The sequence below is a fragment of the Hippocampus zosterae genome, chromosome 2 (assembly GCF_025434085.1).
Source record: "Hippocampus zosterae strain Florida chromosome 2, ASM2543408v3, whole genome shotgun sequence".
NCBI lineage: Eukaryota > Metazoa > Chordata > Actinopteri > Syngnathiformes > Syngnathidae > Hippocampus > Hippocampus zosterae.
The window spans coordinates 15457368-16539428 of NC_067452.1; the positions used below are offsets into that span (position 1 = coordinate 15457368).

Below are 1082061 nucleotides of genomic sequence, written 5' to 3' on the forward strand. Positions count from 1 at the left end.
TACAAACCACTGCTCCCACAGAACATACAGGTAGAGATTCCCAACCAAACTGCTGTGCTTCACTGGTTTTCAGTGAGAGAGCATGTGTGCCGCAGAAGATTTCCGTAAGTCATTTTCAAATACCGGTACTACAAATAATGTATTTTTGTTCTACTGTGCGCCAGTAATGAGAGGCATCCAATGCGGCATTGCGTATCCAATTTCTGTGTGACTTTTTTCCGTTTTATTATTTTTTTAAGTAACGTATGTGTCTTTACTCAAAAACGTTTTGTAAACACAACTACTTGGATTCCATGTTGTTTTATTTTCGTAAAAGCAAAAAAACCGCAGTTAGTTAGTTAGTTTTTTTGTTTGTTTGTTTGTTTGTTTTTTCACGTCGCTGACAAAAAAATGTCGCGGTCAACGCCGATAACTGTGGCGTCATAATCAAACGCTCACCTCCCCCCTCAAGCAACCAGTAAGATGCTGGCATAGTAGCTTGCATATCTCCCAGCCGGCCAATCAAATACATCAATAGTGAAGCACACTGTTCGGCCATGTTGTGGTTTTGAATGAGGAAGAAGCGGGAGATAGTCGTCTTCAACGAGTTTTTTCACCAACTAACGTATCGTTGAGGATATTAAACGGCGTAGTATGAGACACTACACCATAACGGGCATTCCGAATGCAGTGGTTGCCACCTCTCGCCTTGCTGTCGTCATTTAGAAATAGTTTTGGAAATTAGCCGCGTTGCTAACAACGTTTTGGCTAGCAAGCGCGTTAGCATTGCTATCAGGTAGGCTAGCAAAATATCCGTTAGCTAACTACCGGTTCGTGGAAACTCTTGGAATTCGCCCTGTTTCATGCGTCTCGCTCGAATGATTCGCACGAGGTTTATTTGTGTTGGCTCCAAAGGCCGCTAGACGCCTCTCACTTGAAGCCATTTACTAATAAACCAGCGGCGTAATTGAGCAAACTTCAAACCATGCTGAATAAATTGTACGAATGGGTAGAGTCAAGCTTTGGCAATATTCGGAATGGCCTTCCAGCTGTGGAACAGTCTCCTTCAGACCGGTCACCCGGTGATGATGACATTAGGTTGAGACGGAAAAGACGAATTGAATGGTAAGTGCTTAAACAGGTTTTCATAGCAAAACTTTATCCCACGTTAACATAACTTCGTCCATCGCTCATTTTCTATTCTAAGTACCTGCATCACTCTCTTTTAAGCTTGAAGGAGGGGCATGGAGGAGACCAAAATGAACTTCCAGTGAAGAAATCTCGAATGGGTAAATTTAAAGATTACCACATTAGCCATTATCAGAATTAATTTGTATTTTCTTTTCTTAACACTTCTCACAATATTGTTTTTCTTTAGGAGACCTTATTGACACGGTCAAGATCGCAGCTGAAGGACTAAAGAATCGGAGCTCGAGTGTGGCGACATGGATGAAGAACAGCGTTAGTCCTACCCTGAGAAACATCCTGCCTGCTTCCTCTCCTCAGTCTCTTGAGCTTCACACACTGCCATCAGCATCAGCAGCAAGATGGACAACACTTCCAGTAAGTCAAGATTTTAAGGTTCATACATGTAAAGAAATTGTGTTAACTTGTTGAGATGACTAAAGTAGTAGTTCAAGGAGAATTCCCTCGGTCATGGATCTCTTCCACTCACAGCATGGCTGTAATCGGGGTGGCGCTTGTTTACGATTTAAGCACAGACAGTATGACCTAATTTGGAACATTGCCACTGTATTGAGTACGCTTGAGCAACATGGAATTTTTGCGACCGGTAAAGAAACTCGTATGGGCCGTATTTCCGATGGGTTATTTAGATAAAAACGTGTCAAAAGAAATTTTCAATTGTCATTTGTCCTCAAAATTTTCCCCAAATTTCTTATTGTGCCGTATGTTCCTTCAGTAATGGACTATATTCACACACCACTTCTGCATTCAGGGGACGGAGGTGTGCTAACCTCTCTTCAAGCACATAGCAATTTTGTCAAACTCTTTAAAATGTACCCCCAAATCTGCTTAAATGATGTCAAGTTACCATAAATGACGAATTACCTTCTTAATTGTTCCATTTATCCAAGTGTCGGCGAAGCAATCGACGCATTGTATCTCTATTCATGAGCCATTTTCTTGATCACAGTCCATGCACGCCTGCGCCAACAGATTTACACGGCTTATTTTTACACGTTCAGTCCAACATGGTTTAAAGGGCTCAAAAACTAAATTACGAGGCATCCATACTTCACTCTGGTGGCTGGCATGTCAAACTTTAAATATTCAATGAGATTAGGGTTATAAAATATAAAAGGAAAGTAGCTGTTTGAAGTGCTCAGAAAATGTTTTTCAGAAATTTCCACAAAAAAATTCACCACTTGTCATGTTGCTATTAATAGATCATGTTTACGTACAAGTTTTGACAAAAGGACCCCCCCCCCCCCCCCCCCCAGAGGAAATACTTATTTTTACTTCGTCCACCCATGCATTTTCCTCCACTTATTGGGGGTCAGGTTGCGGGGGCGGCAGCTTTCGCAGGGCAGCCCAGGCATGCCTTTTCCCAGCCACTTGGTCTCGCTCTTACGGGTAAATCCCGAGGAGTTCCCGGGCCAGCCGGGAGACAGTCTCTCTAGCGTGTCCTGGGTCGTCGTCCACCGGGGCCTCCTCCCGGTGTGACCGTCTCGGAGGAACACAAGATGCCTGAGTCACCTCATCTGTCTCTCCTCTGAGCCCCTACCGGATGACCGAGCTTCTCGCCCTGTTTTCACATGATCTTTACAGGAAAATATTGATTTGAATTATTTCTGTGGAAGTTGATGCAAATGTATGCCTGTCTTATTTTCTTAAGAACTCAGAAGTAAACTTGCTGGATCAGACGTTTGCTGCTCCCGCTTCCAGTTTGGAGTGGAAAATGCCCAAATCCGGTGAGTTTATTTCTGATAGTGTTATATTTGGTTGCACTTTTCAAGATCCATTTGGAAAGAAAATTACTGGTCATGTTACACAGTATGTATCAACTCTACTAAACCCTAGAATGGTTGTGTAATGACACGTCTCTTTGGGAATGTATAGTATGCAGGCGACATGTGAACATGAGTCCTGCTCATCAGGAAGTTCCAAAAATAAATGGGCACCCATGCAGCTTGCCCCCCCAAATCATGCAGAAATTGCCTCCCTCTGCATGGCTCAGCAGGCCCATAAACCTCAGAAAATATGGCACACCAAGGTACTGAAAATATTTGCCTTAGTTGATCGTATGCATTGTCTCACACAGTGTTGTTGGCTTGGTCATGTGGGATGACATGAATGTCTTCTTTTTGTTGAGTGTGCCAAGTGGAGGGTCCACAACAAGCAGCTCCTCTACCAGCATGTATGACAAGACGTTTCCAATCAAAGTACCGCAGAGGACGTCACGCAGAACTTCAGCGTGCCACATACCTCAGGCCAGAACCCGTTGCACAGCACAGGAGGTGAGCCATTACATCATCATTTGTGGCGGTTGTGTTTTTCAAGCTGTTGGCTCATCACGTTTTGTCCAGTCTGTTCATTTAGAGGAGAAGGAGGCATACAGGCAGCTTCTGACCATTGTCTCAGGCGGCCAGTCGTGTCTCGTCAACGGCCACTCCTCCTCCATCGCGAGGTCGCAGAGAGATTTGTAAGTATGCAGGCTCCCATGCTTTATATCACCCAACCTTTCAAACCCAGAACTGGAGTGTGATTTAGTTTGAACTGAACTAAAAAGACACACTTTTGCATACCTTTGTGGTCATCAAGGGATGGAGTGCTTGCACTTAAAATAATTGCTTGACATGGATGTGTTGCTTACAATTAGTCTGTATGGCTCACCAGTTCTGGAGTTGGTCAATGTTTTGAGTCAAAATGTCCTCCTCTTTGCATTCTCATCAGCACCAGCTTCCTGAGCCCCAGCCGCAGACTGCTACACTTGTCTTCATTCGCCGGTTCAGTGGCAGGGGATATTCCTGAGGAAGCCGGCAGCCCTCTCAGCACCAGGGACGCGTCGAGCCGGAGCTCCAGCAACCTTCCCAGCCCAGTGGCCGCCTCTTGCAAGCCAGGGAACTACGAGACGGGGTCTGTTGATGCGGACTTCAGCTGCAGTCAACCCTCCCTGTCCTCTGTGCTGGACACTTGCTCTCAGGATACTGAGTCATCAGGTCAATTCTCAATCAATTCTCTTGTTTTTACCTTCAGTTTAATTGTTTCATCGAGTTCCTGTGTAATTATTCTTAATTTGTTGGTCTCTCTCTGTCTTGCAGCACATGATGGCGACTCTGTTATTATTGTAAATGAGCAAAAGAGTAAAAAGCAAGACGCCACAAGGTTCGGATTTCTTTTCTCAAATGAAGCAATACAAGCAAGATGTCTTCATATCATTGCAAAAGCTATTGATTTTTTTCCTCCGCTTGTATTTTTATTTTTTTTTATAAAGAATGTAATAAGTGAAAAAAACAATGAATTTGTCTAACTTTAGACTTAACATCCAGTTCAATGTACAGTATTTTACTGGCAATTACAACATTGTCATTTTTATCTTCCCAGCATGCCATGTTTTCAAGCTGAGTTATGGATCAAAGAATTGTAAGTCAAGAAGTTAATGTTTTATTAGTGGTTCTGTTTAATTTACGTCCTTTAAAATTTGTGTATTGGATTCTCTGATTTTAGAACAAGCATTTATGACTCTCGGGCAAGAGAAAGGCGAAGACAGATTGAGGAGCAGGAGGCCTTGGCTGCCCAGCTGCTGCGCCAGGTGACTGCTGTTCTCTCAGGTTGTTCGTCTGTCATTTTGTATGTGACTTACCTGTGTTGCCGTTGGTTTTTAGCGGCTGTCTGAAGGAGGCCAACGCAGCACAAATGTGGAGGTTCATGTTCGAGTTCCTTTGGAGAAGGAGATTCCGTTGACTCTGGTTATAGAAGAGTCCTCGTTTTTGGACGACAAGCCAGAATTCCCACAACTCACAGAGGTATGATTACCTGCACGGTGTACTGAGTGTGCGTATACATGTACAGAATCAACACTTTGAAAATAGAAACACTAATCTGCAAAGGCTCAAAATGCCTATCGCTGTAAACTTACGGATGCAAATGTTCTGCTTGATCTATTTTGTCAGGAAATGGAGGCACAAGTGGACAAGGTGTTAAGACGCGGGAGTCCTGATGAAGTGTTCAGTGAGGGTTTCGGTCTCAGTCTGACACGCAAAGATCTGCAGACGCTCAGTGGGCTGAGCTGGCTAAATGATGAGGTGAGCTCTGACTGAACAACCTGCCAAGGCTTTTTTTTCTGTAGAATTTCTGCATCACATTTTTTTGCACCGGAGTCCTAGGCCCTTGATTTTGACGATCTGACCGTGCAGACTCGCAATCTGATACCGCGCAATGCATTCAAGGAGAACACTAAACCCAAGATGTCAAAACTTTGTTTTATTTCAAATGTGTCTTCTTTGTCAGCCATTGTTTAGTTGCATGTACAACATATTTACTGTTAAAAAAAAACATGTTTTGAGCATTGCCTCTGTTATTGTGTACTGGCGTACGGAGGCTGCTACTTGATGTCTTTTCACTCTCATGAAAACGGAATCAGGAGAATGTGACGTGTTTTCCACTTACTTCCCATTTTATCAAATAAGAAATCCAGTTAGTACTTATTCGAGAAGGACAAGCTGAGTATTCCATGTCATCACTTGTACAAAGGTTACATTGTCATAAAGGTCCTCATCTTCATGTAAATGGTAAATGGCCTGTGACTTGCATAGCGCTTTTCTACCTGGGTACTCAAAGCGCTTCAGTGTTACCTCATTCACCTGCTGATGATGCAACTGGGGGTTCAGTATCTTGCGTAAGGACACTTTTCACATGGTGGCAATGGCCAGGGATCGAACATGTACTTAACTAGTTGTGAGCCCATCTGAATTTCTTTTTGCGCGTCTTTTACATGAAGAGGTTGATGTACAACACCTTGACGCTTAGCTCCCCTCCCTCTGATTTCCGCTGCATGTTTCCATCTCCACCATGGTGTACACAGGATGTAGTATGTAAATCCCTTGCTCTCTTGAATTTGTTAGTCAATGCAGTTTTTTTTCGTTTTTTTTCATCCATCATGCCACCTCCCTCATGTTGATGCATTTTTAGTCATGAGCACATCGGTAATCAACTGGCATGTCATAGTACGGTAATTATCATGACATTGTGCAAAGTTGGCGATTTAAAACAGCTCACGATACTGTACAAAAACTCACAATATTGTTAAAGACGAAAAAAAACTAATTTAAAAAAAGTAAAAGCATAATATTGTGTTTCTGTATGTTACAGTAGTGACAAAGAAATAAATAGGATTGGCCAGACATTATATCGTCAAGTACCAGTACTCTCTTTGGCTCAGTGGCTGAAGTATCATGGTCTCTACTGTTCACAATTCTGTGTTTGGCTGGTCACACTAATAACACTTAAGTTTGAGGCACTTCCTAAGTTTGAGATTCGTGGGGGAACTCAAACGTGTTACGTTCCCCTTCATCTGGCAATTGGCGTGAGTCTTAAATATAGGTGGCAAAAGCAAGCCTAATTCAAATTAAACTGCACTAATAAACCAACAAAGGGTGCTGGAACTGCACGAATTGAAAATAACCTGACCGATTTAACAGATATGCTACCTTTAATGTCATATCAAATAATATGACAGATGAAGATGATGATCACAATGTTGTGGCAGTTGTAATATTGCGATAATGCTGATTTTGTTGCATGCCTAGTAATCAGAGTACCGTGTTTTGACTGGTTCTAGCACACACGATGTATTGTAGCTTTAGTTTTCCTTTCAGAAGAAGGAAAGAGAACACATATAACTTATCTAAGATGGCTTGTATTACACATAAATAAATATAATATATTATTATTTTTAACTCGAATGAAGGTGTCCTAACATGTTAACCTTTTAAGTTACTAAAGTGGAAAAATAATGCGAACATATTACTCCATACATCCAGAACTGAATTGATGTCTTAGCTCAACAGTGTCACTTTGAATAAAAAGAAGACATGCCATAATATAAAATTATATGTTCCATGTGGACTTGAGCGATTCTTCAATATTGGATTGGTCCGGTAAATTCAAATTGCTTGTCTTTCCCTTTTTAAGGTGATAAATTTTTACATGAATCTGCTGGTGGAGCGGAGCAAAGGGCCCAAGCTGCCTTCCGTCAACACATTCAGCACCTTCTTCTATCCCAAACTACGCAGCAGCGGCTACTCCGCTGTCCGCCGCTGGACCAAAAAGATGGACATCTTTTCCAAAGACATCCTGTTGGTTCCCGTCCACCTGAGTATGCACTGGTGCCTCTCTGTAAGTGTTGCTGCCGACTCAAACCACCCCACGCCCAGGGTTTGTTGGACACGTTGAGAGCATTGAAGCTTTTTTGATCATCCTCTTCTCAGGTGGTGGATTTTCGCAAAAAGGCTGTCACCTACTTTGACTCCATGGGAGGAAACAATGATGACGCATGCAAACTGTTGTTGTAAGTTTGGCAAGTAAACTTAAAAGGGAGACACTTTTTCCTCGCCGTGCTGACCTTTTTCGAGCTGTCGAGTGTCAAGACTAATGCAGTGTATTTGTCCCCAGTGATTACCTGCAACAAGAAAGCAAGGACAAAAAGGGCAAAGAACTGGATACCACAGGCTGGACTTTACACAGCAAAAAGCGCAATGTAAGTTCTGCATGGAGTCAGGCTGAGAATGTTAAGTTTCCTTCCCAGTGAAAGCAGTCGATATTGCGTCAAAACTATAGCACGATATTTCAGGGAAATTTTCAGTGATGACTTTCTGATGATATGGGGTGAGGGGGATAAATGAAATGTTTGTGATTGGTGCTTTTGTGCATCGTTTTTATTGCGCACGGTATTGAAGCCACTCTTTTCCAGTTATAATGCAAACCAAGTGAAAATTTAGTGCAACTGGTTGAGTGACACAGCTTGAAATGGAAACAATCACTGGCCAGACAGTCTTTTCCTTGTGAGGTCTCAATGTAACGTAACTGTTTCCCACTTAAACAGTGAATAAATAAAGAAACCGACATTTGAGAAAACCAAAGAAAATACCAGCCTTCAAAAGGCATTGGCCCCGTCATGTTGTCACTCCTGCCTCTTTTTGCTCTTGCAGAATCCATTGCAGTCAAGAAAGTCACTTTAAACCACTCGCAATATTTTCTTTTGTGTAATCCTTGGGAAATTAGTTTTCAAGCTTCGTGGTTGCTGCCTATGTAGCGAACCGCCAGGCTGATAAAGGGAGCTGAGGTTTGGCTCAACAGTGTTGATCGTAGAGGCAAAGGGAAAAAACCCGCCACAGATGCCATGGTGGTCGCCAGTATGTGACGGCATGGTTTTCCCATCTCAGTCAAATGTGCTGTAGAAAAATATTTTCTCCCAAGGATTGTTTATCTTGGCCAAGCAATACTGCTACGGTATTATCCTACCACAGTTTGCTTTTTTTAGGTCGTAAGGAATGCATCTAATGAGTGCTTGAGCAATGCTTGATTAAAACATTTGTTCACTCCGAACCACTCAACCTGTTTTCATGTCATCGTGTTTCTTCTAGGCTGCTCATATTTCAGCCGTGTGTTTAAGATCTAGGCCGCCAAAACGTATTTGGTGTTGCCTCTTAAGTTTAGCAGTAACTGTTTCCTTATGTAGTTTGAAATGATTGTATTTTGCAGGATATCTGTCCTCTTGAAGCCAACCCCCGTCCACACGACAGTGGTAGCGCTCAATGTGGGCACAAAAATCCTCATTTTAGCACGAAATTGAAGTTGCAGTGCTGCTTATGCTCTCCACCCTCCGTTGTTATGCAGTAGGGAATTACACAAATGGACGCGATGACGTATGATGTTTGAGAGTACGTCATCACGTTCCAAATTTTTCTTCACACTCAGAGGAGTCCCTTTCTGCAGGTTTCCCAAGTGAATTCAACCATACTTTTATTTTGTCCCCGAGGTGTCACTGTAGGCCAACTTGTCTCTTTCTTCCCAGTCGAGAAAGGTCAATGCTCTTGGAGTCAGTAAGGCACCTCTACTGCTTTGTCAGTGGTCAACATGCACCGAGAGGAACGCAAACACAGTTGCTTCACATCCAGTGTTACCACAATGGCCGCGTTTGTTTTATTTACTCCCCTCTTAATGGTGCAAATCATTGGGAGAGGAAATCAATGCGAAGTGCCGTCTACAAGGTTAAATAACAGCATTTAACCTTGTAGACATAAGACACTTTATCCATTGGCACGACCAGACTAGTCCTGCCACATTATGAGGTCATCCGATGTGTTTGTGAACCAATGGCATGCTTTTGCGCTGTTGACAAAAATTTTCTAAAAAATTCAAAATGGCTGATTTTCCATTCATGCTACCTGTTTGAGCTACACTAGTGAAGGATGTATTTTTTATTTAGAAGTTCAACATTAATGTAGATAACAGAACAGTCGTACCCCCCCCCCCCCCCAGCTCATCCAAATTAGTGGACAATTTCAAGCAAGTTTGCATAAGCAAGAGTTAATCTTGATTGGTGACCTGCATCTCCGTTACGTATTAGCATTTGTGTTTGTCCTGAACAGGAAATCCCACAGCAGATGAACGGCAGTGACTGCGGAATGTTCACATGCAAATATGCAGATTACATTACCAAAGACAAGCCCATCACATTCACACAGGTAGGTGGTCAACCAAATGGGATGGTTGTGCGTAGCCATCATGACAATGAGCTGTGCTGTCCTTTTTGCAGAAGCAGATGCCATATTTTAGGAGGAGGATGGTTTGGGAGATAGTCAACCAGAAGCTGTTATGAATGTGGTTTTGGAGGGCACATTTAGTTTTCTTGCAACACCAGCTCATCAGATCAGGGACCGACGCTGCCACTCTCTCACCTTGGTCCACAGGGTGCTGCTGGAGCACCAAGCACTGCCTCCCAGGCCCCTACCCGGGGTTGGAGTTACGTTTCGGCCTCCTTGCGTGCGTGCGCGCACACACACGCACGCACGCACACACACAAAGACACACACTAAAATAAAAACAAAAGTGAGTCTTACAACCACGATAGCCATGATCCTGGAACTCATGTTTGAGTTCCATGAAACTCGAACATTACTCGGTCAGGATTACAAAGTGTCACTGCAGGCAGGGATCTTCACACAATGCAATTTTACATGTCTTATGAGCATTGAATGCATTTGTCGCAAGTAAATTCAATATTGAGTTGTGATGTGGATAAAAGATTCACACCAAATTGACTGACTTTATGAGAGCTCAGGTGCATAACTCAAATTCTGACTGCCCCACTTTTGGGTTTTATTGTGACTGTTGGCTCATGCATGGAGCATCCTTTTAGTCTAACCGCTGCAGGTTTTGTCAGCAAAGTCATTGTCGCTCACCAGTCAGTTACAGTGTTGGGCTTGAAGCAGAGATGTGTCTTGGTGGCAGACAAGTGTGTATTTTATCATAGCAACATAATGTACTTCTGTACAGGAAAATTAAATAAGCCAACAAAACAAAACTCCATGGAGCCTTACTATTGGGCCATGCAGGTTGTACTTTAGTTTCCTGTAATATGCACATTTCCATTACAAAATAGAACTATTTTTGTAATTTGATTAGCACGTTATTGGAATGCTGTTTTGCTTTGCTGTTGACCAGCAGGTGAACCCAAGTTCAGTATCGATTGTGGTCTTAGTCCCCTGAAAAGGAAGGCTGAAAACAAAACTTCATTTCCTCACTGATGAGTCTTTATCATAGATTGTAAATTAAGGTTCAAATTCTATTTTATGGATGTGAGTCAACATTTTTTGATATATTCAGAATATTTTAAACTTTGTATATATTTTAAACTTCAAGTTTTTTTTGTACTTCCTATTTTTCTGAAGTAAGTCTCTTAATAAATTCTCATGTTTTAATTGTCAATCGACTCACTCTACAAAAAAATCATATGCATGAAAATCCATTGTCATGTGTCCTGGCAGAGCTGCAGCACAAACAAATCCAAATGTGGTGACACCTCTGCAGTGGCCCATATAGACTGGACTTTAAAAAAAGACTAGAAGAAACGCTTGATGTCATTTATTTCTGATAACTATCCTGTCAGAAGCATCTTCAAACCTAGCTTTTTTGTTATTTAACATAAACAAATTGACACACATGGCTGAAAACGTATGCCTCCTTGGTGGAGGTCAAAATTGATTTTATTATTTTTTAAAAAGGACAGTTTATGAAGGTCAATAGCTGTTTGGGTTCTCCTGATAGGTGGATGTAACGAGCGGCATCATGACACAGACACACAAAGATGTGAACTGATCCCAACCTTTGATGTGGCCAAACATTCCTAAAAGTGGAGCCCTCCCAAATTAGCAGCAATCATTCATTAGTCCCAGTGAGCCACCTCAACATGTTGAAAACCACACTCACACACACAAAATGGAATGACTGTGTACACGAAGCCGCAATCAAATGCTCTAAATGTGATATTGCTTTCCAAATGTATGCTCCAAGTGGTTCAACGTAACAACAACATGACAGTTAGAAGTCAGCCAGTCAATTCCATCGTCCCTGTGGATCTAAGGCATTGCTGTGATGTGGAATCGGGCCCTGAAAGTGAGCGGGAGCAGCTTCATGGTTCACGGAAATGACTTCAATTGTCCATTTGCCGTGATCGGCCAGCCTGTGTGTCCGGGATGTAGCTACGCAAACGGTCAGCTACGGGGGTCAGAAAAAAAACGACATGAGTGACCTCAGCAAAATCGGGTGGATGGTCAGAGCCTGGACGTCATCAAGTTCGTAGTGTTTCAACAACAACCCAATCAAAACCAAAGTTTCTTGTATTATGCAGTCTCCATTTGCCACAGCACTTAAAAGTGCCCACTGTGAGGTCATATTTTTGGGAAGTGTACTATTGCCTTTGTAAGGGTTATAAATTAATTGCATAGATCATCAGACCTTGGACTTGATTGGCGCAGCTTGGAAGGAGGACATACAGGAGATTGACACAGTACCAGCTGTGAACAGCCTACTAAAACTGCTTATTGCCTATAAGCCCTTTCACAAAACTGAACCTATGAAGGTGAGGTAAGTTTGTTTGTAGCATCTAAACCTCAACGCCACCTCGACACAACGTTCCCAGCAGCCGCGGCAACATGGACACCAAGGGACGGCCGTGAGACAACATGGGGGGAACGGGAGGGAAAACGTGACAGGCTGTGGATGCCACGCGAGATGTAGAAATCGTCACATTTCGTCCCCGTGCTGAGGAGAAAACTAGTTTGCCGAAGGGAGATGGGGGGGGGGGGGGGGTCTGGACGCAATAAAATGTGAGAGTACATAATAGCATGTAACGATTAGTAGGCGGTGCAAAGTGGACGGGAGCACGGTAACGCAATTTAATATGCTCACAGGCTGTTTTGCATGGTACAAAAAGATGGACTAATGAATTTGTCGTTGACTGAAAACATCCTACAATCTTATCAAAGGTTGTATGGATGGTGCGCACTCTGGAGCTTCATCTGACTGCTGGGACAATAAACGCTCTAAAGATGCCAGGTGTCAGCCTTTGATCTGCAGAAATCATTCACACAGTGTGCTATGTATGAAGGATCCAAAAACGTCCGGTAAACTCAAACATAGTGCGGCACCACAACAGACTGAGATTGTAACACGGAGGAAAAATATAGTATGTCGAAAACCCTGTCGTGCAGGACGTTTCGGGCAAACGGGGACTGCCGTGGCTGCGGGGAAAGTAAAGTAAACGTAGCCTCAACAACGAAGAATCGATTCCAGATCAAGAATGATGCTCATGAAGTTTGGGACAGACGCAACAGAAATAGCTGGAAAAGCAAAACAAAAATACCCATTAAAGCCTCGATGACATTGAACGACACACAGAACGTCAAATAAAACGTTTAAACATACCAAAAATATGGAAACACCGCTGATGCACACAACACACTATCAAAAATAAAAATCAGGGTTTCTTTGAAAAATAGGATGAATCTGAAAAACATCATACATGAAATGAAACCGAAAACATTTAAATAATACAAAAATAGCACACCCAAAAACATAAGGCAGTCACAACAAAAAGGCCAGTATGAAAGCATACCATTGGCCAAAAGAAGGCAGAGCTATGCTTCTTACACTTCTTGCTGTCCATATTTTATCATATGGATGTAGACAGTTTGGTAGAAGTACAATGGGACGATTGGGGGACGTCATCCCTTTTGCAGAAAAGGAGAAAATCCACTCGTGATGTGCAGGCCAACTTGTTTGAATATTCCAAGAAGTCAGGTGTGACTGTAGTACAGAAAGCAACATGATAAACACTTCTTTTAAGCACAAGCAAAGATATTCACTGGAATGATTCAATCAATGTTGCTCTTCCTTCTCTAATCAAGCACCGGGATTACAGGAATTGTCTGATTGTCGAAAGCGTCGTCAAGACGCTTGCATCCGGAAATGACTTGAGCACAACACTCCCTTCTCTCTTCTAGTTAGCTTTCAGAACAGATTCCATTGCCAGTATATCATTCACGCACCCCCCTCCGCCCTCCATCATCCACCCAAATTTAAAGAATTACCCTGTCAAATTGGGAGTGAATGTCTCCTAAACCAGGGGTCCCCAACCGCCGGTCCCCGGACCAGTAACAGTCCGCAGCACATTTGGTACCGGGCCGCAAAGAAAGAACTTGGCTTAATTCAGTTTTATTTATTTCGGACCAAGACAGATGTTTTATTTTGGAAAAATTACCGGATTCTCCGTTACATCCGTCTGTGTCACGCTTGACACACGTCAAGCCACGCTTCTCCGTCACGTGACCGATTACGCTAAAAACAAAACGCCGGAGCTCGCAAAAAAAAACTGCTGGAGATTGCAAATGACGGCGGCCTTAAAAGTACGTTCGAGACAACTCTATTAAAGTTATGGCTGAATACTCTGAGATCGCCACAATAGCACTGTTGCTATTTCCGACATCCTACCTGTGTGAGGCGCGGGTTTTCTGCAGCAATGGCGACTAAAACAAAATTACGGAGTAGACTGGACATAAAACACACACTTGAGGTGTCATTGTCTCCTATTACCCCGAGAAGGGACCGTCTTCTTGCAGAAAATCAAGCTCGGGGCTGTGGTGAGTCGTCATTTTCATACACTTTGAATTTGCGTTGTATCGTATTTTGAAGGCATTAAACATTACCATAGCGATCAGAGTGTTGCGGCCAGATTAGACGCTCCTTGTGTTTATTATTATATTTCCAAAACACAACAGTTTTTATGCCGCTCATACCATATTATTTTGTTGTATTATTTCCGCCGCACCTTAAATGCCGGTCCCTGAAAATATTGTCTGACATAAACCGGTCCGTGGGGCAAAAAAGGTTGGGGACCCCTGTCCTAAACGGACTCAAGTTGCTTTGTCTTTTAACAAACATTGGGGGCACAGGAAGCAAGAATCACACCAACAAACACAAGCATATATACAACAAAAAGAAGCGGGGAAAAACTCCCCACAGAACAAACCAAAGCAAAACATGTTGGCTTGAAATGTGTGTTCATCGAAATAGAGTCGCCTACTTCAGTCCATCCAAACGCCTTTTCGCCTGACTTTCACCATCTTTGTCAGACTGGAGTAGCTCCAAAAGAAAAAAAACCCAACAACAACAACCCACCAACCAACCCCCCAAAAAACCCCAAAACAAAACTACAAAATGTCCTCTCTGTGTAACAGTCCATGGAGAGAGATCTGACAACACAAAGGTTAATTTTAGAATAATTCAATCAATAAAAGGTAACGTATGCATGCACGCATTGATTCCAACTCACTGTTGCCTTCACTTGTCATGCTGGTAGGAGTAGCTTGTGTGTTCAGAGCGTGTCTCGATTGCAACAGGCTGTTGAACGGCACTTTCCTGACATGGAGGACGGGAATGTGAGCCTCATGAGGCATTGGAGGAGCCATTTTTGTACACAGCTTGGGTGTGTGCTTACCTCGACTGAGATGTTGGCGGGAGGCACTTGGGTGTACTGGGGGATGTATGTCCCTTGCATAGATGTGTTTGCAGGCATGTACTGAAAAATAATTGCAATGTAAGACAGGACAGTGTCCCCCTAAAGTCCAAATACTGTACACTGAAAGTCAGTGCTTTCAGTGGAAAAATGTATTTGACTGTCGCCAGTTAGATTTGTGCTGGAGTCTATCGCAGCTGTCCAGGGGCAGTAGGTGGCGGATACCCTGAACCTGTTGCCAGCCAAACGCAAGGCACACATAGACAAACAACCATCAGAGCTCACACTCACAGCTAGGAACAATTTAGAGCAGTGGTTATTAACCTTGTTAGAGGTACAGAACCCAACCAGTTCATATGCACGTTCACCAAACCCTTCATTAGTGAAAAAAAAAAATATACTGTATATATTTTACAAATTCAAGACATAAAAAAACACATTGATGAAAAACAGAAAAAAAGGACATACAATTACATGGCCTAAGTATATACTGTATATATTTTAATTGTATGACGTACTATCACGACAGTCACACGTTGACTACTGAGCGAACTAAATTTCCCACTGCACTGATTGGACAAGCAATGTCACGTGCTCATCTGCAGGCAGCGATGGACAAGCGGGCGCGTCAAAACTGATTGACATGTTAGGTCGGGTGTGTCTTAACCTTCATTGCAGAGGCTCTGTTGAACCCCTGAGACCGATTAACCGAACCCCTGGGGTTCGATCGAACCCAGGTTAAGAACCACTGACTTAGAGTGTGCCATTAACTTGTAATGCATGTTTTTGGAGTGGGAGAGGAAACCGGAATACCCGGAGAAAACCCACACAGGCATGGGGAGAACATGCAAACTCCACACAGGAAGCCGAAATCGAACCCTGCACCTCTGCACCATGAGGCCGACGTGCTACCCGGTCGATGACTGTGCCGCTATGTTGAGTCTTTTTTTTTCAACTTAATTTGTCATCTATGATTGACTGAACCCATCCATCCGGTTTAAAACCTGCCGCTTTGCCCACCCGCTGCACGGCGCAGCCAGTTGGCTGCTGACTGGTTGACCCAATTGTGACTCAATCAATGCATTTAACAATGTGCGGTTTACTGACAGTGCCGCTGCTGCCCATCGAGAGGTGGCTGAGCTGCTGTGCCAGGGGCCCCATCATGGACGTGGGCTGGATGGACATGGTGTGCTCCATCCCCGGCGTCAGGACAGCTCCCTTTATGAGAACAACACAATTGTGACCAAAACAAAACAATAACAAAAAATTACATTAAATTTTAAAAATAGAAAGAAAGAATGAACGAAATTGCACAAGAGGCAATGGGATGGGAGTGACTGACCGTGGGCGGCATGATGTACGACTGGTGGTGAAGCCAAGAAGGGTTATGCACCTGGCAAGCAAGCAAATGTGAGAATTTTGTCACATTTGTCACCCCTTGTGTTGACCTTTTGAATGAGAACAAATTCCCACGAGCACTTGCGTGTACCTGGTAGGCAGACACAGGCGAATGCATGTAAGGAGAAAGCGAGGCGGGCCCGATCATCCGGTTGGGAGCCATGCTGTAGGGAGAGGAGTAGAACCTGGACAGATGGTAGCGCTTTTTAGTCAGCACAGCACAAAGTCTTCCCGTCCTTCCTCCATGCACACTGGTGTATACTGACCCGTTTGCTAAGGCGGTGCTGGGGTCATATGTAAGAGTCATTCCACCCTGGAGGGAAAATGACATTAGACACTGGGCATAGAGTTCTTTTTTTCATTTAATTTTTCAAATGAGTCTCTCCATTTCCTCATACGATATGAACTTGGGAAAGCCTACATCAAAATGGTTAGCTTGAACCTGGAACGAGAATTTTTGTTCAAAACTCATTTCACAACCAATGGAGATTTCTGCTTATGTGTTTCTTATTCTTCGTATGTTTTATTGAGTTCACATGCAAGCATGTAGCCACCCACAAACATATTCCCTTTTGCAAACGTAATCTTTATAGTGCACATTACACAAAATGCACCCATGCACGGTTCATGCACAGATTATTGTGATTTCTCATGAACACTTAGGCCCACTAAACTACTGCGGTACATCGTGGTCATGATGGCTCAGTATTTTTTGTAGCTGGTACTTGCAGTAAAATGTTTGAGGACATCAAATCTGATTTGTGCTCAAGAAAAATGAACTCACAGTCTCTCCCTCTCTGGTCCAGCTCCGTCCGTTTTGCAGATATTTTCCTTGATTCTGGCGCTTCTTCTGGCCTCCATCAGCAAATTTACACAATAAAGGCTCTGGTGGGACTAGACCAGGACATTGAAGGATATTTTAATTGAAGAAATACAGAACCTAGTGTAAACTGTAGAGCATTCTCCTTTTTTGATCGTTGTTCTCTTTTTTCACTTGGGTTTTTCAGAGAAAATATTTTCATACAAATACAAAATATTAGCTGTAATTATGACATGACTTCTGAATTGTTTAGAATGAGGACGGGGTGGGGGGAGTGGCTGACTCGATTAAGTCGACACAGACATTTGTGCCTTGAAACTAAAATGAATAAAGATGAAACCATATTTGTGCCATGTGGAATAAAAGTTGGGCCCCTTTTTCATGTTTCCGCATGGACATTTGTTGCTGAAGGACCTAGCCCGACTTCCTTCCTTCCAATGGAGACATTCTCAAACATTTAAATGGTTGCCTAAAACTTCGGGCTCACCCTTAGACGAAGAAGGTCAAAAAGTTTCATGAAATTACTGCAAAGTGAAGCTGACGAAACTTGGAGATGGCAACAGAGAAAGACGCATGCGTGACGACGAAGGGGGGAACACGTGCTGCAAGAGGTAAATAACAACTCGGCTTTGCTGTTAAATTACCACGAAGCAAGTTTAAGACTGCTCACGGTACATCCCATCACTGGTTGATGGGAGCCAAGGGTCTTTCGTCCTTTCATTTGCCACGGTGTATGTTAAAGCTTCTCCAGCTAACTTAGCTCAGCATGGCTCCCCGCCTGTGTCTGATCAACACATCGCTCAGGAAGCAGTGTAACGTGACATGAATATTGTGGGAAATGTGGACAAAAACTAAATACAGAGCAGGTGAGTATGACAGCCATGGTCAGAGCTTTCATTGTTTAGTCCTCACGTTCTCTGCGGGCTGAGCAGAGAACGAAAGGGCCAAAAAAGGCACCAGGCGCCAGACCCTGGCTTATATGAACTTTCGTATAAAAAGATTTTTACTTTAAGCTAAGCACTAATGCTAAAAATACATCAAGTTTGGCAAACTTAAGTGTTATTTGTATCGATCAGTGGTTCTTAACCTGGGTTCGATCGAACCCTATGGGTTCGGTGAATCGGTCTCAGGGGTTCGACAGAGCCTCTACCATACAATTTAAAAAAAACTTAGACTTATGTCTTAAATTTGTAATGACTTTTTGGCTGTTTTTTTTATAAATACATTTTTTTAATGTCGTGAATTTTTATTTTTCACTAAAGACGGGTTTGGTGAATGTGCATATGAACTGGTTGGGTTTGGTACTTCTAACAAGGTTAATTAAGAACCACTGGTATAGATTCTTGCTCCTCAGACATTTTACCAGGAAAGAAATTGTCAGCTGGACTGAATACTCGATAGGATCATCATTTCTAAAAAAAAGTCGCAGTAGTTGTTTTGGCACTTGCGTCAACATTCGAATGTGTCAATGCCTGTTTATGTTGGAGCGTTATTTGACTTGTACCCCAGAGAGTGGAACATTTCCTTTTGAAAACCAAACAAAACAAACTGTTCCCTCAACAAATAACACAAATGAGTCACCTGAAACTCCGGGTGGAGTCTTGATATATTTCCCATTGAAATGCTGGATGATGGCTTCACATTTCTCTGTTGACTCCATCCTGTAAAATAAATTCATACAATGATGAATAAACTTTGGTACTGTGCGGTGCCTACTCAAGGAAAAAACAAGCCTGCAAATAGCCATCCATCCATCCATCCATCCATCCATTTTCTGATTGGCTTATCCTCACAAAAGTCGCTGGGCATGCTGGATGGAGCCTATCTCAGCTGTCTTTGGGCAGTCGGCGGTGGACACCCTGAGCTGGGCGCACATAGACGAACACTTTAAATTGTCCCTAGGCGTGAGACTAAAAGAGCCGGAAATTTAAAGTGTTCCGTTAACCTGCCATGCAATTTTTGGAATGTGGGAGGAACCCAAATACCCCGAGAAAACCCACTCAGACACAGAGTGAACATGCAAACTCCACACAGCCGGAATCGAACCCTGCACCTCTGCACCGTGAGGCCGGCGCGCTAACCAGCCACCCTCTCTTAAGCCATTAAACAAAATTTTCACAGAAAGAAATCTCACAGCACAGCACCCCAAAGAAAGACCCAAAATTGCAAATCGAGGTTGTTCGTTGTTGAGGCTGTCACACTGTGCCGCTGGCATAGACCGAGCAACTCAGAGTTTTGCTGTCAATAATGTTTGTAGTAATAAGTAAATAATGTTCTATTTAATGATATTTGGCTCAGATTGGAGCCCTTTCAGGCAAAGTTTGTCACCAAACTCCAGAATTCACCCAAAGTGGCGGCTTCAAAGCCAAATAATTGAGTTGAGGTTTAAATGAAGGCATAGGTCCTTGAAACGTCTTTCAATGTTTGCTGTTCAAATGATGACCAAGGAAGCTTTTTTTTTAAAAAATTCTTGTTGTTGTTGGTGTTGGGGTTTTTTGGGGTTGATTTTACACTGACATGATGAAATAGCCAGCGTTTGTACCTGGCAAAGCCCACTCCTCGGCTGATTCCATTGGCGTCCCGCAGGATGCGTGTCGAAATAGCCTGGCTAAAGGGCTTAAGCATGTTCTCCAGCTCCAGCTCGTCCATGGAAAGCGGCAGGTTGGAAATATACAAATTGGTGGGGTCCTGCTCCTGTTGCTGAAAGCAGAGAGGCCAGAAGAGAGTGAGAAAGGGTTACAAAGTCATGGGCTTGAGAGAAAGATGTACTCGATGAAAGTTGTCAGGGAAGTTGCAAACCTAACGCTCTGAATTTTCTCTTTTCAACAGGAACGACCATCTCACAACTTGGGACATGTCCAAGTTTGCGTGGGACAAACCAGAAAAAAAGAGAACCCAGATATACAGTGTTCACGCACTTCGGTTATTGTGGATTCATGCGATCACGGATTTGTGACTATAACTTCATCTATTGCCGTTTTACCTCGCTATTTTGCCGATTTTACAAAAATCAAGATGGCTGGTCGCCCCTAAAATCACCGCCCCCTCATCGTGGATGCGTTCAGAAATGTGCATGCTGCTTCACTCAGACTGTATAGAAACTCACAAAATCAAACATATTCTCTTAATTAAATAAGACAATGGAAGGGAAATATCTGGCTTCTCAAAATCAGTTCCATCACTGTCTTTAATGCTCGCTGGTTCATGTTCAGTTGAGATGACCTCAAGCACAGTCAAACACCAAGCAGTAGATAACTTCATTTTCTTGCGGCAATCACACACTGGTGCTGCAACCAAACTTGAACAAATGACAGAATGAAGCTCCCATCTGTTGTGTTCTCTCATCAAAGTAGCGTGCAGCCATGTCCCCACAATGCACATGACCTCGGAGTGTAGATTGGATTCAAAGTTGTCAACGCACTTTGAATGAATTTCCATTCCATTAGCAATGCGTGCGTGACAGCTTTGACCTGCGATGAAGATGAGACGCCGCCCCACCTCCTCCCTTTAACACCACGACAGCAAACGCAGGAGGGGGTCAGACGCGGCTTCCAATGAGTCCCAGGGTAATCTGACGCAAACATAAGCCTGCTTGTAAAGCCACCGTGAAGCGGTGAGTGAAAATCAAGTTATTATTTTGTGAGCAGGAAGAAGCCGCATGAATGTCAGTGATCCAGCGTAACGGCGTATCGGCTTTCCCTTACTGTGTGTATGTGAGAGAGTGTTCGAATGTGTTTGGGGCAAGGCCATTCCAACGTCTGTGTGCTTCTCTACCTCTCTCCCTGTGCGTGGTGCGTATGTGTGTGTACTGACATGGCGGCCGGCTGGGCAATGGGCCCTGCTGCCTGGGGAGCTGCTCAGACACTGAGTCAGATGCCACCAGGGAGAACAGGCAGTGCCTTTGTACAGGGAAACCTTCCCCATAGTAATGAATCACACACACACACACACACACACACACACACACACACACACACACACAAATGCACACACACAAAAAACTATACCTATGTGTATTCAAGGAGTGATGTTTGTGCACCCACGTATTCTACTGTGCATTAATCCCCATAAATACATGGGTTGAAGCATACAGCCATGCATGTCACTGCCAACACACACATACACAAAACACACACACACACACACACACACACACACACACAAGTGGTGGCTTAATTGGTTTTTCGTTGTGCAGCAGGGCTCATACTGTATGTGATAAAGAGAAAACGGAAAGGAGCCCGATGAAGCATGGGAAAACACTGTGGTTGTGCACAAAAGTTATAGGTCACTTCTACTTCACATATAGGCCATCAAGGCCATCAGGGATGGGGACCAAACACCCCAACAGCAAAAACAATGTTTATAATTGCATATGTGAATCATTTCAACCCATAAACAAGCCATTACACATTTTGATCAGTCATTATAGTCATCCCAAAAGATTACCCTTAAAAATAAACCGGCTTCCAGATCTCTTTTGTTCTGAGTTTGTGGAAGCAATAGCTACTAATATAGATAACAAAGAATATACAGTTTGGATTTTTCTAGATCTAAAAAAAAGCCTTTGATACTACAGATCATAGTATATTATTGAATAAATTAGAGGGCTATGGCATGAGAGGCGTAGCATATAAATGGATTGAAAGTTATTTAGATAACAGATATCAGTACGTGTAGTTCAACAATAAAAAATTTAATCAACTGAAGATCACTAATGGAGTTCCTCAGGGGTCTGTACTTGGTCCAAAACTATTCATCTTATATATAAATGATATCTGCAGTGTCTCAAAACAATTCAAATGTGTCCTATTTGCTGATGACACAACTTTCTACTGCTCTGGAGAAAAACTGAAACAGCTCCTGAAAACTGTGGAAAAGGAATTGAATAAATTAAAAAACTGGTTCAACAGGAATAAATTGTCACTTAACTTGAAAAAAATCAAAGTTAATTGTTTTTGGCATGAGACCAATCAAACACCAAGTTAAAATTATGGTAAACTCAATTTAAATAGAAAGACCTTATGGAAATACGTTTTTTGGAGTAGTAAAAGATGCAAAACTATGTTGGAAGCCACATATAGATCATGTCAAAAGAAAAATATCCAAAACCATATGAATCCTCCTCAAAACCAAGGATGTGTTGAATAAGAGATCTTTGTACACATGATACTCTTTATTATTACTATCATATATGACCTCCTGTGTGGAAATATGTATGTATATATGTATGTACTGTATATGTGGAAAAAAAACCAAACAAACACACTCCCTGTTTTAAAACTATTTTTAAAAAGCTATCAGAGTTATCAATGGATCTAAATTTACGCAACCCACGAATCCACTATTTATCAAATTAAACACAATGAAATTTTATGACCTGGTTGACTTCAAAATCACCCAATTAATGTACAAAGCACACAGTAACCTCCTTTTCCAAAACATCTAGAAGCTTTTTGAAATTTGAGAAAGTTGCTGTAATTTAAGGGGTACCAACCTATGCAAAAAATCCAAAACAAGAACAAACATCAAGCAAAGGAGTATATCTATAATCGTGTTACTCGGTGGAATAAGTTTGAAACTGACCTGAAAATGAGTGACTCGTCTGCAGAATTCAAAAACAAATTCCAGAGAATAGTACCAAAAAAATCCATACCTAAATCAGAATTAAGCTGGTCAATTTATTAATTTATATTAAATTGATTAAATATAGTTATACATCAGAATTACATTGATAAACGTATTAAACACAGTTGTGAAATGGTATTGCCATTATGAATATGAGAAAATCAACATATAAATGTGCTAGAATGTGTACGTACTGTATATACAAACCAAAAGCTATAGTTATAGTAAAAGGTTATAGATAGCACACATAAGGGTAAAAGCTTATGTTGATATGCAGACTTTTTCCTTTTCTTTTCTGATTGAAAAATGATCAATTTATATATTATTACATAACAAGGGGTAGGACTAGATAAGTTTTTTACTTCGTCCTACTCCTTTGAACATGTAATTGTGCTGTATGATGGCTGTTTTCCTTACTTACCATTTTACTGACCTTCACTTTCTGTCAATTAATTACTGTATTGTATATTTTGTATATTCAATAAACAATAAACAAACAAGCAAACAAAAATAAATATGCACCGGAAGTACATGCAACAATGAATCTCTGACACCTCCATAACCCAGGCTAAATTTCGTTCCTCCTTAACATGTCCAGATTGTCTAGAAATATCAGTTCAGCTTCTTTGACACATACATTCGGGTTTATTTATATTTAAAAGCCCAAGGGAGGAGGGGGCGTTATCTGTGTCCCAGTGCACAAAGCATGGTTCACAAAGACACCTTTGGATGAGTCTAGTGTGGAAGACCTTGACCTTAAGATGATCTCAACCACATCAAACGCTCTCTACACTAATAGTGTCTCCACTTTTGCTAACATTTCAGATGAGTGATGAACATTTCTATAGTTCTATTCAAGAGACGGCGGGTGATAATGAGCATGATTGATGTAGCGCTCGTACCTTGGCCATCTGAGCCTGCACGCCCACCGTCTTCAGTGCTGTCACTGCCTTCTGAGCCGAGGCTGGACTGTCAAAGTCCACAAAGCCATAGCCTGCAAAAACACAAGATGAAAGACCTTCAGGGACCATCCATTCCACACGTGAAGCGGGAGTGCGACTATCCAGTGGGTGACAAACTCCATAAACACTCGGGATGGACAGTCACTAATTTAACATGAAAGATTTTGTGAAAAATCTCAAAGACTTTACAAAGCATGCAATAGATGTAAGAAACATATTTTGGAGTGCTCCATTTTCACCTTTGCACTTGTTGGTTGTCTTGTCCAGTATAGCCTTTGTGGACACGATTTTCCCATAGCTGGAGAAACAAGAAACAGGAATTATTTAATTCAATCCAATATTGTCCTGGTAAAAGAGCCTCCATGTGCATGCAGTGTAATGGGATATGCCTCTCCTGGGCTGTCCTGCGCAATGCTGGCGCTCAGCCACATTCTCATTCCGCTCAGCAGCCTCACTCCAGGCAGCGTCATAGCCTTCACGGCTATCCATCCACACTGCACGACTGTCACATTTCATTCATAAGGTTTACGAAACAGAACTGGGATGTCATGCTTCCTCTGTTGGATTGTGGCAACTTGGATCGGAGGTGGGGTTTTTCAGGACAGGCTAAATAAGGACATGTCATCAAATGTCCATTTCAAATTGCAGCATATGGACATGTCAGTGAGAAATTCATCGCTATCGTCCACCCGTTGCCTAAGTGGCCATCTGTATTATTGATGGGAGCTCCTGCCAGGCCTGACTCTTTCACGGTCTACTCTGTTTCCAACTGCACGCCGTACCCATCGACTGCAAAACAACGCTGCCATCTTACATCTGGATAGAGCCGTGCAAATGCTTTGATTGCGTACTTCCGATTCAGAATAGGATGATTGGTAGTGGAGAAGAGGCGCAGGAAGGATGGAGAGGATCCAGAGACGAGCCCGATGTCTATCCAGGGTCAACGAGCAGCCGTGGACCAGAGCCACAAAGCAGCACCCGGCGGATACAACTGGAGGCCAACCCCCGTCCGTCCACTGCTCTCATCTGCCTACGCAGTGCAAGTGGGGGAGGGGAGCTATCCTTTACTTGTAGCCTCAAACTTGAGCAAAGTCAGTCACGATCCATCGTTGACACGACCGCCTGCTGTTCTACACAGGCAGCTATGGTAATAATCATGAATCTGTTCCTTCCAGTAAAGGTTGTTGGAAACCTAATCCTCTCTTTGAGCTTGGTCAATGGAAGGGAGTCGTACTGGCCCCTAATGTGCTGCGCTAAAAGGCAAATTTCATGCTGTGATTTTATCAGGCTGCGTAAAAGCAGAAATATGAGAACCACCCCCGCAGAACAGAGCGCCACCTGACCCACAATGTGAACCCAACTCACTCCAAGCCTCTCTGATTCTCTCCATCCACATCCAGCCCCCAGCCCCCGTTCATGCCATTGCCATGTTTGTCTTTCCCTTTCCCCCTGGGCTCGCCGTTTCCTGTTGGGTTGGGCAGCCTCATGTGAGCCATATCTTCCAGACAGCTGTAAAAGAGCAGGCCTCCCCCTCCCTTCCTGCCTCCCTGACTTGCTCACACTCCCTCCTTTTCTCTCACTCTTTTCCTCGGTCACATTTTCTGTGCTCCGTTGCTTCTCATCACCGGGCTCCATTCCTCAATTACGCTCGCATGGATCATTCCTCTCCGCCGTGCTTGTTTCAACGGCTTACGCGGGAGCTCCAACAAACATGCCCGATTGATTGGCGTATAGTGCTGTTTGATGTCACAGCGTTCTTTTCAAAACTCCCAAAATCTCATGAGGCATTTGAAAGAACTTAGAAGAAGCGCAGCCCTGGAGAGCTAAAGTCATACAAGTCGTACGAGCTGAAATGTAATGAGAACTCATTACATGGACCGAGGCGCAAGTTGTTGGAAAGTTTGTGCACAGCTGCAACAAACTCTGTGGCCTTTTTTTCCGCACACAACATGACTGGAATCAACCTTTCCATGCCAGAGACGTCTACACTGAAAAAAAAGGATCCTTTGGATTGACTGAACATGTACATCGGTTGCACGTGATTAAAATGTGCACAGGGTTTCCTGGGTTTTCTTTAAAAAAAAAAAAAAAAAATATATATATATATATATATATATATATATATATATATATACGCACACCAAAGTGTTAGGTTCAGACATTTTAATCTAATCATGTGCAACTAATAATCGACCACTTTTTCTTTCACTTTGCAACAGTGAGTTTCATCATTCATACTTATTTCATCTTGGATTTTTTTCCCATCTAAACACATTGAGACAGTCATCCATCAGCTATGCCTTTAGCCGTCACTCTGGTCTCTGTTCCTAACATCCTCTTGATCCTCTCAGCTGCCTCATGAGAGAAGATGTATAGCTTGTACATTTACATTTTGGATCAGTAGCTTGCTGGGTGACTTACGGCTGACAGAGTTTGACCAGATCCTGGTCTGTGGTTCCGGGGTGGAGGCCACGGATGTACAGGTTGGTTTTGCTTAGCTGCTCGACGCCATTATTGCTGATGTTGCTGATGGTGCTGGTATTGCCGCTATTGCTGCTGGGGCTCGGAGGAGCCATCTGATGATTGGAGGGAGGCGCATATGTCTGCTGGAAAAGACAGTTAGGCATTTAGGAGGTGCCCTTGGATTTATGGCCCTTAGCTCATGTACTACGATGCTCCCCATTCTGTACAACAAACGGTGGCTGGGAAACGCAGGGGGACTTGATAAGTCTTTCAATTTGGACTTAAACTCTGAATAAAACACCCACATTCTATTCTTAACATGTTTTGTGGAAGAAGAATTGCACTCAGCAGTCTGGTAATGTATTAAAACACATCCAGTAGTAATAACATCCACATAAAGAGAAATAGAAATAGAAAGTGTGAGCCAAAAACAGAAAAAAATAGATGATTAAATATGTATCTGATGGGGATACATCAAAGCTGGACTAGAACAAAGTACTTGCTTTTCTGTCCTGCCTCTAAGTGTTGAACTGAATTTCAAATGCTTCCCTTTACCTAACCAAGCACTGAATGGTCAGGTATGTTGAAGTTCCTGTGAAGTGGTAAAAAAAACATGTCTTGTAAATCTACGAGACCACAGACAATATTGTTGTTTATAACAACCCTGACCAATTTCAATGATTCAATTATCACAAGTATAAATGAGGCTTCAAAATGGTGAAAACTCACGCAGTGTCTCTGCTCTCGAACGTGCCGTGTATGTCGAATGTCCTGAAAGCACTTCATGTAGCGTTTTTCTGAAGCCGACACATCTCCAAATGGTCATATACGATCAAAATGACTGTAACTTGACTGCCCTGCCTCCAATATGCTGCAGCGACGCTCTCTACCCGAACTAGTCTCTGGTTGGGTGCTCTCACCCACAATTTGAGGCTTTGTAATTGGTTGCCCCTGTATGAGCTCACTTTTGATAAGCTGACAGTAAGCAAAGACAAGAAAACTTCTCGGCATCGCACACTTTTTCTTGACTTCAGTGACTGTGTTGAATTCCCTCATTTTGTTGGTAAGTGTGTGCGTGCGTGTGTGTGTGTGTGTGTGTGTGTGTGTGTGTGTGCGTGTGTGTGTGTGTGTTTGTGCATACATGTGTGTGTGTGTTTTAACTTGGATTTACTGTGAGAAGGTAGCGGTCTATACCAGTAATATATACAAGCTACTTGGTTATACTCGGTTTTATAATTAGAGCTGGTGTAACCACCATACTTCTGCACGGTCTTTTTAAAAACCCAAAACAGCTTCGCTCAAAAGGGGGCCTGTTATCTCTTATGACAGTGAAGATAGATGGACTTGAGCCCTTCTTCGATTGGGAACCTTCCATGGCACTTGTAAAAGCTTCAAAACAAAAAAGCAACACCTCAGCAGGCAAACCACGATGAACATGTGAAACAGTGTATTTGTTGAAAGAATATCTTCCTTGTGCTGACACTTGTCTTTTTTTATTTCCATGTATTTATATTGTGTTCAGCTGTTTGATAGCTGCTGTTCCATACATAAAGTGTGGAATATATTGCCCGAAAAGTGAAATGATGTATTTTCTGCCTGAAAGTAAGGAATTCTCTATTTTTCAGTGTTCGTATTATTTCAAGGGCCAATTTCAGGTTTGATACTTTCATTAAGAAAGTCTCTTTTCTGCACACAGTTGTATATGTCTCTAAATTCACTATTATGTTGACAGGGCGGTGCTCAGTAACCCTTGGTCGGGCGCTTTGAGCACGAAAGCAATCTGTATCGTTACTTTTTTGATGAAGGGACTGATTGCAATTACAATTTGAACAATGCACAGAACAAGGCAAAAACTAAATACTGTAGCCCTTAGTCACAAAAAAGACACATGGCCCACAGCTGACAAATATTTACTCTTCATCCTGTCATGTCTTGGTCCTGTTCTTTGGAGCCCAGAGTTGTGAATTAACTGAACAGCAGTGCGGTGCTTGGCCTCGGTTCCATCCCAGTGTGTCAGTGCCGGATGAGGAGGAGGAACTGTTTGATTAGTCAGGGTCAGCAGGGCTGGCCTGAGAACAATGGCGTGGCTTGTTGGATAGCACACGCACCAGCATCTTGTCAAGCTCATTCCGACCCTCCCATTTGTCACTGCTACACAATTGAAGAAATCAGTCCTTTTTATTCTCATTTCAAACTCACCAAATCAAGGTGATCTTCCACTTTTGGGGGACAGTTTAGAGCATGTAACTAATCCAGCATGTGTTTGGATTGTGGGAGGAAACCGGAGTACCCGGAGAAAACCCATGCAGCCACATGCAAACGCCGCACAGGTAAGTCTGGAATCAAACCCTGCACCTCTACACTTCTCTTTATAAGTGTGGAGTGTGTTCTCTGACCTGCTCCATCTGAAAAAGTGCCCCGAGAGCACTTCCGTTGTGATTTGGCACTCTATCTCAATGCAATCAAATCGAACTGAATAAAACAGAAAAAAACGTATCATACCGACGGTAATAGATGGACATGCTAACTGTAAAATACCCAGTATGAACTGTTAAATGCATTGTATGCATGCATGTGAACACAGTACAGGTGGGGAGTCATGAATGCACCCAATGTCTCATTTCCCAGCATTCACCCCTTTATACTTGATAGTTCAGATATGAGAGGCAACATCTGCTTTTTATATCTCCACTACTAAAATGGATTTGTGAGACCCAAAGTGTTTTGCAATTTGGCCTTTTTCCATCTGACCAGCCTGTGAAAATCCCACAGCCCATTCATCGCCGTGGTCCCGTCTAATCCCCCTCCCGCTTCTTTCGCCTCAATGGCATGCTGTTAGTTTGAGCGCAATCACAGCTCTTTCCTGTGCTTTTGCTCGCCTTCACAGCGATTATCAGGAGGGATACACCTGCAGGCCCGTGGAGATCCAATCTCATGCCTGGCAAGAGAGGCCTGTCCAAGAGGGATCGCAGCTTGTTTGTGCTGAAGTGCTAATCCCTCTCATGTGCTCTCCAGTCAGAAGGTAGTGTCTCATTAAAAGTGCACTGCCGGGCTCCTTGAGAGAAAAGGACTACAGTGAGTCGCAACCAAACCGACTGCCCATCTGCCTCAGCGGTCAGTCCTGAGCTCTGCTGCAAGGTGTTTTCCACCCATGTAGGGTTGAACACAAAGTGTTCCTGTGCCGAGTGCAAGTTGAGTGAGTCAAAGGGCCATAGACTGGCAAGTCTTCATTTTTATACCAGGGCAAGTCTAGTTTAGTGTGTTTTGGCAGAGCACACTTTCCCAGGTTGAGCGTCCCAGCAGACTGAAGGCGTGGTCTGTTACATGAGCTGACAATTTGGTGACATAAAATAGACAAGACTAAAGACCAACTTGGCGCAGGCGGTGTAACACAATGTTGTTGGTGGACTTGATCGAGGCGCAGGCTGACAGATTCTGCGCTGTACGGACGCGTATTTTCTGAGTCATTGTAAAAATTGTAAATTCATGCATGAATGCATTTTCATTATTATTATTCATTCTAAAAGCATGAGCATACCACGACACAACCGTTGGCTGTGTACGTGTATGTGTATGTGTCTTGTGACACACAGCTGCAGCATCGGGGGTTGCCCACTTTATAGCAGTTAACTTGACATCATTCGCATGTATTTCCAAATACTTCTTGCAGTTTCTTATAAACATACTTTGCGTGCGCCAATCTCCTGCACCGACTCCAGCAATTCCGTTCGGCCATGTTGACTGCGCATATCACTGCCCGCAATTCAAAGGGGATGAGGGAGGATGGAGGGGAGCTGCATCGATTGCCCGGGAATCAAGTCGGCTGTGCTCAGTCCCACAACGGCGGCAACGCCCATTTCTGACTGTGGGCATTGACGAAAATGCCAAAGGAAAGAAAACTCCACCCATACACACAGACAGATAGCACTTTGCGCTGGGTACCAAAATGAGCCGACTATTTCCTTTTAGAGTCACCCCCCCCCCCTGTCCCTCCCAATCCCATAGTACCTTCTGAGATGCTGCTCTTGACCTGTATCACATTGTCATTGCAAAGCATTCCTTTCATTCCGGTGGACAAATGTTTGTTTGTGTTCCTGTGCTGCTGAGAGCTTTTGGGGGTGAGCGTGTTGGCTTTAAGATTAGGGCTCAAGATGTCAATCGTAAATTCCTGCAGGCGTTTTCAGCAAGTACAAGAGACCTTTCTGTGCACACACGACACACATTCGCATACAGCTGCTGTTTGAAGTGATTAAGGGCCAACTTGGCATTCCCACAGCAATAAGGCTTTATCCGGGTGATAGTTGCAAGGGGACAAAGCAGCACCTTCAAACATATATCCGACATCGTAAATGGTCCCCAGAGGGAAGTGATGTGCATCCAATGACTCAAAAGGCAATTAGAATCGCTTGGTGTGGAAGGGGCTACACGCAATTTGACACGATTCTTCTGGGTATGTAAACATTTGAGCACAAGCCCAAATATCACCAATCACCACTAGTTGTCAGATATACGGACGGTTGTGCTCATACGTTTACATCGCCCGAGGGGGATGTAAACATGAACACAACTGTACATGTGATGCGGTCAATTCCAATCTGCCTTTTACATGCGTCAGTGCCTTCTTCAGATCACACTCCTATTCGTGCAAATGTTTGAGAAAGACAAGTTGCAAGTACCTTAGAACAAGTTCTCCAATCACAGACGAGCTCTGGTCAGATGCTGCCCATTTTCAAGTGAGTGAATGGTGACATCACGCCGCATTAAGTCAAGACAGAGCATGTGCAGACCGGATGCATCATTTACATGGCGACTGTGTGGACTGGCAAGAGGAATATACTGGACTGTACCACCCTGTGAATGCCAATCAAATTTCACTCACATTCAGCCTTGTCACTCCAGTGGATGCGTTTCATTTGGTCATTCGGTTTCGTTCTCTTAAAGGCTCCATGAAAACCAGACTAATCGGTTGCATACAAGTGACCAAATCCCGAATCATAAATGTCCATGGCCACGTCCATCAAAAATAAACACACTGATACACCTCAGAACTCAGCATTGTTTTCATTGTCGGGGCAGATTTATTGACACTACTCTCTACTCTCTCTATATGTTTTCCAATACTGTCGCAAAAGAGAAACATGTGAATATCTTAACGGTTTTGCAAAGATAATCTGAACAGGCAGAGTGGAGAAGATAAGAGCACCAAGTGATATTATCTTGTGATATGCCCTTTTTGGAAGGAGTGGGGGGGGGGGGGGCAACAATGAAGATCCCTGGTGTTCTGTCTTTAAATTCTATTGAAAAACTAAACGGCAGGAAGGTGAACGTATGCTCTCAAAGTTACTTCGACACAATCTTCTAACACCTTATAAGGATAGTTCCAAAAATCTTCGAGAAAGGATCACATCCTCTTCATGTGAACTAGAGTACAGACGAAGTTAAGGTATGGGAGCGGCGGGAAGAGCGAGGGGAAATGTGTGGAAGTTCATAGAAAGCAGAGGAAGAGGGGGGGGGGTGAATCTTTTAATCCTTTTCTGGTCTCCGCCCTCTCCTCTGAGTCAAAGACACAAAGCAGGAGTTAGCGCTTGAAGCTGGAATTTACAAGGACTGCCTCTGTGCCACTCTGGCATTCTGACAATGTAAAATGTGTCCAAATCAAGTGGTGTATGTCTTCTTTGAAAGAAGATGTTTACAGAACCTCTCTCAAAGTAATCATACTGTCTGAATCCAGGATTCCAGAAATTCCAGCTGCTAAATGTGTGCAATCTGAATCTCAGCCAGCCGCGAGGCGGGATGGGAATAACACTGGGAACAGAGGGAGGTGTTCAATTTCAGCATTGTTCAAGCCTCGGGATAGACCGTGACGAATATTTCCACATCTTCAATCTTCGTTTTGAACATGAAGCTTAATTTCTAGACGTGACATGTTCGTCCCATTGCCTATGCAACCATAGTTAGTTAGATTATACATCCCATATAGTATACATGAGTGGTGTTAAATCCATGCGGGCATCTGCACTTCCATAAATAACAATGCAAAGGGATCTCGTCCTACAGTTTGTACATACGGCATCTTTAAAAATAGATTCCAATGTCAACTCGTGAATTATTCATTTGCGCAATCCAGTCGCTCATTGTTGGAGTTGATGTTGGTCCATCTCTGATCGTATTGCAGTGCAATCGATCTTGTCCATGTAGTCCAATGTAAGGTGACTTTTGTTGAAAACTTTTTTTTTTCTTTCACGCAGCCTGCGTGCCCCTCTCGGTTGTTATCACTAAGGGACTTGAAGGGGTGGGGCACGTCGACGGGCGTAAAAGAGCCAAGAACAAAACTTTGCCAACTTGTGATGAATGCAAAGACGTCATCCAAGCCCGGCGACATAAAAATGTATGAATGAAAATTGGATTTGAAACCAAAAGACCTGGCCCAATTGATATTGTCGGAATGATCACAGTTGGGGATTCTCGTGCGCAGCAATGCGAGGAAAGGGCGAGCAAGAGAGAACAGAAACCAAAGCAGCGACCGAAACCATCTCCGACGTGAGTTCACCACCACGCCATCTATCACTAAATCATTGAGTCTAAATGTTGCTCGCAGCCAGGCGTGTGGTGGAGAGTCGGGTCGCCTGCGGTTCACTTGGCTCAAGGACACTGCAGCTTCACGCGGCCCCGAACCGGCGCCGAGCTGCGAACGAGGTGTCGCACTAGCAGACAAAGCGAGCGACGACGAGCAAAGTTTACCTTCTTGATGCTTTTGCCCGGGTAGCCGTTGTACGCGTTCACTCCTCCGGTCCTGGGCGGCACGGAGAGCAGCATTTTGACGCGGTGGAGCGGACAGCCGAGAGCAGCCAGGCAGCTGACGTCAGCCGGGGAAAGTGAGCCAGGAGCCAGATCGACGAGCCACGAGCCACGAGCCACGAGCGGCGCTGCTGATTGGAGTCGCTCGCCGCACTCCACCTGCACGCTTGCCGCTTGGGTTGGGATCGCTCTCACAATGGTGCTTGCGCAGGACGCCCCCCTCCCCTCCCTGACCCCCCCCCCCCCCCCAGTCCCCCCCAAAACATCCAATACGCACAGTACTGTACTGTATATGGGTCATTCCGTAGTTGGAGGACATTTCTGTCCTCTTCCCATAACATTTCAAAAAAAGCCATTTTCAAAATACAGAAACATGCTGTGTCAATTATAGTGACCCTGACTCGAAATGCAATTGCAGCGGTGTGGTGTTGGATTTGACTGAAGCCGCGCCGTTTCTTATCATGCATGCTATTTATTGAAGAGGGATTATGCAGTGTTTTTAGAATGTAGCCTCATTTGACTGACACTCTCCAAGCAAAGCCACAAGTGCATGAGTGTGTGTCTCCAACATTGCCATGCCATTACCAAAGTGCGTAGTCACAGTCACAGAGAATGCACGTCCAGATGGAGTCCACACTAAATGTTATCAGTTTAAAGTTGTATTTTTTTGTAATGTAAAATCAATTAAACAACATAAACTCACCTGTGGAGCAGATATATTGCTAATTCTGCTTAGCTCTGAATCTTTTTCATCTAGAACTGCTTCAAACATGGCCCTTTTTTTTTGACAATTCCACCATCGTTTCAGGCAAGCTCTTGAAGCCGAAGGTAAAAGGTCGGCGCAAGGCCCGAGGGTTGTGCCCGCTATGGGCATGGTCAACTTAACCCAACGAATGACTAATTTCCATGTCCTCTGGAGGTGGTATTGAAAATGTAAGTGAACAGATCAAACCACACTGCTGCAAAAATGTTTCTATGAGCATAAGTTGCTTGGCAACTAGATCCCCTGACCCTTTTGCCTTGTCTTGCGTACCATGACTGATACGCCCTCCAGTGAGTAAACTTATGCAACTGTTCATTCAGCCATCCACTGTGTTCTTTTGAGTCCGACATTTGCATAAAGTCTCTAGTGCTGTGAAGCTCAGCTGCCCAGAGAAGTAGAGGACAATCCTGCGTGTGCGCGTGGCAATCGACATGCACGGGGGATTTCAACTAGATTTCATCATGACGGCCCATAGACACAAAAATGGGTGAGGCTCAGCACAATTGATAATCTCTCTCTCGCTCTTTCTCTGTCCCGCTCTCTCTCTCTCCGCTCTGTTATCCTCTCTCCCTGTGTCTCCCACTTACATGCATCCTCAATGTCAAAACTTCAATGGATCAATACTATTAGCGGCAGATGAGTATTGACGCGATTTCTACAGGAGCGTTTGCCCGTTACAATGAGGTCATTCAAACTGTTTCAATCTTTGCTATGTTTTGATATGAGCAATTGCCAGATGGGCTTTGAGCCCCGCAAGAGCTCAAGGACAGTTTGGGGAGGGGTTCACAATCTGCAGAATCCCTGAGCCAGCCAACCCCCAAACACACACACACACACACACACACAGAATAGCACAGGCGGTACTGGGCTCAGATTCATGTACAGTTCAAAACTGTACAAATTTCTTCGCCCACCAGAACTTTGTTTTTGAATTTCACTGCATGCTAAAAGTACAGACATGTACAATGCGTGACAAACAAATGTCCATATGAGCCTTCTTGTGATGGATGAGCAACTGCAATTCAAACTGGATGTAAAACAACTTCAACTTAATGAAAACTGTCCTCGGTTATGTCTTTTCCCATCGTATTTTTACAGAGAGGCTGGCTGAGATGCTAATACTGTCATTGCAGCATTGCTAAATCGGCAAAAAGGCAGCCACATACTGTACCGTAGAGCTGTAGAAACCCTTTAAAGTGAAAATAAATGCCTTCTAAATTTGACATACTCAGAGAAGAACGTTGTTAACAACTCTATCATATTGAATGATTTTTTTTTTCTAATCAGCAAGTAAATCAAATAAGTATGTATGTTTGATACCACTTAGTTTTCAGTCCGATAACAGGACAAGTATTCACTCTGAGTAAACACGAATACTGAGTACCGATACCTTTGGTTCACGCGTGGCCAACTCAAGGCCTGCTACATGCGGCCCACGAAAGCACATCAAACACGTCAACTTCTATGATGCTTGCTACAACCTGTCCCAAATTTTCATACGTAAAAAATAAGAGCAATATTGTCTGCATTTTCTTGTGACCAAACCCCTCATTAGAGTAACTATAGATGAATAAACCATTATTCTTGACTTCTTTAAATGGTTTCACAGCCATAACGGAAACCGAAACCACAATGTGGCCCGAAGCAAAAAAAAATTTGTTTGACATCCCTGCTCTCGTTTTAATGCTGTGGGCGTGTCTGCTGAATGTGCTGAAAATGCGCTGAAACCTGCTCACCTGTCATCTGTCACTCAGATACCAGGCGCAAAATCTGCATGTTGAAATTGATGACATTTGACCAACAGCATTCCTATGCTGACACTACACATAACGACATGTTTGTGCCACAAAAATATATCCACTTGAAACCTCCACTGGATGGAATATATCCCACGTGATGTTGCAGGCCTTTTGCATTCCATGCCTTTGAGGCGTTCTGAAGCAGCCATGCCAGCGTGGCTGCTTTTTTTCCACCCTCACTGTTCTGCCTTGTCATGTGTGTACATTCACAGCTGACAACGAGGCACTCGAAAGTGGTCATGCGAATGTCATTTTCGGTCTGTAGGCATAGCTAGCTAGCTAACTGCACATGTCAATCACGCTGGACAACCACGGATGTGAATGAAGGTCTCAAGTTGTGGGAGTGGGGCAATTCCTGACGGATGCCAAAGCGCATCACTCGGCCCTGTTTTAGCCAAACCCCCAAAAATCAGTAAAACTGAAATGTGGAGGAACAGTTTAATGCTAGATCTCCTCAAGGGAGTACTACATTGTTCTCTCAGTCTTGCAAATTTTGTCAGCAGTTGTCTTCCAACATGTCAAACATATTTAGAAGCAAATCTCTGAATCTACTTTACAGAGTCTTTCAGAATTAAACAGCCAATCCAAACTTGAGTTGATCAAGATGTTTGAAAAAGAGCAATCCGTTGTGTGTGTTGTTCTGGTCAAGCAGCTTCAGTAGCACACAACACCTGCTGGTATCTACCAATCCGGACTGCTGAAAATGTCAAGCTGATCTTTGCCAGTGGATGGGGAATGCTTGCCAGGGACTTGTGTATGGGGGAGGTATGCAGAGGTGGGATGGGAGGGGGATGGTGGGGGTCGGGGTGGCGGTTGGGAGAAGGCGGGCTGCCGGTACATGCTTGGCATTCCTCAGGTGTTGTCAAAATAGCTCGCTCGGTAATTGCCTCACTCTGAAAACACGCACCGGGCCACATTTCACTAGCAACCCCAACCTTGTGAGTGGGACACATGGTGGGCACTTGTCAATATACTGTATAATTAGATATAGGCATAATGTGAAGCATATAGATTCTTTTGATCAAAGGTGGCGCATTCCAGAGTGGCATCTGTTGAGTAATAACACAAATAACTGCATGTGTTGCATCTCCAGATGCCGATTGTGGTTGACAGTCAGTAGCTTGATCCCTCTGTCTATTTTCACCGCTTATACTGAAGGGATCGCGGGGAGTTGCTGGAGCCTATCCCGGCTGACTTCAGCCGGAAGGGAGACGACACCCTCGACTGTTTGCCAGCCAGTCGCAGACCACATTCACAAGGGACGTGGGGACCCCAAGTTGCCCACACATAAGTCAGGCGAGTGTACTACGACACCATCAGTGACTATCGGGAGTTTGATGTATGCTGCAATCCATCCAAAGATTGAGGAGCTCGACTAACGAGTGGATTCAAGGAGCAGACCCCGTGTGGTGCTCAGACATGTCCTTCATAGAATTTGTCATCTACATCACAAAGATCTCTGGTGATTTGCCTCCTCATGGACTGGGCCAGATGTCGGCACCTTCATCCTTGACACCACAATCACAGAAAAAGCAGGTTCTTCCAGTCTGGGAACGCTTCTTTTCCCTTTCCTCCCCCCTCCTCAGCTGGCTAACTAAAAGCTTGGGGATTGTGTGCAGATGTGGCTGGAGAGAAGCCAGCCCTTCTGCCCTGAGAGAACATGTGGTCTGGGAGTGTTTATGCTGGCGCGCTTTCAGGCCGTCTCCCACAAAGCATGCTGGCGTCGGCCTCCATATGACAAAGAGGGTGCTCTCAGGTTGCGCTGACACTGGCAATTGTTGATTCACTGTGTTGACATGGCGGAGTGACAACAACGACAACAATAGCTGCGGTGGCCTGCGATGACCCTTAAAAGTGGCCTACAAAACAGGTACCGGCCAGTTCCTTAAAATACCCTATTGCCACAACTATCCCTATCCTGTTTTTGTGTGGACCAAGTATTCAGGGATTCTTCAAATATCACCCACTTGGGGCTCCCAACCCCCGCCCCCCACAGATTCCCCACATACTTAACATTCTCCTGTGTGATTTAGGTAAACAGAGGTGAAAAGAAAAGAGTCGAAAGGGCATGTTCGTTCTAGTGACACTAAACCTCCTATCAGTTTGCCTTAAACACTCACCTGTTGTTTTGGCGGCCACTATTAAATGCGAGTGAGAACCAGGGGGCACATTCTGAACCAAAAAAGTCATCATTTGTGAACATCTCCTTATTTGCAAAAGTCCTCTCACACTTTCCTTGAAAAAATATAAATCATTCATCGCTCCTCTCTTGAATTTCATACAAGAGAAAGCGGTTGGATGGATGTAATCCACACTCACCCACACACACACACACACACACACACATGCACACACACGCGCACACGCAAACACGAATATCGACTGGTTATTGTTTAAAACGAGTACTCTCGAACTAACGTCACTTACACACGTATTCAGCGTCCCCTGCAGGTTGAGATTATTCAACATAGAAAACTGCTCAACAAAGAACTGTGATAGTCTTTCAGTATTCCCTTTTGATATTATGAGGGAATAAAACCACATTGATTTCAGTTGGCTTTCCAAATATATTTCAATACATACAAATTTGCAGATTTTGCGACCTCCTGTCAATATTTGTAAATATCAATAACAATATTTATACTTTATATTTGTATATAAGAATCTGCACGATCGTTGAACGGGGGCAGCCTTACAATCAACTAAATAAGATTACATGGCTTATTGCAGATGATGACCATTTAAAAGGAGAATGTTAGGATGTCGTTGAGTGTAATATATTTCATGGCCTTCTCTTAAGTGTCGCTGATTTATATATTTCGCAACATAAAATAAATTGACAAAAATGCCGTTAAACTCCAGTGTCTTTATGTGATCCATGAAAACAAAAAAAGCTGTGTTCAATGAAGTCGTTCTCCCTTTTTTTTTACCCATTCCAAACGTAAAGCAATCCATCCCAAAACCTACGAACCCCTCAACTTACACAATCATTAAACCTTCTGGTACTACCAGCTTTAGGTACTTAGAATTTGAAATACAGCGCCGCTGATAAAATTGAAATGAAAAAAAATCTACAACTCAACAACCGTGTTTTTCTAAAGCACCAAATTTACTCTGCTCGTTTGAATATTATATTTTCAAATTCTCAAGAAAACAGCGATCGAACAAACTTCAAAAATTCCCCAGTCTTCTCTCTTTACTGGCCAGTCTTTTGCCAAATTCTTCACCACCAGGGGACGCTGTTTATCATAAAAAGCAGAGCTGCAGTCAGCGGGCTACACTCGACGACTTGGTCTTGTCGTTTACGAAATAACTGTAGTGTGCCAATAAGCGGTGAAACAAAACATGAATGAAAACACGTTGACATTTTTTTCAATGGTCATTTTCCTCTTTTGGGCATTTTTACAAATAATATTGTACAAAATTTATCCAACTATTGAAATTTGTCAAGTATGATCCAGTTTAATCGGAAAGCAATGAATGCAGTCTACGTAGACGTGTAAGGGTGAGGCCCATACAGTACAAAGGTCTTAAATTGAGCCCCACTCCCCAACCCCACGCCTGCCCCCCTTGACAGTGGGGTAAAAAGGCGCATGAAATAGTAGGGAAAGGGAGGTGTGCTGACGCATGCGCAGACGCCCTACGCCGTTCACCTCCCGTTTTTTCGTGTGGAATCAAGCTGGTTACGTCACAGGCTCGTCAACGGTCCTCGGAGCTGGATACTTAGCATCCACTCATTCGATTGCACGTTTGAGGAGACACTTTATGCGCTCCTGAGGCGAAAGCGCCTTTTATTTGGGCATTTTGTGTTTGCCCGTGATTTTATTTGCGGAATCCCGTGAGGGAAGCCGGTGTGCTCGCGTCTGCGTCTCTGTGTGTGCGCGTGCTAGTGTGAGTGAGTGAGTGCGAGCTCGTAACAGTGGTGGCGTGGTGTTGAGTGTGCGCTGCCTGAGAGGAGCCACACCGTGCATCATGTTTGAAAGCTGAGCGCCCTTTCCAATACTTTATACATGACAGTGCTGCTGCAACGCCTCGTCTAACGTGAGCGGCGTCTCCATTCGTTCCACCCTCGAAGAAGAAAAAGAGGAGGCGTGCTGAACTGAGGCTGCAGCTCGACGAACGCACGATCCCAGTCGGATCATCGGAGCTGGGGCTCGGATGAGGTGCTCGATCGGGCTACTTTGGGTTTGGAGATCCAGTCAAGTCCCCCGGACAGCCTCCACTGCTCATTTGCCAATAGCAGCACCGTCGGGGCATCGCTCAGGAGATGGCGATGGGCTGGCTCTATTTTGGATTTCTACTCAGCCTGGGGGTCATCTCTCCTAACGGTGCTGCCGAACGTAAGTCGCCTGCTGGTTGCTCGTGCACTGTCATACTCAAAAGAAACGTGACCACTTGATTTTGGGTATCCAAAACACAGGCCCGAGCAGTGCACACGCACACACAAAGCGACGCCGACAACACAGCGGCAGACAACCTCCTTCGAATGCCACGATCGATTCATTCATCAGTGAAAGTGGCGCACACAAAAACAAGCAATTGGCCGAGATCTGATCTGGGTTCAAGGGCCTACTTTTCAAAGCAAAGACGACCACGAGGTCGTTCCCAAAATGAGCAGGTAGAAGAACCCGTCTGAGAGCACGAGATACCACAATCAGACATATTCTCCTTGTGTACCCCCCTCACCACAATTCCCCTTTTAATGTAGCTACACTATGTGTTCATTATGAACGATTGGTCGTGTTACTCGTGATTGTGTTTCCCTCTGAGGGATCACTGACAGCACAGCGTGGCATCAAATAATGACATTGCAGGTCCTTGACTTGACTAACGAGATTTGAACAGCCTGGACCTGTTGAGGTGGCCAACTTGCAGGCATGCATTGGGTCACATTGTCATGTCACTATGATTTGTCCTCCACACTGTGTTACTTAGCACACACAAATTGCATGTGCAATAGTTTGGACCGCAAAGGAAGAATGAGCTTCATTTAGAGGAGTCAGTGTGGACTGTATGCATACTTTTCTTGGAATTAGATATTGTAAAAGGTAACTGATGTACCAACTGAAGTTTCTTTTTTTCCCAGCGAATGCCATAGCTAGGGTTACAAAAGTCACAAAACTCCTCCCATCCGTAGTGTGTAACATCTGGGCACAGGGAGACCATTAATCCAATTTAGATGGGGCTGCTGAGGGGGGGGTTGAAAAGTGAAATAAACCTCTGCTGGAAGCATTTGTTGTAACGGACCTGTGCTTCCATCACACGAGGAGTAGGGGCCTGCAAATCATATGCAAGATCTACATTTGTTCTTCAGGGTCAACTTAACCCTTGGGTCCTTCAAATGAAAAAAAACCCCAAGTTACGCATTTTACAATTTTTGTAATGATGTATTTTGTGTTATACAAACATTATTTTTTTCAAACACTCAAAATGTTCAGAGGCATCTGTGCTATCCATACATATATAGTTTTTATTAGTTCTTTGGGATTTTTTATTCTTTATTTATTGCAAAAGGAAAAAAAAATTGTGTCTGGAGGTCCCAACCAAGCCCTACTAACAATCCCGACCGGACATGTTCATGTAAAATGCATTGGTTTGAAGCCTCCTGCAAAAAGGCAAACTCATTTGCGATCGTCTGGCGCCACCAAAAAGTTGCACAATTGGAATGACCTCAACCCAACAATGTGGCATGCATACGTCTGTTCAAGTGAAAACAAAGCGATTGACGTAAAAATCGCGTGAAATGCCTGTTTACACATTAGGTTTACGATGCATTCAAAAATATGAATTATAATGGGTCTCTATGGTGCAAAATATGTAAATTGTGAAGATTACGGAATCAAAACCTTTTTTATTATTGCTGCAATGCCTGAGAATTATCAGCCGGTGACGTCATGAAATTTAGGCCATTTTAGAACCCCCCCATACGTTTCAGCTCTCTCGTGTTTTTCCGAATGCCTTTGCCTTTGATTCAAAGACATAATTTTACATTTATCGCAAGCGGTGGACTACGAGGGTTAAGCGGCGCCTGTTTGATCTGAATTTGAGTTTGACATCGTCCAAAGACCAGAATGAACTCCTCCAGAGTCCAAATGATAGACCGCGGGGGTTGGGGGGGCGGGGCGGGCACAGCTGTATTTTATGAATGAGAGGAGATTAGCAAGAGGAAGGTCAAAAAGTCAAAACAGTTCACTGCTGAACAGACGACTTTTACTTGTGGCGGTACTGTGGCGCTTGTAAAAGTGCTGCCTTTATAGTGTTCTGGCCAGAAAAGGTGCTGCGTCAAGTCGAGCGCAGGACCGACTTGAATGAACTGCCTCAAAGTAAGAGCTGCTGTCTTAACCACACTGTCGTCTGTAGACTTTAGCTGTTAAAATAGTCAGTTCAAATGCTCACCTCATTTCACCGCATTTGATTTAAATGGGATCATGACGACAAACAGGCTGCGGAATGAGTGGATGAGAGTTGACAAAGTTCAGGGATTTTCAAAATGGGAATTGACCTGAATAAACTGGCAAATTACAAATGCTCTTGTCATTGTTGAAAGCAACATAATGGTGCTTAGAGAAACCACATTTCATTGAAATTATTGTTTTTTTCTTGGTCAGCAAATAATTTTATTTACAATTTCGTCCGTTCTTTTTTGTTTTTTTTAATGTAAAAAGTGGGATACACAATGGCCCTCCAAAAACATGCACATAACATACAGTATAAACACACAGCAACACCACATTTACTTGTCACTGAAATTCACTTGACTTTCTACCCAGCAATACACCATCACTTTCAATTTGCTCGGAAATTGAATATTTCCCAAACTTCTGGGCATCAATAGTATAAAGCCGCGGTGTCAAACTCATTTTTTTATCACAGTCCACATTGTAGTTGCGGTTTCCCTCGGAGGGCCATTCTGACTGGGAAACCATATCAATGTAACTCCTCAAATGATGACACACTGTGCACAGTACGTAACAAATTGATGGATAAAGAACTCATTATGAAATCAGAAGTCAAGAAAAATGAAATGCTATGGTGGGCCAGATCTGCCCCCCGCACCTTGAGTTTGACACAGGTGATATACAGTAATTGTATAATAATAATAATAATTGTCCATTGGATGTCCTAAAAATCAACTTCATGGGAAGGAGCCGTAGATGATACTGGACATCCTGCTGCTGCCATTGGAAGGGTTCCTGATCACGATCACCCTGCTGGCATATTAATGAGTCAACTCGCATAATTGACCTCAGCAGCATTTCGGAGCGGCACGCTGACTGTAGTGAAAAGTGCGAATGTGGCTCGGGGGCCAGACTTTAAATTCTTCAGCAGCCTACACTCGTTTTGCCGAAACCTTTTAATTGCACCTGGCCTCACCTTTCTTGTCCAACTGGCACGGCAAACATCTGACTCTAGACCTTAGAGTTACCTGAAATTGTAACTGCGATTGGTGGCCATTTTGGTGTTTCCCTTTCTGTGAGATGATAAATACTCAGTCCAAAGGTGCTGAAAGTAGCCTGCTTCCACCCCTTCACTTCCCTCAACCGTGACCAAACATCAGAGGTGCATCAACGTCGCACACATACTGTAAGTGTGAGAGTCCGCAGATGAAAGAGCGTTTGTTGATTCCCAAAAGCCGGGGTGTGGTGCAATTGCTGTTTTCTGCTTACCACATGAGTGTTTATCCGCATCCCTAAAAGGGAAAGATTGTGAGTGTTTCACAGGCATTGGTTCTTCTCTTGATAATGTCCCATTCTTCTCTTCCTTTCACAAAGTGACCAACTCTCACACTGGACTATGAGTGCGTATGTGAAGCGATGTGCCTTTACAGACGTGACAATAACGTCACTCTTATTGAATGGCGCACAGTAGCACCCAGTCTTGTTGAAATGTGACAGGAGGCTGTGATGTTTTCCCAACACCTGCAGCGGCTGTGAGTGCTGCTTGGCAGCCGAACATCACCAATAGTCAACTCCTTCCACGAGGGCCGCAGCTGACCACCCAAAATTTTGTTTAGCGTTTGTAAAGTGTTCAATTGCGGGGGGGTCGTATTAATTTGAACACTCGCTCTGCAGAGGTAAAATGTCAAGGCTTAATTTTCTTCGAAGTCACAGGGCATCGTGCACAGGTGGACAGAGTGTGACATGGGCTACAAACCAGGGATCATTGGAATCACCTTGATTCACGATGGGGGAAATTAACGGTCTATCAATGAAACAATTAATCAGTTAGCTTTAGATAAGAAACCAAATGTTCCGAACTCCTGCTTCCACAAGTTGATGCTCAACTTCCCATAGCTGAGTTCATGTTGTTCTTTTGACTGCAAACTAGTTTGCTATTTATCAATCGGTTGGTCCGTCAGTCCGTCCGTTGGTCAGTCCGTCTGTCGGTTTGGCCATTTCTTTGCTGAGTCCTCAACAGGCAGCAGTTTGTCTGATTGTGAACAACTCTTCGAAAAACAGGTGTCAAACTGTTTTTTTTTTTCAATTCCCACTACAGCTTTTCTGCCAACCTAAACATAAACCAAAGAAAACTGCACATTGTATATTAAACGCAGCCACATAACTTTGCCTTAAAGTTCACTAGCTTGTATGTAATCATGTAATATGAAACACCATAGACGGGTTAACGAAACGCCCCTGTGTTGCAGGGTTATAATCCTTTAAACAACACTAATGGTGTAGCAGCACATGAAGATGCGTAATATAACAATATTCACAGGCATGCATTAGGCTAATGAGAGCCGTTTTTATGACATGCAACATCACGGGTGAAGAAAACACGATGACAATATTGAAGCATGTTTTTATTGAAGTTCTTGGCTCATGCTCGGCTCATGCTCAACTTCAATAAAGTTTAGGTAATTGCCGCTGTCTGAAAGGAATTGTCAATGCCTCTGTCTACAGTTGGAATGGTGAATACTTTGCAGCGTTGGTCTTCATACCCTTTTCAGCTGCTATGCATACTTGGTTAACTTGACTTTCTCATTCCATAATACATCCCAAAGGCCTTGACTGTGCTCCATCTGAATTATTAATGCGGCACAAAAATGCAGGAATAACAACTTCCATCTGCCCTCTTTCTCCTCATGTTGTTCCTCATAATGCAAATAGTCTTGCTTTGGGATCCGGCTCAAGTGTGTGAGGCTGCACCGCTTTTACATTTGACCTTGGGTGGGGTGGGGTGGTGGGGGTCTAATTACATGATGTCGCTGCTTGGAAGAATTCATTTCCTCAAAAGAGGAAAAGAACAAGACGCTTTGTGTGCCCTACTTTTGCGATAGTCCTATGAAGCAAATTCATCGAGACACCGATTTATTCCTTTCCTCAAGGCTGTCATCTTTTAGCCGCATTATCAGTAACTTTTAACAGCGGTCCAACAAACACAGCTCCATCATATGGCTGAGCTCCTAACTTGATTTGGGGCAATACGTTGAACCAACATGACGCTTGTTTTGAGAGAAGTAACTTTAGGTTTCACCAAAATTCACTCAGGATGCATTCAGCCACCGTACTGCGCATGGAAGACCTGTGTTTTGGAAGTGCCCCAAGCCAGAGAAGTAAGTAATTGACATGCATAAAAAAAGAAGAAAATCTCATCAAACATCAGCGAAATATCAATTACTACATAGCGGTCTTGATTAAAACAAAACAAAACAAAAACAGAAAACATCTCTCACCCACCAGCCAACAGACATGAAGCTTGTGAGCTGTGGATTATGTACAAGGTGTCTCAAAAATGTCTTTACTCTTGGACTGGCCATTATTCCTAGTCTAATGAGTCAATTGAGAAGGATTTAACGTTGGCTGTATGACATTTGCCTTGGACTAAAATTAGCATTTAAGTGATGTGTCGTACTTCAAGACCACTAACTATTTCTGAGAAAAGTGGGAGGACCTGCACATTTTTTGCCTGTTTTTCAGCCTGGAAGTGAACCTTTCATTGTAATCCAACTGTAAAGCTGTTCGCCTGTACAGTCATGCCTTGCCTTTTTTTTGTTTCACACATGACATCAATTAGAAGGTGCCAGAATGTCCCTGCATTGAATTAGTTTTGAAGTGATGGCCATATTGAGAGAGACATATTGGGCGGGGGGAGAGATTGGTCATTGTTGTGTCCCAGCTGGTGATGGTGACCGGAGGCCTGCGCGGCTTGGATCAACACCTCATCCTGCTCCGTCCGACAGGCTTTCTTTCAGCCTTCACGATTGTTAGGACATTTTTTTTCGGCGCACATTGAAATCATCCAAATCACTTCCTGATTTTACTTCCCTAATATGAAGACACGGGTTCCAAACTATTTCCTTTGTCTCCTAAAGTCTCCCTGTAGTGATGTAACTGTCAGAGTGGGACTTGGTGTACGTTTGTGCATTTGCTCACTCGCTCATGTTGAATGCTTTTCGCCATGAACAGTGCTTTCGGGCACTTCAGTGTGCACTGTTTGGACAGCGCGGCGCTCTGCTGGCCCTGCATGAGGAAATCCAATGTGCACGCCGTACAGCCGGCAGTTTACTCAGAATCCAACCAAATCCGCCAGCCTGAGCCAGAACCACATACCAGGAAGGTTGTGTGTGGTTGACGCAAATTAATCACTCAGCATGATCACACAGTACAATATACAAATGTGCGCATGTGCCCAATAGGGTCAAATGCATCTGAGGAGGTTGGAAATTGTTTTCTTTTCTCTGCTTGTATATTGCCTGCATACCTCTGAAACCGGAGGTGTAACATCATGGTGATTGGCCCTGGTGCAAATTTCTTTCTTTTTTTTTTTGTGCAGAGACTCCAGCCAAAGTCCGAGCGCGCACATGCATGCACGCACTTGGATGCACATGCACAGCCACTCGAGAGAAGCTGTACCTGCACATTAGCTCATCTCATGGGAATTGGGCGGAGCAAAGTCGTTTTCGACCCCATCTTTGTTGGATGTCTAATTTCCTAACTGTTTGCATGTCAAACCATTTAAATAAAGGAACTGTGTCGTTCCTTTGCCAAAGGTTTCATTTAAAATTTAGTACATTGCTTGTTTTTACTGACTACTGTTGAGTAATGACCTTTTCATCCCCTTGTCTTGGTAAGAACCTTCTAATTTTATTAATCTTCTTAGTTTAATCCTTATTTGTTGGCTGCCATAACCCGGGTTTCCTTTCATTTCCTTTTGTTGGACTTGAATAGTTCAACATGTCAGCCTCTTTCAAAAGTCGCTCGCTTGTTGTCGCATTTGACTTTGGAATACAAGGGAATTGCTGGCCGAATCCACAAATCGCATCTCTGTGTGAAATATTTTCATGGGCTTTGGAGGAGCTCTGGTGAGGCTGCAAGTCCCCCCCGCACTGTTTTATTTACAGTTTGACGCCCACACTTGAGGAACTCGGGGCCCGGTCCAGTCACTTTGTAACGAAGATTGCGAGAGCACGCCATCACCCAAGAAGTCTCGCAACGGCTTCGATGCTTTTACTCATTTGACAAGCTCAGGAGTCAGTCAATTGGACTGAGACCATGGCTAGCAAACTCCCTTCTCATTCCTCCCTGGAGTGTCTGTATTCACTCACGTCCTCGAAACACATTCAATCAACACTCCGCACCCGTTGTTTGATCACCGTCTCACTGTTATCTCTTAGGGCACCATGTATCGATCCGTCGGTGTTCATTGCGTGACATTATTACACCACAAAACATTTTTAAATGCAGTTTTGGTTTTTGTGTGAGCAAGGCACTCTTGAGTTACAGTTTTTGATGTAGACATGCTTACTTGTCCCTTCAAAGTAAGACCCCTAAACCGCTTCAGTGGGGCAGCCAAAAAGGGACCTGACTGCAATGATACACGAGTTTGATGCGTTCCTGTGATTTAATTGCCATCCCGTTTGGCGCCTACCCTCCAACAGCTGTCTGCCTGCCAAGCACGTAGGAGAGGCGAGTCATCCAGGGCTAGAGAGTCCTTCGTGCCTGCTGAGAATCACAATGAGACCTTTGCTACTGTCCTTCCCAGAGCGTTGCTGCAGTACAGATGCACAAAACGAAGAGAACCATTTTCATTCTTCCCATTCGAACTGATGTGGAACTGGGCAAAGCGGCGTGGCTGTGTGGCAGAATGGTTGTCTCCCAACCCAGAGTTTGGGGGTTCAATCCCCAGCCATTGTCCTTGAGCACGATACTGAGCCCCCAGTTGCTTATGAAGTTGTGTCATCAGTAGGTCAATAAGTATAAAGTGCTTTGAGTACCAAAGGTAGAAAAGAGCATTTACCATTTCCAAATCGCTGGGCTGACAGTTGAAGGTTGAATGAAATTGATGAAGGAAACAAACGCCGGCCGGCTCAGTCGCGATATTTCCCTGCGTCATTCCGCCAACCTATGGCTGGCGCTTGACTATGAAATAGAATTGGGCCAGTATACCTGCATGGGGGAGGAACCAAGCAATCATCTGCACTCGGTGTGTCTCTTGCCATCAGAAGTGCTGTGGTGCCCTGGACCCGTGGCCTTTCCAAGTCCAGAGAATCTTGTTTTGCTCATTGAAATCGATTTCAGTTGGTGCGCCGTGTTTATGTTAGGTACATATATGAACTCATTCACTGCCGGATGTTTTTAAAGCAGTGTTTCCCCTGTCCTGGAGGTGGGGCTCGTTGGCAGGCGCCTGGTGGCCGGGCCTACACCCATGGGGCCCGGCCGGGCACAGCCCGAAAAGGCAACATGGGTCCCCCTTCCCATGGGCTCACCACCCATGAGAGGGGCCAAAGGGGTCGGGTGCAATGTGAGCTGGGCGACAGCCAAAGGCGGGGACCCTGGCGGTCCGATCCTCGGCTGCAGAATGTTGGGACATGGAATGTCACCTCTCTGGCAGGGAAGGAGCCTGAGCTGGTGTGTGAGGCAGAGAATTTCCGACTGGATATAGTCGGACTTGCCTCCACACACAGCCTGGGTTCTGGTACCAGTTCTCTCGAGAGGGGTTGGACTCTCTTCCACTCTAGAATTGCTCACGGTGAGAGACGCAGAGCAGGTGTGGGCATACTCATTGCCCCCCGGCTCAGTGCCTGTACATTGTGGTTCACACCAGTAGACGAGAGGGTTGCCTCCCTCCGCCTTCGGGTGGGTGGACAGGTCCTGACTGTTGTTTATGCATATGCACCAAACAGCAGCTCAGCATACCCACCCTTTTTGGAGTCCTTGGAAGGTGTGCTGGAGAGTACTCCTGCTGGGGACTCCCTTGTTCTGCTGGGGGACTTCAATGCTCACGTGGGCAATGGCAGTGATACCTGGAGGGGCGTGATTGGGAGGAACGGCCCCCCCGATCAGAACCTGAGTGGTGTTTTATTATTGGACTTCTGTGCTCGTCACGGATTGTCCATAACGAACACCTTGTTCAAGCATAAGGGTGTCCATATGTGCACTTGGCACCAGGACACCCTAGGCCGCAGTTCGATGATCGACTTTGTAGTTGTATCATCGGATTTGCGGCCGCATGTTCTGGACACTCAGGTGAAGAGAGGGGCGGAGCTGTCAACTGATCACCACCTGGTGGTGAGTAGGCTCCGATGGTGGGGGAAGATGCCGGTCCGTCCTGGCAGACCCAAACGAATAGTGAGGGTTTGTTGGGACCGTCTGGCGGAATCCCCTGTCAGAAGGAGTTTCAACTCCCACCTCCGACAGAGCTTTTCCCATGTTCCGGGGGAGGCGGGGGACATTGAGCCCGAGTGGACCATGTTCCGTGCCTCTATTGTTGAGGCGGCCAATCTGAGTTGTGGCCGTAAGGTGGTTGGTGCCTGTCGTGGCGGCAACCCGCGTACTCGCTGGTGGACACCAGCAGTAAGGGATGCCGTCAAGCTGAAGAAGGAGTCCTATCGAGCCTTTATGGCCTGTGGGACCCCAGAGGCAGCTGACGGGTATCGACTGGCCAAGCAGTGCACAACTAACACCACTGTGTAGAGTGGGGATGGGGCACTGCTGACTTCGACTCGGGACGTTGTGAACCGGTGGGCAGAGTACTTCGAAGACCTCCTCAACTCCACCAACACGCCTTCTTTGGAGGAAGCAGAGCCTGGGGACTCTGAGGTGGGCTCTCCTATCTCTGTGGTTGAAGTCACCGATGTGGTTAAAAAGCTCCTCGGTGGCAAGGCCCCAGGCGTGGATGAGTTCCGCCCGGAGTTCCTCAGGGCTCTGGATGTTGTGGGGCTGTCCTGGTTGACACGCCTCTGCAACATCGCCTGGTCAACAGGGAGAGTGCCTCTGGATTGGCAGACCGGGGTGGTAGTCCCTCGTTTTAAAAAGGGGGACCGGAGGGTGTGTTCCAACTACAGAGGGATCACACTCCTCAGCCTCCCTGGTAAGGTCTATTCAGGGGTGCTGGAGAGGAGGGTCCATCAGGAAGTCGAGTCTCAGATTGAGGAGGAGCTGTGTGGTTTTCGTCCCGGTCGTGGAACAGTGGACCAGCTCTACACCCTTAGCAGGGTCCATGAGGGTATGTGGGAATTCGCCCAACCAGTCTACATGTGTTTTGTGGACTTGGAGAAGGCGTTTGACCGTGTCCCTCGGGGAGTTCTGTGGGGGGTGCTTCGTGGGTATGGGGTACCGAAGCCCCTGATACGGGCTGTTCGGTCACTATACCACAGATGTCAGAGTTTGGTTCGCATTGCCGGCAGTAAGTCGGAATCGTTTCCATTGGGGGTAGGACTCCGCCAAGGCTGCCCTTTGTCGCCGATTTCTCGGCGCAGCCGAAGCGTTGAGGGGGTTCGTTTTGGTGGCCTCAGTATTGCATCCCTGCTTTTTGCAGATGATGTGGTGCTGCTGGCTCCTTCAAACGGGGCTCTCCAACTCTCACTGGAGCGTTTCGCAGCCGAGTGTGAAGCGGTTGGGATGAAAATCAGCACCTCCAAATCTGAAACCATGGTCCTCAGTCGGAAAAGGGTGGAGTGCCCCCTCCGGGTCGGGGAGGAGATCTTGCCCCAAGTGGAGGAGTTCAAGTATCTTGGGGTCTTGTTCACGAGTGAGGGCAGGAGGGAGCGAGAGATCGACAGGCGGATCGGTGCAGCGTCTGCTGTGATGCGGACGTTGTATCGGTCTGACGTGGTGAAGAAGGAGCTGAGCCAAAGGGCGAAGCTCTCAATTTACCGGTCGATCTACGTCCCAACCCTCATCTATGGTCACGAGCTATGGGTCGTGACCGAAAGAACGAGATCCCGGATACAAGCGGCTGAAATGAGTTTTCTCCGCAGGGTGTCCGGGCTCTCCCTTAGAGATAAGGTGAGAAGCTCAGTCATCCGGGAGGGCCTCAGAGTCGAGCCGCTTCTCCTCCACATCGAGAGGAGCCAGATGAGGTGGCTTGGGCATCTGATTCGGATGCCTCCTGAGCGCCTCCCCGGTGAGGTGTTCCGGTCATGTCCCACCGGGAGGAGACCCCGAGGAAGACCCAGGACACGCTGGAGAGACTATGTCACCCAGCTTGCCTGGGAACGACTCGGGATCCCCTGGGGAGAGCTGGAAGAAGTAGCTAGGGAGAGGGAAGTCTGGGCTTCCCTGCTAAAGCTGTTGCCCCCGCGACCCGGCCCCGGATAAGCGGTAGATGATGGATGGATGGATGGATGGATGGATGGATGTTTCCCCTGTGTCCAACCGTTTTTGATCATTTGGATTGATCTTTCAAGACCCCCACAAAAATTGTCCTGTGATTGTTTTGTGTCCTGTGTCAACAAAAGGACCGAATCAACCAAAAGAAAGAGTGGATGGACTGTTTCTCCAGGAAAATAAATGTGCTTTGTGTGTTCTTTAGTCATTATGAGTTCAGCATTGGTTGTTGTGACCCAAAACACCTGTTTCTAACCTAAATCTGGCAAAAATGAGATTCTTGTGAAAAGGACATGACATGCACAGCAGTGAATTTAATATTAATATGTATATATATTAGCATATATTAATATATTAATAATAATATATTATTATTATGGCGGCCCGGTAGCCCAGTGGTTAGCACGTCGGCTTCACAGTGCAGAGGTGCCGGGTTCGATTCCAGCTCCGGCCTCCCTGTGTGGAGTTTGCATGTTCTCCCCGGGCCTGCGTGGGTTTTCTCCGGGTGCTCCGGTTTCCTCCCACATTCCAAAAACATGCTTGGCAGGCTGATTGAACACTCTAAATTGTCCCTAGGTGTGAGTGTGAGTGCGAATGGTTGTTTGTTTCTGTGTGCCCTGCGATTGGCTGGCAACCGATTCAGGGTGTCCCCCGCCTTCTGCCCGAAGACAGCCGGGATAGGCTCCAGCACCCCCCCGCGACCCTAGTGAGGATCAAGCGGCTCGGAAGATGAATGAATGAATGAATGAATGAATATTATATATATATATACTAGCTGGTTCGCCGCCCTCCGGGCGGCTCATCAGCTAGTTCCTGCGGAAGGCTGGTAAGGTGGTGGTTCGCCGCCCTCCGGGCGGCTCATCAGCTAGTTCCTGCGGAAGGCTGGTAAGGTGGTGGTTCGCCGCCCTCCGGGCGGCTCATCAGCTAGTTCCTGCGGGAGACTGGTAAGGTGGGCCTTCGGCCCACAAAAGTGTTGTTGCTTGGTTCAACTTTTTGTTCATCTTCATTGCTTATCGCGAAAATAAAGAGATGTTTAGCTCTACTAAATAACTAACAATTTCATTGCAATGCTTGTGGGTAGACAACATTTTTTCCCTAAGATGCCCTCGCGATCGTAGTGAGCCACTGCCTGAGCGGCGCAGTGGCGGCGCGCAGCGGCGCGGTGAAGTAGGTACGTTTTGAAAAGGGACAGACGGAAGGACAGACCGCGTGCGGGACGACGCGCAATATATATATATATATATATATATATATATATATATATATATATAATATATAATATGTGTGTGTGTGTGTATATATATACTGTATATACAGTATATATATATTTTTTTGATTTGGTGACACCTCAAACTATATTACAATGAAAACACGACTGTGAAATGGCTAGAGGTGACCGTCAGTGTTTTTGTTTGACTTGGGGCTCCTCATGCACTCGAACTGCCTCACTAGTTGTCTCAATTGCAACACATACTTTCTACTGCGACACCTGTTTTTGGACCATACAAATACTGTACATTCTCTGTTTGAGTGTGAGGTGTCGAAACTTGTTCGGACTTCAACGTGTTCTATCCCTCTTAATAAATGTGACGAGCCAAGATTTGCCCCCCAATCGTTATCTTCTCCTTAAAAGCTGAGCTGATCTGAAACCCAAAACAGTCGCTGCCATCTGCTAGGATCTTTTAGTCATCATAGTGGTTTACAAACCCGCATTTTATAGACCAGCTGAAAGAAACTCTCTCCTGCGCCGTTCCGGTCGTAGAAAAGCATACTTGATTGGTTGGATTCCAGTTGATGAATATAAACGTTGACATCAGTGAATTCACTCGTTTGTGAAAAGTTTTCTCTAATGGCGTTGGGAAATGGGTCGAAGCAGCTCTTGTTGGTTGAGTCTGAAGGGAAGGACAAGCAGTTTGGTCCAGTGCACAGGATCTTTCTGCATTGAACTCGCATCCCCAACTCATGAGAATGTTTCACAAGGCAGCGGGCTTGCCTGCCTCGTTGCTCTTTTTACTGTGCACAAAACAGCAAAGTACCAAGAGAGTGCAATCCAAAGACCCACCTTCCTGTGCTTTGTTGCTGCTGACTAATGTAGGGAGCCCTTTTCCAAGCTGCCTTTAAAGCAGGTCAGCAATGTCAAACTGCTGATGGATCACGAGCGTTGCCATGGTGCCGCTTCTCAGCAGTACACCGCAACAATCCCTCACTGACTCCAAGGCCCCACCCGTATCGTTTACCCTCAGGTCGGGCTCGATAAGAGTGTGATGTGATTCTGCATTGTGACATTCCGAAGCTCATCTGTGAGACAAGTTGAATAACTTTTTAAAGGAGTCAAAACTGTGAAAGAAACGACTACAGTACTTACACCAAGAGAACCCCAACACTACAAGGCACCACTGTTGTTTGAAAACGTGCTGAAGGTTTTTGCAGAAGTGACTGTGTCTTTGGGTCACCCCCCGCACCCTCCCAAAAAAACATTGTAAAATGACTCTGTAATGCCATCAAAGCGTTATGAATCTGGAAATGTGAAATGTGAGTGAGAAAAAGCAACAAAAAAAACACACACTCAGCTCAGCCGCCTAGTGCATTCCAATTCCCACTGTCTTTTTGTTGATACCTTGTTTGAGAAGTGAGTTACATTTTGAAACAATTTTCATCCACTGGCAGCCCAACACATTTTTTTTTTTCGTGACAAGTCATTTGTTTTTCTCCTCAGCTCCCAAAGCCGACGACCAAACCAGGACCTGCAGTCCGAAGCAGTTTGTGTGTAAGGACCAGACGACCTGCATTTCCAAAGGCTGGCGCTGTGACGGGGAGAAGGACTGTCCAGATGGCTCAGACGAGTCCCCGGACATCTGTAAGTCCACAAAAGTATTTTTTTAAATTTATTTTTTAATGACTGCACATCATAAGGCTTAACCATGCATTGGACATTTAAGCAGCATTTAAGTATTTCCACCTGAAAAGATCAGAGCTACACCCTCTCTTGTATGGTCAAGTGTGACTAAACTGACTTAATTGATGGTTAATGATTAATTAATGTCATGTTTGATATGACCTTCACTCAACACAGTGTCCCTTACAATACTTTATCTTTTACTTTTGAGCGGCTGATGTAATCTCAGCGTATAGGTCGTTTCACCACTAAATGGCTTAAGGGGACTCAAGTCTTGTTCATTGTTTAGGTATTGTGAATTTGGTGCCCGAATAAGGGCCGTGTTTTGCCCTTTCCAGGCAGGACATGGGCTCCCAGTTGTGGGCTCTCCTGAATTATAGCTGTAATTATGCAGCCTTGTTTTGTCAAAGTGTTCAGGGATGTGTCTGCTCTTGTCTGGACTGTTGCAGGATCAGAGTGCTCTCTCTGTGATTCTGGTTACGAACGTCTCGCATCTGTTGCTGCCTCTGTGGAGTCTGCTGGGCGTAGCATTCTTTTTGTTTATATGTGGGCTTTCATTGCAAGTTTACTGTCAACCTGTGACGCACCTTACAACTGTCACGCCACCAGGACTTTCCCAATACTCTGACATGTAGGGACAACAACAACAACAACAACAACAACAACAGTATTTTTAGAGCACTTTCAAACAGCCATCGCTGCATACAAAGTGCTGTACATGGAGCGATTTAACATACACAATAAACAGTAAGACGAATCGGTAATAAAGGCGGTGGAAAGCACCAAGCCGTAAAATCATGCTGAGTCGAACGCCAAAGAATACAAGTGAGTTTTGAGGAGGGCTTTAAAGATGGGCAGCGAGGAGGCTTGCCGAATGTTCAGTGGGAGGTCATTCCAGAGAGAGGGACCAGCAACAGAAAAGGCTCGATCCCCTCTGAGCCTCAGTTTATTTCTTGGTACTTCGAACAAAGACTGGTCCACAGACCTGAGGCGCCGGGCAGGTGTGTAGGGGCGGATGAGCTCAGAGAGGCAGACAGGCAGATGACACCCAGCTTTAAGGGTCTTGTTATGGTGGCCGATGACTCCTTTCAAAGCTTTTCTTTGCACTGAGGGAACTTGCATTTTTCTCTATGTTAGGGATGATCCAATCACGTGAGCATAAAACCAGGCCGGTCATGTGATTTTTATTGTGGATTGGGGCAAAAAGTTGATTCTTTTCAATATTATAGGCCACCAAGTGACCAAATAATCCAAATCTTGAGCAGTAAAAGAAAAAAAATGTTTTTATGTATGTAGTTTTTATGTAAACACAATGTAACGTTTTGTTTTTTGGTGGGAGGATGGGTCAGTAGTTAGAGTGACAGTAAGACGTTGAGCGACGTTTTGTGAGTGCTTGCACGTCATGAAGAGAGGCGGGAAGAGCAAGGCAGGAAAAAATAAAATAGCCACAAGTCTGACATGACAGCATTTTAGGACAGCGGTTTCCTACTGGCGTGGACGCAAAACAGCGTTGAAAAGCCCTGCAACGCCTTCGTGGGATGTACTCCATCCACCAGAGGCTTGAAGTGGACATGATGTTAAGTGTGGACATAAAAAAAATGCTGGACAAAATTGCAAACATTTCTCTAGGTTGGTGGTATTTGACAGTTGATCGAGACCTGGTTTCAGCAGATTTGGTGGACAAGAAAGTCTTGATTTTTGGGTAATGATTTTGAAGTCTCATTTTATAAACGTGCTAATTGGGTAGGATCGTTTAGAGCACCCTTCTCTGGGCTATGTCAAATTTAGGACACATTATTTGAACTTTACAGGGACTTTCAATGTTCAACCGCATTGTAACGTCATTGAAAGAACTGGTGATTTAAAGTACGGTGTTGCTGTGGCGTGACACACTCAAAACATGAACATCTCAAAAAATTACGTTGATGAAAAAAGCTTGGACCATTAATTACGTCTCTCTTTCTGCTCAGCAAATCATCTGAATGCTAATATAAAGTGGTGACAGACCACAGTAAGTGTTCTTCATCTTCTGCGTGATGAGCTGCCGAGCTGCGTTTGACCGCACCATCAATAGACGTTCTGCTCAATTTGTCTCTTTCCATGCGCTGGATTCTGCCTGGGCCTTTGCGTTTAGTTAGCGTGCTTCTCTAGTCATGAAGCAGCTTGAATAATTGCATTCATCTTTGTGAAATGAATGCACTTTTTCTTTTCCACGAGCAAGTTTGGGTGTCTCCTCAACACGGTTGTGACTTCAGACAATCTGTCCAACGGGAAAGAAAAGCAATGTACCGGTAGTTGAATAGTGTGTGACAGCGTCGATGGTGACGAGGCTTTGGTGGAGAAGGTTATTTAAAGTCCTGCTGGGACTCAGAGCAACGGAAAGTTAGCCGTCTTTTCATCCGGGATTGGCCATTTACAGTCTGAAACTGTTTGCACTTGATTCCTTCCCTCTTTACCGGAAAGCATCAGGATAGGCAATCTGAAGTCTGTTGCCAGCTCACCTCTTATTGAGGCAGTAAAGATTGTCATTATCTCAATGGGTCAGGACCGATTTCCACTACGATACGATGGAGGATCATCTGGAGACTTTTAGTTTGAAAAGAATACGGAGTCCTCTAATTATTGCCCCCCAAATCTTTTACTTGATGAAAAAAAAGAGTCCCAAAACAAACATTTCATTGAAACGTGACCTCCAAGTTTGTTACCGTTCACAGGCTGTAATACTGTGACGACAATTGCGAGATTATCTCCTGGTCAAAGTTCATTCCTAACTCCAGGCGTACAGGTTTCACAAAGGAAGGCCAAAGATATTATGAAGCAAAGATTTAGCTTCCTCTTCCTTTTCTCACTGTCCTCTTATTTTTAGGGTTTTGTCTTGTATGAATTGAATCTTTGTGTTGTTATTCCTTTTTGTAAATAGTTTAGAAGCATGTCTGGTTGAGAGAGACATTTTTATCTTTTAGTTTAAAAAAAATGCGACTACAAATGATTTCCAGTTTAATGACCCTATATAGGGCGAACTGTACTTTGGCAACCCGTACTTTACATTTACCGTGATTAAAAAGCAAAAAGACAGAACTTCCAATATCAGCCCTTTTTTTTTGGCTGCCCGCCAAATGCCACCTGTTTTGTTTATGATGCCAACAGTGTGCGAAAATTGCCTGAACATGCGTGTGCTTTTGTCTGCTGAGACTCTTCAGATGCGCACCTCTTGGTACCTGCGCTGCAAGCGAGTGCACATGAAGCATCATACTGTCTGAATGTGTAATTGCCTGTCATTTCCAAATCCTTTATGTGTGCTGTAATTACCTCTCGGGTTCGGAAAAACACTGTCGCGGGGTTTTAACATGACATCACCAAGGCGTCAAGGAAGCTGACCGAGAGCTCACCGATGGACATTCCGAAATGCACTGTATTGGCCGGGCTCGGGCTGCATGTGGTCAGCTGTATAGCGTCACATTGACATCAGTCTGAGGGAAATGATAAGCGCTTCGCTCTTCCGGGTCGCCGTCGACAGCTGGGAAGGCGTCGTCCTCTTCCAGAGGCTTCTCTCATGCTCCCTCGCAGCTTGCCTTCAATTGGTCTCACTTGCAGTCGGCCTAGGGCTGCGGGAAGTGGCTGCCAAGTATGCCCGGGGCGCTGCTTTATGCACTCTACTTGACTGTGAACCTGCTCCGTACTGGATCGACACTTTTGAAGTATCCGTGGCTGCTCGTGTTCACTTTGTGTTTTCTCCTGCAGAGAGAAAGTGAAAGAGAAGGGATTCTTGTCACACACGTGCGGATAATTTAAGGCTTCTTTTGAAATGATGTGGGTGTTTTTGTGAGGTGTGAGTTTATTACTCAACACTCAAAACAAGCACATGGACTGTAAATATGGCACTGGATTAAATTTGTGCTCGTTTTTATTTCTTTATGTATTCTACAAAGGCCTAGCCCTGTTGTCAAGTCTATTCCTATTTTTTGAATGGTGTTAAAAGTAAGAATGCTGCTTCGGAAATCTAATTTCAATTGTTTTTCTGCTTAACTCCTTTGGAGTCCTTTCAGTTAAAACAAACAAAAAAACGACAGCAAGAAAAAAACCCCACTGTCTCCATCTCTTCATCCCAAGTCTGCATGCAATTATGATTCTTGCATGGACCGCATTCATTGTGGTGGAGCCAGCGACTGGGAACAGATGTTTAAAGTAAGCCTTAGCATGTAAGCACTTTCCCCATCAGGGAGAAGTGCTTGCCGTAAAGGAATCCCTTTCAACATCAAAAACCTTATGCAACAGTTGTCTTCCTCACTCTGTTAGATGTTTAGTTTCCGGTTTAGGATCAAAATGACCTTATATTTGAGGAGTCCTTTTGTTTCAATGATGTAAATTTGCTGGGGTTAGCAGTTATCTGTGCTTCTCTGTTATCTGTGCCAGGCAGGAGGAGATGACCACAGAAGGACCTGGGCCGGGAAGGAGCCATGTGGAGAGGAGATGATTTGACAGAAAAGGGCTCTGAATAGGAGAAAATGAGCAGATTAGCGTGTAGGCCGAGAGGGAGAATAGAGATGGTTTTTATGTGGGTTTAAAGCTCTTTCTGTAGTGGGCAGCCTTTTGAGCTTCATTAGGTGGGGGAATCCTTTTTATAACCTGTAATCCCAGTCATGTAACTGCACTTGCAAGGGGCGTGCATTCATATGTGGGACAGGGTCGCCAGTGACATGCGGCCTCCACAGAGGAAGGAGCAAAGCCTTGTAAATCCGGCCCAGTCTGCCGCCCGGAGCTCTACTCATCTTCGCCGACCTATCAACACAAAGGGAGGGAGAGAGCGTGCGGGACTTTCTCACGCCACTCAGGCACCACTTCCCCTTTGCCGCTGTCTTCTTCGCACCGTCTCCTTTTCTTTTTTCCTTCTTTTTGAAGTGGCCCTCTTCAGTGTTCTTCTTAGCCTGTCAAAACAGGCGTAGAAGCTCGGCTCCTGGCTCCTCGTATCTCCTTCCCAGTCTTTCCTCTTGCTCAATCAGCTTCCCCCCGGGCACTGATGAAGTCCTGCTTGGCTGGGCTGCCAGCTTCCTCTTTTTGACTTTCTCTGGAGAGATGCTTTGTGGTGCATCGGTCCTCTCTTAGGACTCATATATTTCATCGGTGAATCGCACAACATGCTGGGCATCTGTTTAGTTCAAAGAATGACCATGCTGAATACAACGTCCCTGTGTTTCTGTGCATTGCAATCACTTTAAGCCTAAGTCCAATGTCCTTAGATCAAGATAAGTGGAAACGCATGTTCAAAGCCCCTTACGTACAGTATGCCTATCCACTGACATTGGAATTCCATAGCTGAATTGCTAAGACTTAACAGTTCACAATGTCATGTGGTTTTAGCAGACCTGGTCTCGTGAATACAACCGTTCCTCTCGCAACACAAACATGTATGCTAGATGAGCTGGAAAACTTCAGTGTATCTAACTGGACAACTATCTTGAACTCCTTATGTGTGGTCACAAAAAAAAGGTTAGTCATGAATAAGTCAAATGCTGCAACGGCACCAGCTTGGAAAGAATAGATCACCAAAGCAATGGTTTGGAGATGGTCGCCTTTAGACTGGAAATATAATTAGCAGAATGGCTATGTCTAAACACACTTCAGAAAGGTGTTCCTTTTTTTTCTTGACTTTGGGGAGTGATTTACTCTACGTCTTACATCTAGTGAAGTCATTCTTAAGGCAAAGTTGTTGTTGTAAACACACATGTATTTCTTTTTGTTTTATTATTACTTTGACAAGAAGCTTAAATTGAGAATACATACAGTATATAGCTGGGGCGCAAGCAGTCAACTACGATTTGGCGGGAGTTCCATGTATTCATGTCAAGCCTGGGCATGCATTTTCTTTTTGAAGTGGCCCTCTTCAATGGTCACATCTATTCATTAACCATTTAACCACCCAATCCCTAATTCATCCAAATGGTTTATTAAAGTGTCCAAAAGTCCAATTTTTAAACCCAAAGGTTTTAAACCCATCTGTGTTCTGTTGGACCAGCTACCTAGTGCAGAGCTAAGCGAAGTCTCTCTCCAGTCCTGCCTCCAAGTTTGCAAACTCCCTTCATGCTAGCATGGTATGAGAGACAAACGCTGAAGTAATGACAAAGGCGTTGAGACACTTCCTAGATGGGCTTTATTGACTCGTCGCTTAACAGGTGGCCCATTAGCCATCTTAACATTCCTATACATGCGCAAACACTTCTGAGTGTAGGATCTGGAAAACAAATGGTGCGTTGCCATTCGAACCTTCCTGTGACACTTAAGTGCAGTGATTCATTCTCACTCAAAACCCAAAATTCAAATTCGGCATCCATTTTTAACAGCCACTTCGAATCTCACTTCATGTCACCGCCGTTTGGGGCACTTCCATTGCATTTTGTTTTTGTATTGATGCAGGCGATAAAAGTGTTGGTTTCGAGCTTTTTACAGCTAACATTCAATCCTTCAGGATAAAATACATGTTGTTTGGATTATTACATTACTTTCTTGTTCTTATGACTTGTTCTTATTACATACTTTCTTGTGTTCTCTCTGCTCCCTCGAGTTTCTAAAGGACGGTGCAATGACGTAAGCCACATAATTTGCTTATATAGCAGTTGGAACATGTTTAATTACAACGTGGTTGTTGTCTTCAATGCTGGCTGTCTGTTGGAAGGAGCATTCCATTGTGTGCCCTGTTGCAAAGTGGAACCCTATGTAGAGAAAACGCTGAAGTGGCTTCAAGTGTGTTTGAGGTCCCATTTCAATGACAGTCGCCTTCTTTTATGAAGGCATGGGCGACGGACTTTTGGAAGCTCTGGGATCCCTTTGAATGCAATTCGGGTGAACTTGTTTCCATGCTGCTCACGTTATTGTCACCATAAGTCCACTGTTGTGGGAGCAAAAATCCGGTCCGGGTTTCAAATCATTTTCAAATCAAACATCCTAACCACTCTTCTAGTAAGCGGCTGCTTTTTTTTTTTCCTTCCACAGACCATTTTACGAATGGACTCCTCTCAGATTTAAACTGACACTTTTCACGAATATGATCGGTGTGTAACATAGAGAGATCTCTACCATGGGCTGGTTTATGATTTGAAGTGCCATAGACAGATGAATTGCAGAGCAGGGTGTTTCGTATACACTGTTGTTCTGCATGCAGAAAGTATACAGTAACTGTTTCTGTATGTAACAACAATTAGGCTCAGTCACCATTGTAAAAAAAAAGCCAACCAATTGAATTTCAAAGTGCCATTGTCATATATCTGACGCTTTGAACAAATGGCACGCGTTTGACACATAATATCAGGTCATGTCAACACTTTGTCACTTAGCGCCGTTCAAAGCTGGATGTGCTCCTCTTGGATCAGGTCATTTTGCTGCCTGTTTGATTGCGAAGTGTAGTGGTAGCTCATACGGATTCATTAAGCCTTTCCAGACTCAGCAGAAGCCACCCAAGGGCCTTTGCAGGGGGTTCAGTTCCAAAGTGCAAGTGTATTCCTTGTAGTGAGGTTCATGTGAAGCTGGCCATTTATTGAATGGAAATCAGGCTGGCTTAGAGGCTGAGGCTGCTAATATATGAGCATTCCCCCAGACGGGAGAGCTGCTCTTTTGCTGTCTAAGACGGATGTACAAAAACAACTCTTGTAATGTGTCACTTTTTCTGCTCAGCTTCCCGTACCACGGAAACTCCATTTGCGGTGGTGGGGGAGGTGGTGTGTGGTTGGTGGACTTTTTTTTTCAATGACTTATTGCCGCAGGTAATAAAGGCATTCTGCCAACAACATTGGGCACCAACTGCACCATCAACAGTTGTAGAATAGTTTATTCTTTGGAGAGCAAGTGAATGAGAAACAGCTCTGTTGAGAGGGCTCTTCGGCATTGCTATACTTTGGCTGTATGAGACGCCAAAGGTGGCATTTAAAAGACAGGTGCTCTTCAAACTTCAGCATCAGCAGCTGCTGCTTAACCCACACTGACTCGTACCATTTCCTCTGAAGGAATGAAGTGCACCTTCGCTGCTCCAGCGTTTTGGTAAAATGGGTCAGCAGATGTAGGAAACAGAGAGATGAGGGAGGAGCAGGCGGAGGAAGAAGTAAAACGGCCAAAGCAAACTGTTTGCTCTGCAGTGTGGGCTGAGAAATGGAGTGCGGGAGACGCTGAGGCAAGGAGACGGCAATCTACTGTATATTCCAAACGGCCACTGCTTGAAAAAAAGAAAGAACCAAAAATCAATATAGGCTGAAACCAGTACCTATTTTGTGCACTTTTGTACATTTTTGAGTTTTGTGTTTAGCCCCATTCCGCTCCTTGATGCTTTTGGAATTTGAATTTGGCCGACTTTTACTCCACCATGTCGCACTAAGATACATACTATTTGGCATAATTGAGTCTGGAATTATGGTCGATGATGTGATGCTGTTGGCTTAATCAAAGCGCGATCTTCAACTCTCAGTGGAGCGGTGGGCAGCCAAGTGCAAAGGGGTGGGGATGAAAATCAGCCCCTCCAAATCTGAGACCATGGTCCTCAGCTGGAAAAGGTGGATTGTTGATGAGAGTCTGCCCCATAGTGAGGAGATCAAGAATCTTGGGAGGACAGGTGGAACGGTGCAGCAGTATGGGTCTGTTGTGCTGAAGAAGGAAGTGAGCCCAAAGATGAATCTATGTTCCTACCCTCACCCAACGTCACGAGCTGTGTACCATGACCGAAAAAACAAGATCCCGGCTAGAATTGGCAGAAATGAGCTTCCTCCGCAGGTGGTCCGGAGTCTCCCTGAGTGCTCGTCCACATGGAGCGGGGCCGGATGAGGCGGCTCGGGCATCTCATTAGTATGCCTTCTGGACGCCTCCCTGGTGAGGTATTCTGGGCACATCCTGCTGGGAGTAGGCCCAGAGGATGACTAAGCACACGTTGGAGCGACCATGTGTGCTGGCTGATCTGGGAACGCCTTGGGATTCCCCTGGCAGAGCTGGAAGAATTGGTTGGGGAGAGTAGTCTGGGCTTCCCTGCTAAAGCTGCTGCCTTTGTGACTCATTGATCGATCATGTGTGAAAACCAATCAAACACTCTTTTAAAACACCGTTTATTTGATCTGAATGAGGAGTGAGGAGCGAGTCCTGTTCTTTGCTCATATGTAACATTGCATTTGTTTTCCAGGCTTGCATAACCGGGTGAACAAGTGTCCCGTCAATGAACATGGCTGCTTGGACATCGACGTTTGTCTCCCCATGAGCAAACTATGTGACGGAGTCCCTGACTGCTCTGATGGCTGGGACGAGGGCCCTCACTGCAGAGGTAATATAAATATGCTCGGGAAAACTTTTTTTGTTTAAAAGAAAAAAAACAATGCTCAGAACAGAAAACTGGGAAACTGGGAACTGTTTTGAATTCAACTAAGTCATACAATTTGACAGTGTTTAATAAGATTCATGGATGCCGTGAGGGAAGACATGCAGGTAGTTGGAGTCAGAGTAGAGGATGCAGAGAACAGGGAAAGATGGAAATTCATGACTCGCTGTGGCAACCCCTGGAAAGGGACAAGCCGAAAGAAGAAGAAGAATTTGATAAACAATGGATTTGTTGGTTCTATTTCATTTGCACCTTTAATAATTTGTATTGCTCTTTTTTGTAGCTTAAAGATTGACAGTTTTTTTGTGTATTAGCCCATAGCTGCACACAGTATCTCATATATGGCAGCATAATGATGCAATATAATGTACGGCATCTGAAGATGCCGAATTTAGGAGATCCTTGATTTTAAACAGGATACCTGTTTGCTTTTTTTCCCGATCTGTGATTTCCAACATTACTCTTGCTCTTTCAATTGAATTGACGATAATCACTTACTACATTTAAGGGGGTGGGTATCAATCACTTTTTTTCTCCATTCTTTTCTGTAAAACAGAGGAAGAACCGTTTTTTTTGCAATGGGTGATGTCTGATTCAAGTTAGCTTGATGATTGGAAAATTGAAAATCCTCAATGTCTTGCACAGTACTGGAGATCACTCAGAGATTCCGTCAGCCAATCATAGCTGGCATGCCTCCCGCTGTGAGTACACAAGTCCTCAGTAAAGCAGTGGTCAACACAACCTAGTAGTGCATGCATGCACCCCCATGTGCACCCAAACATGCACTTACACGCTCACATTCTTGCAAATACACACCCGAGCACACCCATACCCCCCCCCCCCCCCCACACACACACACACCAGCAGTGTGTCCAGAACCCATTTCGGGGAAAGTTCTGGTCCTCAACAACCATCCCAGTGTTTGCTTGTACAAACTGGCTGCTTGTGCTAGCATATGCTCACGCTGATGACTGAAAGCACACTTTGTCACTCACTATGTCCACGTAATTCTGCCCAAGTTGTTGACACGACTGGTCAGAAAGGGAACTTTATCTCAGTCCCAAAACGTGTTTTGGGTTACCATTGGGATACCGTTGCATTGTCATAATATTTGGAAATCATTCACAATAAAGACAGACACTCAGAACACTGTTTCAGGGTCAGATTTGGTCAACGTGGCTCCAACTGACGTCGTTGGAGAAGAACCGAAAAGTATATTTTATCATTTTACAAAATGGTGTCTCTTATCTTTTTGAAAACACATTTCAAAGTGTGTCCTCAGCTACTGAAGCTGTATTAGCAGAGCTGGAGATATGCTTGTAAAGACCGTGGTGGAATGCTCCCCGAGATCTTTTATGTTTTGTACCTTTGCCTCAAATTCTGTCTGTCACCCCATTTCCCGGCCCACGCCATCAAATTACCGGCACCTTGCGTTTTTGCTGGACTCATTCATTATTCTAAGAACATGTATTAGGCTGGTTAACCTCGCCATTGATGCAAAGATTAGCTTCATTAGTAAATATCTCAGTTGCATTCCCGTTGAATTTGATTTCATATCCACCAAATTGTATTTGTTGTCCACAATGCTGCCCCCCCCCCCCCAAAAAAATGTCGTCTTCTTATAGAGGCAGGGTGCTGTGGCACACGAGTGTCCAGTGAGAGATCCATAAGGATCCTGGGAAAAATGATCCACTTAATATGTGTGAAAATGATTTCGGATTCATTTGCAAATGCCTATATCGGTGGTCATCGACATACCGTTTGCCACCTCCATATGGCAACAGGCCGAACAAGCAACTGTTCCCCCTTCAGATGACAGAAGGTATAATAAACCCGTTTATGCACCTGTTGACATTTACAGAATAAGTAATGGCTTTCACATTTCTCACAAAGTCAGTAAATTTGTAAATAAATTGAGAGGAGGTCTTTATTTTCAGATTTATACTTATATGTGACCTTTTTGGTTGCTGTTTAGATGAAAATGAAAAAAAAATGCATTCTCATGGTTTTTGGCAGGGTTTTTTTTGTTTGGGTCACAAGGCTCATATTGGCCTTTATGCAATGATTTGCAGGCCTCTTTTGTGCCTTCACTGTTATTTTGACGGTGATGGGGCCTCTGTAGTGGGCAAAGGTCTTTTTCCTCAGAAGTGACTGATTTATGGCAAAGTAGAAAATGGGGTCATGGCAGCAGTCCTGAGAGCTTACCCCTCTGTGCTCCCTCAGAGGGAGCCCTTTCTCGTGTAATTGTTTATGCATGCAGTGGGTTGTCTTTGTCCTTCACGTCTCAGTAAGTGTGCAATGAAAGCCGGTCATCGGCGACTTGACGTGGCCACATTTTCATCTTTATTCATGAGCGGGTCTTGACCTGAATGGTTTAATGGGCTGCAGTTAGGCTTGTCTTGCATGACAAGACATGTTACGTCTTCAGCCAGGCTTTGGCCATCACTGCGTGCGCGCGTGTGTGTGTTTGTGTGTGTGGGTGTGTGTGTGTGTGTGTGCGTGTGTGCGTGCGTGCGCGCGTGTGTGTGTGTTAGGGCAGGAAATGGGGAGCGGGGTGTGAATTCGATGCGTTCAGGAGTGGATCTCCGTAAAATGTGTGCTGCCTCTCTGAGGCGTTTCTCTTTAAAGTCTAAAAACGGATGTCTGGGCACGCATGTTGCCACTATTTGCCATTACGATTACGACATTGTTTGCTCATTATCCGAGCTACTGTTCTGTCTGTGTTTGTCATCCATGCCTCTGACCGCTTTTGACTCACCAGCTGCAAAGTCCAGCAAATCCACGCTTCACGGAATCAGCCTCCCATGTCTACGACACGTACACACCATTTAGACAAAACTATATAAATCTAAAAATGCATCTCGTTTCCAGTGTGTGTAGAGTATATACTGTCTTGTCTTGTGTGTAATTGTCCTAATTATGTAGTGTTGTGTATTTGTATGGGCCTGTCCTCCGAGACAAATTTCTCCTACGGGAGACCTAATAAAAAGTCAAATCAAATCAAATCAAATATGAACTAACACGAACCACGAACCAATCATCTTCTTTCTCTTCTTCTTTTGCCAAGTAGTGTTTCATAGGCTTGAGGTCAGGTTCCCACAAAACCTGAACCTACAATAGTCTAGAATGTTTGGAAATTGGAAAAGACGACTTATTTCAATACCTTTGTCCATTTTTTGTACCAGAAAATACATATTGTTATTATGATGATGTTGATGATGATTATTATTGTCTTTGATTGTTATTATTATTATTATTATTATTATTATAATACAGTAGTCCACAATATTTTCTACTTTTTGCCTAGGTTTCTGTATCCCAGACATAGAATGAAAATCCATACTTGCCTATGGAGTCTTGATACTTTTTCAGACATTTTTTTCTTTTGTCGTATATGGAATCACAGGGAAAACGTCATGATTTGTGGGCATACTTGAAATTGTTTGTTGAGTTACATGTCACACGATAGGAAAGCTGCAGCATGTCGAGTCCATGGGAGGACCTGTGCAAACTTGTTTCCAGACAGTGAAGGTATAAAGGTAGGAATGTCCTGGGAATAAGCATCCTGCCAATGTCACACGCTGCAGTAGCCGTTTTACACCATGAGTTCACTTCCAACTGCTGGATAAGAGTGGAAACTTGAAAACTTGTTTTGTTATTGTTTAGATTTTTTGCCCATGATTTGAGCATGTTTGTGATATGAAATTTACAAGACCTATTCATTTTCACTTTGCAGGGACTTTAGTCCTAATCAGTCTCGCCCGGTTTTCCTTGAAGCAAAGCCATGCCAGTTTTATTTACATTGTGGCAAATTCATTCACAAAAATGTTTTCTCGAGGCCTCTTAGATTGAGCACATCAATCAACGCCCTCCTCATACATAAAAGAAAACCAAGTGAAGCCCTCGTGAGTGAGCGTGTGGCGATGGACTTCTGAATCCCCATTAGAAGACATCCTAATCTGCATGTCGACATCATCTGTTTGCAGCCCTCAAGTGGGAAGGACACCTCACAAACATGTCCTGTACTTGTCCGACATCTCTGATCGTTATGCTTTCACTCTGGCCGCAGCCTCTTCTTATGTTATCCCCCTCATGTCGAGGAGATAACCCAGGGAACACTGGAAAGGAGTTTACACAAACTTGGCAAAAGTGATTTGTTTGCCAAAAAGTCAAGGCCACTGTGACCTCACTCTTAGTGCTAGCCTCTCGGACACATCTCCAGAATGCCCGAAAGCAATTTCTCTTTCCAATATAGCTCCTCCAAAAACAACTTTTCCGTTTTGAAGGCTGGATTTACACAGCGTGGAGAAATGCACAAGTGTAATGGAATGCCTAGCCCGTTAGTTGGTGTATTTCCACATATCTTCAAGTAAAACAGTGTTGACAGAACGCACGAAAGCAAACGACCAAGTGCACGAGTGTCAATTTCTGCCAGCAAGAACACAGCAAGACAAAAAATTACTCCGGTGTCCGCCGTCTGAAAAAATAAAAATCCTTTTTGATGGTCTGTGCCATATTGACGCCATATGGAATATTTTTGCCGTAGATTTACAGCACGTTTTTGTTTTCATTTGTCACTTTGTTTTGTTTTCTTATTCAATCCCACTGGCGAAAAAAAACAAAAACGTTTAACCCACATTTGGAAGTGTCAATCATAAGGATCAATGGCATTGGCACGCTTCTTGAGGATTGAAGGCCTCCTCTGTGTCTGTGTAGTTTTGTTAGCTTTGTTCTTTAACCTCTGGTCAAACGTTAGCTGCTGCTGTTTGCCTTGAGGTCCTCGCACATCTCATCTTGAAGAGACATACAATGTAAGCCTTTGAGGAGTGCATCTCTTCCCTTAACCAAAATAGATTTTTTTCCCATTTTGTGCAAATAATCAACAAACTAAAGTACTGTACAATCGAAGAAGTCTTCGTATCTATTTCGTCTTCGTATCCTCGGTTTTCAAACGTCTCTGTTCTCGACCAAAACTTTTGAGTTTTTTTATGCCTCGGATTACGACAGAAAATTGGTTCTCGACCAAACTGAGCGCAGTTCAATGCACCACTTGAGTCCTCTCGCCTTCCTTACACGAGGAAGTGACGCTTCCTTGGGTAAAATGATTTTTTTTTTAAAAAGCGGGGTTTCGGTTTTCGAGCAAATCGGTTTTCGAACAGCCTTCTGGACCGGATTATGGTCGAAAACCGAGGTATGACTGTCTTGGAATCACCTCGAGTGAATATTAGTAGTGTAAACAGGTGTTGAACGCAGGTGAAAAATGGATCTTGGCAACCTTTTTGGGGGATCTTTTAGCCTTCTAATTGCCAGCGGGGCTTTCATACCATGCGACTTGGTGAATGGATTCATCACATTTTGCTGGGGGGACTCTTCCTTTCAGTGGGGTCACAACAAAAGGGCCATTGTCACCCGCTGTGCTACCTGCTTTCCATAACGAAAGAGCCTTTAATCAACCTAATCCTTCTCAACTGCAGCACTACGGCGACGGGCTGGATTCACACGGAGTAACAAACTTCCCACTATTGTATTATTGTGGAAATGAATGCTTCGTCATGCATTCATTCATTCATTCATTTACTCATTGTCGTGTTTCATTCCAAGAAAAAATAAAGACAAATGACATTGAGACAGACAGTTTCCTCACATCCGGTTCTGTGCGTTGTGCCACAAAGCTCAGAATGAACAAACCTTGAGTGCGTCCTGGACAATCTTATGCTTGTGCCTTCCTGAACTTAGAACTTTATACACTACTCACAGAAAGTTAGGGATATTTCAGTTCCAGGTGAAATTTATGGATCATGTAAAAAGTTCACGCCACAGTGATATCATATCATGAAAGTCGGACATTTAAGTAGAAGGATGCACTGGTGAGTTCCTCATCTCAAACAATTCATTGAAACAAACGTTAACGACAACGGGTTGGTACACCACAACAACAAATTTCAACATCTCAATAACTCGTCACGTGCCCTTGAGCGTCAATTACAGCTTGACGACATCGTCTCATGCCGTTCTCAAGTCGATTTATTCTCTGTTGAGGGATGGCATCCCACTCTTCTTCAAGGGCAGCCGTCTGGTCTTTGAGGTTCTGGGGTACAGAGTTTCGAACCTCTACACGCCGACTCAGCTCATCCCACAGGTTTTCAATTGCATTCGGGTCTGGAGAGTGTGCAGGTCATTCCCAAGGTTTTGAGTTCATGTGCACATTCAAATCCCGACCCGTGCAAGATGTGCTTGTGCACTAGCCCTGGATAGAGTGTCCCAAACCGGCTCACGCTGTGGATTAAAGCATTTAAAACACAATGACCTAAAACCCTTCAATTTGCCTCCTTTTGTCAATGAGAATATTGTGGCCTTAAATCTCAGTTTTTGACGTTGTGTCTCTGTTCATCTTTTAGAGAGTGCACCGGCCTGCGCCTCCCATGGGTGCCAGTTTCACTGCGCTGTGACTCACGATGGGCCCAAGTGCTACTGCGCCAATGGCTATGAGGTGGCTGCAGATGGAAAGTCATGTAAAGGTTCGTGGCCGTTTTTGGTACTGCTCCTGTCCTTCCTTTATCAATTGACCCATTGAATGCTGTTGACCATCCATGCACACCTTCCGGGTTGAAAGTAAATGGCCAAGAATATGAAATTATGGATTGCAGAGCTTTTGAAAATGGTTTCGTAGTCTGTCTGTAGTTGCAAAAGGAATGATTCATCCTTAATCAAAAGGCAAAATGTATTTTCCGTTTTAGAAGACTTTTTTTTGTGACATTGTTTCCTTACTGTATTTAATATGCATGTTCATTCTTTGCATGTCTCTGCAGTGAGCTATGCAATTGCGTTGGTGGACTGTTTCACGCTCTCTTGAAAACTTACCATTGTCCAATCAAAGCCATGCACAAACAGAATAGGCATGGCATTTACAGTGACTTCATTACCACCATTTTCCTTCATTTAGCACACGTTTATAAATCCAATATGCATTATTCCTGAACTGGACCAATGTGACTTGGAACAGCCTCGGCGCACCCTAATTTTGTAGTATCTATCCAACAGAATAACCTTTCAAATAACATATTTTCGTGTTTGTGTATTTTGGAGCGCTGGAGCAAATACTGTATCAAGAATGGCATTTCGGGTATTTCTCTTGCTGTCAAATGTCAACGGCGGTCAAACTTGAAACCAACCGTGCGTACCATTCAGCACGGTCCGTTTGTGTTCGTGTAATGACCATCACGTCCCTCTCCTGGTAGATTTCAATGAGTGCAATGTGTATGGAACATGCAGTCAGACATGTAAAAACACAGCGGGCTCCTACCTGTGCAGCTGTGTGGAGGGCTACCTGCTGCAGCCGGACAACCGCTCCTGCAAAGCCAAAAATGGTGAGACTTGCTGTTTATTTTCAGCCCTCGATTCGTTTTCCGACGGCCGCCGCTTTCTCCTCGCCATCCCCAGAGCCGGTCGATCGTCTTCCCGTGCTGTTGATTGCGAATCTGCATGACATCCGCTGCACTTCGCTGAGCGGCTCCGCGTCTCCACGGTTGCCCTCCATTGCCACCAAGCAGGCCATGGCGATGGACTTTGTTTATGCCGAGGAGACCGTCTGCTGGATCGATGTGGAGGAAACGCCGGCAGCCACGCAGCTGAAATGCGCCAGCATCTCCGACCTCAAAACCGTCACCAACGTCCGCACCATAAACATTTCCATCACCCTGCACCGTGAGTCATGCTGTTGAGCCGACAAGGCAAACACTTGTTTTACTGCTCCAGATGATTTGATTCTTGGAGAGAGGCTTTAATGCTTTTGTCTTGTGTCCTGCCAAGCGTTTTTTTAATTACTCAAAGTCAGAGATTGACGAAAATATCCTCTAAAATATTTCTGCTGGAAATAGAGATGATCTTGCCTCAATTTTGTCCCGTATAACTTTTTCTTTTATATGAATGTCAGCAGAGCAGTTAATTATTCATAGATGATTGAAGAGAAATGCATTAGTTGTCATCAATAAAGAGTAATTTTTGGACTAATGAAAGGATATTGGATAATTTCTCACGGCACACCTAATGAACCCTTAAAAAGTCTCCAAATAGATGAGATTATCCTTGTGCAAAAATAATTTAAAGGGCATGTAAAATATAATTTGTACTTGTTTACAGACATAAACCTTTGGAATTTTTCGCTTGTTTTTTGTGTTGTGTGTGTGGGGGGGGGACGACTAAAAATACTGCGGTTTGGACTTGCTAAACCTCAAAGTTGGCTACAACCCGAGTGATCAATTCTGATTGGAATATGAAACGCTACGTTTTGTCAGGAAAGCCAAGAGAATCAATGAAAGGTTAAAAAAAAAATGCCAGTGAGCTCCCAAGCAGGTAATCGGTTTTGATTTATTAGCCCTGTGTGTGTTTAGGAGATGATCAATTTGTCTTTTTTTCCCCTCAAAAATCTCAGATGCAGAAAAATGTGCTGAGTACGTCTTTCTGTTTCTGACAGTTTGTCTTTGAAGAGCAAGGATGCACTGGCACATCTCTAAATCATCGAGCCAGTCGCTTTGTTCATCGCTTTGTAGCTGACCTCTGGTTCTTTGATATTGCTAACTGCATGTCGTCAAGCATCCATTTTTCAAATGACCTCAACCCCGTGTCGTGATTTGAGGTGCTTTGACCCATCTCCACCTTTGCGCTCTCATGCGTTGTTTTTAAGAGAAATGTTTTGAGGGGGCACATCATCTGATCTAATCTCAAGGGAGTCCCACAGAGGGCCACAAGCAATTGCTGCAATTGATGAAATCAGACATTCTGCCATTGGCAAATGGGGGGCTGAACAAGCTTTGCATTCCTCAAGCTGTGACTTTGGTCCTGTCCAGTCAGGCCATACTCTCACGCAGCTACTAACCCAAATACCTTTGCGTCATTTGGCGTTAGCGTCGTGTGCAAGTCTAAAAAGGCGACTTGTGACAGAAGCAGACATCTTGTGTGATGTGATCACAAATACGCAAAATCAGATCAATCCCACAGCGCTGGAAGAAAACTTGATGCGCTAATCTGATCTCACTATGCTGCTCCATTGGACCCACACCGCATGTGCTTCATGAACACGCCCCGAGTACAAGATCGAAGGCCTGATCCATAGCGTCGAGTGGAGCAGCTATAAAAGCAGCCTGTGAATTCTTCACCAGACAGTCAAAAATGATAATCGAGTGACTTTTCTTCCCTGTAGATACATCTTGCGTCATCGTTGGAAACAATCGGTCCATTTGATATATTTTTGACATTTCAAAGAACACACCCAAATTGAGTGTGGAAACATCATTCCCATGTACTGTACGCACACAAGACCTTTGCATCTGGCTTAACACATTGAATCACATGAATCCAACCTGAAATGAAACTTCTAATTGCGGGAGTGAGACTGTGGCTGCCCCGTGGCCTGCTTCAGGATAAGCACTGTACAACGCGCATTGGCGGTATGGATATCACATCAGAATTGCTCAGAACTGTATGTGGATTGAATCCTCGCCTTCATTATGAACAAAAATGCAAATGTACTGCCATGTGGAATCGAACCAATTCCATGTCACTTTGCGATCGGTCCAGACATGTCATGCCACGGTTGCACTCGAAAACGTATGGTCGGCGAAGCCGGCGGATGGCTTCAGAGGGATGTGGTTAAGTCGAGCCTCTGGAGCTTGGCAGTTTGGAGCAGAGTTCACACACTTGGTGATTTATCGCTCGGAGCCTCGCAGAGCCTGACGGATGACTCGACTGATGGTTCCAGATGTGGCATGCTCTGTCTGCATTGTCTGGGAAGATAAAAGAGGCGCAAAGGCTGCCCATCCCATCCTCCCCACCCTGTCAGCACAGCTCCACAGCAGGCCCCATCACTTCACCCTGGGTCCTGCTATATATCATTTAGTCATTAGCCCTCCTTTGTTTTAAAGCTATGGTGCAAAGCTTCATTCTTTCACTGTTGGCATGCTTGAGTTCTGTTCTGCTAAACGACTGTTTGGACATGGAAAATAGTCGGAAATCCGCTCAATCGATTGGAGCGGCGCTCTTGAGCCTCTGCCATGCCGCATGATGATTTTAAAGGGTCAACACCCTGGTTTCGGACACGGGCAGGCGTTCAGGACAGGAAGTGCAGCATGGCTGCATGTGGAGACAGGGCAGAGTTTCCCACCAAACTATCCACTTTGCAAAAGATGAATCAATCAAGAGGTCAAAAGATTACATTTTGAAATGGCATTCCGGAATTGTCGGTTGTTTTTCAACCCAGTGGTTAGAGGGTTATGCAACAGCCTCCGCGTAAGAGTCTAATCCGTGCCTGCCGCGGGGGCGCTCTTAGTGGGATATTGGCTGAGAACTGATACCGTTGGAAGTATCATGATCCTGCTTAATGACACACCTCTTCTGTCAAAACTTGTTGTTTTAGTGTTTCAAAAACATCTTGTCGTGATTTGTTCTTGTTCCCATTGCTATTTGGATTTGTTTTATTGGCTAGCATGTTTTCACTCCTTTTTGACTGAAAGGCTCTGCCTCTGTATACAGTCATGAATTACTTTTGGCTTGGAGATGGGCCAACATTCCCAATGTCATCTTCATAAATTCAGTGTGGCTTGTTACATCAAGGATTTCTACTCGCCTCTTGTCGCCCGTGTAGTAACCAAAACATGCCGAAGGTCCCCATTGGGACTGGCCACTTGAATCTGTGCATGACTGGTTGTGTGGGCCCGGGGTGAAATATGTCGATTCGGCCCAGATGCTGTACGCTTGCTCTGCTGCGAGCATGCAAGTGCTGCTACATAATTCACCTTTGACACGCTGACTACAGCAGTCCTGCTGATGCTAATCAAAGGAGGGATGTCAAAATTGTTCCGTGGTGGTAAGTCTGTGTGATGTTTAGTGCTCTGAAAGCAAGAGGTGGCAGCGGCTATAAAAACGCAAACATAATGTTTCTCGCCGAGATTTCCTGTTGGGACAATTCTCGCCGAAAGTCAGGCTTTTAGCACAATTTTAGCTGAGGCAAAGGTTTGCAAGCAAGGTTCCTCTTTCTTGCGAGATTTGGTCAGCTTTTTGAGCAGCATGGCCGCTAAAGTTCCGTTTTGAAAGAGGTTGCCGTTACTTTAGGTCACTTGATTTTCTTAGTCATCCCCGTCCTGCATGTCGGATGCTCTGTCAACCATAGGAATGAGGAACTTGTGTGAGCTGATTTTCAATCATTCATCACAATTTTTGAGTGGGTTAGCTGATATGTCATCTAACTCAAAACATGGGAACACAACAGGTCCTGGGTCGGTTTTGCATTGGAAATTGTCCAAATAAAACACTGCAGGTGCAGTGCTGCGCGCATTACATCGTTTTTACATTTGGATGTTTGAAGGAAATTCTACTCCTAATATATCATGAGCTGGAAAACCTGGAGACACCGCATTCTAGTGTAGTGCTCATGAGAGAATTTTTGTAATCTATCCTCTGAGAGAAACAACTTTTTGTTTGTGCTGCAAGAATGACATGGCAATAATCCAAATTCCCAGCACATTCCTACACGCCAACTAGCTCAGGATTATGGGTAAAAATAGGAAATGCTTTCAAGACTTCAGTCATGATCTTTGATTCATTGAAAGTGTTTTTTGTTGTTGTTGTTTAAATAGCAGAGGGAATCTATTGCCTTCAGCAACATTGATTTGTGCTAAAACTGAGAGAATGCTCTTGTTTTTCTCTCTTTGTGAATGTAACTTGCTTGTTTTATATGAACAAAAATGTCTTCCATTGATGGACTCAAAGCAGTCATAGAAAGCGATTACACTTGCAGAGCCAAAATTCGCAAAATGACAAGTTTATGGGATGTTTATGACTTTAATTTGAGTTCTTAGTGATTGTGTGTGTCTTTCTTTTTCTTCTCTGTCATCGTATACGCCCTTCAGACGTGGAACAGATGGCTATCGATTGGCTGACCGGAAACTTCTACTTTGTGGATGATGTGGACGACTGGGTGTTTGTCTGCAACAAGAATGGCCAGACATGCGTGACGCTGCTGGACCAAGAGCTGTACAACCCAAAGGGTATCGCCTTGGACCCGGCGATGGGGTGTGTGCCTCTGTCCTCAACGACCTGATATTACCCCTCAATGACCATTTTAGCAGCACTAGAGAAGAACATGCTGTTGTATGATGAGCAACGTGCTGATCCAACATTTTTGGGGAGCGAATGATGCCCTGCATTCCTTTTTTCAAAGTCGCGCTTCCTAATTTTGATTCACTTCCTTTTTGACTGAAATCCTCTTTTCTTGTCTTGCGCCGCAGAAAAGTTTTCTTCACAGATTATGGCTCTACACCGAGGGTGGAACGTTGCGACATGGACGGTCAGAACCGCACAAAGCTGGTGGACAGTAAGATAGTCTTCCCCCACGGCATCACTCTGGACCTGGTCAACCGGCTGGTGTACTGGGCTGATGCCTACCTGGACTACATTGAAGTGGTGGACTATGAGGGCAAGAACAGACACACGATCATTCAGGGCCTTCTGGTGAGATTTCAGTGGAGATCCCACAGTACGAAAAATCTTCACTCACCGTACACTGTTGAACCAACAAGCACAAATGGCAGGGCTCGAGAGCTTGGGCGCCCACATTTCGCGACGGTGTGCCGAAAAGTTTACATCCGTTTGAGAGCCTTAAGAGGCTTTGGGGAGGGAGTCTCCACAACTCTGAAAGCCTGGTTCAACTGCAATGCACATTAGGCACATCTTGGTCTGGAGCAATTAGAGAAAGTGAAGCGCGTGGCCGCCCTCTGATTGGCCATGGCCCAGGAATTTGCATGTGTGCGTTTGAAGATGTGCTGCAGCCAGGGCTAAAACCAGAAATTCCAATGAGGAGAGAGGAGACTGACAGAGGAGCGAGGCAGGAGAAGCTAGAAATGTTTGGGGGAAACAAAAGCACCCCATACATAATAAACCTACATATTGTCTAGGTTGCGAGGTTGACACATGTCACAAATACACCATCTGCGTGGCTACAGTCAATTTTCTACAGTATATTTTACTCTTAAAGCACTCTATTTGGTCCCAGTCTAAACAGAGTAAAATTTGAGAGGATCATATTCAGAGTAGATTTCATACAGACAAAAAATTGGAGCAAAAATTATTTGAAAAAAAACAAGTGAAGTAAATTTTACAAGGTGAGTTTTTGCGAAAAAAAAAGACTTGTACAGTATTACTTTATTAAAAAAGAAAAAAAGTCACTCAAGGGTTGAGGAACGAACCCACAACCTTCATGTTGGGAGATGGCCACGCTAACTCCTGAGTCATGCCGCTCCTACTGTGAGTTAGTAAATCGCTGGTGTCAGGCGGAATGCTTGTACCTCCAAGAGAAGGCCCAAGTATTTGGGAGTCGCCTTTTGGTGACCCCGGCGATTTACTAACTCACAGTAGGAGTGTATTGACAGTCATGGCAACTTGGTTTCGGTTTCCACAAGAATTTGTTCAGCACGGCATTGTACCTTTGGCTACGATGCATTCCGGGATTGTGGTTATCCATCAATTCAATACCCGAACCACTTATCCTTCATGAGGGTGGCGGGCGTGCTGGAGACTATCCCAGCTGTTTTCAGGCAGTAGGCGAGGTACACCCTCAAGTGGTTGCCAGCCACGTGCAGGGATTCTGGTTAAGATAAGCCCAACTTAAAAAAAAAAATCTTTTGGGTTTATTAGGAGTTAAAACAGCGGCAGACAACCACTCGTGTGCTCTCACTGCACTTAACATTTCAATAGACTGGCAAATAAATGTATGTGAAATGTATGTATGTATGCTTTAACAGCCCCCTAAAAATGTTTTTGTACTCATAAAACATGATTTAACCTCATCATCTTTTGAGATCGACAATTCTGCTTTTGTCTCTTGTGTAGTTCGTAAAAAAGGCTCTACCCTCGTGGAGAAGTCCATTTTATTGCTTTGATTGATACAACTTGAGATTGTGTGATTTTCCTGGCTAATGCCTCTCTAAACATATTAGTCCGCCTCTAGTGAAGCTTGCTCCAGCTCCGGCCTCCCTGTGTGGAGTTTGCATGTTCTCCCCCGGCCTGCGTGGGTTTTCTCCGGGTGCTCCGGTTTCCTCCCACATTCCCCAAAACATGCGTGGCAGGCTGAGTGAACACTCTAAATTGTCCCTAGTTGTGAGTGTGAGCGTGGATGGTTGTTCGTCTCTGTGTGCCCTGCGATTGGCTGGCAACCGATTCAGGGTGTCCCCCGCCTACTGCCCGGAGACAGCTGGGATAGGCTCCAGCACCCCCCGCGACCCTAGTGAGGATCAAGCGGTTCGGAAGATGAATGAATGAATGAATAGTGAAGCTTGGTTCAAACCCGTAATGGTCTTAATGAAATCAGGGCTGAAGTGGATGGAGAGAGGAAAGGAGGTAATGTGCACGTGTGAGATCTGCATTGCAGTAAATTCAAACAACACTCGCTAGACGGTAGACTTCTGCCAAAGCCCAAAAGTTCTCACTTGAATCAATCGCCATTTGCACATCCCGTTTTGCAGTCTTAACAATGTAGGCTTGTGTAATCGTCAACTGCAACGTAACAGTCTTTCCCCAGATTTACAACACCCGCGCTTCGCAGAAAATGAACTATTATGCTCATAAGCATGTGTTGTATTGTATTGTGTCAGTGTTTCCTCTCGCTTAGCGCTTGTGTCATCGCATTTCAGATTGAGCACCTGTATGGGCTGACTGTCTTTGAAAATTACCTGTACGCCACGAACTCGGATGAAGGCAACCTCAACCCCAAGACCAGCGTGATCCGAGTGAACCGCTTCAACAGTTCTGACTTCCAGGTGGTGACGCGGGTCGACCGTGGCACGGCACTGCACGTATACCACCAAAGACGCCAACCTCGAGGTATCCATGTCTAGATTCCATCTTCATCTTTTATTCCCATCTCAGTGTGTCATCTACGGTCCAGTTTGTGTAGCTGCTGTGGTACACGCACTCTTTTCACAGTGCGTAGCCATGCTTGTGCCTTGGATCAGTTTGGAAAGGCTGGTGGATGTTCCGACATCTGTCTGCTTGGCAACAGCCACAAGACACGCACCTGCCGCTGCCGTTTCGGCTTCAGCCTGGGAAATGACGGCAAGTCTTGCAAAAGTGAGTGACAGCGTTTTGTTGAGGCGCATCCCTTCTTTTTTCCATTTCTGTGAGGGGGGGGTGGTTGCAAATGTTCTTTCTTCTCCAGAACCGGACCACGAGTTGTTCCTGGTGTATGGTAAGGGTCGCCCCGGGATCATCAGGGGCATGGATATGAATGCAAAGGTGCCGGATGAGTACATGATCCCCATCGAGCACCTCATGAACCCCCGAGCGTTGGATTTTCATGCCGCCAGCGAATTCATCTACTTTGCTGACGCTACCAGCTACATTATTGGTCGACAGAAGATAGATGGGACAGAGAGAGACACCGTACTGAAAGATGGTAAGACTTTTGGGGACAAAAGCATGCCGACACAACTCCCTTGGAGTATTTGAAGCTGGTCATGAATTCGGAAATGTCCGAGTAGGCGCTTATGGGGAGTCGGGTTACGAGAGCAACAAAAGCCATGGCTGACGACCATGGTAAGCTCGTAGATGCTGGACTGGTGGACCGGTCTTTTGACTATCAGCATTCCTGAATGCAGATCGAATCATTTTATCAGCTTTGAGCCTTTGTTTAAATATTAATGTACAACTTCATAGCTACAGCATACAGCAGTTCTTGTTCAGAACTGATAGGCTGTGTATGGCGTCATCAGCAAATTCAGCTCATTTATATTCACATTGGGTTTAGTAATTGTGTCGCCGAACTTTGCTCGCCCGCGCTGTGCCCTCACCTGGAGCAGCACGAAATGGAGCTCTACTTTGAGTTTGCAAAGCTATTTTCTCTCGTATCTCAGGTATCCACACAGTGGAGGGTCTGGCAGTAGACTGGATGGGAGGTAATCTCTACTGGACAGATGACGGGCCTAAGAAAACGATCAGCGTTGCCAGACTGGAAAAGGCTTCTCAGACTCGCAAGACCCTGATCGAGGGCAAGATGAGCCACCCTCGTGCCATTGTGGTGGACCCCGTGAATGGGTGAGCAACTTGTTTTCAAAGCTCTGTCAAGGAAATTCTCACCGTCATTCAAATCTGGCAGGGTTGTTCACAACACTCTTCTCTGTGGTGTATCAAATTTGGAACACGTTTATTTTCACTCTACAGGGACTTTAGTGGAACTTGCAGACTGTGGTGATTGTGGAGTTTGTGATTTCAACCACTTGCAACACTGCCGTCACATGGGGAACATTGATTTTTCCTCAAATGGCAACAGTGTGATATGTGACGTTTGAACGTCATTTTGGCTCACCATTTTCCAGGTGGATGTATTGGACCGACTGGGAGGAGGATCCCACTGAGAGTAATCGAGGAAAGATCAAGAAAGCTTGGATGGACGGATCCAATCATCAAGTTTTCCTAACGAGCAAGACGGTGTTGTGGCCCAACGGTTTGAGTCTGGACATCCCGCAGGGTATTTTGTATTGGGTTGACGCTTATTACGACCGCATTGAGATGGTTTACCTCAACACGACCGAACGGAAGGTTGGTTTTACTTGAGAATATGATATCCTTTTTGTTTTTTTTGGTTTGTTTTTCCAACTTCCAACATGGTATGTGCGATGCTCCCCCCTTTCCTGGTTTAACAGGTGGTGTACGAGGGTCAGGAGCTGAATCACGCCTTTGGTTTGTGTCACTATAAACAATTCCTCTTTTGGAATGAGTATCGCGGAGGTAGCATCTACAAACTGGACCAAGTCACCAAGACAGTCACGCTACTGCGGAATGAGAGGCCACCCATCTTTGAGATTAGGGTGTATGACGCTCACCAGCAGCAAGGTCCCTCAACATTCCTCACAGGACACAGTAGTCATTTCACAGCCAGCGATGGTACTCAAGTTCTTTTCTTTTCTTGCAAAGGCACTAATTTATGTCGAACTATGAACGGGGGATGTAGCAGTCTATGCCTTGCCATCCCCAATGGCCGGTCCTGCGGCTGTGCTGACGATCAAATCCTGGATGAAGATAACGTCACCTGCAAAGGTGAGACAGCACAGAAGGTTAGCGGTTAGCGTGTTTGTGTCACATGGACAGGGTCCCAGGTTGAATGACATGTTAATGAGAGCAGGGCTTCTCTCTTCGTCACGTCTTTGTCAAAAATAACTTTGCATTGTATTTGCGTGTCATCTTTTGACATATAAAGATTTGTCATATTATGTCAAAATTGCATAGAACAAAAGTGACACATGCACTACCGAATACCCACTGGTTACCCTCTGAGTGCAAAAATAAACATTTGTGTCATCTTGCATCTGACAGACAGCACAAACCTGCAGTGAAGACAGTGGACTAGACTGCTGAGCATTTCTGCTTATCATTTTAAGAGCTAAGAAGATAAATGCAGATCAGTCCTGTGCGTGTATACGCCAACTCAGGCGAGATAGCTCACACTCTCAACTCAGGTTAAGTTGTACAGAAAAGGAATGCTTTGTTGGAGTTTTTCATGAAAGCTCAACATGGACTGGAAAATTGATCACCCAGCCGGGGTCTGACAAAGTGCTCTTGACTTTGCTTTCCGTACTCAAACGAAATTACACAATCTAATTTTACAGAATAGCTTGCCAGATCTGTGGGAAGGAAATCTTCAAATGTTATTGCGATTTTAAGATGAACAAACTGCGACCTATCCACCAGTAAGCCATTGTGTGGGACTCTGGTCTCAATGGCCCATCTGTTTGTGCATCCTTCAGCCAACCCCTCCTACGTGCCCCCGCCGCAGTGCCAACCTGGGGAGTTTGCCTGCAAGAACAACCGTTGCATCCAAGAGCGCTGGAAGTGTGACGGGGACAACGATTGTCTGGACAACAGTGATGAGGCCCCTGAGCTTTGCCGTAAGTGTTCCATGCCTCTGTCATGGTCACTCGGCAACGCCGAAATAAACACCGTGTTGTTTGAGACACTTTGCTAATGCAACGAAAACAAATACTAGGTGGAGATTCCAAGATTGTCTCCTTCAAGCAGCTTGATGGTGCTGGCAACTTTTCATGTCATCCCGCAGTGAGAAAAAAAAAAAGACATGCGGCGGGTAGAAATCCTTCATTCGTCTAATCATTTTTGAAATGCCAGAAACCAAAATTAATATTGCGCACTGCAATTCTGGCACTTTTGAATGATCAAAGGGCTTACTTTGGAGCCAGTCACAAGAAGGAGTCATGTCATGTCATTTCGTTGAAGACAAAACTCTTTTCGACTTTTTGCATTTCTTGTGTCTAGGTCATTTCACTGCATGGTGACAACTGGCAGCAGCGTCTCCCTGAATTTGGGGGAGAGGGGTTGGGGAGGGGGCGTTGTCTCATGTTTTAAATGCAATATTACTCAGGATAGGCATGTGCATCCAATTTTTTGTTCACTCACGACAAATAAATCGAGCAAACCATGGCTTTGATATGGTTGCTAGCTTCCTCCAAACTGTTGGAGGTATAGACAGTTTTTTTTCTCTCACTCCCCATAACCCTTACAATTTCATCATTTCAAACTTCATCTTGCACTTGCGATACTCTACCCAATTTTCCAGAGTGAAAACCGTCATCACTACCTAGACTGCACAACCTTTTTATAGACTGCATTCGCTTAGGCACTTTTATGCCTGTTGCCAGCAGTGCGCATAATCCCAGTGAGTCAACATGCAATTGAGTTCCCACACTTTGGGATCTAAAAGAGGCTCACAATGGCTAAAATGTGAACAGCATGATGAAAAGGACCGTTTGAATATCAATAGTATTTCAACCAGAATTGTACCATTCGATTCATGGATGTAACACCTGTTTTTGCCATCTACCTTCTTGTTCAAGTTGGGCAAAAATGATTGAAACCTTGTGCATTCAGAAATTGTCAGAACGTCAAATTGAGTTCACCTGTGCAGGCTGTGGTGCATTTTAGATTCATCCTGAAATTTCACCTGAAAGCCAAAAAATCCCCGAACGTTTTAATGTGTAGTACAGCTGTAAGCAGTTAGTATGATTGCTGGAAAACATGTGTGGTGTTACTCACGGTGCCCTTGACGTGTCCCATAAGACCAGCACACCTGTCCGGCGGACCGATTTAAATGCCAGAATAACCGCTGCATCCCTCTGCGCTGGCTGTGTGACGGCGACAATGACTGCGGCAACGATGAGGATGAATCAAACAGCACATGTTCTGGTATCCTTTTTTTATTTTGTTTTATTTGATTTTTTTTCCAGCGGCTATTCGAGTTGAAGTTTACTTCGAAAAACGGATACAGGGATGGAGTAGATTCATAGAACAGTATAATAATGGAAATCCACAACATTGTAGCCCATGGCTAATTTCCACTTGAGTCCCTTGACGATTGGATTAACATCCTTGAACTTAAAAAAGTAAAACACAATAGAATCACAACAAATGGTCAGAATTAAAGTGCATTGTGACATGTCAAGAGATAAGGACATTTTCGGCAGGGCTTATGGTTAAAGCTTTGACCATTCACAAACCAGTTCTTCAGATGTTCCAAGAATGAGCTGAACTCAGTTGTAGCACATTCCAGGAATGAAGTTATTGCCCGGGGACTTGAATGCTGTGTATTCTGGAACAGGATAGCAGGGGTTTCCACACCAGCTCTGTGTAGAACTTGCATTTGCCAATTTTTTAAATGTAGAGTATTAGTGCAGTGGTTTTCAAACATGTGGGCTTAAGGGATAACAATTGTTTCAAAGTTCAACCTCATAAGCTTAACGGCACCTAAAGACAACAACCATGTGTACCCCTAAGTGGTATCGCAATTTAAAAGTCACTTAATTTCAAGAAAAATACTTTGTTACGTTACGTTAACATTGAGAAATGTTTGAGAAACGCTTTGCTTGTCATGAGACACAGATTGTGAAACACGTTTTTAAACTTTGTTCCCTGGCAGCACGCACATGCCCTCCAAATCAATACCCTTGTGCCAGCGGTCGTTGCATCCCCATCTCCTGGACGTGTGACCTGGATGATGACTGTGGAGACCGCTCAGACGAACCAGACTCATGTGGTGCGTGAGGATTGCGTCACGCCGTTGTGGCGTTAGCTTCGCTCACGCAGCGACGAGTCATTCATCTCACAGCGCCCCTCTTCTTACCTTGCTTGCCTCCAGCCTATCCCACATGCTTCCCGCTAACGCAGTTCACTTGCGCCAATGGTCGCTGCATCAACATCAACTGGCGCTGTGACAATGGTAAGCGACCACACATGTCAGACCGCCTTCTTGAAGATATATATGCATTGCATAACGGATAGCTGTGTTTTGCGCGTGCACTTCTCTCCAGACAATGACTGTGGGGATAACAGCGATGAAGCCGGCTGCAGTCATTCCTGCTCCAGCGTGCAGTTTAAATGCAACAGTGGTCGCTGTATCCCAGAATACTGGACTTGTGATGGTGATAATGACTGTGGAGACTACAGTGATGAAACACACGCCAATTGCACCAATCAAGGTGACCAACATGCATATACTGTATGCCGGTTGCTTTTTTTGCCATTTGTCAAAATGCTCCTGTTGGAATTGTGCTCATTTGTGACGCCATGACGTCGACCCACCTCACTAGACCTCGTTTCAGCCAGCATCCAAGGATGAACTTTGAGCCGCGTGTTTGTCTAATGGAAGAGAAGAATAACTAGCGAAAGTTGCCATGGTGTAAGTGGTCTCGTGTTCAAAGCAGAGAAAAAAAAACATTTGGTTTTGAGTGTTTTGTGGATGGCATTGCTGAAGTGTTATTTTGGTGGGATGACTTTTTTTTCCCAACTGGCATTTTTTTGTGAATGCTTTTACATCCATCCATTCATTTTCTGAGCCGCTTTATTTTCACGAAGGTCGCGCGGGGTGCTGGTGCCCATCTCGGCTGTCTTCGGGCAGTAGGCGGGGACACCTTGAACTGGTTGCCAGCCAATTGCAAGGCACACAGAGACAAATAACCATCTCACACTCACACTTAGCAACAATTTAGAGTGTTCACTCAGCCTGCCACGCATGTTTTTGGAATGCGGTAGGAAACCGGAGTACCCGGAGAAAACCCACGCAGCCCCGGGGAGAACATGCAAACACCACACGGGAAAGCCGGAGCTGAAATCGAACCCGGAATATCTGCACTGTGAGGTCGATGCGCAGGAAACGGGTGAAGCCCTGCTTGTACTTGACGAATAATACATCGTATTTGAAACATTGTACGTACGTTTAATAACGTTTGTGCAATGGTGAGAGTTTTGACTGCGGATCATAGCGGAAAGCAGGGGTGGGCAATTATTTTCGCGGGGGGGGGGGTGCAAATGAGGAGCAGAAAATATTGTGGAGGGCCGGGGCAAAAGTTAGAAATAGAAAATAAAGAAGATAGCACAATGTCTTTGTATGCCAGTAATAATGTAACATTCTCCTCCATCATCACACTCAGCACCGGTTCTCCTCAAGAATGTGTCCTGAGCCCCCTGTTGTTCACGCTCTACACATTTGACTGCTCTCCGACTCTTATTAGCGGTCCAGTTTGCGGAAAGTTTTTAACATGATAACAATCAAACCATTCTAGGAAATGGACATTTACTCGAGGCACAAGCAATTCACTCTGAGCATGGAAATTGACAGAATCGGACTGAGTAAGAATCGCTTCCTTTTTTTTCAAAGTCTCGAAGATTTGAGTCTTTCCGACTCCAGGCGTCTCCTGAATGTTTCGTACTTTGTTACCCGCTTCGTTTAATCGGATACATATCACGTTCCCTTCAAAGGTCATTACTCTCTCCCTCTTTCGTCGTCTTCCCCTCCATCCCTGTGCTCTGCAACTTGAAGTAACTGCGCCACCTGGTGTTGAAATACCTGTCATTACAAGTCCAAACGAAATGAATGCAATCAAAAACTTAATTGTGCACCAATCTTTGGCGGGCCGGATTAAAAAGACCAACGGGCCGGATCCGGCCCACAGGCCATAGGTTCACCCCCCTCCCCACGGCGTAAGGTTACAATTATGTTACGTTATATTTGTTTGCCTTGTTATAAAATTGACCAAATCAAAGTTCACTCAGTGCCACAGAATAGATTGAGGACCAACTTGGTGGAATTTGTGAGCTTTTGCCAGTGCCTGGCAGGCTGTCACATTTTTGAGACTCCTCTTTCTAATTGGCCTCGAGCTTCGGTTTATCATTTTCGGCAGATCCTTGTGGTGTCTCAGTTGAGGATGCGGTTCTGCTCTGGGGTGGCTAATAGTTAGACCGTTTTGTGGTGCACAAATGACATAGATGTTGACCATTTTCCAGTCCCCGTTGACCATCTTTGGAAGATGGGCTCGCTCCGGTTTACCACCGCGTCAGCATTCTAGAAGAGCGTGCACCGCTGTGCACCGTGTGTGTTCTGGTGTTTAATGTACAGCTTGATCCATGCAGAATCCCAGCCAAGTGCTGTCAAATCCCAGCAGGCAGTAAACAAGGCTCAGCTTGACCTGTTGGCTTAATGAGCAATCTGCGCTGTAGATGTTTGGAGCCGGCCCCTTGACGTCATTACCAGAATTGAAAAAGCAAAGAGCCCCGAAGTCTGCCATACCGGTCTTCTCCTCTGAAAGGCCCAAGATGGCCCGTTGTATCTGTGCCAAATGCTGAGCCCTGTCATGAGGGACAGTCATTATGTCGCCACCCCAGAGGTGCCCCCTTATCCTCTCGTGACATCTATCAGAGAACTGTGTGCTATTGTTGTTTGACTTGGCACAGCATCGGGTCATTGAACGTGTCATATAAACACAACAATTAATGGCTCGAAAAGGCCTGTTGTCTTTGCCAAGTGCATCCGGTCTGTGGGTCTGTCTTTTACTGGCCTGTCTGACTCTCGTTTTCTTCAGCGTTATCATTGTGTGTTTGCCGTTGAGTGAGATTACACCAAAACGACAAAACGGCTTTCTATGAAAGTTTGTGGGGAAGTGACACACAAAACGATGCAGATAAACTTTGCAGATAAAGGAATGTAGTTTGTCTCCCAAGTTGCAATGGAACGGTTCCGCCTATGGTGCCGCTCAGTGAAATATAACTTGGGGTCCCACAATTTCCATGTAACAAACCGATAGTCGTTTCTATGCAGCCAGCCTAATATCAAACCGTTTCTTCACCTGCGTTAAAATGCGGACTTCAGAGTGGCACTGCATTTTCAGCTTCTGTGGTAGAGTACCAGGTGGTTTGTTGTTGCTGTTGTTTGTTTGGTGTCGACAATCGAGTGGAAAAGCTTTCGAAAAGTGTCGTTTATCTTGTCTTTGCCTCTATCTGACATGATGACCCCATTTTCTATAGTCGTGATTTTTTTCTGGGGTTGGGGCAACTCTCATAACTTCCGACCTCCTCACCGTGTTGATACATAAAACGAAAGGAAGTAGGGGCCCGGTCAATGCAGATGCACTGAATGAATTCCAACTGACTGACGTACGCAAGGTGGTGAGAATAATATCACCTGCTGCGGACGTTTGGATCAGATGGTGAGTTTGCGAATACACTTGGCTGGCTTGCGCGCATGAGGAAGAACATTTCTCAGCATTTATAAGTGAGTGAGGCCCATCATTGATTGCATAATCTGCTCGCCGCAGTGTGGTCTTACAATTACAAACATACCACTCCTTTAATTATTTGACGGTTGTCAAGAGTTGAATGATGAGGGGGGCGGGCTTGCTTCCTTGATACGAATTGAAGTCAACTCCCTCTCACTTGTCTCTGCAGCGACTCGCCCCCCAGGTGGCTGCCATGTGGATGAGTTCCAGTGTCGCATGGACGGTTTGTGCATCCCCATGCGGTGGCGCTGTGACGGTGACACAGACTGCATGGACCTAAGTGATGAGAACAACTGCGAAGGTGTCACTCACATGTGCGACCCGACTGTCAAGTTCAGTTGCAAGGATTCGGGTGAGAGAGCTCTCAACTTCTGCCACGCTTCAAACGATTTTTTTTAGTTGCGGAGAGAAGCTGAAGGTTTTCCATGTTGTGATCTCATCAGCTCGCTGCATCAGTAAGGCCTGGGTGTGCGATGGCGATAGCGACTGTGAGGACAACTCGGACGAGGTCAACTGTGACGCGCTGGTGTGCAAGTTGTCTCACCATGTGTGTGCCACCAACGACTCCATCTGTCTTCCTGCCGAGAAGCTGTGCGACGGCACCGACGACTGTCCAGATGGCTCAGATGAGAAGCTTTGTGGTATGCCATTCCTTTCGCATAGAAAGGGAAAGACGAGCATTTCGTCTTGACTTAATTATTTCACCTCGCAATTGAAGTGGGAATCGAATAACTTTTGCAATGATGTCGTAATCGTGATTAAAAAGCAAGAGTGAATGTGCAATAATCGATATATCGGAAGGAAATCAGCTAGCTGACATGACTGAAAAAAAAAGATTCATGACATTGTAATGAACAAATAAAACATTTGGGCGTAGATTTAGTCAGAAGACAAATGCATTTCTCTATTCTCGGTCATTGGTTACTTTTAAAAGTTCTGAAGCTTGCATAGAGGAGGTCATATCTCTCGGGGCCCTATTGCAACATGAATGTCATGTCCCATGATCCACCATCTGCATTCTGATCCATGTCCTTGCTGTTTGTGCCATGCAGACTTGTGCTCGCTAGACAACGGCGGTTGTAGTCACAACTGTAGCATCATTCCGGGCGAAGGCTTCATGTGTTCCTGTCCCCTGGGCATGGAGCTTGGAGCAGACAACAAAACCTGCCAGATCCAGAGCTTCTGTGCCAAACACCTCAAATGTAGTCAAAAATGCGAGCAGGAAAAATCCAGCGTCAAGTGCTCCTGCTATGCGGGCTGGGAGCTGGAGTCTGACATGGAGAGCTGCAAAAGCACCGGTGGGGATGACAAATGGCCTCAAATAAAGCTTCAAGAAAAAGAAAAAAGAAAAAAAATGTCAAACCTTTGTACACTTTCACTGTCGCCAGATCCGTTCAAGCCTTTTATCATATTTTCCAACCGCCACGAGATCAGAAGAATTGAGCTTCACAAGGGGGAGTTCAGTGTCCTGGTCCCTGGTCTGAGGAACACAATCGCATTGGACTTTCACCTGAACCAAAGCACATTATACTGGACGGATGTCGTCGAGGACAAGATCTACCGCGGGAAACTCTCCGAAAATGGAGGTGAGTTAGCAAGCAAAGTCAAAACAGAGTGGTTTCATGACAGTTTGTGCATTACAGTATGACGAAAGACTTAAAAGGGCACTCTTAATGACACTTCAAAAAGGAAGGCTGTAAAAGTGCAAGCATAACTGTATACAGTAGATGCGCTATAGCGACGACGAGGTCTGTCAATGATCTTGTTAGGTTTCCCAATCAATGACATGCTTTGCTACATCAACACAAATTCCAAACTGCAATGAAAAAGAGGAACTACACTGACGGATAATGGCCTCTGTGAGTGGTTAAGAAAAAAAAATGTGAGTGGGAACACTAGATGTGCACAAATAAAGATGGAAAATGGTTTTACACAGTTTTTATGCTGAATGCCCCTCCTCATGCAACCTACCCTTTTTTTCCCCCAAACTCCCTCTCCACCCCTTGTAATTGACTCTGAACTTGTTTATGCCATCAGATGGCCTAAGCAGATGCATAATAATTCTATTGTGAGTTTTACATTCATAACAAAGATTGGAGGAGGAAAGAATTCTTCCCTTGAACTGAAATTGAAACTTTCCAGTTTCCTGGAAAGTGGATTTATTCCTCTTTGCCTTTGGCTCCTTACATCTATACAGCAATGAAAACCTTTACAAAGGAAAGAAAGCTAGACTGGTGGTTTCTAGACCAAAACAAACAAATAAATAAATAAAAATCTGAATACTGTGTCAGCAGAGGTGGTCTGTGACCCCGAACAAATATCCAAAGTCATGGCTGGCCTCGCCTCCTCCCGAAGTCCAGGTCTCGTTGCCGATCAAGGTTACGTTCCCAGCACAGTACTCGGGTAGGAGGGGGAGGGGGGCGGGGGGTTGTCACACGGAAGGCTTTGTCTCTTCCCATTTTCCTCAGCGCTCGCTGTGCGTGACTGCAGCCTGCAGCACGGATCAAGCGTAGGAGGCACAACTCTGAGCTCTTCCAGGTCCCGGTCTGCGGCGTTACTGAAGCTATTTATTCATCTTTACAGTTGTCAGCCTGCACTGGTGCTAGATGAAGGTACAAACACGTACCGAACAGAAGAACGACAGCCACTGCGGCGTTTTGTTCAACAGACCCCCTTGGGTTGAAATTGCAGCGCCACTTGATGAACTCGCCTAATCGTCCTCAGCGAGAGATGATTATACATTTTGGCTTGGAACTTAGTTGGCATGAGCTCCAGTCGTTTCTGGGAAATAATGAAAAAAATGGCAGTCTGCCATTGAAGGCTGGTTTTCTTAAAAGTTTGGCACGTTGGCGGGGAATCTATTGTGTTGGGCAAAGCTACACTCACAAACACAGCAGCGGCTTTGCTGATGGAGTCCATAAGCGTTAGCAATTCAGAATTTTTCCAAAATGAAACATACGATATGTTCTGCCATACAGAATCAAGGTCGTACTTCTTCTGTACAGGAGAAACAGTAGAATCATCGCTCTTTAAAATGGTTCACGAAACGCAAAGTTGTCATTGTGTGTCGTGTAGCTCTGACCAGTTTTGAAGTCGTGATCCAGTATGGGCTGGCCACTCCCGAGGGCCTGGCGGTGGACTGGATTGCAGGAAATATCTACTGGGTGGAGAGCAATCTGGACCAGATTGAGGTGGCCAAACTGGACGGGACCATGAGAACGACGCTGCTGGCTGGGGAGGTGGAGCACCCCCGAGCCATCGCCCTGGACCCACGTGATGGGTAAAGATGGCCTGTTGCGATGAAGATTCGTCCCCGTTGCCGTACTTCAAAAGACTCACGTGCGTCTCGTTTGTTGTCAGGATTCTCTTTTGGACAGACTGGGATGCTAGCCTGCCCAGGATTGAGGCGGCGTCCATGAGCGGCGAGGGCAGACGCACCATCCACAGGGAGACGGGCAGCGGCGGCTGGCCCAACGGACTCACCGTTGATTACATGGAGAGGCGCATTGTTTGGATCGATGCCAGGTAGGCTTCGGCGCTCTCTAGCACTCATGATCACGCTCTAACACGAATCAGAGGCTCAGTTCCCAGACCTCATAATGCCACTTGAATGTCAAAGGAGGAGTTTGTCGGGCACGATTTTGACTGACACAAAACTTCAATAATTCCTCACTCATGTGAGCCAGCGTCCACGCTCCAAACAAGCCAACATTAGCCACAGCTGCTGCCCCCGTCGCACGACTTGTCATAATGGAGTGTTCCCATCATCACCTGCTGCTGTCCAAATACTTTTGTCCAGAATGCCAATCAATACGCATTTGCTTCATTGCTCTTATAGATCAGATGCTATCTACTCTGCCATGTATGACGGCTCGGGGCTGATCGAGGTGTTGCGGGGTCACGAGTACTTGTCCCACCCATTTGCTGTCACCATGTATGGAGGGGACGTTTACTGGACTGACTGGAGGACCAACACTCTTGCCAAAGCCAACAAATGGACAGGGCACAACGTCACCGTAGTCCAACGCACCAACACGCAGCCTTTTGACTTGCAGGTCTATCACCCGTCGAGACAACCCCAGGGTAGGTTTTTCACTGGACATTCCCACATTGGCTGTGTTTTGTTTCCTCCGTGCAAACAAAATCTGTTGGCAGTGGAACAGAATAAACAAAAGGGATGTTACGATACAGATAACGAGATGGACAAGTTCGGGAGAGGAGATGCCCAATTTTGGTCCATTGGCAATGATACGCATGTGACGGCAGGCCAAGTCGATTGACGGAGATGTCCCTTTTGATACACAAGTCTTTTTCCCACAGCTCCCAACCCATGTGCCGCCATTGATGGCAAAGGCCCTTGCTCCCACCTTTGTCTCATCAACTTCAACCAAACGTTTTCCTGTGCCTGTCCTCACCTCATGAAGCTACAAGCTGACAAACGCACTTGTAAAGGTAAATGCAGCAATGTGTACTCTGCAACATGTGTATAAGCCGCTGCATGTTTTCCAGGGACATAAAAGACAAGCGACTCTCATTTCTTCGGAATGCACAGTCTGATGCATTTTTTGGGTTGCCATTTTGCATCTTACTACAGCTTCAATGAAGATATTTTTAAATGAATCAGCAAGACCATTTAAAGCAGTTACCACCAACCGTTTTGAAACCGAGGGCTGCTTTTTGTATACTGATTAATACAAAGAGTTTCCACTTTGATACGCACTTTTGAAATGACCAGTTTGTTCCAAATACCTTCATTTTGTTATTATTCAGAATTCATGCTATTCGTCGGTCTGAAGACATTGGCCATATGAATAATTTCTCACCGTAATTGTGAACGGTTTAACGAGCCGTGCAACGTGTCTGAGTTGTAGCGTTGTTCTCTCCAAACACTGTCTCCGGTGTTCTTAGTTCTTGACAGATGTGCAATGTCCATCAAAATGTAATCGAGTAGACATTAAAATGTCTTCATCACTTCTTTGTTGATCTTTACGTTGCAGAGTCGCGCAAGTTCCTACTTTATGCTCGTCAGATCGAGATCCGGGGCGTGGACATCGACAACCCGTACTACAACTACATAATCTCCTTCACCGTGCCCGACATCGACAATGTGACAGCCGTGGACTACGATGCGGTAGAGCATCGTATCTACTGGTCGGATGTCCGAACGCAGTCCATCAAAAGAGCATTCATCAATGGCACTGGCGTGGAAACGGTTGTCTCTGCTGGTAAGATATCTTGTGGGATTTTCTGCGATTGTAGGTTGATTTATTCCGTTTGCAATGTGTCTCTGTGAATGCACGTACTGTGGCAATTTGGTTTGAATGTGCCATTCTTTAGACCTTCCCAATGCTCATGGGCTAGCAGTCGACTGGGTGTCCAGGAACCTTTTCTGGACCAGCTACGATGCCAATAAGAAGCAGATCAATGTGGCCAGACTGGATGGCTCTTTTAAGAATGCCGTCATCCAGGGTTTAGACAAGCCGCATTGTCTGGTGCTCCATCCTCAACTAGGGTAAGTTGCTTTTTTGCTTTTTCTGCTTGGTCTCCTCATTTGCATCTAGCTTTGAAAAGTGACTTACATTTTTAGCAGTTGTTATCATTCACTAATTATTTTCTTTTAGCCAATCCTTCTTTGTTTGTTAGTTCGGAACATTATCAAAACTACGACGACTACATGTTTTGATAGCGTAAAGGTCCAAGCCACTAGTAGCTAGCTGTGAAAGAACAGCATGAGACATGTAACCTGATTTTTTTTTTAATTTAAATTATCATTCTCCGTACAAGCTCTCCTCAAGTTGCTGAAATAAGGAAACTATTTTGTGCGCACGCACGTTTTTTTCAAACCATTACATATAATTGGCAGTTAAAATTTGTTTTCACTTTTGTATGTCGCATGTCTGTGCTTTTTGTACTTTTTCCTTATACAGTGATCCCTTGCTACTTCGCGGTTCGCGAGTTCAGTGCATCGCAGATTTTTTTCAAACATTTAAAAATAAACAAACAAACAAACAAATAAAAAAATGCGTACATACATAAAAATTAAATATACATGGAGTTGTAGCAACCACAAATGCCCTCTGAGAACTCTGACATTTGAATTTCGCGCCGCGAGACTGATCAGCCAATCGGCGGCCCCCGCTGCTGCTCGCTACCAACCAATCACAGCCCCCGGGTGGGCTGGACGTTTGTTTACACTAACGTCCGCTTTGCTGGTATATAAATGATCGTACGTGTGCTGAATAAAAACAGTGTACCACCGCTCTTCGAGTACTTCACTTCGCCGGGCCGTCGCTCCTTACAACTGGTGACCCTTCGCCGTTCTCAACACGCAACCTTTGAGACTCAAGATGTCGACAACTCCACCCCCGCAGACGCCGTCCGACAACAACCTCGCAATCCACGCCGTCTCGGTGAAACTGCCGCCTTTCAGCACTCAGGAACCCGTTTCCTGGTTTCGCCGGGCCGAAGTACAATTCCGCCTCCGGAAAGTCACAGATCCGAGAACAAAAGCGGACTACGTCTTAGAAGCCGTCCCCGACGGCGTTTTCCAGCACGTTTCGGCATGGTTGGACCATCAAGACGACGAAATCACGTACGACTCGTTGAAAGATCTCCTGCTGAAAGAGTATACTCTTACCGTCAGCGCCCGCGCCAAACGACTGCTCGCCATGCCCAGTCAGGATCTAGGCGACCGCACAGCTCTCAGTTTGTGGAACGAGATGCAGTCACTCGCCCGACTACCCGGCGCCGATCCGTCTACTGGCCAGCCTCGCAAAGTCGACCTCATGCGCGAGCTATGGCTACAGTCCATCCCGTCCTCAGTTCGCGCCGCCCTCCACGACGCCAATACACTGTCAATGTCCGCGCTAGTCGCCAAAGCCGATGACCTGATTAATATAAATGATCGTACGTGTGCTGAATAAAAACAGTGTACCACCGCTCTTCGAGTACTTCACTTCACTTCGCCGGGCCGTCGCTCCTTACAACTGGAACCATGCCGAGTCAAACTCGTGGCCGCCAATGGTACGCCCATCGCCACGTATGGATGCCGCCGCATCCACATCAAGATCGCCAACCGCCGATACGCCTGGGACTTCATTATCGCTGACGTGAGGACACCACTGCTCGGAGCCGATTTCCTCGGGCACCATAACCTACTGGTCGATGTCGGCAACCGAAGAATGCTGAATCTCCAATCGTTCCAGTCCACCGACCTCGTCGCCCGGGTCCAAGAAAACGTCAACGCCTGTGCATTCACAACCAATGACCCATACGAGCACCTACTAACCGAGTACGCCGACGTCTTCAAACCCGAACTTCACCAGACGCCGGGGAAAGCAGCGAAACACGGAATCTTCCACCATATCGAGACAAAAGGACCACCCGTCTATTCCAAGTTCCGACGCCTCTCGCCCGACAAACTCAAGGCCGCCAAACAAGCTTTCGCCGAAATGGAAAGGATGGGACTCTGCAAGAAAGCATCCAGTCCATGGGCATCACCGCTGCACATGGTAAAAAAGACTGACGGTTCATGGCGGCCGTGTGGAGACTACCGCCTGCTGAATGTGAAGACGGAACCGGATCACTATCCCCTACCCAACATCGCGGACATCACCAACGAGTTGGACGGCGCCAGATACTTCACGAAACTGGACCTCTTGAAAGGTTATTTTCAAGTTCCCGTCCACGAGCCCGACGTCCCCAAAACAGCGATCATCACGCCGTTCGGCTCCTACGTCTTCTACTACTCAACGTTCGGTCTTCGCAACTCCGGCGCCACCTTTCAACGCCTCATGGACAGCATCCTCGGCGAACTGTCGTACTGTGTATGTTACGTCGACGACATCCTCATCCATTCGAAGACGAAGGCAGAACATCACGACCACGTCCGAAACGTCCTCCAACTGCTCCGCGACAACGGCTTGGTAGTACGACGAGACAAGTGCGTTTTCGGCGCGTCGAAAGTAGAGTTCCTCGGTTACGAGATCGACGTTTCCGGAGTCCGCCCCCTGCCCGCTAAAGTCAACGCCATCCACAAGTTCCCTACGCTGAAAACGATCAAGACTCTCCAAGAGTTCACTGGGATGGTGAACTATTACCATCGTTTCCTGCCTCGCCTCGCCCACGTCATGGCCCCGCTATACGATGCGCTCAGCGGCAACCCGAAACACCTGGAATGGACCCCCGCCCAGAGCAAATCGTTCGAAGCTACGAAAGCCGCCCTCGCCAAGGCCGCGACATTGACATTCCCGAAGCCGGCGGCTCCGCTTCAACTGACGACCGACGCAAGTAACGTTGCTGTAGGAGGTGTGGTGGAGCAGGTCATCAACGGTATCCCGCAGCCTCTGGGATTCTTCAGTCAGAAGTTACGCCAACCTGAAACCCGATACAGTACGTTCGACCGCGAACTTCTCGCCGTATACCTGGCTGTGCGACATTTCCGCCACCTGCTGGAAGGAACGCCGTTCAAGATCCGTACCGACCACCGCCCCCTCGTACACGCCTTCACCAAAGCTGGGGACCCGTGGTCCGCCCGTCAGCAGCGTCATCTCTCCGCCATCGCAGAATTCGGATGCGAGATAGAGTACGTCCCTGGTGAAAAGAATCCAGTAGCCGACGCCCTGTCACGAGTGGAAATCAACGCCGTCCATCTTGGCGTCGACTACGGAGCCATCGCCGACGCCCAAGTGGCTGATCAGAAGGGCACCGCTGACTATCGTCAGTCCGTCACAGGCCTGAGATGGGAAGACGTACCGTTTGGCGACGACGGACGCACCTTACTCTGCGATGTGAGCAGGCAACGCCCTCGGCCACTCATCCCGAAAACGCTCCGACGTCAAATGTTCGATATTATCCATGGTTTATCACACCCGTCTGGAAGATCAACCGCCAAACTGATGACCGAGAAGTTTGTATGGCATGGAATCAACAAAGACGTACGAGCCTGGGCTCGCAACTGCCTCCAATGCCAAGCCAGTAAGATCGGCCAACATACAGAATCCGGTATCGGCCAGTTTCCACAACCCCGACGTCGCTTCGGCCATCTTCACGTCGACATAGTTGGACCGCTGCCACCTTCAGACGGCTACCAGTATCTCTTCACGTCCACCGAGCGGTCGACTCGATGGCCTGAGGCGATCCCAATGAAAGGAGCCACTGCACAAGACTGCGCCGCCGCCCTTCTCCAAGGGTGGGTCAGCAGATTCGGAGTCCCTGACGATATCACCTCCGACCGAGGTTCTTCATTCACGTCACAGCTCTGGACCGCCCTTGGTCAGCTCATGGGAACGACTGTGCATCATACGACTGCTTTCAACCCCGCCGCCAACGGAATGGCCGAGCGCACTCACCGCACGTTGAAGGCAGCGCTCATGGCCCGCTGCACCGGACCAGACTGGAGTGCCCAATTGCCCTGGGTACTTCTCGGAATGCGGACGACTCCGAAAGAAGGTCTCGGTGTCTCCTCAGCCGAGATGGTATTCGGTGAAACCATCGCCGTTCCCGGGGAGTTCTTCCCGTCCAGCCAAGACGCCGCCGACTCCACGGCCTATCTCGCCGATCTCCGACGCACCGTCGGAAAGTACCGACCCGTACTCCAGACCTACCAAGACCAGCGCAGCAGACGAGTACCGAAGTCGCTGTTAACCTGTACTCACGTTTTCGTAAGGAACGACGCCCACCGCCCGCCTCTAACTCGACCATACCGCGGCCCGTACGCCGTGGAGCAACGTAACGACAAGGCCTACCGCCTCAACATCCATGGTCGACAGGATTGGGTCTCAATCGACCGCCTGAAACCGGCCTACCACGACGACGACGAACCCGCGCCGCTGACCATCACTCGAGCCGGACGCGCCGTCCGCCCGCCCGACCGCCTGCACGCCCAACCATGAACTTTCATCACTATCCTAATTCGGACTCAGCCTGCCAAGGACTTTCTAACAGGGGAGTATTTGTAGCAACCACAAATGCCCTCTGAGAACTCTGACATTTGAATTTCGCGCCGCGAGACTGATCAGCCAATCGGCGGCCCCCGCTGCTGCTTGCTACCAACCAATCACAGCCCCCGGGTGGGCTGGACGTTTGTTTACACTAACGTCCGCTTTGCTGGTATATAAATGATCGTACGTGTGCTGAATAAAAACAGTGTACCACCGCTCTTCGAGTACTTCACTTCACTTCGCCGGGCCGTCGCTCCTTACAGAGTACAGTCCTGTATGTGTTGCACTATGTGACTCGCTGCTGTTTTGCAGCTTCTCGCGGACCGTTTGCGGAAAAAAAAGTTCTTTTTTACTTGTTTAAGTTAAATGGTTGCCACTTCGCGGATTTTCGTTTATCGCGTGTGTTTTTGGTCCCCATTTACCGCGATAAACGAGGGATCACTGTATACACGAGTACTTCTATAATACTAGAGTATTCTTTTGTCCGTACTTGTGAGTGCTCAACCCCTGCCCCCCCCACCCCCACCCCCTCTGACCACAGGAAGTTGTACTGGACCGATGGTGACAATATAAGCATGTCCAACATGGATGGCACCAACCGCACTTCACTCTTCGTCAACCAGAAGGGACCAGTTGGTGAGCAGCTGTACAACACAAGACCTGCATTTCACCCTGAAACAAATGCATGGATTGATTAGACAGAGCGCATACGTGTGTACATTAGTGTCTCATTCATAATTCCACTCAGGCCTGTCCATCGACTATGATAAGGAGCAGCTGTACTGGATCAGCTCAGGAAACGGCACCATTAATCGCTGTCATCTGGATGGATCTCTCCTGGAAGTCTTGGATGGCGTCAAAGGCAAACTCAACAAGGCCACAGCATTGGCTATAATGGGTACGTTTATAGTGCAAATGTTTTTTGTCCCTTTCTCGACCGCATATGGGCATCAATGATCTGCCTGTGTGTAGGAGACAAGCTGTGGTGGGCGGACCAGGCGACTGATCAGATTGGAACGTGCGACAAGAAGGACGGCGGCAATTGGAAGGTTTTACGGAATAACACTTCTCCGATGATGCATATGACCATCTATGATGAAGACGTACAGAAAGGTGAGACGGCAAACCAGTGGCATTTCTTCCATTTCAGGTTGTGGATTCCCATTATAAAGTGCAATTGTACGGAACCCAGGAGATGACTTGACTGTGGATTGCTTTGTTTATGCCTCACCCGGCAGTTGTACGCACTCGTCACATACTGGAAGTCGCTTACTTTGCGTACGTCCTGAACGCAACTTAGTAGGTGTGTTTGCGCCAAACAAAATTCAATCTTCGTTTCATCAGACCATAACATATTTTTTCCAAACATATTTCAGAGGTTTTAAGTGTGTTTTTGCAAAATGTAGCCTGCCTTGGATGTCTTTTGTCAGATAAGACTTCCATTTTGCTTCCCTACCTTACTGCCCAGACATGTGAAGAAGATGAGAGATTGTTGTCCCCTTTTCTTTTATTGTTGCCCTGACCAACTTTCTTCATCAGCATAAGGGGATGTCCATATTTCTCCACTTGATGAGGACTGTCTTTGCTGTGTTCCGTGTTCTTTAATGCTTTGCAATGCTTTTGTACCCCTTCTCCTGACTGATGCATTTAAACGATGAGATCAATGACAATGGCTTGTGCTGTAAGACATGACCACAAAAATGTCAGGAAAAGCCGACTAGAATGGCTGAACTTCATTTGGGGTTAATCAGAAACACTTTAAATAGTGACACATGTGCGGTTGAATCGAAACACAACCACACTCCTACCTATAAGCAGGTATGCAAGACTTATGCAACCATATCTCTGCATGTTACAGTATCTTATACTTTCACCCTTGAAAAGGTTTGTTTTGACTTGAGCTATTCAGGTTGTAGGTCACATTGATGTTGGAAAAAGGTTTTGAATTATTTATCTCGATCTTATTTGTATTACAAAAATCTGGCATTTTAATTGGGATGTGTAGACTTTTTATATCCACTCTATCTTGCAGCATGTGTGCTTTAATGAACCATGCCTCCTAATCTATCTGTTTGACTCACACTGAGATGATCAGTTGATCATTTTTGATTGCTTTATTGAACCTATAAACACAACATGAAAGACTTAAAAGGAATAACAAAATCAAAGGAAAAGTGTCAATACATATTCGGGTTCAGTACAGTTGATATGCTCAAAGTGAGTCGGAGGAAGTAGCAAAACTTACTTTGAAAATCGCCTTTCATGAATTCACACTTTTTTGTTGTCGTTTTTCTTTTTGCTTTGGAGCTTCTCCTCAGCTATAAATATTTTTAGCAGGGAAGCCAGCTTCTGTGTGGGTTTTTTTGTGAATCTGTGGCAGGGCTCGATGCCTATCCACCACAAATGATTGGGGTTCGTGTATGTTTTACGGCTCGGAAAAATTAGTACAACATAGTTTGACCTCTGTGATATTTATCTTCTCCCCAGCGAGTGTCAATCTGTGTAGTAACAACAATGGAGATTGTTCCCAGTTGTGTCTGCCCACATCAGCAACCAGCAGGGCCTGCATGTGCACTGCCGGTTACAGCCTCAAGACAGGGCAGCAGTCATGTGAAGGTAACACAGCTAGCTAGCTGCCTTTTGTCATCAAGGGCTTTTCGGCAGGGGCCACAATATGTCGCTCTCTTTCTGAGCAGGTATGGGCTCTTTCCTGCTTTATTCGGTCCATGAGGGAATCAGAGGAATTCCGCTGGACCCAGCCGACAAATCTGACGCCTTGGTGCCAGTGTCTGGCACCTCTCTGGCTGTCGGCATCGACTTCCACGCTGGTGAGTGACACTCGAGAGAGACAGAGTTACTAATAATAATAATACATTTCATTTATAAGCGCCTTTCAAAACACTCAAGGACACTTTACAATCAAAACAAGAACAATAAAACCACAAATAAAATGTTAAATAATAAAAGGAAAGGTGGTCTCTTTGGAATGAAACTAGCTCCTTCACTCTCCCATTGCAGCATTAACCGGTAACCTATTGGTCCTTTTCAGAGAACGACACCATCTACTGGGTAGACATGGGCCTGAGCACCATCAGCAGGGCCAAGCGAGATCAAACGTGGAGAGAAGACGTGGTCACCAATGGCATCGGCAGGGTGGAGGGCATTACCGTCGATTGGATTGCAGGTCTGCTTGTGGTGAAACCTCTTGGACATATGGCATCATTTTGCATACGGCGATCAGGTCTACTTTGCCTCCCACCAATGTGCTCATCACCAGCTGTCTAAGTGGAAAACGCAACAAGAGCAAAAGAGAAAGATTTCAAATCATCAAACAGCTGACATCTTTGATTTTCTCATTTAAAAATCCATGTTTGGTTTCACTCATGGGCGCTGTGTCTTTTCACACTAAAGCAAGTGTTGTTGTTTTTTTTTTCTCTAACATTATTTGGATAAAAATATCTCTATTGACCAACTGCTCTCCAGGAAACATTTACTGGACCGACCAGGGCTTCGACGTCATTGAGGTGGCCAGGCTGAACGGCTCCTTCCGCTACGTGGTGATTTCCCAGGGCCTGGATAAGCCCCGAGCCATCACTGTCCACCCTGTCAAAGGGTAAGGCTGCTTGCTTGAAGCAAATTGCTCCAGACGCGTGACTGTTTAATGTCCTCCGCGTCATGTTCTGTGAAGGTACCTGTTCTGGACAGAATGGGGTCAGTACCCTCGTATCGAGCGCTCTCGTCTGGATGGCTCTGAGCGGCTGGTCCTGGTCAACGCCAGCATCAGTTGGCCCAATGGAATCTCCATTGACTACACGGTAGGCGGGGTAGCTGACTTCTGCCTTTGGGCTTTCGTCATTATTTGCGTGTCTTGCTCGTCCGCCTTGACGCGAGCCGTTGTACGGGGTCTGCATGCGTAGGAGGGGCTGTTGTATTGGTGTGATGCCAGGACAGACAAGATTGAGCGCATCAACCTGGAGACTGGAGAGAATAGAGAACTGGTGCTGGCCAACAACAACATGGATATGTTTGCAGTTTCTGTTTTTGAGGAGTTCATCTACTGGAGTGACAGGTCAGTCTTTAGAATTGAGTGATTTCTGACGAGAAATATTGTAAGAATAATGTTTGATACTACTGTATGTCAGTCCATCATGCTTGATTATTGAGGGTATCATTGTGTTTTGCACAGGACTCACGCAAATGGCTCCATCAAGCGAGGCAGCAAAGACAACGCCACTGATGCAGTCCAACTCAGGACTGGGATCGGTGTCCAACTAAAAGATATCAAAGTGTTTAACAGGGCCAGGCAACACGGTAGGAAAACTTTATGTTGAGCATATAACATTCGCTACTCATCCAAAATAACCAGACATATTCAGCTTTCGGTTGATATATCCAAGTGAAAATTCACATCAGGTATTTGATCGGTGAATCGACCAATACACTTCCAAGGATGCGTTCTTTGCCTTTCTGTGACTCTTCCAGTCTATCTGAATGACCCGTTTCAACTGCACCTTTGATACATTTCGGGTGTTGTCAAAATCTGACCAACATGATGGAAAGGACTTTTTACTTTTCCACAGGCACCAACATCTGCAAACATAACAACGGCAACTGTGAGCAACTTTGTCTTTACCGTGGCAACGGGCAGCACACCTGCGCCTGTGCCCACGGCATGCTGGCCGAGGACAACCGCAGCTGCCGCGATTACGACGGCTACCTCCTCTACTCAGAGCGCACCATCCTGAAGAGCATCCACCTGTCCGACGAGACCAACTTGAATGCTCCCATAAAGCCTTTCGAAGACCCAGACCACATGAAGAATGTCATCGCCCTAAGCTTTGACTACCATGGAGGCGGCGGAAAGGGAGCCAACCATATCTTCTTCAGCGACATTCACTTTGGCAATATCCAGCAGATCAACGACGACGGCACAGACCGCAAGATTGTGGTGGATAGTAAGTAGGAAGTCATTTGGCAAAAAACAAAAACAAAAATCGTAAGGAGCGTTGCTCACTGGCCGATACTCAAGACACCCTCTTGCAATATAAAGTGACTTAATACAAAAGCTAAACTGTCAGTATCAGTAAAAAGAAATAAATAATCAAAGAATAATAATAGTAATTGCACACCAAAAACAATCTTCATAGATGGTTACAAAATGGAGGATGAAAAATAGAAAAATAAAACAACAAATATTCAAGAAATATTGAATTTACTTCCACGAATATCCAAATCCGCGGGTGCCGAACTTCAAGTATGCGTGGCTCCACTGCGTTGTTATTGTGAAAACATACGGCGTAAGATCACGGTGGAACGCACCCAACGTTGTCTGGGTGGACCTGCGCTCGCTCTCACTGTGATCTCCTTCATCGTACACCTAGCATGCATGAGAACAGCACTGCATTTACTTCAGGCGTTTGTATTTTTTCCCTATCGTCGAGCGATACTGTATACTCGAAACAAGTAAATAAAAATCAATGTCATAGAGTACAATTCGATGCCGCGCGCAAAACATAACAGCATTTCTCAGCTAATTGAGACATTTAGGACTGTCAAATGAAAGGGACAAACATAAAGGGACGTTTATGACTCGTAACATTTTATTTTATTTTTTTCACTACGGATTGCCTGAGGACTCACTTTGACACAAGCAGCGCGGTCTGTTCCAAAACGGCGAGCAAAAAGAGAACGCGTTAACATATTTCGGAATGTTTTGTCAGGATCACATGACATGATGAAAAACAGAGCCAGTTCTTTGAAGGGTCGGCATCTGTCATTTCCTTGGAAAGCAGAATTGAACCCATTTAATTATGTTATTGAACGGCGCAGAAAGGTTTCAACTTTTAACCCTATTCAGTCCATTCGAAAAAGCTCATTTCTATTCCTCCATTCACCCATTTTCTGTCCCGCCAGTTGCCTTTGGGTGTGAGGTCACGACACAAATAATCGAGGAGTCAGCATTCACTCTTTCATTCACACAGTTGAGAGTCTTCAGTTAAGCCAGCGTGCATGTTTTTGAAATGTGAGAGGAAGCTGGAGTAGCAGGAATAACCCCGCCACGCAAGTACACGCAGGAGAGCCACAGCAGGGATTCAAAGCCCAAACCTCAAATTTCTGTACATCTCTTGTATTGTGCAGTGATTTCTTTGTACGTCGCATTCCAAATTATTCTGCAAGTGATCTTTTTTTTTTTTTTTTTAATTCTCTGTACATGTATTTTCAAATCATTAACTTTCCGAGTATAATCTGAATGTTTTTGAGCAACTCAAAACACGTTACAGGTTGTAATGAAATTAAGATTTGTTGAAGTTGCAGAATTATTGACTGAAATCAAACGCGATTTCCATCCAAAACATTTTACCCGTTGAAATTGCGTGTTAAAATCGGATCCCTTATCTGAGAGCGGCTTCACAATTCTTAGACCCATGGAATATGGAATATCATACACGCTTGGAATAGCTTTGTCACAATAGCCTCCTACGGCTTTCATTTGCATGAACCATTTTCACAACTCGGAGACGAATAACATTTGCGTCCGTTTTAGGTTTCAGAGCTTGCGTCCAACTCAAAGGTTCGCACCATGTCCCCGCCCATCATCATATGAGGACAACCATTCAGGGAGTTTTTGCAAACGGTCCATCGCTCTCTCCCCAGCTCTAACAACTCTCTTCGGAACTTCTGAGACATGAATCCATACAGCAGGGGGTTAACCACCGCCACTGACGATGCCAGCAATCTGGCCAAAATGGCAATCGTGTTGTAACCCTTTGAGCCCTGAATGCTTCCCCCGATGAAGGAGAACATGAGCGCGTAGGAGGGTAGCCAGAGCAGAGTGAAGACCAGGACCAAGAGAGCTGACGTGTGAGTGACCTGGCTCTGGTAGCGCTCCAGACGAGGGGCATTTCCAAACAATCGCGCGTGTCGAAGAAAGCAGTAGATCTTTGCGTACATCAGCACGATGATTCCCAGTGGTAGGGCAAAGCCAAAGACGAAGAGGCTGATGCTGTAGATGAGCTGGCTGAAGTCGGACAGAAAGGCGAAGCAGTACACCGCCCTGGATGTCGTCACTGTGCGGAAGGCAAACTGAGGCGCCGCCAAGGCCGAGGCGGGAAGCCACAGAAGTACCACCGTCACCTTGAGCCGCCGGTGCATCCTGGAGCGGTACGCCCAGGTGGGGTGCACCACTGTGAGGTAGCGAGTCACAGCCAGTGCAGCCAAAGTAAAGACGGAAGCCGAAGAACAGGCCACGCCCAGGAAGCTGACCCATTTGCACAGGAAGCTTCCGAAAGGCCAGCATCCCAACGTGATGGCCGACGTGTGGAAGGGCAGGCAAAGCAACAGGAGCAAGTCAGCCGCGCTCAGGGCCAGCAGCAGGGTGTCGGTACCGTGTGGCGGGTGGCGGTCTTTCCGCCTCCGCCCTGTTAGGGTGCTGATGACCAGGATTTGTCCTACCAGGCCAGTCACCAGGATTAGACCATCCAGAATGGGCACCAGAACCTTAATCACAGCCTCCTCTTGCCTGTTGCTTTGTCCGAGTTCGCTGCGGTTTACGTCCTGTCCTGTCATCTCCGTGCCTTCCCAATTAAAGTCAATGAGCTCATTAATCTGAGAGCCTGTTAATGTTAAGAAGGGGGGGGGGGGGCGTTCACATAGCGTCAGGGGAATCGCAACGACGGCCTGCTCTCCCCTCTCGTAATGATAGAAATGAGTAAAGCACATCTACTGCTCACTCCTTCATTCAAGAGGTCTCATCATTGATAACAAATGTGCAAAAGCACTCAAGCTTGCCATTTTACAAACATTTTCCAGAGCACATCGAAAGTTGCCCAAATGCCCAGTTTTGTCAGAAAACATGAAAACAAGACCTGGAAGGCCAGTCCCTGTGCGCCAACATCAACATGTTCTTCTTCATCCCTTGGAGCACTTTGTGTCAAGCACAGGAGAGATTTCACACGCAGTCGTACTCCATGTCTGGATTGATTTCTTGGCACCGGGCAACATTGGTCAAATTCATTCCTGAGATTTGCCGCTCAGTGTCCTCTTGCTTTAAAGGCAGTCAAGCCATTCCACTTGATGCTCGCCGCAGCAGGTGACGACTTGTCCGCTTTGAAGCTCCTCACAGGCGTGTAGCATGTGTAGCATGTAGACTCCGCTGGAACAAGAACTGCGCTTCAACGAGGCATTCATGATAAATAATCAACGTGAATGTAAAAAGCCTGTTCATTCCCCATGCCTGCTCAGAGTGGGAATGGTCTTCCAGCAGGTCTCTCCCACTGTTTGCGCAGTATCCTTGAGACAAGCTTAGCAACGGGAGAGTTGCTGTAATAGGCCCCAACCACCCTTACATAATACTGTCACGCACCTATTTGATGTATTCCCTTCTCGTGACTGGAGACAATGGTTAGTGTCAAGGCTGGAAGGATAAAAAGAGCAACTATCTGTGTGGGTTTAGTTTGTCAACCTGCCATGAAGGTGCATTCAGTCAAGTTGGTGTTCAACAGTGGATTTGTCCTCCATTTAGATCATCTATGCATGGCTCTTGGTCATTCATCCAAAACGTCTCAAAAGGTTCTATTGACTTTCTTCAGAGAGCAAACATCTGCTTGGAGTGTTCGTGCTTTTATGGCCGTGTTGAATGGTGATAAAGGTCGTTCATCGTAGGACTGTGAACAAATAGATGGCACGCTTTGGAGCCGGTAAGACGGCGGAGTGGAGTGGAGTTCCATGTTTTGCGGAAGGTTGGCACCGTGTTTTAGAAATGGCGTCTTCAGGAAGACTTGAACAGCTGCAGTGTCAGGGCCTCCCCCAGGGCTCACTTGTCAAGCTGGGGTAGTACCTGCTTTATGCATCTTTTCAAGGGAGGTAGAGCAGCTTGGAAAAGGAAAGGCTCAAATATTCCATATTATCCCTTTTCAGCTGTGTTTCCAAAAAAAACGGATTGATTTTCATCTCCTACAAAGTGCGAGAACAACATGGGTTGCATTCTAAGGCTCACTGACCTGTATGTTAAAAATGCCTTCCATAGATTATGAGAAAGAAAGGGGAAAAAAAGTACAAGAGTAAAGGCTCCTTCTCTTCCACAGATGTCGGTTCAGTGGAGGGCCTGGCGTACCACCGCGGTTGGGATACGCTCTACTGGACCAGTTACACAACCTCCACCATCACTCGCCACACCGTGGACCAGAGCCGCTCTGTGGCCTATAACCGCAACACCGTGGTCACCATGTCTGGAGAGGACCACCCCAGAGCCTTTGTGCTGGATGAGTGTCAGGAGTGAGTCATTAAGATCCAAACATGGCTGGGCAGGGCCCAGCTCCAGCCGTTTTTCTTGCTCTGCTTTCTTCCCACCAACCCATTTGTTTCGTGCAACTCAGCCGTTGCTTTAATTCCACGGCGTGTTTTGGCTGCCGATAATATTATATCGGCCCTGTGTTTATTTATGTTTTTTTTTTCTTTTCGTTTTGTTTGTTTCTAACCACAGTCTCATGTTCTGGACCAACTGGAATGAGCAGACCCCCAGCATCATGAGGGCTTCCCTAAATGGCGCCAATGTGCTGGCCATCATCGGGAGTGATATTAAAACTCCCAACGGCCTTGCTATCGATCACCGAGCAGAGAAGCTCTACTTCTCTGATGCCACTTTGGACAAGATCGAGCGCTGCGAGTATGACGGGAGCAGCCGATATGTAAGGAGGCTTTCTTGCGGCGGTAATGTAGAGACGAGTTATTTGGAAGGGAGTCCTCAACTGTTTGCCTTTCTAGGTTTTGTTGAAGAATGAGCCCGTGCATCCGTTTGGCCTGGCCGTATACGGAGACTTCATCTTCTGGACGGATTGGGTGAGGAGGGCGGTCCTGAGAGCTGACAAGTACACGGGTGGCGACATGAAAGTGTTGCGGGCAGACATCCCCCAGCAGCCGATGGGAATCGTGGCGGTGGCCAATGACACCAACAGCTGTGAGTTGCGTCGACTGCTGTTCGTTTCCCATAATTCACCGCCGCTCGGTTGTATTTCCCCTAGTTGCAGCGATGATAGAATTCTCACTCTAACATAATTCCACCCTCTTGGGCCGCACACCATTCAGGTGAGTTTTCTCCTTGCCGCACAAATAACGGAGGCTGCCAAGACCTGTGCCTGCCCACGTCTGATGGGAGGGTCAACTGCAGTTGCCGTGGAGACAGACAACTACTGGAAGACAACACCTGCTCTTGTGAGAATTCCGCAGAAAAGAAAGCTGTTCAACATCGAACGCAAATGCGGTTTCAGTGATAAACATGACTGTACACCTCACCAGCGCTGAATATGTCTTGCGGGAGTGTGGACGACTTTGAGTGCGGAAACGGCGATTGCATCAACTACAGCCTGACCTGTGATGGCATGGCCCACTGCAAGGACAAGTCCGATGAGAAGCAGTCCTACTGCGGTGAGGATTTGTGCAACCGATTGAGCTCATAAACTGTTTGTTCTGGCCATTCGTGGCTTAAAAAAAGTCTCAAAAACATCACAGCGGCTTCCTGGTTCAGAATTCACCCAATAATTCAAAAGAGCCGATTCTTCCTACTCAGGAAACTGAGGTCTTTTGGGGTTCAGGGGTCACTCCTTAAGACGTTCTATAACTCGGTGGTGGCCTCGGCCATCCATGATGGCATTGTCTGCTGCTCAGGCAGCATCTCAGCCCGGGACAGAAAGAGACTGGAGCGACTGGTCAGGAAGGCCAGTTCTGTCCTGGGTTGCTCCCTTGACACTCTGGAAGAGGTGGGCAACAGAAGGATGCTAACTAAGCTAAAAGCTATGATGGCCAGTCCCTCCCACCCCCTCCAGCCCGCCCTGACAGCACTTGGTAGCACCGACGCTCGTTCCTACCGACTGCTGTCAGGCTGATGAATGAAAAATAACAATCATAATAATAATAATAATTAAATGATGTGAAGGAAAATTGTAAATAGTACTGCGATTTATCCATTTTGTGTTCATATTGTATTTAATTGAAAGATGTTTGCTGTTTTTTTTCTCTTTCTTCTTTCTACATACATTCTTGCTGCTGGAGGCTGTAAATTTCCCCAGTGTGGGACGAATAAAGGATATCTTATCTTAATAAACTCGTGTGGGGATATTTACAACTTTTTAATGTGTAAGGTATCATAAAAAAAAAACATATTAGCCTAGTTTTATCTTGTTTGTGCATATTGATAAGGTAGCCATTATTTTCACGACACACCAAATCTTTGACTGTATAAGCTTTTCCTTCCAATTTACTGTTTTGTTTTGTTTTGTTTTGCTAGCCAATCGAATTTGCAAGAAAGGCTACAGGCGTTGCATGAACGGTCGCTGTATTGGTCACAAATTCTGGTGTGACGGCACAGACGACTGTGGCGACCACTCTGATGAAATGCCTTGTAACAGTAAGTCATCAGCATCCATTCCATTGGAACGTTAAAAAAAAATATATATATATATATATATTTTAAATATATGTAGATATATATTTTTTAATTGTACTATGCTATTGTAATTGTGTGATCCAGTGAGAGTTGCTCGCATGTCTAATGGGCTCATTTAAACACACCAACTTGACTTGAAAAGATCGAGACTGGTTAGCTGACATGTTTTGATCAATTCAGGAATTGCTTTCCGGCTGCTTCAAGTAAGAGGTAGTTGACATTATGTTCACTCGTCTGGTTTTATCTTTGTAGTGACCCTGTGCAAAGTTGGAGAGTTCCAGTGCAAAGATGGCAGCTGTATCTCCAACTTCAGCCGCTGCGACCAGGTGGTGAACTGCGAGGATGCCAGCGACGAAATGAACTGCCGTAAGGCCGCTTGAAAGGATGCCGGAGATCAAACAAGGGTCGTGAAAATGTCTTTTGTTCATGGCCAGAACCCACCGACTGCTCGCGTTTCTTCCGCCTGGGAGTGAAAGGCGCTTCCTTCCAGAGCTGCGAGAAAACCACTCTGTGTTATCTGTCATCGTGGCTGTGTGACGGCAACAACGACTGCGGCGACTTCTCCGATGAGAGGAACTGCCCGGGTGCGCAGCTCCGCCTGCTTTTCCTGCCTGCAGTCTGTTTGGACCCATTCAAGCCTACTTGTGATTTCTTTGTCTGGTCTTGCAGATAAACGCAAGCTGAAATGTCCAGTCAACTTCTTTGCTTGCTCCAGTGACGCCTGCATTCCAATGAGCTGGACTTGCGATAAGGACAATGACTGCGAGAACGGAGCTGACGAGACACACTGCGGTCAGTCTAATGTTGATTCAAAGTAGTTTCTTCCTCGCACTCAGTGGCAAGTGTATGTAAACCGTCGGCATCATATTCTGTATTCGGAACACTCAATGAAAGGGTGCACTTGTACTGATCATTGCAGCAGAAAGAACAGTCTTGCATTATAGTCAACCGAGTTTAATTATTCTCTTCTGTTTTTTGTTTTTTTTTCTGAAATCTTTCTACGGCTCCAATTGCAGACAAATTTTGTACATCCGCCCAGTTTGAGTGTGGAAACCACCGCTGCATTTCCAGCCATTGGGTGTGCGACGGTTCTGATGATTGCGGCGATGGATCGGACGAGGATGACAAATGCAGTGAGCCACGCATTGAACTGCGAGCAGCCCTTGAGCCCTTTCCCCTAATTATGTACCACGTGTCATATTCAAGCACAATCCTCAATTGTTTTCTTTTGTCATATGCACACATCCATGCAAAATAATAGAATGAATGGATGAAAGACATTTTTATTACTGTGTCACGCATACAATAGTATGCCTAGGCCTCATGGGCTTGTCACGGAGCCAAGCAATAACCAGGACCAGAGTACTCCAAAAACAGTCTCTCTTGTCTTCTTTGTCAAAATTCCTGAATGCAATATGCAACTATAAAAACCATCGAAATCACAAATTCATTAAATAATTTCCTCATCTGGCCACCAGATAATATCGTTGTTACAGTTTAAAGAGAATCACATTTCAATGGATTTATTGCTTGGTAGAAGTTTTGAACATTTTTGGAACAATTCATTCTTTCATTGAGCAACAAAAACATGTTCAGTTCAATATTACTCAGCCCACCTTGCCCAAGCCTTCCCAAAAGTGTTCATTCATCAAATTAATGGAGAGCATTTGTCAGGTGGTTTATGCTGGCCAGAGGATATTCCAAAAGCTCTTTCACTACACATGGGATGGCAGCACCAGGGGTTAGACTGCGCCAGCAAAACACCTAACAAAAGTTATCTGGCCACAAAATCAAATTGATTCTTCTCAAATCCCCCCCCCCGAGTTCCCTTTTAACCGTCGATTAAATTCCTATTCATTTCCATTGAGAGTTTCTGACGTTGACAGTTGCTGGAATTCTGCAAACCCGGTCATTTTACGATACCCTTCCCGTTTTCCATGAACCCAGAATCCAAAACCTGCAGTCCCGAGGCCTTCCAGTGTCCCGGCTCGCACGTGTGTGTGCCCCAGCGCTGGAAGTGTGATGGAGACAATGACTGTCCGGATGGAGCCGACGAGAGTGTCAAGGCCGGATGCCGTGAGTTGGACATGTGCACTATCAGCACAGCAGCCCGTTCGGCGAAATTATCCTGCATTGATTTCTGCCAAGCCTTCCACAAATGTATCCCTTTCCACTTGCAGTGCACACCAACAGCACGTGTGACGACAGTGAATTCATGTGCCAGAATAGGCAGTGCATACCCAAGCACTTTGTGTGCGATCATGACATTGACTGTCCTGATGGCTCCGATGAGTCTCCTGAATGTGGTGAGCGTGTGCCGTCTATGGTGAGAAAACATCGCCCGCCGTGGTCGGGGAATAATCGAATCACTTTGTTGCCTTTTGCAGAATATCCAACGTGCGGTCCTGAAGAGTTCCGCTGCGCCAATGGCCGCTGCCTCAATCAAAAGAAATGGGAGTGTGATGGCGAGTTTGACTGTCAAGATCACTCTGATGAAGCGCCTACGAATCCACGGTGCACTGACTCAGGTGGGAATTGTCCTCAGTCCACGACTAGTCGACTGTACTCCAGGAATTGAAAATTCACGGTCCCGTGGAACCTTAAGTTACGAACATCATGTTTACAAACAGTTAGGCAGAAAATTTCCCGAGAGTAGGTAGTAAAGTAGGTCCATGTCCTTGTCCACATATTGAAAGCCAACATTACTAGAAAAATCAACAACGTGCTAACCTGTCAGAACGGCTCCTAAGAAAAGGCAAAGTACCTGTTCAAAATGGACAGGCCAGCGCTGTGCTTTGCGCCTGTTTTGCTCTTCAGCAGAGTGACAAATAGAAAGCACTTGCTAGCGTGAGCGAGGCGACCAACACATTGTAAAACTTAACAAGAGATGTGTAGTGAATTTATGTTATCGTATATTTTTCAAGTGCTTTATTTCTTTTACAATACTGTGTTTTCATTTAGAATGTTAACTTTTCAACCACACATGGGTAAAAATAAAAAAGTTACTGTAAGTATAACTTTGTTTTGGGGCTGGAACGGGTGACTTGCATATCCATTTTTGTCAATGGGAAACATTACCTTGATGTTTGAGCGTTTTGCGTTCGAAATGGGCTCACCGAACCAAGTTTGCAACTTGAGGTTCCATCCGACTGAACAGTAGCTTTTTCTTCAAGCGCGGTGCGGTTTGCATTATTCGCATCTGTCGTTGGTTTTCTTCTGCTGGTTGCAATTCTCCATTGATCTTCACACACCTTAATACCAGTGAATATTTTCCAAACGGTGTTTTGCATCTTCGGGATGGTTTCTCCAAAGCCGCGTTTCTAACAAGCAGCGCAGTTTGCTACATACTGTACATTTGGTGCACCTCCACAAGCAGTATTATAAATCGGAACGATAACCCTTCAATCTTGCATGCATTTCTCATTTCGCTGGGCTGGGCTGACAGAGTATCGCCTTTTTTTGTGTGCGCGTTCCGGCTCGTGCGGCACTTAACACACCATGTTTGCGTGGTTTCAGTGAGGACTTGTAACGAATCGGCCTTCATGTGCCGCAATGGAAATTGCGTGAACGAGACTCTGCTGTGTGACCGGAATGATGACTGCGGCGACGGCTCCGATGAACTCAACTGCTTCATCAACGAGTGTCTCAACAGTAAACTGAGCGGCTGCTCACAACTCTGTGATGACCTCAAGATCGGTTACAAGGTAACCAAACCATCTCAGTGTGGATTTATTTATTTTTTTTGTGTGTATCCAGCACTTGTCTCGTAACTCCAAGCAAACACTGACTGGCCAAGTCTATATGAACGGTGAGCGTATCAATTACTGTATACAGAGGCATCCGAAGAGACCCACCGGTATTTAATGGATGCGCTTCCCCAACAAGCGGGGCGAAAAAGTTGGGAACTGACTTTAGGCATGTGCTTGCGTAAGACCCTAACTTGTTTTGGCTCTGCCTCCTGAAAGTAGGAGGTGCGTAAAGAACAGCTTGAACTGAGCATGAACTTTCATGTTTGTCGTAGCGAGGCTGCGGTCTGAGCTTCTTTTGAAAATCATTAAGCGTGTGTGCCTGCATCCTACTTATGGAGCAGAATGAATCATCGTGTAAATTCTTGTCATGTGAATGCTTGTAATGTGATGCTTGTCATGTGAACTGCGTGGCGTTTGTTTTCTGGTTTTTAATATTTACTCGGCGGCCAAAGTGGCAGTGCTGAGTTGCAAACTCTATTTACGTGTGCCTGCATTGACACAATGCGAGTCTTTTGCCACGCTCTTACATTCACCAAATAGAAATGGACTTTCTTACAATGTGGCCATTGTGTGAATAATTTGGGGTGTAACTGTACGGTATGTATACGGGTGCTTTTTAAGGGTGTTGGAAATGTTGAGACACCACTTCTTTCACTAGCCTACACCCGGTACCGCACCTCTCTGGTACTCTCACTTTCGGACAGGGAATGTCACGCTTGCCTGGCATTTGTGAGGCAGAATTAATGGAGTGCAATCATTTCTGCTCCAAACACCAATTAAACTTTGCCATATGGCAATCATGCCCCTTTTGGATGTTTGAATGACAAAATAGGAGCTGCCTATCTAGATGGAGTGCTACTTCAACTTACGAATGACCTGACACGCTTCGCCAATTTGAAATCAACAATGTGTCGTACATCGATAGCTATTATATTGCCCCCTCGGTGGCCGAGGCACACACGGCAAAAGGAGCAGCGCAACGGCCCATTATATGATCATGCCGCACAAACTGTTTCGTTCTTGATCCGTCCATAATTCGAAACGCTTACCCCCACGAGCGTTGAGGACGTGCCGGAGCCTCTTGGTATTCTATTTAGTTCCAGTATGTTATTTCATTTTCCATTCATTTCATTGGGCAAGGATGATTTGAGATGTGGGTTTTGAGTTGCAAGCGTGATCACGGAATGAATTTGACTCGTGAGTCAGAAATATCAATCTTTTTTTTCCACAAAGGGGAGGGCGGTAACTGGGCAAACTCCGGTAGAGCCTCAACAGTGCAATTGAGGCGTCATAGTGCTTGTCTTTTAGAAGCTGACCTCTCTTGCGGGCTTGACGCATTCAGTGCAGGTGCCATCCCGGTTTCCAGCTGAAGCGAGACGGGAAGACCTGTGTGGATGTGGACGAGTGCACTAGCGTCTACCCTTGCACTCAGCGCTGTATCAACACACACGGCAGCTTCCACTGTCTCTGCGTGGATGGATTTGAAGTCAGCCCCAATGATCCCACCATCTGTAAATCCACATCAGGTATGGCACCGAATTGGATGTTGATAGCTCTAATACTAATAATTCCAGAAAATGTTCAATCTTGTGTGTGCAGAGGAGGAAGCCTTTTTGATCTTTGCTAACCGATACTACCTGAGAAAGCTCAACTTGGATGGTTCCAACTACACTCTTATCAAACAGGTAGAAAGCAAAAAGGAGAGGTTGTTATTGTTTCCTTTCAATGCCCCTGCGAATTCCTACTTGCCTTTAAAAAATCAAAAACAATTTTAGGGTCTGAATAATGCCGTGGCACTGGACTTCCACTATGCAGAGCAGATGATCTACTGGACCGACGTCACCACTCAGGGCAGCATGATCCGACGTATGCGTATGAACGGCAGCGACATGGAGGTCAGTCACGTGGGGGCGGGGGGGAGGAAAGGCGACCGTTGGGCCCATGCAGTGAACATTTGCATCTTCGATATGCAGGTGTTGCACCGGACCTCTCTGAGTAACCCAGACGGTGTGGCTGTGGATTGGGTAGGGGGCAACTTGTACTGGTGTGACAAAGGCCGGGACACCATTGAAGTGTCCAAACTGAACGGAGCCTACCGAACGGTGCTGGTCAACAGCGGGCTGAGGGAACCTCGCGCTGTGGCCGTGGATGTGCGCTACGGGTGAGGCCCCATGAGCGATTGTTGTCATTCGAAGGACGTAGTGTATCTTTAGGATGCATAATACACATGGACAATATCAATAACTCACTCACCAAAGACTTTACCTCCTGCCTGGACAGTTTTGGTTTTCAACAGTATGTCAACTTTCCCACACACAGTAAAGGACATATTCTGGACTTGATCTGCTGTATTGGATTATCACCAACAAACTGTAAAACCGATCTCCTCCCATACACAGATCATCTATTGCTTTCATTCAATGTTAACCTGTCATTTTTCAAATCCAACCCACAACGCATTATACATTTCCGTAAAATCAAGGACATTAACCCGGACAATTTAGAATCACTTATCAACAACCTCCCCAGTACTGATTGTCTTTCTACAACAGATGAGTTTTTGACACACTACAATACAAATCTCCATAACATTCTCAATATCCTGGCCCCACTCAAAACCCGAACTGTCTCCTTCAACCAAACAGCACCCTGGTTTACCCCTACCCTCAGACAACTTAAATCAAAAGGCCGTCAACTTGAAAGATTATATAGAAAAACTGGACTCGCCATTCATAAAGAAATGTACACTACCCACTTTCTCCATTACAAGGACTCAATATCCAAAGCCAAATCAACCTTCTACTCTGGATTAATCAGTTCCAATGAAGGCAACCCCAGATCACTCTTTTCACTCATTTCTAAACTCACTAAACCTGCTGACACTCTTCCCTCACATCTCTATTCCACTGATTTTTGTAATACTCTGGCCTCATTTTTTACATCCAAAATCCAACTTATCCACCAGCAACTCACCCCTTCAGCTGCTCCTAACCCTCCTTCTCCATTCTCCCCGGTTCCTACCCACCTACTCTCTGCATTTACATCCCCATCTGTCCACCAAGTCTCCATCTTAATCCAGAAGTCCAAATCCTCTACTTGTCAACTTGACCCTCTCCCTACTGTTTTAGTCAAAGCTTCTATCCCGGCCCTCTCCCCTCTCATCACTAACATTATTCAAACTTCCCTCTCTACTGGCATTGTACCATCTCATCTCAAAACTGCTGCTGTCACTCCCATACTGAAGAAACCTGGCTCTGATCCCTGCGACTTGAACAACTTTCGTCCCATATCAAACCTTCCGTTCATCTCCAAACTTCTAGAGAAAAGAGTAGCTGCTCAACTTCACACCCATCTTTCCTCCAATAAGCTCTACGAACAATTTCAATCTGGCTTCCGTCCCCTCCATAGTACCGAAACTGCCCTCCTCAAAATATGCAATGACCTTCTTCTCTCTGCTGACTCCGGTTCACTCGCCATCCTCCTCCTGCTTGACCTCAGTGCAGCCTTTGACACCATCTCTCACTCCATCCTCCTCGACAGACTCTCCTCCATTGGCATCACCAGCATCCCCCTCTCCTGGTTCCGCTCCTATCTTTCTGACCGCACCCAGTTTATCCAGCTCAAACGTTTTAGATCTCACCCCTTTCCCCTCACTTCAGGTGTTCCTCAGGGTTCTGTCCTTGGCCCATTGCTATTTCTAATCTATCTTCTTCCCCTTGGTAATATCTTCAGGAAACACCACATTCATTTTCATTGCTACGCGGATGACACCCAGCTCTACATCTCTACCAAACCTAATACCATACTTCCACCATCCTCCCTAACCAACTGCCTGCAGGAATTAAAATCTTGGTTCACCTCAAATTTCCTCAAACTGAATAGCAATAAAACTGAATTCCTCCTTATAGGCACTAAATCCAATCTAAACAAAATAAACAACTTCTCCATTCCCTTCGAAAGCTCTTCCATCTCCCCCTCCCCTCAGGTCAAGAGTCTGGGTGTCATCCTTGATAGCACCCTCTCCTTCACCTCACATATCAACCACAACACTCGTTCTGCATATTATCATCTTCGAAACATCCACCGGCTCCGCTCTTCTCTCACTCCTCAGTCCACTGCTATACTTGTACACACCCTCGTCACCTCGCGACTCGATTACTGTAATTCCCTTCTGTTTGGTCTCCCTCAAAAACCCTCCATAAGCTTCAGCTGGTCCAAAATTCAGCCGCCCGCATTATCACACTCACGCCATACATAAACCATATTACACCTGTCCTTCAACATCTCCACTGGCTCCCCATTTTACACCGCATTCAATATAAAATCCTGCTCCTCACATTCAAATCCATTCATGACCTAGCCCCTCCATACCTATCTGACCTCATCCATATTCCTACGCCTGTCCGCTCTCTTCGTTCCTCCTCCTCTGTCCTCCTCTCTGTCCCCCCTGCTCGCCTCGTCACCATGGGAAATAGAGCCTTCAGTCGCTCTGCTCCCCAGCTATGGAACTCACTCCCCGCTGACCTTCGTAATACAGCCTCATTAACACATTTCAAATCCCGCCTCAAAACACATCTGTTTCGACAAGCCTATTCACTCAGACCATAAAGCCATTATTTTTATTTATTTATTTTTGTTGTATTTTTTCTTATCTTATTTGATGTAGTTTTTAACATTGTACTCGTGATTTTAACTGCTTGTTGTAAGGTGTCCTTGAGTTTCTAGAAAGGCGCCCACAAATAAAATGTATTATTATTATTATAATACCATTCATTTTTATGTCTAGGTACTTGTACTGGTCTGACTGGGGTGACAACCCGCACATTGGAAGAATTGGCATGGATGGCACCAACAGGAGTGTGCTCATAGAGGACAAGATCACGTGGCCCAATGGCCTGACCTTGGACTTTATCAATGACCGCATATACTGGGCAGACGCCCGGGAGGATTACATTGAGTTTGCCAGTCTGGATGGCACCAGAAGACACACAGGTCATTTATCTTTGTGTACTTTGGCTGCACTTAGAGCATTTTGGAACATTCACGGGGTAGGGAAGAAGCCAAAATGGGATGTCTTAATAAGTCGAATATGTCGCAAAGTCACATATGGCCAAATTCGACATCACTTGAAATGCCAGACATTCTATTTACCGGTAGAAATGTAACGTGTATTGCTCACAAGTATCTCTTCTTAAGGAGGAACATTTTCTGATGTCACAGGGCCTTTAAGAAGATAATGAGCGTTCCCTTTGGATTGTGATGGGAACATGCTGAAGGCCACCTCATGCAATCCCAGTCCAAATTGCGAAACAATTCTCAGAACCGGGTGAATTTTTTTCGGATGATCTATTAGCTAGACTTGGGGGTTGCACATCGATAAAGGTGGTGCATATGGCTTTTTACCGTATTTTATAACCAAACTGAATTGTGTGCTGACGCATTTGCGCCAAACGCAGAAAGCAAACGCATGCTATGCCAAGTCTATCGGAGCAGAAAGAGCACTTTGAGTGTATAAAACCTAATCGGGCATATCGAACATTGCGCGTAGCACTTTAGATATGGCGTTGGCCGTTTTGCCGCGCACCCACTCGGCTTCTGTGTATTATTGACGGTGCCTCGAAATCTGCTCGCCCACATTGCTTGCTGCAACAGTGGACTGTCAAATACCTGGAATTATTTATCGTTGACAGTTTAAGTCCTTAATGAATTTCTCCCCCCCTTGCATTGTTCAAACATGCACTCTGGCCACATCGTTAAGTACCCTATCAACAATCCGGGCAACATTCTAGTGGTAAGACACTTGCAAATGGTTAAAAAAAATGTTGTGTGTGTGCTGTCCTTTGGCAGTTCTTAGCCAAGACATCCCACACATCTTTGCCATGACACTGTTTGAGGAATATATCTACTGGACCGACTGGGAGACCAAGTCCATCAACAGAGCTCACAAGACTCTGGGGACCAACAAGACCACCCTTATCAGCACCCTGCATCGGCCCATGGATGTCCACATTTATCACCCCTACCGCCAACCCCAGGGTAACACTCTCAATGTAGAAGCAATAACCCAAAGCCCTATTTTGTTGCTCTTTTTAAACCATTATGGTGGAACAGGAATTCCTATGAAGGATATTTCGCATGATCTGCGATTGTGCGGCGATCTGAAATGTAATGTAACTTTGACGTAAATACAGTACCTTTTCGTAGTTATGTACACACACACACACACACACACACGGCTTTGCATAGATGAAAGGGCATCAAAGTTGGTAGACGTGGAGGCACGTCCCAGGAAAATCGTCTGTGCCATTGGGCCTTTGTTGCAATGTTTTGTCTTTGCCAGTGAGCAACCACCCATGCCAGACGGACAACGGCGGCTGCAGTAACCTGTGCCTCCTCTCCCCTGGAGGGGGTTACAAATGCGCTTGCCCCACCAACTTCTACCTTGCCAACGACCAGCGCACATGCATGTCCAACTGCACGGCCAGCCAGGTGACGGCAACTGCACAAACATCCTCCTCGTCGCCTCAACAATGTGCCTTTTATGCATCTCCACTTTTTGTCTCGTAGTTTGTCTGCAAAAATGATAAGTGCATTCCGTTCTGGTGGAAATGTGACACGGAGGATGATTGTGGCGATCGCTCAGATGAGCCGGCTGACTGTTGTGAGTGTCCATTTTCAGACATGCGGCGAGCGTACTGTGCTGAAATCGACAAGTTCAAGAGCACTAATTCGCTTTTGTTTTCGTGACAGCCGAGTTCAAGTGCAGACCTGGCCAGTTCCAGTGTGGCACAGGCATCTGTACCAACCCCGCATACATATGTGACGGAGACAACGACTGCCAGGACAATTCCGACGAGGCCAACTGCGGTACAGCTCACATTCTGACATCGGATGCTTATTTTGCAGCGTCCATTGTTCCGTCGAAATTTCACAATGGGTCTTTTGTGTAACGACGCTGCAGATATTCATGTTTGCCTGCCCAGCCAGTTCAAATGTTCCCACCCAAGTCGCTGCATCCCAGGAATCTTCCGCTGTAACGGCCAAGACAACTGCGGCGAGGGAGAGGACGAGAAAGACTGCCGTGAGTGTTTCTCACTTTCATCCCACTCGGGTTGTTGGTTTCTCGCCACGGAAAAAACATTTGCTCACTTCTCTCTGTAGCTGAGGTCACGTGCGCACCCACCCAGTTCCAGTGTGCCATCACCAAGCGCTGTATTCCCCGCGTCTGGGTGTGCGACCGCGACAACGACTGTGTGGACGGGTCTGATGAACCTGCCAACTGCAGTAAGCGGAAGAATTATTTGCTTCCCGCAGTTTTGTTTTTCTCCTGCAGCGCTTAGATTTCTTTTCAAAACTGAAAACTCCCCCTTCTCTTATCAACACATCTTTCTCATCGGTTTGCTTTCAAATGCCTGGACAGGCCACTTGGCTTGTTCCATAGGATGCAGTTACGTATATATAGCGGTGTTTCCCAACCAGGGTTATGCACACATTTCAGGTGGCACGTGGACATATTGAATCATTCATTTTTTTAGATGATAAGTAAATACTCTGTCATTTCGTAAGCCATCAATAAAATGGCGTATGTGCGTCACAACTTGTTTCCCCGGGGACACGGTTATCTGTGGCACAGTTGCACCAAAATCACAAGACCTGTGCGCCAGGTTCATTTTTATGTTTGAGTTAAAAAGAAGACAAATGGCTGAGAATTTATTCGGAGATGAGATAAAATGACTTTCTGGGCCTTCAGTGGGGACTTGCTTGACTTAATCCGGCACGATGATTTCACAAGTACAGAGACCAGCAACATGGGACAAAAACAGAATCTAGCAGCAGCTGTACATTTATTTAGCTCAACATTTCTTTAAAACGATCAATAAAGAAATACATAGATCATACTCACCAGGGATGCTGATTATCGAATGTATCCAAGTGCGCATACCACATCAGATGTCTTCTGCCTTGCTGATCAACGAATGGAAACGTTTCAGTCCCATTGCCAATATAATTCAAGTGACATTGGCCAGCACAACTGATTGTGAACTGGCCATATTAGATTGCCATGGCAACAGATAAAGGCTGACATCTGACCGGCCCAATAAATAAATAAATAAATAAATAAATACATTCATTCTCACAGGAAGCGCGTGCAGGAAACAGTGTGCAGCGAGAGAAAGAAGACATTTGATTTCATTTAGTAAATGTTAAAACGGAGGTTGTCGTCATAGAAACATGACTTACTTTGCGGTTCATCTCCACAACTCGTAAATATCTGGAGGATGTCCAGCTGGGTCAACGATGGCTCTCTACCGCCACGCATTTGATTGGATTAGTAAAAGCAGCCGCAAATTGTTCTCATCCGTAGCCCAGATGACATGCGGCGTGGACGAGTTCCGTTGCAAAGACTCCGGACGCTGCATCCCGGCTCGCTGGAAGTGCGACGGCGAAGATGACTGCGGCGATGCCTCCGACGAGCCCAAGGAGGAGTGCGGTGAGCATGTTCGCCTCCGCTCGCCTTGCTTTGTCTTTGTGCTCACATTTGGCCGGGGGTGTCCCAATTCTTTCCTTCGAGGGTCACGAAAAGACAATGGAAGAATGCGAGGGCCACTTTGAAGTTCTTCATCTTCACGTTAATCATTATGGATAGATGGATGGACAGTTCATTCGCACCCTTCTTTATGTTAAATAGAGTTGGAATTCGTGTCAAATATTACTTTCAACATTTGCCGCAGTTAACTGAATGTTTAGAATGGTTAGCAGACCTCAAGTAGCAACGCGGCCCCAAGTCCATGAGGTGATGTGTCGGTGGTCTTTGATTGGTTGTCATCGCAATGCTTGTTGTGCGCAGCTGAGAGGACGTGTGAGCCGTACCAGTTCCGATGTAAAAACAACCGCTGCGTCCCGGGCCGCTGGCAGTGTGACTACGACAACGACTGCGGCGATAACTCGGATGAAGATAAATGCGGTTGGTGTCACGTCTTCACTCGGCCCTTTTGTCCGTTCTCACTAACCTTCAACTCCCTTCGTGCTAACATGTTGACTGTGTGTCAAAAACATCCAGTCACTGTCATGGCAAGGACATTTCATCTCATCTGTTGTCTGTTTCATTTCATACTGTCCCGTTGGCACGAGCTAGAGGTAAGTCCCTTCCACGTTCAAAAGTCAAACATTTTCAGTCAGTTGCCTGTCATGCTCTTGTCCATCCACGAGCCCTGTTGCGAGAGTCTGCAAGGAGACTTGGAATTAGTCGTTCCGTGTTGTCCACTGTCCATCTGCCACTGCACAAACGCGTCCTTGAAAGCTTTTTATAAAGGAGACCTTGTCGGCTGGCTACACTTGCATCATCAAAAACGATTTCAATTCTCCATCGATCAAGATGACAATGCTCAGTTTTGATTGACACTGTGAAAGAGGTCTTGATTGTGAAACCTGTTTGTTTGTGTGCTTGCAGTCACCAACACTGACAGCTGATTCTAATGTCCTTGTTGTCCTTGTAACGTCCAGATTAGAGCCGATGTAGCTAATTTTGCAAAGCTCCTTTCATTGTCTTCCCTGACCACCTGCTGTCCCGCCGTGATGCATTTTCGCGCAGTGCCTCGGCAGTGTTCCGAAAGTGAGTTTGCTTGCACGAACGGCCGCTGCATCGCTGGGCGGTGGAAGTGCGACGGGGACCGCGACTGCGCCGATGGATCAGATGAGGTGCCCGGAACGCTTGACTCTTCAGTCTTCACAAGAACAGAGTTGAACACTTGCATTCTTTATTTACTTTTGGGCCTGTGTTCTCCAGGATGGCTGTGATCTCAAGTGTGACAATGACCAATTCCAGTGCAAAAATGGACACTGTATTCCTATTCGCTGGCGATGTGACGCTGACCCAGACTGCATGGATGGCAGTGATGAGGAGGACTGCCACACTGCTGGTGAGTGCGGAATTCTTTTTTTTTTCTTCTGCTCTTTCCTTATTCTCCGGCTCTGATTCTGCACGTGAGATTGAGTAGTATCAGTTTTGACCCAGATACACTCTGAATCACTTGATGTTCTTTCAGCTGGCCGCCTCTGTCCTTTGGATGAATTCCAATGCAACAATACTCTGTGCAAACCACTTGCCTGGAAGTGTGATGGAGAGGATGACTGTGGAGACAACTCAGATGAGAGTCCGGAAGATTGCCGTGAGTGCCTGCACGTGAATGCCACTCATGCAGTGTTTTGTTTTGTTGAAGAAAAAAAACAACAACCACAACACAGAAAAAAAAAAGCTAAATTGTTGACTCGGACTGCTCTTTCTTTCTGTCTGATGTCCATTTTTATTTTTTTACTCCTAAATCAAGCACAGACAACAGAATCGCTTCAGGAGTCGTCATAAAGCCTACTTGAATTTTCATGATCAAGTCGGCAGAAAAGCAGAGATTGATACAATTGTTTGGATTCGTGTGCGCAGTTCGTAGGGCCCAACTAAATCTGCCATTTCAGCCAGTGTTTCCCAAACTTTATTGAGCTATAACACACACTTAACTTCCACACCACGCCGCCAAATAGAAATGTTGATTTCGAATGATGATGCGTTACTCACAAATTGAATTAATGTGAAACTTCTGCAACATTAGTCACTCAAAAAACGAAGCTGTCACTGTATTGTATGAATAGTAACAGGTTGATGCCCAGTTTCTTGTGCCCTCTGCTATCTAGTGGGAGGCATTTCATTGTTCTGCCTGTCACTTTCTAGCTGGCACAAACAGCTGAAAAAAGATACTGTACGTTATTTGTCTTCAATAAATCATTTTTAGACCGACTGAGGGAAATGAAATTCATTCTTCTGGCTTGATGATATTTCACCGCTGTAAAGAGACAAAAAAACCCCCAACAACAACCAAAAAAACCCCCACTAAGGATTATGACGGACAGTTCATTTGCCAAGTGATTCCCTGTCACACTTTATATTAAATACCAAATGTATTTGGGAAAGAAAAAAGTGAAGTGACTGCTGGACAACTGCTGTCGTAGATACGCCTTAGTTGATTTTTGCCTTCCTCTTTTACTCGGCTTCTCAGCTCTGCCCTCTTTTGTCCAACCATTTTGATGCACAGGGAAGTTCCAGTGTCCTCCCAACAGAGCTTTCCGCTGCCAAAATGACCGCGTCTGTCTTCAGATGTCAAAGAGATGTGACGGTATCAATCACTGTGGCGACAAATCGGATGAGCTGAATTGTGGCAAGTGGCTCCGTACCTTTGAAACCAACCAAGCCACTTCCACTCCATTACTGCCATTTTTAGGGAGTTGCTGACTTGTGTGTGTGTGTGTGTGTTAACATTCCCACAGAAGTGCATCCAGCTGTTCCCGCTTGCGAAAAAGACGAGTTCTTATGTGCAAACGGAAAATGCATCAGCTCCACTTTGCGATGCAACATCTTTAATGACTGCGAGGACTATGGCTCGGATGAGATCAACTGCAAATCAGGTTCATTTTTAAGCCATGTGAACAGAATTATCCATATACAGCCCGATAGTCCCTGAAAAAGAAAAACTGATTTAACGCTGTCCCTTCACAATTTGGTACGACATAGTGGTCAGTTTCCCTCACGTTTTTTTCAGCAATCATTTCAGCGAGAGAGGAATTTGGTCCCCTGCACATTCATTTTTTTCCTTCCAGTACATTTTGGGCAATTGTTTGCCTGTAACTTTTTGGGAACAGTTTGGAATGGTGTTGGGCTGCTTGGATGAGTTTGCTTTGGTAGAAGTTGCTCAAGCATCTTTGCTGACAAGTCAGCGTGTGTGTTCACAGAAGGCAAGCTCAATGACTGCCGGAGTAACAGGACTCAGTGTGGCGATGGGGACGAGGCCCACTGCGTCACCAACGGCACCGATGCCTTCTGCTCCTGTAAACCGGGCTTCCGAAAAATAGGATACCGCACGTGTGGAGGTAATTGTTCACAAACGCCATCAAGACAAAGATTTTTATAAGCGTATATTATTTCATGAGTGGGATTCTTTGCTCTTTTTCAGACAAGAATGAGTGTCTTCAGTTCGGGGCATGTTCCCACATTTGCAACAACACAAAGGGCTCCTACAAATGTAGCTGCCACAAGTACTTCACAAGGATCAACGACAAATGCAAAGCTGACAGTGAGCCCCAACATTCATTTGATTTAAAGTTTTTATTTTTTTTCAGCTGTTTAGTCCAAATGTGTTTGCTGAGGTATCCTGAATTTGTGCATATTGGGGGCATTTGCTGTGTGAATAACATCATACCAGTGAAGCACCTTAACATACAGTAATCCCCCAGCGGTTTGTGATTACCTTGTTGCTATTCACATTTTTGGCGGCAACCTCTATTTGCTGAAAGTTTAGAAACAAGGGTGCCAAACTCATTTTTGTCGTGGGCCACTGTCCCTTGGAGAGCCATTGTCACTGTGAAACCAAAAAAGAATAACAGTTTACTCAACTATTATTTAAGTTACGGTAATGAGGGGTTTGGTAAAAAGAAAATGCTTACAATACATCTCTTACTTATGACAGAGGAGAGTTTGAAATTTTCATACAGATTTTAGCAAGAATCATAGAGGTTGATGTTCAATTTGCTTTGGCGGGCCAGATCTGGCCCTCGGGCCTTGAGTTGGACACCCGTTTCTTTTTTAAACAATGAGCTGACTAAGCAGTGTAATGGGCGGAAATGACGCACAAACTTAGCTTAGTGGTTGACGTGCGTACTTTTGCACCACAGCATTACAGTGATCCATTTTTATAACTTGCCAGTACTCAAATCTATCTAACCTGTTTGCCCTTGCTAATGCATAAAACAAACACATCCAGCAACCTACTTTAGTTTGGCTGTTGTGTCTTGTGAGTTGCCTTGTGTATGGAATGCGCCCCATAAAAAGCTACCTTGACTCCGCTCTCTTGCAGACATGAACAGCAGTCAGCAGGTTCTCTACATAGCCGACGACAATGAGATACGCAGCCTAGATCCTGGTTTGCCCAACTGGCGCTATGAGCAAACCTTTCAAGGGGACGCCAGTGTACGGATTGATGCCATGGACCTGCACGTCAAGACCAATCGCATCTTCTGGACCAATTGGCACACAGGTCGCATCTCCTGCTACGAACTTCCCGGACAGTCCACTTTGTCGTCCAACTCACACCGTAACAGACGACAGAGTGCAGGCAGGATCACCAACCTAGAGGTATAACTCTTCATAAGTACAATAGTGCCTTGAGATATGAGTTTCGTTTGTGCCACGGCTGTGCTCAGAACTCAGAAAAGTGCTCGGTGAAATCATCTTGACACATTGAAATGAATGGAAATGCAACAAATCCATTCCAGGCTCTCCAAAACACAAGAAAAAAATTGTTTATTGATGAGAGAAATCCAAAATTGATTGGTATATTTTACTATACAAAACATGAAGTAATAACCAAATTAAATAGAATGTCAACATTTTAACTGTGTGCCAATTGACTAACTTATGAATATCCGAGTTAGAGCTTCACTATTACTGTAAGTAACTCTGCAGTAATATTACCCCTTTTTCACAGCAGGTTAAATAAAATATTCCTGTGAGTATCGTTACATTGTCTGTCTACGTGTGATGCTGCACTGCATTGCTTAAATGGTTACGACACCCCCAAAGACACTGTGTTAGTCCGACAATGGCATTTACCACGATGCTGTTAGCTTGAACACACCTATGTGTTTGTAATTTTGTTTATTTTATGTTTAGTTTGACATTTAGGTTCGACTTGGAGTGTTATTAAACATTTTATAACCTCTTTTTGAAGCAATGTTTACCACACACATTGCTGTTAGTTGTGAAGCAATTAGTGTTGATATTACAACTGCCATAGAGCAGTCCTTTCTTATAATTTTACTGGAAAAAAAGTCATCAGCTGAACGACTGCTTGTATCTTGAAAAAAATGCCAAGTCAGGTCACTCATATCTCAAGGCTCCACTGTACGAAGAAAGGTAAAGTTTGACAGGGCAACCTAGGAAACCTCTCTCATCTCACCCAGATTAAAGAACTGAAGATGCCTCGAGGAATAGCCGTGGACTGGGTGGCCGGTAACCTGTACTGGACCGACTCTGGTCGAGATGTTATTGAGGTGGCTCAGATGTCAGGCCAGCACTGTAAGACTCTCATCTCTGGCATGATCGACGAACCGTATGCCATCGTAGTGGATCCACAGAGAGGGTACAAAATCAACGTGATGACAGTCAACATGTTTCGGTTGACAATTATGTTCAGATTTTCATTTGAAATCTGCATTCATGTTTCAGCACCATGTACTGGGCAGACTGGGGGAACCACCCAAAAATTGAGACAGCTTCCATGGATGGAACACTGAGACAGACTCTTGTTCATGAGAACATCCAGTGGCCAACAGGTCCAATTTATTGACGTGAACCATGTTAACGCATTGCTTTGTGTAACTGCCAGCTCCAAATAAGCAGTATGCTGCATGCTACACTGTCTTTTCACTTCCCAGGATTGGCAGTGGACTACTTCAACGAGCGTCTTTACTGGGCAGATGCAAAGCTCTCAGTCATTGGAAGTGTTCGTCTGGATGGCTCAGATCCCGTCACGGCTGTCTCTGGCATCAAAAACAGTTGAGTTATTACGTTTGAAGAAAAGCAGTCATTTGTGACAGAAAAAGAACAACTCTGCGTCAATCAAAGGTTTGCCGATGTGAAAATGTTTTGCCCTTTCTTCACTTCCAGACCTGGCCCATCCATTTAGCATTGATGTCTTTGAGGACTACATATACGGAGTCACGTTAATCAATAACTTTGTTTTCCGGGTCAACAAGTTTGGAAAAGGCCCAATGGAGACTCTCACCACAGGCATCAACCACGCTGCTGACATCGTCTTGTACCACCGATACAAGCAGCCAGAGGGTGAGTGTCATCACCGATGTCATTGCTAGATCACGAAAATTGTGACGTTACAGTAGATTGCCGATTTTTACACAATTGCTTAAATCTCAACTGATTTCGATCCATGTAATCATATCGCTGTTAAATGTAATATAATCTTTGTACATGTCTATCGAAACAGAGAGAGGGAGACAGAGGGAGAATTTCTTAATTGACCTCTAACCTCTAAAAAAAATGTACATTTTGGATCACATCGTAAACCTCACCAGAGTGTGAGGGGAAAACCAAAATCTGTCGATGTCCATTCAGGACATATCCTGAATCCCACATATTAATCTCACATTGTATATTTGTGAAGATTCTCACAAGGTTTATTTGTGCTTGTGTCTCTTTGCGTTAGTCACTAACCCCTGTGACAGAAAGAAGTGCGAGTGGCTTTGTCTGCTCAGCCCCAGTGGACCGGTGTGTACCTGCCCCAACAACTACATTGCCAACAACGGCACGTGTGTGGAGAGGACTGGCCCGACCCAGTCGCCATTTTGTAAGTCTGCATTCCCACGCCCACACTTGCTTTTATGGATCTCTTTGAGAAGAAATAGAAGATAACCTTCTTGTTGCATCGACCTGCCGGCCACAGATGCTGGTTGAACTGCTCACATGGCCTCGCAATACTCGGTGTCCTTTTATACCTCCACAGCGCCCCCCTCAGGCCCATGTGACATTCAGTGTCAGAACGGCGGCAGCTGCTTCCTCAATGCCCGACAGATGGCCAAGTGTCGCTGCCAGCCCAGCTACATCGGAGAGAGATGCGAGATCAACCAGTGCAGGGACTACTGCAAGAATGGCGGCTCCTGCACAGCATCTCATACAGGTGAACAGACGTAGATGGCCACAGTCAAGACCTGAGGGAAGTTTTTCACTTATCTGCCAAGGATTCGGCTTTCAAACGGGTCGCAACTTTCACCTTCACGTTATTTCTGCAGGTTTATGATACCCTTAGCAATGTAGACAAGCTGGGGTTAGCTGCTGCTGCTACGCTGATAGCATGACTTATTCGGAATGGAGTGTTACAATAACAGAAAATGTTACCCGTTTTATTTTTTTAGGAATGTACGGTCAATTAAAAATCCAAAAGAGGACTCAAACATAGCTGCTGAGCAGAAATACTGCTAATGCCGCGTCGCTTCTGAATCCTCTCAATTGCTTGACGTCCCCTCACTCTGCTTCTGTTCGCTAATCTTATTCCCGGTTGTTAGCAAATGTGTGATTTTTCCTTTCTAGAAGTGGATGTCCCAAAATAGCAAAGCCCCTGCAACCTCAGCCAGCAGGTCAGCGTGAGGCTCCTGGGCTACGGGTGTGAAATGATTGACACCTCGTACGTCACTCCTCTCTGATAGGTCGTGCTTCCTTGGGCACAGTGATTTCTTAAAACAAACACTGCAACTCTTCGTTTAAGACAGTCAAGATGTCAACAAAGACGGTACCATTACTGGGGTTCTCTTGTTAATTGTTGCATGCGGTATGTTTGTGATAGGTGCTCCAACATGCAGATGTCCAAAAGGCTTCACGGGCCCCACCTGTAACCGTCACACTTGTCAGAATTATTGCCAAAACGGAGGCAACTGCTCGGTCAACTCGGGCAATCAACCGACCTGCAGCTGCCCGTCAGAGTACCACGGAGATCAGTGCCAGTACAGTAAGTTGATATACTCACATCCTCACGGTATTATGCTCTGACATAATACGACTATAGGGCGTTCAAGTTGCTTTTTGGCAAAATCCTTTCAAGTCTTACGCCATCGCCTTCTCACAGGTAAATGCGAAGGCTATTGTGAGAACGGTGGAGCATGTTTGCAAACCTCAAATGGCACCAAAATGTGTCAGTGCTCCAGCCAGTACATCGGACACCAGTGTGAGCTGGACAAATGTGTCTTCTGTGGCACGGGCCGCTGTTTGACATCCCCCTCGGGAGAAGTCTCCTGCAGGTAAACACACACCGCCGCTTACGCATATTAAATGGAATTTGGATGTGTAAATATTGGTTAAAAGTCTCCATCCATCTGGCTGTCCGGCGCCACGCAGGCAACATTTTAAATGTTCAACCCAATCCACTTATTTATTTATATAGCACAGTTCCAAAGTGATGCACGGAGTAACTGGTTTTGCAATATCAAAAACACACTTATTAAAAATTGAAAAAAAGTAAATACAATTAGTATAAGTAGAAAGTATACGTTTTTTAATTGTGCGCAAAATGAACCAGCCAGTGATGGTCGAGCGAGGATGTCATAACTAATTGACATGTTGAGTTGGGTATGTCTTGAAATCCATGTCAGAGCCTCCGTCGAACCCCTGAGACTGATTCACCAAACTCCTGGGGTTCGATCGAACCCAGGTTAAGAACCGCTGATCTGGTGGATGCATAACGCAACCGCTGCCACTATTGTGGCTTGTATTCTGCGCCTTATCATGCGATGCGCCAAATACTGTACATGAAAACCGATTTAAAATAAGTCATTCATTGTACTCCGAAGTGCCTGATAGTGCGAGGTCATTTCACCTTCATAAGTTACTGACCCCCCGAGTGCAGCCAACGATGTCGTTTACAATACAAACATGTATATTTTACTACATATGTTATGTATGTAAGTTTCAAACTTATTACCACAACCACAGCAATACACATTGTTAACTCTGATCAGAATCAAGCATTATCTTTGTAATAATGACTAAGAGTGTGTGTGTGTGCGCGTGTGTGTTCACAGCTGCCCCAATGGTCAGACCCAACCCAGCTGCTATACCTGCTTAGACTACTGCTTCAATGGCCAATGTACAGTTGACAGTCGCACACTATTGCCCCAGTGCAAGTAAGATGAGACACACTCTCCTCACACGTCATTCTTTCTGTCTAGTACCAAGCGACAAAAGAAAACACACGCACACGCACACACACACACACACACACACACACACACACCATCATCGTAACTGTGTCTCACTGTGTGTCCAGGTGTCCCGCAGCATGGAGAGGTTACCGGTGTGAAATTGCTGCTTCTGTGGATTCCTCCGCATCCAGTGGAAGTCAGTCACACGCTTCATAGCAGTGTGTCCTGCTGATTAAAAAAAAAATAATAATAATAAAAATCATTTCTTCTTTTGGCTGCATTTGCTCATCTTATTTTCTGTCTGCCAGGTACAGCCTCAGTGGTGGTCCCCGTGCTTCTCCTGCTCTTGCTGGCACTGCTGGTGGTTGGCGCCATCGTGTGGTACAAGCGGAGAATGCGAGGGTAAGCTTTGTTGAGCTTGCTGCCCCGTTGCAGTTGTTGTTTTAATCGTTCTCCTTGCCATCTCCACCAACCATCTATTTCCTGTCCCCCAGGTCTCAATGGCTGGGCAAATCTCGCTCTCAGTACTTGCGGTAACTTGACAGGGTTACATCATTCACTGGTTCAGGCTGTGTTAACGCCGCTCCCTCCCTCATATCAAGATGGCCCCTGCTGTATATGTTCCTTGAACCATTCTGTTATAAACACCTCTCTATTCCTGCCTGCATTTTGTTCCCCAAGAAATCTAAAGACGCATTTCAACCATAGCAGCATTACCTTGGAACTAGGAACTTGAATGTTTAGATCACTAAAGAGGCCCATGGAAATCTCAAAGGTGGGGTCTGGCTGGCTGAAGATTTGTTTTGTAAAATATATACAGGTATATATACTGTATATATACCTGTATACAGGTATATATACTGTATATATAGTATATATACCTGTATATATACTGTATATTTTTTTACTGTCAATGAAATTAAATCTGGGCAGCACGGTGGTCGACTGGTTAGCACGTCTGCCTCAAAACGCAGAGATCATGGGTCTGATTCCCCGACCACATTCTTCCCACATTCCAAAAACATTCCAACATCGCAAAAACATGCACGTTAGGTTCATTGAACACTCTAAATTGTCTGTAGGTGTGTTTGTGAGTATGGAAGGTTGGTTGTCTATGTGTGCCCTGGGATTAGCTGGCAACCATTTCAGGGTTTACCCCGCCCACTGCCCAAAGCCTGCTTGGGATATTCTCCATCATGCCCGCGACCCTCGTGAGGAGAACAGGATTAGAAAATGGATGAATGGATGTACTGAAATCTGCCTGGCTGCTTTTACATTATCGTTTTTTCTACTGCCACCTACCCCACTGCAGTGGTAGTGCAGCCACTTGTGCCATCTCGTCATCCTTAGCTCCCGAAATGTTTCTCGTCATTGGTCTGTTGCACCAATAGTAGAGCCAATGGCAAACAACAAAAAGTGCCTGGAATTTTAGGTTGAAATGTGTCATAAGAGTCTGTTGAATCTGATTTGGATTTTTGTTTTTTTTAATGCTTCACCATCCCGTTCCCTGTCGTACACGTCTATGCTGTGTGACTGCTTGGTCAAATATTATTTTAATGTCTATCAATTAACAATAATGGCATGTAGTCTGCCCAGCACAGCATTCTTTTCAATGCTGCAGAGTTTTCTCCAGGTTTAATCACATGGACATTTTGACCCCAAAAAAATGCTCATTTGATCAACTTTGTGTCTCAGTTGTGTGGGTTCTGTGTTACTCCTCTTGTTGGTGTTCTTTCCCCCCACTAATGTGTTGCTTACTCATTTTATCATCGGTTATGTTTGTTGCAGTGCCAATGGCTTCCAGCACCACAGAATGACCAATGGCGCCATGAATGTCGAGATTGGCAATCCCGCATACAAAATCTACGAGGGAGACCCGGACGATGACGCTGGGGAGCTCCTAGATTCAGACTTTGCTTTGGACCCAGAGAAAGTAAGAAGAAGGCAATACATCCAATTCATCAAACGACTTGGCCAATCTACAAAAGAGAGGGAAAACAGGATGCAAGGGTTTGAGCAACCAGGGGAGGGTTGACCAAACAATGGGCACAACAGCAGCCATTTCTCCAGCATTTGTAGTCCCACCACGGCAGCAGCCTACACCACCGTCCGTCTGTACTGCAAAAACAACAGTCGCGTGTAACAACAAATAAAATCACTTGGACATATAAAAGGACGAGTACATTCAAAGGTATATAAAACAGTATTGAATAAAATTAACTATAAATATCAATCAAATACAGTACATAAACCATGACTGGATCAGGATGACAAAAATGGTTGAAAAAACAAATATCAAGGTGAAAATGAAGTGCTAAAGCTTTCGAGGGGAAAAAATATATACAGATAAATGAACTCTGCGATTGGCTGGCAACCGATTCAGGGTGTCCCCCGCCTACTGCCCGAAGACAGCTGGGATAGGCTCCAGCACCCCCCGCGACCCTAGTGAGGATCAAGCGGCTCGGAAGATGAATGAATGAATGAAAGATAAATGAACTTAATCCAAACATGTATTTTTTAGTTGCTCTGTTCTTCCTCAATGCTACTGTAAAAAAAGAATCAATAAATTGACGTCAAGCGCTGTTGACTGTTGCTCTTGGGGAGACCCCACGTGCTTTCAAGGGCGAGGCAGGAGCTTAGTCCTCTTTTGTCTTGTCTTATCTCATGCCGACCTTTATACATAGAGTGGGTATAAAAAGTCCCCCCCCCTTTTTTTTTATGGACCGAAATACTTTAAATGATTCCAACTCAACTGATTTTTATTTTTTTTAAAAAGGAACTTTCTCAAGGGAAAATAAAAATAAACAATTGAAATCCTGTGGTTGTGCAGGTTTTGGTCTGAACAGGGATGTGTAGACCTTTTCTATGCACAGTAAAATTCACTTTTCTGCCCAGTGCACTAAAAGGTCTTGTCTGTGCTCTGCAGCCCACCAACTTCACCAACCCCGTTTACGCCAGCCTCTACATGGGCGCCCACAACAGCAACAACTCCCTAGCCAGCACCGACGAAAAGAAGGAGCTCCTTTCCCAGGGCGACGAGAGCATGAGCGACCCGCTGGCGTAGAGCCTCGCATCCCCCCTGAACTGTGCCAGCAATCGCCCAGCCCAGCCAATGCTGAGCCCCCAGGCCCCCTCATCTTATGCCTTTCCCACCTGAAAAGAAAAACAATGTAAAAAGAAAAACAACAAAATCGGGAACACTGTATAAAATGTATAAAATGAAGGACTACTTTTTTAAGTGATTGCAGTATTATATGTTGTCCTTTGACAACAAATCATCTGGTGACGAAAAAGGACCCATTTTATCGACATTTACTCCTTTATTTTACATTGTTGATCACTTCCCCGCAGCTCTCCCTTCATGCATATCGCCGCTACCTCTGTGCAAAAGAGAGAGACAAATTGCAGTGGAGCATCTTTTTAGTATTATTTTTGTATGACTTGCACAGTGGGCAAAGAGAGAATATTGTTCCATCGTAGAAAACCTTTCAAACCAATTAAGTCCTTGTCGTGTTGTGGGTGAAAGGGCATCCATGCCTCTCTTTAGGTCCAAAAATGGCATATTTTGTTTTTCCAGCTGAACTCGACATGACCCTATGGAGGTCTTGCGTCATTCAAGTGATTGTCTTGTACGTACTTGCACAGAGAAAAATGTTATATGTATTTGTGCTTATACATATGTGTAATGACATTATATATAATGTGCAAACCTATTAACAAAGTGTCTTGAAAGTATACCCAGGAACATCAGTAACAATTAGCAGTCTGTACTTTATAACAAGTCATTTACAGTGAATATGCATGTGAGTGACTGCCAGATGATGATGATGATTGTAATCATTCCAGAATGAGAGATGTCTGGGATGGACACTGTGGCCTTGGCTAACTGTCGGAGGCAAATTTTGTTGAAGAACGTGACAGCAAACCTATCGTATGTATGTTAACTCCCACCCAAACAAAAGTGACAAATAATTTGCTGCGTTGAATTTAGCGTTTATTCCTTCTCTGTTGACCGGAACTGTACTTTGAGGAAAGGCCAGGGTGATCATTAGATGGTACGTATGTTTATGGGAGACAATTAATTTTTCTCATTATTCTGTGTAATGACATGGTCAGGTGATTTAGGTTAATTCTCACAGTTAAGTGCATTCCCAAGACGGAGAATGATGAGCTTCCTGATAAGCATTCCTTTGCTAAAGCCTTTGCCGCGCTGCTAATGCCAACCATCTGTCTCAAGAATGTTCTTCTCGCTGTGTCCCACTGTTAGCCGTCGTGTTGCTTTAACGGAGCTTGTGGGCCCCAACCTGCCATATAGCTGCATGGTGCTCACACACATACACACACACGCGCGCGCACACACATTCAGACCGTACATTCAGTGGAAAGAGAATTTACCCCTTCATGTTTAACTGTGTCCTTTTTTTCCCTTTTTTTAAAAAACGTTTGACCACATAAATTAGAGCAATCATCATTCAGTTGGACAAAAGTATTTGTTGGCAAAGACCCACATCGATTTGTGTGGTTCTGATTGTTTTGATGATTCTGTTTCTTTTTGATATAAGAAATTAAATGGATTTTTATAGTAGCGATGTCCTGTGGCTCATGTCTGTCATTTGGGGTCCGGGATGGCGCTGCCGGGGCTAGCGCCTGCTCCAGCTCTGTCAGAAATTTGTGTATCCTCATTTCAGCCCCCCTAGAGTTTTATTTGATATTCTACAAAACGTGTAGAAATAATTTTCTCAGCCCCCCACGACCCCCATGCCAACCACGCCTTTTAGCCCAGGGAGAGAAGAAAATACTGTAGCCATGCCTGGAAGAGATGGAGGTAGTCTTAGTAGGGCATTCAATGATTCTGGGAGAGATGTCATGTGGGAACTCTCCACTGTTACTCAACACTCCTAATTTTTTGCCTTTGCTCATCTATCAATCACAGTGACATGCAAGAAAAATAAATGCTCTTCCGCTAGATGAGAGAAAGTACAATAAACATGTTACCATTCATACAAATAAATCTTGGCATTTAAGAAGCTCGTTGTGGGGAAAATGAAGTTTCAATTTTGCTTCATGATCCAGTTATTGCATTCTTTTGACTCCTCAAGATGGCATTTTTTGTTCAACATTGGCCTGAAAACACACTGCTTTGACATTCCTTGAACCCCTTTATTTAAACCAGCAGCGCTTATTCTCCCACCATTACCAGATGCCGAGCTAAAAAAATAAAACAAAAACGAACATAGCTTTTACATAATTCTTCTTTATTACACTGAAAATAATTCATTTTTCAAGTAAATATCTTGATTTGATTGTACACTAATAGGAACTCAATTTCATGTATTGTCACAAGAATTAGTGTAGAAAATGGTCACTCCATCTCCAATGAGCTGAGGCATTAGAAAAAAAGATCAATCCTTTGTCCCAGCATGTTGGCTAACAGCAGTCCGCCAGTAATCTTCTTCATACACTTCTCAAGCGTCGCTTTGTGTGGCAGAAAGTGTTGTCAAGTTCAGACAAGGCACATGTGACTCGCAAAGCAAGAGTCACTATTTTCATATCCCTCTACGTTCTAAAACAACTGCCCTTTTTGCATAGTGATTCCGTATCATAAGGCTACTGGCAATAGTACAAGACAATAGAAAAGCATTCTTATAAGGGGTAAAATATGACACAAATATTAAGGCGTAACACTGTTTCCAACAAAGGCACATGTAAAGCAAAACGTGAGACTGCTTTTTTTTTGTGTGTTTGTTTGTTTTACATCGCAGAATTGTCCAGATAAATGCATATAACTGCCAATAATAAGCACACATACGAAATGGCCTCTGGTGAGGGTTCCTCGAGTGTCTCATACAATATCATTGGAATTATTCTTACAAGTCTTTGCGAAAAAATATCCCAAAAGCTGCATCAACTCCATGTCCATGTGGCGTTCCAAAGATGCGCGTGCATCAGCTCACTGCTGCTGCATTCCACATCCTCTCACTGGCCTACTCAACCAGAGCGGAGGAGGAAAGTCTAGAAGTGAACGTTCCACTTCTTTTAAAATGGCTGTAAAAAGGCCTTCATAAATAAATAAATTAGCCAGCTAAAACAAGGCCTCTGTTCTGAACCCCCCCCCCCCCCCACCACCTTTATTTTCAGTCTTTGTGATGTGCGGTCCCAGGGTCGGCAACACGGCCAGGATGGTTAGGGCAAAGGGAGGGGGAAGTATAAGTGATCAATAAGTGGTTTAGGGTCTCTTCCAACCGTTCCGGATCAAGGCATCAGCTCGCAGGTAAGGCTGGTTTCTCAGATCTGTGAGTAGGCATGAAGAGAGGGAGGGAGGGGCGGGTGCACAAATGTTAGATGAGACACACGTCGAAACTCGATGAGTATGTGTCGGACATTTTCAAAGCATTGCTCATTTGCTGCACAAGTTAATCACAATAAAATTCCCAAAGCCTTGGATGTCGACAGACTGTGTGTGATGTCAGTGGAAATTCAAAGCTTTTAGGAATGAAACAAAAGCAAAAAGTCACATATGAGAGGTAATAACAGTGAGAATCATGATTGCACTTCCAGGTCAACAGGCTCTTGATTAGGCACAACGCAATTTCGGCATTACTTTCTGTCGGGAGATTATTTCCTCATGTTCTTTATGGACGCCCACTGGTACCAACATGATGATCACTAATCAGATCCAACGCTACATTAAAGCATTACATGGCTTGACAAATACGCCTTTATTTTGGTAATTGAACACAATTCTTTTTCTTTTTTTTCTTCTTAATATTAGAAACACCTCGAAATCTGATGACACCAAGGCAATTCCCATGCTCATTCCTCCCATGGTGGAGTGTTATTTTTGTTTAAGTCGAATACAGCACTCCGGTATTGAGGCTCATGAGAACATGCAGGTGTGTTGAACGTTGTGTCCAATGGAAGTATTTGCGTCTTTGTGGCTGTTTGTTGTGCTCGTCGAGCCTGCTGACCAGACAGCACGCCGCGCGGGCAACCATTAACGCGGGACAAAACATGGTTTGATGGCAGAGTTGGATGAACACTGACTCGACAACATGCAACATCAAGGAGTGCGTGAGGAGGAGGAAGATGATGAAGGTGGTGGTGGCGAAAGGCATGGGGGTGCACTGGTTCTGAAAACCCTTTTGATGGATGCCCCGTACCCCCTTTTTCTGTGTGTGTGTGTGTCATCAAACTAATGATGACATGACATGATGACATGATGTCTAATAATCCGTCGGGTTGGTTTTGCATTGCATAATATGAGGTAGCTTGAGTTTGCGCAAGGCTGAAGCAGTTGACACCACTGGAGCAGCACACACGAGCGAGACAGCGCTCAGCCCTGCTACCTTCCTTACCCTCCTTTAGGAAATACTGTCCAAAATCTTCATATTGGCTGCAAGGCGAGATGACAGACAATGGGTGGTTGAGGAAAGAAGAGTCACATGTTAGCGCGAAAACCGGCACCAAACAAGTTAGTCTCATGGAACGAAGCATTGTGGGTCAAACCAATGACTTAGCCAAACCTCTTCATGATGGCGTTCATGGGGCGGGGATGGGGTTGGCTGGGGAGCGGGGGGCTAAACTAACGCACAGCCATTTATGTTGCATGCGGCAAGCTTCCGCTTAGTACTTCCCGAGTGGAAGTGTTATCTTTGCTTGTATTTGGAGCGTATCAGTATATTTTGTACATGTTGACACGTTGTTCTCCCTGCAAAGAGGTTTGGCTGACTCTTATCACCAGATACGAGTCTTTTCACGTCAAACACAAACAAAATGACGGCCCATGTTAGTGTGCGCTGGCTGTGGAATGGAGTGACGAGGACCATGCTGCATGCAAAGTGGACATGTGGGAGGGTGAGGGGGACGCATATGAAAGACACCTGGACAACCTTGGCGTTAAAGGGGGAGGGGCTAGCAGTTGGCATCGTCGCAGAGGTTGGCCTCACAGAAGAACCGTGAGCCGCGTTTAGCCGTGCGGGCTGTGAATGGCACGCTCTTCAGTACTGGGGGAGGGGGCAGGGGGGAGGAGGAAAGGGGGTAGGGGGGAGAACACGTCTTTATCAGCAAGGAGGGCCAAACACTGGAACACATTCACACGCCGTTAAGGAGACACTCATGACAGCTGTGCATCATCAACTGGATGGAGTCTGCAAAACTTTTCCTTCAGTGAAAAGTTGCGCCTGGCAGGGAAACATTTGTTCGCAATGCCAGCTTCACTTACTTTGAATTCAAGCATTGATCAATGACTGTCTTCACTGTGTTCCATTCATGCACGGCACTACGCTAAGGGCTAGCTAGCTAGAACCCCGTCGGAACTCTGTCTGGCTCAGTAATTCACATCATACATTTATGTACTTATTTAAGTGGGTGGGAAAAAAAACATTAAAAATAAGTTTGCAAAAAGTAGCCATACAATTGCTGTTTTTGTGTTTGTGCTTCAGCTGTCTCCCGTATAGCTTAGTGAGGGCAAGGAGGCTGAGTCTTTCAGTTGCTGGCGGATAACGTGCACCGGTTCACTGAGACCGTTCGGAAACTTAAAGCGTTACTCAAATTGGCACAAGGCGCTCCGACTAGGGACACGGTGCACCAACCCAGGCTGTATTCGGAACTGAATAGAACGGAGCGGCAGGAGCGCACGCTTCCTCCCCGAACGCACCCAATCTCAGAGTGGCACACAGGCCTCCGAGAGCATTTCTGAATGCGCCTTAGGTTCCAGTTAGCTTGCAGTCCATCTCAGCAATGGATCGCTTTGGAAAAATGAAATACATCTTCACCCCCGATGGTGCTCGCTGAATCCACCAAAGTATCAGAACCACATCTCCAATCAGAATTGGGATTTTCAATTGTTGAATGCGACATTCTACTCGAGCTTGAGAGTAAATTCAGAGGAAAAAAAAGTATTAGCATTCTCTGTTTTTTGGGCAAAGCGAAGCGGTGACCTCTCCCACTTGGCTTGACTCACAGTTGAGGGTCGACCACATTGGGTGCACATTGGAGAACTTTGGCAGACGACACGTCACGGAATAACCGCTACGTGCTGGATTCCAGATGTGACGGCGTGCGCACCACATAGCACAAAGTGCATTTCAAAGGAGCCGAACAGTGAATGACCACGGTGGTCCTTGGCCCGCGACGGGACCTCCGAGAGGTGCAGTCTGGCCCACCTGTGATGATGTCCTCAATGGTGCCGTCCTTGCCCTCGTACACGGGCCGGTGGTCTTTGGCCTGCCGCTTGCGCAGCTCTGCAATCAGCTCCTGCTGCTGGTGCCTCTTCTTTTGGGACTGCACCTGAAACCCAATCGGCAGAATGCACTTGGAGTGTTTCGCCGTGCCTTGCGGACACACCGCAATGCTTCATTCGGCGCGGCTGAGAGGCGTGCACTCGGGTCACACCTTCGGGCCATGCTGTTTAGCCTCTTGAGCCAGTAACTTTTCTCTCATGGCTTCCTCCTGCTTTTTCCTTTGTTCGTTGTCCTCCACGGCATCCTGAAGAGATGAGGAAAAGATCAGCTGTCAGCGACAAGAAAGTCAAAGAAAAGTCAATGCGGTTGCGGGGCAACAGGAAATAACCAGAGGGCCACTCGGGAAAGTCAAATCTGCGAACCTTTATACCACCTTCCCTTAACCTTTGTGGAAAATGTCATCGAGTTAAGGCGAGGTGTAAAGGTGCTTCCAGACAAATGAATGCAACTCCACTTTTCCGAACCGCCGTCACCGCGGGACGACGAGTAACTGTACTGGTGATGTATGTCTCAGGCGTGCTTTTTTTCTTTGTATGTCTGATTTAGGTCTCACTCAAACCTCTTAAGAGTTTAAAATAGTGTGTGTTGACAGCTGTTTTGTTTTTCTGTTCGGATAGTAACGTTAGTCAACTGTTTAGAAGCAAGTTGTTGTGTTCACATAGCTATTGTTCTGTCAGGCTGTATTCTTGATATATATTGACATATGCTGACCTATATTGTTTTGTTACTGACTTTTTCTTTTCTTTTTATTTATGTTTCGAGCATGAAACTCTTGCATAGAGTCGGTCAACGTGGGTGGCCATAAGGTTTATTTTGCAAAAAGGCTGGTGGGGCAGGGTTGGAATAGTTTGAGATTTTACTTCTTGAATCTCTCTCTTTTTTTAATGTACTTAGTTGTAGTAAACTTTCAGAGCAGGTTATATTTATTTTTTCGAAAATGCTACGTTTTAGTTTATTTTCTTCTTCCTTCTTCCATATGTTGGATGCACAGTAGTTTGGAAATAAAAACATTCAAACTCAACCTGGAACGTTCATGCATAAAATGAATTGACAGAGGGCAAGGACATTTTCGCTAGAAATAGTTTTGTTGTAGTCAGTGCGGTTTGAGTTTGTTGTCATTTTTTAAGCACTCTCATTTTAATTTGATTTCATTAACCAAAATGTTTTTTCAATTTTAGTTTGAGTTATTTTGTTCAGGAGGTTGGTCAGGAGGGACGGTCAAAGGTGGTTTGACGATGACATCGCGACATAGAGCAAAATCCAGAATCCGAAGAGGCTCAAAGGCAAAGGCTCTCCCCTCTTAACTTACGACAAGGAAACACTGTGTGACTATTGCTTTATCAGACTGAAATACACAGAAGTCCTTGTGCTGCACACATTTCCGTAAGCAGATGCCATAAATCTGCAGTGAGAACAATCTCAGGAAGTGTGTTGTGTGGCGGGGGCAGCGCGACGCCGTGGACGACTGGAGAGGACGAGAGGGAAGAAGCGGTCGAAACGCCGCAGCTGCAGTTCAACCGTCAGACCCAGCTGGCCTTTCCTGTTATTTGGCCCCAGACCGCGCGCCACGTCCTGTGGCACCGGGGTGGCCAAAAATCTGCCCTGTCTGTCCAGGGAACTTCCTGAAATCTGCATTGTGTGAGTGCAGGGCTTAAGACAGACATCGAAGATGCTACTTGTGTATGTCGTCACCTTGTAGGCCTTGATAAAGCGCACAAACACGGGGAAGAACACAGACGGTGGAGTGGTCTTGGCGCTCTCTCCAAAGTAGTTCACCACATGATTGAAGGCTTCCTGGAATTGGAATGAGAACCGTTCCAACGATGGACCAATGAGAGTCATGAATAGTTGTGTGTAAGGCGGGATTCACACTGCATGGCTGACACGATTTCAGTTGCTCGGCTCCCAAGCGGCACCGGTGGGATGCATAATGGCAGCGGAAAGAGAGTAAACAATGCATGAAATGGCCTCATCTTTTCAGCGGATATCTCGCAATATGACTGCAGAATAAGTGGACATTTTGGATGTGGAGCAGGACGTCACACGTCATACGGCAAGGAAAAGAACTCCTTTTTAACTGTCATCGGTTGCCACCTGATGATGATTTATTTTTATTGTTTTGGAGCAGTGTGAATCCAGCCTAAGGGGTTGCTGAGCAGCATCTGGCACAGATGTTTGCTTCCTGTCTATTTTTGTGTGCCCCTGCTCGGGCAGCGTCTCCTACCTCTGCTGTCTTGGCATCCCTCTGCAGCTTATCCAGCTGGGCGTCACTCGCCTGGACAAAGCCCTTAAGGACCGAGTGGTCATGGAGACTACATTCTCTCCGGATCAGCTCCATGCCTTTTCCCAGCTCCCGCACATCCAGCAGAACATTTTCCAGTGACACTTTGGGCAAAGTCAAAGGAATGAGACACGTTTCAAGCATTTTAACTGCCACGACCGTACAATATTGCAATACGTGTACCCTATTAGAAAGCTTTAGATTGGGTGTTGTTGTTGGTGAGTTTTTGACCCCCTCCCACCCCCTCCAAAAAAAAAATCGCTGTCTTTCTCATCCCAACACAACAGTTTCAATGAAGAGAATACACACTCACCTGCTGCAGCTTTATCCACAAAGTGCAGTTCATTGTAGAAATTGGCCAGCTCCAGATATTTCTCCTTCACAATGAGAGCTATGTAGTGGAGCAGCGTCATTTTCCTGTCTGTGGACTTGGTGTCCAGCAGCTGCGCCACAAGACAAATGAATCAAAGCTACGGCATACAGTCTGGTCTGCAACCGGAAACTGTGCAGGAAGAGGAGAAATGAGCACAAGTGGCCACAAATGTTTGCTGCGTTACTTACCAGATCAAGACTTTGCAATTTGAAGCCATAGACACACCCTCGCTTGCTGCTATTCATATAGTTGCCCAAGGCGAGAATAATCTGCAAATCCATAAGAGGAGTTAATGCACACTCACATTTGAAACTACTCCAAAAGAATAATCGACAAACCTCGAGCATTCTTTTTAACTTTAGCGAGGACTTGACCGAACCGGAAGCGGCGATGATTGCGTTGAGCTGCGGCGTGAGCATGTTGACGTTGTCGGCAAAGTTCCCGACGAAGGTGATGATGTTCATCCTCTGCGTGAGCCTCTCAATCTTGCTGAACAGGAGCATGAAGCGGTCCTCATCGGCCAGCTGGTCCAGTGGACGCCGCTCCCGTTCGTACTGACGTAGGACCTTGACCTCTGCTTCCGTGGGTAGGAAGCGCATCAGGCACTCCACAAAGTCCACCGGTAAGGCCTTCAGGTCAAATCTAGGCAGGTATTAGAAAAATGTGGTCGGTGTCATGGTGACAAAAATCTGGACATTTTGGTTGCACTGCAGCATATCTTTGGTGATCATCCATTCCATCCATCCGTCCATTTTCCACCGCTTATCCGGTCTTTGGTGATCATTTTGGTGAAAATAATTCTCGTCATAAAAATCTGAATTCACACATTGTTGTTCGTTTATTTTAACCCATTACAACACAGTAAACATGTCTTTTAAATGAAATTGATTTCACTGTACGGCAGGGGTGTCAAAGTCATTTTGTGTCGCGGGCCACATTATATTTACCGTTTCCCTTGGAGGGCCGTGATGACTGAAACTATACAAAGAAGTCAAGAATAATGTTTTATTCAACTATTGTTTCAGTAACTGTGATGAGGGCTTTGTTAACAAGAAAATGCTTGCAAAACGTCACTGATTTATTACATGTGAAAATTTGAAATTTTGGTACACATTTCAGCAAGTATTATGGACATTGTCATTGTTTTTCTTTCGCGGGCCACTTAAATGATATGGTGGGCCACATCTGGCCCACGGGCCTTGGTTTGACACCCATGCTGTACGGTCTTTTTGTCATTTTACAATCTGCTTTTATTTATTGACTTCTATTTTAAACTTTGTTTGTCTTCTGCTCATGCGTTTAAATGTACGTTCTTTTCGTAATTTTTGGGAAGCTACTTTTGTTTCCTCTGCTTTGCAAACATCGGCGCTCGAGTTCTTCTGTTGTGATATTGCGGCCCAAGTGCATCACTGGGCCCACGTTTTTAGCAATGCCCAAAAGATTAGGGAAACTGAAGTGATGAAAAATGCTGCATAATGCCTAATGCTGTATTTACACAATCGATGACCTAGTTTTCCGACCTGTGCACATTTTCAGCAGTTCTCTGCAACCATGTGTTATGCATTTGGAAACAAAGTCACATTACAAAGTGAGTCCGGTCCTCGAAAGCCCATGTTCAGCTGCTTTCAGATGTTTCCCTCTTCCAAAACACCCAAATCAGATGATCAGGATGGTTATCGAGCTCATCGGACCTCGCTGATCATTTGAAACAGGTGTGTTGCAGGAGGGAAACGCCGAAAACAGGCTGCTCTTAGGCACCCCTGCTTTCAAAGAATATTGAAAAATAAGTGTTGAATACTTCTCAATGGCTTTGCAGATCTCCTCTGTGGTCTTGTTTGCCTTCCTCAGCGTGATGGCTAAGTTCTTGGAGCGGTTGGCGTCCAGTAGCGTCACTTTGTTGACCGTCTTCTGAGCAACTTTGCTCTTTGTGCACGTCAGATCCACAATCGGACCTTGCGCACGTGTTTTAAACAGCTCCTCAAACCTCTCCAAATCCAGTTCCTGCACAGAGGTCATCATTTTCAAACCGATCGCCGCCCTCTAAATTAAAAGACCTAATCGGCGAACGTGAATAAGGGAGCTCGGCCGCTTGACATACTTCGAGCACCCGTTCATCATCAATTTCATTAAAAACGGTGCCGTTGATCTGATTGGGCTTTAAGGCGGTCCAGTTAAACACTGGAAGGCGGAACTTAGTCTTGATGGGCTTCTTGATTCGAATGGCTGCAAGAGAGGATAAAAGTGTTGAGTTTGGCTCCACTCGGTGCAGTAAAGAGGAGTAACAAGTGTTCTTACCCGAGAGACCCACACTCAGGATGACCGAAGGAGAAGCTTCGGGCAGAGGAGGAGCGAGAGGAGGCGGAGGGGGTGGTGGTGGTGCATTGAGGCGGCCTGTCGAAAGTGAAGTTGTTTTTTTCAAATGAAAATCAGTCTACAAAAGAGATCTGCTGCTTTGGTACCAAAGTCAATACATTTCCACTCAAATAAAAAGGCAACTCGAAGAAGACTCCAAATTGCCAATGGGTGTGAATGTGAGTCTTCACGGTTGTTTGTGTGCATTTGCCACCCGTAACCCAGAGTAGAGACAAAGATGACAGTAATGATAAATGTCGGTATTTGCCTTTATTGGTAAAGACACTGACTGGCCACACAGACCACCTGAAAATAGAAACGTAGCCTCCCCGGAAATGCCGCAGCTGGGTGTCGCGAGACTCACCTGTGGCAGAAGGAAGCGGAGGAGGAGGCGGAGGTGGTGGAGGTGGCGGGGGTGGAGCTTCACTGGCCGGGGGCAAACTGGGATCCAGTACCCCTGCTTCCGATACGGCTGAGACCGAAGCCAAAGGGAGCTTCCCAATATCGGCTAGGGGGATGGCAAGGTCGCCGCCGCCGCTGCCAGCGCCCGCCACTGCGGCCGTGCCGCCCACGCCGAGCGGCACGATGGTGATGTCTCCATCGGGCTTCTTGTGCAGGCGGATGGTGCCTTGCTGCTCCAGCTCCAGAAGCCGCTTCTCAATGTTGAAGTGCCTCTGGAAGGCGGCGTCCTTCTCCTTCAGCACCCTCCTGAGGGTGTTGACCTGCGTGTTGGTCGACTCGTACGTCTCCTGAGCAGGCACAGGGGGGCAATGTGGAGCACACGAGCCTGACTTCACAAGCTGAAAAAACATCCTGCTTCCTGCCGACCTCATTCGCCATCACGCGGTTTTAGTTAAATGAAAACGATACATGCTACTTGAGCTTCTTAACCTCCCAGTATTAATCTCGCGTCCACATGTGAGCTCAAGCTTACCCGTATTGCTTGAAGATCTTTATCTTTCTGGAGGAGCACCTTCTCCAAGTCAGCCACCTTCATCATCGTTTCATTCTCAACCTCCAGAAGCTTTTCTGTCACCTGGGAAAAGTGCAATCAGAGGAGGTGAATTCCACATTCACAGCAGCAGCAGCAGCGGCAGCGGAATCTGCAGCATCATCCCCACGCTCCCGTTTATGAGGAGCATCATCAAGCAGAAATATGAGACGGCCGGCAGCATGATGCAGCAAACGTGTGACGTAGCTTTTTTGGGGGGGAATATGAAAAGAGTGCACATGTTGCAGCAAATGTGTGACGTAGCTTTTTTTTTTTTTAAATATGAAAAGAGTGCACATGTTGCGCTGGAATTCAGCCTCATCCTCCCTCATCATTCCTGACCCCTGAGAGCAGAGTTTGTTATGAGATTCCTCAAATGATGTCATAGCTGCCCGCGACCTTTTCCATGTGTAGACGCTCTTTTACAAGGCAGCGTGGGATGCAAAGATGGAAGGAGCCGGCATGAATACAATATCGGAATTGTTACGTGCGTGCACCACATTTTGCAAACTTCCCCACCCCGTGATTATTCCAAAGCATTTATAAAAGCAAAACACTGTCTGTTATAATCATAGCGTTGGAGCAGTTGTGTTGCCTACTGTAATTGCACACACAGTCTAAATGATTCTCAGTGGGCCCGGTGAGCCGCGTCGGTGGTCGAGAGTGGCGGGTGCACTTACATGAGACAGGTGCTCCTCCAGTTCCTCCACCTTTTCCAGTGCTGCATTTTTGGTCTCGGCATCTTCCAGCAGACCACCCACGTCGAACACGTTGTCCAGGTAGGCCTGGATCTGCACCGACAGCTTGTCACTCTCGGTGTGCTTACATTTCTGAGGACGGCAAATCATTAATGACACTGGACAGAGCACATCGTCTCCATGTTATCTCCTCTGAGAGTTTCACCTCCAGATAGTCATCCAGTCCGAGCTTGGTGAATTCGAACTGCAGGTGGACTCTGAAGTTCATGTCCTCCACTGAGTGGACCACGATGTTGATGAACTGCATGCAAGCAACCTGGATCCCAGACAAACACACGTTGCATCCTGGCCACAGCAACATACAAGAATGCAGAGCTTCTCTTTACCATAAAGTCGATGTTTCCCTCCTCACTGCGGAAGAAATCCATCAGGCGCTCGAAACGATGCTTCTCCTTACAGACCTAAAAAAGCCACCGTTCAACGGTGTGTATTCTATGTAGCAAGAGACGCATACACCGCACTGTATACAACCTTTTATTTTTTGCTTGACAGTTCACCACACATTTTTTTTCTCCTCAACACCATTCACCTTTATGTTGAGATTTAGCTAAGGTCACTCCTGGTGAAAGCAATTTTAACTTTGAATGTCGACTCCTCATCATCAATCAATGCATGAAAAACATTCCGACATCAGTTATCCATCTGAGAAGCCATTCTATGTTTGGTAGCAATTTATTCTTATCCTCAGCGGTCAAAGAGAGGCAAGTCAAGAGAAAAAAAATATGGGGTACAAATCTATAAACCCAAACTACCCAGACAAAGGTAAAAACAAACAATGGCATGTTTTCCCAGCAAACTCTTTGGCTTTTTTTTTCTTCATAAAATACAAATGAACGGCTGTCGTAAGCTACTAATGGATGGCTTCTTGTAAGTGCACAGAAAAATGCAGACATTTCCAAAACACGACAATAAAATCAAAAAAGAATCCCATCTTGTTCTAATGAGAGAGCTCTTTTTCTCTCTGTTTTGGTATGGCGGGCAGGAAGATGCCCGGTAAAAGTTTGCAGTCCTCTGCCTGCCATCGGGAATTGCTCTCTTTTTATTGCTGCGAGTTGCCTCACATGTGGCATCCTAATGAGACATATGACCTCTGGCAGGTCACCACAGAGCTTCGCTTGCACCCTCTGTGGAAGTGACAATTCCCAGAGCTCCTCAACTTTTATCCCCGCATGCTGGCCCTGCAGGCCTCCATGCATCCCAGGAATGTGGGGCCATTAATTTTTTAATTTTTGCATTATCTACAGTTATGGGTGACAAGAGATTACTAAATAATACAACGAAAGGATCTGTATCTCCATTAGGCAGCACGGTCATGTGAAATATCAGAATATTGTTTCACTTCTTTAACAGCTTTGACTCAACTGAGACTACGTGGATGAAATTGTTGGCTGAAGTCTATTCCCTTTGCATTTCAACAACGGGACTACCCTGGTGAACTTGAGGACCAAAAGGAATAATAAGATAAGTCATATTGAATTGAGTTTGCCTTTGGGCACCTCTTTGAAGTTGTCAAACGCTGACAGGATGATCTCGTGACCTCCTCGAACGAGGCAGACGGCAGCCAGCAGCTCAAGAACCAAGGCCTTTGTCCTGAAATTGTGGGAGGCACCCATTAGGACAGCACAGACATTTCAAAAGCAAGGACTGAAGCTCAAATTCAAGTTTAGAAAGCAGCAAAGCTGATTCTAGAATGCAGGAATAAATGCGTGTCAATGTCAAAAGTTCGTGTAGGACTGTCCGCAAAACAAAAGCAAGTCCTGCTCTTAATGGCTTGAAGGTATTGCTTCCATTTAGCCTTCGTGAAGAAGTGACCAAGCACTGACTCGAGTTGAAGCACTAATCACCTTTCAAAAAACATTCGACTAACTGTCTGCATGGACGCCTCTCCTTCCAAACTTCAAAGAACAAGCATATCATATGAACAGGTCGCAGGCTCTTCCCCCAGGAACAAATCCAGGAGCCGAACTTGTAAAAGCATACATGCATCAACAAGGCGCTTTCTGTTAATTGATGTTTGACATCATTAGTGGAACAACCAAAACATTTTTCAACTGACATTTCACTCACCGAGTTCAACTTTGACACTGAAATGCTTTGCCAAATACCTCTTGTCCCTCGAAGTAGAGGTAAGATCGGGCCTAAAAAATCCAGCCCGACCCGACCTGGCCCGCGGGTATTAAATCCTGACCCGGCCCGAGCCCGACCAATTACCTTGATTTGCAGGCCCGAGGCAAACACGAAATCTCATATTTTATTTGTGAGGACTCGGGAGGAGTGATTTATGATAACAAATTAAAGCCTGTCTTTTGGGGTGCATTAACTGACAATTTTCCATTATTGACAGATTTTTTTTTTAAGAGTTGACGGGCAATATTTAAGGCCATCCGTCATTTGACAGGTTGAAAATTGGGCCTTAAACCACAGCAGCAGTACGTCCTTAAGAATCTAGCGCGGCACTATAAGTCTTAAAGTGTCTGAGTCTGCGGCTCCTGTTTAGTAGCAATTACATTTCAGAAAATGATAATGTCCTTTTGCTTTCACCGACTGTAAGCGGCATCCAAGGTGATGGCGGGACATCGGTTCTTACCGTGAGCTCTTATTGTTCAGACTGAGAGCAATTTCATTGACTGCATGTGCATGAGACATGACCATATTGAAGCCATACTGCATGAAGAGGAGACAGACAGACAACAGGATGTGGTGAGACCAAAACGGGGTACAAATGCAGCACATCACAGTGCAGGAAGCATGTACATGTCATGCCTGACAAATATACAGCCACCACGTATTCATGAGCCGCTTCGCGACACCGTCGGATACCTGGTAGTTCATAATGGCTCTCAAGCACATGATGCACACATGCACGTCATCCTTCTGGCTGACAAGTCGGGAGTTCTTGATGGTTTTACTGCTGGTGACTGAGCCATAGCTGCAACACATGGTGAAAGTTGTTGTCACTCGGCCACCGTGCAGCACTTCAAATATGCAGCTTGTCTGATTTATTCCTCCACGTGTATTTGCCATTCACGTGACTCTTGTGCGTGTCACGTGCTGAGAGGCGTGAGGGAGAATAAGGTCTGGCGGAATTAAAAGACAGCGTTGGTTTTGAGGTTACCAATGCATGATGGGAGATGCCTGGTTTCCTCGCCACTGTCAACATAGAGTCAGGCAATTATGTAACTGTCTCAAACAGTCAGCACGTGCACACATTTGCAAATTTGCGCACTTTACGGCCGTATTTGGTTTCAGTACGCATTTCGGAATACTGCGACTGGTAGCATTTTTGGGGAAATAGTGATTAATAATGACGAGTTTGTTCTTATTCGATAATTCTTTCCCCAAGTAGTCGCACTGATTATTTGTCTTCTTTCACCACATTATTTATTATTTTTTTATTAGCTGTTTTAGTTCACCGCGCAGCGTAAATGTGTCCCCTAAAAATAAATGAATAAATAAATGTTCATCATCATATCACCCAACTCTACCTGTGAATGTATTCATTCATTGCAATGTACAATATATTTGATCTTGTATTAAATTGTCTTTTCTGTCTTTTGTATTTCCTAACCTTTTGCATCCAAACCAAAACCAGACCTTAACATTGAATTGATTTTTAAAAATTATACATCAGTGATGCAAGACGCATAAAGTACTGACCACACAGACAGCACCAGGACAACAGACGAGCATGCTGATGCATGTTCACTGCGCACATTAGGTTAGAAGGGCAAGTCATGAACAGGTCAGAGCAGACAGAAGCTGGCTCAGCGATACATACCGCATGACAGACTGGCGTGCCGATCGCACCAATGTGTTGCAGAAGGGCTGAGTGCTCATAGGATGCAAATCCTCTATGGACCTGCTCCAAGATTTTGCCTTCTCCATGAAGCCATCCTCCCCATTCTCCAGCCCCTCAAAATCCAACCTGGGCCACACGCACACAGGGCAGACACGGAGGCGAAGCAGGGGTACAGACCAGATGCAGGGAAGGAGGCAGTTTAGGTGAGCGAGGCGGAAAGGGTGTTATCACGAGACCGTCATACACCTGCACAATCAAGCTCAGCAAAGAAATTGTCTCTCATTCAGGGAAATCTTAAACAATACGCATAACACTACTGGGCCAAAATCGTGGGACACACGGCTTAACCAATTTGTTTATCAGTTGGGGTGTTGACATGACAATCTTGGGGCCTCTTTGTACTCTGGCTTTTGCTTCGGAACTTTCCTGTATTTTTCAATCTGGACCAGATGACGCAGAAGCACTCCGAAGAAAGGTTGTTTGAAATCGAAAAATGCTTTGATGCAACATTCAGCCTACCTAAGGCATTGGTTACTCATGACCAACCTTTATAAAGAAGGTTACTTTTAATTTTTTTATGACAGCAATATTTATAACAACAGGTGGTAAAATGATAGGGGGGCACTGTAACAGGGACTGCGTCCAATCAATTTCCCAGAGTAGAAGGAAGGAACAATTTTTCTGTTGGTGTAATGACCAAGTGTCCCAAAACTTTTGTCCACATAATGTACTATAGCGTGTGCCCACATTCAGCTTGCCGAGTATGCAACAAGGTAAACAAAGACATCCAAAGAATGCACATTTTTGATGCACAAGCAGCTCATTAGGCCCTGCAGGACGTAACGTGCTTACTAAGCGGCTGCAGCCCAACCCTATTCCTTTTAGGACGTTTAAGGCAAAAATCAGCAGGCGGGGCTGTGTGTAAAAATACTCACATGACAGCACACTGGGCAAAGGAGAGGTACTCCACCAAGACATCAAGGCCTCTGTTCTCATCGTTGAGGAACTCCCTCACCCACCTATCACATGGGGGGCACAGAGAGGGCACAGAAATCAAGAGGACACACTCGTGTGTGTGTGTGTGTGTGTGTGTGTGTGTGTGTGTGTGTGTGTGTGTGTGGTCATACACAGTGACAGCAATTAACCTTTGTGGTTCTCACTCGTAACATATTAATTATCCTTTGAGTTAGCTGGAAGATCTTGGCAAAGATGGAACGGAAAGCAAACTAGGACACAGCCTCTGATTTCCACACAATTGAACTCACATTTGTATGGAAACTCAAAACATAAAGAAAAAGAAGGTGAAGGAAATATGGTTGGAGTATCTGAGTTCAGTTACGGGTTTTCTTCTTCAAACAAAACACAAGGTTGTTTTCGGGTAACAGAAAAAAAAAGTCCTTCAATAGACAGAGATCTTTCTTATTTCAATGATTGCTTGAGATCGACAGGAAAGCAAGCAGGAGTGTCGGGCGAGCAAAAGGGAAAGGGAGGTGAGCGATGGAACAGAGGAAACAAACAAAGCAGTTGAGGTGAAGGGGAAAGAGGAGGGGTGCTTGTGAGGAGGCAGGCATGATCACTGGTTTCCTGTCTAGAAAGTCCCCCCCACCCCTTTGCCTCTGACCCCTCCTTCGCACAGCGGCCGGCCGCGCCAAGCTCACATTTGCTTGGCCATGTCAGGAATGAGACTCAGACACAGTAATGGAGCATCCAAGCGCTCCGTCCACACGCTCTCCATTCTCCTGAAAAGCAGCCCATCTTATTCCTCCTCTGGGAAATGCATTGAAAGCATTTTTTTTTTCTCTTTTGGTCACACAAACGCACTGGAAAACTTGAAGCCATCTTTCTGCTACTGAAACACCAGCAGCAACTCTACATTTACAGTAAAGGCGTTAATGTGCCACCGGATGGGACTGTTTTTCCGAAATGCAAAGCATTTATCTAAATACAGAGCAGTCTCACAATCCTTACATTTTGGTGCCTTGGAATTTGTGACTGAAAACACTTGATCTCAAATTATCCGGCCTCATCGAAATGCCATAAATCTATTCCAAAAGTATAATGTAATAATGTATGTAAAAATCACATCGCAATAATATAATTGAATAGAATGTAAAGCATTTAACAGTTTGTGCATCACAATTATTTCATTGCGGCTGCTTCTGATACATGCAACTTGGCCCCTGGGGCTGTCTACCAAATCAAAGAAGACTTTTACCAACACTGTGAGTGATCCAGCAAGTTACACCCCAGTAGTAGTTGTTCTTCTAAGAGGGTAGATTACACTGATCAGGAGAAATTTTAAATCAGGGATGCTTTTATGTGTCCCGAAGCGTATTTTTTACGCTGATTTCAAAATTGTCTTTACTCATTTTTTGCCGCAATGGGTTTTTGAGATATTTTCACTGTTTGGTTTTCAAGGTTGATCGATAAAAGTGAGTCTGGTCAGAGATTATTGTCGGTCGACACGTGCTGCTTCACAAGTCACGTTTATGTAGCCATTGCTTAAAGTGTCAAAACACAGGATGTACAGCCTGTGTCTGTCTGGCTTCCTTGGTGACGGCTCTCTGAATGATTTTATAGCCAATCATACAATTTTTCCGTTAGCCCCTGAGGCATTCAGGACTGCGCTCAATGAATTCAGCATTGCAACAAGTGCACTGTGCAATCAGTGTGTTTCTGTTATTTCTGCTTCTCTCGAGGACGTACGATTTTGACGTCACTTGTGAAGTTTTATATTGAATTACAGATGGCTTTTGATGTCTCTGCTGGAAACTCCATCGAAGCCAGAGAGAGTAGACGGATTACGGCTATAATAGTACGTAAAGGTTTGGCCGTTTTTCACAAGTAGCAAGTTACTGCAGCGCATGGTTTTATGAAGGTAAAAATCGAGCCGAAATGCTTGAAGAGTTGTCTTTAAGTATGTCATTAATGTACACCACAATAGTTTACTGTAATAGGTGTAAAATGTGTAAACTTCCAAGCATTCTCGTGTGTGTTTTTCTTTTTTCAAAGGTTGGCTGGCCAGTCTTCCTGTCCTTCTGGCACACACAACAAAGCTTCCTGTTCAGCACTTGATGGGGGAGTGGACCCGGCAACACAATGGCTACCATCTGGGTAATGGAAGGCTCGGCCCTATGAAGTGGAGCTGCGGAGCTTGGCGACTTCAGACAATGGGAGAGAGATCCGGGCACCACAGAGAGCAAAGACAGGTCTACCCTTCACGAGGGAAAACAATACCAGGCTTTCCTTTCGCGTTACCCGGTAAGAAACAGATGTAGAGCATGAAAATGGACACTTACCCAATGTGGTTTGTCCTCAAAGATATCTCCAGTTCCCTCAAGACTTTGGTGGACTCTTGTACCCTCCTGCGGAACTTCTGGGAGACACAAAGAAAGCCGAGTGCCAATTTATGCACACGTTTTGGGAAGCTGCGATTGGATGCTTTGTTGTGAAAACAGTTCCCAACCTTTCTGGTGACACCGGGGTCTAAGTAGCCTCGTATTTTCTGGATGTAAGTGTGAGGTGGATTCTTCACTTGAAACCTTTCCTGCGGGCCAAACGAGATAAATGCGCGTGGTTTTATTTCTTCATTAAGTTGAGTAAGATAAGATAAGATAAGATATCCTTTATTTGTCCCACAATGGGGAAATTTACAAGTAGACTGAAGACGTGCAGATGCGTCAAGTTGAACGTACCTGGTCACAAATGAGGTCCCACTTCTTCTCATTGTCATATTGCCTGAGGAGCCGGGCTTTGTCTGGAGGCAGGTTCATAGAGTTCTGAAAAAAGAAACAGTGTACAGACCTCAAAGTTAGCACCTTAGAGAGTTGGCGCAACATCTGGCACAATGAAACCGGTTGCCTTCACTAGGTGACAAAGATCTCCAAACACACTCAAAAACATCCAAATGGAGAGATTTACTCAAACAATAACTGGAAGATGAACAGTTGTAATTTGGATGATGAGGAGACCGTGTAGTTCATTTATTTTGAGTTCTGACTGAGAAAATCGGGTTCTACTCCCATTATTAACTTTAGCTTATAGTACCAAATTTACCGTACATAATAGCTATTTGATATAACTGGTTAAATTGTTGGGTTTGAAAATGAAAGGCTGTTGTGTCATGAAAGTGATGGAACCTTTCTTGTCTGCTCAGCATGTTCAGGTAATGTAAATACATTTGGCAGTCGCTGTTAAATCCAACCCCAAAGTTGGCAGTGAAGTCAACTATGGGTGTTAATTTTACAATTTGCAACAGCTCAGTGAGTGCCAGAAACTTTACAGGCCTGCGCTACCAACGTCACAGCACAGTTTAAATTTGGGAGATTTTCATGATGATCTCACTTCCTTTGTTGGCATTCGGCACCCTACCACAGGAGATGGTCCTCAGTCTCAGGAGTGAGGCCAAGCTTGCCCTTTAACCACCACAACCACAATCAGAACCCAGAGTGTCATCTAAATCTGCAGTTGAGGGGGAAAAAAACGCCACATGGCCCAAAGCTGCAAGTTTACTTTTGCTGAAATTAAACTCAAACTGCTCGTATTTCATTTGAAGACATAACATGTTTTAGGTCCTCATAATGACAGTTTGGAAGTGGATTATCGCTTGGACTTGTTTTAATGTTTGACTGGTTCTCTGACTTATACTCAGGTGCAATTTGTATATATTGAAATCCTACCTCGGACTGGTACCTGAAATCCCTGTTCCCTAATCGTGTTAACGGCAGCAAACGAGTTCTGATTGGATTCTTCTTCTGCTTCTAATTACACAATGTTTCTTTTTCATTTTAGTTTAAAATGGCTGAGCTTAAAGGTGAAGATGACAACTGCCAAAACAAAGTCAGAAGAAATGCAAGAGGAACAATAAGAAGTCATGGCGTCAGAGTGTGTTATGTATGCAGCGAGCTCTCTAGTTTAGCATGCGGCAGCCAAAGATTTATTATTGACAGCAGCAAAAGGCACAATAACCGACCAGAATTCTACTTTGGCCACAACGCGATGCGGGATTCCAGTTAAGATATGCCATTTTTAAAAAGAAATAAAATTCCGTAGTTTGACAGTGGAAATTTCGAACACAAATGGAATTCGTTCACTAATGTTAACACATTTAGGGAACAGTGAGTTTGGGAGCCAGTCTGAGCTTTATTGTTCTAGCTTTCGGTTTTTATAAAATAAATCTCCCGCCAAAGTCCGACTTAAAGTCCAGTGCGACTTAAACATACTTTTTTCTTCTTCGTGATGTACTTATTGACTGGTGCAATTTTTACTCCAGAGCAAATAATTGCCTGTAAAAAATGCTAATTGAACTTGTAAACAGGATGTAAAGTGATTTCCTTTTAGGAAATTTGAGAATTTGTTTGCAGCGGCATCCCTCATTTATAACAATATCAACAATGCCCCTCATGAGCAAAACCACCAATGACCTGCCAACTTAACTCTTGAACACCGCCTCTGGTCAAAAGCTCAACACACTGATGTGTGAACCCACAATGTCCACAGAGCTGGTCAAAATATGTGTTCATGTGAACACAAAAAGCTCTCATGACACTTACGGGAATCTCACATGACAGCATTTTCAGCTGATTTTTCAACGCTGGAACCACATTGCCTGCTCATGAATCACGTTGTCTGCACCGAACTAAAAACACGCGAGTGCATCGCGGTTGTGTCCACGTACACTCACAGGTCACTCCAATTGGTGCATCATACTGAATGATGTTTCAAATATGTGTAAGCTTTATAAAGCTCCAGAAGAGTGTCAAACAAAAACAGCATTATCGTTGCAAAAACACTGGTCATCATGAATAAGATAACATTTCATCTTCGAGATCACTGTCAACAGATAGTAAAAGTAATAGTAAAACAGCTCTAAATTACATTCTTGCATAAAAATAAACAGTCCTAGGTTGCAAAAAAAATGTCCGGAAGCAACCAATGAAGCAAATGCAGATGTTGATAAATTGATTTGAACAAAAGACACCCAGGAGAGAAAAAGAGAAGCAACATGCATACCAGATGTCCAGAATTACAACAGGAATGTGTGGTGTTTATGGAAGTACTTCTGATCACAACTCGTTTCTCTAGTCTGACCCAAAGCGTACTCCTCCTTTTTTTTTAATCCTTCTGGGAAACATCCATCAAGCATCCAAACTCCCGGCATCTTCCACATTTACCTTTATTACACTCTATGAGCATCATGAACACAAGACAGATTTGATGGATGGTAAAAAACAAATTCTTCATTTTATTTTGTTGTACGAGAAAAACAAGTACAGTAAAGGACAATTACCGATCGCACTAAGTGGTTTTGTCCCAATGCCACCCTGATTATGTAACACAAGTGTCATGATTCGGTTTGGGACCAACAGGTGGCACTGTAGGGCTCCCCCTGCAGTTGCACACCTATTGGTCATTAAGTAATTAGGGCTTTAAAAGGACTCCCAGCCTGACCACTCATTGTCGAGTCATTGTTTGCTCTTGCTACTGTCATGTTCGGTTGTTTGCTGTTCCTTTACTGCTGTCAGGTTTGTTTCGGTCATGTTTTGGTCACTGTTCTGTTTTAGCTTCACTTGTTATTTTTATTTGCTACTTTGGACTGTTTGTTTTTGGATTTAGTTTTCTCTGTGTTTTATCAATACACTTCTTCAAGTTCACCCTGCTCCTTCCTCCTGCCTGCTTTTTTTGGGGTCTACCACCACCTCGCAATCGTGACAACAAGGCTGATCAACAAAAAAAACAACTCTATTAAATCCAGATATCAGGCCCGGCATCTGTGCAGGCCTGGGGCCGAGCTGTTTTTTTTTCCTCAGCCAGTCATGCATACTGATGCACAAGCAATGAACCAGGGGTCTTTTTTTCTTACTTAATTGGGACTATATGAAAGGAAATACAGCAGACACATATATGGATTTCATTTAGAAAAGTAACATCTAATGTACTCTTACTGGGTTTGAAATAAGGAACAAATCAATTTGGTTTGGTGTCTGTGGAGGATATACGGTCTACGAGTTATAAAACAGTCTGATGGCCTTTCATTCATTTCAGTCAGTTGAAGCCTGAGGCACAGATATGTGTCAGCCTAAATAGCCAGAAAGGGGTGAAAAATCACAATAACAAATGTAAGAAGCTCGAATGAAGCAGTCGAAAAGCACAGAGGATATTTCCTTGATTACCTCAACCGAGTAACTACATTTAGCTAACTTCATTTTGCTTTCTCCAGCAGAGATCCAATTCAGCACTTCCTGTGTTTATAAGAAGCTAAAAACAAAGCAAGGGAGCGAGCAGCTATGCTTTATTTACTGCTCGGACCATTTTAGGGGGTAAAATACTACAGAAATGTGAAAAATGTTTGGCGCTTGTTATGTACTACCCACATATTCTCCTCCAACGAGGCCCTTCTGCTCTGACCTGACTCCATTCAATGTGAAGCTTTGTTTTCGATTTTGGTGCCATGCCTTTTCCATCCTTTGACATTTGAGACGTTTTTTTCTCCTTATAGAAAATGGCTAACAATAGCTGGTGGGCTGGGTCACGGTTTGCCCCCTGGTGGATTTCAGAGTAAAATCCAGCTCAAACGCAGCACTAGTACAATATGCAACCTGATGAACTGGTTTGATAACCGTCAATATCTTCTTCCATCATTGGGGTGGGGCCACTGTTGTAAGCTGCCGGCGGAGCTATTGGGAGACAACTCCAGATGTCCCTGTATATAAATCTAGTCTAATATTTCTTTCTGGGGGGTTGATGTGAGTGTGCAACGCTGTATGATAGTAATACAACTTCAACACACAATGTTAAGGGAACTCAAGCAACCTGGCATGTTATGGGGGGTATTTTTTCCTGAAAATGTGTAATTTTGACAGTAGTTAATGTGACCTCATTTCACACGCCCTCTCTCATTTGTCATTTGTTACAGTACATTATTATGTTGTACAGAATACCATGTCCTAACAGCGATTGGGCATGGCAATGTTAACCATTATCTAGTTCAGAGTCAACCCGTGTATGACGTTTTGCATTGTTTGTTAGCATTAAGCTAAGCAAGGTTTCCTTCGAAAAAGCTACGTTGTTTGAAACACAGCCGGTGCACTTCCCTTCGTTTTATGTTTAGCTTGAATATTAAACTTCAACTGGAAGTGACAATAAAGAGCTTGCAGCGCCCTTTTTGAAAAAAAAATTCACTATATGCCAAACTGCTGCTTGTTTACAAGTGAGCTCAGACCATTACCATTATATGGCAATCGTATCAATTTTTTTTCTGGCAAGTCAAAATGAAAAAAATAAAATAAACGGTCAAATGACAGGTTGCATGTAAGAAAACATTTCAGTCGAGTTTACGTATCTCAAAGCACCACCATAGTAGAATGGCGTAAAAATGAACTGTTGGCTGGACTTCTTTCCTGGAGGTGGCACAGCCCACTGAGAGTGTGAGAGAATGCTGAGAGATGCTGCTGCGGAGCTGAATAGCCGATTAAGGCTTGTTATTGTTGGCACTTGCATCACGCACAGTAAGGGCGACCTGAGCAGTAAAATGATGACATCTGACAACTCCGACTGATTAAATGTGATTTTGCACACCAAAAGTAGTCTCAATGGGATAGGGTGACGACAAGCCATCTCACGAAATGCTCACTTGAGCCAAATGGAAAACAGGCAGACAAAGGAAAGGGTTCGGCTTAAAAGGTAAAGCATTTAAGGGGTTCATAAGTTGTTGGTCCGGGTGTAGATTTCGGTCTGCAATCCTGCTCAGACCCCCCACAAATAAAGGGGAAGGTGAGGAAGGCGGGGGTGCTGCAGCACAACTGGCCATTGGATTGGGCAAGCCGAACTGCCCTGAACTGGCGGGCTTCCTAACCCGTGCTGATTTACGACCTTGCCTGGGCTGGCTTTATGACCTTCAATTCCCACTGGGCGATCCCAGAGAGATGACTGGAAAAGAGGCAGAAATGTTTTCCGACATGATCTCTCTCAGCTTTATACTTGGATAGGGGAGAACTGCAGCATGTGCCAAACTAAACCCAGCTCTCTTTTACAGTCCATCCTACAGAAGGCTTAGGTGCCAGCTGATATCATACAGATAGATGCTTGTAATAAAATCCATAATTTATTTTAAGCTTTGCTTTTACATGAATAAAAATAGTCAGCTGAGCAACTGCTTAAGGTTTTTTTTCTTCGAACCTCCAGTTTCTTTTCCATTCCTGTCCAGCCCTAAAGTATCAAATTAAACAACCAAATAAATCTTTTGTTCTCTGCCTTTTACTGAAAATGTGGATGGTTATAAATTAGTCACTTGTGAATCCACCTCATGAGCGCAATTTATTTGCGGTTTGGAAATGGAGGTGCAAATACCCCCTGCCCTGGAAGAGTCTTCAGTAACACAGCAGATTTGTTGCATAAAATAAAACAATAATCTACATTAATTCCCTACATCCATGATCTGAACCGTTTTATCCTCTGAAGTGTCATGCTGGAGCCTAATCCGGCTGGCTTTGGGCAGTACGCAGGGTACGCCCTCAACTAGTTGTCAGCACTCACAATTGTCAAACTTCAAGGGAATGATTGTAGACCATTGGTCGGCTGTGTTCACCCCCACAATGGTGCCCACGTACACTTCTAACTGTATCGTCTATGAGAACACCAAAAAAAAAAAATAGAAATAGAAAATTCCACCCATGGACATAGTTAGACTGCGCTTTGTGCTAGACTTGCGCTGGGCAACAGAAATACTAATAATAAATAAAATAATAATCGTCACATGAGAGATACAGTGAGTCGGCGGTTGCCTGGTTGCCCAACCCCCCCCACCCCCCACCCCCCAGTCACCGTGGTAATACAATCCATACTATACATTGCCTCGAGACAGACAAAACCTCGACAAAACAAAGTAACATTAAAGAGAGGTCAACGAATGGATAATGAGAGGACTGTAACTATTGGTGCATTTTGACAGAAGATTGTCAGAGACATTTTATCAGGACACCTTGGAACTGTTTTAAATTGTATAATTCCTCCTTGAACTCATCTTTTGACCTTTGGCCTTCAGCAAAAAAAATATAATTCTTCATTCATTTATTTCCATGGCCATACTGGCTGTGAATATATTTTTACAGTGTGCTGATGGTCCATTATCACAGCTGGCACTGCAAAGTGTGTTTCCTTTTCTTCACAGACTAGACGTGGCTGTCATCAGCTTCGAGGGAAAAGAGTGGGCGGCTACACGGTTCACAACAGAGCGGACGCAGACGCCCAGCTTCACCCAAAACAAGTCCCAGCGTCGGCCCATCAGGGTGGGGTCCCGGAAACACGGGCTCGTCTGGAAGATGGATCAAGGACCCCGGCTGAAGACGACCAGGCGTCAGAATACATCATTAAATAACGGACACATTTTGGGAAGAGTATCGGCAATGTCTTTGATTGATTTATTGATTTTACATCTTGTGGAAATGTACTTCTACTTGGCTGTATCCTAAATTTGAAATCCATCCACGATCTGTTGCACTCTACTCATAATGGCTGGAGTCTATCGCTACTAACTTGTTGGGTGACTTGTTGCCGGTCAATAACAGAACACATATTGACAAACAACCATTCATGCTCACATTCCACACATTTTACTCTTCAATATCCCTCTATAGACCACGCTTCATAAACTTTGTGTTGGAAGGGATCATTGAGAAGATTGATGCATATTTTCATCACTTGACATTTTCACCAATAATTTGACCTTGAAATTGACCTTGCAGCCCACGTTACATGATCAATATTTTGATCATGTAACGATTGATTTTGAACTTTAATCCCTCACATGTTTTCTATAACATATACTGTACAAGTTTGAGACAGTTATTTTTCGTGTAGCAGCAATGGGGACTCAAAGTAGCCACCCTCTCAAATTTACAAAGAATATTCAATGAATACGCCATGAATGGCAAATAACCCTAACCTTTGGAAAGCTTGTCGACTGTGGAAAGAAAACAAAAGAGTGATTGGGTTGGAGGGCGCCGGGGGAAACGAAAGTGAGAAAAATGAAAGAGACATAAATAGCAGCATACGCCTACAGAAAGACACCGACGCAACCCCCCAGGATGACACAGCGCACATTTCTGGAAACAACGGGTGACCTGAGCAAGGACGTTAACTGTTCAGGTGAACCATCAGAATGACGTCACACGTATGACATCAGTGTGAAGCGGCCCAACATCTCCCGGTGTACATACCGGTACATACCCTGCATCAAGCTGGCTTTTTCTTCATGAGACACCAAGACATTGTTTGACTTTCCCCTTATCCTGGCCACAGAAACACAATGAGAGGAGATGGAGCAAGTCCCGCGGCCGTTGTCGTCACTGCGCTACTTGGGCTTCCTGTACAGGTCAGGAAATTAAAAAAAAAAAGACCAACTTGACTAATGTCAAGGTTGTTCTCAAGCTATGCCCTGCAATACGACCACGTGTGTCTTCGCACATTGAGCAGAACAATGCGCAAAGGAATTGTGGGTGGTTTTTTTCCAGCACAAATGTAAGAGCTGAGATTGTGAGAAAACGCCGGCACCCTTTCTCTGAGCAGACATCTGATCAGGCTCTTTGGACTGGTAATCTGAACTCGGTGGTCACACCAAAGTAGGAATCTTACACAAAGATGCTAGAATACTGTAACCAAACAAAAGCAAAGCTCCCTAGAGTTTCTTAATTCATGTTTGCAAGCATCCATCCATTTTCTGATCTGCTTATCCTCACAGTAGTCCCGAACTGGGCACACGTAGACGAACAAGCATTTGCGTGCTCACACTCACGCCTATGGACAATTTAGACTGTTCAATCAGCCTGCCCATGCATGTTTTTGGATTGTGGTAGGAGACCGGAGTACCCAGAGAAAACCCACGCAGGCACGGGGAGAACATGCAAATTCTACACAGGAAGGCCAGAGACGGAATCGAACCCGGTACTTCTGCACTGTGAGGTTGACACGCTTATCACTCGGTCACCGGGCTGCCTCTTTGCAAACAAAACACCGGAATACTCACTCACAACCATATTTGGCAATCCATCAACACGTCACTTATCTGCAAATCTATCATCACTATTTCGACTTGTTGACTCCACAATGACGTTTTGAGCATAATGTCAACTGGTTGCGAATCACTTAGAGGAGAAGACACAGCGGAGCCACTCGCAACATCGGATGGGAGCGCTGAAGGAAATGAGTCGCTCATCTGAATTGATTGAAATGGTGGCGCTTCCGTCGAGCGAGGGAGAACGAGTCAAGGAGAAGTCAAGCAGGATTTTGAACACCTATTCGGGCACCACCAACCAAAGAATTGAGAGGTCCCCGATTATTTGCATGATCCACTGATTTTCCATGCTGATTATTATTATTATTATTATTATTATTATTATTAGCGTAGCGAAGCGGTTGGGATGAAAATCAGCACCTCCAAATCTGAAACCATGGTCCTCAGTCGGAAAAGGGTGGAGTGCCCCCTCCGGGTCGGGGAGGAGATCTTGCCCCAAGTGGAGGAGTTCAAGTATCTTGGGGTCTTGCTCACGAGTGGGGGTAGGAGGGAGCGGGAGATCGACAGGCGGATCGGTGCAGCGTCTGCTGTGATGCGGACGTTGTATCGGTCTGTCGTGGTGAAGAAGGAGCTGAGCGAAAGGGCGAAGCTCTCAATTTACCGGTCGATCTACGTCCCAACCCTCATCTATGGTCACGAGCTATGGGTCGTGACCGAAAGAACAAGATCCCGGATACAAGCGGCTGAAATGAGTTTTCTCCGCAGGGTGTCCGGGCTCTCCCTTAGAGATAAGGTGAGAAGCTCGGTCATCCGGGAGGGGCTCAGAGTCGAGCCGCTTCTCCTCCACATCGAGAGGAGCCAGATGAGGTGGCTTGGGCATCTGATTCGGATGCCTCCTGAGCGCCTCCCTGGTGAGGTGTTCCGGTCATGTCCCACCGGGAGGAGACCCCGAGGAAGACCCAGGACACGCTGGAGAGACTATGTCACCCAGCTTGCCTGGGAACGACTCGGGATCCCCCGGGGAGAGCTGGAAGAAGTAGCTAGGGAGAGGGAAGTCTGGGCTTCCCTGCTAAAGCTGTTGCCCCCGCGACCCGGCCCCGGATAAGCGGTAGATGATGGATGGATGGATGGATGGATGGATGGCGTAGCTGTAAATTCTCATTCTATTCCTCAACAGTCCATGTTGTGAGTAAATTCTGTCTATAAACACTCAAGTGTCGCTGAAGATACATTATTGTAAAGCAGACACTCCCATCTGCCATTTTTTTTAAATGGTTGTACTCACACTGATGAAATGTGAATGACGTCAACATTGACTCACCTTTCATCGCATCAGTCTTGACTCAAAAAATCTGAATTTGTGCAACCTCTGGTCAGAATATATTGACTTAATGTGTCATAGACAGACAGCTTTCTTAACAACAACATGAAAACTGAAGCACAAAGCCAAACATTGATCATAAATATAAACTGATGGCTAATCTCGTGAAACAGCTTTCTGTTCTGAAACATGTAATACGAACAACTTGAATGACTGCCATTTGTTGGAAAAAGGTTTGTAATGGAAACGCTATCATAAAAGTATTTTTGTGTTACAAGCTGAAAACACCAAGGGGTGAACTCAATACATTGTCTTTGAACACAGAGGATATAAACTTGTGTTAAGTGTCGCTCTGACTTTTTGAGATTCCAGGAAAGTGTGAAAAAAACAGTGAGACGCCAGTCCAATTCCTACTTGCAAACTCTTATAATAGAAATACTAGTGCGGTAACATTCGATTGATAATGAGCTTCTAATGACCAATTCCAAGAAGTATCTTCTGTTTGATTGAATGATAAACTATTCAGTCAGTCAACTAACACCCAGGAGTGAACAACTGGCTCAAATACACTGGCAACATCTCTTCTTAATAAGCGTTACAAGTCCAGTTAGGAAGTGTGAAATCGCCCCCTGTATCGTCAATCAAAGACAATGCCCTTTACACCTTAAGGGTCTCTCGTCTCACTTTCTCCTCCCTCATCAGGCTCCTCAATTTGAGGACTTGTCTCACTTTCACCTCCAATATCAATTTCCAAAATCTGATGAGAGGGTAAACTTTTCCTCCCCATTGCTTTTTTATTTTATTTATTTAATTTTTTTCCACCAAACGGAACATCCACTTGTTGGCCTCTCAAGGCCACATGAAGTGAGTTGAAGGCTGGAGACTATGATCATCACCAGGCTTTTTGAAGGCCACGTGATCACAAATCAAATATAGTGAGTTGACCGTCCTGATGGAGTCGCATGTTCATGAAGCTCGTAATGTATTGTAAGCAAACTTGCGAGGCAGTTGAGGGTGTTAAGCCTGTAATCAACTGGCACCCAAAACCTAGGAAAATCGAGGAAACGTGAACAGAAGCATGAGGGAATGAGTTCAAAATAACTGCGGGGGATTGCTCAAGAATCAGAGAAAGGAAGTACCGGTATTCCTTCACTGCTGAGGCCAACATCCTGTTTGTTCCTGTCTGTGTGTCCATGCGGGGCAGAGGGAAGCCCCCATCGACGGACGATAATCACAAGGAATGACAGGAATGCAGGTACACGAACGCCTCAATTACTCATGCCGGCCACGCTCATTGACACGCTGGCCAGTTCAAAAAAATGAAAGAGAAAAGGTCACTCAGAGAGAAGGAGGAACAAATGCAATGCCATACTGTGTTGGGATAGAAGTACAGCACATGAAGCAGAAAAAAAAGCACAGGAAAGATTTGACAAGACTTCCTTTGGTTGGACAACTTTCTCAAACTGTGAGAAAGAACACAAACTGATAAACAGAGCAGAAGCGGTCCATAAATCTGATATCTAGCGGGTATTTCAATTGGCGTATGATAATTCCACATGAAACAAAGTGCACAGAAGCACAAACGGCATCAGGGGATAACGAATAAGGAATAAGCCCCTCTCCGATACACCGACTGACCGTCCCCCCCATTGTACTGAGGGGGAAAGCATTTCTCTGGCCTACTGCCTTGAAGATTGCACATGCATTCGAGCAGCTTGACTCCCTCCACAAATTGTATGTATACACACACACACACACACACTGGCACAGGCATGTGTCAATTAGAGACTTGAATCATGTCAAAGCTCTGTGTGTGAGACTGAGCTTGCACACAAAGCCACACATGCTGTATGATAATTGCAGACATGTTGGATGTTAACAGTCGTGTACCTTAACTTGACCTCTCCTTTCCAAATAACGGCACGGAGGACAGAATTACAGAAGCACTAAAAATTGCCCATAAAATGTGGCCCACTTGGGGGATCGTAGCCCGAGGGCGCGCATAGCCAGGTGACAGCTAAAAGCCAGACTTTACTGCTTTCACCCAACTCCCATAATCCCCCTCTTCCTCCGAGGACACGGCGGTGGGTGCCTGAGCCAGATGTACACACATCGGGCAGAAAAGACGAGCACAAGTCATGTGAGAGAGAGTGTGTGTGTGTGTTTGTGTGTGTGCGTGTGTGTGTGAAGGGGAACAAAAGTTGGGCACATAAATGAAGGGCAATAAATAACACTAATCTAGGTTTATGCTCACTAAACACTTCTAGCATCTTGACTTCATTAGTTCCACTTATCAGACACCGCAGCTTTCTTCTGATTTGAAGAGGCAGCGAGTGAGTCACCCAATCAGCATGGAACGTCTGGAGAGGACTGCGCCTGGATGTCAGTGGTTGAGCCGCCACTGCAGCAATGTGACCAATCAGTTAGGGTGCTCTCGACCGCGGTCACAAAGTTAAAATTGTGCCCGCGGAGCTCCTTTGGCAAACAATTGAACATGTGTGTGTTCTGCTGCTTAAGAAAAAGAGCAAATGTTGGTAAAGTCATTACCGCGGAGAACAGTTGCAGGCAGCCATGCTCTTCAAAGGGAATTTTCCCTCTGCGAGCGCTCCTGCAACTTGAATCCCGACTCGACCGCAGGAATCCAGCGGTGGACGGCACGGTGAAAGAGGATCCGGTGCCAGACGCACACCTTTCAAAGTGCCACCCCCACTCCTCTCACGTCATTTTCATAAGCGCCGACTCATATGGACAAGCTTATTTTGGAGCCACGGTGGGATCTGGGAATGTGGGAGTTCGGAAACACTGACTGGCTGAACGGGCTAGAGATTGTGTTTCATTTGAGGAAGTGAGTAAGAGCTACCAGCATATTGGAAAAACTACAAATACAGCTGAGCAAATGCCACAACTAGGGATGGGCATACAAACTGATTCATTGGTTGTTTGTTGCGTTTTGAAACAACTGAGGCGGAGGGGAGGGAAGTGGAGACTCATTTTCTTTGTGGTCAAAGTTGAAAAAAAACGGTTGTACTAGCAGACTGAAGTCCTCAAGGCTTTACAGTCAGCTGGAGAGGAGATTTCAAGATTATTCTACTGGTCTATAAACCATTGAATGGTTTGGGTCCTGAATTGAAGAAATGCTTGTGGAATGCAAACCAAGTGGGGCTGTGAGGTCTGCGGACTTGGGTCAATTCGTGGAGCCCAGAGTTCAAAGCAAGAATCGAACGTCTTCATGGTGACGCACCATGAAGACGTTCTGCTTGCAGGCAAATAGAATAAGCTCCCAGCAGTAATGAACAATTTTGATCGGCATAATAGTATATTGATGAGCTGTGTCAAAAAAGGTCCCAGCCTGGTGCCCCAAAAGATATATTTCACATCCAAATCAAAGGTTTTCCCCTTGGAATTCATCTCCCTCCAGCACGCTGATGTTTTTCTCAGCCAGGAAGTGTTGTATGCTCAAGAAATTGTGAGCAGTCTGGCCCGCCGCTGCTCTTGCCTCTTCTTGTGCACTTTGCCAAGCAAACAGCGCAGGATTTCTTCTTAGACGTGTTGCTCGATCATCCAGCTCACAACTGAAGTGGAAAACTTTAGTTTATCATTTTAAAAATAGCTTTAGAGAGTCCTGAAATTTTTATGACCTCCTCTGGGGGAGGATCCACTTCAACCCATAGCTGACATCGTTCTGGTCTTCTTTCAGCAGCAAACTTACTGGAAGTGAATCAACAGTGCCTCTTCTGGTGGCGGCCAAGTCCCGCTCTCCACTTTTGTCGACAATCGATTCCACACAATCATCACAAAACGCTTCCATTTATCGTTTTTCTGCTCATCCTTTGCATCTACGCAGGTGTGCAATTTGATGCTGACCCAAATGTGGATTGTTGTTAGTTGACTTGAATTGGATTGTGCAGATACACCTAATTAAGTGGCCAGTGCGCAAAGAGGGAAGAAGACTCAACATCTCGCAGCAAAGGACGGAAAATGCTAAGCAGCTGTTTCCAGACACAGAAGACAGAAACGAGAGGTGTAAAAGAAGAGCGGAGACAAAGTATTGCGAGCTCGGCTTGCGTTTCATCTGCAGGAATCCAACTCCTCCTGGGCCGTCTACCGTGGAGGGGTCCTGGGCGAGTCATTAGGGCAGCCAGACGACTACAATGAGCCAAGGCTGTTGCGCGCATGACATCATTGTGGGCTGCTGTCATCCCCCTGGGGGCTCCGTGTGCTTTTGTCCAGGAGCATGCACAGTCACACATGTCCAGTTTCTCCCGCTCACATCAGAATAGCATCATGCAACAGGCAGTGGTCCCGCCGAGGGGAGAAACAGACCATGTTAAAATACCCTTTTATGAACTTCTTGCAGCTGCTTTGATGCCAGCAACAAAAACATGCAGCAGGAAGTAATCGGCTTAATTTAGAATATTTTGGTTAAAGTAGAAAAAAACCCGCCCCAAACTCATTGCCAGACTTATATTCCTGAAAACGCACAAGAAAGGCCTCAAGTGATCTACCTTTATCTCTCCGGCAAAAAGCGATCAGGCCACCATTGTTTGATAAGACCACTAAAATATACAAGCTTGTTGTGCTTTCCCACAAAGTGAAGGAAACGTGTCGCTAAAAGAGGTTGCAGGGCGGAGAACTTGTGACAGAAACAACATAAATGTTGAGTCTACTGCCCTCTTGCCAAGAAATCTTCTCTGTGTGGCTTCACATAATAACAGTGAGCAACTTGCAGTTGCGAGTGTATGTGCAATTTGGAGATTACATATGTGGATTTCAAGATTTGTTTGAAGACAACACCATGACTACAGACGTACAGTACGTGAAACTGTCACAGGCAAAACAAAAATACAGTCATGGAAATGACTCAAGGAGTGGGTGTTGCTTTGTTGTAATGTTTCTGACTGTCATCTTAGCTTGAGAAAAAACTTGGACAACCAGGTGCTGAGTAGATTCTTGTAAAGCAAATCTAATTTAGAAATGGCTCTCTTATTTTAGTGTCATTGTGCAATGGTTTATGCAAACATACCTGTAGAGTCCCATTTATTCCAGCCTCTGATTAGGCCATATGGAATTCAATAGAATGAACAGAAAGGGTCTTCTATTCCTAACAATATTAAGGGCTTCTTCACTTAAAAAGTTCAATAAAGTGAACGCTTGAGTTTATGAGGACATTCATCCGACTTGACAAATAAAGAGGCCATTATATATATATATATATATATATATATATATATATATATATATATATATATATATAAATAAATAAATAAATAAATAAATAAATAAATAGATCGGTTGTTACTCTCTTGTTACAATAGAGTGTGGGGAAACACAATGCAAATGTCTTCAATTTGTTTTGAACTAGAGAACACCCTGGGGAAACCAAAAGTGGGGGAGAAGAAGAACCAAAAGTGTCATCTGTTCTTTTGGGAAAGGCCCGAAAACTTCACACTGGTGACAGTGTCACTTGAGAGTAGAAGTGGCTGTTGACTGAGAGCTCATCATTACATGAGGTCAACTTCATTCAAGTGAGTGTGTGTGTGCTCACACAGAATGCAGTGATGTACTCGTCATATGCCATGTCATGTACCATCTACAGTATACTTATATATATACATACTGTATATAAAACACCCACGCGCGCACACACACACACACGCGCGCGCGCGAGCCTATCACACGGCACACCTCTCTTCCCCCCATCCGCGCCGTGCTGGGTTCACAATTCCAGCCAAATGCTGAGTTGTCTGACTTTTGGGGGAGACAAAAGAACCACAGGAAAGGAGGGGGGTAACCCAGGCGGTTTTAGGGGCGGGCCAATACAGGTCACGTTTCAAATACATCAAAAATCATTGAGTTTAATTCGCCAATGTTTTACATTTCTTCCATTTGCAATTAAAGACAAGTGAGAGAAGACACGTGGGTTTTGCGACAAAGTGTTTCCACAGTTAGCGTAATGGGTGCCTTTGCTTTCAGTAGCTCCACAACTCACCAAAACGATGGCGAACTTCTCCTCCAGCTCGGTGGGGTCCGGCATGGGCACCTTCAGGGGCAGAATGTGATGCTTCATCTCTGACTGGCCGTCCACACTTTCAATATTACCCATTTTGCTTTTCACAGCCTTGTCGTATCCTCTTTCTTACACTTACACTTTGTAAAAACTATTTAAAGTTAATCCAAGACAAAAGAATAAAAACCTCTCGACTATTCCAGTGATGCGATCAACGTAAAAATCCAAAGGTTCCAATTCTCCCATGTAAAAACCGACAGTGCAGTAGTCTCGTTGTGCTCAATCCAAATGCCATTTATTCATGCGTTTCCAGTCCGCTCTTCTTCGGTACTGCTTTCCGCCACGGGCCCAAGTTTCCGCTTTTCTAAATCGCGAGCAGCACTTGAGAAGTCGCTGCTTGACTTTCTTACTTGGCTACGATGTGTTTCCATTCATTATTGTTGTGTGATCCTGATTAGGCTCCACACAGTGGGCGTGGCTTTTCGTGTCGGACACACCCCTTCACAGCGAAGCACGGTAAGACTATTGGTCCAACCATATGTCAATCACGCCTTCGCCGTTGGCCTGTCTTGCACATCTGCAGCGACACTCACTGAAGCAGCTGGACACAAGTTGCACATTGACGCCACTTGCTGGGATTAAAAATTTATTGCACTTTGACCTTGCTCGAGAACTCGTTGAATAATGCCGCCCTCACTACTTCTTTCTACCCCCCAAATTTGCTGCTATTTCCCCAGTGTGGGACAAATAAAGGATATCTGAACTTAAATGAACTCTTTTCATAGAAATTTCCTCAACCCATCTTCCACACCGGCATAATTAGTCTTTCGTTAGAGGGGGAGTGCAAGGCCAACATATATTCAGCAGATTTGAAATGTTAAGGTTTATCATCAACTGCAGAGTTTTATTTAATTTGACAAAATGATCCGTTTTGCTGAGCTAGGTGAAGTCCTTAAAGTCTTGCCTGAGGATTCCTTACTGCTAGGCAATCATCTCCATGCCTTCTTTACAAGAACTTTCATCAACACTCCAAAGCGTTCAAAGAGACCACTTTGCTTTAATATCTTAATGGTGGAAAAGGTCGCCCGTGTCCCTCTCCATTTGATTTGTAAATTACCGGTATGCAGATTGTGTGTCACCATGAAAAAGGTCCATACCGTCATTTTGCTGAAAAACTTTAACTCTTGTCATTAACGTTCTACTGGGAAAACCAGCCTTCACTATCCTCACAATGGGCCAACAAGTTTATTTTGCGGGCCGCTTCCTGAATAATTTCAGCACATGCTCAGTAAGAAGATGGAATAGATGCGGACAGTATTTATTTGTATATACGGACCACTCAAAACAATCGTGAAGGATTAAAGGTTCTCATGTGTTTTAAGTGGTAGCACGAAAACAATTATGATTACTTTAAAGGAAACTTTATTCAAATTTCCACAAAAATTCAAACCGCGATGGAATTGCTTGACTTTGCTAAATATTAAGTCTTCCACTGATCTAACCATTATCATGAACAATAAATGGCTCAACATGATTTTTTAAGCACCAGAAGTGAAGGGATGCTCTCTCGTACTGCATCATGTCAGCAATTCAACCCCTAAAAGTCCCTGTCTTCTAACAACCCAGATTAAATTTAGCTCTTCCATACCATACAAAGAATTACAGTACATCAGATGAGTTGTATCACTTCAGCATTCTTCCTTGACACGTTACTACTTCACTTTACTTTGGTGTCATCTTGGGGCGTGAGAGATGGATCCCCAAAACACAATGAGATTCCATCAATAGTTGAGACAATAGCTTGAGTGACATATTGACAAGAGTCTGCCGATTCTACGACCTTTCAGTGGGACGTTTGGCATTCATTTGGACTAAAGTTAAGGTGAAAAGACAGACAAACCAATCGTGTGAATGCAAACTTTATTCAACAACTTCAAAGCTGATATTATTATATATTATGGATATTACATTTTTAAAAAAAAGGGTGGCGGGAGCAGTTTTCCATGTCACCATTAATCCAGTTCTCTTGACCAAATGCATGTGAGGGTCAAGAGGTCTTGGTGATCAAATGACAGCCGTGCAACACAAAGTGCCATGACTACTTCTTTGCATGTGTTGACTTTTTTGTTCTGAAACAGCTGCTCTGTGAGACAAACTAGGCTAACAGCATTCGAGTGCTGCATCGAGCATGACAAATGCAAGAAAGCAAGCATGCCGTGAATTCTGAGTGCTGTCAAAGTTTTGTCTTCATAAAAGCACAGTGATTGAGACTGCTTACAGTTTCTCAGCTCAACACAAGGGTCTCATTTTGTAATATTTGCATTTATAAAAAGCAATATTCCTCGCAAAGCATATAAAACTTCATTTGGAACATACCGGTAATTGTGTAACACTGATGAACCTTTAAAAGTTGTGTAATACTTAAGGCAACAATACAAACACACAAACAAAGCAATATCGGGATTTGTATTAAGATTTGTAAAAAAAGAAAAAAAACTCTAATCCCCTTCAGTCATCTTGGAGGCTATAAATTTGTACATCATAGCCGTACCTTCGGATATTAAGCCGCTGTGAGAATACCATTGCAAAAGGACTTTTACAGGCTTATATATTTTCATTGTATGTAACATACAAACTGGTCATTTGTGCAACATAGTTGCATTCATAAATATCTACTCAGCCAAATGTTCTACTGAAGAATGTGCCTAAGACAGCAAGGATGCAGCACTGCTAAAACGTTCTCAATGACTTTAGCTTCCTCTCATAAATACTGATGGTGGCGGTTTTATGGAGCAGATGTGTTGTCTTTTTTTTCCTTCTTCAGCAAAGATGCCATTAAAGCTGAATATACATGCACAATTCACAGAGCACACAAGCAACACGAAACGTGAAACAGGAGCGAAGAGCAGCAATGCATTCTCCTAGGTTGATTCCGGTACCAAATTGTACCTGCAAAGATGAAAGACTTGTTGACTGCTTGGCATACGTGAGCAATCCGCATTGCTTCAAGCAAATGAGATCTTTACCACTGTGTGACGCCGGTCTTCATGTCGATCTGGTCCAGGTCCAGCTGCAGCTGCAAGCATTGAGGAACTTGGTGAGAATCCCTTTCAAACACCGCAATTTCATGTGACGTGCTGTATGCTACAATGTATTTTCTAAAGTCACAAGGAATGCGAGGTGATAGATCCCCACCGTGCTTTTTCTGACTGGATGTAGAACACGTCACGCTTAAACAAGTGGGCGACTACGACATCATCAAAGAGCTATCGGGACTGTTACTGTTTTGTTCAACAACTTTTACAGGACAAACTTTGGACATATTCTCACTGTCAACCCCGTATGCCCAAATATAGTCAATTCTTTTTGAGAAAAAAACTAAACAACGAAAAAATATTGGTCTTTTCCTATTTTGACAACTTAAAGTGTTGTAACTGTCTGAGGAGTTTTGTATTACCACTGCTTCCTCATCCTGCGGTAGCATTGCAGCATGATGTTGTCTGAAGATTCCGGATGTTTGTTTAGTTTTTTTTCATTTGTTTTTTAGACCCTCCATCCAGGCACTTTTCAAACTGCTTATTCTCACCTTGTTCAAACTCAATAGTTGTAATGCTTCATTGCAGAAAACGGCGCATCAGCCATAAAGCTTGTATGACGATTAACATCGGTGATTACACTGCTTATTCACTTCATCCTTTGATTTCTTGTATTACAGTATTTTCACGACTATAAGGCGCCATTAAAAGTCTTAAATTTTCTCCAAAATGGACAGGGCGCCTTATGGTGCGGAGCGTCCTTTATATGCGCTGAGTTCCAAAATCTGACTGACAGCCGACACGCTGTTTATATAGAGAAAAGGCGGAAGTGACTGTGGCCAGGCATGCAGCAAAGATGTCGGCCAATCAGGGAAGGGTGGGCGTGTATATATACATATATGGAGAGGGAGAGAGAGAGAGAAAAGGCAGACGTGAGAGAGGAAAGGCATGCGGGGGAACAGTCCGCCAATGGGTGGAAGGGTGGGCGTGTAAGTGGACGCTAAAGGGTCGCCCCAAGCAGGTACCAACACCTGTATAGAGTGAAACAACTTTGGTTTTGGTTTCTAAGAACCCCCGAAAATAAATTCTACAAAGAGACACCCCTACGAAGCTCAGTTCAAACTTCAAGCCACTGGTTATGCTTTTGGCATGCGTGCCCATCTCACAGCAGCGGTGAAAAAAACAAGTCAAGCAAATGAACTCTGAGCTTGCCGTTATTCCCGGAGGCTTGACTAAAGAACTCCAACCGCTGGACATTGGCATCAACCGGGCGTTCAAAGTAAAGTTGCGAACGGCATGGGAACAATGGATGATCGATGGCAAACACAACTTTACAATGAGTGAGAGGCAGCGCGGGGCGAGTTACGCCACAATTTGCGAATGGATTGTGGCTGCTTGGACGAACGTGTCTGCTTGCACTGTTGTTCGAGTTTTTGGCAAAGCCGGCACATTTCTGTGGAGCCAGATGGCAATGAGAGTGACTCTGACAACGAGAGGGAACACGGCGTTTTTGATGGATTACTGGTACTTGCACAATTGTTCGATTTTGATACAGAGGATGAGGACTTTGGGTGATGATTGATCGAAAAACGTGAGTTCATTGTACGATGGCTAAATAGAATACAACGGAACTCACTTTTGCTTCCGTTGCCTTTTTAAAAACGTGTTTTTAGCTTGTATCTTTATGTCTTGGCATGCTACAAGCTAACGTGTTTTTAGCGTGCGCGCATGCATGCCGTATGTTTATAAGCTGGCGTATGTTTTACCACTTTAAAACTGCGGCCAATAATACAGTGCGTTTTGTCTATGTGTAAAATACAGAAATAGCACCCATTAATGAGACTGCGCTCAACCATACGGTGCGGCGAATGGTCGTGAAAATACGGTACTCATGACTGTCAGAAACCTCTGAAAAGACTTTGCGGAGAAGACTTTTTATGTTGTTGAGCGAGTCGTGGTGAGCGCAGACTTTGGCTGGTGGCATCGACATGTCAGCGGAATAAATTAGCCATTTTGTTGGCAAATTTAAATTAGCCATTGGGCACGATTTGGGGGTGCAACAATGTGCTCCAGCTCCTGATTTGACACTCAGTTCATAGTGCGACAGCTATGGCAAGAGAGAGTACGATGTCTTACTGCAGGATGCGGTTCATCATGATAGTACAGTAATGCTTACTTTGCCAATCAGCTCCCTCTCTCTGCTCATGAAGGAGACACTGTTCTTGACAGAGAGATCCAGCTTCCTCTGTGCTGACTCCTCCAATGAGAGGTCAAAGTCAAACCTACAGAATAGGGCATGGCAGAATCAAGGCATCGCTGAAAGGTAGCATCACGGCAAAAATAAATGCATTTGAATGGCTTTTCATACAAGTACCGGTAGTTTAGTCTGTGGAGTGCCAGCCAAAACCATCAAGTGTGAAATGACACAAGCAAGTCAATCTTTTGTTGGGTGCATAATTCCAAATATGTCTTAGACCCTACGCATTTAATATATGCATAAAATGTCTCACTTCTCGTTAAATTCTGGGTTAAGGTCCCTCTTCTTGGTGGCGGTTCTCCTCTTTGTGGTTGCTTTCTTGTCAGGCAGCAGCATGAAAGTAACATAAGGGTCAGCTCCGTCTTTGGAGCAGGCTATCAGGGCTCTGTGAGTACGTACAGTACATGGAGTCGTTAGCGAGTGGAAAATATGAATGTGATATGACATGTGGCAGTACAAAGGGAGACCTGCATGCATGGACAGTGATGAAAAGCCTGTTCTCCTCTGTGGAGTATCCAATGGTGAGCTTCACCTGGCTTGAAAAGGTTGTGGCATCATTGCTCCTGAAGCCCAAAATTAGCATCATGTTTATCCTTTGTAGAATGCATTTATCACATTAATATCCTACCAGCGGTAGCAGGAGTATTGATTGCTGGTGAGTATGTTTCCCAATGGAGTGATGGTTACTCACACGGTGAATCCGGTTCGGTGTCTGAGGTCCAGATGGGACGGATCCCATCTGGGAATGACGGTGACGCCATCACTATCCCCCGGGGCCCTGCGGCATACCGCCAACTGTGTGTCCAAGATCTACAAGACATTCGGTGCGATTGCAGACCACACAACAACTTGTTACATCTGAAACAACTCTGGACTACAGAAAGTTAAAAAGAATGGACTGGTTTTGCTCAGTTGTACATCAAGAAAAAAATACTGAGATTAAATATGCAGGCAGCACTGGCAGCACCTTGAGGGTCACCCTCAGTAGGATCTGGCTCTCGGGCAGAGCTCCATCCAAGGCAAGCCAGCGGTCCAGCACCAAGTTGGGCTCAGCCATCACCTCCTTGAGAGCCAGAGTCAAGGACCCGAGAGCTTGGCCCCAGCTGTGAGACAGCTAACGAGAAACACACACACATTCACCGGCTGCTGCTTCATCTCTTCAAAAGTGAGAACAAGTCGATGACTCTCACCTTCACGGTGAGCATCTCATCCCTGGGATCTCGAACCAAGAAGTGAAATGCTTCATCCCAGCGAGGCGATGTGGACCTCTCATAGACCTTAGCAAAAATCAGTTGACAGACCTCAGGACGTGGAGGGCTCACCTCACACACAAAAAAGGCATTGCCTTACCTTAGTACGGTGGGACACATTCTTTAGAACAACCTCGGCTCCAACTTTTGGCTCTTTTCCACTTTTCTTCAACTGAAAAATAATAGTTGTGTAGATATAGCAGGTATATTTGATATACTCATTTACGTTCCCATATATGGTTATGGTATGCATAATAAATCCAGACTGCAAAGGTACTTGCATACTGCAGTGTTCTAAAAACATGCTGATACTCAGCCAGTGCGCCATGAGATCAATGTGATGATGTGATCTTACTGGCAGGCCATGAGCACGCTCCACATACACAAAGAGCACGGCTGCCGACGGCACGACTTTGTTCTGGAATATCTGCTGCGACTGATACTGCAGAATCTTTGCGGGGAGGTGTGGAGGGGAAAGAGAGATTCATTCAGAGTGATTATCAAAAAGGAGGATGAGAAACAATAGAGTCCAGATTGTCCACAATATCCCTGCCCCCATTCCCTGACATTACGGTGTCCATACAAATAGAATACTGCGTATTGCTGAATATGGGAGTCCACAGATTCCCTTTCACCGGTATTTGATTTTATTTTCAGCCAAACCTGCTCCAGTCTGGGAAGCTCGGACACCCTGGGCAGCCATTCGAGCAGCAGGTGAACTCGACCGGACTTGACGTCGTTCAAAGTGTACCACTGTGACAAGAACATTGCCATCGATCAACCACTTCCGAGACATACGCTTCACATCAACTCTAACATGCCACGCACCGTGTCGATGAACTGTCCACTGATGATATCACGTAAATTCAGTTTGAACCTGCAAAGAGGTTACTCAGATGGCTGCTGTAGAAGAGAGCGTTTTGCTTTGTAAAGCGAGGACTCACCTTCCCAGGAAGTCATCCTGATCAATGTCCTTATCAAATAATTCAAATTGGACCTCTTGGCCGGGCAGCTGAGTCAGAATCACCTGCAAATCCCACAAACATTGTATGACGTGATGGGAGCCACGCCAGCAGGCACAAAATGAGAGGCAGAGCAAACCTCATAGAGTTCATTCCAGATCGGATTGAGATTCTCTTTGATGGTGTGGCTGCGGAAGGTCAAACCAGCCACACGGATCTTGACATATGGGTCACTCTTGCCTTTCACCATGCCCCCCATGAAGTTGTCCTTTGCGATCAGGTTTTGGGCTTCCAGCAGATGGATTCGAAGCACTCCCTATGGACAAAGCCGGCCTTGCCTTAGTGGCGCGCGTGAACCGCACTTTGCTTATGCTTACATACTTGCCACTTTTATTTAAACGCGACTGTCTCGCCATTTGGATCAGGTTTCATTTTCTGCAACTAAATGCTCGAAATGACAATGTTTGCATTTGGAGTTAGGGAGCTATGTTGCCAGTGGTTTAAAGAATGACTTGAAAGAACGAAACCTACATTTTTATCATATGTAGTACCTGTAAATAGATTTGTTCCAAAGCTGAAACCTTTGGTTTTTTAATTACCTCAGTCGCAAACTCTGGGTCAGGCGTGGTGTGCTGCGGGCGTGAAGGTGGCGGTTTGGCTAAGCCGCCAGGCCCCATCGGGTTTAGTTCTGCTGTGATCCCCCCGTGACCAGGACCTGAACCAGGAGCTAATGGGTGGGGCGACGGTGTGGTGGGTGTTGCATCATCGCTTAGCCACAAAACCTGGAGACATACAAGAGATTGTCAGCGGCAAAAGTTGCCATGAAGTCACTCACTCACCTTTGTCAGATAAACACTGCACAGCTTTAAGCGTCACGGTGCAAAAAAAGTGACCGTGACTTTAAGATGTGAGCGATATTCATGGACAACAATAGCCCTTTTTAACGATTTTGCCATTTTGAAAAATTGCTTATCCTGCTTGACAACCTGAGGAATAGTTTGCACCATTGCATTCAAAGCAACTATGAATTTAGAGCACTGGGATGCAAAATTGGATGAAAAAAAAGCATGAAGAAGTTGTGGTGGTGAATCTGTGTCGTTTTCAACAGAGCAGTGTTTGAATTTGTGCCATTATATAATTACTGTACTGGCACATGTCCAACAAAAAACAAGCAACGAACCACACTGTGCATTATGAGCTGGTGTCTAAATAACCAACCCGAAGAACAATTTTGATGTAAATGCGGCTGGCTGAGCCCGAATTCTCCAACTGGAACCACTGGTCCATGGTGAGTTCAGGGGAGTCCATGAGACGAGCCAGAGGGATGGTCAGACTGCCCAGGGAGAAAGCTCTGTCGTCGTCCTTCACCTGATTTGACATACACGGCGGGAACAGCGGGACACGCGATGATAACGCATCCATGTTGATGAGTGACAAGAACCAGAGAGAAGAGAAAAAAAATCAATCCAGGTGGAGTGGAGAAAGTCAATCATCAAATCACTTACTTGAATGTCGATATCTTGTGTGTGAGGATTATGAATGAAGAAGGTAAACGCATCCTCCCACACGGGGTTGCTGCAGCCATAGCAAGTCTGGCGGCAAGGCAAGACGGCACATTTCATACACGCGGTAACTCACAGTGCTTCACATAGTTGCAAAGCAACATTTGAAGGCAAAAGAAGTTAAGACACTTAAAATACAAAGAATGCACAGCATTTAAAAGCAAAGCAGAGAAACAAAAAGCATTTGGTCAAAATTGCTATTCAAGAACGTATGACACAAAAAAAAATATTTAGGAAAAATCAATTTTACAAAAATGTTCTAAATGACCTTCATCAGACATGTGGGCAAAGAGCAAAGTTTTTTTTAACCCTGATTATAATTCGGACTGACTTCACTTTTGTGGGCATTTTATTCCATTTGTGTCCAGCAGAACAGATAAATGCTGATGCACCGTGTTTGCTTGGAACTCCACTAATTGACTCGAGTCTCAGCGCACTACAGTGTTTATGTTCCATGAGTTTTTCTTTCATGTAATCAGGACCTAAACCATTCAGCGATTTATAGTCCAGTAGCAAAATTTTAAAATCTTTTCGACAGCTAGTGTGAAGTCTTTAACTGGCGTCCTATGTTCTGATCTTATTGTCCTGGTCAAAAATGGTTCTGAATGAGTTGCAGTTGTTTACTGATCTTCTGTCAAGAAAAGGGGTAACGTTTTATTTTGCTAGCAGGTTGATGGTCTGCTACAAAAAGCACAGTCCTACCTTACCTTGCTCTCTCGAGTTGTATCTTGAATGGAAATTTGCACCATTGGGCTTGGGTCCTTATTGCCCTTTCTCATCTGAAACACGATAAAAGCATTTTGATAGTGTGCAAATGCAAAAACAAAAAAAACAAGACTGTTTGAAAGAGACAACGATATTACAGGTAGCTCGTGAGCCTGATCGAGATAGATGGCCAAGATGGCAGCAGATGGTGGGTCTGTGGTTTTGCTGGTCAGGTTCTGGTTTCTCTGAATCACCTGGAGGACAAATCAAAAAGAAGAAGTGATGAGAGAGAATTTCTATTAATTACAACAACTAGCCCCACTTCTTAAACGTGCATTGTCAGCCCCCGGGCAAGTTATACTATCAGCGGGTAGTCTGCATCAGTGGTCCCAGAACCACAGAGTTGCGGACCGATACCTGTATGTGGGATGTTTGAGAATGAACAAAAGATATTGGTCATCAGAGTCTGAAACAGGTTTTATTTGGAAAAATAAGATGCACCCACGTGTGCCTCTGTTCAAACGTCAAACCGCTAATCTCGGTCACATATACAGTCGTAAAAAAGTAAGCCCACATGCGAAGAAAAATGCGCAAAAAGGAACATAATTCATCAGTCTTAAAAAGAAAATGGAAAATGAAAAATAATGAGCCGGAAAAAGAAGAACCAGCAAATTCCAAGATAAGAAAGCTGCATTGAAGAGACAATAACTGCTCTACTTAAATCATTATTGCTACAGATGATTCTCACGTATCGAGTCTACTTTGGTGAGTAGTGAAAGGCTCGCAAATGATGCAATGAATACTATGAGAGTGCCAAAAAGCACTGAATAAAATTTTTGTGAGGATGGATTTTCTGCAATGAGGGCAATCAAAACACAAAATGACGGAGGAGACTGGAGATCAGTCATGCACTTAGAGTGCGCACATAAAATGTAGGCGAGGAGGGGACAAGGTGATGCTTTTAAATGACTACAACAATTTGTACCACTAACAACGTAATATTTCTCACTTAAATTGTTTACAGCGTGAATTACCTTTGAGCATTTGAAGCATGTACTGTCCGTATTTGGTATGAACAGAACAAACAAATATTAAATTAAAATACTTAAATGTTATTGTTGTATATGAATACGCCGGTCGCTCCATGGACATCTGCAAGTTTAAAAATAAATAAATAAATAAAAAACATTGCCCGTAAAATGGCAAACGTATGGGTGGTATGTGATTAATTACTTTAATAGTAAATATTTCAATTCTTTAATTTGAATTCATAAATTGATACTTTGTAACTTGATCATTTCACCGTGGAGCACTTTAACGCACACTATAAATACAATATGTGGCATTTTTCAACACTCGTGTTCAGCAACGATAGCCCTGGGTCATTTTGATCCATTATCCAAAAGTGTCAGAAACAGAAAAATTTTTTATCCTTACAATAAGTCCGTTTGATGCGTCACAAATGTTTAATCGCACATCAGTCTTTACTGCTACCGTGACTATCTAGGGGTTTCAGTGATACTTCTTTCCCAATAAATATACTGTATTCTCTTTGGAAGAAAGTAATCCTGTGCATTATAATAATGACGTGTGGTGATTTTGCTTCACACATTGTGCATTCTCACCTCAGTCAATCTGTCAGCAGAAGACAGCAGAGAGAGCCACTCCAGCCGGAGGTGAACGCTGCCGGATGGGACGTCCTTCAGATTGAACCACTGTACACAAAAACATCCGACTCACATTAACACAAGACATTTTTTTGTCCTTTTTAATCGCAGACTTCAATTCAAAAGCGGGTGCCAGAGTGAGGCTCACAAGAATTTTCATGTGATCCATGTGTGATGTCACATGCTAGCAGAATTACAAAAATCTTGTTCAGGCATTTTTCGAGTTGAATCACTTGAGCAAGAGTGAGACAAAAACAACAATGTTGAACGCTGAAGCCATTAGAAACAACTTACATCATCCACAACTCTGGCTTGTTTCACAATATCAAGATCCACCTTGACTCTGAAAGAGACATCAAAAGCCGGTTGAAATGTACAAGGCCCTCCAAACGCATCGCCAGACAGATTCAACACCAAGCAAGCGACATGATGTGAGACGAACAAATGACATCATCAGAAGAAGTAAGCTACCTTCCCAGGAAGTCATCCTGGTCTGGGTCTTTGTCAAAGACTTCCACTTCCAACTCCTGACCAGGTACTTCATGGACAATCACCTGACACACGCACATTCACAAAAATAGACAACACACACACACACACAGAAAACACAGGGCCAGCCACACACACGCCACAATAACACAACACCATTATAATGGCAAAAAAAAAGACTTTTGAACTCAGTTGACTCCATTAGAGCAGAGAGTCTGAAATGGGGCTACACGTATCACTGCGGGTACGTGAGAATATAAAATCTATTTCAAAAGTAGCATTCATGCAAAAAAAAAAGCTTGATCACAGTCGTTGGCGGCCTGTCATTGAGAACAACAAAGATCCTCAGTGAGGCACAAGCCCAAATGTCTCACTGGCGCTCTATAAAAAAAGATGTACTGTATTGGTTCATTCTCAGTGATATATTTTATTTTAATTTCCATATAGTTCAAGCGATAGCACTACAAATGGAGTTCTGGGTTGTTTTTTTTAATCAGACACTGATGGCACAGTATTCACTTTTAAGTACCCCCCCCCCCACATCGAAAATTGCTTTGAGCTGGTTTGGGGAATTTGCCTGAAAATAAATATTTCACAAGGGGCACATCATTGAATAAAGGTTCAGAAGCACTTATTTCGAGTAAGTTTTGGTTGAACTTTTTAGAGCGTCACAAATGTTCCTCCCCAGTCAAAGGAGAAAACAAGCATGCCCATGAGAGAAACGTTTCCGCAAATACTTTCTTATCACAGAAGTTGTGATTTCCTGCTGGCAGTGAAGATAAATCTTCACTACACTGACAAAACTGTTTGTCTATGAAAATGGGTGATGCGTACAAAAACAAAAACCAACTGAATTATTCATGAAAGGAAGTAAAAGCAGCGCCACATAACCTATGACTCCAACGTTTGATGAAGTACAGCGCTCACTTAGCCTGGCAACACTACTTATCTCATGTTGTGGGCATAGTTTTAGTTTGATTCCTTCCTAACATTTTCAGCCTGTCTAAAGTGAAATTAAACATGTTTTGTAAATGTGGCACGCCACGGAGAAATTATGTGAGTGAACAGCCCAAAAATGAGACTTCAAATGGTAATAAATCTGTTCTCTGGACTTTCTGCGGAATATGCTCAAACCCCACACCGCTCAACTGTCAGCTGTCAATCAAATACCATTACTGTACTACGACCGTGAAAATACTTTGTGTAGCATCTGTCCTACGTCACATAACTGCATGTTAGAGCTGTGAGAATATATCCAGCTGGAAGATATTATGACGAGTTGTCGCGGGGCATTTCCGCACTGCGACAACGAAGCAGTTATGCCAGCCAAAGTCGTAGCCCACACTCTTACGCCTTCTCTCTAAGACGCGCACAACACTCACAGCCAATGAGGCACTCTAAAGCGGCACATGAGCAGACGAGCCAAAATGGAACATGCTTTTTGTGTGTAGGGCATCGCTAGCTAATAAGTTCATGTTGCAAATTGCCAAAGAAGGTGTTAAAATTCTTCTGGAATGTAAGAGCACGCGTCATGTGACTCACAACTGTTGGTATACAACTTACATTGTTTCTGCTTTTTTTTTCTTGCATTAAAACACACCAGCCTCACCTCATACATCTCCCTCCACTGCGGGTTCAGGTTGCTGTCCACATGGTGTGAGGTGAAGATCTGGGTTCCCACGCGAAGCACAGCATAGGGGTCTGACTTGCCGTCAATCAGGCCCTTGATGACAGTGTCCTTAGCGGTTAGATCCTCGGCCTCCAGCAGGTGGATACGCACAACTCCCTGGCATTTGCAGACACGTGCAGAAAGACGTCATTTGCAGCCTGCTGCGGGGCAGTCATGTTATGTGTTTGCCGGCAACATGGATTGCAACTACCGGTAGTTCCCCGGGCCACCATGTAGTACAGAGGCAGTTACCCTTGGGAGAGGAGAGCGGAGCTGCGCAATCTGCAGGTCGGCCACCAGGGGAATGGTGAGACGGTTGGGAAGGACCAGTTGGGAGGCAATTGCATCCATTATCATAGTGTCCGACATGGCACTGCAATGAATGCAAGGATGATGTTGGGGACACGCGGGGAAAGGACACTGACAAAACAGAAAGCGGCGACAACGTTGGGCACGGCGGCAGCATTCAATAACAAAGCTCGCTGGCTGTGCAGTGAGAATACAATTTTGAAACTGACATGTTATGCACAGTCATAACAGCGCCTGAATCGGATTTTCACTCAATTTCAATTGTGAAAAAAAATGAGCTTTTTTGAGTCCCATTTTTTTTTAAGAATCACATTTAGGTTTCTACTATTCTATTGTAAAAACAATGACACGTGGGTCTTCAAATGAATGAAGTCTTAAAACAAGGTGGGCAATAAAGACAAAAACATGAATGGAACCAAAGGCTGCAACATGCAAGGCTGGCATCGACCCAAAATCTGCAATGATTCAGATGCCAAAATACACTGAATAACAGATTCACTTGAATATGTCTGAACAACTGCAACATCAATCCTGGCTTTTGACTAACGCCATCAGCATTATTATTGTGATCATTATTACTGTTGTGTAGTAGTGCACTTCATCAGACTGAGGAATATTTCTCATATTGTGGTTACCTCAAAGGGTAAGGGGGCAATATTAAAAACGCTTGATGCATCTCTCATATGGAGCATTTGGACAACTTTGCTGTGCGGGGTAAAAAGGAAATTGGTCAACTCACTTCAGTCCGGGGATATCCAAGAGGTTGGTCAGACCAGTCCAGTTGATTTCCAGTTTCTATCACACAATCAGAATTGAGATGCAGTCTGCAAATGAGAAACGCTTGACCATTTGCTATGACACGCCCCCAAAGCTCAGACAGGCCATTCAGCAGCGCGGAGCAGCACGCCGACACTTTGCAAACTTGACACTTTGGATTTAGTTTTGCTCTTTTTCATGGTTAAAGGTTGTGCTTGGGGCACCTGCAAAAGTCAGACACCTTATCCAGACAAAATTAAAGTCATCTTGTTGGTGGTGTTGGGTTTCGAAAACCTAAAACTAACCCACTCAATGTTTGGGATAATGCTCTATAATTGTCCACAGCGTCGGATAAAGCCATAGAAAAACAACTATGCACCACACAAACACACACACACACACACACACACACACGCACACGCGCACACGCGCACACGCACACACGCACACACGCACACTCGCACACACACACACACACACACACACACACACACACACACACACACACACACACACAAGCAATCTGGGAAATAATGCTGAGTGAAAGTTAGTCGAAGTTAAAACTTACAGGTCGGCGGATGAAGAACATTGTGATGGCTCCCACCAGTGGAATGTCTCCAATCAGAGGCTCGAGGATCACACGCAGCTTGCCGTGGAGCTAGAGAGAGAAGCACAGTGGTTAAGTCATTGCACCAGAACCTCGGCATGCATGACAATTTATAGTCCACGATGGTGCCTTGAGATACCAGTGACAAGACTCGCTTTTTTTTTTTAATTACTTGTTATCTTTCGGACATTTTTTCTTGCCTTGACTTGCAAGCAAAGACCTGACATTGACAGTAAGGCAAATACAGTAGTGAGCAATTCTTCAATTAAAAAAAGGCCTCACGCTCTTTATGGCCACCACCAGTTCAAGTGTACTGTCAAACTAAACCTAAAACAAGTAGAACTACATGGCGTGCACTAAAAACAACCACATAGCTATGTCATTAAATTTGCTCATTTAAATGCCAACACAAAACGGGAAATGCCACAGATGGATGAATGATTAGCATCAACGTGGCCGTGTTATAAAGCTTTAAGGAACGGATATTTGAACGTGCAGCAACACCTGTACACAAACAATATAACAACACTCACAGGCATACATTTTTTAGTCTCTGTGAAAAACATTGATTACAGCAGGCTCCTTCCATCCAATCATCTGCCGGGACTTGTGCTTACAGTATTTGAGTCAAACACTTTATCGTTGGTCTTCATAACCATATTCTACTGACCCAGGTGGCCAAATGACACTCAGTAGAAAAAACTGCAATGAATTGCTCATGATGCACAAACTGTGTATATCTTATTCAAGTCGGATTAGTCTACCGAGGTGTTCGTAAGAGCACCCGCACAGTGGCATTATAGGCCACAGACAGCCCATGCATATTTGCTCTTGCATAATGAGTCCAGAGGTGGCCTGTAGTCTATACAGAAGTGCACAGTATGATTTGAACAGAGTCAAGTTTACTTTGGATATCATCAATACATGAGCCAAACCTGCGCATCAGTGTCTTACCATACAACATTCGGCATTGCCTATAAATATCATCAGCAGCAGCGGCATTTCCCCTCATTTCGATGAGGAAAGATGATCTGACATCTGAGTGTTTTGCGAGCGTGTGTATGTATGATGGTATCTCAAGGCACCGCTGTAAATCCACACCTGAATTCCTTTGACCCCAGCTTTGCAGAAGTACTTTTTGATTTCTACGTTGATCTCGGCGTCGCCAGCGTAGCTGCAGGAAGACGCGTGTTTGACAAAGGAAAGCAGCTGACGCGAGGAGATTATGAGACTGTTTTGTCTTAAATAAACATACAAGGACAAACACCTTGAACTGAAGGACCATCTCAAGGTCTGACTAGATCGACTGGTTTCTAACACCAAATAATTACCTGAGGTACAAATCCAACATGACTTGTCTCCTATCGTGTTCTGTGTGAGCCTTCACACCAACCACTTTTAAGGCCTGTCAACACAACAGCTGCAATTACCAAAGCCACTCGTGATAGTGGGAAGTGAAGAAGCTACTAAACCAAATGTATCACTCTAAATCATTTTACTGGTCAACAACAGGTGAGCAAATAAATAAAAGCAAAAATAAATGGTATTACCCAGAACACTGTGAGGGATGCCTGATCTGATACCTTGTCTCCGAGGTTGACTTTGGTGAAGCTCAGGGTTTGCAGATGAATGCTGGAGGCTCGGATGGTTGGAGCGATGGTCTCCAGAAGTAACTTTTCCAGAAACTGGCCTATGAAGGGCCAGGCTTGCTGCAGGATCTAAACAAAGAAAGTTGATCCACTAAAAGATAAATATGCAAGGCTACTGTTTTTTCAACACTTTGTAATGTTAGGCCTCTCCTTACTCAAGAGCATTTTGGAACAGTAATTCCTTCGTCACATCTCGGCTGGATTACTATAATCCGTTTTACTTTGGAGTCAGCCAATCCTCCATGAAGCATCTCCAGTCGCTCCTAAATGCCGCTCCTTGCCTCTTGACTGGTACTTGTAAGAGGGAGCACATAACTCCTACTTTGGCATTCCTTCACTGGCTACCCATACATTAAAGAGTTCTTCTTAAGATCCTATTATTTGTTTTCAAAATTTTAAATGGTCTCGCTCCACTTTACCTCTGTGAGGTCCTCCGCCACCCACCTCAGCTTTGCGGACCACACACTATTCTAGGTACCGAGTAGGAAGTGGAGTTCGAGCCTTTTTCGTAGCTGGTCCCTTTCTTTCCCCATCCGCTGATAGCCAAGCCCTCTCGCTGCCCATCTTTAAAATTTGTCTTAAACGAATTTTAATTCTTTGGCTTTTGACTCAGCGTGAGACTTCAATTTTAATTTGACTGTTTTCGTACTTTCTACTGTCTTTGTAATTAATTTATTGTTTGTTTGTTGTTGTATGAATTATTTTTGCTCCACGTACAGCACTTTGTATACAGTGGTGGTTCTTCTAAAGTACTCTACAAATACAATTAATTTCAGTTGAGTTTTTAACATAATTTTGTAACACAAAATCTTTTTAAGAACACAGAAATCTGATAAACTGAGAAAAATATCAAAAAACTGGAGCGTATGTAGCTCGCGGTGACATTTTTCAGACTTTTTCAAAAATTATTTTCCTTTTTTTTATTAGCGCATCAGGTTTTTGAGATTAACTTTTTTTTGTTTTCAAGTGTGACACATATAATGTAGCGTAATGCGGATTTCACCATGCGTTTGATTTATAGCTAAGTTTCAGTAAAAAAAAAAATCCACCAGCTGCTAATTTTAACCATTCATAAATATGACTAAACATATTACTATATTACATACAATTTTATTATTATTAAAACCTGATAGGCTTGAGGAAAAAAACAAGGGTAGATTTGGAATGAGTATAAAAAAGTATATTTGGAGCTCTGATGAAAAAAAAAACTGGTAAGATTTGCTAAACAGTTATTTTTAACTGTACTGTTGATTCGGGTGCACAGAAGTTTCCCAAAATGTTGCTGCCATGGAAACAAGACAGCAAAACAACACTGTTTTCCTTTTAAATCCCTTTCATCTCAACAAGTATTTCCTGATTACAGAAAAGTAAGTGGACTAAAATTGGGAAATTATAATGCTGCATCTGCGTAAGAGCAAAGCGACTATCCACCGACACATGACAGCAAAGGGCAAAAGGGTAGTACACAAGCTGGTGATATCCGTTGCAGCTGCAAAAAAAAAAAAAAGTCACAGAGAAAACAACCTGAGTGCTGCTCTCAATCACCACCACTTCATTTTTGTAATTTAGCAAATGTGCTCTCCACTTCATACGTTTTAGACACTGTCACTTAACCAAAAAAAACGTGCAGACTTTCAGGTTTCCATCATCAAATCAGTGACAGCGACAACCCCAGAACAATGTTGATTTTCTAAAAAGCTCCCTGCCGGCTGCACCACGCTGGTGTTGACGGTGTCAGCATTTGGGTGTGAAGTGTAGCGTGAGGCCACTGTCGAGCTTTGCGCTCCACTGACTTCCACCCCCAAACTCTTCATAAGCTTGCCTGCCGATGCTTTCGGGCTCCAGCGTGTCACACGGGCACCAAAAATCATGAGACACTAAAGGTCATGCAGCAGCCATCACGGCGAAGGGGCGGAGTCGATTTTGTATTAACTACAAGAGAGGCAGTTTTTGGGGGGTTTGCAGACGAGGACAAATCTCCACAGTTGAAAGACGAATTGGACCAATTACTCTCAAACAATGCAGGCCTCTGACATTAGAGTTCATCATATTTGCTCCTGCGCAAGGACACTTTGCAGTATTAGTATTCACATGCACATTTTGCCTTTGTTGATGTGAGGTTTCTGCACAGACAGACAAGCTGAGAGATCCTTCCGGCCACTCTCCCTGCGGCTTCATCACACCAATGCGTACCGGCAGTCTGCATGCGGCATTGATGGAGAGGCTGCAAAGGGAGCAGGGTCACCTCAAGCGTTCTTTACGCTGTGTTTGCTTGTCAATTTTCCTGTTGTTCCAAGCAAATTATGGGACATCTTGTCAAGTTGTGTGATGTGCTTAAAAATAGCAGCATTCCCTCCATCTATTATGGACCATATGTCCAGTACATCTCAGCTGACTATGAGCGTGAGGCCGGCCGGGTCTGCCCCCAGTCACAGGGCACATGCAGCCAGACAACAGTCACGGATGCAGAATTTGTTCAAATGTAACAATAACAACCAACACTTAAACAAGGAAATACGACGGACCTTATTCAGCCACTCTGCTTTTTCCACGTCTGGAAAGTTGACCTGTGAAGAATAAACAAAAGTCAGGCATGGACTCAAATATGACAGGGGAGCTAAAATAACTGGGGAGACTCTCGCGCAGCTTTAGTCTTTAGCATAATTGCTTTGAATAGTGAAAAAGCCAAAGTCCAATCCAACCATCATCTTGGGGAACAAAGAGCATTTTGTTGGAGACCACATGTGTTTTGCTATTTCTTTGGCTGTTTATGAATTTTTTTGGGGCGTGTCAGTGAGGGTAAAGAGGCAAGAGTTGATGATGAAGCTTATAAGTGGAAAGTGAATTGAGTCGCAGGCTTATTGGGCCCAACAGCCCAGTACATTTACATAAGGCTGAAGTAACATCATGAATCAAAGAAGACCTGAACCTAGAGTGAAGGATGAGCACATCATTTGCACTTGGCTTATTGATTTAAGCTAGTACGACAATATAAATGTTACAAAGCATGACTCACCATAGGCAATCCCCTCTGCTCACTTCTTGTGGTTTAGTTTCATTTATTGTTATTACACAGTGGTTAAAGTCCTTTTTACACATGTATGAAATTGTTAGAAGGTGACTTAAAGAAAACACTGTCTGTCCGCTGAATAAAAGTTTTATGAGCGTGATGGTCAATTTTCATCATTTGCTAGAGAAATCCAAACTCGATGAACTCTTAAGACACAGATGTCAAACTCAAGGCGCAGGAGCCAGATCCGGCCCGCCAGGACATTTTATGTGGCCCGCGAAACCAAATCATGTGTGTCAACTTGCTAAAATCAGTACCAAAATGTCAAATTGTCATGTTTAATAAATAACGTTGAGATTTTGCAATAATTCTGATTACACTCACTTGGACAATAATAATTGAACAAACTATTATAATTGACTTAACTGATTTCAAAGCTAACAATCTATTAATTGATTGTGTACAAGTGATAATTTTGTGGTTTCACTGTCATAAGAGCACTTCGAGGTAAGACGTAACTCCAAATTGGCCTGCGACTAAAATGAATTTGACACCTCTGTCTTAAGAGCATCAAACAACTGCAGCACATTCAGAAGGGTACAGCTCAGGTTCTGACAACAACAAAGAGATCAGAACATATTTCTCCAGTCCAAAATGTTTTACACTGGCTCACACTTAGCCATAGGATAGATTTGGGAATTCTGCTACTGGTCGATAAATCACTGAATGCTTTGGGTCCTGAAAAGATTAAATAAATGCTCATGGAACATAAACCCAGTAGGGCTCTGTGATCTGCAGACTCTGGTCAATTAGTGGAGCCCAGCGTTCTAAGTAAACAAGGTGAAGCTTCATTTGGATGTTACGCTGCACACAAATGGAATAAGCTGCCAACAGAATTAAAGTCAACCGAATGTTTTAAATCCAGGTTTTTCCCATACCTTTGATGAAGTCATTTTTAAGTGATTTGTTTTTCTTCTAGCTATTTTAGAAACCTCATTTTATTTCTTTACATTTAAATGTTTTTTTAAAAGTGTCATTGTATGCGCAGGTAATTTTTGTGAGCTACTTTTTCATCTCTGCTTTGCTTTGCAGTATTGTTAACTTGTAGCTGTTTTGTCTTTGCTAGTACACACATTGATAAGCACATTGTGTATGAAACGTGCGAGATATTGTAAATGAAGATGCCTTGGCTTGCTTGAAACTTCTCTTCTGAGCATCGCCCCTCTAAATCCCTCACTGAACACTGATAGGGTGAATGTTAATTCTGATGCAATTTGTCAAGTAGTAATGGCATGAGATGTCAGAGAAACACAAGAATTGGAGCCAAAAACACACTCCGAAAGTAATAGATCACAGTGAAGGCGACAATGCATTTTGTACCCTTGACACGTGATGTTTTACACCTCGGGAACCCTTTCGGGCCCTGGAAAAGCTCCAAGCAGCTACTTCACATTTCAATAATTAGCCCTCCTGGGTGTGTTAGTGGAAATTGCCCCTTACTGAGCTCAGACTGTCATCCTATTATTTCTCACATCGTGTCTGAGACCATTCAATGGAGATTTGGAGAGTCTTTTTCACTCTAACACACGCACACGCACACGCACACGCAGTTTATCCTCCCTCTCTCACTCTCTATCCAGATATGGTGGTCCACGGCTCATGAGTTCTGGAGCTGCTCCATGCGTATTTTTCTTCACGTGTTAACTTGCAAATCGTTCCCTCTTTTCCCACTGCAAAGCTGACACGTGAAGTCCTGCTCTGTTCAGACTGATTTGCCGGTTATTGCATACTTGGGATGTGCCGGTCACAGGAACTGGGTGTAAATGATAACTAACTTCTGCCGTAGGTATTTCAAAGCACCCAAAGCAATCGCCAATACACGTGACTGCAGGCTGCCTCGGACACGCGAACCTGCGGAGATCGACCACGGCGGTGTAAGAGTGAGTTCACATCGTCCTTACCCAAGGAGGCAGATCCCGTTTGAATCGGAAGATCTTTTCTGTGGTGAGTTCCACCTCGTTTTCCAGGAGGTACATGGCCGCGTTGAGCCTCCTCGCCTTATCTTGCCGACCGTGCTTCCAGCCCATGTAGACCACGAGCCCGACCAGGACTAGGGTGATGCTGAAGCCATAATATCCAGCCAAGTAGACGGGCAGCAGCGCGCCCAGGCATTTGGCGAAGGACCAGAGGGCGCCCACCGCGCGCTCCCCCACGGGGGCTTGGCCCGGCGGCGGGTTCCGTGCCGCCCCAGCTGTGCCTGCGCTCCCGGCCGCCTGTATCTCCTCCTCCGCGAATGGCATCGCACGCACGACCCGTTGGACTTGTCCGCTTTTGGCTTCAGCTCGCTCCCCACCCTCCTCGCCTTCTTCTTGTGTTTTCGCTACCTGCGCAAGGCTTAGCTCACGCAAGCATGTACAGATAGCCGCTGTGGTGACGACGAGCTTGGTTTAAATCATGATGAGATTCCACTCTTCCCTCTCTCCTCGGTTCCGCAGAGTACCCAAAAGCACCGATGGGCGTTTGGTGGACGTGTCTTCTGCATGCAGCAGTGAGCTTTAAGGGCGGGCTCTGTGCTGCCAGCCCTCCTTCTCGTCAAAGCCGGCAGATGGACTCGAAATCCCACAATTAACTCACACGTACGCCCCCGCCACTCACGCGCAGGGCTATCGAACAGACGAAATACGGTGTGCATACATCAAAATCGTAGTGCGCGCACAGCACACGGTCCGCAGCATCTGGCCGTGCACCGGCAGCCCGTTAGCTTTACATAACCGCCACGGGAGCTGCATGCTGCCTGCATGCGCAAGTGATCATCGACTGCGGCAGCCGGCCGAGGACGACAACAGGTTTATTATTTCGAATGGAGCGGACAATTGCGCGATCTGCCCCCAACAAACGCGTGACTGGCACACCTTCACACGCGATCCAAGGCCAGCAAAACCCTCTTACCAAGAAAAAGACCGTGCATTTTAATATTCATTCATTCATTCATTCATCTTCCTAACCGCTTGATCCTCACTAGGGTCGCGGGGGGTGCTGGAGCCCATCCCAGCCGTCTCCGGGCAGTAGGCGGGGGACACCCTGAATCGGTTGCCAGCCAATCGCAGGGCACACAGAGACGAACAACCATTCGCACTCACACTCACACCTAGGGACAATTTAGAGTGTTCAATCAGCCTGCCATGCATGTTTTTGGAATGTGGGAGGAAACCGGAGCACCCGGAGAAAACCCACGCAGGCCCGGGGAGAACATGCAAACTCCACACAGGGAGGCCGGAGCTGGGATCGAACCCGGTACCTCTGCACTGTGAAGCCGACGTGCTAACCACTGGACTACCGGGCCGCCCCGCATTTTAATATTGTTCAGCTAAATTGTACCGCATTCTGGGAAGATCCTACTCTCGGTCCCATGCCATCAAAATCCATTTGCGCCCACTCTTTTATGCAAAGCCTAGGTCAAATTGAGTCTGTGACATGGTTTACGTTGGACATCTATGTGCTTTTTTGTATGCAATGGCATTTGAAAGGCGAAAGCCTGCAAAACGGATTTGAAATCGGCGTCATGATGTCTCAACACTCATTACTCAATGATGGCTGCTACATGCCGACTGAACTCATAAAAAATTAGTTCAACTTGACAGCCACTGTGTGGATCATAGATTCACGTTAGCGTGGTCGCTAGAGCGGCTGTCATGGGAAAGTCCTGCGACAACCCATTGAGATGTATTCCAGCCACCCGAGGCTTTAACTGTATTTTTTGCATCTCAAACATATAGGTATGTGTGGGCTTATGAAAGATGGCAGAGAGGGGAGCATCCATTTTTTCCTGACCATTGTACAGGCATTTGACTGACATCTGACAGTTGAGCAGAAAAAGGTTTCAGCACTTTCAGTGGACACGCCCACAGTGCCTGCAGGAGCTGCAATATAGCGAGTTTACGAGACATACAAGACAGTTTACAAAACAATTTTTGCAAGCCCCACATTTCGTTTCCAAAAAAAAGTATAAAATATTGTTTGCATTTTGTTCCACTTCAGGACTGTGTCCCACTTGGTGTTGATTCTTCACAGAAAAAAAATCCAATTTGATATCTCTTTCTTGAAGCCCAAAATGTGGCATAAGGTCAAAAAGGGGCTGAATACTTTCGCAAGCCACTTTGCATGACATTTTCAAGTAACCCTAGAAATAATACTTGTAGATAGTCAACACAAGACTAAAATTGTGGACTGTCACCGGCAGGCAGGTATTAAATAGAACACAAATGAGAGCATATTCAATATGCTATTATTTGGGTTGTAGTACACAAACAGCCACACAGAGCTGCACTGCAACATGAGACACTATTTTGGTTACCTCAATGAGTTACATGATAGGAAATACAATATTAGCCACAGTTGCTATTATGATGGAATCCAGTGCTACACCACAGTCATTGAATATAGAGGTGTGTCAAGTGGTGTATCGCTGTGGTGGCAGTTCAGTCACTGTACTAAACGTGTTGGTTAGGAACCCGTAATAAGCCAGCAGATCACATCATGGCTTGCTGATGCATAGCAACAGTTGTATGATGTTGGACAGACTACCTTCACTTGACGCTGGGAAGCCTTGAGTCTCTTAACGGTTGCCTGGATGCAGCTAATTAGTCGTATTTGCTCAGAGGGTGTAAAGTTTGATGAGTTCCCGTGCAAACACCAGCACGGTGATAACCTGTTCAAGAGACAGCGCACAAACTTTGTTTTGGAGAAACAAATACAAAGTAAGTTGAGCAAAAATAAACCATGCACTCCAACACTAGAGGGAAAAAGGTCCGCCTCCTGCAAATGCGTACAATTCCATCTCTGCACATGGATTAAAACACACTACATTAAGATGATACTAAAATAACATTAAAACATGTGACATTAGTGTTATATGTTGAGGGCATGCAACATAGCGGTTAGCTATCCAGTCAAGCCCAATTAGAAATCATTCACTCCCAAATTGGAATTAACTTGTGTTGTGACAAGGGACCTCAATTAAATAAGTGTGTTTATAAAGTAGAGCAGAGGTGTCAAAATCCTTTTTTGTTGTGGGCCACTTCGGAGTTACGGCTTCCTTCGGAGGGCTGGTGGAAAATCTCATTATTTATTACCCGTAACACTTTGACATTTCGGTGCAGATTTCAGCAAGAATCATGATAGATGACAGACATGATTTGCTCCCGCGGGCCACATAAAATGATGTAGAGGGCTAGATCTGGCCCCCGGGCCTCGACTTTGACAATTGTGAAGTACTGTAGAGCAAGCTTACACTGGAAGACGTTTTTTGCTATGTCAATCAAATGTGATGTCCGCTTGTGAAAGTTGGACGAACACAACTACTCACATGGTTAAGTCATACTTCCTGTCAGCTGAGAAACAACTGAGCACACACATGAAGCAGAAGCTGCACGCGGATTTTGATCACTCTTTAGTTCTGATAGATAATTTGCATCATTTTACAAAGGGCAGCAAGGTGGTATCATGGCCAGCATGCCTCTTTTAAGTTCAAAAGGCAGCTTGGGCCTTCCTGTGAAGAGCTTTTTCCGTTTAATTTTACAGTACATCGGTATTTCAAACGTTTGTGCGTGTGTGAGAGAGAGAGAGATGCTTGCGAGTCCACGCGCCATGTGATTGGCTTAAAACCAGTTCATGGACACATCCATGGTGTATTGCCCAAAGCCAGCTGGGAAAGGATGGCGGGGGGGGGTGTCATGAAAGACAAACGCATTCATTGCAAGTCGACTCTGGACAAAAGGTTGCGACATTCCCACTGGCATGCAAGTCATAGGATGTAGATCACATGAATGTTTTTTGCTCTGAATATTAGAAAGTGACCATTGGCCTCATTGTATAAAGCTGCACAGCATCACACGGTTTGAGAAAGGTCTCAATTCTCAGTCTGATATACATTACTGTCAGAGGCTGCGTTTAGTCTTTTAATGCCTCTAAAAAATGCCTCACTGGATGTTGTTTAACAGGTGGACATCGCATGAGAAAAACCTCTCAGAGATGGTGGAACCAGCGCTCTTAAATTTAGCTCATTGGTGGTAGCTCAAGAAAAACATTTGTTTTTTTGTTTTTAAATCGATACACTCACCACCGCATCTAGTTTTAGTATCTTCAATGACAACCACTCATCAGTCACGTATGTAAAGTGGAGCAAAACACTTAACACCGTAAAGATTAATGCTGCAAAGATTCAATATTCAAATTGTTGTGAACTTACCTGGCTTTTTAGAGCCATTCGGAGATTTAAGCATCAAAGTGCATTTTGTCAAATTCTGAGGGAAAAATGTGCTACCAAATGTTTTATTTTTAATGTCGGAATGCTTAGTTTAACACAATACAATACATGCTGATTTATATAGCGCTTTCACACTGGTCAGAGGCTGCATCAGACTACTTTGAATCCGGATTTAAATTCTTAAAAACATCTGTGGAACGAGGTGAAAGTCTGACGGAAATCAGCAGTGATTGCCTCGAATTGTTCAAAAATTGTGTTGGCTACAACCAATTTTCCCCCTTCAAATACATTTGTTGAATCATAAAAATAATGCCCAATTTCCAAAACATCGTTGTCAGTGTGCCCACCCTATTTCCATTGTTGGTCTTTAACAGAAACGCTGTTTTGTTCGGGTGTATGTGTACGTACTGTATGTAGTTCACACTCCAAGACATTTTCTAAGTACCACTGCAAATACTGTACTACCAAAATATAGTACAAACACATGCTAATGATTTTATACCCAAACCTTTAATCAACATAGAAAAGTTTGAACAATTAATCAAAATCGAGAGACTAAACACTAGTCCAGGAAACTCCATAGGAAAAGTCCAAGTTGTAGGCGCCACAACAGTTCAACCACCGAGGACATGCTGATTGGTGTCAAGACTCCCACAACAGGGACTCCTGCTGCAATCTCCATCCACCCGTCCGCCAGGAAACCGGCAACCCAAATGTGCACACTGCATTCCACGGGACAGCTTACTTGGACCTCTGCCTCATCTTTCTCCTTTTGCGCTTCAGTCTAATAGGTAATATCAAGGATTAATTATGGGGCGACCTGAGGAAAACTGATGACGAACCATACCTGACTGCAATTGCTCACCTGCGCATGCGCTTCTTTCTCCACTGTGCAAGAAGAAAACATTTGTAAACGTAAAGTTAGCCCATATATTACAGTCAAGAGGGATTCCTATTAAATCGCAATGAAATGGAACAATAACCGGTCTAGAATTCTCGCGATATATTCCGTTGTACACTCATTTTGATAACTAGCTAGCTAACAAGAGTTAGCGCCACAGCGAAAGTGTTTCTTTTTATAGGATGTGGAGAAAAAACGCATACCTTGGCTCGCATAGCGAATGAGTCCGGCTGAAAAGAGTCGGATACAAGTAAATGATTAGTTAAATTATATTCAGATAAAACAGATGACCTCGGATTCTGGCGGTAACATTTGACAGTACATACCAACCACGGAAAGGCTGTCTCGGGACTGACGTCATAAACACGCGTCATGAGGAAGCGAACGTCAGTGAGGAGAGGTGCAACCTGGGAAAATTAGTCCATTTCTCATAACGTCGGTTTTATTAATTATATTATAACGCAACAGAGACGAATATTGTACACGGATTGCAATGTGTATGACATGAACTAATGTTTACCATCAATTTAGCGCTATTAATTACAGTATAATATAAATGTTAGGTTTAGGTTGCAATGCAAAAACATTTAAAGTGCTATATTACAATTTTCATAACAATGAAAAAAAATTAAAAAGAAATCTACATCAGATCCAGATTAAGAATTTAACTGCAGTGTAAATTACAATCTGGGTCTCTCGTGTGCAGCAGTTTAAATTGTCCCCCACTGCATCCAGAAAAAAGTAACCATTAAGACTGTAACAATCAGAGACGGGAGGCTCCAGTCACACGACTTCGTCTCCAGTTGATTTAAAACATGCTAGTTTTATGACTTGCCACCCATCCATCCAGTCACACGACTTCGACTCCAGTTGATTTAAAAAAATGCTAGTTTTATGACTGGCCACCCATCCATCCGTCAATTTTCTAAACCGCTTATCTTCACAAGGGTCGTGGGCGTGCTGGAGCCTATCCCAGCTGTCTTCGGGCAGTAGGAGGGATACACTCTGAACTGGTTGTCAGCCAATCGCAGGGCACACAGACGAACAACCATTGATGCTCACAACCATTCACGCTCGTAACCACACCTTGGGATAGAGTGTTCAATTAACCTGCCATGCATGTTTATGGGGAGGAAACCGTAGTAGTTAAAAAAAAAAAGCAACATGCAAATTCCACTCAGGAAGGCCAGAGCTACAATAAAACCCTGAACCTCTGCACTGGGAGGCAGACGTGCTTTCCAGTTGACCAGCATGCCGCCCAATTTTCCTACCTGCTTGGCAAAATCTTCTGAAAACCCAACTTAAATTGCCACCCACGAGACTTGACTAACTCCATATTACCGTAATTCTATGACTTGATAGATCATTGTTTACATTTCAAAAATCAATCCATATTTTGATATATTGTTTTTGAAAGAAATGTTAATGTAGTTACTTCTCACACCTTATTAGACTGAAAGCAACCAGCAGTGATAAACAATTGGGTTTGTGAAGGTAAACCCCCCAATCCCCCTTTTTCTTTTTAAACTTTTTTTTGTGCCATGCATGCCACAAATCTGGTGGATGGACACAGACAAGGGCTGAGGACTGACTTGTTGAGCAAGTATAATCAAAATTGAATACACAGATTATCATTTCTAGGAACCCGGCAAAAAGACACAAACAGCATGCACGATTTGAGACTCAAAGTTAACATCTCCGACATTCACTTTGACTATTGTATGTTTACCTGTCTTGAGTTTTGGCTGGACACTGTTGTCACTGCGTGTTTTATACCAGGATCACTGAATGGAGTAATGAGAGCCTTACAAAGGCTGCATCGGCCATTCAGGCTGTATTATCCCAGTAGCGTAAATTGTGATTTAGAGTGGTTAGGTTTTGATGGGGTTTTTTTTTCCTGGAAAATCAAGAATCCAAGTCATGCTCCCTTGAGTTGTGTCGTGGTCATGAGTTAGCAATCAGTTCACTCGATTAAAGAGAGGGCGAATGACTCCAGAAAGGTTGTAGCAGGAATCTGGGTACTACTGTCTGAAACCTTTCCCTTATTCTTCAGCTCTTTCAAAATAGTTGTTAAGCTCTCCATCTTCTTCCTCAGACGTCGCGTTTTCTGATGAGAAACCTTTAGTTTTTTTCGCAGGCTTTTGATCGTTTCCCCCGCGATGTCAAGCTTCTGCTTGACCTTTTGTGGGTTGGGGTCAAGGCAGTAGTTGTGATCTGTTGCACCCGGGTTTATTGGGGACTCTGATGCAAATGTGGAGGCTGGATGAGATGATTTGTGTCTGTCGGTCGCTGGTTTCCGTTCCTTCAGTTTCTGTTCAAAAAAAGTGACAACTTATATGCAGATTGAAATGTCATATGAACTTCTATGAGAAAACGAATGCCTCTCAAAACTCTCAGGTGAATTCAATAAGCCTGGAAAAATGGCTTTGTGGAACTTCTGTTGATTAGCCTTCAAATACATTCAAGGGCATGTTGAATGTGTGTCAAAATGCCACTTGAGTGACCCTAAGGGCTGTGCAAAATTCAAAATTCAATTCAGTGGATGGATTTAAATTTGAATAGACTCCACCATAAAAGCTGTTAAATTGAATTAGAATTCAGGAAGTGGAATTGAATGCGATGGAATTCAGAGAAACTCACTTATCACCAATCAGGGGGAATGAGACTTTTAATAGATTTCTCTTTCAAACGCAAGTAAAGTTAAAAAATAGTTCTACTGAATGCAGTAGAACTATTCTTAATGTTGGAAAGTTGTGGAATATATTTGAAGTAATAAATTGAATCAATGCGTATTTCGTAATCCTTTACTAAAGTACTTTCCAGGGCGAAGTTGTTGCATGTTGCTTGTCGTTTTGTAATTGAGGCAGCATCATCATGGTCGGAATATCTTGCCTGCAACACTAAATATTTTCTCTACGGGTGCAGAGGAAGTTGGTATGTCCAGATAATTTAGATGCAAATACAACTAGGTTCCCGAATTATTTTCAGTTCATAAGGTGATCAATGAATTGAGCAGTGGAGCTCAGGAAGAACATCTTTAAAGGACAAGTCAGCCCAACATTTTCTTTAAAATAATCTGTTTTGTGCTGTGACACTAGTCTAAACATGGCATTGTGATTGATCTCAAGTTTGTGGAATATGAATTAAGCAGTAAAATCACCTGTTTTTGTCCATCTCAGGGCGCACACATTTTGCCACTTGATGAAAACGACATAATAGTTGCCCATGTAATGACCAATCACAGATCAGCTCGTGAATGTCACATGACCAAACTCAGAAAACAAAAGCTATGTTGTTCAATACAGGTGTGATTATGAGTGTGAATGTTTGTTTGTCTGCCCTGCGAGTGGCTGGAAACCAGTTGAGGGTGTAGCCGCTTACTGCCCAAAGTCTGCTTGTGATAGGCGACCCTTGTGAAGATAAGACGGTTCAGGTAATGGATGGAATATACCGGTATTTGAATTTCAATTCTACTTCCTGCAATTTGAATTCCAATTGTCATTCTGCTTCCTGTTTGCCACTTCAATGCAAATTTAAGTTGAAGAGTTGAATTGAAATTTAGGGGTCATTCTGAATTTCCACAGTCCAGCCTGGGTTGCCGAAGTAAGTCTATTAAACACATGCCGACTAAGGAGTCAGTTTTTAAAATGGCTTATTTTTATTCATCTAAATTATGACCCAGTAGAATGAACAAGCTTGAATCAACCGAAAATGACAAAACCGATTATGATTATTTTTCTTGGAGAAACGGACTTCCTTTGCAAACAACGCCATCATTCCTGCTTGCAAAATGACCCCAATACACACACAATGTTTTTTTGACCTGTAAGTACTGGATAAATCGTGTACACCGACCTTTTGGAGACATGGAGGAAATTTAAAGACACTAGGTATGACACCTTGCTTGAGTCTAGTCGTCTGGCCACTACGGTCAAAGTCGACTTCCAGGAAATGGTCACTACAGATTAATGTGACACCGGGCGTGGCTGTGAAATTCTTCCTCCTCAGTGCCTGGACCCATTCTCTGCACAGGGTTTCATCTTTAGGGAATCTGTTCAGAAAAACTCCAAACTTAAGACGGACCCTTGAACAGACCATGTAGACATGCAAAGCATTGTTCCTCATCTTCTTTGTTGTGTTTGATAAACGGCGGCTGACAAACTTGAAATAGTGCATCACTCCCACCTAATGCTCTATATCAATGATTACTGCCTTGGCTTACATACTTTTAACTAAACAAAACACCCCTTTATATTTTTAAACATCAAGTTAGATCTTTTCATCACTACTTGCGATACTGAAATGATTATTTAACAGCTGTCAGTGATTACTTCGTATAATTATTTATAGATACAATATTCAAAGTAACTTTAAATTTCCTGTTCCATTTGATTGCATGATTGAGTTTCTGCTTCTGTTTCAATATCCCCGTTCCTCTTTTTCTCTCGTATTTGTTCCCAAGTTATTCCTTTGACCTTGCGATATTTTGGAGCATTTTTTTTACAACAATCGCTATTCTTTTTATTCTGATCCGCATTTAACCTGTTGGCTGCAATTTTCCTTCATTTTGGCTTTTGTATCATTAGTCTTTTTTTCCTTACTTCACACTCTGCTTGCCAGCCGTTTGTTAAATTGCATTCCTGTCCGTTCTTGTGGTTCAAGCATGAACGCACGGAATAGTTCTTGTTAACCCTTGGGTCCTTCAAATGGAAAAAAAAACCCCAAGTTACGCATTTTACAATTTTTGTAATGATGTATTTTGTGTTATACAAACATTCTTTTTTTTTTCAAACACTCAAAATGTTCAGAGGCATCTATCCATGCATATATAGTTTTTATTAGTTCTTTGGGATTTTTTATTCTTTATTTTTTGCAAAAGGAAAAAAAAATTGTGTCTGGAGGTCCCAACCAAGCCCTACTAACAATCCCGACCGGACGTGTTCATGTAAAATGCATTGGTTTGAAGCCTCCTGCAAAAAGGCAAACTCAGTTGCGATCCTCTGGCGCCACCTAAAAGTTGCACAATTGGAATGACCTCAACCCAACAATGTGGCATGCAAACGTCTGTCCAAAGGAAAACAAAGCGATTGACGTAAAAATCGCCTGAAATGCATGTTTACACGATAGGTTTACGATGCATTCAAAAATATGAATTATAATGGGTCTCTATGGTGCAAAATATGTAAATTGTGAAGATTACGGAATCAAAACATTTTTTATTATTGCTGCAATGCCTGAGAATTATCAGCCGGTGACGTCATGAAATTTAGGCCATTTTAGAACCCCGCCCCCCCCCGCCCCCCATACGTTTCAGCTCTCTCATGTTTTTCCGAATGCCTTTGCCTTTGATTCAAATACATAATTTTACATTTATCGCAAGCGGTGGACTACGAGGGTTAAGATTGCAAAACTAAGGATGCATTACAGTATTTTGAGACTTGTTTAAGTTTGGCTACGGATGTATCCCAAGATGCAATTCGGGTGGGTGGTTAAACACAGATGTTCCCACTTGTAGATGTTTAAAAAACTGTGTGGTACATGTTCAATAAAATATAAAAAGGAAAAAAATGACGAATCATACATAGATACACAGGAAGAATATTCTCGCACACGTTCTTAGGAATACTGTACTAATTGGCGAGTTTACGGGACCGTACTCGGCGTTCCCGTCTTGAGAGCGACGGCTATTGTGATTATTCCCTCCACTGTTCGCATTTTGCTCTTCCTATGCACAATCACCGTACTTATAGTCACACACGCCTGTCTTCCCTTACAGTAAGATACCATGTGACCATATCTGAATTAAACTAAAATCGAAAAAGAAGTATTCATAATCGCATTCTCACCGATGAAATGTGCATGTAGCGCCTCTTCCCGACTTATTGTTACAATCGTACGCCACACACTGCGGCATTTTCGTTGTGGAGACAGAAAAAAACGTGAAAAGGCAGTGCATAAATCAGTCGTAATCGAATTTTTCAGGGACACTTTAGCTAGTGGCAACGCATGATGGCCGCCAGCGCATTTCCGGTCACATGTCTGGCTGTGTTGACACTATTTGGGAGTACGGTACTACTGCCTCTTCAGAAATTATGTTTCAATTACACCTCAAAGGACTTCAGTGATCGCAACTGTGGGTAAGCAGCATACGCGTCCGGGTTATTTTTAGACGTTCGTATCCTTGGTTGTTATTCAGCAATTTAGTGACATTAATCACAATATGTGTTACATTTGGGTAACGATCAACGCCTGTGATCATAAACATATTTTAAGTGCTAAAATGAAATTTACATAAATAACTGTGCCAAATTGTTACATAACTTCTAAATAGGAAAATGGGTTGCACCAGGGGCTGCCCAGTGGTCGACAAGTTAGGGTGTCAGCCTCACAGTGCAGAGGTGCAGGTTTTGATTCCGCTGCCGACCTTCCTGTATGGACTTTGCATGTTCTGAACCCGTTCTCTGGGTACGCTGGTTTCCAACCACATCCAAAAACATGCATGGCAGGTTAATGGAACACTCAATTCTCCCTACACGTGTGAGTGCGAATGGATGTTTGTCTATGTGTGCCCCGCATATTGGCTGGCAACCAACTTCCATGTGCACAACTGTTGAAACAGTTTTCAAAATTGTAATGTATGAGTTTGTGCCCCATTGCATGCAGAATAGCCCAAAAATGGAACCCCCTCTCTACCCAAAAAACAACCTGATATATTCCTGTACATATTAATACTATAATAGCAATGCAGACGTGTATTTAAAATTAACATCAGTTATGACCAAACTTTATATTTTTAAAATGCCCGTGCTCTTGTGATTTATGCCGTTAAAAAGTCCAAAACAAATGATGTCAGATGGCTTTTTAATGATTCCAAAAATAGTCTCTGAGATAGTGGTTTGTTTTTACAAAAGCATCCATATCTGGACTTCTTATGTAAACACAGACTGTCAGACCTGATGGAGGCACAAGACTGAAGGCATAACCTGTAACAGGTTTGAACATGCAATTAACAAAAAAAATATTTTTCCTCATCTGTTCAATTGATCCTCCTTGTTATGCTTGAGATTGATATTGCCCACCAAGTATTCTTGATGCCTTGAAGAGTATAAATAGCAGCGCAATATTAGGCTTATTATTGTTGGTGTCAGAACTATAACTCGGGTGATAGTAGCTGCATCAGGATTTAGGATTCCAACAATATTATGACCACACAAATTGAAGTTCCGTTTCTTAGACACGCTTCAGGTCATTGAGGTTAGCATTCTTCATCAACTTGGCATCTGAAACTCATTTTATGTGATGACATCTTATGTGGCAGAGGGGGGATGAGACTTGAGGTCAAATGGCTAAATATTCCTGTGACAATTTGCTCTGGATGAGTTTCGCCCACTGTTGCAGACACAAATTGTCTCTCAAGGACAGTAAGATTTACTCAGGATTTGTCAAGACAGCATGTGGTCAAATTAAGAAATTTAAGAGCAGCCTCATCCCAGATTGACATCTGTTGGATTTCAGAGGTGTCACCTTGCCACAAGGGCCTCTGACAGCTGGGGCAGAAGCGAATATGACGTCTGTTCTTTGGTTGCGTCACAAATTGCTCAATAGACAGATTTATTCTGCAGCTTCCGTCTCCGTCGACTGTCCTGTCACATTCTCCACAGTCTTTGAGGCCTTAATGAAAGGGCAGGTTAATGCACTTAGATCAAAATGAGAGGCGCACCAATCAAATGCAACAAAATACCTAAATGGGAAAACTCACCTTCTTTTTCTTTTTCTTCTGCGTCTTACGACTGGTTGAGCTTTGAAGCAAAGTCTAATTAAAAAAAAGATTAAAATGACTTTGATAACCTCACAAGTGTTCAGACAAGGTACAACAACAGTTAATGGCTTTGAAAATAAATGCAAAGTCAGATGTGAGAGGGTGCATTCATCTCACTTTATTTTCTCTGTCAGAAGATGTGGCGTCTCATTACTCAAACACTTTTCTCACCTTCAACTCTGCATCCTCCACCTCATTCACCGACTTGTACATTTCGGGTTCATAGAGGCTGTTTGTGATTCGCAGTGGTCCGTTGGCCATGAGCAGCACAGTGAACTTGAACTGAGCTACAAATTCACCTGCACACAAGACACTTTAGCTCAACTGCGCACGGCACACTTGGGCAAGGAAGACGGCGGCTCACCCTCCTTCTCCTGGAGAACGTTGAATGGTTGCAGCAACTCATGCTTGATGCACTCTACCACACCCAGCCTGGCTTTACCCTCGTCCTCAAACGCCCTGAGGCAGTAAAGGGGAGCGAAAAATCAGAGGGTACAAAATCAATGGGCTATAGGATGCAGATGGGCGGACATGCAGCAAAAAAATAATTAATATAAAAGTTTAAAAACACGTTTTGAGACAAGTTTGAATAAAATGGACAGTGAGGGTGCTTGTTTAACATTTAATGGTGAGTCTTTCCAGAGGGAGGGACGGGCAACGGAAAATAAAAGCTCAAAGATGCAAGATGGCTGGGGCGAGACCAATTTAAGATTTTAAAACAAATACAAGTATATTAAAATGAACCGGCAATGTACCATTACACATATTGTTTATCACCTGCCAAATCGAGAATGAGGCGGTTTTTGTTCCTTTGGGTCTGCATGACTGTATTATGCTGCCACCTGGTGGCCCACTCGCACAGTGTGGGCGTGATCCATTTCCATCTATGATTTTCTTCTGCATGCTCCTCTCCGACTCTAACTGCCCTCCATCAACCTTCGACTTGATCTTCCTCGAGCTCTTGTCTGCCAGGCGCCATCTTCATCATCCTCCTACCAACACACTCACTATCCCTCCTCCTGATGTCTCAAAGGCATTGGAGCCTGCTCTAACTTTGTCCTCAAAACATCAAACTTGACTATTAAAGCACAATAACAGAGTAATATTACAATTTTGTTGGTGCTGCTGTTGGGTCTTTAGGTAGACTGGAACGGATTAGAAGCATTTCTATTGATTTCAGTGGCTAAAGATGATTTGAGATGCAATTGTTTTGAGTTACAAACATGTTCAAAAAATTTATAAAATAGATCAGTGGTTCTTAACCTTCTTAGAAGTACTGAACCCAACCAGTTAATATCCATATTCAACGAACCCTTCATAAGTGAAAAATAAAAAAAATATATTATCACAAATTCAAGATATTTAAAAAACTAATTTATTAAAAACAGTAAAAAGTACATAACATTTCAAGAGATAAGTATACTTTTTTTTTACACTGTTACTGACGAATTGTGCCCTACCTTCTTTGCCAGATCACCCTTGAGTCTTTGTCTCTATGTGTATTTATTTCCTAATTCAATAAAGGTTTTGATTAATTGACTTAAAACAGCCTGTACGGGTAACATGTTTCAAAATGGTTATGAATTCAGTCAGGAATACATTTGATGGAAATTGACCCCTGTGGTTAAATTGAAGTTGAAAGAAGTCAAACTGCCACACCATGGGCAACTCTGTACACCTTATTGGACAGAAAATGTAAATAAAAATACCTCAGAGTGAAAGCCATTTTATCGAACCGTCTCTCCATTTCACTGAAGAACGTGCGAGAGGTTTTCATCTTTAATCCGTACACCTTGTCGGGGTCTCGTTTGTAAACGGTGGTCCTCAGGCCACCATCTTTTGCCTGATTTGCAACACAAAGCATTTTATCGTTTTGTTTTATTCACACACATAATGTCTTAAAAACTGCCGGTTAAAAAAAAAAAAACCCTGAGAAACACTTCAACATTTTGGTTGTCTCACCTTCCCCTCTCCAGTGCTGATGAGCACATCCACTGCATACACTTCATGCACCTCAAACTCAGCCTTTTCATGGTCCTTCCTACAAGTACACACAAAGTCATCCACTGGTGGAATGCGCGCAGGGGAAGGGCAGGGGGGGCACGCTCACACCCGTTTTCATAAAGCAGAGAGGTTCAGTCCATTGTCAAAATTTGGGTTTGCCATCAAAATAACTTACAACAATACACTTTTGAGCACGAAAAGAGCTGTTCTCTTTTTGCACAAAACACCAAAAATGTACCAAACTGTCGCCCAAAAACCCAAGCACGGGCCTTGACATGCCTTCTCACCCCTACTATTTGTGTAGTAAGGAGATATACTGTATATACAGCAAAACAACAAGTAAATCCTGGTCAAAACCATACTCTGGCGAGTATTGCTTGGTGGAAACACGGCATAACTTCAAGTTCAGTGAACGCACCTTTGCTGGTCCGTTGGGTTCTGGATGATAGTTTTCTCTCCATCTATGACGTGTTGTTTCAACTGATGGGACAGCAGGCCTATGAACAACAATGTCAAATTAGGTGCACCAAATGCACGTACGCTTCAGAGCGCAGACAAGTCACTCACCTTCGATTGGCGAGCACTTGAATGACTTTGCAATCTTGTTCCATGCCTCTGTGACCTGTGTGTTCTGAGAGGGAGGCATGAGAGTGATTAGACCAAAGAATACGCCACGTGACCGTCGATCATATCAGATGTGATGGTATAACAATATCACCTGGTTTCCGGGCTTGACAAGACGCAGTGCAGCCTCAGCGCACAGATGAGCTGCCATCATCACATCAGCCTTGCGGCCTGTGAGGGGCTTTTCCTGCAGAGACACAGTAAAAGTGAACGTAAGCAAATCAAACAGTGTAAGTGGAAGCAAATGAACTTTTTTTTCTTTTGTTTTTACCTTGGTCACACCAACAACAAAGCTGTGGGCCACGTTTGAGATAAAGCCATCCACGTGCACGCCAAGATCACTAAACAGGTATACAAAACAGGAAAGAATGAGCAAAATCTTATTTTGAATTCTAACATCCCTGTAGCACGTTGTTTCGACCCTTCAGCAGCTTACACTTTGACGAGATCCCCGTCCTTAAGTACAACATCTGGGTCACTCTTAAGTGGCGAGTGATGGCACACGCAGTTATTAACCGACACACATGTCGGAAAGGCGATACCTGGGAGAAGGGGTGAAATGTTTGAATTTGATGACAACTCAATACAAGTACATCCCGAAAAACAGAAAAGCCTACCTTTCTTCATCTCTTTCTCCTTCTTGAAGATTTTCCCACTTTCTTTCATGATAAAGTCATCTCCCTTTTCACACAGGCTGAGCACCGAAACGCCAGCCAGAGCTGCCTCAACCACCATCTTGAGGGCCTCTGCAAGATTGACAAAAAGGTTTGACAATTAATTGGAATGGCTAGTTGGACAGTAGAAAACAGTTAAATGTGAACAAACCCATTTTGACATTTGAATGGTGTCTTAAGTGCTTTGGGATATGCCCTTCTCCGCTCAACACGGTTATTATTATGACAAACAATTGTGCTCTGATGAGAATAAATATTCTAATTTTAAAACATTTCATAAAGACTGGCAATTCTCTGTATAGATATTCTTCTCCGAATTCCTGTGTCATTAGAACCAAAACATAATTTACTAATCATAACATCGTGTTCATAATAGCATATCCCTTTTCAGATGAGAGTTGAAACTGTAATGGGATAGCTACACTATTATAAGTTGTAATTGTACCTGTGCATTTGGAGTGCAAATCCAACAGACGTCTGTTTAGATGCATTATGTTTGTCTATTCAATTTCAGGGCTAAGCATAGTATTAAACCAGACGGCGACTTAACGGCAACTCCATTAACACATCTATTCCAATTAAAGCAGGGGTGGGCAATTATTTTCCCGGGGGGCCAAATGAGAAGCAGAAAATATTGTGGAGGGCCGGGCCAAAAGTTAGAAATAGAAAATAAAGAAGATAGCACAATGTCTTTGTATGCCAGTAATAATGTAACATTCTCCCCAACATCACACTCAGCACCGGTTCTCCTCAAGGATTTGTACTGAGCGCCCTGTTGTTCACGCTCTACACATTTGACTGCTTTCCGACTCTTATTAGCGGTCCAGTTTGCGGAAAGTTTTTAACATGATAACAATCAAACCATTCTAGGATATGTTCATTTACTCGAGCCACAACCAATTCACTCTGAGCATGGAAATTGCCAGAATCGGACTGAGTAAGAATCGCTTCCTTGTTTTTCAAAGTCTCGTAGATTTGAGTCTTTCCAACTCCAGGCGTCTCCTGAATGTTTCTTACTTTGTTACCAGCTTCGTTTAATCGGATACATATCACTTTCCCTTCCATGGTCATTACTCTGTCCCTCTTTCTTCGTCTTCCCCTCCCTCCCTGTGCTCTGCAACTTGAAGTAACTGCGCCGCCTGGTGTTGAAATACCTGTCATTACAAGTCCAAACGAAATAAATGCAATCAAACCTTAATTGTGCACCAGTCTTCGGCGGGCCGGATTAAAAAGACCAACGGGCCGGATCCGACCCGCGGGCCGCAGTTTGCCCACCAATTAAAGGCATTGTGTCTGAGCTACACACATTTAATGAGAAAGTATCCTATCAGGTTTCTTTTTTTTCCTGAGTTTGCGCAATGTAGGACCTGATTTGACATACCAATTAGCTCAAATGAATGGTCATTGCCTCGTCACTCATCACCAGTCTTATAAACAGGCCTTTACGATGTTAGCAATAAACAACATGTTATAAAGGGTCTCTTTTGAAGATTACAAATGCACGTATTTGGTTATACGGTCAACGTTAACGGTTAGCACCACTTAGCTTGCATTACTCAGCCGTTTAGCTTGCGAGCTAGCTATTGCTAACGATACAGCTGTATGGCGACAAACGACTCGTCACGTTACAAGAAAAGCTCTGGCGAAATCAACCAAACTTGCTCCGGTTCGGGGTGCTTGGAGCTTGGCGCATTTGTTGCGGCTCATGAAAGGCACAGTAGCAGCTGCCACACAGAGGTGGTGACTAGCTAGCTGCATGCATCGGAGAGCTAACATTCGGCAGCTGCTGTCACATTCAACTATCCAAACGACTCACGGTTAGCGATTTCGGCTCCCATCTTATACTTGGTCACCACCAAGTCATCGGCGACCGTCTGGTCGGGTTTTTCTTCATCCCCAGACATGTTGGCAGGATGTCCAAGAAGTCAGAGCCACTTTTTGCTACCCAAACAATTCTGCCGGCAAGCGTCAACGAGTAGCACGATGGCCCACGCACGCTGCGAAGCCACGACGATGAGATCCCTCCCACCCCTTCCCAAAGAGGCGTTCTACTCAAGGCAAGATAGTGAAAGTCATTACGCTGATGTTTAGTTTCCATACACTCAACGATCATCTCGCCGCGAGCTTCATGTGTCACGTTGGAGAGCATCTTCCTCTAAATACAGTCGTATCCATCAACCTGGACTTTTTTGAAGATAGATGTGTTGTACACACTGTTTCCCAAGTAGGTATCCATGTATTACATTACTTTATTTCAGGAAAGGAGGAATAGGAAGGCAAGAAGGGAGGAAGGAAAAAGGAGATGGAGAGAAGGAAGGACGGAGGGACGAAGAGCGAGTGAGGGTGAGAAGAAGGAAGGAAGAAAACTGTTATTCAGAAATTTACTTCAGACAGAAGGAAGGAAAAGCGGGGGGAAGTCAGGATAGGAGTATGGAAGTATTGTACAGAGAAAGGGCAGGGAGGGACAACAGAATGAAGGTAGGTAGATAGGTAGGTAGGGAAGAAAGAAGGAAGACACTGAAAGTTGGCATGTAAGTAAGGATTGATGAAGGCAGGTCGGAAGGAATGGAAATAGGATTTATGGTGATATGATGGAAATAAGAAAGCAAGGAAGAAATGAAAGTGGAAAGGAAAGAAACAAGGATGTCACAAGGAATGAAGAAATCAAGGAAGAGTGGATGGAAGAAACAATGTCACGCAGGATAGAAGGAAGGTAGGATGGGTACACGGAAGGAAATGAAATAATTAATCATGCCCCGGTCTTCCACTTTTGTATAAAAATACATGATTGATATCTCCTATTAACATCTATTTAGATGTACAGTACAGTACAGTAGTACTGCATGCAGAAGACACAGGTGCTGTATAACAACTCGGGTTCATTTATTTAGCAATTAGCATTTTGGAAAGAACTCAAAGGGCCGATTCTTTTCTGGAAGCCAATATCTGAGTTTTATTTAACAAATACATGGGAAAAGAGTGTAAAAAAAGCCCTAAACGAAACAAGACAGTCATTGACATCCTGCTGTGTACAGCATTAGTGAAACAATCTGTGACTTCCAAAATGACAGCCATGATTCATTCATTCGCTGGAAGGCACAAAAATGGCAATGAACAGAAATGCTGTTAGTACATCTCTGTAAAAGCACTCGTCTGTCGGTGCCTGCTCGATGTCATCACACAGAGAAATGAGACTTGACTTTTGGTGCATTTCCTGATGCTGGAACAAAGAAATCTTCGCAAAGCACACACTGCAGAACAAAACGCTCGACTGCATCCACATCCTTACGTACGTACGGCATCTGGCTTGAGGAAAAGTCTGCTGTGCCAGTAGTCGGGGTTGTCAAACGATGAGCTGCTGCCAGGCTCACCCATGCCTGCGCACACCCTGATGTATGCCCCGATCCCCGCGCACCTGCCGCTGCCCACCTCCCCCTTTGCTGGCAGCTTCTGCTCCCACCCACTGGCTACGCCTTCAAACGGAGCCATCTCCTCATACTGGCTCTTTTCCTCTTCGGCGACCACATCTGGCTGCTGCAAGCTACTGACATTCCCCGGAAGAGTTTGTTGATTATCTGTGTGCTGTGCATCTCCTAATTGAACATCCTCTTGCTCGCATGAATCAGATGTCCCATACCTCCGCTGCGCCGGCGCCTCTTCCTCGGTAGAGTCAGAGCGTCTAATGTCCATATATTCGTACCTGCCTTTCCCCTGAAGTGCCTCCACACGGCCCTCCACAGCTTGGATCTGCTTCTGCCGACTCAACTCAAGTTTCTCTGCGGAGTCTGCTAAATGGTCCCCGCAGTTGTCGTTTACCCGCTGATTCTCTGTGGCTAGAACCGGCGTCAAGGTGTCCTCAGGGGCTGGTAATAGAGTGACAGCAGTTGGAGACGGTGGCGTTTCATGAACCAACGATGAGAAGTTGTCGTCGGCCGAGTCAAGAGCAGCATCAAATTTGTGGCTCATCACTTCATACTCCAGAGCCAAATTTTTCACCTTGTCCAATTGTCGGGTGACTTTTGCAGCTATGAGGCACAGCACAAGCAAAGGGTGTAGGGCTCATTTATATCAGTCAAATCACATGCGTCCTTCAGATTTTGTATTTTACCTCGTTCTGGAGTGCAATGGGATCCAGGAAGGACGTAACCATAGTGGTCTGCGTCCGCCGCCTCCTCCTCTTTGTCAATTTCTTTCTCGCCGGATGTCCACACCTTGTATGAAGATGGGCTGGATGCCGTGGAGAGCTTTCTGTGCCTTCCGCTACATACATGAGGGGCAGCCCTTTCAGAGCCAAGCCGTGTCCTGTGAGGAGCGCCTGTCCTGAAGCTTTCATCACGCCACTGTGCCTCCCTGCCGCACCCTTTGACCTCTGACCTTTCAGGCAGCGTTCGGACCGAGCTTCGGCGGAACCTTTGGAAGCGCAACTTGAAACGAAAGAAGAGGTCAATGCACATCTTGAAGGGAAAATGGAAGTACCCACACATTCCCAGCAAACTGGAGTAGAAAAAAAAGTTGAGGTCTACTTTCACGCGATTACGAACTGTTAAAGAAAATCCTTCATAATGAATAGTTTTGGAGCCACTATCCGGTTTAGCACCAAATGATCATGGGTTCTTTCTCAGATGGAAACTCATTGGCTGGTCTCAAGGGAAAATGTTTAACATTTAGTAAATGTACCGGTAAGTCAGTCATTACGTAAGTATGAAATAGTAACGATTAAATAAATAAAATTATCTGGATCCAGATACATTTTGTAAGAATATTAATTTGTCTAATTAAATAATGTATCTAGATACAGATGATTGTGTTTCATGCAACCACTTGATGGAAAATAAATGGACTGACCTGAAGAAAAACTGAGTGGAAGTACCGGTAAATGAATAAAATTAATTTAAAAATTAGAATAAAAGAAATAAAGACATGTCTGTCTATAGGCACAAATGAAGAGGCAATCGTCTGCCTCATGCAGCTGTCGACCCCCCCACCCCCATCACAGACATCTCGCTTTGTCTTCCAACAAATATCAGTGAGTGGAACAGGAAGAAGGCCCCCATTCTTATATTTGCACTCAAGAAAAAAAAAAAAAAGACCAGATATTATACATATAAGTGCAAAGGTATCATATTTTTCCGACAGGTTGTTTGTTAACATGACTCAACATCAATTAAATGGTTACCAAATTCTTGTGTGTGTGTGTGCATACACCCAACCTGACGGACGCTTTCTGCAGGACTTGGAGTCATCGGTAGGTATCCAACAGGTCCGACGTGAGAGGTGCCGCTCTACAATTTAATGAGGAACATGCTTGGTTAATTTGTGGTTACATAAACCACAATTAAATGTTTTCAATGACCTTGTACGAGTTCATCCTTGAGCGAGAGAGACTCCATGAAGGCGAATGTTGCAGAGGAGGGGTGGCAAAACCTTCCTCCAGGGTGTCCTCATCATCATCCACCAAATCTGAGTGAAGCAGCCCTCGTTCAGAATCGCTCCGATGGGCATCCCGCGAGCTATTGTCCTCTCCGTCCAGCTGCAGAAAAAAAAAGACGGAATTTGAGGCTTTCAAAGTGTGCGGCAGTCCAATGATGCGTGTCTCACCTTGATCACAAGGTATCTGGGTGGGTCTCTTGCCATGCGTGTAAAGTCACTTGCCAGCTCTTTGAAGGTGGGCCTTATATTTTCATCGATCATCCAACCTGAACAGGGAACGGCTCGCTTTCACCATCCGTACGCAGGATTTTATGCGCTTTTGTGGCACTCACATTTGACCATGACCATGTAGACGTCGATGGTGCAGATGTGAGGTTGCGACAGACGTTCACCCTTCTCCAGCAGACACGGCACTTCCTGGGCTTGTGCCGACCCATAAGGTTCCGCCCCAAAAGACATCATCTCCCATACTGTCACTCCTGTGCGAGAGAGGGAGAAAGAGAGAAAGAGATCCATTTGTTTTTTTCAGAAAGTGACACAGGGTGGTGAGCAAAATGAAACTACATCTAATCTAATGTGAAAATAAATATGCCATCTGATAACAAATATATCTTATAAATTTGACACAACACAGCGAAAAGTGTTGTGAAGAGCACTGACAAATTTGAATGATGAATGCACGCATGACTCACTCACAGTTGACAACAAGCCGCTCTCAAGGAGCCATGAGAGCAAAGATACATGAGCTGCCCGCTAACTAACTGTATGTTGCAGTTGCACCCGATAACTGAACAAATGTTTTACAAATAAAGGCATTCAATTTCTTCGCTAGAGAGTGAGGGACCTCGATTTAGCCACACCCCCAAATCAGGACAACTGAAATTGTGGAAAAGACGCTTAATGCTGTATCCACAAACGGGTACCACGTAGTTCTCACTCTTTGCACGTTTCCACGTTATCGTCCTCAACAATGTATCATGTATTTTGAAAAAATTCTCAAAATGAACTTTTTGATAGGGTGTCAATACTGAAAAGTCCAAAATCGACTGATCAAGCATCTCACCAAAACTCCACACGTCACTTTGATGAGTGTATCTTCGAAACAAGATGCTTTCAAGAGCCATCCATTTGATCGGAGTCTGCACAAGGACACACACAAATTGCAGACAGTGGGATGCTGTTAGCAGTCAACAAAATGATATCGATAAGAAACGCTTAACCACCTTGGTGTTTGTGTAGATGAATTTCTTGTCATCAGGGGAAAGGAGATCTGCTATGGCGTAGTCCGAGATCTGCACCTGGTAGTTGTTCTTCAGTAGGATGTTGCGTGCCGCCAGGTTTCTGTGTACCACACGGTGCTCCTCCAGGTAGTACATACCCTGACGCGAAAACACGTCACCACTGTGCGCTCAGGCCGGCTCCGGTAAGCAGACTTAATGTGAGCTTACTTTGGCTATTTGCACACACCAGTTGAGCAAGCGCTGGGGGCCTAGGCTGTTCTTGTGCTGCCTGATGTGCTCCAGTAAGGAGCCCAATGAACTGAGCTGGGTGACCAGATGCAGACTGGAGCCCGGACAGATGCCCAAAAGTCTCACGATGTAGGGGTGGTCCAGGCTGCCCATGGACAGCATGTGCTGCGGAGGGCAGGGAGAAACCACCCGTTGGACTCCCGCGGTCAATTCTAAATTTGCCAGCGATGCCAAAAGCATTGCTGACATGGGATTCTTACATCTGTTATCTCCGTGAAGGTCTGGCGGCCTGAGCTGTCCTGGATCGTCTTGATGGCCACCGGGATCTTCACCGTCTCTCCATCTGGAGTCCAAACCCCCTTGAAAATGCAAACATGCAGCTGTATACCTATAGTCTGCATTCTTCAGCTATTTCTCCGAACGACAAGAAATTGGTACCCTGTGTACTGTGCCAAAGACACCAGAACCGAGGACTTTGAGCTTTTTTAGCTCCGATGACTTCAGGATGTGGGTGTGAACCTTGGTTCCTTTCTCCCCGGGACCCAGTGGCTCAAAACTCTGCCAAGTCACAAGAATAATTCTCGTGTGAGTGTGTCTACTTGGCAATGCAAAGGCACCTGTTGGCCACTCATGGGACCGACTCACCTCTCCGCTCTCAAGGTACCTCCTCATGGCTCTCTTGCGGCGGATGGCCAGCCCTCGGTGGTACAGCACGCCCAAGAAAAACAACACCAGGCAGAATATTGAGCCAGCTGGCACACCTAAGGCGATGCTTGTGATCTGGCCACTTCAGAGCGAAAGGAGAGGGTGAGACGATAGGGTGGAGACATGAGGCAAAAGGGTCAGAAATAGCGCAAAGGAAATTTGGATAGTGATGTCATGATTGGGTTCACGTGGCAGTAGCAACAAAGAGGCCAGATATGATCAAACGCATGTTCTTGCGGGTATCGCGCAGCTGCAGACTAGTAACACACAACTCCAAGAGCAGCTCACATTACTGAACGCATCTACACTGAAAATTTTTTTTTGAATTTACTCGGTTTCAGTTCATCAAGTGCTTCCACACAATACACAAATAGATGAGAGGTCTACTTGAATTAATGACATTACTTACAAAGATTGTCAACTTAAAAAAACCTAAGTAGACGATGCACCCAATTTAAAATGTATCTGCATCCGCATGATTTTATTTTGGTGCAACCACTTGACGAATTAAAATTGAGTGAATTCAATGCAACAATGCTTATCAGTTTATTTTGACATCATCAAGTTCAACATTTTGGTTACCTCATTTGAGTAGAGCCAAAATATTAGACACAAGTCTCACTATGGTCTACCTGCCATTAAAGACAAAATGTCTTGACTCTTGACACAATGTCAGTTTTGAGACTTTATTCAAAGTCACTACCTATCATTTTACAATGAAAAGGAAGTGTAAAATGGCTCCATATACAATATGTACCTCCTGTAGCAGGAGAAACTGACCTGCTAGCAGTCAGCCTCACCGTCTCCAAACAATCACTGAGTCCTGGGCCTGTGCACCTGCAAGATACATGCATACCTTTAGTTTTGGCAGGTGGTTTTGATGGAAAAAAATCAGTGCGTCCAGTCTCACCCTTGGGTGCAATTTTGGTGACATGGTTCACAGTGACCTTCCTTGTTGGGATACTTGAAGATGAGCCCTCGCTGGCCATCGTTCACCCCAGCAGGGCAAGACGACATGCAGTATGGACCATCTCGAAGGTTGGCGCACGCGGCACATTCATATGCGCCCTGAAAGAGAGGGAGGAAAGGGGACAAAAGCGAGATGGATATCCAGTGCACTGAGGTATGAGTAATGTGCGGGGAAATTTTCAGAGGAGTGGTTTGAAAACAATGATTTAAAAAAAAAATCATGTTTGATAACTAGAAATAATCCATCATCGTGCTTGAACTCCACTAATGTTCTAATTACCGGTATTTATTTAGTGCTTTGCCTTTTTGTGAGGTGTTAGGAGGTTAAATATGACAAGTACCATGATAACCAAGGAACCAGAAATGGAACTTGCGAAGACATTTGAGGGAAGGTTGTCGTCGTTCGAATATCAATGAATTAATTCCACACAAATTCATTTTTTTACTGACTGAGAATGTGCTAGTATAAACCCACAGTACTTGACACAAGACTGTGGGTCACAAGAATTTGATCAAGCCCAATGAAATGCCTCTCGGTAACCATACCGCTTCCAAGAACATGTCTCAGGCCCCTTTTCCTTCTGTCTGTAAAATCTCCTAAAAGGATACCTCATTTGAGGTGACTTTTGCTGTGTTAGTAGATATATTTTTTTACATTACTATAACAGTTGTTCATTCACTCATTCGTTCATTTTCCGAATCGCTTGATCCTCACTAGGGTCGCAGGGGGTGCTGGAGCCTATCCCAGCTGTCTCCGGGCAGTAGGCGAGGGACACCCTGAATCGGTTGCCAGTCTATCACAGGGCACACAGAGACTAACAACCATCCACGCTCACATTCACACCTAGGGACAATTTAGAGTGTTCAATCAGCCTGCCATGCATGTTTTTGGAATGTGGGAGGAAACCGGAGCACCTGGAGAAAACCCACGCAGACCCGGGGCGAACATGCAAACTCCACACAGGGAGGCCGGAGCTGGAATCGAACCCGGTACCTCTGCACTGTGAAGCCAACGTGCTCACCACTGGTCTACCGGGCCGCCCACTATAACAGTTAATGACATTTAAAACACAGGCTGCACATTTTATGAAGACTAGTTTGAAACAATGGTTTTTTATCTTGAAATTTAAAAAATGAGAACAAGGTGGAAGTCAGCCACTGTCACCGAACAGAGGAGAGGTTCTTTTGCATGGACTCTAGTTTTTCAGTTGAATATTTGCTGCATTGATGGCTATCCAGCAGAAGTACCTACCGGCCCTGTGCAGCTGGCCTTCCCATGCAGATGTTTACACTCCGAGTGACAGAAAACGCATTCTCCGTCAGCCCTCGCAAATTCTCTTGAGGATCTGAGACCACAAAAGTGAGAGTTAGACAGGTATGGTGAGGTTCAACAACAATATTACCTATCATACACTATTCCCAAAAATTAGTTATAGTTTGGCCAGAAATTTCAGGCTCAGCCTAAAATGCATTTGAACTTTTACAGGTACACTGAAAGAAATAGTGTGTTGAATTTACTCAATTAGATCTTGTCAAGTGACTGCACTCATAAAACATTTTTGAAGTAAACTGTATATCTTCTTTCAAATCAATCTGGATCCAGATCATTTTATTTTGCGTACGCACTTGACGAAATAAAATTAAGTCAACTCAACTGTAACTTTAGTTCAGTCTGAACTTAATATGCACATGTCCAATTGTTCACTGTTTCAATACTTTTTGCACCACAAGCATTTTCTCTAACTAGGAGTGGAAGGACGAAATTCACAAGAGGCGCAAAATCTACCGGGTACTTAAACCTTTAAGAAGTGGAAATGTGCATTGAAATGTTTAGAGAAGGTCACATTAGATGCACATTAAAAGGTTATTGCGCGTTTTACGTTAACGTTGAAATTTCATCCCAAAGCAAATATCCCAAACGCTTTGGGAGTACGGAAATGTATACTGTATATGATGTACTGACCCAGTATCAAAATGACAGCTGTCCACACATGTGCCATTTCGGCTGTAGTTCCGGCAGGAGAGACACTGGTCGGGTCCCGGGCCCCAGCAACCGGAGCTTGAACACAGCGGGTCGCACACATGACCCTCCGCAACTGTAACAATTCCGTCAAAAGAATCAGAACAAACGCACAAACATTTTGTTCCCAAATGAATCAAGCGAGTTGGAAGAAGACCCACGCAGCCAACCTCACCACATTCCGCCAGTGGTCTGTTGCTGTTGATGCTGTTGACTCGTAGACGTCGCCCTCTGAACAGCTTGGCCCAGTTCACAGTGTGGTGGTAGCACAGCTTGGCGTTCTGACTGATGTACACGCTGCCGTCGCTGATCTCTCGGAGAGAGCGCAGACCAAGCGAGGTGAGCGTGGAAATTCGCATCACCATCAGGGAAAAACGCCTGTGATTGACAGGTTGGAGGAAACATTTTGAAGATACCCAATGCTGTTTGACTGTTTTGTGAACACTCATACGTAGAAGAATTTAGTAGTGTATGCTGACAAAAATCTGAGGCAGATTTTGTATGAAGAAGACTGTTCTCTATTTTGACAAACATACAAAGGCGTGGTGCGTCTGCGTATTGTGATGATCTTTAGGATCATTTCAACACGGTGCGGGCAACAGTTATTTGTTGAACTCCATTTGTGTGCAATATGTCAATTTAGAGGCATTCCTCCTTTCACCCTTTTGCAATGATTTTCGAAGTGTTCTATTATTCATTGTAGTAAATCATGCAAAATGTTCGCAGTACACGGTTCTGATATCACTGGCAGTCCGAGCTATAAAAGCAACAGGACTTACTTGTGAAGTGACCTTCCTTGAATGGTGGTGAGACTTGAAAAAACGGATAAATCACTGAGCTCGTTTGGCCACGACTGGATGTTGAGGATATCTGCTCATTCAACACAGATGCCAGTTGTGGCCACATCAGAGATGGTTTTTGTTGACACAGTATTGGGCATATTTCTCTGAACATGATGGAAAGCACTCGCTCAAAGCAGTGCATGTAAGAGACAGTGCACCTGTTATCTCTCGAACAGTGCGGAACACTTCCAGCTTCTTAGCATCCAGAGGTGGGATCTTCTTAAAGTCGTCTCTGAAGAAGCCAAACAGAAACACTAACTCCTTTGCAACTGATACAGCATCGTGATTCAATTTTGATCCTTGCCGCGCTGTTTTCAGAGTTATTTCCTTAAAACTGACGAGCTATTCTGGTGGAAAATGAGATCGCAAACTCGTTGCCGGTCTTCTGTCTCATACTTGCATCCGTAACACAGACTCTTCAAAAATGCCATTCCCGCAGTGCAACACTCCAAGGTGTGTCAGAGAAGTTCCAGGACTGGAGTACAAAAGCTCAACTTCAAAGTCAAACTGCATACAAAGAGTTTTCCCTTTCAAGGTGGGCCAAAGAGATCGTGTGGCGCTTGCTTGCTTCAGTGTGGAAGAGGAGGTGCGAGTTGTGGAAGGACAGATCGCGCCGACCCACAATACCTGAGCATCCAACTTTTGGCCGAGAAGATCATTGCTATGCTGCAGAAAACACACCGGGGTGATTTCTTCAAAGGCGGAAACTTGCATTCTGTACTTTGGAGTTGAAAATTATGCCGTATCTTTCGTGACAGCAGTCCTGGCTCTTTTCAAACACAGCTCATATTAAGTCTTCCCCATCACCTACGAAGCCTTTCATGTCCTGGCTCGCCCTTACTGAACTGAACACCGCCACTACCACACTCCCCCTCAGAACAAAACATTCCCGATATCAACATTCTTGACGTATTGGCACTGTGTCCAGGAAACGCATTGGGACATACCCGAGAATGCCTGTGACCAGGAAATGAAGACTTCCTTGGATTTTGGTGCAATTGATGAAGCTGTCAATGTTACTGGAGTCCACAGTCTGCCTGTGTTCCGCACCTGTGCCTTCACATACTGTCAAGAGACGGGAAAACACCATCACAAGATGACAATGGTTTTTGCCCACCGAGCAAGTGGAGTATTTATCTGAGTTGAACCTTTCGGGCAGAGTCCAATGCAGGGCTCACAACGTCTGTGTCCCTCTCTCTCCACCTCCATCTTGTCTGGAGGACAGACGCTCACGCAGGAGCTCCCGTCCACCACAAAATGAGCTGCAAGCAGCAGTCATTCACGTGAAAAGGGCACAACCAAATTCGATTTGTGTCAAGAGTCAATAAATAAAATTGGTTTGGTGTTAGGTGACTACACCAGAGAGCACTCACTGGGGCACTGAGAGACACAAATGGATCCATATTGATATTTGGCATCTGGGTTAGTCTCCATCTGAAAAGTTTGCTTGTTATAGATGAGAGCTTGTGGGCACTGAGGCACGCAGGCTCCGGAGTCGTTGAAATGGCGACATGCCTATGCACACACAAATGGACCATGTACACTCACTGGACACTTCATTTCCTGTACAATCTAATGGTTGAATTCTTAGGCCTGCTTGTCTTTGACATGAGAATTGTATTTTTTGTTTGTTTTTTTTATCCTGTCAAATCTACCAGACACATTTATTTTTACTTTACAGGAGGGGTGTCAAACTCAATTTTGTCCCTTGGAGGGCCGTTATGACTGTTAAAGAAGCCAAGAATAATGTTCATCTCCAGTTTAAGTTACTGTAATGAGGGGTTTGGTAACTAGAAAATGCTGGCAATATTTCTCTTATTTGTGACATATGAGAATTTGAAAATTTGTTCTGGTTTTAGTTGGCATCATAGGAGTTGCCATGTTTGATTTCCTTTTGTGGGCCACATAAAATGATGTGACGGGCCAGATCTGGCTTCCGTCCTTGAGTTTGACACCAGTGCTTTTCAGGGACTTTAAGTTTCACAGAGTCCTCAAAATGATCATTAAACTTTAATGCTCCACCCACATAGTCGATTGGATAGAAACATTTTCTCGTACAAAGTAAAAACACTTTGAGTCAAATTTACTGAGAATATTTTACTCTCTTCCAAATGTAAAATGACCTGGACTATTTAGAGTAAATTGTACTCTATTAAATTTACTGTGTCTGATTCCCAGGTAGTGACTCCAAAACTTACAAAACAGTCCACATCCAGAGGGCCTGTGCATCCCGCTGCACACTCAATGTGACAGCAGTCCCTGGGGCTCGTCCCAAAACAACGACCGTTACACTGTGGAGCGCACACCGTCTTGGTCACTGAAACACACAGGGGGAGCCAAGTCTTGACGTGAGGTCAGGAGCATTCGTGTGTTCCGCTTTTTTGTATGAATGCTACGGCTTTCTTACGAGCTGAAGAATGCAGTGGAAATGGAAGGAAACACGAAAGGTCACCGACACGGCTAAAAAGAGAATGGGGGTGATTGTGCACTCACAGATCTGACACTGCTTCTCATTTGGCCCCCAGCAATAATTCCCACAAGATTTGTGGCACAGCCCTGAGACAACGAAAAGGACACAAGGACGACTGCTAAGCACACAATGCGCATCAGTAAAACTAGGTCATTCCATTTGTTAAAAAGAGCAGTCCAAACCTCTCTGGCCATTGTAGTAGATATCAACAGGAGCATTGCCATCCCTGATTATATCTTGCCAGTAGACCCACGGACTATAACTCAAGTATTTATTGTTAATTATTTGAACTCCTCCCTCCAAAATCTCTGCAAGACAAGAGCAGGCATTTTTCAAGGTATGAGCCATCATTGGCCATTTCTTTTGCTTAGACTTGCAAGCACAAACTTGAGACATGAGCACCGTGTGTTAGGAATTATCCCCAATTCAACTCACTTCACAATTAGCATCTGTTAGGCATGTAGTGATATATTCATTAAGACAGATGCTTCAAAATGAGAATTATACATTGAACAACGCTGCCTTGAGAATGGCCCATTAGCTTTATGCTAAATTTATAATGGAAAACGCCATTGGCTTGCTAACAGTTAGCTTCAATAGTTGAATTTGTGAACCCTTTAAACAATGGATATTTACAATACATACAATACAATACATTTGAACACAAACACTGGAGCAATACATGTAGACAGATAATACAACAATACTCACGTTAATATTTCTCATTAAATCACTCACATAGTTTGCAGAGCGAAAAGCACAAGCATTGCTTTGTACTGAGATTGAAATTTTGTAACATGCCACTCACTGCTTTACAGTCACTTTTGAAATGATCAACGCACTCCTTGCAAAACTATGCACAATTATGCCTTTTATTCACACCATTCTGATGACTAATATGATGGCTTGTGTTTGTTGTTTGATTAAAAAAATATATCATTTTTACAAATGAAATTAGTGATCGAATGAATTGACCGTATTTAAAAATAACTTTCTTATGTCTGGAAAGTGTTCTACCATTTCTGTTGTCACCTGTTAGATTAGCGAGGCCGAGCTGCCGCAGGCCATTGGATCCGTCCTTGGGATAGTTGAAGAAAACAGAAAGGGCAAAGCGCCTTTCATAAAGACTGCTTCCTCTGATGACCCGCAGTTGCTCAAGGGGAATTTCCTGAAAGTGATTCATGGCGATGAGCACGTAGCCAGTCACTTCACGGATTGTCTGCAAAGAGGTAGAAGAGTTTCGTGAAACAAAACAGCTAAAACAGGACAGCTTGATTTACGGCCGGTCCTTCTGTCTTCTGGACATGGTCAGCAGAAGGAAAGACAAACCGTGTCAACCAAAAGAAGAGTGGGCGCTAATATTCTATTTCCCTTTGCAAGCAATTGATGTTGTTTTCTTACCTTAAGGAAAGAGAAGTCCCAGTTGCTCTCAATCTGTGTGACTTCCAGGTTTCCCATGATGATTTCACAGTTGTCGTAGCGTTCCTTGATCAGATTGTATTGATTCTCCTGAGAGCCTGTGGAGCTCAGTCCATTCTGGGTACCAAGACACACCACTAACACACGTATACACAATAGACAAAGACACACATGTATTACAGCGTCAAAACAACAATCGAAGCCAACAGCACCGCAGACCAGAGCAGTTTGGGAGAGGTAGTTATTTGTAAAGCCTTGCCCACGGGCACTGAGAAGATCTCAGTCAGTCCCAAGTCCAATATTTTCTCCATCTTCCAACATCTGGTCTTTAAACCACATTTTTATTGACTGAGATACTGCTACCTCGACTTGTCTTCAACCATCCACTGTTCTACTGTTTACCCTGTTCAGATCATGCCTAATTCTGTAGTGTTGATTGGGCAATGTGTGAGCATTCATGAAAATCGGCTGCTGAACCACTTCACTATAGCAATGACAACAATGTATAGTATGACAATATAAACTGTATTTAAAAACACAGTGAGTATAAACACTACACTTTCATAAAATATGCACACACACACACACACACACACACACACACACACACACACACACACACACACACACACACACACTGTTTGGTGTCTCACAAGGTTAGATTTTCGGTCCCCCTGACTTCAAACACAGAATTGTGTAGAAAGTGTGGGGCCCATTTAGGCGTTGGCCAAATGAGTGTCTGGATGCTATTTCCCTGCTGTACAGTATTTTCTTGTGAGTGCCGCTGCTGGTTTTACAATAGACTGAAAAGTAAAACTGTTTCTTGTCCATGACTCGGACACACTGACTAGTCCAGGCCTCAAGCTGATGGAAGTGAGGACTCTGGGTCAAATAGAAAGGGCTTTTCTCATACAAAGTTCTTATTGTGATGAAGCTATAAATGTGAACAGTGTCTCCCTCTGTCTCTCTCTGTGCAGCGACAGTACTTCAGTGTATGTGCACAGGGCTCTATACAGTATATGTGTGCCTGATATGAGGGGCTGTGCTGCTGAGATCATAGCAAAGACAATGGCTCGTGTGTGAGTCGTCTCTTTTGGCAGCGGGGAGGGAAATATCATGAACGGAAGAGGACGCATGAAAACAATCTCTGAGCGACCAGCCATAATCCTTTCTGCACAAACAGGCATCAGTTAACAAAAGCAACATCTCCGGTCATCACGGAAGGGATCGGTTTGAAAATCCATGCTGTACTACCTGCTGTGGGGGTGCTTCTCAACAGACAGCATATGAATTGCTTTATTGTCATGTAATCTATATCATCATTGATAAAAGAATTATTTATTTATACACTATCTAGATAGATGTCCTGGGGGACTTGGCTAAAAAACCTGCAGTAAGAACAGAATGACTCATTACCGCAACACTGCCTTAAATGTACTTTGGTTAGACTTTTCCAATCTGTACATAAAGTCATTATTTACTTTTAATAAGCAACTGATTCATGATAACGTCTAGCAGTCACCACTTTGTGTAAAATAAAGAAATAGTCATTCTTCTATTTCATGTTGTCCGGTTAAAAGGACGAGTGGCCCTCAGAAATTCTGCACAAGGGAAGTTATGTTACTTCTATTCATCACTAGCAGTTTATAAAGAGTGTTATCGTCTTACAGTATGAATTAATGCCCTAGATTCAAAACAATAACAGCACAAAGAAGCTTGTAAGGTGAGCACAAAAAGTGCTAAGTCATCTAAAGTAAAGAATATGACACGAATAGCATTTGCTCACTTACCATCATATGTTTCAGTAAACGTTGCTTGTAGACTCCACAGCAATGTCACCGATATTGAAATGACGAGCCACTGGTTCATGTTGATTGACCAAAGTATCACATACCACATCAGTGTAAGTAAACCTAATGCTTACTTGACTTTAAAATCTTGACTTCATCCAGCTCTCCTTCCCTCTGTCTCCTCTGGGGAAGTTCTTCTAGTTAACGGTCGAATGTGTAAAAACACCAGATAAAGGCGCCAATTGAATTGATGAAAACAGCCAACAAGTGGGATTTTATTTTGAGCCACAACTTCCCTCCCAGAAAGGGCTGATGTGGTTGGCCAGGAGATGGACTTTTCCACCAATCAGAGGTTGATCCGTCTTTTTGATGTTTTTTCATTTATCAACTCCAATGACATCAGTGTCACCAACTAAGTAGCATGTGTGAGATGAATAAATACAAAATAATTGTCCTTAATAACTGTCTATTTACCGTGGGCAAAATGTCAAGCACAGACACAATGAAGTGGATATGTCGCTCTTTAAGACACCTTTTCCTGATGAGCAATGTACGTGTAAAACAAATATCCTGCAAAGTAAAACCTTTGTGTTTGTATGAACGTAAGCACTATGAAACCCTTTGCATCTCTTTAAAGCACAGATGTGTCTCATACGCACTTGTCCAAGGACTACGGCAGTGCACCAAGTGACTACTCTGTTCCCTGTGTAAAAAGCAGTATTGTCCTCGTTGCAGCCTGCAACTTAATCACCTCTTTGATGCGCATGGAGCAGCCGGCCACAATGCCCGCATTGTCACATGGTCAAGCAACTACTCAGCCCCTTAACAGGCTTCATTTGTGAACGGAGTCTCAAATTAGTCAAGATTCCTCAACTTGACTGCACGCTGAATGAAACAACGAGTTGAACCTGAGTAACTTTTATTGACAAATCATCCTGAGCTCATCCTCATTTTTGCCGGTCTAGAGTTTCTGAAAATGAAAGTGAAAATAAATGTCTTCTAAATTTGACACACCACGGAATATAGTGTTGCTATTATTCCCGCTAACTTTAAGTGACTACAAAAATTGGCCAGTATAACAAAGGAGGCTTTAAAGAAAAGAAACACTCGCCTCCAGCTAGCTCGTGAGTTAAAAAGTTGTCATGTTGTTCATTGGCCTGATCTCTCTGCTTTTCATTTTTCTTACTGAAGAAAAAAGTGAAGACCTACAAAAAAGCAACAGGTGAACATGACTGCAATGAAGGCCCAGCAAAGCATGTTTCTCCACAATTTGGACGAATGTCAAATAAATGATGAGTTCATGCAACAGCAGACAGTTTTTGTGTGTTGTGTGTTTTTAGGCTCCATGCCATCAGGGATGGCGCTACAGCAGAGCTAGGGAGTACTATGTGCAGTAGCTTTGTTACAAGTTTGTGTAGACCCAGTTAAGCCTCTCCATATGTTTATTTGTTATTCTAAAATCCATTTATCTATTGTCAGAGACGTTCATCCTCACGAGGGACGTGGGTATCACGCTTCTGTGTCATAGTAGGCGGGATCGATCCTTCCTTCCTGGGCAATCAGCCCCCATCAGGGACTTGGCCCCCTCCCGGGTCCCACACCCGATACGACTCTCGCTGGTGCCCCGCGAGGTTCACTATCAGTGCGGGCCCCGGAAGGGCCCTCACCTGATTTTTGTTTAAGGAGGGTTGTGGGGCGGCTACTCCCACTTCCCTCCGTTCCAGCGGGGCGAGCCCTGGGCCCACACCTTCCGGTGAGCCCCCGCCTCCTTCCCTGCCGGCTGGTTGGCATTTAGCCGCAACTGGGGCCCAAGAGCCCCGGCATTCCCGCCTCGCGCCACTTGGAGGCATCCCACCACGCGAGGTCTGATCATCATCATCATCATCATCATCATCGTCATCATCATCATACTCTTCATCATCATCATCTGCCTTTAAAAAGACTACAATGCTGACAGCCCGCTTCATAGTCATCTAGCCAATTCTTTGTATTTTTGTTTTGAGCATGGCAGTCTGAATATTTTAGTCCCTCGTTAGGCTAGCTTCATTTGTTGCTCAATGAATATTCATCTGTCAGTGTCAGTCAGTGAGTATTTCTGTCGTGTTATTATTGTTCTCCTTGTAAAAGAATTCAAAGTCCCCATTGTCCAGCAGGAGGAGACAGAGTCTGAAGATCTTCAGGATAAAGTTGAAACCGCATCAGTTGCTACAACTCTCTGACAGCCACATTAAAAATGATAGCAGCCAAAATGTATGCAAGGCAGAAAGCAACACAACTTGATGAGATGGTGAAAATCTCGTAAAAACAAACAAACAAAAAAAGAAACAATACATTGTGACCAACAGAATGCAACATTTGTCTTCTCCTTCAAAATAGCTGTACACTTGGTTGTTGTCTGGTTGACTCTGGCATCCTTGATGATTCGGTGCACTTTGAGGTGTCATGGTGTCAGCCTGTCTCCCCGGTGGCCCCTTCCAAGGCGAGCTGCGGGGGTGACTGCTGTGGCCTTTTGCAGTTATGTCTCCCTTCAAAGATTGATGGATTGATTGTGGGGCTGTTGCCAGTGTGTCTGTGCCCTGGGCGAAGGCGTCCCGGTTACGGGTGGGAATCCCAGCTATAGTATCTGTCCTGGGGCGACTATTGTAGTTATCCTGCAGGGGGCCGCAGAGCTGGTGGCCCCGAGAGCAGCTCTGACTCACATACTGCTGTCACACCCCTGGAGACAAACAGTGGTCCTCTTCCATACACCGGCCTCTCATCAGACTCTCTGGAGTGGAGCTACAGTATGTTGTGCCAAACTCCACTGAAATGAAAAGCTCCATGTTCACCTCTCTGTTTTGACATATCCAATTTTGGGTCAATATTGGGTCTCGTTTAATGTTCATGCACTTCAGACTGTGCAATCTAGTGCTTTTCTTATTCGCGGACTATTTGGCAGTTCCCACAGTATGGACAAAAGTATGTGGGCAGTGTGACACACGTTCCATGGTTTCCAACTTTGTGGGAAGAGTTTGGAGAAGGTCTTTGGCATGTTGGTGCAAGAGCTTGGCTTGAAAGCCCTGACCTAACCCCATCAAACACCTTTTGGATAAACAAGATCAGGGCTAGTCTCCCTGGTCCATCAACAGTCTTTACATTTTTGTAGTCTGTCGTATATCTGATGCAGGGAAAATATGAAACAACATATTTTCTTCAACATAAATATCACAATTACTTGTTACTATGTACTATTTATATGTGTAATTTGTTTATTGTTTGATTGTTATTTATTTACTAATTTAGACCGTGGCCAAAATATATTGAGACGTTTTCCCACCATTTTGCTCACCTTCAAATTGAAACATCTTATGAAGTCTGCTGCAGACCAATGTGTAAAAGGTGAAGCCATTGGCCGCCATCTTTCATTGCCACCCACGAACATCACCAAACTTGAACACAGATTTTTCCCGCATAGATACCTAGATATTTTTTTTTCACATTATGTTGTTTCTTTGGTGAAAATAACACAAATGTGTGCGATACGGTTGTAGCAATAAGCGTACAAGAAGCTCTAAAAGCACATTTCAACTCTAAGAATGAAATTATACATTTTCTCTGATAATGTATAAAACTGCCTTCAACCACAAGAGCCGATTGATAGTCCAGGTTATAATTTTACTTCTGTGGATCCTCCTTCACGAAAACAGCTCCTAGGTTGCTATGGACACTGATATCTCATCATGAGTGTCTACTACTTAATGCTAAACCATCCAAATGAACAACAGTCAAAGATAACAAGTGAAGCAAAGAAATGTTCATTCTCTTTATTGATCAGGTGACTTATTATGATGACTGAAACTGTAGTCTCTGCTGTCATTCTTTCAATTCCAAAATGTTTTTGCTTATGTCATCAGGGTAAAATCCGCCCATCTTGACGAAATGCGTTTTTGAAAGAAAGGGGACATTTAGTTGCACAAACTTGCTTGTGAAATTGAACTCAACCAGTGGCAATGTAAGGCCAGATAAACCAAGCTTGCACGAAAAACAATGAAGTAGAGAGCACCTTGCACACAACACACACACTTAGTCAGTACTGATGCTGGTACAAAATGTTTTGATTTGAGTACAAATCACCTGATGTACTTTTCAGAAATAATGATATACAAAGACACGCCATTGCATATTAGAAGGTAGTTGGGTCTTGTACTGTATTAAATGCCTCCTCGTGCTCCTACCACTGATTTGATGTAAAGCTGTGAACAAATTAAGCACAAAACGAAACCAAATAGTTCATCAATCGGAAAAGAGTAATTTATACATACATGTTTATTGTAACAGTGTGGCTGGTTTTATTGCAAGATGGTACCACAAGTGCCACAAAAGAAACACATTGTCGACTGTTCGGCCAAATTGAATGGAAGTGAGGACAGATGCTTCGAGAGATATAATGCAGCTGCTTTCACACTGAAGCTGAAAAGTAAACATTCAATCAATGTCCGTGGGTGGCTCTGCCAGCCAGTAGCAGCATGTTGTCTGATATGCCCGGCGCTGACTGCACCTCCTGCATCAGTATAGTGACAACACCTCACTGAGCATCGTACACATGAAGAGGACCCTTATTGAGCACAGCAAGAGGGCCAAGCATGGTTTTTTTTTCATGGTGAGTAGGCAGCGAGTCACGGCTCCCATCAGCCCACTAGCCTGATTTGTCTGTCTTGACGTACAGCATGGGAAGCTGTGACACACATTTGTTTGACGTCTTCTTTCTTCACTGCTGCCATTAGCAATGTAGTGATATACTGTTTTATATAACTGCATTTCAAATCTGCTTCCGAATAAATACACTCTCATAAAAGGTTATCACTATAAAACGATCAGCTGTGTTATGAGGTGAATAAAAACATATGTATCGCCCCCAAAAAATAATAAAAATAAAAATATATATTTTAAACTAACAAAAGTAAAATATTTATTTTACTCTGATGCACTGCATTGTTCGGACAATGAATGACAAAACAGTGGTTTTAACAATTTGCTCGTCCCACAATGTAACTCATTTACATACGCAGTGATCCCTCCTTATTTCGCGGTTCGTTTATCGCGGCTTCAGTGCATCGCGGATTTTTTCATACATACAACATATTCATAATAAAAAAAACAATTCATATACATGTAGTACAGTACTGTATATGTTGCTCTATGTGACTCGTTGTTGTTTTGCTGACTTTCGCAGCTTCTCGCGGACCGTTTGCGGACTTAAAAAAAAATGTTTACTGCAGATTGTTGTTCATAAACTAACCTAACTTATACATGTTTAAATCTATTAGTGTACAGCATTAAGTCATGTTACTTCAAAATGTACTTGTACATGCATGTATACCATTAAATTTGACCTTATAAATATTATGTGCATGTACCTATATGGAGGGTGGGGGTCGCTACTTTGCAGAGTTTCATTTATTGCGGGTGGTTTTGGTCCCCATTAACCGCGACAAACGTATCGTACAATTGGGTAACATTACGCCACCAGCACAAGTTAAGAACATGATAAAATCATCGAGACGACAAAGGAGAGAATATAGATGTGCCAGTTCAGTAGCATTAGACATAACATGATTCACTTTGTACATCCCAAGTTATCCAGTGTCTAGAAAGCAAAAACACTTGGGTGTCATTGGTTCGCACATGATTCAACACTCTCAACAGCAGCTCCAAACAAATCAATAAATCTAGTTAATAACGAAAAGAACAAGATAGAAGTTTGTTTTTTTGGGGGGGGGAAATGCCATTGAGTCACCTGGAAGGGGATTGTCAGCACTGCTTCTCCATGTGAACTCAATGCATCGAAAGGGAGTACGACCTGGAGCTGGCACTTCCCCATTTGCTCTTCACTTTTTGTTCTTCAGCTGATTAGCCAGCCAGTCCAGGCCCTCATACAGGCCGTCGCCGCTGGTGGCACAGGTGGCCTGAATGTACCAGTTGCGGTGGCGCAGGGAGTGCAGGCCCAGCTTGTCCGTGATCTCCGCCGCATTCATGGCATTGGGCAGGTCCTGTAAAAAAACAAAGGGGTCATTTCATTCAGCGACGTGCCGTGCCATCGAGTGCCAATAAACAGGCACAAGCAAGTCTATACCTGCTTGTTGGCAAAGACCAGGAGAACGGCATCCCGCAGCTCGTCCTCGGCCAGCATCCTCATGAGTTCCTCTCGAGCTTCATTCACACGCTCGCGGTCGTTGCTGTCCACCACAAAGATCAAACCTGCACAGACGAAACGAGAGCGCGATCTCATTGAGCAATAATATGGAACGGTGGAATGTCGAGCACAATGCATTCCAAGATCTGAGATGACCAGGTGGGATATATTACGCCATCAGAAGCTTCTATCAGATATATTTTTACGGCTCAAGCATGGAGAGATGTGCGGGCATAGGAAAGTCGCTGGATGACATAGCATCCATTTTCCAGTGAGCCGGGGTTTCACATAATTAGCGGATAGACTAATTGTCATGGTTTTGCTCTGTCTGTGCTTGTTGTTTTCAGCACCAGCTGGAGTCGAGGGCAGGCCTCTTCAGCAGGTGCACCTGTGCCTTGTTAACAATCAAGCCTGTCATGTGTGACTGCCAAACTGCCTAGTCACTGTCGGATTATTGACCTTGCTCACTGTTTATGCTCAAGTGATTTTTTATTTTTCCGGACCTCTTGCACAAGTTCATCATCGCTCTTGTTTCGCTAGATTTTTGTTCAGTAAGTATTTTGGTTTTCATGTCATTTTGGACTACAAAGACACGCTGCCGCTACAGCAGATGGAAGTGTCGTGTGTTGCCACTTGCCACTTCGTTTTGAGTACTTTGGGTTGTCAAATTTACCTTGTAGTTTCCAAGCATATTCTTTTCAGATCTGGTTTTCCTGGCTTGTTGCAGACAGCGATTTCTGTTTATACTTTGTTGGTACTTTGTCTTTCTCTAAAGATTTTTTGTAACACTCCACCGTGTTCGTGTTCACACCATGTCATTAATAGTCTCAACTGTATTTCTAGAGCACTTTAAAACAACCATCACTTTATACAAAGTGCTGTACATGGAGCGGAAATAATCCATACAATCCATACAACAATAATGAAGACAGTAGAATGTACAAGGTAGTTGCCATTGCTGAATTGCATTTATTGTCAATTGTGTTGAATAATATATTCAACACAATGGGTTGCACAGCTCCAGTATTTTTTTTCTCTCCTGGTGCGAAAGCGGGGTTTGGCCGATAGGTACGGGGGCTGAGAAAATATTAGCTAAGTTTACTTTAGAATATCAAATTAACTGCTAGGGGGGCTTAACTGGGGCCACAAAGATTTTTGATGGGGCTCTAACTCACCCCTGGGCCCGGTATAGCGCCATTTGGCTCCGTTCAGTTTTAATGACCTAATCTAAAACATGAGTGTACACACAGCAGCATTGGAGAACCATCATGGCCACTTACCCTGAGTGTTTTGGAAGTAGTGCCTCCACAAGGGACGAATCTTGTCCTGACCGCCCACATCCCACACGGTGAAGCTGATGTTCTTATACTCCACAGTCTCAACGTTAAAGCCTGAGCAAAAGGAAATGACAGAGTCATGCAAGCTGAACTCAGCATTCACTGTTTTTTCTGTGGTTCTCGCCTCACACACCAATTGTGGGAATTGTGGTGACAATCTCGCCCAGCTTCAGCTTGTAAAGGATGGTGGTTTTCCCAGCAGCATCCAGCCCCACCATGAGAATCCGCATCTCCTTTTTCCCTATCAGGCTCTTCAACAGGTTTCCAAATATATTGCCCATGACGACCAGCGGACCGCTCCTCAGCAGCAACAGAACTATGACAAAAGAAACTCTTACAAGACCACTTGCAGCAAGCACGGTGGAAACACAAAACAAAACAAACTGTCAACCACACATTGAGAATGTCTAGACCGCACAAGAAAACATGTGGTGGGGACACTGTGGCTCTTAAAAAAACAGCTCTGTTACACGACGGAACCACCTCAGAAGAAAGCCAGTAAAAGTGCTTCACACCTTGGAAGGCGGAGGACCTCTGAGGTGCTTTGCACATGAGCGGCTTGATGGAGACATCAGTCACAATGCAAATTTTTTTTTTACGTGGAGTTGTGCCAAATGGCCACTTTTAAAGCTCCTGGCTTTCACAAATGCAGTGAAGATCACTCTGATCAAAGACACTCTGCCTGCACAGCAGATGGAAGATTTGAAGTGGTCTCATTTGAAGTCCTGACGCCAGTATTAAATCAACATTAACTTTATCAACAAATGCAGCATCCATTTTATATTCACCCTTTACTTCATTTGTCACTGGGCCTGCAGTGCACATGGTGCTGCTCATTTTCGTGTCTGAGACAGATGGATACTGTACTGGAGACTCAGCTCCTTTCTCAGCTTCTCAGAATGTGTGGTAACATTAGTCATTCTTCACAGAGGATAAATCATGTATGCTTGTGAGTAATGTGTTACAAGGCCTGTCACAATAATTACTACATACATTTATTGCTGGATGAGGAAAAAAATGGGCTCAATTGTTTATTTTCAGACTTGATAAACGCTCATTTCCATGCATGTTTGTTTACATACGTCATCAACATTCAGTTGTGCTGCTTTGTTGCCTCTTATGTCAGTCATACTGCTTGCCGCTCCGTGAGTTGGCTCCCGTTCAAATAGTTTGGTTCGCATGTGTCCCATCGGTTCAACGACACGCAACTCTTTTTCTCATTTGTTAATGAGCCACAGCAGTGTATCATAGTCCTGATAATAGAATTTTAGCATTAATGCTCGCTGGCACAACAATGCACATCAGCTCACTTGCTGTTTATGCTCTATTATGCAAACATTGGTGATGCCCATCAGGAACTTAAAGAGATTGACAACCAGCATCAAATATCCATTTCGGTGCACCAGAATTGACAGCGAGACCGGCGTAATGAGTCTGGATTTCTCCAATGCTGGTGCATCGCAGGAGCTTTCAGCTCACTGGAAATCACAATGCTTTTATACAAACCCGTCAGTCTGTGTGCATTGTATAAGATTTATTTATTTGGGCTTTTATTTATGTGGGAATTGATCTCGGTGAGAAAACAAACTTTGCTGAGGGAAGGTACTTGTTTTTCATTATTAAAATCTCATGGGTAACCAGCAAATAAAAACAAAGTATGAAATCTGTTCTGAAATGATCTTGTCTACTGTCAATTTAGTCACTATTGTTCTTAAACAAGTGGCCCTTGTACATCCCATCCTGTAGACTTGGGCGCCCTGTCTCCTTATCTTAAGTCAACAGTCTCAAACTTGGGCCTTAAACTGGACAGTGATTTCAAACTTGACCGGCAAATTGGTGCCGTTGTTAAATCCAGCTTCTTTCACCTTAGACAGCTGGCCAAAGTAAAACCTCTCCTCTCTCATGAACACTTTGAGACAGTAATTCATGCCTTTGTCACATCTCGGCTCGATTACTGCAATGCCCTTTACTTTGGAGTCAGCCAGTCCTCCATTAAACGCCTTCAGCTGGTCCAGGATGCCGCTGCCCGCCTCTTGACTGGTACTCATAAGAGGGAGCACATCACTCCTACTCTGGCATCCCTTCACTGGCTCCCCATACATTTTAGAGTTATTTTCAAGATCCTCTTATTTGTTTTCAAATCTCTAGATGACCACGCACCACCTTACCTCTCTGAGCTCATCCGCCCCTACACACCTGCCCGGCGCCTCAGGTCTGCGGACCAGTCTTTGTTAGAGGTACCAAGAGCTAAACTGAGGCTCAGAGGGGATCGAGCCTTTTCTGTTGCTGGTCCCTCTGCAACATTCGGCAAGCCTCCTCGCTGCCCATCTACAAAACTCACTTGTATTCTTTGGCATTCAAGTCAGCATGACTTAGATTTGTTCTTGGTTTTACTGCTCGGTGCTTTCTACCGTCTTTATTACCGATTTGTTTTACTGTTTATTGTATATGTTAAATTGCTCCATGTACAGCACTTTGTATGCAGCGATGGCGGTTTGAAAGTGCTCGATACATACAGTTGAGTTAAATGAACTTCAAATGGATGTTCTCCAATCATTTTTCCTCTCACATCACCATATCAGTGAAAAACAACAACGATAGTATCATTTATCGGGTGAAAGGATATTGTCTTTATTGCGACAGACCTAATTGTTATACAGTATTATGCCATGATTCCATTTCGATTAGTCTCCAACAAGTGGCAGAGCAGGACCGGTTTGTCCAGCTGCGCACCTGTACTCATGATCAACGGAATATTTAAGGACAGCCAACAACTGGCTGTTGAGTAATTCACCTTGCTCAAACGATTGTTCGAAGTGCAATTTTCTAGACATTCCAAGATTTTGTTCTGTTTTCTTCTTCGCTTGGCTTTTGTGCTTGTTTTTTGAAAGTACTGGTTTTGTTTTGTGCTTTTTTTTTCATGGTTTGTATCATGTGTGTTTTGGTGCTCTTGAGACAAGCTATTTCTGTTTATATTCTCCTTGCATTTTGTGAGCGCTTTTTGTTCTCATTTAACCTTGTTTGTTGACCAGCGTCATTATTTGTACTTTGTCTGCCTCATGCCATTTTTCTGTAAACCAAATATTTTTTGGTGTCTATCTTTACCCGAGTCTACGTTTGTTGAATCCAATTCTGCACGGACCCTTCTGGCCATACTGACATATCAGTCTACATGTGTTGCTGCGCCGTTTATGTTCAGATATCTGTAGCTTAAGGAGTAAGAACACCGCAACACAGACTCTAATTGTTAGGTCATGTGTCTGTGGGCTTTCCTGTTGTTGGCTTGAAGGTAGCTATGTGGTTGTTTTAAATACACAATGTGTCATTTTATTTGTTTGATGTTTAGTTTAACAGTAACCTTTAGCTGAGAGTTCCAATTAATCACTTGATTGTATTTCATGTTTTCTTCGTTGTTTTGTTTTCTATTTTGTATACAGCATCGACAATAGGATGTCAGAACTTTTTGGTTGTTTGGACTGCTTTGGAATTCTTCATTCACATCTTGACTCTGACAAAAGGTGTACAGGGGGAGAGTGCGAAAAGTGGGGGTGTTGAAAAAGTGGGTGGCGGCGACACCCACCTCCACATGGATGTGACATCCCTAACAACTACCATGACTGCGACTACTAATAGTAACAATGTTGGGGGTACTAGACCAATTCTAGATGTATGGAAACTACAATGAAATCTCTCTTCATAAGGCCTTGTGAAAAAACGACTTTCACAAGCAAAAATTGGTTTCCTTCACTTTTTTGTCTGGGTGTGAAGGTCTAATTTGTGAACATATGTTAATGATTCTCATATAAATTCTGCTTTAAAGATTGGCCGCTGACTACAGCTCGCTCTCATTCTGGTTCTGAATGTGGAGATGTGATTTGGGGAGGATCTATTTACCTTCGAAAGAAAGCTGCAACGTCATTGCATATCATAAACATACTAAGTGGATTACTAAATATGCTGGGAATGACAAAACGACTTACATCGTACTAGTGTACCTAATGGAGGTGATTAAATGCTTGAGATGAACATATTGCGGTCTCAACCAATAAAAAGTACCTTTAAAAACAAAACGTGACTTATGATGTTATGATGCTTAGTGCGCTGGGGTTTAATTGCCGGACTGCTACGTTGTGCTGCTGTCGCTAAAGAGCCGTGTGTACCTAATCAATTGACTCGCGAGGGCTCAAGATCTAAGTGATGAGGCAGGGGCCGTATTCGAATGGCACACATTAAAAGCTCATGTTTCTTCGTTAAATGATAGTGTTATTATATACCCCCTAATGTGCAGTGCGTGTGTGTGTGCGTGTACGTGTGCGTGTGCGTGTGCGTGTGCTGCAATCGCCGCATTGAGTCACGACTAAAGCAGACCGGTCGGTTTCATTTCGTCGATTAAGGAACGTTAGTTCCATTATATTGATGAGGAACAATGAAGACAGAATTGTCACATGTACTCGTCTAAATGGTGGCACATTTTGACGCTGGTATTTCATTTCCACTTACCCGTCTCCGAGAGGCTGTCAGCCAGCTGGATGGAGGCGAGAGTCAGGCTCGTCACAAGTATCGCGATGGAACACCCACATAGTCTCGCGGTATTTGGATAATCACGCGCTCACACACAGTGATGCAACAGTAATTCGAACATTCAGTGACGAATTTAATGTCTCTTCATAAACCAAATAACACATATTACTATTTCTTTTCCCATTGAATTTTGCACAGGCACACATTTCCCAAGGACTGATCATCAAACGAATACAACTGCTGTTACAGCAGTTAACCAAACCCATTGCGCTCCAAAGAATCCAAAGGCAAACTTGCTTGAATAATTAACACTGGGATCGTCTTAATAAATAAATAAGGTGTCATAGGATGCTTGTGACTCCTCCTCCAGATACAACGAAATTGGTGAATAAATGTTCCTCATGACAACTGATTTTAATTTGTTTAAATACCAGGGAAGAACCAAATGTGTAGTTTTCATTTTGAGCTACAGCTTTGCATTGGGTGTGAATGGTGATGGCATGTCAAAATCCATTTACATACTCCAACCGTCATTTGCAACAAAACAGACACAGCTCGAGTCAATCTTGAATGCGCTCAAACAGATAGCAAACAGGAGGATGAAATTGGAGCCTGCTTGCAGCCACGCTATGTGTTTATCAATGCGGCGGCTGAAGGCGCAAGAATAACGTGCGGAGCAGATGTTTGCAGCTGCACGCCAGATTACGGGGTGGAGCGGATAGCAGGGGCTCACGGCGGGTTTTGTGTGAGCCGAGAGTTTTGGTGAGGGTTGCAGGAGGGTTACGACGGGCTGGGGCAGCGGTGGCAGAGGAGGTGGGGCGGCTAGTTATGACTTAAAGGAAGCTCTCCTCTGAAGTGTTTGCCAGCATGAACCCCAGCAAACACAATCACAAGTCTGGTGGCTTCTGCTAGCTGAACTAATGAGGGCCTGCATGTTGAGGGCAGGGGCTTTGATGTTCTGGGTAGCTGCCTCCTTGTGTTTTCTCTGCCGCTCTCCTTCCCGGCCGTGTCCCACATCAAAAATGAAAGGGGAATTGAGAAGCAGATGTTGTGGGGCTTGTATTTATACAGTGTGCACGTTATTCATCCCTTCTCTGTAGCCCCCATTTGTCCTTTAACTCCTGCGCTGCAGCACAAATCCGCACAATCTTCTATCTTTGTATCCAGCTAAACACACGCAATCGCCTCACTTCGTACATATAATCACAATGTCAATCATTGCGGGTCACTTTTATCTCTCCCAACTTCCTCTCTGCTCGCCTCCCTTTAATTTCAGCCCAGTCTGGTTGTCATTAGTCGGCCGCTGTCAATGTATTTCTTTGCATGAGTCTCACTCTGCAGCAATGACAGAGAGATCGGGAAAAGGAGAAAGCAATTCCAGTCCATCCACCAACTCTGTCTGACACATGGCGGAAATGGTGACAGGAAATTTCGTGTTTCAGGAGCTCTGGGGTGAAAGTATGAATCCATGCAAACCAGAAATCCGGACCTTTATCATTCCATAGCACTTGCTGTCTCTTTCCCCCCGCACTAAAAAACAAACAGAGTAGCCGATTCAGCCACTGGCGCAGCCATTCCTCGGGAGTAAAAGCTATTTACCTAACTCTGTACCAAAAGTACATCTGCAATAAATCCAGGTTTTCCGTGCAGACATTGGAGATATTACAAATGGTGCAGCAGCCAGTTGCTGGCATGAACATTTTGCTGAAAGTGCATGAGAGAGAAACGCAGGTCATCAAGAGTACTGGATATTGCCATCTTATTACCAATAAAATCAGCAACTTATATTTTCAAAATGGAGTTAGAATGGCATAATACAATCAAAAGCAATTCATCCAATGACTTCTAACTTGATGATACAGCTCCAAGGCACATGTGCACAAGGCATCCTCACAAATTGCTTCACTTTGCCGCATCCAAACTGGTTGCACCGTCGACATACTCTCGGTGGGGTCTCTAAGTATGTACTGTAGATGTTGTCGATGGCAATACTTTCCAAGGTTGTCAAAAATAGTGCCATTCAAGACTGTTTAATGGGAGCAGCAGTGCTGCACGAATAGAGTACAATAATTTCATGTACCCCCCTCAAGGTTGATATCTGGGGACTGGGGTCTTGCCCCAAGACTGACTGGCAACCATTCCAGTCTGTATCCTGTTATTGACCTAAAATCATCTGGGATGGGCTCCAGATGAATTGTGATCCTACTTAGATTGAGCGGAATAGAAAATGGACAGATGAACATTGCCCCTACTTTGGCAACCATGTTACAGCATCTCAACAGCACATTGGAGTAAATGTATCAATTCCGGATAGATTATCCTCCTCTGGTGCAGCAAAGACTGCTTTCTGCTTTCCTGGTACTTCTCTCCACTAATTTTAAAAATCATATTTAAGTCAACAATGTACTGCAGCCACTAAATGCCTCTCTCATGGAATTTTGTGGGTATAACTAAGCCTCCAAGATGAGCGTTGCATTGAGCTTTCCGTCTTTCATGCATACAATGGCTGTCCTATAATGCAATGGTTTTACTTCAGTGGGACCAACTCACAAGTGCAGAGTATCAAGTAACAAGAGCAGAGCTCAATCAGGATTTCTAAGCAAATAGTCACACACTTGACACCAGTCAGCACTGTTGTCATGAGTAACATCTGCCATGAAGCAATGACTCTCTTACGGAATTTATTTGAAATACTTCAGCTTTCCAATCTCCATTTGAGAGAATACCAGGTGTGCCTCTATATCCGTGAGAAATCAAACTGATCCATCAACTAAATCTAACTTGTATTTGGAAAAAAAACATAACACAAAAAAAAATAAAAATAAACAAGTTTTTGTTGTGCGTCCAAAACCACAGGCGCAAGATATACAAACTCTGTAGCAAAATTAAAGAGCATTAGAAGAGACTAATTACAACCGGGCTGTTCTGGCCACGAGCCCTCAGCCAATGACAACACAGTAATAATATTAATAAAAATAGATTTACAAATATACATGTCGAGTTAAAAGTCGAGTTGGCCATACCTAAACTCCCGGACGTCACTTCCGGAGTGAACGCTGGCGAATTTTGGACGCCGCTACTCCCCGTGATTTTTTGATTTTTAAGTCCATTTCATGTCAATTTTTTATCTTTTATAGCCGACATATTTTATGTCGACCTGCTTTTATGGTCACCGAGTGAACAATGATCAATCCACACTCGATCGGCCGAACTGTCATTACCTGTCATCGAGTATTGAGTTGTCGTTGAGTTGCGGCTAGCGGCTAGCTTACCCACTAACTGTTGCCGCTTCCCGACTTCATTACTCCGGTCCGGCTATGTCAATCAGCTGTGAGTGGCTTGCTTTCTGCTGGTTCGCTCTGTGTGTTTTCCACCACTCATTGGAAGCGCTTCACCAATATGCAGCCACTGAGCTCAAACTCAACTTTAATCAACACGGTCCACCACCGCCTGCTCTGCTCCAACACCCGGACATCCTTTACGTGCCCCGGCGAAGGTGCACTCACCGGGGCTCACGCCGAAACTATCAATACGACAACTCCAGCTCCATCAGGTCGTTCTGGTCCACCGCTCGCCGCCCACGGAAGAACACCGGACGCCGTGCGGATGCCTCTGTGTTGACACGCGTCCCGAGGTCGGATAGCATCGCGGTCGCTCGCAGCTGCACTCCTGTCAACGTTGGCCTACTGAACATCCGCTCCCTTACGAGCAAGGGCCAGTTCATCCACGACCTCCTGACAGACCGTGAGTTTGACATTCTGTGTCTGACTGAGACCTGGCAGCAGCCAGATGATTATGGTACTCTTAATGAAGCTACTCCACCGGGCTTTGTTTATCACGCTGTGCCGCGCACGACTGGGAGGGGAGGCGGCCTCGCGATGATTCTGCGCGAGGATTGGAAATTTGCACCTGTAAATGTGCCTGCTTTTTTATCTTTTGAAGCGACTGTTATACAGCTCTCTGGATCAACTCCCACACTGATTGCCACTATTTACCGTCCACCAAAATCAAACAAGAATTTTATCACTGACATTACTACACTCCTCACTCATCTGTATACACTATCACCAAATGTGATTCTCTTAGGAGATTTTAATATACACATGGACAATATCAATGACTCACTTACCAAAGACTTTACCTCCTGTCTGGACAGTTTTGGTTTTCAACAGTATGTCAACTTTCCCACACACAGTAAAGGACATATTCTGGACTTGATCTGCTGTATTGGATTATCACCAACAAACTGTAAAACCGATCTCCTCCCATACACAGATCATCTATTGCTTTCATTCAATGTTAACCTGTCATTTTTCAAATCCAACCCACAACGCATTATACATTTCCGTAAAATCAAGGACATTAACCCGGACAATTTAGAATCACTTATCAACAACCTCCCCAGTACTGATTGTCTTTCTACAACAGATGAGTTTTTGACACACTACAATACAAATCTCCATAACATTCTCAATATCCTGGCCCCACTCAAAACCCGAACTGTCTCCTTCAACCAAACAGCACCCTGGTTTACCCCTACCCTCAGACAACTTAAATCAAAAGGCCGTCAACTTGAAAGATTATATAGAAAAACTGGACTCGCCATTCATAAAGAAATGTACACTACCCACTTTCTCCATTACAAGGACTCAATATCCAAAGCCAAATCAATCTTCTACTCTGGATTAATCAGTTCCAATGAAGGCAACCCCAGATCACTCTTTTCACTCATTTCTAAACTCACTAAACCTGCTGACACTCTTCCCTCACATCTCTATTCCACTGATTTTTGTAATACTCTGGCCTCATTTTTTACATCCAAAATCCAACTTATCCACCAGCAACTCACCCCTTCAGCTGCTCCTAACCCTCCTTCTCCATTCTCCCCGGTTCCTACCCACCTATTCTCTGCATTCACATCCCCATCTGTCCACCAAATCTCCATCTTAATCCAGAAGTCCAAATCCTCTACTTGTCAGCTTGACCCTCTCCCTACTGTTTTAGTCAAAGCTTCTATCCCGGCCCTCTCCCCTCTCATCACTAACATTATTCAAACTTCCCTCTCTACTGGCATTGTACCATCTCATCTCAAAACTGCTGCTGTCACTCCCATACTGAAGAAACCTGGCTCTGATCCCTGCGACTTGAACAACTTTCGTCCCATATCAAACCTTCCGTTCATCTCCAAACTTCTAGAGAAAACAGTAGCTGCTCAACTTCACACCCATCTTTCCTCCAATAAGCTATACGAACAATTTCAATCTGGCTTCCGTCCCCTCCATAGTACTGAAACTGCCCTCCTCAAAATATGCAATGACCTTCTTCTCTCTGCTGACTCCGGTTCACTCGCCATCCTCCTCCTGCTTGACCTCAGTGCAGCCTTTGACACCATCTCTCACTCCATCCTCCTCGACAGACTCTCCTCCATTGGCATCACCAGCATCCCCCTCTCCTGGTTCCGCTCCTATCTTTCTGACCGCACCCAGTTTATCCAGCTCAAACGTTTTAGATCTCACCCCTTTCCCCTCACTTCAGGTGTTCCTCAGGGTTCTGTCCTTGGCCCATTGCTATTTCTAATCTATCTTCTTCCCGTGGGTAATATCTTCAGGAAACATCACATTCATTTTCATTGCTACGCGGATGACACCCAGCTCTACATCTCTACCAAACCTAATACCGTACTTCCACCATCCTCCCTAACCAACTGCCTGCAGGAATTAAAATCTTGGTTCACCTCAAATTTCCTCAAACTGAATAGCAATAAAACTGAATTCCTCCTTATAGGCACTAAATCCAATCTAAACAAAATAAACAACTTCTCCATTCCCTTCGAAAGCTCTTCCATCTCCCCCTCCCCTCAGGTCAAGAGTCTGGGTGTCATCCTTGATAGCACCCTCTCCTTCACCTCACATATCAACCACATCACTCGTTCTGCATATTATCATCTTCGAAACATCCACCGGCTCCGCTCTTCTCTCACTCCTCAGTCCACTGCTATACTTGTACACACCCTCGTCACCTCGCGACTCGATTACTGTAATTCCCTTCTGTTTGGTCTCCCTCAAAAAACCCTCCATAAGCTTCAGCTGGTCCAAAATTCAGCCGCCCGCATTATCACACTCACGCCATACATAAACCATATTACACCTGTCCTCCAACATCTCCACTGGCTTCCCATTTTACACCGCATTCAATATAAAATCCTGCTACTCACATTCAAATCCATTCATGACCTAGCCCCTCCATACCTATCTGACCTCATCCATATTCCTACGCCTGTCCGCTCTCTTCGTTCCTCCTCCTCTGTCCTCCTCTCTGTCCCCCCTGCTCGCCTCGTCACCATGGGAAATAGAGCCTTCAGTCGCTCTGCTCCCCAGCTATGGAACTCACTCCCCGCTGACCTTCGTAATACAGCCTCATTAACACATTTCAAATCCCGCCTCAAAACACATCTGTTTCGACAAGCCTATTCACTCAGACCATAAAGCCATTGTTTTATTTATTTATTTTGTTGTATTTTTTCTTATCTTATTTGATGTAGTTTTTTTAACATTGTACTCGTGATTTTAACTGCTTGTTGTAAGGTGTCCTTGAGTTTCTAGAAAGGCGCCCACAAATAAAATGTATTATTATTATTATTATTATTATAAAACACATCAATTAGATGTGGCAGCAGGACTGAAAGGAATGCATCCAAACACACCATGACTTGGCCTTGTAACAATACCGGCAGATACAAATGGTAAACTCACACCGGATGATGGGGAGCTCCAAAAGATGTCCGGTTTAGTGTCACATAAGGAACAAAAAAACAAACCAAAAACAAACAAAACAACAATCTCATGGACAACAGCAGAGTAAAAAGGACTTTCCGTGGCTAGTGCCCTGTACCGCCTGAACGTTATGGCCTTCGGGACTGGACGGCTCGGGGCTCTACTTGCACACGCTGACCCAATCTGTCACACGGCACTCCTCACACAGAACATAGCAGCACCAGTGAAACCTGCAGTTGCAGCGCTGGCTGCGGGTCTGCTTCAGTATGTTGTGTCCTCGGCCGCAGCACAGCGAGCCGCAGCTGTCTGTGCCGTGGCTCATTTTGTTGCACACGCGGCCGTGGGTGCCCAAAGAGTCTGTGGCCGTGTCACGCTCACAAAAGTCGGGGGACTTCTCAAAGTACACCAACTCTCTGGATAAGCTGTGACCACGGCCTGTGTTCAGGCTCCCCGCCCTTCTTCGGCCAAGGCTCCCAATTCGACGGTTGAAAACTCCATTGTTCTTGTTCTGGGAGTTGATCAAGATGGCTGAGAGGAATTTTTCCTTCAGTATTGAACCCACGAGCCGGAACTCTGGTGATACATGCCAACAGGTCTTGAACTGGCAGCTCCCTGACAGGCCGTGACACTTGCACCTCCTCTTCATGTTGTCAGCTACGATCTGTGTGTGGAAAGATGAATTATGGTAGCAGATCAGATACGCATGGCTATGGATAAGCTGTGAAACACCCCGACACAGTGTTGCAGGCCGATCGCATCTGATAGTGACACCGGCTCCCATTGTCTGTTAGCTAGCGAATCCAAATCCAAATCAGGCGAATTCACTGCAAATAAAATGACATTATTTAGTAAATGAAACTCAGCACAATGTTATTTTTGACAAAGTACTTACATTTCATCCTGCTTGTATTATGAGTTTGTTGAGCAAAGTTCTGCATATGTATGACAAACTTGTCAGGCAAGGAGCAGGTTGTGAGCATCATAGGTGTGCAGGTACCTACACTGCATGCGTGTGTACACATGCACGTGTGCGCAGGTGCGCGCGCGAGAGCCGGTCTAGGTCAAACTGTCAGCTTTTTCTTGCAATGCCAACCTGCATATAGAGTCGAGTGTCCAGAAAAATGCGTGGAAAACGATATGATGCCATGTAGCTAGTCTGCTTGGCTAACCTCTACACCCAGCTTTGACTAATTAATGGAGAGAGGTGGGCATTCAATCAGTACAGACAGTAGGTCCGACGGAACCTTGGAAACACTGAGCAACTAAGCACCAACGGAAGCTGTTTTTCATCTATCATCAGACTCGTCAGTACCCGGACCAGTACAGACGGACCTTCTCAGTGCGTCAGTGATGGGCTCATGTTTAGCTGAATGACGGAGACATGCATTCCTTGCGTGTTTGCTTGCGAGGGGTGACGACACCAGGGTTGTTCAAAGCGGAGAAGGGGCTCCTCATCCTCCGACAGAAAAATAAAAGGTTGAACATCACCCGTCAATCTGAAGATTTGTGCTTGTGTTGGCTGCTACATTTTGGTTGCCATAATCCAAGAGTGATACTTTTTTCACGTCATCCCAGCAAGCTGTGTTGTGTAATCTTTGGTGCCACAGACCGCAATCACATTGTCCCATATTGAGAAAGTATGAGTGAAATAATAATGACGGAATGAGGGAGTGATAATGACAGACATGCTGGCTGGCTGTTTGTGAATCATGAATGACAGACTGGTGACATTGACCCTATGTGCCCACCGCTGCAGTTACCCTTGTAAACACTTTTTTACTGACCGTCTCAAAGTTGTGACAAATGGTATTTTAGCAATGAAGGAAGTGCAGTTAAATTAACGATGACGGACAGATGACCCAAGTGATGATTGATGAATGAAGCACTGGGAGAAAATTACTGACACGCCCACCACCGTTAATGAACTCATCAATATGTGAGTCCGTTAGACTTTTGCACCTGAGGACCAGAGTTACATGAAGAAGTCTGCCTGCTCACCTGGCGTCCCACTCGGTTGTTGTGTATCCTCATACGAGCGTGGATGTCTCTCGGGGATCCCAGGGAGTCCAGCCACTCCCTGGAGAAACGCTCCCCAAAACGCAGGTCATGGTTGCAACCCCTCCACTCCCAAGTCTCTTGCGAGGAGCTGAGCTCATCAGGTAAGGGCTTGAAGCGCGCAGTGTGCTGCGAGGCGCGAAGGTGGGTGGGCAGGCCGCTTTTCTGCAGTGTCTGGAGCTGCAGCTGCATGAGCTTCAACCGGAGCTTGTCATGGTTCCGCCGACGCTTGCTTTCGCAGCCGCAACCTCCCAGTTTGCCCAGGCTGCAGGCCGAGGCCACGGAGTGTGCCACGCCCGCTGCTAACAAGGCGAGCGAAAAGGCACTCTCACGAAAACCTTGTGGGAACAGATGCAGTACACAACGTAAGCCCTAACTTACAGAATTGCACCTTGTCTATTTAAGACAACCACATAACTTTTCTTTGAAGTCTGCTAGCTAAATGCTAACACATAATGAGAAACGTCATAGCCTCTATCGTGGCTATGTTTTAACATTTTAAGCCAGGGGTGGGCAATTCCAGTCGTGGAGTGCCTTTATCCTGCATGTTTTCCACCTCTTATCTCTCATCAGCAAGTTCTGCGGAAGCTGTTCATTTGAATCAGGAGCGCTACAACAGGGAAAGATTGAAAACATGCAGGATAGCGGCCCTTCAGGACTGGAATTGCCCACCCCTGCTTTAAGCACTGGAAATTTAGAAACAAATGGTGCAGCAACACATGCATACAGTCAATACGACATCACTCACATAAGGAATTTTATTGCAGCATTTATCTGCGCGAAAAGTAACTTATATTACTGTAGCTTGCTTAGTCACTAAAGTAGCTGTGAACCCCGTCTTTGTGCCCTCTGTGGCCAAGTTGAGCACATCAGAAGGAGTCACAATGAATTCTAACAATGATGCACGATCTGTTTAAATCTCTGCATTCTGTGTGTGTGTGTGTCTCTCTCTCTCTGTCTTTTTCTTTCTTTGTACTGTGTATTCAGGTGTGTGTGCGTGTGTGTGTGTGTGTGTGTGTGTGTGTGTATGTGTGTGTATGTGTCTGTGTGTGTATAAGACTGACTGGAATGGATTAAACATACTTTTGGGATTAAAAATCTGTTGTCTGTCTCTTATCTGAATGTTTACATCATCTTAAACAAAGTTGTTACTGGTGTAACCTGTTTTTTGACTATTTTGTGTGGATTTTTACAGTGCGGGTCAAAATGACCCACAACATAATCAATGTGATTTTTTTTCAACATAATATGAGGGTTAATGTCATTTCCATTCATATGATTTCAAATATAAGTATTGAGTTACAACTGCACCACAGAAATGAAGTCGTGTCTCAATGCACGATGGTATAAACATGACTAAAACAACCCTTAGTCTCATTCTTTGTGTCGGGCTTCCATGGAAGAGGGGCTAAGAATGCAGCCTGTGTCCTCTGTACTAATGTGCTACTGAATGCGTCGACTTGCACTGCCCATTACTGTGATGGATTAAAAACAGATTGTGTCCTCTAACAGAGATGTTAACGATTCTTACTCTGGGTACTCAAGTAAAACTAGAGGTACCTTTGCAAAAATAAATAAATACATACATCCATCCATCCATTTTCTAATCAATTTATCCTCACAAGGATTGTGACGATGTGGGAAGCTATCCCAGTTGTCTTCAGGCCATAGGACACCCTGAACTGGTTGCCAGCCAATGGCAGGGGACACAGACGAACAACCATTCTTGGTCACAATCACACCTTGGGACAATTTAGTGTTACATTAACCTGCCATGCGTGTTTTTGGAACGTGGAATAAAACTGGAGTACCCAGAGAAAACAGCGAGAAAACAAAGGCTCGGGGAGAACCTGCAAACTCCACACAGCAAGGCCGCAGCCGGAATCGAATCCTGCACCGCTGTACTGTGAGGTGGACATGCTAACCAATTGACCACTGCACCACCCAAAGAAATAACACAAATAATAATAAGTGACCCTGTTAAAGGTAGGAGTATGGATTCCACACCTTCGCTAAAGAGACACTACAAACTCTGAAATGTAAAAGTACGAAAGGTAAAAAGTATCACCACTGTACTCATTTTGAACATTTGGAACAACAATAAAAAACTTTCCTGCACACAAAATACTTTTATCAACTTTCATAGTGCTTATGGGAACGGGGAAAAAAAACATTTTTTTTTATGTCATCGAAAACATGCCTGTCAAAGGTACAGTATATGCACTGATCTAACTCACAGCCACGGCAATAAGTAGGGTAACTGTATTTTCTAGTAATGTACTGTATACTTAGAATTTTGATGACTTTTTGACTGTTTTCAAGTACAAACAATATACATGATACATGGATGATTATGATACATGGGTCATTATGTTCCACCTGCCATCTAGTGGAAGAGCATTAATTGTTTTGCCCGTCACGCCATGGCTTAGACAGATAAATAATACTGTAAATGATTTTAGGACCAATTCAGTCAAATCGGATCATTTCATACAGCACAGCCGGTTGTGAATCACAGGTTTAAAGTGGATCGATTCTGGATTCCGATCAAAAGGAGATCAACTTATTCTTCTGAAGCTGCAAATACAAAAAAAAATATGCGAAATATTCTCATCCATCCACAGTTTTAGTTTTTTGGTTTTTTTTGGTAAGCTACGTCACATTATGCGTCTCTCACCTCTGTTGAGGATGTTGCTGTGGTGCAACAGCTTGCCAAGGGCCTCCAGGGACGAGCAGTTCCACCGCTGGTCCCGCAGCTGGTGCTGACACTCGTGGATGGCCACCTGTATGCCTTGCAGAGCCGAGGCCGTCACGTCGGGTCGACGCATGCACATCCTCATCTGACGCTTACTCAGGCCAGCCAGGCGCAGACACACCGAGTTGGAGGTTAGGACCGGATCTCCTGCCACCTTCAGGCTGAGGATGTCATTACACAGCACACTGCGGCCACACCAGCACATATACTCAACTTGTACCCCATGTGCAAATCCGCCGAGGTGATGATAATGCAATGAGTGAGGATGCGTTCAGAAATGTTTCAACTCATTCAACACGAAGCGCTTTCAACTGACTTCACACAGTACAATCTGATGTAGACCTTTTGCATAAATAGATAGATAGATAGATAGATAGATAGATAGATAGATAGATAGATAGATAGATAGATAGATAGATAGATAGATAGATAGATAGATAGATAGACAGACAGACAGACAGACAGACAGACAGACAGACAGACAGATAGATAGATAGATAGATAGATAGATAGATAGATAGATAGATAGATAGATAGATAGATAGATAGATAGATAGATAGATAGATAGATAGATAGATAGATAGATAGATAGATAGAAACAATTACATAATAAATAAAAAGCTTGATTAACAGTAAATGAAATTCAAACTTAAATACAAAGATCAATCAATGCACACGTGTTGTGTTTGTGTTTGGTTTGTCACAAATTTGTGTGACATCTTTGTTTTTTAAAAAATGAAATCGAAAGAATTACTTGAAAGACTTTTGAAACGTCAACTTCCATCAATAAATGTGTTTTAACGCCGACAGTTTCCGGATAATTTTGAATAGTTCTCAAGCGCACTTACGTCAAGGCAGGTAGTAATAACAATGCTGCCGCCAAAATCGGGCACCGGTGCAAGCGAAGTTTGTTTGGTAGTTCCATTTTCTGTCGCGCCGTGACATTAAATCACTGGTGAAGTTTTCCCGTTTGTATATAGACAATTGATTGTTTTTGGAGAAGAGGATTTAATGTCAATGCAGCGGCGCTAAACGACAGGAGAGTGAAGACGAGAAGCGAGGAGCCGATGCGCACTGGAGCAGCCAGGAGGAGTCGGTGGGGTGGGGGTGTGATGGTGGTGTGCTGGGATGGGGGGGGGGGGGGTTGTAGAGGGCCGGCTGTTTGCAAAATATTGCCCACTATTGAAGTTGGACTGCCCAATTATTATGCCAAAACATGCTCTGCAAAATAACATTTTAGAGATAACAAACAGGGTGGCCTTCCTGTATGTTCTCCCCGTGCCTGCGTGGATTTTCTCCAGTTTCCAAATACTTGCATGGGCGGTTAACTGAACACTCTCAACTGTCCGTAGGTGTGATTGTCAGTGTGAATGATTGTTCGTCCATATATGCCCTGCGATTGGCTGGCAACCAGTTTAGGGCGCTGGAAGACATCGGGGACATGCTCCAGCACGCCTGCGACGCTCGTGAAGATAAGTGGATCAGATAAGGATGGATGGAGGGGAGATGAAACAATAAGAAAAAACAACAGATTCAAATGAGAAACCGCACACTTGTGTTGCAAAACCCAACCCAACGATTTAAGACAACGCAACTTTGGGGATAATAATAATAATAATAATAATTATAATAATCATAATAATAATATTCGAGTGTGGTGAGTGTTTCCTTTCCAAAACGTTGCGTATAATAATAATAATAATAAACCACCAGCTTCACCAAATAGAAGTGACAGAAACGGTCTGTATCTCAACCTTTATAATCCAGACATGACTTTTTTGGATAGGATTTAGAATTTTAGTGTCATGTTTTTCTCCGCATTTTACTCATTTTGCTTCATAGTTGCATTTCCACACAAATCTTTGATAAGGTATATCATTTATGATTTACATACAGTATCAGCAAAATAAATAACTCCATGAATGTGGTTTGACTTCTTCCGTCTGAGCCTAAACGTTTCTCTTCACTTTTACGCACAAGTGCAGTTGCTCCCCTCCGTATCATTAAAATCTAGGACAATAAAACGCCCTGCACGAATGGATGTGGATATACTTTGTCCACGAAACACTGAGGGAGAGTCATTGATGGATGTGGCTTGTGGGATGAAGGGGAGGGAGGGGCGAGCTGGTGCACGGGAGAAGTTGCCACTGTACGCGGGAGGCGGCAGCGGCGGCAGCAGGCAGGCGGCTCCTCGCAGACAATGCACCCCTAAGCCGCACACCCACAACCACCTCCGTCACAGCGACAACTTCACTTTGTCATCCCAAAGTCTTTATTTCACATGCAGAATGCATTCGTTCGGGCAGGGGTAGCGAACTCCCGTTACCCGAGAGCCATATCCTGCCTGTCTTTGGTCCTTCCCTACTCCAACACACCTGATGCAATTGTTCAGGCCTCGACACCGCTTGCTGATGAGCTGATCGTTTGAATCAGGTGCGTTGGAGGAGGGAGGGACATAGAAACAGGCAGGATATGGCTCTCGAGGAACCGCAGTTCCCTACCCCTGCGTTCGGGGAATCGTGTAGTTTTGTGAGATTCGCGATTCGTTCACACGTGCCTGCTGCATCACAGCAGGATGCTGCTTTGGATACCCAACAGGTGGGTAATGAGGAATTAAAGTCAGCAAACTCTTCAACTCACAATACACGTGTGAAAGTTAGAAGCGAGTTTGAGCAAAACGAAAGCAGAGCAGAAGAGACGCTGCCAATGCACAACGTTCCTCTCAGTTAAGCCCCCCCTTCCGAGCACGACTTGCATTGACTAGTGACACCAATTCATCTAATCTCCTTCCATTCCCTAAACTGCAGCAATGAAAAGTGCATTAGCATTCTGCTTTGGCGTGTATATGTAAGTGGCTTAAAAAGTGATTTGAAGTTGATTTGTATATAAAAGGATCCCCCTTGATCCGGATTGCAGCTAATCTGCTCGGTGTCGCATGACTGCTCCAGGAAGCCCCGTTCGGGCACCTTCATATATCGGAGCGCACTAGAAATGTCGTTAAAGCCTCTTAACAAAGGCCCACTTCCTTTTGACTGTCATCACAGAGATTATTCTACCCCTGAAACGCTAATATGGAAGTATGCAAATTAGCAGATAAGTGTCACACACTCGCGCGCACAAACTCGCACGCATCCACGTATGAAGAAATGCGGGGGCACTGACATTGACAGGACTGAAGAAATGCATGCGCTCACACGTGCACCCAGGGAGGTCTGCAGGCCAGATGGTGAAATGACTTATTCACATCAAACATTGCATTTGAAGGGAAGAAAAAAAAGTTCTTCCACTCGAGCGTGGCGCATGTGCCACTTGTTGACTTGCCGTGCGCGAAAAATCATTGCCGTCCTAATCACACACAATCGAGGCTTTCCACTAAAGCCGGCCCAAAACGAGAACGAGGGAGAGTGCGAGAGTGTATAAAACGTTCAAAGAGGAGGAGATGCGGTCAGGGAGTTGCTTGGCGAAGCCAACCACTCGGGTTAAAAAGGGCATTCCCCCCCCTCGGAAAGCTCATATTGCGCCGAATGACTGCTGCGCGCACCGTGACACCAGCTCGGGAGCACCGGACGTCACCTTTGCTGCAAGCCTGCGTGGAACAACACAGGAGAAAGTATTCCAGCGTGGATTGGGTGCAGGAGTTTCGACAAATGCGCAACGCTACGGATTGCCCTGCCCCCCCCCCCGCCCCCTTCACCCCGATGCCCCCACCCCCGCCGTCTTTTCTGCACAGTTGTGTTTCCTTATTCATTGTGCACCCTATGAAGAGCATTAAGTATCCCTCCCTCCAATCCTATTGAAAAGGCTCCGAGGAAGAGAGAGAAAAAAACACAGAGATGTGAGCAGCAAATCCCTTTTTTATTCCTCCTCGTAGCACTCAATAAGAGAAGAATGCGTTGCCTATCTGCTGTCACCGCCGAGGGGATCAAGTCGGCGGGACTGTCCCACGCGCTCCATGCACCGCGCAGAGCATCACTCGTTGGGACACAGTGAGGAGCAGTGCAGCATCCTCGCATGCGTGCACTCGTCGGCATCACCCTGCAACCTGTCTCACATCGACAGCTCACATTTGGCTCAATTAACTTATCGTCGGACTGGTGAGTTTATACACCTTAGGGAAAGATGCATATTTGCAAGTTACATCATGACTTAAGGAATGCGCTGAAGTGACGAAATCATGGGGTGTGGGATGTCATTTTGCAAGGTGGGCGACAGCGCGATGAGGAGCTTGGCACTTCTGCTCGGAGTAAAAGCCGCGTGCATCCTGCTGGTGTCGTCGCTCTCCGGCACCGGGACAGTCAACAACAGTGGCCGCTGGTGGTAAGTGCGTGCCCACTTGAGTTGGCTCTGTGTGCGCAGAGGAAGAGAGGAAGAAAAAAAAGGCAACTAATTTGCCGGTGCAGCGTGCCACATCATTTTGTCACAGGCTCCAAAACGTGAATGTATACACGAGCTTGTCTGTTTCCAGACATCTGCAGGTGTTCTCTAAGTTCATTTATTCATAATGTGTTGGCATTATATTGCATTTCCATAATGTCATTTTCCCCTGCCCGCTCACATTTTGGCATAAAAAAATTAAATTCACAGTTGGTGTCAAAGTTTGATCAAATATGAATTTATTTCACCGCCAACTAGGATCCTCCACAAGAAGACTTTGTTATCCAGGCTCATCAAATAAATACAGAGTAACAAACATCAATGCTTTAAATTTATGTCACACTGACAGCGGAGTGGAAAATGTGCAATTCTGCAGACAGTCTGTAGATCTAAGTACTGTAGTGCATTAAGTCTGATCTGAACAAAAGTTTTTGGACTCCACACCATGAGACCTATCAGCAAATGAATAGCTGCTCTTGCCCGTGCTGTCTTAATGGTTTTCACTCAGGGAAGGAAAGGACTTTCCACAAGAGGTTAATATTCCATTCCAAATGTGCCTAATTGCCGTGTTATTCCACAAAGTAGAAAAACAAAGTAAAGTTGGTATGCAATGGGACACATCATTCAGTGTGGTCTTCCCCAACCTGTTTCAACAAAGATAAAATTACCACAAATGTCTTGAGAAGAAGATAAAGATGACGTTTGGAGTCCAACTGTCATTGAATTGTCCCCAGATTTCTGTTTATAACGCTACTAAAAAGAGTTCGGGAAACAGTTTTTGGCTTTCAGGGGAAATTTTGGGATGAACCTAAAAGACACTATGATTTTTACAGGTGAAAGAAATTTGAGCATCTCTACAATTTGCAGAGTCCAATTATTGAGTGTTACAGCACTTTAGCACAAGGGTTCCCAGTTGTTGTAGTGGTGGCAAAGAGGTGGATCCAAATGCAGAGAAGCAGGGAGGCAGGGCAAGTCGTAAGCAAAGAAGGTACCGGTACTTGGATTCTTCAAAAATACTAAAACACTCAAAGTCCAAAATGACAACGTTCAAGGTGGCAAAATGTTCAGTAAGAAAAAAAAGACTTGACTCGGGCACAGTCCGCTAACACAAACCGTGAAGTGAGAAGGCCAGAAAGAAACCAGGAAAGTGAAATCAAAGCAAGATAACGAGAAACATGTAGACAAGACACAAGCAGCCGAGGGAGCTTGTTGGTAAACACAAAGGACCGGGCTGACCAGCACAGGTAGACACAACAACAGACCAAGACAGACACGTACGATGGGGGGGAAGTAAAATCGAATCCAAAATCAACCCAAACCCATCTCACGCCAGAACGGCAGCATTCACAATAGATGGTCTTGCATGAATGGAGCCAAAACTATTAATTCAAACTGGTGTTTAAGGAGTCCTCTTCAAGCTGTTCCCTTTTTGACATCATGAGAGCAGGACGACAGCTAAGGACTAAACAACAGCATCCCACCATTTGAAACCTTTCAAACAGGAAGTGGCCACTGAGCTTTGAGTGTCATCAGCAGATTGCACCAGAGATACTGAGAGACTGGAACATCTCTTGCTTCAAGAACATTAAGTTGTGAGAAAAATGTGTTGAAATACAAAATGGTTCCAACATTGTTGGTTGTGTGTAAATGTTATCATGTATTTTAGATTTGTCCTCAAATTTCACCACGAAAGCAGGATATCCCGACGCTTTTGTGAGTGGTGTACTGTATAGTTATTTTGTTGTGAAGAGAGACTACGTTGACGCATCCCATGTACCATCACTGTGACTCTTGATTTGACCTGTCTTTTTGCTTGGGCCAGGGGCATTGTCAACGTGGCCTCCTCGTCCAACCTTCTCACCAACTCCAAGAATGTGCAGTTGGTCCTGGACCCGAGCCTGGCCCTACTGAGTCGCCGGCAGCGTCGACTGATTCGGCAGAATCCTGGCATCTTACACGCCATCACGGCTGGACTGCAGACAGCCATTAAAGAATGCAAGTGGCAGTTCCGTAACCGCCGCTGGAACTGCCCGACCACCCACAGCCCAGAGATATTTGGCAAAATTGTCAACCGTGGTAAGCCTCTCTTGTCTTTCCCTCCAGGCGATCTTTGAAAGACTTTGGGGAGGATGAAATGGAATCCCTTGTCCATATTAAAATGGCCTTTTCACGACATATTTCACTGATGAAAGGGATTTGGACGGGAGCAAAGTGAGCCCACGGTTGGCACTGTTGGCTCGCAGTGAGAGTTCTGGAATTGAATCTCGGCTCAATCCTTTCTGTGTGGAGTTAGCATGTTCTCTATTTTTTCTATTTAGGTTCTTGATCCAGTAGTTGTGAATGATCTGTCCAGTTTTAGTCTGCGCCTAAGTCAACTGGACCGGCTAAGAATGCATCAACCCTGGTCTTGCTTTTGTTTCTTAGGTTGCCGAGAGACAGCCTTTGTGTTTGCTATCACCAGCGCGGGGGTGACCCACGCGGTGGCTCGATCATGTTCAGAAGGGGCTATTGAATCGTGCACGTGCGATTACCGGCGCAGGGGTCCCGGGGGGCCAGACTGGCACTGGGGGGGCTGCAGTGACAACGTTGACTTCGGCAGGATGTTCAGTCGGGAATTTGTGGACTCCAGTGAGAGAGGGCGAGATCTGCGCTACCTCACCAACCTGCACAATAACGAGGCCGGAAGAATGGTGCGGACCGAGGGAGAAATGGGCAAACGGTGTCTTGTGGAGGTGCCCAGCCAGTCGTGACTTTGGGTTTTCTCATTGCAGACAGTGTCCTCAGAGATGCGCCAGGAGTGCAAGTGTCACGGTATGTCGGGCTCTTGCACCGTTCGGACCTGTTGGATGCGCCTCCCAAGCTTCCGGGCCGTGGGAGATTTCCTGAAGGACCGTTTTGATGGGGCCTCCCGAGTCGTTTACGCCAACAAGGGCAGCAATCGCGCGTCCCACAGGGCAGACCCTCGCCACCTGAAACCGGAAAACTCGGCTCACAAACCCCCTTCCGCAATGGACCTGGTCTATTTTGAGAAATCACCAAACTTCTGCTCCTACAATGGCAAGAGTGGCACTTTGGGAACTTCGGGTAGAACTTGCAACAGCACTTCTCCAGGTCTGGATGGATGTGAGCTGCTGTGCTGCGGGCGTGGTTTTAAGACACGGGCCGAGAGTGTCATGGAGCGGTGTAACTGCACGTTCCACTGGTGCTGTCACGTCAGCTGCCTGAACTGCACCAGTACTCGAACATTACACCAGTGTCTATGATAATGGAGCAGGCGGAGGTGTTTAGTTAGCCCTGTAAGAAGCAGAACTTGTTAGAAATGAAGTAGCTGGCAGAGAAAGTCACAAATACTGTAAACAGATGGTTGCTTGGGGTAAACTGACAGGGAATCTTATCAACCCAAAAAGTCCATCAGTGGACAAAAGCACAAACGTATGAACAGGGTATAGAAGACTAGAAATGCTTATTTCTTACACTTAATGTTGAAAAGTATTCTGAAAAGCGAATGGGAGTGGAGGGTGAATATCGTAAGTCAGGTAAAAACTTGACAGTCGTGTTTGTTCCTATGTACTTGGGGGTTGTTCCTTCTTTTCCCAATGTTTCATTTCTTTTCCTGAAATCGCTTGGTCGCAGCCCACTTGAACAAATTCATATGGAGCAGCACCTCCAGTTTAGTCCGGATCTGATCGCTGCAACACGGACCAAATGTTAAATGACTGGGACAGGTGAGCACCAAGGAAAACAGGAACTGAGTAAATGGGAACAAACTGAAGCGTTGTGTGTAAATGTGACCCCCTGCACACTCACAATGTGTTTAAAATGAGCCCCGAATCGACACTCTAGCGAACCAGACCAGTTCCAAATGGGCAAAAATGGAGAATACTGGGTGCTTTCTTTATTTTGAATAATTAATTCGACATCACATACTGTGCATCAGCTAAGAGAACCAAAATGTTGTAAATATCGAAATTTATGAATATATTTATACTGAAGTCATTACTGAATGATGTCGGCACCTTTTCAATGCTGGAGAAAATGTCTCTACTTTCACTGTCACTGTTTTGTATTCTGATCATTTCTGGAGTGACGTAACTGTCACAGAAATTTTACAAAGAAGAGTCAGTCACAGTGTCGCTTATTGTGTTTTGCCATGCACTGAATACATGCCTGTTTTTATCAGTGTAAAAATGCAAATATTTATTTCTAAGGGGTTTATACTGCGATAGTAAGATTCGAATAGGGAATACAAGTGATGTAGCTGGCAGTTGTTTTTACATTGAATGAGAGAACAATAAAGTCTATATTTTTCAATTATGTCCTAAATGTGTCCACATTCCATGTTTGGTGTCTTGTTTTGTTTTTCATGCTCAACCAAATGAGCAGATAGATCTGTCCCTGCGTGTCCTGAGCTGAATCCGATGATCATCAGTAATGCTCACAAAACATGTTTGCATCTGAGCTCGCTGCTGAAAAAAGGCCCAGCTACATCTTCCTTAACCTTCCACAGCATCGACTTTCACGGCACTGAACTGAACGTTTTGTAATAATAATGTTGCAAAGCAAGAGTTCCCTTCAACCCTTGGCAATGTGATTAACCACATGAGTCTGAAAAGCACAGGACTTTCTCCTTCACAGCAAGGAGCAGTCACAGGGTCATCTTGCAGAGCTGAGGCAACGACATCAGGAGAGCATCTGTGCAGCTGCACCTCAGAGCACCGACTGATTGCTTTGCGAAGATTTGATTGGATATAGCGCCGCAGGTCGGAGCATCACATCAATATTTTCTTCTTTTTTTCAGGGCTTAGTTGGTTCAGAATGTAATATTCCTACTCGCTCAAATATTTGATGGTGAAGATAAAAACAAAGATGGGGGAAAAAAATGTCATAAAGAAGAGAGAAGGTGAGTTCAAATGGTAGGCATGAAAGTGTGATGGGAGAGTTGGAGGCTGAGAGAGTGGAGGATCGCTGGGGCGATGCCTGTGGGAGTCCTGAAGAGTCAGTGATAATTAGCTCAATTAGTGACAAAGGCAGTGTAATAAATACCGACTTAGTGTCTGGGTCCCTGCTGGCCTCTCCGTGCGCGGCCTGCGATGTGGCCCTGGCCTGATGGATAATTCATTAAAGTGACAAAATGTCCCACCGTCCAGGCGTGACGCAGCAAGTTAGCACCCTACTGGCCCGGCTCATTGTTCTAATTGTCTGGGTTGGAGTCACTTTGTGACCGCCTCCTACTTCACCCACCCCGCCTTCACACTCCAGCCTTCAGAAAAGCAATGGAGTTAATGCCACTACCTTACTGTGTGAGTAGGTGATCGGCAGGTTTAGGGAAGAAAAAAAAACAGTGAGAGTTCCTCTGGGTGGGGGCGGCGGCGGGATTAGCGAATGGAGGTTGCCCGGGAGTGCTGGGAGCAGCTCCGATCGGAATGTAGGAGAGATGAGTCCAGAAGCTCGGATGCGGGACAAAGCGAGAGTTAATAAGGAAAGATTGAAGGCGCTGGCGACAATGGGCCGCCACCCGAGTCGAGATGAAATTGCTTCCGAGGATTATTGGGAGATGGTGTGAGCCTTGTCGCCTTTGTGTGTGTGTGTGTGTGTGTGTGTGTGTATGCGTGCGTGCGCGCGCGTGCGTGTTTGGTTGGGCATTTGTGTGTTTGTGCTGCAGTGTGTGCACAGAGGCAGGGGGAAAGCTGGATTGATGGCTGCCCCTCTGGTTGGGGAGCAGGGGACCAGCGGAGGCTAACCGGCTGTTCCCACAGTCTGTTCTACTGCAGCCACCTTTGACACACGTCCCTGCCAGGCGGCGAGCAGGCAGTCGTGGGGAGAAGGCCGCCATCCAAAACAACAACACTCTCACTGGACGACCAGAGGGTAAAGGCAGGCGGGAGATCAGAGTATGAGGAGGCCAAACAAATGAAGAAATGTCCCCCAAAATGGCTACTTATGGTTTGAATTAAGCCAAGAAAAGAGGTGGGACTGTATGACAAGGAGGTGACAGAGTCCCATTCACCGAGAGTAACATTTTTGATATATCTCAAGGTGTTTATGACTCTTGCTTGAACAGTTATATCACAGCTGATGATACAGTACAGCAGCTTCATATTAAAATTCCTCTCTGAATCATGGAAGCCTGTTTGCCTGTTGAGTGGAGTGGGCTCCAATTTAAAGGCGGCCTGAATTGAGAGAATGCCAAATTTGGTTTCGGTCGGTGCACTGAACAGCGGGCTGCTCGCAGCTCATCGTGGATGGGAAGGACAGAGTGGGCAGAACGGACATGAACTGAAAACGTAGCTTTGGGCATTGGGTTGATAGGACGGAAATATCTAACACCCAAGTATTCATGGATGGATGGATAGATGGATGGACAGGACGTTTGGTGGTAGGTGGGTGGACGGATGGCTCGAAGGATATATGATGCATTGATGTTTGGTAAATGGTAAACAGGCTTTCACTTTTCCACCTACAAGGAACTTCAACACTGACACCTCATCCACTCACTGATGTTGCAGCATCAGGAGCAATTGAGGTTAATTATCTTACTCAAGGCCACTTTGACCTGGGCACAAGGGATTGAACCCACTATCAATGGGTTGGGAGATGATCATGCTGTTCATATATTGGATGGATGGACAGATGGGAAGATGAGATCTCTCCATCCATTTTCCGAACCGCTCGATCCTCACTAGGGTCGCGGGAGCTGGTGGAGCCTATTCCAGCCGTCTTCGGACAGTAGGCCGGGGACACCCTGAATCAGTTGCCAGCCAATCGCATGGCACACAGAGACGAAGAACCATCCACGCCCACACTCACACCTAGGGACAATTTAGAGCGTCCATTCAGCCTGCCATGCATGTTTTGGGAATGTGGGAGGAAACCGGAGCACCCGGAGAAAACCCACGCAGGCCCGGGGAGAACATGCAAACTCCACACAGGGACGCCGGAGCTGGAATCGAACTCGGTACCACTGCACTGTGAAGCCGACATGCTAACCACTGGACTACCGGAAGATGAGATTGATACATAAAAAGAGATACAGCCATAAAATGAGTGTGATCAATTTTTTGGAATTGAATTTGTTTACATGACAAACTTGGTGTTTGCACACATACTCAGTTTGTGTGTGTGTGTGTGTGTGTGTGTGTGTGTGTGTGTGTGTTTGTGTGTGTGTGTGTGTGTGTGTGGAGGCAGCAGCTGCAAGGCAGACTCTGAGCAAATGACCTTTTGGGCAGATGGCAGTTCCAGAGTGAGAGCCACGCAGCATCACAATGGCCGTGGCCTCTTATCACCTCCATCATTTCATCATCCGTCGACCTGCCGTAAGAGACCTCACAGGAGAGGTAGCCTCGCCACTCTGGGGCCATCGGGCTCCAGCTTCAAGGACAGCATTTTTCAGTTTGGCTTCGAGCGCTCCAAGTGTGGCGGGCCAAGCGAGAAGGACGAAGAGCGTTGGGTGAGCAGGGACCCAGCCCACTCCTGCAAACTTCCAGATACAACTTTGCCATTGTGGGTGCACACAGAGTGAATCAGACTGGGAATGCAAACGCAGCGCTCAAGCACACTGAGCAATCCGTACGACGTCTGTGGTCAGCCTCGGTGACCCCGCGGCGTTGATTTTGAAAACAAGATGTGCAGTGTAGGTGATAGCCAGTTGACATGCATGCTCATGTGTGTCATGTCTGCAGAAATGTTCTCCATCATCATGTAGCTGGCCCATGTCATTGAGAAGGGAAGGACCGCAACATGCCTTCTTCGAGTCGTCCCTCAGCACCAAGCCATGGTCTCCAAACTACTCAGCAGTGCGGGAAACAAAAGGTTGGTTTGGTTTTGATTAGGAGCTGTGTTTTACAGGAGTGGGCGAAGGCTATGCACTGACACAGCAGAGGAAGAATGTTTATTTGCAGCCCAGTGGCTTACAGGAACTATGACACAGTCTTGTGTCACTGGTTCTTCGGCTCACACACACACGCGCGCACACACACCACTACACAAAAGAGGTGCAAGAGGTTCCCAAGGAACGCACCTATTCCGTAAATTTGCACCTCTACAATTCAGAGGCTAGCCCAAAATGGGCTCTTTCAAGGCGACTCATTGAAACGTCATAACCCTTGTGTGCCAGACATCAATCATATGGAATGCTACATCAGGGATGACTGAATGAGTGAAAAGATGAATGAGTGCGGACAGACAGACAGATGGATAGATTGTTGATAGCTAGATAGCTGGCGAGATAAATGGTGAATGACGGAATTGGTGGATGCTTTAATGAGAGGATGGACAGATGCACAGGATAGATTGACGAGCGATAAGGTGGAACCTCGGCTTTTGTATGCCCTAGTTTGTGTATGATGAAAGCATGAAAATGGCTCCCTGTCCCCCGCCCTTCTCTCGTCACCATCAAGAGTCATCAATAAAGGTAAACGTGATGTTACATGTTCATTTAGCAGCGTGTTAAATGCAGCAACATTACTATCGTAACTCGCGTGTACCGTTTTAAAACGCTTCTGGCGCTCCAGATTCCCAATCTTTGATAGTGTCATCCGGGAATTGCAAACGAAACAAACTTAAAATGAGAAAAAAAAGCTCTGCAGACTGCTGGATGCTAAGAACTTTCAGTGATGTAGGTCACGCGCCGCCGTAGGTTAAAGGTGACCTGCATTGGCACCAAGGCCTAATATCAACATGTTGTATCCACCAAATATACCATAACCACATATTGGTTTACCCCTAGTCTTTAATGGAAAGCTATAATTATCCTCCGTTTGTTGTTAACACGTTTAGGAGTCTGCAATGGATTCACAATATTTCCTACGGAAAATGATGCTTTACATTTCATATGATTCGGTATAAGTCAGGCAATTTGTAATGGATCAATTACAAAAACCCAGGTCGCACTGTAGAACTAGATTATGGATGACTAGATGGATAGATAAATGGGTGGATGGTTTGGTGAACAGGTGCTTGGAAAGGTGAATGGATGGATGGGATGGACAGATGGATCGATTGATTGACGATTATTTTAGAACTATGTAGTTAGATTGCTATCTGATATTTAGCTAGCTAGCGAGCTAGATAGGTGACAGAAAAGCAAAATGTACTCACTAAAGGCGACCTGGTGTGACATCACTTTCTGTGTGTGACACAGTGTGTGTGCAGCATGTCCCACAGTAACAGCATGGGCATCCTTGACCCCAAATGGCCAAATTGTGTATGTTTGTGTGCACTTGCATGTGGCAGCACGCACACTTTGTGCAGCAGTGGGTACCATCCATTATCCACGCCATCTGGTAGCCAAAGTCAGTAAAGAAGACATTTCTCCTGGCAAGGCCTCTTTTAGACCAATGCAGTGACAGGGGGACAGGCAACCACAGGAGCCACACAACTTCCCAAGGGCACCCGTGCCGGGAACGGCTTTCATCACACAACTTCAGCATTCTCCCATACGCTAAAACATGCATATTTTCCTGGTGTCGCATTGTCAAACGTACACCGCTTGCTCCCACCCGCCTTTGTCTGTGTGCAATAGACATACACAGGATTTGATCACTAATGGATTCCAGAGGCACAGAGATGTGAAAAGCTCTGCCAGCTGTGTTTTTCGTACATAGTCGTACAATCTAAAAAATAAAATGAAAAAAAAAGTTCACTCTCGTCCAAGCCACGAATTTTCATCTTGTTTTCAATACGTATTGCTGAGGCCACAAATGTTTGAATGGGTACATTTTGGCCATTTAAACGCACACTACAGTGAAAACTTGAGCATGGCTAATTAGGGGGCACTACTTGGACTTGCAAAACAATTTGATTCAATGAATTTTCTTGACATTAAAAGGAAGAAATAATTTGGTAGAATGATACGGCCTTGATGCAACCAAACATCTGTCAAGCATTATTCTCATGCGTCATTATTTTAAAGAAATACCAAAAAGAGGACCAGATATATCATGCAATTTGAAGGTAAGTAATAGAACTGTAGACTGCTTTTCAAACACACATGCTATATACATGACTTGGACTATAAACAATAAATGCATTTTCGTGTTGGAATCTGTGCTAATGTGGTGAAAACACACTGCCAAAACTAATCATTGGCTGGGACCAAGTTAAAAAGTAAGATTCATGGTACCATTACTTTATTTTTCTTTGTGAGTTACTCCTCATTGGAATATGATTTTTAGCTTTACAGCAGATGCCATGACTTGGGAAAACTGATAATTGAATGAGATCTAACAGCGGAGTTGAATCAACAAATAATCATGTTCTAGATTCAGTGGCGGGAAATAAGAAAGCATGATGTTATTACTGTACTTAAGGAGGGATTTTTCAGTTTAAAAAAATATAATTTATATCTATTAGTTATACTAATATTGTGCTTGTACAAGATTTTGCCGTTTTGCACCATACTGCGTGAGAAGTGGGGTTGAAAAGTTCAGTCATCTTAATTGCCAAAATGCAATTTACAAAACGTTAGTCGTACTAGTGTCGTTATGTTAGTCAGTATGTTTATTAAGTACAGTTCGTTGTACGCCACTGAAAATGAATCTCTGGAGAAAACCACAGTTCTCAATTGTGGGGGGAGCCGTTCAATGAGCTGCGTAAACTGGGTTTGAGTGCCATCTAGTGGTCAGTATCAGGTAGTACCCATTTTAAAGTTGAGACAGCAGCTTTGCCGAGCGTGCCTGGGATACAGCCATCCATCCATTTTCCGATCCGCCTTATCCTCACCAGGGTCGCGGGGGGGGGGGGGGGTGCCGGAGCCTATCCCAGCTGCCTTCGGGAAGTATGCAGGGGACACCCTGAACTGGTTGCCAGCCAATCGCAGGGGACACAGAGACAAACAACCGTACGTGAAAAACAATCACTTTTGAGTGTTCCATTGACCTGCCATGTGGGAGGAAACCGGAGTACCTGGAGAAAACCCACGCAGGAAGGCCAGAGCCCTGTATCTCTGCACTGTGAGGCGGCCGTGCTCACCAGTCGACGACCGTGACGTCGGGTAAACGCATCTACAGGGAAATTTCATTTCTCACCATTCTTGCACTTGCTTCAGTAGTAACAATTCAAGTTATGTAAAATCTTTAGCACAGTATGTATTGAATGCCTTTTAACAATAAATCGAACTTTATTAACAGTACAAAGTTTGCAGAATAGCGAGGGCATTTGTCACTGCAGAAACATATTGGAAAGCAACAGGACTTTTTGAAGTGATGAGGCAGTTAATCATGTTGAACTTTGAGGTAAATTGTTTTTGTCTTGTAATATCACTCACAAAATAGCGCCAAACCACAACAAAGTCCACACAGGGAGACACAAACCCATGCCTCGTTTTTCACTGAACTTCACATGATTAAAAAAAAAAACAGTTCACAGGTGAAAGCAAGGTGGTGACAAGCACACATGCTGTCTTCCAGTCACGCACATTTCTTCATTTTAGCTCCTTTTTTTTTGTTTCCTCATCTTGTTACATTCTGCATGTAAAAAAAGACATTGAACTATTAAAGCAGCAAACCCACAATAACAATTCGAGAATACTGAGTTTGGTCTCATTTGTGTTCCCGAAATCATCATGAACAGAAAAGTCACTGTACTGTAGCAATGAGGTAATATCTCTTGTCCGCTTGAGGAATACGCTGGAGAAGATTTGGAATATAGCTGATTAAATACAACCAAGGCTGAAACAAGCAACACTACCGGTAATAAAGAGACACCTGCGAGTCAAACTCAACATAACCCAAGTTTTACTTGCTAAACAATGACTTTGATTCAAATGAAGATCTCCATACTGTCAGCCTCAAGTGCCAGAAGAGTTTTAGCGTAAATGATAGTCGATTCTCAACCATCCACCGCAGCAAAGTTGACTGTAATAGCTTGTGCAACATGAGGGGAATCTGAGAAAGGCAAATTACATGAGCGTCATTGTGAGGATTCAGCAGTTATCTCACCGAGCACAACAAAGTATAGCCATCAAGTGCTTGGGTAGAGACTTGTCATATTCAAGCAGCGAGTCGACAGGGGCAGTCCTGTAGATTTCGAAGCACCCCGAGCTATGTTGGTCAGAATCTTCCTTGCCAACCTCATGACTCGTGGTCTGATTTTAAGATCCAAAATCCTGCGCTACCTATTGTACCTTCACGCTCAGACCTAGTTTCTGACTGTAAACAAGTTTGAGTTAAGGCAGTCCTTTTTAGCTTTTACCTTTTGACAAAAGCTCCCCCTAATCCCAGAGGCACAGCGCAAATGAGGCTCACACACCTCACAAACTAAACACCGTCCCGTACAACCAAACTCAACTCCTAAAGCGGCACGCCAAACACAATTCTTTAAATGTAAACAATGTGCCTTCGGTTCTGCTTGTGCACACAACCTTTTCATAGAGGAATTTGAATCAAGGAGACGATGGCTCGTTGTGATTTCCCAGCACCTGTTCCCTTCATTTTTTTTTTTTTAGTTTGGAGGGAATCCCCCAAAAGGCACTTTTAAAGCAAAATCACATTTTGCCAGATGATTCAATAAGCGAGTGCAATCAATCATATTACATAATTTGCCACAATAAACTTGTAAATGCTGCTCTTAGATGATGCTTTACACGCTTCTGCTTCGCTTGTCAGACCCGAATGGATTTGAATTTGGATTCACAGGGGTTGTACAGTCATGCATGCTGTTCAATCGGAACAGCCAGGCTGCGCATGCTCTGTCGTGACTTAAATGTGACGTCGTCCACACACTTGATAATCTGGCGGCTTCCAACCAAAGCTGGTCTGCGGCAGGAGAGCTTGTTTTCAACTCTTGTAAGTGCTTTTTATCAAGCTGTTGCTTTCATCAAAGCATAAAGACTGTCACAACTGCTGCGCTAAATCGACAATCAACCTCCACCTTCATAAATAATGTGGTATTTAAATGAATCTGCGCGTCACACGTCCGTTTTCAGTAAATGTAGTGGCAAACGTTAACGCCAGATCGGAATAGATCACGTCACATGTAAACGGTTGACCAGAGAATGACAAAAAAGTCTGCATGTAAACCCAGCAAAGGTAAGAAGAATAGGACACATCCTTAATTTTCACACTAGAGGTTGAAAGCATGGTCGGGTGCAGATCCAACATGACCCCACAACGCCTCGAGTGGCTCCTCTCAATGCTCACCCCTTCCGGCTCTCCTTAGGCCAGTTGGTGCTCTCCTCGACTCATGTGTGAGGAAAACTCATAGCGGTCCTGGCTGCTGTGGCCACAGATGTTGCACTCAAAGGGCTGGTGGAAGCCATGGCAGCCCATGTGGATGGTGAACATAACATGATCCAGGAAGAGGATGCGGCAGTGGCGGCAGTGGAAATAGCGCATGGGCTGACCGTCCCTGTCCAATACCTGCACTTTCTCCCTGGAAGGGAGCGGTGAGCCAGTGCACCTCTTCACTGGGGTGGGAGGTGAAGGACACACTCTGTTGTCCCACTCTGAGTCCATCTCTTTAGCCTGGCCGAGTCTGGAGGTGGAAAGGCTGTAGGGCAGTGCTAGGGTTTGGTAGTGGAGGTGCTGGTTGTTGTTGGAGGTACGTGTGTGGACTGCAGCCCTTGTGCTGAGGTCTTCTGCTGTGCTCTCGGTATCCGTAGAGTCGGGACATCCGTTGGGTGAGGTTGTGTGGCTACGAACCAAAGGGTGACCGTTGCACCCTTCGGCTGCTGCTTGACCAGACAGGCCAAGAGGCACCATTGAGAGTCGACCCGGGGCTCCTTGAGGAGGCACGCTGTTGTCAGTGGAGCCCATGACTACGTGCGGCTCAGATGGGAAGGCAGGATGAGGCACACCGCTCCTTCGTTTGGTTCTGGAGTCTTGCAGAGGTATCCTACTCAAACCAGTGGAGTCTTCAACTGGCTGAGGGTTCAGATGCTCCCCTTCCCTCTCCGAACCAGAAGACAAGTCACAAGGAACTTCTCGCAGGTCTCGATGGATGTGCTCGTCAGCTGGGAACACCAAATACCAGCGAAAGTCAAAGGACCGTATTTTTACGCAATGGGCTCTACATTCGGTGACAGTGCTGCAGCACTCAAGCATGCAAAGGTAAACGAAGCATAATGCCTTCTGGGACCTTACTATTCGGCCGCAAGGTAGTGTTAGATGATTTGGGAGAACTTGAGCAAGGTGCAGGCAGCCAGATTCAAAGCTCTCTGAGCATGTATGGCGCGAGTCATCATAGTTTATTCAGCAACATGACAACAGCGGGCAATTCACTGAACGCATTATTAATATTATCTGCGATTGTTGGCCTCATTACAGAAGGGGACGATCGGGAGTACAGGGGACTGACAAAGGACTTTGTGGACTGGTGCCAGCAGAATCTCCTCCAGATCAACCCTAGGAAAACTAAGGAGTTGGTTGTGGATTTCTGCAGGAAAAAGTCCTCACCAGCACCGATGAACATCCAGGGTATGGACATAGAGAGGGTGACCTCCTATAAGTAACTTGGTGTTCTTCTCAACCACAAACTGGACTGGTCTACAAACACGGACACCCTGATTAGGAAAGGACAGAGCCGACTCTTCCTACTCAGGAAACTGAGGTCTTTTGGGGTTCAGGGGTCACTCCTTAAGACGTTCTATAACTCGGTGGTGGCCTCGGCCATCCATGATGGCATTGTCTGCTGGTCAGGCAGCATATCAGCCCGGCACAGAAAGAGACTGGAGCGACTGGTCAGGAAGGCCAGTTCTGTCGTGGGTTGCTCCCTTGACACTCTGGAGGAGGTGGGCAACAGAAGGATGCTAACTAAGCTAAAAGCTATGATGGCCAGTCCCTCCCACCCCCTCCAGCCCGCCCTGACAGCACTTGGTAGCTCCTTCAGCCAGAGACTGTTACACCCGCGCTGCAAGAAGGAGAGATACCGACGCTCGTTCCTACCGACTGCTGTTGATGAATAAAAAATAACAATCATAATTATAATTAAATGATGTGAAGGAAAATTGTAAATAGTACTGCGATTTATCCATTTTGTGTTCATATTGTATTTAATTGAAAGATGTTTGTTGGTTTTTTTCTCTTTCTCCTTTCTTCTTTCTACATACATTCTTGCTGCTGGAGGCTGTAAATTTCCCCATTGTGGGACGAATAAAGGATATCTTATCTTATCTTATCTTTATCATGTAATTTCCAAATCATCCCAAGTGACTGGCAACGGCACAGCTAAATAGAGAGCGGCGGGTGGGGAGGCTCACACAAAGACACATACGATCAGTGTCGAAGGCGTCCACTTCACAGATCTGTGATCTCCCTAGCCAACTTCATAGCTTCACCCGTGGAGGTCTGCTCGCAGTTTCTTATCAACGTACTAATGAGCTTCGATCTGCCCGAAGACACGAGTAAATTAGTCTATTCTTCCGCCATGTCAAGGACTCTCAGCTCGTCTAAAAGGGAGTGAAAGTAGTTGCTTCGATTGGCAGCGAATCAAGTTGGCTGTGTTCACATCCACAATCAGGCAAAATGCCCCTTTTAAACGTGCCATGCTACGAGAAGCTTGCACGGCTCTGTGACCACACCAAAACTTAGTCCAGCCTGCACTTGCGCAGATTTAGACCCCGGCAGCGTTGGATTTGCACTGGGCAGGAGAATAGAGCCCAATTGCATAATAGAAGTAACATATTTCATACGGCACTGTGGAATCAGCAGAGATAACATACCCAGAAACTTCTGTGGTGTTGACCTCTTGCGCTTGGTGATGCTAACAGCTAATCTATCCGCAATCTGTGGTTTCTCATTGGACATGTCCAGCATGGTTTTAGCCATTGTCTCCATATTTAGAGACGGATCATCTGCCAATGAAATCCACAATGACTTTCTTTGCACAAACATCCGTGACTAATTGAATGTCCTTAGATTAACTGTTGCACGGGCGCGATTAAGTTGTTGGTGCTGTGTCTTACGCTGCTGCGATGTCTTGGAGTTGACTGCTGCCTTCTGCTCCTGGCTCTTGAGAAAACTGTGGCAACGGTCAAAATGATCCTCCAGTGTGCTCTGCTGTTTGTAGCTCCGACTACAGTAGACACACTTAAAAGGCTTTCCTTCCAGTGGCGAAGAAACTGCAATTATAAAATCCCAAACGAAGTTTGAAATGACCTGTAACCTGGATGATGGGGAATACAATTAAGTAACGTATGTCATTCTGAACCCTGATGCTCGTTTTGGGAAAATGGTTCGTCAAGTTCTCAGCGTCACGTTAAAATTATTTCAGTGATAGCCCTACAATAAAATCAAATGTAATAAAATGAAATGCAAATTATTTGTCTGTCATACTTTAAAATGTATATAAACGAATTGATCTATTTACAACCAGTGTTTAACCTGGCATCGCAATGCCCCATTAGAGTGAAATACCAAAAAGTGACATTAATTACCCAAATCCAGTTTTTAAGATGCTTTCCTCGGAAAAGAAAACATTGAAAAGACCTTTTAAGTGTTGATAATCTCCAAGCAAGATTTCTTCTGTACACAAATGGCTAAATGTCACTTTTTGTAATAAAGCAATCCCTCAAGACTTTGTGGGTTTTTCTAAAATACTGTAGTGATTTTAAAAAGTTCATCAAAATATATAAAAATAGTCATATCGGCAGCCACGTTGTGGAAAGACGCATTGTTTCATATTGATGCAGAAGAGAGGTTTCCCTGCATGTTGAACAAAGAGCTGACGTGACTCAGGGGCTCACTCAAACAAGTGATTGGTTTCCGGCCCAACATTGACCAATGAGAGCACGAGTGGAGTTATTCCGTGAGCCGATTGGCTGCGCATCATCTCAGCCGAACCCAGCATTATCCCTTGTGTGTCGCTCGTCTCGTCCACGCTGTTGACTGTCTCGCGTACTGTATCTTATGTTGTGTTTGTCATAACCAGACTTGGACACGGGGTTCCACGTAAAAAGATCATTTTGAGGATCAGCGACTGACAACACAAAAGGATATCTTAACAAAATGGTGAAGAAGCTATGTAAACAAGGCAAGTACTGGTTAGATCTGTGGCGAGAGGCTGGAGTGGACACATAAGGACGAAGCACACTGGCACAGGACAAAGGGAGACAAGGACAATTTAAACACAAGGGGAAACAGGTGGAAGCATTCAGGGCAGAGCTGACAATCACACTGGCAGAGGAGGAAGGGAAAGTGATCTGAAATGAGAGGAGAGTCATTCTTTCAAAATAATACAGGAAGTGACCAGAAATAAACAACCCTCATCACATTGCAACAGTGTTCACAATATTTTTTTTTCGTTGAAGCAAAACCTTTTTTGATTTGTTAAGCTGCGCTCCAATCTCTTGCCGCCACGTTACACATACGTACAGCACATTTGACAATAAAGTTGTATTCAATTAAATTCAATTGAAGCAATGTGTCCCAGGTGTGCGGGAGCATGGAATCCAGCTCGTCCCTCCACAGCACCATCACCTGTGACAACATTCGTTCAACGGCAGCAGCGGGGGGCTGGTTCGCAGCCTTGACTGAGTTCGGCAGCCGTATTTTGAAGATTTCCCAACCCCATCAGCTGTTTTTAGTCACGTCACAAGGAAGCGGTGACAGCTCAGCTGAAGGCTGAAGTGACAGCCAAAACTGTCAGCTCGGTAAGTTTTTTTTTTCTTCACTAAAAAAAAAAGACCATTGTCTGATATAAAAGAAACTTTAAACCTATTTTCAACTAATAAGAAGACAAGATGAATGTCATAGCTCTACCATCATTTTTCCCCAATTTAAAAACCTCGGCTCCCCCGTCAGCATCTCCAGCAGAAGGGTCTTCGAGTGAACCTAAAGCCTGTCAAGTCAAGTGAGAGCCCCCAACACAAGCCTCTTCGCCTCGCTCAGAAGCCAATGTTGATGAATGTTAATTACTGTTTTATAATTCAATATTTAACGAAATATGTGTCTGTTGTAATCTTTGTCTCAAATATTCATCCATCCATCCATCCATTTTCTAATCTGCTTATCCTCACGAGGGTCGTGGGCATGCTGGAGCGTATCCTAGTTGTCTACGGGCAGAAGGCGGGATACACCCTGAACTGGTTGCCAGCCAATCATAGGGTAAACATAGACAAACAGCCATGGGTGCTCACACTCACACCCCGAGTCAATTCAGAGTGTTCATTCAGCCTGTATATTTTTTTTTTAGTTGAAGCAATAACTTTTTTGATTTGTTAAGGTGCGCTCCAACACTTTGCCGCCATTGAAGCAATGTGTCCCAGGTGTGTCCCTCCACGGCACCATGACAACATTGGTTCAAATGCGGCAGCGGGGGGCTGGTTCGCAGCCTTGACTGGGCGCGCGTGTGTGTGTGTGTTTTTATATATATATATATATATATATATATATATATATATATATATATATATATATATATATATATATATAAACACACACATATATATATATATTTTATATATATATAAAAACACACACGCGCGCCCTTGGTGAAGCGCAGACGAAATGGTAAAATGTTGTAATGTTGTTTCTATTATGTTATTAAAAGAAGAAAAAAGCAAAAATTCTGCTTTTATAAAAGTTAATAATGTCCAATTTGTGAACAATCAGTAAAATACTCAGTGAAATTTGAAATTGTAGTTTCTCCACATCATGTTGTAAACTATGTCTCATATTTTAATTACGGTACCTCATGTAGCTAACCATCTTACAAATTAGAGATCTTAAATATTAGAACTCAAGCTATCAAAAGCAGATCTCAATGCAATACACGTAGTAGGACACTATTGCAAACTACTATCCCAACAATAAACATATTGTCAAATCAATATTCATCTTACAGTGTCTTTCAAAGGTGAACCTTTGACTTTCTTTTTGTGCAGCACTTGTATTTGTCTCTCACCTGCATGGGTCCGTAGATGTCCGGTTAGGGCGTCCCTCCTCCGGCAAGCGTAGTTGCAAATGGGGCATTTGAAAGGTTTTTCCCCAGAATGCAACTTGACGTGTCGTAACAAATTGCCCTTTTGGGTGAAGGAAGCTCCACACTGATTACATTGGAAAGGCCTCTCACCTAACAACCAAGCAACACACAGGCATGAAAACCACCATGCCCTTTTGAGTCCTCGGCCCTCACTGTTCGCTCAGCTCTCGTCACCTGTATGGCTTCGCTTGTGCACCATCAGCACGTTGGGTCCGATGCAGATGATCCCGCACACATCACATTGGAGCTTTCCACTCGGAAGTCTGATGGGTCCAGGCGAAGAAGCATTTTTTGATGTGCCCAACTCACTGTAAAAGTTCCCTTGGCCGAGCCCAGCTTGCTCTGCGCTCCCTTCCTCCATCAGCTCCATTCTGTCAATCTCTCCGTTGTTTGATTGTGATGATTTCTCTTCACTGCACAGCTCTGCCTTGATGGTGTTTTCTGGGAAGGGAAGAATCAAATGTACCTTTCCAATATACATTGACAGATAATATCAAAAGGCCAGTGTTAAAGGTTGAAAACAAACCTGCAAAGGAACACTGAGTCAAGGACTGTTGACTGTTTGAACTGTAAAAGTCCTGCTCTGTCGCCGACTCTTGGCCACTGCCTGAAAGAGACGGCAAAGTCAAATTCTGGTGTCTGCACGCACAAATGGACTGTGTGTTTACATCCTCATGCATCGTTACCTGATGCATGAGAGCATCCGTTGCAGTCATCAGCATTCATTGTTTCACCAGATGCCTGCATCTGCACAACGAAAGAAGAAAGGTTTCCAATTTGAATACTACATTAGCTTTCAGGCAACCAGAATGTGAAGCTCTCTGTTGGAAATGTTCATATTAGGGTCAGGCATGGCCCGCACAATTGCAGGCAGATTCATCTGCACTGTGGCTTGCAAATGAATGACAGAGTCATCACTTAAGCACACATTCCCATAGGCAAACAAATGGGGTAAAAAAGTATGATGACACACAAGGACGAAATGGTTGATTCCCCTCTGTTCATGAAAGAATACATGAACGATTAATCAGAATAACAATAAAAGAAAAAGAATAATTATTAAATGAATATTACTATTATTTAATAAAAATGTAATGAAAATGAAACCGTTTGTTTGATATTTAGTTTGACACCGAACTTCAACTGGGACTGGCAATAAGCTCATCAGTTATCTGTACTTTCACACTTCGCTCAGTGGAGTGCCTGTATGACTGTATGTGAAAATTTTGCTGGCAAGACAAACTGAAAAAATGGTCAAGTAATGACAAAAACTCAAATGAATAAATTATGATGACATCACACATCAGCACAGCACATAGCAGCTGAGGTTTCACCTGGTCTTAAGTCTAGCCTCCTTTTAGAGACCAAATTGCCTGGTGCAACAGGGGCGTGTTGAAGAAAACACAATAAGTCCGTCGGAACGCCCTGCATGGCCGTAGCCCAGTCCCCCCAAAAAGGTTTGGTAGACTGAACCCGGCACGGAAATCAAGATGTGGCAGCTTTTATGCCAAGCGCATATGCACTGTCTACGAAAATTGGCCCCTTGTGTTTTGTCTTTTCACCATTTTGTTTTATCTTTTCTTTTTTTTTTTCCTTGGAATTTTATCTTGATTTTCACCTTTGTTTTTGTAACCGTTATTGCTTTGCTTCTGTGGATTTGCCTACTCTACTCCTAAAGGCTTTATGCTGACTCTCAGTCAGCTATAGATAAGACAACGTTCTGTCCTGGTCTATCACTGAATGGTTTAGGTCCTGAATACAATAAAGAAATGCTAATGAAATATAAAACAAGTAGAACTCTGAGGTCTGCAGACTTGGCTCAATTAGTGGAGCGCAGACTTCAATGCAAACATGGTGAAGCCGCATTTTGTTAGGTTGATTCTGATTGTGACCAACAGGTGGCACTGTAGAGTTCCCCTTGCAGTGGCACACCTGTTGGTCATTGTTTCATTCGTGTGTGGTTAAAAGTGTCCGAACAGTCGGTCAGTGTCGGATCATTGCGTGTCTCTGTGCACATGTATTGTTTTGTTTTCAGTCTTAGGTTTTGTTTGCTACTTTGCTTCCTGTGATTTCTGAGTGAGTTTTTTTCGAGTCAGTTTCTTCGGTTTATTCCTGTTTGCAATTTTGTTAAATACATCTTGGTCATTCCACCCTGCTCCTCCCTGCCTCCCTGCTTTTTGGGGTCCTACAACATCCACCATCATGCAAAACGTGACACATTTAGCTGTTGTGCTGCACGCAAATGGATAAGGCTCCAAACGGAAACAAAGTAAAATCAGCCTCAAGTGTGAATGCTTTTCAAAACTATGCTCTTTTCCCAAATATATTATTAAGGTCTTTCAAAACATTTCAAAAATAAATGTGTCCAAAAAATTGCTCTTGCACAGTAGATCCTTTGAGCACTTTTAGTCTGCTCCTTGTAATTTATTTACTTTGCTTTTGAATGATTTAACTCTTTTGTTTATATGTTGTACCTTTAACTATTTGACATACTTTTGCATTATTTTGTTCAGGAAATGTGCAATATAAATAAAACGGCCGTGCCTTTCCTTATGTTCGACTGATGTTATGCAATTAAATTTGCATTGACTTACTGAGCAGTTCCATATCAGAAGAGTGATCAACTTGGACTTCCACTGTGATGATTATGACTGTGTTCCCTTTATTATGTTTGTTGTGTATGTCCAATTTGACCTAATTTGACAGAAATCGTTTGCTGGATCAGAATCTGACATGCATGAGCCAAATTTAACCAACGTTGACCAAACATGGGAAATTCCATTCAACTCATTTCTATGCGTGTTTTCAACCTCGGTGAAGGTTTCCTTTTCTCATGTCACGGTAGTATTATCATCTGGTAGCCTACGGCGACGGAAAACGCCGCACCTTGTGCACAAACAAGTGTGGGGCTGCGGTGGTGAGAGGAGGAGGCTAAAAAGCGAACGTGAATGAATATGCTGCCTCTGGCCGCTGAGAGAGCAACAGGCGCGGATGCAGACGCGCCAGTCACACCAGGGCACGGCTCGGGGGAGTCAGGGTGGTGGGCGTATGGGGCGGGGGAGGGGAGGGGGGCACTCTAGCGCCGAATCTTGACTGATAATCGTTCATCTCGGCGGGAGGGCGACCACGCGGTTTATATTTGCAAATAACTACCTGGCCTGCACAGATATATTTGGCCACTTATTAGAGCTACGTACTCTTTGCTGGAAGGATAAAAACGGCGGCTGACATGATTCATAATGAGTGCCCCATGCACACATGCGGCTGTCATCCAGCGTCGAGCATTTAACGCATTCAACTGTCGGCGCTGCCATGCAATGCTTCTTCAATGTTTCTAGCACGCCGTTGCTATGGCAGCAGAGCACAAGACGAATGGCATTCACCCGCCTTCAACTCCCGCGGAAAAAAAGAAGCTTGCAAATGGTACTCGATGGAAGACTCTTTTAGTGTTAGCGAGCGCCGGGCGGAGTCCATAAAGCGTCTCCTTACCTGGTCACGGCTCGTTCTTGCCGTCCTTAGAATTGTCTGGATTGCGGTTTGTTTTCAAAGCGACCGCAGCGTCGCTCGGATTTTTTTTTTTTTTTTTTTTTACCTGGGAACCCCAAACAACTTCCGGGCTGCGGATTATCGAATGCATCGATATGCATAATATGTGGATGCAAATGGATTAGTAGGCCCTAAAATCAAGGCAAAAATTATCGGAGGGTCTGATCATTTGACTGCTGACTGGCTTTTTGTTTATGTGGTTTATTTTATTAGTAGTACTACATCATTAAATTATACATTAAATAACATTGATCTGAACATCGGAAAAATACAAAGCCCTGTAACAACATATGACAAACAAGACAAGGTAGTATACAGCAATGTATCCACATTTCAGTGCTGCACATTGGTGAAATAAAATAATTCAAGGGTGGATACAGCGCCACAAGAGGGAAGCAAAGTACCGGTTTCTCAATAGACCTGCACGGGACTGGGAGTCACTGTTTTTAAGTCAGTACTTTGCCGGCTGTAGTATGGAATTTGATGTTCATATTTATTAATTTGTACCTGGTTGCTTTTAATATGCTTGGTATCTTTTTGGGCTATGTATGGCCCTCAACTGTGAAAATAAAGCTGGTTGAAATGATTAGTACATTTTGTTCCTAATGACAGCTTAAGTTAACCAAATCAATTCAGACTGTGATGTAAAATAGTTTGACAAGTACCGGTAAAAGGTTGTCACGTAAGATGGGAAGTTGACAATTTTTCCCCCGCTGATCATGAAAATTACAGTAGGGTATGCCTGTGCCAACTCATTCTCGGGAACTATGTGAAGCGCCTGGGCCTGTGACGCCGTAGAAGAACCTCATAGGCCTCATGGATCTTGACAAACATGGCCTCAGAATCCTTGCTGGGGTTGTGGTCTGGGTGCCATGTCTTGGCAAGCTCCCTATACCCACGAGTTATCTCTTCAAGAGAGGCCTGACCTCCCAGCGATAAAACCTGCAATATACAGTTCGGTACATACAGTAAATATATAACTTCTAAAATAATACCGGTACTTTGAAGCAATAAAACCTGCAATAATAAATGCAGCATATGAAAATAAAGTTCAAAATAAAGCTTTGAAGTGAGAACATCCAGGAAGAAACCCGTGTCTTGAAAAGGAAGGTGCTCAACATTAGTGGTTCCATTGTAAAATGACAAAATACAATCTGGAATATACTTCAGTATACGTTTGAATATAAATCGCCCTACAAAAGGACTACAGTATAAACGTTGCAAAATCAAAGCATGTGGTCACCTTCAGTGCCTCTTTTTCCTGCTCATTGTAGTCTTTCAGTAGTATTTCCAGCATCTTTGTCCAGGCTTCTTCATAATAGCCGCCTCCAGTCAAGACACACATGAAGCGATATGGCATTAAAAGAATGTACTCCAGTACACTTCGAAGCCAAGGGAGGAACCAAAACATATCCAACAGTGCTGCCACACAGTCAGACAGGTAATACAATGTGGCGGTGGTATTATGGAAAACACAGTACGCCAATGGAGCAGAAAAGGCCAGCCAAGCCAGACTCAGCCTGCAAAGCCGTGGGCCTAAAAGTGCCAAATAAACAATTAGTGATGGTAACAACTTCAAGTGAGTGAAGCATTTTGGTCTTACCGAGTTCTCGTGTGCTCCCTGCTGCTGGTGGCTTCTTGTACTTGCGATGCTGTGTAGCAGTGACACTGGCTGCCAGGCTAATGGGCAGAGGGGATAAAGTGCTGCCATAGAATATTGGGGATGTTATAAGACTAGCTATGATCGTTTTGGGAAGATGAGAGGTCTGTTGGCCAACAGTGGACACCAGGTGCACCCCGGCAGCCACACATAAAGGCAGAACGATCAAGTCGAAGAACCTGAGGAAGCTCAGGCCAATCAGTGCCACAGTGCCAAAGTAGACCCCAACACATACCTGGCCAGCAAATCGAACTGGGTTCACTGGTGGATGGAGCATGTTGGAGGCTTTTCTCTTCATCGTCTCTGCATTGGCTTCAGTGACATATGTTGGAATACATATCAAGTCTCTGATCCAGCCTATTCCGAACCCTCCCAGGGTGAGGATCCATAACAGAGTCTGGCTGTCCCTTCCTAAATAGAAATGGTGAAGGCCGAAAAGACCACCCACTGCCCACAGGGCGTAGGCGACCATGACACTTTTGACCATCTTGCGATGATGATCACCGCTACGGGTGACAATTTGACATGCTCATTGAGTATCTGTGGGAGGAGACACATGACCTTCATTTTCAGGTTGAAACCTGATGAATTTGAGGGAAAAAAAATGCTGCCTTTTGTTCATTGTAAGGGATCATATAAAAATAAAAAACAGAACTCATAAGTCAGGTCACTCGAATCTCAAGGCATCACTATACAATTTTTAAAAAGGAGGTTAGTCGCATAATGTTGGATTTTCAGTCATAATATAATTCAGTGCTGTATGCACAGCAAGCAGCACGACATCACAACAAGACAGAAAAACATTTTGATGATGTCACTGTGCTGTTTAACTAATGTTAACCAAATGGTTTATATACTTACCAATTACCGTATGTTTTGCTTTTTCTTCTTTTCACTTACTGAGTGCAAATCTTGAAACCCTTGAGAACATCAATCCATTTCGGTCCTTCTTCTGTTAAAGTAGCTGCATGTTGTTGCAACAGATTGGACTTTGGATCATGACAATGAAAGTCAGCACGTGATACACATCAACTTTTAGGGCCTTTGATGGACCTCAGCCTACTTTACTCTAGATGTTATATCGTTCCTAAATGCAGTGCAAAGCTCTAAAAGTAGTGCAATTACAGTGACGGGAACTAGTTGTTGTCGCATCACATACAGAAATGCGAGATGTATTCATATATGATTAATTATTACTAATTACAAGTTAATTATAACTATTGTACCAATCTTAGCAAGAAATTAAAATGCATTTCTGCCTATAGAGTTTTTACTGAACACTTATATTAAAATAGTGCACGATGCCATCCACATCCATTCACTTCACCTCTCCTATTGATGTGCTTTTTTAAAGCGGTGTAGTGTCGCCATGCACGGAGTTTGCAAAAAGTGGTGAGTCTATTTTGAAGAAGAAATGACATACACCTGATTTTAAATGTACTTAATTGAATCAGGTGTGAGTATGAGCATGGATGGTTGTTCGTCACTGTGTGTCCTGCGATTGGCTGGCATCCGGTTCAGGGTGTCCCCCTGCCTACTGCCCGAAGACAGCTGGGATAGGCTCCAGCACCACCCGCACGACCCTTGTGAGGATTAAACGGTTAAAAAAATGGATGGATACCTATGTATCTCTCTCTCTCTCTCTCTCTCTCTCTCTCTCTCTCTCTCTCTCTCTCTCTCTCTCTCTCTCTCTCTATATATATATATATATATATATATATATATATATATATGTATATATATATATATATATATATATATATATACTTCACCTCTTTCTCTCTCTCTCTCTCTCTCTCTCTCTCTCTCTCTCTCTCTCTCTCTCTCTCTCTCTCTATATATATATATATATATATATATATATATATATATATATATATATATATATATATATATATATATATATAGAAAGGTACCGCTCAAGGTAAAGTATAGCTACCTCAAAAACTACAGTACTTGGGTTCACCAACGATTTTGTCCTCTGTAACTTCCAACTACTGCCAATAGATGTCAGTCTAGCCAAGCGAGCACTATCGACAGCAAAAGTGAACTAAGTGTGACATCGTGAGAGTGCGCGTGTGTGTGTGTGTGCGTGTGTGTGTGTGTGTATGTGTGTGTGTGTGTGTGTGTGTACGAACCAACTTTCAAGGTGAGATTGCCTTCTCTAGCATATTTAGTATGAAGTCAAAACTTAACTATTCTGTATTGATTGATTGATTGATTGACTGATTTATGTGATGATGCGACGTTTTATGACGAGGACAGCTTTTATGAGAGGCACTGCCCTCTCATTAGCCCCGCCCTTCAGCCCCGCCCCCTGTCTTCTTAACTGAGTTGCGTAGCATGCTGCTAATGGTCGGTCACTCATCCCGGACTTCTCTGCCTTTATTGCGACAAGATGCTCCATCTGTAAATGTTCTGGCGACGAGTCCAACTGATCAGCCTCTGAACACGACATTTTCTTTGTTATGGTGTCGGAGGATGGAAACGTACGACGTGTCGGTGAGGGAGCAACTTTTCCACAACCGTGTCAGGGAGACCATCGTAAGTGCTGCCTGCGTTCTCGGAAAATTAGCTATTTCGTTTTGAAGCCAACAAACAATGCAGTCTGAAACATGAAGTTACGACGTTGTACTTGAAGCCCTGTTTTGGAATTGCTAACTCAAAGTTGAATTGCAACTCTGTGTGTGTGTGTGTGTATAATGTATATATATATATATATATATATATATATATATATATATATATATATATATATATATATATATATATATATATATATATATATATATATATATATATATATATATATATATATATATATGTGTGTGTGTGCATGTATATATATGTGTGTGTGTGTGTGCATGTATATGTATATATATATATATGTGTGTGTGTGTGTGCATGTATATGTATATGTGTGTGCGCACAACGGATGCGTCTGGTAGGGAGGAAGTGGCCCCATCACCACTTGTATTTGACAATACTGGACTTCTTTTTCTCTCTTCATTTCCATTTGTCCTCTGCTGTGTATGTTTTCACTTGTATCACATGCTGAGAATTTGATCCAGGTTTACATACATATCCGAAACGGCACGCCTACATTCTATGTGTATACTGTACTACAGGGATTCCCAACCACCTTCACTTACATTATTTCTCATAAAAATAAATAAATAGCTTTGATCAACTCTCTATGCTTTCAGCATAGAAAGACCCAAAGCATCAGCAACAGTGTCATCCTTGACTACGTAGGAAGGCATTATACTACGCAAGCCCAATTGTACGTGAAGATGACCAGAAACTGTGGTAATGGCTCACAAAAAGAGTGCCTCTGAGTTTGATAAAAAAATTTGTGATTGTTAAAAAAGTGATTGACCTACATCTGGGTGAACACTCACAGTCACTGTGTTATGACTTCACCACGGAGACAACCTCTAGTTGATTGTTTTATAATTTACTGTACTTAATCTTAATTTACAACATACTGTATACATATTGTTGCCTGTGGTGAAAACGCATGCTTCTTTCCTTGTAATTAAACAAATAGGAAAAATAATTTAACACATTTGTAGATACAAAACCAACAATGTTGTACTTTAATCAACTTGTCATCACTTGGTTGAAGCAACTGTAGTGATGTAAACAATAGTTCTAGTGGTCAGAGCTTTTTGCGTTTAGACATTACTGTTAATAAATTACATTAATCATCATCAGACTCTCAACAACAAGTTCTGAAGCTGAACCTGCCAGCTGGCTGGCTTTTCAATGTCGAGTTTGCATATTTTCCACATTCCTGACTGAGATTCCATTGCCCGTTTTGCCTCCCTTCCTTGCACCAGAAAAACAAACAAACCGTTTTTAATGCTTTTCATTACTGTATTCATAATTTGCAACCATCTTCCCAAATATGAACACACACTAAAGCCAACTCTTGTAGCAGGGATATTTGTTGATCATTAATTCATAATTCAATCTAATTTATGTAAGAGCCTGCGTTTCACATTGAGCCCACCTAGTCCGTTGGTGCTTGAATATAGCATGGACTACTCAAACGAGTCAAAAATAATTCCGGATTTCAGGTGTCCAGCATGATTCACAATCCCTGTTGTGAAGTTAATAGTTCATAGTTAATGAAAAACACGTCTTTTTTTTGGGTGGGGGGGGGGGCATTGCATATTGTTACTGACCTACAAACAGAAATAACACAACCAAGAATTCAGCCTCTTTGGTCAGTGGAACATTATAATGTTAAGTAGATCCTGGAGACACGCGCAGCCCACACCCTGCACCTTGATAGAGATCAAGAAGGATGTGGGATGAGTTAATTCACAATAAGATCTGGCAGCTGACATACTGTTTCTGTCCCACAACCGCAGATTTAAAATGCTCCGGCGTTGGGCGCAATTCTTGTTGCTCCAAAATCATCACTTTACATGAGACCCCAAAAATGTCATGTGGTTTCAACCATCAACATGGCATCATTAAAAAGAACACAAGCCGTTTTCAGCACTTAAGATTGGCCAATAAGATACAAAAAAGAAAAAAATAGAACATTCACACATGTGCAGTGGCCAGTAGTGTCGATTTGTAAAAAAGAGAGAGAAATTTATAATGTTGTGATTTTGAAGTTTTCAGATCAACGCCTACGATTATCAATGAAGATGTCACACGCAAGAAGTGTATTTTGGTTTCTGAACTTTTTCAACATGACACTCCGCTACGATATTAATAGCTAACTTCGGTTTAGAACATTAAAAGAGGCTTGTGTGTTAAGTGTAGCGGCAAGCCTGCCGGTAAAGTGTACACGATTTTTAACCCGCAGGAGGGTGGAAATGTGGGATCGAGCTTTAGGTAAGACCCTGTTCAGATGACCACCGTCAGACATTCACTCAAAGGTGGAATGAGTACCTGAGGTCTCGAGTGACAAGGAAGGATAGCGCTTTCTTGTGGCAAATCCTACTGCTTTTGTGCGTGTCTTTATTCACTTAAATGTGGTGAGTCACCACATTGCCTTTTATTCTACCACCTCTGTCTTATGTTTGTGAATCTGTTATTATGATGATTATATTTTGAAAACATGCCGTGTAAAGAAAGCAATAATAGTTCAAGTAATCCTTGGGTGGAGACAAATTGCTTGCTTGCTTTTTTTTTTTCCATTCGGCTGATGAAATTCCATCTTGATGCCATCCTTGCATGTTTTTTAAATCAATAAAACATGTTCATTTTGTGGTGTAAATGGCTACTTGGGCAAGGACAGACGTGATCACGCAAAGAACTGTTGTCACTGTTGTGTGAAACCGGAGCTGCCATTGCGCGTATCATCAATCATGACATATCCGCGGAAACTTGGTGTTGAGTGTTGTGACATGCTCGCAGTCTGCTGCAGCATTAACACTCCCACAGGCATGAATTGTGATGCATCTCCAAACTGGATCTTAGCCTTGTTGACTGTGAGCTCACTTCCTTTTTATTCAGTCAGAATGACACCGCTGAGAGACAAATTTGGAAATCCAGTTGAGCGTGTTTAAACACCGTTCAGGTTCTCTGCTTTCGGTTCTCCCTTAGGCCATCATGAAGATGTGTTGCGAGATGCCTTCTTTCTTTTGGCCTGCCGATTCAAGCAATACAACAGTTTACGTCATTCTGGGGCAAAATGTTGAGATTCATCAGCCAGCAGAGCATGAATAATATATTTGACCTACATATTTGACAGCCTTATGTCAAAAACAATGATATCTGCAGGCAGCCCATCATTACTTGCTATGCCAGACCACATTTCCCTCTTGATCTCGCTCTTCTTTACAACACTGTCACCCATTTAGAATTATTTGTTTTAATGAGGTGATAATCTTCTGGCCCCATCTGTCTGTCCGTGCCTTTGCGAGCATACTTGATCTGTTTTGCTCTTAATCGGATGCATTTTTATATTTTATCTGAATATGCACACATTAAAATATTCTACAATAACAGAGCCTGTTTGTTTTTGTCTTTTGTTTGTTTGTGGCTCTTGTGGATAATGTTGGCATCAGAGTCTCAAATGCATTGACTGCATTAGGCTTGAGATGCGGAAAAATCAGTTGTACAGTATATGAAAGTCCACAACAGGGCATTTGGAACGTTTTCCCTTCCTATGTTGAATGTCTCTCAAATGTTATATCTTTCTGTGTCTTGTGCAGATCTGTGTACTCCTGTTTACATGCCTTTACATCGTGTCCTACCTCATCCTTGCACGCTTCAAGAAGACTGCAGAATTTGTCACCGGTGAGTAAAACTTTTATTTGTTTGCTTTTGGATTAAGTGGAGATAATACACGGCCAACAGACTGCCCTTCATTACATGGACCCATCAGGAAGTGTTTTATAAAGCCTTCGACTTGTGTATAAACGTTGGAGTTCGGCCAGTCTGCGAAGCATTCCCCATCTGTGGGGGAGGGGATCCAATGCTAAAAGGAAACCTCTCCTCTCCCCTTACAGTAAAGCCTTACCGTTGGAACACGGACCAGAGAGTTCATGTGTTGGCTTGTTTTTTTTTTTGTTTTTGTTTTTTTTTGTCGTTGGTCTTGTTGTCCGATCTCTTTAAAAAAAAAAAAAATGTAAAAAAAAAATATATATACACACCACTGATCACTTTAGCTCTGCTTGATACTTTGCATATTGTCTCACAGTTGTCACCATGTGGTATCACCGCACTACGGTTCACTTACATTACGAAATGTCCTTCCATACCTATTTGTCATGTCCTTGTTTACGATGATACTTATGCAGCGTGTTATACGGGAGACAAATTCCTTGTGTGTTCTACATACTTGGCCAATAAAGATGATTCTGATTCTGATTTGGTCTTATGACGATCACTTCTCTGTATTTGAACCGAAAATATGACCCTTCAGCTATTTTAATGTTGAATTTTTGGATTGGGAAAGGAAATCAGTATAAACGATGGACCATAGAGCTAAACTTGAACGTAATATAAAGGAACAAGTTATTTTTTTGCTCTTCACATGCAGGTGGCGGGACTGGCTCACCTGCCTATCCTGACTGCATGGACCCGAGTGTGGGTCATTTATTAGAACACAATCTGGGTGTTTAACAGCCTAAATGAGTCCTTTTGACATGACCAGTTTCCAACTACATGGAGTTCTCTTGGAACATCTTCCTTAATTATGTATCATCAAATACATTAGAGCAATTAATCAGCTACTTCATTGTATCGCCGATTAAAAATATTCTTCTAATAGCCTTGTTAGAACTCGACCAATTTTGACAGCTCAGGCATGGCTTTCCACTTTTTACCTTTTCACACAGCCACTGTTGCACATCTAAAGCAGGGGAAATTTGAGCTTTACTTTTAGTCCTCTGTTCTGCGTGGTTTCGATTCGCAGGGTCCATCGACAGGGGAAAAAGATGTTTTTAAAAGCTATTTTTACGGGCAATGTAAAGGTGATATGCGCATTCATGAAGTTGAGAAGTGCAAGAGTAAAATGATGGTTGGACAAAAAAGTTGGTGTGACTTTTTATGCTAAATCTGAAGGTCGGTCTTGTCAAGCAAGCACAGTTGTTCACTAGCTTCAATATAACACTTCAAACATTCATCAGGCACAGAACATTTTCAAAGAATAAAAAAACCCAACAACCATACCCATTATTCTTTTCCTATACAGTGTTAAATGATGACTTGTAGGAATTTGCAAAGATTGCAACCCATGTATACTCAGTGTCATGGCTGAAAGTGTGGACAGAACACTGAAGGTTCAGAAGGAATGTTTGGTGTTATGCAGCTTTGACTCCAGGCAATATCCCAGTGGATCAAGACATGGAAGGGGGGGTGAAGAATGTTGTTGACTTATAACTTTGGGGTCGTCTTACACTGACCAAAGCATACTCGACAACTTTTCAACAACCAAAACACAAAGGTGAAGACTTTTGTCCAGCGTCCGTCAGTGATTAAGTGTCATGATAGCTAGAAATGATGAACTAAAGCTTTGGCTCTGTGCTGTATTGTTTAGCAATCTTACCAGTCTAACTTTGCAAAGTTTCTACTTTGAATTTTAGTTCGTTATTGGTTTGATTGAATTCTGATTGTATATTATCTGATTGAAATATTAAGTTTGATGAGGGAGCGCAGCGCACTAAAGGGCGTCTTCTCTCGTGTGCTTAAAAGTCGGAAAAGGCGCGATGCCGCTGCACATTTTGTGGGCTGTGCGAGTTATCCCATCGACTTAAGAGTGTCACTCAGACACCTTCATAAAATGTACGCACTCTTGAAATGAGGGAATTCCCTCTAAAATTCTCAACAGTGCTGTCATTGTAATGGTAGCCATTGGAATCATTCGTTTTTATTTCATCGATGGATGTGCCTCTTGTGTAATCCATAGAGGTTGCTAAGCAACGCTTTTCTACTGATGCAGATAAGCAAGCCATAATGAACATACAGTAGAACTCTGATTAAATGACTATCGTTGTATTTCTCAAATACAGAATGCAATTAGAAATGCTTGTTACTGTTTGATGAGCCGCACGCACATCTCTGGTGACGATCAGTCTTACTTCCAAATCGACTGGGCAAGTTAATTGAATGTTTTAAGTGTGACATTTTTTGCGGGGAATCTGTCAGGAAATCTCCACCATTTGGGACTTGATTGGCTCGTCAGAATTCACATGGTGAAGCCTCTTTGGTGGTGGCTCGCGGCTTCCCAAGTTCAGCATGGTGGGTGTGTAGGAAGCCTTGACGGGAGAATTGCTGCATCTTGATAGGCGCGTAAGGAATGAACTGAAGGGCAAATGGGAATATATGTCCCAGAGTGAAGATGTAGTTTGCTTTGTTAGCATCTCATGCTAGTTCATAAACTCGTCACTTGTGAACAAACTGTAGCGTGTTTGTGCCTTTTAACGTTTTACATTAGAGTGAAACATTAGAAGGGAAACAGGTGGACAACCTGTTCTGTTTAATTCAGTATTTTTGCAGGGACATTTTCTCACGTGTGCAATTGTTTCAAGGAATGTTGCTGATTGGCTAGAATGTGCACTATGCTAGCATGTTAGTTTTGGTTGTCAAAAGTGCAAATATCCTGACCCAATCTCTATGGCTTTCCGGGCCTGGTGGTTACATAATGATTTCGATAACTTGCCTTCATTGAAAGCAGATGAGGATTGTCACCAGGCCAAGTTGTCTTTGGTTTGCTGTGGCTGGCTGGACTTCATTACACGCCGTGGGTAACTGTCTGCATGCAAGAACAGTATAGGCCTGCAGTTAAGTAGCACTTGAGCAATTCCACAAACAATTTGAGCTCTCAGCTCAAATTGTTTGTGGAATTGAGGAGCAAATAACTTGTTTTTGGGTCTGCAGTCGTATTTACTTAAATGGTCATACAACACACATGATGTGAAAATGAAGGGTTTTCAGTATAATTTTCTGAACAGTTGGCATTCTCAGCCAGTCATTCTTTGCAGTTTTTTTTTGGGGGGGGGGGGTGTCATGATAAATCCTTTTTTTTTTAAACCGGAGTCTCACATTAGGGGTGTTCACACGGCACACATTTGCATCGGTGCTGCACCGACGTATTTTGTTACAATATATCTTACACCAGAGTATTTTGTGGAGCGTTCACACGTAAAAAGCTGCTTACTAAAGAGAAGCTTGTTAACCCCGGTGCAGCCCCACTTGCGTTCACACGGCATTTTCTGCGGCCGTGCAATAATACGATAGTAATAATACGGAAATAAAAGATGCGGTGCTGCCTCGCAAACTAGCATTTACTCCAGAGTAAATTTTTAAACCACCTCCTAAGCAGGGTTAAATTTGCTCCAGTTTAAGGTGTTTTCAGGGACTACACGGGTATAACTTTGTACCCGTGAACGCTCTACAGGGGCAGTCTCGGTGCTACACCGGAGTAAAAGTTGCCATGTGAACGCCCCTAATGTTTCAGAACACCTCCCTCATGCCCGTTGAGGCCAGTGACAATTTTTTACGCCACACCCCACAAACGCACACACACACATCATTCCTCTATGAACGCTGCTACTACACTGTGCCTCTGCTTGGCACACATGAGGTTGGAGTTCACACTCCTTCAGAGTTTGCATTTGTCATGACAATAGAGACAAGCGTGTTTTGCTTTGTTTTTATTAACATAATGTAATTACGATAGTAAACTAGTTACACGCCCGCCTCACAGTGGAGAGGTGCACAGTTCGAATTCGGCTCCGGCCTTCCTGTGTGGAGTTTGCATGTTCTCCCAGTGCCTGCATGAGTTTTCACTGATACTCCGGTTTCATCCCACATTATTAAAACATGCTTGACAGGTTACTGGAACATTCTAAATTGTCTCTAGGTGCGAGTGTGAGCGCGAATAGCTGTTCGTCTGTGTGCCCTGCGATTAGCTGGCAACCGGTTCAGGGTGTCCCCAGCCTACTGCGCAAAGACGGCTGGGATAGGCTCCAGTATGCCCGCGACCCTTGTGAGGATATTCGGATTAGAAAATGGATGGTTGGATAATGTAATTCCATTCAAAATGACCTCTTTAAACTCAGAAACATGTCGTTCTCAATGGAAAAACAATGAAAGGTATTGCTTTGCTCTCTTTCAGATGATCTTGAGGACGCTACAGTCAACAGAATTGCGTAAGTGAAAAGCTCATAATGATTAACTGACTTGGGGCAATCTGTTTTCCCTCCCTCACGTTGATTGGCGTTATGCAGTGTGAATGAACAGAGATGCACGCAGTGCGCTGAGCTCCAACTTTATTGCCTTGTCGAGTGTGTGGCTGCTGATTGTGATAGGAACAGTCCAGTATCCCTTTGCCCTTTGTCCCTACACGCTGGCACTGTCGTCTTACCTCCGGCGGATCACCTTGGACTTTTACCAAAGCTGTCGTCCCAGACCAGTGTTAAAAACAAACAAAAATGTGACTTTCGTTTGAGTATGACTTTTGTCAAACAGTCCCTCTGGTCTCCTCCTCCAGGCTGTGGCTGTGTACATTCACGCTCTCCGTTGCTGTGTGTGCCGTGCTGCTTCTACCCATCTCGATTTTGTCCAATGAGGTCCTGCTCACCTTCCCACACAGCTACTACATGCAATGGCTCAATGGCTCTCTGATCCATGGTACATTTTTGTATTTGTATCTTAACTTTCCACCGCATCAGAAACTGTCACTAAGTGACTTTTTAAGGGACTACCTCAAGTGATTCATGTCTGAGATTGTTTTAACATGGTCTACCTTGCACTGTACCCCAAAATGTTTCTCTTCCTTTTTGTAAGCATGACGCATGCTTGACGAATTACAAGGAGTAGAAAAATGCTGCCGCTCAGTGGTGTACTGTGGAACTGCAATGAAAGCCTCAACAAACATTTCTTGTCTTTTGTCAGGGTTGTGGAACCTCGTTTTTCTTTTCTCTAATTTGTCCCTGGTCTTCCTCATGCCGTTTGCGTACTTCTTCACTGAGTCTGAGGGATTTGTCGGATCCAAAAAGGTAATCATGAACATTTTGAGTAAAGTGTGCTCTTTGAGGTCTGTGCTTGAATACGCGTTGTGTTTGTGTGTTCAGGGAGTGATGGCACGAGTATATGAAGCAGTTGTCCTGTTGTTGCTGTTAGCCCTCCTGGTGTTGGGCATTGTGTGGGTGGCATCAGCCCTGCTGCACGACAACCTGGCCAGGAAGAGCCTCTACGGTTGGTCACCTGTATATTTATACACTTCAGAACTTCTTGACACAAACGTCTGCATGTGTGTGCTTGTCAATTGCAGATCTGTGGGAGTATTACCTTCCCTACTTATACTCTGGCATCTCTCTCTTTGGAGTGCTGCTGCTCCTGCGTAGGTCTCCCTCATTGTGCATACGAGACCGTTGGACATTATCATATTGTCTGTGAATTTGTTCTCCTCAGTGTGCACACCTTTTGGGTTGTCTCGCATGTTCAGTGTAACAGGCCGCCTGTTGGTCAAACCACAGGTGAGTGACATACTTGATATTCAGTGAGGCACCACATTGCTTGTATTTGTTGTTGCGTTTTGCAGTTTAGGGTCACAGTACAAATGTCTATTCTCAGGATTTCTAACTATTTTTGCTTTATTTAATATGATGTGCACTCGGAACCATACCGCCCAATGACCCTTAAAAAAACGTCATAATTGGAATATTTGGGACAGTCCTGCAATATCATATGAATTCTTCACTGGTTCATCCAGCTCATGCATTAGTTTGACCTGTGTGCTTACCAAACATGTATTGTGGTACTGGTCGCCAGGATCAGGGATGGCAACGCAAAGATCAGATCAGTGTGGACGGTGCATTTTTTTTTTTAAATTGATGTTTGTCTGCTCTCACTCAGCTGTTTGAAGATGTCGACGATGGCCTCAGCTGCACCACACTGGAGGAGGACTCGCTTTACAGGAAATTGAAGTGTGAGTAGCCTGTGAACTGTCTTGGTTTTTGTTTAAGTTTGAAGGTGATGTTTTGTCTTGGTCAAGGTGGCAGTTCTCAGTCCTGCTGGGTCAAGCTGAACATTGAAGCAATGAAGAAAGAACATCAAGCTGTCCGAACAAAACGTATCGCCTTGGGTGCGTTTCACTTCTCTAGCGGTGTTCACAAGGTACAGTCATTGTTTTCTTAACCGGTTTCTTCTTTCGGTCTTGACAGAGAAGCGAAGGAAAGCATCGCCCTGGCAGAGAAACTTGGGCTATCCGCTGGCTATGCTTATGCTCCTCGCCCTCACCGTAATTATTCACAATGTTCTCCCAGGCTGATTGAAGTCAGTCCTTCAGGCAGCCAATGAGACCTTTGGAAATATTTGTGTGTCTTCAGGTGTTGTGTGTTCTGATGGTGTGTTTCAATGTGCTGGAGCTTCTCCTTGACGAGACGGCAATGCCCAGAGGAATGGAAGTAAGGATTTTGGTAGAGGTTTTTGCAGCAAATGCTGAGGGTCTCTTCATGTCCAACTGCTTATTTATTTATTGTCCATTTAGGACCCTCACCTTGGGATGGCCTCCTTCTCAATGTTTGGTTCACTGGGTGCAGCAGTTCAAGTTGTCCTTATACTGTATCCTTTCAGTGCAATGGCACTGTGACTGGCCAGCAGGCTATTTTGTGTTTAGTGACGTATGTGTGGGGCTATCACCCTCAAAAAAACTTACTGAAACAATTCTGTATTGTCCTTCATAATGACTGACAGCTATTTAATGGTTTCATCAGTTGTAGGATTCTATAGCTCTCCCCTCTTCACCAGCTTGGTACCTCGTGCACAAGACACTAACCTCACACAGGTATCTCCACAATCCACTCTCAAGTCAAGTCAACAGTATTTATAGAGCACTTTCAAACAGCCATCGCTGCATACAAAGTGCTGTACATGGAGCGATTTACCATGCACAATAAACAGTAAGACGAATCGGTAATAAAGGCGGTGGAAAGCACCAAACAGTAAAATCAAGGACAAATCATGCTGAGTCGAACGCCAAAGAATACAAGTGAGTTTTGAGGAGGGCTTTAAAGATGGGCAGCGAGGAGGCTTGCCGAATGTTCAGTGGGAGGTCACTCTGCCAAAATACATGCAAAAACTGCACTTGTGTCAATTAATAGATTTCTTTCAAAATATGATACCTGTTTGAAAATACTTGCTGAAAACATGCAAAGACTGAGAACTATGTAGCAGTCAATTGTAGAGATGCAGCGTTAAGCTTTTTTGTTTCCTGGTTTCTTTTATTTGTTTTGATTTTTGCATGTGAGTAAAATTAGGCGCAGTTGGATGCCGGCATGAGTCTCCCAATCCCCAATTTTTCAGAACGTGTACTCCACATCAGCGATTATCCCGTGCGCATGACCTGCAGTTAGTTAGCTAGCTTCAGAGCGACTCATTGTCACAGCAAACCATGAGATGACTTATATCCTAGATAGAGGCTTTAAGTGGATATGTTTTCATAGCCCAAACAAGTAGGAATAAGAAGGATGATAAATTAGCATCAATTTTCCCAGGTTGCAGTCGAGTTACTTGGTGGAAGTTGATTTCAGCACTTTCAGTGGACACGCCCACAGCTTTTGAGGGGGGGGGGGGTAGGGGCATGATTTCAAGCTTCAGTTCGCATACTTCATTTTTTAATCATTCCAATTTACTAGGTGTTATCAACACTCTTCTCCGTGGTGTGATGAATTTAAATGCCATATTTATTTTCACTTCATGGGGACTTTGAAGAAGACGAATATTGCATCAACGGTCTCAAACTTGGGCCTTAGACTGGACAGTGATTTCAAACTCGATCGGCAAATTGGTGCCGTTGTTAAATCCAGCTTCTTTCACCTTAGACAGCTGGCCAAAATAAAACATCTCCTCTCACATGAACACTTGGAGACAGTAATTCATGCCTTTGTCACATCCCGGCTCGATTACTGCAATGTCCTTTACTTTGGAGTCAGCCAGTCCTCCATTAAACGCCTTCAGCTGGTCCAGGATGCCGCTGCTCGCCTCTTGACTGGTACTCATAAGGGGGAGCATATAACGCCTACTCTGGCATCCCTTCACTGGCTCCCCATTCATTTTAGAGTTATTTTCAAGATGCTCCTCTTTGTTTTCAAATCTCTAAATAATCTCGTGCCACCTTACCTCTCTGAGCTCATCCGCCCCTACACACCTGCCCGGCGCCTCAGGTCTGCGGACCAGACATTATTACAAGCACCAAGAACTAAACTGAGGCTCAGAGGGGATCGAGCCTTTTCTGTTGCTGGTCCCTCTCTCTGGAATGACCTCCCACTGAACATTCGGCAGCCTCCTCGCTGCCCATCTTTAAAGCCCTCCTCAAAACTCACTTGTATTCTTTGGCGTTTGACTCAGCATGACTTAGATTTGCTCTTGATTTTACTGCTTGGTGCTTTCTACCGCCTTTATTACCATTTCGTCTTACTGTTTATTGTGTATGTTAAATCGCTCCATGTACAGCACTTTGTATGCAGCGATGGCTGTTTGAAAGTGCTCTATAAATACTGTTTACTTGACTTGACTTGACTTGACACTGATCAACCTGGCAGTTACTTTCTATAGGTACAACTGCTGCCCTCGCAAATTTCAGTGGTCTGTGCATTCTCCAGAGTTTTGTCTATGCAGTTTGGGTCTGCACACGTTTGTGTATGTTGTAGATCGTGAACAAACAATAGGAATTTCCACTTGAACCAAGTTGTGTAAATCCAGCCCTGTTGCCCATGATTGGACTTATTTTCATCTTCTGACTGTACTACGTTAACAGCTCATGGGCATGTAAAACATGAAAACAATTTTATTTTTCTGTTCCCTTTAAGATGATTGCCAACTGTGTTTCTCTTCTCATCCTGAGCTCAGCACTTCCAGTCTTTTCACGGACACTTGGTAAGGATTAAGGATGGAAGGAAACGGTCAGCAATTTGCAGTTGTAGTTGAATAACGGCCACAAGAGGGCGTTTGCAGCCTTTGCTACCTGTGGAGGCAAACTTGAGTGTTGGCGTCGTTCACTTGTATTACTGTCTTGTGGTCTTAGGGATCACGCGCTTTGACCTGTTGGGAGACTTTGGTCGCTACAACTGGCTTGGGAACTTCTACGTTGTATTCCTGTACAACATGCTGTTTGCTGGCCTCACCTCTGCCTCTCTGATCAAGACGGTCACGTGGGCTGTGCAGAGGGAACTCATCCGTGCATTTGGTCGGTATTCTTTTATTTGTGTGGCTTTGCAAGTCAAAATGACAGCATATCTGAATAGCGTGAGCACTTTGAGCTGAAATTGACTGCGCTTGGATAGGCGTCAAGAGTTTCCCAGCATGGGCCCCATTTCCCTGTGGGCTGGCCGCTTTTCCTCAGATAGAAAGAATACAATTCATACAGGAAAGTGTCAAAGGACAGGAGGAGAGTCGGATCCCCTTGGGGGACCTGCAGGCCCACCGCCTTAGACCCCCTCGCAGCATACACAGCCACAAACCCTGCGCCCAACACAAACAAGCTCTCAAAGCAAGCAAGCGCACATACACACACACACACACACACACACACACACGGAGTCCCCCTTCCTTACAGTTTAGATAGCATCTCGATGCTAAGGCCACCTCACTTATTCTTTCCCATTGCCTCCCAGCTCACTTTTGTTCCATGATTAATTGACTCTGGCTTCACCTTAACCACTATTTTCCCTGGTTTTAGCACTCCACCCTGCAATTGTGCTCAATTTAATTTCATTGTCTCCCTTTGCAGGTCTCCACCGACTGCCCTTAACTGTCTCACGCTCCACTGTCCCGTTCAGACTTCTTCTGGCAAGCGGACTGTCCAAAATCCAGTGACCTCTCCCTTGTCATCGTGTTTTGTTTTTTTAATGGGTTGAGTGACAAACGCACCCGTGGAGTGCATTGTCGTCGTCATTGGCAACAAAGCTTGTACGGCGCAAAGGGCCAAGGGAGATGCGGCCACTTGACTGTGTGCCATGGGTGGTCTGCGCAGATGTTGGATGACCAAAATCTCAAGGCATGTGTGTTCACATGCGCATAATGCCAGCCCCAACAGGTTTAACCAGAGACGTGTTTATGGCTCAGGGGGCGGGGGCCCAATGTGAATCAAAGCCATCTTTCATGGGCAGTGAAGCCCCAAAAGAGGAGCCGAGATGATGGCTTCTGAAACACGTAAAAGTCAGCAAAGCTATTTTCAAGTGTTATGCTGTAGCTGTGAGAGACCATTTCCTCTTCCTGCTCCAGATTGATGGATTGCTCGCTCTCATCTTCTCGGAAACTTCCCGATACTCACTTCTCGAAGGATGTTCCGGTATTTTAAGAGTTGAAATCGGACTAACATGTCATGTAGCTTGGACTGCTGTACAGTTGGTCGGTGAGTGGGAAGTTGCGCAGGGGAAATGGGATGATGGAGTATCTTGTGTAGTCTGAGGGCTAAAAAATAGCTGCTTTACATTTTGTCTTTGGAATTTTCGGAGGGGCGGGGTGTGGGGGGCCTAAGTTTACAAAGTCAAACTCTGACTTAGAAAAATGCACAAAAGGAATGCTTTACACTTGTGTCTTACGTATTGAAAGCCAAGTGAAACCCCGTCAGGGGATCATGTGACTTCGACCGACCATACTGTGAATTATTCTGTTATTTTGTTGGGGAAGTGCAATATGTTAAAGCACACGTAACTTGGAAAAGTGATTTTTTTTAGATTGTTTATCTCGACTGCCTCTCGTAGGTGTGAATGTGTTTTAGTTTGTGTGGTTGTTTTTCATGAAGTCAGTTTCAACGTTTCGACAACTTCCGTTACATCTTGATCAGCTGTTAATGCACAAACGATGATCCTCTCGTCATATGTGGCATTTCTCCGCTGTATCATCAAGTTATGAGACGTTGGACTGATCAGCAGGGGGCAGTGCATGTCAAGTTCTTCCGACTGTGCGGTCTTAGCAGCGCTTTTTGATTGATTGACCACAGACTAGTAAATCGTTTAGGTGGATCGCTGAGGGCTCACGCTCCTTTTCTCTTGGGAAGATAAGTAGGAACACAACATTGTTGAATCTGATTCAAATCATTTGTCAGGGCATTGGAGGAGCTTCACATCACAGGATCGCAGGAGTCTTAACCCCACATTTCAGTTGTGAAACTTGGTTGTGATACAGCCGGAACACCACATCTTTAGAGTTCTTCTCAAAGATTGCCAAATAGTGCTCAATGTTTACTTTGAAACACTGTTGTCGTTTTAACAGCAAAACCCAATAAAAAATTGTCTTGTTTTTAAAATGTTTTTGGTTGACTTTTTTTTTTAATTGTGTACATTGTAACAAAAGATTAATCTGATTAATCTGTGGTGGATACTTTTCACTTCCACCCTTCTGGTTAGACTTCTTTTAATCAGCTAAAGAAGAAAGCCTTATTTTGGACTGTCTGTCGGGGGCACCCATCCACCGCGCCACTCTCGATGGGGCCCATGCGTTCCCTTCTTCGATGCAAGTGTCAGATAAAAATACAACTCGAACTTGCAGGACTGACTTTCTCTCCTCACGTCTACACTATCCTGCCCGCCGCCTCTCTTCCTTGCCCATTGTCCATTTCCTCATCCGATTTTTTTTTTTTCCCTCTCCCGTCCTCTGAAGTCAGTTCAAGAAAAGGCTGCCCCTTGATTAATTTGTCTGGCTAGATTTGGGTTTGAATTTCTTGTTTTGTTTCGTTGGATGTCTTAATCAAGCGTATTTTTGTTCGGGTTTGTTTTGCATTGTTTCCTTTACAAAAAAAAGGAAATGAACGCAAATGATGTTGCATTTGTGCACATCTGGTGGCTGGTTGAACTCTGAGGAAGTTCCACATGTAAGGTGTGTTGAAAGACAAGCTAATGCACTTTTACTCAGTACACTTTTCATATGCGTTTCAACAAATTCACCTAAATAGTTTGGGACTACTGCGACTGGCAGGCAACCGATTCGCCCGAAGGGCAGCTGGAATGGGCTCCAGCATGCCCGCGACCTATGTGAGGATAAGTGGATTAGAAAATGGATGGATGGATAGATAGTTTGGCAGTAGCGGGAACACTAAATTAACAAATAGCCAAATAGCCACGGACAATTGCAGTTGATAATAAAAAAAAATTGTGTACCAGGTCATCTCGTCAAAAATGTACCCCCTGCCAAAAAATTAAGGAACCCCCAGTCAGAGGATTTTCATTCAGTATAAATTTGTGAGGCAGAAAAAAAGCTGATCCAGACGTCACACAAAACTACCGATAGTCATTTCAAGTTGCCACTTCAGGGTTTGAAAAAACACTAAAATAAATCAAGAAAATAATGTAATCTGTAACATTTTTACACCAAACAGAGGGAAAGCGTATGCAATTACTAACCTCTGAGGGGGCGAAAAAAGTATGTAATCACTGTAAATTTCTATTGCCAAAATTAACCAATGCATCATGCAGTCTACAGTAGATCTGCTTGTTAGTCTGCAGTTAAACAGGCCTGCTCGTGCCATGTTGAGCTATCGCACCAAGTGGACTGACATGAATCGTGGTTTCAACATGAGAGATGTCAACACAACCAAAAGACGGGATGATCCCATTCTTCAAGAAGGTAAATCAGCAGCCACGCAATGCTGCAACAGATGTTGGCTGTTCGCAGTGAGCGGCGTCTAAAATCTTGACCAATTCCAAACAACATGGGAATGTTCGAAGCAAGCATATTGGTGGGAGACCAACGAAGACATCAAAGCATCAAGACAGAAAACTTTGAAAACAGAAAATGCACAGCCACAGAAATGGGAGGAAACTAGCGTCAGCGTCTGTGCCAGAGCTGTAAGTAAGCGCCTCGTGAAAATTGGGTTTGCATACAAAATAAAGCTTAACGAAAGCCAGCATGAACACTTACGAACGAAAACGGTCCGAGGAAAAAGCAACTGTGGACTCTGGATGAATGGCCACTCTGTATTGGGTAAGGTGACGATATTGCAACTTTTGTTTGGCGCCGTTCCAATGAGAGTGATGAAGATGACTGACTGCCTGAAGAAAAGCTGCAAATTTCCACAGCCAGTGATGAGATGGAGCTGCATTTCGGTTAAAGGCACAGTGAGATTGCTGTCATGACATCTGCAATAAATGCACAAGTTTGACGCTGACGTTTGGGACGCTGTCTTTCTCTCCTCGAATGAAAGGATGTTTGGGCACAGTGAAATCATTTACCAAGATAACACATCTTGCCATAGCACCAAAGCTGTGAAAATATTTCATGAAGGATGACATCTAAGGTCAAACCTTGGATCCCAATCTAATTGAAAATCTTTGGAAGTTGAAAAACTGTTCCATGACCTGCAAAGCTGATCTGGCAAAGGAAATCCAAAAAAGTTAGAGGTAGATTGTTGAAGAGTAGGCTACTCTATAAGACTCACGAAGTCCATTCCTCTGTTAGACAAGCCAGAGGTTGGTGCAACAAAGGACAAGTAGTTTGTTGAATTGTTCTATTTTTTTTCCACCACAATTCCAGAAACTTTATTTTTCCCTCAAAGTGAGTGATTCAATTTTTTTCCCCGCCCTCTGGTTAGTACAAATAAGTAACTGTTACTGACTACCACATGATTTTGTTTGTTTTTGTTTCAAAGCCACAATGTTTTTTTTCTACAAAATTAAACAACTGAATGTTTATCCCTGTTAATCTATATTTTGCGCAAGGGGTATTATCACAGTAAATGTGGGTTTCGCATCAGTCTTGATTTAGTTCGACTTTGGGAGTGCGCCTCCCGCTGCAGCAAGAATATGAACTCTCCGTGGTGGTGCAATCAAAAGGTTACAGCAGTCCCATTGGGTGACACACACCATCAGACTGGTTGTCAGGCATATCTTGGACAAGGCAGCAGACAGGCTGCTCGTAACGGGATGAGATAGGCTATCTTTATTGTCAAAACATAAGAATGAAGGGATGAGGGAGGGGGGTGGCAGATTAGCTTTCCTGACAGTGCGCCATTTGAACTGTATGCCAAAACGAATTAGACGCCGTTGCACCCTCATTTGTGTGCTCGTAAATGACCGAAGCACTCACAGGAAAAAGGCGAGACTTGCTGGCTAATCAACTGATAATGGCACTCGCACTCTCTGGCCAGCATCCTGCGTGCACACTCACGGCACACTTGCTTCACACGGGCAGGCCTGTGTGATTTTTTTTTCTCCCCAATTATTATTATGTTGTTGTTGTTGTTTTGGCCAGGTGAATGATTCTGAAAGAGTATAATACACAGTGAGCAGATGCTAAACATAAAAAGAAATAAAAATAGTTGTTGGGGCAGGTTCATAAAACAAGGTAGAGCATCATATCTATCCATTGACCTCCTTGTCACGGGTCAGGAAGTTCCACCCTTTTCAATCTATTGTTTGCGCCCCCCCCCCCCCCCCCCTCTTCCCAAGCCCCACAGTACAAGATCTCAACCTCACCGTCTCTCCTTCAAATATAAGCTCACGTGTTGGTGTGCATACGTAACTTTGTGCATAGTTGACAAATATTACCAATAAAACGCTGAGCCAAAGTTGGATGCAACACCGTTGTGGGCGTGCAAGCGCATCCGAATACCCCACCCTGCTTCTTCCTGCGCTGATAACAAAGTGAGAGATGCCGCTTGGCAGTAAGAAAGAAAGGATGGGTGTTGGAACATTGTCAGAACCTTGACTTTTCTTTCCCCCCGACCCCTCGGGCAGGCCTCCATCTGAGGAAGTGGAACCCTCACAGCGTCTGTTCGGCTCCGAGAGGCAAGACAAATGCTTGAGATGTCAAACCCAGCATTGTTCCAACGCATACATTTGATTTGACAACAGGTCCGTGCAGTCGAGTGTCTACTATGACGGAAAACGAAAACGGCGGGTCACTTACATATGACGTGCCAGGAAAACTCAGGTGGACCTGGTGTCTATACGTTGTTCCAAAACTGTTATGCTGTAGCCATATAATGGTTACTGGGAAAGAAAGCCACATCAACTCAAGGACACTTTGAAACAAACAAAATTGAAACTCAACTCAATGTCACACAAACTGCTTAGGCAACAAACAAACTTTGGTAATTACAAAAAAAACAACAATAACAAAAATCATTTATTTAGCTGTATAGCTGGACGATTTTTTTTTTTGTCCCTAGTCGTGGCAATCCTTTGCTAAATTGCTAGGCAGAGTTTGTAGAGCCGCGTGGAGGTACAGTCAAGAAAATTACGACACTGTTTATGTAGATTTTCATGTTGTAAGTGAATCACTATATTGTGTCTCAATTTAAAACAGTGCCTAAATGTGTGCCCTATGCTTGGTTGGCATCCATCAGGGTGTACCCCGTCTACTACCTTAAACACCTGTGATGGGTTCCAGTATGCCCGTGACCCTCGTGAGGATAAAGCGGTTCGAATAATGGATGGACAAACTTTTATTTTGGTTTGTTTTTTCGCTCTGTGTTGCAAGTCAAAATTTGTGTTATGAGCAATTTTTACCCAAGTGAAGTGAAAAAAAATTGAGAAAATTAGGACACTGTAATGTAAAATTCCCAAGACTAACTACCCATGGAAACTAGGTGATATTTTCTACACCTAACTAAATATACTGTTCACAAGGGGACTTGAACCATAACCCTGAGGTTCCAAAGTCAATGTCCTTACAGATGATCTTCTGCCAACCCAATTGTATGGGCCTGCAAAGTTGCCACTGAATTGGCCCAAAATAGTTTTAAGATAATAAAACCCGCCCGAAATCCATAATATTGACTCTCTTCCCGCATTCAAAACTCATCTCAAAACCCACCTATTTAAAATTGCATACTCAGTTTAAACTCATCGCTTTTTTATTATTTATAATTTTATCTGTGGTTTTATTGCTCTTGTTTGATTGTAAGGTGTCCTTGAGTGTTTTGAAAGGCGCTTATAAATAAAATGTATTGTATTTATTATTATTATTATTATTATTATTATTACAACCAAGGTGCCATCTGGAGCTAACCAGTGGATGTCATTTACATTTGTGCGGCTGTGCAGGAAGCTCAAACACTCACCCGGCCATGTACTTACTCCCATCCTGAAATGGGGGAGTAAAAAGTTCACAAGAGGCAGAAGGCGGCAACAAGGGGGAGGCAGAAGTGTGAGGCACCAAAATAAGAAGGGGAAGAAAAAGAAATAACCACAACTTTATTTCCATCTCCATCCCACAGATGCTTGCTTCCTTCCTTTTCTCCCTTTCATGTTGCATTCTGAAATTGCTTTGATGAAACATGTCGACATGGCAAAGAATCAAATGTTACTTTTTATCTTTTTGTCTGAGTAAGGCCATGGATTTGTCATGGAGGCCAACATCTCTCATCTGTGCTGCCCGTGCCAGACTTGTGCTTGGCCTTGTTTATTCATTAGAACAGGAAAATGCAGTTTCACCACCGCTGCCACCCCTCCCTATAACATCCCGGGTTCTTCTGGAACCTTCCCCAGCAAAGATGCTTGTATGAAACCTTTGCAAGAGCATTGCAGTTAATGCAAATTTATTTTAGACGCGCACACAAGAAATGAAACCATTGCGTCCGCAGACAGCTAGGTAGCTAGGTAGCTAAATAGATCGAAAGAGAGGGAGTGAAAGAGAGACAGACAGACAGCAAAGAGGGCCACTTAGCTGGTCCACAATCATGTCAGCATTTTGCCATTCTCTGATTGGTTGTTCAAAGCAAGCCGAGTTTGAAAAATACACCTGTCGCGATTTCCAAGCACTGAAAATGATCATAATCAGCATCTCTGGTGATATTAAAGTGTTGTTTTTGTCGTGATTGTGAAGTACTCCAGAGAATGTGTACAGGGCACAGTTGCGTGCTGTTATATTGCATTTTTCTAGAGTATTGACCCATTTTTCAACCCTGAACTCGCAGGGCACACATAGACAAACAACAACCATCCACACCCACGGACAGTTAAGAGTCGGAGGAAGTAAACATCTGAAACTTGCAGGATAGGGATCCTCGACGACCAGACTTGGCTGCCCTATAGTATTGATGTTTTGTATAGTTTGCATTAAGAGGTGGATTAAGTGGGTAAGGGCCCCGTTGAAGGCCCCAGCTACCAAAAGCACATACCAATGAGTAGCATCAGTGTGTAAATGATGTTAAACCCTTCAAACAACTGACATTTAAACACAAGTAATCGAGCAACACATTTAGACAGATAACAATAGATCCAGACATATTTTCCTCATCCTCTGCAAAGAAAGACTAATATTAATGCTGGTTACTGCGGAGCTGTGGCTGTCTTCGTGGACAGCCGTATTGTACTTCTCCCTAGTGGCCAAGGTGTGCATAACAGAAGAAGCAGCACAATGTCCATAAAACTGAAGAAAAAAAATGTGGGGAAAACGTCTCTCTTAACAGTTTCTTTAATTATGTCATGACTGTTTCTGTTACTGTTGTTGTTGTTGTTGTTGTTTTAATAAAGTACAAGATAGTGCTCATCTTCATATTAAAAAACACTACACATTTTTGGTTGTTTTCTTGTGCGGGTTGGCTGGAACAGATTAATGACATGTCTATTCATTTGAATAGGGCAAGATGATTTGATGTAGGGATTATGAGTGTGGTGATGGTTTAATTCGTTATTAAACTCAGATGTCAAGGTCCCAATGGAAAGTGTCTGCAGATGTAAGCTGAGACTTGGGACTGCAAATGATTGCACTCTCCTCTTTTTAATACTGTATTCCACAGACCCAGGCACTTTAAAGCGCTCAAAGAACTTTCTGTTTAATTCCCCACCTAAAATTGTACTCCATTACTGCTGCCGGTCACTTAAAAAAATGATGCATCGATTATCCGCACCAACTGCACAACCGTCATAGTATTGTATTGCACCACTGATCACGTTGTCTCTGCTCGATGACTTTATACATTGTTGCACAGCTGTCATTGGGCGGTTCTACAGCACGGTGGTACCCATACATTCCGGAAAGTCTTTTGATACTTAGATGTCATGTCTGTGTTAACCGTAGTTGCTCGTTATTGCCAGACTAGTGTTACCAATTACCTGAATATCGCCAGGGTTACGATGACGATCATGGGTGTATCAAGTTGGGACAAGCAGTGGGCACAGTTCAGCGACTACCCTCCTTCATGTGCATGTCACACCCTTACTGGTCTGATTCTCACATGCTGCATATGTTCCCGCGTGTTTTGATCTAGTGTGGCTCTTAAGGTGACAGTGCTATATTTCTTAAACAAGGAAGCCTTCACTACAAGTGTCGAAGTAAGGCTCACCTGGTTAAACTAGTGTAGCTTATACGACCAGTGACAAATTCCTTGTGTGTTCTACATCCTTGGGCAATAAAGATGATTCTGATTCTGATTTATAGCATGATGTTCCGACACATTTGAATGTTCTCCTGGCTATTGTTCTGAGATGGATAAAAACAAAGGTGTTGTTTTCGAGTGTTTTCGTCTCAAAGGTCTTGGGGGCACCAACTCGGTTCCTCAAACACGGGAAGTAAGGGAGACTATTGGGGGTGTCGAGGCTGGAAACTTGTTTTCTCTGCATGACCTTCACTTCTTCACTTTCAAGTTCAGCTATTAATAACACGCACTTGATTCGCATTCCCCCAAACATTTGACCTGTTTTTCCTGGTTATTGATTGATGAGCCAAAAGTGCATTTGAACTGTTGCACCTCATTTGTCTTGACAGCTGGAAGCAAGCAAAGTGGCCCAAGCGTCCCGATCTGATACGTCCGAAATGTTGTGAGTAGGAAAGGATGACGGGGGTGGAGTGGTGTCATTGTGTTAACACAAGTGGACTAATCAAGTCCTTTCAAAGGTTGAATTGGAGGCGTGTGCTGTCCCGGCGCAGTGGGAGCGCGCAGAGAGGAAGGGAGGGCAATCTGCTGCCGAGTCTAATAAGACCCGATGGCTGCTGCAAGGTGGCCAGGAGCGCAGCAACGCTGCAGGGCCCAAGAGAAGGAAGACAAAAGAGGATGACTTCATGACTCGGACTTTGCGGCGCATGCCGTGGCGCACGAGGAGGATTTGCGTGGGGACTGCAGAGGGGCGCCACTTGTATAAGAGCTGTGTTGACATGACAGGTACAAGATGAAGCTGACTTCAAGTGCTCAGGTGGCTTTAAATCAGCTCCTAATCATGAGCACAACCGGAGCAGAGAGCCTTCACAAAAGGCGTTGTAGATTTTAGAAGCTCATCAACTCGCGCTTTACAGTTCCGACTCCTGTTCCATCTCAAGCGTAAAGGATGTCCTAACACCAACTGAGTTTTTATGCTCAAACTACCAGTGTTTTGGAATGGACCAAGCTGTGACCCCAGCCTACATGTCTCCCACCTGAAGCATCAAGCCTCCCCAATGAAGCAGCCCCGCTGGGCCCGCAGCACCTGGCTGGGCCTGCTCGCCCTGTGGACCTGTCTGTGCGTGGCCGAGGGATGCGGGCCGGGCCCGGGCTACGGCGTCCGCTCCAGGCCCAGGAAGCTCACGCCCATGCACTACAAGCAGTTTTTCCCCAACTTTTCCGAGAACAACCTGGGGGCCAGCGGCAGGGCAGAGGGTAAGATCACGAGAAACTCGGAACGTTTCAACGAGCTGGTGTGCAACTACAACCCAGACATTGTTTTCAAAGATGAGGAGAACACCAATGCGGACCGCTTCATGACTAAGGTAGGACTTACTGTGCTTTACTCTTCCATTCCAATGAGAGATGTTCACACTCCTATTACTGTGCGCCACTCAAAAAACATCACATCACCTTCATTCATTCGTCGACCTTGCCCAGCTCCGAGCACCAACAAACATATTTCTCCTCCCTTTTCTTAAGATAAAAAAAATCAATAAAACGTCCACACTCCCCCTTAAAAGGCTAAATTCCCCATTCAGGTACGTGCAGCTCCTTTTAATCTTGAACCAGACACCTTATTACTGGCCATTCTGCTATGAAAAAAGCTGTGTTAAATAATAATAATCATAATAATGCATTTTATTTAAAAGCGCCTTTCATGCCACCCAAGGACACTGTACAAACAATAAGAAAATACAATGTAAAAAAAATATACATCATTTCATTTTTTGTCATTTATCTAATAACTCACTATTTTTGTCCCAGCAGTTTGAAGCGTGTATGAGTGGTTGGACCTGCAACTTTCTGCAAGGTCGACTTCCGAGCCCTAACTTGATTTCTCACGCTTCCGCACATGCGGTGGGAAAGCGATGCTTTGCACTCCGGCGATGCTGTGCCTTGCTTTGCTTGTTTAGGCTATGAATCTCTGTGATGAATATCAGTGCTTGTGATGTGTGCCCTTCTCATGCCCACTTTTGAGTGTGCGCGCCCCTCTTTTGCCCAAATGTGAAAGACGCTCATTGTGCGTCACACTTGGAGAGGTCGCCTATACGAAATTCCCGCATGCTGAAGTAATGGCACCGTTGGAAAAGCCACTATTGTAGTTGTGACAATGAAATGCCTCTCTTCAATGGCATTGGGAGGGAAATGTATCGAGTTTGCTTTCTGTCCCTTTCTTTCTCACCCTTTGCTGTCACATTCCAGCGTGCATGCCAATACATTTTCCCATCTGCCTTGTGCATAGTGGCGCTGGCTCCCATGCTCTAACCGGCTGCTCACACAGCTTCTTTCCTTCCACGGCTCTTACCTTAGCATCGACACAAATGCTGTTCAGTCAACTGAAGGCCGCAAGACTCGCAACATCCCGACGGATGAGTGCATGACTTTCTGGATCAACACCGTCGTCCTGCCAGAGTGCGACTATGCCAAAAGAAGGAGGCCGAGGAGTCACAATTCTGATCAAATGTCTCAGGGGTGAAACTCTTGCTTGGCCACCGTCGCAGCTAGTACAGGAGAGAACGGCCTTGATTATTCTGTCACCCTGTCAAAAAAGGCAAAAGAATGCGGCCAAGTCGCTACTGTAGCAATGTTCTCATATCCTGGTTATTTAAGGAGGGAAAGCAGACATTTCTGTGCCAGCAGACAAGCAATCAAAGCATGGGAGAGAAAGTGTTGAAATGGTGAAACGGAGTCAAATTCTAATTCCACGCTCACACTTCAACGCTCTGTTAATAAATGAAAACAAGTGTAGGGCATTTGTCCTTGTGTGGGCTGCAAACAGGCGCGTACAAGTGCACCAAGCACAGAATATCAGAATCAGTCTATATTCGTATTTGTCGTATTTAGTTGAAACAAATGACATACAATTGCTCAAAGGTCAGCAATCTATGCTCTAAGCGTGCCAAACTCAAGCTCTGGCCACATATCTGGCCCATTACCACGTTTTTATAACTAATTTTAAAACTAATCATGTGTGTCAGACTGCCATTATTCTTGCCAAGATCTGTGTCGACATTTCAAATTTTCACATGTAATAAAACATTAACAGAGCATTTCTAATAATATAATGAGACGATTAATTAATCAATTAAACATTGAGCTCACGACAAAAATGAGTTTGACATACTGTACCCCTACGCACGCACGCACAGACACACACACACACAGACAAACACGCACACACACGCGCGCACATTTTACGGCGATCAAAGTTAACGCATAACCTTTGGAAAGGCTTTGCAAAGCCAAATTAAAAAATATGAGTTGTATATCTTTGACGTATCATCTCAGAGGATAATATTCTGCTCAAGTTATATGGACCTTGACGGGACCTCACAAATCAACACTGCTGCAGTGTGGTGTTTGAGGCCGGAACTAAAGCTCAAAGGGAATAGTTTTGAAAATTGTTTCTCTGAGAATATTGATTGAAAGATGAACGTCAAGTTGAGTCACTTTTGATCATGTTGTGTGTGCGTGTGTAGGAGTGCGACAACTATTCAATTCAATATATTTACACTTTTATTGGTTTTTAGCATTATAAAATCAACACATACTGAAACGAATAACTATTACACAATTCATTTTTACCTAGGTTTTTTTGTAACTAAATGGAAATATACAATAAAGAGTGTTAGCTTTGTTGTACCCGACCAGTTTCAATACACGAACAAGCAACCATCAGCACCAGCACAGTTCAATCCTGCTGGTGTAAATTTAACAGTAGCTTCAGTCACCGTCAAGAAGCATCTTAGCGCTCTCTAGTGGACAAAAAGAAGAATACACATATTTAGGGGCCGCTCGTATCCTCGATACAATTCACTCTTTGCGGTGTTTTCCAACCTTTTTTTGGCCAAGGCACCCATTTTCATGTAATATCTTGTGGCCACAGCAAACCGAGAGTCACAAAACGAATGAGTACTCAACTATTGATGATCTCGTCCCAAATCGCCCATAAATGCAGGCCACTTTCAAATTGTGAAATGTGGGCCTGTTTATTTGACATATTCTGCAGGCCGAAGGGCAACAGGTGAATAGAGTTTTATGATAGCTTCTGCTATCTCCTTGCGAGTGTTGTGGGCGTGCTGGACCATTAAATTTTTCTCTTCGACACTCAACGTTCCAAGCAAGGACAGAGGAACCCATATGAATTTATAATTAACAAATCATATTTTGGGGGCAAATTTAGTGAAATTTCGGAGTCATTGCAAACTTTTATGCGCGAGGCTCACATTTAAACATTCAAAACAGACAACTGGGCCAGGAATTTTTCAAAGACAAAAAAAGAAATGTAAAATCATTAATTTCAACAATACAGTTCTCATTTTTATATGTATATTATCATCCATCCATTATTAACTGAACCGCTTCTCCTTGCAAGTGTTGTGGAGCCTATCCCACCTCAACTGGTTGCCATTTGCCAATCGCAGGTCACACATAGACAAACAACCATTCACACTCACAATCACTCAGGAACAATTTAGACCGCTCAGTCAACATGTTTTTAAAATGTGGGAGGAAACCGGGGCACCGGGAGAAAACCCATGCAGACATGGGGGCCAGAATCGAACCACTAACTGCTGCACTGATAAGCGGATGTGCTAACCACTCGCTCACTATGCCGCCATATGTTATCATTTAATTCAAAAGTGATTAACTAAGTGTGTATACACACACACACACACACAAAATACATTTCATGTGTTTTATTTTATGATGTGCTTGATTCTTGTTCTAGCGCTGCAAGGAATGTTTGAACAGGCTGGCGATTGCAGTTATGAACCAGTGGCCAGGGGTGCACCTCCGGGTGACAGAGGCCTGGGACGAGGATGGTCACCACCCTGCTGGATCTCTGCACTATGAAGGTCGGGCTGCGGACATCACGACTGACGACAGAGACACAGACAAATACGGACTGCTCGCCCAGCTGGCTGTAGAGGCAGGCTTTGACTGGGTCCACTATGAGTCCAAATATCACATCCATTGCTCTGTCAAAGCTGGTAAGATCACTTCTAAAACACACTTAAAGAAATTGTAAGACATGTAACAAAGCACTTTACCAGACATTTAATATAAAATAACAACAATTCAACTGTTTCGAAAGACAATACATGTTTGAAGGTAATCATTACATAGACTAGAGAAGTATGTACTTCTCATTTGTGTAGCTTCAAGCGCTAAACCATTTTTCACCATTGCAGTTTTCCTGATTTTTTTTTTTATGTGGCCAAAACGGGGCCCAGTACCACACTATTTAAGAACTGAACAACTTTGTTCCATTAGTAGCTATGTAGCAACTAAGTTACTTAGTTGCAATTATATTTCAACCAGGACAGCATGCAATTAGCAAGCTAGCAGTGCTTAGGTCTCGAAAATGCATTCTTACCTGGATGCTATAATTTACAAACACCTTGGCAGTTTTATTTAATTCCCAGGTGTTACACATCTTGTGTTATTCAGGCTACTGTAATATTGTTGGAAGACAACTAGCAGGAAGTATCTGTTCCAATGTCTGTAATATAATGTAAGCCACAGCTCGAATGAATAACCTGTATCGCAGCTTTTCATAAAGGCTGGACTTTGTCTGTTTGTGTGGACACACAACAACACAACATTTTGCAAGGCGCTTAAAGCGTCGACAAGCCTGTTCAGCCCGCTGCCTGTCCGTCGGTCAAGAAATGTTCCAGTTAGGTTGCAAGCTTGCTGTGCGCTAGCACTTGTTGTCGTGGTGTGAAAAACAATGCAATGACCCGGTGGGATGCAGTCCAGCTACTGGAGGCTTTACGCGCATATTTTTTTCATGGCTCAAACACATATGCATGACGTAGGCATAAGAAAGTTGCTAAAAGAAGCAGCATACATTTTTCAGTTGGGTATGGTTTAATCTATCCAACGAACACAGCTTGATTTTTTTCAACATTTTTAAGTTTCATTTTATAGTTTTATGTTTGCCCCCCACTGCTATCACAAACCAGAAGTTTTGTTTGACGTTTGAGTCTCTCCCTCCAGAAAATTTTGATTCGATTCACCTGATGGGGTTGTGTTTCTCTCTGCAGATCACTCAGTTGCGGTGGAAAAAGGAGGCTGTTTCCCAGGCTGGGCCCGGGTGACTCTTGCTGGAGGGAGGCAGAAGAGCATGTCATTACTAAATCCCGGGGACAGAGTGATGGCCATGTCTAGCACAGGTCAAATAGTATTTAGCTTGGTCCTGTTCTTTCTACACCGGGATCAAGAAGCTTGGGTCACTGTTCTGTCTCTGGAGACAGAAGATGGCCATAGATTGGCCGTCACACCACAGCATCTGGTGTTCTTGGACTCCGACTGCACTCTTGACAACAGCAAGTACCAAGCACGATTTGCCAGCAGAGCCAGAGCCCGCCACTGCATTTTGATCCACAGAGCAGACGGTCAGATACGTCCGTCTCGAATCAGTTCCATTTCGGTGCAAAGGACAACTGGAGTGTATGCACCTTTGACAGAAGATGGAACTTTGTTTGTGGATGGGGTGCTGGTGTCCAGCTATGCACTCGTAGAAGGTCACATGCTGGCACACTGGGCCTTCGGACCTCTGCGACTCATTTCCTCATTCCAGCACCGACTTTGGGGGGAAAGCACAATGCAAGAGCAGACAACTTTCATTAATACAACAGCATTTCATCATAACACACATTTCTATGCGAGTAAGAGTTCTTCGATCACATATCAGGATGTGGATGGAGCTCGGAGAATGAAAGTGAAAGAGGGACTCAACTGTCAGACATCCAATGTGCACTGGTATGCTCGAGTTTTGTACAGTGTGGGTTCTATTATTTTGGATTCAAACTCTTTTCATCCTTAAAAGTATCGGGTTTTTTAAATGTGTTTTCATGGTAACTAATTCCTTTGCTTGTCTGTGCACTCGGTTGTGTGTAATTCTTCTTTTGAATATGGAGATTTTTTCACACGCATTAGAATTTTTGTCAAATCAATAGATTTTGTTTATTTTTCTACCATCTGAAATGTCATGTATGTTTCGTATTTTGATTATTGCACCATACGTATTGTATGTCTTCACCTTTTGTCATCAAACATTAAAATGTAATTTAATGAGGGAATCATATTTTCTCTAGTTATTTTTAACTTCAAAGGCAAGGAGGCCAGTTGATTTGCATAGTCCACATCATGTACAAGACAATTCAAAGTGCTTTACAGAAAGCATTACAGAGGGAGAAAGAAAATATGACGATATTTAAAAAATTACATCTAAAAAATCATCCCAAAAAATGATTAAAAGATTGCATGCAAATGGGGACTAAAACAAGACATTAAAGGATAGATTCCTAAGATTGCTGCAGTAAACATCATGTTTTCAGCCTTGAGTGAAATGAACTGACAATTTGAGCTGACTCCAGGTATTCAGTGAGTTTGTTCCGCAGGCGAAGAGCAAAAGAATGACGTGGTGCGTCGCTTTGTTTCCTTCTGTTTCTGAGAACAAACACGAGACCTGTCGCAGACAACCTGAGCAGTCTGGATGCTTCAGAGGGTATTATTACTGTCTGTCTTGCAGGCATTTTGGTCCAAGGCCATTTAGAGATCTGTAAACCAGATGCAAGATTTTAAAATATATTCCTTGACTCAGCAAGTGTAGTGATTTGAAGACAGGTGTGATCTGGTCCAGTTTTCTGATAGATGTAAGGACTCCAGTGGCAGCATTTCAGATCATCTGCAACACCTGAGTGATTTTCTTATTAAGACACTGTAAAAACCCCTGGGCCGTGGTTTGGACATCTTGGTCGAGGGCACCTCGTATGTTTCTCTCCTGCAACTACCACTCTTCCAACACTGAGCTCATCCTAAGATCAAGTAATTCATGTGTAACGTGAAGCAGCACTTTACATTGATTGTAGCCTTTTATTTATTGTGGAAAAAAATACTTTTGAGGATAGTCAAGTCAAGTCAACAGTATTTATAGAGCACTTTCAAACAGCCATCGCTGCATACAAAGTCCTGTACATGGAGCAATTTACCATGCACAATAAACAGTAAGACAAATCGGTAATAAAGGCGGTAGAAAGCACCAAACAGTAAAACCAAGAACAAATCTAAGTCATGCTGAGTCGAATGCCAAAGAATACAAGTGAGTTTTGAGGAGGGCTTTAAAGATGGGCAGCGAGGAGGCTGCCGAATGTTCAGTGGGAGGTCATTCCAGAGAGAGAGACCAGCAACAGAAAAGGCTCGATCCCCCCTGAGCCTCAGTTTAGTTCTTGGTGCTTGTAATAATGTCTTGTCCGCAGACCAGAGGCGCCAGGCAGGTGTGTAGGGGCGGATGAGCTCAGAGAGGTCAGGTGGCGCGAGATTATTCAGAGATTTGAAAACAAAGAGGAGGATCTTGAAAATAACTCTAAAATGAATGGGGAGCCAGTGAAGGGATGCCAGAGTAGGAGTTACATGCTCCCTCTTACGAGTACCAATCAAGCGGCATTCTGGACCAGCTGAAGGCGCTTAATGGATGACTGCCTGACTCCAAAGTAAAGGGGATTGCAGTAATCGAGCCGGGATGTGACAAAGGCATGAATTACTGTCTCAAAGTGTTCATGTGAGAGGAGATGTTTTATTTTGGCCAGCTGTCTAAGGTGAAAGAAGCTGGATTTAACAACGGCACCAATTTGCCGATCGAGTTTGAAATCACTGTCCAGTTTAAGGCCCAGGTTTGAGACTGTTGACTTACGATAAGGAGACAGAGCGCCCAAGTCTACAGGATGGAATGTACAAGGGCCACTGGGACCAAACAATTATATCACCTCTGTCTACTTTTCGTTGAATTTCAAGAAATTTTGTGCCATCCAGGTTTTGATTTCTTCCAGACAGGATAGGAGTGGCCTTAATGAGAAGGCGTCTTTCTTGCTCAGTGGGACATAGATAGATAGTGGGATAAGAAAAACATCAGAAAAATCTGAGGTTATATTATACGAACAAATTAGTCAACTTTCAACTGGAGCATTACTACACTAAAAATAACCAATAGAGTAAGCAAGCGAAAACACACCTAACCTACAAAATAGAACGTGGAAGACACAAATTGTGTTCACGTCCTCCTAGTTCATGCTCTGTTGTAAACATCTGTGGAGGTATTCAAAGGGATTATCCTTGAGATGCAGAAGGCAGATGGGAAGGGAATCACTCTGCTGGCTGACGAATGGGAGGAATCGAGTGCCCTTAATACCAGCCTCTATTTACAGCCATTGGCCAATCAGCCTGTCCTCCAATCAGTCTCGCCCCCCTAAAAAAAAATCTAATCCAATCTTGCTAAAGCTGAATGGGGAGTTAACTAATCCTGTGCAGAGGCCTAGTAACAACCTACTGTATTTTCAAAATGAAAACCTGCACACGTCATGTACTAATGTATGCAAAGGCATGGCAGTACCACTACGTGGTGACCTTCTCCAGCCATCTTAACACTTTTGTTTCTGAATGTATTATTAGCTAATGAATTTGGATGACTTCAGGTGATCAATGGTCATCATTTTCAGGTTGTGTGGATTAAAGATGTCAAATTCCATTTGAAATGACATGAATTAGGGTCACATGGAGGTCTCTGCACATGTGCAACAGTGCAAAGTGGCAGGGTCAAACTGCAAATCAATCATCGCTGAAGCAGGTGCTGGTGACTGGTCAATGCACGTAGAGTACACAATGCAGGCACCCTTAATCCTTATACAGTATTGCCTTTTACAGCATTATCACTTTTCAGGTAGTCTGCAGTCCAGATCGAATCGTGTAACACAAGTCGACATGAATATACAGTAACATTAGGTTTGGCTGTTTGTGGAAGGTGATGCAGTCTTCTACTAAACATAGGCTTGAAGTTGGGGAGCAGGCATTTGATTGTCAAGCAAGAGTGTAGATACACTTGTCGTTACTACATAATTATAATTTGATGTGTTATTTATGAGTCCAGCCAAACGCGCCCTGCATCCAACCGAGCAGAGTTGGGATCAGTTTAGATAAATCACGCTTGTGGCAAATTAATACTTCTTTAGTTTAATTTGACGGGTAAAAAAAGAGAGCCACTGGGTTAGTCATTCATGACAACAGATATTGCGCCAAGATAGTCCTACTGATGCAATTTATAACAAGCTAATGAAAATGGCTTCCGCGCTTTGGAAAATGTAATGATTCTCCAGTACTATCGAGTGTTAATATCCTCCATCATGTTTCCGCGTTGTGCCTGCCAACAATGTGCAGCGCTGTGCAGGAAAAGATAAACAAAGCACAACAGCAGTTTAATTTTAGACGCCCTAATGTTGACACGTTGAATGCTCGTTTCGCACGATTTGCTGATTTTAGAGCGCTGGTAAATGTTTTGCTTTTGGCGCAGTTTGGCCAAGTGTGTAATGTATTGGGGGGTTCATGCAAAGTGTCAAGTACAATATGTTGCCGGACAAAGTCGACACCAAATGAGTGTTTATTTTGCACTATTCCGCACAAAGCTGCGAGCTCGCGAGAAGGATTCCACAACACATCATGCAGTGGCTCGTTGTTAGCATTCTAGCTACATTCACAAGCCCGGTCGTACGGTCGTGTGTTAGCTGAAAGAAAACATCGAATGGGAAGGCAGCGGTACTCTGGGGCGTATCGGAGCCTCTTGACGCCCGTGTTGAATATACGTCTGGGGCGAGCATGATGAAGCGGCGGTTGGCTCGCAAAGCCAGCGGTCTCTCGGCGTAGTTGTATCGGGGTGCACAGTACTAGAGGAAGACAAGTGCGCACTGAGCGAGCTCGGTCGGCAGCCTTCCGCCTGCAAGCACTTCCCCCACTCTCTCTCTCTCTCTTCCTGACGCTCTCTCTCCCTCTCTTTCGCTTCAGCCGGCTAGCCGCAGCTACAGTCCGGTACAAAAAATGAAGCGACCAGAAGCAATACGGGAAGCTGTTGTGGGGCTCTTTGGATTTTGCTGATGTGTGAGGAGACGCTTTTGCTTTCGTAAGGTCAGTATAGTCACTTGTGACTTTTGTCATCGTGCCGTGCCAAGTGTAAATAGAGACACACTAACCCTGACCTTAGACCGGGCAATCTTGGCTCCACTCTCGGTAGCATTTAGCTGTTAGCTTGTAGCAGATGACGCTGTCTACTTGCTGGAGTACTAGCCGTGTTACCTGGGCGCTAACTTCGGCTTGATTCCTGTTCCGCGGTGACGCTGCCCAGGGTGTTTTAGTCCAAGCTAACCGTTGTCATTTCCAGAAGTGAATGCCGCTATCCATGCCACAAAGCGTAGTTTTCGCAGTTTTGAATATTCGGGACACCTAGCTGCTACGTCACCATCGCCAGATGCCAGTTTTTCCGTTTCGGTCCGTCGCTAGGGATATGGACTTGGCTATTTGCTGGACTACTGCGAATCCCTCAAATCGGTGTTTACATTGAGTAACGACTGGTTTGTCTGTTCTCATCGAGCTGTATTACGTTTTCTCTGGAACGACATCAACATGCAGATGTTGTTTGACATTATCACCACAGTAGAAGCATATACGATCACTGTGAAAGTTAATTTGTTATTACTTTCTGTGTCAACCCAGCTAACGCTATTTTGCCTTCTCTCGGCGCTTTCGCGAGACACTCTCGAATGCATTTTAGAAAAAAAGCCTACTGAGCTCATTAATTGACTAGCTATTATGACTTGCTGATTATGTGGTGTCGTTATCTTGGAGTTTTTTTGACTTGTCACGTTTATTTCGAAAACGTCTTCCGCCAAATGCACTGAATTGTTCACTTTTTCTTTTTGACCAAATAATGTTGATTAAAATTGAGCTCAATGTGTTTTTGTTTTCCGTCTGTTTTTAAAAAATGTACACGATGGTGTTGTATATACGTGTTATTCTTCTCCAATAGTGTTAAGCGCTTATATCTTCTATGCATGACAAACACGTGAAAGGCATTCATTCGTTCGTCCAAGACTAGTTTTCCTCCAACTGCCGAATAATTTTGTGTGTGTGTGTGTGTGTGTGTGTGTGAACACGATTAATTTTGACTTCGAAACGGGTGGAATGTTTCGTTCTGTAATTGTGCGCCGATTGCATCTAAGGTGCAGACCATATTGTATTATTGCGGCTGCTCGGTGCACATTCATTTGGTTCATTTTCTGACATTGAGAGAGTATAATCAATCACACGAGCATACTGTAGACTCTGCCATGTTATCATTCAGCTGAAACGGAGCTGCGTGCAAAAAGTCTCTTTCCATCGACATTGACGCTACTCAATATGTCAGCTCGCCGACCACACACGACCCACGCCACGACTCGGTGGTATTTGTTGTGTGCAGAAACAATGGCGGGGCCGTCGTTTGATTGACTATACTGTACTGTACTTCATCCACGGCGTGAAACTTCGAGCGGAACACAAGTGTGAGCGAGTTTGGTTCCGCCCGACAACAAGAGCGTTGCAACAGGAAGTTTGCCACGCGGAAGTTGTCTATTCTTTGTGTATTTTGAAAACAAGAAAAACTATTTATATGAAACTCCACAATTACTGGTTAAAACATATAACCTTTTTGTGTTGCGATATAACCGGTTTGGGAAATGCACTGCTGGGTGAATAAGCAAATTATTATGATAACTCCTGTGTTCAATTTACAAGCATACGTGATTGCAGTATTGCTCATGTGAGTCAATGGCGGACTCCAAGTCACTTTACCTTTGGACAAAACCGAATGCACCAGTATAAAGTGATTAAGTATTATTTATTTGTGGCGTTGAAAATGCTTATTTAACATGACGTAGAGCGGTTTCCCCGAAGATGCTGCTGTATTCCATCGTTTCACGGCTTGGAATCCCGCTCTGAATCCATCCATAATATGAACTTTATACCCTCACAAGGGTCGTGGGTGTGCTGGAGCCTATCACAGCAGTCTTGGGTTAGTAGGCGGGGAACACCCGGAACTGGTTGCCACACAATCGCCTCGGAGACAAATCATTCGCGCACAGAACCACACTTAAGGACAAATTAGAGGGTCCATCAACCAACCAACCATGCATGTTTTTGGAATGTGCGAGGAAAACTGAGGACCCAGAGAAAACCCACACAGGCATGGGTAAGGGCCCAGAATCAACCCTTGACCTCTTCACTTTGAGGCAGACATGCAAACCAGTTTATGTATTCATTTTTTGTGTTTATAATTTCTTGCAGCCAATTGGGAGTTGTAAATGAGCCATTTAGTTTCATATATTTTTTGAGGAATTGAGCAGTTATGCATTTGAACAATTTCAATGGTCGCTTATGAAATAAGCAAATGATTTGAGGCGAAGAAAAATATGAAGTTATGGTTAGCGAAAGGATAAGTAGGAGATGTTTAATAAATAGAGGTTAAATTGATCTAAGAAATGAATCTGAATTAGAATTAAGATAAGTCCAAGCGTTTAACCTTGATTTAAACCTATAAAAAAAGAAGTTATGATTAGGAAACACTTTACTGGACTGACATTGCCCTAACGGCCACACCTGGATTCAGTTAATGTGGAAGCCAGGAGAAACGTAACACAGCAGCCTATATATCACACTAAAATAACCTATTCACGGCCAACCTACAGTAATCACAATAAAATAGTCGATTCACGACAGGCCCAGAATTTCTCACTCCGACAATTGACCAATCAGAGTTTTCACAGCAAAGTCATGCTAGCAGGAGAGTTGCCGGTCACAGCAAAATGCCCGCTGCCATGTAATCAACATTGACATTTTCATATGGAAGTATCTGCATGTCCTTGATTGTTGTATGGTAAGCCATCTGTTTTGTTTAATTTGTATCGTCTCGTTATGTAGTTGTCACCTTAGTCACTAATAACATTAGAGTTGTTGTTTTGGTCATATTTAAATCATTTTAGGTTGTTAGCATACTTGACAATAGTGGTATTGCATTACTGTAAGGTGTTTGTTTTCTGACGCGGCAGATCTCTGTCAAGGAGGTCAAAGTCAGTTTGGGCGGGATGGACGATCAGAAATCAAACTGCGACGAAAGCGACTCTGAGCCAACTGGTAATCACTGAACATTTTCTGCATCCCAAATTTATGTTTGCATATGTGTGTGGAGTATGCACTGTGAACTACGTTGTCACTACACCCTACTTTGTGCCATTTAAAAATAATTTTGGGGTTTTATCAAGTCAATTGCTCTTAAAAGAATTAACTGAAATGATTATCTGTAATATATCTGTGTCATAAAAAAATAATACTATGCTCTTGTGCTAGTTTCTTGGAAATACCGCCCTAAAAATTATTGTGATAACCCTATTGAGCACAGTTCTCCTGTATTTTATTGATTTGTTCTTTTTTCAGCTGATGACAATGCTCCTGCTAGACAACTAGGAGAGTCCCAGGCTCTCCCTGCTGCTGAGGATGTGTCCAGTCCTACTGTCGCCTCTTCAAGTACACCTATGTATGTTTCTTGTCCACTATTCTCGTCCAAGGTGCTTACTGTTGTCAATATTAAGCACAGAGTGTTTGTATGTGTTTGAAATAGAGAGAGCATAAGGGCTTGTGCTCTTTGCAACTGTGTGGAGCGCAGCCTTCATGGACAACGGGAACTCAGACACTTTGGGTCGACTTCAGAACTGCCAACTCTGCAGCCGACTGCTTCTCAGCTGCCACAGCCTGGAAATGATGAATTGTCTTCCATTGGATTTGCGGACACCATCTGCCTATCATCGCTATTTGATGACTCAGGTTAATTTCTAGACAACAGTTACTACTTTGAATCTGGGGATGATGTGAATCCAAGTTTGACTGGGGACTTGAAGAACTAATGATGCCGTTTGGAATGCAGGGGGTTGTTGGGTTCATCACTGGTGTGCGATGTGGTCAGAAGGAGTGCAACAAAAGGATGATGACGGGTTGGAGAACGTGGATAAGGCTGTTATCTCAGGGACACAGCGGGTACGTGCGCTGTCTCTAATGTGGATTCAGTGTCATGAGATGAGAATTTTTGGAATAACAAAAGTTTTCTTCATGAAGTATCACACTTAATGATATTTGGCGCTGGTTTGTTCCAGCTATGTGCATACTGCAAACGGCTGGGTGCAACCATTCGATGCCATGCTGAGGGCTGTTCAACCTTTTACCACTTCCCCTGTGCAGCAGCGAGTGGATCCTTCCAATCCATGAAGCAGTTGGCCCTTCTCTGTCCACAGCACATAGACAAAGCAGAAGAGTTAGGTATGATCAAATGCATCTTCACACGATTGCTAACACAGTTACGTCACGCACGCCTGTACAAATCATTACAAAATGTTTTCAACAGTCGAACAAGTTCCTCATCTCATCTCATCGGTTATTTTTGATCATAATTGGATTCTGGGTTGTGCTTTCCAGTGAAACTCCTCCTAGTATTGCAAATACTTTACTTAAAATATGATTAGGGAAAAAAAGGCTAAAAAGCCTAAGTCTGAAAATATGTCTCACCAAAGTGAGATGATTATGATTTAAGTATGTATTACCTCACTTTCCTGTGAATAAATACACACTTCCCCAAACAAGTTTGGATATTAGAGAATCAGAAATTAGGGGTTCAGTTCAATGAATGTTGTAGTTTGCACACCACTGCAGTTTTAGCTTCCAGCATTAGCCCCGTGTTGCTTTAAGATATTGAACAGATGATCTGATTCTATATTTTGACTTCCGCAGCAGGGGAAGAGTCTTGGTGCGCAGTGTGTGATTCAGCAGGGGAACTCACAGACTTGCTGTTCTGTACGGGTTGTGGCCTACATTATCACGCGGGCTGTTTAGAAATTGGGGCCACGCCCATCCAGCGGGCAGGATGGCAATGCCCGGAGTGTAAAGTGTGCCAGACCTGCAGGCGAGTCAACATTGTCAATACATTTGCATGTAGTCTAGTTTTGGTGTAATATGCCATTTGTTGTGATGTAACTAATTTCTCATGTCATCATTCTCCAGGCAACCAGGTGAAGACTCCAAAATGTTAGTTTGTGATGCCTGTGATAAGGGTTACCACACCTTCTGTCTGCAGCCGGCCATGGATTCTCTCCCCACAGATCCATGGAAATGCAGAGTAAGTCACATTCGTCATCTTTTCAAGGTGGACACTTCCCTTAAAAAAAAAAAAAAAAAAATGAACGTCACTTTCTTGAGAGAAGGGTTTTCCAGTTAAATTCACGGTCTACTCTGATCAAGTGTTTTTTCCGCCCTTATGTGAATCTTGTCAGAGGTGTCGTGTATGTATGGAGTGTGGCATTCGTGGGCTGGTTTTGCCTGGCTCAGCGCAGTGGTTTGACAACTACGCAGTGTGTGAGGCCTGCCAGCATCAGCGCACCACCGTGTGTGGCGTCTGCGGCAAAGCTGCGCACCCATCTGTGGCTCTTCAGTGCTGTACCCTGTGCCACAGGTTTCTTCAGTGATCACGCACATACTTATCATTTGTGGGTTTCAGTCACAAGTGGGCTCGCTGTAAAGTATTCTGTGATCTTTTATCCTCTCAGGTGGGTGCACAGAGAGTGTGAGATACCAGAAGTAAAAAGCATTTGCCTGCTTTGTATGGAGGATCGACATCAGCAGGAGCATCTCCCCGAAGCGCACACGGCACAGACTCAAATGTCAGAGGTGGTGGACGAGACCGATGGACAGATCCATTTGGTGGAGATGACAATCCAAACAGAGGCTGACATGATGACAGAAAAGCCAGTAGCTGTGATACAAGGCCAAGGAGGCACATCAAAGATGGGGTTGGCAGCCGCTACTGCAGAAGAAGCGACACCCATGGACCTAGGTTAGTTCGTACCCATCCCAACGAGTGTATACCAATACCAAAATTCTGACTTTGATACTACACTTGTGTAACGTACCTTGGTAGCAATCCCAAAACAGTGCAATGACAAAGAGCTACGATATCAGTAAAAGCAGCGGAGTAATAGAGGGCTAAACAGGGAGCCTCAAGTCTTCTGTGTATTTATTTAAAATATTAGTCAGTGGAGGATATGAAAAATCCTTCCAGCAAGCACTTCGCTTATTTCTCTGCAAGCAATGCACAGTTTTTAGCCATTTCTTGTCTTTGTATGTTATTTCACCATCTGATGCCTACTTTGTAGTCACGGCAATCGACTTTTTTTGTAAGGCAGGCATTAAAAAAAACACGGTGCCCTCCAATTTTTTGCATTTGGATACAGACCAGTCCTGGATTTACCCAGCCATTCACTCAAAAGTCAGCTGGTATAGGCTTCGGCCCACCCGAGAACTTAGTGAGGATAAGTGGAATTGATGATGGATGGGTCTTTTTGTTTTTGACAATGGGGTACCACGGTATTTTACAGGTACACCACGCAACCTTCATCACAGCAGCAACACAATTTACAGAGTGAGGATTCACACAATGCAAGTGGTGTTGGAAAATTAAAAAAATGTTTCTTTTGTGTGTGGGAACATGTAAGTTAGGCTTGGTAAACACCTACAAATAATGAGGCTGATTTTGCCCCTCTCAACAAAGGCTACGGTAAATTATTGTAAGTTTTAAGATGATTCCATACGTTTTTTTTCCTAGCTCTTTTTTTGTCACCTTTGATTGCACAAGAGTTCTCGATTCTAGATCCTTCTGAAACAGAATCTTTGTCTTGAGGTTATTGGAGCACACCTTATTAAAAAACAACAACAACAACAAAAAACACATCTCTGTGTAACAGACCGTAACCAGTTCTCTCCTTCTAGGTGCGGAGGATATTGTTTATGGGACAGCAGATGTACGTGACAAATTGTCAAAGGAGGAGCTGAAGATTGACAAGGACAACTGCATTTCAGAGAGGTCTGCGGCGACATTTGAGTCTCCAGGTAGTAATCTCAAGCAACTGTCGATCTAAATGTTACATGGACAAAAGTCTGATGCAGCCAATGAAAGAGTTGAAAGTGATTTAAGTAATAACATACATTCCTTCATCCTAGCTGAGGAGTATTCAACCAAGCAGAGCAGCCCTCATCAACCTATTGCTGAAAGGCGAGCAGAAGAGGCAGTCAGACAAGTGATCCAAGCTGACTCGAGACTCAAAATAGAGTCTCAAAATCCTGAAGTAGAAGAAACACTGGAGGGCCCTGAAAATATGGAGGTGGAGAATCAGGAGTCTTTTTTGTCTGTGGATGGGCCTCGATCCGCAGAATTAATAAAGGCCGGTTCTGGTGGCTTCCAAAGTGTTGAATCATTCTGTGAGACGCTGTCGGAGTTGCCACCCTCTCCAGCATCTGTAGAGAAAGTGGAGAACGTACACCGGTCTGATGAGCGGCACACAAGTCCATGCCAAGCGCGCCCATCATCTTCTCATCTTTTACCATCGGACACACAAGACGAACTCTCTACCGTCAACATGGAGGAGAGGCTACTCCCTCACTCTGAAGAAGAGGAGGAGGATGAAGAAGATGACGATGAGCAAATGAGAAGGCAAGGAGACGATGTGGACATAAAAGAGGAACCACAGGAGGATGAGGTGAAGCCAGAATTGCTTTTGGATGAAATGTCCAACATGAGCCATGGAGATGAAAGTAGCAGCGGTTTCCTGGGCTCTCCCGGAGAAGCGGATCCTCACCTTTCTATGGAGCTCGGCCGCTCTGAAACCGATGACTCGCTTCCCTTTGAACCCCTTGGAAGTAACGCAGAAAAAGTGAAGCGTAGGGGATCCCCCGGCCGCTCAAGGGTCAAACAGGTCAGTGGACATTGTTAAACACATTTTGTTTATGTTGACCACATGAGACAAAGCTGACTTGGTGTACTTTTGTCAGGGTCGAAGCAATAGTTTCCCTGGAAAGCGTCGACCACGAGGAGGTGGTGCAGGGAGAGGGCGGGGTGGGCGGTCTCGCCTCAAAGCCATGGCCTCTTGCATTGATGCCTTTTTGGTGAGCCAAGTTTTGCATTAGCTTTATGGAAGGAACAAAAGAATGAAAGAATACTGTTCATTATTTCGACTTTTCGATTTTTCTTCACTTGTCCACAGCTAAGCATGACTACAGACTCTGGAATAAGTAAGGAGGAAGATGATGAGGAAGATGACACCATGCAGAACACAGTGGTTCTTTTTTCGAACACGGACAAATTTGTGTTGCTCCAAGTACAGCACCTTCCTTTTAAATGCATTAATTTGTATTTTGGCTTATTTGTTACTCTTCAATGAATTTTTTCCCTTCTCTTCTTTCCGTGGTGTGTTTCAGGATATGTGCGTTGTATGCGGCAGCTTTGGAAAGGGCGCGGAGGGGCAGTTGTTGGCTTGTGCGCAATGTGCTCAATGTTACCATCCTTACTGTGTGAACAGCAAAGTAAATGCAACCCTTCCAATATGTCTTTATTTCACCTGCTATAAACCCAGGTCCTTTGTAAGCCAAGATATATTCAATGCGCTATCTTCTCTAGATCACAAAGACAATGTTGCGCAAGGGCTGGCGCTGTTTGGAATGTATTGTGTGCGAAGTATGTGGCAAGGCTTCGGACCCTTCCCGTCTGCTACTGTGCGATGACTGCGATGTCAGCTATCACACCTACTGCTTGGACCCGCCGCTGCACACAGTGCCCAAGGGAGGTTGGAAATGCAAATGGTAAAGAAGGAAAAAAATCTTTAAAAGCTCTGTTCAACCTTGTAACTTTGAATGGGGTCAAATGGAAATACATTCCTGGAATTTTGCATACTAAGTAAAACATTCATCTGACATTGCATTAACTATTCAAGGACTCTCAATTTACTGGCTTGTGTAGCAAAAGACAAATTGTTGCATACTCACATTGGCATATGTGGTCTTTTTGAAAGGGGATGGATTAATTGGTACTGTGTGATTCTCTACTTTGCAGGTGCGTGTGCTGTGTACAATGCGGTTCCAACTCTCCAGGTTTCCACTGCGAGTGGCAAAATAACTACACACACTGTGGCCCCTGTGCCAGCCTCGTCACCTGTCCAGTATGCAGAGAGAACTTCATGGAGGAGGAGCTGCTCCTGCAGTGTCAGCATTGCGACCGGTGGGTAGTGGTCATTAAAATGAACTAGGTGAATCAAATCAAATGAAATATTTGTTCGACAGCCACCAATGCTGTCTTTCAGGGACTATATACTATATGTTATCTATTATGAATTAGTTAATGCGGTGTGATTTATTCTGAATGTCACACGGCGCTCTTGACTTTGTGCCTTTTGAAGATGGGTGCATGCGGTCTGTGAGAGTTTATATACCGAGGATGAAGTGGAACAAGCATCCGATGAGGGATTTGCATGTACATCATGCAGCCCATATGTTCCCAAACCTGTTGGTGAGTCGGAACAAAACAAATGATAAAATATTCATGAATTGCTGCTGTATGAAATTAATAGATAAATTTCACCTGTTTTTTCCACTATAGTTGAGTCGGCCATTATGGCTTCAATAAGGATCAAAGAGCCAGGTTTGTGAAATTTTGTGGCCAAGTATTTTTGTGCATTCTGTGCTCGTTATCTTTTTCACCTTTACATTGGGAACTTTACAGAGCCACAGTTCTACCGGTTAGAGGGTGTTTGGCTGACAGAATCAGGAATGTCCCTGCTGCGGACCATCTCCATGTCTCCCTTGCTCAAGAGACGCCAACGTCGCTCTCGCCTTGGCACTTTGTGCTGTGAAGGAGGTCCTGATGGAATGGATGTGAGAGAGGAAGGAGAAGGGGAAGAGGGAAAAGGTTGGAAGTTTTTTCTTCTTATCTATTTTAACCAGCCACATTTTTTAAATGCACTGCTGTTTTCAAACTCAATTTTATTTGATCTAGTCTGTGGAGAGTCTATGGATTGTGACGCTAAGATGGAGAACCCTGGAAGCCCCGACAGAGAAGGTGCTGCTGATGGAGTCACGGATGGCCTGGCTGAGTGTGACGTTCTCAAAGGTGGAGTCGACGATACGGAAGACGGTAAAAAAAGAAAACGGAAGCCCTACAGGCCTGGTAAGCTCACATTATTTTAAAAGATATATTTAGCACAAAAAATGTTTGGATAATATACAAATTCATTGCATCAGGAATTGGTGGCTTCATGGTTCGACAAAGGAAGTGTCACACACGCATGAAGAAAGAGTTTTTTGCCCAGCTGGCTGGAGAGACTACTTTAGATGGACAACCAATAGAGAGAACTATTGAAGAGGGTCAGTAACAAAATGGATGACCATTTTTCCTGTAAAAGACACACATGATGCTTTTGTCCACAAATTAATTATCGGTACTTCGTTTTGTAATAATATATCTGTGACATGCTCTCTTCAAAGTATGTGAAAGATTTAGCCTCCCTCCCCCCTTTCTTTAATGCCCTCAAGTCTTAGCAGATTTTGAGAGGGCCGTCCTGTCTCATAACCTTTAAGCCAATGCTAGCCTTGCCCGCTTTACCACGGAACCAGTGCAAAGTAAGGCTTTTGTTACCACGGCGACCAGGGGGCACTCGGCATTTGAACAAAGCATGTGAGTTCGAAATGCGGAAGTGGAATTTGGTGTAGGTGAAAAAAGTGAATGCTCGCAAAGACAAAAACAGCATTTTTATTTGGAGAGTTTACTACTTGATATACTGCACTTGTCAATTAGTGTATTCCTCGGTGCATGTGGCACATTCAGTGGTCACATCATCGACCAGAAACACTCATCCCCCACTAATTAAGCCAAACTGTTGACAGTTTGGGGAAATGAAGAACTGCTTACTTACAGAAATCGCCAAATTACAAAAGATTTACTTGGTTGTTTACTTTCACACTTGGTGCACAGACCCACACCAAAGACCCAAGTATTTGTTTGCAAAATAAATGTTTCATGTTCCCGTAAATATTTCACTTTGTGTTTAATTGATGGGTGGAATCAATAATAAATTAGCTACTTCTATTAATAATCATAGGACACTACAGTCCATCGTGTACTACTTATGAGCTTTTCAGACTAAAGTTATCCACAAAAGCCCTGGTTTAGGTAAAGGAATGTAAAGACACAACACTACGGCATGTCAATTAGTTTTAAAAGTTTGTGTATCTGAGCATCTACCATTGTGAACATTTTCCATTTTAAAAAATGTTTTAATTGTTGGTGTGTGTAGGGCCCCATCCTGACACAGATAACATCATGGACCCTAAACCATTGGAGGGCGAGGAGCAGGCTAAGAAACGTCGGGGACGAAAGAAGAGCAAACTTGAAGACATGTTTCCAGCCTATCTCCAGGTTTGTTGGTCTGTCTTCGTGTGGTCCCGGAATGAAAAGCAATGGGACGGTTTCTCCGTATAATATCACCTCATGCAATACTGTGTTTCGGGTGCAGGAGGCTTTCTTTGGAAAGACACTTATAGACTTGAGTAAGAAAGCTGTAATGACAACCCCTGGACAGAGGCCAGCTGCATGCATTCTTCAACCTTCATTACCAAAACCATGGGCATTCAAAACGACTTCCACAGATGGTAAGAAAAATGACTTGAACGTTGACACACAATGTCGGTACAAAGCAGTGAACTATTTGTAACTTGTTACCTTGTAGCTGAGGCCAAGGATCATATGGTGCATAATCTCAAGCAAGAGGGGGGTGAGGCCCCCCATGCTCAGGGAGAAGGTGCAGGTTAGTAACTGGGTCACTTCCTCAAGTCTTGCTTTGCTTTGAATGTAATTGTGTTGACAACATCCATATGTTTCAGGAGTCTCTGTGCCATCCTCAATACTGAAGGACCTAGGGTCAACTGATCCTCATGACTTTGAGGCAGAAAAACGTGAAGGTACTCATAGATGATTCTTTGGACTTAACGGTGCACAAAAGCAAATGTTTCAGAGGTTTTGAACTTTTTGCTTCTTTGGTGTTGTCCTTCCATGTCAGCTCTTCCACAAGGAGTAGAGAATCAGGATTCTGAGCAGTTTTTCAGGAAAGTTCTCGGAGTGTCAGAAGGCTCCACCCTGGAGGGTATGAAGCCCATCTCAGAGGGCGATAAGGGAGAACTCAATTGTAGGGCCCTGCCACAAAGACCTCTTCTCTCAGGTGCGTCGAATAGGAGGCCTACGGTTAAGCTTATTGTCATCTTATTGGCATTGGAACAGTGATTAAATGAAGTTCGATATGGGGTTGCTCTTGAAATAAACCTATTTTCTAGGGTCGTTGCCCTCAGCTGCAGTGATGGATGCTTTCCCTGCCCTTTCTCAGTCACCATTCTTTGACATGCGGTAAGGAAGGGCTACATTTACTATTCAGCATTGCATGGCTTAGCTCAATTCTGCTATGGGCAATACATGTATGTTAATGTTTTATGTTTCATTATTTTCCAACGAAGCTGAATTGCTTCAGATGATGTATCATGTAAGCCTTCATCCTCTTAAATTGTGTTCAGAGAAAAAGGAGGGATGTTCAGTCCAAACGGTGGTGAGGAGAGTCCTTTGGCCACCCCGTCCACCCCGGCGACTCCTTCCTCGCCGCCAACCCCCACTGAGGCAGAAGGCGATGGACTGTCCTATAACCAGCGCAGTCTCCAGCGATGGGAGAAAGACGAGGAGCTGGGAGAACTCTCAACCATTTCCCCTGTTCTTTATGCCAACAGCAATTTTCCCACTCTTAAACAGGACTACCCAGGTGTGTGTGGAAGGCGATTATCATTTGATAAATATTGTTTCAATTTAGCTCTGTTACATATTATACTTTGTACATTTGTTGCATTTCTTTGCCCTTTCCCAGACTGGGCAAGTCGCTGTAAGCAAATTATGAAGATCTGGCGAAAAGTGTCGGCAGCTGACAAGGTTCCTTATCTGGTAGGGTCTCTTGTTATATTGTGTTTATTATTTTACTTTATGTTAACTGTTTTGTTAAGCGCTTTGTTACAGCTGCCGCTGTTGTGAAAGCGCTATATAAATCAGCATGCATGCATGCATGCATGCAGCATGCATGCATGCATATTACATTTTGCATTAATTATTGCGGCCGAAACAACTGGAGCAAAAGATATTCCTTTTGGCTCGACCAACGAGTGGATAACAAGAAAAGACACATATTTCTACCAGACAATAAATTGTATCGAATTTGATTGAACATGTTGATATTTCAACAGCAAAAGGCCAAAGACAACCGAGCAGCTCAAAGGATCAACAAGGCACAGAAGGTGAGTTCAAACTTCTTATAGTCACGGCAAGTGAAAGTTACAAAAAATGCTTTCTCATTTCTGCTTTACTGATCTCATAGCAGGCAGAGAGTCAGGTGTGCAGGCCTGTCAAGGCCGAGCCAGTGCGTATGAAAGGGGAAAGACCAAGTTTACACCTCCAGATACCGCCACCTTCTGGATCTACGTCCATCTCGTCTCAGCCAAGCTCGGCAGAAAGCCCATTTCCTTTCCCCCCAGATTCAGGATCCTCCTCTGTCTTTTTCTCAGACGGTATTGCGAAGACCCCAGGATCAGCTGAAATCCATGCAGATCCTTTTGCCAAGCTCCCCCCTCAGTCGCCACGTTCTCACTCCCACCCACCAACTCCTTTATCCTATGCTGGGGCCAGTCCCATACAGGCCTCCTCCTCAGGTTATTCCGCTTGCGGCCCACAGGGTCCTCCTCAGGGACGGCCAGCTAGTCTTGGCCCCTTTGACATGCAACCAATGACTTCAGGAGCCACCAGACGGGCTCAGCAGGTTGACCCCTATTTCAGATCACAGTTACAGCATCAACAGGGTCATTTGTCACAAGGCTCTCAAGAGTCCCTTACACCCCTACAAAGCCCTCATTCAAGAACTGCTGGGATTGGGATTGAGTCCCCCATTTTCTCGCCACCTCATAACGCACATTATGGAGACCCTCAAAGAACTTTGCAGACAGATTACGGTTCATCCCCCATACCCTCAGTTGCATCCTCACCTGCCAGCCAGTATCGAGCTGATATGAGTGCACCTTCTCCTCGCAGCACTCCTGTCGGAAGACCCGACCTTTCCACTGGGTCCCCTGCTGGGATGCTAGAGTCTGGGGATGGACTATTTAAGGCACCTTTGACACCACGAATGCACCAAGGGGACGGTGTAGCGCTTCCTTCTGGAGCCTCCCCAAGCCACCCCTCCGAAGGTTACAGGCAGTCTCCCTCTCACCCTTTCTCTGACCATCACATTCAGTCTCCACTGGCTCCCAAGTTGCAGTCAGGTGACGGTTGCACTCTTGGACCGCAGAGACATCCGGTAACGCAACAAGAAATGTGCTCAAGAGTTTCTTCCAGCCCACAATCCCAGGGCAGTTGTCAGTCTCCCCACACTCCTGGGGGGCTCTCCAACGATGCTTATTCTGCACAGTCTCCTGTAACCCCACGTTTCCAGTCTCCAGATCACTGTTCTCAGCCACCTTCAAGGCCACAATCTAGAGACCCTTTCATGACTATCCACAAACCACCTCGCCCCACTTCTGCTGCACCAGATGGTAGTACAAGTTTCAAAAGCTCACCTAATTCAAATCAGTCACCTCAATTGCATTCCAGCGGTAGTCCCATCGGAGATCTTCTTTCTTGCAAATCCTCAGCACCCCCTCCTCCATTTGGCCCTAGCACAGGAAGCATCCAGATATCCCAACAGCAGGCACAATGTCAGTCACACCCACAGCAAAGCCAGCCGCAAACAAATCAAACTACTATTACAGACAGCTGCAGTTCGACAATGATGCTTCCTTCTGGATCTCAAGATGCACCTCATCAGCCATCCTTGCCAGCTGCTCAAGAAATGGCTGATGTGTCAGCAGTGCAAGACCCTGCACTTGTGGGCCTGAGTCCCTCTGAGCTGGAGAAGCACAGACAGGTATGAAAAGTGTTGGCCTAAAAATGTATGTTGTTATGCCCTAAATGTTTGTTTTTTAAATTTGTGTGTGTCTGCGTGCTTTTAGCGTCAGAAATTGAGGGAATTTCTAATTAGACAACAAATGCAACGGAACACAATGAGACAAGAAAAGGAGGCAGCTGCAGCTGCTGCAGGCAACGCCTCTCCTGGATGGCCAGGAGGAGAGATGGGTGCATTTCAACAAGATAAGACCCACAGAGCACCACCACCTTATCCACAGGTACAGTGAAATCCCTGCTCATCACCCCTGAAAGGAACCAAGCCCTGTGGCAAAAATTCCCCCTCTAAATGTTTATAATTGACCTTAGATGCCACAAGATGGTAGCAAAGCAATACTTTTATTGCTTTGGCATGAATGTTATGCCTCATGGACCTATTATACAAATGTGCAAAGAGCAAACCGTGAATACGTTCACTGTACACATATGCAGTCATAGATCATAAGCCTCAACATCTTTGTCAACTACAAGGCACTATGGTAGCTGTCTCTCCATGTTGAAGAAAAGAGAAAACATTTTTGTTAATAAGAGTTAGGTCATTCTTGTACCTGGAATGGAATGAAATCCTGGTTGTGTATGTCCAGTAATTCTACAATCCAATGTGCTGCCACCTACTATGATGCGTTTCATAGTAGGTGTATGTATGTATGTTTCATTTTCTGCTTCAGTCCAGGACAAGCAAGAATAAAAAATATGCTCATATGAGTAGGGCGGGTATTTAATGATACAACTTCTCTTAGCAAGACTGCTTATCGATCTCATGTTATAACTATATTTCTTCCTTAAGACAAATCCGTATAATAATCTTTCCATACACAAATAGTAGAATTAGAACTACTTTTTAAATATTATTTTTTAAGTAAATTAACTTGTTCAGGCCAATTCAAATAAAATTTATGTATATAGCCCTTAATCACAAAAGTGTCTCAAAGGTCTTCACAAGCCCATAGTTGGTAATTATTAAAGTCATCCTCTGATCTTAACCCAACAGGAGGGCAAGGAAAAACATCAGGGGAAAAAAAGACTTTCAACTATAACAACATTATTGCATAATAAATACATAAAAACAAATCTACATGAAATTAAATTGCTTGACCAAATCACTATTACACTGCCAAAAGAAAAATTGGTGTTGAGCAGAAAGGTGCATGCGCCAGTCACCATGTGACGGCAGAAAAAAAGTACTATTATTGGCAAAAGGAAAGATGACATCATCCTTTTGCCCACATCCACACATGATCACTCAAACCAAGAATAACTGAATTTCTACATTAGTGAAACGGTTGCCTTGAGTGAAAATCGAGTAGCCATGCCCAGAGAGTGAATGCTTGGATGCTACGGAGGGTAGCAACAGCACTTACCCCAAGGTAAAGGACACCATCTTACGTTGCATGAGTGACTATAGAATAGGATAGGATACGACTTTATTGTCAAATGGACCATGTACGTCCATAAACATCATTCATCGAACCCTTAATTGTTTTCTGACTAAAACTCGATTGACAATAATTAGAATGGACTGGAATGGTTTGTCACCGTCGTTAGAACAGTATTTACTTCTTCTTTTGTTATAAAGCACTCGTTCCACTTGCATAAAAAGAAATACCCTGCAGTAGAATAGAGCCTTTGTCATTCTATGATGGAGATACACGGACTTTGGGGTGGAACCTAAATTTTGTGTTTGAAGAATAAAAATAATAATAATAAATCAAAAATAGCAGCCAGTAAGCCAGGCATTATATGTATATGAGCAGTGCAGCCGCACTATGGGATAAATTGGTGATATAAATTCAGTGCAGTGATTGTTTGTGGGAAGAAGCTGTCTCTTAGTCGGTTTGTTCTGGTCCTGATGGACTGGTAGCTCATCCCAAAGCAGGTAGTGGGCATGGAAGGTATTGTCACATGTGACAAGCAGTCTGACAATGGCGAATTTAAACACGGTGTTGTTTCCGTTGGCTTCTTTAATTAGGATCGTGTTGCCGTTAATCCTGCTGGTGCTCAGGCATCTCCTATTGGAAAGCTCTCTGTGAATGCCAGCGGCATGGCTGAGAAGCTCATTTGCCCATCATCCACAGGAACACCTGCTATCATGGATCCTAGCACACTCAGGTATGCCTGCCAGCTGTCATTTAGTCATCTTTCACAAATGATCAGAAATATAGAGCACAGTGTATATTGGTCGCCTTTCTAACAGCTGTAGGCCCAGTTAGTTTGTAATTCACGAAAGGAAGATAAGATTTGACATTAAATCTCTGTTTTTGCGATATCTCATGTGTATCAGTAACTTAACACTATTGCATTGGCACTGTGTCCATTTTTTGTGGGTAACACTTTCCACTGAAGTATTTTTCTGTTTCCTATCTTTTCTTCATGTCTGTCGTTCAGGCCATCAGGGGCCACCAAGCCTCAGGGCATGTTTCCTCGTCCACCGTTCCCACCTCAGTGGCATGCTGCAGGACCGAGGAGATTCCCCCACCCTGGCATGGAAGCTATGTCCATAAGGCACAATCTCACTTCTGCTGTCAGCATCCAGGGTATGGAAGGCATGGGTCACCCTCACACTATCATACCAGGGCACGGTGGAGAGAATATGCAAGCAATTGGACAAGGACCCCCGCCACAGTTTATTGAATTAAGACACAATTCACAGAGGCTACCACTTAGACCCCAGTTTATGCCTCGTGGACCTCAGCCCAGACAGCGGCTCTTTGTCCCACAAGAGATGCCAGCACCTTATGTTCAGCAGCATCCCATAGCACATGCCTGTGCTATTCCGTCTGAGGGGGGTATTGACTCCCAATTGAAATTACAGCAGCAGAGTGAACTATCAGCTTTATTACCTCAGCAGTCTGCAGTCCCAGGAACACAACAGCCCATGGCAGGAGCTCCTGGCGTCGGACATCGGCAGCTGTCACAGCCAAGTCTAGTCACAGAACAAACCCAAGCTGTTGTGTCAGAACACAACGAGACACTGCCAGAGCCTGATCTTGACGGCCTTGGAGATGCCCCCGGAGATGGAGGCGTGGAGGATGAAGAGGATTTAGGTCTTGATTTGGACCCAGACAAAGGAGATGATGAATTGGGAAACCTGGACAACCTGGAAACTAATGATCCACATCTTGATGACTTGCTTAATAGTGATGAATTTGACCTGCTGGCTTACACTGACCCCGAACTCGACCAAGGAGACCCCAAGGATGGCTTCTCGGATCAGCTTCGTTTAGTAGAAGCAGAAAGTGAAACTCCGTCAACGGCCTCAGGATCTGCACTTGTGCGAGTGGAAGAAAAAGCCAAGTTGGAATCGGGGCAGGAATCCCTGTCAAAGACAACATCCTCGCCAGGCAGATCAACTACCCAAATGTCATCCTCTCCTAACACAGCTGCCAACTCAAAAGTCAAAGTAGAATCTCTCCCCCCTCAGCTCTTGTCAGGACAGAACGTTGTAAAAGATGAAATGGTAGAGGCTGTCTCTTTGCTTCTGGGTGGGAACACAACAACGGCCATGCCAGCACAGCAAGATCACCAGTCGGCTTCCCTCAGTTCTGTTCGTTTAGGGGGACTTCCATACCCGCTACAAGGCCAGGATGGACCCTTGCCTTTTCCTACTGGTGCTGCGCATACAGATATTGGCGACGATACACTTGACCTGCCCGATGTTGGAGGACAACCCTCTGCTGCTGTAGATTTGGCAAAGGTAGAAAGCTCATTGGATGGGGAGCTGCCTCTCCTGATACAAGATCTTCTGGAACATGAGAAGAAAGAGCAGCAGAAGCAGCAACAGCTGAGCTCTCTTCACCAGGGAGTCATGGCGCCACATTTTTCTTGCGTTCCAAGTCAACAGTCAAATCCCCAGGCACCCGTACCATTAATGCTGCCGCAACACCACCGTCTGCCATCTCAAGCCGTGATGACCCAGCCCGGCATGGTACCTCGTGCTCCACACATGCAGCAGCATCAACAAAGGCTTTTGGGAACAGCAATGGCACAGTCACCTCACATGGTCATGAGCCAGCAGCAAGCCATGGTGAGAATGGGCCAGCCAGGAATGCATGCAGGTCTCAGTTACCCACCTCAGCAACCTGTGGTGAAGCAGTCACCTCTGGCCAACAGTTTCTTCCCAGACAAAGGTTAACTGCTATGGCTATTATCTGTAATTATTTTCCAACACAATTTTTTTCCTCCGTACCTCAACAGATTGCTTTGGTGGTGTTTTGCAGATTTAGACAAGTTTGCCACTGATGACATCATGGATCCCATTGCCAAGGCAAAGATGGTGGCTCTTAAGGGCATCAAAAGAGTGTTAGCACAGGACCCCATGGTTGTGCCATCTGGCATTAACAGGTACTTAAAAAAACATCCCTTTTTATACATACGTTGAATGTCTTGTGTTCTGTCTTCACTTTTTTATATATATAATATATAAATATTAAATTATGCATCGAATTCGATGCGTCGAATTAAAAGTCTTAAATTTTCTCCAACATGGACAGGACGCCTTATGGTGCGGAGCGTCCTTTATATGCGCTGAGTTCCAAAATCTGACTGACAGCCGACACGCTGTTTGTATAGAGAAAAGGCGGAAGTGACTGTGGCCAGGCATGCGGGAGAGAAGTCGGCCAATCAGGGAAGGGTGGGCGTGTATATATACATATATGGAGAGAGAGAGAGGGAGAGAGAGAGGACAGGCAAGCTAGTCCGCCAATGGTGAAGGGTGGGCGTGTAAGTGGACGCCTCAAGCCAGTACCAACACTTTGTATAGAGTGTGGCAATGTGCATTGTTGCAAAACAATGGATGATCGGTGGCAAACACAACTTCACAAAGAGTGAGAGGCAGCGCTTGGCGAGTTACGCCACAATACGCAACAACGAGAGGGAACGCGGCGTTTTTGATGGATTACGGTACTTGCACAATTGTTCAATTCTTTCTACACACACACGCGCTGCCACCATGTTTCGCTCTGTTCTTTACTTTCAAATGTGGGAAAGCTTCACACGAGAGAAATGTTGACTTTGCTGTTGCTACTCCTTCTTTCCGCTCGGCAATGCGTAGCAACTCACACTAGCATGTGATGCATTCAATGACAACTGAGATGTGCAGTCCTCTGCTTCTGATACAGAGGATGAGGACTTTGATGGATTTCTGGGTGATGATTGATCGAAAAACGTGAGAACATTGTACGATGGCTAAATAAAATACACCCGAACTCAGTTCTGCTTTCGTTGCCTTTTTAAAAACGTGTTTTTATCGTATCTGTATGTCTTGGCATGCTACCGTATGCTTCAAGCTAACGTGTTAGAGTGCGCGCATGCATGCCGTATGTTTAAGCTGGCGTATGTTTTACCACTGTAAAACTGCGGCCATTCGTACGATGCGTCGAATAGTCGTGAAAATACGGTATATATATATTTTTCACAGCAATAGAAACCTGAATCAAACACAATTTCAAATAGTAACTCTGTGTTTATGTGTTGATGTCATTGTAGCAATGTTGCCATGTCTGTATGTTTTGCTTTCTTCTCAGGCAACAGGTTTCTCTACTTGCTCAAAGGCTGTCATCTGCCTCAGGTGCAGATCCTGGTCAAATTTCATCAGTGCCTCCAAAAGTAAGCTGTTACTTTTGGCAAAGGGAAACATTAAATATATACTTTGACACGTGCAATAGAATTTATTTTTGTGTGTTTAGGAGGGAGAAACCAGTGATCCCACCCAGTCGAGAGCAAACCCTCCTCAATTTGTTCAAGGAGTTATCAGTATGTACTGCACTGACAATAACAAATGCATTAGTTCACAAGTAAAGGTCTTACATTGTTGTTGGTATCTTGCTAATGTACCTTGCATATAGATGACTAATATAATTTTCGGGTTACAGATAATTCTGAACAGCATCAGTATGAGGAATGGCTTGTTCACACTCAGCAATTACTGCAAATGCAGTTGAAATTTTTGGAAGAGCAAATTGGAGTCCATCGAAAATCACGTAAGGCGCTTTGCGCTAAACAACGCACTGCGAAGAAAGCTGGCAGAGAGTTTGCTGAGTCAGATGCTGAGAAACTCAAGTTGGTCACAGAAGAGCAGAGTAAAATTCAGAAACAACTTGACCAGGTAAGTAGAGTAAAAAAATGTCACCCATGTATTCATTAAATCATTCATTATTATGCTAATCAGGATATAATCATGGTCCTGGTTGCAAATAAAACAATGTATTTCAACTCATGAAAATTTATCTTGTCTTAATTATTTTTATTGTTGTTGGGTTTTTTTTCTTTTTTTCCACTCTGTTTTGCTCCAGGTGCGGAAGCAACAGAAGGAGCATACCAATCTCATTGCTGAGTATAGAAGCAAGCAGCAGCAACAAGGCCCAGGTCTTCTATCTCCTGGACATTCTGCACAGGCAACCCCACCTCACATGTTTCCCAAATTACCTGGGCAGATGATGATGGGTCAACAGGGAGGTCCAGTCATTAGCCAGCACCCTGGTATGATTCCCCAAGGTGGAATGCCCATCCGGATGCCCCAAGGTCAGCCTTTCATCGCAAGAGCCCAACCTCAGCTTCCGGTACCTCTTGGAACCAACGGTGCTAGGCCCACATGTCCCCCCGGTGCTCCAACCGGATTCTTCTCACAGGGGCCACCTGGACTGCAGGGTGCTGACTCCAGGCTTCTCCAAGAAAGACAGCTTCAGCATAGGATGCACATGGCAAAGCTCCAGCAGCAACAGCAAGCGATGATGGGCCAGCAGCAACACCGAAATCAACAGTCGGCCTTAATAACTCAGCCACAGCCTGCTTTGATGGGGAACCCACTTGGATCCCAGCAGCAAGCAAATCTTCAACAGGAGATGTTAGCCAGTCAGGTGAATCAGCAGAACCTAGCTCAGGTTTCACAAGTAATGGGTGCAGCCCCAACTGTGGCTCCACCACCTCAGAACTTTAGTGCTGGCCAACCCAATAACCAGCCTCAAGCCATGGTGGCTTCTCAACCTGGGTTGACTGGAAACCATCCAGTTACACAACAAGAGCAGCAGAGGGCTCCAATGATGGGTCAGCAGGGAATTATTGTTTCTCCAGGTCATCTTGTCCTCAAGGGTCCCCAGGCTCAGATGGCTCAACAACAACAACAGAACATTCTGGCACAAAGGGTGCTTTCTTCTCAACAGCAGCAGCAGAATGTCGCAAAATCCTTTGCGCAACTTCAGCAGCAATCCATGACACAACAAAGGCAACAAACACCATTGATGATTCAATCAAGCCAAGAGCAAGGAAGGCTTTCCCAACCCTCTACGCCACAAATGGGCTCATCCCCCTCAACAGGCCGCACCACACCTCAGCCATTAGGAGGTGCAGATAGTCAAGTGGGGGTAAATAAAGAGGGTGACATTCTCAGCCCGGATATCCAAACCCCATCACAGCAGAGTGGATCCTCCACCCCCAATCACACGACCCAAGTAGGCCCCGCAAATGATCAGCAAGCCGATTTGGGCCCACAATCACTTCATCAGCAGCACCAAGACCAGGCATATGTGGTGCAGCAGCAAACACCACTTCCTGATCAACCAACCAGTTTGGTTTTGAATCAACAGGCAAGTGTGGTTCAGCAACAGCCACAGAGGCAAGATCTGGGTACCACAGACAAGCCCGCAGTGATGGTGGCTAAAGAAGAAGGGAAATCTGTCGGTTTCTTAGCCCAGCAGCAACAACAACGGCTACAAACTGCTCAGAATGTCATGCAGCAATCTCAAAATCCCAACATCCAGCAACAGATTATTGGCCAGCCACAGTCGGTTTTAATGAATCATCCTCAACAGCAAAGCCTCATTGCACAGCAGCAGAAACAACAGGCCATGATGGGCATGATCAGAGCTCAGCAGCAAGGCATGGTGGCACAGAGGGCTGCAGTTCCACCTGCAGCTGTACGCCCCCCTATCAACCTCCAGGTACAGGCTATCATTGCTCAAAATCCACAGCTGCGTAATCTACCCCCAAATCAACAGTTACAACATATTCAAGCTCTGATTGCACAGAGACAGCTCCACCAAGCACAACAAAGTCAATTGAGACATCACGCGTTACCGGGACAGGCGCCACATACTGGAAAGCAAATGCCAAGAATGGAAGGGCAACATATACCGTATGGCGCCACGGGGAAGCCAGGAGGTATGTGCGCTCAGCAACAGAGTGGTTCTCCTCAGTTCAAACAGGGAATGATGGTCCCAGGACAACCACAGCCGCAAATAGGAGAGCCAATCCAACATCCAGTTATGAGAGGACAGTTACCGGTGCCACGGTCGCCGATGGACCACAGCCGTATGATCAGGCCCACATCACCTTGTCAGTCACTACCCACGCACCCAGGTGATCTCAGACATCCGCTGAACCAAATCGTAGGGATGCGCCCACCGACGCCTAACCAGCACCAGCAGCAGCAGCAGGCGCTAGGAGCATCTGCAGGAGCCCGCATGCAGGGATCCCCTGCCCGTGCATATTCTCCAAGAGGTTCTTTTGGCATGAGCCCCTCACACCCATCCCATGTCACGACACCCTCGGCAGCCGACAGTAGAGCTGGAAGGGGAAGTCCATACAGTCAAGTCAAATCGTCTCCACTCAGGTCACCAGGAGCCAAGACTCCACTTGACTGTGCAGGGCTGAAAATCGAATCGCAGACGTCCGTTAGTGAAACACCCCCTACAACTACGCTGATTCCAAATGGTCCTCAGACAGGATCAAATGTTCAGCAACAGTCACCACAAGTTGCAGAAAGCCTTGCTCCTCGCCCACTGCCTGGCTCTACAGAAGGGGATCTATGCAAGCTGACGCTGCAAAACATTAAACAGGAGCCAAGGGAGGTACACTGTGATGGTGCAGGAGAAGCCCACTCTGGTGCTATAAAGCGAGAAGCGACAGCTGACATGGTTTCTTCTGGGGGCAACTCTGCATTCATTAATGCAGATGACACCAGATCTGAAACTGGACAACAATTGCTCCAGAAACTCTTGAGAACAAAGAACCTTCAGCTTGCTGCCCAGAGGCCCTCTGATGGCATCCACAATGAGATCAATGGCCACATCAACAGCAAGTTGGCAATGCTGGAACAAAAACTTCAAGGGACGCCACGAAATATGGAGGTACGTTTTCTTTTAGTTGAGAATCTATATTTTACCCCCCAGGGTTCTTCAATGGTGATGTGCTATTTTCTTGTCACTCAGGATTTGCAGTCTATAAGCAAAAGGGCTCCACCACAAAAGCCAAAGCGCACCAATAAAGCACCTGGAGACCGTGGTCCTAATGCACGGAAGAAGAATAAGAAGGAAGAAGTTGGAAAGAGTGCTGAAGCACTTATAAAGCAACTAAAACAGGTAAATGGGTGACAACATGCACATGCATGCATCAAATGATTGATTCCTCAATGGGTGCTAATTTGGGTTAATTTTACAGGGTCTGTCTCTGCTGCCCTTGATGGAACCTTCTATCACAGCAAGCCTGGATCTCTTTGCTCCATTTGGGAGCAGCCCACTCAATCGAAAAGCCCAACTCAAAGGATCCTTTGGAAATGCAATGCTGGACAATATCCCGGACTACTATTCCCAGTTACTCACAAAGGTAAAGCCAAGCTCAGGTCTGTGTCCACGGTCATCCTATTTTAGGAAGTTCCTCAAGGGCAATTGTCTGCTTCACAGAGCAACCTCAGCAACCCACCAACACCTCCATCTTCGCTACCCCCGACACCGCCTCCTTCTGTACAGCACAAGCTGCTCAATGGAGTGACTCCTGGGGAGGAATTCTCTCAGGGTCAGAAAAATGCAGATTCCAAAAGCAAACCGATAGGTAAAAAAAAAAAAACAGCCGCATCAAATGAGCATTTTTATTGGCTTGTTGTTCAAAAGCTCGGCTTCTAAATGTTCTCTGAATTGTCTGTACAGAAGCGGTTACAGAGGAGACAAAGAGTGTAGACATTCTTGCGGCGCTTCCCACACCACCCCATAACCAGAATGAGGACATCAGGTGCAGCAGGGCTTCATTGCTGATGTCTCATGCATTCATTTGCTCTGAAGTGAGACAAAATCGGATTTGTTTTTGACAGGTTGGAAAGTGACGATGAGGATGCTCCTGAAAGCATCATTCCGGCATCCTCCCCGGAGAGTAATGTTGGAGAGGAAACTCCACGATACCCAAACCTGCGGGAGCCAAAGGAGGAGGAGACGGAGAGAGCAATATCGCCTGTGATTCCCCTCATTCCTCGCACGGCTATACCAGGTAAAAACAGCCAATATTAGGCTCCAAAAATGTTTTAAATATGTGAACATATAATGGAGAACCTTTCAGTGTGTTTGTTACTGCAAGATCATAATGATTTCTGAAAGGTGAAATAAAACGTCATGTGTTCTTCACATTGTTAGCGTTCTCGGAGAGCAAACCTTTTGAGGCAGATGACGGAAGAGCGCTTTCCATATCCAACCACTGGGATAAGGCCAAAAGTAATGAGGTGGCTGTTACCTTCACGTTGTCCTCCATGGCAGCCAAGGTATGACGCTGCAAGATGATTGCATGCTCTTCTAACTCTGTTGTTCCTCCATGCATAGTTGACTGAAAACTAATCCATGTCTTTCCCAGAAACTGAACCATGTGATGATGGCAATGGCCCAGCTGCTCAAGATAAGGATGCCAGGTTCATATGAGGTGACCTTCCCTTCCCAGAACCTTGATATGTCCGGAGTGGATGATCCTGGCAAAGGGCCTTTACAGTCAGGTACTGGGCGAAATATCTTTGTCGTCATTGAAATTGAGATATGAACATTCAAGATATTAACATTGAAATGAGGACGATATCAGTCACGTGACCTTACCACGCTTGTGTTACATGTAAATCTCAGTTAAACCAACCGAATTCCCCTTTTCAAGTCTGCACTTGATCGACAGTTCAAACCAGCAGATAAGAATCACCTTGCGGCGGGCGATAAAGAGGAAGGACATACGCAGCCGCTGCTGCCTAGGCAGCACACGTGCATGAAAACCCCTTCCGTGTTCGCTGTCAAATGTGTACGGACGGTACACATACATTGTCTATTAGAGCATCACGCGACTATATTTATCAGTTCAAAATTACGTGGCAGTAGATAAAGTACAAGAGCTTGTAAAAATGTATGAGCCGCTTGCGGCTCGATGGTCCAATGGGAGTGAGCCTCCCTTTTCAATATACGTCCACATCCTATTTGTCTTCGATGACTGCCACCATCTGTTTGCGGATTAATAAAAAGGGAGACAATGCAACATATTGTATGGGGAGCATCAAAACAGTTCATATCGCTAGGAGTCCACGTCACGTCTCCGTTTATTGCATGAATGCCTACAGAGCCATCGTCGTCTGCGGCGGTGAGTGGTTGGTTAACATTTTCTTTTTTTTTGTCTCTCCAAGCCACACAACATATCCATCCACATCCAAAACTGTGTATCCTTGCTACGGTTGTTGATGCAATTGACACAGAAGCACTTCTATTGTCGCATAATGTGATTATTTGTCATTCAAACACAGTTGCAATAGAATGTGGTTTTCATTTTTAACCCTCGTAGTCCACCGCTTGCGATAAATGTAAAATTATATCTTTGAATCAAAGGCAAAGGCATTCGGAAAAACACAAGAGCTGAAACGTATCGGGGGGGTTCTAAAATGGCCTAAATTTCATGACGTCACCGGCTGATAATTCTCAGGCATTGCAGCAATAATAAAAAAGGTTTTGATTCCATAATTTTCACAATTTACATATTTTGCACCATAGATACCCATTATAATTCATATTTTTGAATGCATCGTCAACCTAATGTGTAAACATGCATTTCACGCGATTTTTACGTCAATCGCTTTGTTTTCGCTTGGACAGATGTATGCATGCCACATTGTTGGGTTGTGGTCATTCCAATTGTGCAACTTTTAGGTGGCGCCTGAGTTGAAACCTATTAAAATGATTTCTTAAAAAAAAAACAAACAAGTCAAGTCACATTTATTTATCTGGCCCTCAATCACAAAAGAGTCTCACTGGGTTTCGCAAGTCCACAGTTGACAAATATTCACGACATCCGCTAAGCATAACCCCACAGGAAGGCAAGAAAGAATTAAAAGACAAACCCCATCTCTGAAAAATAAGATGAGCAGGCTGCAACGGATGCCAAGTGGGCAACATTTTACACGTCATGTGGTGCCCATTTATAGTCGGGCAACGCATTGGTTATTATCCTGACAGACAGAAGGGATGAAGTCAGGCGAACCTGTTAATGATTTACAACCGACCGTGTCTTGCAGGTGCTGTGTGTCTAAAGGACAGTGCCTCATCCAGTCAGGATGAGTGGTTGAGGCAATTTGACGTGTCTCTGCCCGGCTGCACATTAAAGAAACAGGTGGACATTCTGGCACTGATTAAACAGGTCAGTTGAAGAGTTTTTGCCTCTGCTCAGTTGCTGCGTGTTTTATTTCTTCAGCAATATGTGTGTGCATTTGCTTTCAGGAATTCCCAGATCATGAAGACAAGAGAGTCCAGCACTGTTATACCACCAATGTAAATGACTTGGATGTGCGCCACCTTCCGATTATACCAGTGGAGGAATCCCCGCCTCCGTCGCCATCACCTCCTCCTCCTTCCTCCCCAGCTCCACTTCCACCCCATGAGGTCGAATCCTCTAAAAAGTCAGCCTTCTCATCCCTCTTGCCTGCCACTCTGACCGCTGCCCAGATCAAGACGGAACCTGAGCACGATGGTGCTGGTCCTCTTGTAGAACACATTGACGTGACGATGTCAACGGTTGCGGCTCCAGAGATGGCCTCTGATCCAACGTCAAACCCCGCAGGTCCTGATCCCACTGCTCCCCCAGAAGATCCTCTAAGTTTGGCAGCCAAGGAGGAGGAATCGGTCAGCGATGCTCTCATGGCAGATTGTCCCAGCCCGCTGGAGTCCTCGCTCAAGGCCATAAAGCAACGCAGGCCTCTCTCTCCTGATGAGGACGTCTTACTCCCCAATGTAAAAAAATGGAAAGGGATTCGCTGGAAGCGGCTGCAGATTGTCATCTCCATCCGCAAGGGTGGCTCCAAAAAAGAGAGCAGCCGCGAGGTGTCTGAGCTGATGGAGCGCCTCCGCATTACTCTGCGACCCGAGAGGTTGCCACGGGATAAACGCAAATGCTGTTTCTGCCACGAAGAGGGTGACGGTGCCACGGACGGACCTGCCCGCTTGCTGAACATCGATGTGGACCTATGGGTGCACCTCAACTGTGCCCTTTGGTCTACCGAGGTCTACGAGACGCAAGGCGGTGCGCTTATCAATGTAGAGGTGGCGCTGCGTCGCGGATTGCGCACTCTGTGCGCGTGCTGCCAGAAAACGGGTGCCACCAACAGCTGCAACCGACTGCGTTGCCCAAATGTCTACCACTTTGCCTGCGCCATTCGGGCCCGCTGCATGTTCTTCAAAGACAAAACCATGTTGTGCACCCAGCACAAGCTGAAGGGCCCCAGCGAAGACGAGCTCCTCTCGTTCGCCGTTTTACGACGGGTCTACATCGAGCGAGATGAGGTCAAGCAGATAGCCAGCATCTTGCAGCGAGGGGACCGCGTCCACCTTTTCCGCGTCGGCGGTCTCATCTTTCACGTCGTCGGTCAGCTGCTTCCCTCTCAAATGGCCATCTTCCACTCGCCCACGGCCATCTTCCCCGTCGGCTATGAGGCCACTCGCATCTACTGGAGCACGCGTGTGCCCAACAAGCGCTGTCGCTACCGTTGTCGCATCAGCGAGGATGATGGCCGCCCCTTGTTTGAGGTGCGTGTTCTGGAACATGGCATGGAGGATTTGCAGTACCGTGACAAGACCCCGCAAGGTAAGATGTTGATATGTCGACTCTCTTTGTCTTTATGGTGTCTCTCATCGCCTCGTCTTCTTTCCCTTTCAAATGAACTGAGCAGAGACTGAATGTTTGATGCCGTTTGTTGATAGGAATCTGGGAACAGGTCGTTCATAAGGTTGCCAAACTCCGAGATGATTCGTCCATGCTGAAACTCTTCACTGAACACGTCAAAGGAGAAGAGATGTTTGGCCTTACGATTCATGCTGTCATGCGCATCACTGAATCGGTGAGGAAGCGTTACATTTGGAAGACATTTGGAGCCACTTTTGCGAATTTGACTTCATTGGTAATTTTAGTGGCCAGCATTTTGCAACCGCCCATTGTTTAGCATGGCTGCCCATTATGTCGACCGGTAGATGGCGGACTGGTCCCAAGTCGATCGCGATTGCAGCTTGTGATTAGCGCTAAATCTTTTATAGTTATCATTGATCTCTTTCAGAGTTTGTTTCGTGTACAATTCACCGAGGGCACGGGCAAAGAATAGGAATCTAGAGGGCCGCGGGAAGCACTTTAAAACAGTACGTGTGAGCTCTGATAGTTAACTGGCTGCAAAAGTGCGTCACATGCCTCACTGTCAGGCTGTTGCTCATCACGGCGTGCGTGTATATGTGCGCACGTGCGCAGTAACGGGTCGATCGAGGGAGGTTGGTTGTTTGAAAAGTCGATCTTCGGTCCAAAAACTCTGGGCACCCCTGGTTTAGCACATCTTCCTCACAGTTGCGACGTCCTGGGTTTAAATCTCAGTGCCAACCTTCTTGTGTGGTATTTGTTTATTCTCCCCCTGTGCTTGTGTGGATTTTCTTTTGGTACTTTGTGTTCATTCAAGACTGGTAAATTGTCAATAGGTGTGAATGTGTGTGTGAGAGGTTGTCTGTCTATATTTGCCCGTCAACTGGGTGGCGAGCAGTTGAGTTTTACCCCGTCTCTCGTCCAAAATCAGATGGGAGACACTCCAGTTTGCCCGTCACCCTCATAAGGATGAGTGGGGTAGAGAAAATGGGTAGATGATTAAAGGACATTGAACACAATTTTTCTCACATTTCTTGTATTTTAGCTGCCTGGAGTGGAGAACTGCCACAACTACCAGTTTCGATATGGCCGTCACCCACTGATGGAACTGCCTCTCATGATTAACCCCACCGGTTGTGCTCGCTCAGAGCCCAAAGTCCCCACGCAGTGCAAGAGGTAAGGCTGAAAATTTGGGGCTATTTGATCTCTGTTTTGAAGCGGTTTCTTGAAGCCTAATTGATTTTGGCTCAATTAACTTGCTCCACAGCAGCACGCCGGGGTCGTGTTTAGTTGGCCTCACAGATGGGCAAAGGCGGGTTTGAATCTTGGCTCCCCGTTGTGGAGTTTGCATGTTCTCTCTACCTATATGGATTCTATCCCAGTACTCTGACTTCCTCACACATTCCCAAAAATGGCGTCAGGCAGTACACATGAAACAGCTGCTGATTGGCTTAGATAAGGTCATAGGCTGGGTTCGAAAGTGGATGAGAGGGGAACGCGCTGTGCCTCTCTGAACACATGCACTCTTGCGGGCGTGTTGGCGTCAAGACTGCATTTCCGAACGCACCCCAAGTTTCCGACTGAGCTCAGAGTGCCACTTTAAATTAACTATCCACACTGATGTTGTCGAGAGGCTACAAATGCTTTGTGTTGCATACACTGATTGACAAGCCTTTTTTCCAAGCTAAATCGATTGGTGGCATGGAGCACACTTGTAAAAGCCCCTCAATTAACCATGTCACCTTTCAAGCGGCAATGTTCAGAGCCTTGGAAAAAAGTAGATGCTTGTAGTCCGGAAATTACAGCTCTAATACTGATGAATAAATCATCATTATTATTCTGTCCTCAAATGGCCATCCCCTTTTTTGCGAGGGACCGGCTGTGACAGTCTTGCTTTTCCATCTGTCCTCAGGCCTCACACCTTGAACAGCACCAGCGTGTCCAAAGCGTACCAGAGCACCTTCACCTGTGAGATGAACACGCCATACAGCAAGCAGTTTGTTCACTCCAAGTCCTCGCAGTATCGGCGCCTGAAGACAGAGTGGAAGAACAACGTGTACCTGGCTCGCTCCCGCATTCAGGGCCTGGGTCTGTACGCCGCGAAAGATCTGGAGAAGCACACCATGGTCATCGAGTACATCGGCACAGTCATCCGCAATGAGGTGGCCAACCGCCGGGAGAAGGTCTACGAGTTGCAGGTGTGTACGCCATATAGTGTCAGTCCGTGTAATGACAAAAAATCCCTTTGACTCTCCCACCTCAGACTCTTTCATTGTCTTTGTCCTAGAACCGTGGTATCTACATGTTCCGCATCAACAACGAGCAGGTGATTGACGCCACTCTGACTGGTGGCCCAGCTCGGTAAGCAATCCTGAGTACTGGTTGGCTGAACAAAATAATAATGAGGGAGTAATTCCCCCGATTTATCCCCTCATACACTCGAAACAGATACACTTTTTTAAACACAAGTATTACTTGGCGCCTGTTGTCACTCACATTTGTACAATTCTCCAAACTACAGGCTTGCTTCAAGCTGTTTGTCACTCCCAGTTGAAGTTCATTGCAAGTGACACAAAACAAAAGAAATATGGACCTCGATTTACTAGTGTCCCCACATACAATTTCTTCGAGTCAAAAACTGTTGCTGAGCTAATTTCTTTTGCATTGTCATGTGTCAAGTCAAGTCAACTGTTTTTATAGAGCACTTTCAAACAGCCATCGCTGCATACAAAGTGCTGTACATGGAGCAATTTAACATATGCAATAAACAGTAAAACAAATCGATAATAAAGACGGTAGAAGGCGCCAAAATAAAACCTCTCCTCTCTCAGGAACACTTTGAGACAGTAATTCATGCCTTTGTCACATCCCGGCTCGATTACTGCAATGCCCTTTACTTTGGAGTCAGCCAGTCCTCCATTAAGCGCATTCAGCTGGTCCAGAATGCCGCTGCTCGCCTCTTGACTGGTTCTCGTAAGAGGGAGCACATCACTCCTACCCTGGCATCCCTTCACTGGCTCCCCATACATGTTAGTTATTTTCAAGATGCTCTTATTTGTTTTCAAATCTCTAAATAATCTCGCGCCACCTGACCTCTCTGAGCTCATCCGCCCCTACTCACCTGCCCGGCGCCTCAGGTCTGCGGAGCTGTATGAGTTTTGTCGTTAAACCAAGGCTCGGGTTTGGGTTTTGTGAGTAAAAACTCAAGTACTAATTGCGCTTCAGTGACAGTGGCTTGTGAAAGTTCAGGTAACTAGTGCTTTTGAGCCATTTTCAGTTGAAGTTGATTGTAAAACTAGTGCTGTCAAGAGATTAAAAAAAAAAGTGAGATTCATGAACTATGATCTGTAATGAATTGATCTAATTAATCTATAGGTATATTTTAATCTCATCTAAAATTTGCTGAGAACCCCTATTTTCATTTTAAATGTGTTACATTTGTAGCCGGGTCTTTAGAAAGACTGGACTGGACACAAAATCATTTTTAGGTGGGCTTTATTCCCGACTGAACAATGAAAAATTGTTCAGCATTAAGATGAAAGACTGAGATGTTAACTGAATTTTAAAAGAGTTGGAAAAGGGATCTAGGAGATCAAAGAAAATTATCTAACAGATTAAGGAACATTTCACCATAATAAACAACAGCAGTAGCTTGTCGACACTTTCCGGCATGTTGGGTGTATACAAAACACGTGGAAAAACACAAATGATCTCCCCTGCTATACAGCTGTTCACACGACTCACGAGCGGCAGATTTCAAACTCCAAACCACAATATTTTGCTCTGAATATCGCCAGGGTTACAACGACGATCATGGGTGTATCAAGTTGGGACAAGCAGTGGGCACAGTTCAACGACTACCCTCCTTCACATGCATGTTACCCTTACTTCGCTTCCTGGTCTGATTCCCACACGCTCTATATGTTCCCGCGTGTTTTCATCTAGTGTGTCTCTTAAAGTGACAGTGCTACATTTGTTAAACAAGGCAGCCTTCACTACAAAAGTCTAAGTATGCTTCACCTGGTGACACATTATTGAGGCAGATCAAAAGATAGACACCACAAAAAAATGGCATCTTAAAGTCTTTCATTGTTTTGGAACAGACTTGAACAGATGCAGTCCGAGCAATTTCCTTTCTGCTGTATTTGAAACGAGTCCCAAGTCCTACCTGCAACCTTTAGTTTTGACGAGTAGGGGGAATATCACTGTTTTGTTTTTGTAAATCTCCAAATAATGAAAAAATAAAATTCAAATAGAACATCGGGCCCATAAAAAGTGCTTAGGTTAACATATCAAAAACCGTAAGAACACTTTCTGAGCAATACAAATACTGAACTTGCTTAAGATAAAAAAGTAAATAAACTAGGCCCTTAAATCACACTGCTCTAAGGTATCACTTCAGAAATAACACTGTTCATCATTCCAAGGGGACGGCGAGGGCGATAGATAAATAGCAATCCTCGCTGCCCATCTTTAAAACCCGCCTCAAAACTCACTTGTATCCTTTGGCATTTGACTCAGGATGACCCAAATTATGCTCTTAGTTATACTGTTTGGTGCTCTCTCCCATCTTTGTTACTGATTTGTTGCTTTGGGTTACTGTTGTATATGTTAGTTGCTCCACGTACAGCACTTTGTGTGCAGTGATGGCTGTTTGAAAGTGCTCTATAAATACATTTGAGTTGAGTTGAGCATTGCCATGAATATCATTGAGGAAAGATGAGTGATTTGAGTGACGAATGTTTGATGATGAACCAAACCAAACCAATTTCGTCTAACGAAAGTGCTATCTTAATGCTAACCTGTAATTCGAAAATGCCAAATGCCAAAGATGACCTCACGGAGCAGCAACACATTCTAAGGTCACACAACAACACTGAGAGGCGTACTGGACACACCCCCTCTCCGGGCCTCATGTGTGTAGTTACCTAACACATCCAACAGATGGCGCCGGGGAGAACAAAGCTGATCAAATCCTTTGCAGCGGTGTATCCATTGCAAAATTGTGTCATCATTTTGCTACTGTGAATGACCTTCCCGCAGGTTGTTTGATATTCACCTTGTCCTGTCCACTGCAGCTATGTCAACCACTCGTGCGCGCCCAACTGTGTCGCTGAGGTTGTGACGTTCGACAAAGAGGACAAGATCATCATCATTTCCAGTCGCCGAATCCCCAAAGGAGAGGAGGTATGCTGCATGTGTCATTTCAATCAACTGCTACCTCAGGACCAATTGCAAAACCAGACAGCTCCCCCAAAATCATTTTGTTCAAAGGACAAGTCCCCAATTTCTACCCAACTATGAACCAGTCGACACAGTTGAGTGTTGTACAACTCCAATCTCTTGAAATAGCTCTCAACCTTGACTTGCATGAGCCCTTAAACAATCCATTTATCTTCTTGTTGCTGCTTTCCTGCCGACCAAATTGAGGCCATTATTTTCGTCACTTTCAAGCACAGCTGAAGCTTTGCTCACAGCAACTTCACAACAAACAAAAGTATTGGAGTTGATGGGGGAGCATTTTGAGAACGAAAATATGCAGCATGGGCTGTGGGCTCGCTTGACAATGAAGGCTTTTTGTCTCGGGTGTGAGCGTGCGCGTTTGTCCATTGCAGCTCACCTACGACTACCAGTTTGACTTTGAGGATGACCAGCATAAGATCCCGTGCCACTGCGGAGCCTGGAACTGCCGAAAATGGATGAACTGAGATGAAGGAAGGAAGGAAGGTGGTTTGCCTCCTTTCTGCGCCAAAGCCTTTTTTAATTTGTTTTTAAACTTGACTTTGCCAGTGCATAAGCTGCTCTCCCCCAAGTGGAGGAAAGCTGACCTCCATCTTGGGACGACCCCAAGTGACAGTTGAGCGTGTAGCCAAAGGTTTGACGAGCATTAATCAACATACCACCACCACCTCCTCCACAACACCAGGGCAGTCCCTTTTTTTTTCTTTTCTTTGCCCGTACATGTTTTTTTGGTTGGCTAAAACCCTCTTGGAAAAAAAATGAGAACAATCATGTCAACAAGCACCATGCATCAACAGCAGCGACAAAAATCAAGACACAAAGAAGCCATTTTAAAATACTACTAATGAATTTTCTTGTTTTAAGTTGGACCTAAAGTACTTCCTCTCTCATCTGCAATCACACCGCCCAGCCGTGACCCCCCCCCCCCCCAAATCCCCTCCCAAATCATCAATGAAGACAACGTGGACGTTGGCTAGCGAGACAATCTTGGTTGGGAAAAAGGCTTGTTGGACCCGGTCTACCTCATTGATTGGAGCGGTAAGTGACTGCTTTGTATAGAAACAAGAAAAAAAGAAAAAAAAAGACTTAACTGTTAACTGCTACTGTGGAATGAAAGGGGATCTGGAGGGACTGTTCTTGGACAAGCAGGGAATCTTAAGCAGCACGTTTGCGCTGTCTAGTCTATGCTGATGATCATTTACTCTACGGAGCCACCTTGATGATGATGATGATGATTCATCATGACTTATTTATACAGAGGAACTCTATGAGCATTTTGGATAAGCATTCAAACAAAAAGGCAATCAGAAGCTCAGCGTCACATCCTGTCTGCCACCAAATTATCCGCTTCTTCTTCTTCTTCTTTGCTGTCAGTGGACGCATGACTACTAAAATGACCTTTTTCAATGACGCTCTCGTCCTCTGTCGGATTTAGCGGATAGAACATTTTACTGTAGTAGGTCTTCCTTTCGCCTGAGTGCAGCCTGCAGTGTTTCTACTTTCCAGGTGCGTGCGTGCGTGTGTATGTGCTTTTCTAGGGCTGGTACTCTCCTCCAGGCTGAACTGATGGCAGGGAAAGACTAATTGGATAAAAGGGCATTTGTTTCCTTGTCTACCTGAGAGTTATAAGGAAAATATAAAACACGTCTTTAAAGGGAGCTTTAAATTTCCCACACTGCTATATTCCTCCTCTGGAAAACAAACACACACAAAAAAAACCCTACCACCTCACAGGATGAAAAGAAAAATGCAAACTTGTATAAATGTATATAACGGTATATGCATTTGGGGCTTCTGTACCCAGCAAGTCCCTTTGTAATCAATAAAGTGCAGAGAAATCAAATGGAAGGAGAAAAAAAAAATCAACCACTGGATATCATTTTAACAAAGCTGTACATACGTATAAATATATGTAAAATGGTAAACTAATATCTTTATGTATATGAACCAGAGCGTTTTTTGCATTAACCTGTTTTTCTATGAGTGTTTTTGCTATTAACTCTCAGAGGCGAGTTTGTTGACATAAAACAAAAGCGGTGAGAGAAGACGAGGTGACGGCAAAAAGGATCTGTGTGTTGAATGCACATCAGACAGCAGTGCATAGCATTTGTATTTATGGAATATGTTGGGTTGTTGTTTTTTTTTCTTTTGTATTTATGCTTACCAAATCATGACCCTTCTTTGCCTCCACTTGGATGAATATACCCATGAATGGAAAGAAGCTTTTCTTCTGTGTCGTTTTGCTTCTTTTTGTCTCTTTTTCCCTCTAGAAGTGAATGTTTTGTGAAAGGGTTACTTGGCAGACCCAACTTATCCCCAGACTTCACCTGCTCATGAATTGCACTCTCCTAAATCTCAAAATCTTGCCATCCATATATATATATATATATATATATATATATATATATATATATATAAAATGTAATCATGGAGACATTTGCTCAAGTGGTCGATATTGATTAAGTATCCCAAGCAGTGATTTTACTTGTGCTTTTGCTATGTTTCAAGGGAAGACCATAATGAGACCTAACGCCTCTCACTGGATTTTTAAGCCTGAAACATGTTCAGCCTTTTTGAAATCTTAATTTAAGTTTTCTTATCTTATAATTTAATAAATATTTGCTCAAATTGATTTTTTTTTTAAACCTCACCTACTTTTTAAAAAAATGTTGCATCTGTACAGCAGATATACTTTTAGGGATGACAAATAAATATATTGATTTTTATTGTAAGTGGCATGTTTTGTATGAAAATTCTTTTCAATTGTACATATTTTTTTCAGGAAGCCAGAGGTTTCTTTATATACAGCTTCCCACTCTTTCCCTGATGCCCTGTCATATTTGTCTGCTTTTGTTTCTTGTAAACTGAAATAAAAATGCATTTTAAATATATGCACTTTTTTAAATTCGTCCAATAGTTTTGGGAACATACTCACCTTTGACTGGTACTGTACATTAATATACCCATGCACCATATTTAGTATTCCAGCTGTTTATAGTTTATATACAGCACACAAAAAAAGTGAAGCATTACGGTTCATGAAGCCAGTGACTTAAGAAAAAAAAAAGGAATTTATTGTATATCATCTATATACAGTAATCCTGAAAACATTTGCACAACATGGATTTTTCTATCATGAAATATTACACAAGGACAGGTTGTCTAATAGCCGCCCGCGTATGCATGGCAACGTAAAACACGGACAGGGCCGTATGTGTCTCCCATAAACTCCCCGGCTGCATGCACGACGGACATGAACAAACGTGGACACAAACAAATATGGACACACAGATTTCCTGATCAACGCCTCGGCGTGGCCAAGGCCAACAAAATGAATGAAAATCATGCAGCTTCACTTTGGCGACCATTCCAGGAACTACTTATGACATCATGCTTCTGCTTTGCAATCAAACAGGGTACCGAATTCTCGGCCGCTCCCAAAAATTTTCCAGTGTCAGTTAGGGGAGCTGCTTGCAATCACATCCGTGTTGCGCAGTCCTGAAAATGACTTGCCTGGCAATCCCTAACATGAACAGGAAGGAAATCAGCTGCAACAAATGTGGGATCAGTAGTACCAACAGATCAGGAGTCTGTGTGGAGGGAGGGCGAGGGGGGGACAGAAGAAAATGCAGCTGACTCATTTAGTGTCGTTTAAAAAAAAAGTTAAAGTACCATCACTGTTCACATTGGTGCTTACGGACAGGGGAGTGTTGTTTAGTTTAAAAAGAAAAAAAAAGGTACCCATTATCAGTAGTGTCAGAAGTCACAAAAGAAAACACAATTCATGGCAGAAACACACAATATATCGAGATATTAAAAAAAAGAAATCAAAACATTTGATACGCCTCTCAGCCCGATGTCATCAAGCCGTTTGGACGACGGCGCTCGGTGCCGGACGTCTCACAGTGTTTATCCACATCAAGTCAAGAGTCACAAATAAATTAAAAACATTTTTCCCTGCCAGTCCAGTGATTGCCTGTAGGTTGCACAGAGGAGGCTACACATGATGACATTTTTCTATATACAGCATATATTTTTTAATCTCCAGTTAGTGATGGTCACGGCGAGAGGATGTGTGTTTATTAGTCCTTCCACATGGGATTACAAACATGGCCTCTATCTTACTCAAACATTCACAGGTTGTCAGGCTTCCATGGTTGGGACGATTTTGGAGTGAATTAAAAAAAACAACAAAGCTAAATTCATGAAAACTGTACAATAGTAGTTCCTGCCATCTGGAAGCTGAAAATAACAGTGAGATGATATTAACAGCGGTAGTGCTGCGGCCCATGACGACGGGAAAGGGTTTGGGGGCTTCGGGGGCGGGGAGACACAAGGACATGGGACAGGGTCGGTGGGTCTCAGTAGTTTTGGCTAAAAAGGTGAGGTAGGCCTTGGCTTGAAAACTGGCAGGGCTTCTTTCACATCTTGATGTCCTCCTCCACGCTGAGCTGCGACAGGGTCTTCTTGATGCGCAGCGCCGTCAGACGTGCCGCACCGTTGGCGTACCAGCACTCACGCATGATCTTGCCCATCACGCGCAGTGACTTCACAGCGCGCACACAGGGGACACATGATGTGTTACCATGAGCATTAAGCTAGCGGAAAATATGCTGGTTGTTTTTCATTATTCTTCTGTAAATATTCTCTTTGTTTGATGTTTAGTTTGACAGCAACCTTCAACAGCTTGAAGCCTCTTTTTGAAGAATTGGTAACTATTGGCAAATATGGAGCTGAACGCTCGGTTAATGGACCACTCGAAATTGTCCTTTAAGTGTGCCTTGCGATTGGGTGGCAACCCGTTCAGGGTGTCCCCCGCCTCCTACCCGAAGACAGCTGGGATGGGCTTTAGCACGTCCGTGACCCTTGTGAGGATTAGTGGATCAGAAAATGAATGGATGAAAGGATATTTAGGTCTTCGGGGTAGTTTAAAAACTCAATGAGTATTTCCCATTTGACATCCCCAGCTAGTAGAATGGAAGATGGGCCTCTAGTGATTTGATTAAGTACTGTGACGTTGTAATTCGGCCATTTCATCACGCTTCCTTCTTGATATATATGGTAGCTTGATAGAAAGCTGTTCAGATATGTGTAGTTATTCAATACTCTCCTGGGGAAAAAAAAAAAATCTCTACAACTAAGTCAATTGGTTACCTCGTAGCTCTGCCACCAGTTGGGCACGTTGGGCCGCAGCTTCTGGTCACACACCACCTTCCTCATCTCCTCTATTGAGGGGTCAGAGGGCACCAGGTCATAGTAGGGCAGCTGGTACTCCTCGTGGATACCTGCCATATAAGCGCAATGGAAACGATCGGGTGCGTCCTGGAGGCTCTGCTGCGCAGAGGTGTGTGTGTGTCTTCGTGTGCGCGCACGCGTCTCACCTCCGGCATTGCAGCGGCGCGCGATCTCCCAGTAGACCAGGCCCAGAGCGTAGATGTCGGCGCACTTGAAGGAGTCAAAGTGCTTCATGTTGATGCTCTCGTCCAACACTTCTGGAGCCATGTACCTGGGAGGTTGCACAGCATGACGTCAGGTTGCAGAAAAACAATTAGACAGCCAGACCATAAGCCCACTTTATTCATCGATTCAAGTTTGTCGGGACAATTTATGATTGATTTGAATCAAATTGTTGGAGCTTCCGTAGTCTAAAGCGTATCCCTGTCGAACTTGCACTGTTGACATGGACGAGAGAAAGAGAGAGAGAAAGAGCGATCGTTTCTAAAAGCAGAGACCGCGTTGCCGCTCTTTTTAGCGACTCATCCCACCCGAGCAACTTTCTCTGAAAAAAAGCTTGAGCGGAATCATTTTCACATTGCTTTTCGTATGACAAATGGAGCCGAGCGCTAAGCAATCATTTGGTCAATCACACTCGACCTTGCCAGAGATGTGCAGGCCGTTTATTCACTGAAGAAGTGCACAGATTGACAGCCGATCGACTATCAAAGGAAACGATAAATATTTTTGATAAATTGACTCATCATTTGAAGGCCTTGTTTCATTTTCAGTTGTCCAAAGCCTGTCATAAGTCGATCTTCTCTGATTTGTGTTGTGCTCCATGAAATCATACCGATTTCGCTTTTACTTTGCAATTAAGAATAATCAACATTTTTGCCATTTTTCAAACACGTCACGGACAAAAGCAGGAACGGATTGATGATTCATGTACATTTGTGCATTTTCTGCACCGTCGATTTGGCATAATATCCTGTTGTAGAATCAAGGGATGGAAATTAAAACGGGCTTTTCAGAAATCGGATTCGCTGTCGGCAAGTGTTCTTTAAGAGCTTTGCTTTCTTTCCCCTTTTGTTTTATCACATGGTGTTTGTTGTTACGTGATAGGGACCCGATGTGGATGGTTTTCAGTGTTTTTTTGGCCACAACGTTGGTCAAAGTAGAAGAATCTGTGCTCGGTGGTTGCGCCTTCTCCGCAGCACGCGTGTACCAGCGCTGATTCTCGTCGGAATGAATGTCGGTGCTATTTGACTGTCGCCGCTTGACAACCTGGTGGCGCTTGTGTTTTATTTTGTTCAGCGGAGATGGTGGCGCAGTTGGACAGTCTGGGCTAGTGCAGTTGGATGGATGGCTCGTGGGAGCCGAGGATGAGACGAGAGGAGCGTTGGCGCAGAGTGCGGATGCACATTTGGAACTGGGAGTCGGCGCTTGGAAGCGAAGCGGATTTACATGGCAGGGAGAAGTGAAGCAACCTCGTTTTGAGTCAATGGACGCTACAGCTTCTTGCTTACTTTCAAACTTGGCTCGTAGCCGGCGTGCGCACATTTTAAGCATGACGTCTCTGATCCACTTTGATCCTCTCTTTCATCGAGAACTGCTTCAAACAACAAAGCGTATTAGGGGAAAAGTGGCTAAGATTGCATGACTGTCCGTGTTTGATGATGTTGTGTTATATTATATTGTTATTTTATGCGTGTCGTTTCTTAAAGCCCGAGATGAATTGAGATGTATTGTACGAAATAATCCAGATTCCCGGAATGCTGAAAACAATTGTCAGCTGCAGCCCAAACTCGTATGAAAGACACGTTGGAAAGAAAGTCACAATGCAAAGAACCCACTCGGACTACAAAATGCAAGCAAACGCGGAGGCTGCACGGATGCGGCTCACTTACCTTTTGGTGCCCACGCGCTGGTTGGGGGCAATATCAATGGTGTCCGTAATGGATTCGTGGCGGACGGCCAGGCCCAAGTCGGCGATGGCGCACATGCCGTTTTTTTTCACCAGGATGTTCTTGGACTTGAGGTCACGGTGCGCGATGCCGGGCTTACCTACGGGGGAGGCGTCTGGAATTAACTGGGACGGGGCGAATTCAGTGACGTGAAGGCGCCGAGCGAGCTCCCCTCACCCTGAGTGCCGAGGATCTCCATGTGCAGATGTGCCAAACCGCTGGCGGCCGACAGCGCCAGCTTGATCATGCCCTCGATGGTGACCGAGTAGCGATTTAGGTAGTCGAAAAGGGAGCCGTGCTCGTGATAGTCGGACACCAGCCACAGCTGCGTCCACGTGCCGTTGTCTGGAGGAGAACACGCACGCACGCACGCAATTGCTTTGGTGAAGAAATAAAAAGTGCATGTGATTGAATTTGTGTTTTTCATCGACACTAAAATTGCATTCGGAAACAAACAGACGTCTGTGGGGAAACGCAATTACAGGATCCACAAGTGGGGAAACCTTGGCCTATTTTGCGGTTGGCTCCTTGCATGTCTGCTTTGGAAATTGTTTTCGGCTCTTTGTTTTCGTTGTCGGCCCAATTTTTTTGTAAGAACGCGCCATTATTTTTCCGTGTTGTAAGATGAGTTTTTGATAGTTCCAACTATTAACGTCAGCAAGGCCAACTAAGCCCCGGCAAAAGCGGGGGTTGAATGTATGCGCTCATCTCGAAGATGCCAGTCTGTGCCTAAGTCACGAAGCCGCTTCTTGTTTTGACAAACATTTAGAGGCCACGTCACTTCAAATGCTCTGATTGCACTTTTCCCCAATCATATGATCAGTGCGCATAGCGACGCTTGGTTTGTTGATTTAAATCAGCTCGACGCGCGTCCGTCAGCATCCGTCGCCCTTTTCTTCTCCTTGCCTCACCTTTATTGTCTGCCGCGATGAAGCCCAGGATGTTTTCATGGCGCAACATGATTGTCTGGTAGATCTCGGCTTCTCTAAACCAGGAGCGCTCCTCCCTGGATGAGAAGATTTTCACCGCCACGTCCCCGCCGCGCCACTTCCCTCGCCAGACTTCGCCGAAGCGGCCCTTCCCGATGATTTCCTGCAGTACGATGGTCCTGGCCACGGTCCGCTGCACAAATAGGGGCAGGCCTGCAGGGGCCAGTAAACAAAATATTGAGCTGGTTGGTGACGGTGAGGAAGCGCCAATAGCAAAAGAAAGGCAAACGTGTTTCAAAGCGCGCAGTCTGACCTCACGGGCACAGGAGTGCGTGTTCCCATCATCGACATGTTTGCACACATTCCGAGCGGATTACGCTCGCAACCGCAAGGTATTTTCACGACTATCCACTGGACCGCAGATAAAATAATTGCTGCCATGCAATTTTTCCAGTCTTGTAAAAATCCCACAAATCTTTCTCAAGTGTTAATAGAATGGTGCGATAAGACTTGGCTGAGCCGCGGCTCCGAAAAGTTGCGGGAGGTCATCGCGGCCTACAGTTCAAATCGGCACCTCTTTGGGGATTAAAAAAAAAAACTGCAAGTAGCCACTCAAAAGCGCATTAGCTGAAATTTAACATGAGGTAAAACAGCGATTGATCCCCAACACCAAACTGGGGCGAGATGTTTATTGATGTATTTCATGATTTGCATCAGAAACATGCAGCGCTTTGGAGGCAGACCTGCACCGTAAAGACGATTTATTTGGGCAAATACAGATGCAGTTTATAGGCTGACAAAATCCACTTTTCTGCAAAACACGACATCTGCAAAGGCATTTGTTGCATCGTGTTCAGCGAGCAGTGAAAATGATTTTACTGTGGAGCTAAAGAAGAAAGACTCTGCATGTGGATGTTCTTATTCCTGCTTGGAGATTATTGGATAACTGAAGCAAGTAGAACGGTAAGACGTCATTTGCAGGCGGTAGATCATAGAAAACACTTGGATGAACATACTTGGGAAAACTACGGGAGGCAATTTCGAGTGCATTCTGTGATCGCGCTACGAAATCAAATCACTCGTCTCTCAAATGATCTTTCGTCATTGAAATGGACGCAGATGCTTCTGGTCAGTTGCGGCCCACGCGTTTCTCGTATGGCGTTGTGTAAAAATGTTTTTAACATTTCGCAATGCGGGCTTTCACTCCCCAAAAATCTGGGCTTCAAAATGCAAGAGCCAAAAAAAGCGGAGTTTTTCCGCGTTGTTGTTCCGCCATGGTTTTATTTCAAAGGCCTGACCTTCGACAGGATGCGTTACGCCAATTTGCTGGAATCTTGTTGCCGGTCAAACTCAGAGGCTGCTTAAAAATTAAAATAAATTAAATTTTAAAAAAAACATCCACTTTTTTTAATTGCATTTCACGGTGTTATGCGATATTTTGGGGTGATTCAACTGAGGATTGGCTCAAAAAACAGGAGGGTTCAAAGATGAGTAGAACTCAAATCAGCTCTAGGATTGTCAGCACGCATGCCATTACCAGAGCCTGATCCGGAGGTAGACATGTCATAGATGAGGTCTTGCAGGGTCTTGTCCTTGGCCAAGTACAGATGGTCACATGACGGGTCCTCCACTTCCAACCTCTGCCTGTGACTGTAGGCCCTCTGGTGATACTGGAAGAGGAAAACGCCCACCATGAGCAGCACACAGAGCAGAAAGACGGGCCCCGCGATGACCGCCGCCAGCTCCACGGGACCCCAGGAGCCGGCCGAGCCCGAAATGTCCTCCTTGGTGGGCACTGAGAGCACAGAGGGGATCGAGCAGAGAGGTCAATACTCGCGTGTGCGGTCTCGCGGCGGGAAGGGGTCGCCGTGCCGATGCGACCGAGCCTTACCGGGGACTTTCAGGTCAATACTGTTGCAGTAGTCCACATAGCAGCAGTGAGTGTTGAGCAGACCCTCGGCGCTCAGGCAGTAGAAGGGTTGCCCGGGCGGAACCAGGTTGTCCCTGTTGATGCAGATGCGTACGTGCTGCTCCTTCCCCTGGATGGTGTACGTGGAGGCCATGCAGGCGCCGTCCGTCTCACACTCATAGCCCGTCTTCTCGCAGGTCGTGCAGTTGCAACGAAGAGCTGGAGGGGGTCAGCCAATCGAGGCGTTACCGTGGAATGCAGAGAAATGTCGCCGTGTGCAATCAATATTTGCACATTTTGCTCAGATGTAGACTGGAAACACAAGTATTCTCTGTTATGGGATGTCTCCGACTGGATGGCATCGTGCACTCCATCATAGGAGCAGGGTTGGAACGATATCTGAGGCAAAGCTCACAGTACTGAGGGGCTGGCTCCCGGTACAGGTGGGGCGGTAAGGAGCGCGAGAGAGAACCAAAAAGAGCTTACTGGCCCCCTTCCATTCAATGGTTACGTTTGTAAAACCTCTTGCTTGCTGCAGCTATGTTCACAATAACAGAAGCCCCCCTCCCCCCCAATCCCCCCCCCCCAACTTGTTTTTCCACTGTCCTAGTGTATATCATACAGTCCCTCGTTTTGCTGGAATCTCTTGCCAGAGTGAATCATACAAAGGAGTAAAGATTCAAAATACACCAATCAAAAGCGTGAATGCTTTTCAATCGACATGAGAAATGATGTTTATTATTTATTTTTTTAAATCACATCTCCCGCCCCACCCAAAAATTCTTGACTTTGCTTTGAAATCTCTAACTCTGTTTTTAACTGCTTTTAAATCTCCAAGTTTGAGATGTTTCCCTTCTCCAACACACCTGATTCAGGCGATCAGCACAAGCCTGTTGAATATCCGGCATTCAAATTAGGTGCGTCGGCGCGGGCAAAAACAACACCTAAAACAGGCCGGATAGGGGCTCTCGAGGACGACAGTCGATAAGTGCCGTGATCTTCGGCAGTATCATGACATCATTGTTTGTTTTTAAACCATGACTTTGCATTAGGTTTGTGGGGGAAGTCCCAAAAGAGTTTGATTTGGAATGAATAGTGATTGGCGCTGGCAATTGGGAGCCAAGTTATTCACAGGTACTGATGTCGCGACCCATGATTAAAATGCTGTTTTGCGTGTATGCATGCAGTCCGAGTTTTGCCAGGTGGCTCGCATCTGATAATTGCGCTGCAGGGGGAAAGCTAAACCCACAGAAACACGCAGATGGAAAGAGTTCAATTCAGGCGGGACACACTTTTGGTGTGACCAGACAGAGCAGGACCGAAGTCGCGGCACCCAGACGGCCATGAAATCAGAGCCTTCACGGCGGATGAACCCAAAGAGGCTGGGTGACGCCCAACCTGCCTGCAGGGGAGACAACCCGATACTAAACAAGGACAGAGGGCTTCATTCCTTGCCCTTCTTTAGACCTCACTGACACAGAGGTACAACATTGTTTCGATACGTAATCATTATGATATTAAAAAAAATGTAAATGTGTCCAACCCCATTTCATTTCCTTTTGCAATACACTGCACCTTTCTTACACCGCAGTTTATAGCTGGCCATTTGAGTCACAAGTGGACCCGTGCCGGGCACAAATGACTGGTTGTGAGCCAACCAGTCGTGGTGGTGGCCAAGTCGCCGGAACTCAAGAAAGCGATTCATTTTGGAGCCAAATGGGACTTGGAGTCCAAGCGCACATTTTCATTCCCCCCCCGGCTTCAACTGAAGTTTGGGAGCATATCAGGACCCGAGTGGGCGTGGAGACTTGTTCCCGACGGGACCTCAATCAAAATCCTTGCAATCACTGGGTCGTCTCGCAGTAACGTGTCACAGATCGACAGCCCCATCCAGATGAAGAGTGGACCCCTCAAGACTTCGACTGTGGACCGCAAAGCAATAATAAGCCAAGATGAGAGAAATTCTTATCTTTATTCTTTTCCATAGAAGCGTGACAGTCAGTTCAAGCTCTAACAATGTCTGGCACAGAGAGAGAAAAGATTTAAGCGTGGTGAGTTTCCAACTAATCTTCTGTCTTATCCGGAGGGGTCTCTTTGACCACAGATGCTTTCACAATTTCAAGTGTGGCTGAGCAGATTTTTCACAACAGTTTTCCACCCACGCTGGGACTACCTTGCGACATACAGTATACCAAATTGCGGTTGCATCAATCAGTACGCAGGATGCCGCTTTGCACAACTAACTGCAACGTCACAAAAGCGCTTTAATCCTAACCGCGGCCTCATCCTCCGTGGGGAGAGGATTGTTGTTCTTATTTTTCAACACTACGTGACTGTTTACCGGAAAGGAGGAGCACTCCGAGCAGGAACATTTCGAATGCACTTTGCAATACAGAGGGCGACCGGGAAGAGACATGCAAAAGGAATTTCAGGCCCAAGGTGAAGCAAATTTGAACAAATCACGTTGAGGGAAAAGGCCGGGTGACAGTTCAGCATTGAGGCATCGTTTTACACAGGGTGACGACTACAAAGCCATCAAATGGTGTCCCTTTGCCATTTGTAGTCCCTCTGCGTGAAGGGGGTTGAGGTGGCAAGCGCTAAGAGGAGCAAACATGGCGGAAAGCCAACATTATTGCCTCAAGTCCTTAGCTCATGCTTTGTTTTGTAGAAGGCTGCACTCGAAGCATGGACCAGCGTGGAGCAAATACAGACATTGGTGCTACGAGAGAACCCACGAACCCAAAATGGCTAAGCACCAACACCACGGCTACAGAGTAGATTTCAAGCCGCTCCACATGACAGAGCCAAGTCGAGGCCTGATGTGCGCGACCGGCATTTTTGGGTGAACTCTGCTCTTGTATGCACATTGCTGTTGGTCTTTACACTGGTGCTTTGTGTGCAGATTAAGACGACATGAGGAGGGATTGGATCGAAGCGGCCCTGCATGAACAAAGAGCTGCCGGGCAGGCGGGGGGTGGAGAGGGCGGGGGGGCGGGGGTCGCTGTGGGTTCGCTTGCCACAGTGAACGGCAAAAACCCCAACATTTGAACGCCAGACGGGGGGCTGGGCTGGATAATAAAAAAAAAAACGGGGGCGGGAGTAATGAGCCAGACTTACAGGGCCTCCAGCTGCGATCGCGGTCCGCCCAAGGGACCAGCTGTGAGTGTCATTAAAACCCAGTCTAGACTTTGACTTACCGGAGGGTGGGGCCAAGCAACAGAACAGTGAAGTTACAAAGGGGAGAACACATCGGGCCGTGTGTTTGTCAAGTTCCGATCATTCCGTGCATGCTGAGGCAGGAAATGACAAAATGTAGTCAGGAAGGGATTAAGAAAACTTGGTTGCCCAAACTAGTTTTGCCACAACTTGGACCAGATAGCAAGCCACAGCGCCGTTGCCTTCATCTCAACAATGCACCCCGTTGACTCCATTGTACGTATAAGGGGTGTTCACACTGCAAGATTTGGTCCGGAGCTGCGCCGGGGCTGCCCCAGTAGAGCGTTCACACGTGCAAATTAGCTCCGGCGTAAGCAGAAAACAGCTCACACTGGACCAAATTTGATCCACCTCAGGGAGGTGGTTTAAAAATTTGCTCCGGAGCAAATGCTCGTTTGCGAAGCAGCACCGATGTAAATTTGCACGTGTAAACGCAACTGGGTTAAATTTGCTCCAGAGCAAATGCTTGTGAATGTGAAGAGTATGGCGAGAATGCGTTGCTTTCGTGCTCTTTCGGACTTCTGTCATGTGTTTGTTTAATAACGACACAAGACTTGGCTGGTAACATCTTTCCTTTTGTAGGAGACTGTCTCGGAGTTGTTTGTTCCTTTGTTGTTTGTTCACCACCCCCCGCCCCAATAGAATTTATTTTGTGATTTCCACTCTTGATTTTCTGTTTGGCGCATTACGTGTTTGCTTTTCTGAGTGTCATTGAAGTCATCGTTGATTTACGGGGGCGGTCACTCTCGAGCAGAAGGCACGGAAACCGAGAAGGATGTGCCTGTCCAGTAGTCGTTTGAGTCGTGTATACGTTTTAAAAAGAAGCAACACAACAGCTCATTTGTTTTCTGTCGTTTTGCTCCGCTGCAGAAACTGCCGCGTGAACGCAAGTGGGGCAGCCCCGAGACTGTACCGGGGCTGCCCCGCTCAGCGGCTTTGTACGTGTGAACGCTCCACACAATTTGCTGCGGTGCAAAATATATCGCAACAAAATACATCGGTGCAGCGCCGGCGCAAATATGTGCCGTGTGAACACCCCTATCTATATTGGCGCGACTGCATTCAGGTGTTGCGTCAAAAGCGAGACCCACAAAAGTACAGAAAACACGGAGCGCGCGACGAGCACAGCAGCACCATTACCCAAATGTACTGGCTGAAATTTGATCGCTACAAATACCAGACAGAGTTGATCAAGACGAACAGCCGCCACCAGACAGTGCAACACACAACACACTCACACGAACAAGCGCATCTGAATCAATGCTCCGGGAAAGAGGAAAGTCATTACCTTTGTCTGCATCTGGGACTCGAATTACTGATCTGATTCTCAAGTCAGGTCCCGGGACTGCAGCAACCTCCAACACGACGACTACCATCGCTACTACTTCATCATTGGGGTCAACACAGTAGTTTGCAGCTGTTTGTTGTCTTGAATCACTCTATCATGGTACAATGTCAGCACGCCAATATCAAAATTCTCACTGTCTGACATATAAAAACGTCCCGAGTCTAAAACAAAAACCCACAAAACAAAAATGTAATAGACTTCCGATACTTTGTGCTCAGAGCGGACGATCTTTTGTTTCAAACACACGAGTGGCTAATTAAAAAAATGATACAATATAAATTTGTGTCTGAACGCTTCCCAGGCTGGTGACAAAAAAAAAAGCTTTTGGACCTGAACTGCAGGTTTTCCCTTTTGACCCAATGATCAAAAAAAAAGGAAAAAAAAGAATCAATGGCGTTGTGGTGGCAAGACACCAAAGTCCTGAGCGTCCAACACAACATCGCCACGCCGGGGCAACCACCCCACTCACACGACTTGGCTCACTTTTTCCTCGACACCGAATTCGAGAGTGTCTTCATGGGGCTCGTTTTGAAGAAGACGTGGATGACAAAATAGCTGTGACAAGAGAACTCTGGATGATCCCAAGTGTGTGTGTGTGTGGGGGGGGGGGGGTTATTTCCCAGGGGGAAACTGTGGTTTGGATCTCAAATACCTGTATATCTCGTGTGACGGTAGTCCTGGAACTTTTATGATAAACTCGACCTACGGGTTGCAGTGTGGTTGACACATGAGGGTCAAAACCATGCCTGTCCATTTTTATATATATATATATATATATATATATATTTTTTTTTTAAACATGTTCATAGGAAAAAGGCAACTAGCTGGTTGTAGGCTTCTTTCACTATCAAGTGCCTCACTGGGTTGGTTATCTTCTGAATTAGCTTAAATTATTTATTTGTTCGGCGAATCGGGTCAATCGCTGCTCAACAACATTCAGGATGATCAAGCGGTGTTTTACGCCGTGTCATCACTGAAACACTGAAATCAAGGCTTCCAGAGTACCAACAACACTTTCTTTCAATTTGTGAAAGCAACGCTGCTCAAAGGAATGAACTTTATGGCATGTTGCTCACCAGCATTCCGTTCCCACTAATTTTCCATGCGTCTGAGCATACCTTTGCCCCGGGCATCGACAGGACTAGCTACGGCCCTGCACTCATTCGCTCTCGTGCATTGTTGACACGAGGCAGCGCTGAGCTCCATGAAGCCAGTGAACTGCAGCACACATTGGCCAGGGACACTTCATGAGTGCGTCGCTACAATATGCTTCAATTGGGCTGCGGTAATTCTCTCAAGCATCGGTGTTCTTTTCCCCGTTCGGCTATGAGAGGAGGAGATGAGGAGTACGCTGAACAACTCTGCGTCTCCAAGTGATGTGTTGGCAAACACACTGCAACAGTCTTTTTTTTTCCAACCGCTTCAAGCAATTGACTCCATGTTTTGTTTTTTTTTTAATCCTGAGCAAAAGGTGTAATGTTCACATATACTACACCAGTCACCATGGATGTAAACGAGACACAACTCAATGGTAAGACTTAACAATTGACCAAACCCTCCGCAGGAGGAATGTTATATTATTCAAGAACTTCAACATTAATACCACTGTAAAGATGCCGCGTGTATGAGCTGGAACTAGGTCAAAAGAACCAAGTGGGCATCTTCGAGCAAGGTCCACGTGACAAAGATTACACGACACTGTTGCGCATTTCAGTTCCAAATGCACTTTCATCGTTCTCTTTCTTCTTTGACTCATTTTTCTTTTCCGCTCCGTCAATCACTTCAGCCGAATGAACTTTTCAATTTCTTTCGATGAGGTGAATATGCAAATGCAAAAAGCCAATCGAGCTCAGGCTTCAACATTTTTAGCGATGCGCTGTACACGTTTGCGTGCCCAGAGGGGGTGACGAGAGTGCGCGACTGTGCAGCTCAGAGGGAACACTGCCGTGCTCTCCAAAAGTTGAACATTTGAAAGGAAGATGCTGAAAGATGTCACACCTCCGCCCACCATGAGGGCCCCTCACCCAAGAGAAAGGCAGCATCGCTGTACATGCAAATGTGCTTTTGAGCTTTCGAAAAAGCCGTTTGATGAAGGTGGATATTCCACATCAGCCTGTAAAATTATATATAGTCTGTCACATCTGCATTCCAACAGCAGCTAAAAAAAAAAAAAGAGAATTGCCGGGCTCCAGACATGATCTCCCATTGCTACTGAATCTATTTGGTCAAAGTTCTACATTTGAATTAATGGCATGGAGCAAGGCTGCTTCCGAGTGAAATTGTGGCTCCTGCGCTGATAGTATCCCTTGTGGTGCAGCATCGGTAATTGCGGCGCCGGGTCAGTCACAGTGCACGCTGTCTGCTGCTCCAATTAAGGCCCAGAAGCCTCCGGGCCCAACGGAGGTCATTATGGACACTAGACCACCCTCACACTTGACCTCAATCTGCGGAGCTCTTTACCAATGTCAAAAACCGATGGTCAATAACGACGGGGAAAAGAAGATGAATTAACATCACGCAGACATGTCGTAAACATGGGAATGCAAATTGGAAGCACCATTTGTAGCCGGTCAGGAAGCTTCCAGTTTTCCTCAACTTTTCCCTTCGTTGTAATCAAACGGGCAGCCGCTCCGATCGAAACCCACCAACGTGACCCCCACATCAAATTGGAAAAATCAACACAATCAGCACAGGCGAGCAATCATAATGTAACAGTTAAAGATGGAAGGAGCAACGAATTGGCTGAACCATTTGAGGAAACGACTGAATGGAATCTTCAACTCACGCTTCAGTGCAATATTCACAATGCTCAGTGTACATGGAAACATTTACAAACATGACAGAAAATTGCAGCACACCATCAAAACCTTGAAAGCGATTACTCTAATAACGCATGGGTATTATACAGATTATGCCTTCCGGGCTATGCGAGTAAGGCAGGCGTTTTAAAATGGTTGACAATATGTCAATTCTTTTTTAACCCAAAAAGTGTCATGAAAAATAGGAACCCTGGAATGACTGATTCCAAGCAAAATCACAGACTTCCTGGTCAGTCTCGTGAATGAAGCGAGTCTGTTCTGATAGACAACACAACCAAATTTCATTTTGATCAGTAAATCTGCTGTTGGGGGGACTCATTTTGCAGCTTCGGGGACCATCCTTGAAATTGGAAAAGGAGCGGTGCAGACCTGTCCTGCGGATAATAACAGTTCAAAAGACACCGATAAACCTGCACACCCACAAATTAAGATTCCATTATAGCCTTGCAGTTGCCAGTACAGTTGAAAGAAGTGATGTCATATGCTCAACCAATCAAATGCAATAATGGCATTAAGTCTTCCTCAGTGTGGAAAAAACACACCTGACTACAAAAATAGAAGGGGCTGCCAGCTGTACTTGGGTCGACTACAGTCACCCATCTTGCTTGCTTCCCCGCCTGGGAGAAATGCTAGGCTCTCGGCTAAGTTGCTCCGCACCAGCTACCAATCGCAGCTGGCTGGCTAAATACTCCCCCCGCTCCATGTTAGCTCGGCCAAGTGACTATAAAACGCATACATATAATCCGAGGTTTAATTTTATGTCACGATATATCGTTTCGCTATTCAATATATAATACGATATGATTTTTAGACCTTTCTACGGTATATTGCCCAGCTATCATCATATCTTTCTTGAATCAAAGTTCTTACAATTTTTTTAAGACAACTGCGTGTCCACTACACAGAAAATAAATTTTTCCTAATTGCCTATGACACAGCGCACTTTTCCTTTAGTTTGCAAATTTATGTGGCTAGACAAACATACAAACAAGTCAAACAAACTCTCGCCTTGTGCTTTGACAGTTAACGAGCGCAATAGAAAATTACACCCATCAACACAAATTTTATTCAATGAAATTAATTTTTGCCCCCCCCCCCCCGAACATATTTTCGATGCCGATTTAAAAAAAATGTCTTTCCTTTTGTTCCGGCACGTCAGATTTCACATATTTGCATTTTTTGTTTTTGAGCTTGACCTCTGAAAGCTTGCTTTACCATCCATTCTAATTTAGGGCCATGACATATGAGAAAAAAGCTCCACCTGCAGCCGAATTTAACCCGTAGTTCATAAATATTACAAAATCTATTATTTTATGATGGTGAAAACCTGATGCGCGGGAGAGAATAAAATGAGGCCAGATTCAGAATCATTTTGAAAAGTTGACTTGCATCTCTGATTTTAAAAACCAAGTAAGGTGCGCTCATGTCAGGAAGTCATTACCACGTGTGACCATAGGAAAATCATTTCCAAAAAGAAGTGCAACTACGGGAAAGCACTCTTGCCACTGATACGGAAGTGAGCCACTCCCCACCTCCGGGCAGTGTGGCTGCCAGTGCCGAGATCACATTGCAAGTGTGTTGAGTGCACACAAGACGGACTGCATCACGCAAGCATGCAACAAGCATAACTCGCTCCTAATCTAAATGAAGTCAACAACACGCGACTCGCCAAAGCAATCAGTGAAAAAACATTGCCAAAAAATAAAAAAAACACACACAGCCGCAGAATCTGTTTGGACTGAGTGACTTTCAGGTTGGTCTGGTTTCGGGCTTTATATTGCATTATCCTTCGGTTGGTGCTCTAACCACACCTACTTGCGGGCCCCCTTTCGCTAACGACCCTGCCAGCTGGACAAATCAATCACCCATCACCCTCCTTCCCCCAAGCGGACACACACACACTTTTGTCTTTGTAGGCCACACATCCACCCCCACACGTCGCTGTCAACGCTGGAGCGCCCACGTTGAATAAACACACAACGGCTATGACATCATTCCTGCATAATGTAAACCAACTGAGCAGGCAGGTTGAAGTGCACCCTTGGGCGGGGCCCTGGTGCGTTGGTCAACTTGCTTCGATCAGCTGTTTCCAAATTTTAGGTGACTATCAAAAACAGGTTCCACGAGGAGCACAGTGCTTGACTGGTTCGCCTCACAGCGCAGAAGTGCGGGGTTCGATTTCTACCTGTGGAGTTTGCATGCTCTCCCCGTGCCTGCGTGGGTTTTCTCCGGGTACCTCCTACATTCCAAAAACAAGCATGGTCGGTTGACTGAACTCTCTAGATTGTCCCTAGGTGTGATTGTGAATGGTTGTTTTTCTATGTGTGCCCTGCGCTTGGCTTTCAAGCAGTTCAGGATGTACCACCGCCTACTGCCTGAAGAGGGCTCGGATTGGCTTCAGCACAAGCGTGACCCTCGTGAGGACAAGCAGTTCGGATAATGGACGTATGACATTTTCTTGACAAAATAGGTGTTTGTATGGCTTTGTCGTTTTAATCAGAGGAGTTACTGGAGAGACACAAACGGGGACGAGTAGTAGTACCCCTGCAAGTAGCAGCGGCATAACTAACTAAATTGTAATTATTTAAATAAAAGGAATAAAATAAATAAAAACAATCCTCCACAACAAATACATTCGGGGGGGGGGGGGGGGGGGGTCAACGGCACATACTGCTGTCACAAATCATGCCCGGTTTGCACTACAGTAAGTATTCCCATCTACGGACTTCTTTCAAACGGAAATTCTCAGACCCGGAATAAAAACCTATGCATTTAAAATTTCGACTACGATATTACATTAAAGATCGATTGATAAAAACTGAAGTTCCGGTACTCGGAAGCAATACAGAAGCCCGCAGTGGCGCAAACAAGAGTAAGCCCGCTCGATACTACGTGATAAAGCTGTCCGCGCCGCTATTTACTCTCATTGGATCCACAACGGCGACATGTAAGTGACTCCATTAGCATGAGTTTTACTGGAATAGTGAACGATTTTTTAATTTCGTTCACAGCTTCAAGTTTCCTGAACGCAACATATTTATAGCTGCTCTGCCATTGGCTACTACCGATCATCATCCTGGCCTCCCATTGGCGAAGAGGGACCTCAATATCTGTGTGTGTAGATAGCTAGATCTGTGGAAGAGAGTGGAATGCATCCGATTAGCTGCTCGGAGTAAATTACTTGTGGCTCGACAGATAGTCGAGTAAACGAACGTTTCCTGGAATTCTTTACCTGTTATCGTGCTAAAAAACCTTACGCTCACTGGAGCGCTAGTTAGAGAGAAAGCGAGTTCCATCACACTAACTATGGGCATCGATAACTTCGAAGTGTCCCGTGGCTGGCTTTAAAAGTTCATTGCACGACATAAGCTGAGCAACGCCGTCTTGGGTGGCGATCGAGGGGAGGTCGAGTTAGAGGCAGTGAGTGAGTGGAAAAGAAAGCCACCAGGTCTGTTGCTAGTCTCATTTTGTAGCAAATCGTCCTAAATTTGTTACCCTGTATTTTGTTCAGTATACTGCACTGTAGCTTTTGTCTTATAAACAGTGTTAGGAGCATATATTTTTGCATTTCATTGCTTGTGTTGTTACACATGGATATATGGAAATTTTGTCATAAGGAAAGATTGGACAGCGCAAATACAATTCCTTACTAGAGAATACTTACTGTACTTCGGGTTTCCCTTGCTAAGCCTGGTGGTAGAGAAGCTGAACGGTTTCACAATAGATATTATAATATAATCGATGCACACCCTAAACGGGAGCTCCATAGAGCCCTGACAAGACACTTTATTTTTGCTTGATGACTCTGCATCATTTGCGTAAGCTGCATTAAGCTGTCATTGTTTGGTATGACAGCACTAATTATACATTATATGGAGACTCTTTTCCATGTTACGTTCTAAATGTTCATTTTCTTATCGTTGCGTGTCATGGTAATACTAGTCTGGCCCAAACTACGAATTCCTTGTGTGTTTTTACATACTTGAACAAAAAATATGACAGGATATCAAGATTCTGATGACAAAGACTTCATATTACAATCATACAGTCTTATCTTGGACTATTTAACGGTTCAAGTTTGTGACTTTTTTTACTTAGGGTCTAAGCATCAACTGCTTGGACGGCATACCGAATGCAACAACCCCAGACCTAGAAAATGTCTCTGGAGCCCTACTCTAAACTCAACAGGAAGTCGGACAGTTTCAATTCTCTTTCAAATTTTGCCTCATTTTTGGCCTTGTGTAGCGGTCGTACTTGATAAATTAGCTTCTAATCTGATCTACCTCATTAAATAAATAAGTACATCCATACAAACATAAAATCCAAATCTAACGTGCCATTCTTCCAATGTGGCCAGTGCTGCGAGGGCCCTTTATAGCTGCTTGCAGCTCCACTTTTGCTTTTGTAATCCACATTGGTAATGTTCTGATGCGGATCATGTTGAACTTTATATTTAGAATGTACAACAGGCACTAAAAATGAACTGTGGACTGCAATGCTCCTCCCACTAAGGCATATTTCAACAAAATGCAAGATTCCCAACATGCTCATTTCATGATAGTACCATCTTAAAAATGTGCATAAAAGCATAAAAGAGGACATGAGAAAAGACAATATGAAAGACAAGAGGATTTGGTTTCAAAGTGGAGAAGATGACACTGAAGTGAAGCTAAAAACACCAGCGCATGGGGTTTAAACACTACCTTGATCAATTTAGTGGCAAGTTGTAACAAGGGAAGACAGCTTGTACAGATTAAACTAAGCATGGCATTGCACAACCAACGTGTTGTGAAAACTTTGACTCTATTCTGGCTTGTTTGCAGTAGTTGGAATCGACTATGCTTTGGATTTTTCAGGTCTTTATTTTTCAGATGTCTCTTTCTACTCCCCTACTTTCAGAAACAGCTCTGTACGTTCTACTCCTTACAATTGTCTAAATAGGCTGATTAATTTTGTCCATCTTTGTCGATGACGACGAGAGAAAAAAGATTCAGGGCAAGTTGTTGTCTCTGGCATAAATGATGCCTCGAAAGCAAGCTATTTCTCCATCCATTGTGTCATTTTAGGAGATTTTTTTGTCAGCAAGAAAGATCGGCGTTGAGTGCAAAATCTCATTAGTCTTGTCTCTTTAAATGTTTTTTGAATGAATCGAGATTCAATCAGAGATTTCGAATGCTTTGTTCGTCCAATGAAGTTGAGGCCTTGCGTTGAATAAAAGCAGAATGCAATGATGTTCAAACTATATGTAAGTGAATTCACAACAAAGACAAGACAATTAATTCATTCATTCATTCATTCATCTTCCGAGCCGCTTGATCCTCACTAGGGTCGCGGGGGGTGCTGGAGCCTATCCCAGCTGTCCTCGGGCAGCAGGCGGGGGACACCCTGAATCGGTTGCCAGCCAATCACAGGGCACACAGAGACGAACAACCATTCATGCTCACACTCACACCTAGGGACAATTTAGAGTGTTCAATCAGCCTGCCACGCATGTTTTTGGAATGTGGGAGGAAACCGGAGCACCCGGAGAAAACCCACGCAGGCCCGGGGAGAACATGCAAACTCCACACAGGGAGGCCGGAGCTGGAATCGAACCCGGTACCTCTGCACTGTGAAGCCGACGTGCTAACCACTGGACTACCGGGCCGCCCAAGACAATTAATGTTCAAACTAATTAACTTTTTTTTTCACAAATAATCATTAACTTAGAATTTTACGGCTGCATTACGTCCCAAGAGAGCTAGGAAATGGTCATGTTTGCCACTATTACATCCCCTTTTCTTTTATCAACATTCACAAAGTGTTGTGAACTGACCAATTGTTGAAGCTTTGTGAATGGAATTCTTTCCCATTCTTGCTTGATGTACAGCTTCAGCTGTTCAAACAGTACGGGGTCGCCGCTGTTGTATTTTACGCTTCATGAGATTTTCAATGGGAGGCAGGTCTGGACTGCTGGCATGCCACCTTTGTACCCGCACCCATGTACTACAAAGACGTGCAGAATGTTGTTTGGCATTGTCTTGCTCATTTAAGCAGCGGTGTCCATGAAAAAAAATGTTGCTTGGATGGCAGCATACGTTTCTCCAAAACCTATACTGTATGTACATTTCAGCATTGATAGTGCCGTCACAGAAGTGCAAGTCCCATACGAGTATAGATGCTGGCCTTTTCGCTTTGCGTCCATAACGCTCCAGAGCAGGGGTGGGCAAACTTTTGGCTCGGGAGCCGCATTGACTTTCAAAATTTGACAGAAGGGCCAGGTCAGCACGAGCTATGGTACATTTAAACAAAAATAAATAAATAATGCATTTGTTGACAGTCCATATCAAACATCAACAGAACAAAAGCATGAAAGTACTGTATTAATATACAACAGTGTTGTTAATGACCTATTTTAGCCTGTGCATTACTGCAGAGGCTAAAATAGGGGTTTCTACTGGTCTGACCAGTAGAAGTAGAGCGATACAGAGGTCCTAGGTGGTCGAAAAGACCGCCCCCCCCCCCTGTTCTTCAACTTCAAGTCAATGCGCCACCTGGCTGTGAAATGCCTGACATTACAGGTCCAATTCAAATGAATGCAATCAGTCACATCGAACCTCAATTATGGACCAACCTTCGGCGGGCCGGATTAAAAAGACCAACGAGACGGATTCGGCCCGCGGGCCGTAGTTTGCCCACCTCTGCTCCACAGGGTTCTTTTCCTTTTTAGCCCAAAGGACGCAAGGTCCACAATGTCCAAAACCAATTTGAAATGTGGACTCGACCGACCACAGAACATTTTTCCACTTTGTATCAATCCATCGGCGTTTCTGGCTGCTGCTGATAAATGGCTTTTGCTTTGCATAGTAGAGTTTGAAGTTGCACTTCAAGATGTAGCGCCCAACTGTATTTACTGACATTGTTTTTCTGAAGTGTTCCTGAGCCCATGTGGCGATATCCTTTGCACATTGTCGGTTTTGATGCAGTCATCTCGACCAATGCCGAAGATTTCCACTTACCAAACAATAATTTTCACCATTCATTTGTGTGAGTGAATGTGTAGAGCCCTGTTGTACAGTTTGTACTCGTCGATTTTTATTTGAGCGAAGGAGACGAATCAATACTTTGCTACAGTATTTTTACCAGGCTACAGGCTTCTCTTCTTAATGCACACTACTTAAGTAAATAAAGAGTGTGAGCCCTTTAACAATCTCCGCTTGTTCACGAGGGGCCGCTGTTATCATCTGGAAGCAGCGACGGCAGCAGACGGCCAGACCAGACCAAACCGGAGAAGCGCCCCTAAAGACCCCCACTTGCCACATTTCCATCACAATACAGCCAGACTTGAACTGTGACTCCTGTCTGGGGTTCGTGAATACACGGCGGTCGTCAGCCTATGCCAGCTTTCTCCCGGCGGTAGAGCACCCTTTTCACTGCTTTACAAATAGACACTAATGCAATAGCTGCCAGTGTTTACTCCCAAACAACACATTTCAGGCACTTAAGTAGGTTAGGCCTTCATTCTGAGAGCCCTTTAAAAGCACGCTCAACGAGGGAGCCGTGTCGTTAGCAAGCCCAACACACACCAACTGTGAGACTGTTTCATACATGAGCCACAAATGGGAGCTCAACAACAGCTTGTTCCGTCCACTTCCTAAGTCACACGTTCATGGATAAATAAGTAGACTGTTCTCTTGTTGACTAGCAGACGCTCCGGCGTAAACATGCAGCAGGTACCATGTTGTTGTGCTTTAGCTGCTCGCTCCACTTAAAGTACCCGGGAAGGTGTCGGCAAACTAGAAAAATATTTTCAGTCATTGTGGACAGCAACCTTTTAAATGTATTTTTACTTTATTTCATAGGTCAGCGATAGCTCGCGGTGGTTAGCCAAATCCCCTCCAGTGCGCAGCGGCGGGGCCATGGCGAGGAGCGAACGAACACACAATGCAAACGAGACAAAAGGCGAAAATGTGGCTGAGCTCGGCTCAAACTTACCGTTCCCGACAGCCAGCAGCCCGAGCAGGGCCAGCAAAGCTCGGCCGGTGTGCTTCACAGCCATTTCTTGCACATTGCCATCGTTCGCAAGTGAAACACGAGAAGAGCAGGCCGGCTACAATGCAACACAAACAACGCAACGGAGCCACAGTCCGACCGCGCTCGCCACACACTCCGCACACGCACGCGCCCACACACGACCATCTAACGCACGCGCGCGCGCACACACAGGCACCCGTTGAGCCAGGCGCATGACGTAGTTAAGGGGCAGTGCCAGTTTAAAGGGGAGGTCCGTGTGTCCTCCCCGGAGGTCACCAGCGGCACATTTACGACCCCTGCTCACATAACATGCTGGAAACAAAGACGCTGTTTATTTATTTGAAGTTTGACTCTTTTTATTTCAAAACAAACAAGAAGAGCTTGCGTTCATGCATTTGTGGCTAAGTTCATGTGTGCGAGTTTGGGATTGCATAAAAGCTGCTGAACTCATTTTCCCTTCGAGGATGGCGAGGGGGAGGGCAATGGCCGGAAAGGAACCCTCGAAATAAAGCTTGTGCCGACGTAGATAAAGGTGCGATCATTTTCCTGGGAATATTTATGCAGGAATTCCAGGACCACAAACACATTTCCCATAGAGAAAATATCAATGACACAAATTCCAGATTTTAAATACGCCAACATGGTGGAATAGTCGTTAGCAGGTCACAGTTCTAAAATTGGGTGTTTAAACTCCTCCTATGAGGAGTTGTTGCATGTTCTCGCCCTTGCATTTGCTTACAGTGCATGCGTTTTGTTTGAAAACGGTAGAAACTGCCCAATGGGGTGAATGTGATTTTATCTGTATGTACCCTGCAACAACTACAGGATGCACTAAGTAGACTACCAGGTATGTCTAGCTCCGGTCCTCAAGGGCAGCTGTCCCGCCTGCCTGTTCGCCATTTCTCTTTGCTGCAACACACCAGATTCAAATGGTCAGGATCGTTATCAAGCTTCTTCGGAGTTTGTTGTTAAACTGACCATTTCAATGAGTTCTGATGCAGCAGGGGGCGATTGAAAACAGGAAGGACAGCGGCCCTGTGGACCGAGTTTGGACACCAAAATCCGCTGAGATAGATTACAGCTCACCTGTCACCCTATCCGGTATGGCGCCACACCGTGGCTCGGAGAGCTCTAGCACCGTCAGAAATCTGTGGAGCCCCGCTAGCGTTTTACTGGTTTCTAAAACATATTTGTGAATTATTTTCTCATGTCTGGCTGTTTGATTCAACACCAATCGCCTAAAAATCAAATAGGGAGCCAAGATGTAATGATAATGTTTCATATTTGGAAATATTACTTTATCCTTCGAGAACTTAATGAAGTTATGGTATTTTTTGTGTTTGTTTTTGGCAGAGTAAAACATCTTTGTATCAGGTAATACACTGAGAAAAAGAAAGCAAGTAGTGAAACAAACCCGGGCAATGTAAACCCACTTATTTAGATATCATATAGTATTTCTTTAGAAATCCATTCCTTTCATACATTATTCAGTGGTTCATAATTTTTCCCTGACTAAGCCACAGGAGCATGTTTGATTTGGAAAAACAAAATAAATGTATATGTTTTTGCCTCTAATTGTTCAACAGAATTTATTGTTTGAAGGCAGCACCGGGAGACCCTAACTGGCTGAGGCCTCTGATGCGGCCTCTTTACTTGAGGTCTTAAGACGTCAGTTTATGTTCATTCAACCTCTGTGACTGATCATCAATTCTGAAGCTTTGGACCAATACACAAAATGTGTAATCTGTCTTCCATCAGCCGCCCCCTGATCCAATTCCTAATTTGGGCGCATAAAAAAATATTGACCGAAAGAACGAGATCCCGGATACAAGCGGCCGAAATGAGTTTTCTCCGCAGGGTGTCCGGGGTCTCCCTTAGAGATAAGGTGAGAAGCTCGGTCATCCGGGAGGGGCTCGGAGTCGAGCCGCTTCTCCTCCACATCGAGAGGAGCCAGATGAGGTGGCTTGGGCATCTGATTCGGATGCCTCCTGAACGCCTCCCTGGTGAGGTGTTCCGGGCATGTCCCACCGGGAGGAGACCCCGAGGAAGACCCAGGACACGCTGGAGAGACTATGTCACCCAGCTGGCCTGGGAACGCCTCGGGATCCCCCGGGGAGAGCTGGAAGAAGTAGCTAGGGAGAGGGAAGTCTGGGCTTCCCTGCTAAAGCTGTTGCCCCCGCGATCCGGCCCCGGATAAGCGGTAGAAGATGGATGGATGGATGGAAAAAAATATTTATATTGCATTTGCTTGTTAAACTTTAACAAACTGATATTAAAACACAAATGATGCAGCAAGGCATGTAGACAGGGACCATAACAACGCTCGCAGGGATATCCTGAGTCACGGGCACTGGTTGAATGAAACTTTCCTTAATTCATCTGCATGACTATATTCTACTGACGCCCAGTAGAGCCAAATCACTCACACCAGCAGAACCTGAAATTAATGTATCAAACTGTTTATTTCCTGATGCTCTATTTTTTAATGTGATTAGTATATGTTGTTATATAGCAGAATGTTATCAAGTGCTATTTTCCTTGTTATAAAAAAACATGACATTTTTTGTTGTTGTTTTTGGGCTGAGGCTGGAACAGATAAACAGTAATTCCGTTCATTTCAAAGCGGATGGTTGATTTGAGATATGAGTGTTTTGAGTTACAAGTGGTCACGGGATGAATTAAACTCACAGATCAAGGATCGTTTGAAGGCAGCTCCGTGAGAGCCTGACTGGCTGAGGCCTCTGATGGGGCCTCCTTGCCTCAGGTCTTTCGATGTCAGTTTGTGTTCATTCAACCTCTGTGACTGATCATCAATTCTGCATCTTTGGACCACTAAACCAGACGTGTAATCTGGCTTCCATCAGCAGTCCCCTGATCCAATTCCCAGAGGACCAATTTGGACGCATAAAAAAAAGTTGCATCTGCTTGCAGCATCAAAGCTGAAAATAACAAAGTGAATTGGCTGCTGGTGTGGCCATTGGGTACACTAACACATAAATACAGTATAGCTTAGGTGAGACAAAACATTGCAATTGGGATGTTTTCTGTCTAGCATGAGTGAGTGTGTGGTCAAGCATAAGTGTGTCCGAGTTGTCTCGTCTTGAGATTTTCTGTCACTGTCCCGTATGGCTTGTTGTCAACAAATCTCTTCACACTTCTGCAGGAAAAGCAATGCACATGACAGTGAAAGAGAGGCAGTATTGAACTCACAGACGGCTAATCAGGCCCCATACTCCGACAACCCTCCCGTAGTGTTAAAAATAACCAGCTCTTCATCTGACTGACCAGACAGCCCGGGGATTTGAGGGACTATTGTCTCTCTGAACCCAGTTCAAAAGCTACACACGCACATTCATAAATATGCAGACAACGCCATGAAAACTGTTTGTGCTAACCAGAGGGTACATTTTATTGCAGTTTAATTTCAGCTGGCTCTTTATTACCCTTCCGATTTGCGTCACGTTAATTCACTGCTTTGTGCGTCAATGTTTGCCATGTTTGCTCTTCAAACTGGTTGGTTCAAATGGAAGAGAGAGGAAATAAGGAAATCTCTAAGGACAAAACAAAATGCTCAACATTTGAGTGTTCTCGTGCGTAAAAAACAAACACACAAACAGAGACATGGCTTGCTTGAAACGGTGATCATTTTATTAATTCTTTAGGGGATACTGATGCATTTTCAACAGAATCTACGAATCAACCCCCAAGTTTAATTGTGTAGCATTTTAAATGTGACTTTCACATTCGTTTTGTACGGAAGAGGATTAGGGCCAATGAAGAAAGAAAAAATAAGGTTGGCAAGATTCTGAATTTAATCTCAGAATTCTGACTTTAAATTGAGAATTCTGACTTTAATCTCAGAATTCTGACTTTAAACTCAGAATTCTGACTTTGTGACGTTCGTGGAGCTATGAATTGTGGGGGGACCGTCAGCGTGTAGCGTGACTTGAAAGAACGGACATCATGTCGTCACCCAGCGACTTTTTGCGTGGCCGAGGAGTGTCGGAGGACATCCTTTCACTTTTGGGGGAGCAGAGGGTGAGTAAACAGTGCGTCGTGTTTGTTTCATTTGGAGTTAACGTGCTCCATGAAGCTTGTAGCTCCGTTGCTAGTCCGAATGTCATGAATGGATGCACCCAGTTTACATTCGTGAATAAGTAGAACGGAACCAATTTAAATGGGTACGTTCCTGTGACGCCACACAACGTTGTTAAAAAACAACACCACTCTCGACATCGAACCCCTTTGTTTGGATGGCAGTGGCCGTCTGGAGCATCGTTGCAGCCTCATTGCCGTGAACTGAACACACCTGTGGTCGTGTCGTAGCAAGTACTGTAGTGACGTGCCGCAATTCCGCTACATCATTTGAAGTATGTGCACATGCACGCATAAATGAAGTCAACAGTTGATGAATTGCTGTCTGAATAGGGACTTTATTATCATAGTTGCATATTCTAATACAAATAGGTTATAGAGTAATTTTCAAGCATAAATGTATCTTTGTACATTCTTAACGGTTTTCAACATTGAAGAGTTGCAACATGTTTGCCTGTGTATTTGGTTTACAATTGTAGAGATTAGTATTACATTTGTGCTTCATACTTTAAAATTAAGCGATTATGTGTTACGGTGATTGAGTGTATATTTTTTCTATTTGTCTTGTTGTGCAGATTGACAGTGATGTCATAGCACTGATGGACGATGCCACCCTTGCCAATTATGTCCCGTGCTATGGAGACCGTATAGCACTCTTCAATTTTTGCAAGACTCAACAGCTCCCATCCAAAAGAAAAAATGGACTTTTGGAAAAATTACGTGAAAAAATGAAAATCAGGAAAGAAAGCGGGAAAGAAGACACTTCCTCAAAGACACAACAAGCAAGACAGACGAAGAGGCGGAAAACAACGAGAAATGTTGCAATTGGATGGATACACAATGATGGAAAAATAACCAAACGGGTGAGGGAGAAGCAGGGAGGGGGTACCAGAAAATTTCAAATGTCCACAGAAGCTGGGTTGAAAGAAATTCTCAAGGAAGGAAAGAAACTATTTTTCCCCGATGGAATTTCTCCTAAAGGATCTGAATTGGACTTTCAGTTTGAGGTGTGGGATTTCAAACAAAACCTCCTAACTGATGAAACCTGCCAATCCATCGGCAATATGTATGAGGCTGCAAAGCTCACGTTGTTGCGCTTTTACATTGCAACAAGGCCAAAGGACGACCACCATGATGGCATCACAGCGCCCAAAGAAGTATTGGTTGTGTCACACGCTGCCAGTGACTACAACTCTGAAATTGAAGAGGTCTCTGTCGATTCAAATGAAATCTACACGGCATTCGACGTTTCTGTTGATTCAGAAATTACTTTTGGCCCCACATACAACACGGAGGGAGATGCAGACATCACACTTATCTATGATGGTCCACCTGATCCACAAGATGTGATGACAATAACTGTCCACTACACTGACACATTGAATGATATGATCATAGCATTCTCTGAAAATGCAATCTTAAACAAATCACTCAATGTGAAACGCATACACCCATACAGAAGAAGCAGGTGTTGGATCTGGAGTACTGCGGGATGTTCTCAGCTGCTTCTGGCAGGAATTCTATGACCGATGCACCCTTGGTACATCAATTAAAGTACCATTCATTCGCCATGATTTTCCTGCAGAAAAGTGGAAAGCAGTTGGCAGAATTCTTTTAAAATGGATACCAAGATTGTTGCTACTTCCCAAACAAACTTGCATTTCCTTTCCTCGAGCAGGTGCTTTTCAACTGTGTCTATAGTGATCTAAAAACCCATTTTCTGCAGTTTGTGAGCAGCCAAGAACGTGAAGTTTTGATGGAAGCAATGAAGGACTTTTCAGAAGTGGACCTAGATGATCTTGTGGAAGTTGTTGACAGCTACGGGTGTAGAAAAAGAATCTCTGCTGAAACCTTTCCCACAATACTGCAGGAAATAGCACACAAAGAGCTTATCCAAAAGCCCATGTTTGTGATTGACTGCTGGAGGGAGGTTACTCTTCACCGTGTTTCCATCAGTCTTGAAGCACTGAACAAGTTGTGCTCGGACTTGCAACCTACCTCAAAAAAAGTCTGCCAACTGCTGAAATTTGCAACTGATTTAACCCCAAAGCAGAAGGAAGTGATAAACCATCTGAAAAGGTTCATCAGAGAGTTGGATGAATTCAAGCTTCAGAAGTTTCTCCGGTTTTGCACTGGATCTGATCTTGTTGTAACCAACGCCACTCTTGTGGAGTTCCAGGAAATGACTGAGTTTAGTAGAAGGCCGGGGGGTCACACATGTGGAAAGGTTCTGCATATTGCTGACAGCTATGAAAATTTTCCAGATTTCCGATCGGAATTCAATGCTGTTCTTGAAAGTAATGTCTGGGCGATGGACATTGTTTAGCTTTTTCTTACCCGTAACTATGTTAATAAGCCATCGTAGGTTGCATCAGCACTACATGGCTTGGGTACATTATTGTGTTCACTCTTTACAATAAGTTTGTAGAAACAAACGTTGCATTGTTTGCCGTTTTTATAGTTACTGTATATAGAAATAACTTGCATTTGGTGTTATATTACAGTAATATACAGTTCTGGGGTTTTATATACAAAAAGGCCAAAGAAGTTATACATAACCATTGAATGGTTGTTTCAACAGCTATACTGTATTATTTAGGTCCATGTTTCTATCATTAAAAGTAAGAATTTATTGTGTTCAGTAAACTTACTCTTCATTCACTATGTTTTTCTGTATACACATGAATGTTGACGGTTAATACACTTGTGTGCAACGGTGAATGGTTTAATAACATTTTACAGGTATTTCCTAATGGCTGTGAGGCACGTCGGCCTCACAGTGCACAGGTGCACGATTCGAATCCGGTTCCGGCCTTTCTGTGTGGAGTCTCCGGCTTCTCCGCATCCTCCCACATTCCAAAAACATGCAGGGCAGGTTAATGGAAAACTCCAAATAATGGTCCGTGATTGTGAGGGCAGATGGTTGTTCGTCTGTGTGCACTGCGATTTGCTGGCAACCGGTTAAGGGTGTCCCCCCCCCCTAGTGCCCAACAACTGCTGGGACAGGCTGCGCAGCATATCTCGTGACCCTTGTGAGGATAAAGCGGATCAGAAAAAGTGTGGAGATGTTTTCTAGCAATATTAATAAGACATTCATCCACTTTTGACCCACATATCCTCCAGGGTCATGGGACATGCTGGAGCCACGGCACTGTTGTTTAAAATAAAGGTTTCAGAAAGGGCAAGTCCGTGTACTTCCAGCCCACTACTGAAAAGAGTGCAATCTAGAGAAGTCAAAAAACAACTAGTTTATGGAGCAAATTTGAAGCTTCCTTTTCCCCAAATTGCATCAGTACATACTGTATGTCTAATAGACTTCAGTAATTCCTCTCTCAACTTAACATACAAGTCACTTGCATCCAATGGATCTGATGGCGCGTGCCATTTATTTTCCTCCATAAGCAAACAACACAGTTCAAATACAGTTTAATGACAAGGAAAATTGCCTTTTGTAGTGCACTCTTCCATACATGCATTGACCTCTTCCGTTCCAACAGGTTTTAATTGATCCTCGGCACTGTGCATCGCAGGGAATGAATACATGACGACTGGTCGACCTGAAGCTGTATCATGGTGCAATCTTGGTCTTATTTTGTGTGCGTTCCACGTGTTCACAACTTCATCCAGCTCATCCTGAACACAAAGCAGCATAGTTAAGTCTTATATTTTCATTCGTCCAAAAACAATTTGTCCAGAAAAATTATTCTACCTGCACAACATTAAGAAAGCAGAACCGGATAAGACTTATCCAGAAAATCTCCTGAAAAGTGGCCATCATCTTGTAGAGTTTGAAATAAATTAATCCAAAACTGTGCACTCTGTTTGCGACGCTGATTGGCTGTACTTCTTCCGTAATGGAAACATTTCTCCGCAGCAAAATTGTCTGAGTGGTTTCTACGCAAAAACATCTGCATCTGTTCGACACAAACATTTTCTGTGCCCCTGTCTGCACGGATCCTCTCTGGACACCCACCAATGCGTGAATCTGTTATTATAAAATAACTTGCAAGCACCTTAGGGTCACTGTTTGTGGTATAGGCTTCCGCCCATAACACATACCGGCTAAAGCCATCAATACAGCCATTGATGCCAATCCCGTAGGGCTTTAATTTGTCATAGCCATCCATGTGCCAAAGAGCATTTGGCCCCCGACAGTTGTATTGGCGCCTTCTTAGGCGTCTTGCTCTTCTTATTCCCACACCTACAGGGTCAACAAATTGTATAATTTGACTTATTGTATCTTGTGACACAACAAATCCTTTTTGAATGGCACGCAGATGAAGCCAACGATAACCTTGCATCTGTCCACTAGTCATGATCTCGTGCTGGACAAAAGCCAACACGTCTCCCAGGTCTGACTGGTTCTTTCTTCGAAAAAGACCAAGTCTTTTGCATATCCTTTTCAGAGTCCGAATACTTAAAATAGTTTCAGCATTATGTGCTAAAATTGCAAGTATTTCCTTATTGCTGAATCCAAGTCTAAAACATAGCTTGATCATGTCATCCAAATCTGTATTTCCAGCCACTGTTTTGAGTTGCACCCTCCATCAGTCACTTTATCTGCATAAGAAAAGAGACAACAATTACAATCTGACAAAAAACAACGGTGGACATTTTTAAAACATGACTACACGACCGTATGCTTGTTAAAGTTTTTTAATAATGTTCTCGCTCATGGTACTGTGTTAGTTCAAACTCAAGTATACTCATATTCAGTAAATAGTCTAAAAGTAAATAGTGGTGGGTGTGCACATACTTCCCACGACACGACCGCGTGATCAGTGTGTTCAGTTCACGGCAATTAGGCTGCAACGATGCTTCCAGACGGCCACTGCCATCCAAACAAAGGGGTTCGATGTCGAGAGTGGTGTTGTTTTTAACAACGTTGTGTGGCGTCACAGGAACGTACCCATTTAAATTGGTTACGTTCTACTTATTCACGAATGTAAACTGGGTGCATCCATTCATGACATTCGGACTAGCAACGGAGCTACAAGCTTCATGGAGCACGTTAACTCCAAATGAAACAAACACGACGCACTGTTTACTCACCCTCTGCTCCTCCAAAAGTGAAAGGATGTCCTCCGACACTCCTCGGCCACGCAAAAAGTCGCTGGGTGACGACATGATGTCCGTTCTTTCAAGTCACGCTACACGCTGACGGTCCCCCCACAATTCATAGCTCCACGAACGTCACAAAGTCAGAATTCTGAGATTAAAGTCAGAATTCTGAGATTAGAGTCAGAATTCTCAATTTAAAGTCAGAATTCTGAGATTAAAGTCAGAATCTTGCCAACCTTATTTTTTCTTTCTTCATTGGCCCTAATCCTCTTCCGGAGTTTTGAAATGTAACATGTATGGGAGAAAATATAAGTATTGACGCGACATGTCTCTCCAGTGATTGTCATCGGTTGTATCGCGAAGAGCCTCGCGCGAATCTGCAAATTGAAATCTCTTTTGTCACCATTATAGTTTGGTGACCTCTTGTGGTGAATAGGAGAATCACGTTACATTAAAGCCTAGAAATCAAGAGCTCAAACAGTTGCAAAAAGACAGTTTATTTCGAAATACATAGTGAAAGAGGTGTAAATGGTATCTTGGGGGGGGCAATCTACACCAATATTTTATAACAAATTGTGTTCTCGATACAGTACATCCACAACTACATACTCAATGTGTCTGTGCAGCTAAAAAGCTAAAAGTGCTTTTTATAGAACGAGCATTGTGCTATCGTAGGCATAGTAACTCTTATTTGTCGCAAAAGTCTTTCTCTGTGTCTGTTCTTACGATTTTCTGGAATTTTGATCAGGGGGGAGACAAATTGCCTTTGGTGCAAAAGAGTCTAGACACCACTGCCGAAAATGATATTGTTTTAATAAAATGCAGTCAGTGCGTGAGTCATGAACTGAAATTATGCAGATGATATTCACCACCTTGCTCGGGGGAATGGGGCACAAAATTCCCTCAAGCTTCCTGAGTCTGCATCTTGCTGACTACGTTCTAGATGTCCTGCTTGAGTTTCTTGACGCTGAAGTCACTGTCGTGGTCCAGTTTGGAGAGGGTCTTCTTCACACGCAGTGCTGTGAGACGGGCCGGTGCATTCTGGAACCAACACTCCTTCATGATCTTCACTATGGATGACATTATCTGGACACACGCACACAGACACATACGAACGTATGGATGACGACCATTACCGTGATTAAGGCAGTCTGTCTTTCTGTTTGCATATTGTCCATTACACCTGGCCTAGAAAATCTGGGAATGTTCTCTTCCCTTTTCCAAGGTGTGAACAGCACTGACACGGAATACAATTGGTGCATTAGAAATGTAATAGTAGAGTCTGCATTTATTGCCTGCGTCTTTGTCGTCAGCTGCAACTACATTCGTACCATGAGATATGAGTGACCCAAGTTAGGACTTTTCGAGTTCCACACTGTCGTTCTGCCTCTTTTGAGTTTATGATCAAAAATCAGAGATAGGAGTGCTGTGTGAACTCATCTCAGCTAACTTTTCAAAAAGCAGCAGTTTGGCATAGCGAAGAAATCTTCAGAGGTTTTAAATTGGTGAATGCCACTCGTAGTTAGAGTTTTCAGTCAAACTACACATAAAACTAACAAAATGACATGTATTTAAAACAGCCACATAACTTTGCTTTAAACTCAGCTCACGCTTAATTGGGAACATAATAGACAGACTAACAAACAACACCTTTGTGGCAGTGTTAAACTTTAACAAACCGATATTTAAAAGCAAATGATGCAGCAAGGTATGTAGACAGGAGCGAATGAATTAAACTCACACCTGATGGCAACACTGTACCTTCAACAGAGGAGGACAGAATGAGTGTGAGGGGGTTAAACTTTCCACCTTGGCTTGGCGCTATGTATTTCTCCTTACACAGTTGTTGTCCTGCATCTTTTATGCAATCTCAGACATCATCAAACGTATTGGTCACACAAAAAAATCAACATATGACAAAAGCTGAACCTTCCTGGCATTAATAGCTAGTGTGAAATGGGCTTGTGGCAGGAGAGCTTCTCTGTGAAAGGGAACGGTTGCTGTCTGACAAGTATCCCTCCATACAAAGAGCGTATATGAAGTACTTCTATCTGTAGCTGTGCTAAAACAATGCAAGCAAAGAGGGCAATTTTAGAGGCAATGTGTAATGCGTTTTCATGGCCTACTGGGTGGGAGTGCAGTCGGTTGTGCAAGATGGGCCTCTGCTGGTCCACACAGACCACTTTCTTCATCTCTTCAAAGCTGGGATCGGATGGCACCAGGTCAAAGAAGGGAGGGCGGTACTCCTCCACAATCCCTGAAAAAAATAAAATAAAATACAATTTTCAACTGCACAACCTCTCCCCCGAGAAATATTGCAACACATTCCTTGGGGCTGAGTGGGAAAACGGGCTAAGTGGAATGCGCCAAGACTCATTATTGGCCTTATGAGAAGACAACGTGTGAACCTTCTATATCCATCTTTTTTTAATCTCTGCATGCATTTGGAAAACATGGATTTCTCTGGAATAGCATCATGGTGGGAGCACATTTGATTACACAAGAATACAGGAAAAGATAGAAACTCCCAAGAGACTATGCTGGGATGAGAAAATGACACACACATAGGGTATGGATGTATCTCGGAATCTTCCACTGTGTGTGTGTGTGTGTGTGTGTGTGTGTCTGTGTGTGTGCGCGTGCATGTGCATGCGTATGTGTGTGTGTGTGTGTGTGTGTGCGTGTGTGTGTGTGTGCATGCGTGTAACTATGTGCATGTATCCATCTGCATGCTGGCACTCTGGCGGCTGGTGTATGTCCAAGCGAGTGCTGACACCAGATAAGACTGTTTATAATTACAGTAGAGCTAATCATGGGAGAGGATAGTCGAGACTGACACAGACAAGGGAAACAGCTGAGTGCTGAGAGACATGCGACGAACTGCCTCTAATGTACAGTACAATCAAGCAGCCAGACATGTCTGACAAAACACAACACACACAGTAGACCCTGTCTTGTTTTCATTCTCTCCAAAAAGTCAGACACAGGACACCATTTGAATACAGATTGTTTTGTCTCCAGAATAAATTGTTCCCACTCACTCATACTGTACAAGCGATACTCAAGTCATGTTTTGATATTCAGTCATGTCAGAGACTAAGTCAGGACAGAGACTTATTCCTCAAGCATCTTGTCCGACTGGAAGCTGCTATGCCGCCAGTTGTTTGCCAAATACTTTTAGTAGATCACCAACGTGGGACGGAATTTGTACATTGAGTCTCTTGTTTTTCTGTAACACTTCAATTCAGACACTGACACTCAAAGTCCCTGTACTTGACAAAAAAAACCACCGTGTCTTAGAAATTGGACATACAATGGAGGAAGGTATTGCTGATATCTCTGCTTAATTGGATTGATTTTAAAAATTGCTACAGGTGTAAAACAACACATCAACGTTGTGAAAAATCCATCCGTTCTCTTTCAAGCAATGAAGTGAATGCGTTGAATCCAGGCTCCACTCAACTGTCAATTTTCAATCAAATACTGCTACTATGACCTGGAAAAATGGATGCTACTTCATCTGTCATCTTTCTTATGCCCATACATAACCAGATGTTTGCGTCACAAAAATATATCCACTTAAAGCCTCTGGTGGCTGGAAAATATTCCACCGAGTTGTCGTGGTGCTTTTCCATGCTTTGACAATAGGGTGCTCTAAAGCAGCCCCGCCACTGCAAAGCCCCTGACCACATGCTGGTAGTCATGTTTGACTTTCTTCATTCTCTCCATGACAGGTGCACACTCATAGCCGACAACGAGGTGCACTGAAGTGGACCGTCAGTGTAAAACAGTTTTCCTTTATATCACCATAATCGAGTACTGCATCATTCTCAATCTTTGGTAGAATTTTGAATGATTTCGACTGTCAAACCGTTTGACTTATACAGTGGTTGGCAACACACGGCTCCAGAGCCGCATGCGGCTCTTTAGCAACATCTAGTGGCTCCCTGGAGCTTTATAAAAAATGTTGGAAAATGGAAAAATATTTTGAAAGTAGGTTAATATAGCTCACATAGATTAAGATATCCTTTATTTGTGGGACAAATAAATAAATAAACAAATAAAGGATATCTTCATCTTAGATATAAGGGGTGTTCACACGGCACACATTTGCTCCGGCGCTGCACCGCTGTATTTTATTGCAATATATTTCGCACCGCAGCAAATTGTGTGGCACCGGACCAAATCTTGCCATGTGAACACCCCTATAGATATATGTTGCAGCTCCGAAAAAGGAGAGCTTTGGTGTTGGTTTTTTAAAACGTACACTTTTATACTTTTAACAGTCTCTATAAACACAGACACGTTTGCGTCTGACTCCGTGCCTTCTCTCTTCTCGTTCAACTCGAGAGGCGTTCAAAGACAGCCTCAGAAAAACTGAAATTCATGATCACTTCACTGACACTAAGAAAAGCGAAAATAATGAACCAAAACAAAAAAATCAAGCGAGGAAATCACAAAATAAATTCTATGGGGGCGTTCGTGAACACACAACAAAGGAATGAATAATAAACAATTCTGGGACAGTCCAGTCTCCTACATACATACAGCATGTGTTTCCTTCATTGTAAGTTTTATAGAAGGCTTTTACTTTTTTTGCATATTTGTTTTTGGGTTTTTTTTGTCCTACATGGCTCTTTCAACATTTTGGGTTGCCGACCCCTGGACTAATGCCATTACAGCGTAGTTACCGTTGACGATTGTTCTGCGTGAAATTTCCCAGAAGACCAAGCCCAGGGCCCAGATGTCCGTTTGCTTGTAGGACTCAAAGACATCAATTCGTATGCTCTCATCGAGCACCTCAGGTGCCATGTAGCGTTTAGTCCCGACACGAGGGTTGTGGCCCACATCCAAGTAGTCGTTGGACTGCGAGTGGATCACGGCCAGACCTGGCAGCGGAGTAAAGCAGGGCGTCATCCTTTATAAGTCATGTTGATAAACTGCTGTAAGGAGCTGTGATGCTTCTGCTGGATTCTCACCCAGGTCGGCGATGCAGCACTGCCCGTTCCTCTTCACCAGGATGTTTCTGCTCTTCAAATCTCGGTGGGCGATGGCTGGTTTTCCCTGGGAGCTGACGATCTCGGTGTGGAGGTGGACCAGGCCACACGCCACGGACAGGCACATCTTCAGGCAGGTCTCGGGCTCTAAGCTGCTGTACTGCAGGAAGTCGTAGAGTGAACCCAATTCGTGGAAGTGAGTGACGAGCCACAGCTGGGTGCTGGAATTCTTGGAAGTCATATCAGAGGCTATGAAACCTGAAGTGGGAATAGAACACACCTGTTTTTAGAGTTGGCCTTTCGACTGATGCATCACATCTGCTGGTATAAAATCGAGCGCAGCACCCAGTATGTTGTCGTGCCTCAGCTGCACGGTATTGTAGATCTCGGTCTCTCTGAACCAAGACTGCTCGTCTCTGGAGGAGAAGATCTTGACTGCTACACTCTCCCCCATCCAAGTTCCCCGCCAGACTTCTCCATACCTGCCTTTACCTGGGATGTCAATAATGAGAGATTTGTTAAGTACAAAAATGGTAGAAAGCACCAGCAGCAGTGATGATAATTTCGACTGACCAACACATTCCACAAGTGAAATCTGCCTGGCCATAGTCCTTTGAACCAGATAGGGAAGGCCAGTCCCACTCCCTGATGTGCAGAACTCATCATATATACCCTGGAAAAACACACGCAGTCTATCTTGAAACTCTGGAACGCTGCTTAACGCCGAACCACGTTCGAGATCAAATCCCTTACGCCATAAGTAGGGTCTTCTCCATTCGGGACCTTGAGCATGGTGGAGTCATGGTCATCTGCATTTTTGAGGCGGAAGTGCACGCGTCGGAAGCGCAGGAAGATCAGTAGGCCGCACAAACTGGCACCCGTGAAAAGGAGCAGAAGAGCCACGGTGATCCACAGCTCCGGACGGGGCTGCTGCGGCGGTATTGTGGTCGTCTCGCCATCTGCGTGCACGGTTTCATGACATGGATGCAGTTGTCACTTTGTGCTCCTTTTGAGTGGGGGGTTTTGGGGAGGGGCCAACAGAGCCCCTGGAGCACTGATTCTGGACCCCCCTGTGGCCCCTCCTCTCCAAACGTGGACTATACAACAGCGCCTAGTCGCCGATGACAAAGGTGGAACTAAAGTGCCCGGCTTAACATTCTAGTCGGGCCATTTAGTGCTCTGCACCACTGAAAAAAGACGAGCACGAAGAGGAAAAGCAGTCCCAAGATTACCACGGCGACAAGTGTTGTTATTGTCTAGGTATGACCGCAACACAAAACCAAGCAAGCCCGCAACAGTAAGGTTGCTGAAGTGTAATTCTAATTCCTCTTCACTGTTAAAAAATTTAAGTTAAAAATGAAGAGACCGCTGAAGGTCCTGAGAATGAGGAAACTGAGACTGTGCGTGTGTGTGTATGCGTGCGTGCGTGTGTATGTTTTGGACAATGATGTGTGTGAGTGCCTAAACAGTGCAAGTGTACCAGGTTAGTGTATATGCTGTGTCCATGCAAAAATTATGTTTACATCTATTCAGTTTGTCTTTCTCCACAGACATCAGCAAATGTAAAGAAGATCCGCTAATGCAGAACGGAGTTTTTCCACATTAAATCTTGGGAAAACATACCTCACGTCCACAATGAATGATGATAGATTAAGTAATCTCGGTGTACTTTGCATTGAATCTCGGGAAGTCAAGAGCACTGAATCTGGAATCACTTAGGACTGTGCCAGAAATCACCAAAACCGCAGAATACAGTTGCTGTAATAGTAGGAGCAGCTTAAGACTTTCACAAGATTGGCACCTATATGAATCTTTTTTCAGCATTTAATCAGTGCTACTGTGATTATTATACTGTTTTTCATTGTTACTGCAATGTTATGTCTGCAAAGGTTTGATGAAAATAAAAAGTCAAATAAGATTTCGAATCTTTGTCTTTTTTGCCCTGGGTTGAATGTGCCCCTCTATCAAAACCCCTGGCCCCAGCCAGGCTCCCTCAGTGAAATTGAGCTAGAACCACCGCTGCTCCTTTTTCATTGTCGGTCAACTGGAGCTGATGAAATGTCAACTTTAAGGCATAATAAGAAGGGTTGAACAAAACGATTTGGGCGCACCAGAGGTTGCTGCTTGCTGCTGATTTATATGATGTATTTTGTTCAAAGCGGAGTGGTTGTGTGAACACAAGAGCACGCTGACGTCAGGGTTTCAAAGTGTGAATTTTCATAGGTAGAGTGATGTAATGTGGGCACTTACTGATGTTTGGAGGCGGCGTTGCAAAGGCATTGCATCGGTTCTCTCTGCAGCAGTTTACGTGGAAGCGGGGAAAGGAAGTGTGGCACTGCTCCCTGTAGTTCCCGTTGGAGAAGCAACCCTTCTCCTCATGACCGTCCACCCATGTGTAGAAGCAGATGTCGCCCCTGCATGTGTCATTCACACATGTGCCTTTGTCATTCTGGCATGCGCACAGCAGCTTCCCGTCATTCTTGGAATCTGCAAAAGATGAAGATGTTTGTCAGGGCCGTATGCATCCATGACCGACTTCTGGAGAATTCTTGTTATTTCTCATTCAGATATACAGTACTTTGAGATTACCATGAAACAACACGCATTTACCCCTTTTGTATGAATTGATTTGCATTTTCTGCCCACCAGGAGGCAGAGGAGCAGTTTCGCACGAGCACAAAATGCAGAGCTAAAAGAGTTCTGGACTCGAATTTTTGTCGGTTTGTGTCTTTCTGTGTGTGGAGTGCTTGTGTTTTCCCTTTGCTCGCCTTTCTTTGACAAAAACATGCCCTGTATGTCTCTATTTGTCCTTCGCGTGACGTGTCTGTTGGATGAAATTTAATCTGTGCTGTATGTTGCACATACTGCACATTTGACAAAGTTATACTTGACTTGACAGGTTCATGGAGGCTCAAATGGACTGACAAATGGATTGAAGATATGTATCACGTAATCAGGAAAAATCATTAGCCAAAGAACTTAAATGACTATTTGACCTTCCTGTATCTGTAACTGTACAGATCGTGGATACTTGTCGAACCAATCACAGAATTGATTTGATGATGACATGACTTGTTATCCCTGCGGAATGTCATTTTCATGCTGCCGTTTACTGTGTGCATTGCTTTACATCACACAAAAGAACCAGGGATATTATGTTGTGGATTTTTTTTTTAATCAGAGATTTTAACTGACTGCTGTAGTCAAGTTAAGGGGATTTTTTAAAGACTATTTGAGATCAAACCAAACTTGTTGCTGATTAACCTAATCGTTTGAAATGTAACCAGATCAGCATGTGTGTAAACGACAGGCCTCATCTCCAAACCAACATTTTGGTTACATACACTCACGGAAGAACCACATTGCGTAAGGCCGCTGCAATGCCCAGCTTCATCCCTCACCCACCTGCGAAGTGAGCAGACATCAACAGCAGCAGTTCAACTAGTACCACTGTGAAGCCTTCCATTCTGTGGAGCAGACAGAGAGTCAATGCACACAACTGATATAGTCAAAGATAGGCACAAATGCGATTTGCTTGACATTTCAGTTGCCCTGTAAATGAAATCTAAAGTGGTGTCCAAAGCCACAGAGGAAACACCCAGGTCCAAAACAACAGTCAGTGGGCCCAGCCTGTCTGCCTGTGTTCTAATTACTCGAGATGGGGAGAAAACAGGACTTGGTGGGGGAAGGAGGCTGGAACAGCACTCCAGAGTGTTTGTACAAGTGGGCTGAGACTGCGTGTGGCGCTGTGCTAGTCAGGCTCCAGGCTCAGCTGCCCTGCTTGCAGAGTAAATATTGATGGCGATGCTTCCTGCCATTGAGTGGCCCCACCCGGCTGGCCGGCGAGACTCTGGCTGCTCATTGTTGAGGGCCTCACTGCCGGGGGTCACGCAAGCAGCACAGCCTTCATACAATGCGGAAGCATTGTGTCGTTAGGTGAGTATTTGCATGCTATAAGCATCAATAGGCTACCGGTGCCTTCGTGATGTCACCGTTTCACCCTCTAAAAAAAATTGAGCTTCTCAATCGAAGTGCATGTTCATTGTTCACAGTAAAAATGGTGTGTTGAATGTACTCAATTTACTGCACAGACACACATTAAAACATTTGGATTAGATATACAGTACATTTTTAAGAAGATGTATTTTCTACTTAAAAAAAAATCTTGATCCAGATCATTTTATTTTGGACAACCACTTGACCAAGTAAAATTGAGCAAATTCAACACACCATTTTTTTCAGTGTGTCAAGTAGGTAATATGATGTTAGAACCACTGTAATTGTTCCCTCACTTGAAAAAAAAACCCTCCAAGCAGACAATGCACATGCAAACAGAAAATAATGTGTGTGCTTGCTGACAGGGTGGGCATTTTTTTGCTCATCTGAGCATTTTAGAACTCATCTTAGCATTTGATGTCTGCTGATGAACTCAGCGAGTTCATCAGCAGACATTTGGGGGATTTATTACTGAGCAAAACAAGAGCTGGAAGTGTCACATTCAGTATGAAAGGGCCAAAAATTCATGCCCAGTGGGAATTTTAGGAAGAGTCAACCACATCAAGTTACAAATCACTCGATATGTTATATTGCCATCTTGCACTTCCATATTTGACTTACTGTGTTGAAGTAAATACATATAAAAGTACCGTACCCTTCAAATGATGTACACCATGCAAAAAAAAAGAGCCATAGGAATCATGCATAATGTGGGCTATTATGAACACACCGATGCATTGTTTTTTAAAATCTGGGACAATGAAGTTTAAACATCTGGCGCAATATAGAATAGCTGAAAATGACGTATTCAACGAGGCATAACTTGTTTCCAAGAAATATTCAAAAGAAAGATGTTTGAGGCTAGACAGAGCAAATATAATTTAAGGCTGAAAGAAAATTTTGAACAACTACGATTTTGTACTATGTTGAAGAGCAGGTGCATATCAGTTTATGGAGTGAAATTATGAGCTCATTTATTCGCAGACATGAAACAAAGTAAAAGTGTTGAATGTTTAAAAAGAAAATCCTCCAAAAAAAAAAATATTTGAAGAGTATGGATCGTTATAAGTCTTAGGTTGTTTTTGTTTTTTGTCTGACAAATGTACAGAATATACAAAATTGAGCTGAAACTGATGCTTTTGGATTCATGTGTTTGGATATGACTGAAATTGGGCGTATGATTGTGTAGGCAAATGTGTATTTAGCACGTTTGAGTGCAAATACCTTCTATTATTCATGTAATTATTCGACTTAATTGGAGAGAATGATAATAAGGTGCGGCAATTAGAAGCAATGCTTCAGCCGTAACCATTTTAAATTAAACTATTAGCTCCTTTTGTTTTCGACGGCTTGCATTTAGATGTATGCTGTTTGAAATCAAATAAACCGAAACAGAAAAAAACAATAAAATACATTCACACAAAAGGACAATTTTAGAACATTCAATAACTGACGAAGCAACATTCCGGAACGTAAGGGGAAGCCGAAATGCCAAAAGAAGACCCATCCAAGCATGTGGAGAATGCTCAAACTCCACACAGGAAGGCCGCAGAGCAGAGTCCAACTCCTGACCTCAGATCTTTGATGCTAAATATTCATTCACAAAACACCTATTTAGTGTAATCACCTTGAGCCTATTTTTACCTGAAGCTTAGTAGTGATGCTGAATTTAGTGATTCCCTGCTTAAAGGGGAAGGCAAATTTTTGTTACAGTAATTTGTTCCATTCCACTGGTCCAACGGGTGGATTTTACCGCTTAACATATATTCCACAAACACCATTTTCATTAGAATGTAGATTTTAGACATATTCTTGTGAAGCAAAATTGGGGTTTAAGTTTCCCCTTTATTCGAGTATTGCTGATGCCCATGACTGAGCCAAATCAAATGTGAGATGCTTGCGTACGCCATTTCCACTTGACATGAAAATCTGATGAAGAGCAACAAACTTTCTTTGGACTTGCAACCCCATCCGCAACCAGGCACCACCCCCTCCAAATCCGGTTAAGAGCTTCATGCATTTACATGGCACTTCCTTCATTGTGCAGCCTGCTAGACAGTGCTTGTAAATCTGTAAGTCTAGCATAAACACAACTCCACCCACTCATAATATCAGTGGAGGGGCACAGCTGGGTTTCATTTATCAGGCGATCACTTTTTCGTAATCGTATCCTTCCATCGTAGGCTGGTCTGACATTCGACTCTAGCATGCTTCCTCTCTGAGCTCTCTCCTGTTTGTCTCCTTTCTGTCCAAAGCTAAACCCCTGTGACCCAAGGGGAAGAGATGCATTGTCATCTCTTCCTCCCATCGACAGTTTAGACTCAGTGAAGGAGATCTTTCATTCCATCTGGATGACTGTGTGGTTCGTGTGGCGGATGGTGGGGGCATGCAACAGCACAGCAGCCTCTATGAGCTCTTGAACAGGGCCTCGCTGCACGAAAGAAAAACCTCTCAGGAATATAAACCGACGCCATTTTAAGGTAATATGTGTATCAATATATGGACACTATTCCATTAGACCATTCATTGTCACATGTGCACAATGTGTTAATGTGTTCGTTGTTGATGCTGTTGATGCCCCAAACTGTGTTTTGTGAGGTGGATATGCGAGCCACTAATCCATGGTGCATCCCGATTAGATAATCGGTTTCAAAATGTTTCGATAGTGTCAGCCTAATCCCAAGTCTTTCTCCACCTATGCTGTACCAGTAATCATCCCACTGCCACTGGGATCATGCTGATATCAAGACAAGAATGCACGAAGGGTTCCACCCAGTGTCCAGCATCCTGGGGCTGTATACAAAGGGTAAAGAGTGGCACCGTGGACTCGTCAGGCGTAGACCAACTGACAAATTGAGGCTGGACTGAAAGACAGCACGGAGCACAAACCATGGCGGCACAAGAACTCACAAGATCAATATCGGCCACGGTCTACCTTATCCGACAGGATACCAGGTGTAGGCTGTGCAAATAAGACCCAGAGACGGTACATTCTATTTTTAGCAAGGTATGAATTGCTTATGGTAAGGCATACATGGAGTGAGTGGCATTAACAGGTAACAGGAATAGTCTGTAAATTGTAAATGGGCTATCAATTGTACAGCACTATAGCATTTCTGTGTGCTATCGTGGATAACCCATCCAGGGCTCCAATCCGAGCTGTGACCTTGCCATGTGGAGTCTCATGGGTTTTCGCTAGCTATTCTATGCTCTACATGATCAGGATTTTGGGGCCAATCACAGATCAGAGAGTAAAATAAAAAAAGATAACCGATCTGATCATATGGTGGACCAATCTATCCAAACAATTGTTGGGGAATTGGGACCAGCCTGGCCCACAAATCACCCAAATGTGCATATCATCAATGGCTATTGAAATTTATCATGAAAGAATAATTACAGTCAAACCCTAAAAACCCTCCTAAAATCACACAGACAATGGGGGGGGGGGCACCCCCAATCACCCTCCCAGTTATTTAAAAATATTAGGGGAAAAAAATAAAGCCTGAAAACCTTAGATTATTAACCATGATGAAATGCAAAATATTTGCCGATTCAATTCAGCTGACCAGATCTTTGTCAAGTCTACAGGAGATCCCACCTGAATTCCACAAACCGGCATGCTAACTTTGAAGTCTACACATTGTTAATATGTGTGAATGTGAGAAGGAGTGCTTGCATGTGCCTGTAATTGGCTCACGACCAGTACAGGGTGTTTCCCACCACCCGCCCAAAATACGATGGGACACACGCACGACTCCGTAGGTGCATAAGATGAATGGATGGCCTGATAGTGTATTTATTGTACTTCAGTTCTCCAAGCTTAGCTCCATGCGAGGGGAAAAACATCTTCCCTTACGCAGTACACGTTGATGCCATTGCATGCGCCAACTGCAATAATAACAAATGTTACAATATGTGTCAATCAAAGCTGAGGATCATAATCATTGTAAAGTCAGGATTTTTCATCTCCCTTCTTACGAGTGTACCAAATACAGTGTCTATTGAGTGTATATACAATATAGTACAGAGTAGCATATTATGATCATATATTTACTATAGCATATGCGTGTATCACATTTTCTTATTAAACATCGGTAAATTATTGACGTTTGAGAAACTTTCAGTCACACCATGTCCAGTACAGTAGACATTTGGGCATTCAAAAACTTTGGATCATCATATTCCCAAACAAAAACCGCTAATATGTGATTGAGAATACCAGTAGAAAAATATAATACTGGGGCAAATCGGAATATTATAATGAAGACTGTGTCTTATTTACAATCGAATGTATAATAAATGTTCAAATACTTAGTTAGGAAATTAATTGAATGAGGGGGCGAGTTCAAACTCATACTATTGCACAGCCGTCTTTTCGTCAGGCATTCTGATTTCCACTTCAATTTGAATATAACATGTTGAAATATCTTTCTTTGCATGAAATGTCTTAAATTTACGATATCCTGGAGGTAAAATATTGCGTGGCCACTTTGTCAAAACAGTCCATCTCAAGTTGACCATTTGATGACACCTGTTGGTTCTCGGGGAAAACATGTAATCAGCACCACTTGGTGTCCAAAAATAAACAGGTCAACAAAATACATATTTGGCGCAATTACCTCGTTGTCGGCGCTCCTCTTAACGTGATGAGTGTGACCACCGCACGTCTTCCATGTGTACTTCGTGTACCCCTTGTTTAAAACCCCAACGTGTCCATTACTTGAGCGACTTTCTTTCCTCCGCGAATAGCTCGATTGAAGAGTTTAGATCCCAAAGACAACTCGCATGCTTGCTTCGCGTTTGTAGATGACGCTGACCTTCCAAATCTGCTGTTTTTGAGAATAGTCCTTAAGTGCGACAGAAGTGAAAATAACGGAAGACTCAGCCACAGCGGTGTGAGATTATCTCATCTCGGATCTCGTTCCAAATCTACAATGACACACAAACGAGCAGTCCGGAGCCAGACTGCTCGCACCCAGTGAGGGTTGCTCGAACAAGTTGGCCCACGAAGGGAGGCCTTTTGTTGATGTCTTTGACCGTGATCAAAAGGCAAGATTACATTTTTTTCCCTGCAAAGTACAGTTTTGTCCCACCCCTCATTGTCCCGCGCAGCTCAACTCCGCTCTGCCTGGAATGTTCTCATAGCGGTTTTCCTGTTGCTAAACTTCTCATTTTCCCTTTCCCCCGTGGACCGAATCTGCACTGCACACTGGCCGGAATGTGGTTCAAAGACCCCTCGATGATACAATAAGTGTGTGGGGAAAAAACGCTCATGCAGTTTGTTTTGTTTATTTCAAACAGGCAGTCACATTTTTCACTTTGAGAGGAAAAAAAAGTTCTAACGACGCATTCTGGTGGAAAATCTGACACTTACATTTCATAGCATTTATGATGATTAGTCATAGTTTTCAAGATGTTGGACACAATCAAAGTGAAATGAAAAAAGAAATACGGGTAAGTAACACACACACACACACACACGCATGCGAGCGCATGTGCAGACAGAACATTCTGTACAGTCTAATGCAGTGGTTCTTAGGGTTCGATCGAACCCCAGGGGTTCGACGGAGCCTCTGCCATGGAGAGTAAGACATACCCGACTCAACATGTCAATTAGTTATGACACGCCTGCTTGGCCATCACTGGCTGGTTCATTTTGTGCACAATTAAAAAATATATATACTTATGTCTTGAAAATCTATTTAAATTATTTTCAGATTTTAATAAATGCGTTTTTAATGTCTTGAATTTGTAAAAAAAAAAAATCTTATTTATCATTAATGAAGGGTTCAGTGAATGTGCATATGAACTGGTTGGGTTCGGTAACTCTAACAAGGTTAAGAACTACTGGTCTAATGCATTACGATGCAGGGAAAGTCAAGTAAAACATTTTGTACTTAATAGCTTTTTATTGCTATCTAATATAAAATGCATTGCTGGATTGACTTCAGTTTCTAATTTTTAATTATTTTTTTACATATGATCACATGTCACTTAGCTAACCGAGTTGAAGAAAAAAATGGACATATACGTGCACTTCATACCCCCACCACTAAATGGCGATAGCAAATTTGACAACATCCCACCACCATCAATTCAGAAAAAGGACAATGTAGTATCCCTTGGTGGCAGTAATACACACTTGAGCTGGTTTGCTAGCTGCCCAACGACCCCACAAAAGACGAACAAAGAAGGACAATACATTAGGTACATATTTGTGCTCACATTTTCCATTTTTCGAGTTACTGTGTGTTTTTATTCAGTACATTTCTACTGAGTGCAACTTTTCATCAAATTTTTGGTGTGTTTTCTTGGTGGCCGGAAAACACACACACACCATTCTGTTCCACACATCATCGTTTTTCATTAGTTATTCTCTTTTTAATATCGAGACGATCCAAAATGAAAGTAACAATGGAATTAAAATTAATGATCACTTACTTATCCACGGGAGGGCTCAGTCGCTGTCCTCCACAAGTAGCAGGGGAACTTTGTAGGAGCCTCGTGCTTAAGCCACTTGTAAACAAATGCAGTGCAGGCTAGTTATATACTTGCAACTTTGCGAGAATTGGGTCCCAGGGCGCCAACACGAGAGAACCGCAGTCCCAGGGTACAAATGGAGCACAAAAGTGTTGATTGAGAAGTCTCTTTGGATAAGGAGAACTTTAAATGCAGCCTTGTTAGATTGTCACGGAAGAAGGCACTGATTTGATTTCATGTTGTTGCACGCTTCTGTTTGGTCTTGTAATTAGAAAATAAGGTGCTTGATTGCTTCAGTTGTGTAATTAATTTATGGCAGCAACAGAGGGTGTTTGTAGTTATGGAAGTGCCGCCAACTGTCATCTCTCTGCTTTGGGCCGTCGACGTGACTGGAGGCTCTCACTTGAGTTGCCTTGTAAATAAGAGCACGTTGCTCGTTGGATTTTACACAGACATTCACTTGCCTTCACTTTATCTCAGGAAAATAGTCTTTATTAGTTTAATCTGAGAGTATAACTTTAGCTGTACAGTTGTCACTTTAAGTCACATTCCATCCATCCATCCATCCATCCATCCATCCATCCATCCATCCATCCATCCATCCATCATCTACCGCTTATCCGGGGCCGGGTTGCGGGGGCAACAGCTTTAGCAGGGAAGCCCAGACTCCCCTCTCCCTAGCTACTTCTTCCAGCTCTCCCCGGGGGATCCCGAGTTGTTCCCAGGCAAGCTGGGTGACATAGTCTCTCCAGCGTGTCCTGGGTCTTCTTCGGGGTCTCCCCCCGGTGGGACATGACCGGAACACCCCACCGGGGAGGCGCTCAGGAGGCATCCGAATCAGATGCCCAAGCCACCTCATCTGGCTCCTCTCGATGTGGAGGAGAAGCGGCTCGACTCTGAGCCCCTCCCGGATGACCGAGCTTCTCACCTTATCTCTAAGGGAGAGCCCGGACACCCTGTGGAGAAAACTCATTTCAGCCGCTTGTATCCGGGATCTCGTTCTTTCGGTCACGACCCATAGCTCGTGACCATAGATGAGGGTTGGAACATAGATCCACCGGTAAATTGAGAGCTTGGCCCTTTGGCTCAGCTCCTTCTTCACCACGACAGACCGATACAACGTCCGCATCACAGCAGACGCTGCACCGATCCGCCTGTCGATCTCCCGCTCCCTCCTGCCCCCACTCGTGAACAAGACCCCAAGATACTTGAACTCCTCCACTTGGGGCAAGATCTCCTCCCTGACCCGGAGGGGGCACTCCACCCTTTTTCGACTGAGGACCATGGTTTCAGATTTGGAGGTGCTGATCTTCATCCCAAACGCTTCACACTCGGCTGCGAAACGCTTTAAGTCACATTGATTAAGTTATTGTCACTGGTTTAATTACGTACTACTTGGCCCAGGTCACGCCTTACTTACTGATCTTATGTGCTCCTTCAGAGCACTCTGGGGATTTATTCATTGCAGCGCTGACCTAAAGCCAGCAAGTTCCCTCTGGTGAAGAGGAAATGACACATTATACTAATAATAATCTAATGTGATGCAACAATCCAAAAATGATGACATCAACAACACCAATGTCTTTGGTTTTTAACTTTTGTTGCACATTGAGAAGAACACATAAGTAGCCACTCAATGTAATGATCCCAACGCATGGGCCATACATGATGGGTTTAGTCACCAGAATCAATACACTCTTGCGATCTCGCAAGAGAAACAATCTCGGTGACGTTTGGAACGACGGACTTGTCTGTGTTTAATAAGCGCAACACATAGAATCAAGAATATTTGTGCCTTGATTTTTCTCCCACACCACGCTCATATGAGCATGCCTATTGTAAACCTTACTTTGTTTTCTGGGAACGGAAAATGGCCTTTCCCCAAACTGTTTAATGGTAAGATAGAACTGTCCAAAACATCTTGGTAAAATTCAGTGAGAACTAATTGTGTGTGAGAGAGAGAGATTCCTGAGGTGTTTAAGAAATGTGATAAAAATCCTCTCATGAGGACATAAAAGGCATCTGGTAGATGCTCCAGTATAGGTTGTACACAGAGCAAAAGCTACAGCAGCTCCTGTCTTTTTCTTTCACCAAAATATCCAGCATACTACATGTTCAATATGGCTTCCATTATCATTTCAGATTAAAAATGCTCAAACACGGCCACATTGTTAGGTGTCAATGTGGTGATTTCATTCATAATTCTGAGGAACCTTTTCTGAGCACATCATACCTGTTTGTAGATAATTACTGCTGATGTGAAAGACTGAAAACTATGGCTAGCATGACCTCCAAATCCGTGCTTGGATATCCAACATGATATGCCCTCCCCCGTTGTAGTAAAACTTGAAGCTCAATGACATAGTTGGGCGATGAGCCAGCCGCCCCTCAGGCAACCAAGAGGAGCCTGGAAGCCTGTTAGCTTATAAGTTAGCTGGTGTCTGGCAACGCTCATCATGGCGGGCAAAGCGCCGCCGTGACCTGGTGGGCTTCATTCCAGCAAGCGGAGCCTTTCATCACAGATGCCCACAGTATTTGACAGTGGTGACAAAGGCATTTTTCATGATTTTGAAGCCTCATTTTACTCTATGGACATGGCAATTTTGTTAATCATTCATATTGAGCAGAATTGTTCACAACAATCCTTTCCCTGTAGTGTTTCAAATTTAGAAGGCGTATTTATTTTCAGTGTACAGGGACAGGGTAAAAGAATGCCAGCACAGTCGTAGGTAACACTCTGACCACCCAGCTCGACTACTCATTTATGTTTTAATTCATGAATAAGAAATAGCTCAAACCTAATTGAATGGAAGACTGGGCATGTTTTGTGAATCCACTCAATATTGCATATATTAACTGCGGCAGCGGATACAAATTTTGTCCAAATAGTCTTCAAAGGAATCAACAATCATCTGTGGAAACTTCCAATTTGAGTCATGTTTTGTTTTCGTTTTTGGACGCCTTGGATATTCTCTCTTGCTCTCTTTGTATTTCCTTGTTCTTTTCCCTCTTTTTCTCCTCCTTGGCCTCCTTGTACTTCCACACAGGAGGCTCCAAGTAGCCCTTCTGCCTTTTCTTCTTCTTCTCTTTCTTTGGGGTGGGTTCGCCAGATTTCGTCACTTCAATTTTGGGGACACAGCCCGTGGGGAAGATGCTATTCCTGTGCGCCACGCTGCGGGCAATGAAGCCTCTCATGCTCCCGACTGGCGCGCTGTCCCTGCGCTCTGCCTCCTGGCAGCAGGAGGTCAGGTATACCGAGGCGACTGATGCAGTGCTGGGAAAAGAGGCAGTGAGAGAGGCGTTGCTATGAGACACCGTGCATTCCTCCAGCTCCTTGCTGCTGTGCTTTTCAAGTAGCTCGGGAACGGCAAAGCGCCGCTTCCCGATTTCTGGGGGGCTGCTGGGACACAGTGGATGGCAAGCCGTGGCTATGAGGGGGCTGTGGATGCTTGTGGTCATGCGCACCATGTGGTCCATGACCCCGTTGGCTTGGGGGTCCAGAGGGAAGCTGAAGGTGAAGCTGTCCTTTAAGCGCTGCCGCAGTCTCTGGCTTGTGGTCTTGGTGGCAGTGGCCACCAGCTGTTTGAGCTGCGGCCACTCAGGTGTGTAGCGCTCACAAAACTGCTCAGCCACAGGATGAGCCTGTAGATAGCGGATTCTATTCATCGTCTCAAATCTTCCCGTCTTCAAGACCCAATCCTTCAAACCAAGAGCTTGAACATGGTCCATTGCATTCATTTCGGCACCTGTGCGTGACAAAAAAAAGTCAAATATTAGCGCTCACATGTTTACTAATGTCAAGACATATGGCGTGATTAATTGCTGATTCTCGCCCAAAGTCAGCTGGGATAGGCTTGAGCACACCAGCGACCCAGTTAAAAATTAACCGTCGAGAAAAATGAATAGATGGCTTTACATGCAGTCCAATAACGCTACCATGTGGACACTTTTGGAACTCACCCATTCAAACATTTAGACCAGTGGTTATGCATTCACCGAACTCTTCATTAGTGAAAAACAAAAATATGACTTTTTACAACTTCAAGACAAAAAACAAAAAACGCATTTATTAGAAACAAAAAAAAAAGAAATTAAAATTTCCAGACACAAGTATAATTAAAAAAAATTACCACGTACTATTACGACATTCACACGTTGGCTGCTGAGCGAACTAAATTTCCCGCCACACAGATTGGACAAGCAATGTAATGTGATCATCTGCTGCCAGTGATGTCATAACTAATTGACATGTTGAGTCTGGTATGTCTTAACCTCCATGGCAGAGGCTCCGTCGAACTCCTGAGACCGATTCACCAAACCCTTAGGGTTCGATCGAATCCAGGTTAAGAACCGCTGATTTAGACTATACAGCACTGGTCACCAAACTACGGCCCGCGGGACCGAATCCGGCCCGCCTCCACATTTGGTCCGGCCCCCGTGAACAATACCAGAGAGTCTTTTGATTTATTTTTCATTTCATTTTTCATTTAATTTCTATTTTATCATCAAATTTGGCTTTTGCAATAAAATATTCCTTAGTTATGAACTATTTTCATGATTAACTGTTAGCTAGTAACAATTTCATAAACACATATAACGTGACATTTGTTCCATCCTTCTGCGGTCTGTGCCGTTATCTGGCAACCACAGAAAAAAAATCCTAAACCCGTCCATCTCAAAGAGAAAAGGTGAGGAAAGAGAAGAAAAATAATTCGGAATACAGGGAATTTAACACAAAATTGAGATTTTTTTTTCAATGCAAAGAAAAGATTGTCTGTCTGATCTGTCGGTGGCGGTATTCAAAGAATACAATCTGCGGAGACACTATGAATCCCGTCAGGACAACAAGTATGATTTTTTGCATGGGCAAATGAGAGCAGACAAACTGTCAACACTAAAAAGAGGAACGTTAGCTCAGCAAAATACATTTGTACGCCAAGCTCAGCTGAACCAGCCATCTGTTCCGGCTAGCTTTCGGTTTGCTCAACTGATAGCAAGCAGCGGTAAGGAGAGTTTGTCCCCAGAAGAAATACGTCTTTAATACCGCGAGTTATTTGATTTTGTGTGGGTTTCTGGGAAACAATACATTTTTACGTCTAGGTAGTCTTGCAGTCACACTTTTGCTGTTACAAACTGCCCCCCCATCTGAGAAGCGAAAAGTTATGTGGCCCTCACAGGAAAAGGTTTGGGGACCACTGCTATACAGGAAGACCTTTTTTCATTGAACACCATCCTGGGCAAAGTATGGGCCCGGGTGCCACATCTAGTGTATGACTGGCCCTCATAGTGATCATGAAGTCAAAGCAGAAATAACGCAAAGCATGCACATAATCTATGTGCATGCGTGTGGACGTTAAGCAAGTACTTGTGTCAAATATGTCATATTGAGCAACTTTTCACACCCCACGAGTGACTGTTTTGCCATGAAAGAGATGAGCAAAAATGACAACAGTGGTCCTAATACCAGCAACATTTTAATTTCCTGCACATGAGATGGAAGAGGACCAAGATAATTTGGCCTGATGATATTGTGTGCAAATCTACAGTTTTATACACGGTACAAATTGGGTCTCTTATAAATCATCACCGTATCATTAAACATCACTCTCAATAATATACATCCCACTTATCTATATACAGTATTTGGCAGTTGTGATGTGAGTTTGCGGTTGATGCACAAATTGATTCATAATTTCGCGTGGATTGTCAAGATGTAATTTTGATGGCCGCTTATGATTTTGTTTCACCACACTTAATCCAACTACACACAAAATAATACAGATCAGGTTGAGGTTGCCACCTTGGCAAGTGTTTCGGGTTGTTTTGTCGTTCCTTTGCAGAAGTAATTGCCCATCACAGGTCTAACAGCTGAACTGGAAATGTGTTGTAGATATTGGTACATCAGTCTTGTCCAGATTGAACTACAATCTTCCTGTAAAAAGTTGTCATTTCAGATATCTGCAAGGTCATATTTGCCAAGCAAAATTAATCTCACTTGCCATTTATGTATAAGGGGCTTCTTGTGACAGAAATCTGCAATTCAGGTACTATTCGGTGTTGTCTTAGGCAGATGCAGAAGCTTTAATTGTCCCCTGATGCATGCACGTAAGGCAAAGGCCATGTTTGAACTAACCGTGCATGAGCAGGGCCGACACACAGTCCTCTCTGCCCTGCATGCCTGCCTTGATGAGGGCGGTAAAGCCACGAGGATCCCTGACCTCAGTGTCCACACCAGAGTAGTAGTTGAGGATGTAGTTGACAATAGTGGTGAAGCCTGCAGGAGACATGAAGACAACATTGAAATGAATGGAGGCGTGCGTGTGTGGTGTCTCAATTGAGTTGCAACATACCGGCCTGGGCTGCAATCATGAGGGCAGAGTTGCCATCATTGTCTTGGTGGTTTATGTCTATTAGTGGGCATACATGCAGCGTAGTGACGATGTCCACAAATCCTTTGCTCACAGCCACCATTAGTCCAGTCTGATGGGCAAATATGTAGACAAGCTACGTATAAACGGTTTGACACCCCCCCCCCCCCAAAAAAGAAATGGACTCACGCTTTTCGTGGACCTTATTTATATTGTGTAAAGTATATGATTTTTATTCAGGTGTTTTTTCACATTGACACAAGTCTAATGAAACATATATAAGACAATAACATTTCATTTAAGATAATTTCATGGCATAAAAAAATAATAATCAAAATGGGCCAATAAATGGCCCAATTTATCAAAAATGTGCCATTTGGTTCACCAGGAAATGTATAAATGTACAATAAACTACTGAGTAGTGTCCTGCACATTGATCCAATTCCATGCAATGACAGGCGGGGTGCATGACCCCTGGTAGCATGCTTTTCAAGTTATTTATTGTTGAACGTTGATCTATATATCATTCTTTGATATATACAGTATATCTATATCTATATCTATATATCTATATCTATATCTATATCTATCTATCTATCTATCTATCTATCTATCTATCTATCTATCTATCTATCTATCTATCTATCTATCTATCTATCTATCTATCTATCTATCTATCTATCTATCTATATATCTCTATATATATATATATATATATATATATATATCTATCTATCTATCTATCTATCTATCTATCTATCTATCTATCTATATATATATATATATATATATATATATATATATATATATATATATATATATATATATATATATATATATATATATATATATATATATATTTTTTTTAATACACAATGTTATGCAGTTGCGTTGGAGCTAAATGATATTATTTGTAGTCACGGCAGAGTGCTGGGTGGAGCACCAAATGTTTTCTTCTTTCTGGGTCGGGTGAGAAGCACTCATCAAATTTTTTATTTATAGGAGTGTCTGTTTAAAATATATATTCAGTCTATCTTGAAAAGTGGAAAATTGCATTTGTCTCTGCTTTCTAGAACTAGACTTTGTCATATGGAACAATTTCTAAATCATCCTTTTTTTTGGTACACATTTGTGTCACTCCATGACCCAACTACACACAAATATAATCAAATACAATAAAATAACGACATCAAAACGTTTGCCTGAGATGGCGGAATACATATTTTGAGTAGCTTAACATGTGTATTACTAGATTTAGAGTTGAAAAAAGACACATTTTCAGTTGATTTCTGACAAAGTTCCAACAAGCAAATGGCACATATTTGATAGGGCCACACATGATTTGATAGGCCACACATGAGAAAGGAGCAGTCAAAGAGTTTGTACATTACCACGCACACTTCCTTTGGGACACAGTGAGGTCCAATATAAAAGCTGTTTGAAATACCGAGTGACTTACATGGTATTGATTAGGTTGAGCGCTATTATGTTTGTAATAACATCTATTGCATTGGAGTGTATTGCAATGTTTCTCACCCTGCCGTTAATGTCCAACTCCATGGCCTCTTCCTTGGTCACGCCTCTCTCCAGAATCCTTCGCAGGGAGATGGGATCGTTGCGAAGACATGCCTCATAGATTGTTTTAGGAGACTCTGCATACGTGTCGTCTCTTTCAAAGTTAGGAAGCACTGAGTCGTCAGTGAGGACACTTGCAGAGTCTGAATCATCCAGGTTCATCTCAGAATCCTCACACGGGCCAGTGCCGAAGTGGGGGTCGTCACGTGTCGAGGCCATGAGCACCCTGCCGCCCAGACCCCTCTGCCGGGATCACAGCTCAGCGTCTTGTCTTCTGTGTGCCATTCTCACCTGGAAAGAAAAGATGTTGAGAAGGACACAAAGAGAAGTTCCCTGTCCGGCTTTTGGACAAACCGCCACAGGCCACAGGCGCCTTCCTTCAAAAGCAACCAAAGAGAGCACATCTCCTTTCACAAAGGTGCACATATTCCAAAGGAGCACATTTTTCACCATAGCAGTGTATTTCATCAACTTGAAATAAACTCCAGTTTGGCTTCAGTGATAACTATAGAGTGGAGCATCTTTGTGGTGAACGAACGTGTTCCAGGTGAACTGAGAGGGCTTGTCCGAGGCCTAAAGAGGATGAATTGCTTCACCTCACTTCAACCCCACTTATCTGTAAGTTCAATTGACTTGATGCATAAGCTGCCTGTACAGCGCGCCTTTTGCCAGCGTTGTTAAACTCGGCCAGACCGTTTTCAGGCAAGAGGCAATGCAAGGCAGCTTTGTTGGTCCCGCACAACAGCTATCTGCCACTTCAAAATGTTCACTTTGAACTCTCGGATCCACTAATTAGCCCGAATCTGCAGATCTCAGAGCCCTACTGGGTTTATATTCAATCAGCGTTTCTTTAATGTTTTCAGGATCCAACCATTCAGTGATATGAAGTCCAGTAGCAGAATTTTCAAATCGATTCTACTACCAGGAGACAGCGTAAAGCCTTTAGGACTGAAATCATATGTCATGATCTCTTTGTTGTGGTTAGAACCCGAGCTACATCATTCTGGATGAGCTGCAGCTGTTTGATGCTCTTTTGAGGGAGACGAGCGTTACAATAATCTAGTCCACTGGAGAGAAAAGAATGGATAACTTTCTCCTGGTCTGTTTGACGCTTTCAACCCTTCAGCCCGGATGCTTTTTTTCAGCTGCTAAAAGTCTGTCTTAGTGAGTGATTTGATAGGATTGCTCAGAGGCTTCAGACTTCGGACTTGAAGTGAGAGGAGCACGAGTGGATACCGGCAGAAATTTTGACTTAGACCATCAACTGTAAAAGTGGACTGATGGTCTGGTGGGAGACATCACCGTTGATGTATTTGGGCCATTCTACCAAAGTAGTTCCTCTTCCATATTGTTATGCTCTCAAAATAAACTACTGTCTTTCTACAACACTGAATCTGATAATAATGAACTTCTCAAAATATGAATTAGCCCATCTCAGGCAAATATTTTTTATGCTATCAGATTTCATTTTTGAAGTTCATCTTATTGTGCATTTATCCTCGGCACTGATTAGGTGACATGGCGCGTTTAACAAACAACATTTTGAAGTTTGTTTTTCAAGATTTTTGTCTCTTCTCATTTCAAAGTGGGGAATTGTGAGTCAGATCGTCCAGCCCTGGGCCATGCTGCTAAGTGACATGTGGCAGGTCTGCTGGTGACGCCTCTTGGCAGCCTTATGACAGAAAGGGGTGAGTCAGGGTTCTAGATCACATGCTGATGGGCTCTGATATTTCATGGAGGCTTAAATCTTTACCTGCAGCCCTCGGACAAGCTTCAGTCAGTGGTTGTCCTTCAAGGACATGTGGTTTGGGTGGAGGAGCTAATAATGGAGATGGCTTACTTTGAGTGAAGCATATAACATGTACTTAACATGTTGAATATGTATGAAGTCAGTGAAAATGTAATTTATCTAAAAAAACAACAACCCCCCCCCCCCCAAAAAAACGGTTTACTTCCACTGTATGTGGACCTGACTGAAATAATATTTTTCAAAGAGAGGAAGCAAAAACTAGTAAAGCTCTTTTACGTGGGTCTTTTAATGGGCATCTAGCTGTTTTGACGTTTGATGTCACACTAGTTCACTAATATGAAAATTGAACAAGTCTTCATAAGAACAAGAGATGGGCTATGCAGCATGAGTTATTCGAGTGCAGTCATGACAACTTTTCTGTCATTCAAGCAAAACTTTACATTTGTATACCATATATTTTTTCTTGAAGTTGAACTTGCGTTGTGGCTCCAACTTCCTGCCAAACGGTACCTTCTGTCTCATCTCTCTATTGCTTAAGCTTCCTTAAACTTGCAGACATAAGCCTCGCCTTCTTGACTCCAATGCACAAATTAAAATGATCTTCCCCGACATCAAATATAGCATCTTTTAGGTGCGAGCAAAAATTCTCACCCTGAAAGAATCCATCCATTGAGAGTCCCCTTCTTTTTGATGGCTGAAAGCATCTTGTCACTTCCCTCCCTTTGAAAAAAACGGCTTCGTCTGAAGTTCCCCAAAGTGTCTGTTGCTCTCGTCTGCCCCCTCCCTCCGTCTCTTGTAATGGGCACCTAGGGTGTCTGTCCTCCTTGCAGGTCCCGATACAGACTGTGCAGTCTTAAATCAGGCAGCATGCTCTCCCCCTCTCATCCCGATTAGAGAAGATTTAGCGATTAAGCAAACCAAACGCACAGCGGCAACCCTTGTTCCCCTCGCCGTCTGCTGAGCTAGTCTGGTGACCCCACCCTCAATGATCCCATCTTTCTCGCGCTTGCTCATTTTTCTCACTTGTCTCCACAGCTCTCTCAGTCCCTCCGCAGCCACCTCGGCCCGTCTGTTGTGTCATCAGACCGAACCTCTCACAAGCCAAATCAACTCTGTGACTGAATCGCAGGCACTTCCCAGCTCTGCAAATTGTCTTGGGAGGCACTCTTGTATTTTTTCTGTTTTTTCATATGCAAATCCATTTGCTGGGACAAACAAATCCAACCCTGGTATTGCGCTAAGCCCGGGGACCCTGGGTGGTAATTGTTCCCTTGACACAGATGACACGCATGGGAACCCACGGACATGCTGTGGCACACGCACACGCACACCCACAAACCAGCCGGATAGAGTCAGGGAGGGCATCTGCCTTTCCTTTAAAGTTGTAGGCCAAGACTTCATTTAAAAAAAAGAAGAAAAAAAGGAATTTATTCTGTTTTGGGAATGAGGATGTAGCATTGTGAAAAGAGTGAAGCGCTGGGGCTTGAAGCATGATAAATGGCATTTCCCTTGAATTTCAACGAGGAAAGATGATTTGAGAAACTTGTGATTTGACTTACAAGCACGGTCACGGGACAAGTGAAACCCTTATCTCAAGACGCCAAAGTTCCTCTTTTCATTTGGCCTTCAACATAGCTGAAGTTGGTTTAGCAGGTTTAAAAATAGACACTGGCTGTCACACCCTCAGCAGTCTTGTATCTTGCATTGAAAACTGCTGTTTTCTGTGTCGTCCAAGGCTGCCACCAGCAGTTTAGCACACTTAGTGAATATGGCGATTTGTCATTCTGTCAGGAAACCACCTCAAGATTGATCCATTTTGTTTCAACTTGTGGTTCCGTCAATTTTGTGGCCAGTTTCTGCTTCGGAGCTGCTGTCTGAATGTGGACAGGAACGTCACATGAACAAGCATCAGGGCCTCGCTCACATGCTGTCAAAGATGTCGCTTGTCAACAGATTAACCCCCGTTGCGTTATCTGGCAACCTTGCTGCTGCGCTCCTGCGGTTGTGCAATACTTCCGCTCAATTGGAGATCAAGCCTGCCTCCCTGAGATCAAACATTGAAATGCCCCACTTGTCAGTGATTCATGCTTATCTGCTGTGCTTCAATAAATGTTTAGACTTACATAGCGTACCTTCGGCAGAGGTGGCAAAAGTACTCATACCTTGTACTTAAATACAAATACACATAGGTGGATAAAAAAGACTACTGTAGTAAAAGCAGAAGTATTAATTGGTGTTCTGTATGTAAAAGATGAAAGAGTACAGCTTCTGGAATGTAGGGAGAGCGGGACTTGATGTCACACATTTTACCCTTTGAGATATTTCTCGGAATCAATACATCATATAAAAACAAAATGTGTCGCAAATGAAAGATCAAAGTCTCAGGTACGCGTTCATGTCATTGCAGAGTTACAAGCAATCAAACAGAGTGTGAACATATGGCATGTTGCACAAGTTGTCATGATGTATGGTGTAAGATAGTTGATTGAAGATGCATTTTGCAACTCATTAAAAAAAAGGACAACATTATTGCCAACAATGTAACTTTTAACAGAAAAAATAATTTGTCACATGCACAGGATTAAAGTCCTTCGGACCTGATGGCACATTGGCCGTGGCGCTAAGCCTCAAATGTCTCCCTCAAACTCACAATTCAAGATGAAAGTGAGTTCCAAAACTGAAAGCATCAGTTCATCTTCAAACTTGAACCGGTCCTGGAATGTGGACATAGTTCCAACACCAACTGGAAGATCCAGTTGTAAACTCTCTTCAGCACTAATCAGAATCAGCATTCAAGGCGTTCGTACGTAAACTGATTTGCTAGCAGTGTATTTTTCATTGGCCCAATCTTTGGATGTCATGTGATGTAATTCTAGGTGAAAGTTCGTATAAAAGAGAACAATGACTGAGCTATGAAAAGATACCTCATTCTTTCCTCTAACAAGTCCACGTGTAACACTGCTAGGATTTTTATTGCTTCATAATATAGTATTTTATACATTTATTTATTTACTTTACTTTGGGTCATGAAGAATGGGTCATTGTCTCTCGTCTCAACTCACAATGTGCTCTTGTCTTTTCAGAACCGACATGACTCCTGACCATAAAAAGGAAGAACATCAGTACATTATTTCGTGTTTTAGTTGCCCTCTCTGGCAGGGACCTCCCTCATAAACCTCTGCATCACATTTGAGACAAAATAAACAAAACAAAACAAATAAATGACTGAAAACAACTTTGCTCCAAGCTCATTTCTGAAAAGCGAATGCACTGGCAGCAGTTCATGCATGAGGACCTTGATACCTTTTAGCAGGTTTGGATATGCTCCAATAATTATTTAATTTGCTCATGATAACCAACTCAAAATATTCACAATTTGCAATTGAGTGGAGAAAATATATGCAATATCACTTTTGAACACAAGGGAGTAGTAGCCTGACACAAACATTTACATACATTAACATACACACACACACTTACACGCACATGCACACACACGGGCACCCTTTATTAATGAACTTTTAACGTGACACTTGTTCTAGTATATTTGGCCCCCTCCCTTGGACTCTGGTTTCTGAAGTTAACCCCCCCCCCCCTCCCAGCCCCCACCAGGCATGAATCCACCCAGCAGAGGTCAGTGTGAGAGAAGAAGACGTTGACGACGAGAGGCTTGGGAAACACAGCACTAAGTTTAGCCTGCTCGGTGAGTGATTCTGTGTACGGCCATGTGCTCCGCTAATATTAGACTGTTGGCACTTTGTCCAAGGCAGCTACCAGCACTAAAACTCAGACTTTTCCATGTAAAAGAATCCCAGTCTGCTATTGGAATCAATGGGATGGGGGTTAGTCAGCAAGGGCAAAGAACCGACTGTATTCATTGAGAGAAAGTTATTAGTCTGTGAAGTCGATGTTTGCGCTTGGCTCAAGGACACATTATTATACCACTTGGAAGAAAGCAGCAATTTTGGGCCTGTGCAGCAACTTGATCTGTTCTAGTGCGGATCACATTGTTTTACGTCAACAGCCTAAAGAGTGAAAGATGTGCTTAAGTTATTTGACTCCATTTGAGACTGACACTTTGGGAGATGTTACCATTTGTCATGGTTCATCTGTGGGATGTCCCAGAGGCTCGGATGGGACAAGAATAACTTGACCTGTGACAGACGAGGGAACATTTCTAAAAAATGCAGAACAATGGCTACAGGACAGCAGAACAAGCTCTGGTTTAAAAAAAAAAAAAACAAAAGTTGACTCTTTCAGTAACTCTTTTTGTTGACCGAAAAAACACCCACTTCAACATGCCGTCCAAGCTCCATCGAGAAATAATACTATCTTAAAAACAGGAGAAAAAAGAATGATAATTTAACTGCATATCATAAGGTCTATGTGGTTCAATGCAACATGTTTGTGGAGAGCTTTGTGGCTGGAATTAACTATTAACTATGAGTAAAAAAATCCCAATGCACAATTTCTCGCAGGATTTTCAAGAACTTAAATATTTTTATTTAATAACTCAATTTTAATTAGTGGTTGCAAAAATAAAATCATCTGGATCCAGGTACATTTTTGGAGATGTACTGTATATGCTACTTAAAAGATGTATACACACACACACACACACACACACACACACACACACACACACACACACACACACACACATAGATCGATAGATAGATAGATAGACAGACAGTATCCCCCCCCCCCCCAAGAAAATATTTCTATTCAGAAATATGACTCATTCTTTCATTTCTCTATTCAGCAGAAGTATGGGACTCATCATTTCCAAAGGATTTATTGTGTGATGTACAGCCTTCTTTGGAAAGAACACTTTATTGGTAACAGTAGTGAGACTTGAGTAACTTTGTTCTTCATGGACTCTCATTGTTGGAACAATGACCGTGTCTTCACTCAACTTTTGCTTGTTTTTGAAAAAAAATCAGTTGCATCAATAAATTATGAGTTGATCGTCAACACTTAACGAGTGAGCATTTCAAGTTGACTTGAGTAGCAGATCTTGGTACAATTGATGCTAGTATCATAAATAGATGGGCTTCAGGGGCTGTGTGTGGATACCTTATTTGGGGCTGCCCCGGCCGCTTAAGGCTTTACACACTTTGTGTCACTGGCTGAAACTTTTGTGGAGAGGGACAGAAGAAATGGAGGTACTCTCCAAAGAAAGGCAAGAAGACATGCCGCACAAATAGCGAGGAATCCACCTCATGCACACAAGCAAGGGAAAAAAAATAATGGAAGATGAAGGGAGGAGAGTTAGGGGGGAGTTAGGAGTGGTGATCGTGTGCAGCCAATGAAGAACTAGCCAGAAAGATTCCAGGGAGGGTGATGAGTCTCCGCTCACCAGTTGGACTATAAGAGAAGAACAGGACGGGACGGCAAACTTGATAAGAGGCTACACACGCAAATGAAGAGAGGGCAAGGAGGCCCAAATAAATCTCGTATGCGTATTTGCTCAGGTGCTTTTCAGGAGAAGGTGTGTTTGGGCTCGCATCGCACATATGCATGGTGGATCGACAAGGAGCTTCTGCGCAAGTGCACGTCGCCTGATCCTCAGCCAGAACCAATCATTCGCATGAAGTCTGGTGCACACAGGCTCCAGTCATCTAAAAAAACAACCAAAAAATAAATACAGAAGCTGCAGGACAAACAGCACACCAGAATGAAGCCGCTTCAGAAGAATCAGGGACGCACTGACCAGATGTTGGGAGCCATAGCTGACATGCTCACTTCAGTGGCACTGCCCAATCAACAGTGGGTGAGTCGCAAACTTGTGCTGGAGCGTGCGGTTGACATCTTAATGTTCCTGCTGGCACTTTAGCTTCTCCACAAACATGTGTTTCAATTGACAGGTGATCAGTGGATATGTTCCTGCCCCATTTGTGTGTTTGACTGATTTGTCTCCGGGATGCTTAAACGGAATAAAATACCTGGAACGATCTCATTTTATTATCGTGACCTTTCTCTAGTAATAAGGGGTTTATGGCATGAAACGGCATTTGTACATCCATTTTCTATGGCGTTTGATCTTATCTGGGCCACAAGGAAGCTGGAGCCATCCTTGGCCAACTTTAGGTGAAAGGAAAGGTAGATGCACCCTGAACCGGTAGCCAGCCAGTCAAAGGGGACACATCGACAAGCAAGCATCCACAGTCGCATTCACACCGATATCGGCGAAAGCAGGGGTGTCAAAGTCCGTCCTCAAAGGCCTTGCTGCAACACACCTGATCCAACTGATCAGCTCATCAGCAAGCTCTATGGGAGAGCTGATAATGATCCCGATCTTTTGAATCAGGTGTGTTGAAGCAGGGAGACAAGGAAAACAGGCAGGACACTGGCCCTCGAGGACCAGAGGTTGACACCTGTGATCTAGCGGAGAGGTGCCCATTCAAGTCCAATTCTCCACACCCCAACTCCTGCCAGTTTTTGATGTCTCCCTCCTCCAACACACCTGATTCAAAGCATCTGGCATTATGTTACTACAGACTGTCTGCTGTTAAATTTCCCTCAAACAATATACAGTCTATATTTTTTCATGGAACAATGGTTATTTTAGTATTGTATTGAAACCCGATCTGACAGGAACCATCAATACACACCACTGAGTTCTGCGCCTGCTAAGTTATCAAGATTGAAACCTTGGCTGGATGACTCTGGCAAAGGGCGGCCCTTAACAATTTCCACTGAATTGTTGCTCACGGACAAACGGAGGAAAGGAGGAAAGCCATCCAGGACATTATGGAAAAATACAAGCGCAAGTGTTAGATTTTTGTGGTTATGTGACCATAATCACTCGGCACTCTTGGCAAGACTTTCTCCAGGAGAGCAGGACACGGTCTGACAAAGGCCTCTGTGTGTGCAGCTCGTGGAGGACGTTGAGGCGGACCTCCCATCAAGCCAAGAGGAAAGGGGGCCAGTCCAAGGCCATTGGAGGACCCAGGGACTGGACTGGGAGCGGCCCAGAGAAGGAACAGGTAGGACCTGAAAGCTCCCCTGACCATGACCGAAGCCTCTCAAGTCACAATACACGTTCAAACATTGGCCCTCACCTAACCAGTCACAGCTATCAAAACCTTTGAGCTCAGCTTTAAGTCTTTATGTGACATGTCAAGGCTGTGAAACGCCTGGTGCACCCACTCAATCACTCGAGCTCGGCCGAAACATTATTTTGCTCAGGTTTCGGCTGTGTCAGGGAAGCTTGATTTCGTCATTTTTGAATTTTGGATCTAACTCAGCAAATTTATCGTTTGGGGTTTTTCATTATACTCTAGTTAGTTTTTATATTGTTTTGATTTTAATAAAGCAATTCGATTTAATTAGTTTTTCGAACAGTTTATATTCTATTTATTTATATTTTAAATGCGTCATTTTAGTTAAATTCTTATTAGTTTTAAAATTGGTTTTAGTATTAGTTCAATTGGTTTTATTTTTTTAATGTAGGCAATATTTTTCTCGTGCATGATTTGAAAAAAGGTCATGAAGTCTTGCATAATAAAGTAAATTAAATTACGATTCACAAGCAACAAACTTCTCCTTCTTAGGTAGCTAAGCATGTACAGTAATACCAAATTAAATACTTTTAAAATGAACCCTGAAAGCCCACGTATGATAGGAATTGACAAAAATGAAAACAAAGGACATTTATACTTGTAATTGAAGTTAATTTTAGTTTTATAAATGCAAGATTTGTAGTTTCAATTAGTTGTCATTTTTATTTTGTGTTGGTAACAAAAATGTTTTGTTCTTAATTTTAATTTTTAGTTATTTAATTAGTTTTCCATTTGCTATAATTACCTTGATGTAAACCAGGGGTGCCCAAACTTTTGACCGAAGATCTACTTTTCGATCAACCACCCTCCCGGCATCAACCCATTACCACATACGCACGCACGCACGCACGTACACACACATGCTATGATGAGCAACAGCCTGATGCTGAGGTATGCGATGCACTTTTGCAGCCTGTTAACGATCTCGTAGCTCATGCGTACCGTTTTAAAATGCTTCTCTCGGTCTTCCAGATTCCCATTCTTTGCCCTTTCCCCTCAGTGAATTATACAAACCAAACTCTGAATGGGAATAATGATAACGATAAAAGATATAGTGCAGCAACTCTGATCACATGCTACAATTGCAGACTGCTGAGCGCTAACAACTTCTGGTGACGCAGTCACACGGCACCGTAGGTTAAAGATGACCCGCTTTATTTTAGTTTATATTTAGTTTTAGTATATTTAGTTTAGTTTATAGTATTTTTTGTGGAAATGAGACTAAGGTGCAGTGTGCATCAACACAAAAATATATTACTAACATGCACAGAGACACTTTATTTTTTTCTTCTACACCCCTCGGATCGATTTGGGACCAGTCCCTGATCTACTGGTCGATCACGATCGACATAATGGGCACCCCTGATCTAGACAAACCTGAGTTGCACTTGAGAATTTCTGATGGTGCAGTGAAATGCTGATGATCCGACAGTGTCTTGTGTCCACTTTGGACAAACGTGGTGGCATTGAAAATCATCACTGGCTGTAACATCATGGGCTGCTTTCTACAGATGAGTCATTCCAATCACCGAAACACCGCCGATTGGTCGTTATGTCACTCAGTGTGTGTACAATTACTTGTGTGAATCATACTTATAATGGGGACTGATCAAAGTGGTGCTGGCAAGTGATTGTTATCTTCATTGTAGTTTTCTTGGTTTTTACTTTGTGTTTTCTTTCATGGGCCCACATATTAAATAGAAGGAATTAGACTACAGCTACACATTGAGAGCTGTTGTTGGGTTCGTTTAAGTCAACTTACGTTGTCTTGCAAGGATAGAAATTGATATATGAGCACTGTATGGTGACAGTAAACTCAACTCATCTCACTCCACGACAAGCAGCAGTTTGGAAGAGAGGAAACAATGGATCAAAAGACAGGCTTCATGTTGGTTGAATCCACTCACAGCTTTATTGTCAAACTAAACATAAAACTAAGAGAATTACGTGTTGTGAACATGACACGGCCGCTTAGCTTAATGCTAACAAAATAAGCTCCACGGTCAGGCTCATGAATAACACCGTGTTGCAGTGTTGTACACTTTCAGCAATCAATATTTGGAGTTAAACAGTGGACAGACAATACCACAAGATTTAAAAAAAAATCCTCTGCAAGCTTAATGGGCTTTGTTGTGAATGTCTCATTGTAGTGTATCTCAGCTAGTCTGCATTGTACTGCCCACAGGTGGCCAAGGCGCACACGCTAGAAGGAGCCGCTCACGATCAACGATTTACTGAGTGTTATTTCCCTTGTTAAGAACACTTTGCAACCACGTATTTTCTTGAAAAAAGTAAGGTGAAACTGCCAATAAGCATTTTCCACGCAAAACGATGCTTGCTCCCCTTAAAAAAAAATATTATAAGTATTGAAACTGCTAAAAGAATTATGTTTGGGAACTAACACTACTCATTTTGCACTTGCATTAAGAATTTCACAAAAACAATTACAATTACATCACTGCACTGAAAGTCTGCATGCTTATTGGCACCAGCTCTGTTAGTGGTAATTTGACATGCCCACAAAACCAGTTGCATGTCTAAGTTGTCCTTGGCCAGTTGGTTGCAGTTATTCATGCACGTCATGTGCGTGCCATTCCTTTTTCCTTGAGTGCAGTGAAACAAAAGCAGCTTTGTCGCTGGATCTGAGTTTGGATTGGATGGTGTGTGTATATGCAATTTTGTGAGCTGTGGTGGTGAGGACCAAACGAGTGGGCCGCTAAATGTTACGGAAATAAGTGCTTGGTGTAGCAGAGGTGCAAGAGAGGCAGCGCTTAAGGCTGTCAGTGATGCTTATCTCGAACGATGGCCTGACTTGGATGGGGTTGTGCTTATAAAACCGTCTGAGAAAAAAAAACGACAAAAAAAGAAATTTAAAATCACATACACAATGCCACATAGAATTAAGGTGACCAAAAAGGAAAACGTTTTTTTCCCACTTCCGGACCTCTGCCTCTGCTTGAGTGTTTATGCATATCAGCCGAATTTCCTCTGGACAGGAAATTGGATGGAAAATGAGTGAAGGACAAGGCAGGAAGACGTCCAGACCACAACAACAGGAGGTAGACTTTGAGTAGCTCAGAGCTGTTCGCTTGACAGTTTCCAGTGTCATGCATTATTACAAGAATTAAGGGTGAAATTGTCCAAAAAATGTTTCAGCCAATATAAACCAGCCTGCAACACACTTCACAAGCATACCTTCTGAAAAAATAGTGCATAAACCTGTTACAATATTTATACAATACAATACATGCTGATTTATATATTTATGACAACAAAGGTTTTCTTCCAATTCCAGTGTATTGCTTTTCCCATGAAATCCTCCAAATTCCATCCATTCATCTATTTTCTAGCACTTATCCGGGGTCGGGTCGCGGGGCAACAGCTTTAGCAGGGAAGCCCAGACTTCCCTCTCCCGAGCCACTTCTAGCTCTTCCTGGGGGATCCTGAGGCGTTCCCAGAGACATAGTCTCTCCAGCGTGTCCTGGGTCTCCTGCCGTTGGGACATGCCCTGAAGACCTCACCAGGGAGGCGTTCAGGAAGTATCCTAATCAGATGCCCGAGCCACCTCATCTGGCTCCTCTCGATTTGGAGGATAAGCGGCTCGACTCTAAGCCCCTCCCGGATGATCGAGCTTCTCATCTTATCTCTAAGGGAGAGCCCGGACAAAACTAATTTCGGCCGCTTGTATCCTCCAAATTGTCGGGGCCAAAGGCTGCCTACAGAGGAAAGTTAGTTCTAAAATACAGTGGTGCCATCATAATCAAGTAACTTGATTTTTTGTTTTTCAAGAGACGAGCCATCACTCAGCTGATTTTATGTATTTATTTACTGTACACACTACTTCTGTCAGCAGCAAAAATAATTCACATGTTCTTTTCCCCATGAAATGTGGATTTCCTTTGAGCTTGGTCGCAAGTCCATGGGTTACTTAGTGTGCTCATGTATTGTAAAGCCATCAAACTTCAATGGAGACACTGTGGACGTGTGATTGCACTCTGATGTGCTTTGTCACGCTGAGGTCAGCGTGTTGGTTCCATTCTGCTCTCACTTTTCCCTTTTGCCTTTCTCTCCCAAATAACATGAATCCCTACTTTTATTTTAAATAGATAGATAGATAGATCTATCTATTCATTCATTCATTCATCTTCCGAGCCGCTTGATCCTCACTAGGGTCACGGGGGGGTGCTGGAGCCTATCCCAGCTGTCTTCGGGCAGTAGGCGGGGGACACCCTGAATCGGTTGCCAGCCAATCGCAGGGCACACAGAAACGAACAACCATTCGCACTCACACCCACACCTAGGGACAATTTAGAGTGTTCAAACAGCCTGCCACGCATGTTTCTGGAATGTGGGAGGAAACCGGAGCACCCGGAGAAAACCCACGCAGGCCCAGGGAGTATCTATCTATCTATCTATCTATCTATCTATCTATCTATCTATCTATCTATCTATCTATCTATCTATCTATCTATCTATCTATCTATCTATCTATCTATCTATCTATCTATCTATCTATCTATCTATCTATCTATCTATCTATCTATCTATCTATCTATCTATCTATCTATCTATCTATCTATCTATCTATCTATCTATCTATCTATCTATCTATCTATCTATCTATCTATCTATCTATCTATCTATCTATCTATCTATCTATCTATCTATCTATCTATCTATCTATCTATCTAATTAGTGGGGTACAGAATACAAAATAATTTGCTAGCACCGACTGACGTGACATCACTCACGAGAAAAAAAATATGCTATCAAATATGCCCCCCACTGATACGAATATCAGGGTTCACCGGCATCAGTGCCGCTGCGCAAATGGCGCTGTCTACAAAAATGGAGCTCAGGGCATTCAGGTTGGCACAAGGCATATTAAGGACTGCCATCAAAATGGGACATTTCAGTCAGATGGAAAGACACCAGCACTGACTTACTTCAACACCAGCCAGCATTAGCTCAAAAGTCGTTTATGGGTGTTTTCTGCAGCAATACACTGGTGCAGTGTCGCTGCATGACTTGTGATTGAAAGTCCTAATGGAAAAAAAAATATCTGTCAAATCAAGATTTTAATAGCAGCGCATTGAGAGGAATTGTCCTCGTCTTACTTAGTGTGGCTGCTTTCAGCATCTGTCAGCATCCATCCAACATGATCTTTCAAGTCAGTCAAATAAATGTGATGTTATGTGAGCAGAATTAGCATGAAATCCTTCATATCAAGTTTTGCTCGAGGGTGGGAGTGTACTGATCCCAGAGGCCCCTGAGATTGCACTGTGCATGTGACCTTACATGGGCAGAGATCAACCTGAAGACACATCGCATTGCATTGCATTGGAAGGGACCGAGGTCAAACCATTTTGGCTCATGCACTTGTATGTATGTGCTCATGATGAATTGAAAACGCAAACTGTTGCTACGTGCTACCGACTTTAACGGCACAGCGGCACCTTGAAAGAACGTTCACTTGCTGAAACCATCCTGACTGGCGCTGTCTTCAAAACAGCAGAGGTGCAAGTGGAGGAGCTTGACCAAAACCGTCAAAAAGAGGGCAACTTTCAATGTTTTATACTGTATCGTCAAACTGTGTTGTGGGAGCATTAAAAACATACACTTGCACAAATGCGACCAGATGATGATGATGGATATATGATGGATATGGACATTATACACAGGTACAGGGGGGGAGAGAGAAAAAAATGCTTTCCTGGGCTCGTATTATTCATGGAATTTTTTATAGTTTTATTTTCCAGACTCTGATGTTTTGAGGCCCAGAACTCTGCAGGTGGTTCATGTCTGTGAAGTGCAGATGTGCCCCTGTGTGGCAGCGTTGAAGTAATGACGTGCAGCACACCCAACTCACTTCTTGCTGCACGCCTCCATCTGCGGCTGCTGTAATTGGACAGAAAGTGCAAGCCGCACAGACCTTCAGGACCGCAGAGATTGAAACATGACAGTGGCTCCTGCTTGCGGATGGGATGTCGGCCAAAAGCCTAAAACCTCGCCCACATGTCGGCATGTCCAGGATTCCGGTTCTCCTTAATTGGCTCTCAGCTTAGTGATGAAGGAAGAGAAATAAGGGAGGTGAAGTAGAAATGGGGACGGGAGTAGGAGACGGGGGGGGGGGGGGGGGAAATCAAAGTGCTCATATTTTGGCAGGATTTCAGCTGGCTGATGGACAGAGGCGAGGCTAATGTCAGCGAAGAGGGGGATGGGGGCGGGTTGGAGAACGACGACGCTATGGACAACCGACCTGACTCTGTGCACATTTGGGTTTATTCAATCAAGCAGCATTTCGTACAAGACGGTGGAAACAAGTGCACAAAATGTGATGAAGTCCCGTGCATTGAGATGATTTTCATTCTTTTAAGTCCCTGTGAAGTGAAAATAAATCTCTTGTCAGTTTAACACGGCATCACAATTACACAGGATAGCAACTGGATGTAAAAGAAGGCACTCCGTTCTTAAATAGTGGGGAAGGTAGGGGAGCAGGGGGTTGGACTCACATCAAACGCCCGTCACAGTTTGGGCCCCATTTTTGCCACCCACCCTCTCAAAGAAAATGAGCTGGAACAATTAAGGCTCTTGAGCCACAATTGTGTGGTACCTACTGTATTTCTCAGTGCATTGTCAGCAGTTTTCTTTTACGTGTCTAATGTACTTCGAAACTCATTTGTGAATTGACCGTAGAGGGTCTTTAAATCACATTCCTGAGTCCGCCTCTTGCATGCGATTTACTGTCCCCTGAGCCAATAAACGTTACGTAACCTGATGGAAAGGGTAACATTTAAAGCCACTTTGAATGGGAATGTGGAGGTTCAAAAGAGACAACCGGCACACGAATAAGCTTGCGCCGTAGCCTGATTTGTGTGTCGTGTAGTGGGCTTGAGTGTTGTGCGCCTGCGTCTGTGCTGTGCTGTGGGGTGTGCAGAAGGAGAAGATGTGGGGGAGTCAGGGAGAAAGATAAAAGCAGAGAGTCGAAAAGGCTGGCAATGCCCACTTCTCCTCTTCTCTCCTCCCCCTGACGTTGGGGGAAGATCGTGAACATTTTTTTTCCATATTTCTGCAAGCTTTTTTTTTTTTGCTTGTATCCCCATTGCCATCGCTGATGATTGATCATGCTTCATCACTGATAAGGCTGTTCAATTCATAACAAACAAGTTAGTTCCTTGTCAAAAGTGTTTTGAATGTGTGGCATGACTTCTACATGGGCAAACAGAGCACTTGCAGCACTGATGATCACGTAACCCTACACCATCCAGACAGTATTGATGTCTTTTACGCAACAGGTACTAACGCCCCCTACTGAGTGTCTTTGTACTATTACGCGTTGCCAGTTTTTTTTTTCACCCAACCATTCAAAAAAATATTGAATGTGTCTCAGAAAAACAACGGCGCAATCTCTGTGCTGCAGAGTTTGCATTGACTTGAGGATATGCACCACTTTCACCTCCAGTGGTTGTCTGGCTGTCTGTGCTTCATCTTGCTTCTTTTGGAAAACTCTTCGTCTCTGTGATTGAGTCAGTTGTCTGTCAACGTGCGCTGTTATGCTACTCGCACGGAAGCCATATCAGCATCAGACAAGTGGTGACGTTCTGCCGCACTGTTCAGTCTTTCTTCCCTCTGGCAAATTACAAATTAAGAAATATGGAGACGGGAGCAAGCAGGAAGGAAGGGCAGGTATTGCTATCTGTTTGTTGAGGTAACCCGGTGTGGTTCCCCGACTTCAGAAGTGATCTACTGCGGTCCGGTTTGCTTCTTCTTCATTGCATGATTTCTCAAAATTCCATTTCGAATAAATGGTTATTTGATTCATGAGCTTTGGACTTAATCATTTCCATCAGAATCCGAATCTCCTTTTTTGGCCGATTGTGTGAAAACACACTGGGCAGTTAGTCTCCAGTGCGTTGAGTCACACATGCAAGACAAGGCAGCTTTATTTATACAGCACATTTATACAACTCAATGTGCTTCACTCAAGGAAAGACACAACACCAAGACGCATTGACAAACACAACAGTTGTGTCGTGGAAAACGGTCCTGTTTCACCTCATTGGTCAGAAAATGATGTGTTTGCTAAAAATCATCGTTATTCATCTCTCAGAACAATTAAACTTTCTTCCTCTGGATGGCAGAAGGTACGGAATTAACCTGAGCAGGACCTCTTTTTGTAACCTTTTTGGCAATGTGTGGTGAATAATTTTTATTGTGTTTTCGGGTTAGTAAAGATCGGGAAATGCGGCATTTGTGTAGTTATGCTTTTGTTGTCGTTTGGAGAAGACTCGGTGTGTTTCCGCCACTGGCCAATACTCGATTCAGTTGAGTTTTTTTTTTTCATCAACATTAGGAAGATCCCATGATGCATTTCACAATTGTGTCACTTGAACCATGTGTAGAGTATATTCAGCTTTAGGTGCTCACCGAGCTCAAGCCTCATGAGGGATGCAAAGTTATCTCGTGACATCATGGCTGTTAAAATCAGAAATATTGTGCAACTTAAGAATCCTCTATTTCATAAATGATTGTTGGATGTGCAAATTGTACAACCTCGGTGCCCTTCAACGCATCCACCAAAGTGTACCTACTGCTGCGCTTTTGTTGCATCCATTTTGTCTCTGAAGATCTCTTCTCAATCCCGCCATTGTTAGTTTACTGTATGTTGTACTAGTGTGTTGGGAACTTGCATAATGGTGCCCAAAAGTGATGATCAGTCATTTTGCCAACTCTTCACAACCTTTGAAGATGAAACAACTTTGCAACTTTTGGTCATTTGTTGTTTTTATGGAAGACAAGGAATGAACATAAAACATAACTTTGCAGTGAACTCCAGAGTAAGGGAACCTCTCGCATCGACGCATCAAGCCAGCACACCTCAATGGTGTGCGATGCCTTTTTGTAAAAAGAAGAAAAAAAAAAGCTTCTCAGCCAGATGATGCTCAAACAGAAATAGACGTTGAGCGGCTTTGCTGCCAAAGCTATCAGGCAAAGTTGCCTGATTGCAGCCTGTCGGCAGGATGCGAAAATGAGATCACACTCTGAGTCACATCATATGAAATGTTTAGTTTTTTCCTTTCGCATGAAGCAAACCATTATGAAGCGAACCATTGATTGTGTCTCTAAGCACATGCTGTGTCATTAGCAGCCTTGCTATCATTTTGTGGATTATATAGTCAAGCCAGCTGTATCACTGTTTGCAATTCAATGAGCTGACCTCATTTACAAAGTTTGATGAGTCACAATCAAGTGCACGCATCTAAAAATGGAAACCCTCAGCTTCGTTTTGCTCAATCATCACAAAGCGGCGGAATGACATAACTGCCTGCAGACGGCCAGGCACAACACCTCCAGTTCTTGGTCAATGGCGTCGAGTGCAGCACTGCATGATTAGACCTTAACCCGAACCCTTCCGGGAAACGGGTAGATTCGGAACACCGCTTGCGACATTTGGGGAATTGTTGAAATGTTCGAGAGGACTTTTACTGTGGGCAGCCAAAGGCAATATAATCATACTGCGATACGGCACACATATCGGCAACGGAAAAGTGCTCACGAACATATTTATGAACATTATTTGAGACAAAATGGGTATTTTGTGTGCATAAAAAAAATGTTGGAGCTTTTTAACTTAAGCCCATGATAAAAATGGGAGCAAACACAAAACTGTTGCAGGGCAATCTTGTACATTGCGTGTCATCATCACATACTGCACCTTGAAAGCAGATCAGAAGTGGCTTGCTTCTTTCTTCTGGATTATCATCTGGGTTTGTATGTGTGTCGTAACGCATTACAGAGTCACCAAATTTGAAGATGAATTGTCGGGTCAAATGTGAGACACACACACACACACAAAAGGCCAACATCGTGAAATTCGAGACCACAGTGCTCGCTCGCCGGATTTACAAAGAGAAAACAAAAGCTGGCCGTGTTGAACTCTTGGCCTTGTACGAACGCAAACGTAGCCCAGAAAGACAGGCACACCTCCAGTAGAGCCAAAGCATTCTTGCATGTCACTTCAAAGGCAACTGCAGTATATTACACCTACAACCGAACATGGCTTTGCTCTGTTCACAATAGTGCGTGTCAGTGGGGCTGTCGCCGTTCTGCAGGATCAACTCGTGACGAGGCACTTTTCACTGCATTTGGAAAGAGAAGAAGCCCTGGACACGAGAGCAGACGGAGGAGGCATAAAAGTGAGGCGCTGAGAGGGAAAGAGGAGGTGGAGGCAGTGTTTGCGGTTTGTTGGTGGGGGTCGCACAGGAAGAGTGAAAACTAGGGGAGTGGGAACCTTATCCTGGAATAGCCAGTGAGGAGAGCTTGCAGACTCCACCCTCCATCCTCAACCCTCCCCTTACTCTGTCTTTCCCCCTTCTGTCTCTCTCGCTCTCTGGCTTTCTCCTCTGTCTCTCTCCGCTGAAGCAATCTGTCATTTGACCAGGCAGTTCACAGAGGCGAGCGCACTACATGAAATAAAAAGATTAAGCGAGACGGTCTGCTCAGCGGAATCTTTGCATGGCCGTTAATCTCCGACTCGCCGGATTCCTTTGTGGCTTCTTTTGTGGACTGTGGACGTGAACCGTCTGTGGTAAACTAAGGAGGAGGCCACACGGACCTGCTTTTTGTTTTTGGTGGGATTTGAACTTTGAGGGGGGGTGTGTCAACCTCCAAAGGGCGCGAGGGAGAGGAGCGCAAGCGGCGGACCATGCCCACCTCTGCTCATGGTCCAACAGCATGAAAGGGGGCCACCATCGCCATCGCCACCACCGAGGCTGCTGTGGCTGCCAACACTTGTTTCGCAAAGTCCTGACGAAGTGTGGCTGCTGCTATGTCCGTGTCAGAGGTCAGTGTCTCACACACACACACGCGCGCACGCACACACGCAGAAAGGCCTTCTCTTGAACTTGGGTCTTCTCTCCTCCAGTTTCTTATCGCTCCTTCCCATCCATCTTCTGATTTAATAAGTGAACGCTTCACTGCCCCCGCTCCTCCCACGAAAGCAACAGGTGTGACACGCACATTCCTCGGAGTGAGTGAAAAATGAGATCTCCCTCACATAAACCAGGCAGAGAAGCAACAGGAAAGGAGGATGCGCATTCCATTAAAAACCAAGCGGGATAAGTGTGTGTATGTGAGGCCGAGTTGCAAAGCGTTTTCCTGCTGTAGAGCGCGACGAGCGGGAATGTGCGGCACGTGGCTGGATGAAACAGAAGGGGGGAAGCATTCCACTGTACCCAACACACTGACCCATAACGTGCCGTATGTCGTAACGAAGCTCAGCAGGAATGGCAACAGTCAGTCCATTAGGTCACAGTGCAGCTCAAGTCAAAGCAGCGGGTGGCGCCGAGTCAGTGCTCTCATTGGACACCGCGTGTCCATGTCGTACTTTTCCACCGGAGGACACCTTTCGTCTATTTTCAGTGATCGCATCACAAAGAATAGAACGACAATGTCTCCTGGCAACATGTTCCAGCAGACATTGTCTTAGTTGTGTGTCTGTGCCATTTTACAAGCCTATCGGGAAGGCAGAAACGACCAAGCGGTGAGACCGTGCACAAATGGGGGTCTCGGTCGGGTGTCTCATAAAAAAAGTCATTAATATTACTGCCTGGCGTTCTTGGATAAATTCCATGGATTCCTTGAGTTTAATCTCTTATGTAATGGATACTTTTCCATAGCCTGCGGCTCCCCATTGCACCTTTTGCATGCTACCATAGCAAATGCTTCGATCATGATATAATAATAATAATAATGCATTTTATTCAAAAGCGCCTTTCATGCCACCCAAGGACACTGTACAAACAATAAGAAAATACAATGTAAAAATTTGTAAACGAGATGTTATATAAAAACAGGACATAAAATCATAAAAACATAGGAAATGGAAGAGCTATGTGTTGTAGGCAATCCTGAACAGGTGTGTTTTTAGTCGGGACTTGAAAGTGGAAAGAGGTGTGCAGTTTTGGAGGTCCGGAGGTAGGTTGTTCCAGAGCTTTGGAGCAGCGCGACTGAAGGCTCTGGCTCCCATGGTGATCAGTCGGGCAGGGGGCACTGACAGGCGGAGGGAGGACGAGGATCTGAGGGAGCGAGAGGGGATATGCATCTGGAGAAGGTCAGATAGGTAAGGAGGGGCCAGGTTGTGGATGGCCATATATGTATATAGAAGCAGTTTGTAGTTGATTCGATGTTGAACAGGGAGACAGTGGAGCTGTTGGAGAACGGGGGTGATGTGCTGGTGGGAAGATGTTTTTGTGATGATACGAGCAGAGGCGTTCTGAACCAGCTGGATTTTATAATGGGACTTTTGAGGTAGACCGAAGAGGAGAGCGTTGCAGTAATCAAGGCGGGATGTGACAAGACTGTGGACAAGGATAGCAGTGGTGCGGGGGGTGAGGGAAGGGCGAAGTCTGGTAATATTGCGGAGGTGGGAATAAGCAGTGCGGGTGATGGTGTTGATATGTGAATGGAAGGTGAGCATACTATCCAGGATGACACCCAGACTCTTAACCTGGGGGGAGGGGGACACGAGGGAACTGTCAATGTTGAAGGAAAAACTGTTTACTTTGGATAAAGTGGATTTGGAAGCACATGGAGGATATCAGACTGAAGAGAAGTTACTGCCATGAAAAAAATAAAATAAAAGGTAATATTTGGATGCCTTAACCCTCTTGATGTTGTTTTACAGTCCGAGATTGAACCTGGATACTGCCTCCATTGGAAATGCGCAGAAGCCTCTTTGCTTAACGAAATATGTGAAGCTGCTGGAGTTAGCCTGCTCATTTAGCGTGTAAAGTACATTTTGATGTACGGTTGCTACCAGTGGCTTCGTCATAGGCATGGTGTGGAGATCGCATCCAGTTTCTACAGTAAAGCAGCATCTATAATTAGAACAGAACATTACGGTTATTGTCGTAGGACAATTAAAGGCTGTTTAGAAGCTCTCAGTTTAGCAATTTAGGATAGGGACATAGATCCATTTCAGTGGCACCATCTGAAACCTGCTGTGCAGAGCATAAACTATTGCACTTGCAATGTAAACTGCAAAGAATAAATACAGGGGTAGTGTGGCACTCAGTGGCATATATGGAGGGAGCATATTATTATGATGTGGGAAACTCTGTGGCTGTCTTCATGCAGCATGTCATGATGCAAGTGACCCACTGGGGACTGGTGTGAGCCGACTCAACGTTTGTCATTTTATAGGACACTTATTTTATTTTTTACGGCTGCAATAAAAATCTGGAGGATTTCCAGTAAATTGTGCTGATTTATATCACAGTGATCACTTCTTCGGGCCACTTACAGAAATTTTCCTCAGACTTTAGTTTATTCCAAACTTACTTCAAATTTGTGAGTATTTCATTTTTAAAAAATGACATTCACTTACTGTATGCTCGCATGCAGCTGCACTGGCACCCAAGCTAAAGCACTAACTTACTGTTCGAGTCTTCTTTTAATGTGTGAACGTCACGTGCTAGGATCATTTTTGCGGGCAGTGAAGCTTGGTCTATTGGGCGCCGCCATGTTGCCAGATGGCCCAGTTGCTCCACTCACAAATCAGAAACAAGTGCTCCCTCTGTTGAGTTGAAACACTTTTTGATGTTATTCTGTTGTTTGAACACGAATAGCTGACTATAGAGGTTCACCGGACCTTCTGCCATCTCATGGAAATGATTTTAATTGTTCTGCCTGTCACCATATGTTGCTAGCATAGGTAGATGAACAAAGATACGTTGTACATTTGTAGTAAATAAATCATCGGGTTTTTTTGAACCAACATGGTGAAATTGGATAACTGTCCGCAATGTCTCTGATGTGCTCGCATGGCACAGTTTTTTTTTTAAAATATAATTTTTAAGCGTGATTTAATGGTTGGCTTATGTAATTTGTTTTTATTGTTGTTAACTTTCCCCGCTTGTGGCTATTGGTTTTCATTGTTTTATTGTTTTTTTTCATCATATTGTCTTGTGATTTATGTTCAATTTGTATTTATGCACAGCACTTTGTTTCAGCGATGGGTGTTGTCAAAGAGCTCTATAAATAAAAAGTGAGTTTGGTTGAGTGATGAGCCACAGCACAGTGGTAGGGAATCCTTGGTGTAGTTGTTTGGCCCCACTTCTCCTTTTACTGTTTGACTGCCACCACAGAGACAGAGGCTCTTCTTAGCAGCGGCTGCGTTTGTGTTGAAGTCGCTCATCTGCTTTGAGTTTGACCGTGTTGCGTTGGGCAACATCTCTGCTCTCACGACTTGCGATCGGGCCTTCGTGTTGTCTCTGCTGTCGGCCTGCACCATTCTGCCATTTCTTCTTCCACGCCGACCATAAACGCTCTCCTCCCGGGCAGTCTTGCAATCTTTTTGTCTTGCATTTTTTAAAACGCTCGATAATCTATCAAGTTGGTGATGTGCATGCAAATCCCTGTGGATCAGCTGTTCCTCCAAGCATCACGGCAGGTCACTGTCACCACCAAGCAGGCAAGGGAATGGGGGGGTGGGGGGCGGATTTTTTTTCATGATGGAAAAGCCAATTTTCCTGAAAGATTTGTTGGAGTCTCAGCTTGATTGACAAATTTATAAACTGCTTATTTTGGTGTTTTAATTAATCTGTATTACTCATACCCCCTCAGCCATGTTGCTTTCATGTAATTGGCTGTTAAATAATCTGTATCCAAATTGCAACGAGGTCATCATTATTTGTGTTGCCTTTAATAACGGTAAACAAAAGATCTCATCTTTTTTTCATTCGTCTCATTTTAGAGGTGGCGTACAGTGCATCAATCCCATTCATTTCTTTGAACAACAGAAGAAAAAGCCATTGATGCGAACAAAATTACAGTGCCCAGCATGTGTCATACCCTACTTCAGTATAATAACATGTACTTGCATGGCGGATGACACACACGCGCCACTATGCCACGATATGGAGCCTGTCATTCACACAATTGTGTTCTCAACTTCTCAGCACTCCATCGGGCACCTCAACTCTCATATTTTTGCGCACAACTTCTGGTCTAGGTTCAAGTAAGATCATGTTCAAACGGAGAGAGATGGCCGTGCTTGAGAGGAACAAGCAAATCAATACACTGATTCTCTGTAGCCCTGCTCTTCTTTGTTCCCCAATGTACAGAGACTGTGCAACGCAGGAAGCAAAAATGAAAATAAAATAAAAACCCAAACAAACAAACAAGAAAAGGAAAGTTGGCAAAAGAAAAAGATGCTATGAAATGATACGTTACTTTTTTTTTTTTAATGGACGGCAGTGGCAGCGTGCAGGAAAATTTAGTCAATCATCAATTTAGTCATCTGAACTCGACTCAATGGGATGGAAAGATGGTCAAGATGAACCGGTGGAGGGATGAGTCGAAGAGAAAATCAAAACAAAATGAGATTTGCACCGTTCTGCATAGCACACTGTAAAGTGAAGTCAGAAAGAAATGCATCTTTCCCAGATGCCACGATTCAAAGAACAGCTCTGCGTCATTATTTATTTACATTCCCCGACTATGATATATTTGGTGTCATTCTGGCTCCCGTAATATGTTGGTTGGCGTGCAAAGCATTAATAAGAGTCGCCAGAGTCAGTCTGTGGATTGAGCAAATCTAATCAGATTCAAATGCTCAGATTCGGAGGAGATGCTTTTCGTACTGCATATGCGCGTAAAGCTCAGACTAATGCAGGCAGCGAGCGAGCGAGCGTGCTCCAGCACCCCCCGCAAACCTTGTGAGGATAAAGCGGTTCAGAAGATGGATGTTGACTGTTCTTTTGATGGTGGCGTGGGCACCCGCAGCGGCTCCCCTTGTTGTCTTGTTGTCTGGTTGAGAGATGTTGCACATACAGTGCATTTGACAATAAAGTTATACTTGACACACACACACGCAAACAAACAAACAAACAAACGTCTTCTCTCTTCCAGCATCTTATCGCTCCCTCCCACTGTTTTTGGGCTCCAAATAATGATAACAACACAGTTCATCTAAAATTGCAGTGTTAGCCATCAAGCTTGAAAATCTGTTCTTGTGCAATCCTGCATGGACACATACGGACACAAACGGACACATACGGACACATGGACACAAAAAAAAACTTTGCGAGATCTCACAATTTTTTTTTTTCCTTCCATGTCCCCTTAGGGGCTCCGTAGACACACGACCTCCCTGCCAGAGGTAATAATTCACTAGAGCTAAGGCAAATGTAAATTAAGAGAAAAAACATGTTGTGTTGCAGGATGATTACATCCATCACGTATTCATCACATTGATCATCACATTTTACTACGAGTTCACTTAAGTGTTTAGCTTCTTTTTTTAAATAATTTTGTAGTTTCGTGGCACTTTAAAATCAAATATAGCCACTTTGTCAACGTCCCTGCGCAGAGTTTCTCAGCATCAAAGCTTCAAGACACTATTTCTTAATGACAAATCGATTGTGCTTTGACAGAAACCAGCTTTGTTGGCAAAAGCGGAGGAAAATTGTCCCGACAAAAACAGCGTGCCTTTTTATGTCTCCGCTGGAGAACCTGTTTTTCCCATCAGCTTATAAGGCAGACTCGAGACATTATGGAAAAAGCAACCAAAATAGCTGAATTGAAGGTATGCTGCCACATGCCGTGGCCCAAACTCATGTTCGGAGATATTTTTAATCTTTGCCCCTGAGCCCAAAGTGTACCTCGCTGTGCAGCCATTTTTTTTCATCGCCTCATGCATGAAGACAGAGGACAGAAGGAAAGGACGATGTCACAAGCCGGGGTTGCAGTCATGAATTTCGGGCTGGGTGTTGCATGATTTGTCAGTTTGGGAATTTGAACAGCAAGTGGAGCATCAGGATCTTTGCATTAGCTTTTTCGTTTGGCCTCCTCCTCCTCTTCTTCCAGACTGTCCGGCAGAGAGCCAATCCGCCGGTTATTAATGATGTCCTTCCCCCTTTTCACAATGTTCACTGTCACGCTCTTTTTTACTGTGTTTGTCCTGACTTATTTCCACAGCTCCCATGCAACTCTCCTGCAAGCTCCTTTCCTCTTCCTTAAGGCTTTATTTGTAAATGGGAAAAGGAGGCGAATGAGGGAACAAATTATGAAACACAGGAGTGCATTCCATACCTTGTTTAGAAAGAATTCTCCCATGCAGAGCCCAAGCCAGCAGAGCAGCCACTTCTTTCAATTATGACCCCACTTTGGCTCGCTGGATGATAAAATAAGTCGTACACATCCAGCGAAGGCTCGCTCGATGCATACGACTTTTATCTTTTTTTACTTTGCATCAACCTTTTCAACTAAATCTTTTCCCCTTTTCAAACTTTTAATCCATTTTTTGTGTACAATGTTGGAATATGATTTCCAACGGACTGAAAGCTGCAGCAGTAACTTGAGTGGTGAATCTCCTGCTCCTCTCCACACTTTTTCTACGAAAGAAATGCAAACTTTAAGAAAAAAAAACAGGCACATTCGATAAAAGTAAAGTAAAACATTTTTTTTTCTTGGAGAATTCTTTTTCTTTTTCTTTTTTCCAAGAACTAAGTGTGTTTGCTCTCTATCGTGAAAGGCAGCCAGAGACACAGGCCTGGAATATTTTTGATTGGGTGCCATGGCGCAAAGGACATTAGACATAGACGTAAAGGAAAATAAATGCAAGAAAATAGTCTTAAGTTATGAGAATGTAATCATACAGCGGGGGTCGGCAACACGCGGCTCCAGAGCCGTGTGCGGCCCTTTAGCGACATCTAGTGGATCCCTGGTGCTTTATAAAAAATGTTTGAAAATGGAAAAAGATTTGGATATTCGGCTAATATAGCTCAAATAGATATAGATACATGTTGCAGTTCCAAAAAAGGATAGCTGTGGTGTTGCTTTTTTAAAACGTACACTTTATTTATGCTTTTATCAGTCTCGAGAAACACAGACACGTCTGCGTCCGACTCTGTGCCTTCTCTCTTCACTCGAGAGGTGTTCAAAGACAAAGCCTCCGAAAAACGGAACGTAATGATCGCTTCACTAACACTAAGAAAAGCGAAAATAATGCACCAAAACAAAAAATAAATTCTATGGGGGCGTTCACAGACAACAAAGGGGTGAATAACAAACAATTCTGAGACAGTCCAGTCTCCTACATGCATACAGCACGTGTTACCTTCATTGTAAGTTTTATAGAAGGCTTTTATTTTTTTGCGGCTCACATATTTTTTATTTTTTGTCCTATAGGGCTCTTTCAACATTTTGGGTTGCCGACCCCTGTCTTACAGGAATAAACATTGTAATAAGATTGAGTCAATGTCAACCCTACCATAGGGGAACAGTCTGAAAACAAATTACTTGGACTAATCAGGTCATATCATGAAGTAACTCGAGAATACACCCCCCCAAAGATTTTTTTGTCCTTTAACATAACAACTCTAAAGACAAGATTACTTTTTGTTTTGTGGGTTCCTAATATTGATTGCCTTTCATGTGTGCATAGTTGCCACAAAAACTTTTTGCTTCCAACAATCACATTTCACATCGGAGCATCCTTCTTCGATTTCATTCGTTGTGTTTTCAAGTTACCGTATCTTGAACCCATTTCAGACCATTTTATCTGCAAATACCTCAGCGAGTGCACCGTATCAATAGGAATTCAAGATTCCAAATAAAAGTCCAAAGAGACAATATCAGGTTGCATTCAATTAGCCTCACGGTGTGTGAAGCTCAGCCATGTCATCTTTCAGTGTTGTGTGTTGAGTGGCTCCTCCTACTCAAGGATTTTAAGTTGTCGTATGACATCCTCCTCAAGGCCAAAAGCAAACGCGCTTTGCTCTGCTTCATGTGGAGTGGAACAGTCAAAGGCTGTGACAGGTGCAGAGTATTTCGAACGTGAAAGAAATCCCCCCTTTGTGCTCTCACTATTGTTTTACAAATAACAACAAACACGGCTGTTTCCGTACAAACGTTGATCACAAATCGCTGCTAATTATGACACATAAAAGTGCCAAGTCCTGTGTTTGTGTGCCCACGACTGCGCAGGGAGTCCACAAAGTCACTATTAGATATTTCACTATTTATTCCACAGAGTTCACCTGAATTTAGCAAAGCACATCAAATTATGCATGGAAAATTATGGAAATCGTGTTGAAAACATTGTTTGTCAACGTTCCAATGGAATACCAATACAAGTATGTTTTTTTTTTTTTGGCCATGTATCCCGGCTTGTCGAACGCCAATTTTTTTTTTCCGCGGCTGTCCCTCACGTTCTCCTTTTGGGTTTTGTTGCTATGGCGATGAACTGGGAGGGAAATGGAGAGCCATGGGAAGGAATGACAATATTTGTCTGGAAAGCCCATCATGTCTGACTGAGAACCGCACTCGTGGCGCAGCAGGGGCCCATCTGCGGGTTGATGTTCCAAGTGCACGTCTTCTCTGATGGCCTTCTCTTCTCATGCTGAGCTCACTTCTACCGCACGCGGCATCAAAAATGTGCTCAGAATGTTGACACCAGAGAGTCCCCTTCCGCCTCAGCGGTGCGCCGCCCGAACAATTAGACCCTGAAGTTGACAGCCAAATCCTCCACAAATTCCATCACAGAAGGTTACAGGTGAAGGCGTACTTGCATCTAAAGTAGTCAAGTCGACAATACGAATAATAAAAGAAGTAAAAAAAAATTTTTTTTCATACTAGAGACAACAGCCGTGTCAAAATGAGCCCCCTTGGCACACATGTGCAAACATTATTCAAATGGGTGTCAAATGAAGAAAAGTGATTACAGCGATTTGGGCATCTCTGGACAGTTTATTTGCTCTCCACTCTTTTTGAATTTTTTGGTTTGTTTTTCTGAATTGACATCTTCCATATTGATATGACCGCTAAAAATATTAGACGGTTGCATAAAACTGTGTTGCCGTGAGATACAAGGTTAATTTGTCTTGTGGCCATGCTTGAAGAGAGACACCGTTAGTCTGATGGAGCTTTCTCAAAAAGCCAACTAAATGTTTTGAAGTTGTAAATTATTGAACATGACAAAAACCGAATGTAACATAACATACAAAATGTCAAGAATGAAATGTTTTTTGTTCTAATTCAATGGACATTGTGTGGCTCATTCTCATGTGTGCACCTTGGTCACCCAGGGTTAGAACGATACAAACGTGCGCGAAGACAGCCACAACTCCTCAGGAAGCTGCAGTGATACGTGTTTTTCACACAACTGTTAATTTTATCAGCCATTTTAAAATGTTGCCTCACTTTCGGTCCCGTTTCAATTGTCCTTTTATCTCACTTATTCAACCTCATACCATTTTTATTTGCTCAAATTTTAGTCAACTAATTGTCATGCATTTTAGACCGAGAAAACATTGTATTTTTCTAGCTTTAGTCAACAAAAACTGTTCACATTTCAGTCAAGATAATCATTTGACACTTTTCCCTTTTTTTTTTTGGTCAGCGGATAATATTGAACATTTTCATGTTCATAACACACATTTCATGTTTGAAAATGCAGGTTGAAGTTATTTTGAATGAATATTCAATGTTATCATATTCATTCTTTTAGTTCAAATTAGTTTTTAAGTTGGCATCCATATGTAGGTAGCTGCCCAGGTGATTTTTGTAAACTAGTCTAGCTCACTTGCAGCTCCTAGATTAGCTCATGCTACTCTGATTGCTTTAATTAAATTAAACCAGAGTGCCCCAACCAGTATCGCGTATCTCAGCACAAATTCAACCCCGCACACAATTCTATCAAGTCGTGACTTTCACCACAAGCTAGTAAGTTAGGCAACATTAGTTTGCGGCCGGTGTAACGTAATTGTTGAAGCATTATAGCCATTCCTTTAAACCACCACCGAATTTTTGTTAACTGTTTGCGACCCGTTTCTTCAGGCTTGATGTTTTTTTTCCTGCTACCTTGTGCCCATATGCACTGCCTTCGATTAAAAGCAAGCACCAATATTTTTTTCTCCACTTCAATGTCGCACCCGACATACTTTACTTCTATGCAGTGGTTATTTTGCCGTGACTGACACCTCACCACCAAGCATTTTTTGCCGTGAATGAACTCGGTCGAGAGAGCGTTAATCGACGACAAGAAATCACATGCAATCAGAGCTTTTCTTTTGCTGCTTTGTTGGTCTCACAACAACATGAAAGGGTCCAACGACACACGTTGCAGTCTGCAAATACAAAACTTTTTTTGCATCCGACGGTACTACACTGGCCAAGCGCACTCAGACGACCGTGTGCGCTGCAGCCACTTTGGCGTGTCCTCTGGACCGTGTGCTCCTGGAAGCGTGGAAGTGTGTGGACTCCAAAAGTGGGTCACTAGGAGGACAGGAAATCTCTGCTCCCCCGTCTGTCTCTGTGCACACACAGACAGACACTCTTTTGTATCTGCAGAGGAAAAGTTTATCCAAAGTTTATTATTGCATCAACAACCATAAGGCCATGATTGAGATAAGTAGATTTGAAAAACACCCACTCTTCTTTTTTGCAGACTGAACCGCAAGCCCCACAGAAGGTTTTCACTTCAGCCATACCGACACGGAACCGTAGCCAATCCATTTCTTTTCTTTCTTCTTTTTTTAAAGTTTCCAGTAAACATGAGCTCCTTTCAAAAATGCGCGTGTCCACACAAAAACACTGTCATAGGACTAACAATAAACAGAATAAGAAGCCTACGCAACGTAAGCATACCTACCATACCACAACTAGGTATGTCAAAGGGTGCAAAAGGAAAGCGTGAAAGGACAAAGAAGTAGAACTTGTGCTCTGAAGGGCAGCCTCTTCAGATGGAGTCACTCCACGACCCGATTTAAAAAATGTCACGTTCTGTCCGAAGCGATAGCTATCGCTTCGTGCAGAACAAATGAAATAAAGGTTGGATCCCCGGAGAACAGACAACGAAAAAATCTTGTCAACGAAAAAGTGTCTTTAATGACAAAAAGAACAGAAAGAGCCCGACAGGGAAAAAACGGTAACACAAAACGCTGGTCAAATAAGGACCAGGAAATAACAAGAAGGGTACTCTAACAGAAAACGCTCGCGGAAAAACAACACGACGCGAGGAGGACCTGAATTTGGCGGAGATAAGAGCAATACAACAACTAGGAGCAAAACGCGAATAACGGCCGTAAGGCAAAAAGGCAACGGGTCAATTGACAATAGCGAGATCGAGCGCGGGTGCAATATGGCACGGCATGGAATTCTCCGGCAGTGAGATGACTGCCGGAGTCGCTTGATAAAGGCAGGTGATCAGCCCGAAATTCACAACAGGTGCGCAGTCGGGGAAAAGAAAGCCCGCCCCCTGCAGGCAGGCACGGAACGTGACAGTACCCCCCCCTCAACGGACGCCTCCCGGCGGACCTCCCGGTTTGGAAGGGTGAGCGGTGTGGAAGTCGCGCAGAAGGGACGGGTCAAGGATCCAGGAGCGAGGCACCCACTGCCGCTCCTCAGGCCCGTAGCCCTCCCAATCGACCAGGTATTGGAAGCCCTTGCCCCTGCGCCGAGAGTCCAGGATGGCACGAACCGTGTACACCGGGTCACCGTCGACGACCCGCGGAGGGGGCGGCGGCGTGGGAGGAGGAGCCAAGTCACTGGAAGAGACGGGTTTGAGAAGGGAGACGTGGAAGACGGGGTGGACCTTCATGGTAGGAGGTAGACGGAGCCTGACAGCAGCCGGGTTGATGACGGCCTCAACCTCGAAGGGACCAGTGAATCGAGGACCCAGTTTCGCCGAGGAGCCGGCCAGGCGAAGGTCCCGAGTAGCCAGCCATACCTTCTGCCCCACCAGATAGGAGGGGGCCGGGCGCCGACGACGATCCGCGATTTGACGATTCCGGGACGCCGTGCGGGACAATGCCGCCCGGGCCTCCCTCCACACACGATGGGCCCGCTTGAGATGATGCTGGACGGAAGGGACCTCCACCTGCCCCTCCTGTGACGGGAACAGCGGCGGCTGGTAGCCGTAGGCAGACATGAACGGTGACCGGCCGGTTGCGGAGGAGACGAGGGTGTTGTGCGCATACTCCACCCATGGCAAGTGGTCGACCCATGATGCGGGACGGTGGAGACACACACAGCGGAGGGCCGCCCCCAGATCCTGGTTGGCGCGCTCCGCCTGTCCGTTAGACTGGGGGTGGTAGCCGGAGGTCAGGCTGGCAGTGGCTCCGAGGGACCGGCAGAACCGCTTCCAGACGCGAGACACGAACTGGGGCACCCGATCAGACACAATGTCCGTCGGAATGCCGTGGAGGCGGAAAACGTGTTCGACCAGGAGGTCGGCGGTCTCCAGCGCCGACGGTAACCTGGACAAGGGCACAAAATGAGCCGCCTTGGAGAAGCGGTCCACGATCGTGAGCACGACCGTACGGCCCCGGGAGGGGGGAAGGCCCGTGACGAAGTCCAGAGCGATGTGGGACCAGGGGCGTGGCGGAACGGGCAACGGTTGGAGCAATCCCGCCGGAGGTTGACGGGAAGACTTGCCGCATGCGCAGGAGGTGCAGGCCCTGACGAACTCCGTCACGTCGCTCCGGAGCTCCGGCCACCAGAAACGCTGGGAGACGAGTTGCACCGTCCGGCTCACCCCCGGATGGCATGCCACCTTGGATCCATGCCCCCACTGCAGGACCTCCGAGCGCAGGGACGGAGGCACGAACAGTCTCCCCGCCGGACACCCCGCCGGCACCTGAACCCCCTCCAGGGCAGTCTGGATCCGCTGCTCAACCTCCCACTGGACGACCCCCACGATGCACTGAGCTGGGAGGATGGTTTCCGGGGGCCGGTCCCCTCCCGTGGGGTCGTGGAGACGGGAGAGGGCGTCGGGCTTGGTGTTCTTCGACCCGGGGGAGTAGGTGAGAATAAAGTCGAACCTGGTGAGAAACAAGGCCCACCGGGCCTGACGGGGGTTTAGTCTTTTGGCGGTACGGAGGTAAGCAAGGTTCTTGTGGTCGGTGTAAACGGTAAAAGGTTCCTTTGCCCCCTCGAGCCAGTGCCGCCACTCCTGCAAGGCGGAGACAACAGCTAACAGTTCGCGGTTGCCCACGTCGTAGTTGGATTCGGCCGCTGTGAGTCGGCGAGAGAAGAAGGCGCAGGGGTGCAGCTTCTGGTCGATGGGCGAGCGTTGAGACAGCACCGCCCCCACCCCTGAATCCGAGGCGTCCACCTCTACAATAAAGGGAAGATCAGGGTCAGGATGTTGGAGAACAGGGGGACTGGTAAACGCCGCCTTTAAGTCTGTGAACGCAGCGTCCGCGGTGGAATCCCACTTGAACGGGGTCTTAATAGACGTCAGGCGGGTCAAGGGGAGCGCCTTCTGGCTATAGGCCCGGATAAACCGTCTATAGAAATTGGCAAACCCCAGGAAACGCTGCAGTTCTTTACGATTAGTGGGAACCGGCCAGTTCGTGACTGCCTGTGTCTTGATGGGGTCTGCTCGTAACCTACCCCGCTCAATGATAAACCCCAGAAAGGAGATTACGGGAACATGGAATTCACACTTCTCTGCCTTGACGAAGAGCCGGTTTTCTAATAGGCGCTGTAGCACCCGCCTAACATGTTGCTTGTGCTCCTGTAACGACCGGGAGAAAATCAATATATCGTCCAAGTAGACAAAGCAGAAGATGTTGATCATGTCTCTTAGCACGTCATTTATGAGGTTTTGGAAGACGGCAGGAGCGTTAGTGAGACCGAAAGGCATCACTAAGTACTCAAAATGGCCTAGAGGGGTCTTGAAAGCGGTCTTCCATTCATCTCCCTCTCTGATACGGACCAAGTGATAAGCGCTGCGCAAATCTAACTTGGAGAAAATGGTGGCGGATTGCAATGGGGCGAAGGCGGAATCTAACAAAGGTAGTGGGTATTTATTCTTTATGGTTATCTCGTTTAACCCACGATAGTCGACGCAGGGTCGCAGGGACTTGTCCTTCTTTCCCACGAAAAAAAACCCCGCCCCTAACGGTGAACGCGAAGGTCTAATGAGACCTGCGGCGAGCGAGCTGTTAATGTACTCCGTCAACGCCTCGCGTTCAGGCCGAGACACCTGATACAGCCTCGAGGTCGGCAACGGAGCGCCCGCCTGCAGGTCTATTGCGCAATCATAGGGGCGGTGTGGAGGTAAGGAGCGCGCGCGGTCCTCGCTAAAAGCCCCCTTGAGGTCCCGATAGCAATCCGGCACTCCGTCAAGGCAGATATCCTCGGGGGGTGTGACGCGTTTATACCCCCCGACGGCTGACTGTAAACAGTGCTGATAACAGTACGGACTCCAACTATCTATTGCTGGGCGCGCCCAGGAAATTACGGGGTTGTGTACCCTAAGCCAGGGTAACCCAAGGATAATAGGAGCGTTGCGGGACCGCATTACCAGAAAACGCCGATGCTCGACATGGTTACCCGAAAGTTGCAGTTTCAATGGCTCCGTTCTGTGCGTAACGACCGCCAGGAGACGCCCATCGAGATCGCGAACCCGCTTTCTATCAATCAGCTCCTCCAAGAAACAACCCAACTCGGAGGCGAGCTCGGTGTCCATCAGACAATCGTCTGCTCCTGAGTCTACCAGGGCCCGAACCCGCCTCGACCGGGAGTCACCAAATATCTCCCCCTCAAGTTCCAGTCTGTTGGGGTGTCCCGATCGCGCGTCGGCTTGTCTAGGCTCGGGGGTTAACGCGCGGGATCGTGACTCACAGTACTCGGGATAGACGTGAAAAGATGATCCCGGAAGGCTGGTTGTGGCGTGAGGAGAGGTTTGGGTGTTGTCTCTGGTCGTACGACGGCTGGCACGGCGACTTCCTTCCTCTCCGCCAACGTCCTTGCCACCCAGCTGCATAGGTTCCGCCGCGGGTGCCGTCTCCCGGAATACTCCCCGATGTTCCTCACGATGTGGAGAGTGTCGATACGGGAAACGATTTCCCCCACGCTCCCGGCCCCGCTCCCTCAAGCGATTGTCCATGAGGAGAGCGAGGTCAATCAGCTCCTCCAGGTCGGTGCTGTGGTCGCGGGTCGCCAGCTCGTCCTTGAGCTGAGAGTTCAGGCCGCGTCGAAACAGTCCACACAATGCTCGATCACCGTATCCGCTCTGTGCTGCCAGAATCCGGAACTCGATCGAGTAGTCGGCGACCGATCGTCTTCCCTGGTGGAGGGCAAGTAGCCGACCCTCTGCCTCTCGGCCCCGCACGGGATGGTGGAACACCCGGCGAAAGGCTGTCACGAATTCAGGGAACGATGATCGGAGACTCGGCTTGGATTCGCTGGTCGCAATCGCCCATGACGCCGCCGGACCTGTTAACAAACTCATGATATAGGCCACTTTGGCAGCATCATTAGCGTAGGCAAACGGCTGTTGGTCGAATACGAGTGAGCACTGGTGAAGGAAGTGACCACACTGCCCATGCTCACCCCCATAGCGAGGGGGGTGTGGAAGCGAGGGTTCCCTCGACATAATGGTATGAGAGGGGAACGCTTCCGGGGTGGCTGGATGGCCCCCGGAGGAATGGGGTCTCCGTTCCTCCACCCGTATTAGACGAGGCTCGTAATCGTCGAGCCGATGAGCCAGCATGGAGACCGCGCCTCGGAGTTCCGAAATGGCTTGGCCCTGCTGACTCATCTGTTGCTCTTGTCGTGCAAGAGCGGACAATATTTTTTCGACATCTGCGGGATCCATGGTGGCCGGAGAATTCTGTCACGTTCTGTCCGAAGCGATAGCTATCGCTTCGTGCAGAACAAATGAAATAAAGGTTGGATCCCCGGAGAACAGACAACGAAAAAATCTTGTCAACGAAAAAGTGTCTTTAATGACAAAAAGAACAGAAAGAGCCCGACAGGGAAAAAACGGTAACACAAAACGCTGGTCAAATAAGGACCAGGAAATAACAAGAAGGGTACTCTAACAGAAAACGCTCGCGGAAAAACAACACGACGCGAGGAGGACCTGAATTTGGCGGAGATAAGAGCAATACAACAACTAGGAGCAAAACGCGAATAACGGCCGTAAGGCAAAAAGGCAACGGGTCAATTGACAATAGCGAGATCGAGCGCGGGTGCAATATGGCACGGCATGGAATTCTCCGGCAGTGAGATGACTGCCGGAGTCGCTTGATAAAGGCAGGTGATCAGCCCGAAATTCACAACAGGTGCGCAGTCGGGGAAAAGAAAGCCCGCCCCCTGCAGGCAGGCACGGAACGTGACAAAAAATGAGCGTATGCGCCAAATGCCGGCCTCGTGTGCACGGAACAATGAAAATATTTGTGCCGATGCACTTAATTTAGTTTGAATAAGAATGTTTTCCCTTTTTGAGTTTCTTCACCTTCAACTTCATCGTGGATTTCATTTCCACGTTGACACTCGCGACTGAAGACGTGTCGTCCCGAGCTTTCATTTCAGAAGAAGACTTCTCTGAAAGTCTGAAGGAAGCGTCCGCTTGATGTGCCAAGTTGTGCTTTTGCCTGCATGTGCTGCTCTCAGCATCCCAGGGGCACGACCCAGCCAATACTGCAGTGCAAAACACATGTGGTGGCGGGGTTAAACGGATTTATAGGGGGGCGGGGCTGGGCAAGATGAAGCGGGAGGAAAGAGGAAGGGTGGGAGACAGTCCAGTGAAGTCAACTGCCGGGATGCATGAATCATTGGTCTACAGGAATCAAATGTAATACCGTACACGCGTACACTATCTGAACAAAAGTATTTGGTCGCCCAGTCCTGATGGATAAAGGAATCTTTTGGAGCGTGGCGGTGGGAATTTTCTTCCATTTATCCAGAAGAAGATTTTTTTTTTGTGAAGAAAGGTCACCGATACCGACCATGAAAGAGGGCCTGCTGTCTCATATTGTGTGTTCTTGTTCATTCCAAATGCATTTGATGTGTCCAAACTCGCAAGTCATTCCACACCAAATTGAAACTCTCCATACTTGCTTCCAGTTTGGGCAGGACCCATAAGATGCTGGTAGGACTCAATTCAAAAGTGCATCAAGTTCCAGAAAATTGACATGAGGTGAATGAAGTCATCAGCAAATGCCAAAGCTCCCCCAAAACGATGATGACGTCTTTAATGAGATACTGTAATATGGCACTATCTCCAGAATCCATTATTCTATCCATTATTGCTCTGATTAATCTAATAATCGGATTTAAATTTTTCCTTAATGTGAATGACAAAAATATTCTTCCCAGTTACTGTTTATTAACCAATTATAGTTGTTTATATCATGATAAATCAGCAACTAAACAACAATGAAGCGTCATCACCTGAGAGTGTTCGACGTTGTAAACACTAAGATCTTTGAAACCGATTCACGTACTGGTTCGCTCATTGTTTTACAAAGTACAAGCAGACGTTTGTAAATGTCTTATTTTGATAAACCACAAAAGGTCATCAGCCTGCCTTCATGAAGCTCTACAGAAATTAGAGAAGGCTGAAATGACAAGATTCAGAAATGTTCACCGTGGCTCTAAGAGATTATTCGAGATTGTTAAAATAGGGTGCGAGATGGGTGATTAATTCGCCCCTCTCGAAATTTAGACAATCGTGGTCCAAACGCACAATTTTTTCCTCCTGATATTTCTTGTCTAAATCAGTGTCTTTCAACCCGTGTGCCGTGAGATATTGTCAGGTGTGCCGCGGGAGAATATCCAATTTGTATGCCTGTGCGGTCTTTCGCCCAGAAAGTAATCATGAAGTACCCTCCCATACCGCTGTGGAGCAGCAACAGCTCGCCAATTGCCTTGTGTTTCGACAAGAGACAAGCGAATTTGTGCCGCATGAATACAGGACGATGGTGAAACATGAAAGACGATAAAATACTGTTTTCTTTGTGTTCATTTGATTCCAATTCAAGGTGTTATAACGTCATTCTTCAATGCTCAAAACGGCTAGAGTAACAATATAACACGTTAATTGTTAAAAAAAAAGCCGGGGGTGGGGGGGCTCACATTTTCAGCTAATCGTGTGCAGCGAGATTTTTTTCAATGAAAGAAGTGTACCTTGGCTGAAAAACACTGGTCTAAATGACATCCTTCCGTCGGAATACCAATCGTGTAATTACGCCTGCATGGGCCAGTGTGACTGAAGGTAGTGGAACATGGTGGAGCGCTCGAAGGATTGCAAAGCTCCTTTTCCTTGGTGTCCATCACAACACCAAGGAATGGTCGTATGGACGGCTTTCCCGTCCATACGACGGTGATACTAAGTGCCTCTCGTTGTCTCCTTTACAGTCTGCGCATCCTCCTTTGCTGAGTGTCCATTTCCACTGAGTGGTTGAAATGCAACCACTCAGCAGAGAATGAAGTCGGCAGGGTGAGGCAGGACCGTCGGAAGCGTGATGTTATGTTGTGGGTGAGCCTGCCGTATTGCTGCAACCTCACAGTGTGATGTGGTGGGCTTGGCATTGGCATTGGCACTGGCTCAGCTGGATGTTTACAGGTGGATGTTTGGGGGAGCATTTGCTCACAGCCGCTGTGCGCGACGCTGCCTTTGAGACGAAAGAGACCCCCGTAGTGGAGTTGCTGTCAAGAAGTTATGTTCCATTACCGCCGACGCTTTTAGCCCCATTTGTCCGCTCAGCGAATCACTCAGACCAAGCGATCAATAATAAAGGAAAGTTGGATCAAACAAAGCAGGGGCGACGCTTGCGGCCCGTCCATCTCCATCCACTCAGTCGAAGCTGCTTTGCTAAGTGTGATTTGATGTTTGCTTGCCCACCATTTTTATTTATTCGCGGCAGAGCTTCGTGGGCCTCCGGAGAATATTCCGCCGGATATTTTGTCCCTCTTACATGACTGGGCAAGTCACTTGTTGATGAAATTGAGCCCAATAAGGGGTTCTCTCACACCAGCATCATCTTGGAAAAACGTTTTGCTTCGGGTTTCTGCAAACGAGGCACAGCATGTTGCCTGCTCGCACGAACCCACAAAAACACTTGAGAATGCATGTCATGTTTTGTACATGCCTGAACCGTGAATCTTGTTTGCCTTATTTCAAATCAATCCTTTTTTAAGTTGCCGTGCCTTGATTCCCTGCGCTTGTTTCCTCCACTTTTGTCACAATTCCGCCATGCCAAAGGCACGTCTCTGAAACGTATCTATTATAAGTACAAACAAACCACTGGTTGAGCATTCTTGTTTTGGCTGTGGTGCACATGCTTGCAGTGACCACAATGAGATGACTAGTTTCAACTTTTTAACACAGAAACTTTAAGAGCATCTCAAAAACTCCACTCTTGTGTAATAGGAGTCGTAAAATGATGTTGTGTGATTAATTAAAATGAGGGACGGGGACCAGTTTAGGCATGGCCTCATAAATCAAATAATTACTCAATTCGTTGTGGATGAATCGTGTCATGAAGCATCCGAGGCAAATTTGAGTGCTTTGAGGGACCGGTTCTTTCGTCTCACCTTTCAGTGTCTAAAGAAGGACAACATGAAGTCGCCCTTGAGTTGATTAGCTACAATAACTCCATGGAAAAACTCTTCAGAGCGGCATAATTGTACTCATTATGACGCTAGCATTAGAACATGCAACGGCACATGAATTTTTCCTTTTGCCGATCAAAGACATGGGCTCAAATGGTCGTGCCATGGCTAAACATTTGCCTCTTGAAGGTTACTCTCTCACTTCTTCAGGGAGTAAGTGAGTGAGTGAGTAAGTGGGCCACAGCGACGGTCTTGCTCTGAAAATGAGACAAATGAGCCCAGTTTAATGTCGCCCCTCTGCTTGATCACTGTCACAAGAGCTACACTTCCGCTGCATTAACTAAATCACTGTGGGTAAGCTTTGCTTTGAAGCTCCATAATCACAATGAATAGCGCTCGGCACTGCAGGCAGTATCAGCAGCACACGGCAGGGTTGAGGGAGAGTGGGAAGCCCCCAATCACCCCCCGGCCTCCAATGTGGGTGTAGAGTGTAAAATAACTGATGTAGCTTTGTTGTCGGAGGAACATGTTGCTTTGAGGGGGAGCTTGTCATTTCCCTTTGTGCTTTCCTTTCGCTGTGACTAAAAGATCCCACGGACCTCATCGGGGTGCCTCAATGAAGGTTTCATAACCATATCGAGATTGAGCTTTGTCGGGTCAGCCCGGAAACCACTGTTGCCGTGGTGACCGATGTCGCCTTGTTATTTTGCGCTTTCTTCCTGCTGAAAAGCGTCACATGTTCACTCCGCTCCGTGTCAATGGCTCGTTGAACAAGCGTCGGCCTCTCTTCGCCTCGTCTGCTCTTTGGAAAAGCTCTCTGCGCTGATAGCCACAGCTGTTTAGGAACACTATCACCGGCTCCGTCTGTGTACCGCGACCCTTTCACCTCAGACTGGATGAAGCCATCCAGAGAACTCCGGGAAATGCAAACCTTGGGGCCTGGCTCTTGTTGGAGGTGAGAGAAGCCGGTCACCGATGGTGGGCTGCTGCGAGGGTTAACATATCGTTTCTTTTGCATATTTTCTGGGGACCCGCGCAGACGGCGCATGTTTTGCCACGTGCGGTCTTTCAACAACACGAATGCTGTGACTGTCATGTGCGTTTGTCGTATCCAACTATAACAGTTGACAACATGCAGAGTTTCGAGCCGGACTTTCTTTCCAGGTCTACGCGCGCCGCTCCTTCCAGTGGCGATTGTTCCAAGTTTGTGTCCATGCTCTGCTGGACACACATCGCTCAGGTTGTAGAAACAATGTGTTTATCTTAAACTGTGTACACGTTTGGATCATTGCATTTGGCCAAATGTTTCATAGATACATCTGGTTAATCATCATAGAGTGGGAAGGTTGTTATTTTTACTTGAAGGGACGAATGCATGTATCTTTCTCCGTAGTGCTTACGGGAATGTAGTACTCGACATGTTTTTTTTTTTTTTTTGTTAACTCCGACTTGGCTTGGACTCCTTTGCATTCAACTCAAACTTGTCTCAGACTCAACTGCTGGACTCACAAAATATTTTTATCATTTCGACCAATTCCAACCAATTTTTTATTCCTGAAAATGAATGTCCCCCTTGAAAAGAAACTATAAATAAAGTTGTTCTGATTGGTTAATCTGACCGCCAGCGCAGAAGAAGGCCGTCTGCTCACTGTTGAGTGTGACAAATGCATCGAAAATTCCATCCATCCATTTTCTGTACCACTTCTCTTAGGGTTGCAGGTGAGCCGGAGAAATCATTCATGCTCATGTCCACTCTGTGTCTGAGTGGGAAATGAAGCCCGGCTGCCTATACAGTACTAAAGTTCGTAAATCTGCATGAGGGGATGTCCTTGGTACTTTCTCTCAGTTGCAACAACCATTTGATCCAAAGGTTTACTTGGATTACTATACGGGGAATTTGATTCATGGCCGTGTGGGCAAGGTGGTCACCTTGGATTTATGCGTCGCTTGATCAAGCTCATTTTCTTGAGCAACACACATGCAACGACGAAGGTGATGTTCTTGCACTTTCAAAAGGAGACGTTTTTCTGGGTTCCAACTGAGAAGTTACTCGCCAAAGGTTTTATTTGTTTTCAAAAAAAAAATCTCCTTCAGAAACAGCTGGAGAGTGTTTCCAGGGTCAAAACTCAGGGCAGGGCCAATAAGATGGATGTGTGGCATGGCTGAACACGCAGACAAGGAGGAGGAGCGGGGAGGAGCGAGGAGCCTGCTCTACTCAGGCAGATGAGTTTGGAGGGGACCGGGCAGGATGGACATGGGGGACAAGACAAAAAAAAAAAACTTCCTTTCTCCCCCACTGTATGTCTCCTGGGTTGGACCCAGCAGAACATTTTGCTACCTTTGATCTGATCATGTGATTGGGATTCGAGCTGACAATGGTCTGCTTCCTGTAAACAAAGCGTCAGCTCGCAGGAGCACAGCTGTGTCTTTGGGGGCAGGCTATTTTTATATATCCACCCTTTGTTTTTATTTCTCCCTCACATCCAGTCCTCCAGCCACCTCCGAGCAACCTGCACCGCTGCCCTCCTTTTTGCTTCAGTGGGCACTCACAAAAAGCTCATACCCGATGTTGTTTTTGCTCCACGATTGATTTACCGATTCACGCGCAGTGAACATGAAGAGTAAGTTCGGCTTCGTTTAACTCTCTGAGGCCCGGTGTAATTAACTCCTGCTCTCTTTGCTCTTTCCTGCAGACTCGTACTCGGCAGCTGGCAGCGAGGGTAGCATCTCTACCTCTGTGGCATCTCTGCCTCCGCTGGCTTCAAGCGGCTCGGCTCCCGGCTCTCCCGGCTCCAAGCGTTCTGTTAGCACCCTGAAGGAATGGCTGACGAACCCCGTTCGCAAGCTCAGTGCCAAAGGGGAGCATCAGATTCACAAACTGGAGGGAAAGCCTCCTCCTCTTCCGTCCCACAGTCAGAGCCAGGATCTCGGCAGCTCCCTGAGGCCTGATGAGTCGCTCACTATCCTGCCTGTCACGCATACACACCTGGTGAGCAGTGAAAATTGTTTTGTTTTTTTTGTTTTTTGTTTGCTGACCATGTGGGCAAACACACAGCACTATGCCTGCTTTCGTTCGACGTAGACTTGAGCATGCTGTCTTAAAAGGAGGGCGAGGGGGTGGTGGAAGACGTAGTCCAGGGGTGCCCAAACTTTTTAGACCGAAGATCTACTTTTTAATCAACTAAACTCCCGGGGTCTACCCTTACAGGCACGCACGCGCACACAAACGCACACGCGCACACAAACGCACACATGCACGCCATGATGAGTCATGCGATGCACTTTTGCAGCCTGTTAACTATCGTAGTTCACATGTACAGTTTTAAAGTGCTTCCCTGGGCCCTATTCTTTGCCCGTGCCCTTGCCCTACACAAAGCAAACTCTGAATGAGGATAATGGCGATAAATGATAGAGCGCAACAGCTCTGATTACAAGCTGCAATTGCAGACTGCTGAGCGCAAACAACTTCCGGTGACGTAATCACGCGCCATCGTAAATTCAAGATTTACCCGCTTTATTTTATTTATTTATTTATTGTGAAAATGAGACTGATAGGATGATTAGGGTGCAGCGTACATTAATACAAAAAATATATATTACTAACATGTACAAAGACACACAAATGGTTGGGGGTTTTTTTTCTTCTCCTCGACACTCCTCAGATCTACTTGGGACCTGTCTTAGATCTACCGGTAGATCAGGATCTACCTAATGGGCACCCTTGTTATAGTCTATTGGAACTAAATACCAGAAATGCATTTTGAAATTTCTTGTGATGCCATATGGGGCTAATGGCAATGGATAAATGGCTCTTTTAGACATTGTAGTTCTCATGAATATTGAGTTTAACATTCAGCAGATGAACATAACGCATCAAGTATATTCTTCAGATGAGGAAAGAAGAGATATCAGGCGTTAGAGTTGCAGAAAGCAGGGTTGTGTACTCACAAAACCCTATTTTTGTAATCACAAAACACATTCTTGTATGTACAACGCACTTCTGCATTTCTGTATTTACAAATCTAAGGCTGGACAACGACGGAAGGAGAGCAGTGTCCACATTCATGTTTTTTTTGTTGTTGTTGTTGTTGTTGTTTTTTGCTGTATGCTGACTAAAGTTCAATGAATTTGTTGTCCTAAAGTGGATATCAAGAAGCTGAACTTTGCTCCCAAACTCTGTGGTGAATATAATGTGATTAATTATGCAGTACTTGGCGAGACAAAAAAAAAAAGCCTGTCTCACTGTGAAATATTTTGATGCTGATTGCTGTGCTTCGCGAAAGGTCAATTGATGTGATATTTACTGTGCAAACTAGCAAAGGAGCTCAACGGTACATCTGAACAAATACATTTCCAACAATGTTATTAAACATACTGCCTACATTAAGGTTATAGCAGAAATGCTATGAAAATGAGCTGTTTTCGGTGCCTGCTAAGAAGCCGTGACACTGTTTGTATGACCCGTGGACGTGTTTGTTTGTGTGCAGCAGGAGTGGAAAGACGGCCTGGCTAGCCCTGAGGATCTGTCGCCAGGGACACTCCAGTCTCCCGGTTACATGACCGATTCGATGATTGGCTGCACGTCTCTGCCTCACACGCAGGTCTGTCACGGTAAACTAGCCCACGTTGTAACATCTTGTTGTCAAATCAAAGCAGCAAATGTGCAAGTGTCTTCTTTGTTGATGACGTCGGCAACGAGTAAGGAGCATGACTTTGATTGTATTTCAGCAAACAGCTGTAGACAGCATTTGAAAGGCGGACTATTCTGAGCGAGGCACCAGACGTGCCCTTTTTCTCCGTAGGCCTCGAGTAAAACGTGCAGTGACTAACGCTATTGCGGGTGGCAGAGCTCATCTGCGAAGCAAAAACAACCGCATGTCAGTGCAGCGCAAAGGAGAATGAAGGAGCAATGCACAAGTGCACCAACCACATTGGGGAGTTTGAGTCGATGAATACAAAGCTCCCGCCACCTTGACATGCCGGTTGAATTGATGACAATGTTGTGACTCTGATTCCATTATTGATCGGATTACCTCGATTCTCACTCTGTGAGAGAATGAAACAATGCAAATGGGGTTCTTTACTTAACTCTTCAAAATCTTCAACTTCGAACAGTGAATTCAGCATGTCCAGCATGCACTCCTGATCTGAGACCAAAAAACTTCAGATATTAGGCTGCCTTTGGGAATTATCCACCTCCACACTTTCGGGTCTAGAGAAAATGAAGTCTTTGAGTTTTTCAGAGCAACAACTTGAAACAGAGAACATTCAAAGAAGAGATTCTAAGTTTCATTATTTCCGCCTTGAGCTCAGATCCCTTTCAATCCATTGGGTAAACATGTTTTTCATTGATACATTTCCAACCTTTGGGAATATTTACACAACAAATTGAAAAAGAAAACAAACAAACAAACAAACAAATAACTAAATAAATCAATAAATAAACAAGGTGGAGAATGATCTGCTTTCAGCGGTCATGCCATGCTGCCAAAATTAAAGCATTTTTTTCCCCAAGGCAATCGATAAAAGGAACTGCCCGTCAAGCATAATAAACAATTTCAAGTCATCGAATTACCGGGAACCGATTCTCAGAAGTAACCCTGCAGTTTTTGATTCCCTGTGCCAGCGGACCACAGGGAGCAATGTTGGCGGGTGTGACTCATGACTCAAATTCAGAACCTTACAAAAAGGTTATGCTTGTAGATCAATAAGAATCAGCACAAAACGGCTGATGTGCAGCAGGATGGCTCCACGAAGGATGCCAAATGTGTAGCAAGGATGCTTTCATGTCTCCATCAAACATGGCAGCAGCTCTGTTTTGGACAACAGATGCCAGTTAAAAAAAAAAGAAAGAAAAAAAGATCTGAGCCCCTGAGGCAGAAAATATTGTAAATTGTGTCTCAGCAAAACATCAAAAGGCCCTAATGAGATTACTTTAGGAGGGTGAGGTCAGGGCTTTAGCACGATCTTTAAAGATCGAGAGAAAATGACGGAGGCAGGAGTCGATTCAATTACGTACAGGATCTGTCATTTTAGAGCTGCGTTCTTCTGGCTCTTTTACTCTCCTCCACTGAGTGTGCATGCAGTATGGTTGCACTGTTGCTTTTCCTCTTTTCAGCACACAATTGTCTCTCATCTAATCCCTGCACCTCCCCTCATGCGCACACACGAGCACACACTCACACACACACACACACACACACACACGCACACACGTACACACTCACACACTCCTCGTTGTGTAGCACGCATTGTTTCTCAGTCAATGGAACATTTTGCTATTGCGCTGGTAAGCAGCTGAACAACAAAAACCCAGAAAGAGGAAGTTGGCTCAACAGACGACACATTTTGCATGGTTTTCCTGAGGAATAGGCTGTACAGTCATCTTGACCCACATTAGTCCAAGTCAACAATAGAATGTTTTATCCAGAAGAAATAAGCGGCGCTGTTATCTGGAGATATCGTCAGGTCGTCTTTCGCTGGCAGGGGATGTTGACAATAAAGAGGATCAGATACATTTTTCCGGACTCTGACATGATGAGAGCACGTAAAAGAAACGGTTCCTTTGCAGGATCGTCTTCCAAGCCCAATTTTTGGTGCTACCACCAACCACCACTGACAGAGATATTTGAATGACTTCATCGTTATTTGGACCGCATGCCTGATAAATGCTTTCAAAACAGAGAGTGTTCAAAACAAAGACCACATACGGTATGAGCACGGCCAGCTAGCCATAACAGTGATGATTGCAGTCTTTAGTAGTACAACTTGAGGGGACAATCTGGGTGAAGGTTAAACATTTATACACAGTTATGGAAAAGGAAACGTAAAGGTTTGTCTCACAGGGTAGTAGAGACTTAGCGTTCCTGGCTGAAAAACAAAACATGCACCCAGGGGGGGCTGGCGGTTATTGTTCCTGTGGGCTTCGCCACAGCACATCTGGATGTGATCAGGGAGCCAGGACGACCTGTCAGCCGGGCTGAAGCGCTCCTCGCGGGGTAAAGCCAGCCGGGGGACTCGCAGTCTCCGTGGAGCCTCCCTGTCTCCTGCTGTGCGGCTCTCTTCTTTGCTCTCTCTCGCGCACGCACACTTCACACACTCTTCAGAAGAAGCCCGTGTGTGGCATAAAGCGAAATGAAAAAAACAATGCGCTGCCCTTATTTTCTTCTTAAAACACACATTTTTGTATTTCTAAGGGATTAGTCGTATTTTTGTCGCGGGGAGGGCTGTGCACAAGTTTCTGTGTGTGTGTGTGTGTGTGTGTGTGAACCATGGTTCACATGCATTTGGGCGTCTAAAAAGAATAGAGGAATCATTTTGTAATAGGATCATTTCTGTCACAGAGAAATATGTTCTAAAATCTGGCAGTGTGGCGTATTGAGTCAACACACCGATTTGCATACGGTACTCCTTGATTCCATATTATGCTACAGGAAATTGTCAACTCCGGGAAAAGAGAAGGCCCCAATATAATGCTGAGGGCAGTCGATGAGTCCAGAGCGACCTTGGTTCTGCTCCTCAGGCGTTGGCAGCCAGAGCGTTGTTCTAAATGCTGCATCACAAATCCAAACATACAGTCCTCGTGATGCATGGCTTATGGACTGGAATTGTCAGATGGTAAACAAGGAAATCGCATTTATGAGGTCATAAATCAGCGCTGTACCGCTGTGCTGTGATTGTTTGGCTCATTCTTTCAAGTCAAAACTCAATCAAGTCCCTTCACGGCTTCATTTACCAGCTGCCCCACGAACTTTTTGCGCTTATCGCCTCATCTTCTTCCTGATGATTTCTCTCTAACCGTGACTATCTGCCTGAGATGTGTCGCCGCTGCCTCTTGTCACCTTAGCAACCGGCGTCATTATCGTGCAGCGCCTGTTCTTTATCGCCGCTCCCGCACATGGAACATGGTGCCACAATAATGGTGTGCCGCCTTTGATTTACACTTCTTCTGATTGTCTTCCTGTGGCTGCGTCCTCAGGACACCCTGGACACTCAGTCTACCTCTGTTGTACCAGATGACAGCGGCTCCATCCTGATGGACGACACCTCCAGTCAATGGTCTTCAGCAGCTGAAACCGAAGACGAACGGAGGAGCGCCCTAGAGAAAAGCTTGTAGGTCTCCTATTCGAGTTTTTCTCACAACTCAGTAGACGCGGGATGTTGGAGGTAACCCACATTATGACGTGTGCCACAGGTTTTGGGTCACGGCGGTTCAGTTTGTGTTTAGTGCATAAGGCGAACAATGTTTTCCTCTCGCCAAATGATCACCTTATTTTGCTCGTCAGCAAAAGCTACATTTTACAGTGTAGCGGATAAGATGACTTCTTTCAATATTTAAAGACGGCTAGTTTGAAAGGGCTTTTTACTTCTTGACTAATTATCTATACATGACAATCAAGTTGTATAAAATATTGATGTCACACTAAAACATGTGAAATTGAATGACAGAACAACGCTAATATAAGTTTTGGATTTGATGGGGACCGACTCAATCAACCTATGCCTAATCCATAGGCTACACTTAGGTTGGGACTCAAAACGTCACTGAAATATGTCCAGTGGGGGCGTGAGATTTTATTAAGTGAGCGAACCACACATCTGGGACCACAGATGCATCCCATGCAAATTAGTCGTATTTTTGTCGCGGGGAGGGCTGTGCACAAGTTTCTTATCTCACTATGTCAGTGAGATAAGAAAGCTTTTTATAGTTTGAAGTGAAGCTAATCTTTTGGGATAATTGAAGTGACCCTCGAATGATATTTTGGAGAAGTACATTTTATCTGCAATGACACTTAAGTTCCTCCTGAAGCAATTCATTGGAGGCATTTTCCTGTCGGCCAAGCAGTTCATTGTGACAGACCGTGTTGAATGCAGTACTGGGATTCAATAAAATGAAACCAGAGAGGAGTCTCTGTGCAACGATGTGGTCAAGTCCTGACCGGAAAAACTCACTAATATCATGCCAAGGATGTGTTTAGCTGTGTCATTGCCACAGTTTACTTGTAACGGCTGATTGGTGGTCTGTCATTAGTCTGTTTGAGGTACGACTCATGTTTGAGATTTCAAGAGTGCGCAAACAAACAAGCACAGCATTCTCTGAAGACTCGATGTTGATCGTTTGCAGAGGTGAAGATACATTAAAAAGATGCAGGCTGAATATCAAGGAGGGAAAAACATTGATGTTTGAATCGGCGGCAGGCAGTATCATGTTATCATACATGTTAATTAGTTCATTGCTTTTTAAAAATTTTATTTTATTATTATTATTTTTTTAAAGAGTCTCGGCTGGTAGTCGAGTGGTTAACACGTCAACTTCACAATGCAGAGGTACCGGGTTCAATTCCAGCTCCGGCGTCCCTGTGTGGAGTTTGCATGTTCTCCCCGTGCCTTTGTGGGTTTTCTCCGGGTACTCCGGTTTCCTCCCACATTCCAAAAACATGCATGGCAGGCTGATTGAACACTCCAAATTGTCCCTTGGTGTGAGTGTGAGCGCGAATCATTATTCGTTTCTGTGTGCCCTGCGATTGGCTGGCAACTGGTTCAGGGTGTCCCCCGAAGACAACTGGGATAGGCTCCAGCACCCCGCGCGACCCTAGTGAGGATAAAGCGGTTCGGAAAAATGAATGAATGAGTCTCTGCTTCCATTTTGAAACAAAATGTGTTTATTGGAATCCATATAGACAACATTTTATGCTCTTCTTCAATTCTTCTCAGTTCCCGCAGTGGGACACAATCATATCTGCGTCCATCCGCAACAATCTCTGCACATGCGGGATTTTCAGTAGCTCTAAAAAAAGAACATTCTGCTTTCCAGGAAACATGCTGTTGCTGAAGTCGCATTTTTAGTTTGGAGCGACCTGTTTGGAGCAATTTGAGGTTTTAGCACTGTGAAAAATGAACTCTGACTCACATTCTTATGTTTCACCATTTATCTCTTTTCAGGTACGTACTGAGGGAGCTTATTGAAACGGAGAAGCATTATGTAGCAGACCTGGGCCTTATAGTGGAGGTAAAAATGAAAGAACTGCAAATCCTTATCATCACAATTCGGGCATTTTTCTCCAGATGGTGCTATCTCCAATTTGAAACGCATTTGATGAATTATGAGCTTCAAGGCGATTCCTCTTGTGGTGCCTAGCTTCAAATACTTTGGTTCATACCGAGGTTGGCGTCGTCGTAAAATTTCTTGTTGGGGAAAATATGCTGCTGTATTATTCAACCCCCCACCCCCCAACCCCCATGTTCACGTACACAAGACTTTAGAATCACAAAATGCACTCTTGACTTTTAGAGTGACAAATTATTTAGTTTCATTTTCATGTACACTTCATTGGGGTTGGGCTTGAGCGATGAGGGTTAGGGTTAAGATTTGGAGGTTACACTTTTGGTGTTATGCTTACTATAGCCAATGCCCCGCCTTGAATGACGCTTGCTAGAGCAGCACAGTATCAAGGGTGCAGGACCCTGAGGTTATTGCACACAGGCTTTTTTTTGCAGGTTCAATAGACTAGAAAATGGTAAAGTTAACTCCTTGGATTTGGTGGTCGCTAGTTAAGAAGTACTGTCACGGGGATGCGAGCTGGACACGTAATGTGCACTTTCCCCGCATAATTAATGTGAAAAGCACTGCAAATGACACCATGTGTGAGCATCTGTGCGTGCTTCTGTCATTCTCTTGCAGGGCTACATGGCCACAATGACCTCTAAAGGTGTACCGGAGGACATGAGGGGAAAAGACAAGATTGTTTTTGGGAACATTCACCAAATATTTGACTGGCATAAAGAGTAAGCCCTCGATTTGGTTTGCCACTGCATTGTGTTAAGCGGATGACAAATGCAAAATGGCTCAGCGATGATTGCATGCATGCGTGTATGTGTTTCCTTTCTAGCTACTTCCTGGGAGAGCTGGAGAAGTGTGTGGCAGAGCCAGAACGACTGGGTCAGCTTTTCATTAAACACGTGAGTTCTGCTGCAGTCTCCACACACATGCACACACGCGCGCACACACACACACACACACACATGCACAGTTGGTCCATAAAGCTAAGCATGCATTCACGTAGGCTGTTGATATTACAGTGGTACCTTTGAGTGCCAGCCGTCATCATATCAAAGGAGCCGTCTGCGCACCTCAATAGTCCGCATTTCAACCAGCCAGCATCAGTGGATTAACTCTCCTTGTGTGCTTGACTTTGCGAGCCATTTTTGAGTGAAATGCAATTAAGTAAGGGAAGAAGGAGAATATCCACCAAAGGTCATGTTGAACTTTGCAAATTACTAAGCTGAAGGGTTGCTTTGCTCAGCAAGGTTTAGCACTTTTACTTTGATTTGGGCTGCTTTGTGCTTCCTGTTTTTGTTCCATTGGCTTTGATTTGAAAGGACTCTCGAGCTTCATGAATAATGGAGTGACTTGGAGTCCTCCCTCTGTGCTTATGCCATCCTTCCATCCATTCATCCATCCATCCTATGAGCCCGATCGCCTTGCACCTTTACCTGGCTTTACGCCTTCTTCAACTCCATTTCCAGTTTGATATGAGGCATTCAAAAAAGACGTTCGCCTCCACTAACTGAATTATTCATAAATAGAAACGTGATAACATATGCAAAGTAAAGGGGCCCCAAAAATCAGCAACAAAACGCATTCCCTGACTGTTGCCGTAAGTGCAAAATATATTTTGTGTTGTTGAATAGAAGAGTTTGGACTCCAATGGAGTCAGAGCTTCCCAAATTAGATTTGCTTGTATTGGTTAAGTGGTAACACATGTCAACCGACGAATTCGGCTGTCTGATGTTCGATGAAGTCACTCCTTGTCACACTTGAAACGAGCCGTGAGGTTCAGTAGGTGAGAAAATTGTCTTGCGGTGGGGTAAAGAAACGTGTAACTAAATCTGAGCCTGGTATCACATTGTCAACACAAGCAGAGAGGAACTAATCAAAAGCAGAGGAATCCAGACTGCTTTAAGCACGAGCTACATGGCCAAAATGCAGCATGTACGCCTGCACAAACCCATAGCGTAGCAAACTCCCAAATGTAATAACAATGCAGGCCACTCAGTGTTGCAAAATGTACATATTCAGGTGGAACAGCTCAGCGGTTTCTCGGTAACCAAGCTTGTTGCTAGGTACAGCCCGGTGTTGTCGATGGGCTCGAAAAAAGGCTCCGGTTACACACACGCTAACCTGAGTAAATTATACATAACCTACACGCTCCATTAGGACTCTTAGGGCAGCTCCACCTCCAACAGTCAATTAGTCACAGTAACATGGCTCCTAAATTTTCTCAGAAACAAATCATCATCACAAAGAGTCCTTTCATCCAGACACGAGTGTGTCCAGCACTTTGACGTACTGTTTTGTTTCGTCTCAGTAGTTACACTGCAGTTGAATAATTTGCCCCTTATCGGAATGGAGCATCGGGAATCATCTTAGTTTTAACTTTTAGACACATTTTGAATCCAGTTTGAGCCAACAATCCGTTTACTTGCCCTGCAGGAGAGGCGTCTGCATATGTACGTGGTGTACTGTCAGAACAAACCGAGGTCAGAGCACATTGTCTCCGAGTACATCGAAACCTACTTTGAGGTGAGGATCTCATGCTCTTGTAAGACATTTCTTTGCCATTAAGGTAGGGTTACCTTCTACAATGTCCCAATCAACATGGCTTCACACAGATTTGTTGGAAATTTGAAAAAAAAAAATCCCATGGGTAATAGCGGAAATGAATATCGCTTTGTCACCATTGTAAAACCTCGATTGAACTTTACAGGCACTTGTCGATATTCTAAATTGCTATGCGGGTGTAAAAATACATTATTAGTCAAACGAGAATAAAACGCAGCATCAGCTATAATAAAGAAGGCGTAACCCAAAGACGATCTGTCACACTCCTGACGTCTCACTTTTTCATTTGTCACACAAGTGTAAAAACAAGTTAAGCACTGTAATACGTCACAATTAAACATTCTACCTTAAGTAGCACGTGCCTGCCAATGCTACAATTGTCTGAATTTGAGTCTGCTTACTTCACCTCAACATGAATGAATCTGCCCCAACAGTCATATTCGAAAACCTTGAAGTTTGTTTTGGAACCAGTTTTACTCATCTAGCGTACTATAGGACAAATAATTGCCACAAATTACTTGTCAATGTGAACACACATCACTGTATTTTTTTTCCTGACAAATTCATTGCATGTCACACAATCATGAAATTCAGGCAAAGTGACACTTTGGATTAAAAATGTGAATAAATCAAATAAAAATCACAAGCATGTAACCACAGCTGAGCCTAATCATCAACAAAATTCAGAAAATGATTTTTGTTTTTGCGAAATGGATATAAATCTCCTCTTTCGGGGTAGATTTACTCATTTGTTCTGAGCCTTGTAGAAAAGACACAAAATGCTTCCCCTCACCATAAAGAATTAAAAAAAAAGCTGAATACCCATAATTAAAAGCTGGATGATGGCTAAGATAGAGATAATTTGTAAAACGTTGTCATGACAAGTGTTCAAGTAGCACTGAAAGCTGAATGAGCAGGAAAAAATGTTTTCATATAAGCATCTGGATCAGACCATTTCACATCATGGATAACATCAATGCTCCATTCGTTATAATTTGTACATTGCACTGATGCTTCCGTGTCACACAAGAACAACATTGAACAAAATCGGAACTCAATGATAATGAGCACTTGCTTCTTTGTTTACGTGTCACGTTCAAGGGGAGTCACTATTGTTGTGTCCACCTTTTTTATTTTTTGCTTCTAGGAGTTACGTCATCAGCTGGGTCACAGGCTGCAGCTCAATGACCTGCTCATCAAACCCGTGCAGAGAATCATGAAGTACCAGCTGCTGCTCAAGGTGAATATAATTCCATTTTAATCCGAGAGCTGTATCCATTATGTCAGAGATGTCTCCTTTTCCAGCTCTTGTACAGTACCTAAGGCTTCTTAACTCATTCAGTACCAGCCAATTCTGGACCAAGTCTGAAAAGACGTTTCAAAACGTCTTTGAGAGTGAATGAGTTAATAGACTCCTCGTGGGTGTGCACATCTCAACCCCATCGCCAGTTAGTGAACTACCTTTTAGTTAGGATTTGAAGTCTTTTGGTAAAAGCTTGCAATTCTAAAACAAATGAAAGGTTCGTTGAGCACACATGAAAGCTGGAGCAGATCTGCGCATCTCGGAGTCGCAAAGCTAAACTGTTCATACTGTGTTGATTTGAGCAGGACTTCCTGAAGTATTACACCAAAGCTGGGATGGACACTGAGGAATTAGAGGTGGGAGTTTTGCCGGATATAGTTTTGAGATAGTGTTTTATTTTTGCTTTCAGCTGACTTATTTTCCTTTTCTTTTTTTGATGCGGGGGTGGGGGCTATTTCATTTAGAAAGCAGTTGAAGTGATGTGCTTTGTGCCAAAACGTTGCAACGACATGATGAATGTGGGCCGACTCCAAGGCTTTGAGGTAAGTCCCAAGGATTGGGATGGCAAGTCGAACTTGGCTAACTATAGCACACCCACATCCTCTTTTTGTTGTCTTCCTTACGCGTACAAGGGGAAGATCACAGCTCAGGGGAAGCTGCTCCAGCAGGACACCTTCACCGTTACTGAGCAGGACAGTGGCTTCCTGTCCCGAGCCAAGGAAAGAAGGGTCTTCCTGTTTGAGCAGCTGGTCATCTTCAGTGAGCCGATCGACAGGAAGAAGGGCTTTTCGCTCCCTGGGTACATCTTTAAAAGCAGTATCAAGGTGAGAGCTTGCGTAAGAAACAACTCTTCATATATAGAGTAGATTCAATCAGATCATACGGCGCTTCATCACACAATCGTCTCTAAGGGCTTCAAAGGGGCACTGTTCACAAAAGTCAATGCCATCTGCCGGTCTAAACGTTCCATCTGGGCAAAAGCAAACTAAGTAAACCCATTGGTACACATTTGTGAGACAAGTCAGATACACTGCCAGTGGACATTTATAATTTATTTGTCCAAACCACGCAAAGCCGCAACACGAAAGAGCCGCAGATTCTCAACCCCTGCCCTCGGCCCCTCTCTGTGAAGGCTGGTTAGGGAGGCGGCAGTAAAACAGGCCAAAGCTCATATGTAAGTAGCTGAGGCTGGGTGTGAGACTAGTTCTGTACTAGGTTTGGTTTGGCCACTTGTGAGAGTGGAGAAACAAGTCTCAAATCGAGAGTTCATTTCTACAGATGATTCCCTACCACTCACTGGTAGGGAATCCCATAATAGAGAGGATGCTCTCGAATGTGCGAACTTCTTTTGAAAACTCAGAGTAACCCCCCAAAAATACAGCATGTTGTGAGCAGAAGGCTTGGGATGGAGCAAAAGGTACCCTGAAATCAGAAGCCGAGTAATGTTTTATGGTCAAGTAACGAAACTTTAAAATCACGCCTGAGGTGGACCAAGAACCAGTACAAGTTGATTGTATACCAGTCAACAGGATGGAGTTCTCACATGGCCTGTGTTCCAGGTGAGCTGCTTGGGGGTGGAGCCCGCCGTTGAAGGTGATGACGCACGTTTTGTGTTGACATCACGTAATCCTGATGGGAGCGTGCTGCGCTTCCAGTTGCTAGCCTCCTCCCCGGAGACCTGCAGAGCCTGGGTCAACGACGTGATTCAGATCTTGGAGACGCAACGCAACTTCCTTAACGGTCAGCCACAATTGCCTGCCGCCAGTACTTATGGTTCAGCTCTGGTGTAATCGACTTACCGTGAGCATCAATGCATCACAAGAGGAGGGAAATCCTGTCAAAAAGGCATCAATCAAATGGAATGTCTCAGCACAATCTTGAACTTTTATTGCCTTCTTTATCCAATTTCTGATTCAAGTAAGCCAGATTACGTTTTTTGATGATTTTATCAAAAACAAGAGAAAATGTGTTGACTTCCTCCCATATTCCAATATCCTGCATCAAAGACAATTCCAAAACGTTACAGGTGTGAATGCTGCTGTCTCTGTGTGCCTTGCGATTGGCTGGTGACCAGTGACAGGCAGTGAGCTTCATGACACATGAGGCACTGTCTTCTCTTGAGTTGAATCTAAACATAGAAACAGTTTTCGCTGTACCTGAATTGAGTGCGCTTCTTCCACGCGCCCATGAGCCAGCAGTCCAAGAGGCACGGTACTTTCCGGGCTCCATCGGTGCATTTTCATTCTCATTTATGGCTTATTCGAAAAAAGACATAATATATCACACACATTCATGAAATGCATCGGAGTGAGGGTTGAACGTCAGCATGTGCAGTAGCCTACATGTGTCATAAAACATGTAGAACAGAATGTTTAATTAATTGTTACTGTTTGTTTCAGCCTTACAGTCACCTATTGAATACCAGCGGCGAGAAAGCAAGTCCAATAGTTTGGGTCGCTGCATGAGACCCCCCATGTCCACTGCCAGTGCCCTGAGACCCCACTCCTCAGCGTCCATTGACCGCCACAGGCTGCCCTCCCTTCATTCTCATAACATGTCCCTGCCTGCCCTTCATCTGCCCAGTCAGGGTCTGGCTCGAGGACCCAGTGAGACCTGCTTACTGCAAGATGTAGGTCGCCCCAGCGGTGTTGAGCCTGCACTCACATGGTTCGCCTCTACTAATGGGCCATTTGAACACAAGATTTTGCATTTGCAGCCTGTCCTGGTGCGGCCGTGCCCTGCTGACTCCATTTCCCCATCGCACGTTCAGCTGAGCTTGTCTGATTCGCCCAGCTGTCCCGCCGTTTCAAATGGGCTCTACACACCATCCACACAAACGACACAGGTTTGCTCCTCGTTTTTTTTTACCGACAAATATTGAAGAGCTTCAGTAAGAGATGAATGGCACTTTGCCTCAAAGCCAGTTAAACCCGTTCAATTAGTGGAACGAATACAGGCACAAAGGCAGATAGTGATTTTGGTTGAACCAATATCATGCATCATGGCCAATTCCAAAACTCTTAACCTCAGCGTTGCCATTGATATCATTGATCATACCATAGATGGCCTTGAAACATTTATCTGTGCTAAAGGCTAAGCTGGTCTAGGGAGGACACACAATGTAACCACTGAGTATCCTACATGGGACAGCATATCAAAATGGCAGCTAGTTGTTCGAGAGATGGTTGCCCGCCTCCTGAGAAAGGCACCTTCCCTACCTCCCAGTCTAAAGTGGTGCAGCACTGTTTGCACGTTGCCCCTTTCACGCCGACATCTCTCCTTGCATGCTCGCATACGTGTAGTTTGGTTCCATGTGACACACAACTAAAGCAGAGTGTGACTTGAATTTCTTCTCCGGGGATGATAATCAGTATAATGTCTTAACAGTGGGATGGGTGTGTTTATGCATATAAACAAAACGAAAATGAAAAAAAAGTTTTAATTTACTCCATTTGCCTTGGCCAAGTGGTTGCATGGAATAAAAACATCTGGATCCAGGTATGTCAATGTTTTTAGCTGGATTATACATCGAGCAAAAAAAAAAAAACATTTGGATCCAGATGATTATATTTTGTGTAACCACCTGATGAAATCAAATGGAGTAAATTCAACACTGCATTTTTAATTGTAGATATTCATATTTCTTGCACTGCAGGTTCACGGTTATTTATACAGCACTTCTGGAAGTGACTGCACAGGATTTCTGAAAGCCCTTTTCAAACCACAGAGCCATTCTCCATATTATGAAAGCCTATATAAACAGAGCCACCTCGGCAGAAAGAAAGATTGAACTGAGCTAAGGCGTGGATACACAGAAGGGAAAATGGGCTTGAGAGAGCAATGCACATAAACACTTTGGTAATAGTGATTGACAGAAATGCAAAAGTCAAGAGACTGAAAAAGTGAGTGGCACACAAACAACATATTTCAGTACTCGAGCAATAGAATTCTGGAGCAGCTGGTGAGTTTTTTTTTGCAGCAGCCTGACCATATCCTGAATACAAATTTTTAATCATGTTACACACACAAAATAGGGAAATATTTTTCTCCAAATAACAGGTAGGCGCGACGCATCCCGTGGGGCTCTGGCGTAACAAGGCAGTAAAATGGCTTCGTACATAACAAACAGGAAGCAGGCTGAGCCAGACCAGGAAGTGAGTTAGCGATGCCTATCAAAAGTAGATAATTGTTTCCCATATGTGGCCTTGGCTGAACTTCAGACTGAGGTTTCAAACATTGCATTGCTTTTGTTCACATGTTGACATAAATATTAGCGTTTTGACGAGCAGCACATGTGCTGAAAAGTGAATGGCAACTTGAATAAAACTGAAAAGCTTTCTGTTGTGTTCCCTACTGCCTGCAGAGAGCAGGCGACGGCTGCCGCAGTAGTCAAGCGACGGATTGTGGAAGCCAGGCTCCATTTTCGGGTCCCTCGGCTGGACGAAGGCCAAGCAACTTGGCCCAGCTGGCTGAAGATGACCTTTGAACTCTTAGAGGCTTTCTGTTGCGTGAGCCTGAGGGACAGCAGGAAGATGACAGAACACATTCATGTCTGTTTCTCCAGAACTGACACATCTTGAAGGAACCTTTGAAGGAATTTTAAGCAGCACCTGTAAATGACGCTTCGCTTTTTAAAGATCCAAAGCTTGGATGAGTTGTAGCCGCTTTGTGTGCACCTGAACACAAATCAGCCTGCAGGATGTTGCCGGGCACTCGAAGGAAGGTCAATCAGCGTTGTGACAATGACTACTTTTGACTTTTTTGAGGGTTTGTAGAAGGGGTTTGATGATCACACGTTCATTCCTAATTGGGGAGGTCACTGGATTGTCCCTTTCAGTCCATATGCACCAACACTGAAATTAGTTTTTTGTTTTGTTTTGGGTTGAATTTACTCCATTTAATTTCTTCAAGATGATCACATGAAATAAAGTAATCTGGATCCAGATACATTTTTAAGTCATCCAGATGATTTTATTTTGTGCAGGCACTTGACAAAAAAAAAATCTGTGAATGTATTGCCTTTTTGTTTTTTTGTTTTTTGTTTTTTTGTCCGTGCATGAGAGTGTAAAAGGATGTGTATGGGCTCTCGCTGTACTCTCCAGTAATACGACACATGTACAGTTTTACATCTGGCGCTTGCTCTATGGGAAACACTTTTATTGTGAACGTTACACTAAATTCAGGAGTATGTGAGAAAAGGACTTTGCTCTATGCTTTATGCTTACAGCTCTCGCCGGGGGCACGTGCCTATTTTGCTTTTCCGATATTTTTAAGTACAAACAAAAGGGGGGGGGGGGGGCTAAGAAAAAATAGACAAGATTCCGCAGCAGAAGGCCAACTATGAACTGTGACGAGCACGGAGCATCTGCACGTGGTTTTCAATGTGCTTTTGCAGGACCGAAAGAAACCTCTGGAGGGCGCCAAGCTTCGGACATTGTTGCAGAAACAAGGATGTGTGTCCATTTGTTCGCCATAAAATTCTCTGGTTGTATCTTTATATTTTACGGTGTTGTTTTTGTTGTTTATTGTTGTTGTTTTTTAAATAATTGTTTTAAACTTCCTTCCAACGCAGAGAAGTGACTTTTCATTTCAGAGGACAGATACATGACTGTGATGTCCAAGAATTAAAAACCTGTAATCAGTGAATTTGTTCTCTTGTTTTTACCGACCAATTGGCTGACCAGTAGTCGGAATCTTAAGTAGATTTTACAGGAACTTTATTTGTATTTCGAGATTTTTATTCTCACAACCTCTCCCTGCATCTTTAAGCCTTATTTGGTTAAAACAATTTAGTTCTTTAAACATTCACTAATAACAACATGATGGCGCAAATAAATCAGAGACGTCAATCAGAATCAGAATCATCTTTATTGGCCAAGTATGTAGAACACACAAGGAATTTGTCTCCGGTATAACACGCTGCATTAGTATCATCATAAACAAGGACATGACAAATAGGTATGGAAGGACATTTCGTAATGTAAGTGAACCGTAGTGCGCTGGTACCCAGTGACAACTGTGAGACAATGTGCAAAGTATCAACCAGAGCTAAAGTGATCAATAGTACAATACAATACTATGACAGTTTGTACAGTTCATTTATTCATTCATTCATCTTCCGAGCAGCTTGATCCTCACTAGGGTCGCGGAGTTTGTACAGTTGATGCAGAAAATCATTGATGTCAACAGTGATTGAGATCTTTATTGACTGACTGCGGTGTTGTGGCCTTATAAAGTAGAAACAAATAGATAAGAGCAAAGCAGCAGAACGTGAATCAGAGAGCACAATGACAACGACAGCAGATTGGGAGAATGAAGACTTTCCCCATCTATGGACGAAAGTCGCTTTTTTTGTGGAATACAAGAATGAGTCATATTGAATACTGTTGCAAGCTAAGTACCTCCAGCTTCTATTGCTGAATACTTTCTCTGTTCTCTCACAAAGAAAGAAAAAAATTGAACTTGCATTTTTTAAACTTAGCATTAACTAATGTAGCCTTCTTGTTCTAAATACATTTTCGTCTGTATTTTTTACTTTTCTTGGGAACATTTGAATTATTGCTCCTCTACTTTTGCCAACTCGGCCAGGAACAACCCATTCAGTCCACATTTGCTGAGGCTTGGAGTTGAGCCGGCTGCAGCTGCTCAATGCAACAACAAAAAGGCCAACAGAGCCCCCTAGAGATGAACGGAAGAAACAAGCAGTTCATGAAGATGTCGCTTCATCAAGATGCATTCTTCTTTGTGACCACTCGAGGACGACAGAGCACCTCCTCTTTAATAGCAGATCTATCTATCTATCTATCTATCTATCTATCTATCTATCTATCTATCTATCTATCTATCTATCTATCTATCTATCTATCTATCTATCTATCTATCTATCTATCTATCTATCTATCTATCTATCTATCTATCTATCTATCTATCTATCTATCTATCTATCTATCTATCTATCTATCTATCTATCTATCTATCTATCTATCTATCTATCTATCTATCATCCATCACTGGTTGACAGTAAGTTTAAACAACAGATAATCATTCATCCATTCACCCATCCATCCAATATCAGAGCCGCTATCCGCACAAGAGTCGTGGGCATGTTGGAGCATATTTTATTTTGTCAGGTGGTTGCACAAAATAAAGTAATGTGGCACCAGATAAACTTTTTCAGAAGATGTAAAATGTACTTTAAAAATAATCTATTTCGATCCAGATAATTTCAATTCATGCAACCAATTGACGAAATAAGAATTAGTACAGTGGACAAAAACGTTTTTTCTGTGACGTTGACGTACAGGCCAGGGTTCGTGTTTATGTTTTGGGCCCCCAGAGCGCGAAGGGCTTTCTTACAAATGTGAGCTGAATATAAATGTGCTCACTGACTTTGCGGTTCAGTGTCCTGACCTGTGTACATTCGCGTGGTTTCACTTGAGTGGGAATGATTATCTTTTTCTACATGCACCCGGCGACAGAGCAGTGACCAGTCCTGGGTGAAGTTGGCCTTTTTCCAGACTTGGCTTCTGAACAGGAAACAGCACAAGGTGGGGAAGCTCAGTTTTCCTCGTGTGCTCGGACGTCACTGCATACTGAAACCGGCATGTTACATGCTCCTGAAACACATTTTTGTTGCTCCAAAGGAAAACTAAATTGAGACATTTTTTTGAGTAGACTGTATCCATTTTCTCACCCACTTATCCTCACAAAGGTCACGGATGTGCTGGAGACTATCCTGGCCGACTTTGGCCAGTCGGCGGGAGACACCCTGAACTGGTTGCTAGCCAATTGCAGGGCACAGATGATACATCTCCATTAAAAAAAAAGTATCTGTATACAGATGATTTTGTCTCGTGCAACCATTCGTCAAAATCAAATTGAGTATATTCGACACAGCATTTTTTTTCCAGATTACTCGTATTCGGCATTTAAAACAGCCGAAGAACAAGGGTGGTCTCGTAATTTTTCTCATGGCTGCATAGTCAATGTAATTTTTTATGCGCGGGCTTTTCTTCCATCATCTGATTTACTACAAGCTTACTGTATTGCAACACCTGCTTTGAGAGCATTTTTAGTCTTGAGGATGAACCACTATACATGGATGTGTGCCACGTTGTAGACCCCCTTTCTAAGAATGAAGGCAAGGCTATTGTCGTCCCCCTTGAAGATGCTTCAAACGGACGTAACAACAAAGAGAAGGAACTACTGGATGAGCAGACATCTGGTTGGCCGCTCTCCGAATAAAGGCCCATTCTGGGCCGTAAAGCAGAGCCTATCGTAACCTGCCTGTGATCGACGGCTGCGGCTTGCGGGGGGAGTGCGTAGTGGGGGATATTAACTTTCACAAGGGTTCAAAATCAAAGGGAGTTTCTGTCACTGGCGAGGGGGTCTCAGCAACAGGAGTCCCATTCACAGGGAATTCCTGGCCAGTGCCCTCCGTGGCATCTGTTGACCCAATCTTCTCCATGGAGAGCAAAAAAAAACAGCCATTAAAAGGCCACATGACTGTGAACTTGATTGCAGAAGGCGCGGCATGCAGCCCATCAATGGGATGAGTATTTACTCGGAGGTGTGAGGGTCTTTGAACAGCCCACCATCTTGGTCTGCCTTCACGCCGGCAGCACAATGGGGCGGCTTTGTCATGCGGCAGGGGATCAAATCGTCATTTACATGTACATCAAATGTTAGCCCGACAGGAAATTTACACATTTATTGAATGGAAAAAAAACAAAGGGAAAAAAGTTAAACGCATTTTCATAATTTGCAATTACTTGTCAAGGTTTGAAAAAAATCACATGAAGGAAGCGTGCATTGCTTCAACACCGAGATTGTTTATTAAAATCCACATGCAGCCATTGACCCTATAACAGTTAGCATTTATACATCATTTACAGGGAATTTGGAATGCTGCCGATACAACTTCTGAATCGGAAAAGTAAAGGTTTAGAATTTGAAAGTGAGGCAAACAAATCAGGGGCAAGAATTAAAACCTCGAATAACTAATCAACATCTTGGAATTCTTATGAACTCATTTTTTGTATGACTTACCCGGTATTGCATAATTAAGGGAATGGCCATTGTGCTCATTTGAATATAGAACAAAGACATTTGTTTTTTTTTTCTCTTTTCAAAAACAATCAATTTTTGAACCAACGTATCATCATTTTTCTCATATTTTGCTCGCCTGCTGACAGGGAGCATGCCGCTTGCCTCAGTGCGCTGAAAATAGTTTTGGTTGAATTGACTCCATTTTATTGGAATTTGTCATTTGGTTGTTTGCGATAAACTCATCCGGATCCAAGTAAGACTAAACATCTATTGAAAAAAATGCATCGGTATCCAGATGATTTTATTTCATGCAGCCACTTGCTAAAATAAAATGGGGGTAAAGTCAACACAGCCTTTTTTTTTCCTCCAGTGTGTGCAAAGCTACTGCATCAAGTGAGAATCCCACAGTTTGCATTTGGAATTCGGGAAAGCTGGACGGCAGACGCTACTCTCTCTTGATGTTGGCGAGCAGAGGGTCCGAGCCCTGCGCCGGCTGCCCGGGCCTGCCCTTCCTGCTCTGGTGGGTCTTGACGTGTTTGGAGAGGTGGTCACTCCTCATGAACCTCTTGCCGCACTGCTGGCAGCCGAAACGTTTCTCGCCGGTGTGGGTGCGCAGGTGCCTCTGCAACTCGTCGGAGCGCGTGAAGCTTTTGCCGCAGAAGAGCCAGTTACAGATGAAGGGTCGCTCGCCGGCATGCCAGCGCAGGTGCGCCTTGAGGTGCGACGTCTTCTTGTACACTTTGCCGCACTCGGGAATGTGGCAGATGTGCAGTCTCTTCTTTCCAAACTCCAAGCCGCCGCCGCCACCGCCACCGCCGGCTTGGCAGTTGGGGCACTTGCACCGCCGGCAGCGGCGCGTGGAGCTGAGCAGACCCTTGGAGGTCCCCTGGAGGAGAGCGGCGATCTGCGGCTGGTGGCCCAACACGAGCTGTCTGCCCAGGGCAAAGGGATGGTTGGAGGCTGTGCCGTTGCTTTGGGGAAGGCTCCACCACTGTTGCCCTTCCTCACCGTGGCCTCCCGGCAGCTGATGCCTGGCTGAGGAGCTCTGGAGAAAGCCGGGGAAGTTTTGTCCCACGCCGCCGTGTTGCGGGTAGTAGGAGCCGTTGGCCTGCGGCTGCGAGGACAACACTTTGACGGGGGAGAGTTCGAACGAGTACGACGAGGCGGGCTCGGCCGGAGGAGTGAGAGGAAGCTCGTGGTGAGGACGATGATGATGATGGTGGTGGTGATGGTGGTGGTGGTGGCCCAGGCCGGACTGCACATGGGCAGGAAACTGCACCTTGGGCACGGTGAAGGTCATTTGGTGCGTGCTGAGGGCTGTCCCGGGCGTCACGTCGTTGCTCCACAGCTGGAACATTCCGGCAGCGGAACTGACGCTGCCCTCGTAGGGGAACTGGGCGCCCTCGGAGCTGCCACAGCTGCCCGCCTGCCAGGCTTGGCTGCAGGTGGTGGCCAGGAAGGACAGGGCGTTGGGGGGGCCCTCTGGAGAGGAGCTGGGCGTGCGGTCCTGTTTGGGGCGGTCAAAACACACACGTACAGAATGTACACTCAGTAGCTATCAACACAAAATGCATCGCGTTGTCATTAATAGATGCGCGCTTTGATGAAGCTGCAATACAATGGTCCACAAAAATTAAATGATCAAAGAGTAATTTCATAAATAAGTAACATACTGTATAAAACACTTGTGTGCTCCCGGAAAGGAGAGACGTTTCAAAGTGGTGCAGAATGTATTCATTTCGCCTCGTGAGCAAAATGAATCATTCCTTTGCGCAAGTCACTTGAAAGACAAGACATTATTTTTCCCTTTCAACAATCTTTCTTCTGTTTAGTTTTTTCATTTTTATTTTAAAATGCGAAAGGCACACTCACCACAAATCACCAAATATTTGGTCACTTCAACACAAGCAGCCCAAGTTAGTGCAGTCGCGTTAACGTTAAATTCAACGCAATCTAGTGATTCGCAGCGGTGTCAATTCATCGTGGAGTTAGTCAGATAGAAGTTCATCGAAATACGACTGCGCACGTATGTTTGCGCGAACAGACTTGCATCGATATGCAAAATAGGAGGTCAAATGAGTCAAACGCGTCTCTGCTAAAAAATAACTAAATAAAAAATTAAGCGCGCGTACTGCGCGCATATCCTCCCTTCGATATGGAATCAGGTCTGACAATCAAAGTAGAAAGGGCACAGCCACTTTGCGACCACGCTGTACATTTGCGGAGCAAAACAAACCTGTAAAAAGGTGTGCAAAAAGTTGTCAGTCCTTTGTATGGTGAGCGCAGCCATGTGTCCTCGCGTCGCTTTCTTCTCCAGGCAAGTGCAACGCAAACGTCCGCGCGTGAGTGGAAAGTAGAGCAAAGTGACGCTCTCGCTCGCCTCCTGCGAGGTCAGTCCAGGCGACGATCCCGCCGCATTAAAAACAAAGTCCACGCGGGCGTCGGTGTCTCGAAAGGTTGGTCGCGGTGGTCCAGAAGGTGGGAAGATGCGGACTCGGAATCAACTCCCGAGCAGTCTGAGCTGCTGCTCGTCTTTATACAGCCAAAAGATCGGCTCAACGGGGTCTCCGGGATGATGCGGGTGAGCAGAGGAGGAGGGTGCCCGTCGTCAGATGAAGGGGTGGGCCACTCGTAATTTCAACCAAAAGATGACCCCGGCAACGGACTCCTCCCCTCTATTGATGGGAGCACAAATATACTGAGGGGGGAGTAGACTGTGCTTTTTCCCATCATTGTAAGCCTTTTCCACCTACAGTATATACGTCACTTTATTGATAATCAGTTATTTGCAGTGTTGGACAAGAAGCTTCCAAAATGTAACATCCTCAAAAGTGGTTGTGCATTTGTGATCTGAAGACAGTCTGCACTCTTTCAAACGAAGTTTACGACGTACACTGTACTAGGGTACTTCAATCAGTCAATAGGAAATACGAATTTTTCAAAAATTTCATAATAATTGCACTCGAAATAATGTTCACAAGAAGCAGTTCTTAAATATTAAATGCAAATGGGCTGTACAACAACGGAGCTGTATGTAGCAAATGTATTTTCGTGTACAGTCCATGAAAAGTTAAAAAAAGCGGTTTCAACTCAATTCAACATATTTCATTTTTCATCTTTCAGTTTGTGTGCGTGCGCGCGGACTCAAAGTGCAGTTCGCAGTTCGACACGGACACAACACACACACATCTTTCCTGAAACAATGACGCGGTTGTCTCAGTTTTCGTGTGTTCGCGCGTGAACACAGCCAACAAGAACAACAGCGATTGCGGATCGGCATGTCAGATGTTCTTCACATCGTCGGCGATCTGAAAGGAAGGTCTGCTTGCTTATCAGTCAATAAAAATGTTTGCTTTCTTGATGACGATTGTTTTTCTATGCTTTTGGTGAATTCCTGCGGCATCGTTCAGCGCAGCTTCAGGCCTGGCACATACTGTAATATGAAGTTTAATTAGTTAATATTAAATTCCAAAGAGTTGATCGAACTGGTAGCCCTTTGCACACCCAAGATGTACAAAAGGGGTGATGAACTCTGATCTAAATAAACATCTTTTATTTTAGAGTAGAATTAAATGTCAGTGGCTAGGAAGAGAACACCCCCCCCCCCCCAACACACACACATACATTTCTTGTGATAAGCATTGTCCTGGTTATCTTTGAAACCTTTTTAGTAATAATCTCAATCTGTGGCCTCATATCATCTAAAAACAAACAAAACAATTACAAATATCACAGCATATCAACACGTCTGTTATAACTGACGTCTAAAACTCGATCTACTAAGAAACAAATAAGTAACAGCGAGAGGAGTGAGTAATAAATGCTGACTGAGCGAATGGACGATTTTAAATTTCCAGTGGGACACTTTTTAAAGGTCAATGAAAATGCATCTTGTTTATTTTTATTGGTAATGCCTTACTTTCCTCTGTTATAACCAAAACGAGTAGTAGTCACCGGAACTGTGTTACTTCTGTGACTTTTGACTCTCCAAACAGTGCTTGTTGGACCAAGCTCACATAGCATATGAGAGTGAAGTAACTTTTAGCAACTCTACACTGAGGACCAAAAATCTGCTTAGTCTGTTAAATAGAAACATCTAACATACATAATGGCAGCTCAGTCAAAAATTATTTTTATCCGGAGAACTCACCATGGGATTTTGAATAATCAGAGATTTATTCGGAACACAACAGCGTCTGACGCACTTTTTGAAATAGCAAAGTGTGAGGTTAGGTTTGCAGCCCGCAAATTAAATGTCAACATGATCCACAACTGACTCCATCTTTTTGCTTTGTAAATGAACACAGCCACTTTTTTTCCTGACATGACAGACAGGGGAGCATCGGCACATCAAGACCGTTTGCTTTCTGGGCATGAAATGAAACACACACCATGTTTATTGCCCATATCTGCATGTTGAATTCTAAACTTTAACACGGGATGGAGGAATGTGTACTTACACACACACACACACACACACACACACACACACTTCCCCTCACCAGCTAATTGATATAACTCAATCAAAGAGCGTACTCACCAGTAGGTGACACATCAAATAGGCCGCCCTGTGTGACATTCTCACATTGGAGAGTTCAAGTGGAGGCCGCTTCAGATGTGCTCCATTAAATGCAGATTGAGGCTTAATCTCATTCTGTAAATCTGCTCACCATTACAATGTGAAGAGTTTCAACCCAGGCTGGGAACCCGCTTCTCATGTAAATCCGGAGCTCGCCACTTATCTGCTGCTCCTTGTTCCGCCGACTGCAATCCCTAAATAAACACACCTCAAGGAGAAGGCGGCTAAAGTCGTATTACAATAACATTAAAAGAGAGGATAACACATTTTGGTGATTTTGTAGATCTCATTTAGCACATACGGCATTAGAATAATCGAGATTAACATTGTGCTAGGATGCCTCAAAGTAGTTCTGAAAAAAAAATCCTTTCTGCTTTGCTGTATGTCTCGTTTCACCTGAATTACATGACGAGATGTTTGGATTTTTTTTACTTTCGGAATGTTTTGGTGCAGAGAGCCGAACAATTGATGTCCTTGAGTGTTTCATCTCATGAGCTCTTTGGACTTGATAAGAAGGAATCTAAAGTAACAAACTTTCTTCTTTATCTACAATATGTTACACAGTATGCAAATCTGAATCACACCGATTTTTATGAATGCATGCACCACAATTTACATATTTGTCTCGGTGTATCGGCAGTTTGAATCATGGCAAGCACATTTTTCCACAAGATAAATATTCTTGCGATGGCAAAATGTGTTGTGTTGTGTTGTGATATGATGCAAGCTTGTAATTCTGGATTTTCTTTTTCAACTTGAGTAAAAGTGAGGGGCCTAATTCAGAAAGATGAAAGAGCACACAGTGTGGACGAGGAAGGATGACATGAGGCAGAGGTACAGTATGCTCCGTCTCGGCTTTATTACGGGGCAGAAGTTGTTAATTACCCCGACTCTTATTTCCTGTCCCCTCTCATCCGCCCCCTCCTCCTTCCCAAATATCCCCGCCACCCTCCGACGAACCCCTCCACCCGCACCCCCAGCGCGCTGCCTCCCAGATGAGTGGCTTTGAAGTGCAAAGTACTCTCTCCTCACTTTGAACTGTGAAAACAATGCTCATGTGGCTCTGCTTACCTTCCCCATGTTAGCTCATTTAAATAGACCTGGATACGGCTTGCACCGTTTTCAAGGCAACACTCATTTCCAGAGAAAGAGCTCCCTGTGTTCATGAAAAAGCTGCTAGGATGGCCGCTAATCAGGCCCGCACCGTTACACATTTGGTGTCTGCTCTGACTGACTGCAGGGTGATCGCCGCAAGCTCACTCGTCGACAGGAAGACACCATGATATTCAGGCTTTCAAATCATCAAGTTCCAGTGGCGGGGCTTTTGTGCATTTGGTACCTGAACCTGCGGGAGGGACTCACCTGATTTAATATCAACACTATCATCCAACCATCCATTTTCTAATCCGCTGATCGTCACAAAGGGCGTCCTGGAGCCTATCCCAGTCATCGTCGGGCAGTAGGGCGGGGGACGCGATGAACTGGTTGCCAACCAATCGCAGGGCACATGGAGACAAACAACCATTCGTGCTCACACTCACTCCTCGGGACAATTTAGACTGTTCAGTTAAACTGTCATGCATGTTTTGGGAATGTGGGAGGAAACGAGAGGGGCCGGAGAAAACCCACGCAGGCACGGGGAGAACATGCAAACTTCACACAGGAAGGCCGAAGCTGGAATGGAACCCTGCACCTTTGAACGGTGAGACAGGCGTGCTAACCAGTCGACCACCGGGCCGCCCCAACGCTATCATGTGCTTACAGAAACCATCAAAAGTAATCTGCAAAAAGATTTCGTTCAATGTATTCAATTTTAAGTAGATGTATCGTCTACTTAAAAAAAAAAGATATGGATCCGCAGAGGTCAAAATAGCATGCGGCTTCTTGCCATCTTTACATTTCATTGTGTTGTGTCAAAGCTGTGTGACACCACTAATGTGATGATAGTGATCTCAAACACAACACACAGTCCTTGTTGTCACTCCAGCAGGCAAGTGGGACAGGGATGACAACAGAGGTTGGTTCCAAATCAAACGTTTGAGACAGCGGACAGCTCTGTTGTTTGTTTTTGTTTTTTTGAACCAGTGAAATAGTCTGTATCAAATACTTTCGAATAAATTCTATCGACGTCACCATCAAGATTTTGTTTCAGGATAAAGTCCTCAAGCTCGGAAGAGAGCATTGCATATTCGAGTGGCGAGTCAAGCTGTTTTTTTATCATGCCTGGAGGCAGTTTGAAGTTTTAAAAGCCTCATCACTAAATTGTCCCAGCTGTCTTGACCATCTGCACGAGAAAAGGACGTGATGCACACAGGAGAGCGGCCTTTGTGCTGGTGGCCATGTCAAAGAGGCCATTTTACAGCACGCCACTGACTCAACGGCCCTCAAGTGACAAATGTGGCCTAATGGATGAGACAGACAGCATGCCGCTTTGCTAAGCCCAGCGCTTCGCCCTCAACCGTTGAGCTCCGTGACAGGACAAGCTGGGCCCTAATAATTAGCATGGCAATCAGGAACAACATCAGCAGCTGGACTTTACAGTGCAGACCTCACTCAGGAGTCTCTTTGCTGATTCCTAGTTGGATGTGAGTATGTGTGTGTGTGTGTGTGTGTTTCTTTTGAGACATGCTGACCAGACATTGAGCTTGAATGAGCTTTTAGGAGGTGCAAAGCAATCAAATAGAATATGAATATTCTGATATGGTACAGTTGCACCTTGAGACACAAGTGGCCTGACTCATCAGTCTTTTGAGATACAAGCCATCATTTGGCAATTCTTTTATTTTATTTTTTGCTTTAACTTACAAATGATTTCTTCTTTTGCTTCGACATATGAGCAAAAATGTGAGATATGGCCACTTTGTGACGGCAGTGAACTCAAACCACTGCACGGCAAGCAGCCGTTTGACAGATAACAATTCTTCAGAAAAGCTTTGAGCTGTTCAAAGTTTGCTGTCCAATTAAACATAAAAGAAAGAGAATGATACAGTGTGTGTTTGAAACAACCACATACTGCAACTTTACTTTCCTCAATACTCCCAGGCAATGTTCTCTGGAATTTTCTATGCATCTGAGCATTCACACAACTCCTTGAGCATCCCTTGGACCACGGTGAACAACCTCAGATATGCATGCGGTATCACACCTGTCCGAAACACCTGTCAGATCATCTCACGTTATATGATAGATGTGTGACCAAAAAGATCAAACCACACAAAAATATCAAAATAGAGCAAATCATTGAAGAGATGTTCATTACACAAATTCAATCATCCCTAGTTGGTTACTTCTATTTTTTAGCACACACGTCATTTTAAGCAGAACGAATGAATTGCCAATACGATCTGTCGCAATATGGTCCCTAATAGTCCACTGATAAATCACGGAAAATGCGTCTTTTTATAAAACACAAACATTTCTGATCTCTGAAATACACAAAAGAACCTCTTTTAAGTGGCTCGTAAACCACGCCCACGTTTGTAGTTCCTGTGGTCCGCTCACCAAGAATAAATCACAGCAAATAAACAAATTTGATTGCTTTAACATGACAGTGGGACTTGTCCTATCAGCTGGGCTTGCCTTAGGTGGTACCCAAGCCACTTTATGGTCTGGACAAAAGAGCTTTACAAAGAACTTTAAAAGAAAATACATGAACATTGCAACTATCACGAATGGCAGTCTTTGGGTGGCAAATGAAGGTCGAAAGACGGCCACGATGCAGATCCATGTCCTGGAAAACCTATTTCCATGCCACCCATCTTGTTATGGTTTTAGACCGCTCTCTGACTCATTACCAAGGTCCCCATGCTCCTAATTATTTTCCATGTTGTGGTGGATTACTCTGCCAAATGTCGATGTCTATCTAAGGATAGAAAATAAACTTTTTTTTTTTTTGCTTCTGATCGCATTATCACAAATGGTCCAATACTGACAAGAACAATTCCCCCCCCCCCCCCCAAAAAAACCTCAAACCATCAATGAATAATTGATTAATTATATTTGGATCATCCCCCAAGACTCATCCATCTCGCAATCAGAAGGAATTCTGCACTTGATGGTTATTTGGGTTGAGAATGAGGATTACAGTTTGTGTCTGGACTCATCACAACAAATGTACACTTTGTTGCCTTGCCAAATAACACAAACAGATTACTTGCTATCACCAATGCGTCATTTAATCCTAATGGCGGGACAATAAATGGACAAAATAATGCACATACTAAGGTCAACAACTTGTATTGTCTTAAATCTGAGTTATCCAATACAGTGAATGTGAATTCACCAAGTCCTGAGTAGCTCCAGTACTATTTTTGTGCTCTTTCTAATTCCCTAACGTGCCACCAGACGGTGCCAAATCCCATGATAAGAAAGTGGTAATTGATATCTTGAAAGTATGTTGAGGGATACCTCTCAACTGCTCTAAGATTTTTACATGTTTAGCGGGGTAGGAGCTAAATTTATCTTGGGTCTTCCAGCAGAAATTGCAAGAGAGTTTGTTTTTGCTTTGCTGAAGTGGATTTGCTCGCGAGCCACTCGACAACCGTGCCACCCAGGCGGCATGATATACCAAGCAATTCAGATATAATCATTAAGGCTGAGATCGTTTTACTTTCAGCCTTATGACCCCTAATCCACTTCATGGCCTCTTTGTTAAGGGATGAATCACAACTGGTCAAAGTCACCTGGCGATGCTAATCAACGGACCTTGCCACAGCTAGCTGCTTTATTTGGTGCACTAACTGACATTGCTGCATCTAACTTCTCATATCTCCGATCATCTTTGCCAGCTGAAGTGAAACATATATTCTCCACAGATTTTTTTTCATCCATCCATCCATCATCCACCGCTTATCCGGGGCCGGGTCGCGGGGGCAACAGCTTTAGCAGGGAAGCCCAGACTTCCCTCTCCCTAGCTACTTCATCCAGCTCTCCCCGGGGGATACCGAGTCGTTCCCAGGCAAGCTGGGTGACATAGTCTCTTCAGCGTGTCCTGGGTCTTCCTAGGGGTCTCCTCCCGGTGGGGCATGACCGGAACACCTCACCGGGGAGGTGCTCAGGAGGCATCCGAATCAGATGCCCAAGCCACCTCATCTGGCTCCTCTGGATGTAGAGTCAAGTCAAGTCAAGTCAACAGTATTTATGGAGCACTTTCGAACAGCCATCGCTGCATACAAAGTGCTGTACTTGGAGCGATTTAACATACACAATAAACAGAAAGACGAATCGGTAATAAAGGCGGTGGAAAGCACCAAGCAGTAAAGTCAAGGACAAATAATGCTGAGTCGAACGCCCAAGAATACAAGTGAGTTTTGAGGAGGGCTTTAAAGATGGGCAGCAAGGAGGCTTGCCGAATGTTCAGTGGGAGGTCATTCCAGAGAGAGGGACCAGCAACAGAAAAGGCTCGATCCCCTCTGAGCCTCAGTTTAGCTCTTGGTACCGCTAACAAAGACTGGTCCACAGACCTGAGGCGCCGGGCAGGTGTGTAGGGGCGGATGAGCTCAGAGAGGTAAGGTGGCGCGAGATTATTCAGAGATTTGAAAACAAAGAGGAGGATCTTGAAAATAACTCTAAAATGAATGGGGAGCCAGTGAAGGGATGCCAGAGTAGGCGTTATATGCTCCCTCTTACGAGTACCAGTCAAGAGGCGAGCAGCGGCATTCTGGACCAGCTGAAGGCGCTTAATGGAGGACTGGCTGACTCCAAAGTACAAGGCATTGCAGTAATCCAGCCGGGATGTGACAAAGACATGAATTACTGTCTCAAAGTGTTCATGTGAGAGGAGAGGTTTTATTTTGGCCAGCTGTCTAAGGTGAAAGAAGCTTGATTTAACAACAGCACCAATTTACCGATCGAGTTTGAAATCACTGTCCAGTTTAAGGCCCAAGTTTGAGACCGTTGATTTCAGATAAGGAGACAGGGGGCCCAAGTCTACAGGATAGAATGTACAAGGGCCACTGGGACCAAACAATATCACCTTTGTCTTCTTTTCGTTAAATTTCAAGAAATTTTGTGCCATCCAGGTTTTGATTTCTTCCAGACAGGATAGGAGTGGCCTTAATGAGAAGGCGTCTTTCTTGCTCAGTGGGACATAGATCTGGCAGTCATCTGCATAACAGTGGAAGGGAATACCATGTTTCCTTAAGATGGAACCCAATGGGAGCAGATACAGCGAGAAAAGCAAAGGCCCCAGAACTGAGCCCTGTGGAACACCACATGACAGGGGAGCAGTGCGAGACTCAGAGCAGCCAAGGCTGACACAAGGACCTGTCAGCTAGATAGGACCTAAACCACTCAAGAGCACTGCCGCCAATGCCCACCAAGTGCTGAAAACGAGTCAGCAGAATACTGTGATCCACTGTATCAAATGCTGCCGTTAAGTCCAATAAAACCAGACACATGTGGTCTCCAGAGTCATTTGCCAGGGGGATGTCATTAGAAATGGCATGGAGGAGAAGCGGCTCGACTCTGAGCCCCTCCCGGATGACCGAGCTTCTCACCTTATCTCTAAGGGAGAAAACCCTGCGGAGAAAACTCATTTCGGCCGCTTGTAACCGGGGTCTCGTTCTTTCGGTCACGACCCATAGCTCGTGACCATAGATGAGGGTTGGAACGTAGATCGACCGGTAAATTGAGAGCTTCGCCCTTTGGCTCAGCTGCTTCTTCACCACGACAGACCGATACAACGTCCGCATCACAGCAGACGCTGCACAATCCGCCTGTCGATCTCCCACTCCCTTCTGCCCCCACTCGTGAACAAGACCCCAAGATACTTGAACTCCTCCACTTGGGGCAAGATCTCCTCCCCGACCCGGAGGGGGCACTCCACCCTTTTTCGACTGAGGACCATGGTTTCAGATTTGGAGGTGCTGATCTTCATCCCAACCGCTTCACACTCTGCTGCGAAACGCTCCAGTGAGAGTTGGAGAGCCCTGTTTGAAGGAGCCAACAGCACCACATCATCTGTAAAAAGCAGGGATGCAATACTGAGGCCCCCAAAACGGACCCCCTCAACGCTTCGGCTGCGCCTAGAAATTCTGTCCATAAAGGTTATGAACAGAATCGGTGACAAAGGGCAGCCTTGGCGGAGTCCTACCCCCACTGGAAACGATTCTGACTTACTGCCGGCAATGCGAACCAAACTCTGACATCGGTGGTATAGTGACCGAACAGCCCGTATCAGGGGGTTCGGTACCCCATACCCACGAAGCACCCCCCACAGAACTCCCCGAGGGACACGGTCAAACGCCTTCTCCAAGTCCACAAAACACATGTAGACTGGTTGGGCGAATTCCCACATACCCTCGAGGACTCTGCTAAGGGTGTAGAGCTGGTCCACTGTTCCACGGCCGGGACGAAAACCACACTGCTCCTCCTCAATCTGAGGCTCGACTTCCTGACGGACCCTCCTCTCCAGCACCCCTGAATAGACCTTACCAAGGAGGCTGAGGAGTGTGATCCCTCTATAGTTGGAACACACCCTCAGGTCCCCCTTTTTAAAAAGAGGGACTACCACCCCGGTCTGCCAATCCAGAGGCACTCTCCCTGTTGACCACGCGATGTTGCAGAGGCGTGTCAACCAGGACAGCCCCACAACATCCAGAGCCTTGAGGAACTCCGGGCGCATTTCATCCACCCCTGGGGCCTTGCCACCGAGGAGCTTTTTAACCACATCGGTGACTTCAGCCACAGAGATAGGAGAGCCCACCTCAGAGTCCCCGGGCTCTGCTTCCTCTAAGGAAGACGTGTTGGTGGAGTTGAGGAGGTCTTCGAAGTACTCTGCCCACCGGTTCACAACGTCCCGAGTCGAAGTCAGCAGCGCCCCATCCCCACTGTACACAGTGTTAGTGGTGCACTGCTTCCCCCTCCTGAGACGTCGTATGGTGGACCAGAATTTCCTCGAAGCCGTCCGGAAGTCGGCTTCCATGGCCTCACCAAACTTTTCCCACGCTCGGGTTTTTGCTTCGGCGACCACCAAAGCTGCGTTCCGCTTGGCCAGTCGATACCCGTCAGCTGCCTCTGGGGTCCCACAGGCCATAAAGGCTCGATAGGACTCCCAGCTTGATGGCATCCCTTACTGCTGGTGTCCACCAGCGAGTACGCGTGTTGCCGCCACGACAGGCACCAACCACCTTACGGCCACAACTCAGATTGGCCGCCTCAACAATAGAGGCACGGAACATGGTCCACTTGGGCTCAATGTCCCCCGCCTCCCCCGGAACATGGGAAAAGCTCTGTCGAAGGTGGGAGTTGAATCTCTTACTGACAGGGGATTCCGCCAGACGCTCCCAACAAACCCTCACAATACGTTTGGGTCTGCCAGGACGGATCGGCATCTTCCCCCACCATCGGAGCCTACTCACCACCAGGTGTTGATCAGTTGACGGCTCCGCCCCTCTCTTCACCCGAGTGTCCAGAACATGCGGCCGCAAATCCGATGATACAACTACAAAGTCGATCATAAAACTGCGGCCTAGGGTGTCCTGGTGCCAAGTGCACATATGGACACCCTTATGTTTGAACAACGTGTTCGTTATGGACAATCCGTGGCGAGCACAGAAGTCCAATAACAAAACACCACTCGAGTTCTGATCGGGGGGGCCGTTCCTCCCAATCACGCCCCTCCAGGTCTCACTGTCGTTGCCCACGTGAGCATTGAAGTCCCCCAGCAGAACAAGGGAGTCCCCAGCAGGAGTACTCTCCAGCACACCCTCCATGGACTCCAAAAAGGGTGGGTATGCTGAGCTGCTGTTTGGTGCATATGCACAAACAACAGTCAGGACCCGTCCACCCACCCGAAGGCGGAGGGAGGCAACCCTCTCGTCTACCGGTGTGAACCCCAATGTACAGGCACTGAGCCGGGGGGCAATGAGTATGCCCACACCTGCTCTGCGCCTCTCACCGTGAGCAACTCCAGAGTGGAAGAGAGTCCAGCCCCTCTCGAGAGAACTGGTACCAGAACCCAGGCTGTGTGTGGAGGCAAGTCCGACTATATCCAGTCGGAAATTCTCTGCCTCACACACCAGCTCGGGCTCCTTCCCTGCCAGAGAGGTGACATTCCATATCCCAAGAGCTAGCTTCTGCAGCCGAGGATCAGACGGCCAGGGTCCCCGCCTTTGGCTGCCGCCCAGCTCACATTGCACCCGACCCCTTTGGCACCTCTCATGGGTGGTGAGCCCATGGGAAGGGGGACCCACGTTGCCTCTTCGGGCTGTGCCTGGCCGGGCCCCATGGGAGGAGGCCCGGCCACCAGGCGCTTGCCAACGAGCCCCACCTCCAGGCCTGGCTCCAGAGTGGGGCCCCGGTGACCCGCATCCGGGCAAGGGAAACCTTGTTCCATCTATTGTATTCATCATGAGGGTCGATGAGCCGTGCTTTGTCTGGCCCCTCACCTAGAACCTGTTTGCCATGGGTGACCCTGCCAGGGGCATAAAGCCCCAGACAACTTAGCTCCTAGGATCATTGGGACACGCAAACCCCTCCACCACGGTAAGGTGACGGCTCACGGAGATTTTTTTTTTCCCGGCAAAAATAAAATGGAACTACTTTAACACACACAGGAATGACAAGAATAAATGGAAGGCAAGGAAAAGTTTTTGCAACATTTTTGTCTCAGTTTTATGGAAATTGTGCTGCTGCTTCTGGTGTGCATGCCTTGGCGACCTGGTGGCAATATAACACAGACCGATGCATATACACTTAGCAGGTCAAAACTCCACACAAAGACTGAGCTATATTAGTCATTCATTGCAGAGGGGGAAAAAATGCCCGTGAGTCTTGTTATAGTATCTGTATACGCGTGTTGCGCCACCGTTTGTGCTCAAATATTTGCTGTTTGAAGAGCTCTAACACAGTTACAGTTTAGTTACCAGTAGCTGCTGTACTGTATTTAGCTATGCAGCAGTCCTTGATGAGGATAATGTCCAAGTCAGGTATGGGGCACACTTGTGCAGAGTCAATTAATCGAAGGCATTGCAACGTTCCCACTTCAAAGCGTGGGAGAGGCAAAAAACTACTACGAGTCAAGCATTCCTTGTCCATTAACAAGTGAGCAAATGCCCGCCATAAAATCTCTAGTCAGGCAGACAGGTCCCATCTCCACTTGTCAAAAGAAACTTTTATCAAGACCAAATGCACTTGAAGTTTGTTTGCATTTTGTTTTCCAGCACTCTTAACAACTTCAGAAGTCAGATCACAGGAGTATCTGATCAAAGCGCTTCATGGTTAGTTCTGGAAACACAGGAGTGCTACGCCACGCTTTGATACTCCACATCAATATTTCAATTCAACAATCACTTGACATGCACCCATATTCCCAGAGACGGAAGGTGAAAGGGAAGTGAGTGAACACGGCAAAAAGAAACGCATTGAAGATAAGGTGGCCTTCTTCACCTTTTCTTAAATAAAACCGCTCTCGATAGCGTTCCCAAAGTACATTTTTAATTTCATTTGTGTTGGCGGCCGTCCTAAAAATCGGAAGACGCTGTTTGCGCAAGGAACCTGGTGTTGTAAAAACGCAACGGACTTTCTGATCCCAGATTTCCCGACAAAACCAACCGGTGACTGTTGAAAGAGTGAGCAGAACATATGTTTCATGTTTTATCAAAGGCGAGTAGCGCAGGGGATCGACTGCGATAAAGACGAACACGGTCCATCTGGCGCATGTCACTTTCATGCTGCTTCATAATCATTTCATCACCTCGACAGGATACGACACGCGTCTGAAGGCTGCCTCACGTTTGATGTGAAAGAGGGTGAGGACTCTTGTAGTCCGTCAACACGTGACACAGCTGCCTCCTGATGAATGGGGAGGGGGAAAAAAATCATATTTTTGTCTCTTCTTGTGAAACACACACATTTCACAAGATTTTGAGAAAATTCAGATGCTTGTGAAGCACTCCAAATCTCAACACTCTAGAAAACGTGCCTGAATAGACAATTCCCGCCAGAGTCCAAATGTTACGCATCATCCACATTTAGGGACTGTGTAACTCAACAATTGAAGTAACGTTTTAACACACAAGTGTCAACACATTAGTGGCCCAATAGTAAACAGTGTGACATCTATTAATGCCAAGAATTGATTCCATAGGCCTTGATAGGTAAGATCAAAGGTCAAATCTATTATTTACAATGTCATCTGCTAAATGACTAAAATACTTATACTACATAGAATCAATGGGGTCACTAGGGAATAAACCCAATTAGCAATACACAAAAACAATTACTTAGTCAATGCATGCTAGTTTATCGTTCAAGAAGGAATCTAATAGAAATAAAACACACGGCAAATCGATTGAACATGCCCGTCTGTAGGTAGTTGTCTCCATCTCGTCCCTCGCTCCTCCTGGCACCTGGTGGGTCACTCCAGTCCTCAGCTCCTTCCTAAGACCTCGGTTCCCGTAAACATTATCAATGTCACCTTTCTGATTTTGTTCCATGTGCATAATTTTTAGCCTTGCTCATGTCCCTGTATTGCCAGCCAGTTGCAGGGCACACTTGGACAAACAAAACATTCACGCTTATAATTACACCGAGGGACGATTTTGAGCGTTCAATCAACCAACTGTACATGTTTTGCAAATGAGGGAGGAACCCGGAGTACCCGGAGAAAACCTACGTAGGCACGAAGAGAGCATGCAAACTCCACGGAGGAAGGCCGCAGCCCGCATGACCTTTGCTCTGTGAGGTCGACGTGCTATCCAGTCACCCAGGCTGTTTCCCATATAGCAATAGATTTCATGACATTTATGAATAAAGGTTTAGGTTCAACAACAGGTGCATTTTTTTTAAAGAAACGTGATGGCTGTAAATTACAACACAGTGTAAAATCTGTGTTGCTCAAGTCTATTATTGGTCAAACTTGGAAAAAAAAAAAGAAAACATCTCAAAAACCCGATATGCTAGAAACTAAATCCAGACACTTTTGAAATATTTTCTGTTGACCAGTTTTATTATTCCAAAGAAAAAACGGGCATGAAAAATACTTAACGCTTATAAAAACACATTCAGCTATGACTATTTCATGACAAATCAACCTTGAAAGTCTTGACTTAGAATTGGCTGAACGGCACAATATCGTCCACCACAAGAGTGGAGCTTGTGTTTCTGCTTCTTTTCCAAGTGCTCTAAATCCATGCAAATCCATTTTCCCCAGTCTGGCATTCAAAATTGATGACAACTAATTTATCGAGAAATAGCGGAATTGTTTATTCATAGCGTTTGCTGTGCAGATTCCCTTAAAAGATGAATTCCCAACAATTGCTTGTCGTTGCAATGCCACAAAGGAATGAATAATTAAAAAAAAGCATCACGCAGAGAAAATGGAGGGGGGGGGGGGGGGACAACAACAACGGGATTATCAATCATAAAACGTCTCCGAACACAGTTTAGACAAAGATGAACAAAGGTAAATAATGAGCTGTAATGCTTGACGCTATCATTTACAGCCATCAAGTTCATGTGTGTATTGTAGCAGCCGGGGAGAGCTGCCAATTGATCTTATAGCTTTGTTCTCTGGCGCTGGGCAATGGGAGCACCTGTCGTTGGGATCCACTCTGCTCTCACATGCAGTGATCAAAGCAGCGCAAATGACATCATTTATCGGTTATTATCACCATAAAAATCACATTTCATTTGACCTCCGAGAACCCCCCGCCCCCCCAAACAACAGCAATGCACAAAGAGTCGTCGTTCAACAAGACAAAAATGAAAGGAAACATGGGTGGATGCTAAAGTATTACGAGGGAAAATGTGTTCATTGTTTGAGGAATAAATTGAAGGAGGCATTATTTTGCAATGAGGGGCATCTTTGAAGTACAAATAAAAATGATGATACACTGTTACAAAATTCTGTACATTTACGGTGAGTTTACAACAGCATCTTCATTTAAAAAAAATAATTGTAAAAATGCTTTCATAGATTCATTCACAGCATGAAAATTGACAGCTAAATTAGACAGTTAATACAGTTCCAAAAACTGTGGATTTTTGTACATTTCTTATGGTAGAGCAGTAGTACCTTTCTTCATTTAAAAAAATGTAATATAGCAGTAAATATTCAACCCACATGTAAATTAACAGTTCATGTTTGGCTAAGAATGACAAATTGTAATTGAACAGTGTAAAAGTGTATTTTCTGTCAGGCGGTGTAGAGGAGGTATCGCATTCTATCTACTTCGCTTGATCAAAAATCTACTCTGTTTCCTTATTAATCGTTAGCGATTTCGCTTCATGAGCCTTGTTGGTGTATCTTCTGACTCCTCTCTGTTCAACATTGGGCTGAAGGTACACTGACCTGCCATTTCTTAATCCCCTTTATTTAAACCAAAGAGGAGTAAAAACAAAATAATACTGATAGCAAATTTGGAGCTTCAGTTTTCCATCACTTTTAAACACCTCACATTAAATATCATCAAAATGGGCCATCAGAGGCACACTTGAACCTACTGCTGTTTTTTTCAGTTGACTCAGACAGGCGAATACCGGTACTTGGCGCACACATGTTGCTGGATGCGTTTGTGATAGGCTTACGGTAGAAGCACAGTCAGGTACGCCAATGAAGTCAAATACAAGAAACAAATGACGGAGTGTCCACATTTCAAAGGCCGCTTTAAGTCACTGCGGCTAAATACGTCCTTTCCCCACACCAGCGTGTGAATGTGTGAGTACATGAATATCCATTGTGGGAACTTTGAGTGTGTGACAAAAAAAACAAAAAACAAAAAACAAACCCTATAAATTATTATTATTACATTTCAGATTTAACATATAAACTTGTGTGTACTGTAAACCTGTCAGAACACAATATTTCTAATGTCATGTACTGTTACTGTCATCCACAACACCAGCCACTGTTGTTCTATGTATGGCAATTTCCTGTAATTCAGTACAGTACTATACTGTCCAAAATAATTATAGCGGGTGCATTGTAAAATAACAGTCGCATTGTTTACTTCCTGTTGGATTGTAACCATTTTTATTCCAATCAAAGAAAAGAGAAAATACATTTCACTATCTACAGTTTCCCTCAAAGTTGAAAGTGCTTTAGTATATTTACAAGGTGTTCTGGAAATCAGGTGTGGATTAGCCAACGCAATGAACACACTGATCCAGATAATACTTCTCATTCTTGTGCCGTCAGGCTTGCTTAGGTGAACGCCACAGAAAAATACGATAGGAGGCCAAACGTGAAACGTCGTAAATATTACATGTGACGCCCCAACAGGCCATCTGGGTTGGGGGCCTAAATTCGTCATGCGAACAGGATCTCATGGCAGGACTCCAAGTGAAATCATGCATGCAAAGTAGGCGCCGAGCTACGAGGGCTACAGATGCGGAGGAGCGCCACCCAGCCAGCGCGGGACTCCATTTATTTGTAAACGCCGGCCTGCGATGCCACTCTGTGTTAAGCCCCTCCGTCAGATCAGGCTGCGTAATGTGAGGCGAAGTGTCATCCTGTCAGCGCCGTGCCATGGATCAGCCCGCTCTTTAGCTGCGTGTGTGTGTGTGTGTGTGTGTGTGTGTGTGTGTGTGCTGTGAAGCCAGCCGAGCTCCACGGAGAGGGGGGAGCAAATGACACACAGGTTCTTTCATCTAATCTGCGCGGTGCACATTTGCACCTCACTAAGTTGAATTGATGACTTCTGATTTACATTTGGCGGAAAGAAACATATATCTTTGGGACTGTCATTTTCCTCTTCAACAGGCAAAAAGAATTCTTAATGCACCTACCTGATGTTCTGAGAGCTCGAATTGACGTATTCCTACGCATCTCGCACAGATATACTGTACATCATAATGTTTGCCGTATCGCTCTGCAATCTGTTCAAGATTGGAGCGAGTGTAGACAAACTTCAACAGGCAAACTTGAGAAGAGTTCACGTGAGAAGGCTTCTCAGCAAGGAGCACCTGGGCCAAGTGTGCTCTACTTGCAGCGGGCCGCGCCTCGACGTCATTCAGACAAACGGAGAGTGACAGGCCGAGCTTTTCGGCGTCACGGTCGGGTTTCTCTCTGGGACTCTGCGCGCTCGCCTCGCAGCTGAACAGAAGGCTGTGCTCTGCAAAACAAACCGACAAACAGGCAACCTGAAGAGCGTGATGAAAGAGTCGACAAGCATGACACCTCCAAAGTAGGTGAGCAAGTTGACATGTCTGAATTGAAAAGTGCAAATCGTCCTGGCACGGTGGCCTAAACGCAACCTGCAGGACCTTGCATCGTCCAACGGGCCTGAAAGAGGTTCATCATCAAGAAAAACGATTCGGAGTCAATCTATTGATGTTGCTGAACTAATTGTAAAGCCAGGGATTCAGAAACAGATGTTGTATTTCAAAGCAGTCGTGCGCAAGGAGACAGGTTATGATTTATGCTCAGATGTGTGGCTTCAAAGCGCCCAACGAGCCTTCTAAACAAATTGAACAAGTCAAGCGCTATTCACCCAGGACCGGAGGGGGCCCGGCGCATGCACATCAGAGGCGCAAGGCTGCTGCTTGTAATAAAAGGAAGAGCGGGGAGTGTGTGTGCGCGCGTGTTGTCCCACTGGGGGAGAGGCAGCACATGGAGGCTACCACAGAGAGGAATTATGTACGAATGCAGCTGCAACACCTGCGCAGATGCTAAGCCCACCAATCCACCCACTGCTACCCTCCTGGAGCATCATCCACACATGAAGGAGGTGGGGTGGGGGGCACCTTGAGACCTGACATCCTTTCTTTTGGATGGCAAGACGATTTGGGAGGAGATGGAAGAGTTGGTAGAAGGTTTGTTGCCTGTGTCAACACACTGACGCAATTTTCAGAAACACATGAAGTCGGCTACTTGTTGGTGTAGACTGAATGACGGGGGTGGTTGGTTGTGGTGGTGGTGGGTGGCGGGTGTCTTTCAAATAGTTGTCTTCTACATCACACAGGGCGTGTCAAGAAATGTCAAAAACAAATAACTTCCAGTGGATCCTTTTGTCAGCTTGCATTTCTCATCTTGTTTAGAGAAGCAGTCAGGAGTAGATAGAAAGTTACATTTGCTCCTTGCTCACAACATTCGGCACAACTGCTCAATCTAAATTGATCCAATGCAAGGAATCATTCATCCATTCATTCATTCATCTTCCGGACCGCTTTATCCTCACTAGGGTCGCGGGGGGTGCCGGAGCCTATCCCAGCCGTCTTTGGGCAGTAGGCGGGGGACATCCTGAATTGGTTGCCAGCCAATCGCAGGGCACACAGAGACAAACAACCATGCACACCCTAGGGACAATTTAGAGTGTTCAATCCACCTGCCATGCATTTTTTTTGGAATGTGGGAGGAAACAGGAGCACCCGGAGAAAACCCACGCAGGCCCGGGGAGAACATGCAAACTCCACACAGGGAGGCCGGAGCTGGAATTGAACCCGGTACCTCCGCATTGTGAAGTCAACGTGCTAAGGAATCAAAAGTTTCATAATATGCCTAAACAAGATCTACGTAATATGACATACTCCCAAAATAGGCCATACTTTCCAGTACAACTCAGCTAGCATTCATTCAATATCAGACAATTGCAATGTTCTGCCAAAGACAAATGATAAACATCATCACACAGTGAATGTGCTCATCCACATTTTCAAAGCAAATCGGAAGCAATACCTCAAAATATGGAGAGTGTGTAACTGTATAGCGTTAAATATGTCCAGTAATTGATGTCCACATTAACCATATAAGTTACATATAAGGGAAAAAAAATTCTATCCTCTGAAAATAGGCCCATAATTTAATAGTCTGATGAAACAGTGACACAAAGAAAGTCTGAAACCATGACATATGAGATTCGACATCTGATGTTGCCGTTGTCTCGATCTACAACACTGTCGACTGCAACCAGAATAAAAGTGCTGAGGAAATTGTTCAATTATTTGCCCTCTGTCAATGTCAATCAAAACCAGGCATTTTTCATCACATTCCATCTTGGTAGATTTTTTTGGTAGCATACAGATTCATTGACCCTTTCAGGGTCAGCGGTTACTACAGTAGACAAATTATCATGTTATCAGGTTGCAGGTTATCATTATTGGTGCATAAAAGCGTTAATAACAATTTCTAGCCCATGCTGTATGGAAGTAAGCAAACGGTTGACAAAATCTGTAGAAGATGCTGACTTTGACTTGACAGAAGCTGTTGCCACCACGTTCATGGACTTCCCTCACAAGTAATTTTTTCCCTCCGTCTTGTTTTCTCCTATTTGATGCAGCCTAAATTGGGATGGGAGAAAGGAATCGCTAAATTTTTAATCAACTTCATCACATCTGCACTTGTGCTTTGAGAGAGCAGCAAGATTTCCTTTTAACCTATTCCAGCACATTTGCACACCAAGGTAAATCTTGATGCTGGCACCCTTACAGAAAGGAAGGGAAAAATCAAAAATGGAAATGAACTCTCACTTGTGTGTGTGTGTGTGTGTGTGTGTGTGTGTGTGTGTGTGTGTGTGTGTGTGCGCGTGCACGCAGATCAAAGAAGAAAAATTATTCAACTTTTTCCCATTGCTTGATCTTCACAAAAAAAAGGGAAAAAAAGGAAGAAAAAGTAGGGTGGATCAAAATGTATGAATCGGTTTGAGGTGAGACTATTCTTCAGTTGTTTTCTATAAATGACTGCCCCGTACATTTCCCACTATGATGTACTTCGAAATGCACACTCGGCACACTGGCCTTATAGTTTGGAGGTTAGGGCTTTGAATCCGCGCTCCGGGCTCCCAATGCGGAGTTTGCAAGTTACCCAATTTTTGTAATGCATGAGTCCAGTAATGTGTTACAGTTGTGGGACCACATAACAAGATTAGACACATAAAATGTATGAAGAGAAGAAATAATACAATATACAATCTTCATATCAGAGCTAACAGCTGTACCAGTCATCACCAGCAGAAGATCTTACTTGCCATCAGTCATCCAGGATTTTCGTTTAAAGTAAATACTGAAAATCTTACCATGAAGAAAGAATTTATTGTTTTCACGACAGTGACAATCACTAGCCGGTTCGAGACCAGTTCACCTGGAGTGGCGAGGTGGTGACAGGAGGTTCACAGTTCCACACACACGCACACGCACGCACGCACACACACACACACACACACACACGCGCGCGAAGAAAGAATTTATTGTTTTCACGACAGTGACAATCACTAGCCGGTTCGAGACCAGTTCACCTGGAGTGGCGAGGTGGTGACAGGAGGTTCACAGTTCCACACACACGCACACGCACGCACGCACGCACACACACACACACACACACACACACACACACGCGCGCGCACACACACGCGCACGCACGCACACACGCACACACGCACACACGCACACACGCAGACACGCACACACACACACGCACGCACACCCTTTAACACTCTAATTCCGATTTAATTTCTGCATTCCATGACAAGTTTTATGCATGGCTGATGACATAAAAGCTATAGGAACTCCAATCGGACAAACAACATTACTCCCCGTTAAAGTCTTTCTGTCTATCGATGTATACATCTCTTGTGTTAGCCCAAGTAGCAGTTTGAAATTAAGAGTTATAAGTAATCATTTATTGGAGAACAGGGATATGAAGGTGCATTTTGAGCTGATTTTTTTTTTCAGCCCGTAAAGTCCACGTCGCCCTTAGCCGGTCCTGCACATGACGCTAAGCAGTTTTTAGGCACTTTCTTGCACTTGTTTTACTGCTCCCCTCCCCAAGAGGGCACTGCCTCCATGTTGTATTTTACATGCAGCCAGTAGGACTTTGTATCTATTTGCCGCCGTCATTCACCAACGAAAATAAATCTCATTTCTTGAGTCGAATGAGGGGCGGCCCGGTAGTCCAGTGGTTAGCACGTCGGCTTTACAGTGCAGAGGTTCGATTCCAGCTCCGGCCTCCCTGTGTGGAGTTTGCATGTTCACTCCGGGCCTGCGTGGTTTTTCTCCAGGTGCTCCGGTTTCCTCCCACATTCCAAAAACATGCATGACAGGCTGATTTGGCGCTCTAAATTGTCCCTAGGTGTGAGTGTGGGCGTGTATGGTTGTTCGTCTCTGTGTGCCCTGCGATTGGCTGGCAACTGATTCAGGGTGTCCCCCGCCTACTGCCCAAAGACGGCTGGGATAGGCTCCAGCACCCCCGCGAACCTAGTGAGGATCAAGCGGTTCGGAAAATGGATGGATGAGTCAAATGACAGTATACTATCAGTCTCGAATATCCATGGTTGTTTACTGACTATAAGAATAGACAGTTCCAAATTACTGTAGTAAAAAGCAAACAGAGTACTGAAGTTTCTTTTAAAAATTAATTAATTGATCCGTAAGTAAAACACAAGTCGGTACATAATGGAGAACCAGACATTTTTTTGTAGTTGGTCCCTATGTTTGACCACAGCTTGGGAGGGATTCTGGTCCACTTGTCACAGAAGCTCCTTCAAGTTTCTTGCGAGCTGCTTGAAAATTGAACGCATCTTTTCCTTTTACAGCTTTTCTTTTGTGTTCAGGTCTGGAGGCAAAATAGACCATTCTATGAGCTGAATATACTTTTTCTTGAGCCACCGAAGACTTCCAACTTACCAAAAGCTTTCTTGGGGGCTTATATTTGAATTGTCCTCAGATCATTAACTAGTTCCTGCCATATACTTTGTGGCTGCCCCGACACCGTTCCCTTATCATCCTCAGCCCTCCAGGCAAAATCTCACATGGATCTCCGGAATGAGGGCAATTGATGGTCGTTCTGTTTGTCTTCCACTGATAAATAAGAACACCAAAAGTTGTCACCTTCGAACTCAGCCTTTTCCCGATGGTTTTGTAAGCCGGCCTTTTGTGGATCTTCAAGGGGGTTCTTGACATATTTAGATTGCTCTTCAGTCGCGCCCCTTTACATTGTGTTTTTATAAAGTGCTTTTTTGACTGATAAACAACATTGAAAAATGTTAATTCAGCAGGTCTTCAAATGACCATTTCCCCCTTTGTGTGTGCGTGTTTTTTATTTATTTTGTTTGCTCTCTTGAATTATGACATTCCCACAATAATAATAATAAAAATAATATTAAATGATTTGTTTATGTTCCTTTGGACAGGTTGTAACTGCGTACATTCCTTGTGTGTTTTACATACTTGGCCAATGAATCAGATTCTGATTCTGGTAACAGTACAAAAAATACCATTGTTGCTTTTCTGATTTTAGATTATATTAGCTTTTATATAAGCTTTTATATAAGCTTTTATATAAGCTTTTATATCCTTCAACGTAGAATTTTCATGAGCATTGTAGACAAGCCCAGGAGAGCTTCAGCTTCAACATAACCCAATGTCGTGTGTGTGTGTGTGTGTGTGTGTGCGTGCGCGCGTGTGCATGGGTGGTGGGGTCTCTAGGCTTTGTCTGCCTGTTCATTGGGGCCATCAGATAACAGGCAGGACAATGGCGCTCCATTCTGAGGGCTCTCTAAAATGAGCAGGAAGCAGTGACGAGCGCCTATTCCGAGGCTTCTGGAGGACTCCCAGGGGTCCGCTCAGCCCTGACGGAGCACGCCAACATTGAATGGCTGCAGACACTGAGAGGAAATGAGAAGCTATTGGCCACCCAGCTGGAGCCATGGACCCCCTTTGATGCTACGCTTAAGAAGCATGGGCCGCTTGCAAGAGAAAGGTTGTAAGAGGAGCACAAGAAAACCCAGGTAGCAATACATGCACCATACTACTTTCAAATTTAGTTCACGTCATCAGTAATGAACATCATTTCACATCTCTCACAACAATTTAGCAAGATTTCGCACAAAAACGCAATGTGTGGTTCTAAAGTACACAGAAATTGCCTTTTGAATTTCTCACTTCTAGAACTCTAGAAAGAAAATAAATAAATAAACACATTGTGGAAGCCCAATTTGGGCACCCTGTGGATGAACGGACAACGACATGAACTTTCCACTGAAGCAACATTTCTTGGTATTTTACTCGATAGCAAGTTGTAGTGGAATCATTTCACATGGATTTCCTCCAAGGCAACTGGACCGCAAATGCAATGCAGAGAAATTGTGGGCAAAACGTGAAATGGATAAACACGGCCATGGTGCGTCATATCCTGACGTATGTGTGTGGATCATGCCGTAATGGTCTTGAAAAACTGTATCTGCGAAAAAATAAAATAAACAAAAGGTGCAGTGAAGATAGAAGATTTTGTCACGGTGGAGGCTGTTTGTGAGTCCTACCGAATTAATCAGGTAAGACTCCGGACGACCTGAACCGTAGGAAGCTCTGGGAAAAAAACAACAACAACAAAAAAAAAACAAGAGTCATGTCGATGTGCGCAATAGCGACAGACTCGACTTGTCATTATTGGGTACGCCAGATGACACTAGGGAAAAAACCCATACACATTCGAAAGATACATTTGATGTCATGTACAAGATAAACAAGGTGCAATCAAATATAAAGTCAACCTTGAGGGAAATGTCCAATGGTTCAAAACTGGACGGAAGAGTTGGAGCAGGTATTCATATCAACTACACTCCGTAGTGGCTGCTTAATGTCGGATGGAGCTTGTGTGTAGTGTGTGGCGCTGTACCTTCACTTCCGTGCTCCTGCGACGAAGGGAAGTACACCATGCCTGATGGAGAACGAAGAGACGTGAACTCAGAACTGTGTTCGTTATCACTGCCAAGATCACCTTCCGGCCCGCACAATGACAGCGCACACATGCAAACATTGGGGAAAAAAAGTGGTTTTGTGCATGTTACTCGACTGATATTAAATGCTGAGGAAAACAATGATTGTTTGTTTTTTCTTGCACTTGTATTGTTTCTGTTTAGGAATGTACTACTTCATTCCATTCTAATTTTCAATCCTTGGCTCTAGAGTGGCTGACTTATTTTAAAAAATATTTTTACGCGCAACATTGCACATTGTTCATTCTTGCCAGCAGACACGTTTCCACCAAGCGGCACAGTTTAGTTCAGTTTACGCTACACTAAAGCATGAAGAGTCTACTGACTCGCTGATTGAGCCACACCAGTCAATGCCCTATTCATAACTGATTAGCAGCTCGGCCAAGGTGGCATCGATCCTTAGCCAACAACCCAAAAACTGCTTTTAACGGAAAAAAAATAGAGGGAAAAACTGTAGAATTTTGGACACACTATAGGACAATTGGGCTCAAGTTAAGCCAAAAGCAATGTACTCCACAAGCATAATTGTGTACTATAATTGCAGTCAATTATTGTCGACACTAATTTGAAACAAAAAGCTAATGACCTGACTGTACCCTTTTCAGGACCAGAAAGTCCCAGGGCATTGCTATTTATCACAGGAATACATTGCATTTGAATATTGCATAAAACGAATGGCAGCTCCCAAGAGCCGATAAAGAAATAATAGTCTTTTCAAAGCACATCAAAGGGCCGTTGAACTCCTGTGCTCGGTTCTTAAGCCTGACAGAAACTTTGTGTGGCGAGGCTGACAAATGACAGCAGAATTCATGAGGCCAGGAGGTGTTTTTTTTTTGTTTTTAATTTGGCAAAAGGCAAGACTCATGAAGCCAAACAAGGTGCAGTAAACAGCTCATGCTGTTATGAGGAGAGCGACTGATGGACAAATAGCAGTCAGCGGAAAGGGATGGGAGAGGTAAGGAGACAGGGACACAAGCAGCACTCAGTCTCAGAGTCAAGGTCCTTTCCAACATGCCAGAGGGGGGCCGGGACAAGCATCCCATAAAGCAGATAAAGAACAATTCCAGGAACAACAGCACTGGAGCCTCTCCTTGGACGAGAAGAATAGAAAGACCAGCACACACTCTGCATGAAGAGGACAGGGTGAACTTCAATGCGGCAAGAAAAACCCAATCACAAAATCATTTGCCAAACATTACTTGTTTCAAACATTACACAGTACTTGTCATCAAAGTAGTTACGCTACGACTCGCACAAAACAGAGCTTCAACATCAGTCACTTGGATAATGTCAATCAGTTCTTGTTGTACGTGCACAAAATAACTAAAACTGAGCAATTACGTTTGGCGAGGCTACACAGTGGAATACTTCTGAAGTTTGGAGCTTGAATCTTGGCTCAAGCCTTCTTGTGTGTTGTTTGTAATTTGAATTTGAACCGGTAGATTTATCGAAAAAACAAACAAACAAACAGTTTCCTATTCTTCACACTAATCGGGAGCCGGCAAGTGGCTAGTTCTCCCTTTCCAAAAGGTTGCTGACAATCTGCTTTATATCCTGTCTCACTGTTTCAATCTGTTTTTGTACATTTGTTTTGATTAGATTTAGTTTTTCCTGTGTCCCATCAAGTTCATGTCTTATAATGCTGGTTATGTTTTTGTTTCCACCTGCTCAGCAATCAACTCCCTCCAGCCACTCGTCTTTGCTAGGTGTACCTCGGTAATCTCGTCATTTTGGTTATATTTACTTCCCTTCTTTCGTTGGGACTTTGTCAGCTCATTGTTCGTGTCGGTGCCATGTGTTGTTGTTTGTCACATGAAACCAAGTCATGTTCTGGTTCCTGCAGTTTTCAGTCTATTCCCTGAGTTGTTTTGTTACTTTGAACCTTGTTTTTTATTAACTTTATTGTGTTCATACTTTGGTCATTCCAGGTGCCTTGTGTTTATTTGTAGGAATACACTGTGCTACATTTTGGGGGGAATACTCCTGCTTTCCTGCACTTGGGTCCTCCACACTACAAAGACCATGACACTCTGTCATTGAAATATTTGTCAATAAACCAATGACAGTTAATAGACTTGTTCGTGAATATGGATTAAAAAAGACCAGTGCACAGGTGTTCAAAACTCATTCATTTTTCTTCCCACTCTACTAAACGACCGTCAAGTTTAATGGCACCGTTATGATGCTGTTCAAAACTTGATGAACGTTAACACACATAAGGAACCCCCCCCCCCACTAAGTTCTTAACTCTCAAGATGGCAATAGAAAGATAATGACGGATTCATATATTATCTTCAACACCACTTTCAAAACAAGCACCTGTTGCTATTTTAAAGTCATTATCTTTTATTGCAAGTACTCTTATCATCACTCATTAAAAAAAAAAAAAGTCTGACCGCGATGATTTATCATTAAATAGGTTTAGCAGATAATGTCATAAAATGTCTAATTTACTCAAACGCCATGTTGTAGGCTTCGGCACCTCCCTGTGACCCTATTCAGTATACGCGGTGTTGAAAATGGATGGAGGGATGGATGGATGGATGGATGGATGGATGGATGGATGGATGGATGGGTGGGTGGACATGTTGTGGTGTGGCTATTCCCCAGTTCGGATACTTCATATTTCCAATGAAGAAACTGATAACATGGGTAATAAAAGTATGTAAGTGGTAACGATTTCACAAGCTTCACATCTATATTTTTGTTCATCCTTAATCAGTTGCTTCCAAAAAAATTGAAACGATATACATGTAACTTTTCATTTTCATTTAAAAACAACAACAACAACAAACAAAAACAAAAACTTAGACTGCAGCCCGCAGTACAAAAACAACTCAAAATGATTTCATCCATGTACAACTGCACACTTGACTCCGGTTTGCTGTTGTTTTCATGTAAACTTCAGAATGCTTTCTCCAGCATGAAGGTGCAAAAAGGGTTTCTTCTAGTTTGCGGCGAACATTCCGTATCCCATTCCCATTCAGCACATTGTTCCTTTTTACCACTGATTAACATCTTGTTTAAACAGCTCACAGACAAACTGCAGCGTTTCTACTGTATGTTCATAAATCCTCCAGTGCTGATCAACACAATGGCCTACATTCCTGAAATTGAAAGGAAGGCCCTTTATATCATTGCATCTCTCCACTTCTGGCGACATCAACATTCTAGGAATATGTCGCGTGAAAAAAATCCACACATGCAGGTCTTTTCAGAGGTTCTGACAGCGCACCGCCTCTTGTCACGCATCACCGGGTCTCCTATCAACATGACTCATGCAGTGTCTTTTGCAATCCTTTCTTTTTCAAGCTCTGGTTTAATTCCACAACAGTCATTAAAAGTACACATCAGGGTAAAATGGTTTGAGTTGCTTCCTGCATTGTCACTGTATTAAAATTAAAATTAAAAAAAAAATATATATCCAAATTGGCTGCAGTGTGAATATCGCCATAGTCTGCCGCTAAGTGCATGTAGAGTGATTGTTTCTTATTATATTTCCCTCGATGGTCCACTTCAGTCACATGTGGCCGCATCAGTCAGTTCAGTGTGCAGTGTGCCTAATGGATGATTTTACTTTTGTAAATGCAAAGCAATAGTTTGTCTCTGGAGTGTCCGCCTGCCTATCAAGTGTGAAATTAAGCAACCCAGTAAATATTGTCATAAACGTGTGTCTGGAAGCAAGCTGTTCCGAATTTTGTTTGACGGTAATAGTACGTACTGTGATACGGTATGACCCCACACTGAGTTTCTCCAGCGATGACTTGGCAGCTCAGTGAAGAAGAGATCGGCCATTTCAAGCAGTTGGATGAATTAGCGTTGGCTGACGTTTTTCATCACCAGCGCACACTCAAATCTGATCTAATCACTGTAGTTCGATTACAGGCATTAAACATTTAAAAGTGCAGCAACGGTCAAATGGAAACTCTTTTACTCTGCACACCGAGCCTGTTGCGATGTATCCTATTTGTTTATCCAGAGTTTCACTGCAATCGATCTCGTCTGACAAAGAACAACACTCCAAATCAGGGCATACATGCTCTGATCAGAGTCAAGGTGTGGTTTGATCCGTGAACCAGCCTGACATGTGTGATTGAGTTTCACTGCTCTGCCATGGGTACTAGCCTCTTTCCCTGAGGCTGCACACGTTTAAACGCCGGCCAATTAGAGACATCCATCCTTCTCGGAAATGAACTCCTCGCTAATAGACCTGGTTTGAGGTTACACCTCAGCTACGCCAACAATACCACTTTTGATGTCTTTGCACATGTCACGGTGACATACATTGCACTAGTCCTCTCCAAGATTGCGTTGACAACTTAGGTTTTTTTTGGGGGGGGGGGCAATGGTGGTGGTACAGGTTTATCTTGGGACCTTTTTTTGCCTTCCTGGTCCATATTTGTGCACTGCTTAGTGCTTACATGCACTCCTGTCTATACTCAGTTCAGTGGCAGGTGAGCTGGATCATAACAGCTGATTGTAGTGAGAAGGCTGGTTACCACTCTTATCCCGGGGCACATAGAGACCAAGAAGCTTTTGCACTCATATTTACACCTTCGACCAATTTAGAGCACATGTATTAAACATTAAAGTCCTGGGTCCAGATCAGGGCTCTCACATCACTTCGATTTAAATCATGTGGCCCATTTAAAAGCAAGTCAACATTGTCTACTTCATATTTTTTGCCACAATGTTTGACTATTTTCATTGAGGCAGAAAATGTGGACTTAAGTCAAAATTATTCTTCACTGCTGTATAAACAAATATTACAAGCCCCCATCCCACCAATTTCCTTTTTAAATGTCACATGCCATCAAAATCCAATTTTTCTCACTCTTCCATGCAAAAAACCCCAGAGCTCACTGAGCATAGAACGACCTGGTCCGGTCAGGGTTCATTCAAGGTCACAAATGTTCTCCCGATGTTTGTTTGACAACAGATTAAATTTGTTTTCATGTAGCTAGGGAATGAAGATCAGGCGAACATCTGGAGAATGTTGATGTGAATGCAAAATACACTACGTGCACAAACATTTGCCCATCAGTGGGACACCAGCTTTAAGGTCAAATGTTTGCAAAATGTTCAAATTCTTGAGACACAAGAACAACTGTTTGCGCCAATTAATATTTGTTTACGAACGTTTTTGCAAGCTTTAACTTACCCTTACAAAACAAACAAAAAACATTGGCTCGTGAGATATACCCCGCAAAATGAGTCGGTGGTTTCGGTTTGACATGAACGTGATTTGTTATTTGTTTGCAAGAGCCCATTAAATGCAAATCGAAAATGTTTGGATGATGACATAATTTCCCTTGACCTCTGATTTCAAGTACCGTACATTTATTTGGTTATTAATATTACACAGTACTGTATATAAGAAACAACTGCAAGGGTAGTTTTGTACAGCTGATAATATAATGAGGTGACTCAACATTTCTCAGGTTTTCAGTAACCCTCACTTGTCGAACATGAAATCTACAAAGGAAGGAACCGCTTTTGCATCATGTCGACTAGTGGATTTAAATGTCATCATATTTTTTGGGCAGTAGGACCCAGAGGACTTGACCGCCCGACAACCCGATGACAACCTGCAGCGGCTCACCTTTCTTTTTTTCGTGTCTCCAGTCTCCACTTGAGGAATAAGTCAAGAGTGAAAAAAAGTCGAGCTGGCAGGAAATCGTCGAGGCAACAGGGGCAGACTTTGCTATAAAAGTCCTGAAACAATCCACGCGTGTCCGCACTCATTAGACGGGACTTGAGCGGTCATTTGGTCACCTCGTCGACCCCCGCCCACCTAATTGGGCACCTTCGGGACAACATGAGCGCCTCCGTGGCCGTGTACAGGAGCATCTTCACCGAGGACCGCTTCAAACAGGCCTACGGCTCCGAGGAGGACAAGACGAGTGCAAGAGTGCGGCTTTGGGCCAAGCTGGCCGCGAGCTGCAGGTGTTCGCGGCGGGCCTGCCTCCAGCTGCTCCGTCACAGAGTTCCCATTTTCAACTGGCTGCCCAGATACCGCTTCAAGAAATGCTTCTTTGGAGACACTATCGCCGGACTCACAGTTGGCGTTCTTCACATCCCGCAAGGTCGGTCATCAGCCTTTCATAACATCTTAATCAAACAAGAAGAAGAAAACGCCAAGAGCTTTCAAAAGAAGAAGAAGAAGAAGAAGAAAAAAATCGGAGTTTAAAATAAAATATGTCAGTCAAAATAAACGTACCGGTACTTGATAGAGGACTTGGAACATATTACTGGAAGTAGCGGGACTTAAATGACTATTTAGTATTATAGTAGCTGTAGCACTGCAGTAAAAAAAAATATTTGAAATTGTTTAACAGTTACATATGTATAAGGGATACTACACCAACTATTAATTGTTATTTTAAGATATTATTATTCTTTATGTATTTATTGGAGGTGTGTTATATTGACTTTCATTTTTTTTCCTTTTCTTTTTGGGAGGGTGTTTGTATGGCCACTGTGATGATTAATGTCACGGCTTGCATTCTGACTCTTCTTCCCAAATCAGGTATGGCTTTCGCACTACTCACATCTGTAGCACCGATATTTGGTCTGTACACGTCCTTCTTCCCTGTGGTCCTCTATATGATTTTTGGCACCGGTCGCCATGTATCCACAGGTAGAGTACATCCTCAAAGCAATTATTTCTTGTTCGCCACGTTGTGTCACTGTCACCGAGTTCAATGACTTGTCGCAGGTACGTTTGCCGTGGTGAGTCTCATGACTGGTTCTGTGGTGGAGCAACTGGTCCCCACACCTCCGGAGTTGAACTCCAGTTCGCCTGAAGGGGCGGACTTTGAGCTCCAGAGGATCAGTGTAGCCTCAGCTGTAGCACTTCTCTCGGGAATTATCATGGTAAGGCCGTGTGAGGAGGCCTGTGGACCACTTACAGATGGCGTAGCCCACTGATTTTTGGCTTGAGTTAACAGACCCGTGGATCATGACCCCAGTGAATGATTTTGTCTTCCAGCTCTGTATGTTTGGTCTTCAGTTGGGCTTCCTCTCCACCTACCTGTCAGAGCCAATTGTGAAAGCATTCACCAGTGCCGCTGCCTTTCATGTCACCAGCTCACAGCTGCAAAGCATGCTGGGGCTTCGCCTCACCCGCCACACGGGGATTTTCTCCCTCTTCAAGGTGAGCAGAGAGCTATATACAGCGACACATTGATAAAGCAGGAAGGGCAGAGAAAGGGCAGTAGCACTTTTTTTTAAAGAGTGCTCTAAAATGTCACAAGATGGCACTAAAGCCCTCGCTACGAGCAAAGTTCTAATTGGTTTCAAGCAGTGATGTCCAGCTCTGGGCCTGGAGGGCCACTGTCTTGCCTCTTTTCCATCTATCGTGGCTGCATCGTGACCTGTTTGAAATGGTCAGGTCATCAGCCAGCTCTGAATCGCGGACAGATGGAAAACAGGTAGTAAAGCGGCCATTGAGGACCAAGTTTGGACACCCCTGGTCTAAAAGAAGGATGTTAAAGTGCAACACCTCCTATGAGAGACTAACGCAGGGGTAGGGAACTCCAGTTCCTCGAGAGCCATATCCTGCCTCTTTTAGATCTCTGTCTCTACTACAACACACTTGATGCAAACGAAGCCTGATAAAGATCCTGCTCATTTGAATAAATTGTGTTGGAGGAGGGAGAAATCTAAAACAGGCAACATAGCCGTCACGGAGGACTCACCCCTGCAGTATAGTCTACTTTGCCATGACAATTTGTGTTGTGCAACAGCTGTAGTGTAAATGGGAACATGTGACCCAATGACTTAATAACTTCCACGTCACATGCTAGTGTACATATTTGTTTACATACGTGTGATGTCATATCCGTTTGTCGTCATGTGTTAAATAGTAGCTCATACTATGGATGAGTATACTGTGACTACAGTCATCTACATAACACGGGTCCATGACTGTCTAAATCAGAGATGGGCCGCCTTTGAGTGGCCCTTTAATTCATTCCGAAAAATAAACGTTCAAAATATGTTTTGAAATGGGGGAATGGGGGTGGGGATAGGGAAAAAAAGCCCTTTCAAAATATGAAACAATATTGAAAAACAAAAAATCTGAAAACATGCGAATCTATTTGTGTGTTCAGACTTTAGCGTCCGTAATGGAGAACCTGCCTCAGACTAACATCGCGGAGCTGTTGATCTCCTTGGTGTGTTTGGCGGTGCTGGTTCCAGTAAAAGAGATCAACACGCGCTACCGGCAGCGCCTGCGTACACCCATCCCGGTGGAGATCCTCACGGTCAGTTGGAATCATGTTCTTGGTGCAAAGGGGCCCAAATCAACTTCTGGGGCCCTTCTGCATCATTATCGGCGGCCCACAAAAGAAAAAAAAGTGGTACTTCATATACAGTACTTTGTTGCTCCTTTCATTTTGAAAACTGGTACCATATTGGCAATTTTAATTTAATTTTATCAGATACTGTGATCTGATCAATTAAATCTTAAATCTTAAAATGAATCGAATGATCGTTGAATGCTTAACTATTTTCTTAATTGTTTAAATACTTGTTAAATAAAGTGCAAGGCGAGTTGTGTATATTTATCAAAATGATGAGGTCACCATTAATTTCTATGATTTTTCACTGCCATAACGACCCTCTGTGGGAAACCACAAAGTGGCCCGTGACAAAAAGAGATCAGTTCAACTGATAACAACTGAAGTGAAAGTCAACCACTGCATTGCCTGGCGACCCATTTTATTAAGGGTGTATAATAAATAGACAACAATCTATATGTTGGCCACTGTACTTGTAGGCGGCATGTTGGTCGACTGGTTAGCACATCGGCCTCAGTGTGCAGAGGTTAAGGGTTCAATTCCGGCAACGGCCTTCCTGTGCGGGGTTCGCATGTTCTCACCTGTACCTGTGTGGGTTTTCTCCGCATACTCCGGTTTTCTGCCACATTCCAAAATACCCTGAGTAGCAGTTTAATGGAACACTCTCAATTGTCCCTAGGTGTGATTGTTAGCGCAAAGAGTTGTTTGTCCATGTGTGCCCTCCGATTGGCCGGCACCCAATTCAGGATGTACCCTACCTTCTGTCCGAAGACAGCTGAGATAGGCTCCAGCATGCCCGCGACCTGAGAATAAGCAGATCAGATGCATGGATGGATGAGTGCACATGTAAAGGTGGCGTTGCAATCACGAGTATGTAGCGGGCCTAAACAAACGAGCTAGCTAATACTGATTCACCATGGCGATTGTAACACAGCATCATCATGCTTATAGTTTCCAGGTTCTGTGATAGGCAAGTACATTGCTTAACTTATTTGATTGTGGGCAACCACTTGCCTTGGATCCACGGCGAGCACTTATTTGGGCTAATTTGGTCTAGAAACAGAAGAAAACACTTGTATGGGGCATTTGCACATTACATAACCACCATCACCATTTGAACAAGTTGTTTTTAAATGACTTTTCTTTGTGGACATCCTTGCCTCAGTATAATTCACAGGAATGCTTTTTTTTTTTATATATATAGCACTTGCCATAGAGGTTACTCCAAAAGTGTTTTATCTCGGTAAAATACACCAGCCCAAACTAAACTGCATAGCTCTATTGCAGTTAGTTTTTAAGGTTGACCTCACAGCAGGATCTGATTTGTAAGAGAGTTGTCATTGTATGCAACCTAAAATACAGCTGTATTTTTCTTTTGCTGCAAGATTCGGTTCAAAATTGTAGACAAAATTGTATTTAATCATCAATAATTTATAGGCAGGGAATTAACAATTTGTCTGTGTGTTTTTTATTTTTTTTTATTTATGCTTCTGTAGGTGATTATTGCCACCGGTGTGGCCTATGCTTTCTCTCTCAACTCCATTTATGACATTGAGATTGTTGGCCACATTCCTGCTGGGTAATTATTCAGTCGTCCAAATCACTAATAACAACCCAACAAATTTGTGTTGTTTTACTTTTCTTCCTCCGTCCATCAGATTCCCGAGGCCTCAATTGCCTGCCCTCCACACATTTCCTGACATTGCCGGAGACACCGTTGCCATCACGTTTGTTGGCTACGCTGTGTCCGTCTCCCTGGCAATGATCTATGCTGACAAGCATGGGTATTCCATCCATCCGAACCAGGTGAAGCCTGCATGGAAAATCTTGCTCAAGCTTCTTACCAGTCGGCTAACTTGAAAACGTGTGCTTGCAGGAGCTGCTGGCTCACGGTATCTCCAACACAGTGTCTTCTTTTTTCACATGTTTCCCAAGTTCGGCCACTCTAGCCACCACAAACATCCTGGAAAGTGCTGGGGGATACACACAGGTAGGTTATAAGATGGCCTAAAATTCGTATCACGGTAGTATCGCTTCATGGTAACTGTATATAATGTGATATACAAATACGTGTAAAACCTCTCAAGGAAGTATTTTTGGATGCGTCAGCAAAGCTAAAATTCATTCATTCATTCATTTTCCGATCCGCTTTATCCTCACAATGGTCGCAGGGGGTGCTGGGGCCTATCGTAGCTGTCTTCGGGCAGTAGACGCGGGACACCCTGAAACGGTTTCCAACTAATCGCAGGGCACACAGAGACAAATAACCATCCGCGCTCACACCTAGGGACAATTTAGAGTGTTCAATCAGCCTGCCACACATGTTTTTGGAATGTAGTAGGAAACCGGAGTACCGGGAGAAAACCCACGCATGCACGGGGAGAATATGCAAACTCCACACAATGAGGTCGGAGCTGGGATTGAACCCTCTGTACTGTGAGGTCGACATGCTAACCACCGGACCAACGATAAAGTTAAAAGTGTGACTTATACGGATGACGCAAACACACAAATAACATTGCTGAAATATATTTATATATACTGTTCTGTGTATGAATACACTTGTGTCCATATAATCCTCTGGCTGACTCATGTAAACATTATGAACCATTTTTGTTTTTCAGAGGTGCAAGTTTGCTGTGTATGTGTTATACTGTAGTATTTTCAGTGTAGTTCTCCAACTTCCGCTGTTCTTTTCCTGCTACTTGTTGTCCTCCTCTGTTGATAACTATACTTTGCAGTAGCAGTGTAGCTTATTGACGCTGGTGCAGAGCGAGTTAGTTTAGGGCAGCACATTCCCATTGGTTCCCGAGCAGCCAGAAAAGCAGGAAGTGTTCCCTTTTGACGCAACGCATATACCGAGCACATACCTCACTACAATTAGCACTTATTTATCTTAATTTTGTTGCATATTTACCAAAGTAGTTCATAGAAAGAATGCCCATATTTCAAAGAATGAGACCAAAAAAAAAATCTAATGTAATTGTGAAATTATTCTAGCACGCCACTTTGGTTACTTTAGGACTCCGAGTGAATCAAATGTGTTTTCTTTCTGCAGCTCTCTGGCTTGTTCACCAGTCTTGTGGTACTAATTGTTCTGCTGCTTATCGGACCCCTTTTCCACTTCCTACCTAAGGTGAATTGATGTGCAATGTCAAAGGTGAAGGAGCAGAGACAAACCTTGGCTCATTCTGCTCTGTTTGTTTGTCCAAAGGCAGTGCTGGCATGCATCAACGTGACCAGCCTGAGGCAAATGTTCCTGCAGTTCCAGGACTTGCCGGAACTGTGGAGAATCAGCAAAATTGACTTTGTAAGGCTGCGGGAGGGTGAAGGACTCAAAGTTATTGGATCTCTTCAGGAATGTAATCCCCAGGCATGAGCAGACTCCTGTGAGCAGGGATTGAAGATGGCTAATTAGTATTAATCCCATGTTACCATTCGATCAGCAACTGCTTGCGGAAGTGCAGATAATTGGTCTCTCTCAACTTGACATCGAACCGGTGCTCATCTTTCTGTTCGCAAACGGGAACATCTGCCTTTAACTTCTGATCACCCGGTTGTCTATGCATGCCGAATTTGTCAAGGGGTCACTCTCAGAATAAATGTTGCATTGATGCAGATGGTTTGGGTGGTGACGTGGCTGTCCGTTGTGGTTCTCAACGTGGATCTCGGCTTAGCCTTTGGGGTGGTGTTCTCAATGATGACTGTCATCTGCCGCACGCAAAGGTACATGGCTTTTTTTAAAAAATGATTACATGTAGCATATTAACATTAAATGTGTTACATTTCTTCGTCTTAATCTTATGACATTCAATAGAAGAGACTTTTTTTTCTTTGTTGATGACACTCAGAGTGACGTATATTTTGTTGTTGTTGTTTGCAGGACTTTTGTAGTGTCTCTTTTTCTTAATTTACATTTAGTTGTACCTAATGTCGTAGTACCAAATACTGTGGCTGATTAGTAAAGCTGATAAAGCTTGCTTAATGTCTGTCAGGCATGTTGATTGCATCCTCTGAACCATGGTTCATTCATCAGGGCTGGTTGCTCCGTGCTCGGCCGGGCCAGCGACACAGAAATATACAGACCTCTGGAGAATCATAGTAAGGTGAGAGCTTGCTAAAATGGCAAACATTAATCTTAAAGGCACTGGGAAGTGAAAATAGCTATCTCCTCTCCTCAACGGAAAAAAAAGACATTCTTATGAGCCCTGCCAAATTTGAATAATTAAAAAGATAATAATAATAATGTAAAATGAGGCTTCAAAATCATGACAAACCAAAGTCATTCTCAAAAACTGCAAATGAGTGAAACCACGCTGGGCGAAAAAAATGGGTCTTGCTACTTGCTACTCTCTTGCAACTTTCTTATGTCTTCACATGTTTGAGCTGCTAAAATGCGTAGCTCTGCTTGAAGCATCTGGTGGCGGCTGGAATACATCCTACCTGGTACGGATGGGTGGCAGACTAGGCTGTGGCATAATGTTTAGGAATTTAAATAATGCCACGATCTCATCTGCAAATTGTGACAGCTGAGATAGATTCATTTCCGGGTGAAAACATAGGTGTCTAGCCTGCTGCACGCTTTAGTGGTTGAACTAGCCTTAAATATAGAAACTAACTCGCAATTGTGCCGGATAATGTGAACAAATGTGCTCAAGTTCTTATATAGTGGAAGATGGGTGACTAATGCCATCTAGACGCCCATAAGTATACTTTAGATGGCAGTGCCAGCACCCGCAGCGGCTCCTCTTGATGTCTTGTTGTCTGGTTGAGAGGGAAGAAAGGCATCTGTGCTCTAGGTTACACATAGTGCACATTTGACAATAAACTTGTACTTGACTTGATGTTGTCACTAGATGCAGTTTTAGCCACGCACCAAAGAATCAGGAAAACTGCGCCTTTCAACATATTTCCAGCAAAGACCTTCAGACACGCTTCATGCAATCTCAGACTTCACTTTCCAGGGACTGGAAGCACAAATTCAGACAAATGATTTGTTTTACCACGTTCCAGTCTACCACCTCCACTCAGTGTAAAGGTAGTCTGGCTATGTTTCATCTTTCAGTGCTATGAGGTGCCAGGGATGAAGATCCTGACCTACAACGGGCCAATTTACTATGGAAACCGCAGCTTCTTTAGGGAGGAGATGGGTCGGTTATTGGGATTGACGCCCGAGAAGATCCGCAGCCGAGAGAAGGCCAGAAAAGCTCTGGAGAAGCGTGAAAGAGAGACCAACGTGAACACGGTGGTACGTCTGCTGCACACACCCATTCAGCACAGTCAAAAATCAAACGTTTCCTGCTTCCCCCCAAAAAAGTGGTCATTGAAAAACCCTCATGCTCCACTCATTTGATATACCTGTACACGAATCCACCAAAACTGTGGACAAATGACCAGACAGAAAGAGAAGTCGTACCTTACGAGGTGTCGATCATTTTTCACACGCTTGCGGCCACACCCACCATGGCCACACCGCCGCAGCCTCCCCCAAAAATCAAACTTCAAAGCAAGAACATTCAGTGTTCTCGTAACACTCCATCACGAATGAGGTGCTTTCTGGGGAAACAGGGCCACACATTTGTCACATATCACCGTCAAGTCATAATGCATGTTTCCACAAATAAGACAAAACTATTTTATTTTGAAACTGCAAACTCCCCTAGAACATGAGGAAATGGTTTTGACATTTCTGGCTTTTGTCATTCTTCAGGAAAGAGGCATTGCGAATGCGTCTTTTTCTTCAGAAAACGAGTTCTTCAAACCTGGTGAGGAGCAACATTCACAACAAACTATGCATGCTGCGGACACAGGGGAATCAAAACAATGTAAATGTGCAATTATCGAGTCTAGTCTTTCGTTCATTAAGTAGCCTTGCACACACGATCCACCTACTCACCATTGTACAATGTGTGTCAAATTCTGCATTTGGAAATGTCACAATTGTTGTGGACAGTGTTAGATTTCATTTGAAACCAGTTTGTTATTTTCAAGCTCTGATCACAGGATTGAGATTATTGTAAATACATTTTTTTTTATTTTAAATGATTCATTTATTATTACTTGTATTATAATTATTATTATTATTTAAATGTTGCGGTCTGCAGAACCCTCCGAGCACGAGGTCCAGGCAGTATTGATCGACTGTAGTCGCGTGATCTTTGTTGATGTTGCCGGAGCGAGGCTCTTTACTCAGGTTAGCGTGCAAACGCATCGGAAAGGTCGCTTGGCGCCTCCTTAAGCCAACAAATGATTTTGATTGATTTGCAGATGTGCATTGAATGCCAGAAAGTTGGAGTTCATGTGTTTTTGTCCAGCTGTAACGGTGAGGCCTTTGCAGTCGTGCCTATTGAGTTTTATTTAAAGAGAACAGTGCATTATGGAAAGTAATTACCGGTATTCTGATCTCTGACCTGTTCTCCCAGAGAGTGTTTTAAGGATCCTCACATCAAGCGGCCTCATGAACTACATGAACCCCCAGCATATTTTTGTCACCGTACACGATGCCGTGATGTACATTCAGGAGCAGAAGGTACCATACCAAGCAGCAACAGCCACATGTTGGCATTAATCAGATTTTAAATGCTCAAACCATTGCTGTTTGTCATAGGAAAAACATCCAGAAAACACCACGACTGTTTGGGTTTGAAACTGATGCACAGCGATGAAGGCTCCTGTTCCAGAGAGAACAATCGGACTTGCCAGCCCATCACTGGGTGCATGTTACATGTACCGGTAGTTGTGTTTCTAAGAAGCAGTAGCCTGTTGATGCTTTGGGCAGTTTTACCTATTTTATAACAGCAAAGCATCGTCATGCCATTTAGGCTGAAAAGTGCACTGAACTGGTTGAATGCTTTGTATATTTATATATTTTGTACTGTATGTGCTTAAATATGAGCACATGTAGAGGACACGCCATGTAATATTGTTAGGTATTTGCCTCCAACTGTTTTCCAGTGTCTGTTTTTAAAACAAATATATTGCTATTCGAGGATATGAGACTATATTTTATTAAAGGAAGTGATGGCTTTCTTCAGCAATATGTAGCCTTGATGTGTGCGTGCGTATGTCCCTGTAAACATGTTATGACAGAGTAGGAATGTGAAGCATGTCAGGCTCTTTTGGTAGAAAGCGAGACAAAATTAAAAACAAGACAGGACTACTTGACCACAATATCCGGATTATTGTGAGACGCAAAGCTTCCATCACAATAAATAAACTCTGCGTTGGAGAAAACATTTTTATCACGGCCATTTATTGAGAAGGGTTAAACAATGCTTCCCTCTGGTGGTCAAAATAGGTATGTCTTCGTACAGCCTGTAACCTTGACCTAATAATCAAATTTCATCAAACCAGGAGAAAACAAAAGGACCAAAATCTAATTATGTTCCCACTTGATGTGAGGCAGCCAATTTTTTTTTCAGTGCATAATTTAAATACAGTGTACCCTGTGGATTTTCACTTTTAAGCTCAAAGAGTGCTGCACTAATTGGCAAGAAGTCGAACACTGAAATAAGAGGATGGTACACAAGGTTCTGGCCAACTCTTTACTAGCCAGATTCGACAGACATTCTACATTTGAAACCAGTGCAGCTAACACACAAACTATTTTTCTCAATTTTTCTTTGTTTGACATCACACGTTTATTTCCATAGGATGGCCATTCAAAACGGGCAAGTGAAGTTGAATTAAATACCAGTAAAATCGAATCCAGATTCGAGCAAAAATACCAAACTCTGCCTTATTTATACAAGCACTTTTATAGCATGTATGAATTGCAAAGCTAAAGCATCGTCCAACTCCAGGAGCAGCTCCAGCATGCCAATCAGGAGCAAGGATTGCAGGACACTCCTAAGCGACGAGGAGCAAGAAGCAAGATGGCTGGAACACTTCAGGGAGGTTCTCAACCAACCAATGCCTCCCGTGCTCTTCTATTTCGATCAAGAGACACCAGCTCCAGCTCTAAATATTACATCGGAAGAGATATCCGAGACTGAGGTTGCCAGAGCAATCAATGGCCTTAAGAACAACAAGGCACCGGGACTCGATGAGGTAGCTGCCAAGCTGTTGAAACATGGCCAAGATGCTGTTGTGGAGAGCCTTACCCACCTGTTGAACCTGATTTGGCATGCTGAAGAGGCTCCTGCCGACTGGAGACGTGGGGTCATTGTCACGCTGCCTAAGAAGGAAAACCTCGCAGACTGCAATAACTGGCGGGACATTACACTGCTGTCAATGCCCAGCAAGGTATTCTGCAGTGTTCTGCTACATCGCCTTAAAGACGAAGTGGATAACATCTTGAGGGAAGAGCAGGAAGGGAAGGTCTTGTGCCGAACAGATCTTTACTCTTCGAAACATCATAGAGCAGAGCCAAGAACTTCAGATACCACTCATGATTTTCAAGAAAGCCTTCGACAGCATCCACCAGGAGTCACTGTGGCAGATCGTCCAGCTGTATGGTGTACCCCTCAAGTACATCAACATCTTCAGGTCATTGTACCACAACTCAACCTGTCGTGTCAAAACCAACAGTGGCACAACTGATGATTTTGACATTATCGCTGGTGTAAGACAGGATTGCATTCTGTCACCTCTACTCTTTATCATCATAATTGACTTTGTGATGAGGAAGTCCATCACAGGGGCAAAAGTTGGTATCAAGTGGGGAGGGAGCAGACTAGCTGACCTGAAAATTTGCAGATGATTGGGCTTTGTTAAGTCACACTCAGCCCGCACTCCAGGAGTTGACCAACAATCTGCATGAGCACGGAGTTAAGGTCGGTTTACGAATTAGCCAGGAAAAGACCAAGGCCATGGCCGTCGGACAGCACCAACACCTTCAACCACTCACTCTACACCAACATGACAGAGTACATTGACAGCTTCACATATCTTGGGAGTAACATCTCAAATAAAGGTGGTGTGGAGAAAGACGTCAACGGTAGACTTGGTAAAGCTGCGCGAGTGTTCCAACGCCTCCGCAACATCTGGTCATCGAAAGCCATCACTATGACCACCAAGCTACGCCTCTATATGTCAGTGGTCATCCCAACAGCGATTTATGCCTGTGAGACATGGATGAAGACAGACAATATTACCAACAAGTTAGATGTCTTCCATCGGCGTTGCCGAAGATCCATCCTGAGGATCTCATGGAGAGACCACATCACCAACAAGGAGGTGATGAAGAAGGCAGGAGTGGCTGAACTGTCAGACATTGTCTCTGAAAGGAGAAGGAAAATGATCGGCCACGTACTCCGACTGCCAAGAGAGAGACCGGCAAGTGTGGCCATGGACTGGATGCCAGAGGGTGGAAAGAGGAAGAGAGGTAGGCCAAAGAAAACGTGGAGACAGACTGCCAAAGAAGACCTCAGTGAGATGGGCGTCAGCTGGCATGCAGCAAGAAGGGTCGCCAGTGACCGGAACAAATGGAGGAGACTCGTCGCCCAATGTTCCAAATAGGAGCGGGTGGAACTAACCAACTAACTTTTATAGCCGCACAGCTGTAACAAAGTACTGCATACAAAACATAATCAAAACTGACAAACTTAATGAGTAAAACAGAAAAAAAATTAATGTGTCAAATCAGTGACGCCACATATGGATGGACATCACGAACAGTCTATTTTGTTGTTGTTGTTGTTGTTTTTGCTTGCTTTGTATAACTTAAAGGGTCACCGAATGGACTGAACTGAACTTATACTTTGTATGGTAGGTCTACATGTAAAAATGACGTCGACAAAATTTATCACCCGAAGAAAAATCTGCAGGGATTTAATGATGCCTTTTGCCACAGGATTACCCACTTTTGGAGTGCAGCTTGTTATTTATGATATTTTCTTTCCATTTCAGTCTGCGCACATCACAGACGCAGTGAGGGAAGCATTGTAATACGTATTTTGTCCTGGGTTGGTTTGTCACTTTCTGTCGTCACCTGGTGCCTGAAACAGTGATTTATCGCCATCAAAATTCATATGCACAATCCTGAAGTGGTCCACTTCATCTTGTTAAAGTATAACAGAGATCTGCACAAAACTATGGATTTATTGACATCAAATGTGATCCCCTATGAGAAAAAAAACATGATCACCTCCGCGAACTCAAAACTATTGTGCCACTCTGAGGACTTGTTGAAGTGGTCTGCCTCCATCCAGTGGCCACAAGTTGAAAGCACAAGAAGCTCAACCTTCCCACTGAAGGGTGACAGGGCAGAGTTTATTGGAATTAAATTACATGCGCATCACGTTATCACAGTCAAAAGACTTCGAAGTAGGCAAAACAAAGCCACAGTCGAGCACAGTCAAAGCACTTGCAAATTATGCAATCTGCTTACTAATGCAGTATTTCACAAATGGTTGATACAACCAAACACGCGTTGTAATAGTAATTCATGCGCCAGATCAATGTATTTTACTGTAAACTGATTGCAGTCGAGGCTCCAAAGTCCAATGGACCTTAAGTTTGCCAGAGCAAAACAAAACAAACAGAACTATGTTCAATAAACAAACAAACAAACTCAAAAGTTGCATGAAGTAATTGCTATGCAGTAGAACTCCTAGCGTGCAAACTACAGCTTTGGAAGAGGCATCCACAGCATTAAACTCGCAGGGAATAATGTTATTTTTAGTTATTTGTGACTTAGTGCTGTATAAGAAAGCATTTCTTACACATTTTCTACTAAATAGGATACACAGTGATAAAGTGATGAAACAATTTTTAAAGTGTGCACTAATCCATGTTATGCATTAAATCTAACAAAACATGTTATTTGAATCTTTTTCAACAGTGTCTTCTTACTAAATCATTGCATATTATGAACAAAGAGGCTGACGTGTATCACCAACAAAGCTGTCTTTGTAATTTTCTCTCATTTTGGTTTGATTTTATGTAAGGTAGACACATTAAATGACAGTTCATTTCTTTTAATATTTTTATGATTGGTTAGAATGTAAAATGTGACTTAAATTTCACCTGTGTAGTTACTTGATTTTTGTGACATTGCCACTTTTAAATTAGAACTGAACTCCATCAAAGCTAATGTTGAAAAACAGCAGATTGCGTTTGACTTTCGAAGCTCCACTCCACCCAAAAATAAAAGTACACTTGATTTTCAAGTTGCACATCTAGCAAAATACATATTCATTTATCTAGCGCAGGGGCTGGCAACCCAAAATGTCGAAAGAGCCATATAGGACAAAAAAAACAACAACAACAAAAATGTGTTTGGAGCCGCAAAAAAATTAAAGCCTTCTATAAAATTTACAATGAAGGAAACACATACTCTATGTATGTAGGAGACTGGACTGTCTCCAAATGGTTTGTTATTCATTCCTTTGTTGTGTGTTCACAAATGCCCCCATAGAATTTATTTTGTGATTTCCTCGCTTGATTTTTTTTTTGGTGAATTATTTTCACTTTTCTTATTGTCAATGAAGTGATCATTAATTTCCGTTTTTCGGAGGCTGTCTTTGAACGCCTCTCGAGTCGAACAGGAAGAGAGAAGGCACGGAGTTGGACGCAGATGTGTGTGTTTGTGGAGGCTGTTAAAAGCACAAATAAAGTGTACGTTTTAAAACACCAACACCGCAGCTCTCCTTTTTCGGAGCTGCAATATGTATCTACATCTATTTGAGCTATACAGCCGAATATCAAAATCTTTTTCCATTTTCAAACATGTTTTATAAAGCTCCAGGGAGCCACTAGATGTCGCTAAAGATCTGGAGCCGCGTGTTGCTGACCCCTGATCTAGCGCTTTCACCTCACCTGCAGCTATAAAAAAAGCAATTTACAGAACAGTTAACATAAAATAATACGGTAATATAACACACCACATAAAACACGGGCGGTCATGCAATCATAATATTCCAGCCTTGTTGTTTGAAGCAGTTCTCGATGAAAGAGTAGAAAATCAAAGTGTCCTTTAACCACTGGAGCAGAGACGTCATGCTCCAAATGTGCACATGCCTGCTACGAGCTAAGTTTCAAAGTCAACAAGAAGCTGTCCATTGACGAAATATTGAAGATTTTTTTTCCCTCCTGTCCCATGTAAATCCGCTTCAATTCCAATTCCAACTCTCAGGTGGAAATCCACGCTTCACGCCAACGCTCCTCTCCCCTCATCCTCAGCTCCGACAAGCCATCCATCCAGCCGCACCAAGGAAGATTGTTCAACAGCACCAACACCTCCGCTAAACAAAACGGGGCTGTGAAAAATGCTGGCCATTACAGGTGCAAAACCCCCCACAAGGCTGTAAAACGATGACAGTCAAATAGTGCCGACATTCCTCCCCACGAAAATGAGCGCTGATCCACGCATGCTGCCGAATAGGCGTAACCATCAAGCATGTTAAACTAACGCATATAATTTATTTAGAGGAATGTGCAGGGAGATGACATCGATATATCACAGTTTAATCAAGTGCAATCAATATACCAATGTAATGTGTGTGTGTGTGTGTGTGTGTACTTGCGCGCGCGTGCGCGTGTGCTTACGTAATACTATGTAGCTCATGCGCCACAAATATCAACCACAAGGTGGCACAATAGTCAGTGGTAAGGCCACCCTGTGGAACTCAGATCAGGAGTCAAAACCAAGATGAAATTTTTTTTTATGTTGAATTGACTCAGTTAATTTTGTCAAGTGGTTGCGTTCAGCAAAGTCATCTGGGTCCAATTTTTAAGTGGATTATACTGTACACCTACTAAAAACAATGTATCTGAATCCAGGTGATTCTGTGAATGCAACCACTTGATAAAATACAATAAGAGTAAATTCAACACACCATTTCTTTCACTGCACACAAATGTCTTGAATTAACTTAAAGGATGCATTTTCCCTCCCATAGGTGATGTTCAAGAGGACAAACGGGACATTAACATTGTTGTAATACCAAAAAAAAAACCTCCACATGATTTGGCAGAGACAACAATAAATACATAAATACAAACATAATCACATTGCAATTAGCATGAAAAGGGAGGGCAGACGTCATGAATGCGAGGTCATGCATTTGAACCTGTTTGTGAAGTAAAAGGTTTCATCATGAAGGTCACTTTCTTGAGCGTATCGAAATTTTTTATAGGCCTTTTCAGATTTTGTTCCACTCCACGGCAGTTTAATCTTTGACGCGTGGTTTATAACCACGTCATTGCAGGAGCCGATGTGAAGAGAACCCAGCCCGTCAATGAAGAACTCTGTGGGGAGCAAAAGAACATTTTGTTGTAAGAAATGTTCTTTTCTCCCTGTTTTCAATCGTAAAACCATCTTGTTATTACAGCGACAATACAGCAGACATTTTGCTGGAGCCCAACCATTCATAGGTGCAGGCGCTACTCACCCAGATGGCCGTGGCGAGCCAGGCGGGGGTTAAAGCCCACCTGCTGTACTTTGTCAGTTCTCCCCATGAAGAAGTTGATAACAGCATCGGTGACCACACAATTGGGAAATCCCTTAATGGCATGATGGTAGCCGCGCCGAATATGTATACAGTCGCCATCTTCTCCCCCCGTTTCCACTGAAATGGTGTGACGGAAGGTTGAAGTCCAACCTGTTGCCTCTCGAACCGCACCCCCAACCTGGAGCATTCACAACGGCAAACAATGTGAAGGAAACGACCACAAAGCTCAACAAAAGGTGCAAGCGTAGACTGAAAATAGAAATGATGAATTTGACCAAAGATGTCAGCGGGGAACAAGTCGCCCGTGTAATTTTAGCATCATAGCGTCATTACCAAAGAAATTTAACAAACATGAATTTGGTTGCTTTGATTCAACCTTTACTCCACGCTCAGATTCCCCACACCTCGGTGCACCCGTATTTGAGGATAGCTGCGGCACAAAGTGTATGTCCAATTATGCACATAGCGGCAAATTCATTGCGGATTCATGTTTCAGAAAATGGATGGATGGATAAATGCGAGGACACTGCACTGTGTCTTCCGGTCATAGTTATTATCTGCAGATCCTGGTTTTATCCCAAAATTTGTGTGCATGTGCATGGTTGAAACGTCACTCCTAAGTGAATGATCAGTTTGGATGTTATGATTTTTGAAGCATTAATATGAAATATAATGTTTATGGAACACTGACTCCCATATGCAGACCCACTGTAATGTTCCTGACAGAAATGTATAAATGGGAACATTCAGATAAATTGTTCAGGAAGCGAATTTCTACTGGTTGGCAGCTCAGTAAATGTGATGCGGTCCAAGATGGTGCAACTAACTTTAGTACTGGTGCAATAAAATTAAAAAGTTAAGTGTAGAACACTAGCGGCATTTACTGGAGTGGCTAACACATCGGGCCATTATTTGATCACAATCAAATCCGCAGTTGTTCATCCCATAATTTCATTCATCACCATGTTACTCATGAACAGCAACTGTTAGGAAGTTGCAACAAAGGCGGCGAGTTTTCACAGCCCCACAGCATTCTTTGGCTTTGCAACGTAAAAATGCCTTTGTGTCCGTTTTGGTTTGCGGTTGGTTCATGTTCAGAGAATGCAAGAAACAAGAATGAATGTCAATCATTTTGTCAAACGGGAACAATGAACAAGGGAAGTTCCAGTCTGGTCGTTAGAGCATATATTGCGTGTTATCTCACCACAATTGTGTAGGACAAGGATGAGCAACGTAAATACTGGAAGGCGTCACCATTTTTCATTGGTGCGAACCAGATAGCAGATGAACAAAAATGTCATTTTAAGTACGGACAAAATTTGTGCATGTTTGCTTGCTTGCATAAAATTACCATTCGAGGATGGCACAAAACTGCCGAACAGCAAATGATTGCAAGTATATTGTGCATTTTTCACACAAACTTTTAATATTACTCAGATACTATGTTTGTCCTGTCTGCTATTCAAAATACCGAAATTATTAGGCCGACTCATGTTGTAGCATCGGGCAGTGTAACGCAACTATTATACCATACAATGAGTTGCAAGTGATGTCTGCTATTATCCACAAGAGTGCAGGAAACACGTTTCTAACATCCAGGCAGGCTGCGAGCGAGTGTATCAGTGAGACATCCCGGGATCCACCCGGCCGGTTTGATGGCCATAAACATGGCATCCAGACAAATCAATAATTTTTACCTACATCTTGAGGACAGTTTTCATTAATATATGATGGACACCAAATATGGAATACAAATGTTCACTTCTAAACTGTTTCTTTGTCTTGATCTAGATAAAGAATGAAACTCAAGGAAGCTTTGAGGTCAAGAGATTTGGTGTTGTAGAAGTTTGACTGATTTTTGTTTTCAACACGTGTGCTAGTTATGTGATTTTATTTTATTTTTCTTTCTCTAAATGTTTCAGGAATTAACGAGGTAGAAGATATGCTTGATGATTTTTTTACACTCCATTGTTAGGACTTCCCAAGGTGGGGTTTTTGATCAGTCTGTAATGGGTTTCTACCTCACCTGCACATGATGCATTTTTTGCTTTTTATATTTGAAATTTTTGTTCCAGAATGTGTCAATAATCAAAAACAACAGCAGCATTTATTTAAACAGAAGGGGTGTAACCCGATCAACATCACAGACAGGCTTCCGCCTTTGCACGCTGCGGCTGATTATTCAATATACATGCTCATTTTCCTGCATTCATCTTACCAGATCCAGACTGGTCCTCTCAAGAATGTCCACCATCTTCTCTAACTTGGTGTCTGCTTTGAAGATGAAGTCATCGTCCACCCAAAGCACATATTTGGTGGTCACCTGAGACACTGCCAAATTTCGCCCAGCAAACCAACCCTGATGATCAAACAAGGAGCGGTCATCGGCAGTGTTTACTCATCATGACATGCGATACTTAGTTGGATAAATACTGACTTTTTTGAATGGCATAATGAATTGCTCAATATGGGGTCCGGTTACTTGCTGAGGATGCTCATTATCATCTGCTATCACAATGGTGACAGTTGGATAATATTGCCGTATGCTGTCAATGAGATCTTGGAGTTTGTCATAACGTAGAAAGGTCTTGGTCACAATGGTAACAAGAGCGCTAATGTTGGTCTCTGTGTAGAAAACATTGATCACGTCTTTGAATATGACCAAAAAGAAATCAATTAATCAAACAATGCTGTAGAAAATGCTCAAAAACCTTTTGGATAGCCTGAGTTGTAAAGTCGTGGGACGGCGGGATGTCCAATTTTTATGGTGAAAAATGAGCTGTGACCTTGAGTTGCAAACTCAACTGTGGAGAAAAATACGAGTGCAATAAAAGCAGCGGTCAGATTTCACATTCCACACAATTGCCGTTCTTTGACTAACACCGCGCTTCCTCATCACCACCATTTTTACTGTTTGCAAAGGGTGTACAATGCATGTGGGCGCTTGGCACGCCCACATACACTAATGCATTTCAAGTTCGACCTATGACCACCAGCAAGGCATCGCTCAACCTTTCTTGAGCAAAGACACATATTTTAAAACAGAAAAAACTAGACTGAAATCATGGCAAATGTACCCACTCGGTGTAAAAATCTCTCCCTGATGTGTTCTATTATTTTTCACAGGTGGATCCGCAGAACCTTCTGCTACCCAGTGGAAGAGCGTTTCATGTGTCTGCTTGTCACATCTGTCCCTGAGACAAATACATTGGAAACTAAAAAGTCGACACATCCAGATTCAGACGCCAGGTTTTTCTGACTGTAAGGTAAGGCGGCCAAGAAAAATGATTTCACAACCTTTTCCACCGTAATTGTGACCTTTAACCTGTAGAACGCAATTAAAAAAGAATACTGTACATCTGTTTAACTGGCAAAGTTAAAAAAAAACAAAACAAAAAGATTTTGAGTGTACAAGTGTGCACACCCTACTGTGTTTGGAAGTAATCAATCACATTCAAAACAACCCATATTCAGCGAGTCAGCACACAACTGCCACCATTTAAAGTGCTTTTGAGTAACAGCAAATAAAGTTCAGCTATTGTATTCCTGACTTTTTATTATTTTGGCTTTACAGCAGAAGCTTGAGGTTTTCTCAAGTTAAAATGCAACAGCTCCAAAACAGCTGCTACAGGGTCATGTTTACCACTGTGTTGCATCACCTTTTCCTCTCACCACGTTCAATACATATTTGGAAAATGAGGACACAAATGTGTGAAGCTTTGTAGATGGAATTCCTTCCCATTCCTGCTTGATGTACAGCTTGAGCTGTTCAACAGTCCAGTGTCTCCGTTGTCATATTTTATGCTTCATGATGCGCCACACATGGGACACAGGTCTGGACTGCATCCAGGCTAGTCTAGTACCTGCACTCTTTTACTGAACATGATTTGTAAATCATGGTTTGTGTTTATTCTGTTGTTATGTTTAACACAAAGTTCCAACTTCATTAGAATTGAGTTTATACATACATTGATTCATTTATTATTATAATAATACCTTGACGATTTAGTAATAGGACAAATAGCATTTGAGTTATTGTTTCAGGCGTTGATGTATATTCTGGCCTGGCATATATGAGCCATCTATAGTCCACTTTCAAGTTCTTGCAAGTATCTGATGCACAGTTGATTGCATCTATCCGTCTGTAGTTTTGCGACCAAGGTTCAACCAAAGTCCCGTTATTGTTTTTCTTAAATGTTCCCATGAGAGCAGGGGTGCCAGTGGATTGTGTCATCATCGGGCCAAAGGCTGATCATTAACCATATAGTCCGCGAGGTGAACCACACCTTTTCAAAGTTTTAGTGTCTCTTCTATGTCTACCTTCTCTGGGGCAGGGCAAACACTGAAGATGTAAATTAGAGTAAAATCAGCATCAGGATGAGACCAGCATGGTTTGCTTATATTTGTTTAAAACAGGGGTGTCAAACTCAATTTTGTCGTGAGCCATGTCTTCCCTTGGAGGGCCGTTTATGACAGTGAATGCAAAAAATGTTTCATCGTTTCATTGTATTATTACTTGTGCAAAACAAATAATGGATTACTAGTTTTGAAATGAGCCAAGTCAACTATAGTTTATTCAATTATTGTTCAAGTGAGTGCAATGAGGCTAACAAAATTACTTCAAAATCTCAACATTATTTATTACACATGACAATTTGACATATTTCGGTACAGATTTTAGCAAGGGTCATGGAAGTTGACATGCATGATTTGCTTTCGCGGAACACATAATTTTCTGTGCCCCGAGCCTTGAGTTTGACACCCGTACTTTACAACGTCCTTATCACAGCAACAAGTGACATTGGTCCCATGTGAGTCAACTGCACCTGTGTCTGCGGTCCTGGGATGAAACACAGTGTTTGTATAGGTGATAAACTGCAACTGCCTGTTCAGGGCGGAGAGAAAAGCGCTTGAGACGATCATGTGAGGCTTTCCTTCTCCTTTAATCGAGACCCTCTCCACTGTGGCAGCGACATCAAAAGTCCCCAGTGTGGCAGTCAAATATACCTGGGGCGGCATTTCAGGAAAGACGGGGGGGGGGGGGGGCATTGAACATTTTTAAAGCTTTCTTGTTCGATGAATCACCAACTTTTACTGTGTATAAAAAGATGCAGACTTCACCTTACCGTATGGTTTGATGTTGCTTCCTCAATAAGACCCAAACCTAGAGCAAAAACAAATAAATACATAAATAAATAACACTCTGAACCTGTCACGAATAAGTGTTTGATGAGCACTCATCCAAGCATGACTTGAAATACAGGACTAGAGTGAGAATCGCAAAGTCACACATGAAATGATATTTTGCCAATGATAGAATGAGTGGTAGGTGTGTCAGTAAATTTTGCAGGTCCTCTTTCACCAGTGGCCACTCCCCCCCTCTGTCATCATCAGTCCATCACTACTTAATCGTTATTTTAACCGTGCTTCTGTCATTCAGTTAATCGCCGCTATTTTAGGCCCGTCAACCAGTCTGTCGTTGTCAGTCAGTCATCGTTATTTTAACCAGGCTTTTAAATACTTTATTAAATAAATTACAATTTGTCGCCATTATTTTAGGACCGCCACATCCATTTGTAGCAGACAGCCAATCAGCGTGAAGAACGTACTTACAACAGCACACACGTATGGGTTGAAATAAAAAGAATGTGGGACGATATAATTACAGTCTGTGAGACTGAAAGGGATACAACACTTCTTGCTTCCTTGACCAGCCGGGACAAAAAAAGACCATGCTTGGAAAACAGGGAGCGAGAAAGTTGACATATCTCGTGGGTGCATTGACTTGTTGACAGCCGTTGAACTGTCAAGCGAGATAGCATTTTTTTTTCCTGTCGGGGGAGCCCCTCCTCTTTTCCCCTCGAAACAACCCCGGCGTAATCACTGGCACACACAAACTCCCGACACCAACTGCCAGTATGCGTTTAATCGGACATGCGCCACAGTTTGGGAGTCTCGGCATTACCTGGTATGAGGATTGTGCCGAGGGGCCGCACTGCCACACCCTGGGAGGGAAACTGAAGAGGACTGTTAGCCTCATTTACAATCAGCACATCTGCAGGACTGGAGGACCTTCATACACACAGTAATGTGTGATAGTCATTAAAACACACACACACACACACACACACACACACACACACACACAAATACCCAACAGCCAACAGCAATTCTCAGTGTGCGAGTTGACAATATTAATACGTGTTCCAAAATACTGACAACTGGCCCTGAGTAAGCTCAAGGAAATCAGGAAACCTGTATTTCCAGCCAATCTCAAGTTTGAGATGATGCCTTTTTGGTTTTGGTTTCATTTAAACAGAAAATGACGACTGTGCCATTTCCTGTTCACTCGAACAGGTTTTACTTGCCAGGCCACAAAATCAAACAAGCAGGGCCCATTTTATAAGAGTTAGCAATAATCAAAACCTGTTGTTAAAAAAATACAAATAAAATAAAATCATTTGAGTCTACAGCAATTTGGCCCCATGTAGATGGTTAATTTCAATTGAAAAAACGTATTACTTTCCATGACAGGTTTTGCTGTGGAATTGTGGAAATATTCATTCGATGCGGTGCGGTGTCTGGAGCAACCATGCTGCCACTTTTGGGGCTATGGGCACCCCCCCCCCCCCCCCCGCACCCCTTATATGACATTGAATAGAAATTGAAATGGATTTGCAAATCATCGTATTCTGTCTGTATTTACGTCAACACACAGTCTTGACTTCACTGGAATTGTATTTGGTTTGTACAAATACAAATGTATTCTCATGAATGTGCAATAACAAGTTATTCAAAAGTTAAAGATCCATCATACCAACTTGTTTTCTAAAGACACCTGATACGGTGAACTCATATAGGACCTTACCTCATTTGAACACCGCTGTATTCTCGAGCTCGGCTCTGCTTCACACCCTCGGGGTCAGGATGGGATTGTAAAAATTTCAGGCCTGGGTTATGAGCCTTTACGCGCGGGAAGAACAGATTGGAGAAAGGCAGCTGAAACGTCTCCTTATCAGCCACACAGAAACACGTATTTCTTGCCAATCGACTGTATTGGAAAACAAATGTGTGATGACCAGGATTGACCAATGCAAAACATAATTTACTTATTCAAACCCACCATGCTACATCCTCTTTTATGTGATAGGAAATGTCATGATAGTCATTCAAGCGGTCTTGAAGTTGCTCCATGATGGTAGTCTCCAATTCATTGATCCTTCCAGGCCGTAGGTCAACTCCTAAGCCGCTTCCTGGACTCCGGCTATTTAACAGCACGACCAGCAGGAAACTGCTGATCACGAGCAGTCCAAGGCCCTTCTTATAGGACACACGCATCTGGAAGGAAGATCACAGCATACCCTATGTAGTCAGACAGTACATATTATTGTTGTCAGACAGAATGCTCCAAAATCCCAACTTTTCATGTAATCAAAAAACAAAATGCCAGCTTGTTTGAGTCACCAAACAACGTGTGGCTTAAGATGGCATTTCACCTTCTACTGCGACCATAAACCGCTGCACGCTTTGCGGGGAATCCCAAGGTGTTCCCAAGCCCGCCAGGGGAGATCGTCTCTCCTGCATGTCCTGGGCCGTCCATTGGGGGCTCCTCCCAGTGGAACACCTCACCCAGGAGGCATCCAGGACACTTACTAACAAGATACCCAAACCACCACATCTGGCTCCTTTCAATGCAGAGTAGCAGCAGCACGACTCTGAGCCCCTCCCGCATGACCGAGCTTCTCACCCTATTTTGAAGAGAGAGCCCAGATACCTTGCGGATGAAACTAATTTCGGTCCCTTGTATTCGGGATGGCGGCCCGGTCGAGTGGTTAGCACGTCAACTTCACAGTGCAGAGGCCGTGGGTTTGATCCCGGCATGTTCTCCCGGTCCCTGCGTGAGTTTTAAGATTAAGATATCCTTTATTTGTCCCGCAATGGGGAAATTACAATCAGAATTCAGAAAGGAAAACGCTGGGTAGGGAGAGGGAAAAAAAAACACGCTCGAACTATCCTCTTCTGAGGATAATTTAAGTTCAGGATTAAAAAAAAAGGTACTTGGGTTTCCTCCCACATTCCAAAAACATGCATGACAGGTTGATTGTGCATTTTAATAATAATAATAATAATACATTTTATTTGTGGGCGCCTTTCTAGAAACTCAAGGACACCTTACAACAAGCAGTTAAAATCACGAGTACAATGTTAAAAACTACATCAAATAAGATAAGAAAAAATACAACAAAAATAAATAAATAAAAATAATGGCTTTATGGTCTGAGTGAATAGGCTTGTCGAAACAGATGTGTTTTGAGGCGGGATTTGAAATGTGTTAATGAGGCTGTATTACGAAGGTCAGCGGGGAGTGAGTTCCATAGCTGGGGAGCAGAGCGACTGAAGGCTCTATTTCCCATGGTGACGAGGCGAGCAGGGGGGACAGAGAGGAGGACAGAGGAGGAGGAACGAAGAGAGCGGACAGGCGTAGGAATATGGATGAGGTCAGATTTTAAATTATCCCTAGGTGTGAGTGTGAGCACGAGTGGTTGTTCGTCTTTGTGTGCCCTGCGATTGGCTGGCAACCGGTTCAGGGTGTCCCCCGCCTACTGTCCGAAGACGGCTGGGATAGCCCCCAGCATGCGCCGCGACCCTAGTGAGGATAGAGAGGTTCAGAAAATGGATGGGTGGATGGATGTATTCAGGATCACATTGCTTCAGCTATGACCATAGGTCAGGGTAAGAAAGGAGATCAAAAGATAAGTCTCATGACCGCACCAATCCACCTGTTGATCTTGCCCTCTCTTCTCCCCTCACTCATGAATAATACTCCAAGATACATGAACTCCTCCACTTGTGGCAGGGTCACTGGAGAGGTCACTCCACCTTTTTCCAACCGAGTACCATGGTCTCAGATTTGGATGTGCTGATTCTTATCCCAGGTTGCACGCTCGTCGACTGGTAAGCATGAGCACCTCACAGTCCAGAGGTCATGGGTTTCCTGTTTGGAGTTTGCATGTTCTTCTCCCATAAGCGTGGGTTTTCTCCAGTTACCCTGGTTTCCTCCAACATTCCAAAAACATGCACGGCAGGTAAATTTAATGCTCTAAATTGGCCCTTGGTGTGACTGTGAGTGTGAATAGTTGTTTGTCAATGGGTGCCCTGTGATTGGCTGGCAACCAGTTCAAGGTGCACCGCGCCTAAAACAAATCAGAGAATGAATGGATGGATTCTTCTCAACTGCATCGCTTAACACTCAGCTGCAAACCGCTACTGGGAGAGTTCAAAATTATGGCTTGATAATGCCAACAGAACCACAGCATCTGCAAACATACCTGCAGGAACATAGTATTGTGGGCGCCAAAATGGATCTCCCAATGCCTTGGCTTCACCTACAAATTCTGTCTGGTAAAGGTTAGGAAAAAACCTTTCCTCTTGGGCCCCCTGTCTCCTTATCTGAAATCAACGGTCTCAAACTTGGGCCTTAAACTGGACAGTGATTTCAAACTCGATCGGCAAATTGGTGCCGTTGTTAAATCCAGCTTCTTTCACCTTAGACAGCTGGCCAAAATAAAACCTCTCCTCTCACATGAACATTTTGAGACAGTAATTCATGCTTTTGTCACATCCCGGCTCGATTACTGCAATGCCTTGTACTCTGGAGTCAGCCAGTCCTCCATTAAGCGCCTTCAGCTGGTCCAGAATTCCGCTGCTCGCCTCTTGAATGGTACTCGTAAGAGGGAGCATATAACTCCTACTCTGGCTTACCTTCACTGGCTCCCCATTCATTTTAGAGTTGTTTTCAAGATCCTCCTGTTTGTTTTCAAATCTCTGAATAATCTCGCGCCACCTTACCTCTCTGAGCTCATCCGCCCCCAACACCTGCCCGGCGCCTCAGGTCTGTGGACCAGTCTTTGTTAGAAGTACCAAGAACTAAACTGAGGCTCAGAGGGGATCGAGCCTTTTTTTCTCTTTCTCCTTTCTTCTTGATACATACATTCTTCCTGCTGGAGGCTGTAAATTTCTCCAGTGTGGGACGAATAAAGGATATCTTATCTTATCTTATCTTATCTTTTCTGTTGCTGGTCCCTCTCTCTGGAATGACCTCCCACTGAACATTCGGCAAGCCTCTTCGCTGCCCATCTTCAAAGCCCTCCTCAAAGTGCGACTCAGCAGTCGATAGTCCGCTGCTCTCCGCTGTGCGTACATCAGCGCGGACGTGTACGCACGTACGTCTTTTGGCTTCAACCAATCAGTGCTGACACAACGGACGTGACACATCAAAGCGCTTTGATCTATGACAACCGCTAAGCTAGCTTAGCCACGACAACAGCAAAGTTAGTGAGTTGAGACGACATGACGCTCGAGGTTGGACTGACACGCTCTCTCCATTAATCCGTGTGTCTCTCTTCTTATTCTTATTCTATAAAAAAATATTTTTCTACAAACAATAGATGTCCTGTCCACATCTTTTTTTTCGTCCCACCGGGGTTTAGCCAGTGTGATTATAGAGACCAAAAATCTCTTTAGTCGCTCCTCTTCCAAGAGTTCCTTGTTTTGTAAGTATTTTGGTTTTCCAATTATTCACGTCTGATTTAAGTTTCGGGTGATTCGGGTATTTGCCATTTCGTTTTGTGTCTTTTCGGGTATCAAATTTGCAAGCGCTGCATGTTCATATTTGGTTTTCCTGGCTCTTTGTCAGCAGTGATTTCAGTTTATACTTTGGTGGTAAATATTTTTGTTTGGTAGTTTTAAGATGGAGGGTAGCGGGTCAACACCAGTCAACCCCCCGTCCCATGAAAGCTAAGACAAGTAAATATGACGGAAGCATCTGTAACGCTTGGTTTGACTGTGATGCCAGTGGGAGACGGACGAGGAAAGACCGGTGTGTTAACTGTGTCTAAAATGCTGGCCGAGGACAACATGAACTGGACTAAATCAAAGGCGGCACTTGAAAGACATTACATCTCAATGACGCTGATAAGCCGCTGGAAAAGTTGTGCACTGCAAAACGTGCTCATCTAGCCATTAATTTTGATTTTTTTAAAAATATTTTTTTTTATTCAATTATGTTTTGTAGACTACAGTGTTTTATATATTCTGCTCCTGAGTTAATGTTGCTGAACTGAATTTGATTTAGTATTTTCTTTACTTATTTAATTTTCGTTTTCAGAATCGTGCAATGGTTCAAATTTTGCAATATGTTGGTCAAAAATGTTTCAACAAGGATTTTTTTTAATTTCATGCCAATTGATGCATTTAAAATCTCAGACTAAAAAAATAATGTTCAAGTTATTCTTTCCTGTAAAGTCAACTATTTTCTTTAATGGTTTTTTTTTCCCCCCTAAAGATGGCGCCCGAGTAGGCAGCCTTCGGCAAGTGCTCTTCAAGAGCCTTGCTTTTTTGTTCTTTTTTTGGTGTTTTTGTCTTTTGTTTTGTCACATGTTGTTTGTTGTTTCATCGTGCGGACCTGATATGGACTGTTTTCAGCGTTTTTTGGCCACGACATTCGTCAAAGGAGAAGCATCTGTGCTTGGTGGCTGCGCCTTCTCGGCAGCACGCCTGTACCAGCACAGATTTTGGTTGGGAGGAATGTCGGTGCCATTGACTGTCGGTGCTGGACAGACCTGGGGCGCTTGTGTTTTTTGCGCCTGTAATGGGCAGCATTTTTCACAACCTCGTTTTGTTCAGTGGCTATGTTGACGCTGTTGGACAGTCGGCGTTGGTGCGGCTGAATGGATGGCTGCTGAAGTTGAGGATGAGGAGAGAGGAGCGTTGGCGCAGAGCGCTGATGCGCATTTGGAACTGTGAGTCGCCGCTTAGAATTGAAATGGATTTCCATGGGACAGGAGAAGTGAACCAATCTCTTTTCGTCAATGGATGCTACAGCTTCTTGTTGACTTTGAAACTTAGCTTGTAGCTGACGTGTACACATTTTGAGCATGACGTCTCTGATCCACTGGTTAAAGGAAACTTTGATTCTCGCCTCTTTCATCTCAAACTGCTTCAAACAACAAAGCGTGTGATGGAAAAGTGGTTATGCCTGCATGACTGTCTGTGTTTTATGTTATGTGTTGTGTTTATTGTTTTACTTGATGTTAACTGTTTTGTTAAGTGCTTTGTTACAGCTGCCGCTGTTGTGAAAGCGCTATATAAATCAGCATGTATTGTATTGTATTAATAAGAGGTGGGGGGTGCAAATTGTTTTCTTCTTGTTGGGCCAGTGGGGGAAAGGGGGGGGGGGTAACAGAAAATAATTGAGAAACACTGATTTAGAGTGTTCCATTAACCCACCATGCATGTTTTTGGACTATACCCCGTACAAGTGAATTGATTCAAGATTAAACATTCAAGTGCCAAAAAAAGAGAATACGGTTGCACAAGTCAAAACTTTCATCAGTGGTGATGTTCCTTTGTTCAGAATGAAACAGTCGCATGTAGGCTCGTACTCTGATTCACCCCAAGTCAGGCTCCGCTTTATGACATGCCGTATAAGCACGGAAATGAGTCATGCATGATGCAGCAAAACACGATAGCATCTGACTAAAGCAAAAGGACATTGTTTGGTGTTGGAGTCAAGGTTCAGGAACACTGTTGTTGCGTATGCGGAGAAACATTTCTTAAGCAAACACATCTACTGTACTTATTGTCTCACGTAATTTTAAAAAAAAAGTATAGTTACAAAAATTGGAAATTGTGGACGTTGTGTCCAGCGGGCTAAAGAGGAAAAGAATTGTCTAGATCAGGGGTGGCCAACCATCAGAGACTAAGAGCCAATTTTTTAACGTGTTGCTGCAAAGAGCCACATCATACACATGGGAATCCCTTCCTCGCGCGCGCACACACACGCGCACACACGCACGCACACACACACACGCACGCTCGCGGGTGCCCAACCATGCACGTACGCACATATGCACTCTCTCCACGATGAGAAACAGCTCGAACAAAAATGAAAGCTAAAAACGCAAACACACAAATCTTTTTTCCCACCAATTTCCTCCTCCCACCCCTTGCGGTTTGTTGGCTCCTGGTCGAGTGCGATCGACGTATTGGGCCCCCCTGCCTTAAAAATAGGAAGTAATTCACTGACTAGCTTAGCGCAGTTATTTGTGCATGAGCGGTGATTCAGTCATCTGATTGGTTGCCTTCTATGTCCATCAAGTAACGGGATTGATGATAGGCTGACGTAGTACGTCTGTGTCTTTAGCGTCTTTGTTTGAATGGCAGCGCCACTGCCAAGGTGTTTTCGACGCTAGTCATGTGAAAGCCCTGGGAGCCGCATTGAATCAGCCAAAGAAATGATGCAAGACATTAAATCCAAATCGAATGTATCCAAAAACTAGAACTGCTTTGGGTTTTCAGATGACATCATCAACTAGTTGTCTTGACTCTATTCCATTTGGTGAAATCTGTTCAAACTGAGTTCCAGCAAGTAATGAACTGCTCACTTCACTCAGGCAAGTTTCCGCAAGAGTCAACTCAACTTTATTTATCGAGCAATTTAAAACAACTACCGCTGTATACAAAAGTGCTGTGCATAGAGCAAATATCATATATACAACAACAAACAATAAGACAGTAGAAGGCACAAAAACAGTCAAAAGTAAAATCAAGTCTGAGTCATAAGCCATAGAGTACAAATGAGTTTTGAGACGAGTTTTAAAGATGGGCAGCGATGGGGCTTGCTGAATGTTCAGTGGGAGGCCATTCCAAAGAGAGGAAAAGCCTCGGTCGCCTCTGAGCCTCCACTTAGTTGTTGGTACTTCTAATAATGTTTGGTCTGCAGACCTGAGGCAAGTGTGTAGGGGCGGAAGAGCTCAAGAGAGGTTAAGTGGGGCAAGGCCATTTAAAGATTTGGAAACAAATAGGATCTTAAAAAGAACTCTAAAATGTATCGGGAGCCAGTGAAGAGATGCCAGAATACAAGTTATGTGTTCACTCTTACGAGTACCAGTCAAGAGGCAAGCAGCAGCATTCTGGACCAACTGGAGACACCTACTGGAGGATTGGCAAGTAAAGTGCATTACAGAAATCCAGCCGGAATGTGCCAAAGGCATGAATTACTGTTTCAAAGTGCTTGAAGTGCTATAGCTCGGGTTCTGACCACAACAAAGAGGTCAGAAAATATTATTCCATTCCTAAAGGCTTTATGCTAGATCTGAGTGAGCTGAAGAGCAGATTTGAAAATTCTGCTACTCGTCGATAAATCACCGTTTCCTGAATACATTAAAGAAATGCTGATTGCATATAAACCCAGGAGGGCTTTGGGATGTGGAGACTCAGGTCAATTTGTGGAGCCCAGAACTCAAAGTAAACATGGTGAAGCTGCAGCTGAGGACAAACGCAATAAACTGCCAACTAAAGTGAAGTCAGCCCCAGGTGTCAAAGCTTTTAAATACAGGTTAAAAACTGATTTTTGATTAAAGTCCTCTCAACAGTTTCAAATCATTTTTGGATCTTTTAGCTATTTTAGAAACCTACTTTTATTTCTTGACTTTTAAATGTTTTTAAAGCCTTAAACACTTATACGTGTTTAAATTGGGTCAATGTACATTGTGGTCATATTTTTGTGAGCTACTTTAGTTTTCTCTGCTTTACTTTTGAATGTTAACTATTATGTTTGTGAATACTTCAAATCGTTGTCATTACTTGTGTGAAGCACACTGCGTTGCATTGTGGATAAAATGTGCTAGATAAATAAAGACGGTGTTGCCTGTCCCTTATCAAAGTGTGTTGAGTTGAGATGTAACAATTTCAAACAACAACATGTGGTCTGGCATAACCTTTGACGAGTCTTTAGCGTTTGCGTTGTCTTCAAGCAGCGTGTGGAAATCTTACCGTGGGGCAGCAGATGGAACACCTCGTCCGGTCTTGTGATCCGACTTGTGGGTGCAAAGGCGTGCGCATGGAGATCTTTGCCCAAAGTGCTCGTGGTATCTTGAGGGCGTGGCCCTTCGCCACGGCCTGACGTTTATCGACGCCGGTGCTCGTCTGTCGTCTCAAGGCACTGCGGAAGTTCTCCATACAGCAGGAGCGCAACACTGACCGCGGGGAGCGTATCAAAGAAGGATGTCCGGGCTGGTGCGCGCTCATGTGCCTCAAACCTGTGCTTCCAAGAGGAGAAAGTCACTTGTTGGCGGGAACGGGGGCGTTTCTCGACACCCAGCGCCATCAAAATGGAAAAAAAGTGCCAATAGCTCAAGCCATATCGATGGCAACACTCGCAAACACATCTTTCCATATCATCCAACAAAGGCAGAGAAAATCGGAAAAGAACGTCTTCATTGACGTGAGTGATGATGTTAGACTTCTTGTCTCCAAGCGTAAGACAAATGTGTGAAGTGTGGTGATTCACCCAATTTGCATTTCAATGCATGAATAGAAGTGAGAAATCAGATATAGTTACCATGATCATTGGGGCAGGGCTAACATTTATCGACATTTCAGTTGCTCGGCTTAATGGCGAAGATGTGCCCTTTTGAGGCTGAAATTGCACGCTCTTGTTGAAACAGGATCTTGTGACAGGCCTTACAGCAGAGGGCCATGTCACATATTTGCTTTGCAATATGTTCGATGTACACCAACTTACATCTAAACGCGGTATTCTAATTCATATTGCATTTGTGGACTATGAATTAGAAGAGGCCAAGAGACTGCCTTTTTGTCCTGTACTGCCACCTGTTGTCAACTGACGCAGCGGCATTTGAAATGCCATGGTCAAGTAATTTCAGCTCAGCAAAATGTTGTTTTTTTCTTAGACTTGATCCTGCTTGTATTATGAGTGTGCTGAGCAAGGTTCTGGATATGGATATGCGTGCATTTTTTTCATAAAACCCTGACTGTGAATGCTATGATGAACAATTGTGTCTCAGTTGTCCCGTAGCGGGAGTTATAAGCATTCGCATGCATGTGAGGGACTACACCGGGGGTGGCCAACTCGCGGCTCGCGAGCCGCATGCGGCTCTTTGGCTACTTCAATGCGGCTCCCGGGCTTCCACACGACAAGCGTCGAAAATGCCTCGGCAGTGGCGATGCCATTCGAGCAAGGTGCTAAGTACACAGAACATCCTACGTCAGCCTATCATCAATCCCGTTACTTATCATCAATCCCGTTACTTGATTGACATAGAGGGCAACCAATCAGATGACGGCATCGCCACTAATGGGCCATGCCTAATGCGCAAACAATGGCGCTAAGCTAGTCAGCGAATTACCTCTGATTTTAAGGCAGGGGTGCCCAATAGTTGATCAGAATCAACCGGGAGCCAGCGAACTGGTCCCAAGTCGACCGCAAGGAGTGGGAGGAGGAAATGTGTGGGAAAAAATAAGATTTGTTTGTATCATTAGCTTTCGTTCATTTTTGGCCCGTGTGTGTGTGTGTGTGTGTGTGTGTGTGTGTGTGTGTGCGTGCATGTGTGTGCGCGCGCGAGGAAGGGTATGATGCGGCTCTTTGCAGTAACACAGTAAAAAAATTGGCTCTTCGTCTCTGACTGGTTGGCCACCCCTGGACTACACTTTAGAATTAAACCCAATTAAATGTGTATTTTTCAAGTACTAATAATCATCACCCTGTTCAAAGCTGGTGTTTAGTTTGTAGGTGTCTGCTCTGTTTTCAATGTGTCAGCCCTGTGATTCACAAGTGATGTACACTATTCCTGTTTTGACATTTTCTGACTGGATGCACACATCATATAAGCCTACTTAAAATTAAAAGCAATTAGTTGGCTGTAACAACAATTATTTCAGAATAAATGTTGCCAATGTTGTTGACTGCATCTGTAACTTGAGACCGAGGAAGGAAGCTGTGAAACAAAAAAAGCTCCTTGGCGTCATTTTACGGAAAACCCAAATAACCTTGGCCTCAGCAGATGTCACCGTGCAGCTCCCAACACAGGAAGAGGAAAGAGTGAAACTACTGCTTAGTACAGTAACTTGTATTTGGTGGTGACTGAATCCTCTTGTGGAATTTCCCTCCCAGCCTAACATACCGTTTTGATAAATAACATGCCAGGTTGTGTTTTGGTAGAGTAATGACGTGAATAGTGTAAACATTCAAGTAATATGGGTAAATAATCTACCCTGCAACCCCTCCTGTCACATCATACATAAAATAATAACAATAACAATAAAACCCACAAAAAAGAATTGCGTTTTTCTGGGGAATCTGATAGGTGAAGTTGTGATTAGTGATGTGAAATTATCATTCTTTTCCATCTTAATGACAACAGTGAGTTCTTGTTTGAATTGCATAAGGTTATTGTGAAAGAATGGAGTGAATGAAACTATTCTAAAGTTGCAAACATCAAAAAGTCTACGTTTTTTATTTGACTGAAAGGGTACAGTAGACGTAATCCTTCGCTGATTTACTTGGCTTTGATTGGACCTACATCTGGCGGCCAAGAATGTTAGAACACCATGCTCATGTGCTCATCAGTGCTTTTCCTATTCAGACTCCACCGAGTTTTCCAATACAGTATGTGTTTATAAACTGCATTACGGTAACACGCTGTGGACATGCTGCCAAATTAAAAAAAAAAAGCCAAACAAATATGCGAGCATCAATGCTTTCGAAATAAAAATTATATGAGACAATCTACTTGTAATTACAGAGATGAAAGTCCTCCGGATTTTCCAGGAATTCCGGGTTTTTCACATTTTTATGAAAATCTCTCCGGAGAATTGAGGAAAATTTGCCAAAAAATTAATCCGGATATTAGTTGAAAACATTGAACGAAGACGCGTTTGTGTTCGTTGTTTTGCTTTCACAAATGTAGCAATGTTGAGACACTAACATTAGAAACAGTAAAGAGATTTTCGTCTCTTTATGAACACACTTGCTAAACCCCAGTGGAAAGAATAAAAGACACAGTGAACAAGACAGTTGTCGTAAAAAATACATTTGGACAAAAAGGGAAACACACTGATTGGCAGAAAAACGTGTCCGTCCAAATTCGAGTGTCGTCTCGGCTCGTTTTCGTTTAGCTGTTGTCTTGTGTGACGTCGCTGCGTTGGCGCTGATTGGTTGAAATCAAAAGACGCGCTTGCGTACATGTTCGCGCTGAAGCACGCACAGCAGAGAGCAGCGGACTATCTACTGCTGAGGCTCGCTTAGCTTGAGTGGCGTCGTCACAACAATAATACCCTCGACGCGCATTCTCATGGCCTCGCCATATCTCGGAGATTTCGAAATTTCGGCGAGAACGTAAGCCACAGAGGGTACACGTGTGCACACAAAAGGAAGATTAATCATTGAATGTCGAGTATTTGAATAGGGTTTTGTGGAAACTAATTCATGCGTGTTCGGCCAAGTGTGTGTGTGCGCGCGCGTGTGTGTGTGTGTATACACACATACACACATACACACACACACACACACATATATATATATATATATATATATATATATATATATATATATATATATACACACACACACACACACTGAATATTTTTTTTCGTTTTTTTCCCGGAATTTTCAAAAAAGTCCACTTTCATCTCTGTAATTACTTAACCTTTCCACTTCTACAATGTACCGGGTGGTACTCAGGAAGCTTCATTTCGAACTGATGTTGCATTTCAAACTATTTGAAACCTACAAATAGCATGTGATTGCCATTGCCTCTGATTTTGAATGGAGTTGTTCCACTTCTGGGCGATAGCTAACTAGGCTTTTCCAAGTTGTATTATCTGGAAGTTTTATTGAGAACTGGTGTTGCATTTTCAAATAAAGGTCCCAAAAAATTTTCATGTGACTACCATTACATATCATCACCATCATCATCATCATCATTGGTTATTTTTCCTCGGGTGTTTCTTGTATATCAATTTAAAGGCACATGATGAAACAGAGATGGCTGATTCGTTCAAAGATCATGTTTGTCATGTACTGCAAAGTCATCAAGACTGTTTTAAACATTTACGATAAAAGTTTGATTTTTGGGGGTGTGGGGGGTTATAAAAACATTATAAACTTGCCCATTAAGTGTTGTAAACTCAACAACAAAATCAAGAGCACTAAATAAGAAAGAGGTTCTGGGTGTCAAATGTTAACATGACACAGGTCATGTTAAGGTTCTCTTTGGCTGGGTGAACCTGTTGGTGCTTGAAAGCCCTTTGACGATACTAGCGTAGCCTGTACTACCGGAGACAAATTCCTGCGTGTTCTTCATACTTCATATCTGATTCTAATTTAATCTCATGAGTGTGCGCCTGCACTAAGAGGGAACACATTTATTTGTCTCTCAGCAAGGTTGCACTTTCTGACTGAACTTGCGCTACAAACTGGACGTGAAACATTATACAAATTTGCTATCATGGCAGTGATGACAGGTGAATTGAACGCGTGAGTATCTGACGCATTTAAATTGTGCACCTGACCTGCAGCTTACAACTCGGACATTGAAATAGAGACAAATTTATTTGAAAGTGCATGATTGCATCGGAGACAAAGCCTTGTCAACAAAGGGATAATTGGCCAATTTATTGTTGATGATGCAACTCAACACATTTGCAATTCCTATGAGACAGATCCATTACCGATCCAGCCAGCCATTGAAGGGCCAGTTTATTTATCCTGCAGAACCTGGAGAACAGACCAAAAGACACGCATTGTTTTTTATGGTCAAATCATGATTTGATGGTTTTGCAAACAGAAGGCAAACTGTTGTTGTCATTTTACAGTGCTGTTGTGTGAAAGACTATTAAATTCACTGCCAGCCACTTTTGAGCATTCTGACATTTTCAAGACCGACAGGGTATTGCGGTTAATGTTTATTGATACACCAAACTACTGTCATCCTTTCATTACCCCCCAAAAGTTACATTTGATTCTGCCTTTTTCTGTTCTTTTCTAATTATCAGTTGATAAAATGCAGCCATTTCCCTCAGTGAACTCACAAATTATGCTGATATCATATCTAAAACGGGGCATCTGCTGGTGAGTGTGCGTCATTAAAGTTGTGTCCAAGTTTGACATTTGGAATGGAGCAGTCATAGGCACCCTTCCACCCGTTGCCGCTGAAGAAGACGTCATTGACGTACAAATGAAGGATCAACTGATACATGGCGAGCATATGCAAACTAGTTGTACATGTGCGCAGTATTTTCTCAATTCTTAAATGAGTGTCTTTCACTTTTCTCGGTATGTATATGAGTATATCTGTCGAAACACAATTCTCCATCTGTCCATTTGCAGAAGCACTGATCATCATTAGGGCCAACCAAAATACTTTGAACTTAAATGACAAGTGGTGTATTAATATCAAGACGAGCGGTGATAAATATGTTGTAATGCATTCTAGACACGGATAAAATAAACTACTGACGTAAAGTAAAACCTAACATAAACATACTGTTTTACTGTACTTCCTCAGGAAGAATTGCTCATGTACAGTCTGTAGTGCTCCACCGACTACCCAAATGTGTGTACAAGCCACGCTAGCAACATGGTTACAGATCCATACAACAGACAAACCCGGACCTCAGTCAGAAAAGCCACTGATGCGAGAAGTTAGTTGATTGCAACAACGGCATAAGCACGAAAGGTAAAAAAGTGACATTTCAGTATGAATCTTACATGCTCAATGAGTTTTACATGTGTGCACACCCTTGATAACCAGTCTCGGGGAGTAATACATGTATATGATGTCCTGTGTGTGTTTGTTTTATTCCAGCTCCAGCTGGAGTGAAGGGCGTTTCTCTCCTGCAGGCAGGTGCGCCTGTTCCTTGCTCCCAATCAAGGCCTTGCCAAATATTTAAGGACTGCTAAATTGCCAACTCTCTGTTGGATTATTGACCTTGCTCGCTGTCCTGCCTCAAGTGTTATTTTCTGGACCTTCTTGCTCATGTTCCCAGTCGCTCTTGTCTGTTTAGATTCTGGTTTCGTAAGGGTTTTTGTTTGAAATCCCCCACAGCCCCAAAGACAGCTGGGTTCGGCTCCGGGGCACCCCGCGACCCTTGCAAGTATAAAGTGGATCGGAAAATGGATGGATGGAACATGAAGATGTTTTCCGGAATTTCGCTTAATCCATGTTTGACATCATCAGTATGAACATTCCAGTCTTCACCCAGAGCAGTGTATTCTTGGCACATGCTATCACTGTGCATGCCTGATTAAACACCACTTAGTCATGCGCATCATTTTGCGCATTGTAGTGACACAGGGCATTTTATAAATCATCTGACAGAGATACAATATGGTGATACAATGACCCACAGAGGAGTGAAGGATTGTCATCGATTCATGCCCTGATTCGGACAACAAAAATACACAAAATCATTTCTCAAAGTGATGTGTCCAGTACAAGTACAAAGCCACACGACTTGCATTGAGGGATGTGGAATATTGATTTATTTGTATTTTTTTTCCATTAATACTTTCCTCCAAATTTTGGAATGTGAAATTTTTTTCAATATTGCGTTTCTTTTCACTGTGCCCTGAAATACGCAGCCAGCAGGAAAGAAAAACAGCCAGATACAGGATGTATTCTTCCATGAGGCACCTCATACTTTCATATAAGCGCGTAAGCCCCAAATTTACAAATCATTATTGAATCCTTTTTGTCGAGCAATTTCAGGAGAGCAATCATAGCTGTGTATTGAGTATTCACCATCACAGTAAAAGAGCACGTATCAAAGTAAGTTTATTTGGAACGTTGAATCAGGTAGTGAAGAATGCGTGTTCTATTTCATTGGCTGCTTGGCAGATTTCTAATGTGATTCGTGTTCTCAGTCAAGCGGCTCCTTCATTGTGAGGATGTTTGTGCTTCCTGTTCTGTCACAGCCCATGAAGAAACCTGCAGCAAAACACATCAGGCAGTTGTCATCTTGAGAATTTCTTTTTGAATTCCACTTTTTACACCAATAGTCACATGATGCTCTCAAATGGTCAGTTTATGCGTTGATTGCACACAATCTTGTGTGAGCAGAAGCGCTATGTGGTTTTTTTCTTTGACCAGCCCAGGTTGTACCCCGCATTTCACCTGCAATCCCATGAGGGCAAGTGAAAAAGAAAAAGGATGGATGCATGGATGATGAATGGTTTTGTCTTTCAGTGGAAAGCTTCAGTGAATGATGGTGCACATTCTGTAGGCCCATTGAAAGGGGAAATTCCCTCACCTCAGCCTACACTTATTCAGAAATATCCCTCTCCTCTCTGGGTATGCTCTCCTCCAGGGACCGCTGTCTGAATGGAAAACAAAAAAAGTGCCATATCGAGAGACATTGGCCACAACATTAGAAATGCCTGCAAAAACTTAACATCAATGACACCTCATTTTCACTGTGAGGCTAATTTTTAATAGTCCTTCGCTACAGTTTGCAGTCAGATATGTATAAATTGAGCGTTATTAACTTTGTAATTGCAGGATTTTTATAGAGCTCTTATATTAAATTGTCACCTATTAGACCGAGCAAGTGTGGTCTAATACTGTATTGTGATTCCTATAATTGTGTATTGTCCAAGATGATAAAAAAAAAAAATCATATGGCACACTCACTAGGCTCAGAATTTCTTCTTCCCATTAATCCAACAAAGATGTCATGCATTTCCCCTAAAAAGAGCGAAAACAGATTGTCCTTGAATATGCACACACGAAAAAATAAATAAATTCAGAAGCAACAATTACTTACTTTTTAGTGGGCGTTGCACCGTGTTTGCATCTAAACAATTATTGCAAAGAAATATATTTAAAACAATGGTTAGACACATGTATATGTATACAGTATATTTTAGTATAAATAGAACTCTCTCTCACACGCACATGTGTGTATGTACCTGTATGACTGAGTGTGAAAGAGAGGGACAGATTTTTTTAAAACTCACCAGCAGCATCTCTTCTGCCCATCAAACCTACAAAACTGTCATAATCCAAATCGCTATACCTCCTCATGAGGTTCCGTTTAGGATTATTTATTCCCAGATTTTCCTGCTATGAAAAATCAGTCATGTAAAACAAGTTAATGTCTGGACAATGTCGGGATCGGGGAAAAAACAACAACTTACAAGTGAAGTTGGCTTGCGTGACTCGGGATCGTCGCATTTAGACCGACTGCATCGAAGTTTGACGAGAAGGAGCAGAAACACCAGGAAAAAATGTCTTCTCATTTTCCCAGCAACACCTGCAAAATATTATTAGCGTAACCCCTGCCATTAAAATCGATTTACTGCCATTCTTGTCCTTTTCTCCAGCAATAAACCGCACTTGGAGCGCATTTAGTGCGTAAATACGCACGAAATGTTGGCAAACACATCCGAGGGAAAACTGCTCGGTCTTTTGTAAATATGATGTAATAATTTCATACCCGACAACATGTGGAGAAGTTTTTTTATTCTTACCTGTTGTTTGGTAAGAGAAGTGGTCAAGTGCCGAATGCAGTGAGAGCTGTTCCGGTAAAATGCGGGTGGGGGTCTACCCTTTGGGGGCAATAAATAATAGCTGGAAACCTGCGCAACGCCAATCAGCAAGTGGAACGTAGGTGGAGTAGAGGGTCTTATATCACGCTGGGCTGAAAAGAATTGTAGCCTGCTCATTGATGGGTTCTCCCCACCCCTTCTGACACGCGCGTACACGCACAGACGTCGAGGCTATACACACAGACATCATGACAAAGCCCACACACATTTGTGGAAGGCACCAAAACATTATGATCATGAAAAGTCAATTTTCTTGTCTTCTCTGTCATGTATCCATCTCATTGAGGCCGATACGGCTGTGTTCCCTTTGGTGCCTTTCCACTCCAGCGACCAGTTGACATGGTCACTGTCAGGATCCTAATCTTTTTAGGAAGTCATTATCAAGATAGCAGCTGCCTCTGCATGTCACTATATGCAAGATGGTGATGGATGTGACAAGATGGGCCACACAGCTGCGCTTGGAGCTGACTTGTGAACTGTAGGCTGTATAAACGGAAACACAGACCCCAATTCCAATGAAACACTAATCAATCCAATAATTATCCATTTTATCCTATATTCAATGGAATACTGGACAAAGGCAAGACATTTAATGTTCAAATTGGCACATTTGCTTGTTTTTGCAGGGGCCAAATAGTCACTCATTTTGATCTTGATGCCTGTTCCAAAAAAGTAGGGTCAGGGACATGACAAGCACGGTGTTCCAGTGAATTCAAGGTTGTTAATATTGTACAGTTACCACTAATGGTATGCTCCACTGCACACACTGTAGCCACACAGTGCGGCGAGGGATTATTATTCTACAAGAAATAAAGTTGCCATTAGTGTGTGTGTGTGTGTGTGTGTGTGTGTGTGTATGTTCAGTCAGCTCCAAACTTCCACTCCACAAACAGATGTACAGTATAAAAGCTTTTCATTTGTGTCATTGAGTACTTTGTCTTGAAATCATATACCAGTGTTCCCTCCAAAGTATAGCCATCCTGTCTCTTGGAGAAGACATTTTGGATATTGCCTTGGGGTAAAATATGTTGTGCTTTCACCATTAATTGTACAGTTTTAGATTCCACAAGAGGGTGGAAACAGTCAATTTGTATGGTGGAGGGATCCAACATGATAGACTGCTCTTCGAGCCCTTTTTGCAATATAACCCACAGGGATAAATAAAGTTTTCTAAATCTGAATCTGAATAAACAGGACGGTGGAGTGGATTTCTGTCAGTGATCTGACAAACGTCTCGACAATAATTTCAAATAATTATAGCAAAACTTTGCATTGAACACAATACGGTAATCCTGCTCCTCTTTGACCCGGAGGACCCAACCTCCATGATTTCCAAAAAATAATTGGAAATGTGGGCTCGTCAGACCACAGCATAGTTTTAACTTTGCGTCAGTCCAGCTCAGAGGAGCTCTGGCCCAGAGAAGCCAGGAGTGTTCCTAGATGTTGTTTTATATGGTTCACCCACTCATTATGTAAATCAAGTTTAGCCATTTCCCCCTTTCTGTAGGAGCTTCAGACAGTCAGATTTCATGCTAGCACTAAGCCTACCATTTAGCTTGCAATTACACAAGCAATTACTCTTCTGTTCTGCCTGTTCAAAATGCAAATCAACATGAATATTTCATCAAATCAAAGTTTGAGATCACAGGTACAAAACAGTCGGTAGAAACAGCTGCTTTTGCCCTCTATAGTTGATAACCCTCTGGAAGAGAATGGCAAAGTGTCAAATCACAAACGGTTACCATTGCCATGTTTTAGTGATGCCTTCCACTTTCCATATTGGTCCTGTTGCTGCATGCCGTAACAAGGGGATGGCAACAGTGCAGGGGTGTGGCTGACGATGGGAGATCTGACAGAAGTGGGGAAGTCATTAATTGTGCGTTTACATTATTTATGTGTGTTTTTGTCATCCCTGTTAATCAAAGCGGAATAAGCTAAAGCCAGGGGCTGTTTTTCCACAACATGCCAAAGCCGCTTTGCTCGGATGGATATTGGTCCAAAAGCATGTCACAGGCCGTCACATAGAGTACCTTCAATGATATGACATGATGCAGTATTGACAGTTTGTTTGGATATTAGCCATCCCAGCAACGGTCTCCGAATGTGTACTGGTGCCTTGATGTTTGAATCTCCCAACTAGAGTTTTACCACAACTTTGATGAAAACGTCAAAGTTCAAACTATGTTTTGGTCTCATGCTGCATGATGTCATTTTACGTATCATGTGCCCGAGACTTCCATTTAAGCCACCATTGAAAGATCCATTTTAGTGCGCTTTAGAGGACTCTCTCATTGTCCTGCATTGCTTTTTTTCTTCAACACGTGTATCATATTTGTGAGGAAAGATCATGCAGTTCATGGAGTGAACGAGCTACTGACGTTCAACTCCAGTCTTCTTTCTGCACTTTGATGGTTTGAATCGGCTCAACAACAACATTTTACAAGCATAAAAAAAATTACTCTTCTTCTGGACATCTTTCATGGCCAGTGCTTCTATTGTCACAGAACATAAAAGATCTGTCAATATGCTCTAAAGCGAGTGGCAATATGGAAACGTTTGCTTTGAAAAAGGCTGGCAGTAATCTCGGTCCATCCATTTTCTGATCCGCTTATCCTCTTAAGGGTCGTGGGTGTGCTGGAGCCAATCTCAGCTGTCTTCGGGTAGTAGGTGGGGGACACCCTGAACGGGTTGCCAGCCAATCGCAGGGGACACAAAACCATCACACTCATACCTCATTCAGTGGATTCTGTTAAACTGCCATACATATTTTTGGAATGTGGGAGGAAACCGGGGTCCCCTCGAAAATGCACGCAGGCACGGGAGAACATGCAAACGCCGCACAAGAAGGCGAAAGCCAGAATCGAACCCTGCACCTCTGCATGTTTATGAATCAAAATTCCTTCTAGATGACAGTCTCATGTTCTGCTCCGTCTTTGTTTTTGTTTTCAGCATCAGCTGGAGGGGAGGGCGTGCCTCTTCAGTGGTGCACCTGTTTCTCATTTCCACTTAAGCCTTGCCGTGTATTTAAGGACTACCAAACTGCCTAGTCACTGTCAGATTATTGACCATGCTTGCTGTTTGCTCAAGCGAGATTGTCTAGACGCCTCATTCATGGTTCTAGTCGCTCTTGTTTCAATAGTTTTCTTATTTAGTAAGCATTTTTGGATTTCTTGTTATTCTTGGATTATTTAAATTTTCTATAATTGAACTTTGACCATTTCATGTTGTGTATTTTCGGGTATCAAAATTACCTTGTCATTCGCAAATATTTTTTATTCGTATTGGCTTTTCTTTCTTTCATTCATAACCGACCATGCATGTTTTTTTTTAATCGACCATGCATGTGATTTAGTTCATGCCTGAGCTCTGCTCAGAGGTTACTGAATCATTTCTCATACAGTAAAGGCCAGCAGGATGTTCATGCCTTGCCCAGAAACAGCGGGAGGGCCCATTACTGAGAGGACAGGAAACAAAACTCTCCTAACATATTGAGCCCCTTGAACATGAATGCGCACGAGGATGTGCATGCAGTTTGCGTCTCACCGTCTTTTTCCTCTTCAAACAGACTTCATTGTTATATGTTTTAAAAGGTAATCTCTGCAACGTAATTTTGGCATTTCTTGCGCACGTTTAGTCATACTCAAGATTCTTATTCATACAGTGATGCCTTGAAATACGAATTCTCAAATCATCTTTCCCCACTGAAATAAATGGAAATGTCAAATGTTCTGTTTCACAACATATATATATATATATATATATATATATATATATATATATATATATATATATTAGATTGGATACTTGAACGTCATTGTAATGCTGATTAGCAATTTGCAGCAGTTTAAAATGACGCATTAAAACACAAGTTTAGATAAATGCTAACACTAATAATAATATTAAGTCAGATGCAAATTTTAAATCCATAGTTAATAGAAAGTAATGTAATTATTATATTAGTGAAGGTGATTTTTCTGCTCCCATATCCTTTTGGCGCCCCTTAGAATCCTTGGCACCCTTTAGATCTGCTTAAATGGTCGAATGGGTGAGCAGGCCCTGCCACAGAGGAAAAAGAATGTGTATTGCATGTGTTGCTCCACCCTTTGTGTGCCAATATCCATTGCCACAAGGGTTCTGACACCTTCTATGCTATTTTGCACAACGTTAACATTAAGTTCAACAGACTTATCTCAGGCCAAGCTCTGTGGTTGTTTCAAATACAAAAGGTGTAATTCACTTTGTTTTATGTTCAGTTTGAGAGCGTACATCTACCTGGAGTGTCAACAAGCAATTTGCAACCTCTTTTTGGAAAATCCTTGCAATGTCTACCCACAAAGCAAAAATAATCAGAACGAGGGCTCATATTGTGAAAAAGTCACAAGAGAACTCAATCCTCAGATGAAACACCTCAGGACACGCTCGAGCAGTGCAGTTTGTTCTGGGTCATCGTCGACACATGGGCGTGCACACGTCGTTTTGCGCTTTGGACGGCGAACAGCAGATAAGAGCCCGCAGAAGTGTCACGCTGTCTCTTGGCTGGAGCTGCCAATCATCTATTGATTCACGCTGCCGTGGCCTGAGAGGGAGAATATCAAGTGAGTTCCAGCCTTGAGTTGACAGGGCCCAGTGACGTCACACTTGTCATTAAAGAAAAAAAAAGTCTTCCCATCGAAAAGCTGGAAAAGCGTGCCAGTGTGATGCGGACGTTGCGAGACAGCACTGACGTGTGACAACTGGTCCGTTTTCACTGTATTTGTTTGACATTGCATGCCCATGTCTGGCGTTGTGGTCCAGGTCCAAAGGGGATTCTGTACGTGTGAAGAGAAAAGCAGTTGTTGACACTCACAGGCCATCCCTGCTGTTTGCTCTCGCTTGTGGCGACACACAGACCAAAATAAGCAGATGAAAATGATACTGTATGAAGCCGCATCAGCTCTCTAGACGTACCTGTCAATAATTGAATTAATGGGCTGGAATCCTTTTTGCTGGGACATAACATTGAGGCCTCTTTGTCCTTTTCTTGGCGGCACGGCAATTGACTTTGATGGATAGCATTTTAGTTGTGATGCACCGCTCCCGAGCTGGGCTTTGACTGGCAAGGTCCTCATACGTTATTCCCATCTCAATGTTAATTTGAAGGCAGTTTTCCTTTTTTGCGGCACAGTGTGCATTCAATGGGTTGCCCCAAATGCCATCTTTTTTTCAGTGTTTTTTGTAGCAATCCCAAGTGTTGATTTGACACATTTGAGTCATCTGAACGTCTCTTGGAGAAAATAAGACACTCTGAATATGCTTGCATGATTGAATAACTGTCTCACCCTACATTTCCACAGAAGCGTTTTGGTTGGCTCTGTAACACTGCTGCTTATTTTATATCCATAAAGGGCCACAAGGCCATCAACAATCACTATCTGCTTCTTATTTAAATTTATTCTGGTTAGCAATACATTTGAATTGGCTGGCTAGCGAGTCAACATCTTTTGCAGCGGTCCCTCTTGTCACACAAGAACCCCATTATAGACCATTTTCCACCCAAAAAAATAAAATAAAAATAAAAACCGGGCAGTTAGAAGAAACCTAGCAAAACAAAACCAGTAACGCACTAAAGATTGTCCTACAGAAGCAATGGCGATGATCTTAACACTGAAACAGGCTCACTTCTTCTTTTCTCATTGATGTCCTTTCAGAAATAAAAAGGGGAAATGTAGACACTCGGACTCATGCATGCACATACAGTACATATAGTACACAGTGCACAGGGCCCGATTGTGATAGACAGGCGCCGTGCTCTCCGCATAACGACGGGAGCATTTCCATTCTGATGCCGACGCAAGGTCAGTCGAGTGTGTTTGGGGCCGTGTTTCCCCTCTCTGAGCGCCCAGAGCTTCCTCAGATTCGACGCACCTGCCAATATGGTCACAGAAAGTGAACTCCGCTCTGCGTAAAAACAGGAGCATCATATTTTCGTGCCAGGGCATTTCCAGTTCATTGTGTTTGTGAATTTAGTAGACTGCGATCTTAATATAGTTCATCGAGACACAGGCAGACCTGACATCCAAAAGACTCACTTTTGGCTCTTTATTGGGTCATAACGTTTCTTACTCATTCTCAGGATGGATAAATTTGGTGAGTCACTTTGTTTTCCAAAGAGCAAAATTGCAATGCATGCATTGACGTGTTTCCTCTACAGCCATGGATGCCTCCTCTATTTGTTTTATGGATTCCTGACATGCGATGTTTCCCCTCACTCCAGATGGATTTCATCTGCTGCCAAATTACCATTCGCATGCTTTGTGTTTTACGTTCCCAGTGAATATTTTCTCTTCATTGGTGTCTGAAGCACCACCACGGGAGGACTTTCTCATCTCTTGCGCTACAGTTATTTCAGAAAGCATCGTCAGGTAAGGCGAGAGCTATATTTAATCGAGGAATTATTATCACATCAATATTGTTCCCGCAAGAGCAAAGCAACACTCGCTACAATATAATCAAAGAAACAAATCTAATGCTAATGAAAGATGGAATAGGCTAATTGGAAGAGTCTGCCTGCTTAAGCTCACACTCAGATACTAAACAGCACTGCAAGGAAGGTGAAGCTGTTCCGGATTCTTTTCATCTTTATGGACGGGCAATGTCTCATTAGCATCAGACGAGTGACAGATTGAGGTCATAACACCTGCATATTAAACTGACCGACGCACGCTCTCGTGTGCCACCTTCCTGCCAGTCATTATTGCTCCCCGAGTGACCTCAAGTGACCAAATCAAGTCATCAAATGGGAATTTTAAGCCACACCATGTGTTGGGTTTGATCACGAGTGCAATTTTAAGTACAATATGTTCATTTGTTTAGGACTCGCAAAGCTCTTCATATGGTTAGAATGCAGTCATAAATCTACAGTGTGCCTTGAGATGTGAGTGATTCATTCTGTGACCACGCTCATGAATGACAACATAGCTTAAATCCCCCTCACCGAAGAGTGGAGCTGCCAAGGTGGAGAAAAAATTACATTTGAACATACAGTACTTGCTGGTACGTTTAAACACGTTGAAATATGTTCAAAAGTACTCGCAAATACATTTGAACGGATTTGCCAGTCAAGATATATTTACTCCACATTGGCAGCTGGAGACTTATGTACTCCCCCCCCATTGAAATTATTCGATAGTAGTAGCCCTTCTTTGCAGATGCTGAAGACGTTCTGCCAGTGGGTATTACATTGTCTCTCTACATGTGTTGCTCCATTGTTTGTGCTCAATTATCCGTTGCTTAATAACACTGCAACACTGTGCATTAGCACATCATGTGTGAGTATTTTTTTCCCCCCAATATACGACATTTAATTGAAAGTGAATTACTCCAATGTCAAACAACTTGGGCTATCTCAAGGCACCAGTATATAGGAGAAAACACAGAATCACAATATTTTACATTGTATACAGTATACGAACCCCCCTCCCACAAATCAATGAAATTAACTACAAATATTAAATGCTGTTTTAGTGTAATGCCTGCTGAAATAAATATCCAGTGAAGAGGCAGAGAACTGCATTTCAAAATTCGAGGGCAACAGAATGCAAGGCTGTCACGTTTGGTTTTTAAATGACACAGTTGTTCAAACACTTGTCTCCCAGAAATCCTAATCTGGACACAGATTTCATGCCACACTTTGAAACCAAACAAACGCTTTTGTTTTTTTTAGGTGTGCAAAGTGAAATATCCACTTGCTAGAAATAACAAATTTTGCCAATTATCTGACGTTATTTCCTCAGGGAGCTGAACAAACTGTTTTGCTCAACATCTCCTAATAAGACCAGCAGGCTCTCCATAACAAGGTTTGACTGCCTGGTCCAGTACGAATTCCAAAATTGGAGGTGAATCTTGCAAGAAAGGTGAGACAGTAAAAAAGCTTTGGGATAACCGCTGGTCTTGAGGTCTGTTTTTCTGTGTCCAAGAGACCGCGCCAATGAAAGCCATTATTCATGGAGCATTCACCTCGTTTGCCACCTACCTTCAAGTAACGGAGGTTATTGCTTTGTTGGTATGAAGAGTCAGCTCTTGATCTCTTGTGACACCTTGACAGACTCCTGTTTTCCTCTGAAACAAAAGTGGCAGCAGCAGTCAATCGGAAGGACGCGCTTCGTGCCGTTGATTCAAAGTTGAAATTTTCAGTAGTGCTACATCGACTCAAAAACCGTGCCACGAAGCTTACTTTTCATTTCCGTTTTTGGCAGGTGTAGAGAAATTGAATCATTCGAAAAGAAAGCTGCACCAAAGAATCACCTTGCAGGACAATTTGTGCCTCCGTGGCATTTCTCCAGGAACTCCATCCACGCACATAACAACAACAACAACAACAGCAATAACTTAAAAAAAACAACAACAAAAAAACAGCCCGGCCAAGTCCCTCTGCTACAACAAGTTCACACACAGACACACGTCATTCAGATGAGTGATGGCCCTGGGCTCCACTCTGTAAATGACAAGTGCCATCCATAACAGGCAGGCCGGGGCTGGTAAAGTGATTAAGTGCATAGCGTTCGGTGTCCCAGCAAACATAGCTGGCTCCACGTCTGTCATGCTCGACAAGAAGGCAAATTGCTCAGTGTGTGTAAAATTCCACATTGCGTTTTAGCTTTCTTGACATAGACAATACACACACATACACACACAAACCCACTCACATGCGCACGGACGGGCTTCATCTTTATTTCCCCTCTACTATTGGAGCAAAAGTGACCCAGCCGGAGGATGTCAGGGCGGAAAGGGATGATAAAAAGCCGATAAGATACCAATAGGAACACTAAAGTCTGATGTGAGATGTTATAAACTCGTTAGACTTCACTATCTCGTGATGACGTTCATCATAATTCATTAGAAATCTGCTCTGCCTTACATAATGAGATCACCGTCTGTCAGCAAGCATTACGTTCCTGGTCATTAAAATGATTTGTTTAATCATGAGACAGTGTTGGACGGAGAGTTGATGTGTGTCTGGTAAAATCCTTGCCACTTGATGAGTGTAAAAAAAATTGGAAAATTGATCGCATTCTGACTTATCACAAAACAATTGTCCTGGGACTCCGTTTAGAATCAGACAGGTGTTGTAATGTTAATGGTGGAGCGGATCCATTTAGTTGGCCAATTCACAGGCGCACAATGCTTGGACTTGCGACCCGGAAAGCTGCCGTAATTGCTATTAGTCACACCGCTTCCCATGATTTATTAGCTGTCATTCGAGTGCGGGCCTCGCAAACTTGGTGTAAACGTGGTCATGGGACATCTGACACAACGGCTTTTATACTACAGTGTATAAAACTAAGTAGCACAAGCTAATTATATGATGATGCCGGAAAAAGAGGGGGGGGGGGGTCATTCAACACAATGTTGATCATGCTGTCAGTTTGAGGGTGTTGACAAATACTTCTATTGAAAATTCAACATGGGGAGAATTTGTGCCCACGATTGTAGGAACAACATCATTTTTATGATTCCAGTTATTTTATACTTTAAAATATTGAAGTGAATCCATTTTCCCTGCTTTTCAAAAAATACATTGACCGGTACTGTTATTTATGGTTAATGCCAAATTCAAAAGTCACAAACAGCGTTATATTTCACAGCACACTATTTTAAAAGGACAAAAGAAAATAGTGAAAGGTGATGTTGATGCTTAATTGCAATGTGTGAAATGTGAAAACAATGTTTAAGAAAAAAGGGAATGTCGACGTGAGTGGACAAGTCACAACAGGATGTTGCTGAATTACAAGATTGGTCTCTTTCCATCAGGAACTCATGAGCTAATTAAAGGTGGCAACGCTTCCTTCACATTGCATCCATCCAGTGTTTGACCAGCACGTCATTTCTCGCCAGGCTGCAGTCTTCAAATTACACTTACTGTGGGGGACTTAAATAGAACCTTCTGATGCAGACATCTGGGAACTTACATTGAAGCACAACACTGAACAATTCATCCATTCGATGAAATGGGCCGATATGACGACAAAAAGAAACACTGTTTCCTAAATGTAGCCAGAAGGTATCTTTTGTGGGGTTCAATTTCCAGCTGCAGTCATGTTACAATTACAAATACTGTATCTCGTGATGTAACTGTGACTGTAGTGTATCAACCAAAACCAAAGCAAAAGCAAATGGAAGTGATCAAACTAAATAAGTCAAACCAGTAATCGCACAATATGTGTCTGCACAGTATTACATCGTCATGTCTGAAGCAAGCATCATTTAAGACACGCCTGGAGGACGCCAGGACTCTGTTGGATGACAGCCAACAGGTGAAAAAGCAGCTTAATTGTATCCTTTGACATCATTTCATGGTTCCGCCTGCCACTATATTTCGCTGAAAATAAATGAAATCATGCCCAACAATTAAAACGAAGGGACATGCTGAACTATAAACTATAAGTACTGTTGACTTGACTTGACTTGACTTGAACTGCTCCAGCCCCCTTCATTGAGATTGTGCTGTTCCTTTTGGTGTGTGTGCCTTAGCCACAAATAACTATGTATTGCGTTGTAAAATTGTGTGTGTTGTTCCACTATTTGTGGAACCATTTGTGTTGAAGCTTTGGATTCAAGAGTTATAAGGTTGCATCATCCATCATTGTTACATGCTAGCCTGTATTTGCATTTGGGCATGTTGTTAGCATTAAGCTAAAGGAACTTTCCGAAGGCAAAACCATGTGGGTGTTTCAATACACAAAGCTTTGCCTTAGGTTAGTTTGACAATAAAATGGTAATAAATGCTTGTCTTTCGGGAGACACTACAGGAACATGGACCGACAGACTCAAGAACAGTGTCAGTGATTTAAGCAATTTTCATCGCAACAGTCATGCTAAGGGCCCAAGCTCATAATTTTTGAGGCCCCCTGGGTGAGCTCAGGATGCCACCCTTTAATTGGGAATTCATTGTTGCATCCCGTTTGTTTGTGGTTTGTTCCGTATTTTCCTAGTTGTCCCATGCGTCTGTCACACACCAAAGTGAACACTGAATTTAACAATAATGAACAAAAGAAAAGACGAGAGTATATTAAAGACAGCAACGTGGTATTGGCGGGAGGTACGCAGGACCGCTTGCGGACCCGGGATCGTAGGCTATGTCTGGTGTGTGCTCTGTGGCAAATCCTCTGAGTGTCTGTATGCGTCTTTTCATTTGGGTTCACACAAGTGTTTAATTTTGCGATAGTTGTCATTATTATAGCAAAAGGAGGAGGAGTGTCCCTTATTTCCAGATCTGCAAGGTGGCAAACTTTAGGGTAAGCCACCCTCGATTCTGACAACGCCTTTGAAGATTCCCCTCCTGGTGATTCTTCTATCATTTGTTCATGTCAGCATATTTATCTCAGCCCAAACGCACATACAGTATTTTGTTCAATATCACCACTATAAGCCCTTGTCAGCCTCAGGGGTTGTGCCTACCTGCTTGGACGTATGAGATTTGTTTCCTGCACCGGAGCACCATCAATCTGCTGACTTCTGCGGCATCAGGAGGCAAAAGGCTTTCTAAAAAGACACATGCAAACAATAAAATGAATGCTGTCTCAATTCCATTTAGCTGTTAGCGTATTACGCTTGATGGTTCTCGATCACTGTTATTGCTTATTGGGAACATTAACACAAAGTTTTGTTGTTCGTTATAGCAGGAGCAATCAATGGCTGTTTACGGGGCTATTAGTTGAGGCAATTTTCACTTTTAATGAAAGTGTCTTTATGGTGTTCCATTATGACAGTGAAGCATAATATCACATACCTCCTAACAAGCTCTCAGTTTGTGTTCCTGCCACTACAGCACTGTGGTCGTAGATGAAAGTGCAATGCAAACGCACATGCAGAGTCGAAAGGTAATTGCTATCCTGTATTGTATTCACTGCTGTGGCTGCCACAACACTATAAACTAAGTGAACTGTCGGTAAATCCAGCAGTGAAAAAAAAATCTAATGTCAATAATCAAACAATATTGTTGCATGCACAGTGCTCAGAAATTAAAATTTGGGCCAGAAACAAAATTTCTCCAACTTGAGGTCTAACAAAGGCTTTACACTTACTTTTCTTTCTTTTTGTCTTTTCGTTTTAGTGTTTTTTCTTAAATTGTTGAAAAGTTTATGTTGGCCAGAATGAAGAAAGAAATTTAGTTTTTTTGGGAACTTTTGGGTTGAATTGAGGTGCATGGCAGTGATATGTATCATAAAACTCTGACACCATTCTTTTGTTTAAATTAACTCTCCCATCCACTTCATCCAGCACTTGTGGGGGAATTCTAAGGCATTCCCAGGCTAGTCAGGAGACATCAAGCTCTCTTTTTGTAAATGGACCACATATGCCTGCGCGTAAAAAGTGGCACCTCTTGATTTTGGTTAATTTTGGTGATTTTGGACTCCAGCAAGTTAGTTTCTGCTTCCGCCATTTAGACTGTGTGACTCTCCTGCACTGAATTAAAAGGGTTTGGGAGGAGCAATGTTCCTTGGCCAGGAAGCCAGTTGGCTGTGTTCACACCCACAACGGTGCACATATGTGAAAATACAAAAAGAAAACTGCGCATGTACACAGCCAGACCACAGTTAGATCATAGACTGCTATAAACTAGCGCAAACTCGAACATGGGGCACACAATCTCTCCAGTGCTTCCTGGGTCATCCCCGGGGCACCCTCAACTCATTTTGAGACCTTGTTCTTTCGTTCACGACCAACAGCTCTTGACCTCGGGTGAGAGTGGGAAGGTAGATGGGTAGGTAAAGCAAGAGTTTCACTGAAAGAACAGCAACAATATTTAAAATGTAACACTTAAAAGCTGTGTTTTACATTTACATTGTTGTAGTGTGTTATATATCTTAACACTGAAAACAATCTCACACCACATCATCAAGTAAAAAGTTACAAAAAGTGAGAAACAAGTTCAATTTGTTCTGTGACTGGTAGCTCATGCCAGTGCCTTGTATTCATTACAATTGCATGGTGTGATAAATATTCTAGGGTGCATCTTTACCCTGAAGACCTCCACCATGGTGATAGAGCTGCGAAGTCAAGAGAAAGACAGATTCCATTTGAAGACAAATGGAATCTGAAGCGGTCACTCTACGATATAGCACTTGCCTCAAAATGGACATCTGCACCTGGAGCAAACACATTGTACTTTGGTGTCCCTTATTAAACTTTTGTGAGTGAAGAAGTGAAGAGTTTGTCATGAAAAGCAAACAATATCTATATAAAGTATATATATTTTTGAATGTATATATATATATATACACACACTCACACACACACACACACACACACTTTACAATAGCCGAAACTGCGGGCTGCTGTAGTCGGTGAGAGAACAGGACATCTTGTAATCAAGCAGAATGCATTATGCAAACACAAGAAAGTAGAAAAATAAAAATAAAGTGTTGATGTTTTAATGCAGAGAGCAAATTAACCCTTTAAACCAATCAAATTCTTTATTTATAATAGCTAAAACAAATCGTCCCATGTTCAAGTCTTGGAGACAAACAAGCGACAGCCTGCAAATCATCATAACACAAATACTGAATGATACCACACAAATATTCTGACATGATCAGCATGAAGAGATTTTCGTCTCATAACTCGTCACTCCATTAATTTAATTCAGACATATGCACTTCATGCCCATGAACTGGTCGTTATGAGGAGTGTCCATGAAGAGATCATTTGTCCACAGTCAACTGTCTTCGAAGATGGAGCGAGAACATGTAATTTGCCTTGCTGTTTTGATGCTAATACAACTGTTTGTGCATTCTCCGAACATAAGTGGACTGTCATTGTAGCTTTAGAGGCCCAATTATGTAATGAGGTACAAAGGCTCAGTTGTAAAAGTGCATCCAGAAAGCATTTTTTCACATATTTTGTTGCGTTCCAGCCTCATCAGAAAATATAATAGATTCATTTTGTATCCTCCAAATTCTACACACAACACCCCATAATGACAACATGAAAACATTTTTTTTTTCAGATTTATTAGAAATACGACTGTATGACATTTCATGCCGATAAGCATTGACAGCCTTTACTCAATAATTTGTTGATGCACCGATGGGAGTATTTCCAGCCTCAAGTCTTTTTTAAATGTGGACCCACAGGCTGGGCACACCTATCTCTGGACATTTTTGTCCATTTCCCCTTTGCAGCACCTCTCAAACTCCATCAGGGTGGACGGGGAGAGTTATTCAACAGCCATGCTACCATACAGGCTTGATTGTTGGGTGCTGCACAGATGGGTGTCCTTCTTGAAGGTTCTCCTCTCTCCATAGAGGACTTCTGAAACTCTGACAGAGTGACCGCCGGGTTCTTGGTCATCTCCCTGACTACCCCGAGTGCTCAGTTCAGACGTCGGCCAGCTCTCGGAAGAGTCCTGCTGGTTTGAAATGTCCCCCCATCTACGGATGATGGAGGCCTCCATGGTCTTTGGAACCAGTAGATTTGTGCCCCGGGATAATCTATTTGGTTGCACTGTACACTTTCCTCTTTCAATTTGGTGTCACGGTTTCGATGTGACGTAGCTTGTGTGAGCAAACTGTTTTTGCGCCCGTGTTTGTCAGACGTCACGGTAGCAAAGTGTTTGGTGAAGACACGTTTCAGTCCAAAGAATAGGGGGGGGGGGGGGGGGTGAAATTGTGAAAGGGCAGAATGACGCAGGGGGCAAGTTGACAGAATGAAAGGCTTTGCCTCAATGTTCGGTGCAATAACATGAAAGAAGAAGTCAGGGGGACTGAGGGTGCATTAAATATTGAATAACACATGGATGTCTGTGCAGTCAACCGAAGGCAAGGATGGTTTTGGCCCACAATAATATCCTGTCCTCTTCAGGGAAATGAAATCACAACCATTCTCACAGCAAACAGACAAACATCCCACTTCAGGGTTGCACAAAATAACTCCGGTTCCTCCTGGTGATCTCAGCGTATAGCGTGGGCTTTATTTAGGTTAACCTTGAGCCAACATCAACGAAATATCTGAAATGGCTCAGTGATTTGTGGAGACGGATGACCGAAGGCAGGCAGTTAACTTGTTGGCATGGCAGCAGCCGGAGGCAAGAAGCGCTGGTGGGTGGTCAAAGCCAATTGTGTGCAACACAAGCAATGACACCAAGCTGTTCAAAGAATGGCTGCGTGTTGATTGCAAATCATGTTGGATTGCTAGAATGGATTGTACTGGGTTCTCCGGTAAAAGCGAATCAATTTAGAACGAGGCTTTTAAAATGGTGAATTATGGCAGCTCGCAGCTCATGCGGTCGAATTGACTCCTTGTGGCTCCTTGATGAATTGCTGCCGCCACAAATAAAAATACAATCCAAGTGTTTGTGCTTACCGCGCCATGATAGGCTATGAGTGCCAAATATTTAATCTCTTCTCTTCACTATTTAATATTTTAAGAACTGTTTGTGCAAAAACTCCATGCAGTATTTTTACAATTGGAAACATTTGAGGAACTGATTACCAGGTTTGCGTGGATGCGTGTTGTCAGGCAGAGTCCTGCCTGGGCAAGCATGAATTCCCATTAGGCCAATGTAAAAATAAATAAATAAATACAAGTTTTGGGGTTGTAGGAACAGAAAGCTGACAACACCAACAAAAAAGTAGGACAATATAAAAAGGAAGACAGAATGTGTGTGTGTGTGTGTGTGTGTGTGTGTTCATCAGGTTGGTTCAATTTCACTGTGACTGTGGAGGCCGTTGGAGTCAAGTGAGTCATCATCGCGTTGCAGAAAGCAGTTGGAGATGTTATGTGCACTTTGCAAGAAGAGACTGCATGGATCGTCATCATAATGGAAGTCGCCTCGAGTTCCAGATTGATTCTTGATTTGAGTTGTTTACACCCTCTGAAATGGAGACTCATCAGAGCAGAAAGAACTTCAGAACTCAAGTCTAAATTTGGTGTTGGAAGCAGGCGGACAAGGGTGTCACTGCACAATTTTCATCTTCTTCAATCTTATACTGGAGTCGTGTATATATATATATATGTATATCTATCTATCTATCTATCTATCTATCTATCTATCTATCTATCTATCTATCTATTATATATATATATATATATATATATATATATATATATATATATATATATATATCCTCATCTCACCCCTCGGGTGGTGTCCGTCCCTCATTCAGCTCGGGTCCTCTACCAGAGGCCAGGAAGCTTGAGGGTTCTGCGCAGTATCCTTGCTGTTCCCAGCACTGCACATTTCTGGACTGAGATGTCCGATGTTGTTCCCGGGATCTGTTGCAATCACTCATCTAGTTTGGGTGTCACTGCCCCGAGTGCTCCGACCACCACAGGCACGACATTCACCTTTACCTTCCAGGCTCTCTCCAGCTCCTCTCTGAGCCCTTGGTATTTCTCGAGTTTCTCGTGTTCCTTCTTTCTGATGTTTCCATCACTTGGGACCGCTACATCCACTACGACGGCTTTCCTCTGCTCTTTATCTAAGATCACGATCAACCATCTGGTTGGTTCGCCATTACCATCTTGTCAGTCTGGATCTGGAAGTCCCACAGGATCTTCGCTATGTCATTCTCCACCACCTTCGGAGGTGTTTCCCATTTTGACCTTCGGGTTTCCAGGCCATACTCCACACAGATGTTTCGGGAGACTATGCCAGCCACCTGGTTATGGCGTTCCATGTAGGCTTTCCCTGCCAGCATCTTACACCCTGCAGTTATGTGTTGGATCGTCTCAGGTGCCTCTTTGCACAACCTACACCTTGGGTCTTGTCTGGTGTGGTATATCTGGGCCTCAATGGCTCTGGTGCTCAGGGCCTGCTCCTGAGCAGCCAGGATGAGTGCCTCTGTGCTTTCCTTCAGGCCAGCCCTCTCTAGCCACTGATAGGACTTCTTGAGATCAGCCACTTCAGTTATGGTCCGGTGGTACTTCCCGTGTAGGGGCTTGCCCTCCCATGATGGTCCCTCTTCCAGCGCCTCATCCTCTGTTCCCAATTGCCTGAGACATTCTCTGAGTATGTCATCCGTTGGAGCCTTCTCCTTGATGTATTCATGGAGCTTGGATGTTTCATCCTGGACAGTGGCTCTCACACTCACTAGTCCCTGGCCTCCTTCCTTTCGGCTTGCGTACAGTCTCAGGGTGCTGGATTTGGGATGGAACCCTCCATGCATGGTTAGGATCTTTCGGGTCTTAACGTCCGTGGTCTGAATCTCTTCCTTTGGGCACCTTATTATTCCTGCAGGGTATCTGATCACTGGCAGGGCATAGCTGTTTATTGCCCGGGTCTTATTCTTGCCATTGAGCTGGCTTCTTAGGACTTGCCTCACTCGCTGGAGGTATTTGGCCGTAGCCGCTTTCCTTGTTGCCAGTTCGAGGTTGCCATTGGCTTGTGGTATACCAAGGTACTTGTAGCTATAAAAAATCCTCATCTCACCCCTCGGGTGGTGTCCGTCCCTCTTTCAGCTCGGGTCCTCTACCAGAGGCCAGGAAGCTTGAGGGTTCTGCGCAGTATCCTTGCTGTTCCCAGCACTGCACATTTCTGGACTGAGATGTCCGATGTTGTTCCCGGGATCTGTTGCAACCACTCATCTAGTTTGGGGGTCACTGCCCCGAGTGCTCCGACCACCACAGGCACGACTGTCACCTTTACCTTCCAGGCTCTCTCCAGCTCCTCTCTGAGCCCTTGGTATTTCTCGAGTTTCTCATGTTCCTTCTTCCTGATGTTTCCATCACTTGGGACCGCTACATCCACTACAACGGCTTTCCTCTGCCCTTTATCTATGATCACGATATCTGGTTGGTTCGCCATTACCATCTTGTCAGTCTGGATCTGGAAGTCCCACAGGATCTTCGCTCTGTCATTCTCCACCACCTTCGGAGGTGTTTCCCATTTTGACCTTGGGGTTTCCAGTCCATACTCCGCACAGATGTTTCGGTAGACTATGCCAGCCACCTGGTTATGGCGTTCCATGTAGGCTTTCCCTGCCAGCATCTTACACCCTGCAGTTACGTGTTGGATCGTCTCAGGTGCCTCTTTGCACAACCTACACCTTGGGTCTTGTCTGGTGTGGTATATCTGGGCCTCGATGGCTCTGGTACTCAAGGCCTGCTCCTGAGCAGCCAGGATGAGTGCCTCTGTGCTGTCCTTCAGGCCAGCCCTCTCTAGCCACTGATAGGACTTCTTGAGATCAGCCACTTCAGTTATGGTCCGGTGGTACATCCCGTGTAGGGGCTTGTCCTCCCATGATGGTCCCTCTTCCAGCACCTCATCTTCTGTTCCCCATTGTCTGAGACATTCTCTGAGTACGTCATCCGTTGGAGCCTTCTCCTTGATGTATTCATGGAGCTTGGATGTTTCATCCTGGACAGTGGCTCTCACACTCACTAGTCCCCGGCCTCCATCCTTTCGGCATGCGTACAGTCTCAGGGTGCTGGATTTGGGATGGAACCCTCCATGCATGGTTAGGAGCTTTCGAGTCTTAACATCCGTGGTCTGAATCTCTTCCTTTGGCCACCTTATTATTCCTGCAGGGTATCTGATCACTGGCAGGGCATAGCTGTTTATTGCCCGGGTCTTATTCTTGCCATTGAGCTGGCTTCTTAGGACTTGCCTCACTCGCTGGAGGTATTTGGCCGTAGCCGCTTTCCTTGTTGCCAGTTCGAGGTTGCCATTGGCTTGTGGTATACCAAGGTACTTGTAGCTGTCCTCAATGTCTGCTATTGTTCCTTCAGGGAGTGAGACCCCTTCAGTGCGGACTACCTTTCCTCTCTTAGTCACCATCCGACTACATTTCTCAAGCCCGAATGACATCCCGATGTCGCTGCTGTAGATCCTGGTTGTGTGGATCAGGGAATCTATGTCCCTTTCGCTCTTAGCATACAGCTTTATGTCATCCATGTAGAGGAGGTGACTGATTGTAGCTCCATTTCTGAGGCGGTATCCATAGCCTGTCTTGGTGATTACTTGGCTTAGGGGGTTCAGTCCTATGCAGAACAGCAGTGGGGATAGTGCATCACCTTGGTATATGCCACATTTGATGGACACTTGGGTAAGTGGCTTGCCATTGGCTTCAAGTGTGGTTTTCCACATCCTCATCGAGTTCGCAACGAAGGCTCTTAGGGTCCTGTTCACCTTATACAACTCCAAGCATTCAGTGATCCATGTATGTGGCATCGAGTCATAGGCTTTCCTGTAATCAATCCAAGCTGTGCACAGGTTGGTACGTCGGGACCTGCAGTCTTGGGCGACTGTTCTGTCAACCAGGAGCTGATGTTTGGCTCCTCTGGTATCTCTACCAATGCCCTTCTGTGCTTCGTTCATGTATTGATCCATGTGTCCACTTATCTTAGCCGCAATGATGCCTGACATGAGCTTCCATGTTGTGGAGAGACAGGTTATTGGCCGATAGTTGGATGGGGCTGCACCCTTTGAGGGATCCTTCATGATCAGGATCGTTCGCCCTTCGGTTAGCCATTCTGGGTGAGTCCCATCCCTCAGCAGCTGGTTCATTTGTACTGCTAGGCGCTCATGGAGTGCTGTGAGTTTCTTTAGCCAGTAGGTGTGGACCATGTCCGGGCCTGGTGCTGTCCAGTTCTTCATATCTGAGACTCTTTCCTGTATGTCTGCCACTGTTATGGTAACTGGGTTCTGTTCAGGGAGGTTGCTGTGCTCCTCTCTCAGGGTCACCAGCCATTGTGCACTGCTGTTATGTGCAACCTCCTTCTCCCATATGCCTTTCCAGTACCTTTCAGTTTCCAGTCTTGGTGGGTCAGCTCTGTTGTTAGGACCCTGCCACTGAGCGTACACTTTCGCAGGTTGTGTTGCGAACAGCCTGTTTATTCGTCTGGCCTCATTCTCTTTCGTGTACCGCTTTAGGCGACTGGACAAGGCTTGGAGCCTTTGTTTGGCAGTTTCGAGTGCTTCAGGTATGGTCATCTGGATGTAGCTCTCGGGTATCGGCCTTTTCATCACACCTCTCTGGGCCTCCGTTAATTGACTCACATCTTTCCGGGCCGCCTTGATCTTAGCCTCCAACCGTCTTTTCCATGGTGGGTAACGTATCTCATGGCTTCCATGGTTGCTCTTATAGCCCAGAGTCTCCAGGATCACTGATGCTGAAGCGTATATCAGCTCATTGGTTTCTGTGATCGTTACGGTAGGGATCGCCCTCAGTGCTGCATTCACACTTTCTATGAGACTTTCAGATGGTACTTCACATAGCCGTTGTAATCGGTTTCTAGGTTGCCCCGCTTTCATTCTCGCCATGATCTTAGCTTTCAGGTCAGTTGCTGCCTCGCTCAGCATTTCATTCATTGGGGCTGGCCACCCAATCTCATCATCTGCATTCATTGGGGGTTGCCTCCCAATCTCTTGTATGACCTCCTCCTCTGATCTGGCAGCCTGGGGCCCTTCACCATGGAACCTGCGTTGTACCTCATCAATCTCAAGTTGTGACAGCAGTTGCCGTTTGTGGATGTTGGAACACTGAGCTACTAGTTGTTTCGCGGTCAACCGTGACTGTGGGTTTCGAAGTAACCATTTAGCCCACATTCTCTGCATGTAACCCCTCTGACTAGGGTTGCTTGAGTAGTAGCATTCCAACAGAGCCATGTTATCGTATCTCGCCCATCTCCGCTTTGTTCCAGTAGCCCATTTTTCATCAAGGTGCTCTGGTTCCCCAGCACCTGACGCAGACCTTGTTCGGCCGGGCGACGTCTGAGCCGACATGTCATTCGTTTTATTGTCTCTCATCATTGTATGAGGTAGGCATTAGCGTGAAGGATCTTGCCCAAGGACCCACACTGGATGGTGTTATGTGCTCATTTTTGCCCCAAGCGGGATTCGAACCACCGTCTCCCGTATGCCAAACCGATGCCTTACCAACTGAGCTATCCAGCCGCTCATATATATATATATATATATATATATATATATATATATATATATATATATATATATATATATATATATATATATATATATATATATATATGAGGGCATATATATATATATATATATATATATAATGACAGAGCGAAGATCCTGTGGGACTTCCAGATCCAGACTGACAAGATGGTAATGGCGAACCAACCAGATATCGTGATCATAGATAAAGGGCAGAGGAAAGCCGTTGTAGTGGATGTAGCGGTCCCAAGTGATGGAAACATCAGGAAGAAGGAACATGAGAAACTCGAGAAATACCAAGGGCTCAGAGAGGAGCTGGAGAGAGCCTGGAAGGTAAAGGTGACAGTCGTGCCTGTGGTGGTCGGAGCACTCGGGGCAGTGACCCCCAAACTAGATGAGTGGTTGCAACAGATCCCGGGAACAACATCGGACATCTCAGTCCAGAAATGTGCAGTGCTGGGAACAGCAAGGATACTGCGCAGAACCCTCAAGCTTCCTGGCCTCTGGTAGAGGACCCGAGCTGAAAGAGGGACGGACACCACCCGAGGGGTGAGATGAGGATTTTATATATATATATATATATATATATATATATATATATATATATATATATATATATATATATATATATATATATATATATATATATATATATATATATATATATATATATATATATGTATATATGTATGTATATATGTATATATATAAACAGAACCCAGTTACCATAACAGTGGCAGACATACAGGAAAGAGTCTCCGATATGAAGAACTGGACAGCACCAGGCCTGGACACGATCCACACCTACTGGCTAAAGAATCTCACAGCAGTCCATGAGCACCTAGCAGCACAAATGAACCAGCTGCTGAGGGATGGGACTCACCCAGGATGGCTAACCGAAGGGCGAACGATCCTGACCATGAAGGATCCCTCAAAGGGTGCAGTCCCATCAACTATCGGCCAATAACCTGTCTCTCCACAACATGGAAGCTCATGTCAGGCATCATTGCGGCTAAGATAAGTGGACACATGGATCATTACATGAGCGAAGCACAGAAGGGCATTGGTAGAGATACCAGAGGAGCCAAACATCAGCTCCTGGTTGACAGAACAGTCGCACAAGACTGCAGGTCCCGACGTACCAACCTGTGCACAGCCTGGATTGATTACAAGAAAGCCTATGCCTCAATGCCACACACATGGATCACTGAATGCTTGGAATTGTATAAGGTGAACAGGACCCTAAGAGCCTTCGTTGCGAACTCGATGAGGATGTGGAAAACCACACTTGGAGCCAATGGCAAGCCACTTACCCAAGTGTCCATCAAACGTGGCATATACCAAGGTGATGCACTCTCCCCACTGCTGTTCTGCATAGGACTGAACCCCCTAAGCCAAGTAATGACCAAGACAGGCTATGGATACCACCTCAGAAATGGAGCTACGATCAGTCACCTCCTCTACATGGATGACATAAAGCTGTATGCTAAGAGCGAAAGGGACTTAGAGTCCCTGATCCACACAACCAGGATCTACAGCAGCGACATCGGGATGTCATTCGGGCTTGAGAAATGTAGTCGGATGGTGACTAAGAGAGGAAAGGTAGTCCGCACTGAAGGGGTATCACTCCCTGAAGGAACAATAGCAGACATTGAGGACAGCTACAAGTACCTTGGTATACCACAAGCCAGTGGCAACCTCGAACTGGCAACAAGGAAAGCGGCTACGGCCAAATACCTCCAGCGAGTGAGGCAAGTCCTCAGAAGCCAGCTCAATAGCACGAATAAGACCCGGGCAATAAACAGTTATGCCCTGCCAGTGATCAGATACCCTGCAGGAATAATAAGGTGGGCAGAGGAAGAGATTCAGACCACGGACGTTAAGACCCGAAAGCTCCTAATCATGCATGGAGGGTTCCATCCCAAATCCAGCACCCTGAGACTGTACGCAAGCCGAAAGGAAGGAGGCCGGGGACTAGTGAGTGTGAGAGCCACTGTCCAGGATGAAACATCCAAGCTCCATGAATACATCATGGAGAAGGCTCCACAGAGCAAAGATCCTGTGGGACTTCCAGATCCAGATTGACAAGATGGTAATGGCAAACCAACCAGATGGTTGATTGTGATCATAGATAAAGGGCAGAGGAAAGCCGTCGTAGTGGATGTAGCGGTCCCAAGTGATGGAAAAATCAGAAAGAAGGAACACGAGAAACTCGAGAAATACCAAGGGCTCAGAGAGGAGCTGGAGAGAGCCTGGAAGGTAAAGGTGACAGTCGTGCCTGTGGTGGTCGGAGCACTCGGGGCAGTGACACCCAAACTAGATGAGTGATTGCAACAGATCCCGGGAACAACATCAGACATCTCAGTCCAGAAATGTGCAGTGCTGGGAACAGCAAGGATACTGCGCAGAACCCTCAAGCTTCCTGGCCTCTGGTAGAGGACCCAAGCTAAATGGAGGACGTACACCACCCGAGGGGTGAGACGATGAAAATATAAATAAATAAATATACTGTATATGACTTACATATATATGACTTGGGAATGTGGGAGGAAACCAGAGTACCCAGAGAAAACTCACGCAGGCAATGGTAGAACATGCAACATTCCAGACAGGAAGGCCGGAACCGGAATCTAACCTTGCACCTCGGCACTGTGAGGCCAACGGGCTCACCAATCGACCACCCATCTATCTATCTATCTCTCTTCTCTCTCTCTCTCTCTCTCTCTCTCTCTCTCTATCTATTAGTTCTCGAATGTCTTACCTGCGGTAGCAGGATCTTCACTTAGATACAATTTTAACTGTGAATACAACTACTTCCTATGGTGTTCTAATTTATTGAGACAGACCCGATACATGACTATTGTGTTCATTCAAATCACATCATATCGTGGAAGTACCAGTTAAAGAATCCATTCAGGCTTGCTGGTTGACTTCCAAGTTATTAAAAAAAACGTTGCTTGATTCCTCCCTCCCTCCCTTCTTTTCTGTCTGTCTCTCTCTCTCTCTCTCTCTCTCTCTCTCTCTCTCTCTCTCTCTCTCTCTCTCTCTCTCTCTCTCTCTCTCTCTCTCTCTCTCTCTCTCTCTCTCACACACACACACACACACACACACACACACACACACACACTCTCTCTCTCTCTCTCTTTTAGATCAATATATGTCAGAAAACACTGAACACACCTCAAGTACGCACAGAAATTTGCCACAGAGTGAGTTGCACAGTCAGTACAGCAAGGCCATCTAACGGCCAGCTCTTGTATTGTATGTGAGGATCCTGAGAGCTGCCCTCAGATGAATGTCAGGAATGCTTGAAAAGAAAGAGCATGAAAGCTTTCCACTCTGGAGAACAAAGCGGCTTCTCATTGGAAAACAGGAAGTCTGTTTCTCAGAGAGGATCCTGGAAACTGAAAACTGAAAGAAGAGGTAAAAAAAAAAGGGACTCAAATTTCATTTGCCCATGATTCAAATCTGCTTGAAAATTCCACCCTTCTTTCCATGAATAAATCGAATATCTGTTCGTGAAACACATTTTGATCCTGTGCAAACAATCTACAGGTTTCATTGAGGTACTGTACATTGAAAGTTTTTTTTCAGTGTATCTCTAAAAAATCCAAATCAAAAAGCTTTTGCCTTTTCGCGACTTGTTTCCTTGCATTATACACGTGACCAAACAGCTCAACAATGTCTTTCACATGCTGTGCCTTTTTAAATCTCGGTTATCTTTTGCTTCAGTTTAGGACTATTGCAAAGTAAACTAAGCGTTTCATTCCACATTCAAAGATACAGTAAAGAGATAAATTCCACTGACAAAAACTCTCCACTGGTTTGAGTAATGATTTATTGACATTTTCTTTTCTCCAACATTGTGTCTGTTTATACCAACATTATTTTCCATAAAGGGTATTTTTCATTTTTAAATTACATTTATAATGATTTACTCTCATACACACATGTTATTCAATGTCATCTTATTGCAATAAACAAGAGTAGCCAGAATGAGTCAGGTATTGCTACAGTTCATCATACAAACTCTTTGTCCATCCCACAATGAAATTCAAAAATAACTTTATTGGCAAGACAAAGTTACATGGTTGCCTCTCTGTCTAGCTCTCTGCAGGAGAGACGGAGGGCAGAATAAGGCTAAGGCTCGTAGCCCAAACACAGCTAACATGAAACACCTGCTCTGAAAATAAGAATCTAACCGCCCCCCCCCCCCCCCGCCAAATCATGAGTCATGATGATTGCTTCAAACGTCTGGTTTGCGGTACACGAGATGAAATGATGGACCAGCTCCCAAATGTGCAGGTTTCCTTTACCAGTCTTGCATTAGGCCACTTTCAAGCTCCACGTGGCATTTGACAGAAGGGAGTGAGCGGGGTCCTACCCAGCACACACACGACAACACGTACAGCACAGGTTGCTACACACACCAACAGCAAGGAGAGCACAGACCCTGGAATCGTTCCTCCCTCGTAAAAGCGCCAAAACATTTTTGCCTGGGCAACAAAAAGAGCACGACGGTGGACGTTGACGACAAGGCCAGCCTCTTCTTGAAGTTGATCAACCTCAAAGAGTTTTACGATCAGAAAATAACACAACGGCAAAATCACTCTGCCAGTGTTGCGAGTCTTGATAGCTTTTGCCTGAGACCTCTGGTGTTGTACCCTGTTCCCAAAGCAGAGGTTATCCAAGCAAAAACAACAACAGAAAAGGCCCTTTTATATGCAGGGTCACTCACGAAAGCCAATTCTTTGTTTTTTTTTCTCTCTCTCTTTCAGTCTGGTTTAAGAACCCTGGGGATGGTTCACAATCCTTATGGAGGAAAAAGTCTGTCTGCGTGCTCCCAATTGATATGTATGACTCCAAACAAAATGTCACAAAGCTAACAATAAAAAAAATTTTTAAAACATATGCTCATTCAATTGCAAGTGAGACAAAAAAGGTAAGACATTAGAATTCATCGCTTCTCAACGAAAGGGCACAGTGTATATCTCGATAGCTGAGTTGCGGCATTGCTCGCGTTTGGGTTCGCACTTCAGAACGCCTCCCCTCCCTCATTCCAGGGCCTTAAATCTTTCCGCATTGTGTCAAAGCGTTGCTTTTCTTTGCTACTGTTGCTCATATTAGTACTTGGGATGAAGTCAAAGTAAATGGCGTCAACTGAACAAGGTGCCCCCCCAGTCTTTGTGGAGGAAAACAAATCGTGGGGCATTTCATGGCTTTCAGCTTCTGGAAGAAAACAAGTGACCTTGTTGCATTTGACCTCGCTGCGGTTCTGGCTCAACTGTCGTTCCCATTCAAGATCGTTGCACTAGGCATGTATTTGACTTTCATCTGGTCTCTCTGACTTTATTTTAAATCTCAGATTTTCAATATGAATGTTTTTGCTTTTATATATGAAAGGGCATGTGAGGTAGGGAAGAAAGGCGCAGGTTTGGAAAAAATGAGCGCGGTTCAGATTAACTTCGCCAGGACCCAAACGTAAGGCTGTTAGCAGAAGGAACTCGGTTACATAAGCGCACAGGACCAACCTCACCAGCCAGTGTTAAAACATGGCTTGATGAGTGAGACATCTCTTCTTGAAAGCTATTTATGAGCTCCCGCCAAGAGTTCATGGTGGAAGTATAGCAGTTACAGTACAGCAGAACCTCGAAAGTCAAAAACCCCCAAACGAAAAACTCTTTGGGGTTCAATTCAGGAAAAAAAATATGCCTCCAAATGCAAAACTTGGGGGTTCAAACCATCATCGTGTGGGACGAAATGCCAACCATATTGCTATAGCTGCACTCAGTATGTGTTTCAATGGTTTAGATAAATACCAGTGATGGCAAAAGAAAAAAAGTCCTTCTCGGAATGGAAAGGAAACTAATTGCGTCTGGCTACTGTGTACGATATGAACACCACCGTTCATGCTCATATCGGATTAAAGTACATCTTTACTTTATTAAGCAAATGTTAACTAGCATGTTGCTGAAAATATAACGGCATGAAAATGACGTTTGAAGCCAGTCAGCAAATTTAGCACATTTTTACTTTCTCGCATTGCACTCAACCTCAGAAAGGAAGCAGCCACTGGTGGCTATTGACTCATTCAGTACTAAAAATGACCAATGGGTGGCAGTATAGCCATTTGGACAACTTACTGTTCCCTCTTAGGACGTTTCTTCTATTCTATTCTAGCTTGATTACACTGTGGTTACCTTCTCTTTACACTTGCATGACATGCAGTAAGGAATGTTCAAATGAAACAATTTAAATCACCCGTGGAGTTAATGATGGTTTGTCTCAACACATGCACTACTCACAAAAAGTTAGTTGTCGTTTGGGTAGATACTGGGTTTACGGGGCATTTACGGGCCTTTTTGTGAGCATGTTGTTTATCTTTTTGAAGAATGTGAACAATTTGGAAGAACAACTTGTACTGATTATGTTCCAATTTAGAGGTTCCACTGTACGTCCCGAACTGTTTCTACCCTCTGTGAGGTCAGCCCGGTGGAAATGTTTTTGCTGGTGCAATCTATTTTTGAAATACAGATGTGTCCAAGGTCAATCAAAAATCTGCGCTTACACTTCTCTCTCTTCAGCTTCTCGTGGTATGACAAGGGAGCTCACACCTGCTTTTGAGCAGACATTGCATTGTATGTGGTTGTTACAAAAAGAGGAGTTGCATTATGACAAGCTACCACTGTTCTACTCGATGTGGAGCACACCAAAAGTTGACTATTTCAGCAAAGCGATCAATAAAAACCACATTATTTTTAAGTAAGATGCGAAGAGCACATTTTTGTCATGGTAAGAGGAGAGAAACAACCCGGTGTGGTTTTGGAGGTGCACATGTGTTTCTTTTGTAGCTATTTGGGCAAACGTGGCTTATTGGGACAAAGTGCAAGGGAGCAAAGTAGGCGAACTGCGAAGGTTCGGGATGTAGCAGGAAGTTCAATGCATCAGGAATAATTATGTACCTCTTCCATCTCCAGCTCACACCTAAGTCTCAGAAATGGAGGAAAGGTTTCAGGTAAAGGGAAATATGAGAGATTGCTCCTCCCTCAAGTTTTTCTCTCAGTACATATTTAAATATTTTAGATCAGGTGTTGTCTGTGGATCATGTTTGTGTCTTCACAGTGTGCTTTTGGAGTGGCTGATCCCGATCAGCGGGTAACGTGTCAGTACGGGGAGAAGAGGATGGGCCCGTGGGTGGTGCGGATGGGCCCCGGGGCCGGTCTCAAGATGGCGTGGCTGAGGGTCGGTCCTTGCAAAAGGTGGTGATGCGGGTGCGGCACCGGAGCCGCTGCGCGGAGAGCCAGCGGGTGTGTGGAAGCGGCCGCGGCCATGGCCGCCGCGACGGCTAAGGGGCTGGGTAGCAGACCGGCCCCCAACGCTTTGGTGAGACCCTTGGTGAATGTCAGAGAAGACTAAAGATCACACGGTAGCCACGGTTGCCGGGGAAGAGAGAGACGAGAGAAAGATAACAATAATTAGTTCCAGACTTTGAACATCAAAGCTGCCTTTTGGAGGAGTTACAGTTCAACTAAGCCTGAGACTCAACAAAATGAGTTTGGCGACCTTGCAGTTCAACACTGTCACATTTGGGCCTCCAAATGTGCAAAGTGCACCACAGGAAGAGAAAGAAGCTTGAGAGGTTACCATCAGGTCGGCTCCCCTGTGCTTCTTGTGCCGGCTGAGGAGGGGGTTTGGCTTGCCCGCCATGCCGTCTCGGTGCCTTCGACTTGATATGTGCTGAAACAAGTGCACATGCAGCAAAAACACACATGTGTGTCACGATTTGGTTTAGGGACCAGCAGGTGGCACTGTAGAGCTCCCCTGGCAGCTGCACACCTGTTGGTCATAGGTAATCAGGCCTATAAAAGGACTCCTGCCCGCACACTCAGTGTCGGGTCATTGTTGCTTTTGCTACTGTCATGTTTGTTTGAGTCATGTTTTGGTTGTTATGTTTTATCTTCAGTCATGATTTTTGTTTGCTACTTTGGACTTTGTTTGCTTAGGATTTAGATTTCTGTGTTTTATCAATACACATCTTCAAATACACTCTGCTCCTCTCTCCTGGCTGCTTTTTGGGGTCCACCACCACCATGCAACGTGACAATGTGAAATGCCTCTCATTTACTTGGGCTGTTGCAAGAAATTCATTCACACTCTAATTGTGGGGTGCGTTGTGATTAGAATGACCTGACAAGCTTCAAACCTTCGTTCGGACAATTCTTTGCTTTGTTGAACAATTCAATGGAACAATTCTTGAAAAAGAGGCTTCAAGCCATTTACTTCCTCACCCAGGTTATTGCCAAACTAAACATAAAACCAAGCAAATGAAACCACTTAGGAAAGTCCACAGTATGCATGTTCTCCCCGTGCCTGCGCGGGTTTTCTCCGGGTACTCCGGTTTCCTCCCACATCCCAAAAACATGCATGGCAGGCTGGTTGAACACTCTAAATTGTCCCTAGGTGTGAGTGTGAGCGTGGATGGTTGTTCGTCTCTGCGCCCTGCGATTGGTTGGCAACGGGTTCAGGGTGTCCCCCGCCTACTGCACGAAGACAACTGGGATAGGCTCCAGCATGCCCCGCGACCATTGTAAGGATAAAGCAGTTCAGAAAATGGATGGATATAAAGGTCACTTGGCTTAATGCCTTAGACAGGCTAAAAGTAGCATCAATGCCACAGTGTTTTCAGCCTACATAAAAGAGATATTCAAACACAACTTGTGGAGCAAGTTGCAACATATGTAGATACAACATATATTTGTGTCATCCTCTATAAAAACATTACTATGACTGCAGTTCACTGAGCTTTGTTGTGACCATCTCTGTGTAGAGTGACAATACTTTTGACCATAAAGTATACGTTTAAAGACACGTAGAGTGCAACATCTTCCACCTACCTGTTTGAGTTGCAGTTCAGAATTGACCCGCACGTTGCAGATCTCACAGTGGAAGGTTCTTTCCTGAGTGTTGGGGTCCACCGGGCCGCCTCCCTGCTCCCCACTGGGCTTGGGACCCAGGCGTGGATATGCCTTGATGGGGCCCAGCCCACTACGAGCCTCCAAAATTGTTTTGTGTTTGGTACCTGCATACACGCATGCACGCACGCACACACACACACACACACACACACACACACACACACACACGCACACACACACACACACACACACACACACACACACACACACACACACACACGTCTGCACATCACTACTGCTGTTAACTGCTTCTAAATGCTTCTTTATTATGCTCTCAAGTGGCCTGAATGAAGGGAAATGTGTGCCCACTATTTCTCTTCAGCGCATACAGTGTTGCAGCACTAAATGTTGCTGTTCACGAAAGAAGGCTTTGGTCATACATCTGCGTGCCAGGTGAGCCCCAAAAGATGAACTCCAGTTTATCATTCATGTGTCGTTTTTATTGCAATTGTTGATTGATGTTCCATTGGGTGGAGATGGGTGGAGGTTAATGTATACCGAGTGTCACATGTGTCCCACGTATTTGTGGATCCAATTCCGAAGATCCAATTTCCTCCAATTGCATTTTATGGCATCTGACTTTGGTCTTTGAAGTCTGTACGAAGGTCTACGGCTTTGCTAGTCCGCAATACAACACCAAGTGTGTATTATTGTGCTGTACGATATGTGTATGTATATGTATGTGTGTGACAACAGGATAGTGACCAATTCCACAACTTATCTATCTGACGGCATAAAAAAGACAAGAAATTAAAACAATGCAGTCAACACGAGGTTGTCATAACAGATTAAAGGCCCTGTGAAAGGATGTAAATAGGGCGGCACGGTGGTCGACTGGTTTGCACAATCGCTGCACTAGATTCGATTCCGGGCCTCAACCTTCCCGTGTGGAGGTTGCATGCTCTCCCCATTCCTGTGTGGGTTTTCTCGGCGTACCGCGGTTTTCTCCCGCATTCCAAAAGGTTAATGGGACACTCTAAATTGTCCCTAGGTGTGACTGTGAGTGTGAATGATTGTTAGTCTATGTGTGCCCTGCGATTGGTTGTCAACCAGTTCATGGTGAACCCCAACAGCTGCTCAAAGTCAGCTGGGATAGCTCCAGCATGCCCCCTCGCAACCCTTATGAGGAGAAGCGGTTCAGATATTGGATGGCTGTTTCTAAATACAAAGTATGCAAACCAAATCTACAAGACATTTATTTTCACTCTACAGAGACTACAACTTTGACATACAGTCAAAGCAATCAAGTGATGCTTTTGTATAAAAATGACGTATGTAGCATATCGGAGAGATAAAAACGAGGCATTGCCTTTGTATTTTAAAGCAATGCTGCTCCTGGGAATATATGAAGTGTGATGTCATTGCCTGTTTCAAGTGTGTCAGTGTCAATCATTTGATCATGTTGGGGGTCATACTCGCACATCAACAGCTAACATCCCCACCCCCCTCCATGCTATGCCCCCCTAGCCCTGAAGGAACGTCACTGGCTCAGACTCAGACTTGACTCTCCCAAAGCCCTTTGAACAGAGTTAAAGTTTCAGAATGATGGAGGGCGGGGGGTTAAGGGTGAGGTGCGTGGAGGCTCCACTGAGAAGGACGACGGCTGCTTTCGCTCAAGGCCAGAAATGTTCTCTTGGGCTGTCCCTTCTCGCCTTTCTTCTTCTATTTCGGTCAGAAAATGGATAGTGCGAGCGGATTTGTTGTCTCCTGTAAGCTTGCCTCAGATGTGGACACCCACAACCCCACAAGCACACTTCTGTCAATAAAAACGTAGCCGCTGTGTTTGGCAAAATGTTTGACAACATTACACACACTTTCTTCCGTCTCTTCTGTGCACTCGCTCTGCGGCAGTGCTGTACACGTCTTCATTTTTGGATCCCGCAAACGTGCACAGTTTGGTTTTGGGGTAATGAGCGCATGTCATTGATTCCAGAACATTCCAACTCATTTGGAGGAGGCTGGACTTGATGAGCAGGAATCATTTTTGGAGAAGTGTTTCTTTTGATACTTGCATTTGCACGTACTGGCAGAACCACGTCACTCAAATCAATTGTTTAATCTAAATCTCTGTATTTGCAAATATTTAGTGCATTACAAGGCTTTTCTTTGTTGCGTATGTCGTCATAGGATAAACTTGTAATCCGTAATCGACTAAAACAAGGGCTAAAACAACTGAACCACAAATTGCAACGGAATGTAAAAATTGAGAAACCTGCCTCTCCAAAACCTGGATGAAATATAACCCCGATGAATGCCTGCAGCTGTGCTACCCCCCAAAAAAGTGGCAGCCTCTTACTTCTAGTTACACATGCTGTGCATTCGGATTGTCAATACATGTGAAAGCTAAGGAAAAACACGAGCACACGAGTGCATGTGCTGCGTGGTACTAAGGGGCAGATCAGATACAAACAGATACAGAGTGTTGCCTCAGAGGACAAAAAAGGGTCACGGGGAGGGCAAGAAGGATTAAAACCAGCAGGGGCTGAGAAAGCGACACGGAGACAAGCTCTGTGTTTTTCTTACACATACACAAACATCTTTAGCGCAATGGAAGGCAAGCTGCATGTAGCCAACGACGAGAGAAAACATTCTCGCTCGTCTGCAATCGTCTGTCACAGCGTTTCTCAACATTTAGGGAGCCAAGCCACCCGTTTTAAACAAGATCACACGGCACACCAGCAAACACAAAAGAACATATTTATATATATTGATGATCTAAAAGTTTGATGAGTGCCTCAATTTACTCACAAATTGATTTAGTCATTGTGAAACGTGTCCTGCCTGTTGAGCCGAACATATTTGCAGGGTAGCGTGACATCTTCTGTCGTGTGAATGTCAGCAGGGTGGCTACACTTTCATTGCACCTTGTACCATCTAAGCAAGCGAAGAGCATATCTTTGTAGAGCATTTCAATAAATGAACAAAGATGTATTCGTGATTAACAAAAAAACATTGCTTTTCGAACAAATTACACAGGAAAAAAAAGGTTGCGCTGGATTGACTCAGTTTTATTCTGTCGGGTGGCTGCATGAAATCAAACCATCTGAATGCAGAAACATTTTTGAAGTTGATTAAATATCTACCGAGAAATTGATCAGAATCCTGATGTTTTGTTTTTTTGTGCCAAAATAGAATGGAGCCAATTTAGCAAACATTTTTTTCAGTGTAGGTGAAATTGGATTATCTGCCAGAGCCACTTGGTGATCTGTCACGGCACACTGGAGTGCCACACAAGCCTGCTTGGGTATCAGTCGTCTTTCATGTGGGAGACGGTAACATGGGATGTTAGAAGATACGGAGGTCTTAGTTACCCAGAGGTAGCATACCTAATGATCCGTGCCTTGTAATGGAACCTTTGACACGGTCATCCTAATGTTCTGACCGTTACCCCAATCAAATTGACTGCTAGGATGTATTTCAAGACTTTTATAGAAATGCTTTTTGAATACAACACTCACCTTTGTTGTGAGCCTCAAGTTGCGACAAGGAATTGACAGCCACCTTGCATAAGGAGCAGTACAGCAGCTTCTTTGCCTTGGCCTCTTCCGTCTCCGGGCTGGGCGGGCTGCCGGAGGCCGGGGGTCCCGTAGATGCTGAGATCAGGGGCGGCTCTAAGTTGAGGATGTTCGGTAAAGAGGAAGAAGTGGAGCCCGTGGGTGCGGCGGGACATATGGAGGGCGGCTCTGCGGGTGGGTGAGATGGGCTGCTCTGACGGGGGAGCGGTCCGGCAGCAAGCGGGGTCCCGTTTAACAGAGACTGTGTTTCATCTGCAGGGCAAAGTGGGGTGGGAGGGGGAGGGGGGGTGGAATACATGAAATACAATGGTGAGACATCTTTTCTGCTGTCATTAAAAAGGTCAACTTTAAAGTGTTTTACTTTAGGCTCAGTGTGTTTTAATGTGGTGAAGTGAGTCTCAAGATAAACCGCAATGCTAACCATGTGGAGATCACACAAACCAGAGCAAAGCACTTGCAGGTGCAAATAAAATAGTTTCATTTCCGGCCGCACATGCCAAACGTAATGAAAAACCGTTTTTGTGCATTGAAATTTGACTTGAAAGAGATGGGAGGCCATGGCTTGAAGATGTTGGGAGGTGTATGTTTGTCTTGATTGTTTAGTTGAGGTAGGAAGCCGATGCTGCAGCTTGTCCAATTTGGTTCTTTCCCACACAGCTGTTACCTTTGGTCGTACTTAAGCTCAGGCCCAAGGCAGGAAACACAAAGAAAACATCATGAAGTGACACATCCGCTGACTCGGACTTTCCCCGGTTTGCTGTACTTTACATTTGTGCTTGTTTTTGTGATGTATTTCTTTCCTATTCTATGGATGTTTATGAACCTGTTAGCACCGATATTTATACACACACACACACACACACACACACACACACACATACACACACACACACACACACACACACACAGATGTTTTCGATCAGCCTACGCCATGCCTGTGGTATTCATCCTGGGTGTTGTCCGAATAAGACGCCCTAAATTTGGGTGGGTTACTCCCCCACACCCCCAATGAGGAGAGACCATTAGGCCCTTCTCCAAATTCCTCTGGACGTAGGGCCAAATTCAGCACCACGGTAAAGCCCCCGACCAGATTATGGCATTAAAAGGAGATTAGGAGATATTTGTGGTAAGAAAGCAAATGCCGATTTCAACGCCTCAATTGCCTTGTAGAGGTTGCCGCATGCGTTTGTCATGACAGGCCGTAGAGGACTCATATCTTTATGTTCCATGAGATCATTTTGGAGCTATGCAAAAGGAAACTACATCCACGGTCTCATGACATCACTTCTGATGAACATGCCATCATGAAAGCTTTCCATTCCGGAGCCTTCCAAAATCACAATCTTCTCTTTTCCACACAGGTTTGGAGGTTTCCAGCTGCACGGTGGTGTCAAACAGATGTTCTTTTGGAGAGTTTTTGTCCTCACTCTGTTTTGGTCAAAATTGAGCCCTCTCACTTGTCCCATGCTTTGAGCCAGTGTTTGACAGCTTTTACATGGTAAATATGAGCAGGCTGCTTGCAATACTTAAAAGCGGTTGCAGAGCAAGTCGGTTGAGGGGGAAGCTTGAGTAGATTAGAATCTAAATTGAGTACACATTATGCACGCGCACACCCAAATCCTGCCAAATTCTGAATCCATAAAATGGGATTTGAATTCAAATTTGCAGGACCATTGATAAAGGATCCATGGAACAGCACTAGACCAAACCGTCACCTCTGGTCACGCTCATAGCGCAGCTGAATGGCCCCTCATGTAAAAACCAGGTCATCCAAAGGCTAAACTCCTCGAAGCAACACTCACAGAATTCCATTTTTGTCACTGTCATCGGCTACGCAGTGGATTATCTCAGGATTTGCTAGAATTTCCCTATGTTTGCTTATAGTGAGAATTTAACTGCATGTTCTCCAGAAAACACCGATAGCGCCTATTAAAGACTGACAAGCGACCTTCCTTCCTGGTAGTTGGCCTCAACTCCTAAAAGACAAAAATATTCACTAGAGGTGGGGGAAGGGGTAGTGTGGAGGGCAACAAACAGAGGTAACTCAATCCAGATGCTTTATAGTAGTCTGCCGTGTGTGCATCCTTAATCCATACCAGGAAATTAAAGTTACGTATCATATGTTGTTGATTTGTTGGTAAAGTCGAGGGGGGTTCAGTTTGAACCAAAAGAATGTCTGTTGTTTGTGGAGAGTAAAAAAAAAAAGACGATGCCTCAAGTGTAAAATTGAATGCTTTGCATTCCAATATATGCTACAGCAGAGGCCAGAATGACACAAAATGCAATTTACATGAGGACATTGAGCTCTTCTGTCAATTGTGGCGTCAGAGAAGAAGTATTTTTGGGATGTAGACTTAGCTAGCCAACCGCACACTTTTCTGGAAGAAATAGGCCAAGTACTTACAACAAAGTAAATTGCGCTGGATAAGCCTATAGTTCGTATGTAGTGAGTGGGCTGAGGGCTCACGCTGGACTCCAAGTTCATCACATGGTCAAAATATCATAAAAATTGAAGTTGTGAAAATGGTTAACACTCTCCCTCCACAATTGGGTGATACAAGGCGTTTTAAATGTGTTTGCCATGCAACTTTAGTGCATGTCAGACTGTGTAATGCACCATAAAAGAGGCTTCAGTTCAGCAATTGGCATTTCACAAAGACCCTTCCCCACACTTACTGTGACAAACATTTAACATTACACTACCACTGTCTGTACAAACATCGTACACAACTTGTTACGTTAGCTTGCAAGCAGCCAGGATATTCCAGATCACTTAATTGTTTATGAACGATGAGCTCTGAAACCTAATGCTCAACTTGAGAGAGCGGACCCGCATTCAAAATGCAGGCAGGTGCCCTTCACTGTGTCGTGTCTGTGTGCAAAGATAGCTGTTTGATACAAGACATATTTGACATTTTTTGAGGATTTCGAAACAAATTCCAAGAACAATAAGAAAAATGTGTCCTGGGATTATTTTCTTCCACTAACCATTCAAACAGAAATCCTTCGTAATTTAATACTCAAGAGTCACGCAACCTTAGCTCTCACATGAAAGTCATCTGTTTAATTGACCTTGGGGGTATGTGTTTGTTTGTGTGCGTGTGAGAGAGAACAATAACAATAGTTATAGTGAGCGCACCAGAGAGTAGCAGGGGGAAGAAGGTGAAGTGGAGTTTGTCTTCCTTCAAATTTACAGCTGCCTCTAATGTCTAAGGTCGTGTGTGTGAGGTCCCTTCTTCATGTTATGACTGTCAGCATCTGATGAATGGATTGTTTGTGTCATGCAGCATGTCTGACGTCCCCTCATGGAGTGCCTCACCGTTGTGCTAAAACTACTAGAAATACATTCCTTTATTTACCATGTTGCTTTTGACCAAGAGGGACGAAGCAAAGTGAAACCACACACAAGTGCATGCAAATGCATCAAAGAGGCCAAACAGGAAGACGCACAGTTCAGGGTCACAAAAAGTCGATTCTTTCACATGTTCCTACTTTGGGTTGCCAATAATAGCAAACTCACTATGCTGGAAAGGTCTCTAATGGCCGTTTCAATTCCCTCTGAGGGATGGAGAGCAATCCAAACTGACCTCTCTCTATTTTGGGATTGGTACCACAACAATCTTCACATGTAAAGTGGTTTTGTGGGTCAAAGATGGTTCAAAGTTCACGTCTTTGGACTATAAAATCTTGCAACATGTTGGCCTTGATTTCGACCATCTTGTTTGTTGCACAGCCTCTACTCGCTGAGATGGAAAAGTCTGGTCCACAATAAGTCACATGCAGGAACTTTTGTCAATGTCACCAAAACATGGCAGCTCTGTCGCCCGGTGCTGGCCCAAGGCAGGCGGGGAGGCTGAGGGAATGGAAAATGCAGCATGGAGAAAGGAACAGAGGTGACACCCATAGCCTCGAGGTTAAAGCGAGAGATACAAAGATGAGCTGAGCTGAGCTGATGGATGAAGAGATTCCGAGAAAACCGACACAACTGGACGAGAGAAGCTTGGATCATGGCTCATGTTACTGTCCAATGTTTGTTCAATGGCGCCATCTTAATTGTGTTACTTTTAAAATGTCATACTGGACGGTAATATTACATTTTACATTACTGCCATTTGACATTACTTGGTTGTACATTATTAAAATCTTGAGTTCAACAAAAGAGCAGAGATGGACATTTCACTTTACTGTAACTATAATAAGCTTACTTTTCATTAATTTGTACATTAAATTAAATGTTTTTACAGCTTGATAGATTAAAGTGGAAAGAAAAATTGGTCTTAATTTTTTTTAAACATCCGGCCACATATACATAGGAATAAAACGAATAAATAACAGTTTCTTGCCAGATGCCACACAGTGTGACAATCTATAATCAGTGATGCTATAATGATTGACGTGGAAAGTTGTCCAACGATGTATCAACAGTGGCCAACAGGGGAGTTCACACGGCACACATTTTTTGCGATATATCTTACACCGGTGTACATTTTGTGGAGCGTTCACACGTATAAAGCTGCTTACTGAAGAGAAGCGCGTTAACCCCGGTGCAGCCCCACTTGCGTTCACACGGCAGTTTCTGCGGCCGTGAAATACGATAAATAAAAATTAAATAAAACATGCGCATGCGTACAGTGAACTTCCTTTTCCCCGCCTTATTTGTGACATATCGAAAAACCATGGTTTATACTTTCATTCATTCATTCATTCATCTTCCAAGCCGCTAGATCCTCACTAGGGTCGCGGGGGGTGCTGGAGCCTATCCCAGCTGTCTTCGGGCAGTAGGCGGGGGACACCCTGAGTCGGTGGCCAGCCAATCGCAGGGCACACAGAAACAAACAACCATTCGCACTCACACTCACACCTAGGGACAATTTAGAGTGTTCAATCAGCCTGCCACGCATGTTTTTGGAATGTGGGAGGAAACCGGAACACCCGGAGAAAACCCACGCAGGCCCGGGGAGAACATGCAAACTCCACACAGGGAGCCCGGAGCTGGAATCGAACCCGGTACCTCTGCACTGTGAAGCCGACATGCTAACCACTGGACTACCGGGCCGCCCTGGTTTATACTTCTCCAGACAAATCAACCCTGTTGTCTATCAGACATCATAAAGGGACGAGAGAGAGGAAGCAAAGATGACGGAAGTACAACAGAGCACGAAAGCAACGTATTCAATACCCGTATGTAATCAACTCTTCTCATGTGTAGCGAGTCTACCCCTGTTGCGTTCACACGTCCCATTTTATATCGGTGCTGTCCCGCAAACTAGTATGTACTCTGGAGTAAATTTTTAGACCACCTCTTGAGCAGGGTTCAATTTGCTGCGGTTTAAGTTGTTTTCTGGGGCTACACCGGTATAACTTTGTACGTGTGAACGCTCTGCGAGTGGCAGCCGGGGTGCTACAACAGAGTAAAAGTTGCCGTGGGAACACCCCCAATGATGATGCAGTCAGGCGCGACTTCAAGGGAAACCAGCCGTGGTAAGACTGAGTTATAACTGAAAGAATAGATTACCGGTAGCTGAAAATGAAAATGCTACGGGGTAGCAGACAGCATTACTGAAATGTTATTAGAAATGTTACCTCACTGCATTACAGCAAAAAAATAAAATAAATAAAAGTACTGTAAACCTGCTGATGTAATTGTGTATTTTTCCCGAACAGTGCTCAATTGTCACAAAACATGAACTTGGACAAAACAAACCTTCCTTGAGGAGATGCCAAGGGAATGTCCTGCTGCTCATGTTCAAAACATGTTTACATTTAACCGTTGGAGAGCATAGTTGTGGTTAGACTTGATTAAAACAAGAAATTATCTTTGGCACACTTATGGTTCCTCTGCTATGAACACTGTTTGCAAATGTTGGCCAGAAAGTAAAGGACCTCGCCAATTTTTACCCTTGTACACAATGAGCAAGCCAAACAGCAAATCTGGTGTTATGTCGTCTGACTGGTATGAGTGTTCTGATCATTTCCAGCTGTAAATGTTAATCAGAAATACAGTCTCTGGAATTGCACCAGTATTTTCTTCATTTGATCATAAATCCCCTTTATGGGAGGAGTCAGTTTTTAATGTTTTTTAATGGTGCCGACAAGTGCAGGTCGGCATATCTGCAAGAGGTAGGGGTTCACCGCTGTGGGAGTGCTCATTCATGGCTAATTCTTTCATTTCATTCCCTTTAAGTGCAGCGCACAAGTCGCGCATTACTATCTCAACATCGAGGAAGTATAACTGCGCAGTGGAGTGGGCACTTGGAGACCATCCCCGCTGCTTTAATTGGTGGTGTGCCCTGTCTCGACCGCACCTTACAGATTTGAAAAAGAAACATAGAGTCATCGGTGTTTTCTAGAAATGAATTAGAATAAATTGTTGATTGCATTGATGCAGTTCCTGAGGAGTGATGAGTTTGTTTGCCTGGGCAACACATTTTGTTTTTGCTATTCTTGAAAATATTCCATTTAAAGTTATTTTGTGACAAAGATGAGCACCATTGCAATTTTCTCCCCTGTGATGGTGTGACGCATTTCCTGTTCTGTCACCTTGTTTGCTGGTCTCGCCCTCAGAGGCAGTGCCCAGGGCTCCTGCAGGAGATGGCGAGGTGGTGGGGGTCACAGTCTGAGGCTTGTCGCCATCTTGACAGCGACTCTTTGAGGTCTCGATGCCTTTGACTCTCCTGGCATGGCGGTTTCCTTTGTAGTGGGCTTCAGCTTGGTTCTGTATGGCAACACCGAACGGAAATGTGGAAGGTAAACACAAATATACCACAAACAGGTCAACTACTGGTTAATCCGATACACTTATTCGTCACTGTCTTTTTTACATATTTGATTCTCGCTCAGTAGCTGCAGGTGTGAATGAATGGTTTTCTGTGGCCTGTGGTTGGCTGGAGACCAATTCAGGGTGTAAACTGGCTTCATTTGCATCGCATTTTTCTAACAGTTTAACAGTCGCCTCATTCCTCTAAAGGGGCACAGCAATAGAAAGCATTCTCATTAGGATGTGGCCCACATTATGCTATACCTTGGATTTCAACCACAATACTGTATACAGGTATTACACATCACGATACAGTATCGTGATGTGTTCTGTACCCTGATTTAGGTCATTTTATGTCCTGATTCTTGATGATGATGATATACTGTATATCCCAATATGTTACTTTTCCTTAAACAGAAAGTAACCCCAAAACATTTCTTTACAATACGTTCCATGCACCACCACTAGTCTAAACACAGCATTCTGATGAATATTGCGTTTGGGGAAATCATGGCTCACCTGTTTTCAGAACCTCAGCCATGATTGGTTGTGACTTCAGGCCCAAGAATCTGTGATGTCATTTTCAGTTTAGAGAAGGTGGCAAAATTGCCGCCGTTGGAGATTGATAAAAACAAATGAATTATTCGGCTTAACGCTTATTCTACAAACAATATTTATCAGAATGCCAGGTTTAGACTAGAGGAACATATTCTTGTAAAGGAGATTTTTTAGGTTAACGTCCCCTTTAATATTAAATGAAATATATGGCATCCCCCCCCCCCCCCCCATTTATTGGCAAAACAAATAGAAATACAAACATAAATATCAAGTGCAAAAATCCCATTTGATTTATCAGGTAGTACAGCCAGGCTTCAAGGAACGTACATTGTTGTCGGGATTAACATCATGTCGTGTCATGTTTTTTTCCCATCCATTCTCCTCTAGCAGTGTTATAAAGCTTGTAGGCTTGCTGCAGCTACATTAACCATTCATTTTTCATACATAGATTGTTAGTGACATATAGCCGTGACACAAAAACTCAGGGACTCATTCTTCCTTGGAGTGCATCATTTGGTAAAATGCTGCCAGAGACTCGAGTGTGCTAACTAGAAGGCTAAAAGCCCGGGCTGCTAATCCACACGCCGGTGATTCTCACTGACCACCGTACTTTTGCATAACATGAGCATTCCGCATAAAAGTAAGACTCTTCAGCAGGTCGTCCCGGCGGCCCTCTCTCCAGACATGACTAATCCATTTATATTCAATCAAACTGCTACACAAATCGAACAGTCGGATTAAGCATGGGTTAATTGGACACACTGGGAGAGTAAGGCGCAAGGATGACGTAATAAGAACGTGACTGCAGTCTTTCCTGTCTCTTGTGCCACATGTTCTTTAAACTTAAATAAATAAATGTTGGCCCCCTTTGTTCCTCACTCAACACTTATTTGTTATCTCTCTTGCAGAGGTTCCCAAATACATGTAAATGTCTATGAATATTTATACGCACATTCTGTTACATCATCAGTGGAATGTTCTCCTGTACATCATCTGAGAGTCCAAACTGACAGATACTGGCTCCAGCTTTTTTTGATTACCAGACTGATTGTGCTGGGGGAAGTTAAACTGGGACGCCGTTGAACTTGAAGGTCCATAAATTTGACATACATTTTGTCAGGCTGCTGAATAAAAATAACAACAACAACAACAATAATAATAATAATAATAATAATAATTAAATGAAATGAAAAACTATTGTAAATAGCACTGCGATTTATCCATTTTGTATTTATATTGCACTTAATTGAACAGTGTTTGTTTGTTTTTTCTTCTTTCTTCTTTCTACCCACATTCTTGCTGCTGGAGGCTGTAAATTTCCCCAGTGTGGGACAAATAAAGGATATCTTATCTTATAAACTACTCCTAGCCCCATTCCTCAACAAAGCATATTACTACACAACGTTTAAACAATGGGTTACAGGCTTTGAAGGTTCACAAAGACACCACTTATCATGGGGATCACAGTGACGGAGTGAAAAGCATCATAGTACACGTCAACATTTTTTCAGAAAGAAAAAAACAAATCGTCCTGCTTAGAAGATCTTGCGGGAAGGGAACTAATCTCTTTTTGAAACACCCACCACTAGCTTAATGTGTTTGCACAGAGTGTACACAAGCAAGGTGGACCATTCATCAAGGAGTCACTTGCAGAGAGGATGGTGAGGCCGGTACAACATGGCGCATGAGATGCAAGGTTGCTATATTGAGCTTACTGCCAGCAGTCTGAAGGACATTTTCACACCTCTGCCTACCGCCCGTTCATTTTATCGTGACTTTCTTATCCCAAGTGTCCCAACAATGTCCAAACACATATATAGAGCACAGTTGCACGTGCAATATTTCAGAGTAGAACTTGAATCAGCTGTCAGCAGGCCTCGAAAATAGGTTGCGTGAACGGATGTGCAATATTTGGTGCTACAGCGCTGTGGTAAAATGGTATCGAAACAATCTTTGAAAGTCTTATTGCTGCGTACTTGATTTTATAGCTGGATAGGTCCCATACAAATTTACACATCAGAGGTAACAAAAGATCAAATGGGACACAATATATGCAATGAAAGCAACATAGGACAAAATCTGACCTTTTGAAAACATGAAGAGTTTTATCTATCCTGCAGGTCTGTGTTGCATTGATGATTCCACACAAAACTGTCACTTATAAATGTCAGCTAAACTAGCATCAGATGTAATGTCTTTTTGGACACTTATGGAAAATGTGAACAAAAGGGTGAGCTCATTTGGACGTACAGACGATAGTCAACCGCAGCTTTGACATTGCTGACATTCTGCAGCGAGCTCTCATGACAGCGACAGCGGAGAGCCGCTACAGCTCCTCTGATTGCACGTCTGAGCCTGCCTGTCTCCATGTGTGTGCGTGCGTGCATCTTTTGTTCTGCCAAGCAAGCTCACAAGAATAAAAATGGCGTACAAGGCCCTCATACAGTATGTTGACTGATTAGCTGGTGTGATTTGTGCTGTAAAAGGCAGTACCTGATATTATTGTTCTCGTTTTTTTAAGAGGAGGCTGAAGGCACATATTTTTAGCTTGGCTTTTGAATAAGTTAATACTATGCTTATTCTAATTCAAGCGTTTTATATTTCTTTTGTTAATTTTCTTTTCTTTTTTATTCTTTTTTTATTTTTTAAGAGCCATGGTTTCCTTTTGGGGGGCTTCCACACTGGGAGGTATGGTTGCTGTCACTCAGTGTGGATCAGCACCCCTTGGGTTCTTTTTTCCTCATATGGTTTCTCTGTGCCTTGCCATGTCTTTTTTAATATCAGGGTCATGAGTGTATGTGTGCAAGTTTTGTATGTTTGTACGTGTGTGTGTGTGCGTGAGCATGGGCATTTTCAATGGTTGCATTTTTTGTTTTCACTCCTTTTAGGTAACAGAGTGAAAACTTGTGTTTGAAATGAAAATGTATTGGACGGTTTGGGACACAGCTACTTCTAAAGCTTTATTTAAGCATTTGGAAAATTGCATGTTTGGAGAGGGCCCTGTTTTTGTCGAGCATGACCCAAGGTCATGCGCACAAAACAAGATGCCTGCTTGGCTGAGTTTGCTGTGTAGGAGCTTGAGTTGCCTTTGAAGAATGTCGAAACAACCCCACAGATACACGTCAACATCCTTAGAAAGTCTCGCCAGTAGACTGAAAGCTGTTGGGCGGCTGAATCCAGACAATATGTTCTTTCACCGTCAATCCTTGTGAGTGGAACATCCTACGGCATTTTGTCCATACTGTGTACACCTTTTAGTGTACCCTGATTCCTTACTAATAAGAGACACATATTTAATCATATAAACATTCCCAGATAAATATCGGTTCAGCATGAAGATCTAAGGAGAGCAGGTTCAAAGATTTTAACCTTGTCGCCGCTTAACCACATGATTGCAGACTTAGCGAGTATATTTAGCACTGGTCCACTCCTAAGTGTGGTCTGTGCGTGTCTGACCAAAATGTCTGCACCGCTGTGTTTTCAGCATCACAGCCTACACACTGGGCGCTGGGAATGGCTTAGCACAAGTCCACACTGAAAGCTTCCGCGCCATCAATCACAAGTAGAAAATGCCCATTATCTCCCACTGGGAAGTCCTATCAGAGAAAGTGATTCATCTCAAGTCAATATGAAATAAAAGAAGTGTCCAATAAAATAAACACAGGCCAGCAGTTCATACTTGGAATCACATTTTCAGGATTTTAATAAAACTTTTGTCATTGTTGATGCTCCATTTGTAAACAACCTATTACTCATCCTTAGCCTCTGTGCCAGATTTTTCCGCTTGGTTCCACTTTTTTTTATTGTTTTGTTTGATGCTACAGCACTTTGAAACAAATTAAATTCCAACAGCGGTCAAAAGTGCCAAAACAAGGCAAAGAACTGCACCACCGCATTTTTGTCAATATCCGCTCACCGGTGAGAAAACAGAGCAGAAGACCTTCCAGTTTTTGCACTTGCAACTTAGTATAGAGTACCTCTGAGTTGAAGCGGATCTGACAGACGTTACAGGAAATGACCGGCCTCTTGGTCTTGACCAGTGGAACTCCGAAGGTGTGGTTGATCACGGCCTTCTGCACTGGGTCCATCTTCCATGGAATGACAAGGGAAGTGTGGAAAAAGAGGGGAAAGAAAAGACACGGGGAAAAAATGGTGAGCTTTCGTTTAAACAGTGAAGTTCTTGTCTCGTCTTACCTTAAATGCAAGACCACGTTTTGTAAGATGAGTACAATCAAATGAGATCAAATCCAAGAGATGCGGATAAAATCATTTTCATGTTTGTTTATACAGTACCATCAGATGTTATGGTTTGGATTTTAAAGGCGTGCACAACTGAAAGCCGCTACCACAATAATAAACATACAGTGATTCCCTTGAGCTATGAGTCAGTTTGAGTGAAAGATCATATTTGAAAGGGGATGTCTCTCAAATCATCTAACAAAACTTAAATGAATGGAAACTCTGTTTAAGCGTCCTAAAAAAAACATGTTTGCAATGTGGAAAAAAAGCCCTCTGTAGTGTTGTCCTTTATAAAAAAAAAAAAAAGCAATAGCACAATTAAATATGATCTGAAGAGATGATTAACGTTATGTTTTTGCTTCATTTAAATGATTATTGTGCTACTCCTTCTGGTGTGAATGCCTTGGCTATTTGGCGGTCGTAAGACATAGCGATATACTGTACATGGTAACGAGCTCAGCTCCTCAGTAACCCTCAATAATATTAGTCTTTCTTCACGGAGGATAAATAATATATGCCTGTTTCATTATATCTGCATGTGTAGCACCAATGTTTGTATAAAACTATCCATCTTTGAAGATGATAAAAGCTATTTCTAAGTCGCTACATGGGGTTTCCAATCGTGTGTGGACTTGAAGACCAGGTCGGAATTTGACGTTGTTGTGTGATTTTTCTCCATTTGCTCCATCAATCTGCAACATACTATTTAACACCTCATATGCACTTAACTGTTTGGTTTGTTTGTTTGAACATAAAACATATACAGTAATAATTTGACAGAAAATAAGGTAGATAAAATAGTAAAAAGAAAGAAATCAGTCTTCATTCAACACAGTTATTATGTTCAAGGGAGTAGGAAGAAGTAAAAAACTTATCTAGTCCTACCCCGTTATGTGTTTATATCTAATAAATCATTTTTATACCAATCAGAAAAGAAAAAAGTAAGAAGAAAGAAGTCTCCATTAAGGCTCATACTTTACCCTTAACCGTGATATTTTCACAACTTTTGGTTTGTATCGGGATTATATACATCCTCACCCTGGCACTCTTGTGTCAATTTTCTCTTGTATTCATAATGGATATTTCAATACCTTTCTCTATTTATCAACTTAGTTCTGATTTATCATTATATTTAATGTTTAGAATTTATCATTTTAACTCTGATTGATGTAGGTTGTTTGTACTATTTTTTTGTATTTGTCTTTGAACTCAGCAAGCGTTTTACAAATTTTCAGTAAAACGCAGTAAGATAAGTTGGTACCTCTTAAATCATAGCTGCTCACTTGTATTTCGAAAAACAACAGAATGTTTTGGCATACCAGGTTATTGTGTGCTTTGTACATTAATTGGGCGATTTTAAAGTCAACCAGGTCATAAAATGTTATCGTATTGAATTTGATAAATAGTGGATTTGTGGGTTCTGTATATTTTGATCTATAAATACTTCGAATTGAATTTTTTTGTATTTTTAGAAGAGGGAGTGTGTTTGTTTTGCAGGCTTTTCCCGATATATTTCCACACAGTAGGTTATATATGGTAATAATAATGAAGTGTATAATGTGTACAAAGATCTCTTATTCAGCACTTTCTTGGTTTTGTAGAGGATCCCTAAGGTTTTGGCTATTTTTCTTTTTACGTTATCGATATGTGGCTTCCAACATAGTTTTGAGTCTATTACTAATCCGAGAAACTTGGTTTCATATGCTCTTTCTATCTCAATTGAGTTTACCTTAATTTGAGCTTGATGTTTGATTGGTCTTGTGCCAAAAACAATTAACTTCGATTTTTTCAGGTTAAGTGACAATTTATTTCTGTCGAACCATTTTTTAAATCTGTTTAATTCGTTTTCTACGGTGGTCAGGAGCTGTTTCAGATTTATTCCAGAACAGTAGAAAGTTGTATCATCAGGAAAAAGGACACATTTAAATTGTTTTGAGACCTGCAGATATCATTTATATATAAGATGGATAGTTTTGGACCAATCACTGACCACTGAGGAACTCCATGAGTGATTTTCAGTTGATTAGTTTTTTTATTGTTGAGCTGCACGTACTGATATCTGTTTTCTAAATAACTTTTTATCAATTTATAAGCTACACCTGTAATGCCATATCTTTCTAGTTTTTTTCAATAATATACTGTGATCTATTGTGTCAAATTTTTTTTTTTAGATCTAGGAAAACCCCAACAGTAAATTCTTTGTTGTCTATATTAGTGGCTATTGCTTCCACAAACTCCATAACTGCCATTGAGGTGGTCCGTTTTTCCCTGAAGCCATATTGATTTTCACTTAACAGCGCATGCTTTTGTATAAAGCTATCAAGTCTGCGAGAAAATAGTTTTCCTAATATTTTTGAAAATTGTGGTAGTAGTGATATTGGTCTATAATTTGTAAACAGATGTCTTTCTCCACTTTTATAGATTGGAATAACTTTAGCAATTTTCATTTTTGATGGAAAGATACCAGCTTTGAATGACAGGTTGCATATGTGCGTGAAAGGTCGTACTACATATTCTATAATCTGCTTTATTATTGTCATATCAATATTAAAGCAATCAAGAGTTTTTGTCTACGTATCTATTTTTGTTGGATCAGGAATTTGTTTTACTAGGTTACTGCCGATGTTGACAAAATACTCATTAAATTCAGTTGCTATTTCTGCAGTTTTTTCCAGAAAAGTAATTTTGCCTTTGATAATATACTCTGGATAATCCACTTTTTTAGGACTATTTCTGATTACTTGGTTAAGTCTTTTCCATATTTCTTGTGTGTTACTTTTATTCTGCTCTAATAGTGCATGATAATGATCTCTTTTACTGGCTCTTATAATACTTACTAGTTTTTTAGTTTCAGTACCTGACACTGGTTAGGTACTTCAACCCCATCCTAAAGCTAAATGGTGAATTCATTGTAAATTGTCTTTAGCGCTAATTTAGAGTCAATGCTGTGGTTTTTAACCACAGACATGTTGGCACTTTCTTTGCAGCGACAGCAGACTACTGAAAAAAATGTACAATGATGTGATACTGTTTGCGTACGTAGGAGGATGAAAACCAAAGTAATGGCCTAACGAGAATAAAAAATTGCAATTGCTGTTGTGTGTCTGAAAAATCATAAGCCATTGACCGAATGTTCCAAAGAGCCTTCCAAATGTGATGCAAGCGTGCTGCTCTGGGAAGGTTCGCAGACAAGAAATTACTCAATTTGGCCCGTCTCTGTGTTTAATTTGGCCCATTGCCAGGCTTTCCCTTAAGTCATCTCACCCCCACTGTCACGCTCATCTATTATGAAGATATCCTCAAGAAGAGAATTTCCTTGACTGCAATTATAGAACGGGAATCTCTCTAGGACTTGGAATGCATGCAGAGGAGGCTTTGGATGTTAATATGGGGGACAGCAAGGCCGACCTGGATATATACACCACGTGGATGAGCAGCAGAGATGGATAAAATGATGGCATAAAGAACAGAAACTATAGCATGACCCCATTGCTAGGCATCTTATCTCAAAATAACATAATAATCAGTTATTCTTATCTCATGCAACTTTTCCCCATCAAGCACGACTGCTGTTGTGTTCTTCATTCCCCCGGAAACGGACTTGAGTGGAACATGGCATGCAACTCCACAGAATGGAGGAGTAGCAGTTTGCAACATATTGAACCGCAGCAAGCAATACTGCATGGACACCGTCTGCCACAGCAACAAGTTCCTTCGTGTAAATAGTACCGGAGACCAATTTGAAGCATGTTGCATTGTAGTGAAATAAGAAAAAGAAAAAAGAGCAGTGATGCACTCAAAAGTCGGATCACACCACATCTTGAGGTACCACGTTTCATAATATACTGTACAACAATATAAAGCCTACGGATCAAGTGAAATCAAGCAAAAAAACATTTTCTTCCAAATTTCAATCTTTGTGATTGGAAACTTGCATTGCAAAATCGACTTGGGTGTTCAGCCCGAGATTTTAGAAAGCAAATATATCAATACAGTTGGAGTGTTCTGGTTTTGTATGTATCGTGAACTATCCCAGTGTTGTACGATATGCTCTATATCTTCCAGCAGGCCTCCAAGCTGCTGTCAGACGTTACCTGCTGGATGATGAGCAACACGGTGCAGGTGCACGTTAGATGCTGTACGAGGGCGTCGGCGTCGTGACCCCCTGGAGAGCATTTAACACGAGCTGAGGTAACTGTGCACATGAATGATGGGCTTCAGCCAAGTTCCCTGGGTGGAGGTCAGCTACGGTCCATCCAGTCGATTCAGCTGTTAAAAACACCGTGCAGCTGCCAAGAGGCCTCTCTGGTGGGGCTCACACAGAAACGAACCCAAAATCCCTCTCAAGCAGAGGCAACCACTCTGTGATCATGTCTGCTGGTCCTTGAGAGACTGAAGATCCGAAAGCTTTGATGTGGAGGAGGCCCACATGCATTCTATTTGCAGTCGTCTCTTGACATATGAATTGAGATTGTTCAGTGACACTCGCAACTCAAGACAGTCATGCACATCAAAGCTCAACATCTAAAACATATATACGTTGGGTATTTCAGGGCACAGCTGTATTTGTTATAGTCGTACATCTGCAAAAGACACGTTGAATTATTTCCCCACCTCGTGATGATGTTGCGCCACCTTGCAGTGGTGTCAAGTCCAAGTAATTCCTGACCATATCTAAGGAGATCTCGATTTTTCAGTATTTTACTTGACTACTGTGTATATTTTTCTGACGGATTTTCTAGCTACCTGGTCGCACAAGCAGCAGCAAGTGTCACGTTGAGCTCGAAGCGACAGAGTAATCGCTCCGTGCGCAACAAACTGGGGATAAGTGGATCACCGAAATAGCAGACACAGAAAGTAACGAAAATTATATTTATTACAACACAAAACCCCCCGTCTAAACGGATAACAGAAAACGCTGGTCAAAAAGAGAACCAGGAAATAATTATAACGAGGCAACAGAATACGCTTTCGAAAAAACGGCAAGTAGAAAGTTTAGGCAAAATACTATAATTACACACGAGAGGATGTCTAGGAACGCAACAATTATCAATAGTCTTTAAGGCAGTGTTTAACCGAGAAGGAATAGGCAATAGCAATGGCATGGCGTGGAATACTCCGGCAGTCGACTCACTGCCGGAGCGCCTAAATATAGCAGGTGCAATCACCGATAAATGGGTGGCAGGTGTGCAGGCGGCAAGCGAGAACACCTGCCCCCTGCTGTCAAATACGGAACGTGACAGTAAGCTTGCTTCAAAGGCCTACTTCCAATGCGTAGATGACGTAATGAGTGTGCATCTCGTCCAGCAAAGCGGTATGGGACGTCTTAGCAAATGATTCTCAGTTGTGCTATTCAGTGAGTTTGCAAATTGCAAACTGCAATGTGAGAAAGCCTACCGTGTTTTCCACACTATAAGGCACACCTAAAAGCATTCAATTTTCTCAAAAGCCGACAGTGCGCCTTATCTATGGATCAATATTCAGATTTCTTGGACGTAGTATTTTAAATGTTCTGTAAAGTGTTTTCTTACAGCTGCAGTGGTTGTGAAAACTCTATAAATTACGCTCTATTGTATTGTATTCCCTTTAGCGTAGCTCCATCTCGTGGATGCATAACGCAACTCACTGTTGTGGCTTCGATTCTATGTGCCATATAATGCGGGCGTTCAACATGTGAACATTTTTTAAAATAGGCCATTCACTCAAGGTGCACTTTATACTCCAAAACGCCTTATAGTGCGGAATATACGGTATTTCCAGAATTGCTCTATTTGTAAGGAACATCCATTTATGTAATAAGTTGCATCACGGGGTTTATGCATTACATGCAAAACGCACCAACTCTTCACAGCCGTAGCTAAAGAGCTCTTCTGCGGTTGCTATTGATTCTGCTGTTGACAAACTGCAAGTGCCTGATTGTAGCTGGATACGGGGCAGCATTCATCACTAGAAAAACGAGGCTTGTCATCATCAAAGAAATGTCATACGTCCTCAATGTCATCCTCCCAGATGGCAAGGCCTGCCCTTCCACAGTAGTGTTCATCAGAGACGACCAACACAATTCGGGAGTAGAAAGAATGGAGCAGCCGGCCAACAGTCCTGACCCGAAGCCAACCAGTAGGATCCGTTTGGGTGTTTTGTTCACACTTGAGCAAGTGTCGCAAGCATGTTGAAGGAGCGGAATGCCATGCCACACAAGTGTGTAACCAGGCTCCAGTGCCTGTTTATAATATCTTCCTAACGGGTCACAGCAAATTGTACAGATATGTCTTATCATCAAAAGACATTAAGCACACTGTCTCGTATTTTGTTTTTCTTTGATTACTCCTGGTTAGCCTTTGTCATGCTCCCAAAATGACTTTTGTCATATCTTGCTGTGTTGTTTCCTTGCCTGGTCTCACCATCTTGCACTTCTTTTCAGTTCAGTCCCCTGCTGTGTTTGATCACTTCTCGACAGCAAATTGTTTTCATCGTGTCGAACTTGAGCAGCAAGAAATGCTCCCTGCGGCACCACTCTGGCACTCGCAGTATAATCTGCACTGAGGTCAAGTTCTTTGAAGGACAAGTTTTGCTTGACTGGAGGCCAGATTAAGACGCAGTAGAACGAAGAAAAAAAAACACATGCCCAAGGAGCTGCGTACTCACCTTCTTCTCCTCAGTGTCTGTGCAAGCCTGGAGCTGCATTTCCCCTTGGACGTGTTTGCTGCTGTCACAGGTGTGTGTTTGGGTCTCAGAGAGCGTGAGACTCAAAGTGCGTGATGCACTTTCCTCCCTCATTCAGCTTCTTGTTCACTTCTCAAAGATGAAGACCAACTTAAAGAGCTAGTGGTGCATTGCCGTCAACAGTGTCTTGAGTTGTCCTTTTGGGCCTTTTTGAGATGTTGGGATGCCCTCTGTAAACTCTGCAAATATTTCCCCGCCATGTGTCAAGTCCTGCTCTTGCTCTCAGTTCTCCTTCGCCATGCCCTAAAGCTTGCCATGGTGAGTCCCTCAAGCTGCACTGCAGTGTCTCCTCCCCTTCTCTTTCTCTCTCCCCTCCTTCTCGTGCATATTTGCGCTCTCTAGATGTGCTTGAAGGATTATGAGAGTGTTCCACTGACCCCCTGCTTATCAGTGTTTAGCCAACCCAACAGAACAGTTGCTTTGCCCACCGACTTCGAATAGCAAGACAAATTGGATGAGGTGTGGGGTATTTAGAAAGTCACTGTGTGCAAAGAAGTCAGCAGGTCCAAGAGCATTTTCTATCCGGGATCCAGTTCTCCGGAGTACCCACCTGTGAAAATGAGAGCAGCTAGCACTGTAGAAATGTTTAAATCCCTGCCCCCCAGTGTGCAACAAGTCTCTCGGCCTGCCTTACCACCCGACATGAACATTTTGGCCTGTTTTAATGCTTCTTCTTCTCTCTCCTGTCCAAGAGGGGCGAAGGGACAATTCTGTTGATCTTTGTGAGCTGTGCACCTATGAAGCCCTTTGAGATTCTTTTGTGACCGAAGGGGATAGAAATAAATTTATTTGTCTTGAATAACATCATAAAATGTTAGTGGATGCACTCTTAATTTGTCAAACGTAAACCTTTATAAGTTTAGCAATTATACGTGATCATTCAGTCAAAATGGATACTATGTACCCAGTAAGGCTAGAGGACAACATTATTTCCAGCAAAAAATATTAAAAAACAAAAAACAAAAAAACCCACGATGTATCCAAAATATTGTGAGAATAGGTACCAGTAATAACATCATATGCATTTATGCATAGTTACACGAGGACTGTCAAGTAAGACTCAATAGTCACTCGTGTCCTGCCACATCACAACCGCCCGTAACTAGCGGGGTTATGTGCAAATGTTGCTGACAAAGAATTGTGTGGGAATTTTGACATTGTCGTTTCGAAATGACGGCTTGAGTCATGTGAGATTATGGCATTTACCCTGAACATATAGACATCATTTATCAAGCCACTACTTTTTTTCCTTGTCATTTCATATTACAATAGCAGAATGGTAAAGCAATGCTAATGCAATATGATGATACTAATCATCATATGATGGCTGATAAATTGGTACAATTGCCATTTTCTGACCTTTCAGCTGCCTCGGAAGAAGCGTGTGCATGTGGTCTATATTGGGACCGACACATACTAATACTGTAAACCAGTCCATCAGTGTCCAAAACCCATTGGCAGTGACAGCCAAGTGGAGTACAAATCATATTACAGGACCATTACATCTGTATATATAGACATGACGCCGGAGAGGCCATTCCTCTGTTATAGAGGTAATAACCTTCAATGTTAATGGCGGGCTAATTATGATGTACAAACTAAGAGGGATCAACTCTGAAGAGAGACAGCGAGTGACTTGCTGCCAGCTAAACGTACAAGGACATTTCTCAATGTTATGGCCGCAATAAAAGTGAGTCTCCAGTGAAATATTCAATACAGGGCGATACAGAAAGCAGAAAGTCACCAGCAGGTTTTAAAGACACTCACACATTGATCAGGATTTCCCTTTCATTCGCACAGTCGCAGGGAAAACAAAGCAAGTGTTGAATTATTCTTCAACACATCATCGAGCTGCACGTACATCTGGAGGGAGTCGAGTCTTTTTTGGGAAAACATCAGACTACTTCCAAGTTGATGTTGTTTACGCATCTTTTTTATTGTGTTTTCGAAACAGTTTGTAACAAGTGTGGCAAACATTCGTAGACGGTGCATCGCACCTCGGGGAGCTCCTGTCTTCAAATTCTAGCAGTACTCTCTCATCCCCACTGAGTGTCAGTCTCATTTCCATCCATCCATCCATCCATCCCTTAATATCCCTGTGACTTCCTGTGAAGGTCACAGGAAGTCTGAGCCAGTCCCAGCTTCCATTGGTAAAAGACCGATTACACTCTGGACCGGTCACCAGTCCTTCACAAGGCACACACAGAGAACAACAGCCATTCACACTGATAATCACACTATCACTCAGTGGAAACTACACAGACTTGGATGGAAGAAAAGCGAATGAACTATAATTATCAGGGCCAGTCTTCTCTCCCTTACAGCACTGTGAAATGAGATATATGAATGTCAGTGTTTTTTTTTTCCTTTGTATTTTTTTCTTTGGGGGGGGTGATGGTAAATGTACTGTATGGACATGCCAAGTTACTGCAAGGTCAGATCCGCTTTCTCGCCTCTCCTGTGGCCCCCCCTCCTGGCCGCAGAGTCATACAACACTGAGTAGAGGGATTTTGTCGATTCAATTGATGGTAGATAAATTGTTTGGACCTAAGTTGAACGTGATGTGAAGTGGTGAAGAAGGGCAATGTACAAACCTGATAAAATCCAAAATGAAAAGAACAATGCAAAAGTTAATTATTGTATCTCTTCAAATTTATTTCCAGGCTTGATCATTTTCAGAAGTCAAAGTGTCTAAAAAAAGGCAACAATAGCTCCTTGAATAGCTGTGTGGAAAAGTGCCAACAGCGAGCGAAGCCTATCAAACCTCGGCAAAATTTGGCTTGATTGCATTCTTATTTGGTAAGTTCCTATTTTAGCTGAAGTGTAAGATGTCTGAAGAAGCTACAATAAAGGCAAACACATCCCAATAATTCCATTTGCTTTCAAGCTTAATTCTATTTCCATCAGTCCAAGCTTGCAATAATAACTTGGGCGGTTCTTAACCGCAGAATAAAGTTGAAACACTCCCCAATGTTTTTAGTCATCCGAAGCGCAATAAGATAATGGCTGCCGCTCTCAGAGAAATGTCAGCAAATGTGATTGAGAAATCGGGAGCTGCTCGTTGGATAAGTTAGTGGAAATACTGGGGCTCCACGACAGAGCCTTCTTAATTATTTGCCTTGCCCAATCAAGGTGGAGGTGGCGTGCTTAATCAAGCGGAGGCAAGCCTGACATCATTCCCCACGGAGAACAAAGCGCTTTGTGGTTGATCATATTCATGAGAAATGTGGTGACATTCTCAAATGCACTTTGGAGGAGCAACATGATGCTGACTTTATGAAGTGGTGAATTCCTCCGTGGTCTGCTCTGAATGATGAAGCTTTTTTCAAGGCCCGAGGGGAGCAGGAAAGTCGCACTCAGTCACAATAAAGACCGCAGGAGCAAACAAACTGTGCTATTTCAAGTGCAGCTCTGGAGTTACCTTTCATGTATCAGCTTTGACTCATTCAAGCAGACAGCTACATTTCATTGGAGCTCCCCTAAAATAGCAGTTACTAAAGTTTCGATATTCAAATTCAGATGCTTCGGCACATATTCCACCGCATATCACGGGCGCATGTGTGTGTGTATGTGTGTGTTTGTTTGGGGAGGGGGGGGGGGGTTAACATATAGTAGATTGCCTGCCGCTCCTATGGAGTAACATATAGACACTGCTGTGATGTGAGGCAGCCATTTCACAAATTAAAAGGCAGACACGGGTGGTAATACAAAAGCACTGACCATAAAAAGTGTTATGTAAGCAGTACCAGTAACACGAGTGCGTCCATTTCAATGCAATTACGTTCCCACAAAGGATTTTAATCCTTCCCGTAATAAGACCGCACTGCGGCGAATGACTTGGTGTCATTCAAAGTAGTCCCAGTTTCTCTTTGGGCTCTTACCGTGCTGAAATTGTGGAAGAGGGCCAAACTGTGTGGAGGAGGCAGAGGAGGGGGAGCAGGAGGAGGAGGAGGTGTCTCCATGGGGAACTGCAGAAAGGGCTTCATGTCCAGGTGGGGCTGGATCACTGTTGGGGTCCGCAAGAATGCTGGCATCGCCGCCCCGCCGCGATTTATACCTCCTAAACGCAGAAATGACATCATATTCAAAGCAGTGGAATATTTTTTCAAAGCAGCTGGCGTATAAAATGAAGAAATTCTAATGAGCACATCTGTGCACCCTGTCAATGTTTCACTTCCCCCAAACATACATGCAAGCCTGACATAATGACACGTGGCTCCCAGTGCTCGTCATCTTGACACTTCCCTTCTTGTTTCCTCTTTAGCCTCTGCCAAGGATGATAGTGAGGGGTCCCACAAAGCAAAACTCAGCCTCAGCGAGCTCTCGGATTAAGCCTTTTAATACCCGCCGCCGGATTGCGCTGGTGTTCAAATTCCCTCCACGACTTAAAGCTTTTGCTGTTCTCCTTTTGGGGATTGCACGGAGCTTCAGTATATTCTCTCACTTCAGCTCTTGCGTGTCTTTTCTCCCGCATGCCCTCGGAAATTTTTCATCTACCTGCCTCCTTGCTCGCAAAATGTAATTTGAGGCTTTTTGGACACCCCTGCATTTTCATCAAGCGTTTTAAGTCAGGCGAATGAAATCGGAGGAAGTTATGCGGCTTCTGCCGAGCTGATGTCAACTGATGCACTCGACAAAGTTTGGATTAGTGAGAGTGACTTTTGCAGCCTGAGTGGAAGTGCTGTCAAGTACAGATTGCCTTCTGCTGCGCATCTGTCAGCCTTAAGGTAGTTAAGGCTGCATCATTATCTATACTTAAGCACACACAAAACATGGCCACATTGACAACATTTCTGCAGAAATTAACACACTCTCGTGCTCTGTTTAGGGAATGCAATGGAAACAGACATTTTATGGTCATTCCAATACACGTCACAGGCACAGAGCAACCAGAGTCATTGACTCGTTGGTTTCTTACCGTTAACCAACATACGAGACAGTCGTGTCAACACGGGGCGACAGAATGGGAAGGCTGGGGAGTTGCCAATTTGCGGCACAAATTTTACATGAAAAGAAGACAACAAATGGAAAGGGGAGAGGGGAAAAAAAGATAACTACCAGACTAAGCTCGTGGCAGGGCACAGAAGGAGATCTGGAAAAAAAACACTTAGCACATATAGAAATTTTTATATGTGCGCAAGTCAAATCTAAATAAAAACCATTGTAACCTCGCTTTTGCTTTGGAGTATTTTATTGTATCCCATAAAAAGTAAAAGGCATCATGCGTGACATCTTGAAATGTCAACAAATTTCATGAGACTTAATCTCAGTGAGCATTCAGCTCAATGTTCGGCAACACTGAAAGGGTGTACTCTGGTTTATTGTGAAGTGGGAGGTCTCGGCCTTTGACAAAGGCAGCTCGTTCTCAGCATGGCAAACAATTTAGCAAATACTTTGCTGCTTGACTATATTTATCATAAGACAATAGAGGAGCTAACTTTTGTTTAACAAAGCTTAAATTCATGTCTGAAGCTTCTTCCGTAATTGTAAATATGAATCCAAAGGATCAACATGGAGCAAAACCCACTCGTGTGTTTTCTTTATCCTCTGCAAAGAACGATCAATATTCCATGAGGCGCTGTGACCATCTCCATATCTATCCATGTGTCTTTATTATACAGCCCCCAGGTTGCCAAAGCGTGCGCGCGCAAACACACACACGCACACACACACACACACACACGCACACGCACACACACACACACACACACACACACACACACACACACACACACACACAGTAGAAGGAAGATGTCCATTGATCAATCCATTTTCTGGACCACTTAATTCTCACGAGGGTCCTGGACATGCTGGGGAATTGAAGCAAATCTGTTCAATTCTTCTCATTTCATTTAAGTATGCCATTACTGTTTACATTGTTTCATTGTAATGTTTTCATTCAGTACAACGACATTAAAACACGTCACTGAACTGTGTGTGTGCGTGTGTGTGCGCGTGTGTGTGTGCGTGTGCGCGTGTGTGCGTGTGTGCGTGCGTGCGTGCGTGCGTGTGTGTGCGTGCGTGCGTGCGTGTGTGTGGGTGCGTGTGTGTGTGTGTGTGTGTGTGTGCGTCTTTTAAGAGGTGCTGGAACAGTTGCAAGGCATTTCCTTTTATTTCAACGCGGAAAGACTTGAACGTCTTCTGAGTTTCAAGCATGATCATGAAAATAAATGAGGATCGCAAGGCACCGCTGTCAGAACAGCGTCAATACGTCAACAACCTGTATCAAAGCTGCAACTGGCTGACATTTTAACGTGATGTGAACGTCACTGCCTATAAAACGCAACCAGTCCAAATCAATGTTATTGAGCGTTTTCTGTGTTTCAGAGGGCAAAAGAGCAAAGGCTCACAACAGCACCAAGAATGGAGTTGCTTTGTGCTGTTTATCCAAGAATGGATGGCTTTGGACATTAAGTAGATGACTGACAAATATAAGCTCTATCTTCAATTGTACCGTCATGAAATTACGAATTTGGCAGAATGTGATGTAAAATAAAGACAATACTGTTTATACGTGTTTGTGTGTGTGTGTGTGTGTGTAGATCAATTAAAACAGTGGGCCTGCTGTTCTCCAACTACATAATTTGCTTCGTCCACATCCCTCTTCAAGTATTAATTGCAGAAAAATTGCTGTGTGTTGCACGTGTCAAGTTTGCATGTGTGCCCTGTGATGTTTGGCACCGTTTTTCTTGCAATGAATTAAGATACAAAGACCAACATCGGTGCATTCTAGACTGCTTGCTTAACACTTCACAACATAACCCGAGGCGTTCATTTCTTACTGCTGACTGACAGGAAATTCATCGACTGATGTCATTTACAATGAGTCATGAAAAGTCCCTGCTAGTTCTCGGCTGCTCTGAAGAGGAGGCTGCTGTGCCTGGTAGCGAATAGAGAGCATCAAGATGCAGGCAAGCAGCAAGGGCTAAAATTAGAGATCAGGCAAAAGAGCAAGAAGTTAATGAGGTACTGTTTTGGAATCTTTTGACGGCTTTCCTCGTTCAAACTTGTTATGGGAGTTGCTGGAACCTATCCTAAATGATTTGGTGTGTAAGGCAGACTGCACTCTGTAGTGGTCGCTAGTCAGTCGCAGGGCACATATAGAGACAAGCGACCATTCACACCCACATGCGCACCGTTACTGAGTGGGAACAGATCCCACACAAGTCCGACGAGTTTACCACTACATCATCAGCGACTTACTGCATACGAACCTATTTTAGTGGAATTATTTTGATGAAAATACCGGTAAGTCGTGCACCTCTGCATCTCAAACTAGAACGGCAGGTTAAAGTAGTTGCCTATAGAAGCATTGTTGCGTAATATTAGTGAGCATATGTCAATCAGAAAGAGAACCGTATGTAGAAGAATCTTGTTTAGGACAAACTGGATCTCTTTTTTTTTTGTGCTTTTCTTTATTGCGCAACACCGAATGTAGGCCAAGACTGTCGTTGCCCATCTCGAGATGAGCTAACAGGCCTTGCAGGTTGTGTCGCACAGCCTGTTTGCTCCCTCATGTGGTGCCAGAGACAGAGAGAGATCTGTTGGAGCTGCTGCTCAGGAAAAGAAGGAGGTGCCGGAAGGAGGTGCCACCAATCCAGGTCCGCACGTGATGTTGCTGTGTCTCAATCCATCCATCCATTTTCTGATCTGCTTATCCCCATATGGGTCGAGGACGTTGTGGAGCCTTTCCCAGCTGTCTTCGGTCAGTTGGCGTGGGACACCCTGAACTGGTTGCCAGCCAATCGCAGGGCACACAACGATCGAACATCCATTTGCACTCAGAATCACAGCTAAGGGATCATTTAGAATGTTCCATTAACCTGCCATGCATGTTTGTGGAATGTGGGAAGGCACCGGGGTACCCGGTGAAAACCCACGCAGGCACAGGGAGACATGCATATTCAGAATCAGAATCAGAATCATCTTTATTGGCCAAGTATGTAGAACACACAAGGAATTTGTCTCCGGTATAACACGCTGCACTAGTATCATCGTAAACAACACAATCATTGAACCATTTTAGAGTAACCAGTAGTTTTGTAGTACCACTTTGTGGTGCAAGAAGAGTGACTATGTCAGTGAATGTTTAAGGAGTTAATGGCTAGAGGGAAGAAGCTGTTTAAGTGTCTACTGGATTTGGTGCGCATGGATCTGTAGCGTCTGTCTGAGGGGAGTGGCTGAAAAAGGTGGTGGGCAGGGTGCGGGGGATTCTTGCAGTGTGCAAGTCCTCAAGAGTGGGTAGGGCAGTGCCAAAGATTTTTTCTGCCGTCCTAACTGTCCGTTGAAGTCGGATTTTGTCCTTTTTTGTGGCGGCCCCAAACCAAACCGTGATGGAAGAACACAGGATTGATTCGATGACTGCCGTGTAGAACTGTCGTAGCACCTCCTGTGGCAGGCCATGCTTCCTCAGCAGCCTCAGGAAGTACATCCGCTGCCGGACCCTTTTCAGGATGGAGATGGTTTGACTTCCCACTTCATGTCCTGGGAGACTGTGATTCCCAGGAACTTGAAGGTCTCGACGGTTGACACAGGGCAGTTGGATAGTGTGAGGGGCAACTGAGGAGAAGAATGTTTCCTGAAGTCCACGATCATCTCTACAGTCTTGAGCGTGTTCAGCCCGAGGTTGTGTCGGCCGCACCAGAGCTCCAGCTGCTCCACTTGTTGTTCCACACAGCAAGACCGGAGCCAGAATCGAACCCTGCAGCTCTGCACTGTGAGGCCAACGCACTAACCGGGCTGCCCTAGAACAATGTCTCACGCCTCAGAATTCCATGATAAAAGAGATTTGCTCTTGCTCCCATTTCTTTGCCAAGTCACCGCTGTAGTGATCATCATATCCCGTACGTTAGCCAGAGTTCTGCTGGCTTTGGATCCAACGAAAAGCTGCCTTACACAACGCATACATTAGCACGGGAGTCACTGAAAGGATACAAAGCAGTTGCTTTGGGAAGGTATCCACGATGACTTCGTCCAAATCAATTAGCCATACACCGTGGTGCCCGAGAGATGGATTTCATTTGTTCCCTGATAACGCTGTTAACAAAAAGTAACTCAAGTCAGTGTTCCCTATTCAAATGATTGGAAATGCCATTTCGTTGTTCAAGCCTCCCTCAACTCGCCCCTCAAAAAAAGAAAAAAAAGCCTTTAAACGTCAACAATTATTCATCATCACCATCAATTTATCTGTCGATTACTTTGTCGAATAATTGATGAATCAGATTTTTTTTTAAACGTGTTCACATTTTCATCCTTTTATTGAATTGGATTGTGCAGAAAATGCACAAACAAAATTAATTATGATACTCTCATTGGCTTCATCCATATCAGAAAAAGCCAAAAAATGTTGAGCGTTGGCATTTCACGGTAAAAGCAAATGTTTAATTTGAGTCAACACAAATGTAATCGGTCCACTCTCACGGAGGACTATGGACATTAGAGAATATTGGTCACTTGCATGTCAAGGCACGACTGTCTTTTGAAAAAAAAACAAAAAAAACAAAAACGTCAACATCATCTATGGCCGTACTAACCCTTGGTGGAGACATTCAGGAGATTCATTTAAATAGATGCTATATTTTGCTCAGAAAACACAACGATTGAACATTGCATTATGTATTTCGTTCTAGTCTGTGTTATTCTTGCACATCCAGGTTTTCATATTTTATGGGACACAGTGTATATTCGATGTGGGTTTGTCCTTCTAAGAGATGCTTTTCAATCCTTGCCTCACTCATGAGAGTTTTCAGTCACATTGCATTGGGGGAGGCGGAGTAGCCCTGTACTATTCTGATTGGTTATCAAATCTCAGGCCCTGCAGCTCACATGAGCAGGGATGCCATTACAGAGCTTTAGATGCACTGAGGGCAGTTGGAGCAAATACATCTCGTGCGCAGTGTTGCAGCAGCAGAGTCAACAATTCCCACCACAGCTTTCAGGATGAGCTACAGCTGAGCAAAAAGAAATATTCCTCTGGCTGATTTTCCCGTTATCAGTCCCATGGCATAATTTTCAAACTCTCTTGAAACGGTTTGACCTTGCGTACGCCAACAATCGTGGATCAGATATTCCGTTTTTATCATTACTGCCGCTCCAATGTCTTGGTCTCATCCAGTGGAGTCATGATGACCTGCCGCAGTCCTGCATTTGTCCCTCACTTCCATTCAGAGCTGTCAGCTATTATCAAGTCAAACTTAAATAGATTCATGCACTTCATTGGAGCCAGCACGAGAGCTTTCCATCTTCGAGCCAAGAATCCGGCAGCACCAAAACCTGAGCCAATATTTGTAAGTGACCACAAGAGGGTACTGCTGAGGTCACTATGAGTTGTTGCAATTTCTGCTGAAGATGATGACTAAAGATTTTTACAAAATAAAAAAGAAATTCAAGCACTCGTCAAGATGTATCCTTACCATTAATTCTGTGTGTTAATTAAAGTTCCCGGTGAAAGTTGCAACAGTGGAGGTGGATGGAGTGATAAAGATCTGTTTGATTTGCTTGTCTGAGATTACTGCTAATATGCTTTCGTGTGCGGAATATGCAGGCAATGCTGAGAGGGCTCAAACATGTTTCATTTTCACAAATGCTGTCAGAAGTTGCATGTAATTGCATGTAAGGTATGTGGGCATGCACAGCATGTGTGCCAGCGAGGGCGGGCGATTCAAAAAGGTCACAGGGGGCTTTGTTATGGTGAAACGATCTGGCAATCTCCACTCTAATATGAGTCACAATGTCCTCATTGAAATGTACAGTACACAGAGCAGAGAAGCCGACACACACTGATTAAAATGTTGAATTTACTCACTTTTTTCATCAAGTGGCTGCATGAAGTACAATCATCTGCATTTATACACACACATACACATATACATACATACACACACACACACATATATATATATATATATATACTAGCTGGTTCGCCGCCCTATGGGCGGCTCATCAGCTAGTTCCTGCGGAAGGCTGGTAAGGTGGGCCTTCGGCCCACAAAAGTGTTGTTGCTTAGTTCAACTTTTTGTTCATCTTCATTGCTTATCGCGAAAATAAAGAGATGTTTAGCTCTACTAAATAACTAACAATTTCATTGCAATGCTTGTGGGTAGACAACATTTTTTCGCTAAGATGCCCGCGCGATCGTAGTGAGCCACTGCCTGAGCGGCGCAGTTCCTGCGTTTTGAAGTAGGTACGTTTTGAAAAGGGACAGACGGAAGGACAGACCACGTGCGGGACGACGCGCAATATATATATACATATATATATATATATACATATATATATATATGTATATATATATATATATATATATATGTATATATATATATATATATATAGCGGCTGGATAGCTCAGTTGGTAAGGCATCGGTTTGGCATACGGGAGACGGTGGTTCGAATCCCGCTTGGGGCAAAAATGAGCACATAACACCATCCAGGGTGGGTCCTTGGGCAAGATCCTTCACGCTAATGCCTACCTCATACAATGATGAGAGACAATAAAACGAATGACATGCCGGCTCAGACGTCGCCCGGCCAAACAAGGTCTGCGTCAGGTGCTGGGGAACCAGAGCACCTTGATGAAAAATGGGCTACTGGAACAAAGCGGAGATGGGCGAGATGCGATAACATGGCTCTGTTGGGATGCTACTACTCAAGCAACCCTAGTCAGAGGGGTTACATGCAGAGAATGTGGGCTAAATGGATACTTCGAAACCCACAGTCACGGTTGACCGCGAAACAACTAGTAGCTCAGTGTTCCAACATCCACAAACGGCAACTGCTGTCACAACTTGAGATTGATGAGGTACAACGCAGGTTCCATGGTGAAGGGCCCCAGGCTGCCAGATCAGAGGAGGAGGTCTTACAAGAGATTGGGAGGCAAGCCCCAATGAATGCAGATGATGAGATTGGGTGGCCAGCCCCAATGAATGAAATGCTGAGCGAGGCAGCAACTGACCTGAAAGCTAAGATCATGGCGAGAATGAAAGCTGGGCAACATAGAAACCGATTACAACGGCTATGTGAAGTACCATCTGAAAGTCTCATAGAAAGTGTGAATGCAGCACTGAGGGCGATCCCTACCGTAACGATCACAGAAACCAATGAGCTGATATACGCTTCAGCATCAGTGATCCTGGAGACTCTGGGCTATAAGAGCAACCATGGAAGCCATGAGATACGTTACCCACCATGGAAAAGACGGTTGGAGGCTAAGATCAAGGCGGCCCGGAAAGATGTGAGTCAATTAACGGAGGCCCAGAGAGGTGTGCTGAAAAGGCCGATACCCGAGAGGTACATCCAGATGACCATACCTGAAGCACTCGAAACTGCCAAACAAAGGCTCCAAGCCTTGTCCAGTCGCCTAAAGCGGTACACAAAAGAGAATGAGGCCAGACGAATTAACAGGCTGTTCGCAACACAACCTGCGAAAGTGTACGCTCAGTGGCAGGGTCCTAACAACAGAGCTGGCCCACCAAGACTGGAAACTGAAAGGTACTGGAAAGGCATATGGGAGAAGGAGGTTGCACATAACAGCAGTGCCCATTGGCTGGTGACCCTGAGAGAGGAGCACAGCAACCTCCCTGAACAGAACCCGGTTACCATAACAGTGGCAGACATACAGGAAAGAGTCTCAGATATGAAGAACTGGACAGCACCAGGCCCGGACATGGTCCACACCTACTGGCTAAAGAAACTCACAGCACTCCATGAGCGCCTAGCAGTACAAATGAACCAGCTGCTGAGGGATGGGACTCACCCAGAATGGCTAACCAAAGGGCGAACCATCCTGATCATGAAGGATCCCTCAAAGGGTGCAGCCCCATCCAACTATCGGCCAATAACCTGTCTCTCCACAACATGGAAGCTCATGTCAGGCATCATTGCGGCTAAGATAAGTGGACACATGGATCAATACATGAGCGAAGCACAGAAGGGCATTGGTAGAGGTACCAGAGGAGCCAAACATCAGCTCCTGGTTGACAGAACAGTCACACAAGACTGCAGGTCCCGACGTACCAACCTGTGCACAGCCTGGATTGATTACAAGAAAGCCTATGACTCGATGCCACATACATGGATCACTGAATGCTTGGAGTTGTATAAGGTGAACAGGACCCTCAGAACCTTCGTTGCGAACTCGATGAGGATGTGGAAAACCACACTTGTAGCCAATGGCAAGCCACTTACCCAAGTGTCCATCAAATGTGGCATATATCAAGGTGATGCACTATCCCCACTGCTGTTCTGCATAGGACTGAACCCCCTAAGCCAAGTAATCACCAAGACAGGCTATGGATACCGCCTCAGAAATGGAGCTACAATCAGTCACCTCCTCTACATGGATGACATAAAGCTGTATGCTAAGAGCGAAAGGGACATAGATTCCCTGATCCACACAACCAGGATCTACAGCAGCGACATCGGGATGTCATTCGGGCTTGAGAAATGCAGTCGGATGGTGACTAAGAGAGGAAAGGTAGTCCGCACTGAAGGGGTCTCACTCCCTGAAGGAACAATAGCAGACATTGAGGACAGCTACAAGTACCTTGGTATACCACAAGCCAATGGCAACCTCGAACTGGCAACAAGGAAAGCGGCTACGGCCAAATACCTCCAGCGAGTGAGGCAAGTCCTAAGAAGCCAGCTCAATGGCAAGAATAAGACCCGGGCAATAAACAGCTATGCCCTGCCAGTGATCAGATACCCTGCAGGAATAATAAGGTGGCCAAAGGAAGAGATTCAGACCACGGATGTTAAGACCCGAAAGCTCCTAACCATGCATGGAGGGTTTCATCCCAAATCCAGCACCCTGAGACTATACGCAAGCCGAAAGGATGGAGGCCGGGGACTAGTGAGTGTGAGAGCCACTGTCCAGGATGAAACATCCAAGCTCCATGAATACATCAAGGAGAAGGCTCCAACGGATGACATACTCAGAGAATGTCTCAGACAATGGGGAACAGAAGATGAGGCGCTGGAAGAGGGACCATCATGGGAGGACAAGCCCCTACACGGGATGTACCACCGGACCATAACTGAAGTGGCTGATCTCAAGAAGTCCTATCAGTGGCTAGAGAGGGCTGGCCTGAAGGACAGCACAGAGGCACTCATCCTGGCTGCTCAGGAGCAGGCCTTGAGCACCAGAGCCATTGAGGCCCAGATATACCACACCAGACAAGACCCAAGGTGTAGGTTGTGCAAAGAGGCACCTGAGACGATCCAACACATAACTGCAGGGTGTAAGATGCTGGCAGGGAAAGCCTACATGGAACGCCATAACCAGGTGGCTGGCATAGTCTACCGAAACATCTGTGCGGAGTATGGACTGGAAACCCCAAGGTCAAAATGGGAAACACCTCCGAAGGTGGTGGAGAATGACAGAGCGAAGATCCTGTGGGACTTCCAGATCCAGACTGACAAGATGGTAATGGCGAACCAACCAGATATCGTGATCATAGATAAAGGGCAAAGGAAAGCCGTTGTAGTGGATGTAGCAGTCCCAAGTGATGGAAACATCAGGAAGAAGGAACATGAGAAACTCGAGAAATACCAAGGGCTCAGAGAGGAGCTGGAGAGAGCCTGGAAGGTAAAGGTGACAGTCGTGCCTGTGGTGGTCGGAGCACTCGGGGCAGTGACCCCCAAACTAGATGAGTGGTTGCAACAGATCCCGGGAACAACATCGGACATCTCAGTCCAGAAATGTGCAGTGCTGGGAACAGCAAGGATACTGCACAGAACCCTCAAGCTTCCTGGCCTCTGGTAGAGGACCCGAGCTGAATGAGGGACGGACACCACCCGAAGGGTGAGATGAGGATTTTTTTTTTTTTTTATATATATACATATATATATGTATATATATATATATATATATATATATATATATATATATATATATATATATATATACGCATATAGCGGCTGGATAGCTCAGTTGGTAAGGCATCGGTTTGGCATACGGGAGACGGTGGTTCGAATCCCGCTTGGGGCAAAAATGAGCACATAACACGATCCAGTGTGGGTCCTTGGGCAAGATCCTTCACGCTAATGCCTACCTCATACAATGATGAGAGACAATAAAACGAATGACATGCCGGCTCAGACGTCGCCCGGCCAAACAAGGTCTGCGTCAGGTGCTGGGGAACCAGAGCACCTTGATGAAAAATGGGCTACTGGAACAAAGCGGAGATGGGCGAGATGCGATAACATGGCTCTGTTGGACTGCTACTACTCAAGCAACCCTAGTCAGAGGGGTTACATGCAGAGAATGTGGGCTAAATGGTTACTTCGAAACCCACAGTCACGGTTGACCACGAAACAACTAGTAGCTCAGTGTTCCAACATCCACAAACGGCAACTGCTCTCACAACTTGAGATTGATGAGGTACAACGCAGGTTCCATGGTGAAGGGCCCCAGGCTGTCAGATCAGAGGAGGAGGTCATACAAGAGATTGGGAGGCAAGCCCCAATGAATGCAGATGATGAGATTGGGTGGCCAGCCCCAATGAATGAAATGCTGAGCGACGCAGCAACTGACCTGAAAGCGAAGATCATGGCGAGAATGAAAGCTGGGCAACCTAGAAACCGATTACAACGACTATGTGAAGTACCATCTGAAAGTCTCATAGAAAGTGTGAATGCAGCACTGAGGGCGATCCCTACCGTAACGATCACAGAAACCAATGAGCTGATATACGCTTCAGCATCAGTGATCCTGGAGACTCTGGGCTATAAGAGCAACCATGAGATACGTTACCCACCATGGAAAAGACGGTTGGAGGCTAAGATCAAGGCGGCCCGGAAAGATGTGAGTCAATTGACGGAGGCCCAGAGAGGTGTGATGAAAAGGCCGATACCCAAGAAGTACATCCAGATGACCATACCTGAAGCACTCGAAACTGCCAAACAAAGGCTCCAAGCCTTGTCCAGTCGCCTAAAGCGGTACACGAAAGAGAATGAGGCCAGACGAATAAACAGGCTGTTCGCAACACAACCTGCGAAAGTGTACGCTCAGTGGCAGGGTCCTAACAACAGAGCTGACCCACCAAGACTGGAAACTGAAAGGTACTGGAAAGGCATATGGGAGAAGGAGGTTGCACATAACAGCAGTGCACACTGGCTGGTGACCCTGAGAGAGGAGCACAGCAACCTCCCTGAACAGAACCCAGTTACCATAACAGTGGCAGACATACAGGAACGAGTCTCAGATATGAAGAACTGGACAGCACCAGGCCCGGACATGGTCCACACCTACTGGCTAAAGAAACTCACAGCACTCCATGAGCGCCTAGCAGTACAAATGAACCATCTGCTGAGGGATGGGACTCACCCAGAATGGCTAACCGAAGGGCGAACGATCCTGATCATGAAGGATCCCTCGAAGGGTGCAGCCCCATCCAACTATCGGCCAATAACCTGTCTCTCCACAACATGGAAGCTCATGTCAGGAATCATTGCGGCTAAGATAAGTGGACACATGGATCAATACATGAGCGAGGCGCAGAAGGGCATTGGTAGAGATACCAGAGGAGCCAAACATCAGCTCCTGGTTGACAGAACAGTCGCACAAGACTGCAGGTCCCGACGTACCAACCTGTGCACAGCCTGGATTGATTACAAGAAAGCCTATGACTCGATGCCACATACATGTATCACTGAATGCTTGGAGTTGTATAAGGTGAACAGGACCCTAAGAGCCTTCGTTGCGAACTCGATGAGAATGTGGAAAACCACACTTGAAGCCAATGGCAAGCCACTTACCCAAGTGTCCATCAAATGTGGCATATACCAAGGTGATGCACTCTCCCCACTGTTGTTCTGCATAGGACTGAACCCCCTAAGCCAAGTAATCACCAAGACAGGCTATGGATACCGCCTCAGAAATGGAGCTACAATCAGTCACCTCCTCTACATGGATGACATAAAGCTGTATGCTAAGAGTGAAAGGGACATAGATTCACTGATCCACACAACCAGGATCTACAGCAGCGACATCGGGATGTCATTCGGGCTTGAGAAATGTAGTCGGATGGTGACTAAGAGAGGCAAGGTAGTCCGCACTGAAGGGGTCTCACTTCCTGAAGGAACAATAGCAGACATTGAGGACAGCTACAAGTACCTTGGTATACCACAAGCCAATGGCAACCTCGAACTGGCAACAAGGAAAGCGGCTACAGCCAAATACCTCCAGCGAGTGAGGCAAGTCCTAAGAAGCCAGCTCAATGGCAAGAATAAGACCCGGGCAATAAACAGCTATGCCCTGCCAGTGATCAGATACCCTGCAGGAATAATAAGGTGGCCAAAGGAAGAGATTCAGACCACGGACGTTAAGACCCGAAAGCTCCTAACCATGCATGGAGGGTTCCATCCCAAATCCAGCACCCTGAGACTGTACGCAAGCCGAAAGGAAGGAGGCCGGGGACTAGTGAGTGTGAGAGCCACTGTCCAGGATGAAACATCCAAGCTCCATGAATACATCAAGGAGAAGGCTCCAACGGATGACGTACTCAGAGAATGTCTCAGACAATGGGGAACAGAAGATGAGGCGCTGGAAGAGGGACCATCATGGGAGGACAAGCCCCTACATGGGATGTACCACCGGACCATAACTGAAGTGGCTGATCTCAAGAAGTCCTATCAGTGGCTAGAGAGGGCTGGCCTGAAGGACAGCACAGAGGCACTCATCCTGGCTGCTCAGGAACAGGCCTTGAGCACCAGAGCCATCGAGGCCCAGATATACCACACCAGACAAGACCCAAGGTGTAGGTTGTGCAAAGAGGCACCTGAGACGATCCAACACATAACTGCAGGGTGTAAGATGCTGGCAGGGAAAGCCTACATGGAACGCCATAACCAGGTGGCTGGCATAGTCTACCAAAACATCTGTGCGGAGTATGGACTGGAAACCCCAAGGTCAAAATGGGAAACACCTCCGAAGGTGGTGGAGAATGACAGAGCGAAGATCCTGTGGGACTTCCAGATCCAGACTGACAAGATGGTAATGGCGAACCAACCAGATATCGTGATCATAGATAAAGGGCAGAGGAAAGCCGTTGTAGTGGATGTAGCGGTCCCTAGTGATGGAAACATCAGGAAGAAGGAACATGAGAAACTCGAGAAATACCAAGGGCTCAGAGAGGAGCTGGAGAGAGCCTGGAAGGTAAAGGTGACAGTCGTGCCTGTGGTGGTCGGAGCACTCGGGGCAGTGACCCCCAAACTAGATGAGTGGTTGCAACAGATCCCGGGAACAACATCGGACATCTCAGTCCAGAAATGTGCAGTGCTGGGAACAGCAAGGATACTGCGCAGAACCCTCAAGCTTCCTGGCCTCTGGTAGAGGACCCGAGCTGAATGAGGGACGGACACCACCCGAGGGGTGAGATGAGGATTTTTATATATATATATATATATATATATATATATATATATATATATATATATATATATATATATATATACACACACACACACACACACACACACACACACTTTATATGTGTACATCCATTTTCCGAACCACTTTCCTCCCCAGGTTTGTGGGGGGTGCTGGAGCCTATCCCAGCTGTCTTTGGGCAGTAGGCAGGGGACACCCTGAACCGGTTGCCAGCCAATTGCAGGGCACACAGAACCGAACAAGCATATGCGCTCACACCCACACCTAGGGACAATTTAGAGTGTTCAATCAGCCTGTCATATATATATATATATATATAGTTTGCAGCTTGTCTTCCTAAATGGATAAATAAATACATTTTTGTTAATTAAAAAAAACACAAAACATAGGGAACTTTTGCATTTTAAAGCAGCTTAAACCTTTAATTTACAGGCTGCAGGCTGTGTGTAATGAAAGGGTTGATGCAACAGCAATTACACCCTGTTGGGATTTATATGACATTTCAAGCCTCCACGCCCCATGTCATAAAAAAAAAAAAAACACTCCCAGAAAACCCCCCCGTTTATCTCCCCTAAGTCACTGAATCAAGGCACAGGGGATTTAATTGCCAGTCTGTTATTTTGCCGTCTTCAAACGACAGAGGGGGTAGAGCATAGGAAATATGTGAAATTTGTGGAATGTCTGCTTGTGACCCGTCTCACCTCACCAAACCACAATGTCTTGAATACACACACACACACACACACACACACACACACACACACACACACACACACACACACACACGCACATGCAAGGGCCAAAGCATATGAGCCACAGATGCAAACCCCTTAATCCTTCAGATAAATCTCTTCCTGGCTCCTGGACTGGCAGCAAGTGGACCTGTGGAAGTGTTTGGTTTGAGGGATTGTGTGTGTGTGTGGGGGGGGGGGGGGCACACCTCAAACACAGTACTAATGAGTCGCCCAAGCACAGCGAAGGTGAGTGCATACAAGTATGCATCTGTGGGCTTTTCGCTGAGTCACAACATGTCACAACATGCACTCACTCACTCAGCACAGAATTGTGTACTTAATGAAAATGTGCTCGAACTGGCTCGGTCCCATCGCATTCGCTCATGATATTTATCTCCAAAGTATGATAAAGACGTAACCTGTAATCAAGTCGTTAAGCCTGACCTGGAACAAAGTCATTGTCGTGCAAAAGGCTCAGGCCTTATTTCGCCGTGTTTATGTGGTGATGCGGAGTGTTTGTGTCCGTTTGAGGTCAGTAATGACGGACAAAGAGCTGCCAGGGCTAATGGGAGACGACAGCCCGGGATGACGGGGATGGAGAATCAAGTGAACGCGTACAGTGCCAGTGCCACACTGCACACCACGACTATAATACTGTATTCACAGTTAGAGTACAACATTCATGCACTCTTGTTTGCCGGCCCTCCTTGAAGGACTTGAAGAACTAAACTGAGGCTCAGAGGGGATCGAGCCTTTTCTGTTGCTGGTCCCTCTCTCTGGAATGACCTCCCACTGAACATTCGGCAAGCCTCCTCGCTGCCCATCTTTAAAGCCCTCCTCAAAACTCACTTGTATTCTTTGGCGTTCGACTCAGCATGACTTAGATTTGTTCTTGATTTTACTGCTTGGTGCTTTCTACCGCCTTTATTACCGATTCGTCTTACTGTTTATTGTGTATGTTAAATCGCTCCATGTACAGAACTTTGTATGCAGCGATGGCTGTTTGAAAGTGCTCTATAAATACTGTTCACTTGACTTGACTTGACTCCCTCAGAACAACCTCTGGCACAAAAGCTCTGTGGATACTTTGGATACATGCAGAGTGTGTGTGTGTGTGTGTGTGTGTGTGTGTGTGTGTGTGTGTGTGTGTGTGTGTGTATATATATATATACATTTTTTTTATTTATATCAGTGGTGTGCCATCAGGAATTTGAAGTTGAAGGGAGGCAAGAATTTGAACAGAACAAAAAACACCAAAAATCATAACAACAAGCTAATGTGACAGTGAGAACGATCCAACAAAGATTGAACGAAATCAGGAAACTAAACGCAAGGCAACTGATGAGAAAATGAGGATCACCTGGACAAGAAATGCGTGGCTGTTTTGAGGGCACAAGGGACCTGCTTGACAAGCACAGGTTGTTGGGGCGGGGGGGGGTAACAAGCAAGACAGGACACAGGAAACCAAGCAATAAACAAGAAAAATAACTGAATGTAATCGAGCCAAACAAATCATGACACCAATCCCGATTATTGACAAGCATTCTGCTCTTTGAGGGACCAAACTAAACCAACCAAAAAACGATTTCTGTTCAGCGAGTTCAGTGTATGTTGTTTTCTGTATGTAAGTTCCTTCTCTGGTAAGTGCTTCTCCATTTGGCTGGCAGCCAGTCAGGCTTGCAACAAGATCACAGAGATGTCCTCAAGACGTTCTTGAATGTGACTGGCTGAAGGCAACGTCGCAGACAATGACAGATGAACTGGAGGAATTCTTTTCCAGAGGAACGGGTTGCTTTATTCTGTCTGCCACGAGGCAGTACTCCAGTGCGGCGTGCAGGGATCGGACTTGATGACGAAAGACAAGAGGGGGCGGGGGGAGTCGACTCAGGGGGAGAACGAGGTGACACAAGGTGAAGCGCGGCCCCATTTTCCTGCCCTTCTTTGTTTTCCGCCACATGGCTCCGCACAGCCACCCTACCCCCACCTAAAAAAAAAATGCTTCCCTCCTTCTCCTGTTCGTGTCACACACCCTACCGGAACAATAGCCAGCAACTTTCTTCCCAGGAACCTGCGCCCTCAGGTGTGGAATTCTATCAGCTGGACCAGCCCAAATGCACCTCGGCGGACTGTCACAAAGGCAGCCGATTCTCTCCGAGATTAGACCCCCAGCCCCCAGGGAAAGGACGGGACACGGTTGGGCTGATACAGTGTGGGCGATGAAGGCATTTGAAAGAGCCACACCTGTGCTCTTTGAGGAGCGCAAACAATAATAGGCTGATGCCCAGCGTTTGCCATTCCTCAAGTGGGGTAGAGGGCAACATCCCATCAGCCTAAGAGAGTGTGTTGGGGTGGGGACTTGACAAGCATTGTCTATGAATATATTGTCTATGAATAGCCTAACAAACAGGTGTGTCCTCGAACATAGCGACCCAAACGGAGCCCGATCTTTTGAAGTGGTTGCGGGGTAGGGCTCCACCATAATATTGCTTGTCATTGCAAAAACTACAAATAACACTTGCGTTCAAATCAGCATCAATCACCGCATCTGCCCGCCCCTGTGATCAAGGCCATGTCGCTAAGGTGGAGTTTGCATTAGAAGAGGAAGGGGTAAGCATGTTTTCAAAGTCAAGTTAAAAAGATAAAATGATTTAAAAGTGGTGCACCAACAGCTGACACTCAGAAGAATTGAGACACTCCATCCATCCATCCTTTTTCAACACCAGTTATCCGGAACAGGTCACGGGGTTTGGGAGCCTATGCCACCTCACTCCGGACGAAAGGCTGATTACACCCCAAAATGGTTGCCAGTCAGTCGTAGGGCACATATAGGGACAAGCACGCTGCCCACACACACAAGTCAGGTGACTGTACTCCTACACCATCAGTGACTTGAATTACGGACACTCCTTAGGAATTTTCATTTCCTCGCCATTTCTCCATATATGAAAGGCACATCTCCCTTGAACTTCTGTCAAAGTAAAGACATTTTCTTAAATCCCCTTTATCAAAGCAAAGTTTGGTAAATGTTTACTTCAGATGCCTCAGAGTTTTTCACACCCGCACATGACGTATTTTGCCGTGAAAGCAGGGAATGCATCATTGGATGAGATGTGATTGTTGCTGGCTGGAATAAATTGTGCAACTGTGCTTGCCATCACAACAAATGTTGTCAATAAGCAATGATAAAATCAAAATGAACAAGCAGCAATCCCACCCCCGTGCATGGTAAACGCTTCTAACAAAGCAGACCGTGGATGAAAGGAGCGCTGCAGCTTTTGAAAGTCTATCCAAAAGCAGCTCATTAATGAGCATTGATGAGAATATCACATGCCGAATGTGGGGCAATACGCTTCATAAATGTGACTTTAAATGGGATCCGAGATGAACGCTTGTCAAGCAAATGAATGCAGAAATAATCTCTCAGGTTTTGGGACACCCTGCCTCATTTAATGTGCCAAAATAGAGAGGGTTGAGAATATGAATGCCAAGATGTGTTGCTCTCCACTGTCTTCAAATATTCATTGTTAACAGCACTGCTATTCATTGGCCTGTCTATGGTATTTAACATTTTTTGTTAGCATTAAGCAAGCAAAGCTATTTAGTTATTCAAAGACATAATGTGCTCTTTGTTTGATGTTTAGTTTGACAATGCGCCTCAACAGATTGAAGCCTCTTTGTTGAAGAATTGGTCACTGTGAAAAGGCTGCTTGTTGTCAAGTGAGTTGAGTTTACTTTTACTACATAGTACTTGGCTCCCATCTCTCAAAGTTTGGCTAGCAAGTCAAAATGAAAAAAAATTCCAGGGGGACAATAGTATCTCCTTCTCTCTCAGCTTGATTTTTTCTCTTTTTTAAGCATTTCATACACAGGGTGACACAGTGTGCTTCATATTGTTAAAAGAACATACATTTTTAAAAGCAAAACAAGGTCAGAAATTTAAATTCTGAAGGACCAAGCAAGTACCGAGCAGTATCGATGTGTGTTCTTTGCAGGTTTTTATTCAATTCCTCATTTTTCTTCACGCACCTGTCTTGACTCTTTTCCCCTAAAGAGTTAACATTTTTGCCAAAAACACTTTATATTTGAAAACTTTTCCAATTTGCCACTGTTTGACGTGCCTCTCCGTCTCACTTGCAAGTAAGTATATTTCAGAGCTTCTCACAGAGAGGAAATTTAGACTCGTCAACTTTTTAATGCACTTTCACTTGTGCTGCTGAAGTATTTACAAACGTGAGTGGAATATATTTTTAAGTCCCAAAGTGGGATGCTAATAAAGGCCACAATTCTACAGAAACGCACAGTAGTTTTAGTCAATCATTAAAACACACGCAAACCGCCGAGCCAGCAAATTAGTCGTGCGGCTCCTCTAGCCCACGTCACCATCGAAGACCAGAAGAGTAAACGAAGGGAAACGAAGTTGCTCAGAAAGAGAGAAAAACAAGTTCTGCGATGTGGCTACTTTTAGGTGCCGCATTCTACTGCGGCAGAGCCTCGTTGTTATTAGGATTATTTTCTTCCTAATGAGCAGCGCGTCGCTCCACAATTGCCTTGATTGAATCTGGCACCCCATTAGCATGTTAAAGAGGGTCGGCTTCATCTGTGAGCTGCTGATTGACAGCGGCTATCATCTCTGTAATTGGGCCTGACGCTGGAGCCAATGCTGAGAGCCGCGTGGAGCCAGGAAGAGGAGGGACTTGGGAAACTGGAGGGATGGGGATTAGAATTGAAAACGGAAGATAGGATGGCGAGAATTAGCTACGTTCTGTATAGCTGTGGGTTTTCAAAGCTCATGAATGGCACTGGGAATCGTCGCTTTGAATAATAATAATAATAATAATAATACATTTTATTAATGGATTTGAAGTTTATTTTTTTGACACTTAAGAAAGCAGAATGTGTTGTCAAAGAAGCCCAGCGACATCGTCTGATCAAGCTGTAAAAAGATTGCCACTCACTGAATAAAATATATAATTATAGCCTGAAGGAAACAATGGTTTGTGATGATGTGGTGGTATAATTGCAAGACAACCTTCTTAATAGGGGAGAGTTTGCAATTTTCAAAAACAAAGCAAAAACATCCTTTTGGTCATATCTGTTGAAACTGTCAGTATGATCGGATAATAGTACACCATTAAAATGATCCATGTAAAGAAATTAGCCATCTTTGGCCACATCTTGTACTTCAAATTAAATTTTTAAGATCCCACCGTGCTGCGCAAAAACTGAAGACAAACAACCAGTTAGAGACAGAAGGTGTGACAGCCTACGAGCTAATCTGTTACTTTGGGCTTTTGAAGCTCAACTGAAACTTTAACGGAATATCCACCTCAAAAACAAATGAATAAATAAAACATCTCTTCATGTCATCTACAGTAAAGTAATGCTATCTTGCCTTTATGGCAGGGGTGTTCAACCCTCTTCTTGGAGGGCCCCTATCCAGCCTGTTTGAGATGTCCCCCTCCTCCTCCTGATTCAAATGATCAGGACCGTTATCAGGCTTTTGCAAAGCTTGCTGATGAATCAGGTGTGTTGGAGGAAGGAGAGATGGGAAATGTGCCGAATAGGGGCTCTCAAAGACCAAACTTGGGTAAGCCTGCTTTCTGGGTGTGCCTGGCCCAAACTGTTCCCGCCAAGTTAGCACATCGTATTAAGTCAAGTCAAGTCAACAGTATTTATAGAGCACTTTCAAACAGCCATACAAAGTGCTGTACATGGAGCAATTTAACATGCACAATAAACAGTAAGACAAATCGGTAATAAAGGCGGTAGAAAGCACCAAACAGTAAAATCAAGAACAAATCTAACCTCCTTGGACCCCGAACACTTACATGACTGTACTGTCATTCAGCGAATGAGTTAAAATTGTCAAATGCTTTGCATAGCAATATCTAGAATAGAAACAGTAGAAGTCACTTCACCGTGCTTCCCTAAATTAGAACCTCAATTAAATTGTCATATTATTTGACAAAGAAAACAAAGAATTATTTTTTTACTTGATGAAACGTCCTCGTAAGTGGACGCCACGCCCTTATAGTCCAAAATTTAACATTATAGTCTTGAAAGCCAAAGACGTCATGTCCACACACGTGGACGCACAGTCCCAGTGCTGAGTCGAATGCCAATGAATACAAGTGAGTTTTGAGGAGGGCTTTGAAGATGGGCAGACAGGAGGCTTGCCGAATGTTCAGTGGGAGGTCATTCCAGAGAGAGGGACCAGCAACAGAAAAGACTCTATCTCCTCTGAGCCTCAGTTTAGTTCTTGGTACTTCTAACAAAGTCTGGTCCACAGACCTGAGGCGCCGGGCAGGTGTGTAGGGGCGGATGAGCTCAGAGAGGTAAGGTGGCGCGAGATTATTCAGAGATTTGAAAACAAATAGGAGGATCTTGAAAATAACTCTAAAATGAATGGGGAGCCAGTGAAGGGATGCCAGAGTAGGAGTTATGTGCTCCCTCTTATGAGTACCAGTCAAGAGGCGAGCAGCGGCATTCTGGACCAGCTGAAGGCGCTTAATGGAGGACTGGCTGACTCCAAAGTAAACACTCCGAGTGAACTACTTGTTGACCCTCAGAAGTGTGTGGTCAAACGACTTTTATCCACACAGTACGAGTGGGACGTTCTTGCACCTTCAACTGCAATGTCCTTGCTTATGCTGCTTTTTCCTCCTCTGCCACCATGTCGCTCTCTTCCCACCAGTAAATGTTGATTGAACAAACAACATGACAGTAGAAAAGACAGCGATGCATCCAAAATGGGCAAATCCCCCCTCCCCCCTCTATCCCCGCTCACTGTCTGTCTGTGTCTATCTTGATGCTGCTCTCTGTTCTCTTTTGGGCTGTGCTGACATGCTTGCTGTCCCATGCTTTGGTCGTCTCCATGTAGGAGGACAGCCGAGGAGCTTTTGTCTGTGTGCGTGTGTGTGTGTGAGATGTGCAGTGCCAGCACATTTCAATCTTAGCCGAGTGGGTGACAATGAAAGATATTTACCACACAAGAGCAGCGTCCTTATCCCCAAAACATCACAAAATATGACGCGCACATGCTTTTGGCTCACTGCAGCAAGAATGGGAGTATTTTTACAGCACGTGTCCACTGTCTACGCGTATGTGCGACTATGGTAAATGATAATTATTATTATCATTTACTTTTGATTTGAAGAGGAAATGCACATTCATAAATAGCCTCTTGCAGAATTTTCGACTTTGTAAATGGTTGTGTTGGTGGTTACTACGCAGATTGTGCAGGTTTAACCGACTGACTGCATTAACCCCTGATGTTTTATTTAAAAATGTGCTTCATGTCATTGTAAAGTGTTTAGATACATTACAGAAAGTGTACTGCTGTTATATGGCCCTCTCATGCATCTTGGACCCAACAAATGGGACACGTCAGAGTTTTGAGATGCTGTGACTGTTGACGTTCACATTACTGTACTGATTGTAAAAGGACAGGCAAATTTGTGATGTGCCAAAAAGTGCATTTCCTATATTTCTCTGATTTGTAAGGGCAGACAAACACATATGAAGTGTTTGGAGCAGTCTTGCAAATACAAAATATTTCACCACGATTATGTCACTCCATATTGAGCTGGAATCTGCAATTGGGAGTACAGACATCAGAGAAAGTTCGTGTCAAGCAGCAATTTCCAACTTGCAGCCCGAGGGCCATTTGCAGCTGCAGGATGCAGGCACAGTCCCATGATTTTTTTTTCTCTCCTCAAGCTTTGGGGCAGCTGTGGAGGGACAGAGAAAAAAAATATTTTCATCACTTTACTAGGGGGTCAATTTTTTTTCAGTGAAACACAACACCAACAACATGTGTGGTATAAAAAAGTTTAACTGGACCAAAGAATATTTAATATTAAAAAAACAAGGCTACAGCAAAATATTTAATGAAATGCACATGTAAATGAAAGACACCACCCCACCGAAACATGGAAGTGGAGATTGGATTGGAACACAACGGCTCCTTGTGAACTTCTTCATGATTTTATACTTTGCGAAATACATAAAATGTTTTAATTTTTTAAAGGTAATGCTGGAGGGACTTTTGCAGGGCTACAAAGATTTATGACAAGGCTATACAGCCCTTAGTCGCGGTGTAGCGCCGTGCCTGTCCGAATTATATTTGGTCGTACTAAGGTTTAATGTTTGTATGCCCCCGATGTTTTTTGCTGCATTGTTACTCTGGGTGTTTCATGTATTATTATTTTTTTTACATCGCTTATGGACTACCATAGCTTAAGATCACGACAGCTTTCAGCAGGTTGTGATTTGAATTGACAGCGAGTGGAAGGAAACGATATCCTGTCACTCAGTCCCACTCCGTCAAAAATGACACAAAGAGAAAGACTGGCAATGACAACAGCCAATGGCAAGAGAACCAAAGACAGAATTTTATTTTTTTAATTTTTTTATTGAGCACGGTGGCACCCCAACATGTCTTGTATGCACAACTGTTTTTGTTTAGCTAAATGTAGACAATGAAAAATGCCAGAGACACGCTAATAAATATAATCAGTGTTGTGATGTAGCTGTTTAAACAACTGATATTTTAACACAAATGGTGGTGCAACACCCTAGGTTCATTGTAACAATTCTCACAGGCACATTTTCTTTATCCTAAAATTAACAAATATTACTGTAGCTTACTGAGTCACTTGTGAAACCCAGTCTTACTCAATCTCTATGTCTGCATAATACTGCGCCCAAATGCCCAAGTACTTGGTGCAAAAGCTATTTATTATTTACTCTTGATTTGATTATGTTATTACATTTCTTTTTTATCCATCCATCCATTTTACAATCTGCTTTATCCTCACAAGGGTCGCGAGCCATCCTGGAGCCCATCCCAACTGTCTTCAGGCAGAAGGCGGGGGACATCCTGAACCATTTGCCAGCCAATGCAGCTTTCTTTTTTTTTTATAAAGTACAATTAAATAGACTTATTTTTGTTGTTTACAAAACTCCTTTGAAAAAAAATGTATTTGTTTGGGAAGGCTGGAACAGATTAATGGCATTTTTATTTATCCCACTGGTAAACAATAAGTTGAGATACATACAGCATGTGTTGAGTGATGAATATGGATCAGAATAAACTTGTATGTCAAGGCACTCCAGCATTTGTTTTGGATCAAAGGTCCAATGACATGGCTGGTAGAAGATATATCAATAAAACGGTTTCCTCAAAGGCTCTCATTGGGGACCCGGTTAGCATTTTGGCAAGCTTGTTAATTTTCTTTATGTATAATCTCATTAGCTTCACTATAAAGCTCTGATTGCGCCCGCATCATGTAGGTTCGCATGTGAGGCCTGCTACTGACGTGTGACGGAATGTCACGGAGTGCGTTTGATGTTGTTGCTTTGCGGTCGCCCAAGGGGCCGACAGATGTGACAGCGACAACAAAGCTGTTCCGCGCACCCTCGCGCCGGCGCCCGTCGTGTTCCTTCTCCTTCAACCCTGTTATGATGCCAGCCTCAGACTGCGGCAGTGCGGGGCAGTGAGACGGAAAATACAGTGATTGTCGCTGACAAAAATAGAGGAGCTGGGCAAGTGGGGGAGGGAGGGAGAGTCAAAGGATGACAATGCAAGGGCATGAAGAGAATCGAAAGAAGGAGGTGAAGACAAGGAGCAGTAAAGTGGTGAGGATATATGGAGTGTCCACTCCAGAGAGCGGCGCCCAGGCTTCAGTTTTGGAGTTAATGTGTGATGTAGGTGGGAGCCATTAAAAGTGGCACCTTGTTCTGCAGCAGGCGCATACAGTAAGCCATCTGTCCAGCTCTCTCTCACCATGGGGGACGATGGGGACATGCATCATTCATGAACAGGGGTCAATTTGGCTGCGTCATCACCCTCATATCGCTGCCAATAACACTGTCTGCCACCTGATTTCACCCGATTCAAAGCACAACAGCAAATTTGTCATGAGGGATAAAACAAAAGAAAAAAATCCAAGCTTTGTAATTGAAGTACATAGATGATCGCTGTATTTGTACTCTGCAATCTTGCAAAAGTTTGGTCTATTGTGATTCATGAACTGAAATCTAGGCAAAAAAATATCTTCCACTCAACGATGAAAACAAAAGATCACCTCAATGATATGCGAGAGACAACAGAATGTTATTCTCAAAATGTATGTGGCGCATTCCATCCCCAGCATCCTTTTGGCGACCCAGCTTATGTCGCAGCCCGCCTGCCTGCCTGCTTGCTTGTTTGCCTCCCTGCCGTGAAGGTCACCCTCCCTGCAGCTATAGATTACACAGGCGCACACTCAGCCAGAATATGATACTGCCCTTCAACGAAGGTGCCTGGCTTGCGTTGGTCAGGACGAGTCTCCTGGAACTTCTGATTTCCAGACCACGTTGTATTTAATTCACCAAAATTGTTTCGGAAAATATCAAGAATTGACCTTATGATTTAACAAACGTTAGCAAAGTCAGCCACGTACTGCAGTGCAGATGAAGTAGATAGCTTTAAAAAAAAACATTTGAATACAAGGTTAAAAACAAAAACATCACAATAAGTATCGGTAACAAAATTCTACAACTAGTTTGAAGACATTTTCAAACCCGCTCAGCACCAATTAAATGCAGGCACTCTAAAACAGTCCACAGACTGTTAAGCGCAGTGCATTGCACTGCTTCTTATGTTAGTTGTATCACAAACGTAACATCTCAGACAAAGCCAGTATAGTCTCGCTTTCAATCCATTGCTGGCCAAGTGGCCAACTTTGTGTATTTGTGGTTTGTAGTCCCATCGAGAATTACTCAAATTGGATGGATGTACTCATGGACGACTAGGTGGATGATAGATCAAAAGTGCTTGGCTTGGGATTTATTTGACTCAAACTTAAACCTGGTTGTACTGTATCCGATTTTCCTCTCATATATGAACATAAAAGGTGGAGCACCTGTTACCAAGCTCCTCGTCTCAGGCTGAGTTAAATGACAACAGCTGGGAAGCCACAACAAATACATCAAGCAGCTGGCTGTGTGGCTTGCGAGATACAGCTTATCGCCTAGGCCACGGGTGTCCAAATCGATGGCTGCTATCCTGCAAGTTTGACATGTTTCCCTCTACCGCAGCTGATTCAAATGATCAGCTTATCAGCAAGCTATACAGGAGCCTGAAAATGATTCTGGTCAGTTGAATCAGTTGCATTGGAGGAGGGAAACATCCAAGACATGCAGGAGCAAAGTGTGACATATCTGTGCTTTAGCTGCTCACTGAGATGAAATCACACAAGATTCATTTGGTTGTTGTTTTCATTAACTTTAAGTGCATGTGAAAACTGTGGCGTTTTCTAAACATAATAATAAACACGAATCACGACATGAGGAGCATCCTATCTGGCCGCAAAATTCTCTGGTTTCTTTGGGAACGTTCATAAGATACAAAGAGCATGAAAAATACGACTCACCATTGCCACATATTATGCAGAGTGGTCATGGTGCGTGGGAATCTCCCGTTGAGAAAAATCCGTATTTTAGTAAGACTCCGGATATTGTCTATTAAATGTAGCTTTCTTTTTATTGGAAGTCGTAGGCTCCTCAACTCTCTCCTGGCTGGGCCTTTTCCCCTTCCCAAAGAAACTTTCCAAAGACGTTTGCTTTTTACTCATTTTGCTAGCTCCTGGTTTCATTTTAGCGGTAACCTATAACGTGACCTGTATCGGTCCGCGGCCCGGGAGTTGGGGACCACTGGTTTCAACTATTGGGGACTTTGTTCTACTTGGAAGGTGCCATTTGACAATGATGTTGTTGTTTTTCCCTGAGAGTGTGCCATGTGCTAATGATCTGAAAAGGAATCCAAGAACATTACAACCAAGACAATAAAAGATGAATCGTCATAGTCCCTGAAGGAGACACGAGGGTGTATAGTTCTTTGTCAAGCATTATCAAAGAGCCATCAGGAGAGCATTCATGTCGGTGTGCTAAGGTGCATTCAAAGGAGGGCCAATGTCACCATTTATCCTGCATAATGGAGCACTGGGGGTCAGTTTTCCTCTGAGTACGACAGGAGCCATTTGATGAAAACTCTCTGGAGTCAGGCCAGTTTTTAGAGGTTAGCGGAGTAGGCAAAAATGTATTGCTACACATAGAGCAGCTCATACTGTCCTTTGCAGGCTTGGCCATCCCTGCTGTGACTTTAATTTGTTGTGTCTTGAGTCGGCGTGCCAAAAAGGCAGCTGAAGCTCCCCACGGGGACAAACAGACAGGACGTGTGAGCATTCTGTGCATGTGTGGCATGAGAGATGAAGAGGACAGGCTGAGACGACCAGATACATGTACCTACTTGCATTTCCATAAATGTACAGCACATGTGAATATGATCATGTGGCTGGAAGGAAGGGCAGAAAGTGGCGCTGTGAATGCAAAAGAACACATGCTACTGCCCTGCTCGCTAAGTCTGAAAATGAATATTTGTGGCAGTGCCTGGTTGATGGTTTCAGAAAAAAAAGAAATCTCATGAGGGCCACTGTAAATGAACAAGCCATTCATCCATCCATCCATTTTCCGCAATCCTCACTAGGGTCGTGGGGGGTGCTGGAGCCTATCCCGGCAGTAGTCTTCGGGCAGTAGGCGGGGGACACTGGTTGCCAGCCAATCGCAGGGCACTACCAAGACAATAAAAGGAATTGATTGGAATTGAACCCAGTACCTCTGCACTGTGAAGTCGACGTGCTAACCACTGGACTACCGGGCCACCCTGAACAAGCCATCACAGGCTCAAATGAAAAAATGAGGTCACTGTCATGGTGTGGTTTCGATTATATTATCTTGATTTCATGTCTGCTTGCTCATTAGGTTCTCTTTTCCACCTATGGTTGTCAGCCTCGTTCCTTGTGTCTCTCATTCAGTACCCTGCAGCTGCTCGCCTCTTTTCCAGGTGTGCCTTGTTGTCTCGTCCCTTTGCTTGTATCTAGCTCGCAGATTACTTTCATTCTGTGCCTCTTCATTGTTGCTGTAAATCGAATTACGTTATGTTTTTTTTTGTTTGTTTTATTTTGTTACGTGTTTGTGTTTAGCCTCTAAATTACTTTGATCCTTTCTTAGGAGGGGGGTGGGGGGCACCATTTGCTTCCTCACCACAAAATTTGGACAGGAACAGTGCTGTTACACTTCAATCCCAGACGAGCTGGATTCCTAAAATATGCACTAGAGCAGGGATGCCCCAACTTTTTGGACCGAAGATATACTTTTCGATCAACTAACCTCCCGGGATCTACCCTTACCGACACACACACACACACACACACACACACACACACACACACACGCACACACACTGGCACGCCATGATGAGAAACAGCCTGAAACTGAGGCACGTGATGCACTTTTGGAGCCTGTTAACTATCGTAGCTCACACGTACCGTTTTAAAGTGCTTCCCTGGGCCCTCCTAGATTCCTATTCTTTGCCCGTGCCCTCAGTGAATTGTACACAAAGCAAACTCTTTAATGAGAATAATGACGATAATAGATAGAGCGGAACAGCTCTGATCACAAGCTGCAATTGCAGACTGCTGAGCGTTAACAACTTCCGGTGACGTAATCATATGCCACTATAAATTCAAGATTTACCTGCTTTATTTTATTTTTAAAATATTTTTTGTGAAAATGAAAAAATTGGCCATGGCAGGAAAAAACGGCAGGAAAAGTTGTTGTGAGAATGAGGGGCCATGTGAGTTCACCTGCCTGTGGGGCAAATTTAATGAATTGCAAATTCAGGCTCAACATTAACTTTACATTTTTAGTATTTAAGATATGTAACTTAAGGTTTATTATGTTTATGTTGTGTCAAAACCTGCACAGTAAAATTGACATTTTAATAGATTGCAGGGTCTGGACTTAATATCTCTCTTACTGATATCTCTCTGACAGTGTCAATGAAAACTTTCATTTCACTCGGTTTAAAATCCATTCTCCAAATACATCCTGAACAAAAAGGAGCTGAAAAAGAAGAACCGTGTCGTTTGCGTAATCATGCATGCAATATGCATTGCCCCAACCCCAGCATTCACAACCTAATTCAAATGTAAATTATGTGTCACTTTTGTGTATATGCCGCTTTCAACTGCATCAATATGGTAATGCAACGCTCCTTTCAATACCTTGTGAGTTGTCTTTTTCACTGTTTGTTTACATTCAAGAATGCCATAAATGTGGCTTTAAACTACTCTGACGTGGTGAAAATGCAGCAATGGACAAACCCAGACGCACATACCATAAATGGATGGTCTCAGCTCCCACTTTGGCCGTGACAGCCTTCTAATCCGCACCTCTGGAATCACCCGCCTTAGCCCCTCCCTTCCCTGCAGCCTCAGGCAGGGGCAGGGCGTCGTGTAGGGCAGGTCGTGGCAAAGCCCTTCTCCCACGTCTTGCACTCCCTCTTGAAGGGGCTGGCAAACGAGCCCGCAAGGAGACAGGTGTGCATACCAGCCACCTGCGCTGCAGCCTGCAACAACTTCTCATTCAAATAAATGTCGAAATAACTCCCTCCTTGGCTATGCGCTCGCTGTCAGTGGGCTGCACGACACAGAGGAGCTAAACTCATGCTACTACCAGCTCTTTTTTTTGTTTTGTTTTTTTTATCCCTGGGCCATTTAAACACAGCGCAAGACTTAGTTGGCAGTGTCAGCGTGAAGATTCTGGCTATTTTGAGAATGTTCCTGTAACATTAGGGATTAAGAGCTAGACAGTAGCTCAAGGCTTCTTAGAAGCGAAAGAAGCGACTGCTACACTGTGTGTGCATGGTTCTCCTCAGGAACGAAAAGAAAATCACCTCCTGGAGGTTCGGGATCACAAATTGAGGTGACGTCCTTGCGGCGTTAGGATGACATTCCCAGCATTGTGTCATGGATAAAGTTTGTATGGGCCAGATTCCATGAGTCAGATGATATGAGAGAAGCTCAGGCTGTATGTGTGTTGCGGAAAGGACTCTGTTTCTTCCCGTAGGCCAGGTTGAGCCGAAAGGCTCTCATCTGGCCGCGTTCTATCATCTTACTGTGTGCTCATTTCCTCGCTGCCTTTACATCTCTCTTTCTTGCAAACCGCCATGCCTTCCCAGGAGTCAACCACAATCACCATTTTGACCTTGCTGCGTCTCAAGGAGAATCAATTTCTCTTTGGGGCTTTGTGAGATACTCTAAACAGCACTCAGAGGAATTTCCTCTAATTCCTCCATGAGCTAATTCCCTTTCATGAAGACACTGCATTATGCCGGTTTGTCTTTCTCTCAGGCTCCCACTAATTGTCTACAGGGTGCACAGAAATAGAGCAGCCTTGAGTAATGCATCATCTTTGCCCGCCAAACGTTTGCATTGGCCAACCGTTTTATGGTTGGCTGCTGCTGCTTGGGGAATTGTTATTAATGCCCCTTCCCACACCGTTACTGAATTAACGGATCGATAAAACACTCTGGGCTTTTACTTTTCATAAGCATGATTGTTACTGACAAAATATTCAGCTTTTAAACATTGAAGATTGTACAGGAACAAAGCAGCAGAGCAATTTCCCACAATGTCTCATTTGTGATGGGAACGCTAGGAATCTAATATTGCTTTCGAATGCAACTACACTGTCGGTGTACATCTTATTTTCGAATGTGCAAATATTTACTGAACCAGATCAGGAAACTTAAGTGTAACACACATAAACTCCACCAGTCAGATTTTTGGACACGTTTCCTAAATAAGTAGCCCTACAGGGGAGGCACGGTGGACGGCTGGATAGCACGTCCGGCTCACAGTGCAGAGATACAGTGTTTGATTCCGGCTACAGGCTTCCTGTGCGGAGTTTGCATGTTCTCCTGGGCCCGTGTGTCTTTTCTCTAGGTACTCTGGTTTCCTCCCATATTCCAAAAACATGAATGGCAGGTTAACGGAGCACTCGAAATTGTGCCTCGGTGTGAGTGTGAGTGTAAATGTGCGGTGCAATTGGCTGGCAACCCATTCAGGGTGTCCTGCCACCTACTGCCCGAAGACAGCTCGATTGGGGTCCAGCTCACCTGTGACCCTCATGCACGCGATAATCCGGTTAGAAAATGGGTGGATGGATGGATGGATATCCTACTGAAAAATCGGATGGATCAGGTATTCAGATTTTTTTTTTAAATACTGAAGACAACGGGTACTGGGACCAGAAAAAATGTTTTTATTAGAGGCACCCGATTTGAGGATTTGTTTCAGCCCTACTCCAAACTTTACTGAGATGACAGAAGGGGGTTTATGTCAATTGAGTGAGCACTAAAGGTTTTGCCAAATGAACAGTTCCTGGATGATCAAGCTAGTCAGGTTTCCATATCAGAAATGACAAGAAATGTTCTTCTGCACAGTGCCAGTGAAGAGGCACTTTTGCAGACACTGCAGAGTTGCTATTTGAAGAATCATCTGTGCCTATTTCCACTGATCACAATGCCTGTTGACGCGTAGCGAGCATTGCGCCGGCTGCAACTCCCAGGTGTCCTCTAGCCTGAGGATTCTTCAGTAAAAGCACTCATGTGACACCTTAATCACACACAGGTGCATCGCGGAGCAGCAGCTCTACTCTGGAGGTAGGTGTGCAGTGCTGGTGTGTGCATGTGACTCATTCACCTCACATGTTGTCATGGTCTTTGATAGAAGCGCATACAGTGAAACCTACAATGGCGAAAATACCCCTTAGTGTGAAAAAATCTTCATGCATTAAAACCATTCCCACTTTTCTGTTCCCCCTACAATGAAAAATCCCCCTGTTGCGTAAGACGAAATCCTTTTCTCTGCCCATGCCACGCAACGAGATTCACAACTACGAAAACAAGGCTTCCGCAAAAGTCGAATGCAACCTCAGCCTACAGCGACTCCTACTGCTTAGCTTGGAAACGGCAACAGGAAACACCAGAGTGGCTTACACATGCACAGTCGTACAGGAAGTATTTGTTATTGTTAATTTCAGACGCAGCACAAACGTTGCAGTGCCAAAATGGCTACAAAAACGGACCTTTGCAGACCAAGGAGTGAAGAAAAGTGAAATGTGATCTGCAAAGCGGCTAGACGCACAAGTGAGCACAATGAAACAAAATTGGTTTGAAGAATTGTGGTCCATTGGACCTTCAGAAAAAAGTTGCCATCTTATGCAGAACTCCCAAGTGACCATTACTCAAAACTTCAGCATATGTGTTTTTTCATGGATATTCAAAGAAAGCCAAAAGGGATGAAGTGCGCCTGAACGCAAACAAATGCCTGGCTCCTTAATGCCTTATAATTGCAGAGTCACTTTGACAGAAACACGGGGAATGAAATGATCATTGTCTATAAGGTCAGGCTCTCCAATGCTGATCCTCAAGGGACTGCCTGTTTTCCACCTCTCCCTGCTGCAACATGCCTGATTCAAACGAACAGGATCGGTATTCAACTTGCTGACTATCTGATCATTTGAATCAGGTGAGTTGGGGGGAGGCAGACATGGAAAACAGGCAGGACAGCGGACATCAAGGAACAGGATGGAAGACCACTGATCCGTAAAGCAAGGTCAAAAGCGAGCAAAGTTTGATGAAGACAGATCAAGCGGCCAAATACTAGGCTTCCGTTGAGGGCCGATGAAACATCCACACACGCTGACTCAGGCTCACTCTCCTCCGCAAAAGTTCCAGATGAACCCAAGAAAGCGTATCATCCCAAGAACATTTCTTGCTTGTCAAATGCTCATCATGCACTAATAGGCCAGGGAGCTTTACAATCAAGCACACTATGCCAAAATAGGACCATCGATCAATTTCCTACATTGCTTGAGCTCATTCGGGCTCAAATTGGGCAAATAGTGAACAATTCTTCAAAAAAGGGCTGTCAGGGCCCTCCTGATTGACTTTACTGTCAAACTAAACACAAAACAAAGAGAATTACACAGCATGTAAAGAAAACAATCACATACTATCGCTAGCTTAATGTTACCACTCAGTGCAAAACACCAGAGATGGGTTTAGGAATAGTATCCAGAGTTGCAGTTTTCTAACCTCGGATGTTTGAACACAAATGGTGCATCAACAGTAAGACAGATATTATAACAATAGTCACACACACACATATTTTCTTATATGTGAAAACATCCCGTATGCAGTTTATTTAGTGTATTCAACCTGTTCTAATTCCCTGCCTTTAGGGTCATGTGTCTGTTGTCATCTGGGTTAGAACACCATCGCTGTGGTTTTAATCACATTGAGTCAGACGGTGTTCTCTACAGCAGGGCAGAAAGAGGTATATCTCTTTGTGGTCGGCGGATGGTCAGTCACCAGATTGAAGGAGGCTCACAGTGTTGGTGTCATCGGAGAATTTGACGATGATGGTATTTGCTAGGCTTCTTCTATATTGGCTTGCGTCCAAAGTGAGCAAGCCGGGTGAACTCGCTGCACCCTGGCTAGACCCCTATATTACAGGTTCGGTGAGTGTTTTTACTTTTACTTGTTGTACTCTATCTGTCAAGAAAGAATCAAACACTTTGATGCAGGACTCAATTTTAAGTCTAGTCTGGAGTTTCTGGGTAAAGACATGTAGTCATACAGTGTTGAAAGCTGAACTAAAATCAGCGAACAGAAATCATGCATAAGCATTACAATTTTGTAGACGTTTAGAGCTCAAGTGGGACATACTGATTATTGCGTCTGATGTGTTATAGCCCTGTTTCGACACAAATTGCATAAGAAAAGGAGCTACCTCTGATTTGAGTCTATTTACCCCCATTATGTTAACTGTTTTGTTCAGCGCTTTGTTACAGCTGCTGCTGGTGTGAAAGCGCTATATAAATCAGCATGTATTGTATTGTATTTCCTCAAAGCATTTCACAACAATACTGGCTCATGCCAAATGCCTCTAATCGTTCTTTGAAATAGGACAGAAAGTCTTTGGGATTGGTATCTCTATGGCCTTTTCCAAATTTGTAGTACTGTACGAGACATTTGTGCTAAGTTGAGTTTCCCTGCTTTATTCTTGTCAGACTTTACAATCCCTCGCTCAAATGGGACCGAGTGCCACAAAGGTGAGCTACAATTGATTGCCTTGATGACCCAGAGCTGCCCTGGAGGCCATAGAGCACATCCACTGACGTTATCATCATCACGATTGTCAGATTTAAAAATTGCCACCTAGATTTTAGACTACCTTCACAATGCTGTTTCCTGCTAATTTGACTCTCAAGTGCAAAATAAACAGAGGACAGGTGGAGTAAGAATAAAGGGTCTATGCTTCAAGGTCATTCAAACAAACAACACGAGCAGACGAGCAACACAGACATAGCTACTGATGTAGACTGTAAACACAAGCATTCACTCTCTACACAAACCGCACACATTTGTTATGATTATTATTATTAATAATAAGAATAAGAATAATTTACTATTGTTTGCTCATGTTCTATCAGCACTCATCAGATTTGTATTAGACACCAGAATATGATGACAGAAAGTCAGCCTTGCAAAGGTCATTACAATGACATTGGCCTTTTCAACCAGGACGAAAGAAAAATGGAAAGCATATAATGTACGAATGACGGTAGGTACGTGCATATCTTGAATGAGAGGTTCGAAAGGTGGACTTGAGGTGATCTTTTTGGGTGATGTTTAAGTGCAAGATTCTTCAGAGCAGAAATGCGCCGAAAAGCATACTGACTTGGTGTGACTTAGCCGGAGATGAACCCTAACACGGTGCAGGCAGCAAACCGCAAATGACAGTTGTTCGTGTGAATGCAAGGCTGGAGCTGACTGCAAAACATGGTGCTCAGTGTTTGGCTTCTGTTTCTGATTCTTCGCCATCCAGTGCTCTGCTAATTAAGTTTGTCACTGTCGCAGTTGAACATTAAAGCTGCTGTTCACACATTCCAGAAGAATATCATTTAGACAAATTACAAGTGCTGCCCCCAGCTGAACCCACTTCAAGACAGCGCGGGTCTAACTGTTGTGTAGTCACTTGATTGCGCATAAACATGAACAAAAATGCGTAAACTCTGCCAAAATTGCAAAGACGAGAAACTGCTGAATAGTCAAGGCCACGTGAACTCGCTTGTTCTTTTCAAAGTATGCGTGAGTCGCTATAATCATTAGAGATGCCTGCTTGGAAAACATGCCAGCCCAGAGAGCAGATAGAAGGGCAGAGCCCGGATCAGTCTCGGCATGCGTTCACACAAATTTAGTGGCGAGTCCGGCAGTGCACATAGCGCCGCAATTAACATACACACACGTTAATATGCTTGCAGATGCTGACGGGCACTATGTTGCTAGTTAAAGGCATAAACACGTCCTTCCTAGCCTACACACATCATGCATGACTGGTCATGTGGACTTACAGTGGCGAGCTCCCTGCATCCTCTGTGTGAATACACACGCCAGCTATGTGGAGCACACGGGACCGCACTCGCAGACATGGCCACTATGAGACCAGAATACTAAATAAGAAAGTGCAGCCTGAGTCAGGGCACAGCAAGACTGCATATCAACTCAAAGCTATACAGTGCAGCGAGCACGCGACTCACTCTTTTCACATGGGATTTTGCCAAACAGCCAAGCGTAAACAACAAATCGGTGCCGAATATTTTAAATGAATTGAGGACTTCAACACTGTCAAATGCATCACAGCATATTTATGCAGTCCCCCAAATTCATGTAACTTCCCTCGAGCAGCTGTGGCCGTGCGAGCTTTCTGATTGGATGTTTCTTGGTGATACAATGACATTTGCCACATCATTGCTTTGCTTTTCTCCCCTAAACTGTCATGTGGAAAAAGTCCCTACATCAGACCGTCGAAGTGTTCAGAGTGAGAAAAACGCAAAAAGAAAAGAAGATGGCCAAGTTGGAGTTCTGGCGGGGGGCGGGGGGGGGGGGCGTGCGCTGACGCAGAATAACGGCAATGTAAACAATCTTTCGTCGTATAAATGTGAGTTTATACGTGACACATCAGCCTGGTCATGTGACCAAGCATCCCATAATCATACAGTTCCGCACTAAACAATTCGACCTTGCCTGTCATCACTCACACCTGCCCTATTAATGACACACGATTGTGATAATTACAAGCCCTAACTGCGATTTCAGGGTTTATCCCGCCAGTCTGTGTTGACAGATGTGGAATGAACACCACGGTATACAGTACTACTAATGATGAGCCGCAAGCTGTGCAAAGGAATTAGTGAGCCGGCAAATGATTGACCTTCCAAGCACCAAAAAATATATAAATAAAAAAACTCACCCAAAATCATGTGTGTGCTGCTATGTGTTGGCCGACGGCCCCGTCTGGTGGTCCTGGGGGAAAATAGCTCCAAAGTCCTCCCTCAGAGTCCCCCTTCTCACTCTAGCAGGACGCAAGTCAGAGAGGCTGATGCGAGGAGTGGGAACTGCTGCAGCACATGCCACCTGGTATGCGTGCACTCTCCAGGTGAAAAGCTAGGTGTGGGTGTGCGAGACAGAAAGAGGGAGAGAGAGAGAGAGAGAGAGAGAGAGAGAGAGAGAGAGAGAGAGAAAGAGAGAGAGCGTGTTTGTGGGCGTGCGTGAGTGTGCGTGTGTGTGTGTGCGCGCGCGCGTGTAGGGTTGGGTTGGGTGCGGGTCCAGTGTTCCTGCAGCTGTGTGCTCAGGTAAGCTTGAGGACATTATGGAGGGCTTTACTTGCAAAGGGGAGCAAGGGAGAGAGGAGAGGAGAGTCAGTCGGAGGCGGGTGAACAAAAGTGAGGGAACCAATCAGAAGGGGAATATAGCAAGCCATTTTATAGGGGAGGCTATAGAGCCAAGATTTTCTACTTCGTCTTCTTCTGCTTCTTCTTCTGCAGAGTAGCCAGAGGGGAATGCAGGGATCTCCAAGAAAAAAAATATAAGAAACTTCCCATTTGTCATTTCATTTTGATGTTTCAACTGGGAAAATAGCTTCAATGCACACACACACACACACACACACACACACACGCACGCACACATTGTGTGAAACAGACACTGGCTTCTTCAGCTCTGCCTCTCTTTTTGGGGTTGTGTATAAGCTGGAGGCACCTTGCATGCCTGCGATCTGATTGGTGGCAGCCACCACCAATGGGAGACGCAGCACACACTTGTCATCATGCAAAGTGGAAGTCATGAAGTAGAAAAGGAGATGGACTGAGAACGCTGTCTCCTCCCACCACAGTTTCTCACATTCATTTGCCACAATCTCCCCCTTCCACACACACACACACACACACACACACACACACACACTGACACACACACACACACACACACACACACACACACATCACCCTCCTGCAGGCTCATGGATTGTCACATCTGTTTTCTGCAATTGTTGTCCACAGCAGGCACTCTCCTCTCAGTGTCCTTTAACTTGGTGTGTCTGTGGACTTGCCACAGGATTAACCTTTTCTCTATTTAAATCTTCGCCTCTACCGTTTCTCTTAACCTACTCAGGCAAGGTTACTTATCCAGGCAAGAAGGGGGGGCTGGTCACACAAAAAGGAACGTTGAAATAGAAGGAAACATCACAGACAGTGCAGAGAAAGCAGTAAGAAGGCGGGGGAAGGGATGAGACGAAATACAAGGCGACGGAGGGATGAAGAGATGTGGGGTGAAAGAGAGAGAGAGAGACGATGCAAAGCGCAGACAAGAGTCACGGCAGAAAGGCAGCAGAAAATGAAACGTTGTGCAACTAATGGAAGAGGAGCCGCGCAGCAGTGTCATTCGCTCAGACAACAGGGCAATGCTCTGTCTTCACTTTCCCAACAAAGGCGATTCGCAGGCTAGAGCTTTTGAAAGGCACATTGGCGCAATGTGAACTGCAAAGCTCAACGCTTAAGCGAACGCTGAACAAAGCTGTCAAAATATTAATCCCCCTGGGCGTGCATGCTTGGAGACACAAAGACACAAACACGTGAGCCCGAGGCTATTGAAAACGTTGCCTGATGTTCGCAGCGCCTTCTCTAGTCGCGGGTGCTTCCTCGCCAGCTTTTCGATTAGCCTCGGGCCTCCTCCTGCTCGCGGGTGGAGGCGATGAGTCGCTGGCTGCCGGAGTGAATGCTAACAAGGCTTCACAACAACTCCACTAGCACCGTTGTATGCAAACAATGACAATAAACACACTCAGAGAATCCACAAGTGAACAGGAACACATGCATTCAGATCTGACCTCTGTGCAATGTGTAGCTTAGCATTCAAAAAAGCCTTAACAAGATACTGAATGGACGACATTGGTCAAACACAACAACGAGCGTGTCCTTTGTAGCACTTTATAGGTTGGCACATCACAAGATATGTGATTTTTCCCAGCCAATCGGAACAGAAAAGTCAAACTAGCAATGGAAAGAGTGGAACAAAGATTTGAACAATTTGAAAACAAAGTGTCATGAACTGGAATATCATCAGAGTGCTGCCGTAAGCTAAGATTTTTTTTTCCCTTGACCAAACTTGCACTTGCATTGCAAATCATTGTTCACCATTGAGATACATGGGAAATCCATTAATCGATGCTAGCCTCCTGAAAAAGGAACAACAAAGATTTGTGCCATGTTTTTTAAAAGTGAAATCACACTCCATAAAATTCAGTGACACCGGTAACACGTTGGGAAATAACATGTTATTCAATAATGGCTGCTATTTTGAGTAACTAGTGATGTAAAACATGACTAAATCCAATATAGTAGCCTGGTAAACGTTACGATTCAAATGTGGTCAAATGCGGACTCACTTTGAGAGTACTTATTTTCTTCCCTTTACAATACAATCAATGTCCAGATTGCACTGCTCACAATATTGCAGGCATACTGCAGAGAACTTGACTCAGGTTTGTGCTGTCGTTTGTGAACAAAAAAGATCCACAAGTTTGCAAATGATGAACCGCAATGATGTGGGGCTTCAATGGAATATCAACACAATCATATTACGTTGTAAATTTCCCCATTGCGGGACAAATAAAGGATATCTTAATTCATTCAAAGATTTCTCAATCAATACTACTTTCTCGATTGTCATAATTAGTTGTGTTGACTTGACAGTTGACTGAGTCAGAAGTCATGGTGAAATGAATCAATGTTGAAAGCAACTGCACATGTCCAAGCAAACGACCTCGTGAAAAAAAAAATCCCATTTGAAGATCGGAAGCAAGAGCATTGGAAGTGACGGATACGGTCATGTGTAGAGGTCGCTTTGCGAGCTTGAGTGTCAGCACAAAAACTTGCTATCGGATTTCCTCATTAGTCGTGTTGCTATCAATAATTCAGACATGCTCCTTGTCTGCGTTCAATGGTCCGAGTGCTAATGTGGTGTCGGGCCAACGAGGCCCGGGGTCCAGTACCCCTTTAATGGACGTCATGATGAGATGGTGAAATAGGAGAATGGAGATCGAGTGTCACCGACGAACAAGAGCAATGAAAAGCGGCGGTGGGCTGCAGGCCTCTGGGGAGAGGACAGATGGCATCATTGGACAGGTAGAACGCGTAGCATGTGAGCACAAAAGGACGTAGTGAGGGAATTGGGCAATTAGGCTTGCTTATTTGCAAATAATTGAAAATATGTTCTTCTGGCTATGATATGTTGACCTCTGTCGCCTGTCACCTCCAGGGAGACACATCAAGGAACCACGCAGAGAATATTTTCTATGAATAATAAATTGACGTTTTCCGACCTGCGCTGTCTTCAGGGATCATGATGATGACAAACGACTTTTTAAGGGATGTCAGACAAATGGAATTGAATCATTTTTACATGCTGTGCTCTTCTAAATCACTGGGATGACAATTACCTGCAGTTACATCTATTTTACAAACTGCAATCCCATTTTCCACAAAACTAACAAATGTAATTCATCACCTCAACAATCCTGTCCAAAGATGTACATGATGAAATTCACTCTCTGTAGGCATAAAAAGCAGGATTACCTGTACATCAGATGATAGAAATCAATCATTGTCAACAAAAACTAGACCGTGCTGAAATGTACTTACACCATCACAAACTTACCACATCTCAAACTACACAACTAAACTGTTGTTGAGAATAATAGCACCATTATTGTTTGTTTATGATGCTGCAACCTATGGGAGGGGTGGGCCCTGGCAGTGTGAGCCCTCACCTCACACTGCCACCTCACTATTTGTTTACATTCAAACTTCAGCCGCTGCAGCCAATGCGAGTGACATCATGCCGGGATTATCAATGAATGAACTGTCAATAGAACTATCGCAGTTGAAACCAGGGGGCAGCCGTCTGACATTGCCAATGTTATTGACAAGGTCTGTTACTTTTTTCACTGAAAACACATTTAATAACTGTGTGTTTTAGGATCCATGTATGGAATAATGAGAGCCTCTCCAGGAACCAACTTCATTGTTTGCATTGACTATTCAGAGTATATGAATAAGGTCATAGTGAATTATGACCTTCAGAGGTTAGCTTCACATTGAGCAGCTATTTTTTTTCCTGATGGGTTTTGCTTTCATTTAATTGTTGATGATTCTGATAGCATGACGCAGTGAATATTTCAGTTGCACTCACATATGTACGAATCTTCAAAGAGAACATTTGATACATTTGAGATGTGCTTCTCCCAGTCTTACTGGTAAAACTGTTTGCCATACACAGTGGCATTTTTGCTGCAGAGACAGAAAATAAAAATCTATCTATTCAAGTTAGGGGGGCTGAGTGATTGGCAACCTAAAATGGCCACCATGCCCATGTCTCGGGATTACAATTTCAGCATCCCATCACCCTCCACAGAGACGTCCTCTCTTATTGGCAAACAACTCGACACATGTAAACGGTGCGAAGAGAGGAATGGAAGCTATTTGTGTAAAATTTAATTTGAATTTGTATTTTATTGATTGATTGGAATTTCACCTTTAATCTTATGTACTGCATTTGTCATTTTTTTGTGCTATATGAATAAAATTGAGTTGAGGTTTTGAGCGGACCATGTATCAACACTCATCTCAGCCTTCAAGGACAATTACACCCCCCCCCCCCCCTCCAAATGACCTCTTTACGATTAACTTTGTCTTGACCATTAAATAACTCCATAACTTCAAATTGATGGAATGCAATTGTTTTAACCCTGTAATGATCATTTCATTGTGATCGTGTGTTTAATTTATTTCTTTTTTTTTTTTTACCAAACATGCAGTGTAAATACAGACACATTCGTAAAACGGTTCGTGGTCTCCATTTCCATGGGTGGCGATTGATTTCTGAACTACGATTTGCTGCCCTCTAACGGTGGAACGATGGCAACATTTCAGTCATTGAAATGCATACGGGAAACCCATCAGCTGCTGTCACTTTGACCTTTGTGAAAGTTTCCTGAATGGAAGAAATGATCTAACGTGATGCTTAAGATTGAAGGTTTAAGAATGATATTAGTTTCCTGATGGACAGAATGCAACAAATCTGAGGAAACATTGTCGCCAACAACAGTGGGAAATTGAACAGGCTTGAAATGTTCAGTCTGTGGAATATAAAGCAAGCTGTGAATACATAAAACTAAAGAGTGTGAACATCAAATTATCCGATTGATCAGCAGTGCAACTGGCACCAAGACTGAGTTCTTTGATGCCATGACAACAAAAATACAATTTATTTTAGGCTTGTTGTTTTGGCAAAAGTATTTCATATTTCTATGTAAACTTTCATATTTGCCTTTTCTTTAAATCCTCTGAATATGTTATTTGGAATGTTTTGTTAAAAATCACTTCCGGGTCACATGCCGTGGATAGCGAGGAATGAGAGAAAGATCGAGAAGACAACTGGAGAGAGAGAGAGAGAGAGAGTCAGAGACAAAACTACGATACCGTGTGGTCTACGTGATTTACTGTAATTTGATCTACTTTCGGTTTACCAAGGTGCACACGGTATGTCATTTTGTGTTTATTTATTTAATGTCCTGTTCAAGATATTGTAATTTTTGTTTGAAATGTGTTTTAGTTTTCATGGTGTTCCACGATTAAACGTTTTGGACATCAGTACGAGGCGTCATCCTTAACCGGGGTAGATACAAGCAGTATCATCCACACTCATTAAATCTCCATGTAGGCTAATAGGCAACCTATGGAAGTGTGTACATGTCCAATGGGTTGTCAAGAGGCAACTTGTGCGCCACTCATAGAGCGTACTACCAAGAACCTGCAGCTGGAGGTGAGTTTGTCTTTACTACTCTTCATGTGTGGTTTGATGTTGATGCGGTGTGCGCAACATAGCTTTGGGTGTCTCCTGGCGCTCTGGTGGGGAATTTAGAGCCTGCCTATGAAGGTCAAAGGTGAGAGGAGGCCAGGCAAACAGTGGTAGACTTGCACTTCCCTTCATCATGTGCAAGTATGGCGATGTGTGTGTGTGTGTGTGTGTGTTGGACATCTTCACCTGAAGTTATTTATCTGTCAAATAAGGATCTTGTCATATAAGCTTCAGACTTTGCAATAACGTCCCTGAAAAGTGAACACAACACGAAGAATGACATTAACAACCCTGACAAATTTAAACAATAGCATGTAAGTGAGGTTTCAAAATCGTGAAAGTCAAACTATTGTTTGCTAAATTCATTTTACAGGGTCTTTAAAGATTACAACACATCAGTCGGCCCAAGAAAAAACGGGCCCAGTCCTTGATCACTTTTTGAATTGGGCCAAGGCTGAATGCACATCTAATAATTGAGTCCATCAGCTTGCGCTCGTGACAGACAATCACCACGCTCCATTTAGACCACTGATTATATGCACAGGAAATCTTCTCAGGTGCAATTTGTTCCCAGGGGTAATGACGGCCGTCACCAATAAACAGCCATGGAAAAAATTATGAGACCGTCCTGTATTTTCTTCCGTTTCGGGTTCATTTTTTACTTCTGTTGCCACTAAAAGTGTATCAAGTGACACCAACAAAAACATGTAATTATGAAAAGCACCATTGACAGTACAATGTAGCTGTTGATGTACATGGAAAAAAATTGGTGTGCTGAATTTGCTCAATTTTATTTCAGCAAGTGGTGAGACAAAAAAATCATCTGGTTCTTATTTAAGGAATAAAATTGACAAAAGTCTTTTTTTTCCTCAGTGTAAAAACGTGTGAAACAATTTTGGTTATTGTCAATCAGCACTTCAATTTAAATCTTTATGTGCTGTTTTTGTTGTCATTTGTTGTTTTTCCATTTTACATTCTTCAGATCAGAATTGTCCAATTTTTACATCATTGTGTCGCTTGCATACATCGTGAAAGGAGTTCATTTCTTGGATCAAGTAGCAAATGCTTGCAAATCCATGATAAAGTGCAATTCTGCTGTTTTCAACATGACCAATTGCTTGTTGATCCAAATTGATTCGAAAGCATCTCTGTTGATTTGTCTCACACCCCACAACATTCAGGCATTTTTCATCGTGGAAGTCTTCACATGCAAAATGGCTGAACAGGTCTTCAGAAGATGTCAAGCATTGTTCTATACGTTTCCATTCAACAGTTTACCCATTCAGGTATTGACTTTTTCTAAAATCAGCAAAAAGGACAAATATTCAATAAAATCAAGGTCATTTAACAAAAAGTTGATTTTAGTGCATCTCAAGGCACTTAAAATAAACCGAAGAAACAAAGGTCATGGGCACACATTTTTGTAGTTAGTTTTGTGATGATTATTTCCTCACCAAAGTGCAGCCACAAAGACACACAGTATGGAATGTATTGTTTTCAAAATGGATGTGTGCGATGTGTACTCTTGTGGGTGTGAGTCTGCCCAGAGAAGAAGAATGTTGAAGTTGACTGTCACACCCTGACACCTTCATGGCATTTTTACGCCCACACTGGAGAACAGGGCATCTTTCAATTCTGCAAGCGCAGTCGGATCACAGGCTTGCCCCAAATTCTATTCTAGTTTGTCTATTCAACTCAGGGCAACAATTGGCACACCCATATGAGTAGACCAGGGTCTAAAAATCAAGGCATTCCTCACCAGGGCGATGTAGCACACTGGCGTCATGGGTCTTACATAGTGTAGTTCAGTCCGCAAACATCTCCCACACTGTCCTTACTGTCTGCACACGGACACACATATTTCATGGCGACGGATCTTTAGCTTTCCACCATTCGGAATACAGTGACTAGGAATTCCCCAAAGTGCTGTGCCACAAGAAATCATCCGCTTTTGCTTAATTTGGCCAAATATGATCATTTATGAATTCAAAATCTATCTTTGCTCATCAAGCTATTCTGGCGTCTTTGAGTGAAGGACACAACAAACAATGAAGCACTCCCTCATAAGATGGCAGAAGGTACACGAATAACCTGCAGTATGTCTCCTCCTACAAGCGGCTGAAATGAGTTTTCTCCGCAGGGTGTCCGGGCTCTCCCTTAGAGATAAGGTGAGAAGCTCAGTCATCCGGGAGGGGCTCAGAGTCGAGCCGCTTCTCCTCCACATCGAGAGGAGCCAGATGAGGTGGCTTGGGCATCTGATTCGGATGCCTCCTGAGCGCCTCCCCGGTGAGGTGTTCCGGTCATGTCCCACCGGGAGGAGACCCCGAGGAAGACCCAGGACACGCTGGAGAGACTATGTCACCCAGCTTGCCTGGGAACGACTTGGGATCCCCCGGGGAGAGCTGGAAGAAGTAGCTAGGGAGAGGGAAGTCTGGGCTTCCCTGCTAAAGCTGTTGCCCCCGCGACCCGGCCCCGGATAAGCGGTAGATGATGGATGGATGGATGGATGTCTCCTCCTTTCATCATTCGTCCAACAGAATAGTAGCTTTGTGTTCATCCAAATGGGCCCACATTGAGGTACTTGTGAGTAAATTTAGACAAGGTTTTCTTTATTGCTGTAATCATCCTTTTTGTTGGCTGGTGAGATTTTTCTTATGTCATACAAGTGCTCTGGCTTCGTGAAGACCCCCCTCCCCCCAACCCACACCCCATAGCCTGCATAGCCCACTGCAGCATTGTCCTTACCTTTATCTTAACAACAAGATTCTGGAAACACAAATTTGTGTCCTGATGTCACAATCCAGAATAAAGAGCATACATAGATTGGCAAGTCATGCAGGGAAGTGTGTATTTACTGGCGCAGAAAATATCAGCACACTTGCTTTTTTGCATTGATTTTCTGAAGCTAATATACATCTTCTGCACTACATGCAAGCAAAACAACAACAACAACAAAAAGTTACAATACATGACCGAATGCTGCATCAGTTTAAAAAAGAGTTACAACGCATGGCCGAATGCTGCATCAAGCAGATGTGTACACTAGCAAGGAAAAAGATTCCTTTCCTACCTGCAGCCCACATTGATTGCCCCTCCGCTGCACTTCCTGAGTCAGTCAAATCTCCCGCACTATAGTCACACTGAGACGCATCTAACTTCTCCGGGGAACTGTTTCTTGCATGAAACTAGTCAACACACGCACCACAGAGACCTCGTTATCGTTCTTTTGAAAATATTTGAAGGCCGACGCAAGGGGAGCAAACGCTCACCCCTACGGGGGTAATGTACAGGACATGGAGGTGGTGGTGGGCAGACAGAGACCACAAACGTCGGCGCTATCATCTGCCCTCCCTTACTTTTTTTGCAGCACTGTGTGAAAAAATCTACAGCAGGGCAGACGATGGCAAGTGGTATATGAAGAAGAAGTGAACGGGCTGAGGGAGTCTGCAGCAGTGGGGGGCGACTGCCCAGGGGGAGAGAAAGCGTCAAATGTCACAGAAGTCATGAGGAGGAATATGGAAGGTGGACGACTGGCTGTGAAGCGCATTTCTTCAGCTTCCAGCGACCTCATGGCTGCTTCGTGAACACTCTCATTAAGAGGTGCATTTGTTTAAATGGGACTACTGGATGTATTATGAAGTACTGAGGAGAACATAAGTAAGATTCAAAGATAAGATAAGATAAGATAAGATAAGATTCAAAGATAAGATATCATTTATTCGTCCCACACTGGGGAAATTTACAGCCTCCAGCAGCAAGAATGTATGTAGAAAGAAGAAAGAGAAAAAAACAACAAACATCTTTCAATTAAATGCAATATGAACACAAAATGGATAAATCGCAGTACTATTTACAATTTTCCTTCACATCATTTCTGACAATGCTTAAACGGTAAATGTAAAACATAACTAAATAAACAAACCAAATCTTGAAGGCACAATACTGAGTGACAATATGAACCAGACCTAGTGGCACAGTGGCCGTGGCTCCTCGCCTCAAATGCCTATTTTACCTTCCTCTATCTAACAATTCAAGATGAAAGTGAGTTTCAAAACAGGAAACATCAACTTAGCTTGAAACTTAAATATGTCTTGAAATGCGGATGGAGATAGTTCCAACACCGCTCAAAAGAAAATCTGACAAACGAACCTCATCACGAGTCAGAATCAGCATCCGAAAGAGCATCTGGTGCCCATAAACCAGTGGTCACCAAATTACGGCCCGCGGGCCGGATCCGGCCCGCCTCCACATTTGGTCCGGCCCCCATGAACAATACCAGAGAGTCTTTGATTTCTTATTCATCCATGTATATTTGTATTTCATCATAAAATTTGGCTTTTGCAATAAAATATTCCTTAGTTATGAACTATTTTCATGATTAACTAATAGCTAGTAAAAATTTCATAAACACATACAGTATAACGTGACATTTTTTCCATCCTTTTGCGGTCTGTGCCGTTATCTGGCACCCCCCCCCCCCCAAAAAAAAAAATCCTAAACCCGTCCCTCTCAAAGAAAACGTAATCAGAGCGAAAAGGTGAGGTAAGAGAAAAAAAATATTCAGAAGACAGGGAATTTAACCCAAAATGGAGAAACTATTTTTTTTTCAATGCAAAGAAAAGGTTGTCAGTCTCATCTGTCGGTGGCGGTATTCAAAGAATATAATCTGCGGAGACACTATGAATGCCGTCACAACAACAAGTATGATTTTTTGCATGGGCAAATGAGAGCAGACAAACTGTCAACGCTAAAAAGAGGAACGTTAGCTCAGGAAAATACATTTGTACGCCAAGCTCAGCTGAACCAGCCATCTGTTCGGGCTAGCTTTCGGTTTGCTCAACTGATAGTAAGAAGCGGTAAGGAGAGTTTGTCAAGAAATGCATGAATGCTGTCGCAGAGGTGGTGTGTCCCGAGAAGAAAGACGTCTTTAATACCGCGAGTGTATCAAAAAAAGTTAGTTGATTTTGTTTGGGTTTCTGGGAAAAAATACATTTTTTCATCTAGGTACTCTTGCAGTCACACTTTTGTTGTTACAAACTGACCCCGGTGCGCCCCATAAGAGAAGCGAAAAGTTATGTGGCCCTCACAGGAAAAACTTTGGGAACCACTACCGTAAACGGTTGCTCTTTCCATGAACCGGAGTGCATTTTTCATTGGCCCATTCATTGCATGTCATGTGACAAGTAAGTCCAACATGACGAGGACATGTTACCCCAAAACACTAATACTAACTCTAGTTGATTTTTTTTTTTTAACTTTGGGTCATGAAAAATGGTTCATTGGATCTCATGTATTATTGTCTTTTCAGATGGGAAATGACTCCTGACCATAAAAAAAATGCACTTTTTTTTATTTCACTTGTAAAATTAAAAAATGGCGATTATCCTCTCTGGTGGAGGGGATAATCGCAATATAGAGGATAATCGCAATATAAAAACTTACATGTGTGACAACAAGCCCCAGTCTCCCAAGCACCTTGGGCCACCGCTTTTCTTGTTCCCCGCAACAAGCAAAAAACAAAATCAAACCCCAAAAAAACTCAAAAAGTACAGCACACTACAGCTGTCAATGAGGAACACCTTCTAATTCATTGTGCGTAGACTGTACATTTTATATTTAGTCATCTGAACACTTTCAGGACAAATATCATTACAATTCAATGCATTCATGACTCATTCGTTGTCACGCTTGTACAATGATGCAGAATACTGCACATGATTTATTCAGTAACTTTAATTTCCAATCAACATGCCCTATGGTTGTCACATCCATATACCCAAGAATACATTGAATGTAAAATGTCAAACGTGTGGGTCACAAATATATGTGGATATACAAAAGTCATCCGCGACCTTTGTGATGAAACAAGTTGATGGAGAAAGCCAAATTTAAGATTATCATTATTATTATTTCAAAGTTTCGTGTCACTATATGCTTGATTGACCTCGAACGCTATGTTCTCACAACTTGTATACAATGGGGCACACACAAAAAAGGCCTCATTAACTGATAATATAGACAGGAAGGTAGCATGATAAGATGTCCTTCAGTTGGTTACAGTGTCTCAATTCATGCGAAAACTACCCATTGAATTAACAAGGTATCTATTGTTTGACCCGGGAGATGTTTTGGCCTCCATGTGTCTACTGAGGGGCATATCGGTGGCATATGTTTTTCTGATATGTTACTTGTATTTTGCATATCCTGTGAATAAAAAGTGTTCCGCGGGGGTGAGAAGGTGGGGTTTTCGATCTGAGAGGTAATACGACTTGTGCTGCCTTCGAGGAACTTCGCCCCCTTTGCTGATCAGCAAAAGACAATCTGTTCCTGAGTTGAGTTGAGTATTTTCATTCAAAGTTCGGTTGCATTCCCTGATATGAGTTGCCTGAAACTCATCCCGACCCCGCCCACTCAATCAGTGTTTATTGAAAAATCCTGTGAAGGGTCCCAAAAATCATCTGGGGAGTTTACACGCGTGCCAGTTGGATGTGGATGAAATCAACTCTTCTGGTGGAGAAATGGCCAGCATAGAAGTTTTAACGAGTCGGTTTAACTCGTATGACGTCATGTACAGCGGTGATTTACGGGAGCAAAGCTTTGCCGACTGGCCCTTTCGAGAAGATTGCAACTGCACACCTGAGAAGGTAAGATAGCTAATTGCTCTCCACTGTCTTGTCACTTGAAGAGAAATTGTAAGTACTCGATGACGCTCTACATGGCACTCGGATCTTATTATAATGTTACTTGAATTCACAGGTTATGGAATAAACCTACTTTACAATTTTATGTTGGACTGCCGAGTGGGAGCTGAAACATCACCGTGGAAAAGCATACGGGCCTATTAAATTGTGCAACTTGAAATACCTGCCGCTTCCCACTCTTAACAAATGGCGACATCTAGTGGATATTTGCGTGCGTTGCATATCAAAGATCATCCCCGTTGATGTTGTTGCTTTACTTTAAATACGAATGCATTTTTATTCTTTTTTTTTGTGCGCAGATGGCCAAAGCTGGCTTTGTGCACTGTCCCGGTGACAATGAGCCTGATGTGGTTTGCTGCTTCTTCTGTCTTATTGAGCTGGAGGGCTGGGAGCCTGACGATGACCCCTGGTGTGTCCATCATCCAATTCTATGATTGCTCGAGATGTACACTGACCAGCTGCATTCTGATTACTTTTGTGGTAAACATTAAGATCAGCAGCATTCTCTCTTCAAATGTTATCAAGCAACGGACTTAAACAATCGTTAACTTCTGTGAAACTGATCATAGCCGATATAAGGGTTACGGAATTGATATGGTCACTGTTCACTCACACTGCTGAAGGTATTTATGTTAAGTTTGCAGTTTTATTTCATTTGTAGGAAGTCCTTATGACATGACAGTAGGACAAGCTAAGTATCTGTTTAAAAATTTGACCATCTCTGGGCCCTGTGTCGTGCCTTTTAATTGGATATCAATGATACCTCCACATCTGAGATGGAAGGCATGATTCACAAGGTACCAATCATTATTGCCAATATTGCCTGACATGAGTGTTGGACAGCTTTTTTCAGTGGATTATTGATTTTCGATAGATGTTTACTTACCCATACAGTTATATGTGCATTCGTTGAGTACCGACAGCCACCAGTAGTTTTGAGATGTAGAATTTCATGTAACACAATGACAAAAAAATTGTGAAGAAACCTTTTTGTAACCCTTAATTGCTTAGCCCTTGATGACAAACTTTTTAGAACTCCTTTTGTTTGTACAACTTTCTTTTAGTGGACATATTTTATATCGCACTCATGGTTATGATGACGCAAGTGGTCATAATGTTGGGGCTGCTCATTGTTTTGCGATTTTGAATTACATGTGGAATGCTTTGCTACAAGGTCTCTAAAAATGTGAAATATTTAACTCCCAGGTTCGAGCACATAAAACGCTCACCTAAGTGTGCATTCCTCCACCTGAAGAGAGACTTCCCTGAACTGACATTGGCTGAGATGTTCCACTTGGAGAGTGAGAGGGTCAAGATCTTTGTTGTGAGTGATTGTGACAATTGATGTCTGACTCATCTTAAGACCACGCAGCGTTTCATGACTTTTACTTTTCTCCCCTTTATAGAGAAAAGTTTGCCACAAGAAGATGGCACATATGCGGGATGCGGTGGACGAGGCCCTTAAAGGTTTTCGATCGCAATTGGATTCCATATGACCATGGTCGGATTGTGATTTTTATTTATTTTTGAAATGTTACAACTGCATGTCATGAATGATGTATAATGTTTCACATATAAATAAATGTTTTATGGTTGAGGTATTTGTAGTGACCACAAAAGCATGCTTTTGCGCTTCAAATTTACATATGTAACAAACTATTGGAGCTCCCTAACTCGACAAATAGTTGACAAAAGTGATCCTAAATGAAGGCATACATTGAGTCAGATGACAATGTAGTCTATATTACCTCCTTTCAAACACATACTTAGCATATTCGTGAACATGTAGCCATCTTTAACACCCCTTTTCAAAGCTTGACCCTGGACAGATGGCGTGAAGCCCCTCCCTTCCAAGACCAACTGTTGCCTCAGTAACATCTGTTACAAATGGAGACCGCGCACTGAGCGGACCCGTCACAGCACTCTCCGAACACTACCGGGAGCACTCATGATGAGGCTAAGATTGCAAATGACAAGTGTGCTCATGTTCATATTAGTTGAGACAGCAGTTGTTGATCTTCATTGCCATGATCCAGCTCTAGATATAGCATGTTGGATTGGTAGAGTTTTTCAAAGTTTTAAAGTTGTCTTCTGATCGAGCTTGAGTGAAGCTCACGGCGGCAGGGTTGGCCAAATGGGATTAAAGTGATGAATGCAATAAAATCACAAACACTGACATTGTCAAGTGAAACGAGGACAAGGCTGTAGTCCGGAGGATATGGAGGCAACTCAAGATTGTGGAATTCACACGCATGGATCATGCAAGGTGTTTACAATCATTGTGAATGTGACACTACCGGTAATCTGCCTGTGAAAATCTATTTTTTTCATGAGGGTGTCCATGGCGTTAGTTGGGGCAGCACAGATGTTGAATGATGGGCTTATCCGGCCAAGGGAATGCTGCAAACATGTTTAGTTGTTTGGGTAATCACTGATCCTCAGATGCCTGCATGCTTGCATTTTTTTTTGGGGGGGGGGGCACTCTTTGTGAGGAAAAACATTTACAATTTTTTGGTATGTGGCAAAATATTGTCTACAGCATTTCCCATGTTGAGCAAAGCCTCTGAGCACACCAAGAAAACTCTCGAAAGCATGACTGAAATGATTTCATCTCAAGTTACTCACAAATGTACTTCCTCTGTGTAACACAAAGCATGCCTTATTCTGCTGTATGAATGACATCTTAACAGGTGAATTTGACCTTTTGGCATCTGACGGAAGATCCTGTCATCATTTACAGGATCTTCAGTCGGATGATTTCAGATGACGGATGTCAAATGACTGATCGATGCTTATCGTTGCGTCTCGAAACAAAAGTTGCAGTGAACTGCAAACACGCCACCCCCCCCCCCAAAGAAAAAAAAACATCAAACTTGTCCGCTCAGCTACATGTATGCGATTGCTCATCTCATCAAACGTATATCAGCAGCTGTGTTAGATTTGTGGTTGACAGCCAGCATAAGAGGACATGTCTACAATAGATGCTGTACAGCGTGTGCCCACTTTGGCTTATGACATTTTTGCCAAAGTAGGACGAAACGCAGCATAGAACCCAGTGGAATATGCAACAGCAGACCAGTTTAACATGGCTAAAGTTACGTTGAGTCACTTAGGAAATTGAGTGGTAGCAGGTCTGCAAACACCCTAGCATGTGTCATTCTACACAACCTCAGCCTGTCAAGCAGTGCCGACTGCCCTTCACAGGCTATCCCAGGAGCATTGATGTAACGCCTGCAATTTGCTGTTCTGGCAAATGGTCATTGTTTGACACTAGACTGCAACCTTCGAGTAATTCATCAAAAGTCTTCATGTCTACATGCAGGTACTCTACAGTATATTGGATATGTGCATCCATAGATGGTGACTATATTTGGAAGGGTATGGCAACTTGTGAAGATGTTTTTAATGGTTACCGATCATGGTTGACGGTACATTTATGGTTGGTACTTTTAGTATGGACAATTAGACTCACTTTTAGTGCAGAAATTTGCTATTTATGATTGGTCTCATTCCTGTGCTCATTTTAACTGCATTCAGAATATCTGGGTTTTCGGAAGGTTCTGGACAAAATTGGATTCCGGAAAGGTGAACTCGGGGGGGGCGGGGGGGGGGATTACAAAAAAGTTTATTAAATAAAATAGGTCGCAAGACTGACGAGGTACGCAGCCAAAACAAAACAAGAAAATGAAACAACCCAAAATGCTTGCAACAGACAAGGACAAATTGCACGTGGGAATAGTTGTCATTAAATAGACAAGAAAAATATGTCGGATACAAAAAAAGAAAATGTGACGAAAAACCTATTGCCAAAGGTATGTGCAAAAGATGAAAAAAAAAACATGCCTAGGTCAAAAAAAAAAAAAGGAGCATGAAACTATAAGAATTCAATACTTGGGCCGTGAACAAGATGAATTATCCGACCGGCATGACAACTTGGAAGTCCTTAAAATAATTATTAACATTGGCAACAGGTTTGCATGTTGGAGGGAAGGCCCCTCCTCTGCCACCTGCTGGAGACATACAAGAACCGAAGTATGAGACAAAACCAAGCCAACAGATGTATTTCATTTGGAATTGAAAGGGAAGGTTAAAGACAGCCATCCAGTTGATTGGCATGTTTTTTAATAATTTGGTTAACATTGTGCCTTTTGATTTACCGTACCCAAAGAAGATTGATTTATTTTTCTGGTGAGGCCCTTTGTGGCACCTTTGTCTGAGGTATGTCTTTTTGCTTTCAGTGATCACTGCATCCATTTTAATTTCAATCGTGTGATTCACGTGTGAAAGTAGGAGCTGGATGGATGGCCGCTGAAGTTGAGGATGAGGAGAGAAGAGCGTTGGCGAAGAGCGCCGATGCGGATTTGGAACCGTGAGTTGCCGCTTGGAATTGAAGTGGATTTCCATGGGACAGGAGAAGTGAACCAATCTCTTTTTTCGTCAATGGATGCTACAGCTTCTTGTTGACTTTGAAACTTAGCTTGTAGCCGACGTGTGCACATTTTGAGCATGACGTCTCTGATCCACTGGTTAAAGGACACTTTGATTCTCTCCTCTTTCATCTCAAACCGCTTCAAACAACAAAGCGTGTGACGGAAAAGTGGTTAGGACTGCACGGCTGTCCGTGTTTTATGTTATGTGTTGTGTTTATTATTTTACTTCGTGTTAACTGTTTTGTAAAGCGCTTTGTTACAGCTGCCGCTGTTGTGAAAGCGCTATATAAATCAGCATGTATTGTATTGTATTGTATTGTATTCTATCAATTCAAATCAAGTCCAAGATGAATGGAACCAGCACAACATAATTTGATGAGCATCATGTCCTGCATTTTAGAACACATGAGAAAGCAGTGGGCATGTAGAGTTCACATACACACACTGTCATGAGAAGCATTGCTCAATAGTGTGTCAATGACAAATGGTGCACATAAAATTGTGGCAGCTAAGAGGGGTTTTCTCAGTTTGACTTTTAGTTTGACAACATTGGGACCTTTGAAATAATGCATCGGCCTTAATGAAAGGATTCATCCATTAAGTAAAACGCAGGCCACCTATCTTCGATGTTATATTTGGTGAGGGTCAACCTTTAAGTTGCAGCACACTGTGCAGTTTGTAGCTGCTTATTGCCTGACACTTGAAAGAGTTTGAGACTTTTGGAATGAAATTGAAATACCTCTATTGTGCACTTTTTTTACCTCTCTCCTTCTCTTCCAATGCAACAGCATGCAACGTACATTGCACCACTGTGAACAGAACCCTGCATGTCGGGCACAATTCATTAGTAGCCATAAATGTGATTTAATAATACTCGCTGTGCACACATTAAACTGGCAGCGGTTTTAGTTCTTCCTGTTATAATTGATATGCAGTGACAAAAGGACTGCACAAATGGCTCGGCGTGCCGTTTTTCCTAATTAATCAGCTTGCGCTAAACAAACGAAACAGTAATAAGTGCAGCAGATGGACAAACGGACAGATGTTGCCGGCCGAAAGTTTACAACCTGGGCCTTCCATCAGGCCCATCTGTTGCTGCTGAACCCGGCACCTCCCTCTCCCCTCCTCCGCCGCCTGCGTTTTCCTATTCTCTTGCTTCTCTCATCAGCATCTATCACTGCACCCTTCTTCTCCTGAGCGGCCCCATTTAACCTCCTGCCTGACCTGCGTTAACCCTTGCCAGACAATTAGCCGCTTATTGTCACATGTGAGCGCGAGCTCAATTATCTTACAATTTGACACTATCCGCCGTCCGATTCAGTTGATTTTGTTGATATGGAGTACATATACCAGACGATGGTATTGCTCATGCATCCAAGTCAAAGTAGGAGCTAAGATCATGCTATGAAAATAATACCACCTTATGTTACCTTGCAATTGAGTCCAATTTTAAAGGCTCTAAAGTGTTTCAACTGTGATAATCACATAACCTAAAGCAGTGGTGGCCAAGGAACCAATACTTTGCTTTCCAAGGACAACCTTCATGACCAAGATGAAAATACAGTAGCATGTCCCAGTAGTAGTCCTAGTAGGCCCAAATGGTCAGGAAGAGAGGTTCTCGTCCGCAGTATCATTGGAAGCCAGTTTAACATTAATTGCACTTTGAACATTAACACTTCACTTAAATTTTGTTTCATGAGAAAGTCCTGAAAGAGTTATTTAACTGTGACGGACTGAAAACTTAGATAAAAATGAAAATTAAAAACAAACAGTTCCTGAAGATACAAATCAAAATGTGCCAGTTCTCCTCTCGAGATAAATGCAATTCATTTGCCTGCTACTTCAGTGAAAAAGAACAATCCACCAGGCTAAACATGATCACAAAGCAGCAACATTACTAAATGATGTAGCACTTAAATTCATCCAGGAAAGATTCAGTCACCACAACAGAATTTGCAACAGTCAATTAAAATACTAAAGCAGATTAAAATTTCAAAACCATTTGATTCTTTCAAAAGTTTTGTCAAATCTGTTAACAACGAATTCCGCTGACTGTTCACTGCAGTCAGGCAAGTTCCCGACACATGAAAGTTAGATGCCGTCAAGCCCCTTCTAAAAAAAGAGAACACTGAATCCCTCCCTTGTTTGCAAATTACAGACCCATCTCAAACCTTGAATTTTTATCCAAGATTATTGAGTGTTTTTTTTAAATCAACTCGCTTGAACTTGAACTCCAACAGCCTTTTTCAGAAATTCCAATCAGAATTCCGACCTCATCACAGTACAGAAACAGTTCTTATTAACTCTAAGTACCAAACGATATAAGATTGAACACTGATGCAGGAAAGGTGTCAGTCCTAGTCTTGGTGGATCTAAGTGCAGCGTTTCAGCGAATTGACCATAACGTACTGTTGAACAGGTTGGAAACTTGAGTGGGATTATATGGAATAGTGTGGTTAGCACCAGTGGTTAGCACGTCGGCTTCACAGTGCAGAGGTACTGGGTTCGATTCCAGCTCCGGCCTCCCGATGTGGAGTTTGCATGTTCTCCCCGGGCCTGCGTGGGTTTTCTCCGGGTGCTCCGGTTTCCTCCCACATTCCCAAAACATGCGTGGCAGGCTGATTGAAAACTCTAAATTGTCCCTAGGTGTGAGTGTGAGTGTGGATGGTTGTTCGTCTCTGTGTGCCCTGCGATTGGCGATATATCTGTAATTGTCTCCAAACAACATCAGTTCACTTAATTGTATTGTGTCACTCCCGAGAGGAAATCACCAACTGGATGAGCTTTCTTTGCTTCTGAATGTTATTAACTGTACTGTTTTAAATATGTGTAGGTGTTGTGACTTTTCAGGTGTGAAGCACATTGAGTTGTGTTGTATATGAAATGTGCCATATAAATAAAACCACCTTGCTAGATTTATGAGCAAGAGGCAACTTGGTACCGCTACTTGTACTTCGAGCACCACAAGATTCAGCAGGTGACGCTCGCCTTCCTGTTTGGGTGCCACTCCCCCTACCCCCCACTCCTTCTTTTTTCAAGTTCTCCCACATCGCCTGCACTTGCTCAGCCTCTCAGACACCCTGGCCCTCCTACCTTGGCTGTTTTTGTGCCCTCGTCCAAAAGGGACCTCCATCTGTCCCCACACTCGGCCTATTGTGAAGTGCCAAAGCCCGGCAACTTCCACAATGCAGTGGGCGGGTGAGGGGGGGGGCAGGGTAAACACGACAGCATCCAGATCCCATTAGAAGCTCTTTAACTTCCACACGCTATTACTGTGAGAGAACCCTGGGTGGAGAAGGCCCACCCCGTGTCCTCTTGCACACAATGTCACCTCTTGCATCCCGCCAGAGGTAATGAGCCTGCATGCGAGCTGTTTAGGATTATCCATGAGCTGCTGTGAAATGTCTTTCCATTCAAGAATATGACATAAAACCCAGGGAAAATATGTGTTCCTCGAACAAATTCTAATGTCACCATCAATTCTTCAGTCTTTTGTACAACGCCTGCTTCGAAGGCTTCTCCATTTCAGGGTTCTCCAAAAAACTCGGGCCTGCTTGCGTGCATGCGTGTGACCCAAGAGGAGGGAGGGGGATCACTGTGTTGGGCCCAGCTTAAAGTCTGAGGGATTACTAGCACACAGACACTGATTAAAGCCTTCCATCCTCCTATGGCCCCATTAATACAATCTTAATCACAATGCTTTATCCCTGAATCTAGCTCCTATGGATGGAGGCCTTTTCATTTCAGTGGCCAGCCACTGTTGTTAGGCTGGTGGATTAAGTATGCGCGGCACACGCAAACTCAGATATAAGCACAAAAGATGAATAGCAAGCTTTGTGCCGAACTTTGCAAATAGTTGAGATTTGAATTGTTTCTTATAAAATGTTGCAGCTTCAAGTAGAAGATCTGGGAGTCAGGGTTATCATCGTTTGAGATTTTCATCGTTGTCGTTAGTTTTCAATTCCTTTGGACTTTTCTGTTAATTAATTCCAGTATGTTTTAAGAGCAGGTAAGTTTAATTTATTCGTAATGGAGAATTTGTTGAGTTGAAGATGGAAAAAAAAGGTAATTAAATATTATGGAATAAAGTTAGGTAAACTACAACTGTTTGACCTTCCCTTGTCTATACAGACATACAGGAATACCAAAATCAATACATTTAAAGTGAACCCCAAAAGCTCATGTGTGACATTAAACGATAAAAACAAATGACACGTTTGCTATAGTTGCAGTTTTATAAACGTAAAATACAATTTTTGTTTTTTTACTGCATTTTTATTTGGATGTATTGATTCCTTTGTATTATTTGTTCGTTTTGGTGAATCTTAATAACCTTGCTGTGAGCAGATATCTTGCATGACCCCTTCCTTTTTGGTGTTCGAGCCACAGGTCGAACTATGATGTCACCACAGCCGAGGAGGCCTAGAAAAGCTTGTTTTCCCTTCCGATTCGGACACTCAACTTCAGCCTGTATTGGAGGTTACACTCATGGAATTAATATGCACTAAAGTGGGTATTATATTACATTTTTGGTCATTCAATGTATATCATGGATATATTATGGAAAATGTACTTCTTTATCCAAATAGTTAGATGTGTTTGGTTGGTGCTCACCCACTATGTGTGAAATGAAACAAATAAATCTTATGTGAGCTTTTTTTGAATAAATGTCACTGTGAGTAAGTCAGTCTACATTTGAACCCCCTGACATAGAGTTGTTGGGCCGTGACGTTGCAGCTAGGCTGATCTGCTCATTTTAAGTGGTGGCTGCACTATATGTCTATCATGTCAAATCTAAAAGGTAAGCTGAGCTGCAATGTTCATACAGATTGCCATTGGCTAACAACATTAACTGGCACATGAGCCAAATTGGGGAAAGGTTTTGACACTGGGTTGGGTGAGTGGTTGCACAACATACATGCTTCACAATTTTTTAACCATTTGTGGTCTGCCTATGCAAGTGAAAAAAACAACATTTGTCTCAAGGCTTCTTAAGAACCAAAAGCCACTTACATAGTCGCAACACCTTGGGCTTCGTCTCGGTCACCATGGTGATCACAGATGTACTCTGTGTTTTGAGCAGTGGCTGATTTGCATGAGATGGATCCACCCCCTGAAAACCAAGTGGTTTCGTGTGTGCTGTAATGTTTTGTTCTTTGTGTAACTTGATTAAAGATCGCTAAATAAAATTGATTGAGACACTTGTAAATAGTTTGTGAAAAGTGAACAAATGTGTCATGTCTCCTTCAATAATTGTATTTGGTCAACCTCATGACTGAATCCGGAGTGTTCTCTTGAACAACTTTTCCATACACGATGGCTTACATAATTGGAGGGGCGGGGGGTGGGGGGGGTGTCCTGCGGGATCTGCTGCGATAAATTTTTCTTGTATGTGGATTTATTTAGCATTTGCACATGATCCCCCCCTATCAACACATGAGATGACAGCAGTGATGCAAACTCATTGTTGCTAAAATCATCTTTCTTGTGGAAAGGTGATCTTGCATCCAATATACAGTCGACCTGATGGTGTTGTATATTTGCATTTGGGGGACTAATCTATTCATGCGGCAAAACAGCACAAAGAGGGTGTGCGCCAACTGACTCTTTCATTACTTTCTCACAGGCCAAATATCTGCCTGTGTGTGCAGCTATGTGTCCCTCCTATATGCCAAGACTGACACACAGGAGCCGAGAGTACAAAGTTGTGAATGAAGAGCAAGGACCCCGGTCACCTCTCGTGCCCTCGGCCTCCCTTTCCCCTTCTACGTTTTTCCCTCAGCACACTGCTCCCCTTTTCTCTCTGCCACCCCGCTCGCATGCTCTCACTCTCCTCTTTCTCCCTCCCTAAATTGGCCCAGCTGTCCATCAGCCCCCCCTGCCCCCCGCAGTTCCCCCAGCTGTCTGCCCTCCCCAAACGAGAGAACCCCACGACAATAAGGGTCACAGGTCAAGAGAAAGAACAGGCTGCACTTACAATAGACCAGTGGCGCCGTGTAAAACAATCATTCCCTTTTTCTCCCGCAGCCTTTCAGTCCTGTTGCCTGAACTGGAAAAGACAAACCTTTGGAGAGCTATCTGAAGAGGGGGAACATTCTTTTGGACAACGGCCTCCGAGGCACCTTCCCCGTCAACAGTTGCTTGAAGGAGCGCAAGTATCAACACTGTCGAACGCAGCGAGCGCGACGCAGCTGCACTCTGCCACCCCGTTCTTTGTTCACCTCAAGAGCCATCAAGTCCCTCGCCTTGCTCATTAAAGTCAAAACTCAGCCTTTTGACTTTGGAGGAGTGATATCAGTGTGCTCGGGACTCAGCCAGATCATCCACGGCCAGTCTGAAAATACAGATCAGGATGCTGCTGACTAAAGTCTCTTTACTTTGCGCTCATTGGGGGCCGTTCTGTCCCATATGGAAACATGTTTGAAACACATTTTGCCGATGAATTTTTGCCCCACGGTGTTTTGTCAAGAGTTGGATGGGAAACTGGGACATGTGGGAGAGATGGCCAAAAAGCCTGCGTGTGCCACATTCACCTGTTCTGCTTGTGATTTTTCCCATGGCCAACAACAGGGTCCCGCAGGACCCGCTACACACTACAGAAAAAGACTGTCAAGCATATCGTGCACATCCTACAGCGGATTTCTTGTTGAACTCCACTAAAGATTAAAAAAAGAATTGTTTTTTAAAAAGCCACTTTGGAAATGTGAAAAACACGAATGCAATTGGAAAGCCAGGATGCCGCTTTTGTTACCATGACAAAAATGGAGTATGGTTTGTTTTTCATCTGTAGCAAAATTGTAGATTAGCGCTAGCTTTATTTAGTCTGATCACAAAACGATAAAATGATACATCAAATGGTCATGATGAACATGAATGCGTGGTCCTTGCAGAAATACATTTTAATTTCAAATCTTTTTTTCGGTAGTGAGCAAAATAGCTCGTGAATGAATTTCATTTTTGTGAGAATACTGCATGTAAGAAAATTGCACAATGACAAACAAAATATCGCAATGGAAATGGCATATAATACTGTATAAGAATATTTATTCAATTAAGTGCGAAACAGCCAAATATTTACAACAATGACACCCCAAATTAGTGACACCAAATGAACGAGCACCCAGAAGACCTCAAATAAATAACTTAAATACAGTACAGCTGCCAGGGACTGTCTAATAACAAACCAAGAAGACAATTAAACAAAACAGAAAACAGTGCTGAGAAAATGCTGTGTTTTTTTTAAACCAAGACAGTATCCAAATAAATATTAAATACAAATATAAATAAATTCATTGCTTTTCTTATGGTTAAGTGGTCAAGGCCTCAGTGCACAAGTCAAGATAGATGAAAAGTTCCGGTTGTTTGTGTCCTTGGTTAAATTTTTTGTGACACCGGACTGTAGCCTCCAACAGAGCTGATCATCCACAATTCAACCGAAAAACTTCAGAACTAAACCGAATAAATAAAATATCAAAGATGAAATCTATCAGGTAGATGAATGCAGAGTGATCAGTCTCTCTCGTAAAGATGGCTGCTCTCTCAGCTGATTACAACTCCAAAATGCAAACCACTGCAGTCTCTATAACCCGAGATGGGCAACTGGCTACAACACTCTGAATAGCCCCTTGATTTTTTCCCACCCACCCCAATCCCCCGAAAATTTGATTTTTTTTTTTTTTTTACAAACCAAAATAAATCTTCCCTAAATGCCGACAAGCATTCAACATACGTTCATCATGAAAAAAGTGAGGAAATAGGGTATAGAAAAATCCCAGAGAAATGGGAACATCCAAATTATAAAAAAGGTTGTTTAAGGGGAAAAAAATCATTGAATATGAGAATGGATTGGTACCAAAATGCAAATATGCTGGGATTGACTGTATTTTTAAGTTGGAGTATCACAAATTACTGCTAGATGGCAGACATCTAGCGGTTGTGTTTATACAGGGTCTCTATAATACCGTGTGAGTAGGCCCGATCTTTTTGCAAATTCAAAATAATATGCAGTACAAACAGTCCCTCAATCAACAATTTGAGTCAGTTGAAAAACATTGAAAAAATGCGTTGTTTTGCTTCATCAATAAACAAACAAACAAACAAATATTGGTTGCCTGTTCTGCAGTTTCTTTTCATCTTCAAATGTTAATTTTTATACATGAGTGCCCTTTGCACTGAGGAAAAAGTTATGTTTGTGGTTGTTTGCTTTGAACCTTTTGTTGTTGAGTGAGGAGAGATGCTTTAACAAACGTCTTATGAAAAATGCAATGAATTAAGAGCACGTACTTTGCACATTGCCATATTTAAATTTTTTTTTTTGTCATACACTGGGTTAGGAAGTGCGTGGTCTTACGCCTCAACAGGAGCAGTGATGAGAAATTGTTGCCCCGACCAGCACTGAATTTGCCCAACGCTGCTTTATACAGTCAGTGAAGGCCATGGTGGGCTACTGCCTTCACAGCTTTGGTCTGCTTGGGTCTTTTCACATGGCACCCATCTGAGAGGCCAACAGATGAGAGGAAGTGAAGGAGTCAAAGGGCGCATCCAGGGGCAGCTCATAACGGGACGCCTGAAAGAGCGGGTGGCCCTGATGCCCACCAGGTAGGCCGGCACTTGCGGATGCGGTGTAATGCTGGGATGGCAGGTAATGGGCGTGGTGGGCCGTGTGGCTGGTGTAGTTCCTCTCGGAGTCTTGGGGCGAAGGCTCCTGCTTCAGGGCAAAGTTGCCGCTGATGCTGAGGGGTGGGGTGAGGGGCCCGTCGTACGGCGGGGTGCCGCTGCTGCACTCGTTAGGGGAGGGGTTGTCAAAGGCCTGGCCCGCCTTGAATCCCTTCATGTGGAGGAGGTGGGATGCCTCCAGGGAGCCGTAAGGGGGGCTGGGGAGCCCCGGGGACGGGTAGCTGAGGGCATGGCCGACCTGACCCCCCACACCGCCCAACCCAGGGCCTCCACACTTGTCCTCCAGCTTGTTGATGAGTAGCGGCGCGGGTCCCAGCTGAAGGCAGCCGGCCACCAGGTTGCTGGTGGGCTGTGACAGGCCCTTACACAGCATCTCCATGAAGCCGTGGCTCTCTGGAGACTGGCCGTTCTCCAACACCTCCGACAGCGCCCAGATGTAGTTGCGGGCCAGCCGCAACGTTTCGATCTTGGACAGCTTCTGTGTTTTGGAGTAGCAGGGCATCACTCGGCGCAAATTGTCCAGTGCATCGTTCAGCCCGTGCATGCGAGAGCGTTCCCTGGCGTTGGCCTTCATGCGGCGGGCGCGGAACCTCTCCTGGCGAGCTTTGGTCATCTTCTTCTTCTTGGGGCCCCTCCTTTTGGGAGCCATTTCTCCATTCGGCCCTCTCACGTCCTCCTCCTCCTCCTCCTCTTCCTCTTCCATGTCCTCACTGCCCAGCTCGGAGCAGGAGTGTCTGCCCGCCTCCATCAGGATGTGGTGCCCCCTCATCTCGGGGCTTTCCTCGCCATCCTGCGAGCTGCCGTCTTCCTCCAGCCAGGTGAGGGAGCTCACCAGCTCACTCATATCGCCGCTCTTTCTAAATGGCTTGGTCATCATTTTGCTCTGAGCAAAGACAGGAAAGTACACACAATGACTCGGTGAAACCACAACAACCTGGAATCACATTTGGAATATCTGCTTGGGACCTAATTTCAGCACCGCACTGTGAACAGCTCTTTCGTCTCTATGAGCTGCTGTCTAAGAATCAGTCCAATTTCTGTTTTGTGAAGTGTTTTGCACTGTGGCATGTTGACATGAGTGTAGAAAGATGTGCTTTAAAATCAGGAGAAGATGGATGGTTGTGCTGGGGTCGGCAGAGGATGGCTGTTAATCTGGGACACGACAGGATTTAGCCAGCAAATAAAGCCCAACGATTAAACCGGACAACATGTAAATCAACAAGCCTTGACACATGTTGACCACTCTCTGAGAAAACTCAATGTCAAGGGTACATTTTGGTTTTACAGTATTTTTCTGCCAATTTTGTTTAGTTTAGTTTTTTTGCCGATCGAGATGACTTAACGCGTCATATACAGTATTTTTTTTGTTCTCATTAGTCAATGCAAATATTACAGAAAAGTATTGTTATAGTTTTGGATTGGAATGCTCCAGATAATAGCACACTAATGTGTAAAAATGGAACCGATTACTGGAACTCAATTCAAACTCCAGATATTTACAATGACATCTTACATTTGATTTTTGACCTATTTTGTGCAGAAATTATTATCTCCCCATTAATTTTTTATTTTAATATCAAATTTGGCGGTGAAGTGGAATTAAATGGAACTCACCTGTTTGGAATCACGCTGTTCAGGAAAAAAGAAATGAAAAAGAAAGTCCAACTTTTGTCCGTTTGTCTCGTGCGTGTGCGTGCCACTGTCCCAAACACAGCGGGTCGTGGGGGCGCATGGAGACTTCGTCCCAAAATGACTCGACCAGGCTGAGATTTGTTGCCCTAAATCCCGTAAACCCCTCCCTCCGACGCCACACCCTCAACCCAATGAAACGCGCGTGGCAGTCTCGGGGCCTGGAGTTTTACAACGTTTGTGAGGGGACGAGGGAGAGAGCGAGAGAGAGAGAGAGAGAGAGAGAGAGAGAGAGAGAGAGAGAGAGAGAGAGAGAGAGAGAGAGAGAGAGAGAGAGAGAGTTAGCACGCGCCGGTGCATCCCAAATCACTGTTTTATATGCAAAAGAGAGGGAACAAATCACCACGAGCCACGAGCAACTCACAAACTGCCGAACGTGACCATTAGTAGTATATTAACTCGTTGTGCAAGCATCATGCACGTGATCGGGAGAGGCGCAAAAAATCGGAACCGGCAATTTATGAAACGTCGGTGGTTCAAATTGTTTCTTGCACGTTAATTCGCTTTTTGTAGACTGTTTGCAATTTGAAACAAATTATTTTAAGCACACCTTTTAAGTAAGATAATAATTGCATCGACAAAATAAATGCAGTGTTCACGTATGAGAACTCGTCATGCCATGTTCATACAAATACGCGTTCAAATGCTTCAAACGTGTTTTAAAATCAAATATTAATATCAAGGCGTTGCGTTAAGCCTAAATTGTGATATACAGCGCTCGGGGTACACATTGCTTCGGTGGCGTGGTATATCGCTTAAGCATTTTAATCGATTGTCTATCTCATCATTAGTTGGGTGGATTAGGAATTTTCCACTTCATTAGGCACACAGTGCACGGCTGCTTGTGGCCGAGCGAGGAGACGCTCCTCCACGCGTGTGCATTTAAGTGCTTGTGACAGCTTGATGCGCGGAGAGCAGGTGTGTGCGGCATGGGCCTCGTCCTTGGCTTGTTTTCTTCCACGTACAGTTTAGCGTCACCGGAGATTCGCTTGGCGAGACAAACAACACATCCGCTATACACTGGTGCCTTTATTCTGCGTGTGTGTGAAGACTTTTTTGTGTTAAAAGGAGGAAATCTGAACATTTTGGAGATTTGATTTTTTCCTAATTTAATACAGAATGTGTCAAGTGAGATGACACGTGGCTCGCCCAATCTGAGCTGCCCCTCGAGTAATAAAAAAAATGAAATTATGAACATATTTCCTATCCACCTCGGCACCACGGATTCGCCTATTCACAGATTGATTTTTCACTGCGTATGTATTTAATTAAACGTGTGTGTGTGTGACGGTGTTATGTGTGTGTGAGTGTGTTTCAAATTTCGTTTTTCTTGGAAAACGCAAAGTTTTATCATAGTTTGTTTTACAAATATATATTATATATATATTTACTTGTAAAACCACTTGTGCGGACTTTTTCTATGGGCCAGCACATTTTTGTCAATATTTAAGAAGGGATTAAAGGAATACGTTTTTCTGTTGTTATATAGTCTTTATTGCATCTCGCAACAAAGAAATATGAGTTTACAGAACTGTTGTGGACTTTATTGAAACCCAATTTCAAGATTCGAGTAAAACAACTTCATTTTCTTGTTCCTCTACTGTCGCCATAAATGTCAACAATTTATACTTTAAAGTTTTTCCAACGTGAATTACAAATACAACAAATACAAGCTGTGCGTTTAAGAGTGTAGTAGCACTAATGAAAAATTATGGGCCCCGCTATCATTTCAATTGCCCACCCCCGTGTCATAAAATGAATGCACTTTGGGAATTTGCGCTTGAAAGATTTGATCGTTTCACCCCAATAAAAAGCACTGCAAGTCTATGGCGTGACCATAAAGCCGCATGTTGTTTTTTTACACTCTCCATATTGAAGAGTTTTCACAGTTTGTGGTGGCATAATAAAGGCCCAGCGGCCTAGTGCGTGGCGAGCCTTAGCCCAGTGGGGGTCCACATTGTCCTCTCGGGGGTCTCGCGCCTCGCACGTGCCCCCACATTGATCGCTTTGTGCACGAGACCAGAGGGGGTGGGGGTGCGTGGGTTTCAACTTTGCCCAAGTGCACGCTGCGGGGCCCGCGCATGCGAGAAGTTTGCATGCGTGCACTCATTTCTTGTGCTGGGGCCAACTTGAAGAGGGTCACGTGACTCGTCGGCCGCGTAGCGCGGCAGCGGCCGCTCGGCTCGCCCAACGAACCATTTATTGAACGCAGCTTGACAGATGGCTGGCTTTGGTTGGGCTGCGGATGGGGGTGGGGGTGGGGCAATCTGTTGCTTGGATGCTCACGCGTCACTCGCTTGTTCGTGGATGATGTCTCGTGCTCAAACAGCATTTAGACATCGCTAACGGCCCTAACCACGCTGGCCAGTGCGCTGGCCATGGAGGCATCCGGACAAAGGGGGACGCCACTTGTGTGCACGCGTGTCTGTATGTGAGTGAGTGTGTGCGTGCGTGTGTGTGTGAGAGTGTGTGCGCGCGTTTGCGCGTGCTTGTTTGTGTGCTTGCGTGTGTTGGTGGAATTTAGGCACAATAATGCCTTGAGATACAGATTTAATTCGATCCGCAATCATGCTCGTAACTTCAAACACTCATTTTCCCATGCACCGAAATGAATGGAAATGGACATTAATCCGTTCCTTCTCCGTAAAAAAGGAAAATTGCTGTAAAGTGTATTTCAATGAGGAAAAATATAGCACTCCATGATATTGTACTTTACAAAAACTCATATGTAAATAAAACAAAACAACAACACTTTTTGTCACATTGCATCAATAGAGTGCTAAAAATAGTAAGATATCCCGCAATCCCATGCGGCCGCCATACTAGCAGTCCGCTTTGCCTTTTCTTTGGAAACGCAAGTGTAAATATTTGTTGTTATATATCTTAGTTGGCACTATGAGATGTTTTAAATAGACTTTGACAATCTGTAGCAACGGAGAAAAATACACAGAGACTTTAGACAGGCACGTGAGTGCTCGGCAAAATGCATTTGAGTGGAGATTTAGGTCCTATGAAACTTCAACAGCATGACTGGATTGCTGATGCGAAATTAAATGGGTAATCCGAAGAGCTCAAAGCCCTCTATTGAATGGCCATTGTCTCGCTCCTTCTGGTGTAACCACCTTCGTCCCCTGGGCACAGTATAAGACTGATCGACAGATATACTGTTTATTGAGATGTCTCACTGATACTTAGTCGTTCTATGCAGAGGTTAAGGATTACACTGCATGTCTGTCGATATTTTTATCATGTCTGTTACATGTGTTGCTGCACAGTTTTCGCACAATCCATTGCTTGAATGGGTAACGCAATGCAACATAGCTTTTTTGGGTTAGCATTAAATTATTGGAGGGAAAGGCTGTGTGTGTTGTTTCAAATGTGCATGGTGTAATTTTGTTTTATGTTTAGTTTGACAGGAAACGTTAAGTCCGAATAACCAGCTTGAATTATGTTTTTTGAAGAATTGTTCACTGATTGTACCATCCACCACACAGCAGTCATATCTCAACTCTACACTCGCAGTCAAGAAAAAAATGGGTGCAACAACAGCTTGTATTTCAGGAAAACTAGTAAGTGGGCTCATTCATATGTCAAGGCATCACTGCTGGTGCATTAGGGGTTGAACCGATTAGCCAACAGTCAACGAATGTTTTTTTGCATCTTGTCATCCTCTTTGACCACTATAGAGAGGACGTTCGGCTGCAACTGCCAGACTGAAATGCTCTACCTCGTAATAAAACCAATGCCGGGCACACAGTCTTCATATGTGTGTGCAGGTCAGAGAGTACGAAAATACACAGAGTGACAAATGTGTTTTGTTTTTCTTGAAATCAGAAAAGCGTGCGAATAGTAGATTTTGTGTTTCCATTAAAAAAAGGCTCCTCAGTTTAGGGAGTCCTGCTTTTAAGAGGCCGCTATAAAGAATAAACATCCGCCCATGCTGACAAGTCGGCGCACAAAGGCTCCTGACAGGAATAGAAAGTCAGACACTTGGCACTTACTCCAAAAACAGCATGATAAGGAATCACTGCTCCTTATGTATGAAACCTATATTGGGGAGGAAAAAAGGAAATTGGCACAATCAGAAAGCACACTCATGGCCTTCTCACCCAGAATGAAGAGTGCAGCGAGGTTCCATGTCTGTATGCAATGTGTGCGAGCACTCCCCAGGTACATGCACCCCTGTTCCCCTACATCGCACACCCTCCCATATGTCCCATGAGTGAGCGTGGCCTCCATCACACCTGCAGCCTACACAGGGAATTGGAAGCTCATCATCTCCCACAATCCCCACTGCTCTCCCCAATGAATGTCAGTCAGTCCAACGTAAAGGGAACTGCATCCAGCTCCCATTTGCACTAACACAGAAAGCCAGCCTTCTGGAAGAGGTCATGCTGGGTGCATGCATCTGATCTAAAACGGCCTCAATTATTATAGTCCTTTTCAGGAGTATTTCATAATTTCCAGGAGATTTTAGTACTTTACTGAATCAGTCCTAAATTATCGTTCACCATTGACAAGAATAGAAATGGTATTAATCCTTTCCAAGAGAAAAAAACAGTAAAAACAAAAAACTTCTGGTGTGCATGCCTTTGCTACATGTGGTGCGCTATAATACAGAAATATGGGTTTACACGGACATGGAGATGGTCACAACTTCTCACTAGGATGCAATATGAATTGTCGTTCTTCTCCGAGGAAACATCTATGTTGCAGTATCCGTTATTTCAAGGTATATAAAACACTGATGCTATTTGTTAGCCCATTTAAGGATTTTTTTTCCCCATTGTTTGTTAGCATTAAGCTCAGCAGCGTTTCCTAATGCAAAGCTATGTTTTTTTTTTGTTTTTTTTTAATGCACAACCTTCAATTGTTTTACGTTTACTTTAACGGCAAGATTCAACTGCGAATGACATTAATCACGTAGAAGTCTCTTTTTGAATAATTGTTGACTAGGTGCCAAACTACTATTTGTTGGAAAGTGAGATGAGTTCACTGCCACCATAAAAGTGGTCCCATCTCACATTTTTGCTCTCATGTCAAATGAAACCAAACCAGATGACAGCTCAAATCTTGAAAAGTTTATGTCCAATGACTCATATCTCAAGGCAGCCCTGTATTTGGTTTTCAGAACTTCTATACATCTATACATTTAATATCATTCTACTTTTGAGTTGTTGTTTTGAAAGATAGTCAAAACAGGGAAACTCATGTACTAACTATTTAATGACTGCCGTGGCTAATAATTAAGATAACCCTTTCCTTACGACAAAAACAAAAGAAGAAAAGGAAAGGAAGAATCAGTGCCACAAGTGAGTTGTCTCTCACTCTTGTCCCCAAGGGGCTCAGAGTAAAATGGGAGGGATCCTTGCTCTTTGCTGACAGATGGGTCCTTGTTCCTGGCTTTTTCTTCATCTCCCTCTTTTGCTAAAACACAGTCACACTCACACACAGTAAGACTGCACGAACACAATGGGAATTAAAGCTCTCCACACACATGCCCCCTGCACTGCTGCTGAAAGCTGAACCCCAAGTAGACATCATAAAAGATGGCGCGAGCGGGGTGGGCTGTGGTAAGGGGCGGGCTGCATGCATGGCACAAAATTAGGAAAGCTGCGTGATGTAAAGGCATTGTTATTCACTCTGGAGGAAAGGTTTTTGGCAACAAATTTGTACACATGGTAGAAAAACTCGCGCACTTGGACTGTCATTTGGGAACAGTATTGTATTTACAGTATGTTTATATGTATGTTATGAAGTCCCTTGGTAAAGATTTCTCGATATGCTGTTCAGTGAGGCTGACTGTGATCCTATAGGCAAGATGAGGCAGTGTGATTTATGTATTACGTGATACAAGCAAGCGATCAACACCTAGAAGCATTTACAAACAAACAGCTAAAAACATTCACAGCCATATTAAAGAGAACAAATGTAGCTTGATAAAAAATACTCAAAGAACAAACATTGAGAATGTTTTCAAAACATTTGGAAGTAAAAAAATTTAAGTCATTGTTGCTTTACTGTTGTATGTTAGTTGCTCCATGTACAGCACTTTGCATGCAGCGATGGCTGTTTGAAAGTACTCTATAAATACAGTTGAGTTGAGATTTAACTCAACTGTTAAATCTCACCCAAAAAATATACTTGCAGTGAAATTTATTTTAAATGCCTAGGTATGGGGGGGGGGTCGGTGTATAAACTGATTCAAAATTATTTAGACTTTAGACTTTCCTGAAGGTGAAATTGATCTCACACACACACACACACACACACACACACACACACACGTGAGCACACATGTCACAAAACGATTGTTGCATACCACAGCAAGTTACACCAAGTCTGCCTGGTGAACTGCGCAATAGCAAAGAACAACCCACAAAGATATCCACATATGTTGTCTGCAACTCTAGCACTTTAATAAGATTCTTCAAAGTGTGTTTTGGTAAGATCCTTCATGATCCGGGGCAATATGAGCAGATTGTTTGCAGCTTACACCATCTTCCTTTCGGCTAATGGATTTGGAAAACATTCCAGTCGCGCAGATAGCAACAGAATGGGAATCTGGCTTGAGGGCAATCCTCACTAAGTGGGGAGAGAGCCATTCAACAAAGGTGCCTGTGGTTTCATATTCAGGATACTTTACAGCCGCCGTCCCAGGACATCAACAGTGTTTTTGGGTGTGCTGTTGGAGGGGGCAAAAGAGGGGGAGGAGTATCCATCTGCCACGCTACCGGTCCTGAGGGAGACGGGCATATCCCAGGGGTGTTTTGGAGAGAGGGGGCTGAAAGGATTACACCCAAGCACTAATCAACGGCGGTAATCTGCAGGCCCCTATACAAAAGACGATCCAAACAAGGGTTTGGGACAAAGCATCATAGCTGGGTGAATGCGTGCTGTACATTCGGTCAAATATGAAGGTATGCATACTGCATTATATGCGGATGATGTTGAATGGGGAGGCTCAGTCCACTGTGGAGGTGTGATTGGCAAAGACCCACAGCGTGTCTGTGATCAGGTGCGAGTATCCCACAAGTGGCCCCGTCTGATTCCCAGTGTGACCATTATGCAAATGCGGCAACACGACAGGCTCGCAACATAAATTAGACTAACTGACAAAAGCACTTGACTAATACGTTCACGTTGTCTTGTCGTTTACCTTAAAGTGTGTATGCCAATATCTGAAAAATGCTTCAAAAATTGGAGTGATGGCCGACTGAAGCAGTAGATTTCATGCTTCAGTCCTGGCAAAACCTTTGTCACTGATTTTGTCACAGCAGGAGGCTACTAAGGTGCATATGCTTGGCTTTTGTCTTGGCACAAAGCAGGATATCACTTTGCAACTTGTTTCACGCTCCCTTGGCAGGGTGGTTTTGATGTCTGGGCCTCATGGATGGGGTCCGAGACTCTTTGCGGTGGCTTTAAAGCTCCACTGCTGGCTAAGATGCTGCTTAATAATGCTGCCAGTCCTCCGGGGCTCAGGGAACTGGAGCACCCTGGCCTGCAACGACTCTGCCTCCTGCAGGATGCCCATTGGCAAGCCTGCCGCTAAGCTCCCGATCCCATTGCCTCATTGTTTAGCAGGCCCCGCAATGCCAATATTAAGCCCGGCTAATGTGATCTAGAGGCAGCTGGAGCAGCCCCGATTATTACCATGACACAGCCAACCGAGGGGTGTAATATCATTAAAAATAAATCAGGTGGTTTGGAGATTTGCTTGAGCATGGGGGTGGGAGGCGAGGGAGGCTTTGAATGGCATTAGGTGGGAGAACTGCCATAATTTCATTAGCCGGTGAGAATATCTCAGAGGATCTGTTGAAACGTTTCCTCCAAGTTACACTAATTTAATTTCTCCTTGCACTCAACACAGACTGAATAAAGAGGAATTTGTGATGGTACCTTTCCAAATGAACGGTCAAGTAATGCACCTAAATATCACAACAGGATTAAAATTCAATTTGCCAATTAAAACAGAGTGGCAATCTTTCTGAAACCTGGTATATGATACTGTCATTGATGTTACTAGCTTCTTGTGTCGGATTATTGAGACGAAAGAAAAAAAAACGTGAGGCTTTGCTGTTAATCTTCCTTAGAGTGCTTGACACTGAGCTGTCTGCTCGGCAGACTCTCCACAATCAGACAGCCAATGAATAGACATCAATACCAAGCTTATCTACACCCCGACCAACTTGTCTATTCTGTTATATTTCATGATTTGAAATTGGGGTGGTTCATAGCGAAGCTGAACATTTTCTTTCCTCATTTTACTATTGCTGTTTATTTTTGCACAGGCTATGATTGCCAGGTCACAACAAATGGCATTAGTCTCACAGCGTGGCCCTTGCTGTTGCCTTTGTTTGGGGTTCCGCACACATAAATACGGTGATTTCAAGGCCCATTGAGTGTGCGACTGATTGCGCTCCAAAGTGACGCTCACCTTCATTAGATATATGGCTAGATTGATATATTGATAGCTAGACAGAATGCCTGGCGGGAGTTTGTTCCTGTAACACAACAGTGACATCTCGTGGTAACATGTCAAACTACAATGTTTGAGCTCTACGCCCTCCAGCAGTGTTCTCTTTCCTTTATTTGCAAGGAACATAAAAAGTCTCGGGCACACCACCAAACAAAAATGTCACAAAACATGGATGCACAGATTAGTTCTGCACCTTCTGCCGTCAAGTGGAAAAGCATTTCATTGCTCTACCTAACACTGTATGTCACTGGCATGGATAAATAAAGAGGTAAAAAAATGAATCATGGACCTGATTTCTGTTGCGTAACGTGCCGCGGCACACATGGTTGGGAATCACTGCGATATGTCAACATATAGTACAGGAAAACATACTCACGCGGAGTCACCTATTGATGGATTTTTTTCTAAATATTTTTTAATGCTTTTTTTGTATTTGTATTTAGTTTGGGGTTGTTGTTGTTGTTGTTTTTTTTTTTTTTTTTTTTTGCTTGTTTGGTTCAGGTGCGGCAGTTTCAAACTCCCTTTTCATGAATAACTCCTCTTGGAGGTTTATCAGCATTCTTTGAAGAAAATGGGGGGACCAGGGGGGTATTTTTCCCCACTGCATTTCAATGGGGAACTGCAAAGACATGTTATCAGTGATGTGAAAAAAATGCAAGTACCTCAGCTGCTTTGTTTTTGTAGTGTCATAGCCTTAAAAGGCTCATCGAGTCCATTATCATACCAAGACGGGAATGCTGGCAGAAATTCAAAGCCAGACCTCAGTTGTGCATTGAATCATTTAGCCACCAGAGCTCCAGGGAGCATGCACTGTGGAGCCCCACTATATGCGGGGTTAGGCGCTGAGCTCAACTGTGAATGGCGTCTTTCCGCAAATCATTGGTGCTCCCTGAAAAGTGATTAGAATTGCTTATATTAAATGGTAAATGGAGTGCACTGACAGTACATATAGATCTTTATCCACAACATCATGTTCATCCACTCTCTCTCACACACACACACACACACGCACACACACACACACACACACTAATCGGCAGCTGCTGCTATGCTAGGCGTTGGCAGGCACACTGGGACCAAATTACGGTTAAGTGTCTTGCCCAAGGACACATCGACAGTGGACAGTCAAGTTGTGATTGGATGCTTGTGTGTCGGCGGGCCTTGTGAAGCATGCACAAGGCCCGCCGATACACACGCATCCAATGTTACTGCAATTTTGTGTGGAGATATGGGCTAACACCTCTAAGACCAACACTCACCCTATTTTTAAATGTCATAAAAAGATCTGTATCAACATCACTCATCAATAACACTAGATACAGATCAATTCTAGCCATTAACTCCTTAAACAGTCACTGACAGTCACTCTTCTTGCACCACAAAATGGTACTTCAAAACTACTGGTTACTCTAAAATGGTTCAATGATTTTGTTGTTTACGATGATACTAGTGCAGCGTGTTATACCGGAGACAAATTCCTTGTGTGTTCTACATACTTGGCCAATAAAGATGATTCTGATTCTGATTCTGAATTTAAAATGTTCAAATGTTGTGATTTAGTTGAATTGAAAACAGCAAATAAAGTACACACTCATTTTCAACAAGGATTAGGATGAGATATGTTTTTGTTTTACTTTTTCCTACTCATTTTTACTGCTTGGTTATGTTCAAATGAAGTCATCAAGTAATCAATACAAACTCTTAATAACCGCAGAAAAATAAATAAAAACATTTGAGCTGAGTGACCTACATCTTTACAGCTTCACCAAGTCAACAATGCAAAATTAGATTTCACAGTGAAGTATATAAATAAAATATTGACACAACTATAAGCTTCTTTTCCCATGATGCTCCTTATTCCAAACCTACGCTTTGACTCACTCCCTCTCTCTCTTTCACTTGTTCCACGTATCCACCCCTGCAGTCCCTGAGCATCATGCATCATCACCTTTTCCTTTCCCTTAACCCAGTTCTCCATCGCGCTGACATCCTTTAGTCAGTAGCTCCCCTCATACAGACCAGGCAGCCCGGAACCGATTACGAATGGCTCCTAAAAGAGAAGCCTCCGCTAAGAACTCACCTACGCCAGTGGCTCAGCCCAAACTGGGCCCATCTTTTCCTCTCCTACCTACAACTCCTGCAGCACCAAAAGCAGCCCCAGAGAGGAAACTTAGAATGCTGCGGCCATCAGATTCACCGTTTGACCCTACTACTTTGGAGGTGAGTGACTTTAATCATGCACCTGTCTTAGTAGTAGAGTAGTAGAGTACACTCTACATATAAAGAATCAACGGTAGTTTCTCGTCAGAAGATGTAGAAGCTACACAAGGTGATCATTTGTAATGTAGCACATGATGGATGAAGACGGCAGGAGCAACCCGTGCTAAAATAAGAACTAGGGCACCAGGAATGATGCCATCAGTGTCTTTTGAGGCCGTTTCTGTCACAGTACATGTGTTATTTCTTTAATCGGGCAGGCAATACGATTATATACATCCTTTATTTGTCTTTTTTTGTGACAAATAGGGACACAGAATAATGTAAGCATTGGCAAATAACATTCCTGTCTTAGAAATGTAAATCAGATTTTTCCAATTGAAAAAGTGTGGTATACTGTATCCACAGGACAGCGCAGCATATCCTCCTTTCTGTGCTGTTTTTGTGCTCTGACTAAAACCATCTCGAATATCAAAATATTGCTTCGACGCCATTTTATGGTATCTTGGTGCCAAGGAACTATGTTTAAGTGAGAAAATAAGCTCCACTTAGTTAAGCCATCGAATTGAATCGTCCAATAGAAAAAAAGAGCTTTGCCGCCATCTTTGTGAAGGCAACTCTAAACCTCCTGGATGGCTGCGGTTGTCAATTACTCACTGATTTTCAGTAGCGGAGGAACGGAGTGTTTTAGCTCTTATTCTGCCTGCTGCCTAAGTGGCAAACATAAACAAAGGATTAAATACAACTGAACTGGAATCGGCCAATGATTTTGTGTAATGTTACTGAGTAATGTTATGGTAAACGGAATGCAATTTTATTGTGCTTTATCTTTGTGTATTTTTTTAATACAGTGCATGATGTATGTTTCCTCACACTAGCTGCATGGTGTGACAATAAATGCACATAAGAGGCAAAGAAATCCACTTCTACTCATGGCACACCCGCTTGGCAAATGTTGTATATAATATGGCTGTCATTTTGCATGACCATCTCCTACATTGCAAATTCCATACATACATGCTCTAATTGTATTGGACAGACCGAAATAATTTATCGTATATGTGTGCACCACTGCCGATACATGAAAATCTAGACTTTTTTTCAGTGTATTATCATTTGTAGTATTGTATTCTTTACTGGCCATTTCTTTAAATTTAAATCTGTTAACCGTTGCATGCTCGGGGTTAGTTGTCAAGTTATTGTAAATACTGTATATACCAGTGGTCACCAACATGGTGCCCGCGGGCACCAGGTAGCCCGTGAAGACCACTTGAGTAGCCCGCCAGTGCCTGGACATTGTGATTTGCTAGTAGAAATTATGATTTAAAAATGCAAACATTGGCAGTACTGTGAGACATTTCGAAACACGATCAAAGTCTGACAATTTAAATCATCAAGTATTAAAAATAACACATCCTCATATTATTGAAGGTATTTTGGACAAATATGTTATTTCAGACGTGTATCAATTTGGTAGCCCTTCACACAATCGGTACACATGAAGTTGCTCTCACCCTCAAAAATGTTGGTGACACCTGGTATATACACTGCTTCACCACTTGAAAGACATACATTTATTCACAGAATATTTTGCCTGAATTCTATTCAATGATCAAACAACATTTGTTTATTGTCTCTCTTTTGTTACTATTCACTCATTTGATAATTCAATAAGTTTCATCCCGGTTATCTTCAGGCAGTAGGCTGGGTACACGCTCAACTGGTTGCCAACCATACGTGTGGCCCACATAGACAAGCAACCAGTCGCTCTCACAATCACACCTAGGGGACAATAAATATTCCAGTAGCCTGCCATGCATGTTTTTGTAATGTGTATTGTAATGTGTATTTTCATTTATTATTGCATTTTAGTTACAGTGTTACAATTTTATTAGTTACTTTATTAATTTATTTGACAACTCGGAACACAATGTGATTTGCACTGACTGTGTGAAGATATTCAGTTATCTTCAATGCATTAAATTATTTGATGAAATTAGCGAAATGCTTTGAGATAAGATATTCTTTTGTTTATAAACAAAGGAAAGTGAGCCAAATGTTTGTTGGAGGTCAAAATGTGTCACGCGCCATGTGTCTTTTTTTCCTTTTACATTCGCCTCTAATTTGAGGTCGAAAACTGGGACAAAGTCCATCCATCCATTTGCTAATCAGCGTATCCTCATCACAAGGGTCGCGGGCGTGCTGGAGCCTATGCCTGCTGACTTCGGGCAGTAGGCGGGGTACACCCTGAACTGTTGCCAGCCAATCGGAACAACGATTCGCACTTCCACCGGAGAAAACCCACGCAGGCACGGGTAGAACTCCACACAGGAAAGCCGGAGCCCGCATCTAACCCTGTACCTCTGCACTGTGAGGCAAACGTGCTAACTAGTATCTCCAGTTCCTCGAGAGCCATATCCTGCCTGTTTGGCTGTTTTAGACCCCCCCCCCCCCCCCCCACCCCATACTACAACACACTTGATTCAAACGATCAGTTCATCAGCACGCTCTGTCGAAGCCTGAAACGACCATGATCAATTGAACCAGGTGTGTTGGAATAAGGAGAGCTCTAAAACAGGCAAGATATGGCTATCGGCGAACCGGAGTTCACTACCCCTGAAATCAAAGTTCCTGCACTAACCAAATATGGTTCCTCTGCCCGACGTCACTGTGATGATGTCATGACGTAGCTTTTTTTTTAATCCTCGCCCCGCCCGAGGTAAAGTTAAGGCATCACTTCTACGTGACTCGCGCAAGCAGTCAGTGTCACATTCTTTTCTCTTGGACACACCTTAGCCGTCTCAGACATGGTGAGTTTTCTCTCCGTTCGACTCAACATAACATAACCTCGTTTAGCAATGATTGATTCCGATGTCGTTTAGTGGTCGATGCAATCGTTTGGACCAAGTGTTGGCGTTTCCAAATGCCGTTGTGCTCGCCGCTTGCTAGCGGAAGTGCAACTTTTTGGAAGCTAGTGTTAGCGTGTAGCTTCGACGGAAGAAGCGACCACACGATTACATTGCAAGAAAAATACCTTGCAAGAAATGTTTATTTGGATAATACTCAACATGTTTTTCACAGTCCATTTTGGTAGCCTAACGATATTAACGGGCGACTATGTTTCAATGCGGGAGTAAACCGCTGCTAACATTGCTTTGCGTCGTTGCAAATGCCAAACCATTTTCATCTCGCTCAATCGTTTTCTTAACAGTCTGACTTCTCGGACGATCAAATTCAAGGTGAGTACTCAGCATTTTGTTTTATTTATCTTTCCACGCCTTTTTTGTGCATGCTGTCATTGTGTTTCGTTTCAGATGGCACTTTGCCCCTTGTCGCCACTGTCTCCCTGCTTGAGTTGTCTTCCTCCTGTCACAACCGACGCGCTTTTAATTTCCTATTCTTATTTCCTTCGCACAGTTTCATCCCTTTCCACTTGCAACTGCTTGTTTTTTCACAGATTGAGTTTAACCTGGAACAGATTCGTGGTAAGTCCGTAGAGGACTAAAATGTTGGCTAATTTGGGATTTGGTTTGCATGTTCACATTGACGGATTTGTTGTTAATGTGATTGCGGTGCTTTAAGCTTTTTTGCTACGTCTAAGTCGTTCACATGCGCCCTAAAACAAGACCAAAGTTGGTAGCTGTGTTTGCAATGCTGTAATGCCAAAAAAGTCATGTGCAGAGTCTTTTGTCATTCCTGGTTTGTGTCAGGTTACCATAAACTCTGGCTCATCAATTCCAAGACATTCATTCTCAAGCGCTTCCCCTTTTTTGGTGCTGCACACAGTAATGTGCTGTATATTTGAACACGGTTGACATAATAGGCTGTGTTCCTTCTTGCACTCTCCTCCTCCTTTCCTCCACTCCTCCATTACCAAATATGGTGCTGGGGAAAAGTTGTCTCATGCCAGAAGGGAAGAGGCGCATTCCTTTGAAGAGGGGAAAAAAAACCTCACAACACTGCCCGAGTGAGTTGGGCTTGGTTCTTGCTTGGCCTGACTTCCTGGCATGTTTCACCATTTTACAGCTTATTTAATATATTGTCATATACTGTCCTCTCGGTTTGTTTAAACACAACCTATTTTTAAATGCACTGGATGGTAATATAAAAGCAAAATTCATGTCAGCTATGGAGCTTGTCTGATCAATGGCTAAACTATCACTAACCCATTTAGAACCAGCTTCATGTTAAAGCCCTCTAAAATATTGATGACAAAAAACAGGAGTCTCGCTGAATCCAGTAAAGTAAAACATTTAACCAAACACCAGTGATCTCTACTCATTAAATAAATCTTATTTGCTCAAATTGTATTTATATTGGATTGGATTCAACTTTATTGTCAAATGTGTAACGTATAAAACAGAAGAAATTTCTTCCTGATAAATTTCTTATCAGGTGAACAGATGAGAAGAAATCGTGTACAATGCAGGCCTGCTGTTGGTAAGGGTTCCCGTTGAATCAAATTCATTAATTCTACTCCAAGGAAATTAAATTCAGAGCCAGCCGTGTGCATTTTCAGATTGTTGACATTTTATTGCCGCTGTGTTGTGATCATTGTGATGGTGCCATTCAAGTGTTTCACTGCCCTGTGGAGCCTTGCTGCAAGGTTGTCTCGTGCAACAGAGCGGATCAAAAGATTGAAAAGCATCTTTGGTGATGAAACGGAACTTTCAAACATTACCTGATATGCTCAACGTTGCTTTAAGTTATTTCCCTTCTTTTTACCAGTATGTGTACTCCCCGGGTCATTTTGGTTTTCAACGCTTTTTATATCAAATGCTTCTGTCACTCTGTATTGTTTCTTTTATCCTGCATGATGGATATGTCATGACAATGTCGTTTTCATTCATCATTCTTTTGACCAAGCATCTCTTCCATACGCATGCATGTCCGAGTATTTTGGGGGTGAATTTCATCCTTCCTTGAATGTGTTTTCTTTTACAGAGTTTAAGGAGGCGTTCCTGCTGTTCGATAGAACGGGCGAAGGACTGATCTGTTACAGCCAATGTGGGGATGTCATGCGCTCCTTGGGACAGAACCCTACCACTGCGGATGTCCTCAAAGTCCTAGGAAACCCCAAAGCTGAGGGTGAGACAGGCTTGTATGCAACTCCCTCCTAGATGATGGGCTTGAATATAAATTGGGGGCTTGTCACCTTGGAATAGACGTGATTGACTTTGCGAGTTCTCATTGTCTTGTCAGAAATGAACACCAAGATGCTGGACTTTGAGAGGTTCTTGCCCATGCTTCAGACCATTGCTAAAAATAAAGATCAGGGCTCCATGGAAGACTTTGTGGAGGGACTTCGTGTCTTTGACAAGGAAGGCAACGGAACAGTAATGGGCGCAGAGCTGCGCCATGTCCTCACCACACTTGGTAAGGCTTGCGTCTGTTAGCCTAGCATGTGCTACTCTCAGGACCTTTCTGAACAGAATTAGTTTATTGGTTATAATTATTCATTTGCGGAACTACTTTACCTCGAGATAGGAGTTCAAATTGTCCTACGATTACACTCGTATCTTAGATGGTCTCTTCCTCATCAAAATTAATGGAAGTGTCATTATTTTAAAAAAGAAAAACAGACATAGATTTACATGGACCAGTAAGTTGCAGTAATGTGTCATTCTTTGTAGAGGTTTAGGAATTTGAGTATTGTCTACATTATTGTATGCCACTGTGGTCAAATATCCGTTGCTTAAAGAGTTGCAGCACGGTATTGAATATACCCTGTACAGTAATCCCTCGTTTATCTCGGTTATTAGGGCCAAAACCACCCGCGATAAATGAAAATCCACGAAGTAGCGACCAATTAACATATACAGGTTAAAAAAAATGTAAAGGCCGCAAACAGTCCTTGAGAAGCTGCAACACAGCGAGTCACATACAGCAACATATACAGTACTGTACTCAATGTATATGGATTTATTTTATTTTTTTTAATGAATGTTTGGAAAAAAATGCGCGATGCACCGAATCCGCGATAAACGAACCGCAAAATAGCGAGGGATCACTGAATTGTGTTTTGCATTGTTTAACATTAAGCCAAAAGGAATGGCACAAAGTAAAGCTGTGTGGTTGTTTTGAATGAATCACATGTAAATTTGTTTGGTGTTTTGTTTGACAGTAAAAGTCAACTGCTTGAAGCCACTTTAAACGAATGTTCGCCGTCTGCTGCTTATTGTGAATTGCGTTCACTGCTGCTACACGGTGCTCGCAGCCCATTTATTTATTTATTTTCTTGCACATCAAAGCAAAAAATAAATAAAAGGCTCATATCTAAAAAAAAAATGCTATCTCAAGCCAACCATTAAACCAAACCATTTGTATGGTTCTATTGTATGCATCTATTTGTATGCATTGTGAGTGTGTGACCATAAATTGCCGCATTGTTTTCAAATGCCAGTGAAATACTTTGCTGTTGACTTTCAGGTGAGAAAATGACAGAAGAAGAAGTGGAGACTCTTCTGGCAGGACACGAAGACGCAAACGGCTGCATCAATTATGAAGGTGAGATTGAGGGGTGAAAATGAACGGGAAGGGAAATATTTGAAGAAGCAAATGTTGTGACAGTCCTCGTCCCTTATAGTACTGCACTTTATATGCTCTCATGAAATCTTGTATAGCTCACGTGGGATTGTTTGAAATGTGATAGACAACACGGGAGCGATGTGTAGCATGTTCTCTAATACGTGGTGACTTAACTGCTTCTGGACCACTGAAAGTGTGTAACTGTTCTTCTTCCACAGCGTTTGTGCGCCACATCATGTCAGGCTGAGGCCGGTGCGGGCACAGGGTATAGAGCGAAGTGGCACGACCAAGGCTTTGCTGCTTCCTAGCTTTTCTATAATAATAATAATAATAATAATCAGCTCACCATAGGCCTCTCTAACACTTATGAGTATAGATGGTGGAAGTTCAAAGTTGAGTGAACCTGTTGGTGTGTGTCTGGGGAAAGCCTTGTGGTCTTTCTCTGTTAAGTTGTGCAGCTGTGGGCCGACTGGCAGCCACCTGCTGTTGCGCGTTTCTCCTGTAGCCATCTGTCTTTGCCCCTGGCTGCAGCATGCCCACCTGCATGTGTCCGCCGGGCCCCCCTGCCCCTTCAGGTTTCTGAAGGGGTGGGGTTGTGGACACACAGGCAAGCGGCTTGTTATTCATGGAACGCCCGCTGTCAGCCCATCGCTATTGGTGGCTGTGGAGATGACGCGGCAGCTCCTCATTTGCATGCCAGTGGCGCTTTGAAACGGCTTTTCTTCTCTGTCTGTGTTGTCAACTATAGGTGTTGCTCTTTTCACAGAAACAGTCAAATAGGCCAGTTAGCTTTCACTTAAACTTGTCGGCTTTTCAAGTATTTCTTTGGGAAAATGGACCAGTTACGCCCCCCCGCCTCCTTTTTTCCCTCTACTAACGGTCAACTGCATAGAGTTGCACTTGCGCTAATTGTTTGGCCCCCTGTGCTGAAGAAACCTGAATTTGTCTTCTCCCCTCTCTCTGCATCTCGGCTGGAGGAAAGCACTTCTCTAACCAGCTCTTGTTGGATCATAGACGCGGCCAAATGCTTAAGCTGCATAAGAGAGAGAGAGAGAGAGAGAGGCACAATTACTTCACTTCCTTCTCTGACTGACAGTGTCCTCTTGAACACTTTACTTCTTTGTTGTGTGCTCAGTATGGGGGAAGCACGTCTGCATGCACTTCTGACATGTTTTCTCTCTCTCATCCCTCCCCACAGAACTGGTCAGGATGGTCATGAACGGCTGAAGATGAAAAGAATCACTTTTTTCCCCCTCACCTTTTGCCCTGTCACGATTTTTTTGACTGTTTTGCAGTTAGATTTCTACAGCCCTACAAGCTCTTTGCCATGGATTTGATTTGTCTTAAGCCGAGACCTTTGCTACTGCTGACAAGTACAACATACTATACAAGACTAGTATGAATGCATTCAGTAAGGAGTCTTAAAACTTGCTTTGTTTGACACATTCCAAGATGCATCGCCTGAGATTTTTTTTTTCTTTTTCTCCCACGTTTGCCGGTGCCCAATATTGTAACTCCTGGTACCAATGTGTACATTGTGGGTGGGGAATATAATATTTATACATGCACGCATACACAATAGTGGTGTGATGTACTGTATTGGCAAAGAATTTGGCTCAAAACCACTGGCTTGCTTTATCATTGTAGCAAATCGGTAGAAGTCCTATAAAAGCCATAGTATCCATACCGAGACAACATTTTACATGTTTCCCATGCTTTTATTTTCACAATCTCTTTTGGATTTGAATAAAAGGTCTCCTCAAACATGATTTGGCCGTGACTGCCTTGGTTTCAGCAGCGTCTCTCGTGTTGGTCGACTGACACAAGAGGGCAGTGTTGCTCCTTGTGTGTATTTGAGCCACGTTATGTAGGGAGCGTTGGAAGTACAGTATGCCAATATCATATAAACAGTGGATAATAGCAGTTAATTTATTTTTAAATTCACTGAGACTACAATTTAGTTTGTGATACAGGAGCTGAAATAAATTATAAGGGCTGTTTCTTCTCTGTCTTTCTTTCTCTCTCTCTCTCTCTCTCTAAACCTGTTATCCGCGCTAAGTGGACATGGCTTTCTGTGCTGAGTGATGACGTTTGAAAGTTGAAACTATTTGCCGGAAAACAGTCGAATCGAATTCGAGTTTATGTGCAGTAGTTCAGTTCTGACGTATTCAAATTGCTTCAATGAATTTAACGATGAGTAATATGAGCTTTACCCTATGTCTATAGAATATTTGATTCACAGAGTACAGTAGTGATGTACACACTATTTCAATCAACACACAAAAAGTTGTGTAAAAATAAAATCTCGTCAGTGTCAAACCCAACAATATTAACTTCAACTGTTAGTCTTTACTCTGTTATAGCGTTAAGTTTGTATAGTGAGTCATGCATATTTGCAATTAGCGCCGGTGGTAATGTTTGTGTCGTTGGTGAATCTTTTCGCTATATATTGATCCTACACATTTTTATTAACATGAATCAAGGCAATATAATGACAGTATAACTGTTTGAAAGCATGCCATTTACTTGACAACGGAAAACAGCTTTGTATTGTGTAAGGCAAATGGAAATTCTCCTAATACATCTGTTCCACATAGTTGAAAATATGTTTCTATCCTCGAGGTTCAATACTGCACCGTAAGCATGTAAACATTTTGCATTAAATACCTTGGACATATCTGTATTGAGTTTACCTTATAGATGCTAACATATTAACGTGATAAATTGGATGACTCTTTGTCATCCTTATTTCTGTACACTAGGCAAAAAGTTACCCGGATGTTTAACGTCGTCTACCCACCCAAGTTACAGTACAACATTAAAAACATGACCATCCAGCATAACATTTTGAGTCTCATATTTCCTCTTACTAAAAACCATGCATGCAGACTTAATTGAGTCATATTTAACACCAAATTCTTGTGTGAATTTTTCACAAATTGTAAGCATATTTTTTGTGTTGTGAACGTTTTGGCTGATAAAGCCCAAAAAAAAAGAGCGAGAGAGAAACCCTCTAGTTTGCTGGTGGCTTGATGTGCTTCTTTCCGTGCACCAGCAGCTAGCTGCAACTATTTGTTCTCATTATCCAGCGAGCAGCTCATGGCGAATGCGCATGCGAGTGATGTCTTGTAGTTTGGCCTCGAATTACTAGGCGCGTGTTTGTGTTTGTGTACACGCACATCCGATCGATAGGAGTCAGGGCTATGGATTATTTTAATCTTCCTATTTGCGAGCAAGTGTGTGATCTCCGCGGCGGTGCATCGGACAGGGGGCCCGCTAGCGGGCCGCTCAGGCCGTCTCCGACCTCCTCTGCCACTCCAATGAACTTTGACCCCCCCCCCCTCCCCCCGCTTTAGCAGAGACTGAGCGGCGCTCAGAGGCAACATCGTGAACCGAATTACAAGTCCAAGATGTCAATCAGCCATCTTGTATAACCACAAGTGTATTTCCCTCACCTCATCAATAATCTAATGGGCTGTCAGCACAAATCAGCCATTATTGATGACGTCTCCGGTGCTCCCTTTTCCTGTATTTCTTTCATTAAGCAGGATATTCGGATTCAGGAAACGATTCCCACCGGCAATTATATAAACCTGAGCTCAGAGAATGACGATAAACTAAATCAATTCACTTAATTAATCTGAGGCGGTCCGGTTGTCGAGTGGTTAGCACGTCGACTTCACAGTGCAGAGGTCTTGGGTTCGATCACGGCATGTTCTCCCCGTGCCAGCGTGGGTTTTCTCCGGCTCCTCCGGTTTCCTCCCAGATTCCAAAAATATGCATGGTGGGCTGGTTGAAGACTCCAAATTGTCCCTAGGTGTGGGTGTGAGCGCATATGCTCGTTCGTTTCTGTGTGCCCTGCAATTGGCTGGCAACCGGTCCAGGGTGTCCCCCGCCTACTGCCCGAAGATCGTTGAGATAGGCTCCAGCAGCCCCCGCGACCCTATTGAAGATAAAGCAGTTCGGAAATTGAATGAATGAATGAATCATTCATCTGAGCTGTCAACTCTTCATGGAATGAGACAATTCGGGATCTGAACAAGTGTAATGTTTCCACAATGTTTACACGTCCCATAAGTACACCAGGGCCAGCGAGAGTGATGGGTCAGTAGTGCCTTTGGTGGCCTCATCAAAGTCAATCGATTACCACAAAAATGCAGCAAAAATAATGACTCTGACATCAAAGTGACATCAAACATTTGTACACTTACCAGTCACATCTATTTATTTATTTTTAATAGTATGTACCGGTATGTGATTTTGGCATGTCCCTGCACACGCCGCTTGATTAATCAGTGATTGAGCGATACTATAATCACACATTTCCTTGACACGATTTTGAAAGGGAGTCATTTATTTTCATAAATACCGAACATTTTTCATGACATAATGACCATTGTTCAGTGGAGGCTGAAAGTGCAGCAGAATAAATTATTATCATCACATGTTGTACATGTATGTAATTGGATATACTGTGACCAGTACATCCAATGATCGACCAGTGTGTATATACTTTCAAATAGTATAACATCGGCTTTATACAATAAATGTGAACTTGACTCTGATATAGTCGAGAGAATAAAATGACGTCAGGCTTTTTCATTTATTGTCTGGTGCAGTGCAGTTAGTTCTACGCAGAACTAAAAAACATTGTTGAATCAATAGAATTAAAAAAGTATGTGCATTATTAGTTTTGCAAAGGCTGTTTTTTAAATGGAGTATACGTGACGTAATGTGATCAGATTGTGCAAGTGTAGCTAATGTTTAGGCCAGTGGTTGTACATACCTACACTGTACCAATTTTGCAATTTGCAATGGATTGGATTAATAAAATGAACGCATGTTCAATTATTGTTCAGGTGATGACTGAGTTGTGAATTTAGGCAAATGATCAAACTGATTACTGATGGGAATCTCGTTAATTTGCTCTGCTGGAGTTGCTGTTACTGGTAGAATTTGCAACATCTGAGTTTCAAGCCATGAAACGTATCCACCAAATTCGAATCGGACCTAATTTAATTTTTATACAATGGATCTTGATATTCTTCCATGTGAAAAAAACATACATTGGCTGGATTTTGCAGGTTCCGGCTCTATTATAAATTGAGATCAATATAGCGGTGTTAATGTTTGCGTCTTGGGCAATGACTTTTAAGGCATATTGGAAATCCATGTTGAAGCATGCAGCCAATGGCTCGCGTCTCGGCATGTTCAGTCCACTGTGGCACGCCATGACCTTTGTGACACTCGCTGGTTCAACAACAACACAGAATACGCATGATGTAGGCATAGATTTTTAATAGTAGTTGTTTACCCGACCTCTTCAACATACTCTAGAAGACAGATGAGGAAAGTTGGACGTTTTCCTTAAAAAATAAATAAAAATAACAAAGATATGACTATATGATTTACTGTACAACATTTAATTTGGGTCAAACAGTTATTCTTCTGCCGCGCCTTATCGATATTCTGCATCCATTCGTACACACACACACACACACACACACACACATACATTATAATATTGTCAATAATACAGATGTTGTATGATATGTTTTTTTTACTTTTGAAAATCAGAAATAAATGCAAGCCTTTTTTGGCTCGTAAAATGTAACAGGGGTGTAGTTCATGTTTATTTTAATTCCGCTTGGGTTTTTTTCCCTTTCTTTTTGGGTCTTGTAAAATGCACCGATGGAGTTGTTAGTCCATCCGTCCATTTTCTAATCCATTTATCCTCACAAGGGTTGTGGGCGTGCTGGAACCTCTCCCGCTGTCTTCGGGCAGAAGGCGGGGGACATCATGAACTGGTTGCCAGCCAATCGCAGGGCACACAAATACGAACAACCATCCATGCTCACACTCACACCTAGGGACAATTTAGAGTGTTCAATCAGCCTGCCATGCATGTTTTTGGAATGTGGGAGGAAACCGGAGTACCCAGACAAAACCCACATCGGCACGGGGAGGACATGCAAACTCCACACAGGAAGGCCAGAGCCGGAATCGAAACCCGCACCTCTGCACTGTGATGCGGACATACTAACCAGTCGTCCACAGTGCCGCCCATCGTTAGTTCGGTGCTTTTTCGTCCCCACCACCCTCTCTCTCTTTATGTTTAAATAAACATTCATTCATTTCTAAAAAAATGTCCTAAATTGCCTGCAAATATGTGGAAACATAAACATCTTACAGCATCAGGAGCACCTGGACAATGCGATCAATACATGAGTTTGTGTTTACAAATAGTGTATAATAATACTCTAGTCAGGTTTGATGGACTGTCTGCGAGGTATTAATTAACATGCTTTTGCCTACATGAGTCTCAAAAGAGCACGATAGAGGCACAATAACCATATTGTTGCATTAATAAATTTTTGATGGTGTCAATCACAAGTGAGCACCGTATTCTAATCCTCGTAGCGGCGCCACTTTTTATGCACCTATTGCATCCAGTCGTGTTCAGGTGTGTATTTTTGCGCGGATATTATCAGGGAGCAGAAATGTGTCAAGAAATTCTTTGCAGGTCAGCGCAAGGAAGATTATCATTAATCGCCGCACAAGTATTGCATTGCAAACAATCTGAGCAATGGTGCTGTTTTGCTATTCAGGTTAATTTCAAACGTATCACGTTAGAATATTTGGTATATTTTAGAGCCACAGAGTGCACACAAAGAGGTCTGCAACTAAGGAGGTTGTTAAATGTCCCCCATGTAAATCAACTGAATTGTACTTTTCCCTTTTCTATCCCCCAGCCATTGATGTGTGTGGGATGCCCGTGTGCATAGGTTTCCGTGCATGTGTGTTGAGTTTCGTGCCTCTCCTGCAATGAGTCTGCTTGAATGGATGACATGATTTGAAAGCAAGTCTGCTCCTCTGATCAGGTCCGTCAGTCTGGGTAGATGAGGAATCCGGAGAAGGTGCTGTACTTGTTTGTGTTGCCCCCGTGGACCTTTCCGCCGTCCAGCTGCACGCAGACCTCATCCCCCACGTCCAAATGCAAGATCACACTGTTGGAGGCGTAGTCGTAGTTCTGATCAGCGTCCTGAGCGATTGCGCTAGCTCGTACCTGTCACCCGCAAAGGACACACACATTCAATCAACAGTTAGATTACGGCGGTAACTGAGCATACAGTATGTGCTGAGGAATTCATCACTTTTTCAACAGCCCTGCGCACTGAGCGCCTTCTTAAAATGAACCCCACATCAATCTTCTCTCGCCTTTTTGCTCACGTTCAATTTTTATTAAGCACTCTCAAACGACCCACTCATATGTGAGTATGACATCGCGGCCTTCTGGGATCAACAGCCAACGCGGAGAAACAGACGGACAGCTCGATCACCTGTGACCCACCCCCCAAAGGTGGACTCAGCACACGGACGCTCTTCCTTGTATTGATCCGCTGTGGCAGGGGCTGGCGGGTGGAGATCTGATTGCGATTTGGAGATAAGTGACATTGGGAGGAGGAGCGGAGGTGGCGGCAAAGCAGAGGAGAGCAGCAGCATCACTATATTGACCTGTTGCTTATGATTCTGTAGTCCTGCTCGATATGCGGAATATTGAGTGGTTCGGTACTAAAGCCAGACAGCTTTCCCTTTGCATGCCATGTGCGAGTTGCGGCTTATTGACCCACAGGCAGTGGATCTTTACTTGTTTGCTAACACATTTAATTGGGTCGACTCTTTCTCAATGTTTAAGTACACGTGCCGAGATTAAGGGGGAAACTGGATTTCTCTGTTGGTGTGCTATCTGGGCAACAAAAATAAATAAAAATACTCTTGCTTTATACGACACATCAGAGTCCACGGAATCTGCTTCCTCTAAAGGAATGCATCTTGGTGGAGTTCAGGAGGTATTCAAAGTACGTGACGTGGGAAAAGCTTTGCCAGAAGGGGGAAGTTGAAGCTCCTTGTCACAGGGCATTCTGCCAGACACTCCCAGAAAACCCTCACAAGTCTGCCAGGTCGAACTTGGCATCTTCCCTCACCATCTGAGGCAACTCCCCACCGCATTATTAAATCAGAATGCTGCTTGGACTGGTGGGGGTGCATAGAACATTTTTTGGGAAAGAAAATTTGGTTTGGGTATTGTCGTTTACTTGATTTTTCTTGTAATCTTGCACTCAACAAATACTCCTTATACGTATTTTGAAAAACCTCATACTAAAACTAATGAAAACTATACTAAAATGTATACATTATTGAAACCAAAAATAACCAACAAATCGGTTTTAAAACCGAATCTTCGACAATAGTTGAATTGAAAACACAAAAGTCAAAATGAAACCAAAAACTAACTGTAATGCAAAATCAAAATCCTGGTGGTTGGTAACAAAGTTCTTGAATTCATGAAAGCATTTCATTTCAAACGTCTTCCACCCATGCAGGACGCTTCAATAGTTCTGCTGTCGCAGCCGCAGTCACTGGACTTGTGTCAGCCATCAGTGGCCTTGTGTCTCGCTCAGTGTCCGTCCACGTCGGGAACAGTCAATCTCTGCCACCGCTCAAATGAGCCGAACACAACTCCGTGACAGCTGCGGAATATGATCTGCAACCAAACTACCACCATGTCATCACTATCACTTGTCACCTTTCTCCCTAACGAACGTGCATCCATTTGGAAGCAGTCGCCCCGCAACAGAGCCTGAATTCTTTTCACCAAGATATTATTCTCCCTTCAGCCATTTTCTTTTCATTCAAATGTATTGTTCACCATCTATCTTCCACAATGTCAAGTTCTAGTGTGTGGACAGTAGTTGCAGACCTCTTGAAACAAGAAGCTGCATTCCACATCCAGCATTTGGGAGAGCAGTAGTTAAACTTGCTCCTTGTTCGATCTCAGACACATTGTTTTGAGGAGCAGTGAAGTCAGACTCTCCGGGGGCTGAACAGACCTGCAAACCTTTCTACAATCTTCTTGTATTCTTACCACACGCTCCCGCTTGCTATTGCAATAATGATACAAATAAATTAGGCCAGAAATGCAATGACAAATAAACTACAATGACAACATATACAGAACAGTACTCTGTCCATTTTGTTCATGTAATGTTGGAGCTTGGAGATTCTGTTTGTTTGTTGCTAGTTCAGCACTTACTATATCTCCCAAATGTGGTACAATACCAATGTGCCTGAGGACAGACAACCAATCACATACAGAAGGTGTGTCTGACGTGGAGTCACACATTTGCTTTGCCCTATTACTTTGAGTTTCAGGAGCTGACCATGTTTTGGTTTTCTATCAAACCTATAACATTAGTATAGTGGTTGCCTATGTGTCGCTTTAGAACACTCCATTAGAAAAAAAAAGTAATGCGACCAATGTAGCAGCCTTATCAGCTTCGTGCTAATGCTAGTTTAGTAATACTGTCACTGCGATTTTGCTGTTTTGGATATACAGTATGTTCTCTGTGACTATTTATCACAACGACCCAATTTTATGCCAATATGAATTTCCACGTTAGAGACTCGGAGGGGAGGAATTAGTCAAGCGAGGCTACATACAAATCTTGCTAACAGTTTGACCCCCCCGCCCCCCTCACCCCCAGCTGTCCGGGTTTTTTTTTTCATTCCTACAACTAAAAACTATAATGCAATACAGTACTTCTTTATTTGTTTCGTGGTCATTTAAGGCAAAAAAGGTTTCTTCTTGCTCACACTGCGTCATGCAGGCCATTATATCCCCAAATATCAAAACGAGCCAGTACACGTTCAACGAAGGTACTGTATTTAAATAGTCACTATGATGCTCAAGAATTTCTCCCGCAATCCGTTTACTCAGTCATGAATAAATTTTACACGCTGTTGTTGTGCTTGACGTGTTTCGTGACAGCCAATATCACATTTGCATCTTTGGCTGTGGCTGACAGTGATGCTGCGGTGCTGACGTCCTATGTCAACCCGCTCATCATTTTGGGCCAAGCGGAGTTAGACAGGGCCACACTTTCACCCCAGTAGGTGGTCAAGATCGGAAGTCAACAGAGGTGTTTGATATGGATGAAGGACACAAGCTGATCCAGAACACTGTGTTGATCCCCAAGCAAGGTGTAGGGTACAAAGCTTGCGGCAGGGACTCCTATCGGGCTTGCCAATGGCAGTCTGCGCCGAGCCCTTTCATTACAGGCTCTCCAGTAAACCCATCGGGAGCAGTCGGGAACCACGGGTGAGGAGGGGGTATACGGCTCAAGCCGCATTGTCGTTTTGTATACAATCAAAGTCCCTGAGTTGAAAGAAAGGAAAGTATACAAGAAGAACAAGGGTCTGAGGGAAGGGGAGGGGATGTCCAGTGTCACGGACTGATCAAGCAAGGCTATTTTGTGAGACCAGAGCGATGTGGGGCAATAAGAAGTCTTGTTTTCATCTGCGGCGCTGCGCTCCACGGGTAATAAAACTGACAGGATTCATTCACTGTGATATACTGACCTCTTAGAGCGGAGACAATAGAAAAGTCGCTGTTAAACTTACCAAAGGGACCACAGCACATGGGAAGACGCATGAGAGGGGCTCAAGTGTGGGCTTCACTTTAGTGTGCGTGTGTGTGTGTGTGTGTGTGTGTGTGTGTGTGTGTGTGCGCGTGTGCGTGTGTGTATGTGTATGTGTATGTGTATGTGTGTGCGTGCGTGCGTGCGTGCCTAAATTGAATATTTATTGAACAGATCGTCCTTCTCCTCAGGGATCCTGACGACAAGCGTCTATAACATGAACCACATCCTGGATTGCTATTACCTGCCACTTGTTGTCATGCTTCATAATAGACAGCAAGATTGCCTTGGACATACAGATGCACAGCAAGACAGGGAACTATAGCATGCACGTGCGCAGACAATTTTGCGGCTAGGTGCTCAAGCACCACCATACAAGGGATACCTATTGCCAAAATTATTCACCTAATTAAAAACAAAAAAAAAATACTAAAATAATAATGAAAATTTAAAAATATAAAAAAATAATTACTTAACTTAAGTCTTACTTTGTGTTAACACAGTCAACCGTTAATGAACCTATTTACAAAGGAAATGGAAAAAGTCTACACACCCCAAATAGTGGAGGCTTGTCTGTACTGGGGCACAATTCTCCCAAGATACCTCTCAGATATCAAAACACTTTTAAGGACAATTGATGACAGAGAGGGTATTTTTGAAAATGTTTTAAATATTTATGAATTTGAAAAAAAAGCTGGTGGAGAGGGCGCTCTTCACAGTCATGCAAAAAGGGCTGTGCCGGAGCCCCACTTAGGGTCTATCTGTACTGTATCTGTGCCTGAAATACTGTATAGTGAATAGTACGTGTTAATATACATGGCGGGTTTTTCCTCTCATATGACGAACTCTTGGACCTTACTTTAAGGTTGATGAGATTTCACCTGTCTCATATCTTTGGAGAAGTTCCTACAGGTCGCAGCAAGTGTTGACATTTTAACACCACTTGACCTTTTAAAAGCTGCCATGACAGGTGAGAAAACTGCAGAAAGGTCTGCTCATTTGCAACACTTGTTGGTGTCATTATTACAGATTCTTAGGACGTCATTCTGTGACTTTACATTTGTCGGCGACAGTTAGGGACCACTGCCAATGTAATGCAATTCATTACTCAACATTATCACAGTATGGCCGTATCTTAACTGATTCATCCTTCATTTCGAATAGAAAAAAAATCTGAATTTTTTTTTAATCCAGACAGCACGGTGGGACTAGTGGTTAGAACATGCCACTTTTCCCCAGGTACTTCCTTCCGCATCACAAAATCTTGAAGAATCTAAAATGTACCCTGTCCATTGTCTTAAGCCCCCGACCACTACCTTTACCTGACCTACCCAATTGTCTTGTATTGAGACATAGCTACTTTGTGAACATCAGACTATTTGTATTTTTTGGACGCCAATTAGCATTTTGTTTACACATTGTGGCCACAATTGAATCCCCTACACCAGGAGTGTCAAACATACGGCCCATGGGCCGGAACCGTCCCCAAGGAGGTTTGATCAGGCCCGCAGGATAATTTAAAAATGAAAAAAAAAAATGCATAAAAGACATACAATGAATATTTTTAATAAGATGCAGTTCATCGATTATCCGCGAGGGGCACCTTGTTTTGTCTTTATTTTGTCAAATGTAGGCAGGGATGACATTTTGATTTTATATGCACATGTGTAAATGGTAAAAATCATTTCTTTATAAATCTTGTTTATTCTTAAAATGCATGACTATATTTTTCAATACCAATTACTTGTTAAAGTTTTGTGCCTTTGTACAATCAGTGGGATCAGTTGCAATGCATATACAGGTATGTGAATGATAAAAGTAAATTGCACATTTTTCTAAGGAAATCTAAAGTGTTTCATGAAAAAGACATAAATGTCAATATTTTCCTCATGTTCTTGTGCTGCACTATACCAAAACAAAGGAAAGACATGATATGTTGGTTATTTTTAGCAGAGTATGGTATAATTTGAATGGTCTGGCCCACTTGACATCTACACATCCGTATGCGGCCCGCAATGTGAAAATGAGTTTGACACTCTTGCCCTACACCGACTTTATAGTATGGGATGATGTTTTGATTAAAAATTGTTTTGGTTACTCGCAGATTCAGGAAAAACCAAAGCTGCAGTCTGGCCCACAATGACATTTTGCAGACAAGAAAACACCTTCAGGCAGGCTTAGGAGAGACCTTCTCCTAAACTGACTGGCCGTCCACTTGGGAGTATTTAGCGTTTTCTTTTTCTTCAGGGCACAAATCATATTAAAATCTGTCTTCCAGCTAAAGCAAAGCAACTGCTCGGGGTGAAATCAACATTATTTCATGACATTGCCCAGCAGTTTGATTGTATCATGTCACGACCATGGTAGCTGCTGAAGCAAGACCCGTGCTCTTCAATCACAAATCCCCAGACTTTGAATCCCCGTCAAGCTGCAATGATTTGCGGAAGTTAGATTAAGGTGTGAGCATGTCGGGCTCACAGAGTGAGGATTTAAGGAATTTAATAGCTATTGGATCTCTGGGAATCCCATGGAAGCCCTGCCGCAGTCAGCACATGCTCCTACGATGTGGGCATCACATTACCAACCTCTTGTTATACACACACACACGCACACACACGCACGCACGCACACACACACACACGCACGCGCACACACGCACACAATCACACACGCACACACGCACGCACACACGCACGCACACACATGCACACACAGGACTCTTGAGGCCTGAGTAGGTTTTTGTTCAGAGTACTGTAATTAATAACCATAACTATAAAACAAAAACAAACAGAAATGTATTTCTTTTTCATCAGTGAGTGATTTTATTGAATAGTTTTATGCTAATGGCCTACACCTTGCCCAATTTATGGGAAAGTGAAGCACAATTGAGTCGGACTCATAACGCAGCCTGTTCTCTAAGAAATAATAAAATAGAAGTAAGCCATTCCATGGCCAAATAGACTCCATTTACATGCAGTCAATAGTCATTAACCCTTTTAAAACCCAAACGTTGGCAGTATTTGAGCTTTTAAAGGTCATGCAAGTGCACGCGATAACGGAAATATGCTCTTATTTGGATTTTTAAAACCCCGAATAAGACCTTTTCTATTGTGCTATGCAAACAGAATCGGGTTACCTTCTTCGAATGAGCCATTGGTTTGTGTTCTGCAAGGAAGCAAATACGGGAATGTATGCGCGGCACCCTCATCAGAGTGACTGTAAGTTGAATACATTGATTTCTCTGTGGCGTTTTCATTGTATTTTTCTGTCTCTACAGCGAAAATGACACAGCGTGTTGACAGGCACTAATATACGTAGGTATAAATCCGTCCGTCTGGCATGCAACTCGCCAGAAATATACAAACCAGTCACTGATAGTGGAGTGACACACTCGCCTGATTTGTCTGTGGGCAGTGCGGGATGGGTTCTTACTCAGTGACTGTGTGGATGGTCGTTTGTCTCCATATGTGCCCTGCGACTGGCCGGTGACCAGTTCAGGTTGTCTTAGCCTTCCGCCCGATGTCAGAGGGGACAGGCTCCAGCGACTCCCCACGACGCTCTTCAGGATAAGCGGGATTGGAAAGAAATGGAGATAAACAACCTCCGAGACGCAGCACAGCTGTTGTTTTAGCCGGAAAATTTGCTAGTATGCGGACGTTGTATCGGTCTGTCGTGGTGAAGAAGGAGCTGAGCCAAAGGGCGAAGCTCTCAATTTACCGGTCGATCTACGTTCCAACCCTCATCTATGGTCACGAGCTATGGGTCGTGACCGAAAGAACGAGATCCCGGATACAAGCGGCCGAAATGAGTTTTCTCCGCAGGGTGTCCGGGCTCTCCCTTAGAGATAAGGTGAGAAGCTCGGTCATCCGGGAGGGGCTCGGAGTCGAGCCGCTTCTCCTCCACATCGAGAGGAGCCAGATGAGGTGGCTTGGGCATCTGATTCGGATGCCTCCTGAACGCCTCCCTGGTGAGGTGTTCCGGGCATGTCCCACCGGGAGGAGACCCCGAGGAAGACCCAGGACACGCTGGAGAGACTATGTCACCCAGCTGGCCTGGGAACGCCTCGGGATCCCCCGGGGAGAGCTGGAAGAAGTAGCTAGGGAGAGGGAAGTCTGGGCTTCCCTGCTAAAGCTGTTGCCCCCGCGACCCGGCCCCGGATAAGCGGTAGAAGATGGATGGATGGATGAATTTGCTAGTATAGCTCTGATGTCACTCCGTCTCAAAGACCAAACTCTGTTTCTCGAAAGAAATGAAAACTAGTTGGTCATTAATTATTAGAACCAAGAAAAATCAGAATCCGAATACCAGATTCTTCTATTAGAATCTTCAGTAGGCTAGCTGAACCCCCAAATATTGGACAGCTGCAATATTGGACAGTTAGAGATTAGCGCCAGTCGTCATATGGTTACGCCATGCTGAGCAATGATTTTGTTGCTCCTTCCTATTTTGCTCCCTCGGGACTCTCTGTACTGATCACCTTTTTCTGGACAGATGATTTTGATTTGGGTCTAGTTGTGTCTGCCGCTGAATATTTGGGTACAGTACATCCATTTCCGATGTTCAACAAGCAGGATCACTTCATCAATTTGTCAAATCAAAGCATTGCCTGTGCCAGTAGCTACATTTTTGAAATCGCATTAGTTTGGATGATGGGAAAAAAAATCAAAATATGATGGAGCGCAACAGGAAACAGAATGAGGTTTTCCTTTTGGCCATCCAGTACAAGTGCACAGGGCAGAACACTTTTCCGTCATCCCGTGGCCAACCTTGACGACTTGCCGAGACGTGCCGAGCTCGTGTCCATTGGTCATCCTGCCTAATCTCATCCTGGCCTTCGTTGTCAGCCTCCCCAATGGCTTGTCTCGCGGCCTACTGTCTCCACACTTCCATCAAGTCATCCATCTTCGTCTGCCTCACTCCGCATTTTCGCATCAACTCACTTTTCTTCTTTTTCCCTCCCTTCCAGAAACTCCAAGTGGAAATCTCACCCTGTGCTTGTCATTTCGAGGCGCTGGTACTTTGTATTTCATTCATTGTCAGTCACTGTCTGTCAAGATATGAAGGTTAGAATCTAAACAGAACGGGTGCAGGAGAGGATTTTTCTTTGTTTAAGGATGGACAAGCTACAAATGAAATCTGACCAAATTTGACGGTTAACCCCCCCCCCCCCCCCCCCCCCCACGGATTGTTTGATTCTACTGTCTGTAATGCAACTTGCCAAATATGGTGTCCATTTTGTAAACCCAAGCCGCCACCTCCGGCGCCCATTTGCCTGCAGGCTTTACTAACTCCACAACCGATCAAGTATTTACCAGCTTTGACTGCACCTCACACCATCTGCTGGCTTTCAGTCAAGCCCTCTTAGGCAAGCGCTCTATTCACGGAAGCGTTTAAAGAGACCACATGACGGGTGTCAGAGGTCCTCGGTGAGGTTTAATAATTGAGTTGAATGAAAATATAATTAATGAAGAAGCAATTGAACAAGTGGCGGAAGAGGGGCGGGGGGGTATTTACAGCAGGAAAGAAAGTATCGTGGGTGTTGAGAGGATTTCATCCAATATGTTTCAATCATTTAGCAGGTGAAGTTGACTTGAATGACAATTCTGGACATTAGACAGGTCACCTGACAGATATTTGCCTTTGTGTTCAAGTGCATTTCATATCAAAATGATGACGAGGAGAAATGATTCCCAATTTTTTCTATTACTGCAATAGGTCAGACTCACAAGAATGGTATTTATGAGGACATGGCGCTGTGCATGTTTCAATCACGACTTTGATATTGAGTAAAAGTGCTTGCATGACGAATGCTTGGACAAAAAAATGGGTTGCTTGAATTTTCGAATGGCAGTATAGTGAATACAAGTGATATCCTGACTCTTTTTCTCTCTCACACCACCAAACACCACTCCACCCTCCTCCACCCACACATCGCTCTCAAGCTTTAATTAGTATCTGGGGAATGCAGGAGTGGATGAGTGGAGTGTCAATTTTGCATTCATTATTCATTTATAGCTGAGGTGTCAACTGACTGGACCACCGAGTGATGGACGCTCTTTCGGTGCTCTTTTGCACTCGTGTTTAGCCAATAATCAAGCTGGATGTGTGATCCTCTCTAATTAGACTGTTCCATTTTGTGACGGCTGCGTTGTGCCACTCGTCATTCAGCTGCAGCGCCCGTGCAAAGGTAAATATGGGTGGCAGGCAGGCGACTTCACACTGCAGGGTTCCCCCTTTAGTGAGGAAGACGCCAACTCTTTCATTAGTCATCTGTCACGTGGACACCTGCTAAGTGAAGTGTGCTCTGAATGGGAAGAGTTCAATGTTGTTGGCGAACAGGAGTCAGTGATAGGTAGTGTTAACCACATCTTCAATTAGGTCACTGATGGTGGAAGGGTGTGTGCGGCTGACTTTTGTACGGGCAGTGTAGGAATCATTGCAGCCCAGTGTGTGAGTGTCTGTGTGTGTGTGTGTGTGTGTGTGTGTGTTTGTCACTATGTGCCCTCTGGTTGACTGGTGTAACGGGAAAAATCATATTTGGTTTTCTTTTAGTGGCTCTGGTGTGTTTCAATAATGAATTGTGACTGTTGGTTTAATTAGAAAACACAAAAGGTAAAGTCTGTCTGCTTCAGAACAATAATAAAAGGCGAAGTTGTGAAGGCGAAGCATGCATTTCCATGACAGTATCTTGTAAATGTATTAATGGGCTCCTCCCTCTAAATTGTGGGCTTTGGTAAGATGGAGGATTTTAAAAAGGGAAAGTAATCATTAAACAGACACAACAGCCTCAAAAGACATCGGCCCACAAGGCATCTGACAGCTCTGCCCGACGAACAGTCCACCTTGGATGGATGGATTGTCCACATGCTTCCACATAGCCACAAACACACGCACGCACACAGACACACACACACACACGCACATATTTACTCACCAGTCCATTTTTCTTCAGGTCCGCCCACATGCTGGTGCCATCACCCCCTCTCATGAGCACATGGTAGGTGAAAAAGTAGATGCCAGGCAACGGGCAAGTGAACTTGCCCGTGCTGGGCTCGTAGTAGTTGCCCACGTTGGTTACCACGTCATCAAATTTCAGTACTTCGCTCCCCTCATGCTGCTTGCGAAGCCCTGCATAAAAGGCAATTTTGGGAGTGTAGAGTGAGGGAGAATAGCCACCAGGTCCGGGACCTGGTGGACCTTGCGGTCCCGGCTTGCCTGGTTCCCCAGGGGGCCCACGTGCTCCCGGGGGGCCAGGTATCCCCGGGGGTCCCCGGATGCCGGACCTGATCTTCTTCCCAGAGTAATCCTGGGGTGGCGGAGACACCGCTGCTAATTCTTGGCCTGGCTGCGAGGTGGTGTAGGGATCACAGACCATCCGGCAGCTTCCGAGCATCTCGTAATGGCTCCCCTCAGTTCCCGTGTTTCCTCCTTTGGTTGTGTGGACCAACAGGGGAATGGCCACCAGTAAAATGAGTACCATAGCTACACCTACGGCCGCGCCAATCACACGCTTCCTGCGGCTGAGGCGCGAAGCAGCCAGTGTCAAAAAGTCCTCCTCCCCCTTGACTCCAATGGTGCTCGCCAGGGTGAAGCCTCTCAGGGGACCAGCACGGTGTGAAAATGTACAAGAGGACGTGAGCAAGAGGGAGGGAAGTCTATAAGTGGGACAAGTGTATTGAGAGATGAGAGAGGCAATATGGCAGACAGCCAGAGGGACACAAGCAGATGAAAAGCTCCAAGAAAAACGATGACGCTGTCCAGGGGCAATAAAAACAAACAAAAAAAGATCCCCAAGTCTGTGATTAAAAAGATAAGAACGATGAAGCTTGACCACTGTGGCGTTCGAGATCATAAATATTTGGGCCAAACAACAATTCTACCCAAAACATCGTTTAAAAGGAGCTTTGATCCGGTTTTAATTTTAAATTTCAAACCTCTTCAAATCAAAGATCAAAATCAAAGACAAATCATAGTTATCTAAGTGAGTGCTGCCAAATTCCCCTTAATAGGGAGGGCGATCCAATTTTTCTTAGATGTTGCTCACACAGACAGCTGTCATTCAAGAAGCCCTGATAAAGATTGTCGCTCGGCCATGTTACACGAGTGAGTGATTCTTTTCTTCCTCACACCATCGTCTTGTTTGTCCTTTCCGATAGAGCTTTGGGACTCTTCCTCCTCTGTATTGGCACTGACGGGAGAAAATGATGCACAATTGAAACTGAACCGTACAAAATCAGAAGTAAAATGATCCATCTACTATAACACATGTTTTCAAATCAGATTTTGAGCAATTCAAACACATGGTAATAATTCTTTTTGTAAAAATCATTCATGGCTTGTGACATAAATATTTCAAATTCATCGGAGCAATGCCTTCCTCTGTTTACTCACACATTTGAGATGGGAGGAAAAGAAAAGGCTGCTCACCGTCACTCCTTGGGAATCCCCGCGTGTATTTAAGACAATCAGTCCCCTCTTCAATGCCAAATGTTCCGTGCACAAGGATCTCAGGTAGCGCCAAATCTTTAGGTGTGTGTGTCAAAGGTAGGAGAGATGGACATTGACACCAGGATGATGTCAGAAGGCAGCACACCACAGAAAAGTGGCACTTTTTTCTTGTTTTAGGTCGGTCCAAAATAGTGGTGCTGCAGATGTCCACCGTAACACTGGACTGCTGCACATTTGCGTTTGGAGACACACCTGTTAGCTCTCTCTCTCTCTCTCTCTCTCTCTCTGCCTCCCTTTCACAGTAAGTCGATCCAAAATATGGCCCAGGGTTGCATTCAGCCTTTTTTGTAATTGTCTTACAGCATATTCTGGAAATAAAATCATACTGTCTCAGAACATTCTTTAACAAAGGATGATTTGGGCTGCCCATGTAATGGAGAGGAAAAGCTGATCAATTTGACAAATCTTGGTATTATTATTCAAATATTGGTTCACCAAATGAATTCATCCTGAATTTAAGTTCCTGTGCCAGAACCCTTTTTTTCTGAAATAAATTAAAGCACACATTTTTGTACTGTCTTTTATTTTGGGTTGGGAGGAGGAGCGCGCCATATAAGATAAGATAAGATAAGATAAGATATCCTTTATGTGTCCCACACTGGGGAAATTTACAGCCTCCAGCAGCAAGAATGTAGGTAGAAAGAAGAAAGAAGAAAAAAACAACAAACACCGTTCAATTAAGTGCAATATAAACACAAAATGGATAAATCGCAGTGCTATTTACAATTGTCTTTCACATCATTTAATTATTATTATTATTATTATTATTATTATTATTGTTGTTGTTGTTGTTGTTGTTATTATTTTTATTCATCAGCCTGACAGCAGTCGGTAGGAACGAGCGTCGGTATCTCTCCTTCTTGCAGCGCGGGTGTAACAGTCTCTGGCTGAAGGAGCTACCAAGTGCTGTCAGGGCGGGCTGGAGGGGGTGGGAGGGACTGGCCATCATAGCTTTTAGCTTAGTTAGCATCCTTCTGTTGCCCACCTCCTCCAGAGTGTCAAGGGAGCAACCCACGACAGAACTGGCCTTCCTGACCAGTCGCTCCAGTCTCTTTCTGTGCCGGGCTGATATGCTGCCTGACCAGCAGACAATGCCATCATGGATGGCCGAGGCCACCACCGAGTTATAGAACGTCTTAAGGAGTGACCCCTGAACCCCAAAAGACCTCAGTTTCCTGAGTAGGAAGAGTCGGCTCTGTCCTTTCCTAATCAGGGTGTCCGTGTTTGTAGACCAGTCCAGTTTGTTGTTCAGAAGAACACCTAGGTACTTGTAGGAGGTCACCCTCTCTATGTCCATACCCTGGATGTTATTAATGTCTGATTGAAAGGGGGTCAGTTGTACTCGCCACTGTCACATTGACTATTGATAATCTTTCGTCTCAGGGAAATCTGGATCTGATTTGAACTCATATAATTTCCATAGTATCCCGTACCACCTGTGTGACAGGCTCAATCCTGTCTTTAAAGTTTAATGGTGACACATTGGGAGTAGTGCGGACAGGCTACATACAGTATTGATAACTCTTCCTTCGTCCCTCTGATATATGCTGACCACTGCTGGCAATATGGGGATCATCTAAATGGATCCCTGCAAAAATGGAGGTCTGGATGATCACTCCCTGTCCCCGCACGTTGGGTCGGATGTAGCCAGGAATTGGGCTTGAAGATTTGGTTTTTCCATTGGGAAATGTTGGTTCACGCAAGCCGTTCATCTCAGTTTAGGGCTCAGTCCATGCAGCTGTCTAGACAGCAGCGAATCCCAACTGTAGTAATGAGGGATCAGCAGCGGTGCCCTGGGAAATGATCCAACTGGCCTTCATTTGGATAACGTTTATTCATGACTACAGTGATTTTGTTGTTGTTGTTTTTTCATCTATGTCAGCAACCTATTGTGACAGGCGGAGCGATGAAATGTTTTTCTCTTGGAGGGCATAAGGTACAATAAACTTCTTGCCGCTCATAACAGAGAAGAATTCATGGCTTCACGCGAGTTACCATTAAATACACTGTAAAGAATTTCGCTTTAAGATAACATTAAAATCTTCGCAGCAGGGTCACCAGTATTTGACTTTTATTTTACAATGCACCTTCTCTAATTAATTTGAACAGTATAGGACTGTATTTTGCATGACATTACTTGATTATTTTTTTATTCATTGATGATTATACACCGCATCCACTGTTGATGATTTTAAGATAAGATATCCTTTATTCGTCCCACACTGGGGAAATTTACAGTATTCTACTGTATTTTGGAGTGCAGTAGAGGATAATTGTATTGTGGTATTTTTCCTGGACATGCCAGTTTAGATATTAAATCTGCTATTTAATAGTAAGAATGCGTCAGATTTACATTCCAATTTTCTGCGACATGCTCAAAGTGTCCCACAGTGAATATTTATTTACTCACACTTTCACACTCTGGTTGGTCCTGGTTGAGCCCAAAATGCGCTCTACTGTAGTTGCTGTGATTTGCCGATTTGTCTTACTGTTTATTGTGCATGTTAAATTGCTCCATGTACAGCACTTTGTATGCAGCGATGGCTGTTTGAAAGTGCTCTATAATGACTGTTGACTTGACTTGACTTGACTTGACTGTGTGGCAGGGGGCAGATCATCATTGCCAACAGAGGCAATATGCGCACAATTGGATTTTTAGAGCCTCTTCAAATATTACTGAGGTGATTAATATTGAAATACGTGCATGTCTCTCAACTGTCTGTCTCCCTTTCTTCTCCTTCCTCCCTGTGACTTCATTGCTATGATATTCATTGTGTTGACACAGTGCCTCGCTGCTATTGCTTTATTATGAGACCGGCTGCTGCACGGGACTCCGTTCTCCCCATAAACCATACACGGAGTCACAGGAGGATAAGTAGTGGGCCGCTTGAGTTGTTACCCGGTTTAGTGATTAATTTCACCTATTAAGATGTACATAGTAAATCTCTGTCTTTTGTGCAGATGCATCATTTTTGTTCTAGCTACTCTACCCTCCGTGTAAACAAGTAAGGGGAGAACCAGGAACTTATTTATGGCCACATTAGTCACATTTTATTTCTCTTCCGCTTCGGCCGCTTAGTCCGCATGCTTTCCGATACTAATTCTTCAAATCCCCCGCCCACAGCAACATTAAATAACTCCACGCTTTTAATGCGTAACATTTAGGAATTGCCTTGCACAAAATAAATCCATTGTGTCTTGCAAGCGGGCAGAGTAATGGCCCCCGTTGAGGGGTTTAGTTGTCTGATGCAGGTGCATTTGTCCGTCACGTAATAAGAAGGAGCAACACATATTGATTACCAGCTCGGATGGATGAAGACACAGTATGCCAGGGAGGCACATCACCACCACAGGGCCGTCACTGCTAAACTTGGCACCGTTCACATGTTCCACAGCTTACGCTGACAGGAATCCTGCCATCAAACTGCTCGTCTTTGCTATGTAGATGGCCCCCTTGGAAATCCATTTAGAAGTCATTGGGGGAGGGCAGCGATGAAGTGGCATTACGGGGTCAGTCTTGCAGGTATGCCACATCATCTGCAGGAAGCATACACAGGAGGCAACACACCGGTGCCGCTCTTGTCTGGTTAAGCGGCAAATGAACTGAGTTCCTGCGGGAGAGTTTGAACACCCCAACACATCAACATTCATCTCTTACGTTAAGACCTGATTAGGTTCTCTATCCCGGAATACATCTTCATTCACACATTCTATTAAATTGCTTGCTGTTAAAACAACAGTCCTCTCTGCCTTACGTTACTTACTCTGCTCACCATGCATACCACTACCTGCCCTCTCCATTCCAGCAATTTTATCAATCTCTTTGCTCCCAAAGTCTTCAATACTTTTGGGCGATCTTGTATTCAATTTTCCATCCCAAACAATAATGGAGGACTCTGCAGCAAATAAGAATCTCACCTCAGTCATCCCCAATGTCATTGTTTAAAAAAATTGGTCAGGGATGCTGTACATGATTGCCGTACCGTGTTTTCAGCCTCTTTTGAAGCTTTTGTTCACCTTGTGCGATGATACAATGTATTTTGTAGCTACATCACACTCAACAATTTGTTGCTGTTAACGTGCTGTGCTTGACTTTGTCTGCTGCCAGGTTGGCATGGCAAATGAGAATCTGTTCTCAATAGTCTTACCTGGGGAAATAAAGATGAAATAAAAACAAACAAACAAAAAATCTCAAGGCAATAGAACATGCTTCTCACTTACCGGAGACACAAGTGAAGATGAAAGCAAGCAGCAAGGGAAGGTCACTACACTGAAGCCCAGGGAAAGCATTGCCAGGGAGGAAACTCACGATTTCCGTCACTCATCAGTGAGAAAGGATTTATCGTGCAAATGATGAAAGTGATACTCATTCCTTTTTCTGCAACTGGATGTTTTTCTTCCTTTGTTTAACATGGCTGTGAGTTTGAAGTGGTGAATGTCATATTTTGGTGCAAACCTCAACAATTAAAAGCTGAAAGTCTTGGCTTCAATCCGATCGTGACTGTTGTACAATATTCCAAATCCCCTTGTGTTTATAAAGGAAACATTTAAAAAAAAAACCTCAGAGTCACTGTACGAATAATTCTGGACCAGTGACTCAGTTTGACTCTATTGTGACGTGGCTTCACCCCCAAACGCGACTCGGGCAAAGATGTTGGCGCCCACGTTAGGAAAGTAACGGGGCGTGTGTGGTGTGTTGCTGCCGTGCATTCTTTTCTCTCTGACTTTACAGTAAGTGCACATTTGCAAGCAGCGTATGCAAAGGTGTGCGCATGTGCATCCCGGCGCTGTGCTGTTCCATTAAGCTCTGATTATGGGGCCTGATGCGGAGTGGCATGTTTAGATTGAGTTGCACAGCCACCCTAATTTGCTCTATTAATAACAAGCCTTCATACTGCTTTCCTGAACCACATTTATTAATCACAATTTGTCATCTGTCCAGGGCTCCACCCTCTGCCTCTTTCCTTACATGTTGCCCTCCCTCCCTTGATCTGTGTTTTTCTCCACCTCCTCCTCCTTCCAACAGAGCCGTTTATCCACTGCATGCAACCGCCAGTCTCATAGCTCACGGGGATGGTCCAGTTTACCAAAGCATTTTCTCATTCCTTCATGGTGTGATATCCGAAGTTGGTGCACTTATTGCGCGACAGATATAATTCAAATATCGAAACACAGCAACAAGTTGGGTAAAGATTGAGCTGCGAATACATGGTGGAACAGTGTAGTTCAACCAAAATAGTCTGGAATCTATGCAGAGTATGCCGCAAAAGTCAGTTAAACGCGCCATCAAATGTGATGGTCACAAATCCTGGGGCGTTCCCAGTATAACCGAGAGACGGTCTCTTATGTGTCCTGGGTCTTCCGCTTCCATGTGGGACGGGGCTGCAGCACCTCAACAGGGAGGCATGCAGACCACATCCAAGCTGGCTGCCCCAGCCGCCTCATCTGGCTCTTCTTGAGGCGCAGGAGCAGCGGCTCTGCCCTAAGTCCCTCCCGGTGGCACCGAGCTCCTCAGCCTGTCTCAAACGGAGAGCCCCAACACCCTTTGAAGGAAACTCCTTTCACAGCTTATATCCACCATCCTGTGCTTTTAGTCACGACCTCTAGCTTGTGACAAGAGGTTGAGGGTGGGAACATAGATTTATTAGTAAATCGAGAGCTTGGCCATTAGGTCGTCTCCCTCCTCACCACGACCGACCAATGCGCCCGCATCACTGGTGCAATCTGCCTGTCAAACTCCAATCCACTCTTCCATCACATTATCAGCCGCAAGAGCGCAGGATACTTTGAACTCCTCCATTTGGGACATGAATTCATTCTCAACTTGAAGAGGGAATTCCAGCCTTTTCTAATAGACGACCGTGGTCGCAGATTTGTAGGTACTGAGTCTCATCTCAAAAACATTGCATTCCGTAGCGAGCGGCTCCAGCAAGATTGCAGATTGGGGGAAAGACACCCGCTGTAGCGACATAATACTGCAGCCACCAAATTGGTCAGCCTCAAAGCCTTTGCTGCAGCTAAAAATTTTGTCCAAAAAGCTCATGAAGAGAATCGGTGACAAACTGCAATCTTGGCAAAGTCCAAAATGTATTGTAAACGATTCCGATGTGCACGCAGTGCAGAAACGGCCCATGTCAGAGGATCTGGTACCCCATACTCCAGGCCGGAGCACTCCACACAAGGACTATTCTAGTGGGATACATGACCCCAGTGGTCATGCGCTCAAAAATTTGGATAAATCCTTGAACGTTTGCTTCATCACCTGGCTGTTTCTTTCATGAAAAATAATAATCTACACGAAAAGAATATCTAAGGGCTTTGCATAGATGCACAAATGGAGTGTCCCTAGTTTAAAGGTGAAGAAGTGTCAAAGTGGCCCTTGTATGCCTCGATTATTCTGAATGCAACAGTGGGAGGAAAAAGGTTCAGGCACCTCTGATATATTGTATGTGATTGCTGTTGTTTACATTTTTTGTGTGCACTACATTCCTTGTGTTTGTGTAGACACGAGTGTGTCTGTATCATTGACTACTGTATTTCGATGTGGTTGCCCTTTCATTGACTGCTCGGCTACATTTTTATTTTTAATTGGGCCTGCTGCTGAGCTAAGGAAGGTACACGTGTTTGTTTTTCCTTGCGCTGCAATTGCACACTTCCAAATCCAGCCTTCAAATGTACCCATTTCGGATTAGCTCCCAGTCCTTCCACCTCCAAGTCAGAAGTAAGCATGCTACTTTGCGTGTTGTTGGGTAAACGCGATTTTTCATGTGCAAATGTCAGTCAGTCTGCTCACAGCAATCACGGGTTCGGCTCCTCCCGAGATGCGGGTCTCGAAACGCAGTTTGAATAATTTAGCAGCTCTGTGCCACCTTGCTTTGGGGTCGCAACCTTCCAAAGTGATGACGGAAAGATGTTGGGTGATTCCCCGTCCTCACTCCCTCTGCTCACTGCCATTGCTGCTTATTTGCCGTCCCTGATTCGGAACAGACAAAGCAGAGAGCCACCGCTGGGTAGTAAAAATCATTGGTGCTGAATAAATGGTGTCAGAAAGCAGAACACAAGCGAGCAAGGACTTTTGGAGTCATCTGGTCCTAATTCCCTGTTGTGCTCCACTGTGGCATGAACACGCACTGCACAGGTGATCAGACGCGGACAAAAGGCAGCTTCACAGGAGGACAGGTTGAGAAGTGGCACGCAGCGGGAACACATGGGCCTATATCAGAGTGCTGTCGCCGTTCATGTATAAACGGTATGTAGAATTTGACAAAATGATCCTTAATATGCCCAACAGCTTTCACAGAAAGCAGAGAGTCATGAAGGACACCATAGAAATCAATCTGCTCTTCCATTCAGACCACCAAACATTTTGATCACTCAGATGGAGACCCAGCATGCAGAGCACTTATCTGCCGTGCTCTGCATGCGGCTCCTCTGACAGCAACGAGACGAGAATGAATGGTCGGCCCGAGTCGACACACCGAGACATGTGTTGTCGTTGCAGTCGGGCTCAAGTCTGCCCTTCTCCTTGAATATACTCTTTGACATGAAAAGTAGATGGCGATTTTGGTGAATCGGATCGTGGCTCGGGCAAATACATTCTGAGATCCGTGGACATGCGTGGTGGATGCCGTCATGTTGCATTCATAAATGAACAACAGCCTGCATCAGTCCCTGTCACAAATTGTGGGAATCGATTAATTGAAATGATTATTGTTATTACTATTATTATCGTCATGTAATATTGTAGTTTTAAAATCACCATTTTGAAAGGGGGTGAGTGGTCACGTTGACATTGTCACTAATGGTGAGTCACAATGCGTCATGATAGCAACTTCACGTGTTCTCCCTTGTAAAACAAGTAGTACTGTGACAACGTCAGTGGCGAAAACTACATCCAAATGAGTGAACTGTGTCACCGCTGATGCATTTTGACCTCATGCCATGGGAATGCATGACAAGGGCAGGCGGACCCAAGGGAGGACATGAAAAATCCCTCTGAATTCTACAGCGTGATTCTTGGGTGATTTATGGTTGCCGGCCGTCGGGACCAGCGTGATAAACAGTGCCGAGTGAGAATTACACTTTCTCATTTTCTTGCTGCCTATTGATCTACCTTTTGCTTGCCGGACCAGCCCTTCTCATCCCTCTGCCTCCTTTGTCCTTGCTCTGTGCTGTGACTGACCCCTTAGGGGTGTCCGAGAAAGACCACTATCGAAGACAACAACGGTGTATAAATCACGCTTATGCTGTCTCTCGGTTGATTTACCCAGAAAGCTGTACGCATTCCATTCATTGTCGTTAATGTTGTTGTTCACAAGTCAGCAGAGGTATAGTGGTTTCCTGACGTGGAAAAAAACGTCCGAGGGGCACCAAAGAGGCCCACATAACCAGATCATGAGACTGCCGCTCTAGCCGTGCTGCCCGTGTGCTTTTCTCTGTCAGAGCAAATAGAGTTAAGATGAAAGCTTGCACATATTGTGAGTCTGAAGTGAAAACAAAGTGCCTTGGAGACACTTTGGATGGAGGTAGGCGGATGGCGAGATGAAGTAAGCTGAAACGCCAGAAGGATCGTTTCGATAAAGAGTTTGTCTGACAAATCCGTCTGGGTAGGAAAAGACAGCAACAGGTGGCCAAGTGAAAAAGAATCTTCTCAGAATAAAACAGTATTCAAAGGTCATTGGATAGAAGTTGCAGCAAGCACCAAAGCATGCAGTCTTTTTCTTTTAGTCATGCGGGCCAACATTTGATTTTACCAGCCATCAGTTTAGTGACCAACCCTGCCGCAGCGACGCGTTCATGTTCATTCATTTGCTTTGAGTTGGACGATGTTTTGGAGCCACCTCTCACCGCTCGAAGGAATTTGCTGCATCTCCCCCTCGTCTCTCCCCGAGGTTGACCACCATTAATAAGGCAACATTGTTTATCACGGTTAATCAAGCAAAATGTTCTATCTGGGAAGAGTGTTTTAGCATTTTTCTAACGTTGTGGTCGTGAAAATTGGCTTTTTCTGTCGCAAGTAAGATTTACTCTTGATCTCATCTGCACTTGGACTCGGTGGGTTAGACGACAACCCCGCAATGGGTGGGCTAGACCGTTGTCGGGGTTCGGTTCCTACTCACAGACACTGTAAATGTGAGTATTTCCTTAAATAATGCAAACCGGTCCAGCTTTTAAAACAAGAGAAGAATGGAGGTGAATACAGAGACCGCTCCAAGAAGGGACTCCGGCATGCCGTCAGCTCCTCTGCGACCATGAAGTGGCCGAGCAGATGAAAATGAATGAATTGGTGAGTTTCACAAAGTAAACCTTGTGCCATGTTCTGCTTTTTATCCAGACCAAGTGTGTAAACAGACTTAGTAAGAATGAAAGTGTGGAGGAGAGCGTCCTTTGGAATGAAATGCTTGGATATTCACCTCGTGTCAGGCGTCAAGAAGAAACAAAGAAGTTTGACCCAAAGTTTTGGGGTTTTTTCTCCACTTTATATTTTGGGTCATGTCTTCCCTTAAGAGCTTTGTTTTATGGCGCAAAGAATTCCCTCAATTCCTCCTGATATTCCCCCACTGCATAATGTTTCTGACTGACTGATAAGACATCAGAAATTGACTTCTTTGTGTAAATGCAGTCTGAATAATTCATATAGGACTGACAGTCGAGGGGTGGAAGGGTGGGGGAGACAGAGAGAAGAGAGGAGAAGGGTGGATCACATTTTAGAAATCAGCCCGTTAGCCCTCTGATCATGAATAATTGATCTGAACTGATTAAAATTTGCAATGAATACCTAACCTCCTCGACAGCTCAAGTGCCACACCTGTGTTTACTCTCTCTTTTCTCCTCAAACGCCCAATCACATTTTCCACAAACAACATTTGATTGTGTTATGTGGGAGAATTGAAGGCTGGGTTTACACTACACAAGTGATGGTTCCAACACAAGATGTGAATGGGAATGCCAATGTGACCCCAATATGTAAACTGACAGATGGCATCGACCCGGCATATCGTTCAATATCGTTCAAATAGGACACTCTCCAAACAACAAAAATAAACATGTTGAAGAACACAATTATACAATAAGCGCTGGTTCGCGCGTACGCCTTACAGCGCAGAGGCGCAGGGTTCGATTCTGGCTCCTGTGTGGGGTTTGCATATTCTCCCCGTGAATGCGGGGGGTTTCTGCGGGCGCTCCGGTTTCCTCCCCTGGATTACAAAATGGAGGGATGGATAAACCATTTAGGTAGACTAGACCATTTCATGATGCGAGTTATGCTGAGCCTTTCTTCATTCAGGATACTGGGGACAAGAGTCAGTTCGACTAAACTGGGCATGTCCAAACTATGGCCTCTGGGTCATTTACAGCCTGCCTTCCATGTTTTAGAGGTCCCATGCATATATCAGATAAAAATTATAAAAGTGTAGCTGTTGATCTTCGCAAAAGATCTGCGATCCCTAGGCTCAAAGGTGCGGATCAAACCGTCGCCAATTCCTAGTGGATCGCAGTGAAGTCCGTAAGGGAGCCTCCACGCCGAATTGACGGGACTTTCCATCACTGGAGAGTTGGTGCGAAGTGGTAATGACCTTCGGGTCAGCAAAATCCCATGGGACCGCGTCCGGCGGTATACAAATCCACCGCAGTCTTGGCGTTAAGCGCCTAGCAAGGCGGCGGACCGGATCCCCAAGCCGACCATCCACCTTGGGTTATGAAGGAATGCCCACCCTTCAAAATAAAACACAGGGCCCGGCGCACCCTCGGTCCAACCTTGGGTGCTGCAGACCTCCTGGACCACCACCGTCGGCCACCGCGCTGCCGTGGACCCTGGCCACGGGGTCGAAGTGCGGGGGCGGGGTTGCGACCCGTCCCCCTCCCTCACGCCACATAGCCCCCAGGATGGCGATTTCTCCCCCCTACCCCTCCTGCCCCCTCAACCCGTGTCCCCCTTCTCCCGATCCCCTTCACCTCAAGAAGTCCGGCGGCGATGGCGCGGGGCGTCGGGGACAGGCTCAGATGAGGGCCCACGTCCCTAGTTCCACAACCACACGTCAGCGGCCGTGGCACGATGGTTGCTCCCCTTGCGAACTGGTGATGGTGCACGGGAGAGGCAGCGACCACGGTGGCGGAGCAGGACTCTTTAGTCGTAGCGCTGCTCCCCTCAATCCGAGGAAGGGCCAATAAAAGGCGGCCTAAACACGCCCATCACCGCCACCGATCTGCTGGAGACCCGCCTCCAGCAGATTCATCCTTCATGCGGGCGAAACAAATACAAATACAATAACCGGACTGCTTTCCTGGAAATCGGCGCTTGGAATGTACGAACCCTGATGGACAACGCAAGAGCAAATAGACCGGAGCGGAGGACTGCCCTCATCGCCCTTGAGATTCAGAAGCTCGGCCTGGACATTGTTGCCCTCTCCGAGACCCGTCTCCCTGGTGCCGGGCAGATCGAGGAGCCTCGGCACGGCTACACCTTCTTCTGGAGTGGACGAGCTGTGGAGGAGAGAAGAATTCACGGTGTAGGGTTCTGCATTAAGTCACATCTGGTTAGGGATCACAACATCATCCCCGTAAGAACTTCTGAGAGACTCATGTCCATCACTCTACCTCTATGTCAATCCCAATCCCTTGTGATCATCAGCGCCTATGCACCTACCCTGGACGCCTCGGAGGAGGCGAAGGAGTCCTTCTATGCCGCGCTGCGTGGCCTGATCCTCCGCGTCAACCCCCGGGATAAGCTCTTGGTTCTGGGGGATTTCAAGGCGCGGGTGGGCCGGGACCATCAGCTTTGGGGAGGGATTCTGGGGAAGGAAGGCGTTGGCAACTGCAACGAAAATGGAGAACTACTCCTTGGTCTCTGCGCAGAGACGGAAATGGTAATAACCAACACACTGTTTCGGATGGCCAACAAGCACAAGACCACCTGGCAACATCCAAGATCCGGCCACTGGCACCTGTTCGATTACGTCCTTACCCGCATCTGCGACCGAGCGGACGTCATGGTCACAAGGGCAATCCGCTCCATGGATGACGGATGGTCCGATCACAGGCTGGTAGCCTCAAGACTTAGGCTAAAGATCGCGCCTGCGAAAAGAAGGAAGAAGATCCCCAAGAGGATACATTTCAATGTTGGGCTGCAGAGGAATCCCGAAGTCCTCGAACAGTACCAGACGTCCCTCGCGGACAAACTGGACACTCAACCTCGGACCCTTCCTGCCACTGTCCACTCAGACTGGGAGCACTTGAAAACTGCGCTCACCAAATCCGCGGAAGAGGTCCTCGATATCCAGAAGAGGAGAAATCCCGATTGGTTTGCCGAAAACCTGGAAGAAATTGAGCCACTGATTTCAAGAAAGAGAGAGGCTCGCATTGCATGGCAGAACTGTGTTTCCTCCAAGAGACTTGAAGAAGTCTACCGGGCGGCCAAGAGTGAAGCACAGAGAGAGATCCGGAGGATCCAAAATCAATGGTGCGTCAACTTTGCCCACCAAATGCAGAGTTTCGCTGACCGTCACGATACCAGATCCTTCTTCAAAGCAACAAGGAAGATCATCGGTCCGGCTCACAGTCCTCCAATGGCTGTGAAGGCAAAGGACGGCACAATCCTGCAGGAAAAGGAGGATACTCACCAGCGATGGAAGGAGCATTTCATGGAGCTCCTGAACCGTCCGACATGCGCAGCAGACGGCTTCCTCGATCCTGTCCCCCAGCTCCCTGTGCAACACTGGATGACGGAGCTGCCGACTCTCCGGGAGATCTCCGGAGCCCTGAGGAGGATGAAGAAGAACAAAGCTGCTGGAGTTAATCCCCATAGAACTTTTACAAGCTGGGGGTGCACCTCTCCTCACCAGCATCCACACCTTCATCCTTCAATGCTGGGTCGAGGAGACGGTGTCTGGAGAACTGAAGGACTCCGTCATCGTCACGATATTCAAGAAGGGCGACAAACTCGACTGTGGAAACTATCGTGGAATTTCCCTGCTGTCAACTGCTGGAAAACTCATCTGTCGTATACTGGCCGACCGACTCACCTGTCTCGCTGAGCGGGTTCTTCCGGAGTCCCAGGCGGGCTTCCGTCCAGGCAGGGGAACCGCGGACATGGTGTTCTGCGCCAGGCAGCTCCTGGAAAAGTGCCGGGAGCAGCGGAGGGAGTTCCACGCCATCTTTTATGATCTGGCCAAAGTGTTTGATTCTGTGCCCCGAAGAGCACTCTGGAAAGTGCTGCAACGTCAAGGCTGCCCCCCCAAATTCATATCCCTCATCCGGATGTTTCACGACGGCATGAAGGGTTGCGTCCTGACTCAGGGTGAAATGACTCCCCCATTCCCGGTTTGGACCGGTGTCAAACAGGGCTGCACGGTGGCGCCGATATTGTTCTGTCTCTACATCGCCGCACTTATCCACCACGTCACCCCTGTCCAGGAGCACGGAATCACTCTACGCGACCAAACGGAAGGGTCACTCTTCAACCTCAGCCGTTTGAGGAGCAAGCGGGGGACCATGGTCACGACCGTCAGCGAACTCCAGTACGCTGATGACAATGCTGCGGTCTCCAACTCCTCCGGGGGCCTCCAGCTCATCGCGGATGGCTTCGCCGCGGCGTACAGGACCTTTGGCCTCTCCGTCAACACCAAAAAGACAAAGACCCTCCATCTGAACCATCATCCACCCCAAATCACCATAGACGACGAACCCATCGAGCAGGTCTCGGCGTTCCCTTACCTGGGTAGCATTATCCAGCAGGACGCCGGCCTCACGGAGGACCTCACTCACCGTATCCAGGCAGCCCACACAGCCTTTGGACGCCTTGGTCGTCGGGTCTTCAGGAATCACGCCATTTCCACCAACACGAAGATCATGGTGTATAAGTCTGTCGTCCTCCCGACCCTTCTCTATGGCGCCGAATGTTGGACCCTCTATCGGAGCAGCATCAAGAGGCTCGAGAGGTTCCACCAAGGACGACTCCGATCTCTCTTCAACGTTTCCTGGGAGGAGAGATTGACTAATAATGAGATCATCACCCGGGCTGGCCTCACGAGTATCGAGGCCATGATCACCTTGGCCCAAATGCGGTGGGCCGGCCACGTGCAGCGGATGAGCGACAATCGACTCCCGAAGCAGCTCCTCTACGCGGAGTTGCTGGAGGGCACCCGTCCGTGCGGAGCCCCGAAAAGACGATTCAAAGACCAGCTAAAGGGTCATCTTCAGCGGTGCCGGATTCCCCTGGCACAGTGGGCTGACCTGGCCGCGGATCGGGTGGCCTGGCGTGGGGCTGTGCGGGGCGGGGTCCGGGTCTTCGAGACTCGACGCGTCGCTGCAGAGGAGGACCGACGAGCGCGGAGGAAGGAGAGGGCCCTGCAACCGCCCGGCCCCCCAACCCACTTCTGTCAATCCTGCGGGCGGGGTTTTCGGGGAAGACTGGGCCTCCACAGTCATCGGAGACACAAGCACCAGGAGCCGTCGCCCTGTCCTGGGGGCCGCATTCCTCGATAACGAGGGCCTTCACCGACCGACCGACCGTAGCTGTTGAAAAAGTGATGAGATGCGAGTAATGGAGGCTACCGCAACTACAGGTACTACGATGAAACTTTTGTAGATATGCAAAAAGACAAATACATTGGCAGCATACTATGGATTGTTATTGTTTTGGTTGGGAATTCTACTGTGTGTGTGTGTGTGTGTGTGTGTGTGTGTGTGTGTGTGTGTGTGTGTGCGTGTGTGTGTGTGTGTGTGTGTGTGTGTGTGTAAGTGATTTTTTTTCATGAAATTGGAATTGTTATTTTCAACCTCAAAGACACTTCAGTTCGACACTTGTCTCACTCTGCGATTGATTGACTGGAAAAGTCAATAGTATCCACTTTTATTGAATCTCAAATACAACAAATACTGTACAATCCCAAATGTGATAAATAGACCGCGACTTGAAGGTATTGCTATGATGCTTCAAGTTGATTTTACTTTCCCCTTTTTGTCCCGGGTAGTGGAACCGCTTAGCAATTAGCCATAGAATGCTCTTCTTACTGCAACAGGCTGTAACAGTCGTAGACTTGATGTGCTCTGAGCAGAACTGTCTGGATGGGCTTATCTCTGCTCTTCCTGTCTGTGCATCTGCACATCAGATAATGCTCAGACACTGAAAGACCCCCCCCACCCACCCCACCCTCCTCGTTCAGGACTGAGATCGCTTTTCTCACTCTTAACCTTCAAAGCCCAGCAAGGATTGCGTCTTTGATCTGTGCTCGGAAGCCGAGGAGCGAAACGTCTGACAGAGACGAGACGAGCGGACGCACGGAACGGGAGAGGGAAGAGTGACAGCTCACGACATGAACTACAAGCTTTGACCTTTCCAGCAAGCACGCAGGCATGACGAGGCGGGCTCAAGGTGACAGCAGCACGGGCTACTTGGGAAGAAGACAACAAGGCTTTGTTTGTTTGTGATTTAGTGATCATGGCGGAGTAATAGCGATGGTGATTGCAAAGACACACGGTTGATTAATAACACTGGCATTTTTTTTCTAGAGTACAATTCATGATTGTAAATTGATAACAGGAAGTCATGGAATGCACATGTACTGTATATTTGTTGTAGTTTTTAATGTATATTTTTGGGGGGTAGCAGTCCATGACTTGAGTAGTGAATCCTTAAGATGCAAGTACCCTGACGATGCACGTGATTGAAGACACTCATATCTCAACCCATGTTGCTCCATCGAAATGGATGGAAATGCCATTAAGCCATTCTGGCCTGACCCCAAAAATAAATATTTGTTATGGATTTGTTCATTAAAAATAATTCTCCATAGTAATGTTGTACTTTATTTTAAATAATACAGTCATGACACAAAAAATGTCAAGCATTAAGTCGTTTTTGCCCCATTTTTGCTTCAATTCAAAAGACATTGTTCTGCTTCTTTGGCCACCTGGTGGCAGTATACAGAGACACTGGGCTGTGTGTGAGGTGCAGTAAAATACACAATCAGTTGTGTGATTAAGTACATGATGTGAAATTCTGTGTTTTGTCTTTAGCTTGTTAAATTAAATTGAAATTCCAACTGACGTAAGTTGAGTTGAGTTCCTTGCCACCATACAGCACTTGAATCTCAGTATATTATTGATCGTGATACGAAGTGATAAAACACTATGTACAGTACAGTATACATATGAAAAGGTTGGTGCACGGTATATGCATAAGACATACTGGACATTAAAACTTCCATCCATCCATTCATTTTGTAATCTGCCTCACGAGGGTCATGGGCATGCTAGAGTCTATTGCAGCTGTCTTCGGGCAGTTGGCGGGGGACACCTTGAACCGGTTGCCAACTAATCACAGGGCACACGTAGACAAAGAACCATTCACTCTCACACTCACACCTAGGGACAATTTCGAGTGTTCCATTAACCTGCAATTCATGTTTGTGGAATGTGGGAAGGAACCGGACTCCGCAGAGGAAACTCAGGCAGGGACAGGGAGAACTTGCAAACTCCCCACAGGAAGGCTATAGGTGGAATCAAACCCTGCACCTCTGCACTGTGAGGATGATGTGCTAACCAGGCGACTCCCATGCTGACCATTGAAACTTTATATAATTATACCATAACATTAAGGGGTAACTTGAATGTGCTGACCATGAGTGGCGTGTTCTATTTTTGATATTCCCGCCCAAACACATAATGAAACAAGACCATTGCATGAACATTTTTGCACAGACTCGTACATCACGACACATTCTTTTGTGATGATTAAACATGGGACGTCACTCGTATTGAGCTGCTGGTTATCTGAGATTGGAGGAATGGCGTGTCCATTTCTGTTCCTGGGGCTGAGCGCTTTGAGCATCCTGTCAGCGCAGCGCAGCCCTGAGAAGAAAGGGGGGAGCGTCCCTGCTAACATCACCCATGCACGACTGCTCAGGCCCTCACCAGTAGACCACTTGACGAACCGCACCAGCGGCAGCAGCAGCAGCTTCCGCAGAGCCTTCACAAGAGATGAGGGGAATACTAAAAGATCAGGCATAGATTTTCTGCTACGAGGTGGAGGCTGGCTGAGGATGCCGAGGATGACTGCCCACGTCAACCCCCCTCCCCATTCAACCCCCCGTCTTCCTGACTAGAGGGACCCTCTGTTTGTCAGCCAGCCAGTGGACCATTCTCTCTCTCTCTGAATCTCAGAATAAACTCACGCCACCTTACCTCTCTGAGCTCATCCGCCCCTACACACCTGCCCGGCGCCTCAGGTCTGTGGACCAGTCTTTGTTAGAAGTACCAAGAACTAAACTGAGGCTCAGAGTGGATCGAGCCTTTTCTGTTGTTGGTCCCTCTCTCTGGAATGACCTCCCACTGAACATTCGGCAAGCCTCCTCGCTGCCCATCTTTAAAGCCCTCCTCAAAACGCACTTGTATTCTTTGGCGTTTGAATCAGCATGACTTAGATTTGTTCTTGATTTTACTGATTGGTGCTTTCTACCGCCTTTATTGCCGATTCGTCTTACTGTTTATTGTGTATGTTAAATCGCTCCATGTACAGCACTTTGTATGCAGCGATGGCTGTTTGAAAGTGTTCTATAAATACTGTTGACTTGACTTGACTTGACCATTACCCTCCCACAGCACCGCTTCTCGCTCTTTTTCATGTCTTCTCCATTTCACTCTGCTCGACTCTGTTAAGCAGCTTCTTACTAGGAGAGCCAACAGATAGAGTCAATATTGACCAGAGATTGCAAGGTAATAAATCGCGTGTGGAATATGAGAAGCTGAATGCTAAAATACTAAAAATATACCCTCAGTGTCAGTTTTGTGAGCTTGATTGTGTACTAAGCAATAATAAATTACCTTGACTAAACACACACACACACACACTCGTGAGTAAAGGTGTCAAACTCAAGGCTCCTTGGCCAGATTCAGCCTGCCACTGTCATGATCTTGTTCTTGTGTTTCTCCACCAGGTGGCAGAGGAGGGCCATCCCTCCACTTTGCACACCTGCTGCTAATCAGCCAACTATTTAAGGACTCCCATGGTATCATGTCTCTGTTCCCCTTGATCACGACTGTCACCAAGTGTTGAATTCATCTAAACGGTCCATGTTCTGGCTCTTAGTTTTTTACACGCCAAGTTTTCTGCACTTACCTTTAGAAGTAGTTTTTCGTTGTCGTTATCGTCACAGTTTGTGCATTGCACACATGGGTTTCTTCAGGTCTATTTATTGACAAGCAATTTCTGTTCATGTTTTTATTCTTGCCATTTTTGCAAGCATATTTGGTTGTCTTGTTTTCCTGGTGTTGCACCAGCGTTTTTTTTCCACCAATTTTCTCTTGGGGTGTTCACTGCATCACAAAATGGAAAAAAAAATATCTGAGTGTCTTTCAGGGGCAGTGTTGCACTGTGCTCTCAATCGTTTTAGTTGTTCATGTGTGTTGTCATCAGGGAGTAAAATGTTTGGAAACCTGCCAGACTGATGGCTTCCATTCGAAAATTCATTACCTCCCCATGCTCTTGTGATGGGATGACGCACAAATCGGAAATACTGCACAAATTGTCATTTTAGTCCATTGCTAAAACACGAAATCCAATTTGCTAAACCAGTCTGTGGTATTGAATCCTCTTTTCCCCCAATGAAGCACACATTTTGCCCTGTGATGCACTTATAACTTCAATCTGACAACAACTACATGAAAATTTAATGAAAATTAACCAGTGGACATCAGATATTATTTTTGAATTGTAGTTCAGTAGAATTATTTTGAAAACAAACTCATGAAACAAGCCTGGACAAAATGGTGGTACCACTTGAAGGGAATGAAAATAATTGTCTGTCCTCTAATTAACATAACAGGTATTTCCAAACTTGTAATTAGCTGGCCCATTTTAGGGCTTACAAGGAGTCAGTTTACTGTTTGGCAACATGGTGTGTACAACCCTCAACATGGGCCAAAAGACATGAAGGAGCGAGTTGTCTCAGGAGATTAGAAAGAAAATTGCAGTCGACCATGTGAAAAGTAAAGGCTATAAGACTATCTCCACGAAGCTTGGTTTTGTGTAATTCACATTTTCACGTCAAGCCTGTGTGTGTATGTGTGTGTGTGTGTGGAGAGGGGCTTCGGGGCAGGGGTGGTACGTCGTTTGATAACTGAGAACTTTGTATCAAGCCTTTTGTGATTCTTGTGATCAAGGCCATTGACGTGACTTAATCGTAGGCATCTTAATTTTGGCCTGTTGTACTGCCGCTTCTTCTTCCCCAACGGTGATACCTCATAGTTCGACTAAATGTAAGTTATTTTGACTCTACAATCAAGATCCTCTTTTGATCAAATTCTACCTTATTTGGCCTCATTTTGTGTTGCTTCTTGTGCCTTGCTGCTTCCTTGGCTGCTCCAACTCCACGTGTGCTTAGATCACAGCAAGCGCTTTTGGGCACTATTGATTTCTGCCATTTTGAGATGACAACTTTGGTCCCAGTTGGCCATGTTTGTATCTGGCTGTTGCTTTTGGCCACAGGGAGCGAGACAACATTTAGAAAGAGACACGGAAGGTGATGGCTATCTGTAACACACATGCATTTGTCTCCATGCGCTCTCTTTCCGGATGGTGCCATTGTTTGGGTTTGTGAAAGCACCATGAGGCATCCAGCTTATATTGGTGCACCGCTGAGCTGCCGTAGTAGATTGCGATGAATACGGCAAAGACGGAGGTGACTCAAGGTGAGGAAGTGTCTACTGACACAAACAATTACGCCTGCAAATGTGGCCTGAAGCTTGGAGAGCTGGATCAAAAACGGCTCCGACATGGGAATCAGCAGGTAGAATAGAAGGTGGTGGCAGCTCAATGCCATACCAAGCCAAAAAATTGGGCGTGAAGAATTAGACTTGACATTTTCTTTCTTGTGTCCTTGTTTTGGTCGACAAATGCGGGAGCCTGTTTTACTTTGCTTGTATGTGCTTATTCTTTAAGGCAGCTGACACAAAAACAAGTGTCTCACAACATTACTACGTACGTCTGTTTGTGCATCAACTTTCTCTTGTACGCAGATTGAACTTTGGCAGAGCCCAATTCACATCCTTTGAAAACCCTGTAAAAAAAAATTCGGAAATTTGTTTAAAAGTATACAGTGCACTCCGCTTTATAGAACACCGGTTAATAGAGTAATCCGCTTAATAGAGCAAAAGGCTCTGGAACCGATTTGCCTAATGCAATTTCCTATAAAGATACTCCGCTTAGTAGAACAGATCTCCGCTTAATAGAACAGGCCGTAAGCAATGAACATTGTAAACTAGTGGTTATCGAAGTGTAGCTATCGCGAGAAGTGTAGCTATCGCGATACTGTACCACTATCGCGAGAAAACGCGGTAGTTCTAGCCGTATACAGTAACAGGTAGCACGCGTCACTCCACACATAGACACACGCACGTCACAATGGCTTCAACTTCATTCAAGAGACGAGAGAGAGACAAAGTGTAGCTATCGCGATACTGTACCACTATCGCGAGAAAACGCGGTAGTTCTAGCCGTATACAGTAACAGGTAGCACGCGTCACTCCACACATAGACACACGCACGTCACAATGGCTTCAACTTCATTCAAGAGACGAGGGCTATCACCTGCGGATAAGAAGGACATACTCAGACGATACGATGCATTGCCGGATTCTCAGAAGGTACGCCCGCGGTTTCCAGGACTTCCCTCTTATCCAGCGCATTGAGAGGGAAGTCAACCGCAAAATTACGGACTCCTGTTTCCAGACAAAAGTAACGATTTTTTTCTCGTGATTTGAGATGTTTGACTGAAGTTGATTAAAGTTGTTGTTTTGTTGTTTGATTAAAGATATGGACGTCCACAGTCGAAATATCTCTTCTAACTCGTCAGCAGGGGTTTTTCTGCGTGCATAACTTGGTCGTCGACGTGTCTGAAGGTGTACCTAATAAAGTGTCTCCGGTTAATAGAAACCCCGCTTAGTAGAACAGAAGCACTTCGGCCCAATGGTGTTCTATTAAGCGGAGTGCACTGTATTATATATCTTCATACAAGCTCATTGCTGCATAATTGCAGTGTACAGTTGGCTAGTTAGCAATGCCTTCACCCTCAAAAGGCATCTTGCCTTCGTATATTCTCTTGGCTTGACCAATTTAGCCATGAGTACACATATCACAGAGTCCGATGTGTGAACAGGAGCTTCATGTTGGCACGGCCTCCTCAGAGTGTCTCGTCGGAGCTTGCAAAAATCCTGCTGTGGGATAGATTCCAGCCGTCAAAGGTTTCAAGCTGATACATTTCCACGGCTAAATAAATGTGTGTGTGATCATAAGAAAAATGCTAAATGAAAGAGCATCCATTTTTCCAGGATGTAGTAGTGGAATTTGATTGACAGTTAAGGGGGGCGTGTTTTCAGCGCATTCAGCGGACTTGCACACATAATTTGAGAACTGAGACAACGGTTGATTTTTCACAATTTCAAGCCCCATTTTATATACTTGACATTTTTTAAACATTCAGATTTAGCATTCTTGTTGATAACATAAGCTTCTCTGTGGTGTGTCAAAATTACAAGATCATTTCATTTTCACTTTTCGTGGACTTTAAGGATTCTGCACATTATTTCATATACTGTATGACGTAGTTCTCGTTTCAATTAAAAAACCACACGGCAGATGTTTCAACAGCAGAGGACATGTAACATCATCTTATGACAAAAAACAAACGCCCATCATCCTTGCCTACAGCAATTGATCCAACTGTTTTTCAGTGCATGTCACTTTTCATTGTTTTCAGCTGTCTTCCTCTCTGACCCATGAAGTCCTCTCTTGAAAGATGCATGTGGACTCCTGTCAGTCAGCTCCTTCATTTTCTGATCAACACGCCATGATTCCATGCGCTGGTAAAATTGTGCTAGGCAAAATGGCACTGCATATATATCTGTCATTCCATTTCAACCGATCTCCTTGTAATTTCAGCGAGTCACAGTTGCAAATCAGATGTTTTGAATGAAAACTTTAGTGGTTGGAAATGTAATTATGACTGGTCATCATTCAAGTAAGGGTTAATCCTAACCCCAAATTTACAGATAGTGAAACTTTGCTTCTCAATATTAAATCTGCTTGCCATAGATTCAGGCCTCTCTGTTTTTGTTGACATATCTGATGTTGCTGCTGCCCGATGTGGTTGTGGAGCGTGTTTTTCAGTAAACGTAAAAGCATTGAAATAGGGCTGAAATAAATCCTCGAGTAATTTGGGTAACTAGTGCCACTTTACTTTTTTCCTGCCTCGGGTACCCGCTTATTTATGTGTACACTGCCAAGAAGAAGTCAAGCTACTCTCAACAAACAATTGTTTATGGCAGAGATGTCCAATTTTGGGCCTCAAGGGCCAATGTCCTGCCTGTTTTCCATCTCTCCCTGGTGAACCACCTGATTCAAAGTGTCAGCTCATCAGCAAGTTCCGAAGAAGCAAGTTGCTACGCATGATGGTAATACGCCGCCAATGCAGAGAGGATTTGTCACGTTACATGGAGGTAGTGGACCCCAAAAAACAAGCAAGAGGGAGGAGCAGGTAGTACTTGAAGAATTGTATTAAAACACCGAAAAAAATAAATCCTAAAGAAACAAAGTCCTGAAAACAAAAAGAATCCAAAGTAGCAAACAAAACCATGACTGAAGCAAAAACTAACCATGACTGAGAACAAACATGACAGTAGCAAACACACAAATAATGAAACGACAATGAGTGGTCGGGCAGTAGTCCTTTTAAACAACTTATTACATAATGACCGACAGGTGTGCCGCTGCAGGGGGAGCCCTACAGTCCCACCTGTTGGTCCCAAACCGAATCATGACAGGATTAGTTCTATTTCAAAATAAACTTTACAAGGATATTAATGCCTCCATATTCATTTATTTTGAAGTTGTTCCAGGCAGCGTTTTGCTAAGGGTGCTAAAAAAATGACTTAATTATGCTGACTCTGTATTGTACAGCGCCTGTAGCCAGCATTGAGGGGTGGCTCCAGTGCTAGCTAGAGCTATCAGGTGTTAGCACTAGCAAGCACTACCAGCGCTCAAGCACTCCACATAGGCTGGTGAAAGCCATCTGATTACTTTCCAAAGGCAGTTCATTAGACATAATATAGTCTGCACAACTTGATGCTGCCAGTCTGACAGTTTTTTCCAACTGATTACTAACACATCAGCTTTATGCAAGTGTGATTTAAAATTGCTCGACCAAAATATATGCCCATGGGAAGATATTTATCTAAAATTTGACAAGTTGTTCTCATCTCGAAAAGAAAATAGTGAATACCTGAAAATGACAACCATTTGGAAATCTGTTAAGAGGATTTTTTTTCGTCTTCAGTGATTAAAAACAAGAATTGTGTGTGTGTGTGTGTGTGTGTGCGTGTGTGTGTGTGTGTGTGTGTGTGTGTTATATTCAAAATATAAAATAACAGGCAGATGTAAGAATGAACGGGGAGTTGAGGAGTACGGTATATATCCAGCAATAGATCCTTATCTCTTTTCTGGAGGTCTTATTTCTCTACAGCATGGCTGAGGTAGAAGCAAGTGAAGGGTGGAAGTGGTTGTCCCCCTACGTTTGTGTCCATCAAGTGTCATGGCCCCTCACAGCTTTCAAGTTGCGTTTGGCTGAGTGTCCTGCTCCAGCATCTCCATTTTCTCATTGGAGATCTGCATCCCTCAGAGGCAGGAGATGCTCGATCCTCTGCATCTCCATTTCATGTCAGCTCAGCATCGCTGAGCTCAGCTCTCACCTTGGTGTCACGGTCTCCTCAGCAGACGCCTCCCACCCCTGCACGGCCCCAGCTGGTTGACAGGCAGCTGTCCCTGCGCGTAAACCGGGAGAGGACACACACTGTACTCTGAGTTAACATCACTGCCTAAGTTTTCTCGCACCTTTTGAAACGGCAACTTCTGCGGTTCAGCCACTTCTTCTGGAGCAATCGTGCAAACTTCCAAAGAGGAAATGAAACTTGATTACATCAACACTTTTGACATCAGACATATCATCAATAGCAATCACAACATGGACCAATATTTTAATTATAATAATTAGTAGAAAGAAAGATTGTTCTTGAACTGCCAGACTGATGCATGTTGTGAAGTCTGTTAAGTTCACTGCCACGAAAGAGCACTCATATCTCAAATTTTTGTTTGCAAGTCAAAGCCCAAGAATCTGCACGACAGTGATGCCTTGAGCTATAAGTGACTCGATTTATACTGTACCTCAAGGCATCACTGTAGTTTCAGCCGTAGACATATCACAAACTATGATCCCAAAACGGTTTAGTATAATCTCAAACTCATCTTGCAACATTATTTGTTTGTTTGTTTGTTTATTGAACATAAACCATACACAGTAATAATTTGACAGAAAATAAGGTAGATAAAAAAGTAAAAAGAAAGAAATCAGTCTTCATTCAACACAGTTATTATGTTCAAGGGAGTAGGATGAAGTAAAAAACTAGTCCTACCCCGTTATGTGTTTATATCTACTAAATCATTTTTATATCAATCAGAAAAGAAAAAGTAAGAAGAAGTCTCCATTAAGGCTCATACTTTACCCGTAACCGTGATATTTTTACAACTTTTGGTTTGTATCGGGATTATATACATCCTCATCCTGGCACTCTTGTGTCAATTTTCTCTTGTATTCATAATGGATATTTCAATACCTTTCTCTATTTATCAACTTAGCTCTGATTTATAATTATATTTAATGTTTAGAATTTATCATTTTAACTCTGATTGATGTAGGTTGTTTGTACTATTTTTTTGATTTTGTTTTTGAACTCAGCAAGCGATTTACTCATTTTTAGGTCCTTTTCGAGATTATTCCACAGATTAACACCTTTGCTAGATACACTTCTTTGCTTGATGTTTGTTCTTGTTTTAGGTTTTTTGAGTAAGTTTGTACCTCTTAATTCATAGTTGCGTTCTCGAATTTCGAAAAACTTCTGAATGTTTTGGCAGAGCAGGTTATTGTGTGCTTTGTACATTAATTGGGCGATTTTAAAGTCAACCAGGTCATAAAATTTCATCGTATTTAATTTGATAAATAGTGGATTTGTGGGTTCCGTATATTTTGATCTATTAATAATTCGAATTGCTTTTTTTTGTAGTTTGAGAATAGGGAGTGTGTTTGTTTTGCAGGCATTTCCCCATATTTCCACACAGTAGGTCATGTATGGTAATAATAATGAAGTGTATAATGTGTACAAGGATCTCTTATTTAGCACTTCCTTGGTTTTGTAGAGGATCCCTACGGTTTTGGCTATTTTTCTTTTTACGTTATCGATATGTGGTTTCCAACATAGTTTTGAGTCTATTACTAATCCGAGAAACTTGGTTTCATACGCTCTTTCTATTTCAATTGAGTTTACCATAATTTTAGCTTGGTGTTTGATTGGTCTTGTGCCAAAAACAATTGACTTCGATTTTTTCAGGTTAAGTGACAATTTATTTCTGTCGAACCAGTTTTTTAATTTGTTTAATTCGTTTTCTATGGTTGTCAGGAGCTGTTTCAGATTTATTCCAGAACAGTAGAAAGTTGTATCATCAGCAAATAGGACACATTTAAATAGTTTTGAGACCTTGCAGATATCATTTATATATAAGATGAATAGTTTTGGACCAAGCACTGACCCCTGAGGAACTCCGTAAGTGATTTTCAGTTGATTCGTTTTTTTATTGTTGAGTTGCACGTACTGATATCTGTTTTCTAAATAACTTTTTATCCATTTATAAGCTACACCTCTAATGCCATATCTTTCTAGTTTTTTCAATAGTATACTGTGATCTATTGTGTCAAAAGCTTTTTTTAGATCTAGGAAAACCCCAACAGTAAATTCTTTGTTGTCTATATTAGTGGCTATTGCTTCCACAAACTCCATAACTGCCATTGAGGTGGTCCGTTTTTCCCTGAAGCCATATTGATTCTCACTTAACAGCGCATGCTTTTGTATAAAGCTATCAAGTCTGCGAGAAAATAGTTTTTCTAATATTTTAGAAAATTGTGGTAGTAGTGATATTGGTCTATAATTTGTAAACAGATGTCTTTCTCCACTTTTATAGATTGGAATAACTTTAGCAATTTTCATTTTTGATGGAAAGATACCAGCTTTGAATGACAGGTTGCATATGTGCGTGAAAGGTCGCACTACATATTCTATAATCTGCTTGAGTATTGTCATATCAATATTAAAGCAATCAGTTGACTTTTTCTTTTTAAAAGTTTTTATAATATTTGATACTTCTTCTTGTTTTACAGTAAGGAACATCATGGAGGATTTTTTTTTCCACATATCTATTAAGGGTGTGGAAAATAATCGATATTAATCGATACATCGATGCGCACGTCCGCGATCCGAGTGCATCGGCTCATTCACTGGGTACGACGCGATTGACGGGTGAAATCGCGATTCATCACGATGCATTGATGGGTATCGGTGAAATCGCGATTCATCACGATGCATTGATGGGTATCGGTAAAATCCGTTGCAATCGCCGTTTTATTCATGTTAAACGTCACATATCTGCACTTTCCTAGGCGCAATGAATGCACCATCATTGCTTTGCGTTTTGTGTTGAATACGGACGGTAGCCGTGCGTCACATACAGTCCAGTACACAACGAGCGAAACATTATGGAAGTTAGCGCACGCAGCAGCAAGGAAACTACTATATTTAATGCAGCCGCAACATTCAAATCTTATGTTTGGAAATACTACGGCTTCGAAAAGAAAGACGGAAAGCTTGATAAAACCTCCGCAATTTGCAAGGAATGTCGCACTAAGAAGCCATACAACGGCAGCACAACAAATATGCAGACCCACTTAAACCGATGGCACCAGATCACCGACAAGTTTTCCTCCCGCTTCCCCGCCCAGTTCCTCGTCGGACACCGGAGAAACTCTTGGTAAACCAGGTCAGGATCAGAAAAAAATTGCCTCTTCTTTTGGGAGTCCCCTTGCAACTCACTGTGACCGCGCAATGGCTATAACTAAGGCCACTGCTTATTTCATATGCAAAGACCTCCAGCCTTAGCGTGGTGGACAACGAGGGTTTCAGACAGCTCGTGCACGTTTTGGAACCCAGGTATAAAATACCAGACAGGTCTGTGTTCACTTACAAACATATTCCCGATGTGTACAACAAAGTGAGAAGTGAGATTACTGTGTCGCTGAACAGTGCACAAAGAGTTGCACTTACAGTGGATGGGTGGACATCCCTCGCTAGAGATTCATATACATATATATATTATTATTATATTTCATATAAGACACTCAGTGAGAATAGTCTGTTTGTGTTTACACTATAGCAACAGCTGTGAGTCTCAGGTGCCAAATTGTTTACATTTTCTTTGCACAAAACCCAATTGTGAAAGGGCTTAAATAAGTTGTTTTACAAGTTCTACTCTTTATAAGGAATAAAGTGGTATCCTTTTTGTAATACCATACTGAATTCCATCTTTTTAAAAGCTTTTTTTCTTTGCTTATTTGCATCATGTTTAATTGCACAATATCGCAACAAATTGCATTGTATCGTATCGGATCGCATTGATTTGAACTTAATGTGTATCGAATCGTATCGCATCGTGACGACGGTGAAACGTATCGCATCGTGTCGCCAGAAAATTCCTTGTATCGTTTAAGTATCGCATCGCTGGCAGTGGATCGTGATGTGTATCGAATCGTCCTCAGTGCTGAGATTCACATCCCTAATATCTATCTATTTCAAACAAGTTTGTTGGATCAGGAATTTGTTTTGCTAGGTTACTGCCGATGTTGACACGATACTCATTAAATTCAGTTGCTATTTCTGCAGTTTTTTCCAAAATAGTATTTTTGCCTTTGATAAAATACTCTGGATAATCCATTTTTTAGGGCTATTTCTGATTACTTGGTTAAGTATTTTCCATATTACACTTTAAAAAAAGGCTTACGCATGATTTGATTTCGGGGAAAAAAATTTGACCTGAACATGGAAGAGTAACATGATGAGCACAAAACCCTAAAATATGTAAAAATAAATAAATAAATAAAATTAAACATCCAAAAACCAGCTGATGGTAAGTTCCACAGGAAAACAAAAACAACTCACACGTTTGTTCCACGTGATTGGTCAGAACACTATTTATTTCAAGCCAGATCAATTTTTATTTCTTTTCTTTTATTTATTTTTTGGTGTCAGCAAACCTTTGAGGCTAATGTGCAAATAGTTTGATCAAGAAGTAAAATCTGTTCGGCTTCCACGGGAAAGAAAATGTCAGTCACAGGGGCTCAAAACAGGCCAGAGGCTGATGAAGACAAATGTGCAAACACATGTTGGCAGAATTGCTTTTTGGTGGAGTGTGATCGGCTACACTCAGCAGGGCGGAACCATGGGTTGTGATTTATAGTTTTTTTGTGCTGCCCCTGGACCGCCACTGTCTGCTGCCTCCCATGACTGCCATTACCATGGGTGTCCATGAGAATCGCTTCTCCTGCTGAGGGCAGGTGAGACGAATGAGACGAGATAGGATGAGAGTAGCCAAGAGATAGTCTTGTAATTCAAATGGCGTCTTCCACAAAAGCATGATCGAAAGGAAGAGAGAAGGTGAAAAATAAAACACTGCAGACGATATGATAAAGGTCAAAAGGAACCATTGTAAAAGGTTGAGAGCTGTGAAGAATAAGGACACAAAAGCGTTTCTTCCCATAGGTCATGCGTGACTTCTTCAGAATGTTTGCAATAAAAAAAAAGAAAAAAGTTGTATTACTCCTGATATAGAAGCAAACAGGGAATTTTGCCTTGTAAAAAACATTTGTTTTAAGAGGAAGTCAAGTCCCAAATTTTCTTTCCAATAATATGTTCTACACGCCCCCCACTAATCAGAAACATAAGGCCTAATAACGGTTTTAACAAATGGGACTCCGGCCTTTAAGCTGCATGGACAATACAAATGAACAGAGGTGCTCGTTAAACAACACATCACATACTACAAACACATGAATAAACATGGACCGACTGATGATCACTTTGGCGAGTGGCGAGCACATCTCGCAACATCATATTGCACAACGCCAAAGTACCGGTACTGTAGTTACAGGTGATACGAGGTCACCATGGCAATAGATAAAGGCACTATATCTTCTTTTTACAAATCAGTGTGACGTCAAATGATATTCAGACTTGTTCTACAAGGTCAATTTTTTTCCCATATTGTTGCTCTAATGCAAATTGGCTTTTTGGCTCTTTGTGATTTCGGGTGAGATACAACGACACTTTCAATCTTGTTGAACTGGCCCAGTTCAACCATCCCAACCATTGGCCACCAAGACGCTGTTGTTTGTTTTGCCAGGAGCCTTGTGCTGTAGCATCTCCTAGTGGCAGATTGCCAATATGAAAATGAATGAATGGATTCAGTCAATAGTTCCATGTAATTCAATTTTTGACTTAATTGAGAGCAAAATGTTTGGTCGTAATATATAGAACATGTCATTTGTACACAAGCATTGGTAAACAAAAGACACATGTTTCAAAATCAAAACCCTGCACATTGCGCCACACATCGTGTGCTCTAACCATATTTGCAGAAGAGACAGGGTTTTGAGCAGTGTGGATGATGACGAGGCGCACAGCATTGAGGTGAGACAGAGGATGGCTTGCTATTTCAACACTAATATCTCGGTTTATTAGAGAAATAAGCGTGCCTTTAATCGATCTCTGTGGCCACAAGCCCAAGTGGTTCAGGGCAGGATGAATTTGTCGATTCCTTGGGTTTATTAAGCGTATCTGACGATTCCAGGAAAAAAATGAAAACAGGATTACTTGGAAACAGAGGTATTGATTTGGTCAAGGATTCAGGTCTTAAATTTCACATTCAACCAGCGAAGTGGGATTTCATTTGTATTCAGTGTTGTCTTGAAATTATGGCGGAAAAAAATCTGATGACTTTAAAAACTCCTCAGTCATGCTTTTCACGACTGGAAATAATAATGAAATTACCTTTAGTGGAAGAGACAATGAGAAGAAACCATATTTACTCAATGGATGATGGCAAAATATTCTTTCCACATTGTCTTTCTTTTTACTCAAATCATACCTGGCATGTACACAAAATCCTAAAAGGCGATTCAGTCAATCAACAATAAGGGATTCGAGGAAATATCAGCAATTGATGAACTTATGCATAATGAATAATCGCACCAAGTTTAATATTTAACCCATTTCTTGTACGATTGTTATTTTGTTCATAAATGTGCCTTTTACTAAATGTTCGTCCTACGAAATGTTTACCGTGGCGGGCCGTGCATTTCAACCTTAGGCCCTCAGTGACGTCACATTTAGCAAAATGCCGGAACATTTAACAAAATGTGAAAAACAGTTTTTCACATGTTGCTAAATGTTCCGATTTTAAAGTATTTCAACAACATCAGCATCGTTTTAAATGTATAGTATTATAAAACCTAACCTTCAGTGAATGGTTTCAATTGATGAACGAATTTACTTGTACGCGTCTCGATTCTGTACATGTATTTTATCCAGCAGGTGGCAGCGTCTGTGTGCGTGTACGTGTGCGCGCGCGTGCAGGTTTTGCATTTCTGTGACGATAACCGGAAATAGGAAGTGGAGCAATTCGGCCACTGTCAAAACAGATTAGCTTCTCGAGTGTTGCGCATCCTTTCTGCGACTGGGTTGCATTTTGCTCTGGCGGAAAACGGCATCGTGTTGAGGGCTGCTGAGAGAATGCCGTTTTGCGGGAGGACTTCGTGGAGAATTGTCGTAACTGCTGCGCTCGTGGCGCTGTTGCTGGATGCTGCTGCTTTTGCAGACGCCAAGGTAAGACAGGCGTACATTTTACGGGGGAAAAAACTGTTAGGTGAAATTATTGTGAACGAACCATAATGTACTGTCAACACATTATGTAATAGGTATCCATTAGCAGGACTATATCGGAAACAAAAGTGATATGACAAAGTCTACTTTGTTTCATGCATGTTGTATGTTATAGTTTTTTTTTTCAAATACCATGAACAGCAAGTAGCCCTTCATTTAACTCGCTTTCTGTTTCGTTGATTCTACTACAATGACAGAGCTTTGAAGACGTTCGCTGCAAGTGCATCTGCCCGCCTTACAGAAACATCACTGGCCACATTTACAACAGAAATGTTTCCCAAAAAGATTGGTAAATGCAACGCGTTTCTCCGCGTGTTCTGTTCCAACCAATTGGAGATTCGTCACCTGTTCAATTCTGATACACGTAGTTTGTCTTTTCCCATAGCACCTGCCTCCATGTTGTGGATCCCATGCCGGTGCCTGGCCATGATGTGGAGGCTTACTGCCTGCTCTGTGAGTGCAAGTACGAGGAGCGGAGCAGCAACACTATCAAGGTAGAACAAGGCTTCCTCGCTAGTAATTTTTTTACCACCTCAGTTATTATTATCATTTGTCAATTAGGGGTTCTTAACATTTTGGCAGTGGTTATTTTGGCATGACCGGCAACTCGCCACCTAGTGTATCACGCAGGAATATCAAGTATAAATTATGCGCTGCTCAAAGTGTTCCTCCTTGTGTCGTACTGGGCAGGTACGGCTTTATTCCTTCCTGTCCGAATCCCTCTTTCTACCCTTTTTATTCGAATGACCACCGCTGGAATCGGGAGCCAGTTAAGGTGGAAGCCAGTTAGAACCGTAACACAGCAGGCATCAGGTTAAAATAACCCATTCACGACCAACCTACTGTAATCACGGTAAAATAGCTGATTCAACTGGCCCAGGATTCCTTGCTAACATCATAATCACTGCCTAAAAAAAAAAAAACAACAACAACAACAAAACACAAGTTGGGTGTCACTCTTCTGGCAACATGATGCTGTCCTCTGCACTTTATGACTCCCAGACCATCCTATTTTTTTCTCATCAGGAAAAATAAGTAAACGGGTGGCACGCTCGCCCGCCAGCCCTAATCTACAGCAATTTTCATGATGAAATTCAGATAATTTTATGGCATAGGAATGAAACGAGGACCGGTAATGTGACATGCGTGTACTGTTGCATAGTGTGCGTGATGTAGTCTGGGCTGCAAGAGGGCACTGGTCAAGCAAATTGGCCAGATTAATTTCAGATGCAGTATGATGTTGGTGCAAATAAGACATTTCTGCCGTCCAGTGGTAATTTCAGATATTACATCTTGAAAGGAGAGTTGACCGTTGCAGGTTTGTCATATTTTTTTTTCCATTTGTTCTTTTTTTTTCATGTATTGAATAGTTTTCCCATTTTTTTAATCTGCATTTTAGGAGGAATTTGGGGTTTATAAAAAAATGAATCAATAAAATAACTGTTTTGTTTTTTAACTACATGATGATTTTTGAACATGTGTCTTGTGCCAGTTGTCCATCCCTGTACTAAATAGTTGCACAAGGTCTGGTTAACAATGACTGCTTTTGCCACAGGTGACGATCATCATATACCTATCTGTTGTGGGGGCACTGATGCTGTACATGTTGTTCCTCCTGTTGGTGGATCCTCTCATCCGCAAGCACGACGCATACACCCAGCCCCTGCACAATGAGGACGACTCTGAGGTATGTTGAATACTTGACACGTGCATTGACATCGGCTCAAGGTAGCCATTCCTTTTGCTTTCATGAATCTGGGTTTCTCCATGTGCGCGCTTCTCTTCTGCCTGCGTCTAGGAGATGCGTCCACGGGTAGGCAGCAGCCAGGCCAGAGGAAACACAGTGCTGGAGCGGGTCGAGGGGGCACAGCAACGCTGGAAGAAGCAAGTCCAGGAACAGCGCAAGACTGTGTTTGACCGCCACAAGCTGCTTAGTTGAACGTAGAGTCGACCATTCAGAACCCAGGTTGAGAGCGGGTATTTCCTCTGCCATCAGCTGCACTTTCTTTATTGCTCTTCACTGTCACAATTTCACAAAATGGAGTTCCGTGGCTTGACCCAAAAATATACTGTAACTACTAGTGTAACGCTGATGATCGCGATGCTTCTCCCTACTTATCTTTTGGGTTCCTTGTCAATAATATACCAATAATAATCTACCCGTGGTTAACCAACTACTGAATGTGCATTAGAATAACCGCCCCCCCCCCCAAAAAAATTGTATTTGACCCCACAAAAAAGGTTTATAATTTGCCTACATTAATGGATTAAACCATAAATGTATGTGTTCAAAATTTGTTTGGCAGATGAAGGGCAAAAATGTTGTATTCCATGAACCTCCATGTCCAACTTGCCAAGCTGTGCCAATACATTAATTGCATACATTTATTGTGTTCCAATAATACTTAGGTAAAATGTCATTTCATAATGTGGTCCCATGTGGTTGAAAAGCAAAGTGAGGAGAGTCTCTGTCACCCAAATGCCTAAGTGGAGTCTACGATAATTGCCGACAACCGTGTAATAACCACACTCTTTGAATCTCATCCCTTAATCAGCAGATTAATGTGCTTAATGTGTAATGTTAATGGCAATACAAACTAAAACTTGCATTGGCACGCAAACAGTAATCATTACGTCTGCCTCAAATTTACAATCAAAACGTCAATCTAATGACTCACTCCACATGAAAAAGAAAAAAAAGATTGATTTAAAGTGATCAGAGCATATCCTTGTATGTTGTGATTGTGAAACGCGGTCATGTCGAAGATTGGGTTGTGCTGGTCTTCTTTCATAGAGTTGCTTCATTTTTCTTCCCTGGTTTAAAACTAAATTGTTGCCGTAATCAGAAAGAATGATTTCTTCCCTCTAGTTGATGGATGAGAGCAACTCTAAACAGCACAGATGTTCACCATGGTTGTGAGCACAAAATGGACATGGCGACTATATTTCATTCATTTCACTCCCTTAACCGGTTGCTCTAACGTGGCTGCACAAGGGTAGGGAAACTCTGGTTCCTCGAGAACCATATCCTGCCTGTTTTAGATCCCTCCCTACTCCAAAAAACCTTATTCAAATGCTCAGTTGTATTAGCCATGGCTTCGGCGCCCTCTTGTGGCATTTTAGGGTGCTGTAGAAAGCAATAGTTGGGTATTTTTTAGCGCCAAGTGGAGGAAAAATTCCCCATGAAAAAAAATAATAAATAATTGATTATGTGAGATGCGGCTTTCGACCGTACGCTGATGCACTTCCCTCATTTGCAACTGGACCAATCACAGAATTATTGCAAGCGTTTGCTACGAAACATAAGCTCAACCATTTTACCTCCTAATGTGATGCCCAGTCACTTAGTTTTCATCATTTAATTTGTCATGATTGTTTTCTGACATATATATGACTAATTTGAATGTTCTTGCTGTTATTTTGTATTTATATTGATTTGTCTGTGTATTTGTCTCAATGCAAAATAAGAAATCACTGGTTAAGAAGTAATTGTGGGTGTGTTTGTGTTCCTAATTTGCTCATACTGAATATTAGCACTAGAGGACGGCATACAACGTGATGGACTACGATTTGCCCAGTATCAATACTACTCGCTTGTCAAATTATCAGTTCAATGATTCTTGAACATGTACTATATGTTGAGTTGTATCTTCACTTTTCATCACGTTAACTATTTAAAATGGAACACATATTGATGCAACATGATCTATTTTTGCATACAAACAAGTCAGATCAAATGTTGTCAAACATGCGACCTTTTTTTATTGTCGTAATTTATTTGGTCAAAGTGAGTTAGTAGTTGGTGGTTTTGAATAATCATACACTTCCCTCAATTTAAAAAACAACATAAATAAACCTGGGCAACAGATGTACTGGTACACACTGAAGATGAAGACTTCATCGGCCTTAGTTTCACCGTGTCGCCCCCAACTCCCCTCTTGATTACATCCCCTCCCTTCTTCCACGTTCTACCCCCGCCCCCCCACTCCCCTCCCAAACTTTTTTACCATCCCCAAGCATGGCTCGCCCCTGGTTCACAGTCTAAAATTAAACTGCAGGAGGGCCAACTGTGCTTCCAACCACTTGGCCCGCAGATCTTCTTGTCTGAAGTCCTCAGTGAGGAGAGGCCTTTCGCTCCTATGGAGAGACACAGAGGAGCATAAGCCGGATTCGCAGGTTTGCCGGTACAAGGAGTACTCAACCCCCAGTTGGGATTGTGCAGCCAGTGGAAATATTTCTCCGGGATTAAGGTGTGTTGGAGTCTCCAGGATGGCAGCAAACTCGGAGGCGTCCAAGCCGGTCATCATGAATGAAGAGGAGCTGAAAAGGAAGCAGCGGGAGAAGCTGAAGAAGTTACAGGCCACGGGCGGCAACCCAAGACCTGCCAGATCCCTCTTCTTCTTCACTCTTAAAAACCCCTTCCGCAAGGCCTGTATCAACATTGTGGAGTGGAAGTATCCTTTATATTCAATCGCCATTATGACAGGTGCTTATTTGTTGAGCCAAAGAGACAGCGATTGTGGTGCGACAGGTGCTCAAACTATTGCACAACCCGATAAAGCTGTGATTAAGATACTTTACACAAGCTGTATACTGATATGATGTCTAAGCATTGGCCACTTCTCATTAATCTTCGTTCATTTTACTCTGTGACGTGTAAAGACTTCTGTTATTTCCGGGCAGCCTGCGCCCGAGTCAATTTTGTCACCATGACCAAGGCCATTCTCTGTTTGATGTGGAAATGGCGCTCAAATGCTTCCGCGATGTGAGGCTCGGCGTTTGATCAGACGGCTGTCTGCTGAGTGATATTATGAGGGTCCTGCAGGGACTTTCCTGCTTTTATTTTAGCTTCATGTCCATTCTTGGTTCAGACATCTTCAACACCCAGAACAAACTTAGCTGACACTAATTGCTGTCTTTATAGACCACAGCTTGGCTGTTAAATTGAGAAGTATATGGATGATAGCCAGTTAGGTTTTGCTCCTTCGTATCCCTTAAGTTCCCTACTTAACAATTTAGGGCTGATTTATTAATATCTATCTATATAGATTTCTCTCTCTATGTGTGTGTGTATATAAATATAAATATATCTATCTATCTAGATTGATAGATATATTTAAGAAAAAGATAGATATGGGCGGCCCAGTGGTTCACTGGTTAGCACGTCGGCCTCACAGTCAGGAGGTGCAGGGCTCGATTCCGGCTTTGGCCTTCCTTTGTGGAATTTGCATGTTCTCTCTCTGCCTGTGTGGATTTTCTCCGGGTACTCCGGTTTAACTCCCACGTTCCAAGAACAAATATGGCAGGTTAATGGAACACTCTAAATTGTCCCTAGTTGTAAGTGCAGATGGCTGTTCATTAATGTGTGCCCTGGGATAGGCTGCCAGCCAGTTCAGGGTGTCCCCCGCCTACTGCCCGAAGACAGCTGGGATAGGCTGCAGCACGCACGCGACCCTTGTGAAGATAAGTGGATCAGAAAATGGCTGGATGGAGATATATTTTATGTATGTATACATATATGTATATGTTAGATTTCTGAGCATTTGGGAAAGTCTACACAGAAAGAAAGAGCGTGCACAGATCGTAAACATTGACCCCTATTATGGGAATGTACAAATTTGTCACCACATGCTCAACCAAGTCATGGGCTTTTTTTATTGCATAAGTATAATCACATTGGTATGTCACCCTGCAGCAGATGTCGCCCACAAGTGTAGTTGCAGCTTTGCAGAAAAAAATAAAAACACTCTCACAGACTAAAGAACATACAGTGTATAGTGACGTTACGAGAATGGTAGAAGAGCCCGACTCATTTTCACACAAGTGTGTGTTGCACTGCTTTGGACATGTTCTTGGGACCTGCAGCTGTCCTGCTATATCACAGGACATGATGCTGACCTGGCAGGGGGAATTCTCTGACTGAGCCCCCTACGGGCGAGAATGAGAAAGCATGGAGGTGAATATTCCATGTCATGTGGAGCAGGGCTGCTGATGCATAATGCAGCACACTGAAGCATGATTACCCTCTTGCGTCTTCTAAATGCGGCTCATCACCCAAGATCAATTGTTTTTTGCATGCTTAATTGCATTTAAATAAAGGAAGATAACAAAACTCTACTTAATAATATTGGATTAGAATGTAACGCACATAAAACTTCAATGTTTATTGTTTGAATACAAACAGTTCTTAAAGATTGAATGAAAATGAACTGGACTTTAAGTGAAATCCAACTGAACTGTCTAGAGGCTGTTTTTCTTTTTGGGCTTCCCCCTTGAAGGAGCCAAAGACCAAACCCACAGCAAGATTTACAGGAAGTGGAAATAAAGGGAGTTTGTGCTGACACCATTACATGATGTTTTGCTGTTGAACCTGCCCTGCGGGACACCACAATACTCATCTTTAATCATTTTGTTAATGTCTTACTTGTATATGACAGTTCAGTATACAAGGACTATTGGACTGTCTTGTCCAAGTATTGGACAAGACAGATGTGCCATGTCAATTGGCATGGCGGGACCCTTAGCGCAGTCTACCCATAACACATATAATCTGTTCTGATTTCTTTTGGGAGAAAGTGGAATTCCTATCGTCCTTGTGTATTAATCTTGACCATCTTCGTCCAGAACCTTTGAGATTATCATCTTACTGACCATCTTTGTAAACTGCGTAGCTCTGGCCGTGTTCCTGCCCATGCCTGAAGAAGACAGCAATTACACCAATTCCAGCTTGGTAAGTAAGATTGATATATCCGTCGGGACTCTTCAGTGAGGCAGGCAAACCTCAAATGTAATGAAGTCTTCAACATGAGTGTACAGTATTTGTATGGACATTTATTCGCAATATCTCTGATCGAGATGGATAGATATGGATATCACGGGTAATGACTAAGAAGCCTGCAAACATAAAAAAAAAACAGAATATGACTTCAATTATATTTTCTTTGTGAATAAATTTTGCGAATCAGTGACTTAATTTGAGGAGCGGCTTTCTAAACTCGTGGAGCATTTTTTTTAGGTTAATCCCGGGGATCTGACGCCATTTTTATTCATATCGAAGATTAAAAATAATTTCAAATATAACAGCATAATTAACAAAGAATTGGCTTTCTTTGTTATTTGATGAACAATAGTTATCTTTGAACTCAATATCAATAAATTCGCAGAGCACTGCGTGTGGCGTTGTAAGAGAAGCAACTCCACAATGTAGCCGCATGAGTCGCCAGCAGAAGCTTGTCACCAGCTACCTGGTGCGGCGTAACTAGCTACCCAAGCCTTGACCTCTGAATTCCCGCAGTAGTTGTTGTGAGAGCCACAAGCCAAACTTATTTCGATTGCGGTTGAATCTCAATTTTGCTATCCTGTGGGTTTTGATGAGGCGATAAATGCAACATGTGTGATGGAAACCGCTTATTTCAAGCCTTACCCAATTTTTAGCAAGCACGTTATTTTTTAAACCATGTTTTGTGCCACAGGATAAAGGATAGAAAAAAGGAAATATGCCTGTGTGTATTGTCAATCCATCTTTGCATTTGTTGATGGACTATTTGTGTACAAATACTGTATTCGTTACATAACACCGCAACATAGATACTATTCATTAGCCTGTGTGTGACATTTTGAATTGCGCGTTAGCATTAAGCTAGCTGAAGGCAAACATTTGTGGTTGTTTGACAAACAAGTAAACCTCTGTTTAATTTGACAGTAAGCAAGCTAGGAGCGGTAACAGTTTGACTTTTTTGGGAGAATTATTTGCAATCTTTCAAACTGCTGCTTATTGTAAAATGAGGTGAGTTCACTGTTCATGACATGCTGGTATCACAAGGTTTTTCTTGCCAGTCAAAGTAAATAATGGTCTGAACAATGGCTCGTATCTCAAAGATTGCATATGCCGGTTCGCTCGTAGCTCAAGGCACCCTTAGTTCTCGCCACTGTCAACGTTGCATGTTGATTCGATGGTCAAATCATGCTGCAGCTGTGTGTTGCCAGTGCTGTGTGTAATCACCGTTGACAGCAGTGTTATGCTATTGATGACGCTCAGCTCAAGAGACTGTTGTGTCCCATGCAACGAAGACATCGAAACACAGAGGCCAACACTTGCAGCCAGCAATCACTTACAATCTCTGCCACACTTCCAAATGGATATCACAATACACAAATGACTTTATACTCATCTTGGGTGCATAATGGATTGATCCATTTGGCCAAAGTCAAGTGACTCCTTGTTACTCACCAGCCTCCTCATTCCGCCGAGATGACGGATGTAACAAGAGCCTCGTTACATTAAAAGATCTGTACACGCAAACCAAAATGACTCAGGAGAATCATAAAAATAGCATCGAACATGGTGGTGTGGGGAGAATGCACAAACAGTGTGCCAATTCCATTCAAAAATTGAAAAGATTGGTCTTTATTGTTGTTTTTAGCAGGCATGCCATCTGAAGATTGTAGCCAATGTCCAGTGTCAGTTAAAAAGGGACCCCTTATTATTTTCACATTACACATAAACAGTACCAATTCAATGACCTCCTTGACTGGTACAGCAACCAAGTGCCAATCAAGGCAACCACTGGAGGTGATGTGTCACAATTATAATCCCGTACTTCATAATGAAATACTTTCTGTGACAATGATTTTAAAGTGTAGTAGTGGGAGGTTGTTTTAAGTTGATTAAACACTTGAAATTGTCCTTCTGTGTGATTGTGAGTGTGAATGGTTGTTCGTCTCTATGTGCCCTGAGATTGGCTGGAAACCAGTTCAGGGTGTACCCCGCCAAAGACAGCTGGGATAGGCTACAGCACCCCCGCAACCCTCATGAGGATAAGCGGGTCAGAAAATGGATGGATGATGAATGAGGAACAAATGAACTGGCTTAGAAATGGCATCTTTTTTCAACCAGAGCGAAGTGGGTGTTGCTAAAACACCACTTGGGTCTGTCTGTCTATGCTCATGCCTGAATAATATTTGTAGACTGTTTTCATAATGTGTCTTTAATTGATATGTTTGAACCATAAGATTATATAATGATATTCCTTTCGGCAGGAAAGTCTGGAGTACATCTTCATGATCATCTTCACATTGGAGTGCTTTCTGAAGATTGTCGCATATGGCTTTGTGTTCCATGAAGGTGCATATTTACGGAACTGCTGGAACATATTAGATTTTGTCATCGTCTTCATGGGGTAAGATTTGACAGACTATAGAATGGGAGGTGTCGTCGTCAGCTTGGAATGGAGGGGCTTACTGTATGGCGAATTTCTTCCTCCAGTCTGGTCACCTTTGCCTTGGATACCATCAATACGATAGCAGGAGTTCCCATGGAGAAAGGAGGCGGCTTTGACATGAAAGCCCTGAGGGCCTTCAGGGTTCTGCGACCCTTGCGCCTTGTCTCTGGAGTCCCCAGTAAGAACCCGATCTCTCCAGAAAGTTGATTATGTTTGTTTGTATATGAGGAGAACCCCCTCTTTTTGTTCTTGCTGTTTGCATCCAGGCCTGCAGGTGGTGATGAACTCCATCCTCAAGGCCATGCTTCCTCTGCTGCACATCGCCCTGCTGGTCTTCTTACTGGTCACCATTTATGCCATCATGGGACTGGAGCTCTTCAAGTGCAAAATGCATAAAACCTGCTATTACACGGGCACAAGTACATGGATGTGCATGCATGCTTGGCTTGTGTAAGCAGGCCGTGTTATGATGAGTTGACACGATTCTTGCCCTGGATGGCCTGCAGATATCTATTCAACCGCCGAGGGGGAGATACCTGCACCCTGCGCTCAGGCCGGGAACGGACGGCGCTGCATGGTTAACGGCTCCGAGTGTCGGCCGGGCTGGGAAGGTCCCAACAACGGCATCACCCACTTTGACAACATCGGCTTCGCCATGCTAACAGTCTACCAGTGTATCACAATGGAGGGATGGACTAAAGTTCTCTACTGGGTGGGTCGTCGCTCCGATGACACACTGATGCATCGGTGCGGTGTTTCGCAACCTTTAATGAGGAAAGGCCCTTGTTTTACGTGATAAAAATATTATGAAACACCCCCAAAGAAAAATGTCACCAAATGTCTACCCGTAAAGTATACTTATTTTGAGAAAATGATAACTTTGCAGTGGTCTCGATGTCTCTTTCAGATAAACGATGCGATCGGAAATGAATGGCCTTGGGTCTACTTTGTTCCTCTCATTCTTGTGGGCTCTTTCTTTGTGCTCAATTTGGTTCTGGGTGTCCTCAGTGGGTAGGCTGACTCAGCACTTAGAACTTGATTCCATCGTTTTCTCCACATGATTGCGATTCACAATGTTCTCTCTCTGCTCAGTGAGTTTACCAAAGAGCGGGAGAAAGCCAGATCCAGAGGAGAGTTCCAGAAGTTGCGGGAGCGTCAGCAGCTGGATGAGGACCTGCACGGCTACATGGAGTGGATCACCCATGCTGAAGTCCTGGATGCTGACAGGGAAGGCAAAGGTCAGCATCAAAACAACAACTGCAAATTGAATGAGAATTTCACAGAACTGGCAAGAATGATTTAAAAAAAAAAGTAAAATCATTATGGTAGCACCTCAAATTCTTTCACTGGACAATGAATAACATGCCTATTTTGTCAATTGAACACATTCGTTACTTGAAACACTGTACCCAAAACCAACTCTACCCACTGAAATCAAACCACCCCCAAAAAATGCTTGGAATGTGTTTTTGATGAGAAAGGTAGCATTCAATAATGTTTTACTTTATGAAAACATACAGCAATGACATCAGTCAAATGTAAAGAATATACTCTTTTGTGTTGCGCCTTCTGGTCTTTGCATCTTGGCCACCTGGGAGCAGCATAATACAGGGGTACATTTGCCTGTTCACCTGTTGACATATTGGGGCAGTCATAGAGGATGGATATGCTTGCAAGTTTAGTTCCATCCATCCATCCATCCATCCATCCATCTATCTATCTAGCTCTGGTTTCATTCCTTTGTTAGGTCTCCTGCCTTTGACCAGTGGGGACTCGGACACTGACAGCCTGTACGACATGGAGGGCAAGAGTCGAGTGATCTACTACTAGTGAGTGCGCTCCTCTGACTGTACATGTGCATGTGTTGATGTGCCCTGTAACAAGCCCCATTTTCGACTCAAGTCGCTTGGTTCGTCGTTGGAACCGCTTCTTCAGGATGAAGTGCCTGGTTTACGTGAAGACCAGATGGTTTTACTGGCTGGTGATGTTCCTCGTCCTCCTCAACACGCTGACCATCGCCACCGAGCACCACCACCAGCCCGCGACGCTCACTTCAATTCAAGGTTAAATAATGGCCATTTGGACATTTTCCACAAATGGCGCCTCCCAACTGGGTTAATTTTTGTCCCTGTTCTGTCTGTCACCAGATGTGGCAAGCCGTGTGCTCCTGGTGCTTTTTGTCATCGAGATGTTTGTGAAAATGTACGCTCTGGGTCCCCGGGCGTATTACATGTCGCTGTTCAATCGTTTTGACTTCTTCGTGGTGCTTTGCGGCATCCTGGAGATGATTATGTTGGCGGTGGGAGAGGTGACCCCGTTGGGTTTCTCGGTACTCAGGTGTATTCGGCTTCTGAGGATCCTTAAAGTCACAAAGTGAGTCGTGCAAATTACAAAGTTTCACTGCCTCAACCTGAGACATATTATAACTATTCTTGCAGGTATTGGACCTCTCTGAGTAACCTTGTAGCCTCCCTGCTCAACTCTGTTCGCTCCATTGCCTCACTGCTCCTCCTCCTCTTCCTCTTCATCGTCATCTTCTCATTGCTTGGCATGCAAGTGTTTGGGGGGAAATTCAACTTCCCCGACAACAGGCCCAGACGGAGTAACTTTGACAACTTCCCTCAAGCGCTCATTAGTGTCTTCCAGGTAAGATGTTTCCTCAGACAAAAAATCCAACATATTTTCTTCTAAAACCCGTCGCTGTCGCCCAGATCTTAACAGGAGAGGAATGGACAGCCATTATGAACAATGGCATCATGGCCTATGGCGGACCAGTTTTCCCTGGCATTCTGGTTGCCATCTACTTCATCGTCCTCTTTGTCTGTGGAAACTGTATCCTGCCCAAAACTCCTTTTTGGGACATTTGAGAATGAACATGAACAGCACCACGTTATTTTTCCTGAACTCGGTCCGACCAGACATTCTTCTCAACGTCTTCTTGGCCATTGCGGTCGACAACCTTGCCGAGGCTGAGAGTTTGACCTCAGCTCAGAAAGAAAAGGCAGAAGAGAAGTTGAGGAGGAAACTGCTGCGGTGAAGCAATCATTGACACGGCAAGAAGGTCAAAATGATTGTCTGCGCTCATTCTTAACGTGGCTGAACTCCCCATCTATAGGTCCAAAATGCCCGACAAGACAGATGAGGAGAGGGAGAGGATCTCCAAGAAACTGGCTGAGCAGCGAGCCAAGATTGAGGGCATGCCAACGACAGCCAAGGTTCATCAAGATACACACATTAAATGCATGTCACGACAAGAGTCATGTGTATTTATTTGTGAACATGTCCTTTCATCAGCTCAAAATCGATGAGTTTGAGTCCAATGTCAATGAAGTGAAAGATCCTTTCCCCCCTGCAGACTTCCCAGGTGAATTCAAGTCCATCTGTTTTATCCTTCTAAGAACAGTTTGAAATGCAATGCCTGATTTGCGCAGTATGCTATGACATCATGACTACTGCAATGAAATAATGTCTTGCTCTTGGCTTTGTGCACATTTCTTTCCTCTACATTCGAGGTGACGATGAGGAGGAGGAGCCTGAAATCCCCATCAGCCCTCGACCGCGACCCATGGCCGACCTGCAGTTGAAGGAAGAAGCCGTTCCGTTGCCTGAAGCCAGCTCTTTTTTCATCTTTGGCCCACAAAACAAGTCGGTGGCAGTCATATGTGCCCAAAACCCTTTTTGCCATCTTGCTGCACACGTTTCATTGTGTGTGTGTGTGTGTGTGTGTGTGTGTGTGTGTGTGTGTGTGTGTGTGTGTGTGTGTGTGTGTGCGTGTGTGTGTGTGTGTGTGTGTGTGTGTGTGTGTGTGTGTGTGTGTGCGTGTGTGTGTGTGTGTTCTCATTCTACTCACTGGTGTCCAGGTTCCGTAAACTGTGCTACAAGATCATCAACGCCTCCTCTTTTACTAATCTCATCCTGCTGTTCATCCTACTGTCCTCCATCTCCCTGGCAGCGGAAGACCCCATTGATCCCAATTCCTACAGAAACCAGGTGCCGAGCAGTTCTCCAGTTCAAGCGTCGCATAACCTGTCCAACAAAAGCCAAGCAACATCCTTGTTTTCTGCATTTTGCCCTCATAGATTTTGGCCTATGCTGACATTGTCTTCACGACCGTCTTCACCATTGAGATTGTATTGAAGGTAAGTAGAAGAGCTTCTTTGGTGGATTGGATGGATGTATGGAAGAATGATGGGTGGACGGATGGACAAGTGGATGGATGGATGAATGGATGGATCGAATGACAGACTGACATAGGAGGCTGAATGGAAAGATGGCATGATGGATGGTGAGATGGATGGACATTTGGATGGATGGATAGAAGGATAGATGGTTTATTGATGAACAGACGAATGGAATGACGTACAGACGTATGAAAGGGTAAATGCAAAGATGGGATGACGGATGGACAGATGGATGGTATGATGGACCGGTGGACAAATGGAAGGGATGGTGGGAAGAGGGATGGAAGGATGGAATCATTGAAGTTCATCCAATGCCTTCATGGGTGGCCGAATGAAGGAATGAACTCGTGGTTGAATGAAGAGATGACTTCCCGGTTGGATCCAAGGACGAAATTGTGAATGCATGGAAGGAAACTGAGTTGTTGGGCATGGGCAAGAGTAAAGGATGAAAAGATGTAATCATGGCTGGGGTCCCGGGTAAAGCGACGGAGCTTGTATTTCCATCCAATGCAAGTTACGTTTGAGCAAAGACGTTCGGCAGTAAAGTTTTGTGCCGTTGTCTTGTGCCATTTATCTCTGTGACAGATGACCGTTTATGGGGCATTCATGCACGAGGGCTCATTTTGTCGCAACTCCTTCAACATCCTGGATCTGATTGTGGTTGGAGTCTCGCTGCTCTCGATGGGCATGGAGTAAGTAACCATTAGGAATTCACACACCTACACTGAAATGTCTCAAGTATTGTTCTCTTTTTTGGCTTTGGGTATGCACCACATTGAGCCGCTTGTGTCATTTGTTGAATTCAGATCCAGTGCCATCTCCGTGGTGAAGATTCTCAGGGTGCTCAGGGTGCTGAGGCCTCTCCGGGCTATCAATCGGGCGAAAGGCTTAAAGGTGGGCGCAAACTGTCGCCACAACTCAGTCGCCATCCGAGCTTTTCCTCCATACTTCTCATTTGTGTCCATGTACAGCACGTGGTCCAGTGTGTGTTCGTGGCTATCAAAACCATCGGAAACATCGTCCTGGTTACCATGCTGCTAAATTTCATGTTCGCCTGCATAGGTGTGCAACTTTTCAAGGTTGGTGATGCTGCACACTGATAATGTAAACTTTATTTTTTTTTTTTTTAAGCATCCAATACAACGCATATCGTTTCCCTCCTGCTCTCTTGACGATAGGGCAAATTCTATAGCTGCACGGACGCATCCAAAATAACAGAAGAGGAATGCCAGTAAGGCAATTAAGCTTATAGCTTGAGAAACACATGCAATTTCTCATTCATGGCCATCGCTGACATGATTGACACTGATATCTGATCTCAGGGGATTCTTCATCAAGCACATTGAGAATTCTCTGCAGGACACGGTCGTGGCCAAACGCGAATGGCTGAACAATGACTTCAACTTTGACAACGTGCTCTACGGCATGCTGGCTCTCTTCACCATTTCCACCTTTGAGGGCTGGCCCAAGTAAGTTGTCACACCTTGTGTTGAGTAGACCGCTGTGGATGATACAGATAATGTCTACGTTTGCATCAAATGAAAAATGTTGGCTTTGTTTTGTGGAATAAACTGCTGAGCCCATAACTCCAAATTCTAAAAAGAAATATGGTCATTTAAGCATTTATTTGGCCTGAAAATGAAAAGTGGTCAAAATAGCAAAAAGGTTTTAGAGTTACTTTGGTTTCTCATTTTTTTCCAGAGCTGTATATATATTACATGCTCTACATATTGTTGAGAACTATTTCCATTCTCTTCAGAGAGATACCGAAAACGTGACTGGGCTGTTCCACTGAATCACTGCTATTTGCTTGCTGTAACTCTCTCAAAATCAACTTAATTTGCTGTCTTTATGTGCCAACTCTAACTCGGATATTACACATACTGTATTCAAATGATTACTGGCCCATCTTAGGCAACATTATTTCACGTTATTGTTTTATTCTAATGCACCTGACGAAAATTAACTGGGGTGTCTTTTAGAATTAACAAATGGCGGCATTTGTGCTAGTAGCGTGCTGACACAAGCAAGCACAAAACCGCAAATCAAAAAAAAATATGTACTTAAAATAAATAATGTGGAAAAAATAGGCAACGGTGCTATTTGAAATATTGTTGACTGTAGACAAAAATAAATGAATCAATTTATCATTTTTGGTCTTCCTATGACAAGACTCTGTAGACCAGGGGTGTCCAAACCTTTTGCCAAGGGGGCCAGATTTTATGTGGTAAAATGTCGGGGGGCCGACCTTGGCTGACATTCTTTGAACAACAATATTGTTCAACAAATTTTAGTAAGCCAGTCTGTTTCACATTTCCATTTTTATTTTAATTTCAACAATTTCTTTTGGTTCATTTGAAACAGGTATATCACATGCAACTGCTTATTCACTTGACTTTTTCTTAAACAGAAGTCTCCTGAGTGCAAATTGATTGATTTGAAACATAAAATGTATCACCATGACTTTTCAATAGTCACAAAACCTTTGACTCGAACAACAGGGAAATGAACAAGCAATACACATATCCACAACTGCAAGGATCATTTGAAATATGACGTATCAGTCAATATAAACACGGAGTGATGTCTTGTTAACTCGTGAGTGATGCCCTCTAGTGTCTAAATGCTATTACTCATTTAGTGAATGCTATTACTCATTTAGCCACTAGAGGGAAGCAGTACTCTATGAAACATCACTCACCAGTCTACGAGACCTCAGTCAATGCAACACGTGTTCCATTGCGCCCAACCTGCGGGCCAGACGGCACTGACTTTATGACAGGGGCCGAGGGCCGGATGAAATTCGACCGCGGGCCGGATTTGGCCCGCGGGCCGGACTTGCTGTAGACCATGTGACTTTTCAGAGGGGCAAATATGTCAGGACTAGGACAAGACTGAAGTGTACATTTCAACTCAACTGTGTGTGTTTAAGCAAATGTACTTCATGTATAATTGGGATGAACAACACAAATGTATAAAAAAAATTCCATTGCAAGATTTAAAAGATCATATTTCATGTTAAACTCTAACTTTAGGACGTGAGAAGAATAAACTAAAGGCATTTAGTCAATTTAAACAAATCATTTATTTACATGCATTAAAAATGTAATTGGATCAATATGCGGGTTGCGTTACTTGTTTAAGAAGAATATCTAAATATTTTACAGTTTATTTGACCATTCATGTATACACACTCACACACACACACACACACACACACACACGTACACTTGTTGCCAGACTCTTGTATCGAGCCATAGACTCGGACGAAGAAGACATGGGGCCCGTCTTCAACAACCGGGTGGATGTCTCCATCTTCTTCATCATCTACATCATCCTCATCGCCTTCTTCATGATGAACATCTTTGTGGGCTTTGTCATCGTCACCTTCCAAGAGCAAGGCGAGCAGGAGTACAAGGACTGCGAGCTGGACAAAAACCAGGTGCACCGAGTCTCTTTTGGACCAGACTTGTGTGATCTGATGTGATGAAACAGGTTTTTTTTTCATATTGACGCCCATCACTTTCTCTTAACTTATCTGTTCCCTTTAGCGCCAGTGTGTGCAGTACGCCTTGAAGGCGCGACCGCTGAGGTGCTACATCCCGAAAAACCCGTACCAATACCGCGTTTGGTACATCGTCACCTCCTGCTACTTTGAGTACCTCATGTTCTTCCTCATTATGCTCAACACTTTGTGTCTGGGGATGCAGGTAGGTCAGTTCAGTTCATAGTGCACCCTAGAAACACGCATGAGAACAAGACAAGAGTCGGTGTGGCTCATTATTTTGACAATTTGTTTTCCAAAGTCAAATGTTGATTTTTGTCAATGCGCTGCTGTATGTGGAACCACGTCCTGGAAGCAATGCACTCCCACTCATTCAATTCAAAGGAACTTCAATTTGAAAGGAAATTGAAGGGCCCTCTACATAATTAATGGTGAATTCATTCGCAACAATGTGCCATTAAAAAAGCAGATGCCAGTGATAACAAATAGTCAATCAGATCAAGTGTTTAAGTAGCTGGTTTATTTACTGGGAAGCTGAAGTTTATTGGTTCTCCCGGGGGCATGCAGCGCTCAAAATAATTCAATAACCCATTTTGACTGAATGGCGTGCTTCTCAATTATTTGCTGTCCCCCAAGGAATAAGAAAACATTTCGCGCACCCACAACACTCCGCCCAGACTCTAAATAGTATAATTTGTCTCTGAAATTGTTATAAGTACACCTCTGCATAGCATTGTACCTTTAGAAACCTAAAAAAAAAAAAAAAAGAAATATAGGTAAGCTCACAACAAAGAATAGATTCATTGATGAGGTGAATGATTACGCTTGTTGATATGCTTTAATGTCGATGTTTGCGCCACAGTCTTGTGTCAGCAGACACGCGGACATGTTCTTCGAGTAGTTTTGTGTCTTGTGTCCTTTGCGCAATAGCACTGTGACCAGTCGGACCACGTGACCAAGCTGTCGGACATTCTCAACTTGATCTTCACCGTGCTCTTCACCGTGGAGATGATTCTCAAGCTCATGGCCTTCAAAGCAAAGGTCAGCTCGGTTTTGGGAAGCCCGAGTCTGACCAATCGGATGCAGGCCATACTCGCTCTTTAGCGCCTCATCATGCGTCTGTGCACAGGGTTACTTTGGAGACCCCTGGAACGTGTTTGACTTCATCATTGTCATCGGCAGCGTCGTTGACGTCATCCTGATTGAAGTGGACGTGAGTGAATGCAACTCCGTGCTCCCCGAACGCGAGTAGTATTTTCAGGTGTTGAATAAGAAAGAGCTTCCAAGGCAACCATTGTGACAATGACTCGATGTACTCTATGTTGTCACTGCTCTGACCCAGACGCGTATAACCGCGGCCCCGATTGGTGCCAGCACAACTAGTTCACAGAATATGGTCAGTAATGTTGTTGGCCATAACAACCTCCACCGCCATCCTCCAGAGAAGCATTTTTTTTTTGGTCACCGCGCCACCAAACACGCCCATTATGCCCACAGTTCACTTCCATTTGGAATGCTGATATGTGTAACTTGACAAGTGAGCACAGCACTGATTGGTTTTATTGATTTATTTTGTCAATGTACAGTATGTGATGATGTTGCACAATGGCAATTTCTGCGGGTTGCAGATTTTCACCGCCGTCTCCTCATCCCGCACGCACAGACACGCTTTTGGGCAGATTCAGACACGGCAGTGCCACTCACGCCTTTTCCGGCTTTTCCACCCGCCTTCCTCGTGTGCTCCTTTGTGTTGGGTTGTCTTTTCCCGCAGGCGACACAAATGTTCTCCGCGTGACGTCTCACTTGTCGTATGTCTGTCATTCACAGAGCGCCCTCGCTGCCAGTGGAGGACTGTACTGTCTCCAAGGCTGTGCTGTAAATATCTCATCGTCACTGTTGCACTGCTGCATGAGCAGACTGTGTCACAGGGAGTGACCCTCTTCTCCTGAATGTTCTCTACCAACCCAACAAAACTGTGTCTCTAGATTTCGAGATTTGAAAACAAGATGCATAATTTCCCAAAGAGCTCTTAATTAAAAGCACAGGCATGCCAGCTGTCTGAGATGCAAAGCGCTGGACTTCACTACCACACCCATTTGTCAAAGCAATTTCCTGTAAAATCACTCTGAATGACATGTGACAATTGATTTCAATTAAAAAATGCAATCATAAAACATGTTCAGGAATGGGTGATGCCCAAGGTTGATTAAATATATACCCCCCCCCCCCCCCAAAAAAAAATGTGTGCAAAGACAGGTTGCAAGTGTCTCTGTGACTGCAGACTGCCAGGAAACTGGAAATGTGATAAGGGGATACAAGGACATTTTTCGGAATTAATTGCAATATGCTAGGAATGTCCCGAAATGTAATAATAATAATAATATTAATAAAATAATGACATACAAGAACAGCATGGTCATTTAGGCCATGCCCCCCCTTGGGCATGGTTTCATTACTGTACTTGCCTTGCTCCGATGTAATCTCTCTCTCCTCTGTTTTACAGGACACAAATCCCATGCAAGAAATAGCAGTAAGCAGCCATCTTGCCATCATCAATCCACATTGCTTGCATTATTCCCACAAAATTCTCTTGTCCCAAGGCCTCGGAAAACGCCTCCGTTTCGATCACCTTTTTCCGACTCTTCCGTGTCATGCGCCTGGTGAAACTTCTGAATCGCTCTGAGGGCATCCGGAACCTCCTGTGGACCTTCATCAAGTCCTTTCAGGTGCCTCAACGCCATGGCCTTCCTCGCATTCAAGGTCCTCTGGTGACCAAGTTAATCCTTGTCTGGTCTGTGTCTTCAGGCTCTTCCCCACGTGGCTCTCCTCATCGTCATGCTCTTCTTCATCTACGCCGTTATTGGCATGCAGGTTGGGTCCGAAGTCCAACATCAGCCGCCAGCTTCTGCACGCCGACACGCTGAATTTAGTGGCATTATGACGTTTTAGATTTTCGGGAAGATCGCCTTAGTGGACGGCACCGAGATCAATCGCAACAATAACTTCCAGACGTTCCCTCAAGCGGTTCTCATGTTATTTCGGTGAGTTTTCGCCCTCGCGCTCAGCGCTCGCGCACCGATGGGGGAAAAGCAAGTCGAGAACTGCCCGCGGTCCATGTGCAGATGTGCCACTGGTGAAGGCTGGGAGGAAGTCATGATGGCATCAATGTACGGGAAGAAGTGCGACCCCAAGTCTGACTTTCAGCCCGGAGAAGAGTACACCTGCGGCTCCAACTTTGCCGTCTTCTACTTCCTCAGTTTCTACTGTCTCTGTGCCTTCTTGGTCAGCATTTGATCGATCTCCAATTTGCAATGGCCTCATTGTTTCTCAAGATGCCGTTCAACAACAAATGTCGCCACACTGTGCAGATCCTCAACCTGTTTGTTGCTGTCATTATGGACAATTTCGACTACCTGACGCGTGACTGGTCACTGCTCGGCCCGCATCACCTGGATGAGTTTAAGAAGATTTGGGCTGAATATGACTCCGAGGCCACGTAAGCCATGCTGACACACAGACCATTCACAAAACAGCTCACCTTTGGAGCAAAACTTCATTTGACCGTCTGCGAATGAACATGTGCAACTGTTCATTCAGGTGTCAGTGCATGTTGAAGGTGTTTGTGTGATCTGACAGAGGCAGAATTAAACATCTGGATGTGGTGACGCTGCTGAGACGCATCCAGCCTCCTCTGGGCTTTGGCAAGTTCTGCCCACATCGCGCAGCCTGCAAGGTACAAAAATTGACAATAGGCGATACCGGCCAGCCAAATAAAGACCAACGGAAGGCGCACCAACATGGGTGACTTTAACCCTTTCAGGGACAGCGGTTACAGTACTACAGTCCACGTTTTATCATAGTGGCAGGTTACAGGGTGCTTGAAGGGGTTAATCTGTGATTAGCGCAAATCGCTGATAATGAGTAAAATTGTCCTTAAAGTGAGTTAACGAGTTTTTAAATTGAGCAGCGTTTTAAAAATAATGTCAGATTAACTGAAATTAAACGGAGTTTGAACTGATATAGGGGCGGCCCGGTAGTCCAGTGGTTAGCACGTCGGCTTCACAGTGCAGAGGTAGCGGGTTCGATTCCAGCTCCGGCCTCCCTGTGTGGAGTTTGCATGTTCTCCCCGGGCCTGCGTGGGTTTTCTCCGGGTGCTCCGGTTTCCTCCCACATTCCAAAAACATGCGTGGCAGGCTGATTGAACACTCTAAATTGTCCCTAGATGTGAGTGTGAGTGTGAGTGTGAATGGTTGTTCCTTTCTGTGTGCCCTGCGATTGGCTGGCAACCGGTTCAGGGTGTCCCCCGCCTACTGCCTGAAGACAGCTGGGATAGGCTCCAGCACCCCCCGCGACCCTAGTGAGGATCAAGCGGCTCGGAAGATGAATGAATGAATGAATGAATGAACTGATATAAATAAGTAAGGATAATTGTGAATATCAAAGAAAATTCATTACACCCGTTTAAAAACTGGGTGACAACACTGGAAGTGTGCTGTCACGAACCCACGCCAATTCTTCAATGAAATGTTACATTTTTTGCTGGCTAGCAACAAATCACTTGTAAAAATGATGAGGTCAAAATCTGAATGCATCGACGAGGTAGTGGATCGGACTCTTTCGTTCAAGACTCAAAATCATGGCCAAAAAAAAAGGATGTATATCGAGCAACATTTGCAGTTTTGGTGGTTCGTAAATATAATTTGTGTTTTATTTATGTCCGCAGCGATTGGTTGGCATGAACATGCCACTCAACAGTGACGGCACGGTCACCTTCAATGCCACCCTCTTTTCCTTGGTCAGGACAGCACTGAAAATCAAAACAGAAGGTGGAGCTCATCGTGATGTGTCATATAGTCACAGTCGCGGTCTCGGTGTGTGATTTGCCGACGTTGATCACTTTTTCTTCCGAGCAGGAAACTTTGAGCAGGCCAATGAGGAGCTTCGAGCCATCATCAAGACCATCTGGAAGCGCACAAGCATGAAGTTGTTGGATCAGGTCATTCCTCCAATAGGCGGTGAGTGTGCCAACCACATCAGAGGCTTTCCAAAGACTGAATGCGTCTTCCTTCTCAGATGACGAGGTCACCGTGGGGAAATTCTACGCCACTTTTCTACTCCAGGATCATTTCCGAAAGTTCCTAAAGCACCAGGAAGAGTACTACGGATACCGGCCAAATAAGAAGAGTGCCTCTGGACCGGAGATCCAGGCAAGGAAGCCCTTCGCCTTGGAAGGAGTTGAATGGGTGCGGAATTATCTTGCGATGTCATCACGTGTCCACTTTGTGATCCCGCAGGCAGGTTTAAGGAGCATCGAGGATGAAGTGACTGCAGAAATGCACAGGGCCATTTCTGGAGACCTGCAGAATGACGAGGACATGGACAGAGCTATGCAGGAGGCTGCAGAGGAGCACATTTACCAGGTGGGGGAAAATACTGCCACGTCGGCCGCAGTACACTTGCCGCAAAAGAAAAGTCACATTTCCGAAAAACAGCTTCCACTGTGTGGGGAAGATTTACAGTATACCAATTATCGGTTGAGACCTCATTCAAGACTTAAGGTGTGCACAACATGAACATTTGTGACCATGAAATACTTGTCATGTGCATGCGTTTTGGGGTGAGAGGTTAAATTAGGGGTTGGGGTTGAGTTTGGGTTTGGGTTAGGATTAGATTGGCGGAGTTGGAGTTGGGCTTACTGTTAAGATTTAGGCTGTTTGGGTTAGGGGCTTCGAGGTTAGGGTTTAGGAGTTAGGATTGAGGAGTTAGAGCTTAAATGAGAGTTAGGGTGTTCAGAGTTAGGGCTTGGGTTAGGATTTAGGGCTTGGGGTTACAGTTAGGATTCAGGTTGAGTTTGGTGTTCAGTTTAGGGGGTTAGGGTTAGAATTGGGGGTGTGGTTCGGGTTATGGTTCACGTTAGGTCATTAGGGGGATAGGGGTTTAGGTTGGGGGATTTGGGTTTAGGATTAGGAGGTTTGGGTTAGGGAGTTACGGGTTAGGGTTAGCGTTAGGGTTGGCGTTAGGGTTCGGGAGTGAGGTTTAGGGTTAGCATTCGGATTAGCATAGGGGTTTGGAATTAGGGTTGGGTTTCGAATTTGGGTTATGGTTTCAAAGTAGGGTTACAAATTAGCATTAAAATTTCAAAGGAAGGTTTTAAAGAATAATTAGGGTTCCAAAGCATGGTAACAAACTCGGTTTAGGTTTTCAAGGTTCAAATTCAGTTTGAGTTTCAAAGTAGGATTTTAAAATCGGGTTACAGTTTCGGGGGGTTGGGGTGGGGGGTTAAACTAGGGTTAGGGTTTCCACTTAGTGTTGGAGTTTCAAAGTAGGGTTTCAAACGAGGGTTATGGTTTCAAATTTGAGTTTTAAACTCAGGTTAGGGTTGCAAATTAGGGTTTTAAACTAGGGCTGGTGTTTGAAAGTCGGTTTTAAACTAGGGCTATGGTTACATAGTAGCGTTCTCAACCAGGGTTAGGACTTTAAAGTACAGTTTCAAACTAGGGTTGTCTCTATCTATCAAACGAGAGTTTCAAATTCAGTTTCTGATTTCAAAGCAGGATTCGAAACGTTTGTTGTTCATAGTGGTTGACACTTGTTGACATTTCCAGCGTACGCACGGCTTGTTTGGGAATCGGATTGAGCCGTTCTCTCCCGAGAACGCCAACGCTCCGCCCCCGCATATGACCAACCAGCGGCCCCTCAAATTCTTGGAAAACCAGCCCGAGCCGGCACTGATCGCCTCCCCCACTGAGCCCGTCATCGACTTTCTCCCGACAACTGCCCCCAAAAGCAACGTCAACAACAACGCCTTTGCGGAGTGAGCAATACGCGCCCGTCCTCACACAAGACGAGTCTGACTGACTGTGGACATCCAGCAGCTGACGAGAAGCTTCTTGCTGTCTTTCAGATTGGCTTTGCCAACACGAGGCAGTCCTGAAGACTTGGACAGTCCCAATGAAGATGTCGAGGGAGGTACGGCCCACAAACGGACCGTCTACACAGAGTTCTTTGCTTGCACTTGCTACAAATCTTGTCAGCGTTTTTGACAGCGTATTTCAAGGAAGGGAGGAGGTCAAATCATGTGATCACAATTATGTTGCCAACTGTTCCGATCGTACTGCAATGCGATGGGAAATCATTGATAAAAGCCAAATTGTGGCTGGAGGAAGATTCCTTAAAACAATATAATGTCATGAATTTTCATCGCGGGATAAATAAACTGTGACTGAGGATGGAAAAAATGGAGGAGTTGGTCAAAATGAAGTTCACATGTTAAGCTTCGACTGCATTTTAGATTCAACTTGAAATTTGACTTTTTGTGAGCAGCATAAATAGACATTAAATGTTTCTTGGATGTTTTTGTCCTTTTAGATAACCTCCCCTCATGGGACTTCACAGTGAGAACAGACAGAACACAGGTAGCACATTTGGCCCGTGTGCACAATATGTAGCATGTGAGCAGCTGTTTTACAAAAAAAATATATTGAATAATTTCCTCTTTGCAGTTCCCCTATGAACCGAGGCTCAGCGACAGTCCAAATTCTGACGACGTAAGTGGCAACAGGCTTTTCCTTCATCTGTCAATCAGCTGCTTGGAGATCTTCCATTTTGTCTCCCAGGCCAGGATGGAGATGGCCGAAGACGAGCACACCACAATCGAGGACCTTGAAGGCGCGGCTCGGGCTATCCTCAAGAAGAAGCGACGCATACCCGTGCCTCCTCGCACCCCCACGCTGCCGCCGCAGCAGTCGGAGCGGCCCGACCCGGCCGTGAGGAGGAAGAAACGTCCCGTTCCCACGACTCCCGCCGCTCACACTCAGCGCAGGGCCCAGCCGCCTGAGGCCGACGCCAACGTTTAGAGACGTGACCATCCGCAAGATCATCACTGACGGACTAGCACTCCATTGTTAGGAAAATAACGTCAAACTGTTTTTCTCCATCTGTGGTCATTTGAGTCAGTCATTATCCATGACATCTTGGTTCCATTCACCAAGCTGGCAATGCAATTGTTAGTCATGATGCAGCTCAGATTGAAGTTCCACGTCTGGCTATTGCCATCACTTTTACAAAGTTTCGCGAGAGTGGAGTGTCGAATCTCGTGTGACCTCACATACGGTTCTCAACTGCAGGAACGTTGTTGACATTTAGTCATAGTTTTGCAGATTGTTTTGGTACAACTCCAAATGAGGCCATTGTATTTGATTTAATACCTCTCTGACAAATTCAAAGTCGGCATCATTATCTGGCTACGGGCAAATTGTTTCGCAACACTGTACCTGAATTGTCGTAAACACTTGCTCCTGTTCAGTGAGAAACAAGTTCAATGTTGCAGAACTGGTAAGTGCTGTACGACCTATTCAAGAGTGTGTTCTATCTTTGGTGAAGAAATATTGTCTGAGGATATTTTCACGTGTTAACAGCTGAGGGTTTTTCTTGATAGTAAGCAAACAATGTGGTTTTATCAGCCCGCGTTTGCGTGCCCCACCCAAAAAAAAATCATGTTTGCATCGTTAGCTCAAAGCTCACCGAAGGACAGACTGACTTTTTGCTGTTCACGTTTTGTGCAGAAAAGCCAAATCGTTGGGGACTATTTAAGAGTGGCCATTTGTGACGGTACTGTGAAACTGCAATCGGTTTTCCTTTTTTGGTGGGGTTGGGGGGGCTGCTATATTACTCTGCTTTTAATAATAGCACAGGGGCAAAAAATTTATTTTCTGTGATGATCTTTACTTTTTTTTCTGTAAGCAGAGTGAAAGTGTCACATTGCAACACCGATGACTGACTGAAGCGCAAGTTCCATTTGTGGCAAGGTATTCTATATTACTTGTGTATCTAATAAATTGGCGCGGCTGTGAGTTTGCTTGGACCCTGCTGCCCCATGCAGAAGTTTCTCCTTGTAAGGCAAGACCCCCTCTTTAAATAGTCTTGATAAGCAAAGTCAATTCTGGTGATGGAAAGGAACGGATGTTGCTCATATCAAACCAACCAAGATTGTCAGTGAAGCTCCTGTGCACTCTGAGGAAAGACTATCCCAATAAACCATCCATCCATTTTCCCAACCGCTTTATCCTCACAAGGGTTGCGAGGGGTGTCTGGAGCCTATCCCAGTAGCCTTTGGGCAGTAGGTGGGGGACACCCTGAAATGGTTGCCAGCCAATCGCAGGGCACACCGAGACAAACAAACATCCGCACTCACACTCACACCTAGGGATAATTTAGAGTGTTCAATCAGCCTGCCATGCATGTTTTTGGAATGTGGGAGGAAACCGGAGTACCCACGCAGGCCCGGGGAGAACATACAAACGCCATACAGCTGGAATTGAACCCGCTACCCCTGCACTGTTAGGTCGAGGCGCTAACCACTAGGCCGCCTTCCCAATAAACGCTCGAGCTGGAAAGCAAAAGGGAGAGGATTTTAAATAATTCCATTTTTATTTGTAGAAAGTAACACAGTCGATAAAAGACACCAGAGAGAAAATTGCCTTACTCGCATGGAGCTTTCCATTTGCCTAATGGACATTCCGAATTTGGCTTGGGGAATAGAAACCCATTGCTCTTATTAATACTATTTTTCTTTGTGATGACTGGTGGACTCCACAATCTTGCACAAAGCCATAATCATATTTTAACACCAGTGTGCTGATTAAGCAGCACAAGCGAAAATCTAAATGTCAAAGCTTGACATCGCACCCCTGATGATATAAAAGTTCTGAAAATCTGCGCATGAAACAACTGTGCCTCCCTTTTACTTTCAACACATTTCCAGGTGATTCTCAAGAAAATTAAGTGAAAACAAATGTTGGAGTCATTTGTGTACATACAATCTGGCTGTAACTGTCTACTACTACTACTATATATAATGTAAAAAAAGAAAATCCTACCATAGCATATGCAAACATACATTATAAAACAGTGATGGTGAAATACAATGCTACAGGATACAAAACAAAAAGAAGGAATGAACATTTCGGGAGAGTTTATAGGGACAGAAAAGTTGGGCCTACTCGTTGGGATTCGGGTTGGCGTCAGAATACTGGGCGAGGTCAAAGGTGAGCACTTTGCTGATCACACAGTCGCCTTGCTGTGGATGGGGGGGAGGTAAAAAAAAACGAGTCAAAAGATATGCCGTGCAACTTGAGCTTGATAATCAATCAATTGCTCTTAAAGAATGACATTAAAAAATGCAGCACCTATTGTAACCTCTATTTTGACAGGATGTTAAAGAACACATGGCTAACGAAAAGCTACACACCTCCGGAAAAACCCCGATGAGGGAGTCCGCTTTGGTGTAAAACTCCTCCTTCAGGGAGATGACGATGGCCTGGAAGTTCTCCATTGATTGGTCTTTGATGTAATTGGCCACCTTAGAGGGCAACAAAGGATTCATTTGCAACACAGACGATAACGATGACGCAAATCATGCAGCAATCGGTGACAGACCTTGCCAATGTTGGTGTTATCGAGCGCGGCGTCAATCTCGTCGAGCACAAAGAAGGGGGCGGGTTTATAGCTGTGGCCAGGGAGGGAAAAGTCAGCGCCTCCATAAAATATTTGTGCTCACAAGTCAAGGCTACCTCGTTTGTCTGACCTGTGAATAGCAAAGAGCAGCGCCAGGGCCGCCACAGTCTTCTCTCCTCCAGACAGGTTATCCATGGGGCGGAAGCGCTTTCCAGGAGCCACGCAGTTATAGTTGATGCCATCCAAGTATGGCTCCTCTGGATTTTCCGGACCAAGGAAAGCCTACGAAAGCAACACGACTTACGAGTGATGGAACCCAAATCTGGGTTGAGTTACAAATTTCGGAACACCGCTTCATGTTATAGGACGTCTGCGAGTTTAAGGAAGCTGAGGTGAAGGCCTTTTCCATCCTGGTTTACGTCATTAAACATGACCAATGGTTTGAAAAGTAAACATTGGGTTCCAGGATATGTTTCGATATTGTATGTGAACAAAACGTTTTGCAGGTAAAAGAAATGACTCAGGCAAACAACCTACAATCTTATCCAATTCTGACCGATTCGGGGCATATTTGTGCATCAGACTTGAGGATAAAGAAGAATAAATATGGCTTTATTCAAAACGTAAGGAACTGTGTCTCCTCGTAAACGACATCAATCAATCCCAATTTGACAATACGAAGAACTCTAACAACACACCTCATTGACCATGTAAAAGAGTAACGATAACTAAACATTTTTGGGTTGTACCAGATTTTATTCAAGCTGCTCTGCATTGCAACTGGTGAGGAAAGATATGACTATTCTGATCCCGGATAATTCAAACTTTATTTTTCAGCACATTAACTTTAATGTCCTTCCCTTACCTAGACAACATTGCTGTTTTTTGTTGTCGTTTTGTTTTTTGGGGTGGGGGTGAGGGTACTTTCAACTGTAACACTTGGAGTAATGACCTTGGGTGGTTCAAGTGTGACATTTGCAACTTGCCAGCAGTCTGGATCGCAACAAATATCGAGTGAAAGTTTAAATTACCTGAGCGCTGCTATTGCGCGAGAGGGCCTTGTAGATCTCGTCGATGTTGGTGGCCACGGATTCAAAGCAGGTATTGAAGCGATCGAAGCGTTCCTTCTTGATCTGCTCAAAGGCTTGTTTGGCCTTCTTGGCCCTCTTGCGAGCAGCCTCAAACTCTTGAGTGCAAAAAGATGAGCCTCGTCACACGTTCATACTTGGACCTCGATAGAAATCAAGCTTTCGGCCGGCAGCTCACCATCGCTGGTCTCTTGGAACTTGTCCCTGACGCTCTCCAGCTTCTCCATGGCCTTCATGTTGGGAGCACTGATCCTCTGCAGGATGCTCTGCTGCTCATTCAGACGCTGCTGGAGCGTGTTCGTCTCTGCCTTGATCTCCTCCTCCGACAAGGTATCCTGTATGAAAAAGGAATACATACAAGTACATAACCATTAAGATTTTTTTTTAGTACCGAAGACAAAAAAGTACTTGTAGCGAAAGAGCCCTCGGCAGCACACTATTTTCCTTCCATCGCATGACACAGTGAGAGTTCAGACAAATTTCTCCCATGAGTATAGTTTTTGGTGTATAAGACAAAGAGACATGAGAACCACAGGAGCAATTTTGCCAGCTACAGCAACACACTTGAGTAAGACTGATATGGTAAAACGAACGGCAACTGTGTCAGGCTGCCAGCATCAAAGTTTATCGTCTCTGAAAAGTAATCAGATGGCTCTCGCCAGCATATATGGAGTACTTGAGCGCTGCTAGCTCTGAAGTGCCTGCTAAACGCTGACGACTGGCCGCGTGCAATATAGTGTCAGCGTAAATATCAGCGTTTGGGGGTGGGTGTTGTTTTTAATCAGCGATTTGATGGGATTTCACGATTTTCTTCTCTTGTTGAAATCAGTAACAACAGTTTGTGATGGCAAAGGGCCTCAAACAGAAGACAAGTCAAGTCGGCCGGTAACACACAGCTGGGAAAAACTTCAAAATAAAAGCACACCTAGGCATTGGTGTCCATGTACTATGTGGTAAGGTTTATTTTGAAGTTGGCCTTCTTACCGCGATGGCGGCGTGTTACCGTCATGTACAGCATTCAAACCGTAAGAATGTCATTGAAGGAAACATCCCAATGCCGCTCCTTATTTCAAAATGAGGTCAAGTAGGACTCGTGGGTATGTGTGCGCGAGACGCGATGGTGTGACTGGTCTTGCCTTCAGATCTTCAGACAGGTTGCTATAGTCGATCTCAATGAGCGCCTCTTTAGCCAGAACGCTGCTGGACGTCCTCTGGCTGCTCGACTCGTCTGTCTGCGAGCTCCCCTAAATAGACAAACGAGAGGCGGATGCAGTTTTGACTCCGAAAAAACATGGGGACATCTTCCGTACCTCCCCCTGGCTGATGTCGTCCATGGTCCCTGAGCGAAGAGGCAACCTGATGTCCTGCATTTTGCAGGCCTGTAGGAGGTTGTGACGGTCGCTGCGCTTCTGCTCGAGTTTCGTCTCAATCGCCGTCACTTCCTTTTGGAGTTGTGTTAACTCCCTGGGAAGCACAAACCAGAGCCCTTGTAGCAGACACCCCCAAAGGAAGACTTTGTCATAGCACGGTGGCAGCAGCTTACTTGTTAGCGCCACCCAGTTTCTTGCGGATTTCCTCCATGTCGTGGTTCTTGTCGTTGACTTCAGATTTCTTGGTGAGATGCTGGTTCTTCAGGTCTTGCAGCTGAGCCATTGTTTCATCAATGATCTTCATGTGCCTGTGCTCCTCCTGACAAGAAAAAAAAAAGTACAACATCAGGAGGGTGCAAGTGAGCGAGGAAAGCGAACCGGAGAAATGAATGACCTTCAACTACGTACCTTCTTGAGACGTTCAATTTCGGCCTCGTCCTTCTTGACCGTTTGCTCCCACATCATGACCTTCTCCTGATCCTCCTTCAGCTGGTTTTTCTCATAGTCCACTTGAATTCCTAGGCGGGTCTTCTGGGTCTCAAACTCAAGACTGAAAATATTCGATCCAAGGTCATTTCTTACTGCATGTCACTCATATTTCAAAGGGGGAAAATGGCAGCACCTTGAGATATGAGTATTCTGACTTCTTCAACATACATATGTATCCCCCATGTCTGTCTAATCCTGCCCCCAGGTGGCCAAGGACCACACATCAGAAATAGCAGCACAGTGTCCATTAAATTCAAGTAGAACATGTGATCAACATTTTAATTCTTTACATTCAATTTCATTAGGACGTTATTGTTTGTTTTATCAAGTACAGTCTGAAAAAGTGCTATTTTAGTTTTTTTGAACATGGCATTTCCATCAATTTCAGTGAAAAAAGATGATGTGAGACAAGTGTTTCAAGCTTGGACAGGACGAAATGAGGAGAGTCCAACCTCAAGACTCCACTGGATGAACTCACCGCTTCTTGGCAATCTCATTCTGCCGCTTCACCTTCTCCTCCTCAAACTCTCTGATGTTCCTCACGCCAATCTCCTTGCAGAACTCAACAAAGACCTCATCTTCCACCTGAAAAGTATTTGAAAAATCTTAGTACCCTTGCCAGCAAGTGACTAATAAGACAGAACGCATCATTTGCACTTCAGGCTCACCAGGTTCATGCGGTCCCGGAGGTCGGTGATTTCCCGCTCGCGCGATTGTATGATCCTCTTGATGTCGTTGATGCGGGGGCCAAAGTTTGCCAGTTCGCTCTCCAACTTTGACTTCTCCTGCAGGGAATAAAATGCTTGAAAAGGAAAAGGAGGTGAGGCGAAGGGAGGACGGCTCAAACAAGCGGTACCTGCATGTTGAGGGAGAGGTGGCGGGTTTTGGTCTGCTCCAGGTCACTCTGGGAATACTTCAGTCTCATCTGCAGTCCGTGTGCCTGCGACTGCACCTGACGCAGCTCCGCCTCTTTCCTCTTGGCCTTCATTTGCTCCTACAAAGCATCGGAAATTGCTCGTTTTGCTTTATTCTTGATTTTACTGAGAGGGAGACCACTGAAGTGACCACAAGGGGAGCATGAAGACATTCACCCAAATGAAAACCGGGAGGCCTCAATGTTCTGCCTCTGGCTGTGAAAGTTACAAATGAAATGGCTCACAACAATATTCTATGAGCATTCAACAGGACCACATTTAGCCAAATGTGATTCATGTCCTTTTTGACTTAGTTGTCAAATACGATGTAAGAAAAAGAAATGTTAAAGCACAATACAATGCATGTAAATGTTGAGTTTGAGGGGGTGCAGCAAACGCACGGTATAAATGGCACCACCTCCGCCTCAATTTGAGCCAAGCCAGGAAAAACCCTGCTGACAGGTGAATATGAAGGAAATACTTGAAGTAGAGATGATCTCAAATGACCTTGAGCTCATCGGTAAGTTTCTCCTTCTTCTCCTTGAGCTTGTCCACCGCTTTCTCATCCCAGCGTCTGGCCTTGGCCTTCAGGTCACTGGCTCCCCCCGAGATGACTCCAGATTTCTGAAAAAGGGTTCCATCCAGGGCCACAGTCTGGATGTTTGAGGACAAAGAGAGGTCGGGAGTTAGGGAAGAAATGGTAAACATAGATGAGGGTATCGTTTCTTCAAATACTGTACCCCGAAATGTACTGTATACATTTCCGGAGGAAGTGTTTTTTTTTTAACTCGCTTTTGTATTGGAACCACTCATAATGCGCGGGTGTACCGAATGCTGCATGGAGAACAGTTAACGAATGCGGACTGTACCTTGTGCCTGTACGGGCCTCCAAAAGCAATCCTCCTAGCGTCCTCCACATTATCACACACCAGAGCATTGCCGCATGCGTACTGCAGAGCTTTCTTGATGTGAGGAGGCTCATAGCGGATCACGTCAATCACCAGCTTGGCACCTCGTAGCTCTCGAAGTTTCTCATCAGTCGGCTTCACCTGTGATGAGACAAGACGGCACACGGTCAAAATAAAGGCAAGTGAAAATGTCCTTTATTAAGAAAATAAGAATAAGAAAACCTTTATTAGTCTCGCAATGGAGAAATTCCCAATTCACAGCAGCAAAGTTATGAAAGGAAGAAGTAGAACAACAAAATATAGGAGCTGCTGGAAAGGCGGCCACTCTCGCGGTGCCATTTTGAAGTCAAACTAACGCAACACAACACAACACATGGGACACAGACAGTCGTGCAATCTTCACCAATTTTCTGCATACACTTTGTTGTCTGGAGCAGTTATAGATGAAAGAGGAGATCAGAGACGTCATGCTGAAAATGTGCACACGTCTGCTACAAGCTAAGTTTTGAAAGCAAACGCGAAGCTGTAGCGTCCATTAACGAAAAGAGATTCGTTCACTTCTCCTGTCCCACGTAATCCACTTCAAACTCCAAGCCGCGACTCCCAGTTCCAAATCCGCATAGGCGCTCTTTGCCGACGCGCCTTTCTTCTCATCGTCGGCTCCTCAAGACTTGCATCCATCCAGCCGCAGACCGTTCAACAGCACCGATCGCTCCGCTGAACAAAGCGGGGCTGTGAAAAATGCTGCCCATTACAGGCGCAAGACACAAGCGCCCCAGGACTGTCCAGCAACGACAGTCAAATGGCGTTTGACATTCCTCCCAGTCAAAAACAGTGCTGGTATACCCATGCTGCCGAGAAGGCGCAACCACCAAGCACAGAGTCTCCTCCTTGATGAATGCCATGGCCAAAAATGTTGAAAAAAGTCCACATCAGGTCCACACGACGTAACAACAAACACAAAGTGACAAAACAAACACAAAAACAACAAAAAAAGCAAAGCTCATGAGAGCACTTGCTGACGGCTGCCTACTCGGGCGCCATCTTGACTTCAAATTATTAGCCAATAATAAGAAAAAATATATATAAAACGCCAATTTATTCACAGTCACGCCAACACCTCACCTGACAAAATGCATTTAATGTTTCGCCATGAGTGATGCAATAAATAAAACAATAAGCTGACTAAGCAGTTTATCAGGCAGCAATGAATCTGCTGGGACTGACGTGCTTTCACCGAAGCATTCCTGTTATCCATTTCTAACTCAACAAACACTCAAATCTGTCTAACCCAACTATTTTCATAGATTTCACCGATCCACACTTTCAAACTTGAGGCGAAACAATGCCGCATAGCTCCCGGGCAGTAAGAAAGAGGGGGGGCTCTGCGACACTTCTCAGACAGTTCAAGTGTTCAAAAGACCGAAAGGGTTTGTCCTCAAGCTAATTCTAACACACAGAATCAAGTACCGGTATTTTTTTTAGTAATGACTCTAAACAGTTCACTTGCATCTCAGGAAATCCATCCATTATCTGATCCGCTTACCCTGAAGTGAGGTAAAGTATGCAATGGTATGTCATTCAGCACTTTATTATTCGTCCCAGAGAGGGAAAAACAATCACATCAGGGCATTACCAGGCAGAAACGCAACTAAGCACAATCTAAGGCTACTGATTTGCAATCATGGCGTGTGCCATTCACCTCCAGGTAATCAAGGGGCAGGAAGGTCTCAGGCTCTCCTCGCTGCTCCTTGATGTACTGGATACAATCTCTGCCTGTCTTCTCGGAATCAACAATGATGGCGTCCATGTTCTTCCCCAAAACTTTGGTCACAGCAATCTGATATTTCTTCTGAGTGGGCTGGCACAAGTCAATCAGGCGTCCATACTGCAGAAAGAAGAACAATCAACGCCATGTCTCCAACATCAGTCATGTGAAATTCATTTACACATTAGGCAGAATGAATTCCTCACCACTGAGCCAGGGTACAGTCGTTTGATGCTCTCCATGATTTCAGCCTTCCGTTGCTGTCGACTGTTCTCCTGCCTGTCGATCCTGGCATCGCCGAGCTGCTCCATGACCTTGGTGAAAAACACATGACAATGATGCGTGACAGTGTGTGTGTTTTTTTTCTGTATGTGTGTGTGTGTGTTACTACGCCTACCTGGTTGAGCTCCATGTTGATCTCATCAATCCTCCTCTTGGCCATTTCCACTTCCTCAGTCAGTTCCTCCTCCATGCGCTTCTGCTCATCCAGAGATTGCCTGCACAGTAACAGCGAAAACAAATGAGGTCCCACGATTCAAAGCACTTTTCTCAGTGCAGTGTGGCACACCTGCTGGTGGTGATGTAATCCTCTAACTTCTCAATGCGCTTCTGGTTCTCCTCAATCTCACGAATCTTCTGTTTGATTTTGGCCTGGAAAAGTGGGGCATGGTCATTTATAGTTGCTTGAATTGAAATGTTGCACAGGTGCACAGTGCCTTTGTTACCTCGGTCTCCACTTTCTTCCTTTCCTCCAAGTCAAGGCGGTCCTGGTCAGCTTTCTGGTCTCGGTTGAACTTCTCTAACTCCTGAGCCAGGGTGGCAGCACGTTTACTGGCCTCTTCCTTCAGTCGATGGTACTGCTTGACCTACAAGTGAAACGCACATGATTATTTCGAGTCTTTTACATTAGGTCTGTCCAATTTCTAGGGATGTCCCTTACCACATCATCTAAGGAAATCTGATTTTAATTATCTGTCGATGAGTCCCAATGCGATACCAACATTACCTCAGTATACACTTTGGTTGGTGTGCCGTTACATACATTTTGAATGTAAAAGATGCGTCTTGGCTAAATAAAGGTGGGGAAACACTGTTTTGCAATATGAATACACTACATGCAAAATTCAAACTTATGGTACCTGGTTCTCCTCCAGGGTAAGGTCCTGGCCCTGGCTCTGCGCCTCCTCCTCCATGCGCTCCTCAAAATCTTGCTTGGCAAGCTCCACCGCTTTCATCTCCTTGTCAAGCTCATCCATGTCCGCCTTGCGTTTCTTGTACATCTTCTGGGCATTCTGCAACGATTTCCGGGCTGCCTCAAGCTTCTTGATCTTGTGCGAGGTGTTCTCTTTTGCCTTGATGTACTGTGGCCTTTTCTGATTCAGCTCAGAGTCCTTCTCTCTGGGGGCAGATGTCAAGCGATCAGCAAGTTGAAAGCCAAGCATAACCCATAAGAATGTGGTAACTCACTTGATCTCTTTCTCAATTGTCTGCTGCTCCCTCATCAGCCTGCCAAGCTCCTTCTTCTTGTCTTTCAGCTCCTCCTCCACATGATCCATCCTCTTACGGTCCTTGTCGATCTCCTTGTTGCGCTGACCCAGCTCTTTGTTCAACTTCTCGATCTCTGTCTCGTTGTGGTAGAGTTTGAAGAGCTGCAACTGAACGCTGGCCCTCGCCACTTCATCCTTCAGTCGCTGGTAGCGCTCAGCCTGGATCAAAGTGGGAGGGCCGAGACAAAAGTGGAAGGTTTATTCAATGTAGTTTCAAGAAGAAGAAAAAAAAACATTCATGAGGTACATCGGAATTTTTTTATCCCTCATTCACCCTTTAAGTTAATACAACGCTGAAAGATTATTCAATTGTTTCTAAAGTGTTTTTTTAGTTGTTGCGAACCAACAGACTGGTTACGTTTGCCGTTTTCACTTGATTGAGAAGTGTATTACATGGTACTCAAAACCATGACTTTTATCAATGATATCCAATACTTTTTATTTCCATATCAATCAGAATCAGAATCATCTTTATTGGCCAAGTATGTAGAACACACAAGGAATTTGTCTCCGGTAAAACACCCTGCATTAGTATCATTGTAAACAACAAAATCATTGAACCATTTTAGAGTGACCAGTAGCAGTATTTGTAGTACAAGAAGAGTGACTATGTCAGTGACTGTTTAGGGAGTTAATGGCTAGAATGGCATTGAACCCTTCCTACTAACAAAGTGGGACTTTTAAAACTCAAAAGTCCAAATACAAGTAGGTTACAAATAAATATACAGTATATGAATGAACGGCACAAATACAGACTTGCCTCTTCTTTTTCCTGCTTGGCCTCTTTACGCTCGGCTGCAATGTTCTTCTTGCGATGGTAGTTGAACTGGGTGTCCTCCTCCGCTTTCACCATCTCTTTCTTCCTGCGGTCATACTCCTGGGCCAACTCCCCTGAGCGCGAGATCTCCTCAAACAAAGCCGTGCGCTCCTTTGGGTTCTTCATTGCAATAGACTCCACGGCTCCCTAGAGAAACAATCAGAACAAAACACCAAATGTAAAAAATACAATCATTTATTTCAATGAGTACTCTCTTTTTAAATGAACATCTTCCTTCACACAAAGCATTTACGCAATTCTCTGACAACCCATAAATTTGATGGCATTGTGAGCCATCGGAAGGACAAAAACACATTTCTTACAGATGTTCTGGCTCACCTGGAAAACCAAGAAGTTTCGAGCCTTGATGAGAATGCCAAGTTTTTCCAGCTGCTCACTGTAATCGGGCAAACCCACCACTTTGTTGTTGATGCGGTATTCAGAGGAGGAACCTGCCACATAATTAATCAAGAGATCAAAAATTCAGAGAGCGTAAGATGATTTTGGAAGGCTGCAAGTTTATGCTAACATGCTCAAGAAAATTCAAAAAGTAGTCTCAGGCAAAAACTGAAGACCATAACAAAGTGACAAAGAAAGTTCCTACCAATGATCATCCTGGTGAAGGAGCGTTCTTCTCCATTATCCTCCTGATAGACCATACTGACAAAAGCTCTGTTGGCAGCTGGCTTCCCAACAGGTGCCCCATGGATCAGATCTTTCAGAGTCTTCACCCGCAAGTTACTGGTCTTCTCCGCCAATACAAAGCTGATGGCATCCATAAGATTTGATTTTCCTGCAGACAAGTTAAGATTGTGAGACGTGTTAGCCAGTGACGACTTTATTATACAGTCAACTGAACATTCCAAGTAATTAAAAACCAACCGTATTATTACTACACTGTGCAAATTGTTTCTAATTGAGTGCCTATAAAGCGTGCACAAGTCACAAGCCCAGGTCATGCAAACTATTGATGCGGAATATATATTGGATACAAGATCGGAGTTCGATGCTCGATGAGTTCGATTTTCTGTGCAGTCGTTCTGCTCGGGCTGCACCGATTGCCGGCATTTTGCTTTGGCAAACTTACCAGATCCATTCGGACCGATGATCGCCGTGAATTTATGAAAGGGTCCAATAATTTGCCGTCCTTTGTATGACTTGAAGTTTTCAATCTCTATGAGTTTTAGGTAACCCATTTTAGTTGTAGTTCAGTCGTCGAACGTTTTGCAGCGGACGTAAAAAAAACAGGCGAATTTTGGCTAATGCTAGCATGCGATGTCTCCTGGAAGAGCTCTCACAACAAACCATGCACGCAAACAAATCTACGTCCCTGCTCAGTCCGACGCCGGACGATACGACCATCTCATCGTAGCACGCATCTAGCCGTTAATCTTTGCATTTCAATCATAATCTTGACTACTCGGTCACGATGCCGAGGTGACAACAATGCGCCATTTTACAATCTAACAGGAAGAGCTTTGAGCGCGAGAGCTGTAACCTCGCAATTTATCGCGAGATTCCAAGTGCTGTGTTTTGGCTTGACTATTTTTTTTATAATGCAGTCCAGGTGGTAATGATAAGTAGCTAAATACTAGGATTTCTTTGTGTATTATCAAGCTTAACACATAACTAAAACATCGGATCATTATTTTTAATTGATAGAAGATTAGATGTTACCATGGATACCGAGGGTCACAAACACAGCCGAGTTGTGTTCAGCAAGCGACTGTCTTGATTATTTCGAAACAAATTTCATCATATAGGGTGATTGACATTCTAAACGGATACATTGCTGATTCAGTGTTGCTTTAGAATTTCAGCAGGTGGACAATAATGGATAAACGGAGTACAGACCTTTATTTAGTGTTGTGTGGTTAAACCACTATACATAGGCAGTAAACGCAAGAGTCAAGACTGTACAGACAGTACTTTCCCTTTCATTTTCTCTACATGTAAGTCTGAATAATAATCACTTTTCTTGCTTTTTTCTATTATGCTGCAACAGATGGAGGATCAATAAAGTCTAATGCACCACTCGATTATGAACACAATCCAGGACAATCAATAAATGTGTAATTTAAATAAAGAAATATTTATAATACGTTTTCATATCTTAATTAAACTACTTATAGCTTCATGATAACTATTTTAAATGCTGTGCACTTCGACACAAGTGCCATATTATACCGGTGCATTATTTGATTTTTTTTTATACGTTTATGCTATGAGTCACCTTAGATTGCCCAGATGCACCAAAGTATGGCCTGTGTCTTTATTAATACTTGACACGATTGTGTTATTTCCAAATGCATAAGATAGAAACATTGCAATGTTGTTCCTCTTTACAGATTAAAAAAAAAGAAAAAGAGAGAGAACATGTACAAAATACAATTCCCTGTTGACCAATCGATTGAGACCGCTGTGGAGCGTAGACAGGCTGCCGAGGCTGCACGCAAGGCTCGAATTTTCAATACAAGGCAGCGTGTCATGGGCCTTGACCTGGATGCACTGCACAAACAGACCCTGGAGAAAAAACACAGCAAAGAAATGGAGCAAGAAAGGGACAAAGATTTTGGTAAAAGACACAGAATGACAGACAAGATGACACAGAGAGTACCGGTAAATGAAATAATATTTCTGTGCATTTTCATGTTGCAGACAAGCTGAGACTGAAGCATGATCAAGTGCTGTTACAGAGAGACACGGAGGAAAGGAAAGTACGCGAAGCTTTACACACTGGCCTGACTCAGTATTGGGACATCCAGCAGCGTGTGGAAGACTCGCGTGATGCCGATCTCAAGTGTGGCTTGAGGGGGGTATTCGGGATCACTATTCCTGAGGCTGAACTCGGGCCTTCCAGCATGCAGATCTTTCAGGTGGGCTCACCTCAGAATGCAGACATTCCCAATTTACAGTAGCAAAATTATGAAATGGAGAAAGTAGAAGAGAAAAAGTATGTAGATAAATATAAATATATGCATATTAAAAATGGGTGAGTGGGGGTGAGTCCAGGTTTTCAGGACCATCTATTCAATAGCCTGACCAGCAGACTATGCCATAATGAATGGCTGAGGCCACCACAGAGGTCTTCAGGAGTGACCCTTATCCAACCTTATTTGTGTTCTCCATAGGGCGAAGATATTGGAGCGGCACAACGCAAGAGAGAGCAAATGAAAAAAACAGCAAGAGATCTTCTGGCACAAAGGGTCCAGCAGGAGAGAAGCTGTTTTGAGGACAAGCACCGAAGTGAGTAGAAACCCAAGATGCGGTGATTATTATTATTATGACAAGAATCTATTTAACACATTCATTTCATGGTATGCGCACCCTATGATGACAATGAGAGCTATTCTGTTCTAACAAAACACCCACAATAATCTCAAATCTGCATAATTTCTTCCTGTGCAAACAAGCATCGCAGCCAGCCCTTGTCAAGAGAGAGGTTCCATTGATGGACAAACTTCAAAGGGAGTCGTTATGTATGTGTGAGCGGGTGAACAAGTGTTGATTTGCATCACGTGTGTGTTTCAGAGATGCTGGCTGAGAAAGAACTGTTGCAACAGGACCACAGCTGGAGACAGCTACACAGTGCTGAGGAAAAAGGCAGAAAAGCTGCCCGGATTGCTCTTGATCACTACAATCAAGCTCTGGTACAATACACACACACACACACACACACGCACACACACACACACACACACACACACACACACACACACACACACACACACACACACACACACACACACACACACACACACACACAAACCACTATTCACCAGGTACAAACGCAAATACAACTAAACTAGGGAATTTTTCAGAAGGTGCAAACAAAACATACATCTCATACTATAAAATGTCACAAAGCGTCAATCGTCTATGTAAACTTTAAGGGTGCCACTCAAAATGTTAAGCCTACTTTACATTGCAGTTAGTCCGAGAATAAAACGAAAACTCCCTGAAACAACATAATTCAGTCCAATACAAACGCTTTACATTGAACACAATAAACTAATCTGATGTGATTTACACTGACAACTCACTAACTCATATCTATTTGGTCCCGTACGACGGAGCGTTTTTCTGCAAGCCTTTTTTGCCATAAAAGCCACCAAACTTCCTGGGTGACCTGCATAAGGATCGCTGGGATTACGTTAATACGTTAAATGTGTCAGGTGTGCGCCACATGTGTGTGACGTGGCAATGGTGAGGGTAAGGGTGTTCTTAATGCTGTTGGGCTGTCGCCGATAACTCTGACAGACTGGGCCGGCCTGAAATACTGATGGACTCACCGGATTGACCACGCCCACCACTGATGTTTACTTCCTCATCGGTCTTGACGACAGACATCTCACGTTTTGTCTATTGCAAAATAATATAAAAAATGGAAATACATGATAATTCCTACTCTTACCAATGGTGCCTACAAAGGTTTTAAGCATCACAATTAATCAATGAACTACATGAAAGACAAGGCCTGACAGTATGTGGCTCCTTGCAGGCTACCGAGCAGGCTGAGCGACTGCAGGAGTCACGTCGGAGAGAGGAGAGGGAGAATCTTGCTGAAAAGTGGCACACATTGACATCCTCCATGATGACAGAGGGTTGGGAAGCTGCCGTGAGCCAGCTGCAGAAAGGGAAGCCTGCTGCGACCAACATGTGGAAGGGCATGAGCCCCGAGCAGCTGAGCGCCATCTACAGGGAAAGGGGGGCACAATGCATGGAGAGACAGGTAGATAATGGTACCTTGTAACTGAGCGACAACATTTACGAACACGCTTAACGCATGGGTGCAGGTATTAGACGGTCGATGAGACAATGCCATGGCGTGGTATGCTTCTCCATGTTCAGAGATGAGTGACGGTGGGGGTTCCTTTTCGATCTTTCCCATCTATGAGAGCTGGAGGCTATTGGGGGTTGGACATGGCTGAGAAGGTTTTTTTTTCTTCTTTGTGGTCTCCAGAGCAATGATCGGCAAACAGCTACTCACTCATATTGAAACTTCCGGGCAATTTAGCATATTGCCATGCAAGGTCCACACAGAGACATTCCAACAGAGATTTAAACACAGATCTAATGATTGTGAGGCAGACCTGGTAACCACTAAACCCCATGTTGCAGCTCACTGTCCACAAAGATGAAAGAATACAATCGCGAATAGAATTGCCATCTAAGGGGGAACGAAGGTGTCACTGAACAACTGACTGATTGATTGATGAAGTGGTGCCCCAATGCAGTGATGATCTAATAGCCAATCTTTGTTATCAATGATAAGAGATGGCGTGATACTGAGAAGAACCGGGAGGCAGCGTGGAATTCTCAACTCTTAAAGGTATCCAGTGACGCCTGGCAAGAGGAAAAGAGAACGGCAGAACTCAGGAGAGCAAAGCGGATCCAGGCAGACCAGTTCAACAAGCAGCTGTCCAAAGAGCAACAAGCACAGTAAGCAGCAAGCACAAAAAGCAAATTGAATCCAGACTGCGGAGAGAGTTACTTACCGCTAACCTTTTGTGCATTTTTGTGTTCTCTTACATTCAGTCAACAGCATTTGGACAAGGAGCTGTACGCCAACAAACCAACCCAGGAATACTTCTGCCAATTTAACACCACCTCTCGCTGATGCTGACGTGTGACATTGTAATACGCATTGAAAAGTACATATAATGCCATTCTGTTTTGTTATGTTTTGAAAATTAAGTGGAGTTCTGGCGGTGCGAGGTCGGACGGTTGATTTTTGTTTCAATGCAAATCCAGTAGCTCTGAAGTTGGTAACCCATAAAAATATTGTGTTTCGAGCTGGTACGGGATCATGTCTACCAAGATTGAAGAGCAAGTGAATCTGTAACTGCAACACAACGAACGTTCCGTGTGTTTTGACAAATGTTTCCACAATGAAAGTGCAATGATGCTGCCATGAATTGGACTGGTGAGCACCAGTCCAATTCATGGCAACGACTGAAAAAGAAATGAAAAACAATGGCATTATTTTAAAAAAAAAAAAAAAAAGCAAAATGGCATTACTGAATATGAAAATGGTATTAGATGTAATTTTCGAAAATAAATACACTTTTTGGTTTCTTTACTTGATTTGTCTTTTATTTAACCTAAAAATGTGTGAGATCATTTTGCCTGACCCTGTATTTATATGTACCGTATTTTCACGACTATAAGGCGGCATTAAAAGTCTAACATTTTCTCCAAAATGGACAGGACGCCTTATAATGCGGAGTGTCTTTTGTATGAGCTGAGTTCCAAAACCTGGCTGAGACATGCTGTTTATATTGAGAAAAGGCGGAAGTGAGGTCGACCAATCAGTGAAGGGCGTCCGTGGATATATATATGTAAATATATGGAGAGAGAGAGAGAAAAGGTGTACGTGAATGATGACAGGCATGCTGCGAAGAGGTTGGCCAATCAGTGAAGGGCGTCCATGTATTTATATGTAAATGACCTCATCCATATTCCTACGCCTGTCCGCTCTCTTCGTTCCTCCTCCTCTGTCCTCCTCTCTGTCCCCCCTGCTCGCCTCGTCACCATGGGAAATAGAGCCTTCAGTCGCTTTGCTCCCCAGCTTTGGAACTCACTCCCAGCTGACCTTTGTAATTCAGACTCACTAACACATTTCAAATCCAGCATCAAAACACATCTGTTTCGACAAGCCTATTCACTCAGACCATAAAGCCATTATTTATTTATTTTTGTTCTATTTATTTTTTCTTATTTGATGTTGTTTTTAACATTGTATTCGTGATTTTAACTGCTTGTTGTAAGATGTCCTTGAGTTTCTAGAAAGGCGCCCACAAATAAAATATTTTATTATTATAATATATGGAGAGAGGTGGACGTGAGTGAGGACAGGCATGCCGGGGGGGGGGAGGGGTCCGCCAATGAGTGAAGGGTGGGCGTGTAAGTGGACGCTAAAGGCACGCCTCTAGCAGGTACCAGCGCCTGTATAAAGTGTGAGTATGTGCATAATTGCAAAACAACTTCGGTTTTGGTTTCCAAGAACCCCCAAAAATGAATTCCACAAAGAGACACGCCTACGAAGCTCAATTCAAACTCCAAGCCATCGGTTATGCAGAGAAACATGGGAATCGAGCAGCCGCCAGAGAATTTAATGTCAACGAATCCATGGTTCGCAAATGGAGGAAGCAGGAGAATGAGCTTCGCCAAGTCAAAAAGACGAAGCCGAGTTTCCGTGGAAATAAGGCGAGAGGTGGCCCGAGTTGGAAGACCAACTGGAGCGGTGGATTCTTGATCAAAGAGCAGCCGGCAGAAGCGTCTCCACGGTCACCATTCGACATAGGGCAAAAACGTTAGCCGAAGAATTGAAAATTTAACATTTTCAAGGAGGTCCGTCTTGGTGCTTTTGCTTTATGAAACGGCGCGATCTACCCGTGAGAGTGAAGACGACCGTGGCTCAGCAACTTTCAGCGGACTACAAAGAAAAGCTGGCCGTTTTCCGCACCTACTGCAGTAAGAAGATTGTCGACAAACGCATCCAGCCTAACCACATAACCACATAACCAACATGGACGAGGCCCCGCTGACTTTCGACATCCTGGTGACCCACACTGTGGAGAAGAAGAGGACCAGCACGGTTGCGCTACGCACAACGGGGGCACGAGAAGTCTGCTTTTACTGTCGTTCTTGGTTCTCATGCCAACGGACAGAAACTGCCACCTATAGTGATATTTAAGCGAAAGACGCTGCCGAAAGAAAAGTTTCCAGCCGGTGTCATCGTGAAAGCAAACCAAAAGGGCTGGATGGACGAGGAGAAGATGAGAGAGTGGCTGAGTGAGGTGTATGTTAAGAGACCGGATGGCTTTTTCCATGCCTCGCCGTCACTCTTGATTTGTGTCTCCATGCGTGCCCATCTCACAGCAGTGGTGAAAAACAAAGTCAAGCAAATGAACTCCGAGCTTGCCGTCATTCCCGGAGGACTTGACAAAAGAACTCCAACCGCTGGACATCGGCATCAACCGGGCGTTCAAAGTGAAGTTGCGAGCGGCATGGGAAAAATGGATGATCGATGCCAAACACAGCTTTACGAAGAGTGGGAGGCAGCGCCGGGCTAGTTACGCCACAATCTGTGAATGGATTGTGGCTGCTTGGACGAACGTATCTCCTAGTACAGTTGTTCGAGCTTTTGGCAAAGCCGGCATCATTTCTGTGGAGCCACATGACGACAGTGACTCTGACAACGAGAGGGAACCCGGCGGTTTGGATGGATTACCGGTACTTGCACAATTGTTCAATTCGGATACAGAAGATGACGACTTTGAAGGCTTTCTGAGTGATGATTGAACAAAAAACGTGAGTACCTTGTAAATAAAATACACCCAAACTCAGTTCTGCTTTCGTTGCCTTTTTAAAAACGTGTTTTAGCGTGTATCCGTATGTCTTGGCATGCTACCGTATGCTTCAAGCTAATGTGTTAGCTTGCGCGCATGCATGCCGTATGTTTAAGCTGGCGTATGTTTTACCACTGTAAAACTGCGCCCAATAATACAGAGCGGTTTGTCTATGTGTAAAATACAGAAATGGCACCCATTAATGAGACTGCGCCCAACCGTACGGTGCGTCGAATGGTCGTGAAAATACGGTATGTATATACTGAAGTTATCACTTATATATGTTATATGTTTAGCTTAAAACTTTGTATCATAGACAGGTCGACTTTGAGTATTAGGTCTCTGTCCTGAACATCCGCTACTTAAAACAAAGAATGTAGTGTGAAGTTGGGGTCCTATTTCCCCTTGAGTGATTAACAGCCCCAAGTGTTTTCTTTTGCGTCTCCCACCTCGGTAAAGTTCCTGAAGGCTGTCAAGCTCCCTTGGGGAGGAACTCTTATCTCGAGATTTGTGCACAGCAGATGTGGTCTGTACTTTGTCAAAATGCCAAAATCGAACTTTGCTTGACTTTCTTTGCCTCTGATTTTTACATAAGGGGAAGGACTTCCCGCCCCTAATTAATATAATTAACATACTATGCCTATGTATATGTGTGACTGTAGTTGCTCGGGGCTTCCTGATTAAATCTGAGACAAACAGGAGTCCGAATCAATTCGAGTTGTTTCACACTTGTGCCATCAACGTTCAGTAAAACATCTTGCAAGAACTTCTCCATTTCCAGCCTCTGATTTTCACACATCAACCCAGCCCGAATCAAACAAACACGCAGAGGACCTGGGGAAGTGGAGAACGGTGAAGGGATCCCGCCGTGTCCACAACAACACGCTTCCCCCTGCTTGATCGCCTCCAACAATATATATACTGTATATACATATATATATTTTTTAAAAAATCCTCATCTCACCCCTCGGGTGGTGTCCGTCCCTCATTCAGCTCGGGTCCTCTACCAGAGGCCAGGAAGCTTGAGGGTTCTGCGCATTATCCTTGCTGTTCCCAGCACTGCACATTTCTGGACTGAGATGTCCGATGTTGTTCCCGGGATCTGTTGCAACCACTCATCTAGTTTGGGGGTCACTGCCCCGAGTACTCCGACCACCACAGGCACGACTGTCACCTTTACCTTCCAGGCTCTCTCCAGCTCCTCTCTGAGCCCTTGGTATTTCTCGAGTTTCTCGTGTTCCTTCTTTCTGATGTTTCCATCACTTGGGACCGCTACATCCACTACAACGGCTTTCCTCTGCCCTTTATCTATGATCACTATATCTGGTTGGTTCGCCATTACCATCTTGTCAGTCTGGATCTGGAAGTCTCACAGGATCTTCGCTCTGTCATTCTCCACCGCCTCCAGAGGTGTTTCCCATTTTGACCTTGGGGTTTCCAGTCCATACTCCGCACAGATGTTTCGGTAGACTATGCCAGCCACCTGGTTATGGCGTTCCATGTAGGCTTTCCCTGCCAGCATCTTACACCCTGCAGTTATGTGTTGGATCGTCTCAGGTGCCTCTTTGCACAACCTACACCTTGGGTCTTGTCTGGTGTGGTATATCTGGGCCTCAATGGCTGTGGTGCTCAGGGCCTGCTCCTGAGCAGCCAGGATGAGTGCCTCTGTGCTGTCCTTCAGGCCAGCCCTCTCTAGCCACTGATAGGACTTCTTGAGATCAGCCACTTCAGTTATGGTCCGGTGGTACATCCCGTGTAGGGGCTTGTCCTCCCATGATGGTCCCTCTTCCAGCGCCTTATCCTCTGTTCCCCATTGTCTGAGACATTCTCTGAGTACGTCATCCGTTGGAGCCTTCTCCTTTATGTATTCATGGAGCTTGGATGTTTATCCTGGACAGTGGCTCTCACACTCACTAGTCCCGGGCCTCCTTCCTTTTGGCTTGCGTACAGTCTCAGGGTGCTGGATTTGGGATGGAACCCTCCATGCATGGTTAGGAGCTTTCGGGTCTTAACGTCCGTGGTCAGAATCTCTTCCTCTGGCCACCTTATTATTCCTGCAGGGTATCTGATCACTGGCAGGGCATAGCTGTTTATTGCCCGGGTCTTATTCTTGCCATTGAGCTGGCTTCTTAGGACTTGCCTCACTCGCTGGAGGTATTTGGCCGTAGCCGCTTTCCTTGTTGCCAGTTCGAGGTTGCCATTGGCTTGTGGTATACCAAGGTACTTGTAGCTGTCCTCAATGTCTGCTATTGTTCTTTCAGGGAGTGAGACTCCTTCAGTGCGGACTACCCTTCCTCTCTTAGTCACCATCCGACTACATTTCTCAAGCCAGAATGACATCCCGATGTCGCTGCTGTAGATCCTGGTTGTGTGGATCAGGGAATCTATGTCCCTTTCGCTCTTAGCATACAGCTTTATGTCATCCATGTAGAGGAGGTGACTGATTGTAGCTCCATTTCTGAGGCGGTATCCATAGCCTGTCTTGGTGATTACTTGGCTTAGGGGGTTCAGTCCTGTGCAGAACAGCAGTGGGGAGAGTGCATCACCTTGGTATATGCCACATTTGATGGACACTTGGGTAAGTGGCTTGCCATTCGCTTCAAGTGTGGTTTTCCACATCCTCATCGAGTTCGCAACGAAGGCTCTTAGGGTCCTGTTCACCTTATACAACTCCAAGCATTCAGTGATCCATGTGTGTGGCATCGAGTCATAGGCTTTCTTGTAATTAATCCAGGCTGTGCACAGGTTGGTACGATGGGACCTGCAGTCTTGTGCGACTGTTCTGTCAACCAGGAGGTGATGTTTGGCTCCTCTGGTATCTCTACCAATGCCCTTCTGTGCTTCGCTCATGTAAAGATCCATGTGTCCACTTATTTTAGCCGCAATGATGCCTGACATGAGCTTCCATGTTGTGGAGAGACAGGTTATTGGCCAATAGTTGGATGGGACTGCACCCTTTGAGGGATCCTTCATGATCAGGATCGTTCGCCCTTCGGTTAGCCATCCTGTGTGAGTCCCATCCGACAGCAGCTGGTTCATTTGTGCTGCTAGGTGCTCATGGAGTGCTGTGAGCTTTCTTTAGCCAGTAGGTGTGGATCAAGACTATTTCCTGTATGTCTGCCACTGTTATGGTAACTGGGTTCTGTTCAGGGAGGTTGCTGTGCTCCTTTCTCAGGGTCACCAGCCATTGTGCACTGCTGTTATGTGCAACCTCCGTCTCCCATATGCCTTTGCAGTACCTTTCAGTTTCCAGTCTTGGTGGGTCAGCTCTGTTGTTCGGACCCTGCCACTGAGCGTACACTTTCGCAGGTTGTGTTGCGAACAGCCTGTTTATTCGTCTGGCCTCATTCTCTTTCGTATACCGCTTTAGGACAAGGCTTGGAGCCTTTGTTTGGCAGTTTCGAGTGCTTCAGGTATGGTCATCTGGATGTACCTCTCGGGTATCGGCCTTTTCATCACACCTCTCTGGGCCTCCGTCAATTGACTCACATCTTTCCGAGCCGCCTTGATCTTAGCCTTCAACCGTCTTTTCCATGGTGGGTAACGTATCTCATAGCTTCCATGGTTGCTCTTATAGCCAAGCATCTCAAGGATTACTGATGCTGAAGCGTACATCAGCTCATTGGTTTCCATGATCGTTACGGTAGGGATCGCCCTCAGTGCTGCATTCACACTTTCCATGAGACTTTCAGGTGGTACTTCACATAGTCGTTGTAATCGGTTTCTAGGTTGCCCAGCTTCTTGCCCCCGATCCTTGTGGGGATAAAGCGGATTTGAAAAAAAATTGAAATTAGTGTTGAATCCAGATGATAATATTGGATACAACCATCCATCCAAGTCGCCTGTACATCTCCTGAAAACATATCTGGATCCAAATGAATTTACTTCATCAAAAACGTTTTTCAGTATTTTATTTTCTGCAGCCTTTTGATGAATTTACGCTATCTTGGGGCCGTGCAGTTTGCGTGTGCACGTGTGTGTGTGTGTGTGTGTGTGTGTGTGTGTGTGTGTGTGTGTGTGCGCGCGTGTGTGTGAGTGTGTGCGTGTGCGCACGCTCGTGCGTGTTTAAATTGACTATCAACAAGAAGATGCTTTAACGGCGCCCCTTGACTTGTCATTTAAATGCTAGCTACGAGACGTGTCGGATGACAGAAAGGACATGTACGGTTGATGTGACACCACTCTTGTCGGACATCACATGCTCACTGTGGTGCTGCATCCTCGTTTTCATGACTGCATCAGATGAAAAAAAAACGTTTTCACCGCAGTTTATGGCCAGTTGGCATGAAACTTAAACATTCATTGGCAACGAAATACAACAAACAGCTTCCGATTTTCACCAAATTTGCAAACAGGCAACGTTTTTCCCATTTTTTATTTTTATTTTACCTTCTCTTAATTTGCTGAACAGCCAAATTTTACTTTACTGTAATAATATGGCAAGAACAAAAGCAGCATGACAAAGAAGAAACATGACAACTTGCTTTCAGATAATGCTCAGGACTGCTGAAGCTGCAGATTTTTAAAGTGGTTGTAACTGGGTTGATCAGAGCATTCTTTCAAGGGATTGATTTTTAAAAAAATTTAAGGGCGGAAAAAGGTCTCACTCAATAGCCCCCAAAAACTCCTGTACCTCATGTTGCAGGCAGTAGCACATTAAAGCGGAAGTCAACCCCAAAGTTGTCTTGACAGTAATATGTTCGATGTGCGTCCACGAGTCGACATGCGGCATTCTGATACGTTTTGGGTTTGTGGAATATGAGTTAGCAGCAAAATCCACCCATTTTTAGCCACCTGAGCGATGGCCATTTTTCCACTTTCTCTCAACTGAAAATGACATCACAGTGGCTTAGGTGTCAGGTAACGACCAATAACGGCTCACCTGTTTTGTGAAGCAGAGCCGTAACTGGTCGTTACCTGAGTCACTGTGATTTCATTTACAGTCGACAGCAAGTGGCAAAATGGTCGCCCCCCCTGACATGGACAAACATGGGTGGCTTTTACTGCTTAACGCATACTGTACTCCACAAATGCTGGAGTCACGCTGCATAGAACTTACTATTGTCAATAAAATTTGGGGGTCGACTTCTCCTTGTCCTGTCCAAATTTTGAATTGAGGAACACAAGTGAACAGTATGTCGAATGGCTATTGATTTTTATTTTTAGGAATTGTTTTAAATCTAGGCTACATATGCCAGACCGATTTGAACTACTAAAAATTTATAACAATGGTTATGCCCGTATTGAGTAATAATTATAGTATCCATGATTGGGGACTTTCGTAAAAATGTAAAAAGACCATTTAAAAAAGAAACCCAACACAGCTTTTTAGAGTTTTTGTTGTTGTTGTTTTTTTTTTTTTTTTTTTTTTTACAATTGACCAATTGACATATCATTTCCATCTACAAAATCTCCAAATTATAAACAACTTTTACTCAAATTAGGGTACGAATAATGTACAGACAAAAATCATATGTGAGTACTACAAAAAAAATACATTCTCTAGATGTGAAGTAAATACCAACTATGTGTATATATGTAATTTGCAGATGGCCAGACATTTTACCTTTCTGCAATCTTAAACTGCATGAATAAGTGTACGGTGTTTGCGCGCAAGTCTCCACCCTCTTTTATCTGCAAGTGCCGCTCCCCAAACAAAATATGGAGCGTGACAGTACCGAAAGAGACAAAGACAAGATACAGAAAGCAACACATAGGCCTTGACACAAAATGTACAATATATCTCCAATCATAACATTACACTTGATGAAGGAGTTATGACATCAATCTGGTGCTCTATGCAAAAGCCAGTAGGCACAGGAACTTGTCAGGACAAGAAGATATAATACTGGAATATGGCTAAATAGATACATGTCGATGCAAATATATACACCAGATGCTACTCGGCGTTTTCACAGCAAGTTCCCCTTTACCTATTGTTAGTGTGTTAGTGATGGCATGAAATGGTACGAAACCTGACCTCAGTGCTCATGGCCAACAGATCTCAAATCTATGAAGTATGTCAATAAAGACAAGGTAGAACAAACACTACCTGTCAAAGGTTTGGAGACACTTGCTCAATCAAGAGCACTAGAATATCTGTCGGACCTTATTTAAGCGAACCGTCACAACCCACGTGGACTATTTAAAACGATAGATTCTGTACTCAAACCCCCTCAGCCTACTTGCTTGGATTCTTCACCGAAGATGTGCAACAGATTTCCTTCAGTTCTTCATTGATAAGGTCTCTACAGCTAGGACACCGGTCTCAAATACCGCACCCGACCCCTCTGTCCATGTTCCGTGTTCTGCTGTGCTAAATGCTTTTGAGACTGTGCCCTTGACGCTTTAGGAGGATGTAGTTCTCCAGACAAAGACATCTGGCTCTCCCTGCGACTCCCTTCCCCCGCATTTCCTTCAGGAGGTTCTCCCGAGTGTTGGTGCATCGTGTCTTGGACATCATCAACATCAGGCTCTCTTCTGGTATAGTTCCCCAACAGTTTAAACATGCCGTGGTCCAACCCTTGATCAAGAAACCTGGTCTTGATCCAGATGTGCTGTCAAGTTTCAGGCCCATTTCCAAACCGCCTTTCATTTAAAAAAATCTGGAAAAAGTGGTGCACATGCAGTTGAAACATTTCTTGGATGAACATAACATCTTGGAGGTCTTCCAGTCAGGTTTCAAGATGATGCATAGCACGGAGTCAACCCTGTTACGCGTATCTAATGACATCCTCCTGGCAAATGACACTGGAGACCATAGGGTGTCTAGTTTTATTTGGACTTAACTGCAGCATTTGATACAGTGGATCACAATAATCTGCTGACTCGTTTGCAGCACTTGGTGGGCATGGGCGGTAGTGCTCTTATCTGTCCTATTTAGCTGACAGAACCTTTTGTGTCAGCCTTGGCTGCTCTGAGTCACGCACTGCTCCCCTGTCATGTGGTGTTCCACGGGGCTCAATTCTGGGGCCTCTGCTATTCTCGCTGTATCTGCTCCCACTGGGTTCCATCTTAAGGAAGCATAGCATTCCCTTCCAATGCTATGCAGATGACTGGCAGATCTATGTCCTCCAGCAAAATAGACGCCTTCTCGTTAAGGCCACTTCTGTCCTGCCTGGAAGAAATCAAAACCTGGATGGCACAAGATTTCTTGAATTTCAATGAAAAGAAGACAGAGGTGATACTGTTTGGTCCCAGTGGCCCTTGTACATTTCATCCTGTACACTTGCGGCCCCTGTCTCCTTATCTTAAGTCAACAGTCTCAAACTTGGGCCTTAAACTGGACAGCGATTTCAAACTTGACCGGCAAATTGGTGCTGTTGTTAAATCCAGCTTCTTTCACCTTAGACAGCTGGCCAAAGTAAAACCTCTCCTCTCTCATCTACACTTTGAGACAGCAATTCATGCCTTTGTCAGATCCCGGCTTGATTACTGCAATTCCCTTTACTTTGGAGTCAGCCAGTCCTCCATTAAGCGCCTTCAGGTGGTCCAGAATGCCGCTGCTCGCCTCTTGACTGGTACTCGTAAGAGCGAGCACATAACTCCTACTCTGGCATCCCTTCACTGACTCCCCATACATTTTAGAGTTATTTTCAAGATCCTCTTATTTGTTTTCAAATCTCTAAATGACCTCGCGCCACCGTACCTCTCTGAGCTCATTCTCCCCACACACCTGCCTGCCGCCTCAGGTCTGCGGACCAGACATTATTAGAAGTTTGGGGGGGGGGGGGGTCAATCAGACATTCTTTCGGGACATTCTTTCGAATATTTGGATTCTGTTTCTGGTTTAGTCTGTAATATACAGTGTGAAGGAAAGGAAAGGGGGAAGGGACGCAACACCGCACACAGGCCCGTCTCCTCTTGAAAGTTGTGGAAAGGCATTGATTGACATTTGCCGATCACGTACTTTTCCGGCTGATTGATTAGAGCACCGTACATTAGAGTGTTTTTCTGTCATTATTCAAATAAACATGAAGTGGAATTCAAACGAAATAAATATACATATTACATGAATACATGACTAGCTCATAGAAATGGTGTACATTACACGATCATCAAAAAAAATCATTGGCACTTAAATTGTGTGAAATGATTGAAAAAAACATGGTAAATGACGCAGATGTGGTCCCATTACACTTCCTTTTCAGTATGCAACTGCTCTCTACGCAGCCCCCTTTGATCACGTCTGCCGCACAACATTCCGTTTTTCTATTTTTTTTGAAGAGCTTTTGAGGCAAGAAATAAAGACGATAGATGAAAGTTAAACATTTACGTTTTTACACTGCACACATGAAGAAGGATCAGGTAGAGTTAACGGATTTCTCCATGTGAGGGTTAGTCAGATTTACGTCACATGGTCCAATACTTTGGACATGCCTTTGGTCAAAACAGTCTAGTCGATCAGATGACACCACCAGCATCTGAGTTGTCAATGCATTGATTGCGCCTTGGTCATCAAACTACTCAGCAGGGAACAGGAGCGTACGGGCACGTATGTGTTGACGTGTTTTGGTCAGACGGTCCTCTGCGGATGCGTGGAGGTTAATTGAGTATGGTGACTTGGTTGGGCAGGCCATTGGTGGCGGAGGAAACGGTGCTGTGGTTAAGCGGGGAATTATCTGGCACCTCTGGGCCCTCGCTGGGCCGACTGAACTGGCTGGCGAGAGACTCATCCAGGTTGATTTCGGTGGTCAACACGCTGCTGCCATTGAAGTTCAGGTTGTCCTCGCTGCACAGCTTGCTCTCCTCGCACAGTGATGGCTGGCTGGCAGTGCGCTTCTCCATGTCGCTGCGAGAGGGAGCAGTTCAATGAAAGGGGGAATCGAGCCAATACTTTGATTGAACAAAATAGCACGAGCAACACGCAAGCTGAAACGGTCAAACAAAATGTTGCAGAGAGGCCATTGCAGTATTTGGGATGGGGATGAGAAACCACAGCATACCTTTCAAGAGATCTGCAAAGCAGGTTCAGGCATCAGGAAGGAAAGAGGACGATAATGGCAGCAGAAAGGGTTAAGGAAGGTGATCGGTGCAGAGGGAATCGGGATACTATCACAAGTCCAGAACATGACAATCAACGTACACATAACACGACCAACCTGTACTCTCCAAAGGTCTCGTCCTTCATAGGCCGGGCTTCTGAGTCCATCGGGCCTTCTTCTTTGTCTTTCACTAAGAGGAAGACAAGTGGAGTGGAAGAGGAAGACTTGAGTATTAGCTTGAGGCTCTCTTCTCAATAATTATCAAGGGCCTATTTACACCAATGCACGGGAGTCCGGATCCAGATACAGTTTTAAGTCGACCATGCATATACCTAAAAAAATGAATCTAAGTTTAGATGATTCTATTGTATGCAGCCATTTGACAAAATAAAATTGAGTAAATTCAACACTATTTTTTCAGTGTACAAAAAAAGGCCATAAAGGACAGATAACATTAGTGGTCTGTCGTATCAACATGTTTAAAAGTCCAAAGCCCTTACTTGTTATGGACCAGAGGCAGTCCATACATTTGGTACCTTGGCAGTCAGTGGGGAATTTACCCAACTGAATCCACCTCTTAATAGCACCACTATCACACCGCAATTACAGAAACCTTAAAATAAATCATGAAGGCAATATAACAACATGTTAACATACATCAGGTTCAGAAACAGAATCAAAACATTTCAATAAAATACACCATATTCACCTAAAGTGCTGATGATTAAATGTACTCAATGTGTGCAGATGCCAGCAGATAAAAATGCTAATTATCGTGGGACAGCTAGCTTGCCATCTGAGACAAATAAATTGATTAAAAAAAAATTATGTTGTCGATGAACGTCAGTGCTTCTGATAGTGTTCGGCCCACCACTTCTATATTTTCGAGCTGTAAAAGTCAAGCTTGTGGTGACTCAGGCCCTGAGAACGTAAAAATCAAGGGTACAAAAAAGTACCTTTGAAGCAACCACCACACAATTGTAAAAATATTACAAGAATAAAGGATATTGACACTTGCCTGAATACTTTCCCCCTTTGTTCCTCTGGACAAAGCAAAGGATGAGCAGTATGAGCAGAAGCAGCACAATGGCGCTGACCAGGCCAATGAACCATCCCTGGGTCGCAATGCCGGGCTGCATCTCAGTCACTCCTTGAAAGTAGATGGATATTTGCGAGAGCAATGTTGGCAACACACAAGGAGAGGGAACGCTTCAAAAGAAGCGACATCCAAACAAGCCACCTCATTATAATTTCTGACAGGGTGGCATCGCCCCAGGGAACTGACAAAGGCTAACACTCGAAAGCACTTCAATCGCAACGCAGGGAACTACAAGGAGTTCTTTCTCTATAGGATTGATTTGATCTTTAAACACAGGAAACCCAGAGGAACAGCAGATAAGATGAGATAAGACAACACTCTCATTCATGAATGCAGTACCTGTTCCCTCTGTGTCAATCTCTGTCTGAAAGAAGGTAACGTTGCTGTGGATGAAGTGCAGATGGTAATGGGAACCGGGTCTGAGACCCTGCAGCTGGTAGAAGGACTGGGAGGAGTCCACCCTCTCTGTCTTCTTCCACTTATTAGCATCTGTACAGACGTAAATTACTTTGAGCTCAACCTCCAGAAGGTCATTGTTTTGAAAACACAAGTTTGCCCTACCGTTCTCCTTGAAAAATTGGATGTGGAATCTAACATTTCTGTGCCTCTTCTTGGTCAGCCAGCTTATATTAACAAAATTCTCTCCAGGAGACACGCTGATGTTGACAGGAGGCACTGAGAAATATTCAATATGATGGAATTTGTGTTTGTGAGTGACCAATGCTTGAATGCTGCGTCAGCTGCGTGAGGTCAAAGAAGCTGCATACCTCCATCCAGAGTGGTGGCACCTTCCCTCATTATGGGCTCTCCATCTCCGGCGGCAGTGCGCCCCCTCAAGTAGAAGCGGTAGTGGCTATGGCGATCAAGGCCCTTCAGGGTTAGGTGGCTGATTGTGGCGTCATCGATTTGCACCACCTGCATTGGGCTGTCGTCATTCTCCACGACTGAGTGTGGATGAGAAGATATCTAGTCAGTGTAAGGATGACTTCAGATTGACCACAGATGCCTTTAATGATCGCTATTTTACTGCAAATTTAGAAGATAGTGTTTAGGTCAAGGGTCGGCAACCCAAAATGTTGAAAGAAAAAAATATGTCTGGAGCAGCAAAAAAAAAAAAAGCCTTCTATAAATCTTACAATGAAGGAAACACATGCTGTATGTATGTATCTCAGAATTATTTATGTTATTCACTCCTTTGTTGAATTTATTTTGTGATTTCCTCACTTGATTTTTCTGTTTTGGTGCATTATTTTCGCTTTTCTTAGTGTCATTGAAGTGATCATTAATTTCCAGTTTTCGGAGGCTGTCTTTGAACGCCTCTCGAATCAAACGAGAGGAGAGAAGGCGCGGAGTTGGACGCAGACGTTTCTGTGTTTGTCGAGACTGTTAAAAGCACATATAAGGTGTATGTTTTAAAACACCAACACGGGAGCTCTCCTTTTTTTTCGGAGCTGCAACATGTATCTATATCTATATGAGCTATACTTACTGCTTACTATGCTTTTTGTTTTTGGTTTTGTTTTTGTTTTGTTTTTTTCTACAGTGACACGATGAGCCTTCATAATTAAATGGTTTTTTTTTTTTCGTGCAGTGCATTCTGTAGAGCAGGGGTGCCCAACCTTTTTTGACCGGAGATCTACTTTTCGTTCAACCAACACACCGCAATCGACCCGCGCATTCACAACACACTTAACAGCCACATGCCTACATTCGTCAAGCTCTGACACGGAGGCATGGGACGCACTTTTTGCAGCGTTTTTGACTATCGTAGCTCATGTGTACCGTTGCTTATCACGGCCCTACAGATTCTCTTTGCCAGTATCCTCGGTAAATTGTATATGAAACGCCGGTTGTTAAATTGTATTTATTTATTTATTTATTGCAATAGCGACCTGCCCTGCATCTCGCCCTGCCAATAGAAACGTGTGTCACCGTCGTTGACAGAAACGATGAAATGTAATATTTATTCCACAAGTTTTTACGACATTGGAAAACGTTAAGAATGTTTGTGTCGTGTTTTTACTCCTACAGAAACCAAATTAAAAATAATAATAATAATTCATGAATGAATAATAATTCCCCTTCGACATCTTTTTCCATTTTCAAACATTTTTTATAAAGCTCCGGGAAGCCGCTAGACGGCGCGAAAGAGCCACATGCGGCTCTGGAGCTGCGTGTTGAGACCCCCGGGTTAAGTACAGGATTCAGGTTAGTCAAGGATGTAGACCTGGCTGTATAGGCCATTGGTGTTTTTTTCTGTTCGGGGTCAAAAGTGAGCTGTAGCCTATCCCAGCTGGCTCCAGAAGAAAATTGTGTGTCATGTAGGAAATATGAATGATGCTCACTTTGTTGGTACTGCAAGTGGTACCCAATAAGAATCCCATTGGGCTGACTTGGCGGTGTCCATCGCAGCGTCATTTCCGTCTCAGATGGACTGTCTAACGCCAAAGATGTTGGTGGATGCGGAACTAGTCAAAGAACATACAAAGTAGGTGATCAAATGGCCTTTTAAACTGCACTTATTGTATACTGTTTCCGTTGTGTTCGACTCATCCCTGTCATTTCCTCACCCTTCCTTACACCGCCTCTAGTGAGTATTACAGGCCACCCGAACCCCCGCCATTCCAATTTGGAGCCTCCCTTTCTTACCTCCCTCATCAGTCTCGAAGGACACCATCTCTGATGCCGGCCCATCTCCTTTGCTGTTGAACACGCTGACAGACAAGGCGTAGTGGGAGTACGGTTGGAGATAACCAATCACCTTCCTCTCCTCATTGGCTCCAGTCTCAACAACAACAGTGGTTACTGGCTCCCTTGCTCTTTGAGCTCTGTGGTGACCCCGGGGACCAAACCTAGTCAAGTGAATCTAGAGCCAGAAAAAAAAATTACTTACATTTCCTCCGATTTTTCAAGGTATCTATCTATTCATTTACTTGCTCCTACTGTGTGGCCTAAACGGGTTGCGTGAACGCTGGCGCGTTTTGGCTGCCGCTGCTCAACCCGTATTTTCATGTTTTTTGTTATTGTAAAGTGTCCTTGGGTGTCTTGAAAGGCGCTTATAAATAAAATGTATTATTATTATTATTATTATAAACTTCCTTGCCTCTAGCCACCTTTTCCAATTGCACCACGGGGGACCAAATATGTTCCAAAATCAGTTGCGGGAGTGACCGAGGTCTGCCTTGCGGTCTCCCCCAAGTAACACATCATTAGGGCTCTGACAGATCTTTTCTGCTCAATCACTGGCCAAAGCTTGCCTACAAGAATGGTGAACAAATGAAAAGGTCTTGCAGCGATGAATTCGCTGCAGTAATCCACTAATCGCTCTCTTGATCAGTCCTTATTCGTGAACACGACCCCAACTTATTTCACCTCCCCAAGCAGGATATTGCTTGCTGACATGACTTCTGGTTTGACTGACGAATTGAGGCAAAGAGCGGGTAGATTTCTTTCTGCTAATGTTAATTTCAAACGTACAGATATGAGATCGGTACCTTGTAGCCAAGCAGATGTCCTCTGACAGTCTCTCTGTCTATTGCAGCCCAGGTCACCCTGATGGCAGTGCTGTTCATGATGACAATGCCCACATTCATGGGGGCCTCCAGTGGAACTAAGGCAAAAAGGCAAAAATATATATACACAACGCGACTTTAAAATATTGTCGTTCAAACAATGGCTTGGAAAAATGACTTACAATTCTCGCCTGAGTAGCCAATGACAGGATCTGGCTCAGGTCCTTCCCCCTGTTCATTGACAGCCTGCACTTTGATCTCGAACGCAGAGAAGTTGCCGATCTTACTGACAACTAACGGTGGCGCCGTTGTGTAGTTGGGATGCCAGTCGGGCCCGCTGCCCACCACACGCCTCCACAGGACGCGGTACTTGAAGTCAGGTCCATTAAAGTCTCGTTTGTCCATTTCCTGTCATAAGAGGAATACTAACCTATGAGACATGAAAACCTCTGAAAAATAGCTGATGCTGCTTCATGCAATTTCACGTCTGGTACCTCCCAGGTGATGACAAGTGTATCCGGGTCGGTGGACTCACTTCTGACATCTTCAGGGTTATTGTCTGGTGCTACGGTCATAACATTTGAGGTTAAGTCACTGCAATGCAAATGCGTGGTTATAGAGGCTACAAACATCTCTAACCTTCAGCAGCTGTATTGTGGATCTCAGTCGGATTGCTCGGAGCACTCTTGCCCACCTCGTTGATGGCAATGACGCGGAAACGGTACGACATGTAGGGCCACAGAGAGAGACTGGCGCGGTCCTTGTTCCCTGATACTCTGCTCAACTCTTCCCAACCTCGCTCATTTGAAACCTGATCCTCAAATTCAATCACATACTCTGCAGAGGTAAACATTTTAGAGAATGATGTAGACTTTAATGGAGTCCTAAGGAAACATCCAGGATGTGGATGAGGTCTTAGCAAAATGTCAATCAGCCCAACATCGGCGTCATTACTAACCTATCACAGGGCTGTTGTGTTCGTCTCCAGGAGTCCAACTGAGGGTGACCGCGCGCCTTTTAGCTTGTGACAGCTGCAGAAGAGCGGGAGGGTCCGGACGATCTTCAGATTATAAAATGAATTGTCATTGCATGGCTGAAGTGCTTTGCTCTTATACAGTTTTCCAACAGCATTCCATGTTCATCCGATCACAGAGCGGTGAGCTCACCATGTAGCGTAAGTGTGCCAGTTGCTTCAGCCATGTCCAGATTTGTGATAACTTGGCACGTGTAGTTTCCTTCATCTTCAGGTTTGGCATCAGAGATAATCAAGTCCGGTCCTTCAAATGTGTATCTAAAAGACGGAAAGTTAGGAAATGACAAATTATTCACTTAAAGCCGTCATCCACACGGGTATGTCCAGTAGAGAGATAGATAACTATCTTCGCTTAGACTATTTTGGGTGCTTTTATTCCACTCTCACGTCTGTATTATACAGTTTTGAGTCGTCTACTACAGTTGCCTTATATGCAGTTGCCGATGCTTTGGCATTGCATTGATGAAACAATGAATTTGAGTCGAGTGATGTCTAACTTCAGATCGGTGCCAGATGCAAACAGCTTGTGGTCATTCTTCCTCCACTGAGTAAGTGGAGAGGCCAGTTTGGGATCCACAAGAGAGAGACAGGTGAAGATGGCAGTCTGTCCAGGCTGCACCTTCAGAGCCTGCGGAGGTGACAGGATCATTGTTCTGTCTGCAGGAGAAAAGAAAGGACATGCTGAGGCATGCTACCAATGTGTGTGTGTGTGTGTGTGTGTGTCACTCACTGAGCACCTCCAGTTCTGCACTGATGGACAGGTTGGTGTTCTGCACAGAGCACGTGTAGAAGCCTTCATCGTCATGGGTGACATTGAAGATTTCTAGACCTCCAGTGGTAAGAGGGTTAATTCTGGAATCCGCCAGAAGGGAAGAGGCACTGCCACTGTGCCTGGAAAAAACACACAGCCACATATCATATTTTGTCAAATTTGATGTACTTCTAAGAAGCAGCACTGTTTGGTGCAGTTTCCACTGTCACAAGATGTAAAGGTTGTAAAGAAGGCGATCAAAATCATCATCTTTACCATACCATGTATGTGTACTGGTTGCAATGGCATCCATATATGTGCGATACATTGCCTGGTCGACAAAGAATTACCACTTGCTTACGAAAGTGGGATTGGAACAGGAGAAAAATAATGTCCCTTTTTAAGCAAGTATTTGAATAATGATGGCGGCAGCAGTGATCTAACAGTTAGCACATCCATTTCACTGTCGTAGTCGTGGGGTTTGGCGTTGGATTCGAAGATCGCACCTTCCCGTGTGGATTTTATGTTCTCACCAAGCCTGCATGGGTTTTCTCCAGGAACAGGTTAAGCGAAGACTTTTAAATTGCATTTAGATGTGAATGATGATGCTTCGTCTATATGCGTCCGACGATTGGCTGGTCCAGAGTGTGCCACGCCTCTTGCCCAAAGTTAGATGCGATAGGCTGACTTTGTCCAGCATAAGGATAATGTGTACACAAAATAGGGGGATTTATGCATTTGAACAAGGGTTTGCTGTTTTGCATGAGCGCCAGTCTGAATCACGCTCCAGATGCAACAGTGTTAGGCTGCTAATGAAATGCACCATACACTATCAAATGAGAAGGTGTGGGACAAAAAATAAAAGTCGACTCGATTGTCTCACCATGAGACTTTTGGTTTTGGAGATCCAAAGCTGTCACACTCCAACAAGACTTTCTGGCCTTCAGTCACTGTGTAAGTGTTGCCATCCTCAGTTAGGATCTGTGGAGGAAGCTCTAACACAACAAAGGGAGACGAGACACAGACACGCAGTAAATCATGACGGCAAAAAGGTCTGAAATGCACTGCTCGATTAATTCAGCAATGAATCATGGGTTGTACTGGACTGGAGATTTGTCACAGAAGGCTGTCTTCATCTCAAGCCATTTTGGACAGCTCTATGCCGAAAGGTATAGAGCAAACCCTTTTCGATTCCCACTGCATGTAGGAATGAGTTTGGTCATGTGACAGAACTGGATGCAAGCCTCAACGCCAAGGCCATCCACACAGGTTGCGGTCCCGTCGTGAGCTCATCCTGACTTCCAAACTCACAAATGTGGCTGACCCTCATACTGTGAAGAAGAAGCCCATTTTCCCGGCATCTCAACTTTCCTTGTTTGTCTTTTGACTTTGGACTTTCACTCCTTACATTTTAAAATTGATGTCTGTCTTTTTGACTTCCTTCCTGCCAAAATAGGCATGTTGCTTCTTCAACCTCTGTGGGCCACAACATGGCTTAAAAAAGACTAAGTAGGGAGCGATAATTCTAATGGACTGATTGATTGAACGACTGACTGACATTTTGATGACTTACAAGGCGGAATATGAACCAGGGAACATGATTAACAACGCAACAGAATCAAAGAAGCAAGGTATTCCTTATCCAAGGCCTTATTTAAGAGAATCATGATGCTATTGCACCCTTTTACTTTTACTAGTACATTTCAGAAGCGGAGTTTTTTTTTTTTGCTTTTACTTAAAGCCTTGAAAATAGTGCTTTTATTAGTTTTAGCAGTCATTTATTTTACCCAAGTATCGTATGATAGCACTTTTGCCACACGTGCCATTACAGTAGTGTAAAGTCTGAAACCTTTACCAATTATATAAACGTTGGTGTTTGAGAGGATGGCTCCGTGCTTGTTGAAGGCCTTGCACTGGTAGACGGCCGTGTCTCCAAAATTCACGTCTTTTAGGATAAGAGAGCCGCTCGGTGTCAGAGTGCGTCTGGAGTCTTTGTCGGTTGCTGTTAAAAAAAAAAAGAGCACACGCACAGAGTAAAAGCGCAAACTATGTGCAAAGTGCGTTATTCAGACGTGCGTGCATTTGTTTGCGTACTGACATGAGAGAGGGATCCCATTGATGGTCCAAGCGATGACCGGAGTTGGGATGCCCTCTGCCTGGCAGTCAAGTCTGACAGTCTCACCGGGCGCGTATAACATACTGACCGGTTCTTTGGTCCAGTAGGGAGCAGCTAGCGAATTAAAAGGGAATCACATGAGTGGTTTTTATTCTTCAAAATGTACATAATAATTTAAATAAACTTGATTGGAAATGTGAAGACTAGCAAGTGTTGCTAAACTGTTGCGTGCGCCCATGAGGTTTGCAAGAGATTTAAAATGACATGATGATGTGTTAAAAATCTCCTAAATCTACGCATACATTTGCATTTGTTGCTTCCACAACAAAATTGGATTCATGTTTCAAGGGGGAGTTTGCGGTTTTCCCAAAAAATGAATTAAAATAAGTCATATTTATATAAGTCACTATTGGCATGACCTGACAGAAGAAGTACATTAACAAAATGGGATGTAAAAAAATAAATCATTCGTCCCTGTCCACATCTCGCGCCTCTAATTTGTTTTGCAAAAAACCACAGTGCCCCGAAGAAACGAATCAGTGGGAGGAGGCCTAATTGTCAATGTTTCAATCATTTACTGTGCACTCGGGAGCACACATAATGGGCGCACCCCCGTGGTCTTGCGCTGACGTTGCACATCTAGAGCTTTGCCGAAACTATGGCGGGAACATCCACATTGGGTGAATTAAAAAAACAAAAACAATTTTAAACAGCCCATCCAAGTTTGCCAATAACTGTGTAAAACACAAGCAAACAGAAGACTTGGCTTGGGGCATAGCGACACAATGCTACATTGAAATCAGTTTTAGCAACTCCACCTTTAATTGTTCAAAGTTTAAATGAAACTTTTAAATGGTATTCATTTTTGTGTCAAGCAGCTTTTCATGACTACATTGGAATTCATCTGGACTAGTTCTGGCCTGTCTGGGGGAGCGAGGTATGCCGTCACTGTCAGGATGTTAACGGGGAAGTGCGCATGTATTTACCGCTGGTTGTGTGTGTGCGTTTGATGTACCTTCCACTGCCACAGTGTAAGAGTGTAGGGCCTTCCCTTGGGTATTCTCAGCAAGACACTGATACTCGCCAGCATCACTTTCTGAGATGTTGGTGAAGCGCAGACGCCGGTCAAACATTTCTTTGGCAGTCCGTGATTCGGACAGCTCGCCGTCCTTCCTAACCCACAATACTTTGGGAGTCGGACTGAGAGGAAAGAATTGACGGATTGATTCAATTGAGAGGAAGAGGAAGGAGATGCAAGAAGCAAAGTGGGCAGGAGAGTGCAATAGCAAAGATAATAGGAGTGGGAGGAAAACTGAGTGTCAAGAAGGTCCACTTGACTGAAAGGTACGTCTGCAGGCATCAGATACGTTTCAGCACATACGATAGGCGCACATTTAGACACTCACTAGCCTTGGACGATGCACTCGAGCTCCATGGTCTGGCCCCTGAGTGCATGGTAAGTGCTGTGGCTTCCAGTAGGTCTCATCATGTGGGGCCTTCTGTTCCGCAGGACTGAGTTGACTGAAGCACAGGCATTCACACACAACAGACCCAAGTGTCATTTCTCAAGGTGGTCTTATGTAACATGCTGGTCATCTCGCCTCTGCGTGAGCCACAGATGTTGGCAGCCACATCCTATTGTGAGATGTTACCACCCAGACGGAGGAGGTAATAGCTCCACCAGTGGTGTGTCTGCTAGGTTGCGTTCACTCGTGTGGCCCAATTAAATTGGGCTGAAGTCGCAAATTCGCCATTATTCGCCATTATTGGAGAAACTACATTTTCTTTGGTGCATCTTGTCGACTTGAGTGAAACTTACTCGCGTTGACGGTGAGAGTGACAGGTTGCTTTGCCAGAATGGTGCGAGTTGCCAGATATTGGACATTGCAGGTGTAGTCATCCCTGCTGTCCGTGGTTTTCAGGTGGGCAAAGTACAGGTTGCCATCCTTGCCCACCACCACCCGCTCGCTCAGTTGGATGTGACGGAGATCTGCAAGGAGACAAGAGACAACAGCACAATTCAATGGAGACCAATGTGGACTTTGGTTAGAATACATAGGCCACTTTGGCACACGTAATCAGATAAGCGAATCGACGAGATGGTTATATCGCTGTGACTTTTCCACTCGATAAAGCCTATCGACGGCTCCCTTCGGCACACTTAGGCCAGTTAAAAACCAGTTGAGACTGTGATGTCACACGGAGGAAAAATCAAGACATTGATGAGGCAACATCATCCTCATGGTGGATGTTGACTAAAGGATGTGTCAACAGAACACGACAATGGCAAAGCAATGAAAGGGTGTGTACTCACTCCAATCCATCCAGTGAATGATGGGCTCCATGGAGCTCTGTGGGGGGTTGCACTTCAGAACAATACTGCTTCCCTCTTCAGACTTCACATGTACCGGTACTGTTTTCTCTTTCTGCAGGGACGGCGGGGCTGAACGGGGCAGAATAAAGGGAAACATTCGCTCACGAGAAGAACACCACCACGCGTTGGAATATGTTCACAAAAACCCGTGCCTTGACAAAAGAGTTTAATTCATACCGTGATCAAAACATTTGTATCTCAACTTAACTTTCTCCACTGAAAAAGATGTAAATGCCCTTAATGTGTTCCAAGCTTCCGGATAAAAGCCAAACAAATTTGCTGTAATGTGCTTTTTACCGGAAAAATAGCACTCTACGATAATTGTACTCACAATACAAAGCGAAGATATCATTCGACAGAATGTTAAAAAAACAAAAAAAAACTGTTTTGGTCTCCAAGCTAGGGAGATTGTGCTGCTGCTTCTGTGTGTTGTGTGTGCGTGTGCCTGCGTGTGTGCGTGCCTTGGTCACCCGGTGGCAATATGCACGAAGAGGCATTTCACAACTGATTCAGTAAGCTGCAGTGATTGTTTGCAAAGGATAAAGAATATATGCCTGGGAGTATTGTTACCTGTCTACGCGTGTTGTCCATTTGTGTTCAGATGTTGTTGGCTGAAAGGGTTATAACGCCACAACATTGATGCTGTGATGTTTAGCATTTTTTGCTAGTATTAAGCTCAACTGACTTAAGGTCATTTTATGTGGTTGTTTTGAAGACATGATGTGTCATTCTATTTGTTTGATGTTTTACTTTGAGAGGACGCTTCAGCTGGGACTGGCATTAAACAGCTTGATGCTTCTTTTTCGAAGAATTCTTTACTAGCTGCCCAATCGTTGCTTGTAGTGAAGTGCAGCTGAGTTCACTGCCACAATACAGCACTTTGAGCTCCAATTTTCGCTCAGGTGTCAAAGCAAAATATTGTCTGAACAACAGCCTGTTTTCGAAAAACTTGTCGGTTGCCCACTACCTGAAGGCACAACAGTATCTTGTCGCCGTCACGTTGGCAACAAGACTTGACACTCATCACTTACAAGGAGGCTGGAGGAGTAGACGAAAGCAGCTCTTTTGTCTGGAGGAAGTGGAACAATGTGATTTGGGAGTTGTGCGCGCTAGATTTGCTTGGTGCCTCCCCTCTGCTCATCGTGCGCAACCCCAAGGGAGCCACTGAAGAGGGCTTTGCATGACATCAGCTCACCAGTGTTTCTGGGGAAACGGTTGTCAGGGAAACTGCGAGTGAAGGGATTCGCCGTGGAGAGATCCAGCCACATAGGTGATGGATACACAAAAGTGCACTTTGCATTACACGTGTCCACGGTCTTGCATAAGTGTATATTTTGTGTGTGTGTCTGTGTGTGTGTGTGTGTTTGTCTTGTTGCCATCATGTTCTTGCATGACATTATATTCAAGGTGGCTGTTCCGTGTTGTCCTAGTCTCAGTCTTCATTTATGAACCAATGAGCTCTTTAGTAACCAGGACAACTCGACATCACACAGCTCTTCTATTGGCCTGCAAACAGGCAATTAGCTGGTGTAAGCTCAATTAGAGGAATGCTCAAGCATTCCGAATACTTTTCCGAATACTATCAGGCTTCTTAAGTGTAGAACTAATTTTCAATTTCAATATTTAAAAAACAAACAAACTAACAAAAACACCTCTGGGCTTTATGCTGCTCATTTGTGCCCATCTCACTTTTTTTCTGTGTTATATAATGAAAGAAGAGTGGATCTTGTTATTTCCAACTTCACATCCCGAAATGCACTATAATATAATATGCTATATAATGTCAACAAGATAAAATTGTAACTTTTTGCCTTGACTGTGACCACATTTGACGAAATGAAACCTAAACGACAATCCTTTTATTTGTTTGAGCTGAATAGAACAGTTTGTGTGCAATACCCAATGGCCTCATCCTAGACTCAAAATCTGAAAGGTTTTGGTTGATATGTCTTCTAACAGAATACATACGATAATTGAAATTTTGGACTTGGGTGCGATTCCATGTCATGTTCTTAGCATATAAAACATACGTTTAATGGTTTACTGCACTCAAATGGAACAAATGTATGGAGCCTCTTCAATATAAGAGAAAAAAAAGTGCATCAGATTTTATGTATGTACATACAGTATATTGACCTTGTGTATATCCAACCTGTGTGATTGATGTGCAAACACACTAGAATTTGAAAAACCGAAACCAATGAATGCACAGGCCTACTTCGTATTGAGAAGAGCTGATGTAAAAATAAATACTATACATAGTAAAAGAAGCAGAAAAGCTAAACAATTTCAAAATGTACAGTACATAATAAGTGTGGGGCGGCCCGGTAGTCTAGTGGTTAGCACGTCTGCTTCACAGTGCAGAGGTACCGGGTTCGATTCCAGCTCCGGCCTCCCTGTGTGGAGTTTGCATGTTCTCCCCGGGCCTGCGTGGGTTTTCTCCGGGTGCTCCGGTTTCCTCCCACATTCCAAAAAACATGCGTGGCAGGCTGTTTGAACACTCTAAGTCAGGGGTGCCCAAACTTTTTGGATCGAAGATCTACTTTCTGATCAACTAACCTCACGGGATCTACCCTTACCATCGCGCGCACGCACAAACACACACAAATTTAAGATTTACCTGCTTTATTTTATTTTTTAAATATTTTTTTTTTGTGAAAATGAGACTGATTAGTGTGCAGTGTATATTAACACAAAAATATATTACAATACAATACAATACATGCTGATTTATATAGCGCTTTCACAACAGCGGCAGCTGTAACAAAGCGCTTAACAAAACAGTTAACATCAAGTAAAACAATAAACACAACACATAACATAAAACACAGACAGTCATGCAGGCATAACCACTTTTCCATCACACGCTTTGTTGTTTGAAGCAGTTTGAGATGAAAGAGGCGAAAGTTTCCTTACTAACATGTACAAAGACACACAAATGGTTGTTTGTTTTTTTTCTTCTCGACACTCCTCGGATCTACTTGGGACCTGTCTTAGATCTACCGGTAGATCAGGATCTACCTAATGGGCAAGCTCTAAATTGTCCCTAGGTGTGGTGTGAGTGCGAATGGTTGTTCGTTTCTGTGTGCCCTGCGATTGGCTGGCAACCGATTCAGGGTGTCCCCCGCCTACTGCCAGAAGACAGCTGGGATAGGCTCCAGCACCCCCGCGACCCTAGTGAGGATCAAGCGGCTCAGAAGATGAATAATAAGTGTATACGTGGCAAAAAATTGCCACAAAGAAGGTGCAAGGGTAATAGAAATCCAACAAGGCTTGAAGGTTAAAATGCAAGCGTTAAGTCATTCATGACGTGACTATTGACTTGTTGGAGGGGACCATTTTGTGTTGCCTTCTCACCGTCAGTGTTGAGCGTGGCCTCATTGGAGACGGCCGTGCCGAGCTCGTTGGATGCGTAGCACACGTATTTGCCCTGGTACTGCTTCAGGGAGTCTACTGTGTTGCTGAGGGTGTAGAAGGCGAATGAACCCAAGCGCTCCGTCACCTTCAGCTCCGGGTCAGTGCCTGGGTCAAACTCCTCTCCATCCTTCGTCCATCGAAAACTGCAACAGAATCAAAACACAACCACATTTGACTCGAATAACTGCATGTCCTTATGGAATTAAATTCAGGACGCAAATAAATTGAAGTCCCGGTGGGATCCCAGAGCTTGTAAAGTCTCATTGTGATATTCCTCCTTTGCTTGTCAACCTCTGAGCTCAACCACTTGGAGAGATTGCTTTGCCACATTCGTCCTTTGTTGATGACAGAATCGTGACAAGCATGATGGACTAATCAATACGGAGAATGAAAGTCACTCTGAAAGTCTAACTCAGAGTGTGCGTGCGTGCGCATACGAACATGGGCGGCGGGTTTCCCGAGGCTTCGCAGGTCATGACGAGATCTTCCACGCTGAAGACGGTGACGGACCCGGGTTGTGTGACGATAACAGGAGGCCTCTTGACTGCAAGGATCAAAAACAAACATTGTCATAATGGCCACACGTTGGGAATGAATGCAACAGAATGTCACTTTGCTCCAAGACCAGACTTTAATCTGTGTTTCTACATGTGTTGCTTCACCATTTGTGTGTTCATGTAGGATTCTAACACGACATGATGCTAAAAAAAAAATCATCTGACTTGATGGCATCAGGGGTTGTTTGTCAGCATTAAGCTAAGCAGACAGCTTCAAAAGCAAAGCTGCGTTGTCGGTTGAAATGCACAAAGCGGTATTGTCTTTGTTTTGTGTTTTGCTTGACGTTAAACTTCAACCAGGCGGGAGTGTCAGTGATCAGCATGAAGCCTCTTTTGGGAACATGCCAAACAGCTGCTTGTAGCAAAGTGAATTTTGTTCACTGCCAGCATCCAGCGCTCATATATCTAATCAAAGTAAAATAATTACGTACAAATGGTGACTCTTACATCAAGAAAACCAGTAAGTCAGATCACTTGTATTTCAAGGCACCGCTGTATCAGAAATTGATTACCCTGTTCACGAGATAATCTTGTCCAAAACACGCTGGCAAGCAGGGTGTCACGTGAGATGTCTGCACAAAGGATTTGGTCTGGGCATTTGTTTAGCTTTGGCTTTTTCTAGTTTTACAACTTTTTCAAAGATGGACCCCCCCTCCCCCCGATCCCCAATAGGAAGATAAGAAGTATGCGATTATACCCATTGAATTTACATGACATAAGACCACAATTCCAGTGTCAACACACACAAAGGTCAAGCATCATGTTGTTTTTGCATTTGAACTGAAGGTAATTCCTTTTATAGTAGCATGACAGTTGTGGGTGTAAATGTTGCTTGTTTTCTGATGCTGACGGTTTGATCCTGGAACCAAATATTTATTTTCTCAGTTTTTTCTATGTGCAAGACTTGAACGAATTATGGACATTTTGCCTGATAGATGGCCTGCTAATGGATTCAAAATTAACATTCTTCAAAATGACTCCATAAATGGAGTTGAGAGTCGTGAAATAAAAACTGTGAAAGTGACTTCCTGCTTGCCTCGTAGCGAGCCCAAGTTGAGCTACGCTTGCGTGCCCAATTTACTAGTTATTTCACTTTCGTCTATCAGCTTATTAAGACCTAACAACTCGAGCTGAATTGGATATCCTAGCGCTAGATATGGAGGTAACATGCACTCAACTTATGAGTTCACTTGATTTAAAAAGTAACTTTATTAGTCTGTCTTGTATTGTGTTATTATTACCGATTTATCAACTCTTTCTCGGGGCGCCATTATTTTATGGGAGTGGTGCACCATTTGTTTGGTTTCATTACACATGCATTAACTAGTGCTTTAAGACATATTCCTCTTGGGTAATGCATACATGACCCGATGACCTGAAGGCACAGAGACGCCAATCATCTTTAGGTCAACAGCTGCCTAGAACTCCACGTCTGCATTTGGGCAATATCATGAGGAAGCAGTCCCAAGAGACGGAGTTGTCATGTCGGTGGAGGAGGAAATTGGTTGGGAGGTGAGCAAAGTGGATGCAGCATAATTCAAGGGGCATGAAGGGGCGATTTTAGTGGACCATCATCTTTGCCTGTTAGTAGTCTGTCTCTTGTCACAGCCTTCACTTAGGATGTTTAAAAAAAATCTACATACCCCTGTTCAAATGGTGGCTTTCTGTGATTGAAGAAAAATGAGAGCAAGATCAAACATGTGGAAACCTTTTCAGCTATTAATGTGACTTAGAACCCGTGCAATCTAACACTGGGAAAATAAAATATGGTTTTGTTGTTTGTTTTTTGAGAGGGGAGATTAAAAAGTAGGAAAAGGTAAAGATAGATTGAACTAATGTTAATTAAACGATGAGGCAGCACATCATGGCCACCGTTTAAACTACTGTACTAGTTTCTAGCAGGGTTTCCCTTTCATGTTTTTCTTTCTAGAAGAAGCCTGAAGGTTTAGTGTCAACACAGAGAGCTACTGGGAAATGTTATTTGTTCCCTTCACCTTGACTAATGTCCCAGTTTCCTATGAATAAAAAAAAGAGCCCCAAAGCTGACGCTCCCACCATCATGCCTCACTGTATTGAAGATGAGCAGTTTTGCTTTTGTGCCAAACATGTAACTTTTGTAATCATGACTCCAAAAAATACTACCGGTATTTAAATCAACCTTGGTTTTATTGCATCATAAACATTTTCTCACAAGTGTAGGAGGAATTTCAAAGCAGGTTTTGCAAAATGTAGCAACATTGAATCTTTTTCTTGGAAGATAACGTTTCTGTCTTATCTCCGTACCCCGCAGCCTTGACATGTAATAAGAATCTATATAATTGGTTAGTGTTCGGAAAAATTAATATTCCTAAAATTGTCTCGTAAAGGAAGCAATTTAGCAGTGGATTCTGATTAGATTGTGCAAGTGTACCTTTTAAAGGGGCCACTGGTGAATTAATTGACCAGTGCAATGGCCTTTCAAAGAAGTGATTGGACAGCAGCGAGAGCGAGCTTCAGTCAGGTAAAGGAGAGCAAGATGTCGAGCGAGCCACGAAGCGGGTTGCCGTTGCCTTGGCACCCGCGTAGACCGATGCGCCGCGATGAAAATCGACATAAGGTTCGACAGAAGCGAAAGGTAGTGAGAGAGTCAGGGAATGCAATGAAAGCTAATAAGCCCCTTCCTGATGAAATTCAAGTTCTGCACTGAGGGCTGTGCAGAGCAAGGGGGTGCTTTGATATCCCCATGCTGCCCATGTGACTTCGAGAGGCTCACAGTGACACACACACACACACACACACACACACACACACACACACACATGGAAGAAGACAATATGGACACATGCGACACTGAACACTCAGACGCGCAAGCATAACAGTGCAAATGCTGGATTAATTCAAGTGCAGCTGAGAACAAAGCCTCCCCACTTTTCATTATTCTATTTATTTATTTTGTGAACTGTGCGCTGGTAGGAAAATAGCCCTAGCGGTGTTTACAAGGAGCTGTGCCAGCACCTGCATTACCAAACATTGATCAGTAAAAGCACTTACGTTCACTGATGTGGTCTTTTTGGAATCCACAGTGGAAGCAACAAGGCGGGCATGAGGGAGAAAAGGTTTTAGGTACAGTACACAGGAGAGACTTAAAGATGTCAAACTTAGATAGACAGCTGTCACTTTGCATGCCGCATTGACAGTCAAACAGTGAATAGAAGTAAAGATACAGGGAACAGGAATAGGAAATTTGTTTTGGCTTTTTGCGAAGCCGCGCCCTGTTGACACAGACAGGCCAAACACAACACATGACAGAGCTAGGACAATTTTGCTTCCTTAAACTCAATGGTATTTCACTTTCGGCGACTTTACATTTTGCAAGCGTTTTAGAATGGTTTCACTCTCAAACACATGACCTCTGTTCCAATTCATTCATATTTCAGCATACAATGCTGCCTTGAGATGCAACAAAACAACGCCAATGCTGTAGGTGAGCCCATCGAGGCGATTTCTCATCGTTTATTAGCACAAAGCCAAAGTGATTTATCTAAAGCGAAGCTATATGGCTCCTTTAAATACACATATGCATGTTTAGTTTGGCGGTAACCTTGAAGTGGGAGTGGCAACAATCAACTTGAAGCCTCGTTTTCCCAAGAATTGACCGACAGCTGCCGAGCTGCTGCTTGTTGTGAAATGAGTTGAGTTAGTTGTCAACATGCGGTGATCATATCTCAAAAAAATGCAGAAGGACAGCGTGATTTTTTGAGAAAAACTTGCAATTTGGGTCGCTCGAATCACAAAGCACCACAGTATTTTGCTTTGTAACAATTGCAAAATAAACGTGACCCCGGTGTCACTCAAGAGATTTTCTGGTTCATTGTACATAGACAATAGATAGTGTCGTTAGATAACTGAAAAACAATCATGGTACACACGAACAAAATAATGAATGACACATTCGTGTCTTGTGCCACAGAACCGCCCCCAGCCCCCCACCTCCACACGCATGCTCAAACACATTGATCCAAATCACTGATTTGCTCTGACATGTCACCAGCTCGTAAATTGAAAGGCAAGAGGCACCTTGACCTTTTTCATCTTTGTCTTCCTCTTCCTTCCTCTTCCTCCACATCAATTCGCGCTCGCCATAAACCCACCCCCACCCTTGAGGAAAGAAGACGGCTGGCTAGTTTTACGTCCTTTCATCCGCATTCATGTGTGTGTGCACGTGCGTGCGTGCGTGCGTGCGTGCTTGCGTGCGTGCGTGCGTGTAACTGAGCTTGTTTGTTCACAAGCGTGCGTGGGTGATGAAGGGCAGTGACTCACTGCAAGCACTTTCCAGAAAGGCAAGCAGCAAATAGAGTTACTGGAACGCTTTGTCTTTCTGTTTTGACACTTTGCCAGATCAGCTATATCTCCACCCGCAATTTACTTGCTGGAGCGCCCTCTTTTCTTCCAACAGGCATGAGCAAGAGTTCCAAAATCATGTGGTTTCTGATGCACAGGCACACAGTGTGTGCGATTAATATTGTAGACTCATATACAAGGGCTGTCAAGTGATTAAAAATTTTAAGCTAATTAATCACACAATATTCCGGAATTAATTTCCTATGAGGCTTGCAAAAGATATCAGCTTGATGAAAATGAAATTATTTTTAATCATCAAAGTAGAGATTCAGAGACTAAAAACGCAGTTAACTGATTTTTTTTTTGTATCAACGCTGAAAATAATTTCATTTTCAAAATGTATGCATTAACTTTTACAGTATGTCTGTGTGTGTGTGTATATGTGTTTTGTTTTTCCCCTCTAACTAAATGCCAAACTCAAAAATAAAACCGATCATTCACTCAGTCATTTTCCCAGCCGCTTGATCCTCACTAGGGTCGCGGGGCGCGAGCCTATCCCAGCCATCTTCGGGCAGTAGGCGGAGGACACCCTGAATCGGTTGCCAGCCAATCGCAGGGCACACAGAGACGAACAACCATCCACGCCCACACTCACACATAGGGACAATTTAGAGTGTTCAAGCCTGCCATGCATGTTTTTGGAATGTGGGAGGAAACCGTAGTACCCGGAGAAAACCCACGCAGGCCCGGAGAGAACATGCAAACTCCACAAAGGGAGGCCGGGGCTGGAATTGAACCCGGTACCTCTGCACTGTGAAGTCAACGTGCTAATCCACTGGACTACCGGGCTGCCCCAAACCTATCATTCAGGGGTGTTCTCAAGGGTGGCTCTCCCGCATGTTTTAGATGTTTCCCTCCTCCACCACACCTGATTCAAATGACTCGGATCATTATCAGGCTTCTGAAGAGGTTAGTTATGAGCTGATCATTTGAACGAAGGAGGGAAACATCGAAAACAAGCAGGAACTTTGAGGACCGGATTTGGACACCCCTCCTCGAGTTGATTGATAAACAACTTTGTTGTTGTTTGCGATGTACATGAGTGTCATTAGGGATGCACAGTGGGTGACTGCTTCGTGTTTCGGCCTCGTGCAAGGGGATGTGGGTAGTAGATTCTCTTGGATGTTAAAGCAGCATGTGACTTCAAATGTTTGAGAAACGCTAGGCAAAGAGGAAGACGAAGACTTGGATAAGAGGGAGCAAAACTGCTACTGTTTTTTTTCTTGAGCAATCCCGTTGTTGATTGAATTACACCACGTTCTGATTCTGATCTTCTCAGAGGAACTGGATCAATAGAGTGAGTAATCAATGCTCCATGACAGGATCAATTAGAAAGTAATTAGACACACAATTGCATAAGGGCAGGGGTCGGGAACTCCGGTTCCTCGAGAGCCATGTACTGCCTGTTTTAGCTCATTGATCAGCCCATCAGCCAGCTCTGTCGAGGCGTGAACAATTGAATCAGGTGTGTTGGAGTCCTGAGGACCCTAAAACAGGCAGTACGTGGCTCTCGAGGAACTGGAGTTCCCTACTCCTGCATAAGGAGGAAAAAGGAGCCTCAATTTTGAGCACAAAAATCCAGCACTGAAGACAAAAACACTCAATCTGCTCCACGCTCTATTGAATCACAAAGAAATAGAATAATTAGCACACTTTGATGAGTCAACATTATTGAATTAACACAACAATTTGGTGAATGCAGAAGCACCCGTCTTGCAATATGACATCAGAGTATACTCACAGTTGGAGGGAATGTGTATGGTTGCTTGGCTGGGCTGGAGGAGGTAGAGGAAGATGGGGATGATGAGGAGGAGGGGGCCCAAGCGCCGCCCCCTACTGCCAACCTGCTGTTGCTGTATGTGACCCATGGCTCACTGGCCCATGCAAGTCCTCACACACACAAGCACACACAAGTGGAGTGGAGGACTCGTCGTTTGGCTTGTCGTTGCGCCCCTCGTGCCCTCCCGCTGGGCTTCTTTCTGCCACATAAAAGAGAATGGAGGTTGGGTTTGGTGCGGGAGGCCAGCAGGGGCCATGTGTCACAATGGGAGAAGCATCAGCCTGCAGCATGTGGTCAGACTCAGACACGGAGTTAATACGCAGAGGGAGAGTTGACTGGAAAATCTGAGCAACAATGAGTGTCTCACCATTTGGTTAATTATCAGGACTTGGCCAGTGGTCCATATGGACTAGCTGGACAGATGGACAAAAAAACCCCACCGACAAGTCGCCAATGCGCAAGTGATGGACTAATGTGTACACATGCATCGGATGAAGTGAATGATTCTGAATGATTAAAGAAACATGAGCTCTCCTGGTGGGTGGGGGGGGGGGGGGTTGCAAAATTGAAAGGATACACAGATGCTGGTGACTGTCAAGCAAAACGGAATGTCATTATTATATTTGCATTATCATGATTATCATTATTATTATTTTTATATTGGATTGCATTTGTGCAAGTGTCCTGGATGAAGTGAATGTATGCTGCAGGCGACTTCATTTAAGTGTTCAAGAGATCCCTTTCCGGATAATGTCTGTAATCTGATCGAGGTCTGGCTATCATAATATTCATTCTGAATCACCTAATGACTCTCAAATGAAGTAGACAGTGGTAGAAAAAAGTTTCATTATGGGTCAACAATCTTGCAATTGTTTAGTTTTGCACTGAACTGGAAGGACTCGGAAAAGCAAACTATGTTCACATTGAGCTTTAGAACAGAATCCTCCCATAAATTAAAAAAAAAAAACAATATTCTAGTCAATTCAGAAAATTGTTTCTACAAAATATAGATAATTAATGTGAAGAAGATGAAAACAGAAAGAAAGAAAAGCGCACAAAGACAACTACCACGTCTTTTCACTATTTCAGTCAAATTTGAAATGGTTGTTCACACTCCAGTCCTTCCTGCAGTCACTCGTATGATGCCCAGGTGTGCCTTGGTGTCTCTTCGATTTGTTTGTATTTCATTCCGTTTTTACATACATCATGTAGCCTTTGTCACATCATGTTTTCTATCATAGTTTTTCTCTGTTTTTACTTTGAGTATTTTCATTCTACCATGAGGTGTGCTTGCATTTTGTAAACAAACACTTATTGGGAGATCCTCCCCGTTCACCTGCCTTGCCCCTGCTGCTTCGCTCTTGGCTGCAACCCATGACAACCCCCCACAAATCAGACAGACCACGACTAAAACCTTCATCGCTGACAATCTCTGTTTGTGATAAAGCAGCTTCCTTGGACTTCTCACCTCACTGCTTGTACCGCATACACATCCGCTCACTCCATTCACAAAAATGTTCTCAATAAACCATGTGAAACCGTGAAAGCTGATCACATTCTGTGTAACTCCCCAGAAAGTGTTGTCAAAAGAATCTAGTCATAGATTTGTGCTCATTCGACAAAGGATGGAATCTAGGTCCAGATCCAGCCCAGAGTCCTGTCCTGAATTTATGGCTTCCTTGTGTGGCAAACCGCCCCTGTCCATCCATTCTCCATCTGTACCTTTGGAGCCGGTCCGAGCCGTATTCCCACATTGTGCCACCACGAGGGGCAGCCTGCTGATTGTTTGCTCCATTCGGTATCACACAGAAAGAGCTGTTAGCACACACCATCATTAGCACCTTCAAAAGGAAGAGACAAAAGAAACCACCGATAAGGGGGCAAGAATGCTTATTTGGCAGTCGCTCAGTTGTCGCTGTTGGGGTTCCTGGCGCTGCTCTGCGCACCGCCATACGTTGGCACCAGCACAAGAGAGTGCTCCGTGACCTTGGAGAGCGGGGGAAGGTCGCTGAGAAGAGGGATGGAAAAGGATCGAGAGGACTGGAGGATATTTCACCAGTGGGCTAATTACAGATCATCACTGTGAAGATTTCAGTGTCACACAGTGGAGTGCAAAGCACAGAGCCAGAGGCGGGAATGGCTGAATTGTCAACATCAGTGGATCCAAATGAGGTGAAATGGACGACCAAACAAGGGCTGAGACCTTAATGGGCCGGTTTGAACTAGCAGCATTAGGATTAAATGAGCCATAGAAGTGGCTCGCCTGCCTTGGTGAAGGATGCTGGATATGTAAGTGTAGTAGAGGAAGACGAGAGGGTGAGCTGGAACCGAGGAGGTGGCTAATGGGAGGAGAGGAGAGACAAGGACTGACCAATGCTGACAGCTGTGACATCAATCCCATCCATCCTCTCTTTGATACAAACATATGAAATTAAATATGTTTCAATTAGTATGTGCTTTCATATGTTCACTTCTTTCCCGCAACTGCTTGAAGGCTACACAATTAGCACCGCCATCAGATGGCGCTTAACAAATATCCAACTCCATTTTATATTTTTTTTTCTACAAGGAATAAAAATGGGTTGGAAACCAGTTTTTAAAAATGGACAGTGACTGGGCTTGTCCATAGTGCACCGGGAGGCCATCGCAAAGTCAGGGACCAGTGAAGGAGGCATAAGTGGAGGGATTGAGCCGCTCAGAAAAGGGAGGTGGGGCAAGTCTGATTCGAAATTTGAAAGCAAGCCGCTGAATGTTGGGATGAACTCCAAAGTACGCAGGCACCCAAGTTTAAGGAGTTCAGAATATGTATTCTATGCTCCCACTTGCATGTTCTAGTTCAGAGTTGAGCTGCAGCATTTTGATGCAACTGGAGACATTTTAGGGAGGACTGGCTGATTCCACAGCAAAGCACATGACAGACATTGAGCCGAGATGTGATGAAGGCTTGGATTACAGTTTTACAGTGCTGCTTTGTCAGAAAAGACTCCACCTTTGACAGCTGCCTGAACTCAAAAGAGCTGGACTCAAGTGTTGTCAAGTACAACAACAAAGTCAAAACCAAATTAAGTATGTGTTCATCATTATTTCAGTAGTATTTGGACCAAAAGAAAGTAGAAAATCAAACTGTTTTTGAGGCCCAAGAATTGTGTTGTGTTACTCAACACTTTTGAAAGCTCACCTATTATTCAGCATGATAAAATCAGATGTTTAAGTGGTCCCAAAAACACGCACGCACGCACACACACGCACACACACACACACACACACACACACACACACACACACACACACACAACAATACACCCCAAGTGGCCCCTACTAGAGAGGTTCGAAAAAATGTGCTGCTGACAGCAGTTTTACTACACCAGGAGGTTCATTAGAGGCTCTAAATTGTCCTTCACTGTGATTGTGACTGAACGCTAGTTTGTCTGCGTGTCCTGTGATCAGCTGGCAATCAATTTAGGCTGTGCCGCGTTCTCGCCCCAGCTCAGCTGGGGTAGGCCGTAGCTTGCTCATGACCCCAATGAGGATTAAAATACTACAGAAATGCGGATTGATGGAAAGTGGGCAATGAATTTTCAAATCCTGGAGCCACACATTTATCCAAAGCAAAATGGGTGGGGGGGTTTTAAACCTGTGTCGAAGTATAACATTTGCTCACGGAAAAAAAAAAAAAAACACTTTGTGACGCAAAGTGATATGAGCACAGTCTTATAATTGTGTGTGTGCAGCAGAGCGTAAATTCATACATCCAGACACGATCCGGACCAACAAAAGGTGCACTTTGCAAGTTATCAGGAACAGAATAAAGGGAAGCACAGTGATCATTTGTGTTTGAGGATTGAGTGACACACACGCACACACACGACACAATGAGACCTACGCAAGCTGCAGTGTGCTGAGCGACATACAACATCTGCCTCATTTCACCTCACAATCCCACTCGTGTTAGCTGCTCCATTGGGCAGGTTCAAAGGTCGTGCCTGCGACCGCTGTGATGAGCCATTAGCATGTTTCTGAGTGCTTTTAAACACTCTTATCACAGCTGGAATGTCAAGGGTGCCATCAGAACCCAGCCAGTCGTGAGGGATGGGGTTGTTGGGGGATCATGAATCCGGCAGTGCTCAGATGAGATTTGGGGGTGCGGTTGTTGTTGTTCACATATGCCTGACTTATTCATTTCCACATCCATTTTCTGACAAATAGCCTCAATGTTTTGCCATGCTGTACTGTCTGAACAACAGAGATGCTAAAGTGTGGCCTAAAAATGCACATGCCTGTTTAAATGTGCTTGTGTACCACTGGTTGGGAGAGCCTTGCAGACAACCGTGTCACGATCAGATTTGAACGCTGTGCTCCTTTGTCGTCATCGTTTTTGTAGTTGGCATTGAGGCAACGTTTTGGACGTCGCAATGCAAGTGTTTCCAGCTCATTTAGGCCCTCTCATCCGAGGATGCAAAGCACAAGATCAAACCAGAGGACGTCATGTTGTGAACCAAACATGCACATGACTGACTTCTACTGCTTGATATTTTATGTGGCGGTGACGAGATGAAGATGTATTCCAGCAACATGGTGAGTCATCAAAATCAATTCCAAAATGCCGTGGTGATCTACTGCCATGTGTGTGTGTGTGTGTGTGTGTGTGTGTGTGTGTGTGTGTGTGTGTGTGTGTGTGTGCGTGTCTGTGTGTGCATGTCAAACCAAACCTGTATTGTGTGCTGCCACGCCGCCTGTTAAATTTTAATCAATTTAAACTGTGAAGATGTGTACAGGGAGAAGATGTGGGACGGAAGAGCGGAGAAAAATAAATGAGTACATGTCTGCCCGTCCCCTTCTCCACCGAGCTTCCATCTGTCGAGAGCAACGTGGAAAAGAGCAGATGATTTGGACGTAAACAAAGGCATTTTTCACTGGCCAAATGGGGGGTTACATCGAAGCTCCTCACAGTCTGAGATGAGAAGGGTCAATGGATACAAAGGCGGGGATGAGGAACAAGGTGTTGCTGGTGGGGGCTGGGGGGGTCTGATCAACACCCCCCGCTTGAGTGAATTATTCATATAAATCTACTTCCTCGAACATAATTTGGCCCACATTCACCCAAATTCATAATTCATCTGCACCCCTTGGCTTTGTGCATTCGGTTTGAGTCCCAGACTGATTCTGTCCGCCCATACCTGGCATTTTCTCCCCTCGACCCCAGACACCCCCGCTCCTCCCTCTTCCTCTCCCTGGCAGGGTCATACTTTATGCATGAGCTTGTTGCAGTGAGACGAGTGTGAGTGGCGATGGCAGAAAAAATACCACAAATCTTGTCGAACAACAGCAGCTACCTGCTTCTGCTGTTTGACTCCTCATTTCTGTTTGCAGTCATTTGCCACGTTGAAGATTATATCCCGCCGGGAGCCTTCGTAATGGTTCATCAAAGCGTTTCCGCCAAGCAGGAAGCCATGCAAGCCATCAGAAACAATGAAGCTCCATTTTCTTGTCTGCTTTTGATCCATGTTCTTCTTCTCACCTTTTATATGGCGACACTAAAAGCTTTCTTCCAGTGCCTTCTCTCTGTCAATTGAATAACTCGCTGGAGAAGCACTCTGCTGAGGCCAATATGCAATCCTGAGGATTAATTCAATAGCAGTACCTTTAACTCATTCACTCCCAAAGACATTTTTATACGTCTTTTCAGACTTGGTCCAGAATTGGCTGGTAGTGAATGAGTTAATGGAAAAGCGGGTTTACAGCACAGTGGGAATGCAATCACTCCCTCATGCTGACTAGATTGTGTTTCAAGGCTAATGATCCACAGTCAACAACTAATGGGAATTTACCAGCTGGAAATGAAAATGCAAATCAGCCGCTCATATGGAAGCAAGCTACCTGGTGTCGAACGGGCCAGATCCGGTTGGTCACGTCATTTTAAGTGGCCCATGAAAGCAAATCATAGACCGAAATGTCAAATTGTCCTGTGTAATAAATAACGTTTATTTGATTCTGCAATATTTTTTTAATCCTATTTAAAGTGACCACACCAGCCCGAAGCCCTCTGCTCGCTATTGCCCCTTTCTCTGTGTTTCATATGCGCACTCATGACCAACAACGAGGCACTCTAAAGCAGCCATGCCAGTAGACTGTCTGAAGGGACAATGCATTTTCGGGGTGTAGGCATAGCTAGCTAGCTGGTGCATGTTACAGTTGCACTGAATAACTGCTGGTATGAACAAAGGCGGCTACAAGTTCTTCAACAGTGGCAGAGGGGTGCCTCAGGCACTGAGCCACATCTTAGCCACGTTCAAATAAAAATCTGGAATCCTGAAATGGTGGGAAAGAATTTAACGCTCTACATCCACAGTTGAGTACTACACAGTTCTCAGCCTTAACACATGCAGTCAGCAATTCTCTTTAAACATGTATAATATATCCATCCATCCATCCATTTTCCGAACCGCTTGATCCTCACTAAGGTCGCGGGGGGTGCTGGAGCCTATCCCAGGTGTCTTCGGGCAGTAGGCGGGGGACACCCTGAATCGGTTGCCAGCCAATCACAGGGCACACAGAGATGAACAACCATCCACGCTCACACTCACACCTAGGGACAATTTAGAGTGTTCAATCAGCCTGCCACACATGTTTTTGGAATGTGGGAGGAAACCGGAGTACCCACGCAGGCCCGGGGAGAACATGCAAACTCCACACAGGGAGGCCGGAGCTGGAATCAAACCCGGTACCTCTGCACTGGGAAGCCGACGTACTAACCACTGGACTACCAGGCCGCATGTATAATATACTTCAAAACAAATGTTTGAATTCAAAGACCCCTTATGACGAGTAAAATTAACCCGAAGCCCGAAGAGGCAACGTGGGTCCCCGTTCTCATGGGTTCACCACCCATGGGGGGGGCCAAAGGGGTCTGCTGCAATGTGAGCTGGGCAGCAGCCAAAGGCGGGGACCTTGGTGCTCTGATCCTCGGCTGCAGAAGCTAGCTCTAGGGACGTGGAATGTCACCTCTCTGGCAGGGAAGGAGCCCGAGCTGGTGTGCGAGGTAGAGAAGTTCCGACTGGATATAGTCGGACTTGCCTCCACACATAGCCTGGGTTCTGGCACCAGTTCTCTCGAGAGGGGTTGCACTCCCTTCCACTCTGGAGTTGCTCACGGTGAAAGGTGCAGAGCAGGTGTGGGCATACTCATTGCCCCCCGGCTCAGTGCCTGTACATTGGGGTTCACTCCAGTAGACGAGAGGGTTGCCTCCCTCCGCCTTCGGGTGGGGGGACGGGTCCTGACCGTTGTTTGTGGGTATCGACTGGCTAAGCGGAACGCAGCTTCGGTGGTCGCCGAGGAAAAAACCCGGGCGTGGGAAGAGTTCGGTGAGGCCATGGAAGCCGACTTCCGGATGGCTTCGAGGAAATTCTGGTCCACCATCCGACGTCTCAGGAGGGGGAAGCAATGCACCATTAACACTGTGTACAGTGGGGATGGGGCACTGCTGACTTCGACTCGGGACATTGTGAACCGGTGGGCAGAGTACTTCGAAGACCTCCTCAACTCCACCAACACACCTTCCTCGGAGGAAGCAGAGTCTGAGGATCCTGAGGTGGGCTCCCCTATCTCTGTGGTTGAAGTCACCGATGTGGCTCCTCGGTGGCAAGGCCCCAGGGGTGGAAGAGATCCGCCCGCAGTTCCTCAAGGCTCTGGATGCTGTGGGGCTGTCCTGGTTGACACGCCTCTGCAGCATCGCATGGTCATCGGGGAGAGTGCCTCTGGATTGGCAGACTGGGGGGACCACTCTTTAAAAAGAGGGACCACCACCCTCTTTTTAAAAAGGGGGACCGGAGGGTGTGTTCCAACTACGGAGGGATCACACTCCTCAGCCTCCCTGGTAAGGTCTATTCAGGAGTGCTGGAGAGGAGGGTCCGTCGGGAAGTCCAGCCTCAGATTGAGGAGGAGCAGTGTGGTTTTCGTCCTGGCCGTGGAACTGTGGACCAGCTCTACACCCTTAGCAGGGTCCTTGAGGAGACGTGGGAACTTGCCCAACCAGTCTACATGTGTTTTGTGGACTTGGAGAAGACATTTGACCGTGTCCCTCGGGGGGTTATGTGGGGGTTGCTTCGGGAGTATGGGGTACCGAGCCCCCTGATACGGGCTGTTCGGTCCCTATACTGCCGATGTCAGAGTTTGGTTCGCATTGCCGGCAATAAGTCGGAATCGTTTCCAGTGAGGGTTGGACTCCGCCAAGGCTGCCCTTTGTCGACGATTCTGTTCATCACCTTTATGGACAGAATTTGTAGGCGCAGCCGAAGCGTTGAGGGGGGCCATTTTGGGGGGCCTCAGTATTGCATCTCTGCTTTTTGCAGATGATGTGGTACTGTTGGCTCTTTCAAGCAGGACTCTCCAACTCTCACTGGAACGTTTCGCCGCCGAGTGTGAAGCGGTTGGGATGAGGATCAGCACCTCCAATTCTGAAACCATGGTCCTCAGTCGGAAAAGGGTGGAGTGCCCTCTCCGGGTCGGGGAGGAGATCTTGACCCAGGTGGAGGAGTTTAAGTATCTTGGGGTCTTGCTCACGAGTGAGGGCAGGAGGGAGCGAACCAGATCGGTTCAGCGTCTGCTGTGATGCGGACGTTGTATCGGTCTGTCGTGGTAAAGAAGGAGCTGAGCCAAAGGGCGAAGCTCTCAATTTACCGGTCGATCTACGTCCCAACCCTCATATATGGTCACGAGCTATGGGTTGTGACCGAAAGAACGAGATCCCGGATACAAGCGGCCGAAATGAGTTTTCTCCGCAGGGTGTCCGGGCTCTCCCTTAGAGATAAGGTGAGAAGCTCGGTATTCCGGGAGGGGCTCAGAGTAGAGCCGCTTCTCCTCCACATCGAGAGGAGCCAGATGAGGTGGCTCAGGCATCTAATTAGGATGCCTCCTGTACACCTCCCCGGCAGGAGACCCCGAGGACGACCCAGGACACGCTGGAGAGACTATGTCACACAGCTGGCATGGGAACATCTCGGGATCCACCAGGAAGAGCTCGAAGAAGTGGCTGGGGAGAGGGAAGTCTGCGCTTCCCTTCTAAAGCTGCTGCCCCCGCGACCCGACCCCGGATAAGCGGTGGAAAATGGATGGATGTTTGAATTCACTTGACAAGGTCTCTCAAGCCACACATTTCATTGAGGCTTTGTGGTAAATAACCAAGAAAGAAAACAAGGTGGTTGGAGGAGCCACAAGGGCAAACGCCTACTCTGGCTGCATTGTGGTTTCCATGACAACACCGTTTCCACGGTGTTGTCATGCCTCCAACACCCCCCTCCCTCTTGCACGTTCAACATCAGTAATTCAAACGCAGACACGAGCAAGGTTGCGCTTTTGCTCACCTGCTCATTCATTTGTTGCTGACCCACACATTTGAGTACAAATGCTGGAGGCCATCATATGAACGACACATGAGGAACACTAAACATAAAGACATGTCAGCAAATACTGAACATAATTTTTAAAAATGTGTCAACTCTTTCTTTCGACTCATCCAAGCAAAAACAAGCGAAGACTCACGAATTTGAAGAACCGTCTCCAACTGCCAAGAGAAGGACGTCTGATGTGATTTATTGATACATTGTTTGTCCCCTAACGAGAGGGTGATGGAATACATGAGGAGGTGAATAATTGAAGGAGCGACTGCTAAACAAATTCATGAAGATGGAGGAAAAACAAAACAGAGGCTGAAATGGAAGGACTGAGGAATGTGATTTGGAAACAGAACGCTCAGTCAAAAGGAAGGCAGCGCCAGCATGACATCGCAATGGAAAATGGATGAACAACAAAACATTTGAAAAATTCATTGCGGGAGAAAAAGCATGCTGTGTACAGCGAGAGCCATCCACTAATGGGATCCGTGACCAGTACAGGCTGTGGTGTGTCACTCTTATGTAAGCGGGGATCATACTGTGTGCGTGTGTGTGTGTGTGTGTGTGTGTGTGTGTGTGTCGCGTGTATCAGTGAAGATCAACACATGTGTCAGCACCTCCACTAATCTCTCCTTGCAGCCTTTGCTCCTCGCTCCTTCTGCTTCTTAAACATCAGCTGCTGCTCAGCGCAGCCCACAAGTGGGAAGCTGCTTTGACGACAACCACATGAGCAAGTCCAGCCATATGAATAACTCGATGCAAGTCCAGTTACCACTTGGTCATGCTTTCAGTGCCTTTGTTAGTGGCATGTGTTCTTATTGAGGACACAGCAGAACCGCCATGTTCTGGTGACTCGGTCTGTCGTTATTTCGGCATGTTTATCCGAAGCATTTCGTTAGTAGCGTCAAAAAAGGGTTCGACAGAGGCCAAAACATGTTTCACAATTCACAAGGCAATCACAAGCCTCTCGGTTTGCTCGGCAGCATCGGCCAACGTCGGGCGTTTTAAAATAAAAGCATTCCAGCATATCACCGCATTTTTTTCACTCAATGGTGGATTATCTCGCAGTCACACTCAATCAACAAGCACAAAATTGTTCTTGTGTGATGTCACCAATGATGGGCTCCAGCTCATCTGTGACCAGTACGATGATCAGCTCGAAAGCAAACAGACTGATGGGCGTGTCAAGGAGGAGATGACGGAAGAATTGATTTTTAATCGCTCTTGCTCCACCATCGATCGTCATAGAAATGACAACGGTAATCCGTACTGGTGGGTAGTGTCTCATTTGCATGCGATGATCAATACAGGTTCCTATTTTTTCCCCCAAGATGGCGCCCGAGTAGGCAGCCTTCGGCAAGTGCTCTTCAAGAGCCTTGCTTTTTTGTTCTTTTTGCTGTTTTTGTCTTTTGTTTTGTCACATGTTGTTTGTTGTTTCATTGTGTGGACCTGATATGGACTGTTTTCAGCGCTTTTTGGCCACGACATTCGTCAAAGGAGCAGTATCTGTGCTTGGTGGTTGCGCCTTCTCGGCAGCACGCCTGTACCAGCACAGATTTTGATTGGGAGGAATGTCGGCGCCATTGACTGTCGGTGCTGGACAGACCTGGGGCGCTTGTGTTTTTTGCGCCAGTAATGGGCAGCATTTTTCACAACCCCGATTTGTTCAGTGGCTATGTCAGCGCTGTTGGACAGTCGGCGTCGGTGCGGCTGGATGGATGGCCGCTGAAGTTTTCGGATGAGGAGAGAGGAGCGTTGGCGAAGAGCGCCGATGCGTATTTGGAACCGTGAGTCGCCGCTTGGAATTGAAATGGATTTCCATGGGACAGGAGAAGTGAACCAATGTCTTTTTTCGTCAATGGATGCTACAGCTTCTTGTTGACTTTGAAACTTAGCTTGTAGCCGACGTGTGCACATTTTGAGCATGACGTCTCTGATCCACTGGTTAAAGGACACTTTGATTCTCTCCTCTTTCATCTCCAACCGCTTCAAACAACAAAGCGTGTGACGGAAAAGTGGTTAGGACTGCACGACTGTCCGTGTTTTATGTTATGTGTTGTGTTTATTATTTTACTTTATGTTAACTGTTTTGTAAAGCGCTTTGTTACAGCTGCCGCTGTTGTGAAAGCGCTATAGAAATCAGCATGTATTGTATTGTATTGTATTGTATCAACAACACTAGACACGTTGCTCTAATTCTTAATTTTGGAGTCGGGGGGGGGCAGTTGGGTGAAACTTCCTTTTAAAACATCTCAAAATGTGAAAATGCATAACAGACTAGATATTAACTGCTGTATTTATGTTCATGTTTGAAGAGATGACTTTTTGTATCAAGACCAGCAATTTAGTCTTCTTTTCTCTAGAAAAACAGCACGCTTTGATTTCCGGCAAATGGTTAATGACAAGGAAGTCCATCCTCTTGACTGACTTTTCATTGTCCTGTCTGTGGCTGAAGCCTGTTTATAAAATTGACTGTTAAAAATAAAACAAAGCTTAAAAAATATATAAAGAAATTACAACATTAGTTCAAAGAATTGTATGTAACATGCAATCGTGACGCCATTTTATTTTGCCCGTGAATAATATATATTTTGGGATAAAATGTCGGTGAGTACATGACACATTGCCTACATTTTAGTATGATTTAGGAACTGGACAATTTTCCTGATTTATATCCTACATGCACAATGTGAGGTAATACCCAAGACACGGCAAGCGCCTACAGACAAGGAAAGCCAGGGAAAATGTTTGTAGAAATACGCTAAGGCATTAAGGCGGTGCAGACAAGAAAACAGCACTGGAATGTAGTTTTGCGAATGCGCGCATGTGGTGTAAGTGGTGGAGATGTCTTGTTGTAGGGCGAGCACCTATGTGCACATGCATGCGTGAATGCTCAAGCAGCGCTTACCTTCACGTTTTTGGCCTCGCGCCCGCGTGTGGTCATCATTTGCTTCATTAGTCGTAGCGCCACTCCGCTTGTGCGCCGGAGGGACAAAGCTAATGACATGACACACCCTTGGAGACACGCGCAAACACCCCCAACCCTTCAATGTGCATATCCTCGTATTATTATTCACAGCAGGAACGTGCAATGACGAGGACGTGCAGCTTAGAATGACGCTGATTTGACGACTTTATGAAATGACGAGGAGGAGCCGGTAGCAGTCACCTTGTCCTGTCTCCTGCTGTGGCCGACAATTGCTGCTTTGCTTCTCTTCATTTGGCTCATGTCCTATTTCAACATGTACCCCTTGGGAGACACATTTTCTTTTGCAGTGATCTACAAAGGTTTGCGTTTTGTTTGCGATACTGCAGTAATCGATGTAGCGCCCAGACTTCCATGAATAACGTTCCATGAATGTCGTCTTGGAAACGGATCCTGCAGATTGGTGGAGGGACAACATAAAGTGCATGGGCGTGGACCGAGGCACTACAAGTCAACATGTGATGCTGTCAGGGCTGGGACATGCACGAGGCTGAATGAAGAGAGAGGACGGGGGAGGGCTGCAGGTGCCTTTTGCAGTCCATCATGGTGCAGCCAGACAGAAGGAGGGGGGCGGGGGGGGGGGTCCCTGGAGCCGTGCGATAAGTAGCTCATAGAGCTCTGGAGGACAGCCCATGTGACATGCAAGGACACGTCGCCGCCTCCATGGGGACAATTGGCACGTCAAACACCCTGACAAGCGGGGAGGAGTGTGTATGCCACCTATGACCTCCAACACAACAGGTAACAATCCCTAATAGCTAATGTCCTCAAACGGGGGTCCGTGAGCTGCAAATCGGGGCCAAAATATATCGACGAGGGTCATTCAATAAATAAGGCGACCATGAGGGAGCAGTTCCCAGCCCAGCTGTTTCACCGTTTGGGCTGCTGTGTGAGGCCTTGCATTGTCTCCTTCTGACTGATGACCCCTGCGTTTGCTCTTCATGTCTTTCTTGACCTGCCTTAGTTGTTCACAGTAGTTGGCAGGAAGTTTGAAAGTGACGATGAAGTCAAAAGTGTTGTGAGTTACTGGCTGAGTCATCAGTCCAAAGATTTTTACGCTGAGGGAATATGGAAGCTTGTGCACAGATGGGAAAAGTGTATGACAGTGCTGTGAGACCACATAAGTCCTGTGAATAAAGATCTATTTTGACAAAATAACAATTGGGTTTAAAGAATTCACAAGGTGAGATATGAATTTCTTCTGTATCGCGCGCGTGTGTGTGTGTGTTGGGGGGGGGGGGGGGGGGGGGGGGGTTAGCTCCAAAAATAAAATTTTGTTGCTGTATCATTGTGACTTTTTTTCTCTGAAATAGGAAACATTTTGTTTTTACGGTAATTATGTTTAACTGTTGTCAGGATTATAATTGGGAGATGTTTGAGAAAACCTCCCTTATAGAGCCTTGCAGTCATTTGCCTTGCATACACAAAGAGGGAAACACAGTCACAATATATGAACAGAAGTAACGGGACACATCCAACCATGTGGATCCGAAAGTGTCAACAATTTCTCCTATCTGGAAACATGTGCCTTTTAGGCCCAATGCAGCACTTCAGGCAAAAGAGCTGCTGGCAATGCAAGGTCACACGACACGCTAGTTTCCAATACATTTGCATGGACCAACCGCAGTGGCCAAACAGCCCCAGGAACCTTTTATTTTTTTATTTCTTTTTTAGCTTCACACTTGCAGGCTGGTTGTGGACATGAGAAAGTCACGTGGTGTTATGTGTAAGTCACTGCATCCGCCATGCTTGCCACAGAGCGCATGCAGTATAAACACCGCGCTGTTTAGGTAATCAAAGGAACACGGAGCGCAACGAAGAGAGAAACAAAAGCAACGACAAAAACAACAAAAGAGTTTGAGACCACACCAGCATAAACGGCTCGACGTGCCGGCGAGGTTGCAGTGTTTTGCATTCGCTAAATGATGAGCCGAGTCCGACTGGATTGTAAGCAATGCCATTAATTTTGCCCATAGCTGCCAATTCAGCACTTCCCCTTAAGTGCACCTCACTTAATGAAACATAGGTCTGCCATTTTGCAGGGATAAGGCAGGAGCTGAGCCTTTTCGCTAATAAGCATCCCGGGAGTGGAAAGAGAGTGCAGGCAACGTGAGTACATAAACAACAGATGGAGTGAAGAGAAAATAAGATGCGTTAGCTTTACAAAGGCAAGTTGTTTTAAAATTAGTTTTCATTTCAAACCAGCACAAGGAATGTTGTTGCACCAGTTTGGGGAATTAAGATTCCCTTTGCAAAACCAAGGTGCATAAAGATGGGACGAGTTAAGATAAAAGACACAGGCCAGTTTGTCCGACATCAGCGACCGTTGATTTGGGATGCTGCTGGATTTGGATTAACGCATCAAGTACCATCAACAGAAAGCTACTCGCTGAAAAACGGACCTGTTCACGTGTTTTTCTGCTCTCTCAGTATGCCACAAAAAGCTGTCCCATTAGCCATCGAACACAAAAGTAGTAATTGGTGTCAAGGAAATACTGCTGAAGTGATACATCTTGACTGAGATGTGCAAAATGAACTCATTGGGCGGAAATTATGTTGATTTCAACAAGAAAGTGAGAAGCGTCACTTTCCCACAGGGGCAGGCTACTGATTGCACGGCAAAATGACTTTGTATGAGGAGGGGAGGGGATTTGCCTGCCATTCAAATAAGACACCGAGAGCTTTACATTGGCAGAGAGAAGCTGCCTCCACCGGACACTAGAGCGGGAGTATATCTATCCATCCATTTATTAGCCGAGCTGTTTATCCTCACGAGGGTCACGGGCTTGCTGGAGCCTATTCCAGCCGCCCTCGGGCAGGAGGCGGGGGACAACCTGTACCGGTTGCCAGCCAATCGCAGGGCACACAGACAAACAACCATCAGGACTCATGATCAACCCTAGGAACAATTTGGAGTGTGCCATTAACCTGCCACGCATGTTTTGGAATGTGGGAGTAAAGCGGAGTACCCGGAGAAAACCCACACAGGCACGGGGAAAACATGCTAACTCCACAAAGGAAGGCCAGAGCCAGAATCAAACTCACGACATCTGTACTGTGAGGCAGATGCAACTCGTCATTCCCGTGCCGCCTGGGAGTAAATCTTCAGAATGAATCAAAATCTCTTTACTCAGAATACATGAGGTCCCACCCAACTTACTCTCTACAGTGTAAAATGTAGGTGGGGAACTTGTGTTCTCATCACATAAGATAAAATATATTTTGTTTGACGTAAAATTAATCCACTACTTTGCGTAAAATTTACCCTGAATACTACAGTCTAACTTCGCTGCATTTGAGTAAAATGTAATGGACTGATTTTGGACTGGAAGAAACAAAGGGGGAAAGCGGTCTCTTTTGCTCGTCTATGAGCAGCCAGCGGTGAGCAAAGCGGTCTGCATGTTGGCTCAGTGATTCTTTCACTGATCCCCAAAAGCAACTGAAGAACGGCCCTACCGAGGCAACAGCAATGGAACAAAGTCAGGAAGTAGCAAGCAACCAAAACAAAAGTAGCGACGCTGTGAAACGGAAGCAAGACTGGCAGCAATCGTCTGCAACAATGATGATACTCAAACACTGATGCTGGATGAAAGTATTTGGTCACGTAGGGACCTTCTTCTACTTTGGGGAGACAGAATGAGGAGCGTTTGTGGGAGGCGGCATCCTATCTACGGATATCTTATGCATGCATGTGAGAAAACCTGTCAGAGCGACCATGCAAGGTGTTGCTACGTGCACCTCCGAACTCTCGCCTAACCCTGCTGTCACCATGACAACCTCACGATTCCTGCTGAGAAATATTTCTCTCCCCTCCCCCTTCCACAGCGTCTCTCTATCTCTCTCTCTCTCTCGCTCTTCTGCACCTTCATCTCCTGTTTGCATCTGTGAGGCAGGTCTCCCCGGTTCTTAAAAGACGCTGTATTTCCTGCGAGTGGATTTTCCCATGGGTTCCTTTTGATTCTTCACTTTTTTAGCTCTCCGTCGTGTCTCCCAACAAAATGAGCTGAAGTTTGTTGCTATTCTTGACTGGGTTTGCCTGTCGAGCTAATTTGTATTTCGGTTTATTTTCTTCAGTTTTTTTCTAAAAATCCCCAATGTACTTGGCTCACACTTGCAGCGGCGTTAAACTTTATTCCTCCCTAATAATCCCTCCGGAGGGAAGTGTACACATCACATTCCTCCTTATACATTGTCAAGGAAATGTGGCTTTCCTGTCAAGTTCCACTTTGCAATCAAGAGGAACTTTCCAGGGGTATCTACAGCCTCGACCCCTGAGTGGCTTATTAACTCCCATCGCATCTGTTATCATTATCATCAGGAACCTATTTGGAGCCTCTAACTAAATCCAATTACCACCAATGGAGTCTGCAGCTGAGATCGACTGGCGGGAGGAAGCAAGGCCGCGCTTCCTATGAAAGGCTGCAGTCTTATCGGAGGCTCACAGACCGCCGTCTCGACTGCAGACACCCGTCTCTGCAGATGCTCCACGGCACCACCCACCTCCCCTATACACCCCAACCTCAATCCCTGCCGACGCCATGTTGCCGTGGCAAAGAGATCAAGGGCGTGACATTTTCCGGAATGAACGGCAATTTCTAGCCAGTATGAAATAGAATGACCAGACAATCGCGTCTGTGCACATCATCTTCATCCACAATCTCAAACCTAAATGGACGGACATTTAGACGATGTTAAATGTTTTTATAAAGCGACTACTTTATAATGTGATACGGTAAAGGAGCGAAACAAGAAACCCAATGTTGACGACATGCCAAAGGGGTCTTTGCAACATCACGAGTTCACTCCCGAGATGCGGATGTGTAAACCAGTGAACTGGCAGTCCCAAAACAAGAGGGAGGAAGACGGGCCACGCGGGAGCCAATGTTGACTTTTTCCTGAGGCCAAACAATCACTTGATCAGGATGATGTGAACACGTCACATTTAAAAGCATATCTTGGAGACAGAGACAGCACCTGAGAGGGAGCTGTGCCAACAGCAGCTTATGTGGGCAGTTTCGTTTGACTGTTTTCCTGGTGTTTCATCAACGGCTGAAAAGAAGACGGTGGCTGCAGCTCTCCTTTCCCACATGCGAGGGCATTACAGGACATATACTGAACGATATTTTTGACATCACGTCGCAACTGGAGCTGAAGAACATTTTGCATGCCATATGTTTCTTGAAATTAAATTCTGTGAATGTTTTGTTACTTTTGAAGTGTCGCCGACCCTCAGCTCATTGAATATCCAAAACATTTCCAGATATCTTGATGTGCAAATTGGTATCATCAGGCACTGTTTACAGTCGTCCGACTTTAAAAACTCATACCGCTTCCCGAGGGAGCCAATCTTCCATTCAAGACGTGAACTCAGTTTCTTCTTTCCGAAGCGTTGCTTCGGTTTGTCATGAGATTCAGGAGGACTTGACCCCGCCCTGGCAGGATCATCTTGTTGCGGTCATCTGCAACTGCGCATGTCCCAAGACTCAAATCCAGATAATGTCAATTACCTCCAACACTGCTGGCGACAGTATCGAGGACACCAAGACAGCAGCCAAACAAAACACTGGGATACATGTCACCCGATACCTCTGTAATGTTGTCTGTTATTAAAAATCGCTATTGTGACACTTAAGGAAGTCGATGGGGCCCACAAGCAGGCGGAGGCGCCCCACAAAGCACAAAGAACACCGTGAATGACAAGCGATAGTTACACAGCTGTCACTTGCAGTTTTTTGTGGCCTTGTTGTCCCCCAGTGGACAGACGCATAAATCAAAGACAAGACTGTCTGCACCCACCGGCACTTTTGATGGGGAAGTGCAAATCATTTCCAGGCAAGGATGTATTTCAGGACAGGAGTCATCTCGGGGCAGCTTTGCAATTACAGCCCTCATAAAAATACGGCATGAACAAACCAAGGACAACTTGTATCAGAATGACGACAAAAGAAAAGTATGGAGAAGGAAAAGAACGGCTCGTGATTCAAAGCATTCAGCATCATGAGTCAAAGACATTGTTATGGGACAGGCATGCGCGACTGCTCTTAGAACTCTTGAATGGTAAATCCAAACCGACTCAGCGATGGCCCTTTCAAAACTTTGCACCTGATGTGAAAGTATAACCGGACAAAAGGGAACGTCTCAAGTCTCAAAGTAGCCCTTTTTGGTTTCAAGCTGACTCGCAGCTTTTGCTTCCCCTAGCTGTCAAAATGCTCTCCTGACAATGAATGGTGTAGGCCACACCCCAAACAAGTGTCAAGGCCTCAGAGATCATTTCAATGAGCTCCTCTTTGTCTTGCCCCACCAGAGCCTCCCGACTTCTCCCCCAGTCAACATGACTCGTGCATCTGAATAAATCTCTTTCACCCTCTTGTTGATCTGCCGTTTCCTCTTGGGGATGCCAGCTTTCATCTTTTGCTCGTACTAACAAGGAACCTCACCCCGCCCCACCCTGTTCTGCTTATCTGCGCTTGGAGCATCAATCAGTCCTCTTGCCGGCACAGATCAAATGATTAGCAGGCATCACCTTACAGAGGGGCACGAGTGTGTCTGGATTCATTTTCAAGCTTGACAATACTAATAATAGATTGAGTCGATGCACCTCGAGCTCAGCATGAGCCTCTGTGTTGTGCCAAACAGCCAAGGCTCAAAAACAACACACAGACTTGAACACACAAACAAGAGCTGGGCATGGTGTAGAGGGAACCAAGAGAGGGATGCATCGTGCTGTAGGTTATAAATGTACCGATCATGCGAACCCTTTTAGCAAAGACCTAACTACTCGTCAAATGGTCTTTGAGTTGTTTGCTGTTACTCACAGTTGACACAAAACAAAGAAAACGACACTTTGTGTACAGCATAAACAAGCACTACATAGCTCTGCTTAAGATAAGATAGGCCAAAAGCCAAAGATAAGCTAACGAATAGCATCAGTGTTGCATAATTATAACACAATTATAACGCGAACTAAAAAAACTAAACCCAACAACCTAGAGTTCTTGATATTCTAATATTTTAAAAAAGAATACAGGACTGACACACATAAAGTGCAATAATAAAGTGTGATTTTTTTGATTAAAAACGAATTATGAGCATTTGTGTGGGGGGTTTTGGGAGGGGGGAGCGGTTGCAAGAACAGATGAATGACATTTCCATTCATTTGAATAGAAAAAATGATTTGATACACGGACATCGTCAGGGAACAAATTGAACTTCTCACTGCACCACTCTACTTTGTTTCTGCAAGATTCAAGATGTGTTTTTGTCACATGCAGTAATGACAAGAGTGTTTTTCAAGTGGCTGACAAAGCAGAAGAAGAGGAGAAGAAGAAGAAGAACTCCTTTCTTGTTTTCCAGCACAGACTGCTGTTGTTTTGCTTGGGAATGTGCAGATGTGATTCTACTACTACTCAGTACAGGGACAGTTTTGTTTTCTAGTGGCACACAGCACCGCTGGCCACTCCAAAATCCTGACTTTAAGCGCTATCACCCAGACATTTTTTAAAATAAATATACAGTACATAACATCATTCATCCATCCATCCATGATCTGATCTGCTTACCCTCACAAAGGTCGCGGGCGTGCTGGAGCTTATCCCAGCTGTCTTGGGGGAGTAGGCGAGGTACACCCTGAACCTGTTGCCAGCCAATCACAGGGCACACAGAGACTTAACTCAACTCAACTCAACTGTATTTATAGAGCACTTTCAAACAGCCATTGCTGCATATAAAGTGCTGTACATGGAGCAACTAACATACACAACAGTAAAGTAACAAAGAACCAAGAACAAATCTGAGTCACTCACATGCCAAAGAATACAAGTGAGTTTCGAGGCGGGTTTTAAAGACGAACAACCATCCACGCTTACACTCGCACATCGGTACAATTTCGGGTGTTCCATTAACCTCTCATGCATGTTTTTGGAACATGGGAGGAAACCGGAGTACCCGGAGGAAATCCATGCAGGCACGGGACAAACATGCAAATTCCACACAGGCAGGCCGGAGCCGGAATCGAACTCTGCACCTCAGCACTGTGAGGTGGACTTACTAACCAGTCAATCACCGTGTCGCCAACATAAGATCATCCATCCAAAAAGTACACAGTAAAATTGCTCTACATATCTTTACAAATTAGGGTTACATGTTAATTGATTTAAAGGCGAAGAATTATTTATACCGGTAAGTATTATCTTGTTCTTGAGGCAGCACGGTAGTCGACTGGTTCGTGCATCCGCCTCGCGGCACAGAAGTCGAGGGTTCAATTTTGGACTCTGGTGCCCTTGTGTCAACTTTGCATGTTCTCCCTCTGCTTGCGTGGGTTGGCGGATGTACAGCGTCTACTGCCTGAAGATCGGATAATTGATGGATGCAGATTAAGCGGCTCAGATAATGGATGGGTGGATAACTTGTTCAAGAGTCTCAGCTTGGCAAAATTGCTGGACAATACATAGGTAAATGATACAAGTAGGAAGCGAAAATATATGCTTGAACAAGTCTTAATGTCTAATTGGTGATGTTGGCTTTTTGAATGGCTGACAATCATTTGAAGTTGTCATCACAACATCTTCACACATCCTGTGAGTCCAACCCAAAAGTAAATAAATAAATCGACTGACTGGTCATTAAAAATACACGGAGATGTAATTTAAATGTTGACGTTTAGGGCCCGTAAGACATTTTGCATTTTGGACCACAACATTAGGGATGCCTGGACAAAGGTGTGTCGAAAATTGTCTGGTAAAAAATAAATATTAGAGCTGTCAAACGATTAAAATATTTAATCTAATTAGAAATGCAACTGTCATAATTAACTCAAATGAACTAAAAAATTAATCGTGATTACTCACACATTTTTATCGTTTATGAATTTCCTTTTACATTTTTTGTCCTATTTTGTCCCCATTTTAATGCTCTCATCAACATGGAATCATGAATCAGTTTTCTATGTGCCAAATGTAAATATTTACTGAAATAACAATTTCGATTTTCAACTTTACGTGAACAATTTTTCACTTGACGCAGTTATTCACACATAATCTCTCACACAATATTACTGTCCATCAATAACGGTGAAAAAAATATTTTGTCACACAACAGCTGCTCTAACAGCTTTTTTATGAAATCAAAACAAGTCAAGTCAACAGTATTTATAGAGCACTTTCAAACAGCCATCGCTGCATACAAAGTGCTGTAAAACAGAGCAATATAACATTATAAAGTGCACATCTAAGGTACCGGTACACTAGTAGTCAGCCAATAGTGGATTTAAACCATGGTTGCATACTTCGTTTTTCTCAAGTTTGCTTTCAACACAGCAGTCTGTTTCTGTATGTTTGTTGAAGAATAACGAGACACCGGACACCAGTGTTCATTATGTGCCGCTGTGTTCATTAAGCACACGCACTTCCCCCGTGCTGCAGGGGCAAACCATTCTGAAAGGGGGTGGGGGGGTTCACTCCCCCTAACACAGTCAGGCTATGTTGATTGTGTTGGTCTTTCTACGAAGTCTCTCTACGGTTTTGTGTAGACCTTATTTCGAATGACTACACTTGGTTCGATGACAACACTAGAGACGTTTTACTTTCGCTAGGTCGCTACCACCGTAGCGCAATGTCGCTGTCAGACGACAGACGAACACAGAGAAGCTCCACACGCTCTATATATATGGACACACACCACTGTAACCTTCCACACAAAATAGTTCCAAACAAGTAACAATCGCGTCAGTGGCATACATCGTATGCCTGTATGATACAGAGAGAGAGAGAGAAGAACAGATAACTTTGGTCTTGTCAGTGGAGCAATATGGGAACTTTTTAAAAGTAAACTTTCCATTCTAAGTATCCCTTTTCGGTGTCTCGTGCTGCCGTGGCCGGCAAAACAGACATGGGCGTGGACTTCTGCAGCGCGCTTGTTGTTTTGTTTCTAGTGTATTTATAGAGCCACGTAACATCCGCTTGTGACGTGTGCCGCGTTAATCTCGCGAAAAAAACTTTAATCCCGTTAAAATTCATTTAAATTAATGCCAATAAAAACGCGCTAAACTGACAGCTCTAATAAATATATAAATGTTTTTTTAAATAACAATAATAATAATCATAATAATAATGAGACCGTGCTGTTTCATTTTTCCCAATGAAATGAAATGTATGTAAACACTTGCACACTTATATAAATATACATACACTGTATATAAATTCCACTTATATAGATATGTCACAGAAATATATATATATTTTGAATATTAGTGTAAATGCATATACACATTTATATAATTATTATCATTATTATATGAGTCACTGCAATAGTACTGCAGCACATGAAGATCAAGCTAGAGACAACAAAGAAGCATAGCATGTATGTCTCGTCAATGACCAGAAAGCTCATCAAGTCAATGTAGCATTTGCATGATGAGCAGGGTGTAAACTCGCAATCAATGTTAGCAAACTTACCTTGAAAGTTGCTGAGGTACGATGAGATGTCCACCCTTTTCAAGCGTACTCTAAAATGTTGTCCTGCGGAATGGGACAACTCTTCATAAGTCATTCACGCCAACCTTGGGTAATTCTAGCAGACAGCATTGACAGGAAGTTCACATGCCGCCGAACACCAAAACGCAAAATTGAGCCCAATCAGCTCTCAAATGCTCAAATACCGAAAAGGAACTACTACGCATGTATTTTGAACAAGAGTTTATTCAGGTAAAAAAATTACTGTCCCTTTTGTCATTACAATTTAATATAATATTGACCCTGCCCATTGAAAAAAAAATCACATCTGCTGAGTCTCGTGATTGGTGAATCAAGCTCAATTTCTAGGCCAGTCGCTATCGTTAATACCAGTCATGGAGCATCAATAAAACTCAGCATTATCCTTTTCAATGCCACTTTTGTGTTGGATTTCGCTCAGCGTATCCATGACATCAAATCAACACATTCAACCCTTCTACTTGAAAACTTCTCCTGAGGCGCTTCATTCCCCCTGCCATTTCCTTGCATCTTGACATTTCTTTCTCCGGAGCCGACTCCTGCTGCTCCAACATCTTTGTCTAATGTGGGAGCATCCCGCATGCAGTGGGTGTAGTGTGTAATGGGATGGCACGGGAGGTGAGATTAAATTTGGGCCGTGTATGCGGATTACAACCCGCTAAAAGCCTGATCTCCTCCCACTTTCTGTAATCCGAGCCTAATGAACGTATGAGGTCTAACGCAGCGCATCGTAGAATGCGCACATGAGGATGCCAAGCCAGCTAATGTGTGTCGCGCCTCACTTACAGAAATGACATGCTGGAACAGAACAGAGCCAAACACTTAAGTCATGTAAACATGACAAATAAACAAGCATGGCAATGAACTGCGGCCGTAGTTTTACACAAATATATAAGATTAATAAAAGTACTTTACCTGTAATGGTCGGAGGTGTCTCTTGACCAAGTCAAATTTTGCCACACTGGGAGGAACAAAAAAAAAAGGAAAAACAGTTGTGAGGAAGTTATGGGAATAATCTTGCTCAAAATTAACTTTTAATGCTGTATGAGAATTTCTTTTTTGAAAGTATCAAGTGAAAGGATGTTTTTTCTTTTGTTCTGATTTAGTCATTCATTCATTCATCTTCCGTACCGCTTGATCCTCACTAGGGTCGCGGGGGGTGCTGGAGCCTATCCCAGCCGTCTTCGGGCAGTAGGCGGGGGACACCCTGAATCGGTTGCCAGCCAATCGCAGGGCACATTTAGTCATTTTAATCGATTTATTACATTATTTATTTTCCATCAGTAAAGGATTAGAAAATGATGTTTTCCATTTTGACTTTTCAATGTACTTTACATCACAATGTTGTTTTTCATTGGGGGTGTTAGGTTGTGAGTTTTCAAATTCCAATATTGTGACTTTATCCCTGCAGTATTGCATAGTATTCATTTGTATGCATTTGTTCTGTAACTGCAGGTTTTTGAATAATCTTCTGCCCTGACATAGAAATTCAGAATTTTTTTTAATTCACTTTTTTTTTTATGTCAATGTCACTGAATCGTTACACTGTGTAACAAGTCTCTGTATGTGCGTTATGTCTGAAATGTTTGTTTTGGTACAGTTGCTTATTACTGTAATACGAGAGTGGCTCTTATTCTCTTAGAACTGGAGAAACATTTCCTGTATGTTTGTGCTTACTATAGCCCGACTGTCAAGGTGATTATTTTGAAAACGGCAGCATGGGAACATTCTAAGAGAACATTGCGATGGCGCTTAAAAGCCGAACAACTGTGCCAACCTCCCCCTGTTCCCTCTGCCAGGCTCATTAAAAATGGAGGAACAAATCAATACATCAGAAAACCAACATTACCGCACCGCAATAATGAATAGCTTGAGCAATGTAATCAAAGTTCGTAGTGGGGTTCCCTTCACCGTTCTTTACAAAATCTAAGTGAAGATAACACTAATTGAACAAAAAGTAAGTCAGACTTATGAGTCTCATAAACACCTGTCAGAATCTTGATGAGTAATTAAACTTACGGTAATGTTTTATATTAACTGTAAAAAAATCACTGAATACAAACAGAATGTAAGATTAATTTATTAATGACTGCTAAAACACAACACACATTGACAATTGAAAACCTCTATAGCAGTGGTTCTTAACCTGGGTTCAATCGAACCCTAGGGGTTTGGTGAATAGGTCTCAGTGGTTCGACGGGGCCTCTGCCATGGAGGGTAAGACACACCCAGCTCAACATGTCAATTAGTTATGACACGCCCGCTTGGCCATCACTGGCGGCAAATGATCACATTACATTGCTTGCCCAATCGGGGCTGCACGAAATTTAGTTCGCTTAGTCGTCATCGAGTGACTGTCGTGATAGTACGTCGTAAAATTTAAAAAACGTATTCTTATGTCTTGAAATTTAATTTCCTTTTTTCTGTTTTTAATAAATGTGTTTTTTTACCCACCAGTCTGCACGTGAAACTTGTTTTATCCCCCCCATGCCCGTTTCGAGCTCTGTGTGTTGTTGATAAAAATCAGGATAAAAACAATGGCGTGCTTTGTAACTGAAAGAGACACAACCACTCTGACATCTAACTTCATGAATCACTACCGAAAACGCACATCAACTACATCAGACATTGCTTAAGCTTTGTCGGTTCTCTGTTTAATTGAGAAGAAAAAGTCATAGTAATGTGTATTTTTTTCAAAGAAATAGCAGTCATTCATATTTCACTTGATTAAAAATGTAAGGTCATTACATAGTTGAAGATAATCTCAAGAATAAAACGATTTTTGGGACATTTTTTCTTCAGTTCAACGGACATTGTGCTGCAGTATAACGCGGATGACAACCCCGTAAAGTCGTACATGGAGTTTTTGATGTTGTGCCAAACCCATGTTGCCAATCGTTACTTGAAACTAAACATTTGCTGCTGTTGGTACATGCAAAAGTGGAGGCTCCTCACACAAGGCTGTTTGGAATCAACTGCCTTTTTCACAAAGTCTGTCAGGAAATGCAGCAAACAGAAGCTCAATTTAGTGGACCATTCTCCTCAGTGATGGCGGCATTCATAGTGATGCAGATGAAGATACACTGCCGGGGATTTTCTGACACGCACACAAAGACACTTCTGTCACAGAGACAAAAATAAAACAGGCCAGCAAAAAGGTCATACATGGGGTTTATGTCCAAGCCTTTGGCATCTGAAAATCAAAATCGCACCCATGTTTGATTCTCATTTTTTCATTTTAATTTAGATTTGCTACACATTCTTATCCTTCAAACGACATTTCTTTTTTTTTATATAGTTGCAATTTTCATGTAACAGTAGGACTCATTCTTTTGTACAACTTTTGCATTGGGTAATATTTTGAGTTCATTCGCATAATTATGAATTTTTCTCATACTTTTTCATCGTGCAATCAGTTGTATTTCCTCCAGACAGGTAAGGTGTTTCATTCTGCAGTTTGTGTTTAAATGTCGGCTGCTAAAAGGGTTCAAACACAGACAACGATGCTACTATGTTAGCCTATCGATTGCCTTTGGTTAGCATTAAGCTAAATGGACGTCAAGGCAAAGCGATGTGATTTTTTTTCAAATACAAGTCATATTCGATGTTTCGTTTGACAGTAAAGTAAAGCTTTTGTACCCGCATTTTTTTGCTCCAAATTCAAAGCAAAGACTTGTAAATTGGGTTAATCTTTTCGCAAGACACCATTGCATGGCAAATTTGTGTCCGTGTACTGGCTTGTGGTTGTGGCCGGGGGGATGGTGCAACAAGATGGCTGCGACTTATGGCCAACTCTGAGCTCGCTGTCATGCTCGCCCTCACTTTCCAATCAATCTTTTCCATTTCACAGTCTGCTTTCCTCCCCTCACTGCCAATTCAATTCTCCTCATTTGCAGGCCTCCGTTCCTCCTCCTCCTCAAAGCTCACCTATAATCTTTATCAGGCAACAGCTTGTCAGTCCACCTGACCTCGCTCTCCCTAAATCACCACAATGTATTCTCTTGTAAAGCCTCCGACAGGACGTCAACCTCCCCCCACCACCACTTGACTCTCAGAAGGTGGATGATGGAACCCTTCTGCAGCAAACAGCGGCCGTTTTCACAGCAGCGTGAGCCGACGGCCCGCTAAAGGTGCACTGGTTCGTGAGTGCGGCAACACCAAGACAAGGCGAGGGCGTGCCAATTGTGCATCTTTCAGGGAGGAGGCTCAAATTGTCATTTTTGACATGTCCTGTGTTCACCATTCTCTGCTCTCAAGCCACCACACGTGGTTGCCTCTGAACACCGGTCAGCCAGTTGCTCAGGGAGGAAGTACCAGAAAATTGGCATTCTGTGCAATGCAAACGATGCAAACCTATAATAGGCGTCAAAAGCTGAATTATTAAAAGCTCAAGGCCAATGGGTCTCTAACGTTTTAGTGAAAGTCTGTTGTATTTACCTCGAACGTGAAACACAAGTGAAGAGTATGCGGGAAGTGAATGTTGTGCGTAGCACACAATTGAGGATGGGGCTGCTTTAGGCAAAATGAGCTTGAGACCACAACACTAAAATGATGAGTGGAATACGTTGCTGCCAAAGACAACTTCTTCGCCTCGGATTGTTATGCCCAGCAGATGATTGTTTACCCTGCTTGTTACATCGTTTCAGTGTCGCTCGGGACTACATAGAAGATTCAAATCCATGGTTTGGGGGTATTGAAACACCAACATGAGTAGAACACATTTAACATTGGATTTGGAGGCAACGGTTCATTAATTCATTTGAGCAAATTCCTTCAGAGGGTAATAGTGGAATACGTTGCTTGCCAACAACCTTTCATATCGGAAGCTCTCCATCAAATTAGTTGCAAAGTCTCATATTGCACAGAATTGTCTCAGGCAATGCTATAAAAAAAGAAGAACTGACTTTGTTTTCACTCCGTCTGATTACTTTACATCAAAGGCAAAACTCGACCTTCATTATAATGACACTGACACTAAGCATCGTGTTAAAATGTGACGCTCCTGACCACTGCCTCATGCATGGCGTGCTGGCGTTTACAACACACGGCCTTCTCAAGTACCATTTGGCCAGGAAGGACCGCCACACATTCAGCAGGAGGCCTCAGGGACTAAGCAAGATGTCACCCAGTCTGCAGTTTTTGATGAGACACTTTTTGGATTAAAAATAAGCAACGTAAATAAAATAAAATAAAAAGCGTCAGCTACGGTAATTAACCATTTTGTGGTCACTGCTAGTGCTATTGTTTCTGCAGCTCAAATCCACCCATGCAGTTCAAGTGGAGGAGAAAGTGTCCCGAGGCTGAAACAGGTGAAAACTAAGCGCTTCTTCCTCCTCCGCACTTACCGGAAGAGCAAAAAAGTCTTTGGATGGACGCCAGCCTCTGCCTGACATTTGCACACCATCAACATCCAGGCAAGAAAATCTGCTTTTTGTCATCCACCAAAACTAGCTGTAATTCTCTTTGATTTAGCTTTAGTTTGACAGTAATCTCGAAGCACCATTGCACTATTGGCACTACCATTCTTTTTAATTAGCCTTACGAGTAAGAAAAGTAGGACTCTTGAATAAAAACAAATACTAATGACATCATCAGAGAGAATAGAAAGAATAAAACGTTTTTAAAAACACTGCGAACGTACGGCTCCTTGTGGGATGTGTGCTTTGACAATGCAGACATACTGCATGGAAAGAAAAGAGAGGTGGAGGAGACGTGTCCCTCAGTAAGCGGCAGGAATACTGATGTTTTTCCTCTGAGGATAAAGAACATAGCCCTGGTCAAATTGTTAGACTTTTTGTCGGTCAGCTGTGCAGTGTGACACCGTGACACCAATGGATGCTGTTCATTAGCCCATCTGCTGTGTTGTGCATTGTTTTATCATTATGCTAAGCAGACTTTACTGCTTTGTGGTTGTTTCAAATACACGTATCATTCTCTGACAGTAGTTTGATGTTTAGTTTGATAATTACAGATTTTTTTATGAGACAAGCTTGTAACGCGTCTGTAAAACGGGCCGAAATTCTTCCTACTCGAGCAATGGCAAGCAGAAGGTGACAGCAGGCATGTCTTTGTGGTGGAGAGCGAGAGGGCATGACGCCAGCCATGTTAGTGTCCGATTTTCATGCGCGCGCACGTGCATACACACCTCCAGGCAGATGTCAGCGCGAGCTGCCCCACCCTAATTATCATGTCCTGTCACACCTCTGTCTTTCCTTCTGCCTGCATCTCTGATTTGAATCCTAAGTCACTTTCTTGTCTCCAGAGCTTTCGGATGCGTTGTTCCCAGCAGAGTGTCATAAACCATAAAGCTTCATCTGAATGAAAACCCTTGCAGCATGTTACAATTACGACTTGTACATCTACAAACCAGGCATTTTATGAGCTGGAGGAGGGGAAAGAGGAAAGAAAAGGGGCATTTCAATTTAAATCGGCAGGCAGGTGTGGCAAAGCAAATCATTTGCTCGAGATCTTGCCCTTGTTTCGCCACAGATTTTGTGGAAGGAGGTTGGGGAAAATGCAACGGTGTCTTTCTAGAAGCTCACTTGTGCAAAATATGTGCGAGCGGAAAATGGCAGCATCATGAGCTGGAAGAAAGTCAGGTGAGACCCTGTTGCATGCAAACCGCATGGGGGAGGGGGGAAAAGAAAAATCCCACAAATCAAGCGGAGAAACGCAAGTACAGCCATGGGTCCCGAACATAGAGATCATTCCGTCATCATCGCAATCTCAGCGGATGCAAAGGTGCGTTTGAACACTTGACAAGTGTATTGACATGACACACCTCAAGTGTACCGGCATTCCATTCGTAATGAAGATGTTACAGAGGACACAATTAAATGTGAAATATACGCCAGTCATCTTTCACAGAATGATGCCACCTCTGCAGCCTCATTAGGCAACTCGTCACACCTTCATTTTTATAATGATCTTTTTTTTCCCCCCAACCCTCCAAACCTCAAAAGGGTCCAGATGCACATGAGCTGCTCCTACCTGTGCACAGATGCTTCTTTCCTCTCACGGGTCCCCGAACAGAGGAGTTGCCGCCTCGTCTGCTGTGGTCCGGGCTGCGTGGTGACTGTGCGCAGCTCGGTGCTGTGCTGATGCTGCAGTGATAGAAAAACACACCCTCCTTTGGCCGCGCTCGCCCCCTCCCCCTCATTGGCTGCCTCTCGGAGGTGACATCACCCCTTCGTCTGAGCCTCCGCTTCGGACTCGGCTCCGTTCACCTCACCATCTCAGCGTGTGGATGCCTGGTCATCTCTCCCCTTTGTAATGCCAACACACGCACGCTCACACACACACACACACACACACACACACACACACACACGTCTGTCCCCTAGTCGCCTCCTCATCCTCGCATAGAACCAGGATTAGTATCCGGCTGCTCTTATTCCTGCACTGGCATCCATCAAAGAAATAGCACACTCCCTCTCTTCCTGTACGGAGTGTGAGTTATGAAGTTATGAATTCCCACACTTTACTTCCAGGGGAAGAGCTCCAGGGTGGTTGTGTCATTCTGTACCCATCCCCGATATCTAGATGAAATTTTCATGTGATTTGTTTTGTTTGTTTGTTTGTCTATTTGCCACTGTCACGTGGATGGATGGATGCAAATGACACTTCCACAAGTTTTTTTGTTTGTTTTTAATATAAACTGGATACTTAAAAACTAAATCAACAACTGACCTGAATGCAAACTAATCAAATATCTGTTGAAGGAAGGAACATTCCATTCTTACACTCAACGTCAATCAAAATCATGCCTTTCACACCATAGCACGGAAACATACCATCAACATTCGCGCACAAGCATAAAATATAGAACTGGGGAGAATAACGAGACTTTTGTGTCATTGTGCTTTCTAGATATGTTTTGAATGATTGAGCCATTGATCGTATATGCCAAATGGCATCGGTTGTCGTAACAATGGGTCATTTCACCAGGTCTTTTCTTCAGACCTCCACAAAGACATGGACGTGTTTCTTTCAGTACAATTAATGGCACGTCGGGCGATGAAAGTTACGCAATGGCACTGAATGAAAATGTGAGAGGAACAAATGTGCCGCCTCTTATCTGTGCGGGAGAGGAGATGAGCTGTTTCTGGGTCTCGTAACGACCTCCTCTGAGGCTGTTGTGGCCGCTGTTAAATGTCGCTTGGCAACCACCAAGAGCGGATGATGATCATCTCTGTATTTTTGTGCAACTGCAAATGAACGGGCAACATTATGCACACCTGCACAATGGCATGTAAATTTGTAGCTTTTGATCATTTGAAATGTGTGGCCGCACAGGGCAGCAGGGCATCTCCACTCCCAAAAGGTACGGGTATGTGAAACACGCACACACATGCACACACACGCACACAGGAGCACGCACGCGCACACGCACACGCACACGCACATCCACACGCACACGCACACGCACGCACACACACACACACACACACACACAAACAAGATTTATTCTGTGACCACACTTGTAAATCAAAACACTTGGATCTCAAATCATCTTTCCTAACTGAACGGATAGAAATACCATTCCAGTCCAAAAGTGTTTATAATGTCAAGTCAAGTCAAGTCAACAGTATTTATAGAGCACTTTCGAACAGCCATCGCTGCATACAAAGTGCTGTACATGGAGCGATTTAACATACACAATAAACAGTAAGACGAATCGGTAATAAAGGAGGTGGAAAGCACCAAACAGTAAAATCAAGGACAAATCATGCTGAGTCGAATGCCAAAGAATACACGTGAGTTTTGAGGAGGACTTTGAAGATGGGCACCGAGGAGGCTTGCCGAATGTTCAGTGGGAGGTCATTCCAGAGAGAGGGACCAGCAACAGAAAAGGCTCGATCCCCTCTGAGCCTCAGTTTAGTTCTTGGTACTTCTAACAAAGACTGGTCCGCAGACCTGAGGCGCCGGGCAGGTGAGTAGGGGCGGATGAGCTCAGAGAGGTAAGGTGGCGCGAGATTATTCAGAGATTTGAAAACAAACAGGAGGATCTTGAAAATAACTCTAAAATGAATGGGGAGCCAGTGAAGGGATGCCAGAGTGGGAGTTATATGTTACCTCTTACGAGTACCAGTCAAGAGGCGAGCAGCGGCATTCTGGACCAGCTGAAGGCGCTTAATGGAGGACTGGCTGACTCCAAAGTACAAGGCATTGCAGTAATCCAGTCGGGATGTGACAAAGGCATGAATTAGTGTCTCAAAGTGTTCATGTGAGAGGAGATGTTTTATTTTGGCCAGCTGTCTAAGGTGAAAGAAGCTGGATTTAACAACGGCACCAATTTGCCGATCGAGTTTGAAATCACTGTCCAGTTTAAGGCCCAAGTTTGAGACCGTTGATTTCAGATAAGGAGACAGGGGGCCCAAGTCTACAGGAAGGAATGTACAAGGGCCACTGGGACCAAACAATATCACCTCTGTCTTCTTTTCGTTGAATTTCAAGAATTTTTGTGCCATCCAGGTTTTGATTTCTTCCAGACAGGATAGGAGTGGCCTTAATGAGAAGGCGTCTTTCTTGCTCAGTGGGACATAGATCTGGCAGTCATCTGCATAGCAGTGGAAGGGAATATCATGTTTCCTTAAGATGGAACCCAATGGGAGCAGATACAGCGAGAACAGCAAAGGCCCCAGAATTGAGCCCTGTGGAACACCACATGACAGGGGAGCAGTGCGTGACTCAGAGCAGCCAAGGCTGACACAAAAGGTCCTGTCAGCTAGATAGGACCTAAACCACTCAAGAGCACTGCCGCCAATGCCCACCAAGTGCTGCAAACGAGTCAGCAGAATACTGTGATACACTGCATCAAATGCTGCAGTTACTCTGTAGTCTTTTCAAGTAAATGGGGGGGGGGGGCACAACCCCCTACCGCCCGCCTAGGTGGTGGGTCTACATTCCCCTGTGCATGTAGTGTTTGAGAGGCACATGACAAGCAGGCTTCTGCAGAACTGGAACAGCACGTGTTACAAACATGGCGACACCCCATTTTGTTTTGGCAGTTTTGCTGCTTCAATTGATATTTAAATTTCTGTAAAGTAGTAATAAAGAAAACACTTGGGGCTCGGGCTTCTACTCGATGGCAGCTATGGCTCCATTATTTGCGCTATTTGTGCCTCATTGAGAACAGCCTGCGGAAAGTGGAAATTTGTGGCAACGGTTCGAACTCTGCCAGGTACACAGACATTCATTTGTGACACGTTGCGAACGCTGCACCAAATGGTGACCAAGTACTCAGGTCTTTAATAAAGAGGCAGCTGTTTTGTCAAATGTGTTTGGCCAGAGTACGACAAAGATGGTGGTAGAGAAAGAGCACCGCAATAATGAGTTGACTCGCTCCACTGTGGGCATGTGTGTGCCACCAAGCATCGTGCACATCTGCTGCCACGGTTGCGCCAGGCAAAGCAGACAAAAGTTGCACAGCGTGACAGACGTTTTCATAGGAATAATGATTGATTGCGGTGGTCTGAAATTGGTGAGATACACTACCAGCAACCATCGCGGAGTTCTACGTACGCTCTCGGTTGAAAAGATGAAAGTCAAATAGGTTAGAAGCAAATTGAAAAGGACGATAAGGTCAGTGCCGCAGTTGCCCAAAACGACCAGCACTGGTAAAGACAAATTTTCTTCTTTTTTTTTGGCAGCCACCTGGCGGTGAGTCAGTTGTGTTTTGTGTTCACGTTTTCTGTCCTCAGAAAGTGAGTGCGAAGGAGAGCATAAATGCTAGAACAGCATCTCAGTCCGATACTATATAATGGCATTTATCTATTTTTTTTCATGTGTTAAAAAATATATCAGTGGTTCGCAAAAGAATAAAAGTCTAAGAGCACATCGAGATTGAATGAGTACAAATGGTCGTACTTGCGCATGCTGTATGGCTCTTTGTTTTTTTATGACAGATAGTCATGATCAATTCGTCCATTTATTATCCATAACCAGCAGCTGGCACAAGAGAAAAAGAAGCAAATGACCAGCAATAAAGCACAAAGGCAGAAAAACTGCAGTAAATAAGTGAGGTACAACGAAGTGATTGCACACATTTATCTAATTCTACACAAGACGTTTAGTTTGTCAACAGGAAGTGGAGGAAGTAATCAAGATGTTTCAGTGAGTCATTTCATGTGATCTGTCCTCATTTCAAAAACAAAAGCACTACGCGTTAAAGGGCAGCTAGCATCCTGTACAGAACAATCGAGGGCAAGTACTTGCACCAAGACCCACGTTGAAAACGCACATTTGAAGTCCCAATGTGAGAGAAGACATTTTGCCCTCTTCACTTGAAACCTTTTAGCCCTTCCAGTGGCCTTGCCAAAGCTCTCAACACATTTCCTTCTTTCCACCGACTGAATAGGTCAGCTTAAAAGGCGAATGGGGGAAAGGAGGGGGAAGGGGGGGGGGGCAATATCGCAAATGGTTGCAGTGTGACGACGGAAATTGACGAGAGGTTGTTTGTGAGAAGGTGGAGACACATGTGTTGGATAAAGGCAACAGCTGGGCTGAGACAAAATATTGCGATGGCAATCGATGGAATCATTACCTGTCTCGGTACACAATACGCCAACATCAGGTATCGAGACGCATATTGGCTGACATCCAACAACAGCATTCGCTGATGACTTCTAATGAGTCGTGCTTCAGTCAACCTTTCCACAAGGTTAAAATTGTGAACACGCATGGGGGTAAAAGCTACACTGTATGTAGTTGAGTATAAAACCTTGGCAGATAGTGAACCAAAAAAAGAGGCTTCAGGCTGCTCGCCGCGACTGTCACACAAAACTAGCTTTACCTTTATAAAGTTTATTTATCTTAAGGCTCACAATGCAAAACACCATAGGGGCGGCTAATGAATAGCATTGGAATCTGGCATGATGTTTTGACCCTTTATGTAACACACATTTGAACAAAGGACAGGCAGGCATATATTCTTTATCTCCTGAAAAACAACAACAACAACAACATTACTACAGCTTATTGAGGTGTTGTGACTATCAAGTATCATTATCAGTATGCCTGTATTGTACTGCCCCCGTGTGGCCAATGCACCAGAAGGAGCTGCACAATCACAGACTACATGCGGTCAAATAAGCCTTTTTAAAATCCAAATGTTGCCAGTATTTAAGTTTTTAAAGGTCACGTAAACGCATGAAAAAAACCGTACATTTTCTTATTTGGGGTTTCAAACACGCGATTAAAACTCCTTTGTCAGCCTCTTTTCTAACCTGAATATTTGGTTATGGGAACAGAATTGGGTTACCACCTTCGAACGAGGCATTGATTTGTGTTTTGCGCCTGCTCTGGCTCTATGCACAAGGAATTTTGCCTCATTGCAGCGAATCAAAGCCACAAGCAAATGTCCAATTGAAAGCAGAGTCAAGAGTGCAGCAGCTAAAAGAAGGCATGCGACGAGGAAGCGAAAGATGAGGAAGAATGCCATCCGTCTGTCGGTCCATCCGCTTGCATGCGGCTGGTTGTGCATGGATCGGCTTCAAGTCGTTAACAGGCCACAAGGTCACCGAGCGTCTCTGACCGAGCGTTAATCACTCACTAATTGAAGGGAAATGACTCTGATTGAGTTTCCCACCCTGCTTTCCGCTGGCTTCACTCTGCAGCCGACATCCCATCAAGCGCGTTAACTGTCGTGCAAATAGTCAACTCGTGCAGCCCGCTTTGGGAAAAGCGAAGAAAGCAAGAATGGATTGGGATTGGAAAGCAAAAAGGGGAAATGGCCACAGTGCAAATATGTTACTTTTGACTCTTCATTTTTCTGAAAACTTTTTACTTTTACCCCTTGATTGCACTCAAACAGCTCAATATATTTTCCAACCTCCATGGATGAGGATACTACATCAAAATTGATGGAAATAAAGAGATGGAAAGTCAATTATGGTTGAGATCTCGACTGACTAATTAATTGAGATAAGGCATCCACCCATCCATCCATCCATTTTCTGACCCGCTTATGCTCACAACGGTCACGGGGCGTGCTGGAGCCTATCCCAGCTGTCTTCGGGCAGTAGGCAGGGGGCAACCTGGACCGGTTGCCAGCCAGTCGTAGGGCATACACAGACGAACAACGATCTGCGCTCACACTCACACCTCGGGACAATTTTTAATTATTGTAAGATAGGGCAGAAAAACCAAACAAGCACAGAAACATAGAGGACATGGAGGAACCTGAATCGGGGTGCAATGGCGCTGTCTGCAACACATTTGGTGAAGTAAAATATCCAGCCTCATTTTAAATCATTGAGGATGTCAGCTCCAAGAATGATTAGCGATGAATAATTGTTGAGGTGTTCCATCCAGACTAAAATGTGTGCGCTGTTTGACACGACTGACCACCACAGCGTCAGACAGACATTAGGAACATGCCTGAGGGAGTCCAGTCAGAAGGTTGCTGCAATCATCAATCTACTAGAAATAAAATGAAGGCTACGTTTCTCCTGGTCTGATTATGTGGCCCTTCCGTCAGGAGATGATTTCCAACTGGACGAAGGCTGTTTTAGTGATAGATTTGACATGACTGCTGAAAGTCAAGTCTGAGTCAATCAGCAACCCAATATTCACGACTTTGCCTTTGATTTTTGTTTTTAGACAGCCAGTCTAGCGTATCGTCCCTTCCAAAACGCAACAGTGCAACTACTGTAGCATGCACGGATGTTACAGATGTAAATAGGCCGGCAAGCGCCGGTGTAATAAAGAATGTGACCTTTACAGGAGGCACAATGTCACTTCTACTTTGATTCATCAATCAGGTGAGAGTCCAAAAGGGCGACCACTCGTGTGCACCCACCAGAGACAATCTCGTTCCTGGCTGATTCTCCTCATCCACACACACACACACACACACACGTCTCACAGTGTTGCCGCTGAGGAGACCTACCTCCATTTCCTTCCTTCCTTTCAAGGCACAACAAGCTGGAGAAGGAGACGCATGATGACAGCACGGGGACCACTTGTAGGTCTCCCCTGCCGATTTCAACTGCCTGTCTTGAATAAAACAGAGTGGATTAACAGACAGGAAGACAAAAACAGCATCTTTTACTCACATTGGAGATGATTTCAGTGGTTTATAGTATTATTATTCAGCAGGCCTCACCTTTTCCCTTGGAGGAAAGTCAAGAAACACTCAAACTGAGTGGATGATGAAATCTGCAAAGCACGGTTCAAGTGTGCTTTCTTAACTGCAGAGGATCTCTTTGACTAATTAGACTAATGAATAGTTTTTGTCCCTTTGCCCTCACTGTTTATTTCGGCGTTATGCTGAAAAAAAAAACCCTTTCCAATTGCAGGATTGCAGCAACGTTGAGGTTTTTGCTGGAGAAAGGCAGCTGCAGCTCACTCAATACATCAGGCGGAGAGCCTGTTGGCTCACACACAAAGCACTTATTATTCATGAACTGCACCCGTTTTTTATAAATATGCTCCTCAGTAGTGGAGATGCGGTTACTAATAAGACACAGTGTATCCACTAGTGCACCAAATTGTCTTAAAAGAGAACAAGATGCATCAATTTTTAGCTGGGTCTTGAGGAGATGGAGTCAATGCTCGCCCGCCCCGACAAACTTAATTGGAGTTCACCAGTGGTCAATTCCATTGATTCCATTGAAATGCACACACTTGCCAAGAAGCGTCCTGCAGTTGACAGTGTACATAAGAGCACGGGCCGATCATGAAGTGAAAGGAATTATCTGTCGTGTTGCCAGACAGGGTTCTCTTGAGGAAGACACAGAAACATTTCTACTACTTTGCAGGTTCCGATGAGCACAAGTGGGCTCCATCATCCGTACATACGACCATTTGGAAAGCAGCAGGACTCTTGAGAAGTGGCCACACACCGGAACTGAAAATTTGTGGCTGAAGGGCCTGGGTCTGGGAAGTGACTAAGAACTTGATAATCCCTGAAGTGGTTGCCCATGATCTCTCTGGATGGATGAAGTGCAGAGATCCACAGCGGACAACTGCACATTGCTCGAATCGGCCTTTCAGGAAGAGTGGCATAAAGAAAGCCATTTCTCAAAATTAACAATCAAAAGTCCCCTTTGAAGTTGTATGCCAAGATGTCATGTTAGAAGACGTGTTACCCGGCCAATAGCAGCCCAAGAGTGAAGCAGGCTGGTGGCATCATGCTTGATGAGTTTCAACAAAGTAACCGTCAGGGTCGGTCAAATTGAGGGAAATGGGGAAACACTGAGAAATCCTAGAAGAAAAGCCGGAGCACTCTTGACCTCAGTCGGTCAACAGTCCATTTATCAGCATCACAAAGACCCCAATAGCACACAGCCATTAAAGTGGCCTCAGGAGGGCCCTGTAAATGTCTTCGGGTGGTCCAGCCAGAGACCACAGTTGTTGCATCATTTAAAAAAATACAAATGTAATTTCAGCAAACTCTCAGAATACTTTGGTACAGCAACAGAATTTCCTTCATTTCCTTCAGTAAAAATAAAATGTTTTTCATGTCATTTTGTGCTGAAAATCTTGAGAGCCAAAAACAGCTGGGAGGTGTTGAATACTTTCCAGTTGCACTGTAGGGGTTAAAGCGGGTCCTTGAGATACGAGTGTCTTGACTTTGTCCTCAAGGACCTTTGATATAGAAGCCCGCACTTGGCATCGTTTTTGTGCTGAGTTATAAGCAAACTTTCTAGATGCAGTGGTGCCTTAAGGTATGACTAATTTGTTCGGTAATCACGCTCAGAACTTTAAAAGACTGATCTCTTAAAAATCTTTTCTCTTTCAAATGAATGGAAATACCAGCCTCCCCAAAATGAAAATTGTCACGTCTATTTTTAGGAGGAAAAAAAATACCTTTGCATAAAACCACACAGTATCATCAATAGAATAAGGTTAACCATTTTTGTCCAACTGATGGCCATATTTTGCTCCTCTCTGTTACGGTCGCCTTGGCCAACTGGACATGCTGATTTTGTTCATTGAGCTACTGCAGGTCAATAATACAGCTCGAGTATAATGCGTTTTTCACATAAATGATCCATAATTGAGAAGTCTTTATTGTCCGCCTGCATGTGTTGCTACACAGCTTGTGCTTAAAAGGGTTGCATCACCACAAAAAGCTCATTCGCATTAAAATAGTGGACTAAAATGCTTTGTGGTTGTTTTAAATCTACACTTCTTGAGTTACAATACATAGTTATTGGTTTTTTATGCGTAGTTTGCATGTAAACCTCAGCTGGGAATGCATTCACAGATTGAAGCCTCTTTCTGAAGTGCTCACTATTTGGCAAAGTGCTTTTTATTGTGAAGCGAGTTGACTGTCACCCTTCCATGCTCGCATCTCATGTTGGCACTCACAAGTCAAAGTAAAATATCAGCCAAACAACAGCTCTGCAACTCACTCGTACTCAAGACACCATTGTATGTACGCTTCAGACGCCCACCGCGAGATGGCAGCAGCTACCTTCATAGCATTCGGCCACCATATGCTCACATTGGTTTCCTGGCAGTAGAAGGGGAATCAAATAGGTTTGTTGATCCTTCTACAACCTTGTTTTACTCACAAGCGGTGTTTTTTTTTTTATTTTCACTGTAGTCGGGGTCCTGTGAGTGGAACTTGAAGGTAGATGGAAATGGAGGAAGTGAGGTGATGTGAGGGATCGGTGGAGACATGAAAAGTCAATGAGGAATGATGACGGTTAAACTTAAGACATTAGTGCATGCCTTCTTTCTTTATGCTAAGGGAGTTGATGAGCTGGAACTGTACGGACCAAATAACCATAGACCGCATTTGTTTACGGTTTACTGTAACTAACAGAATCTGCTGTGATGCATCTAATGGTAGGAGCATCTTTCAAGATTCGGTAAACGTATTGGTCAAGTTAAAACACGTAAAAAGACAATAGACGCAATTTAATGCATTTATTCATGTCGCTATTCCAATCGGATTCAAAGGCTCAAGGCTGAGTCAGCAATTGAATAGTCAAAAATACTCTAGAATTTATGGTTAATTGTTGTTTTTTTTATCTCCTTCAGGTTTTCGCTTCAAGTGTACCATCCTTCCTTAAAAATGCCACAAAATGTTTTTGAAAAGTGCATTTTTGTGAATTTCTCAAGTTGTTCATACACCCCCACAAAAAAAGGCTTGCGAGGTCAAAAATTTGCAACAAGAAACCACCAACATGTTTCCCCAAAGGTTTTATAACCATCCTGTTCACACATTCTTTTTTCTTTTTACACAGCCAGAGAAACAAAAAACATTGAAACAATAAACTCCCAAACCTTTTGTACAGAAAAAAAATCAATCTAGATGAAGAAAATGTCTTTTATATTAGTCCATGTTTTAAGCCTTTGCATTTGCCCTTTCCGTTTAAATGAGGAGGGGCCCACAAGCGTGCGCATGTGTTTGAGATCACGTTGAGACTCTGCATGTAGTATTGAATGTTCATCAAACCATTTGACTGCATGGTTTAATCTGTTTCGTACGGACTAGAAATCTGAAATTCTGGGCCATTTTATAGGTAATCCAGTATTATCTGTGTAGGGTGTGTGTATTCAAAAATGTAACTTTTGTAGTCAGATCTAAATATGGTGTGTGTGTGCGCGCGTGTCTTGGAGTCTTGTTAATTAAGCCAGCCCGAATCCCTCAGAACACTCCTGAATGGCCAGCAGCAGCATGTGTCTCAACTTCTCGTAACTCTCGTAGGCAGGGAGGTCCAGCTGGTTGAAACTACGAGCACAGAACACACGCCGTTATTTTCACATCCACATTTGTGGAGATGGCAAGCATCTTCATTTGTCAGATGCACATACCTGTCAACTCATACGGTTTAACCATAGTTCATACGGATTTTGTGGTGAATCTTACGTATATGGCCGTATCGCACAAATCATACGGATAGTGAACCCCCCCCCCCCCCAACAGGTACCGTATTTTCACGACTATTCGACACATCGTACTAATGGCCGCAGTCTCATTAATGGGTGACATTTCTGTATTTTACACATACACAGGACGCATCGTACTAATGGCCGCAGTTTTACAGCGGTAAAACATATGCCAGCTTAAACATACGGCATGCATGCGCGCACTCTAACACGTTAGCTTGAAGCATACGGTAGCATGCCAAGACATACAGATAAGATAAAAACACGTTTTTAAAAAGGCAACGAAAGCAGAACTGAGTTCGGGTGTATTTTATTTAGCCATCGTACAATGTTCTCACGTTTATCGATCAATCATCACCCAGAAATCCATCAAAGTCCTCATCCTCTGTATCAGAAGCAGAGGACTGCACATCTCAGTTGTCATTGAATGCATCACATGCTAGTGTGAGTTGCTACGCATTGCCGAGCGGAAAGAAGGAGTAGCAACAGCAAAGTCAACATTTCTCTCGTGTGAAGCTTTCCCACATTTGAAAGTAAAGAACAGAGCGAAACATGGTGGCAGCGCGTGTGTGTGTAGAAAGAATTGAACAATTGTGCAAGTACCGTAATCCATCAAAAACGCCGCGTTCCCTCTCGTTCGCCGCGTTCCCTCTCGTTGTTGCGTATTGTGACGTAACTCGGCAAGTGCTGCCTCTCACTCTTTGTAAAGTTGTGTTTGCCACCGATCATCCATTGTTCCCATGCCGTTTGCAACTTTACTTTGAACGCCCGGTTGATGCCAATGTCCAGCGGTTGGAGTTCTTTAGTCAAGCCTCCGGGAATAACGGCAAGCTCAGAGTTCATTTGCTTGACTTGTTTTTTTCACCGCTGCTGTGAGATGGGCACGCATGCCAAAAGCATAACCGGTGGCTTTAAGTTTGAACTGAGCTTCGTAGGCGTGTCTTTTTGTCAAATTTATTTTCAGGGGTTCTTAGAAACCAAAACCGGAGTTGTTTTGCAACAATGCACATTGCCACACTCTATACAAGTGTTGGTACTGGCTTGAGGCGTCCACTTACACGCCCACCCTTCACCATTGGCGGACTAGCTTGCCTGTCCTCTCTCTCCCTCTCTCTCCCTCCCTCTCCATATATGTATATATACACGCCCACCCTTCCCTGATTGGCCGACTTCTTTCCCGCATGCCTGGCCACAGTCACTTCCGCCTTTTCTCTATATAAACAGCGTGTCGGCTGTCAGTCAGATTTTGGAACTCAGCGCATATAAAGGACGCTCCGCACCATAAGGCGTCCTGTCCATTTTGGAGAAAATTTAAGACTTTTAATGGCGCCTTATAGTCGTGAAAATACGGTACTTCCGTTTGCTTTTGCCCAGAATGGTGCGAGTCTACTCGAATGCTAGTTCCGGTAACTTTCTCTTCACACAGATTTCCGAAAATCGCTTGCACCACAAACACTGACAGCATTATTGCAGTACAAAGTAAATATGAATGGATGCTGTAACTTCGAGCCGATGGGTTAGTATTTGGAGTTGGTGAAAAAAGTAACTCAAGAATACAACTCTGAACACAGTAATGCCACTAAGTAGAATGATGATTAGATATTGTATTATGGAGATCTATAATAAATATTGAACATTTTGTGGGGGGTTTTCTGCCGTAATTTTGACATAAAATGCTTTGCTATGTTATAAGGATTTTTTGCTCTTTATAAGGATTTTTTTTTGGTACTTTATACAGGTTGGCGCTCTGAAAAGTTGACAGGTATGGATGCAACTGATTTGTTTACCAAGTATGAGCGGAGGGCAAGCGGTCAGTGGAGCGATCGTCGCGGTGGATTTGGAACTTCTGGATGCCGTTCATGCCCTCCAGAGCAGCAAAACCCTGAAGGGGAACTTTGGACGTGCCAGTGACAAATTGTAAGAACTTGGCTCGGTCCGCTTGGTCGAAAGAACGCAAGGCCCTCCAGAACCACTGGATCTTTTGGAAATATACAAACAAGCAACTTCACATGTGGTTTACGTCCAATGGCATCAAGATGATCAGCCTGCACCCATTTCAAGTACCTGGATGGAGCTGGACTGGTACTTGTGGTACTCAGTGTTGGCCTTGAGGTCATCAATATCGATGGTGGGCAGGCCAGAGATGAGCAGCTCCAGCTCCTGCTCGGTGAAGATGGAGATCAGCCTCTTGGGGATGATCTCATAGAAGCCTTCTAGGAAAGCGGCCAGCTGCTTGCGGATCGCACCTGCGCCACATCGACATCCAAAGGCTGATTAACACCAATCACAGAATGTTCCATCGCTTGTCAGACCACCCATGCGCTTTGACCACAAGGGTTGGGCGACACTTGGCTCCATAATATCAAAGGAGCGAGTGAAACATTATTAATAAGTTATTGCAGCATTGCATATAGCACATTTCCTTTGTTCAATCAACATAAAACAAAACTTCAAAGCATTAGCATTTTGGGTCACAGTAATTCCCCCCATTACGAAAGAAGTGCTTTTGATGGGTAACGGGTCAGTGCGAAGGCGCAGTGGATGTATACCAGTGATGAGAGTGCCTCCAAGTGCGCAGCAAATGATTTGACACCTGATCAGTCACAGCTTCTTTCGGTCTCTAATTGGTTGCTTATTCTTGGGAGTGCGGCATTTGGCCAAAGTATGAAAGAGAAACAGGAAGTGATTTTGCTGACTTGACTTGAAAATTGCTTAACTCCTCCCCTTTTCAAAACCCCATTTAAGGCTTGAGGTGAAAATCTTACCACCAACAGGTCTTATATTATTGCATTTTTGCCAATGAGGTTACTCATGAAAAAATATACATGAAGTACACCTACCTGTCATTTTCATCTGGCAAACCAGGTGCACATATTCTTTTTTGTTTTCTTCTGTGACCAGAATGTTTGCACCATTTGGCTTGAGGTCTCTCACTTCGCAAACACCAAACTCTTGGACCTAAACATACAAAGAGCAGGAAAGTCTACACATCGACTTGCCTCCAAGTATTTCAAGTGCACTTCTGTGAGTCAACCCCAAAGAGCTTTTCAAGCAACTTCAAGGCATCACTCGTGTTTAGGCTCCCGAGGGCCCAACTTTGGCATCACAACCCACTTTCCGCTTGAAATAACTAACAATTTGAGACCTGGCACCAACCTCTGTGCTGAATGTGAGTTCATAGCCTAACGTGGAAACGTCATTCTCCAACAAGTACACCAAACCCTGGAAGAAGGGGTAGTCCTCGCTCTCCATGTCAGTGTACCTAGGAACAGAAGAACAATTTAATCGCAAGCAATGAAATTATTGATTTGCTCTTTGATCGGAATCGGTGCCCCGTCACCATTACCTGACACTCTTGCCCAAGATGTGCTTGTAGAAGCTACGCGTGAAGTAGCACTCCAATAACCGGTTGTCATAAACGGCTTTGGCCACCACCCGGCCCACAAACTTGAAGTAGCTCAGGTGGTTGGGGTTGCAGTGGGACGAGGGATTGATGGTGTAAGTGACCCTATCTCCGGGCGACGTGCGGAACAGAGCGTACATGGGGTTAAACATCTCTCGGGAGATGATCATATACCATTCTCTCAGAAGGCCGCCAGCATCCTGGCCCTCTTCTCCTTCAAAGACAATGTACCTGCAACACAAAGAGTTCACATGCTCATGGATGGAGCAGACTCAGGTTGTTGTGGTTGTTGTTTTTTCAGTGATGGAAGCGTACAGCCTGTTTTTCATGTCCTCTGGGCTCTTGCGATGCAGCTCTCTGTACGAGTCCTCAAACACATGATCTCTTCTCACATGCACTGCCATGTCCTCTTTCCTCAGACCTTCATCAAGGCGTTCAAGCTCCTGGCGGAAATACCTGCATGAGGAACGACAGGCCAGCGACTTGAGAATTGCTAAATTTAATGCAGGTCAAACAAGGTCAAAATAATCTCGCTTACTTCCGCTTCACGTCAAAGTCCAGGATGCGTATGTAATCAACCAAAACAGCAAAGGGTCCATCAGCCAAATGGGTGGTGGACTGACGCAGGATCTGGTTGAGTACTGTGCGGTGAGTTTCTACAATCAAGGAGAATTAAAACTCAGACTGTCAGACACGATGTGCAAAGCCTTTTCACTCTCCTTCACAATTAAGTGACCTATTGCTGACGTAACTCTGCTTGCATTATTTTTTTCCCTCCCACTTTGGAATGGGGAAAACAATAGTAAATCAAGTTGGTCAATTGTTCATTGTTCAAACATTTTAATGTATCCTTCAAGAGTATCCACATGGTACAAACAAAAACGATTATTGAATTCAGAATTGCATCACCAAGAGAGGACCTCTGTTGTGTGCCGTGTTGCGGCGCAATTGGCTTAGCTGAAAGTCAATGAGAACGGCAGCATAAGTATTTCCGGGACAAAAGTGTGGCTTGGTACGTTTCTGAAAGCTACTGGGACGCCCTCTAGAGGACAAATCCCCCCATTCTTTCAATGTTTGTTAACATGGGTTTGTGTAACTGCGTGGAGTCAATAGCTCAGAACTGGTAATTTTCTGTCTTTTGATGAAGTTTTCATGGGCTCCATTTGGGTGTATGTGCACCATAGAACGCAACAAACAATAAATGCTTTCTGTTCCATTTGATTCAATCTCTTGTTTGCGTGGTTGTTTTTGTGCTCTATAAACAAAGTTGATATGATAGTGTCAAAAGCGGGCAGTAATTCAAGTCCACGTACACACGGACCTGCAGGTGCTGTGAACCAGCAAATGGCTCATTACATCAGATATGTTCGTTTGATCGCTTTGCAGAAACATCGATAACTGGAACAATTAGAAAGGCAATATGTCATTTACCGGAACTTGATGTCACTCCAGGAGACAGCAAGTGTATTACGTCAATGCTTTTGCTATACATTAAGCCAGTGTAGCGACCGGAGGTTAGCACAGCGCCATACAACAAACACGGAAGCGGTGTATGCATAGAGTCCATTCTGGCTCACCGGCAAATCGAAGAAACTTCTGGGTGTCTGGTGGCAAGTTTGAAGAGATGTGCATGGAGGAAGGTTCCCGGGAGAAGAACGGGTCTAGGGAAGAGGGTGTTGCGGGTGTGAGCGGCGCTGGGGACAGTGGCGGCGGTTCATCCTTGATGTGAGAAAGCTGGCTCTCCCGAGTGTCCCGAACAGGGGGTTTGCTCTCTCGCTCGGTGGCGTGTACGAGGAAGAATGCCTCCACAGCAGGCTGCAGAACTGAAGGACATGGAAGTGTTACAATGGAAATCAAATGGAACAAATGGCATTGCAGAAACAAGATAGCAGGGTTTCTGCCAAATCTGAGCCACTTATGGTAACTTTGACCGATGTTATCACAAAAACGGGAAACATTTTCATAATTCCAGATTGAGACCCTTACGGTAACAGATAGCATCGGAAGGAGTTGAGCAAATACCTCGTCCCAAACAAACTCCTCCCATCTTCCCCGCAGAAAACAACGTCATTGTTTTCACAAGGTCATAAAGAGTAACATTTGAAAAACAAATTTTAACCAAAACAGCAGCAGAGTTCACCAGTGATGAGCTTGTCCACAAAATAAAATCAGTTACTTTTTTTTTTTTTTTTTAAACATGTCATCGACATTCAGTCCTGCATGTTTCATACCCTCGCCTGTCAAGGGGCGGGCGCACAAGCACACACACAAGTATAAAACATGAACTGTGTTGTGGATGACAAGAAGGAATGCGAATGCTCAAAGATCAGTTTTTTATCTGTTACTCCTGTTGAGTGGCATAAATGGAATTAGTTGCAAACCTTGATGTCACGGCGACCGAGTCAGATCATTTTGGATTGAAACCAGATGAATACAGAGAACCAACAACACACTTGCAGTGTATGTATTTGAAGAAAGTCATAATGCAGCAACTTCAAAATCCATTGAAAGCACAACCACCCCACCCAATTTCTTTGAAACATGGCAGAATATGGAGGATTAACTATTTCCAACAGCTTGCAATTATAATGCTTTCCAGATAGCAATACTGCCTATGCAGCCAAGCATCACTGTTGAGAAACAGCATGAAGAGGAATGCTTCACAATTTTTTATAGGCAGTACCAAAGTTGTCGCATTAGTTCTGCCCAGTCTGTATATTTTCCAGTTTGACGAACACAGGCGCGCCCAGAAGTTTACATAATTTGGCAGCATTTGTAAAATCTGTACCATTGTTTAAATATAGTTAAATTAAGGCATTTTAAAAGAGCACAATACCCCCTCACAAAAGGTGCAATGGTCCACATTCTGTTCTATTACTTCCCAGAGGAAAACTTAGCTTGGAGTGAAACTCTTGTGGCACTTTGATATACCCGGTTAATGTTACTGTAAAAAGGTGTTTTGTGTAAAAACAAGCAGATAGACATCCTGTCCAATGAAGATTCCTCCTACCCAATACAGCATGCTGGTCATGGGACTCTTCCAGCTCTTTCAAGCATTCCCCGAGCATGTCCCACAGCTCATCCAGCAGGAGCTGTTCGCTGAGCAGAGGGAGGTCGGGGACTTTCTCTTCACTCTCAGACTGGCCATTTGCTTCCTCATCTGAGGAAAAACATTTCCAAAAAAAGTTAGCCAATGCATTCACTGCATGAATAGCTGGCCAGAAACAACTCCAATTAATACATCTGAATTATTAAGGCAATCTGTTCCTGTAAGTATAAAAGTGTAAACTGAGCTTTTGATTAATGTCCTTGTCCTTACTGAGAAAGAGGGGTTTGTGTGCCGCAATGATACCAGGAGGTAAGCAGTCCGCGTCATTATGCCCCAGGCGGGGCAGGGTGATTGGGGACAAAGGCAGCAGGAGCTGCAGTAAACGCCACGCTCCCCAATCAGACCCTGATTGATGTTCTGTTATTCGACTTCAGAGTCCATCACGGATTGCGAGCGTCTGCTAGCAACGCCTGCCAGAATCCCCATGTCAAGACCCACTTCTGGGAGAACTTCACCCACATTATAGGGGAAGCGGGGATCAAGTTCTGCGCCTCCATTTTTTGCGGCGTACGACCACAGCTTTGACCGTAATGAGGAAGCAGAACAGACCGGGGCAAAGTGCGGCCTGTGGGGCACATCCTACCCTCAGCTGTTGTCATGAGCGGTGAGTCGTGACCAAATGAACAGGATACCAGATACAAGCGCCATAAATAAATTTCAGTTGCAGTGTCTCCAAGCTGTCCCTTTGAGAAACTCCATTTGGGAAGGGCTCAGAGTAGAGGCGCTGCTTCTCCGAATTGAGAGGAGCAAGATGGGGAGACTTGGGCATCAAATTAGGATATTTGCAAGCCTCTCCCTGGTTAGGTTTTATAGTGATTTTCCACTGGGATGAGGCCCAGGGATGACTCAGGACACATAGACCGTCTGCCAGCTGGCCTGGGAACACCTTGATCCCAAGGTGACCCTGCAAAAGAGCTGGATGAAGACGATCCGTAGAAGGAAGTCCTAAAGCTACTGCCCCTATGATCCGACAACAAATAAGCAAAAGAAAATCGGTGGATGGAGATTTGTTATGAATATGGGATGATAAATCCATGTTGCTAAAAAAAATATGAATACAAGTCCATTTTGATGTGCCCATGTATAGCTGGCAAAACATCAAAATAAAGTAACGCAATACACACGTTTGTACATTTTGTTGGCATCACAGAGATTTATTGTCAATTTATAAACTAAGAAAGTCAATTTTCTGCCCCATATAAATCAATAAATACACAAGTGTCCTCGGAAGACTTCCAACATTTTAAGGTGTGAATAACTCACCCAGAGTTGAAGAGTCCAGCTCCAAAGATGGCTGGTCAACATCCATCGGCATGTCATCTCGTTGAGCTCCCTGGGCCTCTGAGACCGTCTGCATTTCGGACTGTAGCCACCGACGAGGGACGCCCAATGACACGGGATAGGAAACAGGGAAAATAATTATCATTATATTCTAGCTATTAATTTTGACTGATCCACATTGCCATGCATTGGGACATTCCAATTCAACGGTAAAGTCACTGGGGCTGAAGCAGATCTGGGTAAAGAACGAAGCAACTTCAGCCAGCCGTCACTGCTGATGACAAACGGGGAGTTGAGTTTGGAGCAGGCACATTTGCAGCTTTCACAAACAATTATTCTGAGACAACATATAAAACAGATTACTGGCACATCCATTTTTAAACTCATAAAACAGGCGCAAGTTGCAAACAAGACATTTTGATGTTAATGTCGACAATTTTTTTTCATCTGAATGGATTCGCTTTTGATTTTGCAAAATGCAAACAAAGAGCATGAAAACCCCAACATGGCTAAAAGCATGTCAGTGGCCCACAGCAATTGAGTCAAATCTACAACCTCCTGATAAATGTTCAAATGTGCGCCCAGTGGGTGAGTGTGCAGATCTGTCTGCTGTCAACGCAGCCCATGCTAACCGTGGCAGCAGCAGCTGTGCCAGCAGGGGGGGCAGCACCAGCGGGGGCATGAGACGCTGCGACTGATGATCCGGCGGTGACGGCGGCCGAGGCTGAAGTGGGTGGTGGTGCCTGTGTGAGCCTACGGGCCCGCTGACCCTCTCTCACCATCTGGATGATGGCATCAGCCTCTGCCTCCAGTTGACGGACGGCAGCCTGAATGCTGCTGGCTGAGCCCAGGCTGGACGAGCCTGGCCGTTGAGCGAGAGTGCGGGTTTATCACTCCATACCTCATCTGCACAATGGCTTCTATGCTGGATAAATCTCTCACCTATTCGCCCAGTCTGTTTAGCTTTCTTGTTGGCACGGCGTGTGTCCTCACGTAGCTGGATAATGACCTGCAACACTCGCAGGAAAAATTTCTGTGTCGATGTCTTGGAGGTTAGCGAGCTCATACAGGGGAGTTGTAGTTCTCGTCCGCCAAGCGTGCGCTTCTGTGCAGCCACAATCACAACACTTTCCGCTCCATCAAACCTGTGCCCCAAATAGCAAAACACAGTTAAGGTCAAGGCAATTTCAGAGTCAACAAATGAGAAAGTATCACTGGGTGTCCAAAGTTGTCATGGTCTTACCTGCTAGTCATTTTGCCCTTCAGTCTGGCAGAGATGGAAGAGTCATCAGGGGGTGCATCGGGGGAATGAGAATCTACATGTGCTCGTCTCTGCTGCTCCAAGTTGTATTCTCGAAGTTCAGCCAGGAGTGTACCTGAAAGGGAGGCAATTTAAAAATGCTTACGGAAAGTCCATGAGGCTTTGCTAAGCAAAAAAACCAATCGTTAGAAAATAAAGAGTATGTATCGGCGTAACACTGACCAATCTGTTTGCAAAGGGTATAACCAAGGTGTCTTGCTCCACTGAGCAGCAGTCTGAGCACAGTGTCTCTGGTGGAACCGTCTCCTCTGGATAACTGAAGTAAAATATTAGCTGCGTCTTCCAGCCCCTCCTCTGAGCACGAATGAGAAGTCAACACCTATCAGAAAGTGTGAAATTAAAAACAAAAAACAAAATAATACCCAAATAAGGACATTAGTCCACAAGGCAACTTTGGAAGTGCAATTTTAACAACCCACTCACACAACATTTTCTCATACCTCCACTGACAGCTGAAGCTGTTTCTCTGTAAGTCCAGCCGTAGCAATCTTGTCACTTTCCATGCCAATTGCAGAGCTCTTGGTTTTTGCTGTTTTAACAGAATTAATGATCATTTATAATCACCATTCTCAAGAGATGACAGATTTCTCATGCTTTCCCTGGTGTTTCTACCTGTGAAAACTGCTCCAGTGGATGTTGGTAATGGTGTGGAAGTTGCAAACATTAACAGACTTGTCCCTGAGGAGGTGCTCTGGATCCCAGATGCCCCAGAGGCCACTGTGCCCACTGCAGAGGGCTGGATGTTTGATGCTGCTGTGCCCTGTGTAGTGACCGAGGCGGTCGATCCTGAGCTAATTATCGGATTAGGGTTGGATGACTGTGGAGTAGCGTGGCCAGCAGGTACCTCTGTGGCCTTGATGTCAGGCAGGGCAATGGATATGAGGGAGAGCAGACGCAATAGCTTTTCAGTGAGCAAGGAGCTTCGCCTGATTACAGGGTGGGACAGCATGTTCATCAACTGACCAAGCGGGGAGGTTTCTAGGCTTAACTGGAGTCCCTCAGCCTCTGCATTGCCCCCTAAAGGCACGGTCTTCATTGAGGCTTTTCCTTTGCGACTGACATTCATGTTGTCCAGCTTTACAAGCAGATCCCAAAAATCTGTGGAAATTCCCAGAGACTGGGGTGTGATGTTTGAGGAACCAAAAGCATTATGTGCACTGGAAGAATTGGAGTTTGGGTTGTTTTGAGCCTGGGAACTAGACCTCAACCCTCCACTCATCCCACCTACGCCTGAGGAGCTTGAACAAAGACGGGCCTCGAGGTCAGAGGATGACACGGAGAGATCCTTACAACGCTGCTGGGTGAAGTGGCTGGGGAACACCTGTAGTGACAGAACACAAAAAAAGTAATTCAATAAGTATGCCTTGACTGACAAATCTTTCCTTCAAGAAAAGACATTAATAAAGCTTTACACGTAAATATGCCAGATTGCATCCGTTTCCATCTGATGTACCGTGGCGGGTTGCTGCAACATTTTGAATACAAATGCCCCCAAAAATTGCAGGAGGCACCACTGACATTTTGTTAGACTTTAGAAATCTAAAAAATAATGTCTGATGTGTTTCGCAAGTTTCATGAGTTTTCGTTTTCAAGTCTAGACTTGAGTAAATTACTGATTATAGTGCGAGAGAATTTGAACATTGCCCAATTGAACACTTTTGTATCGTATATTAAGACCATAAAGCACATTGAGACACGTGACTGACCTTTGCTAGTTGGATCAGAGTGTCTAACACATGTCGACAGACTACAGGCGCAGCTTGTGGGTGGATGTGTACTGTGGAGCCTCCGCCTCCCGCACATGTGACCCCTGCAGCAGCTCCTGACACACCACCTCCTAGGGCTCCAGATGCTGAGGAACCAGCAGCTGAGTGGCGGTCAGCATGTTTCCTACCAGATACCCGTTGGATCTGGAAAATGTTAGTCCGACAGCCCAAGGCCGCATCCATGGACACAGAGAGCCAAGAAAGCTGGCTGGAACTACGAGACTCCACTCTGTTTAGTAGCTCGAGGGAGGATGAAGAGCAGAGGGAGGAGGTAGCTGAACCTTTTGCCCCGCATCCTCCATGGGAGCTCCTTTTCCCACGAGAATCTTCAAGGCGTGAGGTCTCTACACACACCTCGCTCTCACTACTGCGTTGGAGGATAGACAACAGACTGCGAATGACCCACCCACGTGTCTGAGAGTGGTAGCAAAGATTCCTGAGCACACGGTGTAGACGGCTGGTGTTGAGCTTCGGTTCATCCACAAATAGCAACACCAGCAGACAGGACAAGGCCTCGTGATCCAGCAGCAAACGACCACGCAAACGCAGCAAAGAATCCACACTGGAACTGGATGGTCTGAGGAAATATCAAAATTAGCGACAAGCATCTAAGCCACATGTTCTTCCATTGAAAAGTAAAAAAAAATCATCATCATAAACATCATAAACATGATGATAATTGTCTCTTGTACATGTCTCTTGTACCTGTGGTTAGAGCCACCACCCATCTGAAATGTGCCTCCTCTCTGCACAGCCAGTCGAGTGTACTGGACGCCACGATTGCTCCCCAAGCGACTGGTGAATGCAGGTGAGCGCAGGATGGCTGAGAGCGCCGATGTTGAACTGTGACCAAAGAGCCTCTCGTGCATCAGTTGCCTTTGCCGTGCCTCTTGCTCTCGGCGCAAGGCTGCCGCTTCAGCTGCGATGTCAGGTGGCATCACAGCCAACACGCTGTCCTCCATGTCTTCGAGCACACTACGTCGCAGCTCAGAGGGCAGCGTCTGGATGAAGGTAACTGGGTCCAGAGGTGTATCTCCCTGTGTGGGTTGCTGGGAAACCTCCCTGCGCTGTTGCTCGGCTCGTTGCTGGGCAAGGACCTAAAATAATCAATGGCAAACTTAGTTTAACTCCTTCTCCTATAAAATCACATTGTCACTTTTATTTCATATCCTTTTAAGTTTTGTTATCCAGTAATTTCTCACCTCCTCCTGTATGGCAGGTGGCAATGCAGCCAGGAACTCAGGGCTAACCTCCGTAACCCCAGGCCCTGTGAGTACAGGCGCAGTAGAAGACGGCAGGCTGGTCGCAGCAGCTGAACGGGATGGTGGTCTTATTCCCAATTGATTTTGAAGCACTTCTCTTCTAATGTCCTCAGGAAGAGCTGCCAGGAAAGATGGATCAACACCCTCAGGAAGACTGATTCCTGCATAGGCAAAGAGAACACCAGAGAAAATTTGAAACTTCACAACTATGATATCATGTCTTGTAGGATTAGTAGTCTGGATGTGCATATTGGGGCGAATAACCACCTGTACCTGCAAGTGGGTCTTCTTCCTCATTACTTGTGGATGGGAGAGGATCTTGGATAGCCTGGGATTGGCTGTCAACACTGTCACTCCTGATTATTGCTTCAGCAGCAGATGAAACCGAAGTGGAGCTAATCAAATGAAGACAGTTTCTTAAGAAACATTTTTAAAATCAACATAGATGGAACATTTGCAAACAAACAACAAAAAACATACTCGGACTCTGCACTGGTCTGCCTGTTGGTCAATTCACTCTCCCCACCGCCAGACAGGTCCTGGGACACAAGGACAGTCTGGGCAGGGTTGGAAATAGCTTCATCTTGTGTGGCAGAGGCAGGGCTGCTGGTGTCCATTGGTGACCCTTCCAATCGTGACACACCCACTACTGGAGGTTCTGAGGTCTCCACCATATCCGGGCTTGAAGCTGAGGGGGTGGGAGTTTGACAACGGTAAGAGATTGTCATAAAGTATTCTATTCACTGTCAACCTGAGTTGAGATTGTGTTCTGAAAACATGACTGGTTACAACTAAGCACTGTTGATTTAAATTATGAATGCACCCTTACTCATGGATAATTTGTAAGAGAGTTAGTCTACCTTCCCTGCCTTCTTCCAACAATACTCCTCCACCACCACCACCACCACCACCACCTCCTCCTACGGCTCTCTCACCGATTGTGGGTGCTGGGGACATTTCCATCTGAGATGCTTCTGCTTCACTACTAGGCCTGTCACTTGCAGACAAGGGCGGAAGGCCTGCCAGAGCCGCCAATGAGCCAGCATGTGACTCGGCCAACAGCAGGCCAGCCATCGGTTGGTGGACCTGTTGATTAATTGCAGTTTCCAAGGAAACTAGGGCCTGTTCATGGGGAGCTGGGGTAGTGGGAGTAACCTCTCCAGAAGGGGGAGCAGTGAGGAAGCCTTCTGACAGCCTGAGTGGGTCCAGACAAGATACTGCACCTCCTTGAGACTGCTCACCCTCTAAATAAAAGACAAAAATATGGGAAATCACACAGTGCGTTTAGATATTAACACGAGGGGGGGAAAAAAAAAACACACACACACACACACATATATATATATATATATATAAAAAACAACAAAACAAACAATTAAAAAAAACCACATGGCTATCTTCTGTCACACAGCCTTTGAAGCCATGACAACTGTTACTTAGAAATGAAAAAAAAAAATACTAAGTAAGTTCAGAACAGACAGGACATCTACCAATCTGATTCTCGTGCATTTTCATGTACAACACTGTTGTCCAAGATGAAATGAGGAACACTTTTGCTATTCATTGACCATTTTGTGAAGTACATTTTTGCAAGTTACTTCCTGGCACTTGAGGCAAAGGTTTTATTAAACAAAAATATGACAATCTAACAAATTGTTTCCTTTTTTTATTTAATCATTTTTTAAATTCATGCCATGCATAGCAGCAAACTATTAGCTTCTCTAGAAACATTTTCAGTGGGGCTATTTCAAGAACAAATGTAAGTTTCACTTTGAAGTTAGATTTTCTGAATGAGCTGTGTGGTTCCTTTGGCAAAGCTGCTTTTAAAAATCTACTGTATTCTCATTTGGACATTTATTGTGCAGATCAAAAGTTGAAATCAAATATGAAATGTAATTTCAGTGGGGCTATTTCAAGAACAAATGTAAGTTTCACTTTGAAGTTAGATTTTCTGAATGAGCTGTGTGGTTCCTTTGGTAAAGCTGCTTTTAAAAATCTACTATATTCTCATTTGGACATTTATTGTGCAGATCAAAAGTTAAAATCAAATATGAAATGTAATTATATAAGACATATTATATGAATATACTTTGAACCTAGTAGGCAACATCTTAGAAGAGTTGACAATGTTATAGCTGCAAACCGATGGATTAATAAAGGGATGTCAAATTCCATGTGAGTCAAGAAAGGTGAGCAAATATTTAGCAATATATTGTATTTTCACTCTCTTTAATAAATGTACCATCAGAAGCCACAACATTCTGACCGCTTGCACAATGTAAGTTTTGTATCAATTATGCTGTCTTTAGAAATGTAATTGTTTTTATAAAAACTGAAGTGAACTGCATCATGCATCACATAGAGCTTTTCCTAACATTTCTTAAATCTCCTGAGTAACTATATTAGAGGTAACCAAAATAGTAACTGACAGCTCTCAGAGTCAAAGTCCCCATAATGACCCTGGAAAGGGTTCCGAAGCCAACTTGTGTAAGAGAGCAGCCATTATGCTTTGTTTGTCGATGGCCCAAATGGTTTCGCATTCAATTTCAGGCGAAAGTTTAATCTAACACATAAATACAGGGGGAATAGCAACACGTTGTCAAATAATTCGACTGAGGAAGGCAGTAAGTTGTATAGTTATCTCCTGAACGGGGTGTACAATCCTGTTCCCCAACAACAACACAACTTACTACCTCACCACAGCAAAACCATCTTCAAAATGAGATGCATGTATTCAGAGAGCAGATCTTTTCCTGAATATGATAAGGCCAAGATGTTGTGGCGCTGCCCTAAGAAAGACAGTAGACTGTATAGTTATCTCCCAGATCTGGTGTGATCCTAAAACTATACAAACTACTACCTCATCCCAGAGCACGCATTGCTGACTCTTGACGCCTTGTGATTTCTTTCAGATGGAACCATTTCAATCAAAAGAAAAAATTGTGAAACCCTTTCAACAAGTCAGTACCTGCAGTGTTTTCTGCGCCATTAATTGTCCCTAATCCAGAACCCTACAGACACGAAAGCAGAAAACAAAGAAAACGTGAATGCTTATTGTTGCAAATTAATCAAGTCATGTTCGGATGTGTATAATAAAGTAAATAATGCATTGTAATGTGCAAACCTACCTGCAAGCTCTGTTCCCGGGTCTGCTCTGCTCCAGAGGCCCTCCGCTCGTTTTGCTTGGTCTCTTCCTCCTCAGCCAGCTGGCGCCTCCGCTTCACCCTCCGCTCTTCTAACTCCTCATCTCGCAGACCTTCCAGATGCTGCAGGATTGGGACCTTCACAACTGAAAACAAGATGTGTAACCACTTCGTTTTGGTTGATGCCATCATTTAAAAAGGTGACAAGCTCTTGCACAGATACCGTATTAATTACAGAACATGTTGATGCTACTGCAGTCACTAAAGTACAGATACCCAATTACTAGTGCTCTGTAAAGTAGGGCCAGGCGACAGGATTTTACAAAGTTGAGATTTTTATTGAAAAAGCATATTTAGTTTTAAACAAATTTCACCGATAAAAAAGCAAATGACCTTCAATATGTATTGCCTTATTTTTGTTACTAAATGCATTTTCAAACATCTCTTTTCCAAGCATTAACTTCCACAGAATTTTATCTTTTTTAAACAGGCTTCCACACTGATTTTTTTTTTTGTGGTCAAAACAGATGGAAAACAACCCTCACTTGTTTTAATGATCATGTGCATCAATTTTATAGCGTGGACAAATATTCCCAATTAAATAAATTCATAATTATTAACCTAACATGAACAATTTTATTAAGAGAGTTGCTCACATTGAATTGACTTGTTTATTGATGTGTTTCTATGAACTTTCTATGTCTGATTTTTGTTGTTTGCTGTCCATAGACTATGAAAGATCCGAACACAACCAAAAAGGTCACTAACAACTGCCATGTTGTTGGTACATTAAGTGCGGCTTTAAAATTAATAAATCATACTGCGCTTAACCTAAATTCAATTATCTCCCGGCCCAAATGTATAGTCTTCAATCGTCGTCTAATCATCGACAAATCCCAACATAAAATCATGCATCCCTGATCTTTATCAAGTTATTAAGAGTAAGAGCATCGGTCTCCGATTCTTGTCTGTTCTCCATGGCAAATACACTCCACAACATTTGCAGATGAGTGATTTTTTTCAGGATAAGTCTGGGTCTCAAGAGCACTTTTTAAATGGTCTTCGTCTCATCTCTGAACCAAGTGCATTTTTACTCGGTCTTGTCCTGGTCTTGGACAGGACGAACTCAGGATTTTTGACCAAGATTACTCAAGACCAGGCTACTGTGATCAGTGAGAAACAGGAGAATGCAGGTGCTGCACCTACTTCCCGGTCTTGCCTGTGGTGCCATAGAGAGTGGATGAAGAGAACCAGAGACACTGAGCCCCAGAAAAATCGTATACAATGTAAGATAACCTTTATTTGTCCCACACTGGGGAAATTTGCGAGGTTTGCTTCATTGTATTATCTATCCATCCATCCATCCATCCATCCATCATCTACCGCTTATCCGGGGCCGGGTCGCGGGGGCAACAGCTTTACCAGGGAAGCCCAGACTTCCCTCTCCCTAGCTACTTCTTCCAGCTCTCCCCGGGGGATCCCGAGTCGTTCCCAGGCCAGCTGGGTGACATAGTCTCTCCAGCGTGTCCTGGGTCTTCCTCTGGGTCTCCTCCCGGTGGGACATGACCGGAACACCTCACCGGGGAGGCGCTCAGGAGGCATCCGAATCAGATGCCCAAGCCACCTCATCTGGCTCCTCTTGATGTGGAGGAGAAGCGGCTCGACTCTGAGCCCCTCCCGGATGACTGAGCTTCTCACCTTATCTCTAAGGGAGAGCCCGGACACCATGCGGAGAAAACTCATTTCAGCCGCTTGTATCCGGGATCTCGTTCTTTCGGTCACAACCCATAGCTCGTGACCATAGGTGAGGGTTGGGACGTAGATCGACCGGTAAATTGAGAGCTTCGCCTTTTGGCTCAGCTCCTTCTTCACCACGACAGACCGATACAACGTCCGCTTCACAGCAGACGCTGCACCGATCCGCCTGTCGATCTCCCGCTCCCTCCTACCCCCACTCGTGAACAAGACCCCAAGATACTTGAACTCCTCCACTTGGGGTAAGATCTCCTCCCCGACCCGGAGGGGGCACTCCACCCTTTTCCGACTGAGGACCATGGTTTCAGATTTGGAGGTGCTGATTTTCATCCCAACCGCTTCACACTCGGCTGCGAAACGCTCCAGTGAGAGTTGGAGAGCCCCGTTTGAAGGAGCCAACAGTGCCACATCATCTGCAAAAAGCAGGGATGTAATACTAAAGCCCCCAAAACGGACCCCCTCAACGCTTCGGCTGCGCCTAGAAATTCTGTCCATAAAGGTTATGAACAGAATTGGCGAGAAAGGGGAGCCTCCGCGGAGTCCTACCCCCACTGGAAACTATTCCGACTTACTGCCGGCAATGCGAACCAAACTCTGACATCGGTGGTATAGTGACCGGACAGCCCGTATCAGGGTGTTTGGTACCCCATACCCACAAAGCACCCCCCACAGAACTCCCCGAGGGACACGGTCAAACGCCTTCTCCAAGTCCACAAAACACATGTAGACTGGTTGGGCGAATTCCCACATACCCTCGAGGACCCTGCTAAGGGTGTAGAGCTGGTCCACTGTTCCACGGCCGGGATGAAAACCACACTGCTCCTCCTCAATCTGAGGCTTGACTTCCTGACGGACCCTCCTCTCCAGCACCCCTGACTAGACCTTACCAGGGAGGCTGAGGAGTGTGATCCCTCTGTAGTTGGAACACACCCTCCGGTCCCCCATTTTAAAAAGAGGAACTACTCTCCCTGTTGACCATGCAATGTTGCAGAGGCGTGTCAACCAGGACAGCCCCACAACATCCAGAGCCTTGAGGAACTCCGGACGGATCTCATCCACCCCTGGGGCCTTGCCACCGAGGAGCTTTTTAACCACATCGGTGACTTCAACCACAGAGATAGGAGAGCCCACCTCAGAGTCCCCAGGCTCTGCTTCCTCCAAGGAAGGCGTGTTGGTGGAGTTGAGGTCTTCAAAGTACTCTGCCTACGGGTTCACAACATCCCGAGTCGAAGTCAGCAGCACCCCATCCCCACTGTACACAGTGTTAGTGGTGCACTGCTTCCCGCTCCTGAGACGTCGGATGGTGGACCAGAATTTCCTCGAAGCCGTCCGGAAGTCGGCTTCCATGGCCTCACCGAACTCTTCCCACGCTCTGGTTTTTGCCTCGGCGACCACCAAAGCTGCGTTCCGCGTGGCCAGTCGATAACCGTCAGCTGCCTCTGGCGTCCCACAGGCCATAAAGGCTCGATAGGACACCTTCTTCAGCTTGACGGCATCCCCTACTGCTGGTGTCCACCAGCGAGTACGGGGGTTGCCGCCACGACAGGTACCAACCACCTTACGGCCAAAACTCGGATTGGCCGCTTCAACAATAGAGGCACGGAACATGGTCCACTCGGGCTCAATGTCCCCCGCCTCCCCCGGAACATGGGAAAAGCGCTGTCGGAGGTGGGAGTTGAAACTCCTTCTGACAGGGGATTCCGCCAGACGCTCCCAACAAACCCTCACTATAGGTTTGGGTCTGCCAGGACGGACCGGCATCTTCCCCCACCATCGGAGCCTACTCACCACCAGGTGGTGATCAGTTGACAGCTCCGCCCCTCTCTTCACCCGAGTGTCCAGAACATGCGGCCGCAAATCCGATGATACAACAACAAAGTCGATCATCGAACTGCGACCTAGGGTGTCCTGGTGCCAAGTGCACATATGGACACCCTTATGTTTGAACAAGGTGTTCATTATGGACAATCCGTGACGAGCACAGAAGTCCAATAACAAAACACGACTCGGGTTCAGATCGGGGGGGCCCGTTCCTCCCAATCACGCCCCTCCAGGTCTCACTGTCATTGCCCACGTGAGCATTGAAGTCCCCCAGCAGAACAAGGGAGTCCCCAGCAGGAGTACTCTCCAGCACACCCTCCAAGGACTCCAAAAAGGGTGGGTATGCTGAGCTGCTGTTCATTGTATTATTTAGCTGAATATTTGTTATTGTTGCAAATGTAATCGGGGCGGGGGGAGAAGATACTGGTCATTTTTTTCTGTTTTGTTTTTTCCCTTTGATATATACAGTCATTGTCTTGTCTCGGTCTCGACATTCAAAAGTCGTGGGTCTTGTCTTGGTCTCACTACTCCAGTCTTGATAAGGTCTTGGCCTTGGTTGGTGTGGTCTTGACCACAACACTAATGGTGTAAGAGCTTTCAGTGCAACAGCATTTTGATCATGTAAGCATCATCACTGAAACATTTTTACCTGCGACACAGTCGTGCATACTTTCAGCATCCAGCACTTTACACTCATCCGTCCATCTCGTTAAGGCAGTAGGAATGCTTGAGAGGGTGCCTAGACAGAAACAATAATCCAACATGAAATGGCTACAGTAACTCCTGAACGAAAAGACCATACAACAACAACAAAAAGATTGAGTGATCTCACCCGCTTGACCCCCCGTGCTGCTCTGCTCATGGAAGAAGTCGTCAAATTCGTCATCAGAACGAGCAATGATGTGGACATCCTCATTTCCGACCAAAAGACGAGCTCGACCACGAGATTGCAGAGGCAGAGAGCTGGACAGCTGTAAAATGTCTGCAGCAGCACTGGGGCCCAGCAATCTACATGTGATTAAAGAGTGTAAATGTTGACAAACTAGAATGCTGATGCTCTGGGAGAGCTCAAACATCAATAGACTATTCAACTCTTACCTCTGCAGGATTAGTGGAGGGTTGGGCTGGCGGTTTCCAGGGTAGTGGACGTGGATGGTGTGCCCACTGTTGGCAGTAAGCTGCCTAAGCGTCCGCTGGCTGCGGCCCATGCCTTGTGCCAGACGGCTGCTTGTGCCTGCTACGCCTAGGGTGAGGGAACCGTGGTCAGCATGGCGCACCATCAGTGGGTGGGAGCTCGGGATGTTGCCTGGCGATGGAGGGATGTCAGCTGCTGGAAGAAGAGAAAATGTAGGTAGACATCAGGGAACAGATCTGCAATATAGTTCAAGCATTTGTGTTGACGCTTTCCCATGTCTATGTCAGCAACTAACCATTGCTGATTCAAATATTACAAGTGAAAACAGGTCTGTCTGCTAACCATTGTTGGAGAACATGTTGTCAAACTCGATGATGAGGTCATCATCTCTGTCAAATCTTTCAAAGCGGATATGAGGTGCAGCATTGATGTCAGGGAAACCCTCATCCAACTCCATCTCTGAACCTTCGTCGTCATCATCCTCATCTCCTTCCTCATCATCCTTGAGAACAAGTGGCAGTAATAAGTTTATTTACAAGCAACACTACTTGAGTCAACACTTTATAAAGCCGTATATTGCTCCAAACCGGATCCTCTTCCTCATCCTCCTCCTCTTCTTCCTCTTCATCCTGGCTGTCATCATCATCATTGCTACCACTGGAGTCTTCCTCTTGTGTGTGCTCCTCATCCTCTGGTTCCAGGATATTCATAGAATCTAATCATAGAGGCGAATTGTAACCAGAGCACATTTTACAGCGTACTAAATATTAAAACCGTCTTCTCCCCACACTCACCTTCTCGGTTTGCCTGAAGAGTGGATGCCTGGCTAATATTGGAGGGGGCCTCTTCCATCAGCACATCCTCTTGAGATTCATCCTCAGCACTTTGCCCGACTGAAACACAACATGAAAATCGGGAAAGAATTCTTTGCTTTCTGATCATTTCTCCCATACAAATAAATGCGGACCTTTCATTAAGGCTTACCTATGATTGTACTATTCACAGTACCGCCATCTCTCTCAAGTAGCTCATCAATCAGATCCACCAACTCATTCTCCACCTTCATGCATATGTCAATATCGTCATGACATGTGCAGAAACTCCATGTTGTTTACATGATGCAGTGAAGTAAAATCCTGTACAAAACAATGCTACTCACCTGCATAGCCTGTGTGCTGAGTACCTCTGGTTGACCAGCAATGACCACCGTATCACCCTCTGTTTCTCCATCCATCAAGTCACTGTCTGCTCCCTGCACCCTGTGGTTGCCCTCAACTGGTTCCGCTTCCCCAGATTCTCCTGTAAACAGATGCCAGAGACATCAGAAACATATCTTTCCAAATCCGGCTGCAATTCACTAATCATCATCCTGTGTCGGGAGGGAGATAAAGCGATAGTTAGAAGGCACAAAACTAGCAATTTTAATCAGAACTGGATGGTATTTGTTCCCAAAACTCAGCTAGTGTACATGTAATTTACGTGGGTGGCCTGTCACAGATGTGAGTGTTTAATCACAAGATAGTCTGCTGTGTCTTCTGTGAACCAAACCATCTTGTGTGCCAGGTTGAGTGTGGGATACCTTGATCTTGCGTGTTGCTGTTGCTATCCCTTGCAGCACCCACTGTGTCATGTTCGGTCTTGTTCTTGTTGGAACATCCTTTACTCCCAAACAAGTTGCTGGGCTGATTAACAATGCGAGACAGAGTCTCCAGAGGCTTAAGGGCAGCATTCACTGTGTTGGCCATGTTGGGGCTAAACAAGACCAAATGTAAATTATTAGGAATCGCTCAACCATAATTTACAGCAAATGGTGTACACAAAAATACCACTTTAACTTCTACAAAGGCTTATTTTCTCTGAAAATCTTTAGGGTTTCCGCATCTTAATCCAAGTCACATTCAAGACTAATTCAATGTGACCAACTTCACAATGTTCCCAATTGCTACAGTACATAATGTGCATCTCCCGACTACAAGCAGGGGCTTGGGAGCTATGGCCCACCGAATTTTAATTCCCGTATTATAAATCACCATTTTTTTTCATGGTTTGGCTGGGGATGCGATTTATACTCTGAAGCGATTTACGTGTGAAATTAATAACACATTATTATATCATTTCCCTTATTATATTCACATTAAACCGCAAGAGGGCGCTGTACGCCTGTGTTAAGTCGCCGATGAGTCCGAGGTAAGCGACTCAGAAGAGGAGCAGCGCATCTTCTACCTCCGGAGTTATCGGTGTTGAAGATTTCATTGGCTTTAGTGATTTGGAGTGACATTGATAGTTTGGTAAACTTGTTAGCATGTTATTTATGCTATAGTTATCTGAATACCTCTTAAAATGTAACATGAACATACCAGGCACATTCTCGGTTCGTTGTTTATGCGTCATGTAATGTTAGCATATCGTTCACTTATTCAACCTGTTGTTCTCCATTTTATTTTTATTTTAAATTGCCTTTCAAGATGACATGTCTGTTCTTGGTATTGGATTTTATCAAATACATTTCCCCCCAAAATGCAACATGTTTTTATCTTCTTTATTTTGCATTTTATGGCTGTGCGAGTTATACTCCGGAGAGATTTACAATCCGGAAAATAGGGTAGCTCAATTGATTGGTATATGTTTTAGCAGCTTGACCTTTTCACCTAGGAGATTAAATTTACCTTGTGGATCAAATGGCAGCAACATTTGTTTGTGCTAAAAATGACAATAAAATGCCGCCAACGTGATAAGAAGGCCAACTTCAACATAAGAATCATGTACCTTGACAAATCCAAGCTATGAGGCACACGGGCCAAGTCACTGACCAGTCCTTTCTTAAGAAATAGCCGTATGATATTATTCATGCCATTGTGTTGCGTCTTGGCTGCTGCTGTGCTATAGAAACTGGACGTGGAGGGGCATGATTCCATTATGGTGCTGATTATGCACATCACTGCCTGAAGCCTGTGGGAGACAGATTGTTAGGCGGACGTTTTCATCACCAATTTTTTTTAATACCATCAGAGTGCATTTGTAACAAATCATGCTTACCTAGCATGTTTTTCAGCACCTTCTGTCATTCCTAAGGCTCGACTAAGGGCAGCCTTCACCTCATTAACCAAAGCAGCCTGAGCATCTGTGCCAGTGCCAGCGGCTGCTAGGCTAGCAAGGAAAAGACGGGCCAAGGCTGGGGTGTCCTTGTCCTCTGAATTTTGGGTATGAGGTAGCAAGTGGTCGAGCACAAAAGCTAACACACTGCAATCCTGTTGGAACAGACATGTAACGAGTGAAGAGAAAACTTGCACTAAAAGGAAAGACACCACAAAGCAGAATTTTTTTTTTTTTTACCCACCTCCTTAATAAGCTCTGACTGTCCTGCAGTGTAGCAGTAAGAGGCTATTAGTGTGGCAATGCCAACATAGGAGCGCACCAGTTCAGCCAGCAGTCTCAGGATGGTGGAGGTAGGCATGAGGGGTTTGCTTGCCTTTACCTTTGCAGCTTTAGCCTCCTCTGAGCTGCTGCTTTTATCTCCCTCCTGCTCCTTTTTTTCCTCCCGCATTTCTTCAGGTGTAGAGACTGAGGACATGCATGCAGTCTATATATCAGTCTCACATAAGTTAAATGACAATGTAAATCGTCAAAAAAAGGTCTTTTTTAAAAGGCTGCTTTGTGAGACAACTACAATAAATCTGTTTTCACCTTCTCCTTGCGGTGTGCCAGACTGGGGCGACTCTGCCACAGCTCCATCCGCAGCAAAAACTTGAGTCTAGGAAAAAGGTACCCATTATGACTTATACAGTCTCACTGCAACCAATTGAAATGTTTCTGATCATTGATAAAGCTCACATTGATATGGAATGCAGACTGGGAGTCAAAGTCACTGCCCTGTCGAGTGAGACGGTACTGTTGGTAAACATCATCACCGACATCCTGCAAAATCTGGCAAAGGTCTTGGCTACCAGGAACAGCTGCAACACGTTCTTCTGGACGCTCAGCTATGACCACAAAAACAACAAAAAGTTTCACTATTAAGTTCAAATAAATGACACTGAATGTGATGACACATGGGATGCAGCAAGTGAACGATTCAATATATTCACAGCAAAATTTACCGATTATTCTATCGATTAATCAAACATAATTTAACAAACAAATTATGCGTGCGCTACAATATCATACTTTAAATGTTTGAGGTTTTAGGGGACGGAGATTGGATTGGTGAGTGTCGTGTGCATGTAGTTAGTTGGCTGTTGGCGCAGACTGCGTATTGGTTCACTGGGTATCAGTTGTCATTGCAGAAAGTGATTGAATGTACTTATGTGTTGACTTGTTTTGTTCAATCCACTGGTAGGTGGTTGTGTCTCTCGTTGGCCACTTGTGAGGCATTACAAAACACTCTAACTGCAGGTTGCAGTCTGTGCTGAATCAGCAAAGGATGTTTACATTTTCTGCACCGGTGATTGTCGCCATGCGCAAGCATGTACTGGTTTGCAGAAAACACATTGAAGACATTTTTTTCTTTTTAAATGATCCCAACATTTGGATTTTCTATACTTAATACACCCTTTGATCCTAGGTCTTCACCATTGCGCCAACTTAGTTCCATAATGAGTGGTTCAAGAGTATGCAGTAACCTTGGTGCATATGGAAAGGTGATCACGGAATCTTAGCGGTTGAGATTTTGCTTCACTTTTTTTTTTTCAAATAAAATTATTTGAGCTATTTATTTGTTTAGTGCTGTCAAGAAATTAAAAAATGTGAGATTAATGAATTATGATCTATAACTAGTTGATCTAATCTATATTTTAATCTCACCAAACAATTGCTGAGAAAACCCCTATTTTCATTTTAAATTCATTACATTATCGAGGTAGATAAGACAAAAAAAGCGGCAATATAAAGTATTTTGTTTTTAAACAGACGAACAGATGCAGTCCTAGCCATTCACTTTCTGCCGTAGTTGAGACTAGTCCCAAGTCCTACTTGCAACCTTTAGTTTCGACTACCATGGTGAATATCACAATTTTGTTTGTTTTTATAAATCTCCAAATAATTACAAAAATAAAATAGAACACCAGGTCCATAAAAATTGCTTAGGTTCATATATCAAAAATAGTAATACAAGTACTGAACACTGAACTTGCTTTGGATAAAAAATAAATAAAACAGACCCTTAAATCCCAGTGCTGTAAATTAGCACTTCAGAAATAACACTGTTCATCATTACAAAATAACGTGCTGAAATAAACATCAATCACTTCTCGCAAGAGAGGAAACCGCAGCAATGCTGACTTCATGCGTCGTACGCGGGGTGTTCGAGTTTAAGTTTGGCAAAGAGGTTTGCTATGGCTCACTACATTACCGTTTTGGTGATAACGTTAGGTGTGGCTGCACTCGCGACTGTGTGCTTTGCATTGATGTGTTAGGCTAACTCCAATGGGAGCCTATCATCTCATGCTAAACAAGCCCAAACATAATGACAGTCAATCAATGTCCGCATGAGGCTGTGACTGACCATTGTTTCCCCACCCTCACAAACCAGAACATAGGAAGCCAACACATAAAAAGGGATACAGTATTATAAAAAGGCACCCCACCTACAGAAACAAAGTTAGAGATTCAAACTTAGATTAACAGTTAAAACATAACATACTAAATATGGCTAATTATTTGCAATTAATGTAATAATTTGACACGCTATACAGTTAAACTCCTCTACAGCGAAATCATGTTTGCAGCAACATTTTTTCACAACAGGGTTTTTTTCACTGTAGCAAATATCTCAGATGTAAACTCACACAAAAACATGTGTACTCTTTATTTTTATTTCAATACTGTACGTAGTGCATAAATATGAGCATACACTCATTTGATATTGTTTAACATTAACATACAATTTTTATATTAATAACTCCATTCTGTTGGTTTAAAAGGTCATTTATATCTATACTCATGAAAAAGGGAGTTTCAGGATCTATAATTTGATTTCAAAACTTTACTTCTATAAAACGCACCTGAAGCATAACAGTATTGTAATGAATATGTGTACTGTATACAGCAGCATGTCCAAAGTCCGGCCCGGGGGCCAAATCTGGCCCACGGTCGAATTTCATCCGGCCCTCGGCCCCGGTCATAAAATCAGTGCCGTCTGGCCCGCAGGTTGGGCGCAATGGAACACGTGTTGCATTGACTGAGGTCTCGTAGACTGGTGAGTGATGTTTCATAGAGTACTGCTTCTCTCTAGTGGCTAAATGAGTAATAGCATTCACTAAATGAGCAATAGCATTTAGACACTAGAGGGCAGTAGCACTCTACGAGACATCACTCACGAGTTAACAAGACATCACTCCGTGTTTATATTGATATAAACTGATATATACTGATATGTCATATTTCAAATGATCCTTGCAGTTGTGGATATGTGTATTGCTTGTTCATTTCCCTGTTGTTCGAGTCAAAGGTTTTGTGACTATTGAAAAGTCATGGTGATAAATTTTATGTTTCAAATCAATCAATTTGCACTCGAGACTTCTGTTTAAGAAAAAGTCAACTGAATAAGCAGTTGCATGTGATATACCCGTTTCAAATGAACCAAAAGAAATTAAGATTGTTGAAATTAAAATAAAAATGGAAATGTGAAACAGACTGGCTTACTAAAATTTGTTGAACAATATTGTTGTTCAATGTAAAGAATGTCAGCCAAGGTCGGCCCCCCGACATTTTACCACATAAAATCTGGCCCCCTTGGCAAAAAGTTTGGACAGCCCTGGTATACAGCATTGTAACACCTTATGAATATGTAATCAATACATTTAATGATACAAAACTAAGAAAAACAAACTCCACCCAAAAATCAGTTACATTTTTTGGTTATGTTGAAAAGCAAAATTCAAAATTTCTATTCATTCGTGAAAAAATAGTTGATAGAAAATAAAAGTATTGATTTGTTAATTTTTAGCCGATTTAAATTGGGATTAAGATTGTTTGATTTCAATTCCAAAGACGCTACATACTGTACAGTACTGTATAGCCAATGTGCAGTTGTGCACAAAGAGAAAAAAAGGAAAGAAATTGCGAATTTTACAATCAGCATTCACTTTCACCTACATCAATTTCTTGGATAATGTATTTTATTTTGCTTTCTGCATCTTTCATTTTTATCGTTGTAGTGAATCTCGTCGCGAGGCCAGAGCAGAGAAAAATATTTCATATAACGGAATGGGGGGATTTTTCATCGTAGGGGGAGCAGAAAAGTGGGAATGGCTTTCATGGATGAAATTTTTTTCACATTAGGGGATATTTTCACCCATGTAGGTTTTGTTGTAGATGAGTCATACCTCGGTTTTCGCCCATAATCCCTTCCAGAAGGCTGTCCGAAAACCAATTTGTTCGAAGACCGAAACCACGCTCTTTTATTGAATACATCTGCCCACAATGGAATGCTACACGGGGAAGCGTCACTTCCTCGTATAAGGAAGGCGAGAGGAGTCAAGTGGTGCATTCAAGTGCACTCAGCTTGGTCGAGAATCGATTTTCTGTTGTAATCCGAGGCATAAAAAACTCAAAATCTTTGGTCGAAAATTGATTTGGTCGAGAACAGAAATGTTCGAAAACCGAGGTTTGACTGTATTTGTTATTGTTACAGCCCTAGAACTCCCCATTAAAAATAAAAACAAAACTTACGTTCTTCTGGCGCATGATACGCAGCCAAGGCGTTGAGCATATCATATATGACCTCCTTGATAGTTTCCGGAATAGAAGGTAGTGGGGACAATTTCAGAGGAGTCGTTTTCACCAGCTGCACGGCATTTGGCCCCTTAATACGAAGGTTTTCAAACTCGTCATCAGAGGCTACGGAAAGACAGAAAACCAAACTGAAGGAATACAGGTCAGCAAAAAAAAAATGGACAGCCCTATGAAATTATAATATACCTGTGCCAGCTCCACGGGGTGCAGGGAGAGCAATCCGGACACAATTGCGGGCAGTTTCCGCAAAGCACTCTGGGTTACGACAGGCAGCAGGGCCAAGGACACGCAAGATATAATTAATTTCCCTTGAACCAAGGCTGCCTGACACCACTCCTGAGGTGGTGCTACCTGCTCCACTAGTCACTGCAGATCTCACCACCTGTAGCAACAGATGAACTCTTTAAAATATATATTGACATAACTCACGCAGTGAGAAAAATAAGGAAAATGAGAAGGGACTTAAACCTTTTCCATAGTATGCCGAAGAGTAGTTGGATCTTCAATAATGTGTCTGAAGAGCAGGGTAACAAGAGGTGTGAAGCCATTGAAACCAGAGGTTTGTGTGAGCCCAAGAATCATTCGGGTGCTCTTCAGCTCAGCAAACATCATGGCATAGTGGTGATTTCGCGTCAAACGCAAACAGAGACGCAGTGTAGCATGGAGGGTGTCTGGGTCAACCGGGACACTAATCATGCTGACACAAGCGCGGATGAGAACAGTGGTCATGTCGTCACTCAGGCCGATGATGTCCGAGCCTTGCAAAGGGTCCGACTCCTGGGATGATGCGGAGCCAGAGGTCACCTCCTTAAGATAGCTGGAAACATCCTTGGGGGCACTCATTTCCACTGCCACCCCAATTTCAAGGTCAGCCTGAGTTTCTTCGGCTTTGCACCGGTCTCCCTCTTCTCGCTCAGAGTCTGTTACGCAGCTGGTTTTGGCTGGTTTGGCCAAGCGTGGAAGTCTCTGAACAGTCAACATCACTGGCCTCCGGTTACCAGTCTCTTCATTTACCTACACCAACGATTATTGTCATTAGATTAGAGACTCAACTCCCTCCCTGCTCTGCCCGCACTCCCCGCCCTCTGCCTCCTGTCACAGACTATGACCCTCCCTCATCATCCGACATCTGCGTATTGCACAATGCACTACCTCACTTTACCCACAATAGCCACAAGTGCCATTGATTACGATGTTTAAATTGTATACTGTTCAGATTACATATTATGTCTTCTATACAGTGTAGCTGCTAACTTGTGTTAGCTGTGTGTGTTTAATGCACAGCATGTTTGCATGCATGTTTGTACTGAGGATGGAGAGGAAGAAATTTCATCTATGCTGCATGTCATACATAAAGCATATTTGACAATAAAGATGACCTTGAACCTTGATTAGAAAAGAACCCATATTGAAGCTCAAGAGGTTATCCCCATTTTTTGTACAATGCGTTATTGTATACCTGCACCATGTTGTTAAACTGAACTGTGTATCGCCTGCGTCCAGCTGTAAAGCGAACACTGCTCTCCCCAGCCCTCCATGCAGAGTCAATAGTGCTGTTGTTGGAAGCGCTGTAACTGCACCAACGGCCTGAGCGGTCATCAAACCATCTCCAGTTATTCCCATTTGGCTGAAGATACTGAAGAAAAATTACCAGTGCAATTTAGTAGTAGCCATGGATTGTACACCACACAAAGCTTAATATAGCTCACATGTAGTGCAACTATCATTTATGAAGCAGCTGAATTTTTTACCTTGTTCATTTGTGATCTGCGCTTTGAAGATACTGCCATTTTCTCATAAAAGTCAATAATCAACAAGACCGGTGTAATCCACCTGCAGACAGTGAATATTGCAGTACATGTAGAAAAATGACCTAGTTTCAGCATTTTTGTATTAATTTGGTTATGCAGCTCTATATGTCAAAGGCTATTTGGAGCCATTCGAAACTCACTTTGGTGTCTGTATGTCTTTCTGTTCTTTTGCTGCCTGCAGACAGGGCTGTACCACTTCAAGCAGCTTAATCAACAAATCCAGAATGCCACTCTTTTCGACCACTGTGGTACACATGAGCTTCAGTTCCTTTAGAGAAAAAAAAACAAAACAAATATGATCATTGACTGGGATATGAAATTTGCTGTGCTACTGTAAAAACATTCTAGATACCTCAAATAACAACGTCAGCAGCAGAATGCGAGTGGCCAGCTTTGATGCCTGGGGTAGTGTCGCCATTTGTTTAGTCCATTCGGACACAGTCTTCGTGTCACTTGTAGTGAGAGGCACAGCTGCCTTGATCAACACGTCCGCTGCATCCCACACCTAAAATACAGCCAAAAAATGTTCAAACGACGGTTTGAATCATTTAATGGCTCATCTGCTCTAAAGTGTTTCGATACAAGTATACAGATGCATCACAAAACTTCAAATTTCACTATTTGAACATAATAAACACAGATATGAAATAAAAAAAGAGAGAAAAGAAAAGCATTAGAAATCATGAACATTTAAATCACTGACCTGATCGACGACCTGGCCAAGGATGAGGTCTCTGTACTCAGGGCCACTCCGCTTGATGGCAGTCATCAACAGGTCACAGAGCCGGTAGACCGTGTCAGGCAGCTCATCAAGAAGGTGGAAGCATCCAGGGAGCATAGAGTCTGTGAAGGCATGCAGCTCTTGCGGGTCCAGGGGTTCAGCCTCCATGAAGCGCTCCAAACAGCGTACCTCCTCCTCCTCCGCTCGCTCCCTGGCTCTCCTGTCTTCGTCCTCGCGCCGACGTGCTGCTTCCTAAGAGATCGTTTATTTAGCAACTCGTCTCCTGTCTATTCATTCATGACATGTCACCTCCAGGCCAATGGTCAGGTTTTTAACACACTTTTGAGCACCAAGAAAGACGCACCTCAGGGGAGTCGGAACGTTGCTCCATGCTGACTTCCTGGCCAAGTGACATCGCAATTGCTCTCATCATTTGGTCCTCTTCAGACATGGAAAGATCCTATACCAACAACGATCAACATTGCCAGTCGCCTTAGTTGGAATGATGATTATTTCAAAAGTGTGTGCTGATTGTGTCTAAACATTATTACCCTTACTGCTCCCCCAAGGTGTGGAGGGGGATGTGTCAGAAGATACTCTGTGGCTTGCTCCATGGTACTGGTGTTCAATAAGGCCTCCATGGCGTGCTCTCTTGAGAAACCCATATCCATCAGCTAAAATATGAAAGATTACTTTTATTTTGTAACAGGAAAAAACTATGTTCACAACTGGAAAAAAAAAAATAAACAGACGAACTTTGTTTAATGGCTCAAAAGTACCATACAAACTCAAGAACTGAATTTCGAATTTAGATTTGCATGCTGACTCAAGTGCCTCAAAAATAAAATATGATATACCTGTGTAAGCTGTGCCTGGTTAACCTGGGGGTCACGTCTTGGAGTGGAATTGGTTGACTCTTCAACTGATCCGCCAGGTGGCACTCCAGCAGTTGGTGGCGTGGCTGCTGCCGTCTCTCCGCCGATTGTAGCTACACCTGGGGCTGCATTTGTTCCCAGGGAAGAAGAAGGAGCCCCCTCATCATCTGGACGTGCTGTGCCCTCTCTCTCCTTGGCCAGGCGCTCCTGGATAACTGGCTCCCCCCGCAGGATGTGGCAAAGGATGGCCAGCATGGATTCAGCCATCCTGCCTCCATAAACTTTCAGCGGCTTCCTATTCCACAGGCTGCGGATGCAGCTAAACGCAGCCTTAAAAGAAAGACATTTGTTACCAACATCATGGTTGTCACCAGATTGCTGATTCACACTGTGGATTGAAAAATATATATTTTTTTTACATGTTTACTCTGACCATCCGATAATATCGGAGGATGACTGATGATGGTGGATGACTTGTTAACACACGTACCTAATAGTGCAGAGGTTATGGGTTCAAATTGGGGCTTCCGCCTTTCTGTGTGGAGTTTACATGTTCTCACCATATCATTAAAAGTGATAGCATTCAGCGATGGGCAGTCCGGAAAGACGGAAGGTCTGTCTGTGCATCACTGATGGACTCCCAATTCACTTTCAAACACCGACAGAATAAACCCCAACATAGCAATTTTTAGCCATTAACCAAACCGTTATCAACCCAAAAAGCAAGGATGAAAGATTCCAAATGTTTTGTGGAACACTGAATTTATTTTTTTTGACAGACCCTACTGCTCATATCAGACGACAGACCGGATCTGGGCCACACATGACGTTGGCATGCATCCTCGAACAGCGCAAAATGACATTATGTGCTGTTAGGCGCAGTCTCTTGATGGACAAAAAGGCTGGGGCCCCGTTTCAAAACGTCAACCTCTGAACTTTGAGGCAAATTTGATAACGAGTTGGTAACTGTGTCACCATCGAAGAATATGACGTTAATAAATGTGCGTTCAAAATGGCAAGTACAATGCTGACATTTTGAGTTTGTGTGTGTGCTTTTAATTATCTTTGCTAAGGGTATATGCATGGTTAAAATTAGACTTTGTTGCATTGCACAGCTAAAGAAAACTTACCTTCTGGGTTACTATGAGGAACCGAAGTGCACTGAACTGGGGTGTGGTTGGTGTGACCCCTGGCATCTTTGCTGGCAATGAATGTGGAGAGTCTAGCACAGTGCTCGGATTTACCATCTTCTCCACCAGCATCAACCAAGCATCCAGAAACTCTCCTGTCCCATCTGGTAATTCAGTATGCTCCAGACCCTCAGACACGGGAACCTTTCCACCCATTGACAGGGCCCAGTTGAACGTCCTACCCCAAAAAACACCCACGTGTTGAAATTCATGTTATATATGAAATTAGAATCGATACAAGTTCATAGCTGCATGCTCAACTGACTCAAATAGGGCATCATGTCCACCAGAGCAGAAAAACTTTTGCAGCATGAGGTGGTATGGGTATTTCCTCTCATCAAACAGCATAGGAGATGTGAAGCCAACAGAGCAGATGAAGAAAGTCAGCCTGTGAAAGCACAAGAACACTTATGTGACAATTACCACTTATTAAGCTACATCACTTGTGCAACATGCTCTTACCTGAAGCGAGGTGTGGGTGTATAGGGTGGGGGCTGCCAACTCAGACCCTTAGTGAGGAGCTTTGTTAGAGCAGAAGCAGTGGCTCGGGCTGCAGGTGTGGGTGTTGTGCCGGTGCTTGTGGCATGGTGGGAACGACGTTGACGTACTGGAGAGCCGACACACAACTTCACCAGCAGGCCAAAAAGTTCAGCAAGTGCCCTCCCCAACCGTGATGACGCTAAAGACAGTCAAGACAACAGTCAAACATTACATACAGTAATTATTGTAGGAAAGCTCAATCTGTTCAGAAGCTTTGTTAAAAAACTTGATCAGCTAACCAGAGAGGAGGGGTTTTATTTGTTTAATGCGCGTCGCCATCGCAGGGGTAAGCTTGGACTTCGACTTGGTGTCTGTTGAGGTGCTTTCGTCTGTCTCCATGGGAGCCAAGCTATCGCCATCTAAACCCATACCCTCCAAGAGTCCACCAGTAGAAGGCTCCGCCACCTCAGATTCTATTGATAAAAATAGATGACATAGTGTGTTCCAAAGGTGCACACAAAACTAGCTGAAATAAATGACTATGTAACCTGTTCTCCTGGATCCAGGTGTTGTGGTTGCCGTAGCACTATTAGATGGTTTCTCGTCTTTAGGTAAGAGTTTCTGCATGTCTGCTTGCCCAAACTCACAGCCTGGAGGCAGACTGTTAAAGACAAAAGCATCAGGTGGGTAATGATGGGCGGAGGCATTACAATGTATGAGGTAATTAATTGTGCTTATACCTGTTAGGTGTGCAAAGGGAGAGCAGAACAGTACTCTCCCATACCAGTGAACAGTAGAGCTGACTCAGCTTGTTGAGAACAGTCAAACCCAATTGGGATCCCCACTGATTGACTGAGATTGCCCTGATCTCACTCTGTTGACAAACGGACACATTCAAAGAATGACCAATACGAAATCAAAACATCATTTGCAGAGATAGTTTCCTATTGAAACGGAGAAGGGGAGGGGCATCGTTTTGAACAACTTGGTAAACCAGAGAGAGAGAATGGGATCAAATAAACTCTGAAAGTATTTACCTGTCCTACGCGACACGTGTGGACAAACATTAGGATGTAGGCGTGCGCTGCAGTAAGCGCATGTAGCAGGGGTGTGGCACGAGCCGACAATGTGGCATCAGTCACATGGCCAGCATTAGCCAGCTCCCTCAACAGAACTGATCCACCAGGAACCTCAATTGGCCGATGTAGTGGCTCCAAAGATGTCAGAATAGTGTCGAGTTGGCACAATCCCTCCTGAAGTACTTTAGGCTCGTGTGAGAGTGTCTTCATAAATGGAATGAACGCAGGAAGTATGCTCAGGATGTCAGTTAAAACAGTTAAATTGTTTGGAGATACTCACACATATAAAGGGAGAAAAGTAAAAAATTGAGATTTGACTCACCAAAATGGACTTGCACACACCAGCAACAGCTTGGCAGGCCGCTGAAGTGGGAAAATCTATGGGCAGGTTGGGCAAACCCAGAATAGAGACCAGAGGAAGCAAGCCCTTCTGGTTCACAAACTCCTGACAGTGGTCATCCGTCGTATTGTTGCTAAGTATGGATTCCACAAACTTCATCTAGAAAAGATCCATATCACATGTCGGTCATGGTTTTACAACAGTTAAAAGGCTTACACCAAAGACTCAAGACTCACCACATTCAAAATGTAATCCATTAAAGGAATAGGTATTCGCTCCTCAGTTCCCACCACCCTGAAAGAAGGTATGTGTTAAAATTAAGAGTGCCATACACTAAGTACAAAATGCATTTTAACCATCCGTCCATACAAAATGTATATCAGAGCTGCTGCTCTATTGTCATAAAACCCAGTGTCATACAGTTCAAGTGGCACTGACTGTCTGTTGCTCTCTGCTTCCCCCTGCTGCTGGCTAAATGTGTGGAGAGCCTCCTCTTCCTCTTCATCCTCACTTGAAGCTTCTTCTGCAGCATGGCTGGAGCGTGCTGGTGGCACAGTCACAGTACCATCAGCTTTCTGGATAGACGGTTTCTGGCAGACATACTCTGGAGCTCGGCCCAAATTGCAGATCTCCTCCAATAACTGAAACAACAATTCAACTTTTATTAGAATGTATAGCTAAAATCATACGACAAAAAAGGTATCTTCAAAATTTATAGCTACCTTAATGATTGCAGTAGTGGCATCTGTCTTCAAAGTTGGTTGATGTCTCATTAACTCATCTACAGCACTTCCCAAATTTGATGCAGTGTCCCCTGCAGATAGGGACAAATGTATCACTTGAGCAAGCTACAAAGGCACTGAAAACACATGGCACCAAAAGCCAACTCACCCAATGGGTCAGAACTGCGTCGCCGTCGCATGGCAGGTAAGTAGTCAGGAGACAAGAGCACTTTGAAGAGGCGCTCAAAGGGCTGACAACGAACAAAGGACAGGAGCCCTCGGGCATTCAGGCACAAAGCACTGAACACGTTAGGGAGAGATCCCAAGACCTCACGAGTAGCAGGAACCTAATTCAAGTGAAAGATTAGGAATGCACATTAAAGGGCATCACTTAACGATTGCATGCAGTCACAGAGGTAATGTTCCCGAAGCTACATTGATCATTTTAAATTGGTTAGAGCCAAACTCAGATGACAAACAAGGTATTCATTTATTTGTTTTGTTTTAAATGTCCCAAAGTTAAGTTGCCATAACTCACATCTTTGATGAGAAGGGCATGGAGCATAACATCAGTGAGACCATTATCCTGCAGGGAGGAAAGCAAGGATGGCTCCTGGAACACAAACACCGTGACAACTTCGGTTGCTACAAACCCAAAGAGACAGGAGAAAAGAAAAATAGCATTATTATTGTTCGGAAATACAACAAGCAGTAACATAAGAACACAAAACAATGTCTTTCTAGGAGATTCTAAAAGTCTTTCTTAATAAAACACTTTCTGAAGCGCTAAAAAGAACTCACCAAGAAGGAATAGCGAGGGTCCATAGTATTCTGCATTACTGATGATGTGTTTGAGTGAGGTAGGCAAGGATCCATCCATGACTTAATGAAAATACAAAAGTGACCATAGAAACATTAGCAGCAGCAGCAAACTGTATGCAAAGGTCTTAGGTGGAGCGTTAGGCTGCGCGGTTCTGGATCTAGAGGATGACTCACCATGGCGGATGCCATCAGAGAAGGCAGGGTCTTGGATGGCTTTCTTCAGGAAATTCAGCATTGACTTTAACAGAGCTGCCCTTTGGGGAATACACTGCATGCCTGCAGAAAAGGACATATAAATAGTCAAAATATTTCAAAAGTGCCTGTTGTTTTGCATCAGATTATACTGCGCGTCTACCTGCACGGGGCGTGTTTGCAGTGCTGCTCAGTGCTCTCTGCTCCATTTCCGGTCTGGAAGCAGAAGCCCCTGAAGGCCCAGGGCTGCTTTCCATGGCAACTTCAGACGCTGTTTCATTTATTTAATCATGTTATTTTAAATGCAATCTAAATGATAAATACCATTTTAAAAAGTGATTCATTTTAGCTGACTTACTCTCCATGTCTGTGTCCATGTCTTCAGACTCGACAGCAGGCCTTGGCCTTCGGATCTTTGGCTTAATGACGAATGGGCACTCTTTCCTTGACAAGTCCACCTCATGCTGTGTGTGTCAAATGCCGGAAGAAGGTAATGGTTAAGAAGGAATATTTACATGTCAATGATTGTACATGTCAAACCCTTGGGACTCTACCTCTAGTCTGCAGATGAAAATAGAAAGGCCGCTGTGTGACTGGAAGGCAGCCATGTCAAGGTTGGTGATGAGGTCCACGACCCGAACCGCTCTCGTAACAAAAGTGATCTGGTCCTGCTCATCTCCCAGAAATTTGATCACCTGCGAAGTAAAAAATCATGCTGTTGAAAAAAGGAACTTCTTTGACAAGAGATGTAGGTATACCTTTAAGAGGGCTTCCATCATTCCACAAGAGACAAGGGCTTCACCCCCAGCATCGTAGCTGGCCAAATGATAGAGGAATGAAAACAGTGCAGTTGCAAACTGATGTGGGTAAGGTTCCATCAAAGGATCTGGAAAGGAGAGGTTCAGAAGACTCCTTAGTATGAGGCGCCAAGCCAACTACTAGCAAAGGGGGATACTCACCAATCATTGCCTGTATACAGTTGCGCACCAACACGGGCAAGAAGCCATGGTAGGAGGCGGTGCCAGTGCAGTCAATGATGTTGGAAAGCTTGGGTGTTCGCTCCAAATGGACAATTGATGTTAAAGTGCGCAGGGATGCCGCCTTGATATCCTGAAGTGCCAAGAGTGTTTTTCAAACTCAAGTTTAAAGGCCAACATTTTTAAACAATAGTATGTTTCTATGCGGCCTAAACGTGGTATTCTGATGAATTCAGCGCTTGTGGAATATGAATTAAGCAGCAAAAGCTATCTGTTTATGCATATTTGGGGGTGGCTATTCTGCCACTTGCTGTACATTGAAAATGACATCACCGTTGCTCAGGGCGCAGGTAACTACCAAAAGGCCCCCTTATTCTGAGTTTGGTCATGTGATGTTTACCCTGAGCAACTGTGATGTCATCATATACAGTCAACAGCCAACATACAGTAGCAAAATGATCACCTCCTGGAATGCATAAAAACAGGTGGATTTTGATTGTTACTTCATATTCCACAAACACAGTATTGAATCAGAATGTTATGCTTCGCACATACCAGAGGGAGCCCGCAATGAATAAATCATAATCATGAGGCACAAATGTTTAACTCTTCATTCCATTTGTTATTACGATATGTCTGAATAAAGAGCAATATTGTAGAGTACTATTTTTTTTAAGTCTGTTGGTTTGTTTAGTGCAGGCTGGTATGGCTTAATGGCATTTCCATTTATTTCATTGGTGAAAAAATATTTGAGATACATGTGTTATGACTTAAGAGCATTGTCACAGAACTTGTACATGAAGACAACATGGGACACTATAGAAAGTCATCCATCACTTACCACAAGCTGTTTGTCTGTTATCTGTAATACATCCACCAGCTCCTCTATCAAGCCGTTATACAGAATACTATTGGTGGACTCGCCCAGTGCATTTGAATACACTGCAAAAATTAGGGGGAAAAAATAGCTCTTAGAAACAGAGGCATATGTACACGCAGTTGTTATTAATGTGAAGTGATTAGCTTCAACCCACCCAGTATAGAGATGGCATGCAGTCTGGCCTGCACGGCCTGCAGCCTCTTTTTGTGGTTTGAAAAGCCATGAGCCAGGCGAATGTGTGTGAAAAGCAGTGTCTGCTTGTCTTTCGGTATGTTGTACATGACTGTGAGTGACTCCATGATCTCAGATGGACTGTCTGAAATCTACAAGGGGAAACAAAAGTATCATATTTTAAATTATTACATTATCAATCCTGTGTTGATGCGGTAATTTAAGCAGGACATACCTTGTCAAGTTGCTCAATATGAATATAGTGTAGTGTGTTGCTGCTTGTCTGTTTGGAAATTGGGGACACATTAAGACACACACTGAATATAGACAAATCCATCTCAAACATTCCTTTAATCATATTGCAATGAATTCATTCATCTTTACCTTCCTCTCCACTTTGACCTCCGGAGCCGGTTCGGCATAAAACTCAAAGTGCAGTGTGGTGGCACTAGGAGGGTACTTCTGGTAAAGGTAGATAAATGGTGGTTTAGCAAAATGACTTCTATTTCATCACGGCAGAATCTTAAAACAGCATTATAAAATAGGTATTTGACAGACTCTTACCGTCATGAGGAGATCCCTGCAGCACTCTGCTAGGCCAAAGCCATTTTCCTTTCCTCCCCAGCTCTATAAGACACCGATGAAACAAAACAATATGACCTTTTCATTCTGAAATCATGCTATGAAATAAAAAAAAGTTTACTGCACCTCAGCCAGATGTTGCAGACGTGCTAAAAGAGGTGTTCTTTTGTCGGACCCTAGTCTTGTGATGTAGTTTGACCGCTTGCTGAACACGTAGAGGAGGTTCAGCACAGACAGGACCACTTGCATGTCACATGACGCCAGTAAGGTTGTTAAGTGCTGTGAAGGAGGAACAGGTGATCAAATTATTAGTTATTGTGACATGCATGACATGTGTTCACAGTCCGAATGGCAGTTTAACTTGCAATATGACATTACAAGACCTTTGGCTATAATTAATGAGTCACTGATTACTGCAATATATTACAATGTATGTGGAAGTAAAACAATCAAGAAATGACAGTGCTTTATATTAATGAATACATTTTTTACATATTTTCTGAGTTTGATAAAAAATGATCCAGTTGAGTACAAAAAACTCAGTCAGTCAGTCACAAATTAAATTTACAAATACACGCTGCAATCATACATTTCAGACAAAGGTCATTTTTGAGGTACATCAGCACTTGGTTTATTAACACAAAGATGCATCTCAGAATCGATGCCCGTTCATCTAAAAAAAAATTCCTATGTTGTGTAAAAATGATTTACATTACACACATATTCATACATACACACACTATAATAGATTAATTGGATTTACATTAGTTCCTCAAAAAAAAAACTGCTTTAAGGGTTTCATGCGATTCGGTACGAATTTCCTGCCACTGCCCCCTCGTACCTCTATGGAGCTGTAAAGGTGCCTAGAGAAGCTGTACTCAATGAGCAAAGCTGTGAAGTTGAGCACTGCCAAAAGGAGGGCTTTGAGCTGGCTGTTGTCCGGCCGGTCACACACCAGCAGCCATGACATATTCTCCACTGTCTGGCCTGCATCACATAGAATCCCATCGAAGCGGTCCAGCAGATCCACCCAGTGGTACAACTCGCACTATCAAGCAAAGACAAGAATGAACTGCACTCCAGTAAGGTTGTCAAAATGAAACAAATTCAACCAGTTTCTATCAAAATGTAACCACTCTGTGGAATTCATGGAATGCAACTCTCCGGTTGGTCTTTTGCCTTGACAAAGAAATGACGGCTTGAGATTTACCTTGCCAATATTCCAGGTCTTGATGTGCTGCAATTCAATGAGCAGTTGATCATCGCTGCATGCTTTGAGCTTCTCTATAAGTATCCTACAGTCAGCAGGCTGTTGTTTTAGAAGGGACACAAAGTTGAAGTTTGAACAATACAGCGCACCAATCACTTTTGTTTCAATATCTTTTTGGGTGTCACAAGATGGCAAACGGTCAACTTGACATTTCCATTCTCTGCAATCATTTCACACTCTTGGGACGAGAGTAATTTTCATGCACCCAAGACTCATCAAAAATTGACTTCTTTTGCACATGATAATTCCTGGTGATTTTGCAGCTCACGGCTAATGACAACTAGCTACCAGACATGTCAGAAATGAATTTAGGCAGCAGCAACAATGTTCTTCCTTTTAGATGATTGAGCATCCCCGTCATGCTGCCATGAAAGGCAGGTTTGTGTCGTATTGAGCATATTTGGTGAAGTGCACCACAACTTTGGGCTTGTGTTGCGAACACGCTTTAGCCTTTACACTGCATTACCCATAATGCTTCCGTTTCCATCACAGATGATCCAGATTACCACTACTCTGCATGTGTGTTGCGGAGAGGCATACTACAGCCAGTGGGAGAAGAACGAAACTAGGCATTACCGAGAAAAAACACAAACGCTTCAAATAAATAAACTATACATCAACTATTAAATTAGTTGTCGATTTTGTCGATACCGTCATGATTAGCCGACTAATCATGGCAGCACTACTCAACAGCCTACGCTATATAAACAATCAGATGTTCTGTATAACCGAATGGTACAATGATCATTGTTTCCAACGGCCAGAGTGTGCGCTTGAATCGTATTTCTGAACGCATCCACAATTAGGGATGGGGAATTTGGTGTATCAGTACTGCTGCTCTTGGTCAGATTTTTGTTTGTTTTGTTAAAAGAAAATACCCCGCCCCAGCCCCCAAAATATGATTTAGACCCTGGAGCTACTTATACATGTTTTTTTCTTCTTCATTATGTATACTTTGTCTGGTGTGACCGATAGTCCAGAAAATACAGTACTTTTTTTTTTAATGATCATTTAGCCCTATCAAAATATCAACTTGCTATCGTGCATGTTTGAAATATTGCTGGCGTCCACAGATGTCAATTGTTGACAGCATTGGTATTAATAGAAATTGTCACAAGAAATGCTCAAGCATACTCACAGCTTCTGTAGGGGTTTTCTTTAACTTGCTTCTATCCACCTTCATGGTTGGTGATCTATTGAAAGCTCCTGTTGAAAAGTGTACGGATTGGTAACCATGCTTTTCAGAAACGAAGCACAAAAATTCACAGTATACGTACAGATGCTTTGGAAACCGCCGCTTAACGGCATGTTAGAGTCGCTTCACCTAGAAGAGGATAGAATAAGGAAACTAAGAAAATTGAGCAGCAGGTTTGACCCGCACAACATTACTGTACTGCATTTTCATTGTTTGACAGAAGCATACATCCAAACTGGTTTAAAAAAATAATAAGCCATCTTGAAATGTTTTCAAAAGAACTCGCAAATGTCATGGGGCGTTGCCAAGCAAATATGAGAAAGTATGATTTAGGTTTTCAAGTGACTGCTGGGAGTCAACTAGTCATCACAAAGCAAAGTCACAGAGCCCATTAGCCGGTGACTAGCTAGGAACACACGGCGCTAGCAAATATAGTCGCAAAAGTCGCCTTCGACTGGCCTAGAATTCCAATAAGGCTTGTTGTACAGTCCGAGTAGTATGGTACGAAGCGAAATGGCGAGCATTCAGATGACGAGACCACCATAAACACTTAACGCTGACAGTATAAAGTTGGAGCTAGATAGCTACCTAGCTAAGTAGCATGCTAACACCAGCTTGATGTTAAATGTAAACAATTCGCGAATTTATACGCCGGTCACGCAGCCCTTGCAAATACAAAGAGTGTTCTAAAAACACCCAGCACGATAAACATAATCGGTTGGAGTTTTCGCCCACATTCGACTCACGAGCAATAAATCAAGGCACGGCAATGTTTGCTTTGAGTTGTTGTTAGCCCATATCGCTTTCAAGTGTGTCAAGATACACACTTCACAGCGTTCAAAATACCCGAAGACTGCGCTCAAGTGGGCCAAACACCACCAAAGACGCGCCCATGCTTAGCTTGAAAACGATCTTAGGCCAAAACCTGTCTCTGACGCCATCCGAGTCGTAGCTGTCAATCCACAACGAGGGGATCCGGCACACTGTCCTGACCTGACTCTTCCCTAATTGAGGTCGTGGCTGCGCAGGCCGAGAAAAGACGCCCGCAGCTCCTTCTCAGGTCCCTTCTTTTCTTGCCGCACCAACAGCGCTCGGGTGGCCGCGACGATGACATGCGGCCAAGTGAAACAAGTGCGGCGGGCTAACGTGCGTTTGCCACTGCTCAGTTTCTTACCCTGACTCATCAGTAGCATGCGCTAGCTGGCCAGCTACAGCTAGCGAGCAGCAACGTATCGACAGAGCAACTCGCTGAATCATTGTCGTCACACTGCCACACACACTTGCAATTCTCACTTGGCGTTCGGAAGGAAAGAAAAAAACTCCACGCACATAGGAGAGACATCAGAAAAGAACCGCGATCGTTGGTACGTTGTGTGATACACGCGCTACACATATATATACACACACACACACACACACACATTTTATATATATATATATATATATATATATATATATATATATATATGTGTGTGTGTGTGTGTGTGTGTGTGTGTGTGTGTGTGTATGTATATATATACATGTATATATACATACACACACACACACACACAATTCCTCAGTGAGATGAAAGCAAAATGCAATGTTCAGCCCCCCCCCCCCCCCCCGGGGGGGGGCAGCAACAACATACAGTAAATATTCTCTAGTATGGACTCATGTTTGCGCTATCCAATCCTTCCTTATAAAAGAATTTCCCTATGTGGGAAATGAGAATGGTGCATGTTCTTTATGAACATGCAAGTATGTGAACAAAATACACGTGTAACAAACTTGGGGCTATTTTCTCTAAAATGAGACGAGTAACAGACCAAAAAGTAGTGGCTTTTCCCCCCACTATCTCAGTGTCTCTAACTCAGGGGTGTCAAACTCATTTCACATTGTGGGCCACATACGGCCTCGGTAGATGTCAAGTGGGCCGGACCATTAAAATCATACCATACTCTGCTATAATTAACCAAAATGGGTATTTCCTTTTGGTCTAAGGAAGCACAAGAACATTCGGAAAATGTTGAAATTCAATGAACATACAGTATCTTTTACAAAACATTTCATGACTCAGACAAATGTGCTATTGACTTTTATCATTCACATATATGCATTGCAACTGATCCCACTGATTGCACAAAGGCACAAAACTTTAAAAAGTAATTGGTATTGAAAAATATAGTAATGCACTTTAAGATTAAATGAGTTTTATAAAGAAATACATTTTTCAACCATTTACACATGTGCATATCAAATCTAAATTTAATATTTGCCTACACCTTACAAACTAAGGAGAGTGCTATTAAATGTGAAAAGAATAAAGTATTCACATGTCCTTGATATACAGTATGTCTGCTGTGTTGGGTCTGTTTCAGTGTTTTCCTCTCTGATGAAAACAATGTTGTCTTCCACTCTGATCAAAACAATGGATACTCCATGAATTGCACTTTATTAAAAATATTTTTTCCATGTCTTATATGCATTTTTTTCACTTTTAAATTATCCCGCGGGCCTAATGGAACCTCCCCCTTGGGGGCTGGTTCCGGCCCGCGGGCCGTATGTTTGACACCCCCGCTCTAACTCGCCCTCCCCTCGATAGCCACCCAAGACAGCGTTGCTCAGCTGATGCCATGCAATGAACTTTTAAAGCCAGCCACTGGACGCTTCGGAGTCCTCGATGGCCATAGTTAGCGCGATGGAACTCGGCGTCTCTCTAATTAGCGCTCCAGTTAGCGTAAGGTTTTTAGCATGATAACAAGTAAAACATTCCAGGAAACATTTCTTTGACTGTCCGTAGAGCCACAAGCAATTTACTCTGAGCACCTAATCGGCTGCATTACATTCTCTCTTCCACAGATCTAGCTACAGTATCTACACACATATAGTGAGATCCCTCTTGGCCAATCGGAGGCCAGGATGAAGCTCGGTAAGCCAATGGCAGAGCAGCGATGACTATGTTGCGTTCAGGAAACTCGGAGCTGTGAACTAAATAAAAATTGTTCACTATTACAGTAAAACTCATGCTAATGTCGCCGTTTTGTGTCCAATGAGAATAAATAGCAGCGCGGACAGTTATTCCGTAATATCGAGCGGGACTTGCTTGTGTTTGCGCCACTGCGGGCTTCTGTATGGCTTCCGGGGAGTGGAAATTCCGTTGTTATGATCGTTAATGTAATATCGTAGTCGAAATTTTAATGCATAGGTTTTTAGTCCGGATGAAGGAATTTTCTTTTGAAAGAACTCCGTTGATGGGAATATTTACTGTAGTTACAACAAATACAATATAAACAATCCTAGCTTTCACATAATGGACCAATACACCGCTGTGCAACTTGAGACCACTGAGAGGCAATATATTACAGTCACGCAGACAGAAAAGAGTTTCACAATTATTGCAAGTGAATTACAACGCTTTAGTAATAGCCGTTTTTGGAAAGGTTAAATATGTCCGAGTATCTTCATATTGTCTGCCTAGTCTAGTTGATGTCTGAATTCAAATATCCACTGATAAAAGCATCAAAACACCGTCACATATATAATTTTAGCCTGTTGATGACTCGCTTCATGCGAACATTATGTGTTAGCATTATGACAAGGAAGTTGTAAGAGTGTGTGTTTTGCGGTAGCTTGGAGGCAAGAGAAGACCAACACTTGTCTTGCATGTTTATACGCAGGAGTGACTTCACTGGGGTTGCCTCTCAAATTTGTTACGCAAACAGCTGAAGGCGGCCTCATTACGGCCAGAACATGTGGACATTAAAAAACAAACAAAGAAACAAACATTGGTCACACTGCCCAAAAATGTTGAAAACAAGCAAAAATACTTGATAAAAAAATGGGGATCTATGACAAGACATCAGTGGCTCTGGTGATATAATGTGTCACTGTGAAAGCTAGCGGATGAGTGCAGTTAGCTGAAAGCTCTTTACTTGACTCGGTCCCGATTGCTGCTAATTTTCATAGACTCATATTAGTGGCAAGAAACCCACACAGATGCTGGCGGACCAGTCCAAAGTTGGCTAAAAACTTACATCTTCTACATACTTTTCACTTTCCATCATTCCGGTAAAAGTTGTTTTGTCTCATCTGTCCACAAGATGCCCTTCCAGAACTGTGCAAGCTCTTTTAAGATTTTTCTTGGCAAACCCTTATCTGACCTTCCTGTTTTTGAGGCTCACAAATGGCTTCGACCTTGTGGTGAAACCTCTCTGGTGAAGTTGTCTATTGATCTTTGACCTGGACCCAGATACACCCACCTCCTGCAGAGTGTTCTTGATGTGTCGAACTGTTGTTTAAGGGTTTTTTTTAACGAGGGAAAGGATTTGTCCGTTTTCTGTGGACTTCCAGGTGTTTTGGTGTTGCTGAGCTCACTGGTGCAGTCATTCCTTTTAAGAATGTTCCAAACAGTTGATCATGCCAAACTCAATGTTTTTTGAATATTTTTTGAGTGTTAAGCCTAGCTATGACTCGTTTGAGTGAGAGAGAGAGAGAGCGAGAGAGAGAGATTGTTATGATTCTTTTAATTAACACGTTTTGGTCATACAGTTGGTTGACTATACAGTAAATAACCAAGGTGCTTAAATAGACAGGATAGATTGGTCCGTCTTCAGCTCAGATCGCTGAACTGTTACTTATTTATTATTTATATAATTATATTATTTAATTAACTGATCAGTGATCGGCTGCAGAATCCTGATTGTGTCAAGACTGAATATAACATGACGGAAACGTTTGAGTTCCATAAGCCGGTGTGTGTCTCAAATGAGTATGACCTGTATGTTTGCACAAGAGTATGTAGGTAGGCTATGTGGACTGCACCGGCCCACAAATAGCAGCAATCTCCATATAATTGATGTCCATTTAACTCATTCGGTACCAGCCAATTCTGGACCAAGTCTGAAAAGACGTTTAAAAACGTCTTTGGGAGTGAATGAGTTAAATGCATTGCCCGCTCCCTCCACCCCTCAAAAGAAAACTTTTTTTTTTAAAAGCCCAAACATTCTTTGAAAAAACAGGGGGAAATGGGGTGAAAACTAGCAAAGTCAAGTCACGTCAACTGTATTTATAGAGGACTTTCAAACAGCCATCGCTGCATACAAAGTGCTGCACATGGAGCAATTTAACATGCACAATAAACAGTAAGACAAATCGTGAATAAAGGCGGTAGAAAGTACCAAACAGTAAAACCAAGAACAAATCTAAGTCATGCTGAGTTGAACGCCAAAGAATACAAGTGAGTTTTGAGGAGGGTTTTGAAGATGGGCAGCGAGGAGGCTTGCCAAATGTTCAGTGGGAGGTCATTCCAGAGAGAGCAAGTATTTTTGTCCACATGAATAAATGAGTGCCACACCTTAAATAGATGCCTCCTTTAAATCTTTTTTTTTTAATCCTGAGACATGTTGGAAACTCTACAGTTAGGCACATTTGCCCACAACCACGTGATGGGGAAAATAAGTTAACTAAGAAATTGATATCTGTCTTTCATGCAATCAAACGTGGCCTTGACGCATATTGTATGCATTTGTAGATATGAAAGGTTGGAGTACAGAATGAAGCATTACATACCAGAACTGCTTCTGTTCAACAGCTCCACCACTCTGTTCACTGGCATATTCGGCAGCTTCACTCAGTGTCTACAAATATATTTTTTGAATGACAAGAAAGGACAATTAACAATTACTTTCGTTGATTCCGACATGGACAGAGTTTCCAGAGCTTAAACAAGAACACTGAATTGAAAGAAGCCCCTTTGGTTAGCTACATGTTTACGTTATAATAGGCACATTACACTTTAGCTGCTTTGATTTTAACTGTGAAATAGGGATACACAATATATTTAAAAAATGTATCGTTAACACAACCATTGCCAATGAAATACACTTTTCTCAACGACATGCAGCAAGTTTCATATGGATTTGTGTGCTTGTATCTGAATTTGGCCAGTCAGATGCCGCCTTAAATGCGCATTGCCATGCAATAGGTCAACAGTATGGAGGGACATTACAATTAATTAGCTAAGAATACATTGAGTTAGCATATTTTACTGCATGAAAAAATAACTTTGATTATAAAAATGTCATTTCTTTAGATACATATCAAATATTGCAAAAATATACTGTTCTTTTTGTTCATCACAAACATTGCATATCACATCTGTTTCCAATATTGTGTATCCCTACTGTGAAATACATCAACTTTTTGTGACATTTGTGTTTGGTGGCTTAGACAAACAACAACTGTTTTATTGCAGCACAAACACACGTTTAAGACAGCATTTGAAGATTTCCTGTCAGGGGCATCACTTGCACATCCACTTTAAGAACAAACTGCAAATGACAAACGGTGACCAACTAAAATAATTCCAATACATGTGCATCAAGTTCACCGCACGAGGCGAGCCGTTCGTAATCATGTGACCTATTTTCGCACTAGGGCATTCTTATTGCAATCAGCCACAGTAAACGAGAATTGGATTTATATTATATTAGATAGATAGATTATATGTAAAAGACACGAAGTGTCGCAGCTGTCTTATTAAAGCACACTTTGTACCAACATAGGTAACATGAATGCAATATTTTTTCTTCGGGGCAGCAAAAAGTTAAAACACAAAAACGTTTCCTGACTGCACAAATTTGTTCAAATACGAACCCCTTGGCTTTTTAACCAAATCGATGGTACATTAAAACGCAGCCGTCGTATGTACAGCGTGTTACAGTTTAAACTAATGTCTGTCACTCCGGCACCAGTTAAGGTTTGGGGTTAACCGCTAACGTTCGCAAATTACAAAGTCAAACGAGCACTCGGATACACGTCTGGAACACTTTTTTTCACCTCACCCATTGGTCATCTGTCCATTTGAGAAGAACTAGACTTATAACCGAGTAGAAGAAGTGATCTCGTAGCCGTGACAGATACAGACAAGTGAAGACCATCAGCGGGTGGTAGGCTAGCACGCCGTTTGTAGCCTATTAGTGTATATGCAAGTAGCTTGTTGCTAAGCTAGCAACGAGAACTCGCCACAATGCTCCATCATTGGATCATGGCTACATTAAAAATGGCGCTTTAAGCGCTACAGCCACTGTGTACCAGCCCTTATAAGGCTCCTGTAGCCTATGGAACGAAAAACCAGGGCGTGTGTCAGCACAACTATTTAGGGGGGAACAATTATGTCAGCAGCGGCCTCAGAAATCCAAGGAGACACTGGTCGAAAGAAGTACTTGTGCTTACCTCGAATGCGTGTTACACTCACTTCTCCATCTTGAGCTAACAAGTGGGAGGGCAAAACGAGATCTCGCGAGAATGGCCGTGTGTTGCGTCGACCTGACGGGGCGGGGGCAGAAACACAGTCAGTCGACTCGGCAACGCTCAATTTGAAACCACTACGGCGGGTCCCGCACATTTCACCGAGGTTGGACAGTACGAGTGCGCATTTACATCCAAAGAATTAATTAAGCAGCACGTCTGCCAAATGGTCTATACTTTTCACGTCACAGGTGTAAGTTTCAAGGTTTGAATCCCAATTCTGGCCATACTGTGTGGCGTTTCCATGTTCCTCCTTGCTCAAATGAGCTTTCTACTTGCAAAAACGTGCACGTTAGTAGCCCCCCTCCCCACCACACACACACGGTCTCAAACAAGATTCCAGTTTAACTATAAAGAGGAAAAGTAATATGGAAAATGGGGTAAATGAAAATGTTGGTCATCAGTAATTAAATGTTTAAATAAAATATGCTAATAAATTCCAGACCCTAGGAAGAATTTTTGATTATTGTCGATTATTCAGAAAACATTAATGATAACACAAACCATTTCTTGCAGTCATGCTTCGAGCCTGGGTGAAGCCATTTATTATCAAACCTTGTTCACTATTTTGAAATCCTAATGACAACAGAAAGTACCATTCCAGCTAGGGCCTCCCTGTGTGGAGTTTGCATGTTTTCCATGTTGGGCCTGCGTGGGTTTTCTCCGGGTGCTCCGGTTTCCTCCCACATTTAAAAAAAAAAACATGCGTTGCAGGCTGATTGAACACTCTAAATCAGGGGTGCCCAATAGGTAGATCCTGATCTACCGGTAGATCTAAGACAGGTCCCGAGTAGATCTGAAGAGTGTCAAGGAGAAAAAAAAAAACAACCATTTGTGTGTCTTTGTACATGTTCGTAACATATTTTTTTGTGTTCATGTACGCTGCACCCGAATCATCCTATCAGTCTCATTTTCACAACATAAATATTAAAAAAATAAAATAAAGCAGGTAAATCTTGAATTTACGGTGGCGCCTGTTTACGTCACCGGAAGTTGTTAGCGCTGAGCAGTCTGCAATTGCAGCTTGTGATAAGAGCTGTTGCGCTCCATCTTTTATCGTCATTCTTCTCATTCAGAGTTTGCTTCATGTACAATTCACAGAGGGCACGGGCAAAGAATAGGAATCTAGGAGGGTCCAGGGAAGCACTTTAAAATGGTACTTGTGAGCTACGACAGTTAACAGGCTGCAGAAGTGCATCGCATGCCTCAGTTTCAGGCTGTTTCTCATCATGGCGTGTGTGTGTGTCGGTAAGGGTAGATCCCGTGAGGTTATTTGATCGAAAAGTAGATCTTCAATCCGAAAGGTTTGGGCACCCCTGCTCTAAATTGTCCCTAGGTGTGAGTGTGAGTGCGAATGGTTGTTCGTTTCTGTGTGCCCTGCGATTGGCTGGCAACCGATTCAGGGTGTCCCCCGCCTACTGCCCGAAGACAGCTGGCTCCAGCACCCCCCGCGACCCTAGTGAGGATCAAGCGGCTCGGAAGATGAAGGAATGAATGAATGAACAGAAACTACCAATGACTAAGGTTGCCACCGTCCCTGTTATCGTCCTTTAATTGTGAATTAAATGTCGCGTCCCATATTGAACCAATACAGGACGCGGTTTGTTCCGTGTTGTCCTAATTGTCACACACAAACGTGAACACTGAATTTAACAATCATGAACAAAATATAAGACAGGAAATATTAAAGACAGTAACGCGGTATTGGCGGGAGGTATGCACGACCTCTTGCGGACCCGGGAGCGTAGCCTTTATAGGTGCGTTTCTTCTCTGCTGTGCCAAATCCTGTCTGTCTGCAGGCCCACCCCTTTGTGCTGCCTGTCGTGATGTCTACCCTTATAATGCGCTCACTGCACACCAACCACCACAGGGTTTGAAAAAGACAAAGAGCTACTCAGTGCTGCAAGGAGTAACAAGTAATCTTGGAAGAAGGTGCAGTGAGGAAGAGACAAACTTCTGTTGACTGTTTAGCCCTGCTCTTGCACCAAAGAGCACACAAAGGAGTTGAGGAAGAGAATTGTTTTGCACTCTCCCATTCCCCGCCCCCCTCCCCCATCTTTTCATTTGGGTTCACACGAGTGTTTAATTTTATTCTAGTAAAAGTGTCGCCAGATAGGCTTTGTCACAGCTGTTACAGCACTCTACAGTATATGCATGTAATACAGTACGGTATGCTCAAGTTCATCCTAGTTCAGTCTATTCAGCCTTGAACATGTACACACTCAAGTTTACAAGTTTGTCATTTTTGTCTTCCTCTTAAAAGTGTGCCCAACTGTTTGATTAACAGCACTTTATCAGTTATTTAATTTCAGTTGTGTCCTCTTTCAGTAAAACTGTTCCCAAACAGTTTAATTTACAGCATCTTACATGTACACAATACAGTAGGCCGGGTCTATATGCTAACGTTCAGGCTATGAAGTGTTCCATCATTGTTAAGTGTTGTTAAAGTATACATTTGTTGTTTAATTGACAGCACTTTTAATAGCCTAGAAGAGGCTATGCTCAGACTAAGGCTACTGAAGTCAATAAAAGAAATAAGGCGCTTTCAACTTTTGTACGGCTAAATGCTTTCTTGACTTTTCCTTGACCACGAGTGACCTCAGGGCCCGGTGGCTAATATGACATGTTAAATGATGCCAATTAAATAAAAGCTTTTTTTCCATATAAAAATACATGTGATTCTGTGGATTTCAAGGTTCTCGGGGGTCCAAACTCTCACATTTTTTTCATCCGCGTGGTTTTGCAGTGACACTGTGAGGAGTGTCCCTTATATTCAGATCTGACTAACATCCATGACAGCTTTGGAGGGATTTGTGGGAATTGTGGATGAGGCTCTTTATTTTCGTTGTTGTTAAACTGCCCATTATTTTTGGCAAAAGGCCTGGAGTTCCTGTCAATTCTTGGGCCGACTTGTATGAACAGCACACCTGAGATCTCCCCGGAGTGGCTCGGTGATAATGAAGTCAGAAGACTGATATTGACCACTTCCTTACCAGCGGCTTCACATGATTCTGCTGCAGCCAATGCCAGGTCGAAGTGGCTCTGTGTTTTGGATCAAAATCATGTTGAAACATCCGAGTACATCCCATGCACAGCCACCAGACTGATGAATGCAAAATTATTTGATAACATACAGCATTCATCTTGCCATCAGGTTTGATCAAGTTGTCTGTGCCTCCCCAAAACGTCAAAAACCCACCTCCGCATTTCACAGTGGTCACGGTGTAGTTTTCATCATTGGTCTTGTTGACTCCTCTCCAAAAGCAAAGTTAATGGGTTTGGCCAAAAAGTTACATTTCGATCTCATCTCTCCAAATGTTGGTTCCAGAAGTTATAAGGCTTGTGTCTCTATTACTTGGAATATTGTAAGAGAGATTTTTTTTTTTGGTGGCATGTAGTGTACTAATGGCTTTTGCTTTTTTTCCTGGCAACTTGATCATGGAGCCAAGTTTTGTGCATATTTCAGCTGAAGATGGCTTTTTTCTTAGCATCTCAAACAATTTTTGTTGGTCGCCCTGATCGTGGTTTGTTTTCAGGCGAATATCTCATTTCCCAATTCTTACAGTTTGACCACTGCCTCTCATTTGCATTCTCAGTCATTAAACGCCTAATAAATGCCTTCATCCAAGCACTAAACAGTTTTTGTTATTATTAATTTTCTCTGAAATAGGGCAAGGAAATCAAATTCTGCCAGGGTATGCAAACCTATGAGCACAACTGAAACTATCTATGTGCACCCCCCCCCCCCCCCCCACACACACACACAGTGTGCAGCTTTCAAAGTAACAACGGTCTCCACTAGAGTCAACACACACAAAATCAATCACTTCACATTTGGGGGAAAAAAACCTCGTTATAATTTCTTCACCATGTCGTAAATAAAGCACATTTAAAACAGTACACAAAAACAGAAGAGTGAATTTCTATGATGATTAATAATCAATTAAAACAGGAGGAAACAAAATGAACTCACCTCTGGAGTACACTTCAAATGTTACATAGCCAGGACGTGACTAAACGCGACAATTACTGCATACAAATATAAAAACAACTATTTAAAAAAATACAGCAATGTGTCATGTACACCGATAAGAAAGGTTCAATGCTTCTGCACTATAAAATCAAAATTACAACATACCGTACATTTACACAAGTTGATCATTCATGTTTTCACTTGGTACATCAACATTTCTGCAGACATTCTGTTTCTTGTACATTCTGTGGAATGAATGCTAAAGCCTAGCAGGAATTACAGTGGATATAGAGCCAGACCAGATAGAGACCAAATTAAGTGTACCATGGCCACAATGAGACATGGTGGTTTGGATATTATTCTTTGCCCTTTTTATGTTGGGGGGCCAGTAAGCGAGATGCATTCTGCTACATGTTTACCCAGAAATCATGAACTAAAAGTTCAAGTTCTGATCCCTTCACATCTTTTTCTTTCCTTTTTTTTCCCCAAACAAAAACATTATATCCACTGCAAATTATTATTTTTTTGTCTTCGCTCTTCCAATCTGGCTATATACACATCACAGATATTACATATGTACAATTACAACAAACGTAAAAATACGAAAAGATCGCCAAGAAAATAATTACTATTTTTGTACTGCGGTTGCAAAAGACAGCAGGGACCAAGAAGGATGACAAAGTCGTGTGGAAAGAGTATAACAAGCAAATAGGCTATAGATGGCAAAACGCTGCCTTTTGAAATAAATTAAAATAAATACAAGTGTACAAGGTCAACTGTTGCTTCTCCTATCTTAATTTGAAGAACAATCTACCAGTATAGTTGAAATGTTAGACAAGCAACAGTGATTTTTACATTGAACTTCTTAGCAAAATTGTAGAGACTGATGTCTTCAAAAATTCTATTTTAAAAAAATGAGTTGCTTTGAAGCAAAAAAAAAAAAAAAATGAAACCCAACATTGTTTCTGCATTGGAAATACATTTTAACTGACAAAGACGTGTCATTTTTCTTTCCCTTTAAAAATGTGATTGGAAAACGCCACTAGTAGTGGTAGTCCACTTTACGCGGCCTAGAAAATGGGAAGTGAGAGGTGTGCTTGTGACACCGTTCTGCACAGTCAGTAGTGGAGTGCCAAATAAAGCCGTTTTGAATAGCTTAGCAGATATTGGCCAAAAGATGGTCAAACACATGGAAACATTAGTAAACAACTTTTGAAGTATAAAATATAGATTACTATCATTACTTCAATAATATTTTGGACAAAAAAAAAGTATCCCTACTCAGGTATTCAGCGGCAGTTGCAGATTCCATCACAAAAGCAGTTTGCCATTGCGGTGAATCTTCAAAATTTTCCCAAGTCTCTGTTTTGCTGTTGCAAGTCCTTTCTTTGGACGTTTCCCTGAATACCAAAGAAACACATGTGCAACATACGTGAGAAGAGAGACAAAGATAGGGATTGTGTCGCTTCGCTCTTTGCACTTACCTTGACCGACGCCTGCCATGCCATGACTGGCTAGCCCTGGCGACGCACCAGAGAGTGAGCTGCTGTTTTGCGGAGACAAGGATGGTCGGCGTGAAGTAAGGAATACCCCCGGGGCCATGGCACCGCCGCCTCGAGGGCCACCGGGCCCAAAAGGTCCCGGCCCTGCTGTGTATTCATGGTCCAGTAGACTGGCCGAATAGTAATCCATCCTCCTGTGTGGGCTGAAGTCTGGTGCCGACTCTGGAAGGTGCGCTGGCGAGGGTGGAGCCTGATCTGCATGAACTGGAGGAGGGCTCGCAACAGGTACAGGAGGACGCACCTTTTTGGTGTACTTCCTTTTAGCAGGCTTTTGCTGCTCCTGATTCAAATACGAAAAAGACAAAAAGAGTGTCCTTGTGGTTTAATAAAAGTCAAATATGTTGCAGCTCAACAACTTTCACCGAGACATTCTATCTCGCCATTGTTTCTGCACTTGCCTGCTGCGCTAGCTTGGCTGCAGCTGCTGCCAGGCCCGTTTCCACCGACGCCACTCGAGCTCCGTCTCGGGCTGGTCGGTCCTGTTTTGGAAGCGTAGGCATCACCCGAGCTGAGTAGTAAAGGCAGGACATAAATTAGTAGACACTCAATGATCAACATTTAAAATACAAACTTGAGGTCAACTCGGCTCTCGCCTTTAGGGCTCCAAGGTGTGTCATCCCAGTTTTTCTTGCGCTTCATCTTGGCCTTGTTTGCATGGTCCTCTTCATCAGACTCCAACGATGGATACACTTAGAAGAACCATCAATGAAAACAGAAATTTAGTACAATAAATCCATAATCTTCACATGCGATACATAACAGACCCACCAGCTATCAGTGAAAATCATCTGAAACCAAATTCTGTTTTAATTATTATTATTATTATTTTTTATAAGTAGTTGTACTCCTTTCCTTCAGTGATGAAGCAAGGCCACAATAAAGTGGGGGAGACTGGTTTATCTGTTGGAGGCTGCTCACCATATTCTGAATCTTTAAAACAGGTTCCCAGTGTCTCCTGCTCATCTGGACTTTCCTCTTCGCTAAGATGGCGGGCTGGACGCTTAATGGGCCGTTTTCCAGGCCTTTGGATGACTGCTTTTTTCTCAGAAGTCTTTTTGATCTCCCCAGTCACCCACACAGCTCGGCCACCTTTCCCCTTCACTATTCCCAATCCCTCAGTCAGTCCTCCAGAGATAGACAAGGGGGATGAGGAGGAGGACGACGACGATGAGGACGACGACAAAGGTGGGTTCGCCATGGACAGCATGCCCTGGATGGCATCGCGAGTACTGGGAGAGGCTGGCGCTTCCTCACTGGAGGAGGAAAAAAAGTGAGGAAATCACCTCAAAGAAAAGGTGCTGGGGCACATGTGTATAATAATTTCTCATCATTATTAGAAATGTTGACCATAAAATGAAGATAGTTATCTTATTTATTCCAACCTGAGTGCAGAGGGGTCTAAGCCTGCCACCTGCTTGCTGGCCTTCAGTAAGTCCAGGATGCCCCCTGCACCACCCTTCACACCATGAGCAGCCAGTGCTTCTTCATCTGTGGTGTAATCCTCCTGAGGCCAAGTGCACAAACATCCCTTAGTGAAGACCGCAACTTTAGAAGTTCCAAATCTTCATCTGAGCGATTATGCTTGATCAACTGGTGGGTGCAAATGGGGCTAAATGTTATAAAAGTGAGCAGTGGTCACAAAATGGGCACGCTTGTCAAAAATACACATGTGCAAACTATGCAATAACGCTGTGATGGCTAGAATGTGTGACAGCAGCAAACACAGCTTTCAGATGGTTTTCTTTTCATTTACCGTTTTGGAAACAAGCATGTTGCAGGCTTTTTTTACCCCTCCATTCGAGAATTTATTTTTATAATTCAACTGCTTCTTATGCGCATCAGTTTACAAAAAAACATTCCTCTGGTCCTGTGAAAATAACTTAATGTGAACCGTACTCGCATTTATAGACAAAAGAACACCCCGGAGCCTTGAGATGAGTTTGATATGTTCGGTGGCCACTCAAAACAGCTCTCCATTGAAATGAATAGAAAAAGTAAAGATGTTGTAATGCATACTTGAATAAGGAAAATATCACTGTACAATATTGGACTTGATAAAAAGGCAGTAATAAAATAAAAAGAACAAAGAATAACAGTTGGTGCGTCAATTCAGTGTGACTGCGTGGCTCCTTCTTGTGTATACACCTCGGCCACCTGGAGGCAGTATATTAAAGACGAGGGGAAAGACATGAAGCCGGTCCAAACTATGCTCGGCAGGCTGGGCACCAACGAGTGGTGAAGCAAATCGTGATGTAAATTAGCCGTAAAAAAACAGACACCATATCAGAATTTTGGCATTCAAATAATAAGGACTCATAGCATATTGCCTGTCGCATGTATTGTCACTGAGGAACATTCGAATGGCAACACTGGAGTCGCAGTAAGCATGACGTACACATATGCAGAGGTCCACGTGAGCAACAATCATTTCCTGCACAGTGGAGGGAAGAGAACCATTTTTACCTGATGATAATTTGGGAGCCCTAAAAGCAACTTATAGTGGTTTGTTTATCATGTCAGCACACTATAAAACCGGAGAGAAAAAAATGCAGTGTAGACAGCATTTTCGTTTTGAATGTTGTTTAGTGATTTAATGTGAATAGGCAGCTGTGTCATTTCAACGTGACTGATTCTTCCCCCCCCCCACCAGTTTTATTTTTTCTTTATTAAAACATACTGGAATATTATTTTAATCAGGGGCCACTTGATAAATTAATAGCAACTGATTGACATAATCCACCATTTTATAATAATTAAATTCATATTTAACACAATTGAGTTAGTATTTCGGTGTGGCCCTCGACAACTGTTTGTTTCTCACATTGCCCCTTTGAACGGTGATTTGGCTCTTACACAATGTGCCACAATAGTCAACTTCAACATAAAAGCCCAACAAGTAATACTTCACTTCGATATTCATGCCTTATACGGCTTTTATTTTCGGAAGCATTTATGGTGGCTGACTCGACTCCCGACTGGTGGCTGGTCTAACGGCAGTCACGCTGCCCGAGATGCAATCATGCTTGTGCGCAAAGGTGCACTGACTCAGTTCAATCTTGTCCACACATGACTATTTTCAGTACGCATGCATTCCTGCACACAGTTTATGTGCAGCCCTTGCTATAAAAATAACCTGGCGTTCAGCAGCTCACAAGTTGAGTGTCTCATTCAGTATATCAAAGTGTATATCCATATTGAGCTTACCTCAATGTCAAAGTCTACCTCTCCTGGCTCCCGGATACGATTTGGGTCGGAGCAAGGCTTGGCTCTAGGCAGCTTCCTTGGAAGACCTGAAGGCATATTTTACCACGCCATATGTCACTCAGCGACAGATACATATGTTTGCATACGACATAGTGATGGCAAGGCGTGAAACAAGCCGTTTCGCAGCATAGTTTGTGAGTCAGAATGTGCATTTTGTGCATCATCCAAACACATGGAACAGCAAAACTGAGAATCAATTTTTTTTCCTAATAATTGAACCGCTGTTCCAAAAAGCTTCACTGAGCTGGAAGCACGTCTCCTACTCACCGGCAGGTGACATCGAGGCAAGCTCGGTCAGACTTATGTCGCACCAGCTAGTTCGCAACGATCTTTCGATGGCTACTTGTGTGCCTAAAGACATTGCAGAGTTGCTCCTAAATCAGTAATCATCGCCTCCATGGTGGCGAACAAGCTACAAGTCTGAGAAATATTGTCCCGATGGGGTGATGAGGAAAAAATGGAGAAGTGATGCTAATTGCTAAGCCAACCAACAATTCACATGGAATCATGAAACGCCAGAATTAAATGTTTGGATGATGGATTACACTTTTGACAAAGTCTGTCTCTAACCACACTAAAGCGGAGATCATATCCATATGAACAGTAAAGTAGCAGGCAAATTAAGCGATTTATTCACCACACAACTCAGGACTCAAACTGGATACAAATTATGTTATGGCATACACTAGGGAGCAGTGGCCTATAAGCTTAAAATAATATAGTGTAAAAATACTTATAATATCATTAATGTCCTTTATCAGCTTTCATAATAGTTCAGAGTATTGATTTTGACTTCTGTGGTCTGCGCGGTGTGTGTGTGTGTGTGTGTGTGTGTGTATATATAGATATGTATACACACACACACACACACACACACACACACACACACACACAGACACACCACAAGCCAATGGCAACCTCGAACTGGCAACAAGGAAAGCGGCTACGGCCAAATACCTCCAGCGAGTGAGGCACGTCCTAAGAAGCCAGCTCAATGGCAAGAATAAGACCAGGGCAATAAACAGCTATGCCCTGCCAATGATCAGATACCTGGCAGGAATAATAAGGTGACCAAAGGAAGAGATTCAGACCACGGATGTTAAGACCCGAAAGCTCCTAACCATGCATGGAGGGTTCCATCCCAAATCCAGCACCCTGAGACTGTACGCAAGCCAAAAGGAAGGAGGCCGGGGACTAATGAGTGTGAGAGCCACTGTCCAGGATAAACATCCAAGCTCCATGAATACATCAAGGAGAAGGCTCCAACGAATGACATACTCAGATAATGTCTCAGACAATGGGGAACAGAGGATAAGGTGCTGGAAGAGGGACCATCATTGGAGGACAAGCCCCTACACGGGATGTACCACCGGACCATAGCTGATCTCAAGAAGTCCTATCAGTGGCTAGAGAGGGCTGGCCTGAAGGACAGCACAGAGGCACTCATCCTGGCTGCTCAGGAACAGGCCTTGAGCACCAGAGCCATCGAGGCCCAGATATACCACACCAGACAAGACCCAAGGTGTAGGTTGTGCAACGAGGCACCTGAGATGATCCAACACATAACTGCAGGGTGTAAGATGCTGGCAGGGAAAGCCTACATGGAACGCCATAACCAGGTGGCTGGCATAGTCTACCGAAACATCTGTGTGGAATATGGACTGGAAACTCCAAGGTCAAAATGGGAAACACCTCCGAAGGTGGTGGAGAATGACAGAGCGAAGATCCTGTGGGACTTCCAGATCCAGACTGACAAGATGGTAATGGCGAACCAACCAGATATCGTGATCATAGATAAAGGGCAGAGGAAAGCCGTTGTAGTGGATGTAGCGGTCCCAAGTGATGGAAACATCAGGAAGAAGGAACATGAGAAACTCGAGAAATACCAAGGGCTCAGAGAGGAGCTGGAGAGAGCCTGGAAGGTAAAGGTGACAGTCGTGCCTGTGGTGGTCGGAGTCCTCGGGACAATGACCCCCAAACTAAATGAGTGGTTGCAACCGATCCCGGGAACAACATCGGACATCTCAGTCCAGAAATGTGCAGTGCTGAGAACAGCAAGGATACTGCGCAGATCCCTCAAGCTTCCTAGCCTCTGATAGAGGACCCAAGCTGAATGAGGGACGGACACCACTCGAGGGGTGAGACGAGGATTTTTTTTATACTGTATATATATATATATATATATGTATATATACAGTATAAAAATATATATATATACAGTATAAAAAAATATATATATATACAGTATAAAAAATATAAATGCACAGAATTACATTACAGTAGACCCCCCCCCCCCAATTTAGCTTTGCTAAAAGACCATACAACCCATTCAGAACTAGGTTAAAATAGAAATTCAGATTTGTTTGAAACCACCCCACTGAAAATGTTGAGACACAATAGTTTGCTGCAATGTGAATTTAAGATGAAAAAAATATATAAAAACAAAGCCAATTGTTTACTCATGATACTTTCATACTTTTAATGTTTACTAACTGTTGCTTTAGGTCTCTGGGATGAACCTGTGAAAAATTGCTCCTCAAAATAAGAATGTTGCTTGTCAAATGAAATCATCGATGAGCAAAACTGCTCAGCAAAGAAAATTGTTTTTCGAGGCTTGGATCTCTTAATTTTTACTATGCTGTACAAGCTGTAGTGCCTTCCCATCTCACCGCAGATTTTCTTCTTCTTGCTTGATCCAGTAAGCTTGCGGCGTGGAGGCGGGGTCTCATCTATTTGGAGCTCGTCCTCCGATTCCAGGTCAGAGAGGCTGGAACCCTCCATTGCAAGGTGCCGATAGTTGGCAGCCCCTCCTGCACCATTGCTACCCGCTTTCTTGCTGGAGTTGTAAAGGTGAGGGGGGTGGGGGGGGGGGCATCACGACACACACAGTTGGAATCTTAGCCTTTGGTGAGCACAGGAGATCATCAACACAGCAACAAATTAAAAAAAAGTTTACCCTTGAATTTTCCCATTGGTCAGCACAAGTTTCAACTTGCTTTTGTTTAACTTTCCTTCAAAGCCGTCTAAAGGCAGCTCCAACTGAAAAGATGGAAGGTTTGCAGAAAAACAGGCAAAATCATGCTTCCACTTTTGAAACATTCAAGATGACATTATTTTTCTGTGTACCTTGTTCTTGCTTCTGGACTTGCCAGGTTGGATTTTTTTCAGTGTATGCTTGGTGTGGATCTCAAGCAGGTCCATCTCTCCTGCTTCTGTCTTAAGGAGACCCTTTTGGTTCTTCTTTTTGGGTCCTGGTGGCCCCAGACCTGCTATCAAATCCTTGGGTTTGACGCCTTTCTTCTTTCCAGGGGGGCGGCCTGAATTCTGAGAGGTGGTCAAGGGGGCTTTTGAGAGTGGCGAGCCAGGAAATTGTGGCCCAGTACGGCCAATGTTCTGTTGGAAAATGTCCTATAAAGAGAACAGAGAGCAAATAAGGTAATACTATACTATAAATACAGCTGAAAGATAGAGAAGCCGACCCCCCCCCCCCCCCAAAAAAAACAATTGCCCATTCCACACCATAAAAATGGGCATGTTACCTCAACCAGACGGATTTCCTTAGCAAGGTCCTTGACCAGTGTCTGCGTATTGATGGTTTCTGGAATTTCCACTTCATGATTGCCCAGCGCCTGTGTGTAGCAAGGTACAGTAATCAACTCAAGAATGCAGAATGCTCCATGTATAATATAATGTGCACAACGACACTCTTCAGGGGTCAACTGAAAAGACAAAATTGTTAAAAAGGTACTATATCAAATTGGAGGACTTAGGATCTTAGGGATGCAAACACAAGGCCAATAACGCAATATTAAAATTGCCACAATATCGTAGTCGTCATGCCACGATATTAAAAGCAACAAATCTGTTAAACAGGCCAGGTTGTTTTACATTTGTGCAGTTCCAGCACCTTCTGGTGAGGTTTTTAGTGCATCTTAATTTGAATTAGGCATGTTTTGACCACCTACGATTAAGACCCACGTTAATTGCCAGATGTAGGGGAACATAGCACATTAGAGTTCCTCCAAAAATTGACATAATTCACAACGTGTGTGGATTGCCAAGTGCATCTCCATCAAAAAGCACGACTTTTGGCCCGGTTGAGATGAACACAACATTGTGACCTACAATGATACTTTGTGCCACTGAGCAAATCGGAACACCTGACAATTACCAAGCCAATTTGTCACTGCTGTTATGTACAAATGTACACAAGTTCCTCCCCAAGGGTGGGATTTTTTTTCTTTCTTTCCCTAATATCGTGAGTTTTTACACAGTACAGCCAACCTTCCCACAATATCGTGATAACATAGTATCGTGAGGTTCATAGCGTGATGTTTGGATATCGTTACATGCCTACTTCATCCTGCATCATGAAAGTCATGTTAGTTACCTCTTTCCTGGTCCAAGTCCGGAAGGCATTATTCAGTGCTTTTGCGCCATGAACAAGGTAAGTCGCTGGGTGTCTGCGATTTTCTCTCAAACCTTCCAGATACAACATTGCATGTTACAAAAATAAACATCATGAAAAAAGGGGCGGGGTATACATTTCTAAATTACCTCTGAAGGTATCAAGAAGGTGTTTCCCAACATACCAGCACACTGTCTCAAAGTTGGGAAACTTAAATAAGTCTGCCGTGCTCAACCGCTTCTCTAATTCATAGGCCCTTAAAACATAAGCAGAGGAATATGTGCTTATTACATGATAACCAATTTAACATTCATCTTCATTCCCATCTCTTGTATAGTTTGTAGAGGGGACGTGTCCACCAACAGTGTGTGTGAATGGCACAAAAGGTTTGAGGAAACTAACCGAAGCTGCATGTCAATATTAAGACTATGCAAAAAGTTCCCCCCAAAGGCCAGACAGTCCACTGGGGTCAGCACTGCATGAATCCATCCTGGAACAAACATGTTATCAATTCCATGTTCACAAGTGCTAAGAAATGGTTGGCTGATTGAATACAGTGAAACAGAGAAAAATGCAGTATAGAAGTGAAAGAGTCATTTGCTCTTCTTACCTGTTGGAATGAACAAAGTGTTTCCTTGTTTGACAGAGCACTTGTAACACATGTCAACCTGGTCTCCAAAAAACATCTCGTTCTGATTGGACGAGGAATTCCAGCGCTCAAAGAGAGCCAGGTTGGCTGGTGTGGGGGATATTAGGTAGAATATTTTCTCCCCCTGAATGAACAGGACAAGTGGAAGGCTCGTGAAATGAAAACCAATTCAATGAATCAAAAATGTTCAGTCACAATTGTTCTCACCCGTAAAACATGATACCAAACAGAGGTGCCTCCAAAGTCAATGTGAAAGTCTGTGTAACTATCCTTCACTCCCATGAGGCAATACTTTTGCACATTGGGCCGCTCAAACACAGACTCCTCAGGCCAGAGGTTCTCCACCCATGACAGCTTCCTCACTATCTTTGGAGTCTCCACGAGGTTTGAAAGCCTGAGATAAAACAAAAGAACAATTGCTGGAAAAAAAAACTTTCCCTGGCATCTATTCACTTTGGGCCATTTACCAAAGCGGTTCGGAAGATGAATGAATGAATCATCAGAATCATTTGTACACTGTCATTCGCTCGACAAGACGTGGAAAGCATTCGCTGAGTCAATGAGGCTGACCATTGCCCAAGACATGTAGCCCATTTAGACGTTATACAAAAGCACTGACAAAAGGCCTTCACACATGGCACTTGGGTTTCCTTGGTGTGCAGCGCTTAGCAAGGGCAAAAGCACTCCGGTGTACATTTGCTTATATTGTAAAGTAGTGGCATAGTGCGGATGTTTTTCCCAGTCTATTGCTCTTAGCACTCTGAAATTACTCCGCCTAACCCTCTGAAATATTTTGCTGGTGTCACACACTCATGTGTGCAACGGTAAATGTGAAAAGCATGTGAGAATTGGAAGGGGTTTACATACAGTTTGACGCTTCATTTTATTATGCTAGTTAAAAATAAATAAATAAAAGCGATTAAGAATCATGTTTATATTCATGTTTATTTTTAGAACCTGGTTTCCGAGAACTCCAGGCTGATGACATTTAGTACTCGGTCTCTGTTGGGGCTGTTGTAGTACTCAGCAAAGTCACCGAGCCGCATCTTCAGGTCACACTGGCGAGACACGTCGATCACGTCAATCTCCTTGTCCGAACCTGCATGCAGGCATAATTACGTAATTAGGTCTGCCTTCTTGTTGAGATGTATGCAGAAGTGACTTTAGGTTCAAATACGGCATGACATGAAGTCTGACCAGATTGTGGTCCAGAGTGGAAGTACCCAGTAATACTGTATGGGGAGAGTGTGAATTACCAATGTAGTGTTCGACATCGCTGACACAGAACGATGCTGGCGGCAGAGTCATGCCAAGCCCGTCTCGCCTCAACACCATGACGGGAACACTGAACGAATGCTCTTCAAGAAACTCCACTGTCAGTTGGGCCCCCAACGGCTTCAGCAGGACTTCATCTGCACTGTGAACAAAAACAAGGCCTGTTTACAACCCGTTTAATTCGTGACACCCTGATCATATTGTGATGAATGCATTAATATTTTTTAACACCCGAGTCTGAATTCAAGTCTTTGGTTGAATCATCTGCCAATACTGAGTCCTGATCCGACACTTAGGCAATGCATTCAGAAAAAGAGTGTGCATGAGAGGGTTCTAAAATTAATATAGAAATATACATACAGGCATGTATATACGCAACAATTTGTATGTTTATATATATATATATATATATATATATATATATATATATATATATATACAGTACATATATATACATATATATATTAGAGCTGTCAAACGATTAAAATATTAAATCTAATTAAAAATGCAACTGTCATAATTAACTCAAATGAACTAAAAAATTAATTGCGATTACTCACACATTTTTTTATCGTTTCTGAATTTCCTTTTACATTTTTCTCCTATTTTTTCCCCCATTTTAATGCTCTCATCAACATGGAATCATGAATCAGTTTTCTATGTGCAAATATTTACTGAAATAACAATTTCGATTTTCAATTTTACATGAACATTTTTCACTTGGTGCAGTTATTCACACATAATCTCTCACACAATATTACTGTCCATCAATAACTGTGAAAAAAAATATTTTGTCACACAACAGCTGCTTTAAAAGCTTTTTTAATGAAATCAAAACAGAGCAATATAACATTATAAAGTGAACATCTAAGGTGCACTAGTACTCAGCCTATAGTGGATTTAAACCATGGTTGCATACTTAATTTTTCTCAAGTTTGCTTTCAACACAGCAGTCTGTTTCTGTATGTTTGTTGAAGAATAACGAGACACCGGACACCAGTGTTCATTATGTGCCGCTCTATTCGAAACTGCCGGTCTTACAAACAAGCACACGCACTTCCCCCGTGCTGCAGGGGCAAACCATTCTGAAAGGGGGCGGGCGTTTCACTCCCCCTAACATAGTCAGGCTTTGTTGATTGTGTTGGTCCTTCTTGCGCGGAAGTCTCTCTCTACGGTTTTGTGTAGACCTCATTTCGAATGACTAGTCTTGGTTCGATGACAACACTGGAGACATTTTACTTTCGCTAGGTCGCTACCACTGTAGCGCACTGTCACTGTCAGACGAACACAGAGAAGCTCCACCCGCTGTATTTATATGGACACGGAACGCTGTAACCTTCCACACAAAATAGTTCCAAACAAGTAACAATCGTGTCAGTGGCATACATCGTATACCTGTATGATACAGAGAGAGAGAGAAGAACAGATAACTTTGGTCTTGTCAGTGGAGCAATATGGCAACCTTTTAAAAGTAAACTTTCCATTCATAAAGTCTTTTAAGTATCCGTTTTCGGTGTCTCGCGCTGCCGTGGCTGTCAAAACAGACATGGGCGTGGACTTCTGCAGCGCTCTTGTGACGTGTGCCGCATTAATCTCGCAAGAAAATTTTTAATCCCGTTAAAATTCATTTAAATTAATGCCAATAAAAATGCGCTAAACTGACAGCTCTAATATATATATTTATACACACACACACACACATATATATTGTTATATATATTTTTTATGGAATATTCCACCAAATCAGTGCCAATTGCTTTTTGTAACATTCTCAAAATCTAATCAAAGTTCTGCGTGTCTTCCTTTCTTTTCTTCCATTGATGATACATAATTTAAACTGTTTATTGGTCCATCAGAGACTTTCACTATTTTTGTATTGAAACTCTTAGTGGGTTTTTTTTTTGTATTAAAATGATCAAATACAGGAACTACAGTGATCCCTCACTATTTCGCAGTTCGTTTATCGCGGATTTGGTGCATCGTGGATTTATTTCAAACATTCATAATTTTTTTTTTAATTATTATTTTTTCATATACATGGAGTACAGTACTGTATATGCTGCTCTATGTGACTCGCTGTTGTTTTGCAGCTTCTCACAGACTGTTTGCGGACTTAAAAAAAAAAACCTGTATATGTTAATTGGTCGCTACTTCGCAGATTTTCTTTTATCGCGGGTGGTTTTGGTCCCCATTAACCGCGATTAACGAGGGATTACTATATAGCCATGACATTTAGGCTACTAGAATGTTCACTAAACACAATACACATCAATGTGGATGACGCTCTATATAAATATATTTTTATGTAATTGTCTGTGCATGCAAATGGCACCCCAAAGAATGAGGGCATCCTCTGTTAGAGTGCATTTGATATGTTCATTGCTAGACAATAAATTTACATCGTTATTTATAGGCTTGTGCGGGCTAAAATGACCAGTCCACGAAATGCAACCGTTGGGGAACAAATTTGCTTGAGACCAAATGCATGACACTCGTTAAACTTCTATTTGAAGTTAGGTCATTTTGACATGTCACACCTTTCGCGAACCTGTCTGTCAATCTCTCAACTCTTTTTATATTAAAAAAAGAGAAGGTCTCAAACGTTCACTCTCGGATGTAGCTTTTGTTTTTCTTTTTAAACGTCTGACAACCTTTAAGCACAATTTATTGTGACCTAGCAATAGACTGAAGTGTTTTTTTCAAGTCCGATAAAATACCGATTGTTAGGAATTAAGAGGCCAATGACCCGTATTTTAGAGGCGAGATTTATTTGCATTAAAAGGGAAAATCAAAATACTTAAAAAACAGACAGGTAACTGAACCCAATTCTAATGCTTTTTTGAAATGATTGAATATATTTGTTAAAATACCTTTTCAAATAGCCAAAAGGTTAAATGCTTTTCTTTTAGTTTTAGACATATAGACACTGGACAGCTTTTTTTTTTTAATTATAACAAAAGGCGACCAAAGCTTCCAGGCTCATCAGCATGTCTCGAGTTCATCCATCCATCCATTATCCGAGCTGCCTTATCCTCACGAGAATCGCGGGCGTGCTGGAGCTAATCCCAGCCGGTGGGAATTACCTTAAACTAGTTGCCAACCGATCGCAGGGCACACAGACAAACAACCATTCGCACTCACACTTACGGACAATCTAGATTGATCAATTAACCTTGAAATGTGGGAGGGAACCCACAAAGGCACGGGTGGAACGTGCAAACTCCACTGGAATCAAACTCAGGCAGCGAACCAGTCTTCCACTGTGCTACCCGTCTTGAGTTAAATCTAAATCTAAACAGTTAGTTTAGTTTAAATAAAGTTTTTCCAAGATTTCAATTCATAGAGATTGTACCTGGGAAAAGTTCGACTGCGTAGCTCCCTCACAAATTGTGGACTGCCCGTCTTCACCAAACGGCTAGGGTCTCTTACCCCGGTAGAGGCTCCATCTGCTTGCTTGTTGCCTCCACGGCGTTTACGCACTGTCAGCATGGAGAAGAGAGCCTGAATATTATGACAAATATTTGCATCTGCATGTGTGCTAGTAGTTCAAGCAGACTGTTTGTCTATTGACTTAGATGAAGATCAAAACACATTTTATGACCAATTTATGCAGAAATCCAGGAAGTTCCATAGAGTTCACATACTTTTCTTGCAACTGTAAATGTGTGTCTTGTTGAACATGGCAGAAAAGGAACGTTTGACTTACTGACAGATGGTCCATGAGTGAGCTGACAATTGGGGCAGTGATAGAGGTCTATCTCTGTTGCTTTCTCCTCCTCTACTCCAACACAGCTATGAAATGATAAAACAACAACAAAAAAGTTGCACTGTATACACCAGTACTAAAAAAATAATTTGCGATTGTACAATAATTTGGACTATTGTACATACGATCCCACAAGAAAGCACTGACGCAACAGATTTAGACATTGACGGGGGTCGCAAAGACACCAAGAGTAGCAATGTACGCTCACAAAAATTATTAATTTAGTTAGAATGGCCACTTAAACCCGAGAACAAACCCAGAATTTTGAAAATTTGATTGTGGGTTCCAGTAAAAAATATTTGTCTTGTGTTGAAACTAATGGCCATTTGTGGAATGTGATATCGCCTATATAGTATAATATGTTTTAAAAAGAAAAAAAAGACCTTCAAATTAGACAAAAACAGTGTCGTGTTATTATTTATCAATAAAATGAAAAATTATTTTGTTTTGTCTGCTACTCTGGAAACTCCTCTGAAAGTCTGTCAAATTTCAGTTAAAGTAGGCACCAATGAGCCTCTATGAAAGAAATTCCAAGAGGTTCTGTAAATCAACTGGACAAGATTACAAGTATCTCTTGCCTGAAAAGACAACAACAAAACCCAGAACAGACTTAAATCATGCTAATTATGTTTGAGAGGGAGCATTTGAAGTGCTAATTCCACGTTTTTTTTTTACAGTACCGTATTTTCACGACCATTCGGCGCACCGTATGGTTGGGCGCAGTCTCATTAATGGGTGCCATTTCTGTATTTTACACATAGACAACACGCACTGTATCATTGGGCACAGTTTTAAAGTGGTAAAACCAGCTTCAACATACGGCATGCATGCGCGCACGCTAAGAACACGTTAGCTTGAAGCATTCGGTAGCATGCCAAGACATACAGATACAAGCTAAAAACACGTTTTTAAAAAGGCAACGGAAGCAAAACTGAGTTCCGTTGTATTTTATTTAGCCATCGTACAATGTACTCACGTTTTTAGATCAATCATCACCCAGAAATCCATCAAAGTCCTCATCCTCTGTATCAGAAACAGAGGACTGCACATCCCAGTTGTCATTGAACGCATCACATGCTAAAGTGTCAGTTGCTATGCATTGCCGAGCGGAAAGAAGGAGCAGCAACAGCAAAGTCAACATTTCTCTCGTGTGAAGCTTTCCCACATTTGAAAGTAAAGAACAGAGCGAAACATGGTGGCAGCGCGTGTGTGTAGAAAGAATTGAACAATTGTGCAAGTTCCGTAATCCATCAAAAACGCCGCGTTCCCTGTCGTTGTCAGAGTCACTCTCATTGCCATGTGGCTCCACAGAAATGATGCCGGCTTTTCCAAAAACTCGAACAACAGTGCAAGCAGACACATTCATCCAAGCAGCCACAATCCATTCACAAATTCTGGCGTAACTCGCCCAGCGCTGCCTCTCACTCTTTGTAAAGTTGTGTTTGCCATCGATCATCCATTGTTCCCATGCCGTTCGCAACTTTACTTTGAACGCCCGGTCGCAACTTTACTTTGAACGCCCGGTTGATGCCGATGTCCAGCGGTTGGAGTTCTTTAATCAAGCCTCCGGGAATAACGGCAAGCTCAGAGTTCATTTGCTTGACTTGGTTTTTCACCGCTGTTGTGAGATGGGCACGCATGCCAAAAGCATAACTGATGGCTTGAAGTTTGAACTGAGCTTCGTCGGCGTGTCTCTTTGTAGAATTTATTTTCGGGGGTTCTTAGAAACCAAAACCGAAGTTGTTTTGCAACAATGCACATAGCCATAATCTATACAGGTGTTGGTACCTGCTTCGGGCGTCCCTTTAGCGTCCACTTACACGCCCACCCTTCACTCATTGGCGGACTTCTCCCCCACATGCCTGACCTCTCTCACGTCTGCCTTCTCTCTCTCTCTCTCCATATATGTATATATACACGCCCACCCTTCACCGATAGGCCGACTTCTATGCCGCATGCCTGTCCACAGTCACTTCCGCCTTTTCTCTATATAAACAGTGTGTCGGCTGTCAGTCAGGTTTTGGAACTCAGCGCATACACAAGACGCTCCGCATCATAAGGCGTCCTGTCCATTTTGGAGAAAATCTAAGACTTTTAATGGCGCCTTATAGTCGTGAAAATACGGTACTTTTTGTAAGGAACAATGGGAGGATAAGAGTTGATCAAGAGTTGTAGATTGATGACTAATACGTTGTAGAATGATGAATTATATTCTGTTACTCAAATTAGTGGCTGTAGGGTAAACTGAGAGGCAATAAATATGATCATGGCAGTAAGGATTTTTTTTTTTTAAATACTGACCTTCCATGGAACCAGTCTTGACAAATGTCACACTCTATCATGAAGCGAGTCACATCATATGGCAGGCGACACAAGCAGTACACTGGTACAGAAGCCATACTGATCATGTGTGTGTTTATACTTGGGAGAAGCTTAAGAGCTAAAACTCTAATTCAAAAGGTTCAATTGTCAAATGTAATTCTGAATATTTATGCGCTGTAGTAAGGTTGGAGCAGGTGAAGACACATCCAATTGGGTGCACCAGGAGAGCTGAAATACACACACAGAAAAGAAATCGATTACTATGTTAAATTAAATAATAGTCATGGGTGGGCACAGCAAGTATGTTTGAACGTAAAAGTCTCGATAACATAAAATATGGTCTAAGTTATGGAATTGCATGCTGTCATTAAGTTATGGCATAAAATGTAACCTTAGACGAAGTATATCATACTATTCAAAGGTGATTACTGTTGCTACGTTGTAAATCCAAAATGTATGGCAACCCACTTGAGCATTTATTCAAAATCCCTGATATCAAACATAAGTGTGTTACACTAGTTCGACACTCGGCAACACTAGTGACACCGAATGTCGAACTAGTTGCACAGAAATCCTCACTAGTCACTCATTTTTGGCAACTAGTGCCATTTTTGTCCAACTAGTACTGACAAAATTCTAACCAGTGACACCTGGAAGCATACAAGCAGAGAGAACTTCCCAGCTAGTCAGCTTTTTTATGCCCTAGTGGCCGACTTGACCAAACTAGTGAGGTTCAAAGTCTTACTAGTAAGGTTTAAAAAGTGTCAACATGTTACCTAGTGAAACGTGGATTATTCCGACATGTTAACTAGTGGCCTATGATTTCCTGCACTAATTAACTAGTGGGAGCCGAAATATCCACTAGTTAACTAGTGGAGGATAAAACATTGATAGTGCACTAGTTTAAGACCGTTAAAGCCTCGATATCCAACTAGTGAGTCCAAAAATGTTACTTGCTCACCAGTGATGCCCCAAATATCCACTAGTTCCACTAGTGCGACATTTTGACTTCACTAGTTCAACTAGTGAAGTCAAAATTTTGACTTCACTAGTTGAACTAGTCAATAATTTGACTTCACTAGTTGAACTAGTGAAGTCAAAATGTCGCACTAGTGGAACTAGTTGATGTCACCCTACTCACGAGTCAACTAGTTAAATGGTCTTTTGATTTAACTAGTTAACGAGTGATGGCAAAATGTTAACTTGTACAACATGTGAAACACTAATGGCTCACTGGTCACACGAGTTACGCTAAATGCTAATCAGGAGGAAGGACAGTGCCAGAAGTGAACACCTCCTACTGGCTCCATAAGAGCTCCACCCAGCAAAAAATTAACCCTTTAAAACCTGATTCTCAGCTTTTACAATTATTTACGCCATTTACGTAATATCTACAGTATACAGAAGGAATCAAGCAATTTTTACCAGTCAATGTATCTGTAGGTGATGTTTATTTATTATGTATACGGAGATAAAGAGTAATGGTACAGCTCTACAGTATCTTTCCACTTTTATATATGTATGCTATACTAAATAAAATTAATACGGCACCATATAATGCAACAGTTCTGCAACATATTCTCCCTATATAATGTGAATTTTCAGTTGTTGCTAAATCAGTTAGGATGCTATAATTTGTGGTGTAGATGCGAATTTAGGAGAGAGGACAATATATCGCATTGCAATTTGAGCAGCAGCTTGGTTGATGATGTCCCCAAACTGGCTCATCTATTATATTTGTCGTGCAATACAATGAAAATGAGCACAATTGAAAAACATAGGCTTCTTATATTTTAAAATAAAATAATCACATGTTTACCGTTCTGGGGTTTCTACAATCATGAATGAAGGCATTATTTACAGCAGATTGACAGCAGTGTGATCGAGCAGATTAGATGGAGTAGAATTTGATTGGGGCTTCACTGATTTATTTCATACAATTCATATCCAAAACACAGTTGTAAAATATTTGATTGTTGAAATATTTAAATATAAGAACTATATCAAGAAATTAACAAAACATACACAGCTTTTTTTCAATTAGGAGAAAAGTTTAAAAACATATGACAGATGACAAACGTTCTGCCTCTCCTCCTCCTGTTCTTCAATGAAGCTGATCACCCTCCAGCTCCCGTTAGAAACATCGTGCTGCTGAAGGTGTGTCGGCAGACTAGTTGTGATGCAGGAGGTGCTGTGGACTCTCCGAGAAACGAGGACCTAGTTTGGTTTAGTTGTAGATCCAGTAAAACATAGTGCAAATGTTACATTATTTATAATGGACAGTTAGTCTTGTGAATATTAAAAAATGTACTTCATGGAATGCAGGCAGCGAATAATTTAAGTCAAGTCAAGTCAAGTCAACAGTATTTATAGAGCACTTTCAGCCATCGCTGCATACAAAGTGCTGTACATGGAGCGATTTAACATATACAATAAACAGTAAGACGAATCAGTAATAAGTAATAAGGCGGTAGAAAGCACCAAGCAGTAAAACCAATAGCAAATCTAAGTCATGCCGAGTCAAACGCCAAAGAATACAAGTGAGTTTTGAGGAGGGCTTTAAAGATGGGCAGCAAGGAGGCTTGCCGAATGTTCATTGGGAGGTCATTCCAGAGAGATGGACCAGCAACAGAAAAGGCTCGATCCCCTCTGAGCCTCAGTTTAGTTCTTGGTACGTCTAGCAAAGACTGGTCCACAGACCTGAGGCGCCGGGCAGGGGTGTAGGGGCGTATGAGCTCAGAGAGGTAAGGTGGCGCGAGATTATTCAGAGATTTGAAAACAAAGAGGAGGATCTTAAAAATAATTCTAAAATGAATGGGGAGCCAGTGAAGGGATGCCAAAGTAGGAGTTATATGCTCCCTCTTACGAGTACCAGTCAAGAGGTAGTTTAAACGAACTAAATTTAAACGAACTAAGGCAGCAAACAGTCAGAGCAAAATCATGTTCCAAACATTAACTTTAACTCTTTTTACAATTAAGTCAATAATTACGTTTACAAACGTCAATTAGCTTGTGAGTAATAAGACAAAATGTGACTGTCAGACAGAGAACTGTCAGAGCAAACGGCAGATTTCAGAAAGTCCCGCCGAAATAAATCCGGACCCGACTGCGACTGTCAGTGTTGAACTGCCGCCATTGCTGTCAAAGTCCGACATCTCCGAAATCGTTGGAGCAAATTTTGAAGCAGGCTTCATCTTGATAAATTGACCACATATTTGACATTTACACCATAACTTTACCGCCTGAAATAATCGTAAAACAACATTTTGTGTAACAACAACAGTAATATTTACCCGAAAAGCTTTCAATGCGTCTGAAAGTTTTCTCCTGCGTTTTTGTTGGGGCTTGGCTTGAAATGCATCATGATTGGCTGCCCGAAGTCCACGCGTCTGTCGGACGTGCTCTCACTGGTCTACAATACAATCACTGATGAATAAATACTGGGTTGCTCAGGTCTGTGGACCAGTCTTTGTTAGAAGTACCAAGAACTAAACTGAGGCTCAGAGGGGATCGAGCCTTTTCTGTTGCTGGTCCCTCTCTCTGGAATGACCTCCCACTGAACATTCTGCAAGCCTCCTCGCTGCCCATCTTTAAAGCCCTCCTCAAAACTCACTTGTATTCTTTGGCGTTCGACTCAACATGACTTAGATTTGTTCTTGATTTTACTGCTTGGTGCTTTCTACCGCCTTTATTACCGATTAGTCTTACTGTTTATTGTGTATGTTAAATCGCTCCATATACAGCACTTTGTATGCAGCGATGGCTGTTTGAAAGTGCTCTATAATGACTGTTGACTTAACTTGACATGTACGCCGCAAAACGCCCACTAGTTCACTAGTAAGATCATTTTGACGCTTACTAGTGAACATGTAAGCCACAAAACGCCCACTAGTAAGATCATTTTGACACTTATTAGTTGACATGTAAGCCGCAAAACGCCCACTAGTTCACTAGTAAGATCATTTTGACGCTTACTAGTTGACATGTAAATCGCAGAACGCCCACTAGTAAGATCATTTTGACTCTTACGAGTGAACATGTAAGCCCCAAAACGCCCACTAGTAAGATCATTTACATATGCAGTATATATATATATGTATATATATATACATATATATATATACACATACACACACACACGCACACACACACACATATATACACGGCGGCTGGATAGCTCAGTTGGTAAGGCATCGGTTTGGCATACGGGAGACGGTGGTTCGAATCCCGCTTGGGGGACAAAAAATGAGCATATAACACCATCCAGTGTGGGTCCTTGGGCAAGATCCTTCACGCTAATGCCTACCTCATACAATGATGAGAGACAATAAAACGAATGACATGCCGGCTCAGACGTCGCCCGGCCAAACAAGGTCTGCGTCAGGTGCTGCGGAACCAGAGCACCTTAATGAAAAATGGGCTACTGGAACAAAGCGGAGATGGGCGAGATGCGAAAACATGTCTCTGTTGGAATGCTACTACTCAAGCAACCCTAGTCAGAGGGGTTACATGCAGAGAATGTGGGCTAAATGGTTACTTCGAAACCCACAGTCACGGTTGACCACGAAACAACTAGTAGCTCAGTGTTCCAACATCCACAAACGGCAACTGCTGTCACAACTTGAGATTGATGAGGTACAACGCAGGTTCCATGGTGAAGGGCCCCAGGCTGCCAGATCAGAGGAGGAAGTCATACAAGAGATCGGAAGGCAAGCCCCAATGAATGCAGATGATGAGATTGGGTGGCCAGCCCCAATGAATGAAATGCTGAGCGAGGCAGCAACTGACCTGAAAGCTAAGATCATGTCGAGAATGAAAGCTGGGCAACCTAGAAACCGATTACAACGGCTATGTGAAGTACCATCTGAAAGTCTCATAGAAAGTGTGAATGGAGCACTGAGGACGATCCCTACCGTAACGATCACAGAAACCAATGAGCTGATATACGCTTCAGCATCAGTGATCCTGGAGACTCTGGGCTATAAGAGCAACCATGGAAGCCAAGAGATACATTACCCACCATGGAAAAGACGGTTGGAGGCTAAGATCAAGGCGGCCCGGAAAGATGTGAGTCAATTGACGGAGGCCCAGAGAGGTGTGATGAAAAGGCCGAAACCGAGAGGTATATCCAGATGACCATACCTGAAGCACTCGAAACTGCCAAACAAAGGCTCCAAGCCTTGTCCAGTCGCCTAAAGCGGTACACGAAAGAGAATGAGGCCAGACAAATAAACAGGCTGTTCGCAAGACAACCTGCGAAAGTGTACGTTCAGTGGCAGGGTCCTAACAACAGAGCTGACCCACCAAGACTGGAAACTGAAAGGTACTGGAAAGGCATATGGGAGAAGGAGGTTGCACATAACAGCAGTGCACAATGGCTGGTAACCCTGAGAGAGGAGCACAGCAACCTCCCTGAACAGAACCCATTTACCATAACAGTGGCAGACATACAGGAAAGAGTCTCAGATATGAAGAACTGGACAGCACCAGGCCCGGACATGGTCCACACTTACTGGCTAAAGAAACTCACAGCACTCCATGAGCGCCTAGCAGTACAACTGAACCAGCTGCTGAGGGATGGGACTCATCCAGAATGGCTAACTGAAGGGCGAACGATCCTGATCATGAAGGATCCCTCGAAGGATGCAGCCCCATCCAACTATCGGCCAATAACCTGTCTCTCCACAACATGGAAGCTCATGTCAGGCATCATTGCGGCTAAGATAAGTGGACACATGGATCAATAAATTTCTGCATCATGTATGACATGATTTCTGTAAATTTCCCCATTGTGGGACAAATAAAGGATATCTTATCTTAATACATGAACGAAGCACAGAAGGGCATTGGTAGAGATACCAGAGGAGCCAAACATCAGCTCCTGGTTGACAGAACAGTCGCACAAGACTGCAGGTCCCGACGTACCAACCTATGCACAGCTTGGATTGATTACAAGAAAGCCTATGACTCGATGCCACATACATGGATCACTGAATGCTTGAAGTTGCATAAGGTGAACAGGACCCTAAGAGCCTTCGTTGCAAACTCAATGAGGATGTGGAAAACCACACTTGAAGCCAATGGCAAGCCACTTACCCAAGTGTCCATCAAATGTGGCATATACCAAGGTGATGCACTCTCCCCACTGCTGTTCTGCAGCTCAATGGTAAGAATAAGACCCGGGCAATAAACAGCTATGCCCTGCCAGTGATCAGATACCCTGCAGGAATAACAAGGTGGCCAAAGGAAGAGATTCAGACCACGGATGTTAAGACCCGAAAGCTCCTAACCATGCATGGAGGGTTCCATCCCAAATCCAGCACCCTGAGACTGTACGCAAGCCGAAATGAAGGAGGCCGGGGACTAGTGAGTGTGAGAGCCACTGTCCAGGATGAAACATCCAAGCTCCATGAATACATTAAGGAGAAGGCTCCAACGGATGACGTACTCAGAGAATGTCTCAGAAGATGAGGCGCTGGAAGAGGGACCATCATGGGAGGACAAGCCCCTACACGGGATGTACCACCGGACCATAACTGAAGTGGCTGATCTCAAGAAGTCCTATCAGTGGCTAGAGAGGGCTGGCCTGAAGGACAGCACAGAGGCACTCATCCTGGCTGCTCAGGAGCAGGCCTTGAGGACCAGAGCCATTGAGGCCCAGATATACCACACCAGACAAGACCCAAGGTGTAGGTTGTGCAAAGAGGCACCCGAGACGATCCAACACATAACTGCAGGGTGTAAGATGCTGGCAGGGAAAGCCTACATGGAACGCCATAACCAGGTGGCTGGCATAGTCTACCGAAACATCTGTGCGGAATATGGACTGGAAACTCCAAGGTCAAAATGGGAAACACCTCCGAAGGTGGTGGAGAATGACAGAGCGAAGATCCTGTGGGACTTCCAGATCCAGACTGACAAGATGGTAATGGCGAACCAACCAGATATCGTGATCATAGATAAAGGGCAGAGGAAAGCCGTTGTAGTGGATGTAGCGGTCCCAAGTGATGGAAACATCAGAAAGAAGGAACATGAGAAACTCGAGAAATACCAAGGGCTCAGAGAGGAGCTGGAGAGAGCCTGGAAGGTAAAGGTGACAGTCGTGCCTGTGGTGGTCGGAGCACTCGGTGCAGTGACCCCCAAACTAAATGAGTGGTTGCAACAGATCCCGGGAACAACATCGGACATCTCAGTCCAGAAATGTGCAGTGCTGGGAACAGCAAGGATACTGCGCAGAACCCTCAAGCTTCCTGGCCTCTGGTAGAGGACCCGAGCTGAATGAGGTACGGGCACCACCCGAGGAGGGTGAGACGAGGATTTTTTTTTTTACACACACACACGCGCGCGCCATGCACGCGCGCGCACACACAGCGCACACACGCGCACACACGCACACGCACACACACACACACACAGGGTGTCCATAAAGTCTCTTTACCATTTCAAAAATGTATTAAAAATGCAATTGAATAGATATTTTATTCAGATTTGTTCTATTGTAACATTTTATATATATATATATTACATATATATATTAGAGCTGTCGGTTTAGCGCGTTGTTATTGGTATTAATTTAAATTAATTTTAACGGGATTAAATTTTTTCTCGCTAGATTAACGCGGCACACGTCACAAGCGGATGTTACGGTGCTCTATAAATATACTAGAAACAAAACAACAAGCGCGCTGCAGAAGTTTACGCCCATGTCTGTTTTGCCAGCCATGGTAGCGCGAGACACGGAAAACGGATACTTAAAGAGTTTATGAATGGAGAGTTTACTTTTAAAAAGTTGCCAGATTGCTCCACTGACAAGACCAAAGTTACCTGTTCTTCTCTCTCTGTGTATCATACAGGTATACGATGTATGCCACTGACGTGATTGTTACTTGTTTAGAACTATTTTGTGTGGAAGGTTAGAGCGTTCCGTGTCCATATAAATAGAGCGGGTGGAGCTCCACTGTGTTCGTCTGACAGTGACAGTGCGCTGCTGTTGTTGCGACCTAGCGAAAGTAAAATGTCTCCAGTGTTGTCATCGAACCAAGTGTAGTCATTCGAAATGAGGTCTACACAAAACCGTAGAGAGAGACTTCCGCGCAAGAAGGACCAACACAATCTAATATATTCATTCTCTGAATTCTCTACAATAAAAATTCTTGTCCCGCCTGCTTCATTTGCATGCACCCCACTTGTGAACATGTCGGTGTTCGAGTCGCAAGTGAGACATGAATGATCGCATGTTACAGTTCACTTGCTCACTTGCAAGGGCCAAATGTCCACGGGGTACACTAGTTAAGGTCTTCTGGCCTTAGCAGTGAACTTGTCAGTTAAAAATTGATCACTAGATCACTAGTCAGGTATATTATGTAGTTAGTATTATCTAGTTAACTTGTAAATGCGACAATTTCCACTAGTTGGTCTCATTTCAAACTCACTTGTGAACAAGTGAAACGCATGTTTTCTTTCTAGTAAACTAGTTGAGTCCAGAGTGAGCCACTAGTTCACTAGAGATGTTTGTGTTTATTCAACTAGTTAACTAGTGGGAGGCATTTCGTCTCACTAGTCAGACCAAGAAATGAACTTGTGCAAGGTTGTGCACACACACACACTTAACCTCAACGCAATTTCACCTATCGGTGTGTGCGGCAGATTTCCTTCTTACGTCTGCCAACCTTACATCTGGACGTCACGTGAGTTGCTACGCATTGCCCTGCGGAAAGAAGGAGCAGCAACAGTCAAGTCAACATTTCTCTCGTGTGAAGCTTTCCCACATTTGAAAGTAAAGAACAGAGCGAAACGCGGTGGCAGCGCGTGTGTAGAAAATGGCGACGGGAAGAGGGGGCTGGACGAAACACTAGCTCGTTAGCACGGAAGCCAACCGCTGACGTTAGCACGGAAGCTCACTGTGAAAAGTCGCTACGCAGCTGGAACCCACGACCAGAGACCAACCAACCAAACGCCAGCGAGCGTGAGGGAGCCGGTAAACCCACTTGCCACGTTAGAAACACCCAGCAGCAAGCCGACTGGACACGTCACAAACTAGCATACAACCGGCTAGCAACGAGACCCGACAAAATGCCACCCAAACAGAAGCAAGACACAAAGCAGGAAGAGGATTCCCTGACCCTCACTCAAGTAAATGAATTACTCCAGCAACAAAAAGAACTTTTTACGGCGCTCTTGCAACAACAACAGGAAAATTTCAAAGGTTTTGTCAAGATGATATAGACTCAGCAAACTCACGACTTGACACTTTCACCAGGGAAGTCCAAGAAATAAAAAACAGCATCAACTTTACCCAAAAAGAGGTAGACGACATTAAAAAAAATCTAATCTGTCAAACTGGCCATTCTAAAGACATGCAAACGGAATTCTACAAAGTATGTGACGGCATTACATTCTACATTGTACATTCTACAAATATGTGACGGTGACGGTATTAACGGACAAGGTGGACTACTTGGAAGGACAGTCAAGAAGAAACAAGTTAGTAATTGATGGAATTGAGGAAAAACCGGGAGAAACGTGGACTGAAACAGAGGAAAAAGTTCAAAAAATCCTTAAGGAGAAACTGCTGATATAGGGGCAAATTGAGGTGGAGAGAGCTCACCGCACAGGAAGACAAGACCCTGGAAGACCTCGACCAAGGCCAGTTGTGGTGAAATTTCTAAGATACAAGGACAGATCAAGGATCCTACAAAAAGCAAAATATTTAAAAGGCTCCAACATCTACATTAACGAAGACTTTACAGATGCCGTACGACAAAAAAGAAAAGAGCTCCTCCCAAAATTAAAAGCTGCACGTGACAGAGGGGAAACTGCCTACTTAAGACATAACAAACTTATTGTCCACCCCCGCACCAGTACTCCAACACAACAGGCTCGAGTTCAACACCATCAAGCAGCATACTGAGAACTTTTCACCACCCGGCAATAAAAACTCTGACCCTACTGAAGCAGGAAATTCACATACCAAAAAACATGGACTTCGAATCCTTTGATGACCCTTCCAACCCTTTGATGACCTCCAACCCTACTGACCACAAGACGTTTGACCCTGAGAACAACTTGGACCCGGACAATAACTTTTTCAAGACCGACCGACCGCGAGGCAGCCAGCGACGACCGACCGTGAGGGACCCAGTGATGACCGCGAGGAAGCCAGCGACGACTGCAGGGAAGCCAGTGACCGTGAGGAAGCCTGGAGACAACCAGCCTGGGACCACCGTGAGGGAGCCAACGACGACCGCAAGGGAGCCAGAGACGACCGAGAGGAAACCAGCGGCGACTGCAGGGGAGCCAGTGACCGCGAGGGAGCCGGGAGACGGCGAGCCTGAGGCAGCCGTGAGACAACCAGCCAGCGTGCGTGAGAGAGCCGGGAGGCAGCCAGCCGGCGAGCGTGAGGGAGTCGGCGACGACCGCAAGGGAGCCAGTGACCACGAGGGACCCAGTGATGACGGCGAGAGAGCGAGCGACGACAGCGAGGGAACCAACGAAGGCCGTGAGGGAGCCATCGACGACCCGGTGGGAGCGGGAAATTCACATCCCAAAAACATGAACTTCCAACCCTTTGAAGATATTGACTATAAGCCATTCGATCCCGAGAACAATTTGGACCCAGACAATAACCTCTTCAACAACAAACAAAGGGTAACAAACTCTGACTATTACCTGGATGAACAATTCAACACCAATATAAAATTGGAAAATGCACTTTCGGTAATACACTTAAACAGTAGAAGTCTCTATAAAAACTTCACAAAAATTAAAGAATACCTGACTAAATTCAGTAAATTTAAAATAATTGCCATATCAGAAACTTGGCTTGATGAAGATAAAACAACTGAAATGGAAATAGAAGGTTATGAAATGTTTGCAACTATTAGAGAAAACAAAAAAGGAGGGGGGGGGGGTTGCAATATATGTAGACAACGCACTTAAATGCAGTAAAATCGAGAGATTGACAAACACAATAGAAAACCTAATGGAATGTCTAACCATTGAAATACACAAAAAGGCATCAAATATCATCATAAGTTGCATCTATAGGACACCAGGAACATGTATTGACACATTCAATAAAAAACTAACAGATATGCTCAGTTACTACAACGATAAGAAAACACGAATAATATGTGGTGACTTTAACATTGACTTATTAAACCCAAATAGACACAAAAAAACAACTGACTTCATAAATACTATGTACAGCAACAGCTTTTTCCCAGTAATCCTGAAACCTAGCAGAATAACAGTTGACACGGCCACATTAATAGATAACACATTTATAAATAAGATTGATCATAAAATGGAAAGTGGACTTCTCATTAATGACATAAGTGACCACCTGCCTATTTTTGCAGTTTTTCATAATTATTTCGATAGAAAAGCTAAACCAACAACTCGTATAACAGAAATAAGACTAAGAACCCAACGATCCATCGATGCCTTTAAGCAAGACCTAGAAAAACAAAACTGGACCGAGGTCTACTCAAACGAAGACCCAAATACAGCGTTTGAAGTATTTCAGTCTACCATAATCTCCTTATATGATAAACATTTTCCATTAACTAAAGTCTCCAAAAAGTATAAAGACCCAAGTAAGCCATGGATAACGAAAGGCATAGAAAACGCATGTAAAAAGAAAAACAATTTATATAAATTGTTTTTAAAATTCAGAACTGAAGAAGCAGAAAAAAAATATAAGACCTATAAAAATAAACTAGTAAATATTATAAGAACCAGTAAAAGAGATCATTATAATGCACTATTAGAGGAGAATAAAGGTAACACACAAGAAATATGGAAAATACTTAACCAAGTAATCAGAAATAGTCCTAAAAAAATTGATTATCCAGAGTATTTTATCAAAGGCAAAAATACTATTTTGGAAAAAAATGCAGAAATAGCAACTGAATTTAATGAGTATTTTGTCAACATCGGCAGTAACCTAGCAAAACAAATTCCTGATCCAACAGACCTGTTTGAAGTAGCTATGGGTCGTGACCGAAAGAACGAGATCCCGGATACAAGCGGCTGAAATGAGTTTTCTCCGCAGGGTGTCCGGGCTCTCCCTTAGAGATAAGGTGAGAAGCTCAGTCATCCGGGAGGGGCTCAGAGTCAAGCCGCTTCTCCTCCACATCGAGAGGAGCCAGATGAGGTGGCTTGGGCATCTGATTCGGATGCCTCCTGAGCGCCTCCCCGGTGAGGTGTTCCGGTCATGTCCCACCGGGAGGAGACCCCGAGGAAGACCCAGGACACGCTGGAGAGACTATGTCACCCAGCTTGCCTGGGAACGACTCGGGATCCCCCAGGGAGAGCTGGAAGAAGTAGCTAGGGAGAGGGAAGTCTGGGCTTCCCTGCTAAAGCTGTTGCCCCCGCGACCCGGCCCCGGATAAGCGGTAGATGATGGATGGATGGATGGATGGATGGATGACCTACTGTATGGAAATATGGGGAAATGCCTGCAAAACAAACACACTCCCTATTCTCAAACTACAAAAAAAGCAATTCGAATTATTAATAGATCAAAATATACGGAACCCACAAATCCACTATTTATCAAATTAAATACGATGAAATTTTATGACCTGGTCGACTTTAAAATCGCCCAATTAATGTACAAAGCACACAATAACCTGCTCTGCCAAAACATTCAGAAGTTTTTTGAAATTCGAGAAAGCAACTATGAATTAAGAGGTACCAACTTATTCAAAAAACTCAAAACAAGAACAAACATCAAGCAAAGAAGTGTATCTAGCAAAGGTGTTCATCTGTGGAATAATCTCGAAACGGACCTAAAAATGAGTACCGTATTTTCACGACTATAAGGCGCTATTAAAAGTCTAAAATTTTCTCCAAAATGGACAGGACGCCTTATAATGCGATGCGTCTTTTATATGAGCCGAGTTCCAAAATCTGGCTGAGACCCGACACGCTGTTTATATAGAGAAAAGGCGGAAGTGAGGTCGGCCAATCAGTGAAGTGTGGGGAAGAGGTCGGCAAATCAGTGAAGCGCGTCCGCGCATTTATATGTAAATTTGGAGAGAGAGAAAATGTGTACGTGAGTGACGACACACACGCATGCGGAGAAGCGGTCGGCCAATCAGTGAAGTGCGTCCGCGCACTTATATGTAAATTATTGAGAGAGAGAAATGTAAATATATGAAGAGAGGTGGACGTGAGGGAGGACAGGCACGCAGGGGGTGGGTCCGGCAATGAGTGAACGGTGGGCGTGTAAGGCACGCCTCTAGCAGGTACCAGCACATGTATAAAATGTGAGTATGTGCATTATTGCAAAACAACTTCGGTTTTGGTTTTCAAGAACCCCCGAAAATGAGTTCCACAAAGAGACACGCCTACGAAGCGCAATTCAAACTCCAAGCCATCGGTTATGCAGAGAAACATGGGAATCGAGCAGCCGCCAGAGAATTTAATGTCAACGAATCCATGGTTCGCAAATGGAGGAAGCAGGAGAATGAGCTTCGCCAAGTCAAAAAGACGAAGCCGAGTTTCCGTGGAAATAAGGCGAGAGGTGGCCCGAGTTGGAAGACCAACTGGAGCGGTGGATTCTTGATCAAAGAGCAGCCGGCAGAAGCGTCTCCACGGTCACCATTCGACATAGGGCAAAAACGTTAGCCGAAGAATTGAAAATTTAACATTTTCAAGGAGGTCCGTCTTGGTGCTTTTGCTTTATGAAACGGCGCGATCTACCCGTGAGAGTGAAGACGACCGTGGCTCAGCAACTTCCAGCGGACTACAAAGAAAAGCTGGCCGTTTTCCGCACCTACTGCAGTAAGAAGATTGTCGACAAACGCATCCAGCCTAACCACATTACCAACATGGACGAGGTCCCGCTGACTTTCGACATCCCGGTGAACCACACTGTGGAGAAGAAGGAGACCAGCACGGTTGCGATACGCACAACGGGGCACGAGAAGTCAGCTTTCACTGTCGTTCTTGCTTGTCATGCTAACGGACAGAAACTGCCACCTATGGTGATTTTTAAGCGAAAGACGCTGCCGAAAGAAAAGTTTCCAGCCGGCGTCATCGTGAAAGCAAACCAAAAGGGCTGGATGGACGAGGAGAAAATGAGAGAGTGGCTAAGTGAGGTGTATGTTAAGAGACCGGATGGCTTTTTCCATGCCTCGCCGTCACTCTTGATTTGCGACTCGATGCGTGCCAATCTCACACCAGCGGTGAAAGACAAAGTCAAGCAAATGAACTCCGAGCTTGCCGTCATTCCCGGAGGCTTGACGAAAGAACTCCAACCGCTGGAAATCGGCATCAACCGGGCGTTCAAGGTGAAGTTGCGAGCGGCATGGGAAAAATGGATGATCGATGGCGAACACAGCTTCACGAAGAGTGGGAGGCAGCGTCGGGCTAGTTACGCAAAGATCTGTGAATGAATTGTAGCTGCTTGGACGAACGTTGCTGCTAGTACAGTTGTTCGAGCTTTTGGCAAAGCCGGCATCATTTCTGTGGAGCCACATGACGACGAGAGTGACTCTGACAACGAGGGGGAACCCGGCGGTTTGGCTGGATTACCGATACTTGCACAATTGTTTAATTCGGACACAGAAGATGACGACTTTGATGGCTTTCTGAGTGATGCTTGAGCAAAAAACGTGAGTACCTTGTAAATAAAATACACCCGAACTCAGTTCTGCTTTCGTTGCCTTTTTAAAAACGTGTTTTAGCTTCGAGCTTCAGTGTGTGCTTCAAGCTAACGTGTTAGCGAACGTGTTAGCATGCATGCATGCCGTATGTTTAAGCGTATGTTTTACCACTTTAAAACTGCGCCCATTCGTACGGTGCGTCCTGTATATGTGTAAAATACAGAAATGTCACCCATTAATGAGACTGCGGCCATTGGTACGGTGCGTCGAATAGTCGTGAAAATACGGTAAATCGCTTGCTGAGTTCAAAAACAAATTCAAAAAAATAGTACAACCTACACCAATCAGAGTTAAAATGATAAATTCTAAACATTAAATATAATGATAAATCAGAACTAAGTTGATAAATAGAGAAAGGTATTGCAATATCCATTATGAATACAAAAGAAAATTGACACAAGAGTGCCAGGGTGAGGATGTATATAATCCCGATACAAACCAAAAGTTGTGAAAATATCACGGTTAAGGGTAAAGTATGAGCCTTAATGGAGACTTTTTCTTACTTTTTCTTTTCTGATTGACATAAAAATGATTTAGTAGATATAAACACATAACGGGGTAGGACTAGATAAGTTTTTTTACTTCATCCTACTCCCTTGAACATAATAACTGTGTTGAATGAAGACTGATTTCTTTCTTTTTACTTTTTTATCTACCTTATTTTCTGTCAAATTATTACTGTATATGTTTTATGTTCAATAAACAAACAAAAACAAACATGTTTGCACATGTTTGACATTTTTCCTACATGTTGGGCTTTTCTTTTCACTTGTTGGTGTTAATCAGGACTTGTGAGCGACTGTGCACGAGTGCAACAAATATCTAACAAGTAGGGATTTTTGTTGCACTAGCTCATGTTTTTGGCATACTAGCTGGCATGTACATCGTACTAGCTAAATAAAATTGCTTACTAGTTGATATGTGTGCACAACTAGTGAACTTGTAAAGTTTTGTAACTGCCAAATATGTAACCTAGCCAAATGTGATTAGTTCACTAGTAAATAGATGTCACCTAGTGCCCAGTTTTGTCAAACATGTTCAGTCAAAGTCTATACATGTTCAGCATTGAGCCTGACAAGTGTGACAAAATACGTTCCACTAGTTAACTAGTGATATGAAAATCTGTGTCACTAGCTCACTAGTGTGTCACACTGAACCCAACTAGTTTACTAGTGAGGAAACATGTGTATCACTAGTTAACAAGTACAGTGAAAATGAACCCAACTAGTGGATATCTCCACATTGACTTGTGAACATGTTCACATTTTGAAACCGTCTAGTTAACGTGTAAGGTCAAATCGATTGCACCTAGTTTAATAGTTTGGATTTCTGGATTCACTCGTCGACATGTAACCAATAATGGGCATCCTCTAGTGAACTAGCTGCAAATCCTCAGGACAACTTGTAAACTAGTGTAAAACATGCAAATGAAGTGGGTGTGATTATAACAAAATCTGAATCCCGATTGGTGTATTTTAACTGCAGATCCAATAGGAATCGTGCAGCCACATCTCTGCCCCACCTCCTCATTATATTTTGTGCAACTAGTTTACTAGTGAGCAGGTTGGCATCCACTAGTTCTACTAGTGAACATTTTAAACCTCACTAGTTGAACTAGTGCGACATTAAATGTCACACTAGTGCAACTAGTAAATATTTGGGGCATCACCAGTGAACAAGTAACATTTTTGACACTCACTAGTTAGATATCAAGGCATCAAGGGGCTTTAACTAGTAAACTAGCTACCGTTTTATCCACCACTAGTAAACTAGTGAGTATTTCAGCTCACACTTGTTTACTCGCGCAGGAAATCACGGGTCACAAGTTCACATGTTAGAATAATCCATGATTGACAAGTTAACATGTTGCTGAAAATGAATGACTAGTTGGAGTTTGTATGCAACTAGTTCGACATTCGGTGTCACTAGTGTGGCCGAGTGTCGAACTAGTGCTGAAAGAGATCGAACTAGTGTAACACACTTCTGTTTGATATCAGGGATTTTGAATAAATGCTGAAATGGCTTGCCATAAAAATGAATGGTTGTTACTTGTAAACACGCTCCGGATCGGGACGTTGTGATGCTAGCTCGGTACGTGAGCTAGCGATGTTGCTAATCTACCAACATTTGCCAAATCCATGCAAAATTGCAATACATTCCCGAGGCCTATCCAACTATCCGCTTCAACTGTCCAACTCAAAACAAACGTGAGCGGTAGTTTATACAAGGCACCTTAAAGCTCAAAGTACTGTTGAGCAACTCACCGAACTGACGCTCCAGCGAGGCCGAGTCTACAATGGCCGCCGTCGGAGCGGTTGACAACCCTACGGCAGATCAGGGCAACTGCGGCCGAACTATGCAGCGGACTTGATTATTAAGAGTTGGCTTCGCCACATTATTATGTGGTTACTAGCGACTGAGAAATGCCCCAACAGGAACGTCGCTTCGCATCCAAAATGGGAATTTGGAATCGACCCGCAACAACACTTCAGCTAGATGACAGGGGAGTTCAAATGCGCTGACGCCATTTTCAAAGACAACAGCGTCACCGTTGTTCATCACTGTTAACACGGGTGCGCACAATAAAGTTGTCGGCAGTCAAAATGTCTTCGCAGAGGCGAGTAAAAACAAACAAACAAATAAAGTAATCAATTATTCATGAATGAATGAATGAATGAATTAGCGCAAAGCACGTACCTGTTGTTTAAAATTTAGGTGTATTGAGGCAAAATGTAGCTGTAGCAATCGTAAAAGTGATTGCTACTTATTCTTTACAATAGCAAATAGCGCATGAACAGTCCCGCAAAGGACTGTCCCGTTGTACCTCCCACCCTGATGACCAACTCATATATGACAGATAAAATCCATCTTTTTGCATAACTTCGTTGATATGCCTTCCTTATAATGGTTCAAACAGTTTTATCACATACACGTTGTAAATCCTCTAGTCTTCAAGAGGGAGAGAGGAAAAAAAAATCAGCTACTTGAATAAGCAGAAACGGCATCTCCAAGCCAATTGCTCTGGCTATGGGCACACCTAGTTTTAAGTCCTCTCTTGTCTTTTTAATGTTTTGAGTGACTCAAACCAATGTCACCCTGATACTGTACTCGCATTATCAATATCATTAAAATCTCTTGACGACAGAACAAAAAGTGATAAACGAAATATTAAGTAGGGCGGCCTGGTAGTCCAGTGGTTAGCACGTCGGCTTCACAGTGCAGAGGTACCGGGTTCGATTCCAGCTCCGGCCTCCCTGTGTGGAGTTTGCATGTTCTCCCCGGGCCTGCGTGGGTTTTCGCCGGGTGCTCCGGTTTCCTCCCACATTCCAAAAATATGCATGGCAGGCTGATTGAACACTCTAAATTGTCCCTAGGTGTGAGTGTGAGCGTGCATGGTTGTTCGTCTATGTGTGCCCTGCGATTGGCTGCCAACCGATTCAGGGTGTCCCCTGCCTACTGCCCGGAGACGGCTGGGATGGGCTCCAGCACCCCCTGCGACCCTAGTGAGGATCAAGCGGTACGGAAGATGAATGAATGAATGAAATATTAAGTACACCCCCAACCGACCGTACAAAAAAAGGTTCCTAAATTTTAGCGGGGGAAATCCATATCTTTTAAAGAAAAATGTTGTAACTATCAATCAAGTTTTTCTCGAGTGATAGTAATTCAAGGAAACTACTCGTAGCGTCTACAAGAAAAAAATGTACTTTAACAGGGGAAAAAAGTCAAAAGGTATTCAGTGTCACCAAATGATTTCAGCCTCGTCACATATTTACCTACCTGTACATTAGATGATCTTACACAACTTTACAAAACAAAAATGTATAGCGTACAGTCAAGTGCAATCACGATTTTGTCTTAATATACTCCCAGTTGTAATTCTTCAGTGTGAAATATGGACCCATACATTTATTATTCTGTAGTATGAAGCACCTGTCATGTTAATTGTACCTTCTGCCATCTAATGGAAGAGCATTTCATTGTTCTGCCTGTCACTTTACATCAATGGCATATAAACAAAGCGACATTTGTGAAGAACAAACTAAAATGACTATTAAATGGGGGGGGGGGGGGGGGAAGTGAAAATGTAGGCTCTTCCACATACAATACAATTGTCACGTCGCGTGCCCGCCAGCAGGTGGCGGGTTTTTTCCTCCGCCCGTTCTGCACACCTGTTCGTAATTTCGGGCTGATCACCTGCCTTTATTAAGCGACTCCGGCAGTCATCTCACTGCCGGAGAATTCCTAACCGTGCCATTGCTCTCTCTCGCTTCTTCATCGTTCGTATTTACTCGCTGCCTTTTTGCCTTACGGCCTCGACTATTGTTATTCGCGTTTCACCCAGATTGTGGTTAATCTAGATTACTGATCTCAATACTTCCTCGCTCCTTGTTCTTTCGCGAGCGTTTTCGGTTGTTTTTCCTTATTCCCTGGTCCTTATTTGACCAGCGTTTTCTGTTTCCATTTTCCCTGTCGGGCTCTTTCTGTTCGTATTAAAATCCCTTGTTTTTTCATACAAGACCTTTTCGTGTCTGCTTTTTCCGGGGATCCACCTCGTTTTTTCTGTTGTGCACGAGGCGATTTCTCATCGCCTCGGGCTCAACGTGACAGAATTCTCCGGCCACCATGGATCCCGCAGACATTGAAAAGATATTTTCCGCTCTTTCCCGACAAGAGCAACTAATGAGTCAGCACGGCCAAACCATTACGGAACTCCGCGGCGCGGTCTCCATGCTGGCTCATCGGTTCGATGAAGTCGAACCTCGCTTAGTTCGGGTGGAGGAATGGAGACCACCACCTCCCGGGGTTCGTCCTGCCACCCTGGAAGCGCCCTCCTCATATTCCTCTATGTCGAGGGAGCCCTCGCTTCCACACCCCCCTCGTTACGGGGGTGAGCACGGGCAGTGTGGACACTTCCTTCACCAGTGCTCTCTCGTATTTGACCAACAGCCGTCTGCCTACGCTAATGACGCCGCCAAGGTGGCTTTTGTCATGAGTCTGTTAACAGGTCCGGCGGCGTCGTGGGCGATTGCCACCAGTGACGCCAGGCCGAATCTCCGTTCATCATTCCCTGACTTCGTGGCTGCCTTTCGTCGGGTGTTCCACCATCCCGTGCGGGGCAGAGAGGCGGAGGGTCGGCTACTCGCCCTTCACCAGGGAAGGCGGTCGGTCGCGGACTACTCCATTGAGTTCCGGATCCTGGCCGCACAGAGTGGATACGGCGATCGAGCCCTGTGTGGACTGTTTCGCCGTGGCCTGAACTCGTTACTCAAGGACGAGCTGGCGACCCGCGACCACAGCACCGATTTGGAGGAGCTGATCGACCTCGCCCTCCTTATGGACAATCGCCTGAGGGAGCGAGGCCGGGAGCGTGGAGGTGATCGGTATCCGTCTCGACGCACCACGTACCGTGAGGAACATCGTGGGTTCGGTGATCACTCCCGGGGCCGGGAGACAGCAACCACGGACGAACCGATGCAGCTGGGCGGCAAGGACGTTGGTGCGGAGGAAGGAAGGCGCCGTCTACGCGACCGTGCTACGACAGATAGCGCCCAACCACCTCCTCACGCCGCAACCAGCCATCCGGGGTCGTTTTTCCAGGCCCACCCCGAGTACTGTGAGTTACGACCTCGCGCGTCACCCCCCGAGCCTGGGCGAGTCGACAAGCGACCGGGACACCCCAACAGACTTGAGCTTGAGGGGGAGGTGTTCGGTGGGTCCCGGTCAAGGCGGGTTTGGGCCCTGGTAGATTCGGGAGCGGATGACTGTTTAATGGACACTAATCTCGCGTCCGAACTGGGGTGCTTTTTAGAGGAGTTGGTTGTGGCGAAGCGGGTGCGTGATCTTGATGGGCGTCTCCTGGCGGTAGTAACGCATCGAACGGAGCCGCTAAAGCTTCAGCTATCCGGAAATCATATTGAGCATCGCCGTTTTTATGTGATGCGGTCCCGCAACGCTCCGATCGTCCTCGGGTTATCCTGGCTTCAGACGCATAACCCCGTGATTTCGTGGGCGCGTCCAGCAATCGATAGCTGGAGCCAATATTGTTATCAGCACTGCTTACATTCAGCCGTCGGGAAGCACGAACCCGTCGCGCCCCCCGAGGAGATCTGCCTTGACGGAGTGCCGGAGTGCTACCGGGATCTTAGGGAGGTATTTAGTGAGGATCGCGCGCGCTCCTTGCCCCCACACCGCCCCTACGATTGCGCTATAGACCTGCAGGCGGGCGCCCCGTTGCCGACCTCGCGGCTGTATCAGGTATCCCAACCCGAGCGTGAGGCGTTAACAGAGTACATCAACAGCTCGCTCGCTGCAGGTCTCATCAGACCATCACGCTCACCGTTAGGGGCGGGTTTTTTCTTCGTGGGGAAGAAGGATAAGACCCTGCGACCTTGCGTAGACTATCGGGGCTTGAACGAGATCACGATCAAGAATAAATACCCCTTGCCCTTGATAGACTCCGCCTTCGCTCCACTGCAATCTGCCACGATCTTCTCGAAATTAGACTTGCGCAGCGCTTATCATTTGGTTCGCATCCGAGAGGGCGACGAATGGAAGACCGCGTTTAAGACCCCCCTGGGCCATTTCGAATATTTAGTTATGCCTTTTGGTCTCACAAACGCCCCTGCCGTATTCCAGAATCTTATTAATGACGTGTTACGGGACATGATTAACCTTTTCTGTTTCGTTTACCTTGACGACATTTTGATTTTTTCCCGTTCCTTACATGAGCACCGGCAACACGTTAGGCTGGTGCTACAACGTTTACTGGAAAACCGGCTCTTCGTCAAGGCAGAGAAGTGTGAGTTCCATGTCCCCGTCATCTCCTTCCTGGGGTTCATTATAGAACAGGGCAGGCTACGAGCGGACCCCATTAAGACGCGTGCGGTCACTAACTGGCCGGTTCCTACCAGTCGCAAGGAACTGCAGCGCTTCTTGGGGTTCGCCAACTTCTACAGACGTTTTATCCGCGGATACAGCCAGATGGCGCTTCCCTTAACCCGCCTTACTTCGGTTAAGATCCCTTTTAAGTGGGACCCTACCGCGGATGCGGCGTTTGCTAAACTTAAGGCGGCATTTACTAGTCCCCCGGTACTGCAACATCCTGACCCTGACTACCCTTTCATCGTAGAGGTGGATGCCTCGGATTCAGGGGTGGGTGCGGTGCTGTCCCAACGCTCTCCAGTCGACCAGAAGCTGCACCCCTGCGCCTTCTTCTCCCGTCGACTCAGTGCCGCCGAGTCCAACTACGACGTGGGCAACCGGGAACTGTTGGCTGTGGTGACCGCCTTACAGGAGTGGCGGCACTGGCTCGAGGGGGCAAAGGAGCCTTTTACCGTCTACACTGATCATAAAAACCTTGCCTATCTCCGCTCCGCCAAAAGACTAAACGCCCGTCAGGCCCGGTGGGCCCTCTTCCTCACCAGGTTCGACTTCGTCCTCACCTACTCCCCCGGGTCTAAGAACACCAAGCCTGACGCCCTTTCCCGTCTCCACGAACCTGCGGGGAGGGACCGTTCCCCGGAGACCATCCTCCCGACCCAGTGCATCGTGGGGGCCGTCCAGTGGGAGATTGAGCAGCGGATCCAGACAGCCCTGGAGGGGGTTCAGGTGCCGGCGGGGTGCCCATCGGGGAGGCTGTTCGTACCTCCTGCCCTCCGATCGGAGGTCCTGCAGTGGGGACATGGGTCCAAGGTGGCGTGTCATCCCGGGGTGAACCGGACTGTGCAACTCGTCGCCCAGCGTTTCTGGTGGCCGGAGCTCCGCCGCGACGTGACGGAGTTCATCAAGGCCTGCACCTCCTGCGCCTGCGGCAAGTCGTCCCATCAACCTCCGGCGGGACTGCTCCAGCCGTTGCCCATTCCTCCTCGCCCGTGGTCCCACATCGCCCTGGACTTCGTCACGGGCCTGCCGCCTTCCCGGGGTCGGACGGTCGTACTCACGATCGTGGACCGCTTCTCCAAGGCTGCTCACTTTGTACCTTTGTCCAGGTTGCCGTCGGCGCTGGAGACCGCCAACCTCCTCATCAGACACGTTTTCCGTCTCCACGGCATTCCGGCGGACATTGTGTCGGATCGGGGGCCCCAGTTTGTGTCTCGCGTCTGGAAGCGGTTCTGCCGGTCCCTCGGAGCTACGGCCAGCCTGACCTCGGGATACCACCCCCAGTCCAATGGACAGGCTGAGCGCGCCAATCAGGATCTGGGGGCGGCCCTCCGCTGTGTGTGCCTCCACCGGCCCGCATCCTGGGTCGACCACTTACCCTGGGTAGAATATGCCCACAACACCCTTGTCTCCTCCGCCACGGGCAGATCGCCGTTCATGACGGCTTACGGGTACCAGCCACCGTTGTTTCCGTCCCAGGAGGGGCAGGTGGAGGTCCCTTCTGTACAGCACCACCTTAAGCGGGCCCATCGCGTGTGGAAAGAGGCCCGGGCTGCGTTGTCCCGTACTGCGTCCCGGAACCGGCAGATCGCAGATCGTCGTCGGCGCCCGGCACCCTCATACGTGGTGGGACAGAAGGTGTGGCTGGCAACGAGGGATCTTCGCCTGGCCGGCTCGTCTACCAAACTGGGGCCCCGATTCACTGGCCCATTCGAGGTCGAGGCCGTCATCAGCCCCGTCGCGGTCAGGCTCCGGCTACCGGCCTCCATGAAAGTTCACCCCGTGTTCCACGTCTCCCTGCTCAAGCCTGTGTCTTCCAGCGCCTTGGCGCCTCCTCCCACGCCGCCGCCCCCTCCGCGGGTCGTCGACGGTGACCCGGTGTACACGGTTCGTGCCATCCTGGACTCTCGGCGCAGGGGCAAGGGCTTCCAGTACCTGGTCGATTGGGAGGGCTACGGGCCGGAGGAGCGGCAATGGGTGCCTCGCTCCTGGATCCTTGACCCGTCCCTTCTGCGCGACTTCCACGCCGCTCATCCATCCAAACCGGGTAGTCCGCCGGGAGGCGTCCATTGAGGGGGGGGTACTGTCACGTCGCGTGCCCGCCGGCAGGTGGCGGGTTTTTTCCTCCGCCCGTTCTGCACACCTGTTCGTAATTTCGGGCTGATCACCTGCCTTTATTAAGCGACTCCGGCAGTCATCTCACTGCCGGAGAATTCCTAACCGTGCCATTGCTCTCTCTCGCTTCTTCATCGTTCGTATTTACTCGCTGCCTTTTTGCCTTACGGCCTCGACTATTGTTATTCGCGTTTCACCCAGATTGTGGTTAATCTAGATTACTGATCTCAATACTTCCTCGCTCCTTGTTCTTTCGCGAGCGTTTTCGGTTGTTTTTCCTTATTCCCTGGTCCTTATTTGACCAGCGTTTTCTGTTTCCATTTTCCCTGTCGGGCTCTTTCTGTTCGTATTAAAATCCCTTGTTTTTTCATACAAGACCTTTTCGTGTCTGCTTTTTCCGGGGATCCACCTCGTTTTTTCTGTTGTGCACGAGGCGATTTCTCATCGCCTCGGGCTCAACGTGACAACAATAAGTGCAACGGCACAGTGATTAGAATCACGACAGTATACTATGAGAATATTGTTATAATCTTACTAATATAAAGCAGTGTTTTTAAAGAAATGTTGCAATTTTTCAAGAATAACAATAATAATCGATTCAGGAATTATATATATATATATATTTTTTAAAATCCCCAGAAGTTTTTCCCCTTTTCTTTCTTGTGTGGCCAAAAATAAAAATCATCAAAAATGCTGGCTGTAATTGTGCAGTTCAATGTTCAAAATTGTACAGTTCAATGCTCAAAATTTATATTCTGCAGTACAACAACAAAAAACACATTGAAGATAATTTTGAAATGTGGAAATACGCCAATCATGACTTGAGAGTGTACTGCATGTTTTGAATGCTTAAAAAAATGAAAACATGTTTGTTTTGTTTATAAGATCAGCTTTCATACAATGTATAATGTAATGATGATGCAGTGGATAGTTGTGCATGTCTTATAAAAACAGAAAAGAATGTGGATGTTGGACATCATTTATTTGTATTAGTTACAAAAGATAAATAAAAGCAAAAGCTGATTGTGTTACAATGTACAGAGGGCAAATCACTAGCAACATACTTTTTAGGATTTCCCAAATGTGTTTCTTCATCGTTGGTTCTCAGTCATGCATGAACGGGACTCACTTGACTTTGATGGCATCCAATCGGAGAGTGAAGTCAAGAGGTGTGATGTTTGTGTGAGGAATTAAGTTCGACTAGGCAAATATTTTCTGTTTCAGGACAGAAAGATGTATTTAAAAAACAACAACAACAATAACAGGGTGAGTCCCATGGAACACATATGAGAACCAGCGTTTTGATTTGTTAAGATCACAATATTCTAATGAAGCGTTTCCATTAAAAAATACAAAAATAATATTTTTCTCTTTCTCTTTTTTTAAATATTTTATTTATTTATTTTTTTTAGATTTTGGGAACACAAAGCCAGCTCCACATTGTGCAATGTGACAATCAAGCTTGTGGTATTCAAGTTAGTATCAGACATGACTGCGAAGGATCCAGAAAATCACCGGTCAATTCTAAACGATGCCCAAAGTAACCCAACTATTTGATCTTCTCAATGTTTGATCTTCTGAATGAAGTCCAGAAACAACGCAACGTTTCATCCTGCACGGCTAAGTATGCTGCTAAACCAGTCCAGTGTAATGCATCTGCTTGCAGACTGATGCACAGAACATGAGTGCATAACATCGAGGGCTGGGTTGTCTTTCATCATGAACCTTTGGCAGTGTGTATTCAACACATGAATTGCCCACACATTATTTTATGACAGTTTGCGGTCAACTACACCAATTAACATTAAAAAAGAAGAAAATAAAGTTGGTTGAGTCATCCTGGAGAGGCTCATTTGAGCGCATGAATGATTCCATGCGAGTCAAAAGGAGAAACACGACTTACACACTGAAAAATGCAAAAGGCAAAATGGGCTAATCTAAACGAGCTGCCAGGTCACAATAACTTGGCAGTTGCTTCACGGTTTGCACTTTACTCCAAAGCACATCACCACAATATTTGATGATATGTGACGGCTAATGTGGAAGGAAACATTTCTGCTGTGGGTTTGCTTTACCAAGCCGATGAATTTCACCAGCAGCTGATTGTGCCTTGGGGCAGTCACATTAGATGTCCAATTGCAGAGGCTTGCACCGTTTTTATTGAGCAATTCCCCGATGAAACGAAAATGTTTCTCACACATTAGCTGCCATATGTTGGTCATTTCTGATCACAGGGTCGAGTGTTTGATGTGTGTGTTTATGTTGTATTGACATGACGTTAGCGGTTGATTGAATGCGATACCTGTGATGACTCACAATGCTAATACGCTACCTGAAAAACATTGCCAGTACAGCAAATAAAGGTTTTGCGACTCTGGAATGAATGGTTCTGAATAGATCAGTCATGGCAATGGTAGAGCTTTATGCATTGTTTATCTTTGTGGTTGTGTGCATTGCCATGCTTCACACCGAGAGCCGCTCCTCAAATTGCGGTTAGCCGCACTCGAAAACAATTTTTAAATGCATCATTTAGCAGGGTGCAACTCAGTTTTAATCATGAGATGCCAAACTTGCAGCACCAAATCAACATATCATCGCTGTCGTGTGGAATCTGATAAGTCCCATTATTTTTAGGCATTATTAAAAGGATACATACTTCACATAAAGTATGTATGCCAATTGCAGCAGTAAAAGGTTCATATTTTGTCTATAATTAATTTGATAAATTAATTATTGTCCAGGTACATATAATATCTGTTCATTGAGCAGACCACTAGACAATTGTCACATTTTCTCGGGAATTCCTGTGGAATGGGACTCAACTTTACCTCGAATCACGAGATTGGGACAGTACAAAATAAAAAGTTCACGGGAGCAGACGGGACCCAAATTATACAGTAGGAACAAATAGAGAAATGCACGAAATAGTGAGGAAAAAGGAGGTAACAAATGGTTCAATAAATGAGTCACATACATTTTTTTTTTTAAATGTAGCTGACCTAAAAAATGAAAGTGGTATGGGAGTGGGAGTCATACTGAACGGGAACATGACTGGATAGGAGTTGTGATTTTTCTTTTTGGGGGGGGGGGGATTTCCTTAAAGTGGTGAATTTGGAGTTGTGCCGATTCCACCAGACAGTGACAATATGTTGTGACAGGTGCAGTCTCATGACGCTTTCCAAAATTGATAAAACCAAGCCAAGATGTCACACACATGTAATTACCCTATTTTTTAGACTCGTCATACTTTTTTTTTTATAATTTAGCTGGAACTGTGACTTATACTCAGGTGCAAATTGTTTTGATTTATTATTATCCTCAGAGCTCAGACTGTCACCCCAAATCCCTGTTCTCTAATCGTGTTGACGTTCTTTTAGTGCACCAACCGGCAAGAAATGGATGAAGTAAAAAGTAAAATATTACCAAAAAAAGGTGACTTCAGAGGGACTTTTAGTCTGAAAATACACAAATTGGAGTTTAGCGCTGGGATTGATGAGCCACACAGCAGAAATTCTTCATTGTTGCTTTTGGTCAATCTGAGTTGCACAACTGGAAAAAAAGGCTATTCTGGAAGCTGCTAACTTTTTTTGTTTGTTGGTTTGGTTTTATGGTCCACTGAAGCAATTTGTGCTTGAAGCCGACGGTTTGAAAAGTTTCATCACTTGACTTTTACAAAAATATTTTACGACATACAGACAAATCAGGACAACACATGCTGATCAATTTCCATGATCATTACTAATTGCACTTTTAAAATTGATAGTCCTTTCACTGCAAGCATTGGTGACGTTTGGATAAGTAAATGTTTGTCGGGCATGCGTCGCAAATTCTCTGCCACACAAACATGTGAAAAACGAGACCCATGCGTCTGACTATTGACAAAGCTCAGGTGATGCGCTCAATGTCACCTTCAATCTGACCATACTGGAACCTCTCAGATCTCACATTCACACTCCATTGCGTCACTCTCCGATGTGGTTAAAACCCCCTCGTGTGTAAGTCCACCTAAGACTGGATTTACAATGCAGAGCCGAGCGCCCATTTAGGGATTAGCGCCAATGTCAGATTTTGAAAATATAACCTGGGCAGCAACAACCAACAGGTCCACAAGAATAAATTCAAGTAACACAAAAAATAAATATTACATCATATTTAGTTGGCCTGAACTGATTCTTGCACCCACTGGTTTGAATGAAGATAACCTCAACAGGTTGCCGGTGGCAATTAAGATGTTTTTATTTTTCAAAGGGAGCATATTTTCACCCTATTTAATGGTCTATGTTTCAGCAGGAGTTTCCTGCTCTGTATCGACCTGTCGATTTCCTGTCTAGTCTTGTAAAATGAGTTTAAAATTATACACAAGTGTTTTAGGGGGCATATTTCTGAGTATGTAAGTATACAGTTATTTAGAGGCTGTAAATTTCCCCAGTGTGGGACAAATAAAGGATATCTTATCTTAAGACGATTGATGAAGGCAATTCTTAAATATTTTTAAAGGGGTGGGTCAGGTCCTCCCTTTTTCCCCTGGTATTTGCGACATGGGCTCACTCCCCATCATCTGCGGATAGCAGAAGAATACTGTAGTGTAAATCCAGCCGAATACTCCAAATGGATCTGTGCTACATCCTGCTGCAACTCAGTTATTGCTTTTCTGGTGCCTTTTTTTTCACAAATATACCAACCTTGGTTTCATTCCTGTTCCAGAGAAAGCGTGGAGGCAGGGGTGTCTGTAGGGTGATTCTTTTTGGCACTGGAAGGTACAGCAGCTTTCAGACAGGAGGAGGAGGAGCAGCAAGTTGAGGATGAGGAGGAACAAGTGCCCAATGCCCCCCCACCGACAACGCTGCTGTCCGCGAGCGCAGAGGGAGTGTCGTCAGGCGGCGAGGACACGACCGTCGGAGAGGCGGCGGCGCGGGAAGGCAGCAGCGGTTGGGTTTGATGTGATGAGCCGGGCAGCTGGACGACAGCCGGCGTGTGCGCTAGAGACTGCGACCGTATGGGGGCTTGTGGCCGGATTGGGGTTTGCGGTCGGGGCTGATGATTTACATGCTGGCCCAGCGGAGACTGCTGAAATGTCATCTGCTGCTGGAGGTGTAAACTGGGCTGCATTTGTGGTACTTGGGCCATTTGCACTTGTGGTGGAGACCCGGGGGGGTTCGGAAGCCCCCCCCCTGCCGTGTTCTGGGGAAGGGCTGACACAGGCACGTTGGCAGCGGCCAGGGGTACCTGTGGCTTCAGTGGGACCAATGGAAACCAACCCTGTGAAGCCACCTGTTCGGGGAAAGACATCTTGTGGTAATGTTGTTACTGTTTGCTCTGCATACTGGCACGCCAAACCAAGCGTCCTTCTGTACTCTATTGAGTGCAGCACAATTAATCTTATATGATTCCTATCATGATTGCGAGTTGGTTGCCACAATTAAATTAACCTGATCTGCTGCATATCTAATCGAGCACTATGTCAACGTTTTAGCTGTCCACCAGGGGACAAATGCGAGGCCTCATTAAATTGCCCGAATAACATGTGAGCGCAGCCTGCAGCGGGAGCCTCTTGGTGGATTCAGAAGATAGAGCCATGTCAAGTGAATAAAGCTAAAACCAGAGATGAGGAGAATCATGATGAGGTGCTAAGTGCCTGGAAAGTGATCAACGGTCCTTCTGTACCCTATATCTGTTGTCTGGACTTCGTGAGTGCACTTTTATTGCATATAGATTCAGTCCGCCCTTTGTCATTTCTAAATTAAGTAATAATTCTTTTGTAGTTTCAATATTTATTCTTTTTTCAAGTGTCATTTTGCACTGAAAACTGTTTACAAATGGTAATCAGAAGAGAAGTAATGCAATCAAAATGCAGATGATATACTTAACATAATGGATAATCATGATTAAAAATCATAATTACAATATTGATCGAAAAGAATTGTGACTAGCATTTTGGTCCTAATCATGCCAAACAGCACCCGGGCCAAAGTTTAGCCATCCCTGACTTCACAGCGATTCCGCAATCCACATGCTTACTGACAATCAAGTCCAAATCTCATGACGTTAAAAGGTGTAGTGCTACTAATTTAATTTTAAATGTTTGTCATGACAATCCTAAAGGAGCAACAAAACCTATTATAGGCAAATATTCCGATTTTTAAACTACCTCTGTTTGTAACCGGGAGTTTTCATGAGAATGCCGATGAGCACAGAGCATTTTTGTCTTTGTGGCTCAGAGTACGAATGGTTTGTATTCATTTTAGTGTGTGTGTGTGTGTGTGTGTGTGTGTGTGTGTGTGTGTGTGTGTTTGTGTGTGTGTGTGTGTGTGTGTGTGTGTTTTAGTGGTACCTCATTTGGTTGGGTCCAGCTTCCCAACTCTTTCACCTGCTGAATGTGCTTGATCTGATTGAGAGAAGGCTTGGGCATGTTCTGGCCCACTGCCTCCTTTGTCCAATTGTCAAGCAACTTGTGCAATTCATCAGTGAAGGTGCTCTTCCTGGCAGGGCTTTGATCTGCACAACAAATGAAGCATGCAGAAACAATGATGGCTTCCCGTCACTAAGCGCCCAAAGAGTTGACTTCCTCCTCTTGCCCTAAAACCACTGCTATGACAAACTTCTGAAACTACGGCCACAAATCTCAGTACCACACAGAGATGGGGCACTCGTGTCGCATGACTTGGACTTGAGACGACTTGAGTCGTTGATTGTATTACTTGTTTGATGAGACAGGGCCCCTTAAACGAATGCAAATCAACTTGATTTAAACTTCATAAAGCGACACCCTACAAAGTGCACAAAGTTAAAGCCTCTTATTTACATAGATAAATAGATTTGGCAAACAGATTGGTACCCAAAATAATTCTTATTTTTACATACTGATGCAGTTTCTAAATCTGATGACTACAGTACATTTAGTCCCATACACAGTATAACGATTCAATATTTATTGTCACAGTTAGACATATTTGTATCTGTAAAGACTCATACAAACGTTAAAGAAGAAATATTTTTCGAAACAGTCTATTTAAACATAAATTAATCGTACACTCTTGTTGAATTTTTAGAGAGATTTCTTATGTGTGTTCCATCTTTAGTGCTACTGCACAAATGTATTTGCTTTGGTTTCGATCAGTGCAATATATTTTTCCGACTCGAGTATCTGTTGTGACAGAAAAAGATTGAACATGACTTGACTTAAGACTTGCTTAATCTACGTACCGACTTGACTCGACTTGAGGTTTTTCTTTTCCCACCTCTAGCCATAACTTGACACTTGAAGGTTATGGCTTGAGACTTGGACACAAGTGGCTTACTCCCACCTCTGGTGGCATACCTCTTTTGACAGGCAATGAGGAACGATCCTTGGAGCTGCAATGAGGAGGTCCTCCACTCTGCTCCGTACTTGAAAAACTGCTTGACTGCTGGAATGCTGGACAGGGAGTACCAAAAATAATGACACAGCGAAAACCAGCGAGAAATCATGAGCACAGCCAATGTACAGTATCTACCAGCATGTGTGACTCCGTTGTTATCCATGTGAGAGTGAGGTCGCGGCCGCAGTTTGATTTTGGCTGGCCTGGGTCGCCGAGGGGAGATGGGTGGGAGCGCTGTGGGAAGGGCGGGGCTCCGAGACAAGCAAGCAGGAAGACTTTGCCTTTGGTCTTTTTGGGAACGAAGCTGTCTGTACAGCTCTTGCAACTCTCGGTTCTGCTGGGCCTGAAGCGACACCACTTCTTTGATGTGCCTGAATGTCCAAAACACAGTCAATGTGTTGTATTAAGCTCAGACATTAAGCGTAGCCATATATCAATTACGATTGGTGGGAACATGTTTTTAAAAAAATGCTTATCTTCTGCTTGCATTTGTATGGTAATAAATAAAATTAAAATGTTGCTGAGGTAATGTAGAAATAATACATAATCAGTGGAAAGCTTGCATCTCCCAAATGTCCACTTTGCAGGAAATAAAAAAACAACAACGCAGGTTTCTAATCCCCAAACATCCCATCACTCGAGTTGGTAGTAAAATAAAGGATATCTTATCTTATCTTATCTTATCTTATCTTATCTTATCTCATCTTATCTTATCTTATCTTAACTTTAATTTCTATCATGAACCCTTGCGCACCAATATCAGAAATAAGCTGAATCACTAATTTAATAGGCTAAATCAAGCAAAAATCACTGCTTTATTACACTGCAGTCGATCATAATGGTCAGACACGTCACCAGCACATCAGCAGCAGCAGGCGCTCATGTCCAAAATATGTATTAACGTGATACTTGACAAGAGCAAATGACTGTGGTTCCATATCTTCCCAGACATCTGAGATAGCACACCCGCGATGGATGCGATGGTTGGGAATCGCCGCCTTAGACAGTTCAGCATCCAAGACTCATTTGTTCTCAAACGTTTTTCAACAATTTAAATTGGCTACTAAAAATTGACATATTTGAACCTTTAGGGAGGTGGGTGTGGGGATTTCTAATATGTATTTTTCATGAAAAATAAAAGGTGAATTATGCTCCTTGAATAATGGTCTGTGGTCAGAGTGACCCAGGCATATGACTGTTGTGCCTGAGAAATGAATGTAGAAGGAGGGTTGAGTGAAAAGAAAGTCTGTCTTACTTCTCTCTCAGCTTGTGAAGTTCTCTTCTCAGGTCGTCATCCTCCAACTCACTCGCATTGTCGTCATCATCATCGCTGCTATCTACGGGGGAGCGGCTATGCCCGTGCCCTCTCGAAAGATGGGCCATTGCTTGTGTCCTCTCTTTGTCGGCCTCCTTTGCACGAGATCTCCTCCTTTCCCGGAGCAGAACAGGAGCCACCGGGGAGCCGTCCGTCTGCTCATCCTGCGTCTCGGCCTTTGTCACGGAGAAGCGGCCCACTTTTCTGTGAGTGCTGCCGCAGCCTGATGACGCATTCTTGGGCGGGGAGGACTGAGGCACAGGGGTCACCTGTTGAGAGCAGATATGGGGAAACATCACCACTGTGTACCTTGTCCAAACAAATGAACGGTGAGATCAAAACCATACATGGAATCGTCCTTTGCGTGACTGAGTTGGATGCGGGGTCACCTCCCTCATTTCTTTGAACGACTGACCAGCCGACCGGCCGTCTGATAATGAGACTGGGGTAAAAACCAAAAGGGATAACAGGGAGCAAGAGAGGCACAGATACATAAATATACACAACACACAGACAAACACAGAATAATGTCCACAAGAGAGGACATGCAGATACAGACAAACATGGAGCACAAAGATACAGTCATGTTAAAAATCCATCCATGAAATCACTCATTATTAATTGTGACATAGAGTATTCTGGCTGCATACAGGTTTGTGAGTTGTGTATTAAAAAAATACTGCAACATCAGTAAAGTGAGTCATGATGTACAAAGAACCGTACAGGCTGATAAAAAAGGACAGTTGTAATACAAACATAACAAAAACTCTGATAAAATCTTTCTTATGAACAACTATTCAAGGTACAACACAAGCTGGCAAATGGTCAGTTCGGAGAGGCCCGTGTGGGTCTTAGATTCAAAATCCAATTTAAGAACTAGATCCTCTTTTACGCGCATATATATATATATACTAGCTGGTTCGCCGCCTTCCGGGGGGCTCATCAGCTAGTTCCTGCGGAAGGCTGGTAAGGTGGGCCTTTGGCCCACAAAAGTGTTGTTGCTTGTTTCAACTTTTTGTTCATCTTCATTGCTTATCACGAAAATAAAGAGATGTTTAGCTCTACTAAATAACTAACAATTTTATTGCAATGCTTGTGGGTAGACAACATTTTTTCGCTAAGATGCCTGCGCGATCGTAGTGAGCCACTGTCTGAGCGGCGCAGTGGCGGCGCGCAGCGGCGCGGTGAAGTAGGTGCGTTTTGAAAAGGGACAGACGGAAGGACAGACCGCGTGCGGGACGACGCGCAATATATATATATATATGATATATATGCTGCTGTAGATCCTAGTTGTGTGGATCAGGGAGTCTATGTCCCTTTCACTCTTAGCATACAGCTTTATGTCATCCATGTAGAGGAGGTGAATGATCGTAGCTCCATTTCTGAGGCGGTATCCATAGCCTGTCTTGGTGATTACTTGGCTTAGGGGGTTCAGTCCTATGCAGAACAGCAGTGGGGAGAGTGCATCACCTTGGTATATGCCACATTTGATGGACATTTGGGTAAGTGGGTTGCCATTGGCTTCAAGTGTGGTTTTCCACATCCTCATCGAGTTCGCAACGAAGGCTCTTAGGGTCCTGTTCACCTTATACAACTCTAAGCATTCAGTGATCCATGTATGTGGCATCGAGTCATAGGCTTTCTTGTAATCAATCCAGGCTGTGCACAGGTTGGTACGTCGGGACCTGCAGTCTTGTGCGACTGTTCTGTCAACCAGGAGCTGATGTTTGGCTCCACTGGTATCTCTACCAATGCCCTTCTGTGCTTCGCTCATGTATTGATCCGTGTGTCCACTTATCTTAGCTGCAATGATACCTGACGTGAGCTTCCATGTTGTGGAAAGACAGGTTATTGGCCGATAGTTGGATGGGCCTGCACCCTTTTAAGGATCCTCCATGATCAGGATCGTTCGCCCTTCCGTTAGCCATCCTGGGTGAGTCCCATCCCTCAGCAGCTGGTTCATTTGTGCTGCTAGGCGCTCATGGAGTGCTGTGAGTTTATTTAGCCAGTAGGTGTGGACCATGTCCGGGCCTGGTGCAGTCCAGTTCTTCATATCTGAGACTCTTTCCTGTATGTCTGCCACTGTTATGGTAACTGGGTTCTGTTCAGAATCAGAATCATCTTTATTGGCCAAGTATGTAGAACAAACAAGGAATTTGTCTCCGGTATAACACGCTGCATTAGTATCATCGTAAACAACAAATCATTGAACCATTTTAGTGTAATCAGTAGTTTTGTAGTACCATTTTGTAGTACAAGAAGAGTGACTACATCAGTGACTGTTTAAGGAGTTAATGGCTAGAGGGAAGAAGCTGTTTAAGTGTCTACTGGATTTGGTGCGCATGGATCTGTAGCGTCTGCCTGAGGGGAGTAGCTGGAAAAGGTGGTGGGCAGGGTGCGGGGGGTCCAGGAGGATTTTCCGTGCCCTTGTCTTGATTCTTGCAGTGTGCAAGTCCTCAAGAGTGGGCAGGGCGGTGTCCGTTGACACCGCCCCTAACTGTCCGTTGAAGTCAGATTTTGTCCTCTTTTGTGGCGGCCCCAAACCAAACCGTGATGTAAGAACACAGGATTGATTCGATGACTGCCGTGTAGAACTGTCGTAGCACCTCCTGTGGCAGGCAATGCTGCCTCAGCAGCCTCAGCTGCCGGGCCCTTTTCAGGATGGAGATGGTTTGACTTCCCACTTCATGTCCTAGGAGACTGTGATTCCCAGGAACTTGAAGGTCTCGACGGTTGACACAGGGCAGTTGGATAGTGTGTGGGGCAACTGTGGAGAAGAATGTTTTCTGAAGTCGACGATCATCTCTACAGTCTTGAGCGTGTTCAGCCCAAGGTTGTGTCGGCTGCACCAGAGCTCTAGCTGCTTCACTTGTTGGCGGTACGCAGACTCGTCGCCGCCTTTGATGAGACCGATGACCATGGTGTCGTCTGCGAACTTTATGAGTTTGACAGCTGGATCTGTTGAGGTGCAATCGTTTGTGCAGAGAGAGAAGAGCAGTGGAGAGAGGACACATCCCTGTGGGGCTCCATTGCTGGTGGTGCGTATTGATGATGTTGTTGCTCCCAGTCTCACCTGTTGTGTCCGTCCCGTCAGGAAGCTGAGGATCCACTGGCAGATCGTAGGGGACACACCGAGGTGGAGAAGTTTGGTGGTGAGGAGTTCTGGGATGATGGTGTTGAACGCAGAGCTGAAATCCACAAACAGAATCCTTGCGTAGGTCCCTGTGCTGTCGAGGTGCTCGAGGATGTAGTGCAGACCTATGTTGACTGCGTCTTCCACAGACCTGTTTTGACCGGTAGTCAAACTGGAGAGGGTCCAGCAGGGGTCCAGTGACGTTCTTTAGGTGGTTCAGCACAAGGCGTTCAAAGGACTTCATGACCACAGACGTCAGGGCGACAGGCCTATAGTCGTTCAGTTCCGATGTTGCCTATTTCTTGGGAACTGGGATGATGGTAGACTGTTTGAAGCAGGATGGGACCTCACACATACGTCATCAGGCTCCGACAGGTATGGCAGCCTCGGTCACTAGTGTTATCTTTGTTTTTGTCATTTTCGTTTGTTTTTGGCGACCCTGAACGGCTTACTTACACGAGGGAAAAGTTGCTGCGCATTGGGGAATCTACGCTCGGTCTTTTTTCACCAGCACACGAAAATCCACAAGGTTTTTCTGAGCTAATCGCGAGCGGAGCGGCTGCGCTGTACGGAGCATGGAAACTCCGCCGGAGGAGGGGGAAGCGAGCCGGCGTGCTCGTCAAGCTCCGACAGCGCGGATTTCGAACCCCGCTCCCGTCGATCCATCTTGCTAATCTACGATCTCTGCCAAACAAGATGGATGAACTTCTTATCCTCACAAAGACCAAAAAAACCTTTGCACGTTCTGCTTGGGAGGTTGCTGTGCTCCTCTCTCAGGGTCACCAGCCATTGTGCACTGCTGTTATGTGCAACCTACTTCTCCCATATGCCTTTCCAGTACCTTTCAGTTTCCAGTCTTGGTGGGTCAGCTCTGTTGTTAGGACCCTGCCACTGAGCGTACACTTTCGGAGGTTGTGTTGCGAACAGCCTGTTTATTCGTCTGGCCTCATTCTCTTTCGTGTACCGCTTTAAGCGACTGGACAAGGCTTGGAGCCTTTGTTTGGCAGTTTCGAGTGCTTCAGGAATGGTCATCTGGATGTACCTCTCGGATATCGGCCTTTTCATCACACCTCTCTGGGCCTCCGTCAATTGACTCACATCTTTCCGAGCTGCCTTGATCTTAGCCTCCAACCATCTTCTCCATGGTGGGTAACATATCTCATGGCTTCCATGGTTGCTCTCAAAGCCAAGCATCTCAAGGATCACTGATGCTGAAGCGTATATCAGCTCATTGGTTTCCGTGATCGTTACGGTAGGGATCGCCCTCAGTGCTGCATTCACAGAAAGCTGAGACTTTCAGGTGGTACTTCACATAGCCGTTGTAATCGGTTTCTAGGTTGCCCAGCTTTCATTCTCGCCATGATCGTAGCTTTCAGGTCAGTTGCTGCCTCGCTCAGCATTTCATTCATTGGGGCTGGCCTCCCAATCTCATCATCTGCATTCATTGGGATTTGCCTCCCAATCTCTGGTATGACCTCCTCCTCTGATCTGGCAGCCTGGGACCCTTCACCATGGAACCTGCGTTGTACCTCATCAATCTCAAGTTGTGACAGCAGTTGCCGTTTGTGGATGTTGAAACACTGAGTTACTAGTTGTTTCGTGGTCAACCGTTACTGTGGGTTTCGAAGTAACCATTCAGTCCACATTCTCTGCATGTAACCCGTGTGACTAGGGTTGCTTGAGTAGTAGCATTCCAACAGAGCCATGTTATTGCATCTCGTGTCTCAGACAATGGGGAACAGAGGATGAGGTGCTGGAAGAGGCACCATCATGGGAGGACAAGCCCCTACACGGGATGTACCACTGGACCATAACTGAAGTGGCTGATCTCAAGAAGTCCCATCAGTGGCTAGAGAGGCCTGGCCTGAAGGACAGCACAGAGGCACTCATCCTGGCTGCTCAGGAGCAGGCCCTGAGCACCAGGGCCATTGAGGCCCAGATATACCACACCAGACAAGACCCAAGATGTAGGTTGTGCAAAGAGGCACATGAGACGATCCAACACATAACTGCAGGGTGTAAGATGCTGGCAGGGAAAGCCTACATGGATCGCCATAACCAGGTGGCTGGCAGAGTCTACCGAAACATCTGTGCGGAGTATGGACTGGAAACCCCAAGGTCAAAATGGGAAATACCTCCGAAGGTAGTGGAGATTGACAGAGCGAAGATCCCGTGGGACTTCCAGATCCAGACTGACAAGATGGTAATGGCAAACCAACCAGATATCGTGATCATAGATAAAGGGCAGAGGAAAGTCGTTGTAGTGGATGTAGCGATCCCAAGTGATAGAAACATCAGAAAGAAGGAACACGAGAAACTCGAGAAATACCAAGGGCAGTGAGCCCCAAACTAGATGAGTGGTTGCAACAGATCCCGGGAACAACATTGGACATCTCAGTCCAGAAATGTGCAGTGCTGGGAACAGCAAGGATACTGCGCAGAACCCTCAAGCTTCCTGACCTCTAGTAGAGGACCCGAGTCCCGAGACCCACACACACATGCACACACACACAAACACGGTTGTGAACCTCTTCTTCGTGTGTCCATTTTAGACCACCCCAGGAGGCCAACGTGTACACACCAGAAAGCCGCACAATGTCCAGTGAATTGAAGCAGAAATGTGGCAAACACTGTTAAATTCTTTTATAATTGTATCTCAAGGCACCACTGTATTTCCTCAACCACAATTACATGTACTACTTTTTGATTCATCTATTGCCTTTAGCGCTGTCTTGTGGGATATTGTAGTTACAGAAAGGGCAAAAAATGTGAATTGGTGATTTGTTTTTTTCTGACTAAAGCTAACAATAGGGATTCAACGGGATTAAATCCATAGGGATTTAAAAAAATTAAAAAGTGTATTTATGAATAATGAACCGCGAATTAGCAGGGTGTTCACTGTAATGCAGTTGCATAACAATATTCAAACATGGGGTTATCCATCTACAGTATGTTTGACATCAACACTTGGTGCAAGTTAAGCAAGTTAATTGTCTACTGTATGTTAAAACTAGTACTAGATATTAGAGTTCCATTTACAAGTGCAAAATCACACTCACTCACTCGCTCGCTCACTCACTCACTCACTCACTCACTCACTCACTCACTCACTCACTCACTCACTCACTCACTCACTCACTCACTCACTCACTCACTCACTCACTCACTCACTCACTCACTCACTCACTCACTCACTCACTCACCACTCTCGTCACTCACCTCACTCAGTCAGTCAGTCAGTCAATCAGTGTCTTTAGAAATCCCTAAGAGCACGCTACCTTGCTGGAATCTGGGCTTCTTGAACAAGCTGGCGGAATGGCGCAATTTGCATGCCCAGTTTTTGAATTTGCGAGTCCAGGATTTCTTGCTAGAAACCGGATTTCTGATACTAGGACATGTCAGGTTTAGGCCAAAATATCCACCTCCTGCATTATGCTGCTGCGCTCCATTCCGGAGGGGGATCTGCTGGCGGTGGGCCCGCAATGGTTCTTCAGTGGTGCTGCTGTCAGAGTGGGGAGCTATAGCCTAAAACAGTTGGGACAAATAAGAGTGGGCTTGAGACATTTTAAAGAGCGAAATGGACAAACAAGAAAGTAGATTTCCTCTTCAAGTGGCCAGGGGTGTTCAATGACTTAAATGTAAGTTGACCAGTTGTAACAAATATCCTCCTGACTACCAGGAAAAAATGTTGTCCAATCACATTTATTTTGAAATTCCCCAATCTATGTGAAGTAATTGGACTACTCCAAAAGAATTTTTTGAAATCCCACTACATTTTTTAAACAGGCTCAAATACACTTAAAACAACTCAAACAACACTTTAACGTGTTCATAAGAGTCTTATAATTAAAATGCAAACAGCATTTCAAGCCAAAATGTGTTTGATAAAAAGTATTCCTTTTCCTCTTGCCATAAAAAGTGCTTGCACTGATGGAAGCCATTTTCTTACTTTTTGTAACCCCTACAAAATTGGTATCATTGGAAAGCACTGAATGTCCTCTTTAGAGTAACAAAAGGAGTTAATGCGATTGGATGCACTAGGTGGGAGATATTTAGGTTCACAAATGTCCTCTACAGAGGACACATTTGAACTACCGGTAGTCAGGAGGATAAGACAAAAAGTGATTGTTCTGAAAATTGCAAAGCTTGGCATCTATTCATATAGTAATGGTATGTACTCTGCTTCAGGCGGACAACACACCGGGCGTCTATTAGACAGGAGGCCACTATACCGTCGAGATGTACTGTATGCAAGCCATGATTGATCTAGTGTTAGTCACTCACTAGGATAGTTGGTTCTCCTGGTACAGGAGGATTCTGTGGCTCAGCAGGGACATCCTGTTTGGCGGGGAGAAAAGCTGCAGAGGGTGTGGTGCCGGTGGTGGCGGTCGAGTCGGTGAAAGAATGAGATGGGAAAAGCTGCAACTCCATCAGGCCTTGCTTGGCTGAATGAGGAACTTCTGAAGAGCCTCCCCGTGGTCCTTCACAGCTTTCAGGGTCAGGAGTGGTGGTGGTTGAGGAGGTGGAGGAGGAGGAGGAGGAGGAGGAGGTGGTGGAGGACGTGGAGTGTGGAGATGCATCTGAGACAGAAGTAGGGGGTGGGAGGCACAACGCCTGTGGCTCCGAAGACTCATCGCCACCTGCAGATGTGGAGGCCGCCGATGTTGACGTCAGTGCAGATGCAGCCCCACCGGCTGGAGACGCACCGCTGACGCAGTGCTCCTGATACAACAAATTTCTCAGCTTTTCATCCAGCGTCCTCATACGATTGTCTCCAAATTCTATTTTGGGGGGACCTTCGCTGTCCGACTCGGCCACCGAGGAAGGCTGCGCAGGGGAAGGGGTGAGTGTGAGGGACAGAGGTATGAAGGAGGCTTCGGTCGCTCCCAAATGAAGAGGTGGCAAAGATGAGTCCGAAGAAGGATGCCATGGCATCGGGTCGTCTGTGAAGCTCATGTCTCCCGTGGACACTTCTGACTCGGACTGCTGTACAGAGGATTGTTTGGGGAGCGGGTGTTGTTTAGGAATCGTGTCGGCGGTGCTCGACACGTCCTCTCGCTCTGCCTTTTGCGTCTGGCAACGCTGTGTTGGCAGGTCAGCTGAGACTTGGGACGTTTGACTACAAACGAGCTGCTGATGTTGTTGCTGCTCTGGTGTGTACACCGTCTGCAGTGTGTTTAGTTGTTGCTGCCGATGATCCGTGTGGGACTGATGTTGAGGCATAGCCTGCTGCTGTTGCTGATACTCAAGCAGCGCATGCGGCGTCATCTGCGGTGTTTGTTGCTGCTGCTGCTGCTGCACAAACTCCTGTTGCTGCCGTACCTGAATTTGTTCTTGGTATACTCCCTGCGTCTGCTGCAGTTGTTGTTGGTGCGGTGCTGCCTGCAAGTGTTGCTCAAGATGCAACTGCTGCTGGGCAACTGGAACCTGCTGCTGTGCAGCTGATTGGCCTGCTTGGGAGAGGTTGTGCTGCAGCTGCTCTAAGTCAGCTAGGCTGACTGCGCCATCAGCTCCAGCGTTGATGGGCTTGGAAGGTACGGCGACAGCAGCGGGGATGGAGCTAAGGTTGCTGGTAGGAGACACTGCCGTAGAAATGGGCAAACTGAGCATTTGGTGGCCACAAGTTGCGGTAACAACTTGCAGCTTGGCACCACCTGAAATAGTCTGAGGGCCAGAGGCTTCAAGAATGCTTTCAGGTGCAGTGGCATGCAAAGTGGGTGCAGTAGTGGCAGAGGGGGCGAAGCCAGTAGAGGACACTCCACTGAAGGATTCCAGACTCTGGGAGATTTCTTTTTCTACAAAGCAGAGAGAAACAAACACGTGGTTTGTGGTCCTGATAATTTTATCATCTTCACAGCCATGGTCTATAATACTCAATTTTTTATTTTTTATTAGCTGCTACACTCCTGTCAATAATGTACATTGTCATCATCAAAAAAATGCAGTGGCGGGCCAGACATTTAATACATGGGAGTTTGATGTTAATTTAACCAACTTAATCTGTTTCGATCAATACATCGGACTCACTGGAGATGTTAATAATTAGTATTAAGATAAAAAGTTATCTTAATGTGTGCAGATCACTACAGATTTGATTTGTTCGTCAAACCTGACTAACCAATCATAGGACAGATGAATGCCGATCTCATTGAGGAAGAAATTGAATGGTGACCGGTTAAGGAAACTGTCCCATCGCAAAATAAATACCAGTGATTGTAAAGGCTCTGGCCAGATTAGACGCACATGGCCATACGCAGTGGCTGAAATCTGATTAGACAAAAGCGGTGACATCCACGTTGGAAGCAGTGCAACCAAGAGAAAGTAATAAAGGGATAGGAATAAATAAATTCAGCGGCCCGGTAGTCCAGTGGTTAGCACGTCAGCTTCACAGTGCAGAGGTACCGGGTTCAATTCCAGCTCTGGCCTCCCTGTGTGGAGTTTGCATGTTCTCCCCGGGCCATCCATCCATTTTCCGAACCGCTTGATCCTCACTAGGGTCGCGGGGGGTGCTGGAGCCTATCCCAGCCGTCTTCGGGCAGTAGGCGGGGGACACCCTGAATCAGTTGCCAGCCAATCGCAGAGCACACAGAGACGAACAACCATTCGCACTCACACTCACACCGAGGGACAATTTAGAGTGTTCAATCAGCCTGCCATGCATATTTTTGGAATGTGGGAGGAAACCGGAGCACCCGGAGAAAACCCACGCAGGCCCGGGCAACAATAACATTTCTCTTTCAAATTTCTGTGGGACAACGTGGAACTTGTGCAGGTCCGCCAAGCACATGGTTACCCCAAATATACTTAACACGAAACAAATTCTAAAGTGTATTACTTCATTTCATCACGCACTATCACGACTGCTGTTCTGCGCCGCACTGTGATTCGCCAGTCGGCGTTCCCAGGTTGCGGTTTCGCAAAAGGCCAATTTCCCCAAAGAATTTGCTGTAATCTTACCGTTATGCTTTCTTATCAGTATGCTGCAAGTGACGCCTGAGCTCACCTGTATCTGTTTTCGGGGCTGGCAGTGCAGTGGGAGGTGTCATGGCAGCCCCCTGGCTAGAGAGAGAGTCTCTGTGGCGAATGGTCTGGTTGATAAAGAAACGCCAGCGTCCCACCGGAGACGAGTGCGGTACGGAGTCGGCTGAGGAATAATACACACACATTTTCAGTCTATTCTGCAGTGCCGCATTATTGGCAAGCTGAAAAGACTACGATTAACATACACTTAGAGCTCGTGGGCGTGCTGACTTGTAACTGATCGGTTGACCCTGTCTGATTGGGAATCATGTAAAGGATAATTAGGAGTCAAACACAGATTGTACAGGCGATACGGAAGACATAAATGTACATACAAGTGAATGGGTTTGAAGTATTTCCTGTGCTTTTGCAACTATGGCTCTGAGCTCTTCAACAAACTTCTCCTTTTCCACATCGAGGACAAAGACTTCCTCCACCTGGAAACAAAATCCAATACAAACAAATAACGAAAGCTGTGAGCATTTTTCTGGCCAATGTTCCAAACAATCATTCAAGTTTCACGCCATGCTCCACCGACATTGGGTGACTACGTCAAAAAAGCTCGGCAACTTTCTTTAAATCTCTTTTGTATATTTGTTTCCAATTGAGCGGATTGAGGCAAATTCTTTGGAAGTCACCAAGATTTTTTTTTTTAAATTAGTGTCCAAAGTACTTTTACAGTCACATCAGCCATCTCTGATTACAATTTGCTGTTGACCAGTGTTACTGGGGCATGTTTGTAAACCCTTAAATACATTCTCGTTGACCAGGATAAGATTTGTTGCCTTTGTATTAGCTAGTGCTAATTCTTAATATTTGATGAAGTATTATTCAGAAAGACTGCAGACAATGTTATGCGTGAGCAGGTTACCATATAATCTGCAATGTCCTCTGGTGCATCGCCCTCCAAATCAAATTTAAACGTCACCATTTTGTTACTATGGGTCTCCAACTGGCACTCCACCATGTTGTCGCCACTGCCTGACACCTTGGTACGAACAACGAGGAAAAAAATGTCATCATTGCAAATGTATTCTTGGATACGTTTGTTCTATGTTGTTACGTGTTTTCACCTGAAGCATACTCAGTTGAAACTGATGTGAAACCTTCTCAGGTCTCAGAGAAGACGCTCTCCTCTGGCCCTTTACTTTTTCTAATTTGCCATTGGCCAAGAGCAAAGGAGCTTCTTCTCCACTCGTTGGCACAGACCTGTGGGTGGCACAGTACTTTCAGTGGCTAGACATTTTATTGTACATAAGAAGGACATTGTACTGACGAATACAACAGAAAAATATACAGTACATACAGTGCTTCCTTGAGATACGAGATTAATTTCTTCCGTGACCGTTATAATACTTTACGGTAAACTTACACTAATGTAATTATTCAATGAAATATCAACCATTAAAAGCTTTTGCCACATTTCTTTTTTTTTGTTGCTTCAATTCAAAGGGCACAGTGCTGCTCTTTCTGATGTATGGGTTCTGGCCACCTGGGGGCTGTATAGAGAGGCAAAGAAGAGTTTCACAATCAGCACAAAAAAGATTGCAGTAATCTTACATGTTACCCTCTTTCCAAAGGATAAAGAATATATGCCTGTGAGTCTTGGGGAGTAGTGAGAAGCGCTTGGAGTGCCTGGTAGGTGGAAATTTGCTATACAAGTGAAAGACACATTAACCTAAACTGCCACAAGCATCAAGGCATGATTATTTGTTTGTTTTAAATACACAATGTGTAATTGTTTGTTTTATGTTGAGTTTGACAATTAAATTCAAATGGGTGTTGCAATAAACAGCTTCAAGCCACACACACCCTCCCCCACTATCTGGCACACTGCTGCTAAGTGCAAAGTGAGCTGAGTTGAGTTGAGTTCACTGCCACCATATAGCACTTGCAACTCAAATTTCTGCAAACATGTCAAAGCAAAAATATGGCTGAAGAACGGCTCGTATTTCAGCCCATAAGTCAAATCAGAATGAGTCAGGTCACTCGTATCTCAAGGCACCACTGGATTTGGTTGAAACAAGAAAAAAAATGTGAGGGAGATTAGTAAATAATAAGCATACATGCAAATTGAGATTCCTTTGTCATTACGATGACTAGAATGAAGATAGTTTCATTGATCAGATTTTGCCTTTTCAATTCATTTCAACAATTCTTACATAAAAGCTTAAAGCATTGCAAGTCACTTTAAGAAATGCTTGAAGCTGCTTTGTATTAAGCTGATACGAACCCGATTTGGATTTTAAAATGTATGATGGTGCGCACACAGAGACACATGTGAGGTCAAACGTACCCAGTTGAGGAAGGGCGGTCTGTATTTGACAGGGGTAGACAATCCTGAGGAATAAATTGATGAAATAAATATAAACACAAAAAGGTACAGCGAAAGAATACAAATGACATCAGCGATGAATGTAAGTGAAGCACTTACATATGTACAACTACAGTACTCATTAGGATGAAGAAGTGTTTTGAATGCGACACTTTTATATGCCCTCACTCATTCCACCAGCATCATTGCACTGAAATCACACAGTCAAACTCAACTGAAGACATTCTTCCTATACCTGAGAAATGCCGAGCAGGGAAATGTCACAGTCTTGCAGCGAGGCTTGGGGTAGTTTGGGGTCATGACAATTAAGTGAGTCTATATCAGTGGCAGGTCCAAAGTTTCCTTGCCCCGGTAAGGTGAGCTGGGCCGCTGGTGGCGACGGCAGCCCTGGCGCAGGGGTGGCAGGAGGAGGATGGCGGGATGGTAGTGATGGCGGGGGAGGCGTTAGGTGAGAGGGGCTCAGGACTATGTGATGTACGGGGAAGACAGCATGGAGAAGAAGAGGCGCTTCGGCAGCTGGTGCTTGCGGGTGACAATGAGCCTGCTTTTGAATGCATGTCTGGGACTGGGGCTGAATGCTGTTATGTGCGAGAGTGAGTGCAGGCAGCGTGTGCGTTGACTGGAGCTGGGAGGAAGATCCGACGCCTGTCGTTGCGCTCCTGTGCGAGGACGGGAGGTTGGTAATGTGGGAATGATGATGCGCCGCATTCCAGGGGGCTCGCTGTGCGTCGGGATGTGGAGCGGGCTGACGTTGTGCCGGCAGCTCCGCCTCATCCCTAATCGCGGCCTGACTAAGCGGACATTTTGGCTGGCTCGGAGCCAGGATGGGTTCAACTGGCAACTGGATTAGGGAAGGAGGTGCTGATTGCTGATCTTGAGAAAATGTCTGAAGCTGCTGTGGCTGGGAGCTTGGCTGAATTTCTGTTGAATTTGCGGTGCTTCCTAACGGCTGCTGCTGGTCCAGGACCACTGGAATATCGACTGCAGTGGTAACAATGCATGCAGGCTCTCCCCAAGAACTGAGACTGGCTGTGTTGGCTCCAGCAGACCTTGCCACCGGCTGATACTGCAGCATTGGCTGCCGTGTCACATCTATGACATCATGTCTAAGCGACCGGGATCGGTAGTCATTCGGCGGGCCGGACTGAGTGGTCAGAGGGCTAGCCGGAATGTGACTTTGGGCCTGGAGAAGCGCCTGGCTTGGATTTTGTTGCCGAAGCTGAGACTGAAGCATGTCTGGCATTTGAATATCGGGATGAAGAAGAGTCTCCTGCGGTATCTGAGCAGGAATTGTTGTTGCTGGAAGCTTGACAGCAGTTTGGCTTTGCTGGCCCATGATCTGAACGTCAGCAGAAGAGTTCTGGCAGTGCGATGGTTGGGACTGATAGACTGCTGGCTGCAAAGGCTGACCCGGAATGACTGACTGAGCAGACATTTGGGTTGTAGTAGAAGGTGTTGGCTCAGTATAAGCGCTTACAACTTTCTGGGCTTGGATAACAATTTGTGCCTGTCCTTGGGTGGTTACAACTACAGGAACAACACGGGAGTCAATCATGAGCTGAGCTGCCTGCGTGGTCGACTGGCTTCCATATTGGAGCGGAACATTGTGGCCATGACTTTGACTTTGTCCTTGCTGGGGGAGCGCCTGAGCTGGGACGACTGGGTAACCAAGACGAGTGTGTTGCTGAATCATTTCAGCGTTAGGTGGAAGTCCGAGTGGGATATGAGATTCTCTTGCGAGTGGAGTAGAATACGATTGCTGCTGCATTATCAGTGCAGCTTGTTCGCCCGTGAGCGGGTTATGAGCTACAAACTGAGTGCTGTTTGGTTGAGGGGCGCAGAGCTGAAGCATTTCAGGCTCTTTCTGTTGTATGTGCTGCTCACCGCTGCTTTGAAGAGAAGAGACCGCCTCTTGTTTTTCTGTTTGCTTAAATTGAACGACGGCAGCTTGGCGCTGTTGCTGCTCTTGAAACTGTTGTTGAAATGGGGTCTTTTGTTGAGGTCTCTCTGTTTGATGTTGTTGAAGCAGAATCTCTTGCCGCTGCTGCAGAAGAGCTTGTTGCTGGATTTGTTGCGGCATCAGCTGAGTCTTCTGTTGCTGCTGCTGTAAGACGAGCTGCTGCTGGAGATGCTGTTGTAAGAGAACTTCTTGTTGTTGTTCTTCTTGTTGAGTCGGCTGGGGCTGCTGTTGCTTCGGTGGCTCCTCGTGTATTCTTTCCATTTGTTGATACAACAGTTCGGGCTGCTGTTGCCCTAAATGGTGTTGTGAATGTGCTTGCTGCGGCATGGCTTGATGCTGCTGTTGAAGAGTAGCTTGTTGCTGATCCAATAAGTGCTTGCGTACAAGGGTCTGCTGGTCCAGTTGCTGCTGCTTTAATTGAGCTTGTTGCTGATCGAGTAGGATAAAATTCTGATGTTGCTCCAGCCGGAAAACTCGCTGCTGCGGTTGTACTTCTCGCGAGGCTTGCTGTTGCTGCGGTTGGATGGTGGTGATCTGCTCACAAGGGTCCTTCACTGGTTGAGAATGTTCTCCCGGTGGTGGCAACGACAAAGCTTGTTGCACCATACCTACTCTTGCCGCTTGGTCCTGTGGAGCCGGGGGGAGGCTCTGCTGTACACAGATCTGCTGCTCAGGCTCATGTTGATGTTTCCGGACCGCTACAGCTGGAAGGCTCTGTTGAAGATGTCCTACTGAAGGCTGAGTGGTGCTCAAGTGTTGCTCTGGCAGAGCAAGCTGGCTCTCCATTTGCTGCTGCTGAAGACTGGACTTCTGGTCACCGAGACCACGGTGCTGCGGCTGAACGATGGTCTGTAGAGGTTGTGTTTGCTGTGGTGCTGGCTGCTGAACAATGTCAGTGAGCTGCATGGGAGGGGCCTCGGGCCGGGGCTGCTGTGTGAGGGGAACAATAGTCACCACAAGCCCAGCAGGATCGCTGAGTGACATGGATGAAGTGAGAACTTGTGGGGAAACAGAGCTGATGTACGATTGGGAGGGGGCCAGCGATGCTGGGGGGGTGGCTGTTTGAAACACATCTGATGGAAATGATTGTGACTGTGTATTGATATGACACAATGGTGAGTTGTGTTGAAAGAAGCGGGGTGGGGGTAGTGGGGGGGGGGAGAAAGTAGTAAACATTAGGTAAGAATAAGCTTGGCCAGAACAATTAACACATTTGATACGACAGGATTTCCCACATTTTTTGAGTGGAGGACCCTCACGTGAAACTCTTCACAAAAAAAACCTGCAGGTTTAAGGAAGCAAAATTCAAGACTTTTGTAGGACAACATTCATTATTTTGAGCACTGTGAGTTTGCAAGACAGCATGGGCTCAATATTATACCATAATACTGTAGTCATTTTGCACTCATATTTTGAACACGTTATATACAATTGTGTAAAACAAACATTTGACGGATTACAGCGTACAGTACTGTAGTTACGAATTTGACAACCGGCAATTCTTCACAGCTGTCCAAAGCTTATTGTGTTCAAACCTTTGATGAGTGGATTTAATTGTCTTTCCAAGGCATTTTAAGGACCAGCTAACATCCTATAATACAGTAGATGTTCAATTGCTATTTTGTTCATTAACATCTCCACTTAAAACCTGGGGAAATACCCGTGTAGCATGCAGTCTGAGAGAAAGTGTCAGAGCAGGGGTGCCCATTAGGTCGATCCTGATCTACCGGTAGATCTAAGACAGGTCCCAAGTACTGGTAGATCCGAGGAGTGTCGAGGAGGAAAAAAAACAAGCAACCATTTGTGTGTCTTTGTACATGTTAGTAATATATATTTTTGTGTTAATGTACGATGCACCATAATCATCCTATCAGTCTCATTTTCACAAAAAAAATTTAAGAAATAAAATAAAGCAGATAAATTTACGATGGCGCGTGATTACGTCACCGGAAGTTGTTAGCGCTCAGCAGTCTGCAATTGCAGCTTGTGACCAGAGCTGTTCCGCCCTATCTTTTATCGTCATTATTGTCATACAGAGTTTGCTTCGTGTACAGTTCACAGAGGGCACGGGCAAAGAATAGGAATCTTGGATTGCCCAGGGAAGCACTTTAAAATGGTACGTGTGAGCTATGATAGTTAACAGGCTGCAAAAGTGCATCGCATGCCTCAATTTCAGGCTGTTTCTGTTTTTGTGTATGTGCGCGTGCCGGTAAGGGTAGATCCCGGGAGGTTAGTTGATCGAAAAGTAGATCTTCGGTCCAAAAAGTTTGGGCACCCCTGTGTCAGAGGATCATAGAAATCATCTGGTAAAGAGTCATCAAGAGATGGACGGTTAAGGAAGGGGACACTATGCATAGCTTTGTTTGGATGAACTGTGACTTGTTTGGTTTTTAGATGAAACAACTTGCAAATGATTAAAAACAGAAAAACAAAAGAAATGATACAAAGTAAACTTACAATTTTAGATAATTTGTTCTCCTCAGTATTAGCCAAAAGTATGATGTACAAAATGTAAAAAAACATTTTTTAAACCCAAAACAAATAAATAAATAAAAGAGTCAGGAGACATCCTGACTCATGTTTCAATTGATTTAAAAAATATAAATATTTAATGCCTAAAGGCAGTAAATAAAAGACTACCAAAAATAATTTATTCCCAACAAGCAAAGCAAAATCTGCTGGCGCAGCAGGATAGATGTTAAACAAGAAAAAGTGCCAAAAAACAAAGAGGTCTGCTTGTGAGTCAGGAGACTGATGCAACAAGGACAATGGCCAGACTGGGACCGATAGAAACCAGGGAGCTCGCGACACGCAGACTAACAAAACAACAAGGAACAGGTGGAAACAAAACCGAGCAAGTAGACATGAAATCAACAAGAGACATAGGGAAACAAGAAAAACATTCAACAAAATGAAACATGATCAAAGCAATACTAAAGTCCACCAATGTATAGAAGACGATAGACTCAAGTTATGAAGATACGAACCCTGATTGAGACGACAGTGGAGTGCTGCAGCAACTCCCAACTGATTACAAGTTTGAGTTATCGCTCCTTTCCCTTGAAAATACTGCTGAGCTATATTTGGCGATACCTGTTGAACCACGGCAGTGGGCTGGAGGAAGTTCTGAGCAACAGGCGGGCCTCTGCTTTGAGCGATGCTGGACAAAGTGACACTCTGGCCACCTGGCAAGCTTGGAACAGCTCCACTCTCACCAACTGGGAGCCTCTGTGGATTAGCCAGTACGGCGGTACACTACAGACCAATCAAATGGAGGATGATCAATTACATTTTCAGTACCAACCAATTCTGGAAAGACGTTTAAAAACGTTTTTGGGAGTGAATGAACAAAAGCGATACAGGGATCCCCTGTGAAACATCTAAACACATTTTGTAAATACATTGTAAACATTTTAACGCAAAAAATGCTATCATAAAGTTAATAGAAAAGACTCTACATATTAGAGTGTGCGCATGCATGCATCTTCCTTTATGACCGTGGCTCCCCTTTCCCACATGTGAGGGTATTAACGGTAAGTATAGTGATGCCTTAAGTGTGTTTAAATTTTTCGGTGACCAACTGCACACATTTGTATTCCGAATCAACTTTCCCCACTGAAATGAATGAGAATGCGCAATGTAGCGGAGCTGCGATATAGCGGGGAATATTTGTGATCTGCATATAATTGGTGTCATTTACAAGTGAGCCCAAATGACGTGTGCGATACATACAGAAGTAGCGATGGGCTGAGAAGTCTGCGAGGGAGCTAATGATTTCCCCAACTGAGAGTGTGACTGGCTCTGTCCGCTAGCATATGACTCACAGCTGGCAGACCCGAGACTTTCCCCTAACAAGTCCAGAGAATGAAAAGAAACTTAGCATGTCTTCAGGGTCGAGATGAAGTGCATTCTGGTTTCTACTTTACCTGGCAGGCATAGCGTTGCCCCTCTGACAACATGCTGGTCCAGTTCAGGCAGGTTGTCAGATTCCTGCCCACCTCCTCCAGCTGTTCTGCCCCCCATTAATGATGGGCTGGATGAATGGGGCAAAGGGTGGGAAGTTAGAGTGGAGTCGCGTCTTTCTTCAAATCCCTGCTGCTGTTGCTGGAGCAGCTGTTGCTGCCGTCTCTCCCGTGACTTCTTGATCAGATTGACTCTGTCGCGAATTGATTTGCCCACCACCTTGGCATCACTCTCATGGAAGAAGCCTGACTTTACCTGTGACAAGAAACACAAAGAGAGAGAGATAAAGATGTAGAATTTGTCTTGACGAGAGCAAGGAGGAATCCGATATTGTCCTATCCTAGACCGTTGAAGCCCGTCCCATGAAGCCCGAGGAATAAAAGTCTGGCTTTTGACCAAAATGTTGGTGATGCATAGTCGAAATATTTGGGGGTTGGAATTGTCCTCACAGCTGACGTCGTCATATCACAGCACCAGGCAGTGAACCTGACTAGCCCTCAGTTGTGGATTCTAGTATTGTGAGCTGATGTTCCCTCCAACTTTCCATGCGACTGAGCATTCACACAAAGTCCCTGAGCATCCCTTGGGCCACGGTGAGCAACATCAGACATGCAAGCGGCGGCCAAGCCGGAATCAAATCTGTCCAAAACCTCACAAGTTAAACACTCAACAAGAAAATGCAAAACAGCTCCTTCCACCATCATATCCTATCTGTGTCTACAACCTGTTATATAAATCATGTGTGTATGTTGAAATTAAGTAAATCCGATGAGTTTTGTTTAGTTTTTTTTGTCTCCAGACACCCTCCTGGCGCGCTGTTCAAAACAGGAGATTGACCTAAAGTGTCAAAAAGAGCAACTCTTAACTACCAAGATTACCTTCAACAATAAAAACAGAGGGTGACTTTCAACCATCGTGTTTAATAGTTTAGAGTGTTAAACTGTGTTACAGGAGCATTAAAAACAAGCACTTGCACAAATGCGACCAGATGATGATGATCACGGATACTTGCAAATCAGGATGCCATATTACAAACAGGTACAGACAAACAAATCATTTTTACGGTTGAATCGAAAGGGAGTATTCTCCAGAGGCGCGTATTATTCAACGGATTTCGGGACTTCGGGTGTCTCACCATCTCAAGAGCCACTTCCTCAGCACTGTCATTCTCCAGGTCATAGCTAAACTCGATGGCCTCGTTATCTTTGTGTTTCCCCTTCAGTTTTTTGGGCTCATCAACCCAAATCCGTAGAGCCAAACAGTCCTGGGTGCCATTGTCTTCCTCTGCCAATTCCACGCGGACCCCCGTGTCTTCACCGAAGAACGCGTGGTTCAGCAAGTCTCGAATGGACAGCCTGCGCATGCATGGAAAGATTGGATAGCAATAAAGAAAGCAAGAAATTTTCTGGGTCTGGCTTGAAAACAAGAATCCTGCTTACCGCTGGCTTTTATTCTGACGAATACACCCTTCAATAATCTCTTTTATCTCGGGGTCATTCACTTTATCAAAGCTGGCTGGTTTTATACCCTGCAGAAAGGCATGCAGGAAATAGTTTCAGAAAGCTATTCACAAAATGATCACTTCAACTCCTAACCTGCTTGTTTCACTCGTGCCAAATTCACTCACGCTTGTAACTTTGCGATAAATCTGAGCGGCATTTTGGCACTCGGAGTAAGGGTATTCTGAAGTTGCCATCTCCAGCATGCACATTCCAAAGGCGTAGACATCCACAGACTCGTCGTAATGCTCCTCATACATCTCTGGAGCCATGAACTCGGGGGTTCCTGTTCAAGCACAACAGATAATTGCAGCTTCATCCCTATGGATGGTTAACAAAGACGCTCCTTTTTGGGGGATGGACCGATTTGGGTCGGTAATACAGAGAACCCATTCACTTGAAATCAAATGCTGCCATCATTCGATTCCGAAGAGCGCACAACTGTGCGGCAGGAGAAGAGTTATCGAATTTACATACTGCATTTGAACGCAGCATTGCCCCTTTTAGGTTTTTCATGTGGGTGAAATAACCGAAGCATTTTGTGTGCAAATGATGAATTCGATCCCAACAATTATTTGCGTGGGTCTCGTTCACGTCCTCTTCTGTCATTTTTTTGGTGCTATATTTACTGTAAGTTCAGGGTGAATTTAAAGTGTTGGCACAGCTTACGGTACCTTGCGTCCTTGAAAAACAACTGCACGAGGAACGAACACTGATACAATTATTTACTGTTTCACTTCATTCCTTGTGGTGTTCTTTGATTTGCACTTGGGATTGTGTCATTCATTATTCATTCATTCATTCATTTTCCTAACTGCTTGATCCTCACAGGGTCTCGGGGGGTGCTGGAGCCTATCCCAGCTGTCTCCGGGCAGTAGGCGGGGGACACCCTGAATCGGTTGCCAGTCAATCGCAGGGCACACAGAGACGAACAACCATCCACGCTCACACTCACACCTAGGGACAATTTAGAGAGTTCAATCAGCCTGCCATGCATATTTTTGGAATGTGGGAGGAAACCGGAGCACCCGGAGAAAACCCACGCAGGCCCCGGGGAGAACATGCAAACTCCACACAGGGAGGCCGGAGCTGGAATCGAACCCGGTACCTCTGCACTGTGAAGCCGACGTGCTAACCACTGGACTACCGGGCCGCCGTCATTCATTATTATTTGGATTAATTATACTTTGTTAATTGTAAAATGTTATACGCATTATCCGAATTCCTTCCTGGGTTAAATCAATTAGTATTTATTTTGCAAACAACAGGAAAAAAAAACGTCCTGAAAATTGGCACCATTGAGTCCCAGGTACAGAGAATCCGAACCGAACAGATTGACCAATGAACGGTACCCATCCCTGTTTATCCCTATTAGAGCCCAATCAGGCAGTCAAATTGTCACCGATGTATTGACTTTCTTGCTGCGCTGAGATTCTGTTGCGCTGTTTCCGTGGATGTGTACTGGCCGCACCCTGTAACTGTAGTGCTCGGGCCCCTCCCCTCCAATGCATTCACACAGGTTGAAGACAAGAGAAAGTTTTTGTCAAATCTAATAGTAAACTGTGAGTTTGTAAAACAAGACAAAAACATTCTTGGGAATCATGCTTTGAAGCGTGTGCAATGCCATACTAGTCAGCCCCCATTTGACTATTAGTATTTCTTAATTATAGACCTGTACTGCTCATAAATGCATGGTATACTGTACAGGCTTTTCACTCTAAGCTTGAGGAAGTGCTGCACACATACATTTTAGAGCAGGGGTCACCAAACTTTTTGAGCGTGAGAGGTCCTTCATGTGTCCTGATTGTGTGAAGGACTACCAAATTGATACACATCTAAAGTAACATTTGTCCAAATTACATTTAATAATATTAGAATGTGTTATTTTTCATACTTAATGATTTTTATTGTCAGGCTCTGATCATCTTAAAGATGTCTCACACTACTGTTCGTGTTTGCATTTTTAAAACATAATTTCTACTAGCAAATCACAATCCTAGCACTGGCAGCCCGTCAGTGCTAGGATTGGTGTGGTCCTCATGGGCTACCTGGTAGCCGTGGGCACCACGTTGGTGACCCCTGTTTTAGAGCGTCTGTCAATACTCATCTAAAGTATACACTTTGGGCACTTCATATTTATGGCCCCTAACTTATGCTGATCTAGCAGCCACACAAGCATTGATTCCCAAATGAAGCCTACCGATGACACTTTTGGCAAACGAAGTCCTCATGAGGGTTGCAAGCCCCAGATCGCCTATTTTTACGGAACCAGTGGGGCCCGTGATGAAGATGTTGTCACATTTGAGATCCCTGTGCACAATGGGAGGGGTTCTGGTGTGCAGGAAATGAAGACCCTTCAGGATTTGCCGACACCAGCTCCTCAGCACCTTGGGCTTCATCACCTTAAAACGCTTAAGGTACCTGCACACAGAGACCGTTTCAGAAATATCGACATGGCAAATATTGCACAGAAAATGGAAAGGTAGAGACAAATGAGGAAAATAACATCCAGTCAGCATAAAAGTAACATTTCAAAGACAACTAATGGTGTTGTGTGTGCTCCCTCTTTCTTTGACGCAAATGCAAAAGAATAAATGTAGTTACCTTTGACACCGGAAGGCAACTATTCATATCTTTGCAAAGGGTTCATTTTCATATGTTTATTGTAATGGCCACCGAATAAGAAATAACACAGTAGTTGATTTTAGATGAAAAAACATGACACCTTAATATGCTGTCATGACAAGTGATAAGTGATAGCAAGAGGCTGCACCAACGTTTTGAGTGTTCCCGAGGTCATGAGTTCAGTGACGAGGACGATGCACTTCTTGCCACGGAGTACAGACTCCCACGAGTCGTAGAAGCGCACAATGTTGGGATGCTGGAGCCCCTTCAACATTTCCGCTTCTTCCTTGAAGCGCTGCTGCTCCGCCTTGGTCAGCTTGCGGTCCTGAGAGGAAGGCGACATGCGGATGACATGGATTGCAATCCATAACATTTGAACCCAATTCCCCTTCCCTCCAGCAACGATGTCTTAACTAAGTTAAAAAGAATGGAAGGAGGAGGGGCACGCTTAACCTTGTGATTTACCATCAAACCAATTCAACACACTAAGTACAATGCATTTGTACTTAGGGTCTACACACCTCTGACCCAATGCCAGGTTTTTGCGATATAGAAAAATCAGATAGAGATAACTGATTTCAAAAGTTTTTACACCATCAATGTGACCTAGAATTTGTACAACTCAGTCGAGTAAAATTAAACAACTGTGATGATGTGGGTGCTCAGGCGTATTGACCAAACAAAAGTTGGACTAGTCGCCGGGCAATTGCAAGCAATTAAACATATTTAAAGGTGAAAAAAAGAACCCCAGTGTATCTCAGTTTGGTTTTATCAGTGATCGGTGACAAAGCAAAATGCTGTTCGTATTCGTGTAATAACTAGATGGGGGGGGGGATTATTTTCATAGGCATAATTTTTCTGAAGTCTGATTGTAATTTCCCCATTGCGGGACAAATAAAGGATATCTTAATACCTTCCAATGAACCTTTTTTGATTGTTTTATGCAAAAATCAAACAATAACAATATTTTAAAGATCATCTTAATTGTATACGTAATGTCTCACATAACAGTAATGGTAGGATTAATTGCTGATCTTTTTGTCACACAGCATCTGCTCTATCTTGTCATGACGATGCACTGATTTGGAAGGCCTCTAGATGCCAGTAGCCACATAGCGTTGCACCAGTCCCGAGGTGGCACCTTAAGGTTTTGTTCCAACACATTTGTGTCCACTAAAGAGGATGGGGCAGGTATCCAATCTACTCACACGATAGCAACAATTATTGGGAAAAGTGATGTTCCGTTTACTTGAAAGATGCAATTTGTAGGGCACACTGAGCACCATCCCCCCAACCCCCAATAAACAAAGCAAGGACCCTTTTTTATCAAGTGCAGCTACCCTGGAAGTCTTGTCAAAAGAGCACTACGTTGATGAATATGAGGACGAGGTCATGACAATATTTTAATGCAAATCCATCAAACACTGCTGTCAAAGCATTTGAAATGTCGCAAGAAATCCCAACATGTGCGCTGTTCTATTTTTAGATGTCTCACAAGCAGCCGTTGTTGACCGATTAATCCGTGAGTACAGAATCCAAAGAATTTCAGCTCATTGGTCAAGGGCTCAAATGTCGGACATTTGTGAATAGTCTTATGATAATGAAGTGCATTTTCCACCGCTATTGTAAGCACCAAAATCCAACAGACCTGTACTCAGAATATGTAAGAGGCAGATGGACAACAGCACTCGTGGCATAAACAGGCCTCCCTAAAAATAGACGTAGCTGTAATCGAAAAGCTTTCCACCGATCAATGATATCATTTCTTTAGCCAGGTTTAAACAAGTCTAGCAAAGGAGGCTCACACAAAACAGGTCTGAATTGACTGTAATGTAATACAGGAATGACTCGCTTCCACATTTCCTCCTTTCTGTGCTTCATTTTGGCCATTTCATTCAAAATGCATTCAGTCTCCTTTTGTGGAAGTACTGCTGAAAACAGTGCAGCGCTGCTCTCCACATTGGAAAGTCGCTTCAACAGAAAGCCAGGCTGCTCTTTGTTGCACTATTTATGGTGAAGAATACGTCGCAGCTCACCGTCACTCTTGGCCTCAGCAACTACCTTAGGTAACGCTTTTGTAAACGTGGCCGCCTAAGTTCAAATGCGTCAAAACTGCCTGTCCCCCCCACCTGCGATCATCTTTTAGTCGTTTTGTCAGTGATTGCCACACCTGTTTGGGTGCTTGTGACCACTGAGCGCCTTGCCAGTCAAAGCATGATCCCGACTGTCAAGCTCAAGACGAGACAAGAGTGTTCGACTGCAGCCTCGGCATTTACAGTACTGCGGCTCCCTTGTGCAGCATCAGGCCGTCTTTGAGTCTGCGCAGTTCATACAGAGTTCAACTCTGACGAGACAGAAAACGTTCTCCCCCATCCGCATCCAACTGCTGCTGTAAAATGAAATCAAATATTTGGCACCATCTTTTTGTTAATGACCTTTTTTATGTTGTGGATCATGAGACATCTGCCTCAGCAGGTCAAACTATACGCGCATAAGGCAGCCTCAGAAAATACCCGGGAGAAGTTGAGGGGCTGTGCGACAACGCACCCCGATGGCTTTTCGGCAGATGAGGTCAGTGCTTGTGAGCACTAAAACGTCTATTTTGGAAAATACTGTGTGAGTTATAAGATGTCATCAGCATCCAGAGGGATACTTGTGGGTTCCATGTTTGTGTTGATCGTCATGTGAATTAGTAACATGAGAAGATAAACAAGGCAAGTTCATAAAAGAGAAGCTTTGTTCTTAAGTCCCTGGTCCAATTATGGTACATTTGATTCCGTAATGTGCAAGTAAGTATCCGGCATTTGGCAACCCAAGGTGGCGGGTGGTTGGGATTAGATTACTAAACCACGACAGCGCTCAGTAACAGGATAGAAAACTGGAAAAGGGCTAGCCCACATGCCAGATTAGAAGGCCAGGCCACTAGGTCAAGTTCACTAAGTACATGAACTAGAATAACGATCTCAAGGGCCCACTGTGAATTGATTGAATTTGCTAAACAAATATGTCACTAATCTAGTTGTCTCTGGATCTTCAATGCAATTTTATATTGATTCTTGAAGTATACAAGTTTTCATATGCTAATATAAAAATAAATAAATAAATAAAATACTTCGGCCTCACAGTGCAGAGGTGCAGAGCTTGATTCTGGCTCCGGTCTTCCTATGTGGACTTTGCATGTTCTCCCCGGGTACTCCAGTTTCCTCCCACATTCCAAAAATATGTATGGCAGGTTGATTAGGCACTCCGAATTGGAGGTGTGATTGTGAGCGCGAATGGTTGTTCGTCTCTGTAAAGTCTGTCGTGCGACTGACTGACGACCAGTTCAGGGTGTAGTCTGCTTTCTGCCCTAAATCAGCTGGGATAGGCTCCAGCACCTCGAGCATGAGCGGTGTTGAAAAATGGATGACTGGATAAAACCAACGGTGTGTGATTCTTTAATTTGGGGATATAAACTCAACTAGACAAATGGGCTGCAGGTTTTCCACAACAAGAAGTATTCATTTGATCACATTGCACTGTGAGGAAGCCTTACAAGCATGCATGATAGTAAGGCTGGGGAAGAATCTTGTGAAGAATAAAATGGATACAAATAAAAAGGTGCCATCCTGTTAGATACACCAGTAGTAGTGATACAGAGTGTGACCTTGGTTGTCCTATGCTTTGGCTTTTCAGTCCTCACCAGCACCGATGAACATCCAGGGTATGGACATAGAGAGGGTGACCTCCTACAAGTACCTAGGTGTTCTTCTAAACAACAAACTGGACTGGTCTACTAACACGGACACCCTGATTAGGAAAGGACAGAGTCTTCCTACTCAGGAAACTGAGGTATTTTGGGGTTCAGGGGTCACTCCTCAAGACTTTCTATAACTCGGTGGTGGCCTCGGCCATCCATGATGGCATTGTCTGCTGGTCAGGCAACATCTCAGCCCGGTACAGAAAGACTGGAGCGACTGGTCAGGAAGGCCAGTTCTGTCCTGGGCTGCTCCATCGATACTCTCTAGGAGATGGGCAACAGGAGGATGCTAACTAAGCTAAAAGCTATGATGGACGGTCCCTCCCACGCCCTCCAGCCCGCCCTGACAGCACTTGGTAGCTTCTTCAGCCAGAGACTGTTACACCCGCGCTGCAAGAAGGAGAGATACCGACGCTCGTTCCTACCGACTGCTGTCAGGCTTCTGAATTTAAAAAAATTAATTAAAAGATGTGGGCGGCCCGGTAGTCCAGTGGTTAGCACGTCGGCTTCACAGTGCAGAGGTACCGGGTTCGATTCCAGCTCCGGCCTCCCTGTGTGGAGTTTGCATGTTCTCCCCGGGCCTGCGTGGGTTTTCTCCGGGTGCTCCGGTTTCCTCCCACATTCCAAAAACATGGCAGGCTGATTGAACACTCTAAATTGTCCCTAGGTGTGAGTGTGAGTGCGAATGGTTATTTGTTTCTGTGTGCCCTGCGATTGGCTGGCAACCGATTCAGGGTGTCCCCCGCCTACTGCCCGGAGACGGCTGGGATGGGCTCCAGCACCCCCCGCGACCCTAGTGAGGATCAAGCGGTACGGAAGATGAATGAATGAATGAATTAAAAGATGTGAAAAACAATTGTAAATAGCACTGCGACCTTATCCATATTTGTATTTATATTGCACTTAATTGAACGGTGTTTGGGTTTTTTTTCTTCTTTCTTCTTTCTACCCACAATCTTGCTGCTGTAGACGGTAAATTTCCCCAGTGTGGGACAAATAAAGGATATCTTATCTTTTGACCATACCCCCAAATTTTGTCCCAGTTTTCGTGTTTGAAAAAATTCATTTGCCTGCATAAAACAGCGACTCATTTCCTGCACTTAAGTGAGGAACTCAAGGGCTGGATGTCACACAATTTCTTGAATTTGAATGAATAATTAACAGATGTGATGGTGTTTGGTCTCAATGAGCCTTCTACATCCCAACCTGACGTCTTGTCTAAAGCAAATTGTCAGATTTGGGTTTTAATTTGAACGGTAATTTTAAAATGCACCGTAAAAATTGGTGCTGTCTCCTTTTCATTTCAGGCAGCTAGCTTCCTGCACTCAACAGTAATCGATATCTTTCTTGTTTGGACTACTGTAACACACTTTATTTTGGAGTCAGGCAGCTCAACCTCAAGTGGGTCCAGTTGCTCCAAAATGCTGCTGCTTTCCGACAAACTAGAGCTTGTAGGAGGGAGTACATAGTTCTAACTCTGGCTCCGTGTACATTTTAAAGTCAAATTTGTATTCATTATGCAGCGCTTTGTTTAAAATGTGTGCCCTATAAATAAAACTGAGTTGAGTTATTGAGTGTGACTGCTTAATAAACGCTAGTGGGACCAAATACAGTTCTACGAGTGCCCTGCGATTGGCTGGCAACCAGTCCAGGGTCTACCCCACCTACTGTCCAAAAACAGCTGGGATAGGCTCCAGCGTGCCCTGCAACCCTTGTGAGGCTGAGCAGATCAGAAAATGGATGGATGGATGGGTTCGCAAGCTCCAGGCTTAGGGATGTCCAAATATGTCAGGTCCGATTGGATCGATTGGGTTCAGCTACAGTGCATTGCATTTTGTTACTAAATGTAGGCTTTCATCAATACTATGTGACCAGATGACCTCAACTAATGCAAATGGTTCCTGGGTGCCCCCCCCCCCCAAAGAGGATTTTCTGTTTCTGGATGGGAGGTCTAAACCAGGGGATGTCATTCCTTTTTGTGAACTATGTGGGCCTGTGAAGCCCTTTGACAAACTTTCGTGGGCTGTAATAAAGTCGACTTGAGAACCAACAAAATTAATCTTATACTTTTATTCTCTATCTTCTTAGCTTTAGCTTCTTGTCGCAGATTTTTATCCACACTAAATCAGCAATAAAACCAAAAATATGTTCTCTTGTAAACAAGAAGCCTTTTGAGAACCTTTCTGCCAAAGCATTTTTTGGAGAGCATGAGGTGCAGATTACACGATGACAAAACTAATCCATGTACTTAATGGCCTTAAAGGGAGTGTACAGTATGAGCTGTGTTGAGCTGCTCTGGTCTGGGACAGCTGGGTTGAACCAGTCTGCTTTCTGCTGCCGCTGGTATGCTGTCTGTGCAGGGCTTTTGTTCCAGCCTGACAGGTCCCCGCTGTAATTAACTCCCTGAATCACCCTGCATGCTCACTCACACATACAGAAATTATGGATAGCGAGAAAGCGAAATGGGGCAAGGCAGATAGGCAAACACATGACCGGAGCATACATTTTGTTGAAAAAGATTTTCTGCAACTGAAAAATGTTCGCCACCAGCTTGCATAACTAAAACCTCTTCTACCATATAATTCGGTATCTGTATCTTTCGAATTTACAAACAGGACACCACACCATACCCTGTTGCCCTGTTTCAGTAGTTTCAGTAGTGCGACCAAGGGTGCACACTCAGTTGTTCTACTATAGTATGAATCATACGGTGACAAACTCACACTAACCACCGACATGACATTATAGGCAACTCGCAAGCCACTCCATTCAGGAAGTCCAAATATGGGTGTAGTTTCCGAGCCCCTTAAAGGAGTCCTGTATGCTAAAGTAAAAGTACGAAACTAAAGCTGACTTTATTTGTGTCACAAATCTGTATTCAGTGATTTGTTCTACTTTGATATATAGGTGGTTTGAATTTTGGGGGATAACATATCAATATCATGTAACTTGCTTTGATCCGAGGTTTTAGACAGGTGTGATACTGGTTTGGCCACCGTGTGCATGTCTGACGTTGCTCATTGTGGTCCAAGGGATGCTCAGGGAGGTTGTGTGAATGCTCAGACACATGGAAATTTGGAGGGAACATTCATTACCGCCACATTATGGCCAGCAGCGGTACTCAAAGCCAACACTTTGAATTTCCCATTCATACGTTTTTGTTACACCCTGAAATTATAGTTTGAAAGCCAGTTGAATTTTTTTTTTTACCAGCATCTTCTTCAAGGGCATATCCACTGATGGAAAATGTAAAGGTGACATTTGACTCTCCTGTTTTCAGCCTGTGGAATTTCACAAAAAGAGGGAGAAGAAATACTGTAAGACCAAAGGTGTCAGTACCGTGAACTTTAATTGCTACTCCTTCATGCGGGGTTTCCCCCTGTCTTCCGCATCTTTGTAGACAGAGGAAGATAAGCAAGGTGCTCGGATGCACGAAAAGCATCAACTTGTAAATGGTCTTCATTACTTTATGTAATCCTTTGTTAGTTGTCCGCATCACTGTGAGTTAATTATAATTTTGCTGTCATCAATCTGGCTCGCCCAAGCACTCATCCAAATGTCACTGTGCTTTGGAAGGGCTTTGGTAATCAAGAGTAAATGGTGCAGCTCATGTGGCCAGAGTGTTATAGTCAATGTGGCGCTGGATCCAACAGAACCAAGCCTTGCTGTGTATGCGTGTGTGTGTGTGTGTGTGTGTGTGTGTGTGTGTGTGTGTGTGTGTGTGTGTGCGTGCGTGTGCTTGAGTTGCCCCACTGTAAGAATTAGCTCAGCAACAACTCCTTGGGAGGAATGCCATCATAATCTTTCATTTGGCTCATCTCTCTCCCACTCTGTCTTGCAGCTTTTTTTCTTCTCACTGTTGTACTGTTTCTCTCACACTCTCAATGTGTTTTCTCTTTCCCAACATCCTGCCAACAGAATACTTTACATGAGACTAGAAAGTCATTTAAAACAGGCGCTTTCCAACCAACTCTTATATAAGTGACAATACACGCTCGCAGCAAAAGCCACAGGCATCGTTTACTCATTGATAATGGCTGAAATTAAGTCTAGCAAGGTGTGCTGAAGCCAATTATTTTGCGAGATGCTGAGACGGTCCAGTTTTCACTTCCACATGGCTTATCAAAAGGTTTGTGGGCATAAAAAGCTGATGTAGCAATCGACATTTTCACTCGTGGCTCCTTCATGTCAAATCGTTCAAACAATTACATCAGATGGTGTTTCCAAAAATGCTGCTCAAAAGAGATTGAGAATCCTTTCAAGCAGGAAGTAGCAACTTACTGGAATCAATGCGGTAACAGGGTTTAACAAGGTTGAAAATAGGCAACGCTTGTGTTCAGTCATTGGCGTGACGACAGGCCACCATCAACGATCATGACAGTGAAACACACACTGCACAAAAGGTATTTTGGAGTCTTTTTCTGCTTAGAATATGTACATCACAAAAACCTCTGGTGGCTATTCCACCACCACAAAATGGAAAACGTGTCACCGAAAGCCAAAGAAAGAGCAAAGATTTAATCCACTGATTCTGGTTAAACTGAGGTCAAGTGGTGTGCGCTGATGGATCACAAGACACGATGTGTCAGTTGAGCGTCGGTCTACTCTCTTTGTGTTAAGAGCTTATTTTGGCAAAAGGTCAATTGATCTCACACTGAAATTAGAATATAATTTTATAAGAACTAATGAATCATTTTCTTTGTATGATTCTTGTAACGTTATTGTGTTTGTTTTTTAAGCTATGGGCTGGGCCTCTACTGTGGTGAAAGTACAAGAATCTGCGTAGAATGAGGGTCGGGTTTCTGATATTTTATGTCTTTACAATTCAAGCTAGCTGCTAGTTGCCAGTCTAAAAGTGATGTGGAGGATCAGCACCAAACCAAATGCACAAAGCCAGTAGTCAAATGAGGGCGGCTGCAACAACACTGCCTTCTATTGTACTTTTGATTCTCCTCCGCAAGAATGTCTCCCACTACTCATGTTAACTACATGTTCCATGTCTACATTATGCTGCAGCTTTCATTTGCATCTCTTGCTTCAAGGCATTAGCCTGGCAACAATGCTTGCGTTTGGTTTGTGTCGCATGTTCAAAGTGCCCCAAACAATGTATTCATCATGGCTAAAAAAAAGGTTAACAATAATGTCCCTTTTAACTGTAAATGATTAGAAAATACACTTTTGAAACAGCGCAAAGCTTAAGAAAAAATTGTCGCGGACCTCCTTGACACCCTGAAGTCCTCTTTGGCATGCTGGGATGTCAAGGTTTCAAAGGAAGAACTCCTGGAAATTCAACTCACAAAAGAGAACAGGGTAACTAGGCGCCTGCAATGCCGGGGGGGGGGGGGGGGGGGGGGGGTGTCACCTTTTTTTTGTGTCACTGTCTGACTCATGCTTGTGCTGACGTGATCAAATGATTTGTTTGCATAATGCCACGTGGACACAGTAATGTCCAATTTTGATGGGTCTTGTGTGAAAGACAAATAGGAAATAAGAAAGGCAAATAAATCCTGGCTCTAGCGTGACATCCCTGATTTGCAGTGTTGTGTCCAAGGACCGGCAACCCGAGGCCAAGGCCAAGGCCAAGGACTTGAGAAATTTTCCGAGGCCAAGGACCAAGGAATTGCTTCCGAGGCCAAGGCCAAGGACCAAGGACTGATTTTGAAACTGAGGCCTAGCCGAGGACATGTATAAAACAATGCTATCATGCCACTTGGCAGGTCTTCATGATTTGCAACACCCCTCCGTCATAACCCTTTGCACTCCCGAACGCTTGAATGAAGTGTTTATATTCAAATAGTAGAACAGTCAGGGTACGTGTTATTTATACTGAGAAAAACAAAAATAAAAGCATATGATATACATTTATGAATTACTGTTTTAGTGCAGTAGTTTCTTAATATGAAGTAAATCAACACTCAACAGGCATGACATGGCACGGAACACAAGTTGAGAAATGACTGCATAGAAGTCAATCACTGACTGCAGAAAAAGCGGTAATCTCTCAGTGATCATTTTACAGTTTACCGGCAGCGAGTCCATGGGACTCGCTGATCAGAAAAGTATGAGTGCCATTATGCATTGAGAGAGTCCCAAATTTCGAATTCTCAATCAATCAATCTCATATCAATCAATCTCATATCAATTGCATATGATAACAACACAAACAACAACATACAATTATAAACAAATGCTGCAAAAATGTAAATAATTCAGGAGCAGGCCTGAGGATGTCGGAAATTCATGGTAACCATTTTTCGGTTCTGTCGGATTACCCAATGGGAAACCCCGATAAACGTTCATCATGGGAAACCATTTTTCTATTTTGACTGATATTGATAATCAAGAATTCCGAAACTCAAACGTGTAATGTTTCAAGGGTCAATGTTTGAAAACTATGCATTAACAATGAACATTACATCAGCAGCTGTGTTCTCCAGGTTTATTCCAAAAATTAAATGGATTAAAAACTGGTGTACTCATGTGGCATCATCAGAGTATTTTTTCCAATCTCACACTGCAAGACGCCTTCTCATTAAGGCCACTCCTATCCTGTCTGGAAGAAATCAAAACCTGGATGGCACAAAATTTCTTGAAATTCAACGAAAAGAAGACAGAGGTGATATTGTTTGGTCCCAGTGGCCCTTGTACATCCCATCCTGTAGACTTGGGCCCCCTGTCTCCTTATCTGAAATCAACAGTCTCAAACTTGGGCCTTAAACTGGACAGAGATTTCAAACTCGATCGGCAAATTGGTGCCGTTGTTAAATCCAGCTTCTTTCACCTTAGACAGCTGGCCAAAATAAAACCTCTCCTCTCACATGAACACTTTTGAGACAGTAATTCATGTCTTTGTCACATCCCGGCTCGATTACTGCAATGCCCTTTACTTTGGAGTCAGTCAGTCCTCCATTAAGCGCCTTCAGCTGGTCCAGAATGCCGCTGCTCGCCTCTTGACTAGCACTCGTAAGAGGGAGCACATAACTCCTACTCTGGCATCCCTTCACTGGCACCCCATTCATTCTAGAGTTATTTTCATGATCCTCCTCTTTGTTTTCAAATCTCTGAATAATCTTGCGCTACCTTACATCTCTGAGCTCATCCGCCCCTACACACCTGCCCGGCGCCTCAGGTCTGTGGACCAGACTTTGTTAGAAGTACCAAGAACTAAACTGAGGCTCAGAGAGGATCGAGCCTTTTCTGTTGCTGGTCCCTCTATCTGGAACTACCTCCCACTGAACATCCGGCAAGCCTGCTCGCTGCCCATCTTCAAAGCCCTCCTCAAAACTCACTTGTATTCTTTGGCATTCGACTCAGCATGACTTAGATTTGACCGGCAATCCAAGGCCAAGGACTTGACTCCCAGGACCAAGGACTTGACTCCGAGGCCAAGGCCGAGAACCAAGGACTGCCCCTCTGTCCTCGAGCCAGTCCTCGAGGCCAAGGACCGGCTCGAGAAACACATCTCTGCTGATTTGCCAATTTTACAGTTTGAAAGGGACTTACTGGACATTAGAGCAATCAAGTCAAGCCCAACCATTTGCAGGGATAGGGACCATGCCCTTCTGGGAATAGTAAAAAAATGAGTGAATAAGTAATACCATTTCAATAATGCTTAAACTACAGCTGTCAGTGGCAAATATTTTTTTTAAAACGGATAAGCAAACATTTTTTTTTTAGTCGTCACCTTACCGTGGTGGAGGGGTTTGTGTGTCCCAATGATCCTAGAAGCTAAGTTGTCTGGGGCTTTATGCCCCTGGCAGGGTCACCCATGGCAAACAAGTTCTAGGTGAGGGGCCAGACAAAGCACGGCTCAAAGACCCCAATGATGATTGCAATAAATGGATCTAGGTTTCCCTTGCCCGGACGCGGGTCACCGGGGCCCCCCTCTGGAGCCAGGCCTTGATGTGGGGCCCGTTGGCAAGCGCCTGGTGGCCGGGCCTACACTCATGGGGCCCGGCCGGGCACAGCCCGAAGAGGCAACGTGGGTCCCCCTTCCCATGGGCTCACCACCCATGAGAGCGGCCAAAGGGGTCGGGTGCAATGTGAGCTGGACGGCAGCCAAAGACGGGGACCCTGGCGGTCCGATCCTCGGCTGCAGAAGCTAGCTCTTGGGACATGGAATGTCACCTCTCTGGCAGGGAAGGAGCCCGAGCTGGTGTGTGAGGCAAAGAATTTCCGACTGGATATAGTCGGACTTGCCTCCACTCACAGCCTGGGTTCTGGTACCAGTTCTCTCGAGAGGGGTTGGACTCTCTTCCACTCTGGAGTTGCTCACGGTGAAAGGCGCAGAGCAGGTATGGGCATACTCATTGCCCCCCGGCTCAGTGCCTGTACATTGGGGTTCACACCGGTAGAAGAGAGGGTTGCCACGCTCCGCCTTCGGGTGGGTGGACGGGTCCTGACTGTTGTTTGTGCATATGCACCAAACAACAGCTCAGCATACCCACCCTTTTTGGAGTCCTTGGAGGGCGTGCTGGAGAGTACTCCTGCTGGGGAGTCCCTTGTTCTGCTGGGGGACTTCAATGCTCACGTGGACAATGACAGTGAGACCTGGAGGGGCGTGATTGGGAGGAACGGCCCCCCGATCAGAACCCGAGTGGTGTTTTGTTATTGGACTTCTGTGCTCGTCACGGATTGTCCATAACGAACACCTTGTTCAAGCATAAGGGTGTCCATATGTGCACTTGGCACCAGGACACCCTAGGCCGCAGTTCGATGATCGACTTTGTAGTTGTATCATCGGATTTGCGGCCGCTTGTTCTGGACACTCGGGTGAAGAGGGGGCGGAGCTGTCAACTGATCACCACCTGGTGGTGAGTAGGCTCCGATGGTGGGGGAAGATGCCGGTCAGTCCTGGCAGACCCAAACGTATAGTGAGGGTTTGTTGGGAGCGTCTGGCGGAATCCCCTGTCAGAAGGAGTTTCAACTCCCACCTCCGACAGAGCTTTTCCCATGTTCCGGGGGACGCGGGGGACATTGAGCCCGAGTGGACCATCTTCCGTGCCTCTATTGTTGAGGCGGCCAATCTGAGTTGTGGCCGTAAGGTGGTTTGTGCCTGTCGTGGCGGCAACCCCCGTACTCGCTGGTGGACACCAGCAGTAAGGGATGCCGTCAAGCTGAAGAAGGAGTCCTATCGAGCCTTTATGGCCTGTGGGACCCCAGAGGCAGCTGACGGGTATCGACTGGCCAAGCGGACCGCGGCTTCGGTGGTCGCCGAGGCAAAAACCCGAGCGTGGGAAGAGTTCGGTGAGGCCATGGAAGCCGACTTTCGGACGGCTTTGAGGAAATTCTGGTCCACCATCCGACGTCTCAGGAGGGGGAAGCAGTGCACCAGAGGCGTGTCCTGGTTGACACGCCTCTGCAACATTGCGTGGTCAACAGGGAGAGTGCCTCTGGATTGGCAGACCGGGGTGGTAGTCCCTCTTTTTAAAAAGGGGGACCGGAGGGTGTGTTCCAACTACAGAGGGATCACACTCCTCAGGCTCCATGGTAAGGTCTATTCAGGGGTGCTGGAGAGGAGGGTCCGTCAGGAAGTCAAGCCTCAGATTGAGGAGGAGCAGTGTGGTTTTCGTCGCGGCCGTGGAACAGTGGACCAGCTCTACACCCTTAGCAGGGTCCTTGAGGGTATGTGGGAATTCGCCCAACCAGTCTACATGTTGGGGTCCTCCTTGTGGGTCCTGGCCTTGCCGTGGCAAGGAGGCTTGTGTGTTCCAATGATCCGGAGAGCGTTACCGTCTGGAGCTTGCTCCAGGTAGGGTCTCCCTTGGCGGGCCGGTTTTCGGGGAGGTTCCAGACTAACAAGGTCCCAACGGTGTGTCGGTACGCCGCTGAGATGGCAGCCCCATCATCCGACTATCCTGCAGAGGGCCAACAACCCACTCAGGAGAAATTAATTGTTACGAAACCGACCAGAAGAAACCAGACTGCCCAAACCGAGACAAGACATAGGAACGCCCCCGACCAACGAGTACGGATTGACCTACGCCTGAAGAGGCGCATTGCCACATGGAACGTCCGAACGCTTCTTCGGCTTGGAGCTCCTTTACTGCTGTCCTTGGAGCTCTCCCGCTACAAAATCACCATGGCGGGTCTTTGTGAATCAAGATGGCAAGGCAGCGACGAAATTACAGCAGGAGAACACAGCTTCATATGGAGTGGCCCTGAAATCCGGACGGGCCTCCATGGAGTTGCGCTGGCCATGTCCAAACATACACGGCAATCACTTATCAGCTGGATCCCAATTAATCGACTCCTGTCTGCACGGTTCCTCCACAGACATGGCAAGATGACAGTCATCGTTGCTTATGCCCCCACGGAACTCGCCGATGATACAGTGAAGGACACCTTCTTCGACCAACTCCATCAGGTCGTTAGCCAAACCCCACCACATGACATCGTCATCATCCTCACGGACGCCAATGCAACCTTCTCTTCTTCCTCCAGAGAAGGACCATCTCACCAAACCCCCACACAACCCATTGGCACCACCTCTGTCGATAACACCACAAATGATAACGGCAAACGTCTGCTTCTCCTCTGCCATTCAAATAACCTCTGTATCACCGACACATGGTTCCACCGCAAGCAGATCCATCACTGGACCTGGTATAGCCCTGATGGAAGAACCCGGAAGGCGATAGACCATATCATCATCTCCCGCCGCTGGCGATCCTCTGTCACCAACTGCAGGGTCTTCAGAGGTGCACAGTTGGGCAACACTGACCACCGCCTGTTGGTTTCCCAGCTAAGACTTAAAATACGACCAGACCCATCTATCAGGCCACAGCCACGCTTAATGTCTTCCAGACTCTGCGACCCCACCATCGCCTCCGCATATCGCCGCTCCATCACCAACGCCTTCACCGCTCTGGCCGTTGATGACATCGCAGACTGGGAGACTTTCAAATTAAAGGTCAACCAGTCTGCCCAGGACGTATTGGGAAGATCAAGATCTCTTCCCAAACAACCATGGATCTCACAGCCAACCCTCGACATCATTGACCGCCGCCGTGCTGCTCGCCTGCGCGGTGATATCACAGAGTACCGGAGGCTCAATGCAGCACGGAATGCGGCAATTGCAACTGACAGGGAGAGATACTGGGGAGAAGAGGCCGAACGCATGGAATCAGCAGCACAGCACAACGACCTTAGACAGGTCTTTCAAATGCTGCGCCAAGCCCGCATCGGACCACACATCAAGACCGCCCTCATGAAGGATGCCAGTGGAAATCGCATCACCACTGAAATAGACTGCCTTGAACTCTGGAAAGAGCACTTCAGCAACCTCCTTCATCACCCTCCAGTTCCCACCGACCTCCGTCTTGTCACTGCTGCCAACTCTACCACCCCCAACCCCAACTGCAAAACTGACCAAGTCACAATCGACGAGGTCAGAGCAGCAATAAAATCACTAAAAAATCACAAGGCCCCTGGAATCTGTGCCATCACCGCAGAGCTGCTCAAAGAAGGTGGTGACTCCATGGCCCAGTGGCTCACCCACATCATTAACCAAGTGTGGGTGGCAGAACAGCCCCCGCAGACTGGACCCGAGGCATCATCCTGCCATTCTGGAAGAGGAAAGGCGACAAGCAACTCTGCAGCAACTACAGAGGCATCTCACTGCTCTCCATACCCGCAAAACTGTTCACCCGGATCCTTCTCACCCGCGCCCTTCCCGCCATTCGAAGCCATCGCTGCCCCCAACAAGCTGGCTTCATGCCCAACCGGTCCACCATAGATCACATCTCAGCAGTTAGACTCATTGTTGAGAAGGTTAGAGAGTTTCGGAAGGACCAACATCTTTTTATTGCCTTCATAGATCTCAAAGCTGCCTTTGATACAGTCGACCACCTCTCCCTATGGAACATTCTGAAATACCTTGGAGTGCCACCCAAAATGACCACATTGTTCCAGCGACTCTACAACAACTCGGAGAGCTGTGTTCGTGTGAATGGGAAGGACTCAGAGTGGTTCCCCATTAACAGCGGGGTCAGACAGGGCTGCGTGGCCGCTCCTGATCTATTTAACTGTGTCATTGACCACCTTATGATCCGAGTCCGGGAGCAAATCTCAGGCGTGTCGCTCGGCAACTTCCACCTGACCGACCTTGAATACGCTGATGACACCACCCTGTTCAGCAACTCCCTCCAACACCTCAGCAGTGTCCTCTCCATATACCAAACAGAAGCAGCAAAGCTGGGCCTCCAAGTAAGCTGGCAGAAAACCAAACGTATGTATATCGGTGACGGACCCAACCCCTCCCCCCTGATTTTTGGCACAGACGAAGTGCAATTTGTCAACTCCATCATCTACCTGGGCTCCACTATTACCAGCAGCGGCGATCTCAAGCCAGAGATTGACCGCAGACGCGCACTCGCGGCCGCGGCAATGCAGTCACTGTGGCGGCCCCTCTGGCGCCACCACTCAGTGTCCCAAAAGACCAAGATACGCATTTATAACGCAGCAGTTCTTCCCATCCTCCTGTATGGTGCAGAATCCTGGCCATTAAACAAGATCCAGGCCAAGAGGATCGACGGCTTTGACAGCAGGTCACTAAGAACCATCTTGCACATCAGATGGCACCTCCATGTTTCCAACTCAGACCTCCGAAAACATACCCTTCAGCCCCCTGCATCCCAACTGGCCGCTCAGAGGCGCATCCGTTGGCTTGGTCATCTCCTCCGATTACCCCCGGAACACCCAACTCGTGCCATCTTCTCATTTGATCCAGCGACAGCCGGCTGGAAAAGGCCACGCGGCAGACCCCACACCAGATGGCTTGATGTCATCAGAGAAGATCTCAAACACCAGGGCCTTACCCTGGAGGATGCAGCGGACCTGGCCCATGACCGTGGTCATTGGCGGACCCTGGTGAAGCTGATCGGCTCTACGCACTGCGACGACCCAGCCGAATGAGACTGGGCCCCCGCATCGCAAGAGCATTATTATTATTATTATTAGTCTACATGTGTTTTGTGGACTTGGAGAAGGTGTTTGACCGTGTCCCTCGGGGAGTTCTGTGGGGGGTACTTCGTGGGTATGGGGTACCGAACCCCCTGATACGGGCTGTTCGGTCATTATACCACCGATGTCAGAGTTTGGTTCGCATTGCCGGCAGTAAGTCGGGATCGTTTCCAGTGGGGGTAGGACTCCGCCAAGGCTGCCCTTTGTCGCCGATTCTGTTCATAACCTTTATGGACAGAATTTCTAGGCGCAGCCGAAGCGTTGAGGGGGTCCGTTTTGGGGGCCTCAGTATTGCATCCCCGCTTTTTGCAGATGATGTGGTGCTGTTGGCTCCTTCAATCGGCGCTCTCCAACTCTCACTGGAGCGTTTCGCAGCCGAGTGTGAAGCGGTTGGGATGAAAATCAGCACCTCCAAATCTGAAACCATGGTCCTCAGTCGGAAAAGGGTGGAGTGCCCCCTCCGGGTCGGGGAGGAGATCTTACCCCAAGTGGAGGAGTTCAAGTATCTTGGGGTTTTGTTTACGAGTGGGGGTAGGAGGGAGCGGGAGATCGACAGGCGGATCGGTGCAGCGTCTGCTGTGATGCGGACGTTGTATCGGTCTGTCGTGGTGAAGAAGGAGCTGAGCCAAACGGCAAAGCTCTCAATTTACCGGTCGATCTACGTCCCAACCCTCACCTATGGTCACGAGCTATGGGTCGTGACCGAAAGAACGAGATCCCGGATACAAGCGGCTGAAATGAGTTTTCTCCGCAGGGCTCCGGGCTCTCCCTTAGAGATAAGGTGAGAAGCTCAGTCATCCGGGAGGGGCTCAGAGTCGAGCCGCTTCTCCTCCACATCGAGAGGAGCCAGATGAGGTGGCTTGGGCATCTGATTCGGATGCCTCCTGAGCGCCTCCCCGGTGAGGTGTTCCGGTCATGTCCCACCGGGAGGAGACCCCGAGGAAGACCAAGGACACGCTGGAGAGACTATGTCACCCAGCTTGCCTGGGAACGACTCGGGATCCCCCAGGGAGAGCTGGAAGAAGTAGCTAGGGAGAGGGAAGTCTGGGCTTCCCTGCTAAAGCTGTTGCCCCCGCGACCCGGCCCCGGATAAGCGGTAGATGATGGATGGATGGAAGCAAACATTTTAAAAAACATTTTGCAATTGATCATTTTTAAAAATTCTGTAGGTTTTATAACTAATTATTGTCAGTATGGTGACCAAAAGACAACATTTAAGCAAAATCACATGAGATGGAATGATGTTGTACTCAGCAACCTTTTAGAAACTTCCCTTCTGGTTAGGTCATGGTTTTCCATGTTTTTTTGCAAATGTCTTACTTTGATGAAACAGAATAGATAATCATGTTGTTTTCATGAAGGACTACAGAAAGCAGAAAATCATGACAGCTGAGGACTGAAAACAGTGGACTTGGACAATTTTAAGTTGAACAATAGCTCTAAACTGAACATTCGGCAAGCCTCCACGCTGCCCATCTTCAAAGCCCTCCTCAAAACTCACTTGTATTCTTTGGCACTCGACTCAGCCTGACTTAGATTTGTTCTTGGTTTTACTGCTTGGTGCTTTCTACCGCCTTTATTACCGATTTGTCTTACTGTTTATTGTGCATGTTAAATTGCTCCATGTACAGCACTTTGTATGCAGCGATGGCTGTTTGAAAGTGCTCTATAAATACTGTTGACTTGACTTGACTTAAAATATTATTTGATGAATAAACTAGTTGTAGATTAATTTGACAACCAATTAATTGTTTATTAATCGATTCATCTTGACACCTCTGGTTTGAATTGTAAATATTCTATGTATTGTATATTATATACTCTGATGCTGAAATTTCAATATAATTTTAAATTCATCTGACACATCACCTTAATAAATTAATTGCTCCATTGGTTTTCCAAAAATGTAAGAGAAGTGCGCATGTGCATGTGGCGCTCCTTAACATCCGATAACAACCCAGGCTAAACCTAGCTCCTCCCAGGCAGACAAAAATCAATTCAACATGCTTCCGAGAAAGTTCTTGTTAGCCAGAGCTTTGAATGTTTAGCACTTTAGTGTGTTATAAAATGAGCAGACCATTTTCAGAGACAAGCTCAGGATAGGTGCCACAAAACAAAAACATGAATTTGAGAATAGCGAAGGACTAATGGGCAAGGGTTCGTTGTAGAAAAGAGAAGTCGTGATACCTGAAGTTCACACCAAGCCACCTCCACCCAGGTTTCAGTGTCGAGGCCTTTGTAGACGGTCTTGAAAGCTCCTCTTCCCAGCTCAATATCAAACTTGAGGAACCTGCCTCCAGGAGACGTGGCCACAGCTTTCATCTCCGCCTCCTCCTCCTGCTCGCGCTCCCTCTCTTTCCCTTTTGGGGTGGGCGAAGAAGGAGGGCCATCCTTGCCAGGCTCCTGGTCACTGGGGCAGGATGGATCCTGGCGCAGGCCAGTGCAGGACACGGTTCCTTGCTGTTGGGCACTGCCGCTGAAGACTGGATCAAAGGAGTGAATATCAAGCTTGGGCGCGCTATGCGGAGCTTCTGCGAGAGCCACGTCATGGTCCTCCTCACAAAGCTCCACGCTCTTTCTGAAAAAGCGCTTCTCTCTCCTCTGACTTTTCTGGCCTGTGTCAAGCGGCAAGGTTGAGAAGAAGGTTTCAGGCGTGAGGCAGGCCACCACAGCCTCCTGATGAGCTTCTCCTGTCCCTCCATGCTCTTCTCCTGTCCTCCCCCAGCCCTGAGCCTGAGATGGGAGGATGTCGGAGGGGGTGCTGCTTGGCCTGTCCCTCTGTGTGTCGGCACCACCATGCTGCTCAAAGTCCTCTTCCATCTGTCCATCTGGTTTCTCCGACGAGTCCTCTGTGCCTGTGGGCTCTCCTGGGTCGGTAGCCATATTTTTTTTTCCTCAGTCCGCCGAGACCTCCTTTGTAGCGTTCCTCCTCTGTCAGTCCCCGTCTCTCTCTCACTAGACTTTTTTTTTCTGTGCTCAAACTAGTGACCCAAATCCACCTTCGTCCCTCTCTCGTTCAACATTTCTTCAACAGTGAGATCACCGGAGAGTGGTTTATGTCCTGACTTTCCTTTTAAGTATCTTCTACATTTTCTTCTAGATCCACTTGAGGTCACCAATAAGCACTCCTTCAAGGCCTTATGAAGACACTCAAATAGGGTATTTCCACAAGCCTGCCGGAAGGGATGGTGTCTTCCAGCGACTGTCTTCACCTGAAGCCTGCAAGACAACAAAAACAACACAGACAATTAAGATGCTGAGAAGCACCATCTTGTTATCAGGTAGTTGCAATGCAATACAGTCCATGCGAGCCTCTTTTCATTTCCAGTGGGATGACCATCAAACAGATCTGACAGAGATCTTTTTTTTCTTTATTCTCATTCAAAGTTTGAAGTCAAGATGGCGCCCGAGTAGGCAGCCGTCAGCAAGTGCTCTCATGAGCCTTGCTTTTTTTGTTGTTTTTGTGTTTCTTTTGTCACTTTGTGTTTGTTGTTACGTCGTGTGGACTTGATGTGGACCTTTTTCAGCATTTTTTGGCCACGACATTCATCAAGGAGGAGACTCTGTGCTTGGTGGTTGCGCCTTCTCGGCAGCATGGGTATACCAGCACTGTTTTTGACTGGAGGAATGTCTGCGCCATTTGACTGTCGTTGCTGGACAGTCCCGGGGCGCTTGTGTCTTGCGCCTGTAATGGGCAGCATTTTTCACAGCCCCGCTTTGTTCAGCGGAGAGATCGGTGCTGTTGAACGGTCTGCGGCTGGATGGATGGAGGTCTTGAGGAGTCGACGATGAGAAGAAAGGAGCGTTGGCGCGGAGTGCCGATGCGGATTTGGAGCTGGGAGTCGCGGCTTGGAGTTTGAAGCGGATTACGTGGGACAGGAGAAGTGAACTAATCTCTTTTCGTCAATGGATGCTACAGCTTTGTGTTTGCTTTCAAAACTTAGCTTGTAGCAGACGTGTGCACATTTTCAGCATGACGTCTCTGATCCACTGGAGAAAGGACACTTTGATCCTCTCCTCTTTCATCTAGAACTGCTTCAGACAACAAAGTGTATGCAGAAAATTGGTGAAGATTGAACGACTGTCTGTGTCCTATGTGTTGTCTTATGTTTTTTTTTGTTATTTTGACTTCAAAATGGCGCCGCGAGAGTGGCTGCCTTTCCAGCAGCTCCTATATTTTGTTGTTCTACTTCTTACTTTCATAACTTTGCTGCTGTGAATTGGGAATTTCTCCATTGTGAGACTAATAAAGGTTTTCTTATCTTATCTTATCTTATCTTATCAAAGTTTGTTTGATCTGCAACGCAAAGGTGGTCTTGTCAGAGAAAGAGAATCTGGAGCACCAGGAGGAGCATTTTCAAATGGTTCAAAAGCTAGTGCTGTTTCTGTATTGAACACACTACAAAAGTGCACCCATGCCTCCCTGGGTCAGGTCTCCCACTAAGGGAGTGATATCCTTTTTTACAAACTCAATCTTGACTTGTATCTAGTTTATTTTTCTGTTTTATTCATGTCAGTGACCATTATGGCTGTTGCTCATCATGGCACCATTGTCCTGACTGTGTTGATGTGATCGTGACACTGGTACGGGGTAGTGTAATGTTGGGCATTCATTCATTCATTCATTCATCTTCCGAACCGCTTTATCCTCACTAGGGTCGCGGGGGGTGTTGGAGCCTATAAATAGGCTATATATATCACAATATACGGTCATCCCCTTGCTATGTCGCGCTTCATTTATCGCGGTTTCAGTACATCACTTTTTTTTCACAGTACTATATTTATGAAAAAATAATAATGCCGAATGACTCAGAGGTTTTGCACATGCCTGTACGCATGATTTGTTCCTGGCGCAACGTCGGCCAATGACACCACAAGTGAGCTGATTAGCTGTGCATCTTCGCACCCCCGCCCAGCACCTTCCTTTGTATCTCGTCACTCTGTTGAAGTTATTTTCATTTAAGGTACTCGTACTTTTACTCGGTTATCTCTTCCTTTACTAGACTGGCAGCAGTTCTATTCTGATCATTAAATATGGACGAAGAACTATGGACTTCTTCAGTGTAAATATTTCATGTGCAACGTAGCTGACAAAGTGTACTGAAAGTAAAACATCCATCTATCCATTTTCCGAACCGCTTAATCCTCACTAGGGTCACGGGGGGTGCTGGAGCCTATCCCAGCCGTCTACAGGCAGTAGGCGGGGGACACCCTGAACCGGTTGTCAGCCAATCGCAGGACACACAGAGACAAACAACCAAGCGCGCTCACACTCACACCTAGGGACAATTTCCTGTGTTCAATCAGCCTGCCATGCATGTTTTTGGAACGTGGGAGGAAACCGGAGTACCCAGAGAAAACCCACGCAGGCCCGGGGAGAACATGCAAACTCCACACAGGGAGGCCGCAGCTGGAATTGAACCCGGTACATCCGCACCGTGAAGTCGACGTGCTAACCACTGGACTAAAGGGCCGCCCTGGAAGTAAAACAGTGAAGTGATTATATGGAGCTTTGAAAAAGCATCTGAAAGCTTTTGGTGAAAGGACATCCAGGGTTGCTGTTGAGTAGATCTTGTATACATCAATCTTGGTTTTACTTATTTCCATCATTATCAAACATGACTAAATGCCACTCATACATAAGCAACAAGTCTAAAAAATATCTGGTAAAATTGAAAACAGATGCTTTAAACACTGCCTGTGCTCTAAATCAAGAGGGGAAACGACAAGTAAAAGCAGGTAGCGTGAGATGCTAATGTCGCAGTGTACATCACAAACAGATGACCTCAAATGCATGACACAATCCACCGAAGATCAAGAAGTCATTTGTTCACAACAAATAAGTGAAATAAGCCTCATAGAAGCAACACGTTAGCCTAACCCTAAGTTAAAGTAACGCAGTATTTTCTTACCACCACCGTCCTTTGAGAGAAAGAAGCCAGTCTAAGAGTTCATCCTTTGATGCTGGCTGAAAAGAGGTCACGGGAGGTGTGCTGACGGCTTGCATTACATAATGATGTCACATATGAATGACAGTTTCAACTCCCCATAAATGTTTAGGGGTTGCTTTGTGGTCACTCTGTTAGGGTCAGAGTATCGCCACAGTGGAAGTGAAGAGCGGGATACAGGTCGGTGTATGAACTCACATTTACGACTCCTCACGTTTGACAACCAAACATGTGGATCAGTAAAGGGCCACTGTTGTCAGGTAGCCCCGTCTCAGGTTGCAGCCCTCCTACACCGCATCCACCAGGAACGTTTGTGCGTGCCATAGAAATTACATTTCTATGGCACGCAATTTGCAAAGAATGTCGCACTACGAAGCCATAAAACGGCAGCACCACAAATATGCAGACCACTTAAAACGATGGCACCACATCACCGACAAGTTTCCCGTCCCCTCCCCGCGCCTCCCCGTCCAGTTCCTCGTTGGACACCGGAGAAACTCTTGGCAAACCAGGTCAGGATCAGAAAAAAAATCACCTCTTATTTTGGGGGTCCCCTTGCATTGTGACCACGCAAGGAAAAACTATATATGGATGACTCTTTTGGACATTTCATTTTGACATTCAGTGAGAGTGGTCTGTGTACGCTACAATACACACAGCAGCTTTGAGGCTGTGACTGCCACATTGTTTCAATTGTATTTTTTTCTGTCCTATGGAGATGGATATTTCATATAAGACACTCAGTGAGTAGTCTGTTTGTGTTTACACTACAGCAACAGCTGTGAGTCTCAGGTGCCAAATTGTTTACATTTTCTTTGCACAAAACCCAATTGTGAAAGGGCTTAAAATAAGTTGTTTTACACGTTCTACTGTTTATAAGGAATAAAGTGGTCTACTTTTTGCAATACCATACTGAATTCCATCTTTTTTTAAACTTTTTTCTTTGCGTATTTGCATCATGTTTAATTGCACAATATCACAACAAATTGCACTGTATCGTATCGGATCATGTTGATTTGAACTAAATGTGTATCGCGTCGTATCACATCGTGAAGACGGTGAAACGTATCGCATCGTGTCGCCAGAAAATTCCATGTATCGTATAAGTATCGCATCGCTGGTAGTGCATCGAGATGTGTATCGAATCGTCCTCAGTGCTGAGATTCACATCCCTAGTGGCTATGATGTAACATGAGTGCAGAAGAACAAATCATACACTCAGGACTTTTGTCCCACAATCGGAATGATCAGAGACGCGCTGTAGCGTACAATTTAAAGGTGACATCCAGTATTTGAACTGTTTGTATAAAAATAGTGCCCGACTATCCATCAGCTGTGAAAATACACAAACAAGTAAATGTTCTGTGAGCTGTCCGTCTCCAAAACTGTTCAAATTCTTCTGAATTATGCCAGATTAGTGAAGTTCATTTGCATGTGAATACTGTTTCTGGCCCCATGATTTAGCAGCTACACTGGGCGAAGATTCGCCAATCACAAGCGGTGCTCGGAGTCCAGCCATTTGCCACATGAATAAATCAGGTACACAAATCTTGATCAGCAGCTTGGTGCTCAAGAGTTGCCACCACCAGTTAAAGTGCTATGGAAACTTACTTGGAAACTCACTTTTCTTTTCTTCACACTGAGCGAGGAGTACCTCTCACTTTGTGGCAATGCCCTTATGATGCCTTGGGTTTTCACGAAAAACGAAAGCCGCACTCCGTAGCGCACGGATGAAGTGTAAGCATCGGCTTATTATTTGTATGACATGAGACAACTCCCTCACCCACCAAAAAAAAAAGTGCTTTCAGCTTGTTACAAGTGAATGTGCGATACAATGATAAAATGTAATCCCTTATCCTTCGTGTATTTTAACCAAAATGTCAACAAAGAAGAAGAGCCCAGTTGCTTGTATATTCAATCTTTGCGAAATGTCAGAGACCTATAATTAAGACACCAGCAGGGGGTGAAAAAAAAGAAGAACCTTCCTTAATCTCACAGCGGGAGCACAAACACAAATCGTTGTTGACCACAAGTGCATTACAACTGGCAAAATGTTACTTTAACTGAGAGTAGTGTGCACAGGAAGAGTTTTGTACACTGCAAAGACAATAGTGAGTAAGTCTAATGTGAACGAGGACATTCAATCGAGCAAGATGCTATGGAAACGCACTGACTGACTTTGGGGTTCAAGAAGGATGTGGGGACTATTCCGGTTGAACACAACTAACGCCACAAGAGGCAAATTGCCTTGGAGGAAGGAGTTTATTGGCCTCAGGGCAAGGAGTTGCCATCAAATCCACATACCGGACCGAGTTATCACAGAACGTCAACATAGTTCAACCCATCACTGTCTCGCAAATCACGCATACAATCACACGCACGCATGCATGCGCACACACAGTCTCCATTCTGTACACACAAATGGTAAACACATAGGCAAGCTAAAAAAAACATTGTACTTCCACCTCTTTCCTTTTCCTCCTTATGAGCATCAACAAGGAGTGCATACTTTTATTTGCATTTCACATTTTTTGGATTGTGAACAGGATTACAGACACAAAAAAATTGGAAAATGTCCATAATAGTATTATCTAGCAGGCTAAAATGCTAGCTGCTCAAATTAAGTTGCACAGAGGCTTTTCAAGCCTTTTTATCTATAATGCCTATTTTTTGACAGAAATGCAAAGCTTAAGTTATAATTTACATTTGTTTGAAACTGCTCCACTTTTAAAAGTTTCTCGACACTAACATAGTTTGCTGCCATGCATAATGTGAAGTAAAGAAATTAAAACTGTTGATCATACAAAAAGGGAAAGCAAAAGGTTATTCGTTATTCAGTGAAATCTATGTAGTTTATTCAATTGCAGTACACAATTACTTTATAGAATTTTTATTAGGATACTCGAATACTTAAATAATTGACAGCTGCATGTTTCATGTTACACTTGATAATTGTTTTTTTTCTTTTTAAACACATACCTGTACGTAGTTAGCATTTATCCACATTCATCAATGAAGATGGTGCATTGTGAACTTGACATAAAATTCAACTAATCAACGCAGGTCCATATTTGATTTTACAATGGACAGATGGGCATTTCATAGATGATGTTAAAAAAATGAATTTGTAAAGTAGTCTTTGACTCTCGTTTTTAAGTTTATTATGAAATTGATCATTTTATTGATAAACCAATTGCACTTTGGGTTCTTTACTCAGTGCACATTAAATTCCTGAATTCCAAATGCAGCGGGAAAATCAGTCTGGCAGACAAAAGAGGAGACTGTTTGTTTGTGTGTATACCTGTATGTGAGGGAGGTGGTATTTCAGGGAGAAGAAAGGACTGGATAAAAAGTGTTGAGGGGGACAGGAAGGGATTGACATTGGACAGTAGAGTTAGAAATTGGGGAGCTGGAAGAAGAGAGGGAGAGAACAAGGGGCTTTCGAAGAGGGGTGGGAAAATGTGTGTGTGGATAAGAACAAGAGAGAGATCAAGAGGGGAGGGGGCACAGACAAAAGAGGGCTGGGGGGATTTTGTCTAATAAAATATGTGCTAGTGTTGAATGTGTGAATGAAAGCAGCAGCTATAGCTAAATGCGTGTGCCAACAATGGCAGATACTGTAAAGTTGCTTCGGAGAGGAGAGGGAGCTGCAACAAAATGAGAAAGAGCTAAAAACAACAACGATATTGCCCATGTTCACTTCATTCTGAACTTCTTATGGAGTATTTAAAGATATGTGTCGTTTTTTCAATATACTGTTCGCAACACTGATGCCTAGTCTCGCTGCTGCTTGTCCACAATCACATTTGTATATGTCATTTTTATTATTCACTTACAGTCGCTGTGGCTCAGTCTCATTGCTTGGTGATGTAAATGTGTGCATAGATTGTACAATTGTAGCGTGCTGCTACACTTGTGTGCCACAAATCATGAATGTTCGTATTATTATGGGACAAATGAAGGCTTATTCCATTCTGGTGAATATTAAAGGTGAAGTTTACACATCCTCTTTGTCAAATGGAAGGATTACATCATATGACAAATGCAGACCAAAATAAATCTTTTCAAAACTCTTTCTACATTGTCACCTATCATCTGTACCACTCAATTGAAAAATAATTTATTCGAATAATAACTTTTAATTGGGAAGGAAAGTTAAAAAAAAACTATACTTGACTATATATTAGTTTTTATGAGCAGGAAAAAAAGCAAGCAAACATAAGATAAGAAGCATATACAAAAACAATAATTTAGAAAAGACAATGTTAGGTTACTCATTCAGCAATATGTTTTCAACGGACTTCTTAAATGACCTTGTTGAGAGTTTAACCAAGTGAGGAAATGAATTCCATATTCTGGAACCCCTAAATGTTATTTCAAATTGTGATGAGGTAGTCCATAATTGGGGGCGACTTGATTTGATTCCTCCAAGTGTGTTTTTTTTTTGGTGCTATTTTTGTTGTGGCTATTTACAAAGAGTAACGGCTCAGGCCTACCCTGGACTGGTCCCCTAAATTACTGGGCACGTACAGTAAAGGAGAAGAAATCCATCAATCAACACCATCACTGAGTGGGAACTGAACCCATGCAGTCTACATATTTGTTCAGCTATCTTGCCATGACAACATTTCGGACTGAAGAGCTACTTTTCAAGCGACCAACCTCCCGCGATCGACCCGTTACTGCACATGCACAAATATCTACACACGCATAAGCATGTATACATGCATGCCATGATGAGCAACGTCCATAATGGCCCTTAACATGAACGAAACTGAAAAACAGATACTAGAGTTTCTGAGTCTGTGAGAAGGAAATCACTGCCTACCTTTGGCAAGGGACGCACTTTTACAGCGTGTTAAATGCAGAAACTATCGTACGCATGTGTACGGTTTAAAAATGCTTCTCCTGGAGCTGCAGATTCCCATTCTGTGCCAGTAGTGGCATTGGTGAATTATACATGAAACCGACTTTGAATGACAACAGTAATAATAAAAAAATATATCTGACCGCAACCTTCAATTGCAGACGGCTGACTGCTAACAACTTCCAATGATGCAGATCATGCGCCACCCTAGGTTAAAGGTGACCTGCCTTTTCATTTTATTTTTTAAATACTTTATTTTTGAATATTAAACTGAGAGTATGCTTAAAGTGCAGTGTGCACGAACACAAAAATATACAATATTAATACCACGCAGCAGCACGTGATTAACTGGTTAGCACGTACGCCTCGCAGTGCAGAGTTGCAGGGTTCAATTCCGGCTCCAGCTTTCCTGTGTGGGGTTTGCATGTCTTCCCCTGTCTTTGTGGGTTTTCTCCGGATACTCCGGTTTCCTCGTACATTCCAAAAACATGCGTGTCAGGTTAATGGAAGACTCTAAATTGTCCCCAAGTGTGATTGTGAGTGTGAATAGTTTATATGTGTCCTGTGATTGGGTGGTGACCAGTTCAGGGCATACCCTGCCTACTGCCCGAAGACAGCTGGGATAGGCTCGAGCATGCTCGCGACACTTGTGAGGATAAGCAGATTAGAAAATGGATAGATGGGTAACAACACGCACACAGACACACAAATCCCCCCTCCCACGCACACACACACACACACACACACACACACACAAATTTCCCCATGCATCCCTCGCAATCGACTTGGGACCAGACCGGGGGCGGGCGGTCAATCGCGATGGACATATTGGGCACCCCTGCACTACACTGTTAGTACCTTGATTATAATAGACTGCTGACCTTGTTTCTTTTTATTCCAAATGTAGGCCACAACCATTGAACTTGAGTAAGTAATTGTGTGTTGCCGGGCAATGTCATACTTTGCCAACATTGAGTGATGGTAAGTAGTCGTAATCGTTGGAGTGACATCGAAAGAGTCATTATTGAAAAAGATTATCCTGAATGAGTAAGTGATGCAAGCTAATCCAAACTAATGCAACTCCATTTCTCCAGCATTATTAGTGTAGCACTTGAATGTATGCGACACTTCTCCCACACTCAGCATTATTTCTACAGAGCAAGACAGAAGCTCAGTGACGTAGGGAGAAAGTGCAAGAGGCACCGGAGCTCACATTGACCTGGAGCGAAAAAAGGGCTGCTTCTAAACCATGAGTTGGGTCATTCCTGCAGCTCAGTGGATGAGTGAGTGACTTGAGCACATGTTGCATTGTCAACCTAAGGAACACATGTTAAAATCTCCTGAAAACATCAAGTCAATTCAAACACACTAATTGTTCTCTTTGAATTACCAAACCCAAGGTCGGAAACACAAGGACTTTTGTCCAATCCAGGTCAGGCACAGGAGAGTAGTGTGTACGTAGCACACATTGTGTGGATAGACACAAACAACCATGTGTTATCTAAGCCCGTTTTTTTTCCCCCCTGGTCTTTCATTGCCATCGGCAAGCAGAACAATCCTGGAAAAGAGTGCAGGTGAGAAAGGGAGAACGTCTCGTTAATGAGACTGTTGAATGGAAATTACATGCTATTTACTTGTCAAATTAGACTTTTTTTTCTTATGCGCCTGGCTTTATGGATGACTGAGCCGGCTGAGATCAGAGTTGACTGGAGTGGCTCAGCAGCCGTCTGCCTTTTTTAGTCAAGTGAGCACCCATTCGCCCTTGCCGTGGACGTCAGATGCAATACTTAGGCATCAGTACAGGAAAGAAAAATAAGGAAAGCAAATGTGTATTTTGGAAACATCCCTCCAAATCAAATGCAATGAAAGTAAATTATTTATAATCTGCAGCATGCAGACCACAGGTCACCGATGTGGTTTCTCTGCAGGGCCTAGGTCATCCCCAAGGGCCAAATGAGTAACCCAGCCTGTTCTAAAAATATCTCACTAGTGATGGGACATTGTGATTTCTGACAAATACAGTAATATTCCCTTCCCTTTGCTTTCGGGACACCTTGAAAATATAAACACTTGCAAAGAATTACAGAAATAGTGTTACCTATTGATAGTTATCTGTCAAGAATTCGTTCTTTGAGATATCATTAACAAGGTCAGTGTCACGTAGATTAATTATGAATAGATAGGAGTCCGTGATCGATTAATCGGCCATCCGATTAAATCGACCGATTATAGCCCTTCAAACATTGGCCAAAATCATCGACCTGATGTAATGCTTACGTGAGCAATGTGAAGATGTTGCACAAGGAAAATGCAGTGCATTCTGTGAAACAAAAACTAAGTAATTTTTTTTTACCATATATTTACTGTTGACCCCCGGATCAGAATAGCCAGTGATTCTTAGAGCTGATATTCATTTTTAGTAAAATGGAAAATATTTGCGTCGGTTTAAAAAAACAAAACAAAAAACAAAAAAAATGTCAAGTCTTGACTTTGGTGAAATGTCTTTAAGCATGTTTTTAAACAACTTGTAATTTGGAAAATGTTGACTTTTTTTTCCATCTTCAACAACCAACTTTTTTATTTTTTTAATACCCGGTAATTCTACCCGAAAAGTTTAGGGAGCACACGAGGTCATCAGCATCAGTTAAATTAAAAATTGAATGGGAAAATAACTATTTACAGTTCTCTATATAAGTAAAATTTTCCAAGATTTCAAAATAACTAAAATGTTTCACTTGTTATCTTTGTTTTAATTTCAAATAAAAGCAAAAGGTGCCCAGAGTCAACAGTATCTGTTATTTATTAAGTTACCTGAAACTTTAAACAATCCCCTTGAGACAATACGTTTTTAAATTGATGTCTTGCCTGCCATCAGATTTTTTTTTAAATAGGCTGATGTTGATATTCGAAAATGCGCTGATATTGAGTCCGGACAATAATCAGTTTGTCCTTACTGACAATAACATTAAGTTAAAGGTAATTTGAGCAAATTTGTTAATTTGATGCATGTATCAAACTGGTTTCCTTTTCAATTAATCAGTCACAAAGTAACTCAGTTTCAAAAGGGTTGGTGACCCCTGATGAAGACACGGGGATGCCTGAAATGCTTCTGCTGCTGCTGGCCTAACTGACTGACTTCGCAGGTCAGGCTACTGTCGGCATCAATGTTCAAAATCAACCCAAATATACAATAATAAGTTGGTGCTACATTTCACGCACAGTCAAACAGAAGACGCTTGACTTTAAACAACGCAATACTGCTGTATAAGTCAATCATGGTTTACAGCCATTCGAAGGCAGATGTGGTCATACGCCTCAATTGGAGGGGGAGAACATTCCGACATCATCTCAACACAAATCAAATGAATAAACTTCACTTATTTACTCACCCGAATGCAACATCGTGTCTGTCAGGGCCGGCAGTGGATTTCTTCCAAGAAAAAAAAGACAGCCAGCCAATTCAGCACAAATAGACGCGAGGTATTCCTAAGTAGAAACGTTACATCCCGACGTGGACACATCAAAAAATATTTGAAAAAACACGTTGAGAAAAGTACTGTAAAAAAGACAAATCCGGCTGTTGTATATTTTCACAACGGGGTTTGAAGAATGCAAAATGCCCCAGAGTAGCCGCCGACCCTCGCTGACAGCCTCGGTGTCTGTGCAGCTCCGCGGCCGGCGAGGGGCGGTGCTTCGGTTCTCCTCGAAACGCAGGTACTCCGGTTGTGTGCCGCCAATGCTCGGCTTTTTCTAAGTCCCTCACTCGATGCCCGCCGCCGCCGCCGCCGCCTGACGACTGTCCCCGTCCGCTGCTCGCGAGCGGCCATGCACGACTTGGCTCGTAGGCCAATCAATCATGTTGTAGACGGCACATGATGACATTCTTATTCTTTACAAGTCCACTGCAAGGGGCCTGGACGGACGAGGCGGCTTCTCATGACAAGGTGGTTTCTCATGTCAACTCAACTGAGCGTTGCTGCTGTTGCTCGCCGGCGAACACTTGCCACAGGGATCCTCCTCCTCCTCCTCATCATCATCATCACCTTCATCATCGCCACCACCATCATCTTCATCAGCCAAGCGCCACTTGCTTGTGACCAATCATCGAGCGCACGGCGTCCATGTGATCACATTTCAGTCCTCCAGTCAATCGTGCCTGTACTCGTCAGATATTTTAATTCAAGCGCAAGGGCAAATAAAGAACTGCATAAAATACATACCGTTAACAAAACCTTTCTGCAACGGCAGTAGAAAGCTAATCGGTATGTTTACTTGTTGTTCCATTGTTCCTGAAGAAACGGTGAGTTTAGAACAGGTTGTACAGTATTTGCAAACATTCCCGATGGTGCGTGATACTGACATGGCAGTTTAATGAAACAACGTCCACATTGCGCACACACGAGCCGATGATATTCTCCCCACATAAACAGGGACGGTTCCAGGATCCTCTACCCCCAGACCCAGGGCGAGAGGGGAGCTTGCCCACGCAACAAAGGCGGAGGGGGGGGGGGGCATGGCTGAGAAAGTAAACCATAAATACGAATATATCAGTACAATGTCAAATAAATGGCAGGAGTGGCTTACCTGGGGCTACGCAGTTTATGATGGGGCAATAGCGCCCATGGGCTCTGGTAGAGTGCCACCTCTGCATAGAAACAAATTATTTTATATATTTGTCAACCCACACTTGATTATCCAAAACGGAATGCCTTTCGTAGTAATATTTTTTTTGTATTTTAAAACATTGACAGGAAAGACGAAGCGTCGCTACTCGTATGTGAATGCACAATAACACGTTAGATCGTTGCATCTGTGCAAGATCACTATGTCCGTTCGGAAAAGAAATGCCTGAAGCATTGTGAACCGAATAACCCTCATGGCTGACACTTGCACTTTTGTCGCCCTCTGGTGGATATCTGGAGCAACTTGACCACGATTCTCCCCCTTGTCAGCCTAAAAACACAGACACACACGCACAAAATATCTTCCAAGTACCAGCATCACGACCGACATTAAAATTCCGCATTAGCCCTATGTGTGTACATAATAAATGTTTAAATACATTTCATTATATATAACATATATTTTCATCCATTTTCACCAGGATCGAGCGTGGGTGCTGGAGCCTATCCCAGCTGCGTTCGGGCAGTAGACGGCGAACACCCTGAATCGGTTGCCCGGTAATCGCAGGTCACATATAGACGAACAACCATTGATGCTCACACTCACACCTCGGGATCATTTAGAGTGTTCCATTTATCTGCCGTGCATGTTTTCGGAAAGTGGGAGAAAACCCGCGCAGGCACGGGGAGAACATGCGACAGATGGAGGCCAGAGCCGGAATCGAAGACTGCACCTCTATACTGTGATGTCGCCGCACCACTGGGTCACCGGGAACCATAGATATTTCCATTCATTTGAATTTGTAACGTTTTGTTCTATGTCATGTTTTTAATCTTTTTTGTCGTTAAATCTAAAAACTCTGGATGAGAAAAATGATTTTATTTTAAAATAATTTTTGCCACACACACAAAGCTTTGTATAAAATATTCACCACTCGAAAGCAACACAATCAGGGATGGCAAATGGCTAGTGATGAAAAAAGCAGAAAGGGGCGTGGCCTGGACGGGCGACCAATCACAACAAGTAAGACATCATACACGTCCAATCGCAGTGCTGTTTACAATCGCATACCTGTCAACTCATACGGTTTAGCCATAGTTCATACGGATTTTGTGGTGAATCTCACGTATATGGCTGTATCGCACAAATCATACGGATTCTGAAAATTTCAGGGTTTTTTTTCACCAACTCCAAACCATTTGGAAAAAAGTAGCGCAGGAATACAACTGAACACAGTAATGCCACTAAGTAGAATGATGATTAGACATTAACCAGACATTGTATTATGGAGATCTACAATAAATTTAAAATTTCGTGGGGTTTTTTTCTGCCGTTATTTTGACATATAAAATGCTTTGGTATGTTATAAGGATTTTTTCTCATTATAATGATTTTTTGGTAGTTTATACAGGTTTGCGCTCCGAAAAGTTGACAGGTATGCAATTGGAAGATGGAAAGACTGATCGGGAGAGCTCGTGAAAACTCGACGATAAGTTACCTGACCCCCCCTAAAATGTTCTCACCGGATTTAGACGATTCACAAAAATTTATTATTTTAATGAAACGGCGGATTTTCGCGGAAAATCGCCATTCCTGCATAATTCATAATTCTATTTGAATGCATTCAAATAGTTCCACCACATCAAAAATTGAGGGAGAAAAAAAACACATACGCAAATTCCAACAAACTAGCACTCAGTGGACAAATATTAACCAGCATTGGATATTGTTAAAAACTTGAGCCATTTAAAATTGAACATTGATGGCAAAGCTTCTGTTTGGCCTTTCAATAAATAGAGCCTAGTGCGCAGTGTCAAACCCAAGGCCCGGGGCCCAGATCGGGCCCGCCGCATCATTTTATGTGGCCCGCAAAAGCAAATGTCAGCTTCCACGATGCTTGATAAAATCTCTACCAATATTTAAAATTCTCCTATGTGATAAATAAGACTCGTTGTAAGCATTTTCTTGTCGCCAAAACCCTCATTACAGAAACTTAAACAATAGTTGGATAAACCGTTATTATTGACTTTATAAAATTTGGTTTCAGTCATAATGGCCCTCCAAAGGAACCGGTAACTAAAGCGTGGCCCATGACAAAAATGAGTTTGACACCACTGGCACAGTGAAACAAGTAACGGAAATGTCTAGCACTGTCGGTAAACACCGGGTAGGCTTGTGCATCAGGTTTGAAGGCAACAAACGTCTCTTACTATTATAAATACAATTTCACAGAAATATTTGTCACAGAATGAAAAGAGATATTTTTACTTGAATATAAAACACAGTGTTTACATTTAAACTACAAACGTTTACCCTTCAGGAAAATGCTAAAAAGTGTTTTGTGAACTTGAGAATACGGTACAACTTTCTGGAGTGGATTCAGTTTTTTGGCAGGGAGGAGAAGTATCACTTTCTTTTCAAGGAAGACCGACTCCAGCTCCTTTGTTAGTCGAACTTCACCTCTCAAGTTTCCCTTTTACAACTTTGCCCACGCACATTGCTTCCGCAAATCTTTCACAAGCACTCCCCACATTTACTACTTTCAAGATCACATCCCGCGACCACGATCTCTGTGTGTGACTTAAACAGGGTGCACATTCAGTTGCTCCTTGGCTTCAATCAGTCAAGTGGTTGGTTGTAATTGAAACGTTTACTGCAAAGGACTGAATTAAACTTCCACAGCAGGCCGTAAGGGAATACAGCCATCCATCTCCAGTGACTCTGGCCATCCTTCGTATTTGTTGCTGCTCTTACTGTTCTTCATCCGCTAATGGGAACGACAAAACAAAAGGATCTGATGTCGGCAACATGGAAAGATGAGCTTCTTACTGTCAATGCAGCGAGTGCTTGCATACACAGTGCTGATGGTATGTATGAAATGGTTGTTTTTGTGACGAATGAAATAAGTGCAACTACTAAAAATACATCAATTTAAATGCTCATTAAGGACATTGTCCACGAATGAACAAACTTGTAATTTACATCTAACCTAGGTATAATTTCAGGACCACTCTTTGTTTACTGGCTATTTTTTTATTTTCTTCAATATTTTGCTGTGTATTTAGAAAGCACCTTGGGATCACTGCGAGTCACATCCACAGGTAATAATGCAACATCATGAAGTGAAAAGGCCATTACATTATCTACAGTGTGTGGCTGTATGTATGTGAGTGTCTGACACCAGTAGTAACACAGTTTGAAAGTGTACCTGTTCAAATGGACTCTTGTTGTCGATGCCCTTGGCACCAACAAACACCCAGCTGTCCCGAAAAGCTAATTCCTTGACGGCAGTGCTCCCGAGCTCCTCAAACAGACGCCGAGACTCTGCATTCAACCTGGCAATGAAAAAGGTTGGGGGAAAGCTATTTGATTGAGATTGGCATGTAGAATGGCTGTGGTGAGATGCAGGATGAAACAGGAATTGGATTATGAATGTTGCTCATGAGTGGTGATGGACAGTTTGTCTTTTATATTTATTATGTCTATCCATTATCCTCTCAACTAATATAGATTAATGCAATGAAGAACGCAGAAAAATGAATGCAGACTCAAAACGGACACTTGGGGTACTCCACAGTGTACTACAAAAGAGGGTGACATAAAATTAGACAGTGTAAGATTCCACTAATGCAAGTATAAACATTACTTTGTAGCTGGATCATCAAAGGAGGCTACAAACACCAGTGTTCCCTCGTGGAGCGGTCGCAGATATTTCAATAGGTCAGAAACATCTGAAGACAAACATCACACAAGCTATTAATTGGTCTTCCAGAGCCATTTGCACCTGATAAGACGTTTATAGTGGCACCTTGAAGATGGAACACCCCAAAAGCTAAACAGTTTGGACTTCAACCCAAATTTGCAATAAAATATACCGTAAATTTAAAGAGGGAGTGTTTCAGGATCATGATAGCCACATATGATCGCCAGTAGTTAGGTGGATGACTTTCTACTTCCTGACGCTCCTAGCGGGACAAAGCAAGCCTCACATATTCACGATATACAGGTCACATATATTGTGTTTTATACCATTCCTCAATCACATTTATCATTTCATATGTACCTTTGGGTGAAATAGCAAAGTTTGTGGTCAAAATGTATATAAGTGGTAAATACCGCAGTTTTTATTTATTTTTTAAATCATATTAACAGATTAATATAAGATGTGATCACTTCTGATTATGCGTGTATCATAATTGATGTTGCCTGTATAAATAATGAACGTTCTATGGCAGTGATAATTTGACAGTTTGAGCACTGCGAGTCCCAGGGATTCGCTGATCAGAAAAGTATGACTCCCGTTATGCATTTAGGGAGTCCCAAATTTCGAATTCTGAAATGGTCTACTTATTCAATTGCATATGATAATAACACAAACAACAATATACATTGATAATAGGTTTATTTCTTATAATAAATGCTGCAAAATTTTAAATAATTCCGATATACAAGATTTGCTGAGAAATAGGTTCTTATTTCATCCCATGGTTCAGTCTACGTGTTCATAAATTCTCTTCTCTTTAATCTGCTTCCAATTATAGATCTTTCACTCAGTCAACTTATTATCGCAAAAAACTATCCAACTTTAGCTGCTTCCTCTGTGATATCTCTGCAATAAACTTTCGCAACACTTGTTTTAACATTACACAACTTGGCAATCCGATCTCGCCAATCTCGTCTCGCGAGAACGGAAACCTCGTCACGCAAGATTACTTAACGCGAGATCAAAACAACAATGGTGGTGATTGTCAAACTGCGATCGTTGCTGGGAAAAAAATATGTAGCGTAGTTTTTTTTTGGGGAGGCGGGGGTTTGACTGAGAAATTTCCTTGCATCCCAAAAACGCACATTATTTGGAACTGTGTGTCCCGCTGGAGAATTATGTGTCTCTGACGCGGGACACAGAGGTAACGAGATGGCTGCTATGGTGCAGAGTTTAGTCTTTGATTGTCATCATGGAACTGAGTGTAGTGGAACTTTTCACTGTATACCTAAAAATGTCTTTTTTTTATTACCTCCTGCCCACATGTCAAAGGTCTTTGTTTCCAAAGGTTCGCCCGTCACCCCTGAAATTAATACAAAAAGTGTGTGAAAATGACTGCCAGGTGCGCAACATAGAAAACACTTGATTCATCGTACCATTCACCAAAGCAATGTTTAATCCTCTGCCAACGTTGTTTTTCACGCTGCTTAATAACCTGTGAGTAAGTGAGACAGTTAGGTTAAAGCAAAATACTTGCTTTACTCAAGCCTTTCCAACCGAGGCAAAAAAATACAATCATGGAAAAAAATATCACCGTGGAGGACATAAAAATACTTGAGTGTGATCCAAAGGAGCATGGGACAGGCGAAAAGAGTGTATATGCTCTCAGCACCCCAAAAGAGACAGCAGAGAAGGAGATCAGGGGGATAGTGTGAAGCAAATTGCATCCAAGTGAGATAACATGCAATACAAAGGAAGCCATAAGCAGAAAATCTCACATCTTATCCTCCAGACAGATTTTGGGCCCAATGACATTGGCAGCTCCTGATACCAGACGGAAAGCCAGATGTTTGGGGGGGCATGCTGCTGAAAGGCCGCATTTATACTTTCGTGGTCGAACTTCAGCTTAAAAAAAAGGAGGCAAAAAGATCACAATGTTACTTGCCGGGGAGGAGATGGGAATTCTGACCCACCCTGAAGACGATGACATCATCCTGCGAGTGTTTGCATTACAAACATAAGGTCCCCCAAGAGGGAGGCTTCTTTTGTTAAAAACAACTGCTTTAGATACACTTGATCACAACATTTTCCTTCGCTGCTTGCAATACACCACTTGCACTTTTGTTAAAATAATCAGTTGTGTTACATTTTGCTTTTAAAGAATCATCACCACGTATGAATGAAGAAGTACACATGGTATGACAAAAAAGTTCGAGGATCCACCAGACAGAAAAAAAAGGTTGGGAACCTGCTCTACACGTTCCCTGGGCAATATCATTAGCAAACATCGGATATCCGACTACTGTTATGCTGATGACACAGACAAAGAAGATAAGCCCCACTTCTGTTGCTGTCCTGCCGACATCCACACTGACCACTTGCCTGGTGGAGACATACTATAGAGTAAGTGTGTTCAAGTGCTCCAATCCTCGAGAGCCTGATTGGGATGTCTCCCTTCTCCAACACACCTGATTCAAATGATCAGCTCATTGGCAAGCTTCGCAGAAGCCTTAAAGATCCTGATCATCTGAATCAGGTGTGCTGGAGAAAGAGGTATAAAAAAGGCTGGATCGGGACGCTTAAGGACTTTACTTGGGTACCACTGTTGTAGATGGCTGATTGAAACTAAGGCTCTGTTCAAAATGCAGAGTGTGATACCATATTCAGATTTTTTTTGTTAAATCTGATTTTCTTTAGGTGCTCGATCACATCCCTAGAACAAACGTGACTTTGACAAAAAGCGCAGACTGGGCTTTTAATATGACGTACTGTATGTGTCGGATGTGTGCAGATGAGCGTGCAGACAGCATCCATTTATATCCACATGCAAAAGAGGCCCAAGTCTGATTTGAGAAAAAAAAATCTGAATTGTACACTGCATGAAAATATCAGCATTTGGGCAAAAAAAATCATAACTGAGCTCGAGACTGAACAAAGCCTAGCCTTCCTTCAGTTGAACTGTTTCAAAACAGAAGCCATCCATCGCCATCTGGCATTAAAAAGGCCCTCAACTCACCTCTGCCACCCACATCAAACACCTCCGCAAGACATTCTACTTCCTCACAAGCCTGCCAGTCCCCAGAAACAAGGTCCACACAGACCATGTGTGATCGGGTCTTCTTTTCTGCAGCTCCCAAGCTGCAGCGAACACTCACTCACCACCTGAGGGGCCCACAGACTACAAAGGTGCAAAAAGACCTAAAAACTGTCCTTTGACAAAAGAAGTAGGCTAAATGTCGTTTTGGGTTTCTGATCATTTGAAAATCGTATCCAATTTTATCTATTCATTTATCTTTTAAATTTCTTCTCTGCAGCAATTTGAGATCAACGAATGTAAAGTTCAATCCAAATAGGTTTTTATGATTTTTAAACATAGAAACTAGTGCCACATCCATACCGTGGGTTGGTTCCTGACTTGCACCTGAGAGAGAGACAGAGAGACAGAGAGACAGAGAGACACAGAGACACAGAGAGAGAGAGAGAGAGAGAGAGAGAGAGAGAGAGAGAGAGAGAGAGAGAGAGAGAGAGAGAAAATCACATGAGAAGGAGCACAGTTCCATTATTCTGTCTACACAACACTGGAAACTATTTGGTAGTGATGGGCAAAATGACATGGGACTTCAAAGCTTGTGTCAAGTAAAAGTGGGTGTCGAAAATGAGGTCTCGTATAAAGGCGTGTGTCAGTGACATTGTCACGTGACCAGGAGAAACAGGCGTCTCGTTTGGGGTGTGCGTATTGAGTGGAAAATGTGACATAACCAGGTAAAACGTGTGGTTACATTCGCTAATGACGTGTCACAGGGTTTTAATCTGGCGAGTCGAGGTGTTCAGAGAGAGAGAGGGAGTCACTGACTTTGTTCAGAGAGATTGTGAGGAGTATTGTTTTGCGAGTTATTAATCTTGAGTTGGTTATTAAATTCAGTTATTTTGTCAGTTGGGTAGTTATCCAATCATTTGTAGACCCAGAGAGAGAAAGTTTATGTAGAGTCAGTCATACAGCGAATACAGATATCGATAAATAGTTGAAATTCAGTCATTCAGTTTAGTCGCAGTGTAGTGTGTACAGAGCATCATGATTAGTTTTGTCAAACAATCAAACTATGTGGCCTGCAAAAGCAAATCAAAGATGTCAACTTTCATGATGCTTACTAAAATCTCGACCAACATTTAAAACTCTCCTTTGTAATAAAAAAGAGTGACTGTAAGCATTTTCACGTCACAAAATCCCTCATTGAGGTAACTTAAACAATAGGTGAATAAGATAAGAAAACCTTGATTTGTCTCACAATGGGGAAATTACCAATTTACAGCAGCAAAATTATGAAAGGGAGAAAGTAGAAGACAAAATGTATATAAATAAATTGTAACTAAAATCTGGCCCGCGACAAAAATTAGTTTGACACCACTGCTATACAGGCTATTTGGAATGAAGCGACATTACAAGCTTTCATTTAAAAATACAAACTGCAATACTGCTCACCGTGCAGCAGAGGTTCTTAAAGAACTAATATGAATAATAATCTAGTGATGAACCATTGGCAGAACCATGAGATACAATAGTCTCGTTGATTCATAAGGCTTCAATTTGCCCATCCCTACTATTACCGGTAGGTATATTTTAAGAATGTGCGAGTTGAGTTGAGTGTGTGTGTCTGTGTAGGCGCGCACCAAATGTTGCGTTTGAAAGGAATGCTGGCATATCTTTTAGACGCCGATGCCACTTCGTTTGGCTCACGAATGTGTAAACCTTGAATCTTTATGTTATCAGGCATAAACTTCACCGCATCATCACGGCTATAAGAAAAATTGTGCCTTCACAAAAATGATGATGCTGTCAGAGATGAATTTACAAATGTGGTTATTACGATGGTAGGAGTTAGTAGAGGTAGGTGCATTTCATCATCCCAAGAAGGGTTTCTAATGTTGCCTCCTTACATGATATTAACATAACGATGGAGTGAAGTTCTGACAAAATTTTGATTTATTAATCTCACACTGGATATAACATGCTTTAGTTTTCAAGATAATGTTTCAACCCAAAGTGGCGATATTCGCAATAGATAAAACGATAACCAAATGTCACGATAAGACATTATCATGATACGAGCCTCATGATATGATAAATATCACGATAATTTAGGGAGGGTGGCGATATTAAAAATGATACTGTATAAAAACTCAATATTGTTGGGGGGGGGGGGGGCTCAGGATTTTTCAGGATTTACTATTGTGTTTTACTACATAATAGCAGTGGGCAGCACAGTGGTTGAATACTTAGCACGTCGGCACCACAGTGCAGAAGTGCGGGGTCAATTTCGGTTGCGTCCTTTTTGTGTGGAGTTTGCATGTTCTCCCCGTGCCTGTGTGGGGTTGACTGTGTGGGTTTGACTGTGTGGGTTTTCTCCGAGTACTCCGGTTTCCTCCCACATTCCAAAAACATGGATGGCAGGTTAATAGAACACTCGAAAATTGTCCTTATGCGTGAGTGTGACCACGAATGATTGTTTGTCTATGTATGCCCTGCCAGTGGCTCGCAATCAGTTCAGGGTGCACCCCGCCTACTGTCTGAGGACAGCAACCCTTGTGAGGATAGGCAGATTAGAAATTAGCTCAATGAATGGATGGATGGATGGATGGATGGATGAATAACAGCAGTGACAAAAAATAGACTCGACCAGTCATTCTATTAATATGTGTTCCTATTGGCTGTAGGCATAAAGTCTCTGTAGTTCACAATGCAGTGTTTAGCTGAAGCGGGCAAAAAGTAATGTTTTTGACAGAGATGGGCTGCTTTTAATAACGTAGCATGACGATGATGATATTGTGGCCATGTCATAGTTACATCCCTAATAGTGACCTGATAAACTGTTATTCATTTCCCGTTTCTGAGCGACTTACTGCAAAATGCAACAATGGGTATTACGACATCCCTTACTATTGAGGAAATGATGCAGAAAAGCAGCGCTTTCTTCTCCAAACATTGTGCTTGCCAGCAGCCATATGAGTCCAACCAAGAGCAGCACAGCCACAGCTCGCATGGGGCCTGTGAAGACAAATGGAACATATCACTCAGGACACGCAAAATTTAGGATGGGACTCGGCTAAAAGTGGTGAAAAATCAAAACCTACCTGTTAATCGCATGATTACCTCTCTCGTGGAGCTGGGCTAGGATAGAAAAAAAAGGAGATAAATAGTTTGCGTGTGCGCGCGCGTGCATGCGTGCACAAAGACGAATTTTTACACACGTCTGTCCAATAATACTCAACAAAAAGGCATTAATTTATGGGGTTTTTCAGTACATGTGTTTGTACAGTATTCAGTCTGCCTCTGTGCCACACCGACTTCGCACACAACACATTTTATCGTAAAGGGACAGTGTGTAAGTGCTTTTCGTTCAAGCCACATGGCCACTCGAACAAGCACAGTAAAAAAAAAGGAAGGGAAGTCTCTGGAAGTCTTGGCTCGCGATATGGTTCGAAGTCAAACACAGAAATTAAAATACAAATTTGTTGCCGTGGTTACAAATAGAATAGAGGCATTCATCAGTGTTATATGTATATTAGGGTAAGTCAAGTCAACAGTATTTATAGAGCACTTTCAAACAGCCATCGCTGCATACAAAGTGCTGTACATGGAGCAATTTAACATGCACAATAAACAGTAAGACAAATCGGTAAGAAAGGCGGTAGAAAGCACCAAACAGTAAAACCAAGAAGAAATCTAAGTCATGCTGAGTCGAACGCCAAAGAATACAAGTGAGTTTTGAGGAGGGTTTTGAAAATGGGCAGCGAGGAGGCTTGCCGAATGTTCAGTGGGAGGTCATTCCAGAGAGAGGGACCAGCAACAGAAAAGGCTCGATCCCCTCTGAGCCTCCGTTTAGTTCTTGGTACTTCTAATAATGTCTGGTCCACAGACCTGAGGTGCCGGGCAGGTGTGTAGGGGCGGATGAGCTCAGAGAGGTAAGGTAAGGGTAGTTGCAAAGCAACTTCCAGTGCCATTTAAACAGCCGCTTGCATAACAAAGGTCACATTTTAATACATAAACATTTTGACTGTTGTTGCATCATTCAATTAAAAAATAAAAGCTTAAGACAAACGAATGATGCAACATTTTCCCAAAAAGAAGAGATCATTGCCAAGGTAATTTAGTGCCGTATTTTGTGCTTTTGTTTTCATTTTAATCATAATGTTCTTAATAAGGTGCAATGAACGACACTTGGAACATGTACTTCGGTGTGTATTTTCATCTATTATGAAAAATAAATTAACATGCAAAAAAGTTGGTCGCGACTTTGGTACCAGTTTTCGATTGAAACTTCAAATATTTCAGACACAAGGCAACCAATACATTGTTTGTAGAAGATTATTGTCACTTCTGTGTACCTGCCGTGTTCACACTTCAGTCAAATATCGCGTTCTTTGTTGCCGTCGCTTAGCTTCAGTGAGGGAAAAAGAAGAGTCGTTGTCCGAGACGCTGAACTACTTTTTTCGCATTTTCCTCATGGGGTCTTTCATCTACGGTAGCGGCTCTTGAGAAGACATGCAACTCACACAAACATACAACCGTGTTCCTTGGTGTTTGTCATGTACGAGCGCTGGGAAACGCAGCCGTGAAAAGAAATGATGTCGGTTGTCTTCCGGTAATATCGGCTCGTCTGAGCTGAGTCTGCGCAAACATAATCACGTGACGGATCAGGAAATTGGTTCGCGAATTCCGCAACCATTTTAATCTTCGACAGTTCGTTTTTCTTTTCGCCATCAAATCACAACATCCTCAACTGGTCAATCGTGTGCTTCGTTCAACAAATAATAGATGTATAAAAAGATACTTATTTGGATGTCTTTTTGTTTAAGAAATAAAAACGCCACCTTCTCTTTTCGTGTACCGCTACTAGCTCGCACTAACCCAAGATGGCTGCTTCCTGTGCTGCACTCTCCATGTCCAAAATAATCCAACCTTTTCGGGCTGGATTTGCTGGCAACACTTTGAAAGTAAGACGATCAACGCTTCTAATATGCCCCGAACGTCTGTGCTTGAATTATATGCAAAACTTGTTTGATTATCTTTATCGTGACACAAGGTCAAATGAGTATAAACTAGTAGTAGAATAGTAGAATACACATTATTCCCCTCCAGTCAAACGCTGACGGATTTTTATTTTAATTGTGATCCTTCAGGTATTTGGAACAACCGTCACAACTCACAGGAATAAGACGGTGCTGACTGTGAGTGACTTAACTTGGCGTGTCAGTGTGAATACACGTGGGGGTTTCTTGCCCCTAATAAGGTCGTTCATGAAAATGTCATGCCAATAGAGAATTGTGTGTAAATCTGTTTTAACTTTAACTTTACACGGCCTGAAATAGTTCTTATTCATCATAATTTGGGTTTGTTTTTCTAACGTTTGATCTGCTTTCCATGCTGCCTGTCTGCATCCAAAGGGAGATAACATTGTAAGTATGTGACATGGCAACACGACAATGCATCACATTACACACTAATAATTTAAAGGTCATCATGATATTGAGAACTTATTGGCACTTGTAAAAAATTGAAATACAATGATTAAACACGAAAAATCAGATGTTTTTTTTACACATCGTCTTTTATTTTTATTTTAACTACAAATCATGTCTCTTCGACACAAATCATGTCTCTTCGACACAATGTTCATAAGAGACCACAAGAAGTCACAATTGGTTGCATCGATTTTGTTACAGCCTCCTCCAGCAAAGTATGGCGGCAGACATACTGTCACTCTCATCCCTGGAGATGGAATCGGTCCAGAGCTGTTTAGTCACGTCAGGGAAGTGTTCAGGTTGGTATAAACAAACAGCAACAAATCCAGTTGAGCTTTTGTTTCACCCGGTGTAATGTCTGTAGGTTCAGCTGTGTACCCGTGGACTTCGAGGTGGTACAAGTCAATTCTGCCTTGGAGACTGAAGATGACATCAATAACGCCATCACTGCCATTCGCCGTAATGGAGTAGCCCTCAAAGGTGAGTAATTTTCTCTGTCATCCTCAGTTGTCATTTTATTAAATGTTGTTTGTATTTTCAAGTGATTTCTCATTAAAGTCACTAGTTTTATGAACACATGAAATGACCCAAATGCACACCAAATTATCCATCCATCCATCCATCCATCATCTACCGCTTATCCGGGGCCGGGTCGCGGGGGCAACAGCTTTAGGAGGGAAGCCCAGACTTCCCTCTCCCTAGCTACTTCTTCCAGCTCTCCCCGGGGGATCCCGAGTCGTTCCCAGGCAAGCTGGGTGACATAGTCTCTCCAGCGTGTCCTTGGTCTTCCTCGGGGTCTCCTCCCGGTGGGACATGACCGGAACACCTCACCGGGGAGGCGCTCAGGAGGCATCCGAATCAGATGCCCAAGCCACCTCATCTGGCTCCTCTCGATGTGGAGGAGAAGCGGCTCGACTCTGAGCCCCTCCCGGATGACTGAGCTTCTCACCTTATCTCTAGCGGAGAGCCCGGACACCCTGCGGAGAAAACTCATTTCAGCCGCTTGTATCCGGGATCTCGTTCTTTCGGTCACAACCCATAGCTCGTGACCATAGGTGAGGGTTGGGACGTAGATCGACCGGTAAATTGAGAGCTTCGCCCTTTGGCTCAGCTCCTTCTTCACCACGACAGACCGATACAACGTCCGCATCACAGCAGACGCTGCACCGATCCGCCTGTCGATCTCCCGCTCCCTCCTACCCCCACTCGTGAACAAGACCCCAAGATACTTGAACTCCTCCACTTGGGGTAAGATCTCCTCCCCGACCCGGAGGGGGCACTCCACCCTTTTCCGACTGAGGACCATGGTTTCAGATTTGGAGGTGCTGATTTTCATCCCAACCGCTTCACACTCGGCTGCGAAACGCTCCAGTGAGAGTTGGAGAGCCCCGTTTGAAGGAGCCAACAGCACCACATCATCTGCAAAAAGCAGGGATGTAATACTGAGGCCCCCAAAACGGACCCCCTCAACGCTTCGGCTGCGCCTAGAAATTCTGTCCATAAAGGTTATGAACAGAATCGGCGACAAAGGGCAGCCTTGGCGCAGTCCTACCCCCACTGGAAACTATTCCGACTTACTGCCGGCAATGCGAACCAAACTCTGACATCGTTGGTATAGTGACCGAACAGCCCGTATCAGGGGGTTCGGTACCCCATACCCACGAAGCACCCCCCACAGAACTCCCCGAGGGACACGGTCAAACGCCTTCTCCAAGTCCACAAAACACATGTAGACTGGTTGGGCGAATTCCCACATACCCTCAAGGACCCTGCTAAGGGTGTAGAGCTGGTCCACTGTTCCACGGCCGGGACGAAAACCACACTGCTCCTCCTCAATCTGAGGCTCGACTTCCTGACGGACCCTCCTCTCCAGCACCCCTGAATAGACCTTACCAGGGAGGCTGAGGAGTGTGATCCCTCTGTAGTTGGAACACACCCTCCGGTCCCCCTTTTTAAAAAGAGGGACTACCACCCCGGTCTGCCAATCCAGAGGCACTCTCCCTATTGACCACGCGATGTTGCAGAGGCGTGTCAACCAGGACAGCCCCACAACATCCAGAGCCTTGAGGAACTCCGGGCGGATCTCATCCACCCCTGGGGCCTTGCCACCGAGGAGCTTTTTAACCACATCTGTGACTTCAACCACAGAGATAGGAGAGCCCACCTCAGAGTCCCCAGGCTCTGCTTCCTCCAAGGAAGGCGTGTTGGTGGAGTTGAGGAGGTCTTCGAAGTACTCTGCCCACCGGTTCACAACGTCCCGAGTCGAAGTCAGCAGCGCCCCATCCCCACTGTACACAGTGTTAGTGGTGCACTGCTTCCCCCTCCTGAGACGTCGGATGGTGGACCAGAATTTCCTCGAAGCCGTCCGGAAGTCGGCTTCCATGGCCTCACCGAACTCTTCCCACGCTCGGGTTTTTGCCTCGGCGACCACCGAAGCCGCGGTCCGCTTGGCCAGTCGATACCCGTCAGCTGCCTCTGGGGTCCCACAGGCCATAAAGGCTCGATAGGACTCCTTCTTCAGCTTGACGGCATCCCTTACTGCTGGTGTCCACCAGCGAGTACGGGGATTGCCGCCACGACAGGCACCAACCACCTTACGGCCACAACTCAGATTGGCATCCTCAACAATAGAGGCACGGAACATGGTCCACTCGGACTCAATGTCCCCCGTCTCCCCCGGAACATGGGAAAAGCTCTGTCGGAGGTGGGAGTTGAAACTCCTTCTGACAGGGGATTCCGCCAGACGCTCCCAACAAACCCTCACTATACGTTTGGGTCTGCCAGGACGGACCGGCATCTTCCCCCACCATCGGAGCCTACTCACCACCAGGTGGTGATCAGTTGACAGCTCCGCCCCTCTCTTCACCCGAGTGTCCAGAACATGCGGCCGCAAATCCGATGATACAACTACAAAGTCGATCATCGAACTGCGGCCTAGGGTGTCCTGGTGCCAAGTGCACATATGGACACCCTTATGTTTGAACAAGGTGTTCGTTATGGACAATCCGTGACGAGCACAGAAGTCCAATAACAAAACACCACTCGGGTTTTGATCGGGGGGGCCGTTCCTCCCAATCACGCCCCTCCAGGTATCACTGTCATTGCCCACGTGAGCATTGAAGTCCCCCAGCAGAACAATGGAGTCCCCAGCAGGAGTACTCTCCAGCACACCCTCCAAGGACTCCAAAAAGGGTGGGTATGCTGAGCTGCTGTTTGGTGCATATGCACAAACAACAGTCAGGACCCGTCCACCCACCCGAAGGCGGAGGGAGGCAACCCTCTCGTCTACCGGTGTGAACCCCAATGTACAGGCACTGAGCCGGGGGGCAATGAGTATGCCCACACCTGCTCTGCGCTTCTCACCGTGAGCAACTCCAGAGTGGAAGAGAGTCCAACCCCTCTCGAGAGAACTGGTTGTGTGTGGAGGCAAGTCCGACTATATCCAGTCGGAAATTCTCTGCCTCACACACCAGCTCGGGCTCCTTCCCTGCCAGAGAGGTGACATTCCATGTCCCAAGAGCTAGCTTCTGCAGCCGAGGATCGGACCGCCAGGGTCCCCGCCTTTGGCTGCCGCCCAGCTCACATTGCACCCGACCCCTTTGGCCCCTCTCATGGGTGGTGAGCTCATGGGAAGGGTGACCCACGTTGCCTCTTCGGGCTGGGCCCGGCCGGGCCCCATGGGTGTAAGCCCGGCCACCAGGCGCCTGCCAACGAGCCCCACCTCCAGGCCTGGCTCCAGAGGGGGGCCCCGGTGACCCGCGTCCGGGCAAGGGAAACCTAGATCCATTTATTTTTATCATCATTGGGGTCTTTTGAGCCGTGCTTTTTCTGGCCCCTCACCTAGAACCTGTTTGCCATGGGTGACCCTGCCAGGGGCATAAAGCCCCAGACAACTTAGCTTCTAGGATCATTGGGACACACAAACCCCTCCACCACGGTAAGGTGACGACTCACGGAGGGGCACACCAAATTAATCAGTTAATAAACAGTAGTAGAGAAAATGTGGTTTTTGTAATACACATTAATGTAGAATAACATTTTATCCAATTATTCGATCAACCGATGGAATAATCTTTTCTAACAAGATTTGATTGCGACAGCCCTATATTGTAGCCTCCATGAGAAAAGATTATCATAATAATAATAATAATTAAATGATGTGAAGGAAAATTGTAAATAGTACTGCGATTTATCCATTTTGTGTTCATATTGCATTTAATTGAAAGATGTTTGTTGTTTTTTTCTCCTTTCTACATACGGTACATTCTTGCTGCTGGAGGCTGTAAATTTCCCCAGTGTGGGACGAATAAAGGATATCTTACTTAAAAGACCTCTGCCTAGCCTTTAACATTCATTGAAATAAACACTTGGTCATAGCTGTTTTTTCATTGTGTATTATTAAGGTTGTTGTGAGTTTAGGGGATTTTTATTGAATGGGTGTCATTGAGATGGATAATACACAAGAATTTGGCAAAATACTTCAAAAAGTGTTCCAGATATAAGGGGGGGGGGGGGGTTCCTTGATATACAGGTGATCCCGAATTTTGAGATTTTCAAAATACATGCTGTTGTTCTGTCAATTGTTTGCGTGGATATGCGAATAAAATTTTGAGATACTGAGTGCTGTTTGGTGGCAGTGAACTCAACGGACTTCACAACAAGCATCAGCTTGACAGATCTTCTTCAAAAAAAGTCTTCAATCTGCCTTCATTGCCACTCGCAGTTGACTTTTACTCTCAACCTAAACATACCAAAAGAAAAACAAAGGTCAATTCTGTTGCGCATTTAAAACACCCACATAGCTTTGCCTTTGGAATGTCCACTTAACTGAATGCTAACAAACAATGCAAAGTGGCACAGGCAGGCTAACGAATAGCATTCACATATGAACACAAATGGTGGAGCAACGCATGTAGATAGATAATATAACAAATCAATGGTTTTAATTGAGTTTAATGTCGTCTATGTCGTTAATTCTTTCGACAGGTAACATAGAAACCAAACACACCATGCCCCCTTCTGTCAAATCCAGGAATAATCTTCTTCGGTAAGTTTTAATTATTTGTTTTATGTAGTTCTAGTTGTTTAATCCTTTCTGTTATGTTTCAACAGTACAAGCTTGGACCTGTATGCCAATGTGATGCATTGCCAGTCCCTCCCTGGCGTCCAGACTCGCCACAAGAACATTGACATCATGATCATCCGGGAGAACACCGAGGGAGAGTACAGCAGTCTGGAGCATGAGGTTGGTGGGACCAACGTTTCTCACCAAAAAATAAAAACAAATGCCGCCGCAAATCATGCATCAAATGACCTGCAGAGCAAGCACGGACCAAACAAGCGAGCGAAAGGACTTTTCTGGTGTGAAAACACCCTCTCGGTCCCTGGCACAGATTGTAGTTTTTACAAACAAATATTTGGACCCCTTAAGTCAAATTGGATAATTTCCCACCCCCACGCTAATGTGCCGCAAATCCTTAACCATCATCAGTCAAGCCTTCTTAATGGCTCAATGTGCCCCGTGGCCTTTTTTAGAGTGTGCCCGGTGTTGTGGAGTCTCTTAAGATAATCACCAGGAACAATTCCCTCCGAATTGCGGAATACGCCTTCCGGCTGGCCAGAGAGAAGGGCCGACGAAGCGTCACGGCTGTCCACAAGGCTAACATCATGTGAGTTGCAGGAGCCTCTCTTCCCCTGCGTCATATTGTGTGGCTAATTGTTCGGTGCCAACAGGAAACTGGGCGACGGCTTGTTCTTGCAGTGTTGCAGAGAGGTGGCATCGGGGTACCCCGACATCACATTCGATAGCATGATTGTGGACAACACCACCATGCAGGTGAGAACATGTATAGAGGGTAATGTTTGCCCTCGGGCTGCGTAGTATAACCTTCAATTAAAATGTCAATTTTCAAATCAGATGTCTTGATTTCAATCACCCCCCACATTCTTTTATGAAAAAGCAAATGACAATGAATTGTCCAAATTTTGTTTTCCCAACATTAACTTGCATAAACTTCCACGGAAATAATTATCGATTCGTCAACATTTGGGGCATTCTTGGGAGAAATACACCCCTAAGCCTTTGGTAACACATTCCTAAAATGAGCAGTGAAGCCTCATAGCCCGGCGGGTCCAGAAGTCTGGAATTACTTGCAAGCGTACTACCTCAGAACCGTGAGGCGGATGTTCTACCCACTAGTTCTGCCACGTCCCTAGCCAGAAACTTAAAATCATGAATAAAATCTATCAGTGAAAATAATCACTTTATTTGAGAAGGCATTTTTTTTACACACATTCCAATGTAGCACAATAAAAGCATGCGAAACAAACAAACGTACACACACATTCCCACACACACTTTGTTAGTTGTCTAACATTAGGTATATATGTGCAGAAAGGAAGGCATCCCTCTGTGAGTCGTCACCTTACCATGGTGGAGGGGTTTGTGTGTCCCAATGATCCTAGGAGCTAAGTTGTCTGGGGCTTTGTGCCCCTGGCAGGGTCACCCATGGCAAACAGGTTCTAGGTGAGGGGCCAGACAAAGCACGGCTCAAAGACCCCTGATGATGATTACAATAAATGGATCTAAGTTTCCCTTGCCCGGACACGGGTCACCGAGGCCCCCCTCTGGAGCCAGGCCTGGAGGTGGGGCTCGTTGGCAAGCGCCTGGTGGCCGGGCCTACACCCATGGGGACAGCCTGAAGAGGCAAAGTGGGTCGCCCTTCCCATGGGCTCACCACCCATGAGAGGGGCCAAAGGGTTCGGGTGCAATGTGAGCTGGGCGGCAGCCAAAGGCGGGGACCCTGGCGGTCCGATCCTCGGCTGCAGAAGCTAGCTCTTGGGACATGGAATGTCACCTCTCTGGCAGGGAAGGAGCCCGAGCTGGTGTGTGAGGCAAAGAATTTCCGACTGGATATAGTCGGACTTGCCTCCACTCACAGCCTGGGTTCTGGTACCAGTTCTCTCGAGAGGGGTTGGACTCTCTTCCACTCTGGAGTTGCTCACGGTGAAAGGCGCAGAGCAGGTATGGGCACACTCATTGCCCCCCGGCTCAGTGCCTGTACATTGGGGTTCACACCGGTAGAAGAGAGGGTTGCCACGCTCCGCCTTCGGGTGGGTGGACGGGTCCTGACTGTTGTTTGTGCATATGCACCAAACAGCAGCTCAGCATACCCACCCTTTTTGGAGTCCTTGGAGGGTGTGCTGGAGAGTACTCCTGCTGGGGACTCCCTTGTTCTACTGGGGGACTTCAATGCTCACGTGGGCAATGACAGTGAGACCTGGAGGGGCGTGATTGGGAGGAACGGCCTCCCCGATCAGAACTCGAGTGGTGTTTTGTTATTGGACTTCTGTGCTCGTCACGGACTGTCCATAACGAACACCTTGTTCAAACATAAGGGTGTCCACATGTGCACTTGGCACCAGGAGACCCTAGGCCGCAATTCGATGATCGACTTTGTAGTTGTATCATCGGATTTGCGGCCGCTTGTTCTGGACACTCGGGTGAAGAGGGGGCGGAGCTGTCAACTGATCACCACCTGGTGGTGAGTAGGCTCCGATGGTGGGGGAAGATGCCGGTCTGTCCTGGCAGACCGAAACGTATTGTGAGGGTTTGTTGGGAGCGTCTGGCGGAATCCCCTGTCAGAAGGAGTTTCAACTCCCACCTCCAACAGAGCTTTTCCCATGTTCCGGGGGAGGCGGGGGACATTGAGCCCGAGTGGACCATGTTCCGTGCCTCTATTGTTGAAGCGGCCAATCCGAGTTTTGGCCGTAAGGTGGTTGGTACCTGTCGTGGCGGCAACCCCCGTACTCGCTGGTGGACACCAGCAGTAGGGGATGCCGTCAAGCTGAAGAAGGTGTCCTATCGAGCCTTTATGGCCTGTGGGACGCCAGAGGCAGCTGACGGTTATCGACTGGCCACGCGGAACGCAGCTTTGGTGGTCGCCGAGGCAAAAACCAGAGCGTGGGAAGAGTTCGGTGAGGCCATGGAAGCCGACTTCCGGACGGCTTCGAGGAAATTCTGGTCCACCATCCGACGTCTCAGGAGGGGGAAGCAGTGCACCACTAACACTGTGTACAGTGGGGATGGGGTGCTGCTGACTTCGACTCGGGATGTTGTGAACCCGTAGGCAGAGTACTTTGAAGACCTCCTCAACTCCACCAACACGCCTTCCTTGGAGGAAGCAGAGCCTGGGGACTCTGAGGTGGGCTCTCCTATCTCTGTGGTTGAAGTCACCAATGTGGTTAAAAAGCTCCTCGGTGGCAAGGCCCCAGGGGTGGATGAGATCCGTCCGGAGTTCCTCAAGGCTCTGGATGTTGTGGGGCTGTCCTGGTTGACACGCCTCTGCAACATTGCATGGTCAACAGGGAGAGTAGTTCCTCTTTTTAAAATGGGGGACCGGAGGGTGTGTTCCAACTACAGAGGGATCACACTCCTCAGCCTCCCTGGTAAGGTCTAGTCAGGGGTGCTGGAGAGGAGGGTCCGTCAGGAAGTCAAGCCTCAGATTGAGGAGGAGCAGTGTGGTTTTCATCCCGGCCGTGGAACAGTGGACCAGCTCTACACCCTTAGCAGGGTCCTCGAGGGTATGTGGGAATTCGCCCAACCAGTCTACATGTGTTTTGTGGACTTGGAGAAGGCGTTTGACCGTGTCCCTCGGGGAGTTCTGTGGGGGGTGCTTTGTGGGTATGGGGTACCAAACACCCTGATACGGGCTGTTCGGTCACTATACCACCGACGTCAGAGTTTGGTTCGCATTGCCGGCAGTAAGTCGGAATAGTTTCCAGTGGGGGTAGGACTCCGCGGAGGCTCCCCATTCTCGCCGATTCTGTTCATAACCTTTATGGACAGAATTTCTAGGCGCAGCCGAAGCGTTGAGGGGGTCCGTTTTGGGGGCCTCAGTATTGCATCCCTGCTTTTTGCAGATGATGTGGTGCTGTTGGCTCCTTCAAACAGGGCTCTCCAACTCTCACTGGAGCGTTTTGCAGCCGAGTGTGAAGCGGTTGGGATGAGGATCTACACCTCCAAATCTGAAACCATGGTCCTCAGTCGGAAAAGGGTGGAGTGCCCCCTCCGGGTCGGGGAGGAGATCTTGCCCCAAGTGGAGGAGTTCAAGTATCTTGGGGTCTTGTTCACGAGTGGGGGCAGGAGGGAGCGGGAGATCGACGGGCGGATCGGTGCAGCGTCTGCTGTGATACGGACGTTGTATCGGTCTGTCGTGGTGAAGAAGGAGCTGAGCCAAAGGGCGAAGCTCTCAATTTACCGGTCGATCTACGTCCCAACCCTCATCTATGGTCACGAGCTATGGGTCGTGACCGAAAGAACGAGATCCCGGATACAAGCGGCCGAAATTAGTTCTCTCCCTTAGAGATAAGGTGAGAAGCTCGGTCATCCGGGAGGGGCTCAGAGTCGAGCCGCTTCTCCTCCACATCGAGAGGAGCCAGATGAGGTGGCTTGGGCATCAGATTCGGATGCCTCCTGAGCGCCTCCCTTGTGAGGTGTTCCGGGCATGTCCCACCGGGAGGAGACCCCGAGGAAGACCCAGGACACGCTGGAGAGACTATGTCACCCAGCTTGCCATGGGAACGTCTCGGGATCCCCCTGGGAGAGCTGGAAGAAGCAGCTAGGGAGAGGGAAGTCTGGGCTTCCCTGCTAAAGCTGTTGCCCCGCGACCCGGCCCTGGATAAGCGGTAGATGATGGATGGATGGATGGATGGATGGAAGGCAGGCAAATTCAGCGATTTGCTGTAAGAAAACAAATGTAAATTATGTCCAGGTAATATTCATAATTAGGATAATTTAAAATGGACTAACTTAATAAAATGCTTTAAATCAGCGGTCCCCAACCTTTTTGCCCCACAGAACGGTTTAATCTCAGACAATATTTTCAGGGACCGGCCTCTAAGGTATGGCGGATAGATACAACACAATAATATGATATTGTGGTATTTTCTAAACATAATAACGAACATAAACACGAATCATGACACGAGGAACGTCGTATTTGGCCGACCGCTGGTTTAAATAAAAGTTACGTTGAAAGATTAGCATTAATAAGAGAACAACAAAGGAGAAACATTGAAAAGGTTCAGGAAACTAATAGACTAAATAAGAATAAGAGGTAACGGTATCGAAAAAACTATTGAATAAATGCTATCGAAAGCCGGGCTAAAAAAGTAACTTTCTTTAAAAATATCAACACCTGCAGCTGCTCGCAGATCTTCAGGAAGCGTGTGGAGTACACTTAAAAAAAAAAAAAAGGATGCCGCACTGTGATGTTTTGCTCTCAGTTTAACGACTAATAACAGACTAACACATGGTGAAATAAGAACTCTGGATGGCCCATTAGTTCAAATCAAAACTGATGGCCAAAGCCCATGAAAAATGATTTTTAAAAAATCAACAAGTGACCCAGGCCCGTGTGTGTGTGTGTGTGTGTGTCCAGCTGGTGTCCAAGCCTCAGCAGTTTGATGTGATGGTGATGCCCAACCTTTACGGCAATGTGGTGAGCAACGTGTGCGCCGGCCTGGTGGGAGGGCCCGGCCTCGTGCCCGGAGCCAATTACGGCCGTGACTACGCCGTTTTTGAAACGGTGCGAGGACTCTTCTGTTGCACGAGGATGGAAATTGCAACAGTTGTGTTTGTAAGATGAGCTGATGATGATTTTTTTTTCCCCCCAGGCCACGAGGAACACTGGCAAGAGTATCGCAAACAAGAACATTGCAAACCCCACAGCCCTGTTGCTTGCCAGTTGCATGATGCTTGACCATCTTAAGTATGTCTCTGCGCTTTCTGCCTCCATCTGCCATGCGACTCTTTTAACTTGATTTTTCTTCCTTTGTGGGTGCCTCCAGGCTGTATGATTACGCAACTCTGATCCGGAATGCGGTACTCACAACCATGAATGAAACCCAGGTGAGTCCTGCTTTCTGCGGCCTTTCTTGCCATTCACCGTGTTGCCCTTTTAATGCAATGTTTTTGTCTTTTTGGGTCACCGTTCAGTTGCACACAGCAGACATTGGAGGGCAGGGCACCACATCAGAAGTGGTTCAGTCCATCATGCGAATCATCCAGAGCAAAGGACAACGCACAGCTGAGATGTAAATATCAAACACGTAACTGACGGCCCTCACATGTGCACACATCGTCATTTGTATTTTAGACCTCAGAACAGTAATTTTTCCCAATGTGTGTTTCTGATGATGCTTATTCCCGTGTTAACTGATATCGGCCCATTCCCAGTCACATTACTGTTGCCTACTGTTCTCCCATTGATCTTTTGCTAAGCCAAACCCTGGAAACACTCGCTGGCTAAGCACGGTTTGACTCATTCCTGGCGGCACTCAAATTCAGTGAGATGCACTTTTCAAGGCTAGGGTTTAATCCGACTCTTTCCAAAGCTATTATGGTTAAGCAATGGCCTTGAGGCATCTGCACAAGTCCCAAGTCATATCCTGAGATGCTGAAAGGAATATCAAAATGAAATGCAAACGCTAGCTAAAGCTTTGTGGTTGTCAAGAATCAGAAGACACAACCCTAGCTGTTCCAAGACAAGCAATTTACTTGTACTTTTCGGGAAGATTGTTATCTTCTGTTGTAGGTTCACTCACAAGAAAAGCATTACAATATTTTCTAGCCTCGTGAAGCCACGTTGTTTATGGAGCTACGGTTGTCAACTTTCAGTTGACCATGCTGTGCAATGAATGACTTCCTGCTGTGCTGTAATTATGATACAAAAGGCCACCGTAATCTACAAGTTGTCTGAAAAGTAACCACAATATTATGTTACAAACTGTTTTGTATGTTGACAGCATATCAACCAAACAACTCAATTTGAATGTATACTGTGCACCGCGACATTACAAGCTTTTTGTCTTTAGCGAATGTGGACTTTTATTTTGCATGGTTGCACTCTATAACATACATATCAATAAAGATTCGTTTTTGGCGGGGAGATTTTTGTGGAAGTGTATTTACAAAAGCTTCTTCAATATGATCAAAACAAAGCGTATGCAGTCTTTGTAGGCCAGGGGGCCATATAAGGAATGCTGTGTTCTTTAACCAGGACTACCAATTGGTTTCGCGATCAAGAGCTGTGTAGTACCGTATTAGCCTGAGTATAAGACGGGCCTGATTATAAGAAGGCCCCCTCTTCTTCAAGACTCAAGTTTGGAAAAAAAAAACTTTCTGAACACCAAATTATTTTTTATACAGAAAATAGTCTGAAACAAATGATTCTAACAATATATTTGAGAGAAAAAGCATGTTATTTTGCCTCATTCAAATCTAAATCTCTGAATATTTAAATATGTAGACTAAAGTGCAATCACATTCGTAAATGAATGGCTTCTGGTTTTTGAAATGTAAATTACATCATAACTTCTCCTTAGTTGCCTGTTAACCTGGCCGATCTTCGACCCACTTTTCTCCAGATTGTCACTACATTTCTCAATTTTCTGTTCTCTCTTCTATTATTTTCTTGTTTTTTCTTTCTTACCGCTATTTTTTTTTAATTTTCTTCGTGCTACCGCTGTTTTTATTTTTATTCTTCGTGACAGGGGTTCACTTTGGCCTGGGGAGTCAAGTTCAGCATTCGCTTCAATGATATCTAGCGTCGTAAATGGGCATAATGTCTAGACCCCGAATATAAGACGACCCCGTCCCTTTTTCAGTCTTACCTCAATGCAAAAAAACACCGCCTTCTATTCGGGTCAATACGGTATTTTTCATTAATTTATGCCCCCCCCCCCAATAATTTTAAAATAATTGTTTTTATTTAATTTATCAGATTAAATAATTGGCTAGTCGAATTATTGTGAATAGAAATAAAATATTGGGACAATATGGTAAATAATTTGGCATGTACATACCTGTATAACCAACATTTATTGAATTAAATCATTGGCAAACGAATTATAAAAAATTGAAATGAAAATGGATGACCTGTTTTACATACACATTTGCGGGGGCGGGGGGGGGGGGGTTACTTGATTTACAAAAGAGCTGGTGGTCGGCCCATCCGTCCATTTTAATTAAACAACACCTTGCCGGTCCTGTTTTCAAACAAGTTGGCTTTTGTAACTGTCTGTAATTCCATTTTGTCACTAGGGGGCAGACGCGCGCGCAGACTGTGCAACCTGAAACAATGACTGGATCTGTGTGCGTGTCTTAGGCGACTGCAAATGCAAGCCCCTCTGGCAAAGAGCTTGTTAAAACATAAATGTGACATTTCTGCTTCTCATAATTGGGTTACAATGAATAACGGGCTCAGAATGCGAACCAAATATGACTACATCTGGCATTCTCGTTGATCTCCATTTCAATTGGATTCAAGAACTTAACCATCGTCACAAGGTAAAATCCAAAACATTTCCTATGTAGTTTGCCCAATCTGACCTTTCCCTCACTTGGAGATGACAGGATTTGTGTTGAATTTGTTGCATGACCATGCTTCTAACTCGAAACATCTCAAATCATCGTTGCCCTTCGAAATGAATGCAAATGCATGAATTCATTTCAGCCTCATCACAAAAAAATATAGAATATAGAGTTTTACTTCATAAAACAGACAGCTAAATAGAATGTAAAGAATTCGACAGTGCCATATTTATTTCTTCTGGTGTGTGAGCCTTGACCAATAATACTGACATGGAGAAGATCAGAAGTTATTTCTCAGTAGGCAGCAGTAATATATCTTGTTCTTCAGAGAGGATTCTTCTCATTTCAGACGAGAATAATGCAGAGCTTTTTGCTTTTTTCGCAAGAGCTTCCCCACACATTATCCTCTTCCTTTCAAGTCATCAGCACGCACCCTGGCGGCCCTGTCACTCATCGCTTCACATTTTCTCTTCCCCTTTGCTCGTCTCAACTTTTCATTGCGTGCTGGCAAATATTACTGCCTCTGTAGTCTCGCTGTTTAAAACATAGTTGAAAGTCTCCAGCTTTTTCACTACGTCAGCCAGTCCTTCTGTACGCTTCCATTGCAACGAAAGTGGCCATCTCCTGATCTATGGGTGCATTCGGAAAATTATTTCGGAATGCTCTCTGCTCCAGTCCGACCGTTCGGAAACTCTGAGCATTTTTCGAAAGTGCCGTTGGGTTATTCAGAGTGCCACAAAAACAGAAGTGCTGGAGTGAACAGATGGAAGCAGTTCAAGCATGTGATGCTGATAGATTTATAACCTAAAATGTTGTTCAACTTTGTCGGTTGTGTCCTGGAGGACCCATTGCAGATTCCTCCTCATATAGCCTGTGTGGACCACAAAAAAGTGTGGCAATTTTGGTCAGGCCCAGCATAGAAGAAGAGCAGAGCAACATTGACCAGGAAAGTGTGCTCTGAAGCAGCCTTTGCTCAGGATCCGTCTCCATGGTTACAAAGGCCAGATTTGAAGGCGGGATTCAAAGGCTGCATGAATTCAAACCGCGGCGTGCGGTCAAGGTGGGCCAGAAGTTACATCACATGGTCAACAAATGTTGGCCTTTGGAGGATGCAGCCAACGCATTTGGACAGAGCCATAGGATGTGCTTGAAGCCTGGTTTGCCTCTAAATTCCTTGTTGCTGCTGCTGCAGCAACGTAGTAGAAGTAACGGCAGCAGCAGAAGAATGGCTTCAAGACAGCAAGCTTGAGGTAAACAAATTCCAATTGTATTTCCCAATTGCCTTTCTAATGCTCGAATCGTGTGGGCATAAGTATCTTGAAAACTGCATGATGTTTGTCCAACAAAAAAAAAAAAACATTTTTTTTTATATATACCGGTACATACAGTATATATATTTACATCGTCTTGAAGAATTGATGGTTAATTGATGCCCCTCAAGGTCATTGGCAAAAGAGTCAAGGCTGACCGGAATTGTTCTCGGCTTGCTCCCAAAACATTTGTCATCTGGAATTTTACCTGGGATGAAGACTACTGCTTTGGACGCTAGTGTTATCCCCCACACCCCCTCATGTGTTCTCAATTGGGATGGCCAAGGCTGTCTCTACGGCAATGTGATGATATGCTTGGCATGCCAGCCGGGGACACTCTGACACATGGCGCTTTTCCATGAGCCCCCAAACATCCCCGCACCACACCACACCTCTATGCCTGGCACTACACGGCCCCCTCTGCTTTTCCTACAACAGACGCAGCATGTCTAAACACTTCAAAAGTGACGAGTCTCGGCCACTGTTGTTGGAGCGATTCAAAATATGAATTGCCGTTGCATGACTTGGCGACGATGCAAAGTACAGCCCATCAAATTCACAGAAGCTTTCACATTGTCGAAAAATCGATTTCTGTTTTTAAGACAACTAGCGTCCAAAGCAGTAGTCTTCATCCCAGGCAAGCCTACTGGACACGTCACAAACCAGCATACAACCGGCTAGCAACGAGACCCGACAAAATGCCACCCAAACAGAAGCAAGACACAAAGCAGGAAGAGGATTCCCTGACCCTCACTCAAGTAAATGAATTACTCCAGCAACAAAAAGAACTTTTTACGGCGCTCTTGCAACAACAACAGGAACATTTCAAAGGATTTGTCAAGATGATAATAGACTCAACAAACTCACGACTTGACACTTTTACCAGGGAAGTCCAAGAAATAAAAACCAGCATCAACTTTACCCAAAAAGAGGTAGACGACATTAAAAAAAATCTAATCTGTCAAACTGGCCATTCCAAAGACATGCAAACGGAATTCTACAAAGTATGTGACGGCATGCTTGTATTAACGGACAAGGTGGACTACTTGGAAGGACATTCAAGAAGAAACAACTTAGTAATTGATGGAATTGAGGAAAAACCGGGAGAAACGCGAACTGAAACAGAGGAAAAAGTTCAAAAAATCCTTAAGGAGAAACTGCTGATGAAGGGGCAAATTGAGGTGGAGAGAGCTCACCGCACAGGAAGACAAGACCCTGGAAGACCTCGACCAAGGCCAGTTGTGGTGAAATTTCTAAGATACAATGACAGATCAAGGATCCTACAAAAAGCAAAATATTTAAAAGGCTCCAACATCTACATTAACGAAGACTTTACAGATGCCGTACGACAAAAAAGAAAAGAGCTCCTCCCAAAATTAAAAGCTGCACGTGACAGAGGGGAAACTGCCTACTTAAGACATAACAAACTTATTGTCCACCCCCGCACCAGTACTCCAACACAACAGGCTCGAGTTCAACACCATCAAGCAGCATACTGAGAACTTTTCACCACCCGACAATAAAAACTCTGACCCTACTGAAGCAGGAAATTCACATACCAAAAAACATGGACTTCGAATCCTTTGATGACCCTTCCAACCCTTTGATGACCTCCAACCCTACTGACCACAAGACGTTTGACCCTGAGAACAACTTGGACCCGGACAATAACTTTTTCAAGACCGACCGACCGCGAGGCAGCCAGCGACGACCGACCGTGAGGGAGCCAGTGATGACCGCGAGGAAGCCAGCGACGACTGCAGGGAAGCCAGCGACCGTGAGGAAGCCTGGAGACAACCAGCCTGCGACCACCGTGAGGGAGCCAACGACGACCGCAAGGGAGCCAGTGACCGCGAGGGAGCCGGGAGACGGTGAGCCCGAGGCAGCCGGGAGACAACCAGCCAGCGCGTGTGAGAGAGCCGGGAGGCAGCCAGCCGGCGAGCGTGAGGGAGTCGGCGACGACCGCAAGGGAGCCAGTGACCACGAGGGACCCAGTGATGACGGCGAGAGAGCGAGCGACGACAGCGAGGGAACCAACGACGGCCGTGAGGGAGCCATCGACGACCGTGTGGGAGCGGGAAATTCACATCCCAAAAACATGAACTTCCAACCCTTTGAAGATATTGACTATAAGCCATTCGATCCCGAGAACAATTTGGACCCAGACAATAATCTCTTCAACAACAAACAAAGGGTAACAAACTCTGACTATTACCTGGATGAACAATTCAACACCAATATAAAATTGGAAAATGCACTTTCGGTAATACACTTAAACAGTAGAAGTCTCTATAAAAACTTCACAAAAATTAAAGAATACCTGACTAAATTCAGTAAATTTAAAATAATTGCCATATCAGAAACTTGGCTTGATGAAGATAAAACAACTGAAATGGAAATAGAAGGTTATGAAATGTTTGCAACTAATAGAGAAAACAAAAAAGGAGGGGGGTTGCAATATATGTAGACAAAGCACTTAAATGCAGTAAAATCGAGAGATTGACAAACACAATAGAAAACCTAATGGAATGTCTAACCATTGAAATACACAATAAAAAGGCATCAAATATCATCATAAGTTGCATCTATAGGACACCAGGAACATGTATTGACACATTCAATAAAAAACTAACAGATATGCTCAGTTACTACAACGATAAGAAAACACGAATAATATGTGGTGACTTTAACATTGACTTATTAAACCCAAATAGACACAAAAAAACAACTGACTTCATAAATACTATGTACAGCAACAGCTTTTTCCCAGTAATCCTGAAACCTAGCAGAATAACAGTTGACACGGCCACATTAATAGATAACATATTTATAAATAAGATTGATCATAAAATGGAAAGTGGACTTCTCATTAATGACATAAGTGACCACCTGCCTGTTTTTGCAGTTTTTCATAATTATTTCGATAGAAAAGCTAAATCAACAACTCGTATAACAGAAATAAGACTAAGAACCCAACGTTCCATCGATGGCTTTAAGCAAGACCTAGAAAAACAAAACTGGACTGAGGTCTACTCAAACGAAGACCCAAATACAGCGTTTTAAGTATTTCAATCTACCATAATCTCCTTATATGATAAACATTTTCCATTAACTAAAGTCTCCAAAAAGTATAAAGACCCAATTAAGCCATGAATAACGAAAGGCATAGAAAACGCATGTAAAAAGAAAAACAATTTATATAAATTGTTTTTAAAATTCAGAACTGAAGAAGCAGAAAAAAAATATAAGACCTATAAAAATAAACTAGTAAATATTATAAGAACCAGTAAAAGAGATCATTATCATGCACTATTAGAGCAGAATAAAGGTAAAAGGTAAAAATACTTAACCAAGTAATCAGAAATAGTCCTTAAAAAATGGATTATCCAGAGTATTTTATCAAAGGCAAAAACACTATTTTGGAAAAAACTGCAGAAATAGCAACTGAATTTAATGAGTATTTTGTCAACATCGGCAGTAACCTAGCAAAACAAATTCCTGATCCAACAGACCTGTTTGAAGTAGATATATGCATAGAAAAAAACTCCTCCACGATGTTCCTTACTGCAGTAAAACAAGAAGAAGTATCAAATATTATAAAAACTTGTAAAAATAAAAAGTCAACTGATTGCTTTAATATTGATATGACAATAATCAAGCAGATTATAGAATATGTAGTGCGACCTTTCACGCACATATGCAACCTGTCATTCAAAGCTGGTATCTTTCCATCAAAAATGAAAATTGCTAAAGTTATTCCAATCTATAAAAGTGGAGAAAAACATCTGTTTACAAATTATAGACCAATATCACTACTACCACAATTTTCAAAAATATTAGAAAAACTATTTTCTCGCAGACTTGATAGTTTTATACAAAAGCATGCGCTGTTAAGTGAAAATCAATATGGCCTCAGGGAAAAACGGACCACCTCAATGGCAGTTATGGAGTTTGTGGAAGCAATAGCCACTAATATAGACAACAAAAAATTTACTGTTGGGGTTTTCCTATATCTAAAAAAAGCTTTTGACACAATAGATCACAGTATACTATTGAAAAAACTAGAAAGATATGGCATTAGAGGTGTAGCTTCTAAATGGATAAAAAGTTATTTAGAAAACAGATATCAGTACGTGCAACTCAACAATAAAAAAAACGAATCAACTGAAAATCACTCACGGAGTTCCTCAGGGGTCAGTGCTTGGTCCAAAACTATTCATCTTATATATAAATGATATCTGCAAGGTCTCCAAACTATTTAAATGTGTCCTATTTGCTGATGATACAACTTTTTACTGTTCTGGAATAAATCTGAAACAGCTCCTGACAACCGTAGAAAACGAATTAAACAAATTAAAAAACTGGTTCGACAGAAATAAATTGTCACTTAACCTGAAAAAATCGAAGTCAATTGTTTTTGGCACAAGACCAATCAAACACCAAGCTAAAATTATGGTAAACTCAATTGAAATAGAAAGAGCGTATGAAACCAAGTTTCTCGGATTAGTAATAGACTCAAAACTATGTTGGAAACCACATATCGATAACGTAAAAAGAAAAATAGCCAAAACCGTAGGGATCCTCTACAAAACCAAGGAAGTGCTAAATAAGAGATCCCTGTACACATTATACACTTCATTATTATTACCATACATGACCTACTGTGTGGAAATATGGGGAAATGCCTGCAAAACAAACACACTCCCTATTCTCAAACTACAAAAAAAAGCAATTCGAATTATTAATATATCAAAATATACGGAACCCACAAATCCACTATTTATCAAATTAAATACGATGAAATTTTATGACCTGGTCGACTTTAAAATCGCCCAATTAATGTACAAAGCACACAATAACCTGCTCTGCCAAAACATTCAGAAGTTTTTTGAAATTCGAGAAAGCAACTATGAATTAAGAGGTACCAACTTATTCTAAAAACTCAAAACAAGAACAAACATCAAGCAAAGAAGTGGATCTAGCAAAGGTGTTAATCTGTGGAATAATCTCGAAACGGACCTGAAAATGAGTAAATCGCTTGCTGATTTCAAAAACAAATTTAAAAAAAATAGTACAAACAACCTACATCAATCAGAGTTAAAATGATAAATTCTAAACATTAAATATAATTATAAATCAGAGCTAAGTTGATAAATAGAGAAAGGTATTGAAATATCCATTATGAATACAAGAGAAAATTGACAAGAGTGCCAGGGTGAGGATGTATATAATCCCGATACAAACCAAAAGTTGTGAAAATATCACGGTTAAGGGTAAAGTATGAGCCTTAATGGAGACTTCTTCTTACTTTTTCTTTTCTGATTGATATAAAAATGATTTAGTAGATATAAACACATAACGGGGTAGGACTAGATAAGTTTTTTTACTTCATTCTTACTCCCTTGAACATAATAACTGTGTTGAATGAAGACTGATTTCTTTCTTTTTACTTTTTTATCTACCTTATTTTCTGTCAAATTATTACTGTATATGTTTTATGTTCAATAAACAAACAAACAAGACAGCCAAACATACCGGTACACATTTTGTGTCTTACAACAATCTGGAACCATGTTTACAATTCAGGGATGAAATTAGGATTTTGTGAGCAGCATGCAAAACTCGTGGCCCAATCTCATTATTGGGGTGCTTCTCAAGCCTATAAATTCAACACATTCATTTTCACTTTACATGAACTCGAAGTCAATCTCAAGTTTTCTGTCTTCTGAGCGAGCCATCTGCACTTCTGCCCAACTCTTGCCAAACAAAGTGTCACTGCGTTTGGGGATTAGATCTTAAAATAAATGCTTCCATTGTCTCACTTGTTTTCTGTGCTCTGGCCTCCGTTAACTTCTGGTGGTTATTCTTCTTTTGTGAAATGAGGTCCAGTGGGTTGCCCTGACTGTTCGCGTAACAGGGTGACGACTCCAAAGAAAATAAATAAATATAGAGCAACCTTTAACAATTTAACTCAAAATTGTTCGGCTTGTGTGCAGCGCGTGTTCTTCTGGAGTGACCGAGTGGTCAATGTATCTTTGAGCGTGAAGCAGGTGGCTGCTAAAATGTACTTTAACTTGGAAGGAGCGATGCTTACACTGTCTGGATTTGTGAATCCAAAAGACATCAATCACATTTGATTGGTAACTCATGTTATTTTTTTCCGACTTGTATTTCGATCAGCCCCACCCCGCCCCCGATTTCCTTCCACTGATTCCCTCTCATTCCACCTTTTTTTTAATCCAACTTTTGGATTGGACTTTGCCATTGTACTGCTGTGCCTGATGTTGTGGTTTTTGAGTTTAACGTACGGTGATGCTGAACTTGGGTGGACCGATGGCCCAGTGGTTAGCGCATCGACCTCACAGTGCAGTGCAGTACAATTCCAGCTCCTCCCTCCCTGTGTGGAGTTTGCATGTTGTCCCCATGGTTGTTCGTCTCTATGTGCCCTGCAATTGGCTGGCAACCGGTTCAGGGTGTCCCCCGTCTACTGCCCGGAGACAGCTGGGATTCGCTCCAGCACGTCAGGCGAGTCCTGTGAGTATAATGCGGATCAGAGAATGGATGGATGATGCGGAGCTTTTTTTTCCTATCGGGCGTCCTATCCGTTACCCTGCAGTACACGAAGAGAACCCTAAGCAGACAATTGTCGTCAATCAAGCGGCATTTCTGATCTGCCTCTACCACTGCAAGCAGTCAGCCAACTCCATTTGCCCTTAATGGGGCAAACCACACATGCACACACCTACTCAGACGCATCCCAGCTCAGCATATACAGAGATCGCCTATACGTCAGCGGTGTGCTATTCGCTGTTGGGCTGCTCGTATTTGGGGCTTTCCAGCTGTGACGAGCCTAATCCGAGATAACTAATGACTCCAAATGTTGTGGAAAACAGATGAAGTGGACGAGCAAAACATTGAAACAGAGAGCGTGTGAATGAAGGTGGTTTTGGGATATGGGGGTTTAGTGGGCCGACTGTGGAAGTAGATGGAAAAATATCCATCTTGGACGTGTGGGAGTGCAAAGAGCAACTGTTGAGTTCTATCTTTATCACCTCATAGTTCATAATAGAGCGTTTGACTCCTTGCTAGTTGGATCCACAAGGAAGAGAAAGCCGAGTCATCATTACTAGAGACGCTGCACGAATGCGCCGATTGATATCCGGCTCCGATTATGCCTCACTCCTGACAAGACCCCAAGATACTTGAACTCCGATACTTGGGGCAGGATCTCATTACTGACCAGAGGAGGGCACCCTTTTCTGAACAGCATGATCTCAGATTTGGAGGCGTTTTCAGGCCAACCGCCTTACGCCCAGCTGCAAACTGCCTCAGTGAGAATTAGAGATCGCAGCTTGATGAAGCCAACGGTACCGCATCATCTGCAAAAAGCAGAGATGCAATACAAACGGCACCAAACCCAATGCCTTTAACACATAGGTTGCGGAACAAAATTCTGTCCGTAAAAGTTAAGCCTGCTTCACGTGGCAAGATTTAAAAACTGTCGGCAAACATTCTTCAGAGAGGTCAAAACCAATCTGAATACCACACACTGCCGGAAAGCCTAATGCAATTATCTTTGGAGCCATCGTGATAGTGTCCTTATTCACAACCCATTCCAATACAGAGATTGTAACACTGGAATTCAAATAATTACTTTCAGAAGATGGTAATAGCAATTTAGAAGTCGCTATGAAGAGTAAATTTAACTTTAAACCGAGGGCAACTTTGCCAAAAACACCTATGGAAAGGTGCACCCAAAGTTAATTTGTAGCTATTCTTGAACCATTTGGAATATCAGCATAGTTTTAAGTCTCTTTTTGAAATATTCAAAATGTTATTATTATGAATATTTGTCCCATACAGTAAGAATCTGTGTAAGTGCTCCTGTTACTGAACTATGGATTTTCGAAAAGAGAATCGAATCTTATGTTCGTCTACTTTCTTTTCACAATATCTCCCTTGAAAATGGATTTAGAATGTTGATTAGGACTTGAAAACACTACAGGATCAAAGTTTAAGTCTCCCCAAGCTTCGGTTCAAATTTGACAATTGTAACATGTAGGGTACCATTCAAATCTCCAGAAACTCAGCTTCTAAAAGATGTATAACATGTTCACACATTTGTTTTGACAAATGACAGAGGGCCCTTGGTGGGGCCCTCCTAACTTTAAGGGGTTTTTAATGAAAGAGTTGTGCAATCATTTCACAACGTCTTAAAAAGTAATTTCATTATTTACTATATCCTTAAAACCTTCCTTTCATTTTCCAAACATTTTACCTAACAGTGCAGTTGTTCCTCTCCGTGAGCCGTCACCTTACCGTGGTGGAGGGGTTTGTGTGTCCCAATGATCCTAGGAGCTAAGTTGTCTGGGGCTTTATGCCCCTGGCAGGGTCACCCATGGCAAACAGGTTCTAGGTGAGGGGCCAGACAAAGCACGGCTCAAAGACCCCTGATGATGATTACAATAAATGGATCTAAGTTTCCCTTGCCCGGACACGGGTCACCGAGGCCCCCCTCTGGAGCCAGGCCTGGAGGTGGGGCTCGTTGGCGAGCGCCTGGTGGCCGGGCCTACACCCATGGGGCCCGGCCGGGCTCAGCCCGAAGAGGCAACGTGGGTCCCCCTTCTCATGGTCTCACCACCCGTGGGAGGGGTCAAAGGGGTCGGGTGCAATGCGAGCTGGGCGGCAGCCAAAGGCGGGGACCCTGGCGGTCCGATCCTCGGCTACAGAAGCTAGCTCTTGGGACATGGAATGTCACCTCTCTGGCAGGGAAGGAGCCTGAACTGGTGTGTGAGGCAGAAAAGTTCCGACTGGATATAGTCGGACTTGGCTCCACACACAGCCTAGGTTCTGGTACCAGTCCTCTCGAGAGGGGTTGGACTCTCTTTCACTCTGGAGTTGCTCACGGTGAGAGGCGCAGAGCAGGTGTGGGCATACTCATTGCCCCCCGGCTCAGTGCCTGTACATTGGGGTTCACACCGGTAGACGAGAGGGTTGCCTCCCTCCGCCTGCGGGTGGGGGGACGGGTCCTGACTGTTGTTTGTGCATATGCACCAAACAGCAGCTCAGCATACCCACCCTTTTTGGAGTCCTTGGAGGGTGTGCTGGAGAGTACTCCTGCTGGGGACTCCCTTGTTCTACTGGGGGACTTCAATGCTCACGTGGGCAATGACAGTGAGACCTGGAGGGGCGTGATTGGGAGGAACGGCCCCCCCGATCAGAACTCGAGTGGTGTTTTGTTATTGGACTTCTGTGCTCGTCACGGACTGTCCATAACGAACACCTTGTTCAAACATAAGGGTGTCCACGTGTGCACTTGGCACCAGGACACCCTAGGCCGTAGTTCGATGATCGACCTTGTGGTCGTGTCATCGGATTTGCGGCCGCATGTTCTGGACACTCGGGTGAAGAGAGGGGCGGAGCTGTCAACTGATCACCACCTGGTGGTGAGTAGGCTCCGATGGTGGGGGAAGATGCCGGTCCGTCCTGGCAGACCCAAACGTATTGTGAGGGTTTGTTGGGAGCGTCTGGCGGAATCCCCTGTCAGAAGGAGTTTCAATTCCCACCTCCGACAGAGCTTTTCCCATGTTCCGGGGGAGACGGGGGACATTGAGTCCGAGTGGACCATGTTCCGTGCCTCTATTGTTGAGGCGGCCAATCTGAGTTGTGGCCGTAAGGTGGTTGGTGCCTGTCGTGGCGGCAACCCTCGTACTCGCTGGTGGACACCAGCAGTAAGGGATGCCGTCAAGCTGAAGAAGGAGTCCTATCGAGCCTTTATGGCCTGTGGGACCCCAGAGGCAGCTGACGGGTACCGACTGGCCAAGCGGAACGCAGCTTCGGTGGTCGCCGAGGCAAAAACCCGAGCATGGGAAGAGTTCGGTGAGGCCATGGAAGCCGACTTCCGGACGGCTTCGAGGAAATTCTGGTCCACCATCCGACGTCTCAGGAGGGGGAAGCAGTGCACCACGAACACTGTGTACAGTGGGGATGGGGCGCTGCTGACTTCGACTCGGGACGTTGTGAACCGGTGGGCAGAGTACTTTGAAGACCTCCTCAACTCCACCAACATGCCTTCCTTGGAGGAAGCAGAGCCTGGGGACTCTGAGGTGGGCTCTCCTATCTCTGTGGTTGAAGTCACCGATGTGGTTAAAAAGCTCCTCGGTGGCAAGGCCCCAGGGGTGGATGAGATCCGCCCAGAGTTCCTCAAGGTTCTGGATGTTGTGGGGCTGTCCTGGTTGACACGCCTCTGCAACATTGCGTGGTCAACGGGGAGAGTGCCTCTGGATTGGCAGACCGGGGTGGTAGTCCCTCTTTTTAAAAAGGGGGACCGGAGGGTGTGTTCCAACTACAGAGGGATCACACTCCTCAGCCTCCCTGGTAAGGTCTATTCAGGGGTGCTGGAGAGGAGGGTCCGTCAGGAAGTCGAGTTATCCTTCAGAAATTTCTTTTTTCAATCATTTTTTTCCGGGCAAATGCTCAAATAGCTAGCCTCTGCCGGTCCCAGACCGGGATGAAAAAAGTGTGGGTTTGCGTCAGCAAGCTGCATCTGGTGAAAAATATTGTGCCAAACAAATCATTCACTTTGTCCACCCCTGATTATATAAGTCCAAGTCACATCAACAACAACTTATTTTGATACAGAGCCGCCAGCTGTTACTGATTGTCCGTATATTGTTACATTTGTCGTATTTGGTCACTCAACTTTCCCTTATTACGGCCTTAGGACAGTCTTATTAAGGACACACGCGCACGCACGCATGCACACACACACACACACACACACACACACACACACACACACACACACACACACACAACCTTTTCTGAATCATGGATCACATTGCTCAAACAGGTTGAAAAAGGTGCCAAAATACTTTGTGGCTCCGGTGATGTAATGCATCGCTTCACACTCCACTCCACTGCACTGGGAAGCTAGCAGAGGTGGGATGTTAGCCAAAAGCTTCTTTTAGACTAGGTGCTAGTCCTCAAATTTATTTAGAGGAAGAAGGGCAGCGGTTTTATCACCAGATTATGTTCAATAATGTGCGGACAACAATTGAGTGCTAACAACAACTTTATTTATCATACAATAAAAAAAGCTTTGGCACTGTGTCGTTGCTGACTATAAGGCGCAATCTACAATGCATCCACTAGATGAAGCTACCGATACGTCTTTGTGCATTCATAATGTCTGTGTTTTAAAAAAACAACAACACCACAGCTCTCCTTTTTTCGGAGCTCCAACAAAAACTTATTTAATAAAGCAGCGACATAGTTCACTGAACCAACAGCAAGTTATAACATTGTAAGCATGTCTCCAGCAAGGAGCCATCTTGGGTCGACGTATTACCGTAATGACCATACACAAGGCACACCGGATTTTAAGGTGCTCGGTGAGCTTTTAAGAAAATGGAAGACTTTTCGGTGCGCCCTATAGTGCAGAAAATACAGTACATTTATTGGATGCCCACATTTCGGACTTCACATCTACTTTAAAACATGTATCTGGATCCAGACGATTTTATTTTGTGCAACCACTTGACAAAATAAAATGGAGTGAATTCAAAACACAATTTTCTTCAGTGTAGATCAGTGGGATTTGTCTCATCTGCGGGAAATTTGAAGAATATGAACATATTTATCAAGGCCTGACACAAAGCCACACAGCAAAGCTCGGCAATAGTGCCCATTGTTCTTTTCCCTATCCTATTCCTTTTTCCACTTCCATAACGAAATGATGACCAGCAGATAGCATTACAAAAAAACTAACTGAATGCTGAAGAGATGATGACTTTCATAGGTAGTTGGACTGGCTGAGATGTGACATCAACAACGCCAGTGTCGGCATGGCACGAGTGGTACGCATGTTACCCTTTCTGAGACTCACTGCAGTACATCAGTATAACTGCTATCTTTTATTGCAAGAATTGAGGAGGCATCTTTCCTTTCTGACAGACCTTCAATGTGAAATTGGTGCCTCTATGGTGATGATGACATGTGAGAGCATCCATTGATTGCGCAAACGGTGTCTGAAATGCTGGCCCACAATGAGTGACGTCGCACTGCCATGAGTGAAGAAACCGGTGTCACATGATTGTTTTTCACCAGACCGTTATCTTTTCTTTTGTGTTCAATAAAAAATATGCAGATTGAGATCATGAGGTCTCTGATGATTTTTAAATCCCAAGCCATGCACTTTTTTTTAAGTTCTGTGGGTTAACCATAAACTAACACTCAAGCCCATGTGGCCTCGGGCATGAAGTGGTGTTCAAACCCATGGTTCCCAACACAAAGACACTCAGAATGATGCTGCTCTAATGCTAACTTACTAGCTTTTATCTTGCCTTTTATCTTAGGAAAGCTGCCGGCTATCAAGTAAGTCTGAAGAGGGATGAAGCAGTAAATCCAGCAGGAATGATGCCCTAAGCTGACTTGTCTGTTCTCAGCCCATCTCCTGCCATTAGGCTTTCTTTCCGAAGATGTATTTCTGGGCAGTCAATGTGTCCTACAGCTTTTGATCGTCTTATAAAGATGCAGCGAAAGTGACAAATGACAGAGGAGCCGTTGGTGTGAAGTGATTAACCCAGAGCTTTTGAAATACTTCACGTCTTGAAGGAAAACAATGTTAATATCCGTCTGAGGATAAGGCTTTGTCACTTTGTGTTTTCACATTCTTTCACTCATGCTTCTTTCAGCAGGTCAGTACGTGTGCATTATATGCCCCCCTTCCCGACTTCAAAGCGCCCCCGGCCCGGCGTGATCCATGGCTTCCGATCCTCCTGTTGCCTAATGCGGTGAAAACATCATGCGAGTAGTGCTATAGTGAGGATATACTTTGCCCTACAGGATGTGTAGGTGAACGTGTAGCTTCATTCTTCTCCTTTTACGGTAGCCCCATACTGAATTTTAGTCCCCAGCAATGGGGGGATTTTTTTTGGGGGGGGGGGGTGACAAACCTGCGAACTGAGAATTAACATAGCAGTCTAGTCAGAGGAGACCCAAAATAATAATCGATCAAGTCAACAACAGCAAAACAAAAAAAGGACATAACCCAATAAAACCAGAAACAATGTTAAACTTGGACGCTTATGGTCAGTCATCCAGAAAGCAGTCATCTCCAATTATCATAACCCTCAAACTTTTGAGATGTTTAAACAACAAGGCACTAGTGAAATTTACAAAAAATAAACAAACAAACAAAAAAGTGACAACCTTGTGTCAGTAAAGACAACAATCCTTGGAAGATGCAGCAAGTCAGGACACTGGCTGGCCTTAGTGTTTTTCAAATGCTTGAAGTCCACTGAGGACGACACAAGCTGTACACTATGTACATTGTATCAATGGAAGGCTAATTGCTCGTTAGATGGCGAACAGATGACGGTATATGTTGTCCTGTGAGTCCCATTTATGTAACTCCAAACCACCAACAGGATTTTTTTCCTTTTCTTATGGTGGTACTGTACTGCTGTTTCCACGCCTCCTGTGCTCTCCTGGCCCTGGGAACCAACTCCGGGTTTCCTGAGAACTGGGCCACATGCTCACAAACCAGCCAAGTGGACCTATCAGAACTCACACGCTTACAGGTGATTATTATGGCACGCTGAGAGTTCTACGCAACAGATTTAGTTCAAGCTGAGTCAAGCTGACACCCAATGCGCCTTCAGATGTTCCGCATGGAAGTGCATTACGAAACAGCATTAATGCTACAATTCAATGACATCCAATACCAGTGGTGGCAAGTACTGTAGTTGAGCAGGGTTTTTCACGTACTAGTATCTGTATTTATTTTTCTGACTACTTTTTGCCTTTACTCCCTGTATTTGAAAGCAGATCTGTGGTTTCTACGACTTACTTTGTTAAAAAAAAAGTACAAAGTGTAATCGCAACCACTGAGTGAGCCGATAGAGATAGAGAAGATAGGTTTAGCGCTGTTGTCTTCCCAAATCAAAAGACAAACTACAGTGGTACCTCTACTTACGAAATTAATTGGTTGTGGAAGAAATTTTGTCAGTAAAGACGTTTTCCATGTAAATGCCTTAATTCATTCCAAGCCCCCCGCCCCCCAAAATTCAGACATAAATGTTCCCTAAAGCATAAAAATATGTAACAAATACATGTTACAATTAGATTACAATTAGATTGTAAATAAATGAGAGTTGTGCATAATGTAAAAAACAAAGAATAGCATAACGAATAAAAATGATGGTCATTTAACTTTTAACGGCGTCCTCTTTGTTTTTTGCCCTCTTTAGTTCATGTTCTCTCTCAGAAGTGGTTTTTGCCTGGCGTTTTGAAAAGAACTGATTCAAGGACGGCTTTTAACAATCCTTCGAAAATGTCCAAGGGAAACATCGGCACAGTGAGCGATCACCCGACTGGTGAACACTTTTTCTGGGTTATTCACATTTACGTAAAACTATCGGAACACCTCATGGCCCGAGGGGCAAATGACGAGGACGCTGCATAGACACGTATCTACACACATGGACACATACGGTAGAAGTCCCTCTCAGCCAATGGGATGCCAGGATGATGCTCGCTAATAGCCAATGGCAGAGCAGCTATAAGTGTGTAGCGTTCAGGAAACCCAGCGCTGCGAGTAGCAGACCATACTTTACATACAGACCATGTTCTTACCTTTCGTATCTTTTTTTCTTTCGTAACAAGAGACAATCTTTTCCTGTTGAGACGTTTCCTAACTTGAACATTTCGTATGAAGAAACGTTCGTACGCAGAGGTATCACTGTATTTTGAAAATTCTGATTTTCATTCGTGAATAGGATGACTTGTTATATAGTTGAAGTCAAAGTCAAGTCTCATAAATACCAAGTGAAAGGAAAGTTAAGGTTTTCCTAAATTTGAGCCACTCTGCAAATTGTTGAGTGTGAGTCAAGTCCTCCACCTATGATGCGGTCTTGTACACAAGAAGCCCAACTAGAAAGATGACGGTGAATCGGACACCTGCCAAACAGACAATATGGTGACTGACACACTTAATGTTTCATCGAGTGTAACAGGAGAGCAGCACCGTTTGCGTTGAATGTGCGCTTGTGTGTTCTCGCAACACTACATGCTCCCGCCTCAACTCATTGGGCTGGAGATTTTCCATGCGCTATCCAACATGTTCCCCCTCAGGGGGAAAAACAGAAAGTTGACCCCTTTCATAATCACTGCTCTCGTATTCTGTTTGGTTTATTCCATGCTCCAATTCTCAGTCGCAAAAATCTTCCATCCCGGGGTGCCTTCTCTGTTTGCTTGTTGACTCAAGAAAAGCAGTGGACCCGATTTGCCCGGCTTCTTAACTGGGTTAAAGTCAGCAAACAATCCCATCTCCCTTTATTTATGAGACGGGGACAACTCACGTCATTGTCTGCTACTGTAGTTGTTGTGTACCGATGCACCGTTTTCCCCCTTGTGATTCTTTTAAGTCAGTCTTTAGCAGCAAAATCTCTCTTGAACCCAGGTAAATTCAATCAAAAGACCATAATGTGAGGCTCACTATAGGGATAAATCGAGCAGTCACTTTTCTCTGCATTTCTCCAATGGAAAGAATAAGCAAGGAACGCAAATGACAAGAGCAACCTGGAAGGTCAAACAAGGCAAATTTGTTTGGATTATAAAACCACGCAGAAAATCATCTGCGCGTTGTGTCACCGTCTTCAAACATTCATGCTGCTCTGAAAAAATTATTTAGTTGCATTTACAAAATATATTCAACAGTATTGTATCTGTATCTGTACATCCATCTACAGCCCAAATTCTATTCAATCGGTGTCAATTAAATGCGTACGGTCGGCAGGATCCCTATCCACCATATTTAAGCACAGGACCAAGTATTTTTACTTGATGTCAAATGTCTGCGAACCGCTGCTGTAAAGAGTCAAGCCTGCAATGTGTGATCAGAGACGCCTGTGGTCCACTGGCGTCGTATTGAAATCAGGTCTCTCTTTCGTAACCACTCCAGTCATGTGTCGTAGCGTCATTATCATACCCCAATTGCAATAAATCATCCCGGATGACGCACCTTGTCCTTGTCTTCCCTGCATTTTGCTCCACTTAAGTTCAAAAGCTACATCACATAGTCAGCATACAGGGGTCTTGCGAACCAGCTGTACAGTGCATCAAAGGAGGCTCTTGGGTTCGTGTCTATGAACATGTTTGTCCTAAGAATTCCTGGATGGTTTACTCTCGTCTTTGTCATCTGTTTCCTGTCCTCGCTGAGGCCTCTCGCTTTGTTTGTAGGACAATTTGTCAGAGGCCACTAACCGACGGAGCCCACTGAAGGATTTTCTTTTCTTGTGCAGCAAATATGCACAAAAAATCCAGACGAGGCAAAGAACAGCAGAATATAAACACAAGAGCTGAAGTAAATTGGACTCTTTTTTTTTCTCGAGAAGGCATTTAGACAATCTGTGGGAAAGCTTTTCTGTTATCAAATAATTTATTCCTCCATCCATTTTCTATGCCGCTTGTTAGCTGAGCTGCAGCCGACGATGGCTTGTACAGCCTCGACTGATCACCAATCAATTCTTAATATCACACCGGGGTGGGAGTTGTATGTGTTTGTCTGGTCACTTCCTTTTTTTATTTTGAAAGAATGATTCTCCTCTCATTTCAGGTCACTTAGCGTTTCTCCTGTGCCAGTTTGATTCTCAGCCCCGCTCAGATTTTATCCACCTGCTGCACCTGACCTAAATGGTCCTTGTCTCCTTTTGTCCCGTGCCAGTCTGTTTTGTCCTTGTGCGTGCACTCCAGCTTCTCGCCAAAGATCTAACCAGTCCTTGCCTTTTTTCCACAGGCTTGCCATTTTGATTTGTCAGTCGCTGATCCCAAAATAAATATATCTTTTTACTTTGAACCCTGACAGTGAATTGTTTTCTTCAAAATCTTAACGTAGCAGAGCTGATTTTGGACCAACTTTCCACAACCTTTGTTGAAAAGGTCATTGGGGTACAGCAAGATGCAAAAAAAAAAAAAAAACAATAATAAATAAAATAAAAAAAATCAAGATGCTCGCTTGTCATATGCACAGTAAAAACACAGAAACTTTCTTGGCTATTCTCCGCCCACTTATACAACGAATGTGAAAGATTATGTGTTTGAGTTGAGCAGTAGCAGTGAGCAAAGATGCAGTTTGACTCTTCAAGGAGTGGAGATATTGCACTGTGTAAGTATTCAAGTGAGCAGGGTTACTTCTGTTCTGTTCTGACTGCGATGTTTGACGACCAGATGCAAGAAGTTTGAAAAGTGCGTGGTGTGGATGTGCGCCGTCTCTGATAATGTTCTGTGTCCTCTTTGTGCCACGGCTGTTTTATATGTGTTGCAGTGGGCTGAAGGCTATTTCACAGATGTGATGCGCATTTTAAATGGCACGCTGGAGAGCCTTCCTGTCCTGTACGGCAAAGTTTTCATGGCAAAACGCTTTGCTTTTAGAATATAGGCAGTCAGCACTGCTTCAATAAATTCAACTCCTCTTCTCCTAACTGACATCATCACATGACGGCAAGCGAGTGAGAATCACTTAAGAGCCTAAACTTATTTTGCTGAGGACGTTCTCTCCCCCAACAAGCCTTTTTAAATGTTCATTTTTCTTCGGCCGTTCTCGTTTTGTGGCGTAACTTACTCAAGATTTGGCTTTTCTCCAGATGGGTTTCTTTTCTTTTGCTTCTGTTCAATGAATTTTCCTCTTCACAAAGGATTATGGGTAACATCTTTTTTCTCAACGTTGCTCAGGAGTTTCCTATGCTATATGGGTTGAAGGTTGCATTGAGGCACCCTTCCAAAGCGTTTTTAGAATTCACACAACCTTTCATCTGAGCACTTCTGTGTCACCTCACTCAGATAGGATCAGAAAGCAAAGTTCTGAGGCAAAAACAATCGCAATAATAGGGTTCGATATGAACGGGAAATTATCTAAGTGCATAATCACCTCGACATTTTATTACATATTCACAAAGCATTGGTGGAGAACTAGTTTTGAAATCAGAAGTCAAGGAAAATGGTTGTGCTCTTTTATACGTCAATAAAGGTGAAATCAATTGCCATTTTTTGAGCAAGAGACATGTCAGAGATAGCGGTCCACAAACACACCACGTGGAAAAGTGGATGTGACTTTACAAACGAAAAATGTTTCATTTTTCTCCTCTAATTGGAACCACGTTAAGCCATCAATCAAAGGAGGCTGCCACAAAAACATTTATCTTCTTCTCAGATCCGGAATCTCTTCTGTAGCCATCTGGAGCAGGAAAAACAGAATTGGCTGTCAGTCAACGCTAAAAGACACGCGCAAGGCATTGCTCATTGTACGAGCATCCTGGAAAAAGAAATACAGACTGGTGGCTGATTAGGAATCAGAGGGATGAAGCGGAAAGGGCAAGCGAGGAAAATTGAAGCTGCGTGTTCTATTCACAGACCCAAGTGGAGAAGCGGTGACATCCCCTCAAAATAAAGACGCCGCTTCGTGAGCATTGTGTCCGTGGACACTTGAAGACGATCGGGCGGAAACAAGCCCGTGAGCACAACGTGAGGCCGTGTGCTGGCGTGTGAGCGCGCGCATGTGTACCTCGTGCGTGTACGCAAGTGCGGCGCATGTTTCCATTCACATTGGAAGTTTGTTTAGAGAAGCATGAGAAGTGAGCTTGCAGATGCGGACTTGTTGAATACGACTTTGTGCGTCTGAGAGCTCGCCAACATCGACTGTCACAGTCAAGACGTTGTTTTGGTTTGGGGGGGTTTTTCGCTCCACCGCTCGTGTCATTCAACACCTCGTGTTTGTGTACGTGCCGCAGAGGAATGACAGTTTACCTATTCGGAAAGGCATTTACATTATTGCATCAGGTGCACACCCAGCAATCAAATAGTCGACTGTGCCTGCGCCTGCGGATGCCGAAGGGCCCTAAAAGCCATTTCCGGCTGCATCGAAATTGGATTACTGTATATGTACTTTTTTTTCCATGTCACATCTTATTTGCTGGAATTTATTTAACTTCATTTAACCTTATCGAGCACTTTACTTACTCTGTGCTCATAAAAATATCCTTGTTCTAGAGTGCTTTTTTCCCCTTGCTTTTACTTTGCCGAAAAAAAGTGGAAAGTGAAGTAGGGGAAACTCATTCCAAAGCTTTTCGTTGATTTGTCAGGGGCCATGTACAGAAAAGATTGAATTTAAGAAAAGAGACGCTCTATGCCAGATGACAGCTTTCTGGCTCATTTTCAAGTTTTGTAGAACTTGACTTGACTACTACAGTAGTCACAGTGTACACCTTTATGGTAATACAGCGCATAACTTTAAATGCCGGTGTCGGTGAAAACCTCGTACCTCCAAAATCATCTCCATCACCAAATCCTCACACCCCCTTGCGTCGCAAAAAATAAAAAATAAAAAAAGAAAGAAAACTAAATCACATCTAGTTTGTTCAACATTGATGTTGGATCTTCAAAGGGAGTAAGCCATTTTTAAAACTTTGGTTTGGTGGATCATTGATTAAAAAAAAAAAAAATCACTCTCGTGGGGGTTGGCCAAAAGTGTAGCATTGTGAAAAAATATGAAAATGTGACAAGAGGTTTTGGCCCTACGCCAGCGGGATATAGGTGCTCATTTAGATTACATGGCTCACTTCTATACACTAACAGGAATTGCATGAGTCACACAAATCAACCCACACAAACTCTCCCAACGCCGGATGCATAAAAAAATGAAAGTAAACACAAGTCAATGCTGACAAGCTTGCCTTGTAAGGATCAAGGTTTTCGCTTCCTGAATGAAGGTTCTATAACAGAGGTGGGCAAACTACGGCCCGCGGGCCAAATCCGACCCATTGGTCCTTTTAATCCGGCCCGCCGAAGGTTGGTCCACAATTAAGGTGTGATGTGAATGATTGCATTCATTTCTATTGGACTTATAATGACAGGCATTTCACCGCCAGGTGGCGCATTGACTATAAGTTGCAGAAGACGGGGAGGGGGAGGGGATCTTTTCGACCACCTAGGACCTCTGTATCGCTCTATTCTACTGGTCTGATCACAACCCATCTGCAGCAATGCACAGGCTAAAATAGGTCATCAACAACACTGTGGTGATTTAAAGAAGTATATTAATACAGTACTTTCATGCTTTTGTTCTGTTGATGTTTGACATGGACTGTCAACAAATGCATTTTTTTTAATGTACTATAGCTCGTGCTGACCTGGCCCTTCTGTCAAATTTTAAAAGTCAATGCGGCCCCCGAGCCAAAAAGTTTGCCCGCCCCTGTTCTATAATTTGGATACAGTAGGGCACCTGATCCTTTCTTTCAGGGCTATCATATCAACATTTGGAGGCCACTTTCAAAAACTGAAGTCTCCACTGTGCATAAATCCACTTTTGTTTTATTTGTTTGTTTGCAACATATTTTTAATTGCCAGGCAACAACTTGTCGAGTGGCTTGAGCCCTGCGCACAAAATGGAGGGACTATCGAGTGTATGAGGGTGGAGGGGGCCAATGGAAACCCATTAGCACACTTTAGCTGTTTTCAGAAAGTAAACTATGAGCCCCGCAACTTTTAAGCAGAGGAAAACGGGAGTGGAGATAGCTACCAGATGAGCTGCTGCTATTTGTTTTGAAAGCTCTGCCTGAATCCTGAAACATCTCCTCCAAAAGCCCCCAAAACTTAAGCTGTGTTAAACACACCAGAAGAGATGGATGAAGACTTCCAGCTGTGAGGAAAATGAACCCTTTGACAATGGAAGCATATCAATCTCACTTGCAGGCGGAAATCAGACTGAAAGGTTCCTTGAGGAGAGAAGCAAAAACGTGTATGTCATGGCACTGCTTAGTTTGTAAGCAAAGGGTCGCGCGCGTTACACCTTACATTTGTAGTATGGGACAATTAATGCTGAAAATGAGATACATGCCATTTATTAACCTTTGTTAGGTGTTTTTGTTTTGTTTCTCAAGTCCACCGGTTTACAGTTCACTCATCCAAACATCTGCAAATTACAATTGTGTTCATACAGCATACGTGAATTTCACAGCCATTGATGTCTGGCCTTTCCATCATTATAGAAGATGAGGACAAAACGTCCGAGAACGCCGACACCAGGGTTCACTTTTACAGCACTGTCAAACAAAAACAATGCGTCAAAGTGAAATAAAAATGTGTTTTTCTTGTTTTGAATACAATCGGACTAGCCCGGTAGACTAGATTAGTCACATCAAAATGCTACTTAACAGACTAATTGTATAGTTAAGTAACACTTGAAGGTGAACGTCTGGACTTGGCATGAAGGACTGCAAAAAAAAAAAAACAATAATAATAATGTTCTCAACGGGAAATGTTTTGAAAGTTGGCCAAATTTCCCATCAAGGTAACAAGCATGTACAGGAAATGTGGGCTCCCTTGTGGAAAATGGAGAGGGTGCATTTTGCCGTGTTCATTGCGACATACTTGGAGCGGAGTGCATTTTGCCGGGGTTGACGTCATTGAGCTCATGATAATTATGATGCCGATGTTTATTTCATCTCAGAGGTGGAAAAGGCTTGAATGAGCGTAGTGTCTGAGACAGCAGGAGATCAGCTTCCGAGCCAGGAGGAAGGAGCTAGCGAGGAAGAGGAAGTCGCCCAAGATAGTGTCAATAGTGCTCTGTGTGGGACGCGAGGTAGCCGCTTATGGGATGTTTCCAAGTCATGCTTTGCAAGGTTTCTCAATCCTGCATTATTGCCCCTCATCAGCGTGTGAGTGAGCGAGACTATAAGTAGATGGGATTGTTCTCTTCTGAGAAGGGATGGTCTGCTGCGCTTAATGGAAAACAAATCGAGCCCTCAGCATTCTGCCATTACACAAGGCAATTGAACGGCATCCAACTCCGAAAGGACATGATCATTTTTCACTTTCTCCGTCTTACGGAGAGCGACTGTTTGCTCAACGCAAGCCATTGTGACGAGCGCATTGTGTGAGTCCCAAGTCATCCCTGATGTTGGGACGCCAATAACGAATGAGGGAGGATGTTTGACAACTATCGTAATTTCTGGAAAACAACACACATCCAAAAAAAAAAAAAAATCATTCAACATCAAGTGGCGGTATTATACACGACTTTACGGAAAAAGTGAACATTTCTCACCAGTGTGAAAAATGACACGTAAGGAGATCAGGTAATATATGTATGTAACTATAACCTGTTATATGACAAGGAGAAAAGTAAATTACAGTTGCTTTTGGACATTCTAAAAATTGCCAGAAAAATGGGATTCTCAATGTTCTTCTTGCACCGTTGACTCTTTTTACAAAGTGTGGAGTAAAACATTTTGGACTGGCAAATATATCCTAACGTACTCGCAAATATGCTCAAACGTACCTGCAAGCGTCGCATTTTTTTCTCCCATAATGCTCCATGTGTGCAGTTTACACACGAACAATAGAATACGGCGCAAAAATTGTCAGCCCCAAGTTTCACTTCTGATGCAAGAACAGTGTTACGAATGAAGGTACCGGTACTTTTCTTTTAGGGTCTCGTCGTTTGTCTAGTTTAAATTCTGCTGAAAGAATTGCACGCTTTCAGGTTTTAACATATGAAAATGGTTGAGGCCATTTGTGTAAAAATACAAAAGTAGTCAAAATGTAATTCGCTACATGACTCTGAGGAATTGAAATAGTTACACATAATAAGCAGCCCAATACCTTGCAAGTGTAGAAGCTTGAGGAAAGCGTTTTATTTTTCCTTTTTAAGCTGTGAGTCTTCTTTTTACGGCAGCTCTGAAATGACATGGCGTTTTTGAAAAACTGTGGCCGCAAAATAAGTTTATCGTGCACAACGTAATACAAAACCAAGGAAGTGCTAAATAAGAGATCCCTGTACACATTATACACTTCATTATTATTACCATACATGACCTACTGTGTGGAAATATGGGGAAATGCCTGCAAAACAAACACACTCCCTATTCTCAAACTACAAAAAAAAGCAATTCGAATTATTAATATATCAAAATATACGGAACCCACAAATCCACTATTTATCAAATTAAATACGATGAAATTTTATGACCTGGTCGACTTTAAAATCGCCCAATTAATGTACAAAGCACACAATAACCTGCTCTGCCAAAACATTCAGAAGTTTTTTGAAATTCGAGAAAGCAACTATGAATTAAGAGGTACCAACTTATTCTAAAAACTCAAAACAAGAACAAACATCAAGCAAAGAAGTGGATCTAGCAAAGGTGTTAATCTGTGGAATAATCTCGAAACGGACCTGAAAATGAGTAAATCGCTTGCTGATTTCAAAAACAAATTCAAAAAAATAGTACAAACAACCTACAATCAGAGTTGAAATGATAAATTAAATATAATGATAAATCAGAACTAAGTTGATAAATAGAGAAAGGTATTGAAATATCCATTATGAATACAAGAAAAAATTGACACAAGAGTGCCAGGGTGAGGATGTACATAATCCCGATACAAACCAAAAGTTGTGAAAATATCACGGTTAAGGGTAAAGTATGAGCCTTAATGGAGACTTCTTCTTACTTTTTCTTTTCTGATTGATATGAAAATGATTTAGTAGATATAAACACATAATGGGGTAGGACTAGATAAGTTTTTTACTTCATCCTACTCCCTTGAACATAATAACTGTGTTGAATGAAGACTGATTTCTTTCTTTTTACTTTTTTATCTACCTTATTTTCTGTCAAATTATTACTGTATATGTTTTATGTTCAAACAAACAAACAGGTTGGCGGCCTTAAAATCTTTCCCATGAACGATATGAATGTCGCAGTAAGCAAATGGCGCGCATGTTCACTGCCGCACCTCTCGTGAGAAGATGCGCGCCATTTTCTTACCCAACTGTCCGGGATCGAAGAATAATACTTACCAAGTTGTATTTTGTGGGCACGTTACACCTGCTTCATTGCCAAAAATGAGCATTTCTTGGATATCAACGAGGATTTCAACCTTGTTAACCACTACAGTATTTAGGTCTGAACATTGACTGATAGGAAAAGGATTTACGGTACATTGACTGTTGGAGCACGAGTGCAAGCAGCGGCGGTATGACACCCCAAGCTGAGTATCACTTGGGTGAGTGTTATTTTCCAAGCTGTCCAATAGAAGTGTTCGTGAAGGAAGGAGAGTGTCATTTGAGTCGAAGATACGAGGTAAGGTGAGAAGTGCAAGCCATCTGAAGGATTTAGGAGGAGACAGAAGAATGTACAAAAATAAGAGGTGGGGGAAGAGGGGTCGATACCTGGCTCAGGTAGCGGAAAATAAGCCTCCCGACCACAAGGCATTTGTCTCTATTTCCCTTGTGATTGACTGCTGACCGCGCCTGGATGTACCCTGCCTCTTGCCCACAAGGCTGGATAGGCGACACTGGATGCATTTGCCATGATTTTTTTTTTTTTTTTGTAGTTGTTAAAATCCATATTTTATGTACTCGTGTATCTGTGATGATCTTCACTTGACTTGATCAGCGTCAAGACAACACAGGAATGCATCCCAGAGTGTGATGCAATCCAAAATCTGCGTCTAAGAAAAATATCGGGATATGGGTACAACTTCAAAGATTTCAAAGGCGCTTTTGATCGAATCCGGCTCGTGGTACGTAATGACGAATTACAACCTGCGTGATCAAGGTCCTCCGTGACAACGAATACAGTCCGCAGACATCAGAATGTTTGGCGCATTGCTGCAACTCATTACGGATGAGATATTAAGTGCTTGTGAGAAACCACATGCATCAATGCAGACCATGTTTACAAGCTCGTTAGTTGATAATGGTCATTCAATGGAGTGAGAAAGAGCCGCAAATCTTCCCGAGCAGCACGCCAGTCAGCACAGAGAAAGTCAAATCATCCACTCGCCTCAACGTAAAGCTCCAAACATAAGACGCAGATAAAACACAACCAGCCTGTGGTTAGTGTGAGAGATAAATCGAGAAATCGACATGTTCACTAATCGAATGTATGGCACCCAGATCATCAAATTCAAAGTCCTTTTGTTTTGTTAAACGTGTTAATCTTCCATCTCTGCAGTGGCCGTATGATTAACTGAAAATGCAACATGTCCCTCCCAATGGAGTACAACTTTGTTATGGACCGTTGCAAAAAGTCAACAGTGGCTTAGCCCGTCAGGGTCCAAAGGCTGCTGAAAAAGACGAGTAGACGGGTTCAAGAGCAACTACGGCTCAAGGCAGCTTTCAATATAAGGCAGTCGAAGCATCTGCAGTGGTACCGCCACAAATGTTTTACAGACTCCAGTCAGCATCAAGGGTTAACTCTGCCTAAGTGCTTTTCACCTTTTCTTCTTTCTGCGACACTTGATCTCAGACTATGATGATGGTAAAAGAGGGAATAGGAAGGTGGCCTAAAGTAAGCACGCTCAACTTTTAGGTTCGGCGCTGAATTGACAGCGAATGAGTAGAGTCACTCCGATTGGATGGCAGACAAGTCGGGGGTGTTTTCCCGCACAACGGCGCAAACGCCCCCTTATACCTCTGCTTATGTAGGATAATAGTAAAGAAAGAAATCATAGTTAGACTGTGCGCTGCACCAGATTTGCACGGGGCACGAAAATAGAGCCCTAAATATCCAAAACAAGCCAATGAAAATAGACAGAGTGGTGGAAAAATCAATAGCACTGTGGATAAGAGGAGCTGGGGTGGTGCATCTTATTACTGACTCAGCACACTTGGAATCACAGGAGATGAATGCATGGCTGGTGTCCATCTGCGTTATTCATGGCTTGACTGACAGTAAATGGCTCTCTCAGATGTGCCTTTGTTTGTTTGGTGCCAACAGGTGTTTTGTGCCGTGTGTTCCTCAAGTCATGGCTTTGTCCGAAACGTCCAAAACAAAGACAAATCCCTTTGCCGCTCTCTGAACATTCCACTCAAACCGAATAACATCTTTTTTTCTTTCTTTTTTTTTTTAAAGCCGTTGGCAGCCATTAGCGGAATGTGACAGAATGCCAAGGAAACCTGGAAATTTGATTGAAGGACTGCAGGAGCACACGGCCAGTGATGAATGGCTTCGTCATATAATGTCATTGCAACATTTGTTGTAATCGTCCTCACTTGAGATGACTCACTGAAACGTCTCAGCTCATCGAGGAAAACAACTGGCATTTTCATTTGTGCGGAAATATGCACCAACATGAGGGAGAATATGATTTCAGGATGGCGTTGTGGTGATGCTGGTAGTAACGATGTATTGGCACTATAGCTGTGTTAGGGTAAGCCAAAATGTCGAGAAAGTAAGTGGAGCTAGCCGTTACCCCACCACGCGTGCTAACTTGAAAATAAAAGCCTAGAAAGTTTTTTAAAGGCCAAGTGTGAAGTAATTTCATGAAATGCCAAATACAATACAATACAATACAATACATGCTGATTTATATAGCGCTTTCACAACAGCGGCAGCTGTAACAAAGCGCTTTACAAAACATTTAACATAAAGTAAAATAATAAACACAACACATAACATAAAACACGGACAGTCGTGCAGTCTTAACCACTTTTCCTTCACACGCTTTGTTGTTTGAAGCAGTTTGAGATGAAAGAGGAGAGAATCAAAGTGTCCTTTAACCAGTGGATCAGAGACGCCATGCTCAAAATGTGCACACGTCGGCTACAAGCTAAGTTTCAAAGTCAACAAGAAGCTGTAGCATCCATTGACGAAAAAAGAGATTGGTTCACTTCTCCTGTCCCATGGAAATCCATTTCAATTCCAAGCGGCGACTCACGGTTCCAAATACGCATCGGCGCTCTTCGCCAACGCTCCTCTCTCCTCATCCTCAACTTCAGCGGCCATCCATCCAGCCGCACCAACGCCAACTGTCCAACAGCGCTGACATAGCCACTGAACAAATCGGGGTTGTGAAAAATGCTGCCCATTACTGGCGCAAAAAACACAAGCGCCCCAGGTCTGTCCAGCACCGACAGTCAATGGCGCCGACATTCCTCCCAATCAAAATCTGTGCTGGTACAGGCGTGCTGCCGAGAAGGCGCAACCACCAAGCACAGATACTGCTCCTTTGACGAATGACGTGGCCAAAAAACGCTGAAAACGGTCCATATCAGGTCCACACAATGAAACAACAAACAACATGTGACAAAACAAAAGACAAAAACAGCAAAAAAAAGAACAAAACAAACAAAAAAGCAAGGCTCTTGAAGAGCCCTTGCCAAAGGCTGCCTACTCGGGCGCCATCTTGGGAAAAATGGGTCACAATTAAAGTACTTAAACATTGTCCACCAAATAAAGCATGAAAAAAATCATTTATATGTTGTATATTTGACAAAATTATCGATTTTCCGTAGTTCCAGCCTGAAAGGGGCGGAACCCGGAAGTGATACGTCACACGGAGGACGATGATGGCAAGTCTCCATATGGCCACATGCAAAGCATTTCAAACAATGATTCAAACAGCGATACAAGCGATCGATCGAGCGCAAGTGAGGATATCCAAGTTTTTGAAGAGTTGGACGAAGAAGAGGAGGTTGGAATTGTACATGTTGGACCTTACACGTACGAGCCAGGACGTAAACAATGTGCCCAGACGACCTGATATGGAATGGAGACAAGCCATGTAAATTTCCCCAGTGTGGGACGAATAAAGGATATCTTATCTTTATCAAAACTGGTAAGATATAGGCTGGTACGGTATTATTTTTATGATATGAAGATTCAGGCATGTGCACATAATTTTATGTTTTTGTCTATCTGATGACATTGTTTAAAAAAATAATCAGACTTCATGTTCAAGCAGTTAGCCTACTCGGTACTTGAGCATTCTTTTTAGCAAATCATTTTTTGACTTGTACATGAGAGATTTTTTGAATTACTTTTTTAAATTTGTACAGTACTCCATCCATATACTTGTATATTTTGAATCAAATGTTTTCATAAACAACAGAATTATTGATTGATGGGTATAGAATCAGGATCGTCTTTGTTGGCCAAGTATGTAGAAGACACAAGGAATTTGTCTCCGGTATAACACGCTGCATTAGTATCATCATAAACAAGTACATGACAAATAAGTATGGTAGGACATTCCGTAATGTAAGTGTACGGTAGTGCGGTGCTACCACACAGTTTGAGCAATACACTTGTTCAATAAAATTTATGCTCATGGTATATTTTACTTTTGTAATTTTTTCAGGTGTACTTGTGGTAACTGCCAGCAATTGCCTACAACAGTCGAATGTGTTTGCTGCCATGAAATTCAAGGAGGAGTGACTGTACGTCGACAAGGACAGGAACACTTCAATCAGGTGCTGGACTGCATCACCGACCATCCTGGACTCAATGCTGTGTGCCTAGACCCATATGGATTACAGGTGGCATGGATGACCTACAAGCAGCAGTACAAAGGCAAGGCATTTGATTGGCCACAGGATGCGCTGATGCTGGAAGTTTCTTGGTCAGGACAACCGTGTTGTGCTCCCAGCATGCGCCGTGTACTCAAATTCCTGAAGGCGTCCTATGAGTATCACAAGAACAAGAGAGAAATAAAACGAGTGGTTGCTGTGGGATCATGTGAAGTCCCGGTATGCCGTAAAAGGTCCCGGGGTGCGAGAGACTAAAGTTGAGAAGTAGTCTGTACTGCTGTGGACCGGCCCACTTCAATCACTGTTTCAAACTCTTCTTACAAGATGATTTTTACCAAAAAAAAGGCTTATAAATTACTCACTTTTGGGAAAAAAAATCCACCGAAACATTTGGTGAAGACTCCCCATCAGCAATCCAACCTAAACTCAAGGCCTCTCTAACATACAAATCTTGGCTGTCAGTGAAGATGTATGACTTCAACATGCTTCCTTGGCACCAATTACAGTACTACTTTCCTATTTAGACAGGACATTAGTGGCGTCTTGTGCTGTTTTAGGGCATTCCAGAAAGAGCACAAATAATATGTGGATTCCATGAAAAAAAGACACACACACACAAACACACACGCAGGTGGATTTGAGTCGAAATTGACCGCAGAGGTCCCCCCGAGTGGTGTAAAATTTCTGCTTGCACAAGTGGAACAGACTTATGCCACTTAAAGAACAGGCCTGACATTGAATGCGCAGGACAGATGTTGTTTTTTTCACATTAACCTTTGTACCTGCCAAGGTCACAACCTGCTGACTCAGCCAAATGACATTCCTGCATGCATCGTGATGGCCAACAGGCACTCGGCCTCCAGCAACAAAGGACAAGGCACGAGTGTGCTCCGAATCAAAAGAAAAGTGGCATGTATGCACAAGGCACAAATGGCTTGAATGGGGGAAGGGAGGCTCTCACCTTGCCCCCAGCCCCGGCAAACATGAAGCTTGATTTGTTCCGAACAGGCGAGTGAGCCGGCCACTACCTTTCTCTCGCACACTCACACTTTACAGGCATGTAGAACAATCGCAGCACTCCTGGAGCGGCTGCACGCTCGCTCCACCCTCAGCCCTCGAGGACAGGCACGACCCAGGAGGAGGGGATACACCAGGGGGATGTGGGGGAGGCAGCAGCTCGAATGTATTTGCACTGGTGCAGCAAGCAGAAGGCAGAGCACAGTGGACAAGCCGGCTCCCGTTGTGGATTACACCAACATTATAAGAGAGACGGACAACCACCCTTGGGAGACAAGAAACAAAAACAACAACAAAAAATGCTTCCATGAAGGTGCGGTGACATTTGTTTATTTTGCATCCAATCTGAGTCATAGCAGAGCCATCAGACCTGAATCTACCATTTCTTTCTTCTTACAACTCACACAGTTGCACAGCCAAAGTGGATTCAACGTGAGTGTCTTTCATGTAACCCCGCCGCCCCTTGTCCCCCAACTCTTTTTACTATTGTAATTATGGCTATTAGTCTCATCATGGCACACATCTTGAAATCAAATGCCTCTAAGTGATTGCGTGCAGTTCAGCTATTTGAGGATCAATGTGGGTCATCTCTCTGCAAACAAACAGCTGAGGTCTCTACGACTTTACGGCATCGTTATTAGCGGTCAAACAATTCAGTCATTGTTTTTATTTTGTTATGCGCACTCTCACTATCAAGAAATGCAAAAGAATGGCGTGTTACCTGACCGGCGTGCGGTTCAATGCAAATTACAAAAAAAAATGTGTTACATGCTGCTTATTAGCTTCTTTTTCTAATAAGATGATCATAGCAACTGGAGGAAAGGAAAGTGGTGAAATATTTACACTCAAAACAAGAGCGGTAATTCAATATTATTATTTGTCTCAATAAACGACATTTCAAATGGACAGTAGAGAGACTTTCACCGACGCCAACTAATGAGGAAAGAACTGTTTGGAATCTTCACTTCGATTGCTACAGTAGAAAATAAACTCATTATGTTGTATTCAACAAAAACATTAGAAACTTCCCTCAGAAGACTACAACATTCCAGCAAAGAACAAGTTCATGAAATATATATTTTTAAATAATGTTATAGAGAAAAAAATAATAAAGATCATGTGAAAACGAGTGATATGTGTAACCGCAGCGATCCCTCAACAGGGTTGAGCTGGATTAGTCCGGGAAAGTGTCGTTTTTATGAGTGTGAAGCGCTGAAGCTTGAAATGTTAATGGACTATAAATGGTAGGAGCTCCAATATTTTGTCTCGCAGCTGCGGTCGCAAAAGCCTGCACGAGGAAGCGCACGCAGCAAGCTGGGAGGCAGCGTGTGCATTCGCACCGCACGTAATAATTGATCAAGTCATCGTTAAGAATTCTGCCAATCGCCGGAAGTGAGCTTTGATTCATCGCGTCTTTAGCCAGGAACGGAGGTGCATGACGCTGAAAGCCTTTGGGCCCTATTTTGGCACCCAGTGCAAGTCGAGTGCAAACTTAAAAGCTGTCTAACTGTGTGCATGGGTGAGTTGACTTGCTTCTTGGCCACTGGATGGCTTCTCTCATTCCCTTTATATTCAGGGCAGGAGAGGCGCACACAGACTTTGACATTGTGGAAATAGAAATAAACTCGCTGGGGTGCATGCAGAAGATCGACACATGCAAAGTAGGTTTGCAAGTCACTGCAAGATCTCTGCTTGCAAATAATGTGATAGCTGATCGTTATGCCATGGCCTAGGAGGGGTGTTTGGAAAAATATCACAGAGACGATGATAATAATGATGTGTGAGGATTCACTGCAACCTGTTGTTACAATTTCGAATGAAATACGATGACATCCACCACAAACTCACACATCAGTGTAGCGCAGAATCTGTCTGTCTGTGCCACAACTTGGACCTGCTCTGACCTGATCCAAAGACTAGTCTAGGTTCGGTCACCAAATTTCCAAGTGCGTTGGAGGCTTGAAAAGTAAAATGTCCTCGATCTGCACTTCAGCTAAATTCCCTAATAAGGCAAACTAGACTTGCCCCGACATGGAAACCAATATGAGCCGTTTTTTATTGCGAGCGCACGTGCACCTGTCTCCAAAAATAGTAGTAGTCTATGGAATAGGACTTGAACAAAGAAAAACACGAACTTGGCCAAATTATGACGTCCGTTTGTTCGTAGAATTATTCTTTTCCTTTCCTGTAGCCCCACTGCTTTGTATATTTCTGACATACAGTGAGAGTAAAATACAAATTTTCCAAAAGCAAAATGCCTTCTGCTGAGTTGAATGAGTTTGCCGTTTCACATTTTACATTTCACATTTACCAGTCGAGAAAAGCTCCTCAAATCACAACTTGTACGCTGATGTGTACAATGCATTTGTGACTTCATGAGGATTTTTTTTAACACTGATCCGCATCTTCGGTCGGCTGAACCAAACCGCACCAGGGTTCGGATATCGGCGTTCACTTTGTACCACAGGGCACAAGCAGAGTACTGTAATCGCAGCAGAGGACTTTTGAACGCAAGCAAACGTGACAAGAGTGGACACAGAATTAGTCGTACTTCTCACTTTCCAATCCCCAGTAGGTTTTCAACTTATTTTGTGTGATTACTATGTCTGTGGAAGCTTGGTTTCTTTTACACTGAAGCCTGAGAAAAGCGTATTTTTAGCCCGCACGTGTGCTTGCAGCACTTTCCAGATGGAGTAATGGCAATTAATCCCAGTATGGTCTTCAGTGTGTCTGCTAACACAGCACATCAATTTTTGGCAAATATCTGAATGACAGAGTCCAAGAATTTATTTGTTCTTTTTTGCAACAACACTGAGGCTCCAGCAGGCTCGTTCCATTCATCATTCAATACATTTAATTACCCCCCCCCCCACCCCCCAAGTGTTTGGTCCAATCCAAGATGAGCACAAAAGGACTTTCCTTGGCTAGTCGTTATGTGGAAAAATCCACCATGTCGCCTCACCTCTCCTCTGCGGCAAAGAGTTTGTTCAATGCACGTGTTGCTGGTTAATGATACATTGAACACCCCCCACCCCACACGAAAAGAGCAAACTTCTTCATTACTGCCCTATTGGTGCGCCGTATTGTGGAAATACACGGCGCCTGTTTGCGAGTGACACAAAGTGCAGGTGGCAGTGACAATGAGGGTGACTAATGAGCTGTGGTTCCACACCATTAACATTTAATGATGTGCTGTGCTGTCACAGCGCAAGAACAAATTGTTTACTTTTATTACCCCTATGGCGCTGTGTCCGATGAATAAATCAGCCGCCAATTGCCACTAATCCGCATTAATGTGTAGAACGTCCACCTGGCATCGAAGCGCTTCGTTCGTTTACTGTCATGTGTTGGTGCTGCATCCGGCTCTAATATAGTCACAGGTCGAGCTTCATGAAGAAAGTCCGCCGGCGCAGGCTTTGTGAGGCGCCGGTGACTCACGAGGCCCTTTGTTGTATCGATCGGTATGGAAACTGACTCTTATGCCTCAGCAACACAAAGCTCACCACACTGGACATGCAAATACTGTAGCTGGACAGCAATTTTATTTTAAAACTGTGAGAGATGACAAGCTGTGTCGGGGAAAACTTCCAAAGAACTGGCAAAAGTTGTCCAATTCTACAAGAGGAGAAGTCCTGATTCAACTGTTGTACAAGCAAAGAAAAAAAAATGTTATTTTTGTTAAAACAGTCACTGTGACTTGATAGTAGTACAAGAAGCCACGCCAGAGGCCAAATATCCAATTAGAGAGACAGATGGTGTGACTTTGGAAGTGCCAATCATTCAACGCACACTCACCGCCATCTTTTTTTGACATCATGCCCACATCCGCGAAAAGTTTAAAAAGTAACGAGTCTCATTTTACAAAGTAAGCAGCAGTAAATACAGACAGCTGTGTTCAAATGTGGGGATGACAATGAAAACGTTTCAGAAAAATCAATATTCAAGGTCCGCGCGTTACGATCCCTGAAAAATCTGTATTTGTACGTCATGGCCCCTCACCCCCACAGTATTTATGAGGCTTCTCCCCTGATGTTTAACATAATCAAAAAGGCACACACTGAGGGAGTTGGACAAAGTGAAATAGAAAACAATGAATTGTTTTGCTCTATGTCTTTAATTTTTCTCAAAGTTCTGCGGCCATATTTCAATGGATGATGTCCGAGAGTTGGACTGTGTGCATGGTTTGCCGATGACATCATTTTCAGGGCGTTTGAGCCAAACGTGTACACAGGACTGATGCGTTGAAAGAGTCCCTAGACCGCTAATATTTTCTCGCGCACCCTAACTGTTTGAGTCAAGGCTAAGGCATCGTTACCGAATATGCTGAGCTTGGAGAGGACGAGGACGCTATGGAAAATGATGGCTGTGCACAGCTTCGTCTCTGGAAAGCTACACGGGGAACGAGCAGACTCCTTGATTAATCTGAGTGAAAGCTAGAGAGTAAAGCCAGCGCCCAGTGTGGCGTGCGTGACAACCAAGAGCCATGTCTGCAGCCCGTCCAATCAATTCAATTTACTTTCTAAGCGCTTTTAAAACAACAAACGTCTGACAAAGTGCTGTACCAGCAGAAGAAAAGGGGATGCAATGAATTTAAGGAGCAAAATCATCCAAAACAAGTAAAACCCACTCAAGGCAAGACTGCTCACAAAAAAGTATATTTAAAAAAATAATAATAATCTGAAAGACAGATAGCATGACCCGAAAGTAAGTACAGGATGCGTGGATCAGTTGCAGTTGAGCTTTGGAGCCAAATGAAAACCAGTAGACTACCCAGTACATTTTGTATATGGAAGGTGGGGGTAGGGGGTGCACAAAAGAAGGAATGTCTAGTACACTGTGAAGCTGACCCCCCCCCCCCCAAACTTGCCAGTTGTTGCATGAGGCTAATAACATAGTTGCCTTGGTCATATTTTAAAAGTTTTTGAAAAACATGAAAAGAAAACACAACAACAACAAGCCAAGAAAAAAACAAAACCAAAAAGAGTCCAGTTGCATAAATTCAACCTTTGCAGGCCCATGATCTGGATGAGAACCTCCATGGACAAAGAAAAAACACAATTTGTAGCCTTTTTTTTCAGTAATGTGACCATTAAAAAAAAGGACTTAACACTTTTCACATTTCTCGATAAATATGTTTCAAAATTGCATTTTGATTTAATTTATTGTACACAGTTTAGTCTCTCAATTGTTTTAAGCTTGTTGTGTTATAACGTTTCACATGACAGAAGTGGTTGATTTTGATAGTATACTTGTTTTGGGTGACAGTGTTATTAAATTATTCAGTGAAATTTGATGTTCATTACCTTGTCATCAAATTTAAGGAGGCTTTGGGGCTTTTGCCTTGTAATCATACCTTATTTGCTTTCAGGTAGGAAAAAAAACATTGAAAGTCAGTCACATGCTTATAGAGTACATAGATAATGAGATGATATCGCAGGCACAAAGAATCTTCTATGGCGTAATTACAGAGAGGGGAGCAAGACAGCAACGTTCAAAGAAAGAGAGGCCAAAGGAAATCAAGACCTCCTTGGAACATTAAACCTTAATTAAACAAATGAATAAAGAAATAAATCAACAGTTATTCACGTCACACCATATCTATATGCAGGCAACAAGTCACAAAAGGCCACCCTAGCTAAATATTGGTTTGGTGTGCCATATGGACAAATTATAGTAACAGCTAAGAAGAACATTTGATAGCCAAGGACAGGCTTTAAAGATGTGGAGGAATGTTGGACAAGAGAACAGTCCCGTTCTCCGCATCTCATCGACGTCCCTCTGGCATGGCTTCTCACGCATTCCTCCGTCAAAGTCAGCGTGCGACACTTGACAGGATGTCATGCGGCACGATTAGCAGCTAATTGGTCAGCGGTTTCCCAGGGGAGTAGTGTGAACGTCCACCTACTATCAGAGCACTTTCACCTCTCTATTTTTAGACAAGCAGAATCACAAATGGATATTGGAGGTGTTGTTGTGGAAGTAAAAAGTGGACTCAAGTGCAGGGCAGCAGGAGTAATGTAATATCTCGTTTATCGCGGTTAATGGGGACCAAAACCACCCATGATAAACGAAAATCCGCGAGGTTGAGACCAATTAACATATACATTTTTTTAAAAAGCCCCACGTGAGCCTTTGCGCTTGAGCAGAGCGCACTAACACACACATACAGGCCAGCGATCTCTCGGTGTGCAGCAGACGTGTTTATGATTAGTCAATTAAGGGTGATTAGACAATTAAGCCAAAGCCGATAAACAAACCATGAAATAGTGAAGGATAACTGTAATCTAAAAAAAAAAAGGGAGGGGGAATTTATTTCCAAAAAGAGTTGAACAAGGCTCATGGAAAAAACAGAATACTCAAAAGTAGCAAAGAAACACTACAAAGGGAATCATCACACAGCTAGATGAACATGACTAACAAAAGTACACGAACGCAACAATGAACCAGGAAAGGCTGACAGAAAGTGAGAACTTGACGAGGCAGCGAGACGTACTCGGACAAATTTTGAGTGGCTAGAGGGAGCTGAATAACTGACACCGAAGAACAGAGCTGACGAGAACCGGTGGAACCCTAACGAGTTGACATGATGTGGAAAAAAAGCAACACAGGAAAACACGGCAAAACATGAAACAAAATCAATATAATCAAAGTCAACAAAAACACTTGCGGAAATTTTTAAAACAAAATGTCTCGTTGGAAAATTCTACCACCAAACTATTGAAACTTATACTGCACAGGCAAAACAGAATTTAGCCAATCTCATATCAGTTCAAAACAAAACACTCTTCATGCTTTTGTGTTCAAACTAATCGCAAGTTTGGAACGTGGACTACCTGCAATAGTCGTCCACCCTCCCCCCCAAGTCTCTGAGCAAAGCCACATAATTCTTATCCCAGAAACGCAATGTTAATTGTTTAGACCGGTGGGGCACAAACAGTATTCTTGCAAAGTCAAATTTGGCATTAAGTTCGCAACCAGTTAAGCGTAATGAAAAATGTCCACTGTTAATATTTGGACACAGTAACAGTCACACAAACATGATCATACGCTAATGTTTTTTTGAATGTAGCAGCAAGTGGCCAGCGTGACAAGCTAATGCTCGTTGCATCTTCTTGACAAACATCGACCATTCAAATGCACTGACCCTCGTCACACAAGAGCCCAAATAAAGTTTCGTTTTGTTTTGTTTTGTTTTTTTAGGATGAAAGGGAGTACAGAAGTAATGTATTGATTTGTTGAGTAATTGAACCAAACTAGGAAGTAGGCTGAAACCAAAGCAAAAGCGGTAACAGTACTAAACATGTCTTTAGACAACAAAGAGGCATCAACGTGATCACTGGCAGGAGAAGCATCACACTCTTAAAGGCACTGCATTAAAAGCAACCAAGCTCTCTTAAGAGCCATATTTAGCCACCCGCGCCTTTCTGATCATCAACCACGACTGTTTGACCTTATCTGTACTATTTTCTTTTCCTGAAACCCCCACACCACCCTCATCATGTTTTCTCGTACTTTCTTCTATTTCCACGTTTATTTGCGCAAGATTGCACACAGACTCCCATGAACCCGTTGTTCCTTAGATTGTCATGTCATTCCTCTCTTGCGACGTTCAAGCAATTTATTTATAAGCAAAGGAAAACAAACATGACATTTATTCCACTCAAGAGTGACACGGGAAAGAGAAAAGAATGACATGTATATGCGAGGCAGCAAAGAAAAACAAGGGAAAGCGGGAATGCAGCGGGTGCGCATGGGGTGATTATGTGGAGGCTGTCACGATCTGCCCGAAGCGATAATGATCGCTCCGTGCAGAACGAGAAAAATAAAGAATTGGATCCCCGGAAAACAGACAACGAAAGAATTTTCTCAAAGCAAAGAGTGTCTTTAATGACAAAAACAGAAAGAGCCCGACAGGGAAAAAACGGAAACACAAAACGCTGGTCAAATAAGGACCAGGGAAGAAATAAGGAAACAACTGAAAACGCTCGCTGAAAAAACAAAGTGCGAGGAACTACTGATTAGGCAATATCGAAGTATTCAATTTAGTGACTAACGCGAATGGCAAGAGTAAAGGCCGCAAGGCAAGAAGGCAACGAGTAATCTACAAATAGAGGAATTAGCACGAGAGATCAATGGCACGGTGAGGAATTCTCCGGCAGTGGGAGAACTGCCGGAGTCTCATTAATATAGGAGGGTAATCAGCCCGAAATTACGGACAGGTGCGCAGATGGCGGGGGAGAAAACCCGCCACCTGCTGGCGGACACGCGACGTGACAGAGGCGAGGTGATGGAATACATTTGGAGGGATCAAGGGAAAATCTGTCGATCAACTTTGAGAAAATATGAAAGGTAAAATAAACGGTGCTGGTTTTGCGTCAAACTGAACATAAAAATCCGGGAAGTGGACAAACATCCAGACGGACGATCGGGACTTATTAAAAAGTCGAGATGTAATAATATTCACATGCATGGTCGTCTGTCAAATAATGTCAAGGCTGTTTGTAGCAAATACGATCATTGTCAATGTCTCAAATGCTGCATAAGGCTCAGATGCTGGTTTGGATCAGAGGGTAATTAGGTCAGGACAAGCAAAATTAAAACAAGACACTAATCCAGTTATGATAAAACAATGAGAAGAGAACGGCCGTCCCATGATCCTGATCCGAACAACACCCTTTTCATCATGTCCCATCCATAGTACATGAGGAGAAAACTTGACCACGTCATTTGTCTTGCAGGAATGGAAAGCATCAGTGTGCAAACGGACTGGGATGCTTTAACCCTCTCCTCTCTGGTTGGGATGGGAAGAAACAACCGCTCTTCCTCGTCTCTGTTTGAGCTCAACAGCCTCAACGGCTCCCGCAGCGAAAGCGCCTTCTTCGGGATATTTCCAGAGAATGGCTCCGACACCACCCCGTACCCGCTGCCCCAGCCCAGGGTGAGGGACCAGGGCCTGGCCCAGGCCGAAATCGCCGTGCTCGGGGTGGTGCTGGCTCTGACCACCCTGGGGAACAGCTTTGTGCTGTGGGTGCTACTCAGGAGGAGGAAGCACAATGCACCCATGCACGTGTTCATGGTCAACTTGTGTGTGGCTGACCTGGTGGTGGCCTTTTTTCAGGTGACCTCATGACTTCCCGCCTTCGGTATTTAGCCTATGACCTGTGTGTTCGATGATACACACCTGATTCAAATGAACTATTGTGTTGGAGGAGGGGCACATCTAAAACAGGCTGGATAGGGGCATTCGGGGACCCAACTTGGGCACCCATGCTTTATATGCATTCCCCAAGGGGTGACTGTTCTCACAAGCATTTGCTTGGGTTGTACAGTAAAAATAATATAAACAAGTTTATCGTGGGTTCCTTGACCCATACGTTCTCTATCCATCTATCCATTTTCTCCCAATGTTAACCAGTCGGTTTTAAACAGCTATCGGTCACGTAGAAGGAATGAAAACAGTTACGGAGGAGGAGTGGTGTCCTTTATGAACATAACGTCTCGGAGGTCTTCCAGACAGGTTTCAAGATGATGCGTAGCACAGAGTCAGTCGTGGGTTATTAATGACATCCTCCTGGCAAATGACACTGGAGACTATGTGTGTCGGTTTTAACGGCAACATTTGATACAGCGGATCAAAGGATTTTGTTGGCTCGTTTGCAGCACCTGGTGGGGATTGGCAGAAGCGTCATTGAGTGCTTTAGGTGCTATTTGGCTGACAGAACTTTTTAGTTAGACTCGGTTGCTCTGAGTCACAAACGGCCACATTGTCATGTGGTGCTCCACAGAGCTCTATTCTGTGGCCTCTGCTGTTCTCACAGTATCTGCTCATTTTGGGTTCCATCTTAAGGAGACATGCCATTTCCTTTCACTGCTATGTGCATGACTGTCAGATCTATGTGCCGCTGAGCAAAAAAGATGCTCTCTCATTGAGGCCACTTTGATCCTGTCTGGAGGAAATCAAGACCTGGATGGCATTGAATTTCTTCAATTCCAATGAAAAGAAGACAGATGTGATGGTCCCAGTGGCCCTTGTACATCGCGTCCTGTGGACTTGGGCCCCCTTATCTTAAGCAAACATTCTCGAACTTGGGTCGTAATCCAGGTAACGATTTTAAATTGGACGGGCAAATTGTAGCTGTTGTTAAATCGAGCTTCTTTCATATGAGGCAGCTGGCTAAAGTAAAGCCTCTCCTTTCTCAAGAGCATTTTGAAAGAGTAGTTCGTGCCTTCATCACACCTCGTCTTGATTGTAATGCGCTTGTCAGCCATCCATCCATCCATTTACCACTGCTTATCCGGGGTCGGGTCGCGGGGGAAGGGAAACCCAGACTTCCCTCTCCTAAGCCACTTCTTCTAACTCTTCCTGGCGGATCAGGGGCTCAGGGGTCAAAGCCCCCGGAAGCTAATGGGTTTTAGAGATATTAAAGCCTTAAAAGCATTAATTTTATCAACAAAATGTTACAATTTTTCTTGAAATACCATCCCCCATTTGCTTTCAAAATTGGCACTTTATACTAAACATGCTAAAGATGAAGTGTATTCAATGTACACACTACTTGAAACTTTTACCGAAAAAAATCCCAAGATTGTTCACTATTCTTTCAAGTGAAAATTTCACATGGCCTTTGTGCAATTTTGCTCATGCATTCCTGGTGAGCACCAACATGTAACTTCAAATTTGCTGCTCAAGATCAAAATGAAAAAAGGAAACACATTCCCTGCCTTATTTAAGATTTGTTCATTACTTGTATTCATAAAATGTCGTGTAAATGTGATACAAAGCTGTTGATTCTTACCTCATACAGTGATCGTGATGTCCCAAACTGTTTACTATATATGGATTATGAATGCATTTTCCGTGTAGAAAGATATCGTCACACACTGTACATAGAGCTTTACCAGCGACATCGAGCTTTTTCACGAAATCCGACACAAGCACAGACAATGGTTTCTACTGGGGACACCGTCAGCTTTCTGTCCAACCAGTCCCATCGAAACTTGTTTTTCAGATCTGCATCTATCTGACGCACGTTAGCTTCATCACGAGTCTCGATAACATTCGGCATTTGTTTAATACAGGCTACATGCACGAGTAAGTTCAATACACTACATCCCTCCTGCAAAACCATTCAGAATTTGCGGGAAAGGGGTTTAGCAAGGCGAACGCGGATTGGTTGTGATTCTGCATTTGCCGATATAGCGACCAATCACAACAAGTAAGACATTGGTTTTAGCCCATATACGAAGTAACGACAAACTAACGCTTTGCGAGAAAAAACGGTATTCAAAATGGATGCTTGCAAACTTTATTTGTAAAAATTATGAGTCCCGAGTTTGCCAAAGACAAGTAAGTCCGGCAGCCCAGAAATAACACCAGACCCTACCCCCACCTAAAAGTTTTTCAATGGATTTGGAACAATATAAAAAAGGTCCATTTTGACTGGAAAAAAGCTGAATTCCGCCAAAAAGCGGAAAAATCTCATCCCTGATTTTTATTCTTTGGCTTTTGAGTCAGCATGAGACTTTTTTTTTAATACTGTTTTTGTGCCTTCTACAGACTTCCTTATTCATTTACTTTTTTTATTGTTGGGTGGAACGGTGCTCAAATGGTGAGCATGTCAGCCTCATACTGCAGAGGACCCTGCACCTCTCCATTCTGGCTTCAGCCTTCCTTTGTGGAGGTTGGATGTTCTCCCTGTGCCTGTGTGCGTTTTCTCTGGGTGCTCCGGTGTCCTCCCACATCCCCAAAACTGGTTGATTGAGCACTCTAGTTTGTCCCTAGGTGTGATTGTGAACGCGTTTGTTTGTATGTCTGTGTGCCCTGCGATTGGCTGGCAACCAGTTCAGGGTGTACCTTGCCAGCTGCCCGAAGTCAGCTGTGATGGGCTACAACGCGACCATTGTGAGGATAAGGAGATTAGAAAATGGATGGATGCACACCTAAAAGATGTATTGATTATGCAAATGATTGATTAGTTTGATAATGGAATAGTTGTCAATCAACAAATTAATCATTGCACTACTAATGTTGCTTCCTAATTTTAATACACTTTTACATTTTGTTATTGTGTTATTCATGTTTTACAGTGTCCTTGACTGCACAGAAAGGTGTTTACATCTTCAAAAAAAATGTCTTCTTCTTATCATTATGAAGTCATTAATGTGTCCTATACAAGCCAGAATATCACATTCCGTGTGCCTTCATCATAGGTCGCGAGTGTGAGCAATCACTCAACAGACAATTGAGTGATTGCGGCAGGTTTTACCTAGGATACTACTTAAAGCACTGGCACCACAACGCTAACTTTTAACATCTGCAAATAATTTTCAAGATCCTGCATCTGTCTGGCTCGCTGTTTGGGGGTTTTTGCCAGCAGCTAAAATAACATCAACATCATCATTGATACCAACTCAGTGAAGCAATCGCAATTATTCAAAGATATGAATCACAGCTTTAAGAATCATTTCTCCCAAAGGAGAGTGATTAAGGCCTGCTGGGATGTGTTTTCCCAAATGTCAATTAGAAATGAAAAGTCTTGAGAGTTGTAATACACTCACGTTGGCTACAATATATTAAAAAAAAAAATAATGTGTGTATGCAGGTTCTTCCTCAGCTCATTTGGGACATCACAGATAAGTTTCAGGGACCTGATTTCCTGTGCCGCTCCATCAAGTACTTGCAGATAGTGGGAATGTTTGCATCCTCCTACATGATCGTGGCCATGACGGTGGACCGACACCATGCCATCTGCTGCCCGCTACAGGCTTACCGTAGCGGGGCGGTATCCCGCTGGAACACACCGGTCATGGTGGCTTGGGGCTTGGCGCTTGTCCTCAGCATACCCCAGGTAAGCGCTCATATCATGACCTCCCTGCCACTGATGTACCAAGGCCAGGCTGGTGACTACACATACCAGAGAACTCAATCTATTTTTAGTGCCATGAGGTCATTTCCGAAGTAAGATTGATCCAAGTTTGAAGATCGTGCAGTCTCTCATCATTCTGCCAGGTGTTCATCTTCTCGCGCTCAGAAGTGAGTCCCGGGGAATTTGAGTGCTGGGGTCACTTTGCCGAGGTGTGGGGGCTCAAGGCATACATCACCTGGATGACGGTAGCCGTCTTTCTGCTGCCCGCCCTCATCATTACTATCTGTCAGGTAAGAGTGCTTTCAGACAATTCTGGCTCGTCCACAAAGACCAGGATGTAGACTACTATGAGGCAGACAACGGCATCCAATAATCAAGTGTGCTGTCTGGTTACTTTCAAAAGAGTAGACAAACATTGGAATTGTGTGCATTAGCTATGCCTTGTGAGCGCCTTCGACAACAAGAAAATGAGCCGAGATGCAACTGCTGATGAAACTCATCACCAATCACGAGTACCGTGATTGGATGCACATTAGTGTGTTTGCAAGTAAGGGGAGCCAGAGGGTCTATAATTGAACCAATTACACATGATGATGCCTCATCATTTGAAATTACATCCGTGACACAATTTTGCAATTATGATGATGCATTGCTTCTGCTTAATTATTGAGCACAAGACTTCATGTGTTTTGACTTCATGTCAGGCTCATATGGAGGGTACTGTTTCGACAAGCCACGGAACTTGGCGGTCGGTGTTTGTAACATCCATGGTGGGCAGGCCAACCTGGGAGCACCCAAACCACTGGCATAACTCGTTGCTCTTCTATTTGGAAAACGATATTTCCGGAGTCGAGCTGTTAGCACTAATTAAGACAACACTTGGAGGACCACCGCTGAACGGGATTGCTCAAAACAGCTGCCCACATGGGAACTGCCTGCCAAAGACAAGCAGATCGCAGCCAAACAGAATTGCTGACAATTTATTTTGATGAGCCCGTTGCACGTTTCAGGCACTTATTCAAATGTGACATTGTCTCTGCCAAAAGGAAATCCTTCTGAACGTTTCAATCGACTTGGCTGTTCAGCGCCATGTCTTTGACAAAAGAGTGTTGTCCTCATATATTGCTGCAAATTACTTGTGTGGGATAAACCACGGGGACTCTAAGGAGAGGCTGGTCTGAACTTTGTCATGTGTAATTTGAATAATTAGAAAGCTCCAAAAGGTTTGGGTACCAGTGGTATACATCGTGATTTGGAGGAGCAGATGTCCAAAAGCATAGTGCAAAAAAAAAAAAAAACAAGGGCTGTGAGGACTGAGAGTTCATTCGGAATATAAATTAGAGAGTGAGGAATTGGATTATCCCACACGAAAAATGTCTGTGGTTGGTTTACTGCTGATGGTGAAGGTCAACACACACTCCAACACACACACTCCTCGTTCTTTTGTTTCAATTTCCTGAAGCCCTTCAACCACAAATGCAAACATAATAACTGGCAGCTGAATCTGGCATGTGCCCATCGTAAAATTGAATCCTTGGTGATGTCATTTCAACTGTGCTAATTGGCCATTTTACAGATAAGAATCTTCCGGGAGATCCACAATAATATCTACCTGAAGTCGGAGAGGACGGTGATGGCTGAGCTGAAGAGGAATGAAATCCTCTTCCGCTTCCAAAGCTTTAGGCAGGAAGAGGAACGGACCAGGGAAAGGGGTTGGCGGGCATCCAGAGGTGGAGGTTGGGCGGGGCTGCACTTGAAGCCCGTGACAAACAAAGCTCACAAAAACACTTACAGGACAAGTCACGTGGGAGACACCACAGCAAGAACCACACCGCCGGCGGCTCAGCAGCAAGTGAGCAGTCCTGACTGTCAGGAGTCTTGCACATCTTACGAGGTGGCCTCAGGCTCGCCTCGTTGCTCCCTCGATTATGCCCCCCATGACCCTGCCGCCATGCCGCCACCAAGCATCACCAAAGCCATGTCTAAAACAGTCCGAATGACACTGGTCATTGTCCTGGTCTACACCGTCTGCTGGTCCCCTTTCTTCATTGTCCAGCTGTGGGCTGCATGGGACCCCAACTCTCCCAGTCAAGGTCAGTAACATATACATTGACAAAGCGTTTGATGTGTTTGGCTTTAGGTTCTTTAATTTAACCTTCTCTAAACTTTTGAGTGTGCACGTCCAACTTTCCACCGCGCTGCCCCATGCCGATGTCACGTAGCAAGGTGGTGGTGGCCCCCAAAAAGCAGGCAGGAGGGAGGAGCGGGGTGTATTTGAAGAATTGTATTTAAAACAAAGAAAACTAAATCCGGGATGACGCAGGTTGCTACAGACGGGGGACATGGGGCAGGAATAAAGACCAAAAAAGGGTATATTTCCAAAGGAGCGGCATGCTCCAATTCATTTGAATGTAACCTGTGCGGTATGTACGCTGTGCGCATTTTTTGACCACAAGATTCACTATTTCATCTACAGGTACATATGAAATTGTGAATGGAAAATGTGTACGTCAATGAACATTGAAACCGCCCCCCCCCCAAAAAAAAATACATTGCACATGCCCCCTTTTTGAGGAAACTGGACAAGATCCAATCCATATGAACAACAAGCTGCAGTTTATATAACACTCAAAGGAGCACCAGAGGAGGACATGAATAAATTGACTCAAATAATTGGAAACAGTGAAAACGAGCACTTTTGTAAATTATTAGAGAACAGCAAAAGCAACATTAAAAACACATGGATGACAATGAAAGACTGTCAAGAAAGGGAATTTGACAGCAACGAAGCCCAACTATTTTGTAATAAATTATGTCACTCCCACTTATGCCATGTCCAAAACTGCTAAGGAATTCAGCACTCATGTCATTCCTGGCCTGGCGAGTGAGATTGCAGAAACTAGTGATGAAGCGGTTGAGAGCAAAGATATGTCAAAAAAACATTTTCACAAGAGGAACTGATGAAAAAGAAATAATTGACGCCGTAAATAAAACTCAAGAGTATGATGTTAAAAGACTGTTCTGATATTGATATGACAATTGTTAAAAGCAAAATGGAGTGCATTGCCAACCCTCTGTCTCACATCTCCAAAGTATCTTTACAAACTGGCATATTTCCGAGCAAAATGAAAACAGCCAAAGTTATGAAAAAACACGTATTGTTAAACGACAGAACCATTTCACTACTACCACAGTTCTCCAAAATATTCATCAACACAAGACTGGGTCATTTCATCAACCACATAATAAACTGGACAATCTACAATCTGGCTTCAGGACAAAAAGGACATTATTTATACTCAGAAAATTAGTTGAAGAAATAGAAATAGAAAACAAAGTATTGATATTCTTCGACTTAAAATGGCATTTGATACCATAGATCACAAACTGTTAGTCAGAAAAGTGCAAAAGTATGGCATTAGAGGGACAGCGCTGAAATGGATAACCGATTACTTATACAATAGATACCAATATGTAGAAATTACAATTACAGAAAACTACAATGGGATGTCTCAGGGTTCAAGACTAGGACCACTCCTGTACATACCATACATAACATATATGAAACATCAAAAAAGTTCAAAATAACACTGTTTGTTGATGACACAAACTCCTGTACCATGGCGACAACTGGGAGCAACTCTTAAAGCAGGATAAAGAACGAGTTTTACCAGATTAAAATAACACTAAAGTTCATGAAAGTTGAAACTAAATTTATCATCTCTGGGAACCGACCGATGTTTTCCAACCAGAAACTCATGATAATCAACACAGAAATTGGAAAAATAACAGCAATTAATTTTCCAGGAGAACAAATTGACAATAAATTCAGCAAGAAGCCACATAGAGATTTTATGAATGCCAAAATATCCAAATCAATTGCAATAATACAATAATGAACTTTTTGAATCAAGTGTCAGTACATACTCAGGACTGTTTCCTTATACTTCCATACATCTCCTCTTACGTGGAAGTACGGCGAACACGTACAAAACACACACATCCTGTCTTCATCCTGCAAAACGAGCTATTGGTATTGTCAATGAAACACATTACAGAGAGCAGACCGACTCACTGAATCGAATTACAATTACTCATATTCCATGATCTAATTGACAATAAAATTCTCCAAATCATGCACAAAGCAATTGACCATTAGTTACTTTGCAGCATATAAGAGTGGTCCCAACTGAGAGAAAATAAACATAATACCAAGGAAAATCTCGTATTCCAAAAAAAGACCGTTAGGGAAAGAGGTTTAAACCTACGGAAATCATCTGACACCTGAATCAATTCCAAAAACATTTAGAAAATCAATACTCGAAAAATATGGAATGGTGATATTAATATAACCAGTGAATATAGTAGTGTTTTGTTTTACTTTGCTGTACTCAAAATCGTATTTTTTTTCTTCCGTTCCACTTTTGTGCACATTTGTATATATCGACTGTACTGTATACACACACACAGATGAATCAGGTACGCACGCACTTACACACGAATCCCCTGATGAGCAGCAACCCTAAAATGAACTAAATAGAAAAATAACGTTGTTTGTGTTGTAATGTTTGTGAGTTTGTTAAAAGCAAAACACTGCCTACCTTTGTAGAGACCAGACGTGGCGGCATGGGACCGACGCACTTTTGCGTGTTCACGATCGTAGTTCCTGTGTACCAATTTAAAATGCACTCCAGATTCCCATTCTTTGCCCGAACTGTACATGAAACAAACTCTGAATGAGAATAATAATGATAGCAACCGCACTGGTCGCAAGTTGCAATTCCAGACTGCTGGCCGCCGCTATTAACTTCTGGTGATGCAGGTCACGCTCCATTTAATTAAAAAATTTTAACACTTTGTGAAAGAGAGATTGATAGGATGCTAAGGGTGCAGTATGCACTAACAAAAAATATACAGTATATTAATAATACGCACAGAGACTTCCAAATGTTTTTTTTGTATTGTTTTTTTTCCCTCTACGCCGCTTGTGATCGACTTGCGACCAGTCCCTACAGACAGATGAACAAAGACACGTTGTTTGTGGCAACTAAATCATTTCCTGACAAATCAAGTAAAAATGGATAATTTCGTACACCACACCTGATGATTCAGAGAGAGAGAGAGAAAGGTAAAGAGATTTTTACAGAAGAGGATTAGGGCCAATGAAGAAAAAAAAAACAAGGTGGGCAAGATTCTCACGTTTATCTCAGACAAACAGCAGGCGCCAATAAATCACCTGTTTAGATTCCCCACCGATTTTTCAACCAGACCAGATGTTGACATTTCATCAACAACGGTCTGCACCAGCAACCTGCACTCAGTCAAAAATACAGGCGGGCCCCACGAGGACGTTGTGCTCACATGCACGCCTCGCCTTAGTTTTAGAATTGACCTTTACCGTAAACGAGTGATATGCAATCTTATTTGTTGTAACAGACACACACACACAAACATACAGTGCTGATCTTTATCGCTCCATATTCTCAATTCAGTTTTTTCCTCGTTTGCTGTCTCCCGTTTCTTTTATTAAGGAATTCTTACTATTAGATCCAAACAGAAACAGGATGTGAGATTTTGCCCATTTGGAATGTTGACAGTACTATAGGGGGAACATTCATTCCAATACTGAATGTTATAGATTAGGATTCAGTATTGGAATGAATGTTCCAATACTGATGGGCAAGCCCCTTACTGCCCATCTTTAAAACTCATTTTTATTCTTTGAGAGTTGAGTTGCATCGTCACTTATGGCAATGCGGAGTAGGGGGAACATTCATTCCAATATTGAATGTTATAGATCAGGATTCAGTATTGGAATGAATATTCCCCATACTCCGCATTGCCATAAGTGACGATGCAACTCAACTCTCAAAGAATAAAAATGAGTTTTAAAGATGGGCAGTAAGGGGCTTGCCTAACGTTCAGCGGGAGGTAATTCCAAAGAGTCTATAAATTTTAATAGAATATAAATGTCACATAGCATAGTGGTGGTGGACCCCGAAAAGCAGGCAGGAGGGAGGAGCAGGGTGTATTTGAAGAATTGTATTTAAAACACAGAAAATTAAATCCTAAACAAAGTCCAAAATAACAAACAAAATCCACGACTTTAACAAAAACTATCAATAACCAAAACACTACCAGAAAAAAAAACATGACAGCAGCAAAGGAACAGCAAACAAACATGACAGTAGCAAGAAGCAACAATGATCCGACACTAAGTGTTCGGGCAGGGAGTCCTTTTAAAGCCGCTAGTTATCTAACGACCAACAGGTGTGCAGCTGCAGGGTAAAGCCCCACAGTGCCACCTGTTGGTCACAAACCGAAACATGACAATAAATACAGCTTGATGTGGAGTCGTCGATTGAGCGCTAGTCACGTGTCTTTGGCATTTCGTTCCAATCGGTTCATTTGGAGAGGATTTTTGACTCGCACATTGTTGACGGAAGACAACGCTGTGAGCAGTAGTTATCGAAATGCGGTGACACGGTTGTTATTCGTTTGAACTTGACTTTTGGGGCATTTGTAGCCTGCAATGACGTCCTACTGTTTTCAGGAGTGGCCTTCACGATCCTCATGCTGCTGGCCAGTCTCAACTCGTGCACAAACCCGTGGATCTACACAGCCTTCTCCAGCAGCGTGTCCAGAGAGCTGCAACATCTACTGCACTGTGGCTCACGAGCCGGGCGTCGGGGCTCGCTGCCTGATGACTCCACCACCACACACACCTCCACCACCAAGGACAGCCAGTACTGACTGACTGAGACAACCCGGGAGATGCGCGTGCGCCCTTGCCTCGTCCTCTGAAGGTAGCCCGCTTCCGCCAGATGTTCCAGACGACAAATGGCAGCTAGTTGTCAGCAGGATCTCCGATTGTATTGGGCCCCTCCATGCAAAGAGAATCGGAGAGTGTCATTGGAGGTCTCCGCGCATGATGGAATGAGCAGCGACAGCATTTGCGATGCAAGGTGTCGTCGGCTCAGCATTTGAGTGCCACAAAGAAGTTCTGTCATTTTAAGAAGATAAAGAATGCAAGGTGTGAATCATGACGGACGTAATCTAGGACAAAGGGCAAGCAAGCAGACAGGAGAGACGGCGCGGGACTGGCAACAGACGGCGGTGTTGGTGGCTGTTCCACAGGAACGCTGTAGTAGAAATCTAATAATGTGAACAAACGTTGTTAAATCAACACAAGTGAATGGGCAACGGCTGTATTTATATTCACCCAAGAGGAAACCGTGGAGATTCTCAGTCCAACAGAGAGCTGCAAGCAAGCTGGACAGAGGCTCATTCAAAAGCTGAAACACACATAGTCACACACTCGGATACATTCACCCAAACAAACACGAGTCCCACCAGGCGGTTTAGGCCTGCAAAACGAACAATTCAGCTTTCCGCAAGCCGGTGGGACACAATGATGTGTTTTTATTACGTGTACACACAGCACGTGAAGTATACAAAAGGACCTTCCTGACTGTGAAGCCTTTGGCAATCCACTGAAGGAACAAGAGGAAACATTTCAAAAACATTCCACGTACGAGAACAAACCAGATGAAACATATATCAAAATTGATCACGCACATTAGACAAGATGTGCAATGTAAATGTTGCCAGATATTATCATGTATATGGTTATAAAGCTGCTTAACCTGTATGGAAGAACTCCAGTCAATGATAAGCTTGTGGTCTTCTTCACCAGAAAGGACCCTACAAGGCTATCAGAAGAAACAAAGAAAGTGGAAGCCATTCAGACAATGAAAGTACTCCCAGTTCGAAGCAAGTGTCTGTGAAGGCCATGGACATCTTTAGAGCACCACCCCCCCCCCCACCCCCGCCCCCGTCCCACACACACACACAACCACACACTCCCCCCACCCCTCCACACTCCGCCCTACCCCTTGGTTTATCCCGCTGATGTCAGCCATGTTATTCTTGGAGGCGCGATCACCAGAGGCGGGCTCGTGTGTTGTGTCTCGCCAGCACACTTTCATTTTTCAACAGTTACTACCTTATGTCTGCTCGTAAAGTTGGAGTACTGCACTCTGGTCTTCAACTGCTGACAGACATTAAGTACACTGATGAATGTTTTTTGTTGAAAGTTTTTAATTAATGTTTTTTTTTCTAAGCTTTGCTCCATAAGCTTCTGAGAATGCAAATAGACGCGAGTGTGTATAAACTGAGATCACAACAAAGTGTACGGTCACAGGCCGCAGCATTAGGTGCATTGCAAGACCACTCAATGGCTGTAATTACACTGCAGGGTCAAGTGCCTGATTCTGATGCCCCCTCTCCCCCCCAACTGGGATAATAAAAACCTCATGTATTTTTTAAACTTCATTCTATTCACTAAAATTGTAATGCCACAAGAGGAAGTTCTACTCACACACTGCTTCATTCAGCACGTGTGTTGCACACCACACAGAGAATCGGATGATACAAATGCTGCCATGTAAGAGATGTCAGCATGATGAATCATCGATGTGAATGTAGCGGAAACAAACAAATCTGAATCACCACATTGACATGAGCCTGACATGATCAAAGTGCTCCGTAAATCTAAAATACAGGTAAAGAACAGATGATGGTGTCATACATGTAAATATCCGAGGAGTGTAGATGATGACATAAGAAAATAGACTCCTACTATCAGTTGGCGGAGTACTATTCACATTTTGATTTTATTTTTCAAAGATTTTCTTTCATTCATATCAAACAGTCTTATTCTACTGTACAATCAATGTAGAATAAAATAAAATAAAATAAAGGGTGAACTATCAAGAAATGGACCAATGAAGAATAATAAATACGCCTTATCATGTAAATAATAATATTGAAGTTATGATCCTAGATGCCGCATTAGCATCTTTGCTACTTGCAAATGTGACCGATCAAAAGATGACATGTTTGATTGCTGCTTTCAACCGGTGGTGCCGGCTAGTTATCAGCGACTAAACTGCTAACGTTTATGTGGGCAGACTGTGCAAACTGCTCGCATTTTCATGCTTTCCACTTGTTCACCTGGTTGCTGCTTGTTCAAATGATTCAACAGGTTTCTTTTATTGAGACAGGGCATGCGCAACAGTTTTCTCCACATCGCTCTGGCAAACCTCTCGGGAAGGAACTTTTCTTGTGAAAATAGCTTCATCTTCGGCTGCCGATCAGCGGCGGGTTTAGCTGTACGTGTGGTCTATTTGTTACGAGTACTTTCAGTTTACTGCGTCATCTTTCATTTATGGGAGGATTTTGTTCATTTCAACTTCTAAATCAATGTTAGGGGTCTCATGCACATTCCTGCCAGTTCTGATAGAGTAAATGGATGGTGGCCTGGTGGTTGGGGACCACTGCTTTCAACGACAGCCATTTGAAAACAAACGGCGTAGCAACACATTTAAACACACACTACAATACTCAAAGGCAGTTGTTACCCTTTTTAAAACATGTTGACTGAGTGAATTTTGAAACTTGTTCATGTGTGTCTCTGTATTATACTGTCTTGAGGAGTCCATGGCGAAAGGTCTGCAAAATGTCCATTTAATTGAAGCAAAGCACATGGTAAAAAAATGTGCTCAACATTCAATTTAATTATGATATCACTGTATTCTTTTTAGTATTTCATAGAACGCTTTTATTTTATTTTTTTAATGGGAGCCTGGAATGGATTAATTACATTCTCATTCATCTTGGTGGGTAAAGATGATTTGAGAGTGTGTTGAGTTACAAGCGCCATCGTGGAACAAATTAAACCCTCCTCAAGGCACCACTGTGGAAATGAGCTCGCAGTACGATATGGTGCGTCGCAAACTACACCAGCAGAATCATATACATCCAGTATTGTTACATTAATTTGTCTCTGACTGTGTCTCATTAAATTGTGCAGACGGAACCATTGAAGTGGAGAAGATCAAAAGCATACATTTCAAATGTTTTGTTTTTGTGTCTAACGCACAAAAGCCTGAAGACAATGCTGGGATGCTTTCAAGATGTCTCTGGAATCCTCGTTCGTGGCGAAGGAGAAGCCTCTCCTTTTCCTCTCACCCGGCGCTCCGTTGTGCATTTGTTCCCCAGACACAAGGTTGCACTTTGAAGCTTTGCCAGATGAAAAGTTACATCAACACCCTGTCGTGTCCTCCTTCGTTTCATCAGGAAATGGATGAAGTTCTCCCCCATCCGCTTTGGGTGTTAATGTATGTTCGTCTTCCTGATAGGAAATGGTGAGGTCAATGGATGGTTCTTTTCCTCATCCATCATCACTGGCCAATACAGCTGCTAAATAATACACACGAGAGCTTGCAGACATCCAAATATACATACTGAAGTCAGTTCCAAGCACAGCAAACACGGGCGAAACCTCAAATATCGCCCTTGATAATGTTATGGGATGTGATGTGACGCTAGGACTGAACCATTCATAGTAGTTGTGATTTCGTACAACGCGATTTGGCAGCAATAACCCAAACAAGGAAAATTAAATTGACCAATTTGACGCTTCCATCAAAAATGTCCTTACAGCGAATGAAAGGTTAGAACGCTTGTGTGCCTTTAGTGAGTGGGTGTGTTTGGTGAGTTTGTGTGTGCTCGCTATACATCGTGATGGGATTGCGTTTCACGCAGAAAAGAGGCTGATGTTCCAAGTCAAGGTTATGTCGTGCTGCGGTGGCGTTTCCTGCCAAGCGACGGACTATAATAGGAATGAATGAATCCGCTAAAGGCTGTCGCAAGGTCGGCAAAACAGGTGAATGGTGTGCAACGGGGGGGCCACCAGCCTTGATTAAAGTCAGTATAAATCAGACCCACCAAGTAGGACCTTTGATTGATGCAGGAGATCCTGTGCATTTCTGCTCTTCGCACCAGACAATGAATCTGCAGACAACAAGTCTACCACTTGTGCACTTCAGCATTCTATTTATGAAACAGAGGGAGCCAAAGAACAACAAGCAGCGGCAGCGCAATTGTTCCTGACCTTTAAATATTGACAATGTTTTCTTCTAACAGTCCCAGACATATGAAATTAAATAAACCACAGATGTAATGTGGGCTTAGCTCATCTACCTCACCTCCCGCATTCTGAAACCACAAATGTTAACATAATTGAAGTGTATCGTGCTACTATTGCAATATTTGTATTAATAACAAGGCATGATATGACAACTATAGTTTTTATTTACTAAGAGCCATCTAAAATACTGTATGTCTATTTCCAAAAATCAAAGTCAATGAGCATTACTGTCTTAATCAGTTTCCTTACTAAAAAGCTAACTCTTGTAGTCTTGTGATGGTGGTGACCCAAAAGCTAGGACAAGAGCGATATGCTCACTTTGCTGAAGATTTCCCTCAGATGTGGCGATAGCAGACAATTCCCACTTGTTTGCAAAAGCCAGCAACATGAGGCAGATCACTGAACACAACATTCACTCACCGTAGATGCAACAATACTACCGGTAATAGTTATTGAACAATAAAATAAAGGAGGTGCTGCCTAAAAGACCCCATTCCCAACGAAAGGTGTACAAACAAACAACTGTGTATGGAACACATCAAATACAGGGGGTACTACCGTCAACCTGAACCGTGAGGCCTGCTAGGATGCCATCAACTTTGCTGATGATACAGTTTATACTGTGAGCTTTCTTCTTCCGTGTCGGGGAGAGTCATCAAATATATTCAAGTTAAGTTAGCAGGATCAGGTCGTTTGCAAGTCATTTAGCACCATGCTCTCCACAAACATGCGGTGTGATAAACCGGAGAGGGGGCACCCATCATCCGGGCGCACCCCAGCCCAGTGTCGAACGGCGTTCCGCGCGGCCGGAGCCGCTAACCTTGACCAACCGGGGGGCGGCGGCGCTACGGTATCGGCACATCTAGGCGGGATTCTGACTTAGAGGCGTTCAGTCATAATCCCGCAGATGGTAGCCTCGCACCATTGGCTCCTCAGTCAAGCACATACACCAAATGTCTGAACCTGCGGTTCCTCTCGTACTGAGCAGGATTGCTATCGCGACAACACATTATCAGTAGGGTAAAACTAACCTGTCTCACGACGGTGTAAATTCCAAAAGGTTGATACATCTTTTCCTCCCACTGTTTCGTGACAAGCAGAAAAATGAATTGCTGTTCCACAAGATTGCTGGCATGCTTGCAGCTATGCTAACAGCAGTGTACTTTACAACGCCATTCTTTTTTTAAGCATTAGAAAAAGTAGCTAACGCTGGACAGAAACATTTGAATAAGTGTCTCTTCTGCTTCAAATCGAATTGGGCATGTCATCCTGTAATCCTTTCTGACAAAATGTTACGAGAAGTCCAGAAAAGAACAAACCAGAAGCTGACTTGACTCATGTATGATGTTGCTTTGAACTCCAAAAATAGGTTATTCATTGGAGAATTTGTCAATGTTTTGTGGACCTCCAAACTCAAAAACCTTTGGGCCACTAACTTCAAAGTACCACCGTGCAAATTCTACTGCTGGTTTCTCTGAGTAGCTGTAGATTCATTTTTATTTTGTCCCCCAAATGTACCGGTGTATAAAATAGTACAAGGCGTCCGTTTTATTTCAATATGGTTCATCTGCGTGCATTTTCAGCATTTTACCAAATATAGCCACACTTCTATTTTTACCGTTTCCGGTTCTTCAGAAATTCTCAGCTGATTCTTTACATACAGCACACTGATTGAGAAGAGCTCACACCAAGAGCTGGAAGGGATCAAGGTGAGCTTTTGTAATGTTCGCCCACTTTGTTTTTATAATTTAGAGGGCAGTTGTGTTTACACCTCAACATGGATGTGCATTTCTTTGTCGTGCAAGCATCACCTGGTCAAAGGCCTTTCACGGGAGCTCATGGAACAACCTTTCAGTGGATTTACGGGCACCGTAACGGTTTGACATGCTGCATCTGCTGCTGTCTCATTCGTCATATTTCATGCCTGACATCCAGTTGGGAGCAGTCAATGAGATTGCGCTCTGTGCGATTGAGTGAAATAGGCTCCAGTATGATGGAAAAGCAAAATGAAAACAGAAGCCAAAGAAAGGGGGCAGCTTCCATTTATGGCTCCTTTTTGACAAGCAACTCGGCTGGCGGACAAAGTGGATTAGTAGATGCTCACACAGGACAGGATGAGTGTGAGAAAAGCATATCGGCTTACATGGCTTTAAAAGTCGTCTGTTACTTCTGCAGCTGCTCTACCGTACATAGGGCATATGTCAGAGCCTGCATGCTTTGGCACTCCTAAAATCACCACAACAATGACTATGATTGAAGTACGGTAAGAAGCCACGCATGGGGTGAAAAGATACAGAGTGACTGCGCGACAATCATTTGTGCGATACTACGTTCCAAACGGTGGAATATCGCTTTGAGTTACTGACAGAGTAGTGGAACATTCGCCAGATTTTGATGCAGGCAGCACTATTCAGTTACCGCTCACTAACAATATTAATGTGCTGTGTTGATATGGGCCCAGCAACTGACTGGCAACAAGACCGGGCTGTGGTCTGCCTTTCACCAGAGATCAGCTGGAATTGGCTGTAAGGACCCACTACCATGAATAGTGGTCCAGAAAATAGATGGATGAACAGATGGACTCTCACAATGACAGGCATGAGTGAACTGGAGATGTTTTACACCACGGGTGTCAAACTCATTTTTGTCACATGCGACATGATAGTCACAGTTTCCCACAGTACATAATTAATAGATAAAAAATGTTTAAATCAAAAGGATAGTAGTTTGTTCAACTGCTGTTCAAGTTACTGTAATAACATGACAAGAAAATGCTTGCAATATCGCAACATGATTATTTATTACATTTAGCAATTTGAAATTTTGGTTTAGATTTTAGCAAGCATCAAGTTGACCTGCTTGATTTGCTTCCACGGGCCACATAAAATCATGTGGCAGGCCAGATCTGGCCCCCGGGCCTTGTGTTGGACACCAGTGTTTTAGACCCTTCTGTCAAAGTAGGTTTGCTTGGCCTTACACACATGCACACCCAAAGCCCAGAACTGAAGAATGAGCTCAGTGTGTGTTTTAATTTTTATATGGTCCTTTTGTGGATTTTTGTCACATGTATCCCTCTCTCTCTATTATACACACACACACACACACACACACACACACACACACACACACACACACACGCACACACATTCCCTGAGTTCCGTGTGTGGATTTTATTTCCCTTCAGTGACAACGTGGCATGTGTTTAAATGGCGACCAGCCCAGGAACTTGTCCATCTTTTGGCTCCAGCTCTCTCCTGAATAGGACAAGCACTATCAAGAATGGATGTATGGCTGTAATAAAAAAAGGCTGTGATTCTTAAATGGTGAATGTCATATAGACACTTTGTAGTGATGAATTCATCTTAAAATGTCAAACTGCTTTTTTCTGACAATCGAGTATGACCTTTACCGAATCCAACAGGCAAAGAATAATACAAAATAAACTTCCCGTGGCTGCAATTACCCTGAAACCAAAACAAGAAATGTCAACATATTTAAGTTGTACTCCCGCAGTGATTTGTAATCATGCCTTGGAACACCACCACACAACTAGAAATAAAAAGACCAGCCTGAAGCCGTTTGTACGTTTGTTTGTTTGTTTTATCCGTCCAGCGAAGCAGGACTTCTTTCCACAGTCTCATAGGTGACTCCATCTGGTCGTGCCTCCAACTCATGTTCCTTCTTAATCATCAACAACTCAACATTTCTGTTGTCCTCAGGCCAAGATGACTGCACACAATTGAGGTTTCCACATAGGTGTGCCACAAAGATTTGGAAACTGCAACCCTGTGGTGGGTTTTGCCAAGCGCAAAGGGGTTTCTTTCCCAAGCAGTTTTGCTTCATTTGAGAAGCAACTTTCTAATTTTGAGGAGCATTTTTTGCAGTTTAATCCCAGGGACCTGCAGTAAGGATTTTATTCAACAATCGAAATAGGACAAAATAACGAACAAATGTTTTCCCTTTTATAACATGTATACGTTGTTTTACATTCACATTTAACATAGCAGCAAACTTGTCTAGGAACATTTTCAGTGGGTAGTATAAATTTCAGTTTACCGTAAATTTAGTATTTCTGAATGGGTTGTATGATCCTTGAGCAAATTTTGCCAAACCGACCTCCAGCAGCAAATCCAAAATTGACTTACTCGAGGGGGCCACTTACACCGCCACAGAATTAGTGCAGCCTTAAAGTTCAGGTCCGATAAGAGGGTGTGGCCAAAGTACCGCCCAATCACGTGTCAGCCTTAAGGTACTTTTAACTTTCTAGGCCACAACTAACTGCTGATGTGCGCCACAATGTTCGGTAAATCATTTTCAGATCCGGTCCTGTCACAGCTGTGATTGAGTCATTTTCTCTCCAGACACGTATTAAATTGCCTGCTATGTTGGTATTCAACAGTTGGATATGTTGCGTTTTAACATGGTTCCAGCCAGACTCGATCACTCAAGCACTAATTCCGATTAACAACCAGTAAAACTAAACATTGTTGCTACCCGCATCACATGCAAAAGATGTTAAATAATAGATTAAAAAACACCCACCAAACGATTTCACCCCTGAAACCTGATGTGGGTGCGAGCATAGCGCGAGTCCAGCAATGAGCAGTACTCACTCACCTGTTCACACATCAAACTGATTTGAGCAAAGCAGGCTGTAGCGACCTCTTAAGATGCAACCTGCTAACATTTATCCCACTAATAATGTTTATTGCATTTCAAACTCGCGCTCCACTGTACGGAATAGCGAGTTGTTTTCTTGGCGGTGATAGTAATGCGATTTGACATCACGGCCACCAATGGCAGTTGCCACGCTGTTATCTAAATTTCTATGTGCGGAGCAACCAGCTCCTTTCTGAAAGATATGTTGCAGTTACAAAACATTCCACAAGAGAGGGCTGTTTTCCTTTAAATGCATCTACCCGGCTACAGTCGTGTACTGTTTTGTACTGCACGACCATTTTTTAAAAATTCATTTTAAAGTTATTCATTCATTCATTCATCTTCCGAACCGCTTGATCCTCACTAGGGTCGCGGGGGGTGCTGGAGCCTATCTCAGCTGTCTCCGGGCAGTAGGCGGGGGACACCCTGAACCGGTTGCCAGCCAATCGCAGGGCACACAGAGACGAACAACCATCCACGCTCACACTCACACCTAGGGACAATTTAGAGTTTTCAATCAGCCTGCCATGCATATTTTTGGAATGTGGGAGGAAACCGGAGCACCCGGAGAAAACGCACGCAGGCCCGGGGAGAACATGCAAACTCCACACAGGGAGGCCGGAGCTGGAATCGAACCCGGTACCTCTGCACTGTGAAGCCGACGTGCTAACCACTGGACTACCGGGCCGCCCCATTTTAAAATTAGATGTTTGTAATTTTTTTTGTTTGATATTTTGTTGTTGTGATTATGGTATTAGTAATTATTGTGAAGGTTGGCCTGGTGGTCGAGTGGTTAGCGTGTCGACCTTACAGCGCAGCGGTACCAGGTTCAATTCCAGCTCCAGGCTCCCTGTGTGCAGTTTGTATGTTCTCCAGTGCCTGCATGGGGTTTCTTCACATACTCTGATTTTCTCCCATATTCCAAAAACATGCATGGCAGGCTGATTGAACACTCTAAATTGCCCTTGGGTGTGAGTGTGAGTGCGGATGTTTGTTCATTTCTGTGTGCCCTGCGATTGGCTGGCAACCGGTTCAGGGTGTCCCCCCGCCTACTGCCCGAAGACAGCTGGCATAGGCTCCAGCACCTCCTGCGATCCTAGTGAGGACAAAGCGGATGGATGGATGGATAATTATTGTGAAGCCCTTTGAGACTTTTGTGATCAAGGTCTTTACATTTTTAAAGAAATCTGAAATACTGTAAGAATATCCCCATACAGTTTGATCTTCAACTGAACTTGCACCTGCAAACCACATGCATGACCTGGAGATCAAATGATATTTGTTGGAAGAGTGGTGAGCACGTTTGCC

At 44.2% G+C, this 1082061-nt stretch overlaps 44 protein-coding genes and 3 long non-coding RNA genes across 115 annotated transcripts; 18 read left to right on the forward strand and 29 right to left on the reverse strand.

Annotated features, from left to right (window-relative positions):
• The first annotated feature begins 485 nt into the window (after window positions 1-485).
• On the forward strand, window positions 486-10932 carry senp1 (SUMO specific peptidase 1). The gene is made up of 18 exons (XM_052058041.1): window positions 486-1104; window positions 1210-1268; window positions 1358-1542; window positions 2837-2912; window positions 3061-3214; window positions 3314-3458; window positions 3528-3643; window positions 3895-4160; window positions 4263-4326; window positions 4546-4584; window positions 4669-4753; window positions 4827-4967; window positions 5115-5246; window positions 7135-7338; window positions 7431-7510; window positions 7615-7699; window positions 9594-9689; window positions 9761-10932. Exons 1-18 carry the CDS (start codon window positions 965-967, stop codon window positions 9821-9823), a joined length of 2130 nt encoding a protein of 709 aa, XP_051914001.1. The 5' UTR covers window positions 486-964; the 3' UTR covers window positions 9824-10932.
• Window positions 10933-11825: 893 nt separating this feature from the next.
• On the reverse strand, window positions 11826-33296 carry rbms2b (RNA binding motif, single stranded interacting protein 2b). 3 transcript variants are annotated; one of them, XM_052058140.1, is made up of 14 exons: window positions 33029-33293; window positions 26246-26430; window positions 24064-24122; window positions 23765-23856; window positions 19780-19937; window positions 18819-18898; window positions 17202-17311; window positions 16684-16730; window positions 16509-16602; window positions 16362-16412; window positions 16127-16237; window positions 15002-15082; window positions 14837-14922; window positions 11826-14756 (listed from the first exon to the last, which is right to left on the reverse strand). In XM_052058140.1, the coding sequence occupies exons 1-13, from the start codon at window positions 33101-33103 to the stop codon at window positions 14845-14847; spliced, it is 1221 nt and encodes a 406-aa protein (XP_051914100.1). In that variant the 5' UTR covers window positions 33104-33293; the 3' UTR covers window positions 11826-14756; window positions 14837-14844. The 3 variants fall into 3 exon arrangements, with proteins under 3 accessions (XP_051914100.1, XP_051914099.1, XP_051914098.1); XM_052058139.1 differs by having other exon boundaries at window positions 16362-16602; window positions 26246-26427; window positions 33029-33296; XM_052058138.1 differs by having other exon boundaries at window positions 16362-16602; window positions 33029-33295.
• Window positions 33297-39325: 6029 nt separating this feature from the next.
• On the forward strand, window positions 39326-134507 carry lrp1ab (low density lipoprotein receptor-related protein 1Ab). 2 transcript variants are annotated; one of them, XM_052057913.1, is made up of 90 exons: window positions 39326-39987; window positions 53915-54055; window positions 63246-63383; window positions 69836-69955; window positions 70676-70804; window positions 70878-71141; window positions 75341-75503; window positions 75719-75941; window positions 78119-78308; window positions 78411-78554; window positions 78643-78879; window positions 79337-79517; window positions 79799-80021; window positions 80126-80315; window positions 80397-80519; window positions 81227-81367; window positions 82551-82676; window positions 83407-83523; window positions 83626-83706; window positions 83798-83965; window positions 87207-87389; window positions 87481-87678; window positions 88090-88335; window positions 88426-88623; window positions 90113-90317; window positions 90398-90562; window positions 90876-91120; window positions 91358-91489; window positions 92035-92262; window positions 92375-92549; window positions 97520-97614; window positions 97727-97876; window positions 97951-98091; window positions 99466-99594; window positions 99675-99806; window positions 100028-100162; window positions 100462-100591; window positions 100667-100793; window positions 100896-101047; window positions 101165-101289; window positions 101559-101933; window positions 106062-106251; window positions 106460-106664; window positions 106741-106933; window positions 107062-107187; window positions 107272-107400; window positions 108260-108379; window positions 108671-108784; window positions 108853-109002; window positions 109088-109210; window positions 109435-109551; window positions 110366-110494; window positions 110599-110724; window positions 110806-110946; window positions 111935-112122; window positions 113510-113693; window positions 113767-113852; window positions 113943-114062; window positions 114141-114328; window positions 116954-117159; window positions 118015-118203; window positions 118508-118656; window positions 118735-118828; window positions 118918-119034; window positions 119129-119248; window positions 119329-119451; window positions 120533-120658; window positions 121016-121132; window positions 121760-121866; window positions 121955-122087; window positions 122214-122336; window positions 123252-123374; window positions 123484-123621; window positions 123946-124083; window positions 124167-124286; window positions 125067-125344; window positions 126172-126350; window positions 126437-126543; window positions 126646-126765; window positions 126878-127054; window positions 127434-127574; window positions 127731-127904; window positions 128568-128729; window positions 128847-129018; window positions 129799-129900; window positions 130044-130114; window positions 130227-130320; window positions 130413-130451; window positions 131707-131851; window positions 132845-134507. In XM_052057913.1, the coding sequence occupies exons 1-90, from the start codon at window positions 39915-39917 to the stop codon at window positions 132980-132982; spliced, it is 13689 nt and encodes a 4562-aa protein (XP_051913873.1). In that variant the 5' UTR covers window positions 39326-39914; the 3' UTR covers window positions 132983-134507. The 2 variants fall into 2 exon arrangements, with proteins under 2 accessions (XP_051913873.1, XP_051913874.1); XM_052057914.1 differs by lacking the exon at window positions 130413-130451.
• LOC127596014 (galanin receptor type 1-like) lies at window positions 103188-105543 on the reverse strand. Its single transcript, XM_052058150.1, has one exon. It carries the CDS (start codon window positions 104695-104697, stop codon window positions 103519-103521), a length of 1179 nt encoding a protein of 392 aa, XP_051914110.1. The 5' UTR covers window positions 104698-105543; the 3' UTR covers window positions 103188-103518.
• Window positions 134508-135659: 1152 nt separating the features above from the next.
• On the reverse strand, window positions 135660-169503 carry fmnl3 (formin-like 3). 5 transcript variants are annotated; one of them, XM_052057982.1, is made up of 26 exons: window positions 169035-169503; window positions 153410-153493; window positions 153181-153261; window positions 153014-153090; window positions 150650-150733; window positions 149694-149840; window positions 148736-148844; window positions 148503-148579; window positions 147412-147505; window positions 146242-146316; window positions 146061-146171; window positions 145838-145987; window positions 145101-145202; window positions 144531-144915; window positions 144110-144205; window positions 143913-144037; window positions 143613-143815; window positions 142153-142456; window positions 142003-142083; window positions 141755-141884; window positions 141385-141545; window positions 140853-140954; window positions 139312-139404; window positions 139083-139206; window positions 137274-137311; window positions 135660-136209 (listed from the first exon to the last, which is right to left on the reverse strand). In XM_052057982.1, the coding sequence occupies exons 1-25, from the start codon at window positions 169146-169148 to the stop codon at window positions 137280-137282; spliced, it is 3141 nt and encodes a 1046-aa protein (XP_051913942.1). In that variant the 5' UTR covers window positions 169149-169503; the 3' UTR covers window positions 135660-136209; window positions 137274-137279. The 5 variants fall into 5 exon arrangements, with proteins under 5 accessions (XP_051913942.1, XP_051913939.1, XP_051913940.1 ...); XM_052057979.1 differs by lacking the exon at window positions 137274-137311 and adding an exon at window positions 137808-137921; XM_052057980.1 differs by lacking the exon at window positions 137274-137311 and adding an exon at window positions 137799-137921.
• Window positions 169504-170955: 1452 nt separating this feature from the next.
• esyt1a (extended synaptotagmin-like protein 1a) lies at window positions 170956-191676 on the reverse strand. Its single transcript, XM_052057973.1, has 31 exons — window positions 190941-191676; window positions 188495-188536; window positions 185904-186038; window positions 185652-185725; window positions 185422-185494; window positions 184282-184371; window positions 183697-183752; window positions 182901-183021; window positions 182589-182765; window positions 180962-181044; window positions 180785-180833; window positions 180449-180538; window positions 178982-179077; window positions 178826-178897; window positions 178062-178148; window positions 177775-177924; window positions 177156-177338; window positions 176696-176872; window positions 176539-176621; window positions 176423-176471; window positions 176258-176347; window positions 175950-176045; window positions 175695-175766; window positions 175535-175621; window positions 175312-175458; window positions 175036-175154; window positions 174812-174907; window positions 174598-174729; window positions 174264-174369; window positions 172079-172128; window positions 170956-172001 (listed from the first exon to the last, which is right to left on the reverse strand). The coding sequence occupies exons 1-31, from the start codon at window positions 191277-191279 to the stop codon at window positions 171974-171976; spliced, it is 3249 nt and encodes a 1082-aa protein (XP_051913933.1). The 5' UTR covers window positions 191280-191676; the 3' UTR covers window positions 170956-171973.
• Window positions 191677-195732: 4056 nt separating this feature from the next.
• Window positions 195733-202366, reverse strand: LOC127596052 (THAP domain-containing protein 2-like). 3 transcript variants are annotated; one of them, XM_052058203.1, is made up of 6 exons: window positions 201992-202154; window positions 200001-200196; window positions 196472-196552; window positions 196349-196375; window positions 196110-196132; window positions 195733-196028 (listed from the first exon to the last, which is right to left on the reverse strand). In XM_052058203.1, exons 1-6 carry the CDS (start codon window positions 202099-202101, stop codon window positions 195986-195988), a joined length of 480 nt encoding a protein of 159 aa, XP_051914163.1. In that variant the 5' UTR covers window positions 202102-202154; the 3' UTR covers window positions 195733-195985. The 3 variants fall into 3 exon arrangements, 2 of the variants coding, with proteins under 2 accessions (XP_051914163.1, XP_051914162.1); XR_007961360.1 differs by lacking the exon at window positions 195733-196028 and adding an exon at window positions 197875-198456 and having other exon boundaries at window positions 201992-202366; XM_052058202.1 differs by lacking the exons at window positions 195733-196028; window positions 196110-196132; window positions 196349-196375; window positions 196472-196552 and adding an exon at window positions 197659-198456 and having other exon boundaries at window positions 201992-202366.
• Window positions 202367-202989: 623 nt separating this feature from the next.
• On the reverse strand, window positions 202990-209292 carry pa2g4b (proliferation-associated 2G4, b). Its single transcript, XM_052058149.1, has 13 exons — window positions 209083-209292; window positions 207210-207338; window positions 207029-207134; window positions 206864-206933; window positions 206687-206779; window positions 206536-206599; window positions 206387-206465; window positions 205927-206005; window positions 205674-205807; window positions 204329-204423; window positions 204136-204263; window positions 203905-203958; window positions 202990-203816 (listed from the first exon to the last, which is right to left on the reverse strand). Exons 1-13 carry the CDS (start codon window positions 209168-209170, stop codon window positions 203757-203759), a joined length of 1179 nt encoding a protein of 392 aa, XP_051914109.1. The 5' UTR covers window positions 209171-209292; the 3' UTR covers window positions 202990-203756.
• Window positions 209293-210132: 840 nt separating this feature from the next.
• On the reverse strand, window positions 210133-224641 carry erbb3b (erb-b2 receptor tyrosine kinase 3b). Its single transcript, XM_052057945.1, has 28 exons — window positions 224381-224641; window positions 222573-222727; window positions 222204-222390; window positions 221354-221479; window positions 221195-221257; window positions 220900-221018; window positions 220075-220216; window positions 219850-219963; window positions 219649-219766; window positions 218860-218933; window positions 218639-218729; window positions 218035-218237; window positions 217803-217935; window positions 217092-217185; window positions 215781-215938; window positions 215651-215707; window positions 214811-214952; window positions 214604-214723; window positions 214426-214524; window positions 214145-214330; window positions 213920-214075; window positions 213760-213835; window positions 213029-213175; window positions 212865-212962; window positions 212620-212796; window positions 212477-212548; window positions 211375-211690; window positions 210133-211291 (listed from the first exon to the last, which is right to left on the reverse strand). The coding sequence occupies exons 1-28, from the start codon at window positions 224487-224489 to the stop codon at window positions 210552-210554; spliced, it is 4272 nt and encodes a 1423-aa protein (XP_051913905.1). The 5' UTR covers window positions 224490-224641; the 3' UTR covers window positions 210133-210551.
• Window positions 224642-228168: 3527 nt separating this feature from the next.
• Window positions 228169-236448, reverse strand: arf3a (ADP-ribosylation factor 3a). Its single transcript, XM_052058224.1, has 5 exons — window positions 236390-236448; window positions 232023-232205; window positions 231833-231943; window positions 230493-230617; window positions 228169-230409 (listed from the first exon to the last, which is right to left on the reverse strand). The coding sequence occupies exons 2-5, from the start codon at window positions 232168-232170 to the stop codon at window positions 230248-230250; spliced, it is 546 nt and encodes a 181-aa protein (XP_051914184.1). The 5' UTR covers window positions 232171-232205; window positions 236390-236448; the 3' UTR covers window positions 228169-230247.
• Window positions 236449-243063: 6615 nt separating this feature from the next.
• wnt10b (wingless-type MMTV integration site family, member 10b) lies at window positions 243064-249057 on the reverse strand. The gene is made up of 4 exons (XM_052058146.1): window positions 248843-249057; window positions 247916-248178; window positions 245182-245576; window positions 243064-243844 (listed from the first exon to the last, which is right to left on the reverse strand). Exons 1-4 carry the CDS (start codon window positions 248917-248919, stop codon window positions 243344-243346), a joined length of 1236 nt encoding a protein of 411 aa, XP_051914106.1. The 5' UTR covers window positions 248920-249057; the 3' UTR covers window positions 243064-243343.
• A 2461-nt stretch (window positions 249058-251518) lies between these two features.
• On the forward strand, window positions 251519-256682 carry wnt1 (wingless-type MMTV integration site family, member 1). Of its 2 annotated transcripts, XM_052058156.1 has the most exons (5): window positions 251519-252088; window positions 252196-252311; window positions 254191-254444; window positions 254793-255058; window positions 255140-256682. In XM_052058156.1, the coding sequence occupies exons 2-5, from the start codon at window positions 252211-252213 to the stop codon at window positions 255629-255631; spliced, it is 1113 nt and encodes a 370-aa protein (XP_051914116.1). In that variant the 5' UTR covers window positions 251519-252088; window positions 252196-252210; the 3' UTR covers window positions 255632-256682. The 2 variants fall into 2 exon arrangements, with proteins under 2 accessions (XP_051914116.1, XP_051914117.1); XM_052058157.1 differs by lacking the exon at window positions 251519-252088 and having other exon boundaries at window positions 252195-252311.
• Window positions 256683-265313: 8631 nt separating this feature from the next.
• ikzf4 (IKAROS family zinc finger 4) lies at window positions 265314-275436 on the reverse strand. The gene is made up of 8 exons (XM_052058065.1): window positions 274773-275436; window positions 271970-272030; window positions 271810-271890; window positions 271458-271724; window positions 271206-271373; window positions 268267-268422; window positions 268024-268155; window positions 265314-266316 (listed from the first exon to the last, which is right to left on the reverse strand). Exons 2-8 carry the CDS (start codon window positions 272028-272030, stop codon window positions 265520-265522), a joined length of 1662 nt encoding a protein of 553 aa, XP_051914025.1. The 5' UTR covers window positions 274773-275436; the 3' UTR covers window positions 265314-265519.
• Window positions 275437-275539: 103 nt separating this feature from the next.
• On the reverse strand, window positions 275540-277471 carry dnajc22 (DnaJ (Hsp40) homolog, subfamily C, member 22). Of its 3 annotated transcripts, none has more exons than XM_052058173.1 (4): window positions 277390-277471; window positions 276433-277029; window positions 276073-276155; window positions 275540-275771 (listed from the first exon to the last, which is right to left on the reverse strand). In XM_052058173.1, exons 2-4 carry the CDS (start codon window positions 276974-276976, stop codon window positions 275595-275597), a joined length of 804 nt encoding a protein of 267 aa, XP_051914133.1. In that variant the 5' UTR covers window positions 276977-277029; window positions 277390-277471; the 3' UTR covers window positions 275540-275594. The 3 variants fall into 3 exon arrangements, with proteins under 3 accessions (XP_051914133.1, XP_051914131.1, XP_051914132.1); XM_052058171.1 differs by having other exon boundaries at window positions 276073-276365; XM_052058172.1 differs by having other exon boundaries at window positions 276073-276365; window positions 277358-277471.
• Window positions 277472-278787: 1316 nt separating this feature from the next.
• Window positions 278788-294214, forward strand: lmbr1l (limb development membrane protein 1-like). 2 transcript variants are annotated; one of them, XM_052058074.1, is made up of 17 exons: window positions 278790-279033; window positions 282669-282753; window positions 287078-287111; window positions 287453-287592; window positions 287857-287960; window positions 288036-288159; window positions 288236-288304; window positions 288376-288440; window positions 288820-288892; window positions 288959-289048; window positions 289128-289204; window positions 289293-289370; window positions 289454-289527; window positions 289660-289750; window positions 291774-291840; window positions 291989-292150; window positions 292694-294214. In XM_052058074.1, exons 1-17 carry the CDS (start codon window positions 278833-278835, stop codon window positions 292777-292779), a joined length of 1620 nt encoding a protein of 539 aa, XP_051914034.1. In that variant the 5' UTR covers window positions 278790-278832; the 3' UTR covers window positions 292780-294214. The 2 variants fall into 2 exon arrangements, with proteins under 2 accessions (XP_051914035.1, XP_051914034.1); XM_052058075.1 differs by lacking the exon at window positions 289128-289204 and having other exon boundaries at window positions 278788-279033; window positions 288959-289080.
• Window positions 294215-301739: 7525 nt separating this feature from the next.
• Window positions 301740-308355, forward strand: dhh (desert hedgehog signaling molecule). Of its 2 annotated transcripts, XM_052058108.1 has the most exons (4): window positions 301740-302479; window positions 302552-302589; window positions 306000-306261; window positions 307318-308355. In XM_052058108.1, the coding sequence occupies exons 1-4, from the start codon at window positions 302197-302199 to the stop codon at window positions 308097-308099; spliced, it is 1365 nt and encodes a 454-aa protein (XP_051914068.1). In that variant the 5' UTR covers window positions 301740-302196; the 3' UTR covers window positions 308100-308355. The 2 variants fall into 2 exon arrangements, with proteins under 2 accessions (XP_051914068.1, XP_051914067.1); XM_052058107.1 differs by having other exon boundaries at window positions 301741-302589.
• Window positions 308356-312064: 3709 nt separating this feature from the next.
• Window positions 312065-349039, forward strand: kmt2d (lysine (K)-specific methyltransferase 2D). 3 transcript variants are annotated; one of them, XM_052057909.1, is made up of 55 exons: window positions 312065-312226; window positions 315181-315265; window positions 315566-315665; window positions 315750-315952; window positions 316053-316162; window positions 316279-316441; window positions 316910-317081; window positions 317180-317294; window positions 317449-317627; window positions 317722-318008; window positions 318941-319060; window positions 319172-319923; window positions 320000-320113; window positions 320212-320325; window positions 320426-320530; window positions 320625-320806; window positions 321057-321221; window positions 321400-321509; window positions 321600-321641; window positions 321723-321908; window positions 321996-322166; window positions 322241-322363; window positions 323293-323414; window positions 323512-323647; window positions 323725-323802; window positions 323879-323956; window positions 324055-324213; window positions 324326-324395; window positions 324560-324798; window positions 324901-324974; window positions 325271-325321; window positions 325402-326979; window positions 327065-327238; window positions 328987-329126; window positions 329403-331144; window positions 331235-331358; window positions 332540-332621; window positions 332702-332768; window positions 332888-333120; window positions 333308-336139; window positions 336221-336370; window positions 336450-336614; window positions 336692-336839; window positions 336935-337016; window positions 337096-337268; window positions 337412-337536; window positions 337626-337761; window positions 339310-339431; window positions 339512-340871; window positions 340988-341124; window positions 341953-342083; window positions 342820-343105; window positions 343195-343268; window positions 345986-346094; window positions 346523-349039. In XM_052057909.1, exons 2-55 carry the CDS (start codon window positions 315217-315219, stop codon window positions 346613-346615), a joined length of 14832 nt encoding a protein of 4943 aa, XP_051913869.1. In that variant the 5' UTR covers window positions 312065-312226; window positions 315181-315216; the 3' UTR covers window positions 346616-349039. The 3 variants fall into 3 exon arrangements, with proteins under 3 accessions (XP_051913869.1, XP_051913871.1, XP_051913870.1); XM_052057911.1 differs by having other exon boundaries at window positions 325405-326979; XM_052057910.1 differs by having other exon boundaries at window positions 316913-317081.
• A 161-nt stretch (window positions 349040-349200) lies between these two features.
• Window positions 349201-371749, reverse strand: acvr1ba (activin A receptor type 1Ba). 2 transcript variants are annotated; one of them, XM_052058077.1, is made up of 9 exons: window positions 371525-371746; window positions 356150-356386; window positions 355796-356053; window positions 354241-354471; window positions 353507-353674; window positions 353273-353429; window positions 351530-351654; window positions 351303-351433; window positions 349201-350695 (listed from the first exon to the last, which is right to left on the reverse strand). In XM_052058077.1, the coding sequence occupies exons 1-9, from the start codon at window positions 371586-371588 to the stop codon at window positions 350570-350572; spliced, it is 1497 nt and encodes a 498-aa protein (XP_051914037.1). In that variant the 5' UTR covers window positions 371589-371746; the 3' UTR covers window positions 349201-350569. The 2 variants fall into 2 exon arrangements, with proteins under 2 accessions (XP_051914037.1, XP_051914036.1); XM_052058076.1 differs by having other exon boundaries at window positions 351303-351654; window positions 371525-371749.
• Window positions 371750-375330: 3581 nt separating this feature from the next.
• On the forward strand, window positions 375331-378319 carry LOC127595657 (uncharacterized). 2 transcript variants are annotated; one of them, XM_052057317.1, is made up of 3 exons: window positions 375340-375356; window positions 375425-375601; window positions 376234-378319. In XM_052057317.1, the coding sequence occupies exons 2-3, from the start codon at window positions 375527-375529 to the stop codon at window positions 377182-377184; spliced, it is 1026 nt and encodes a 341-aa protein (XP_051913277.1). In that variant the 5' UTR covers window positions 375340-375356; window positions 375425-375526; the 3' UTR covers window positions 377185-378319. The 2 variants fall into 2 exon arrangements, with proteins under 2 accessions (XP_051913276.1, XP_051913277.1); XM_052057316.1 differs by having other exon boundaries at window positions 375331-375601.
• A 929-nt stretch (window positions 378320-379248) lies between these two features.
• LOC127596220 (uncharacterized) lies at window positions 379249-380996 on the reverse strand. The gene is made up of 3 exons (XR_007961417.1): window positions 380711-380996; window positions 379368-380218; window positions 379249-379291 (listed from the first exon to the last, which is right to left on the reverse strand). It is a non-coding gene; the product is annotated as an uncharacterized LOC127596220 (long non-coding RNA).
• A 204-nt stretch (window positions 380997-381200) lies between these two features.
• On the reverse strand, window positions 381201-394942 carry acvrl1 (activin A receptor like type 1). The gene is made up of 10 exons (XM_052058436.1): window positions 394335-394942; window positions 389122-389183; window positions 387967-388203; window positions 386470-386675; window positions 386290-386389; window positions 386062-386208; window positions 385699-385974; window positions 385411-385608; window positions 382846-382976; window positions 381201-381805 (listed from the first exon to the last, which is right to left on the reverse strand). Exons 2-10 carry the CDS (start codon window positions 389180-389182, stop codon window positions 381659-381661), a joined length of 1503 nt encoding a protein of 500 aa, XP_051914396.1. The 5' UTR covers window position 389183; window positions 394335-394942; the 3' UTR covers window positions 381201-381658.
• On the forward strand, window positions 386761-387751 carry LOC127596219 (uncharacterized). The gene is made up of 2 exons (XR_007961416.1): window positions 386761-386961; window positions 387250-387751. It is a non-coding gene; the product is annotated as an uncharacterized LOC127596219 (long non-coding RNA).
• Window positions 394943-396796: 1854 nt separating the features above from the next.
• Window positions 396797-534887, reverse strand: LOC127596218 (uncharacterized). 2 transcript variants are annotated; one of them, XM_052058466.1, is made up of 2 exons: window positions 534796-534887; window positions 396797-397504 (listed from the first exon to the last, which is right to left on the reverse strand). In XM_052058466.1, the coding sequence occupies exon 2, from the start codon at window positions 397478-397480 to the stop codon at window positions 396812-396814; it is 669 nt and encodes a 222-aa protein (XP_051914426.1). In that variant the 5' UTR covers window positions 397481-397504; window positions 534796-534887; the 3' UTR covers window positions 396797-396811. The 2 variants fall into 2 exon arrangements, 1 of the variants encoding a protein (XP_051914426.1); XR_007961415.1 differs by lacking the exon at window positions 396797-397504 and adding an exon at window positions 477589-477729 and having other exon boundaries at window positions 534796-534810.
• Window positions 398847-406951, reverse strand: ankrd33aa (ankyrin repeat domain 33Aa). Its single transcript, XM_052058439.1, has 5 exons — window positions 406540-406951; window positions 404100-404429; window positions 402546-402675; window positions 402329-402469; window positions 398847-399941 (listed from the first exon to the last, which is right to left on the reverse strand). The coding sequence occupies exons 2-5, from the start codon at window positions 404355-404357 to the stop codon at window positions 399130-399132; spliced, it is 1341 nt and encodes a 446-aa protein (XP_051914399.1). The 5' UTR covers window positions 404358-404429; window positions 406540-406951; the 3' UTR covers window positions 398847-399129.
• arhgef25a (Rho guanine nucleotide exchange factor (GEF) 25a) lies at window positions 411182-462877 on the forward strand. 4 transcript variants are annotated; one of them, XM_052058428.1, is made up of 17 exons: window positions 411182-411661; window positions 412766-412877; window positions 446000-446295; window positions 447794-447907; window positions 451285-451418; window positions 453249-453315; window positions 453988-454091; window positions 454196-454265; window positions 455800-455889; window positions 457076-457168; window positions 457537-457587; window positions 457696-457773; window positions 457864-458055; window positions 458791-458971; window positions 459631-459860; window positions 459948-460076; window positions 461595-462877. In XM_052058428.1, the coding sequence occupies exons 1-17, from the start codon at window positions 411566-411568 to the stop codon at window positions 461715-461717; spliced, it is 2160 nt and encodes a 719-aa protein (XP_051914388.1). In that variant the 5' UTR covers window positions 411182-411565; the 3' UTR covers window positions 461718-462877. The 4 variants fall into 4 exon arrangements, with proteins under 4 accessions (XP_051914388.1, XP_051914389.1, XP_051914390.1 ...); XM_052058429.1 differs by having other exon boundaries at window positions 447797-447907; XM_052058430.1 differs by lacking the exons at window positions 411182-411661; window positions 412766-412877 and adding an exon at window positions 423210-423795.
• On the reverse strand, window positions 466043-468939 carry sp5l (Sp5 transcription factor-like). Its single transcript, XM_052058447.1, has 2 exons — window positions 468516-468939; window positions 466043-467786 (listed from the first exon to the last, which is right to left on the reverse strand). The coding sequence occupies exons 1-2, from the start codon at window positions 468567-468569 to the stop codon at window positions 466725-466727; spliced, it is 1116 nt and encodes a 371-aa protein (XP_051914407.1). The 5' UTR covers window positions 468570-468939; the 3' UTR covers window positions 466043-466724.
• Window positions 497982-507848, forward strand: slc26a10 (solute carrier family 26 member 10). 3 transcript variants are annotated; one of them, XM_052058432.1, is made up of 18 exons: window positions 497988-498594; window positions 499038-499148; window positions 499227-499384; window positions 499500-499664; window positions 500623-500775; window positions 502308-502390; window positions 502470-502617; window positions 502688-502801; window positions 503870-503947; window positions 504026-504121; window positions 504431-504537; window positions 504848-504917; window positions 505877-506059; window positions 506522-506576; window positions 506916-507004; window positions 507079-507133; window positions 507234-507340; window positions 507419-507848. In XM_052058432.1, exons 1-18 carry the CDS (start codon window positions 498327-498329, stop codon window positions 507455-507457), a joined length of 2079 nt encoding a protein of 692 aa, XP_051914392.1. In that variant the 5' UTR covers window positions 497988-498326; the 3' UTR covers window positions 507458-507848. The 3 variants fall into 3 exon arrangements, 2 of the variants coding, with proteins under 2 accessions (XP_051914393.1, XP_051914392.1); XM_052058433.1 differs by lacking the exon at window positions 499038-499148 and having other exon boundaries at window positions 497986-498594; XR_007961414.1 differs by lacking the exons at window positions 506522-506576; window positions 507419-507848 and having other exon boundaries at window positions 497982-498594; window positions 507234-507341.
• Window positions 511426-529269, reverse strand: b4galnt1a (beta-1,4-N-acetyl-galactosaminyl transferase 1a). The gene is made up of 11 exons (XM_052058434.1): window positions 529041-529269; window positions 521329-521543; window positions 521074-521256; window positions 520171-520277; window positions 519332-519369; window positions 519032-519212; window positions 516917-517009; window positions 516643-516830; window positions 516424-516564; window positions 514146-514383; window positions 511426-514002 (listed from the first exon to the last, which is right to left on the reverse strand). The coding sequence occupies exons 1-11, from the start codon at window positions 529224-529226 to the stop codon at window positions 513797-513799; spliced, it is 1776 nt and encodes a 591-aa protein (XP_051914394.1). The 5' UTR covers window positions 529227-529269; the 3' UTR covers window positions 511426-513796.
• Window positions 534888-535534: 647 nt separating the features above from the next.
• tac3a (tachykinin precursor 3a) lies at window positions 535535-537345 on the reverse strand. 2 transcript variants are annotated; one of them, XM_052058464.1, is made up of 6 exons: window positions 537205-537345; window positions 537025-537127; window positions 536832-536861; window positions 536699-536752; window positions 536319-536385; window positions 535535-535996 (listed from the first exon to the last, which is right to left on the reverse strand). In XM_052058464.1, the coding sequence occupies exons 1-6, from the start codon at window positions 537304-537306 to the stop codon at window positions 535978-535980; spliced, it is 375 nt and encodes a 124-aa protein (XP_051914424.1). In that variant the 5' UTR covers window positions 537307-537345; the 3' UTR covers window positions 535535-535977. The 2 variants fall into 2 exon arrangements, with proteins under 2 accessions (XP_051914424.1, XP_051914423.1); XM_052058463.1 differs by having other exon boundaries at window positions 537025-537130; window positions 537205-537338.
• Window positions 537346-564709: 27364 nt separating this feature from the next.
• Window positions 564710-638745, reverse strand: znf385a (zinc finger protein 385A). Of its 5 annotated transcripts, none has more exons than XM_052058440.1 (8): window positions 638604-638745; window positions 593145-593323; window positions 582279-582389; window positions 577527-577701; window positions 570930-571238; window positions 567391-567575; window positions 566141-566233; window positions 564710-565908 (listed from the first exon to the last, which is right to left on the reverse strand). In XM_052058440.1, the coding sequence occupies exons 1-8, from the start codon at window positions 638614-638616 to the stop codon at window positions 565660-565662; spliced, it is 1314 nt and encodes a 437-aa protein (XP_051914400.1). In that variant the 5' UTR covers window positions 638617-638745; the 3' UTR covers window positions 564710-565659. The 5 variants fall into 5 exon arrangements, with proteins under 5 accessions (XP_051914400.1, XP_051914401.1, XP_051914402.1 ...); XM_052058441.1 differs by lacking the exon at window positions 638604-638745 and adding an exon at window positions 629589-629974; XM_052058442.1 differs by lacking the exon at window positions 638604-638745 and adding an exon at window positions 629585-629973 and having other exon boundaries at window positions 593145-593320.
• A 3024-nt stretch (window positions 638746-641769) lies between these two features.
• Window positions 641770-643835, forward strand: birc5b (baculoviral IAP repeat containing 5b). The gene is made up of 4 exons (XM_052058462.1): window positions 641770-642177; window positions 642534-642643; window positions 643441-643558; window positions 643641-643835. The coding sequence occupies exons 1-4, from the start codon at window positions 642052-642054 to the stop codon at window positions 643728-643730; spliced, it is 444 nt and encodes a 147-aa protein (XP_051914422.1). The 5' UTR covers window positions 641770-642051; the 3' UTR covers window positions 643731-643835.
• Window positions 643836-653598: 9763 nt separating this feature from the next.
• On the reverse strand, window positions 653599-657136 carry neurod4 (neuronal differentiation 4). The gene is made up of 2 exons (XM_052058448.1): window positions 656955-657136; window positions 653599-656223 (listed from the first exon to the last, which is right to left on the reverse strand). Exon 2 carries the CDS (start codon window positions 656215-656217, stop codon window positions 655144-655146), a length of 1074 nt encoding a protein of 357 aa, XP_051914408.1. The 5' UTR covers window positions 656218-656223; window positions 656955-657136; the 3' UTR covers window positions 653599-655143.
• Window positions 657137-667536: 10400 nt separating this feature from the next.
• On the forward strand, window positions 667537-676022 carry zgc:153867 (uncharacterized protein LOC337226 homolog). 5 transcript variants are annotated; one of them, XM_052058455.1, is made up of 7 exons: window positions 667669-667728; window positions 671183-671210; window positions 672670-672813; window positions 672928-673101; window positions 674155-674232; window positions 674472-674518; window positions 675452-676022. In XM_052058455.1, exons 1-6 carry the CDS (start codon window positions 667684-667686, stop codon window positions 674498-674500), a joined length of 498 nt encoding a protein of 165 aa, XP_051914415.1. In that variant the 5' UTR covers window positions 667669-667683; the 3' UTR covers window positions 674501-674518; window positions 675452-676022. The 5 variants fall into 5 exon arrangements, with proteins under 5 accessions (XP_051914416.1, XP_051914415.1, XP_051914417.1 ...); XM_052058457.1 differs by having other exon boundaries at window positions 674472-674505; XM_052058458.1 differs by lacking the exons at window positions 667669-667728; window positions 671183-671210 and adding exons at window positions 670391-670535; window positions 670937-670964.
• Window positions 676023-681127: 5105 nt separating this feature from the next.
• c1ql4a (complement component 1, q subcomponent-like 4) lies at window positions 681128-692456 on the reverse strand. Its single transcript, XM_052058465.1, has 2 exons — window positions 691666-692456; window positions 681128-681319 (listed from the first exon to the last, which is right to left on the reverse strand). Exons 1-2 carry the CDS (start codon window positions 692209-692211, stop codon window positions 681140-681142), a joined length of 726 nt encoding a protein of 241 aa, XP_051914425.1. The 5' UTR covers window positions 692212-692456; the 3' UTR covers window positions 681128-681139.
• A 9969-nt stretch (window positions 692457-702425) lies between these two features.
• LOC127596236 (craniofacial development protein 2-like) lies at window positions 702426-705187 on the forward strand (the record flags this gene model as incomplete). Its single annotated transcript, XM_052058489.1, has 2 exons — window positions 702426-702431; window positions 704585-705187. Coding segments are annotated over exons 1-2 (609 nt in total), but the record flags the coding sequence as incomplete, so codon positions are not given.
• An 18614-nt stretch (window positions 705188-723801) lies between these two features.
• Window positions 723802-727592, forward strand: tmem9 (transmembrane protein 9). The gene is made up of 5 exons (XM_052058460.1): window positions 723802-724046; window positions 724301-724392; window positions 724489-724597; window positions 725659-725790; window positions 725902-727592. The coding sequence occupies exons 1-5, from the start codon at window positions 723954-723956 to the stop codon at window positions 726040-726042; spliced, it is 567 nt and encodes a 188-aa protein (XP_051914420.1). The 5' UTR covers window positions 723802-723953; the 3' UTR covers window positions 726043-727592.
• A 555-nt stretch (window positions 727593-728147) lies between these two features.
• LOC127596193 (dihydropyridine-sensitive L-type skeletal muscle calcium channel subunit alpha-1-like) lies at window positions 728148-749333 on the forward strand. The gene is made up of 44 exons (XM_052058419.1): window positions 728148-728557; window positions 730728-730833; window positions 733143-733282; window positions 733369-733502; window positions 733591-733743; window positions 733831-734036; window positions 734232-734335; window positions 734417-734562; window positions 735072-735153; window positions 735227-735387; window positions 735472-735697; window positions 735763-735970; window positions 736036-736156; window positions 736243-736357; window positions 736440-736539; window positions 736619-736688; window positions 736837-736969; window positions 737185-737314; window positions 737404-737463; window positions 738091-738197; window positions 738312-738399; window positions 738477-738584; window positions 738684-738736; window positions 738828-738974; window positions 740746-740947; window positions 741057-741215; window positions 741941-742051; window positions 742140-742223; window positions 742838-742885; window positions 743514-743540; window positions 743611-743736; window positions 743816-743881; window positions 743960-744051; window positions 744133-744292; window positions 744379-744506; window positions 744647-744743; window positions 745734-745836; window positions 745924-746025; window positions 746084-746430; window positions 747616-747824; window positions 747915-747979; window positions 748379-748425; window positions 748513-748557; window positions 748627-749333. The coding sequence occupies exons 1-44, from the start codon at window positions 728373-728375 to the stop codon at window positions 748864-748866; spliced, it is 5541 nt and encodes a 1846-aa protein (XP_051914379.1). The 5' UTR covers window positions 728148-728372; the 3' UTR covers window positions 748867-749333.
• Window positions 749334-750420: 1087 nt separating this feature from the next.
• On the reverse strand, window positions 750421-761834 carry smc1a (structural maintenance of chromosomes 1A). The gene is made up of 26 exons (XM_052058425.1): window positions 761454-761834; window positions 760971-761159; window positions 760706-760818; window positions 760310-760513; window positions 759470-759708; window positions 759142-759400; window positions 758728-758868; window positions 758571-758653; window positions 758400-758499; window positions 758209-758316; window positions 757937-758122; window positions 756196-756375; window positions 755834-755980; window positions 755269-755406; window positions 755081-755197; window positions 754891-754997; window positions 754332-754473; window positions 754097-754242; window positions 753864-754017; window positions 753690-753797; window positions 752732-752888; window positions 752497-752651; window positions 751596-751747; window positions 751448-751517; window positions 751260-751370; window positions 750421-751088 (listed from the first exon to the last, which is right to left on the reverse strand). The coding sequence occupies exons 1-26, from the start codon at window positions 761560-761562 to the stop codon at window positions 751008-751010; spliced, it is 3696 nt and encodes a 1231-aa protein (XP_051914385.1). The 5' UTR covers window positions 761563-761834; the 3' UTR covers window positions 750421-751007.
• Window positions 761835-761872: 38 nt separating this feature from the next.
• On the forward strand, window positions 761873-766642 carry ribc1 (RIB43A domain with coiled-coils 1). The gene is made up of 8 exons (XM_052058446.1): window positions 761873-762130; window positions 762715-762941; window positions 763025-763242; window positions 763498-763612; window positions 763898-764016; window positions 764868-765098; window positions 765642-765808; window positions 765905-766642. Exons 2-8 carry the CDS (start codon window positions 762743-762745, stop codon window positions 765984-765986), a joined length of 1131 nt encoding a protein of 376 aa, XP_051914406.1. The 5' UTR covers window positions 761873-762130; window positions 762715-762742; the 3' UTR covers window positions 765987-766642.
• A 7459-nt stretch (window positions 766643-774101) lies between these two features.
• On the reverse strand, window positions 774102-828844 carry l1cama (L1 cell adhesion molecule, paralog a). 5 transcript variants are annotated; one of them, XM_052058421.1, is made up of 31 exons: window positions 828576-828844; window positions 822501-822546; window positions 821550-821612; window positions 818658-818730; window positions 798685-798922; window positions 795594-795608; window positions 792448-792550; window positions 791947-792149; window positions 788530-788658; window positions 788035-788205; window positions 787622-787736; window positions 787231-787415; window positions 786198-786329; window positions 785955-786101; window positions 784983-785094; window positions 784079-784239; window positions 783846-784005; window positions 783482-783606; window positions 783274-783375; window positions 782955-783152; window positions 782810-782880; window positions 782498-782723; window positions 782298-782413; window positions 781453-781669; window positions 781149-781271; window positions 779571-779747; window positions 779365-779478; window positions 779143-779292; window positions 778723-778854; window positions 777806-777894; window positions 774102-777498 (listed from the first exon to the last, which is right to left on the reverse strand). In XM_052058421.1, the coding sequence occupies exons 5-31, from the start codon at window positions 798809-798811 to the stop codon at window positions 777265-777267; spliced, it is 3834 nt and encodes a 1277-aa protein (XP_051914381.1). In that variant the 5' UTR covers window positions 798812-798922; window positions 818658-818730; window positions 821550-821612; window positions 822501-822546; window positions 828576-828844; the 3' UTR covers window positions 774102-777264. The 5 variants fall into 5 exon arrangements, with proteins under 5 accessions (XP_051914381.1, XP_051914380.1, XP_051914383.1 ...); XM_052058420.1 differs by lacking the exon at window positions 818658-818730; XM_052058423.1 differs by lacking the exons at window positions 818658-818730; window positions 821550-821612.
• A 9609-nt stretch (window positions 828845-838453) lies between these two features.
• On the reverse strand, window positions 838454-887773 carry huwe1 (HECT, UBA and WWE domain containing E3 ubiquitin protein ligase 1). Of its 10 annotated transcripts, XM_052058392.1 has the most exons (82): window positions 887682-887737; window positions 886017-886084; window positions 880549-880595; window positions 880410-880477; window positions 879212-879310; window positions 878843-879049; window positions 878128-878280; window positions 877984-878046; window positions 877804-877881; window positions 877655-877702; window positions 877403-877571; window positions 877210-877310; window positions 876351-876501; window positions 876150-876277; window positions 875946-876086; window positions 875750-875855; window positions 875555-875662; window positions 875374-875475; window positions 875179-875259; window positions 874916-875022; window positions 874547-874724; window positions 874378-874469; window positions 874076-874296; window positions 873892-873949; window positions 873638-873814; window positions 873274-873519; window positions 872977-873110; window positions 872785-872897; window positions 872536-872709; window positions 872219-872435; window positions 872022-872144; window positions 871697-871934; window positions 870549-870896; window positions 870243-870365; window positions 870056-870151; window positions 869674-869943; window positions 869323-869475; window positions 869111-869238; window positions 868911-868992; window positions 868619-868795; window positions 867628-868173; window positions 867346-867541; window positions 867097-867264; window positions 863260-863408; window positions 863113-863179; window positions 862766-862989; window positions 862465-862676; window positions 862195-862377; window positions 861008-861180; window positions 860588-860727; window positions 860413-860488; window positions 860223-860321; window positions 860016-860143; window positions 859771-859930; window positions 859392-859623; window positions 859126-859301; window positions 858943-859032; window positions 854703-854863; window positions 854543-854585; window positions 852435-852818; window positions 852055-852262; window positions 851848-851969; window positions 851515-851735; window positions 851018-851409; window positions 850253-850889; window positions 849159-849867; window positions 848987-849075; window positions 848709-848865; window positions 848469-848601; window positions 848168-848370; window positions 847858-848087; window positions 847208-847307; window positions 845846-845995; window positions 844413-844658; window positions 843374-843491; window positions 843151-843291; window positions 842779-843066; window positions 842589-842694; window positions 842273-842390; window positions 841497-841678; window positions 841220-841410; window positions 838454-839274 (listed from the first exon to the last, which is right to left on the reverse strand). In XM_052058392.1, exons 4-82 carry the CDS (start codon window positions 880452-880454, stop codon window positions 839172-839174), a joined length of 13686 nt encoding a protein of 4561 aa, XP_051914352.1. In that variant the 5' UTR covers window positions 880455-880477; window positions 880549-880595; window positions 886017-886084; window positions 887682-887737; the 3' UTR covers window positions 838454-839171. The 10 variants fall into 10 exon arrangements, with proteins under 10 accessions (XP_051914352.1, XP_051914358.1, XP_051914351.1 ...); XM_052058398.1 differs by lacking the exon at window positions 880549-880595 and having other exon boundaries at window positions 859392-859620; window positions 874094-874296; window positions 887682-887773; XM_052058391.1 differs by lacking the exon at window positions 880549-880595 and having other exon boundaries at window positions 874094-874296; window positions 887682-887773.
• A 4443-nt stretch (window positions 887774-892216) lies between these two features.
• On the reverse strand, window positions 892217-926218 carry phf8 (PHD finger protein 8). Its single transcript, XM_052058426.1, has 22 exons — window positions 925915-926218; window positions 908955-909203; window positions 906594-906679; window positions 906240-906366; window positions 902869-903029; window positions 902570-902711; window positions 901820-902006; window positions 901574-901736; window positions 901366-901453; window positions 901113-901219; window positions 900946-901037; window positions 900095-900184; window positions 899682-899963; window positions 899512-899594; window positions 899225-899391; window positions 896496-896581; window positions 894674-894795; window positions 894210-894544; window positions 893885-893980; window positions 893690-893799; window positions 893214-893571; window positions 892217-893129 (listed from the first exon to the last, which is right to left on the reverse strand). Exons 2-22 carry the CDS (start codon window positions 909059-909061, stop codon window positions 893041-893043), a joined length of 3078 nt encoding a protein of 1025 aa, XP_051914386.1. The 5' UTR covers window positions 909062-909203; window positions 925915-926218; the 3' UTR covers window positions 892217-893040.
• A 7392-nt stretch (window positions 926219-933610) lies between these two features.
• On the reverse strand, window positions 933611-995835 carry si:dkey-151g10.3 (serine/threonine-protein kinase WNK3). 19 transcript variants are annotated; one of them, XM_052058402.1, is made up of 26 exons: window positions 994762-995834; window positions 982745-983776; window positions 964008-964180; window positions 963431-963651; window positions 961359-961516; window positions 961171-961259; window positions 960867-961086; window positions 959695-959986; window positions 959501-959616; window positions 958862-959023; window positions 954044-956698; window positions 953770-953813; window positions 952547-952682; window positions 952345-952461; window positions 951809-951910; window positions 951680-951728; window positions 951457-951597; window positions 948738-950248; window positions 947732-947978; window positions 941668-941762; window positions 941261-941589; window positions 940141-940376; window positions 939966-940061; window positions 938979-939142; window positions 937111-937918; window positions 933611-937060 (listed from the first exon to the last, which is right to left on the reverse strand). In XM_052058402.1, exons 2-25 carry the CDS (start codon window positions 983438-983440, stop codon window positions 937337-937339), a joined length of 8631 nt encoding a protein of 2876 aa, XP_051914362.1. In that variant the 5' UTR covers window positions 983441-983776; window positions 994762-995834; the 3' UTR covers window positions 933611-937060; window positions 937111-937336. The 19 variants fall into 19 exon arrangements, with proteins under 19 accessions (XP_051914362.1, XP_051914361.1, XP_051914359.1 ...); XM_052058401.1 differs by having other exon boundaries at window positions 947876-947978; window positions 954044-956860; window positions 994762-995833; XM_052058399.1 differs by having other exon boundaries at window positions 954044-956860; window positions 994762-995833.
• A 1024-nt stretch (window positions 995836-996859) lies between these two features.
• fam3a (FAM3 metabolism regulating signaling molecule A) lies at window positions 996860-1007350 on the reverse strand. 2 transcript variants are annotated; one of them, XM_052058453.1, is made up of 10 exons: window positions 1007082-1007350; window positions 1005828-1005864; window positions 1005634-1005741; window positions 1003096-1003119; window positions 1001477-1001603; window positions 1001135-1001193; window positions 1001011-1001061; window positions 999642-999726; window positions 999204-999330; window positions 996860-998762 (listed from the first exon to the last, which is right to left on the reverse strand). In XM_052058453.1, exons 2-10 carry the CDS (start codon window positions 1005838-1005840, stop codon window positions 998664-998666), a joined length of 693 nt encoding a protein of 230 aa, XP_051914413.1. In that variant the 5' UTR covers window positions 1005841-1005864; window positions 1007082-1007350; the 3' UTR covers window positions 996860-998663. The 2 variants fall into 2 exon arrangements, with proteins under 2 accessions (XP_051914413.1, XP_051914414.1); XM_052058454.1 differs by lacking the exon at window positions 1007082-1007350 and adding an exon at window positions 1005999-1006080.
• Window positions 1007351-1007377: 27 nt separating this feature from the next.
• idh3g (isocitrate dehydrogenase (NAD(+)) 3 non-catalytic subunit gamma) lies at window positions 1007378-1020169 on the forward strand. 3 transcript variants are annotated; one of them, XM_052058452.1, is made up of 13 exons: window positions 1007378-1007513; window positions 1007594-1007690; window positions 1007877-1008152; window positions 1008420-1008517; window positions 1008583-1008698; window positions 1013205-1013265; window positions 1013331-1013463; window positions 1013754-1013887; window positions 1013952-1014054; window positions 1018661-1018807; window positions 1018896-1018990; window positions 1019070-1019130; window positions 1019218-1020169. In XM_052058452.1, exons 6-13 carry the CDS (start codon window positions 1013228-1013230, stop codon window positions 1019317-1019319), a joined length of 813 nt encoding a protein of 270 aa, XP_051914412.1. In that variant the 5' UTR covers window positions 1007378-1007513; window positions 1007594-1007690; window positions 1007877-1008152; window positions 1008420-1008517; window positions 1008583-1008698; window positions 1013205-1013227; the 3' UTR covers window positions 1019320-1020169. The 3 variants fall into 3 exon arrangements, with proteins under 3 accessions (XP_051914412.1, XP_051914411.1, XP_051914410.1); XM_052058451.1 differs by having other exon boundaries at window positions 1007395-1007690; window positions 1019218-1019315; window positions 1019899-1020169; XM_052058450.1 differs by having other exon boundaries at window positions 1007397-1007690.
• Window positions 1020170-1020171: 2 nt separating this feature from the next.
• LOC127596221 (uncharacterized) lies at window positions 1020172-1021381 on the reverse strand. Its single transcript, XR_007961418.1, has 2 exons — window positions 1021257-1021381; window positions 1020172-1020366 (listed from the first exon to the last, which is right to left on the reverse strand). It is a non-coding gene; the product is annotated as an uncharacterized LOC127596221 (long non-coding RNA).
• Window positions 1021382-1051957: 30576 nt separating this feature from the next.
• Window positions 1051958-1073524, forward strand: avpr2aa (arginine vasopressin receptor 2a, duplicate a). 2 transcript variants are annotated; one of them, XM_052058437.1, is made up of 6 exons: window positions 1051958-1052667; window positions 1060974-1061353; window positions 1064838-1065083; window positions 1065245-1065391; window positions 1066678-1067194; window positions 1071655-1073524. In XM_052058437.1, exons 2-6 carry the CDS (start codon window positions 1060976-1060978, stop codon window positions 1071852-1071854), a joined length of 1488 nt encoding a protein of 495 aa, XP_051914397.1. In that variant the 5' UTR covers window positions 1051958-1052667; window positions 1060974-1060975; the 3' UTR covers window positions 1071855-1073524. The 2 variants fall into 2 exon arrangements, with proteins under 2 accessions (XP_051914397.1, XP_051914398.1); XM_052058438.1 differs by having other exon boundaries at window positions 1060974-1061173.
• The last annotated feature ends 8537 nt before the right edge of the window (window positions 1073525-1082061 follow it).

Bases quoted from the DNA above. Each gene is read 5' to 3' on its own strand.
- senp1 (XM_052058041.1), top strand. From the start codon at position 965: ATGCTGAATAAATTGTACGAATGGGTAGAGTCAAGCTTTGGCAATATT. The intron at 3,644-3,894 runs GTAAGTATGCAG...CATTCTCATCAG, and splicing joins GCGAGGTCGCAGAGAGATTT to CACCAGCTTCCTGAGCCCCA. The intron at 7,700-9,593 runs GTAAGTTCTGCA...TGTCCTGAACAG, and splicing joins TACACAGCAAAAAGCGCAAT to GAAATCCCACAGCAGATGAA.
- rbms2b (XM_052058138.1), bottom strand. From the start codon at position 33,103: ATGCTGCTCTCCGTGCCGCCCAGGACCGGAGGAGTGAACGCGTACAAC. The intron at 16,238-16,361 runs GTCAGTCACTCC...GTTCTCATAAAG, and splicing joins CGTACATCATGCCGCCCACG to GGAGCTGTCCTGACGCCGGG. The intron at 15,083-16,126 runs GTCAGTAAACCG...ATTATTTTTCAG, and splicing joins CGATGGGCAGCAGCGGCACT to TACATGCCTGCAAACACATC.
- lrp1ab (XM_052057913.1), top strand. From the start codon at position 39,915: ATGGCGATGGGCTGGCTCTATTTTGGATTTCTACTCAGCCTGGGGGTC. The intron at 90,563-90,875 runs GTAGGCTTCGGC...TTGCTCTTATAG, and splicing joins ATTGTTTGGATCGATGCCAG to ATCAGATGCTATCTACTCTG. The intron at 110,495-110,598 runs GTGAGTTGGACA...TTCCACTTGCAG, and splicing joins GAGTGTCAAGGCCGGATGCC to TGCACACCAACAGCACGTGT.
- LOC127596014 (XM_052058150.1), bottom strand. From the start codon at position 104,697: ATGTGCTTTACTCATTTCTATCATTACGAGAGGGGAGAGCAGGCCGTC.
- fmnl3 (XM_052057979.1), bottom strand. From the start codon at position 169,148: ATGGGTAATATTGAAAGTGTGGACGGCCAGTCAGAGATGAAGCATCAC. The intron at 150,734-153,013 runs GTAAGTGTCCAT...CCCATGTGATAG, and splicing joins TTGAGGACAAACCACATTGG to GTGGGTGAGGGAGTTCCTCA. The intron at 142,457-143,612 runs GTATTCAACACT...ATACCTGCCTAG, and splicing joins ATCTGCAAAGCCATTGAGAA to ATTTGACCTGAAGGCCTTAC.
- esyt1a (XM_052057973.1), bottom strand. From the start codon at position 191,279: ATGCCATTCGCGGAGGAGGAGATACAGGCGGCCGGGAGCGCAGGCACA. The intron at 186,039-188,494 runs GTCCGTCGTATT...TTCTTTGTTTAG, and splicing joins AAGCAGAGTGGCTGAATAAG to ATCCTGCAGCAAGCCTGGCC. The intron at 179,078-180,448 runs GTGAGAATGCAC...TTTGTCCTCCAG, and splicing joins CTGCTGACAGATTGACTGAG to GTGATTCAGAGAAACCAGAA.
- LOC127596052 (XM_052058202.1), bottom strand. From the start codon at position 202,101: ATGCACTGCCTTTTCACGTTTTTTTCTGTCTCCACAACGAAAATGCCG. The intron at 200,197-201,991 runs GTGAGAATGCGA...TTTTCTGAACAG, and splicing joins GCTACATGCACATTTCATCG to ATTCCCTAAAGATGAAACCC. The intron at 198,457-200,000 runs GTCGGTGTACAC...TTTTTTGAACAG, and splicing joins TTCCTCCATGTCTCCAAAAG to AAACTGAAGGAACGGAAACC.
- pa2g4b (XM_052058149.1), bottom strand. From the start codon at position 209,170: ATGTCTGGGGATGAAGAAAAACCCGACCAGACGGTCGCCGATGACTTG. The intron at 207,135-207,209 runs GTAGGCTTTTCT...CCCTTCTCCCAG, and splicing joins GGAGAAAGAGATGAAGAAAG to GTATCGCCTTTCCGACATGT. The intron at 206,934-207,028 runs GTAAGCTGCTGA...ATACCTGTTTAG, and splicing joins GACGGGGATCTCGTCAAAGT to TGATCTTGGCGTGCACGTGG.
- erbb3b (XM_052057945.1), bottom strand. From the start codon at position 224,489: ATGTGGTATGTGATACTTTGGTCAATCAACATGAACCAGTGGCTCGTC. The intron at 217,186-217,802 runs GTCAGTACATCA...TTGTGGTCTCAG, and splicing joins AGCTGTCATTTTGATACTGG to ATCCTCAAGAGAATTTGCGA. The intron at 213,176-213,759 runs GTGAGATGCTTG...TCTCTCGCACAG, and splicing joins AAGTGACGTGTGGAGTTTTG to GAGTGACAGTATGGGAGATG.
- arf3a (XM_052058224.1), bottom strand. From the start codon at position 232,170: ATGGGCAATATATTTGGAAACCTGTTGAAGAGCCTGATAGGGAAAAAG. The intron at 230,618-231,832 runs GTAAGTGGCCAT...TCGTCTGTGCAG, and splicing joins CTACTTCCAAAACACTCAGG to GTTTGATCTTTGTGGTGGAC. The intron at 230,410-230,492 runs GTATAGACTTGC...GTTTTTTTACAG, and splicing joins TGGTCTTTGCCAACAAGCAG to GACCTGCCCAATGCCATGAA.
- wnt10b (XM_052058146.1), bottom strand. From the start codon at position 248,919: ATGGAACTACCAAACAAACTTCGCTTGCACCGGTGCCCGATTTTGGCG. The intron at 245,577-247,915 runs GTGAGAGACGCA...TGTTCCCACAAG, and splicing joins CAGCAACATCCTCAACAGAG to GTTTTCGTGAGAGTGCCTTT. The intron at 243,845-245,181 runs GTGAGCAGGCAG...TTCCACACACAG, and splicing joins ACAACCGAGTGGGACGCCAG to ATCGTAGCTGACAACATGAA.
- wnt1 (XM_052058156.1), top strand. From the start codon at position 252,211: ATGAGGAGCTTGGCACTTCTGCTCGGAGTAAAAGCCGCGTGCATCCTG. The intron at 254,445-254,792 runs GTAAGCCTCTCT...TTTGTTTCTTAG, and splicing joins TGGCAAAATTGTCAACCGTG to GTTGCCGAGAGACAGCCTTT. The intron at 255,059-255,139 runs GTGCGGACCGAG...TTCTCATTGCAG, and splicing joins ATAACGAGGCCGGAAGAATG to ACAGTGTCCTCAGAGATGCG.
- ikzf4 (XM_052058065.1), bottom strand. From the start codon at position 272,030: ATGCAGGCATCTGGTGAAACAATGAATGCTGATGACTGCAACGGATGC. The intron at 271,891-271,969 runs GTAACGATGCAT...CGTCTCTTTCAG, and splicing joins CGGATGCTCTCATGCATCAG to GCAGTGGCCAAGAGTCGGCG. The intron at 271,725-271,809 runs GTTTGTTTTCAA...TTCCCTTCCCAG, and splicing joins GACTCAGTGTTCCTTTGCAG to AAAACACCATCAAGGCAGAG.
- dnajc22 (XM_052058171.1), bottom strand. From the start codon at position 276,976: ATGGTCAAAAGTGTCATGGTCGCCTACGCCCTGTGGGCAGTGGGTGGT. The intron at 276,366-276,432 runs GTAAGACCAAAA...TGGCACTTTTAG, and splicing joins AGGGAGCACACGAGAACTCG to GCCCACGGCTTTGCAGGCTG. The intron at 275,772-276,072 runs GTGACCACATGC...TGTATATTGCAG, and splicing joins AGGAAAAAGAGGCACTGAAG to GTTTTATCGCTGGGAGGTCA.
- lmbr1l (XM_052058074.1), top strand. From the start codon at position 278,833: ATGCTGCTAATGGTCGGTCACTCATCCCGGACTTCTCTGCCTTTATTG. The intron at 289,751-291,773 runs GTATCTCCACAA...GTTCCCTTTAAG, and splicing joins AAGACACTAACCTCACACAG to ATGATTGCCAACTGTGTTTC. The intron at 291,841-291,988 runs GTAAGGATTAAG...TTGTGGTCTTAG, and splicing joins AGTCTTTTCACGGACACTTG to GGATCACGCGCTTTGACCTG.
- dhh (XM_052058107.1), top strand. From the start codon at position 302,197: ATGCTCAAACTACCAGTGTTTTGGAATGGACCAAGCTGTGACCCCAGC. The intron at 302,590-305,999 runs GTAGGACTTACT...TTCTTGTTCTAG, and splicing joins CGGACCGCTTCATGACTAAG to CGCTGCAAGGAATGTTTGAA. The intron at 306,262-307,317 runs GTAAGATCACTT...TTCTCTCTGCAG, and splicing joins CCATTGCTCTGTCAAAGCTG to ATCACTCAGTTGCGGTGGAA.
- kmt2d (XM_052057909.1), top strand. From the start codon at position 315,217: ATGGACGATCAGAAATCAAACTGCGACGAAAGCGACTCTGAGCCAACT. The intron at 320,326-320,425 runs GTACAGCACCTT...GGTGTGTTTCAG, and splicing joins ACAAATTTGTGTTGCTCCAA to GATATGTGCGTTGTATGCGG. The intron at 342,084-342,819 runs GTAAGGCTGAAA...ATCTGTCCTCAG, and splicing joins GTCCCCACGCAGTGCAAGAG to GCCTCACACCTTGAACAGCA.
- acvr1ba (XM_052058076.1), bottom strand. From the start codon at position 371,588: ATGGCTGTGAAGCACACCGGCCGAGCTTTGCTGGCCCTGCTCGGGCTG. The intron at 356,054-356,149 runs GTAAGGCTCGGT...CTGTGCTCTCAG, and splicing joins TATTGACCTGAAAGTCCCCG to TGCCCACCAAGGAGGACATT. The intron at 354,472-355,795 runs GTAATGGCATGC...TGGCCCCTGCAG, and splicing joins TACCTCCGGATCAGGCTCTG to GCCTGCCCCTATTTGTGCAG.
- LOC127595657 (XM_052057316.1), top strand. From the start codon at position 375,527: ATGTCGTCACCCAGCGACTTTTTGCGTGGCCGAGGAGTGTCGGAGGAC. The intron at 375,602-376,233 runs GTGAGTAAACAG...CTTGTTGTGCAG, and splicing joins CACTTTTGGGGGAGCAGAGG to ATTGACAGTGATGTCATAGC.
- acvrl1 (XM_052058436.1), bottom strand. From the start codon at position 389,182: ATGGAAGGCTTCACAGTGGTACTAGTTGAACTGCTGCTGTTGATGTCT. The intron at 386,676-387,966 runs GTAAGTGCCCAC...CCGTGCACGCAG, and splicing joins AACGCCGCCTCCAAACATCA to ATGGCGAGACGACCACAATA. The intron at 386,209-386,289 runs GTCAGTCGAAAT...TTGACATCCCAG, and splicing joins TTCACTTGTGGAATGTGTTG to GTAAAGGCAGGTATGGAGAA.
- LOC127596218 (XM_052058466.1), bottom strand. From the start codon at position 397,480: ATGGTCCTCAGTCGAAAAAGGGTGGAGTGCCCCCTCCGGGTCAGGGAG.
- ankrd33aa (XM_052058439.1), bottom strand. From the start codon at position 404,357: ATGGCCTCGACACGTGACGACCCCCACTTCGGCACTGGCCCGTGTGAG. The intron at 402,676-404,099 runs GTGAGAAACATT...TTTGCCCATCAG, and splicing joins AGTTGGACATTAACGGCAGG to ACTGGACTAATGGTGGCTGT. The intron at 399,942-402,328 runs GTTAGTTCAAAC...TGTCACGCACAG, and splicing joins GTCGGCCCTGCTCATGCACG to GTGCCGAAATGAATGCAATG.
- arhgef25a (XM_052058428.1), top strand. From the start codon at position 411,566: ATGAAGCCGCTTCAGAAGAATCAGGGACGCACTGACCAGATGTTGGGA. The intron at 454,266-455,799 runs GTGAGTTCTGCT...CTTGCCCTGCAG, and splicing joins GTCAGCTTTTCATTAAACAC to GAGAGGCGTCTGCATATGTA. The intron at 457,588-457,695 runs GTGGGAGTTTTG...TATTTCATTTAG, and splicing joins TGGACACTGAGGAATTAGAG to AAAGCAGTTGAAGTGATGTG.
- sp5l (XM_052058447.1), bottom strand. From the start codon at position 468,569: ATGGCTGCGCTCACCATACAAAGGACTGACAACTTTTTGCACACCTTT. The intron at 467,787-468,515 runs GTTTGTTTTGCT...CGCCCCAAACAG, and splicing joins TTTTGCACACCTTTTTACAG to GACCGCACGCCCAGCTCCTC.
- slc26a10 (XM_052058432.1), top strand. From the start codon at position 498,327: ATGAGCGCCTCCGTGGCCGTGTACAGGAGCATCTTCACCGAGGACCGC. The intron at 499,149-499,226 runs GTAGAGTACATC...GACTTGTCGCAG, and splicing joins CGGTCGCCATGTATCCACAG to GTACGTTTGCCGTGGTGAGT. The intron at 504,538-504,847 runs GTACATGGCTTT...TTCATTCATCAG, and splicing joins GTCATCTGCCGCACGCAAAG to GGCTGGTTGCTCCGTGCTCG.
- b4galnt1a (XM_052058434.1), bottom strand. From the start codon at position 529,226: ATGGAGAACTTCCGCAGTGCCTTGAGACGACAGACGAGCACCGGCGTC. The intron at 520,278-521,073 runs GTAAGGTCCTAT...GTGTGTATGAAG, and splicing joins TACAGCGGTGTTCAAATGAG to GTCCTCCAGTCCTGCAGATG. The intron at 517,010-519,031 runs GTGCAGTTGACT...TTTTCTCCACAG, and splicing joins TCCCAGGACCGCAGACACAG to TTGAGTTTGCAACTCAAGGT.
- tac3a (XM_052058463.1), bottom strand. From the start codon at position 537,306: ATGAGAAGACATTTTTTCCTGGTGTTTCTGCTCCTTCTCGTCAAACTT. The intron at 537,131-537,204 runs GTAAGTTGTTGT...GATTTTTCATAG, and splicing joins CACGCAAGCCAACTTCACTT to CAGGAAAATCTGGGAATAAA. The intron at 536,862-537,024 runs GTGAGTTTTAAA...ATAATTGTTTAG, and splicing joins GGGCAGAAGAGATGCTGCTG to ATGCAAACACGGTGCAACGC.
- znf385a (XM_052058440.1), bottom strand. The intron at 582,390-593,144 runs GTAAGAGCCCAA...ATTCCATGGAAG, and splicing joins TCTTCCACAATTTCAGCACG to ATGGACCCAGTGCAGAAGGC. The intron at 577,702-582,278 runs GTACTCTATACT...GTTGCCATACAG, and splicing joins AGATCCGCTTCAACTCAGAG to AACCAAGCTGAAGCCCACTA.
- birc5b (XM_052058462.1), top strand. From the start codon at position 642,052: ATGGCCAGCATAGAAGTTTTAACGAGTCGGTTTAACTCGTATGACGTC. The intron at 642,644-643,440 runs GTGTGTCCATCA...TTTAACTCCCAG, and splicing joins GAGCCTGACGATGACCCCTG to GTTCGAGCACATAAAACGCT. The intron at 643,559-643,640 runs GTGAGTGATTGT...TCCCCTTTATAG, and splicing joins AGAGGGTCAAGATCTTTGTT to AGAAAAGTTTGCCACAAGAA.
- neurod4 (XM_052058448.1), bottom strand. From the start codon at position 656,217: ATGATGACCAAGCCATTTAGAAAGAGCGGCGATATGAGTGAGCTGGTG.
- zgc:153867 (XM_052058456.1), top strand. From the start codon at position 667,552: ATGGCTCCTAAAAGAGAAGCCTCCGCTAAGAACTCACCTACGCCAGTG. The intron at 672,814-672,927 runs GTGAGACAGGCT...TTGTCTTGTCAG, and splicing joins AGGAAACCCCAAAGCTGAGG to AAATGAACACCAAGATGCTG. The intron at 674,233-675,451 runs GTGAGATTGAGG...CCCTCCCCACAG, and splicing joins CGGCTGCATCAATTATGAAG to AACTGGTCAGGATGGTCATG.
- c1ql4a (XM_052058465.1), bottom strand. From the start codon at position 692,211: ATGGTACTCATTTTACTGGTGGCCATTCCCCTGTTGGTCCACACAACC. The intron at 681,320-691,665 runs GTGAGTAAATAT...TGCGGGTGACAG, and splicing joins ACCTGAAGAAAAATGGACTG to GTACGAGCTAGCGCAATCGC.
- tmem9 (XM_052058460.1), top strand. From the start codon at position 723,954: ATGCCGTTTTGCGGGAGGACTTCGTGGAGAATTGTCGTAACTGCTGCG. The intron at 724,393-724,488 runs GTAAATGCAACG...CTTTTCCCATAG, and splicing joins AATGTTTCCCAAAAAGATTG to CACCTGCCTCCATGTTGTGG. The intron at 725,791-725,901 runs GTATGTTGAATA...GCCTGCGTCTAG, and splicing joins ACAATGAGGACGACTCTGAG to GAGATGCGTCCACGGGTAGG.
- LOC127596193 (XM_052058419.1), top strand. From the start codon at position 728,373: ATGGCAGCAAACTCGGAGGCGTCCAAGCCGGTCATCATGAATGAAGAG. The intron at 734,037-734,231 runs GTGGGTCGTCGC...TGTCTCTTTCAG, and splicing joins GGACTAAAGTTCTCTACTGG to ATAAACGATGCGATCGGAAA. The intron at 735,698-735,762 runs GTGAGTCGTGCA...CTATTCTTGCAG, and splicing joins AGGATCCTTAAAGTCACAAA to GTATTGGACCTCTCTGAGTA.
- smc1a (XM_052058425.1), bottom strand. From the start codon at position 761,562: ATGGGTTACCTAAAACTCATAGAGATTGAAAACTTCAAGTCATACAAA. The intron at 758,123-758,208 runs GTGAGGAATTCA...TTCTTTCTGCAG, and splicing joins GACTGTACCCTGGCTCAGTG to TATGGACGCCTGATTGACTT. The intron at 754,243-754,331 runs GTACGTAGTTGA...TTTTCTTGTCAG, and splicing joins AAATTGAACGTCTCAAGAAG to GAGGAGCACAGGCACATGAA.
- ribc1 (XM_052058446.1), top strand. From the start codon at position 762,743: ATGTACAAAATACAATTCCCTGTTGACCAATCGATTGAGACCGCTGTG. The intron at 762,942-763,024 runs GTAAAAGACACA...TTCATGTTGCAG, and splicing joins AGAAAGGGACAAAGATTTTG to ACAAGCTGAGACTGAAGCAT. The intron at 763,613-763,897 runs GTGAGTAGAAAC...TGTGTGTTTCAG, and splicing joins TTTTGAGGACAAGCACCGAA to AGATGCTGGCTGAGAAAGAA.
- l1cama (XM_052058422.1), bottom strand. From the start codon at position 798,811: ATGGGTCACATACAGCAACAGCAGGTTGGCAGTAGGGGGCGGCGCTTG. The intron at 783,607-783,845 runs GTTAGACATCAC...TCCGTCTTTTAG, and splicing joins GCATCTGGCACCGATCTGAA to ATACACATTTGAAGGACCGG. The intron at 782,414-782,497 runs GTAAGTCATTTT...TTTTTGCCTTAG, and splicing joins TGGCTACTCAGGCGAGAATT to TTCCACTGGAGGCCCCCATG.
- huwe1 (XM_052058388.1), bottom strand. From the start codon at position 886,062: ATGCCAGTGAACAGAGTGGTGGAGCTGTTGAACAGAAGCAGTTCTG. The intron at 868,796-868,910 runs GTAAAAAATTCA...ATTTTTCTTCAG, and splicing joins GCAGATCACAAATGAACAAG to TATCTTCAGCCAAATGGGAA. The intron at 848,088-848,167 runs GTGAGAGATTTA...CTCAACGGCCAG, and splicing joins TAAACAGACTGGGCGAATAG to GCTCGTCCAGCCTGGGCTCA.
- phf8 (XM_052058426.1), bottom strand. From the start codon at position 909,061: ATGATCAGTATGGCTTCTGTACCAGTGTACTGCTTGTGTCGCCTGCCA. The intron at 903,030-906,239 runs GTACAATCTCTA...TTTTGTTCACAG, and splicing joins CGCAGTCGAACTTTTCCCAG to TGCAGATGAAGTCCTGCTGA. The intron at 901,454-901,573 runs GTAAGAAGAGCA...TGTTTGTTCCAG, and splicing joins CACTTTGTTCATTCCAACAG to GATGGATTCATGCAGTGCTG.
- si:dkey-151g10.3 (XM_052058399.1), bottom strand. From the start codon at position 983,440: ATGGCTACCGACCCAGGAGAGCCCACAGGCACAGAGGACTCGTCGGAG. The intron at 950,249-951,456 runs GTGAGCTCAGGC...TCTGCTTTGTAG, and splicing joins AGCCCCGAAAACAGATACAG to AAAAAGAAATCTCCCAGAGT. The intron at 941,763-947,731 runs GTAGCGTGCTCT...TTTTTACCCCAG, and splicing joins GAAGCCCAGATTCCAGCAAG to TCTCATTATCAGACGGCCGG.
- fam3a (XM_052058453.1), bottom strand. The intron at 1,001,604-1,003,095 runs GTATGGATGTGG...CTTTTTTTTAAG, and splicing joins AAGTCAGGAACCAACCCACG to CTGAAGTTCGACCACGAAAG. The intron at 1,001,194-1,001,476 runs GTGAGATTTTCT...ACTTACTCACAG, and splicing joins ATCTGTCTGGAGGATAAGAT to GTTATTAAGCAGCGTGAAAA.
- idh3g (XM_052058452.1), top strand. From the start codon at position 1,013,228: ATGCCCCCTTCTGTCAAATCCAGGAATAATCTTCTTCG. The intron at 1,013,888-1,013,951 runs GTGAGTTGCAGG...CGGTGCCAACAG, and splicing joins GTCCACAAGGCTAACATCAT to GAAACTGGGCGACGGCTTGT. The intron at 1,014,055-1,018,660 runs GTGAGAACATGT...GTGTGTGTCCAG, and splicing joins TGGACAACACCACCATGCAG to CTGGTGTCCAAGCCTCAGCA.
- avpr2aa (XM_052058437.1), top strand. From the start codon at position 1,060,976: ATGGAAAGCATCAGTGTGCAAACGGACTGGGATGCTTTAACCCTCTCC. The intron at 1,061,354-1,064,837 runs GTGACCTCATGA...GTGTGTATGCAG, and splicing joins TGGTGGTGGCCTTTTTTCAG to GTTCTTCCTCAGCTCATTTG. The intron at 1,067,195-1,071,654 runs GTCAGTAACATA...TACTGTTTTCAG, and splicing joins CCCCAACTCTCCCAGTCAAG to GAGTGGCCTTCACGATCCTC.